Raw genomic sequence first — 1153433 nt, 5'->3', positions numbered from 1 at the left:
TGGCAGTATTCTCATTGCAATAGATAATACAGTGTGTAAGTTTTGCAGCTTCCACCACTATTAGACAGAAATAAAGACAAGGGCCTCGGTGACACATTACATCTTCACCATACTGGCAATTTAAAGACAGTTAGTGAAAACATTAGAAAAGTTGTTTAGGATAACATTAACTTGAGGATGGATCATGTTATCTTAATTAATTAGAGCATAGATAAGTATGAAGTTCCTAGCGCCTAAAAAACCCTAGCAATATAGAAATAGGAAGATACATTCTTTATGGAAGATAGACAGTAGAACTGTGGTTCTTGTTATTGCTTCTTTTTAAAAATGGGAAACATTTAGTTTTTTGTTTCAAGATAAATCTGATCTTTTGACCACATAGTTAGTGTAATAGAAATGGATCACAAAATGGTATGGATGTTTCCATTTTTAGTACTAGCCTCGGAAACTTCTTCCACCTGATTTTCTTTGCCTTGGACAAGAGAAGACTTGATAACATGACCTGGATACTCAAACTCATCCCAAACTGGGACAGATATGGTAATTAGTTAGGTTCATTGGCATTTAGAAAAGCTTGAATTGAAGTCTTATCATTTTAAACATTTTCATGATTAGTTCAGCTGTAATTTCAGCTCATTTGTTTTATTGATTCTCTGTAGAGCTCCAAATGGCACTGTAGAAGTTTACATCAAAATGGTTCTTATCCCAAATCATTTTTGAAGAATTGGACCATGGTGTTGAGCCCTTGGAGCGGGAGGAAAGGGAAAGAGATGGGAATAGCCTGGTTCTGACAAACAATCCACACCATACTTAAGATAAAATATACTGCATTTAAAAAGTTGCCCTATCTGAAAGCCATTTTGTCACTTTGTCTTTCTTATAAAACATATTTTAAATGTATTCTAATTTCAACTAAGTTGATTTTGTGTCTGGCAGCTAATTTTAAATTGTCCCCCTTTTTAGATGACATTAAGAGCCAATTGAGATAAATCCATTTTTCTGTAAAAGTAATATATGTCAGGACTAGATTTCCTAAGGCAAGCCCTTCTAGCAATCATAATCATTTTTTAAACCATCGATAATGCCATCTTTGAGAAAAAAAGTTTCTCCAGTGTATAAAATGTTAAGAAATTAAAGATGATACAAACAGATGGAGAGATATACCATGTTCTTGGATTGGAAGAATCAGCATTGTGAAAATGACTATACTAGTCAAAGCAATCTACAGATTCAATGCAATCCCTATCAAACTGTGAATGACATTTCTCACAGAAGTAGAACAAAAAATTTCACAATTTGCATGGAAACATAAAAGACCCGGAATAACCAAAGCAATCTTGAAAAAGAAAAACGGAACTGGAGGAATCAGGCTCCTGGACTTCAGACTATACTACAAAGCTACAGTAATCAAGACAGTATGGTACTGGCACACAAACAGAAATATAGATCAATGGAACAGGATAGAAAGCCCAGAGATAAACCCGTGCACATATGGTCACCTTATCTTTGATAAAGGAGGCAAGAATATACAATGGAGAAAAGACAGCCTCTTCAGTAAGTGGTGCTGGGAAAACTGGACAGCTACATGTAAAAGAATGAAATTAGAACACTCCCTAACACCATACACAAAAATAAACTCAAAATGGATTAAAGACCTAAATGTAAGGCCAGACACCATCAAACTCTTAGAGGAAAACATAGGCAGAACACTCTATGACATAAATCACAGCAAGATCCTTTTTGACCCACCTCCTAGAGAAATGGAAATAAAAACAAAAATAAACAAATGGGACCTAATGAAACTTAAAAGCTTTTGCACAGCAAAAGAAACCATAAACAAGACAAAAAGACAACCCTCAGAATGGGAGAAAATATTTGCCAATGAAGCAACTGACAAAGGATTAATCTCTAAAACATACAAGCAGCTTATGCAGCTCAATATCAAAAAAATGAACAATCCAATCCAAAAATGGGCAGAAGGCCTAAATAGACATTTCTCCAAAGAAGATATACAGATTGCCAACAAACACATGAAAGGATGCTCAACATCATTAATCATTAGAGAAATGCAAATCAAAACTACAATGAGATATCATCTCATACTGGTCAGAATGGCCATCATTAAAAAATCTACAGCCAACAAACACATGAAAGAATGCTCAACATCATTAATCATTAGAGAAATGCAAATCAAAACTACAATGAGATATCATCTCACACCAGTCAGAATGGCCATCATCAAAAAAATCTACAAACAATAAATGCTGGAGAGGGTGTGGAGAAAAGGGAACACTCTTGCACTGTTGGTGGTAATGTAAATTGATACAGCCACTATGGAGAACAGTATGGAGGTTCCTTAAAAAACTAAAAATAGAACTACCATACAACCCAGCAATCCCAGTACTGGGCATATACCCTGAGAAAACCATAATTCAAAAAGAGTCATGTACCAAAATGTTCATTGCAGCTCTATTTACATAGCCAGGACATGGAAGCAACCTAAGTGTCCAACAACAGATGAATGGATAAAGAAGATGTGGCACATATATACAATGGAATATTACTCAGCCATAAAAAGAAATGAAATTGAGTTATTTGTAGTGAGGTGGATGGACCTAGAGTCTGTCATACAGAGTGAAGTAAGTCAGAAAGAGAAAAACAAATACCATATGCTAATGCATATATATGGAATCTTAAAAAAAAGATGGTTCTGAAGAGCCTAGGGGCAGGACAGGAATAAAGACGCAGACATAGAGAATGGACTTGAGGACACAGGGAGGGGGAAGGGTAAGCTGGGACGAAGTAAGAGAGTGGCATGGACATATATACACTACCAAACGTAAAATAGATAGCTAGTGGGAAGCAGCCACATAGCACAGGGAGATCAGCTCAGTGCTTTGTGACCGCCTAGAGGGGTGGGATAGGGAGGGTAAGAGGGAGGGAGACGCAAGAGGGAAGAGATATGGGAACATATGTATATGTATAACTGATTCACTTTGTTATAAAGCAGAAACTTACACACCATTGTAAAGCAATTATACTCCAATAAAGATGTTAAAAAAAAAAATCTACAAACAGTAAATGCTGGAGAGGGTGTGGAGAAAAGGGAAACCTCTTGCACTGTTGGTGGGAATGTTAATTGATACAGCCACTATGGAGAACAGTAGGGAGGTTCCTTAAAAAACTAATAATAGAACTACCATATGACCCAGAAATCCCACTACTGGGCATATACCCTGAGAAAACCAGAATTCAAAAAAGTCATGTACCACAATGTTCATTGCAGCTCTATTTACAATAGCCAGGACATGGAAGCAACCTAAGTGTCCATCGACAGATGAATGGATAAAGAAGATGTGACACATATATACAATGGAATATTACTCAGCCAAAAAAGAAACGAAATTGAGTTATTTGTAGTGAGGTGGATGGACCTAGAGTCTGTCATACAGAGTGAAGTAAGTCAGAAAGAGAAAAACAAATACCATATGCTAATGCATATATATGGAATCTTAAAAAAAAGATGGTTCTGAAGAACCTAGGGGCAGGACAGGAATAAAGACGCAGACATAGAGAATGGACTTGAGGACACAGGGAGGGGGAAGGGTAAGCTGGGACGAAGTAAGAGAGTGGCAGGGACATATATACACTACCAAATGTAAAACATAGCTAGTGGGAAGCAGCCACATAGCACAGGGAGATCAGCTTGGTGCTTTGTAACCACCTAGAGGGGTGGGATATGGAGGGTGGGAGGGAGGCCCAAGAGGGAGGGTATATGGGGATATATGTATACGTACAGCTGATTCACTTTGTTTTACAGCAGAAAATAACACAACATTGTAAAGCAATTATACTCCAATAAAGATGCTAAAAAAACATTGCCCATGAAAGAAAACAGATAAATATTAAAATATGGCAGTCTTCATTTAAATACAATATTTTAAGGAATCTTATAGAACTTAGAAATCAGTATTCTTAAAAGAGTAAATAACATCCTTTACAATCAATTATTCTATTCTTCCAACATTTCTTTCATTTCTCAACTTGATTCTTATGGCAGGTTTCTGCAACATAAAAACAAGTTTTGATAAAGAAGTCTATTTTGACTCCAAAGTTACATTACAAACATTACTTCTAAGATCCCAAAGTATCATCTTTATGCCCAGATTGAAAGTAAGTTTAGATTTAACCCCCAATTATTTAATAAAGCAGACTACTGAATGATTCATTATCACATTTAATAAGCACAATACATTAAAAAACAGTTTTTCAGTAAGACCTAAAAACTGTTACCTTAACTTAAGCAAGACCCTCCATTTATTATCTCATAGTATATATCAAACTGTATTGTTTAGCAATTATTGTTTAACAATTAATAGTAACTCTCAGATGAAAGCAAATTATGAAGAAACATATTCCTAATAGTGGCTTTTCTTACCAAAAAAAGAAAAAAAAGGCAAAAGCTAAATCACTGCAGCTACCTCCTGCATTGAAAAACAATGACAATAAAACTAAGCTCTTCTAATCAATATTCATAATTGTTTAGAATGGATAAAAAAATTCATGCAAAAGTTCATGCAACATATTGCCTACCTGAGAGAAATATTTTCCATTTATGAATCCAGTCCAGCAGTGATATTCTTGTGCCCAATTTCTCCTTCTTTGTCACCACCTGGTTCCTATAAAGAAAATGTCTCCAAGAAATCATACCACAGTAACTTAAACTTTTTTGTTTCCAGATGGGCCTTCAGATCATATTAGAAACTTTTTATAATTTTAACAATTTTCTTTCATCTTATATTAGAATCATATAACTTTAGAATTTGAGTTGCCTAATAAGATATGACCATGCAATCATTTCAGCAATTTTCATATCATATTAGTGAAAACAAATAGTAATATAATAGGATGCTAACGTGAAAAACCCTAATAGAACATGACAAAATTTTTCATATTTTATTTATGCATTCTTGTTGTTCTTCTCCATTTCAACATTTTCTACTTCAGTTTATGGGAAAGTAGCATAGCCTTGCATGTTTCTGAATATCAATTAAGTAATATTATAATGCAACAGTAATGCAAAAGTTAACTGCTATCATCTTGCTATAGGACCAGTATACTTCTCTGAGTCATCAAGTCTTTGAATGAAAATGCTTTCATTTGGTTTTGTTATTTATTTCAATGAAGTTTAGAAACTGAACTATTTGCAAAAAGAAAATGAGAAACTTTGTATTTGAGTATGAAGATGCAACGAGTTAAAGAAATAATGCTATTATTTAGATAATTTACAGCCTTTCCCCCACTTCAAGTATCCAGGTAATAGAGATAAAGGTGAGTTTTGCCTTGAATTATATAGGCAATTGCCTTCATTTTATACTCTGACTCTCTTTTATTGCATGGGGTACGTTCATCCGAAAAGTCTTTCCTTAAACCCAGTTCATTTGAGCAGGTTTGCTAGCAATGCCCAATGAAGAAACAAACTGGAAGGAAATAGTCAGATTCTCATCCTGAGAATCTACCAATAGAAATGAAGGGTGTTTTGTTTTGGTTTGTTTTTTTTTTGATCCATCTTATTGGTATCAAGAAGAATTGCACTGAGATTAAACACAGCATACTCTCAGGTGAGAAAAGATCTTGTCCTAATGGTAAAATACTTTGATCTTTTTCAAAATTGCTTTGCACGGTAAAGATATCAGCAGTACACAACAGGCAGAGTTAAAAGAAAAGAGAATAAATTCCACAGTGTTTGGCAGAAAACACGACCCTCCCATCGCCCACTCCACTTCACTTGTATATGTGGTGATCTGTGAAATCAAACAGGACAAATTTTGGCCACATAAGTGCCTAGAACTTTTCTTTCCTACCATATACCACATTATCATGGAGTAGAGACATAGCTTTCACATTTTGGTAAACAGAATTAACTCAAGGTCAAAATTACCTTTGAAAACTTCTATGGGAAGGCACCACATTGGAGGATATATTCATTTATCCTGTCTTTAATAAATCCAGCATAACCCATTTGTCTTCTAGGCTGCTATTAATTCAGTAGCAGATAAGATGAAGGCAGTGTCTTGTGTTAGTGGTCAAAGCTTCAAAACACTCAGATTATCCCATGGTGAGATGTTCACATTATGTATGGCAGGTGATAACTGAGATTTCATCTTTCCTAGATCATGTTTACCTCAGGACATATCAGTGAGAATAGTAGTGGGTAGAGTTTAAATTTTTTACGTTTCTCTCTCTCTTTTCCCCTCTGCCCACTCTTGCTTTTCCTTTTCTTTTTTCTCTTTTTTTTCTGGTCTGAATGAATATAGATAACAGAGACAAAGTTAAGTATGTCTATGACTGTCTCCACTGTAATTATTTGTATAATTTTCCGTCTCCCCTGATAATATGGATTCCATGAGGGGCGGGACCAGATTTGTCTTACTCACTGTTGTGTTCTTGGCATCTAGTTCAGTGCCTGCCATGACACAGGCACTTGGGAAATATTTGTTTAGTAAATGAATGAACCAGTCAACCAATTTCATCCTGGTAGACTCATATACACTTGACTTAAAAGCAGAAACTAAAGTTATTTCACACCACGGGTGGAAGCAATATGGGATACTCTTGGAGCCATTGCTGGCGGAGGTCCAGTGGGTACAAGGCAGCCTCGCTTCAATTCTGGCATTGGGAGAAGTTGGGCTGGGAAACAAGTTGGCTGACTCCTTTACGGGGCAAGTTTGGAATTGTTGGAATTATGGTGGGAAATTCCCTGGGACATGGCTTATGGCAAAGAGTACTCCACGTATTTCCACACAGTCCTCACTGCTCGTACACTCCAAGGTGCTACTTTATTAAACTCTATTTTTTCCTGCCAAATATTGCTGGAATATGGTAGAAAGGGAATTGTAAGACCAGCTCTCCAACAGATTAATTGAGTATATGACACATTTCTCCTTTGCAAACAGTTTTCACGGGAATATAGTTTGATAAGATGCTCTATAAGGTGATAAGACATCACTGGTAACATGCTGCTTTTTTTACCCATTTAGGTTAGATAATTCATCCCCAAACGTATGGTCTCCATTATAGGACATGACCTTGCACAGGATCCATGACTTATGCATGTTTAGAATTAGCAGTGAAATATTGCTAAATGGCCTTTTTTTTTTTTGTGATGGGCTTTAAGCCATGACCATAGACACATTGTAGAAATGGAAGGAATATGAGAAGTCTTGGGCTCATCAATATGCAAATCTTTTAAACAGCACATGAATGATTTACACGTAATATACTTGGTTTCCTAGAGAAAATAATTTTCTTTTCCTTCAGTGATGGCAGTACATCTCAGGAAATAGGCAACACAGTAGCAGGCTTAATGTTCCCCTTTTCACATTCAGGGAAGAGCTATAGTAACCTGCCCCTGTTTCCACCTTGTCCCCGGTGTGGAGTCCTAGAGCCACATTTCTACACACATCTTGACTGTGACAGCTCTGGGAAACCCCACATTATGCACCAGTGCTCTGTGCCTCCTGAAATGATCTTGGCGAATTGGGTGGCGAAAAGGGGGTGGTGATACAAGAAGCCAGAAAGGCTTGTGGCGGAATTTCTTCATTTTGCTGGAGCATCGTGAAAAACAAAGTACCTGATCAGAGCAATCATGGACAGAGAGTTGTAGCTATGTGTGGGGAGGAGGTAATGCTCTCTCAAAACATCAAGTGAATGGGAGGCAGGAAAATGAGGTAATTAGAAGGGTAAATACAAATTAGGTTGGGTTTAATTTTAGCTCTCTCTCATTTCAAACATGTATGATTTCGGGCAAGGTACTTGCCCTAATTCTTAAATTCCTCATCTGTAAAATGGGGATAATAATGATAATTGCCTTTTAAGATTATTGAGAAGATGAAATGAGATAATGCATCTGCAGGGCTTAAGAAGTTCCTGGATCCGTAAAGTGTTGCTTTTATTAAGATGCTGGAAGCCTGCTTTAGACCACCCCTTATTTTTCTCTCAGTTAGAGAAAAGGTAGTTTTGCCTATGGTACTGCACAACTGAACACAACATTTCTTAATTAGTCCCAGGGGATATATTTTGGTACTTATTTATTCTAAGAATGGAAAGTTTTGAATTGTTTCTGAACTATCTTTTAAGATACTATTTCGAATATCATACACATTACATGTTTTCTTAATTTTCAGTTTTAAATATTGTTCAGTTGTCTTTCAAACCATTAAGATTTAAAAAAAATGTACACCAGTTACTTAGCTAAGTCAGAGCTTTTCAGGAATAAAGTAGGGTGTAAATGAATAAATAAGATTATTCAAGATGAAATGCAGATGGCTGCATCTTTATGGATAATATTCTGTTTGATAATTTGAAGAAAATTAAAGAAATGTGTGTCACTTACATTTTGTATCCTTAGCAATGCATTTTTGGATGTTTATTCCTTAAACACTGTGCCCATAATATTATTCAATCTTTCTTTTTTACATATATCTTTAAAGGTCTTTTTTATTTTAGAAAAAATATTTTCCCTTCTGATTTTTTCTTGTGTATCTTTTCTCAAAAGTGTTAATCCAATTAACACAGTCTTCCTAGTCAGATCAGAGCTAAAGATATCAAATAAATTACTTGATACTCTTTCAGTAGCTTCACATATGTTTCCTTATTATTACCAAGGTCTTGCCAAATTAAGTGATCTGTTAAAAGAAACACAGTTTGTTTCTGGCAAAGTAAGAGCCAGGACTAGGACCCAGATCCCTACCTCTTTCTCTACAGTTTGTATTATCCACCTCCATTCTCTTAGGTAACAGAATTCTTGGAGGCACATGCATGGCAGGAATGCAATATTCACGGCAGACCCACAGGGGGCCATGTCAAGATCGTTTTTTGAAGCTGCCCGTCTCTTACAGGGTGCTTTAGGTAGAGGACGACTTGGGTTGTAGCATCTCTTTAGGTTATAGCAGAGTTCTTAAGTTTCTATCGTGATATTTTTATATTGATATTATAAAAAATTGGATTCTATAATGCTCATAATGTACTTAAAATTTTATTTTCTTTTTTAAAGATGTGTTTTTATAATGTGAATGATATATCTAGTATCACATGCTGTGGTTTCTTTTTTTTTTTTTTTTTTTTAAAGAGAGCGGTTGCTTGAGGATAAACTGCTAGTTTTGTTTTTTTTTTAAATTAATTAATTAATTAATTTATGGCTGTGTTGGGTCTTCGTTTCTGTGCGAGGGCTTTCTCTAGTTGCGGCGAGCGGGGGCCACTCCTCATCGCGGTGCGCGGGCCTCTCACCATCGCGGCCTCTCTTGTTGCGGAGCACAGGCTCCAGACGCGCAGGCTCAGTAGTTGTGGCTCACGGGCCTAGTTGCTCCGCGGCATGTGGGGTCTTCCCAGACCAGGGCTCGAACCAGTGTCCCCTGCATTGGCAGGCAGATTCTCAACCACTGCCCCACCAGGGAAGCCCCTGTACTTAAAAATTTTAATTCTCGTTATAATATTACCTGGTAAAATGATCTGACACACCACTGCTCTACTGCCCCTCCTCCACAAACTGGTCACCACTAGTTTGTTCTTTATATCTGTGAGTCTGCTTCTTTTCTGTTATATTCACTAGCTTGTTGTATTTTTTTAGATTCCACATATAAGTGATATCATACAGTATTTGTCTTTCTCTGTCTGACATTTCATTTAACATAATGCCCTCCATGTCCACCCATGCTGCTGCAAATGGCGAAAATTTCATTCTTTTTTATGGCTGAGTAGAATTCCATTGTGGTGTATATATATATATATATATATATATATATATATATATATATATCACATTTTCTTTATCCATTCATCTGTTGATGGACACTTAGGTTACTTCCATGTCTTGGCAATTGTAAATAATGCTGTTATGAACGTTGGGGTGCATGTATCTTTCTGAATGTGTTTTCATGTTTTTCAGATATATACCCAGGAGTGGAATTGGGTCATATGGTAGTTTTATTTTTAGATTTTTGAGAAACCTTCATATTGTCTTCCACAATGGCTGCACCAATTTACATTCCCACCAACAGTGAACAAGGGTTGCCTTTTCTATGTGATTTTCATGAACTCAAGCTCTCTAAACAACTGCTTTAGAGGACTCCAATGACCTGCCATAATCTATCCACTGTCCTTGTGGCTGACTCACAAATTGGATAGAATTGAAGAGAAATTTGGATAAATTTGCCTCTCTTCTGATAGAAAACAACAGGCTTCTCCCCTCTGGAGGAATTATGTTTCCTGTTTTGGAGGACAGCGTTGAGGAAGATATGAGCAATGCTTAGTGGAGTGGGGTGGGATCTTCATATTTTAAGTTTGGTTCAGCTTCTGACTGGGCCATTTGCTTGCTGATGGAACTTGGATTTTGGGACCACCTCACAGTTCCTTGCAAAGTCTTTTTTTTTTTTTTGCAGCTTCTGGGTATGACCCATGTAGGTCTATGAAGATCTGTTTTTGCTCCATTCTCTGAATATTCAATAGCTCTATGGTTCTGGGGAATCAGAAGATATTTTAAACCTACAAACTACTGTTGGCATCTTCTACAAATTGCTGTCATTCCTTCTACAAATTGCTGTCATTGCTGTTATATTCATAAATGTACATATTATAGCCTAGTTTTTGGTGGCTTTCTTTAAAATGCTGCAAAATTTGGCCACCACAAATATTCTTTTCCTATATATTTCACATCATCTTTAAAGCCTTCAAATCCCTTAGTTCTTAGTTGTCTCCTGTAACACAGTAAATGGGATTCTTTTATTACCTTGTGTAACAGGCCTTGGTGGGTACCACAGGCATAGCAATTCTACTTCTCTCCAGAGAAATTATTTTCCTTTTCACTATGGTAGTAATCTTTAAAATTTCTTACTTATTTTCTTGGAAATAACACAACTTATTAATACAGTGAGTGAATTTTTAATTTATAAATTTTAACGCCATTTTACAAATTTAATACAAAAAGTAACAATCCTGTGATTTGTGAAAGAAATGTCAGTAGATGTATGTATTTTTCCTGTTTAATTGGGGAAACTAAAGAAATCTCCTGAATGGTTCCTACTTCTATGTTGTTGTTTCCAACTTAGAGTGGCTATTGCTTCTCATTTGTGTTCTCAGGAGTGTTATTCTCCATTTAAACCTTTCACAGTGCTTTTGCTATAGTCCTTGGAGATAGAGCTCTCTTAGTAACTTGTGTGTGGAGATAGAGCTCTCTTAGTAACTTGTGTGTGTGTGCACGCACGTGCGTGTTTATCTACCTGAGTTTTTTTCTGTTGAACATTTTAATGGTTTTTGTCATTGATTAAAAGCCTGTATTGTCTTCAGGTCAACTGTTGCATTTTCCTCTTAATTCAATGTAAGGCATTTTTATGATTTAGGCTCTGGATATGTTTGTCCTCTTGGCACAAATTCCCAATATAGAATGTACCATAAGAGTTTTATTTCTGATGCTGGGAAAAATTCCTCTGCAGATGATCAGATTAGGATGCATTCTATCTAGGCTTGATTTTTTGTTTGCTGCTTTGTTATTTTGATTATTTCTCATGTATGGATTAAAACAACACTGTCTAGAATTTGTGTATATGTAAACATATACATATTTAAATATACTTTTAAAATATAATTTTAACTGCCAATAGTTCTTCATGTTTGAATAAGTGTAACAGGAACTAGCCAGTGTCACATATTAAGATAATGTGAGTGATATGTCCTCTAGACTTCATCTGCTTGCAGAGGTCTGGAAGAGCTAACAGAACAACTGAAAATTGCCACTTCCAGAACCTCAACAGACAGAAGATGCTTCACTCCAAAATCTAAGCATGACTATTTTCAGTGACTAACCTAGATCCCTACATTTCATCCACATGTACATGGCATTAAGCAGTTACTTTTCCTTGAAGGATTACTATAAGGATATTTAAAACTTTGCAGGGATACAAACAACATATGAGAACTTTTTAAAAGCACCCAGGATACTCTTTTCATATTGCAGCATTTTGTTAAGGAACATTTAGATGAGAATTTTGAAAAGTCAAAAAAACCCCACAAAGCCTTCAAAGAATCCATCAAGGTTTTCCTTATAACCTTGGCAAGCAGGGAAGGGGGCTGAAAGTTGCAGTTTGATTGATACAGAGGTGTGCCCCATCTGTTGAATGAAAGGAAGGTACTACTCATTAATTTTGAGCCTTATATTCCTGTAATGTTCTCTGAAATCAGAGCTCTGATGATTTATTTACAGTCTTTTTGGTCACTGTGGTCTCTCCCAAGTAAACAGCTGAGTAAGTACTGCCTCATTCACCTCCCTGATAAAGTGTTAATTCCCCGGTTTAGGAGATCACTGTAATGACGAAGCAGGATGTAATGACCTTATGTTGCAGGTGGATTCTTTCTGCCAAACTACCAGTTTGAATTCTTCTTGATCCCTATTAGAGCTTTTGTTGCTGGGGATCATGAACCTCCACGGACTGCCTTGTAGACTTTAGAAATACAGTCTGGCCTCACATTTTTCATTTCTGCTTATTTCTGAGGAAATAGTTTGGAACCGTTTCCATGCAGTTCCCAACTCTCTGGGGAAAAAATGTAGTTGCTTTGGGCTTTCTGTATTAGCTTCTGTGTCTTTTTATTTTTGTAACTTTGTTCTTCTGGCCTCTTTTCCATGAACTGCAAACATTTCTGTATCACATTGTTATGATTTTTGCTCATAGGGCATTTGCTCATTGTTAATTAGGAAGGCATTTTATGGAGATAAACTGATTTCCTTGACAGTTGGGAGAACCACATAGCTTTGGTAGGGGTAATTTTCAACACTTGAGTATTTGTAAATTCTATTCAAAACTGAGGAGGCATCCAAAACTTCTAGGAAGAAAATCTAGGAAAATATCTGCTTTTCTAACTATTGGTTAATATAGCAGAAATGAAACTTCAAAAAAACTATGGAATTCCTCCTCTAAAGGGAGAAAAATCTCTGAACGAATGGATTATTTTGTTCTAGTCTGTTTTCCTGTTCAAATTTGAAAAAGAAAATTGTGAATTAAAAAAAAAAATAGATGTACAGAAAACCGGTCTGTTTGACAAGACCAGTCCAAGGCAAAGCTATGAATTAGGGATTTTAAAAAAAACTTAGGGATTTAAAAAAAAGAGAGACATCTCTGTTTCTCTTTAAGAGCTTTTTTCCTTTGTGGCAATGTGCTTCTCCTCCGATTGTCTTCTAGACAAACTCATCTCATGGTTTTGCTTTCTAATTTTGTCCCTCTTCCTTTCGAAACTTACCGGTGTATATCCCTTTGCCTCTCAGCCAAAAAAAGGTAAAGTTTTATCAGCAATAATGGTTTAGTGTACTAACTCTATCAAAATTTTAAACTTTTATGGGAATTTTTGGAGGTAATTATTCTTAAAATTAAATCAGAGAAATTAAAATGTGATGGAGGAATTAGAAGTACCAAGCAATATATTTTGGTACAGACAGAATTTTTGCAAGCATCCTTCAAATTATATCTACTTACTTTTGTATAATAACTATTCTGCTAATATTGAACACATTGAATTCATATAACAGAAATGGTTCACTTGTTATTTGAAAGTGGAATTCATTAATTATTAGAGTGGTTTACATTTCTAAAGTGATTTTATATGCATTTTGTCATGTGATTATCTCAATAACCATCTGAGGAATAGCACACAGTTTCACCTTTTTACAAATGAGAGGATTGAGCCTCAGAGAGGTTAACAGATTTGCTAAGGTGGCTAACCAGTGTGTGGTAAAAATAGAAGAGCAGCGAAGTCTCTGGACTCCTGGCCTGGTAATTGTTCCATCATTGTTAGTTAAGAGATCTAAGCGATTGAAATTCATCTAATATCCTTTCCTTTATTCAGTACATATATATTAAGCACCTGCAATATGCTTTGACCCATAGGAGATGCCAAGAGGTAGAGACACGACCTTGATCAGAAGGAGATCCCTGTCTAGTTGGGAAGGTTAAAACATCTAAACACTTTACTGTAATGCAACGCATAGGAAGTAAAAAGTGCTATAATTAAGGAAGACAAAATGCTGAGTGGATCTAGAGAATCCTCTAGCTGGGAAGGGAACATTTTCTTCTTCATGCTGGAGTGTGCCCTTGAGCATGGCTTTTTAAGATGTCTCAGATATGGACACACAGAGGTGAAAGAGGAAGAGAGGACAAAAAACAGAGGACTGAGAGCCAAGGGACATAGAGGGAAAAGGGTAAATGATAAAGAATTTGTCTGCATTTTGTCTGCTTTACATCAATGCGCCCTCCTTCTCTGGTAACACTGCCCCAATATTTCTTTGAGCAGCCACTTCTCACCAACTCTAAACTTATGGGGGAGGTGCGGGAGATTGATCAGGTCACTCTGCTCCAAAGAGGACCACGGTAGTCAGGCCCGGCCAGTCAGAGTTACAGTGGTCCGGGGATAGGCATGTTATCTAGGACTTTTGAGAAAAAGCATACTTCCTCTTTCTGCTGAGGTTGCTCAGGTAGTAGAATATAACTGGTGGGCTTCTTTGCCACCTGATGGAGAAAGCCTCATGCTGGGAGAATTCTCCACGTGTCTCTCACATTTCTGCATGTCTTGTGGACAAAGTACTGATTACTCTTTTTTCCATATTATTTTATTCCACTATAATTTTACTTTGTTCCACTATATTTTTAAATATGTTTGCTTAGTAAACAGCCTTGAAAAGAGAGAGCTAGAGATCCAGAGCAAAGGAAAGGAATGCTTAGTGCCCACTATATTCAGGTTCCCTAAGCTCAAGATTCCTGTCCTGCTGCACAACGAACTGTCTGTGCAGGCACCTACCTGGGCTTGTCTGTGTCACCCCTGTGGGATCTAGGGATAAGGGGATTCATGAAAATATGCTGATGTTTGTGCTGCTGGCTGTGTCATGAGTAATTAAGCCCTTTGGCTCTGGTTCAGGAGTCTCAAGTCTTCTTTTAGTATCATGTAACAGACGTAGGTTAACTCATTAGCTTACAAGCAGGGTAAAATCCCAGACTCTTCTCATTATCTGATGCTTCAGTTATCCAACTTAGAGGCTTCTAGAAAGATATGTAGAGAGAGAAATTTATAATAATATTTTTTAAACATCTAGATCAAATCGTGCTGGAATCCAGATATCTCTACACTTAGTTACATGAACAAACCATTTCCTTTCTTGCTTTAGCTTTCTTAAGTTTCTGTCACTTGCAACCAAAGAATCCTGGTTAATCTTGGTATATGAGACCTATCTAATAATTTATTTTAACTGAAGTGTAACGTACAGGAATGGGATTACTGAAAGATTAAATTAGAAATGGATTTCTAGAATAGGATTTGACTTGGAAAGAATTAAAAGAATGAGATTTTCCTATTAGACTGCAACGTTTCGCACACATTTAATTCTTGAATATCAATATAGTAATTTTGTTCTAGTGTATTTTATGCACATACTAAAATAATGAAAAATACATGTAGATCTTTGATTATCATTAACTTTGAGAAGACTAGAAACATATATTATTTGTCCATAAGTAAATTCAAATCAAGTGATCTACCTGGAGCTCCACTGTGATCTGAGAGTAAACCATAGTTTATATGATTGCCTTTAGAGATTCCATGTCTTCTTTTCTGGCACATTTCTCTTCATAATATATCATCAGGCAAATTTAAAAAAAGATGCACGTTAATTACATAAAGTTACATAAAATTTGATATATGCATTTTAAATAAAATGATAGTCTACAAACTTGAGGGTTTCATTTTTTTTTTTAAGTAATTTTTTTTTAAAGTAATTTTTTTTTCTTTTAAAATTTTTATTTATTTATTTATTTATGGCTGTGTTGGGTCTTCGTTTCTGTGCGAGGGCTTTCTCTAGTTGTGGCAAGCAGGGGCCACTCTTCATCGCGGTGCATGGGCCTCTCGCTATCGAGGCCTCTCTTGTTGCAGAGCACAGGCTCCAGACGCGCAGGCTCAGCAGTTGTGGCTCACGGGCTCAGCCGCTCTGCGGCATGTGGGATCTTCCCAGCCCAGGGCTCGAACCCGTGTCCCCTGCATTGGCAGGCGGACTCTCAACCACTGCGCCACCAGGGAAGCCCCGAGGGTTTCATTTTTTAAGTAAGGGACAAATATATGTGATATTATGAAAGGAGCATTAAGTGTGGAGTAATTCTACCTGCATTTTTACTGAAATACTGGGTAAGACATAAATTCTCAAAGTCTTAGATTTCTTATGTGTAAATTAGAATAATTAATCCTATCTTCACAGAATGAGGATGAAGTGAACTATAATGTATGTGAAGGTGTTTAGCAAGTACTTGGAAGACAGATAGGAGGTACTTTATAATATTTCCTTTCCCTTGTGTGAGGGGCAAATATAAGAGGTGTTTTTGAAGCACTCAAATAATGAAGTGACTTTTAAAAGAATAAATTTTTATCTTTGGAATAAATTCTGAAATTCTTCAGATAAGTTCATCTGAAAGATTAATACATGAAATATGAAAAACAGAAGTGGGTGGGGGCTTGCCTGCTTTCCCAAATAGTAAAACATAGTACAGAATAAAAATAATTAAAAGTGTGTAATATGTACATAAGAATCAACACAGATCAGTGGAAGAGACTAGATAATCTTAAAACAAATGCTAATATGTAAACTAACATAAAAATAAACAAATAGGACAGAAATATAATTCAACAAATGTTAGAAAAATGGGCTCTTTGGGGAGAAAATCAAATCATATTATTTATCATTACTGATAAATTTAATTTATCATTAATTTTCATTTGGACCTAGGAAAAAATTCTTAAAATGTCAAGGGATTTTTAAGCATAAAAGCAATGGGAAAACTGTAAAAGTAAATATTTAGTAATTTGACCATATGTAAATAAAATATGTATGTCAAAATATAAATTAAAAGAACTGGGAAAATATTTGCAACAAATATGACAAAAGTAAAGCGTTCTTGCAAATTATTTAAAAATAACAATCAAGTGGAAAAATGAATAAAGGTTATGTACAGCCATGTAATCAAGAAAGAAAAACAAAGGGCTTAGAAACATATGGAAAAAAATTAAAGACATACTAATAAAATGAATTATTTTCATTATTACTAGGAGCTTTATAGTGTTCTGGATTGCTTATAGGTGAGCAAACTGATCCAAATGTTCTGTAAACAAATTTGTTAACATACATTTAGAAACTTAAAAGTTCATGTCTACCATATCCCTAATCCCAAATCTAAATCTAATTCTACCCATAGCCATAACCACAATTTCCTAATCTACTTTCAGCAATCTAGTAAAATAAAAAATCAGTAATTCTCATCCAATTTAATATATGCTTATCATAGCTTGATTTGTAATAGAAAAGCAGGCAATGAAAAGAATATAAAAGTAATGAAATAGTTAAATATTGCATACATGTGTAAAAAATTTCATCCCTCCAATTAAGAATTCAGGTTTCGAGTCATCTGGGGAAACGTACATGATATAATATTAAATGAAATACAAAAGCAAATGTGACACAGTCAAGAACGCAACTGATACTCATTATGACCAAAAAGAAAATGCACTTAAAAAAGAAGGAAAGGAAATGCACCCAAAATGAGATCGTGCTTATTTCAAAATGATAACATTACAGGTGGTTTTTATTTTACATTTTATACTTTTGTTTGTTTACCAAATCTTTTTTTTTATAATGTGATATGTTTCTATAGCAAGAAAAAAAATCAATGTCTTAAAAATAAAGTACTCAAATAAGAAACAAACATTCTTCTCATGGATGAAATCAGCTGATCTATAAAACTTTGTACTACTCAAATTTCAGAGTACCTAAGGTAAGAAAAATTAATTCAATTTTATGGTACAAAGGTTCAAAAATGAAATGCACACTATATGCTTGTGATATGAATATTTCTAATACTGGAACCACCAACAGAGAGTACACTATTTTGCATATTTTAGCTCTTTTCTCTTAGCATTACATGACCTTATGCTTGATTTGCATAATTTAAATGACTCCTTTGAGTGGCATGTAGTTGCATAATTATTCTTTTAATTACTGTTATTAACCTGTTTGTGTGATAGCAGATAATTTGAATAGATCATTTTCATCTTTCAAATTTTGCAGTTTCATATGCAATATAGATAGATTACATCAAAATGGCAAAATTATATGAACAGACATAAAGAGAACTGTAGAATAATCTTTAGGATCATAGATTTGTCTTTTTCCTAAATAAGCACAAAGAAGAATCTACATTATCTGTATAAAAGCATCAAAAGTTAATATTTAACTGTTATATCTTCTATAATTATGGCAAGCTATCCTCAACAAAAAAATGGAATGCACATTCAATTCCTGATTCTGTTGAATGATACCATTTTCTTCTTATCTTTTGAAAGAATTTTTCTTATATAATAAACCTGAGAAGAAAATCATATATTGGTAAAGTATGTATGTTCAATTCTAGGTAACTATATAAAACTAATATTCAAAGTCAGGTAAATTTTGATACTATTTTTATTTTCTTGAGTTGTCTAAAAGCAAAATAATTTGTTACTTGCAAGTATCCTTAAAATTTAAATTATTTAGCAACCATTCCCACTCTTAGATTTATTAATACAAATAATAAAGCTCAGAATTATAAGGCATGTCAGATCCTTTAAATTTCCTTATTTATCTTCCAAATAAGTGGGGCATAAGGATTGTGGAGGTAAGGCAGATGTCTGATACCCCATGAGGCATGGATCAGGGTTTTGTAACTTGGGAGCAGAAGGGACTAGGCAGCTTAGGCTGAGATGTTACAGCTGTCACCTCTTCCTATGATTAGCCAACATTTCTTTAAAATTCCCTACACTTTACCATAAGGAAGCATCTGATGGGCCATAATTGAAGTCGATTTTGTTTTCTTTGTGCATATATATGTCAGGTGTTACAACAAAGACAGTCAAAAAATAGAAGTCAGGGTCCTGTCCCTGTTTGCAAAGAGCTTGCACTTCCATCAGGGGAGGCTCATCATTGTGCATGCCTCGTGACCCCAGATAACAACCGAGCAGAGTCCTGTGCTTCTGAGCATCAAAATGTGTGGTATAAACAATAGGTCCCAAAAAACAAGTCACTGCAAGAAGATACTAGCACAGTAGGAGGACTGAAAGCAGATGGAGGGGTTTTCATTAAGGCGAAAGGGTCAGGACCAATAGGCATCCCGAGTCAAGGTACAGAAGTGTGAACAGAGTTAGAATCAATTACACTAAACAGTTTAATTATCTACTTGAGCCAGAAAATCTTCCTAGAGGGGTATCCCTTTCTCTCTTACATCTTAATTCCATTAAATTACCAAACCTGTTAATTCTATCTCTTTACTATCTCTTTTACCTGTACTCTCACACCATGTCATCCTTAGAGCTCTTGCCTTAATTTAGTACCCCATTAGCACTCAACTCCGCTATGATAATAGTCTTTTAACTGACCTCCTTGCTTACTGTTTCAGATCCCCATAAATCCATCCTATTTTCTGCTGTTAATATGAGCATTCTAAACTGTAAATCATGACCATGTTAATCCCTTGCTTAAAACCCCAATCTCCTCACATTAGCTCTAATGTTGAAATATATGAGATTGCTGATTTTGGACTGGTTTTGACCTATAAAAAGAGTAATTTTATAATAGAACTACTTAAAACCTGCATCAGGAGATTTTGGGCTGCAAGTAACAGAATATCCAACTAAAAATGGCTTAAAAATGAAAAACACTAATTGTCTCATAAAGAGAATACTTACATATCCTTCAAGGTGTGCTTCATACCCTGCTTTTTCCAACACTTTCTTCTCATTTTTCCTTCCCCTAGGTAGAGTGAACATGTACCCTTTCTATCAAGAGCAATTATTATTAAAAGTTATTATTCAACCTATCCTAACGTTTAGTGCCTTCCTCTCATAATAACCTCAAGTTCTTTGAGGAGCCATGTCTGATTCATCTCCATATTGCCAGAGCCTTGCACAGTGTCTTGTGGATTAAGAGAATGAATAAATAGCTAGATGGATGAACAAATCAATTGACTAAATAGGATGGAGTCAGATCTTATACCATAGTTGTATGGATGCAATATAATTGTCCTCATTACTTGCCCCACACCTTAGGTTATGATTGGAGATTCTCGGAACAACACATCCTTTCTCTAGATTGCTCTAAATGAGTATGTAATAACTGAGGTTGTTGCTGAAACAACTACCTTCTTGTTTTCTGTTCTGACAATATAGGTACAAATTAATACCAACATTATGATATTGATTGTGTAACTTGCCATCCAGAAGTAATCAGTGCAAATCAGTGCCCTCAAAAAACATTACTTTACTCCCATCCCCTATAAATATTGCAAACATGTATATTTATAATTGTACTCAAATGATGCTGTTTAAAATGAACTTGGATTATTTTAGTGCTAAAGTTTAGCAAAATATTTACTAATGTTTCCAGAAAAATACTTTTGAAATTGCTAGCTAATATTCCCAGCAGTATTTGTTAATAAAGAAGTGAGACTTGCTTCATTCAAAAGATGCTTATCTAAAGACATATAAATATTGTATGTTACAGAAAATTGTTATTATTACTACATCTTAAATTTTATGTTGAAAGCCTTATGTGATAGAGTAAAACAATGATGAACTGAATTTTCAGAGCAGACATTAAATATCAAATGAAATAGTCACGCAGATTATCAACCTTACTGAGGTCATAAGGTTATATAATGTATTTGCTTTCCATAAAATATTTTATAGTACATGCCAAATGATCTGTTGTTTTTCCAGATTAGTAGAATAACATGTTTGTTATCTTTGAACAGTTCTAAGCATCATATAAAACATCGTATTATAGATTCCCAAGAGGTTTTGCTGAAGTTCTCATAGCTTGTACTCAAAAGAAAGTTCCCTAGTCAGAATTGCATATAATAGAGTAAATTTATGATTCCTAAAATAGATTGCTATTTCTAACACTCAGGGAAACATAGTGGAGTCAGAGGTGTCTGGCCTTACTTATTAATTCCACCTCTCCAACTCCCTCTTTGAGCTTCATACTTTTTTTTCCCAGTTGAGAATTTTGCAGAGGTGAGTGCTGAAAAGAATATAACTAAGTCTTGCATTATATAATAGAACAGACAGTTAGAAATTTTATGTGGGCTACAAAAACCCAGTAAATCTCAAAGTACAGAAAGTTAACACTAGGATGAACAGGATGTTCCAAGGTGACTTCTTATAAAGTGGAAGGATGTGTGTGTGTGTGTGTGTGTGTGTGTGTGTGTGTGTGTGTGTGTGTGTGTGCACCCTTACATATGTTCACTATTATAAGCAAAAGTACCAACCTGCAATTCCACTATAAAAGATGGCCCAACATGTCACCGGGAAATGACCCTAAACCATCTTCTTACAGCTTTACACCACGAGATTGTTGAGGTCATTAATATGTCTACTTTGCTATTTGATTCCCATGCCACCTTGCTTTCCAGATAATCTGTTATTTCTCGTCTTCCTCTACAACAAGTGTTCTTAATGTGAGGTCTATGAACACATGTGATTCAGATGATCTATAAACCTCTTGAAAATTATAGTTAAAATTTGGGGTATATTTCTGACTGTGAATTTGGTTGAAGTGAGTCCATGATTTTCATTGGATTTTCAGTGAGGCTGGTGGCATAATTTATGACATCTATTATATTCATGGGCTTCCTGTCATTTCCTTTCTAACACAACAATAGTACTACTACCACAATCACTAATGGAATTTGCATAGCACTTGACAACTTACAATATTCTTAAATTACTCTTTCATGTCCATACTTTTATTTGAAACTCATGACTTTCCTCAGGGGAAGGAAGGTCTTTTTTTTTTTTTTTAAATAAATTTTATTTATTTATTTTTGGCTGCATTGGGTCTTCATTTCTGCATGCGGGCTTTCTCTAGTTGTGGCGAGTGGGGGCTTCTCTTGGTTGCGGTGCACGGGCTTCTCATTGTGGTGGCTTCTCTTGTTGCAGAACATGGGCTCTAGGCACGTGAGCTTCAGTAGTTGTGGCATGCTGGCTCAATAGTTGTGGCTCATGAGCTCTAGAGCTCAAGCTCAGTAGTTGTGGTGCACGGGCTTAGTTGCTCCGCGGCATGTGGGATCTTCCTGGACAAGGGTTCGAACCCGTGTCCCCTGCATTGACAGGCAGATTCTTAACCACTGTGCCACCAGGGAAGTCCCAGCAAGTCTTTTTGTATCCATTTTACAGATGAGGAAAAGAGACTCAGAGAGATTAAGGACCATCCAGCTAAGTATATGGCAGAGCAGAGCTGGGACTAGAGCCCAAGTGTCTTGATTCTTGGTCTGAAAGGAAAGAGTTGGCTCTTTGCATGGCCAAGCCATTTAGCACCTACTTAGGACGTTTCCTTCTTTGGGCTACATTTTTTCCTCTTTAATATTGCCTTCGATACTATAGAAAAAGGTTGGTGTGCGTTTTAACCAAATTTCTTCTATTTCCAAACGGAGGACTGCTGCATAATGTGATTTTTCCGTGGAGCCTTGAATCTCTTTCGGTACATTTAGAAGCAAAATAATTCACTGATTTAAAACATAAGAAAGAAAGTCAGTAGTTCAAGGAGCTAAATGTGTCTCTGGTTTAGATTTGTTGAGTGACCTTAGGCAAAACATTTAACCTTTCTTTCTCAATTAATCTGTGGAATTGAGTTAAAATATTATCTTGTACCTGTAAAGTAACAGTTAATAAATCATTGAACACTTAGAGATTTACACATACTATGTAGATAAAAATGTTGAACAGGTCAGTGTTTCCTGGGCTAAATTAATAAAAAAAAAATCTTGTGAGTATAAGATTGAACGTGTAATTCATTTCCTGATTAGACTGTTTATAAAAGAAACCCACATTTTTTTTTCTGCATTTCTGGTTGATTATTTCTCCCACTAAATTTACTGTCTCATCAAAGTAGTGTTTGTTCATTTGCAGAATCATTTAGCATGTATTGGACTATGGGGACCTGAGATGGAACTTTTCCCATTTAAGAAAATAGCCACTCTGTATTTAGATTCCTGTAGGGGACACTTTAGGAGAGTGATGTTGTTATATCATGCCTACAAATACCTCATATGGGTTTGGAGTCTCTGATATATCTGCTCATTCAAGATAGAGGCACTTGGCAATTCAACAAGATGTAAGTTGGCTAATAAACAAAGCCAGTATTCTCCGGGGGTTTGAACAACACTTCCTGTGTTTGACTGGCTGCCCTGAAGTTGTTTTAAGCCCAGCACTGCTGGTGATGTTTCCCCTGGTGCACTGAACAGCTCATGCCATGTCAAAGGGCGTTGACCTTTTCACTCATAGAACAAAAAAGACTGGAAACAAATTATGCTCTGAGCACTGGTCAAAGGATAACAAAAAAAGAAAAAAAGGAAGAAGAAGAAGAAAAAATAAAAAGTGCTTGACCCCAAAACAAGTGATAAACACAAATTCTAACCTTTTGAGCATTATCTTTAGAGTATTAGGCTCTTTAACCAGCCAACTCCTCTTTAAAGTGTGATATGAGAATTTGCTTCAATTTGCTCTGAAACCACCCACCTCCACCCTCCTGGCTTTCTTTGCAGAACACGATGAACCAGCGCCTGTTGTCTCTACTCCCCCTGCCCAACTGCATCTATTCCAATTTATGAGCTGTCCACCACGGAGCTGAGGCTTCCAGAGAGAATGACTCATCTGCCAGTTGCGCTCGTGGTTTCTAAGAGTATATTTAGTGTGAAGAGCTGGAGGATACAGCATATCCAAACACATGCTAGGGTACAGAATTTGAGTGGGAGGAAGAGGATGGGGCTGAAATAGCACTGTAATAAGCCAAAGAATTGGAGGCCTGGCTTAGCCTTTTCAGCTACGTAGCTTCAGCAACACCTGCAGTTCCCTGCCAAGAATGGCACACCATACCAATGCAGTGGAGATGAGACCTCCCCGGTGGCTTCCCATGGAAAAATCATGTTAAAACATAGGTAGTGTAAAAAGTAATCAGAAATAAAAAAGAGCAAATGATGCTGGGCTTCACTATTGTTTCAATCTGACGGAAAAGTAATTTCTCCTTATATTAGTGAAATTAGACAACACGTGTCCAGGAGCTACTTGTGCAGATAACTGTGTTGGGTGGGTTGACCACAGTCCTTAGGAAATTGTTTAGGCTGGATCTTCCATAGTAAACCGAAGTTGAATTTGATGCTATTTCAGGGACTGCGCTCTTGTTTCTCCCAACTGTTCAAGGTCAGTGATGGAGACCCAGTTCCGATCTGACGTTTAGGGTGTTCATCAGTTCATTGGTTTCTGCCCCTGAGTCAGCGTTTGAAAGCAGTGATCACAAAAGCTCAGAATCAGTGGTCCAGGTCCCCACACACTCCAAAGTGTGAGCAAAGTGGCTTTCTTTTCCTTAAACTAGCACCTCCCTCAGGGTCTTTAACCGCACATCTGTCTTTCTTCTTTCCTTACCTTATGGCTCTTTGTTTACTTGTGTATCTCTTGTTCTGTGGCTATCCCTCTTTTTCTTGCCTATCAGTCTCTCTTTTTTCCTTCTATTTTCTTTTTATTCAGTGTTTCCACTCCCATTTTCCCCATTTTCATCTATTTTCTTAAAATGATCATGACATTGAACTAAAGATTATGTTTAAATAACTTACAAATCTCTGCAGAAGTTTTCATATTTTCTCTTCTTTAATAATCTGTAATCAATAAAACCAAAGTTTTTTATTGATTGCTTTCTTAAAAAAAAACACATAAGTCATTGTTTCTTTGTATGAACCCTTGACTTTTTTCTCTCTTAATAACACTTGATAGAAAAAGGAAAAAATTTCCTCAGTCCTAATATGATAACAAAATGGATTTTAGGAGTAAAGCAGCTCAAGTTGCCCAAGTAACCAGGAAAAACTTGTTTTTAGCCAGTTGCTTTGAAAATGATTTTCCTTTTATTATCCCCCAGACTGATTCATGGATAGCGATAGTTTTTATTTTCTTTATGGACAAGGCTAACAGACTTCAGTAATTTTAATTGCAATTTCAATCATACTTTATAAAAAACTCTTGTATTTCATTTTTCATATCTTTTCTTGTTGGTCTACTGTATAATCAATTATATTTAAGTTAAATATCAACTGTAGTCTATAAATATATGGGGAAAATCATCAATCTATCTGATAACCACATAAATATAAATTAAGAGTTAGATACCTTCCTTTATTTTTTGCCCAGTCATGTAAGCAAGGGGAAAAAATTTATGCCCCCAATGCTTGCAGTGGTTCTACGAAATTCAGAATTCAGTTTATACATTGCTAGCAGGGGTACAAATTGGTTCTCTCTCTCTGTCTCCATATGTGTGTATATATATATAAATACATTAAATATTACATATATACACACACACCTACATAAATGCATATGTCGTAAGAATACATATATATTTTCTCTGTAAGAACATACATTTGGAGGAACATTGTACCAAAGTCTTGCAAGCTTTAAAAATTTTGGAAGGTAACATCATTAAATTACTTTGCACTCCAAGGTCAAAATTGTATTTGAACATTTGACCTCTCTTGATGACCATTATTTATATTGTTGTAGTGAAAAGTTGCTCCCCAATTCCACCAAGTAAAAAATATTGTTTTCTAAATATATTTTAAAAGTTTTTAAATTGTATTCTTGTAGCCTTATTTACATAAAAAAAAAGAAGAAAGAAAAGATATTTTGCAGAGTTTGATACTACAATAAAGAAAGGGAAAAAAAGTGAAATGCAAACACAGAATTCTTATTCCTATTACAAAACTTAATTTTATTTCTAAAAATTCTACCTTTTCTCTTTGGGCAACATTTAATATTTGAGGCTTATACATAATACAGACAAAAAAACATACCTGAACAATTGTGATTATGAGTGTTGCGTTAACAACTACTGCTGTTCTATCAAAACTGTGAACAGAGAATGGGTATTAATTAATGGGAGACATTACCAGGCAGGAAAAGTTGGGAGAGTATTCAATAAGCTGTCAAAACAGGAGCTGAATTCTATAGAAAGGGTGTTCACATATCTGACAAAAATCGATCCTCAAACTTTGCTTTTCCATTTTTGCTTAGAAACAACATTACCCAGACTCTCACCTACTAATCTTTCAATAGCTTAGAATAATGGTGTTTACAGCATGAAAATGAAATTTATTTTAGTACCTTTGAGATCAACAAAGCCACTGTGAATTGTGGCACCAAAGGGATATACAGGTGTGCATTTAGATCCCTGCTGGAAACTATCTTATATTGTCTTGTAGGATTAAAGCCTTCAGAAAGATAGAGCATGGTTTGGGAAATACATTGTGTCAAGTATTCCAGTTAAAGGCCATAGAAAACTTCAGAAAATAAACTGGTTTTTAAATTGTAGTTTTGAATATGTAAAGTTTATTTTAATATGTGTATTTTAAATTCCTGTGGGAAAAACAGCACAGTGACATGTAAACCATAAATAAAATGTCTGAGGTCAGTAAATTAGTCATAAGTATTTTCAATGAACATTGTGAGGGATTACTTTGAAGAAAAGGTACAACATTTAAATAGACAAATACCCTGATTTTCTAAACTACTTGTCTCACAATGAAATACAACCTAAGGAGAACTACCGTTTCTACAATTTGGACATCTGACACAGTGCTATTATTCCTGGCAAAGGCCTATGAAGGTCTATGATCTGATGGACACTTTAAGGTAGATTCATCAAAAAAGTCTTTCTCCTTCTCTTGACTCCATACCTGAAATTCCAACATTTGTTATTTTTTGATGTTAAAATAATGTACAATTACTTGTGAAATGCTTGTCAAAATACTAGAACAGGCTATAAGAGTAAATTACAAAAGAGAAAATCCAAATGACCAATAAATCTATGAAAAGAGGCTCTAATAACTGTAACATATACGTTGCTAGCAAAAATCACTGTGCCAATATTTGCAACAATGAAAAACTGAGTACAGTCTAAATGTCCATCAATAAGTTAAAGTAAATTATATCCATATTATGAACTACTCTGCTGCTGCTAGAATGAGATTTAGATTTTATTTATCGACACAGAAAAGTGTCTGTGGAATATAATTGAGTTAAAAAACAGACTGCATAAGAGCTTGAGTAAATTCATACCATTTCTGTAAAATTGTATACTTATGCCTATAAATATCTATAGATGTGTATATGTCTAGTCATCTCAGGATAACTGGTCAGCTGAGTTCTTTTTGGCCTTTTCGATACTGTTCAAAGTTTTAAAATTACATAATTTTATAAAAAATAATGTATGCTATTCATAAATATCTTAACATGCTTTAAAAAAATGAGTTAGCTGGTAAGTGTCCTAGATGGACCTAATTAAAGTTCAACAGATCATTTTTGCATTTACTGCTGTCCTAGCATGCATCAGTACACTATTAGACCTTTGGAGAAAAGACTAAGATATAGTCTGTCCCAACTTTCCAGGGGCCCACAGTTTAATGGATGAGATATCCTTATAAACGAATCATTATAAATCCATAAAATATGGATGCATATAATAATATAAAAATGAAAGGAAGAGAAAGGATATTGGAGAGAGAATAACAGCCTATGATTGTGGGGTAGAAGTTAAAGGTTAGGGAGCTTGGACAGAGGGTAATGCCTGGGCAAGTTTTAAAAAAAACGGGTGGAAAATTGTCAGAATGTTGGGGAAGCAGGTAGTGTGAGAGGGAGAAGGAGAAGAGAGAACAGAACATGGGAGGGCATTATGCTTTGGTAAAGCGACGAAGGTGAGAACCCTATGGGGCTCAGTGTAGTTGAAAATGAGGCTGGACAGGCGGGCTGGAGAGACACACAAAGTGTTTCCCAGGATTAGATATTGGTTCTAATCCCCTTTTAGGACCTGATCTAATCACTGGAAATGGTTGTAATTTTAATCAATCATGTCAGAGTTTTACAGTTTAGACTTTATGGGCATGTCCACACATTATTTTGTTCTTTACGAACAGACAGCTGATATCTGGATTCACCAGTTCAACTGGCTTTTCCACTGGCTCTGCTCTTGGTAGGTTTTGATTGATAAACTAGTAACCTAAACAGTAACTGAGATCTACAACAATGTTCTTGTAGACACTCGGTTAGCTGTGCATGTCTAGTGGCTTTGCACGCTTGCAAACTGTCATTTAGTTGGAGCAGTTATCAGCCAAGTTGGGCGGAGGAGACTGCAGCCTGAAAGCTGTCAGTTTCTACATCAGTGGTCACTAAGACAAGCACTGCCCTCTGTACCATAATTCTTCATTATTAAGTAACAGATCCTTGTTCTTCTTCTCATGCAATGTCATTGAAACACATATCAAAGTAAGGAGCTGCTTAGAACTTCCTTTAAAGTGGAAATTAGAAGACTGGCCTATAGTGAAGATACTTGAAAATTACTAGTGGAAAGAAAATTAGGCTGAGGTGCAGCTAACTTCAGAAACTAATCAGTTTCTAAATGCTTTTAGACACAGTCTCTCTCTGCACATAGACATGATTCAACTGCTTTCTTCTCTAGGTCTATCAGCAACTTTGGACTGATCTTGGCTTCACTGGCCAGGATTCTTGGAGCAGGCCTTTGACAGGGATTGTGAATTGTACCACCTGAAAACGTGGTCCTGCAACTCAGACAAAATTCCACTAGACTTAACACCTGACACTTTGAAACCCTTTTCATCTATGGCCTATGCAGAAGATTTCACAAACTGCGGTCCCATATTAAGGAACAACTGATTGAAAAGCATGCAAAGCACTCGGCAATATACTTAACAATAATACTTAACAATAATAATATTCTGGAGTCCCTAGAAGTGGGAGGCCAGTACTGTACATTAGAAATTTGTTGCAATACCCAACCAATGTAGCAGTTAAAAGTGTTTATGGTAAACTGTGTGTTTTAATATTCATTGAGATGATTGTCATATATGTGGATATCAGGAAACACAAGGAATTTACTTTTCTTTTAAAATATAAAAATGAAAGATACATAAACAGAACACAGTAATTAGCAGGCTATTCAACTCTTTGATTCTTAAAATTTATTATAAATAGACAATAATTTAGATCCATTTATTTAGTGATTCCCAGCGGAGGAGGTCTGGATTGGGAGTGAAGCTCTAGGTTTTGGCCCTAACTTGGCCCTAACTTCGGCCTACTAGCTTCAGAGCCAGGCAGCCTGGGTTCAAGTCTCCCTCCTGACTTGTTGGATGTGTGCCCTTGGGCAAGACAAATGGCCTCCCCTAGCTGTATCTATTACATGGAGGTGATAGTCGCTTCCACTTTATGGACCTGCATGAAGAAAAATACATTCCAAGCACTGACACATAGTAAGTACTCTAGAGCTGTTAGATACTTTGATTCTTATTTACAACCATTATCCCCTTGGGCAGAACTGAAATCATTTACCATCTGTGAGGCCCAATTCTTTTTAAAATATGGAGACTAGACAAGAAGAAAAAAGGTAATAAATGAATATTGACAAAAAAGTTCAATGCCCAAACCTATTTGGTAAGTCCTTCAAGCTGAAGCCCTTTTCTGGAGGCTCACAATCTCTATCAGCAACATCTCTGGAAGGCTCAGAGAAACCCTTCAGTAAAGAATCTCATATATTTTTTTAACCTAACATTTTAAACTTTGTTTAACATGAAACTTATATTTTTTGGAACACCTGTTACTATCTCTTAGAACAGTTTGAGATGTACTTGATTAGACATTTTCCATGGTCTCATTCTGGTCTGTGAATGGATCTTTTAAAAAATTAAATTTTTTATTTGGAAATAATTTCAAACTTTCAGAAAAAAAATGCAAGAATGGAAATAGTTCAAAGAATACTCATAAAATTTTTGCCCAGAATTCACATAAGTGAACATTTGCCACATTTATTTTATTATTTGCTCTATCAATATCTATCTATCCATCTATCTATCTATCATCTCCCTATGAATAAAATTGTTTTTGAAACCATTTGAGGGTAAGTTATATACCACATGGCTCTTTATCCCTAAATACCTCAGTGTGTATTTCCTAATAGGGACAGCCTCTCATAGTTCTATGTTGCAATGATCAGCTTCAGTAAATTTAACATTGATACAGTACTTTAATATATCGTCCAATTTCCAATTTTTAAAATTGATCCCATAATGTCCTTGATAGTATGTTGCCCTCCAGTAGAGGATGTAGGTCAGATAATGCATTTAATTATCATGTCTCTTTAGTCTCCTTTAATCTGTAATATTTTCACCAACTTTCATTGCCTTTAATGACATTGATATTTCCCTTCTTTTTAAAATAGAATATTTCTCAGCTTGGGTTTATCTGACGATTTCTTCATGAAACTTCAGATTCAGTTTATTCATTCTTGTCCAGAAGACTCCCCATGTAATGTTGTGTCCATTTCAGAGTATCACACCTGGAGATTCATGGTGCCATTTATTTTTCATTGTGATAGTAATTTTATTCACTTGGTCAAAGTGTTACTGATTTCTCCACTGTATAATTGTTATTTTTTCTTCCTTACCATTAATAATCAGTCTGTGGGGACATAAAATAAGGCCATGTGAATATCTTGCTCCTTGTTAAAATTCCCCTTTAGATTTAGCATCTATTGATAAGTTTTGCCTGACCCAATCTTTTCTATAATGGTTACAATGCTGATTTTCCAGCTTCAGCACTCTTTTCACATGTATGAGTTGGTAATTTACATTCAACCTTATGCAAGAGCCTTCCTTTTTATCTCTTTATTTTTAAATTATTAATATGGACTCATGAATTCCTATTTATTCAATAGTTTTTTAATTCACTATTATTTTTAATGATTTTAGTAAACAAATCGTCACAGTTCTGGTCTGGAGAAGCCCCTTCAAATAGACTTCTTTCTTCTTGTGACATAACCCATCATTTTTTGACACTTTCTGGCATAACAAAATATTCTAGGTTCATTTTGTATGTTCTCTGCTCCACCCCTAGAATAAGCTACTTCTCTGAGGAGTTCTGGTTTTAGAGATACTAGGTGTACTCATTGCTTTCTATGTGTCCTTATTTCTTGGCCCTAAAAAAGGATATTCTTATATCCAAACATCATGACATTAGATAGAGAGATAGAGAGATAGATAGATTCATAGATAGGCATAATTTTTTGGCTAACTCAAATTAAAAACTGGCAATGGTATTACAAAATTTAGTGGTCATCTGGTCTGACTCTTAATTGATGCAAGAATCTGATGCACAAATATAATAAACCTCTATAATGGATTCCATATCACTAAATCTTGTAGACATTTTTCATTTGTATTTTAGTTCTTGTGATAAAAGTATAAAAATTTCCTGTTGGGGGCTTTCCTGGTGGCGCAGTGGTTAAGAATCTGCCTGCCAATGCAGGGGACATGGGTTCGAGCCCTGGTCTGGGAAGATCCCACGTGCCGCACAGCAACTAAGCCCATGCGCCACAACTACTGAGCCTGCGCTCTGGAGCCCGTGAGCCACAACTACTGAGCCCGAGTGCCACAACTACTGAGCCTGTGCTCTAGAGCTCGCATGTCACAACTACCGAGCCCGTGTGCCACAGCTACTGAAGCCCACGTGCCTAGAGCCCGTGCTCTGCGACAAGAGAAGCCACTGCAATAAGAAGCCTGCGCACTGCAACAAAGACCCAACGCAACCAAAAATAAAAATTAAAAATAAATAAATTAAAAAAAAAATTTCCTGTTGATATCTTCTCCCCTTATACATTCTATTTCCTTCACTTTCCTCAGGCTAGTAAGATGTCCTAAACCAATTAGTGAGTACAAAACCTCAATATATTTCTTAGGACTTTGCACAAAACATAAATCAATTTGATGTAGGCTAACAATAACGAAAAATTATGAAATTTACCATAAAGATAGAGGAATGTCTTGTAAAACATAAGGGCAGGAGTATACTCACATGTCATGAAAGGCTGCGATCCAGAGACTGTTAGGACACTCTCATTTTGGCTTCTTTTTTTTTTTTTTATTTTTATTTTTGGCTGTGTTGGGTCCTCGCCTTTGTGCGAGGTCCCCCTCCAGCTGCGGCGAGCGGGGGCCACTCCTCATCGCGATGCGCGGGCCTCCCACCGTCACGGCCTCCCGCTGCGGAGCACAGGCTCCAGACGCGCAGGCTCAGTAGTTGTGGCTCACGGGCCCAGTTGCTCCGCGGCATGTGGGATCTTCCCAGACCAGGGCTCGAACCCGTGTGCCCTGCATTGGCAGGCAGACTCTCAACCACTGCGCCACCAGGGAAGCCCCTTGGCTTCTTTTTAAAAGTGTGTTTCATTCTTCTATCTTTAAAGTCCAGCCTTCTCTCTTTCTACAAACAAGGCTCTCACAATCCCTGAATTTATAGATTATGGTTTTTACAACATGTAGAGATAATCTAATAATCTCTAACTCCTCATTTCATAATTAGGGTAAGAGGATCTGATTGGTTGAACCTAGGTCAGGTGTCCACCCCTACTGAATCAGCCACAGTCAAGGAATATAAGCATAGCTGCCATTGGGCTTGTTTCTGTGAATTGTAGAAAGTTGTTTTAAGATAAAGCAGTAGTCCTTGTGAATTGGGCAGAATACCACAAAAAAGGGGTGTCCTATGCTCACTCATATGTCATATTCAATATGGAATCTTCCTAAAAATATGAACTAAAGGAAGCATGCCAGGGTGAGGATTTTCACTGGAAAGGGAAGACATAACTATCCTCAATATATGAAAAACTTTTTCCTTAACAAGGGTAAAGGAGTATAAAAGAGCCATGGAGTATGTAAATAAGCTCTCAGAACCCCTTTCAGAATGTGTATGTAGATTAACAATGGGAGGTGAACAACAGGAGGGCCAGTGAATTTTACTTTGCTTTTTCCTCACTTACTATTGGTAAGACATTGCATTTTGTAAACTTTACAGTGTTAAATGCATTATTATCATAACCATTAGGGCGACATGGCACGTGGGCATCACTGACATTTTACTTTCTAGTGAATTCTTTTGGGTCCCTTAAAGAGGTCAGCATCAGAGATGCTGGCGGTCAGAGAGTTCTTATGGGATCAACCTTGTACACAGCGGAAGCAGACGATCTCAGAAAGCGTGGTCACCACTCAGTCTACTGGAGAACGAGGGGGCAGCAGGAGGTAATGGAAGTATTTGTTTTTATGTGTGTAGCCCTTTAAATTATATGGAACCCTTTCATACATCTTATTTTATTGGATTTTCATTAAAAAAAAAAAAACCAACTGGTGAAATGTGACAGCATTGGCTTTATCAACTCCATTTTACAGGTGTGAAAACTGAAGCTTGGAGAAGCTGTGCCCAGAGCACAGAACAGGTAGTTGAACCATGATTCAAATGTGGGTCCCGTGGCTCTCCTGCACTTTGGCCAATCCCACAGTACTTGAAAGCAGCAAGCAAGAGTTCGTATCCTGACTTTGTGTTTGCTTAGAACAGGCCTGGTGCTGAGATAGGGGGCTGGCTGACACAGCACATGAACAAACAGGAACATGCTGGATTTTGATTCTAGATGCCCAAGTAAAAGGAAAGCTCCCAGACTTTCTCAATGGGTAAAGACTTGGCCCAGCATCTGAAGATTAAAAACACAGTTTGGCTTTATAAGATCACATATTTGCTGTTTTTTATTTGTACAAAATGGATATTTCATTTTTCACTACATCTGCTTTGAAATTTAGAATATGTTAAATGAAAAAAAAATCAAAGTCGAATTTGGTGTAAAGTCAGAACAAGAATGCAGGAAGAGCTTGAAATTACTGAGTAGATTTTCACCAAGGAGCCTTTCCTAATGAGAGGATTTATGTCCTGAACCCTGCATGAGAAAGAACAAGGTCATAAAGATGCTCCAGGCATGGTGCCCCTTGCTGAATTTGTACCCTGGCTGTGTCACTGGCTTTTCCCTCTTGCTCAAACACGCGGTTTCCCAGGCGGGGAAAGGCATCTTCCCTTCTTTGACGCCCTTGGCACTCTCTTTTGTACAGGTTGTGTTTATAACAGGCACTTAGCAACCTGTTTTCCACCCCATGTTTTTCAACCACCGCTGTGTGCTTCTTAACGCTGATTTTGACTTTCATCTTTGAAGCCTACCCATACTGTTTGCTGGATTTTAAAGGCTGGTGTGGAAAGATGTGCACTACCTTTCCAGCTTATACGCCACAGCTTTGACATGCCATTGGTTGTCAGACCCAGACCGGTGTGACTTCCAGCTCGAAGTCCTTCAACGTTTCAAGTGGAAGGAAGCTGGAAAATGGTACCTGGGGAATTGTACTTTAGGATTAAAATCCCTGCACCAACTTCCCTCATATCAAACGAGAAGGGAAAGACGACAGGTGCAACCTTACACAAACACACACTTTAAAAAAAAATCCAAAGAAAAGTTCTACTAGCTGCCAAGACATGTAAAATCCCAAGTGTCTGCCAGCAGTCTATGGGACCGCAATGCTTAGAATTGTCCAGATCCCTCAAACACATTAAAATTAAGAGGCCACGTCTCAATCAAATGCAGCTTACTTCTTGCTAGTTTAAGTCTAAGTGCTGGATCTGCTTTGTTGCATCCACACTCTCTGATGTTGTTGAATGAATCAGGAGACCTCTAGCAGTTCAGCAGCAGGGTGGGGAAGAAAGTCTTTTTCAGTGTAATGGCCGTATTTTAGTTAACATGTTGTCCGTCTTTAATGACTAGCTGTGTAACAGCTGGTTTTGATGTAATTTCTTTTGAGACCACTAGATTACAAGCAGTTTATTGCATTCTTCCTCTCAGACTGCTCCCTGGATACACCCTAAAGTCAAAAGGTTAAAGGTCTAAAGCCATAATCTAAAGGATTTGTCATCATTTAACAGGTCACTTGTTGCTATGTACTTTGCAAACTGAAAAATTTTTAGTGAGTCTGCCATTCTGATATAGATATAGATATAGATATAGATATATATGTATACACATATATGTTAATATATATGTATACAATTTTTTATTTCAACAAAAAGAAATTAAGACTATCCAGTTGGAGACAAAGTCTTAGATATCAAAGAATATGCTTTCAGTGTGTATGTACGCATAAGTCTTCATAAGGGTGTTAAGAATATGTTAACTTAATTAATTTAAGTTTCACTGAAAGGATCTGAAATTGAGAAATTAACTTCTGCAGAAACATGGTAAGCTGACACCGGATCTTTGAAAGCGCTGTAGGTAACACATCCAAAACTAAAAGTGAGAGAGACAAAGGAATGGGGTCAGACAACTCAGGGAGGTGCTAAAGGTCACCGAGCCCTATTGTTGGTTCATTGCAGATTTGTAGCTTTTCAATCTGTCAGAGTCTGGCAGTCCAGCTATGCTGTACCAGCCAAGGGCAGTCTTTTTTTTTTTTTTTTTTTTTCGTCTTTTGTTTAGGGAAGGAGTCATTCTTTGAAGACTGAACTTGGTAAAACAGGAACAGAAAAACCAGAAGATAATATATGAAACAGAAGCCTTTTTCCTTCCAGACGTCAAGGGTGGGTTTGAGGGATTTTGCAGACTGTGTGTACCTATGCAGAACTCTGATAGAAATAGAGCTGATTTCCATTGTTTGATTTTATGCCAGTTTAGAATGTCTCTCTTTTTAGCATTAAAAAATTCATGTTTTTATATTCTCACAAAATGCCGTAAATAAAATTTTGGAGATGTTCTTAGACAGTTTGGAGTCTTTTGAACTCATGGCTCATCCACAACATCACCACTCTGGACACTGCCTCAAGATGGTGACACATTGTGTCAGTTCTGTCAAAGCCATTTCCTGTGTATCTGTTGCCCTCTAGGGACTCCAGCATGAAAAGAAACATCCATTGTGGCCATTTGGCAGGAATCATTATGCCATTGGTTTTTCCCCCATCATTCATTCAAATTTAATCTCAATTTTTATTCTTGTAAACTTGTATTTAGTATTTCTGTGGCCTGAGTAAAATTAATTTTAAAAAATCAATTTGAATTACCCTTCCAAACTCTAGATATATGGCAGGTATTACAACTTGATAACTCAGATTATTTTCTACTTGGTTCTGTGAGTTTGAGAGAAATAGAAAAATAGCAAAACTTTTAAATCACTCTATCTACTTCAAAATTTTGGAATCCTCATTTTCATGGTAGGCAACGATCTGCTTCTAGTACTCTATAAAGGTAATATGGTAACGTGGATGATTGCCTGAGAAACAATTATGGGACAGCAAAAGAATGGACTATAGTAGTAGCAACATCAAAAAGATTTCTGCATTTAAAAATTATATTTTGCTAGAGTTCAGGTAAACTTGTATGAGAAACATATTTAGTTGAAAGTCACATTCGTGTTTAACCTATTGTTTCTTCACAGAGAAAGGAGCAGCCCATATTAGCTGGGCATGTTTTAGACTATGCTAGCATGTCTTCCTTGGGCACAGCTGACTACATGTGTGCCTTTACTGAAGACAATAATCAATAGGCCAGACAGCTGCCTATGAGGTAGCCCAGGGTGGAAAAGGATTCTGAAATGGAAAATACCTAGACCAATCTGATGCTCACTTTTAGAGATATTTGGGAAATGTGGAGAGTATCAGACAGTTGGCAGCTGATCATAAGAATCATGATGCCAAATTGCCTGTGCTAGAGTGATAATGAAGGAGAAGCTATGAGGTAGAGAAAGATGCAGTGTAAATTCAGATGGTAAGAGGGAGAGAAGAGACCACAGAAAAATAACCAAAGACCAAGAGAGAACTGTGTTATGCTAGTGGTCAGCACTAGGGTAAAATTTTGTAGAATCTGGTGGCCATGTTCCCTACAGCTGATACAAATTCAGAATGACATCCTAGCCCAGCCTCCTTGAGAGCAGTTCCTTGCTAGTTCCATTCTTTTCATTACTTGGGGTAACTTAATTGTACCTAAAAGAGCCAGACTCCATTCCATTTAATAAAATCCCTATGGTGAAAGTATGAAAAAGTCTCTTCTAGTTAATCAAGCAAAGGAAGGTTTTCTCTAGTATATTGCTCATGTAAAAATTGTTTTGTATGCAGATGTTTAGACTAAAATTGTCCTTAGTCAGTGTTTGTGAGCCTAGGTAAAGGGGGGGTGTTATAAAAGCAGACATTACTCTTTGCTATCACCTATTACACCTTTGCTATCACTCTTTGCTGTCTATTCAATACAGGTTATTTAATTTCTTGGAGCCTGTTGACTCAAGGGTATTAAGGAAACAGTTGTAGAGAGGTTAAAAAAAACATGTTATGTGTGAAATTATCTCTTTTAAATGAAAGAAATTACCCAAATAGAAAGGATTGTTACTTTGTTTCTGAGTCACCACCTAGATTAACACTACCTAGCAGTGACACCCTAAACTCTTTATTTCACCTCTTGGAATTGTAGTTGTTTTACCTTTACTAATTCTTTGTTTTATTGATCTCAGTTTCTGAGAAAGTTTCCTTAATTCTCCCATTGCTATTATAAATTTGTGAATTTCTCCTCATTATTCTATTGAGTTTTGCATTATATGTTTTGATGCTATACTGTTAAAGCACATGGAAATTCAGGATTGTTAAATCTTATGAGTAAATGTGTTTTTCATTATATGATGACTCTCTACATTCTTAATCCTACTTTTTAGTTAAGGTCTATTTTGTCTAATGTGTATATTGTGACACCAGGTTTCTTAGATTAGTATTTACCTGGAGTACACTCTTTTCCAACCCTTTTTCTGTTCTTTACTTTCAAACTTTCTGTGCTACATGGAAGATAGTATAGCATTGTGGTTAAGAACATGACCTCCAGAGCAAGACTGACTCTTATTTATAGCTGTGTACCTTGGGCTAGTTACTCAGTCTCTCTGTGCTTCCATTTCTTCATCTGAAAAATGGGAATAATAATAGTACTTACTTCTACATTCACTTTTCTCTTCTAGTAGGTTGGATGTTTGCATTCTGATTTTTTTTTTTTTTTGGATAGCTTTAAAATAATTTAAATATATACTAGATTTAATAAAGTGTATAATTAATATTTTTTTCCATTTTTACCAACAGGACCTTTGAATGTTTCTGATTATCCATTGTCCTATCTTCCATGTTATTATTGCCCATTACTGCCTCTAAACCTGTAAATATACATTATATTAATTTCTTTTATAGGCAATGCTTTTTCAGCCATATATTCATGTTTCCCAATATTTTGCTCATATTGCTTCCTTCTGGTTTTTATTTCCCACTTAAAAATAGCTTATAGTAATTAGAATCTAGAAATGGTAACTTCTCTCAGTTTTTAAATAGGAAATGGCTTTATTTTTCCCTCTTGAATGATAGTTTTAGATTAGCAGCTATTTTCTCTTGCTCTTTAAAGATATTATTCCATTGTCTTCTAGCATTTATCATAATTGCTGAGAAATCTATTCTCAGTCATTTGTACCTAATCTTTTTTCTTCTAATTGCTTTTAAAATTTTCTCTTTGTCTTGGATGTTCTAAGTTTCATATATATATATTTCATATATATTTATTTTTATTTATTATACCTGGGATTAATTGCACTTCCTTATTCTGAGTATTCATGATTTACATATATTTTTGAAACTTTTAGCGATAATCTTTGAATATTACCTTTCTTTTGTTCTCTCTATTCTTTCCTTCTAGAATTTCTGTGTGGTATATACTGGACTTCCTCAGTCTCTGCTCCATGCCTCTTAATCTCTTTTTTCATATTTTCAATCTCTTTGACTCTCTGTGCTATATTTTGAGTAATTTCCTCAGATCTATCTTCTAGTACATGTATTCTCCCTTTAGTAGTATCGAACTAGCTATTGACCCATCTATTGAATTTTTAACTTGAGACTATTTTTCATTTCCAGAAGCTCAGTTTGGATCTTTTTCAATTTCAACTGTTCTTTTTTCATAGTGTGTTCTTTTATTATAATTTATGTATTTTTAAATGTAATGTTTTAACCCAATTTTCTAATGGTCTCTTTCTGATTATTTATTGTCTTAAGATCTTGGAATATTATTCTTCCTATTTTGGCTCTGCCCACTTTCTTTCATGGTAAATCATATACTGTATGACTTGTAGTTTTTGATTGTACACTTATCTTCACCTGTGGTTGTTTTTTAAGGGAGAGTTTCTGTGCCCTTGATTTTGGAAGTGTCCAAATTCATATTTTTGTGTTAGCTTCTCATAGGCACCCAAAAGGTTTTATTGATCTTTAGCTAGCCTTAATCCTACTTTTTTCATGGGATTTCACAATAACACGTGAAGCATAATTCAGATTGCAAACCCATGTATGGGGAAGAGTTGCAGATATTATTTCCTATGGCACTTTTGTTTTGCTTTCACTTTCCTAGGTCTATGGGTAGAAATTGTACTACTTTCCCATAGGATGGAGTTGTTCCAGGATGCCAGCTTTACATGCAGAAAGCTCAGTTTCAACACCACACTTCAAATGAGTCCAAGGCCACATGTCTTGAAACTGTCTGAGTATTAAGACTAGAGTCCTTAGCAACAAGAGTTTATAATGAATCTCTCTCTAGCCTAACATAGTGTCAACTAACATAAGTACCTATCTGTCTTTAAGTTTCTTCTTCATTCCTGATGTCTGAGAATTATTTTTCTTACTTATAGAGGTGAGTCATATATTTTAAAATTCCTTTGAAACATTTTATCCAGCAATTGTGTATTTATAACTGGATGAGAAGGTAGTTTTCATTAGCTCAGTATGCCAAGTAGCAAAACTGAAATGAAAGAGTTCACCAAAATTAAGGTTGGTAAATCAGTTTTATGTTGTATGCTATTCTTGATAATTGGTAGTGGTCATCTGGAGCACTGGGCAATCCCACAACGTGAAACCAAATTTGGGAACGTGGAAAAGAATGTTGTGGTCAATTAGTGGTATTTGCATGGGAGTTTGGAGTGGTGAGTGTTATCGTGCATGTCCTGCATTTACTCACAAGGTTTAAACAAATTTCTAAGTCTTTTACAGCATTAAGGTTCTTTGCTATCTTAGTGTGAAAGTGTATATCTTTTAAATCTTTGATTAATTTTTAAAAATCAATGAAATATTCTTGATTTTTTTTAGTTAAAAAAGAAGTTGAGAACACTCTGTGATTTTACTGTGTAGTGTCTTCATCTTTACTTTGCTCAGATCTTTTTCTAAATACAACCTACCAACACTAAAGTCATTTCAAGGAACAAAAAACATTAAGATATGAGCATCCATAAACAAAAGCCAAAGAATTCAAACATAGGATCTATCTTTTGTTCAAGGAATTATGCAGTTCCCTCAAGCACATTTGATAAGTGAAACACCGAAACTTGGACTTCATGGCTTCTTTTATTATTTTTAAATATGCCAGCCTTCTTTGCCCTACTAAAGAAGTCTTTTTTTTCCCTTAATTCATCAGACTCTCATGGTTTCCTCTAGTACACTTTACACAAATGTATTACTCAGAGCACTGTTGCAAGTGAATCAGAAGCAACTTCCTGTTTCTCTGCTCATTTTAGTCTAAGTAATCCTGTATAGAAGTACCAGGAAGAGGGGTGTGGCACAAAGTATCCCGTAAAGACTGATATCCTGCATTTCAAAGGGAGTAATAAAACAGTTTTTCCCCTTCCCTTGCGTTAAGATTTATTACCTGTATACCATCATCATGCATCATATAATAAGTACCCATTGGCCATCTGGAAAAATAGTTGCTATGGTAAACCTCTTCATCTGAAGAGTAATATTTGAATGTATTCTTCATGGCTTGATAGGAAAAGAGGAAATAGATGGCAAAGAAGTGGAAGTGGAAAGAGAGTTGGGAAATCTTTCTAGTGTTGTTTTCCGGGTTAGTAGAATAAAAGGCAAATGTGTATACCTCTTTTGTTTGGCAGTGTACTAGCTAACTTTTAGTTTCATCCGGTTCAGATAAGACTAGTGGTGTGCTGATAAATGTAAACAACCTCTGTTTGTAGCTTTTACCAATTTTTGAGAGACTCCCCTCATGGCCAATTTCAAGATATCAATTTGATGTTAACAAGCATGGAGTTTGGAAGAGACACATAAAATCAGCTCTTGTGAGCTGCTAAAAGCTGGCTCCAGCACACCAATGAAAAAAACACCAATTTTTAGAAGAAAGGGATCTTGTGTATCCTATTATATGTAACTAAAATAAATTTGCTACTTGGTTCTTTTCAAATTTGGATATTTAAAACCTTAAACTTTCTATACCAAACAAATATCAATTTGTAGTGACAGAAACAGAAATTATTATATGGATGAGATTAAATGCACGAATATACCCAAACACTATTATTAAGTTTAAGTTTCTGTATTATATCAAATCTTTAATTTAAACATCAAACAAGTAACAAAAGAAAGAATATCACTTTTCCTACTTTTCTTGTTTCTATCCTTACCCACAGCGCCATCTAAAAGTCACAGATAATCCACAATCTGAAAAATAAACATTTACAGAATCGATAGTAAAACAAACCTGCAAAAAGACTTAATCTTTTAAAATAATTGACTTCATTGGTAGAAATTAGTGTTTTTGATTCCATTTTTGTATAATGTAATTTGTTCCAAGATTTCAAACAATGATTGTAGGTTAATTTCATTCATTCATTCATTTAGGGATATTTTTTGAGGGGCTACTATGTGCTAGGTGCTATTCAAGATACTGAGACACAGAAGTGAACAAACAAACAAAAATTCTACCCTCATGTTGCTTACATTTGGGGGAGGAAACAATAAACAAGATAAATAAGCAAAATACATAATATAATAAATAGGGATCATCGCTAAGGAGATAGAATAAGGAAGGGAAATATTATGGATCTGAGGTTAAAATTTAGATGGGTAGATAGAGAAATAGCTGCAACCATAAAGAGAAATCACCAAGGTCTTGACCTTTGCCTTGTCTCAATCTATGAAGAACTCTGCTGACCAACCCACGTACACAAAGCTAGTTCTGAAAAACAGCAAATTTCTAAAGCCCTTGAATAGGCATTTCTTTAGTCTGAAACTACAGAAGAAAGAAAACACATCTAATGATGCATTTAAGAGATAGAGCCTGTAAGGGGGCATTCTATAATGAGATGGGAGAATAGTTTTCTTTGTCTTCACTGAAAAAGGCCCAGGGAGGAGAAGGTCAGCAGTAACAAAAGGGAGAAGAAAGCATATATTTTCCCTTGGTTCCTTCTCTTTTTTTGCTAATTTAAAAAATAAATAGGTTAAACATGTTGAAGATTTTATGTAAAGATTTTGAGATAATGAATTCAAAATTGACCTTAAAAATTAGGACATATTTCCAGTAACTGTGAAGAGCATTCTCCACTTTCTGATTTATGAAAAATTTCAGCAATTTCCAGTGTAACTACTATAGAGCGTCTGGAGAGCCAAGGAAGGGTGTGAGTACGCATAAAATAAGGAAATGGGTGGAAACTCTTGGGCAATATTTTGGCATAATGTAATTTTTATAGCCTCTTTAAACCTACTCCTTATACTTAAAAATCATTAAAGATTAAAAGTTATTAAATTTATGAAGTTTTACTTAACTCCAATTATACAGTATGCCATGAATGGGTAAAATAAAACATATATTTCAATGACTGTGAGTCCTATCTTTCAGCTTAGAATGCAAGCACTTTGGTATTACTTCTGCAGTGTGGTAAATGCTGAGATGGAGGTGGTGTGGAGATTTGGTGAGATTGAGGCCAGGGCCAAGGGGATGATTTGATCCTGGTAATTCACGGCCTGGGAATTCAAATCAACTTCAGAGTGTGCACTTGGGCAACTTTTATTTAAATAAATGGAAAATTGGCACATGAATGACTCAGAAAGGGTTCAAGCTTGCTTCATATGTAATCTATGGAGTGGGAGAATCCAATTTGATAACAACATCTGAAAAAGAAAATTTTACCAAAAAAATCACACAGGGCCTTTTGCTCTCTAAAAAGAGTTCTTTTGGCAAAGTGCCTGCTTTCACATTAGACTCCTGCTTATGATGTTTTCTTTATACAATTTACATTTTCTGCTTTTTATTTCATTTCACAAGTTTCACTTAAAAGTGCTTCTACAGTATTATTTATACTTTATCTTATTCTCATTATGGCAGTTCCTAAAATAAAATATACAAATGCTTATTAGTTTTGCTTTTTTTTAACACTGTGGAATCCTGGGTACTGTGGATGTGGTAATAGACAAATGAAAAGCTCCATGAGGGGAAAAAATTGAAGATGCATAGGAACTTGGGAAGTTACACTGGTGATACATGTATTTTATGGTAAAATACATCAACTGCCATTAAATTGTATGTTCCTCTCTCTATATTGCTCTAAAGAAGAGAAAAACCTATAACCCCTGAGATTCTGCGTATCATCAAACCAAAAATTTATGGCAATTTCTCCTTATTACACTAATCACAGACATTCTCAATAAAATACTAAAGAAATCAATGGCTCCCTAATTGGTGGAAACTCTTGGTGTGGTGGTATAAAGTTCATTAATGTTCATGCATTTAATAAGCAAATGTCCTCTCAGCAACTCCAAATGGCTTCAGTTCCTATTGAACACAATTCTCTTTTCAGACCATTGATGTGAAATGATTCTATTGACACTAGCTATTGAGGAAAACCTTTAGTTGGAGGGAACTATGTCCAACTTTTATCTCTATTGGTGGAATTTTTTTCATTTTATTTATTCTTCTTTTATTTTTTATGTGAGAAGGGAAAAACAAAGTCAGATCAAACACATCGATAGAACAAAGTGACAGAGTTCACACCAATGTACGGGGATGGGAAGATTCCTCCGAAAAGCCCTGATGCACTTTCCCATACCCAGGGGTAACAGCGGATGCTTCAGCCACTTCTGCACAATGTCTCAGAAATGCGTTTCTCACTTAACTTGCAGTTTCTGGCCATATCTCTTGAACTTCTTTTTCTTTCTTAGTCCCCTTCCTTTTTAATTTAAAAATAGAAGGTAAATTTAGAAATGAGCATGAGTTCAGTTACTTCTTAGATTTGGAGATGGAGTGGTCCTTCTCATCCTGGCAGGTGAGTGTTTGATTAAGTGTCTGCACCGAGATTGCTTGGACTGTCTGTTTTTATTCCAAGTTAAGTCATGATACCAGTTGAGTAAAGACACTCAGAAAAGCCCTTCTGAACATTGCAGGGTTTCTCTTCCCTCTGGCGTTTGAAGTCAGTGCTTACTACGTATCTACCATCCACCAATCCTTTAATCAGTGTCCAGCTTGTCCCATGAGAATAGCCCCCGGATGGTGCCCCAGACCAGACTATGGGCAGCACCCCTTTGTCCCTCTCACACGGATGGGACATGATTCCACAGGATTAGCCAACAATTATATGCTCTGAACTGATCAATTCAGTCAATTTACTGTGCAAAGTAAATTGATCCTTCAGAACAAAGGGTTCTGTCAGCAGGGAGCTACCTGAGAAAGCAGCATGCCTGTGTAAACAGTTCTGTCCTTGTCCCAGTATGGAGTGGCCCTGCGCCATATGGTGCCACTATGAACTTATTAGCTGACGGATTAACTGATCTCCGCATTTGGGATCCCCAGTTTCCAGCTGTGAGAATGATTGATGGGCTAACTACTGCTCCAGTCTTGGAAGTTATTTCCTCCATTTAACAGAGTCAAGAAGACAGAAAATTGCCCCCTTTGTAAATGCTAATCTCACCACTCCTTCGAACACCCAACATAGCAATTTATTCAAGGCAAAGTCTTAAAATTGGTATAGTGCACATCAAATGCATACTAATTAGCAATTTCTTTTGAAGGCTACATCACTTATTAAGGGTCTCCTTTTCCATATGTTCATCATGCCCCACTTCACCCTTTAATTACAAAACAGCACTTTCAACTAATTGTGAGAAGGTATATTGTGCCTGGAATCTGTATTAAACACTATACCTTCTGATGCCTAATTTAGGGTCACATGGAAGGCAGACAGATAAGCAGCAAAAAAGCTCACAACTGTCGTCTGCAATTTTAGGCATATTTGGGCATAGATCAGGAGGAGCATTTTATCTAAGATGGCAGCTATGACACTCATCAGTGGGCAGTACAACAAGCACTGGGGAGAAAGAATGGAATTAATCTTAGGTTAATAATTGGGATCTTTTCTAGTTTGAGAGAAACTCACATAAACCCAACAGATACGTGATAATATTGTTTGCAACTTAGCAATTTCTTCCCCTACAGAGGGACCATACAATTTTATAAGGCTAATAGTTTGTTACTAGATTAAATGCCTAGTCATTTTAATATATACACCATAATTGCTCTATAGAAAGGGGAATTTTGCAAAATACATCTGAACAATACTTAAACTCCTCTCCTCTTGTGAAATGTTGATGTTTCAGAGACTTCAAGCCACCCAGGGAACTCTAACCTTGATCCCAGTGGTACGCCTGCCACTTACAGTCTGTTATTGTCAGTCTTGCTGCAATACTGGATGATAAAGAACTGGCCAGCTCCTTTCTCTAGTTCTTTATTTCCACAGAATTTTCTACACAGTTTAGTGGAAGTTCCTCCTCATGGTGCTAACGCCCATAGAAAGAATTGGTGGGAGTTTAAGATTCAGGTACACCTAGGCTGCAAAATGAGGACTGAACCAACGAAACCTTTGAATTAGGGGTGGGGAAAGCATGGGTAAGGGAGTCACACTTTTTAAGAGAAGTTCATTTTTGGAATTGAAGGCTTTTAGAGATTGTCCCCACGGAAGCAAGTCCCACAAAACTCTAATAAATCTTATTCATCAAATAATAGTAGAACCCTGTTAGTACTCCAAGGAACAGTCAGATCCATCTATTTTCAAGTGAGGCAGTTTTTAAAACCAACCCTAAATTTGTGGCTGATGGATGGAAGAGATGGGAAGAATGTGAATGGCAAAATAGGTCCAGGCTCTGTTTCGTTCTCTAGAAAATATCTGCAAGGAATCTCGAGTAGCCTCTTTGTTGTTTGCTGTCTTCAGCCAAATATCCTTGTTAAAACAAAATTGCCTCTTTATAATGATCATTAGCACTTTAATTCCCAGGCTCTCAAATTCAGAATCATCTTACTTCGGGTTGTGCTATTGTGGGTTTGAACCAAGGTTTATCCAGGATTTGGATCCTGGTTTTTTAGCTATGTAACCTTGGACAGATTTTGACTTTTCTGAGTCTCAGCTTCCTCATCTGAGACTCTGGAGGGGAATCACACCTCGCCTTAAAGGTGTGGGTTAAATGTGATGTGTTGACGTGTGACCACGCTGGTGTGGCACGGAACAGAGATGGGGGCTAAAACGCTTCTTTTCTTTTCTTTTCCTTCCTTTTGTTTACGAATTACTTTGGCAACTGCATTTCACAATTCTCAGTACTACACTCACCATTTAGGTTCCTTCTGTGGGAAAAGAACTTGGTGAAGTTAAGAGCATAAAAACTCATTAAAATGGAAGGAAAATGAAAAATAGCATATTACCTTCTTTCAAGCAATACAAAATAGACTAAATATTAATGTAGTGTGGGGTCAATCATTTGTTTTAAAATGATTTTCTGAAATTTGGTTGCTCTTTCTTTTAATAAACAGTTGAATTTCCATATTGAAATTGTGATGTGTGCAAAGGGAACAATTCATGCTAATACTAGAGTTAGAGAGACGATCACCATATTTATGAAAAATTGGTATCAAAAAGAACTTGAAGAAGTAATCTGTATAAACCTGGCAAATAATTGTCAGGTAAGAATGATCCTAGCTTTTTTTTTTTTTTTTTTGGTTGGGGGGACTTTTGTGGGTCTAACGGTCTTCAATTTATGTTGAATTGTATTTATGTAGACAGCCAAATAGACTCCTCAAACATCTTCAAATTCACTAGATAGTCACTTAATTTTAGCTTTGAGGATCTGACCATAATAAATGCTTTTATTATAGAAGGCTTTATAATATTTAAAAAGTTAGGTTGGATAGACTTTCTTGGGGTATTAAAGTTGTAAGCTAAAGTTTGTACTTTGGAATAAAATATGGAAATCTTGTTTCTGATTATCTCTGCTAATTGAGAGTTTTACCTGCAAATAGTTTATGGCAGATAAATAATTTATATTTGAATGGAAAATAGAGTCTATTTTTTTCCATCAGATTTATCTTTTTCTCTCTGTCTTCTCCTTCCCCATTTAGGTAATTCTCTTAGACAAATGTCAGCGAACCTAATTTCCACCTCTGTGTCAGATTACTCAAGGATGATCACATGTTTAATCATGATAAATACGACACCACATTTCAAAAAGTTGCTCTTCATATTTGCTGTTGATTTTTTCTCCCCACAGGAGAACCCATGAATGATATAGAATCAGGTTAAAGAAACTTCACCCTCAAGCGTTAGGGGAATTTTATACCTTGGAAAACCTCTCCCTCACATTTCACCTTGGCCAATTTTTGGATCACTAGTGACTTAAGAGTAAAACCTTATTTTATACATCTGTATATATCTGGTCTTTTAAAACTAGTAAGTATTCAATAAATGTGGTTGGACACAGGAGATAGTCATGGTCTATGAAAAGCATGGCTATTTGTACTGTTAAATAGGAACTAGGGTGTCAAAGAGCATCTGTAATATATGCCAGCCTTATACATTACTCAGAGCTAGATATTCTGAGTTTTTAAACTGTGACTTTTAGGGAGTGGAGGCCACAACTCCCACCTCTTTTCACCTTTTCCAAACTTCTACCCCACAAAGATAGGGTTGCAGAGCATCACTGATTCTATATGGGCTTCTTCACAACATTTTTATCTGATTCTCTGTCACTACACTTACGTGTGTAGGTATGAGCATGTAGGTGGCAGGTGTGGGTGGATACGTAGATAATTGAATGAGGAATCTTTCCCTCCAAAGATTGACTGAGCTTGGGAATTTTCTTGATGAGTGTGCATCAATTCATTTACTATTTATAGAATGCAACACCAGCTTTGAGATCAGCTTACTTTTCTCCCTTAGGAGTTCACAGAAGGTACACTTTGGACTTTTAAGTTTTACGGTTCAAGGGTTGCTACTGGATACTGTTTGCCTTCATGACACTAGTAATATCCCCATGGTTAAAGTGGTATATTTTAAGTGATATGTACAGTCACAGTATAAAATGTAGAGTACCTAAGTCAACATCAGAGATTTTCCAGTTTTAAAAATGCTTGCAAGATTACATATTGAAGTTTTTCTTGAAAGAAAATAATCAGTTTCAGTATTACTTTGTATTTCCTAAAAACACATCAATCACACTGGGGAAAGGAAAGCAGACAATGGCCATAGAAGAATTAAGTGTTGACCTCATATCTGTCATAATGTGGGTAACACGCAGATACACGACCGGCAGTTGACCAAGTTCTCAGCCACAGATACGGAAATGCTTTACAAAGCAAGGTCAAAAGCACTGCGATTTGGCACTTGGCATTGTTTTCATAACAGAAAATAAATGGTCCTTAAGAATAATCAAATCAGAAATGTACCTCAATTTGTCAATAAGTTCATTATCAGTGAAAAAGAAGATTACATATAGAATGACACATATATGAGTTTCCCACATTTCAAATTTAGTGGAAAATTTTGAAATTTACTTCTAAAATTTCTAAATATGAATGCAAAATTGCCTAAGGAAATGATTAGTTATATTAGAAATATACTAGGAACTATTCTAATGCTGAGGAGTTGACCAAAACCAGCATTTCTAACTAGACATTTTACAGGTATTTTTGTCTTCTTTTTTGAAGGAACATGGCACTTCTTCTCCCCTTTCAAATATTTGTTATGACAGTAATCCCCATTCAAATGAATAGAGATATTTTTCATTCATTTGGATCAGAACCAGTATTGAAACATTTTTAGACTATTTTGCACATTTCTTTTAGACTAGAGATTGAGGAAACAAGCATGAAAATTGTATACTTTTATTTTTTATTTGGAACTGTCTTGAAAGACTTCAACTACTTTTTTTCTTTTTCACATAATGGCAGCTGGACTAACAGCCCATATGTCAAGTTAAAATCTGAAGCAGTTTGAAGTGACTGAGATTTTAAACCTCAAAAATTACTGTTTATAATGGAAACTCAGACATAACAGTCCATGATGGAAATTTAGTCACCATAGTCAGGTGGATGGTGCTGTTGCAATAAGGAAATGTAATTAAATTGTCCGTATCAGGAATAGTTGACTAATCATTCATAAGGAGGCTTATGTGCTTTCATTTTTTAAATTAATTCTTTCTTTAAACATTCTTAGGTATTTTATTCCCAGCTATAACTTTGTGCTGATCAAACTTGCTTCTGCTTTCTCTTAATTACTAATGCTATAAAGATGTTGCATCTTTTCCAAGCTCCCTTACAGCCGACTTTCAAATCAATTTAGGCATCTCAAAAGCATTTCTAAAATACCAGATGCTCTGTCAGCTGCACAGAACAATGCACTAATAATTATATTTCTCTTTCTTACAGCAGATCAAAGTCAGAGATGGGGTGACATACACCTAAGATATTCAGACTCTGGCTTGAAGGTCAATTGGATCTGCCTACATATGTTGCTGATTTTGTAACATGAAAACCAGCTAAAAAGAACAGATCAGTGAAATGCATGTACTCCGTATTCTTAATTTCAGCCCTATCCAAATGTTTACAGAATAGTTTGAAGAGATTTGCAGTTTCTTGTTATCAGTCTTATTAAAGCTTGGCAAACCTTTAATAACAAGTCTATCAACAACCCACCAGGGATTTGATTTTAGTCTTAGAGTGCTTGAAATTTATGTTTATTGAACAATTTTTAATTGGATGCACCAAGACCTTTCCTGATGGGTTGCCCACATTGCCCCATGGAAGTGTGGCATCCATGCTCAGCTTGAAAAGGCAATGGCAGCTGGGCAAAAATAACACTGTGTATGCCGAGAAGAGGGCAGGCAGACAGCCCTCCACAAGCAGCAAGCAGCAAGATCCCCCTCCACAGAGCTTTAATGTGGGTCCTTTAAGCCATACAGAGAAAGTAAACACAACTAATCACTACCTTGCACTTGTGTTATGTTTCCATGGTTTGACTTAAAACATTGGATCAAGGAGACAAGTGCCATTCAAAAGCCAGAGTACATCAGCTAAACCAGAATCGTGGGTCAGATTCACATCTGCCAGCTACATAACACGTTGAAAACTGCACTTTAGGAAAAAGAGAGAAAAATAATAGGCAGCAGTTTCCCCTCTAGTCAGTTCTACACACCAGTGCCAGGTTAATTTTATCATGTTAGACAAATGTCAAAACATTCAAGGATTTCCCTCTGCTCTTAGGGTGAAATACCAACTCCTACATTTGTGTTTCAATGCCCCTCTAACATTGTCCTACCCTACATGTTCAATTCTGCATGGGAGTCAGCGTTCTGAAGCCAAGCCACCTGGGCTCAAATCCCAGCTCCATCACTTACCAAGCTGTGCCACCTCATGTAGGTTCCTTAACCTCTGTTTTACCTCGATTTTCTCTTCTCTAAAATGGAGACTAAAATCATGTCTATATTATGTGGTTGTTATGAAGATTGAACGAGTTAATATGTAAGTATTCTTAAAACCATGCCTAGTACCTAGTGAGAATAGCTCTGTATAAATGCTTAAGTAAGTAAAGGGTGTCCCACTATATTACAGTGAGGTTATGTTCCTTCCCCTCTCTGACTCTCTCCTCATGGTCTTCTGCCCACTTAAAATTTTTTATAAGGTCAGAAATGGAAGTAGTCAAGAACCAGAAAGCTAACTAGCATGGAAATCACTGGGAGAGGGTTTAGATTGTCCTTTCAGAATGGTCTGCTCAGAAGTCCCCCAGCCCTGGCTTGACATTGTATCTCAGTGCCCAGAACTACACAAAATAACTACTTGTCAAATTAATGAACGAATAACTTCCCTGTCTCAATATCTGCACCTTCCCTCAGTACATTCCTGATTAATTGTTGCTTTTAAAATCATGTATTCATCATGTCACTGTCATATTGGAAAATCTTCAATGGCTTTCAGTCATTTACAACAGTGATTCCCAGTCCTAACTTCACATTAGAATCACCTGGGAGTTTTTAGAGCATCCAATGCCCAGCCTCACCCAGACCAAATGAAACAGACTCTGTGGGGAGGGCCCGAGGTTTTAGGGGTGATAATCAAAGAGTTTGATAAGTGACATGACAGAACGCCAACCAAATCAGAACTGCTTTGCTGACCTATCAGCATGGACACTGGCTACAAAAAGACAGAGTGGTTCTAAATACCAGCTAATTATCAGCTCTGCCAGTATCCATATTTTTTATGATCTCAATAAGTCACAGTAATAAACCACTGATTTATAAAATAAACTCTATATTCCTAACCCTGGAAATCAAAGCTCTTTATAATATAGCCAAATCTCCTTTTAGGACATTATTGCCTCTACCCTTTATATGAAAAATAGGCTTTAGTTGTGTGTTCATATCCATTGAACACGCCGTGCACATTGACGTTTCCTTGCTTTTAGTTATCGAGTGGGCTGACTATGATAGAGGACAACTTTGTCTTACTTCATTTTAATGGGTGATAGAACAAAATAATGTAGAACATTACAACTCTCAACCAATCACATAGCAATTTACAGTGTTTGTGAACTTTTTAGGACATCAGTGTTTGTTTACCAATGACAGCATTCCAATGAACAATGAAAATTATAATAGTGGAATAAAGGGGAGCAAAACTGTGGTTTTCAGGTCTTGTCTATACAGGAAGAAAGTTGCTGAAGGAAAGAGAACGGCCATATTTGTCTATTAAACATTATACACCTGATCTTTTTAAAATGACTTGTCTTATGACTTTCAAACTTTTCTTTCATAAAGTTATATCATCTCCTTCTATTACATAATGTGTGAACATGTTGATCAAAAAATGACTAAAGTGGGTTGAAAAGAATAATTTCCAAGAATAATGGAGAGTAATTCCATGATTCCTACTCCATGGGGCTCTTTCCCCTCATGACATTTCTGGTATCCTTGGTCGCTTCTCATATCTAGTATCTACAACAAAAAAAATGCTAAAAAATAAAGGATATGATTTGGGAACCAAAAGAGTTTTATCTGATATATGCCTCATTCACAGGAGGACTCTAAGGCCACATAAAATGCATGGACATAGGGATGACTAATCACTGTCAGCTGGACTATGGTCACAGGAGCCATATTCCCATGTTTAAATAAGAGGAAACTTTATATCACTGTATTACATCACACCTAGTCTCAGAAACTTGTTTCAGGCTATATTTGTATCCTAAGCATTTCTACAAATTCAGAGGCCCATTAAATGGATAAAATTATTTTATGTTTTTTTTTAACATCTTTATTGGAGTATAATTGCTTTAAAATGGTGTGTTAGTTTATGCTTTATAACAAAGTGAATCAGCTATACATACACATATATCCCCATATCTCCTCCCTCCTGCGTCTCCCTCCCACCCTCCCTATCCCAGGCATCTAGGTGGTCACAAAGCACCAAGCTGATCTCCCTGTGCTATGCAGCTGCTTCCCACTAGCTATCTGTTTTACCTTTGGTAGTGTATATATGTCCCTGCCACTCTCTTACTTCATCCCAGCTTACCCTTCCCCCTCCCCGTGTCCTCAAGTCCATTCTCTATGTCTGCATCTTTATTCTTGTCCTGCTCCTAGGTTCTTCAGAACCATTTTTTTTTTTTTTTAGATTCCATATACATGTGTTAGCATATGGTATTTGTTCTTCTCTTTCTGACTTGCTTCACTCTGTATGACAGTCTCTAGGTCCATCCACCTCACTACAAATAACTCAGTTTCGTTTCTTTTTATGGCTAAGTAATATTCCATTGTATATATGTGCCACATCTTTATCCATTCATCTGTTGATGGACACTTAGGTTGCTTCCATGTCCTGGCTATTGTAAATAGAGCTGCAGTGAACATTGTGGTACATGGCTCTTTTTGAATTCTGGTTTTCTCAGGGTATATGCCCCGTAGTGGGATTGCTGGGTCATATGGTAGTTCTGTTTTTAGTTTTTTAAGGAACCTCCATACTGTTCTCCTTAGTGGCTGTATCAATTTACATTCCCACCAACAGTGCAAGGGGGTTCCCTTTTCTCCACACCATCTCCAGCATTTCTTGTTTGTAGATTTTTTGATGATGGCCATTCTGACTGGTATGAGGGGATACCTCATTGTAGTTTTGATTTGCATTTCTCTAATAATTAGTGATGTTGAGCATCCTTTCATGTGTTTGTTGGCAATCTGTATATCTTCTTTGGAGAAATGTCTATTTAGGTCTTCTGCCTATTTTTGGATTGGATTGTTTGTTTTTTTGATGTTGAGCTGCATGAGCTGCTTGTATATTTTGGAGATTAATCCTTTGTCAGTTGCTTCATTTGCAAATATTTTCTCCCATTATGAGGGTTGTCTTCTTGTCTTGTTTATGGTTTCCTTTGCTGTGCAAAAGCTTTAAAGTTTCATTAGGTCCCATTTGTTTATTTTTGTTTTTATTTCCATTACTCTAGGAGGTGGGTCAAAAGATCTTGCTGTGATTTATGTTATAGAGTGTTCTGCCTAGGTTTTCCTCTAAGTGTTTTATAGTGTCTGGCCTTACATTTAGTTCTTTAATCCATTTTGAGTTTATTTTGGTATATGGTGTTAGTGTTCTAATTCCATTCTTTTACATGCAGCCATCCAGTTTTCCCAGCAACACTTATTGAAGAGGCTGTCTTTTCTCCATTGTATATTCTTGCCTCCTTTATCAAAGATATGTGTGTGGGTTTATCTCTGGGCTTTCTCTCTTGTTCCATTGATCTATATTTCTATTTTTGTGCCAGTACCATACTGTCTTGATTACTGTAGCTTTGTAGTGTAGTCTGAAGTCAGGGAGCCTGATTCCTCTGGCTCCATTTTTCTTTCTCAAGATTGCTTTGACGATTCAGGGTCTTTTGTGTTTCCAGACAAATTGTGAAATCTTTGTTCTAGTTCTGTGAAAAATGACATTGGTATTTTGATAGGGATTGCACTGAATCTGTAGATTGCTTTGGGTAGTAGAGTCATTTTCACAATGTTGACTATTACAATCCAAGAACATGGTATATCTCTCCATCTGTTTGTATCATCTTAATTTCTTTCATCAGTGTCTTATAGTTTTCTGCATACAGGTCTTTTGTCTCCTTAGGTAGGTTTATTCCTAGGTATTTTATTCTTTTTGTTGCAATGATAAATGGGAGTGTTTCCTTAATTTCACTTTCAGATTTTTCATCGTTAGTGTATAGGAATGCAAGAGATTTCTGTGCATTAATTTTGTATCCTGCTACTTTACCAGATTCATTGATTAGCTCTAGTAGTTTTCTGGTAGCATCTTTAGGATTCTCTATGTATAGTATCATGTCATCTGCAAACAGTGAAAGTTTTACTTCTTCTTTTCCAATTTGGATTCCTTTAATTTCTTTTTCTTCTCTGATTGCTGTGGCTAAAACTTCCAAAACTATGTTGAATAATAGTGGTGAGAGTGGGCAACCCTGTCTTGCTCCTGATCTTAGTGGAAATGGTTTCAGTTTTTCACCATTGAGAATGATGTTGGCTGTGGGTTTGTCATATATGGCCTTTATTATGTTGAGATAAGTTCCCTCTGTACCTACTTTCTGGAGGGTTTTTATCATAAATGGTGTTGAATTTTATCAAAAGCTTTTTCTGCATCTAATGAGATTATCATATGGTTTTTCTCCTTCAGTTTGTCAATATGGTGTATCACATTGATTGATTTGCATATATTGAAGAATCCTTGCATTCCTGGGATGAACCCCACCTGATCATGATGTATGATCCTTTTAATGTGCTGTTGGATTCTGTTTGCTAGTATTTTGTTGAGGATTTTTGTATCTATGTTCATCAGTGATATTGACCTGTAGTTTTCTTTTTTTGTGACATCTTTGTCTGGTTTTGTTATCAAGGTGACAGTGGCCTCGTAGAATGAATTTGGGAGTGTTCCTCCCTCTGCAATATTTTGGAAGAGTTTGAGAAGGATAGGTGTTAGGTCTTCTCTAAATGTTTGATAGAATTCGCCTGTGAAGCCATCTGGTCCTGGGCTTTTGTTTGTTGGAAGATTTTTAATCACAGTTTCAATTTCAGTGCTTGTGACTGGTCTGTTTATATTTTCTATTTCTTCCTGGTTCAGTTTCAGAAGATTGTGCTTTTCTAAGGATTTGTCCATTTCTTCCAGGTTGTCCATATTATTGGCATATAATTGCATGGAGTAATCTCTCATGATACTCTGTATTTCTGCAGTGTCAGTTGTTACTTCTCCTTTTTCATTTGTAATTCTGTTGATTTGAGTCTTCTCCCTTTTTTTCTTGATGAGTCTGGCTAATGGTTTATCAATTTTGTTTATCTTCTCAAATAACCAGCTTTAATTTTATTGACGTTTGCTATTGTTTCCTTCATTTCTTTTTCATTTATTTCTGATCTGACCTTTATGATTTTGTTCCTTCTGCTAACTTTGGGGTTTTTTTTTTGTCATTTTTCTTCTTTCTCTAATTGCCTTAGGTGTAAGGTTAGGTTGTTTGAGATTTTTCTTGTTTCTTGAGGGAGGATTATATTGCTATAAACTTCCCTCTTAGAACTGTTTTTGCTGCATCCTATAGGTTTTGGGTCATCATGTTTTCATTGTCATTTGTTTGTAGGTATTTTTTGATCTCCTCTTTGATTTCTTCAGTGACCTCTTGGTTATTAAGTAGTGTATTATTTACCCTCCATGTGTTTGTATTTTTTACAGATTTTTTCCTGTAATTGGTATCTAGTCTCATAGTGCTGTGGTTGGAAAAGATACGATATGATTTCAATTTTCTTAAATTTACCAAGGCTTGATTTGTGACCCAAGATATGATCTATCCTTGAGAATGTTCCATGAGCACTTGAGAAGAATGTGTATTCTGTTGTTTTTGGATGGAATGTCCTATAAATATCAATTAAGCCCATCTTGTTTAATGTGTCATTTAAAGCTTGTGTTTCCTTATTTGTTTTCATTTTGGATGATCTGTCCATTGGTGAAAGTGGGGTGTTAAAGTCCACTACTATGATTGTGTTACTGTCGATTTCCCCTTTTATGGCTGTTAGTATTTGCCTTATGTATTGAGGTGCTCCTATGTTGGGTGCATAAATATTTACAATTGTTATATCTTCTTCTTGGATTGATCCCTTGATCATTATGTAGTGTCCTTCTTTGTCTCTTGTAATAGTCTTCGTTTTAAAGTCTATTTTGTCTGATATGAGAATTGCTACTCCAGCTTTCTTTTGATTTCCATTTGCATGGAATATCTTTTTCCATCCCCTCACTTTCAGTCTGTATGTGTCCCTAGGTCTGAAGTGGGTCTCTTGTAGACAGCATATATACGGGTCTTGTTTTTGTATCCATTCAGCTAGTCTATGTCTTTTGGTTGGAGCACTTAATCCATTTACATTTAAGGTAGTTATCGATATGTATGTTCCTATTACCATTTTCTTAATTGTTTTGGGTTTGTTATTGTAGGTCTTTTCCTTCTCTTGTGTTTCCTGCCTAGAGAAGTTCCTTTAGCATTTGTTGTAAAGCTGGTTTGGTGGTGCTGAATTCTCTTAACTTTCGCTTGTCTGTAAAGGTTTTAATTTCTGTGTAGAATCTGACTGAAATCCTTGCTGGGTAGAGTAATCTTGGTTGTAGGTTTTTCCCTTTCATCACTTTAAAATATGTCCTGCCAGTCTCTTCTGGCTTGCAGAGTTTCCGCTAAAAGATCAGCTGTTAACCTTATAGGGATTCCCTTGTATGTTATTCGTTGCTTTTCCCTTGCTGCTTTTAATATTTTTTCTTTGTATTTAATTTTTGATAGTTTGATTAATATGTGTCTTGGCGTGTTTCCCCTTGTATCTATCCTGTATGGGACTCTATGCACTTCCTGGACCTTATTGTCTATTTCCTTTCCCATGTTAGGGAAGTTTTCAACTGTAATCCCTTCAAATATTTTCTCAGACCCTTTCTTTTTCTCTTCATCTTCTGAGACCCGTATAATTCGAATGTTGGTGTGTTTAATGCTGTCGCAAAGGTTTCTGAGACTGTCCTCAATTCTTTTCATTCTTTTCTCTTTATTCTGCTCTGCAGTAGTTATTTCCACTATTTTATCTTCCAGGTCACTTATCTGTTCTTCTGCCTCAGTTATTCTGCTATTGTTTCTTTCTAGAGAATTTTTAATTTCATTTATTGTGTTGTTCATCATTGTTTGTTTGCCCTTTAGTTCTTCTAGTTCCTTGTTAATCATTTCTTGTATTTTCTCCATTCTGTTTCCAAGATTTTGGATCATCTTTACTATCATTACTCTGAATTCTTTTTCAGGTAGACTGCCTATTTCCTTTTCATTTGTTTGGTCTGGTGGGTTTTTACCTTGCCCCTTCATCTGCTGTGTATTTCTCTGTCTTCTCATCTTGCTTAACTTACTGTGTTTGGGGTCTCCTTTTCACAGGCTGGAGGTTCATAGTTCCCGTTGCTTTTGGTGTCTGCCCCCAGTGGTTAAGGTTGGTTCAGTGGGTTGTGTAGGCTTCCTGGTGGAGGGGACTGATGCCTTTGTTCTGTTGGATGAGGCTGGATCTTGTCTTTTTGGTGGGCAGGACCATGTCCAGTGGTGTGTTTTGGGGTGTCTGTGACCTTATTATGATTTTAGGCAGCCTCTCTGCTAATGGGTGGGGTTGTGTTCCTGTCTTGCTAGTTTTTTGGCATAGAGTCTCCAGCACTATAGCTTGCTGGTCATTGAGTGGAGCTGGGTCTTAGCATTGAGATGGAGATCTCTGGGAGAGATTTCACTATTTGATATTACGTGGAGCTGGGAGGTCTCTGGTGGATCAATGTCCTGAACTCAGGTCTCCCACCTGAGAGGCTCAGGCCTGACACCCAGCTAGAGCACCAAGACCCTGTCAGCCACATGGCTCAGAAGAAAAGGGAGAAAGAAAGAAAGAAAGAAAAAAAGTAAAGTTATTAAAATAAAAAATAAAGTAAAAAATAATAAAGAAAAGAAAGAAAGAAGAGAGCAAGCAAACCAAAAAACAAATCCACCAATGATAACAAGTGCTAAAAACTATACTAAAAAAAACAAAGAAAAAGCAAAAAAAAAAAAAAAAACAAAATAGACAGACACCTAAGACAAATGGTAAAAGCAAAGCTATACAGACAAAATCACACGAGGGAGCATACACATACACACTCACAGAAAGAGAAAATGGAAAAAATATATGTATATATTAAAAAAAAAGGAAGAGCAACCAAATCAATAAACAAATCTACCAATGATAATAAGCTCTAAATACTAAACTAAGATAAACATAAAACCAGAAACAAATTAAATGCAGAAAGCAAACCCCAAATCTTCAGTTGCTCCCAAAGTCCACCGCCTCAATTTTGGGATGATTCGTTGTCTATTCAGGTATTCCACAGATTTAGGGTACATGAAGTTGATTGTGGAGATTTAATCAACTTCTCCTGAGGCTGCTGGGAGAGATTTCCCTTTCTCTTCTTTGTTCGCACAGCACCCGGGGTTCAGCTTTGGATTTGGTTCCGCCTCTGTGTGTAGGTAGCCTGAGGGCGTCTGTTCTTCACTCAGACGGGGCGGGGTTAAAGGAGCAGCTGCTTCCGGGGCTCTGGCTCACTCAGGCTGGGCGGAGGGAGGGGTATGGATGCAGGGCGAGCCTGTAGCAGCAGAGGCCAGCGTGACGTTGCAACAGCCTGAGGCGTGCTGTGTGTTCTCTCAGGGAAGTTGTCCCTGGATCACGGGACCCTGGCAGTGGCGGGCTGCACAGGCTCCCGGGAGGGGAGGTGTGGATAGTGACCTGTGCTTGCACACAGGCTTCTTGGTGGCTGCAGCAGCAGCCTTAGCATTTCATGCCCGTCTCTGGTGTCCACACTGATAGCTGTGGCTCACGCCCATCTCTGGAGCTCGTTTAGGTGGTGCTCTGAATCCCCTCTCCTCATGCACCCCGAAACAATTGTCTCTTGCATCTTAGGCAGTTCCAGACTTTTTCCCAGACTCCCTGCCAGCTAGCTGTGGTGCACTAGTCCCCTTCAGGCTGTACTCACGCAGCCAACCCCAGTCCTCTCCCTGGGATCTGACCTCCAAAGCCAGAGCCTCAGCTCCCAGCCCCCACCCCACCCCGGCAGGTGAGCAGACAAGCCTCTCAGTCTGGTGAGTGCTGGTCGGCACTGATCCTCTTTGCAGGAATCTCTCTGCTTTGCCCTCTGCACCCCTATTGTTGCGCTCTCCTCCATGGCTCCAAAGCTTTCCCCCTGCCCATCCCCCGTCTCCGCCAGTGAAGGGGCTTCCTAGTGTGTGGAAACATTTCCTCCTTCACAGCTTCCTCCCAGAGGTGCAGGTCCCGTCCCTATTCTTTTGTCTCTGTTTTTTCTTTTTTCTTTTGCCCTACCCAGGTACATGGGGACTTTCTTGCCTTTTGGGAAGTCTGTGGTCTTCTGCCAACGTTCAGTAGGTGTTCTGTAGGAGTTGTTCCACATGTAGACGTATTTGTGATGTATTTGTGGGGAGGAAGGTGATCTCCACGTCTTACTCCTCTGCCATCTTGAAGGTTCCCCCTTTTATGGTATTTTAGAGCAACCTGGAGTGGAGTTTTCAATTAACTTCTAAAAGAATGTTTAATGAATTCTGTTGAGTGAGATACTCAAAGACAAATATTTGACTCTGAAGAACTCTTTGAAGCTCTCCCTTTTCATACCACATCCAAAGTCTTTTGGTAGTCAATTACATTTATGATGTTATTCTAAAGTTTGGGGATCTAGTCCAAGAGTTTCCAAAACACAGATCTGCAGTTGAGTATGGTAGGCAGAATAATGGTCCCCCTTAAGGATGTGTTGTGAATATGTTATGTTATATGGCAAAAAGGACTTTGCAGATGTGATTAATGGCAAAAGAACATAGAGAGATAGTTAGATTAGCCTGGATTATATGGATGGGACCAATCTAATCACATAAATCCTTAAAAGCAGAGTATCTTTCTTGGCTATGGTTAGAGAAAAAGATATGAAGATGGAAGCAGGGTCAGAAAGATGCTACATTGCTGGCTTTGAAGATGGAGAAAGGGGACCATGAGCCAAGGAATTCAGGCAGCCTTAAGAAGCTATAAAAGACAAGGAAACAGACTTTACTCTAGAGACTACAAAGGAAACTGCAGCTCTGCCCACAAAATTGATTTGAGCCTAGTGAGAACTATGACAGACTTCTGACCTACAGAACTGGAAGAGGATAAATTTATGTTTGTTTAAGCCACAAAGTTTATGGTAATTTGTTATGGCAGCTATAGAAAAAGAATAAGAGAGCTTGCATGGCCATTTTTCTTCAAAGGGGAGTGGGGAGGACTCAAAAAATATAGACTCCTCTCAAATCATTTACTAAGAAATATTTGGCAAGGAGTCTAGACTCTATCATTTTTGTTTTTTTAAACTCCCTAATTCTGTAATGTAATTGTAATGTCCATCCATTTCTTAGGCTGGCTATTACATAATTTTCTTTTTAAAAACAGCTTTATCGAAATTTAATTCACAGATGATTCACCCATGTACAATTCATTGTTTTTTAGTGTAGTAGTCACATAGTTGTGCAATCATCATTATAATTTGATTTTATAACATTTTTGATCTCCTAAAAGAAACCCCATACCCATTAGCAGTCAATCCCCATCCCCTCACCTTCAGTTCTAAACAATAACTAACCTACTTTATGTCTTTATAAATTTGCCTATTCTGGACATTTCATATAAATGGAATCCTACAAATTTGTGGCCTTTTATATCTGGCTTCTTTGATGTAACATGTTTTCAAGGTTCAATCATGTTGCAGCAGGTATTAGTACTTCATTCTTTTTTATTGCTGAATAATATTCCATTTTATGGCTATACCATATTTTGTTTATTCAGCAGTTGATGAAAATTTGGGTTGTTTCCACTTTTTAGTTATTATGAATAATGCTGCTATGAACACTTGTGAACAAGTTTTTGTACAGACATGTTTTCATTTCTCTTGGGTATATAGCTAAGAGTGGAATTGCTGGGTCATATGATAACTCTATTTAATGTTTTGAGGAACTGTTCATTGTGTTCCAAAGTGTCTGCATCATTTTGCATCCCTACTAGTAATGTGCAAGTCTTCCAATTTCTCTACATCCTCACCAGAACTTGTTACTGTCTCTCTTTTTAATCATAGCCATACTAGTGGGTGTGAAGTGGTATTTCATTGTGACTTGAATTTGCATTTCCCCAGTAATTAATGATGTTGAGCATCTTTTTAGGTGCTTATTGACCATTTGCAAATCTTCTTTGGAAATGGTCAATGTCTATTCACGTCCTTTGTGCATTTTTCAATTGGGTTGTCTTTTTTTTTTTTTTTAATTTAGACTTTATTCTTTTAGAGCAGTATTAGGTTCATAGCAATGTTGAGGGGAATGTACAAAGAGTCCCCATACACTGCCACTCCCACATATGCATAGCTTCCCCCATTATCAACATTTCCCACAAGAGTGGTACCTTTGTTATAACTGATGAAACTACAGTGACACATCGTAATCACCCAAAGTCCATAGTTTATACTGCTATTCAAGCTTGGTGTTGTACATTCTGTGGGTTTGGACAAATGTATAATGACATGTATCCCTCATTATGGTATCATACAAAATAGTTTCACTTCCCTAAAGATTCTCTGTGCTTCGCCTATTCATCCCGATCCCTCTCCTCTCCCTTGATAACCGCTGATCTTTTTACTGTCTCAATAGTTTTGTCTTTTCCAGAAGGTCATATAGTTGGAATCATACAGTAGGTAGCATGTTCTGATTGGCTTCTTTTCACTTAGTACTACCATGTCTTATCAAGCCTTGATAGCTTACTTCTTTTTATTTTATTTTTTACTTTTTTGGACAGATATATATATATATATATATATACTATTGGGGTATAGTTGCTTTACAGTGTTGGCTTAGTTTCTGCTGTACAATGAAGTGAATCAGCTATATGTATACATATATCCTCTCCCTCTTGGACCTCCTTCCCACCCCTTCCCCCCATCCCACTCATCTATGTCACCACAGAGCACTGAGCTGAGCTCCCTGCTCTATACAGCAGGTTCCCACTAGCTATTTGTTTTACACATGGCAGTGCACATACATCAATCCCAATCTCCCAATTCATCCCCACCCCCACCGTGTCCACACATCTGTTCTCTATGTCTGCGTGGATGGACCTAGAGTCTGTCATACAGAGTAAAGTAAGTCAGAAAGAGAAAAACAAATATCGTATATTACTGCACATATGTGGAATCTAGAAAAATGGTACAGATGAACCGACTTGCAGGGCGGGAATAGGGAAGCTTACTTCTTTTTAGCACTGAAAAATATTTCATTGTCTGGAAGTACCACAATGTATTTATTCATTCACCTACTGAAGGACATCTTTGTTGCTTCCAAGTTTTGACAATTATGAATAAATCTGCTGTAAACAACTGTGTGCAGGGTTTTGTGTAGACATAAGTTTTCAACTCTTTTGGGTAAGTACCAAGGAGCACAATTGCTGGATCATATGGTAGGACTACGTTTAGTTTCCTAAGAACCTGACAAACTGTCTTCCAGAGGGACTGTACCATTTTGCATTCTCACCAGAAATGAATGCACATCTTGGCCACCTTCACTTCACATTATGGGTGCTCAAGTCAGAGGAGGCCAGTGAGATATTAGTGGAAGTCTCTTTTTTTTTTTTTTAAATCTTCATCCTTCCTTTAAAATTTATTTATTTATTTATTTATTTATGGCTGTGTTGGGTCTTCATTTCTGTGCGAGGGCTTTCTCTAGTTGTGGCAAGCGGGGGCCACTCTTCATCGCGGTGCACGGGCCCCTCACTATCGCGGCCTCTCTTGTTGCGCAGCACAGGCTCCAGACACGCAGGCTCAGTAATTGTGGCTCACTGGCCCAGTTGCTCCGCGGCATGTGGAATCTTCCCAGACCAGGGCTCGAACCCGTGTCCCCTGCATTGGCAGGCAGATTCTCAACCACTGCGCCACCAGGGAAGCCCTGGAAGTCTCTTTGGTGAGAGGTTTCTGTGATCTCTTCAGCTCTCCATTTGTTCCTTTCCCCTCTTTCTGCTCAGTACATGCTTGTGGCACCTTGAATACAACAGCTGCTTGCAATCGTGAATTGACCAGCACAAGAACAATACGCTGAGCATGGCAGAGCAGGACAGAGATGACTTGGAATCCTGTAGGGAGTGTTAACTCAAAGTGAAGTAGCTACCCCAGCCTAGCACTAACTAACTTTGAACTTCTTTTTACTTAAGAAAAATAAACCTTCATTTATTTAAGTCATAATAGTCAGATTTTCTGTTTGTGAGAGAATGCATTCCTGACTGATATAGTAGAGAATGCCAACAAGCAAAAATATTTTCACTCTCTTTGATTTGAATGTTGACAGTAAGTTTTATTAAACACATACCTCAGTTAAACTCAATTCTGTATTTACTAAATATTGTAGAACCAAGAATTTTGAGGGTCAGCTCAGGACCTAGTCCAGACCCACTTACTGAGTCAGGGTGTAAACTTGTCAGACTCAGTTTGGTATGCAAAATCTGGGAATTTAAAGAAAAGTGTGGTGTATCTCTTTAGGCCAGCATATATTACCTAAAAGAATACAGAAGAAGGAAGGTCAAAGATAAAGGAAATTAGTATTTATTGAACCTTTGAATTAGGCAGAGAATGTAATAAACTCCTTTTACTTTCACAACAATTTATAAATGCTCTTACCCTATTTTACATGGGAGGAAATTGAGGCTCAGAGAAGCTAAGGTGTTTACCCAAATTCACAGAGTTAGCCAACGCTAGAATGGGATTAACATCCAAGTTTGTTTTTGTGCACAGCCCATAATTCCACCATCCTAAACTGCCTTGGATATGCCGAAACCAGTAGTTAATACCAAAAAAGTTTGTCGGTAGGAAGTATGGCTCTAGCTACCAGAATGGTAATGTTGGATAAGGTCCAAGACTCAGAGAAAGAAACTGGCAAGGTTGAGGCATAGACTCACTCCCAGGGACCATCTTCCTAAGCTGGTTATAAGGAAAAGGACTCAGACACAGAGGCCAAGCAGACATACATCACATAATATACTAGGCCCAGATCTCCAGACAAGAAATTCAATTCAAATCAACCAATATTTTGAGCACTTGCTAGGTGCTCGGCACCGTTCAGCACACTAGGGATATAATAATACACAAGTCACTCTCCATGCCCTCAAGGAGTTCATAGTCTATTAGGGACATGGGAGAGTTGACAGGCAATTGCAATGTTGTGTAATATCTCTTTGGAGAAGATAAAGGTACAAATAGTGTATTATGGGAGAACATAGGGTATCTAACTCAGTCATAGGAAGTCAGAGACACCTTCCAAGAGGAGGTGAGGTTTAAAGAGAGAACAGAAAGAGAAGTTGGGACTAGACAGGTTGGGAGGACAAAGGGGTGTTTAGGCAGAGTGAACTGCAAGTACAGAGGCCCTGAAGCAAAGAGAACATGGTGTGTTCAGGAAGCTGCAAAAGGCTGAGTCCAACTGAAGCCAAAGTGAGGGTGGAATGGTGCGGGATGAGGCAAGTAAAATAAGCAGAGGTTATAGGAGGAAAAACTGGCTTGGCATGCTGAGACATTTGGTCTTTATTCTGTGGGCAATAGGGTGTCATTAATGGGTTTCTAAAAAAGGGAGTGACACGACCTTATTTTTAGTTGAAAGTATTATTTTCATTAGAAGGCAAAGAATGTATTAGAGAGAGGCCAATCCGGAGGACCAGTTTGGAGGCAAGATTATAGGCAGTAATTGAGGTAGAAATGATGATGAGATATAGTTACAATGAAGAAGGGCAGATTGGATTGAAACCTAAAGCAACTGATGAAGTAGGGCTAGTGGGACTCAGTGAATAAAGAGGGACAGGGTTTGTGGCCATCTTTACATTGCCAAAGAAGGGCTTTTTTTTTTTTTTTTCTGTTAATAACAGAGAACACTGAGCATGTTTCAGTTGTTTTGGAAAAGAGCCTGTAGTAAGGAGAAGACATCACTAGTAGAGAAAAGTTCTTGGGGAGGAAAAAGGAAGAAGAGGTTGAGAATTCAGATAGAGAGTCTACTCTCTTTATCCTGAGATGAAGGGCGGCATTTCCTGCCTGGCAGCCAAGGGTAGAGTTCACATCTGACAGCTGGCACAAGCCCAGACTCCAGACTCAAGGCCCTGGGGAAGGGATTGACAAGTGTAGAAGGAGAGGATGGCTATGTTACCTTCCCTAGAAGGTACAGGTACTTGAGTACTTGTCCTCTTACCTGTCCTCACACTGGTGGAGTTCTTGCTTGGAAACTTCTACTGTCTTTGTTAAGTAGATTATGAAGAGCAAAAAGAAAGGGTTAAGGAAAGTGGAGATGGTTTGAATAATCACCAAAAGGCATAAGAGAGAGCACTGACTAGAAGAATAAAAAGATCACGAAGCATTGTTAAGGTCCCAGTCAGTCAGAAATTATGGCTTTTTGGTGGCACTAGTCCATTGTGTGGCTCTCTCCATCAGCACTTGGCTGCCTCAATTTTGAGGGCATGAAGGCTGACAATTAGATCCAAGGTCAGGATTTTATAAAAAAAAAAAAGAGCAATGACAGGGCAAAGAAAACAGTGATGAGAAAGTGGAGATGTTAGAATCTAAATCTTTAGGGACCTCCATGAGCATGGTTACAGGTTTTTTTCAGGCCAACATCTGAAGTGCAAGGATTTTGCCATGAGGAGTTCACAACCTTTGGCAGTTACTCCTATTACTCCTATTATTGTACTATATACCTGAACCCCTGGGAAGGAGTGGGAAGGGGCTGACAGCTTCTCTGACAATCAGCCACCACTTTTCCATCAATCCGCACAGACTCTTCTGGGTCAACTTCAACAGGTATTTACCCAAATTCACAGAGTTTGCCAACGCTAGAATTTTTTTTTTTTTTTTTTCACGAGAAGGGTCGGAGAGGTTTATTAGCCCATGGCAAGATACAAAGTGATTAATGATAACAACCATATTCTACCAGCCAAGTGCCACTTGGCACTATGATAACATCCTATATAGGACATCCCTGGTTTCACATTCCCTAATGGGCTGCCTGAAGAAATGACCCCTCAAATCAAGACCCAAACACAAAGGGATTCCAGGGGCCACTGGGGAAGAGAATGCCTGAGAAAGCCCTCTCTGATCAATGTGGGGAGGGGTGGGGGGAAGGAAGCCACCAGCCTCGATTTTCCTCTCTCCTCAACAGTTACTACCCTCTCCTCCACAACTACTGACTATAGTCTGCCAAAGGGGCATAAGAAAACAGAAAGCAGTATTTCTCTTGACTCACTGGTTGTGTTATGTTTAAATTTAAGAAAGGAGCACAAGGAGATGATGACATCAAAGTGTTTCTATACGAGTCTGAGCTTGCTGCAGTGACAGTGACCACAACTTTTTATTTATAAATAACGTTAACAAAAAAATGGGAACCCAAACATTGAAGAACTGTCACAAGCACAATATTTTTCCTTCAAACTTAAGAAATCAGTATCATTTAAGGAAAATAAAAACCTGTGTGGCTGAGAGTGAATTTCACAGCCTTCTCTACCGCAAGTCATTTGACCTCCCTTGAGCCTCAGTTTCCTTGTCAATGTAGATAATAACCATCTTCAGAGATCATGATAATAACCAATCCTTATAATGAAAACAGATAATATATATGAATAGACTGTGACCTGTTAGGGAAAACGAGGTTGTTATAACCCACTACTTCTTCATTTGGAAAACATATATCTTTAGACCTGGGCACTGAGGTTACATTTGCTAGTACCTGGTGCTAAGATCAGTGTAAACAGCTAAAGTCAATGCAGAATGCTTAGCTTTTGACAAAGACATTGTTTCCCATTTGATTCCTTGTGAAGCAAATGAATATTACATTCACTGCAAGATGAAGTTGGAAAAATTTCTTACCAGCCCAGATGTTCAAACTGTACAATGTATGTAGATTATTATTATTTTCTTTATCCTTCGCAAGAGTCTGTTTTTTTTTTTTTTTTCAATCAAAATGACTAGTGCAAGGAAGCAACATATAATTGGAGTTACTGTAAAGGTCACAACTAAATGATAGAATAATTGTTCAAATATGTGGTTTTGTCAGCCAAACTCTTAGTGATTTTATGATCCATTAGTGTTTGCTTTATTTGGGGAGGGGGAGTGGAAAGTAGAAAGATTTATTTCCATTAAAATGTACCTGACTTGGACTTTAATTTTATTTATTTATTTTATTTATTTTTAATTTATTGTTGGCTGTGTTGGGTCTTCGTTTCTGTGCGAGGGCTTTCTCTAGTTGCGGCGAGCGGGGGCCACTCTTCATTGCGGTGCGCGGGCCTCTCACTATAGCGGCCTCTCTTGTTGCGGAGCACAGGCTCCAGACACGTAGGCTCAGTAGTTGTGGCTCACGGGCCTAGTTGCTCCGCAGCATGTGGGATCTTCCCAGACCAGGGCTCGAACCCATGTCCCCTGCATTGGCAGGCAGATTCTCAACCACTGCGCCACCAGGGAAGCCCCCTGACTTGGACTTTTAACCAAGACTCTGGTTGGTAGACTATGGCTTTCTTAAGCTCTTCTGATTAATTCTAATTTAATTACATCGAGTTTCATTAGGTCCCATTTGTTTATTTTTGTTTTTATTTCCATTGAAATACGAAATGGCCTGCTATATCTAGTCTGTGGGCTGAATTCAGCCTGGAGAATGCGTTGCTTAGGCAGCACAGATTTTACAGGTTGGAGAAGGTTGTACCCTTGGGACCAATGTACACTTTTCACTATGTTAAGCCTCCCTCCCTACACCGTGGCTTACACTCACCTTGCAGCCAGCCCTGCACTCATTTATTGCCTGGTCGTGGTGGGCATTAGAGTTTGGGGCTTCTGATTCACGGAAAGGAAAAAATAAGAAATCACCCAGGTATTTATTTTTGCATGACCCTGTCACTGCAAAGTGGAAAGAGAGTTCCATTTTTATTATGAATACGTGCTATGAATGCTGGTACTGCATTCTTCAGCTTTAAAAAAAGTCTGCCTCTGAAATAATCTAAAAGGGGACTCGTTTTTCCAACAATTATTTCAAGAGCTCTGTTAAGTAAGCGGCCAAAAAAGAGAGTAAACGGCCACTGGATATTCAATTAGAGGGAGAGAATTCCTGTCAACTTTACTGGAGGAAAAAAGGCAAATCTGGCAGATGGGGGGCTTTCTACTCAATGCCCATGTGATTGCCCACAAAGCTCCTGGGATCGGGCGCTGGCAACTGCACATCTCCCTATTTGCACATGTATGGAAACACTTTTTGTGGAAGCTACTTGACAACATTTAATGTTTATTGTTTACTTGTCATTCCCAGAAACCACACACAGACTGTTTAGGTTACACCTAATGACAGTTTTTATTCATTTTACAGTTTAACATTTCTTTTTATTTAGCTTTTGTTATGGTTTAACAACTCCTTTCATTTGTTGGAATTGTAGACAAGTTTGAAATGTGAGCACACCCGTAAGACAAACACACATCATTACCTTTCCCTCTCCTGGTGTGCAGCCTTTTGTGAAATCTGCCAAGGGAGTATAAATGCTGATGCATGGGGAACAGGGAGAGGGAAAGGATGGCTTCAGAATGCCCTGAGATTTCATGGATATTTCTTTGAGAACCCTTCTCCTGGTGAGATGGGAGCCGTGGGAGAGAGATACTAGGTGGTCTACAAAGTGCAGGGCAATAATAAATAGTAAGACTTCAGCAAGGGTATTTCTAAGAAGATAAAATCCCTGGGGAGAACGAGCACTTAGTTTCCTTTCCTCCTTAGTCCTTTGGCCAAGAAAATTATACTGACTTGTGATTAGAAAGGAATCACCATTGGAACATCTAAATACACATTTGCACTCTACCCAAAATTCTAATTAGTTAAAATTGAGAGGTAGAGGAATGAATATTTTACTTGGATCAGTTATTCATTCATGACAAATAATTAAGAATATTGACCATACTTTTCTTACTTCTGTTTCTGTACCACAATAGGACCAGAGAAATAAGGGAGCTGGTAGTTTTTTTTTTTTTTTTTTAATTATTTATTTATTTATTTATTTATTTTGGCTGTGTTGGGTCTTCGTTTTTGTGCGAGGGCTTTCTCCAGTTGCGGCAAGCGGGGGCCACTCTTCATCGCGGTGCGTGGGCCTCTCACTATTGCGGCCTCTCTTGTTGTGGAGCACAGGCTCCAGACGCGCAGGCTCAGTAGTTGTGGCTCATGGGCCTAGTTGTTCCGCGGCATGTGGGATCCTCCCAGACCAGGGCTCGAACCCGTGTCCCCTGCATTGGCAGACAGATTCTCAACCACTGCGCCACCAGGGAAGCCCCAGGAGCTGGTAGTTTTTATGTTCCTACCACCATGGATGTTTTAGGTTCTCGGTCTGCAGCTAACATCCACCAAGCTACATGATGAAAATAGATGTGAGCCAAGATGCCACATTTTGGTGTCCAGAAGAAGGTCATAGTACCTAAGGAAAAAATTTAAAATACACTTCAGAGATAACCTGATACCCAAGTAGAATCAAAGAAATATTAATTTTGGCAGTTGAAAATTTTAGCTGTTGGACTGGAGAAATTTGAGATAGAATGATAACAGTACTTTGCTGAAAGTTTGCATGTAAGCAGCACTGTACGTTTCGGGGAATAACCAGGGCTTCCATAGCTACTTGTATAAGTAGTGGTCCAGAGGAAGGAATGTCTCTAGGGAGGGTAAAGCTACATAAGAAATGGAAGCCCAGGTGCAGCAGGAGCTTTGTGAAGTTGGGAGGGCATAGGTGGAGGACCTAGGAACACATAGCCATCTCACAGGTGGTGCCAGGGGATTTCATCGAAAGCAAATTGAAACTTCAATCTGGTTAAAAATGAATATTCCCAGCTATCAGTTTTTTCATGTATTGCTAATTTGGGTGAACCATGGGAGCAGATTTGCCACATTCCGAGGGTCTTGAAGCAGTTTGGTCTGTTTTTAGTTTTAGTTACCTGTTTTCTTAATCTTTTTTTTTTTTTTTCTCCTTAATTTTCAGGCCATTTAGACTTGCGCTGATGTTTAACTGTCTTCATGATTTTTAAAAAAAATTACAAATTGGTGGCAAACGAATGTTTTCAAATATGAGTTAATATTTTTACAACTTTTGCATATTTGTGGGTGATTTTATAACATTAAAAAGTTATTTTGAATAGGATCAAGCAGGCTCCTGTCACAGGGTGATGGAATACTGACCGAGAAAGCTCTGTGGTGTAGATGGTCAGGGAAACAGAAGCTGATGAGGAATAGAGAAAGGTGAGCCCAAGGAAACATGCCTTTCGTGGTCATGAACGCTGTGGCCAGAGAGGGCCAGCGGGGCCTTATGAAGAACTCACAGATGTGTCAACTTTCTATTGATACATATGACTGGCCCAGCAGAGCAGAAAGACAGAACACTACTTTACCACCCAGCAGCCGAGTAAGAGCCATTCCACTCGTTCCCTTGATCGTTTTCCTCTCGTTACCTGTAGCCCATGCGGTGAGGAGGAGGCGAGTGGAAGAGGCAGGTGCCTGACAGTCGGAGACTGGAGAGGAGGCGGACGAGGCTTCCTTCCGATGGAGACTGAAGGGTTGCTTGACATCTTGAACTTTTGAGACTCTACATTTCTCAAGTGACACTCTGTTTTATGACTCAAAACGACTGTAGAATTTTCTATTGCCTGAGCGTGAGCAGATCAACCAGGGGGCTTCTGGAGTCTTCACACAGCGCTGTGGGGGCAGAACATTCACCCACTAAATACTATGTACAGGGACAACACAAAGTCACATTTAATCGTTTCCCACATGTGTTTACAATATAGGTTAATAATAATAATAGTAGTAGTAGTAGTAAACCTTCCTCAAACGCACCTACACAAGGGGGAGTTATTGGGTTATGTAACTGGACAGTCCAGAGGTTGGATTGGCATCAGGTAATGATGAGCTTGACCATTCATTCCTTCTGTTGGTTCCCACGTGGTCCTAAGATGCTTGTCCAAAGCACTCAAAGCTACGTATTTTCTGTTTCTTGTCTAGCTGGAAAAAGAGTTTATTTGTAGTGACATATTCAGCAAAAGTCCTGAGATTCACCCTGGTTCAAAACATCATGAAACTATCTCTGTGGCCAGAGGGTAGGTATGTTGATTGCTTAGTTTAGATCGCATGCCAGAGGGTAGGATCATCTTGCCTGGAATCACAAAGGCCCTACATGGAAATTAATGCATTGGCCGGGGGAAATGATAAATGAATTCCGGAGATACAACTAAAAATGCCTGTTAAAATCTTTAATCTTTACAGCAACATTGTGAGTTAGGTAATATTGTTACCCCATTTTTCAGATGAGAAAAATTTCCCAAGGACAAAGAGCTTGTAAGTAAATGATTTGAGAATTAAAACCAGGTCGGTCATTCTAACTTTGTACCTCAAAGTCATTCTATTTTACTACGCTGTTATATAGCACAAATTAAGCACATATAAGGTTATCTGATCTAGACCAGGAAAGGATTTTAGGCTTTGTCTTCTATAAATTTCAGGTTGTAAAGGAACCTGGTTGAGAAGCTTAAGGGTTTTGAAATGATAAATAAGTAACTTTCTTTCCAGGAACTGAAAATCTTATTAATCGTTGATAAGAGTTTTACTTAAATTTTTGGGAACTTTAAAAATGTTCTTTCATTCTTGTTTATGGAAAACTCAGAAGAAATATATGTACCTTGGGAACAAATCTCCGGTTGATTTTAGAATTATCTAATCATCCCAAATGCCACATGTAAAATTTGTGCTTTTTTTTAAAAATTTAGTTTGGACTGCATATGGCAAGGTGTAAAGCTTAGGAAGTCAAAGAAAAGAGAGGCTCCTAACAGCCAAATTGACTGGAGAATTCAAGAGCTGTTAGCATTATGAATGGAAGCTATTACCTGAAAAAATATTGCTGCAGGAGGTTTAGGCTGGGACATTAAAACAAATCATTGTCCTGGGCATTGGAGTTAAATAAGGGGGCATGATAATGAAGTTTCATTGTCTTGAATCTGTGGGAAATAGATATTCTAGGGCTATGAGCTCAGAAGCATTAGTGCTGTAGGACTGTACCTTGATGAGGCTCCTTTGGGGAAAAGGTAACGGAGCAAATTATGCTAGTGGTACATTGGCGTATCTTATAACCCACTTCTTATTTTAGAAATGCTTAATATTATTAATTTTCCTAAACGCCAGGGGAGACGGATGCTCAGAGATTTTCTAATTGCCCAAAGAGTTATATTCTAAAACTGGAAACCCCAGGTGGTCCCACCTCAATTCTGAATGGCAGGAGAGGAGTCCTGCTGCTATTCGCCTCGGTTCTCTAGCGGAGCTGAGAACGGCTGAACCGCTTGGTCACTTCTCTCCAGCCAACTCTCACCTGGCTTCTCAGGAATCATGTCGGACAAGATTCAGATTGAGTGGCTGAACCATGACAGCAGGGGCTTTCAAAAAATCAGGATGGATCCTTTAATGTTTAACAACCATTTCCTCTCAGCCAAGTTTCTGAATTGACAGTGAAGCAAGGTGGGGGGGGAGAAGCCTATAAAATAAACAGAATCCCAAGGCTTATTTTAATCAAATTTCTTTCAAGAGGCACCTCATTTCTTACTTCTTTAAATCCCCCGCTCTGCCCAATAAGAAAGAAAAGGAAATGAGAGACACGAGTCTCTTTAGTATTGTAACATCTATATGTTCACTTTATAAATGTTATTACAAGTGCTGTTAATGTAAGATGAAGTAACAGATTTAAAATTCTGTGGAAAATAGAGATTTTGTTCTGCCTGTGTGGGCAAGTTGCAGTCACCTCGAAATGTCAGAGTCTTCGGGAACTTAAAGTGTTCAGGGCCTTTAAAACTAATATCCTTTTAGGGACAGAGACATATTTACCGAAATACATAACCCAGGAAATAAAGTTCTTTGCCTTGCTTTATACCCTGGAGTGTGATAAATTTTGTGGGCTGTAGAGTAAGCCAGTCCCCTTGTTTCTCAGAGGATTTAGTTCCATACCAGAATGCCATTGGAATTTTAGTACTCAATCTTTTGGCCTTTGGAATGACCATTTGTTTTGCAGAGTACATGATGTAAACTCCTCTGAAATGTTATTAATACCTTTTAACCATTTCCTGTAATTATTTCAATAACTTAAAGGAAAATTCCTGTTTTAAAAGATCCCCTTTCTGGTGCGGGGCAATTTATAGCCGATGTGTAACTCAACAGGAAGTCAAGAGAGCAATCACCAAGAGGAGTGAGACAGTCAGAGTTTCTCCAAACCAACACATAAAAGGATTTCTTGGGAACTAAAGTCAGCAGTAAAAGAGTGCAGGATTAGTCATCCTGGATTGGATGCACCAGCCCCAGCATTCTTTCTCCTGAGGGGAAATGCCTAGTGTTCTATAGGAAAAGAGGAAGGCCTCAGGATGTATCTCAGGATACATTCCACCAGTTGTTTCCGTAAAGGGAAAAGATTATTTGAAAAATTTTTGGGTGGGAATATGGTAATAGAGGCAAATGGGAAAAAAATGTATTGAGTCATCAAGTTCCCATAATTGGTTAATTTGTAGTTTTTATGGCTATGAATATTACAGCAAGGAATGATCAAGTCCTCAGTTGTTTTAAGAAACAGAAACTTTTTTTGGTCCCATAATCTCAGAAAATATTTCAATAGGAAACGCCTCTCAGTTTTTACCACCTACTGTAAACTATCAAAATGTAATGGGTTTTCTCTAGGTATATGCCCAGGAGTGGGATTGCTGGATCATATGGTAGTTCTATTTTTAGTTTTTTAAGGAACCTCCATACTGTTCTCCATAGTGGCTGTATCAATTTAGATTCCTACCAACAGTGTAAGAGGGTTCCCGTTTCTCCACACCCTCTCCAGCATTTATTGTTTGTAGATTTTTTTGATGGTGGCCATTCTGACTGGTGTGAGGTGATACCTCATTGTAGTTTTGATTGGCATTTCTCTGATAATTAGTGATGTTGAGCATCTTTTCATGTGCCTCTTGGCCATCTGAGCAGAAACTAACACAACATTGTAAAGCAACTATACCCCAATAAAAAACATTAAAAAAAAAGAAAATGTAATGGGGAGTTGCCATGCAATGGTCATGAAGTTTGTTATGCAAGATAAATAAATTCTAGAGATTTGCTGTACCACCTTGTACCTATAGTTAACAACACTATATTACACACTTAAAATGTCAGAGGGTGGAAGTCATGTTAACTGTTCTTACCACGATTAAAAAAGAAAGAAAAAAAAAGAGAGAAATACAGAGAGGGAGGGAGGGAGGATAGGAGGACGGAAGGAAGGGAGGAAGAAAGGAAGGAGCAGCAATACTAAAAAGTAACGTTTTAGAAAGTGGGGCCCTCACTTGGTTTTTGAGGCAATGCTGGCTTGGGAAGAATTGGGTATGGGGTTGGGTTGGAGCCACTTTGATCCCATCTTGTCTCCAGTTCAGAGATTTCACTATGTCCATTGGGATTCCTTATTGGCCCTGGGAAGGGCCTCACAGAAGCCACCAGTGGAGACACTGGCCCTACCCCCATGTTCATATACAGTTCAAAATAAAAGCTTAGTTTTCAAAAGGATACTACTTAAAGTGATGTGGAAATGAAAATAGTTTCCTTCTAGATGTTTTCCAGTTTGCAAAATTCTGGATACATTCACCAAAGAGGAACCTGCCTCTTTCTGATTTTGTTCCCTACCTCCTTCCTCTGTTGAGACCTGTGACCAGTCTGCCCATTGGGAAAGCCAGCATGGGCCATATATAGCAGCAGCTTCGACTGCATTTTCCTTTGATCTTCTTCTAAATCCCAAAGCCATTTTTTAAAAAAAATCAGAGCTGACAGATGCTTTGCAAAAAATGTCTTTGTCTCTATTTTTGTGATTAGTGTCTAAAGCAAACACATTTCTCGACAGCATTTAAAATGCCCTGGTCATTTCTGTTTTTATTTTCTACTGTACAAATTCATGCAAAACTTGGTAATGTAGTATACTTTTAATAAAATGAGCTCCACAAAAAAATGTTTGCCACAACTCACTGCCTTCTCAATGCCACTAAGTGAGCAGGATTTTATAAACCTCTCTGGTCTTAGGTGGATCAAACAACACGTCTGGGATTCATTGTTGTCCAGACACATGGATCATCTAGACACTGTTTACTCTGAAGTCATTCTCTCTGTCCTACTATTAAATGTTCCTCCGTCTCCCCTTTCCTCTGACCACATGCAGTAAGCGGAGCTAAATGTGCCCTCCACTGCCTCACCGCAGTTCCTTGCTGTGATTTTGCTGTCTCAATTCTCACTGTTTGTCAAGTATTCTCAGTCTTCAGAATGGCTTGGGGTATTAGGACTTTGCCCTTGGTGATGTCTCCAGTTATTTTGATTTCTTTAGGTCATTAATCTGTATTTTTCCAACACCAGATGTGAGGATACTTTTAATTAGTTTTGTTTTGTTTTAACCATATAAATTTTTGCACTCTCTGCTGCCCCGGTCGTATCTTTGGAGAGCTATCGAAGTGGAAGGAAGGATTGGAAGAGCGACCAGCCCTCACCAAAGACAAGGATTTCAGATGTTAGTTTACAATACAGAGTTTTAAAGATGACAGAGGTGCCTTGAATACCTAGCCAGGAGTCACCAGGGAATGTGTGCACTTGATTAACTGAAGGCCCCAGGGAAAGAGTCTGACGTATGGTGTAGAGGAAGACAGAAATGCACTGAAGTCTAAATCTCAAGTTTGAGAATCTTGAAACCAAGAGAAGCTGCAGGAATGTTCCAGAATCCTATGAGACTCAGGGTTTCACTGATGAAAGAGACTTCCAAGAACTTCTCATAGAATTTTTTTTTCATGAGAATATAATTAATATTACACCAAGAATAATCCAAAGATTCTTTTGGAGCAGCTTGAGAGATTCAGATAGACTGGGGAAATAATTCGTAAACTCCGCTCCCACATGTAACCACCATCACCAATTCCTCCCTGGTGTCCTAGATTAGGGGCCACATGAAAATCAAGGGCTGGTTCTGACATGGTGTTGCAGGAACGTGAATGCTGGGCGGCCAGAAACACAGGAGGAACTGACTGTCCCAGTGTCTGCATTGCCACCACTAGAGATTCATTCCTCTGAGACATGAAGCCTTTTCTTCAAATCATAGAATCTTAGAGATGGAAGGAATCTTAGAAATGAGCCCAATTCTACCATTTTATAGATGCACAAACCGAGGTACAGACCATTCAATGTGTCCAAAGTCACAGTTAGTGCGTTAGCTATTTAACTGTGACTAGAAATCAAGTCTTTTTTAAACTCATTCCAATTAGTTATGACTGAAATCTAACCCGAAGGAAATTTGCTGAAAGAATCCTGGGTGTCTTAGCCTGGGTCCCTCAAAAGCAGGGCCTGACACAAAGGATTCCTTAGAATGTATCTGGGAATATGATGTCAGGGAAAAGGGGTATGGGGCCTGAGGGAGAGAAACAAGGAAGGAGGAAAAGCGAATTCAAGGAACAGTTATTAAAGTTGGCCACCCTAATTGCACCAGGGGATTGGGTGACTGGTGCTCAGCCTCTCTGAGACCCTTATGAAATACACCTGGGGACAAAAGGAGAAAGCATTTATCCATTGACTTCCACTGGTCAATGGTGGCTCCACGAGCACTAAGTCCCTTGGACTTCCATATTGTGCATATAGGAATAGGGAGCAGATTCCCACACTGTGGCGTCACACAAGTTCCCAAGTAGGAAACGAGAATTAGAGTTTTAGCCTTCTGTGAGATGCTGTTGAAATGCAGCTTCAAGAAGTTGATAGAAACCTGCATTGAACCAGTAGCCACAGCATGGCTGGCAAAAGAAGTTAGGTCAGGAGGATTCTGAAGGGCAGCGTGGAGGTGTCTTCTGGACTCCAAAGAGGAGCTAAAAACAGCTGTGGGAAGGGCAGGAAAACTGCTTGGCATCGCTTCCTTAGCAGCCCTCAAAATAAGTCTTGTGGAATCAGCATCTCGAATGTTTCCCAAACTCTTTATGTCTCTGGTCTTTATGTATCAGTGTCATTCTCCTTTCTCCTGGTAGGCTAGCTCTCTCCATGTGACGTAAATGTGGCCACCGACGCTTCCCAAGTTTAATATCTTACGTCTTTAATCCAGGAGAGGAACTACTCTGCCTCTCTCTGTCCCAAGTTTGAAAAATCTCAAGGATGGAATATTGGCCTAGCCAAGGACAAATGCCAGCTCCTGGATCAGAAGGCAGGATCATAGAGGACATAGTGGGTGGCGTAGGGGAGAAGGCAGTTGTCGTAAGAAAGAAGCATGGTATGTGATGGGTGGATGAAACAGTAGATCCCCACTAAACCAGCCCAGCATTTTTCCTTCTAGGTGTCTTCTACTAAAATGAAACTACAGTTGAAGAAATAACAGCAGATTAACATCTTAGTGGGCATTCTTCAAGCTTGGATGGCCTCTGAGACAGTGGAAATAGGACCTAGGATAGACCCCTAATGAGGGGCAGAAAACACTTTGATGAGACACAGGGCCATTTTTCTGTTTTACTATTAACCCTAAGGTTATCCCTTGATTCAGTCCTCCTAAAGACTAAAGATGTAGGCAATGCAATGCAATATTAATCATGAATAATTTTTAAAATCTTTTGGAAAAAGAAGAATCACAGCAGATTTTTTTCCTATCTCTCACTGCGTTTTTACTTACTGAGGTTATTTTCTTCTTAAAGTGGAACTCACTTGGAGATGACAAGAGGGAATTAAATCTTCAAATAGGATAAAAATGTTGGTTGACATTCTCTCATCAGAAAGTGAAAAGTCAAATGGAGATTTCAGCACTTGATTTATCTAGAATACTTGTCATCCCCAAATAATAGCCAATATCCTTTGAATGTTTACCATGCGTCAGGCCACGTGCTCCGTGTTTTGTATGCGTTCATTTACCCAATCCTCAGAACTACCCTGTGAGATAGACGCTCTTCCCCTCCAGTTTTTCCAGTGGAAGAAATAGAAGCGCAGAGAAATGATGTGCTCTAGTTTTAACAGCTAGTGAGTGAGAGACCTGGGATTCAAATCCAGGCAGGTCCACAGCCTATTTCTTTAACCATTTTGCTAGATTGACTTTCTGATGAATTATGAAATTAACTTTAAAGAGACTGTTCCGAACAACTACAGTAAAAGGAAAAAGTGACTTTCAGATGGGTTTTTATTTATTTATTTATTTTTGGCTGTGTTGGGTCTTCGTTTCTGTGCGAGGGATTTCTCCAGTTGCGGCGAGCAGGGGCCACCCTTCACTGCGGTGCGCGGGCCTCTCACTACCAAGGCCTCTCCTGTTGTGGAGCACAGGCTCCAGACGCACAGGCTCAGCAGTTGTGGCTCACGGCCCCAGCCGCTCCGTGGCATGTGGGATCCTCCCACACCAGGGCTCGAACCCGTGTCCCCTGCATTGGCAGGCAGACTTCCAACCACTGCACCACCAGGGAAGCCCTCAGATGGGTTTTTAATTGCAGACTTATTTTTGTTTTGCCTGAATTATCCTGACTTCTGCCTCTACAATGGTATTTACATAAAACTGACATCTGTTCGGAATGTCACGTTGGTACATGCCCTTTCCAGACTTTGAGATATATTGTGTTAATATCATTCTCTATATTATTCACGGAGTTAAAACCATAAAGTAAACTTTTACAAAGTAAACAAAAATAAATAAACATTAGTAAACCTGATAATTACGAATCAGCAAAGTACATGGGAGAAGGAGCTTTCAAATATTTTCCACCTGAACATAGGTAGAAATGAGAACTTTATCTATGCTAATACTCTTGTAAAATACTGCCCATACTTATCAGTTATTAGATATCAGTCCTCTGATCTTCTGTTCTTGAGATAATCAGATTCAAGTACCGCCTATTAAGCTGAGAACTACAATTCGAGAGGTGTCCTGAGGGGAACAGCATAAGCTTAAACACTGGCTCATCAGGAAAACAAACAAACAAACAAACAATTGTGGGCCTCCTTAACCTTTAGTAATCACTAAATAATTTATATATGTACGTGTCTGTGTGTATGCGTGTGTGTATGTGTGTTTAGTGGAGAAAAGTGTCCCTTCCCAGCCCTGCTTCCTGGAAACACTGGGCTCCACGAGAACAGTGTTTACGCGTAGCATCACCAGTCCACTCTTACTGAGCACACTCTGTCCCTGCAGCGGCTGTGCTAGAGGCTGGGGCTACATCAGATTATATGCCGCGGTGCCTGTCTTACAAGCAAAATGTTGAGACAGAACCTGCATTCAAAAAGATAAACAACTATAATGATAATCACATGCTGAGTTCCAAATGAACGATGCTAACAATAAGAGCTATGGAAAGACACGGAAGGACCGAGTGCTGACCGTAGGGGTGTGGTGATAGCAGTAGAGATGGGAAAGGTGGGATCTAGATCCCTGATTGTTAGGGTCTTTCTAAGATATGAATGCTTTCCCCAGGAGAATGTTGCCTGAATTTTAGGCACTCTTGAATCCAATGTTTTGGGGAGACTTTGAGGTTGAATTGGTAAATTATTTGTGCCAAATTTGGCATTATCGCAGTTGAAATGGAAGTATTTGATTTTAAAAGAAGATTTTATTTTTGGTAGTGAAGTGGGAGCAACTTATTACAAGGTTGTTCTTTGCAACATAGCACAAGAGGAGCAAAGAAAGAAAGCTGTGTCTAATGAAGCAAAATATCCTTTATTGGTGAATGCTATAAGAGCAAACTGTAATCCACTTTCTATGGTCGGAATGAGAGACTGAGAATTAATGGAAAAACAGGGAAATGTAGCTTTGGTCTAGAAACTGAGTGGTGAAACAGTGCCCAATAGTGATAATAATTGGAATGTATTGAGTACGTACGTCATGTGTCATCTACTGTGCACATATCACCTTGAATATCACTTTTCTTCCAGCTTGGGTGGGATTCCAGGAAGGAGGTAAGAGCAACGATCTGATTGGCAAACAGCTGCCCAGATGCAATAAAGAAATTTGCTCTTTTATAATTGTAAAAAAGAATATAAAAATAAAATTCTACGCGTGCCTGGTTAATGCTACAATCATTTCAACTCAGAAAACTGTGCATATTAATTGAGTAAATGCTATATTCCTAGAGAAAAAGGAGATCCAACAATCTCAAAGAGAAGCTTATTTATCTCTAATGCAACAGGCCAGTTTAGAACAGCGGGTAGCTGTGCTCCACAAACTTTTAGGAATTTGAATTCCTTTCATCTTGTAGCCCCACCATTGATTACAAAGTTGAAGTCTGGGTTGCTGGCTCATAAAAGTCCTACTCATGGAAATAAGAGCCAAAGTCTAGGAAAAGCAGCTTGTCTTCAAGTTGGAGACAATTCAGAATTTATACACATATCATTTTCACTTACATCCCATTGACTCCAACCTAGTGACGGTCATAACCATAGCCAAAGGAAATGTAGTTTCTAGCTGGGAACTTGCTTAAGTGACTAGAATAGTGCATAATAAATGATCTATTGGCTATTTCTGTCATTACCAATATTATTATATCAACTCCCATTTTCTGGAGACTTGCTGAAAATGTATCTGGGCTGTTGAATCAAGGGACCAATTTGTTTCTTATCCTGACTTTGGAAGGTCCAAAGCATTGTCCAAGTCCAGACAACTGGCCTTCTTGTTTCACTCCTGCTCCTGCCACAGTCTTCCCCAGCTCTCCTCCTACCTTTTCAGCTTAGAAACCATGTAATCATCCTTGATTCTTCTTTCTCACACCTCAAATCCAATCCATCAGAAAATCTGGTCTATCTTCAAATAATATTCAAAATCCACTCACCCGAATTTAATTACATCTCCATCACTGTCATCTTGGTCCAAGGTACCATCATCTCTCACCTGGATTCTTGCCATTGCCTCCTAACTATGCTCACTGCTTCCAAGATTTTGTATCTGTATATGAAAATGCAAAAGAGGAAAAGTGTAGTAATATTTTAAAACAATATTAACTCTGTTAATATCTTGTAATACCTTGGAAGATATTTCTAATCTTGGAATATATTTCCAAATGTAAGTTCCTTAATGGCAAGGACCATGTCTATCTTGTTTATTGCTGAACCTTCAAGGTTTGGCAGTTAATAAATATGCAACAAATAAATGAATATAGAGATACAAGTTCATTTAAAACTTTCCCTCTCTAGTTCAGAATACCTCCAGAAATACCTTACAAATGCCAATAAACTCTGCTGGTACAAAACAATGAAAATTAGTGTTCCATATTGCTTTGGTCCCATCTGGAAAGCTTTCCTTCTTTCTATCCATCTTACCATGTGCCAAATATTGTTCTAGGTGCTGGAGATACAGTTGTGAATAAAAAAGATAAAAATATTTTTGCCCTAATGTAGATTCTTTTCTAGAGAAGGAAAACATCTAATAAGCAATTATGGAAAGGTATAATATTTTGATAATTGTAAGTGCTATGGAAAAATGATACATCAGGAAAGGGGAATAGGGAATGCCAGGGACGACAGTGTGTTATTTTAGAGTGGTCAGGCAAGGTCTCACTGGTAGACATTTAAGCAGAGACCTGAAGGAGGAGAGGGAGTGGCCATTTGGGTATCTGAGAGAAGGTCATTCCAGGCCAAGGGAACAGTAAGTGCAAAGTCCCTGAGGTGGCACCATGCTTGCTGGTTATTATCAAGGGGCCAGTAAGACTGGAGAAGAGTAAGCAGGAGGCAGAATAGTAAGAAAGTCAGAGAAGTAGCAAGAGGCCAGCTCATTTTGGGCCTTTTAAGCACCTTGATAGAGGCTTTTTTCTTCAAGTAAGGGATATGATCTATTGCTCTTTTGCAAATAGACTACTTGATTGAAAGCAAGAAGACTAGTTAGGAGGCAATGACAGTAATCCAGGTGAGAGACGACGGTACCTTAGACAAAGATGACAGCGGTGGAGATGTAATTAAATTCGGGTGAGTGGATTTTGAATATTATTTGAAGGTAAAGAGACAGGATTTTCTGATGGATTGGATTTGGGGTGTGAGAAAGAGGACTCAAGGATGATTATACAGCTTCTAAGCTGAAAAGGTAGGAGGAGAGCAGGGGAAGACTGTGGGAGGAGCAGGAGTGAAGGGGAAAGTCAGTTGTCCAGTTGTCCAGTCTTAGACAATCATGTTAAGAAGTCAAGTAGCCAATTGTATATACAGTCTGGAGTTCAAGAAAGAGATCTGGGCTGGAGATACAATTTGTGCCTCATTGGTGTATCAAGCATATTAAATTTATGGGTTTAAATGAGATGGTCCAGTGCATATAGAGAAATAAAAAATATTTTTTGAAATACTATAGAAATGATAATTATCTAAAACAGACTGTCAGGTTAGGGAGAACATTCACTTCAATTTTCAGAAGTACTTAATAAAATTGGATCAATTTCAACCGATGGCTAATGTTTATGTTAGATTTTGAGGATTCAAGAAGAACAAGATATTCCCAGCATTTTGAGGAGCTCCCAGTCTGGTGACAAGGCAAAGGCATCAAGTTATCCTCTGACTCACTAACAATCATCTAAGACTTGGGTCAGGAACTGTGACTGAGAGAGGTTTGGGGGAAAATTCTCATTCATCATAGCATTTTGTGAGAGTATCTCCTCTGAAAGCCACCTAAGAAGATGGCAGAGAAAGCATCAGTTAGACATGTTAAGCATATGTAACAGAAATACTACTATGATCCACCAATCCCACTTCTGGGCATATACCCAGAGAAAACCATAATTCAAAGAGACACATGCACCCCAGTGTTCATTGCAACACTATTTACAACAGCCAGGACATGGAAGCAACCTAAATGTCCATCAACAGAGGAATAGATAAAGAAGATTTGGTACCTGTATACAATGGAATATTACTCAGCCATTAAAAGGGATGAAACTGGGTCATTTGTAGAGACATGGATGGACCTAGAGACTGTCATACAGAGTGAAGTCAGAAAGAGAAAAACAAATATTGTATACTAACGCATATATGTGGAATCTAAAAAAATGGTATAGATGATCTTATTTGCAAAGCAGAAATAGAGACACAGACATAGAGAACAAACCTATGGATACCAAGGGGGAAGGGGGGGTGAGATGAATTGGGAGATGAGGATTGACATATATACACTATTGATACTATATATAAAATAGATAACTAGTGAGAACCTACTGTATAGTAAAGGGAACTCTATTCAATGCTCTGTGGTGACCTAAATGGGAAGGAAATCAAAAAAGAGGGGATATATGTATACGTATAGCTGATTCACTTTGCTACACAGTAGAAAGTAACATAACATTGTAAAGCAACTATACTCCAATAAAAAAAAAATATCATTACACTTTTCTTCTTGTGCTTTTTCATGTACAGGACTTTCTAGTCATCCAGAAACACTCATTTTTATCTGGAAACATTAGGCATGAAATAGGCAGACTGTAAAGAGAAATAAAGAGCCAACATTGAGCTATTCTTTACCAGAGTAGAACTTTTGAGCACCTAGTTTGAAAACAATCTTAGAAGCCAGAGAAGTCTTGGAAGGGAAAAAAAAGATTTTCTAAATTCACTGAGCTCCCATGAATGTAATGTAAAGGAAGATCCTACTACATGGTGAAAATCCAGCCCTTCCAACTCAAGGGGGATTGGAAAAACTATGAGAGAGAGAAGTTTAAGCATGCAGCCAGGCTCGGGTATCAGGAGTTCTCATTCCAGGTCAAACTTGGGGAGTAGCATTGAATGAAGCTGGGGAGGTAGAAACATCCAGAGAGAAATGAAGGAATCTTAGTATATCTGTGCTAGTGGCCTATTTTCTTAGAACTGGCCAAGGGGAGGATACAAGCCTTCAGGAGAAGCCAAACATTTATCCTAGAACCATTTTCAACCACAAGCATAGTAGAAGACATGTTTATTTAAATAGACATGAGATAACCCTCCAGGTTCCTCATGGCTACACATATTGTGCAAATGATCCAGAAGTATCCTGAAGCCCTGGTGAGGAGAGGGAGAGGCTGAGAGGATCACTGAACCAGCCAGAGGTGTGGGACATGAAAGAAGAGGTTACAAAGTATAGGGTATTTGAGATTAGAAGCAGATTGATAGGACCATGAATATCAGCCATGGGAACACGATGTCTCAGGAGATTTAGCCACTTTTACCCAAATTCTTCCAAGATCCAGAGTACAACACGTGGGACTGTGACTGCAAGTCCATAACTTTCCCCCGCTTCCCCAACCCCACAAAGGAACATAGCCCACCTCCCATATACCCTAGCGCTACCCTGGGGTAACTCAGCGGCAAGAGAACAACTCTGGAAGACTAAGCATGTACCCCCAAATAGACCACCTTGAAATGAAAGATAAGAAACTGTAAGATAGTAAGAGATACTGTTTCTCAAACATATAACTCATAAGTGGGTGTTCAAGAAATAAGATTAACTCAGTTATAGAAAATGACCACACATTTTAAAAATACAATAGCCATTTGGGTTAATGAGCATCTTTTAAACACATACAATGAAAGCTTAACTTTCTTTGCACATTTGACTAATATAGTGACCAAGCTATTAAATAAGAATAACTGGTCAGGGAAGGAGACTCAGAACACAGAGGAGGTAGATGGGATAGTCCGTGGCCAAGTGAAGAGAAAGAGAAACCTCCTTCCCACTGGAATGAGAGGTGACCACAGAGGCTGGTAGTCCAGGCTTGTGGCTAACAGTTCCCTGGTCAAAACAACACCACACTGAGTTAATAACGGGATGCACGAGCTTCAAAAAATTCAACATAAGCAAGAACAATTTCACATACTTTTCTCCACTTGCAAATTCCACGAGGATCCCCTCTATTGCCCACAGTGACTGACCAGTCCGGTTAGAGATGATCCAGTCCTTGCTTGGTCAACAGTAAGTCAGCCTCCAACCAGGGAGTGATTATTTGCCCTTCAGCCATTCCTTTCTGTTCTGGTAAGAACAGGAAGAGAAAGAGACAAACAATAAATGCAATTTAGAAAAGTTATATGCCTCTGCCTTTATTCTGTTTGTTTTTAACTCACCTTAGAGTAAAACTAAGAATGTTAAGATGCCTGAATTTGAACTTTGAAATTCAAATTGAAGTCAGGGAACTTTTCAGAAATAGGTTATCAAGTTGCTGATTTTTAGCATGCCAGAGCAGACTCAGGAGAGTCTTGTAGACAAGTCTTCCCTGAACAAAATATCTCTATCTATCCATTTAAAAACTAAGAGATTCATCTGGGTTAATAAACTCCTTTTTAAAATTGAAAATATTTATTAGGAGAGTTACAGCTTTTCACAGCCCAGTGCATAAAAGCTTTCTGGTAATAAGTTTTTTGGTAAATAAGTTTTCTGGTAATATCTAGCCTTGCCACACTAGTGTAATGGGGACATTTTGATTGGGTTGAGAGAGAGACAGGAGTAAGGGAGAAAATCTGCTTGTCGTGGGTTGGTGGGGGGGAGTCGTGGACACCATGTAGATTTGACCCCCTCTGAGGGGCCACTGACCAAATGAAGTCACTGGTCGATAGGGGAACTAGGGGATAGGAGGATTTTTTTTAAGGTGGAAATGGTCCAAAGGCAACTGTATTTTTCCTGTGGTTGTCCTATGTCATCCTGGGGAGATAACTCTTTGTGCCTCAGGAAGCCACAGGAAACTTACTCTTGTAAACAGTTGATCTAAAATGCTAGAAACTGTCCAGGCCAAGTTCTTTCTCAATTTCCCTATAATGTGGGAATCACAGGAATAGTTGAATAATTTCTATTATTATCTGATTATAATGAAAAGTTCATGATCTTCCTTAGTTTCTATAGCAAGAATGATGTGAGGCTGCCGGCTGTTCTCCCTAAAGGTGTTCTCATTATGCAGAGGAGCAGAACTGGAGAGAAGTTTGTTTCTGGAACATGAGAAGGAATTAAGAGATGACTTTGGGACAGGTTTCAAAATCCTGTGTGAGCAATTTTAACTGGATCTGGTTGACAATGGTTGAACCAGCAAGGTTTCTTTAGATTGCATCAATCTATGTAAAGCTAATTTCAAGGTCCCTGCTTTCTGTGTTAGGTCGTGTTTTATTTAAGGACATGGTGCCCAGCTTGAGGAAAAAAACAAAAAAAGCCCAATAAAACATAGGCATTCTGTGATAGACTAGGTTCCTTCGAAATAGGATCAGACAGAGAGATTTCATTCATTTATTCACCCATTCATTCATTTATTGAAACAACCGTCTTGAAATGATCTTGATTTCTCAACCAAATCAGCTGAAAATTGTCGAAGCTAATTTCGCTGGAATTGCATCCCAAGCATAATATTGAAATGCACAGTTACACTCAGAGAATTGATATGGATTTCGGCATTGTCACTTCTTTCTTCACTATTTTGTTATATCCTTACTGCGTGCCAGTTCTGGAGAAGGTCAGAAAAGGTGAATGCTAACTCTGTGACGGTAGAGATGGTTAAATTTTGCATGCGTGTGAGTGTATGTGTGTGTATTTTGTGTGTGCCCTTTAGATGAGAAATAGAATTACAAGATCTCCGCGCTCAGGTGGAGTCTCCTGACTCATCACTCTGTATCTAAATCAGCCCCCAAAGACATAAGGGCTCCTGCAAATCCTGGAAATCTCCCTTTAATACTTACTTAGCCCTGACCTGCTATTTAGGTTTCTGTATGCAGCACTCTTCTGTTTCAGAAACAAATCATTTCCTATTATAACTCAGAAATACTCAGGTCCCCAAACGAACCTGAGATTTCGGCTATTCAGCAAAATTTTTACTTGCAAAGCACATGACTGCTAGCCTGCACGATTGCACTTGCTATTCATATGAATGTTGGCAGCATTTCATTGTGGGGGTCAATTATGGTCATTTACCATGATGACATAATAACAACTGCAAAAATGTGAAAGCTAAAGTAGAGTTATTATTACTGTTTGCGAAGTCTGTGTCCCAGAGTTCCTGCCAGGAGAGAGAAAAGCTGGAGTGCAGAGATAGCTGACAATCGTGCTAACCATTCAAATCGCCAGTGGACTGAACAATTTGCAAGACAGGGATGGGACAAGAGGCTAAAGCTGGCGTTTGGGTTGCACTGCCTCCCTCACCTTGAACTACAAGCTTTTTCCTTCCCGCACATCATGCAGAAACACTCCCACCTCCACACCCCTGCACCCTATCCCGAGGCTGAAAGAAAAAGAAGAAATACAGGCAGAGCATTTGCTCAGAGAGATGGGCCAACAGCAATGTCATCCTCTGATATATAGCTGAGGAGGAATTTATTTCCAGCTAGTAGAGTATTGGGGGGCTCATAAAACTGTATAGCTTCAACCCAGTGAAATAAGGTTAGTAAAATACATAAACTCTGATACAGCACCGTGAAGTATGCCTCCAGTCACCTACAATTTACCAATGGCTCCATGATAGATATTCCCAGCACCTGGCTGTTCCTTGTCAGCTGTGACCCAGTGTGTGACTCTCAGCAGTGCTTGCCCTCCTTTTCCCCACCCTCCTCCTTTTCCACCCTGGGTAGATGTCTTGTGCTAGGGTAGCAGCCGGCTTGCTGATTGTGGAGATGCTTAGCAGATCCTACAGCAGATCTCTTGAGTGATAACACTCTGATAGCAAGCACCAGTGTGAGACAAAAGCACGGTACTTGTCGAATGAAAAATGCAACAGCAACTGAATAGACAAAATGGTAATAAAAAAAAAAGTCCAGCTCAAAAAAAAAACAAAAACAAAAACAAAAACTCAGCTCTGATGATGCCTGTGTTTTAAATAATGAAAAAAAAAATCATAGTAGGCAGAAACTCTTATTTTTTTAACACTTCATACTTTTGTCAGTGTGATGTTGAACAAGTGCCATTAATCAAGAGTGCTGTTATTCATTGGGCACAGTGATGTACTTGAATTGTTACTGTAGTATCATTGTTCAAAGCCTCTGGAGCAGCTTTAAAGAAGAAGGGAAGAATTTACAGCTATAGTTTACAGCTAGGACTGCAGAAGAACTTCTCCATTGTTAACCACATGTTAAACGTGGTGATAACAGTAATAGTACTTTGTACTTATACAGTGACTATTTCCAAGAAACTCAAAGTACTCAATAAACAGTAGTGTATTCATTGTCAATGATATCCTTTTGAAGAAAGCTAGAGGGAGATATTATTACCCTCTTTGCTATCAGGCCAGTGATACGTTCTTTGTGTTTACAGTTATCTCTGTTGTAGGCTGCAGGGGAGGTGACAGACAGGAAGGGAGGAAGGGGGATGGTGGATGTGTGGTGGTGGTGGTGGGAGTGGATTGAAGAATTCTGTGTATCTTTTGAAGAACTACGCCAAAATGAATCCTTTTGCTGTGTAGTGGTTACTGCTTACATGACGAGAAAACTAGTCTGAGCACTAGAAATTAATTATAGCATATTGTAAACGGAATACACTTCCTAAGGAAATTAACTTGATGTACTCTGCCTGCCGGGAGGAGGAAAGGCCCCTCAGGCTCTTTGGGAGAGAGCTCTGACGCTTGAGGGACGGAACATCATGCCCCTTCTCAGAGTGGCTGGTTCTGGCCCCGCCCACCTACCTGCAGATGATTGGACAAGGCCTGGGCCAATCAGATTCCTTCTTTCCAGTATTTAGAAATGGATTTTGCCAAATCTAGTGAGTCTAAGGGATTCTTGAACTTAAGTCAGGCCTGTGATGACTTTATTTTGCTCACGTGAAAAAGAAACAGAGAAAGGGGAGAGGGTGAGGAGCAGAGAGAGAGGACTTTGGTTCTTGATGGATGTCTGTTTCTGTCCTAGAGACACATCAGGCTCTCTGGTCTATCCCTGATTGTCTCCATCTCCAATAAATTATCCATCCAGCTTGGTTTTTTTGTTTTTTGTTTTTTCCCTGCACGTATGGATACATACCGTCTCTAACATAGGAATGTCCCAAGATGAGGGTACATTTATAAGGGTAATGTGAAACCATGGGTAATCGTTAGTCAAATCTATTTCACGTAGCTTCGCTAATCAAGGTTATTGTAATTGTTGCTACAAACTTGTGCATCCTCCAAACTGCACATGGCATGAGTTGTTTTCCAGGAATTGGAGTCAGCTGTGTCTAGTTCAAGCTGAGCTGGTTAAGACGATAGGACCACTGACCCTCCAACTGGGCATGCGCCAGTGTCCGCTAGGTGACCTTTTGACGTCACAGGGCCAAAAACTCCACCCTCAGATCATGCTAAGTGCCTCCATGTTTTGAATGTGCAGAGGCCTGGAGCTTAGTTACACCTGCACAGAACAATGATTACTGTTTACAGCACCTTTTTCCAATCACCTTTCCCCACACCCCGATGCCCCTCACTTGCCCCCAGGCCTCAGACCGCCCTGCTGCTTAGTTCGTTATCCTGTAAATACTCCAGGCCCTTGCCTTGGGGGAGGCAGATCTACGACTTCTTTTTCCGCCTCCTTGCATCTCTGCCATGCGAATAAACTCTCTTTGCTGCAAGTCTCCGCATCTCAGCGTTTTGCCTTGCTGCATGTTGGACAAAATGAACCTGGTTCCGTAACAGTATTTCTCAAGTATATTTGCTAACAGAACTTTAAAAAAATCTTTTTTCTTCTCTAAGTAAGTGTTACCATTCTACCAGGATGCTCGTGTTTTGTGAATAATCCTTTCTCCTCTCTTTGCTGCAAATCTGAGTGTTTCAGCTTTTTGGCTTGGTGAGTGTAGGGCAAAACGAACTTGATTCAGTAGCAAAAGGACCCTCAGTGTATTTTATTTTGTGGCCCTTTGGCCCCCACATATTTAAAGCTTTTGTAGGAAGTTCAGCTCAGTAGAGAACATTTAGTGAAGTTTATGACTCAACTCTGAAAAGGGTGACTTTTTTTGTATCAGCCCATTTTCCTTTCTTTAAATCTAATTCAATTTTGTTTATTTGTACCCTCTGCAAGTCAGTGGTTTTGTTTTCTTGGGTTTTTTTTTTAAAAAGCAACAACTTGAAAGAGATTGTAGATGATTGACCTGTATTTGTGAGTCACTTTGATCTGAGAAGACAAACAACAAAAATCTCAACATTTGATACTGGAACCAGACTTTCAGGTCTGAGGAGAGAGTACCAGAAGTCGGCTGAATCATTAAAAAAAAGTACTCAGATGCAATACTGCATCCCCAAATTCTTGCTTTCCTGCCACGAGAAAAAGAAGCCACGTTCCAATTCTATTCCTCTGTGCATCTCCTTATTTCTGAAGCAATTTCATCTTCACATCTGTATAACAGAACAGTGGGCATAGGTGCTCAGAGCAGAAAAGCAACAGTGATCATAACAGTAAGTATGAAAGGGCCATTTAAAGACTTCTCCAAAAGAGAGGACCTGCCAAAACAGTGACCCTGGGATTTTTCTTAGAGGCTGCTACAGGTGGGCCAAGGACTTTGGAGTGAGATAGGCTTTCGCAGATTTTTTTTTTTTTAATTTTATTTATTTTTGTCCGTGTTGGGTCTTAGTTGCTGCACGTGAGCTTTCTCTAGTTGTGGTGAGCGGGGGTTACTCTTCACTTCAGTGCATGGGCTTCTCATTGCGGTGGATTCTCTTGTTGCGGAGCATGGGCTCTAGGTGCGTGGGCTTCAGTAGTTGTGTCACACGGGCTTAGCTGCTCCACGGCATGTGGGATCTTCCCAGACCAGGGTTCAAACCTGTGTCCCTAGCATTGGCAGGCGGATTCTTAACCACTGAGCTACCAGGGAAGCCCTTTCCCAGATTTTTTTAAAAAAGGACTTTGGATAGGTTATTTAAGCTTTCTGAGGCTGTTTCCCTGTCTTCCTTACTTGTAAAATGGAGTTAATAATAGCTATTATGTAGGCTGTCAGGACAATGAAATGATGTATGTAAAATACCAGGCACCTGGTTGCAGAAAGGGTTCTGCATATTTTGAGGGAGGGTTTATAATATAAGCCTTCACTGTCATGACTCAGACACCCCAATGATTATATGATGACACAGACTCAACATACATTTTCATTAGATGTTTTTAATATTTGAAAATTAATGATTAAGCCTCAAAATAGGTTCACATGAAATTAGATGGCCCTGTGCATTGTGTTACTAAAATAACTGAAGTGTTTCATAGGGTTGTTTCAACCTGGAATCCCTGGGCATGAAAACAGATGAAACTAAGAGTAACGTGACTTAATGGGCAGTAGAGGGACTTCTCTGCATGCTCTCGTTCTGGAAAGCTCTGCTTGCTGCTGCTGCCATCTCTGAGCAAGGCAGCTGTGTTCTGAAGTGGTTTCAGCTGGTTACACGTTACACCTACTGATCGATAGCAAACAATCTGAAGGGTCTCCCAATAGATTTAAACTGTAAGTGGGATAAAGCCTCTTGCCCTTAGTGCTGCAACCATACAGCTCCTTATTCAAGGACCCTGAAATATTACAGGATGTGACTTTTTTACCCTGGAAATTATACAAGTTTTTAACATGAGTCTCAGTGTATTCACATTCCCTCAAAGTTCACCATTTCTCTGAATCTAGAGCCCAGTTTTCCACGGAATGCTTTAAGGAGCAATCTCTTTAGGACTTTCGGTGAAATTTTGTTACTTCCATCATTTATTCATTCCATTTATTCAATAAAATGTTTTTTTTTAAAATATTTACTATGCTTCAGGTAGTGATGATGCAATGCTGAGAAAAGCTGACTTGATCCTGTCCTGGAGCAGGGGATCTCCCTGTCCCTGTCACTTCAGCCTCACCACTAACAATCTATAGCTTCCACGCCTGAGCTTCAGTTTCCCCCTGTGCTTCTGTGAGCGGATGTACTTCCTTGTTGAAAATCATTGTATCCAGGATAAATTCTAAAATCCTTAGCCAGGCATACAGGACTATTTTTGATGTGGCCATGTCTTATTTGTAACTTCCTCCTTCCAACCCCACAATAATCAAACTAAAGTCCTTGCAGTTTTTCCTGGTGAGTCTCCCTCTCTTTTCTCTCCTCTTTCTTACCCCTTTATCCCTCTCTTGGCTGTCCAGGGCCTGTGTAAGACATCATGGCTACCCAGAATTTCCTTTGTGACACCATAGGACAAGCAAAAGGTATCTGATACTGAGTCAGTGTGCCTATGAAGGAGTTCCCTTGGGGTGAAAGGACCTCAAGAAAACTCAGGGGAAGCACTTAAAGTGGGGGAATGGAAGGAGGACTTTGAGTCTCAGAGTGTCAGCTGTGTCATCAAAGTGGGTGCCCAGTCCGTGGGGAAGATGACGCCTTGCCCACTGCAGAGCGGGGTTGCTCTTGGTCGATGCAGCAGGAGAGAGGCCAAGTCCTCCAAACCAGAAGCGATGAACCCAGCTGTGGATCCGAGAGAGCCAGCAGTGACATTCACAAGAAAACTTGAGCCCTTTCTTGCTGCTGTGGGATTGCAAAAACTACTTCTTTGACCAGCTATCACTGGGGAAAGAAATGAGAAGAAGAAAGTGCACATACGTCTGTGTAGTAACTCTCCCCACACAGCCTTCACCTAGAGTGAAATCAGAAAAGCCTGAGTGAAATTAAACGGGCAAGTTAATTTTTAAACACATTTGTGCTGCTGAGTGAAAACAGAAGCACCAGAACATGATGAAACCGGCTAAAGAAAAGTCATGTTTTTGTGTGTGTGTATGTGTACACACAGTGCGGTATATGAGTTGCTGTGAGTAAATTATGACTCTCCTATACATTCCTGTCTATTCCACTAATTTGGACTTAGCTTATGCTTTGCAGTGCTGTCATCCATCCCTGTCTTTTCTCCCACAAATAGACTTTAAACTACTTTTTGTCAAGGATTGTGTTTTACCTCTTGATATCCTGAGATTCAGATGATGTCTTAAGCAAAGTAGGCTCTCAATGTAATAATAAGCCTAGTCTTATCTCATGTCATTATTACACTAGCTGAAGGGAGAAGAGTGGAGAAATGACTGGCATGAGTGTGACTGCATTTGCTTTTCCGGGTTGAGGAAGTTTTCTTGAGGGAGGTGAGCCTTGAATAAAAGGAATGAAGAAGCTGGGAAAATAAGGCTGTCCATGATAAAATGCTAGCTTGTGAGAAGCCCAACACCAGCGAAAGGATGAGTGTCCATGGGGACCGGCTTGGAGATCAAAGCAGACAAGCCTGTAGTAGGAGATAATAAAACTACTTTGGGAAAGAGAGATGGAAATGTAATAGTCACTGTCATGGTGTTGAAAGTGATACAGTGGGAGCTGGGGACATAGATGCTTCTTGGCCATATAAAAGAATGACCAGTGAGGCAAGGGGTGGAGATACATTTGGTAAAAACATTTGGGATGATTAAAGAAAAGAGAAAAAAGAAGCAGGGACGCTCTGTATAAAAAAAAAAAAAAAGAAAGAAAAAGAGTAGATTTTAAAAAAATGTGTAAGTAAGTGACCAAATGAGATTATACATGAACTGAATATATAAACTTTCAGTTAAAATAAGATTAAAAACTCATTTTACAGATTAAATGAGTTAATTACATAAACTACAAATTACAAAAGAGATACAAAAAGATTTTTGAATATGTTTATGAGTAAAATACTGTGTAGTATCAAATTTGTGTCTACTTCCTTATCAAATAGGGAATAATTACCTACCACTGAAGTACTAGTTTTCAGCATAACTTAATTCATGATCAAAAATATTGTGAACTTTTTTTTATTGGACGGCTATTGAACTTCAATGTATGCAAGGTATTCTCTAGAGGATGTCAAATAAGACATTGTTCTTTCCTGGTGGGTTCATAACATAACTTAGAGGGGCCACCTTTTATTTTTTTTTTAACTTAATGTGTGTTCGTGGCTCATCAAGCTTTTTAATATCCCAAAGGCCAAAGATGCACGGCACATTTATATTCAGGTCTGATATTTATATATTGTAATGTGCTAGGATCCATATTGCTTTCAGTAACACCATCTACTTCTAAAGGGCAAAGTACATAGAATTCCAAATAAGTTCACCTTTTTTCTTCTTCTTCCCTAAAGGAAGGAATGGAAAATTGTCAATATTCTTAAGAATTTTAGAGCAGGGGACAATGGAATGCTTTTTTATTCATTGCCGCTTGCACTAACTACTTGATATTAAGGACTCTTATTTTCATTATTTCAATAATTCTTTCTTAATTTGAAAGAAATCCTCCTTTTACTCTAATCAGCAGCAACTATGATTATTAGAAACTGATTAGAAGTGATGAAGAATCTCAGTGTTTCTTCATTGCCTTAACAGAATCATAGGACTTCAGAACTGGAAAGAGTCCTGAAGATTTATTCCAATAGCCCCAATCCCTGTCAACAAACTTGTTGCCACAAAACATCATATAGGACATTAAAAATGCAAATTCCTGAGACTCACCTGCCTTAGAGTAATTAAACCAGAATCTTCAGGGCGTGGTCCAGTTATCTGCAACAAAAGGAATTCTGATGAGGAGCTGGAATGGGAACTGGTGAATTGAATTGACTCTTCTTCTGTTAGGGAAAATGGATCTCAGATACCTTGTTCATGCAGGTATATGCTGTCGGAGTTGGAAATAAAATCTGGATTTACCTTTTCTTAGTCTAGTGCTCTTTCTGATACACCATACTGTTTCACATTAGTAATTTATTTGTGAGATATTTTTTAGTTCTAGGCAACCTATGGCAATGTTCGTTCAAATCTTTTATATTTATAATAGAATTCTCCTCAAAGCCAGTTTATAAATTGTGTGAAAAAATCATAAAATTTTAACCCAGTGGCTTACTTAGAATGCTCTTTCATTCCTTTTTGCCAATTTTGACTCTGAATAACAGTTGGTTTTTTCCCAATTCCAATCCATCATCAAAGGTTCACTGTTGTCCTTAATGGAATCTACTTAAGAGTGTGTTCTACAATTCTGAGTTGCCAAAATATTTTAAAAATAGTATATCCTTGGAGTTAATATCTAGCCTCTGTAAAATACTTATTTTGAAGAAAAAAAGTATTTAAAGCATTGAATTCTGCCCAAGATGATTCAAACAACCCTTTCTATTCACACCTTTGGATTATTCCACTTTTTTCAGTTTTAAACCGTAGTACAGTGAACATCCCCTACATACATCTATATTAGTGCCTATAGTTATTAAAATTTTAAATATGTATAATCTCTAACCCAACTGTTGTACACCTAGTAACTTATACAAATTCTTAAAGATGAGAAACTTCAAACCATACCCAAAGCAGAAAGACAGTATTTCCATTCTCACTTATATTCATCTTCTAGAGGATTCCATTGTCCATTGATCTAGCACATATTCTGGCTAATAATTATAGCAATTTAGAGTGCTATCTACTGTATGACTTATTTTTCTTTCGTTCTTTTGTCTGTTAGTTCAGTTGGTTATGCTGCACATGAAACAAAGTCATGGCTCAATACATGTGTATATTCACATCTACCTATTTACAACCTGTGTCATACCATTTACAAGAACGTCAAAATATATGAAAAAGTTAAGGACAGATTTAACCAGAAGAATGCAAGATCTGTTCAGTGAAAACTACAAAGCATTAATGAGAAAAACTAAAGACCTAGATAAATGAGGAGGTACGCTGTGTTCATGAATTGGAAGAATCAACATTGTTAAGATGTCAATACTCCCAAATTTATCTATAGAGGCAATGCAATCCCAATCAAATTCCATCAGTTTCTTAAAAAGAAAATATCAAGATGATTCTAAATGTATATGGAAATCCAAAGACCTAGATTAGCAAAACAAGTTTGAAAAAACAATTCATACTACTTATTTGAAGACTTAAATATAAGCTACAATAATTAAAACAAAGTGGTATTGATATAAGTGTAGACATGTAAATTAATGAAACAGAATAGAAAGAAGTATATCTGCACAACAGTTGTTAATCGACAACCTATAATTCAGAGGTTTCCTTTCTAGGGATTTATCCTGAGAAAACAGAGATACTAAGATTTATCTACAGAGATGTTAAACTTAGCATTATTTTTAATAATAAAAAATTAGAAATAATATAATCAAGAATAGGAAACAAAAAAAATTTTGGAATATCTGTATGATGGAATAAGACTATAACAGTACAGTCGTTTAATGCTATAAATTTCTCTAAGTCATGATTCAGCAAACCTTTTCTGTATTTACTAGAGACAATATGCAAGAAGTTAGTGCGGCTATGTTCCAATAAAACTTTATTTACAAAAATACCTGACGGGCAGACTTTGGCCCACAGGCTTCAGTTTGCTAACTGCTTTAGCTGCTTCCCATAAAGTTTGATAATGGGGTGTTTCCATTTTTTTTTTTTTAAAGATTTATTGATTGATTGATTGATTGATTGCTATGTTGGGTCTTCGTTTCTGTGCTAGGGCTTTCTCTAGTTGCGGCAAGCGGGGGCCACTCTTCATCGTGTTGTGCGGGCCTCTCACTATCGTGGCCTCTCTTGTTGCGGAGCACAGACTCCAGACGCACAGGCTCAGTAGTTGTGGCTCACGGGCCTAGTTGCTCCGCGGCATGTGGGATCTTCCCAGACCAGGGCTCGAACCCGTGTCCCCTGCATTAGCAGGCAGATTCTCAACCACTGTGCCACCAGGGAAGCCCTCTATTTTTATTTAGTTAGAAATGCTGTCTAATTTTCCTTTTAATTTATTCTTTGGTCCATGGTTTTGTTAAAATTGTGTTATTTAGTTTTCAAATATTTGGAAATTTTACAGATATCTTTCAGTTGTTTAGCTAACTTAATTCCACTGTGTTCAGAGAATGTAACTTGATTAGAATTCTTTTAAGTTTATTGTACTTTTTTTATTGTCTGGAAAATGATCTATCTTGGTAAATGTTCATTTGAAAAGAATGCACATTCTGCTGTTGTTGAGTGGAATATTTTACAAACATCTATCAGGTCATGTCGATTAATATTTTTCAAATCTTCTACATCCTTATTGATTTTCTGTCTTCTTATCTTACAACTATTAACAGAGGGATTTTAAAATTTCTGACTATAAAAAATTGTGGATTAGTCTGTTTTTTCTTGTAGTTCTATTAATTTTCTGCTTTCTATATCATGAAATTTTTCCCCTTCTGTCTGAAAGACTCCCTTTAACATTTTTCATAGTGCATATCTGCTGATGATGAAAATTTTCAGCTTTTGTATGTCTAAAAACAATCTTTATTCTACCGTCTTTTTTGAAAGATAGTTTCAATGCGTGTAGCATTCTTGATCGACATTAAAAAAATTCTCTCAGCATTTTAAAGATAAAGCTCCACTCTCCTCTTGCTTGCATTGTTTCTGACAAGAAATCTATCATCTTTATGTTTGTTCCTCTTTATATAATGTATCTTTTCTCCCTTGTTCTTTCTCACTGATTATTGGGCAGTTTGGTTGGTGTAGTTTTCTTCATGTATCTTGTGCTTGGGGTTCGCTGAGCTTCTTAAATCCACTGGCTTATAGTTTTCATCAAATTTGGAACATTTTCATCTATTATTTCTTTTAATGTTACTTATCACTCCCCTTCCCTCTTTTGAGAACGCCAATTGTGTGTTTATTAGGCTGCTTTAATTTTTCTCCACAGGCCCCCAATGGTCTGTTTAAATTTCTTTGAGTCATTTTTCTCTCTCTGGTTCAGTTTGGATAGTTTCTATTGCTGTGTCTTCAAGAACACTATTTTTTCCTTCTGCAGTGCATAATCTGCTGTTATTCCATACAGTGTGTTTCTCATTGTACACATGGAAGTTTTCATCTCTAAGTTCAATTTGGGTCTTCTTTTGTATCTTCCATGTCTGTACTTGTTCAATTTTTTTCTCTAGCTGTTGAATACATGGAATACAGGTATTATAGTAACTGTTTAATATCTTTGTCTGATAATTCTAACATCTGTGTCTGTTCTTGGTCAGTTTGGATTAATTCATTTTTCTCCTTATTATGGATCATATTTGCCTACTTCTTTGTATACCTGAAAATTTTTAATCAGGTTCAGACATTGTGCATTTGACCTTGTTGAGTGCTGGATGTTTTTGTATTTCTATAAATTTTCTTGAGCTTTGCTAGTACATGCAGTTAAATTACTTGGGACCAGTTTTGTTCCTTTGGGTCTTGCTTAAGACCTGGTAGGCAGGACCAGAGCCCCAGTTAGTTTAGTGCTCTTTATTCCCTACTACTGAGGCGAGACCCTCCACACCGTGCCTCATGAATCATGAAATTTTCCAGTTTGACTTGTGGAAACAGGCACTGTTTCTGGCCCTGTGTAAGTGCCAAATATTGCTTCCTCTAATCCTTTCAGGTAGTTCTTTCCTTGGCCTTGGGAATTTTCTTTATGTGCATGTGGTGGTGGGGCTATCTCTGTAGACCTTTGAGTACTTTCTCTGTGAAACTTTTTCCTCTCTGGTATTCTACCTTCATAATCCAGCCTCCTTGGAATTCCCAGATTGTCAGCAACAAATCCTGGGATCTAATACAGTATCTAAAACATGGGAACTTCCACGGGAATTAGATCAAATAACAATTTTTGGTTAAAACATTTCTGCCCTTGCCACAAACAAATTAGAGGCTTTCCACTTGAGTGACACATTCATGGAAATATCATTGATTTTTCTCAAGGAAAATATCAATTCATCAATTTATCATGATGCATTAGCTTTAAAAGATCACAAGATAAGCACTATTTACTCTGCTTTCAATGGCAATAATACAGGGCATTATAAATATGTATTTGAATTAGTATGAAGATATATATAGATATATAATATGGACTTATATTTAAAATCCATTATATTGGTGGTTCTTAACCTGGTGTGTGTCAAAATCACCTGGGGAACAGGCTTGTACCTAAAAGATTCCAATTTTATCAGTGCCCTCCAGGTGATTCTACTGGGGTTAATCCACAGGTAAAATTTAGAGGATCAGTTTTCTGTTCTGCAAAATGGGGAAAATGGATATTCTCTACCTCACTGGCTTGTTATGAGACTCAGTGAAATAATGCATTCAAAGCATGTAATTCAGTTGTTGCATACAATGAATGCTTAAATATTATAAATATTATGTAAAATAGATTTTCTCAAGGAAAGATATACATGTATACAAGAGATAATTTGTTGTTTGCCTTTAGACAGTGATAATTTCTACCTAATCTCTGGGATTTCCTGTTACCTTAACCCAGAGTTGTCTCTAATGGCTGTTAAATTACTGAGAATTTAGGAAATGAGAAGTTTTCTATTAACAGATATAAATGTAAGTAATTGGGGATTAGAACCACAGTGGAAAATAGGCAAGTGAGAATAACTGGGAAGTGGGCTGAATTTAACTACAGGAGTTATACAGAGTATTTTCTTCAAGAAAGTGAGTTCCATGGGGTGTTCAGCTTAGAAGATTTCTTCATAATATTTTGAGAACCCAAGTAAATCTTTTCTCTAGGCACATAGGCACTTTTACTTCATTTTATTTCCTTGGATGGAATCAAGACTTGGATAATAGCAGATAGAGAGGTGTGGGAACATTAGTATTAGAAAAGAGCTAGTTTTCCTAATACTCATCTAGGAATCTAGGTTTTTGCCAGCTATATTAAGTTATAATTCTGCAAAACTGCCTCAGGTGAACTTAAGGTGCAAGTCTCTAAAAGCTCATCTGGGAGTATAAGGTTTCTATTAACAGACTCTACTCAAGTCACACTTTATTCTCATAATGTACCAGGTAATATAGGTCAATAATAGAAGTGGGAAAATCCTACAATCATCTAAAAATTAGATCAAGTAAGAAGGTAAAACCGTTTAACAGTGGAAGTATCCACTGTGAAATGTATTACAAACAAGGAGATCTCCCTTGTTTATGATTGTCCCATAATATGTATGTCTGGGGAATGATTTCTTTTATTAATAACCACTCCTCTAGAATGTATTGAGCCCTTAGAGGGTGTAGTTCACTACTTTGCATGAGACATGGTGGGAATTTCAATTAAAAAAGAATAATATATCTTCCAAATGTCCACAAATTTAAAAAAGAAGACTCAAAACTTAAAATTCCTCAGCAGTATCTTAACTATATCCAACATAAATGAATAAAAGATTCACTCTTTGCTCCAAATCTGAAACTTTTCAGTCTACATTTAAGCATATTCAGAATTCATTATTTAGAAGTTATTATGAAAAAACCCCATAGATCTGATGCCCAAAGATCCAAAACACTATAGTGTATGCTTATAGTTTTCAACGATAGATTTGCTATTAGTATCAACAAGAGTAATTTTACCTACCAGTAATTAACCCCCCAGGCACCTCCCAAATTCATGATATTGTACATTAATACATGAAATGTGCTTTGAGCTTGGTTAATGACATGTAGAATCAATTGTTCTATGTCCAAAAATAAAGATAGATAATTAAAAGAAAAAAAATCTTCTGTTGGAATTGAGACATCACAAGGGCACTTACACTGTAGATTGTGTATGTGTATAGATTGTAGGGGGAAAGTGTTTTAGTGAAATAAAGGTAAGAAAATGATTGCACTAGCTACAAAAGCTGAAATTGTGTTTCATTTTCAAAACAACTTTCATTTTGATAAGAGTGATGTTAGATATTTTTTCCACACCATTTACCTAGCTCTTCTCTTTATTCAATTATTTAGCAATGATAAGTCAAATAGCATTTAGTTTACCAAGGTTTGTGTAGTACCCATTTGTTGAAATCAAAAATGATTTATGGCATGCAAAAAAAAAAAAAACTTCTGTGTACTAGGCCTAATTAATTATATTTATAGCAGACAATAAATATTTCTGTACATACTAATTATACTTTAACCATTATACCTGAAAACAGACTGATTTAAATGGCATAGCCACGAAGGACATTGTTAATAAAGTTAGGACATGGAAATAACCATATCTGATTTTTGGAAAGATATGAAAATCAAGTATTTCTATTTTAAAGAAATGATTTAAATATATATTTATTTTCTCCTTCAATGTTACCTAATAAGTCAATGCCCACTTCAAAAAATTATATGCACATCTTTTGGAGATACAGTGTTTTAGTGGAATATCTAACCTATTTTGTAAAGCCCAAGCTTTTTTCCCACAGACGTTTGCAGTAAGTGGTGAAATACCAATGTCCAGTTTGAAACAGTCATGAATATCCATTGGCAGCTCCTGAGTAGATGTATTTTTCTTCCTGAAGAGGTTGTGCTGTGCACCTCAAACACATTCGACCTCAGGCCTATTGAGAAATCATCTTTGTAAGCAGGGTGGATTTAACAGTACCTTCCTCACAGGTTTATGTGTTTAATTAGCTGACAGAACAGTCGGAACAGTAGGGGCTGAAGACTTGCAAGGGAAAATAATGTGAAAGTGCAGCATAGTTCTGATTGTGTCAAGCACTGTTAATAACAAAAAGTGAAGAAGAGAATTAACTGAACTTTTTCATTTTTTAAAGAATCCAAATTTCATTACCCACCTGGTTATAATCAACTGTAGATCCCACAAACCACTCACTCAGGGAAAAAAATGCCCCAGTTTCAGACAGTATATCTGAGCTCAGGTCAGTGAAGCCAAACTGAAAACTAGGGATGAAGTTGTGGTCCCGAAGGTAGTGAATGAAAGTGAGATTGATGTAGTCTAACTCTAGCTCTCATTTTATATTTTCGGTATCTAAATGCGAGCTCAAGAAACCATTTCCACGTGTCACGTGCTTTGTTGTAGCCCAGATATTATGTATTTCTCTTATCTTTTAACGAAATTCTCTTTTATTTTAAAAATATACATATTCAAGGTAATGCTTTTATGAGCATATATGTTTATTATAGGAAATAGCCACACAAATAAATAATATTAACAGCTTATCTATTATATTAAAGCATGGAAATACTTTTTAAATCAATACCTTTATAACTTGCTACCAAAAAAATGTTGAGTTATATCAAAAACTAAGAAACTGTTTTAACTAGTCTAAACACTGATTTCACTGTTTCATTTTACATGGTGATCACTGATTAATGGTAAAAATGAATTTTGTCAAATTCAGAATTTATTTAAACCTCTTGGGTTATAGTACTTGATTCCATTTGAGCCATGTGGGAGTTTAATTTCTTTTCAGATTTTTTTTAAAAGGAAAAAAAAGAAGAGAACATTCTTATTTTAAGAGGGGAAAAATGACTTTGAAGAGATTATACCAAAGATTCTAGGGATTCTTTCACATCAAATAGTTTACAAACTAGGATTTTTTGAGGTGCAATTTGTGAATAATTCCAAAATACTTAAGTTTAGACACGATTGGATTTAACTTTAGGGTGAAATGCATGGAAAACTGTCAACTGTTGCAGGATTAAGAAGGAAGTGGCAGGGAATTCCCTGGCAGTCCAGTGGTGCTTTCACTGCAGGGGGCACCGGTTCGATCCTTGGTCAGGGAACTAAGATCCTGAAAGCTGTGCAGCGTGGCCAAAAAAAAAAAAAAAAAAAAGAAGGAGGTGGCAAATGGGGAAACCCTTGTCTGAATCCCAAGTAATAATTACAGATTAAATTATAAATAGTGGTGTCTTAAAATGGTCAAATCATGCAGTCTGCCTTATACTTCTTTGCACCTGGGATGGGACTGGCAAGTCCCACTGGCCATGAAATTTTCAGAGTTGGAGCATCTGGACTTTGCCTGAGGCCCATAGACTATCCCAAGTGAGTACCTATAGCACAGTGTCCAAAACTCCTTTATCAATGGAACCTGTAAAAAGCCTTTCTAGGCCTGGAGATGCTGATCCATCAATGGAAACCCAAGGGCAGATTTGAACACTCAGCGCCGGGGAGAACAATATCAATCCTTTGGATAAAAAGGGTTATTTGAGGGAAAATAAATTTTCTAAGATCAGTCTTTTTTAGACCAGAGCAGATCACCTGTATTTACCTGTCTAGCAGGAATCTAGGGTTTCCAGAAGCAGTGAAGGAACCTGGCCTATGGTCAGAGAAGCCCTACTGCATGGACCAATTGGTACTCGTGCTTGCCTATTGGATAGGGTAACATGGCTAATTTCTGTTTTTAATTAATTTAAAGAGAAGACGGCAGGCGAATTTATTAACATTTTGGATGTAATTGGAAATTGGTTAAAAGCTAAAGACCCTCTCTCCAAGAGAGTCATAAAGTTTCTGAAGGTTTGGATGTAGGGATATCCCTGAACTTCAGGATAAAAATCTTTGTCAGTAGGTGGCCACCACTGTGACCTTAGCTTGAAAGTCTTCCCTTGTCCCTGGTAATATGTCAGGCTTGGTTTATTGTGGCCTTTTGAGATGGAGTCACCATTGAAACATGACAAAAACTGGCTTTTTCATTTGGAATAAAAGGTCTCTCCTCTGGTAATTTAGGCTCTTGGGGGAAATAATCAATAATATTAGGTCTATAATTTTGTGATCAGTGCAATGGTTTATGAATGAAGGACCAATAACAGTAGCATTTACTGAGTGTGCTCTGACAAGTGCTTTATACACATTATCTCATTTAATCCTTATAGCTCTCTGAGGTAGGACTATTATTGTCCCTATTTTACAGATGAGGCTAAATAATTTGCCTGAGGCCACAGAGCTAGAGTGATAAATCCAGGATTAGAAAACTTGTAGTCTGACTCCAAGCCCTGATGATCTCCATAGCCACAATTTTCTTGTTTAGAATACCCTCCCTTGTATTCTTATAACTTCTGGGAAGGGTCAAGAAAGGGAGACTAGCTGGGGGTTGGGGGGTAGGACTGGGGAGGGGTTCCAGGGTGGTAAGAAGATGAGGTCTGATTTTTTAATTGTGGAGATTATTACAGTTTTTTAAATATCCCACTTTAATCCTTCACTAAATGGTAAAGATATCAGCACAGACCCACACCTGAATAACTGTTCATGTATACTATCTAAGAGAGGCAGATCAGGCTAGGTGAGTTTGAAAAGACAGGTTCAAGTACAGCACAGGAAAGATCGGGACAAATCTATAACTGCCACATGAATAAGACTTGCCCAAATTTTCCTATTAAAGTATTGCCCTCTATTTTTTTCTTGTGTTTTGTCCTTGCATAGAAACAGTTGTTAATATTTATTTTTAAATAAACTTTTAAAATATAAATGCAATGAAAAAAATTTCAAGTCACTTACCCAGAAGGTTAAAATAGTATCCAGACATTTCTATTACATTGAATAACTAAATAATAATCTGATCTTTGCATCTAGTAAATTTTTATGAACTCAATTTTTATCAAAAGCAGACTTAATAATTCAAAGGCAAGACAAAAGTATGGTTTGGAGTACAGAACAATGGCTATCTGAATATCCTTACTTCAGAGAGCAGCTTTACTTTAATTAAAATAATTTAACATCATTAACATTTTGTTCCTCAAAATAGTTTGTGTGATAAGTATTATCTTTATTTAGAGATGAGAAAAATAAAGCAGTTTATGTTTTATTCAGGATTTTGAAGTAAATCAATGAAAAAAGCCAGTTTTACACTAAGAAAATTAAAAGGAAAATTGAGACAATCATCCATATAATAAAATCTCAAACTGCCAGTTTTTGCATTGATTGCATTTTGTTCAGATGAAAGGCTTTTTTTTTCTTAAAAGCAAATTCCTAAAATAGATATTTTTCTCTTTTTAAGAATGGCATTATTTAATTATGGAACAAGCAAGAAGGCTTTAGACTGACTGACTCATATAACATTTCTTCTGGTACGTCTATTTAAAGAAAGTCATAAAGGGGAAAATCACAGCATGGCAGCTATGTTAATGACTGAAAAAATATAAAGAAGACTTTTTTTCTGTACACAATTAACCCTTTACAACAACTAGATTAAACGCTGTGTTTGCTAACTCTATTTTCCAAAAATTTTCTAAAATGAATTTAAATTCCCAAACTTGAAAACGACATTCCACAGTTATTTATTTAATAACTAACCGATTTTCAAAAAAGCTTTTTTTGGACAGAAATTAAATACAAAAACTAGAAGTGTGGGTGTCAGTGCTCCTGAGAAGGATATATAAATATATGTTTTCATTTGCAAAACCACACACTGTTATTTTCTCTATAAAGACTAGAGAATAGGAACTATAGCTGTATCCCTTTACTCTCCCATCTGCCTCTTTGAGAAAAAAAATCTAGCCTCTTTGTTTCCTAACATGCAATGCGAAAACACAGTAGTATGTGATTTTCCTGCGGAACGATTTCCTTTTCTTAAATCGCAGTAGGAACCTAGAATCCTCACTTGTTCTTAATTTCCTATTTTGGCATCTCAGCAATCCAAGAAAAAGGAATTCTGTTTCTTGGTTTTTTTTTTTATTCTCTTTTTTTTTCCTTCTGAGGAGAGGGTGAACTGGCTTGAAACTACAAGATGAACTTGAACACATCATGACAATTGTTGGGAATGAGTGAGTTGCTTTGTGATCCCCTCACCAGCTGCTGTCACTTGAAGTGTGGATGCCAGAGAAATTATTGTACAATGAGTACAGGCATCCTCTTGAAGAAAAAAGAGAACATTATAAACCACCACATTAATTGGACAAAACGTAAAATCAATAAAAATAAATGAGGTGGGAACCAAAGCAGATGGATACCAGCAGCTTTCCTCTTTCCTTCACCAGAGGTTTTCTCTTTAAAACTATTTAGAGAAATGTAATGATGAAGTGAGTAAGCATGACTCTGCTGGTCACAAAACTAACACTGTTGTTAGTTCACCATCTTGGAAAATATTCGCTAAGCTAATTGGGGCTGACTAACATAATATGGTCTGAATTTGTCCAGGATAAGCAATGATGGATGAAAAACTTAAGTTTGAGTAGCAGTCATGGGTGTAGAATCAGGTGTTACTAGGTTTAGTCATCAAAAATTATTTTTCTATAATAATTTCCTATATCATATAAAATTGCTTTGAAACCTGTGCTCAAACACTGTCCCTGGAAATCTGTACCTGAAAGCTGTATTTTCCTGTTAAAGTCTCGACTGGATCAAAAGCAAACTTCATTTGAAAAACATAAGGTATAAAGTGGTCCATTTTTATGTGTTGTAAATGGAAGCATTCATTGCATAGCATGAAGAAATCAGACTCACAGAACCTTAGAAATAGGTGGAGTTCTCAAACAGAAATAATACGTAATGTCTATCTTTTCAGTTGTTGGCAATTATAAGTAAGAAAAGTTGGATCTCTATTGATCATTTCAGTAGAACACAAATTAATGGTTAAACTTTTCATATACTATCAAGAAACGGGCCTTTTATAACAACATCTTTTTTCATTCTTACTACATACCCCAGATATGAACCAGGTATTAGCTGGAAATATCATCTTACATGATGCAGATGGCAAACGTTTCTCCAGAACAGCACCAGTTTGATGTAAATTGCTCTCCAATGTCCAGGTGCTTAAAGTTATTATTGGTATCATAATCAATGATTGGCATATAAAGATGTGTTTTGTGCCTCATTTCTTTAAAAAAACTCTACTTTTTTTTTTATAACCATTTTATATATTCAGGCATGGAGGCATAAAGAGACAAAAAGCCAGTGTTTGTATTGATCAGAACTGCTTCAACATGCTTAGACATAAAGTCAAGATATGGAGTAATTTTCAGATCTGCCTGTACAATGATGGTACTAGGATTATTATTTTCAGAAAGCCAGTTGGCTTTTACTCATTGGGGTTTTTGCTATCACTCTGCCTGTTTCTAGATCAGGGTGCAGGTGGATCAGAATTTTCTAAGTTCTAAGAGAAGCACAAGCAGCTAAATTATCATCTATGGAGATACAGGCAGACATAGCCAGGCTAACAATAACAACGACAGAAGAGAGCAGAATCGCAGGGTCTGGGCTGAGCATTAAATCTTTACCTGGACCAAGGTAGCCATGGGTGGGCACCGACTCAACACAAACCTGGAAGTTGTCTCCTCTGGAGGGAGTGGCACAGACCCGGGGATCTGCTATGAAGTAGCAATGGATCAAAGTAGTTAGAGGAGCCCAGGATGGGGAATCCAGCAAATGATGAGCATGGAGTCAAAAGGCAGACAGAAGTCTGCTAGGGATTCTGTATCTTGGCGTTTATCCTGGAAGGGTATACAGTCTATTTGCATGAGGTAAATTCTGACAATCATTCAAAGATTGACTCTAGCCTCAAGAGGCATTAATAAGAGCAAGGAAGGGTCTGGTTCTGGGAAAAACAAAAACATGCTATGGGCAATGATGGGGATAGTTGCCCAAGACAGAAGAAGCAAGGCAGAAGCCACTTGGCCAAACTGAGGTAGAAGATCAGAGCCGGTAAAGCAAGTGTGACCTCCCAGAGGAGTAGGCTAAAACTTTTTTTATTTTAATTAATTTTTATTGGAGTATAGTTGATTTACAATGTTGTATTTGTTTCTGCTCTACCGCAAAGTGAACCAGTTATACATATGTATGTATATATATCCACTCTTTTGTAGATTCTTTTCCCATATAGGCCATTACGGAGTATTGAGCAGAGTTCCCTGTGCTATACAGTAGGTTCTCATTTGTTATCTATTTTATATATAGTAGGGTGTATATGTCAATCCCAATCTCCCAATTTATCCTCCCCCCGACCCCCCATTTAAAATCCAGTCCTTTTTCTGCCTCCTGGTCTAGTTTGGTGCTCTCAACTAGACCAGGAAGTAACAGGCATATCAAATGAGAGAGGAAGGATTCAGAGTCTGGACGTCTGAGAAATATGCTTGGAAGCATCCTGATGGTGAAAATGGAAAGATTTTCACCAGCTGACTCTGCAAGCAACTGTCTTATGTCCAGCTGGTATCTTTTATTGGATTCCCTCATAGACTATACAAGTTTCACTTCAGAGGAGATATTAATAGCAGACAAGGCCTCCAATAAAGTCCCCCAGCGCCTACTTTATGCAAAACCAAATTTCACTAGTCACAAGAAAGGGATAATTAAGAGGAAAAGCAAATGAAAGGATCACAGCCCTCCAGAAATGTAAAATCTAATGCCTATGAAGAAAGCAATATTATATGTTCCTCAGTGTGGTAGGAGCTGAGAGCTGAAACTCAGCTCAGACATTAGAGCAGAAAATCTCTTACTGTACTAGAGATAATAGCTTTGAGGCCAAAATATCAGAAAGATATGCAGCCTATGGCTCTAACAACCAACTCAATAGCAGCATACAATACAACAAGCCATACTTCAATATGGTCATACTTTAGCAGTTGCTAAACTGTCATAAAAACAAGCAACAAACAAATAAGAAGAAAAAATTAAAAGAAACAAAAGTGGGGAGGCAGAAAAAACTAAGACCAGACCTGTCCAGAAGCATAGGAAATTCTCTCTACAGCCAGCAGAAGGAACCAGGGAGGATGAGATAAGGTGAAATGAGTAAGCTTCAGAGTAACTGCCCTCAGGTTAATTTCAGCATCCTAAGGAAGATATGTCTCCAAATTCCCACTCTTCTTAAATTTCGTCTAAATCACCAAGTTAGTATACCTGTTATTTCAGTATTTTAGGAAAGCAGTTTTCCAGATCTATCTTATTTTGATGAACATTTTCTCAAATGACCCAGCTTTCTTTTTTTAAACTGAATGTGTCACACAAAGCTATAGATTGCAGTCATCAGAAATGGAATTTTTTTCCTGAGCTACTAAAAAGATTCCACACTAAATTCTTATCCAAATTCAAAGAGAAATAAAGTGACCCAAGAGGCTGGCATGGCTTTTTGCAGTCAAAATTGGAGAAGCTCACTAAAACTCTTATTGTTAAGAAGCAAAGCTTAGAAGGACTAATTGCAAAGTTCTAAACCATGATTTGAATAAAATACTAGGCACAAACTTGGTGGTAAAATAGTAATCTCTAAGAATAATTTCAGAGCAGCACAAATTTAAAAAATAATAATTTCTCCTAATAGAGAAAATCAGTGATTGGCTACATGTTTTCATTCAATCTTAAAAATCCTTAATAACATAATATAATGTATTTTTTAAAAAATGAATTGGCTGTACAAAAAGCAACATATTCATTGGAAAGCGATGAAGTTCCCACCACGTGTTTAATACAGTGTCTCACGGTCATGATGCTTGTGATTCCCCTTTGGGCATCTTCTAGAGGTGGAGGTGGTAGATGTTTCTGGAACTTGAGAAGTTCAATCAAGGTTAATGTTCTGAGAAAACCGCATTGCTGAAATAAGATTGAGAAATCTGGATTCACTTTCAACGTATCTACTGGAATAATTAGTTCATAATGGCAAGACACACCAAGTTATGCACAGCCAAAAATTCTAGAATCCACCTACATTACAAGGCATGACTAGAAATTCACACATACCAAGTGAATCTTGGAGCTCCTTCACTGTGGTAACCAGCACTCACAAAACAGTAATAGAATTTTCAGATGGGAAAATATATATCATAAACATATGGTCTCTATTGACAATAGAGAAATTAACTATAAAAGAAAATCAGAAACTCAAAATTTGGCACACACATAAGTCTACATAATTGAAAATGTTATTCAATTTTTAAAGAAAATATATAAAATAACTGTTACTATAATTATCCGGTAATTTTTTTCAAACCATTTGAAAACATTTAAGCACTGGTGCATAAGCTTTACTTTAAAAACACAATTTTAAATTTGGGAGCATATGTATATTGATACGTTAACTTAATGTTCATGTAACAATAGTCTACATTTTTGTCTCTCGGGACCCAATAGTTTTCTTTAATTTAAACTTTGCTAAATTAACAATTGAATTCACGTGTGTGGTGATTCAATGTTTTCTGAAGAGTATATTAAATGTTAGTCTATATGTTAAGGTTTGTTAAATTTTACCTGTTTTGCATATAAACAAAGAAGCCTTGTTGCTCAGTAAGCCTGTGTCCAAAGGGACTATGGCTATGAAGTCCAAGTTTTCAAGTTAGGTTTCATGCAGAGCTGCAAGAAACTGTGATCTTGTAAAGGAATGACAGGCAGATATTTGAGATGTGACTACAGGGCGGTGGGATTATTTTAATTAGCATAACCAAACATTTATCAAAATCAAAAGTTTCAAAGTGATCATCTTGCTAGGTATTAAATACTCATTTCAGTGATGGTCCCATTGCTCAATCCAGTATTGAATGTCCTCTTTTGATAATTGCCTTCAGAGGCTACTTTCTACTCTTTGGAACATTTTTTTTTTTGTAATGGGAAATAATCTTTGTCCAATAAAGGAAAATTGACTTTGGGAAACTATATGGAGTTAAGTGTAGTGAACATAGATATCTCTGCTTTGGATTTAAAATTGAAGGATGACTATCAGGTAAGAATATTTTTCTAGCAGCTAACAGTCTCACTTTGAAGGCAATTCCAAAAGAAGAGTTTGGTAAAAGGTTAGGGAGAGGTTAGAGCACTGGCTGCAGTGAAACTTGTGTGCAGACCCTCAGTGCAGCTGCTGTAAAGAAGACTCTCCAAAGGTCTCCTTGCTTCATGGTGGTCAAACTCTGTAAGAAGAGACCAAAGGAGAGTGTTGCTGACTGACTTTTCTATGAAATCTCTCTCGATGGGACTGGGGACGTTAACATTTAGACTGAAACTAAGGAGATCTGACTTTATTTCTCAAATTTTCCCTTTAGGAAGGAGTTTGGCCTCTGAATTGTCTTAACAGATGCTTCCAATTTCCCTATGCCGAATGAGAAATTAACGCCTGTACTTAGTGAATATGTGCTGAGCATGAACTGAAAGGCCTTGTCAGGTCAAAAGAACACCTTTAGCTTCTGTATACATATCTTTAGCTTCTATATAGTATCTTGGATATTCTGATAAACAGAAGAGAGTGTTACTGATAGTTCATTTTCACCCCAGTGAATTTTAGGGAAACCATAGCCAAGTCCATCCAAATATCTTCAAGTGAAAGCCCCAAGAACAAAGTCAAGAAATCTTACAATTTTACAAAGTTCTATGTGAAAAATATTGTAAAAACTCCTGCCCTGGGAAATTAAATGTTCTTAAATCTTTCAAAAATAGAATTTAGAGAAAACACAAGATTCTCAAAGAGAAGACTCCTCATGTGTAGAAAGCACTGTTAGGTACTTACCAGCTTCAGAAATGACAATTGAAACATTGGATCAAAATTTGTTGGACTGAATCTATTACAAATAAACAATATCATGAGTTAGACTTGTCTGAAGAGATGGTTAAAATGTTACTACCAACTCAACCTAAAAAATTCAATATCCATTCCATTGAATTAATATTTCTCTTAGTAACAATATTACTTCAACCAAAATGAAAATTAGCTCTGCCCCTTCCCTCAATAATAAAGTATTACATCTATCACTAGGAAAAATAAACCATATTTAATCCAACAGGAACAATTTTGTGAAATAAATGCTAATAGTATTTAGGGTATTTTCAACATGGTAGTTCAATTTGAAAATTTTATTCAATTTTTATTTTTACGTCAGATGCATGGGACTATTTGAATGGGAATGTTTTTCTAAGGTATAAGGGAATAATCCTTTGTGTATACATCAATATAATTCTGAAGATTGGTTTTAGCAGAGTCTTTAGAAGATATATGAGAAAAATACATTTTTCTTTAACACTGATGAGTCATTTAAGAAACAAAGCATATGTGATCATGCATAAAAAGTAAAATTCAATGAAAAAGCTGTTTTCTGTGTTCTAAACAGTTTGAAAAAATTAGACAAAATATATGCCTCGTGTCTTTTTTACTATAGTTCTAATACAAATTGATTGAAATCATTTTGTAACATTGTTAAAACTGCTAAATAAGTAACAATTTGGGCACAGTGTCTAGGAAGATGTAAGCCAAGGAAATTCTAGGCAGAGATCACAGGACTTAGAAGAGCTCATATATGTAATTTGATTACAAAAGGCCCACATAATAAGATGGTAAAAACAGAATTAAATTTCATTTTTAAGGAAAGTGATAGGAATTGGAATTATTATATTTTAGTGTTGAAACCAAAATAATTTCTTACTTGTTTGCAATCTTCAAATGTGATGGAAGAGAAAGAATTCAGGAAAGGCACCTCTAATATATAACAATATGAATAGTTGGCAAGTCTCAAATATTTATTAGTTTTTCTCACATATGAGAGAGTACTGAGCAAAATTTTGATAATTTTATTATTACAGAGATTTATTATTAAGTAGAATTGTTTCAATATAATTTTCTCAGACAACTTAAAGAAGAGGTAAATTACAGAGTTTTTAAAAATGGAAATCAGAAGGTGTACCTTAAGGACAATTTAAAAAATACTATTATTGCAACTTAAATGGTCAGTTATTTTACATTCTAGCTACTTGCCTAAAATAAGAGGCAATCTAAAATTGCCAATTGGTGACTGTATTAAAAACTTATCAAACATTTAGAGAATAAATCTCAGGTTTCTTTTAGGAAACACAAATCAGCAAAGGAACGGAACTAATCAGTATAAAATTAACAGGCAACACTCACTTGAAAAAAATCAAATCTAATGAAAATAAAATTAGCAACAGATTTTGTCATTTAATTATCTATATTAGATAGCATATAAAAATTTGAAGCTTTTAAACTGGCTTGCAACATTTATAAAAATATATGCACATATTCATGCTTCAAAAAGAGGCTATTATCCAATGCGTAGCTTGGCAACTTTTTGTTGTTGTTGTTGTTGTTAATTGTTCTGTTCAAAATGCTTTAAGATAATAATTAGATATATTAAAAGTATTAGGCATACTTAGTACTTTAAAATTTTTATTTAGAGAATAGCATTAAGAAGGTGTGGAAATAAAAATAGACAAATAAAATTTATAAATTATAATACATGATGCCAAACATTTAAGAATATTAAAAGAATGTAATGCCTTACTTCAAAGTTTAAGTTCAAACCCAGGATAGTTCACAAATGGAAAATATTGATTAGCAATAAGAAAGTTTTGAGTAAGTTTTTATTATTCCATAATAAAATCTAATTTATAAATGCAATTAAAAATTTTGAAAACTGCAAAAAATAAGTTATATAATATAAAGAAAAAATTTTGCCTAAAAATAAAGTAATTTTGTAATGTTCTCATTTTCTATGTTTATTGTATCCAACTTAAAAATTTTATTCCTGTGTATATTTTGGAGAGCCATGATTCAGAGAGGGATTTTAACAACAAAATGAAAGCCTCTGCATTCATTCCTATGTTTTATATTTTTAAAGGAAATATTATGAATGCTTTATTTTCAAGTGGTTACTGCTGGTTTTATCCATTAAAGAGAAAAGAATTCGCCGAGATAAGTTTGTAAATATTTAAACTTCTGTTTCTATTTTGTTCAAGCCTTGATTTCTATAGTCTTCTTAAGACAATGATAGTTGCTGGAGATTTTTTTTCGAATGTTATTTTCATGGCATATAATGTTTCTACAGATAATTATTTCTCTTAAAGTGAAATGACTCATCTTTGATATCAAACTAATAATTTTCCTAACTGTGATTGTTTTCAATAGCAACACTAGCTGCCTGTAAAAAAAAAAACTATGTAGCTACAATTTCTAGCACAAAAAAGTTGCCTTTACACCTGTATATTTTCTCTCCTCCCTTCCTTCCTTCCTTTCTTCCTTTCATCCATTCTCATCCCCTCCTCTCCCCTCCCCTCCCTTCCCTTTTCCTCTTCTTTTTTCCTCCCTTTCTTCCTTCCTTCCTTTCTTTCTTTCTTTCTTTCCTTCCTTCTTTTTTTGTAAAGTTATTGAATCAAGTAACTGTCTATAGGGAGGAGCAAATGTTATTACCTATAGTCAACTGGCAAGAAAAATGAAAATCTTTATCACATGAGAAGTATTTAAAGCAAACCGATGTGTAAGTAAGGCCTGAGAACAGAGAGAAGTTGTTGCAGTCTAGCATATAAGCTTAATTCTTGTTTAGGAGTTTTTGGTGGAATGTCTTTCCTTTACTTTCTGAAATGCACTCTGCTGATTAAAAAAAAAAAAAAAAAGCTGACAGTTAATTAGCACAGAGTCTTATTACAGAAATCTCCTCTAAAGCAGACATATTCAAGTTATACTGAGGTGATTGTCATAAAGGGGTTGTTTGCTGTGGCGCTCACAGATGGCAGAAAAGACAGCCCAGGAACGCAAACAGCCTGATAATCAAGATAGCCTTAAAATATGGGTGAGTTTTCAACTCTGATTCTGGCAGCAGCCTCTTGTCAAATATCTTGAGTTGTTATGTCCAAGTGGTTTACTTTAAAGCAGCCTTGTCATCAAAGGGGTCCCAGAGTCAAGAATAATTATGATAATTACCTAGAATTGCACCCCCCAAATAATCATAATAATAATCCTGAATCTTAACCAAGTATAATATTGTTTGTGCAATACACTGCTACATTCAAAAAGATGAAGTGCTAGACAACTACAATCTATTCTTGACTGACAAAGCTGCTATAATTGTATGACTTTCTGGGATAATGGTTTAAACAAAGGTAAATAGTTAAAAAAGCCCCTTCCCCCCCACCCCCCCAAAAAAAGGATTGTAAAGATTAGCTGTGTTTAGTGCCCACTGATGAAAGCAGTGTTCTCTGATCCATGCTGCTATTGTTGGTTTTAGTTTAGCTCCCTCTCAATCAATATCTAACAGGGCATGATTTAATAAGGTTTTATAATCTCCAAAAATGGGGGTGGGGGAGGGTGGCTGTGGTATTGTCATTCATCAAAGGGGGCCTTTCAGGTTTCTTTGCTTTCACCTGCTGGGACCCATTTGGTCTCTTTCAAAGAGAATGCAATGACAAAATGAATGAGAAATGCTAGAATAAGAGTCCCTTATTCTACCCAATGGTATAATCAATGGGTACTTGTAATCCCTATTGTACCTCACAGAGGTAGTTGTAAGACAATTAAATCTCGCTTCTCAGGCAAATGATTTTGGTAGTTAACCTGAAACAACCAACAATATTGAAGAGAATGAATGCATTTGAAGCAATGATGTAATAGGATACTGCCTGGCCAGAAAAGCATGCCTGTGTCTTGACGTGTGTTTATGTGTGCGTGTGTGTTTATCTCAATTGTCTATGTCCACAGTTTTCATGGTTCGTAGTCCCTTAAATATTACCTGCATAAGTGACTAAGATTTTAAACAATTTTACAATAGGTCTTTGAATTTTTATTTTAAACAAACATGAAAATATTCGTGTTTTTGCAGCATTATACACTCTAAACTGTAGTTTCATAAACAGAAAACATTTACATAGTAAACATCAGTTTGATATGACAACCAATTTAGTTTTAATTTCATTTGCATCAGCTAAATTCAATTTCTCTTTAGCTCCTTAGTTGCTTGAATGTCAAAGGGAGGCTTGTAGTCTTTGAAAGACTCATGTGCTCATTTCAGTCCATATTATTTATCCACCTTCAGTTGTGTGGACTTCATATTCTATTTCAAGTATTGTCTATCAAGAAATCTTATGGTTTACCCTTGCCAAGAAAGAATAAAAATGTGACCAGTCATAAAATTGCACAGTGCACACAAGTTCTAAAGATTTGTGAAGAAAAACTATACTCTTGTTGAGAAGTCCTGTGCCTATTAATAAACATTAAATAACAAAGGGAGCAAAGAGATTGCTATATCAGATACACAATGATGCATTTTTAAGTAATTTTAATATTAAAGGACTCTTCCTTTAAAATAATTTAAATATTCTTTTAATTTCTCTTCCATCTCATTTATGTTGAAAATGCCCACATTCCTTTGCCAAAGTTCTCGGAGAAACCTCAATGTTATTATTTACAGTAACTCCCAACTTTATTCTTGAGGCAAAATCTTACATGTAATTAACACACAAACATGTAATAAACACACTTTTATCTCTGGAGGTACACATTTTCTTTTCCACCTGAAGCATTTTTAATAAGGACTTACTGATTTGGGAGATCTGTACCCGAAAAATATATTGACCCAGACACACAGATATCCACCGATGTATGCTCTATGCAAGTGCATATGTATTTTCATTAAGTTATGAAGATATGTAGCTACCTTATATGTAAATAAAATAGCTCTTCATTGATGCTTATACACATAATTCTTTCAATTGTCTTTAAATATTGAAAAGCAGCTCTCGGGGAACTAGAAATGTTATATGACTTCCAAGGCAGAAATATTTGGTATCAGAATTCTACATACTTTTAGATTATTTTTTAAACCTGTTATTTTGCTATGTTTAGATCATACGAGAATAAAGAAATCCACTAGAAAAATGACCTGAATAAAACGATGTATTCTCTCATAATGCTGAGTTTAGGGAAGAGAGTCAGGAAGACACCTGACTCTTCTGGCTACTTCCAAACGAGCCTCGCTAATTGGGGTAACCCAAGCCAATGGCCAATTGAAAAACTCGAGGTCAGGTGTTTTATTACTGGGATAGTATTCAAAAAAATGACTGTCAGGGGTGAACGAAGAATTATGTCAAGAGCATTCAGCATTACTGCCACTAAAGAGAGAGGAGGGTAAAAACATTGCGAAGAAAAACATGTCATTTTCTAAATGAGCTAGGGGAGGAGGCTAGGGCAATAATGTGGCCTTCAGCTGTTGGCTTATTATTAGGTTGCCATCCCCATGATCTACATCTGCGTTAGGCAGAAATAGTTTTAATACAGTGGCACTCTACTACTTTGCTTTCTTGTGGAGTAAAAAATAGCTGCGAAGAACATGCAGATGAGGTTTGTTCTTTGTGGTTGTTTGTTTCCCCATCTCCTTTGCTATTTTCCTGGTTCTATAGCCAATCTTAGCATTGTTGTCTGATTTGCCATGGAACAGTGAACATCGCTTTTCCTAGCCAAATCATCCAGTGTTAAATGGTATGTGATACAGATCAATAGGGCATCTACAGCTGTACAAAAAGGGCAATGTTGTTTCTATTAACAGTTTTGAAAGAGTGTGGCCTAGTGGTTAAAGGATTAAACTGGGTATTGAGGTTTTTGATGTCTTGAATTCTAATTCTACCTAAGCTATTGGATTCCTGATGAAGTTGTCAGCAAGCAATTTCATTTTTCACTCTCTCTTTCTGGAAAATGATGAAAGTGATCCACAGGGTTAGATACTTGGCCTGTCATGTGATCATTCAGTAAACAATGAGAATCTGCAGGACTGGTGAGGAAGATTGGGAAAACATCCTGGTGACTTCAATATGTATGTTCCTTCAAACCTTCGCTCAGATTAAGTGCTCCTATTGTTTTTCACATGAGGCTTCTATGCTCCGGGCTCTTCTTCCATCTTGCCTGAGCCCGTTTAGCAGCAACTTCACATTTATATATTTGGAGTTTCAGTCAAACTGGGGCGAGGACTTGTTTTGGTTCTGGTTACCTGCATTCTCCTTCAGAAACAGGATTCTACAGTCTTATTTCATGTGAGCCTCTCGTCAGTGGCATTTTAATCAACTTTAATGTAGGAAATAGCTTTGGAAAAGCTGTTGGCTTTTTGTTGTCATTGCCAATACCAGGTGCAAACGGTTGTTCGTAAAGATTAGCAACGTGCCTCCCTCTCTATTTCAGCTTGGGGAGAGGCCTGTGTGAATGTATGTGTGCCCACGTGTCCATGTGTGAGAGAGAAAGAGAGGCACAGAGGCAGAGAGAAAAGTTTTAGAAAATTGTATATTGTTGTTAACTCAAGCTAACTTTTGAAAGGATGATAGGCCCTCGTATTACATTTCCAGCTCAGATTTCTAGATTCCAGTTGATCTGAACCCTTTCTTCCTTCCTCCTTCTCTCTCTCTCTTTCTCCCCACCCCCCACTTCCCAGTTGATTTCAGAAAAATGTTACATGTTTTGTAAACAATTCACTCAAGCAGCAAATCAGAGAAGGAGCAAAGTGACATATTATTCTTGGTGTAATCAAATAACATGGGTCCAACCTTAATTTAATCAAATGTTGGTGGTTTAGTTTAGTTTAGTTTTATTTCACTTTGTTTTGTTCTATTTGTTGGGTATTATGCTCAGTAGAAGTGGAAATGTAGTCCTGGGTAGTTGAAGACTGGTGAAAAACCAAAAGTTCTGAGGCTGAAGGGACTGGGAGACTGTGGCTTCCACAGTGGGCTTGGGGCACAGCTCAGCCTCAGTCACAGATTCAGCGTTTACAGCAGTGCATTGTGAGAAGGCACATGGAGAAAACACTTGGGAAACTAGAATTAATATATTGATAAAGTAGTTGCTCTGATTCTTAGGTTAGCTGACTTAACCACTGAAGTTTCTGTGAAGGAAGTAAATGAAACAGCCAACAAACAAGTAGCATTCTTTCCCCAAATCAATGGTGAATTTTTAATCATTTCTTCTACGTTTTGCATACTAAAGAGATATGAGTTTTAGGCAGTGCTTTCTATAGCCTGTATGCTTTCTATGGTCTTCTTTAGTTTTCATTTTTCGAATTTATTCCAACTTAAGATTTTTATTTAAAAAATATAATTCAAATTTATGATACTCCAAACCACAAAATGTTAATTTTTTGAGTGTGCTTTTTCCCCAAAGAAGTATATTTATTTTATTAACAGTTTCCAAATTATTAATGGGTCTCTGTTTGGTTTTTCTTAAAGATATACAATGGCTTTGTAGAATTCTGACCACAAGCATGAAATTAAAAAATCACTAGATGAGAGAAGTTTAGGAGCTTATTTCTATGTAATCACTTCTCTGCTATTAATATGTTCTCTTTATTGTCACAGAATGAAAGTGACATTTAATTATTTGAACATTCAATTATTAAATTATTGCTATTTAGTTAATTGGTTGGCCAAATAAGCCAACCAATATTAAAGGGAAAAAAGCCTCTCTGAAAAACAAAACAAAAACCAAGAAAAGTCTTTTTTTAAGTAAGATTCTGATCAGTAGATTTTCTTTATATTTTATAACACTAACACTACAGAAAACCAACTGGCAAATGAGAATGTAATACATTACTGATCATTTAAAGTACTAGTTAAGTCTGCTTGGTGTGACTCCAAATATAATACGAATGTGGTCTTTTCTGCTTGACCTAGTGCACCTACAAAAGCATTTACAAAGTTCTGTTTTTCCCAGGTAGTTTTTCCGTAAAATGATGTTGCAAGCTTTATCAAACTCTTTGAACATATGAATACAAAAAGCACAAAATATTAGTCTGTATTGCTTCCACCCTCTACCCCTCTACCATGAAAACCTGGGAGTGTCTGCGTTTTCCATTTTATGGAAATAGTTTCGTCATTTATTCACATGGGAGTCCAAATTTTAAAAAAAAATTTAAAAAACATTTTCACTGAAATAATTAACTGCAGTCATTATGGACGCAAAGTCCCTCTCAGAACCAGGGGAAAGCTATTATTTTTCAGCAAGTGATCTAACAGGACTGAGCAGGCAGTTTCTATAGCATATATACTCCCAGGTGGCTTTTCAAGCATAAAGTGACTTTCTGCTCCACTGGTGTTAAATAGTCAGATACCACAAAAAACTTAGCTGCCACTCACAATCAGTTGAAATCATACTTCTAGAAATTGTCTTAGATCCGTATATAAAATCACTCACTTTAAAAGTATTAAACCATTAGTCTGTATTATATCCCTTATGACCAACTGTGAATTACATAGAATGTCTAAGGAAAGCAAATCAGTTATGTGCACATAAGGCTCCTATTTCAAGATATCTTTATCTATCCATCTATTTTATAGCAACTCATGTAACAGTAATGGAGTTTTGGAGATTCTACCAAAAGTGTAGATTTTAAATGGTACCAAAGATTAGAGCCAATTAAAACATGACTCACAGGACTCAATTCACGGATCTATTTAATATGACAAATTAACTTAAGTTCCCATAAACTAAAAATACACAGGGTAAAAAGACATAACATTGCCTATGAAGCAAGTTTTGCCAAGTTGTCCATTTGGTCTCCAATATTTTTATTTTAAAGAGGTGTGATTACATTTTATTGAATCCTTATTTTTCTAAATGTTTTAATTGAATGTCACCATAAAATCTCTGGTTTTCACAAATTCATTGAAATCAGGGCTAAGAAGATATCCAAAAAATGATAATCTCCCTCTGAGACACTACACAAAGGGGAAAAAAAGAAGCCTTTTCAACGGTGGCTCAAAACTATTAATAAAAAAAAATGTTTATAGATATCTTTCAGATTTTGAACTGGTATGGTATTATATCAAAACTGCAAAACCCATTATATGTATAAACATAGCTATATCAATAGCACATGAAATAAATTATGTAGTTCAGTTTGCCAATGTGTGATATAATTTTTGATCATATGTAAATTTGCTATAAGAGGTTTTAAAAGGAATCTTTTCAGATATACCCCAAACTACAACAGATTTGTCATTCATGCACTGCTGAGCATAGAGGCCTAATTTTACCTTTTTGCTATTATTTTAAATTAAGGCACTTATCCAAAAGATCAAAACAGCTTTTACAATGGACATTTTGTGAAGCGAGATTGTGATAATATCTGGAGGAATATGGTAATTGTTGCTGTCGTGGAGGCCCAGGGAGGTATATGCCTTATGTATATATCATATATCAGGAAGCTGGAAATGCACTCCTTATAAAAGTATATCTCAAAGTTTGGAGGGAAGATTAGAAGATGATGGTCAGGCAGAAGCATTACATGAAGCAAAACACTGCATTTGAAAAGCAGGAACAAAAATATTTCCTTTTGCTTTGCTGGTAACAAGTATTAAAAGAGGACAACCGCCATTCGGACAGCAGTTTTAAATCCAGCTTTTCATATCACCGTCCGTAATGAGGGACCCCACGATATCAGATGAAGAAAGACAAAGAGAATTTTTGATGAAAAAAAAAATCGGGGAAGAGAGCAAGATGACTGAGAATATGCAAACTTTGTCTGCAGTGGTTTGAGCACCGGGCTGATGCTGAAGAAACTTCTCTTTCCCTCTCACTACCTATTAAAGGAGGCTGCAGACAAATAGCAGCCTAGCCCCTAAAGAGCTGAAAGGTCAAGTTCTCAGGAAGCCCCTGTAAATACTGAAATGATTTTTTACTATTCCAAATTTAATTCGACATTTTCTGAGTGCGGTGGAGGGGGAGGGCGGAATACCCCTTCTGTGTCCTGAAAAGTGTCATAGGACACAGAAAGATGTCTCTGAAAGAAAGTGCATCTTACTTGACTAAACGCCGAGCTCTCAGCACGAACACAAACTTCGCGGCGCCCGGGGCAGAGCGGTGGAGAGGCGGTCCAGCGCAGTGCTTTCACGCCATCTAGTGGCTTTACGAGAAGTCTCCCCAAGACCCTCTGATCTTCGGGAGCCATTCTTGTTTGTATTTAGAGAGTGTCTACAGGGCAAGAGAGAAAGAGGAAAGAGAGAAATTGTCATAATTATTCAGAGAATTCAGGCAAAAAGGAGCTATTTTGCTTGAACCATATAAAGATTTTAATTTAAAATACCCTAGAAGTTTAAATAACCTGGCTTTAAATTGCTGGTGCCGTTTTAGTTTGGGTGGATATAGTCCAAGAATGAGGGTTCTTCTTCTTTTCCTTTCCATTTTATTATTTCTCCCCCAGAATTTTAATTCTCTTTAAAATTCCTGTTTGGATTTTCAGTTTCTCAAAGACTTGAAGCCTCTTTTTTTTCTTGGATCTAACAGGCTTTCTTTTGCAATAAATTGTCCCCTTCAGCATTCTACTATTGAGATAAGGAGAGGTGATAAAGTCAAAGAACCACCTTCTTGGAAACACCTAAAATAATAGTTCTGTTCTCTGCCGCTCTTCTCCCCCTTCCCCCTCCACGTCCCCCGTCCCCCGCCCCCGCCCCCGTCGAGCTGCCCTGAAAGCAGCACTTGGAACGTCAACTTGTAAAGGTTTACAAGCAAAGGTATTATTGTGACTTTCAGAAATACAGCTTTCCACTGTTATCCTTGTAAAATATCATTAAAATGGCCTTAGTCACACTATGTGTTTGTAGAGGAGGTGTGCTTGAACTTTCTTTAATAAGTTAATCTTCAACAGGCATGGGGTACACTTAACCAAAACCACACATTTCTATTTTTCCTATTAGAGATTTGTTCCACAGGCATAGGGATTCCCCTTTTGATCCCATTGATTCACACGTTTTAATATTACATTCGTTGAACCTGCAGATGTAAAGCATTCCACCCTGGGATTATAGGATTGCCTTCTTGGATAATGTGAAAAGATTAGATTTGTAATGTTTTCATTGTGAGGTATAGAAGCCTTTTAATGATGCAAAGAAGCTGATTTCTAAATTTGTTTTATCAAGTGTCTGCGTAGTTTTACTCATGGATCAAGGATTAAAGCTTTAAAAATCACCAAAAAAGGGGAGGGCTGTAGCACTGCATATAAATGTAAACCAGGAATGATGAAGACCTCATAGCATAAGAATCATATATTTTTTATTATGGTTGGAGATCAATAAGAAATACAAGTTGTAACTTTATATACATGGTGTTCAATGGAAAATAAATATTTTCATAAAACATCCCTACTTGAAAGGCTCTAGTAAATGAATTTAGTACTTGTTGAAGTCATGTGGAGCTTTAACTTTTCATACATTTAAAGTAATATCGCAGAGGGAAAATAATGTTATTGGTTATTTTCTTTATTTTTGGCATATATATTAAAACATTCATTTTCAAAGACTCAATTATGAGCAAAAATAGAAATTCAATCTTTGATTGATATGATGTATTTGCCTTAGTTGTATTCTTTTTGAACATTTGTGTTTTTATCACTTAATTTAGACAATAAGCAGATATCTTAGAATAAGGCTACTCTTTTTAAATACTGAACCAAGAGAATGTTCTTTAATTTCTCCACTTTCTACTAAATTTTAGTATAAATTGCTTAAAGAGAGGTCAAGTCTGGATTTTCACCTTTCTCCTCATTTATAAATTTTAAACAACTATGAGGGAAAATTCATGTTACAAAATTTATTGAATACTTTTCCCCCAAGTTTTTCTCCTTAAGTGGCAATATTAGATCCTAAACAAGAAATATAGTTCAACTGTTTAGTGATTTTTAATTTTCCTGTAGAATTTCTTACCTGAACTCATAATTTTTAAATTGTATTCTGTTTTTACATTTTCTACTAATTATTACATATGTACTTCAGTTTTATTTCCATATATAAAAAAGTTACTTAAATTCTGAGAAATGTTGTTCTAATTTTTAATGTAATATTTGTACTAATTTAATGTATATGTGTTTCAAATTCAGCAGCTTTCCTACACTTTTCACTGTCAATAATATTAAGGGCCATAGACAGTAGTGTTCTTTAAAAGAGCATTCAAAAAAATTTTGGAAAGCTAGAAACTTTTTTGTTGGGTAGCAAACTAATGTTTTTTCTGCATTTCTTCTAAGAAGAGTCACACAGAGAGAAAAAATAGACTTCCAAAGAATTTTGAAAATATGACAATAAAATCTTACTTTTCTGATAAAGATAAATTCACTACAACTACACATTTTCATTGTTTTAAAGAAGTGGGGCGGGGGAGTCTCAGGAAGGTTTCATTTCAGAGAAAAAGGCATATGGGCATCACACACATTGCTGTCTGAGGACTGTCGTGAATTTTGATGAGAACAAGAAGCTATAATTGGAGTGATAATCTTTTACACTGTTTTTAATTGTAATCAGTGCAGATGTTTGTGGCTTTATGATAGGAAAATGGTGCTTTAAAATATGTATAGTTGATAATTTTTTAGGCCACAGGCTGCTGTGAATTTGATATTCAAAATTACTGAAAAGCAAGAAATCCACAAGTATTTAAACAAACAAAAATCAACTATTTATGATTAGTTAATGTATATGTTTTAATCTTACTAAACTCACATAGGTAATTTTCTTTTTCTTTTTTGTATCCTTTCTGCATGGAGTGAAATAAACAAAGAAGCTCTCTAGTCTATAAAACTAGAGAAAAGGAGAATTCAAATTATGATTAAAAATATTTTGATACAGAAAATGTTAAGATCTTCATAATTTAACCTTGGTCTCTTTAAGGATAAAATTTGGCTCATTCTTTAGGTGTTAGGATTGAATCCTGATGAAAACAATTCTATGTTAGCATTACACTTTGCGTCTCTTTCTTTTTGCCTATTTTTATCTTAGGATGAATTTAACTGGATATATATATATGTATACACACACACACACACACATATATATAATGTGTAAAGAGAAATATTTAGATCAATACAGATATCTGAATTTTCCAGGTTTTATTCACATGTTTTTAATGGAATTGATGGAATTAATTGACTTTGGCAGTTATGTTATATACCTGAGGGAGGGTCTTTCTGTATTTTCTGTAGGAATGATTTGCAACCTCATAAACATAAATCAAGGGGGCCCTTTCCTCCCTTTCATGTGTAGGAGTGTATTTGGTGTATAGAAATCTCCTAATGAATGTCCTTGCTCAGGTGTTCTCCACCTAATGCTGCACTTAGCAGACATTCTGGAGAGTGGGTCCTTCTTTCACTTTTTCTGGGCTATACACCCCTTTTGGGCTGCACAGATAGGCTGTCGCGCTACCCCATTCTAACTGCCTCATAAGCGAAGCAGAGGGTGGAAAGCCATGCCCCACACAGAAACATCTGCTGTATTTAAAACAATACATATGTTCAAGACTCAACAAGGCATTCTGAATCACAGTGAGGTTTAGAAATTAGAAAATTAATTTTCCACAAGAACCCTAGGGGGAATCATCCTTTTTTTTTTGTATCAAAAACACAGTAACTTAACCTATTGCAAAGATCTGATTATACTTTGTAGAAAAGTGTAGCTAAGATTCTGAACTGGTTAACATCTAAATTAAGAACTAAAGATAAAGAAATTTAAGTAATATATTTGTTTACAAAACGTTAAGTTCCTAACTTAAGAAGGATGCCCTGCCTTTATTACAATAGCAATTTAGAAATTGATTCATTACCTGAGTGCTTATGAATTTTATAAGAAGTTACAATTGTTATATGAGTAACAATGAAAATTTTAATAATAGCTATTTAATGTCTTCTGCGATGATTTACACTTTATTTTTGCTGATCTTTAGAGAACAGTCTCACAAAATAGGAACTACTCATATTTTACACATGAAGAAACTTGGACTAAGAGAATTTGGTAGGTTTGCCCATGATCACCAGGCTATCAAATGATAAAATAGATTCAAACCCACGTCTGCTTTATTTCCCCACACATCTTCTTTCCTCCCTGCCATGCTGATTACTAATATGTATCAGAAACTGTTCCATATTCTTCAAATATATCATTTGTTTGATTGTAGAGCCTGTGACTTTTCCTAAATGCTTCTTAAATGGAACTGAATATGGATTTGTAAATAGCCATATATTTACAATATTCACTTTTTAGAAAAAGCAGGCACAAAACTCTAATCAACTATGTCAAAAATCAAAGCATTATTCTTTGGTCAAAATCAAGTGTCATAATGCTAACAAACTGGATTTAATACAATATTAGAACTAACTTTAATGAATTAATTTAGTAATTACACTCTTTCACATATTCTGTATCATTGTTCTATTTTAAGGATTGTGAAATGGCACCGTTTATCCCTTGTTCATGTCTACAGGCATTTATCTCATTTGCCTAGAGATTCTTGAACTTGACTCATTCGTCTGACCACTAAATATTAAATACAGTAGACCTAGCATGGCTTGTTCATCTCTGCCTTGCCTGGCCTTGGACATTCTTCAAAGTCCAATATAAGACTCTTCTTCAGAGAGTTTGTGGTGGTTGATCTCAGTTGATTGAATTCCTCTCTGTCTTGGCACTGCTCATATTTAATTTCTACCATATCAGTTTGTACAATAAACTTGTTATTTCATTTCACATATGTGCTTGAAATCTTAAGTCATATTCAAAGCCTTTAAAGTGGAAGCAATTTTTATTTCTTACATTTCTGTAATATCCATCCAATGTACTCTGTGGAATGCTCCAAAGAAGAGTTACCCTGTCCAAGGGTTACGACTGAGCCAGACTGGATGACAGGTCATCAATTACCCAGTCTTAGAATGAGGAATAACATTTGATCTATCATATACACTAGAAAAACATTATTAAATAAGATGAGGTCAAGACTAACCCTTACAGAATGTTATTTGTTAAACATTTTCTGGGATGGTTTAGAATCCAATAACTTTCTCTGGGTACAGTTGTATATCCACCTGGAAATTTAATCTTAACCATAGTTTATGGATGAACTTATCAGGAGGACCAAAATGAAAAGTTTTGTGGAAGTTACAATACATTATAGCTATTACCATTCCTCCATCTACCAAAAATTAGTAATAGAGTATCTAAGAGGAATTGTTCTTAATTAGGCTACACTGATTATGACATTATAATTATGATTATGAATATTTTTAATTTTTAAAGTGTTTTTGAAACAGCATATGTTGGAAATAGCTGCATATGTTTGTACATGTTGCATTGGTCAAAAAGCGGCAGGGATGGATCATTTTGTCCACAGTAAGAATTGGAGCTTCGGGCTTACATGGTGGCGCAGTGGTTGAGAGTCTGCCTGCCAATGCAGGGGACACGGGTTCGAGCCCTGGTCTGGGAAGATCCCACATGCCGCGGAGCAACTAGGCCCGTGAGCCACAACTACTGAGCCTGCGCGTCTGGAGCCTGTGCTCCGCAACAAGAGAGGCCGCAATAGTGAGAGGCCCGCGCACCGCGATGAAGAGTGGCCCCCGCTTGCCGCAACTAGAGAAGGTCCTCACACAGAAACGAAGACCCAACACAGCCAAAAATAAATAAATAAATAAATAAATAATCCTTCCCTCTACTTAAAAAAAAGAATTGGAGCTTCAAGGCCAGATCCCATCCACATATATGCTTTGTTTGGTCTGCCTAGTTTTCAAAAAAAATTTTTTAACCCCAAAACCATGGAATTTCACATTGTATAAAAACCCTGCTTCGTATGAAGAACTAGAAGGTTTTGTAACACTGGATCCTCTTTCTCGTAGGGTAAAATCAGCTGGAACTGAACATCAGGTATTCTCTTTAGACAGGGCATACTTTCTCCAATTTGCCTCAGTCCTCAGAACTTCTTAGAGAGATTTCCACCAAGCCCACTTCCAGCATTCATTATCTGCCTTCCATCTGTAAGCATCTAAGTGATTCCTGATTTAGTCTAAGCCCTACATTTTAAACTATTAAAAGGAAAGCTGAGTCATTTATAGCGATGCATCTAAGCCCTGGGTGTTATCCGCTGAGTGATTAGATGCTTCAGGAGTGAGTTACTTTTAGAAATTTCAAAAGGACTTTTAAAATAGTAAAGGCATTCTATTAAAATTGCACATACATGTATACGTAATGTAGTTTCTCAGATTGACTGTAATATGATTATACAAAATATCTTCCATATCACATTTTTTTAAAAGTTGAACAATAAAATGGGTTATATGTGTTTTCGTTAGATATGAAAGACACAACGTGTCTTGTGTGCATGTAAGAGAAGAAAACAGAGTTTCAGCGCAGGTAGTTCTGCCTAGCTGAGACAGTTGATTTCTCAAGCACATGGGTAGAGCTCTTTCTTCCTTGTTTTTCTGTCAGTTGGTGCTAGAGTGTCTGATGGTGAGAAAGAATCCAGACCCCAAAGATGTGTTGCTGGGGAAATCTGACATTGGCCCAAGCACTAGAGACTTGTACTGCTCCGTATATCCCCACAAAGGATTAAAAGAACCAAAGAATCTAACTGCTCCAAGAACTTCCTAGTAAACTGAATCCTTCGAATTTTCTTGGCCTCCTTGAGCAGAAATTCTGACTCTGGATCAGAGAGACATTCTACTCTAAATAGATCCTTTTCTTGAGAGAGAAAGCTAACGCAGCAGCACTGAATTCATTTAAATGAAAAAAACTGGCAGCGTAGTTTCTTTTTTAAAATTATTGATAATAGATCCTCTCTTAAATGAAAACGAATACCTCGCCCAATGCACACACACACGCACAGGCACTCACCTTGGGGAGTTTCTTTTTATTGCCTATCAGATTTACCTAGGCAAACTGAAAAAATATAGAAAACCAGTTTCAGCATGGTAGCAATGGCTGATAAGCCCACCTGCCACCATATACAGGAGATTTTATCAAGATATAATAGAATGTTAAGAGAACGAATTATAGTTTCATTTTTCAAAGATGGCATTCTGTGGAAGTTCAGGTAATTTATTCCCTCAATAAGTTTTTTGAATGCACACTTGATGAAAGGCACTGGTCGATGTGCTGAAGATGGTAAAACGAAAACCTAAGATCAAAATCCCACCCACCAGTGGGTTACTGTCTAATCAGAAAAAAAGTTGCAATGCAAAATTGTGTATGACCAACGCAAGGGAAGTGGGCAATGAATGCTATGGTTCTAAGAGAGAGAGCTTAATGACTATTATAGAAGAGGTGAGACTTGAGCTCAACCTTGGAGAATGGGGAGGATGGAGTATGAAAAAGGCTTGAGGTCAGAAATGTGCTTTGTTCAGTTGACTGTGAGGATCCCCTACTGTCTAGAGACGGAAGTTCAGTTGGCAAGAAGTAAATTAGGTAGGCAGGAGGGAACTTCATGGCAAAAAGCTCAGGCAAGGCCAAGCTGCCTGGGTTTGAATTCTGGATCGGTCACTTACTAGCTATGTAAATTTGGGCAGATGACTTCACCTCTTAAGCCTCAATAAAGCATCTGCAAGTGTTATGATTAGAATAGGACTGATATAATAGAGCCATCTGAGAGATTGCATGAGTCCATTTATGCAAAGCAGTTAGCACAGTTGCTGGCACATTAATCCCACTCTGTAAACGTCAGCTACTCTTGGTAGAGGTGGTAGAGAATCCAATATTAGGTGGATTTGAATGCCAAATGAGAAGTCTAAACTTGACCCTGTAGGTAAAGTGAAAGCCACCAGTGGTTGGTTTGTTTGAATTTGAGACACGATACAGATGATGTTTTAAGAAGTTGATACGGTGGTTTTTGCTATAGAAGATGAGTTAGGGAAGGGAGACAGGAGGGAGGGAAGGCGTCTGGGAGGCATAGTCAGGGTGTGAAGCGCTGAAGGTCTGGATGAAGAAATTTTAAAGGAAAAAAAAATCATTGGGAAGTTGTTATTAATTAGCTATAGGATCCTGAATCTTAACCATTTGGGGGCATGTGCCTCTTAGTGTATCTGGCAAAAGCTATGGCTCATCATCTCGCAAGTATACAAATACACTTGCATAAGAAATCTGCATGCAATTTCAGGGGGTCATGGGTGCCAAAAAGCCCCCCTTTGGACCCCAGATGTAGAGGATGAAAGAAAGCGCAGAGGATGAAGGCACTATCATGAAGAAATGCAATAATAAAAACAGCATAATGATAAAGTAAATGTAATAGATCATATTGCATATTTTATATTGCCACACTGCCCTTATTAGTTTGTTCACTATTTTGCCATTTTAGTTTGTCCCATAGAGCATCGACATATTTCTGTGTCTTGATGTGTGATAATATTTCCTTTTATCCTTAATTTTTTTCTCCTGAAAAAAATCTTACTTCATTTAAGTGATCTGTCAAATGCTACTTTCATACTCAAATGGTAAGTTCAGGATAATCATATTGTGCTCCACATTGCCAGATATACTCTTCTCTACTGTTTTGAAAATTGGCGTCTTGTATCTGTTGTCTATAAATTTCAAAATCAGGGAGTAAACATTGTCCAAAATTATTTTTTAGTTTGAAAATTTAAAAGAAATCTGCATTGGAATCTTCCCTTCTCCATTTCTAAACACCAATTATTATAAATCTGAAGACTGAGGAGGGGGTATGAGGAGCCTATTATGTCAGTCTTACCTTCGCGTACCACCGATTACCCTTCTGCCCACTTACTCCTGTGCCACGTATCATAATGAAGCTGGCTAAATAGTAGCCGGTGTACTTCTAATTTCATTTTCCCACATTCTTTCCATAAAAGAAGAGAGCACAAGCAGAAGATACGTACTTTCTTTGGATCAGCTGTCTGATTCCCAGTAGTCACTCCAAATGCCTATCTTTAGGTCTTTTATTATTTCTTTTATGTTCACAGCAAGCTCATCCATACTTAATTTTGTGGCGGGTACCAAGAACAAACCGTGTCTTAATTAAAAGTGCTCACATATCACACAGGATGTGAACATAAGTTTTTTACTAATAATGCATCCATTTTATTTCTGTCAGATTGATTCTTTAGGAAATCTCAAATCACATTTTATGAATATTTACCAATCTTTCATCATCAATCCTGAGAATCAACAATCTAATACTGCCATTTAGGCTAGCTACATTTAACACAGGACTGAATCTGCTGTTTTAAAAACTAATTGATCAAATTCTATCAAATAGGGTAAACTGAGGTAGACAATAAATCAAATGACCAATTGACTCATTAGGTCAAAATTTTTATGTTGTCATGGATGCTAATCATATGAATATACCTTTAAAGTTGTAGCAATTGTTATTACAAATGTAATTCTCCCCAAAATACATAGACACTGGGCTTTGAAAAAGGGAGTAAAGTATCTATCTTCAGTAAATCCTATTCTAATCACTGGAAAAATGTGGATATGTCACGATTTAGAGGTTATCAATTTTATATGATGCGAAATGTGTTAGAATAGAATTAGTCTACTTTTTTTCAATAATGATTGATATTTCATATGTTCAGAGAGGTTTGAAGATAACAACAAACTGGAGGCAATTTCATTTGTCAGAAAATTTAAATTTGAAATAACGACTGAGTTTAAGTTAGACCAAGACTAATGAAAAAACAAAACAAAACCCTTACCAGTCTCACTGACCTAAAAGAAATGAAAGCTTTAAGCATGGCCAGCTTGCCATAACAGAAGCGTCCCTGAACTAGAGCATTTTCCATCACTTAGCACCTCCCATTTCCTATTCTGTAAAATGAGAATCAAATCTGTACCTCTTCTGCAGAGTCATTGTAAGGATCAAATGAAATAAAGGATGAAAACACTTGAATAGGAAATTATTAATCTTAGGTGACACAAAGTTATTTAAAGAGTGAATTAAGCTGTTCCAAATATTGACTTGTTTTCCTGCAATGGTCATTTTTCCCTTTGATTTTTATTGGTAGTGTCTATCCTCCCTTGCTCTGGATAAAACCTTGGAACTATTTTTCGTAATTGGATAAAATTAGTAAGAAGCCTGTTACCAAGTAGCAAGATGCCTTAACCATTACATGTAAAATTCCCAAGAAAACCAGTGAGGCCTGTGGGCCCCATTCAGGGATTTCTATTTTGTAAGGGATGTCGGTGTGGAAGCAGGGGACTCGAACTCCAGGTACTATACTTACATCTACCCGTAACTAAGCAGGTAAGTCCCTGTGAAAAGAAGCCCACATGTTCATTCTTGCTTCCAGTTCTCCTGCCAACAAAGAGAACTGTGTCTGTCCATTTCAGTAAAGGCAAAGGAGGAAGATCTTTTCCCTAAGCTACCTTTAACTGGTAACATCCTGCACTGCACTAAAATCCGGACAACATCCTGCACTACACTAAAATCCGGACAGCTTCGTTACAGCAGACACCGGCGAGCCCTGCGCATCCTCTTCTGTCCGGGCTTGCGCCCCGAGAAGGTGGGGAGGCTGGGAGGAGGAGTGACTCAGGGCTCCCCCCATCGCTAGAAACAAAGAGGAGGGGGCAGGCGGCACACCACTTGGTATCCTTTCTAAGTGATTCTTGGGTTACTCTGATTTTGTTTTAGTCATCACGTGAGTTAATTACAATGCTAATTAGCCCCGTTTATGGGACTGCTGTGCATTTGTACATGAGGGTTCTTTGTTTGATCTGCTACATCATAAGCTTAGTCATCTGCCTACCAGCACGGAGGGATAGCATCTATAATTGAACGTGGAAGAACACACCTTTATCTGTATTAATGAAGAAAACTATTGCAAACCAACAGACTAAGGGTAATGATGAACAATCTTGATCAGCAATTATTTTTTAATATCGAAGTTGGCTCCTGGAAATAGTAGAGTGGGGGAAGCTCGCCTTCCAGCTTCCTACCCAGAAAGGTAAAGAGAGAGAGAGAGATCCTGCTTCATTTCCATTTCTTCTCCTACAAACTATTTTAACATATAATTGAATTGATGCCTTTATTTCAGAAGAAAAAAATAATTATAGAGCTTGTTGGGATCATTTTCTGAAGGGGGACATTATGCGTGCATGAATTCCACCGGTGATCTGAGGAGCAGCAGCTGCTTGGACCATTACCCATCATTGTTGAACAGCAGAGTAATTAATTGGGCAAATACGTCTGGATCTGGCGAATTCACATGCACAGTAACTGGGCAGTAGCAACATACACACTCTTTTTTTTTTTTTTTTTTTAAAGGGATAAGTACATTTTTTTAAAAAATTTATTTATTATTTATTTTTGGCTGCGTTGGGTCTTCGTATCTGTGCGAGGGCTTTCTCTAGTTGTGGCAAGCGGGGGCCACTCTTCATCGCGGTGCGCGGGCCTCTCACTATCACGGCCTCTCTTGTTGCAGAGCACAGGCTCCAGACGCGCAGGCTCAGTAGTTGTGGCTCATGGGCCCAGTTGCTCCGCGGCATGTGGGATCTTCCCAGACCAGGGCTCGAACCCGTGTTCCCTGCATTGGCAGGCAGATTCTCAACCACTGCGCCACCAGGGAAGCCCCACACTCTTTTCATGTGGATAAAATAGCAGTAGTTCTATGTGCCTGTGTGCTATGTCAGATGCCATTTTTTCCCCTCTTGGCTTTATCCATTTCAGATTATTTTGTCCATCTTTATGTACTTGCTCAAGCAGGGGTTGTTTATTACAAAGGAAGAAAAAGATCTGCAGATGAGCAAGTTTGACTCCCACGTGTCTGTTTATTTTTAAAGGAATGAATTTGGTTCACCATTCCTCCACTAACTGATTTTAAAAATAGTTTGGTATTTGCACTAAAATGGTTAAATCAGCATGAGGAAAGAGTATTTTTGAATTCCAAGGGGCTTCTCAGATAACTGCCAAGGCCTTCTAATTACTGCACAATAAATGCAAAAGTTTAGTTTTCCACTTAAAATTTATTGATGGAAGTAGAAAACAAGGCACAGTATTTGCCCTGGATGAAGTGAGGAAGGATATTTGGTCACCACCTTCTTATAATAGTTCTCTATGAAAGTATAGACAATAAAAAAAAAATCTAACACTTTATTTGAACACTACAAAAAAACTGACAAGGGTTTAGAGGAAAATAGTATTATTATTATTGTTTTTAATGCAAATCATCTCTGATGGTGAAATCTAATGGTTTTGGTTTGAAAGGAACTCAGTTCCCCGGCATCTCCACTTCTCAAGAGGTTAAACGGCAAAATTTTTTTTTGTTCTGATCACATTTTAATCCAGATAACAGAGGACTTGCACTTCTAATTCAGACTTTCTGGTAAGGCTCAGCTTGTCACAATGTATAGCTTTCTTCCCTTTGATAAGGTCAGTTTGCCAAAAAGAACAAAGTGCATATGAGTAATACATTACTCAACCACTTGTATACATACATCTATTTTTCTTACCAGGTCTCACTATTCAGAAAGGTACAGACATGGCACCATGATAAAAAGGGTCATTTAAAAGACTTCGCAGAGGCTCTGTACTGTGAAGGATTGAATTTTCACTTGAATGCCTACATTTTCACATCTTTTTCTTTGCAGAAATATTCCTTTTGAATGGCAGACTGCAATTGGGTAGGTTTTTTTTTTTTTTTTTTTTTTTTTTAAGTCACTAACCAGGAATATATAAAATATTAGAAGGCATTTGTCCCAGTGGAAGAACACAGTTCACCGAAAAATACTGGGGGGTTATTAAGGAGGTTATACAACTTTGCCTCTTCAGATTGGTGGGTTCCCTTTGACAAGAGCCTCAAGTTCAGTCAAGGTGGAACACCAAGGTATGCCACTTCTAAATGACAGACAATTTAAATAACTTGTGAAATCATTAGCCCCGAAGCCATCTCCCTGGTAATTTTTCATAATCACACCCAATGTATATTTTGAGGACCATACAATGCTGATTCCAGCTTATTTTATCTTTCTACTTTACATTTGATTAGAATATTATGAGAAATATGCTCATGACTAATTTTTAAAACCTCTAATTTTTCCTTAAGTGGTTTTAAATATTCCAAATTCACTTAAAAGGAAAAGAGGCAGAGAGACAGAAATCTACTTAACAAATACACTAAAACATTTAATCTTGGCTATTGGATTCTCTGCGGAGTTAGTGTTAATTCAGTTCAGTTGAATGTAACAAATATTTCTTGATCTCCTGCTACCAGTCAGGTATTGCCCTAGGATCATGGGGCGATATAATAAAAAATGAATAAGGCATCTTCTCTATTCTTAAGAATTTTACAATCTAATGAAAAAGTAAAGCGCACAACCAAAATATAAGGTAGACTATGATGAATAAGGACAGAAAGTCACAAAATTCCACCAGAACAAATCAGGGAGATTTCTTCTGGCTGAATTATGGAAGATTTCCCAGAGGAGAAACCACTTAAACACAGCCTTGAAAGATGCATTCAGTTGGCGTAGCAGTAGAAGAGGGACAGGAATGATCTGATACAACTGATACATCCCAGAGAGGACAAGGGCAAGAGGAAAAGCATGAAGGTGGGCAAAAGCAGGACGTTTTTGTATGATATGGAGGAGCTGGACTGGGTACAAATAAGCTCCTTGAGGTGGAGTGACGGAAGTCAAGAGTGAACAATTCTGTTGACGCTTGATGACTTTGCTAAGGAGTTTGGAGTTTGGTTGTGATACTGTAGGAAATTGGGAGTTTTTGAGCAAAACCGTGTCTATCAGAATTGTGATTTGTAAAGCTCATAAAATATTGTTTCTTTCTTCTCACGTATAATTTATCTGTTTTTGCCTACACTGCTAAAGACTTTTCTTGAACTTGAATTCTCTTTTTTCCCCCTCTCCTGTTGGAACGAAATCAGAGGAATATAGAAGTCACAGATAATCTATGTCACACACAAGTATTCGTGTCTATTTGGGAACCAAACTAAATCATTAAGAAACTTCATAGTAACAATGGTGATTTTGTGACTCTAAGTCTAGTAGAAATTGCATATTGTTATTTTATGAAAATACTCAGAATTACTTCTGAGTTATATGGAATCAGAAACAATTTTAAATTTCTTTGAAAGCAGAACAAGGACATCTTGTTTGTATTCTGTAACAAAACTGGATGAAAAAATATTTCTCTGGCTTTTAAGAAATACACTTTCAAGTTTATTTCTAAGTTTTGGACAATTTTATTTCTAAATTTTGACTTTTGGAAAAGTTATAAGAAGTAAAATATATTGATTAGATCACATACAGTGTCATCACATTATTCAAATGCAATGCTCAGTAAGCCCCACCCACCTCCATCCAATTCTCTTCCTAGGACTTTTATAGCTAATGGAAAATGTACCTATACTTTACAAATTCAAGCTCTGATTAGTAAAGACAGATATATAAATGATCTCTTTCTAAATTTTATTTTACTCTTAGCTATGAAAAATAAAACAAATTCTATTTTGAAAAAAATGAGACCATTGAAATGGGAGAGATGAAATGGCAGCAAGAATTTCAGCTCAATATGGTTTTCAGGCAAAACAGGTTATTGTGCACGAGATTAATAGAACTGGAAGGTGGGCTAGCACTCTTCTGATGGCCTAACAGATCAATTATTTGTAGTGTACATAGGTGAATGACAGATCAAACACGTTCTATTCATTTTAGTGTCATGTGGCTTTTTTTTTTTTAATTAATTAATTAATTTATTTATGGCTGTGTTGTGTCTTCGTTTCTGTGCGAGGGCTTCCTCTAGTTGTGGCAAGCGGGGGCCACTCTTCATCGCGGTGCGCGGGCCTCTCATTATCGCGGTCTCTCTTGTCGCAGAGCACAGGCTCCAGACGCGCAGGCTCAGTAGTTGTGGCTCACAGGCCCAGTTGCTCTGCAGCATGTGGGATCATCCCAGACCAGGGCTTGAACCCGTGTCCCCTGCATTGGCAGGCAGATTCTCAACCACTGCTCCACCAGGGAAGCTCCTATCATGTGGCTTTTTGTCCAATCACTTGCTAAATATTTAGCCTTTATGACAGCTGAAGCAAACAAACTGATACTAAAATAATTAAATTAGTGGCTCCACATTCGTACTCAATATTTGGAGTGGGCAGACAGTGGAACAGTGGAAAGGCAATGCTCTTAAGGAAACTGGATTAAAAAAAATGCTGTTCTTTCATTTGTAATTAAGAATAGAAATATTTTCATATATAAGCTTTGAAATGTGGCATTAGTCTTTTGCAATTTCAAAACTAGGAAACCATTTTCTAAAAATCTGAGAATAGTGGCATTAATTTAGATATTCTGTTCTGGCTTGAGATGTTGAACTTAGTGTACAAAATCTTAGTTCTTCTTATACTTAAAATTGCTACAACTAAAGGTTACAATCTAGAAAGGGAAAGGAAATGTGATCACTGTGAAGGTAATATATTGACAGACACTGCAAAAAGGCTGGATGACTCATATTTTCCAGTGTCATGAAATGTATTATACTTGCCTCAATGTAACATCCTTACATTTGGACATCCACGTGTAGTTCTAAACTTATTTTGCCTTCAAAGAAATATAGTTCAACTAGAAATTCCTATTTCTACTCAGATCTCCAGATAAACATCTGATGAGGATGCCAATACCTAGTCCATAGTCATTCTTCTTAAGAATTCCATGACTTTTTCTATTCCTCGGAAACCCCAAGCCCCTGGAATCTCTCCCACTCTTATCCCAGAAGAGTTATTTCATCCACATCATATCCTCTTGCTAGATGTATTATCAACACATTTTATTCCTGCCATGAATAGTCTTCTGAGGACTGGTAGATGTTTTCTCCAAATTATTTTGTAAGATTCCCACTTCCCACCCCTTCCTGGATTATAGTATATTCCTCCCTCTGTCCCTTAGACAATCACAGCATCATGAATAGTGGGCTGCTTACATAAATGATTATCTCTGAATCAGAGATATATTCAGAGATAATCAGAAGTAGCAATACCGTTCATCCAGCTTCATTTCAATAGCTTCACTTTATAGCCTCACAGAAGATAATATGGGAGAACATACCTCTGTATCCGGAACTTGAAAACAAAAGCTGACTAAAAAAGCCAAAGCAGCACTGAAAGAAAGTAATTAGAAGTAGAACCTGTGAGAGAAGTAACTTAGGGAAGAGTTCCTGCAATTATTGCGGTGAGGCATCACAACCATAAATCTTGTTTTACTGTTGGTGTTCTGCCTCCTGTTCCTTGATTTGACCCTTTGGCCAGTGAAGCCTGGAAAGGGCCTGATACTTAAACATGTAAGAATTCTCAGTTGAGGTAAAATTTCCTTTATGGGATGTTTAACATGATTGGGATGAAAGAGATCCTAGTGTATCATCCGCACTTTCCAGAATCCTGACTGGATTCAGTTTTGGCAGGATAATTAATGGGATCATTTGTGTTCTATTCTTACTGATATACATATTTCACCTTCACACACCTTAAGAAAATCTCCAAGTCTTTTTGTCTTCCTGTGACTAAGAGTTGTTAAATATCCAAGAATCCAAAGACAATCTCACCCAGGACTTTGGTTTAAAAAAGCTCAGCCTCTTATTCATGATGGGTCCGTACTTGCCAATAGGGAGGAGACCCCCCAAGGTTTAGGAGTGTCCAACGTGAGCTAATTGAAGAATTGAGAGAGGCTTGAAGAGTTTTTCGAGAGATAAGGCAAGGAAGGGGCTAGGGTCTTGCTGGTTCTCCAAGTGACCGGAACAGATATTTGGTCTCATGAAGCATCACAAAGAGGTGTCTAGACCTCAGATGGAAGCAGTTATGGCGGTACCTGGAGAGGGTGGACACTAGGTCCTCAGTCTCCAATTTGGAGCAGTGGAGCTACCTGTCTTCAAGGGACCTTGCTGTCTCAGGCAATGAACCTATCAGGGGGCTAGTGTGGACTGAAGGCCAGAAGGCACTTCATCAAACAGTCTGGAGTGAGTAAGACCCTGGAATTCTTACATGACCCGAGTTGTAGGAGATTCCCAAATTGTCACTAATGTTGACTTTCCCTCTATCCAATGAAGAAAGGACTTGAAGCAGTTTTATCTGCTTTAGCAAAAGAATTTTAAAAGCGACAACTCTTAAACTGCACAAGTTATACAAGAGAATTCATGCCTACTAGATTATGAAGTTTCAATATTTTTAAGTACATATATATTAAAAGTGACCATGTGGTAGACGCTGATTTACATTTTTTAAATGTCTCAGTAAGATAGATATTACCATAACAATGTTACAGATGAGGAAAGTTAAACTCAGAGTTATTATCTATCTTGCTCCAGTTTTCATAATTTATAAATTATAAAATTGTGATTTAAGTTCAGGTCTCAATCCACAAAGTCAAGTTCTTGCCATTAACTATGCTGCCTCCCTAAAGTACAGTTTTTGGAGAATGATATGGCTGATGTTAAGAATGGGTCAAAGGAGAAACCCTTCATTCATTCTTTCAGCTAATACCTATTGAGGGTCTCCTATGGGCCAAGCAATATTCTGGGGGCTGAGGAAACTGCAGTGAACAAAAAGAACCCTTGTAGATCTCACATTTTGATTGTGGGGAATATGGAAGGAGACATTTTTTTAAAGTGTGTGTGTGTGTATATATGTGTGTATATATATATATATAAAATATATCAGATGGTGATAAGTGATGGGCAGAAAAATAAAGCAGTTGAAGGGGGACAGAGGGTGATGGTGAGGTGCTCTTTTGCAAATGATGATGGGGGAGACATCTTTGATGACTTTAAGCAAAAATGTGAAGTCACTGATGGAATAAACCATGAAGATACAGGGGGAGAAGCTTTCTAGGCAGAGGAAAGAGCAAGTACAGAGGCCCTGACATCACAAGTGTGTTTGGCGTGTGGAGGATCAGGAAGGATCCAGGGTGACTGCAGGAAGGCAGAGAGGCGGGGAGGAGTAGATAACTGGGCAGGGGTGGGGTGGCAGGCCACATCAAGTGGGGCCTCACAGGCCATCGTGAGAGCTCAGATAAGCTCAGAAACCATCTCCTCTGACTTGACTGATAGGTTTCAGATCTTAGCAAAGGCAGTTTCTAATGCTGTCAACCAATTTTGGCTTCTGATGAACTTGGTGCAAAGGTCTTAATGCATTTTTATGCATACTTTGTAGGCGTTGTCTGTGAGTCATGTTTTCTGTTGAAGAGTCAAGTAAGATCGCTGACAATGATTATTTTGGTCACCTTATGAGATCAAATTAATGATCCCTCCAATCCAGTGTTCGTGCACTGAGAGAACAGTTTTCATTCATGATAACTAAGCACAAATGTTCAGAGATGACTATCAGACATGGTGAAATATTACTTCATTTTATTTATTCATTTATTTTTGGCTGCGTTGGGTCTTTGTTGCTGCACACGGGCTTTCTCTAGTTGCAGTGAGCGGGAGGCTACTCTTCGTTGCGGTGCGTGGGCTTCTCACTGCAGTGGCTTTTCTTGTTGCGGAGCACGGGCTCTAGGTGTGCAGGCTTCAGTAGTTGTGGCTCGCAGGCTCTAGAACTCAGGCTCAGTAGTTGTGGCGCATGGGCTTAACTGCTCCGCGGCATGTGGGATCTTCCCGGACCAGGGCTCGAACCTGTGTCCCCTGCACTGGCAGGCGATGCTTAACCACTGTGCCACCAGGAGAGCCCCGTGAAATATGACTTTAAATAAAATAAAGCCAGGAACACATAGCTTGGCTTTTCCATTTGAAACTTTAAAATCTTGCGATTTCCAAAAAGAAATGTTATTTTGTTAATTATTTCGGGCCAAGTAAGTATCTTCAGGTTTTGCCTCTCAATTCACTCTGCTTTGTGAGGGCAGAGTAAATGTTCCAATGGGGTGAAAAGATTTAAATAATATTCCATTCTGGTAGTTTGGTCACATAACGTTAATTAGGCAGATGGCAAATAGAAATAGAAAAGTTAATTTCAGTTTTACATGACCCACTGTGTATGCCAGCTTCCAGTTCATCCAACTTGCGTCCTTCACTTCTCCAACAGATCAGGTACTCCATGTGGGGATGGCATCAGATGATGCCATCTGAAGAGAAATTAAATGATCTATTCTCCCACCGGTTCCTAAAGAATTTCAGGGGTAACTTTCATTAACCTTGATGGATCTTACACATGAAAAGCCCTTGAATGTCAATGGGAGACAAGACTCCAAAGAGTTTCTTCTACTTTCTTTAATATTGTTCATTTAATCAAGGAATGACAATACAGCATTTATCATCAGATTTATACAGAAGTATTTTAAAACTTTGAATGGGAACACCAAATGATTCACTAAAAAGTGTCAAAGGTGATTGCTACAGACACCTTCAAAAATATTTATTGGTAAGAAACAAAAACAAAACAAAACCCAGAAACTGCTTCTCCCACTCCTTCTCCCAACTCACATGTGTCAAGGTAAATTCCTTTAGAGAAATAAATCATCTGTGCCAACATTTGTCACCTGCCTCTGATCTGAATGTAGCCCTCAAACTCAGTTTTCCAGCACAACATCACTATGTGTCTGAAAGTAACCACGGTGCTTTGTATTTGGCGTCGGTACTGAGCTCCCTCTGCACGGGAAGTGCTGCACTGGGTCTCTTAGAAGTCTCAGAACTATGTCCATTGCAGTATCAATAAGGTAAATATTAAATACATGAAGAGGAAGGAGAGCACCTCAAGCTGTCTTACTATATCATCCCCCCTCCCTCCCTCACTCACCAAGCACAAGGGCTCATCGACCCTATTGACAGGAAAGGCCACTGAGGATTGCAGAATTTTGCAAATTAGTTTGTGTCCCCTGTGAGCTATACAGTAATTTATACTTAATAGGAATTAGAAAGAGGTTTTCCACCAAAATGTGTCAGAGAGGCAATGGGTTAATAAGGAATGTGAACTTCAGTTCCACAGAGAGGAGGCTGAGAGCCCCACTCCAAAAGCAATGGTTGCAAGAGGGAATACAGGGAAGGCAGTGAGGGTACCCTGGCAAGGAGGGGGCAAGGAAAGAGAAGCCTCCGAATGGGTCACGGGCAGCGTTCGGCCATTGCCAAAGCAGGTGGCTTTAGTAGGGAACAGTAGGCAATTTGATTTAAAAAAAAAAAAAAAAAAAAAGGAGTCAGTTTAATTGCTGATGGTTTTGGCCTCTCTGATGGCAGGGAGAATAATGAGACAAATTGTTACATGTCAGGGTAGACAAAAATACTCAGTTAACTGACGACCGTTCTTCATTCTCCGACAGACTGTGGTTTATAAAATGCAGCATCAGTACGTGAATGTGTGTCTGTGTGTGCACACGTATGCTTGTGTGAGTGAGGTGGGGGAAGAGGGGAAGGGGCAGGAACAGGTCCTTACCATGTGGCAAGCCTGTGAAAACGGCATATGGGACTCCAGTTCTCCTGAGCTTTGTAGTCCTAACCTTAATTTAGTGGTCTTTGCTGAGAACACAAAAGTTAGATATCTAAGAAAGTTAAATTATTTCAGATCATGAGGTCTTAGTTTTGAATATGGCGTTTCTGTGTATATGTCATTGGTAGTTGGCAAGATTATCTTTTACACACTCATACCACACACACACACAGAGCTACATATGCATGGAAGATTATTGGGTCTATGCCATGGTATTGTATATTAGCTGTGTATAATATTTTCAGAACAAGTGTTCTTAAAAAACATGGGGAAAATTCTCGTAAAACTATCCTCTTCTTTTCCCCTCTCTCATTTCTTTCCAGTCCTTAAAACTGACTCTGGGTAATCCAGTGAGGAGTAAAGATGGTAGCACAAAGAGTTGGCTGCTTAATAATTTATTCTTCCAGGATCTTTAAAAAAAACCATGGGAGATCTTGGCAATTGCTTCAAATTACAGCCATTTTAAAATAAACTGATATCAATCATGTTTTTTTATACCAACAAAGATATAGCCGTTAATAACTTATAAAGGTTTGTTAAGCCAATGCTGATTTATTCAAAATAATATGTAATTCAAAGTCACTGGTAGTCCTTAACTGATTAGATGTTATGCATTCTTTACAAAATACTGAATAATCTGGAAGAATGTAACCACAAGTCAATTAATTAAGGTTGTTGAATTCTGGTTTGTTGCTTGTTGAATTAGTAAGAGTTTGCTGCAATCAGTCCTAGCCTCAGTTTTGGGCCTGAATGGACACCAGATATGCATGCTGGTGGCCTTCAGTGGGTGACAGGCTGCTGTAGGTTCCCTTCTTCTGCTGCCCATCATTTCCCTCCGTTCAATTCCATTTTTCATTGAAAAATAAAAACAGATTAAAGTACCTTGCTGGAGAAGCAGGATGGCCTGTTGATTAAAAGCATGGAAATTGGAGCCAGTCTGTCTGGGATTGCAATCCCAGCTCAACTGCTTCCTAGCTGGGAGACCTTAGGCCAGTTTCTTACTTGTTCAATGCCTCAGTTCACTCACCTGTAAACTGGGGATGATAATAAAGGTACATGAGTCATAGGGTCGTTATGAAGATTAAATGGGTTATTGCTTACAAGGTGATCTGAGGGGTGCGTAGCACATAGAAAACTCCATGTTAGCATTTATAATAAATAAGTGTTCTCAGCAAACATGGTGAGACCAGGGAATTATGGTTACTTTAAATGACCATAACCATCTCTTCATAAAGGGACAGCAGCAGTCAGAGGAAAAAGTCAAAGTTCTGTTGCCCTGACACTCTTCCACTCCACTCCTATCTCACTTTAGCCCAAATCCTTCGAGACTCAGTTACACACAGGAGGGGTGCTTTTCTGAGGCTTTCCCCAACCCAGAAAAGAAGAACAGCTTCTGTGGTTGTTCTTACAAATGTCTCTTCAATTAACGCTGAAATTGCAATTTCAGAAGAGCCATGTAGACAGACTTCTTATATGCTCTCAATTAAAAAAAACACATGCCCAAATTTCCATATCCTTTAAAATGAAGTATGCCCTATGTATGTCTGCCCTGTCCCAATAAGAAATTGAGCAGTTATCTATTTCTTTAAAATGAAGCAACAAATATGAAGTGCAATAGATACTCTGTTTTTTCAGGTAAGAATAACTGTCTTCCTCTGAAAGTTTTTTCCCGTGGAATTAACTTGACTCCCCCATAGTAGCAGGAGGTGCAGAGTGTAGACACTCCCATGCTTATGACCTCTTTTCCACATAAAATCCAAGTTCAATTGTATTTTTTAGTCTGTAAAATTCAATACAGTAAAATTACCCTTTAATTTCTTGTTATTTGTAAGAGTAAACCGGACATATAAATTATTTAATATCTCACAAATCAAATATGATATAAATAGGTCTGTAGGGCAAAATGGATCCAAGGAAACATATCAACACATTTGTACTAATTGCCCCCAAAATGTTCTCAATGAAAAACAATTTATAGAATGTTACAACTAATTCTTCACACTTCAAGGAACTATAGCATGAACACTGCCCCCAGTATTCCAGCATTTCAAAGAGAAATTAAAAAAAAAAAATCATGCTGGAATCCATGATAGCATAAAGGCTCATAGAACAGAAATATTTACCTGGAAATCTCTAGTAAGAGAAAAATGTGTATTTACAGAGATAATTTTTCACTTGTTTTAGATTTTAATATTTCAGAACTTCCTATTTATTAAAATGATTGGTTTTGCTTTTTTTTTTTTTTCACAAAAGCAGTTTTAATTATCTGACTCTCATTGACTACTAATGCTACAGTGTAAATCTGTGGGGGGCGGAAATCAAGGAGAAGCAGCAGGAACATAGATGCTTACCATTCGGCTTGCTGTCTCAGCCTGAGAACGGGCGGACCAGGAGCCCCTGCTCTTTGCCAGAGGGAAAGGAGCCAGTCTCACCCTGAGCAGGCTCAAAGCACACTTCCTGTGTCTTTCCGCATGGCAGAAGGGAGGTTTCTGGTATATGAAGGGTATGTCTCTACCAGTTATTGAGTCCTTTCTGTGTGCCCGGATGCTGCCAAGTGATTGCCACACATGGTCTCACTGAATCCTTACAGCTGTTCCCATTTCACAAAAGCAAAAACTGCAGCCCGGTGTAGCTAAAGAATATGCTCAAGGTCACACAGTGGTAGAACTGGGATAGAAACCAGGTCTGCACAACTCCTAAGACATCGGAATCACTAAACTACTGCTCTCTAGCTCAGATCACACAAAGGGCACACATTTATGGAGTGGCTGAGAGGATCAAGCCCCATCTTCAATTTCCGCGTCTCCTCTACATGCCCAAACTAGGCGTTTTGTTGATATATATTGAAAATGATTAAAAGAGAAAAATTGCATTGTGCTTTTTATAACACTAGCGATTTCTGGACTATAAAAGACAATAAATGATAATAACAACACCTCTGCCACCACTTCCAAGAATAATTTCCTAGGCGTTTACTTTAGGTACTTTGCAAAGCACTTTACATATATTATTTCATTAAAAAAAAAAAGAACTAGCCACAGATTTTACAGTCTAAATCTCAAACTAAATTGAAACATGTATATATATTTTTTCAGAAGTGGGAAATATGGACACACTTTTCCATTTCCCTGAATCCACTTTCACTTCAAGAGGACAGGTTTTCTGTTGTCCAAAATTGGGTTCATAGAGGTCTGAGTGATTAATCCATGCCTTTGGTCCCAAAGAACATGCAAAAGGGACTGAAGTCAGTTAGCAAGGGCTTAACAAGGTAAGACTGAGACCAAAGACCCACCAGAGAACTAATTAAAATCAAATTTACTCATTTTTTTCACCTGCTCATGCCAGGTGGTAGATGCTAGATACAGGATAACTTGCGTGCAGCAGTCAGCATCCACGGAAGTTAGCAGGCCTGTCACCCTGGGGTAACGGGAGAGTCATCTTGCCATCCCCACCGGTACAACATTAAGGGAAATGAATCTCATTCTGTTCTTTTTGGGAGAGTAATTTATCAGATGATTTATTTACAGTGCAGTCTTCATGACAAGTAAACAAATATGTTATTTTTGCCCACTGTAGTTGGAATTTAAACATGAGAAAGACAGAGTTAAGTGTCTTTCTAGGATATGTGAGTAGCTCTGACAACAGCTTTGAAAAATAAAGGAACTCCATTACTAGGCGTTTAGCAAGAACTGATTTACATACTAGAGTAGATCTTTCGTGAATTCTGCCAACGTAGAGAGGAAAGGGGAGGGGAAAAAAAAAGGTTCCAATTGCTGGCTACCACTGTGCATGTTGATGAATCCCCCAGCACATGTTAATTAATGCCCTATTGTGTTTGGCAGACTACCAGGGACTGTAATTGTACGCGGGCTGATCCTTTAAATGGAGAGTGGCTTACTCTATATTGAAAAGAAAAAGATTTGTATTTGTATAAGGCACAACCATTCCTTAGGAATAAGTGTTTTGCTTTTAGTGCAATTAAGAGAGAAAAACTGCCATCTATCACAATATTTTATCATTACACGTAAAAAAAAATCCTCAACCCCAGTAAAGTAAGTAAAAAAAAAAAAAAAAAAAAATCACAGAAATGTCATTGTTTTTAAGGAAAAATAACATTGCTCCCATTGCCCTATCCAAATCAGTGTCCAAATTTCACCCACAAATGATGATAATGAATACTGTTATCTACTGTCTTGTGCTCTGGCTGAAGCAGAGGATTGTATTCAAGCAATTAAAAGGAAATCCTCATAATAAACACATGGCAATCCTGAAAAAATTAAATAAATAATGCTGTGCTGGGAACCAAGGTGAATCAAACAGGGCAAAAGAACTGGATGATGCAAATTCCCTAGGCTAAAGCATACAGAAATCTTAGGTCCTGCTAGAATTTTAATTTTAATCATGGAAAAAAAAGATTGACTAACCACTCAGCTCTTATTTCTTATTTGTTTTAATTTGCTTTTTACTACTTGCACTGTAAAGAGCTGATAAATATTGGATGTCTTAAAACATGAGTGACCTAGAAAAATAAATTGCCTTATATTATTGCTCCTTATGAATAAAATTGACATATCTAAATTTCAATGACTGTCTTTTGCAGGAGAGTCCAAAAAGATATTGCAGCCAAATCGATTAATTGTCTTTCACTATTCTAAATAATAATAAAATTCAACTTCGGCTTACTAAAAAACCCACCTATTCCCTAACCTACATTAGTTTAGCTGAAATAGGCTGAATTCTTTTTCATTTGTATTTTTTCCTTAATGACTCCAGCCATTTGGGCTTCTTTGTAAGTAGCAATTTCTCAGATTTCCCCAGTACATTTAAGCTTTATTCAAACCAGTGATCCTTTAAGTGGAGAATGAGGGCCACCTAAACCAGAATCACTTGGGGGGAGGCTTATCTAAAATATAGGGTCTGGGAATCCATGACCCCAGAGGCTCTGATTCAGTAGCCTGAAGTGGAAGTCTGGGAATCTGCTTTTTAAATAAGTACCCAGGCAATTCTGATCATTTAAACTATTCTATATGCTCTTCTAGGGCCTTTTTTTTTTTTTTCTTTAAATTCACTGCTCTTTTTACTGCAGTGCTTGATTTCCCTGGACACGAGTGAGTGTCACTTAGAGGGTGTGGTGTCATGAACTTTGTTGTAGATGGCCAGGTCTTCTCTTGTTCTGATCTGAGGAGGTTGGGACCCAATACCCCTGGTGACCTTAAAACTCAAAGTGCCAGGATTGTTGGCCCTTTATGCCAGTGGAAAAGTACTACCGGGCTATGGGGACATGAAAGATAAAGAAGAGGGTGGAGATCATCACAGAGGGAGCACAGAGAGCTTTGGTGGGCCCTCCAGCCTTTGGGAAACCACTTTCTGGGACACTTAACCTTACTAACTGTTAACTCCTTTGAACTAAAGGTATAAAACTCCAGCCTCATCAAACAGATATAGTATTGATTCTTTTTGCAAAGCAGGACTCTTGGGGCTATTGATGAATACTAGAAACAATCTATTGAGTATTTACTGTATGCGAAGTAAGAGCTAAGTGCTTCTTATACATCATATCCTTTATCTTTTCAGCAATAACCGTTTGAGATAGGTGTTAGCAATTCCCCATTTTACAGATAAGGAAGTGAGGTTTTGAGGGGATGGCTAGTTTACCTGAGGTCCCTGGTGGGACACTTAAAATTCTATTCCAAGTTGGTCTGACTCCAGGGCCTGTGCTCTAATAAACCAGGAGGCAATCCAGCCTCCAAGCTTAAGTGAGTTTTCTCTTGCTTTCTAATCAGCTAGTCATTGTGCCCTGCATCTTTGAAATAAAGTCTAGGTTCTATCTGAGCATCTGCTTCCTTTGGGAGTGCTTCTAGCTACTATTACTATATTATAAATTCTTTGAGATGAGAACAAACGGATTGAGCCCCACCTCTGGGTTTCCTTGCCAGCGCTGTCAGAACCACAATACAATGGTGACGTGCTCAGGCTAAGTAAGCGAGGTCCTGCCGCTCTATTTTAGGACTCAGGGCTCTGACAGAGAGCTTACTGTTCCATTATCACACAACATGATTACAATAGATGAAGTCACTTTCAAGGGAAGCCAGAGCCCATACCCTGCCAGTACTTTGTTTAATGAGCCCAAGACAAAAATAACAGCATCTAATGGGCAGGGAGGGCTGAGAGAATGGCACAGAACAGTCTTTACAGAGTGCAACTCTGAATTAAAAAGTAAGGCAAAGACAAACTGCGAATTCGTTTTTAAAATCTCACTCTGCCCCAAATAGTCATTGCTTTACATAGAGGATTTTCTTTCTTGAGTGTATTCCAAAATTCTACAAAGTACAATAGAATGACCATTCTCCCATCAGGGCTTCCCACCTCTGCACCACTGCTTGTGCCCCTGCTCTCACTTGGAAGCCTTCCTCCCTATAGACATCGCTTTTCTCAAACTCTGCCTGGCCGATGGCAGAGCATGTTCTTAGAGACGAGGGACAATGTGGCTGTGAAGGTGTGTTCTTGCTCTTGTAAAAAGAAAACTATGCAAGGAGATTTAGTGCTAAAAATAAGTTCTGGCATCCAAGCCTTTAAGTCCACAACAAATCTTGATGCTTTATTTGCTTCTGTGTGCTCTTGATCTGGCTTTGCTCATAACTGTGATTCCAAAATTCATTCCATTCAGTTCTTAAAACTACCTATCTTCATAAGTTAGCATTGGATTCTGGCTCTGCCCCTGGAAACTACAATTCTTCCTTAGACTGTTTTGATGGCTGCTTGATGTTAGTTTACCATCATCCTTCGAATTCCTAGATTCACTTTAATTTTCCCTCAACCTATGGCCAATGTTTGATTCAAGAACTGTGAACTAATGATCAACCTCAACCAAAATCTTGCCTGATTATCCAGGCAAGAAGTGATTTATTCCTCTCCTGTACTTGACTTAGACCTTTTTTATGTCATTTACATTGCCTGCTATAGTGATTATTTGTACATGTCTAGTTTTCAGCTCTTTGGTGTTAGGGATCAGGTCTCGTTCACTTTTATACTGCTCACAGTGTTTTGAATTAATAATAATAATAATAATATTAGACAGCATTTAGTGAACCTCTAATATATTCCAGATGCTGTGTTAGAGGTTTTCACTCATTACCTCTTTTAATCCTTACAGGAATATTGTGAAGTATGCATTATTGTTATTAACATTTAATAAATGAAGACACTAAAACTTAGAGAGTTTCATAAAGTTTGCACAAATTTACACAGCTAGTATATGTGAAGCCAAGATCCTAAATCTGCCTAACAAGAGTTCTTAATCATTGCACTGGAGTTTTGGTAGCATTGGTAGCATGAATAAACCCATTTACAGAATTAAATTGTTAAAATATAAACCTCTATTCAATGTTTCAAATAAATACATTACAGACCCAATAGTTTAAAATATTCAAAGGGGTCTCTTTTCTCTAACTCTATAATATTTAAGGAATTTATGGCATTTAGAATTGACATGTAAAAAAATTTACATTAAAGATGAAAATAAAATAAGATTCAGTGAACCAAGTTGGACAGCTAATGGAAAGTGTGATGGAAGGACTTTATGGTGCTTTATACAAGCAAACACCCATATTTGTTGAATGAAAAAAGAGACTGAATTAATGAAGCATTCAATCAATAAGCAAACATACCAAAAATCAGCCCATATACTAGCTACTTTTGAATAATTAATAAAAACGTATAGCAGCTCCATAAAATATTTGGAATTAGACATACTGTCTATACATAGTGTATATCACTGAAAAAAAATGGAAATATATATGGAAGTTGATCCCAAAAAATCTTCACAATAGAATCACACCAGATCACAAATCCCAGAGTTAGTGGCACAAGCATGTCATTTGTTTATAAATGAGGTGGCTAATCTTATTTAACCATATCCATAAGATTACATGAAATGTAACATGAATGTATGGTAACTTGGCACATAATAGTCACTCAATGAATGTCCATTATCTTCTCCCAGCCTACACCTTCTTATCCTATTTATTTAGTGATATGGCTTCAACTAATTACATCTTTCTGAAGCCAGACTTCCTCTAAGGTCTTAGATCACTACCATAGTGATAGAAATCATACTTGGCTTCCCCAGAAGTCCTCAGTTCCATCAAGAAGGGACAAAAGAGAGTCCGAATATTTGTGGTAATTCCTCTCCCCTCTTAAGAGAGGTCTAAAAGGAACCCTCAAATGAGGACAATGCCTGTGCCTCCTCTCAGCCTTCTGACTCTCCTCAGGGGTAAAGGAAGGGATTGTGAGTTACAGCAAAATCCAGCTTCCTTAGAAGTCTCACCTCCATCCATAAGTGTCAAGGCTGAGTTCATGGCTCTGGATTTAGACAGTCCACGGCTTCCCAAGACCTCTTGGCCTCTGCCAATAGGGGTCTAGAGGGAGGTCAAGACATCCACGCCTCCTGATCTCCTCATACTTACTGTTTTGCCACCATGCTCTGCTTGAATCTACTAGGGCTAATCACATTATAACCATTATCCCTGTCTAGGTCACTCATCAAAAGAAGCCCAGTAACCCAGTCACCCCTCCTATCTGTCACTTTAAGTCTCACAAGGCTCTGCACAGCCTCGGACCCTCTCCCACCAATTCCAATTCATGAAATCCTTCCACTGTGCCCTCTGGAATTCACGGCCTGTAGTCAACAAAATCCCCTGAATCCTCAACTTCTCCGAACACTCCCTTCACCTTTGATACTCTAATGGAAACCTGGATTTTCCCGGAAAAAGCTGCTTTCCTTACAATATCTCCCAGGTAGTGGTGGGTTTTTGTTGTTGTTGTTAGTTTTTCTTCCACAATCCTCGTACATCATCTGGAACTGAAGATTAGAGACATGTCCTTCAAACCGTTCTCTCTTGCTTAGAACCATATTGCTAAATCCAATGGTCAGTTGTAGTTCTCATCTTACTTGACTTACAGTCAGCATTTGACAGAGTTGGTTCTTCTTCTTTGAAACTTTTCTTCACTTGGCTTCCAGTACACCACATTCTCCTGATTTTCCTTCTGTGTCACTAGCTATTCCTTCTCAGTCTCCTCTGCTGGTTCCACCTAGCATCTCCAACAAACTGCACATCAGAGTTTCCCATGGCTCAGTCCTTAGGTCTCTTCATTACCCTATTTCATGTTCTTGGTGATTTTGTCTAGTCTCATGGATTTAATTACCATCTACATGTTGATAGCATCCCAATTTTTACCTCTGGACTTCTCTTCTGATCTCTAGATTCACATAGTTAACTGTCTACTCAACACCTCCAACTGGAGGTGTAGTAGGGATCTTGTACTCTTGCCCCCTCCACAGTTGACTTTTAATACTGCAGACAAAAACAGTGATCCTCCAAAATAACAGTCAGAGCACACCACTCCTCTATTCGAACGCTGCAATGGCTTCCTCTTCCAGAGTAAAAGCTAAAGTCCTTACAAAGGCCTACAGGGCCTTATAGGATCTGGACCATGGTATCTCTCCACCTATGACCACTCTTCCCCCCACTTACCCACACAGTTATGTGCTCCTACCTTGGGGCTATTTGTCTGACCTGCAGAGCTCTCCCACAAATGTCTGCAATTCCAACTCCCTCACCACCTTCCAGTCTTTGCTCAAGTGTCACCTTCACAAAGAGACTAACCCTACCGAGCCTGACATTCCTAGTTTATTTTGCAAACCCACCTCCCCAGCCCCACACTCCTAAGCCTCTTTACCTCCATTTTTTCTTTTTCTCTTTCCATTATACTTATTCCTTTTGACCGATGGTGACACATATTATTTTTTAAACATCTGTCTATTGCTTGTTTTCTGTCTCCCTGGCTAGATTATGCGTTCCATAAGAACATACATTTAGTTCTTTTTTGTTCTCTGATTTGTCCCAGGAACATGGAAATGTGCCTGCCACATAGTATGTGCATAATCAATATTTGTTAACTAAATGTTGTATTTGTAGAGTGTATAGTGACTTACAGTGTGTGGCATGCTATCATGTGTTACAAAATTATACCCTTAAAACTACCCTTTTATTATTGGCTGAGCAGTTATCATTATTTCCATTATTCAGATTAGAAAGCTGAGGACAGAGACAATTTTTTTTCTGACCCTGAAGTTCATTGTTTTTGCTCTTCATCCTGGTTATGAGGGCATTGTTCTTAAAGATTTTGCTTGACCACAGTATAGAGCAATAGCCTAAAACATTTATTGGGCCCTGACTGCTGTGTGCTGGCAATTATGTACAAACATAAAATATAGCACAGGGTCTGGCAGACAATGTATTTGGACAAGAAGGGTATGCCTGGGTCTTGACTCCTAAGAGGCAAAATGCTTTTTCTTTACCAACAGAGCTACACAGACCCTCATGTCAACAGCTTCTCTTCAACTCACAAGCCACCTGGCATCCTGCAATTGGTTTGACATGTTCAAATCAGGGTTTTGATCTCAGCATCACTCTGAGATGACACCTTGGAAGGTGACTAATACGATTTTATTAAATTTAGATTTTGGTAATTTGCCAGCACTTACTCACTTGACTGGGGGAGCAAGGGTCCTTTGGTATTTCTGACCATGAAATTGAAATAATAAGTCTCTTGCTGATTGCTTTTGAATGCAGTAAGCATATTTTAGGCACAGCTTTATCGCTGGTGACCAGAAACAGTCATATAGCTAGTTGGCAATCCCAGCTGAAAAGCAGTTCTTTCACTGGAAGTTTCTTATTTCTCTGAGCTGTGGTCAGAACCTTACCTTTGTCTTCCTTGCAGAAAGCATTACTCCTCTTTAAGAAGCTTCTGTAACCTAACTACCAAGACACATAGGCCCTTATGGTCTTCATGTTTTTAAGAGCTGTTGCCCTTGATCCTGGCTGGCTATTGAATTCTCAAATTCCACTCAGGCATAGATCTAAACTTTCTTTGTTTAAGGGCTTAATTTCTAAGTAGAGAGAGCAGTTGAATTGATCCTAGTAATCAGTGAGGTTGTTTTGAAAGTCTTGAAGTTGATTTGCTATAATTATTGGTTCTTGTTGAGTATGGAAAGGAACATGTTTACTGAGTGCTCACTTCCAGGGGTTCACAGCTGTTTTACACACATTAGTTAGTGCAGCTAGCCTTGCCATCACCCTGAGGGAAATCTATGCTCAAGGCCATTTTACAGATGAAGATATTGAGACCTCAGGGAGGTTAGGTAAGTTCCCTAAGGCCACGCAGCTAGGAAGAGGCAGAGCCAGGATCTGAAAACCACATCTCTTGACTGCTTCAACTTGTGTTGACTAACGTTCTTTAGTACTGCACACACCTAAAATGTAGCCACACAAAACCCAGGAAATATGGAAATAACAGATAAGATACTTCACATTTGAGACCCGTGCTTGTAAAATGCCAATATATAGAAGCCCAAGCCAGTCAAGCCATCCCCACAGGGGTCAGACTGAGAGGCCGTGGAGACAACTCTTTGTCAGTCATTTTAGGAACAATTAGCGATCAAACAGATGTGCAGGAAAATAATTCGATTGGTTTGAAGTTAAAATAGACTGATAAATTGGATGTGGCCATTCAGACAGGAGAAAATTTTGACCACATGCTTCCACTGTCTCAATGCACAGAATGCTGACTAAATTTGATCTGGTGTATTTGTCTCAGTCAATTCTCATAAACTCATGTGCCAGAGAAAAGATTCTGGTCTTTCTTCTCCTCTTCCTTCCTCTCTTTCTTTCTTTTCCACATCCTTCATGGGTTCTTCTTTTCTTTTTTACATTGATGTCTGTACTACAGAGAAGTTGAAAGACCTTGAAATTGATAACCCTGTCCCAGATGTCATTGGTTGCCTGGTTTTCAGCTCTGATTATGGGATTTTTATTATTAGAGCTAAGGATCAGAAGAACATTTCTATCAGTGTTCCAATTCCTTTTTCCTTTCTGGAAAACTGAGGAAGTGTCTTGATGCTGTTCTTTGGATTATAAAATACACTTTTCTGTGACTTCTGAATGCCTGAGTTTAATTAATTTCCCACTTAATCCTAGTCCATCCTCAATCTCTCAATATCCAGTGTTTAAAGCAGGAATGCATCTCCAAGGCTTTTGCATGAATTTGACTCTCTTAGTGGTTTCGAAGAATTCCACCCCCAGATGCATTTAATTTGGTTATCACAGTTTTCATTTTGTTTTTAATGTAATTTGAATGGTTTTAGATGAGGCATATGTTGTCCTGTAAATTGCAGTCCCAACCCTTCTCGATTGTTTAGTTTCTGACTCCTTCTTACATTTATGATACTTGCTTAGGCCCTGAAGGCATTTCAGTTTGCAACCCTTATTTAAATGAAAATCAACAGTAATATGATTTAATGATGGTTCAAGATGTCTTTAAGAATATGTATATAGGTTCATCACACAGTATATTTCATTTCACATTTTACATCTTTATGATCAGGTGATGCACAAACAACATTCTTATCCATATCCATTTGAAAAATTCATTGACATTTTAGCAGCATTTTTTTCCTCTAAAATGGTTATGAATTTTACAGGGTCATTTTGGGGAGAGAAATTTGTCCTAGCAAATAGACTTGGACCTTTATCTGTCATTGATAGTTTGGTGCTTTCAGATACAAAATTAACTGCAACCTTCCAAATACTTTTTTAAGCCAAGGCAAATTTGTGCCTGTAAAATCCAGCTATAGTAGTAAAGATATTTCTGGTTGACTGTCAGTATTTAGGGGTTATTACAATACAGTATAAGAGATAACTTGTTAAAGAGATTTGTTTTGTTCAAACCAGGGGACTTACTGATCAGTGGCTTATACATTGTCAATCAGGTTCTCATTTTATGGAAGCTATCCAAACACCAAATGAAGATCTGACCCCAATGTATACCTAAGGGTGTAAAATAGTATGAACTTGAAGACATAAATTGCAACTCATTTTCAACATAGAAAAAAGTAGCAGTTATGTTTTTATTATATTTTATTATAGATTCATTGGGAATAGGAAAGAAACATATAGTACCAACCCAAGGGAAATGTTTGTGTGTTTAAATAATTATTCCTCTGTTGAGGTCCTTTTATATTCTTTCCTTTCTGATTTTCATAAGTCAAATTACTAAGAAGTTGATTTGAATATTAAAAATAAAATTCTTATATTTTAATATTTTAAATGTCTTTAGTTACAAAATTCAAAGACCTAGTTTTCAAATGTGGATCCAGTTGTTTGTCCTTGAAAAATCTACATTAGTTCTAAGTACCACTAATGCAGACACCAGAGAAATAAAGTTGAATATTTACTAGCAAATTCAGAGATGAACAAGAACTGTTCTAATAAATTATTAAAAACAATCAGGATTATTTAAAACTTTGTAAAAAAGAATAAATGTATTTTGAATGACAAAAGCCTCAGTGCAGTCTTCACACATATTAAAATTGTGAAAAATTAAGGCTGGAAGGAAAGCCAAAGATCCTTTTGTTAAACACTTCCTTTAATAAATGAGAAAACCATGATTCGGCTAGCTGTGGAAGAAGTGGAACTAGAATCCACATTCTAATGCCTAAACCTATATTCTTTTCACCACCTCCCACATCCACATAGAGCATAATGTGTAGTCAGAACAGCTACCATTTGTTGGGCTGTTATGTGTCTGGCAGGGACAGTCTTGCTTTATTTTTTACCTATCCAGTAAGATAGATTTTAATATCCCAATTTTACTGATGAGTCAATTATACATTTCTATTTTGAGATTAAGTAACTTGCCCAAAGTCACCTTACAGAGCCAGCAATCTAATGAAAGTCTGTGTCTAGTTCAAAGTTTCCCCTTCTTGCTGCAGATCTATTTAATTAAAAAAAACATTACAAACAGGTCTATGGAGTTGTATAGGAAATGGAAAGTACAGTATACTCATTGGCTTTTCACTTTTCAGCTTCCCCATTATGTAGATAAAGTTAAATTTTGATGTAAAATTTATAACCTGTACTCATCATGGGATATTTGATCCAGAAGAAACCTGAGAATAGCTAATCCACCCCACTCATTTATAAATGAGGTAATTAAGACCAGGAAGGTCAAGCATTTTCCACCAGGGGAATAGTTGTAAAACAGGAATAGAGCAAAAGTTCTGGCTTGGAGTTCTCCGATTCATCCTCTATTCCACAAGTACTTTTTCTTGAAGATGAAGTGTGGGGAGGGAAGACCAAGAAGAGGGGATGGGAAGGCAAATAGTTACAACCACGGAGTAAGCTGGGTGCTACAAGGTCAAGGCCAGCACATTTTTTGGAAAGACAGTATTGTTTGAATGCAATTGACCTTCAAAGGGCCTGGTAACTTTTTTAGCTTTTCTATGAATATTATGAAGGACAAATGACCAGAATGTGCACTCCATGTTTGTCTAAGAAAGGAGAGCCACTAGTTTTTATATGTCATTGTGTCTCCAAGTAAAATGTACATTTTATTATGAAAAGTGAGAAAGAAGATAACTGTTAGTTGAAACACTAGTCAGCAATTTTAATTTTCTTTTTTTCTTTGTAAGAATTTTTATTGATTTATCTTAGTATTTATCTTAGTGAAAAGAAAAGCCTCTAAAGTACATTTAGTAATTTTTTTTCCCACATCTAGTTTAACTTATTTTCTTGGGGAAAGTGAGGTGGCTATAAATACCTTTACCACTTGATCTTGTAACCTTAAATGAGGGTAAAACTCCCCTTGGCACTAACAAGAATTTTGTCTACGAATAGTTACAGAATTGGGTCTGTGACGATTATGAAGTAATTTGGTCCTTTCCCAAGAGATAGAATCTGCGGCACAATTTTCAGATGGAATACACATACTAGCACCTTGTCCATATTCCTAATAATAACAAGAATGAAGGAGGAAAAAAGCCAGGAATTCTTGCAGGCTTTAGCCGGCTTGCTTCAAAAGCCTGTCAGCTAAACAAATAAAGTGAAGTAGTGGGAGGGAAAGGCAGGAAATTAACTGCTGTGGGCTATAGTTAATGAGTGGTCTGACGAAGGGGAAGTGATGGCCAGGGAAGTGTACACATAGAAGAAAAAAATTTAACACTACCAAAAAGAGTTAGCATGCACAAATTAGATTTTTATTCAATTCTGAAGTTTATTGCTTTCTTGTGGGATCTGTCTCCAAGCAGCTACAGAGCTTTCCGCCATCCCCTCACCCCCAAACAAGATCAGCAAGATCAATCAAAAGACTGAAACTTTGAAGCACGGTTAGGCTGCTGGGTAAAAGCATGCAAAATATGTCTGAGACTTCATTAAAAAGTGCCTACACAATACCTTGGGTAAAATCCACAGCAGCTTGGCATTGCCGCCTCATTAGGAGTAAAATGAAGTGGTCATTCCCTGAAGACTGCCCCTGCCATATTCTGACCAATCCCAGGAGTGTCCTGTGCACACTGGGTGATTTAAGGCCTAACCAGCCACAAATCCTCTCTCAGACATGTCTGTGCAAGGCTCTGTTGGCTTTAGGCAATACTGCCAGGCAAGGGCAGTGTATCTGTCCAGGCTCACTTTTAAAAGGGGACTGAGTGATGGGAGATTTTCTACAAAAAACGTATTGCTTTTTTTCAAAAAAGTGAAGACAAATGAGTTATCAATAACTTATTTGAAGAACTAAAGTACCCATTAAAACAAACACTTCTCTGGGTGTAACAATGACTTGAATTTTTAGAGATTAGGGGCAACACATAGAGAGAAGGACACTCTTTGAAACAAATGCTTTGGTACCCGGTATCCCTGTACCAGATGCCACGGGGAATTAAAACCCAATAAGCTCCCAAGACAGGGGAGGAGCAAGGCTTTCTCCTACGCTTTCTCAATGATTGTGCTACTGAAAGAGTGGTTCTGGGGCCAGCGTCCCCTGGGAGCTTATTAGAAATGCAGAATTTGGGACAGATCCCAAACCACCTGAATCAGAATATGCGTATTAACAAGGTCGTACTTTTGCACATGAAAGTTTGGGAAGCACTGCTCTGAGTCAAGCGTCTGCAGTGGAGGATATCATGGAATAGTAATAATAAAAATCTTTTGGGCTTCCCTGGTGGCGCAGTGGTTGAGAATCTGCCTGCCAATGCAGGGGACGCGGGTTCGAGCCCTGGTCTGGGAAGATCCCACATGCCGCGCAGCAATTAGGCCCGTGAGCCACAACTACTGAGCCTGCGCGTCTGGAGCCTGTGCTCCGCAACAAGAGAGGCTGCGATAGTGAGAGGCCCGCACACCGCGATGAAGAGTGGCCCCCGCTTGCCACAACTGGAGAAAGCCCTCGCACAGAAACGAAGACCCAACACAGCCAAAAATAAATAAATAAATTAATTAAAAAAAAAATCTTTTAAAATGCCATTCTACATGAACAACTTACCTTTAAACGCCCTTTCTGTCAATGTGGGTGCAAGTAGCCTAATGACATAAGAGGCTTTAGAATTACAGTATCTACAGCGTGCCAATACTTGGACCCAGCAAGTGGTTGGGTTTGATATAAAATGATGTAGGCCAATTATTTCAGTTAAAATATTGATGGCATCATTACAACTTTTATGAAATATTTTATACTGGAGGTGGAGAAAGTGAAATAAAAAAACAAGGTGTTTGTGTTTGTTGGTTTTCCAAAAATAAATCTTTAAACAATGTCACTTACCCTGAAAAGGTCATAGAGGGGCCTAGACCAATGCTCTTTGTCACATCAGTGCCTCATTTTACCCTAGTAATTTTCAATCAAAGCTTCTTACAATCAAAACTAAAGTCATTGTCAAGGACAAACCCATCAGCAGCTACACCTGTGTTAACTCATGCATGGACCAGTTAAGGATGTGCTGCTGAGGTTAGTGAAATCAATGGCTCTATTTTTATAATAATTTTTTCTTCCATGTATGCCTTTGATGTGATTTTGTAAAAAAAATACAACAAAAAATATTAGCCTGGATATTTAAGACTGAATTCCTAAGAGCATGATAAATACCACAGTCATGTTAGATGGACCATAGTCCATCAGCCAAATTTTATGTCAACCAAGATCCTGGTTGCCATGCTGAAATTTGTCTTTACAAAAACAGACATATTTCTGGCTTTCTTATTTGCAGGTACTACTACTTTACAGTTCTGTGATTTATGGATTTACCAAATCCAGCATTTTCTAAAGTGTGTTGGAGGAATACAAATGCTAAGAGACATTAAGGGTCCTATGGTTAATTAAATTTGGAAAACACTGGATTAAACAAAATTATAAGGATTACTTTTCTGCCTAGCTTCTTAGAGCCTTCAGTATGCTAAGATACATTGTTAATACCCGATAGCGGAGATATAATACACATCGTTTTTGACCTCCAAAGCTGCATGTTAAAGAGTATTCTCTATGATTAGTGTCTTGAGTTACATACTTTGGGACACGCTAATCTAATCTAATTTCTAATCCTGTTTGGATTTTCATTCTTTTGAAGACCGTATTACACCACTCCCAGTAAAAACAATAAAGCAGCACATTTGTGGTCTGTACTACACAATTTAGCACATACTTATCAACTCTTTTGTATTTTTCACTATTGTTTTGCCTCCCGACTAGATTGTAACCACTTGGGCAGTATGAATCATGAATTATACTTTCATATCCACCACAGAATTTAGCACTGTTTTGGATATGCTAGGTAATAAAATACTTCCTGGTACAGTGACCTATGAGACAATTAAATTTTTCCATGGGTATTCAGTTGTTCTTGTATTTCAAGATTTGATGAGATAATCTGTTTACTATAAGTAGAACTTTCTCGTGATTTTGTAAACTTTGATCCTACATCCAATTACCCTTTGTCTTTCTGAGCTGATAAATATAAATATTTCTTGTATACTGGGATCAAAGTGCTACTGGGATCTGGATATTTTTCTAGACTTAAATCTTTAACACAAACTTCCCCTGTGTTATATATGCCAGCTATTCTTTCTTCATTTGAAAAAAGCAGACATGCCAGGAAAATTCCAGTGCAGATGCACCCTTAATCTAAATCTGTTTTGTTATTTTTTTAATCACCAATGTGTTCCTTAATGAGGTCCAACAATTGTTTGAGTTTGACACTGCAGAATAATATTGGAGTTGTAAGTCGAGAAGTTACCCAAAACTTTATTCATGGTGGCTGTGGCACAGGGAATTGAGGTCAACATCTTTCAGGGATGTTTACAAACTCCCATGTTTGGTCTTGCTGGCACTTCATTCTTACAAGTACAGCTGCCATTATTTGTCACCAAAAGAATAACGGTAACCTCTCCTTGTTTACTGTGAAGTTCGTTTGTTACTTTTCTCCATTTTCACCCACACTGTGAGCTCCTACTTGAATTTAGTCTCTTACATAGACACTTCAAAATGAAGAAAGGAAAAGCACTTCTTAAAGCTTAGAAATTTCACTTAGGGCTCCATCCCTTGGGGGATGAGGTGGTGAGAAGGAATGGCAGAGATAAGATATTTCTAGTCCCACCATTTCAGGCCACAGAAAAATCCTCTTGATAGTCATTTTCTTTTGATTCCTTGGCAGTAGATCCTACAAATATCCACCCAAGTTCTTTGGGATGATATGGAGAGCTTGTATTTGAGTTTCATGAATTGATTAATAACAATCAATCATGCCCATACCTATTCAAAAGTATGATGTTTTATTATAGCCTAAATTCTATTTAGTACCCTGGAATTTACCACCACCCAGTTATAGAATTCGGATTACCCTAGCAGACACACATTTGGATAATATTTGGGACTGTCTTAGTCCCTTAAATTGGCATCTCAGTGACTAGGGAGGGCAAAATGCTTTTTTGTCCACTTAGAAGACAAATATCTTTGATTGTTTTAAATATCTATATTAGGGAGTTTGGCTAATTACCTGCCTAAAGGCAGAAAACTGGACCCAATTATCTATTAATATTCTTTATTATGTTAGTCTATCCTTCAACTGAGTACCTTTTTTAAAACATTGGCATGCCAAGCAGTGAAAAACAATCACCCTCCCCCAAAGGATCTGCGCTCACAGAGAGAAATTTTATTCTCAAGCATAAAGGTTAAAAAAAAGTAAGAAAGTGAGATTTCAAAGTCAAGGAGATGCCTCAAAACACCTCTCAACACATCCACTCCCACCCTGTCCTCATCTGGACACCATTAGGATAACCACTAAAATTGAATTCAACTGCTATGTATTATGTATGACTGCCTTGTTTACTGTATTGCTTTATGCCATTCAGTTCACCTGAGATGAAATCAGGCAAAGGAGGTAAATTAAGCCTACCTTCAGAACTCTAGACTGCTGACTCATAAAAATTTATTTACTAGTTTATCTAATGTTCTAAAAACTCATTTTATTAAGTTGTAAGTCATATCATTCAGTACTACTACATCAGAAGGTAAAATTAATGATAGAGAAAAGGACATTAGAAAAAGCCACAGCATGGTTACATGGCAACATGAAAAAACTGATGAATAGCAGCTTAGGAGCCGTGACACAGGGTTCAGATTTAATTTGAATGGTGAAGGGCATCATCCTATTGAGCTGACTGGATAAGGGTAAGTTCATATTGGCACATAGTTTGGTGTCATCACAGGTGACATGGAAGAGTGGTACAGTGAGAAAATGACATGTGGCATCTTGAAGACCAGAAAAATAAAAATTTGAGGTTAGCTTTGAGTGAAACTGCTTTATCTTTGCCAGATTAAAAAAAACACAATCCAGTAATTCCGAGATCTAAAGTTTCTTCTGTTGTTGCTCCTATTAAGTCTTGATGGCAAGATTGTAGGGTCATGTTAAGTGGAGGTGACAGATAGACAAGTTTGTGGGTGAAAATTTAATATCTGGATAATTTCAGCAGAACGAAAGGAATGCCATCATAACGAGATATACGCTACATCAGGAATTTTAGTACCTTTCACATAACAAATGTGCTTCCTACACTTTATCAGGCCAATGCTCATGACATCCCAGGAAAGGGGGTGGATTTCAATAGAAGACAAAAGGATCTTTACTTTTATTTAGAGGTGAAGAAGATGAGGTATAAATGACGCATCAGCATAGGCAATGCTTTCTACAAGAACTTCTAAGACATCAACAATTAGGTGTTCTCAGGAGATTGATCATAATGTGTCACCAGCTCTCAGCGCCTTACATTGACTAACATTCAATCTAAGTCAGCTTTTGACTCAGATCTCCTGGCCATCAACATGTCTTGTCATTACCTGCATCAGAAACTAGCTCCATCATGGCCAGCTGAGTACACGTCCCACCTGAAGCTGCAGTCAAACACATAAGGGAAGTCAATCACTGTTCCTCATCACAAAGAATTTGGAAGTCCTGACTTACTTGCTTTACTGTGTCAAATGTGCTTATCAGAGGGTGTCATTTTACAAATTAGGAAAGTCAGACAAGAAAAAGAAACCCACCCCTTTTTATCACCTCATGACAGATCTAGGAAATAAATTCTGGTTTTCTGTATCTGTTTTAATAAGACTGATCACAACAAATAATCAGTTTGCTGTCTTATTCTCCTTTCGAGGAAGAAATACTGCTTATATTTTGAATGATTCTGAGAAACAAGGAAAATGTCTATTTTCAGGGGGAAAAAATGAACCCATGATGTAAAATGTAAAATTTACATTTTTCTTTTATGGAAAGGACTAAAACAAGTAAAGTTGTATGTCTCAACAACATAAAAGTGAGAAAATAAGATACTTAACAAAATCCTTGAAATGATACACTATTGAACCAGTTACCAGAGTCTGAAAATGAATCAATCTATTTATACAATGATAAAGATTTAGTAATGCTAATCCTGAAAATTTAGTATGTGAGTCAGGCCTCCTGCCTGATTTGAAATGAACACATTTAAGGCCTAGTGCATGTGACTGTCTCCTGGTTTATGAGTGAGATTGAGGCAAGTGTACACTTGCCCAAGACAAGTAGACCTCTCCAGAACTCCCCTTCTGACCATTGAAGAATCACACTCACAGCATGAAATAATAAGGTCTTCGCTCATAAAATAACCACATTCATATTTCTTTATTCTGGTTGGACTAAGAATTGATTTTTTTAATGATGAGCAAGCAATTTTGTGTCTTTGAAATAGAAACAGGGTTTTTATAACTTTTATTTCCGTGCATGATACCAGCTCTCCATGTTCACCTCTACAATTATGTGTGAGGGGCTCAGTGCTGTAGCACCTAAATATTTTACATGAGATAAAGGAACATGCTAAAATCTTGCAAGTGTCTTCAAGAGATTTGGGTAGTGCTGAACATGCCCCAGCATTACTTAACTTTTCTTTAATACAGTATCTTTTATATCGATTACAAATTGGGGAGTAGTACACAAACAGGAAGTAAGGAGGGGAAAAGAAAAATAGAGAGCAATAGAGTGTTATAGAAAATAAAGAAAGCAAAATATATAAGATAATAAGTGAAGGCAAGAGGAGGGCCTGGACAGGAACATTTATAGGCCATGAAATGTTTATGTAGCCAAATTGATCTTGTGCATTATGTTAATTTACTGTATTAAAATTTGTACTCATTCACTTTTTAATCATTCTGAACCTCATTCTTATCTGGTAAACTTATCATCCAGATAGAATTTAGAGATCCTATTTAATTTTTAAAAACTTAGGAAACAATGAAATACAGAGATTAAAGCAATTACTTTCATTTGTTTTTACACCAAATATTTATTAATGTCCACATGCACAACTGGAAACAAATGAATTGAGGGAATAAATAAGAGCTCATCACTCTAATAAGCACAGATAAAAGTAAACTAAGAAATAAGGGTAATGAAAAAAATACAGTATGATTACAGCTGATTTTCACCTTGAGAATGGGGTTGCTGACTAGTATATCACAGAAAGGATTTTGGCAATTGTTGAGTGGTTTCCAGGGAAAGCTGAGAACAATGATGGGGGGTATGGAGTGAGCATGCTTACAGGAATTGACCTGCTCATACACTTCATGTAAAAAATGAAATAGCAAAAAATAACCAGTACCTTTCAGATGCCTTATCAACAAATAGTATATTTTCACCTAAAATAATTCCCTTAAATATAGGGAAAATTATGTAGTATTAATATAGGCTTTCTTCATTTTGCCTGTTTAAAAGACCTTTCTTATAAGGTGAGAGACGAACATTTTAATTGTTCTTCCAGTTACATATTATCTTAAATCTTAATCCAAATACAGATCAGTTGACTGGTAATTATCCATGAGATTTTGGCCATATGGACAGCAAAGTCAATTATTATGGGCAAACGACATGGTCATGTTTCAGAAGTGATTGTGATGTTTTGATTGCACAGCAAATCCTGTTTCCAACTCTTGCCTCAGTTTCTAGTGACTGGGTGGACAGATGATTTAGAAAATGCTATGCCACTCAACAGGCCTCCACAGTCTGGTAGGAGCAGAGAGGAGACCCACAAGGTCATAAGATAAGAATACGGTCTATCAGCGTTGTAATCTCCGGAGTGTGGCCGAGGGCAAAGCTGTGTTAGTGGACAAAGGTCCTTAGCTCTCACCCTCCAGGGTCGGGTGCCTGGGGGCTTTGCCCATTTAGACCCTACTCACACGATATGTTAGTGAATGAATTCTTAAAGACAAAAAACATCCTGCAATCCTTTTAATAAAACCTGGACTGTGTGGAAACAAGATAATGAATGGGTGAGTCTTTAGAAATAAAAAGTATGTGCCTTTGGCTGCTTTAAGAAACAGCATAAATAGCCTATTTGGGTTTAGACTGTGCTAAATGTTGTACCAAGATTGTAAAGAAAATAGAAACTGCCTTATTTCTCATGGACAAATACCAGTTGTGCAGTCATATTACAGCAGAGTGCTGACTTCAGGGGTCAAATAATCAGAGACTAGGCCGTCAGAATGAGCCACTCCTCCTTGCTCTCATTGTTTGCCTTATCCGCAGAAACAAACTGCAATTCTCTTTTCCGAAGTTAGATGATAATTCAGTATATTTATACTTTGTCTGCTTTATTTAATAAATCCTCATATCTAAAGATTTCCCAAATTAATGCTAAATAGAAAAAGAGTAGCAAAAAGGTAAATATTTTCCTCATGAATTTAATCTATTATTAATCGGCATGCATGTTATTCCAAATATATACATGTAGATCGCCACATATATATGTGCATAGAATGTATAAATACATATATATTATACATGAATGATTTATTACAGAAATATCAGTGTTTCTAGATTACACTGCATACTTGATGAGCTGTCATTAGTGCAGAAAGGATACATAGCTTTTCACAAAAGAAAAGAATGAGGCTGCCAGAGTGTTGCAGTGGTTTGGGCTTTTTTTTTTTTTTTTTTTCCAGCATCCATCCCTGCCAATCTCTGCACTGCCAGTAGGGAAAACCATATCCATGGCAACCAACCGTACCATTCCAACCCACATCAATGACGCCTCCAATCTAAACTGTCAAATATTCTATGCACATCATGTAAAATAGGTCTCTTTCCCCTTATACCTCTGTGCATCTCGTTTCCGTGGCTACATGTTTATGCAAATGAGAATTGTCCTTTCTCTCTCAGGTTGATTGAACACTGAATTTGTTTTGCACCTTGGCAATGCAAAGCCATGCTGTCTTGCCACCTGGTCTACCACATAATTGCAAAAATTTTATTATAATGATAACTGTCCCCAAATTAGCCTGATAACACCATCTACCTGCCTCGTGAGCGAAAGAAACAGTGTGCAATAAAGAAGGATGTTAAAACAGAGTCGAGATAGGGGAATAATGTTTAATTGGCTCTCCAGAGTCTACTAATTTTCAGAATTGGAAACCTGGTGTTTGATTTGTTCTTTTTAGTCGGTGAGAAGAAAAAATATCCTTCATAAATTCTGAATGACAAATTTGCCCATCCTTTTTTGCATGTGGTTCCAGCATCCCAGGGAATCTAAAATGTCATTTCCTCTCTGGAAGAAAGGAAACACAAAACATGCTAGGTATGTACTCTAAATTTTCACTCAGTATCAGCTCTAGCTATAAATTTCTCCCAATCCCTGTATCTTCCTCACTCTTTTCCCCCAACCCTCTCCAAATACTGGATCAATACCTTTCTTTTAAAGTTAAGATGCAGGATTTTTACTGGATGACACATATTAAAATAAAATAAAGCCGGGAATCTAAAACAAGTACTTTTTCCCATCCCTGGTCTCCTTTAATCTATTGCTTCCCACTAGATTATGTCCTGTAAATAATTTTGTGGTGAAGGTGGTAGTAGTTTCTTTTTCAGAAAAATCACACATTTTGCAAATAATAAAAACAACTGCTTTTTATATAGTTCATTTAAATTATAACTTGCATTGATATGGTGACTTTAACTAAGGACTTTTTTATGTTAATTTGTTTTTACAAAAAAGAAAAAAGGAAAAATGGGCAGATCAAATGTAGTACATAATGTGTTTCCCCAGGATGTAAGTGACAAAATAGAAGACACTAGATTCACTAGATCCTTTTTTTTTTTTTTTTTGGCAGAGCCGCGCAGCTGGCGGGATCTTGGTTCCCCAACCAGGGATTGAACCTGGGTCCCCGCAGTGAAAGCTCCCGAGTCCTAACCACTGGACTGCCAGGGAATTCCCACTAGATCCTATTATGATAAATGTTGAGGATATATTTTACTTCTTCCCCTCCCTAACACTTCTCTCCCTGCAAAACAAGTCCTTCAGTATTTAAAACAATTGGAACAATTGTTTTACAAATTCATGAGATTTTTGTCTCAGACTGATCTTCTGAATTTTGTTTATAAAGACTCCGAATCACTTTTGAGTAGATTAGGGAGTAGCAAAAGTTACAAATGTGGGGAGGATCCCTTTTCAATCCAATAGTTCAAGCGTAAATGTGTTCTGAACAAAACTTTAAAAAATGAAGTTTCCAAAGCCAGATTCTTCGCATATCTTTTCTCCCCTCTGGCTCCCCAAACTCTGCATACCTTGTAGGGTTCAGCTGGTACCCCACTTTCTCCCTGACTAAGAAGATAAAGGGAGGACTCCCTTCTCTGACCTCTCTCCCCTATCAGTGCTGCTGTTTCCGCATTTCATTAGATGCCATTTCCTGTTGGTAGGACTTGCTCTCTGACAAGATTTTAAACCCTGGGCCAGAGTTGAGGGAAAATAATTTCCCATAATTCTTTTGCATTTTCTATCCTTAAAGTGAATATTTTGCTCAGTTAATTCAGTATCAAGTCTTGATTGTTCCTGGGTTTTAGGTTGAGACGTTCAGGCAGGGAACAGCTAATAAATATGCCTCCGGTCAGGGCAGGAGAAGAGAAATCAACTTTTAGTTGTGTTCACTATGTTCAAGAAATCATGTCAGATGTTTTACATGTGGAACAATAATCTGTCCCTTGTTAAAATTTACTTTTAAATAACAGATTATATTTTTCAAAAGCAATAATATTTGAAAGAGAGAACATAGCATCCTTAATAATTCCGTGTGATTGTTACATCTCTGCCAATAGTCTTGTTTCCTGAGCAATGTCCTTGGATCTTTGGGGAATTACTAAGGATGTGAAAGAGCTAATTTTATAAAGCTTACAGTCAAATAGGATGATAAAGACATATAAACACAGATGGCACAAACAATTAAAACCCATCTCAATATCAATTATGACTGTTAATAGCATCATTCCAATGAATTTACCAAATGTACTATATAAAATTTCCAAGTATTTTGGAAGGCTAAAAAAATGATCACTGGAGTTATGTTCTAGGATAAAAAGTGTGGATGAATAGTTTGAATCAGTTTCACCTGAGGAAGACAAATATTGAAGGGCTTTTTCATAAAGTCAGTTTTTTAAAACCTGTGGTTTGTACATTTGGACTCTCCCAACTCAGTCTCAATGATGGAGCGCCTTCTTTCTCTAAATAGCCTTTCTCTGGGCATAAGAAACTCTCTTTTAGAATTTCATTCTACACAGCCATCCCTTGCCAATTCACCTGATTTCCCCTTTAACTTTGCCTATGCATGTAAAGTGAAATGGAGAAGTAAAGCATTCATTTGCAAAATGTGAGGGCCCAAAAAGTTTGTCTGAATTCCACAAGTGAAAAAATAGGGAGTTTATGCAAACAACTAGAAATTGCCTCAATTCTCTTATTCTGGATTACTCCTATGAGAGAGATTCTCCCTTAGAATCAATGCAGAGAAAAATAAACAATGAACAAACAGAAAACAAACAAAAAATTCATCAATAAGAGCACCTATGCCCTTGTTAAGTAATAATACTCTTATCAAATAAATAATAGTAAATTCTTACGAGACACTATGTTTGAAGCACTGCTTTAAGCCCTTCACATAATCTAAGTCATTTAATCCTCACAAGTTTTATAAATGGATACAATTATTTATCTTATTTTACAGATGAGAAAACCAAAGTCTAGAGGGGTACCTAAAATTATGCAGCTAGAAAGTAGTGGATCTCTGAAGACTAGAAAATCTTGCTAAAGTCTCCAGAATGTTAATCTTTTTATTTCTATGCTATATGACCTTTTGAGAAATATTTTTATTCTCAATTATCACAATAAAGTTGTATCAGTCAAAATCTCTTAAAATTATAATATTCCAAAATTCTGTCTTCATATCTCAAATTCCTTTCATTTAAAGTTCCAAAGCGTGAAATTGAATCTTCTCTTGGGGAGAAAAAGCCTTTTCTAAAAGACTTCAAAATTGGAAACATTGCTTTTAATGCCAGCAATGATTTAGAAGACCTGGGGTGATTTTTTTTAATATCCAGACAAATGTTTATTCATTCATTCAGTTAGTTAGTTAGACATATTGCACACCAACTAAGTGCCAGCGCTGTTCTTGGCTCTGAGGACTCAGCAGTGAACAAAGAAAAGCCTAAGCCCTCGTGAGACTTACATTCTAGTAGGGGAGAAACTATAGAATAGAATACAATTCAACAGAATACAATAGAATAGAAGTGAACTGGTAAGAAGTATAGTAAAGAAAAATTAAACAGGGATAAAGATATATAGAACAAAGGCTTTTATTAGGCTAGAAAAGATCTTTTTGGTAAAGTGATATTTGGGCAGAGACTCAGGTAAAGTGGAGAAGGAAGCTCAGCAGTGGGAACCATCTTGCAAACTTCAAGGACTGTTAGGATGGCTGGTGGGAGGATGGGGGAGTTGCTTCAGGAGATGCCATCAGTGAGGCAGTTGGTCTGATCATGGAGAGACTTGCAGGAAATCTTCATGTACTTTCCCCTTTATTCTAAGAGAAATAGAAAGCTATCCAAGAGTTTTCAGCAGAGGAATGATAGGAACTGACTTATTTTGTAAAAGGCTCACTCTGACTCAAAGTGAAATACAGAAGTTTGGGTGAAATCCGGGAGCCCAGTTCAAGAGTCTTGTATCATCCTAAGCAATAGCTGATGGTGGCTTATACCAGGATAGCAGGGCATGACTTGTGAGAAGAGATTTTTGAAGTTGTCAACTACAAGATTTATAATATATGTAGAATGTGAGAAAAATAAAGGGTAAAAAAGACTTGATTCTATTACAGAATGAAACAGTTTTATGCTTAGATAAGAAATGGCCTGTATGTAAAAGCTCAATATTTGAAATTAGTTAAAAGTTGTTCAACAGTTAAAATTCTCAGACTATCTGAATATGTTATATGCTCAATTTAAAACAATTGTTGGTCATTACTTCTCATGCCATTGAGTTTTTGAGTTATCCAGCTATACATGGAAGATGCAACTTGATAAGCTAGCAAAGTTCTCTAACTTAGAAACTATAGTCCTTCTCCTTGAAATCCTCTCTTTTTTCATCTCTCAAGTAGCAGATCTCCCTTTTGTCCTACTTCTTAGGCCATTCTCTTTCAGTCCTTTTCACAAGCTTCTCTTTGGTATTTTTTAACTCTCAGTTCTTTCTTTGTATTTTGCTGCAAGCTCTCTTTTTATATCCACCAATCACTCTACTTGGACCAACTCCAACAGTAGGAAAGCTTCAATTATGATCCAAATTCTGATGACATCAAATTATCTAGCACTGTTCAGTACGGTAGCCACCAGCTATGTGTGGCTTTTGAGCACTTGAAATGTGGCTTGTCCAAATTAAGATGTGCTGTAAGTATAAAATACATATTGAGTTTTGAAGACATAGATTTAAAAAAAGAACATAAATTATCTCAATAATTTTTATATTGGGTACACATTGAAATCGTTATTTTTGATATACTGGGTAAATAAAATATATTACTAAAATTGACTGCATGTTTCTTTTAATTTTTTAGTGTAGCTACTAGAATTTTAAAAGTTAGAGATGTGCCTCACATTGTTTTTTTTTTTTTAAATAATTTATTTTGGGGGTGCTAATATAAATGGTATTGTGTCTTAAATTTCAAATTCCACTTGTGCCTGGCTGGTATGTAGGAAAGGAATTCCCTTTCCGTTTTATTATTATTTATTTATTTATTTTTGGCTGTGTTGGGTCCTCGTTTCTGTGCGAGGACCCTCCCCAGTCGCGGCAAGCGGGGGTCACTCCCCACCGCGGTGCGCCGGCCTCTCACCGCTGCGGCCTCTCCCGTTGCGGAACACAGGCTCCAGACGCGCAGGCCCAGCAGTTCCGCGGCATGTGGGATCTTCCCAGATCAGGACCCGAACCCGTGTCCCCTGCATAGGCAGGCAGATTCCCAACCACTGCGCCACCAGGGAAGCCCTCACATTGTATTTTTTTTTTTTTTTGGGGTAGTGTTGCTCTAGCCGTTGGTCTCTCTTAAGCATCAGACTTAGCCCAGAGCCTGGAACATAATGTGTTTATAAATGTGTATTGCAAAAATAAATAAATATGCGAATAAAACAAAAACCTCTTATAAACCAGAATAAATCTCACGAGAATTGTTCAGGTGGTAAACAAAATTTTCTTGAGATAGTAGGAACAACATGCTTATGTAGAGACAACTACCATGTTTTGATTGGGAGAACTTTTCTAAAAAGTCAGCTGTCCCTAAGGTGACCTATATATTTAAGAAAACTACTGTCAAAAGCCTTACTATTTTTCTATAGAACTCAACAAAATGATCTTAAAATTTAACTGGAAAACTAAACATGGTATAATGAGTCAAGAAAGATTTGAAACAGAAGAATACTTATAGAGGGACATAACTCATGAACTTTTAAGCAAACATTATAAAGCTTCAAAATTTAAAGCCATGAAGTTTGTGCCAAAATAGAGAGATCAATGAAACAGAACACAAAGTTCAGATACAAACAAAACAACAAAGAAGAATTTAGTGTATAATAAAAATGGCATTTGAAATCAGTGAGGAAAAGATGTACAATTTGATAAAAAGTATTGTGGAAACCAGTTAACCACTTGACAAGAATAAATTTAGAGCCCTAATCCACACCTTAAGGTAAAATTAGTTCTCCAAATGGATTAAATATAAGTACAAACAATGAAATTTAAAACTACTAGTGGAAAATATGGTTCATATGTATAGGTGAAGAAAGCCCTTTCAATCAGGACTCCAGGCAAAAAATTAAAAGATCTAATTAAATAAATATTTTAAGACATTTGTATGGGGAAAAATACCACAATCCAAGTGAAAAAGCAAATTACAGTCAAGGAAAAATATAACTATGTGTGACAGAAATGTCTCTAATACATAGGAATCTTACAAATTGGTAACGAAAAGAATATATAACCAGGTAGGAAAGTGAACAAAGGATATGAATAGGCAAGGTACAAAAATCAGAAATATAAATGATAAAAATATTTCACCTTACTAGTAATCATAACCATGAACAAAAGCCTAGATAGCCTCTCCCCTCTCATCAACTATCAGACTGTCAAAGAGTCAAAGAAGGAAAATGCCCCGTGCTATTGAGACTGAAAAGAAATGAGCTCTCGTAGATGCTGGCAGGAGTAAAATTAGTAGAGACTTTCTAAAGTGTAATTGGAAGTAATGTACTTAATTCAGAAATTTCACTTTCAAGAATGTTTTTCAATAATCAGATGGATTCATAAAGATAAAAATGTGGAGCTATATATCACAATATTATCTATTATAGGGGAAAAGTGAAAATAATTTAAATGTACAGCTGTAGGTTATTACTTGAATGACTCGTATATCCATAAAATGGAATTCTACCCAATCATCACAAAAGATAGTGTTAATCTATATTGATCAATATGTTGATGATATACTGCTAAATGTTAAAGGTAGTTTTTAGAACATATATATATATACAATGGTCCCACTTTAAAGATACATATATTTCATCTATACACATTGAAAATAAACTAGAAAAAATATTCTCCAAAATGCTACTAGTGGTTATATGCTAATAGTGGTAATGCTAATAGTCGAAATATGGCTAATAGTGCTAATGGTGGTAGGATTACGAGTAATTTTTTCTTCTTGATTTTATTATTTGCTTCTATTATTTCTACATTAACATGAATAATTTAAATAATTTAAAAATGCAAAAAAACCCCATATCTTGAAATATGGTGATACATAGCAACACAAGGAGCCTTAGACTAGGTGCTGTGTTTATAAGAGCACACTTGTGTTTCTTTCTACTTTCTGACACAATGAAGCCTCATGTCCACAAACTCCACAGCAGCCCATCTATATAGGTGCTTACATAGGAACTCTTAGTCTTCCAATTCAACTCTGTCTGGAAGAAACAGAAGAATTGGAAGAAAACATGGAGGCGTTGGCATTGTCCCACACTGGGTACCTGAGCTCCAAGGAGAGACTTTTCCTGGATTCCTTACAAAAAATCCTATGTGCTCTTGTTATAGCCTGGTCCACCTTGCTCTGGGAGGGGAGCTTCAGGTTCTTTTATTATTAAAAACAATAAGAGTTTTGCTCATTTGAATAGGCATTTATTTAGTTAGTTTCCAAAGGACCTTATGAGCTATGTTGGGTGATTTCATCTTATTCCTTCCCACATGTTAGGAAAATAAGGTTCAGAGAATTTACATGTCTTTTCCAAGGTGGCAACATGAGGATTCAAACTCAGCTATTTTTCTTTCAAACCTGAGGCTCTATTTTATCACATAGCCTTCCAAACCTGTCACTGAAGGCCATAGCCTTTAAATAACTGGAAAGAAGAGAAAAGCAAAACACTTTTGATCGTAAAATATGATTGATATGAAATTATAAATAATTACTTCACAAAATATTTTCCAACCTTTATTTTTATTTTGCCATAAGAAACAGCACAAAAGAGAAAAGAAAAGGATTATTTAAATTCCCCAAACAGATTATTTTCTGAACGCTACTTCTTACCCAAGATTTTTTTTTTCAATTACTGGTCAAATAAAACTGGAATAAATACACTGTGAAATCAACTGATTTATATGTATTACAGATGGTGTACTAGAAAGAAAACACTAAATTAGAGGAAAATATATATGATACAGTGCTGCAAAGTGTGCCACTCATCTAATTCATCTAGTGTTCTTCAAACATAATGAAAATTATCATATTTTTAAAAGTGATATGGCCTGTATCTTAAAAGTTAAGAGAGGTGAAAATGGTCTAAAATCTGTAAAAAAAAAAGGTTTACAGCTAAATCTTTTATAAAAGCATAATTTGGTGTAATATTTTTCTAATTCTGAATGAGCCTCCTAGTGCATTAACATCTGACCATGCAGCAGTGTCATGCTCTCTGAACATCATTGTCAAAATGTCCAATCAATTTGCTTGTATTATGAATCATGCCCTGTTCCTATTGGTTTCCTGCACATCAACATTCAGCTAAAGGACTCAAAGTCCATGTTATGTATGTTAATCTAAAATTCCTCTATATACAACCTCTGCAGAAATAACTGAACAGGAGGGCATATCAGTCATGTTTGACACCCAACAGTTGCACTCTCTGGGTCAATGCCAGATGGAGATATTTCTAGTAGTTAATGTAACTTTTCATTACTAATTGGATCTGGCATAAGTTCTTGCAAATAGTCACATTCCTTTTTCTTAGTTGTCAATGCAAGGTTAATAGTTACTACTCTCCAGTCCTCCAGCAGTGGGGATTAGTCAAGAACCTGCTGAAATGCTAATCAATTTTATGATATTTCATTTGTCTTCCTCATGTTTACAAAAGTTCATTGACCTACAGACCCATGGTTTTCTGCATACATTTTTTTAATGAGTTAAAAACATTTGCTCTCATTAAAATAATATGTTTTTAAAAATTTGAAAAAGAAAAAAAAGTCACATGGTCATCACAGTAACACAGCCATTATTTGTGTTTATTGTCTTCTAGTCTTTTTATTAACAAATCTTTACAAATCATTTTGTATTTTAAAAAATGTATCTTAATCTTTTCCCCCCTTTTGGCCTTTGGTATACATAATTGCAATAATCATAATCCTTGGTTCATGACAACATTCTCATTAGTGATTCAAGTATGTGCTTATTTGTAATACTCTAAAGTCCCTCACAAATTCACCACCATACCCCCAAAAGCTATGAGCTTGACAATAACCTACATCAATCACTATGTCCCCCATTCCTCCCTCTGCCTTTTTCCCACTGAAGGTAGCAATCATTCAAAATTCCATTTTTATCATTCCCTTACTGCATATATTTGAAATATATATATTCTATTACATATATTGTAAATGTATGTATTTCTTATATATACATATATAACTTGTAAATTGCATTTACAGTATATATTTTATTTCTGACTTTATAAAAAGTTTAGTAACCTGCATGTAACCTTTTGGAATCTACTTTTTAAATTTAATAATCCTATAACTAAGACTTCATCATAATATTGTCTATCAATCACTCTCTGTCATTCATTATGTCTCTGTATAATAAAACACTGAATATACCACACTTTTCCATCTAGTCTCACTTGGATGGGCATTTGGGTTGCCTTCACAGTAGTCTTTATAACTATCAGTAGTAGTAGTTTCAGTAGTCTCATGATATTCCATCAATTTCCTTAATCAGTTCTCTATTTCTTATTTAGTTGCATCTAAATCTATGCTCTATTGATCAAGATTGCAGTGAGCACAGTTGTACTAATAGATTTTCTATACTACAAATATACCTTAGATAACTAGAAATGGAATTATTAGGTCAAAGGATATGAACATAATAGATGTTTCCAATTTGCATTCTAAAGGATAACTCCATCAGCAGTTGTACAATTACTACATCTCCATAGGCACTGCCTTATCCATTTTTTGTTGTTAATACAAGAAATAGTTATGTTTTGCTTTTAGCCCCACTGACTTCAATCAATTTTGACATATTATAGAACTTCAAATCTGGAACCTTCTGATCTAATAATTTTTAATTTAGAGGACACAAAGTAAAGGCATTAAGAGTGAAATAATGGTTTATAACCTGGTCCGGAAAGTGTAGTTTGAAATTCTGAATAGAATATATTATCAGTGAGTCTTGTTTATTCTTACTAGAGTGGTTCTCAACAGGCAAATAATGAAGCTGAAGTTCAAAGAAAATGAGCAACTTTTCTAAAATTATGTAGTTAATTTTCTGTCACACTGTATTGTTTCCCAACTGGTCAAATATGATTGTTTATGAACCATCATAAATTTTCATGTCATTTTTATTTTGAATTATTTCTTCTCTCAATTCCTATAGGATTTATAATCTTGGCCTTACAGTATAGTACTTGAACATGCATCTGTTGTTCTTGTTGTTTTTCATGAGAAATGGACTTTCCTTGCTGATTCTACTCCCTTGAATTAAGCCTCACAATATGGGGCACAGTGCTAAGCCTAGAGTGGTTTGTTAATACAGACATGCTGATCTGACCTGTCAGAACTTATGCTCTTTCCACATTGGAGACACTTCCTTTCCATGCCTCTAAGTCAAAGTATTATTAATTACATAGTTTTGATGTCTCACTTTCAACACACCCTTTTTCATATTCCCTACGTTCAACAATACCAATGCTTAGTAACTGCAATTTGAATCGCATTGTGGCATAAGGTGCATTGCTGTGCTTGTATGATTTATATACACTTTTTCATGTCCTAGAAATGATACCATTCTTGGCCAGTGGAAATAGGAATAAGGACATTTTTTTTCAGGCTCTCATAAGGCGAGAGTACTTGCCAGGCACTCACAACACACAGCCATTTTCTTCTCAGTTACCACAACCACAGACAATTGTTGTTCAGCCTAATTCATCCCTAACAAAGCAAACACATATTTAACACTTGGTCTTGATGACTAAAGCAAGCAATTTTACCCATCTTAACTGCAAGTTCCCACACTTTTTCTCCATGCCTGCAATCTGCATCTGAATTGCCTGATGATTATTCTGCTGGGTTCATTTTGCCCACTCTTATAAACAGTTGCCAATCTTTGTGGCCCTGTGCAAAATTAGACCCCTGGATGGGTCATTCATTGTATGTTCAAATACTGGGCAAGTTTGTAAAGCAAATTCACATTTTCGCATGTCATATTCCTCCTGACCTCAACCAGGAACAATTAGCTTTCCCTAGGTTTTATTAAATAAGAGTATGCCCGTATAGGACCTAGTTTCCTTTTTCATTCCTTCTGAGAGAGCAATTTCTTGGGCTATAGAAAAATGAATTTCACAGATTCATTAGACAAAAGAATCTCAGCCCCTCTTCATGAATATCTGACTACAGAACCAAGCATTTGGTTAGTGAAACCCTTTGCTATATTAAACACCTTCTTTTTCTGCAATCCTGACAGTCTATGCATTTCCAGGAACATGGGTTGATTTTATGTTTACAAAAAATGGACGATGAGCCCTTTAACACACTCTTCTTGATGGTAAGTGTACTCTGCATTATAACACACAGTGCATTTTCTCAAGGACTTTTCTGTATTTTACAAACAAGGGCTGAGAGTATTTGATAGATGTGGAATATGACTCACAGAAAGCTGAAATAACCAACCTGAGGTCAAACAGCCAGTCCCTGGTCAATTTTGTTCAGAACCTTGACCTTTTAACTCTGTCTTCTGCTTTACATTACGTAGCATCTTTTTTTTTTTTTTTTTTTCATGCAGCTAGGGAAAAAAAGAGCTTTAACACGCATTTAAGAACGAATTGTAACCTCTTACACATCTTGATATATAAACCCTTGATTGTCAATGCTGAGCAAGAGAATATCAAGGATAGAAATTCAGTTGTATTGAAACACCATCCACAAACATCACAAGAACTACAGACTGCTTTAAACTGTTAAGTCCTGGTACCTGTGAACTTTGTAATCGATTATGTGAGTTAAAATGTGAGTTAATTTTGAAATTAGTTGTTTGGCTCTTAAAACATATTTTTCCACTGAAATTTTGTGTATCTGCTAATTATGTTCTTTGGAAAAGAGTAAAAAAAAAAGGAGCCTATTTAAACCATAATAGATTTAAACAATGGTAATAATAGCACTATTTCAACTACATCTCACATCGTTTCCATTGGAGAAAACATTTCAAGCTCCAGACTTTCACACCAGGGCCACTTCAAAAAAACATTGTTTGTGGTAGTAGCAGCAGATACATAAGGAACAGGCCAATTGATGGAAAAGCTAGAGATGGAGCAGGGTTCAAAACCAGTATCTTGACTCTATTTCTCCAGGATAAGTGGTATTTTTCTGTCTGCTTAATGGATGCCAGACACCCCCCAGTTTCTCTGAACTGAGAAAGAATGAGAAGTTATTCTACAGCAAGGAGGTCTGAATGAAGACCATCACTCATTCCTTGTAGAGCCCTGTGTAGTGTGCAAGAGAGACGTCTCTGATGGTGGGACAAGACCCTATGTGACACCCAGGAAGAAGGGTACTTGAGAAGGGAGGAAACACATAGCAGGCTAAGTCTGGGTAAGGAATATCTTAATCTGTAGAAAGCACACCACTCTTGGTCACAGTGAGAAGGAAAAAAAAATATTGAATGATGAGCCATACTCATGGCAGTCCTTTAGTACTTCAGTTGGAAAATTTGTTTTGATTCTTGGTTTCCACAAAGGAGGATATTAAATTAAATGATTTCTCAATGCTTTTTCAGCTTTAAGATGCTATCTTGTGCTGCAAGCACACATAAACAATACAGTCCTAGGGAGGAAGCAAGCAAGAACCTGGCAGGGGCTTGGGTTGGGAAATGAAGGCCTGAGAGGAAAGTGCCCAGGGAACTGGGCCAGAGCCCAAGGTGGAGAGTGGGACTCGGAACCAAGGTAGAAGCCACACGTGTTCAAAGATCATGCTTTTTAAACTGCTTCCAGGGTAGCTTTGTGAGTGTCAGAGTATTGGGCCAGATTACTTTCAACACTTCCTTATCTCTGGTCAGAATTTAGCCTGGACAATATAGGGGAAAGAAGGCATCAGATCATGTTACACATCAGTAGAAATTTCCAAACTAGTCATAACCTTCTAATTTTTCCTTGGATCAACACCCTTTTGGTTTTGATTTTCCTCTTTCCTCCCACCCCACTGAAAATTACTACCATAGGAAGTCATTATTTCTGATGAAAACAAGTCATGGTCCTTGGATGTGATGGGGAGAGGATAAGGTTGAGACTTAATGGTCACACTGGGAGAAGAGGAGAAAGTATACAGTGACTGAGACCAGGCAGAACCTTAAAAAATATGTTGAATATCTAATTGTTTTAAGCCAAACATAGTATTAGATTACATGGAGTTAACATTAAATTTATTTAAATGAAGATGCATACTATATATGTCCAAAGGATTAGAAATAGCTATTATAGTAATTATTAATAATAATTTGCCTTTCTTATCCATGGCCTTGAAATATATAAATATATTGACATATTATGCCATGAATTATTCTGATGGTTCCCCTCAGTTCATGTTGACTTTGCAGACAGGGCTTTAGAAAATATTTTGAACACCTCTGAGATAAGCAAGGCAGTTATTTATGGGAATTTACTACTGTGTTCTACCTGTAATATTCTTCAGTAGGTAGAGGATTGTGTACCAAGTAAAATCATGATTTTAGAGCTTTAAATAAAGACATAACTTGTTGCTAAACAATTGATAAGTATAATCATATTACACAGAAACAGAAGAAATCCCTGAATATGGAAAATCATTTAAATCTAGATATACATTTTCTTTTAGAATTTAAATATGTGATGAGAAGTTTTGGGTCCCTTTATGTGGCTGAGACGCCTCTATGACACACTCATGGACAGTGATACTCATGTTCTAGGTGGCTGAGCTTCACATTTAAAGGAAAAAGACCAAGTTTTAATAACAGGTTAAAGTAGATCACAGTTTCACTAACATCTGAAATACAACTATAGACTTTCAGTGTAACAATGACCTCTGCCATATATGAGTAGGAAAGACATTCAATAAGAGTGAAAGTCCTTTTTCTTCTAAGTTAGTTGTTAGAAATTTCAACTCCTAGTCAATTTGACGAGAGCTGTAATATTAAAGAGAGATTTGGAATAGAAGATAGAAATATGAAACTAAATTATAAAATGGAGTTCAATTATAAAATGGGTATTTAGGGGCTTCCCTGGTGGCGCTGTGGTTAAGAATCCGCCTGCCAATGCAGGGGACTTGGGTTTGAGCCCTGGTCCGGGAAGATCCCAAATGCCATGGAGCAACTAAGCCCGTGCACCACAACTACTGAGCCTGCGCTCTAGAGCCCACGAGCCACAACTACTGAAGCCTACGCGCCTAGAGCCCGTGCTCCGCAACAAGAGAAGCCACCGCAATGAGAAGCCCGCGAACTGCAACAAACAGTAACCCCCACTCACCACAACTAGAGAAAGCCCGCGCGCAGCAACGAAGACACATGCAGCCAAAAATAAATAAATAAAATAAAATAAAATAAAATGAGGTATTTAAACAAGACAAATTTAAGAGCAAGGAGTCTTAAAAAGTTGTAATAAGTTAGATCTGAATTTTCAGTGCAGTGTGAGAAAGTACAAATCATATAATTTGGGTATTGGATCTACAAGAAGGAGAAAATTAAACTAATATTTATGAAAAACCTAAAATAAACCTGGTGCTATTTGGTTCTTACATGTTTATTAGTTTATTTTAATTCTCACAAATCAATATTAATATTGAGAATATGGCAGACAAGAAAACCGAGGTTCTAAGAAATCAAGAAAATGTGTCTAAGATGATACACTTAGTTCTGATTGCATGAAACAGTGCTCCAAATCTATGGTACACACAGGACAATCCGAAATTGCTCATGTGTTATTTTAGACATCTCACTACTTGACATATCTGAAGAAGTTCAGAGTTTGCAAAGATGAAATTTCCATCCATTAAACAGGCTTTTTAGTCAAAATAAGTGCCATGTTTTGCCATTTGACCTTGGGTGATTTGGTCCTCCTTATGCATAAGAAAGACACTATACCTCAGTTACCTCATCTATAAAACAGGTTCTACGTAACAGTAGAACCCTCCCACAGGGTTGTTATGAGAGTGAAATGACATAAAGTGTGTTAGGTGCCTTGAAAAGGGGTTGAAAAATAGGGAATGCTTAATAAAATATTGTCATTACTATTTTGGTTATCTTTCAGGTATTTCATTGGTTTAAATAATCTTTTTTAGATTATAGAAAAAAGGAGAGATGCTTAAATAAAACACTCATGCTACTTGCTCTTGTAAAAGTTAAACCTCTTAAGAGAAAAGTTAGGACTGTTGCCAAAGTGTTGTCATCAGTAGTGATCTATAAAGGGAGCTCAGTCATTCTATTTCAGATCCTTGCTTAACCCAGATAACAAAGATGTTGGAAAGATTTCAAGTAAAATTAAATAGCAGATTATGAAGTATTGTGTCAACACATTGCATATATTGAAGATTGAAAAATGATCCAGTAATTATGTCACATTTACCTGATACTGTTAAATAGATTTTGAACACTTAAAAATTATTTTGCACTATTTTTTACTTTAACTTCCGTAATGCCTAAGCTGGATACATATGGCAGTGTAACACTTACAGGGAAACAGTTACTTTTCACTTTTTTTTGTGAAAGCACTTTGAAAAGTTGAAAGTAATATATGGGCGTAAGAAAGTGCCAAACAAGGCAGCAATGGGCTTTCCCATACTGTAAATTCTGAACACTATAAACCTAGAGACATATGATAGTAAATATGTGACACTGATTTCTGGTGTCTGATTGAAAAGTAGAAAGCTTCAAATAAGATTATCTATGTAGGGCTTCCCTGGTGGCGCAGTGGTTGAGAATCTGCCTGCCAATGCAGGGGACACGGGCTCGAGCCCTGGTCTGGGAAGATCCCACATGCCGCGGAGCAACTAGGCCCGTAAGCCACAACTACTGAGCCTGCGCGTCTGGAGCCTGTGCTCCGCAACAAGAGAGGCCACGATAGTGAGAGGCCCGCGCACCGCAATGAAGAGTGGCTCCCGCTTGCCACAAATAGAGAAAGCCCTCGCACAGAAACGAAGACTGAACACAGCCATAAATAATTAAATAAATAAAAATTAAACTTAAAAAAAAAAAAAAGATTATCTGTGTATTCCTAGAATATCCTTACAAGCAAGGATATCTTAAAATAAAGGAGAAAAACAAGACATGAATAAATCCTGATCAGAGATACCAGGGGAGAGCCTATTGGCTCTCATTCTTTGGTTTTTCTCTTGATTTCAAGTACTTGTTTTCAATCATGTTCATAAAAAGGAAGGGCAGATAGGAGAGTTGAAGTAGATTGGTCAGAGTATCCAGAGGTATTTTTTTGTGTGTGTTTTCTTTAAATGAGGCAACATTTGTGGTATATATTAACGTTTAAAATTTTAAAGTCATGTTTTTTGACTTTCAATCAACCAAAAACTGTTAGTCTCACATTATGAGGATAATTTAATAGAAGCAATGGCTTGGAAGAGGAAGGAATTTTAAATAAAAGAAATGAATTCCTTTTCTGCTCTCATGGAGTGAGGTAGAAGAGAGGCATGAATGTGAGACAAATGGTTCAGATCTGATTAAGTACACCTTTAGACAATCTGTGTTATTAAAAAAATATTTGGAAGTACTGGAGTTGTAGTTCTTAGATATGGTTACAAAGCCAATGTTTATTGTAACTAATGATTTAAACATTTCCGAAAAACATTCTTAGCGATCATAAGAATCTCAGTGATGAAACTTAGACTGAGTAGCTAGATGTTTTTAGTAATTGTTTCCATGAAAAAGATAATCAACATTAAAGAAATAACAAAAGCAATGAAATGTAAGTCTCTGTCATCACAGTTCTGCATTAGAAGCAAACAGCTTTGCTTCTCTTAGAGACGTTATCACAAACTACCTACCTCCAGACAGCTACTCACGTGCTCTTCACGTGAGATGAAAAAGGCTCCATAATCCAAAAAGTTCATAAAGGAAACGTGTAAAATTTGTAGATCATTTTAACATCATCCTTTTCACAATGTTTTATTGTTTAATAAGGATAAGTCATCTCCCTTGTTTCATGGAAGAAATGTTCACGTGCTCATTACAGCCCAGCTGAGAGGTGCAGACACTGCCTCATATTTAGGCTTTTATTACATGAATAAGATGTGTTGCATCCTTCACAACAACCGAGTGAATTCCATTTCGCCTTTCCTCCACCCCCAGTGCTGTTTGCATCAATTATTGGGGTTGGAATATGATGTCTTGGTGGCATTCTCAAAGTGAGAAAAGGGCTTGACCTCGTCAATCTGGTCACAATTAAAGGGTGCAGTGTGACCTTGAAGCAGAATTTAGAAAAGTTGGGCAGACTTAAGACAAAATAAAAAAAAATATTGCTAGTGTATTTGTAAAACTGTAATAGTGGCAATTTTGTTGGATATACAACTAGAAATAGTCCATTGAAACAAGAGTCTAGGGCTACAAAATTTCATTTTGAAATTCATCCCGAATAATTCAGTGTAACCACCGAGAGGAACATAGCATCAGTACATGTTTTATTTACAGTTTAAAATGTCTTATTCTTCATTTTAACACTATTTTATTTTGGTGCAGAGGTTCTCAGTTATGTACTTTTTCCAATAGTTTCTCACATGGTGAATTAGTGAGCTGTCCCCATTGCATTTGGAGATTCCCTTCAGTGCCCCAGGCTCGGCTCCCCTATCTGGCATTGAATTCCCCATACTTTTTCATTCCTTCTAGTTGTATAGCATTATGTATGGATGTTCTTTTAAATAAATTGAACTCCTGGAGTTTTTCCTTGTTCTTAGACTGAAAGTAGACATCTAAATGTTTAATAGTTAGCGTCTCATCAAGGTGTATGTCTATTTTTTCCCATATTGGAAGTCACCAATTAAAACTTTTACTTTGGAATGTATTCCAATGTATTCATTCAATCAAGATTTAATGTTTCTACCACGTACCAGGAACTATTTATTCTAGGCACTGGAGATAGATCTGTGAACCAAATTGAAATCTCTGTTGTCATACAACTTATATTTTGTTGTAATGATGAATAACAAAAAAAAATAAAGAAAATAAAGTAAAATTAAAAGTATGTAAGGTGGTTGATAAGTGTCATAGGGAAAATGAATCAGGACAAGGAGACAGAGAGCATTGGAGAAGGGGAGTTGGTATGAGGAGAGTCAGGGTAGGTTTTGCTGCAAAGGTCTCATTTGAGTCAATTTCCAAAAGGGATGAGACCATCAGAATATCTTGGGAGGAGCATTCCAAGCACAGGAAAAAGCAGATGGGAGCCTGCCTGTCTAGGTGAAAGTGTCAGTGTGACTAGAACTGGGGGATGGCAGGAAGAATCAAGGTCTGAGCAGGAAAAGTGCGAGTGTTGGGGGCAGGGAGTTGGGGGCGGCAGATTGTTTAGTACTTTGTAGGCCATTCTAAGGATATTAGTCTTTGCCCAGGTGGGCTGAAAGCCACTGGAACATAATCTAAGGAAATTTTAGTCTTTCCTCTAACAATGATTATGTTCAGAGAAATTAAGGAACTATAATTTGTTTATTTTTATAAGTATATTAAAACTTTCTAGCTGCTCACTTTATGTAGTATATATGCATGTATGAATTTTAAAATAGATCCCTTTATGTCAAATCTGTCAGGCTGCAAAAAAAATTGTTTTTGTTTCTGGAAGCCGGAAGTTGAATTAGCCAATTTCACTGAGCCAACGGCATTTTGCTAGCAATCAAGAAACTTAACATGAAGAAGGGTTGGAGTGCTATCTACTTGAGATGCTATGCACATTAAAGAGATTGAACTAGTCATCGGGCTCAATGAAAACTTTCTAAATTATAGCAGGAACTACATAAATTCTAGTAAAATGTAAATAAAAATATTTGTGAAAACACAATTTAATATGAAAATTTTGTTTTCACCAGTAAAAATTTCTAGAGTCTTTATAATACTTGTCAACAGTTATTTATTGCTTACCAAGTTTAGACACTGAATAAACTCTTTTAACTGTATTATCTTAATCAGACAACTATCATTATTATTACCTAATAATAACATATTATTGCCATTATATACTAATATCATCACTCCTAGTAGTAGTAGTAGCAGCAGCAGCAGTAGTTGTAGTAGCAGTAGTGGCACCCCTGTTTTAAAGGAGTGGAAAATCAAGCTTAAAATCAGAGAGGACAAGTAATTTTTATTCAGGAGCCAGCACTGGTTTCCAGACCCAGTTTGCCTGACTGTAGGTTCACATACTATGGAAAACTGCCTCTGCTTTATAAAGTTAATGGTGGTAAACTTAGAAATCAAGTTGAAAATCTATTTCGTGTGGAAACATTTACTGCTATGATTATAATGTACTCCTCAAGTGTGAATGGCACATAGTAGGAGCCTATAAAATCCTACTTCCCTCACCATTTTCCCTCATAATTTGAAAAACATTTCCTACTTTAAAAAGAGGAATAGAGGACTGCACATGGAGTGTGTTTAAAGAATGCACTTCATTTTTGGTAAACATATTTACAGTACTGGGTATCATTTCATAGGGAAATGCTCTTGTCCTGTTGATGCTTGTGGTAATTCTCGCCCCAACAGCAGTGAAGACTGTACACACATAACTGTAATTTTAGCGCAGGAACATGTCAATCACAAATTGTACATGTAATTTTGGAAGACAAAGTGTGCTATACAGTGTCTCCAAGGAATGTGGTGTTTGCTCTGAAAGGAGATAAAGTGCAGCTCTACAATAAATGTTCCTGAATCACCAGTGTACCCCACCTTGCACTCACACTCCTTGCAAAAGTGGACTTTGACCTGTATAAATTTGACAGCTCTGAACCATTTGGAATCTTGACCCCTATTCCAAAAGGTCTCTCTTTTATACAACTAAACCTAGGCTCTCATTTTATTAGTACAGCTACTCTCATCTTCCATCCCAAAATTTTAACTTGGGATCATGTCAGGTCAGGGTATTAAACCCCCCTCCCCCAATTACCCTATTCAAACACTGAAAGGTACGTAAATTGTAACCTATGTCTAATACCATCCTCAGAGTCCATGTCATGGCACTAACTTATAATGAGATCCTTTTGGCTTCTCCACTAAAACTAAATCTTCTTGGTTAATATCCAAGACATAGTCATCTCTTATCAAATTCTACTCTAGAGAATGTGGTGATACAAAAGTCGACAACAGTAAATACATCTCCAACTCCAGTAAAACAGTAACTTTAATTAAATATTAATTTGTTGCCTATAATACTTTGTAGTGTTTAAAGAGAATTCAAATATATTAACTCACTCTTCACAGTTGCCCAGGGTAATAGATAGAATAGAATTTATACTCACATTTTACACATAAGGAAACTAAGACTCTAAGACTGCAAGCAGCCTGTCTCAGGTTAGACACCTGGAAAGAATTCAATACGGTGTCAAGTTGAGGATTTCTGACTCTTATTCCAGAGCTCTTCTCACCACACCGTTAAGTCTAAGTGGAAAAGTTGAAGTGAGATCACTCATAAATTTGTGGATAAAATATAAGTACAATATTTTCTTTGGGGCCACATATACAAAGAAACCTTGGAATTGTTCTTTACATGGCGGTACAATTTTTCCTTCAACTGTCAAAGTTTCGTTCTGCTGAGAGTACATTCTGCAATTTTTCTGGAAGAAGATTTTTTCAGGATATCAAAAAACTTTAAAATTATGAATAATAAAGGGGAACTTGCCCAACCAGCTATTAAACAATAGTGTAAAATTAACAATAATTTTTAAAATATGGTACTGGTACAAGATTAGCATGGAACAGTTCAAAAATAAACCCAATTCTATTAAAGGACTTCTGATGTTCCAAAGGAAATAGAGGTGGAAGAGTTAAATTATTCAAAAATTGGTGTTAGAAAAATCATTCTTCTTTTTAATCTATCTCATGACAGAGAATGAAATATATTCCAAATGACTTAAAGAATTAAATGCAAATAAAGTATGCAGTCCTTAACAAATTGAGGTTGCTGAGTATGGTTGTCCAAGCTGTATGCTGCACAGCCCAGGGGTTAAATTCATGTGACCAACAATGTGAATGGCACACTCTCTTGGGTGAGAAATGTTAGCACCTTGTAACTAACTTTTGGTTGGGGAAGGATTTTTTAAATGAGAAAGCAATACAAAAACCACCTAAAAATAGACTGATAGAAATGACCACATAAACACATTTCAGTACATCAAACATCATAAAATTAAAAAGTAAACAAGAACTGGTAAAAACATTTGCAACAAATATGGCAATCTTATAGGATTTATGTATTAAATACATATAAAAACATAATGACATCAAATTTAACTTTACAACACCCAAACCCCAACACCTCCATTCATTACTTTTTTTTTTAACATCTTTATTGCCCATTCATTACTTGTATAAGTTAGGGTAATGCTAAAAGGTATAACAAAAAGACCCCCAAATATAAAATGGCTCAAACATAATATAAACAAGCATTCTTAACCTTTCTATACCAGGGCATGTTAGCAGTCTGGTGAAGCTTAGGACCTTTTCTCAGAATATTGTTTTTAAATACATAAAATAAAATTTAAAAGATTTCAAAAGAAACCAATTATATTGAAATGCAGCTATAAAATATTAAAATAACTTGTGATATGATATTAAAAGTGCTTCTTTATTAAAACATTAAATAACAAAATATAGCAGCAGGTTTAATTACTACTGTAATTTCAGGATCTTGATGAGTATGAACTAAATTTCAGATACCTGTTACAATTGTAGCATGATACAAAAATACCTGTCACAGGTACTACTGATACTACTACTTTGTTGCCTACACTTATAATAGAAGAAAATGCAAAATTGCAGTTAAGACAATATTTTGTTCTCATGCCAAGTTCACAAACCCCCAAATTTTATTTATGGACCCTGTAGAGATCCACAGGCCTCATGTGAATGACTGCTGCCATGGACGTTTCTTTCTTGCTCGTGTCATGTCCCTACACGGAAAGCCAGAGGAGTGGGTGCAAGCATCAGCTGAAGGCAGTCTCAGGGAGTGATCCAGGGACCAGCTGAAGGAGACTTGCCATGTTCAGTGTATGGCTTCCAAAGTTTCCATCATTGTTCCCATCTCAGGCAGCCAGAAGAGGAGATAGACATGGAGAGACACACGTCAGAGACTTTTATGGGCCAAGCCTGGAAATGGTGTACATCATATTCTGCTGACTAGAACTTGGCCAGGTGAACACACCTATCTGGCATGGGAGATTGGCAAATATAGATAAGCTGTATGGCCAGAAAGATGAGAATATGAGCTTCGATGAGAAGGTAGTAGTCTTTGCCAAATCATCTATCAAATTAGCAATTAATGACTACCCTCAATGAGCTAAAGCTAGAGTGAAGATATGAGAACTGTTGTAGAAATTAACTGTGTAAAAAAACATTTTGGAGAACAAACCATCAAGATGAACGAAGGGTTTTTAAATTGTTCAAACTCTTCGATCCATTAATTTAATTTCTATGAATTTTCTAAGAATGTCATACAAACTGAAGGAAAAATTATGCACAAATTAGTCACAGCAACATTAATTTAAATACAAATGTAGTTGCTATTAATTATAAAAGATTTATACAATAACCAAAATAAATTAGCATTGTCAATGAAATTGAGGTATATCCATATGATAGACTATTATGTTTATGAGTTTTAATAAGTAATAGCTGAAATTTCTTGAATGCTGGTAAATGCTAGACATTGTGCGAATCATTTTACATGCCTTAGGTCCTGGCAACTACTTCATGAGATACTTTCTTGATCCCCTTTCAAGTGTGAAAAAACCGAATCTCAGCTAGGCTAAGTGCTTTGCTGAGGATTGTACAGCATTGGTTTAGTCTCTACTGGTTGCGCATCTAAAATCCATTCTCTTTTCTTCCTTAGTAACAGAACTCCAGTTTTGTTTGGGGTTGAAATATGCTCAGCTAAAAATACTCAACCAACAGACTAACACAATTGAGGTGGCTATGTGCCTAATTATGGCCAATGCAATTTAAGCAGGGGTGGCTATTCTAAAGGAAGACTCAACTGGAATGAGTGTTTCAGCCTTTTGGCCTGCATCTTCCCTCTTCTTCTCTCAAATGAGCATATGAAGCCGTGTGTGTAGCAGTCATTTTGTAACCATTGCTGAAAACTACAGGCTAAGAATGGCAGTACAAGAGACAAGGAGAAGCCTGGACCTTGATGAAGTTCTTGAGGACTGCACCAACCCACGTTTGCCTAAGACCCTTAACCAACCCTGTTTGATTACGTCACAGAAGTTAGATTTTTATTAAGTGCAGCCAAACACAATTCTATCTGATGCAGCTGGTCAGTGGCAAAATCAGACTTCAGCCCAGATCTATTTGACTCAAAGACCTCTTAAGTACAATTATATACTAATTTTGTGCTTGTTCTTTCACGTTAACTTTGAAAAGCAGGGTACTTAAATTATATATGTAGTGTGATCTTAACTATATTAATAGGCATAGGAAGAATACTGGTAGAGAAGAGATAAAAATCTTGATAATGGTTCTCTCTGTGGTTCTCTCTGGGTGGTAGGATTAGAAGGGTTAATTTTTAAAATAACTTTATAAGAGGATTTTATTATTATAAATGTAATACATGCTTATGGTGGATAATTTGCAATTTAAAGGACAGAACAAAGGAAAAAATAAAATGTACTACCTTACAATTTTCCCTACATTTATATTTTCAAATTGTATGTACTATTTTGTATCCTGCTGTTTTTACTTACTATTATAAGCATTTCTCATTGCTATTAAATATTTTAGAAATACCATGTTAATGGCTGCCTATTATTCTAGATGTGGATGAATATAAATTGTCAAAACATTTTTCAGTTGTTGAAAATTTTAATTAGTTTACAATTTTCAATATTAGAAATAATGCTATGTGAACACTTACATTTGTAAATCTTGGTCTGTTTACTGATAGTTTCCTTGACATAAATTCTCAGCTGTCTGACTTCTGAGAATCTATGTCATTGCTATTGTCATGAACTTTGAAGTAAGTTCTTCAGAAATACTGCAAAAATACTTGTACCAGGTGTGTATGATGGTGTTCCATCATGTAGAGGCCTGGAGGTGCCCTCACGCCTTTATTCACCTCCAGCTGATTGCTTTCAAGCAACTGGTTAAGTGGATTTCCAGAGTATATTATTTTATATTAGTTAAAATATCCCTTGCAAAATGGTGAGGAAATTACTGATTGAACAAAAAATACTTATAATTTGTACACAGGAAAATGGCTGAGCTGAAATTTCTACTACTTCAAGTAGGAGTTCTTTGTCAGCCATATTATAAGGTAATTCAAAGATGATAGAATCAGATGAAGCAAGAAGGGGTTAAAAATAGACACTGAAAAGATGAGTACTGAAGTAAAGATTTACCTCCATTATCATTAACAGCTGACCTTTCCCTAAATGTACATTTTTGCTTAAAATAGCCAATGATAGTGAAAGATATATATGAATATAAATAAATAAATATTTCTACATTGAGCTTATATTTTTGAAATTTTGTAATTAATGAGGTGCATGATAAAAAGCACAGGAAGCAGTCTTTTTAATTAAGTAATTTATATTACTGGTTCTGTTTCTCAGATAGTAATTCCTTTAATAAAAATAAAAATCTTCCAATGCCCTCAAAATAATTACTTTCCACAATACATGTTCAATCCATATGTGTTAAAGTAAGCTGACATTTAATGTGGCCAGCATAGACAATATATATTTCCATTTACCTACGTTATTGACAACCATTTTTTTTTCTTATTGTACTTCAGTTTCACAGAATTGGATTAATCATAACCTGTAGTTCATAATGTGCTCTCATTGTTAGTCTATGCGTGTTTTATATTTAAGTTATTATTTAACTAGTTATTTTAAATAGTATGATAAACACTTATGAGCCTACCATCCAAAACAAAAGCTTGAAACTTGACAATAATCTTGTATCTGGTTTTGTCCAACAACCCATTCCTTTGTTACCAGATGGCTTCATTTTCATGAGGATATCAATATTTTTTAATACTTTGTTTCATAAGCAACATCTCCATGTTTTCCAAAATTTTGAAAACCATTTTCTAATCTTCATATTAGTTTTCAAATGAATATTTTAATTGCTTCAAATTGAAATGGTAAAGTATTTTTCAGTTCTAGAACCTAATCTAATGTCATATTTGAAATTCAGTTCAAGTAAACAGTTATGAAAATATTGAACAGGTTTTTGTGGCTTTGTAATGCAAACATATCTAAATGATATGTCCTTTCAGATCTAGCAAATATAGACTTGCCATGAATCCTCTCATTGGATCTAAAGCAGTAAAAGTCAAAAAGGGCTTATAACAACAATAGGCTTGTTTTAATTAAGTTCAGTAAATATGCATTGAGCACCTACCAAGTGGGAGGTATAGAGTTTGGCATTGGTAATGGTAATGGTGATGACTCAAAATGACTAGGATAATGGTTTCTCCCCAAGGAGTTTAAATTCTCAGAGAGAGCCTAGAAACAGAACCATACACAGGGAAACTCACCATGTGAGAGGGGTAGCAGATTACTTCAGTGTGAAAAGATGGGTTATTCAATATGTGATGTTGGGATAACTGCTTGATAATTATTATTAAATAATAATTGGGCTTATTACTTAAAAATAAAAATTGGGATAATTTTATATGTAAAAAATAAAATTGCATCTGTATCTCACACCAATCAAAAAAATTCTAATACAGGAGAGACACGTCACCGAAAAAAAATATGATTCAAGACAAAATAACACAAATTCTAAATATCAAGTAAAAACCAAGTTAAGGAAAACAATTACAATTCTGAATTGGGGATGGTGCTAGAGCTCAAGGAAAATGTAACATTTGAGCTGGGCTTTCAAGGCTGAGTGGGATTAAAATAGAACTAAGAGACAGAGGTAGAAATATGGGAAGAATTGCTCCAAAAGGTTATTTTCAAGCAAGGTGACCAGTTCATCCTGGTTTGCTTGATACTTTCCTGTGAGCACTGAAAGTCCCAAGTCATGGGAAAAATACAAATCAGGACAGTTGGTCACCCTGAGAACAAAGCCATACCTTTCCTACCACTCCTCCCAATTTCCTAAGCAAAGAAACACACGTAGTCCAATAAACCCAGGTGTCAGCTTTAGGAAACAACTCAGCTTCCTTGCCCCTACCACTTTCTCTGAGAAGGGAGGTTTAGGATCTCAAAGTTGCTTGTGCTTCTGTTACCCATAGCAGCACTTCTCTTTAGGTCTACTCAGACCCCAAACTCCTCCACTGGTGAGAAGTCAAATGCTAGCCTTTGTCTGATGACCACCTTCCATTCTCCCAGCTCTCTCACTACCCTATTCCTGCTGAGCCTCCTGATAATTCTTATCAGCAATTTTGGTCCCTCCACCCACTCCTAATTCTCCTAATCCATCACCAGCCTGGTTCTTGTTTATCGAGCCTAGCCACATACTAATATAAAATCCTTGTTGAGATAAAGCACTTTGGAGTCAGACATCCATCTCTGCCTTTTATTTTGTATCTGTCTTGCCTCTTTCTATCCATAGGAACTTAAGCAATAGAGTTAACTTCTCTGAACCTGTTTTCTCAGCTAGAAAATAGGAGGTAATATTGCCTCCTATTCCATAGGGTATTTGTGGGAATAAATGATATCACTCATGAAATATAGTTTTTAAAAAAGGAGCAAGTTTCAGAATTGTATGTACAGTATGATTATACTTTTGTGTATAAAGTGTGTTTTGTGTATGAATGTTTATAAATGCAATGAAAAGAAGAAGAAAACCAAACTCAAAAATGATAAGCTTTCAGAAGGGATAAGAAAAAGGGGGGAAATGTTAAGTAAGTGATCCCCACACTCTATCTTTGAATTTTGTGAATATTATATAATAAGCTTAGGTTATTTAGGAATTAAAATATAAATGAAGTCAGTACAAAAATGAACAAACATAAAGGTTTCACAGGGGAGTTGACACTTAAGTGAGTCTCCATGTGTGGGAGATAAGATAGGGAAGGATTTTCCAGCAAAAAGAGTAGTGTGAGCCATGGAGTAGATAGAGCAATGCTGCCAGGACCCTGCAGAGGACCTGAATGATGAGGGGCAGGGTACAGTGAGAGCAACGTGAGGGGGAGGGTCATAAGAAATCAGACTGCAGAGATGGCCAGGGCTAGATCTGAGTGCCATTTGGATGTCATGCTGTGGAGTTTGAACTTTATCCTCAAAGTACTGAGAAAGCATTGAGAGGTAATAAGAATGGGAAAAAATGATAGAAGCTGAATTTTAAAAAGGTTCTGTGTTGCAAATTAAAGATTTGGGCAAGACTATAGATTTGAAAGGGAAATCAGAAACTTTTTCAATATTCACAGAAAGATAATGAAGGCCTTGATTTATCAGCTGAGCCCAAATAATGTCTTTTTAATGCTGTGACTAATATTAATAGCTAGCATTTATTGAGATATTTGTTTATAGTTGATCTTTATTTAGTCAAGCTTAACCTGAGGGATTATAAATGGATATCTCATTTATTTCTTACAACTCTATAAGGTATAACTTTATTAATATTTCTAATATATAAATCAGGAAACAGAGACTCAGAGGGGTTAAGATACTTGCCCAAGCACACCTAGCGGATAAATGGTGTGGCCAGAATCTGAATCCATATAACTTGTTTCCCTGGCTACACCTTCAAATGGTATCTCATAAAGCCTACCCTTGGGGTGTTCTCAATGTCAAAGAAATATTGTGCTAGACAGAGTTACACCAGCAAGGAAGACTTTATTTAAGACTTTTGCAATGGGGGGAGAGACTGAACTCAACTCCACTCAAACAGAGTGGAGGATTTTTAAGTGCTGGAGTAAGCTAGTAAAAAAAGTACTGAAGGATGTTAGGTGGAAGGTTGGTCAATGTGATTGGGCCTTCTGTATTTGTTAATTGTTGCTTATGCAAGTTAGGCTCCTACCTTCCTACCAAGACTGGGAGACAGAGGCACTATGTCCCTTGATACTTACTAAAAAGGATGGCTCCCAGATCCTTGAGGAAGACACACCTGGGCTGTAAAATTGGCAAGAGTCTAGGAGAATGTTTATATCACAAAGAGGCAGAGAAAGAATTTATAATTGCAAACACTTGTCTAAAGTGTAGTCAAGCTGAGGGGAACATTAAGATCTTCTTGATCATCAGTTATGCTGGAGTATGGGATGCAGTAAAATGCGGAGTGTTAGCCTTAATTCTCCTGAGGAATTCCACAGGAATGGCATGTAAGTCACTGATACACATACTCCATTTAAAATTATATTATATACATGTATATGTTAAAAGTTAACACACCGATATACATTGCACAATGTAATCCACATCGTCAAAGTAAAATTTTCTATTTTATAGACATTTTAAAACAGCAGATAGTAATGAACCAGATCATTTAATGTTATTCACTAAGAAAGCAGTCAATATTTTTTAGTATTTATTATACACCAGATATTAAGCTAAATTCTTTTTCCTATAGTAAATACTTTCTCATATATGTATTCCTAAGAACAATCTTGGGAGGTAGGTACAACAATTATCTCCATTTTATGGATGAGGAAACAGGTTCTTAGAAGGTCACACAATTTATAAATAGTCTGTCTGAGCCCTAAGTAGGACTGGCTACCTAATTTGTGAGGCCCAGTGCAAAATGAAAGTGTGGGACCCCTTGTTCAAAAATTAGTGAGCATCATAAGGTGACAACAGAACATTAAACCAAATGAAGGGCGCTTCTAGGAGCAGGGTGCTGTGTGATTGCACAGGTCTTATGCCTATGAAACTAGCCCCGCCCTTAAGTTACTGCTTTCAACCTTTAGGCCATATTCCACCTCTCCCGAGTGAGTTACTCAATGTCAAGGTTCCTTCGGGTAGCCAGAGTTCATATGTAGGTATCAGTTGATCTTTTTTAATGCCTGGAGGAAAGAAACTTTCTCACAGTCAGGATTTGGATATTTAATCTCACCTGTATCACACAGCTCCTCAGTGGGATATCAAAGTATTAGAAGACTTAAGACTCTCTACTGATTCTCTGTCTGAAAATAGTAAATGCCAGGAACAAAGGAGGTTCTTACAGTACAAAGGGGAACTACCACTAACTACTAGCCTATATACTATGGCTCCTTCCACAGTATATTCTAACAGCAAGTGTTACTCTTTCTGATTAGAACTAAACTTGGATGACATCGTGCAATATTTAGATGAAAAAGAATATTAGTAATACAAACAAAAGAGGGTTTTTTTCATCATTAAAGTAAAAAGAAAGATATATGATAGTACTGAGACTGCTACTGGAAGAAGGGTATACTAGTACTGAATAAAAAAATTTGTTCATGCTGAAGCACAGCATGGTCGAGGAGCATTAAATGAAGATATTTTCCAGAGTACAATTGCATTATTCCTGGAGTTGAGTACTATCCAAAGTGACTATTATTCTCACTACATGATGCATTATTGGGGCTTAGGTAACATTTTATTGTAAACGACAATGACAGATGGTAGTAGATTCAGATTTTGTTATAAAAGAGGTTAGTTTTCATTGTGAAAGTTCATTTTGTTTTTGATAGAGATGGAACAGAAATGAAGCTAAACATAGACCAAAGTTGATATCCAATGTGAATAGAGGTAAAGGTATACATATGAGGTTCTTTTTTTAAAATTTGTGTGTCTCTAAGATCAGCTCCTTGAAACACTCATATGAATTCTATAATTCTATAATTAAAAATTTGTTATTGGGATAGACAAGAGGTGTTATCAGGGTGACACATATTCACTGACTGCTTTTTGGCATTTTGTGTCATTTTTTAAAAAGTGGTTTGTCTTCCCATCTGAATGTATTAACAAAATGTTAAGCAAATTTCTTAAATATCATTACGATCTAGGCTTAAATATAAACAATTTTCTTCAAAAACATGCAACTCCTTTATATACTATAGTTTTAAAATAATTTTATTAAGATATAATTGACATATAATAAACTGCACATACCTGAAGTGTAGAATTTGTTTTGAAATTCGTATTTACCCATGAGAATATCATCAAAACCAAGGCAGTAAACATATCTATCACTCCTCAGAATTTCCCCTGCTCCTCAGTAATCTCTCATTTCCCCATGCCCAATCCACTCCTACCTTGTTCTCCAGACAATCATTGATCTGCTTTCTGTCACTAGAGATTTGTTTGCAATTTTTAAAGAATTTTATATAAATGGAATCATACAATATATACTCCTTTTGATAAGCATAATAGTTTTGAGATTCATCCACATTGTAGCATGAATCAATAATTTGTTCCTTTTAATCGCTGAATAGTATTCTACTGTATGGGTGTGTCACATTTGTTTATCTGTTCACCTGTGGATGGACATTTGTATTGTTTCCAGTTTTGGGCTATTACAAATGAAACTGCTGTGAACATTTGCATATAAATCTTTGATGAACAGCTATATTTGTTTTACTTGAGTAAATGCTTAGTATGGAATGAATGAATCATTGTATAGATGTGTATTTAAAATTTTAAGAAACTACCAAACTATTTACCAGAGTGGGTGAACCATCTTATATTCCAACCAGTAGTGTAAGAGAGTTCCAGCTGCTCCACACACTTGCCAACACTTGTAGTAAATGCAGTCTATATCTCATGTAAAAGCAAGAATCTTAGTATTCACATCAGATAATATTTATTGATAATAAAAATATAAAGCACAATTCAGTTTGAAGAGGTTAGAGGACAGAGGCAAATATCTATATTTCAAAGGCATCTTGAGATATCTGTCAGCCTTCTGTTAATTTTCCTTGTCATAATTAGTAGCCAGAATAAAAATGATCACCACAAATTTTAAATAGACATTATTATAGTGATACCTACTATTTAGTTATGAATATAGAAGTTACAAATAAGTCCATCAGAACTATAGGTGAAGGTCCAAAAGGAAACAAATTAGAGAAAGTACAGCTTCTCAGAAAACAGGAATATAACTGGTGTGGTTCTAATGCATCAGCTGAGTAAGAAGTATCTATGTGATAAGGACATTGTGGTTAGGTTAGGGTAGCATTTTTTTGTCTCTTAAATGTATTTATATTGGACTCAAAATAATCTAGTCACTAGCCAGACCAGTGAGACCAATAATTTTGGTTTAGTTTCTATCAAAGGACAGAGTGTGCTTTGTCAAGATATAAAGTAGACATAAGATCTAATTTCAAAACTTATAGTAATTAAGAATCATAAAATATCTGGTGTATTTTACTCTTACTGGTTGATCTGAAAAACACATAGATCAGCTCACGAGTAGAGCCCCGTGGATGGTATTCACAATCCAAGTGTTTCAGCCCTTACAAAGCAACTGAAGATGAACAGTGATTATTCAGGTGTCTCTACACAGTGGTGAAGGGGTTACAGCCATCTTTCCTCATCTTCTCTGAGTGCTGTTAGCAATGATATATACCTACCTAACTCCCTTTTTATAAGTTGAATTGAATGATGAAATTCAATTCCTAATTTATTTCATCATGATTATAGATTATAATCATAGACTCCTATGATCTTACTTCTTTTTACGGAGCTGAAATTTACCTCCTAACCATTTCTTTCAAACTAATGGAAGGTTCCCTACTGCTAAAGAAGAGACTTACTGAGAGGAGGTGTAAATATGAAAAGAATATGAGTTTGAATCATAGTCCCACCGCTTACTTTACTTTTCAAGTCCTAGATAATATTTACCTTCTTGAACCTCTGTTTCTTTATCTTATGAAATGGAGATAATAACAACCACACTGTAGAGTTGTCTGAATGCTAAATAAAATTATTATCATGCACCGTCCCTAATTGCTAACCACTAGTTCCAACTATAAATTACCTTTTTCACCTCAGTGAACCTGATAGCCTAGCTTAAGTTAGAAAGATCAGGCTTTGTCTTGGCAAAAACTATTATTGCTGATGCTATTTGATCATGCTTCATTTTTAGAAGTTTCCTACACTGAGATTTTTAGTGAGAATTGAGTGCTAAAATTTGAGTGCTTCCAAATAATCTCATTAGTTCCTCTTTAGTCTTTAATTTATAAAATTGCACAGAATCCCTGAGTAAAAGCTATCATGTAAAAAAAAAAAAAACCCAGGAATTTTACATATTGGTCTGTTAAGAATTTTTACCCTTCTTTTGTCTACAAAAGTCTAGCCACAATTGTTTCTGTGCCTATCATCTATCTATCTATCTATCTCTAACTGATTCACCTCTCACTGTGATCACAAATCAACCATATTCCAAATAGATCTTCCTAGTGGAATCAATAATAAATACCATTAAATACTAGTCTTGTTGACTATAGAAGAAGACTGGGATAAACCCATCAAACCCAATGAGAAAATTAGTGATGTGTGTTTATCTGTCTGGTGCAATAGTGCCTGTGTGTGAAATACCTAAACTCTCATTGCATGCCTACTGTCAGAATCTATTGACAACACACTTAATCACTGAATTCTCTACATTTGGGAAGCTTCACTCATTTTCTCTGGTATTTTCTTTTTTAATATATCTCACTCCTGCCTTTCAAGCCATCCACAAAGCTGTCAATTTTCTGATATGCTCTTCTTTCTCTGAATGTCTACATTCCTGATGGTACCCAATAACTGAAAAATAAGTATAACTAGCATCCTACTCTGAGTCCTTTCAACTTAACCAATCTGGTTTCATAAATTTTTAAGTTGTCAAATTTTTTGTTTTTCTTACTAAAATTAAAATTGCCAGTCGCCAAGGGGACAAAGTGAAAGTCTGAGGCAAAATAAAAACAGAAACATTCAATATTTGTGATTAAGAATCCAGATAATTTACACTGTTCACCAAATTATGATAAAAACTGTCATTCTTTGTTTTCTCCCTCCACCTCTTGATTAGTGACTTATAAGAATTATTAGCCATCAATAAGAATTCTTTATAAAGGGTTCTGTGACTCCCTTTATCCTCTGACAAGTCAACTCTTTTAAGGAAAGCTATCTTTTCTCAGGATGAAATAAGAACACTTTATTTAGTACCTCAATGTGTTAATGTAGTCACTGTGAATATCATCTGCTCTGTATGCCAAGTCTGAACAAAACACTACACACCATACCTCCTACATCAGCAAGTCCTGTCAGTTCTACCTGCTGATTATTTTCTGAATTTGGCCCCTTTTGACACCTCACTCTTACTCCCGTACTCCAGTCTACATGATTTCTCACCTAGATTACCTTTGTCATCTGTTACCTGGTCTCCCAATTTCCACTCAGGCTCTCAAATACTCTATTCTTTCACCTATAGCCAGAACAGCAATTTAACATGTAAATCTGATAGGCATTGCCCTGATTAAAGCTTTCCAGTTTTTTACCATTACCCATGGGATACAATACAAACTCTTTTTCACCTCCCAGGTCCTGAGTGATCTGTTCTCTGCCTCCTGCTAAGCACTCCTCCCCTGCCACTTTACCTCACTCACAGTCCTCCAGCTGTACTGGCCTCCTAGCTCTTTCTGGAACAAACCCAGCTCGTTTCCAACTCAGGCTCTGGAATCTATTTTTCCAGATCCTTTTGTTGCTGGCTTTGCTGCTTCCACATCAAAAAGCATCCTCATCCCCATCATTCTCTCTCCTTCCATCCTGTTTTAATTTCTTTCTAGAACTTTCCATTCTCATTATCTAGAATTATATTATGCATTTGCACACTTGTTTATAGTCTGCTTTCCCAATTAGAATAGCTCCTTGTGATGCAGTCTTTGCCTTACTAATTCCCATCCCACCCACCACACTTTTCCCCTCTAGCTTAGATTAGTGCCTGCTATGTAGAAGGTGCTCAAGAAAAACCCACTAATGAAAGAATAAAAGAACAGCATGTTAAGTAGTAGTATTAAATTTGTCACTGAGATCACCTCTAAAGACACTTTCTAAAAATGCTCTTGTAAATTGCAACAAAAGATGAAACTTATATGTGCCACTAGAAAACATATTTATCTTATAAGATGTACTCATAAAAACCTTTTTCTAAAACAAAGAAACTTTAAATATGCCAATAAAATCACAATATCATGTTTTATTCACTAAACAAGGATCCCTGGATCACACAAATACCTAGTTAATAGTTGAGTATCCTGTCCTAATCTGACAATGGTGGCTAAAATAACATGATGAGGCAGCTTTCTTGTCTTCTACTCTTGTAGAAGAGTAATTGTACTGAAGAGAGAAGATACTCATAAATGGAAATTATTAAAGGTATTTAATTAAACAATGAATTTTGTGATATAGAGGAAATGTTACAAGAATTTAGAAAATGGTGAAATCAAAATCAAAGCAAATGCAGAAGAAACCATAACACAGGACTAGCTTATTTTGAAGTTCATGGGGTAAGGGACTCTTCTTGCCTGGTTCATCCATCTTGAATACCAAAAACTGCTTAGAACAGTCAACCAGTTTCTCTGGTTAGGCATCTTTCCTTAAACCATCTCAAAATAGTCTTTCAACAGAGAGCTTTATAAACCTGGAGTATGTGGAAGATTTGGTTGAAAATAACCAAGTCCACATCCGAAATAACATTTCAATATGTGAATAAATTCACATTTGTATTGGAATTTGTCTTTTCTCTATATCTGTGGATATCTGTCAAAATTGGAAAAAAATGCATATTAAAAAAACCTCATATAACAATAACTTCAATAAGATGAATATATGACTTTATTTTTTATGTAGAAGAAATTCAGAGGTAGGCTTTCCTGAACTTCTATGATCACTCTGAGATTTCACCAGAGATCAAGGCTCCTTTGATTTTTCTGCTCTACATTTAAAAAAAATTTTTTTATTATTTATTTATTATTTTTTTTGACTGTGTTGGGTCTTAGTTGTGGCATGCAGGATCTTCATTGAGGCATGTGGGATCTTTCGTTGCAGCGTGCAGGCTTCTCTCTAGTGGTGGCATTTGGGTTTCTCTCTCTAGTTGTGGCACACAGACTCCAGGGCATGTGGACTCTGTAGTTTGCAGAACACGGGCTCTCTAGTTGAGGCACGTGAGCTCAGTAGTTGTGGCGCATGGGTTTAGCTGCCCCTGGGCACGTAGGAACCTAGTTCCCCAACCAGGGATCGAACCTGCGTCCCCTGAATTGGAAGGCGGATTCTTTACCACTGGACCACCAGGGAAGTCCCCTGCTCTACATTTTTAGAATATTGTTTCTATCTTCAAGTTGGCTCGTGGTCTCAAAATGGCTTCTTCACCTCCAGCCATTATATCCATGTCCTGGACACCAGGAAGGAGAAAGGAGCAAATGCAGAGGGATACATCTCTCAGTTAAAAAATTTTTCTGGAAGTCTCATTCATTGACTTTTGATTTCCCTTTTATTGCACATCTCTATTTGAAAGGGAAGGTGGGAAATATAGTTTTGTCGGTGCCAATTTGCAACCCCAATAATATGAGTCCTATAGTAATGAAAAACGGGGAATGGGTATGGGGTAGGCAGGAAAGAATCTCTACCATTATACAAATATTACCGAACTTCCACAAGTATGCGTAAATAACTAAACTGTGAGTTCTGTGGGGAAGAGATTATATGTTTTTTGTTCACTGCTATATCCCTGACACCTATCATAGTGCCTAGATATTAATATATTATGCAATCCCAATAAATTATTATAAAAATGAATGTCTGGTGTAATATTGGTCTATAATGAGGGTGTAGGTAGGGAGAATGTCTTTGCCATTGTTCTAGTGTGGGCCATTTTCTCCTTAATCATCTGGCTCTGTGTCATTCCATAATCATCATTTGTGTCCCTTAACAGGGACATTAACATGCTGATCCAATCCAATTCATGTCAACTGTTTGCTTACCCATGTGAAATTTGATAGGCTAATAGCATGTTGTTCAAATTTTAATTTTAAAAGTTCAGTGTATTCACTGATTATAATTCTATATAACAAGGTATTTCTATTTCTATTTTCTAATGCATAGATACAAAGAAATACTGGAATTTTGGACTAAGCTTTCCAATTTTATAAGTAAGTCTACTACTAAGGAAATTTTTAAAAGGCCTTCTCTTTGATGCAGTGGCCTTGGCAAGAAGAGAAGAACCCCGCCTCTTGTACCCAAAAGTCTTGGGATCAAAGGTTCCCGTGTGTGTCAGTTACCCATGCACAGCAAAGGTTAAAACAGTCTATTTTCTACCTAACAGTAATTTCCTTATTTTCATGCTCATCTGTGTTTAGGTTAAAGAAAAAGTACCTAAATAGCTTTCTTGAAAATTATCTTTTCCCTCTTTTTGTTTCTGAGCTGTCTGCTTTTGACTGGGATTGGTATAATATTTGCACTTTGTAGGGAATTGCTCCTTATTTTCTATTCCTGTCTATCATTTTAATTGTTTAAGTAATCAGAGAATGAAGACAACTGGTTTATACATGTAATGATAAATTTTAAGACCTAAATAAAATTTGTAATTGCTTAATATATACACAGAAACGTCAGTGTTATGTGATAGCATTTTAACCACAGGAACTAGCCTCCTTTTGCATACAGTGACTCTGGATCTTTTCATGACATGAATTCAGATGCAAGCAAATAATGGAGAAACAGACAAGAAGATCACTAAGAGTGGAAATAGAAATGAGAAAGAGTAAATATAAAGTGAGAGGTAATGAGAACCATGTAATGCAGGTGTCTTAGGCCTTCTCACAGAGGTAGCGATAAGAAAGCAAAGGAGGGCTTCCCTGGTGGCACAGTGGTTAAGAATCCGCCTGCCAATGCAGGGGACACGGGTTCGAGCCCTGGTCCGGGAAGATCCCACATGCCACGGAGCAACTAAGCCCGTGCGCCACAACTACTGAGCCTACGCTCTAGAGCCCACGAGCCACAACTTCTGAAGCCTGTGTGCCACAACTACTGAAGCCCGTGTGCCTAGAGCCTGCACTCTGCAACAAGAGAAGCCACTGCAATGAGAAGCCTGCGCACCGTAACGAAGAGTAGAGTAGCCCCCGCTCACAACCACAGAAAAGCCCACGCACAGCAACGAAGACCCAACGCAGCCAAAAATAAAATAAATAAAATGCAATAAATTATTAAAAAAAAAAAAGCAAAGGAACATAAGAGATAAGATGCCAGAAACAAATTAAAAGAGGCTCAGTGACATAACCACCTACTCCATCTCCGAATTTGCTATTGACGTTACTTGGTGACTGAAGGAAAGTCTGTTTCAACTGAACATCTCAGCACTTCCTTCTATTCAATTTTCTTGAGATAAAACACAAACACACACATACACGGAAGGAATTGTTTTACCAACTGGTAGATTAAGATTCACCTTAAGTTTGATGTTTTGATGATCCTGACATCTTGAATCCAACAAATGGCAGATGAAAGTTATAGAGGCATATTTTCTACAACTAATATATTTCAATGTAGTGTATGAGTTAGTTCCAGAGATCAAATTCAGTAGAATGTAATTTCCATAGGGGCAGATATTTTTATTTCACCATCCAACTCAAGCACCTAGAAGGGTGCCTGTCATATTGTATGCACTCACACACTATTTGCTAGATGCATGAATAAATCTAGCAAGAAAAAACTGGCTCAATCATTGATCTAAAAGCAAAACATGCATTATCTATATTGTTTACACGAGGTTAAAAAATCAATTATCCACCTTAGTTGAGAAAAATATGGACTATATTAATTAGAGCTGAAGTCTAGAATTCAAAATTCAACAATACCTATCATATTTGCTATAGAAATAACCTAATTTTTATTTTAAGGATTCAGTATAAAGCATTTGAAAGTATCTTGCCTTATGTTTATCACATAACAAGAAGTCATAAGTTTCTTTTCCTTTTTCTACTTTTATTTTAAAAAGTGAATTTTAAAAAAAATCTAATTAAAAATAACTGTATTCATATTATGAAGGGCTATCAGTATTAACCTGGGATCCACATGATAAAATAGAAAACATATAGGCTTTTGCATTAGACTAACCCAAACCTCAACTTATAAGTTGGCCTAGGACAAATTGCTTTGCCTTTCTGAACTTGAATTTCCTCAACTATAAAACGTAGGTGATATTAGCTTTTATATTACAGTGTGATGGTGAGGACATAATGAGATGACTCACTGAAATGTTTAACATTGTATCAGACACATAGTAGCTTTTCACTAAATGTTCTTTAATTGCACCCTGTTGCCAGAGCAATATGTACTCATCAAATCTCACATGACATTTTGGCTCATCTGTTTTTAAAACCATAGAAAACATATATGCAGTTCCTGAAATGCAAAGATATGATGTTACATGACATCATTTAACTAATAGTAACAGAGTCATTTTCTGAGTTATTCCCAAAAGGAGGAATTTGGAAGACTGAATCTCCAAATTTGACCCATACCACACAGAAATTCTCTGATAGGCAAATAATGAACGATCTGAGAAATTCAGCACTATTTTACATGGCCACAAGGCAAAAGATGATCAAATAGTGACAACAGAAAAATAGTATGTGGTGAATAATTTCACTGCAGATTTTCTCAAGGCGTTTGATTTTCTAGAGAATATATGATCAGATTCATTCAACCAGTCAATGACTGTCTTATTTTAAGTCAATCAAAAGTGATGTGTTTATAGTGCCAGAAATTATGCTTAGAAACTATTAAACATTTCATATTGAGTCACTCATGTTTTCCCTGGTATACATTTGCATTAGTAAATTGATTACATGAAATACACACATATATTTAACAAAAATGTTTCAGAGAATGAATGGTTCAATGAAACATTTCTGTTAATTTGACACTTCACACTTAACCCATGTTTTTCATTCTAGACCAAAAAAAGGAATGAGGGTAATAAAATATTCATTAACTGCACTGAAGCCCATTTATAGCAGATGGTCTCTGGAGGGTAAATTTCAAAACATTTGCTAGAGAGCACTGTGCAAAATATGCAGTTGTCCTGACACAGCAACTAGTGTGAAGAACAGCAAATACAATAGTCATTATTAGTAAGGGAGAGGATCATCCATTGTGAATCACAATGCAGCTACCTTTTGTCATTTAGACTAAGAAAAGTATGAGTCACATTAGCTGTTGCTTAAAATTTAGGGGGATTTTATAGATAGGTAAAAAGGCACAAAATATGTCCACAGCTTCATCAAGAATTCCTAAAAAGTCTTGATAAATCTCCTTTCAACATTCTTTAAATTCTTAAGCAAAATATTTAGGAACATATGGTCATGGTAAGAACCTACAGGTATTGTAGGGTTGAAGGAAAAATGGAAGGAGGAAAATTATGTATATATAGATGGATGCATGGAGAGGTGAATGGATGGGTGGATAGATGGATAGCTAGATAATTAAAAATATCAGAGGCAAAAAAATGTTAAAAATTCTAATCAGGCTATAAAACCAGAGATTAATGTGCTCTGAATCTCTCAGAACCAAATGTAAGTAGATAATATCTTAGGATAAAGTCAATATTTTCTGGTTTGCCCAATTGCCTATTTGTTCAGAAGACTAGAACAATTACACAGATTTTTCAAACTCTAACTTTGTGTATGTTGCTGACTTCCACTATAAAAAATACTTTGAAATATACTACTCTTCCTTCAAAAATTTGGAAAGATATGTATTTTTAATTCATTTCAAATCAATTCTTCTTAATAGTGAAAAGTTTGGCAAAATCTTCTATATTGTCTAATGCATGTTGAGTTAACACTTTTTTTAAATTTGTAATTGTGGTTAAAAAAGCACATAACATAAAATTATGGTTAAAAACACTAACATAAAACTGTCCATCTTAACCATTTTTAATTCTGCAGTGTCGAGTATATTCACACTGTTGTACAACAGACCTCTAGAACAGTATCATCTTGAAACTGAAATTCTATACCCATTGAACAAAAACTCTCTCATTTCTCCCTCCCCCAGCCACTAACTACCATTTTGCTTTCTGTTTGCCTCATATAAGTGGAATCATACAGTATTTGCCTTTTCTGTGACTAGTTTATTTCACTTAGCGTAATGTCCTCAAGTTTCATCTATGTTGCAGCATGTGACAGGATATCTTTCCTTTTTTAAGACTGAAATAACATTCCATTATATATATATATATTCATCCATTGATGGATATTTGGATTGCTTCCACCACTTGGTGATTGTGAAAAATGCTGTTATAAATATAGATGTCCAAAAAATTCTTTAAAAAACCAAATAATTCTTCAAGACCCTGCTTTCAATTCTTTTAGATATATAAGAATTGCTGGATCATGTGATACTTCTAATTTTAATTTCTTGAGGGACCACCATACTGTTTTCCATACTGGTTGCACCATTTGGTTGCACAATTCCACCAGCAACACACAGGGTACCAATTTCTCCACATCCCTACCCATACTTGTTATTTTCTGTTTTTTGGGGGTTTTTTGATATTAGCCATCCTAATGAGTGTGAGATGGTATCTTATTGTGGTTTTGATTTGCTTTTATCCAATGATTAGTGATGTTAAGAATATCTTCATATGTTGGTTGATCATTTGCATATCATCTTCGGAGAAATGTCTATTCAAGTCCTTTGTCCATTTTTAATCAGGTTTTTTTTTAATTGTTAGTTGTAGGGATTTATATATTCTCTAGATTAACTTCTCATCAGATATATAATTTGCAAATATTTTCTCCCATTCCATAGGTTGCTTTTTCAATCTGTATTGTGTCCTTTGATACACAGAAGTTTGACATATTGCTATTTGTCTGCTGTTGCTTTGTTGCCTGTGCTTTTGGTGTCATAGCCAAGAAATCATTCCCACTTTGAATGTCATGAAGCTTTTACTCTATGTTTTCTTCTAGGAGTTCCATAGTTGGGGTCTTACATTTTGTGTTTTTAATTCATTTTAGTTAATTTTTGTAAGATAATTTTATTCTTTTACATGTGGAATTGCAATACTCTTTTCTCACTCTCCCTCACCCCTCTCTCTTCCTCCCCTAGGCATTTACATAAAAATAAATTTTTGATTTAAAAAAGAATCATCACCTGCTATTACTCCATATTTTCCTTTTCATGCTTGCATCTATTGTTTGGAATATTACAATCAGCCTCAATGAAAATTATCATGATAAAATAATCAAAGATTAGCATATCAGGTGGAGAATAAACAGAAGTAGATGAATACTTGAGACAAGATTCTTCTCTTTTTCTGCAAATATAAAGAGAAAAAAGCTACAAATTTTGACATAAAAAGGGAAGTGTTTCCAAGCAACACTTCTTTTTTTTGTAGCTGCCCCTTAACAGACTGCCTCATGTGAGTCTCAGTACTTAGAGAAAGTTATTTATCATTTATTTCTCACAGAAAGACTAGGAAGATAGAAGACATTCAATGTTTGATTTATAAAATATAAGTACTGGTAATATAATATTGCATTGTACATGTAAAAGGATAAGTTTTTCCAGTGAGTCTTTATATAATTGCAACATTTGTTATGAGATTTGAGTCTATTCCCAGCTTGTTCCATTATGTCATACAAATCTGCCATCAGGTAAAAATCCTATAAGGTTGCACAAAAGCACTGTAAGTTAATTATAAGTAAAAACCCTCAAAATCTTGATATTACTACTTTTTAAATACCCCTTACTGTCTCAGATGTATCAAGAAACAACCACTATTGAGACTTAATTCTATGTGAAATCTAATTCTCTCCAGGGTACTTTATATGACTTATTAAGATAGTCTGTTGGTAGGCAAAATTCTTCTCACTGTGACCAGAAGACTTTAAAATTGGTGGCAAAGGAATCTGGATATTCTCAGAGAAAAAGAATCACTGAGTTGAGTATTTGAAGTTAGTTTTAATGTTCTAATTTCATGTGAAAATATAGGTGCAAGCTCAGACATATTTTGATACAAGTATCTGGGAACTAGATATGGAACTAAACAATTTGCAGACCTTGAAATAAGTAGAAAATTATTCTTGAAATCATGTTAAAAAGCAAATGTGAAATTGATCACATTGGAATAAAAATAATCATGACTAAAATGTTTTTCATTACTGTAGGACTTGTATTTAAAAGAAAATTATTTTCTACATCTTGGATCACTTATGTATAATATTAACATTTAAAGAATTATTTTCTTCTCAAATTTTTATTACATGTAAAGCAGATAAATGAATCAGAGCCTTTATTAAATAAAGTAGGTCAAATCAGTATTCTACGAATCAAAAAAGCTGTAAGGAGGCTATAATTGATGACAAAATTCTAATGATAGAGCTGTCAGTCAAAGTTACTATATTCCACAAGACACTTGATCATTTTGCTAAAATATTTTTTTCAAAAAGTTCTTATTTTCTTTTTGGATTTTATTTAAGTATATTTGTACAAAATCTCAAACATGTCCAATAGCTTCAATCACAACATTTGTATAGTCTGTATGATTTATCATGTTCCCAGGCTAAAAGAAGAAGAATGAATGCCGCTCTGTATTAGTAATTCATCCTAGGACAATGTACAGACAGGGGACTAAACAAACAAGCAAACAAACAAAAACCAACTCTTCATACAGATAAGAATTCAGTCTGTGATTTTTTTATGTGTGTCTGTTAATTAACTGAGAGTTTAACTTGATTTAATGTTAAAATACCAAAGGCGTGAATTTGATTTCACTAAGAAAATACTTTCAAAGCAAGCAGACTAGAATACTGATGCACTTTTTCATTAGCTTTGCCTGATTTTGAGATAATTTTATATGAGTGGTCAACACACGAAATGGAGAATACTCAAAGATTCCCAACTAGATTTAGTGACCTTCTATATGAGTCTAAAATGATCGTGTGTTGTACTGTGAACTTTTCACAAACATTTTCTAAGCAGTTAATGCAATCCTATTTAGTCCTAAGCACAACATATTTCAAACATTACTCTGCAGATTGAGTTCTCTCTATTAAAGTTAAGTGATAGACTTTAAAAATCCCTAAAAATATCACATGATCATCAGGAGTAGCAAGATAAGAGTATTTCCAAGTAGACTTCCTCAAAGGCTAAAGTCTACTCATAGCATGTGAAATGGTCTAGTTGTGATTACTCAAGGCAAAGGGTTTCTACATAAAAGAATAAGTTCACCAAATAATAACTATCATCCCACTTCATTTTATGCTTATGTAAGAGTTCCACTGGCTTCTAAACATAGAATAACTTTTTACAGAACCGTAGAATTTTGGAGCTGGAACAAAGCTTAGAAATAATCTGTAAGGAACTCAAGGTCACAAAGCTTTAAAGAACAGAAATTAATGAAACAAAGAACAAGGAAACAAGATAGATAACATGAAAAACCCAAAACTGCTGTTTTGAAAGTACTGATAATAGACAAAACTCTTACAAGAATGACCAAAGGAAAAATAGAAAATCACAAATAACTAAAATACAAAATGAAAAGGGGGACAGACTACACATACAGTAGATATTTTATAAATCATAAGAAAATACAATGAATAAGTTTATGTTAGTGAAGTTGAAAACTTAGATGAAAAGAACAATTTCCTAGAAAAATATAAATGATCAAAATGCATACAGTAAGAAAGAAATAACCCAACTGATTACTACCACTTAGTAGTAAATCTTGAATCAAGAAGAAAAAATTCCCCCCAAAAGATGCCTGGCCCAGGTAGATTTACAGGCAATTTATACAAAACTCAAAGAGATAGATAGTAATTCATATACAACCTGTGTCAGAGGAAAAAAAAAGAAGAAAGCTGCCCAGCACATTTTATAAGACTAATATAATTTTGATACTAAAACTTAACAAAAAAAGTGTAACACCCAACTTTTAACCAGCTTCCCTTTTAATTAGAAATGCAAAAACACTATATACAATACTAACTATTTGAATCCAGAGTGATTTAGTCAAGATTCACCATAAAAAAAATCTATGAATTTAATGCACTATGCTAACAAATAAATAGAGACCACATGGTAATCCGAAAAGAGCCTCCCTTATTGAAAATTTCTCCTAAAGGATCTTTCTATTTTAAGTACTCATACCAGGTAGATTTTCAATATGTCATGTATCTCTTCCATAAAGAATGTGATAGAAGACTGAAAATGTTTTATTTCCCTCCAAAATAATTAACATTTAAAATAGAATTTTAATTACAAATGTTATTTTTTGCTCTCCTCATCACTTAATCAGGATGCCGCTGGGTTTATGATACTTGGGAAATTTTAAACAAGGTCTGAACTAAAAATTTAATAAAAATATATATTACCTAAGCCTATAGCATCTTTATTGATACTGGCTGGCAACCTAAACGTGATAAGGATCATATTTTAAGAGTGTGCAAATTCAAGTTACCCAATAACTTCATGAAACCTCACCCCATTAAAATATTGAGTGTACAAATTCTAACTAATGGAGTTGAGCAATCGGGGTAGCAGAGAGGAACTCCAACAAGAGTGTTAAAGAGAACAAGAGAGCTCAGAAGTAAGCCACTGCACCATCTCCTCTCCTCCTCCTCTTCATCCTCCTCTATCCTAAGAAAATTAATGGCTAACTCCCACATGTTATTAAACAAGACAGTCTATCTAGATTTAAACAGTATCCATTCAGGAAAAAGCAAAGAAAGTTTCAAGTATATTTGCAAATTTGAATGACTGGGTTCCTGGGAAATGAGTGACACTGGATAGAGGGATTTGTATATGGGTAATCATGTCATACACTTGCACCATCAATTAGATTAGAATTCTTAAGGGATGTCCTAGGTTCATTGAGAAGATTCACTCTTTCATAAAGATGCATGAATTTGTTAGGGGAATCCATACAAGGTAGTTGATACCTCTTGCCTTAAGGTGATATTCAGTTCCAAAACTTTTGTACAGACAAACGTTCCTCAAGTTTAAGGCTTCACCTTCTGTAGATCAATTTAGGTTTTATTCTATGTAGACCAAAGCACTTGCTTGTTGCAATTTTCCTTAACTACCAGTGGATTTAGCAAGGATATATACACAGCTTTAATTGCTTAAATCCCTCACCAACAATTTTTTGACAATGTAATCAGAAGATTAAATGAAAATGAAAATATTACAGATAATAGTATCTGCATATTTATTTTTATCTACCAAATACAAGATGATCACATGTTGACGAAAAACATCTTTTAAATGACAGTATAAACATATATTATGCCTCACTGCTTTTCTTTTTAAATGTCTAAACATATAAAAGCACTACATGAAATAAGACTATACTTGCAAGATATAAAGTATTTTTCCTCCTTAGCAATATAATGCATTATAATTTTAATTCTATTTATGTCATGAGTTTGTTCTAAAATATAAACAAATGCTTTGGTTTTTTTTAAACAAGGTTTATGCAATACAAGATGACTCCTATCCTTCTAGGAAGAATCTCTCACTGAAATGGAAGGTAAATTCTGTAGTCATTCACTAGCTTTGCCGTTTCCCAATTCAATTAAAATGTTTTCTTTAAAAGAGCTTCAGTGATTGCTAAAAATAATATAAATGGCAAAAGCATAAAGGAACTCAGTTTATCACATTAAATTGGATATTTCACAATATCTCCATCAAAAAGTTAGATGAGAATTTTTCATTTTCAAAATTATACACATCTAAATAGAATTATAAACATGCTGTCATGGATCTAAAGAAGGATAGGAATCTCTTCTGAAATTATACCTATTCATTCTTGTTCAGAAAATTATTTGGATTATTTTGAAACAAATGAAAAGAATAAATGTTGAAGAAATGTAAGTTTAGCTAATTTCATATGAAAATTATTCAATAGATTGAGCATCACTTGAATGAGAGTCTTTGGTTAAATATTTCCAAACCTACAGTCTTTGTATTGTATGGTAAAGATTGCTTAGTGCTTATTACAGCTGTAAACATTTAATGGCTGATAATTAAACAGCATCCATACTGAATCCTGTAAGATTTAACTAAACAAAGAACACTACAGATGTGAGATTTAAATCACTATTTATAATTACATGTAAAACACAGTAGCTGATGTGAGTACATGAAAGTCCAATAGAAATTTACAATTTCATCTCATTTAAAAAAATTTTTGTTCTGAATTCCTTATTCCATTTTTTATTATGAAGTGTTTTTTCAACAGATAAAATAAATATGTCAAATGTGCTTATGAAAGTCGGTTCTGAGTGAAGGAATATTGTCTCAGAGATATTTCTTTATTCTATTGATTCCAAAGATATAGCAAAAAAGAAAATGAAGAGAAAGAAAAGAAAAAGAAAGAAAAGGAAATAGAAATAGACCCTCACCTAACTACACAAAATCAAATAACGAAAAGTGGGAACTAACCCAACACTGTCATTACATGTATAGATAGCTAGGAAGGAAAATGAAAAGAATTTTATTTTTCTTCAGTTTCAGTATCGTATGAAACTCATATTTGAATATTAATTACAAAAAGTCAGTGAAGAATGTTATAGTGAAATGATTTAGAGTGAACTTTAAAAAATTTAGACAGAAAACCTATTAAATATTGAGAAATTTTCAGCTTTCTTTATTCATTATTAAAGATGCCTTTGGTATTTTTACCCATTCAATGTACAGGAAATAACAGTGAACATGGAGTATTTTATAGTTGATTACACAGACTAACTGATTACACGTATCATTCAATATACCTTTCCTAACAGTAATTGTTCAGCATCTTATTTGTGATACATTCCTCTATGGAGAAGGAAAACAAAAACGGAATGTGCCAAAGACTAAATTCAATTTACACCATTCTCCAATCCCATATGCCCGTAATGTTTCAGGATCACAGATGTTTACAATGAGAATCTTGTCAGTGAGGACACAGACCAGAAATGCAAATGGTTAATGTTCAAGTAACTAACAAAGAATGGCGTGAACCTCCATATTCCTCATCTCCACAAGCATAAAGAAAGGGACAATTTATTTTTAGTAAATTATGGGAGTGAATTACACCCTAATATCTAAATTAATTACCTGGTCATTCTTGATTAACACTTCCCTTGTCACTACTGTATTGCAAAGAAGTACCAAATTTAAAAATCTGTAGGTGGGCTGAGAGGAACTATAAATTGCATATTCAGCAAGAAATAATTTGTCAGATCATATATGCTTATTATACCCATGTATAGTACCATAATTGTCCATGGCATTTTAAAATAGATGAAACAGTCTCAAAGTTATCTATTCAAAAAGAGGATTCTGTTAAAGGAAAATAAATGGATCCTAGCAATGGAGCTGTCCAGGGCTCCATATGCATGTGACAGTTTCTTATTTACATGTTGCTCATGTTTATGCATGTTCAGAAGAATACAGCTGCTATCCCATTCTCCAGAAATCACAGATACCGGTCAAGTCTACAAACGGTAGCCACATTTGAGCTTGTAATGTATGTATCATGAAAAGCTAGAAGCCCTAATGTTAGGGAGGGGGAAAACAGGACAATTTGCTTTGAAAAGATAACAGGCATTTTTCAAAAAACAAATACTGTATATTCAGTTCAGCTCCTTTAGGTATTTTCGTGTTATAGGAATTCTGTTGGTGATGAAAACAGCATTCAGCCAATCAAATGGCAGTACCCTAGTGCCATCCAAAGTAGAAACCTAGTGTTTAAAATAACCCTGATGAATTATTCATAGAGCTGATGTTTATGCAAATTAGAGAATCATGCACCCACCTGACCACCACGGGATGAAAAAAACACAGGGAAAGAAAAAAAAACTCACCATGCTTTTAGCATTCTTCAGAACCTATGTAATCAAATGATAATATTCTTTCATTAAATGCATCAAGGAATTACAACCTTACCTGGTTAGTTTGTAGGGCCTTCAGATTTTCTGGATGAAATAACAGACTGTGCGTGCAACCAATAAAACTGAACTGAAAAGCTGATTAAGGGCACTTACTTAATGCAAAGCCACTCACTGAATATTCATATGATGCCTGTCTTTATGCAAATTAAAGCAAAAGAAAGCCCAAGGGGATTGGTTGCCATAGCCTACAAATACTGTGTATAGCAGAAAATATAGAGAGTAGTGACAAATAAATCTTGCAATTCATAGCTTTGAAGCAACAAAGGAGAAATAGTAAAATATTAAAAAGCCTAGGTGAATTACAGTTTTAAAGTTCTTTATTTAATCATATTACTTTAGGACTATTGACTGTTCCTATCGCGTAATGATCTATAATTATCTTAATGCCAAAAGATACCGTCACTTGTGTTTGTTAGCTTTATTTATCCTGTAGTCATTTATAAGAGCAGATCCCTTAAGCATAGACTAGTAAAGAAGAAACAATTATAATAAAAATATAACCCACTACGCTAAAAACTAAACCCAGGGCCACGTGTGGCCCTTTGTTAAGTCTTTCACGTAGTGATCCTTTTGTGGAAAAATCTTACGAGGGAGTGAAGTGTCACTAGAAGACCTCCAGCATTAGGTTGAGCTCTTCGCTTTCTTAATACTGATGTATATCTGCTTCATTTGAAATGGAGATTATTTTACATTAGAATAGATACTGTGAATCTTTTGGCCAAGAAGATTCTGGCACATGCAGTTTTAAAATCCAAGGATTTTCACTTTTGGAACGCCAATGCAATAACATTCTCTGAAATGTGTGCTAATATGTTGTGTCCTAATCATGAAAAAATGTGAATCCTCACGTATGTATGTGAGAACCAATTACAGGCATTGACAGGATTCATAATATTTAAATAATATAATGCATGTCTGGCATAAAATGTTTACATTGTCAAGGATATTCTCCATCTTTTACTTTTTTAATGAGTAAGAAATGGAGATGGTTAAAAATGCTGGAATGCATCTGATAGGTTTTTTTGTTTGCTTTGGTTTTTCTCTTTGTTTTCTGGAACATACTTTCCAAACTTCAAAACTAAGAGAACATGTTCTTCATGGCAGTTACCACTGACTGAAGAGTATTTATCATTTCCGGTATTTTCCTAATAATTCTGACATCCTCACTCCAAAATCACTCTGGTCTCCCCCATACAAGATAATGACTTTTCAAATACTTTTAAAAAATAAAAATATTTAAAGCACCTTAAGCATCTATCCAAAGCTGGCTACACTTATCATAAATGCTATAACAACTAGATCCAATGTTTATTACCTTGATCACGGATGTATGCATATGTCTAAACTCATCAAATTGTATACATGAAATATGAGCAGTTTTTTGTATATTAATTAGACCTCAAGAAAGCCGGGGTGTGGGGGAAGAGACCAGATCTAATGCCTGGACACAGTTTTCCTGGAAAGCATTTAAAAAGAAAGATTTCTTTGTGGCACCTATGGTGGTCTAATTATATCTTTCATGGTTTCAAATAATTTCCTTTCTTTTAAAGTTGCTCATTGGCTTTCCATGAGAGTAACCCTCATAAATGTACACTTATAAATCCACATATATTTTCTATAACTGATACCATATGTATGTATTGATTCTCATTGATTTCTCCTTAAGATTCCCTTTCCTTAAATTTCAGAATTGACTTGAAAAACACAGTGTAATTGACATATATTTAGAGTAAGGTTGGAAAAATTTTGGAAGCTGTGAATTTTCATTATTGTTTATTGGTTAGTTCTTTCATTTGATTTATTAATTATCATATTCATACATATCTGTTCCAAAATACAGAATAAAAATTAATGGATAACTAGTAGTTCACCTGCCGAGTAATCATGCAATTCTTTCTCTTCTATTGATTTAAGAACATATTATTTAGAAGGTGGACTAGTAATTTCTTAAAGTTTCTAATTAAATCATCTTAAATTTAAAAGTTCTAGGAAATAATATTTAGGTTAATCAGCAACAGTTGCCTTTTTTGAAGCTTCCCCTTCTCCATAAAAACTATTTTTTTGAAAAAAATCAGTGGACGTAGTCAATGATCTGTTCCCCCGCTCTTTCTCTAAAGAGCATTTCTTCAAGTAGTTTAATTACCAATAGAAACACTTTTCTGATAATACATACTCCAATAGCTAATAATAACAATAATAATTATAATAATAATAGTTATTATTATTGTTTGATTTTGTTTTCAATATAAGTACCCTCAATGAAAGCCCTAGAAGAAATGCTAAAATTACAAAACCAATCAACAACGTAACAATGCATTTTCATGTTAGTAAATTCAAATTTTTTAAACGTCAAAATTTTTCAACTTTCAAATTAAAATTCAAACACATTTTTTACCAAGACCAGTTATTGCTTATTCAAGCTGCATTGGCCATGTTTTGATTACAAGAGAGCTAACACTTCCTTCAGAAAAATATTTCTATTTTCAAAAAAAACACATTACACACACACACACACAGACACAAATGAACTGCCAGAGCAAAACATAAGTGGGTATCATTAATGTCATTCTTTCTCTGATTCCTGATATCATTAGTGGGATTTTTCTTTCCTTTTCTTGGATTTTATCTCTTAATCTCTGGCCCTTATACAACTCTAGGGTATTTCTGACATCTTTAAAATATTTATAAACCAAATCCAAACTGCCCTAGGCCATGGTCATCTCAGACCCCTTATCCTGTCTCTATGCAGGGCAAGAGTAGCTTATTCAGTGAACTAGGTTCTGTAGAAAACCAAAATAGTCTATTCCACATGAAATAACCCCAAACTTTTGAGACTGAGTTAACTGATTTAAATGATGGATTCATAATTTCAAGTTTCATAATTCTTTCAATTGTCTACTATGTGATCACAATGAAATGCTAAAGGGCTATTTATAAATTCTTATAAAGGTTTCCTAAACAGAAAAAGTTCAGCTCATTTGCCATTTATGTTAGAAGCCGAGTCTCTCTTTTGAAGCCTACTCATTGGACTTTATATAATTAATCCAAAGACTGTGAAAGAATATACAGAAGCAACTAAAAGTCAGTAAATCAATTGGTAGTCCACTGGCCCAGATATAAAATTTGGCCAGGGGCTGGCTTCCCCCACCCCCTAAAAAATAAATTTGTAAAATTTTTGGTCTATAAATGTTTTTAAATTAAAATCAGTTGTCAAGGTTTAAAATTACAAGGATTTACATTTTGAAAAAACAGAATTTTCTGGTTTTCTTGGAAAATCAGAAGGAGCTTTACTCTGGGCTGGCATTGCCACAAAGTAACAACCCCCTGGGGCCAGCTAGGCTTGCTCCCTCTAAGCAGGTCCCAAGCTCTCCACCTGCCCTCGGTTCTCACCAGGATGCTTGCTCTTTTAGGCTATCCTTGGAGGCGTCTGAAATTGTGACATGAGGCATTTGAGTTGGACTTATGAAATCTGGGGTAGGCACTGAATTTTGAGACTGTTTTCAATCTACTGTACTGTCTGATTTTTATATTTTTACTTGATAGATGTATGTTTATAAGTCTATTGTTCAAGAAATGATTGAGAATAAAAAGTAATCTGCACAAAGGGTAATTGACACTAGGTAGGCTGCTTCCACAGGTACATTTTGACACTCCTGCTTCTATCAGACATAATCATGCTATCCTTTTTATAACAACATCAACAAAAACATCTTGAATAGAAAAGTGAAATAAACATCAATACTAATATTTTACAGATAATTTTCCTGTAGCAAAACAAACTTACACACACACACACACACATACCCTACAGTAGGTACATTACTGTTTACTATACCCTTTTTAGTAATAACTTCAAAGGCAGAATCCCTGGGTTCTTTTCTCTTTACTCCTTGCTTCAACTTTCAAATACCTCAGTTTTCTAGAGCTTATCTGTGGTTTCACCAGGGATCTCAGTCCTCATAGTTTTCCATTCATAATTTGTACTTGATACTCTGCTTCTCTAATTTGGTGGAAAAAGAAGAAAAAAAGTTCTCAGACACTCTTGAGAACTCCTACATCTTCTCCTCCAGGGCCCCAGCGCATAACCAAGATGATTACATGGGTCTAAATGAACCCTTTGGCAAGAAAACTTGTGATCTTCTAGTCCAATCATAAGAGGCAATTTTTCTTACTATTTGTAATGGAGAAATAATCTATCCACTCTACAATCTCACCAACAATAACTAATAACCCTTAGGTTTTGGTTGAAATTTACCTCATCCTTAGCAAGCATTGCTCACAAGTGTAAGCAATTACACCTATAGTTAGATACATACCATTCTTTAGTAATACCATTACATAGATTTTTTTTTTCTAAAAAATGCTCTATTCCCACAGGTAAAAACAATATTTTAAATCAAGTCAAAGAAGCTTAACTGCTTTTTGAACATTATGGTTTTGTTATACATTAAGATGAGAAGCTTGTGCATAGACAGCTAGGCCCTCTCTATCCCAAGCTGAAAAGTAGGCCAGTGTTTCTTCCTTTTTCTTCCCCTCCCCTCTGCTTGGGTTGCATGGACCCTGCATCATGATTATAGACAGGCCCACTACTTTAAGCTCTCCTGGGCGATATGCCTTTCTCTGTTTGTTCTCTACATCTCAAAATTCTTTTTACTGTTTCTTTTTATGGGCTCTGACTGATGTCTGGTTCACTGAAATTAATTTGATAAGTTCATTTGAAACAGTTTAATAGATAATAAAAAGGCCAGTGGCAGAGACAATTTGGTTCAAATGAATCTTTCAAATCATGCTATATAAGTAAGTATCTGCCAAAACAATATTGGTTCTAGTGGTACCTAATTTAAACTTTGAAAGCAACGCAAGGAGGTAATATTAGAGTAAATTCATTGGAAAAATCATTTACAAACATGGTACAGATTTCATTTGAGTGAGGGAATGGGGAACCTCTAATTGATGGCTTGATTAACCTATAGTTTAATACTAGTGTAGGTACTATTGTTGCAACCCAGAGTCTCATTCACTAAGGTAACTTTTGAACTTACATATTTCAAAGCACAGACTGGTATTTTGATAAGAATATTTTCAGAATAACAAACAACCACTGTCTTGAGGTCATTATCCCACCTCAAGGCTGTTGCAGTCCACTGTATCTGTTTGCATCATGATCTCCCCATCTTCACTGCAATAACTTACAGGTTTCCCGTCTATTCTTTTATCTTTCTCAAATATTTAATTACTTGACTTAAAGGTTTCATTTCCAATGCATCTTTTATAATCAGTTTTGGTATCTTCAACTTCCACTTTATGAAATTCTGGACTCAACATCCTTACATCTCATCCTAAACATCTCATTGCCACTTCTACAAACTTTGAAACTTGGCATCACCTGGAATATTTCTGCACGTTTCTTTCTCCTGTACCTCCAGCTCACCTATTTCATCTATTCTATCTAAATTTCTTTTCATTCTCTTTGTATCTAGTGTATCTCTGTTTTTATTTTGCTCTGTACTGATCTGAATTCCATGATTAGCCACAGCCAATGGGCTCAAATTCTCTCAACTATCTACCTCAAGAGCTTTCCAATCTAGAGATTAAACCCCACGTACATTTCCTTTACTCCCATTCCCATATAGTCATGCGTATGAAGTTTGAGGTTTCTATTTTTTTTGAGTGAAATATAAACTCATGTTATTATCCTAAGCAATGAGATAAAGCACATCTCACATAAGTTCCTTCATACACTTTATCTTCCACCCAGGAGGAGTAGGATATGATATTGAAATGGGTATAACAATTGCCAGTCATACATTTGACATTATGTATATGCATAAATCTACCACTACCCTAAAGATATAGGATATCACCATTACCCCAAAATGTTCCTTTGTCTTCCTTTCTGGTCAATCTCCATCCCCCATACCTGGTACCAGACAACTACTAATCTGCTATTACTATGAAATATTATACTTTTCTTTTATATATAAATTCTATATGATTTCATATAAATGGAATGTAGTCTTTTGTGTCTGGATTCATTTACTTAGAACAAATGTGTGAGATTCATTCATGTGTTGCACATATTAGTGGTTTATTCCTTTTTAGTGCTGAATAGCATCACATTGTATATGTCACAATTTGTTTATCCATTCACCAGTAACTAAGCATTTGGATTGTTTCCAGTTTGGGGCTATTATATGTAAAATTTCTATGAACATTTGCAAACAAGTCTTTGTGTGGACAGATGCATTGATTTTTCTCAGGAAAATACTTAGGATTTGAAGTAGTGAGTGATGTGATAAGTATATATTTAACTTTTTAAGAAGCTATCAAACTGTTTTCCACATGACTGTGGAAAACAGACTTTCAGGTGGCCCCCATGATCCCTGCCTCCTGGTGTTCATGCCCATTTATAACTCCCACCCCTAGAGTGTGGGCAAGACCTGTGACTTGCTTCTAACCAATAGAATATGGCCAACATGAGAGAATGCTATTCTGGTTAATATGTTCCCTTACATAAGACTCTGTGCTGCAAGTAAACTCACTCTAGAGTCTCTCTCCCTTGCTGTCTTTGAAGAAGCAAGCTGCCGTGAATTCTACAGCCACAAGTAAATGAATTCTGCCAGAAACCTGAGGGAGTTGGGAAAGGACCTCAAGCCTCAAACGAGAACTAGCCCTGACCACACCTTGATGGCAGTCTTGTGAGACTCTAAGCAGAAAACTCCCCTTCCTAAACTCTGCCCAGATTTCTGGCCTAAAGAGAGTATGAGATAATAAATGTGTGTTGTTTTAAGCCACTGTTTGTGGTAATTTGTTACACAGCAATAGAAGACTAATACAGTAGGTGTATTACTTTGTATTCCCACCAACAATGTGCATTCCAGTTTCTCCACATCCTTCATTTGATATTGTCTGTCTTTTCCATTTAACCATTCTAATCTAATTTAGAAAAATGTTTTCATTTTCTATAAAAAGGCTTGCTTGGATTTTGATTAGGATTACATTAAATCTACAAATGAATTTAGGAAGAATTGACAACTTCACAATATTGAGTATTCTGCTGAATGAACATGATATTTTTTTCCATTTATTTAAATCTTCTTTAATTTCTCACAACAATCTTTGTAGTTCCCGGTATCCAGGTCGGCACCTGAATACGTTACGTTAAATTTAGCTCTAAACCATTCATGCTTTTAATGCTAGTTTAAATGCTTTTTAAATTTATAATAGTTGATTTGTTACTGTATACAAATAAAAATGATTTTTGTACATTGACCTTGGGTTCTGTTACCTTACTAGGCTTTAGATTTTATTTATGACTTCCTTGGCATTTTCAAAATTTGTTTGGGTGGGCTTAGAGTAGCCTTGACTCTAGGGATAGTTTAATTCTACATGGATCTTCTGGAGTTTCTGTTGAATTCTCTGAGTGAACATCCAAAACTCTCCTCTCTGTGAGCTCTGGAAAGTGTTCAGCTTAAAACCCTGGTCCCTCTTTGCCCAATGCTTGTCTATCTTAGTGTTCAGCAAAGACTCAAGAAAACTCCTATGCAGAACTTGGAAGCTCTTTTTCTGCATATCTCCTCTTCTCCATAACTTTGGCCTGCAACTCTCAGGTGCCTCAGCTTCTTTGAACTCCAATCTCCATGCTGTCAATTCAGTAAGAGCATCATTTTGCCCTCCATGTTTCACAGTATCCAATGTGCCTCCCTGCAGAAAGCCAAGCAATCATAGAGTTCAGCCCTATGTTTCCCTTAATGATTCTTACCTGCCTGTTCTCCAATGTCTTAAACCGTTCTTTTAGGCATCGAATCCAGTTTTATAATTGTTCTTTTAGGCATCGAATCCAGTTTTATAATTGTTTTCAATGGAGATATAAATCCAATCTCTGTTGCTAATCATGGCAAGAAGTGCACATCTCTTCCTGTGTTTTAGACTTAAAATTTTTTCCAATTAGGTTATATTCTCTTTCATTTTTCACAGACTATTCACAATTTCTGGTCCACCAGATACCATTTTTTGGCATGCTAACAGAATTGAAAAAACCCAACCATATTGAGCATTGATGAGTATACAGCCATTAGGCATTTCTTTCAGATATCAATAACTAATATAGGCAAAAAATAGGTAAGGCTATAGAGAATTTTAAGAGCACATTTAATAGATTTAATCTAATTGATTTGTACCGAACTTCCTACCAATAATAGAAAATATACATTCTTTTAGAATGTACACAAAACATTAAAATGTTAACCATTTGACCTCAACATAATCCCAATCATTCGAAAAAGTATAAACCACACAGATTATAATACTGGCAACAATGTAATAAAGTTTATAATTAACAATAAAAAGTACCTAAAAATTTATGTTCATCTGGAATTAGAATATGCACTTTGAAATAACTCTTAAAGAAGCCTTCAAAAGAAAAATTGCAGATAATAATGGAGTTGCATCACATGCAAATTTAACTTCTTTAGATTCAAATATGGTTTCTTATATGAGAGAAAAAGAGTAGGAATGAGATGTAAATAACTATATAAATAATGTGGTTGATTCTGCCTGCCACTCCACTCAAAGAGCAGATGCATGTGGACAGGGAGGGGTGTTCTGCTGTGTTAGCTCTGCTGTTCTTCATGATGTGGCTCTTAACACCATGTTGAATAGGGTTCACGCCATTAAAGATACATTACGGTGCCTTCCACTTTTGGTAATGACAGAACAGGTAATTTGGACCAAACCACCAAGTGAAGCCCCCAGAGGAGGATTTATCATGAAGCTAATGAAGTTTAAGTTTCAGGGCTCCTCACTCAATATTTCCTCTTAAGGCCTTGTATCTAATTTTGTACGATTTTTCTTAAAGAGGGACCCACAAATTGTTTAAGTTCAGATTCCACAAAACATGAGAGGCAACCAGAAAAATATTCGAGTTCAAAATGATAGTGAGAAGTAACCATGTCAATGTCCACGAGAATATAGAAACCCAAGAGCACTGGGTCTTCTGAGCTCCTTTTGCGCAGGAGATATTTGCAGATTTAAGAAGCTGAGCAGTACCTTTGATAACCACTTTGATCTAGAGCAACAAAAGCTAAGTCCAAGGCTTAGGAAGGCAGGTGGTCCTGGTGAACAACCCCTGTGTGCCACACCTTAGGAACATGGACAAATAGGAAGTACTACAACCTTTGCAAGCAGGTGCAATGAGCTTTCAGTCATCTGGGTTGCACAGAAAACTTCACACTTTGAAACTGACTGAAGGTCATCTGTTTTGCTTGTGCACCCAAAACCAAAAGAAAATTCTCTCTAAAGGTAGATAACTTCATTTTAGGTTTCAAATTATTTCTACAAATTATTTTTCAAATAGAACATCTATCACACAACCAAAGGTGAGGGGAAAAGACAACATAAGCAATTAACACTATAGACAATGAAATAGATCCACAGGCACACTAGTCAATGAAATTACCAGACACAGATTATAAAAAAAAAAACTATGCTTATTATGCTCTTGGAATTAAAAGCATAATCTCCAAATGTAAACTAAGAACTGGAAATTGTGAATAGTGATATAGCCTATTAAAAAACCCTGGAAATTCTATGGCTAAACTGCACACAGAAACATAAGAACTCCCTCAAAGCACAATGGCAATTAAGACGTACACAGGGAGAGAATTAAAGAAATGAGAGATAGATCAGAACAAGCTGCCCCTAGAGTAATGGAAATAAAAACAAAAATAAACAAATAGGACCTAATTAGACTCAAAAGTTTTGCACAGCAAAAGGAAACCATAAACAAAACGAAAAGACAACCCACAGAATGGAAGAAAATATTTGCAAATGATGCGACCAACAGGGGATTAGTTTCCAAAATATACAAACAGCTCATACAGCTCAATACCAAAAAAAAAACAAACAACCCAATCAAAAAAAGTGGGCAGAAGATCCAAATAGACATTTCCCCATAGAAAACATACAGATGGCAAACAGGCACATGAAAAAATGTTCAACATCACTAATTATTAGAGAAATGCAAATCAAAACTACAATGAGGTATCACCTCACTCCAGTCAGAATGGCCATCATCAAAAAGTCTACAAATAATAAATGCTGGAGAGGGTGTGGGAAAAAAAAAACCTTCTACACTGTTGGTGGGAATGTAAATTGGTACAGCCACTATGGAGAACAGTATGGAGGTTCCATAAAAAACTAAAAATAGAGTTACCATATGATCCTGCAATTCCACTCCTGGGCATATATCTGGAGAAAACTATAATTCAAGAAGATACATGCACCCCAATGTTCATTGCAGCACTATTTACAATAGCCAAGACATGGAAGCAACCTAAATGTCCATTGACAGATGAATGGATAAAGAAGATGTGGTACATATATACAAGGGAATATTACTTAGCCATAAAAAAGAATTAAATGATGCCATTTGCAGCAACATGGATGGATCTAGAGATTATCATACTAAGTGAAGTAAGCCAGACAAAGACAAATATCATATGATACCACTTATATGTGGAATGTAAAAAAAAAAAAAAAAGACACAGTGAACTGATTTACAAAACAGAAATAGGCCCACAAACTTATGGTTACCAAAGGGGAAGGGGGGAGGAATAAATTAGGAGTTTGGGATTAACATATACACACTACCATCTATAAAATAGATAACCAACAAGGACCTACCGTATAGCACAGGGAACTATATGCAATATTTTGTAATAACCTATAAGGGAAAAGAATCTGAAAAAGAAAAAATACATTTCATATATATATATGAAACTAAATCACTGTGCTGTACACCTGAAAATAACACGACATTGTAAATCAACTATACTTCAATATTAAAAAGAAAACAAAAAACAAAAAAAACCAAGCTGCCCCTTGCAGCGCAGATGGCTTTCTGGCCTATACAAACCTCATTAGGGGCAAAAATGTGTTTGAGTCCATTTGTTATTATTATAATCTCGTGGAGAAGTTGACTCTCACTCTGTCATTCCCAGTCCTAATTTAGGTTTGGGAAAGGACTCTGACTGGGCCATGTAATATCAAAGATTCACCCTTGGTCTAATCAACTATGATTAGGAGACCTCTGCATTTTGCAATGTCCCCAAAACACAACGCTTAGGGCATGTATACTCTAATTGCAAGTGCAGAACCTGACATCATCTAAGAATAGACTCCTTTCCATGAATGCAGTTTTCCCTTAAATTTCATTGGACATTAAAATTAGACATTTCAAAAGATATTTATCTTTGTTAAAACTCCCCAGAATATTACCCTTTTGAAATATTGAATATGTTCACTGTTGGTGAGTTTTGTGTTTTCCTATTTAAAGAGGGAATTCCATGTCATATATCTTAAGGGACACTTATTTTTCTTGATTTTTCTGTAGGATTTGATAACCTTGACTATGCCTTTCATGAAATATTCTCACATTAGCTTCTGTAACACTGCACTTTCCCAGTTTCCCCTGTATTTCTGACCATCAGTTTCTCTATATTTACTTTGTAGCCTCATTCCTTTCTATCTAACCATTAAGTACTGGGTTTTCTTAAGGTTTTGCCCTAGGCTCTTTCTTTGTACAACTCACTTCCTAGGTAATCTCTTCCATGATGAGAGCTTCAAAATTTACCTATATACAATAACCCCACATTTAATTTCTAATCAGAATTGCTCTTCTCATTTTGGAAATATGTTAAGTCCTCCAACTCAATGTTAACATGAGATGTTAATTACAAAGGAATGCAGGGGATATGGGAAGTCTCTGTATGATCTTCACAACTTTTCTGGAAATCTAAAAATTTTTTAAAATAAATTTTAGTTTTAAAAAAACCTGACAACCAGATTAAAACAGTCATTGCATAAATGGGAAAACTGTAGTGGAGGAACTAGTATGTTTATTCAATGCTAGGAAATGGAGTGTCAACCTCTACAGAGTTGTAAGGGAAAGGAAGTCTGATCTAAGGATTTTCTACTGAGCTAAATTATCATCTGATATAAAGGCAGAGACAAACACTTAATTCTTCTGGAAAAGAAAAATGAGTAAACAAAATCCAGCATTAAAAAGTGAATCAAAATTTTACAATTCAGGGAAAAAAAAGACTGTATAAACGATCTAGTGATGTATAACAAATCACTCCAAAACTTTCAGCTTAGAAGATCAAACATTTATCATGTCACAGTTTCTGTGGATCAGGAATCTGGGGGTTGTTTAGCTGGGTGGTACTGACTCAGCATTTCTCATGAGTCAGAATGTTGGCTGGCGTTTGACTGGGCCTGGAGGGTCTGCTGGAGAATCACTCAAAGGCTGTGACAAAGGTCTCAGTTCCTTGCTACCATTCTTAGGAGGCCCCAGTTCCTCACTGTCTCCCTAGGGCTGCTTGAATATCCTCATGACATAACATCTGGCTTCTCCGAGAATGAGTGGTCCGAGAGAGAGAGCAAGACAGAAGCCACAATGCCCTTCATGTCCTAATCTCAGATGTTGCTTCTTTCTCTCTCAAAGGGACAATAGGGTGAGTTAATTCCACCTCTTATCAGAAAAAATTTCAAAGAATTTCTGGACATATTTTAAAATTTCTGGTGGAAACAAGTTCCAAATTATTAATTTATTTATATTTAATATTCGAGAGTTAATTAATATCTAGAATATTTTAATGTAGTTAATATTTTAATTTCTAATGAATGTATAGTCATTCTCCTTCTGAACATTATAGGTATATTTTAGGAATAATCATATCTTGTAGGGAAGAAATATTTATGTGAAGTTAGCAATTATTTCAGTTTCACCTCATTTTCTTTTGTTAAATTCAAACAAAGCTAATTTAATTCTTCACTTGAAAATAACATGCATGGTATGTTCCTATTTATGAAATTACTTCTAGATATCTCTACATACCTCTATCCTTCTACCCACAGATGTGAATAGAGAGATGTCTAGAATGATATTTGCCTAATATTTATTATGTTTCTAAGTGATACGATTTTTTTTTACTTTCTAATTTTTATTGTTCTGTATTACTTGTGCAAAATTCTGACCATGTGGGTCTCACTTTCTCAGAGTTTACGGAACCTCAAGGCCAAGGGCTTCTTGCTAGGTAGTGACATCATGAAACGCATTATCAGTTTTTGTTCACAGAGATGGGACCAACCAAATGACACTGCCTGCTGGTGGGAGGAGAGTGCAGACAAGCAGGGGAAAAAAATATATTTGCTCTCCTCAGGGTGACATCTGACCATCTCCAAAATAAGAATATTTCATGTGATTTTCCATACCTTCTCCTTGCTCCAGTTTACTTTCTTTTTAATTAAAATTTAGGTACACAGAATAAATGTGAAGTTTCCTATCATCATCAATTTATGATGCTGATTTTATTTCATTTATCTTGTTTTGTTTTACTTTTTGTTCCCTCGTCCCCAACCCCTAATCCCATTCTTCACCCACTCTATTCTAAGATGGATCTTAATCAATCATGGTTGTCTTCTTTTAAAAATAGTCTGTAGAATTGTTAGCATTTTGCTTAAGGGGTTTTACATTTTTTTTTAAGTGAAATTTCCATATAATTTCTTCTCCTATACTGCTACAATTCTACTTTGACATTAAGGTTGTATTCATTTCATAAAATGGGTTCTTTTTCTGTCCTTAGAAACAACTTACATAAAACATTAATTATTAATTATAAAAGTTTGCTCCAGTTGTGGTTGTATACACCTGGTGAGGTCTATGAAGAAGAGCTGGTGAGTGGGCATGAATCCTCCCAGTGTCTGTGTCCCCTACATGTTCCATGTCCTCCTATTAGCCCACATTTGGCCTCCACCAACTGGTTAAAATTTTTGGTTGAATTCTTCTTACCAGATTGTATGGTGTCAAGGTAAATAAGTGCGCTTGTCCTGTCTCTCCTTGGAGGTTCCTGTCTTTCCTTAGATTTTAGGTTAGTTAGTTACTCTGACCTTAAATTCCATGGGGTTCAAAACAAGTTGTGATTTTATAGATTATCTGAATTTGTTTGTTGTTGTGAGCGTGGGAGTGGTACACTTTCCAGCTTTCTACATCCTCAGCAGAACCCAGAAGTCCATTCCTCTCTTCTGATTGCCTCCCAAGTCAAAGCCAAGTCCTAGGCTCAAATGTAATTACCCCATTGAAACCTATGGTATGCAATATAGGTTTCACTTTTATATTTGGCCTCATTTCTTCTATCTAGATTTTTCATTATATTGCATATATGTTTCAAAATAACCTCAAATCCTTTATGGAATTGATGACTAATAAACAGAAATAGACAGGAAGGTCTATCTGCTTTTTTGCCCCCTCCTCTTTTAAAGAGAATTCCAGCTTTCCTACTCAGTTACTTTTCTTCCCTTGTTTTTTGACGGGTATTATCTTTTGCACACACTTTCATTTGAAAAGAAACCTCAAGATGAAAAGGAAAAGGTAGAGAGCAGAAGACACGCAAACTAGAACTAGGGTAGGAGTTTTTGATAATTATTAAGGCTGAACATGGAAGCATCTTGGATGTGTGGGGAAAAAAAATAGGTAGAGAAAAGGAAAGTTTCAATTAGTGCCACTTGGGGACATGTATCCCTAAATGGTGTATAAAGATAGACAAACAAATAGATTATAAAACATTTTCTTTTTGGTTGTGGAATTCTTTTCTTTTATCTGAGACTGGGTCATGAATGTCATGTCATGGCTTTATCATATTGTATAAACATATAGCTTGGGGAGTTTATGAAAAAAATCACTAAAACAATCCAAAGATCTCATTCATCTTTAAGATCTTGTTCTAGATTATTTTATAAAATACACAATATTCCATCCCAATAAGTTACATATCTGTTACAGTAGAATTGATTTTTTAAAACACATGTTTTGGAGACTTTACTTTTACAAACTGCTCTAATGGTGATATGTAATAAATAAAAAGATGTATGCACTATGATGCAGAAATCCGTTTTCTGGGAATCTATCCCACAAAAGTAATGGTATAATAGCAGTAGAAAGATATTTATTTCAGTATTATTTCTGAAACAAAAACCTAGAAATAATGTAATGTCCAGTAAAACTGAATGGCTGAATAAATTATCATGTGTCATATAAAGTGGTTATTATATAAGAATTTAAAAGATTATGACATGTTTTTATAAATATTAATTTGGAAATGTGTGCATATCATATTCTTAACTGAAAAAAGCAATGCACTGAGTAATAAGCATAGCATAGTATCTTTGCCTAAAACTATATCTACATAAATATATATTAGCATATTTATATGTATAAACTTGGAAAATAGGGAAGAATAAATACAAAGTTTAAAACAGTGATTATTTCTAGAAGTTAAATCTGAAGACAGCAAAAAGGACAGAGGGGTAAACTTGCACTTTACTCATACACTATTTTAAAGTGATAGAATCAAGAATAATTTTCCCCCCAGGGTTTTTTAAATAAAGAGTTATACAGAATGCTTTAATGAAAGGTCACAAAGAGGTACATACCAAATAATAGTGATTGCACCTGGGGGTGAAGGTGGGGAACTGGAAGAGAGGATTTTCAACAGAACATTATGTACCTGTTTTGTTTAATTTTTTTCAACAAATACAAACCATGTTTTACTTAAAATAATAAAAAACAAAAATATTATTTCCTAGATTTAGCTCTATTTTTATTTTGAAGACCATTGCATTAGGACCAGGATTACTTCTTTTTGCCTCCAGCAAACCAGCCTTCGAAGAGATCCAATGTGGATACATTGTATACTCATCTACAGGCATGAAAATACATTCAGATTTCACAATGAACCAGAACAAGCCTCCAAACCACATAAACCTCCAAACCACATGATTATGTGGTTTAGAGGCCTCATTCATTCAGGTACTTATTCATTTAGCTAACTTCAAAATAAACAAATGGGACTACATCAAGTTAAAAAGCTTTTGCACAGTGAAGGAAACAAAACAAAACAAAAATGCAGCCTATGGAATGGGAGATGATATTTGCAAATGATATATCTGATAAAGGGTTAATATCCAAAATATGTAAAGAATTCATACAACTTGACATCAAAAAAACAACCCAATTGGAAAATGGACAGAAGACCTGAATAGACATTTTTCTGAAGAAGACATACAGATAGACACATGAAAACATGCTCAATATCATTAATCATCAGAGAAATGCAAATCAAAACCACAAAGAAATATCAGCTCACACCTGTCAGAATGACTATCATCAAAAGACAATAAATAACAAGTGTTGGTGAGCACGTAGAGAAGCCACTCCCTCCTGTTCCTCTTTCTCCCTCCTAAATTCAGAAGTTCGTGTACCTTCGTGCAGTTAGTGGGATTGTAAATTGGTGTAGCCACTATGGAAAACAGTATGGAGGTTCTTCAAAAAACTAAAAATAGAACTGTCATGTGATCCGGCCATTTTATTTCTGGGTATTTAACTGAAGAAAACCAAAACACTAATTCAAAAAGCTATATGCACCCCTGTGTTCATTTCAGCATTATTTACAAAAGCCAAGATATGGAAGCAACCTAAGTACCTATCAATAGATGAATGGATAAAGAAGTGGTATAAGTATACAACGGAATATTACTCAACCATTAAAAAAAAGAAATCTAGCCATTTGCAACAACATGGATGAATTTAGAGAGTGTTATGCTAATTGAAATAAGTCTGACAGAGAAAGACAAATGCCTTATGATTTCACTTATATTTGGTATCTAAAAGACAAAACAAATGAACAAACAAAAAAAAACAAAACAGATTCATAGATAGAAAAAATGGGTGGTTGCCAGAGGGGAGGGGGTTGAGGGGTGGGTGAAATAGGTGAAGGAGATTAAGAGGTACAAACCTCCAGTTATAAAATAAATAGGTCATGGGGATGTAATATACAGCATAAAAAAATATGGTCAATAATATTGTAATAACTTTGTATGGAAACAGATGGTTACTAGACTTACTGTAGTGATCATTTCATAATGTATTCAAATGTCAAATCACTATGTAGTACCCCTGAAACTAACATAATATTGTATGTCAACGATATTTCAATTAAAAAAAAAACCACAACATGAAAGTTTTTCAAGAAGAATCTACCAATTCTCCCCCAATCATCTTACGTTCTGATGATTATATTCCTATGGCCCATGAAGAGCATTCCCCAGTTGTGCTTCATTGCCATGCCCCCCACCACACAAAGCGTCTTCTGAGTTTATTCCTCAAGAATTCTATAGACTGAGAAGTGTCCAGATAACAATGCGTATTGCTCCCTGTTCATTACTCTTCCAAAAGATAGAATGAATGTTAGAAATATATGTGCTTGCTTCTTATGTTCTATGCCCACACCATTATCACAAATATCTGATAATTTAGGATTCTCCCCTCTCTCAGAACATCAAATTTCCCTTGCTATTGTATCATTCCCATCAAAATATAAATATGTTATTATTTTTAACTCTCGTTACCTCATTTTCCTCTCCAAATATTGCCCTATTTCTCTACTTTCTTTTACAAAAGAAAAATAAAAGTTCTCCAAAGAGATGTCTATACTTGCCAACTCTGATTTCATCCCTCCCATTTTCTTTTGATTCTATCACAATCAGACTTTTGTCCCCAACGCTAAACAGAAAAGTGGTCTTCCCAAGGTCAGCAATGATATAAATCTTGCTAAATCCAATGAGTAATAGTCCTCATCCTGTTTGATGCATCAACAGCATTTGACATATTCCATGCCATGTCGCTGCCCTGGATTTCTTCTACCTCACGGGCTGCTCCTTCTTGGTCTCTTTCACTTTTTTCCTCATCTCCCTGACATTGAAACATTGTAAAACCCCAGGAATACATGTGGACATATTCTCCATCTACTCTCCATCCATGGACGAAGTCTTCCATTTCTTAGCTTTAAATACTGTCTATACGCTGAAATTTCCAAATGTGTTTCTTCAGCCCCAAAACCTTCTCTGCACTTCAAATCTACATATCTAATTTATATATCTAACTACTTATGTGACATCCTCGTTCGGATGTTTAATAGCAATGCAAGATTGAGCTTCTAGTCTTCACCCTTCCTTCAGTTACCAACTCTCCCTGAGCTCCCCCCACGGAAAGGAACTCTGCTCCAACCACAGCTTTTCCCACTTTAGGCCTGTAAATTGAATAGCCTGTGCTGTTAGATTGGAGACCATGCAAAGGCCCAATACAGAGGCTGAATGTCTGACTTGTCAGGTGTGGAATCTGATATTAATTGCTCAATGTGTTATCAACCCTTGAGGAGACCAATAGTCTTTTGGTGGCAACTTAATTTAATGAAGCTACATCTTCCCTGGAGGTGCATTTATGTGTTGGCATAAACTAAGCTATAATAACACTTCAAAATTCCCTCTGGATTAGGCTGAAGCCAACCTCCAAGGGCCTTTGCCTGAAATAGCACCTGGTTAGTTTCAACCTCTTCCTTGACTTGTTTTCGCCCCTCCTTTATTGGCTTCACATGGGAGCACTTAATAAATCACTAGCACGTGAATCCTTGGTTTAGGATTCGCTTCCAGGGAATCCAACTTGTGACCCTATTTTATTAGCGTGGGCGAACCATTGCACTTCCGCTGGCCCCTTCGCCTCACAGTATCACGGCCGCCCTCAGCGTTAAGCTCAAGCGCTAGCAGTACAAGATTTCTGGGTAAGTGTCTGGAATTACCTCTACCGAATACTACAAATCATTTTCATTTAGAGCTGCAACTATTACTATGAAGGTATTCTTGTGCCTTGGCATATTCCATCTAAATCCAGTAGTACTGATTTAGAGAAAGCTTTATTTTCAAAGGTCACCTTAATTTCTCCTGATGTGTTAGGTACAAAATGTCCGAGAAACTCATACGTTGAGACCTTTACTCTTATACAACCAACTTAAAACAAAAATTTTAATTTTGAAAAGTAGTGAATTAGAAAACGTACAAGGCTGTCTACAGTGAGTTTCTGATACCGTTGCTCTCTACCAGACAGTCAAATATAGGTACCAATAATTTATCCTCTAAAAATAAATGATAGTATTGAATAATTTCTCTGGTTTTTAAGACTGTTTTAAACAATCACCACATGTCACTCTAAGCTGTACTTTATTTCTTAAAAGAACATTCAGATTTCACTCTTTCTAATTCAAACTTTGGTTTAAAAAAAAGCGTAATTGGGAATGGAACTATCTTTAGATTCACTTTCTCAGCTAAGCTGATTTTTTTCATGTTTTAATTGCTCCCTAATTTCTCTATTATTGCTGCATGTCCTAAAATAAATTTTCCATCTGCTCTTTCCATGTTTGATTGTCATGTTGGTTCTCTTTGAAACTGCTAAACAAGCAGTTTTTCCAATCGCAGTTTGTGGCTGTGTTGCTCTTCAGGGCTCGCTCTGCATATAGAAAATGCACTCGCTGTTAAAAAATACAGAATAGATTGAATATAACTCGGTAATTCCATTTGTGGATATAGATTGTACTCTGCAGCAGTTTTATTCCCATATTTAGTAAATTCTGGTAAAATGAACACTTTCTGGGAAAAAAAAGTGATTTAAAGGAAATAGCAAACATCTGTGCATGTTTTCTCCAGATTTTTCTCCAACTTTTACCAGTCTCTCAGAAGTTTTCAGTTCAATTTTAAAAGGAAAAGTGCATGTTGGTTTTTTTAAAACAAAAGCATAATGAGATATTCTATAATTAGACACCTTTCTTAAGGTAAGGAAACATGTTGCTACATGAATATGTTTTATACTTCTGAGTAACAAATTTACGTTAAAATGGTCAGAATAACAATGAGATATTTCAGAGATTTACTAGTATACAAGATTAAAGAATAGTTAAAAGTATAAAATTAAAAATTTTTTCTAACATTGTACTGAAAAATTACAAATAATAAAGGAACACACATTCTTCAATAGTGAATTTATTTTCTATACAACTAGTAGAAAAATTCAGTAGCTTGACTCTACGACTTAAGGCCGTCCATGGTCAATTGATTGTTAAACTATTATTTTCATCATTCAAAAATTTATTATGAATATAAAATGAAACTGACTCTACTTTTAGGACAGTAAATTAATAAATTTGAGGAAGGTGATTTGGCCACATACTGTGTAAGCCTTAACAGCAGTAATTTTTACTGTAGTAAGTCCACTACAAGTAAGTTACTCTAAGAAAATAGAGACACCCATTCAATGGTATTCTTTTCATTGTTATTTATGATAGCACATAGTGTAAATATTTTGGCTATCCAATATGAAAGGAATGGTTTAATAAATTAGGGTATGTCCATTTATGGACAATAATTTAGCAATTAAAAATCATTTTAGGGGGAACATTTGATCTCTTAAAAATGCTCACAAATATAAAAATGAAGTTATAAAATAACATTCATATGATTATAGTTTATTAATATAAATACAGAAAATTATGGCAAGATTATTCAAAAATGTTAACAGTGGTTTTCTCTGTGTTATGAAGTTATCGGTAATTTTTATTTTCTTCTTTACGTGTATATATTTTCCAAATTTCCACAAGAGTAATATTACTTTTTAGCTAGAGGAAAACTACAAAAAATTATACTTTAAACTTTTTATGTTGTAATGCTAAATCACTGTACATATATCAAAGAGATGATTGAGGACTAGCTTAATTAATCAATAGGACTGGTGAGGAAAGGAAAACGTGAGCATGTGACTTTAAGTTGAGGTGAAATATACTTGGAGGAAGTCAGGAGTTCTTAGTATTTAAGTTTTTAGAGTAGTTTTCAATATGAAGAGCCTGAGAAATGGTTACCTTTTCACCTCTAGTTTTAAACAGAAATGCGTGTGTGCAACCTGAATCTATGGGTTGATATTTCTGTACTCCAGACCTGTCAATCCCTCACCCTTCCAGAACACTACACCAATAAAGTGAATTATTTTCAAGAATAACGAAACAGAGAAAATGTGATCCATAATTGACTTCTTTGTTCTGCCAATTGACTAAGTGACACTTAGTCATCTCTAAGTGCCTGGAGAAAATAAAAGGCATTTCTTTTGTGAAGCTGATGAACAATTAGGCAATTGTAAGACATTGAACGACAAAGTGGAGAATGCAGCGTAATATTGTTTTATGCATCTTCCCTCCCTTTCTCTTTTTATTTTTATTTTTGGAGAAAAAAAATGCTGGAGGCAGATATTTTACTCTCCCTCCTACTCTCCAGCTTTTAAAATAATGATGAACATTTGCTATGGCTAACATAGAGGGATACAAGCCATGGTTCAAATAGAGAAGTTGTTTTCTAAGTCAACTAGCACACTGTTTAGGAAAAAAATAAAAGTGCTGCCAGGCTTTTAAACTTTGTTCAAAGTTCAGAAGGTCTGATACGTACTTCCAAATTTCATTCCCTAAAACAACTGCAAGTTTTTCATGTTGGGGATTGTAGTACACTGCTGTTTGCAGTATTCATTATATTTCAAACTTGGCTGAGATGGTTATAGGGCATCCTTTCTAAAACTACAAAGGCTTTGAAAGTTGTCAGAAGGATTGTCTTTGGTTCATACAAAATAATGTAGCTCTCTTTATCAAGTTAATGCTAGCAAAAGCTATATTATGTGGAATCTTAGAAAATTACGTCCTTATTTTACTTCATCACTCAATTGATACATTCACATACATACATATGTACATATATATTTATATTTGATGACAGTTGTTAAGGGTAGACTACTCTGTAAAGCAACATGATAGACTGAACTCTGCAATGTAACCCTTCCTGTTACAAACACAGAAATGCTGGATAAATATAATAAATAAACAAATAGACCCACTACAAATGTTCTTTTGACACAAATAGACCCAACTCAAAAGATAGCAGCAAGCATTAGGCAGCCCACGGATTGCTGGATATGAAATGTAGGTCAAAGGGGATAGGGCTGGGATTCTAACAATCTCAGTGACATAATAGATAGGGCCTTAAGGCTAAATCACTATGGAAGGTAAAGAATATGTGCAAATTTCAACCCAATGAAAATAATAAAAGAAAATAAAGTTCTAATAATGCAAGAGTAGTCTAAAAAGAGCAGAGGCAAAAGAAGCAAATGCAGCAATACAACATAGTAAATGCCAAACAAAATAATATAATAGAAATAAGTTCAAATAACATTAATCACAATAAATGTAAACTTCACTGATAGAAGACAGATTCTCAAAAATAAATCCAGGTGATGTAAGAATAAAAGAAAATATGGAAACCAAAAATGGAAAGGAAGAAATAATCATAGAACCAAGTCAAGTATATTTCCCAGAACTGGAGGGAGGGGAGTTTCAGAATGAAAAAGATCCATAAAAATGGAGCAAAACACACAAGTGCCAAAGTATACTGTCAAGAAATTTTGGACCACTGGGGGAAAAGAGAAGATCATATAAGCTTTCCCCTGAAGCAGGCTGGGGTAGATGTTTTCCAAAGATCAGGAAGGCAGACCTCTCAATAGTAACACTGGAAGCTAAAAGAAAATGGAAAAAAAATATTTATAAATCATATATCTGATAAGGAGTAGATATCCAGAATATATAAAGAACTCTTACAACTCAACAACAACAAAAAATAAATAACTCAACTGAAGGGCTTGAATAAACATTTCTCCAAAGATGGTATACAAATGGCTAACAAACATATAAAAAGATCCTCAATATCACAAACAATTAAGGGAGAAAAGCAAATCAAAACCACAATGAGATACTACCATACACCCATTATGATGGTCATTATAAAAAACAATAACAGAAATAAACAAGTGTTGGTGAGGATGTGGAGAACTTGGAACCCTGGTGTACTGTTAGTGGAAATGTAAAATGGTATAGCTGCTATGGATAACTGTATTGAGGCACCTCAAAAAATTAAAAATAGAATTACCATATGATCCAGTAATCCCACCTGTGGCCATATCTATCCAAGACAACTGAAAGCAGAGGTGTCTCAATGTTATTTGTACACCACGTTTATAATAGCATTATTCACGAAAGCCAAGAGGTAAAAAAATACATTTTCTGTCTGTGGATGAATGTATAAAGAAAATGTGCATATATATATATACAATGGAATATTATTCAGCCCTAAAAAGAAGACAGTTCTGTCACATGTTACAACATGGATGAACTTGAAGACAATATGTTAAGTGAAATAAACAGGTCACAAAAAGACAAATAGTGTGATTCCACTTACATGAGGTGTCTAAAGTAGTCAAACATAGAAATACAAAGTAGAATGGTGGTTTCCAGAGACTGGAGGAAGGGAGACTTGGGGAGCTGTTATTCAGTGGGTATACACTTAAAGTTTTGCAAGACAAAAATGTTCTGGAGATCTGTAGCACAACAATGTGAATATACTTAACACTACTGAAAGAATTTTTAATTATATATTTTTTTTAAATGGCATTTCTGTTCTGGTCAAGGAAGAATATGCATACTCTACCCTGTCTCTCCAAATGAATGCAACTACAGTCCCTGGACAGAATGTGTGAGGTGACTGAGGACTGAAAAATAAATGGTGGAACCACTAAAAGTGTAACTCACTGCTAGTTCAGTGATAAGATTTTTTCCCTTTGTATTTCCTGGCCTGAATGCAAATGTAGCCTGAAACCCAATACATCACATGAGGTACAGAAAGAGCTCGAAGAGAAGTTCTCTATTTCTGTTATGAGGACTGGGAAAATGGACCCCTATGTGTCAAAGAGAGTGAGGAAAATTTCGTGTTTATTTATTTCTGTGCATATTTATTTCTGTTTTCTCCTGTCCTAGCCAAGAGATTGCCCCCAGGCAATCCCACAGCGGCAGTAGTAGAAACAGTGACGGCAGCTGGGCAGATACCTAAAACTTGCAGAGAAAGAAAATATTTCTGATCATAGGTCCTGTGGATGCAGGAGCATAGGGGGAATCCCCATTGCTTTTTTCCCTCTATTCTCTTTACCCCTTTGCCCTGGAGGCATACACAGTGATGGGAAGTGCATGGTGGAACCAGAGAACCAAAACCTCAGATTTTTAGCCAAAGAACCAGGAAGCGAGGGCTTCTGGGAACTGCAAAGTGTTGGAGAGATTGTAGAGAGGAGGAAGCTCAAAGAAGCAATCCCATAAAGTTTTGCATGAACCCCTGGGCTCACTCCTGACCTGCAAATGCATGAATAGTACCCTTAATAGCATAGCAAAAGCTTTGAGAACTGAACTGCAGTTTTGACATGGCCCGGGTCCTAGACTGGCCACTGTGGGAATGGCACTGCAAAGCCTTTGAAAACTGAACTGATATTGAAGTCACAACATATAAAAGTGGGAAGGAACTTGTGGACTGTATCTAACTAGGTCAGTTGCTTTCTACAGCAAACAAATATTCAAAACCAACATTCTTTATAGGATTTAAACAAAAGACTCAGAGTCTCTTAACAGGAGGGCAGGGGTATAGTACAGAATTACTTGGTATACAAAGAACCAAAAACATTCAGTATCTCATAAGGAAAAAGACACTAGAGTAACTATGCCAAGATGACACAGATATTGGACTTATCAAAAACTTTAAAGCAGTTATTAAAACCATGTTCTTGAAAGTAAGGGTAAACACTTTTGAAACATAAGGAAGGATAAAAAGTCTCAACAAAGAAAAAGTAATATTAAAAATGAAAATTTTAGAAGCAAAAATAAAATAACCAAAGTAAAAATTTCCCTGGATTGGCTCAATAGCATAATGAAGACAAAAGGGGAAAGATCAATGAACTTGAATATAGATCAATAGAAATTATCCAATCTGAATGACAGAGTGAAGAACATCAAAAAATGTAGATTCAGGGATCAGTGATACAATTTTTAAAAGAGGTCTAATATTCATTTATTTATATTTCCAGACGTAAAGCAAAAGTGTGTGCAGAACAAAATCTTAGAAAATATAATGGCTGAAAACTTCACAAATTTGGTAAAAAATGTAAACTTAGAGTTTCAAAATGCTCAGCAGATACCAAAGCTGATTCAGCCAAAGAAATCTATTCTAATGTACATTATAAGCAAACTGCTGAGAACTAACGAAAAATAATCTTGAAAGCAGACATGAAAAATGACATTATTAAATTTAATGGATGTCATATCATAATCCATGGAGGCTGGAAAGAAACAGAGCAACATTTTAAATTTCTGAAAGAGAACTGAAAATCCAGAATTCTATATCCATTGAAAATATCATTCAGGAACGAAGGTGAAATTAAGACAGTCTCAGATAAAGAAAAACTAAGAATTTGTTGCAAGTAGACATAATCCAAAAGAATTACTAAAGAAACTACTTAAAAATTGAATAGCACATTTCTATATAATCCAAAGTTCAAAGAAATCTCAAAAAAACCTTTCTGAACTATAAAAATAGTAGATTTTTCCCCAGAGAGTGTTATTCATCTTGGGAACTGAAAATTGGGGTAGGTTTTTGTAAGAGAAGGAAAGCAAAAGGAGGTGGTAGTACTCTGAGGGAAAAAAGGTGTAGAGGATGAGAGGAAGGAGGGACAGATTTCAAAGAATGTACGCCTGAAATGAAAAACCTCTTTAGGGTTAGTTGCTAAGTAAATACCAGTTGACCTGGGACTTTTTAGTAGGAGTCAAAGAGGAGGCTCTGGAAGAGTGGATCTCCCCCCTCCCCACCCTTCCTCACTCCCTGCTAATCATACAATGGGAGAGAATTGGCAGAATCACACTGTCGGGTTGGTTTTTTTTTTAATTGAAGTATAGTTGATTTACAATGTTGTGTTTTCTTTGTGTACACAAAAAAAGAATCACAAAGAGAATCACTATGGTTTTTTTTTTTTTTTTTTTTTTTTTTACTTTTGGCTGTGTTGGGTCTTCGTTTCTGTGCGAGGACTTTCTCTAGTTGTGGCAAGCAGGGGCCACTGTTCATCGCGGTGCGCGGGCCTCTCACTATCGCAGCCTCTCTTGTTGCGGAGCACAGGCTCCAGACGCGCAGGCTCAGTAGTTGTGGCTCACGGGCCCAGTTGCTCCGCGGCATGTGGGATCCTCCCAGACCAGGGCTCGAACCCGTGTCCCCTGCATTAGCAGGCAGATTCTCAACCACTGCGCCACCAGGGAAGCCCAGAATCACGATGTTTTAACACTGACTCTTCATGGGAAGAGTCAGCAGTTGCCAGTGAAGAAATCTAAGTTCTCAGCTCGTTGTAACAGGAATAAGGCTGGGGATGATGGTAGTCTTGAGTCTTTGGAATTATCAAAAAGGAATTAGAGCAAGGGAACCATAACAGGAAAGAAAGATATGCTTAGAAAATGGGATTTGAAACATTTAGTTTGAATAATCCACAGATATGAATTTATTTTCTACCCCCCAAACTGGTGAACTGGAGGTCTTGTTTATATACAGCACAAGTATATTCAAGTCATAGTATAAATGTTTCCCATCAGTAGCATTAAATATCTATAGACAGGAACCTCTCTACAGACAGGAATATGAAGCTGTTGTCTGGTAACCTCTCCCATTACCTAAACAGTCACCCAGTACTTTAATGTCAGGTTTTGTAAGGCGGGATGAATTCCTGTGTTAAAAAATGACTGCTTGGGCTTCCCCGGTGGCGCAGTGGTTGAGAATCCACCTGCCAATGCAGGGGACACGGGTTCGTGCCCTGGTCCGGGAAGATCCCACATGCCGCGGAGCGGCTAGGCCCGTGAGCCACACCTACTGAGCCTGCGCGTCTGGAGCCTGTGCTCCGCAACAAGAGAGGCCGCGACGGTGAGAGGCCCGCGCACCGCGATGAAGAGTGGCCCCCGCTCGCCGCAACTAGAGAAAGCCCTCGCACAGAAACGAAGACCCAACACAACCAAAAATAAAATAAATAAATAACATTAAAAAAAATGACTGCTTGACTAAGGCCTGTCTGCTTAATAATTCCTTCTGCAAACTGCTTACTTGTTGTAGAGATAGGTCTGGATTCACAGCTGAGATGATTGCATAATTGATGAAAGGAGAAAGGATATTTATCTTGTCACTTAAACAAATTAGCATTTTAGGTATAGGGAGCCCTCATTTTCACTCATTTATAATTATTAGAAATGTTTTTTAAGATTTGGCATTTTCCATTAAATTTTGGATCCAATTGTCAAGTTAGTTTGAAATCAGACTCAAAATGGATAACAGACATGTTAGCTTTTGGCATGACGAAGTTTAATAAATATTGTTTTCAATAATATCAATAAATCTTTCTAGCACAAAATAGAGTTGAGTACTGAAAATAAAAAAACTCACCTCCTCTTACTTTGATGATTTTGGTTCCACGTGAGAGAAAAAAAAAACCCTACTTTTAATTTAAAAAGAAACTTTGTTTTCTATCATTCCATCTTAAAATAAAATCTTTTAAAAATGTGTGGTTCATCTGCCTGAGCAGTATATGCAAGACCAATTTAAAGTAGGGGCCACGGAGTGCTGATGAAAATCGGTACTTGCTCTTTCCGCTGGGCATCACATTGCATCTGTTTTTCTGACAGCATTGGATTCAAAAATTAAGCACAGCAGGAAAGATCTTGCATAGATTCAAAATATATTGCACGTCTTGACATTATAGCCTGCTTTTATGGGAGGAGGTGGGAGGCTGAAACATCTTTCTACTGTACTTAGGGAAAGTTAAACAAGGGGAAAATAATATGTTCCTCCTTCTAAAGAACATTCATTCCCAAAGTTTACCAGCAGCTAGTCCTAGTGTATCATTCTGACTGGAACACATATGATCGCAAGGTTACTTCCAGTGTCACAAAACCAAAATTTCCTGATTCCAGAAAACATAACCTCTACTTTGAAAATGTATCCTGTAGTAATATATGACACACATCCAAAATACAGAAAACAAAAATGTACATCTCAGCGAATTAACACAGAGCAAACATTCACGTTACTGTCAAGAAGATCAAGAAATAGAACATTGCCAACAACCCAGACATATCCTCATGCCTCTTCTAACTTACATGTGTCCCTAAACACTGTAGTTTAGTATTGCATATTTATTGAACTTTTTACAGATAAAATCTTAGAGTGTATGTTATTTCATTTTTGGTTTCTTTTGCCCCACTTTGTTTGTGAGATTTTTTTTCATGTGTGAGTGTAGGTGTAACTCCTTCATTTTTGTTGCTTTATAGTGGTCCATTGAACAAATACACACAATTTATTTATCCAGTCTTCTGTTGATGGGCATTCTGGTTGTTTCCAACTCTTGGGTATTATGAATAACACTGCCATGAACATTGATATACACCTCTTTTGGTGCATATGTACATACACTTGTATGTACCTAGGAATGAAATTGCTAGATCACATAGTAGGTTCAACTTCAAAAGATAATTCTAAAAGATTGTCCAATGTGTTAAAAGCAATTTGCACTTCACCAACAGGGTATGAGAGTTCCTATTGCTTCATATACTTAGTAACTCAGTCTTTTTCCTTTAAGCCTAGCCATACTCCTAGGTATGGAGGGTGCAAAAATTGTAGTTTACTTGCATTTTTCTGATTATTAATGATGTTGAGCATTTTTGCATATGTCTATCTGTCTCCTAGATATCCTGTATTGCTCTATTTTTCTCTTGAAATATCTTTTTTTAAATTGGAGTATAATTGCTTTACAATGTTGTGTTAGTTTCTGCTGTACAATGAAATGAATCAGCTATATGTTTACATATATCCCCTCCCTCTTGGACCTCGCTCCCACCCATCCCCATCCCACCCATCTAGGTCATCACAGAGCACAGAGCTGAACTTCCTGTGCTGTATAGCAGGTTCCCACTAGGTATTTATTTTACACATGGTAGGGTATATATGTCAATCCTAATCTCCCAATTTGTCCCACCATCCCCTTCACCCTCTGTGTCCACATGTTCGTTCTCTATGTCTGCGTCTTTATTCCTGCCCTGGAAATAGGTTCATCTATACCATTTTTCTAGATTCCATGTATATGTGTTAATATACGATATTTGTTTTTCTCTTTTTGACTTCACTCAGTCTCTAGGTCCATCCACGTCTCTACAACTGACCCAATTTCTTTCCGTTTTATGGCTGAGTAATATTCCATTGTATATATATACAACATCTTCTTTATCCATTCATCTGTCATTGGACATTTAGGTTGCTTCAATGTCCTGGCTATTGTAAATAGTGCTGCAATGAACATTGGGATACATGTGTCCTTTTGAATTATGGTTTTCTCTGGGTATATGCCCAGTAGTGGGATTGCTGGGTCATACGGTAGTTCTATTTTTAGTTTTTTAAGGAACCTCCATACTCTTCTCCACAGTGGCTCTATCAATTTACATTCCCACCAACAGTGCAAGAGGGTTCCCTCCTCTCCACACCCTCTCCAGCATTTATTGTTTGTAGATTTTTAATGATGGCCATTCTGACTGGTGTGAGGTGATACCTCATTGTATATAGTTTTGATTTGCATTTCTCTAATATTTAGTGATGTTGAGCATCTTTTCATGTGCCTCTTGGCCATCTGTATGTCTTCTTCGGAGAGATGTCTATTTAGGTCTGCTGCCCATTTTTGGATTTTTTTTTTTTTTTTTATATTGAGCTGTATGAGCTGTTTACATATTTTGGAGATTAATCCTTTGTCCATTGCTTCGTTTGCAAATATTTTCTCCCACTCTGAGGGTTGTCTTTTCGTCTTGATTATGGTTTCCTTTGCTGTGCAAAAGCTTTTGTTTCATTAGGTTGCATTTATTTATTTTTGTTTTTATTATCATTACTCTAGGAGGTGGGTCAAAAAAGATCTTGCTGCATTTTATGTCAAAGAGTGTTCTGCCTATGTTTTCCTCTAAGAATTTTATAGTGTCCAGTCTTACATTAAGGTATTTAATCCATTTTGAGTTTATTTTTGTGTATGGTGTTAAGTAGTGTTCTAATTTCATTCTTTTACATGTAGCTGTCCAGTTTTCCCAGCACCACTTATTGAAGAAGCTGTCTTTTCTTCATTGTATATTCTTGCCTCCTTTGTCATAGATTAGGTGACCATAGGTGCGTGGGTTTATCTCTGGGCTTTCTATCCTGTCCCATTGATCTATATTTCTGTTTTTGTGCCAGTATCACACTGTCTTGATTACTGTAGCTTTTGTAGTATAGGCTGAAGTCAGGAGACTGATTCCTCCAGCTCCATTTTTTTTTCTCAAGATTGCTTTGGCTATTTGGGGTCTTTTATGTTTCCATACAAATTGTAAAATTTTTTGTTCTAATTCTGTGAAGAATGCCATTGGTAATTTGATAGGGATTGCATTGAATCTGTAAATTGCTTTGGGTAGTATAGTCATTTCCACAATATTGATTCTTCCAATCCAAGTACATGGTATATCTCTCCATCTGTTTGTGTCGTCTTTGACTTCTTTCATCAGTGTTTTATAGTTTTCTGAGTACGGGTCTTTTACCTCCCTAGGGAGTTTTGTTCCTAGGTATTTTATTCTTTTTGTTGCAATGGTAAGTGGGATTGTTGCCTTAATTTCTCTTTTTGATCTTTCATTGTTAGTGTATAGGAATGCAGGAGATTTCTGTGTATTAATTTTGTATCCTGCAACTTTACCAAATTCATTGATTAGCTCTCGTAGTTTTCTGGTGGCATCTTCAGGATTTTCTATATATAGTATTATGTCATCTGCAAACAGTGACAGTTTTACTTCTTCTTTTCCAACTTGGATTCCCTTTATTTCTTTTTCTTCTCTGATTGCCATGGCTGGACTTCCAAAACTCTGTTGAATAAGAGTGATGAGAGTGGACATCCTTGTCTTGTTCCTGATCTTAGTGGAAATGCTTTCAGTTTTTCACCATTGAGAATGATATTTACTGTAGGTTTGTCATATATGGCCTTTATTATGTTGAGGTAAGTTCCCTCTATGCCCATTTTTTGGAGAGTTTTTACCATAAATGGGTGTTGAATATTGTCAAAAGCTTTTCCTGCATCTATTGAGATGATATGGTTTTTATTCTTTAATTTGTTAATATGGTGTATCACATTGATTGATTTGCGTATATTGAAGAACCCTTGCATCCCTGGGATAAATCCCACTTGACTGTGGTGTGTGATCCTTTTAATGTGTTGTTGGGTTCTGTTTGCTAGTATTTTGTTAAAGATTTTTGTGTCTATGTTCATCAATGATATTGGTCTGTAATTTTTTGTGTGTAATATCTTTGTCTGGTTTTGGTATCAGGGTGATGATGGCCTTGTAGAACGAGTTTGGGAATGTTCCTCCCTCTGCAATTTTTTGGAAGAGTTTGAGAAGGATAGGTGTTAACTCTTCTCTAAATGTTTGATAGAATTTGCCTGTGAAGCCTTCTGGTCCTGGACTTTTATTTCCTGGTAGATTTTTAATTACAGTTTCAATTTCATTACTTGTAATTGGTCTGTTTATTTTTCTAATTCTTCCTGGTTCAGTCTTGGAAAGCTGTACCTTTCTAAGAATTTGTCCATTTCTTCCAGGTTGTCCATTTTATTGGCATATAGTTGCTTGTAGTAGTCTCTTATGATCCTTTGTATTTCTGTGGTGTCAGTTCTAATTTCTCCTTTTTCATTTCTAATTTTATTGATTTGCATCCTCTCCCTTTTTTTCTTGATGAGTCTGGCTAAAGGTTTATCAATTTTGTTTATCTTCTTAAAGAACCAACTTTTAGTTTTAGTGATCTTTGCTGTTGTTTTCTTCATTTCTATTTCATTTATTTCTGCTCTGATCTTTATGATTTCTTTCCTTCTACCGACTTTGGGCTTTGTTTGCTCTTCTTTCTCTAGTTGCTTTAGGTGTAAGGTTAGATTGTTTGAGATTTTTCTTGTTTCTTGAGGTGAGATTGAATTGCTATAAACTTCCCTCTTAGAACTGCTTTTGCTGTGTCCCATAGGTTTTGGGTCGTTGTGTTTTCATTGTTATTTGTTTCTATGTATTTTTAAATTTCTCCTTTGATTTCTTCAGTGATCTCTTGGTTACTTAGCAGCCCACTGTTTAGCCTCCATGTGTTTGTGTTTCTTACAGTTTTTTCCCTGTAATTGATTTCTAATCTCATAACATTGTGGTCGAAAAGATGCTTGATATGATTTCAGTTTTCTTAAATTTTCTGAGGCTTGATTTGTGACCCAAGATGTGATCTATCCTGGAGAAAGTTCCATGTGCACTTGAGAAGAAAGTGTATTCTTCCACTTTCGGGTGGAATGTCCTATAAATATCAACTAAATCTATCTGGTCTTTGTGTCATTTAAAGCTTGTGTTTCCTTACTTATGTTCTGTCTGGATGATCTGTCCATTGGTGTAAGTGGCGTGTTAAAGTCCCCCACTATTATTGCATTACTGTTGATTTCCCCTTTTATGGTGGTTAGCATTTGCCTTACGTATTGAGGTGCTCCTAAGTTGGGTGCATAAGTATTTATAATTGTTAAGTCTTCTTCGTGGATTGATCCCTTGATCATTATGCAGTTTCCTTCTTATCTCTTATAACAGTCTTTATTTTAAAGTCTATTTTATCTGATATGAGTATTGCTACTCCACCTTTCTTTTTATATCCATTTGCATGGAATATCTTTTTCCGTCTCCTCACTTTCAGTCTGTATGTGTCCCTAGGTCTGAAGTGGATCTCTTGTAGACAGCATATATGCAGGCCTTGTTTTTTTTTATCTATTCAGCCAGTCTATGTCTTTTGGTTGGGGCATTTAATCCTTTTACATTTAAGGTAGTTATCAATATGTATGTTCCTATTACCATTTTCTTTATTGTTTTGCGTTTGTTTTTGTGGATCTTTTTCTTCTCTTGTGTTTCCTGCCTAGAGATGTTCTTTTAGCATTTGTTGTAAAGTTGGTCTGGCAGTGCTGAATTCTCTTAACTTTTGCTTGTCTGTAAAGCTTTTGATTTCTCCATCGAATCTGAATGAGATCCTTGCTGGGTAGGGTAATCTTGGTTGTAGGTTCTTCTCTTTCATCACTTTAAATATAACCTGCCACTCCCTTCTGGCTTGCAGAGTTTCTGCTGAAAAATCAGCTGATAACCTTATGGGGATTCCCTTGTGTTATTTTTTGCTTTTCCCTTGCTGCTTTTAATACTTTTTTCTTTGAATTTAATTTTTGTTAGTTTGATTAATATGTGTCTTGGTGTGTTTCTCCTAGGGTTTATCCTGTATGGGACTATCTGCATTTCCTGGACTTAGGTGGCTATGTCCTTTCCCATGTTAGGGAAGTTTTTGACTATAATCTCTTCAAATATTTTTTCAGACCCTTTCTTTTTCTCTTCTTCTTCTGGGACCCCTATAATTCGAATGTTGGTGTGTTTAGTGTTGTCCCAGAGGTCTCTGAGACTGCCTTCAATTGTTTTCTTTCTTTTTTTTTTATTCCGCTCCTTGGCAGTTATTTCCACCATTCTGTCTTCCAGCTCACTTCTTCATTCTTCTGCCTCAGTTATTCTGCTATCGATTTCCTTCTGGTGTATTTTTCATTTCAGTTATTGAGTTGTTCATCTCTGTTTATTCTTTAGTTCTTCTAGGTCTTTGTTAAACGTTTCGTGTATTTTCTCAATCCGTGCCTCCACTCTATTTCCGGGATTTTGGATCATCTTTACTATCATTACTCTGAATTCTTTTTCAGTTAGGTTGCCTATTTCCTCTTCATTTATTTGGTCTTGTAGATTTTTACCTTGGTCCTTCTTCTGTAACATAATTTTTGTCATCTCTTTTTTTTTTTTGAGGGGTGGGACTGTGTTCCTGTCTTACTGATTGTTTGGCCTGAGGCTTCCAGCACTGGAGTTTGCAGGCCATTGGGTAGAGCCAGGTCTTGGTGCAGAGACGAGGACCTCTGGGAGACCTCACTCCCATTAATATTCCCTGGGGTCTGAGGTTCTCTGTTAGTCCATATGTTTGGACTCAGTGCTCCCACCACAGGAGCTCAGGCCCAACCCCTGGCCCATGAACCAAGATCCTGGTCACTTGGGGGTTCCTCCCATCCCCTTGGGTGTTGAGATCCCCCACCAGCGTCTGGTAGGTGCCCTAGTTGTGAGGAGATGGGAACTCCACGTCCTCTTACTCCACCATCTTTGAGATATCTAACTTTTTAGAAAAGTTTTTACATCTTCAAGACACAAGCCCTTTGACTATTATATGTACAGTCAAATGCTCTACCTCTGCTTTGACTATTATATGTGGTGAATGTATTCTCCCACTCCAGGGATTACATTTTCACTTCCTTAAGAATGTCTTTTGATTAATAGATGTTCTTAATTTTAATATAGTAAAATCTACCAGGCATTTTACTTTATGGTTAGCATTTTTCATTTCTAATTTAAGAGATCTCTACCTATCTCAATCTTTACCTATCTCTTTATGAAGATATGTCTCTATGTTTTCCTCTATAATCTTTACGATGTTGTCTTTCACATTTAGGTCTATAATTGACCTGGGATTAAATCAAGTGAGGTCAAGCTTCATTTTTCTCTGCATGAATTTCCAATTACTCATACCATCATTTGTCAAAAAGACCACGCTTTACCTTTTGCTCTGCAGAACCACCTTCTCAAAAAAAAAAAAAAAAAGTCATAGGATATTATGAATCTGTTTCTTAAAACTTGATTCTTTTCTTTGGATTATTTGTATATCCTTTTGTTAGTAGCACAGGGTATTAATTACTGCAACTTTATAATAAATTTTTATATTTGCAGAGTAAATCATCAAACAATTTTTTTCTTCAGATTGTCTAGGTTATTACTGGCCTTTATGATTACCATATATATATATTTTATTGAAGTTTATTGAAGTATAGTTGACATATTAGTTTCAGGTGTACAGTATAGTTACTTGACATTTATATATTGATATATTACATGTTGATCACCATGAAAAGTCTAATAACCATCTGTAACCATACAAAGTTATTGCAATACTCTTGACTGTATTCCCTAGGCTATATATTATATATATCTTTGACTTACTTATTTTTTAACTGGAAATTTGTACCTCTTAATCCCCTTCACCTATTTTGCCCAACCCCCAGTCTCCTCCCTCTGGTGACCAACAGTTTGTCCTCTGTATCTATGAGTCTATTTCTGTTTTGTCATGTTTGTTCCATTGTTTTGTATTTTAGATTCCACATATAAGTGAAATCATATAGTATTTGTCTTTCTATGTCTGACTTATTTTGCTTAGCATAATACCCTCTCTAGGTCTATCCATGTTGTCCCAAATGGCAAGATTTCATTTTAAATGGCTGAGTAATATTCCATTACTCACATCTTCTTTATCCATTCATCTATTGATGGACACTTAGGTTGCTTCCATATCTTGACTATTGTAAATAATGCTGCAATAAACATAGGAGTGCATACATCTTTTCAAATAAGTTTTTCATTTTCTTCAGAGAAATACCCAGAAGCGAATTGCTAGATCATATCGTAATTCCATTTTTTATTTTTTGAGAAATTTCCATACTGTTATCTATAGTGACTTTACCAAGTTACACTCCTATCAACAGTGTACGGGGGTTCCCTTGTCTGCACAGCCTCACCAACACTTGTTATTTGTTGTCTTTTTGATAATAGCTATTGTGACAGGTATGAGGGGATATCTTATGGTTTTGTGTTGTATTTCCCTGATGATTAATGATGATCAACATCTTTTCATTGGCCTGTTGGCCATCTGTACATTTTCCTGGGGAAAATATCTGTTCAGGTCCTCTGCCCATTTTTAAATTGGATTCTAGTGGGTTTTTTTTTTTATATTCAGTTGTATGAGTTCCTTATATATTTTGTCTATTAACCCCTTATTGGATATACCCTTTGCAAATATTTTTTCCCATTTAGTAGGTTACCTTTTCACTTTGTTTATGGTTTCTTTTGCTGTGCAAAACCTTCTTAGTCTGATGTAGTCCAATTTGTTTATTTTTGCTTTTGTTGCCCTTGCCTGAGGATACAGATACAAATATATATATATATATATATATATATATATATATATATAGTCAAGATCAGTGTCAAAGAGCATACTGCCTATGTTTTCTTCTAGGAGTGTTATGGTTTCAGGTCTTACATTTAAGTCTTTGATCCATTTTGAATTTATTTTTTTTGTGGTGTAAGAAAATGGTCCAGTTTGATTCTTTTGCATTTAACTGTCCAGTTTTCCAAACACCTTTTATTGAAGAGACTGTCTTTTTCCCACTTATAGTCTTGGCTTTTTTGTCATAAATTAATTGACCATAGAAGTGTGGGTTTATGTTTGTCTTTATTATATTCTCTCTCTCTCTCTATCTATACATAGATAGAGAGAGAGAGAGAGGGAGAGACTGTTTTTGTGCCAGTACTATACAGTATTGATTACTACATCTTTGCAATCAGGGAGTGTGATGCCTCCAACTTTGTTATTCTTAAGATTGCTTTGGGTGTTTGGGGTCTTTTGTGATTCCATACAAATTTTAGGATTATTCGTTCCAGTTTTAGGAAACCTGCCATTGGTATTTTGATAGCGATTGTATTGAATCTGTAGATTGTTTTAGATAGTATGGACATTTTAAAATTTTTTAAAAATATTTAAAAATTATTAATATTTTTTATTTATTTGGTTGCACTGGGTCTTAGTTGTGGCAGGTGGGCTTCTTAGTTGTGGCTCCAGGACTCCTTAGTTGCGGCTCACCAGCTCCTTAGTTGCAGCAGGTGGGCTCCCTAGTTGCAGCCCATGGGCTCCTAGTTGTGGCATGTGAACTCTTAGTTGTGGCATGCATGTGGGATCTAGCTTCCTGACCAGGGATTGAACCTGGGCCCCCTGCATTGGGAGCATTGTGTCTTATCCACTGTGCCACCAAGGAAGTCCTGGGTAGTATGGACATTTTAACAGTATTAATTCACCCAATCCATGAGCATGGTATATCTTTCCATTTATTTCTGTTGTCTTCAATTTCTTTCATCAATGTCTTTTAGTTTTCAGAGTATAGTTGGCCCTCCCTATCTGTAAGTTTTCAAAGCCATGTTGTCCTGGACTTTTGTTTATTGGGAATTTTTTGATTACTGATTCAATTTCATTACTAGTGATCAGTCTGTTAAGCTTTTCAATTTCTTCCTGATTCAGTCTTGGAATATTGTTTGTTTTAGAAATTTATCAAGTTCTTCTAGCTTGTCCAATTTGTTGGCATATAACTGTTCATAGTAATCTCTTATGATCCTTCTTATTTCTGTGGTTTCAGCTGTAACTTCTTTCCTTTCTGATTTTATTTATTTGGGCCCTCTTTTTCTTGATGAGTCTGGCTAAAGGTTGATCAATTTTGTTTATCTTTTCAAAGAAATAGCTCCTAGTTTTACTGATCTTTATTTTTTAGTTGCTGTTTATTTCCACTCTAATTTCCTTTTGTGTACTTTGGGCTATGTTTGTTCTTCTTTTGCTAGATTCTTTAAATGTAAGATTAAATTTTTTATATGAAATTTTTCTTGTTTCCTGAGGTAGGTCTGTATCACTATAAACTTCCCTCTTAGAACTGCTTTTGCTGTGTCCCATAGATTTTGGAACTTTGTGTTTCCATTTTCATTTGTCTCAAGGTATTTTTTCATTTTCTCTTTGAGTTTTTTTATCAACCCATTGGTTGTTTAGTAGCATGTTGTTTAGTTTGTGTTTTTTCCAGTTTTCTCCTTGTAAATAATTTCTTGTTTCATACCATTGTCGTCAGAAAAGATGCTTGATATGATTTCAGACTTCTTAAATTTATTGAAACTTGTTTTGTGGCCTAATATGTGATCTATTCTGGAGAATATTCCATGTGCACTTGAAAAGAATTTTTATTCTGCTGGGTTTGGGTGGAATGTTCTTTATATATCTATTAAGTTCCTCTGATCTAATGTGTCATTCAAGACCTATGTCTTCTTATTGATTTTCTGACTGTATGATCTCTCCATTAATGGAAGTGGGGTGTTAAATTTCCCTACTATTATTGCATTACTGTCAGTTTCTCTTTTTATGCTTGTTAATATTTGCTTTATATATTTAGGTGCTCCTATGTTGGGTGCATACTTATTTAAAATTGTTATATCTTGTTTTTTAATTGATTCCTTTATCATTATGTAATGTCTTTTTTGTCTCTTGTTACAGTCTTTGTTTTAAAGTCTATTTTGTCTGATAAGCATTGCTACCCCAGCTTTCTTTTTGTTTTCATTTGCTTGGAATATATTTTTCCATCCCTTAACTTTCAGTCTGTGTATGTCTTTAGAGCTAAAGTGAGTTTCTTGTAGGCAGCGTATATATATATATATATATATATTTTTTTTTTTTTTTTTACCCATTCAGCCACCCTATGTCTTTTGATTGAAACATTTAGCCCATTTAAGTTTAAAGTAATTGATAGGTATATACTTATTGCCATTTCATTTATTGTTTGGGGGTTGATTTTGTAGTTCTTTTTTTGTTATTTTCTTTTTCTCTTGTTTGCTTCCCTTGTGATTTGATAACTCTCTTCAGTGTTATGTATGAATTCCTTTCTCTTTTTTGTGTGTGTATCTATTATAGATTTTTGATTTATGGTTACCATGAGGTTTATATATAACAGATTATTTATATAGCTGTGTATTTTGTGTTGATGGTAGCCCAAGTTTAAGCAAATTTTAAGAGTACTACATTTTTACTGCCCCCACCCACATTTTATGTTTTTGACATAGTTTACATCTTTTATTTTGTGTATAACTTAACTAATTATTTAATTAGATATTGATGATTTTACTACTTTTTCTTTTAACCTTCATACTAGTTTTATAGGTAGTTGATCCATTATTTTTACTATGTTTGCCTTTACTATTGAGATTTTTTTTTCTTTCATAATTTTCTTGTTTCTATCTATGGGCTTTTCTTTTCCACTTAAAGAAGTTCCTTTAATATTTCTTGTAAGGTCAGTTTAGTAGTATTTAACTCTTAGTTTTTGCTTGTCTGGGAAACTCTATCTGTCCTTCAATTCTGAATTACAAACTTGCTGGGTAGAGTATTCTTGGTTGTAAGTTTTTTTTTTTTTCCTTTCAGTACTTTGAATATATCATGACAGTCCCTTCTAGCCTGTAACCTCTGCTGAAAAATTAGCTAATAGTCTTATATGGGTTCCCCTGTATATAATTAGTTTTTTTCTCTCTCTGATTTTTATATTATCTATTTATCTTTAACTTTTGACATTTTAGTTGTATTGAGTCTTGGTGTGGGTCTCTTTGGGTTCATCTTGTTTGAACTTGGATGTCTGTTTCTGTCACCAGGTTAGGGAAGTTTTCAGCCATTATTTCTTCAAATAGTTTTTCTCTCCCTTTCTTTTTCTCTTCTCCATCTGGGACCCCTACAACATGAATGTTAGTTTCCTTTATGTTATCCTAGAGGTACCTTAAACTATCTTCATTTTTCTTTATTCTTTTTTCTTCTTGCTGTTCCAGTTGAGTGATTTCCACTATCCTGTCTCCCAGATTACTGCTCTGTTGTGTATCCTCTAATCTACTGTTGATTCCCTCTAGTGCATTTCTCATTTCAGTAATTGTATTCTTCAGTTTGATTTGTTCTTTTTCATATTTTCTATCCCTTTGTTGAAGTTCTCACTGAGTTCATCCATTCTTCTCTTGAGTTTGGTGAGCATCTTTATGATTATTTGATTTCTTTAACTGGTAAATTGCTTATCTCCAATTTGTTTAGTTCTTTTTCTGAGGTTTTATCTTTCATTTTGAAGGTATTCCTTTTTCTCCTCATTTTGCCTAACCCTCTGTGTTTCCATGTATTAAGTATATCAGCAAAGTCTCCCAATCTCAAAAGAGTGGCCTTATGTAGAAGGAGTACTGTAGGCCCTGTGGCACAATCCCTCTTGGTCACCATAGCCAGGTGCTCCAGGGATATCCCCTGTGTGGATTGCATGTGCCATCTTGTGGTTGGGCCATGATTGCTGCAGATGCACTGGTGGATAGGGCTGGCCCTCAGCTCTTGGCTGGCTGCATGGCTTGGTCAAGATTGCTGTGGATCCCCTGGTGAGCAGGGCTGCCTGGCCAACTATCTACAGGGCCTGGCTGCAACTGCTAGGGCATACTGGTGAGGCAGGGCTGGAGCAGGAGCTGCTTAGGAGGCTTGCCAGTGCTGCCCAGGGCCACCTGGACTGGGGGCGCAGTGTGGGCCTCAGACCCCTTGCTCCTCAGGGGGGAGCTCCACAGTTGTGATATCCTTTCCACTTGAGGGTTGCCACACTGGAAGTGTGAGTTCTGACTATACTGTGTCCCTGCCCCTCCTACACATCTTGATGTGACCTTTTCTTTATATCCTTAGCTGTAGAAAATCTATTCTGCTAGTCTTCAGGTTATTCTTGGAGACTGTTGTAGTATGTGTAGTTGTAGTTTAGTTTGATGTGTCTGTGGGAGGAGGTGAGCTCAGGATCTTCCTACTTCGCCGTCTTTATCCAGTTTCCTACCATATATATCTTAGAATAGCTTGTCAAATCCCAGAAAAAAACAAAACAAACAGCAAAAAAAAACCTAAGATTTGTATCACAATTGTATTGAAACCATAGATCAATTTGGGGAAATTTGACACCTTTATCATATTGAGTTTTCCAATCTACAAACTTGAACAATTCATTTACTCAGGTCTTCTTAGTTTCTCTCAATAATATATTGTAGTTTTTACTAAAGTGGTCTTACACATTTTCATTTATATTTTTTTCTTAGGTATTTTTTATGCCATTATAAGTGGTATTATTTATTTAAATTTATTTTCTATTTATTTATTGCTTATATGGAAATAAAATTATTTTTGTATATTGATCTTGCATTTAGAAACCTTACTAAATTCATTACTAAATATAATAGTTTATGCATCCTTTTGAATTTTTTACATACTCAGCCATACCAGCCCGTAAATTATGAGAGTTTTATTTTTTCCTTTCCAATTCTGAAAATTATAATTTCTTTAGAACTGCATTGGCATGGGCCTCCAACATTAGTTGAATGGATATAATGATGGGTAAATATACTTGTTTTGGTCACATTTTCAGGTGGAAGGCTTTCAGTATTTCTCAGTGAAGTATGGTATTTGTTATATGTTCCTTATAAATAAGTTTGTCTTATCATGGAAGTTCCCTTCTATACCTAGTCTATTAAGAAGTTTTTTTCATGAATGGATGTGAAATTTTACTTTATTGATTACATATCTTTATCTGTTGAATTATATACTTTTGGGTTTTTTCCTATTAATTTGGTTGATTTCTGAGATAGATTGATTTCAGAATTTGAAGTCAACTTTACATCACAGGAATAAATCAGTAAATTATGATTTATTATGCTTTTTAAAATCACTGCATTCTATTTGCTAGATTTGGTGTGTGAGGCAGGAAGGCTTTTGCATTTAGATTTATGAAAGATTGGCCTGTAATGTTACTTTCTGGTATTGTCCTTGTCTGCTCTCATAAAATAAGTTGAGAAGTGTACCATTCTTTTCTATTTTATTCTGTTTTATTCTATTTTATTTGGATAAGATTGGTGTTTTTTTTTTAAATCTTTTGAGAATTCACAAGTAAAGCCATCTAGGCCTAGAATTTTTGTTATGAAAAGTTCTAAATTACAAATTCAATTTCTTTAATGTGTATTTTTGTTAATGTGTATTGACCTTTTCAGATTTTCTTTCTTCTGTCAGTTTTAGTAAGTTGTGTTTTTTCTAGAAACTTATTCATTTTATCTAAATTTTAAAATGCACAAGGTTAGTCAAAATATCCTCTTACTATTTTTTTAAAGACTGTAGGATCAGTAGTAATGTCTCCTTTCATTTTCCATTTTCCCCATAAACCACTCCAAACAACCTTTCACCCCCACTGCTCCACCAAAGCCATCAACAACATTCCTATTGCTAAGTGCAATCATCAATTCCTAGCTCTTATTGTCCAAGAACATATATCACACACTTTTCTTCCTTTACAGTTTCTTTATGTAGATACTCTTTGTAATTTTTCTTCCCTTTATCTCACTGACCTACTTTGGTTACCCCATCCAGTTTTGTGGTTTTAGGTACTGTATGTACAAGGATGATTCCTAAATAAATATCTCCATTCATGCTCTCACCTCTGTTCATACACATAACATTTGGTGGCCTCCTTGACATCTCTGCTTTGGATTTAACAGTCGTTTCAAACTTAACATGTCCAAAACTTAGTTCCTGATACTACCACCACCACAAACCTGACTATTCCACAGTTTTTCCTATCTCAGTAAGTGGAAACTGCTCAGTTGAGCAATTTCAGTTGCTCAAATGGAAAACCTTGGGGTAATTTTGACACCTATCTTTTCCTCATGCCCACACAGTCATTGACTAGACTGTCCTGTTTGCTCTAACTTCAAAATACGTTTATTATTTGTCCACTACTCATCACCGCTTCTAACAGTCTTGTACAAACAACTATTACTTGTCACCTGGTTAATTGCAGTAATTTCCTAACTAGTCCATTGCTTTTGCTCTTGCCACTATTCAATCTATTCTCAACACAGCAGTCAGAGGGACCTGTTAAAAGCTAAGTTAGATCATGAAACTCTTTTACTCAAAAATTTCCAAAATTTTCCATCTCATTTAGTGTAAAAACAAAAGGCATTGCAACAACTGTCATTCTACCTTATCTGGCCCTAGTGCCTCTCTAACCCCAATTCCTTCCATTTTTCTCTTTCTCACTCCACTATAGTCATAGTTGCCTCTTTGCTTTCCTGAAACATTTCAGACATGCTTCCATCAAAGCCTTTGCATTTACTGTTCTCTTTATTTAAATTTTTCTTTCTTCAGTCATTCACATGGCATACTTTCTCATTTTCTTCAGGCGTTTATTCCAGTGTAACCTTCTTAATGCAGCTTCCCCATCTAAAACTGCAATTTTTTTCTTACAAAAATCTTTCAACCTCATTTTCTTGGTTTTTCTCTTTATGGCTCATTATCTAATATACAATAAATTTTGCTTATTTATCTCATTTATTGTCTATCTCCCCCACGAGAATATTTGTTCCAGAAGATTGGAAATTTTTATCTGATTTGCTCATTGGCACCTAGAACAGTGTCTAGAATAGAGTAAGTGCCCATAAGTTATCTAATAAGTGAATAAATGAAGCTGAATATATTGTTACACCATTTTCAGAAAAATACAAATTGACATACAGAATGCCATATGTACAGTATACAATATGTAGTTTAATCTCATCTGTTATACATACAGTATGCAAAGTCTTACTGAAGTGTAAGAGCACCCAAATTGCGCTATTACTGCAGAAATTTCATTTTCTCTGTATTGTTGAAATGTTTTTTTGTAGGTTTTCTTCTTCTCTTGGTAGCTATTAATAATAGAGTTATTTCTCAAGTAAAATGAAATAAGTAGAGTGTGTGGGGGAGGTATTGCATTATTGGTCCAACTCTTTACCATTCTCTAATTCATACCCTCTGTCACATAAATTTGAAGCTCCTTATACCACTCCTTGATACTGAGTTTAGCCATATGACTTTCTTTGGCCAACTGGATGTTAGCAAGTGTGACACAAGTAGTGGCTTTTCTCCCTTTGCCAAGAGACCTTAACTGGGCTAGTCTGTTGAAGAATGAGACCTGAGAAACAGAGACGAGTCATCTCAGTTGTCCCATCTGTGGCCATCATGGATGAGCCAAACCTTCAAACCCGTAGATATTTGAGCAGCAACAGTCATGATCAGGGTCTCCTAAACAACCAGCTCACAGATGTGGCAATAAAGCATTATTGTTGCAGGTGTTTGTTACACAGCATTACTGTGGCCATAAATAACTGGTAGAGAATGATTTACAATGCTGGAGACACATGTCTTTATGCTTTAGACTTTTGTTTAAAATAACTAAACATATTTTGAAAGACTTAGTCATTCAGACAACATTTTAAGGTGGAATTCTAGTATTATATTTCTAAAAAACCAGAATTCTTATAGACACTAAGTTTTAGAATGGGAAGCATCACTGATTTTAAGCATCTTTCTCAATCAGGCTCTTAATATGAGCTACATGTTACTTATGTATGTCAACTCACAAATAAATAGCCTTATTACTAATTTCCTAGGGAAAAAAAAGGTTGATTTTCCTGACCTGGCTCCAAGTATTATCTTCTCTTCTGAAGTATATTATAATTAGATTAAATATTTTATTTAGTTCCTGGTAAAACATAAAAATACCGATTTATGAATCCTATTCTAAGATGAATTTACATAAAGAAAAGCTTATGTCATGATAAAAGATTTCAGTAGAATTACATCTATAATGATAGAAATTTGATTATGTATCTTGTTAGTATGAATGACATGGCTCAACTGTGTGCATGCTGAAATTTTATAAGCCTCTATATTCTATTTTTAGAGAACATATTTTCATGTAGTTACTAATGTCAGCCCCATGATGATTAAAGCCAAAGCAACACCTAAATGACCAGAAGGTTACTATGTAAATTTGTACCAGTATGAAGAATCTGAGGAAACTTAGTTGTGTCTTTACAGACTTTGGGGAAAATTCAGAATCCATCATATTTACAACTTTCTAAGTGTGTGGTACTACAAGTATCTCTTAAAGTCCATGCCATGTTATATCAGCTAAATTTTAGATAAAATGGAAAGTTTTTTACTTAGTTTATAACATTTGGGTATTTGTTTAAATGGATCTTAAAGAACAACTGTGTTATGAAATTATGAACAATGTGTTATTTTATAGCTTAGACGTATGCAATCTCTCTCAGACAATTTCAAAGCACTTAACACATAAATCATTGTGTGATATTTATACTCAAATTACTTTGGCTAAAATAGGTAAGTAGTGAATATTCTTATTCAAATGGAATGAGATCTGTAGCGTTACAGAATAGAATTATAATTAGAAGGGAAACACGTTGAACTTTAAGATAACATTGCCTTAATACTTTATTTTTTAAATCATCTAGTTTTTCTCCAGTTATGCATGTACAAACTTCATCTATACTTCTCTGCAACATGCTCACACTTACCGAAAAAAATCATAAGTTTCATGAAAAATACATGACATTTCCATATATATACAACTGTGAAAGTTGTAACATGGTACATTATTTTCAGCTGGCACGACCATTAACGTAAATTGGCAGGTTAAATATTATTTAAATGTAGAAAACACTATGTGATATAGACTACTTCGCCAAATAGTGAATTAAAATCATGAATTTTTAGCAGACCCCTGAAGCAGTCTCTTAGAAACAAATAAATTCTTTGCTTAACTGTTTAAATTCTACTTAAAGAGACAGAGGAGTAAAATTAACTGTCCTGGTTTTTTAATTTAATAATACTAGTAAGGGGGCTTTGTAGAAAAAAGACTTTATTTCTTCCGAGACTAGTTGAGAGCTTAGTATCAAACGACCTAAGATTATGCATTTTGAGGGAGGAAAAATAAATACATACTGATACTGCATATGTTAGGCCAACTTGCATAAGACAAATTTGAGTAGAAAAAGATCATGGCAACACCATGGTTGTATGAGAACTATGATTAAGGTGTATGTAATGTGTGTGCACACACACATTATATACCAAGAAACTCTGTCACTATAATAAAGGATAGGGCTAGGTTCAGGCTATTTAGATGTTCAGGAATCATTATGAACTAAGGTGCACTGAAAGAGATAGTCTTTCTGTGATCTCTCAGTTTGTCTCCAGCAAATGCTATTTGACATATTTGATGAAGGGCTGCAGTATATTATGGCCAATAGCATAGAATAATTATAGTGGTGCTGGTATTTATTCCATCTTAATGAGACTGCCTTTTTACCACATGCAGGCTTGGTCTGACTGTCTTTATTTCCTCGGATGGTTTTGCTACCTTTAAGTGGAAAGTTCAGTTGGTCAGAGGGTAGAGCCATAATGAATACTAAAGTGGAAGTGTTGAAAGGGGTAAATAAAAAGACAACAACAATTCTCTTGAATCATTTTAACCCCTTTTAGAGGATAAGAAGTAGGGCGACTCACACACATTCCCCAAGGATTTTACACTAATGATGACACATAGAAAGTATAAAGTAGAGCTAACAATATTCTTTTTATAATTTTATATATTTCATTTCTTCCATGTAATTGTAGTTTATATAAAACATCTTTGATAAACTTCTATGTGTCATATGAGTATCTATATCTATACTCCATTTACATCAAGGAAAGTCTTTCTGTGCATCAAAAAAACTGGACCACATTTCTCCCCTTTGCCTAGACCGTGTATTGTGAGTGAATCACAGAAGTAGTTTATAATAGTTCAGGGGTCTCTTTTTATAAACTATTGGTTTGATCATGTCCCCTACTAACATAAAAGGTATTGCTGGCAAAATTGTAATTCCCCTTGACCTTCTCTTGTTCTGTTTGGCACGTGACAGTATTGTTGTCAGTCACCTCATTTACAAACAGTGTAATCAAGTGCATTACGGGACTTCCTCTAAAACACTGGTGATGTATCTGTACTGCCAGCTGCTCTAATGATGGATAAGCTGCATTATTCTAAGCTTCAAGCACACTTATCACAGGGGAATTCTGTGGCGTGTTGTGTGTGTGTGTGTGTACGTGCGTTGTGCACCTGGACATGTGCATAAGAATTTATGAGTTTTGATTGACAGTTGAATCCAACTTAAGCCTTCCATTCTACTGACTCTTTTAAATGCGGACCTGCCAGAATAGGGGAAAGTAACTGTGATGCTGAGGATGCCCAAGTTCACAAGAGAATGAAGAAAAGAAATAGGGATTGGAAACCCCCTATTTAACCACTCAGTTAAATTGAACTGTATTTAGTTTCTTCTCCATCCCCCTCAAAAAAGGATGAAATGTGGGACTGCAGAACACTCTATACAAGGGATACAGGAATTGCTTCTAATGTTTTGGGGTTTTTTTGCTATTGCTGATTTTTTCTTTTTTTCCCCTTTCTTTCTTTCTCCTTCCTTCCCTTCCTCCCTCTCTCCCATCTTTCCTTCCTTTATCCTTCTGTCCTGGTTTGTTTTTGTTTTGAGAGTCAGAACTCTGAAATTAGAGGTAAAAATATCCACTGGAGGGACCATCGCATCTGTACCACAGTGTAAAACATTAATACACTTTGAGCTGAGTCTGTGACAAATCAGCATTATTCACATTTCAAAGTCAACTTTAATATCCCATTCCAGACCAGATCTTAGTGGTCCTGAGCGTAATTAAATTAGTTTCAGAGATTGTGGTCCCAACATGTAATTTCAAGTATTTCTCTGTGTCATTTACCCAGAGGCTGTGATTTGAGCTACTTCTAGGACTCTTTGAGGACAGTATGTTACCTGTGTCTAGTGATTCTGTAGTTATGTTGATCTAATTTCTAATTCACCTCCTCTATGACTGAGTGGAGAGGATTTTACCATACATCAGCACTGAAGCATGACACCAACAGTCTCACAGATGTGCCAACCTATCCTTGCCTACTTTGCAGACAAGTCTTATTTAAAAATACTTTACTTCTGATGATTTTAACCCACTTACAATTGGAAAATATTTAACTTTATATAATTTAATTCTCACTTTAAACTCTCTTGCCAAGTTCTGATTTCAGTCTCAGATTAAAAGAACAAATAATTCAAAAGTAAAGGAAGGACAGGATATGTTACTATCCAAGACCTAGCTCTCTGTATGACATTTACCAGAAGGAAAAGATACAATGTTGATTAATCTATTATTAATATTTTAACACTTAACTCTCAGAAGTGTTCAAATGAGTAAGAAAATTTCTAGATTAGGAATAAAATATAATTTCCATACTTACTATCCTCATATCTGAGTAAATAATGATTTAACAAAAGGGCTCAGAGTGTGTTATACAAATACCAGATAAGTTTTGTAAATATTTAGAGTGCTTATTACTAATCATACACAATAGGAAAAGGACAAGGGAAATGGAAAATGTTTGCAAAATATTATTAGGGAGAAATTATACAATTCAAGAAAAATCTAATACAAATATAATGCAAACTACATACATAATTTTAAATTTTCTTATAACCACATTTTAAAAGTAAAAAGAAATATAATACTAATTTTAGCAATATATTTTATGTGATTCGATAGATCCAAAATAATCGTTTCAATGTGTAATAGACACAAAAATATTTATGAGATATTTTATATTCTATTTTTCATACTGTCTTCAAAATCCATTGTGTATTTCACGCAGCATATCTCAATTTCAAATTTTCATTGGAAACACTTGACTTACAGTTCATAAAATATAAAGTGGAAATACTGTCTTCACATAACAAAGTTGTTGCAAAGATGCTTAAAATTTTTGAATGACTGACTTGAGTACCAGAAGAAATAATTTACTCTAACATTTGCATCCACATGCCAAAACTCGTTCTTTTTTAGAAGAATTGATTTATTAGTCTTTGATACAAAAACACATTAGTTGTAAAACTGTATTGTTCAAGTTAATTCATCATCTCTTGTGTCAAATATTTACATAAAATTCTAAGGGGTCTTGCAAATGAAAAACAACTCTAAGTATATCAGTATCCACAAAAGAGTTCCATAGAACTTTTTCTTATAGAACTTTTTTTGTAATTTTTGCATCCAATTTTATAACACTATACATTACAATTAAAATATTCTTCATATTTATTGATGTTTTTTTCAAATGTGTAGATCATTATTATTGGTTTGTATTATAAAAACTTTCCATTTCAGCTATTTGTGCCTGCCTAATTAGGTCATAGATAAACTTGGAACCTCACATTTCCAGGAAAATCTTTACTTTGAGTTATCAGCAAATCTTTTCAAAACAGTTGATTTCTCTAAAACTCTTCCAAGACACACAATAGACACTGACAAAGAACACAGGATCACTAGATTTCCTTGTCTGTTTTTTTCAACAGTTCCATAAACAGGTGCTATCATACCACTTACACACATGTAACTGACCAATTGTAACAATCCTATCCATGACACTTTTCATAGACTCTGCTCAGAAATCTGAGCATAAATATTTTCAATATGTATTATACAGAGAAATAAAACAATAAGAGAAATAATCTCTTGTGTTTTTTTTGTCTTTTTTGGGGGGGGATCTCTTGTTTTAAAGTTCCATTAAATGTGGATTTTTGACATTCCATAGCTGAAACACTGTCCACTGTGATAGAAACTATTTTTTTATATCTAGCTGAAATTATTCCTAGACAGATATAAGATCTTAAAATATTTATGTAATGAGTTTAATTTTTTTGGCCACAATTAAGGACATTTCTTCATCTCTCTATTTAAAAATTGTTTTCTTTAGTGTTCAGGAGTCTCAGCTAATTTGTAGCTGGCCAAAGTTACAAGCTTAGGTCCTATTAAAAATTATTTTAAAAATATTCTGGGGACATTTCATTCTGATTTCAGATGACAAATTTTACCAATTTCTTTTTTGACTATTAGGAAATTTCTAACAAATTCATTGTATTTTGAAAAAAAATGCCACTTAACATTGCCAATTTTATTATATTTAACATTTTCTGTACACAAATAAACAATACTTTTTCATTTTGCTTTAATAACACAAGTAATAACTGTCAAAATTTATAATGTCTTCTCTCAATTTTTTTTTTTTTTTTACTGTTCTGATTGTAGTACTCTTTACTATTCTTTGCTTTTCCATTATTCCACTCAATTCTGCTTCAATGGTATGCTTTCGTGTAAATTTACAAATTTGTCTATACTTATTAAAATTAAATTATAACAAATAGTTTAATTACCAATTAATTGTGATTCAAAATTAGAATCTTCTAACAGTTAACGTGTTCTTTGGCCAAAAGATCAGTATGTTTGGAAGCTACACTCTTTCAGGCTTCAAAGATCAAGCAAAGCAAAAGAGTTGAAGACATTAATTCAGAATCCAAAGGCACCTAACTTATATTTACTGACTACTGTTGGTAGTGGGTGACTCTTGTTGAGTAAATGGTGTTTTTTAAAAAATAAAAGAAAGCATGATTTCAAATATCAACTGTCTGCCTGGGCAGATAACTGTGATGGTCTTACGTTGTTCTCTAAATAACTGTTTTAACAGTGTTACAGTGATGTGGTCCTCTGGTTCAAAGTCTGCAACACTTGTTTTAATAGTCTGACAAAATACATGTTGTAGTGAGACAATTCTTTGCTCAGAGGGAATAGATATTTTCAACCTCATTCTCTCTCCTCCCTTGGAACAGTGTGTCACCTAGGTTCCCAGTGCATGCCACCCCAGTCATGATCCCTGTGAGTATTGTCCTTTTTTATTGCTAAGGGTCCCCTTTTTTTTTATTGAAGTATAGTTGATTTACAATATTGTGTTAATTTCTGCTTTACAGCAAAGTGATTCAGTTATACATATATATATATATACATTCTTTTTTATATTCTTTTTCACTATGGTTTATCATAGGATACTGAATATAATTCCCTGTACTATATGGTAGGACCTTGTTGTTTATCCATTCCATATATAACAGCTTACATCTGCTAACCCCAACCTCCCACTCCATTTCCCTCCTACAGCCCCCTCCCCCTTGGCAACCACAAGTCTGTTCTCTATGTCCCTGAGTCTGTTTCTGTTTCATAGACAGCTTCATTTGTGTAATATTTTAGATTTCACATATATGTAATATCATATGGTATTTGTCTTTCTCTTTCTGATTTACTTCACTTAGTATGATAATTTCTAGTTGCATCTGTGCTGCTGCAAATGGCATTATTTCATTCTTTTGTTATGGCTGAGTAGTATTGCACTGTATACATGTACCACAGCTTGATCCATTCATCTGTCAATGGACATTTAGATTTTTTCCAAGTCTTGGCTATTGTGAATAGTGCTACTGTGAACATAGGGGTGCATGTATATTTTTGTATTAGAGTTTTGTCTGGATATATATCCAGGAGTGGGATTGCTGGGTCATAAGGTAATTCTATTTTTAGTTTTCTGAGGAACCTCCATAAAGTTTTCCATAGTGGCTGTACCAACTTACATTCTCACCAACAGTGTAGGAGGGTTTCCTTTTCTCCACATCCTCTCCAGCATTTCTTATTTGTAGAGTTTTTAATGATGGCCATTCTGGCTGGTGTGAAGTGGTACCTCACTGTAGTTTTGATTTACATTTCTCTAATAATTAGTGATATTGAGCATCTTTTCATATGCCTATTGGCCATTTGTATTTCTCCTTTGGAGAAATGTCTATTAAGGTCTTCTGCCTATTTTTCAACTGGGTTGTTTGTTTTTTTGATGTTGAGTTGTATGAGCTGTTTGTGTATTTTGGAAATTAAGCCCTTGTCAGTTGCATCATTTGCAAATATTTTTTTCCCACTTCATAGGTTGTCTTTTAATTTTTTTATGGTTTCCTTTAAAGTGAAAAGCTTGTAAGTTTGATTAGGTCCCATTTGTTTATATTTGCTTGTATTTCTATTGCCTTGGGAGACTGACCTAAGAAAACATTGGTACAATTTATGTCAGAGAATGTTTTGCTTATGATCTCTTCTAGGAGTTTTATGGTGTCATGTCTTATGTTTAAGTCTCTAAGCCATTTTGAGTTTATTTTTGTGTTTGGTGAGAGGGTGTGTTCTAACTTCATTGATTTTCATGCAGCTGTCCAACTTTCCCAACACTACTTGCTGAAGAGACTGTCTTTTTTACATTGTATATTCTTGCCTCCTTTGTTGAAGGAGGTGTGTGGGTTTATTCCTGGACTCTATTCTGTTCCATTGGTCCATATGTCTGTTTCTGTGCCAATACCACACTGTTTTGATTGCTGTAGCTTTGTAGTATTGTCTGAAGTCTGGGAGGTTTATGCCTCCTGCTTTGTTCTTTTTTTGCTTCAGGATTGCTTTGGGAATTCTGGATCTTTTATGGTTCCATAGGATTATTGGTTCTAGTTCTGTGAAAAATGTCATGGGTAATTTGATAGGGATCACATTAAATCTGTAGATTGCTTTGGGTAGTACAACCATTTTTACAATATTAATTCTTCCAATCCAAGAGCATGGGATATCTTTCCATTTCTTTGAATCATCTTCAGTTTTCTTTATTAATGTTTTATAGTTCTCCGCATGTAAGTCTTTCACCTCCTTGGCCTGTTTTATTCCTACGTATTTTATTTTGGGGGGTGAGATTTTGAAAGGTATTGTTTTTTTACATTCTCTTTCTGATGTTTCATTGTTAGTGTAAAAAAAATGCAACCAATTTCTGTATGTTAATCTTGTATCCTGCTACCTTGCTGAATTCATTTATCAGTGTTAGTAGTTTTTGTATGGAGTCTTTAGGGTTTTCTATATACAATCATGTCATCTGCATATAATAACAATTTTACCTCTTCCCTTCCAATTTGGATACGTTTTATTTCTTTTTCTTGTCTGATTGCTGTGTCTAAGACTTCCAATATTATGTTGAATAGATGTGGTGAGAGTGGGCATCCTTTTCTTGTTCCAGATTTTGTTGGGAAGGCTTTCAGCTTTTTATTATTGAGTATTATGTTGGCTGTAGGTTTGTCATAAATAGCTTTTATTATGTTGAGATATGTTCCCTCTATACCCACTTTGGTAAGAATTTTTATAATGAATGGATGTTGAATTTTGTCAAATGCTTTTTCTGTATCTATTGAGATGATCATGTGGTTTTTTGTCTTTTGTTTGTTTGTTTATGTGGTGTATCACATTGTTTTGTGTATGTCGAACCAACCTGTGAGTTTGGGGTGAATCCCATTTGGTTATGGTGTATGATCTTCTTAATGTGTTTTTGGATTCGGTTTGCTAATATTTTGTTGAGGATTTTTGCATCTATACTCATCAAAGATATTGGCCTGTAATTTTCTTTTTTGGTGGTGTCTTTGTCTGGTTTTGGTATCAGGGTGATGGTGGCTTCATAGAATGTCTTTGGGAGTGTTCCCTCCTGTTCAATTTTTTGGAAGAGTTTGAGAAGGATCAGTATAAGTTCTTCTTTGTATGTTTGGTAGAATTCTCCTGTGAAGCCATCTGGTCCTGGACTTTTGTTTGTAGGGAGTTTTAAAATTACAGATTCTATTTCACCTCTAGTGATCAGGCTGTTCAAATTATTCCTTATTATTCAATTTTGGTGGGCTGTATGTTTCTAGAAACTTGTCCATTTCTTCTAGGTTGTCAAATTTGTTGGCATATAATTGTCCACAGCATTACCTTATGTTTTTTTTTGGATTTCTGTGGTATTGGTTGTTATGTCTCCTTTTTCATTTCTTATTTTGTTTATTTGGGTACTCTCTTTTCTTCTTGGTGAGACTGGGTGAAGGTCCCCAAATTTGACATAATACTGTTCTCAGTCCAAACAGTGATGTAGGCCCCAAAGGGTTTCAGGGGTGATTTGAAGAAGGAAATGGAAAATAACACTAAACTATAGAAAATACAGTGAGAATTAAAATGAACTTGGTGAAAATGTCACCTCTTTATTCTATATACGTCTCTGGACTAAAATTTTAGCCCCTTCAATGGTGCCTGTTCTTAATCAGTGTCAGGAGCACAGAATTCATTATGCCATAAGTGGGAAAGTACAAGCTCTGCTGTCCTTGGGCTCATGACTGATCAAGAGATGAAATTGTATTTTTATATATATTATATATAATATATATGATAACTTCTGACCTAAACATTTTACTGTTAGTGCTAATGTGTGCAACAGAAAGCAGCATCAATTTGCAGAAGTGATACTGGCATATATACCATACTGTCTTTGTCTGCTAAACATGGGAAATGCAGTAAAGTAGTGCCTGAAAAGGAAAAAATAGAATGCTTAAACTTCATATGTTTGATTTTGACAGAAAGAATAAAAATGTGAGTTTCTTCAAAGGGAACTCGTGCTTCCAGATTAAGCCAGTTGAATTGTGTTTTCACTGGAACTACCAGTTGGATTTATCAGGGAGAAATCTTAGATGAAGTTCAAAAGATTTCTCTACATTAACATGTGCTAAAAATACAGAAATTGGATAGATGGCATCTCAACTACTAAAGGCAGGTCATTTAATTGTTTAAACTATTTTTTAATGCAAAGCAGAACTGAGGATTCAACATGGTAAAGAATGCAAATTTCAAAGAAGGCACAAAAGCAGTGATGATAAGAAGAGCTAATGTTATTGAATGATAGCACTTTCTTGGGGGCTTTACATATCACATGATCCTCACAACCAGCCCATGAGACAGATATTTCTATTCTCTCTATCTTACAAAAAAGAAAAGTCAATTTAAGTAATTTTCCCAAGGTCACTCTGGGTAAACTCAGAATCCTGGCCAGAACCCTGCCTCCTAGCCCCTGTACCTTATAGGAAGAAGATTTATACTTGTAAATCACTTAGTAATGGAGTAATATAAGTTTAAAATTTTATAGAAAGAAGAAAAATAACCTGCCTAGCAAGGCAAAGAAATAATTTTGTTGACCTTTTACTTATTATGTATAAGTCTTAGTATTTCAGTGTATTTTTAATGTCCCTTACTGTTAGAGAACAACTGAAATTCTTGTGCAAAAATTTTCTACATTAATTAGCATTATTGAGTATATTTCAGGCACTGTGCTCCATACTGAAGATAGAAATATGAATTACTCACATTTCTCCTTTGAGTAGCATAGAATCTAGAGGAGGAGAAAGCTTCATAAACAAAGGTCTCTAACACAGTGGGGGCAAATGCAAGGAGAGCTCAAAGGAGGGAGGAATTAACTCAGCTGAGGTCAGAGGGAGGCATGTTTCAAGAAACACCAAAGAGATTAGAATGTTTGGAGAGAAATTCTGTGAAATTGTGGTTTGGAGTGTGTGGGCAAGAAAATAATAAATATTGAGACAATAAAGGTATAAGCATACCTCATTTTGTTGCACTTTGCTCTATTGTGATTCACAGGTAAACTGGGTTTTTCACGAATTGCAGGTATATGGCAACCCTGCATTGAACAAGTCTATCAGTGCCATTTTCCCAACAGCATTTGCTCACTTTGTGTCTCTGTGTCACATTTTGGTACTTTTTGCAATATTTCAAACTTTTTCATTACTATATTTGTTATGGTGATCTGTGATCAGTGATGTTTGATGCTGCTATTGTAATTATTTTGGGGCTCCATGAACTGCTGCCATATAAAACGGCAAGCTTAATTGATAAATGTTTTGTGTGTTCTGACTACTCCATGGATGGACCGTTGCCCCCTCTCTCTCCCACTCCTCTGGGCCTCCCTATTCCCTGAGATACAACAATATTGAAATTAGGCCAATTAATAATCCTATTAGAGGCCTCATAATGGCCTCTAAATGTTCAAGTGAAAGGAAGAGTTGCACATCTCTCACTTTAAGCAAAAGCTAGAAATGATTAAGCTTAGTGAGGAAGACACGTCAAAAGTCGAGACTGGCCGAAAGCTAGGCCTCTCACATCAAACACTTAGCCAGGTTGTGAATGCAAAGGAAACAGAAAGTGATGCTCCAGTGAACACATAATGATAAGAAAGTGAAACAATCTTACTGCTGATGTGGAGAAAGTTTTAATGGTCTGGATAGAAAATCAAACGAGCCGCAGCATTCCCTTAAGCCAAAGCCTAATCCAGAGAAAGACCCTACCTCTCCCTCAATTCTGTGAAGGCTGAGAGAGGTGAGGAAGCTGCAGAAAAAAATGTTTGAAGCTAGCAGAAGTTGGTTCATGAGGTTTAAGGAAAGACACCATCTCCATAACACCAAAATGCAAGGTGAAGCAGCAAGTGCTGATGTAGAAGCTGCAGCAAGTTATCCAGAGGTTCTAGCTAAGATCATTAATGAAGGTGGCTACACTACAACAGATTTTCAACGTAATTGAAAAAGCCTTATATATTGGACTACCCAAAAAGTTCGTTTGAGTTTTTCCGTAACATCTTACCTGATGTTGCAGAAAATCCCAAACGAACTTTTTGGCCAACCCAATAGAAGATGCCATCTAGGACTTTTCATAGCTAAAGAGGAGAAGTCGATGTCTGGTTTCAAAGATTCAAAGGACAGGCTCACTGTCTTGTTAGGGACTAATGGAGCTGGTAATTGAAGTTGAAGCCAATTTTCATCCACATTCTCAAAATCCTAGTGCCCTTAAGGATTACATTAAATCTACTCTGCCTGTGTTCTATAATGGAAAAACAAAACCTAGATGATATCATGGCTTACTGAATATTTTAAGCCCACTGTTGAGACGTACTACTCAGAAAAAAAGATTCCTGTCACAATATTACCATTCATTGACAATGCTCCTGGTCATCCAAGAACTCTGATGGAGACGTACAACGAGATTAATGTTGTTTTCATGGCTGCTAACACAACATCCATCCATTCTGTAGCCCATGGATTGAGGAACGATTTCAACTTTCAAGTCTATTTAAGAAATACATTTCACAAGGCTATAGCTGCCATACACAGTGATTCCTCTAATGGATCTGGACAAAGTGAATTGAAAACCTTCTGGAAAGGATTTACCATTCTGGATGCCATTAAGAATTCATGGGGAAAAAATCAAAATAGCAACATTAACAAGAGTTTGGAAGAAGTTGACTTCAACCCTCATGGATGACTTTCAGGGGTTCAAGACTTCAGTGGAGGAAGAACTGCAGGTGTGTTGGAAATGGCAAGAGAACTAGAATTAGTAGTGGAGCCTGAAGATATGATAGAATTGCTGCAATCTCATGATCAAACTTCAATGGATAAGGAGTTGCTTCTTACGGATGAGCAAAGAAAGTGGTTTCTTGAGATGGAATCTACTCCTTATGAAGATGCTGTGAAGATTGTTGAAATGGCAACGAAGGATTTAGAACATTGCATAAACTTAGTTGATAAAGCAGGGTTTGAGAGGATTGACTCCAATTTTGGAAGAAGTTCTACTGTGGGTAAAATGCTATCAAACAGCATGCTGCAGAGAAGCCAGTCACGAAAGGAAGAGTGCATTTTTGAGGCCCCCTTCATTGTCGTCTTATTTTAAGAAATAGCCACAGCCACCCCAGCCTTCAGCAACCAGCACCCTGATCAGTCAGCAGCCATCAACACTGAGGCAAGACCCTCCACCAGCAAAAAGATTATGACTTTCTGAGGACTCAGATGATGGTTGCCATTTTTTTTTTAGCAGTAAAGTATTTTAAAATTAAGGTATGTACGTTGCTTTTTAAGCAACGTGCCACTGCACGTTTAATAGACTACAGGATAGTGTAAACATAACTTTTATATGCACTGGGAAACCAAAAATATTTTGCAATATCCACTGTATTGCTGTGGTCTGGAACTGACCCCACAACATCACCAAGGTATTCCTGTATATTAGAAGTAAAACCCACAGTGATTTTGAAATGTTATTACCATGTTTTCTACAGTATAATCTACATTAGAAAAATACTGAAGGAGGAAAACATTGATAAGAAGAAATTTTTATAAGGTGAAGATATCCTAAAATTTTAGGAAATATTCCATAAGGCTGCATATTAATTTTGAAAAAACAAATGATAGGAAAGTGACATTAAGTCAAAAATTCTCCTGTAAACTGCAATTTATATTTAGCTTTACAAATTGGATGAACTAGAATAGTTTGTAAAATTAACATTCAAAGCCACAGAGAAGAGATGCATTTACATTCTGCCATATGCCATCTGAGCTCCATTTTTTGAAAGATGGACAAGCTTCGTGCACCGCTCAACTTTTTTTTTCAATTAATTACCCAATTACTTCACAAATTATATACTTGCTGCAAGTTGTGCTATTTTGGGATATTATATTTAAACCAATTTTCTTTCTTGTATGTTGAAAACTCTCTATACTGATTTCATGTGGCTCAACGCCCCCTATTGCAAAATTTTAATTCAATCCATGTACTTCAGCTTGGAATTTATATTTTGCTCTTTTCAGATTCTGTTGATGTGGAATGCTCTAAGAACTCACAGTAACTCGCTAAAGCCCTCTCTTTTTCTCGCTCTCACACACAGACCTCAAATAATAGTCCACTTTTTCAACAAATAAATTTGCTGATCCAGTATGAAGTATGACATCGTTATATATTTTAAAATAATTCCTCCCTAAAGGAATCAGCCTTTTATTACCATGGGAATTGACTTGAGTCTTTCTTACTAAATATCTAAAAACAAGGTAAGAGAATCAATAATGAAATAATGACATTTTCATCTTGGTACGGAAGCATATAAACTAGGAATTTTTTTTTCTGCTGGTAACTACTAGTTTGTTCTCTATATCTGTGAGATTGTTTCTTTTTTGTTATATTCACTAGTTTTATTTTTTAGATTCCACATGTAAGTGATATTATACAGTATTTGTCTCTCTCTGTCTGACTTATTTCACTTAGCATGGTACCCTCCCAGTCCATCCATGTTGTTGCAAATGGCAACATTTCATTCATTTTTGTGGCTGAGTAGTATTCTATTGTATATATATAACACTCCTTTTTTATTCATTCATCTGTTGTTGGACACCTTAGTTGCTTCCGTATCTTGGCATTTGTAAATAATGTTGTTGTGAATGTTGCAGTGCATGTATTTTTTCCCATTAGTGTTTTCATTTTTTTTTCAGATATATATACCCAGGAGTGGAATTGCTGGGTATATGGTAGTTCTATTTTCAGAAACCTCCATAGTTTTCCATAGTGGCTGCACCAATTTACTTTCCCACCAACAGTGTATGAGGGTTCCCTTTTGTGCACATCATTGCCAACATTTGTTATTTGTGTTCTTTTTGACGATAGCTATTCTGATAGGTGTGAGGTGATATCTCATGGTGGTTTTAATTTGCATTTCTCTGATTATTGATGCTGAGCATATTTTCATGTGCCTGTTGGCCACTGTATGTCTTCTTTGAACTGGGAATTTAAAAATCACTTTAACATTTAAATACATTCCAATTGAAGGATAATTAGTGAGCCTACTGTGTGTCCTGCTCTCAGTTTTTGTATCGTCACCTAAATTCATCAAGATGCACTTCTGAGATACAGCAATGACATTTTACAAAATTTAATTGGTTTAGCTTGAAATATTTAAAATCCAAATGTAAACTGATGTTTATTTTACTTAGAAGGCCATCACTTTATGAAATAATTCAGAATAATATTGCTTTAAGTAGCCACCTTCTTCATCTCTTTACAACATCATTCACACATGTTTTAAAGAAGAAACTTTCATGTAAACTGGAGCAGAACATTGTTTTCCATTCTTTTAGAAACTTGGTAGAATGTTTACATATGTGTAAGAGTAACAGAATAGAAGAGAATAAGCAAAGTTGATACCTTGGAATCAATAAACTTTCAGGCAAGAAAATGAAAATTATTATATATACTCATAATCTTTTCTTGATTCTAAAATGCCATCAATTGCAAGATGATTTAGCTTTAATTATGACAGATTTTTGACAAAGCAAGATGCAGTACCACATTAAATGCATGCATTGGTTGCTTGACCTATCCACATATCAGAAATATTAAAATATGAATAATGGAGTTGAGAAAATTGTTTATGCATACATAGGAATGTTTTTCCTCTATAATATATATATTTGCATGTGTGTGTGTGCATGTGTGTGTATGTGCCTATAAACACACACTTAGAGAGAGAAAGGCAGGAGGAAGAAAGATTTGATTGCTAGCTGGCATGGGTGTGTACATACTTGTCTGCTTCTGAAATCTCCTGTACTGTTCAGCTGCAGATGCCTCAGACATTCAGCTGCAGAGTGCAAAAAGAGACAAATAGCCACCCACACATCAGTACTCTATTTAGTAGTTTAAAACACCTATCATCTAAAACATAGTTCTTTAAAAATTCTAAATACAGCTGAAAATCAGTTACATAATAACAAAAAGAAAGAAAGTGCTACCAACTGCAGCACTTTTTAATGGAAATAGTTACGTGCTCTGGGCAAGATCTGCTGGAGAGGGGAAGGGTCAAGCTTTGAAGATTTGATTCCCTCCTTATTCTGCTTTTGAACTTTTCACAGTAGTTACTAAGCTCATATCTGTTTTGTGTTCTCGATACTTTAGCATCCTTTAAAAAATATTTAATTATCTAGTACCAAGACAGGAAAAAATAGTAAGACTCAAAAAGAAAATCATACAGGCTACATTTAAGTTTTGTTTGACAGCCCTCAGTTAGATACTAGCTAAGAGAACTGTATAGATTTTCCTTCTCCAAATATACTGCCAGTACTTGGCAAACTTGGGATAGGGATTTTATGTTGTGGCTAATTTTGTCTTTTTCATTAAAAAAATTTTTATTTTATATTGGAGTATAGTTGATTTACAGTATTGTGTTAGTTTCAGTTATACTGCAAAGTCATTTAGTTATATGTATATGTATATATATATTTTTTCAGATTCTTTTCCCATATAGGTTATTGCAGAGTATTGAGTAGAGTTCCCTGTGCTATACAGGAGGTCCTTGTTGATTATTTTCTATATAGTACTGTGTATACGTTAATCCAAACCTCCTAATTTATCCCTCTCCCCAGCCTCTCCCCTTTGGTAACAGTAAACTTGTTTTCAAAGTCTGTGAGTCTGTTTCTGTTTTGTAAATAAGTTCATTTGTATCATTTTTTTAGATTCCCTGTATAAGTGATATCATATGATATTTGTCTTTGTTTGGCTTACTTCTCTTAGTATGATAATCTCTAGGTCCATCCATGTTGCTGCAAATGGCATTATTTCATTCTTTTTTTTATGGCCGAGTAATATTCCATTATATATATGTACCACATCTTCTTTATTCATTCATCTGTTGATGGGCATTTAGGTTGCTTCCATATCTTGGCTATTGTAAATAGTGCTGCAGTGAACATTGTGGTGCATGTATCTTTTCGAATTACAGTTTTCTCCAGATATATGCCCAGGAGTGGGATTGCTGGATCATATGGCAACTCTATTTTTAGTTTTTTAAGGAACCTCCATACTGTTCTCCATGGTGGCTGTACCAAATTACATTCCCACCAACAGTGTAGGAGGGTTCCCTTCTCTCCACACCCTCTCCAGCATTTATTGTTTCTAGATTTTTAGATGATGGCCATTCTAACTGGTGTGAGATGATATCTCTTTGTAGTTTTGATTTGCATTTCTCTAATGATTAATGATGTTGAGCATTCTTTCATGTGTATGTTGGCAATCTGTATATCTTCTTTGGAGAAATGTCTATTTAGGTCTTCTGCCCATTTTTGGATTGGGTTGTTTGTTTTTTTGTTATTGAGCTGCATGAGCTGCTTGTAAACTTTGGAGATTAATCCTTTGTCAGTTGTTTCATTTGCAAATATTTTCTCCCATTCTGAGTGTTGTCTTTTGGTCTTCTTTATGGTATCCTTTGCTGTGCAAAAGCTTTTAAGTTTCATTAGATCCCATTTGTTTATTTGTGTTTTTATTTCCATTTCTCTAGGAGCTGTGTCAAAAAGGATCTTGCTGTGATTTATGTCATAGAGTGTTCTGCCTATGTTTTCCTCTAAGAGTTTGATAGTGTCTGGCCTTACATTTAGGTCTTTAATCCATTTTGAGTTTATTTTTGTGTATGGTGTCAGGGAGTGTTCTAATTTCATACTTTCACATGCACCTGTCCAGTTTTCCCAGCACCACTTATTGAAGAGGCTGTCTTTTCTCCATTGTATATTCTTACCTCCTTTATCAAAGATAAGGTGACCATATGTGTGTGGGTTTATCTCTGGGCTTTCTCTCCTGTTCCATTGATCTGTATTTCTGTTTTGGTGCCAGTACCATACTGTCTTGATTACTGTAGCTTTGTAGTATAGTCTGAAGTCAGGGAGCCTGATTCCTCCAGCTCCATTTTTCGTTCTCAAGAGTGCTTTGGCAATTCGGGGTCTTTTGTGTTTCCATACAAATTGTGAAATTTTTTGTTCTAGTTCTGTGAAAAATGCCAGTGGTAGTTTGATAGGGATTGCATTGAATCTGTAGATTGCTTTGGGTAGTAGAGTCATTTTCACAATGTTGAGTCTTCCAATCCAATGACATGGTATATCTCTCCATCTATTTGTATCATCTTTAATTTCTTTCATCAGTGTCTTATAATTTTCTGCATACAGGTCTTTTGTCTCCTTAGGTAGGTTTATTCCTAGATATTTTATTCTTTTTGTTGCAATGGTAAACGGGAGTGTTTTCTTAATTTCACTTTCAGATTTTTCACCGTTAGTGTATAGGAATGCAGGAGATTTCTGTGCATTAATTTTGTATCCTGCTACTTTACCAAATTCATTGATTAGCTCTAGTAGTTTTCTGGTAGCATCTTTAGGATTCTCTATGTATAGTATCATGTCATCTGCAAACAGTGACAGCTTTACTTCTTCTTTTCCGATTTGGATTCCTTTTGTTTCTTTTTCTTCTCTGATTGCTGTGGCTAAAAATTCCAAAAATATGTTGAATAATAGTGGTGAGAGTGGGCAACCTTGTCTTGTTCCTGATCTTAGTGGAAATGGGTTCAGTTTTTCACCATTGAGGATGATGCTGGCTGTGGGTTTGCCATATATGGCCTTTATTATGTTGAGGTAAGTTCCCTCTATGCCTACTTCTGGAGGGTTTTTATCATAAATGGGTGTTGAATTTTGTCGAAAGCTTTCTCTGCATCTATTGAGATGATTGTATGGTATTTCTCCTTCAGTTTGTTAATATGCTGTATCACATTGATTGATTTGCATATATTGAAGAATCCTTGCATTCCTGGAATAAACCCCACTTGATCATGGTGTATGATCCTTTTAATGTGCTGTTGGATTCTGTTTGCTAGTATTTTGTTGAGGATTTTTGCATCTATGTTCATCAGTGATACTGGCCTGTAGTTTTCTTTCTTTGTGACATCTTTGTCTGGTTTTCGTATCAGGGTGATGGTGGCCTCGTAGAATGAGTTTGGGAGTGTTCCTCCCTCTGCTATATTTTGGAAGAGTTTGAGAAAGATAGGTGTTAGCTCTTCTCTAAATGTTTGATAGAATTCACCTGTGAAGCCATCTGGTCCTGGGCTTTTGTTGGTTGGAAGATTTTCAATCACAGTTTCAATTTCAGTGCATGTGATTGGTCTGTTCATATTTTCTATTTCTTCCTGGTTTAGTCTCGGCAGGTTGTGCATTTCTAAGAATTTGTGCATTTCTTCCAGGTTGTCCATTTTGTTGGCATAGAGTTGCTTGTAGTAATCTCTCATGATCCTTTGTATTTCTGCAGTGTCAGTTGTTACTTCTCCTTTTTCATTTCTAATTCTATTGATTTGAGTCTTCTCCCTTTTTTTCTTCATGAGTCTGGCTAATGGTTTATCAATTTTGTTTATCTTCTCAAAGAACCAGCTTTTAGTTTTATTGATTTTTGCTATCGTTTCCTTCATTTCTTTTTCATTTATTTCCGGTCTGATCTTTATGATTTCCTTCCTTCTGCTAACTTTGCGTTTTTTTGTTCTTCTTTCTCTAATTGCTTTAGGTGCAAGGTTAGGTTGTTTATTCGAGATGTTTCCTGTTTCTTGATGTTGGCTTGTATTGCTATAAACTTCTCTCTTAGAACTGCTTTTGCTGCATCCCATAGGTTTTGGGTCGTCGTGTCTCCATTGTCATTTGTTTCTAGGTATTTTTTGATTTCCTCTTTTTTTTTTTTTTTGATTTCCTCTTTGATTTCTTCAGTGATCACTTCTTTATTAAGTAGTGTATTTTGTAGCCTCCATGTGTTTGTAGTTTTTACAGATCTTTTCCTGTAATTGATATCTAGTCTCATAACATTGTGGTCGGAAAAGATACTTGATACAATTTCAGTTTTCTTAAATTTACCAAGGCTTGATTTGTGACCCAAGATATGATCTATCCTGGAGAATGTTCCATGAGCACTTGAGAAAAATGTGTATTCTGTTGTTTTTGGGTGGAATGTCCTATAAATATCAATTAAATCCATCTTGTTTAATGTGTCATTTCAAGCTTGTGTTTCCTTATTTATTTTCATTTTGGATGATCTGTCCATTGGTGAAAGTGGGGTGTTAAAGTCCCCTACTATGATTGTGTTACTGTTGATTTCCCGTTTTATGGCTGTTAGCATTTGCCTTATGTATTGAGGTGCTCCTATGTTGGGTGCATAAATATTTACAATTGTTATATCTTCTTCTTGGATTGATCCCTTGATCATTATGTAGTGTCCTTCTTTGTCTCTTGTAATAGTCTTCGTTTTAAAGTCTATTTTGTCTGATATGAGAATTGCTACTCCAGCTTTCTTTTGATTTCCATTTGCATGGAATATCTTTTTCCATCCCCTCACTTTCAGTCTGTATGTGTTCCTAGGTCTGAAGTGGGTCTCTTGTAGACAGCATATATACGGGTCTTGTTTTTGTATCCATTCAGCCAGCCTGTGTCTTTTGGTGGGAGCATTTAATCCATTTACATTCAAGGTAATTATCGATATGTATGTTCCTATTCCCATTTTCTTAAATGTTTTGGGTTTGTTATTGTAGGTGTTTTCCTTCTCTTGTGGTTCTTGCCTAGAGAAGTTCCTTTAGCATTTGTTGTAAAGCTGGTTTGGTGGTGCTGAACTCTCTCAGCTTTTGCTTGTCTGTAAAGGTTTTAATTTCTCCATCAAATCTGAATGAGATCCTTGCTGGGTAGAGTAATCTTGGTTGTAGGTTTTTCTCCTTCATCACTTTAAATATGTCCTGCCACACCCTTCTGGCTTGCAGAGTTTCTGCTGAAAGATCAGCTGTTAACCTTATGGGAATTCCCTTGTGTGTTATTTGTTGTTTTTCCCTTGCTGCTTTTAATATGTTTTCTTTATATTTAATTTTTGATAGTTTGATTAATATGTGTCTTGGCGTGTTTCTCCTTGGATTTGTCCTGTATGGGACTCTCTGTGCTTCCAGGACTTAACTCTTTCCTTTCCCATATTAGGGAAGTTTTCAACTATAATCTCTTCAAATATTTTCTCAGTCCCTTTCTTTTTCTCTTCTTCTTCTGGGACCCCTATAATTCGAATGTTGGTACATTTAATGTTGTCCCAGATGTCTCTGAGACTGTCCTCAGTTCTTTTCATTCTTTTTTCTTTATTCTGCTCTGCAGTAGTTATTTCCACTCTTTTATCTTCCAGGTCACTTATCTGTTCTTCTGCCTCAGTTATTCTGCTATTGAACCCTTCTAGAGTATTTTTAATTTCATTTATTTTGTTGTTCATCATTGCTTGGTTCCTCTTTAGTTCTTCTAGGTGCTTGTTAAATGTTTCTTGCATTTTGTCTATTCTATTTCCAAGATTTTGGATCATCTTTACTATTATTATTCTGAGTTCTTTTTCAGGTAGACTGCGTATTTCCTCTTCATTTGTTAGGTCTGGTGGGGTTTTGCCTTGCTCCTTCATCTGCTGTGTGTTTTTCTGTCTTCTCATTTTGCTTATCTTACTGTGTTTGGGGTCTCCTTTTCGCAGGCTGCAGGTTCGTAGTTCCCGTTGTTTTTGGTGTCTGTCCCCAGTGGCTAAGGTTGGTTCAGTGGGTTGTGTAGGCTTCCTGGTGGAGGGGACTAGTGCCAGTGTTCTGATGGATGAGGCTGGATCTTGTCTTTCTGGTGGGCACGTCCACGTCTGGTGGTGTATTTTGGGGTGTCTGTGGCCTTATTATGATTTTAGGCAGCCTCTCTGCTAATGGATGGGGCTGTGTTCCTGTCTTGCTAGTTGTTTGGCATAGGGTGTCCAGCACTGTAGCTTGCTGGTCGTTGAGTGAAGCTGGGTCTTGGTGTTGAGATGGAGATCTCTGGGAGATTTTCGCTGTTTGGTATTACGTGGCGCTGGGAGGTCTCTTGTGGACCACTGTGCTGAAGTTGGCTCTCTCACCTCAGAGGCACAGCCCTGATGCCTGGCTGGAGCACCAAGAGCCTTTCATCCACATGGCTCAGAATAAAAGGGAGAAAAAAATAGAAAGAAAAAAAGAAAGAGGATAAAATAAAATAAAATAAAATAAAGTAAGATAAATTAAAATAAGGTTATTAAAATAAAAAATAATTATTAAGAAAAAAATATTTTTTAAGTAAAAAAAATAAATAAATAAACAAATACGGATGGACAGAACCCTAGGACAAATGGTGAAAGCAAAGCTATACAGACAAAATCTCACACAGAAGCGTACACATACACACTCACAAAAAGAGGAAAAGGGGAAAAATAAAATATCCTGCTCCAAAAGTCCGCCTCCGCAGTTTGGGATGATTCGTTGTCTATTCAGGTATTCCACAGATGCAGGGTCCATCAAGTTGACTGTGGAGATTTAATCTGCTGCTCCTGAGGCTGCTGGGAGAGATTTCCCTTTCTCTTCTTTGTTCGCACAGGTCCCGGGGTTCAGCTTTGGATTTGGTCCCGCCTCTGCGTTTAGGTCGCCTGAGGGCGTCTGTTCTTCACTCAGACAGGACGGGGTTAAAGGAGCAGCTGCGTCAGGGGCTCTGGCTCACTCAGGCCGGGGGGAGGGAGGGGTACGGATGCGGGGCGAGCCTGCAGCGGCAGAGGCCGGCATGATGTTGCAGCAGCCTGAGGCACACCGTGCATTCTCCCGGGGAAGTTGTCCCTGGATCACGGGACCCTGGCAGTGGCGGGCTGCACAGGTTCCTGGGAGGGGAGTTGTGGATAGTGACCTGTGCTCGCACACAGGCTTCTTGGTGGGGGCAGCAGCAGCCTTAGCGTCTCATGCCCAACTCTGGGTCTGCGCTGATAGCCGCGGCTCGCGCCCGTCTCTGGAGCTCGTTTAGGCAGTGCTCTGAATCCCCTCTCCTCGCGCACCAGGAAACAGAGAGGGAAGAAAATGTCTCTTGCCTGTTCGGCAGCTCCAGACCTTTTCCCGGACTCCCTCCCCGCTGGCTGTGGTGCACTATCCCCTTCAGGCTGTGTTCAGGCCGCCAACCCCAGTCCTCTCCCTGCGATCCGACCTCTGAAGCTGGAGCCTCAGCTCCCAGCCCCTGCCCGCCCCAGCAGGCGAGCAAACAAGGCTCTCGGGCTGGTGAGTGCTGGTCGGCACCAATCCTCTCTGCGGGAGTCTCCCCGCTTTGCCCTCCGCACCCCTGTGGCTGTGCTCTCCTCCGTGGCTCCAAAGCTCCCCACCTCCGCCACCCGCAGTCTCAGCCCGCGAAGGAGCTTCCTAGTGTGTGGAAACCTTTCCTCCTTCACAGCTCCCTCCCACTGGTGCAGGTCCCATCCCTATTCTTTTGTCTCTGTTTTTCCTTTTTTATTTTGCCCTACCCAGGTACGTGGGGAGTTTCTTGCCTTTTGGGAGGTCTGAGGTCTTCTGCCAGCGTTCAGTGGGTGTTGTATAAGAGCAGTTCCACGTGTAGATGTATTTCTGATGTATCTGTGGGGAGGAAGGTGACCTCTGCGTCTTCCTCTTCCGCCATCTTCTCCTCTCCCCTATGTATTTTTTTATTTCCTGTTTGATTTCTTCAGTGATCCATTGGTTATTTAGTAGCATATTGTTTAGCCTCCATGTGTTTGTGTTTTTACAGTTGTTTTTTTTTCTTTTGTAGTTGGTTTCTAATCTCATAACATTGTGGTCAGAAAAGATTATTGATATGATTTCAATTTTCTTAAGTTTATCAAGGCATGCGTTATGGACCAGCATGTTATCTATCCTGGAGAGTGTTCCATATGCACTTAAAAAGAATGTGTATTCTGCTGCTTTGGGGTGCAATGCTCTATAAATATCAATTAAGTCCATTTGGTCTAATGTGTCATTTAAGGCCTGTGTTTCCTTATTGATTTTCTGTCTGGACCATCTGTCCATTGGTATATGTGGCTTGTTAAAGTACCCCACTATTACTGTGTTATTGTTGATTTCTCCTTTTCTGTCTGTTAGCATTTGCCTTATCTATTGAGCTGCTTCTATGCTGGGTGCATATATATTTACAATTGTTTTGTCTTCTTCTTGAATTGATCCCTTGATCATTATGTAGTGTCTTTTTTTGTCTCTTGTAGCAGTGTTTATTTTAAAGTCCATTTTGTCTGATATGAGTCTTGCTACTCCAGCTTTCTTTTGATTTTCCATTTGCATGGAATACCTCTTTCCATCCCCTCACTATCAATCTGTATGTGTCCCTATATCTGAACTGGGTCTCTCGTAGACAGCGTATATATGGGTCTTGTTTTTATATCCATTCAGCCAATCTATGTCTTTTGGTTGGAGTGTTTAATCCATTCACATTTAAGGTAATTATCAATACATACGTTCCTATTACCATTTTCTTAATTGTTTTGGGTTTGTTTTTGTAGGTCTTTTTTCTTCCCTTCCTCTTTTGTGCTCTTCTCTTGTGATTTGATGACTGTCTTTAGTGTTGTGTTTGGATTCCTTTTTCTTTTTTGTGTGTATATCTCTTGTAGATTTTTGGTTTGTGGTTACCATGAGGTTTTGATATAGCAGTCTATATATATACAAGATTGTTTGAAGTTGCATGGTTGTTTGGTGTGCATGAGATATGTGTGCCCTCCAAGAGTGGCATTTGTTTCCCCCAGTCCTATGGAGTTCCTATGATCAAGCCCCACTGGCCTTCAAGCTGAATGGTCTGGGGGCTCCTCCTCTTGATGCTACACCCACAGACTGGTGAGCCTGACGTGTGGCTCAGAACTCTCACTCCTGTGGGAGAAACTCTGCGATATAATTATTTTCCAGTTTGTGGTTCACCCACCTGGTGGTATGGGATTTTATTGTATCATCATGCACCCCTCCCACCGTCTTGTTATGGCTTCTTCTTTGTCTTTGGAAGTAGACTATCTTTTTTGGTAGCTTCCAGGCCTTTTTCATCAATTGGTTGTTCAGCAGTTAGTTGTGATTTTGGTGTTTTCATGAGAAGAGGTCGTCTACTCCATCTTGTTCTCCAGTCCTCAATTTTATCCTTTATTAGTATTCTTTTAGCAAACTTCACTTTAGATATAAGCTCTTCCTTCAGTGTATAAAAGAACACCATAGCTAAGGTGTGTACCAATACTCTTGCACAGCCCTGGCATTGAACTGGGTTCATTTTGCCCAACATGCAGCAAGCCAAAATGCTGAGACACTGAGGTTCATGACAAAGAGAGGGTTTATTCACCAGGCAACCAAGACAGGAGACAAGAGGAAGGGAGAAAAAAATCTCAAATTCACCTTTGGGATAGGGATGTTTGGAATGAAGTGGGAAGATAGTCCACTTACTCAATGAGCTTCAGAATCTCCTATGAGAACTTTACTCTGTAAATCCAAAGGCATAATAAACAACTTATATAATTTATCCTGATACTCTGTGTAATCCTACATCTGGTTTTGGTTACATGCACACGCAATTGTTTTATTTTTAAAGAGGAACAAATTAGAAGCACAGAGGTAGAATATCCAGACAGAAGGTTCAAGCTGAATGTCAGGAAGTCTTAGAACCCATTTGGTTTTGGTAAAGTTGTCATTTGAATTTAGTTCATGCCAAAATGCCAAAATAAAACTATTTCCATAAAAATATTTTTTAAATTATACTATGATAAGTAAAGGTTAAAAAAAAAACCTCTTAAATATAAAGTATGAGTAAAAAGTTGAGAAATTGTGAACTCATGAATACCTTTTATTACATTTTTATGTATATGAATACTTCCCCTAGATACCATAAACTCCTAGAATAAGAGCTATCTCTCATGTTTCTTTGTATCCTCAGGGTCTAATCCACTTTTGTACACAGAGTAGGCACTTAATAAATTGTTGATGGTCTTTTATCCGTTTAATTTACTGAATTGTTAGTATGTGCTGTGAACTGCAACTAAGGTACTAAGGTGAAAGAAATGTAGGTCCTGTTTTCAAGGAGCTATCAGTCTAGGACAATAAAGAAGACACATGAATATGTGTGAAGATATACAAGATATATAAAATAGTAAGACAAACTGAAAAGTGTGTAATCAAAGTACAAATAAAATTCAATTGAAAGTTCAAAGGAACGAATTTGGTAAATGGGAAAGGATTCATGAAGGAGGTAGAATCTAATGGTGATTAGAAAGAATTTGAGTCAATGGCGTAGCATTATTTTGGAAACAAATATGATAATAAAAGGAATTTGGCACAAAAGAAATTAAGTTCCCTGGAATATAGAAGGGTTTTAAATTGTTTCAAGAAGGTGTTTTCTTGTGTTCAACTATGCAATATTGTCTATCTCATAAGTCTATGCTTTTCCAGCAAAGCTACACACGTATATATAAAGGTAAGTTCTTGTCTGTTTATTCATTCAGTTAGTAAACATTTGTCTAGTGATAATTAATAGTGTGCTGAAGCATAAGAAGATTTTAAATATAGTAAGACACAATCCATGTTCTCAAGGAACTTACTGTTTATTAAGTATATATATATATATATATATGAGCAATCATTTTTAACATAGAATTCACTAATTATAAACATCCACAGTAGTTGCATTTGGCTCATCCAACCTATTTTTTAATAGGAAATAGCCCTATGCATAGGTTACCAATTTTATCAAAGTTAAGATACAGATAGATGATTCCTGCCTTAACAACATAATCGGTTTCTATCACAAGCAAAGCCCTTTTAAGTCAGTCCCTGATGTTATAAGGTTAGGATTTCATTCCTGAAAATACACTTAATGCCGTTAACATGCTAAAGTTATTCATGAAAGTAAATTAAAATAAAACACAAATACCTTTGATATATACATATTAAGAATATGTGGGGAGAACTGTATAATATAAAAGTCACATTGTAAATATTCCTTGCAAGTATATGTCTATAATTGTTACTATTGTAATTTAATTACAATAAGAAAGAAGATAAAAACAGGATGGCATGTTTTAAGATATTATTAAGTCTGGGCTTTCCCAGGGGATAAAATACACTTAGAAAATTTTATGGATTATGATTCTTTATTTTGTTTTAGAAAGTGCTTCAATTTCTTGCCTCATTTCATCATTTATATGACCTATTTGGTAAAATTTTGTGATCTAGTCTTTATAATTGATCTGTTTCTTTAAACGCTGAATAAACAGGCAACTAAAAAGCCTTTTGATGACAGTAAACATAAACATACAGGATTGACTAGAATAAAATATAAACTCCAGAGATAATTTCAGCTAAAATATATAAGTTTGGTGGTTAGAGGAAAATAAACAAGTGAAGAGAGAAGAACAAGTGGGCATAATTAGAGACCTCATTATCAACAGTGTTAGATATCATGTTATTGTGAGAATTAAGATAATCATAAACTGTATATTTCTAAACATTTCTGCTTTACATATCCCTATTTAAGACTTGAAACTTACTAAGACTTACTAATGTCATCCCCCCCCGCATTTGTACAGCAAATGACATTGTCCTGTTGTTATCACAAGTGTACAACTATATGTTGCAGGCATTTTTTCTATACTCAGTCACAACCATAATTTATTCATCCCAAGGCGTACCCTGGCCAAAATGGACAAGGTTGTTCTCTTTATGAAAGAAATAATTCCTGAGGAAGGCTCTTTTTCTCTTTGATGCTATTATAGTGCTGGCTTGGTTATTAATCTGCTAAGGTGATCATGTCCTACCTCAAATACCTTCTTATCCACATGCAAATGAATCACATAAGGAACTACATTCATGTACTTGATTATTGGGTTTATTTCATTGTTATTTTTAAAAGAATATGGGCATCTGAATATGTAAATTGAGGCTATAAATGAAAGTCTGTCATTGCAATCTCCATTCTCCTACATTCCCTGATATTTCCTTTAAGCTGTTTTGCACCTGACTAGTTGTGTGGTTTTAGCCCCCATTAAAATAGGTCTGACACTTCAACAAAAAACAAATTGTGCCTGAAATTGGGACTATTAAAATTCTGCAGGGGCATCCAGAAGCCAGCAATGGCACTGCAGAGGGCCTGTAAAGAACAAAAAATAAAAACATATGAAACATGGTACTCCATTCCTTGTGGCACAGTTAACATTTTTAATCTCCAGAAGTCTGCTTCATATAGTTTTATCATGTTATAACTTATAAAACCAAGGTTAGTACAAACTAGCTTCATTCAGGAGCTGAAATAGTCTCAATGACAAATACAGTCATCTTCATTATAATCAGCATTCTTTTCTATATGTAGGATACAAGGCAATTTAGCAAGTAGAAAAAAAATAAACATTTTTAACCTCTAGACATTTTGTCTTCTAAAAAGCAATCTGCGATAAAGAGATGTCTTTTCCTACATACATTATATATCAATAGAGGAAATAGTGGTTTTTGCTTCTAACAAAGACAGGGAAAAGGCAGAATTCGTGCAGAAATTCAGAGGAGGGGAAAAGAAGTTCAGCGTCCTTAAAAACTAACCTCCTTCCACAGTATCCATTACCACTGCCATGAGAAAAAAACGTGCTAGATTTTCAAATGGCTCCCTAGAGTCTGTAATCCAGTCACTACAGCACATGAGGGTTTCTATGGGAGTATACACACATTTTATTACAATCTACCCTCCTTCTTACATACAAAGAATATTTGAACTCTTAGAATAACTCAGTTCAATTAAACAAAACTCTTAACTCCAGCTTGAGTTTTTGACACAGATGAAGTGTGCAAATATGCCAGAGTTTCAAAGCCGAGATATGTGGATAAGGAAATTGATCTCCTTAGCCAAACAAACCAGTTGCTTTAGAGGAATAAGTCTAGATTCTAGAATAGCTCATCACCTACAGAGACAGCAGGCAGTACTAGACGGGCAGCCTGTGATTGCTCTGGTCTGTCCTTTCCAATGGGGAAAACTAGGTGGGAACTATGGTTGAGATATGAAAACTGGACATACTACACATTTGTAAAAAGTCTCCTCTGTACCATTGAGTTCAGTATTCCATGTAGAGTGGGTGAGAAAAGGTGGGAGGGAGTAGGAGAGGCACCTGAAAATAAACAATAAACAACCTAAAAATTGGCTTGCAAAAAAGAGAGGAATCTGGGTGTCCTGTGAGGATAGGCACTGTACAGAGATTCAAAATGTGCTCTGTTCAGCAGCTAGAGAAATGGCCTGCATTCAAACTGAGTTGAATTCAAGGTAGGAAAGTTGTGACTGAAAGTTATCTTATACCTACCTGTGTTTTGCAAGTCTATTAGGTTCTGAATATTTCCAATACTGTTAATTATCTTCTATACTTAACATACTACTGAAAACTTCTATACGATTTGAGAGACTGTTCAGCACAGGAAATGTTCATCCTCAACAGGCTAGTCTTACAATGCATTTCGGAATAAGTAGATATTGTAAAATGTCTATTCCCATATCCCATAGCTCATCATTGTCATGTCAAACAGCCTTCTCTCTATAAGGGTCTTCACTAGAGAAGTACAATACCAATTAATTGATTATAGTTGCCCAAACCTGTACAGAAATAAATGCATTATTTTAAGTTATACAAAAGAAGCCAAACAGTCCAATTAAAAGTGATACAGCAAATGGATATGTCTTTTTTGAACTGAATTGTAATCAACCAGTTTTTCTAAACGACCTAATCAAAAGGAAATAATACTTAATCCTCATGCCCTGCCACACATTATTTTCAGTGTGGGTGTAGAACAGGCATATTATGTTGGGTTGAACAGATGTGGAGATCCGTAATACCATCTTCTAAAAATAGACTACTATAGCTTAGCTTCAAAATGCATACCCAAAAATACACTGGCTCTTTGGGTAGCTGTTATAATACTAGCTCACGTAGTCAACTCAAGACAAAAACTATCCCAATCTAATTACCATATTTAAAGTTTATATGTCGATGTATTTTTGAATGCTGATATCAGTGTGAAGTTTTCTGATATTCCAAAAGTCCATGTTTTGGGGAAATACAATCTTAGGAATACAATATGACATCTATGAAACTTTGAGTTTAATTGTGCTTCAAAAGCTCAGCTCCACGTATATATTTTAAGTTAGATCCTTTCTAAGACATTCTTATGCTCGTCTGTCGCTTGCCTTTGTCTTTTCTAATGCTGATAAAGTTTTGCCCGACGATGCAAACACTGTTTAATAAACTACTTAATGAATCTGTAACTGATAACTTACTTGAAGAAGTAACATGTTATTTTGTACTTAAACACCTTACATACCAGTTCATATGTGTGTATCTGCTTTTTAAATGAACATGTAAATGAAAATGTTCACTCTCTCTTTTTTTGTTTTGGTGATATTTGGATATTTTAAATCTTGCCACCTCTCTTGACATTTTACAGAGACTATCATTTTCAGGTTAATCATAAGCATTACATAATAAGTAAAGAAAAAGGAGAGCTGAGGAAAAAAAAGAATTCAAACTGCAGAACAACAAACTTAAGGTCATAGCAGTTCTCTGGGAGCATTTAAAGCTATTCAAATGAGTTAATAGGATGAAAACGTTTCTATTCAACAAGTTCCTGTGAGGGCTTAGGTACTAAGGAATGGTCTAAGAGTTAGAGAGGATTGTAGATTCTAATGCTGATTCAAATCAACCTTAGGATCCTCAGCAAGTATAACATTTTGGCTTTACTGGACTTCACTTTCCTTATAAATTTCACCTGAAAAACAAGACTGTATTTATGAGAATTAAAAATATGTATTATCAGGAATGTAACAAATAAGAAACAGATTAGAAAGCATTCTCTAAAAAACAGGATAGGAATTGGTATCCCAAGTATGTTACATATTAATCTCAAATATAGATGTAATTTATATTTTCAACAGTGGCAGTATTATAAATTATCAATATACTACAGCTCCCAAGCCTTTCTATGTGAGTGTATACATATTTAGTATATTTCTTCCAATCTTTGATCACTTGAGTAAGAAATTTAATGAATTTTCAGTTATGTCAGATTGAATATTTTAAAGTAGCTATGGTGTTTGTGATATAAATAAAATACCTTATTCTTAAGAAAACAGCCTAAGTTTAAATGCAACAATTACATAGAAAAAATATTGTAAATTTGTCTCTTAAAGAAATCAGTATTTTCAAGTGTGGCCACAAATATAAATTAGAATTTTTATTTAGTACTAGGTTACTTATATTTTTAATATATTTAGTATATTTTTAATGTGTGTCTTTAAGTTTTATTCGTTTGAAATTCTGGGGTCAAGATTTCCTCATCTTTTATTTACCCTCAAATTATCCTAGATAATGAAAAAAGTAAAATCCTAAAATTCTTTTAATTCCATTTATTTCAGTTACATAAAATGGAATAAACAATAATTATGGGAACTAAATCCATTTGAATAGGGATCAAAATGGATATATAAAATTTAGCAGAGTAGAAATAATGTTATAGAAAAATACAGTACAATAAAATATAATAAAATGCAATGTAATATTGTAATTTTAAAAAAGCAAGAAGTAAGCTGCAAAATTCTCAGCTTGTAATTTTTTCTTACTTCAGTTTTTTATTTTAATGTACTTTAAATTGTATAAACAATACGCAATCAAAGATAACAAAACTTTTTAAAATGTTGCGTATTAGTGAGAGCTAAAATACTTAGCTATATTAAGAAAGGGCCCTAAAGAAAAAAGCTTTCAAAAGCTTTCATTCTTCTTTAGAGATCACCACTTATGTCTAAATAAAACTTATTTTTTACAGATAAAATTATGCCCCAGTAGTAGAGACAGGGTGGTGAAATGAGCCCTAATACTCTAAATTTGACTATTCTTAAATTACATTTTTCTTTTTCACCTGTGAAGTTAACTGCTGTTTTTTTCCCCTTATATCCCATGTTAAAAGCTCACTACTTCTTAATATCACCCAAGAAATGTATAGTTTATTTAAATAGATTCATTTTTTTAAATGGAAGAAAAAATCAATCAAAGCCCCTCGGAGTTAACATAAATGGAAGTGAATACAAATTTTTGAACTGCATCAATTATCTTTGCATTATCAACCAAAACAATATTGGCACCTAATAAGTGTTAACAAAATGATAATTTTAACTGCCAATAAGTATCTCTATACAATACTATTTACATTGTCATCAGTTGAATGACTTGTAAAATAAACTTCAGAAATGCCAAAGAGGGTCTATGGCATCTTGAGTCTAGAGGGTTCTTGGGAAAGGAGTTTCCAAGATTGGGAAAGATGTGACCCCAGAAAGTCGATCAAAAGCAAATGTCTTAAACAGTCAAATTAACAATTTTTGTGCTCCTCAGTTCCCTTACTGGCCCATAATAATGGAACTTTGTGGTTTGTGAGAACACTTGCTATTCCCAAAATGTTCCCTAAATGTAACACTGAATCCATTTCATTCAGTTTATGGTCTACAGTGGATATAGCAGAGATCACTAATACACACTTCTTAAAGGAAACACATCTCCAGACATCCTCTGCTTCAGCCAACCCCTAAACAACCTCAACAGGAAAAGGGCATTTTCAGCCTGTCCCAGAAGAGCACTGGTGAGGCAAACTCTACCTACATGTCTAGATATTAAACCCATTGTACACTTATTGGTGGTACAGTATTGATTTGTCCCTGGGAAATATTAAAACAAAGCTTTAAATTTCTCTATATCCTTCCATCTATTAGGCAGTTTAATATTCATATATTTTCTAGATTAAGAATATATATCCTTTTTGGATTTTTAAAAATACTGTATCTGGAAGGAATAGAATGATTTTTTTTTAAATCAAGCAAATAAATGTTAACCAGTGGTACCTACTGAGACATCTTCTGCAGAAGTGTTATCTCTAAAGAATTGAAATATTTACTGGCTTTATGATGAATAAAGTTTACTAAATGCATGTGCCTACATCCTTTTCTAAAGGAGGTGGCATAGATAATCTTTGGTAGCTTTTTTTTTTTTTTTTAAAAAGATCCTCAGGGCCAAGTTCTCATAAAAATGATACACCAGGTTTATTCAGCTTCAAAGTCAGAGAGAACCTCGGCCTCTTCTCAGGAGAGCAATACTTTTAGTGACTCCAGAGACAAGGTTGTTATTTGGAAATCAACAAGCACAGCCTGAACTGACAGTGGCCTCTTCGTGTTTTACCTTTTAATGTGAACTAATACTTTCTCCAGTTTTTCATTGTTTCCTACCTACAAATAAACCAGTATAAATAGTGAGCTATAATGTTCATCCCACTCACTTCTCTATTCAATATGGCAGCACTGATGTACCAGGTTCTTAGACTAATACTTTATTTGGGGATAGAACTTTTTTTCCAGAATAAATAAAACCAGAAATTTCATCTTAATAAGGCAAGTATACCCCTCTGCTGCAATTTCAGCTACTAGCAAACAATCATTCTGTGCATCAATTCAGTTTTCTTGGAAAGGAAAATAATGCGTAGCGTCTATCTTGTTGTATATAGTGAAGATCACTAATACACCACTTCTTAAGGAAATGCATCTATAAATGAATGAACAAAGATACATATGCTGCATAATGTAATACTCTGTAGAAATATTTAGAAAAGGAAAACTTAGGAACACTCAGGAAAGAATTTCAAGCCAGGAAGCCAATAATCTAATAGGTTTTTGAAATAATGTTTAAACAATACGACTTTAGCACTACAGAGGCATGTTAGCACAGCAATCTAAATTACTTTTATTCTTTCAAGCTCATATTTCTTCTCAGGAAGTCATAAGTCTAGACAGCTGAAAAGTAGCAATTTCAAGAGAAAAATGTAGAAAACCTAAGCTACTACCATGGCATGTAACTGAGGCAGAATAAAAAGGTAAAGAATCTTGATTTTTTTTCTTCCCTAGGGGAAAACGTTGCCTACTCCTTTAAAACAAATTATCATCTATTCAACTATAGTTTTATTTTTACGTAAGTTGCTAAGATGGAAAATGGTTGATGAATTTAGGGAGAAAAATGTGGAAAAAAACAATTTGAAAATAATGAAAACAATATCCACCCTAGAGTTAATTCTGAATTCCCTGTGAAGAAATCATAAAGTCCAAAAGCATAGTTTCTAATGACGGGGGCCACAGACCACTTGTATCAGAATCACTGGGAGTGATTGTCAGTAATTCAGCTCTCTGGACTCCATCCCAGATGTAATCATCTGAATTTCAGGGAATCTGCCTTTTAATACAGTTCCTAGATATTCTTTGTTCTTTCCTAGATGTTCTTTTACACTTAAGTATCAACATAATAAGCCTGTGTAAGAGCTGTAAATTAGCACAGGTATTTCGTATTGCAAAGCTGTAAGATACAATAATAATGGGAGTCCAGGGTGGTGGGAGAATTCAACCAAGAAGATGTCTACTTACAGAATAACATTAATAATGACTGAGTTATTAAAAGTATATTTGCCATGCTTTCTGAGTGTCAGAAACTAAGACAGGAACTTCAGATCCAATGATTAATAGTGCCTGGTTCCTATCCTTTGGTGAGAGGACAACTCACAGCCTGGGACAATAAATATTGAATGTTTGCTCTGTATTTTGCATATCATCAAGTTTTTTCAAACTTTCTATTATAGTATAATTATATTGAATCCGTTTTTAACCTTGAAGACCTTTCTCTAAGAAGAGACTAATCATTCTGCTCCAGATTAGATTGGCTGTCATCTGACCTGCCAAACAACTTTGTCCTTCCCTACTTTTTTGAGTTGGAGCTGCTATTTCCTGAAGCCTGTGATGTCCTCTTTTTTGGTTTGCTCTCTTGTTTTCCTGGTTTACATCCTCGAATAACTTACTAATAAGTTGTACATGGGAGGTAAATTTTCTGAGTCCTGGCATGTCAGAAATTATTCTTTCTTCACTATCGATGGGTAATATGATTGGGATACAATTCTAGGTTTGAAATTACTTTTTTTTTTTAATTTCAAAGGTTAATTGTAGTCTTCTAGCATTCAATATTACTGATGAAGTATCTAATGTCACTTGGATTCTTTTTTCTTTATGGTTGACTCTGTTCTATCACAGAACCAGAGCAGTACACGGTGAGAAAACTCTTGGAAAACTTGATTTGTTTTCCATGAAGTCTGGAGTTACAAAATCAGTGACTTAATCTCAACTGGAAAACAGCTGAGTGATGACAGAAAACTGTAGTGATTGCAACTTGATCACTCAGATTTGGGTGGGGCAAAAATAATGTTGTTGTTGATGTTGTCATTGCTTTTTCCCATGAGCTGAGTAAATACCACAGACAGCAACTTGGCTAGAGATGACTTGAAAGGTTACGTTCAGCGTTGTCAGAGACAACGTCTGGTGGAAGGTCACAGCATCAAAAAAGAGATGGAGTCTTCTGCCAGGGAAAGAGACGAGGAGAAGTCCTAACAGGTCAGAGAGTGAACATTTTACATCAGGGGATTGTGAGGGAGAGACTCCCAGCTCCAGAAGGGCGGAGGTGGAGAATAGGTACATCTAAAGACATGTAAGTACCTCATGAGAGAGAGAGAGACATTTAGATAGCTGCCAGAAAGTGAACCTAGCAGCTCAGAGTCATAAACAGCATTAGCTCAATAAACAAACACTTTATTTACCTTTATCACTCATCACTCTTTCTCATTTTAATTTTGGAAGAGCCGAAGTCAGAATAGTGAATGAAGGGAGAGAAGTGGAGAGCTGATTGGAATCAGTAAAATACAGAACATGTTTCCTTACCCTGTTGCAAGTTTCCAAGCCTGGATCAGGCCTCAACTAGTAGTGGGAATGGGAAAGGAGTGGGAATACAATCCTTGAAATGAATATGAAATAGAAATTTGGGTTGGGGTTAGACTAACGAGACTCTTCTGTTATCTGAAAATAACAGAAAGATCTATCAGATATATCTGGAACATCTCCAGGGCGGAAAGGGAGATTCAACATTGCCCACTTGAAAGCAGAGGCTAAAAATATTTAGAACTATTTTTCTTTCTTGTATCTACACCAATTCTAGCCCATTCAATAAACCAGTTATAATGTCTTTTTTATTTCTTTACTATTATTTTAATGAAGTTCTGGTAGGAAAAAGTCACTAAACATGTGAGCTCAGTTCATTTTAATCACGGGTTCTAGAAATTATATTTTTTAAATTTTTGAATGTGATTCTGTTTTTCTTACTCCTTACTATTCTTTCTGTTTTAATGTATTTTGTAAATCTGGAAAAGTTGGAACTAATAAACTTTGAATTTATGACAGAGCACATAACACCCAATAGCTAGTTTAGCTGTTTTTTCCTACAAATACATTTTAAAATCAAAACTAACACACTATTTTGGTTTCAGGGAGATACAATTTATATAAATGTGTAGTCGATGTCATAAATGGCTAGGTTTCAGATTAAGTAATAAAAGGCCAGGAAAACCAGTGAATAGTATGAATATGAAACAAGGTGTATAAAAATAAGATCAAGGTTGACTTGAAATGGAGCTAGGGTTGGGGCAGAGGGTCCTTATCAAATATTATAGGTCAAGAAGAAAAGCCTCCATATTTTAGCTGCTGCCTCTCTACACAGAACTGCTATATTTGCCACTATAACTCCTATTGGCCAGCTGAGCAGACAGAGGCTTTTGATGTAAAAGGCAAAAAGAAAGGAAGAAAAGGAGCAGTTGGGGAAAGCAAAGATAGAGGAGGAAAAGGGGCAAAAACAGACTAAAAGGAAGAAAGAGAGGAAATGAGGAAAGGAAAGGAAAGATGAAAGAGGATAAAACTAAAAGTCAAGAACAAGCTGTTTATAAAGGAAATTGACTCCATTAAAGGCAAGCTTTTAATCTAAATGTCAGGCAAGAAAGACTCCAAAGGAGCATTCTTTCTTGAGGAAGGAGTCAAATTTTTAGCTGTGTTGCCGAATGCAAGAGCCACAAATTACATATGCTACTTAAATTTAAGGTTAAATTAATGAAAATAAAATAAAATTTAAAATTCAGTTCCCCAGTTGCACTAGCCCACATTTCAAATGCTCGAAAGTCACATGTGCCTAAAGGCTACTATATTGGACAGTGCAGAACCATTTCCACCGTTACAGAACGTTCTGTTGGACTGTGCTGTTATGGAGCTTTAGCGTCAGCTGAAGTTCAGCTACTTTGGGGAAGAGTAGGTCAAAAATGGTTCTTGGGAGATGGAGAAATTATTCTTGGAGAGCAGTAGCTGTTGGCTTACCTTTGGGAAAAACACCTGAGTCTTTTTGTATACTGCATTAAACTTCTATGATATTTGGCCATATTAGCCTTAAAAAGAACAGAGTAAAAGATAAGAGGTACAATCCCTAGTGGGGCATCCAGCAACCAGCTCCTATGTGGATAGTCTATGAGTTCCTGTTGGAGAAGACTTAATGGCCCAAAGAACTAAGGGTCAAGCCTTTGGCCACAGCAACTGAAGTTTCTTGGATAGTTTCACAAGGTTGAATTTTAACATGTCATTTATTCTGAGTACTGGTGATGGTAGAGGCAGTAAAACTTCAGGGTGACAGGCAAAGACTGAATCCCTTAATTATTGTCATGGTGAAATGAGTAGACAAATCTATCTCTTTCACTAGACAAATGTGGAGATATTACCCAAGCCTAAAATTTCTTTACTACTATTCAAGCAGTTGCTTTATAACTAGGAAGGGCTTCTAGACAGCAGACAATAGTAGGAAAATATTCATAGCTGCATAGGTGGAATAACTGGATAAAATCTGTTGTCCTATTGAGTTAGAATCCCCAAAGTTCATATACAAATAGAAGAAATGTTTATGGTAATTGGGAAATTTTTTAAGTTTTAGAAGAAAGTTTCTAATGAGTTTGTCAAGGGCTCTGGCATGCCAGTTTTCAACAGATCATATATAGGAACAATGTAAATTGATAAGGTGCCTACCTTATCCCATGAGATTAAGAAATCCTCCACATTGGTAATTGACTGGGGAAAGTCACAAATAGCTTTTAATTTTTTTAGCGAAAGAGGCTTTCCATTATATATGATGTCATGACCTAGATAATGGACTTGAGACTAACAAAATTGATATTTATTCAGTTGATATTTAGAGACTTTATGTACCTTATATAATAACATTGTCGGCAAAGAGAGAGAATAAATTCTGCAAGACTTTCAATCTTTCAAACTTAACAGAAGGCTATCCACATTTTATGTAAATGTGAATACGTATAAAATATGCGTTTTCAGGAGTGTATAAGAGTCCTGAGGGAACTGGATGTCTCTAAGGTTTGGATTATGTAATTATAAGAAGTAAGAAGGTGCTTCTGTAAACCTTTGGAAAATAATTGTCTGTGTGTTATTGATTTTCCCAAGTGATGCAAATAGATACAGTGAATCTGAATGCAAGGCCATTCTAAAGAATGCTGAGCACAGATCTACCACTGGCTAAGAGAAAGGCAGAGTCTGAGGGGTATGTGAGATACTACCAATGAAACATTTTTAAAACAGCTTTATTGAGATATAACTGATATAACAAAAAACTGTGAAACATTTTTACTATTCAGAGAGAGAAATGATTTAAAAAAAAGTGGTCCAGTTTATAACAGAGTATAGTCCTAGTATCAACAAGAAATGAAACATTGTGGTTTTGGAAATCATTATGGTTTTGGAAATCTTTATGGTTTAGGAAATCTTTACGGTTTATGGAAATCTTTCTCTTTTTTGTTAATGGCAATTGTTGGCAGATGAGAGCAGCTACTTTGAGAGGTATTAGTCTGTCAGACAGCTTTTTTTTTTCTTTAAATACTACCTTTCACTCCAACACAGAACGATTGTTCTTCCAGTGTCCTTTGTCATTGTAATATTGACAGGTGTCTTTATCAAGACTAGACATAGTGGTGTCCTTGTCCTTGGGTTGTCTAATTGTTTACTCTAAAAGGCTATTAATTTAGTCCATAAATTTTCTTTTTTCTAAAGCAAAATATTTTCAAAATACTCCATAAACTCTTGTAATTCAGAAAGAGAGACAGTCTGCTAGCCTGTTTTCTGACTAAATCTGCTACCTCAGATTTAAGACCATCAAAAAAAGAAAGTATATAAGGCAGTTGTGAGATCTTATCCTGTATTTATATCAATCTGTAGTCAAATATTGACCTGTACATCTTATATCAGTTTGATCATCAATCCTTTCTGCTTTTTCAAACCAAGTTTTATTATTTCTGGGTCTCATAAGGAGATGAACTAGTTGATAGATATCAGAGATTCCCACAGTCCTAAATTCTTCAGTGGACTTTTGTCTTTCCTTAGAAGGGTTTGCAAGTCCTTAATTAGATTATGCAAATCTGATCTTGACCAAGAGTTAAAGCTATAAAAGCGAGGAGATTGGCCATCATCTTCTCCTATGTTGGTGGAGAATCCCCACCTAAATACTAGGAGCTGAAAAAATGACTCACTCACCTGTCCTGTCACAGACTCCAAGGAGGGAGATGATCGGGGATCCCCAGCGCTTTATCCTCATGGAAGTGGCACAGGCTGAGCATCAGAAGGCTCAAGCCTGATCCAAATCCAAATCACAGCACCAAAGACAGTGGAAGAAAATTAACCAGAGCAACTGTTAGCATAAGCCAGTAGTTCGCAACTCGGGAGGGTTGCGGAGGGGGAGCAATGGCTCAAGGGACACATGCCAATGTCTGAAGACATTTTTGGTGTCTCACCTTGGGAATTAGGTGTGCTACTGGCTTCTTGCAGGTAGAAGCCAGGGATGTCATTCAACATCTTGTAATGTACAGGACAGGCTCCCACATCTAAGAATTATCCAGCCCAAAATGTTAATAGTGCAGAAACTGAGAAATCCTGACGTAAACCTTTGTGCTAAAAATGCCAGACATCAGAAGGCTCTGAAGGAGAGGTCTGTTTTGGAGAAAGAGGCCGAAATTTTTAGAGCTTTAGCAGAAACTGTCAAAGTTCAAGTTAACTTGAGAACTCATTGGTCAAAAATGGTTCTCTGAATAGGGAAGAATTATTCTTACAGGTTCACAGGTGTTGGTTCTGTAATTCATATTTTTACAAAAGGGTGGGGAAGAGTTAGGAGCTAAGGTCATGAGCAAGAGAGGACTGAGAGGAAGAGCTGTGGGGGTCAAGGACAAGTGAGGGCCAGAGTAGAAGGCTTTGTTACAAGAACAATATGAAACATGCACAGGAGATCCATGGGAGTACAAACGTGCCATCAAAATGCAGGATTCTGCCTAATGGGGGAATTTTGTCCCTTTAGAAGAAATAAGAATGTGAAGCCTAGTAACTAAGTTAGTTTACTATTCAAAGAAATATGTAATACAGGATACAACCTGCAGTACTAGTCTGGTCAAGGCAATAATATTTAGATAGAAAATATTAAACCTGCTCTGTTTCTCCTTTAGAGCCATACCAAAGATTTTTAATTGAGTAATTTAAATCTCACAGCTTCTTACCAGGCTGATTCTTATCCAATCTAAAGTGGACAGGATTCTTACCTCTGGTGGAATAGCTCCTAAAACAAACATATGGTTAAAAGTAGTTCAGGGAAAATGACGTGGAATATAGACAGTCTGGAGTGTTTGACCGGGTTGAATGAAATCTGCAAAGATTGCAGGCTTTTATTCAGCTATACAGAAGCAAGTTTCTTTGAAAAATGTTTTTAAGTACAAACGTCAATTCCTCATTAAATCTACATGTTTTTAAATGGTCCTCCACTAACTGTTTTTCTAAGAGTTAAACAAAAATATTTGAAGGAAATTTAACAGGTTTCAATAGGTGAAAAAGACTTCCTATCACAACCAGACAGAGAAAATGACATTTTCATGAGTGGAGGTGTGCCATGGAAATACTTTTAACAAAGCATCTCCCACAAAGCAACCTGGTCAAAGACTGAGGAACAGAGATATGCATATGAGGGAGCACAATGCCTGGTAATAAACAGGCCTGTTTCTTTTTAATGTGTAATCTTTTAGCTTTCTGCCTGGATGATGTTATATAAGGCCATCATAATCAACAAATTTCACTGCCGCTGAGGAGGAGAGGAAGTCTAAACACATCAGCAATTTCTTAAGAAAGTGCAAATGCCAAACAAATCAGGCATTCATTAACTAGATGGTGCTGACATTTCCCAGTGGCTTTTGGAGAACTGAACCATTCATTCTTCAGTCTTTACCCAGGAACAGGAGGCTCTCTGATAGTACCTATGAAGTGTGATTTTGTTCAGACTTTAAAAGAAGAAAGAAAAGCAAACATGATCTGAAGTGCATTCCTACCTTCAGGTTTTAGTATTTTATTGCACATGACCTGAAGTGACTCATGAGGTGGCAGACCTTCCACATCTTATTCCCAGTTCATGCTTATGGCTCATCTCTGACCAGAGACTGAAGTTTCAGCATCATCTATAGCTTGTTATATCAGAGAGCAAATAAAGTAAAACTTCTTTCACATTTTTCTGTAGATTATATTGGTAGTCCTTTTTGAAATATTAATTTCATAACTTCATCTTTATAATATTTGATTCACTGGAGGCAACATCTATTCCCAGTCTATAAAGAGCAAGGCTAAATATAGGTGGTAGTTTCTTTCTCTTTACCACACAACTAGAAGCCCACTGGTCAGAGTAAGAGGTGTCCTAAAAGGAAGACAATAAGGACATAAAATATAGGCACATGGCTTCAGCCAGTATGGAACAGGCAGAAACAGTCTGTGTGGATAATTATGTTGAATAATTAAATAAAACATAATCTCACAATCACGTTAAGTAACAAATAATTCCCAGCTCAAGCGCCTTCCCCTAATCCTTCTTCATATTTATCTTTCATAAAGTAAGACACTGATTGATTCTTGAATCGTTTTTAAACTTTCTGTCCACAAAAAGTGAAAATATTAATCTTAGTTTCATTAAGTGAAGAAACAGATACATCCAACATTCTATGACAATATCAATATTATGTTAATATTTCAAAGAGCGTCTTGCTGTAAAACATATTGGTATGACTTTGGACATTTCGGCATTTTGGCATGACACTGGCCCAAAAGTGTTACTTAGAATTATATTTGTTTTCAAAATATTAAATAGATTTTAGTTTTTTTCTGAGTTAAAAACATTTTTAATTTTGGCATTAATTAAATAGCTATAGGCATTCTTGCTTTGAGTATTATTTTGCAATATCATTTTAGAAAGTTTTTCAAAGTTAATTAAAATTATATTTGAGTATTATTTTAGAATGTTTTTCAAAGTGTGGTTTATTTTATGTTGTCATGTAGTAAGAAATGGGAGTAAAGAAGAATATACTATTGTTTTATAAATGTAGCAATTTACACCAAAATGTTTTTCAACTTAAAGAGATCATACATTTGTCAAATCACCCGTGATCTACTTGCCTGATCAATTGAACTCTTTCAAGTTTCATATTTTTCAGTCTTTCCTAGTGCATTCTAAAGTATTTACATTATTTTCTGTTAGAAATAGAAAGTCATATTCTATCGAGTTGATGACTCATACAATGAAAATGAAGATCTATAATCCTTAGTGGATTCTAAAACTTTACTGTCTGTATAAGATCACAGATGAGATCTTGAGCCCCATGGCTCCTGTGGATTAGTGTTCCCCTGTGTATACAGCCTACTTAGGCAGAGAGCTAAGCAATTGATCTGAAATTTGATGTAATTCACATATCAAATTCTAAGTCCTCTGGTTATCTAATGTATTCTAAAGCCAAGAAGTGCTCGAATATATCGGCAAAACTTTTATAGATAGTTGTAATTTTTAAAGATAGTAGTAGAGCTCTTACATATACAACTAGAATTATCATCTATTAGTACCCATATTCTACTTCTACTCGGAAATTTTAACCATAAGTTTTAACTATGTTCATACACTAGAACAGTATGTCTTTGTAAATCTTCTGAAGGTTTCAAAACTGCTGGTCCTTTTGCCCAAGTTTTATCAGTTATCTTTGGATTACTCAAAGTTTGCCTTCTAGTACTTTCCTCAAAAGCAATTTATTTGGACAGTATTTCCTAAGCTCTTGCATATTCAAAACTATTTTGCCATAGCCTTTGTACTTGAAATAAACTTGATTGGAAATAAAATCATGGGCTTTGAACATTGTTTCCTTGGATAAGTGTAAGGTTTTTTTAGACAATCTTTAAAGTCCAGTAATTCTACTGATGTCCCTGTGTGGATTATTCTGGGACAGTTTTTATCTGCTAAAAGTTTGCCCCTTCAATTTGAAATTTTAAGTGGTTTTGTTTGTTTCAAGAAAGTATGGTTTTAAGTAATTGTATTATCCTATTGTTTTAGTTTCCTTTTTCTGGGACTCCAATTATGCATTTTTTGGATCTCCTTTGTGTGATTTATATATCTATCATTTTTTCCCTATAATCATTTTTTAGTTCTACTTAATTTCATTCACTTTCCTTTTTGCATTTCTATCTTCCCTTAATGTACTTCTGTACTCTTAGTGATCAGTGTATTTCTCAAAGTTTTATTGGATGCCGGTAAATTGTTCACAATTAAGAGTTAAAACATAATCAGTATGCAGATGATTCCAAAATATGTATCTCTGGCATTAACTCTCCCTCAATCTCTTAACTTGTATATCCATTTGCCTGCTTGATTTCTTTACTTGATATGTAGTTGACCTCTCACATTTAACCAAATCCTAGAATTTCTCCAGAAAACTCTTCCTTCCCAGTCTCTCCCAGATCAATGCATGAGGCCAGATCCATGCAATTGCTCAAGCCAACAATTTTTTCTTTCTTTTTCTTCATCTCTCACATCCAATCTATCATCATGTCCAGTTGGTTCAATTCAAAATACATCCCCAAAGAGTCCACCTCCTTCATCTCCACTGTTAGACAGAGCCATTATCATCTCTCATCTGGGTAACCTCAGTGACTTCCTGATTTGCTGTTTCATGCTCTTTTAGAATATATCCAAAATGGTCTTTTAAAAATATAAAGTAGACCATGTCACAACCCTACTTAAATCTGTGCTTTGGCATCCCATTGCTCTTGGAAAAAATCAAACCCCTTCTCATGGAGCCTACAAGGCCCTAAATAATCTGCCTAGCTATCCTAGAACGTTCCCTCTCGTCTGTTGGGCTCCAGTCCAATTCATCTTCCTCCAAGTTTATTCTTACCTTAAAGCCTTTGCACTTGCTATACCCTCTGTCTGCAATTCTCTACCCCAAGACTATCCTAATGCTGGTTATTTTATGTCATTTATGCTTCAACCAAAATTGTCACATCCTCAATGAGGCTTTTTCTGACCATTCAATTAAATTTTTGATTCTCTCCCCCCATAAGTCATCCCTTCATAGCACCCTGTTTTATTGTTTTCATGGCATTTACCACTATTTACCACAAAAATTGTCTTTTTATTTTCTCTCTCCCCCTACTGTCACATGATTTCCATGAGAGTAAGGACCTTGTATGTCTTCCTCATCAGTGTCCTCAGTACCAAGAAAAGGACTTGACATATTCATACTAATTGAATAGACATTCAATAAGTAGTTGTTGATATGGTTGACTGAATGAATGAATAAATGATTCCAAACAAGTGCATTGCATTCTTTCCATGCTTACTTGAATTTCACCTAGATTATTTAAGTGCCTTATTGTGTTCTAAAGAAATTCATCTTTATGATAAAAAGCAGAGTCTAATTCAATAGCTATTCCTATAAAAATCATAGGAATCAGGAAAGCAATCTAATTAGTTTGTTTAGGATCCTTGTGCCCCCTACTCATCCATTAGAATAACCCAGATAACTTTTCTTTCATAATAACAGTCTTATTCAATTTTTCATTGTACAAGAGACATAGGATCCCAAATAAAAGAAAGCTTTTTAAAAATCTCAAGTGAAAGGAAAGAAATGAAGTTTTTTTTTCTTTTATTCCACAAAGAAAGAGAACTAATGCATGAATCTCCAGTATTCTTAGCCTTGGGTGCCAAAAGGGCCAAGATGGCTGGGTGGAGTGACAATTACTCTGCAAATGGGTCTGCACTGAGATCTGTGCTCCCTAAACCTGACTGAAGGAAATAAAGCAAGAAAAAGGCAGATTGAGAGAGCATCAAGGTGGCCAAACAGCTTGAGTTACTCTCACATCTTAAAAACTTTCATTGAGATTTACATCATGATGCTGACCTAAGTGGCAAAGCAATTTTTTCATAGCTGACCAAAAAAGCTAATACTCTCCAGTTGGGTCAGGTAACCTTTTTCTTGCTCACAGAAAGTAATGGAGTCTCACTCATGTGAGTGAGACTGACCAATGGACATACATCACTGCATTCCTGCGAAGCAGGTTCCCCATGTGATAAATCTGCACTCCAATTATGAAGATTTTTTAAAAGCCCTTTCTCATTTTAGTCATTTTTCTTAGTGAGTCTAAGAAAGGCTATAGGCAGACTTTTTTAAAAAATGCATAGGCTGACATTAAAATGCCCAGCACCTGATTTTCAAAAGCACCTGAAATAAAAATGACCCAGTACCTCAGGAACCAAGTTCCTAAAATAAAAGTAAAAAACAAAACACACACACACACATATACAATATTAAAGAGATTTAAGTGGTGTCAGAAATTAGTTTGAATGTTGTTTTATGCAATTGATTTCAGAAAAACTGATTTTTATAAGTTAGAACTATCACGGAGAGGAAAGACAACAAAAAGAAACAAAGTGACTGTCTTAGAAACTTACATTAACAGTGCCAAAGCAAGAAAACATAGTAATCATAGGGTAAATTAGTGAATGACACTAATGCTATTAAATGAGGTCGGGGCTATAACCATCTCAGCCAGAGAGAGATCACAGGTTGAGTCCCCCCACTCTCACCCTGGCCTTGTCAGGGAGTTTCCTTTTCCTAACTACGACCAACTGGTTCTTTCCACCCACTGTTAACACTTACGGTGTCTCCACGTGAATGTAAAAAAAAAAAAAAAAAAGTGTTCTTTCCTCAGTAAAGAAGGTTGAGAGGAGTGTATTTTTTCTCTTGCAATGATGACAGCAAACTTATTTCATATAAATTACACAGATCAAATAATTGAATCTAAGGTAAAAGAAAATGGAAATTAAGAGCCACATCATTAAGATATAATAATTTGTTATAAAATAGTCATTTCTCTTGCTTTCATGGTAGTGATATTCTTTGTGGCAGTTTTGATGCTTACCTGTCCCAGTATCTTCATTTTTATAGAAAAGGTGACTACACAGAAACATTGTCATAGACATTAATGGCTTTATGTTCTTAATAATTTGTAGTTTTGAGATGTAACATTTCTCCAATGAGAAATGATATTAGAAAAGTCAGATACTGGGCTTCCCTGGTGGTGCAGTGGTTGAGAATCTGCCTGCTAATGCAGGGGACACGGGTTCGAGCCCTGGTCTGGGAAGATCCCACATGCCACGGAGCATCTAGGCCCGTGAGCCACAACTACTGAGCCTGCGCATCTGGAGCCTGTGCTCCGCAACAAGAGAGGCCACGATAGTGAGAGCCCCGCGCACCTAGATGAAGAGTGGCCCCCGCTTGCCGCAACTAGAGAAAGCCCTCGCACAGAAACTAAGACCCAACACAGCCAAAAATAAATAAATAAATTAATTAATTAAAAAAAAAAAAGAAGAAAAATACCCAGGCTTGGGTCCCATCCCAAGCTTTAAAAAAAAAAAAAAAAAAAAAAAGTCAGATACTGACAACTACAAAAAGTGTTTAGAAATCTTTTTAATAATTACGGCAAATATATTGCAGTATTTCAAGAGGAATCATACCACATTTTAGAAAACAACTGCAGGTTTTAAAATTCCTTATATGTTGATGTTCCATCAATACCACAGTCCTTTACTATGTTCATTGTTAAATGTCAAACGTAATTTTTTACATAGCTGTAGTGTTTCATTTTTGTGTAATTCTTCAAATTATATATGTTATCTAGAACTGTGCTTCTCAAACCTTAATATGCATATAAACCACATGGGATCCTGTTAAAATGCAGTTTATGTTTCAGGGCCTGAGATCCTGCATTTCTACCAATCTCATAGGATGCCAATCTTGTTGGTCTGTGGACCACACAGAAAGGCCATAATATTCTTTCAATATTGTAAAACATTCTTTAAAGAAAAATTAGTATTTTATCTTAGAACTTGTAGCTTTTAAAAATAAAATGTATATATTAAGCTGCTAAATTTTTTTTATTTTGTGTATTTTATTTCATGAACATATATCAGAAAAGCACCAAGCTATATACAGTTTTTTAAATTGAAGTATAGTTGATTTACAATGTTGTGTTAGTTTCAGATGTACAGCACAGTGATTCAGTTATATACATATTTACTATACATATATATACTATATATAGAATATATATGTTCTATACTATATATATAGAATATATATATGTTCTTTCTTCAGATTCTTTTCCATTATAGGTTATTATAAAATATTGGGTATAGTTTCCTGTGCTGTACAGTAGGTCCTTGTTGGTTACCTATTTTATATATAGTAGTGTGTATATGTTAATCCCAACCTCCTAATTTATTCCTTCCCTCCGCTTCCCCTCTGGTAACCATAAGTTTGTTTTCTATGTCTGTGATTCTCTTTCTGGGTCGTAAATAAGTTCATTTGTTATCTCTCTCTCTTTTTTTTAAGATTCCACATGTAAGTGATATCATATGATATTTGTCTTTCTGTCTGGCTTTCTTCACTTAGTATGATAATCTCTAGGTCCATCCACATTGCTGCAAATGGCATTATTTCAGTCTTTTTTTATGGCTGAGTAATATTCTATTATGTGGATATGGATATAAATGTAGATATAGATATATCACATCTTCTTTATCTATTCATCTGTCAATGGATATTTAGGTTGCTTCCATGTCTTGGCTATTGTAAATAGTGCTGCAGTGAACATTGGGGTGCACGTATTTTTTTGAATTATAATTTTCTCTGGATATATGCCTAGGGATTGCAGGATCAGATGGTAACTCTATTTGTAGTTTTTTTTTTCTTTTTTTATAAATTTATTTATTTATTTTTGGCTGCGTTGGGTCTTTGTTGCTGTGCATGGGCTTTCTCTAGTTGTGGTGAGTGGGGGCTACTCTTCGTTGCAGTGCATGGGCTTCTCATTGCAGTGGCTTCTCTTGTTGTGGAGCACAGGCTCTAGGCGCATGGGCTCAGTAGTTGTGGCACATGGGCTCTAGAGCTCAGGCTCAGTAGTTGTGGCGCATGGGCTTAGTTGCTCTGCAGCATGTGGGATCTTCCTGGACCAGGGATCGAACCCTTGTCCCCTGCATTGGCAGGTGGATTCTTAACCACTGCACCACCAGGGAAGCCCCTATTTTTAGTTTTTTAAGGAACCTCCATACTCTTCTCCATAGTGGCTGTACCAATTTACATTCCCACTAACAGTGTAGAAGTGTTCTTTTTTTCCACACCCTCTTCAGCATTTATTATTTGTAGACTTTTTGATGATGACCATTCTGACCAGAGGGAGGTGATATCTCACTGTAGTTTTAATTTGCATTTCTCTAATAATTAGCGATGTTGAGCATTTTTTCATGTGCCTGTTGGCCATCTGTATGTCTTTGGAGAAATGTCTATTTAGGTCTTCTGCCCATTTTTTGATTGGGTTGTTTGTTTTTTTGTTATTGAGTTGTATGAGCTGTTTGTGTATTTTGGAAATTAATCCCTTGTCAGTCACATCGTTTGCAAATATTTTCCTTCATTCTGTAGGTTGTCTTTTCATTTTGCTTATGGTTTCCTTTGCTGTGCAGAAGTTTTTGTTAAAGACCTAAATGTAAGACTGGATACTATAAAACCCCTAGAGGAAAACATAGGCAGAACATTCTTTGACATAAATTGCAGGAATATCTTTTTGGATCCATCTCTTAGAGTAATAGAAATAAAAATAAAAATAAACGAATGGAAAAATAAAAAAATAAAAAAAATAAACGAATGGGACCTAATTAAGCTGCTAAATTTTAACCAAGTCAATTTTTTATACTGATGAAATTCCCATATTAAAAATAAACAATTTCTATAATATAACTAGCTAAGCATTTTACAATCCTTGATTTATATCTATTTAATATCTACTTTGTGGATTATTAATGGTAAATGTATATAGATTACATAGTGATTCATGCCATAATGGAGGTACTTATGAATTTTAAATGGGAACTTAGTCAACAAATGTGAGATAATATAAACTGAAATACAAAATGTCAAATTAGCCAGTACACTTATATGAAAAATGTTTCTTTGATTTTTGTTTTAAGATACCAATCAGAATGTCATTGGGAAAAGGAGCAGAAACTCCTTATTGAAGTGCTGTTATATCAAAAAGTTCTTTCAATTACTGTGTTCCTCCAGAAAAAAATACAAATATCAATCCTATTAGAACAAGATACTTTATTTTCATTTGTCATAAAATTATCGTAATACGCTGAATTTGTTAGAATAATGCACTCTACTGCCATCTGCTGTAAGATTGTCATAACTAATATACAAATAGCTTATAGGTGGAGACAACAAAGTCATAAGACAAGTACAAACATTTTCTAGCTAGTAAAGACATGTACCAGGTATCCAGTGCGCCCTTAGGCATGGCTCCTTGTGTGGTATGCAACCTAAACAAACGTCCCTGGGAGTTGGCCTCCACTCCTCTGATCTGAGAAGGATCTGAAGGCTAGTCCTTAAATGGTCTTGGACCCTTAAAAGAGGAATTGATGAGTCCTCATGACACAGCATCAGGAAGGACCTTTGCAGACCTTCTTAGCACAGACAGGATACAGCATTCATGTGAAGGGAGCCTGGAGGGTCTGCAGGGTCTGACTCGGCTACCACGTGACTTATCTGGTGCTGGGTGGCCTTGCTCAGGCAGAGAATGGACTCATTTCTGACTCAATAACCACTTTCAGTAGCCTTTCGAAAATTCAGTCATACAGTGACTTATCTCCATTCTGTCAGGAGAGGTGTAAGCAGCTATCACAGAATATAACTGCATCTCTTTTTCCCTTAAAATTACACCACAGCTATTGAAAGGTAAATGACAAGAATGCAATACTTCTCTCTGCTCTCTGGTTCCTGTTGCCCATGGTGACTTTGCCTGGATAAGAGCCTGGACGTGGAGGTGAGAACCCTCCTGTTATTTTAATATTTCACAGTATTATTCCATACGGATTCATAAACTGTAATAAGAAGTGTACGGTTAATATAGTACACATGGTTGCTCCATTTAAGAGATAACGCTTCAAGCTAAATTACTTTTATGATAACTGTACTAAACATAGTAACTGCTGGAAACATTTTTGATAAATACTAAAGAGAGACATCCGTCATCTTCTATTTCTGTCCTTTGATGGATATTTTTAAGAAAGTAATCATATAAATCTGACAGAAAAAAAATGTTTAGAAGTTGTATCCAAAAAAGAAAAAAGTTGTATCAAAAAGATATGGGAACGTGTGTATATGTGTAGCTGATTCACTTTGTTATAAAGCAGAAACTAACACACCACTGTGAAGCAATTATACTTCAATAAAGATGTTTAAAAAAAAAAAAAGATGTCTGGCAACATGGTGGGCTAAACTGATACAAATAGAATTTTTCTCATTACAAACTCATAGGTAGGCTGGACACATAACCATAAACCAGAAATTTTAAGTGCATAGTAAAGTTCAAAATGAAAACCCAGGAAATCCCGGAGTATCAGAAAGAAGAGAGAAATAAAACTAGAGCCCAGACTTTGCAGGTTCATGGACGTTTCCAACCAGTTACAGGCCCTGCGCAGTGAGGACCAGGGTGCCAATGACCATATAGAGGTGGATATGCGACCAAAAGCTGTAAGGAATGAGTGATTTCATGCATAGTCGTTCTGTACACTACAGATCCCACATCTGTTTCTTCTGGCCGAAGCCCTCTCAGAGCCTCCCCTTCTCTCCTCCTTTCCCTCCCAGGACAGTTGAGTACTAGAGCCATTAGGTGGTCTACATTTGTTGGGTATGGGAGGCAGAGGCCCAATCTGGAGAAGAATCAAAGCCCAAAGGAGATGAAGTGGGGATCTGCATGGGGTGGGAAATTGGCCCAGAGTGAGTTTCAGGGCCCAGGTGAGGTGAGGAGGGCTTCTGTATAGTAGTGCAAAGCAGCTCAGGGGATTGAAACAAGAGTTGGGTTAAGGAGGGCATCCAAGGAGGATGTCAGAGCCAGTGGGATGAGGTGGGCATGTGCATGGGACACAAGGGGAATGATGAAATAAATACAAATAACCAAATATCCAAATAACCAAATAACCAAATAACCAAATATCTTACTGTCAGAAAAAGGAATCACAAATATGAAAAGGGTTAAAATTATATTGAACCCTGTGCTGTTGATGTGAAATCAGATATCAGTGAACTACTGGCTTTCAAATATAAAAATAGAGATAGACATAAATATAGATATACAGGTGTGTATGTGCATTATATATACACATATTCCTTAGCTCTCTCCACTCAGAAGCCTTGGAACTAGTGAAAACCACCCCCAAAGCAATGAGCATAGGTAACATCAGATCTTGGTTTTGGACATCATTATCCATTTAAGGGAACCCAGGCTCCTAAGAGAAGTGTCTGTTTCCAGGCCTGGGACAGGAAAGTACAGATGTGTCTGAAACATTCTGTTGTGCTGAGAAGCAATGAAGTATTCAAAGAGTAAAGGGGTCATGTCAAAAAGGACACAGGAGTCAGCTTTAAGGAGCTCCAAATGCCAAACCTTGGACAATATAGCACCAAATAAATATGACACTAATGGATTATAGCTTACTGAATATAATAGGAAACCATAGTCCATTCTGATGAATGAATAAATTGAAAGCTTTTGTGAAAAAAAAAATATATCCAGCTTCACAAGGCACCTCCCCCAAGTACTTATTAATTACAGAGTTTAAAAAAGTAACTTGAAAATGATGATCCCAGCAAATAGCATCTCAAGGGATGAAAGGGAACATCAGTAGTAACAAGATCAATCAAGATTTGTGCACCACCTTATAGGAAGCAATGAGGAGAGCACAGCATCACTTTTGTGATACTTTGCCAAAGATGTATAAACTGAATCAAATCATGAGGAAATGCCAGGCAAAACCAAACCGAGTGACATTCTTCTAGTGACATTCTACAGTGCTTCTGTAATCTTCGGAAGTGTTCAGGTCATGAAAGCCGAGGAAAGACTGAGGAAGTAGTCCAGACCGAAGGAGGCAAGACAGCTAAATGCAACATGTGAAACTTGATTGGAGTCTGAGGATTATAAATAAAGTATCAGTGTTAACGTCTTAATATTGATCGTAGTACTGTGGTTATATTGGAGAATGGATTTGTTTGCAGAAAATATACACTAAAGTATTTGGAGTACCAAGGTGGCAAATAATTCTCAAATGATTTAGGGGAGAAGTTATTTTTTATCGCATTTGAAACTTTTCCGTAAGTTTGAGGTTGTTTCAAAATAAAAAAAGACATTTTTTGAAAATGTCGATGTTGCATCTGTATAAACAGTGACAAATCCAAAGATATTTGTATTGCCTAAAATTGTGAGATATGAAGAATAATAGAAGATAATTTAGAGCACATTTCTGCTGGGCATGATTCTAATTACTTTTTACATATGTCAACTAATTAAATTTCACAACGCTGTGAACATTATAAAAAGCAAACCTGGGGCACATAAAGGTTACATAATTTGCCCAAAAGTATACCAAAAGTAAGTGGCAAAGCTGGTATTATATTTATATAAAATGTATCTTCTCTAACCATATAGAAATGTAATTGGTCCAGAGTAATTTTTCTCTGGATTTTGCTTTAATACTATCTTTATTCAAATAAAACTCTCTTCATCCTTATAAAATATTATATCAAGCTTCAGATATGGGGTGATTTTCCAGAATTAAGGTGGATTGTTCCAATGTGAGTGACAGAAAACTCCCTGCTCAAAGTCAACAAGTGCACACAGCAGGCGCAATCACAGCATAATTAATTAAAGAGCTCGTTTCAGCACAGCTGAGTCAGTAGAGCCCCCTTTCCCCTTTCCGCCTTCCATGTGTGCATGGTATGATCACAATTGGCAGCAAGGGTAGAGCTTAGGCAGAGGATAAAACCTAAGAGATGTTCTCTCAAGACGATGGGTGATCTTTATGGGGAGAGACACACAACTGGTATTGGGGACAGCAATAATAAAAAAAAAAATAGCTAAGACCTCCAATGACACTGAAGAAAAAAAGAAAATCAGATCCACTTGGATGTCGAATATTCTAAAGCTACTCACATCCAGAATGAAGTCCCATTTACTTCTGCAGTTAGGAAGACCACTAGCCTGCCCGCTCCACACACATTCTCAGGAAATCATGCCTGTCAATACAGAACAAGCCACTAACCCTCTTCCACCCACCTACCCACCCCCCAAAAATTTAATGACATTGGAGAAGAAAACTTACTTAAATGCGAAGAAAATGTATACTAATCCTTCATTCATAAACACTCTGACAAACAGTATCAACATTAAAAAAAAAACATTAGCAAGAAAAAGGAAGATCAAGATGCACATGTGGATCACTATTCAGAGATGGCCAATAGAAAAGTGGACGGTGAATATGCACAGCCAATTAAAGAAGAGAAAACCTGAATTGCTAATAAATATGTAAGAAGATGTTCAAATAGAGGAAGAAAAAGCTCATCCTTGGTATGCATATGGTTCTGCATAATATGCAGGCATCCCCTAGAAGTGCACAGCTGCAGCATTATAACACCACCCCAGGGTTACTCTGACAGACACTGATGAAGGGAAGTCCTTTCAGGAGGCCCACTTGAAGCTAGGGGTTCATTTTGCCTAGAAAAGAGGATAGCCAGATATATAGATCTGTGCCAGTACATGAGCTGTAACTAACAGTTGAGATAGTTAGAGACAGTAGGAAAACTTTTGGAAAAATCTCTCTGAATGGGCACATAGTGTGAAGATATTTGTATCCCATGTGAGTGCTTACCAAATTATGACCTCATCAGAGGAATATTTTCACAATCAAGTGGAAGATTACCCAATCTGAGGACATCAGTCAACATCAATTTCCAGCCACTTAATTGCTCAATGGGCTCATGAAGAAAGTGGCCATGGCAGCAGGTAGAGAGAGAAATTATATAGGGTGAAGCAGTGTGATATCCACTCACTAAGACCGATCTGGCTACAGCCAACTGCTGAATACCCAAATCTTCCAAAAGCACAGACCAACACTGAGCCCCTGATACGGCTCCATTCTGGGAAAAAAAACCCCCAAAACCCAAAAAGCCCAGCCAGCTATTTGGTAGCAGGTTGATTAAATAGGATTGCTTCCATTGTGAAAGGAGCAGTGCTTGGTTCTTACGGAAATAGACACTGTCACAGTACATTTGCCTTCTCTGTCTGCAATACTTTTGCCAGAACTACCATCTGTGGACTTAAAGAATGCCTCATCCACCATCATGGAATTTTTCATGGCCTCATCTCTGACCAAGGAGATGACCCTCCTATCATCTGTCATAAGATATGTTAATGGTAGTTAATTTTATACCTCTGTCGACTGAAAAAAACAAAACGAAACAAAACATGCAACCTAAAAGTTGAGAGTTATGTTTTATTCGGCGGGAATTTTTAGGACTTCAAGACTGGGAGGCAGCATCTCAAGTAACCCTGAGAGAACTGCTCCAAGGAGACAAGGGGGGAGTTTTGTAACAAAGGGCAGGTAGTTGGAACGTCAAAAATTACTGTTAATTAAAGAAAACCAGATATCCCAAGTTAAAGAATTTAGCCCTTTTCTATGTATGGGAAGATACAAGAGTCTGGGCTCACTGAAGTCATTCCTTTGATATGCACCTCATTTCTCTGGGGCCACCATCCTGTGCTTTCTTACCCTGAGTCTCCTCAGGGCTCACCATAGGGAGTGGCTGCAGTCTGATGGCTGCTAGATAGCAGGTATTCTTTTCCTTCCTGAGTCACCTCGGGGCTCACCAGCTCACCATTGGCAGTGGCTGCAATTGCAGATGACTGTGACATCCTTTGTTTACTGATATGGCAGGAAATAATAGAACTACTTTGTACTATTACAAGAGATTTCAGGGAGATTGATAGATACATAATTAATAAATTTTTGGCTTTTATGTGGTGAGAACATTTACGATCTACTCTTTTACAACTTTCAAGTATACAGTATCATTAATTGTAATCACCATACAGAGGGGTTTTTTGAGGTATAGTTGATATCAACATTATATTAGTTTCAAGGGTACAACATAATGATTCAATATTTGTATATATTGCAAAATGATCACCACAATAAGTCTAGTTAACATCTATCATCATATATAGTTACAGAATGTTTTTTTTTCTTGTGATGAGAACTGTTAAGATTTATCTCTTAGCAACTTTCAAATATGCAATACAGTATTATTAACTATAATCACCATGCTGTGCATAACATCCCATGACTTATTTATTTCATAACTGGAAGTTTATATCTTTGGACCCCTTCACCCATTTCGCCCACCCCACGTGCCCTGCCTCTGGTAACCACCAATCTGTTCTTTGCATCTGTAAGCTTGGTTTGTTGTTGTTCTCTGTTTTTTGGTTCTACATAGAAGTGAGATCATAATGTATTTGTCTTTCTTTGTCTGACTTATTTCACTTAGACTAAGTCCCTCAAGGTCCATCCATGTTGTCACAAGTGGCAAGATATCATTCTTTTTTTATGACTGAATAATATTCCATTATAAAAAAAAATATACACACACCATATATTTTATCTATTTATCTGTTGACAGGTTGTTTCCATAACTTAGCTATTGAGAATAATGCTGCAATAAATATGGAGGGGGGGTGCATATACATGTTTAAGTTAGTGTTTTCATTTTCTTCCAATAAATACCCAGAAGTGAAATTGCTAGATCATATGGTAGTTCTGTTTTTAATTTTTTGAGAAACTTCCATATTGTTTTCCATAGTGGCTGCACCAATTTATATTCCTACAAACAGTATACAAGTTTTCCCTTTTCTCCACATCCTTGCCAACACTTGTTAGTTCTTGTCTTTTGGATAACAGCCATTCAAACAGTTGTGAGGTGATATCTTATTGTAGTTTTGATTTGAATTTCCCTGATGGTGGGTGATTTTGAATATCTTTTCATCTTTTCATGTACCTGTTGGCCATCTGTATATTTTCTTTGGAAAAAAATGTCTGTTCAGGTCCTCTGCCCATTTTCTAATGTTTTTTAGTTTTGCTATTGAGTTATATGAGATTTTATACATTTTTGGATATTAACCTCCTATCAGGTATATGATTTGAAAATATTTTCTTCCATTCAGTAGGTTGCCTTTTCATTTTGTTGATGGTTTCCTTTGCGATGCAGAAGATTTTTAGTTTGATGTAGTCCCACTTGTTTGTTTTTGCTTTTGTTGCCTTTGCTTTTGTTGTCAAACCCCCCAAATTAATTACCAATACCAATGCCAAGCTGCTCACCACCTATGTTTTCTTCTAGGAATTTTATGGTTTACATTCAAATGTTTAATCCATTTTGAGTTAATTTTTGTGTATGGTGTAAGATGGTGATTCATTTTTAGTATTTTGCATGTGACTGTCCAGTTTTCCCTACACCACGTATTGAAGAGGCTATCCTTTTCCCATTGTATATTCTTGGCTCCTTTGTCATAAATTGATTGACTATACAAGTGTTGGTTTATTTCTGGGCTCTCTACTCTCTTTGATCTATGTATCTGTGTTTATGCCAATACCACACTGTTTTGATTACTATAGTTTTGTAATATAGTTTGAAATCAGGGAATGTGATGCTTCCAGCTTTGTTCTTTTTTCTCAAGATTGCTTTGTCTATTTGAGGTTTTTGTGGTTACATACAAATATTAGGATTGTTTGTTGTATTTCTGTGAAAAGTACCATTGGAATTTTGACAGGGATTGTTTTGAATCTGTATATTGCTTTGGGTAGTATGGACATTTTAACAATATTAATTCACCCAATCCATGAGCATGGAATATCATTCCACTTTTTTGTGTCTTCTTCAATTTCTTTCATCATTGTCTTATGGTTTTCAATTTACAAGCCTTTTACCTCCTTCTTTGGTTAAATTTATTCCTACGTATTTTTTTTTTGATGCAATTGTAAATGGACTGTTTTCTTAATTTCTATTTCTGATAGTTTGTTATCAGTGTATAGAAATGTAACAGATTTTTGTATATTGATTTTGTATTCTGAAACTTTACTGAATTCATTTGTTTGTTCTAACAGATTTTTGATGGAGTCTTTAGAGTTTTCTATATCTAATATGTCATCTGCAAATAGTGACAATTTTACTCCTTCCCTTCCAATTTGGATGCCTTTTATTTCCTTTTTTCTTGCCTAATTGCTCTGGCTAAGTCTTCCAATACTATGTTGAATAAAAGTGGCAAGAGTGGGCATCCTTGCCTTGTTCCTGATCTTAGACAAAAAGCTTTCAGCTTTTCACTATGATATTTGCTGTGGGCTTGTCATATGTGGACTTTATTATGTTGAGGTATGTTCCCTATGTAATCACTTTATTGAGAGTTTTTACCATAAACAGATATTGAATTTCGTCAATGCTTTTTCTGCATCTATTGAGATGATCATGATTTTTATCCCTCATTTTGTTAATGTGGTATATCACACTGATGGTTTTGCGGATGTCAAACCACCCTTGCGTCCCTGGAATAAATCCCACTTATCATATGTATGATCTTTATAATGTATTGTTGAATTTGGTTTGCTCATATTTTGTTGAGGATTTTTACATCTATGTTCATCAGGGATACTGGCATATAATTTTCTTTCCTTGTGACATCCTTGTCTGGTTTTGGTATCAGAGTAACGTTGGCCTTGTAAAATGAGTTTGGAAGTGTTCCTTCTTCTACTTTTTGGAAGAGTATGAAAAGGACTGGCATTAATTCTTTGAATGTTTGGTAGAATTCACCAGTGAAGCCATCTGGTCCTGGACTTTTGTTTGTTGGGAGGTTTTTGATTACTGAGTCAATCTCCTCACTAGTAATCAGTCTGTTCAGATTTTCAGGTTCTTCATGATTCAGTCTTGGTAGGTTTATGTTTCTAGGAATTTATCCATATCTTTTAGGTTGTCATATTTGCTGGCATATAATTGTTCATAGTAGTCTCTTATGATTCTTTGTATTTCTATGGTATCAGTTATAATGGGTCCTCTTTCATTTCTGATTTTATTTGTGTCCTCCCTTTTTTCTTGGTGAATCTAGCTAAAGGTTTTTCAATTTTGTTTATCTTTCCAAAGATCCAGCTGTTAGTTTCATTGATCTTTTCTATTATCTTTTTAGTCTCTATATCATTTAGTTCTTTTTTAAAAAATTGATTGATTGATTGATTGATTTTGGGCTGCATTGGGTCTTCGTTGCTGCGCACGGGCTTTTCTCTAGTTGTGGCAAGCAGGGGCTACTCTTCGTTGCGGTGCGCGGGCTTCTTATTGCAGTGGCTTCTCTTGTTGTGGAGCACAGGCTCTAAGTGAGCGGGCTTCAGTAGTTGTAGCATGCGGGCTCAGTAGTTGTGGCTCACAGGCTCTAGAGTGCAGGCTCAGTAGTTGTGGTGCACGGGCTTAGTTGCTCCACAGCATGTGGGATCTTCCCAGACCAGGGCTCGAACCTGTGTCACCTGCATTGGCAGGCGGATTCTTAACCACTGCACCACCAGGGAAATCCTATTTCATTTATTTCTGCACTGATCTTTGTTATTTCCTTTTTTTCTACTAACTTTGGGCTTCATTTGTTCCTTTTCTAGTTGCTTGAAGTATAAAGTTAGGTTGTTTATTTGACATTTTTCTTGTTTCTTGAGGTAGGAATTTATGACTATGAATTTTTCTCTTAGAACTGCTTTAGCTGCATATTGGCTTTTATTTATACAAAAAAAGAGCCATATTGTATAGGTTGGAGCTACAATATGAAATGAGCAATAGCTCTACAAAGAAAACTTTAAAAGACTGCTACAGTTAAGAAAATAATATGTGGACAAAGAGAACAGCATTACATAATCCTGAATAGGAAGATTCAATGTCACAACATTACCAACTCTTACTGAGGTAATTTATAAACATATTATAATCCTAATAAAAATTAAAAATGAGATGTTTTTAGCAAGACAAACTTATTCAAAAGTTTTTTCATGTGGAAAAGTAAACAAGCAAGAATAGCCAGAGAAACTGTGAGAAAAAGATAGTAATAAAGGTGGACCAACTCTACTAAGCATTAAATTATATTATAAAACTATATAAGTAAAAAATAATACAATACTGGGTCATGCATAGAAGACAACATTTTAAAATTCCAGAAATAGACTCAAATATATGTATATGAGAATTTAATATATGATAAAATTTGAATTACAAATCAGTTTTGAAAAGATTTATAATTCAATAAACAATGTTAGAGAAAATGTTAGGGAAACTCCATACCCCACATGAAAATAATTACCAGTTGGATCACATGTTTAAATGTAAAAAGAAAAATTAAAAAGAAAATGGAAACTGTTAAAGTAGTAGAACCTGTACTATTCTTGATCATCACAGAATGAAGTCCATCTATGATGGAAAGCTGACATAGAGGCCAGAAAGCCACCTTCTTGCCTTAAGATGGGATGAACTCAATGTAATTTATGCTCCAGGGATTCCATGGCACAGACTGAAGCTTGATTCCAGTCCAGACCATTCTGCCCTACTTCTGTCACTGTACTTTTCCTGAAAGCACTTCCTATTAAATCGTATGAACAAGAATGCCTATCTCAGGATATCCTTCCAGGGAACCAGATCTAAAACACTTGTGAATACATTGTCTGTTAGGAAATTTAATTTAAAACAAATGTTAAAATAAAACCTACATTCTGAGCCCTGGCTATAGGTTAATTTTACTGCTGAGCACATCATGCTTTATTTACTTTATTCTTTGAGATCCAACTTAAGCCTCATGAATTGCCTCATAAAAGCAAGCCAGTTAGTCTTAAAACATGCCTCAAGCACAGTCAAGTTCTGGTCCACAAGACTTTATTGATGTGATCAGCTACTAACATTTGAGGAGAAACTCCAAAATTGTGGGAATTCCTTCTCTTGGTATAAAGAGTAAGAGACTGGTGGGAGGGGAAGAATTGATTCCATTATTCTGTTTGTTCTAATGTCTGGTATTTGAGACCATGGAACAGTGAGATTGAAGACTAAAACCTGGAGACTTCCATGCTATGAGACTGCACTGTCAGACCACACGATCTTTTTTGTGTTCCCATTCTGCTCCCCAGCCCCTGCTTTCTCAGCAAAATTATCATGTGAAAATTTTGACCAGAGAGGATTACATTTGCATGTGGGGCTCCACTAGATTTAAAGCCAGCATGCCAGCCCATAGTTTTGTCAAATTTTTGACTGATTTCACCTCATCCCAGCAAAGACTGACCTTTCATAGCAATTTCACTTCTCTGCCTGTTCAACCCTAACCTCAGCAGCTGGTCCCAAGTATAAAAGCATCCTCCATCCCTTGATCCTAGGAAGGGTTCTTTTGGTGTTCTTTCTGTCTATACTCTTCAGTGGTTTTAAAGAAGAGGCTGTATATTAGGTTTATCTGACAGTTTCTAGCAGGACTAAAATTTGTTCATGTCTTTCTGCTTTCTAATAAGAGGTGGAACCCCACTGCACCTCAAATTATTTCCAATATTATTCTGGAAGTTCTTACAATACAGTAAAATATAAAACAAAAATAAGAAATATCATAGTGGAAAAGAGGAAGCAAAGTATTATTTGCATATCATTGGAATGTATATACGAAAATAAGAAAGTCACTTAAAAATTAGAATTAATTGAATTCAAAACTAGTTGGAAGATAAAATACATATATAAAAATAAATGATTTTCCCACAGAACACAAATAACATGAAAAAAAATAGAGTAAAATCTTATCAAAAACAACTACTGCCACAAGAAATAAACACCTAAGAATTAACTTAAAAAATGAGTAGGATATTTATGAAGAAAACCTTACAAATTATGTTAGAGATTTGAATAAATGAAAAGGCATACCTCTTTCCTAGATAGGAAAACTGAATATTGTTTTAAAAATTACAGTTTTTGAGAATTATTTTATAGGTTTAATGCAATTTCAATAAAAACTAAAGGTGCTTATAATTTTAAATTAGGATTTCAAGGAAGATCTCACTGAGAGGGTGACATTTGATCCAAGACTTAAAGGAGGTGAGAGGGCAATCATGAGATCTGGGGAGGAACATTCCAGGCAGAGGAAACTGAGGCTTTGCGTTGTGCAGGAGGCTTAAGAGGTTCAAAGGAATGGAAAGAAAACCAGCACAGTTAGAAGGGAATGCATGAGGAATAGAGTCATAACAATAAATTGTAGGAATGAGATTAGAGAGGAAACGGGGTCAGATCATATAGGCCATTGTAAGGGCTTTGCTCTGAATGAAAAGACAAACCAGTGGAGGGTTTTAAGCTAAGGAGTGCAGGCACTGAGCTACATTTTAATAGAATCTTTAATTGCTGAGCTGAGAATAGCCCAGTAGGTGGCAAGAGTAGAAGGAAGATAAATTAAAAAACTATTACAAAGTTAAAACTATTTTGAGTTTATTTTTGTATATGGTGTCAGAGAATGTTCTAATTTCATTCTTTACATGTAGCTGTCCAGCTTTCCCAGCACCACTTATTGAAGAGACTGTCTTTTCTCCATTTTATATTCTTGCCTCCTGCATCAAAGATTAATTGACCATAGGTGTGTGGGTTTACTTCTGAGCTTTCTATCCTGTTCCACTGATCTATGTGTCTGCATTTGTGCCAGTACCATACTGCTTTGACTACCATAGCTTTGTAGTATAGTCTGAAGTCTGGGAGCCTGATTCCTCCAGCTCTGTTTTTCTTAAGATTGCTTTGGCTATTTGGAGTCTTTTGTGTTTCCATACAAATTTAAAATTTTTTGTTCTAGTTCTGTGAAAAATGCTATTGGTAATTAATAGGGATTGCAACCTAAATGTCCATCGACAGATGAATGGATAAAGAAGATGTGGTGTACATATACAATGGAATTTTACTCAGCCATAAAAACGAATGAAATAATGCCATTTGCAGCAACATGGATGGACCTAGAGATTATCATACTAAGTGAAGTAAGCCAGACAGAGAAAGACAAATATCATATGATATCACTTATATGGGGAGTCTAAAAAATGATACAAATGAACTTATATACAAAATAGAAATACACCCAGAGATATAGAAAACAAACTTATGGTTACCAAAGGGGAAAGAGGGGGAGGGATAAATTAGGAGTTTGCAATTAACATATATACACTACCATATATAAAATAAATAATCAACAAGGACTTACTGTATAGCACAGAGAACTATACTCAATATTTTGTAATAACCTATATGGGAAAAGAATCTGAAAAAGAATATGTGTGAGTGTGTGTGTGTGTATGTATATATTCAGTTTCATATAAATATATATATATATAACTGAATCACTTTGCTGTACACCTGAAACTAACACAACATTGTAAATCAACTATACTTCAATAAAAAAATTGAAAAAAGTTAAAACCAATTAACATATACAGTTAGAGAGCATAAGATTACTATAGATAACTAAGTAAAGAACATAATTTCTAAAAGCTAAAATAAATATATAAGAAGCTTAATCTCACTTCTAATTTTTTAGAAGTTCAAAAGAAACTCTGAGATAACATTCTTTAGCCAATTACAACATTAGCAAATATCTTATAATTTATAGTAGTGTATGTTGGCTAGCATACATCCAATTTCAAGTACTACTGTAGAAGATGCATACCCATTGACTTAGTAATTACCATTCTAGTTATCTGTCTTAAGAACTGAGAAATTTAGAAACTAATATTTGCAACAAAGATGTCACTGTGTTATTTATTCCACACACTTGTAATGAGTAAACTGAAAATGAAATTGAGAAAACAATTCCATTTGCAATAGCATGAAAAAGAACAAAATACTTAGAAATAAATTTGACAAAAGTTCAAAACTTGTACACTGAAAGCTACAAAGTATTGTAAAAATAAATTAATGAAGATTTAAGCAAACAGAAAGATATCTCATGTTTATGGATTTGACAACTTAATATTGCTAAGATGGCAATAATCTCTAAATTGATCTAGAGATTTAGTACAATTTCCATCAAAATTCCACTTGGATCTTTTGTAGAAATTGACAAGCTGGTTCTAAAATTCATATGGAAATGCCAAGGGCCCAGAATAGCCAAAACAATCTTTAAAAGGAAGAACAAAGTTGGAGGACTCAAATTTCCCAATTTCAAAACTCACTTAAAGCTAAAGTAATACTGTCTCATACTAGCCTGAGAATAGACATATAGATCAATGGAATCAAAACAGGATTCCAGAAGTAAAATCATCTATTTATGGTCAATTGAGTTTAGGCAAGAATGCTAAGACAAGTCGATGGGGGGAAAGAATAATTTTAATAATTTGCTGAGAAACTGGATATACACATGCAAAAGGATGAATTTGGACCCCTACTTCACACCATATACAAAAGCTAACTCAAAATGAATCAAAGACTTAAATTTAAGACCTACAACACCTAGAAGAATGCTCAGAGAAAAATATGAATGTATATCTTAGTAATCTTGAATTAGGCAATGATTTCTTAGATATGACATGTAAAGTACAAGTAACCAAAAAAAACTGGACTTCATCAAAACTAAAAAAAAATTGTACTTCAAAGGACACTACCAAGAAAGTGAAAAGATAACCCACAGAATGGGAGAAAATATTGAAAACCATATATTTGATCAGAGTCTAGTTTCTAGAACATACAAGGAAATCTTACAACTCAACCATTAAACTACAAACAACCCAGTTTAAAAATGGTGTACATTGCTGGTGGGAATATAAAATGGTGCAGGCACTTTGGAGAACATTTTTTTCAGTTTCTAAACATGTTAAACTTAGAGTTATCATATGATCCAGCAGTTCTACTCCTATGTATATATTCTAGAGACTTGAAAATATATGTCCACCCAAAAACATGTACATGTGTGTTTACAGCAGCATTACCCATAACAGCCAAAAAGTGGAAACGATCCAAATGTCCAACAACTGGTGAATGGATAAACAAAATGTCATATATTCATACAATGGAATACTATTAAGTCATAAAAGTGAATAAAGTACTGACACATACTACAATGAAATGAACCTTGAAAACGTTATGCTAAATAAAGCAAGTCAGTCACAAGAGGTCACATACTGTATGAGTTCATCAACTAAAATATCCAGAATAAGCAGTTTCATACACACAGAAGGTAGATTAGTGGTTTTCAGGGCCTGGAGGCAGGATTTTTTGCTGATGAGTATGGAGTTCCTTTTTAGGTGATGAAATGTTATGAAATTTGATAGTGGTGTTGGTTGCACAACTCTGTGGACATACTAAAAGCTGCTGAATTGTATACTTTAAAATTGTTATTTTGCAAGTTTTTAATTAGAATTCAATAAAGTTGATCTAAAGAAGCAGGGGAGTTACACTAGACTACCTCTACAAAAGGAAGCATTGAATATATATTATATTACCCAGAGACTAATAAGAGATGCTACTGCATCCATCAAGCAGGATGAGATTTCTCTGAAGAAAGCATAATTAGAGAATTAAAAAGGGCTCTAAAAAATTCAAAGTTTTGCTAATTAAAATGTGAAAATATCAATAGAGGGATTAGGAAATAAAATTAGCAAAAATTCTTCATGCTTAGTTATGGAAAAAGTAGAACCAGAATACAAAAATAAGTAAAATAAATAAGAAATAAGAAAATAAGATTAATCCAGAAACATCTAAATAATAAGAGTTCCAGAGAGATTAGGGGAAAGAAAGGTAAAGAAGTAATCAAAGAAATAATAGAAGAAAATCTCCTGGAACTAAAAGTCATAAGTCTGTAAATCAAATGAGCTCACAAAGGATCCAACAAGAAGGGTAAAAAGCAATCCACTTTAAGTCATTTTCTCTTAAATTTCAGAATACTTGTTACCAACAGATGAACTTAAATTCCTCCAAAGAAAATAAACATGTGACATACAAGTGCCAAACATCAAAATGGCATCAGACTTATAGAGCAATATTGAATGTTAGAGTAGTGAAGGATTGCCTTTCACATTCTGAGGGTGAATACATTTTAATCTAAAATTCTATATGTAGGTAAACTATCAAGCAAGTAGAAGGATAATGTGAACATTTTCATAATACAATTCTTTTAAAAATAAACTTTATTCATCCTTTCTTAAGTTACTCCAGTATGTTCTTAAGAAAAATGAAGAATTAAACCAAGAAAGAGGAAACAGGGATCCCTACTCAAGAGGGTAGTGAAGGGAGCTGTTCAGATGGCAGTACTGCACCAGACCTACAGAGAAACCAAGTCAAAGCAACAGGGGGATAAAAGAGGGAGGTATATAGAAGAAAAAATTATAAATAGAACTGCTAGATTATTTGACATATGTGTGCTTTTGAAAAAATCCTGATAGCTGTTTGAAAGATCTGTTGGAAAAAGTGGTTAGAAAATGATAGCTAGAAATAAGAAACAAACCAAAAGTGAAATGAAGTAATTATTACTGCCTCCCCAACAAAAAAGAAGGAATATTCTACTAGAAATGAAACTTAATCATAGTAAACAAATTGGTGCAGCAATAAATAATATTTGCATACTCATGTTGGAAACATTGACTGTTGCTGATAAAAATTATGACAAAAATTACATTGGGATAGGAGGTAGTGTGGAAGTCATGTAAAAACTAAATCCTCAACTATCATAATAGAAAGTTAATAACATCTAAAATTGGTAAATTTAAAAATATTGTAATTATATCACTTAGAAATATAGACCAGTTAAAAGGACTCAGCGTGGTTCTTCCTGAGGAAGTGGGTTGAGAAGCAGAGTGGTACATGGCAAGAGAATACATTTTTGTTACAAGGCTGTCAACTTGATTTGTTAGCAATTTGTACATATTGATGAAACATACTAATTTTAAAAAGGAAAACTGGAATCATTTAGGATATTTGAATGACAAAAAGAACAAGCATGTCAAATATATACCTTTTTTTCAAGTGAAAGATTTTTTATTAAGGTTTATAACAGTGGTTTATAACATAAGTTTCATGTGTACAACATTATGTTTTGAATTCTGTGTGCCCCACCCCATGCTCACTACCAAAAAGTTTCGTTTCCATCCATCACCATAAAGTTGACCCCTTTTACCCATTTTGATCCCTTACCACCCTCCCTTCTGGCAACCACTACTCTGTTCTCTGTATCTATGCATTTGTTTTGGTTTCTTTGTTTATTTTGTTTCTTTGTTTGCTTGGTTGTTTTTTTAAATATTCCATATATGAGTGAAATCATATGGTATTTGTTTTTCTCTGCCTGATTTATTTCACTTAGCATAATACCCTTAAGGCCCATCCACGTTGTAAGTCTAACATGGATCACATTTGACATCTTGGAAATCTGATGCATCTGATGCATTTTACAATCAATGTCATGTCATTTTTATTGAAAATGAGTTTTCTTTCTTAGTAGAACATAAAATAATGATTTGTACAATCAGCGGCATCTTAGATTTGATGAAATAAATATTTTGAGTATTACTGTTAAAATATACTTTTTAATAACACAGATAATTTATAAAACTTTGTCAGATATTAAAGCACAGATTCTGTCAGAGTTGTGGCTAAGGTGGACAATTAGAAGTGTTTGATTTTATAGGAGAAGTAGGTACAACAGGCTTAGTGATACAAAGGTATCACGGAATGAAGAAAGAAAAGAGCAACAGTCAAGATGGAGTTGCAAGTGAGATGCTTATTTTCAGATGCATATAAATATATGATTGGAAATTGAGAGCCATCTGCAGATGCACTGAACAGAAAGAAAAATATTGAAGGATGAGAAAACAACCTGGAAATAATTTTGGAAAATGCCAAATACTTAAGACCAAATAAAATTAATCTAAAATCATTTATAACATTCTGGACATACAGGCAAATAATCTTTTTTTCAGCAAGCTGATACTGGAGGGGTAAGTCTCTCTGATATACAAAGGGAAGAATCTACAATAGGCATCCCACTAAATTTGCCACAGGAAGACAAGATGGTGACTTCATAGAACTCATCAGGGCTTGTAAGATAGTGCAATGGCAGAAGCGTTCTTCACTACAACCTATTCAGCTTAGGTCTCATAATTTTTCCATATTCTACTGTATAAAGTACTCAACTTCCCTAACGGAGGCTGCAGCCTGACAAAGAGCCTTTGGATGATGCAATTGCAGAATTGGAAATAATGAGTAAAGGAAGTATAATGTCTCTACAATCATCATGCAATTTTTACGTGAGTAACTCATATTATGGACTTCAGCCACCCAGAGTGACAATGAAGAACAGAATAAATAAGTATCACAGGATGTGAAAGATGGAAACCAGTGAGTCATCAAAGCCAAAGGAACATTCATTCACCTCTGACTAGCCCAATCCTTCTCATTCTCACCCCTCCAAAATCTCCATAGTCACTAAAAATAACCAACTCTTATTTTTATATTTGGGTGCGGCATATAGGTTCTGCCCTGAAGGCTTTTATCCTTTCATTTCTTTTTAAAAAATTTCCAGGTGTTTTGAAGGCAAGGAATAAACCTTGGTGAATTTTACTAGTCCTCATTTTAAGGTTATTCAAGACACTAAGGCACAGGCTTTCTCAAGGTTTCTATAGTATCACCTCACCAATGGAAAATATTAGAAATAGACATTCTATTAAAAAAAAATTAAACCTCCTAGTAATATGTCTAGGAGAAAAATTTATTTCTGTAAGAAATACAAGGTAGCATATTTCCTTTTTTATATAATTGCTTACTGAGTTATATATTGATATTTACAATTAACTGGTTGTTTAACTTGAAGGTGCAGGTAGATATGGCTTATTATATTTATTGTAATAGCTATGCTGTCAAAATTTTCTGAAATGTGCTGACATGTTGCAAAGAATATAGCACAGATTTTTGCCTCTTTTACCTTATTTCAAAGCAGTCTGGTATAGGAGCCTATACTGAAAACCTGCATCAATCTTCAGTCCCTTATTGTTATTTTATTGTTTATGTGTTTGTTTTTTCCCTTTCCCTCAGTAGCATAGCAGGCTGCTGGTGGGAGTAAGTAGATCTCCAAAGGTGTAGGAAATAAGGGGTATAGTGTCTGTAGAGAATTCAAAACAGTAATAAAACCTACTCAGAATGGGTTTGCTTTTTATTATCACCATGCTCCAGCAATTCTAAACAATGTTAGTGATAAACAATGTTACTTCCCCCCCAAATATCTTGTATATGTTCTAAATAACAATTGCAGTTATGGCTGAGTTTTTATATTTAAACTTCAAGTAAGCACAATTGTATTATCCTCCAAACAAATATGGTATTCTCCTTAGAAGTTAATTCAGAGAACCTCAGTTCTAGTTGCCTCCCATATAGATGTGGATTCAGCTACATGCATTTGTTTGGAGAGTAATTTCCTAAGGTTACAGATCTTTGACTTGCTTCCAGCACTGTTGGTGTCTTCATCCCCTGAGATAGCACATATTCCTGCCTTCAAAGAGTAGACTCAAAATAAACAATGATAGTGCAGTGATTGTAAAGACAAACAAACAGAACTTGAGTTAGCTCAATTCTGTCATTCTGTGACCACATGGAGTTTTTATTTGTTCTTAAAATGTTTAAAACCGAAACAGTGTGCAAATGAAGAGGTATAATATTTTTTCATAAAGGCAAATTTTATAGATGTGAAAAATATACATAAATATGCAGAAATATATTTATTTCATTTTATGGTTACTACTGAAAATAATTTTCTTAAATAAAGGGGGGAAAGATATTTTTAAATGATATGCTCTGAGGTCAGATAACTAGGTACACCAGTGCCCGCTGCTACCCTCCTTCTTTGCCAAGCCTCTTTCAATTGGTATGTGTAACGTAATGCTGATTTTGATTAGTAGATATGCTGAGGAGACACATATTCAGAATCTGATTATTGTTACTGAAACAAAGCATCAAATTAACATTTAACTTAAGTAATACAAAACCAATTGTAGAATGCCCCCCCAAAGAATTATAATGAAATCATAAATAAGCTATAAATAAAAAAATAAACATGTCTACACATATGTAAAACACACAGACCTATGTTTATGTGCATATTATTTTATATATCTTCTTGGAAAAAAATTTAAACAGCCTTCTAAATAGCTGTTAGTTGTAAGAGGAAATTAAAACTGAAAATACATAACATTCAGAAGTGAGTAGCAATGAGAAGGGGTTACATACCAAATCTGTGAAATGTAGCCAAGATGGAATGGAAAGGAAAATTCAGAAGTTTTAACGTCTTTATTAGGAAAAAAGCATAATAATAACAAATTAATTAAACTTTTAATTCCGGGAGCTAGTGGGAATAATAGTTGTAATAAATATAATAAACATACTAAGAATTAATAATAATGTTTACCTCCTATAAATTAATAAGGGAATGACAAAAGAAATAATTATTTAAATTGACTAAAAATATGAAAAGGCAAGGAACATAAGAAATATGGTTAAATTCATTTGCAAGCAAGGAATTGCAAACTAAATAAGAAAATAAAACAATTTTCCCATCAGATGGGCAAAATTTATTACTGATAATATCAAGTGATAGAAAAGCTGTAAAAAAAAAAATCAGATTTCTGATATGCTGTTGGTGGAGTTTGAACTAGTGCAGCCTTTTTTAGAAGAAAATTTGTCAGTACTTATCAATATCACAAGTGATCATACCCTTTTGATTTGACAATTCATTCTAGAGAAATTTATTTTACAGAAAGATTTGTTCACATGTTCACAAAGGTATTTGTACAAGAATATTCATTACATCATTATTTATAATATCAAAAAAATAGGAAACAACCTAAAAGTCAATTAACATGGTATTTTTATCTTATGGACTGTTATGCTGTCATTAAATGTAATGATGCAGATCTGTATGTACTGAAATGAAAAACTCAATCTACCTAATTCCCAAGCATGTCATTAAGTGAAGAAAGCTAACTCATGGGAAAATATATACTATGATCCCCTTTTTGGAAATAATTTTTGAAATTTAAGAAGTAAATGTGTATGCCCATCCTTATAAGTAAATGCATGGAAAGCAGTCTGGGAGAACACATGACAAACTGTTTCTTCTTGGGGTGGCACTGGAATTGGGGTAGGGAGATAATAGAGGACTTTTCTTTTTCATTCCATATTTTTCTGTATTATCTGCAATTCTTACAAGAATGCATTGATGAAAATTTTCTAATTGTGATATATATAGATAGATGATAGATAGATAAATAGATAGATAGATAGATATCCTTTAAAATATGTACAAAGGATAGCACAAAACTAGGAAATGGAAAACAGCCCAGAAACTAAAAACGAAGACAGGATAGTTGTAGAGTGAGTGGTCTCTAGAACAAGCTTGAGTTTAAATCCTGCCGTTGTGTGATCTTGGGAAGGTAATTAACCTCTTTGTCTGAGTGTCTTCATCTGTGAAATAAAGGTAGTTAACGGGACATTATCCAAGTGAATATGTATAAAATCCTTAGACCAGTGTCTAGCATATATAAAGCACTCCACGGATACATAAAAATAGTGTTACATATTCTTATTAAAGTCAACAGAGGAGCATTTCCCAAGAAGAAATGTTTGATATTCTCAGATTGGGAATGGATAAGAAATGAAGGGAAACAACTGAGATGTTACTTTCACATTTGAAAGGACTAAATGAAGAGAATAGTTAAGTGTTGAATCCCCAGGCTAATAAGCAGCAAAAAGCGGGGGCACCAAAAATGCTGATACCTTTATCTAATATACAAGAAAAGGAAGGAGTGAGGATAATGTAGATTAATTTGTGGGGACAGACTTAAAGGAAATGCTTTTAGAATAAAAGTGTTCAGTATGTTTGTAGCCTTGCAGGACATTTGGTCCTGTCCATAAGACGTTTGGTTGATGAGACATTTTGGTTCAGGCCAAAAGATCCTTGAAATTTTGTCCTATCCAAAATGTCCATGAGCATTTTGGGTCCATGCCACGTGGTTTTGGATAGGACCAAATATCAAGCACCTTTTGGCATGACCAAATGTCTTATGGACATTTTAGACAGGACCAAATGTCTGCTAACTGTTAATAGTTGATAGCAATGGAAAAATGGGATCAGTGGACAAAAGACTAAAGGGGTGTTGGGAGGGTGATTAGTGGAAAATGATCCCAAAGGGGACAGAAGGAGATAGAATCAATAGCACACAATGAGGTGGTAGGGAATTATTTCCAAATAGGATTTGAAGCATGGATCCAACATTCTGAAAAAATAACACTAACACTGAACTATAAATCCAGAGTTTGGAATCTGCTTTGTACTGAGAATACTTACATATTTGACATAGAGGAAAGGAGCAGTTGTCATGGTGGCTTAGGAGATGAGTATGGGTATCATACTGAATGACAAATTAGGGCATTAGAAGGACAGGAGGAAATCGCAGAGCCTGAGAACTACTGGTGAAAGTTTAAACGAATTGTGGAGATATGAGGGAAGCTTAAGAAAAAGTGTGCTAAATCAATCAGTTACAAGAAACTCTGAAGTTTTAGTGAGATTTTCAAACTTCTCCAGCACAGGAAATAATGGGATTGGTAAAATGAACTATCTACATAAATCTCTAAGGGATGTAGACATTATATTTTTGTTGCAATCATTTCTTTTAGTAGTTTGGTAGCATTTTGAATACCATGTATTTAATTTATGTTAAAATGCATTCAATCGTAACACACTGCATCTGCTACTATGCTTTTTAATAAAGTAGGACATTTAACATATTTGTTGACCCCCAGATTTTAGTCTATGTTTGTTTTTAGAGTTAGAAAACAGACATGGAGAAGAACCACGAGCATAATTTTAGCAACCTCAGTTACATCTAACTCTACTCGTTTCTGTTATGTTCTAAATCCCTCACCAAAAGATGAAGTATAAGGAAAGGTGAGACCAGGGTAAAGAGTGAACATGGAGGACAAATGGAATGGGAGGGACCCATGACATTTATGCTTCCACATATTTGACATGTCTTTCCCATGCCTAAACTATTCTAATAGAACTTCTCTCTTCTTTGGCAGGTGTTTTGGAAGAAAACAGTTGAAGAGTGGACAGACACATAGAGTAAGTAAAAAAGAGGCAATGTATGCCTTTGTGACAAGGAAACGTACTTCTGTGCATAAGTACATGGATCCATGAAACTTGTAAGACTGTGTATCTCACTTTAAGTAAACTCTTTTGAAAGTGATATTTAATATGTGCAAAAACCAAATCAGGAGGTTATTATTTATTTATTTTTATACAAACTTTTACCTTTACTTTTTTTTTTAATATAGTAATCTTTTTTTTATTTATTTATTTATTTATATATTTATTTTTGGCTGTATTGGGTCTTCGTTTCTGTGCGAGGGCTTTCTCTAGTTGCGGCGAGCAGGGGCTACTCTTCATCGCGGTGCGCGGGCCTCTCACTATCACGGCCTCTCTTGTTGCAGAGCACAGGCTCCAGACGCGCAGGCTCAGTAGTTGTGGCTCACGGGCTTAGTTGCTCCGCGGCATGTGGGATCTTCCCAGACCAGGGCTCGAACCCGTGTCCCCTGAATTAGCAGGCAGATTCTCAACCACTGCGCCACCAGGGAAGCCATATTATTTACTTTAGAAAAGACTATTTACGGTCATGAATGTTTTCTCTTGAATTTCCTTTAATTAGCAAGCGATCCCCAGGGCACTAAACCTAAGAACTGATTTACATACAGTGCTTCAAAAATGTATCAAAATCTGCCTAAATTCCAAAAGCTGCAGAAACATAGTTATGCCAAACGTGGGTCAGTAATAATTTTTTTCTTGATGTTGTCCTAAATATTATTGGCACTGAAATAAAACATGAGTTGAGCATAAACCCTCCAAAAACTTTTTTTTTTTAAATCCCATATACACCAAAAAATCTAGATACAAAATCTAACCTTTCTCCCCAACCTCCCTTGGTTGGGGATGGGGGCAGTGGTTACAGGCTTTAAGGCAGCAAGATTGCCCACAGCTCCAGGTTTGAATTTAGCCAATATACGGCATATCATCAAGAGAGTGTCAATATAATTCACAGGGATAAACAAAAGACTAGGTTTGGGGTCGGGGTGGGCGGTGAGGGGTAGACGTTGAAGGGATTGAAGCTGGAACCGTGGGCTCTGGCCTAGGGACACGGCATGGAGGGACAGTGTGGCCCCTTGGGGACTAATCTGTAGTTCTTAGGGTCTAACGTAGGCGAGCATGATGACATTTTACAAGCCTAATAACCTTTTTGGTGGGTAGAGAGGTTTTCCTAAGCTATTTTTAAAGTGAAATTGGAAGAATTAACGAAGAAGTTTCTGCTCAACAAGTGAATTGGGTGAATTAGAAGTATTTTCTTGCTTTGTCATCTATAAAAGTCAAGAAAATGTTTTATAATACGCGTTTGAATATCTATTTTCCTTTTCTGATCTTAGATCTCTGTAACAGAGTGGAAACTTTGCCTGGCTTTATCCCTTTTTGATATCTAATTAAACCTGATTTAGTGGAGAATTTATCAGCACGCCTTTTCCCTCATATTTCATTTATGGATATGGACAGACACCCATTTTTACCATGCACTGTATGTTGAAAGATCAAATACATCAGCATAATTTAGATAAATCTGAGTCCTATAAATTCCCACTGGATACAAGACCACAAATGGAAACAAGAACAAGGGCATGTTCAATGACATTAAAATGCAACTAATTTAAAACACAAAGGAAATACATTTCTATGGAGTGCCTAATAAATCTACAGCACTCATTTCCACAGGATTTTAGTGAGCCAAATACCTCAACAAATTTCAAGAAAGAATTACACATTCATAGCACAGGAAAAAAAAATATTTGTGGCTATGAGGTTACATGAACTATCAGTTTCCATGCTTTGTTTTTAAGTTGAAAGAGATTCTAGCCAACTTCCTAGATTAGTAAAAATTCCTTGATAATTAGGGAATGTGCTGAAGTAAAACTATCTTTAGATTTGGAGGTCTTCCTTTACTTAATTCTTTTATTTGACTGACGGGTTTATTGCAGATAGCACTAGGCTTCCAGATATAGCCAGAATGTTTTCTTGGCTATCTTTGAATTGATTATACCAGTGGATCATTAGCATAATTAAATCAATCTCCTGCAAAGATTGGATGATATGCAGAAATAGTAATTTTTTATGGTAGGACGAATATATTTGTGTAAGAGTATTACTGGAAGAGAAGAAAAGAGCAAAATGATAAAAGTGGGAGTGAGTAAGAGCTGGGAGGGAGAAAGAAAGAAAAAGAAAAGAGATAGAGGTGATAGCATGGCTGGCGTCACAGAGTGATTCTGGACCAAAACAGAGACAAGAAGTCAAGTTTAGCTAATGAAATAACAAAAGTCTTTAATTTCCCTCCTTATTACAAATATTTCTTAATGCATAGTCTTCCGTGTAATGTGAATCCCCATGTTTTCCTTTTTATTCCTCCTCCCATGCCAGCAGTTACCAAAGGGGAGAGGCACATGTAAGCGTCCCTTTATCCAGATACCTTCTTACAAGTATCTCTGAGGTTTAAGAAAGTCAAATGTCCCTTCCTATGAGCCCAACCTTCTGAATGTCATTAGTGAACTCTCTGCAATTCCAAGGCCATGATCCTTCCGTTCCTTCAAATATTTTGTAATATTTTGCACTATAATAGACTCTGGAGATATGTCAACAAAATAGACAAAAATTTCTGCTCTCATGGAGCTTATACTCCACTGGGAGAGGAGGGTAATGAGAGAGAAGGTAAATAATAAAATAAAAAATAAAATGTATAGAGACTTCCCTGGTGGTACAGTGGTTAAGAATCCACCTGCCAATGAATGGGTTCCATCCCTGGTCTGGGAAGATCCCACATGCCATGGAGCAGCTAAGCCCATGCGCCACAAATACTGAGCCTGTGCTCTAGAGCCCACGAGCCACAACTACTGAGCCCACGTGCCATAACTACTGAAGCTCACACACCTAGAGACTGTGCTCCGCAACAAGAGAAGCCACCACAATGAGAAGTCTGTGCACCGCAACAAAGAGTAGCTCCCACTCGCCACAACTAGAGACAGCCCGTGTGCAGCAGCGAAGACCCAACACAGCTATAAATAAATAAATAAATAAATAAATTTAAAAATAAATAAATAAAATGTAGAGATGGTAATACATGCTAGGGAGAATAAAAGTCAGGAAATATGAGTAGAGAGAGAGTGTGTGTGTGTGTGTGTGTGTGTGTGTGTGTGTGTGTGTGTGTGTGTGGAGGCTGGGGAAAAGGTATTGTTTTAAATAGAGTGGTCAGGAAAATTCTCACTGAAAAGTGTCAGTTGGACACTGTACAAAGTAAGGAGTGAGGGTGGCATAAGGATGTTTCAGAGCAGAAGGGAAAAGGGGAATGCAAATTCCCAGAGGCAGATAGTGATTCTGGATTTACTTTTGATAAAGATGGGGACTCTGGGGGATCTTGACAGAATTGTGTCATGATCTGACTTGCCTTTTAACAGGCTCATTCTTACTTTGTATTGAGAGTAAATGACTCTGAAGTTCTGCATAGGTAGGGGTAGAGTGAACGATACAGAAATTAAAGTTTTTAGTACAGATGCAGAAGTTAAAATCATAAAGGTTGATGGGAACTTCCACAGAAACCATGTGAGAAGAACAATCAAATAGGGGCAATGATGGAACCCTGATGGGTACTAATATGTAAGGGATGGAAAGAGATGAACTTACAGAATCCAAGAAGAAACCTGTCAGAGAAGTATGAAAGGAAACAATCATAAAAGGTAAAGACTATTGAGGTTCACTAAGGACAGATGAGCTTAGACACCATGAATTTGAACTGACCTAAATGTGGACTGAAATATGGCTGTTTGATACATTTAGCAGTACTTGTATGTCAGTAATAGCATAGAAGACTAATTGAAGAATTGATTAAAAGTCGTGGTTTTACTGTGCAGGTGTGATAAACAGTAAGAACATCAAATAACTGAGATTTTGATAAAAGAGAGCGGGGAAGATATTAAGCCATGTGGTTCCAGGTAGGGAAAAGTGAGTAAAGCCCAAGGATAAATAATGAGGAAACAGGAATCAAGAAATGATGTGTCTAAGAACATGAGGGCAGATTTAGTGGGGATGAGGGTGAGACTGAGGATAGGAAAGAGTTGTGATAGAGTAGAATATGGGTGCTTAAGATTTTTAATATGGAACATAATATAACAAAATACAATTATGTTGAACTTGATTAAAAGTTGATGTCTTTGCTTAATGTATCTTAGGCTATAGACAGTTTCATTTCATGATAGAGATTTAATCATTCTCATTTAGCTTCTTTTGTTGTTGTCATAAAATCCCAAGTTAAAGGATTCTCGTCCGGATGTTTTAGTTAGAGGTATCTGTTCTAGTGTATGCCAACTGACCACTGTAAGCAAGGTCAAGGGCCCCACTGTAGGAAAGCTGCCCTCAACTTACAGAATCCTCTTTTCACTAGGCTTATTGCCGAGTGACTGATAAGAGCATTTTACTCAAACTTACATAGTTTTAGGGAGTCCAAACCTCATGAAAAAGTTTTGGCTGTGATTAGACCACTAAATGCCATCTGAGTGTTTTTTCTGTTAAATAGTTTGGAATAAAAGCCTTCACACTCATTTAGTAAAACCAAAGAAAAACAGACATAAAAAGGCAAAGATGTTATTATTTAAATAGAAGTGTATTGTTTACTACCAAATATGATTACCAAAGATTAGATAGGTAGGTAGGCAGGTAGGTGGGTGGGTAGATAGATAGATAGATCTTAGTTTTAATTTTAAACTTAAGTTGAATAACTCTCTTAAAGCAAGGTAACATTGTTGGCTAGTTCTGCTTATGCTTCTCCAACTTTTCTGTGTCTTTTTTTCTTTTATTTCTTTTTTAATTGAAGTATAGTTGATTTACAATGTTGTATCAATTACTACTGTGCAGAAAAGTGGTTCATACATATACATACATTCCCTTTTTTTAAATACTCTTTTCCATTATGGTCCATCACAGGACACTGAAAATTGTTCTCTGTGTTACACAGCAGGACCCCATCATCTATCCATTCCACATGTAAAAGCTTACATCTGCTCACCCCAACCTCCCACTCCAACCCTCCCCCAACCCCCTCCCCCTTGGCAAGCACCAGTCTGTTCTCTATGTCCATGATTCTGTTTCTGTTTCATAGATAGGTTCATTTGTGTCATATTTTACATTCCACATATAAGTGGTATTTGTCTTTCTTCTTCTGACTTCACTTAGTATGATAATCTCTAGCTACACGCATGTTGCTGCAAGTGGCATTATTTCATTCCTTTTTAAGGCTGAGTAGTATTCCATTGTATATATGCACATCTTCTTTATCCATTCATCTGCTGATTTAGGTTGTATCCCTGTCTTGGCTATTGTGAACAGTGCTGCTGTGAACATTGGGGTGCATGTATCTTTTTGAATTACAGTTTTGTGTGGATATATGCCCAGGAGTGGGATTGCTGTATCATATGGTAATTCTATTTTTAGTTTTCTGAGGAACCTCCATACTGTTTTCCACAGTGGTTGCACCAACTTACATTTCCACCAACAGTGTAGGAGGGTTCCCTTTTCTCCACATCCTCTCCAGCATTTGTTATTTGTAGACATTTTCATGATGGTCATTCTGACTGGTGTGAGGTGGTGCCTCATTGTAGTTTTGGTTTGCATTTCTCTAATAATTAGCAATGTTGATTGAGCATCTTTTCATGTGCCTCTTGGCCATTTGTATTTCTTCTTTGGAGAAATGTCTATTTTGGTGTACTGCCTATTTTTGGATTGCGTTGTTTTTTTGTTGTTGAGGTGTATGAGCTGTTCGTATATTTTGGAAATTAAGCCCTTGTCAGTTGCATTGTTTGCAAATATTGTCTCCCATTCCATAGGTTGTCTTTTCATTTTGTTTATGGTTTCCTTCGCTGTGCAAAAGCTTGTAAGTTTGATTAGGTCCCATTTGTTTATTTTGGTTTTTATTTCTATTGCCTTGGGAGACTATTCTGTGTCTTTTTTTCTAAACCAGCAGAGAAAGTTCTGCCAGGTGTAGTTTTCTTTTTCAGAGTGAATGCTGAAGCAAATTGCTTCATCTTCTCTTAGGTAAAGTGTACTACTTTGAGTTTGCTGCTGACCCCTTTGAGTTTTAGTCACTAAATGTGAACCTAAGTTTTCAGCTTCACTCCTCTTTTCCTGGTATTTAAGTCTTTCTTGCTGTGGAATAGATGCTCCCTACGTTAAAGCTATGCATAAAATCATGATAAATGACCTCAAAGGTTCCTTTTGCTCATTAATCTCCAAGTGTCCCTCTCTAATGTAAACCCACAAAGGAAGAACTTGGTAATTCCCTGTAACAGAATGAAATCAAAATTGTATGGTCCTCAAAGGTAATACTCCTGCAAGTAAATCTAGCAGCACAGATTTCTCCTTTTTCACTTAAACCAAATATCCATTTTCCTGTAGCATTGAGAATTTATCAAGAGAAGGAAATTCTCATAAAAGCTTAATTAGATGTTAAGAGAAATAAGCTAAAAGAAAGAATTAATAAAAGAGAAGATAATAGCAGGCATATTTTGATGAATAATGTCTACCAAAGTGTTAAAATTGGAAGTAAAGGAAAAGTTATGCAAAGAGGAGAAAAAAAACAGAGAAGAGAAAAAGGAACAAAGTTCTGGAGGTGTATAAGGAGAAAGTGAAGAAAGGAATGAAAGACAGCAATGAGAAGTAAATTTTGAAAAAGAGAGAATGGAAAGTTCCCACCATTTTTTAAAACATAGCATTATTAGTTTACTAATAATATTAAAAATATTAAACTACAGGGTGATTAGCAAACAGAGATAAAATATTTTATTAAAATTCTGTTTACATGCCACTGTATTTTTTATTTAATGTACTACCATCGTAGTAAAACCATCTATAATCTCTTCCCTTATATCATTGGATAGATTATTTCATGTTGAGTTCATATGAAAACAGAGTAATCACACAGTGTCTCAAATGCAGAGGCCTCACTATGTGTGTCCATTAATCAGAATATTCAATTCTACTTGGATAAAAACACAATTATAATACTAAAATTTTTATATTTTCTGGATGCCTAACTATTCCATCAGTGATTTAGGATTACCCACTTATTTCAAGTATAATTTGGGCATCCAGAAAGTCTAATGGTTGCTTCTTTATTGTAGCCATGTGCTCAGATTTATTCAAATAGAGAACAATTTCTGCAGCGTCCTTTAAAAATAAAAAAGTAAAGTAACTGATTGTGATTGCTGTTTTGTAGGTTCAGACATTTAATGCATTCTTCCTTGGAAAAAAATAACAACAACTAGGAACAATAATCACAGGCAAAACTTTGCCACACCAATTGCCTTGAAAAGGAAACAAATATTTCCCCCACACACAAGAAAAAATACTGTCCATTCCTGTCAGCCTTTTCAACCTCTTTTGTGTTCCAAGAAATTGCGAGTAATGAAAACAGGGCAGAGCCAATCAAATGGGTGTGTATACTAGAGCACTGTGAGAGTTGAAAGCTCTGCATTTAAAATAAGGTTTATGCATAATTCATAGACTATGCATGTTTATGTAAATTACCAAAGGCGGAAGTGTATATGAAACCAGAATCTGAGGTAAAATGACGATGTTATAATATACTGCTGGACTTGCATCTCACCAGTTCAACATACCCCCATTATACTGTTCTTGAAAATTACATCATGTGCCAGTTCACACTAGGAAACCTAATAAACTTTGAGGCTTACACACATTGTATATTTTTCAACATTTCTTTCAGATTCAGTATATTATTAAACACTGAAACTTAGCCATGTATAATTCAGACAGCCTGGAAATAAAGATGTACATATATATTCCTGTTAATGGGTGTTATATAAGTTGAGGGAAATAGAAACAGTGCCTAGAAATTTTATTTAAATATTGAGAGGTTTTAAGTGTATGGGGATTTCCACTTTTAAAAAATGGAGGAAATGAACTCTTCCATCATTGGAAACAGAGCCAGTGAATTTTGGAAGGTAAAATATTATTTGGAAAGCAACCTCCCACCTAACATGGGACACTGGAGTGGTTTCTGGCTGGTGATATTCAGCTCAGACTCATCTTCTGGGTTAAAGTGCTCTTTTGAATCAGTCATTGTAGGCTGCCAGCAGAGAAGAGCTCATTTGCATGAGCTCTCCACCTCCTGGTCAGCTCTGAAAATCTTGGCAGCTTAACACTGCAATTGGCAAAGGAGAGTTTAAAAAAAAAAAAAAATTAATAAATAAGGGCTTCTAAAGCAAACACTGTCATGGAATTAAGTCCAATGCACCTGAAATTCATTGCTCTGTTATCTTTTAAATTGTTATAAATATAGCAGGCATTTTAAAGTCATTTCTGTTTATTCCTAATGTACTGTGTGAACCATTTTTCACATGTGTTAACGTACTATATGCAAATGGCATTTAATGTGTTTTATTCACAGAATGCATTTACAAATCATTTTGCGTATGGAGGAAGCAGTTGCCTTACTTTTGCATGTGAAACTGAAAAGGAGGAGTACATATCACTACAATTCTAAAATCAGAGAAAATTTAAATGAGGAAAGCCCACAGATGCTGTAATAGAAATTTCCTAGGTTTCTAATTCACCTATTAGTACTTTTTTCCTCACTTCATAGACTTTCAAAATCTGTTGCTGAATTTCCCTTCCTAAGAATTTTAAGCTCTTGTCATTAGAAGCAATTATCCCTTCCATTATTTGTGCTTAGTTCCACGTGTACTATTCCTCTTAGAAATCAAAAGGAAAAGCTTAGAAACAGCAAACACTTTTAGGTGAAGCAAAAATTAATTTAAACATTTGTGCTCCGTGTACTACCACAGCAACTGAGAGTAATTTCTCACACATCTAATCATCATGTATTTTATTTATGGCATTTAAAGACTTTCAAATAATTTGCAACCGAATTTATTTTATTTTCAATAGCTCTCATACACTAAACTATGTTAAATCACTAAGCGTTTAAAAAATGCAGAGTAGATTAAATATTGAAAGTGTATTAAAATTCCATTTTATATAATATTAAATATGTAACCAAAAGAACATCTCTAATTGTGATAAAAATAATGTGAAAAATGTGTACAACATAATGCTTTTATTCTGCTAATTTATAGAAATAGGTCCCTAAATTGTTATTATTTTCATTCCATGTGTAGAATGACCAGGAAAAATGCTAGCAATTACTCTGTGAATGGTATTCTACCCTGGCATGAAGCTATCACTAATTTGCATATAGCATTGTTGGAGATGAAGCCTGTGACATACAGATCATCATCAACATTGGGAATTCACACTGCCAACTGTACCTCCTCATACAAACACATACTGCCACTTATGGATCAAAGGGAGTGTTGCGACTGCAGTCCTGAGCTATTAAAACACATCACGCTTCTGGAATTTTAAACGTGTTTTAGTCCTGGGGTCTTTATCATTAGAAGGATGTTTTTTCCTTTGTTATGTAAACAAAAGGAATTCTCTTAGAAACTTATTCCATGGAAATACTGATCTTTTACTTACATTGTCATAGTTTCCTCAAATGAAAAAGGGCATATAGTACAAAATTAAAATTTTTAATTATTTGATATGTTAGTAAACAAAGCTTTGTATTTTTTTCTATAAAAGGAAGAAAGTGTAAAAGTCTTTAAATTTAAGAATAAGAAAGAAAAGATCAAAATGTAGATACAATCCACTAATTTTTGAGCAGTGGCTTTTAGTAGTTTCTATGGTCACATGGGTCCACAAATATAAACTCAAATGAGGCAAATTTTACCTCATTTATCAAATAAATAAATAGGCAAAAGAGAATTTATTTTAAATTACTGGGATAATTATCTCAGTTATTTCCTTAATATTGCATATATAGTCACTGATTGGCTTATTTCACACTATCCACCTTTATTAAAAAAAAAAAGAAACATAAAAATTTTGCTCTGTGCATTTTAGAAGACTAAGCATTTTGAATTTAACATAATGAGAGATTATTATTATTTCTTGATTTAAGTAAAAGCTTAATTGATAACAAAATAGTGAATTGGTTGTGGAACTTGAGAATTAAGCTCTCAGCAAGAAGATATTTTTCTACCAAATTTTTGAAAGAGGACATGTGAATGTATTAGAGAATTTACATCTGCCCCATGGGACTATCTGTAGGAGATTGTTTCTATACGTTATATGTCCAGACTTGCCTATTGAGGCAAATACAGCAGGTATGCGCTAGAGTATAACTTATAAAGTATGCTTACAGGGTATTTTTATCATGCTCTCACCCCTTCCCTATTACCTTTCTTGTACTCTAATTTTCATGAGGCTCCCTTGTGCATCTTACTTTCTATTTAGTGAAGAAGTTGATTGATTGGTTATGGATGATAAAAGGAAAAATCAGTCAAATGTGGACAAGGCAGGCCTGATAAGACTGAAATGAAGTATGCTTTTGGTTGTGTAATAATTTCCAACTGTGTTCTAGTTTAAGAAAATATCCAACATGACACTCCTAGCTTAACTCAGTCACACTTTTCATACAGGTAGTATTTTTCAGATGACACCAAGTTAGAAGGGGTTGCTAACACTTCAAAAGAAAAGATCAGAATTCAAAGTGACCTTGATAAATTGAAGAAACAGCATGAACCAGATGAAAATACTGGCTTGCCACAGGTCTCACGGGGGGAAAAAAATCTAAGCTAGAATTCATCACTGATTTATTTATTCATTCATCAAATATTTATTGAATGCCTACTATGTGCCAGCCACAAGCTGAATATTGGTTAATTTTAGTTTGGAAGTCTGACCCCTCCTTCAATGACTGGTCCTTTTAGGAAATCAATCTCTCTCAAAATTGTATATTCCTGCATTGTGCAAAACCAACAGACGTAAGGGAAAAGAAATACAAGCAGATCAAGGAATACCGTATATACTATATATATATATATATATATATATATATATATATATATATATATATATATATATATATACATATACATTATATGTATGCATTGTGTGTGTATATATATGTATATTTATATAGTATATGGACTATACAATCTTCATTCTTTTTAAACTTTGTGGGTCACTTTGAGGAGACAATGTCATATTTAACATTTAACTTTGGGTTACAATAGGTTATAATAAAAATAAAAAGATATTTTACTGGTTAAATCTTTGCCAAAATATACTCAATTCACTTTTAAAAATTTGATTCCAGTAGTATTCCACCTTTGTTTCCCCCCTGGCTACCTTGAAGAAGAGTAATCATGCATCCTAGTTTGATTGGGACAGTTTACACCTGCTTTTTCAGCATAATTATTAATCTCTTTCACTCTCAGAAGTGATCCACTTAAAAAATAAATTATGTGATCCCCCTACCTTGAGATGTCTCTTTGCCTGTACCCAAGCAGTGTGCCTTGTGATGGGGTCAAATAAGATGTCATTCCTGCCCTTGGGGAGTTGGCTGGACACCAGGAGAGACATATATATCAACAGATCTTTTCAGGGGAAATCAAGGATCTGAAGAATGAACAGACATCACATAAAGTATGGATAAAAAGGAGCTAGTAGTCAAGAAGCCATTAGAGCTGCCAAATTTGAGAACATAGGACAGCAAAGTCTAATTAACAACTCACCAGACACAGTTCATCTTTGAGTAAAAACCGCTTTAGATATGTATCTTTAACTTGAAAACCAGGTTCCAGAGGCAAAACAGGCAGAAACGATAATAGGACATGATAGTAATACCTGTAAGTAAATAATATATACCTATCTATAATGAAAAGTATTTGCATTATTTTTCCAGACTTTTCACCACTCCTTGAAAATGGACAATGTATATATTTTACTGGTAACCAAAATTTTATAACTGTTCTACCTAGGTTGTATTTCTCATAATATTTTTCTCTTCTCAATTTTGTAACCTTAGGTGTGAGGAAATAAAGAGTTAAATTTTTAAACAGCTACTGATATGCTCTCTAAAGCAATTATTCCTTCTGTCACCAAGAGATAAATGTACTACCACAAGACATTACAAATGTGCTCTTCTAGACTCTAATACAAATTACTGTCAGACCACACCACTTAAAGCCATCTTCCTCTTATTTAGTAAAGCCAATTCCTTTTGATTTTTTTTTAACATATAAAGAAGAAAATATCTTGCTCTGAGGATTGTGAACACATTTTAACATTTTTTAACCCTTTTAAAATAACATTAACTCAACACCATTCAGTACCAAGACTCAACAGACATTCTGGAACAAGTGGGTGAAGAAGAGAGCCTCTGGTATAGGGTGAGTTTCCTATCATCTTTTAGGGTTGCAGGAAGCACCTCAATCAATGAAAGGAACACTAAAGTTAGTCTGAACCCCAAACAAGCCACATGAAGACGAATTTAAACTGCAAAAATTGTCATATAGGGTTACCTCCCTTGTACTCTCACCCCAAGCACAAGTGATCTCACAGTTATTCAGAGCATATCAATGTGCCCAGAGATTGTGAACACAATGCATACATCTAAGTTTGTGATTTTGCACTATAATTTTTTCAATTCCTTGGGTCTGTGAAAAGACAAGTCTAATCAGCCACTCATTTTGGGGAAGCTGAAATTAAAAACAGAACTACTTGGCAGCCCATAGGCCATGTAAAGGTGCCATAAACTAGGCTATGAGCCAAGCAAGGTTGTGAGAGAGCACTGACTTTTTTTTTTTAAATCTTCTTAGCAGTTTATTATGGACATTTTCAAATATAGAGGAACAATGAAAGAATTTTACAGTGAACACATGCATACCTACTACCTAGATTTTACATTTATCACATGTATTTCATCACATATTTATTTCTTATCCTTCTATCTTTCTTGAACCTATTTTTCTTTTTTTTTAATTTAAAAAATTTTTATTTTATATTGGAGCATAGTTGATTAACAATGTTGTGTTAGTTTCAGGTATACAGCAAAGTGATTCAGTTATACATATACATGTATCTATTCTTTTTCAAATTTTTTTTCCATTTAGGTTATTACAGAATATTGAGCAGCATTCCCTGTGCTATACAGTAGGTCCTTGTTGGTTATGTATTTTAAATATAGCAGTGTGCAAATGTCAATCCCAAACTCCCAATCTATCCCCCCCACCCTTCCCCTGGTAAACATAAGTTCCTTCTCTAAGTTCGTGGGTCTGTTTCTGTTTTGTAAGTTCATTTGTATCATGTTTTTTAAGACTCCGCATGCAAGCGATATCATATGATATTTGTCTTTCTGTGTCTGACTTATTTCACTTAGTATGATAATCTCCAGGTCCATCCATGTTGCTGCAGATGGCATTATTTCATTCTTTTTAATGGCTGAGTAATATTCCATTGTATACATGTACCACATCTTCTTTATCCATTCATCTGTGGATGGACATTTAGGTTGCTTCCATGTCTTGCCTATTGTAAATAGCACTGCAATGAACACTGGGGTGTATGTATCCTTTCAAACCATGTTTTTCTCCAGATATATGCCCAGGAGTAGGATTGCTGGATCATATGGTAGCTCTATTTTTGGTTTCTTAAGGAACCTCCATACTGTTCTCCATAGTGGCTGTATCAATTTACATTCCCACCAACAGTGCAAGAGGGTCCCCTTTTCTCCACACCCTCTCCAGCATTAATTGTTTGTATATCTTTTGATGACGGCCATTCTGACTGGTGTGAGGTGATATCTAATTGTAGTTTTGATTTGCATTTCTCTAATAATTAGCGATGTTGAGCATCTTTTCACATGCATCTTGGCCATCTGTATGTCTTCTTTGGAAAAATGTCTATTTTGGTCTTCTGCCCATTTTTTGATTGGGTTGTTTTTTTTTTTTCTTGATATTGAGCCGCATGAGCTGTTTTAGATTTTGGAGACTAATCCCTTGTTGGTTGCATCATTTGTAAATATGTTATCCCATTCTGTGGGTTGCCTTTTGTTTTGTTTATGGTTTCCTTTGCTGTTTAAGGACTCCAATCTGTAGAGTGGAGAATGATGTAGAAATGCAGAGCAAAGAAAAGATATGATGTAAGCCTGAAAGACTGACCAGTCCTCAGGTGTGTTTCCAGACCAGCCTTGCAGGCCAAGCACTGGTTCAGACCCAGACATCGACTCTAACCACCAGTCCCCCTTTAATTAACCTTACAGCAGTCTAGTTTTGTTTTTTTCAACTAGTAGTCAGTGACAAGGTCCTGGCCCTATGGCTTTGCAGAAAAGAATTCCCACCAAGAACACCCAAAGATGTTTTATTTTTTTATGTTTTCAGAACCCTCCGTGATGTTTTCAATAGTGGCTGTACTGATTTACATCCTTAGCAACAGTGCCGGCCACACCGCACAGCATGGGGGACCCTAGTTCCCTGACCAGGGGTTGAACCCACACCCCCTGCAGTGGAATCGCGAATTCCCAACCACTGGACTGCCAGGGAATTCCGTGTCCTTTATTATAAAAAGGAAATCAGATTATCAATGCCTGAAGGAGACTGACCAGAGGCCCAAGGACACAGGAAATATCAAGGTCTTTACACAAACATCAGCCCCACAGAACCCCTAAAGCCCAGATCCTGAAGAAGCAAAAGAGGAGACAAACTGCCTCAAAAGGGATATTTAGTCATGTATACTCCCTGCAAGAGTACATCAAAGGGCTTGTTTCCACTGATGATGAGAAGAGATACTACAAAGGCACTTTAAGTTTTCAATATAATGGAAAAAAACTCCAAAAAACTAAAACTAAAAAAAATATATTTTCTGGAAAAAAGTGAAGAATTAAATAGTTGAATAAGTAAAGTGTGGGACAGAGAAACTGTCTTGACTACAGATTAGAGGTCGTGTGTTGAAATGAACAGGAAATAGATGAAATACTATGCCAAGAAACTTGGAATATCTGGCTTTGAGACTATTTATCATGAAAAAAAATCTCTACACTTGATTTGAAAAACTTGCACTAAGCTTAGAATAGGAGACTACAAGGCCTTGGCCTTTCCTCCCAAAGACAATTTACACAAACTATAACAGTGAGAGGAAACAGAGGCATGGACTATTCTGCAAGTCCTGGCTTCTGTTTGGGGAAATTATGTCTACTTCCTACTTTATAACATTTCTCTTAGAGTTTATAGAAAACCACTTCTTGGTGCCCTAAATAAGAACAGTTATATTTGGGTGATATCACTCTTAATCATATTCATAAAAGAGAGAATCCCACCAGCTCACCTTCTTTTAAAGTAGTCAACAAATCATTTCCTCTGAGTTTGGGCTGTGGACAAAAGATTCTTTTTGGTAGACCCACATAACACTGATGATGAATCTTAACTTACAGAAAATTTGAAACAACCAAACAAAAAGGAGGCAAAGAGCCAAGACCCAATGTATATACTATCAAATTATTACCTAAAATTAACTCTTTAGATATTAAGACCATCAAATTGTACACTTAAAGTGGTAAATTTTATGTTATGTACTATAATTTAAAAAATTAAGTCAAGTTAAAAATAAAAAAGGCTTTGTTAAAAAAAGAAAAACCTTTTGATTGTTTATGCCTCTTAAAATTCTGAGTTTTGTGAGCCAGTTGTTTGTGGAAATAACTAATTACTTAATTAGAATCTCAATGGAGCAAGAGACGTCTCTGATCCAGGTTTTCTAAAACAAATGGATTGGATAAGATCAGAGTAAGGCAGGCCTTGAAAATCGGTTAGTGTTATCTTAGGAATGTATTTTAAATAAAACAAGCTTGGTCCTCAACCCATCTTATTTTTGAGGTCTTTATTACCATTATGGAGAGATTAAACAAATGACCAAGTAAAAAGAAGAGGAGACAGGTGATAATTAGGAGCGGAAAAAATTAATTTTTAAACATTCAGAAGCCTTGAGTATAAGTGATTGCTTTGCTATAACTGCAGTGATATGAGGACTATTAATTTGTTTAAAAAAAAAAAGAAGAAAGAAAAGAAAAGTTGTTGACACATCAAAGAATTAAGCAAAAGAATCCCTGATATGTTAAAACTATGGTTAGGATGACTCTCAAATAAGCTAAGATCTCCATGCCCCTGTAGAGAATGGTGTTTTTCGAGAGACCAGATAGCATCAAAATCACATTTAATAAAATATTTTCTTTTTTTTTTTCCCCTTTCAATTGACCTTCCAATGCTGAGGGAATTCAGGAATCCTTATACAGTACAAGCCAACATGTTACATTTCTTTACCAACAAATGTATGCAGTAAGGGAATTAATTCAGCTAAGTTCACACTTATGGACTACTTAATGGGCCTATGATAGCTGTCTATGCTGCTCTTCAATGCCCGTCTCATGCTCTTTCTTTCCATTCATTGTTCTCTGCCAGAAACAACCCTTTCGTCTTGCTTGGTCTCTGAAATATCAAGCAAGACATCATCAATTAAAAACTAAAAGTGATAAGAAACTACCAACTGCCAGATAGTTGTAAAAGCAGCAGGTCTGTTTCCTCAGGAAAAAAAAAAAAAAAGGCAGACCGAGGCTCCACTTCGAATAAAATTATTTATAACAAAATATTTTCTTCCCCATTTTGTAGAAAATATCAATAAAAGACAACGGTATGAAAAAACCATGAGGTTGTGCTCTTTGCATTTTAGTGACATGCAGACCCAAGACTGAAGACAGAGATAAAAAGCTTTGATTCAGGTTCTAGGTAATAAAGACTTTTTCTGGATTTCCTCCCACTTACTTTCCCTTCACAGAAATAGCAGATGAGAGCATCCTGGCTATATGCATCAGCGCTGAGCAAAGTTACTCATTAGAAGAAATTTCCCACTGGGGCTTCCATCTCTCCTTTCATCACCCCTCCTTTGTTGGTAGGATGTGTGTTGGTACAGCCTTTTGGAAATAGCTTTAAAATTTAAAATATACATACACCTTGATCCTGACACTGTATGAATATTTCCAAAGGATTGATTTTGAGAAAGAGAAAAGCAGCCCCTAACACCCAGGAACTGGTCTTACACAGTGAGGTCTTGATGGCACCCAAAGCTAGAAGGAGCTCTTCTTCTCCTGGACATTAAAAAATCTCCTTGGGGCTTCCCTGGTGGCGCAGTGGTTGAGAATTTGCCTGCCAAAGTAGGGGACATGGGTTCGAGCCCTGGTCTGGGAAGATCCCACATGCCGCGGAGCAACTGGACCTGTGAGCCACAGCTACTGAGCCTGCGTGTCTGGAGCCTGTGATCCGCAACAAGCGAGGCCGCGACAGTGAGAGACCCGTGCACCGCGATGAAGAGTGGCCCCTACTCGCCGCAACTAGAGAAAGCCCTCGCACAGAAACAAAGACCCAACACAGCCAAAAATAATAAATAAATAAATAAATAATTAATTAAAAAAAAAAAGTCTCCTAGAACACTAACATTGGACAAGATCACTTGGTGACTGTGATAGAGTGAGACTGAAGCAAAACAAACAAAATAAAAAAGGCAGCTTCCTGGAACCTTACCAAAAATGGCCAAACCAAAACCCAAATGGTGTGTTTTCTAACACCCTCTTACTGAGATCCCTCATGGTTCTCCATTATGCATGGTCTCCCTTTTTGCAACAAGAAATAAGCCCAACTTACTTTCTGGGGGTCTTTGGCGGGAGGGCAGAAACAGTTCTTAGAGAAAGAATGTTGTTCACAGCAATATTTGTAATAGCAAAAATTGGAGACAACCTATTCGAATATGATTCGATAAGTTATAGTACATCCATTTTATGAAATAGCCCTTGAAGAGTAAGTTAGATGCATAGTTATTGGATTGGGGAAAAAAATCTCTAAGATATGCTCTTATTTGGGAGGAAAAAGACAAGCAAGTTAAATAAAATCACAAAAAATTTGATACTATTCTATGTTTAAAGAAAAAATCTGTGTGTGTGTGTGTGTGTGTGTATACAGAAAAAGTTCTGGAAGAATGCACATCAAACTCTTAACAGTGCCATGGGGAAGGCGTAAAAAGAAATTTTCATATTTCACCTTATGCATATCTATATTGTTTTAATTTTGACAAGGTTTTATAATTTTGTAATTTTTAGAAAAGACTAATTTTTATTTTTTAACTTTATTTTGTAATTTTCTTTTTATATTGCAGTGTATTTGATTTACAGTGTTGTGTTAGTTTCAGATGTACAGCAAAGTGATTTAGTTATACATATATCTATGCTTTTTCACATTTTTTTCGTATATGGGTTATTAGAGTATTGGATAGAGTTCTCTGTGCTATATGTAGGTCCTTTCTGATTATCTATTTTATATATATTAGTGTGTGTATGTTAATCCCAACCTCCTAATTTATCCCCCCCACCCCGCATTTCCTCTTTGGTAACCATAAGTTTGTTTTCGAAGTCTGTGCGTCTGTTTCTATTTTGTAAATAAGTTCATTTGTATCATTTTTTTAGATTCCACATATAAGTGATATCATATGATATTTGTCTTTCTCTGGCTTACTTCACTTAGCTGATAATCTGGAGGTCCATCCATGTTGCTACAAATGGCATTATTTCATTCTTTTTATAGCTGAGTAATATTCCATTGTATATATATACCACCTCTTCTTTATTCATTCGTCTGTTGATGGGCATTTAGGTTGCTTCCGTGTCTTTGCTATTGTAAATAGTGCTTCAGTGAACATTGGGGTGCATATATCTTTTCGAATTATAGTTATCTCTGGATCTATGCCCAGGAGTGGGCTTGCTGGATCACATGGTAGCTCTATTTTTAGTTTCTTAAGGAACCTCCATACTGTTCTCCATAGTGGCTGTACCAAATTCCATTCCCACCAACAGTGTAGGAGGGTTCCCTTTTCTCCACACCCTCTCCAGCATTTATTGTTTGTAGACTTTTTGATGATGACCATTTTCTGACCTGTGTGAAGTGATATCTCATTGTAGTTTGATTTGCATTTCTCTAATAATTAGCAATGTTGAGGATCTTTTCATGTGCTTTTTGGCCATCTGTATGTCTTCTTTGGGGAAATGTCTGTTTAGATCTCCTGCCCATTTTTTTACTGGGTTGTTCGTTTTTCTGATACTGAACTGCATGAGCAGATTGTATGTCTGGGAAATTAATCCCTTGTTGGTTGCATCATCTGCAAGTATGTTCTCCCATTCTGCAGGTTGTCTTTTCATTTTGTTTATGGTTTCCTTTACTGTGCAAAAGCTTTTAAGTTTAATTGTGTCCTATTTGTTTATTTTTGGTTTTATTTTCATTACTCTCAGAGGTGGATCTGAAAAGATATTGCTGCGGTTTATGTCAAAGAGTGTTTTGCCTGTGTTTCCCTCTAAGAGTTTTATAGTATCCGGTCTTATATTTAGGTCTTTAATCCATTTAGAGTTTGTTTTTGTGTATGGTTTAGAGAATGTTCTAATTTCATTCTTGTGCATGTAGCTGTCCAGTTTTCCCAGTACCACTTATTGAAGAGACTGTCTCTTCTCCATTGTATAATCTTGCCTCCTTTTTCATAGATTAATTGACCAGAGGTGCATGGATTTATTTCTGGGCTTCCTATCCTGTTCCATTGATCTATGTGTCTGTTTGTGTGCCAGTACCATACTGTTTTGATTACTGTAGCTTTATAGTATAGTCTGAAGAAGGGAGCCTGATTCCTCCAGCTCCATTTTTCTTTCTCAAGATTGCTGTGGCTATTCAGGGTCTTTTGTGCTTACATACAAATTTTAAGATTTTTTTGTTCTAGATTTGCAAAAAATGCCATTGGTAATTTGATAGGAATTGCATTGAATCTGTAGATTACCTTGGGTAGTACAGTCATTTTGACAATACTGATTCTTCTAATCCAAGAACATGGTATATCTTTCCATCTGTTTGTGTCCTCTTTGATTTCTTTCATCAGCATCTTATAGTTTTCTGAGTACAGGTCTTTTGCCTCCTTAGGTAGGTTTATTCCTAGGCATTTTATTCTTTTTGATGTGATGGTAAATGGAATTGTTTCCTTAATTTCTCTTTATGATCTTTTGTTGTTAGTGTATAGAAATGCAACAGATTTCTGTGTATTAATTTTGTATCCTGCCACTTTACTGAATTCATTGATAAGCTCTAATAGTTTTCTGGTAGCATCTTTAGGATTTTCTACATATAGTATCATTTCATCTGCAAACAGTGACATTTTTACTTCGTTTCTAGTTTGGATTCCTTTTATTTCTTTTTCTTCTTTGATTGCCATGATTAGGACTTCCAAAACTATGTTGAATAAAAGTGGCAAGAGAAAGGACTATAATTTTAAAAACTGCCTTCTCAATAAACAAATGCCATATAATCATATATATGATGTGTTTATGTGCATTATATATGTTAAGGAGGTAATAGACACATTTTTCTGCATCTGCTTTTTTTTCTTTTTTAAAAAATTAATTAATTAAGTTATTTTTGTCTGCATTGGGTCTTCGTTGCTGCATGTGGGCTTTCTCTAGTTGTGGCGAGTGGGGGCTACCCTTCATTGCAGTGCATGGGCTTCTCATTGCAGTGGCTTCTCGTTGCAGAGCATGGGCTCTAGTTGCACGGGTTTCAGTAGTTGTGGCACGCAGGCGCAGTAGTTGTAGCTTGCAAGCTCAGTAGTTGTGGCTCATAGACTCTAGAGCGCAGGCTCAGTAGTTGTGGCGCATGGGCTTAGTTGCTCTGCAGCATGTGGGATCTTCCCAGACCAGGGATCGAACCCATGTCCCCTGCATTGGCAGGTGGATTCTTAACCACTGCACCACCCTGCATCTGCTTTTTAAAACACATCACAGAAACCCTCCAAGTCAACTGGTATAGGCCTACCTCAGTATTTATAATAGCTACATAATATTCTATAATAAAGATGCTCAGAAATTATTCATCCATTCTCCTGTTGATAGACATTTCTTTTATGTACTTTTTTGGTCACTAAATATTATATATTTTGTATATATTTGAGCCTCTATATATATTTCCTTGCATGTGTAGTGCTTTTTTTCCCTATGGCATAGGGATGGGATTTGGGGGCCAAAGGGCAAGGGCTATTTTCAATTTTAATAGCTATTGATCAAGTTTTCCTCAAAATTTCCTCACATTTCTACCAGCTGGTAGAATACCCTTTCCCCTGAATCCCATTCACAGGTAGGTGTCACCTCTCTTTGTAAATTTGGCCAAACAGATATGAAATAATAACCTATCTTTACATTATTTTGCATTTCCTTTCATAAAAGTGGTTGAGTGTATGTTCATTTGTTTATTAGCAATTTTGAATTTACTTTTTGGTGAACTACCTTCAATAGCCTTTGTTTTTCCATTTTAAATTATTTTGTTAATAATTTATGAGCTCTTTGTATATTGTAGATAAATCTTTAATTTGAAAATATCTTTTAACATTTTCATTTTTATTTACTTTGGTTTTGATATCTTGCTACTTTAAAACATTTTGTATGGTTAAGTGTTTATTACATTTCTCTAATGGTTTGTCTTGATTAAAATGTTACCAGTACCTCAGCCTGTACTCTCCTAAGTTTTCTTTTAAAATTTGTATTGTTCTCAAATTCAAGTTTTAACTGCGTCTGGAATTATGTTCTGCTTTTTACAAAAGTTAAGGGATGATTCTATTTTCTTCCAAATAGATAGCCTCTGCTGCCACTTATTTAAAATGTACCCCTTCCCCAAAGAATTGATAAACTTATCTTTGAGATATTCAAGTGCCATATATACTGATCCCATATATACTAGGATCTCTATTCTGACTCACTTTTCTGATTTACTCCATTCTCTACAACCCCCAAAACAAGTTGTATTATAATGATGATGTATATTATCACTAATTTTAATTTTTAGCTTTTCACCCTTTAGAGTGATATTCGCTGTTAATTTTGCACAAATAATCTTTACCATATTTAAGTATGGTTCCTTCATTTTTATTATTCAAAAATCTCCTTTGAGCCTTTTGTACAGCTTTAATTTGTAGGAAACTGCAAATCACAGTGTGATATGGACCAGGAATCTTGCACAATAAAAAAAAAAATCTAATAAACCTTTTGTTTATTCAGAAGCTTTGCTATAAGCAGCCTTCCTCTATCCTGAAAAGAAAAATAGAAAATAGTTACAAGTCTATGAACTTGGAAATAAGGCATTATCTGAGTAAAACCATGGTCCCAAATAAGATGAAATTTGATTATGCTCTGTTCACAATCATAAATTATAGATCCTTTGTATTGTGTTTCCTGACACCAGGATCAGCTACATAATTTGTGGGGCCAAGAGTGAAATGAAAACGTGGGGTCCCTTATGCAAAATGCAGGAAAAATGTACCATGAAAGGAAGTAAAATATTAAAAGTTTTCCTTTTCCCCACAGTCTCTTCTTTGACCTGTCATGCCCTCTGGAGATGGCAGTACTTCTGGGCAAGTGCAGACCCTCACAGGCACCCAAGGACTGGGCTGTGATTTTTCCCACAGGGACACGCACCTGCTGCCAGGCTCCGCAGCCAGCCAGTCTCAGCAGTATATGTTGAAGAGACTTTCCCCACATACTTCCAAAAATATCTATTGCAAAGGATATTTTTCTCTAAAAGTATTTTTCTCCACTTTTCAAAATTACAAACAGTAAGTTAATGTTCCAATGCTCTCTCTTGCAACCTACAATATTTTACTGATCAACCGTAGCAAAATATAAAAGACATATTTCTCATAACTCATATACTTCTTGGGAGCAATAAGTTTTGAATTATCTCAAATCATGCTTGCAAATACATGTTAAACCCATAGCAGGTTCACTCTTTTGCTTACAGTAGATTCAGAAGCCACTCATTTGTCACCATTCACCTAGCACAGTTTTTCACCAGCTAAAGACAGATGAGTAAGTAGCAATTTAGGAAGTTGCTGCAGATAGTAGTACATGATTTCTCTGTGCTTTGTTGATCTGTCTTAGAGTTTTTAAATACCTGTTTTTATTTTCTTAGGATGTTCACCTTTTGACAAAGAAGAGAACTAAAACTATTCTGTAATTACACTAGGAACCCATGACAAGAAATAAGTAGGAAATTTTGCTTACATAGTTATATGATGCTCAAATTATCTGATTTTAAATTTTAAAATGAAAATACACTATCAGTTATAACCAACTCTGTCTGTCATCGCCTACGTATATACTTAATAGCTTTAAAAAATACTGGTTTAAAAAAAAAAATACTGGTTTTAAGTCCTGTTGAATTCCTTGCTGATACTTATATTCTTAATATTTCTGTATACATCTTTTGCTCTTATTCTTTGTTTATGACACTATGAAATAATATATTATGATTTGGAAGTGCAACTATGGCTGAAAATTCCCATGTACTGCTAGTGCCACGTTTCATAATGAACATAGGATAGCCTAGTGCACAGAGTTCAGACTCCACCCACAATTTCCCTGAATCATTTATCAGCTGATCAACCCACATGTACTCATAATACCTGAACAATTTTATCTTTAATGACTTTTAACATAATAATTGTTTATTGTGGAAATTTTGGAAAACAAAGTATAAAGAATTTATAATGTTCATCTGTAAGCCTACCACAAACTTCACATTTCAATGTATATCTCTTCATAAATATATACATACAGCCCACCCAAATCGAGATCATATTATACATCTGATTTTTTGTAGACTACTTTCCATACTACATATATCTTACAAAACTTTTAAATGTACTGGTGCTTTGCATATCTTTAAATTGGATTTCTACATAGGTATAATAGTAACTGTAATATATTAGCATCCCATGCCTAGAATAATGACTGTGTTTCTTACAGATAATTGAAATTGCTCCTTGAATTTTGCTTAGTTATTTTTAATGATCTATTTCTTCTTTTAAGTAATTGATAAGAATTTGTACACTAGTGGATTAAACTCATAATAAATGTGACCTTTTAAAAGGTGAAAGGACTCTTAGTTGTTTTTAATTATTAGACTCTAATATTAAGAAAGTTAAGAGTCCATGAAGAAGCTGGGTTGAGCTAATGTATACAGAAGCTTGTTTTCTTTTATTTTTCAAAGGCATACTTAGGAATGTAATCCTAAATGCTGATGCTAAAAATTATTTAAGACTACGGTATATGTAAAAGTTTTAAAAGTACCATTCATAAGTAGATAGTAATTTTTTTTGTTTTGCATCTAATTTACTCAAATACTTCCTTTTACAAAGGATATTTAGAAATTAACTACAAACCCATTAAGGGGCTAAAGTATATGCTTCTCTTCATCCTCAGTGCCAAACACACAAAAAACGTTTGTTTGTTGCTGCCACTGCTGCTTCTACTCTTGTCGATAAAATTGATAAGAAAATTATCTTGATTTCTGCTTCACTGTATTGCTCCTCAGTAACTTGGGAAAGTTAACATGTATTTGAGTTAACTCCAAAATAGAGTTCAACAAATATTGAGTAGTAAAACAAAACATCTAAGGCTTAGCGCTTGGTAGGATTTTTGAAAAGACTTTAAAAATTGGTCTATACAAATTGAATTGAGGTAAGCAATCTTGTGTGCCCAGGCCACGGACAAAGATCTTACAATGGGTAACTCACATCCCCTTATTACTCTGGCCTAAATTTCTCTCCATTCTTGTACTCTAAATAATGCCCTCAGTCCTTTGCCCTTTACAGATAATGTCAATTACTGCTGGCATTTAAACATGCTGCATTTTCATTAACAACCTATATTCTTTATGATTTAACATATCTGCTATAGAGTACCAATATATTCTTGGTCTTCACCTTATTTATTTGTGCTGGATAATAGGCAAAACACATATGACCTGAATGGTATCACTGGACCCCAGTTACTGGAGTCCTTTAGCCTTTGAGTGTGGATTGGCTGGAATTATCAGAGGTCACCATCTGCAAGTCTTCAGCAAATGGGGCTACTAAAGACAATCACCTCCCAATTGCAAGTGAAGTTCTTACTTGCAAGCTTCTTCCTCCATTCTTTATAATGTTGAGAAGAAGCCTAAACAGTGTGGCAAAGTGAAAACTGTTTCAATGGGGAAAGAGAATATATAAAGTTTTGTGAAATTTCTGAGAGCTCAGCATGATGTGTTACATCATATTTACCATGATTCCATTGTACACCATGAGATCAATAGGTTTCCTTGGATTCTGTAAATCAGACTAGTGAGTCTTTACTGGATTGTCCCTGTGACTTCATAAAGGCCAAGGTTACATGAGCAGAGGGCCCCAACACTAATAACATGGTATTTCTTCTTCTCTTATCTTAAATTTCTGCATTTTTGTATTAAGAATAAATGAGCTTATAACATTTTCTGCATGCTAGTATGTGGTCTATCACAGAAGATTCAGGCTGTGGGGTCTGGAGGAAAGTGGAGGTGATGACAGTAGGAAAATATCATAGAGGGAGGAAAGGGGAACTAAAAGAATGATCAGAACTCCATAAATATAAAATATCTCTGTATGGTCACTTCCTTGGACAATTTACATTCCAAATCAATGATTTACTGTAAAATGTTTTCATTGGCTAGTTGAAATTCAGTTATTTGAGGTTTTGGCAGTGAATTGTAAGACCTGAAAATAGTTTGTCTCAATTTTCCTCATTCTTAGAAACTCTCTCAACATAACCATTTTGCTCTCTTATCCCACTCCAGCCTCCATCAGCATCTCCTTTTATATGAAGCATCTATAATATTCTATATATGCATATAATCACATACTGTTATCTTTGCCATCTCTTTTCACTTTGCGTGAATCCAGTTTAAGCTCTTTAAAGATCTCAGATATGTGCTATTTAGAGTGGCCACCCTAAAGGTATCAGTAAATCAGGCTGCTGCTAATTCAGCCCTCTCAGTATATTTGCAATGCCCTAGGATGCACAAGGGTAATGAAAAATATCAACCCTAGAGAACAGGATTTATCACCCCTGTCAAATAACACTCACACTGATGAATTCTGACATTCACCTCAATATAAGTCAGAATCCACTTATTATTTAATTAGCCAAATCTATGTAACTTTTGCCATTAAGTTTGACAACATACGCAGCCTCTCTCTTTTCTTGTATTATGGTGTAATCTAACATGAATTAAAGAGGAATTTTAAATTAAGAGTTCAGTCTTCAAAGTCATATATTCTTTGACCTGGAGCTTGGCATCCTTTGGGTGATATGAGTTTCTCTGAAGAACTAAACCCTGTTGTAGCATTATAACGTCTTGTGGCATTTTTAAAACGCAAATTCAAATTGAGAATTGTTTCTAGAAATGGGTAGCTTATGAGTACATAACAGTTCATGTGGTGTATCTGAAATATGATTGTTGTTATTTAAATAATCTTTGGCTTGAGTATTTGTTCATTGAGAACTGAACCAGATCTTCTACCTCTATGGGAATGAGTTTGGCTGTAGAATTGAAAGTGCTTCTCATTCTATATCTTGCATAGTTGAGGAAGTCAGATCTCTTAAGTCTAAAGGGAAAGTGGATAACCCTTCAAATCAACACCATTTTGCCCCCAAAGCTTCCTTTTTAAAAAAAGAGGAACCCCCAAAATCCCAGTTTCTAAAAATGCTTGCATGACATAGTGTACAGCAGCTGTTTTGTTAAACTAATACCCTGCCCCGTATTACATTATCCTAATAGAAATATCCCCTTCCTTTGTGGAATTTCTCCTTCCCTAATCCATCCATATGTTTCTAGTGGGAACTGCCATTAGTGTACCACTTCCCTAGCCAAAAGCTGGGTGGGTCCCTGACTCATACTGAGCCCAACATACTGCCCCATCCCTGGGGCTACAGTGATTGTCCCAACACAAATTGGTGACTTAAGCTGGACCAGAGGACTTCTTAGTAGGATCTAATTGCAAATTGTCAGGATCTCCTTTTGATTTTTGAGTTATATAGATGAAAGTTTTTTGGTCTGGAGTTGTCTAGAACCATGTTACCAGTCAGGTTTTTTTTTTACTTTTTTGGTGTTGCTACCAGAAAAATTTAAATTATATATGTGCCTCATATTTTGTCTTGGATGGTACTATGATCTGAATGTTTGTGTTTCCCCCAATTCATAGGTTGAAACCTATCCGCTAATGTGATGGTATTAAGAAGTGGGGCCTTTCAAGGTGATTAGGTCATGAGGGCTCTGCCCTTATGAATGAGATTAGTGCCCTTATAAAAGTAGCCTGAGAAAGCTTCCTTGCCTGTTCTGACATGTGAAGTTACAGCTAGAATACTACTTTTTATAAACCAGATGCAGGCCCTCACCAAACACAGAACCTAAATATGCAGGCACCTTGATCTCAAACTTCCAACCTCCAGAACAGTGAGAAACAGATTTTTGCTGTTTATAAGACACCCAGTTTGTGCTATTTTTTTTATAGTAGCCTGAATGGACTAAGAAACATTGTATCCCATTGGTCAGCATTGATCAATAGATTGAATGCAGTTCCAATCAGAAACCCCCAGGCTTTTGTTGAAAATTGACAGACTCATATAAAATTCATATTGAAATGCAAACAACTAAAAATAACCAAAAGAATTTTTTAAAAAGAACAATGTTGAAGAACTTATACTATCTGGTTTCAAGACTTATTATAAAGCTACAGTAATCAAGACAATGTGATATTTGGCATAAGGATAGAGAAATAAATCAATGGAACAAAATGGAGTACAATAATTGACTCACATAATATAACCTCAATTAATTTTCTACACAGCATGAAGGTAATTCAATGAGGAAAGTATAGTCTTTTCAAGAAATAGTATTGGAACAACTGGACAGCTATATAGAGAAAAACTGAGTCTTGATCCTCATCTCATGTGGTACACAACAATAGTTTGAAATGAACCATAGTACTAAATATGAACTCTAAATGATGAAACTTCTGGAAGAAAACGTAGGAAAAAAGTTTGCAACCTTAAGGTTGTTGAAAATTTCTTAGGACAAAAAAGTACAAACCATAAAAGACAAAAAACAAATGGTATATTGGACATTATCAACGTTTAAACTTCTGCTCAATGACAGACGCCAATAAAAAAATAAAATACCACAAACAGAGAGAAAATATTTGTAATAAGTATCTCCAACTAAGGACTACATCCAGAATATAAAGAACTCTTCAAACTGAATAATAAGAACATATGCAATCTAGTTAAAATTAGGCAAATATCTTAACAGAAATTTCATAAAAGAAAATAGATAGCAAATAAGGAAATAAAAAATGCTCTTAATTATTAGTGAAATGCAAATTAAAACCACAATGAGACATAGCACAAGCCCATCAGAATAGGTAAAATAATTTTAAACTAATAATACTAAGTATAAGCAAATATATGGGATAGGAATTCTCATACATTGTTGGTGGGGATGTACAGTGGTACAATCACTGTAGGAAACACTTGGGCAGTTTCTTATAAAGTTAAACATCCATTTACTATATGACCCAGCAATTCCATCCTTAGGTATTCACCCAGCAGCAATAAAAACAGGTCCACGCAAAGATTTGTTTATGAAGTTTCATAGATTTATTCATAATAGTGCTGCCAAACCCGGCCTCTGTACACCGGCACCAAATTGAATCTTGGAGACAGAGTTTTGGGTGAAGCAGAAAAGGATAGCTTTTATTGCTTTGCCACGCAAAGGGGGCCACAGCAGGCTAATGTCCTCAAGACTGTGTGTCCCCATCCTGAAGCAGGTAGTGAGGGGAGTGTGATAGTAGTGGTTCAAGGAGCTGGGCATGATCAGCTTGAAGACATTCTTCTGATTAGTTGGTGGTGAAGTAATTGGGAATCAGCATCATCAACCTTCTGCTTCCAACCAGTCTAGGGTTTGTGTTCTTGCAGTCAGCAGTTTTCATCTGGTGGGGGTCTGCTTCCTGTTAAAACAATTTAGGAATGTGTGTCAGGCCTTTATATCTCTCAGGGAAGTGTGAGTTTGGTGATTCTGCTCTGTGGCGTACTTATGGTCTAAATTGTGACCAGTTCCCCAGCCCAACAGCTATTCTTTGCTTCTACATCTTCACGTTTCCCAATCATTAATTCTTGAGTCAGCCTTTTACTTTAAAAGACAAGGACACAGGGGCTTGCACACAGTTTTAATGGCTCCAAATCAGAACAACCCACTGTCCATCCCCAGGTAAATGCGTAAATAAATTATGATATCCATACAATGGGATACGCCTTAACAATAACAAGGACTGAACATCTGCTACATTCAACAACTGAATAAATATCAAAAACATTACGCTGAGTGAAAGACTTTAGATACAAAAGAGTATAAATCTTTTGATTCATATATATGAAACACTAAAAGAGACAAATTTAATCTATAGTGATAGAAAGATCACTGGTTGTCTGGGGCTAGTGAGGAGGGGAGGGACAAACTAAGGAAAAACACAAGGGAATCTTTTGGGGATGTTGGAAATGTTCTGTATCTTGATTGTGGTGGTTACATGGTTGTACTTATTTGTCAAAACTCACCAAACTGTTCACTTAAAATGAATGCATTTATTGTATGTAAATTACACTTCAATGAAGTTTAGGACTTTTTTTTTTTAATTTAGTGAGAACAAAAAAATTTTAAGTAGGATTACAAGACTTCTTTTTTTGTATTTTATTTTAGTTTTTATTGAATTATAGTTGATTTACAGTATTATAATAGTTTTAGGTGTGCAACATAGTGATTTAAAATTTTTATAAGTTATGCTTCATTTAAAGTTATTATAAAATATTGACTATATTCCCTGTGTGGTACAATATATCCTTGTAGCTTATTTATTTTACACATAGTAGTTTGTACCTCTTAACCCCTATCTTGCCCCTCCCCCTTCCCTTTCCCCACTGTAATCACTAATTTATATCTGTGAGTCTGTTTCTGTTTCATTATATTCATTTGTTTTATTTTTTATATTCCACGTATAAGTGATAACATATAGTATTTGTCTTTCTCTGAGTTATTTCATTTAGCATAATGTGCTCCAAATTCATCCATATTGTTAAAAATGGCAAAATTTTCATTCTTTTATATGGCTAAGTAATATTCCATTGTATATATGTACCACATCTTCTTTATCCATTCATCTGTTGATGGACAATCAGCTTGCTCCCATATCTTGGCAATTGTAAATAATACTGCTATGAACATTGGAGTGCATGTATCTTTTCAAATCAGTGTTTTCTTTTTTTTTTGTATATATATCTAGGAGTAGAATTGCTGGGTTATATGGTAGTTCTATTTTTAGTTTTTTGAGAACTTCCATAAAGTTTTCCATAGCAGAAGCACCAATTTACATTCCTATCAACAGTGTACAAGAGTTCCCTTTTCTTCACATCCTCGCCAACATTTGTTATTTGTGGTCTGTTTGGTGATGGCCATCCTGACAGATGTGACACGGTATCTCATTGTGGTTTTGATTTACATTTCTCTAATAATTAGCAATGTTGCGCATCTTTTCATGTGCCAGTTGGCCATATGTATGTCTTCTTTGGAAAAATGTTTATTCAGTTCTTCTACCCATTGTTTTAATCAAGTTGTTTGTTTTTTTGATGTTGAGTTGTATGGGCTGTTTATATATTTTGGCTATTAACTGCTTGTTGGTCATATCATTTGCAAATATTTTCTCCCATTCAGTAGGTTGTATTTTCATTTTGTGGATAGTTTCCTATGCTGTGCAAAAGCTTTTAAGTTTCATTAGGTCCCATTTGTGTATTTTTGCTTTTATATATTTTGCCTTAGGAGACAAACCCCAAAAAAATATTGCTACAATTCATGTCAAAGACTGTTCTGCCTATGTTGAATTCCAGGAGTTTTAAAGTTTCTGGTATTATATTTAGGTCTTTAATCCATTTTGAGTTTATTTTTGTATATGTGTAAGAAAATGTTCCAATTTCATTCTTTTACATGTAGCTGTCCAGTTTTCCCAGCACCATTTATTGAAGAGACTGTCATTTCCTTACTGTATATTCATGCCTCCTTTGTCATAGATTAATTGACCATAAGTGTATGAGTTTATTTACAGGCTCTCAATTCTGTTCCATTGAGCTATATGTCTGCTTTTGTGCCAATACCATACTGTTTTGATTACTGTAGCTTTGTGATATAGTCTGAAGTCAGAGACAGGATTTCTCCAGCTCTATTCTTTTTTCTCAAGATTGTTGTAGCTATTTGGGCTCTTTTGTGTTTCCATATAAAATTTTAAATTATTTGTTCTAGTTCTGTGAAAAAAGACATTGGTATTTTGATAAGGATTGCATTGAATTTGTAGATCACCTTGGGTAGTATGGTTATTTTAACAATAGTAATTCTTCTAATCCATGAATACAGTGTAATTTTCCATCTGTTTGTGTCATCTTCAATTTCTTTCATCAGTGTCTCATAATTTTCTGAGTACAGGTTTTTTACTTCCTTAGATTTATTTCTAGGTTCTTTAATTCTTTTTGATGTGATGGTAAACTGGATTATTTTCTTAATTTCTCTTTCTTCTAGTTCATTGTTAGTGTATAGAAATGCAACAGATTTCTGTATATTGATTGTGTATCCTGCAACTACACCAAATTCATTGACAAGCTCTCATAGTTTTTTGTTGGCATCTTTAGGATTTTCTATGTATAATATCATGTCTTCTGCAAACAGTGAGTGTTTTACTTCTTCCCTTCCAATTTGGATTCCTTTTATTTCTTTTTCTTGTCTGATTGCTGTGACTAGGACTTCCTATACTATGTTGAATTACATTGGTGAGAGTGGGCATCCTTGTCTTGCTCCTGATCTTAGAGAAAATGCTTTCAGCTTTTCATCTTGAGTATGATGTTAGCTATGGGCTTATCATAATGGCCTTTATTATGTTGGGTATGTTCCCTCTATACCCACTTTCTGGGGGGTTTTATCATAAATGAATGTTGAATTTTGTCAGATGTTTTTTTCTGCATCTGTTGAGATGATCATATGATTTTTATTCTTCATTTTGTTAATGTGGTGTATCACATTGATTTGTGGATATTGAATCATCCTTGCATCCCTGGGATAAATCCCACTTAATCATGATGTATGATCCTTTTAATATATTGTTGAATTCAGTTTGCTAATATTTTGTTGAGTATTTTTGAGTCTATATTCAAAATGATTTTAGCCTGTCATTTCCTTTTTTGTGATATCTTTGTCTGATTTTGGTATCAGGTGATGCTGCCCTCATAGAATGAGTTAAGAAACATTCCTTTCTCTGCTATTCTTTGAAATAGTTTGAGAAGGATAGGTGTTAACTCTTCTCAAATGTTTGGTATAATTCACCTGTGAAGCTCTTCCTGGATTTATGTTTGTTGAGAGGGTTTTTGTTTGTTTGTTTTTTTGTTTTTTTACTGACATTTTCATTACTGGTAATTAATCTGTTTGTATTTTCTATTTCTTCCTGGTTCAGTCTTGAGAGATTATACATTTCTAGGAATTTGTTCATGTCTTCTAGGTTGTCCATTTTATTGGCATATAATTGTTCATAGTAATCTCTTATAATCCTTTGTATTACTTGAGCATCAGTTGTAACTTCTTTTTCATTTCTAATTTTATTGATATGGGCTCTCCTTTTTATTGACTACACTGACTGAATGTTTATAAATTTTGCTTATCTTTTTGAAGAACCAGATCTTAGTTTCATTGATCTTTTCTAATTTTTTTAGTCTCTATTTCATTTATTTCTGCCTTGATCTTTAATTTTATTGTTGTTGTTCTACTAACTTTGGGTTTTTTGTTTTGTTTTGTTTTTAACATAAGGAATGTTTAATATTACCATAATGTATAACATTGCATTTAAAGCAGTTTTTCTTTCAAATGGTGACTAGGTATTTGAAGGATTTGCCAGAGAAATGTTGTGACTCTAACCTCAAAGCTCAATTTGTGGCCAATGGGGACAGGACATCATTTCAGATCTTTTAATCAAAGTTGTATTTCATTTTATTGGAGCACTGAACCTTCCACAAACAAGGACCCCCTTTTTTAATCCTATTTTTTAATTGAAGTATAGTTAATATACAATATTAGATAAGTTACATGTGAACAGTGTAGTGATTCAAAATTTTTAAAGATTTTACTCTATTTGTAGTTATAAAATATTGGCTATATTCCATGTATTGTACAATATATCCTTGTAGTTTATTTTATACATAATAGTTTGTACCTCTTAATCTCTTACCCCTGTATTGCCCCTTCCCTCTTGCCTCTCCCCACTGGTAACCACTAATTTGATCTCTATATCTGTGAGCCTGTTTCTTTTTTGTTATATTCACTAGTTGGTTGTGTTTTTTTAGATTCTACATATAAGTGATATCATACAGTGTTTGTCTTTCTTTCTCTGACTTATTTCACTTAGCATAATACCTTTCAAGTCCATCCATGCTTCTGCAGATGACAAAATTTCTTTCTTTTTAATGGCTGAGTAGTATTCCATTCCATATTCCACATCTTCTTTATCCATTCATCTGTTAATGGACACTTAGATTTCTTCTATATCTTCTAACGTTGGGTTTTGTTTGTTTTCTTTTTTCTGATTCCTTTAGTTGTGAGGTTAGTTTGTTTACTTGAGATTTCTTAGGCTTATATTTCTATACACTTCCCTCTTAGAACTGCTTTTGCTGCTTCCCATGGATTTGGATCTTTGTGCTTCCATTTTCATTTGTCTCCAGGTATTTTTAAATTTCTTTTTTAATTTCTTCAGTAATCCATTGGTTGTTTAGTAGCATATTGTTTAGCTCCACGTGTTTGTGTTTTTTGCAGTTTTTTCATTGTAGTTGATTTCTAGTCTCATAGACTTGTGGTCAGAAAAGATACTTGATATAATTTCAGTTTTCTTAAATTTAGTGAGAGTTTGTTTTGTTGCCTAACATGTAATCTATCCTGGAGAATGTTCCATGTGCACTTGAAATGAATGTGTACTCTATTGCTTTTTGATAGAATGGTCTATATATGTGTATAAAATCCATTTGGTCTAATGTGTTATTTGAGGCCAGTGTTTCCTTATTAATTTTCTATCTGGATGATTTATCCATTGATTTAAGTGGGGCTGTTAAAGGCCCTTACTATTATTGTGTTGCTGTCAGTTTCTCCCTTTGTGTCTGTTAATATATGCTTTATGTATTTAGGTGCTCTTATGTTGCGTGCATGTATATTTTAAATTGTTATGTTTTCTTCTTGGATTGATCACTTGATCATTAGGTAATATCCTTCTTTATCTCTTGTTACAAGCTTTGTTTTAAAGTCATTTTGTCTAATATAAATATTGCTACCCTGGCTATCTTTTCATTTTCATTTGCATGGAATACCTTTTCCATCCACTACTTTCAGCCTGTGTGTATTTTTAGATGTGAAGTGAGTCTCTTGTGGGCAGCATATATATGGATCATGTTTTTGTATCCATTCAGCCACTCTGTGAAATTATTTTTCAATTTGAAAACAGTCACTATTTATTAACTGACTAGATTACAAAAGTAATCATGGTAGATACCTTAGTTCATCCTTCTAATAAGCCTGTTGATCTGGTCTTTCCTGTTGCCAGCATCTCCACCTTCTACAAAATGGGTGGTCTTTTTCTTCATTCTGCCTCATGGAGAAGACAATTTGAAGGGCCACAGAAGTTGTTTACTTCTTTGAAAAGTTTTCCAACAGTATAGATCTCATGAATCAGATCCTCCATGCAGATGATGCCATGTTTGCCAAGAGATCAAACAATCAACACATTATCCATCAGGGCAATTTGCTTCTTGTTGATTTTACCAAAACCACGCTTGTAGATCAATTCATTTACTAACTTCAGTTTTGAGTACCCCCATGCAATGTATGGTTCCACAATTCTCAGCATGTTAATTGAAGCCTTATTGAGCTTTACTAAGATGCCATTGAAGATCTGACATAGGTGAAGGAGCTGCAACACCTTTCAAACCTTTGGGCTCACACCATTGATACCTCTGATACTGATGACAGATGCCAATTTGGGTTCTGTGGGTACCTGGAAGTTGCCGGCTTTTCTTGCCATCCTAGCTGTTCAGATTTCAGTCAGCTTGTATTCCTTGTGATAATGCTTAGCTTTTTCATAGATAAGCTTCCTCCTTGCCTTTCAAAACATCTTTTTGATTTCTTTCTTAGGCTCTTGATCTTAAGCTCTGTGAAATTCTTTCACTTTCTCTTTTTTTAAAAAAAAAATTTATTCATTTATTTATTTATTTATTTGGCTGCATTGGGTCTTAGTTGCAGCATGTGGGATCTTCACTGCAGCATGTGGGATCTTTCATTGTGGCACACAGGCTTCTCTCTAGTTGTGGCGCATAGGCTCCAGAGTGCCCAGGCTCAGTAGTTGCAGTGTGCAGGCTCTCTAGTTGTGGCGTGCGGGCTCCAGAGCACATGGGCTCAGTAGTTGCAACACATGGGCTCTCTAGTTGTGGTGCACAGGCTCTAGAGTGCACAGGCTTAGTTGCCCTGTGGCATGTAGGATCTTAGTTCCCCAACCAGGGATTGAACCTGTGTCCCCTGCATTGGAAGGCATTCTTAACCACTGGACCACCAGGGAAGTCCCATCTTTCACTTTTTCTTAAGGGTTTCTGGCACAGCAGGAACCTTCTTTTTCTTCTCTTCTGCACTCTCCATGGTTCCAGCCAGGAAAGAGCACCGTATGACTTTTGATTGGAGTGTCTAGTCCATTTACATTTAAAGTAATTATTGATAGGTATGTACTTATTGCCAATTTGTTAATTATTTGGGGGTTGTCTTGTAGTTCTTTTTGTTCCTTTCTTCTTTTGTTCTCTTCCCTTCTGATTTGATGACTATCTTTAGTTTATGTTTGGATTATTTTCTCTTTTTTGTGTGTGTATCTTTTATAGATTTTTGGTTTGTAGTTACCATAAGGTTTATATATAGCAATCTCTGTGTGTATATATATATATGATTATTTTAAGTTGATTATCTCTTAATTTCAAACTCATTTCAACAAACCTACATTTTTACTCACCTCACCCATGATTGCTGTTTTTGACATCATGTTTTATACATTTGTGTTCTGTGTATCCCTTAACTACTTATTGCAGCTATAGATTATTTTACTACCTTTGTCTTTTAACCTTCCTACTAACTTTATATGTGGTTGATTTACTACCTTTACTGTACATTTGCCTTTACTGATGAGCTTTTTCCTTTTGTAATTTTCACATTTGTAGTTGTGTCCTTTCCTTTTTCACTTACAAAAGTTCCTGTAACATTTCTTATAAAGCTGGTTTGGTGGTGCCGAACTCTTAGATTTTGCTTGTCTGTAAAACTTTTGATCTCTCCATCAAATCTGAATGAAAGCCTTTCCAGGTAGAGTATTCTTGGTTTTAGATTTTTCCCTTTCATTGTTTTAAATATATTGTGCCATCCACTTCTAGCCTGCAGAGTTTCTGCTGAAAAGTCAGATCATAGCCTTATGAGAGTTCCCTTGTATGTAATTTGTTGCTTTTCCTTGCTGTTTTTAATATCCTCTCTTTAACTTTTGCCATTTTAATTACAATGTGTCTTGGTTTGGTCCTCTTTGGGTTGATCCTGCATGGGACTCTATGTGCTTCCTGGACCTGGATATCTGTTTTCTTTCGCAGGTTAGGGAAGTTTTCAGCTATTATGTTCAAATATGTTCTCTGCCTCTTTCTTTCTCTCTTCTTCTGGGATCCCTATAATGTGAATGTTAGTATGCTTGATGTCCCAGAGATTTCTTAAACTGTCCTAATTTCTTTTTGTTGTTTTTTTCTTTTTTTCTGTTTAGCTTCAGTGATTTCTACTACTCTGCCTTCCAGCTTAATGATCCATTCTTATTCCTCTGTATCTTATAATCTATATTGATTCCTTCTAGTGTAGTTTTTCATTTCAATTTTGTATTCTTCAGCTCTTTTTGGTTCTTCTTTATATTTTCTAACTTTTTGTTAAACTTCTCACTGTGTTCATTCTTCTCTGAGTCTCTGATAATCTTTGTAATCATTACTATCTCCACTTTATGTAGTTCTTCTGGGGGTTTGTCTTATTCCTTCCTTTGAAACATGTTCCTCTGTCATCTCTTTTTACCTAATTTGCTGACTTTATTCCTATGTATCTCGTAGGTTGGTTACATTTCCCAACTTGGAGAAGTGGCCTTTTGTAGGAGGCATCCTATGCATCTTAACAGTGCATTCTCCTCTGGTCATCAGAGCTATATTCTCTAGTGGTACTCCCTATTTGGACTGTGTGGGTCCCTCTGTTGTGGCTGGCTGACTACTGTTTGCAGTCTGGTAGGCATGGCTGGCCCCTGGTCCAGTTGGTAGCCAGCCCTGCCTTGTGCAGAGGCTACTGGCCACTGGTTGGCAGGGCTGGGTCATGAGGTAGCTGGCTGTGGAACCCTGGGGGAACCCAGGACTAGTGCTGGCCCACTGGTAGGCAGAACCAGGTTCTGGGGTGGGTGGTTGTGAGGCCAGGATTCCCAGATCTAGTGTCGGCCTGCTGGTGCATGGGGTCAATTCCTAATATGACTAGCTACAGGTTCTAGGGTGTCCCAAAGCTGGTACTGGCCCACTGGTAAATAGGGCGGGATCCTAGGCAGCTGGCTGAGGGGTCAAAGGTATCTCGGAGCTAGTGTTGGCCTGCTGTTTCGTGGGGCCAGGACCCATGGCATCCTGGGTCTGGTGCCAGCTTGCTGGTGGGTTGGCTGGGTCCTGACGAGGGAGGGTGAAGGGCTGTGGTTGTCCTGGGGTCACTGTCTACCTGCTGATGGGTGGTGTCAGGGCCCAGGAGATCCTGGGCCTGGTACTTGTCCACCAATGGGTGAAGCCAAGTCCTGGTGTTAGTGCCAGCCCACTGGCAGGCAGAGCTGGATCCTAGGGTCTCTGACTACAGGCCCTGGCGGTCCTGGAGCTGGTGTTGGCCCTCTTGTGGGTGAGGCCTATTCCTGACATGGCTGGCTGCAGGGTGCAGAGTGTCCCAAAGCTTGTGTCAGCCTGTTAGGGTTTGAGGCTGAATCCTGGGATGGCTGGCTGAGGGGTCCAAGGTATCTCAGAGTTGGTGTTGGCCTGATGGTGAGCAGGACTGGAGCCTAGGTGGTCCCAGGGTTGATGCCACCCTGCTGGTGGATGGGCTGAGTCCTGTCATGACAGGCTGTGGGGTTGCAGTTGTCCTGGGGCTGGTGTCCACCTGCTTGTTGGTGGGGCTGGGGCCCAGGGGGTCCCAGGGCTAATTTCTGTCCACTGGTGGGTGAGGCTGGTCCTGAGGCTAGTGCCAGCTCACTGGTGGATATGGCCAGGGAGCAGGGGGTCCTAGGGGTGGTGCCTGCCCACTGGTGGGCAGAGCTGGGTCCTGAGGTCTCTGGCTGCAGGGCCCTGGGGGTCCCGGGGCTAGTGCTGGTGCACTGATATGTGCTGCTGGGTCTTGGTCCCTCTAGTGGACAGGGCTATGTCCTGGGGCAGTTGTGGGCTCAGGGGGTCTTAAGGCAGAAAGCCTGTTGGTAGATGGTGCTGTGTTTCTAGCTGCTTGGCCTGAAGTGTCTGAGTACTGTTGCCAACAGGCTGGTGGGCAGAGTTGGGTTCTAGTATTAATAACCTAGTGGGAGGATTCCAAAATGATGCTTACCAGCAAGAGAGTCCACATGGTAGAACAAGCTCCCAAAAATAGCTGCCACCAGTGTCATGTCCCCAGGGTGAGCTCCAGTTGCCTCCTGCCCGTCTGGGAGGCTCTCCATGATGAAAAGGTAGGTCTGACCCAGGATCCTTTCAAATTACTGCTTCTACCTTGGATCCTGGAGCACGTGAGATTTCTCTGTTTCCCACAGCCCTCTGTGTCTCCAAAAGTAAGTCCCTCTGGCCTTCAAAGCCAAACGTTCTGGGGGCTTGTCTTCCTGGTGAAGCACCCCTGGGCTGCAGAGACCCATTGCTCCTTGGGGAGAACATCTGCAGTTTTGATTGTCCTCCTGTTTGTGTATCGCCCACTCGAGGGTATGGGTCTTAACTCCTACCTGTCTCATTGTCTCCTTCTTTATATCTTTAGTTGTATAATAGAAGATCTTTTCTGCTAGATTCCAGTATCGTTCATCAACAGTTGCTCTGTAAATAGTTGTAATCTTGGTGTGACTATGAGAGGAGGTGAGCTCAAGGTCTTCCTACTCTGCCATCTTGCCAGGCACCTATAAGACTATTTTAAACTTGTATTTAAACCTCTTATTGTAATTTTTATTTAAAGATAAATTCTTACCAATAACATTCCCTTTGCTCTACTCTGTATTTCACTTTCCTATAAAATGATCTGGTCTCACTTTGTGGTTTTGGTCCATCTTTTGATATAGCGACAATGTTAAGATAGAGTCAAGTCTTAAGGATGCAAAAAATTAAGAAACAACTTGAACAGTACTTCATAAACCTAAGAAGTTGATGACTCACTAGCTATTTGCAGAACAATTTTGTTTTAAAGAAGAAAGGAAGAACCTCCCTCCAGAGTTCCAAGTTCCTGATGCATATCTATAAAGTAAAAGTTGCTTTTGTAGATAGTAGGCTGAGAAATAATTTCCGGGCAGTCAAGTGCTATAACCCAGAATGGTACATCTTTGTCAAAGAATGAAAATTCTATCTATAAGACAAATTATTATAGCTATTGTGTGTTTTGTCCACAAGAGAAAATAAAGTTATAGAACCTCAAGTCATAAATACATGGATCATAGCTTGTGAGCTTTGTAACATTTTATCAACTATAAAAGAAGTCTAGTGAAGCTAAACATGTGTGTTTTTTGGTTACTCTTTTATGCTATCCTCAAACTATTATCTGTCAGTAGCCAAACAAAACTATTCATGCTAACCAGCGGTGAGAATGTTCAGCTTGTTTATCAAGAGAGAAATATTTTATTGCTTATGTTTTCCACACTGAAGCCAACTGATAAGCTTTAAAAGATGAAATCCACTCATGCTAAGAATATGATAGAAATTATCTTTAGGCTTAAAGTCCCTTCTTGGTAGAGGCATAAAGAATAAAATTTTCAAAATGTATCTTTTACATTATGCTAGGGTTTACATTTCTATACATTTAGCAAATAAAGAAAAGTCAAAAAAGTTTTCAAACTGTGTTGATGGATAAAAACAAATAATGTGTATCCCTGTCATTTTTATTTGGCTATAGGTCTACTACCCTCACAAGTCTGACCTAAACTATAATCACAGCTTTGCCCCTAACCCACCGTGTATCTTTTGGGTAGTCACTTCATATCTCTCTTTCTTCCATGTATATCTGACAAGATGAAGGAACTAAAGTAGACAATAAATAAAGGTCTTCTTAAAAACATATATATTTTAAAGTTAAGGTCAGATGGTTTCTGATTCCACATTCAGGCTTATGAATATCCTGTACATTATAAATGATTCCTATTTAGGATACATCTCACTGTCTTCACCCTAACTGGACACCCATTTCCTTTTTGTTTTTTCCTTCCTTCTACCCTCTCCCTTTCAATATAGCATTGGAAGTTCTCTGCAGTGGAAATCATTCTTCCTTCTTTTTCATAACCTCCACTAGCTGTTCAGCTAACAAAAGACTGAATGACTTCTGACTGTTGATATATTTTTATGCTTATGACTGCATATATACCTCCTCCTCTTTCTAAAGTTTCAGATTTAACAGGAATACTTAGCAATAGGTACAAAAACTTAGTGGTGGCTTTATTCTAACATTGATAGAATAATTGATTATCCATGTAGAAGGAAAATGCAATTAGGTTTCTACCTTATGCCATATGCAAAAGTCCATTGCTGAAGAAATAAGCATAAGTGTGAAGGATAAATCATAAACATTTTAGAGAAAATATATTTATGACATCATAGGAAAGGATTTCTTAAACAAGACATAAAAAGAAATATCCATAAGATAAAAAGTTTAGGAGAAAACTATGACCTCAGGATAGGGAAGAATTTTTCAAGCAATGCACAAAAAATAATAATTATAAAAGAAGAGACTGCTAAGTTTAACTACATTAAAATTAAGAATCTCTGTTCATCAAAATACACATAAAGGAAATAAAAAGATACTACAAACTGAAATAAGATATTTTCAACAAGTAGGCAGAAAAGGATTAGAAAATAGGTACAGAAAACCTCTTGTAAATAAAAAGAAGGCAAAAGAAGACTCAGAAGAAAAATGGGCCAAAAAAAAAAAAAAACAGGTATTTCATAGAAGAGAAAACATGTATATCTCATAAACATAATAAAAGAGGTTCATAACAATTATTAGTTGTTAGGAAAATGTAAATTATAAATAATTTGCTATCATTTGACATCATAACATCATTGGCATAAATTTACAAGCCTGACAATGTCATGTATTGGCCACAGTACAAATCATCACAGGGATCTTAGACACTGTTGGTGTGAACATAAACTGGCACTACCACTCTGAAAACAATTTGGTAACTATCCTGTTCTGGTGAGTAATCACATTCCTTATAACCCAGCAATTCCACTCCTGGGTACAGAGCATCTGTCTTACACATATGAAAGAAATACGTACAACAAGAGCAGCATAATTAATAACAAAAGACCTGGAAACAAGTTAAATGCTATCAATAGGAGAATGAATAGATATGTATATGTATAGTCGCTTAGTGGAATATTATGCAGTAGTGAAATGAATGAACCATACCTACTTGCTTCAATATGGATAAATCTTAGACACATACTGTTTAGAGGGGAAAGTCGTATAAAACCATATACCAAATGATGCTATTTTTATAAAGTTCAAAAAAGCACAATGTATTGCTTAATTATACATTTATATGTGATAAGTGTTAAAAAGCAAGTAGTTGGTAAACAAAATTCAGGATAGTATTTACTTCTTGGAGGGAAAGAGGAAGATAGGAGAAGAAGGAGAACGCAGGTGGTTGCAAAGGTATCTATAATGCTCTAATTGTTAAGCTGAATTGTGAGTTCATTGGTGTTTATTTTATTTATTTACATGTATCAAATACTTTGTAACTAAAAATTTAAAGATAAATATGTGTTATGGGCTGAATTGTGTCCCTCCCCCCAAATACATGTGTTGAAATCCTAACCCCAAGTACCTCAGAATGTGAATATATTTGGAGATAGGGTTGTAAAAGAGATAATTAAATCAAATGAGGTCATTTGGAGCCCTAATCTAATATGCTTGGTGTCCTTATAGGAGAAGGAGATTTGGACACAGACATGTACAGAGGGAAGAACATGTGAATACACGGGGGAAAGGCGGATCTATGAGCCAAGGAGAGAGGCCTCAGAAGACACCAACAATGCTGACACCTTGGTCTTGGACTTCCCAAAACAGTGAGAAAATACATTTCTGTTGTTTAAGTCACACAGTCTTTGGTATTTTGTTATAGTAGCCTCAACTAACTAGTACAGTGTGATTCCAGAAAACAGGATAAATTAAATTACATCTACTTAATATTTTAAGTTATTCACAAGCTTAATTCATTTCTGTTAACTGGGAACCTAGCCATCATTGTGATGTGTTTCCATTAGAAAATATATTCCAGGTTTAAAACAACTGATTTATAAATTAGCCCTTTAGTTGCAATCCATTCACGCAGTGGGACTCAGACTTTCTCATCTCAGCTTTCTTCTGAGGGGCTAAGTTCTTTAGTCATTTTGTTACTCAACCTTGATTTTCTTTAAAAAGTACCTACTTTTTTATGGGAATGGTGATATTTGGTTCTTTCACAAAACTGAGCCTAAAACAAGGACTTGGGTGCAGATGGTTTATTTGGGAGGTGATACCCAGAAGCAGGAGTGAGGTGGGTGGAGAGTGAGACAGGGAAAAAGACAAAGCCAGTAAAGGGTGCGGTAGTGAGCTATTAATGTTGTGGACAGCTGTGGCTCTGTACAGTTAGGGACCCTCTGAGCCCCCATGACCTTAGAACCTCCCTCCACATATGATGGAGGGAAGATGATGGCTGAGGCTTGTCCATCACTTCCCATTCTCCACTAGTTGAGGGTTGCTCCCAGAGGTGTTAACTCCCCTGCAATTCCACACTGCCCTGCTCCTGGCTGAGTGGTCCTTTGCTTGCAAAAATCCTAAACTATAAAAGCAGAGAGACCTGGTAGGCACTTGAGGTGGGGCCGTGGTGCTATGCATAGAAACTATCCACCATAGCTTGTTGCTTAAGTCAGAGGCAGGCTGAGGGGATGTGACATGGGGGCACAAAAGGCATCCGTTACCAATGCATATCTCAACAATCTAAAAACAGTGTCTCTCCTGAGACCATAAAACTCATAGAAGGGAACATAGGAAGAACACTCTTAGATATAAATTGTAGCAATATTTTTTGAATCTGTCTCCTAAGGCAAAATAAATAAAAGCAAAAATAAACAAATGTGACCTAATTAAAATTAAAAGCTTTTGCACAGCAAAGGAAATCATCCACGAAATGAAAAGACAACCTACTAAATGGAAGAAAATATTTGCAAATGATATGACCAACAAGGGACTAATATCCAAAATATATAAACAGCTCATACAACTCAATAACAACAACAAAAAAGCCTAATCAAAAAATGGGCAGAAGACCTAAATAGACATTTTTCCAAAGAAGACATACAGCTGGCTAACAGGTACATGAAAATATGCTCACTGTTGCTAATTATCAGAGAAATTCAAATCGAAACAACAATGAGATGTCATCTCACACCTGTCAGAATGGCTATCATCAAAAAGTCTACAAATCACAAACATTGGAGAGGATATTGAGAAAAGGGAACCCTTGTACTGTTGGTGGGAATGTAAATTGAGGCAGCCACTGTGGAAAACAATATGGAGGTTTCTCAAAAAACTAAAAATAGAACAACCATATGACCCAGCAGTTCTACTCCTGGGTATATATCCAGAAAAAATGAAAACATACATGATTTGAAAAGATACATGCACCCCAATGTTCATAGCTACACTACTTACAAAAGCCAGGATATGGAAGTGTCCATCAAGTGTCCATCAATAGACAAATGGATAAAAAAAGATGTGATATATAAATATATATATGCACACACACATATATATATACATAAATACTGTGGGATATTACTCAGCCATAAAAAAGAATGAAATTCTGCCATTTGCAGCAACATCAATGGACCTAGAGAATATTATGCTTAATGAAATAGTCAGACAGAGAAAGACAACTATTATATCACTTATATGTGGAATCTAAAAAATAATACAAATGAATGTATATAGCAAAACAGAAACAGATTCACAGATACAGAAACAAACTAGTGGTTACCAAAGGTGAGAGGGAAGGGGAGAGGGGCAAGTTAGGGTTATGGGATTAAGAGATACGAACTACTATGTATAAGATAGATAAGCAGCAAGGATATATTGTGCAGTACAGGGAATCATAGCTATTATCTTGTATTAACTTTTATGGAGTATAATCTGTAAAAATACTGAATCACTGTGCTGTACACCTGAAACTAATATAATATTGCAAATCAACTATATTTCAATAGAAAGGGAGGGAGGGAGGAAGGAAAAGAAAAAAGAAAAAAAGTATGCTGTGGCAAGAAGTGTCTTAGCCTATTGCAGGGAAAATGACATTATTGGGGGAGCAAAAAAGAATCCCAAATATTAGGGCCATGATATCAGCAAGGAAGATGAATTATAAAAATAAATCAATACCTACCTGCCTGCTGTCTAGCCAAGATGCAGTAAAGATGCAAAAAGCTCACAAGTTATAAATTAGGTATAATCAAGCCATAGAATAATTAGAATAAGACCAATTGAATTCTCACCAAGTTTTGGGAGAGGGGTAGAGCGAGTTCAAGCTAAACTTATAAGTAATATAAGAAATCTCTAAGAAAATTATCTATAGATCTGATATAGATAACATAAAAACAAAATATCAGCAATAAAATATAAAGCCAAAATTTACTGGATAAAAAATTTCCTGTATTTGTTACTGATAATAACATCAAATTCTAATTCATATTATTTTAACTAAGCTCCCTTCCCATTTGATATAAATAAATTATTTTCCTTTTGCTGACTAAACCTTAATGTGGTAGAACTTTTTTCCATGCAGAACAGGATCTTTGAAAATGCATAGACATATATCACCACTTCTAGATCAAATTTTTCCTGTGTTCCTGTAAGAGTCTTGCCTTTGCTAGCATTTTCTCTACCTAAATGCCTCCTCCTTTTTTGTAAGACTAAATTCGTTCCATTCATCAAGGCCCAGCTCAAATCTACTTCCCCTGGGAAGTTGCTCTGTCTACTTACCTGACAATACCAGCTCGTACCCTTGAAGCTAATCTCCCTTCTTCAGATCTCTCAAAATTCTTGGGCCTCCATTACAGCTATTTGTGGTCTTTTTCCACCCACTACATTATAAATCCTTAAATGTAGAATTCACATCCGATTTGTCTTTGAGTTCCTACTTCATCTAAGACAAGCAATTATGCTTATAGTAAGAGTTTTAAAAAATATCTATTGGCTCAGTAAATTAAATAAATGATTGTATACCGGTAATGTACCACCAATTATTTGTTGCTGCTTGCTTCTATATCTCACAAGCCACTTTCATCCCTGTAGAAATCTAGTTCTTCTATTAGTCTGATCCATTTTATAACAGATAATTTTTCACTTGAATTCACAAATTGGTTACTGTTAATTGTTGACAATTTGGACTTGTTCAAGTTGTCTAATGAGAATAGGTTCTCAGAAATCTCATTGGGCTGTTGATAGAATTAATAAATGGTAAGAGGCATAATCACCAAATGAAACACTTGTCTAAAATTTTTTTGAAAATAGAAAGCTTATAAATGAGTTTGTGAGCTCACATAGTAGTTCCTTATTTATTCCAAATATCTTTGTAGTTATGATATCTATGGAAATTATTAAAAATTTACTTGTAATTCCTGCTAGCCAGTCTTTCTAAAAATGATTTCTAAATATTACAGCAAATTGGGAGAAAAGGACATTTTCTTCACTCAGCCCACTGGCAGAGATAAACCATTCATACCCTTTCTTTCTCTACTTCTTCTCTGTAATGTCATTCAGAAGAAGGCAAGTATATCTCTGTAATTTAGGAGACTGGAATGAAACCTCCTTTAGAAAAACTCATGGTTTCCTCAGTTTAGTCACTCAGTCCACAGTGTATATTTACATCCCCAAAATTTTGGTTATAATGAAATTCAGCAAAGAGCTGGTTTCTGTAAGATATTCTCAGTTCAGTTATTCTAATACAACACCCTGATATACTAAATCTGCAAAGAATTTTTTTCCAAGAATATCTTATGGGATTAACAGAATTAGCTAAATTTGTCAGTGCTTTCTAGTCTCTGAAATCATATTATCATCAACTTAATTAATGTCTCTGGGAAGAACCTTGGAAAAGTTCTTATGATTATTGATTATTTAAATATTTTTTCAGGAGCACCTAGTATTTGAATCCAGAAAACATTGTCAATCTATTAACTTTTCCAAACAGCTCAAGAGATAGATTTTTTTAATTTTACTTATAGGATCAGCATTTTAACTTTTAAGGAACTGAACCTCAAATGACTTGGGTGATACTTTATGTTCTAGACCTGTGCTGTCCCATATGGTAACCACTAGCCACATGTGGCTATTGAACACTAGAAATACGGCTGGGCCAAACTGAGATGTGCTTAAATGTAAAATATAAGTCAGATGCTGAAGACTGAGTATGAAAAATATAATGTAAAATCTCACTAGTAACTTTTATATTGGTTTTATATGGAAATGATAATATTTTAGATGTTTGCTTAAATAATATATTATTAACATCAATCTCACCTGTTCTTCCTTTTTATAAAAGCAACTATTAGAAAGTTTAAAATTTCACATGTAGCTTGTGTTTGTGACTTGGGTTATATTTCTATATAGTATAGAAATATAACCCAAGCATTGGTAGCATTGTTCTATACTTTTACCCAGTTTAGCTCAAATTAGAATTTTTTTCAGGAATGTGTAACTATTCAGTACTTCAGATTTTACCATTTATTAATAATTCAGAAAATTTAAGAAAGTAATGGATAACGACTGATTTTTCAAAGATGGGTCAGCGTTTGAGAGGTAGTATTTTAAAAAGTGACCATTTCTTTCAACAATAGTTAGTTGTTTTTAGATATAATGACAGTTTTTTGACTTTAGGCTGTTTGCAATACTCAGATACCAAAATTATACCTGGTTGTGTGGGATGATATATATATAAATGTAAAGTGCTGACTAGCAAATATGGAGAGCATTATTCAGCACACTCCTTCCCATTTAATTAATATTTAATCAGCAATGACTAATAATCACATCAAAATGTTAATAAACTGATGTCAAGATACCAATAAAATAAATGCAGAATTCAGAAAAGAATAATTTAAAGACTTTTTTTAAAAAAGCACTATAGAGAACTAGAATGAAGTTATTAACTTAGAGTGACTTTCTTGCCTTTCTTATCATATCATTTCATCTACAGATTGTTTCTGGCCACTGGTGTAGAAAGGATAATTTTGAAATGTTAAGAGATATAATTAGAGTTTTCTTATAATTTTTTAAAAATCTGGTATTTTTGCAAATTCTTTACCTGCTTTGTCTTTGAAAGAGAAAACTATTTCTCAGCTTCGTGTCATGAAAAGTGCAAAAGCAATGACACACTAATAGAAAGGAGATACTTTGGGAGGTGTCTATTAACATAGAAAAAGTATATGGCACACTGGTCAAATATCCAAATTCTTTTTAAACTCTGCTGGTTTGCTGTAGTTCCATCCACTAGAAATGATTCAGAATCAGATACATAGCATTCAGATCCTCTGTGTTATTTAAAGCAGAGGAAAAGAGACATGCGTAGTGGATAAGTAGTGTGGCTCCCCTCGCATGGTTATTGTTGCCAGGGAAACCACTTTCTTCTAATCCTTGTGTTTGGCCTGTCCATCCCAGTATCTGGCATCATTGCCTCTCAAGAAGGGCAACATCACAGCATGGCATAAGAACAGGAAACAAAAAGGGCAGAAACCGGTACATTATCCTGCTACACACAAATGTTTCTCAGAAAATCTGCATGGTAGTGACTTCTGGGAAACGAAAAACAGAATCAGTCCTCTGAAACTGCTATACGTACATGTGCTAGTGGCTACAAGTTACCACATTCACACATTCAAGCATGCAAAAACACCAATTTCCAAGTCAGACTTGTGATTGCAGAAGAGAATATCATGTGTCAGGCCCGGACAGGACAGGGCTTGGCAGATCAGAGTCCCAGGGCTTTCTGGGTCAGTCTGGAGCCCTGTGATCTTTCTGAGAGGCGGAGTCCCTGGCAGGCAGTGTGATCAGTGAGGGGACTTTATGGGAGTAGAGTCTAAAAACCAGTATAAGAAGGACTGAGATTCCTTGGGTCCTGGGGTCAGGCTGAGTTATGAAACAAGCCAGCTAGCCAAACGAGAGCATCGTGAGTAAATAAAAAGAAAGCTGATATGTGCTGGTAAAAGAACCATACGTCATGAAGGTAACTATTATTATAAATCCAATATTGGCTTCCTCTTGGACCCCTTAGCAACACACTCAAAGACCCAAACTGGTTCTACGAAACAAACCAAAACCAAAACTCTAAAAAATGATAATCCACAGTAACTACTTTGGATGAGTACAGTTAAAAGCACAGTTCTGTTATCACCTGTGCATCTATAAGACGCCAAATAATCAGTTCCTCTACTGCTTTTTGTTTTTGTTTTACTCTGGTTTTCTAGCATTTATTGCTGTGTTCTGCAAACATCCATTAAATTGAATTGAATGTACAAAACTTAGTATGGCAGAGGACAAGCAATGTTTACCAAATTCTGAAGTCAGTGGTGCTATAAAAAAGCTGTAGCCATAGTAAATAATTATGCAAGTAACTCACCTACAGGATTACCAAAAAAAAAAAAATTTAATCTGAAAGAACCATAAAAACCAAAAGTTGCTTATGTGAACCAGATGTAGTCATGGGTACAGCTTGGTAAAAGACACTATTCAGAGTCAGTCAGTTTCCTTTATTCTTTTATAAACCTGGAACTTCATCTCATACTGCACTTACTGCCTTATAACATATATATATACTTGTGTCTTCCTGAATGATAATAGACAGTGGTCCCTGAACATTGCTACTATGCAGAGTACCTCAGAAGACCTCCTCAGATAACCATACTAACTTAAAAGTTGTTTTGCTTAGGCTCTCAAGAGTGACCTTCTATGCAAACCTGCATCCCAAAATGTAATAGTAACGTATCAAATTTACAAAAACAGAAGCAAGTTGTCTCCAAATCTTTGTCAGCCTAGTCAGAACCAAAATTCATCCATCAGTTTCTTGACTGCTCTTATAGGCAGTCTAACAAAACAGAGAGGTGCCCTCAAATTTTCCTCCTGTAGACATCTCCAAATTATCTTCTGGAACTCCCTTTTTACATGTTTTTCTCATCATCTTTGAGAGTTTTAGATATACTTGAGGTCTCCGAGAGAGAAATCCAAATTTATTTTTAAATGATTATGAACAGGAAAATAATAAATTTCTGTTGACTGTACTAATTTTAATTCCCTTTTTTTTCTAGATAAAGATTATCTTCCCAGTAACCCAGTACTAAATACAGGATTCCCTTTCTGAAAATCTGAGAAATTAGTTGCAAATGTAATAAATACCCAATTCCCATGTAATGTAGGAGCTACTTAGTCATGCATGCCAATAGAGAGAGAGAAAAAAAGAGGCAGGTAACATTCAAAAGTGTCTGTCTAAATCTGACCTGTTTCTGCTCCCCAAAATGTAGCTTTAATATCACAGCACCAAAGAGAGAGCCGTATGCAAGACAAGCTACAAAGTTGTCTGCCTTTATTTTAATCCATAATCTGATGCAAGGGTACAGCCCTTTGTGATGATGTCTTCCTCCTACCCATAATATTCCTAATATGAGTATAATCTTATCATTTTAATGTTAGGCACAAGCCACAAATAAAATTTAGGAACTTTGTTCTGATAACCATCCATCATAAGGCATGAACTCTGTGCTTGACCAATCAGGGCATTGACAGGTTGCAAAGGGTTGAATTACCTTTGTGGTTTGTTTGATTGGTTCAAAAGTCAGTCACCAATGCATAAAACAGAGCTAATCAAAGAGTCAGCATATGTGGTTACATAATGTTTGATAGTTTACGTAACCTCCAGTGGGACAAGAATTTATGAGTGAAATGTGTACCCTTTCCTTCACCATCTCGTGCCCCACGCCAATCCCCAGTGAAAATGCATTTGGTCATATCCCATTTAGCTTCCCCTGCTCCCTGCTCTCCAAGAGAAAGAGATATAAATCCACTCAGTCAAGTCTTGAGGGAAACAGTAAAAGACAAACTACCTTTCACAGGAGGCTGACAGTGGTGGGAGGTAGTGAAGTGTCTGGTGGGCTCCTTGCAGGAAAGCACAGTAGGATGGGCAGTAAACTCAGGGAGCATAAGGGGCTGGAGGGGAGAAGGGATGTGTAAGAAGATTGGAATCCCTGTTTAGGATGTTCTTGAAATGCTACACCAATGCAAGACGAGACCCTTTGGGTCTCAGTTTTCCAAGTATTATGTAACAGTAAATATCCATGATATTCAGGTCATCAATTTCTTTAGATGAAGTTTCTCAAACCCAGTGTTTCCTTTGGGGGAAAAAAAGGCTAAAGAAAATGATAAAACAATTCCATAACTTGGAAGACTGTAGTAGCATCATGTTCATGTGTGACAATCAAGTGTGCCTTGTCTCCTGGTAAACTGGAAGCCTGTGTATTGTGTCTGAAATCATCCTCGCACACCCAACCACAGCCTGGGCAGCAGCCGCAGCTACCTGACATGAGAGTTTCCTCCAGCCTCTCCTTGCCTTTTACACTTTTCTTTCTCTCCAAGTAGCCCAGAGCCACATTTTAATAAGTGACCTTCAACTAGCTGAATAATTTCTTCAGTACATGGGTACATTCAAAAGCCTTGGAGGATTTAGCTGTAATAAGTAGTCCTAGCAAATATACAGTCTTATGAAGCCTTTGAAGTCTCTAAAAACTTCCCTTAAATAGCCTCAATTGAAGGTTTGGGCTAGATGATTTACAGAGCCCCTTGCAAAGCAAAAATCCTGTGATTTGGGGTCAGCAGAACCAGCTGGATATTACAGCTTACTGTAGTTAATATGGCTTTCCCATCTTTTAGAATATTTTTGGATCCAAAACAGGCTGCCTGAATTGTTCAGCTATTAACTATTAATTAATGTCCAGTGTGCACTGGGCTAGCAACAAAATCAAACAAGGCAGAGATTTGTATTCTCCTTCCCTTAGTTTAAAGAATGATCTGATAAAAGTTTTCCGTTAAAGGCTATTAGGAAACATTGTACAGTACTGCAAAGATGGAGATGTTCTTGTGACTCTGGATTACTTGTCATCTAGCAGAGTCAGGGTGTGTATTTTTTCTTCAGCCAACTCCTGTACTTTACTTATAACTCATACCTTCCATATCTATTTCTGTAACTTTATATTCAAGTGTGAAAATAATATAATAAAATGTTCTTAATATTTCATTTTTCAGTTAGGGATGTAAAATATTAGAGAAACCTTCTCTGGTTGGTCGATGAATCATATTTCTAATCATATATGCTCTGAATACCAGTTTTTGAAATCTTCAAGGACTTTTTATACTGATTACTGCCTTTTAAAATAGTGATTACATATTTAATCATGTACGGCATCTACGGCATGATTTTTGGAGAAATAAAATTTTACAGCACACAAACAATAAATACATAAATAATCGTCATCAACAGATAGCATAGAAATTAACAGAAAATTAAACGATAAAAATCAGTTACTGAATAACCATTTCCTGACTGGCAAAGTTGACTGTTCAATCGATCAAATTTACCAAAAACTTGCTTTAAGAAATATTCTTTTAGAATATATTTAATGAAAATGAATTTTTTATACATCTACTGAATCAATCTTTTTTCCCCCTAACATTTATGGAGGACTTACAATATGTCAGGCACTATTTTGAGTACTTAATATAAATTAATTTATATACTCTTCACAACAATCCTGTAAGTTATATTCTATTATTATCCCCATTTTTAGAGAAGAAAACAGAGGCACAGTCCTGTTGAGTAACGTTCCCAAGGTTACACAGCCAAAGCTGCAGAGTTGGACCTACTATGCCATTCTGCCTCATAAAATGACATTCACAGAATTATATTAATGATTTTATTTAAGAATGTATTCAGTATATCAAAATATAAGGAGATCAAATCAGTTGTTACTCCTGCTTTCAAAGGTTTAAAGATTTCTTAATATACTGCTAGGAAGGATATATCTATTGACTAAAATTTAAAGAGAACACATCATATTTACTAAATATATTTAAGAAGAATATTCCCTAAAACAAATCATCACTTGGGCTGTATTGTATTCATTAGAAGGGAGTCACTAAATAAGAAGAGGAATTAAGCTCCACATCCTGAAGGGAGAATCATAGAATTTGTTGACACAATTTAAAACCACTACAGAAAAAAATTTAATCAGGAGAAAATCTTAAATATAGATGATTTCATATGAGGATTTCATGAAGTGGAGCTAAAAATACCATAGGTTAGACGTCCTACGAACACTTTATTGAGAGTAGGGGGTTTTCTTTTTAAATATTTTCTTTTAAAAAAGAGATAAATACTTAGCTCACTGTTTTACTTTTTTTTAATGCTGATATTTCTGCAACGGTGGTCAAAGGCAGGGAATGTTTAAGGCAAGCTGTCCTTGTTTGGGTAACTCAAAGAAACAAAATCTACTTCTTGATTAGATTATTGGTTTGGTTCACTGATAGCCCCTCAAGGCAATTCTATGGGAAGTAGGGTGGCTTATTCTTCTGACCAGGGTCCTCAGATTTTTATGAGATTATTTCAATCCTAATCCATTTTGGATTGTCTCTAGGACATTCAGTCTATTTTTTCTCCTCTAAATTCTGTTAAATCTCTTTCTGAATTAGTCATTAGGCCCCCACATAGAATTGTGTTAGTCATCCTGGAGGGAAATTTAAGAATCAGAGTTATGTAACTCCTTACTGTGTTTGTTGTAAAAATTATTGTGAAAATGTTGCTCAGTTCCTTATGTGGTGTGCTCTTTATGAAGACCCATAGGTCCTTCCTCATCTTGGTATCAGAAAAAAAAAAAAAGGGTTTCTCTTAAGCAATTGATTTGTTTTTGTCTCATGTACACTGTGAGTCATAGCTGATTATATTTTCCTTGTTCGTTGGCAACTAGAAGTTTCAGAGCCATGTTTTCACTTCTACTCAGTGTATATAATTGTATGACGTGATGTTTGAAAGAACTTACTCATGCTGCCTTGTTTTCACCTACTCTCATTATTCCCTCTGTCCTGTTTTCTTCATTAAATTTTAAATTTTATTTTATTATACTGAACATATTATAGAAACAGACTTAATTACTCTTGAACAATTTGAAAAATGCATAAATGTATAAATGCATCAGTCAAACCTCTTATTTGTCATTATGATACTTCAGAACATGGTTTTCACCTAACTTTTCCACTTTTCACCTAAATACAATCATTCTTCAATAATCCCTTTTTTAAATATCTTCTCACATTCAGTTTTCTTGATAGGGCATCTTTACCACATACATGTCTCCAGCCAGCACCTATGCTAGATGTGAAATTCAGGAAGGTGCGACACTCAGATCTCTGTTCAAGAAAGAGCCTGTCATTCAGCAGTGAGGAGGACTGTTAGGTGAGAGCCTCCAGCTGCAGTCCTTTCAGAACTCACCACAGTATTTGAGTCAAGGGCCATGCTTTTCTTGGGGAGCACCCAGCCCATGATGAGGGCCTTCTGCCCTATGAGGGACACTTCTAGTGGTCAATCTTTAATCTGGGGCTCAGTATTGAGTTGGCCAGGACTTTGTCATCTAAGGCCCTCACTGCCCAATTCTTCCTTATCCTGCCTGGTGTCAGATCAACATCATGATGTGAAAGTGTTCCATGACCATTTTTTTTTTTTTCTTCACTCCTTTACCTTTCATGGGCATTATCAACCCTCCACGTCTCTGATCAATAAATCTTTTTTTGTAACTCCAAATCAGCATCTGATTCTCAGAGAAACCAAGATGACATACCAGTTAACTGACAAATTTACATCTCCTTGGATTTCCAAACCTATTAAATATATACGTCTATTAAGTAATCTCCCGGATGTCTCAAAGACACCTTAAGTGGAACCTGAACTCGTAATTTTCTCCTAAATTTTTTTCTGTTCCAGTGTTCCATATCAGTGCATAGTCCTAGCATCCATTTGGTTGTGCCAGCCAGAAACCTGGGATTTGTCCTTGACATTTCTTCTTGCCCATCCCACATATCCAATTCATCATCAAATCATGTTGGTCTTACTTCCTAAATACACTCCTCCTTCTGTTTCTCTCTAGCTCTACCACAGTAGTCTTGGTCTAGAATACCATCATCTCTTGATTTTATTCTATTAGTCTGCAAAGACCTGTAGCCACTATAGTTGCCAACCAATCTATCATTCTCCGTACTACAGCCAGAATTATTTGCTGAACACAAATCTGATTATGTCACCATCTGGCTTAAAATCCTTCTGTTGTTTCCCGTTGCTCTTACAATAAAGACAAAAGTCTTTAACACAGCAAGTCCCTGTGGTCAAGCTCCAGCCTTATTTCCTATTCCCCTCACCACGCCCTACTATAACCCCAAGATGGCAGATACTGTGCCCATTTTCTTTACCATTTTATCTCAGAGTCTGCTTGAACACCTGGCACACACCTAGTGCTCAATATGTAGTTATTTAATGCATAATTAAATGATTGAGTGAATAAATGAATCAATCAAATGAGTCTATTCACAATCCACTGGACACAGTTTTTTCTGTTGTGGAACTTTATCTCAGAGTTGCCTATCTAAATCTTATCCATCCTTTTAATTCTCAGATCAAATGTCAACTCCATCAAGGCTTCCTTGACTTACCTAGGTGGAAATACTTCTGTGTCTTATTATAAAATCCTATATTCTTCTATACTACACTTAATATGTAATCATCTGATTAAATATCTTTAATATACTAATATAGCCAATTAAATGCCACATTCCTTGAAGGCAAGTGTTGAGTTTATGCTTTTAAGTATTCTGTACATCACCTAACATACACATATGTGTATAAGTGTATGTGCAACGATTTGATTGACTGATTTGGCAAATCTGGATGATTTTTCCTACCACTAGAGCAACTGTTGTGATATTAGGAAGAGTGGATGAAGCTAATAAAAATGTGATGGCCCAGTAAAAAATGTTGGTTAGGCAATATATCTCTTGAATCTAACTTTAAGTATCAAGAATAGGAGACTCATTTGGCCTATAAATTTTTGTTGGTTTTCTAAACTCAAATGTCATAATATCTACTTCATAGCTACAAAATGTGCTGTGCTGTGTGTTTTTAAGAATTGCCTAATTTTATACTAAAGAAATTTTCCAAAAGAATAATATGTATACCATTGCGGGCAGAAAAGTTGATTTTAGGTGCTATAGAGACAGGCTGTTTAAAAATCTTTAATTGGGGGAATTCCCTGGCGGTTCAGTGGTGAGGACTTGGCACTTTCACTGCCATGGCCCATGTACAATCCCTGGTCAGGGAACTAGGATCCTGAAAGCCATGCGACACAGCCAAAAAAAAAAATCTTTAATTGTTGTGAATATATTTTAATTTACATTAGAAAAAATAAACTATCACATCAAAACCATGCCATAGTTAATGTTGCTTTGGATAGGGTTGAAAAACAAGCATTTCTGTTTTAAAAATAATAATTTTAAACTAAAATATTATAATATGGGATATCAGATATGGCCACAAACATGACTAAAGCTCAAGAAACATTATTTTAGAGAACTGAAATGTATTGAACACTACCTAGGTTCTCACCACTATGGAATTAATAATTGGGTTTGTGAGTGTTCATTCATTTGTTAGATATTTATGAAGCACTGCTATGTTTAAAGCTCTGGACTCAAAACTAGAGAAATAACATGATTAAGAAAGTTTCTTCCCTCAAAGAGCCCACAATCGCAAAGGGCAGGGACCATGGAAAAAAAAAAAAAAAACCCAGTGTAAGTGCTCTAATAGAAGGACATCTATTGAAGGGTCAATTGTAAAGGGGTAAAAAGGGAGGAATGATCAGCTCTGCTTGGTGAAGGGGATGTCAAAAGAGAGGGTTCATAGAGGAGCTGCATTTGGGAGACTGGGTAGAAGTTCACTGGCCAAAAAAGTGAGGTCACATCATTTTAGGTGAAGACAACAATCTGTCAAGCCAGAGAGGCATCTATGACAAGAAGTAATTCCAGATGGCTGGAGCCTGGGGTGCAGCATAGTAGGGGCTGGAAACTGAGGCAGAAGAGGCAAGTAGAAGCCTAGTATCCCATGCCAAGGAGTTGCTTCTATACTTCAAAAGTGACCAAGGATGAATACATAGAATAGGATCAGGTTTCTATTTAAAAAATAATAATAACACCAGAGGAATTTTGTATTCTTATGAATTTCAATGCAAGAAGTTTGAAAAATACTTTTCCTAGCTAAAATTCTCTTAGGAAAAGAAAATTTCTCCAAAACCCCCAAAAGTGAGATTTGAAGAAGAGACCACAAACTGAGGTGAGATAAAGAGAAACTTAAACTACCAGAGGAAAAAATAAATCATCTGTCTCTGCACCTTCCATCTCCAGTCCTGAGGATCTCACTTGTTTCTTAAGGAAAGCAGTTCTTTAGATTTCTTTAGAATACTAACTTATAAATGTAGAAGGCATAATAAGCATTTTGAAAATCATCATTTTTACCAACACCATTGTAATAATTGATTCAGGCGAGAATTAGCAATGGGTGCTAAAACCATCAGGTTTTTGGGAAACAGGATGTTGATCCAGTCTCAAAGTGTCACCCCATTTATCAAGTTATAAATCACAAAGTAAAAAGGGTACATTTTATTGTAGAAACTCTCAACGAAGGGATCAGAGCTAATAACACCAATAATACGACAAGCAACATCGCGTGCCCTCGTATAGGGAAATAGTCTTCTTGCCAAATATGTTTAACCAGATCTAATCATGAAGATAAACCATACAAATCCAAGTTGAAGGAGAAACCGAATTTCATGAAGGTCAGTGACAGGCTGGAGAACTGTTCTAGATTAAAGGAGAAAAAAAAGGCAAATTAATATAATGTGAGATCTTTGACTGGAGCCTGATTTAAAAAGAAAAAAATGCTATAAAGGACTAATTGGGATAAGTGGAGAATTTTGAATATGGACCATATATCAGAAAATGATACATCATTGTTCAATTTCCTGAGTGTAATCACTGTGTTGTGCTTATATAGAAAAATGTCCTATTCTTCAAGTTACATGAGAAAACGTTTGGAGGTAAAATTTCATAATTTGAGAGTAAGTTACTCTCAAATGTTTCAAGAGTAAAAATATATATATTAATACTTACCTAGAGAGCTAAAGCAAATGTTGCAAGGGAATGTGGACATTAATTTACTATCCTAGTGGATATTATGTAGGCTTGACATATTTTATTTTGAAATAAAGTGTTGGCAAAAAATTGATGTCTTAGTCCTACCAGCCAAATTTTTAATTTAATCGGTTGGGGTGAAGCCTAACCTGGAGAATTTTGAAGATCACCAGATAATGCTTAAGTCGAAAACCACTGCAATGGTTCAAAAATATTATTTTACAGTTATGTCGGGGGTGGGGGATTACAGCTGCTTGAGCCTAGCAGTTCTTGGGCTCTGACTACATGCCACTTTTATTAAGTGCTTAACATATATTAACTGGCTAGATTAATCAATAACACAGAGGATAGGCTTGAATAGATATTTGATTTTGGTCTGTTGTTCATTTTTACAAGATATATCTCTGCATTATTTACTTTGCACCAGAAACCCAAACCATTCCATCCCATAAATAGGACCAAACCATTTAAAAGAGGATCTGCCTGGAATATATAAACGTCCAGGACAGAGAGTTAAAATTTGAGAAACTTGTGTGAAAAACACTCAAAATTTTATGCAGTCATGATATATATCAGCGAAAGGGCAAGAGTTTTTCACACAAAAATATATTAGTGCAAGAAAAGAGATGATAAAATGTGTACACAGTTATCCCAAACACTGAGAGAGTGATGGAAATATAAATTTCTGAAATCAATAACTTAGTAAAAAAAATCAACCTTTATATCTGACCTTCACCCAGAATAAGAGAGTTAAGGTGAAAATCTTAAGTTCAGTTATTATTTTATGTTACATTTCTAAAAGGTTTAAAGGATGATATAATATCAAAGGAACTTTATATCTCCCTGGCCAAGTATAAAATTTAGATTTCATTTGGCCCTGATTTCAGGAATTTGTGTTACTTGCTATGGGAAAATTAGACATCACCTGGAGCTATAATTACATCTCTTGTTTTTTGCCCTGACATTTGTCAGCTAGCTAGTCAATTCCTTGCTCTTTCTATGATTTTGCATGTCAAAAATTAAATTAACAGCAATGTTTCTATATAAGGGAAATTCACATGAAAAATAGAAAATACTCTTCTTTTTAAATTTATTTATTTATTTATTTATTTATTTTTGGCTGCATCGGGTCTTAGTTGCTGCCTGCAGGATCTTTCATTGTGGCATTCGGGCTCTTGGTTGCCGTGCGTGGGCTCTCTAGTTCTGGCGCGCGAGCTCCCGAACACGTGGGCTCTGTAGTTGTGGCTGGAGGGCTCCAGAGTGCATGGGCTCTGTAGTTGCAGCAGGCAGGCTTAGTTGCCCAGCAGCATGTGGGATCTTAGTTTCCTGACCTGGGATCGAACCTGTGTCCCCTGCATTGGAAGGCGGATTCTTTTTTTTTTTTTTTAACATCTTTATTGGAGTATAATTGCTTTACAATGTTGTGTTAGTTTTTGCTGTATAGCAAAGTGAATCAGCTATATGTATACATATATCCCCATATCCCCTCCCTCTTGTACCTCCCTCCCATTCTCCCTATCCCGCCCCTCTAGGTAGTCACAAAGCACCAAGCTGACCTCCCTGTGCTATGCAGCTGCTTCCCACTAGCTATCTATTTTACATTTGGTAGTGTCTACATGTCAATGCTACTCTCTCACTTCATCCCAGCTTACCCTACCCCCTCCCCATCCATTCTCTGCATCTGCATCTTTATTCCTGTCCTGCCCCTAGGTTCATTAGAACCATTTTTTTTTCTTTTTAGATTCCATATATATGTGTTAGCATATGGTATTTGGTTTTCTCTTTCTGACTTCACTCTGTATGACAGACTCTAGGTCCATCTACCTCACTACAAATAACTCAATTTTGTTTCTTTTTATGGCTAAGTAATATTCCATTGTATATATGTGCCACATCTTCTTTATCCATTCATCTGTCGAAGGTTGCCCACTCTCACCACTATTATTCAACATAGTTTTGGAAGTTTTAGCCACAGCAATCAGAGAAGAAAAATAAATAAAAGGAATCCAAATTGGAAAAGAAGTAAAACTGTCACTGTTTGCAGATGACATGATACTATACATAGAGAATCCTTAAGATGCCACCAGAAAACTACTAGAGCTAATCAATGAATTTGGTAGAGTATCAGGATACAAAATTAATGCACAGAAATCTCTTGCATTCCTTATACACTAATGATGAAAAATCTGAAAGAGAAATTAAGGAAACACTCCCATTTACCATTGCAACAAAAAGAATAAAATACCTAGGAATAAACCTACCTAAGGAGACAAAAGACCTGTATGCAGAAAACTATAAGACACTGATGAAAAAAATTAAAGATGATACAAACAGATGGAGAGATATACCATGTTCTTGGATTGGAAGAATCAACATTGTGAAAATGACTCTACTACTCAATGCAATCCCTATCAGACTACCAATGGAAGGTGGATTCTTAACCACTGGACCACCAGGGAAGTCCCAGAAAATACTCTTCAATATAGCAGATTCACAGACACTCTCTGAGTTCTTCTAGTCTCAAATGACATTACTTCTCTATTGTTATTTCAATAATTAAATTTGTCATTTAAGAGAAGTTTATCCTTTAACAAAATGCAAATAATTGGTTCTGCCCCTTAACTACATTTGTGTTAAAAGAGTTACAGTTGCATAGCTAAAATTCAGTATCGAGTTTAGTGCTTATCTTATACTGTTAAGTACCCAAAGAGTTTTTAGTTTCCAGTATTCCTAAAAAACAAATTTTATTTGACTATTACTTCAAACATTATCCCTGTAAGTTCATTAGCCAAAACAATTCGGTTCTACAGTTATTAACTAGAAAAAAATGAAACCTCTTATCCCACTTCTTGCCTCTTCACTACATCTACCCGCCACCCTGCCCCCAGACCAGAGAGAAGAATGGTACATTATTTATGAGCAATAATGTCCGTGTTTTGATTTTGTCATACACAGCTAAGGAAGCAGCCATAGGAAACATGAATCAGTTACTTACTAATCTCTAGTAGCTTTCGGAGACACAATTTGGAAATGGGAGTTAAATGAAAATGAGAGGTAAATGAAAAGAATTAATGCTAAGAAAAATTTTGGATAATGGGAAAAATTATAGGGAAGGAAATCAATCCTCTTCCTCTTTATGGGTTTGGTCTTTCCTATCCATGTACATTAATATTTGCCTTTGGACAGGGGTATGTGCATATGTGACTGAGTGAGAGAGAGTGTGTGTGTGTGTGTGTGTGTGTGTGTGTATGATTCAACAGCTACTCACTGATCATTGAGTGAAGATGCTCATCTTCAACTCACACCATTTAGGAGACTCTTAGAGACAAAGCTTGGACCTTTCTATGAGATGTGGGCTGTGAATGCCAAATTGGAACTTCCTTCCTGAGCTCCCATGGGATTATTCTAACTCACACTGGGAAGAATATTCCAGAATCTGTTTCCTTCTGGAAGTGAAGGAAATAGATTCTGGAGTAAAACTAGCCCTTGTGGATAATATATAGAGTTTCTAACAGTGATTGGAGAGATTGCCAAGGAGAAACTCTTAAAAATCTGGGGATAGAATGAGGTTGGGAACTGGGATACCTTCCCAAGAGGACCCTCAAGAAAGGTGAAAATTCTTGGGTGCTTTCCCTTTGGACTAAGGGAAAGCCATATCCAACATACTCATTTACAATTCTTTCTCCATTACTTTTAGTTTTTGTTAACCCTTTAATAAATTCAGATTGACTTAATCACTTTGGTTGTGTTATAGAAGTAAGGAAAAAATAGGATCATAAAGACGATTGACATGCACCACTTTTCTCACACACATCTTCTGCAAAGGACATTAGCAAGCAGCATCATTTTCCTGAGAGGGACCTAAAGTACATCAACATAATAAAAAAAAAAGTCAAAGTAAAGTCTTGCATCTGTTTTTTGTAATGTACATCATTGCCGGCCATGCCTCTTCTTCCTATATACCACATTAGGTATCATGGAAAAAAAATGTTTTTTAAAATTTTTATTGGAGTATGGTTAATTTACAATGTTGTGTTAGTTTCAGGTGTACAGCAAAGTGAATCGGTTATACATATACATATATCTACTCTGTTTTTGATTCTTTTCCCATATAGGCCATTACAGAGTATTAAGTAGAGTTCTCTGTGCTATACAATAGGTCCTTATTAGTTATCTATTTTATATAGAGTAGTGTGTATATGTCAATTCCAATCTTCCAATTTATCCCTCCCCCACTTACCCCCGGTAACCATAGGTTTGTTTTCTACATCTGTAACACTATTTCTGCTTTGTAGATAAGTTCATTTGTACCCTTATTTTAGATTCCACAAAAGAGTGATGTCATATGATATTTGTCTTTCTCTGTCTGACTTCATTCAGTATGACAATCCCTAGGTCCATCCATGTTGCTGCAAATGACATTATTTCATTCTTTTTTTGGCTAAGTAATATTCCATTGTATATATTGTACCACATCTTCTTTACCCATTCCTCTGTTGATAGAATTTAGGTTGCTTCCATGTCTTGGCTATTGTAAATGGTGCTGCAAGGAACATTGGGGTGCATGTATCTTTTTGAATTACAGTTTTCTCTGGCTATATGCCCAGGAGTGGGATTGCTGGATCATATGGTAGCTCTATTTTTAGTTTTTTAAGGAACCTCCATACTGTTCTCCATATTGGCTCGATCAGTTTGCATTCCCACCAATAGTGTAGGAGGTTTCCCTTTTCTCCACACCCTCTCCAGCAAGTATTGTTTGTAGACTTTTTGATGATGGCCATTCTGACTGGTGTGAGGAAGATGCTCAACATCACTAATTATTAATGAAAAAAATGTTTTTAAAACTGAACTTTTATCCGCAAAAATGGGAGGGGAAAAAAGAACTAGAAAGAAATAGTGTAGAACGTTGAACTTTTGTTCCCAGAACTCACTGATCTTACTTCTGTCCCAACCTTCTGCTGATGAACATGGGCTATCCTAAAACCACTGTTAGAACCTTGGAGATTTTGATGCCCAAAGAAGCCAATGTTTCAAGTCATTTCAAGAAGAAAGCGAAATGGTTTTCATTTGGGAAATTCTTTTGGAAAAATACATGTTGATGTGAGTACAAATGGATGTTAAACACATGACTTGACCATAACCCACAATTAGTAAATAAAGTAAGAGTCTGCTCAGTTTCGTCAATTCCAGAACTCTTGCTGTACCCCACTATGCTGTACCACCCCCTAACTGTATAAAGTTGGCCTGCACACCTAGGAAATGATCATGAACCTATCAGTTCCCTAGGATCTTATACAGTGACAAGAAGCTGTGCTGGAACCCGGAGGGCAGGTGTGACAGCATCACTTCTTTTGAAAATGTGGAGCAGAGCTCTGCTTATCAGTTACCAAGCCCATAAGGATACTAATACTCTTTGTTCTTTATGCAGAATTAAGAAAGGGGCATGGGGGCATCACATCTGACATGCAGCAAGATCCTCCTACCTGCAGCCCTGAGAAGCTATGAGATTTAGGTAGTTAATAGGTGACTGGCAGGAGGATCCACTGTGTTCATTGCATTGACATACATCTCAGAATGTTGAGTAACAATAAAATTCTCAATGCAGGATATAGATTTCTTGTCATATATCATGTTTAATAGGTGTATTTAATATTCACTATTGAATATTAAAACTATATTCCCTTGAAGCAGTAGAGGCATCAAGAAAGAAAGAAAAATGACATGTTATCTTCTTTGACGTAGTGAACACTGAAAAAGACTCAGAATAAATACTAACTTACTCATGACAGGTGTGCCTGGGGAAAGCAAGTGGTAGTCACTAAAAGAGCAAGAGCATCAGATGAGGAGGGTCCAGCAAGCCCAGTTCTGCTCATGACTGTGACACCAAACATGGAACCTTGGACAACCTTAAGTAATTTTCCTTAGTTTCCTCATCTGTCAGAAGCAGCTCGTCATATGCCCTATGTTTATTGTGAGGAGCAAATAAAATAATGGGCACAATCACAGCAAGCTATTATAAAAATACAAGTTAATCTAATGGTTTAATGAAATAATACATCTATTATAGCCAAATTCCACTCATTAACCACAGAATTATTTTAATTAGCAACTACAAATCAGTTGAGCCACACATGTAAAATTAGAAAACACAAATATTAAATATGAGCATTTAAACAGGAGTGAGAGGAACATTGAAACACTAAGACAGTGCTCTCTGAGCTCAAATCATGAACCACAAGGGGCTTCGGTCCCCATTTCTCTTCTTTGGGGAACTCTCCAACCTTCTTCCCAAGGTGTAAAGTCAACCAAATGCCCTGAGGAGCTCTGGGCCTCACACTGATTCAGTTGCCCTGCACCCCAGAGTTGGTCACTGTTTCAGGAGGGTGGCCTGGTGAGTGGATAACTCGCAATGGTCAGTACAGCATTTCTTTTTGCAGGATCACGTGAGATTGGGTTGTCAGAATGGCAGTGACAAACAGCAGGCGTTGGTTGACTCTATCATCAGATATAAGACAAGTTCAAGACTGGGCTACCAAGGATCCATTGGCAAACTGTGGACTTGAGCTATGTGTGTGGGCTTGTGAATGAGCTCCCACTCATCTCTGTGCTGACCACAATGCCATGTCTGGTCTAGCATCCAAGGGTGCCCTTTACCCTGTGCAGCTCTGGCTACTGGCCCCTAGTGCAGTCACCTGTCCCCTCTGCAGACTCCATGCTACATGTCTGACACATCTATGGAGGTGGTTGTACTTATCTATCCAAGGGATTTAGATGGATATCGCTCTTGCCTTTGATCAATGTAATGCCATGCTTTTTTTTTTTTAATTTTTATTGGGGTATAGTTGATTTACAATGTTGTGTTAGTTTCAGGTGTGTAGCAAAGTGAATCAGTTATACATATACATATATCCGCTCTTTTTTAGATTCTTTTCCCAAATAGGCCATTATGGCGTATTGAGTAGAGTTCCCCATGCTATAGAGTAGGTCCTTATTAGTTATCTAATAGTAGTGTGTATATGTCAATCCCAGTCTTCCAATTTATCCCTCCCCCGCTTACCCCCTGGTAACCATAGGTTTGTTTTCTACATCTGTAACTCTATTTCTGTTCTGTAGATAAGTTCATTTGTACCCTTTTTTTAGATTCCACATATAAGCGATATCATATGATATTTGTCTTTCTCTGGCTTACTTCACTTAGTATGATAATCTCTAGTTGCATCCATGTTGCTGCAAATGGCATTATTTCATTCTTTTTTATGGCTAAGTAATATTCCATTGTATATATTGTACCACCTCTTCTTTACCCATTCCTCTGTTGATGGACATTTAGGTTGCATCCATGACCTGGCTATTGTAAATGGTGCTGCAAGGAACATTGGGGTGCATGTATCTTTTTGAATTACAGTTTTCTCTGGCTATATGCCCAGGAGTGGGATTGCTGGATCATATGGTAGCTCTGTTTTTAGTTTTTCAAGGAACTGCCATGCTGTTCTCCATAGTGGCTGTACCAGTTTACATTCCCACCAACAGTGTAGGAGGGTTCCCATTTTTCCACACCCTCTCCAGCATTTATTATTTGTAGATTTTTTGATGATGGATGCCATGCTTTTCTGAATTGAATTTCCTTTCACAAATTGGACTACTCTTCTGCTTTCCCCTCCCCCAAGCCCCTTACCTATTTGCCGATGGCAGTGTATGGAAGGAAGACAGGCAGTCAAAATGGAAAGAGATCACACTCTAGGAATGCAGTGATTGTGGCATAAAGAGTTCAAGAGAAGACATGTTTGGAAGACATGTTGTTCTGTGTTTATAACATTCTAAATGGTAAATTTAACATGAGTGGAAAATAAATTGTTGTTCACATTTTCCTGCATGGGCTGAGTAAAGCTTACATTGTGGTCATCGAAGTATAGTGACAACATTTGAGAGAGTCCTCAGAAGCCAGCAATAATGAAAGGCACTGTGGATGATGCAGTCACGAGTAATCATGTAACCAGAATTAAATAAATGGTATTACGGAACTGCAGAGGCAAGAGATATATTTTTCAATATAAGCAGGTTCTGAAGAGCTATGACCCGTGAGTAATAAGAATGTTAATGCCTTTTTTCTCAAGGAGAGATATGAAATTAGCCACAAATGAAGCATTTGACAGTACAGAACATGAAGAGATGGTCCTGAACCTGAACAGGAAGAAATAATGCCTGGATATTATTGGGAAAGGCCGTTGGCCATGGGCCCTGAGCCATCCTGCATGTTGTTGCTCTGTGTGCTAGATTGCAAGGTTATCCAGCCCCTGATCAGTTTCTGTAACTAGTCACATAGATACTAAGTAGGTCAAGGTGACCGCAGCAAGACTGGAGGTGGAGGGTAGGGCTGAGTGGTTTGCTGCTTGCTGCAATGATCTGCAACTTGCTTAACAAGTTCTGCACTCTTGGCCCTTGGGTCCTCGCCTGTAATGCAACCCACGGCATGTGCAGGTGTCATCTGGGCCCACAGCATCATTTGGTGGGACTTGGCAAAACAACCAGTACAAATATGCTGATGATCATGCTGTTTTCTATGCTGTGAACCAGTAAGTCCTTTGTCTCTAACCCAGGAGTCTCCTGTCTTCTGCTAGCACCCCTTGAAATAGAAACAAATTAACATGTTAGATTGCAGGGAGGGTAAATTCTCACAGCCTTCACAGGCTTTGGCAGATACTAAGAAGAACTTTCAGGTGCCTGGATTGGACAGTAAACAAATAAAAAAAAATCTCTTCTCTGCTCATTATCCTAAATTGTTATCAATATGTCACTATAACTCACATGGGTCTATGAATTTCATAATACATTTTAAAATCAAACTAGCCACATAGAAGCCCAACAAAAAAATATTTGTCCTGGACTCTGTACACCCTAGGGATAGCCCTAGGTAGGTTTCCATGATTTGAATGGCTACTTATGCTAATAAGTAGAAAATGTATCCAAGTCAGCTTTTTGTCTGGTGAAACTAAGAGTTCCAAAATAATATAATCATATTATTAATTATTATAGTTCTCAAAATGTGTTGTGTAAGTAACCAGGAAAGTAATAATTTAAAAATAATAACTCACATTTTATTGAATTATATTTCAGGTACTGATCAAATGTTTGATATATATATTATTTCATTTAATCCTAAAATCTTGTTATCCTCAATTTTTTTCAACCAGTTAACAACATGTCTGATGTTTCATCCTTAGTTAATATTTTAAAATATTCTACTGAAAGATATGGATAGATTAAAGCTTAGGGTAAGGAGGGTGTTAAAGAAGAGGGGTGTATCTTGTGGATGTATTTGGAGGACATTGCATTAGCTCATAGATTGGAACAATGGACCAGGAACTGCAAAAACCAAGGTTTTCAAGGACATCCGGTATTGGAAGTAGAGATGTGAATGTCCTCCTCAGGACTCAGTTTCTTGCTTCTTTCCTCTGGTTCATTCTTGTCTTTTATTTCCTCTGCTTAGAATTCACAGTCCATGCCGAATTACCACCACCGGCAATTCCTGGATTCATATCCTCACGTCTTCACCACTTGAGATAAAATGGCCTATCTCTCTAACTTATTTTAAATTACTAGGAAGGAGTCTTATTGGCACAATATATATCAGGTGATCACTCCTTGGCACAGTGTACTATAATTTGCAACCTTTGCTGAATGGCAAGTTTAAATCCCAGAAGAGAAAGATGCTGGGCAAACCTAGCAAACAAATATCCACAACAATAGATTAGATCTATCTTTACTTTAAAATTATGAACTAATCTTACCAATATCATTGGTTTAGTTTTTGCAAAGAAAGAAGTTCAACTGTTACTCAAGTATGTAACTTGAATGCCATCTGGGAAGTCAGAGCCTAAATAGCTAAGAGCCTCATATTTTTGAGCATGATACAGGAGGTTAAAAATAATAATAATGCTCTATATAGCCAAGAAATATATTCTAAACACATTGTAGTTATCAAGGATCATGAACCCTAAAATATTCCTATTAGCAAAAAGGGATTGCCTGATAAGGCCAATAAAGGCAGCAGAATTTTATTATGTATCTTTAATAAAGAACTATATTAAGCCTATCCAATGTCACAGACACACTAGTTAATTGATTCAACAGCATATTTGAATTTACATTAGAAAAGCAAAACCACTTGTTTGGTATTGCACACAAATAGCATCCATATTCTAATCACAGATTTTGATGTCAAAGGTGCTCAGCTAAACATGAGCTCTTTGCAATGATGAACACTTTCAAAAACATTTATTTTCATAAACTTGAAAACTTTGGCAACCTCTTTCACTAGAGGCCATTTTAGAAGACTGCTTTTGAAGGCTGAGTATACATGACAGGACTGTATTTTTTTACGACTGTTTGCACCTATTGCTGGTATTGGCACCTTTTTATCAGAGTAACATCAAGATGTGTCAGTTCAAAAAAAAGTGGTTTTCATATGCCAAATGCCTCACTTTTATCCAAAAGAAAGGTATATGCCATAGTAAAAATGCAGGTTAAGGGACTGACTAGAGGGACATTTTATAGTTGTGTGGCATAATGAGTGCCAGCAGTGACCTCCACCTCTTCCCCCCAAAACAAAATTGTATTGGGATAGATATTGATGGCTTGAAAAAGGCCAAGATTCCCTGGTAGCCACTATAAGCATTTATGTCAGCTGGCAGGCACGAATGGGGAGGCCGTTTAGGGCTGGAGACCCTTTCTCTAGTTTCCCTGAAATCAGGGCTACGTGACATTCCGGGGCCCCAGGCACTTTTGCCTTTTTGCGCCCTTTCCCCCATAAAAATAATTACAAATTGTATTTTATCACTCCGCTGGCCATAAAGATGAGTATATTACTATCTCACATTAAAACATTTTCTTTGACCTGAAATTCTGTTTTTAATTCTGATTTAAAAGACATTAAAACGTGTTCATGGACCACTAAAAGCATTGTGGCCACCAGGCACTGTGCCCTACCATGCCCAGTAGATAAGGTGGTCTTCCCCCAAACCACACCTCTTCTCTTCAAGAACATCCAGCCTTGAAAGACTAGTTCAGTTAGGTTCTTGGCACTTCTGGGGTGAGAACTATCATAAGACCAAAGGTTCTAAATGACTAGCCATGAGTCCAAGGATCCACTAATTTAAAAATAGTAACTGAAAAGCATCATCACCCACAGGCAAGCAGTTCATTTTGCTGTTGACTTAAACACAAATGTTAGAGTTGAAAAATTTAGATGGAAAAGAAGTACAATGTAGAAGCAGCTATTCCTAGGGAAGCTTTCAAATGTTCCCTTTGGATCAAATAAGTTGGCAGAACACAGTGTCTACTTTAGAATATATTTAACATTTGTTGGTTAATCCAATGCCACATTCTGCAGCCCAAGCAACGAAAAATAAGCAAACACTTGGGAGTTGTTTGACAGAAATAAACATCCCTGTCTTAAGTAAGATGAAGCCATTTTACAGTATTCATTTAGTCATTCAATGAATATTAATTAGTGCTTACTGTATTAGTTGCTAGGGATATGAGCCCAAGCCTCAAGGAGTGAAAAACCTGGTGATTTTAGAAGCCTGCAAGCAATTCTGCAAGCTACGTCTTTGTGTGTTGGAAGGTGGGAGTCGGTGATGACACTTAGAAAGGTAATGGTCAGTCTTTGATGGGGCTTGTTTGCCTTGTTAAGGAAGTTGATTTTATCCTAAAGTTGTGGAGGAGCCAATGAATGATTTTAATGAGGAATGATGTGATTAAATTTATAATTTAGAAAGATATTTATAGTGGTAGTATGGAGCGCTGGTTTACAATCTTGATTTCAAGATTGAATCACTTGTGGAACCTTGAAATTTGCCAGTGCTCAAACCTCACCCTGCAAAGATTCCTGTTCAATTAGTCTCAGGTAGGGCCCCAAAGATAAGGGCTTTTAAAAACAGCCCAGGTGATTCTAATGTGCAGCCAAAGTTGGAGAACCACTGCTACAGAAGAGTGGGATGGAACAAGACTGCCCTATGCTAAGTAAGAGATAAAAAGGAGCTAAATTAATAGTACCAGAGAAAACTGTATGCAGGAACAAAAAATTTGGTTGGTTGGATTTACCATGACTTATTTCAAAACGGTGAGTATAATAAAACTGGTGTCTCCAGGATCTAGCCACATAGCTCCACCATGTGGATAAACTGTGATGTATCAAATCAGCTGATTGCTTTTTTCCTTCAGATGCTGCTTGCCATTAACATGAGAAAACTAGTAGAAATAAGTTAAAAAGCCAAAAATAATGTGTTGATTAGAAGAAAAATATGTATAGGCACCTGAAAAAATTTAGGACTCAAATACTTCACTCAAATATGATATAATGCTTTACATATGAAATTGCTTTAGAATTTTTCCTTGGGCACAACATTTATGAAAAATGTATTTATTAAGTCTAAAAATCTATTGAATTGTGAAATTATCATCACATTTGTTTTTAGGAAAAAGATTTGTAAAGAGTGTTGCAGACTTGAAATGCTAAACATTTATGATGGCTTTTTATCTCGATAGGATTCCTTGAAAGTAGCTTCATAATCATACCACTCTTATTCTTGGGATATACTGAAATAATTCAGGTAGAAATTTTAAAGTGATTAGAAAAAGAGCAAAATAAATTGATTAATTTTTATGACTGCGGAAGTTTCTCATCTTATTTAACTACTCACATAATTCTCTTTAAAAGCTTGAAATGTGTGATTCTTAATGGCAAGATAAAACATCTTCATAGTCTGTAAACTTTCATACATGATTGGCTATTGTCATTTATCAATACCTCTTCAAGCAAATTCCGAAAATGAGATTATTAAACTAGTGAAATTAACATTGCATTTCTAATTCTCCAGCCTCCAGACAATTTGCTCAATAAGCAGTTTTTCAGTTCATAATTAAGTTGTACTTTTCATCTCAAGGTTTGAACCAAGTTTAAAATTTCAGTTTTATAACCTGGTTTAATGTATCAATTCAAAGATGTATACTTTACTTCAAAATTGTCTCTGTTTTGGAAGAAACAGGATCCTCACCACTGAAATGTATCAAAATCTATCAAAGAAAAAAATAAATTAGTTCTAAAAACATGAATGGATAAGAATATTGCCTCACTTACTGTGATGACGTCCTGTTAACAAAAAATGTCTTTTCTAGATGTGAGACAGTAATTAAGCCAATAAATATTTTTAGAATATCTGTCAGATGTAAGGTACTCTATGAGCATCACAGGTGATAGATGTCCAAAAACAGGATCCCTACTTCAAGAGAGTTTAAGTCTTTGAGGGGAGGTAAGAGAGTCACACCTCCAAGAGTCAAAGCAAACAGATTACATTAAAAAGCCAAAAGAGTGAAGCAAACTAAGTGCAATGAGGAAGGAGAGATCACAGTCAGCTGGAATGGTTAGGAGAAGTCATAGAAGTAACAGCGTTTAAGTTAGATGGACCTAAAAGAAATTTGTATAGGCAGAAGGAGTTTGGGGCATTGTAGTCAGGGACACTGACAAGAGCAAAAACCGAGAACTAGGATAGAGTTTGCAGGGAAGCAGCATCGGCCTCACCCAGGAGCATGTTAGAAATGGAGAATCTTGGTCTTGGCCTCCTGAATCCAATTTTGCATTTTAGCAAGAATGCTAGGTGATTTGTACTGACATTAAACATTTTAAAACACTCTCTCAGAATATCATCAGTAAACTTTTTTCTGTAAGAGTCAGATAATAAATATTTTTGGCTTTGCAGGCTACTCTGCTACTTAGCATGAAAGCAGCACAGATGACACCATGTAAATGAAAAAGCATGGATGGGTTCCAATAAAACTTTATTATTGTGATGGTTAATTTCATGTATCAACTTGATTAGGACAGGGGATTCCCAGGTATTTGGTTAAACACTGTTCTGGGTGTGTCTGTGAGAATGTTTCTGGATAAGATAACATTTGAATTTGTAGACTGAGTGAAGCAGATTGCCCTCCTTAATGCGAGTGGGCCTTTCCAATCTGTCGGAGGCCTGAATGGAACAAAAGGAGAGGTAAGGATGAATTTGTTCTCTCTGCCTGACTGCTTAGAGCTGGGGCGTTGATCTTCTCCTGTATTCACACTGCAACTTACAGCATTGTTTCTCCTGGGTCTCCAGTTTGCAGACACCTGATCATGGAACTTCTCAGCCTCCATAATTACCTGAGTCAATTCCATATAATAAATGTATATTATTATATCCTATTATAATATATAGGTGTGTATATATATATATATATATATATATATATATATATATATATATATATTCTATTGGTTCTGTTTCTCTGGAGAGCCCTGATTAATACAGTTATGGACACCAAAATTTGAATTTCATATAATTTTCATGTGTCGTGAAATACTGTTTTTCTTTTGATTTTTTTCAACCATTTAAAAATTTAAAAACCATTCTGAGCTTGCAGAGCACACAAAAACAGACATTGGCTGGATTTGGTCTGTGAGCCATAGTTTGCCAACTATGTCTTAGAACATTGAACATAGTAGAGATCCCGAAAACAAGTTAGCCCTTCAATTATTTTTATTGTCTAAATTTGAGATTCTACAACAATAGAATAATAATAACTATAGAGGTGCTTAGTACTCTATAGCCAAAGGATAATTTTTATTACTCTATAGCCAGGGATATTTAATCTAATAATAGGAGAATAATATTTTTCTTCACCTTTTTTTTTAAGCTAGTAGGAATGTGGTTATTAATTTTTTCGAATGGGTATTTAAGCATCTTCCATTTTTTTCTCTCACAGAGGCAACCTGGAATATAATATGGTTTCCTTCAATCAACCTAACAGAAAAGGTAAAGACTCACCATGATAAGATCACTGTCATTCTCCCTATTTCTTGGGCTTTAAAAATCAATCACATTGAAGCAATTGGAATGGTAGTTCTTGAAGCTTATCCAAGTTCCCAGCATCACCTGGGAACTAGTTAGAAATGCTAATTCTTGGGCCTGCCCAAGACAGGAAGGCGGGGTGGGGGCAGACAGGGGGGTGGGGTGGGAGGAAGGATGGGGCCCAGCAGTCTATGTTTTAAAAGTTCTCCAAGTGGTATGTTGAACATTAAAGTTTGAAAACTGCCAAACTCAAGACAACTCTTGATAAGAATCCATTTCCTGGGTTTCTACTCCAGACCTATTGAGTGGGAATCTCTGGTTTGCATTTTAACAGGCTCCCAGATGACTGTTATGCTCATTCATATTTGCAAGTCACTACTTTATAGAGTTGCTGCTTCTCTTTCATCCCACCACTCCATCCAACCTATAAGACCTTTGCCAAGTCCTATAAATTTTACATTTGCAAAAACTTCCAAACCTAATGATAATCATCAGAAAAAACCTCAGATTTTTATAAATACAGATTCCCAGGCCCTGCTCCAGAATTACACAGAAAAATGTAATATATAAATGTATTACATCTCACATAACATGTTATATGATACATATGATATACTATCTGTCCATCTGGGAACATGGTGAGGAATTTACCCTTAAAATCTTAAATCTGATGTAGCTACTCAAGAGTAGACATTTGAGCCTCACTATTAGAATTGACCCCCTTGTTGTGTTTTAATATATTTTAATTTGGACCTTAAAAAGTCCTCATTATGGAAACAATTACAAATAATTTAGATTAAAGTTATGCAACTCTGATAATTTTACTCTCCCACTCAAAAATTTTTGACTCTATTACATACAGATTACTCAGCTTGACATTCAAGACCCTCTGCTAATCTTCTTACAAATTCATATCTCAGTTAATTCACCTTCTTGTCCAGCCAACCAAGCTATGCTCTTTTTCTGATCTCTGGATACACCTTATACTTTGTGTTCCTCTACTTTGCCCAGTCACATCCCATCTACCTACAGCGTGCCCTCCCTCAGTATCAATAACAAATACAAGTTCACATAACTGTTATATCCCCCAACTAGCCTATTCCATGTGTCAGTTAAGTAATAACTAACATTTATTGAACAATTTGCAGAGGCCAGTCACACTGCTGTAATCTTCACATGCAGTAACTAATTTACTCCTCAAAATCACCTTATCAGGTAGCTACACCTACTTTCTTCACCGTTCAAAGGATGAAACTCAGGGTAAAATAGATTGAATTACTCTCCCAAGAATACTCAGTAGCAAGCAGTAAAGCTAGGATTCTGATTTCAGAACCTGAGCTCTGAAACACTAGATCTACTGAATCACAAATGAGATCTTTCCACCTGGTTAAATTGCTGTAAAACTGTGTTGGAAATGACCATATGGTACTTTATATAATATTATAGTTCTATTCACTCTTGATGAATTGGTATAAAAAAGGGATAAGGTGGTAACAAATCACTCCCAGTCATGGTTGTAACAGAACTAAGGCCAACTCTGTTTATTCATTTGTTTGTTGTTTTAACAGTGATTTTAAAAAGACCCCACAGGAATTACCTTCATGTTGACCACATACCCCTGGCTAGCAGAAGAGACACTAAGCCTTTGGACTAAACCATGGCTAGTTGGGGCTGAATGAACCCTGGGTCTTCCATTGGTTTCAAGCCACTTAAAGGGTCTTATCTACACTAGTACCAGGTATCAGCACTCAGAGATAAGAAATATTATTACCCAGCTCCCTACTGGGCCCTACTCAAGGTTACTATCATTGAGAAGGGGCTGTATTTGTCTATGTCATAATCATGCTACTACACTTTAAGGACCCTGAGGTAGGACTGCAAAATAGCCATTTTCATGTCCTCATTGCCATCATCACCACCACCTAACAATTAGTACCAGGTCTTCAGTATAGTGATGATTTTGTAAGACATTTTGAATTGAACATGGATTTATAGAATTTGCTCCTCAATATGTTGTCTTTACACCTTAATTTTCAATAGTCCTAAAAAATAAAAGAAAATATGTTTCAATTTTGGGGGGTTAAATTTAGATCAAGGATATTTTTTAAATGCTATTTCTTCTCTTTTTACTTCTTTTCCTTTAGTAGTACTCCGTTTTGGAGAAACTAGGTATTTACTGCAGGCAACTCCTTTTCTTCTCTTAGTTGTAACCTGACAACTGGTTAAAAAAAACTAGGAAAGGATATTAGAGCCAATGCTAATTGTATAAATCAAATAGAACTGCAAGGGGCTTAAATGTTTTTGAATATCATTGCAATGCTATATTTAGAATGTGAGAAACCTGTGTCAGTAGCTGAAGGAGTAGTTTCATGTCAGATCTTAAAGTAAGAAAGACATTGTATGTTTTTGTGAGCATAGATGTGGTTTATTCCCATCCCCCACTACCACCCCTTTTTGTCTTTGTGGCCCTGAAAACTAAAACTATGTGGATATGAGTGTGCTAATGTGTTTGAGAAATAAGAACTATAAATTAATCAGGGAACTTAATCATTTGTTTTATTAGAATGCAAAATTATTCCCAGTCCCACACATATTTATTGGTCACTCACTCACCCTCCTAATTGCCCTTCTCTTCCTTTACTCCTAAGATCAGGCAGTCTGATGTTCTTTATTTTTCCTAAAACATTAAGATCACTGGGGCAGAGCCTGAAGAAGAGAGGAGATTGCCCTAAAGCAAGAGAGGAATTCCTAATACTCTCGTGGGAAACTTTGGCATAGCATGTGGGTAAGTATAGAGCCTTTCCAATTTAATAACTGCAGCACAGTAAAAGAGATTCTGTTTATGTAAACAAGTCCACTGTAATCTTTCCTGTTAACATTCACTTCTGGGTAGTGCCTAATGAAATACTACACCTTTGTTTTCAGGTTTTGAATATTTCCATGACTCTTCTAGGAAGTTTAGATTCTGTCTGTTTGGGTTTTTGTTTCACTTTGTTTTGTTTCTTTGTTTGAAATATCTCCATCTAGTAGCAGGGAAATTGTGATTTAAAGGTAATGGGGATGCCCCATCAGGAAACTTGCTCAAGCCTATTAGATAGCCTCATCCACCAGAGGGCAGACAGCAGAAGCAAGAAGAACTACAATCCTGCAGCCTGTGGAACAAAAACCACATTCACAGAAAGATAGACAAGATGAAAAGGCAGAGGGCTATGTACCAGATGAAGGAACAAGATAAAACCCCAGAAAAACAACTAAATAAAGTGGAGATAGGAAACCTTCTAGAAAAAGAAATCAGAATAATGATAGTGAAGATGATCCAGGACCTCGGAAAAAGAATGGAGGCAAAAATCGAGAAGATGCAAGAAATGTTTAACAAACACTTAGAAGAATTAAAGAACAAACAAACAGAGATGAACAATACGATAACTGAAATGAAAAGTACACTAGAAGGAATCAATAGCAGAATAACTGAGGCAGAAGAACGGATAAGTGACCTGGAAGACAGAATGATGGAATTCACTGCTGTGGAACAGAATAAAGAAAAAAGAATGAAAAGAAATGAAGACAGCCTACAAGACCTCTGGGACAACATTAAACACAACAACATTCGCATTATAGGGGTCCCAGAAGGAGAAGAGAGAGAGAAAGGACCAGAGAAAATATTTGAAGAGATTATAATCAAAAACTTCTCTAACATGGGAAAGGAAATAGCCACCCAAGTCCAGGAAGCACAGAGAGTCCCATACAGGATAAACCCAAGGAGAAACACGCTGAGACAAATAATAATCAAATTGGCAAAAATTAAACACAAAGAAAAATTGTTGAAAGCAGCAAGGGAAAAACGACAAATAACATACAAGGGAACTCCCGTAAGGTTAACAGCTGATTTCTCAGCAGAAACTCTACAAGCCAGAAGGGAGTGGCATGATATGCTTAAAGTGATGAAAGGGAAGAACCTACAACCAAGATTACTCTACCCAGGAAGGACCTCATTCAGATTCGATGGACAAATCAAAAGCTTTACAGACAAGCAAAAGCTAAGAGAATTCATCACCAGCAAACCAGCTCTACAACAAATGCTAAAGGAACTTCTCTAAGTGGGAAACACAAGAGAAGAAAAGGACCTGCAAAAACAAACCCAAAACAATTCAGAAAATGGTAATAGGAACATACATATCAATAATTACATTAAACGTGAATGGATTAAATGCTCCAACCAAAAGACACAGGCTCACTGAATAGATACAAAAACATGACCCATATATATGCTGTCTACAAGAGACCCACTTCAGACCTAGGGACACATACAGACTGATAGTGAGGGGATGGAAAAAGATATTCCATGCAAATGGAAATCAAAAGAAAGCTGGAGTAGCAATACTCATATCAGATAAAATAGACTTTAAAATAAAGAATGTTACAAGAGACAAGGAAGGACGCTACATAATGATCAAGGGATCAATCCAAGAAGAAGATATAACAATTATAAACATATATGCTCCCAACATAGGAGCACCTCAATACATAAGGCAACTGCTAACAGCTATAAAAGGGGAAATCGACAGTAACAGAATAATAGTGGGGGACTTTAACGCCTCACTTACACCAATGGACAGATCATCCAAACATAAAATTACTAAGGAAACACAAGCTTTAAATGACACAATAGACCAGACAGATTTAATTGATATTTATAGGATATTCCATCCAAAAACAGCAGATTACACTTTCTTCTCAAGTGCGCATGGAACATTCTCCAGGATAGATCACACCATGGGTCACAAATCAAGCCTCAGTAAATTTAAGAAAATTGAAATCATATCAAGCATCTTTTCTGACCACAATGCTATGAGATTAGAAATCAATTAACAGGAAAAAAACCCATAAAAAACACAAACACATGGAGGCTAAACAATACCTTACTATATAACCAAGAGATCACTGAAGAAATCAAAGAGGAAATCAAAAAATACCTAGCGACAAATGACAATGAAAACACGATAATCCAAAACCTATGGGATGCAGCAAAAGCAGTTCTAAGAGGAAAGTTTATAACAATACAAGCCTACCTCAAGAAACAAGAAAAATGTCAAATAAACAATCTAACTTTACACCTAAAGGAACTAGAGAAAGAAGAACAAAGCAAACCCAAAGTTAGTAGAAGGAAATAAATCATAAAGATCAGAGCAGAATAAATGAAATAGAAACAAAGAAAACAGTTGCAAAGATCAATAAAACTAAAAGCTTGTTCTTTGAGAAGATAAACAAAATTGATAAACCATTAGCCAGACTCATCAAGAAAAAGGTGGGAGAGGACTCAAATCAATAAAATTAGAAATGAAAAAGGAGAAGTTACAACAGACACCACAGAAATACAAAGCATCCTAAGAGACTACTACAAGGAACTCTATACCAATAAAATGGACAACCTGGAAGAAATGGACAAATTCTTAGAAAGGTATAACCTTCCAAGACTGAACCAGGAAGAAGTAGAAAATATGAACAGACCAATCACAAGTAATGAAATTGAAACTGTGATTTAAAATCTTCCAACAAACAAAAGTCCAGGACCAGATGGCTTCACAGGTGAATTCTATCAAACATTTAGAGAAGAGCTAACACCCATCCTTCTCAAACTCTTTCAAAAAATTGCAGAGGAAGGAACACTCCCAAACTCATTCTATGAGGCCACCATCACCCTGATACCAAAACAAGACAAAGATACTACAAAAAAACAAAATTATTATAGGCCAATATCACTGATGAATATAGATGCAAAAATCCTCAACAAAATACTAGCAAACAGAATCCAACAACATATTAAAAGGATCACACACCATGATCAAGTGGGATTTATCCCAGGGATGCAAGGATTCTTCAATATATGCAAATCAATCCATGTGATACACCACATTAACAAATTGAAGAATAAAAATCATATGATCATCTCAATGGATGCAGAAAAAGCTTTTGACAAAATTCAACACCCATTTATGATAAAAACTCTCCAGAAAGTGGGCATAGAGGGAACCTACCTCAACAAAATAAAGGCCATATATGACAAACCCACAGTAAACATCATTGTCAGTGGTGAAAAACTGAAAGCATTTCCTCTAAGATCAGGAGAAAGACAAGGATGTCTACTCTCACCACTATTATTCAACATAGTTTTGGAAGTCCTAGCCATGGCAATCAGAGAAGAAAAAGAGATAAAAGTAATACAAATTGGAAAAGAAGTAAAACTGTCACTGTTTGCAGATGACATGATACTATACATGGAGATTCCTAAAGATGCCACCAGAAAACTACTAGAGCTAATCAATGAATTTGGTGAAGTTGCAGGATACAAAATTAATGCACAGAAATGTCTTGCATTCCTATACACTAATGATGAAAAATGTGAAAGAGAAATTAAGGAAACACTCCCATTTACCATTGCAACAAAAAGAATAAAATACCTAGGAATAAACCTACCTAGGGAGACAAAAGACCTGTATGCAGAAAACTATAAGACACTGATGAAAGAAATTAAAGATGATACCAACAGATGGAGAGATACCATGTTCTTGGATTGGAAGAATCAATATTATGAAAATGACTGTCCTACCCAAAGCAATCTACAGATGCAATGCAATCCCTATCAAATTACCAATGGCATTTTTTACAGAACTAGAACAAAAAATCTTAAAATTTGTATGGAGACACAAAGACTCCAAATAGCCAAAACAGTCTTGAGGAAAAAAAACAGAGCTGGAGGAATCAGACTCCCTGACTTCAGACTATACTACAAAGCTACAGTAATCAAGATAATATGGTACTGGCACAAAAACAGAAACACAGATCAATGGAACAAGATAGAAAGCCCAGAGATAAACCCACACACCTATGGTCAACTTATCTATGACAAAGGAGGCAAGGATATACAATGCAGAAAAGACAGTCTCTTCCATAAGTGGTTCTGGGAAAACTGGACAGCTACATGTGAAAGAATGAAATTAGAACACTCCCTAACCCCATACACAAAAATAAACTCAAAATGGATTAGAGACCTAAATGTAAGACTGGACACTATAAAACTCTTAGAGGAAAACATAGGAAGAACACTATTTGATGTAAATCACAGCAAGATCTTTTTTGACCCACCTCCTAGAGTAATGGAAATAAAAACAAAAATAAGCAAATGGGACCTACTGAAACTTAAAAGCGTTTGCAAAGCAAAGGAAACTACAAACCAGACGAAAAGACAACCCTCAGAATGGGAGAAAATATTTGCAAATGAATCAATGGATAAAGGATTAAACTCCAAAATATATAAAGAGCTCATGCAGCTCAATATTAAAAAAACAAACAACCCAATCCAAAAATGGGCAGAAGACCTAAATAGACATTTCTCCAAAGAAGACATACAGATGGCCAAGAAGCACATGAAAAGCTGCTCAACATCACTAATTATTAGAGAAATGCAAAGCAAAACTACGAGGTATCACCTCACACCAGTTAGAATGGGCATCATCAGAAAATCTACAAACAACAAATGCTGGAGAGGGTGTGGAGAAAAGGGGACCCTCTTGCACTGTTGGTGGGAATGTAAACTGATACAGCCACTATGGAGAACTGTATGGAGGTTTCTTAAAGAACTAAAAATAGAATTACCATATGACCCAGCAATCCCACTATTGGGCATATACCCAGAGAAAACCATAATTCAGAAAGACACATGCACCCCAATGTTCATTGCAGCACTATTTACAATAGCCAGGTCATGGAAGCAACCTAAATGCCCATCAACAGATACATGGATAAAGAAGATGCGGTACATACATACAATGGAATATTACTCAGCCATAAAAAGGAACGAAATTGGGTCATTTGTAGAGACGTGGGTGAATCTAGAGACTGTCATACAGAGTGAAGTTAAGTCAGAAAGAGAAAAACAAATATCATATATTAACGCATATATGTGGTACCTAGAAACATGGTACAGATGAACCGGTTTGCAGGGCAGAAATTGAGACACAGATGCAGAGAACAAATGTATTGACACCAAGGGGGGAAAGCAGCGGCTGGTGGGGGTGGTGGTGTGATGAACTGGGAGATTGGGATTGACATGTATACACTAATATGTATAAAATGGATAACTAATAAGAACCTGCTGTATAAAAAAAATTAAAAATTAAAAAAATAAAAAAGGTAATGGGGATGAAAGATGAAGGTAGTCAAAATGTACAAAATTCCAGACAACTAAGTGCTTGGGATGATAAATAGACGTTTATCAACATGATAAATATAATGAGAACACTGCTGTATGTTACGTATGATAGTTGTTAAGAGAGTAAATCCTGAGAGTTCACATCACAAAAAAAATTTTTTTTCTGTTTCTTTAATTTTGTATCTACATGATATGATGGATATTCACTACCTTATTGTGATAATCATTTCATGATGTATGTAAGTCAAATCATTATGCTGTACACCTTAAACTTTTACAGTGCTCGTGTCAATTATCTCTGAATGAAACTGGAAGAAAACAAAAGTAATGGGGATGGAGGCGGGAGTTAGGTAGGAATTGGCCATGAATTGATATTGTTGAAATACATTTCTCTCTATTCTTTATGTTTGAACTTTTCCATAAATCAAATAAGCAGAGTAGAGAGAAACGCTTGCTGCTTTTTAGTTGGAACTAGAAATGGAGATAAGTAAGGCACCACATTCTAAGTCCACAGTCTGCTTTCCACTGTAGAAATAGCACAAAAAGTAAACTTATGCTCAATAGGCTGAACAAGGGAAGGTCACTCAGGCAGACTGAAAATGCAGCATCCAGCTTGCTCACTTTAAGAAGAAGAAATCATGTATGAGCCTTAATGTCAGGACATCAGCAACAACTTTATTCTGTAGATGGTTAGTTCAGCTACAGTTTCTTCTACATTCCCCCAGATATGGTCAATGCTTATTTTCATAGACTAAGATTTGTTAAAGGCTTAAAAAAATAGCTATACCAGGAACACCAGGTTTTCATATTTGTCTTCCTAAATGAACTATGACACTCAGCAATTTTACTCTTATGCCTGTGGAAATCATATTCTGCCATCTCTCAAATGCCCATTTTTATTTCCCTTTACATGAAACTAAAGGAGTTGTCAAATGACTTTCAGAAAAACAGAATAATTGACAGGGTATACATAACTGTCATGGTTCTAAGATTTTATACATACATTTATTTATCTAAATCACTTCTGTTCCTGCCTTTCTGTTTTTCCTTTTAAATTATTCTTTCCCATTATACAATCTTTTAGGGTTCTCACAATCCACTGGACTCATAACTTGCCATGTCCTTCCTTAACATCATCACATTTTCTCCTTCGTTCTCTTTTTCTCAGCCAATGTACTAGACCAAATTACTGACACATGTTTAAGGAGTGTCTGGATCTCCAAAGTTATTAACTACAAATGGTATAAGTTTGAGAAGGAATTCAAATAACTCTGGCAAAGTCTACCCTCAACTGCACCCACCCAAATTAAACAAAAGAGAAGAAAAGTGCTCTCTTTCTTAAGCCTTTAAAAATATTTTCATTGAAAGCAAAGTTGGAAATAATCTGCCCCCTTTTTCCTGTGTGACCTTTTCAACTCTCTGTATCATCTTTATCTCTTTTTTTGTTTTTAGAAAAACAATTTGATGTGGGTAAATCCACGTTTCTGACCCCATGTATAATACATAGGTATGCCTAAATGGGACAAATATCAAAACCAGTAAAGGCTTTTGTAATCAATGTAAATTTTGTATCTCAAATGCAATTTTGAAAGCACTAATAGTAAAAAAAAACTCAAGTGTTAATAATAGCTTATTGTAAGGTGTAAGGCTCCCTTGGGGTCAATAATAAAGATGGGAATCTCAAGAAAACCCTAAAACTACTAAACATAGTGGCTTCAGAGATGGAAATAGGGGGAGAAGGATTGGCTAGTTGTCAAAAGAAGCAGAAGGAAAAAGGCACAGAAAAAGAATAGACAGGTACACATTAGTGTCAGAACAATAAAGAACGATACACATGCACTGTTTCTAGTTTTCCTACCATGTTTCAGTCTCGCTCAGGCCAAGAATTTAGGTAGCGCTCCAGACACACTCTTCCTTAAAAGAGCCAGGAATGCTTCTGCCTTAGGATCTTGGCTGTTTCATGTGCCCTAAGATCATCCCCACATGATTGGTAGCCCTACTCCCTCAACTCTTTCAAGTCTTTGCTCAAACATCACCTTCTCACTGAGGCCTCCTCTGAACATCCTATTTAAAAGTTGACCTCCTCCAGAGTGCTTTCCTTACTTCTGATTATCTCTTGTGGCTTGTTTAGGTTAGCCTCCACATGCCCTCAATTTACTTCCCTTTTGGATATCCCTGCCTGTCGCTTCTCCTTTAAATCTTGTCGGAAAGGGGCGGAGCTAGGGCCGAAGCTCACAAAAAAGGAGGACCATGTCGATAGGCTACGCCCATTTGATTCGCGGGCGGCGGCCTGAGACCCCGCGAGACTTTCTCCTAATCCGCTCCGGAAACGCGATTGCGGACGGAATTACCACGTGACCTTGACGTCGTCAAGCCCGCGCCGACCGGCGTCAGTCCGTGGGCTTCCGCGGAATCCTGGTGGTGGCTTAGCTGTTTTACGTCCCGGTTTTGTGCCGTTGGCGGTCTTCTCTCCAGACTACCTGGGCCTTGCCTCCGACTTCACCATGTACCACAACAGTAGCCAGAAGCGGCACTGGACTTTTGCTAGTGAGGAGCAGCTGGCGCGATTGCGGGCCGACGCCAACCGCAAATTCAAATGCAAAGCTGTGGCGAACGGGAAGGTGAGGGCTCCGGCTGCCGCCCTTCTTCCTCGAGCTCTATAAACTCTTGTCCGTCCCTCTCCCCCGGGACTTCCCGCACACCTCCCTCCCACCTCCTCGGCGCGGAGTGCGTTTATCTGTTTAATAAGTAGCGAGCACTTTGCTAGGTGCAGTGGGTACGGAGACGGACATGGCCATCCATCCCCGTAATCGAGTGGCAGACAAATAACCAGTAACATGGCGAAGAAGCCTTTGCAGCATGCTTATGTAGTGGGGGACGCTTTTCTGAGTGGCTGTTGTGGAGATGATGGGGAGATGACTTTCCCGGTGGACAGAGCCACAGGTGCAAAGTAGGAGGCCAGAAGTTTCAGGGTTGGTTCCCCGGAATGCTCATGATCGTGTGTGGCGGAAGCTGAGTATTTGTGCATGAAAGGTTGGAGAAGGTAAGCAGGGAACTTGTAAGCGGAGTTAAATAGTTTGAACTTTGTGATGGAGGAATAGGGAAACCTTTGAAAAATTTTAAATGGGAAATTTATCAGAGTCTGTTCTAGAGAGAGCTTTCAGGGAAGGAATGGATCGATTGGATGGGGGCAGGGGGCTGAGAGACCGTTAGCACAAACCAGTTGACCACAGATGGTTTGGACTATATGGTCTGTCAGCCACGTCCTTCCTGTTTTACTTTTACCTGGAAGTCTCGTCTGTTTCATATCACTTTATTTTTGTGCTGCACAAAGTAGTACATATTGTGCTAAATTCTAAGTATTTAGCAAGTGTTAGTTCATATAATCCTCACAACTACCCCATGAGGTAGATACTATTATTATCCTTGCATTACATCTTAGGAAACTACAGAGAGGTTGAGTAACTTCTCAGGCTATATTGCTAGTAAGTGGCAGAGCCAAGATGTGAAACCATGTAGTCTACTTTCAGCATTCCTTCTGTAAACCACAATGCCATGCTGTCTCTATAAAATTAGCACCTGTGTTAATTTCCTAGGAAACTAGGAAAAATTACTCCATAAAAATATTACCGCAAACTGGGTGGCTTAAAACAACAGAAATTTGTTGTTTTACAGTTCTGGAGGCTAGAAGTCTGGGATCAAGGTGTTGGCCGAGTGGTGCTCTGCAGCTTCTTTTCCTCTTCCAGCTTCTGGTAACTCCAGGTGTTCCTTTGCTTGTGGCAACTAACTCCGGTCTCTAGCTCCATCTTTACATAGTGTTCTCCCTGTGTTTCTGTCTCTTCACATGTTTTTCTTATAAAGCTACCAGTCATATTGGATTAGAAGCCCATTCTACTTCAGTAGGACCTCATCTTAACTAATTACATCTGCAGAGACCTTATTTCCTCACATTCTGAGGTACTGGGGGTTAGGACTCAACACACCTTTTTTGGTAGTCGTAATTAAACCAATAACAGTGCCAAATCGATGTTTGTTGTAAAATTGTAGTATTTATCAACCATGTAGTGTATTCTGTAGAGATTTTATAAAGATGGAGAAGAGGTAATGTGTTAAGGGTCAGAATTATCCTTGAGGCACTTGTTGATTTTTACCTCAACCTGTGTGACTTAATAACTGACTGAGAAAGGGATATTGAAAGTTTTCCAACCATTGACAATGTGTATCTTCTTTTTGATTTATAAATAGTGACATCAAACCTGTGAACATATGCACACACTCCTCATGATTGCTTATACATTAGTGAAGCAAATATTCAGCTAACATTCCGAGAAATTATGCAATTACAGTATAGTTTCAGTTTATTGAATATTTTCTTAAAAGCTATTTTGTATAATATTAGCAGTTCTATAAAGAGAAAATGAGGTGTGGTATATTTCCCTTTGGTTGGAGATATAAACTTAATTTAATCTAGACAGAGAAAAAAATATTAAGATTATCTAATTAAATTTTTGTTGTAACTTCTGACTCACAGGTTCTTCCAAATGACCCAGTCTTTCTTGAGCCTTCTGAAGAAATGACGCTGTGCAAGTATTATGAGAAAAGATTATTGGAATTCTGTTCGGTGTTTAAGCCAGCAATGCCAAGGTCTGTTGTGGTAAGTTATAGTGATGAAGTATAATGTCCTTTAGCTAACTTATGAAATCTGACTTCTTATAAATATTTAAATCAATTTTCTATCCACTTTACTCAGAAATGCACCTGAGTTATATATTTATATAAATATGTAATTTATGTATTTAAGTTTTGTCACATATTTTTCAATAAAGCCATTAAATTATGAATTCCTATGTTGTATCTTACACAGTGTTTCAAGAATCATTCCATATCTAAAGAATTTTGAGGTCTGCTGGATAGGTCATGACATCCTCACTTCATAGGGAAAGAAAAAATCAAATTACTTTCCCTCTAGGTTCTCATGCGGTTGTTTCAGATGTATGGTTCTGAGGACCCTATTCGTGTGTGTGTGTGTGTGTGTGTACATTGTGGTGCGGTAATGGTGAGGAGAAACAGGTAGTTAGAACTTTTTGGCTGTATGGATTTGTGTATGCTATCCCTGTAATTGTTCCTATTGTTTGTGTTTTTTTGTTTTTTTTTTTAATTGGAGTTTATTTGATTTACAGTGTTGTATTAGTTTCAGGTGTACAGCAAAGTGATTTAGTTACACATATACATATATCTATTCTTCTTATTCCCATATAGGTTGTTACAGAGTACTGAGTAGAGTTCCCTGTGTTATACAGTAGGTCCTTGTTGATTATTTTATATAGAGTAGCATGTATATGTTAGTCCTAACCTCCTAATTTATCCCCCACCCCCCACCTTTCCTCTTTGGTAACCATAAGTTTGTTTTCTAAGTCTGTGAGTCTTTCTGTTTTATAAATAAGTTCATTTGCATCATTTTTTTAGATTCCACATATAAGTGATATCATATGATATTTGTCTTTCTCTGACCTACTTCACTTAGTATGATAATCTCTGAGTCCATCTATGTTGCTGCAAATGGCATTATTTTGTTCTTTTTTGTGGCTGAGTAGAATTCCACTCTATATATGTACCACATCTTCTTTATCCATTCATCTTTCAGTGGACATTTAGGTTGTTTCCATGTCTTGGCTATTGTGAATAGTGCTGCTGTGAATATAGGGGTGCATGTATCTTTTTGAATTATAGTTTTGTCCAGGTGTATACCCAGGAGTGGGATTGCTGGATCATATGGTAGCTCCATTTTTAGTTTTTTAAGGAAACTGCATGCTGTTCTCCACAGTGGCTGTACCAATTTACATTCCCACCAACAGTGTAGGAGGGTTCCCTTCTCTCCACACCCTCTCCAGCATTTATTGTTTGTGGATTTTTTGATGATGGCCATTCTGAGCTGTGTGAGGTGATACTTCATTGTAGTTTTGATTTGCATTTCTCTAATAATTAGCAGTGTCAAGGATCTTTTCATGTGCTTTTTGGCCATCTGTATGTGTTCTTTGGAGAAATGTCTATTTAGATCTTCTGCCCATTTTTTGATTGGGTTGTTAGTTTTTTGGATATTGAGCTGCACGAGCTCTTTGTATATTTCGGAGATTAATCCCTTGTCGGTTGCTTCATTTGCAAATATTTTCTCCCATTCTGAGGGTTGTCTTCTCGTTTATGGTTTCCTTTGCTATGCAAAAAGCTTTTCAAGTTTAATTAAGTCCCATTTGTTTATTTTGTTTTGATTTTCATTACTCTGGGAGGTGGGTCAAAAAAGAAATTGCCGTGATTTATGTCAAAGACTGTTTTGCCTATGTTTTCCTCTAAGAGTTTTATAGTGTCTGGTCTCACATTTAGGTCTTTAATCCATTTTGAGTTTATTTTTGTGTATGGTGTTAGTGTTCTAATTTCATTCTTGTACATGTAGCTGTCCAGTTTTCCCAGGACCACTATTGAAGAGACAGTCTTTTCTCCATTGTATAGTCTTGCCTCCTTTGTTGTAGATTAGTTGACCAGAGGTGTGTGGGTTTACTTCTGGGCTTTCTATTCTGTTCCACTGACCTATGTGTCTGTTAGTGTGCCAGTACCATACTGTTTTGACTACTGTAGCTTTATAGTATAGTCTGAAGTCAGGGAGCATGATTCCTTCAGCTTCATTTTTCTTAGGATTACTTTGGCTGTTTGGGGTCTTCTGTGTTTCAATACAAATTTTCAGATTTTTGGTTCTAGATCTGCAAAAACTGCCATTGGTAATTTGATAGGGATTGCATTGAATCTGTAGATTACCTTGGGTAGTACAGTAAGTCTGCTACACACGAACCTTCAATTTGCGAACTTTCAAAGATGAGAACATGCGTTTCCATGTCCAATCACGTTAAGTTAGTTCACGTGTCTGGCATACATTGTCATATATGTGCATCCTCTACAAGTGGTTGTGCTTTTGTGTACTTTAAAGTACAGTACTGTATAGAGTACAGTAATACAGTATATTTATTTCAAACCCAGGATGTCCAGAAGCAAGCATAAAAGCAGTGGAGATGTAACTGGTACTACTGTACTTCTCAAGGCACTGTACTGTAAGATTAAAAATGTTTTATTTTTTGTTTGTTTTTTATGTATTATTTGTGTGAAAAGTATTATAAATCTATTACAGTATAGTACTTATATAGTTTCCCAATCGTGTTACTTGGGTACCTAGGCTGACTTAGTTGGACTTACGAACAAATTGGACTTACAAATGCACTCTGAATGGAACTCGTTCAGATGTAGGGGACTTACTGTGCAGTCATTTTGACAATACTGATTCTTCCAATCCAGGAACATGGTGTATCTTTCCATCTGTTTGTGTCATCTTCAATTTCTTTCATCAGCGTCTTATAGTTTTCAGAGTATAGGTCTTTTGCCTCTTTAGGTAGGTTTCTTCATAGGTGTTTTATTCTTTTTCATGTGATGGTAAATGGGATTGTTTTCTTAATATCTCTTTCTGATCTTTCATTGTTAGTGTATAGAAATGCAAGAGATTTCTGTGTATTAATTTTGTATCCTGCAGCTTTACCAGATTAATTGATGAGCTCTAGTAGTTTTCTGGTAGCATCTTTAGGATTTCCTAAGTATAATGTCATCTGCAAACAGGGACAGTTTTACTACTTTTCCAATTTGGATTCCTTTTGTTTCTTTTTCTTCTCTGATTGCCATGGCTAAGACTTCCAAAACTATGTTCAGTAACAGTGTCGAGAGTGGATATCCTTGTCTTGTTCCTGATCATAGAGGAAATGCTTTCAGCTTTTTACTGTTGAGTATGATGTTAGCTGTGCGTTTGTCATATATGGCCTTAACTATGTTGAGGTATGTTCCCTTTATGCCCATTTTCTGGAGAGTATTTATCATGAATGGGTGTTGGATTTTGTTAAGCTTTTTCTGCATCTATTGAGATGATCATATAGTTTTTATTCTTCAATTTGTTAATATGGTCTATCACACTAATTAATTTGCAGATATTGAAAAATCCTTGCATTCTAAGATAGATCCCACTTGATGATGGTGTATGATCTTTTTAATGTATTGTTGGATTCAGTTTGCTAGTATTTTGTTGAGGATTTTTGAGTCTATGTTCATCAGTGATATTGGCCTGTAATTTTCTTTTGTGGTATCTTTGTCTACTTGTGGTATCAGGGTGATGGTGGCCTCATAGAATGAGTTTGGGAGTGTTTCTTCCTCTGCAATTTTTTGAAATACTTTCTGAAGGATAGGTGTTAACTCTTCTCTAAGTGTTTGATAGAATTTGCCTGTGAAGCCATCTGGTCCTGGACTTTTGTTTGTTGGGAGTTTTTTAATCACAGTTTTAATTTCAGTGCTTGTGATTGGTCTGTTCATATTTTCCATTTCTTCCTGGTTCAGTTTTGCTTGATTTTACCATGCAAAGAATTTGTCCATTTCTTCTGGGTTGTCCATTTTATTGGCAGATAGTTGCTTGTAATAGTTTCTTATGATCCCTTGTATTTCTGTGGTGTCCAGTCTAACTTCTCCTTTTTCATTTCTAATTTTATTGATTTGAGCCCTTTCCCTTTTTTTCTTGATGAGTCTGGCTAAAGGTTTATCAGTTTTGTTTATCTTTTCAAAGAACCAGTTTTTAGTTTCATTGATCTTTTGTTTTCTTCGTCTCTATTTCATTTATTTCTGTTCTAATCTTTATGATATCTTTCCTTCTGATAACTTTGGGTTTTGTTTGTTCTTCTTTCTCTAGTTGCTTTAGTGTAAGGCTAGGTTGTTTATTTGAGATTTTTCTTATTTCCTGAGGTAAGACTGTATTGCTATGAACTTCCCTCCTAGAACTGCTTTTTCTGTGCCCCGTAGGTTTTGGATCATCATGCTTTCGTTTTCATTTGTCTCTAGGAATTTGATTTCCTCTTTGATTTCTTCAGTGATCCATTGGTTGTTTAGTAGCATATTGTTTAGCCTCCAGGTGTTTGTGTTTTTTACAGTTTTTTTCTTGTGGTTGATTTCTAATCTCACAGCATTGTGGTTGGAAAAGATGCTTGACATGATTTCAGTTTTCTTAAATTTATCTAGGCTTGCTTTATGTCCCATCATGTGATCTGTCCTGGAGAATGTTCTGTGTGCACTTGAGAAGAATGTGTATTCTGCTGCTTTCAGGTGGAATGCTCTAAAAATATCAGTTAAGTCCATCTGGTCTAATGTGTCATTTAAGGCCTGTGTTTCCTTATTGATTTTGTTTGGATGATCTGTCCGTTGGTATAAATGAGGTGTTAAAATCCCCCACGATTTCTCCTTTTCTGGCTGTTAGCATTTGCCTTATCTATTGAGGTGCTCCTGTGCTGGGTGCATATATATTTACAATTGTTGTATCTTTTTCTTGGATTGATCCCTTTATCATTATGTAGTGTCCTTTTTTGAATCTTGCAACAGTCTTTATTTTAAAGTCTGTTTTGTCTGAGTCTTGCTACTCCGGCTTTCTTTTGATTTCCATTTGCATGGAATATCTTTTTCCATCCCCTCACTTTCAGTCTGTATGTGTCCCTAGGTCTGAAGTGGGTCTCTTGTAGACAGCATATATATGGGTCTTGTTTTTGTATCCATTCAGCCAGTGTTTGTCTTTTGGTTGGAGCGTTTAATCCATTTACATTTAAGGTAATTACTGATATGTTCTTATTGCCATTTTGTTAACTGTTTTGGGATTTTGTTTTATAAAGCTATGGACTCTTAGATGGAGTTTGAATATATTTTTTTAATTAATTAACTTATTTATTTTTGGCTGCGTTGGGTCTTCGTTGCTGTGTGCCGGCTCTCTCTAGTTGCAGCGAGCGAGAGCTACTCTTGTTGCGGTGCACAGGCTTCTCATTGCTGTGGCTTCTCTTGTTGCGGAGCACGGGCTGTAGGCACACGGGCTTCAGTAGTTGTGGCTCACGGGCTCTAGAGCACAGGCTTAGTAGTTGTGGCGCATGGGCTTAGTTCCTCCGCGGCATGTGGGATCTTCCCGGACCAGGGGTCGAACCCGTGTCCCCTTCATTGGCAGGCGGATTCCTAACCACTGCACCACCAGGGAAGTCCCTGGGATTGTTTTCACTAGGTATTTTTTCTTCCCTTCCTCTTTTGTTCTCCTCTCTTGTGATTTTATGACTATCTTTAGTGTTGTGTTTGGATTGCTTTTTCTGTTGTAGATTTTTGGTTTGTGGTTACCATGAGGATTTGGTATAGTAGTCTATACACACACACACATACACACACACACACACACACACACAAGATTAAGTTCCTGGTCTCTTAATTTCAAATGCATTTCCAATATCCTTCATTTGTATTCTCCTCACAATTGCTACTTTTGATTTATGTGTGGATGATTTCCTACCTTTATGTTTGCTTTTACCGGTGAGCTGTCCCATTCGTAATTTTCTTGTTTCTAGTTGTGGCCTTTTCTTTTCCGATAGAAAAGGCATTCTTTTGGCATTTTTTGGAAAGCTGCTTTGGTGGTGCTGAATTCTTGTAGCTTTTTCTTGTCTGTAAAGCTTTTGACTTCCCTGTCGAATCTGAACGAGAGCCTTGCTGGGTAGAGTATTTTTGGTTGTATGTTTTTCCCTTTCATCACTTTACATGTATCATGGCACTCCTTTCTGTCCTGTAGAATTTCTGCTGAAAAATCAGATGATAACCTTATGGGGCTTCCCTTGTATGTTATTTGTTTTTTTTCCCTTGTTGTTTTTAATAATTTCTCTTTGTCTTTAATTTTTGTCAGTTTGATTAGTATGTGTCTCGTTGTGTTCCTCCTTGGGTTTATCCTCTGTGCTTCCTGGACTTGGGTGACTGTTTCCTTTCCCATTTTAGGGAAGTTTTCCGCTATAATCCCTTCAGATATTTTCTCAGGCCCTTTCTCTGTCTCTCCTTCTGGAACCCGTATAATGCAGATGTTGGTGGACTTAATGTTGTCCCAGAGGTCTCTTAAACTGTCCTCATTTCTTTTCATTCTTTTTTCTTTAATCTGTTCTGCGTCAGTGATTTCCACCATTCTGTCTTCCAGCTCACTTATCCATTTTTCTGCCTTATTTATTTTGCTATTGATTCCTTCTAATGTATTTTTCATTTGAGTTAAGGTATTGTTCATCTGTTTGTTTGTTCTTTACATTTTCTGGCTCTTTGTTAAACATTTCTTGTGTCCTCTTGATCTGTGCCTCCATTTTTTTTCCTATCTTGGATCATCTTTACCTCATTACTCTGACTTTTTTTTCATGTAGATTACCTGTCTCCACTTCACTTAGTTGTTCTACTGGGGTATTATTTTGTTCCTTTGTCTGGATTTGTGTATTTTTGTTGATAGAAAATTAACTGAAATTTAAAAGCTGAAAGATTAAAAAGGGGGAAAGGTGTATAAAATATTTTTCTCTTATCTCACAGATTTGTTGTGAATATCAAATATGAAAGTTTTGTCTTAAGTGAAAGTAGATCATACATTTTAAAGTTATACCAAGTGAATAATTTGTGGCCCAGAAAAGAATAAGCTCCTAGAAAATATTCTCCATTTTTATAGTTGAAAAAACTGAAGTATATTGAAAATACCAAGTCCAAAAGTATTCATAGTGTTTTCTGTTTTTTACTGGACCTTTAAGAGATCTGATTCATGAAAAATTTTAAATGTGCTTGCTTTCTATTTCCAGATTTGGTCTTAGTCTTTTCTGATAAGAAAACTGTAACACAAGGTGGTAGGTTTAAGTGATCTTTTCAGATGGAGAAACTGAATCCTTGAATGAACTTCTTTGTGGAATTTGTCTTTATATAACTTGCTTATTTATAACTGTTAGTTTTGGGTTTTGTTTCACATAAAATGACAAAACTAAACTTTTAAAATATTTAAAAAGAAATGTATTTTTTTCTATTCTAAAGTAGATAAATATTTCATTGGTTTTAGCCAAATGAAATAGTTTTTTAAAGTACAGGCAGACCTTGGTTGAAAACAGCCCTGTCCCTTATTAGATTTGTGACCTTGAACAAGTCAGTTAACCTCATTGATATTCAGTTTCTTTTTCTATAGAGATAGCAGTACTTCACCAAGCTGTTACAAGAATTAAAATAAGATGATAGTTTTATACTTGGCACAGAGTGTGGCACATGGAGTGCAGTCAGTAAATGGTAGGTGCTGCTTCTCCTGTTTGGTTTGGCAGCAGGTTAGATCACAGAACCAGAGTGGATTTAGAGAGAAGGATCATTGCCCTGACCATGTTATTCTGCCAGTATTTTACTAGATTGACTGCTTGAGCTGTGATCATTTGTATAAATTATACAAATATATATAATTGTGTAAACCCCCCCCCCCACATTTTTAAAATTAAGCCAGTGACCATAGGAAGGATAAGCCAGGGTGGGTGGGGAAGGACAACAAAGGGTTGGCTGTGGTTTTTCTGTTGTAATTTATCACAATTTATTTTGACTTAAGAAGTAATAAGTTTTGGGTTTTTTTGCAGGTGACTTTTTCAAAGAAACCTTTCCATAAATAAGTTTTTTTTAATACAAAATATAACTTGTATGTGTGAATAGGTTCTGATAATATATGTATTTTTAATCTTAGGGTACAGCTTGTATGTATTTCAAGCGCTTTTATCTTAATAACTCAGTAATGGAATATCACCCCCGGATAATAATGTGAGTATAAGTCTAATTTATTGATTTTCATTTAAGAAGACTTTTATACTATTTGAGCATGTGTGTGTGAAAAAATGACTTCCTAATAAAGGGTAATTTAGACTTGCATTCTATTCTGAACTTAAGATCCCTCCTGATACTCATTAATATACCTGTATAATTCTTCTTTCCCTGTAATACTGATGGCATCTGTATTGGCACTTGTCCAAATTCAGATTCTGTTTTTCTTAAACTGGCTTCCATAATATCCCTTTCTGTTAGCCGAACCTGTCTTCGCCCTTTTGCTCTGACTGAGAATCATTTACGGTTACTCCTCCTCCTGTACATCCCGTCAGTTTACAAGTCCTATAGTTCCACAGTCATTTCACTTGAACAAAGGTCTGTTGTGTTTCTGCTCTCTGCTAAGCACTGTGCTTATCATTAAAAATAAGGATGAAGTTAGTATGAGACTCATCAAAGAACTTGCTGTCAATCGTGCTGTCCCTGTATATTTTCTCTTTTTCATTTCCATTTCTACCAGTCTAGGTCAGGCCCTTGTTACTTCCAGTCTTGATTTTTGTGGTAATCTTATTACTAATTTCTCACTCTGAAATTTATGTAATAGCCATGAGAGTTTCATAGGTTTGTTCCTGAGGTAATAATCCCCTATTTAAATGTCCTTGGAGACTTCCACTGATGGCTTTCCATAATGTTTCTTTAACATACCTTTCTTCTCAGGCCCATATGTACATATGTGTGTACTATTTTTTTTTTCTCTTCCATCTATATTTCATGATGCTGAGTACCCTTATTCTTCAGATATTTTGTTTTTCCAGATATTTAGGCTGAACTATATAAAACTGGCATTAAGTTACTAATGACTGAATGCTGTGGCACTGTTAATACAGTTCAACCTAATTTTTATAGTCTCTGTATGGATAAAAAGATTAAACAGGAAACTCTCTCTTTTTTTAAATCAATTTCCTTAGATGTCTAGTATAGTCATTTGTGAATATTAGGCAATTTTAGAACATATTTTAGAAATATTTTGGTATTTCTCGAAGTATATACATATACCTCCCCTTATTTTTTCCTCTAGGCTCACTTGTGCATTTTTGGCCTGCAAAGTGGATGAATTCAATGTGTCTAGTCCACAGTTTGTTGGAAATCTGCGGGAGAGTCCTCTTGGACAAGAGAAGGCACTCGAACAGATTTTGGAATATGAACTACTTCTTATACAGCAACTTAATTTCCACCTTATTGTCCACAATCCTTATAGACCCTTTGAGGGCTTTCTCATTGATTTAAAGGTATTCTTGCTGACTAAAGTAAACTGGTGGAGTGAACTCCTTTGCTATTGTTCTTTAACCAAAATAATCAAAATTTTATTATAACTAATAATGATCCTAATTGTTACACAGTTAGGCTTGCTAAAATGTGTTTGGCCTGGACTTCTAGGGCAATAGTTCTCAAACTTCAGTGTGCATCAGAATCACATGGAGGGCTTATTAACTGAGATTGTCAGACTGTAGTTCTTGAGCTTCTGATTTAGTAGATTTGCAAATACTGGTCGAGGGACCATAATGAGGACAATTGTAATGCTTTTAAAGACTTAAGATAACTCTTCTAACTCAAGTATACTGTCTTGGATCTTCATACATACAAAATTCTTAATTTTAAACTACAAGATTGCTAACTGACTTCTATTTTTAGAAATTTTACAAAATTTTAATTTTAAACTAGAAGATTGCTAAGTGACTTCTATTTTTAGGGCGTTGTGAACTGAAGTCAATATGTGGGCATCAAAAATAACAGTAAATAAATGTTTTGTCAGAACATTGACAAAAGCAACTTGATTTGTTTTGGCCCTGAGGAAGGACTTGGATAGTGTGAGTTAAGTGAACAGAAGTCAAAAACTGGTTCATTTATCTTGAGTGGCCAAATTTGGGTGCCTTCTATATGTCAAACATGGTGCTTGAGGATGTAGTCAAGAACAAGACAGGAACAGCCTCCACTTTATAGGCCTTACAGTCTAATGGGAAAGACAATCATATATTCAGTGTGCTAAGTGTTAACAGAAGGGGAAATACAGGGTAATTTAGAAGGAGATAGCAGATTGAGAGGAAGGGGAGACAGTTCTGAGAAAGTGTAATTTGAAGTAAAATTCAGAGCAAGAGTAGGGATTGGGTGGTAGAAGAGCATCCCATTCAGAGACTTTTCTGGTCAAAGGCCCAGACTTAAACCATGGTGTACTAAAGAACCTAAACAGAACTTAGAGGTAAATGGGGAGGACTGCCACGGAGTGCTGCCTGAGTGGAAGGCAGAGTATAGACTGTGGAGGTAACGTTACAGATTCTGAATAGAGCAATGGGATGCCAGTGAAAGGGTCAAGTCTGAAGAGTGGCGTGATTAGGTTTGCAGCTATAAAAAGCATGTTGGCAAACTCATGCATCAGCCTGCGTCAGATGTTTATTGCACACCTGTATGTGTCAGGCATAACGTGGAGAATGGATTCGAATGGATGAAGGGATACCAGTTGGGATGCTGTTATAGTAGTTCAGGCAGAAAGATAGTGGTTGGTTTGACTCATGAAGTGGTAGTGGGTACAGAGAGAGCTTCTTGGGCTTTAGAATCAGTAGAGCTTGAGGAATGATTGCGTACAGAGAGCAAGGACAGTGGAAGAACCCCCAGGTTTCTGGCCTGAGCATATCGGTGGATGGTGGTACACTTATACAGGAAACTGGTGCAGGAGAGATTTATTGATGGTGGTGGGGTAGGGATTTGATGAATTTGGTTTGGGACATGATGAATTTCGATTGCTTGCAAGACATTCAGGTTGGTAGATATTTGTGTCTGGAGGCCAGAGAAGATGGCTAGGCTGGAGGTATAGATTTGGGCATCACTGCCACCCCAGGAAGATTTAAAGTGGATTGGCCATAAGGACCGTTTAAAGGGTAGCTAGAGAAAAGTAAGAAGCTAGTAAGAAGACTGAAGAATATCCAGAGAGGTAGGACTTCTGGAGAAGTGAAGGGAAGTAGAATACTTTTAGAATATAATCAGGGGAGGCTCTCCAGTCCTGCTCAGAATTCAGGCAATCCTGCTGAGAATTCAGGCAAAGTAACAGTTGACATTTGCTAGATTTAGTGCCAGAAAGGTGACTTGTGATCTTGGTGAAATTAGTCTTCTTGGAGTGTGAAGGAAAAAAGCAGATTGGAGCTGGTTGGGGAATAAGTAGGTGAGAAAACAAGTGTATATAACTTGGATTAAACAGCTTGTCTTTGAAGTGGAAAAAGAAGATGGGATGATTGAGAAGATGGGGGAACTGCTAGAAGTAGAAGAAAGGAACAATTTTTTGTCGTGTTTTGTTTTGCATGAGAAACTGATTTAGAAAGCTAGTAGAGAAAGCTTAATGGAACATGTGTAGCTCAAGTTTTCCTTTGGAGTGTGGTAGAAGGGCCTGGCATGGGATTCTGAAGCAAGGTAGAAGAACTGGCTGTTTCTCTTAACGGAGGGAAAGAGGAAAGAATGGGTGAGGATAACGTTATGTTTGGGGATTTGGCCATAGCAGGAAATGAAGTGTCTTTGTTATCAACAGAGATCATTTTCTGAGAGCAGTGGAGTTTCTGAGAATTATCAAAGACACTGAGTCAAGTAGAAAGTGTTTAACATAATCACTGAAAAATGGGAGAATACATTTTCTATGGAATATTTTAGCTAGGCAGTGTTGAGAGCCTTGTTGAGGTCAGTGAACTTGAATTTATAGTAATATTACCAGACCTGCTGGTTGTATTGTTTTCTCTAGCAGCACCCAGAAATCTGGGTAGAGTTGCAAAGCAGGTTGGTTGAATTCGACCACTATTGAAGTTTTGCTGGAAATATGTTGGCAGCATACTGGGGCAGGGAATTGAAGAGGGAAATGAGAACCAGTGGACCCTGGTGAGTAGGAGCAAGTATAGGGATAAGGAACCAGAGGTCCTGAGGAGGAAGTCAAAGAACAGCTGTGAAGTAATTGAGCAAATGTACGTACTGGGAGAGGGAACGCTGTGGTCAGAGTAGAATGTTGGGTTTGTCATATCAGAGGTCAGGCATTTTGGGATGACAAGACCTGTGTGTGATTGTACAGTTGACTGGCTATTTTGTTTCAGAGTATAGAAAAGATTTCTTAACTGCTTTGGGACTTGAATGTAGATATCTGAAATATATCTGGGGTTTAGGATTTAGGGTTCATCTTAAAAGGTAAGAATGGTTAGAAAATAGGGGATCATCCATATTTCTTGGGCATATACTAAAAATAATTCTGTAATCAAACAAAGATTCATTTCCCAGAAGTAACTTTTAGTAGAAGGAATTTCAAATCAAAATGAGGTGGTGTTTTGGTTTCTAAATGAGATCTTACAGGAGTTACTAAAAGTATCCTGTGTTAAGCACTTTCTGGTTTATAGGAATAGTTTTGTACTGTTATTACTCCATTAAACCCTCAGAAGTGATAACATTTGCAAACTTTCTTTCTAGACTCGCTATCCCATGTTGGAGAATCCAGAGATCTTGAGGAAAACAGCTGATGACTTTCTTAATAGAGTTGCACTGACGGATGCTCACCTTTTATACACACCTTCCCAGATTGCTCTGACTGCCATTTTATCTAGTGCATCCAGAGCAGGAATTACTATGGAAAGGTATTATTTTGTGTTTTAACTTAGATTAGACTCAGTCCCTCAGTTTATTCCTTCCTGGAGTCCCAAGTTTGTAAGTAAGGTTCACTTTGTAACGTTAGTCCTTCATATCTCCCGTGGTTGAGGGTTGTTGAGGGCAACTGAGGGAAGAAATGGAATCACCTTTTAAGGAAATATTTAAAAATTCAGTAAAATATTTTTGAGCTAAGAGGATCCATTTATGACTGAAGTAGAATTAAATCAGGTGATCCTCAGAAGACTGATAACAGCTATCAATATATGGCAAATTTAGAAGTTTTGTGAACTGGTAAGCAGCATGAGTGCAACAAATACGTCTGCCTTGTTTTATCATTAATCTCCTGCCGTGGAGCATGTATGGAACATGGAATTCAGTAAAGATTTGTTGAATGAATAATACTTGAGGGAATGTCCAAATGAATTTTAGTGAGCTATAGATACTAATAGCTGATACATAAGTGCGCACTGAGAACCAGGCTCTGTGATAAGCACTTTACATGAATTAAATTCACTTAATCAAGTGAATAATATCTTGTGCGAAGGTTAATTAGATATTTATTATATTCATTTGTAACTAAAGCACAGGCTAGCAGTAAGTTAGACTTTAAAAATCTTTACATTTAATTTCTTTATAGCAATTTAATTTCTTTATACCTTCGAAGTTCTGCTTGATTCACTCCTAGAAACAGCTGAGGAGGAAAGATGATAAAACTCTCTAAATTTAAACTTTTCTGCATGTTTGTAATCCCTTGTCTGTAATTTCATAATCCATTGATACAGTGGCAGGAAACATGAACAGATGTGATTTAGTCTTTATTCAACTGAATGGGAATAGTTTTAGGTTTCTTAGCAGAAATATTAATGTTACTGATTACAAGATACTGCCCCAGAGATATCACTGAAGTATTTCGCATTTCATGGTATATACACCATGTTAAGTTTCTAAGACATGAATAATTCTGAATTTCAAAACAAATCCAAGATAAGGGATTGTGGGCTTGTATTTTGTTTAATTTATGGTATGCCTCTTCTGTATAAACACAGTTCACCAACTGTGTCTAAGTATATACATTTAATCCCAAAGTGATCTATACCTTCATTTATTTACTAAGCAAACCTTTATGGAGGTTTTTTTTTTACATTGCCTTCTATGTACCATGCACTGTACTATACTGTAGAAATACAAGAATGAACAAGCTATCCTTGTAGGAAGGGTGGCCATGCAAATTGATACCTATGGAGTTTGTGGGTATGGAGCTTCCATAGTGTAAGGGAAAAAGCCTCTTTTTCACAATTCAGACAACCAGTTGTTTGCTTAATCTATTTAAGCATTGTATCTTATGCAGGTATATGCTAATTTTTCAGTGGTGAGATTTTTCTTATGTCAGTAGAGAGGGATGAAGGATCCTAAGGTCCAAATTAGAGTGTATTTCATCTTAGAAGTTTAGTTAGTTATAATTTCAGATAGGTAGGTGAAAGTGAAATTGTGGTACCTTGGGCTGATTGCAAATTGAATACACTTTTGTTGCATTCCCAGGGACTATAGACATTTGGGCATTTTTTTCTCTTGAGGAAATGCTTTCAAATCATTTTTAGCTTCTGACATCCTTTGCAACTTTTGAGATACATGGAAATTGCCTTTATATTTATTACTGAGTTCAAAAGGGGGGAGTCCTTGTGCTGTTGTTATATTCTGAATGAGGCTTTAAGATTATTAGTCATAGAATGTTACATTGTTGTTGATTAGAAGTTTCTTCTTTTTCATTGGATTTAGAGCTTTATTTTTCATTTCCTAGTTTGACTTCTTAGGTAATGAAAAAAAAAAATGTCAGAAGTGTGAGGAGTTTTAGGGAGAAAAGTGAAAGGAAAAAACTAATTGTTATTTTGAATTACTGATAACAAGAAATGTATTAGTTGTTAGGGGAGTTATTGATTTCCATACCTAAAATGAAACTCCCACAATAGACGATGAAGATGTAACAGCAAAGGTAGTTATCAAAACTTTGTAATGTAGTTTAAATGATTTTGATAGTTTAAAAGACATACAGCAACAAAATTTCTTAAAGAATCGTCTTTCTAATTTTTGTAATTTTATTTCACCCGAGAAAAATTAATAGTTTTTTTTACATTCATGTTTGAAAGATTACATTGCCTTGAGAATCTGTTCACTTGGGCTTTTATCAGTTATAGATCAAGTTCAAGTATATAAAACCTCAGTAACTAAAAATTTAAAAATAGAAATCACATTTTTACACTGTCATTAGTTCCAAGAAAACAGATAATTGGGCTTTATGTACATTTATGGAATAGTATTAACACCTTTGATCTGGACTTGATGCAAAAAAGATGTAATAGATTTGTAAAGCGTGGGGTGATGTTCTTATGGGTTTGAATACCTGTTTGTCCCAAGAGCAATTATAGTTAACATGGACTTGATATTAAGGGGAGAGAGAATCCTTATTAGTGCCAGGTTTTAGCTCTGCTGCTACCTGACTTTATTCATAACTTCTCTGTCCCTGTGACTCAGATTCCTCACCTGTAAAGTGAGTGAGATTAGACTCATAGGGTCTAAATATTAAACACTTAGCATTAAAAGTATTGAGTATTGCTCCTGTTAGTTTCATATCATTTTCTCTCTGAATATATTATGGAAGTTAAATTAACTTGAACATTAAGCATTTTGAATCTAGTATAAATTGTAGTAAATCCTTAAGACTGTAAGAGATATAGATTATAGTTTAGTAGAGTTCAAAGTATTGTTATTTAACAGTTTTAAAGTAAATTTATTTAAAAACTAACCTTGATGATGAAATGAACATGGAGGAAAATAATTTATGATGTCATATTTTCTCAAGGTGCTATATGTGTTCAATAGATTTAAATTTCTTTTCTTTCTTTTCCAGTTATTTATCAGAAAGTCTGATGCTAAAAGAGAACAGAACTTGCTTGTCACAGTTACTAGATATAATGAAAAGTAAGTAAAACAGAACACTTTATAAAATACTCTTCTATCACAAAGCTACTTTCTAAGTAAATAACATCCTGGTATTTAACTTGAGATAACAGATTATTGTTTAGATTTACTTACATTGAACTGTTGTATCATGGAGGCATGAAGGATACATTGGTGAAGAACAAATAGAAGGTACATGAAAGAAAGTAGTTTTTACACAGAACTTTTTACGAAAGTGAAAATATAATCAGATTCAGAAAGGATTGAGATTCAAAACAGGGTCCTTTTAAAGTATACCCAGATATGATGAGCACTGAAAAAGATCTCAGGGAATTAAAGCCTAATTAAATTTGAAACTTCCACTTTGTAGGTAAATTAGCTTTAACTAGTTAATATGTGTCATTTGCTAGTTCTGCCAGTATTTTGAATTTGGCCCAGTGAAACTGATTTCAGCCTCTTGGGCTTCAGAGCTGTGGGAGAATCCATTCTGTTGGTTTAATAAGCCTTACTAAGTTTGTGGTAATTTTTAATAGCAGCCTCAGGAAACTAACATAGCTCCTCACAACAAATAATTATCCAGCCCCAACTAGTGTCGATGCTGAGAAACACTGTCTTAAGGGTTTTTTTTTTCTTCTTTCACTTTTTAAAAATATAGTTGGTTTACAGTGTTGTGTTAGTTTCAGGTGTACAGCAAAGTGATTCAGATTCTTTTCCATTATAGGTTATTACAAGATATTGAATATAGTTTCCTTAGCTGTACAGAAGGTACTTGTTGAGTCAGAACCTCCACTAAACTGGGTGGCTACGTTAGCCAGTCCTTTCCATTTTCATACTTGCTCATGTCACACTGCATGCTCATGGCTACTAGACTACTCGTTAGGGTTAAAAACAGTGTGTTTGTTTGTTTCCAAACCTTTTGTGCCAATTGTCCTTGTTAATAAAATTTATGGTTTAAATACTGAATAAACCAATAAAATATGAGATTGAATATCTTGATCTTGGATGAGAGGGAGTACTTCTTACATGTTTTATGTTTCGAAAGTCAACATGCTTCAGGGCATGGAAGTATCATTTCTTATTTCTTTGCTTGAAATTATCTTTGACGCCTTCCCTCTTTGAGAAAAATGGACTTGTGATTTACGAACCATAAGGTAGGTTTTCAGTTATACCACTAGAGGGTTCACTTCCAAAGCTAATTGCAGTTTGGCCATAGACATTTGGATCAGGGAATTTAGTAGGTAGAAGAGGTCTTAAAGGTAACTCACTGTGCTCATTTTATAGCTGACAGTTTTATTACTGATTTTGTCTCAGTACCTTTATTTTACTCCATTTGTTTTAGTACAAAATAAGAATAGCTCTTGATAAAACACTCAGAGCTTTAGCGATATTAAGGTATCTTATTCATCATTTTTCACACAAAGATACTGTCCTAAGGGTGTTAAGTCACTAGTATTAATTCAATTGCAAACACTGCTTTATTTGCATTATGAAATAAGTCACTCATTTGGAGCACGTGCCTGGCTAGTAATAAGCCCTGGATCTCTCATCATTTCCCTAATAAATCTTGAGATTTATGTTCTTTGGTTTATTGTAGTTGAATAACAGAATGGACCAGGGTAGAGGATGTTTCTGCGATTTTAAAGTCAGTGCTGTTACCCTAAAGAGGACATATTTGTTTTCTTGGTCATACTTCATTGTATAGGTTTTGTATTTTGTTAAAGCAAAGGATCACTGACATGTTTTTACTAAGCATCTTCCCTTCATTACATGTTATGTAATAATGGTTTTCTCTGTAAATAAGTAGTACACTCTTGGCCTGCCATCTGTAGGATAGAATCTTTTGAATATGGTTGGTGGCAGGGAACTAAGCATGTTTACTAAATCATGTAGGGATTTTTTAAAAGCCTTATTAAAACTAAGCAAAAAGTGACCATGGTAGGATTTTAAAAAAATACTGACTAGTAGAGCATGCTTATCTTTAGGCCATACATGATGTGGGCTAAGCAGCAGACAGCTATAATAACTTAACTAGAAGTATGGGGTTCAGTGGATTTTAATGTGGAACAGTATTAATCCTGGTAAGAATAATCACATTTCAAGAGTGTTTTTTGTTCCCAAAACTAGATGGGAAAACATCATTCAACTCCCTTATGAGAACAAGGCTTTTTATTATCTACTATAAATCCTTTTTTTATCTCCACATAGGCATGAGGAACTTGGTAAAAAAATATGAACCTCCCAGACCTGAAGAAGTCGCTGTTCTGAAACAGAAGTTGGAGAGATGTCACTCTGCTGAGCTTGCACTTAACATAATTACGTAAGTAGATGCGAGACTGTTAATTCAAGAATAGATATAATTGTTACTGTCTCCACCTAGTCCTTAAATTACTTAATTGGTAAATGTTTGCTCATGTGGGGAAAACTGACTTACCCATTAAATCAGATTTTTTTTATTGACTGGAGATTTCTAACAGGATTAAACATGAAATAATAAATTACGAATTTGGCTTTTATAGTACATTCTGCTCCTGCTTTGACTAATGTGTTCTTTGGCTTGTGGGCCCTGTCCCGTTCTGTTACTTCTTGTGGGGTCCCGTGGGCAGAGTCTTCCTAGGGAATTCCTGCACCTCTTCTTGCCCTTTTAATCTTTCAGTTCTTTGTAGGTCTGGTATCTCCTCTGAAGAACAAGTATACTGTTCCACACTTATTTCTGTTAGCTAGGGTGGGGAAACTTGGCATATTTTCTCTCAGTGGTAACTTTATATTGAAGACAGAACCAGTAGGAAAATGTGCTGTTCGATCTCTTCCTGCAGCCATAAGAAACACTGTTAATGTGTCTTATTGATTTGTAGGCTGAATGTGGAAATCACCATTTTCAAGTTCTTAATGCTTTGCAGTTTGAAGGATCTACTTAACCCTTTTAGACATTTAAAACAATTGAGGATCTGGGCAGGTATAGGAATGGTAAAACTATTATTTTCTATTCTGTGGAATGCATTCTGTAAAATTTACTGGGGGTTAGCTCTGGCATCTGAACAGTAAGATGCATTTGAGATGTTTTTGATCTCTAATCGGGGATTGTATCCTATTGGATAATATATGAGAAGCCAGAACAGCATTCCAGGGTCTTCAAATCAGGTACACATGACTCAAATTCTTTAACTATAAAGTTGTAGTAGGAGGATATCCAAGGACTTATCAAGTGTGCAACATATGGGACTAGATTATATTTGTAGCTGTAACTGTAAAACATGGCTTAGCATAGAACTTAAAATTGGTAAATTTCATTCCTGGGTTTCAGTGGTAACTAAGAGGAAGGAAGGAGTGATGGCAGAGAGGTAAAGAAAAATGTTGACTTTAATGAATGAAAGTATTAAAGCACTGATTTATAATCTTTTCACATTGATTTTGAAATGGGCTTAGACCAGGCATTGGCAAACTATGGCCCATGGGCCAAATCTGGGCCACTGCTTGTTCATAGAAGTAGTTTTATTGGAACAGAGGTACACCCAGTAGTTTGCATTATTGTCTACTGCTGTTTTCACACTATAGCAGAAGAGTTGGGTAGTTGTCACAGAAACTGCATAGCCTACAAGGCCTAAAATATTTACTCTCTGACCTTTTCAAAGAAAATTTTGTCAACCTCTGAATTAGACCATTGAACTATTAATCCTACCCTTCCACCTAGGTAATGGACCATAATCCAAAATTCCTAATTGCCAGAATTTACATCTTAACTCCAGGTGACCATTTGCTTTGCACTGTGTCAAGCAGATCTTGCATATCTATGAGTACTTGAGGGGTGCTTCTCAAACTGTCTGTAAAGGACTGTTGGTTTTCTTTTTAACCCATTACAGACCTATACTTTTGTAAAATATAACCAATTACTTAGAAAAACAAAATAAAAAGACATAAAAAATAAGCTTAAATTTTATTAGAATCAACAGTCATAAATAAATCTATCAAATTGCTATAAAAGTTTCTAAACATACACTTAATTTCTGTACTTATCTCATTGCACACTGGAAATGGTTCAGGGACCAGCAGCATTGGTCCATGGACCCACTTGTAAGTACTACTTTAGGGTAAAATATCTTTCCTTGGTCTTTAAAATTCTTTTATCTTTTTCAATACACAATAATATATTGTCATTATTAAAGCCAGTTAATACAGGTAAACCAAAGTTCTCCTTGACCAAAACCTAAATTCCAGTTTCAACTGAGAGGTAACTTATAGTTGGTGTCTTACCTTTGCCAAGCTTTTCTCTGTGTATGTGTATATGAAATAAGTATATGAAATTAAACAACAATAAATAATTGTTTTCATATAAATCGTATAACATTTAATAGTATCAATCTTTAACTTTTGCCAGTCTGGGTGAAAAAATAGTGTCATGTTGGTATTTTAATTTGCATTTCCCCTAATACTTTGAAGCATTGATATTTCTGTGTTTAACAATCATTTGTGTTTCTTCTGTATTGCATAATTATAACCCGTGCCCAACTTTCTGGTGTTATTTTCTTGTAGTTCTTTTTATATACCCATCTTTCTATATATATCATACAGCTATTTTCTTCTATTGTTTCTTTCACTTTGTTATTTAGGCACCTTGTCTTTTGCTTCACACACTTACATCTGAACCTTTCTTACTCTAAATTAATCAATATTTTATTTTGCCTTTTGTTCAGCTGTAAAAGCAAGTTACAATTGTTTGTGCCTGGTTTGAGGTAGAAATCTAGTAATATTAATTTTTGTTCAAATAAGTAACCTGTTGTACCAGCCATTTAAAAATATTTCATGATTTTCTCTAGGTATTTTAAATACTCATTACAGATTAAATCCCTATATATACTTGGTTGTTTTTTGCCTGTCTGCTCTGATCATTGATACTTGTAATTCTTTGCTGATACAGTCAGCCCTCCGTATGTGCAGATGCAGAGCACCAACTGTCCTGTTGCCATTTTATATAAAGGACTTGAGCATCCAAGGATTTTGGTATGCATGAGGGGTCCTGGAACCAATCCCCTTCAGATACCAAGGGACGACTACCACACTTTTAATTACTATAGTTTACATATAGTGTGTGTTTTGATGTTAAGTGGGACGAGCTCCCCATGCTTTGTTCTCTTTCAGATTCTTTTGCTATTTTTGCAGCATCTTTCCCAGGTCAGAGTTTGACTTGATAAGCTCCATGAAAAATTATTTAGAATTTTAATTAGAATTGCATTGAATTCAAAGAGTAATTTGAAAGATATTGTCTTTCTGTCCATAATTTTTCACCTCTTTCCCTTTATCCAGGCTTTGTTCTTCAATAGATGTATCTCATAGCCTCGCTAGCTTATAGATTCTGTTGCCAGTATAAGATTGCTTGTTGATGGTTGCTTAATTACAGGAAAAAGAGGAAAGGTTATGAAGATGATGATTATGTCTCAAAGAAATCCAAACATGAGGAGGTATGTTCTCCAAAGGTAAATTTTAAGTTATCATTGCTGTATATTCTGGTACAACCATAATGTTAAGATTTTACTGTTCCAGAGTGCAAGCATTATAGACAGAGGTGTTGGGTATTGGAAAGCTTTCATTTCTTTTTTTGCATCCTTTATGTACATTGTCCATTATTAGAGGAATTTTTATCACTTCTGTCTTGGCCTGTTCTGAAGCAGTATAATAGTTACTTGATGAAGAATCCCTCCTAAGGTCATAGAAGGCAGTAGGGATATATTTTTTGATCTTCAAGGATTCTTCTCCTACCCTTGTTTAAAAAAAAATTGTACCTGGCAAGTCAGATAAAAATGAATAATCAGAGGCAGAAGTTCACAACTGTAACATTTATTCTTGTCACTGGACTAGTCTGGTGAGACCATGCCATATTATTATAAGGTTAAACTGCTACAAATTTTCCTGGTTTATTTACCTTTTATAATCAGCATAGCGAAAGGAGAACATTTTCCTAAAGGGAGGCAAGGAGGCAAGAAAGTAAACAGTACTGGTTATGCTTCAGTATAGTGTTATCCTTATAACAAACATTTTCTTTCCTTAGGAAGAATGGACTGACGATGACCTGGTAGATTCCCTCTAAACATCTGAAATTGATTTGTCAATGCTAACTAATCAACAGAAGGATGAAGCATATCTGGCATTTAACTTCAAAAATGAAGTAATGTGAAAGCATCAAAATATATTAGACTTTTCTATTTATGTTATTTAAAATTTTTTCCTTTCAGGGTAGCTTTATGTGAAGTAAAACATCTTCAAAGGAGCCAGAATAGCACCTAGTTTGGGTAATCTTGCCCCACCATGACTAATATCAAATCAGTCTTTCTATGGTAGCCAAATTAAAGCTGTAATTTATTTGCCTATATTGTTTATACAAGATGTCATTAAGCAAACTTATCCTTTTTTAAAAAGGCACCACAAAAGACAAAACTTAGTAGTCAGTTTTAAAAGTGCTAAGGAATGTTGGCTATTATAGCATTTATTCAGTTATTTAACTGTGATCTTACCCAGTTCCTAGAGTTGGAACCAGAGTATGAAGGTCTGTCAGATTGTTTCTGGAAAATGGGGTTGAAGGAATTCTGAGAAACTCAATTGCCCTAAATCTAAGTAAGTTTTACAGATGCAAACCTCTCCTCAGTGTCAGTGCATCCCAGGATGTACTTTTCCATAAAGTGTAGGTACCATTTAATTACATTTCAGTATTTGACGGTAGTATTTACTATATGCATATCCTTCAATAATAATTCTTTAATTTTAGGTTTGCGTTGTTTTAATTTCCTTCTCATTGAGGAATGAGGAATAAAATTCATGAAGTGTGGTTTTATAAAAGTGGAGGGGAAGAAGCCAAAATTGACAGTCCTTCACTGCAGTCCCGGTGAAGCAGTGGTCCTGCCAGGCTCTAGACAGAAAGGCAAACTGTTGGGAATTTATCTTGTTTCTTTTTTAGGTCACTAAAGTTTGGCGTCAGAGCATGGTCCACATTTATCTCTGAAAATTTTCCTACCCTTTAAAAAAATGTTTAGAGGTTTCATTTCATCATTGACCACCTAAGTTACTCCAAGGCCTACAAAGGTAAATGACAAGTAAGTTTCCTATTCCAGCTTAAGAAATAATAAGCATGTCATTAAGATAAAAAAAAGCAGAGTGTCTTTAGGTTTGTGGGTTTTTTTAGAAATAAAAGGCAGGAGAAGCAATTCAGATTGAGAAATGGCAGGTCAGTATGGTTTAAAAACTGAGATGTGAGTAGTGGGAGAGAACAAATTGCTGAGCACTAGAATCGACCTTTTTGCATATTGTTGAAATGTTTTTGGAGATGTCCATATCCCTTCTAGTCTATCCTGGAAGGAGACCAAATGGCATACTATTGTCTAACTAACTGAAAAGCAGAGGGGAAAAGATGGAATTAGGTTGACATCAAGAAAAAGGAGCACCTGGTGTGTTTGTTAGTGTTTTGCTATCACTGTTCAACTGTGATCGCAGCTACTTCAGGTCTAGCTACCTCTATACAAATAACAGCATTTAATACTTGCAGCTGAGGGCTCACAAAATTTCTGCATAGTATAGTTTTAACACGTGAATGCTTAAAATAAATACAGGAAGAAACAAAGTGTTGCTCTTAGAACCTAGGCCTTTAGAAAATTTTCTTTTTTTACTGGGGAAATGCTTTTCCCAGTACATCCCTGTCTGGCTCTCTGTATGCCTTCTCTCCCCTGCACAGTTTTATGGGAGGGAATGAATCGTTAACAAATACATAATGGAATCCTTCAAAAGAGACCATCAGCCAGAAAAAAAAATCTCATCTCCCTGGGCCTTGCTCTGGTACTAAATTTGAACTGCCCCTAAAAGGAGGAAGAAAATAATGAAATTATTAAATGTTTAGCTGTATTTAGACAGAAGTAATCAGATATTTATATCCCTTGGTTTTATTTTAACTTAACCCTTGTGAATACTTCACAAAAATACACATACAGAAGCAAATAAAACTATACAGTCAAACTAAATATCCAGCAGATACAACAAGTAGTCAGAAGGGCAAAGATGGATAGCTGTTCAGTGGCTGATGATGAAATTGTTTGCATAATTTAAAAAATCAACTTGGAATTAACGAATACTTTCAATGAAAGCATTCTAGGATTTTTAAACATATAAATCGGTAATCTATAAAACGGTTGAATGGGTAACATGCGTTGATCAGTACACAGTGACCAATAATATTTATTGAATTCAAACTATTTACTGTTGTAAACATTTAACAAAAAAGCATTATGAGATCTAAATACAGTCTTTGACAATTCGAACAAAATAAGTGGTATGTTTAAAAAATAAAGCTGATGAGCAATAGATCCATTCTATATATTTTCTTTCAACAGTTCCAGCAAAGAGAAATAGCAGTTATTTTAAAAAAGTATACAGCAAAGATTGTTCCTATTGTAATGGTAAACTCTGGAAACTGTAAATACAAATAAAGTCATTGAACAGTCAAACGGTCATATTCCTAATTCAGGAAGAAGTAACAGTAAGAGCAGTCCGCAATCCAGTTATACTCAATTGTCAACAGAGAATGCTTTTTTTCATAGTTCTTTTTCCAAGAGACAGCAAAACTTTGGCAATTGAATGTATTGAAAATATATTTTCCAAGTTCAAGATACGGTCATAGCATTGTGTGAAAGGTGATCTGTACACCAAGGCTCAGAGGTTGGTAAAGATTCCATATGTGGAAAAAGTGCAAATATCCTGCACAGATAGCTTACAAAGCTGCTGGCGCAGTTACTCACCAGCAGAATCTCGAGTTTTGTTTGCATAGTTCACACATTACTGGAATGTGGAAAGGTGTGCTATTTTTTGGCAAGAGCAAAGGAGACATTATACTGATGTGAATTACCATGTTGGGCATGCTGAATCCATGCAGAACACTGCGGCGAAGGGTGGAAGGTTGCTACCTGACATCATTAGTTTTTGTATACTGGTTTTGTTTTTGCTGAAGCAGTTCTGTTATAGCCAGAAGCTTTTTCAGTACGTGCTAGACAAGGAAAAACAGTATGAAAATAATTAGTAAATAAATGAAAGCTTGGTCAAATCTCAGGGATGGGAACCTGGATTTGAAAAAAGCCATATAAACGTAAAGGAATAAATAAAATAATATTACCATTCTACTCAAAAAAAAGCATAAAATTGTAAGTATGTATCATTCAGCCCTTGACTATTTCTGGTCATATTATTTTGGTCGAGATAGAAGAGAATTTTTGTACACTAAAGTAAATAGAAACTCATTTGCGTTTGGCATTCTCATACCTACTTAGGCCAGAACACTCTTTAGAATAGAACACCTTACGGAAGAAAGATTTATCATTATAAATGACACATCTCAAGCCCTATAGGAGCACATGAGGGCAGTCAGGTTACAGCCTAATAATGCTCCAATAAGATTTTTTTTTTAATATTTAAAGCAAGTCAGTGTAGCAAGAAGGCATTCTACATGCCAGGGGCATATAAGTAGGTCCATGGCACATATTCTGCGTAAGTTTCTCAAGTGACTGGAACCTAAATGAGCCATGCTGTTATCTAAACTCGAAAAACCTTGAGAACTTTAGAATCTCAGATTGAGGAGAACTCAGAATCACCACTCTCAACGTGTTAATCTCTTCTATAAGGTCCTTGCCAAATGGTTGGCCACTGTGGTGACGGTACTTAGAAACTGCCATTTTTGATAAGCTCTTCTGAGGCCACACTACACAATCTCTGGATCTGGAGCTTGAAATATTTTTACCAATCTTCCTGAGTAATTCTCATGTGTTTGACAGTTTGCAAATTACTTGGCCATGCACCGTGTGACAGAAGAGACAGAAAAAGCCACATCACTACTGACTTATCATTAGCTCACTTACCATTTTCATACATGCCACTGAAGTGCATGAACACCACCATTTTTCAGTACACATTAACTTAAAAGCAAGATTTGACATTTTGCAGTATCAAAAATATGTAATCTTAGTCTGAGCTCATTATTCCTGTTTGCTGCGATCTTTGTGGATTATGATTCAGATTCTCAAAAATTTAATATAATTAATAAGACTGTAATTCAGCTATTTATCACCTCCCAAAGAATCTTATGTTGACATTCTGCTTAAGTGTGAGGAACATCATTGTTAAAAAAGGTTGGCAAAAACCTACCTGCTGTGCACCACGCTCATTACTGAGCGTTCGCAGTTCATCTGAATGGGCCACACAAATCTCATGCAATGCTGCTAAATCACGGGAAAGGTCAGTTCTAGAATGCTCTGTAGTGTCCGGAAGTTCAGGTACATTCTTTAAGGGAATCATAAAACTGCATTTAGAAATACAACTCTTTATACTCTCTTCTGAAAAGATCCTAACTGGTACAGTAGATAGATAGAATTTAACACATAATACTCTCTTAAAATTCAACTTGATAGATTTTGTAACCTCAGTATTCACACCAAAACCAAGTTTCATTTTCTTCAACCACACAGCAGAATATTGTACAATATTATTTTTTTTTTTAAACTGGAACATAATGCAAGCATTAACTGCCAATCTGGATTAAATGCAACCTAAACTTAAAATTCCTCCACTCCTTCAGACTGAGTTTCATTATTAAACTGCTATAGTTTGTCCAAATTGATCAGCATATGTAAGTAAGAGCTACATTACGAAAGCATTGATGAGAACCTTTCAGGCCTATAATTATCTGTGGACTCTGCCCAAAACACTTGCTAATGTGTAGAAATGATGTGTTAATTATGGTATCTTCAGATAACGTTCATAAAGTAAATTAGTGCCAATACAGTACTACCAACTTGTTATAGTAACTAAGTATTGATTTTATTTTGAGCACTGGAATAAAATTTAACACGAGTTTAATCACCAGTAGTTTTAAACAAATCTAGTCCTCTCCCTAATGGTGACAATATTTGCTATACACTCCTAAAAACTGCAAACACGCAGTTTTCTATGGTATAAAAAAAGTTAGAATATAATTCATTTTTATTAATTAACTGACTCATTTATTCAGTGAATGAAGGCTTCTAGAGATGGGATGAAAGACAACCATATTTGCCTTTAAAGAGTTTACAACCTAGTAGAGAAGACATAGACTAAACTGATCACAGAGTTATATATATCAAAGGATATGCAGAGGATACTTAGGAAGCAGAACAAAACGTATTATTTAGTTCAGGTTTAGGGCTCAGCAAAGCCTGCCTGAAGGAGACGTTTGAGGTGAGTCTTGAAAGATAAATTTGACTTATATAGGTGTAAAGCAGTGGAAGAGTATGAGGAGACTGGAAGTGTATTACAATATTGGAATTCTAAGCAATCTGAAAAGCTAGATTGTGTGGCATAACTAGGAAAGTGATAGAGAAAGCTGGACTGTAGACATGTGATTATGGAAAGTAAATGGAATCCTAATCTTGAATCTACACCTAGAAACGTGGCTTGAGATAAAACTAGCTAGCCTTAAATACTGGACAGTTTCATACAGCTCCTTAAACATCACTATAGTTAAAAAAAAAAAAAAAATTTCAGTCGTGGACCAACTATATTTTTTTGGTAATCGGAAATATTTATAGTCTTCAAAACTTCCCAGGAGTTCACATACAGGAACATGATGGACATTTAGCATCTGCTCCTTTATTTCTCCATTTCATTATCAATATGGACCAATACTGTAAATTTCTTATACCTGAAGCTGCAAACTAGGGGCCCACAGGCTGTCCTGACTGGTTTGACTGTACAGTGGTGTGGTGGTTGTTTACTTGTGCTTTTAAGTGAATCTGACTGTATTAAAGCAGAACATTCTCCTACCCTAGCATTCCCTAGTGCCATACACACCTGGCTAAATTAATCTCTTTTCTGGTTTCTGTATATATGAACTGAATTGCTAATACATTTATTTAGTTTTTAATTGATGCAGTATCTGAAGATCTATAACAAGAAAATTTAACTTTACTAAGAAATCCAGGGTCTTAAAAATTATTTTAAAAATCCCATTCTTAATTTTATAATCACAGCTTATTTATAAATGCCTAAGTAAGGCATATGTAGTCCCACTGAATGAAGTTTAACACCAAATCCATGTATTTTATTCTTAGAAAAGCCACAGGAACATACATTCTCCAGTCCATTTACTTACTAAACTGGCCAGAACTGTGGGTCATCCATCTTGTTTCAAATTCCACACAGTAGCAGCAAAGTTAAAGTAGCTAAAGCAGCAACAGAATGTCATAGTGGTGAGGTGGGACAAACTAAAAATTGACAGAGGCAGTTCAAAAGCCACAGTCCTCTATTCTTGGTGTAAATCAGTGTAAGAATAAATTGTTATAATAATTATATCAAATGAAGTAATTTGTTTAGGAAGGTAGACAAAAATATGCAGCTTTTTGGGGTTGGTTTTTTTTTTTTTAAGCTCTGGATAGAAAAGCTTTCTAAAGATTGTTGCTTAAATGAGTTATACTCAGCTATATTAAGTATAGATGTCAAAGTACTTGAAAAATTATATGCATACCCCAAGTTCATCTAAAAACATGATCATACGATGTTTGTTACTTTTGATGAATGGATTGACACCTTCCATGTAAGGCTCCTAAAAATGTAAAAATAAAAAGCTTACTATATACGCATCAAAAACATTATCTGGTCCATAACAAAAACCATACATGTAGCAAAAATTCTTATAAATCAAATTATCAGTAGCAGCACATTATTCATAAGAATTAACTTATGAATCGTACAATGACCATATTTTTCCTTCTAATATAAGCAAGCAGCTATTCTGAGGAATAGGAGTATGGAGTATTTTTAATGAACAAAAATTCTGGATGAAAAAAAGCACACATAGCCTAGCAAACACAAATTTCTTATATGTAGGTCATTCAAAAATAATTATTGAGAAACTATCAATATTTGCCAAGTACCCAGAGGTTATTAGAACCTAGCAGAGAATATAGGGAATTAAAATATAGTGTGGTAGGGACTGCAATAAAAAATTAGTACTCATAACCTGCCTCAGGGTTCAGATAAATTCAAAAGCTGAGTCATACTATAAACTGCTTCATTCTAAAATCTTAAACCGATTCGAAAATATGCTATGTTGTAAAACGGGAAAGGGTTAGTATTAATACACACTCTCTTAAAATCAGTAAGATGAGATAAGGACCTCAATAGTCGATTCCAAAGAAATAGACATGAAAAATCATACAGTTCTAAGAGTAATGAAATAATGATACAAAAAGTAACATGCCTATCAGATTGTCAAAAATAAAAAAGTAATACTAGTTGAGTTTTGGCAAGGCTGTGGGGAGCAAAATGTCTTCTTACTTAGTACTTTTACTCCAAAGTTCATTTAAGGAAATAACTGGACAAGTTTGAAAGGAAGTACCTATAAGGATACTTGTTATCTGTTAATATTAACAAAAGCAGATGACATAGTATGATCCCTACCAGAACATTAACAGTCATTATCTTTAGATAGTGGGATCACATATGGGTGTTTTAAAAACTCATCCGAATTTTAATATTTACAGAGAATGTTTATTGTGCAATACATAATAAAATTGGGGTGCATTTAAAAATACGCTCACTCATTTTTATATTTAAAAGTGGAAGAATCTGATTATACTGGAAATTATACTGAAAAAAATACCTTTCTACTAGCTAAAATGGTGGTTTTTAAAATTCCACTATTAAAAAGTAAAATCTAAAAAAGCATCTAAAAATATGAACATACCAACAAAATCATAAATTATCTTTATGAAATATCCACTGTTGAAAATTTACTTATGCCATATATTATGGTTTTATCTTGTCAAAGTTTCACTCATAAATGACATTTTAAAGTATCAAAATGTTTTTACCTTAGCTCCAAATTCCACAAGATTTGCTAAGTTCTGCACAGACTTAGCCACTAATATCAGTGTTCTTGCAGCAATAGGAGATGGGGAATCTATAAGAGAATTGGGCACAGCTAATGACACCAACTCCAAAGGTACTTCCAAGTAAACCATTGTAAATTTAGCACTTTAATATTTCCTTACTGTTAAAAATACTAACATTCTTCCATTCGGAACTCAATGTTTTTTGGAAAAAGTATGACCTGTATAATTCAAAAGAGCTTGATTTAAAGGGGGAAAAACTGAATACACTTATCAGTGCTTTTAGTTTGTGAAAAGGGTACTACAGGATATTTCAAAATACTAAAAAGCTTTATCTTATTGCTAAAAAGACCTGTTACTCCACATACCCTTCAGGACAATTCACAAAGCTAATTTCAACCCATCCAAGGTTAGCAATTTGCAATATGAGCAATTCCTTGCTCCCAGCCTCCACTGACTCAAATAATTCACTTTAAAGCTCAATAACAAAGATAAAGTCTGAAATCTCTGCTTTATTTTGAGGAGAAAAACATGCAATTTATTTTTTAAATTAATTTTTAAAAAATATTTTAAAGGTTAATCAGGAAGCACTGCCCTATATAGATAATAGGATGTAAATGAAAAATATTTGTCTCTATTAATTTTAAGCTCTGAAACATAATTATTTAACAGTAAAAACCTATAGATAGTCTATTTGGCTGCCTGATTTTAGATTGTACTCTTTTTATCTGAAGTTGCTAAACTATAAATAATATTGCCTAGTGGTTCAGAGTCTAACATTCAGATAAATAAATCTCTCCAAAAGAATTCTAAACCCTTCATTCTTAATAGACCCATAGATTTAACCATTTTAGTAGCAATTGGAGATAATTACAGAGATATGATGGCTATAAAGGTAAGATACTCCAAAAAATTTTAATACAATTTTGAGCTTCAAATTATTAAGACAAAAATACTTCAGATTCCTTCTGCTAATGATGGCTCATGATTACATTTGTAGTCACAAATATCATTCTAATCCTTTATTTGAGAAGTCTACAACATCTGAAAGTCAATCCATAATGGGCATTTGGGTAATAAGCAAAACTGAATCTGGTTTGTTGGAGTTTAAGATGCCAATTAACATTATATAGCTGGTGACAAGAAATCTCTACTGGGAAATCTCAAAGGGCCACTTTCTTCATAAGTATTCACAGAGTACTACTGCAACTGCAGCTATAATTTTAAAATCCAACTTGCAATGGTAGTGACAGGGTCTAGCGTGGGTTAAAAGCACACCGGAAGCTCTTCTTCCCAACTTGAAAAAGCCAACGTTGCAGGCTGGAAAAAGTCATCATCATAAGAGTTTGAGCCATAAGGATGGGAAAAAAAATGATCTGTGTCTAATCATGCCATCTCAGGCTTCAAATATTAGATGGAAAGAAAGGTTAAGAAACAAAATGGAAAGAAAAGGTAAAGTAGCAAAAGGAAGAAGAAAGGGGTGCTTTGGAATGTTTTATACCAAGTCTTATAATTGCATTAAAAAAAAAGATTTAAAAGAAAAAATGAGTAACCTTACTAAAGAGTATGAAACTGTTCTATTTTTTTAATTTCAAAATTTATCAAAAGCTGATTACCTGAGATGATATTAAACATCCGTGGGTTCAGGATGGCAGGACAGATAAGTCGAAGAAAAACAAAACCACTGAATGGGAGGGAAATTTTGTTTTTTTAGAAAACTACAGTATGTGTTACATTAAAATAATATATATAAACAAAAATGTTAATACCTGTAGAACCATGAACTTTGAACTAATGTAGGGAAGACCAAATATGCAACTTTATGAAAATAAGCTGAAGTATCTTACTTTAAGAACATATATATTTGCTGCTTAAACATTATTCACTTTTCTCAAATTTAGATTTTTAGATTTACTTTGGGAAGATTTAAGTTGTATCTGTAACATTTACTGTTTTGGCTATTATTTACTTATTCCAAGCTAGTAGTGCATTTTATACTTACTTTGAGGAAGGAGTGTCCTTAGGAACACTAAGAATTTCTGAAATACTGTAGGAGTACAAATAAACCCTTCTAATAGACACATAATCCTGTAAGGCCCTAAAACTAACATTCTCTAACTTCTCTTTCTTTAAACAGAACAGCTCAGTAAAGTCTGTTATAAATGAAGTTGGTTATACTGATTTTGTTGTTACATAAAAATTAAGAATCCATTGTACTAGGGAAAAAGTGACTTCTTGTTAAATGAAAATGTATACAAACAATGTTGAAAAGCTTTTCAGGCAATGAAGAAAAAGACATCAAGCTTTCTAAAGTTAAAAAAAAAAGTTGTCAAATTACAGAATATTAATAGCAAAACCAAAAATTAGTATAAAAGCACATGGCTTAATAACAGTTGTCATATATGATTCTACCTGCTAATCTTACTCTGGGAACGAAGTACAAAGTAAAACTACAAGTGTATATAGCTACTCCTAGTCTGCTCCCTTCTTCAGTTACTGATAGGGTTTATGTCCTTGTGTAGATAATATTTCTCTAATTTCCTCTTAAGAGGAATCTACACTAAGTGACCTCACACCTGCCCTTGTAAAGACAAGCATTATTTCCAAGTTGATAAAATTCCTTTTAGAGATTAAAATAATTGACACAGTCTCTGTTCTCTATTAGTGAATAACCCAACTTTTCAGCATTTACCTCCCAATGATGTTGTTTGCTAATTTTGGGGAGTCTTAGAAAAATTAACGTGTTGCTTCTCAGACTGAGCATTTATTCTTAATATACAATTATTAAGTCTTTAGATTTCTTTATAGCAGGTAATTTATGAAGAATCTTGCATAAATTTTGCTTGAAAACATTTTTATATCTTTGTCTTTGAATCTGAAACATAACCTAGCAACACCAAACCATAAAAGAATTTCAGTGTGCAAATCTACTTTCCGGGAATTTTTAAAGGTGATTTTAAATGTAAGAGGGATACTAGGTATCTACACATATATTTAAAAGCTTAACTAGGGATAGAAATCACCACCTTGGCCGTAAATGCCCCTTAAGAGACCCTGTAGTATCAAATAATCCACATAGCAGAATTTCCAGCTATTTGCTTAACAAATATACTTGTTTGAAACTTAACAAAAGTTTTCATTTACATCACACAAAACTGTGCTGCAACATTATATGCTTGTAATACGTTTCTATTCCTCTCAATCACTACTAAAGCCAAGAAATACAGAATCTACAATTCTTAAACATTTATGTCATATCATTACTAACCAAGAGAGATTTTATCTGTAAAAAGAGTAGAAGCCTCTTTACAAGATTTAGGTTGGGGGCAGGATTAACACACATTTTCAAAACTAATTATATGATGTTGGTGTCTTCAGTAGTTGCCCAATTTTTTTTAATAGTGTATAACATGATGGGCAGCATATATTCTATATGATAAATTTTATTATTAGACTCCTGAATTCTCTGATGCTTTTGCACTAATTTCCTACTGTCTTGAATGGGTTGGGGTGTGCTTAAACAAAAGCGTACAAGAGTGTTAAGGATATTAGATTGGGTCTTAGATGTTTTGCCTTTAGTTCTGCCTTAGCCACTAACTTTCTGTATAACCTTAAGCAAACAATTTAATCTCTACAGATCTGCTTCCTCATTGGAAAAGTTACCTTAATGACAACAAAGTCCCCCTATATAAGCTACAAAATGCTATGACTTGACAAAGCAATTCCTCCTAATTACTGCACAATGAACACACTGTAACAGCTTCAGAACTAAGTAGACTCTGGTTGGAGATTAGCCCTGAGTCACAAACTGTTACAAACCAATTAATTAATACCTAAATTGTTCAATTATTGCTCTTCCTTCTCAGCACAAATCAACCCGTCTTTCTCTCCTCCCATCAGTGAATGTTCAGGTTTTTAGAAAATGCAAAAAGGTAGCTTGCTAGCTAAGTATCTCATGGTAACTTCAAAACAAAAACAAAAACACTAAGTTAAAGTTTAGGAGCTATCTGAATTCAGAAAATATTCAACAGGGCTCTGACATAAAAGTCAAAAGGTCTTGAATTGTATACTGTATACTGTTAGTCTCCACATTTTCACAATTATCCACTTGACTCTCAGTGCATGCTATATGATTTAACAAAACAGTAAGTCTTACCTAACAACTCTTGTTCTCATGGTGGTATTTGTAGGCCACTTGTGCTGAACAGATTTCTGTAAACACCCATAAATATACCTCAGTGTCCTGCCAAAATAACATAATCATCTCAATACAGAAAGCAATTGAAAATACTGATCTCATTGCAGCCTAAAGCTTAATTTACGAAATACATGACATTTTTAAATGCAACTGGCCATTTTCCCCAAAAAAGTTCTCTGTTACAAGTAGTGATATTTAGCAAAGGATAAGGAAAACTTTAAAAACTTTTCATCATCAATTCATTTAACCAATTCTTTACATTTACTTTGGAAGAAATCCTACCATTTTTAGATTACTTCTGTATTAAAGAAAAGTATGAAAAAGTACTGGAATGAGGATATAGAGGAACTAATGAGTACAGGTTCCAGGGAGACAGATTTTAATGTAAGTTAACTTCTACCTGAATAAGCAAGCTGACTAACACCAGAAGCCGCTAAGCAGACACCAAGTAATTATCTCGTGTACATTTTGAGCAAGATGTTCAACTACAGACTGGAGAGATACATGTCTTTTATGACCTCCTCAAATCTGAGATACGCTTCTATTCTTTCCCCAAGTTACTATATAAACCAGACATACTGGCCTGTATAAAAACATGATTTGTTTTATTTTAATGCAAATATTTCACTTTGGTTTCTTCAAGTCACTGTTTTTCCTTAAACACAATTCATCGTGTAAAGATTAAAAACCCTAACTTCTTCAGAGTATAATAACATCAGGACAGTGGAAAAGCTTACACATGTTTTAGAAATACAAATTTTTTAAAATGCAAATATACAATTTCTTGTCAAATTAAAATTTCACCACTTACGGTGGAAGTATTTCTGAAGCCATGAATATTTTCTCCACAAGCTCTGAAAGTATGTTCAATAGGTGTGCTAAATTAGTGTTCACATCTTCATTTTTTTCTAACTTTGATGGACTCAACTAAGAGAAGGAATAAATCAATATAAATGCATCTTGGCAATGATAAATGCAAATGAATCAAGGTAACCAAGCACTTGTTTTCAAGGTTCTCTCTTTTTCCATTTTTCAAACTGTATTAGTCTTTTGGTGGTGGTGTGGGGCTCACTGGGGTTTGCTCTGTGGAACTCCTAATGGACTTGTTACCATTAATTCCCATCTACTCAACTGAAGAGCAATGATTGTTCAACAGTTTTCAGTTGCTTTGGGTTAATACCATTAATAAAGTTTTCTTTTATTCATTTACCACATTTTACCACAGATTTTTACAGGCACACAAAACTGTATTAGACTTTATTTTAAATATAATATTCCCAAACAGAAGACAAAAAAAATCCCAGCTGCAATGGCCACATGCACAAATATACTTAGGAGTATTTAATTGGAAAGAAAGATCACCATTTATTATTATAAAGCCTATCTTAAATCTATTTATTTGAGGAAAAAAACTGATTAAAATAGAAAGGTTTTTCTGAATGAGATAAGACTTTTAAAATGACTAATAAAATACCAAATGCCTCAGAGGCAGCATCATGAACCCTTCTAAAAACTTTCCAGTAACTTCTAAAATCTAAGAATTCTTATGTAGAATTAATGGAGTAGATTTATCTATAGGAATCTAAATTCCCTAGCCTGGATTTAACATCCAGAGACTTTCTGCAGACTTGCTGCATTTCTGTATCCTTTACACTTATTAGACCAACTATTTCAACACTAAATTATCCATTTCTTCCCCTTAAGTTAATTAGTAAAAATTGACAACTTGGTGCAGAATTAACATTTTGAGTGCTCCCAGTGTACATTATCAAAAGCAGTTCCTTTATTTTGTATCAGACATAAAAAATACATTCAATATCCTGCTTCTATAGTTGCTCTGCCTTCAAAATAAAATGATGGAATAGCCATATAAATGAGATTCTATTCCTTTTCTTAATGGTTTGTTATGAGTTTACACTGAAGGCTCAGTAATCAAAAGGATGTTTTTATTTGCTTTTGAGGGGGTTATCTTGTACCTCTGACCCTCCCACCACCACCCCCACTTCAAAAAAACCTTTGAGGAGAAACCTAGATGTTATTAGCAAGTGTCACATAGAACTTACACAACAGAAATCTCCAACAATAACTTCAATTTATGTTTGCACACTTTCTGAAAGTAGCATACACTTTTATCATTAGTACAGCAGGAGAAATGATAAAGTACTTTCATGTATTTCTGGTGCAATTCAAGGTTTTTAATCTCCAAATAAAGTACATCTTTTTTAAAAAGTCTGTTTTGCATAACATTTTTCTAAACGTATTACAAAAGGTATAACTGTTCTGATGAACAGTTTCAGACAGCTAATATATTTTCCTTGAAGTGCAGTTAGCTATAAAGCATTACCTATTAAAATATGCTCTTTGCTGCAATACTCACCTCGCAAGACTGCTTGCTTTCCATTATCTTTAAGATACAGTCTTTCAAAGCGTGATGAACAAATTGTGTAGCAGTGGCTTTCATATACTGCTCCATCAAGGTACTTGCAAGTGTTGTAGCTCGAAATAGGGTAGTGGCTTCATCTACATAAATATATATATATTAAAAATTATCTGCAAAGGATTGTACTAATGTGAACCAGATTGGAAATTAAATGAATTCATTTTTTCCTCAAATAATTATAGGCATTTAAGTATGTTTATTTGCATGTAGCATTAAATATTGATTATAATGACATCCTATATTCCTATAAACTTAACTCTTCAAAAGACTTTCTATTCCTTCACTTCATTAGATCATAAATGGGAGAAGGAATTAACACTGCCACATTATATGAACAAACAAAGGCTCTGGATGGTTATATGACTTGTCTAAGACTAAAGAGCCAAATAGTGACAAAACTAGGACCAGAATCCACCTTTGCTGTCCACTGAGCCCATGCTTTGAAAAATCTGAGCTAATTTACAAACAAGAATGTAACGTAAAACCCCAGTATAAATTAACTTATTTGCCTAAAATATGGCTATTAATGACTTTTAATAAAATCCTAAAAAAACACAAATATTGCCAGAAAAGACAATCTCAGTGTAAAATATGTACCACCACTTTATCTTTCCTGACAAATCTATATATTTTTATATTTTCTATGATTAGGAGGAAATAGTTTTAGATTTTACAGTTTATTTGGGGAACCTAGAAGCAAGTACTGTTATTGAGTCAAAGGGCTGGTTTGATATGGGTTATTCTGACATATTTATAAGCTGTTACAAACTACTGTGGGTCCAGCTAAATTGCCTGGAAACTACCTACCTATAGAAGCCAGAAATAAAATGCAGCTAACACCCAACTTTTGTGCAATGAATTTATAAGCAAAAAACAAACGAGAACATGGTGAGCATACCAAACTATTCTTAATAATCAAGCAGTATAAGCCATTGATCTGGACATGGAAGTCACTTTCTTACGGCTTCTAATTTATGACAAAGTTGTATTAGAGATATTACCCCCCCCCCCATATTAGCCAGTCTAAGAATCAGAAATGACATTCCAACTGTAATTTTTAATGAATGAAAAACTGAGTAACTTTGTAAAATGATTTAACTATTTAATATGTTCTAAGAGTACATATATACTTGATATATAAAATCTAATCATTAACCAGTTTTTAAAAGTATCACACTAACACATCCATACTGTACCTTCCATGCTTATTTCTCTGTCATTTAGTGTACATAACAACAACGATTCAAGCCTTTCATGAAGAAAAATCCTCAGTAGGATGCTAGCCAGTAGTGTTCGGTCCTGTCCACATACATGTGATAAAGCATAGACTACATGAAGCTCCTTTTGCAGTATAAGCTAAAAATGACATCAAGAAAGATTGTTGAAAGTATACAGCATTAAGCATTCTCAGTAACATTAACAGGAAATACATTCTTCTATATGTATACATTTAGGAATATGTTCTATTGAATAAATTTATTAAAAACAGAATGAGTTTGTAACCTACATATTTATAGTCTCTTAAAAGCAATGTCATACTTTGCTTTGCAAGGCTTTTCAACCTTCTCTGCCTGTCACTGTGCCACTAAACTATGAAATTACTATATTTAACTCAATGGGTATGGTGGGAAGCAGCCGCATAGCACAGGGAGATCAGCTCGGTGCTTTGTGACCACCTAGAGGGGTGGGAGGGAGACGCAAGAGGGAGGGGATATGGGGATATATGTGTGCGTGTGGCTGATTCACTTTGTTGTACGGCACAGACTAACAGCATTGTGGAGCAATTATACTCCAGTAGGGATGTTGGGGGGGAAAAAAAAGTTAATTATTTTTCATAATGCCTTTAAAAATAATTGGACTGGTAAATAACTTTAATACCTCTTTAAATTCGCTGTACTCTTCTTCTGGCATGATTTTCTCCATAGAATATCGTGCTCGGACGCGCAGGGATCCTGGCTCAATACCTTTCAATGGTATATGGGAGCTGAGCAAAAACCATTCATCTGTGGCATGCCCTTTCTGCAACCGGCTTAACTGGCAGCGCATGAATACTGTGACAGAAAAATATCAAATGATTACTGTCTGAAAAGATGACACTGTAATTAGTCACACAAATTTTCCTAATGTTCTATCTTATCTATAGTGTTAAATGCTTTTTATTAAAGGGCTTTTCAGTAATATCATAAATTTAATACTAAATGCTTACTTCATTCATTTAGTGAAGGCCTGCTATGTGCCAGACTCTGTGATAGGTAGGGATGTGGGATACAGACATGATTAAGATATAGTCTCTGACTTGCATGGAGGTAACAGTCTAGCCAAGGAGGCAAGAAATCAATTATGATACCCCGTGCTAACTGCTGTAAAGTGGTATATGCTAATGAAGTACAGAGAAATAATATCTAATTCATTCTGTGGAGGTTAAACATCCATTCCAAACAGGTACCCCCTTAAGCTGACTTGTAACAGGATCTGGAAGTGTAGCTAAGTAGAAACATAGAGAAAAAAGAGTGTGTGCAGTCTGAACAGATGGTATGGTGGATGGTTTTAAAAATCCATGGACAATTTAAGAGCTATAAGAAAGCTGGTGTAGCTGGAGAGAAGGATATACAAAAGATTACACAGTGAAAGTAAGAGTGGGGAGGAGTGGATCAGGAAAGGGCCTTTCTTCTGTATCATTACTAGGGGGTTAGATTTTATCTTAAAAATAATGGGGAACCACTAAAAATGTTAAGCATTTTAATAGTACAGAAATTACAGAATAAACATTTATAGCAAAAAATTCAGGCCTTGATTCTGTTAACACATACCACTTTTTTTCCCCCTAAGCCTGATTTTTAAGAAGGTATTTAAGGATTAACCTAATTCACTCTGGTGTGAACTGCTAAATCCCATTGCCGCCTGTTTCAGAAACAGGCTGGGAAAAGTTGTGCTGCTGAGAACCAGTACTGACTACCAGAAGTGAGCAGTGTAATCTAGTTTAAAGAAGAAAATTTAACAGTGCTTTTTTTCATTTACATGCAAAGTATAGGAAAGTAGGAGAAACCTAAAAAGTAGGAAGAAGGGATAAGGAAGCACCACAGAAAGATGACCACTGTTACTGTTTTCTTTTTCTTCCTACACATTGTGGAGGGAGGGTGAGCAGATCCTACTTTAATCCTTAGGGCTTAAGTTTACAGTATATACAATTTAGCCATTTTGGTCTTTTTATTTTTTCTGTTTTAGATACAGCAATCAACACTTTTAGAAGTACAAAAAGAAGCTATCTCAAGTTACACTGCTTACACACCTTTTTAATTTCCATTTTAGACTATACTTCATTATGAATTTCCAAAGTATATAAAACATGCTTTTTTACTTTAGAAATTTCTGTGTCAACTTACAGATATCAGGATCTTTGCTTTTCTTCGTTTTATTACTAAGAGTTATTTCAAATCTGTTGATGTCAGGAGGAAGATCACTAAAGCAGCAAGGAGAAAAAGAATTAAGAAAATATCCTGGCATAAAACTATCTAATTCCTTTATTCTTAGTATCGAATAAACCCCCTATTTCTGCTGCTAACCCAGTTGAAAGTGCTAGATTTAAAACTAGATTCAAAACATGTTTTATTATTTGGTACACAGGAATACAGACAAGCAAATTACACTGTCCCTACCATCTTTAACTTCCTCGAGTAAATCCTGGAAACCCTTGTAGACATTTTGTCTGTGTATGTTAGTAAATGTTTTTGGATTCATCAGTAATGGTAATTCATATTAATAACTAGGTGAAAAACCAAGGACATAGCACTTTACTAGTAAAAGTGAACAAATACAATAGAAAAAAAAAAAGTGTGTATTACTAAAATGCCTGAGCTTGGCACCGTGTTCTGAGTGATTTAGATACAGAGTTTAAAAAAAATAATAAAAGGAAAGAAAATGCATTACAGCAAAAGAAAATCATCGAATGTAATGATAAAATAAGACTTACTCAAAGACAAACTCTTCTGACCATACAGGGTTTTGCCCTTCCCTTGCATGAGTTTTTGCTACCTGGACACTATTCAGGTAGATGTTACAATATGGATTAGTAAAATGTTTCACTGGGAGTTTATGGGCTTCTTCAATATGTAAAACAAGACTGCTGACCTAAAGAAAACACAGAAATTGTTACCCCAGATTTCAAGAATTATGCACTAGGTTTCAAAGGCAATTATTATAAAAACCCAAAATAGTGACTTATTTTCCCCTTTTTTCAGAAAACATGACCTTCAGTTTTATTTTCCCTTTTAATAAATTCTTCCCACTTAAAAAAGTAAATACAATAGTATTTTACAAGTTATTACTCCAATTACATTCCTGCAAAAATAATGAAATACACCTTTTCTGCTATAAAACAATGGTTCAGAGAAAATGAAGTTGAGAAGAGGATTCTTTATTAATTTAAGTAAATAACTGTTACCACCCAAATCAAAATCTAACATGCTATATAATGCTCATCTGGAAGCTTTTCTTTCTATACAGAGTTCCACAGCTAGAAAATATTTTTAAAATACTGATTCTACCTTCTCATTTTACAGAAAAGGATACAGATCCAAAGAAGCGAAGTTATTTTTCAGTTTTGATGCAGAACTTAAACCATCTATCTTCTAGTATCAGGTTCTCTTTCCCTCTTGCCACGTACTACTTGTGTGGCCTTGCACAAGTCAGTTTCTATGAGCCTCAGCTTCCTCAGATATAAAATTAGGATAAAGTCTACACTGCAAGTTGTTGTGAAGATTAGAAATGATATGTATAAAAGCACAAGCACAGTACCTGGCACATAAAAAGGGCTCAAGAAATTGTTAGCTATTATATCATTATGATTATATAATATTATACCTACAAATAATAATTTCATGCCTGAAATTTCTCACAAGATACAATCTACAAAAATTGAATCTGATTTTCCATAGCTTTTGAAATGTTAAAACATGTTTTGAGAACACATAGTGATTATGCATATAATTAAATGTCCCTGGGGAAAATATCAGACTTCTGGTTACAGGGAATAAAACTTTCAGTCATCTAAATAATAACCATTTATCCACTTCCAATAGAACAGTATGTTAAATTCACCAAGCTTATTGCAAATTCCCATAAGTAAAACAAGAGTCACTTTAGTCAATAAATACTGTACAAAAAAGAAACTTTCCTCAAAACTCCAAGAATATTAAATTTACCTAACTTTTTCCAATTATCTGGGGATAACTAAAAGAAAAAAGCAAAGAAATGGAGGGTATAAAGTTGAGTTTACATACCTAGAACGAAAGAGAAAGCCTAGCTTAACTCTCCGTAAATGAACATGCAGGCATGTGAAGGTTTCAAATAAGATAGGATAGTACCCATAAGTTATATAATAGGTTTCAAAAGCAATTACTATGAAATGAAAAACCCTGAAGTTTACCAGGATTAGTACTTTCAGTCAGATGATTTTTTCAGTAAGTACCTTTCTGACACAGGCCAAAATAATTTTTTGAAGAAAAAAAAAAAATAATAGTGCTGAACAGAATAGTTTCTGTTGCTGTTGGCTTGGTATTGTTACTTTAAGTGGAGGAAAAAAAGTCCTTGGTATGTATTCAAAAGATGGCATTATGGGCTAAGTATCCAGCAAGTATATAAAGAATATTCTCTTTCATAAAGAAATAACTATTTCTCCTGCTGCTGAAGCAAGTGGGAGCATGGCTTTAAAATGCCTGAAAAGATTCACCTCTCAAGAATTCTAAAGTGTTTGAAATGTTGCCCAAAATAGTTCATAGAGAAATAAAAATAAAGAGCAAAGTGATAAAGCAAAATACGATCACAAATTTGTGACAATCACAAATCAAAGAAGATCAAGTTTCACCTGACGCAGGCGTTTATTAGATGTCCCTGGACTACTTTTCCGTAAATTGCAAAATGCCTGCAGACCTTTCATCCAGTCCTACGAAAAATAACAGCATTTCAAAGAAATATAGTACACAATAGTTTATGCAGTTTCCAATCAACAGTTTGGGTTTTTTCCCCAAATTCAATAGTTCCTTCCTTCTTTACACTGCCATTTCTAAACTCAGAGTATCCTGTGCTTTAAATACATCTGTGCTCCAACAAAATAAAACAGTGACCAAAACAACATAATTCTGTAAAATATTGATTGTATTATTATAGAATCTCTATATTAATCTTAAGTACCAATGAGTGATAATTAGCCAGAAAATAAATTTACATATAGTTAAGCAGTTAAACATGAGGCACCCTAAAGCAGAACTGAACTTGATACATTTTGTGAAAGGAAGGCTGACTGCAAAACCAATTGATAATGTGATGACTGATTTGATGACAAACATTCTAATCTTTACCTTAGACCATGATATAGGTAGAAATGTATAAGGGGGTCTGGGTGATTTATAAGCCTTTCAAATATAACATTATATTTAAAACAATATTTCAGCCTAATATTAAGTTGCAGCTATATTCTAAAATGTTTAATGATCTAGTACTCTGGAGAAAGGAGAGAACAATTATAGGTTTATCAAAAATCTAAATATTTTATTTGGCATACATGTTTCTAGAAAGCTCTGTACTACTGCTTCACTCAACTAGGTCTTTAGTTTGTTGACTATTTCAATGAATCTGAACTCTGTCAGCGTTTAGAGAATGTCTTTTAATGGAGCAAACTTAAGACTAAATCAATTACCACAGCTTTTAGAAAGAGAAGACAATAACCAGAGATACCACAGGCCACCAAAGTAATAAAAAACTGGGACTATCAGTGGTATTTTTGAACTTTAAGGGATATATGGAAACAGAATATGGAAAGAGTATAGATAAATCCAATAAGAAAATGTTATATTTATGTGAGGCATGCAAAACACATTGAAATGTCATCCAGGTAACACATCTTTAGAAAGAGAGAACATGATAAAATAACTAGAAGATAGGATACTCAAGTTTAAGTTTCTTTTCTAACTCAGTATCTAACATTTAAAAAAAAAAGTCAAACAGCAAAATATTATGAGCCCTATTTTTGCAAATTAGGGCTACATACCCACAAAACAAGGTTTTATGTGTATTATAAGTTAATAATGAGTATTCAATTGAGATATTTTTCCATGATGGAAAACTGATATTCAATTATAAGCCATAAAACACAATGGCTCATTCATCAAATTTATTCTACACCCTAAGATATTTTCATAATTTATGAGTCAGGGGCCCAGGCCAGGATCCAGAGTTTTAGGAGCATCTGCCTCATATCCAGGGTTGGCAAATTATCTTCTTTTTTTTCAACAAAGTCACTTTCTTTCACCTCTAAAACTACCTGCGAGTTCCTTCCATAGAGTATAAGCAGAAGAAATATAGCCATATTTCTACAAAATACCTCTAAACACCCCAGAAATATTATGGTTCAAAGAAATCAAAGTACTTCTAAAAGGAGATTTTTAAAAATATTTCTTCACAGCATTACTTAAAATTTAATAAAAGTTTTAATAAGGGCATTGCACATGGATCAATGGCTAGTGCTGAAAGTAAACATTATATCTAGACTTAGAGAAAACCAGAAAATTCCTCAAAATTTTTTCCTTGTGATGACTGAATTTCTGTTTTTAGACACAGTTCAACCAGTGAGTGAATAACAACAATGCTTATTAGCAAAACTAACTGGCTTACCTTTTTGACTGTACTGAGAATATCTATAACCTTTCTGCAGAGATGATTTTCAATGAACATTCTCAGTTGGACTCAACATCATAGCCCATTTAAAGGTCAATTTAAAATGGAGTTTTCCTAATAACCCTACACTGTGTTTTCCTGCATTTCTTTCAAAAATATTTTTTTTGCACATGAAAGTTTCTCATTCCTTAAAATAAAACATGATTAGATTTCAGGCATCCTTTTTATCACATTATCTTAAATGCAACAGCTTTCTATTCCAGTTAAAAAAGAAAACATGGGCTGAATAAAGTTGACAGTGGTTGAAAAAACAGTTAACTTACCTCTGCTTGTTCTGGAGTTTCTCCTGCGAAGTAGAAGATGTAATGTTCTTCACTAAAGTGCTGAACCACTATCTGAAAACAGTTTGGCCTTTAAAATACAAACAAAAAAGTTATTAGGAAGTTTAACATGCCAACTTTACACTAACTTTAGAAAAAAAATCACAATATAATTATGTAAGTTATATAAACTTAACAAAATTCTTAATTTAGAGAAATAATCCATTGTACTAGATTACTAAAAAGAATGTCAGCTGCGTATATTTTAGAAAGCTTTTTGTCTGCACTATTGAAATTTTATCAAACTATCAAAGTTTAAAAATGTTTCACAGTTAGATTAATTTTAAAAGGCATTAGAAATAGAAAAGTTATAATAAAATTGAAGCAGGAGTGCTAGAATTGCATATAGCTAAAGACTTTAAAGCAAATAAAATGTTACTAAACTCAGTGCTTCAGGATGATATATAATATATATTTATATGTACTGGGAAAAGACTAGACATGTTCTTTAGGCCTAAAATGTTCTTAATGGTAATCTCTCAGTAGATTGTGGGTGATTTTAATTTTCTTCTTTATAATTTTACTTATTTTCAAATTTTTTTTTACAACTGGCCATTCTTCCTCATTCCATTTTAATAGAAACATCATAAGCTTATTTTGAGGATCAAATGACCTAACAGTGGTGTGCAATAAATATTAGTTCTTATCTTCCTATAGTATGCACTGTAGTATAATTCATTTGACATGTAAGTACAATATTAGATAGTAGCTTATATCTTTTTTGAAGATGTGCTGCCTTTCCAACTAGATTTGAAAATGTTTATAAAATGTTTAATAAGGGCCTTCAAGTTTTTGAAATTCAATAAATATTATTTCTATTTCTTGCTTTAACCAAAGAGTATATCTTACACTTTAGTGTTAGAAGGTCATAGCAAAATACCCAGAGTACAAGCTTAACATTTATTAAAAGATAAAAAACCATCTCTTCAATGCTTTGAGAATACCATAAAACAATGGAATATGTCAATTGAAAACTTCTGATACTGAAAGTGGTTTGTACCAGACTAACCCTCCTGGCAGGATAAAATATAAACCAAACAAAACACAACTGTTTGAAGTCACTGAAGAACAAGCAGCTCAGACTCAAGGGACCAAGATCATAGTGAGGTGAGACTGACATTGTCCACAGCTTTTCTTTTCAAGGTGTTTGCCAATTCCTAAACCGTGTAGGGCAGGAATCTGGGACAATAAGCAGAAAACAGCATCTAAGAGGCTAAAAAGCTAACGAAGCACATTCAGAGTTTCACAGTGCTGGGAGAGACAAATGAGTTCAGGGCCTTTAAAAGAGAAAGCTTTCAGTTGAGACCCCTGAAGGGCTATGCCTTCAGAATAAGAGCAAACCAGAAATAGAACAGCCTTCACCGAAACCTCCAGTTGATCCCTGAGGGGATCAATATGAACTACCCCTACTCTAACTTATCTGGCAAAAGAACAGTCCTTTCTGGAGACAATAACATTATCCACAGCTTCCACAGTTTTTCATACACTGTATCCACTATTCAGTCAAACATAAGTAGACATTACAGGAATCAGGATCAAATGACTGAAAAGCTGAAAGAAAAACAAGAAAGACCTACATATAATCCAGATATTGAGGACAGATACAACTTTCAAATATCTGTAATTAAAGTGCTTAAAAAAAAAGATGACAGAGAATTCTGCCAGATAACTAGATATATAAAACAAGAATCAAATGGAAATTCTAAAGTGGCAAAATTAATAAATAAAATTAAGACCTCAACAAATGCATTTAACTACAGAAGAACAGATTTGTGAGATGAAGGCAAATCAGAAGAAAATATCCAGCCTGAGGCACAGTGAGGAAAAAAATTGTGAGAAACATAGAAAACTGTTTAATAGACACATGGGACATAGTAAAAGGAATATAACATGTAACATGAGTCCCAGAAGATTAAAGAGAATGTGGCAGTAGAACTGTTTAAAGAGATACTAATGAAGAATTTTCCAAAACTGACAACAGACATCAGGTCTCAGATGGAAGAAGCTCTACAAACATTAAGATACATTTTAAAAATATGTTTTTTTACAGTAGGCATATTTGGTTTAACTTTTGAAAATCTAAGGAAAGGAAAAATCTCAAAGCTTCCAGAGAAAGATGAAATACAGTACACCTTGAAGGAAAAAAGATACATTATCTCTAAAAGGGAAACAATGACAAAATGTTGAAAAGTAGAAAATCTTTAAAATGCTGAAAGAAAGTAATTACCAACCTAAAATTTAATATCTAGCAAAAACATCCTTCCTAAACGTAGATAAAACAATAAACACTGCCACAGTAAAAGATGCAGCCTAAGAAAAGATAAAGGTATAAAACTCCCACATAATTATTCACTACAGTAATAACTCTCTGTATGACTGAATGTCTTCAAACTTGTGCTTCTGAAATGGTTTATATTTAAAGTAAAGCAGGGAGGAGCTTCAAGATGGTGGAAGAGTAAGACATGGAGATCACCTTCCTCCCCACAAATACATCAGAAATACATCTACATGTGGAACAACTCCTACAGAACACCTACTGAACGCTGGCAGAAGACCTCAGACCTCCCAAAAGGCAAGAAACTCCCCACGTACCTGGGTAGGGCAAAAGAAAAAAGAAAAAACAGAGACAAAAGAATAGGGATGGGACCTGCACCAGTGGGAGGGAGCTGTGAAGGAGGAAAGGTTTCCACACACAAGGAAGCCCCTGCTCAGGCGGAGACTGCAGGTGGCAGAGGCGGGGAGCTTCGGAGCCACAGACAAGAGCGCAGCAACAGAGGTGCAGAGGGCAAAGCAGAGAGATTTCCGCACAGGATCGGTGCCGACCAGCACTCACCAGCCCGAGAGGCTTGTCTGCTCACCCGCCGGGGCGGGCGGGGGCTGGGAGCTGAGGCTCGGGCTTTGGTTGGATCCCAGGGAGAGGACTGGGGTTGGCTGCGTGAACACAGCCTGAAGGGGGCTAGTGCGCCACGGCTAGCCGGGAGGGAGTCCAGGAAAAGGTCTGAAACTGCTGAAGAGGCAAGAGACTTTTTCTTGCCTCTTTGTTTCCTGGTGCGCGAGGAGAGGGGATTCAGAGCGCCACTTAAAGGAGCTCCAGAGACGGGCGTGAGCCGCGGCTCTCAGCGCGGACCCGAGACGGGCATGAGACGCTAAGGCTGCTGCTGCTGCCACCATGAAGCCTGTGTGTAAGCACAGGTCACTCTCCACACCGCCCCTCCCGGGAGCCGGTGCAGCCCGCCACTGCCAGGGTCCCGTGATCCAGGGACAACTTCCCCGGGAGAACACACGGTGTGCCTCAGGCTGGTACAACGTCATGCCGGCCTCTGCCGCCACAGGCTCGCCCCGCATCCGTACCCCTCCCTCCCCATGGCCTGAGTGAGCCAGAGCCCCCGAAGCAGCTGCTCCTTTAACCCTGCCCTGTCTGAGCAAAGAACAGACGCCCTCAGGTGACCTACAGGCAGAGGCGGGGCCAAATCCAAAGCTGAACTCCAGGAGCTGTGCCAACAAAGAAGAGAAAGGGAAATCTCTCCCAGCAGCCTCAGAAGCAGCGGATTAAATCTCCACAATCAACTTGATGTACCCTGCATCTGTGGAATACCTGAATAGACAACGAATCATTCCAAATTGAGGAGGTGGACTTTGGGAGCAACGATATATATATATTTTTCCCTTTTTCTTTTTTTGTGTGTATGTGTATGCTTCTGTGTGTGATTTTGTCTGTATAGAATTGCTTTTACCATTTGTCCTAGGGTTCTATCTGTCCGTTTTTTTTTGTTGTTGTTGTTGTTGTTTTGTTATAGTATAGTTTTTAGAGCTTGTTATCATTGGTGGATTTGTTTTTTGGTTTGGTTGCTCTCTTTTTTTTTTTACTACTTAAAAAAATGTTTTTAATAATTATTTTTTATTTTAATAACTATTTTATTTTATTTTATCTTCTTTCTTTCTCTCTTTTTTTTTTTTTTACCTCCCTTTTATTCTGAGCTGAGTGGATGACAGGCTCTTGGTGCTCCAGCCAGGCGTCAGGGCTGTGCCTCTGAGGTGGGAGAGCCAACTTCAGGACATTGGTCCGCAAGAGACCTCCCAGCTCCACATAGTAATCAAACGGCGAAAATCTCCCAGAGATCTCCATCTCAACGCCTAGACCCACCTCCAGTCAACGACCAGCAAGCGCCAGTGCTGGACACCCTATGCCAAACAACTAGCAAGACATGAACACAACCCCACCCATTAGCAGAGAGGCTGCCGAAAATCATAATAAGGCCACAGACACCCCAGAACACACCACCAGAGGTGGACCTGCCCACCAGAAAGACAAGATCCAGCCTCATCCACCAGAATACAGGCACTAGTCCCCTCCACCAGGAAGCCTACACAACCCACTGAACCAACCTTAGCCACTGGGGGCAGACACCAAAATCAACGGGAACTACGAACTTGCAGCCTGTGAAAAGGAGACCCCAAACACAGTAAGTTAAGCAAAATGAGACGACAGAGAAACACACAGCAGATGAAGGAGCAAGGTAAAAACCCACCAGACCTAACAAATGAAGAGGAAATACGCAGTCTACCTGAAAAAGAACTCAGAATAATGATAGTAAAGATGATCCAAAATCTTGGAAATAGAATGGAGAAAGTACAAGAAACGTTTAACAAGGACCTAGAAGAACTAAAGAGCAAACAAACAGTAATGAACAACACAATACATGAAATTAAAAAGTCTCTAGAAGGGATCAATAGCAGAATAACTGAGGCAGAAAAACGGATAAGTGACCTGGAAGATAAAATAGTGGAAATAACTACTGCAGAGCAGAATAAAGAAAAAAAAAATGAAAAGAATTGAGGACAGTCTCAGAGACCTCTGGGACAACATTAAACGCACCAACATTCGAATTATAGGGGTCCCAGAAGAAGAAGAGAAAAAGAAAGGGACTGAGAAGATACTTGAAGAGATTATAGTTGAAAACTTCCCTAATATGGGAAAGGAAATAGTTAATCAAGTCCAGGAAGCACACAGAGTCCCATACAGGATAAATCCAAGGAGAAACACAACAAGACACATATTAATCAAACTATCAAAAATTAAATACAAAGAAAAAATGTTAAAAGCAGCAAGGGGAAAACAACAAATAACACACAAGGGAATCCCCATAAGGTTAACAGCTGATCTTTCAGCAGAAACTCTCCAAGCCAGAAGGGAGTGGCAGGACATGTTTAAAATGATAAACGGGAAAAACCTACAACCAAGATTACTTCTACCCAGCAAGGATCTCATTCAGATTTGACGGAGAAATTAAAACCTTTACAGACAAGCAAAAGCTAAGAGAATTCAGCACCACCAAACCAGCTTTACAACAAATGCTAAAGGAACTTCTCTAGGCAGGAAACACAAGAGAAGGAAAAGACCTACAATAAAAAACCCAAAACAATTAAGAAAATGGTAATAGGAATATACATAATGATAATTACCTTAAATGTAAATAGATTAAATGCTCCAATCAAAAGACATAGACTGGCTGAATGGATACAAAAACAAGACCTGTATATATGCTGTCTACAAGAGACCAACTTCAGACCTAGGGACACATACAGACTGAAAGTGAGGGGATGGAAAAAGATATTCCATGCAAATGGAAATCAAAACAAAGCTGGAGTAGCAATTCTCATATCAGACAAAATAGATTAAAACACAGACTATTACAAGAGACAAAGAAAGACACTACATAATGATCAAGGGATCAATTCAAAAAGAAGATATAACAATTGTAAATATTTATGCACCCAACATAGGAGCACCTCAACATAAGGCAAATACTAATACCCATAAAAGGTGAAATCGCTAGTAACACAATCATAGTAGGGGACTTTAACACTCCACTTTCACCAATGGACACATCATCCAAAATGAAAATAAATAAGGACACACGAGCTTTAAATGATACATTAAACAAGATGGACTTAATTGATATTTATAGGACATTCCACCCAAAAACAACAGAATACACTTTCTTCTCAAGTGCTCATGGAACATTCTGAAGGATAGATCATATCTTGGGTCACAAATCAAGCCTTGGTAAATTTAAGAAAATTGAAATCGTATCAAGTATCTTTTCTGACCAAAACGCTATGAGACTAGATATCAATTACAGGAAAAAATCTGTAAAAAATAGAAACACAGGGAAGCTAAACAATACACTACTTAATAACCAAGAGATCACTGAAGAAATCAAAGAGGAAATCAAAAAATACCTAGAAACAAATGACAAACACGATGACCCAAAACCTATGGGATGCAGCAAAAGCAGTTCTAAGAGGGAAGTTTATAGCAATACAATCCTACCTTAAGAAACAAGAAACATCTCAAATAAACAACCTAACCTTACACTGAAGGCAATTAGAGAAAGAAGAACAAAAAACCCCCAAAGTTAGCAGAAGGAAAGAAATCATAAAGATCAGATCAGAAATAAATGAAAAAGAAAGGAAGGAAACTACAGCAAAGATCAATAAAACTAGAATCTGGTTCTTTGAGAAGATAAACAAAACTGATAAACCATTAGTGAGACTCATCAAGAAAAAAAGGGAGAAGACTCAAATCAATAGAATTAGAAATGAAAAAGGAGAAGTAACAACTGATACTGCAGAAATACAAACGATCATGAGAGATTACTACAAGCAGGTACATGCCAATGAAATGGACAACCTGGAAGAAATGGACAAATTCTTAGAAATGCACAACCTTCCAAGACTGAACCAGGAAGAAATAGAAAATATGAACAGACCAATCACAAGCACTGAAACTGAAACTGTGATTAAAAATCTTCCAACAAACAAAAGCCCAGGACCAGATGGCTTCACAGGTGAATTCTATCAAACATTTAGAGAAGAGCTAACACCTATCCTTTTCAAACTCTTCCAAAATATAGCAGAGGGAGGAACACTCCCAAACTCATTCTATGAGGCCACCATCACCCTGATACCAAAACCGGACAAAGAAGTCACAAAGAAAGAAACTACAGGCCAATATCACTGATGAACATAGATGCAGAAATCCTCAGTAAAATAGTGGCAAACAGAATCCAACAGCACATTAAAAGGATCATACACCATGATCAAGTGGGGCTTATCCCAGGAATGCAAGGATTCTTCAATATACGCAAATCAATCAATGTGATACACCATATTAACAAACTGAAGGAGAAAAACCATATGGTCATCTCAACAGATGCAGAGAAAGCTTTTGACAAAATTCAACACCCATTTATGATAAAAACCCTCCAAAAGTAGGCATAGAGGGAACTTACCTCAACATAATAAAGGCCATATATGACAAACCCACAGCCAACATCATCCTCAATGGTGAAAAACTGACCATTTCCACTAAGAGCAGGAACAAGACAAGGTTTCCCACTCTCACCACTATTATTCAACATAGTTTTGGAAGTTTTAGCCACAGAAATTGGAGAAGATAAAGAAATAAAAGGAATCCAAATCGGAGAAGAAGAAGTAAAGCTGTCACTGTTTGCAGATGACATGATACTATACATAGAGAATCCTAAAGATGCCACCAGAAAACTACTAGAGCTAATCAGTGAATTTGGTAAAGCAGCAGGATACAAAATTAATGCACAGAAATCTCTTGCATTCCTATACACTAATGATGAAAAATCTGAAAGTAAAATTAAGAAAACACTCCCATTTACCACTGCAACAAAAAGAATAAAATATCTAGGAATAAACCTACCTAAGAAGACAAAAGACCTGTATGCAGAAAATTATAAGACGCTGATGAAAGAAATTAAAGATGATACAAATAGATGGAGAGATATACCATGTTCTTGGATTGGAAGAATGAACATTGTGAAAATGACTCTACTACCCAAAGCAATCTACAGATTCAATGCAATCCCTATCAAACTACCACTGGTATTTTTTACAGAACTAGAACAAAAAGTTTCACAATTTGTATGGAAACACAAAAGACCCCGAATAGCCAAAGCAATCTTGAGAACGAAAAACGGAGCTGGAGGAATCAGGTTCCCTGACTTCAGACTATACTACAAAGCTACAGTAATCAATGGTACTGGCACAAAACAGAAATATGGATCAATGGAACAGGATGGAAAGCCCAGAGATAAACCCACGCACATATGGTCACCTTATCTTTGATAAAGGAGGCAAGAATATAAAATGGAGGAAAGACAGCCTCTTCAATAAGTGGTGCTGGGAAAACTGGACAGCTATATGTAAAATAATGACATACACAAAAATAAACTCAAAATGGATTAAAGACCTAAATGTAAGGCCAGACACTATTAAACTCTTTGAGGAAAACAGAGGCAGAACACTTCATGACATAAATCGCAGCAAGATCCTTTTTGACCCACCTCCTAGAGAAATGGAAATAAAAACAAAAATAAACAAATGGGACCTAATGAAACTTAAAAGCTTTTGCACAGCACAGGAAACCAGAAACAAGACGAAAAGACATCTCTCAGAATGGGAGAAAATATTTGCAAATGAGGCAACTGACAAAGGATTAATCTCCAAAATATACAAGCAGCTCATGCAGCTCAATATCAAAAAAACAAAGAACCAATCCAAAAATGGGCAGAAGACCTAAATAGACATTTCTCCAAAGAAGATATACAGATTGCCAACAAACACATGAAAGAATGCTCAACATCATTAATCATTAGAGAAATGCAAATCAAAACTACAATAAGATATCATCTCACACGGGTTAGAATGGCCATCATCAAAAAATCTACAAACAATAAATGCTAGAGAGGGCGTGGAGAAAAGGGAACCCTCTTGCACTGTTGGTGGGAATGTAAATTGATACAGCCACTATGGAGAACAGTATGCATGTTCCTTAAAAAACTAAAAATAGAACTACCATACGACCCAGCAATCCCACTACTGGGCATATACCCTGAGAAAACCATAATTCAAAAAGAATCATGTACCACAATGTTCATTGCAGCTCTATTTACTATAGCCGGGACATGGAAGCAACCTAAGTGTCCATTGACAGATGAATGGATAAAGAAGATGTGGCACATATATACAATGGAATATTACTCAGCCATAAAAAGAAACGAAACTGAGTTATTTGTAGTGAGGTGGATGGATCTAGAGTCTGTCATACAGAGTGAAGTTAAGTCAGAAAGAGAAAAACAAATACCGTATGCTAACACATATATATGGAATCTAAGAGAAAAAAAAATGGTCATGAAGAACCTAAGGGCAAGACGGGAATAAAGAGGCAGACCTACTAGAGAGTGGACTGGAAGATATGGGGAGGGGGAAGGGTAAGCTGTGATAAAGTGAGAGAGTGGCATGGACATATATACACTACCAAATGTAAAATAGATAGCTAGTGGGAAGTAGCCACATAGCACGGGGAGATCAGCTCAGTGCTTTGTGACCACCTAGAGGGGTGGGATAGGGAGGGTGGGAGATGCAAGAGGGCAGAGATATGGGGATATATGTATAACTGATTCACTTTGTTATAAAGCAGAAACTAATACATCATTGTAAAGCACTTATACTCCAACAAAGTTGTTAAAAAAAATTTAAAAAGTAAAGCAGTATTAAAAGTCAGAAGTTTAATACAAAGAGATAGAATGCTTAGAGACCTCTTAATAATACTGAAAATAAGCTGGAAAAATTGCAGAGCTGTGCAACTAAAGCTCTGGGGAAAACAGCCAAATGAGCAGTGCTGTCCAGTGTTCCTACACCACAGGCTAGGCGTGCATACCACTCATCTCTACTGCTGAGGGCTGCCATTAACTTTCACATTAGACTTCACCTAAATGTTCAAGGTCAGTCAGTGTATTGGGTTCTATGCTTACACAAAGCGAGAAGTATTCAATGACTGCTATCTATTTGATAACACAGCAAATAGTGTATTCTCAGGATTTTCAGTAGTTACTGGAATACACAATAGTGTATTCTCAGGATTTTCAATAGCTCACTTCTCCTTTCTCTGGTACTGTTTGCCGCCTCACTATCATGAAGGTAGCGGCTTTGTGAGAAAAATCCAGTACACACAAAGTAAGGCAGAGTAGAAAGACTGAGAAGCCAGAGGTCTGATCCAACTACATCTAAAGGCCAAGGTTCCCACAGTGTTAAGGGAGGGGAAAAGAATCCTATGAAATCCTACCTTGCCCAAACTTTTTTTGCTTTTTTTGGTGGGAGGGGACAGCTGTTTTTAGGAGATATTAAGAAGGCTTTGGGAGAAAAAAAGGGAGAGTATCAAGGTCTAATGAATTCATGAAATACTGCATATTATACTCCCCTCTTGGTGATTCACAATACAAACACAGGCTAAAACTCCAAAATGCCTCTCTGTAAGGAAAATTATTTGTTCAATTCAGCATTTCCCAAACCTATCTGACCATTTAAAAAATGAACTATCTGTTAAAATCACTAATGTGATCTCCTAAACACAGTTCGGAAAAAAGAAATGACAAGCTTTTATGCTCCACAGGTACTTCTCTTGAAGCTTTCCCAACTTAAATAGGATAAACTAGGGTTGCCTAGTAGAAATGCCATCCTGCAGCATAAGTTGTTAAAAAAATTTGTTTTAATTGCCTGCGTTTTATTCATCATAGCAATAGGTAATAAAAGTGCTAAATATATCTAAAAACACTCTAGAATGGATTATTGATAATACTGATGGTGAAATACAAAGAAAGGCCCTTATTACAGAAAACTAGATGTAATCAAGAGCTGAATTTGCCTTGTGATGTTCAGGATTTACCTTTAGTTTATACGATAATTTTATTTTTTTAAAAACTCTAACATTAAGAAAAAATGTTTTAATTTCAAATCTGAAATACTCTCCTCTTTCCTACTGAAGTAATTGTTTTTACACTACAGTTGTTTCTCAATGTCAACTTTCTTAGGAATCAAGTTAATAGTACAACTGAGTGTATCTACTACCATCAGATGCACTGAGTTAACCAAGAATGATAAAATAGGGGAAAGGAGACAAGACTCAAAGTAAGTCACCCAAAAGATTGGTGGTAGGTGCAGGCAGGAAACACACTACATACAGATCAAGTCTCACTACAGGAGAGGCATAGATTCCAAAGGTTTCTATGTGATATAGTGGAGTAGAATTTTATGCATAGGTTAGTCTAAAATACGTAAGGAAGACAGAAATTACCCTAGAGAGTAAATGTGACATTTTCAGATGTCACAAATTGGCTTGCTATGCTTTGAAATGATCTGAACATACTATTTTTTTATTAAAACAATTCCAAGAAGAAATAGGAAACCAATTTCTTACCTGCCAAAGAGACTATCATGAACAACATAGACAGAACACACGCTGAGATCTATTAATCCTTTTGGTTTTGTAGCTCGTTTTTCACTTTCAAAATAAATAAGTTGGGCATCACTGCCCTCTAAGATAAAATATAAGTTTTTCCACCTTTTTCCTTTGCCTGTTAAAAAAAATTGTTTCCCCTTAGCCAAATAATGAACTATGAAGTCACATATAGTAAAATCATAAAAATTATTGTTGCTAAAAACTAAAAATTAAATATATTTCAATTTTTATTCCAAAGCTTAAATAACACCAATCCTTACAAAATGAGAAAATGTCTGTAATATATCTGTAGAAAAATATCTTTTGTTATATTGCTTGCTTTAATGAGTCACCGAGTAAGTGACAAGGGTACCTTAACAGTATGTTTAGAGATGTCATTATGATAAAATCTTTAAAATTCTTGCTTAGGATTCATTCTTTTCCAGTCATGAGAAAAAAAACTCTTCTACTAATCATGTACCCCTCAATGCCCCAACATTTCTTAATGCCAAACTGAGGCAAATATGTAAAATAGAAACATCAATACTATGAATGTGCCAAGTGCCAAAAAGAATTTTCTCTTAAAAAAAAGTTATGGGGTAGAGAGGGGCTCAAGAATCAGATACCAACTTATTAAATACGTATCTCAATGATAAGTTTTATGCCCCAAATTTACAATGCTTCTAATAAATGTTTACAGTAAAATACTGAAATTGAATCTTTAGTCTTAAAAGTTTCACACTTACCTTTTTTTAGAAGATAACCTTTTTTAACAATGTTTTTATAAAAGGCATCCTTTGTTTTACGACGAATTGTATTATAAATTTCCTTGCCATCCACTGTATCATTGAGTACTTGTTCTTGATCCTGAATTTTCAAAAATACTAAAATTATTTCATGAATTCTTGATGGAAATGAAATAAAACCTACTAAACTACCAATTTAAAAACCAGATTGTCTGTCTAGACATTAAAAAAAGTTTTAATACTAAAATCTAAAATAACATAACATATATATTAAGAGATCCTTTGCTTTCCAAAGAAATTTTCAAAAAGGTGCACTTACCATTTCTCAAGAACATGGACAACTAATAAGCTTTTTTTTTTTTGAAAAATACAGGGTTTTTTTTAAATGTTTTACAAGCAACATTGTTTTGAAAACATGAATTTGTCCCAGCATAACTGATAGATTAGAACCAATTTGAGCATAAAGCAAATTCATGTTTGCTTACGGACAATTACATCCATGAGAAACTCTATGTGAATGCAGAAAATTGCACCCAGCTGAACTGAGATGCCTAGGAATATGCAAAATACGTCTCAAAAGCCTAAAAGCCTCCCCAGCTTCACCGAGTGTTACACGCCACATCCAACCATCCACATCTGGTGTTCTAACGTATCTGATTTCAGATAATCCTCCTTGTACCACTTCCCGCTATTTACAGCCCTTCTGATGGCCTCTTCCAAAAGTAAACTTCAGGTCTTTTGCAAGGTAAAGTGCCTTATTTATTGTAATATTTAAATATTTCTTACCCATTTAGCATGTATAAAAACGCTACATTTTTACTAGCTTCTTATCTTTATGTGTCACTGATGAAATTTTTGAGTGTTGTACCCTTAACCCCCCTTTTTCCATAATCCTGTGGTTTTTATTGCATGATTTCATATAACACCGTGACTTACAGGAATGCATGTGTGTTAAATGCTAAATCCTTGCCCCCCTCCCCAAGTAACAAAAAGAATTACGATGTCAGGAAGAATACAAAGAGAAGAGTGCCTTTATAAATGATCTTCCCAAAATAAGTCAATCTTCGATATTACCATCAAGGTCCAATGGACCCAATTTTAGTTTTTCAGTCTTTCTTGAGCAGCTCTTACTATTTGCAAGAATTAATATTTTATGACTTTGTTTTCTTAGAGACTTATGGATCCAGCTGATCGTTTTATAAATCTAAGATACGTTATGGGATTTTCGCAAATCATATTTTTCCTATATCTTGAAACACTCTGCTATTTCATCATCCTAGGAACCATTTCATCATGACTTAACAATTATTCTCAAGTATGCCAAAGAGCAGGCAAGAGCATTGGCAAACCACAGCACATGGACCAAATCTAGCCTACTGCCTGTTTTTGGACATAAGGTTTTACTGGAACACAGCCATGGCTCATTCCTTTACATACTGTCTGTGGTTGCTTTCACACTACAAAGGCAGAGTTTAGTAACTGAGACAGAGACTGAATGGCCCACAAAACCTAAAATGTTTATTATCTGGTCCTTTACAGAGAAGTTTGCCAGGCCTTGGTCTAGAGGGTGATGCAACAGTGAAATAAATCATCTCTATTGCATCACCCTTTGGCATTTTTTCCCGTGTGGCCAACTATTGCAGCATCTTTCAAAAAAGTATAAAAGGCCATCTTTGTTGTATTTTTATTAGTTTTCATTGAACACATAAGAAAATTCAGAATTCTTAATTTTCTGATCATAACAGCAAAGAGAAAAAAATTGACAAAGAAAGATGCTTGACAATTATAAAAAGACTCAGATGATAAATGCAAAGAAACAGCAAGACTCTGGGATCTACTGTGATGATAAAATTGATTTTGATAAGCAAAATCTCAGACTATCATTCTTCAGATGGTAATATCCTTGGTGAATTTTCTCAAACTAAGAATCGCTGAGTGAATGATATATTTCTAGGGGAAAAGAAATATAGTGCTCTTATCTAGTTAGTGATTCAATAGGAAGGACATCATCATGCAATAATTTGTAACAAGAATCTAGATTATCCTGTTTCCTAAAAGGAAATGAGGATTCTTTAAATTTTTATGATTGTGCACCAAGATTTTACTCAGTATGATTTGTAAATGGACAAAGGTTACTAGAAGGAAACATATAATGTAGAAATTTAAAAATTCACCATATTGATCATTCTGATGTTTATAAACCTAAACATAAAAATGTATTACACTTATGAAGCAATAAAGACTGTACTATCCAACAAAATTATGAACCATCAAAGTTTTCAAAAGTATTGCAGTTGATGATGCAAGAACAGCAAGAAAGAATCATAAACTAGAACCCAGTTGAAATATATTTAAAATCTGGAATCAGTACTGTATTTTGACAGTAAAAATGTAAGAAGAACCAGAGTAATCAAGAACTTATAAAAGATGTATCTGAAATTTAGATTTACAAGATGGATATGTTCCAAGTCCGTGCATGACAGTGGATGAACAGTTAGCTGCCTTCTATTTCAGGTATGTAACCCTTTATAACCAAGGAAATATGGAACAAAAATTGGGGTTTGCTACATTTAAATTCTTATTAAATTTTCTAATAAAGTTTTTTTGTAATAAACCTTTATTCTTACTTCTACAAATTATTCAGAAAGTGACTAAGAATATAAAAAATTTTAAAAGATACATTACACCCAGATGATAAATAGTGATGACTACCTCCCTAGTTGTATAGATTTGTGCTTACCAGTCTTTATTACAGTAGTGATAATATTTACTATTAGGTGCAGAATGGGGCACATTTGTAGTTCATTATTTAAGACATATTACTACACTAACATTTGGATTTAAATATCTGATTTCAAGATAATCTATATAAGTCTTTCCTACTTATTTTAAGATAGGGGCTGATCAACTGATCTGTAACTCCTACATTAGAAGACACTACAGGCAAGGACACAACCTCACGGTCCAAGTTCTAGTAAATTACTGGATGACAGTAGGGAAGGCTTCTCAGCCTACTCTTTGTACACGGTTCTGAAGAAGGAAGTCTTGTATATTACTCCCCAAGGGAAGTAGATAATCTGACGGGTGAGAGTCTAACAGCCACTGAAGCAAGCTTTTGCATAGCGGTTAGGTGTGCAGCCTCCTGTAACCAGACCTCAGTTGTAAATCCTACCTTTGTCACGTTATGGCTAAGAAAACTCACTTAATAAATTAATTCAATAAATGTTTGTTGAGTGCCAGGTACTGTTCTAGTTCTTGAGATACATCAGTAAATAAATCAAATATCTTTACCTCCAAGGAATTTATATTCCAATGAAGAAAAGAGATAATAAACATAATAAGCAAACTGTATTGTATGTTAATAGGTGGTAAGTGCTCTACAGGGTAGGGCAAGTAGCAGCAATAAATAATGTGTACAAGTAGGTCTCAATTGTGAAGCTAATTTTTGAGCCAAATTAGAAAGAAATAACAGTGAGGCGAGTGGATATTTGAGGGAAAGTCATTTTGAGCAGAGTGAACAGCTGGAACAAAGATTCTAATGCCAAGATCCTGGCATATTTTTTAAAATAGCAGAGAAGCCAGCGTGAGTGGAGATGAGTGAGAGAGAAGGATGGTAGAAAGCGTTCAGAGGACCACCATGGGATACCACTCTAGGGTTTTGCATGCCACTGCAGGGACTCTGGCTTTTACTCTGAATGAAATGTAGAACACCTGTAAGTATTAAACAGAGGCGTGAAATGGTCTGACACATTTTAAATGGACCCCTCTGACTGTAGTGCAGTGTTAAGGGGGGGCAAAAGTAGAAACAGAGAGATGAAGCCAGATTCTGGTGATGGTTGTATTCTAGATATATTTTGAAGGCAGAGACAGCATGATGTTCTTGACAGTTTGGATACAGAGTGTAGGAGAGAAAAAGAAGAGTCAAGGATGACTTGATGCCTTAAGTAATTTACTCTCTGGTTCCAGTTTCCCTATCTGTAAAATGGGCATAATTACAGGATCAACCTCATCAAATTGTTTAAAAAGTTAAATAAATTAATACATATAAGAAACAGTGCTTAAAACACAGTGCTCAAAAAATGTTAGATATCAATATTTTTAGTGTGGGGTGCATTGTCTCAAAAGGCTCCTTCTTTTCCTCTAATTTGTCTGAAGTGTTAGTTCCACTAAGTAAGCATACCTAGCTAGGACTCTGCTCTTTCTCTTCCAGCATCTTACCCGGAGTGGGAGTATGCAGGGTCACCTCAGGGGGAATGAGACGATTCTGCTAGCTAATCACTTTTACATTAATAAAAGGACATTATTAGCCTTTGGGTTCTCTAATAGTTAGAATCCTGCTGGGAAGGATAGGTAAGTGTTATGATTCTCAAACTTCTATTGTAACCTACTTTTACTCCAGGCCCAAAATAATTGACTTCAAATAGCATTTAATGGTTTTTGTGAAGTAATCAAATTGCTCTGTAATCAGCATCAGTTATTTCTGAAGTATTCAAAGCATTATAGGCACTTTTGCAAATGACAATAATCTGAGGTTTGTTCAGTTATGAAACAGTAACACAAGTAAGAATGAGGCTCACTGTATATTTGAAGTAATTCTTAAAACTATCTTATAACTTAAGTATAAAGTTTAAGTTTACTAGATGTCAAATGCTATTTTTCCAACTGTAAAAAATTATATTAGAAAATTCTAAGCATAAATTCAGGATGGGAAAAATGCATGACTCAACTTGTGGGCCAATAAAATAAAATTTGTTGACTTAGGAAACAATTTAAAATCATCATTAATTCAAACAGCCAATGTGAATCAGAATTCAGGATATAGCAATGGGACTGAGTGGCAGGATCTGTCATTTGTAGGTAAAGGCACCTCTGATCCCTAATAAAAAGATCCTAAGCTGTGGTTTCTAGAAAGCACATACCACACTATGTGGTTTTAAAAAAAATTGGTCAAAGTCCGCCAGAACTGCCAACAAAAGTGGTACATCATTGCTAACTACAGATACTAGGAGGGTGTCAACAAGGAAGTAAAACTTGAGATGGATCTTAAACTTGCAGGATTTAGATAGGCAGAGAGGAAGAAACTGACATGGAGACAGCAACAAACACAATAAGACACAGTAGTGATAATTCAGAGGATGAAGTGAGTGCTTCCTGCTGGAGAGGAGCTATTCATTCAATTAATATTGATTGAATATCTAATGCCTAGTACTATTCTAGGCACTAGGAATACAACACAAAACACTTGCCCTCCTGAACTTTATATTCTACCAGAAAAGCATGAGGAAGTGAAGCAAGATACATTAAAATGTGACAAGATGATGATTCTTAAATTTATATTAAGCATCAGAATAATGATGCCCCCCCCTTCAGCAGCTGCAATGAATAGCAGGCTATAACCATCAGAAACTAACTTGTTCGGAGGAGGAAATATTGAGAAGCTCGAGACACTACAAATCACTGTGAAAGTTTAGGTTTTGGGGTACCCAAAACCTCTCACAATCCTTCTTTATGTCCCTAGAATATCACTACCTCCATTTTCCACATAGGAAAATTCTTAATCAGTCTTTTGAAGTACCTTTTTCTAACCCCTGCTACAACCTTTTCCCACCACACTTTAGGAAGTACCATGGGCAAGAAACAGAAGCTAATCAATCACCCTATGCATTAAGCAACTAGTATTCAACAGGCCCTCTTGTTCAAGGCCAGTCTTTCTTCTTATGTTCTGGACTTCAGCCACTCTTGCCTTCTCTAGGACTTTGTACGTGGGGTATTGCCATTACCCCATCCCTCACCCACCACTGTCACTCTCCTCCTGAGTACAGAGACATGGTCAAAAATTTCTCACCATAAAACTACGGGCAAATAAAACAAATTAAAAGTTTAAAGGCCTTTTGGCCCTACATCATCTTCTAGCTATCGTTTTTTATTTATTTTCTTTTCTTACCAATCTCACCTAGATAAGCCTGGCTGTGATTTATCCTTGCTGTCTCCACTTTTGCCTCCAACAAACTCACTCCTTGACCCAGTGCAACTAGGCTTCTGTCCCCACCACTGCTTCTATTCTCAAAAAGCCACCAAGGACTTCCTAATTATCTAGAACCAACATAAATAAAAACTAAAAGATTCGCTTACAAGTATTCACTTTCTGAAAGAATCTGAATAATCTGCAGTTTTAAAGTTTATCCAATTTCAAATGCATGGATGTGTGCATAAACATATCACCAAAAATGCATTTTAAAATAAAATGCTAATTATTGCTAAAAGAAAAACAACACTGACCTGCATTGGTACAGGTTCCTTAAGATAATACCCTTCAACAATTTGTTCTTTTCGATAGTGATCTATGATGTCCCCAATGCTGTTAAAATAAAAATTACTAACATTGACATAATTTATCTCATAAAAATTGCAAATCTTAAAGATACACCAAACCTTGTTAGCAAGGATTCTCTATTTGCAAGTTTTTTCCGAAGTATATAACCAGAATACATTAACAGACTATATGATCATTACAGTCACATTACTTTAAAAAAACAAGAATGTTCCTAATATTGGTTTACAGATCAGAAATACTTGAGTCAGAGATTTCAATTTTCCATAAACGTACTCAAAGCACCACTATATGTGAGGAAATGATTAAAAGTCTTTTTTTTTTTTTTTTTAAACAAAAGTATCTGAGAGACTGAGAAAGAAAAACCGACAGACAAATGGCATTTATTTAGCAAGTAGTGAATTCAGGTAAACTTCAAGAATTTTTATCAAAACATTTACATATTCTGCTTTTATATTAATCAGATGGAGTTAGGTCATGAGACATAAATAGCAGGTGAAAGCAGAAACAAATTAAAAAAAAAAAAAAAGGAAGAAAGAAAGAAAGACAGAAAGACCAGGAGCTAACCTTATATGTAGGATTATCACTACAGTAGGAAAGGCTTATCGATGATTTTGATAAAAAGTGCTATAAAATATTCTTAATATTTGGGAAATACTACAAATAAAACAAAACTGAAAATAACATTATATAATGTATTTTAACACAAATTTCAACATGACATAATGAGTTTTTTAAATATAAAATGTTTCTCAAATCAGTTTGTCATTTCATTGTCCTGAATATGTAAATCCTAGAATTTTAAACTTTCCTTTAATACACTAGAGGAATTGGTGTTTAATGACAGCTAGGGAACATTTCTCAAAACAGATCTCATTAATTTACCACTTGATTTTTTTCACGTTCTTCCTACTGATCCAATAATTGGAATACACACACACACACATATATATTTATATTTATTTATATATATATATATATATATATATATATATATATATATATAAAATTGGATATATATTTATGACTTGATTTTTTTTCACACTCTTCCTACTGAAAAAATAATTGGAACATATGTTGTCTTTTATCTTTGGAGATACATATACATATGTACATACACATATATATCTCTGATAATAAAATATCTGCTATACTACAAAATTATTTTAAACGAAATATAAATAAAGTATAATGTTAAAAAGCAAACAGAAGATTTGAAAGATTAATAAAAAAATTACGGATGAATATGAACTAAATACCAGAGGTAGCATTTAACAGGAGGGGGTAGGGGGATGAGAAAAGTAAAAAGGTATTATCACAAGAAGGACAAAGAAGGTTATAAGTTTTTAAAGGAAAAATGTAACACTAAAGAAAAACGAAAATCAGAAAGAATACATTTGAAGATAGCTAGGTACCACAACAGAGATGACTATGTGTTTCAAAGCAAAAGGCACCAAATCTGAGAAAACATCCAAGGTCTCTGGCTCCACAACTGTAAATGCAATCTATCCTGTAGCACCTCAATGTTACGATATAATTCTTGACCAGGAGCTGAAAGAACAGAATACTACTGCATGGAGTACATACAGTTCAGACTGTCCAGGAGCAAATTTACAAGCATGTGGCAACCAATCAGATATATTTTTACCAATGACCTGGACTTCCAAGAAGTCTTTTTAAAAAATTACTCTAGTTCATAGTCTACCCAGATATGCCTAAGGAAACAGTCAAGAGAGACACAACAAACAAAAATTTCCTAGACATTCCATAGTTCTAGCCATGAAATCAGATTTACAACTCAGAAAATTAAAACATGTTCACTATAAATCTGTAAAATAACTGTGAGTTTCTAGAGATACTATATCCTGTACTTTCATTTTAATAATTTACCTTTTAATAAATATAACTCTCTCTCTCTTCTTGAACACTACATGTTAGTAATCTTAAAGGTCTGACCAAAATCTTCCCTCTCCCTTCTTAATCACCATCTGAACTACTCTCTTCCCACTGATTCTCCTATGCATATTTGTACATCCTTGAATTTATCAGTCAGCTTACCATCTTTTCTAGAAGACCTGAGCACTAATAACGTAGGAACAGTATCTTTTTTCTTTACTATATATGCACAGATCTGTATAATACACTTCAAAAAGTAGATCAGTCAATAAATGTTTACTGAATTATATTTGTTGTTAAATGCCTCTCCTACTTTTCTAAAATTTAAAATATAGGAATATTAAAGTTATGTCTCAACAATGTAGTTTCTAAATGAAACAGACATAACTGCTACTTCTCTTTGCCCAAAGACTAATGTAGAGTTAATGTGGAGACAGGTCAGCAGAATTTGGCTCAGTTACATAGATTTATTGGATAATCCAACTTTACACTTCCATATCTAAACAATAAGTGATAATCACAAAGGTGTATCTTCTTAGAAATTACTTCATTACTGACATTAATGCTGAAATGGAGTATGTATTTCCAAAACAATTATAAAAACTGCCATTTTCTAGGCATGAGGGTCACATAATTCCGGCTTTCCTTTAAAAATGATTTTTTTAATATTAAAGCTAACAACAACAATACTCCTGAACTTTATAAGATGAACATATACAAAGGGAATAAAGAGTCTAATTTGGGGGAATGACCATGGACACTACATTAACATATATTTTAAAAAATTTTAAGTCATAATTTTGCAAGCAGACTAATAATTTTGCAATAATTTGGAAAGAAATATACTTCAAATATTTATTTCTTCCTGTTTCATTCTGGTCTTTATCAACAAAAGAGACTACCTTTATATATTTTACAGGCTGCCTCTATTATGTAGGAAGAATTTTCATCTTTAGAGAATGTGTATCATAAAGAAGTTTAAATCAAACAAAACAAACTTCCCCCAGAATTAATGTAAAATACTTTATCTTAAAAAAAAACTCCATGCAAACATTTATCAGTTCAGTTAAGAATATGTTTTCAATTTATTGTTTTATATATTCCATGCCCCTAGAAACCTGGACAATGGGAAAATTTAATTTACCTTCATAGAGAGCTCAAATTGCACCTAGCTAGATTTTCAGTGAGGATGTCTAGATCAGACTGTAATGCTAGAAGGGGTTCAAGCAGCTCATATATGAGGTGTGTGAAAGGGTCCAATAGTCTACACTCATCTTCCATTTGATGTCGTATCACTATCCACTGAACAACTGGCAAGCAACAGAACTTGTTTTTGGTTTTTTGCTTTGTTTTATTTTAAGGCATTAAACTAGGAAAATGCCGGCATTTTAGCTTACACTAGCCTCCAAAACAGGAAAATCATGCTACTCCAGAGTTATCCGGAATGGGAAAATGTTTACACTCAGAAATAAAATGAAAGATTACTTTCTATTATGCAGAAAAAAAACAGCTGACATTCTATCATATGGTTTTTTCTATTAACTGGTTTTCCTAATCAAGTGAGTGAAGTCCATCCTGAGTTTTGGGACAAGCAAAGAGTTTACCGAGAATTTTAAAGGTGAGAAGTAGGAACCAATAATTACAAATAATACCAACTTGAGAACAACCCAATTATTTTTGGGTAACGTTATTAATAAGTCTCAGGAAAAAAGGTTCTTAAAGAGTGACCTATTAAAATGTCTCACTGATAAAAAACGGTAATATATTTTCTTTTTCTTAGATTAAATGTTCTGCTGTCCTACAGATAACGTATGGACTTAGCAAATTTGCTGCCAATAACTTGTGCATAAATAATCAAAAAATTACATAATTTTGGAAGGAAATAAGTTATTAATTTATATTCATGTTTGACACTAGCTAAAGAATTCTTGGATATGACTACTACTAAATTATATTAAATGTCTTATAATTTTAAATATTACGAAGTCAGAAACTTTTATATAATTTTGATTCTGATATATTATATTATCAAGATTTCAACTCTCCTTGCCAAAAGTAAAACTAAAAATTTCTCACAACTTACCTGTTATAATATCGGCCTCCCATCATAAACTGATTGTTTGGTGTTGGACATATTTTAAATCGCTGAATATTTTCATTGGTCCGAAAATAAAGTGAATAGTCACCAGGAGTATTATCTGATGGCCTCACAAGAAAACTGCAGACTTGACCAACTACAAAAATTAAGCTGTTAGTTTTATTCCCTAATTATCAAATTAAAAAAGAAAAAGCGTTAAGTAGTATAATTACAAAATACATTCAAAAGTCAAAAACATATGTAAAATTTTCACCAGGAACTTTTGTTTGTTTGTTTGTTTTTTGGCCGCACTGCATGGCTTGCAGGATTTAGTTCCCCGACCAGGGACTGAACCTAGGCCATGGCAATGAAAGCACCGAGTCCTAACCACTGGACACCAGAGAATTCCTGAAACTTTTTAAAAATAAAGATAATTTTAAGGCAATTTCTTTTTGTATTTTCTGGTTTATGAGTCACAACCACCCATGATGTTGCTTGTCTTTATTACATAAAAATACAGGGCAGAAGTGTGCAGCACTGACTGCTGGTTAATAAGTCTCCACCTATCATAACTTGGAAAGAATACTCTAACCACAGATGGGGTTACTGGCTAAAACTACCATATTCTGTTTGCAAAAGAAAAGTCTAAAAAAGTAAAAGTGAATTTTACTTAAGAATACTCTATACTTAAGTAATGATTCTGATTAAACATTAAAAAGTCATAACTATAATAAAATAGTACCAAAAGCTTACAAAAGTAGATTCAAAACAACTGAAATATTTGTGTACCTAATCAAAATCAATACACATGCACTATATTTCATTTAATAGGCACGATCTTGAAAAGTCATACAGAAGCAAATTATCATGTATTAAATATTTTCATATTAATTTTAGAGAAGTCTTTGACATCTGCAATTGGCAGTGACTTTTACCACTAAGATGCTTTTTTACCTTTTCTCTAAGTCCTAATGACAGAAAAGATCAGAACTTGATTGCTTTTAGGAAAGCAAAATGAACACTTAGAATATCAGATGTCATTTTTATGTAAATTACTAATAGTTCCAATCATCTATCCAAGGCACTTACTACCAAGTAATTTCATGTTCAATACAAAGAATAGGAATTACTGCAAAATTGTGCATGCAAGTGCTTATGTGTATTCTTCCTGGGAGAAAATCACCAGACTCTTAAAAGAGAACATGACCGAAAGAAAATAAAAACATAAGGAAATTAAGTTTAGCTCTTTTTCAATTTACATGTCTAAAACAAGAGTGAGTGCCTCAGGTATTTGGTGGTGCAAGTTCAAAATCATAAATGTATATTCAAAATTCAGTAAATTCACTAAAATAAATATTTTGGTCCCACTTTGAAAGCAGGTAGCATGTCATTTTGGTTGAGCATTTGGTTTCTGTTACTACCATATAGAATTACCATGTTCTTTAATGACTTTTTAACCTATAGCCCCACAATAAAATTGAATACTTCCTAAAACTGCCATAAATCTTTCAAAAGAGCCGACTATTAATTACATTAAAGGCAATGCCTTATGGCTTGAACAGTAACTCAGAATAAGATCTTTAAATGATCAGTGGTTTAGTCATCATATACATTGAACTCTGGTCGGTTTTAAAGAACTAAGACTTCTAAATTACAGATTACTGCTTCAACTTGTCTCAAGTCCTTCTAAAGTATGGTTTCCTGAAGAGATACTTGGTAATTAAATTAATTCAGTCTTAAATTTTAGTTAGGATAAGTGATAATGGAATAGTTTTTGTTTTAAATAATAAACCCACAGTACAATTCAATTTTTATTTTGCATATCTCTGTTACCACACAGTTTTAGGAAATGTTAAAATCAACATATTTTAAATAAGGCCCAATTTTATAATTCTACAAGTGTACAAAGATAAATGCAAGCACATTTGCTGTACCTGAACAGCAAGAAAATGAAAACAACATGATATTCCTCTATAAGAGACTGACAATAAATTATGGTATTTATACAATGGAAAGCTTATGGTCATTGAAAAGAATAATGAAAATTTATATATGCAGATACGGAATGATTTCCCAAAATACATCTTAACATGAAAAAAGTGTGTTGTATGTTCCTGTGAGAGTGCGTGGGGCGGGGGGTATGTGTAGGGGGGTAAGTAGGGGTGAGGAAGGAACACACACACAGACACGAAACTTCTAGAAACATAGGAAAAAAAACACTCATCTGGCACTGCTTCTAAGGAAGAGTACAGGGGCCCGGTGCAGAAGGAAAACACACTGCACTGAATTTTATACTGCAGGTTTTCAACTAAAAAACACCAAAAACCAAGAACACCAATTTCTCTGTGCTGGGCAAGAAATTACAATATACATAAATATCAAATGAATGCTAAAGGCAAAATACATGATAAATGGTTGGTTCACTTTTTTATTCTTTTTAAATAACAACATTAGAAAAGGAAAGTGAATATATAAATACCTGTCATTAGTAAATTATAAGCTTCTTGTTTGGAAATTTTCCCATGGAACCATCTTAAAAAGAGGATAAATTGAATATGTAAATCAAAAGTCTTTTTTGCTGTTATACCATCAAAACTAAACAACTAACATAATATAATAAGTTTAATTCAAGCTGACATAATGAAATAAATGCAATGCAATTGACCAAATGACCTCATTCCTTTTACAATTGTTACTACACTTTGTAAACATGCCTAAGTTCAACAAAATATAGAAAAATTAGGGACTATCTAGTATGAACTACAATTTCCATATTAATTACCAATACAAAAACAGCAATGATTTTCATTCTGATAATGACAAATTGTTAAGCTTACAGCATAGCTAGCATTCTTTTTTCTTTTGATTAGGAGCGGGGAGTGGTAGAGGCAGAGCCCACCAGAACTGCCCAGAAAAAAAATTAGTGGATTAATTTTTCTCATACTTCTCTCAAAGTGAATTTCCCTATAAGTTCTCTCTTCAAATCAACATGGTTGATTCATACTTTACTGAAAGCCAGAAAATAAGACTGAATGATGAGAAAGAATAGATACCAACATCAAGAACTGAAAGAAAAGAATGACTTAGTATTACTAATTCTATTTGAGCTAATGGCCTATCATATCAGATTGCTAGAATATTTTATATTCTGCATACTTAAAATAAGCCTTTAGAAATTATTATAAAAGGCATTAGAGTCAAAATCTACTGCATATAATAACTAAAGTATTTAAATAATTTACCTTAAAATAAAATGATACATTTGGTTTAAAAAATTAATTACTAGTAATTAAATTACTTAAAATCTCTCATCTGAAGGACTATATCTATCTTGCTGATTAAGACATGTTATATGTTAATACCAAGCTCTCTACCACTTTGCCATATATTCTTAGGGTCTATAATTATTTTTAATCGTGGCTTAAAGAACAAGTTGGAAAGTAAAAATACTACAAGACTAAAATATATAAATACCCTAAAATCCAATGTTACAGGTTTAGAGGCTGTTCATACTGTTTTAAATTACCCATATTATTACTGGTCAGAGTACAAAATATAACTGAATTTTTACCTTTTCACATGAATAAAATGTTAAACTTTTACTTTCTCTCTTTAACTTTATTCCAACCCTTAACTCACTAATTCAGATTTCCTGAGGCTCCCAATGCTAATTTTGAATAATTTAAAACAAGTATACAATAACTGGAGCAGTCCAGGCTGCCTTAAAAGGCAGTAAAGTTCCATACTGCATTCAAACACAGCTGAAATGACCATTTACTACAAATGCTAAAACAGCATTTCTATATTCTAATGGATAGTTGATTAGATGACCTCGAAGGCCCATCCTATATTTCTCTATAGCTAGAATAAAGGAGAAAAAGGGAATTTAAAAGGGGAAGGGGGCAAAAAATAGCGTTTAGAGAACAAATTGGCAATACTGTTTTCTGAAAGGATTGGATCTGAGTTTCCTCATTCAGGCATTTATTACCACATGTAAAATGAGTATATTTCAAGCACATGGTTTGTACCAATAATAGAAAAATGAGACTGTGATCTTAGGAAGTCCCCATTCTAGTAAGAAAAAGGAATAAATAAATACTGTATAACTATAAAGAGAATGTAGAAACTATAACAAAGCGCAGTGATAGGTACATGCTGAGGGCATTTTTAGAATAACAGAGAAGGGCACCAATTCTGTAGGGTGTATACAGGGGAAGATAACAGAAGACTTCTTGGGAAGAGTGATAAATTGGTTAAGTCTCTAAGTAAGAATAGGCATTAACCAAACACAATGGAGGGGAATTCTGGCCTAGGAAGTAGCTTGAGCGAAGGAGAAAAACAGTACTAAGCATTTGAAGATCTACAAGCTGTAGAGTAGAATATAAAACTAGAAATGACAAGAGATAGGGCTTATAAAGGACACAAGACCTGGATCAGATCTTTTCAGACTCTGCTAAGGTAAAGAGAATCAGGCAAGAATTTTAAGTGAGAAAGTAATACAGTCAGACACATGTTTTAGGTCGATTATTCTAGCTGTTAGAAGAAAGGATTTGAGGAGACTAAAGTGTCAAGCAAGACCAACTTAGAGGTTATTGCTACATCAAAGTCCTGGTACGAGATGAAAAGGGCCTGAACTAGAATATGGTTGCTTAAGACTGAGAAGAAGGCCCACATTCAAGAAATATTTTAGAAGATAAAAATAGCAGGACTTGGTACTTGTGTCATGGAAACATGGAGCTGAAAAGGAACACAGCTAAAGTTATACCATCTATTTAGTCTCAAAAGGCACTCGGGGCTGTTACTGAGGATGCTTCACTGCCAGTCAACACCTTAAGAAATTAGAGGGAGCTGACAAATACATAAAATAAACCAACAATGCAAATTTAGCTTATGCTAAATACCAAATGAGTAGAAAATTATAAAGTTCAGAATATGGAACGATCACAAATGTATTAAATTTTAAAAAAAGATTTCCCAGTGAAACTGGGATTTAAACTTTATGTTATAAGAAAACTGGATATAGCTTTAAATGTTTATTGGTATTTGACCTCTCTTTTTTTCTTTTCTTTTTAAAAAGAATTTATGGTATTATTTTAAATAGGGATAAAAATATAGATTTCTTGCTTCTCTTGAAAATCAGGAGGCTTTCATAACACTAGACTCACACATCAATTAGACCGGTCACCTCACTGCAGGCAAACACTGTCTAGTTTTTGACTTTCTGCAGTCTTCTGTGATACAAAGAGTGAATGTTAGTTTCCATTTATTACCACACTTGCAGTGTTATTTTCTTACAGTAGCGAAACAGTTCCATGTACCTTGATCGCTATCAAAGCGGGAAAATAAGAAAGATCAAGATTATTGTAATTTGAGAAAAATGGGAATATATACACCTGACCCAGTTCATTTACTTACACTATCTGTATGCCTCTTCCAAACATTAATTAGAATTTGCAACTCCTCACATAGGTAGTGAGAAGACTTCAAACTAGTACAATCAACAAAGTACAGTCTCACTGATGAAGCCTACTTTGCAGCTACACAGAACAATAAGGAAAATGAACTCAGAAAATCTCATATGTTCCACTTAAGAAAGGGTGGGAACTAAATTAGATGACTGAAAGTGAGTATTCAGTTTGTTTTCATGTTCTAATGGTTAGAATTCAGAATAAGCAAACACTTGAGAGGCAAGCCTTAAATTCCATCCGTAATTGCCGACAGGAAGGTAAGAAAAAATATTCCACTGAAAATATATCAGATGAACAGTTTATTAAAATAATATGAGTAAAACAGAATTTGGATTAAGAGTTAAGCCCTTTAGACACGGGGAGGGGGAAGGGTAAACTGGGACGAAGTGAGAGAGTAGCACTGACATATATACACTACCAAATGTAAAATAGATAGCTAGTGGGAAGCAGCCGCATAGCACAGGGAGATCAGCTCAGTGCTTTGCGACCACCTGGAGGGGTGGGGTAGGGAGGGCGGGAGAGAGACGCAAGAGGGAAGGGATATGGGGATATATGTATACATATAGCTGATTCACTTTGTTATACAGCAGAAACTAACACAATATTGTAAAGCAATTATACTCCAATAAAGATGTTAAGAAAAAAAAAAGAAAAAGAAAAAATTTTTTTAAAAAAGGAGTTAAGCCCTTTAAAAGAAAACATATATACAAATAAATATCAAGAGGGATGAGAAGGACACTAAAAAAGATCTTCAAGGACGTTAAAAAAATTAGAGCAAAGCTGAAACACCATGGGGAATGATCTACCATAAAAGCAACTAATAACTTCTGGAATATAAGGGAAGAACGTAGCAAAGAGTAGGAATATAAGATAAGAATGTGGCAAGTAGTAGGTGTACTAATACCTGGTCTTTGAATTTGCCCTTACAGGATACTTAAAATCAGCCTGAAAAAATTATGAAAAGGAAGTCCTTGCAGAATCTTATTAATATGGTAAAGAACCATAATTTGGGGGAAAAGCTCTCTGACTTTAAAAAAACAAAACAAAAACTGAACCATAAAGTACATAAAAGATAATGGCAACAAAAACAAGAAACACTATGAATAAATCAATAAGAAAACAAAAAAAAATGTGAGGAATTATGACATTCATAATGTTATTAATGTACTGTTTATCAAAAAGTCTTTAGTTTGGTGATATAAGAGTTATATGTAGGTATAAGCCACCTTCATTATCACTAGGTCCTTAAGAAAACAGTTAGAAATCAACTCTTGAGCCAAATAAAAAACAATTTTTAAGTCAGCTCAAAAAGTATCAATTTTCTTTTAAAATACTTTTAGATCAAAGTTTTCCAATTAGTAAGTTTACATTATATTTTTTTCCCTTTTAATAGTTAACACAAACTTACATTTTGCCTTCATGTGGATCTTCTTCCCGGCCCTAAAGGGAAAGACATTAAGACAGTTTTTATGGAATTATTAATATACTTTTATTAAAATTAATAAAATCTTATCTTCAAACATATCTACACCCTGCCCTTCATATTTATTTATGTATATACAAGAAAAGGTGTTTCTATTCATGAAAGGTCTTTCCAAAACTCTCCCCCTTAGTCCTCTTCTCTCTTTGTTGTGATTACTCTAATCCAGGCCCTTCTCTCTTTTCTTAAACTATTAACAACAGCCAACTAGTATAATTACCTCTGTGCCCCATCCCACCCCACCACTCCAATCTGGATTCATCAGTTTCAACAGCAACTTTGCCCTGCATTAAGAAACATCAAACAAAACAAAAATAAACAAATTTTAAAAACCAGGCCTTTAGTACCTCTCTACTGCCCACAAACTCCTCAGTTTACAACCAGAATCCTTTACCATATGACTCAAGTCTATGTTTCCTGTCTCATACTACCATTTCTCTTTAGGTATCTATACCATGGTCACACATAAACTACCTCTTTGCTAATCTACATTTTCCCACCACTGTAGCTTGTTCTTTTTTACTTAGAGTGTCCTTTCCACTCACTACTTCCTACCTGTTAGTTAAAACCTAAACCATCTAGGCAGGATCTATCTCAAATACTACCTCCTCAGTAAGACACTGAGTCCCTAAAACATAAACATGAACTTTTACTCTGAATAGAAAAGACATCCTTCTTTTTCCATCTTTTGAACTTTACCCTACTCTATTTGATATTGCCATTATTTAAGATATACTAGGTGATATTCATTCCATTATTGTGGCTATAAGCATCTTAAGACTTGAGCCATTTTTTGTTAACACTGACTACCACAACCACTAGCACAACGCTTGGCACATAATTTTCACTGAATATCTGTTGAATTGTAGTCCTAGTACCCAACACAGTACCTGGCATCGAGTTTCCATTGAATAACGAAGGAAAGAGTAGAAAAATGAACTAAGTACACGTGGATTTACTTCTCTAAATTTGGTCCTCACTCAAATATCAAATATCTAACCAAATTAAAATCAAACACTTGCTAAATGCCTTCTATATTACAAAATGCTAAAAACAAATCACATAAAAACAAAATGCATTATCATTGCCCAAAAGGAGTTAATCTCTATGTAAGAGGTTTACAGAATAAATTAATTTTAAATGTAATGGGATATAAAGTTAACAAGGTGCTATGGAAACACGCGAGGAAACAATTTAGCCTAAGAAAGGGTGTGAAAAAAGGGGCAATATCTGAGCCGAACTGATAGATGAATCAAATTTTACAAAGCAGTTTTAGCAGGGCAGGAGTGTCAAGGAAGAGGGAAAAGAATAAGCATAGGGACATCCATTCATTCAACAAACATTTACTGAATGCCTCCTAATGCCAGACATTATTCTAGGCAACAGGGACACGTTGAATCAGAGACGAAAATCCTCACAGAGCTTACATTCTGGAATTAAGACATAATATAGTACAAATGTGCTTGGGGAACAGTAATGAAAATCAGAATTTCAGGGTGGGAAATTCCTTAGATCCATCCAGCAACCAAATGTCTGAAATCTAGACAATCTCCAAATGGCTCTCCAATCTACAAGGATTCACTATGTTCCAATGAAGACCATTATGAAAAATTATTCTAAATATTGAAGTAAAAACTGTTTATAATTCTAACTTGGAGCCATTCCACCACTAATTCAAAGTATGACCATATTCATTTTTAACAGCCACATCACATTGTTCACTCACGCTGAGCTGTTAACTTGTTCTCCTTTTTTTTTCTTTCCTTGTATGTTAGGTCATGTCTCCTTACCTTAAACTGGGCTTTTTTTTTTTTTCCCCCTGTATTCAATGGATAACTTTCACTTATCCTTATTAAAATTTATCTTGTTAAATTTGACCCAGAGTTCCAAGAGCTTGAGAGAAAAGTTCAACTACACTTCAATTCCTTTAAATAATCAGAATAATGGGGGTAGGGGGGTTACAGCAGAAAGAAAATCCAAAATACTACTAAGAAACTTTGTAGTAAAACTAACATAGGTGTTAAGATTCTTCAGTTTGAACACTTCCTGTCCATACAGAATAAATATCAATCCTGCTGTAGAATACAGAATTCTAATCTAGGAATTAGTTCTAATCCCAGCTCTTCCACTAAGTAACTATGTGACTATGAGTATGGAACGTATCATACCATTTCCTCAACTCCTCCCACTTTTCCTCAGTATGTTTTACTGCTACATATCAAGATCTGGCTGCCAGAATAGGCAGACAAGAGAATTAATAGCAAAGAAAAATATTCTCCACTGCCGTCCTCCTGGAACAATAATCAGAGCACAGGTTTCAGCATATTACCAGGTTCAAGGCATAATTTAAAAACAGTCCCTCTGAGGGTTGTAAAAAATAACAGAAAACCATTCCATCCTGCTGGACAAATCCGAAAGAGAAGAGTGAATTCCAAAACTATAATGCAATGTTTAATATGTTTCAGTGATACTCAATACTGTATCTGAAATGCATATGCCGCTTGAACGCTGATCTGTATCTAAAAATGCACAAACACGATTATTTATAGTGTCTAAGACTACTGATAATGTATTTTGTGATGACATTGAAAACAAGGGAAATATTCAAAATACAGAACCATGTGATAATATATGTGTCATATAACTCCATTTTTCCAAGGTTACTAGAAAATTATACATATATTTGGGAGATAAAGAGTTTGAAAGCAAACGCGCAACCATTTGAGATTCCATGATCAGTTGGACATAACATCATTTATGAGGAAGACCAAGAAGACGAAAAGGGATACAAATAAGCACATGTTAATACATTTTTAATTCTTAGAAACTCATGAAAACATCCTGAAAATTGGCAGCTAACATGCTAGCTTGGTTGTGCTCTTTACAAATAAATAGCATTTACCAACAGTAAATATGTTTTAATGAAAAATTACTTGTACTTATGAATTGAGGTTTTTCATAAAAGAAATATATTCATAGCTAATTTCTCTGATTATGGACAAGTTCCAAAATTTAAAAAGTATTTAGAATTCTGAGAAGGAGAAGAAAAGAACAAAACTTACCACCTCTTCTACTAGGTCTTCAACAATAAGACCTTGTTCATCTGTTCTTAGATTTGTAACCCACATCCATCCATCTTCTAACTCGTTATGAACAATGAACATATCTCCTTTTAAGAAACTGAAAATAGCAATTATGAAGTTATTAAAATTAAATAAAATTTTTAAACATGGAAATTTAAGTGATTATGTACCACCTCACAGAGATAATATGATACTGGAAAACGCAAGGGGTTAAGGTCAAATACTCTAGATTTTTGTCCTGTTTCTGTCATCATCTACATGTAAAAGACACTTATAAATCTGAATCTTAATTTTGACATGTGTAAAATGGGTTTAATAACGGTACCTATACTATCTGTATCACTGGATTATTGTTAGATTCCAACTGGAATTTATGTAAACAGTAATTATACATATATTACAGGCTTTGGGGTGTAACTACAAGAAAACTGAACTTTAAAATTTAAGTTTCAATGTTATTACTCTTTCAGATACAGGTTACATAACATCATAAACATATAATAAATATTATTAACTCATTCCACATATACAAGATAAGGTTACTTTAGAAAAAGTTTATTTTAAATAAGCCTTATCACACAGATGCTTATGAGACTAACATTTTTATCATAAAGAACATTAGGGTTTATTTAATTCACTCAGCTATCCATGGTCCAACAAGTATAGCATTCTTTCTCCGAAAGTGGTACCAAGGGGTATATTAATGAGAATGCATGCATGTTTTTTCTGTTACCAATACCTGAGTGGAGGGATGTATACACAATCCAGTTTCTTTTCACTGGACTCTAGATGTTTTCAACCTCCACACAATCACAGGATTAAAAAGTTGTTGATGTATGTCATCAATATAAAACCATCAGTAATTCCTTGAACTTTCCCTTTTAGGCTTGAACAAATGCCTTTGAGTGCTTAAGGTTTTAAGATTGACTGGATGCTACCATTGACCCTGTATCTATATCCCTATCTGTAATATATATGTATTTTTTAAATAAATTTTCCTTTAAGTCTTAATATTCACAAACCAAAGTTATAGTAAGTGAATCTCTTCTCATACCTTTGAAAACTTTGTTTTTCTCTAAAATATCTGAAGCTTCACTGTTACTTGGACCAGTTCAAAAATAAAAATTTGTACCCGATGCTTCAGATGCACCCTTTTTGAATAAGCACAGAATACTGCATTCTACCTTGATTCTACAACCCTTAACAATGACCAATATTTCACTAGCTGAAAGGGGGCAGACATTACCACTTAGCCAAGTATAAATTGTTCCTTTCCGGAACCAACCACCTAAATAAATATGTTAAAATAGAAGTCAAAGAGAAATGAGAAATGACAAGTTTCATTTTTGGTCAAAAGCAGTCCTAAGAGATTTTTTTTTAAATTTTGACTTGTTTCTATACTACAAACTTTTTATGATGCAAAAAACAAAAACGTGAAAAATAAAAAGCTTACTGGCAGAAACATCATAATCCTAAGATTCATTATGCATTATTTTGCATTTTTCCTCAAAACAGGTTAAAGTGCTTTATTAAATCTCATTAATCTTCAGATGTTTTTACTTAAAAAAAAAAAAAAAAAACACTTTTCAGGTATATATAAATTAAAAAAGACTCATAACTTCATACATATTTCTGCCATTCTAATTCTTGTTTAAATTTTCATCTTCCTAGATCAGAAGTACTCAATTTTTGGAAGGTCTCTCAGGACCCCTTTATAGTTTTAAAAATTGATACCGTAACAGGCTTTCATTTATTCATTTACATGGATTATATCTATTGATAATTACCATATTAGAATTTAAAATGTAAATGTCTAAAAATATTTATTAATTCCTTTTAAAATAATAATATACCCTATTAACATGGTAACATAAAAAATGAAAAATAATTATAATCTTTACAAGTTTAATAAGAATATTATTGCCTTGCATTTTTGCAAATCTCATGTCTGGCTTAAGTTCAAACTGCTGGATTCTCATATCCATTTCTTTATTCAATCTGTTGCTATATGGGTTTTTTGCTTAAAGTATATGAGGAAAATCTGGCTTTATACAAATATGTCGTTGTGAAAGGGATGAGTATTTTAATAGCCTTTCAGATAATTATAGATATTCTATTACATTAACCCCAAAACTTGACTAGTGGTACTTTCTTGGAGGTTGGTTGTAATGTGGAATCTAAAACTATGTATCAATGAACTTTCTGTACCATTCCAATAACCTCTATTGGTCTATTTTGCACTGTGAATGGATCTTTTACCCACCCATAATTTTGTAACATCATGCACTGATCCTTTAGAAAATACTGGTTCACTGAGCTATGCAGACCATCCAGATATAAACACATTATGCAGTATCAAAACATCACATTCTTCAATATCAGCACCAATCTCATCAGAAAAGTCATTAAGTATCTAGGAAGCTGTCAAACTCCTGATGGCAAATACAGGGTTTCCAAAATACTAATTTTTCCTCGAAAGCTCAAATTGTCATTGGCAACAAATACTGCCAGTTATTTCCCTTGAAGTAACAGATTCACTTTGTTCTTAAAAAAAAAAAAAAGTCAGATATTCAAGTCTGAATAACCATAATCTGCCTGTCAGTCATTCTCCTAAGTGAAAATGATGTGCACAAAAAAAAAGCAGCTAGTTCAGCTCTCAAAGCACCTCTTTTCCTCAAGACATTGAACTGTGGTACACGGTAGAGGTGCTTTATGAGTATGTCCCATTTCATCACAAAGATATTAAAAAGATGTATAGCCATAGGTTGAGATTTATAAAACAAATATTTTTTATTGTCTCACCAAGAACATTCGTAAGCGAACCTGGCTTTTTTTGTTTAACTGCAAGCATGGGGCAGTGAAAAACGATATACATTTGTTACCACTGCCTTGATTTGTGCTAAGACACCAGCAGTTTTACCATCCGTGGCTTCTGAACCATCATGTAAATGTCACAGTGAAAAAGGCAAATTATGTCTTAGTATTATTATGAAAATAGTTTTGATCTTATGACTCTTCTGAATGGACCTCAAGGATCCCCAGGGTTACATGGATCACACTTTGAGAGCTGCTGTCCTAGATGATCCCACTGGGAATTTACAAATTATCCAAAATTCTCGAATTTGCAGTTCAGTGCTGTTTTTCTTTCCCTTCTCTTTCTTTCACTGGCTTTTCCAGCTTAGATCACAAATAAAGGTGTGCCAATAAGAACTAAATGAGAAGTTACTTTGAGGACAATCATATAAAAATGGAATGCCTACTTAGAGATTTCAGATAGTTGAATCTTTGTTTTTTAAAATACCATATTTCCAGAAATTTTTAGTACCTCCCAAAAGTTATCACTACATTTTAAATACTGCTGTTGATTTCAATGAGAAGCTGTAAACTCAGAATCAGTAATTATTCAAAGTAGCCTTAACATTTTACCAGTAATAAACAAATTTTCTATCAGAAAGCTAAACAACTTATAGAAAGATACAGATAATTTGATAATAATTATCAAATTATATAATAAATCAAATTCTATAGAAATAATAAAAACAAATTATATATAAGAACTCTCCTTACTTTGTCAGAGATAGCCTAATAAAAGCTAAGTTATTTCTCCTGTCATCTTCACTGTGGCCTCTCTGATGCAAATTCACAGTCTGAACAGATAAGCCAACACAGGGGGACAGGAACAACGGACTTAATATTAAGGGCATGCTTTGCTGGATGCTATTTCCTCAATTTCCAAAACCTTCCTAGTCCAAGAGCAACAAATTCTCAGTCTTTCAAATGCCTGTTTCAAATGCCTATAAACGAGATTATATTATAAAATACCTTATTTCATCAGTGTCTGGTACTTTTGTGTAAGGGAGAATGGCTCGAACACGCCTTCTATCTTCTACTGGCTAGAAACCATAAAAAAATTGATTTACAAAAGATAACCTTTCTATGTCAAAGTCAAATTGGGTATGTCCACACAAAGTTAAAGCCAGTAAAACTCCACATTATAAATTCTGTAGGATCATTCAAACTATTTTTTATTGAGCCTCTAAATACCCAAACCCTGGAAATGCTCATCTTGTTTTGTTGTTGTTTGTACAGAAATTCTTTTAACAGTATAACCAATATGTTTTTAATCAGGTAATATGAGTTATCATTTAATTTTAAATACACTACACAACATATAAAGTAACCTTTCTCCAATGATGCAGAAGACATTTCAGAATCTTGCAGCCACTTCAGCATTAGCACTATGATATCAGTAATTACTCCTCATTCATTCAGAAATATTTTTTAGGGTATCACCATACAGTACAAAAAAAAAAAATCTAGTAACTTAAATACAAAGTAACAGAAAAATTACTCTTTCTTTTTTTAAAGAAGTTGCCAGTTATGCTCTGACACTACAACCAGAATTAAATCTTGAATTATATTATAATAAACATCACGAGAAACTGAACAAGAGCTAACCCCATTAGTAAAGTGAAATAATAAAGTTTTGAAAGATATTTTACTTGCCTCTGGCGGTGCAACTGGATAAAGCAATTTTTCTCCTTTAAGCAAACAGGAAACATGACTGTAATAACCTATTAGGTCTGACAGAGAAGAAAAACGTCTTCCACCAATGTAGTAATCCCCACACATAGCAATAATCCTATTTGTACAGGAAAAAAAATACAGTAAAACAAAAACCTTTATAACCAATTTTTAAGACCAAGTTCCATAGAAATTATAAACCTATAATTTTCATAATTTTCCTTTATCTGCATCCTTATATTAAAATACCACTTATTAATACCTTCACCATATACAAATTACTTGAGGTTATTTCTTTTGAAAAGATATATGTATGCATGTGATATGAAACACATATCTGACTTATAAACCTCAATTACATAATTCATTAAAATATTTATAAATCCATCCTCAGATAACTCTTCTTACTTTCCATATTTAAGACAAAATAGCAATTTTAATTAGTTTTCTTTGGCTAAAAGTAGTTTACAGATCTCTTGAAATATTTACAGAGTATAATAATAATTTCACATTTTACACGTGGTATGACAGTACTCTTAAAGTCTATTTTAAAATCTAAAAATTAAGGGTATACAAACATTTTATCAGTTAACTTTGCAGGCACTAGATGATTTTTTTTCCAATGGCTCCCATAAAAATGAAATCAAAGACAATAATATATGTAAATATATTGCTACAGACTTTGATATCTGTACTTGAAAATCTAGATGCCTGTTTAATTGAAATGAATGTCTGCAAAGAGTTTCAGAACAGTGAAGCTAAAATGAATTAAACTGCACTCTTAAAATACTGTTTCTGTATTTTCTGTTACTCTGTGGTCTGAAAGTATACATTTCCTTTGTTTCTGCTTTACCACTCAAAGTTTCTTTGTAATTCTTTATACTTTAAAAGTGATAACTATACTTATGATTAGCACAAAAAAGTCCAATAATACTCTTTTTAAAGAAAAAATGTAAGCATTCAATAGTATCTACTCTAAATCACTTATTAAATCATTTAATAGAAAACACATTTCTTTCTCCATTATTTAAATGTCACTAAAGCAGGTATATTTATGAATACTACAGCAAAACAGCTACAGTATGTAGCCTCATAATAGAAATAAAGACTTACCTAAAATGGTTGACAACATTTGTCTGGCTAAGAAATGAAAGTACAAAGGACCCTGGCCTCCGATCACTCTCTCTTATAAGGTAACTGCCGGACTTCCCTGCCTGCCTGAGGCGTTCTTCTGCTATAGTTCTATCAAGTTTTCCATGATACCACCTAAGAAAAAAGGTTAGGAGATTAGAATAAAAATAGCAACCCCAAAATTACTATTGGCAGTTGAAAAATATACTACTACAGATTTTACATACCTACATGTAACTTAGACATTTACATTTTACTCTGAACCAGTCATTCCAATTTTAACTCAGTTGTTTTTAATTTCTCAGTCTCTCAAAAATAATTCATTTACTCAGTTTTTAATCTGTTCAATAAGCTCAGGCCTAATCACCTCACATATTCACCTCTTCTATTTCTGCCCATCTCTCTACCTCCAGGACTGTCTACCTGTTCAAGACACAAACACTTATTACAATCTAATGCCTACCTAGAAAAATAAGAGTAAGATGGACAAATGGAAACAAATGGTTCATTTACTACCTCTCTATATACTAAGGAACCAAGACTTGATATAACAAGGCACATGGTACCTGGGAGAAAATAAAACTTTATTCCATTTTAATGTGTGTGCCCTAAAATAGGAACACAGAATGACACTGTCTAAAGGCTGCTATTCTAATTTCCTATTTCAATATTAAGCTGATTATTCTCTTTTGTCTTAAGATGATCTACTCCATAACCACACATTTGAACTCTCCAAATTTATTTAACAAACATGTGGGAAATACTGGGTCGGCCAAAAAGTTCGTTTGGTTTCCCCATAACATCTTAACAGAAAAACCCAAACGAACTTTTTGGCCAAACCAATAAATAATACCTTTGTCCCTTTAACTTTCTTGCTCCCAGTTTAACTATCTTCTACCTACCATACTACTAGATGATTTGCTTAAATGACTGGCTATACCATGGCTACAAGTCTAGCATTATCCGTACTACCAATCTATGCCTATAAAAGCCACACGGATTGATATAAACAGAAGCACACTTAGAAACAGACTGGAATTTTCATATGGTCATGGTAACAAATCTACAAAGTAATTGCTATGAAATATTTTTACACTTTCCTTTGGTACTTGTCTAACTTGAAACATTCAGAGGAAAACAATAAATATTCATATTACATTGATATACTTAATATCTAGCCATAAGTTGACAGTCAAGACTATAGTAGAACTATGACTATTTTTGTAAGCTTGCTGTAATGAAAACTTACATTCTTGACCCCTTAGTTTATTTTTTTTAAAAAAACTTAGAACTTTCCCAAAGAATTATTGTTAATTTTCTTCTAAAAACCAACCCATTTATTTGACACTTTGTGTGTAAGACAGAAATAAAATAAATGATGAAAAACAGTCATGAAGCTTCATTATAACTCAAAAGGAAAAACATAATTGAAAACCATTAGTATTAGGGGAAGAAAGGAAAGAACAATAAACATTGCATTCCTCTAAAATTCTAGTCTTAGTTCAACCACTGTCTTTGAGGCTACTGACAAGCAAATTTAGCTTTTAAGAGCTGGGTTTTTGTTTGTTTGTTTGTTTTTAATTCTAATAGGAAAAGCTTGGACCAATGATCATTAAAAGTTCCTTGAAGAGCTAAAATTTAATGATAGATGATCAGGACAATATTTTGAAATTGTAGGCTAGAAGTTTATTTAACTGTGAAAATATATGGGACAACCTTGGAATGTGAACCTGGTACATTCCTTATTACCTAAAGTAGTGGAGCTAACCCACAGAGCAGATTTACACATTGAACAAAGACAAAATTAAGGACAATTTTAAACAAAGTACCTATTTTTTGTATACTTGATATTTGTTAAATTTCTGGTGTGTTTTAAGCAAAATGTCAAGATTAAAAGATTTTTTAATCTCATTCATCTTGTGAACTTACCATAAGACGATACAAAAAGGTACATGAGGCATTACACAATAACTAATTTATAACAAATACCTGACTAAAGACTTTTATATATTTGTGATTTTCAGTTTTTACATCTATGTACTTTCTATAAGATTCTGGCATTAAAACAGGTATTCAGTTCAAGACAGAGACATAAAGCTTAATAAACAACTTTGTTTCCTGATTATTAGTAATTCCTTTTATGCCAGAAACTCTTAAGTTTTGAACACATTAGGTAAAACATGTCAATTCTTGATTATGACTATAAACTGAAATTAAATTATCCAATAATAGGCTTATGAGCACATATGTAGTTGAGCATGATCCTCAAAACATTCCATTGTTACAAGTCTCCAACTGTTCTAGGAAAAAAATTGAATGGTCTTAATCAAAACTTAGAATTTCTAGCATTATCTTTATTGTTCACTTCAAATTATCAAGGTGAATCATACTAACAAGAATACTGTAAATATATCTGCACAGATAGGATGGCTGCACTGATACCTCCTAAACGTCTTCAGAAGAGATTAAGCTGACCGGTGAGACTAGGATTTATCAGCAACCTCCGTAATTGTGGTCAAGTCTCTCTACTTTGTACCTCATTACTATCACTTGTAAAAAAGGGGAAAATAATCTCCATCTCAGCCTCAGAACACATTAAATATTTGTCCTAAACTCCTTCAAAGAAAAACAAAAATGAAAAAGCACTATATAGGCTGTATAGTATAATGGTTAAGAGTAAAGACTCCAGAGTCACTGCTTGTGTTTGAATCCTAGCTCTGCCACTTGGCTGTACAAATATGGGCAAATTTCTTAATTTCTTAGCCTGAGTTTCCTCATCTAAAAAAGGCACATATTAACAGTACCTGCTTCATAGAAGGTTGCATGATATTATAAATGAACTAATACATACAAAATTATATACATATAAATTATATACAATATACATAGACTATGGGGCTAATTCAGCTTCATCAATGAAAATATCAAATTTTATACTGTTGCATAACGGATGATTAATTTGTAGATCACCTAAGCCTCTGTTATCTTCCTACCTTCCAGTCCTGTTTACACTGCATCTAATTTTGGGAAGAGAACAGGAGAAACCAATCTTCATTTCTGCTAAAACATTGATTTTAAGAGGAAATTTCTTTTTCCAAAGCGTCTTTTTTGAACAGTAACAGATCATACATATTAATTGACGTTGGAAGCTCCAAAGTATTCATAAACTAGAAATTCTTCCACTTCTCCTGGCAATTCTAGAAGGAAACCCTCAAATAGCCCCACTCTTTCCCCAATGTGGATATATTCTTTGGAGGAATGGCAAGGACAGTATGCATTTGAGATACTGTGACTTTAATTTGCCTAAATTAATACTTTAATAATAAAATATCTAATGTTCTCCTATTTAAAAGTAAACTATCCCTCTCTCTTGTTCTCTCTCTCTTTCAAGGAAGATTGGGAAAAGAAACAGCAGGAAATTTAAGATGTAAATACATTTTTCTCAGCTAGTTTTGCAATTTTTGGTTGAGAAATCTTACAGACAGATATGGAGTCTTTTGATTTCATTTTCTTAGACACTACACAATCAGTTTATCTAAAATAAAACATCCAAGATGAAACTACGTATTAAATAAGTCAACAAGAAAACAAACAAGTTGGACAAACTGCAGGAATCATTTTACTTTTCAATTTGGAATCACATGAACGTTTTTATAAACTTGTACATTGGTGCAGCATATTTAAGGGGTCTTGGGAGGGCCTTTGTGGTTTTTAGTCTCTCCTAATCAGGTAGAATAATATAGAAATCTATACAATGAGAAAACAACCTGGTGTGAATATAGACAGACACAACTCAAACTACACAATTATTTAAAACTAACATGACAATACTAAATGGAAACTGTCTACTACAGTAGAAAATAATTAAAATAGCACTACCATCAACAAGCTTCCTTTGTCTAAAAAGGAAACTAAATTGAAGTTCCCAGCAGATCACTTTTACTTTCCACTATGCTCTTCTTCCTAGTTATGTCACTGACAGGCACCAAAGTTCTCAGAGAGAAACATAAGTGCAGAAATCTAATTGCCAAAAAATCTCTTGTCACCTGAATTACCTGGAACTCTGTGTGCCTGATCATACCATGAACTTCTAAAGTTTTTCTGTAACTCTCAAAGATGTTAATCATATTTTCTCATACATGCTGTCCTTTCTGAAATTAAATTGGTTATTTCAGTCTGGTAAGACATATACTAAAAACATTTGCTAAAACTACTATAAATCTCCTAAAACCTCCACATTTCTTTTTAACTAACATAGTTCCCACAGTCATACAGTCTGAGCTGGTGGTCAAGAAAATAAATTGACTTTTTAAAGTGAAGGCAAAGTAAAGATACCTTATAGTAAATGATTTTATTGTCTTTTTCTTCCCCCCACATCGTTATGCAGACAGACTAAAATCTGGTCACTAGTAAATTCACCTGAACAACCACTAGACTAAGCATAAGAGGTGTAGTACCCCTTAGACCAACTGCATTACTTAAGAAATATTCATGTGTATGTTTGACATCTTGAGTATATTTGTGTGTTCAGGCAAATAAGAAGTATGCGTGTATGTCTGTGTGTGTTTGTCTGTGCATTTAGTTACATATCTCAGATCAAATTAGCTCAAGAAGAGAACAGAAATTCTATTCCCTTTTGCCACAGGTAACATATTTACAGGGTCCAAAGGAGGTTTAAGTTCTGTGGGAGTATTTTTTAAAGAAACAGCACTGTTACATGTCCATCCACCCAAAAATTCAGTTTACTGAAAGACTAATATACTAAAGGTGGGACCAACAACACAATGCTTATGCAATCAAAAGTTTATATTGGACTTCCCTGGCGGTCCAGTGGTTAAGACTTTGCCTTCCAATGCAGGGGTGCGGGTTCAATCCTTGGTAGGGGAGCTAAAATCCCACATGCCTCACAGCCGAAAATCCAAAACATAAAACAAAAGCAATATTGTAACAAATTCAATAAAGACTTAAAAAAAGTTTATATTGAAGTACACTTGACCAAGATAGTCTCATTCTCACTAACTTTAACTCCCATCACCCTGGAAAAAAGATAATAAAGAGTAGAAAGAGCCACACCCTCTCCAAAAAATGTTATACACTAATCAAACATATTTATTTAAAAAAACAAAGGAAAAAAAAAAGGAAAAGCACAATACTCACTAGCCGGAGGCTAACATCAGTTCCTACCTCACAGCCTCTAGCCCTGTATCAGTGAAATTTCATTTCTCAAAAAAACTACCAATTCTTACAGTTGACCTTTTCTTAGAACTTCAACAATTACAGGGTCATATCAGTAACTAAGTACATGAAAAGAGGGCAAGGAAATGACTTGTGACCATCTGGTCCAATGAATGCATTACTGCAACATAGTTGTAAACTACCTTTTTTTTTTTTTTTTAATTTTTATTTTTATTTATTTATGGCTGTGTTGGGTCTTCGTTTCTGTGCGAGGGCTTGCTCTAGTTGTGGCAAGTGGGGGCCACTCTTCATCGCGGTGCGCGGGCCTCTCACTATCGCGGCCTCTCTTGTTGCGGAGCACAGGCTCCAGACGCGCAGGCTCAGTAATTGCGGCTCACGGGCCCAGCTGCTCCGCGGCATGTGGGATCTTCCCAGACCAGGGCTCGAACCCGTGTCTCCTGCATTGGCAGGCAGACTCTCAACCACTGCGCCACCAGGGAAGCCCTTGTAAACTATCTTGAAGGGTAGTTTTTCTACTTAAAAAGAAACACTGTGATTTTTTTGTTTTGCTTTGTTTAATTTCACAATGTTCAATCTAAAACTTTGGAGGGTATGGTGATTCAGTGGCTACCTACTGCAACTATAACATTTCTTAACCTGTATTTTAAGATATACCTTTAAAACACTGAATCTGAAGTTTAAAAGCAAACTTTAGTCTGGCATGGCCTTTTATTTAGTCCATCTCCAACAAACTATGCGTCAAGCATTGGGCTACACGGTAGAAAAACAAGTTAATACCACAGAACTCCACAACATAGAAGTTTATGGTCTCATGGAGAATACAGACAAATTAGGCAACTGCAATCTGATACAGCAAGTACTAGAACGCGGGGGCATATGGAAAAACTTCAGTCTTAGCATTTTAGTATACACTTCCTGAAAAAACTGATGGCTAAACGGAAATCTACAAGACAAGTAGCAACTAATTCAGAGAAAGCAAGGGACTGAGAAGGTGAGAAAGATGTCACTGGCAGAGGGAAAAAGTAAAGACAAGCAAAGGCCAAAAAAACTTCATATACAGATAGGGGAGTATGAGAATACTTTAAACTTTCAAAATATACTTTGCAAGCCTAATACTTATCAGATAATATGGAAAGAATATAACCTGAATTAGACTAGATTTATAAGCTTACTTGCCGAACTTCTTTCAGTACCTCAAAGAGAAATGAGCCTCAAAGAACATTTTAAAAGTTCAAAATATTCTCAGATCTATCTACTCATCTGCTCCCAGCAATAATCCAAGGGGGGGGGGGCAGGTATTAGAACAGAGCACTCAAAGTTCTCCGCCGTAAGTCCATTATTCTCTCCTATGTCCCCTATATCCCAAACAAATTACATTTATTCATTCAACAAATACTTTTTAAGCACCTGCTATGTTTAGACACTGTTTTAGACATAGGTTTTCTCCCTATGCTTTCTCAAAATGTTTTTCCTATGTAACATTTTTTTAAATAAGGTGAAAAGATTATGCAATTTAGCCAAAAGTCATCCTAAAATTAAGGTATTTTCTAAGTTTTTTTTTTTCCCTCAGAAATTTCTATGTCTCTACTCTCACTCATAGAAATATCAGTATCTCTTCAGCTCAAATTATAACTTCTCTATGAGGATAATTCCCAATTTGTTCTCCCTAAAGCTGGCTTTCCTCCTAAGCTTCAGGCCTAAGTTACCAAGTACCTGCTAAGAAGCTTCACCTTAGGATGACTATAGCCAAATCTAAAATATCAGCAACTAACCTTACAAACACATACACATGCGTGTGCGCACACGCGCGCACACACACACACACCCCTCTTCCTCTTTACTCCTCTATCCTGTTAATGGCACCAGCATCTTTCCTAGTGTTTAGACTCAAAACGTCAAAAGCAACACTGATTCCTTCCTATCTCTCTATCCATAACACTACTGCCAACTCGCATACTGCATCTCCAATGTCACCAATTACTCTCGTTCAGGCCCTCTTTGTCTTTTTCTATTTCAACCCGTCCTACAACTGTGCAAAGATTATACTCCAATAAGATGTTAAAAAAAAAGACTTCCCCATCATTCTTTCCCACATCCCTTCTCTTCTTTCTCTCCTGCTTCTCATCTTGATTTATGTCACACATCAATCCACTCACCCAAGCTATTAGGTAAAACTATATATTGCTGTATTTTTTAAGGTCAAAAAAACAATTACATATGGTTCAACCTAGTGGAAACCTTTCATCAGTACCTCTGACTTATGCCTCTATCCTGTTTACCTCATATCCAATTAGTCAAAAAGCCTTAACAATTCCAAATTCTCAATACCCTTTTATCTATCTAGTCTTTTCCCTTCCCACTGTCAACATCCTTCCTCATCATGTCCTGTAGTAATTCCTGCATTAGGTCTTCTAGCTTCACTGCTCTTCTAGTTCCTTACACATTTGTAATAATACCTACCCAGACAGCTATACCACATCTCAAAAACTGAAATGGTCCCATTGCTTATACAATAAAATCCGAACTTTTGACATGACATTCAGTAATTCTTATGACTTCTCCAGTCTTCACAGAACTACTTGCCACTTCCTAAACACATCAAGTACATACTTTGAAGCCTCTATCCCTTTGATCATGCTATCCTTTTCATTTGAAATGCCCTTATTGCCTGCCTATGGAAATCCATGTCATTCTTCAATGCCTACCTCACGTGCTATCTCCTTGAACCTCTGGGCATAATTAATCTTCTTCTATCATACTCCCAGCTTATTTCTTATACTCTTTTTTGATATTTTATCTTACTGTAATATAGTTAGTCATTTTCACATCTATTTTTTCCATTAGATTGAAAAGTACTTGAGGACACTGGGCACGTTAAGTCATCTTCACATTCTCTACTCTAGCCCTTGGCACAATGCTTTCAGCATGGTAGGCATTGACAGGTGGGAGGCCAAGAAAAACAAATTTGTCAAAAATTCCTGCCTACGCTGAAATTCTCAAGTCATAATCCCTTACTGGAATCCACACTCTGGAGAATGCTTTGCATTCTCCCATTCAAACTATTTCCTCAAGCTGCACTGTCCTCCCACCTGCATTCTAGAGACCTTTTATCACTCTTCCCTCCAGGGGACACCGGGACTCCAGGCTGAGCCCAAATGCCACCCCCTCAAAGGAATCTTCCAAAGACCATTCTGCCCAAAGTGATGTTTTAAGTCTAAAAATCATCTAGTATATGCCTTGTAGTCACATCTATTTTCTCAGTAGAAAAACTGAGTAGAAATACTAGTTCCCTCACCTGAACACCCCCAACCTCTCCTACTCTGAACTTTCACAATATTGGCAATCTATACAAATTGCTGACAGTCAAAGACATTGATTTGGATGTTGCCTATTCAGCACCCATCCCATTCAGGGAAAACACACTCACACCACCCTCTGGCTACTCTTCCTCCCCCACTTCCGGGGAAGCTTTCATTTTCTTTGAAGAATGCAGCCTAGTCAAAATCGATCATTCCATGGTGAGCACCTGAACCAAGCCGAGTTCTTACGCTGAAACTGAGAGTCAGTCTTTTTCTGAAGGCAAAAGCTACAGGAAGCAAGGTCAAAGAAAGGGTTTTTGTTTATTTACTTGCTAGGTTTTCCACCACTTGGAAGACCCAGTCTATAATAAGAAAGAGTGAAGGTGAGAGGGCCAAACAGATAAAGAGATGGAACTAAAGATTCATGAGAACATTCAAATCCCTGTTGCATTTATCTCTGAGATCCCAGTTATAAGCCTACCCTTCCCTTAGTTTAGCTGTTCATCTCACCCATCTATTACCTCTAGACCAGTTTTTTGATCTCCAGGTCCTTTCACATATTTAAAAAATTACTGGACCCCCAAGAAATGTGTTTATGTAGGTAGTTTCTATCAATATTAATAGAAATTAAAACTGAGTACCTTCTAAATGTTTACTATTAATTTTAAATTAACACATAGTGGAGTTAATATTGTCAATATAGAAAACATATTCTTTACATAAGATAACTATAATTTCCAAAAAACATTTAGTGAAAAGAGTAGCATTATTTTAAATTTTATATACTCTTTCATAGCTAACTTAATAGAAGACAGCTGGATTCTCATATCTGTTTCTGAATTCAATCAGTTGCTGTATATTGTTTTGGTTCATAGGTTATGAAAACTGCTACTCAATGAAGCTACTTAAAAGTTAAATAAAATGTACAATCTAACCACACCTATAAATGTTCCACTCTGCTATTAAAGTCCATCAGTGTACCATTTATTCATGCATATTTTGTAGCATTATGCAATAGCCACTTGGCAATATTGGTTCACTGGGTTATGAAGATCTTCCAAGTGTTAACATGTTTTATTTTATAATATCAAAATATCACATTCTTTATATCACCACTACACAATAAGGTAGGCTTGGGTTGTTGTCTAAACTGCCTATCTCCCCCTTGCCCAGCTCCTAGGAGATAACCTCGAAGCCCTTGAAATATCCTGCCCAGTAAGAGTGTCTTTGTTTACTGTGAACCTTGGGCCATGCCAGATCTTTTATGCTAATATGATTTATGGTGGGGGATTTGGTCCACCTCTGAAGTCAAACTGATGCAGTAACTAAGGTCTGCCACAAGGGGGCGCCAGGCCCACATGACTACACCTCAATAAAAATTTTAAACCGCAAAGCTCAGGTGAGCTTTCCGGATTGGCAATACTTCACATGTGTTGTCCCACATTGTTACTGAGAGAATTAAGCACTGTCTGTGTGACTTCACTGGGAAGGGACAACTAGAAGCTTGCATCTATTCTCTCCTGGGCTCTGCCCTATACACTTTCTTTCTTAGCTGATTTTAATGTGTCCTTTGGCTATAATAAACTGTTACTGTGAGTGTAACAGCTTTGCTGAGTTCTGTTTGTCCCTCTAGAAAATCACCGAATCTGAGGGTGGTTTTAGGAACCTCCAACAACAGGCATCAATATAACATGGGTGTCACAACTCTTTTCAGGTAGTAAGTGTAACCTTGAAGAAAAAGTGGCACTGTCTTCAAAAAAGTGATCTGACCCTGGGTTTGGTGGGGTTTTCTTCAAGAAATAAAAAGCATCACATGTGTATATTATACATCCTTTCTAGCTAACCACAGATTTGTTCTAGAGTTCAGCATAAAAGTTCTAATTTTTGTTTTGTTTTGTTTTAGTGAAATGCCATGTCCGTTGCTAATTCTAACTATTATAGTTGCACATGTGAAAAATATCTATATTGTAGTTTATGGATTGGTAGCATTTTAAATAAATGGTATATTTAAATACTGACCTGAAATTTTTTGAGATGCTTATCAATTGACATTTTTTCTCAGCTCAAGAGTCTGAATTATTTTTTAATTATACCTTTTAATATTAGATTTATTCTTTTAAATATATTAGGAATTTAAATATAAGCATGCCATTTTATCTTGGAGCAAGAAAAGAATTCCTCACAAATGATTTTTCTCTTTGGAAAAAATAAGCTGCAAAAATATCTGTTAAACTATATACAGTCTGTAAATGAGCACAGCTCATTGAAGCTTCGTATACCTTCGTAAGGTATACAAAGCTTATAGGATGTAATGTTTCATCCAACTAGTTCTTATATTTTGAAAAAATGTTAAATAGTTTAATAATGCCATAAGAAATCTTTGCCCAGAAAGAAAAATATCATCAGAAAAGACATTAAGTATTTAGGAAGCTCTCAAACTTACAGTTGCAGACAACAAGGTTTCCAAAATTCTAATTTTTACTTGAATGCTCAAATTTTGCTTGAAAGCACCAAATACTGTCAGTTATTTCCCTTAGAGTAAGAGGCTCACTTTGTTCTTTTCCTAAAAAAAGTTTCTGTCAAATACTCAAGTTTGACTAACCAAGGTTTGTCTCTCAGTCATTCTTTATAGTAAAATAGTGTTCCATAAAAGAAGCGGCCAGTTCAGCTCTCAGCTCAAATAATCACACAACTGCTTTTCAAGACAAAGTACTTAGGGATGCAGCATTATGTGAATTTTCCATTTCATCACACTAAATATTAAAAAGACATATGCTCAAGAATTGCAACTTAATAAAATTAATAATTTTCACTGCTCCATCAAAGACATTCTTAATTGAAACTGGCTTTTTTCTTTTTCTTTACAAGTGTATGGCAGTGGTAAATAAAATAACTAGTAGTACAGTTTGGTGACACTGCATTAATTTATACAGAAGTACCAGAAGTTTTTACCTCCTATTGCTTTGCACCATCAGTGCAAATGTCAACAAAATGGAAATGGTAAATAATGACTTAGTATTATGAAAACCTTTACAGACCTCCGAAAGGGTCTCAAGGAACCCCAGGGTTCGAAGCCAATATCCTGGACTACAAGAGTCCTAGGGAAGCTATTCCAACCTCTTGAAGCATCTCAGCTAAGCCTGTCACCTTTAATACGAAAGACAAGACCATTGCCAATATTATGACCAAAATTTTAATTCTTCCCTCTCTATTTCTTTATGCCAAGCTCACCCAGCCTCCATTAGTTATGAATTTTTGGTTGTCATTGTTTTTATATAAGATCAACTCTGTTACGAAGCACCCTATTTCCAAATATTTTATTAATTCAAACATTATTTTATTTTATTGATGTTTCAGTTTTTTTTAACTTTCTGCTTTGACATCTTTCTCTACTTACTATTATTTTGATGAATAATTCCATTCTCTTTAGATTACTAATTTTTCTTTAGTTGAATTACAGGCTTATGGAATTCTTTAAATTCCTTAGTTTCCACTTGATGGTTTGATTCCTTACCTTTAACATAATTTCAGCAATTATTTTGGAATGTCTTACAGATCACTCTAAATTATGCTCAAAGAAATGAACTTCAAGCCAGCCAATTATCATCTAATTGACCTTCAAAGTCAGTAAGCTCCTTGACATGACTTGCCACAGTGAACAATCTGAGCCTTTCCTCTAGTCAAAACATTACATATACCTCCTTCCTCTTCTCCCCCTAAAGCCTTCTCTCCAGATCAACCAACAGCAGCACATCTTTCAACCACCTCATACACATCAATTCCAGAAAATGACCCTATGGCATATAAAAACTGAATATACAGTGGGAGGCATATTACAAAAAGTATTCATTAACAGTCCTGCAACAATCAATTAGCTGTTTGGAAAGTAATCAGGCAAAGATTTCCAAACAAAATATACAAAATAAGTGCAGGAGAAATTAAATAATTATTTTTTAAATCAAACTATAAAAACTATAGGTTTACATATAAATCTTAATATGATAATCCACGCTTAAAAGCCAAAAAAGAAAAAAATACAAAGATTGAGATTTGACAGCACAAAAACTTAGTATGTCAAAATAAAAGTAAGCAAAATTTTAAATGCACACGTGCTTATTTAACACACACAAGGAACATCACTGTAGTTGTTTTCAATTCCAAAAGATTAGATAAAAATTAATAACTAGAGATCTGAGTAAATAAACTATGTATATCCAATAGAAAACTATGTAGCTACTTAAAAGAATAATTCAAATGTACACAAGTACAAAATCTCCTCAATGAGTCCTATTCTGACTACCCTAATTAAAATTTGCACCCTCCCTTCTGGCACTATTAATATCCCTTTATCCTATCCAATTTTTTCTTTTTTTTTTTTTTACCATAGCACTTATTACCTCTAATATTTTGTATGAATTATTTACTATGTTTATGTCTTTCCCCCAGCAAAATGTAACCTCCAAAGAAGCAAGTATCTTCATCTGTTCATTCATTTATCCTAAGCATCTAGAACAGTACCTGGTAGAAGATAGGTTCTAAAAAGTTTATCTGTTAAATAAATAAATACACAAAAAAGTGACATAGTTGAGCTTAGAAAGTGTAACTAGAGAACTGAGAGCCAATGGTAGACAGGGATTTTTTATTTTAACTAAAGAATAATTTTGCATACATTTCTATACATATTGCATTTTTTACCCTGTGTGCAAGTATATATTGCCTACTGAAAATTTAATAATCTTAATGCTCATAACAATATGTATTCAATATTATACATATATATGTGTGAATAAAAATATATATTATGTATATACTATATAATAGCAATGGCTACTACTAAGAACAGTGAGATTAGGGAGGTATGAAGAAATGGAGTAGACATTTTCCTGTATTTTTTTTTTTAACAAGAGGTATTTATTAATTCTTGTCACATTACTTGCAGCAGAATAATCCTCCAACCAAGAAAACCAGAAATGGCAAATAGAATACAAGAAAAAAAAAAAAGAGGTTTGTCCATTTGAAGTCATCCAAGAACTGGTAAGACAATTAGAATTTGAGGAGCCAAAATTTCAGAGAAAGTAAGAGTGCCATTCAGTAGCCACTTTCCTACATTTCCCCTCAGAGTATTTGCTGATTGCAGTCACAAAGCAAGAGGCTGAGAATCCATGCAAAAGACCACTTCTTCTGCCTGGGTCCTAGTAGGAGGAAAGGGATCCAGTAGGGTTTTTTGACAGTCTCACAAAGCTAGTGAAACGTATTAGAGACTTGAAGGGCCAGGATTCCCGTTATAAAGGAAACAGAAAATTGAACCATAGGCTGAACTAATTCCCTCCTAGAGACATTTACTGAATTCTGAAGCTACAGGGATAAGAAGGCTCAGCAAAAACTGCAGAGCAATATGAAGTATTTGAAAATTTTGTGATTAAAGTAATTTGACTGCATTCTATCTGCTTAGCAGAGGAAAAGGTGAGCCATCTTCTGTATCAAATTATCATTCAGATCCTCTATAAATTGTCAAACATGTCTGGCACTTAATTAAAAATTAAGCATGCCAAGAGACAGGACCCAATAAAATGAAACAAATAAGCAAAATAAAACAAAGATACAATATAAAACTTCAGAAAAAAATCAAAGTTGGTTCTTCGAAAGACTAATAACTTGCAGAAATTCTAAAAAGACTGATCAAAAAAAGAAAAATGTCACAAATTATCAATCTTAGACCCACAAGTGAATTAATTTGAAATTAATAAACAGAGACTTTAATAATCCAAGAAAATATATGAAAAGGTAAAGCTGGAATTTAGCCACAAAATTGGAATGATTAAAAAGTAGTTGAATTTACAAAATTAAGGACTAAATATATTAGAGTAACAGCAGATTAGGTATATTTTAAAAAACCTAATAAATGGACAACTTTCATAGAAAGTATCCTTACTGAAGCATAAAAAGAAAAGGATAGAATATAGAGAAAAGAGCATATAAGATAAATGGGACAGGGACTTCCCTGGTGGTGCAGTGGTTAAGAATCTGCCTGCCAATGCAGGGGACACGGATTTGAGCCTTGGTCCGGGAAGATCCCACATGCCGCGGAGCAACTAAGCCCATGCGCCACAACTACTGAGCCTGCGCTCTAGAGCCTGTGAGCCACAACTACTGAGCCCGCGTGCCGCAACTGCCGAAGCCCGCGTGCCTACAGCCCATGCTCCACAACAAGAGAAGCCACCACCATGAGAAGCCCCCGTGCACCACAACAAAGAGTAGCCCCCACTCACCACAACTAGAGAAAGGCTGTGCGCAGCAATGAAGACGCAAAGCAGCCAAAAATAAAAAAAATTTATATGAAAAAAAAGATAAATGGGACATAACTTTTTAAGTGGTTATTTATGCCATTTATGTGGTATCTCAGAAGGAGGAGGAAGAGAATGGAGCAAAGGCAAAATTTGAAGAGAAAATGGCCAAGAATTTTCCAAATCCAATGAAAGGTATCAACCCAAAGATGAGAGAGTGAGACAGACAGAGAGAGAGAGACAGAGACACAGAGAAAGAAAGAAAGAAAGAAAGAAAGAAAGAAAGAAAGAAAGAAAGAAAGAAAGAAAGAAAGAAAGAAAGAAAGGAAGAAAGGAAGGAAGGAAGGAAGAAAGAAAGAGAGAGAGAAAGAAAGAGAGAAAGAGAGAAAGAAAGAAAGAAAGAAAGAGAAAGAAAGAAAGAAAAAAGAAAAGAAAAGAAAGAAAGGGGGGAGGAAGGAAGAAAGAAAGAAAAAGACAAGACTGCCTCATCTAGGTACATTACAGTAAAGATGCTAAAAACCAAAGACAAGACTAAATTTTAAAAGCAGTCAGAACAAAAAGACATTATATTCAAAGAAAGAATAAAACTCCTCGCTGACTCTGCTGGAAGCAAGAGACTAGAATATCTTTACATTTTTAAAGGAAAATAACTGCAAACCTAGAATTTTATGCCCAAGACAATATCCTTTGAAAACCAAAACTAGCATGTTTTTAGATAAACAAAGCAAATTTGTTGACAGTTGATGTTTAGCAAAAGAAATACTCAAAGAAGTTCTATAGGGAAAAAAAAAGGTTCCCACTGAAAAGCATGGAAATGTAGTAAAAAGTAAAAAAGGTAAACATATGGGTAAATCTAAATAAATACTGACTGTATAAACTATCTAATGAGTACTGAAGCATAAATGAAAATTCACAACAATAATGTAAAAAGCAGGAGAAGCATAAGTAGAGTTAAAGTGTTCTAAGTTCTTAGCGTTGTTAAGGAAGTGGTAAAAGTAAATATTTTACGTAGATTGCAATAAGTCAATGATATGTGTTGTAATCTCTAGGGCAACCACTAAAAGATCAAGATTGTCAGAAAGGATAAAAAATAAAACACACTTGTAAGAGATATATCTTAAATGAACGAACACAGGAAAGTTGAAAGTGAAAGGATGGAAAAAGTTATACCATGCTAGCACAATCAAACGAAAAATGATGTCAGACAAACTAGATTTTAAGGCAAGAAGTATTATTACAGATAATAAGGGGCATTTCATAATAATTAAGGGACCAATTCACCAGGAATTTAAGCTAAGCTGGTGGTGCATATACCCAATAATGGAACATCAAAATATAAAGCACAGTAGGTTGGGAAACTTTAACATGCTTCTCTTAATAGTTGTTAAAAGAAGCAAACAAACAAACAAAAAGAACAGTAAACATATGACCAAAATTCATAAATATAATGTAAAGACCTACACAGAAGTAACATCTGATAACAAAAGAACATATATTCCTTTCAAGTGAACACGCAACATTTATCAAAACTGCCATATGCTAAATCAAAAAGGAAGCCTCATTTCAAAGGACTGATACCATTCAGAGTATGTTCTCTGGACTTTATGATACTAACAAGTCACTAAACCAAAAAAAAAAAAAAAAAAAAACCCAAAAAACAAAATTTAAAAAAACAAAAACCACTACATACAGCTAATTGGGAATTAGGCAATATACCTCCTAACTATTGAATCAAAGAAGAAATCACAATGGAAAATAGATAGTATTTAAATAAATGATAATGAAGATAGGACATATAAAAAGTTGTGACACGTGGCCTAAGCTATACTTAAGAGTTAAATATGTAGCCCTAAATGCTTATATCAAAAAAGGAGAATGACAATAATTATTTAAGAATCTACCTCAAGAAATTAGAGAAAGAACAAAAAGTTAAATCTGAAAAAGGCAGAAAGTAGAAAAGAACAGAATTAATGAATTCAAAAGCAAAGGTATAACAAAACTTCAGACAGCAAATCAAAAGTTGGTTTCAGGAAAGATTAACAAAATTGTTAATTCTAGCAAAACTAATCAAAAGAACAAAAAAGTCATAAATTCTCATTTTCAGTAATGAAAAGAGAGAAAAATCAAAGGTCCTACAGAAGAACAATTGATACAAATGATAGTTACATTATCATTTATCAAGACTTATTGAAAAGACAAACAAGTAAACCAAAGGAATAAAATTGAGTTGTAACAGGCTCACACATAGCCTGCCATTAATTTATGACAATAATAAACCTGAAAAATATGGTCATTCAGATAATGTTGCTGGGTCAACTGAATATCAATATTTTAAAAAGGAGGAGGGGGGAATGAAGGGGGAAGGGGAAGAAAGGAGGAGGGGGGGAGGAGGAAGAGGAGGAGGAGGAAGGAGGAGGAAGCAAGATACAAAATTGATATCTATAAGATGTATATCCAATGAAGGACTCATAGCCAGGAAAAAGACCAACTAGAAATCAGGAAGGAGAAAGAAGAAAAGCCAACAGAAAAAATGGCAAAGGACTTGAACAGCCAATTTGTGGAGGAAGTGATCCAAATGAGTCAATAAATATGAAAAGATACACACCATCACTAATCATTACATCTGGAAAATACCAATTAAAACTATAAGGGCTATTTCATTACACACCTACCAAAATAGCTACAATAAAAAGAACAAACAATACCAACCATTAGCAAGAATGTGGAGTAACTGGAATTCTCATACATTGCTACTGAGAATGTAAATTGGTATAAGCACTTTGCAAAAATAACAGTATCTACAGACCTTATCATATGAACATCCTATGACCAGCAATTCTAATCCTAACTGCACATATATGTTGATCAAAAAACAACACAATAAAAATTCATAGTAGTACAATTTGTAATAGACAAAACTGGATACAACCTAAATGTCACGTCTATCTATAGTAGAAAAGATAATAAATGTGTTAGTCACAGTGTAACAATACAAGCAATGAAAGAATGAAATATTACTACACGCAACAACATGGATAAACCTCATAAACATAAAATTTATGAAGTAACACAAAAGAATTCATATTATATCACTCAATTTATATAAAACTCAATTTACAGAAAATTCAAAAACCCAAAAATAATCTCTGGTATAAGAAGTTAGTATTGTGTTTATCTTTGGGATAAGTGGTATGGGTATTAGACTGGGACACAAAAGGACTTCTAGGATGCTGGTAATACTGTTCCTTGATTTAAAGCTGGATTACATAGGTATTATTAGCAAATAATAATGCATTAATGTATTAATACATAATATTATGTATATACAACACCTATTAGTAACACTGCTAAAATTCATTGAGATGAAAACTTACGATGCTATACTTTATGTACATTATACGTCAAAAAAAAAGCATACTTAAAAAGAAGTAACTTGATTGGGATTGACATATATACACTAATATGTATAAAATAGATAACTAATAAGAACCTCCTGTATAAAAAATAAATAAAATAAAATTCAAAAATTTAAAAAAATAAATAAAAATTAAAAAAAAGGAAGTAACTTGAAATACAGAAAAACTCTTTACACTAAAACTTTAATTTTGATATTAAAGGGGAACATGCTTAAATACATTTTTATACACATGCAAACAACATTATGTAGTCAAAATTATATCTATATTACATACCTCATACCAGTATGCTGTACAACTGTCCAGCATACTGTTGCCCTCCCCCTCATCTATTATATCTTGGCCTCAAACTCCCTTAACCCCCAATACCACCAAATGTTTGCACAGGTCAAGACTGTGGTAACTTTTGCAAATTTACATTATTTTCTGCTCAACAGCCTGAGAGTCTATGGTCAGTACTAGCAGCAGAGTCAATGGATGACACAGAGCCAGGCTCTAGCCCCATCTCACCTGTTGTCTTCCCATGACTTATGACCACTGAGGTCAGAGATATGATGGGAATACATGCTTTTGCCCCTTTGGCATGTGTATTTTTATACCTCTAGGGATTTTGTCACCATTTGTCACTTTATTCATTAAGTAATTACGTAAACTTTACTCATATCCATCACTTTTAAGCTTTTTCAATAATAAAAAAAATTGTGAATACTTCAGTCTCTCTTCATATAGAAAGCTCTTCCACCCCAAATTATTGTAGGCATTACTCTAAAACTCAGTTTTAACTTCCTTAGAACAAAGCAATTAAAAGTGTATATGTCATCTCAAAAACAACTGCATGATTTTACCCCAAAATGTTCTATCCTGTTTCTATCATATTTGTGTCATTATTAGGATAAACTTCCTTGCTAAGGAAACTTCCTCTTATCCCTGTAAATCTTAATAAGTAACACTAAAATGTATATTTACTCTTGCTTTACTGTCATCTTATTGTGGTCACATGTTATAGTATGTACAAAAAAAAAAATTACATGAAAACATAAGTTCTTAGCACTCCTGCTTCAACTTAACATTAACAAGCCATTCATTTATGTACTTGATTCATTTACTATTTCAATATTTATACAGGCTTCTGGTTTCTATGACAATTCACATCAATGTCACCTGCCCCCAGAAGGTAGGTGTCAAATGTTCACCTTCTATAAGAACCATATACAAACCTTATATATGTTTTACTAAAGCTTTTTTGATCATTATAAAACATCAACATCACTGTGAATTAGAAAAGGAGGAAAGTTACCATATTTCACAAAGGAAAATTAAAGCATGAGGAAATTAAATAAACTTTCCAATACAGTGATTCACTAAAAGCATTAAAAACAGAAACTCAGCTTTTCCAAAGACTAAACTATGGGTTCTTCCTCTATACTACACTTCCCCTATAAGCACCAGGAGGACAGAAACCTAGCTACTTGCTATTACTATGTTTCTCAAAGCATGCTCTACAAAGAATGTTCATCAAGCATGTACTTAAGTTTAGGAAAAGCAGAGCTAACAAAAAGCTTTGCTTAGTATATTAAAGACTCAGGAATCTTGTACTGTGTGCATTCTGGAATTCCAAAAACACAGACCCAAATTATTTAACTGTCAAAAAAAGTCACAGAATATCAATTCCTATAATTGAACAATGCAGTGTGCAATTTATAAAACGCTACAAGACACAAACAGTGGAATCTTGTTGGCTGGCTAGAAATTACCTCTTTTTTCAAACTACTTTCTTCTAATGATAAAGTCTCTGCCTTAATTCTCTAGATTTTGATTAAATGTATTAACATAGATTGAAAAATAAAGCACAACTTGCTTTCGAATATATTTGAGTAAAAACAAGAAATTCAACCCAAGTGACTGCTTCAAAAAACACCTAAATATTTACTGTTTGGAATAAAAATATTCTCATTCTGCTTCTACTTTGAAAAAGTTGTTCCCCTTACTTTGCTATCTCCTCTAGCTACCATTCTCTTGAAGGATTTATCCTCCAATTTCCCATAAACCAAACTATTTAACCTCTTTAAAACTTTTAACTTAAGGACTTCCCTGGTGGCACAGACGTTAGGAATCCGCCTGCCAATGCAGGAGACACGGGTTCGAGACCTGGTCCGGGAAAATCACACATGCCGCGGAGCAACTAAGCCCGTACGCCACAACTACCGAGCCTGTGCTCTAGAGCCCACAAGCCACAACTACTGAGACCACGCGCCTCAACCACTGAAGCCCACGCGCTCTAGAGCCCGTGCTCTGCACCAAGAAGCCATTGCAATGAGAAGCCTGCACACCGCAACGAAAAGTAGCCCCTGCTTGCGGCAACGAAGACCCAATGCAGCCAAAAAATTAATTAATTAATTTTCTTAAAAAAGAAAAAAATTTTTTTTAAATTGCTAAAAAACTTTTAACTTAAAACCTCTTTAAGCCACTTCCAGTTTCCAATCAGGCATATTAGGAACTAAGAAGTTGCTACTCTGTCCTAACAACAAGTAAAAAGCTGAACAAACTGAGAAATCAACAATTCTTCTTAGATCCATCAGAGAAGTGAGGCCATAAGGCAAACCACTGCCCCCCAAACTGAGAGACAGACAGCCAGATGAAGCGAATCATACTTTACCTGAGCAGAAATCTCCCCAGGGAACCAGCACCAGAGTAGGGAAACCTGAACTGTATCTGACAAATTACTGAAGGCTCAGTGTGGACAACTTGTGGAGTTTTAACTCCAGGGTGACCCAGGCACAAGGGGGCACCCCAACACTTTCAGAAGCTCTACTAGGTCTTCACAGTGAATATCTGAGAAAAACCACCTCATGCTTTTGGGAGGCGGAAGGAAAGAAACCATTTTGAAATATACTGGAGCATTCTGTTTTTCTTAACAAGGCCTGTCCCCAGGAGAAATTAATTTACCAGAGGCTAACTAGCTAGTGTTTTATCAGGAGTCTCAACCCACCTGAAGGAAGGGAAATACCCAAGTCCAATCCTCTAGAGCCATCCTGTTTTAATAAAACAACTGAGAGGCACTTAAGTTCAAAATCCAGGCGCATGAGATCACCAAAAGACTAAGACTTAACCATAGCACTATAGAACACTTCCTCCCCCTGCCTCCCAGACCTTAGCACTACCTCATTAAAGGTTTATGTACCACTGTTACTTTTTCCCAGTACATCATGTCCACCTTTCAACAAAAAATTACAAGGCACACTAAAAGGCAAAAAAAACAATTTGAAGAGAGAGAGAGCAAGCCCCCGAACCAGAGTCAGATATGGTAGGAATGCTGGAATTATCAGACCAGAATCTTTTTTAAAAAACCATGATTAATATGCTAAGAGTTTTAATGGAAAAAAGTAAACAACATGCAAAAATAAAAGAATAATGTAAGCAGAAAAACGCAAATTTTACAAAAGAATCAAAAAGAAATGTTAGAGATCAAAAACACTAACAGAAATGAAGACTGCCTTTGATCTTTGATATGCTCATTAGTAGACTGGAAACAACTGAGGAAAAAAATCTCTGAACTTGAAGATATGACAATAGAAACTTCCGAAACTGAAAAGCAACGAGAAAAAAAACTGGGAAAAAAAAAATTTTTTTTTAAATATCCAAAGAATTTAGTTGTGAATTTAGTTTTTTTTTTAATTTTCTTTTTAATTTTTCTGAAGGATATATATATATATATATATATATATATATATATATCATGGGCAATAAAGTGCATTCTATGTGTTTATGAGCCATCACTTTGTTTAAGCAAATGCAAGTACAAAGTAAAATAAAACCACAAAATAATGAACTGCATATTCATAGCATACAAAAATTGCCACCTACAACATTCTAATTCCTGAATATATTTATAAATTTACATTTTCAGTTAAAAAAATACTTTTGAGAGTTCAGATTTTTAGATTTAGTTGTGAGACAACTACAAAAGGTATAATATACATGTAATGGGAACACCGTAAGGAGAAACAAAAGAGAAAGGAGGAGAAGCAATATCCAAGCAATAATGACTGAGAATTTCCCTTAATGTCAGATATCAAACCCTAGATCCAAGCAACTCAAAACACCAAGCAAGATAAATGCCAAAAGAACTACACCTGGTCATAGCATATTCAAACTTCAGAAAATCAAAGACAAAGAAAAAATCTTGAAAGAAGCAAGAGAGGGGGAAAAAAAAAACACCTTACACCTAGAGAGGAGCAAAGATTAAAATTAAATCTAACTTGTCCTCAGAAACCATGCAAGCAAGAGGAACACGGAGTGAAATATTTGAAGTGTTGAGAGAAACAGCCAACCTAGAATTCTGTACCCTGAGAAATGTGCAGGAGAAATACTTTCTCAGACAAAAATTGAGGGAATTTGTTCACAATGGATCTGCTTTGCAAGAAATGTTAAAAATTCTTCAAAGAAAAGAAAAATGATATAGGTCAAAAGCTCAGATCTACATAAAGAAAGGAAGAGTATGAGTGAAGGTACGACTGAAAGTTGTATTTTTCTTATTCTTAATTAATCTAACCAATAAAAGTCTATCCCAAATAGTAGCAACAATATATTTGACTATGTATGCGTATGTACATATCATATATATAAGCTTATATATAAATAAAATGAATGATACAAGGGACAGGAGGGAGGAATTAGTAATACTTTGTTACGGTAAAGTACATGCACTATCTGTGAAGCAGTATAATATTATTTGAAAGTGGACCTGGATTAGCTGTAAATGTATAGTGCAACCTCTAGGGCAAAAACTAAAAAAAGTAAAATGAGAATTATGACAGACATGCTATGAAAGGAGAGAAAATGGAATCATATAAATGCTCAATTAAAACCACAAAAGGCAGGAAAAAAATGTGTTAGACATAAATAGAACAAAAACAAGGGCAAGAAATAGAAAACAGTAACAAATATGGTAGATACTAATCTAATCATAGCAATAATTATCAATACTTTAAAAGTCAATTGTCTAATGTACTAATTAGAAGACAGAGATTGTCAGAGTGGATCAAAGAACAAGACTCAACTGTGTGTTTCCTACAAGAAACCAACTTTAAATATAAAGACACATAAAGACTAAAAGTTAAAAAGATAAAGAGATGGAGAGCTTAAACTTTCTCATTACCCACCCCCACAAAAAAGTAACTAGGTAAATATGTGTTAAAAAAAGAAAAAAAAAGTAGAGATCTAGAAAGATATACCTTGCTAACACTAATCAAAAAAAAAAAAAAAAAAAAAAAAAACCTGGAGTAGCTATATTACTTTCAGACAGAGCAGATTTCAGAGCAAGGAAATTTATCAAGGATAGAGAGGGGCATTAAATAATGATATAGAGATCAATATTCCAAGAAGACACAGCAATCCTTAGTGTGTACATGCCTAACAACAGAGCATCAAAATTTGTGGGAAAAAACTGATGGAACAGCAAGGTGAAACACATGAATTCACAGTTACAGTTGGAGACTTCAACAATCCTCTATCAGAAATGGACAGACCCAGCAAGCACAAAATCAGGACACAGTTACACTCAACAACACCATCAATCAACTGGATATAACTGACATCTATAGACTATTTCATCCAACAGCAGTTAACATGTTCTTCCCAAAGCCCACATGGAACATTCACCAAGACAGACCATATTATGGGCCATAAAAACATCTTAAATTTAAAATAGAGATCATACAACAATGGGATTAAAAAAGGAATTAGTAACAGAAAGATAGCTCAAGAATTCCAAAATGCTTGGAGATTGAACAACACACTTCTAAATAACACATGCATCAAAGAAGAAATCTCAAGAAATTTAAAAATATTTTTAACTAAATGAAAATGAAAATACAACTTATTAAATTTGCAGGATGTAGCATAAACAGTTCTTAGAAGGAAATTTATAGCACTAAATGCATAAATTATAAAAGATATAAAATCAATGATCTAAACTTCCATGTTAGGAAACTAGAAAAAGAAGAGCAAATTAAACCCAAAGTAAGAAGAAAATAAATAATATAAATTAGAGCAAAACTCAGTTTTTTTGAAATTGAAATTGAAAATAGGAAATCAATAGAGAAAGATCAATGAATCCAAAGCTGGTTCTTTGAAAAGATCAATAAAGCTGAAAAACTCTAACCAGGCTAAGAAAAAAGGAAAGAAAACACAGATGATTAATATCAGAAATTAAAGATAGGACATCATGACTGATGTCCTGGACATTATGATTGATGTCCTGGACATTAAAAGGATAATAAAGGAACACTATGAAAAACTCTACACCCACAATTTGATAACCTAGATCAAATGGATCAATTCTGTGAAAAACACAATTTGCCAAAATTCACACAAGAAGAAATAGATGATATGAATAGGCCTATATCAACTAAAGAAACTGAGTCAATAATTACTAACCTTCAAAACCAGAAAGCACCAGACCTAGATGGGTTCACTGATTAATTCTACCAAACATCAAACATTTAAGAAAGAAATTATACCAATTCTCTACAATCTCTTCCAGAAGACCGTAGAGGGAATACTTCCTGTTTCTATGAGGCCAGCATTATCCTAAAACCAAAACCAGACAAAGACATTTCAAGAAAAAACTGCAGACCAATATCTCATGAACACAGATGTAAAACTCCTTAACAAAATATTAGTAAATCAAATCCAACAATACATTAAAATAATTATACACCATGACAAAGTGAGATTTATCCCAAGTATGCAAGGCTGGTTCAACATTTGGAAATTAATCAATGTAATCCATTACATCAACACACTAAAGAAAAAATCATATGAGCATATAGATGCAGGAAAAACATTTGACAAAGTCCAACACTCACTAATGATAAGAGAAAATTGCTCAAATATCTAGAAACACAAAGGAACTTCCTTTACGTGATAAAGATCTCACAACTTTAAAGAGCTTTACAAAAAACCTACAGGTGACATCACACTTAATGGTGAGAAAATTGAAGTTTTCCACTAAGTTTGGAACAAGCCAAGGATGTCTTTTCACACCACTCCTTTTCAATATTGTACTGGAAGTCTTAATGCATTAGACAAGAAAAGGAAATAAGAGGCATACAATTGGGAAGAAAGAAATAAAACTGTCTCATTGTTCACATACAGCATGATTATCTATGAAGAAAATTCAAATCAATCAACAAAAAACCTGCTAGAACTAATATGAGATTTTAGCAAGATTTCAGGATACAAGGTTAATATAGCTTTCCTATATACAAGCTATTAACAAGTGGAATTTTAAATTTAAAACACATTACCATTTATATTAGCAAAAAATTAAATACTCAGGTATAAATCTAACAGAACGTGCGTAAGATCTATATGAGGAAAACTACAAAACTCTGATGAACAAAATCACGGAGGAACTAAATAAATGGAGAGATATTCCATGTCCATAGATAAGTAGACTCACTATTGTCAAGATGTCATTTCTTCCTAACTTGATGTATACATTCTAGGAAATCTCAATCAAAACCCCAGCAAGTTATTTTATGGCTATCAACAAACTAACTCTAAAGTTTATATGGAGAGACAAAAGACCCAGAATAGCCAACTCAATATTGAAAGAGAAGAACAAAGTCAGAGGACTGACATTATTTGACCTCAAGATTTACTACAAAGCCACAGTAATCAAAATAGTGGTATTGGTGAAAGAATAGACAAACAGATTAATGGAAAACAAACAGAAAACCCAGTACCAGACTCACATAAATATAGCCAAACTGATCTTGGACAAAGGAACAAAGGCAATATATGGAGGAAAGATAGTCTTTTCAACAAACGGTGCTGGAACAACTGAACATTCAAATGCCAAAAAAAATAAAATAAGATAAAGGAATCTAGGCTGATTTTACATCCTTCACAAAAATCAACTCAAAATGGATCACAGACCTAAATGTAAAGCACAATACTATAAAACTCCTGGAAGATAACATAGATGAAAATCTAAATGACCGTGGGTATTGTGATGACTTTCAAGATACAACACCAAAGGCATTAAAAGAAATAATAGGTAAGCTAAACTTCATTAAAATTCAAAATATCTGACCTGTGAAAGACAATGTCAACAGAATGAAACGGCAAGCCACAGACTAAGAGAAAATATTTGCAAAAGATATTTACCAAAGGACTGACAACTATTAGAATGGCCAAAATCTGGAACGTTGACAACACAAATGCTGGCCTGAATGAGGAGCAACAGGAACTTTCATTCACTGATAGTGGGAATGCAAAATGGTACAGCCACTTTGGAGGGCAGGTTCAGGGTTTCCAAAAACTAAACATACCCTTTACCACACAACCCAGCAATTACACTCTTTGGTATTTACTCAAATGAATTGAAAACTTATGTCCATATAAAAACCTGCACACGGATGTTTATACCAGCTTTATTGGTAACTGCCACAACATGCAAGCAACCCAGATGTCCTTCAGTAGGTGAAGGGATAAATAAAATGAAGTACATCCAGACAATGCAAAAATATTCAGCACTAAAAAGAGATGAGCTACCAAGCAATGAAAAGACATATAGGAACCTTAAATACATACTACTAAGTATAAGAAACCAAAATGAAAAGGCTGCATACTATAGGATTCCAACTATATGACCGTCCGGAAAAGGCAAAACTATGGAGATAGTACAAAAGATTGCCAAGGATTGAGGGGGGTTGGGGAGGGATGAACAGACAGAACAAGCAATGAAACTATTCCCTGTGTTACTACAGTGGTGGACACAGGTCATTTACATTTGTCAAAAACCATAAAATGTACAACACCAACAGTGAATCCTAATGGAAACCATGAACTTTGAGTGATAAGGATGTGTCAATGTAGGTTCATCGAGTGTAACAAACGTACCACTGTGGTATGGGATGCTGATAGTGGGGGAAGTTGTACGTGTGTGGGGACAGGGGATATATAATAACTCTCTGTATTTTCTGTTCAATTTTCCCTTGAACTTTAAATTACTGTAAAAAAAATAAAGTTTATTAACTTAAAAAAACTGAGTTGGAAAAAAAACAATACTCCTTTAAGCCTATCTACAAGCATTTACTATTTTCTAATATCCAAATAGCATTCCTGTTAATTACCCATCACCTTTAATATTAAATCCAACACCTTTTCTGATATGCATCCTCCCAGGCCTTATTATTTTGAAAAGATCACTGTAAAACACTGAAACAAAAGGGGAAGGTGCTGGCTGCCAAGAGACTCATAGAGTAGCAATAGCCAAGGTGACTTCTCCAGGATCTGCTACTCAAATTCAAATTAGTCAAGTTTCAATAGTAGACTGGATTCGAGGCTGTTGATCCATCCTAACAAAGCTCACAAGTGACTAATACAGAAAACAAAATAACATTTTTCTATTAACAACAAAAAATAAATGCCTTCACACATCTTTTCCCAGCTTACTTTCCCCCTGAAAGCCTGTTAAGTGGGAAGCCAAATTATAATCACAAGGTTGTGTAATGAAGAATGCTAACTAATAAATTTCAAAGGAATGATAAATAGGAAAAAATAATAATCACCATTTTACCATACCATTACAACAGAGTAATAACTGATTCAGGTAAAAATCATCAATGAATACTAAAACCCCTGGGTACTTATTATTTATTAATTACTTTTTAATAGCAAAATATGGTGGAATCTACCTAAACCAAGTTCAAACTTATATACATCATCAATAAGACAACTGACATCATATGCCCTGGACATGATGTATTAAGAACCAATGGAGTATTCCTGCCAAGAATGGTTAACCTGAATCTAATTATGAGGAAACAATCAGACAAATACAAATAGAGATATATTCTGCAAAACAACTGTCCTAGACTCTTAAAAAAGGTCAATGGAAGGAAAAGAAGTTGACGGGACTGTTCTAGATGAAAGGAGACTAAAGAGATATAACAATTAAGGGGAATTAAACAAACAAAAAAAACAGATATATAGGACATTACAGGAATAATTGAAGATATCTGAATATGAATACTATGTTAGTGTTGAATTCATTATTTTTGACTATGTGAGCTATTGCCCTTATTCTTAAGATACATAAGGTAAGGTATTTAAGAGGAAAGTGACATGACCTCTGCAAGTAACTCACAAACAGTTTAGTAAAAATAATATACAATATGTGGATGTATAAAGAAAAAAGGATAAACGAAATGTGGCAAACTGTCAAGGTAAAGGATATATAGTTACTTGGTGCACTATTCTTAAAACTTTTCTGCAGATTTTTCAACTTAAAAAATTGTGGGGGGAGGTTGCTTACTGAGCACGAAATCTGCACAAAGGATATAGATAATTCATATATAGAATGAAAACATTTTAAAAAAACATTAAAAAAAAAAAACTGCACCAGAAACAAAGAGGTTTCATCCTTGGGCTCCCACTCCCTTGAATTTAGATGATCACTGACACACTTACCCTGAATAAGGCTCCATTTTCTATGAGTCCAATATGACTATGTCACTTGCTATAATCCCCATTCTTTAAATATGTCAATACCACCAACTTGTTACTGTCAGATCTTTCTAAACAGAAAGCATCTTTAAGTCACCACATTAATTTGAGATATTGTGGTTTACTTCTCTAAGAAAACATTTCTTTCCAAGTTTGTTTGATGAGATCACGGAGTTTGTTTGATGTCATCATTTCTTGAGAAGAAACTTTTATCTTTGTCATTCTCCACCACCTTCAGTAACGTCTCAGCTAAATTCAGAAGAATGAACAAAGTTTGTCACACAATCAAGGAAGAGAGAGGGCACCCCAGACAGAATAGTAAATGGAGTGACAGAAAATACCATGGCAAGTTTAAGGAATAAATAGCATAGTATTGATGAAAAATTAAATATTGGAGAACAGTGTAAAATGGCATTATATGTCATAATAAAGCTTTAATTTTCTTATCTCAACCTGCAGGTCTCAAGCCATTGGGTCAAGAAATCAATTTACTAGGTCACAATCAGTTTTGTTTTCTTTTTTCTAATGAAGTGAAATAGATAAGAACAATAAATAGAGTACATCCCAGGTAGTAAGAGTAAGTACTGTTTCATTAAACTTTGTTTCTGTTATATATGTTTGTTTATATGTGTGCACTGGGTCACAAATGTAAAATCTATTTCTTTTGGTGGGTCATGGTCAAAATTAGGTTTGAAAGCCACTACTCTCTTAGACAATGGAGACTTACGGAAAGGTCTCAAGAGAGTGTACAATAAAGTCTGTATTTAAAAAATCATGTTGGGGCTTCCCTGATGGCGCAGTGGTTAAGAATCCATCTGCCAATGCAGGGGACACAGATTCAATCCCTGGTCCGGGAAGATCCCACATGCCGCAGAGCAACTAAGCCCGCGCACCACAGCTGCTGAGCCTGCGCTCTACAGCCCGCGCGCCACAACTACTGAGCCCGCATGCCTAGAGCCTGAGCTCCGCAACAAGAGAACCCACCACAATGAGAAGCCCGCGCACTGCAATGAAGAGTAGCCCCCACTGGCCACAACCAGAGAAAAGCCAGCGTGCAGCAACAAAGACCCAACGCAGCCAAAAATAAAAATAATTAATTAATTAATTTAAAAAAAAATCATGCTGGCAGTAATATAAAGCAGTTTTGAAAGCTGCTGGGAGTCTGGAATTCAATTTAGTTACTCTCCACCAGTATGTTTTTTTTTTTTTAAGTAGAATAGAACAGAGTTTAAAAAAAAAGACAGCAAAATGTATCAGAAGTGCTCATTAAAAAGGGTATTTTTCATGCAATTTTTGGGTTTTTTTTTGTATTTACACACACCCAAGTTTTGTCACAATGTACAATAAATTTCCTAATTTTTACTTGGATGAAATTAGAAAATTTTGAAAACCACTGCAAAAAGAATTATTAATTGGCAAAGAGAGAGACCAGAGACAGAGAAAAATTAATGAATACCCCAACAGAAGGAAACAGAAAATGAGGGTTTGAAGCCACAGGAAATTTAAAAAAAGTTAGATTCCAAAGCAATTTAGGAAGTAGAAAAGAACCATCACGGTAAATGATTACGTTGAAGTGGGAAAGGAGAAAAGGGCAAATTGACTGAAATCTTAAAAAAAAAGTTTTGAAAAGTTAAGTAGAAAAAGATTGCATTCTATGGATTCCACATGCCTACAGGACAATGCTCAGGCTCCTTCCTTACCATGGCATTTACAACATACCAAGATATGTCTGCTAGCTATTACATTTCAACCTCTCTTCCATTGTAATTCATAGGCCCTGTGCACTAGGCATATAATATTATTTCCATGAAAGTTAATACTAATTTATTAAAACGTATTGTACTATTTCTCCACAGCACTCTAAGACTTTGTATGATTTCTTTGTATGACTCTATAGTGATAAATGTTATTTTATCAAATTACACAGAATAGGTCCCTAAAAAACAGTGTCAAAATAAAATGATTAGGTATTTTAAATGCTATTCACTTTTATAATTATTTCAAAAATGGTTTCATGATGAAAATATTCTGAGGATAATATTAATGAATTCTACTATTAACTAGAGGATGCAGCCCCTGTCAGTGTGTTCCTTTTTCCTGAATTCCATGAAAAGTCAAATTTATGTAATGACTAAAAGCAAACATCAAACCACATCGTTAACTCATCTTTAGCTGCCAGCAATGACAAATGTAGAGAATTCTAAAAGGACTCCAAAGAATTGCTGAAGATTTAATTTCTCTTGATATTTAATTTCTCTTACCATCATCCTACCATTGCTGTGTCCCATAAATAAATACATACAATAGCAATTGCACTTTAGATAACTGGACTAGTTTTCTTAGGTAGAAACTAAAAGGTACTGAGTTATTCCTAAGCCCTCATACAGTCACTATTTAACCCAATAATTAGGAATTTCCCCTAAATCCATTCTTAGACAGCTATCCTAAAATTCGCTGACATGGATAAACAACCAAGCTCACTACATACATGTGATGGGTGACCTTATGGTCACCTAAATGAAATAATGCGTGGAAGAAATTCTACACAATTTGTTCCTCAATAAGTAAGGAAGCTAACAATGATTTACTTAAAAAAAAAAAAACCAAAAACAAAAACACAACTTTCTTTTCAAGGAAGATAAAAGCCTGTAAAAAGAAAAAAAAGCCTGTTATTGCTTCCCATTCAAATGGAAGGAGGTATTCATTTATTTAAATATTCCCAAGTGGTGCCTAACAAGAGGTATCAAAACTCCTTTCTCTACTACCTAAGATAATCTTCCAAAATGCATGTGTGTGTGTATATATATATACACACACACACACATATGTGTATATATATGTATATAAACACATTCAGGTATCTATAGACATATATATTGAACTACTTAAAATAAACACTGTTCAAAATGCCTTTTAGAGGGCTGTTAACCTATTGATTATTCCTCCCAAAATAAGTTCATTCTCCTATTGAAACAATTTTTCTGAAGTGGTACGGGGGAAGAAAAAAAAAACAAACAGAACAAGAGAGACTGTACCACAGTGGTTAAACGCATAAACCCAGGAATCAAAAGTTTGCGTTTGAATCATTTGGTAGTTTTGTGATCTGGGAAAGCTACCTAAAACTCTCCTTACCTCAATTTCCTCATCTGTGAAAGTGTTAGCTACAATTATATTTGAGGGGATGGGGATATACACAGGCATATCTCATTTTATTGTGCTTTACTTTATTGTCCTTTGCAGATAACTGTTTTTTTACATATTGACGGTTTGTGGTAACCCTGCATGGAGCAAGTCCATCTTTCCAACAGCATTTGCTCACTTTGTGTCTCTGTGTCACATTTTGGTAATTCTCACAATATTTCAAACTTTTTCATTATTACTGATTTGTTATGGTGATCTGTGATCAGTGATCTTTGATGTTACTACTATGACTTGCTGAAGGTTCAGATAATGGTTAATTTTTTTTTTAGCAATAAAGTATTTTTTAATTAAGGTATGTGCATTTTTTAGACATAATGCTATTGCACTCTTAACAGACACTATAGCTCAGTGTAAACATAATTTTTTTTTAATGATCGCATGTATTCTCTGAATTCATATATAATTTTCTGTACCCTTTTTTTGAATTTTTGAATTTTATTTTATTTATTTTTATACAGCAGGTTCTTATTAGTTATCTATTTTATACATATTAGTGTATATATGTCAATCCCAATCTCCCAATTCATCCCAGCACCATAAACATAATTTTAATTTGGATAAATTAAAATTAATTTAATAGGATATCAAAAAATTCCTGTGACTTGCTTTATTGTGATGTTCACTTTATTGTGGTAGTCTGGAATGGAACTTGCAATAAAATACCTCCAAAGCATACCTGTACATATTTCCTTTCAGATAAATGTTATGTATTATTCATAACAGGAACTATCTTTGGCAACAGAAAAGTGATTTTTTTCTTTGTATTTCTCAATAGTCCCCAAATTTTCTACAGTAAATATATATTAATCATATTTATGGGGGGAGTTCCCTGGTGGTCCAGTGGCTAAGACTCTGCGCTCCCAATGCACAGGGCCCAGGTTCAATCCCTGGTCAGGGAACTAGATCCCGCATGCCGCAACTAAGAGCCCACATGCCGCAACTAAACAGCCCGCATGCCACAACCGAAAAACGATCCCGCATGCTGCAACTAAGACCCAGTGCAGCCAAATTAAAAAAAAAAAAAATCATGCTTACGGGACAAACTGATTTTAAAAAAATTACATGGAAGACAAAATGACCAACATACAATCAAAAATTATCCATCATACTAAGAACCAAAAAAATCACTACTTGAATGAGAAAAAGACAATTAACAGATGCCAACACTGATATGAATCAGACTTTGGAATTATCTGACAAAGACTGTAAAGCAGCCATCATAAAAATTCTCCATCAATCAATTACAAATTCTCTTGAAACAGACAAAATTCAACCCAAGAAATAGAAATTATAAAAAAAAACAACCAAAAAGAAATTACAGAGCTGAAAACTACAATAAGAAAGAAAACCAAAAATTTATTAGATGGGCTCAATAGTAGGAATTATGGAGAACAGAATCAGTGAACTTGAGGACAGATCAACAGAATTTACCCAATATGAACAAAAAAGAGAAAAATCACTGAAAACAACAAGGTCTCGTAGATGGATGGGACAATAATGAAAGATCTAGATCCATATCATTTTGAGCCCCATGAAAAGAAGAGAAAAAGAGAAGAGTTGAAGAGTATTCAACAAATGGCTGAAAACTTCCAAATTTGGAGAAAGACGTAAAGCTACAGATTAAAGTGAGCAAACCACAAACAGGTAAACCCACAGAAGTTACACCTTGACATACATATCTGAAACCAAAGAGAAGAAAAATCTTGAAAGCAACCACATCGAAAGGATGCATTACCTATAGGGAACACCAACTCAAATGACAGCAGTTTTCTCATCTGAAACCACAAAGGTCAGAAGAAAGTAACAAAAAAATTTTCAAGTGCTGAAAGACAAGAACTGTTAACCATGAATTCTGTATCTGACAAAATTATCTTTCAGGAATGAAGGGGAAATAAAGAAATAGCAGATAAAGAAAAACTAAAAGAATTTGTCACTACCAGATGTATCCTTCAAGAATGGCTATGGAAGTTCTTCAGTTGATAAAACAAGGACTCTTGGAACATCAGGAAAGAAGAAAGCACAATGGGAAAAGCAAAAATATGGGTAAATACAATAGACTACCTTTCTACTCAAGAGGTTTTAAAACCATAACAGATGAATGAAATAAAAATTATACAGGCATAAAAAACTGGAGTTCATCAAAATTAAAAACCTCTGTGTATCAAAAGACACTATCAAAAAAAAAAAAAAAGACACTATCAACAGAGTGAAAAAGCAATCCCTTAGAACAGGAGAAAATATTTGCAAACCATTTATCTGAAAAGGGACTGATATCCAGAATATATAAAGAACTCCTACAACTTACCAAAAACAAACAACCTGATTAAAAAATGGGCAAAGGACTTGAAAAGAGACATTTCTCCAAAGAAGATATAAAAAAGGCCAATAACTACATGAAAAGATGCTCAACATCACTATTCATTAGGAAAATGCAAGTCAAAACCACAATGAGAAACCATTTCACACCCATCAGGATAGCTATTTCATCTCCAAAAAAATCCAAAAAACAAACAAAGAAAAAAAAGAAAATACAAGTGATGGTGAGGATATGGAGCAATTAGAACCCTCATATATTGCTAGTGAGACTATAAAATGGTATAGCTGCTATCGAAAATGATATGGCAATTCCTCAAAAACTTGAACACAGAATTACCCTATGATCCAAAAATTCCACTTCTAGGTATGTTCCCAAAATGAAAGCAGTGACTAAAACAGATATTTATACACCATGTTCAAGCAGCATTATTCACAATATCCAAAAAGTGGAAGCAATCCAAGCGCCCACCAACAGATAAATGGATAAACAAAATGTGTGATAAGGCTAGAATAGTATTCAGACTTTAGAAACAAGTTCTGACAAACGCTACACACAGATGAACCTTGAAGACAGGCTAAGTGAAATAAGTCAGTTACAAAAGGAAAATATTCTATGACTCCATTTATGTGAGGTACCTAGAGTAGTCAAATTCATAGAAACAAAGTAAAATGGTGGTTGCCAGGGGCTGAGGAAAAGGGGATTGGAAAGTTAGTGTATAATGGGTACAGTTTTAGCTGGGGAAGATGGAAAAGCTCTGGAGAAAGATGGTGATAATGGTTGAACAACAATGTGAATGTACTTTATACTACAGAACTATACACCTAAAAATGGTTAAAATAAGTTTTATGTCATGTATATTTTACCACAATAACAAAAATATTAACACCATCTGAATAGCTGCCCAATGTATGTAGAAGAAATAGTCAAGAGAACAATATTTACAAGGTGGGAAGGTAAAGGGATCTAAGTGGAAGAATAGTTTCCTCACTTCACTCGAATTGATAAAATGCTTATACCCATAGACTGTGGCAAATTACATATGTTATTTTAGTATCTACAAAGTGATATATTGAAAAAACACTATAAATACATCAGGATGAAATCCTAACAAATGTTTGAGTAACCCATAGGAAAGCAAGAAAAGAGAAAAAGAGAAATGAGAAAGAGAACAAACAGAAAACAAAAAGTAAAATGGCAGACTTAAGCCCTAAAATACCAATAACTATTTTAAACATAAATATTTAATACACCAAGTAAAGACAGATTAACAATGTGGACTAAAAAAAAAAGACCCAACTATAAGCTCTTTTTAATTAGATCACTTAAAATAAGACACATTGACAGTAAAATGATGGAAAAATGTACATGTAAACAAAATAAAAGCAGGAGTTGCTATATTAATATTAGATAGACTTTAGAGCAAAGACAATTGCTAGAGACAAAAGAAGGACATTAGATAATGATAAAAGGATCTATCCACCAGAAATACATAACAATCCTAAATGTGTACACTCAAACAACAGAGCTCCAAAATACATGAAGCAAAAACTGATAGAGCTGAAAGAAAAAATAGATAAATTCAAAATTATAGTGGGAACTTTAAGACTCCTATCTCAGAAACTCACAGAAATACTAAACAGAAAATGAGGAAAGATTTAAAAGTTCTGAACAAAACAATCAAACAGAAGAATCTAATTGACATATATAGAACATTCCACCAAAGAACAGCCAAATACACATTTTTTTCAAGCATCCATGGAACATTCACCAAGATAGACCATATCCAAATCCTGGACTATAAAACAAACTTCAACAAATTTAACAGTACTGAAATCATAAGGGTATGTTCTCTGACCATAATGGACTCTAACGAGAAATCAATAACAGAAAGACAACTGGTAAATCTTAAAACACTTGGAAATTAAACAACACACTTCTAAATAATTCATGAGTCAAAATGTAAGTCTCAATGTAAAGTTAAAAAAAGAAACACAGAACTGAATGAAAATGAAAAGGCAACATATCAAAAGATGCAGAATATGGCTAAAGAGGTGTTAAGAGGGAAAAGTATAGCATTAAATGCTTACTCCAGGAAACAGGGAAAGTCTCAAATCAATAATCTTAAATTCCTTCCTCAAGAAACTAGAAAAACAGGAACAAAATAAACCCAAAGCAATCAGAAAAAAAAACAATAAAAATAAGAGCAAAAATCAATGAAATTGAAAACAAGACCATAAGGAAAAAAAAAAAATCAATGAAACAAAAAGCTAACCCTTTGAAAAAATTAATAGAAATGATAACGCTTTAACAAGACTGACAAAACAAAAAAGAGTTAAGATACAAATTCAAGTATCAAGAATAAAAGAGAATATCACTGACTATTCTACAGCCATCAAAAGGGTAACTACGTAATAACGCAAACAAGTTTACGCTAAGTTAGACAAATCAGAAGAAATGAACCCACTTACTACCAAAATCCAACCAAGATAAAATAAATAAGATGTATAACCCTATAACCATTTTAAATGAATTCATAATTTAAAACCTCCAAGAAAAATAAATCCCAAGCTGAGATGTTTTCACTAGAGAATTCTACCAAATATTAATACCAATACTTCACAAACTCTTCCAAAGAACAGAAGAGTAGGGAACATGTCCTATCCCATACTAGGAGGCCAGTATTATTCAAATACTGAAACAAGACAAAGATATCACAAGAAAACTACAGACCAATATCTCTCATGAACTTAGACACAAACACTCTCAACACATCAACAACCTGAGTTTCAGCAATGCTTGAAAAACATTATACACCAAAACCTACTGAGATTTATTCCAGGTATGCAATGCTGGTTCAACATTAAAAAAATCAGTGTAAGCTACCATCTCAACATGCTAAGGAAAAAATCATAGGATCATATAAATTGACCCAGAAAAAAGAATTTGAAAATATCCAGCACCCATTCATGGTAAAAACTTACAGTAAACTAGGAAGAGAGGTGATCAACCTCAACTTGATAAAGAGTATCTATCCACTCTCCCCACAAAACAGCTACAATTAACATCATATTTAATGGTAAAATACATTTAAATGCTTTCCACCTAAGACAAGGAACAAAGCAAGGATGTCTGCTCTCACCACTCTCATTCAATATAGTACTAGAAGTTCTAGCCACTGCAACATGACAAGAAAAAGAAATAAGTCACACAGATCAGAAAGAAAGAAAAAAAACGGCCCCTATTTGCAGTTGACATGATTGTCTATGTAGAAAATCCCAAGGAATCTGTAAAAAGTCTCTTAGAACTAAAAGATAAGTTTAGCAAGGTCACAAGATATAAGACCAACATACAAAAATCAATCAGCATTTCTATATACTAACAAGAAACATGATGTGGAAACTTAAAAACATAACAACATTTACAAAACTGTTCCAAATAAAACAAAAAAAATTAAGTACAAATTAAACAATCGGCATACAGGATTGATATACTAAAAATTACAAAATGCTCATTAAAGCAATCAAAGAAGAACTAAATAAATGGAAACATACCATGTCAATATAGTAAAGATGTCAGTTCTCCCAAAACTGATCTATAGGTTTAATGCAATTCCTATGAAAATTTCAACAAAGTTTCTGTAGACATGGACAAGCTTGTTCTAAAATTTATACATAAAGACCCAAGTCTTAGAATAGCTAAAAACATATTGAAAAGTGAATCACTCTACCCAATATTAAGGCTTACTACATAGCTACGGTTATCAAGAGTGTGATATCAGCAAATGGAGACATACAGACCAAGAAAATACAATAAAGAACACAGAAGTAAACCCACACATATATGCCCAATTAATTTTTTATGAAAGTGCAAAAGCAATTCAATGGAAGAAGGTTATTTGCCTTTTCAACAAATGGTGTTAGAGTAATCGGATATACCTGGGCAAAAACATGAACCTTAATCTAAACCATACCTTTTATAAAAAAGAAATCAAAATGGATCATGGACTTAACTGTAAAACATAAAAATACAAAACTTTTGGAAACAATCATAGGAGAAAATCTTTGTGACCCAGGCTAGGCAAAGAGTTCTTAGACTTGCCTCTAAAAGCACAACCTATAGAAGAAAATATTGATAACTTAAGCCTCATAAAAATTAAAAACTTTTGCTCTATGAAAGACCCTGTTAAAAGGAGAAAAAGACAAGGTACAGGAGAAAATATTTGCAAACCACATTATCAGATAAAGGACTAATATTTAGAATACATAAAGAACTCTTAAAACTCAATAATAAACAAACAATCCTATTGGAAAATGGGCAAAAGAGATGAACAGACATTTCACCCAAGAGGATATACAGATAGCAAATTAGCACATAAAAAGTTTCAATATCTTCAATCATTAGGAAAAATGCATATCAAAACCACAATGAGGGCTTCCCTGGTGGCGCAGTGGTTGAGAATCTGCCTGCCAATGCAGAGGATACGGGTTCGAGCCCTGGTCTGGGAAGATCCCATATGCCGCGGAGCAACTGGGCCCGTGAGCCACAATTACTGAGCCTGCGCGTCTGGAGCCTGTGCTCCGCAACAAGAGAGGCCGCGATAATGAGAGGCCCGCGCACGATGAAGAATGTCCCCCACTTGCCGCAACTAGAGAAAGCCCTCACACAGAAACGAAGACCCAACACAGCCATAAAAATAAATAAATAAATAAACCCAAAGTTAAAAAAATAAATAAATAAATTTAAAAAAAAACCACAATGAGATATCACTAGGCATCTATGAGAATTGCTAAAGTAAAAAATGGTTAGTAGGGCTTCCCTGGTGGCGCAGTGGTTGAGAATCTGCCTGCCAATGCAGGGGACACAGGTTCGAGCCCTGGTCTGGGAAGATCCCACATGCCGTGGAGCAACTAGGCCCGTGAGCCACAACTACTGAGCCTGCGCGACTGGAGCCTGTGCTCCGCAACAAGAGAGGCCGCGATAGTGAGAGGCCCGCGCACCACGATGAAGAGTGGACCCCGCTTGCCACAACTAGAGAAAAGCCCTCGCACAGAAACGAAGACCCAACACAGCCAAAAAATAAATAAATAATAAAAGCTTTCATCATATTATAAAAAAAAAAAAATGGTTAGTAGTGAGGACATAGGGAATCAGGATCACTCATGAATTGTTAGTGAGAATGTAAAAGGATACAGCTACTCTAGAAAATAGATCGGCAGTTTCTCATAAAACTCAATATGCAATTACCACACAATCCAGCAGTTGCACTCTTGGACATTTATCTGACAGAAATGAAAACTTATGTTCACACAAAAACATAAACACAAATGTTCATAGCAGCTTTTTTTCATAATAGCTAAAACTGGAAATTACCCAAATGTTCTCTGATGAGTGAATGATTAAACAAACTGTAGTACATCCATACCATGGAATACTACTCAGCAACGAAAAGGTACAAAGTATTGATACAAGCAACAACTTGAATAAATCTTGAGTGAATTGTGTTCAGTGACAAATGCTATTCCAAAAGGTTACATGCTGTATGAACTATTTACAATAGCCAGGACATGGAAGCAACCTAAGTCTCCATCGACAGATGAATGGATAAAGAAGATGTGGCACATATATACAATGGAATATTACTCACCCATAAAAAGAAACGAAATTGAATTATTTGTAGTGAGGTGGATGGACCTAGAGACTGTCATACAGAGTGAAGTCAGAAAGAGAAAAACAAATACTGTATGCTAACACATATATATATATGGAATCTAAAAAAAAAAAAAATGGTTCTGAAAAACCTAGGGGCAGGACAGGAATAAAGACACAGATGTAGAGAATGGACTTGAGGACACGAGGAGGGGGAAGGGTAAACTGAGACGAAGTGAGAGAGTGGCACTGACATATATACACTACCAAATGTAAAATAGATAGCTAGTGGGAAGCAGCTGCATAGCACAGGGAAATCAGCTCAGTGCTTTGTGACCACCTAGAGGGGTGGGATAGGAAGGGTGGGAGGGAGACGCAAGAGGGAAGGGATATGGGGATATATGTATACGTATAGCTGATTCACTTTGTTACACAGCAACTAACACAACAATGTAAAGCAATTATACTCCAGTAAAGATGGTGACAAAAAAAAAAAAAAAAAAAAAAGGTTACAAGCTGTATGAGTCCATTTATATAATCTTTTGGAAATGACAAAATGAAGAACAGATTAGTGGTTGCCAGGGGTTAAAGATGGAGAAAGGTGGGTTTAGTTATAAAAGGACAACATGAGGGATCCTGGGGATAATGAAATTGTTCTGTATCTTTACTGTGGTGATGATTACACAAATCTACCCATGTGATAAAACTGCATAGATTTAAATAAACACCCACCCCCCCCCCACACACACACAGTGTATGTAGAACTGGTTAAATCTGAATAAATGAACTATATCAATGAAATTGATTCCTAGTTGTGATATCACCAGATATTGCCATATATCTGGGAAAATAGGTGAAGGAAACATCTCTGTATTATTTCTTAACAACTAAACATGAATCTACAATTACCTCAAAATAAGAAGTTTAATTGGAAAATCTGAGAGATAGATCAATATTTAGGTAGATAGACATGGATGGAAGAGAGGTATGGTTCTACTATTACACAAGTATCTTAACTGTGAACCCAGTGTAGTGGGCTATACCTACAAAGAAGACTTAAAAGAACTGAGACGGACCTCTAGTTCTTTCTCTTAGCTAGAGACAGATACATAAGAGAAAGGAATCTTAAAAGTAACACTGAATGTTAACAACAATGAACACAGAGTGAATACAGAAAATCTGCTGGAGTAATGTCTCTCCCATAGGTTGTCTACAGCTACCACCCACGGTCTTGTGTAGGATCTTTTCACACTATAATAATCAGACATGCATTTAAATGTTTTCCATCTTTCAACACAAGTATAGCCAAAAGAGGAGATGTTAAGTCACGAACTCATGAAGAATGAAGCTAAAGTATAAGGAAAGTTTTTCTTTCCAACAGTGAAAAACAGGAAATAAAAGAATGAAGACCCTGTTTCTCAAGTAGTAAATGAGCATTTAATCTGCTCCAAATCCTCCAAAGCCATTTTTAAAGATGCAGGTTTATGCAGTGTATCAGTCAGCTCAGGATATCATAACAAAATTCCATATACTAGATGGCTTAAACAACAGAAATTTATTTTCTCACAGTTCTGGAGGCTGAGTCCAAGATTAAGGTGCCAGCAGAGTTGGTTACTAAGTGAGGCATCTCTCCTTAGCTTACAGATAGCCACCTTCTCACCGTGAACTCATATGGCCTCTTCTCTGTGCACATGTGCTCCCATTTGTCTCCTCCTCTTCATATGAGAACACCAGTCCTATAGAATTATGGATCCACCTTTATGACCTCATTTAACCTTAATTACCACCTTAAAGGTCCTAACTCCACACACCGTCACACTGGGGGTTAGGGTTTCAACCTATGAATTTTGGAGAGATATAATTCAGTCCATAACATCCAATGACTAGCCAGTCCTGGAGTATATTAAGTTTTGTATGGGTGCACGTATATATGTGTGTATTATATGCACTGGAATGGAACAAGTAGAGTATTTGCATTAGAATTCCAGTTCTACCAGTTTTCTCAACAAAAAAAAATGTGGATAATATCTATTCTCACTGTATAGTTATGAGAATTAAATGAGATAACCTATGTAAAGTGCCTAGAATATAGTAAATGATTACTCAATAATGGGCCTCTGCCTTTCCACTTCCTCCCCTCGCAAAAATTAATTAAATATTACTCAAATCTAAACATATCTGAAAAATCATGGGAACTGGATTCTGTCCCAGATCCACCTAGCTATCTGACCTTAAGCAAGCCACTCTACCTGAGTCTGCTTCTGCAATGGTCAATGAAATAGTTTCCTCTTTCACTGAAATACTACGTATCTATGCATATCACTCTCCTGATTACACAGTAGTCTTATCCTCAGGGGATACATTCCAAGACTCCCAGGCATGCCTGAAACCTCAAATTAGTACCGAATCCCATACATACTCTATTTTTCCCATATATAGATACCTATTTATAAATTAGGTACAGTAAGAGATTAACAACAATAACAATAACATTTATTATATGTTCTATAATAAAATAGAACAATTATAACGATATACTGTAATAAACATTAAGTGAATGTAGTCTCTCTCAAGATATCTTTCTGTAAAACGTAACGCCTTTTCCATCTCAACTAAGCACTATCGCACACTGTGGTCATAACTTTTGCAGGTTTGAGGTGCAACAGCAAAACTATCATGAATTTCTTTTTCCTTCACAATTTCACAGATAGAAGATTCGTTCTTACTGTAGATCTTAGTAATCTCCGCATATGATTTTTTTCATCCCCTATTAAGTAGGAAACTTTCACCTTTTCACTTAAAGTAAGCACTTTACAGCTTCTCTGGAATATCCGAATTGCCAACATCACTACTCTTGCGCTTTGAGGCCATTATTAAGTAAAATAAGGCTTACTTGAACACAAGCACTGTGATAGTGCAACAGTCAATCTGACGACCAAGGTAGGACCACTAAGTGATGGCAGGATACGTTGGACAAAGGTATGATTCATGTCTGGGCAGGATGGAGCAGGATTTCATCACACTACTCTGAAAGGTGTACAGTTCTTAAAACTCATGAATTGCTTATTTCTGGAATGTCCCGCTTAATATTTTTGAGCCATGGTCAACCAAGAGCAACTGAAATCGTGGAAAGTGAAGCCATGGATAAGGGGGGACTACTATAACATCAAATACTGATGCTACAAAAGCTAATCAAACTTTCTATAAAACTTTAGTGAAAGAGAATTACAGTATTAAATTTCAAAATCACTTTCATACACTCTCATTCTTTCAACTCTTCCAAAACTATCCTCTAATTTGAAAAATTAGTACAATGTGTCCGTAGATTAATTTTATCATCTAATTTCTATATCATTAATGCCTTATTGTCCAGCTACATTGTACTTTCTTTTATATTTCTTTCTGTCCCCCCCAATGTTCATTGTTTTACTCACAAAATCATGTAATCACTGGAACACCTAAAAGCATACCCCAAATCCCACTGAGATGTGATTAGACATATGGGGAAGTTATCCATAAATTTCACCTGATAACAACTATTTTTTATTTAGCCCACAGCTGAAATGTACTGCAGGTGATTTCAAGATAACACACCTACCACACATACATATGCATATTCAAACAATGAGCCATAACCAACATCCATATTCAGTATCTTTGGTTTAAAATTAAGATAATGGTGGTCAGAAGCAAAATATATTGTGGGGATATTTGGACCATTCGATGAAAGACAATTTACCATGTAGACCCTAAGGGAAAAACTTCAAAGTACTTGCCCTTTCTCCCACGCTCTCCCTAACCACTAGTATTCTAATATTATTTAATATTTGCTTGTAAATGAATAATACATGCAGTAGGCAGTTACTCTGATGCCCCCAAGAAATCTTACCTTCCAGTATTGGTGCCCTTTTATAGCCCACTCCCACACTAAATCTAGACAGACTCACATGATTAGCATTGGCCATTGGAACGTTAGCAAACATGAAGAACAGAGAGGCTTAATAAGTGTTGGCATGGTGAGGCCTGACCTCTGGGAATGCTCCTTCATGGAACCCACTGTGGAGAAGTTCAAGCTAATGAAATGAAGAGGTTGGTGTGGGGGGAGACATGGACACAGATACACACATACACACACAGATGCCCAGCTATCCACCAGCTGTTCCAGCCATCCCAGCTGAGGTACCAGACTTATGAGTTAAAAAGCTACCTTGGACATTATAGCCAACAGGTGACACACGGAGCAGTCCTCAACAAGCTCTGCCCAAATTTTAGAATCAAGAGCAAATAAATGTTTCAGCAACTAAGTTTTGCAGTGAAGCAATAGGCAACTACAACAACACATGAAAACCAATTAGAACAGTTCCTGTTAGGTAGTAAGCAACCAAGAAATGTCATCAGTAATACCTGACAATAATCGCTCTAAGTTCCATCACCTGCCCCCACCGAGGTACTGTTTGGAGTGTATCTGAGCTGCCTTTAAAGGCATTCATTCTCTCATTTCCCTAATGGCTAGTAAAGAGATAGGGAGCAAAGCAACCAAAAGACCTCTTTATTTTCCCCTTCTTCTTCCTAAGTTACCCCTGTCAGGTTTTTTTGTTGCTGTTGTTTTGGCTTTTGGGTCTTTTTTTTGGCTCTGTCAATAATGTTTGCCTGGCTTCCCTAGAGTGGCTAATCAATGATCCAAACCAATTCAAGCCTTTGGTAGTGCTGTGTATTCTCAGTAACTATAGGCGCCCCCTTCAACCTACCCCAGACCACAGGTAAGTAACTAAGAGTTCAGTAGGACCGACTCCTCACTAAAGGTCAGAAGTTTATACACATTAATTCGGAATTCTTTTTTACCTGACAGAATCTTTAGGCAGAGGGCATAGGAACCAATTACCTCTTGTTCAGAATAAATTAAGCCACATTGAAAACATACCTGCTACTTTTCCTCTAAGACTTTACTGGTCCTAATTATATAAATATCTTATTCTTTTAACCCCCATGACCCTTTGCTCATACTTCACTCATGAGATTTATCTTAAGCTAGCCTGAATGACAGTAATTGGTTACTTAACTTTCTACTAGATCTAAAACTCTCCTGGAAGAGAGACTCATTAAGAAAAGGGGTATCTTACTCATTGTTGTATCCCTTAAATTAAGCTCCTACTACATTGCTCTACTACTCATATAGCAAAAATATCTGGTCCTGGTCAGAAACCACTTTGTCCATAACTAATCTCTTCAATTCTCACCCCCATTTTTATTAAGAAATAATGACTCACCCAGAGTTACAATGCAATCGGTGACAAAGTTAATGAATGCTACATGTCTTAGTACTAACATTTAACAATTATTTGACTTAAGAATGATTTTATTTTTGTAGAAACAGTAAGATGACTCTTAAGGAAAAGAAAGGTATTATTTACATTCCTTATTTCTTTTTTCTTCAACTTTCAGGCTTGAGAAAGCCTGCGTTTTAGTTAGGCCAGATGCCAGGCAAATAACATCAAAGGCAAAGCGGGCCTGGTAGAAACCACAGCTAACTGTAGAGCTCAGAAGTCACCTAAATGGGGCCGTCATTACTCGGCTCCAGAAATCTACTCTCAAGCAGGAACGGAAACCAGGTGGAGCCAACTCCTGTGATTTCTCAAGGGATGCTAGAAATCGAGACTTCTTAAACATGAACTTTTCCTATTTTTAAATGGTGGCAAGTAATCACTAAATGCTCCAAATACACTACGAGCAAGCAATATATATCTGTCAGGTGGATTCAGCCCAAGAGCCTCCTGCTACTGCAGGCTCATAGTTAAAACTCTCTATACATAACTGATGGTGGACTAATGGAACTATTCTCCTTTCTTATCACCCCTCACCCCTGGGGAAAAGAGAAAGAAATAACAAGGACCACGAAAAGCAGCTACATAATACTGGGAGTACCAGTGACAAACTCCTTTAATTTAACTTTTCTCTCTCTTGAAAAAAAAATTTGTTAGCAGCTTTAGATACAGAACGTTTTATAGCATAAAAATATATGGGGAGAATTTTTTTTCTTTTTAAAATTTTTTCCTCAAAATGTGCAAAAAAAAAAAAGAATATTCAAATATATGTAATAGTTCCAATTATACAAACTTTTCTGGCCTTAACCCAACTAATGAAAATGCTCAGTAATAAACATGAGACTAATGATTCATCATGCACACAGAAAAACAAGGTACAAAATATTAATAATGTTATTATATTTGCACTGGTCTATCTACATATTGTCACTTGGCTCTCTTGTGACCAACAGCACTGAACCAGCGGGACACATGGTTGAACTCCATGACCAGGGAACCCTGGTCTATCTAACAAACCACTGTGGACTCGATCCTATGACCTGAACCTCCTTAATATCATGCTATCAATAACTAAGGTGACCAGTCACTAGTAATCATATATTAGTCCAAAAGCATTTCTTCAATACTTTATGAAAGATTTGACATTATTTAACAAAGTCGTTAAGGCTTTTCCTTTTATTTAAAAATAGGAATTTATAGAAAACACTTGAATTCCATCTCTAAACCTGCTTAGCCTGCTAGAAGCCTTTGTGAATTTAAAATAAAATTTTTGATATAATCAATCATGGTAGACAGGCCTTCGGAGTTCAAAACATTCTCTCAAATAGCTATTAGTAAGGGAGTTCCTATAGCAATAGAATTGGTAGGCAATTTAATGACAATAAAATTATACATTATTATTTGAGGAGACTACTAATTTATTGAACACTTACTATGTGCCAGGTACTGTGCTGAATATGTTCAGGGGGTTCTCATTAACCTTAAAAACGACCATATGAGGGAGACACCATTATTGTCCCCATTTTACAGATGGGGAAACTGACCTTTCCAAGATCACACAGCTAGTAAGTAGCAGAGTCAGGATTCCAACCCAAATCTTGTCTAACTTCAGAATTTGCACGCTTAACCACTACACTGTATTGCCTCCAGTGACTCTGGGTTGATATCTAAGATAAAGAAAAGAGGGGAAATTTGTACTTCTCAGTGGCAAATTTAAAAAACATACTAGAAATGGAGGATACCTTTTAGAACAGGTACAATTCTCATATACACAGTCACACAAATAATATCTTTATTCCCAAATACAAACAATAATGATGAAAATCTCACAATGGACTTCTCAGAAACATAATTTTTCCTATATACTCACTCATGTTTATTATTAAAAATTTAATGGGAACACTATGTGTTTTCTGCTCAATTCTGCCATGAACCTAAAACTGCTCTACAAAATAAATTCTATCTTTAAAAATATTTAAAACTGCAATATACTAAATATGCCTAATTCAATTTAGTTAATAACTGGCATAAGACTATATTCTTTCATAATGAAAAGTTGCACTTTATCATAACCACAGGACCCTTAAGTGATTTTTTCAAAAAGGCTTGAAGGTGTGTAAACAGTGCAGTATATTTTAAATTTTTAACACTCTCAGAACACCTTCAGAAAAGTCTGCAGTACACAGATGTGAAATGATAAGTTGGTATAAAATCAGACCAAAAAATTGAACTCACAATGAATAATACAAAAGGAATACAACACCCCTATACCATGGCTGACCTAAGTAAGAGTAACTTTATTTTTCCATCAAAAGATGTAGCCTTAAGTCAAAAATGTCCTAATTCATTAAGTCCTTTCTAAATCTTCCAAAGAAGATTATCAAAAAAACAAAAAACAAACAAAAAAAAAAGCCCACGAAAAAACAAAAAAACCTGCAATTGTCTAGAGTGATTGTCAACACAGAAACCAAATCTTTCTTCTTCTGATACTCACCAAGGTTGTCAAAATTCTAAAGGAAAATTAAGACAGATATGAGGGATCTATAAAGCAAGTTTTACCTACTATTCCCATCAACATTTTCCTCTCATCGAGGTCCAGCTTTATAAATACATACCTAAGTTCACTTATGAAGAGAACAAGGGGGAGGTACTATATATAGAAAAGTCATTTGTCATATATACTCCGCAGTAGACTGTCAAAATTAATTTTCAAATAGAATACTGTATTTGCCACCAACAAAGTGTTGAAGGGAAGCACACTATTAATTTTGTTTTGCTCCAATATTGTGCTTAGAAAGCTTCAACTTATAGAAGAATTACACTAATATTAATAAATGGGAATTCTACGGCACAAGTTACAAATATTGTTGGAGTATGAGCCCTTAACCACACCTGTAATTAACAGAACTCCTTTCCTTTCTCGCTGACCCACGTTTTCAAAAGTGATCCAAAGACTTTCCTGCATCGCAATGCTTTCAACAGGCAGAAGCTGGGATTTGCAGTGCAACAAAAACAAAGCATTCTGACCAATGCATGTTTCGAATGATATTAACACAATATTCATTTAAATGCTTGTATTCTAAGCTTCTCACTAGTCATCTAGCTTCAACAGGGAACACAACCAGGTTAAAATAGACTACGACTGCCTTGGTAGCTGCAAGCTCAGCTGAATCCCAGGACGCCACCTCAATTTGGAAGGGGCAGAACCATATCCGGTTCTCACTGGATACACATTTTCCCATGCTTCCCATCTTTAAAACTTTACATCTTCCCAGAGGACCAATAAATATACCAAGCCGCCAGGGAGTGTGCCTGTAGGGAAGATGAGTGATCAAATTAAATCCCTATGCACAGAACCATAAGCTTCAAAACTTTTCACAACGAGTAACAGCTGAAAGAACGAGGCATGTTTTCCCACTTCTTTCCAGGAGTCACCTTCCCCCAAAACACCGGTCTTGACTTACTGGTTAGTTGGCGGAGCGGTAAGCGGGATGGCCACCTCTTCCTCCTCGTATTCTGGTCCATCCAGAGAGTCACCTTCGTCCACTGTTCCCAGGCCCGCGCCCAAAGGGGGCAGCTGAGGAGGAGGCGGCAATGGAGGGAATCCGCCGCCTGCCCCGAAGGTCTCAGCAGGCAACGAAGTGGTCCCCTTGGTGAGAGCCATCTCCCCACCAGGTCCGGCGGCGGCAGCACCAGCCACGCCAGCAGCAGCACCTCCCCCTGACAGTCCGGCTCCCCCCAGTGCCCCCGCCACAGACCCGGGTCCCAGGAACCCTGACCCCAAAGCGGCTCCGCCACCCAGAGTCCCGGCCACTCCAGCCTCCGCCAGCCCAGGAAAGGGGGCGGCTGCCACAGGCAGGGCGGCGGGTATCTTCACCCGACACACTGCCGGATAGGCACTGGAGCCCGCGGCCCCGCCGCCTCCTGCTGCCCCGGCGGTGACCGGGCCGCCCTCCTCACTGCCGGCCTCGGCCGCCATCATGTTGAAGCCCGCTCTACTCTGCCCTACCCTGCCCGCCCGGGAGCCCCGGGGGCCACCAGGCCCGGGCTCCGAGCCGCCCCACCCAGGCGCGTCCCCTCTTCAGCTCCCCAGGCGGAGGAAACAACAACAAAAGGAGAGAGCCCGCCGCCGCGCCCCCTCTTCGGGCCACAGCCCAGGCTCGGGAGCTACCCGGGTTACGGGAAGAGAAGTGGGCAAAAAACCCAACGCCTGCACAAACGCCGCCCAAATCTTCACCTTACACACCCACACTCACGCACACACACATGCACAGAAGCGAAAAACTTCCTGACTGCACTCAAGAGGAAGGGAAGCACAGGGGAAGCGGCTGGGGCGGCTGCTGCTCCTTCAGCCACCGCCACGGCCGCCGCCGCCACCGCTTCTTCACCACCCCAGTTCCGGCCACCCCCACCGCAGCCACCGCCGGTGCCGCTGCTGGGGCTGGGGCCACTGCAGCCGCTTCATCCTCCACCGGGCTGAGACGCGAGGGGTGGGGAGAAAAGAGGAAGGGGGGGCGGGGTAGTGGGGAAACGGACTGAACTGCTCCCAACCTGGAGCGCTCAGTGAAATCGACGAGAGAGAAAGGAAGGCGGGGCACGGGAGGAGGAGCAGAGGGAAGGAAGGGCGGGGGAGGAGGACGGAGAGGGCAGCTTCTGCGCAGGCGCCTTCCCGGAGCGGGGGTTGGGGGGGCTGGGCCTGGAGAAGGAAAAGGAAGAGTCGGGAGGGAAGGAAGCGGCGGGGACGCGCGGTGCGCGGCCGCGCTCCCTGTCCCGCTCCGGGTGGAGCGCGTGGCGGCGCGGCCGCATCTCTCGCGCTCCGGCCTCCCTGGGCTTTGTTTGAAGGGCCGGTGAGGCGGAGGAGGGGAGGAGTGGGTCCAGAGCACGCGGCCGCTCAGCGCGGTGAAAACAGGAGAGACGGGAGAGACAAGGAGGGGTTGAAGAGGGAGGACCGGGGAGAGGGAAAGGAAGATGCCGCGAAGCCAGTTCCTTGCTTCCTGACCGGTGGAACAAACACCCGTGGCCGGCGGCGCAGAAACCAGACATTCAAGGCCCTCGGAGGTGGGGGGTTGGAGAGGGCGGCCCGCTTGGAAGGTCGAGACCGTACTGTTACTGTTTCCTTTTTCTTTTCATAGTATAAATTACTATATGACTCTTACAAGCTAAAAAATAAAATGAAATTTTAAAAACTGGGTTCTGAAACTCAAAGAAAGCGAAATGGATAATGGGGGCCATATGGGGAGGGATAAGAATTTTAGTAGAAATAGTGGTTGAAGTCAGATTTCTACCACCGTACACGTTTTGTTTCATTCTCCCACTCTCCCCCTATATTCCCTTTCTCTTTTTCTTTCTCCCTTTCACACACACTACCTTGCCATTGCAAGTCTGTCGGGTAGCTAATAAGGTGTGGAGAGGAGAGGTGCCCCAGACATCACTAATCAACGCGCTTTTGTCCTCGTTTGTGTGCAAAACACGGCAGGGCACACTCCACTATGTACATGTGAATGCACAGAGCACTTTCAACTGGCAGATGTCAAGAAGGTCCCAAAGTGTCAGTTACAATTATGTATGGTTTCAAAAATTATCAATAAACTGAAATTTCACTCAATATAGCCGAAGAGAATGGTTTTTGTTTTGTCTTTTCTACTGGAATATGTATAAACATAGGTGGAGGAATCATTCCCATTTTTTGAAATTCCAGTATCTGTGATTTGCCCTTTTGGATTCATATATTATTCTTATATTTTGCATTCTCCCAGGAGGAATCCCACATTAAATACCATTAAATATTGATCTTTGAGATCAACATTTTCTCTGCTAAGGATAGTCAAACCAACAAGAAGCACATTAAGGATGGGAAGGGTCTGAAATAGAGGCCAAGGGAAAAAGGAAAAGACCAGTAAACGAGGTGGCAAGGTGCACTCAAGACATTTTCCTTTAGAAATAGCTGTTTCCATAACCCTATTTGCCAAATCAGTGACAATGCGATTACCAGTAATCCTAAGGACTCCTTCATTCTGCTCACCTCTTATGCAGTATACTACCTGGGAGAGTGAAGATGTACTGACTAATCCCAAGAGTGGTCTCAGACCAGCAATATCCTAGGAACTTGTTAGAAATGCAAATTCTTGGACCCCATCCCACCCTAGACCCTCCGAATCAGAAAATGCAGTAACCTGTGTTTTAACGAGCCCTCCAAGATTTGCACATTTAAGTTTAAGAACCGCTATATTACAGTATGCTAAACAAGAAAATGGTATGCAACACCATCATCAGCCTTTGAAAGTAGGACATTGGACTGGTAGGTAATCACCAGCTCTGGGTTATCACTGATATTTTCTAAGTGCTCACACACCGTAGGTATTCTGCCTGAGATTCCAGGTCAGATTCACTACTCTAATTTGCGGAATTATGTCCTTCCCCTTTTTTGAAAATTCTTTAGCATCTAAAGGCCAATATTTAATGTAGTCCAATACCAATTACATACTGATTTATATTGTTTTCTAGTTACTACAAAGGTATACTGCAGATACAACCTGTGGTCTATCCTACTGCCTAGCCCAATGCTATACATCCTTGCCAACTGCTTTGAACAGGTCTCCATTCTTTTAACAAATCCTGGATTAGATCAGCTCACATCTTTAGACATCAATTGCTCAACCAGTGGGATCTACTATGTCTATTTGTGTATCAACCTAATACCAATATCTTACATTATATTCAGTCTTAGAGTAGTGTTGTCCTTTTCATCTAAAGAGATTACCAAATATTTTTGATGAGATATTTTCAAATTTTTTTATATACTCCATTTATTGGATGGATCTAGGCCTTGATCTTTACTATTCTTTGTGTATTTCCTTAATCTCAAATCAGTCTTCTATCTTCACTGACTTTTAATTTTTTCCAAAAGGGCTCAATGTTTTACCTCCTTTCTTTTTGTCTATTGCCTTTTTTCTTTCTCTATTCACCTTGACCTGCCCCTCATTTATAGTCTCTATAGTCTCATGTTTTTGTTTTTGTTTTTCTGCTAATTTCTCTCTCAGTTTCTTCTGTTTCCCTTTCCTTTTCTTCCAAGCCCCTGAATTTCCTGACATAGATACACTCCTTGAAGTTTCATGAGTTAAAAACTGAAGAAAATTTTAAAAAAAACAAAAACTTATGAAATATTTATTTGGAGAGAGGCATTACAGGGTTTCTGCTGGGACTGGTGTTAAGTGTGGTGTTATGTAACATTAGTTAACAAAGGGATGTAAACAGTCTGTTAATTAAATTCACAGATAATATTAAACAGGGAGGCGCTGAAAAACAGTATACAAAAGAAAAGAGGAAAATTCAAAATAGCTTTTACTTTTAGTAAAACCATTTTTGATATCTGTGATTTGAGAAAAGTTATTCCAGATATGGAATTAAACATAGTATTTAATGAAGAGTAAACAATCAGAAATGCTGGGCAAAGACATGGGTGAAAAGAATCTGAACACAACTTTTTAAAAAATGAATTTGGCTCATTCTGATTTTACTGGCCACTCAAATATGAATGTAATACATTCCAAAACATTTTGCAGTTTTGATAACTCAATATGTGAAAAGGTAACTCTGACTCAGTAATACAATTTTAGAGAAACTCAAGGAATTTAGATCAAATATCTGAGTAGTTTCTGAAAAGAAAACTGAGCAAGAAGTGATAAAGAGTGTTATTGTGTTTCATGCCCTAGTGCATACTCAGCTAAACAAATAGGCCTCCAAGTTTCTCTAAAGAGTGTCAAAAGGTTTCATTGACCTCAGAATTTTGAAAAGAAGCCTTTACTCCTAACCCCTAATATCCTTACTGAATTTGTTGACCTCATCTTAAAATTTTCAAGAGCACAAATTTCCTTATTAGGGAGATGTTTTGAGCAAATAACATTGAGGAGATACAGGTTAATGGAAGTTATTTTGATGAAAAAGTAAATAGCTCTGCAGATGATTACAGTATGTGGTATAATAACTAAGCTTGATGAAAATTATAAACACCATGGAGAAATTAAAGAATAGTACGATCTCTGAGGCAGTAAAATAAACTTCAAAGAAAATTATTGGGACCCCTCTTAAAACATTTAAACTCACATATGGTTAAAGGAGCTTAGATCAATTAGATCTAAATATCACTTCTCTTGAAAGAAGAGTAGAAAAATGTCTTTATTTTTTATTATTCAGTTTATTTTTATCCTTTGGTCTTTATTTTGCTGATTTTTCATTATTCTATATCAGAAATTTTTCCCCTTCATCAATTCTAGTCTGTTTTTCTTTGCCTACTAGTTTCCTCTAGCCAGGAGTAGTTCTATTTTTCCTTTCTGCACCTGGTTCCTTTACATGATAGTGAGTGCTCCATGCTAGAAGTAAGAGAGAAAAGGAAGTGGAATGGTTTCAGGGCAAGGGAAATGGGGGACTCAAGGTGGTATAGGACTCCAGTTCACATTCTCCTCATCATTACACTCCCATTCTTTGCCTCTGTCTGTAACAATTTAAATACCACCTGAAACACAGTCATGGAATCCAACTAACCTTTGGCCTCTTCACCTTAGGAATCTTGCAAAGTCTCTTAATTCAGGTTGCATTCTTGGGTCTACCTGAGAATCTCCCAGTAACCCATTCATCTCTGAATTTAGTTAGTACATCAAATACACAAACCTTTTTAATAGGCTTTAAAGTAACTATACAATGAAAGGGTTAAATAGAGCCTTGAGATAATTATAGATAAAATAAGGTGAGTTTTAAGTACATCAAAAGAAATTGTGAGTAATGTAACTTTACCTAACTAAAACTACCTTTCTAAGATATTTCTAACTATAATAATTTCTTAATTCACATTTTTGAAGAACTCAGTTTCACTTGTTATCTTAACACAACTTTTTAATATTTTAACTTTCTCTTCATTCTTTAACTGTGAAAATAACAATGAAATATAACATGTAGTACAGCAGTAACTTCCAGATTTCTGGATTTTACAGCCTACTAAAGCTTCAACAAAATTGAGAGACTACTGAATTATGAATTTTGTGAAGTGAGGAGTATTTTGTTATTATTAACTACCATTTCCTACAACTCTATTTCATAAAAGGAAAAGACATTTCTAGCAGAAATAGTGAAAAGTGGGGTCGGGGAATAGGGGACAGGGAGAGAGAAAGGAAGCGAGAGAGGGAAAAAACAAAAAAGAAAAGGGAAAGAAATAATTTCAGAAAAAAAGCAGTCTTTTGAATTACATAAATTTAGCTTCATGAAATGTGCATGGTATATTATGTCCTTCTTTTTCATTTTTCCATAGATTTTTTAAAATTGGCATTGGTTTGCAGACCAGGTATCCTAGTTTGGGTTTCCCCAGAAGCAGACTCTGAAACTAAGACTTGAGTGTTAAGTTGTTTATTTGGGAGGTGATCCCGGGAAATTTCAGTAGGAGAGTAGGGAAGGGAAGGAAGTTAATACAAGATGCGTTAAGGAGCTGGTTACTGCTAAGAGCAGCTGGGGCTCGATCCTACCGGGGAGCTCTGGGGGGGAGATAGCACAGAACTCCCCTGAGACTTGGCACACCTGAAGGACACTGAAACTGGTTTTTATTCTTGAGCTCCTGTTTGTCATTGGTTGAGGGCTGCTTCTGAAAGCATCTCCTTTCCAACACCTCCAGACTGCCCTGTGTGCAGCCTGAACATCTCCCCTGGCTAGAGAAAGCCCACAGGTAGAAAGGAACTGTTGTCTGCAGTGAGAGACCACTGCCTGCGTAGAACAGGTGAATGCCAAAGGGTAGGGGCTTGGCACTGACAGTGCTACTTACACCAGGGTTTGAGAACCCCCATGATGAAGAATTTACTTCTGTTAAATATAGGCATGTTGTTTGTTATACTTGAGTCATTTTGTATTTAAGTTATCCTATTCTATGACCTAACGAAGGCTATTTAACACAAATGGCTAAGAAGCTTATTCAGTGTTAATCATGGTGTGGCTGGGATGAGAACTCATTTCCCAGTCATGAATATTATCATTGGAGCAATGCTGACCAGAGGGAGTGACTTTCTAGGACTATTTATTGCTTGATTCAAATATATTTTGTCTTTTTTTTTAACATGTATTTTCAGCTAAATAATAGGATAGAAGCAAAAGTGGTTATGCACTGGACATAAAATAGCTCATTGACAACCAAATGGGAAAAATTCAAGAAAAACTATCGTGAGTATTACAATGGCATTTGTGAAGAAATAATCTGATAATATGTTTTGTTTTATTAAAAGTTGTACAAAATTCATGCCTTATATTTGTACTGATAGAAAATTTTAAAGTTGTCAAAGTGTTCTCTTGTGCACTGTCTCTTTCACAACTCTGAAAAAGTATGACAATATTATTATCTTCAACGGACAGATCTGTAAGCTTTTGAGTTCCAAAGGTGTGGTTGATTCGCCTTAAGTGATGAAGGTTTATTATAAGGATTCCTGGGGAAGTAAGGTAGGACAAGCAATCTGTCCCCCAACAAAACGTCTAGTCTCATAGGGAACCGTAATATCACTAACAGCCATGCTTGTGGTCATGTCTGAAGAATGGGGACCATGTTATTATCTCCTTTAGTGGTGCCACCATTCCCATGGCTCAAGTGCCCTGTCACTCCTTCATTCTATTTCTCTGCTCAACACAGCCACTGATTCTGACTCTTTCCCCAGTACCAACCACCCCCAACCACCCCTCTCTCCACACCTCTCTATCTCATGATTCCTGCTTACTCATGGCTTCCATTACGTCTTTCCTTCCACTTACAAATATTTATTAAGTTCCAAGGAAACAATGCTGAGCCAAAATAGGCATGGTCCTTGCTCTCATGGATCATACAATTTAGAGTGAGGCAAACATTTAATCATCTAATAAATAAATGCAGCATTTAACACTAAGATAAATGATATTAGGGAAAGAAAAGCTAAACTGACTTGAAATCTTTATGGTTTTTATAGTCACTTGACAGATTCTTCGTTGAGTGTTCACAGAGCGTTACAGTATGATAACGTAGATAGTAAATCAGCTCCCAACCTGAGTTGCTCGGACAGAGAGACTGTATTTAAATCCCTCCTCTGCCACTGCTAGCTCTATAACTCTGGTCAAGTTGCTTAACCTCTCTGAGTCTTAGTTTTCTCATCTGTTACCTGTGTGGATAGCAATACCTGTTGTGAGGTTGGGTTCCCCCAGAATCAGACCCCAAGACTAGAATTGGATTATAAATTATTTGAGAGATCATCCCAAGAAACTCCACTGCAGAGGGAAGTGAGACAGGGAAGGGAAGGAAGCCAATAAAGGGTATGTCATCAAGTAGGTAATCACTGTGGGCAAGGGGTGGGAGCTCAATCCGATGGGGAACTAGGGGAAATCTTGTTAAACACTCCTCAGAGTTATACTACATGAGGAGTGAGGAAGCTGAGGTACTTATCCCCCAACTCCCTTCCACCTTTGGTGAAGGCTGCTCCTAGATTCTTTAACTTGCTGCACTTCTGAGATATCCCATGCTCACAGGTGAGAGAAAGCAAAGCTCCCAGAGAGTTACCAGGGAGATTCCATGACCATGCACTAGAATGGTGAGTGACAAGGGAATGTGGGTGAGGCGATGAGAGCTTCTACACCTCACTTCAGGAGGTTTTTATGAGGATTTGAGATAAGAAGATAATGGAACAAAGTAAGAACTCAATAAACTGTATCTATTACAATGAATAAAATTCTTGTTGAGAGGATGAGATATGCACTTATGAAGTGGTAACATAATAACACACTACAACGTAAAATTCAATATGTGATTGTTAACATGAGTTAACATGTTATATTACCACAATGGCAGTTCAGAAGAGTCAGATAGATTGTGTCCTAGAGAAAAAGGGCAAAGCTTTTCCTTGAGTTTCTAACTCCTTTAATAGTGAAAGAAAAGGGACTGGATCTCTCGGGCAAGGAGATAAGAAAAGGTAAGAAGACAAGATGAACATTTTTCTGTGGTAGAGAAGGAAGAAGCAGCCTTACTAGAGTGGAGAATTCATAATCACAAAGGTAGATGAAGTTGTAAGTTAGGGCAAAGTCAAGGAAGTTTTAAAAAGTTAATCAGAGGCATTTGGATTTTATCTTGAGGCAAATAGGCACCTTCTGAAGATTGTTGAATAAGGAAAACTATCATGAAAACAAAAATTGAAGGATGAACATTGAGTCTTAAATCTTGAAAAGATATTGGAATTTATATAGGATAAGTCCTACCCAATACAAAAGGCCTTTCTAGAAAGTCTGTGACCTGGTGAAAATATGAACATTTGCAGTGATTCCATGTTCATAAGATATGGCATTAGCTATAAGTGTTAAAAAGTGGTTCCTTTTATTGAACAGAAATGTGCTCCTGGTGACTTCCTCACATTAGTCCTGATTCATGTTTCTAAATTTATATTAAACATAGAGCCCTTATAATACTTGAAGATAACTAATTAGTCCTTCAAGACACCTTTTTAAGTTCTAAATGTTGGGAGTACCCTTGGCTTTTTCACTGTCTACTACTCTTCCTAAATAATTTGATCTAGATCCATGACTTTAAATACCATATATATGCAAATAACTCCCAAATTAATATCTCCAACCCCAGCATCTCCTCTTAGCTCAAACTGTCCCTTGGCAACTCCATTTGAATATCTCATGTTCAAACTAGAACTCTTGAATTTCCTACACATAAAAGCTCCTCCCCCAGTATCCTCATGTAGCAAATGGTATCTCCGCTCACTTACTGGCCAAAAACCTGAATAACATCATTGATTCCTCTCTTTTTCTCACATCCCACATTTAATTCATCCGCGTGTCCTGTCAGCTCTGCCTTCAAAAGATATCCTGTATTTAACTACATTTCAATCTTAATTGCTAACACCCCAGTCTAAGCTACCATCATCTCTTACCTAGACTTTTATAATAGAATCTTCTAGCAATCTTCCTGTTTCCACTTTTACTCCTCTTGCCTATTCTACACACATTAGCCAGAATGACCTTTTTAAAATGTAAATCAAGTCACCTCACATCCATTTTTAAGATCCTCCTATCACACATAATAGAATGCAAGCTTCTTCCCATGATCTGTAAGGTCCTCCATGACATGACCTCTTCCTCTCTCATAACCCTAAGGCCTACGACAAACCTCTACCCCTCTACTGTAGTCTTGTCACACTGAATGTCTTGCTGTTTACTGAATATACCAAAAAGCCTACTATCTCAGAGCCCTTAGACTTACTATATGCTCTGCATGAAATGTTCTTCAACAGAGCTTTGCCTGGCTTACTTCGTCACTTCCCTGAAGTCTGCTCAAATGTCATATCCACATAAAGTCCTGCACTGACTGCTTTAACCACAACAAGCCTCCACTTACACTGTTCGACTTTCCTTCTTAGTGCTTTTCAGTGCCTGAAGTTATGGCATATTTTCATTTGTTTGTTTCTTGTCTACCTCCACAAATAGATCATACGCTTCATGAGTGCAGGGTTTCTGCCTGTATTAACTGCTATGTTCTTCTTGCCTAGGGCAGTGCCTGCCACCTAGTAAGTTCTCAACAAATCTCTGTGGAAAGAAAGAAGAATAGAAAAAAAAAGGAAGAAGGAAGGAAGAATGGAAGGAATGAATAGAATTCTTGGCAATTCACACCCACTGTTGAAAAACATTGAGTTTAGAGGCATTACTATTGAAATATTTTCCCTCTGAGTGCTCACCAAGTGAAGTCTCCCTAGTGCTGTGTTTATGCAACTCATAGAATTTAATCTGGTGCATTCTTTTAATTTGGGTTTAATATTTCAAGCTTTTAAGATTTTAAAAAAAAAACCACATTATGTAATAAAATATGTTGACTGTTTCTTCCACATTTTTGGTATCTGTGCTGACTAATTTTATGTGTCAACTTGGCTATGCTATGATACTTAGTTATTTAATTAAATATTGTCTAGGTGTTGCTGTGAAGGAATTCTAAAGATGTGGTTAACAGTTGACTATAAATAAAGAAGATTACTCTTAATGTGAGTAGGCCTCATCCAATCAGCTTAAGGCTTTAAGAGAAAAAACAGATTTCTTGCTGAAGAAATTCTGCCTCAAGACTGCAGTGTCAGCCCCTATCAAGTTTCTAGCTTGCTGACCTGCCCTATAGATTTTTAGCTTGCCTTCTCCACAATTATGTAAGGAAATTCCTAAAAATAAAATCTCAATCCCTCTCTCTGAGATATATATATATATATAATATACATATATACACACACATATATACATCATATATATCATATCACATCATATATCTTATATAGATAGAGATAAATACAGATTTATAGAGAGATCTCTTTAGAGAGATATAGATATAGGTAGATATCTAGGTCTATTTATCTATCTATCTATTTATCTATCTATATAACTATCATTTTTCTATTTCCTATTAGTTCTGTTTCTCTGGAGAACTCTGGCAGAAACAGTGTACAAATATGTGAAAAGCAAATCATGTATATCATCACTCAAATCCAAATCAATAATACAATGAAAGACTACAAAGCAGAAACCTCTCTGTGTGGACGTGAATCCATTTTTAAATACTATTTAGGAATATTTTTTCAACAAGCAATAAATCCTCTTAACCTACCTTTATCTTATTTCTATGTATATTACAAGTGATTTTGAAAATACCTTCTAATTTCAAAAAGAATGTCTATAGCATTTTTCCATCTATCAATTTAATAACTTTATCAAAAAAACCCAAAATAAAATAAAGGAGAGCATCATATATTTTGTTATGAATTTCTTCTTGGTGAACATAACTAATCATTGTTTTCATTCTAAACTCAAGACAATTGGCTAATGATGTTTTCTAAAGTTTTGTTAGGCACTGATATATTTATTACGCATTTCTGGAAACTTTTTTTTTTTTTTAAATAGAGGAAAGAGCTAATATTTTAGAATTCTACTCTGTGTTACATCTCATCTCATTTAATCCTGTCAGTGAACTTATGGAAATAATACTATTCCCATTCAGTAAATAAGAAAACCAAAGCTCCCAAGTTTAAATTACTTGCCAAGTCACCCTATACTACAGTACTCTTCTAATCAGAACATATATCTAACATCTATCTTCTGGTTTCTCTTGTAATCATTACAACAACTCATTCAGCTTATCAGGGAATCCATTATCACATCTGTAAATTCTTTCAGTAGACTAAGATGTAATTTTTATGAAGCTATTTTTTGTAGCCCATTCAAAGCAACCATGTTCCCATTTAGTATTCTCTAACTTGTCTTGGATTATAGATCCTTATTAGGTTGATCTCCGAATCAAGCAATACTCCAGGGGAAGAATTAAAAGAGAGTTTGTAACTGACTGGGTGTGAGAAGAAAAGAAGACAAAGGCTTTTCTTTTCTTTTTTTTTTAATGACTCCAATATATTAAGCCTAAGAGGATAGGACTGGTAGATTATATTCCTCCTGAGTTGCTCCCTGCTTATCTGTAAAAGGATTATGTGTCCCTACTCATTGCCCTGGGACTTGCAGTGTCCCCTGCTCAGTGAAGTATACTTTCCTGACCCACTGTCAGGTTTGGTCATGTGATTTGCTTTGGCCAATGATGTGTAAACAGAAGCGACACATACCACTGGATATTTCTGCCAACAATCTTGCTCTTTCTCATTGCCAATAAGAACAGAGTGTTCTACACAGAGACTGTTCTTCCAGTCGAGGTCCCAGAATATGAATAAGAAAATATACATGGAGTAAAACTACAGACAAACTTGTTGGCCAACATGTAATGTGAGCAAGAAATAAGCCATTGTTATTTTAAGTAACAGATTTCTAGGATCATTTGTTCTTGAAGCAAAGTTGACTGATAAAGGTGATGGACCTATAATGAATAGAATCAAATATAGTGAAAAGTAATGGTGATTTAGGATTATGTTAATGGATTGAGAATGCTGCAACTTTATATAGCCTAAAATCTGAATTATAAATGAGCTTTTGTTACCATATGGAATAACAAAAAATATCTTCCATAAGATTATGAAGATTATTGAAGAATGAAAAGGCTTTAAAATCTGATTTATCTACATAACTGTCTACAGAGCCATTGGTAGGTCAAGATACATTAATTTTCTACAGATTTTGAGCAATCGTAATAGATACCATAGGTAATTAATTTCTGTTTGGAATCTAGATTTTTTTGTTCTTTTAGACCTTGGTATTCGAACTGATTTTATGTTTTCAATTTTGCCATCTCTCCATTCACTTTGTTTATTAATAAGTCCTAAAGCTGATGAGGGTTTCTGAATTTGTATTTTGATATTTGGTATAAATACTTTTTATGTCTTAGCTAATAAAAAGGATATCCATTAAATTTCTATACTTTTTGGAATGCTTGAACAAACCAGAAAATCTGGTCAAGAATTTTTTTGCTGAAAAATCAAAACAAACATAGTAGGTTGAAAAATACAGTGCAATGTTATTTTCCTAGTAGTTAAAAATTTATGACTTATTCACATAGTCTGATTTGTTTAAAATTGTGCTTTCTTCAAGTAAAATAATCAGAATTTTAAGACTTGGCATTAACCAAACCATGAGATGATTTTGGCCTGAAGTTTCTTAAATGCATTATATATTGATGAGCTTATTTCCTGAGCTTTCTGACTGAAGTCATGGACAATATGCTGCTTATATAATCTTTGTTCTTAGATGATGTTAGTATATTTAGCTTTATAAAATGTTCTACTAAACCAATCATTATAACATCACAGGAATAAATTTAACTAGTTAAATAATTATTGGAAGATTATGTGGTTATACTTATTATGTTCTTTTCTATATTTTGCAGCTATAAAGGTTTCATATTATATTATTCATCTGATGTGAAGAAGAGTTGTGAGATTTATTAAAGGAATTAATTTTCTGTAATTCATTTTCATCTGAAACAATTTGCTCTTCCTTATAGTAATTATTTTTATTTTTAACTTGATTTGAAATTTTTCTTTTTTGGTTAAGTTGATAAAATATTAACATTTTCTTTCATTTTATACAGACTAGGTAAATATATTTTTCTTTAATTAAGACTTCCATTGTTCCATGTTATAACATTAGTACTTATCTAAAACTTTTATGTTAGTCTCATATTCTATCATAGCACATATTTTATAATTTATATTTTTGATTAATTTTTTGATACAGTAGCATTTATTTTTACCTCTGTAATTAAAATATTAGGAGAAGATAAGATCAGGAAATATTATGACAAAATTTAAGGATTCTGCAGGGAATGGACACAGTGATTATGGCAGATCCTGTTAGTTGTTTATCCACAAACCTCTTCCCACCTCCTTTCCTGCTAATTGAATCATGAATTCTTCAGGAGAGCAATGAGCCTTCTTGAGCAATGTATCCTAACTGCTCCAAGCCAGTCTTTAACAACCCTGTTCCCATTTGACAGAAACTTAATTCCCACACATCCTTACAACTAAACACAGCCACGTGATCCATATGGGTTTCTTTACGGCTTCTAGATTTTTTTTTTTTTTTTTTTTTTAATTTATGGCTGTGTTGGGTCTTCGTTTCTGTGCGAGGGCTTTCTCTATTTGCGGCAAGTGGGGGCCACTCTTCATCGCGGTGCGCGGGCCTCTCATTATCGCGGCCTCTCTTGTTGCGGAGCACAGGCTCCAGACGCGCAGGCTCAGTAATTGTGGCTCACGGGCCCAGTTGCTCCGCGGCATGTGGGATCCTCCCGGACCAGGGCTCGAACCCGTGTCCCCTGCATTGGCAGGCAGACTCTCAACCACTGCGCCACCAGGGAAGCCCCGGCTTCTAGATTTTTGTCATTGTTAAAAAGACCTCCTTCATTATAAGACTATTTTTAGAAATTCTCCCAAGTTATCTTCCGGTGCTTTTATGGTTTCAGTTTCTGTGTTGTTCAAATCTTTAATTCATCTGGAATTTGTTTTGGAATAAGGAGTGAAGTAGTCATCCACCTTTTTTTTCCTCTCTCTCTAAATATAACTTCCTCCTTTTCTGCACTTATTACTGTCTTTGCTTTTTCTCCCATTACACACCTACGCTGCTTTAAAAAAATCTTTGACTCTCAGAGTGAGGTATTATTAAAAGGAGGAAGTACCAATAAGCCTCTCATATTATAATTATCTTTGGCATTCGGGAAAGCTTTTATTATATTTAAAAGTTTGGATAATGGGAGATCAAAATCGACCTTCTCACAATGCCTCTTCCTTCTTCCACCTCATACAAACATCCACTTTAGAGTGAAAATACCAAGGAGGAAAAGAGAAACTTCCATAAATATATGTGAAATATATTGACTTATCCAAAATTTTGTTGAAAATTTTTGTGTGTGTCAAAAAGATTTCTGGCACTGCACTTTTTGAAAATTAAACAGGGGCCTTTTGTAGTTAAAAACTGTATTTTTTAACAAAAGAAGGAATCACTCACTGCTTTCTGTAGTGGAGATATGCTTCATGCATCCCCTTTTCCTCTGAGTGGATCATGATTCTCTTTACAGATGGTATACAACCATTTACAGTTTTGATCTAAGTTAGGCACATAGATTATAGGAAGAGCTCCTTTAAAATATTATGCATCCTTATTAATAGATTTGAGAAAACATAATTTTTTATAAAATTGGCAAAACGTGAATACTTGTTGAAGCTGGGTGATGATGGTACTTGGAGGTTTATCATCCTATTCATTCTACTTTGATGTACACCTGAAAAGTTCCATAGAAATAGAATAGAAAACAGTAACATTTTAAACTTCGATTAGCCATTTATAACTCGCTTTGTATAAAGATCCTTAGAACAATGTGGGGGGGGGGAGCTTCCAGCAAGAGCTGAGAAGGGCTCACCTCAGAGAGATGCACTCATATCAACCAACAACTGAAATAAAAAATTATCATTTCCCAAGCATTTGGAAATAACACTTGCCTAGCCCAGAAGAAGGAAAAGCCTGAAAGGAGGACAGTACAAAATGGATCTGAAGACATCTACCAAACGTTCTTGAAAACACAATGTCTTTTCATTACACTGAGGATACATTACAACACTCCATTAGTGCGACTGAGTAGATGCTATGAGTCAATATCACACCCCAACTTTTAGGACATTATGTCATAGTTTTGTAGCTATTTATTATTTCTTTTGGGTCTATCTCTTCAATATACATTTGACTCGTTAAAGCAAATTTAGAATCTAAAATAAAAACAGCATGGCATTTAGATTAGTTAAGAACCAAAATAAATAAAGCAATTAACACACACACACATATATATATATATATATCTCCTCTAAGTTCCATTTCAATTCTAAGATTCAAATACTCTTTGACTTGAAATGAACTAAGACAAACAGCATAATGTACATTAAAGCCATGCTTGTACTGAATTCTCACTCAAATTTTTCTAATCATATAGCTTCATTTTTACCAGGATCCACTTCTGCAAAAATGTGAATTAAAAGAACAAGAGGCAAGGGTTATTGAATGTGGTATGGTTTGTTGCTAAGCCAAATCCCTCCTGTGCGTGATTCAAACCAAAAGCTAAATAATGTTTATTTTCATCTCTATCTCAGAAAACAACAAAAAAAAGGGAGACAGTGGGGTAGAAGGGACCAAGTAAAATCAAAAATTAAAAATCAAAATTGTTTTCAAGCATGTCACAAAGATGTAAATGAGAGGAACTGGGAAAAGATTTTATATAATAAAGAAATGGCATCATAAGGAAGGAATAGACAGGAGAAAAAACAATACGGAGGGGAGCAGAGTTGTGTTTTGTTATTGTTGCTTGTTTCATTTTATTAGGCACAGAAAGTAGTTTGGGGGAAAGCAAGATGTGTAAAGAAGGTTTTAATGAACTTTTGAAGGGTGATCAGAATATGCATAATTTGCTTTTAGAGTTACATCTACATTTATTTTGGATGTGTTTTCAAGTTGATATGGGTCTGAAGTTGAAATAAAGTAGTCCCAGTTTTATTAAAGTTTCAGTTCTATAAAATGAGCTTCACTCACATTAGCCTAAAGCACGTGTGTTAATGCTGCTTTTTAAGGTCACCATTATAAAGATGTTATGTTAATTTCATTATCAATGACTCAAATATTAGTTAATATAAAATCAAAAGACTGGAAGGAGACATTATATATGGAAAGCCCTCTTTGCTCACTCATTTTTCCACTAAACTCAGGATTCAGTATAATAAAAAGATCACAGGCATTGTTTTCACAGATTCACCATATACAAGTAGGGTGATTTTAAGCAAATCAAACTTAACAAACTTCTATTTCTATATATATAACTACAATTACTATATTTTTTAGTTCTAGAAGTTCCACTTGGTATTTTTTCAAAATTGCCTGATACTGTTGGAGAATGTCATTTTTTCTACTTAAAAAAATCTTGAATTATTTGAAACATACTTAAGTTGTAGTCAATATCTAATAATTCTACTTTCTAAAGTTGTTGGGATATAAGCATGCTATTTCTTGTGTGTGTTGACTAACACATGATGGATTATTTCCTCATGTGTTTTGTAATTTTGGATTGTGAGTGCCTCGTAATGAGAACTTTATTTGTGGTAATCCTACATGGTGTGTCCTTCTAGAATAGTTTGTATTTTTACATGTAGGCAAGATGAAGTAACAGGGACTATATTTATCCTCCTGCCTGAAACAACTAAAATTCTGGACAAAACATATGGAGCAACAGTTTTTAAAGACAACAGACATTAAGAACAAAGACAATGACCCCTGAGAGATAGGAAATGAATGAGGTGAGCTCCACAATTAAGAAGGCTTCCAGAGAACGGGCACACAAGAGGAGCCTGGCAGTTTTTTGAGGTAAAGAGGTGGAACTGGGAATGTGAAAAGGCCAAGGAGACTGGAATTTATACAGCACAGTATCAAGGAGGAGAGAGCTGCATAGAGAGAGAGTTCTAGAGACCTGTAGTGTCTCCTCAACTCTAAGCACCCTAATTACAATAAAAGGCAGAGATTGACAGATTGGATAAAAAGCAAGACCTAACTATGCACTATCTACAAAAAGCCCACTTTAAATAACAAGACAGTTGTAAGGTAAAAGGACAGAAAAATATATATATAATGCTAACACTAACCAAAGGAAAGAAGGTTGGAGTGGCTATGTTAATACCAGATAAAATAGATTCCAAAGCAAAGAATATTACCAAGGATAGAGAAATTTTATAGACTGATTCGGTGTTCGCTTCTGCAAGTCCCCCTATGAGTATTATTAGCTTTGATATTAATGGACACACAGAGAGAGGAGAGTGGGCCTTAGACAAATAAGAGGCAGGGAGTTGGCACCGAGGCTGGGAATTTCTTGGCTGAAAGTTTTCCAGGCCCTACAGAGAGTAAAAATTCTAATCTCAAATCTGAGTGCTGTTCTGAGGTAAATTCTGGGGAGACTATTTTCTCACGCAGAATGCAGGGAGATGACATGCTTTTCTGTCTCTTAGTGTTACTGGGTTAATTTTTTCTACATCACCCTTTTCCTGGATGGCAGTGACTCCATCTTTTTGCAGAGGATCAGTTCTAACCCCCAACCCTGCCTGGTCCAATTCTTGTCCCCCCCATATCTGTGCTTATAGTGAGTGAGAACCATTCCTGTGCCCTCCCTCAGACAACCCCACCATCAGTTCACACTTTGAGCTATAGTTTTTAGTTTTCTCTTCACGTTTGACCTCTAGGGATTTCCTCTACTTTGTTGCAAGCTCAGTTATGTGTTTAAAAGGAGGCTTCTTATATTTTATCATGCATTTTTTGGTGTGTTCTTTTGGAGGTTTTTCAGATATAGATTGCCATATTGCTGGTAACAGAAGTCTGTCTTTATGTGACTTGGCGGTAATAGTGGATATCTTAGGATGAGTGTAAGATTTGAAGACAATATTCATAAAATGCTTAGAACAGTGTCTGGAGCATAGTTAGTGCTCAATATAGATAGTTATTATGGGGTGAGTGACTAGGGTGTCAAAGTGATGGTGCTTTGGAGATGACAAAATTCTGGAAAGAATGCACTCTGGGGAATACAAAAATAGGTTGGACACAGAGGTCTTGTTATTTTTATAGACTTTCTATAGGAATTTTCAAGACTTTTTTCCCACAAATTTCTATTTTTGTATTAGTGATTGTAATTTTTTTCTTTACATGAAGTACCCCTCCATTTTTGTGAGGAAAAATTATATATAAATGATTTAATTATCTGACAATGACTACTGTCTAAAGGGACTATGTATTGGATAGGAGATTAATTCTGAAAGACAGAAATGTTCATTTGTATCTTCATTAAAATTAGTATTGAAGATTCTGAGACACAAAAGAAACAGTTCTTACCCTCAAGGAGACGGAGACCTGGTGGAAATATGAAACATATATACTTGCAAAAAAGCAACTAACAATATTACCAGAAAATATGAGCTTTAATACTATGGGTAGGTCAGGAGAGGGAAAGCACCTTGAGTTGAATCAGTCAGGAAAGATTTTGTAATGAATGAGAGAATGTTTAGGTAGAATTAAGCAGAGGGAAGAAGGAAGCCAGAAGAGAGGGAGGAAATGTAGGCATGGGCTTGTAAGCTGTAAAATGAAGTCAGAAGGCTAGCCTAACTAATGGGGATGATTTGTAAAAAGGAGCAGTGAGAAGGAGGAAAAAGCACATTGAGGAAGGCCCTAAAAGTTAAGGACTTATTTTTTAAGCATTAAAAGCAAATGAAGATTGAGATGGGGTGACACAGTGAAGGAGACTCTATAGAGTAATTGTGGCTCTCCGATATTATATGATACACTCTTGTACATATGTACCTTCCTACTTGCTAGAACATATGCTCCCTGAGGGCAGGGACTTTGGTTGTCTTCTTCACTGCTGTAGTCTTAGCATTTAGACAAGTGCCTAACAGAGGGGCCACTGAAGAATGAATGATTCATCTGGCAGCAGTACGCAGAGCAAACTAGATAAAAGGAGAATTTAGAGGCAAGGCAACTAGTCCGGAGGTTTTTGACATAAAGCAGGAGCAGTGGCAATGGGAATTAAAGGAAACATTGTAAAACCACTATACTGGGCCCTGAGGTCCTAGAAGCAGGAGTTATGACTTTCTCATTGGGCCAGTTTTGATGCCTGGCATGGTGCCTAAAGATAGCAGGTCCTTGGTAAATGTTTATTTAATGAATGAGGGGAATGATATAACTTAGTGACTCTATTTGTTATGGGGATAAGGTAGGCAAGGGCATGGAAGATAACTTTGAAGTTTCTATTATTAGTGACTGGGAGGATGGTGATGCCATGAATGCGAATAGATAAATTAGGAAGGAACAGGAGTTTCAGGGAAGAAAATGCTGCATTTTATTTTAGAAATGTTGACTGCAATTTAAGATACGTGTAAATGCTTGTAGTTATTAAACAAATTCAATGACAGTTTATGTTTCACAGATATGTTAGCTACAACAAAATTCATCCTATTTTTTTGTGAATGATCTCAAGAGTTATCCTTTTTGTAAGATATTAGAAAAATTCAAAAACATCCTTGCATGGGTTATTTCTCTTAAACTGAACTATTTTAGGGTAAAAAGTACACATATTGGTAACCCAAATGGGTTTCTTTCCATTTTAAAATTGTATACTGTACTTTAGGACAATAATGTTTAATTTATATCATTTTATGTTTGCGTTGTTTTACCTATGTAGTTTTTAACTTTGAGCCATCACTATTTCTCGTCCTCTTCCTCATTCTTTAAATATGTCTCTCACATTCTTTTCTAATCTTCACATCATGACAGAGTGGTTTATTAAATTTGCTCCTTATGTTGGAAATTCATGTGTGATTAATGTGCGCCTATGTAAGCAGGATTCTAAAACGACCCTTAGGATCCACATTCCCTGGTATACAGACCCTCCTCTCGAGTATGGGCAGGACCTGTGACTATGACAGGATAGTTACTCCCTTGATTAGGTTATATTGTATACGACTCCACCTAAGCTGACTGAAGGGACAAATTCTCCTTCTGACCTTGAAGAATTGCCATATTGTGGAGAGAACCATGTGGTAGGGGACGGTGGGCAGCCTCTAGAAGCTGAGAACAGGTCCCAGCTGACAGCCAGCAAAAAAGCAGGGAACTCGGTCCTGCAATGGCAAGAAAATGAATTCTGCCAATAACCAGTGAGCTTGGAAGAGGATTCCAGAGCTTCATACGTGATCAGAACTCCATCTGACACCCAGGTCAGAGCCTGAGTTGAGGACGCAGTTAACTCATACCTTGACTTCTGACCCATGGAAACCATGACAAAAAGTTTGTGCCTTTTTTAAGCTGCAAAATTTGTGACAATTCGTTATGCAATAATAGAAAACTAACACAGCACCTATAACTCTATTATAATCCACCAGCTTCTTTATCTTGCATATTAAATGTTAGTTTCATTATCCTACTTTTGAAATTTTGGGGCACTCATTACCCCAGTTTATATATTTCTTTGTCCTTAGTTATCCAAACCTTAGACTTTATGGCCTCTGGCATAGATTAGTAGTTGAATTGCCTCTGGATTACTATCATTTTAATTTTTTAGAACATCCTATTAGAAGATTAATTATCACTGACAAACCATAACCTTCTCTTCAATATTTGTTAATCACATAATTTGATTGATAATGCCTTTAGTCACATGTTTAAAGTACAAATTAATGTCCAGATATTAATTAGTTACAAACAATCATCTTGCTGACAGCCAGCAAAAAAGCAGGGAACTCGGTCCTGCAATGGCCGAGAAGTGAAAATGTGTGTGTGTGTGTGTGTGTGATATCTATAGATTAGTAGCATGCTTTTTGATTTCAAATGAATATTTAGTGCTTATATAGTTTTATCTGTAGTTTTAGCAATAGGCTTAACAATCTTTTTTAAAATTTTCTAATAGTTATTGAGTATATTTTAATTTTTTATTATTTTTATTTTTTTATTGACGTATATAGTTGTACAATATTATATAAGTTACAGGTGTACAATACAGTGACTCACCATTTTTAAAGATTATACTCCATTTATAGTTATTATAAAATATTGGCTATATTCCCTGTGTTGTACAATATATCCTTGTAGCTTATTTTATACCTAATAGTTTGTACCTCTTAATCCCCTACCACTATATTTCCCCTCCCTGCTTTCCTCTCCCCACTGGTAACCACTAGTTTGTTCTCTATATCTGTGGGTCTGTTTCCTTTTTGTTATATTCACTAGTTTGTTTTATTTTTTAGATTCCACATATAAGGGATATCATACAGTATTGTCTTCCTCTGTCTGGCTTATTTCACTTAGCATAATGCCCTCCAAGTCCATCCATATTACAAATGGCAAAGTTTCATTCTTTTTTAATGGCTGAGTAGTAGTCCATTGTATATATGTACCACATCTTCTTTATCCATTCATCTGTTGGACACTTAGATTGCTTCCATATCTTGGCAATTGTAAATAATGCTGCTATGAACACTGGGGTATATGTATCTTTTTAAATTAGTGGGTTGTTTTTTTTTTTGTTTCTTGGGGATATATACTCAGGAGTGGAATTGCCAGGTTACATGTAGTTCTATTTTTAGTTTTTTGAGAAACCTCCATAATGTTTTCCACAGTGGCTGTATCAATTTACATTCCCCCCACCAATAGTGTATGAAGGTTCTTTTTTCTCCTCACCCTCACCGACATTTGTTCTTTGGGTTCTTTTTGATGAAAGCCATTCTGACTGGTATCATCTGAGGATGATATCTTATTGTGGTTTTGATTTGCATTTCCCAGCTTAACAAGATTTTAAGTTTAATTTTCAGTTAATCTACATTTTCAGGTACACAGAGACAGGTAAGTGAAATGCTATTCTGTTGAGGTTTTTTGCTGGTGAGATGGATGGTATTGTAGTTTTGCTTTTTAATAAAATATTACTGACATATAACATATGCATAGAAGTATACAAATAACTGTACTGCTCAGTTGACTTTCACAGAATGAGCACTCTCAAGTAACCTGTGACAAGGTCGATAAATAGAACAATGATAGAATCTTAGAAATCCCTTTCCAGTTCCTACACCCTTTATCCCAGTGGTAACCACTAACTTGAATCCAACACCACAGATTCATTTTGCCTGTTTTACACTTGTGTCAATAGAATTATAGAGTATATTCTCTTTAATATCTGGATTCTTTTACTCAGCATTTTGTTTGTGCTATTCATTCATGTTGTTGTAGTTGTTGTTCATTCATTTTTATTGCCATATATTACTCCATGGTATGAACATACAATTATTGATTCCACTGTAGATGGACATTTGGCTTGTTTCCAGTTTCTGGCTATTATAGATAGTGATGTTACATTTTACCCACGTCTTTTGTTGAACATGTATATGCATTTCTGTTGAGTTTATGCCAAGAGGTGGAATTCCTAGAACATATGGTATGCATATATTCAGTTTTAGTAGATGCTGCCAAACATTTCTAAAGTGGTTGCTCCAATTTACACTCTTCACAGCATGTATGTGTTCCAGTTGTTCTGCATCCTCACCAGCACTTGATATTGTCTCTTTTTAATTTTAACAATGTTGGTGACATAGAGTGTTGTCACTTTATGGTTTTAATTTGCATTACCCTGACAAGTATTTAAGTTGTTCACCTTCTTCACATTTTATTGCTATTTGGAAATATCTTTGGTGAAGTGCTTTATCAAGTCTTTTATTCAGTTACCTATTGGATTATCAGTCATTTTCTTTTTTATTTGTATAAGTTCTTTATGTATTCTAGATATGAGGTATTTGTTAAACATATAAACAGCAAATACATTTTTCCATGCTATAGCTTGCCTTTTTACTTTCTTAATGATGTCTTTTGGTAAATAAAAATTTTAAGCTTTAAAGAAGGCCGAACATCTTTTTTTCTTTTAGTTTATCATCTTTTGTGTCCCATTTAAGAAACCTTTGCCTACTCCAAAGACATGAAGATATTCTTCTATGTTTTCTTCTAGAAGCTTTATAATTTACCTTTCACATTTAGCTCTACAATTCATCTGAGATTAATTTTGGTATGTTGTCTTTTGGATATTCTGTGTACACAATCATATCATCTGCAAACAGCAGCAGTTTTATTTATTTATGATCTTTGTGCCTTTTATTTATTTTATTTCATAGGCACTTGAAAAGAATTTGTATTCTGACATTGTTGGATGCAGTGCTCTATCTATGCTGATTAGTTCAAATTTGTTCATTGTGTTGTTTAGATTTTCTATACCCACAGTGATAGTCTATCTTCTCTTTTTATTGACTCTTGAGAGAGTTTTATTAGTGTCCTATTATGTTTGTGGCTTTGTATATTTCTCCTTTGAGATTTGTCAATTTTTGCTTTATATATTTTAAATATATATTCTTAGGTGCATACAGATTTAGAATATGATATTTTTCCAGTGGATGAATCCCTTTATTGTTATAAAATTTCCCCTTTATCTCTAACAATACTTCTTGCCTTTATGTCCACTTTGTTCTGATATCATGACAGGGATATTTTAGTTCCATTTCAGGATCTCTAAAGCAAAGCTGTTTTAATCCTAAACTTCCTCAAAGTGAAAGGTAAGTAAGTTTTCTGGAACTATGGGACAACATAATACATTTAAGTGCAATAATAGTAATATCTTGTTTTACATGATATTTTTAACTTTTTTCAAAGTACTTTCATATATGTCATATTATTTTCATAACCTACCTTTTTAGGCTAGGCTTATTTGAAGGTACTAATATCCAAGTAAGTGCAGTCAATGTATTTAACTACTAGTAATGCATGGATAGCAACCAATCAGAACAGATATTGTTAAATAGAGCATAAATAACTGAATAACAGCTCCAGTTACACCCCAAACACTCTTTCTTCAACTATTGAACTTATTCTAATAAAACCAGAGCAGTTTGTATTTCTGTATAATGAAAGATAGGATCAAGATAGGAAGTTAACTGAAAGTGAAACAATGGAAGACCAATGGTACAAAAAGAGGAATTTAGAGACCAGAACAAAAATTATTCTTTACCTGTCCTTAATGACAGCTTTCAGTATTTTATTGATGAGGACCCCATTGACTAGCCTTTATAGTCAATATGCTTTATTCATATATATATATATATATATATATATATATATATATATATATATATATAATACATACTGTTAAATAAAGTATATATATACTTACATTAACTGTTTAATGGAATATAATTATTATTCTGTATAGAATAGAAATCCTTAACAAATCTTTTTTTCCTTTAAAAAAATCACAGGTAGGACTTCCCTGATGGTGCAGTGGTTAGGAATCCGCCTGCCAATGCAGGGGACACGGGTTCCATTCCTGGTCCAGGAAAATCCCACATGCCAAGGAGCAACTAAGCCCAGGCACCACAACTACTGAGCCTGTGCTCTAGAGCCTGCGAGCCACAACTACGCCCGTGTGCCACAACTACTGAAGCCCGTGCAGCCTAGAGCCCATGCCCCACAACAAGAGAAGCCACTGCAATGAGAAGCCTGTACACCGCAACTAAGAGTAGCCCCCGCTCACCACAACTACAGAAAGCCTGTGCACAGCAACGAAGACCCAACACAGCCAAAAAAAAAAAAAAAAAAAATCACAGTTAAAGAACTCAACTAGGCATTGTTATATTTAAATAATTCAATTAAGAAAATCTTCTCGTAATCAGTGGTCAAGACAAGGGGAAACATATCCCTATCAGAATGTTGTTTAACAACTCTTCCTTCTGCCTTGATGTTTTATTAATGTTTTTCGTTGTACCATGTTGTCACTTTCATAACATGTTCCTTGACTTTTCTTCCCAATTACTACATATAAAATTGCTCAAAATATATCTGCCAAGGGTGGTAGATCTTCTTTCTTGATTAAAAAAAAAAAAAAAAAGGAGGTCATAAGAGTGGCCAGATCAAAGGGAACTTGTAAGTTCTATAGGTCAGAAGTCCAGGCACGACATGACAGGATTCTCTGCTTAGGGTCTCACTGGGCTGAAGTCAAGGTGTTGCCTGAGCCTGCACTTCTTATCTGGGGCTCAGGTTCTCATCCAAGCTCATTCAGGTGGTTGACAGAATTCAACCCCTTGTGGTTGCAGGACTGAGGACCCTGCTTTCTTGCTGGCCTTCAGCTGTGGGCTGCTCTTAGCTCCTAGAAGCTGCCCACCATTCCCTGCTACATGGCCTTATGCACAGCTGGCTTTTGCCATCTTGTAGACCAGTCAAAATGTGTCTCTCTGACTTCCTCTTCTGTGATCAGCAGAGAAACACTCTGTTATTAAAGACTCATATGATCAGGTCCAGCCCACCAGGGTGGTTTCCCTATCTTAAAGTCAATTGATTTGGGACATTAATTACATCTGTTAAAATCCCTTCACACCAACACATGGTTTTTGACTGAATAAGTGGAAGAAGATATGTGTACATCAGGGGCCGGGAATCTTGGAAGGCCATCTAAGAATTCTAACTAAGAGTCAGATATTTACTATGTGGCCAATTACATGGGACACATTAGAGGAAAACAATATAAAAATACCATACCACATGAAGAATGTGAAGCATACATTTCTAGAAAGTTTAGCATATATATATATATATATGTAAGATACTAGTATGTTATCATCTCAGAAGCTTTAGGAGATAACCAGATATAAATTGTCATCAGAATAGGCCAATATAGGTGTTTTACATGTTATTCTCTGCTAGTATTCAGTCAAATAATTTTAATAGATGGTATTTTTTAATGTGCTTATAAATATGTACATAATGAAAATGTATAAGTTGTCATTTTACTATTTGAGCACTCCTTTTTTATTTCAGATTCATGGAATTTGAGAGCGGGACCTTAGAGATCATGCCATCCTTTGTTAGCACTTAAGGGTAAGATAGTTGAAAGGAGATTTTCCTGTTTATAGTTAATAAAATATCAAGGCTCTATTATATGTTTTTTGAATATGTGTACTTCTTTTCAAATGATAACAGATGTGACCATCCTAATGAGTACATTTCTCGAAATAGAGCAGAAACTTAAATAGCTAGAATGGGCAGGATACCAAGGAAACAGACTAATCAGGCAGATGGTGACTGTTTCCTAGGGAAAGTCTGAGTAAACCAGTAACTTTGCAGCAGTGATCTGAAAATAAAGGAACATTTGTGGGCATGGAAAACTTACTGCTTTTTCATATATTTTTTTCCTTATAATAAATAATTAGATATATGTACATATTTTTATGTATTACCATTGATCATATGAAATTTAGTCGTTTCCTTCATCATAATGTTTTCTTTTCATATTAACCAAATTTTGTCAAAAATTTTTTGTAATTAAGATGCAGCAATGGATTTCCTTTTTTTTTTTTTTTTTTTTTTGCAAAACCTTTGGAGTATTTCTATTAGTCTTTTAAAATTATTTAACCATTTTGAAATGAGTTGATTTTTAAATTTAATAAAATAGATTTACAAATGACAGAGCTCTGGTAGTATAAAAATAAAAACTACAATCAACTGAAGGGTATTTGCTAAAGAATGAAATTCTGCTTAAAAAACAGAAGTAAAAAAACACATCCTAGCAGGAAACCAGGAACGGAATAAAAACACAAAAAGGTATCTCTGGCACAATGCCCTGAAGGTCAACAACCATGGCCAAGAGCATGAGGTAATGTCAGAAATAAGAAAACACCCTGGATCAGATCCTTGTCACTCTGACCCTAAGACCATTAGTGATCATGTAAAAATGTAATCTGTATAGTGATTTATAAGGTTGTCATACATTGTATTTCATTTCTACTTCATAACACCCTGGTGAGGCAAAGCAGTTCTTGTTATCCCCATTTTACAGATGAATAAATTATAGAGAGAAATTAGATTGCCAAAATTCAAGTTACTAAGTGGCAGAACAGGAACTAGAACTGAGTCTTTTAATTCTGAATCCAATACACTTTTGGATTAAAGAATAGAACAGTCAAGAGAGAGAGTGGCTATAGTTGCAAAAATGAATTTGTTTCCATTTAGTATCTTAATATATAGACAGCCCATAATTTGCCTGTATTCTTACTACAGCACGCTGTATTTCGTTTATAAAGATAATGCTTGGGGGTTAGCATTATTAAAAAATTGTATTCATCTTCTTTCCAAAAGTGGTGAAGGGTTTGCATTGTTTCATAGACATTTCTTTGCATGAATTTCTTTGCTTTGTCTCTCTTAGTGTCAACTGAAAGAAATCAAAAGGAGCAACTACAAAACAAAGGGAATCTGATGGATCTTGCAAGGGATGAATGCTTCACATTGATTTCATGATGCTTAAAATACTTCACACAACATCCAAGTTCATTACAGAAGGATAGGAAGGATGAATTTGAAAAAGGTAGTGAAGAGGAACCAACTTTGGGGGGTTTGCAATCCAACGCAACACCAATACCCTCTCGTGGTCTGTTCTTCTTCTAAGAGAGAACAACTCTCTTAAGGACTACACGTTTCATACTTTGTCTGACCTCCTCCCCATCTGTCATAAAAAAAAGCTATACCTTAGGAAGAGTAGGAGTAAACAGAATGCTTCCAGTATCCCAACATCTATAATCCCTGTAGTTTTCTAGAGAACAAAGACTCTGATATATACATATATATATATATATATTGCGCCTAGAAAGAAATGTTAAAAATTTAGTTGTTTACAAAGCATATGCGTGTATGGGAGTCTTTGGCACAGGCACAACCTCTGCTCACTACGACCTTTTTCTTTTATTCCAGGACAAACCACTAAGCACTACCCAGCATTCCTTTCATTTAGGTATGTCCATAAGACTGCATTCTAGCCAGTGGAATCTAAGAAAGTGTGGTGTGTCATTTTTAGACCAGGTCCATGTGATCCTACATTCTCCTTTCCTCTTTCACTTGCTAAAGGATGATCTTGGAAGGCATAAGTGGAAGTTGGCAAAGTCTGCTACAGTTTGAAGTGCTGAATGACTGTGGTGGGGCAAATAAACCCCAATGCCACCTAAAAATCTTCAGCTGCCTTGGTCTGTTTATGTATGAGAGAAACAAATTTCCATTATGTTTGAACCATTATAAATTTGGGGTCAACTTATTACAGGTCTTAGTCAGTTTAGTCTACCTTAACTAAATTCAGTACCCTAGACAAAGTGCCCCATCAGAGAATACACTTCTGATTTTCTGTTTTAATAAATGAGAACAGTTGCCAACTCTTTTCTTGTAGCCCATCCTTTCCACCTGAGAGTCTTCACTATTGCCTCCTCTCTGAGCTTGTATCACTTATACAGAAAACGATGTGTTCCCATTTCATCTTGGGCTCAACAGCACTGGTCCACTCTATCCCTAATCTCAACTGTTCCATGTCCTTTAACTCAAAGGACCCTGATTAGTTCAGGTAAAAATTCTGTTAACTGAATATAATCCTGGATTAGGACCAGTCAAGATTGCTGGAGACAATATGACCTTAGAATCTGAGGCATTAGAAAACCCAAGGCGTCACCCAGCTTCTATACTGCACTCTTCTATAGCTAATGCTTGGAGGCAGACTGGACTTCCCTGTCTCTCCAGACACTAATGAGCCTGAGAGGAATACCAGAGGCATAACTGTGAGAGTGTGGGAACTTCCAAACACGTTAGATTTGTGATCTGGATGCCTGCTATTGCAGGACTGTGGGGGATTAAACACATATTCTCAGGTAAATGTGTGTGTTAGCTACACTCCAGAAAGGGTAGGGGTCACCCTAGTTATTTAAAAAAATTACACGGGTGCAGCTAATCTAATGATACTCTAGATATAGGATGAAAAACAAAGAGTAGTAGCACCTGAGTGGGCTTCACAATACTTTTTATGTCAGACAACAGCTGTCCATCTGTGTGGAAGCATGATGGGACTTAATCTGCTTATTCATTAAAAATTTTTTTTCATTTTGAAAAAAATTTCAGGATTATAAGAACTTATTAAATATTACAAAGAATTTCTGTATTTACTTCACCTAGGTAGTTCAAATGTTAACATCACAGGACGATTATAGAGCAGGAAATTAATAACTATTAATTAATCTATAGATCTTATTAAAATGTCATTAATTGATCACACATTACATTTAGTTGTCACGTCTCCTTGGTCTCCTCCAGTCTGAGAGATCCTCAGTCTTTCCTTGTCTCTGATGACCTTGACACTTTTGAAGAGTACAAGTCACATATTTTGAAGAATGTGACTCAGTTTGGGTTTATCTGATGTCTCCTTAGGATTACATTCAGGTTAGGCATTTTTGGCAAGTTCACCATGGAAGTGATGTGCCCTTCACATTGCATCATAGCAGGAGGCTCATGATGCTGACACATCTCATACTGATGATGTTACTTTGAGACACATCAGCATCATTGCCTCCTGCTATGATGCATTGAGAAAAGCACAACATGCTCCTTTCCTCCTCACTGGATAGATGTTGATGCTCAAGGTGACCTTGGAAGTTATTTGTGAAAGATATGGAAAAGCCTTCTTCTACCTGGGTCCCTGAATGATTGTATGGAGCAGAATCCCTTTCATCTCCACCCAGGAACCTGCAGCTGTCTTGGTCTGTTTACTGAGAGAAAAATAAAGTTTTATTGTGTTTGAGCCATTGTACACTTTGAGTTCTTTCTTCAGAGCTGTTAGCCTACCTTGCTATATTACCTAGAATTACTTTGATTCATGTTCTGCTAGAGAAAGTGCTTCATTCAAAAATACTCCTGTGACTTTCTTCTCTCTTTATTAGTAGTTGCCAAACCTATTCCTGTAGCCCACAGTTTCCACAAATATTTCTCTTCTGTTCCCTCCAAAGTCAACTACTTTGAAATATTTTAAGCTTGATATCCCACTCCTATATTTAGTTATACTGTATTTTAAGTCCTCCTTGTTTTTAAGCACTCTAAGATTAGTCATTTTTTACGGTGCTTAATAAGATTTATCAACATGTTTACCACATTTTTTAAAACACAGAGATTGCTTCTTGCATCCCATATACTTTAGCATTTCTTTTAAGGAGGGTCTGCAAGTGGTAAACTAGGTTTTTTTCCTGATAACTGTCTTTATTTTGCAATAAATCTTAAAAGACAGTTTTATCCTTTGAAGATATTTGTTTCCTAGCACCAAACTTGTAAAAATGAAAATGGATTAACTTCACCTGAAAAATACAGAGATTCTCAGACTAGATTTTTAAAAATCTAAGTTTAAGCTATACTCTTTTTTTTAAGAAACACACCTAAAACATAATAATCTCAGCAAATTGAAAGTAATGAGGTGATAATAATGGGGTGAAAAAGGTTACACAAAGAAACCAAAATAAATCTGGCAGAGTAATATTGATATTAGAAAAAACACTTTATAGCTATATCACTATTAGGGTTAAAGAAGCTGACTACTTAATGATAAAAGGATCAATTCACTGTGAAGACAAGGACTGCTGGAGCTTATCAATATTCATTTTCTTCTCTTCTTTTTTGGCACGCAGCTAAAATCCTTCCATAGGCTTCTTATAATTTTATTAGAACAGTGTAGCTGAATTTTAGCCAATGGAATATATCCAAGTGACATTTGCCACTTCTAGGTCTGATATATTAACTCTTTTGATGTGTGACCTTTCAGACTCTTCCATTGTGCAGTGATATTTGAGATCTGTTATTGAAGACAGATATGCATTATGTATTGCTACATGTCTTCCACTTTCCCCCATACCGATCAGAGTTTTTAATCACAGTTATCCTGTTTGTGATCCATTATTTTATATTAGATGTGTGTTTGTGTGTTTGGGAGTGGTGGTGAAGATAAGCTTGTCTTTCATTCATAGGATTCCATTTTAGGAGAAGCCAAATAGTCACGTATTGGAGAAGACTGCACATTCCTCGGATATTTTGGACTTAGAATGCACTGACTGGAAGGCACTTTGGGTTGTCTTCCCTGGGGAGAAGATGAGTATATTCTTCATGTAGAACTAAGAGTGAAATGGTCACATAACGTTCCTTTTCTCCTTTTTTTCCGGACCAGCCGTTCAAATACATTTCTCAGATGTCTTACACTTGGGTTGGGGTGATGTGGACAGAAATGACCTATGCCACTCCTAGTCCGGCACACAGAAATAATTTATGTGCCCCATCCTCCATTTTCTGTTCCCGTTTTGGGGTGACCGTGGAGACCACATGATGAAGATTGTATGCCACAAGAAGAAAGATGATTGGGTCCTTGACTAAGTACATTGATCTATAAACCAAAAGCTGGATCTTCCCAAAGAGTAATAAAAATAAAAGACCGTCAGAAAGAATGATCAATAATGCAAAGAAAGGACATTAATAAATAATATTAAGAATAGAAATAAAATAATTACAGGTATAGTACAAATTAAAATACCAAGATCATAAGAAAATTATATGTTAAATTTTATAAAAATAAATTTTAAGACTAACTCAAATGGAAAATTTTCTATAAAAATTTAGATTACCTAAATTAACTCAAAAGGAATAAACTTGTATCTGATGAAACAACCACCAGAGAAAGTGAGTTAGCAGACAAAAATCTATCGCAAATAAAGGCACCAAGTCCAGAAAATCTTACAGGCAGGCTTTACCAATACTTCAGAGGACAGAAAAATTCTTTTTTTGTGCAGAAAAATTTTTAAAAAGTAGAAAAAGAGGGAAATTCTACAGCTGCTTTTATGGGGTTAATGTATTTTAGGTACCAGAACTGGAAAAGCAAGTAAGAGAAAGAAAACTGATAGCTTAACCTCCGTTATGAGTACACAAGCAAATATCTTAAAGTGTTGACCAATTGAATCAAACAAGTATTTTAAAAAATACATTATGGTTGAGGATGGTTTATCCCAGGATTAATGTTTGAGCATTATAACATTCCCATTAGTATTAGGAATGAGCAAATAATACCTATTATCTCCACCAGTAATCATCATTGCTCTGGAGTTTCTAACCAGTGAAATAAAATAAGAAAGAAATAACAGTTGTATGAATTAAGAAGAATCAAATATTTATTACTCGAAGATTATTTGTACAGAAATCCAATAATATCTACAACCAAACAACTAGAACTAATATGACAGTTAAGCAGAGTTCCTGAATATAAGAGCAAGGTACCGAAATCAATAGAATATCTGTATGTCAGCTGTTAATGAGGTTTATACGATGACTTAATGTTTTCCCATGCAATGCATAAATGTGTCACTGATATTGCCCTACTAAATATTGATATCCTAAAGTTAAGTTAGTAAAGCTGTGTTGTTTCATGAATAAATTTATAGACCAATAAAACAAAACCCAGAGATAGGAACAGACACACATATGTGAGAACTTGGTATATGACAGGCATGACATTACAATTCAGGGCTAAAAAACCCCCCAAAAAACAACAACAAAAAAACCCCTACTCAATAAATGATGCTGGGATAACTGTTTACCACATGGGAAAAAATAAAATCTCTGCCTTACACTATTTCTGAGAATATAATCCAGATGAATGAAATTTAAATGTAAAGAGTAAAACTTTAAAAGTTTTAGAACAATATAGGAGAATTTATGACTTTAGGATAGGGAAGGATTTCATAAACCAGGCACAAAAAGGAAAATATTGACAATTTGATAACATTAAATGAATAATCTATGTTCCAATAAAGACATCAAAATAAAATTGAAAGATTAGTCACAGACTTGTTATATTTACAATGTATACAATTTATAAAATACTTCATGTCTAGACTACATAAAGAGCTCCTCAAACAGATGAAGAATAACAAAAGAGACATAAACATAGTTCACAGAAGAGACCCAGATGGCTAATAAACATATGAAAAAATGCTCAACTATTTTAGTATCAGAAAAATGCCAGTGTGAACAATTGAGTTTACCTATAATACAGAACAGATATACAAAACTTGAATTAACTAGAAAAAAAAAAGCCTTAAAGTGTTAGCACGTAAAACACACACACACATACATACCCCTAAATCAAACAAAACCAAAAAGTTGCTAATAAAAGCATGAATTTGAAAAACTACTATAGCAGACACTGTTAACTGCCTATCCAATATCCATCCCTCTTTCTTCCTAAAGAATAAATGCACAATATTGTCCAGAACAAAAAGAGGTGTGGTCCCAATGATGACTCATGACTAGTCTGACCCAGACATGACTTTTCCCCTCTCTCTCAGCCATCCTTGCAGATAGCAGCTCAGTATGAAACTTTTCTGGCCAATGAGACATAAGGAGAAATATTTTGGGGTTGTTTCTGTGCAAACTTTTGCTGTCTCTGTCCTATCCACTCTACCTCCTTATTTGTACTTAAAAATGATGGTTGGAGCTGTGGCAACTATCCTGTCACCAAGAATAAAAGACAAAGAGATTTGCAAACATTTCAGTTGCTATAGTTACGTTCTTTTACACATGCAGCCAAATGCCATACTGTAACTGAGCAGGACCCTATGGGGCCTTCCCAGGACAGGACCCCACCCCTCCCCATTTCCTCTACCTGTCTGTTGTTTGCAGAAAAACTTTAGCCTCCTAGGCCTTCCCCAAGTTCCAAAAAATAATTTTAATCAGAGAATTGAGAAAATGCAGAAAGAAAGGGAAACAGTCAAGCAAGACCTTTAGTTCCCCCTCAAGGGCTATAGATAATATTCTGAGCCATGTCCTCTGAGCTGTTTTGCAGATACTGAAACCCCCACCAGGTGGAAGAATTTAACTGTGTGCTGCCCACAAGCACATAGGCCCCAGACGGGTTGGAACCAGAAGGCTGATGATACTGACTCCAGACTACCTCACCACTAACCAATCAGAATGTCCGCGAGCTGATCATGCACCCCACAACCCCTCTCCCTCACCCTGTCTTTAAAATCCTTTCCCTGAAAGCCATAGGAGAGTTCGGGTCTTTTAAGCACTAGCTCCTTGTACTCCTTGCTTGGTGCCCTGCAATAAACGCTGCACTTTCCTTCACCACAACCTGGTGTCAGTAGATTGGCTTTATTGCATGGGAGAGTTGACTTAAGTTTGGCTGGATAACAACCCTATTTGGCAAACTGCATTGGTGAGCAATTTGTCAATATATAGTAAAGCTGAACATGTTCTTATCCTAAAAACTGGAAATTGGGTATCTATTTTATATCCTATAGGAAATCTTGCACATGTGTACGAGGAGATATGCATAAGGTCCACAATGCAACATTGATCATAAAACACTGCAAATAATCTAATTGTCCCTTAATGAACAAATAATACATTTTTTAATATTTACACAGTAGAATGATATAGATCAGGTTAAATAAGTGAACTAGACCTATATGTATCATTACAGATATTTCTCAAAAATGTATTTTTGAATCAAAAGAACAAGTTACAAAAGTATAATATACATAATATATCAAACCTTTTATATAAATTTTAACACACAAACTAATTTTCCTATTGTTTAGGCTCCCATATTTATCTAGAAAGCATAAAATATGGGTAAGAAGGAATATCAACTTCAGACTAGTGATTAGTAATGTTGTGAAGGAAATGGAATTTGGGGACAACTACCAAAGGAGTAGCAAGTGTATTCCAATGTTTTATTTTTTTAAATAAAAATTTAAAACAAGCATGGGAATACATTTATATTGTTTACATCTGAATTCTGAGTAAATGGTTGTTATACTATTCTGCATATTTGACAGTATGCTTGAAATATTTATGATTTGAGAATAAAAGTAAAGAAGAGAATGTGTATAATTTCTATGAAGAAAGTTACAAAACTTTTGGAAGAACATACATAAAGCTCTGAAACACTGGGAAGATTTGCCTTATTTCTGGAGGGAAAAAATAATTTTTGTAACAATATCAATTATTTAAAAATTAATATACAAATTTAATGTAATCCAATTAAAAATTCTAATAGTATTTCTTATGGAAATTCACAAGATAACTTTTAATTTCATTTGGAATATGAGAATAACCATGAAATATTTATGAGAAGAAAATAATGAAAGAATTCCTACTACTTAGTAATCAGGATTCTCCAGAGAAACAGAATCAACAGGATATATACATAAAAAGAGAAAGAGAGAGAACTTTTAAATAAATTAGCTCACACAATTGTGCAGGTTTGGCAAATCCAAACCTGCAGGTAGGGCTGGCAGGCTGGAGACCCAGGGAAGAGTTGTGATTCAAATAAATCCAGCCAAACCAAAAAAAAAAAAAAAAAAAAAAATTACAATACAACTCAGGAATGGGGAAATTGTGATAAAAGGACTCTAGTGAATATTAAATCCATTTAAATATAGAACTAAGACTAAGCAATGTGGATATTATGTCAGAGGACAGAGGGTAGATATTATTCAAACTGATGGAATAAATACCAATAGGATTGGGAGATGATAAAAAGGAGACAGGAGGAAGCTTTTAAGCATGCTGGTTTCCTCTATTTATTATCAGGGAGTCAATCAACAAATGGCTAAAATTAAAACAAGGAATTAAAAGAATACACAGTGACTTCAAACTCAATGATTTTAATATTTCCTCAAGCTAGAGTGATTCAAAAAACCCTTAATCTTTGGAGATCAAGAAACATTTATCTGATGTTAATTGTTTCAGTCACTTTAGGACCTTTCACCTTTGGTAAATTCCAGTAAAATTAACTTTAATATTTTTATTTGAAACAGCCTGTGTCATCCCATTATAACATATTTCTTCTCTCTATCAAACTATTCTCTCCTTTATATATATTTGTGTAAAGAGATGTCTGGGATGATTTTTATTCCAATGTTAAATATGATTTTTGACCCTCTAGAATATAAGCACCATGAGGGCAGGAAAATTTATTAGATTTATTCACTGCTAGGTCTTCAGTGTCTAGTTCAGTGTACAAAGTAGGCACTCAATGAAAATTTCTTGACAGTGGGAACTGGGGTGATGTTTTTATTTCAACTTTCCTTACTGTTTAAACTTTTTATATTGAGAATGTATCATTTTAATAAGAAGTCACCCAAGTGCCCATCAACAGACAATTGGCTTAAGAGGTTGTGGTATATATATATAAATGTATATATATACATATATATATAAAACAAAATATTACTCAGCCATAATAAAGAATGAAATATTGCCGTTGCAGCAACACAGATGGACCTAGAGAATATTATGCCTAGTGAAATCAGTCAGACAAAGACAAATACTATATGATATCCCTTATATGTGGAATCTAAAAAATAATATAAATAAATCTATATACAAAACAGAAAGACTCACAGACAAACTTACGGTTACCAAAGGGGAGAGGGAAATGTGGACAGACAAATTAAGAGTATGGGATAAACAGATACAAACTACTAAACATAAAATATCAATAGATAAGCAACAAGGATTTACTGTATAGCACAGAGAATTATATTCAATATCTTGTAATAACTAGTAATGGAATATAATCTGCAAAAAAATGAATCACTATGCTGTATACTTGAAACTAATGCAATATTGTAAATCAAATATACTTCAGTAAAAACAAAAAAGTATTTTAAAAATTTAAAAAACAGTGAAGGAAAAGCAGAAGTGAGGAATTGTTTATGTGAATATATGAATAGATCAGTGAAACAATTAAAAATCTTGAAGCTTAGTCCATACACACAAAAAATTTCAAGACAAATTAGCATTAAATAAAACCAATGAATATAAATATATTAGAAGAAAATATAAGAAACTATTTTCATAATTTTTACATAGGGAAATCTTCACTAAGCCAGACCCAGAAATCAGAAACCATAATGGAAATGTTGGTAGATTTGAGCACATAAAATTAAAATGTCTGCAAGATAAAGGAAACCATAAAAAAACCCTTAAAAGACAAACCACTGACTGCAGAGAAATATTTGCACTATACACATCAATTTTTAATATCTATATTATATAAAAAAGACCCACAAATAAATAAGATCAAGACAACCCAATGTAAACATGGCCAAAGGATATGAACAAGCAATTCACAGAAGAAGTATAAATGACTAACAGCTATGAAAACATGATCAAGTTTACCAGTAATCAGGAATATGCAAGAATAAAGTATTTTTTTATTCATTACACTGACAAAAATTAAAAGTGGTAATATCCAATACTGACAAGATGTATGGACTTGGGCACTCTCATACATTGTTAATGGCAGTTTAAATTGGTACTGCTTTTTTGTAGGGTAACTTGGCAGTAATCTATACAAAGGTATAATGCATATACCCTTTAACTATCCATCCTACTTAAGAAACGTATCTACAGAAATACTTGCATATAATAATAGCTAACACAAATTGGATGCTTCCAATGTGCTAGAGATTTTCTGAATGCTCCAAACTTATTCTCACAACAACTATCTATCAAGTAAATACTACTATTGTTTATTCTACAAATGAGAAAACTGAGGACCAGAGGGGTTTTCCACGTGTCCATGGTCACACAGAGTTAGGAAGTAGGAGAGCTGGGATTTGAACCCAGGTGATTTATCAGAACCCATACTCTTAAAAATAATGTGTATAAAGACACACATACAAAAATGTTCACTGAGAATTTTTTGCAATGGTGAAAAAATGAAAACTTCACAAATATTCATTAAAATGTTACTGCTACATTCATTACATGTATTCATACTATGTAATACTTTAAAACTATTAAAAAATTGGCATATTTTGAGGTATTCTAACATGGAAATATATCAAAGATGTAATTGAATAATGCAGATCACAGACTATTTATGTACATAAAATCTTACTTATTAAAAAATAAAGTGTATAATTTATACACTATGTGTATATATATGTGTGTATATATGTATATATATGTGTGTATACATATGTGTATATATGTGTGTGTGTGTGTGTGTGTGTGTGTGTGTATATATATATATATATATATATATATATATATATATATAGAAAATGGCTTGATAGAATCCTACACCAAACTATTATTTTGGACAAGGGTGAGGGTTTGGGGCAAGAAGGCTAGAGAAATGAAGGTTGCTTTCTCACTTGTAACTATAATTTTCTGTATTTTTGAAATTTTACCATGAGACTGTATGTTTAGATACTTAAGTAAATAGTTTTAGAAAAAGTTAGATATCCATTATGTAAGCAATAAAAAGAAACAACAATTTTGGAAGAGAATTCAACTAAACATAAATAGTAATTTTTGGTTGCGTTTTTCCTTCTAAAATATTCCTTTTCTATGTTGGGTCTGTGTTACTTTTTGAATTTTTTTTTTTAAGTGAGGAAAATAGACACACAGTTGGCAACTCCATAAGACAACTCTTTGGCACTTCCTCAAACATTCTTGTCTTACCCCAGCCACTGCTGTTGTCATGAACTCTCTACAGGCTGTGCTCTGCTGCATCCACAAAACCAATTCCTCAGGGCTACAATGCAACAGCACTTCTCAAGCCTGTGTCATTTGCCTCTCACCTTCTACACCAGGACTTCCCTGTTGCCTCTGAATCATAAGAGGCTGTAGGACCCCCTCATAACCCAGGCAGGCCCAGCTTGGGAGAGCAACAGAGTAATTTCCTGTGCAGAGAACTTCTTCCAATGGGAAGTAAGAGCTGGCATGTAAATTCTTCTCCCTTCTTGTATGGAGTGTCTGGAGAAGAAGTGATTTATATAGTATCTTGGAAGACAGTCCTATGACAAGCAATCAGTTGTGCTCAATACCAAACAATGGCAACTGGGTAATGCACTCTTCCTAATGCGCTCTGCCTCACACCCTATTTTTCTCACTCTTGCTTCCTTGGAACTGGAATCTATGATAAAGTAATAGCCCATAAGATGTTACCAGGCCATGGTTTCCGGCGAACCCACGCTAAGAGAGTGGCCTAAATATGAACCATCTTTCTGGAAGAGTTAATCTGAAAAATGTTTGTTTGCTTTATAAATGTTATAGTGAATGGTATATTACTTGTAAAAACAATACTATGACTGGCTGCATAGGGCAGTCATCTTAGACTAGAAAGATGAGAGTGAACAAATGAACATTTTTTAAAAGATCTACATAATATTCCTGCTAATTGGAGGTTATGATTGAAATGTCATCTGTTGAAATACAATTATTTCAGTTAGACATCAAACCTTTTAATATACTTAATTATGATTGGTATTTAAATTACAACTTTAAACAACAGTATTTACTTAATCTGTGATTTTTGATCTTTAGCCAGTATGTAGCTGTTAGAATTTTGCCTGTTTTCTGAGGTAAACTTTCCCTAATGTCTGCAAAACTTATTATGAACTAAACACATATTCTTAAATATTTGTGAAATAATAATATTACTTTTTATAGAACAGAAAATATCAGTTTAAATGCTAAAGTATAAATGAGTTGGGCAGGAGATGACTAATATCAGAGGAGATATAATTTGAATAAGTCCAGGTATAATGCCAAATATTTTTAATTGAGGCTCAGAATTAATAGCTATACTTAAAATATGAAATTAGTGGTAGATGATACACAAAATCTTTGATAGAACAATTTATCTCAAAATGAACAATTAATTTATATTTAGATGTTGAGCAAGAAATTAGCAAATACTGTTTAAGAAAATAATCCTCTGCTCTAAAAAGCATTGCCTTGTATCATTTCAGGAAGCAATTAAAATTAATTTTGGCAATTTCTGAATATTATTTTTCCCACCTATTTGGCTATAACTCTTTCTTTGTGAGGAATAGATGACTAATGACTTCACTACTATCATGGAGGTAACTGTTGCAATAGAGACATTGACTGTAACTTCTAGAACACTTATCTCCCTAGTGAGATGTATGTCCCCAAGAAGGGGTGCGTAGTCAACTCAATACAGATAGAGATATTAAACTTTACTTATGTTTAATATATGGATTAACTGGAGATCCATATATATGGATCTGACTAAAATCAGACCTTCTGACAGATGTTCACACTTTACTTACAGAATGTGAGGTATGATTGAGGAAAGAGTCCCACAGTGTGGAAGATTTTACACTGGCACCCACGTTTGTGTAAAATCATATTACCACATAATGCAGTTTATATGTTTTTGGTTGAATAGATCAGGTGGTTATACCTCCTATATTATCTGAAATAGTATATAATTAGAAGAGGTATTACCATGAATGTATTTTATACAATAAAAGGTTCGTAACTTATCTCAGGGAAAAGTATTTATATTAGCTTAGGTTCAGAGCCTGAAGGGAGGGTTTATGTGTTATAGTCTCATGTGACAGAAAAGGGGAGTGTGGCAGGGAATGAGAAAGAGCCAATACAAAGTTGCATTATCAAGTTTGTCACCATTAGTATCGAATGCCACAGCTCAGTCTATGAGATCATCTTCCATGAAACAGTATAAGTGACTTCATCCTCCCTTCATCATCCCTTGGGAGGACAAATTAGGAAGTAATAGTCTTCTGGCCTCCTTCTTTTAATCAAAGATTGTGATGGTTAATGTTATCTGTCCACTTATATGGCCACTGGGTGTCCAGACACCTGGTTAAACATTATTTCTGGGTGTGTCTGTGAAGGTGTTTCTGGAAGAGATTAGATTTGAATTGGTGCACTAATTAAAGCAGATTGTCCTCCCCAGTGTTGGGGTTGGGGGGGACCATCTGATTTGTGGAGGGTTTAAAAAGAACAAAAGGCAGCCAAAAGTTGAATTTACTGTCTGCCTGAATGCATACTTGAGATGGGACATGGATCTTCTACTGCCCTTGGTGATCCTGGCTCTCAAAACTTCAGACTCAGGTGTCCAGCTCTCAGGCTTTCAAACTGCACCAATGGCTTTCCTAAGTCTTCAGCTTGCAAATAGCAGATTGTGGGACTTCCTAGCCCCATCATCACATAAGCCAATATCTTATAATAAATCTCATTTTATATATGCATATATACTATTGATTCTGTTTCCCTGGAGAACCCTAACTAATACAAAGGTTCAGCCTGTAGGGCTTTAATTCCCCCACACTTCTGACTTTTGCATGACTGCCAAGCAGTCCTGTGGCATCTTATGCTTCAGCATCAAAAGAGAGTCCCAGGGTTGGAGGAGAGGCACTGTTAGCTTGTATGTGCATGAAGTTGGTTGAAGTCCACAGAGAATGTTGCTGCAATAGCTGCTGGAGTAAGTGCACAAAGGTCCCAAGGACTGATGAGGCCAAGATGAGTAAGTCATTTTTCATCACAAAAAGACAATTGTTCCAAGTATGTATTTTACCCAGCAGTTTTTTTAGAAAAAAAATGCTTATATTTAATTTGTTCCTTAAAGATAAAAATAGTACTTTAGCAGTTAGTGAAAAATCAACTTATTTTTGAGAGAAATGTGTGTTATGGGGAGATAATTTTGAATACAAATCTTTGCAAAATTTTCCATGTTTATGGGATATCATGGCTGAAAATGATTAAGTACAGCACCTATAAAGCTCCTTTATCTGCACACTTGAAAAAGAATTTTCCAACTTATTCTAAATGATCCAAATAAAGAATTTATTGAGTTTTAAATTCATTCGCTACAAACGTTAAAAAATATCTTTTGATTGGTTTATAGGAAAGCTGATTGATATCAAGGTAAATTGAAATTTACTGTCAATGATGAAGTCAAAGAGGAAATTTAAAAATGCCTTGAGACAAATGACAATTAAAAACACAATCATACAAAATCTATGGGATGCAGTGAAAGCAGTTCTTAGAGGGAAGTTCATAGCGATACAGGCCTTCCTCAAAAAACAAGAAAAATCTCAAACAACCTAACCTACCACTTAAAAGAATTAGAAAAAGAGGAACAAAACCTAAAGTCAGCAGAAGAAAGGAAATAATAAAGAACAGAGAGGAAATAAATAATATAGAGATTAAAAAACAATAGAAAAAAATCAATAAACCAAGAGCTGGTTCTTTGAAAGGGTAAACAAGACTGACAAACCTCTGGCCAGGCTTACTGAGAAGAAAAGAGAGAGAACCTAAATGAACAAAATAAGAAATGAAAAAGTGGACATAACGACCGATACCGCAGAAATACAAAAAACCATAGGAAGTACTATGAACAATTATATGCCAACAAATTTGACAACTTAGAGGAAATGGACAAGTTTCTAGAAACATATAGCCCACCAAAATTGAATCAAGAAGAAATAGATAATTTGAACAGACTGATTACTAGAGGTGAAATAGAATCTGTAATTTAAAAACTCTTTACAAAAAAAACTCCAGGACCAGATGGCTTCACAGGTGAATTCTACCAAACATACAAAGAAGAACTTACTATACCAATCCTTCTCAAACTCTTCCAAAAAATTGAACAGGAGATAACACTTCTAACAACATTCTATGAAGCCAACATCACCCTGATAACAAAACCAGACAAAGACACCATCAAAAAAGAAAATTACAGGCCAATATCTTTGATGAATATAGATGCAAAAATTCTCAACAAAATATTAGTAAACTGAATCCAACAACACATAAAAAAGATCATACACCACAACCAAATGGGATTCATCGCAAGTTCACAAGTTCAATATATGCAAATTAATCAATGTGATACATCACATAAATAAAAGAAAAGACAAAAACCACATGATCATCTCAATAGATGCAAAAAAAGCATTTGACAAATTCAACATCCATTCATGATAAAAACTCTTACCAAAGTGGGTACAAAGGGGACGTATCTCAACATAATAAAACTTATTTATGACAAACCCACAGCCAGTATAATACTCAATGATGAAAAGCTGAAAGCCTTCCCACTAAAATCTGGAACAAGACAAGGATGCCCACTCTTACCTCTTCTATTCAACATAGTATTGGAAGTCCTAGCCACAACAATCAGACAAGAAAAAGAAATAAAATGTATCCAAATTGGAAAGGAAGAGGTAAAATTGTCATTGTATGCAGATGACATGATTCTATATGTAGAAAGCCCTAAAGACTCCACACAAAAACTACTAAAACTGATCAATGAATTCAGCAAGGTAGGCGAATACAAGATTAACATACAGAAATCAGCTGCATTTCTTTACACTAACAATGAAATATCAGAAAGGGAATGTAAAAAAACAATACCTTTCAAAATCACACCCCCCAAAGTAAAATACTTAGGAATAAACCTGACCAAGGAGGTGAAAGACTTATATGCTGAGAACAATAAAACATTAATAAAGGAAACTGAAGATGATTCAAAGAAATGGAAAGATATCTCATGCTCTTGGATTGGAAGAATTAATAGTGTTTAAATGGCCATGCTACCCAAAGCAAGCTACAGACTTAATGCAATCCTTATCAAATTACTCATGACATTTTTCACAAAACAAGAACAAATAATCTTAAAATTTATATGGAACCATAAAAGACACAAAATTGCCAAAGCAATTCTGAAGAAAAAGAACATAGCAGGAGGCAACCCCCCCCCCAGACTTCAGACAATACTACAAAGCTACAGTAATGAAAAAAGTGTGGTATTGGCACAAAAATAAACATATGGATCATTGGAACAGAAGAGAGAGTTGAGAAATAAACCCACGCACCTATGGTCAACTGATCTTCAACAAAAGAGGCAAGAATATACAGTGGGAAAAAGACAGTCTCTTTGGCAAGTGGTGTTGGAAAATTTGGACAGCCACATGTAAATCAGTGAAGTTAGAACACACTCTCTCACCATGCACAAAAATAAACTCAAAATGGCTTAAAGGCTTAAACATAAGACATGACACCATAAAACTACTAGAAGAGATCATAGGCAAAATATTCTCTGACATAAATCATACCAATGTTTTCTTAGATAAGTCTCCCAAGGCAATAGAAATAAAAGCAAAAATAAACAAACCTAATCAAAACTACAGGCTTTTGTAACAGCAAATGAAACCATAAACAAAATGAAAAGACAACCTATGGACTGGCAGAAAATATATACAAATGATGTGACCAACAAGGCTTAATTTCAAAAATATACAAAAAGTTCATATAACTCAATAACAACAACAACAAAAACAACACAATTGAAAAATGGGCAGAAGACCTAAATAGACATTTTCCCAAAGAAGACATACATATGGCCAGCAGGCACATGAAAAGATGTTCAACATCACTAATTATTAAAGAAATGCAAATCAAAACTACAATGAGGGCTTCCCTGGTGGCGCAGTGGTTGAGAATCTGCCTGCCAATGCAGGGGACACAGGTTCGAGCCCTGGTCTGGGAAGATCCCACATGCCGCGGAGCAACTAGGCCCGTGAGCCACAACTACTGAGCCTGTGCGTCTGGAGCCTGTGCTCCGCAACAAGAGAGGCCACGATAGTGAGAGGCCCTCGCACCACGATGAAGAGTGGCCCCCACTTGCTGCAACTAGAGAAAGCCATCGCACAGAAATGAAGACCCAACATAACAATCAATCAATCAATCAATCAATCAATCAATCTTTAAAAAAAAAAAAAAAAAAAAAAACTACAATGAGGTACCACCTCACACTGGTCAGAATGGCCATCATTAAAAACTCTACAGATAACAAATGCTGGAGAGGATGTGGAGAAAAGGGAACCCTCCTACACTGTTGGTGAAAATGTAAGTTAGTACAGCCACTATGGAAAACAGTATGGAGGTTCCTCAGAAAACTAAAAATAGAATTACCATATGATACAGCTATCCCACTCTTGGGCATATATCCAGACAAAACTCTAATCCAAAAAGATACATGCACCCCTATGCTCATAGCAGCACTATTCACAATAGCCAAAACATGGAAACAACCTAAATGTCCATGGACAGATGAATGGATAAAGAAGTTGTGGTACATATACACAATGGAATACTACTCAGCCATAAAAAAGAATGAAATAATGCCATTTGCAGAAACATGGATGCAACTAGAATTATCATACTAAGTGAAGTAAGACAGAAGGAGAAAGACATAGACCATATGATATCACTTATATGTGGAGTCTAAAATATCACACAAATGAACCTATCTACAAAACAGAAACAGACTCATGGACATAGAGAACAGACTTGTGGTTGCTAAGGGGGAGGGGGTTGGGGGAGGGGTGGAGTGGGAGGGTGGGATTAGCAGATGTAAGCTATTATATATGGAATAGATAAACAACAAGGTCCTAGTGTATGGTGCAGAGAACTATATTCAGTATCCTATGATAATCCATAATGGAAAAGAATATTAAAAAAAGAATGTATATGTATGTATAACTGACTCACTTTGCTGTACAGCAGAAATTAACACAACATTGCAACTCAATTATACTTCAATAAAAAAAAGAAGAATTTTACTATATAAAATTATTGAAAATATTTGTATACTTGGTAGATGGGATTAAAAAATGAGTATCAGAATTTGGTAAACACAGCCAACAATAAACTTCTTTCATTTGGATATAAATATTTTTGTGAAGTTTCTCTTTCAGTTAGGAAAGTCATTAAAAACATATACTGATATAAACTAAACTTAGTACCAAACTGTCAGATCACTCAGTTACAAAGTTTAAATCAGGATGTAAAAAAATATTTTCAATTATAAAATGATTAATAGTAATTTTCTAGTGAGAGCAAAAAGATTTTATAATAGTAATAATGAAATAGGTTTAAGTATAGTTTATTTCATATAAATTTCATCCTTTAAAATGTCTTTCATAATAAATATCTTTAGAGTAGCACATATGTAATTTATAAATAAATAAATATTATAGTATATGTTCAAAATTCTTGATTGATAGAAGTGTGTGATTTACAAAAATAAAGACACTCACTTTAGACAACATTATTGGTTATGTAATAGTATATATATACATTTTTCTTTATAGAGCCATGCTACATTGTCTTCAGGACAATAGACTTATAAACTTAGCTGAACAGGTAATCTGTGGGTTCCTATCTAGTTTTACTACCTATGACTTCTTGGTGATAATTCCTAGCTACCTTCCTAATCATTTCTCCTCATTCATTTAAGATTTCAACTACTGACTCACTGCCTTCCTGTATATCTTAATTCCTGTCATTGTTCTTAGTGATTGTAAGAACCATGTGGATGAAATACCCTAAACTTAAGCCTCTCTGTTCCTTGACCTCTCCTTCACTCTCTTCCTCAACTCCACCTTTGCCACCTACTCACATGAGCACTGGAATTTGTCATATTCAGTAAATAAACCACCTCCTAAGTCTTTATTTAAAGTATCTTACTTTATGACCATCACCTCCTGCTCTATTTCACGCATCCTGTTCTCCTATTGCTGAAATTCTTTAACCCACTGTAATCCAATCTACAGACCCCTCTCCTTGCTTTCAATTCAGTAGGTGAACATTGATGGAAAAAAGCAAGACTGACTGATAGTACTTGAAATTCATGACCAGAACTTCAAATGCCCATTCAATCTTGCCTAGTACTCTTGTATGTTTTCCTAGTAAATTTGTTTTTCACTTTTTCAGATGACTGTTTTAAACCTTCTCTTTACCCTTAACACCTGTTCCCTGAGCTTAACTGAGAAAATAGGATGCGTCAATGGCAAGCTTCCTCATCTTCCCACCCTAAATCTAGCCAAACAGAACCTATGCCCTGTGGTTCCAATGAAGGAAATACCCCTGCCCCTATCAAGTGCAAGCCCTTCTACTTTTCTCTGGATTTAATCTCCTCTTGCTTTCTTGTGAACTGGGATCTACATCTGTCTCCTCTACCTCTCATCCTCTCTTCTGGATCATGCCAATTAACATACTAACATGTCCCATATTAAAAAAATAAACACACTTCTGTTGATCTCACATTCTTTGGCAGATATTGCCTAATTTCTCTGTATCTTCCTTTTAAACATGTGGAACATGTTATCATTGCTCACTATCACCTATTTATTACTTCTAATTAATTCTTCACCCCATTCTAATCTAGCTTCCATCTCCACCTCTGCACTGAAACTCCTTTTGTCAAGATCTCCCACAATCTCCATATCGCCAAACTTAACTCCTCTGTCATCTCACTAGATGCCTTGACAGCATATGACACAGCTAGACACACCCTCCTTGGAATCTTTTCTTCTCTTGGCTCTCTGACACCACACTCTCCTGATTTTTCTCTTACCTCACTGTTGTTCCTTCTCTTTGCCAAAGCTCAGAGCTAGTCCTCTTTTAAATTCTGTCAGAACTTTTTTCTTAAGTGATCTCATTCACTTTCATAGATTTAAGTATTTTTACAGTTGCCCCTTGGTATCCACGGGGGATTGGTTCCAGGAGCTCCCACGAATACTAAAAATCTTCAAATGCTCAAGTCCCTTATATAAAACGGCATAGTATTTGCATATAACCAACACACATCCTCCTGCATACTCTACATCATCTCTAGATTACTTTAATACCTGATACAATGTAAACACTATGTAAATAGTTGTAAATAAAATGTAAATACTATGTCAGAGTTGTCAGAGCAGCAAATTCAAGTTTTGCTTTTTGGGGCTTTCTGGAATTTTTTTCTGAATATTTTTGATCCATGGTTGGTTGAATCCGTGGATCCAGAACCCATGGACAGAGAGGGCTGACTAAAGTATGCTAATGGTTTTCAAAATTAAATTTCTTGCCCAATGTTCCAAACTGAGATTTTGATTTTCTTCACAAATCTATCTTCACCTACTCTTCTTCATCTCAGCATTTGGCACCACTATTCAGCCACTTTCTTGCATAAAACTTAGTTATCAGCTTTAATTCCTCTCTTTCTGCAATTCCCCACATCCAAACATCATCCAGTTCTTTTGTTTCTACGACCAAAAAATATCTGACTTTGCCACTTCCCTCAACCTATATACCATCATCCTAAATTAAGCCACCATAATCTCTTTTCTGTGCAATTTGAAATAGGTCTCAACTGGTCTCTTTGATTCCCATCTTGTTCTTATTCAAAAATATTTTTTCTTTCATGTGTTTGTTGGCAATCTGTATATCTTCTTTGGAGAAATCTCTATTTAGGTCTTCTGCCCATTCTTGGATTGGGTTCTTTGTTTTTTTTTTAATTGAGTTGCATAAGCTGCTTGTAAATTCTGGAGATTAACCCTTTGTCAGTTGCTTCATTTGCAAATATTTTCTCCCATTCTGAGGGTTGTCTTTTGGTCTTGTTTATGGTTTCCTTTGCTGTGCAAAACCTTTTAAGTTTCATTATGTCCCATTTGTTGATTTTTGTTTTTATTTCTATTTCTCTAGGAGGTGGGTCAAAAAGGATCTTGCTGTGATTTATGTCATAGAGTGTTCTGCCTATGTTTTCCTCTAAGAGTTTGATAGTGTCTGGCCTTACATGTAGGTCTTTAATCCATTTTGAGTTTATTTTTGTGTATGATGTTAGGGAGTGTTCTAATTTCATACTTTTACATGTAGCTGTCCAGTTTTCCCATCACCACTTATTGAAGAGGCTGTCTTTTCTCCACTGTATATTCTTGCCTCCTTTATCAAAGATAAGGTGTCCATATGTGCGTGGATTTATCTCTGGGCTTTCTATCCTGTTCCATTGATCCATATTTCTGTTTTTGTGCCAGTACCATACTCTCTTGATTACTGTAGCTTTGTAGTATAGTCTGAAGTCAGGGAGCCTGATTCCTCCAGTTCCATTTTTCATTCTCAAGATTGCTTTGGCTATTCGGGGTCTTTTGTGTTTCCATACAAATTGTGACATTTTTTGTTCTAGTTCTGTGAAAAATGCCAGTGGTAGTTTGATAGGGATTGCATTGAATCTGTTGATTGCTTTGGGTAGTAGAGTCATTTTCACAATACTGATTCTTCCAATCTAAGAACATGGTATATCTCTCCATCTATTTGTATCATCTTTAATTTCTTTCATCAGTGTCTTATAATTTTCTGCATACAGGTCTTTTGTCTCCTTAGGTAGGTTTATACCTAGATATTTTATTCTTTTTGTTGCAGTGGTAAATGGGAGTGTTTTCTTAATTTCACTTTCAGATTTTTCATCATTAGTGTATAGAATTGTCAGAGATTTCTGTGCATTAATTTTGTATCCTGCTACTTTACCAAATTCATTGATTAGCTCTAGTAGTTTTCTGGTAGCATCTTTAGGATTCTCTATGTATAGTATCATGTCATCTGCAAACAGTGACAGCTTTATTTCTTCTTTTCTGATTTGGATTCCTTTTATTTCTTTTTCTTCTCTGATTGCTGTGGCTAAAACTTCCAAAACTATGTTGAATAATAGTGGTGAGAGTGGGCAACATTTTCTTGTTCCTGATCTTAGTGGAAATGGTTTCAGTTTTTCACCACTGAGGACGATGTTGCCTGTGGGTTTGTCATATATGGCCTTTATTATGTTGAGGAAAGTTCCCTCTATGCCTACTTTCTGCAGGGTTTCAACATCATTAATCATTAGAGAAATGCAAATCAAAACTACAATGAGATATCATCTCACACCGGTCAGAATGGCCATCATCAAAAAATCTAGAATCAATAAATGCTGGAGAGGGTGTGGAGAAAAGGGAACACTCTTGCACTGTTGGTGGGAATGCAAATTGATACAGCCACTATGGAGAATAGTATGGAGGTTCCTTAAAACTAAAAATAGAATTACCATACGACCCAGCAATCCCACTACTGGGCATATACCCTGAGAAAACCATAATTCAAAAAGAGTCATGTACCAAAATGTTCATTGCAGCTCTTTTTACAATAGCCAGGACATGGAAGCAACCTAAGTGTCCATCAACAGATCAATGGATAAAGATATGGCACATATATACAATGGAATATTACTCAGCCATAAAAAGAAACGAAATTGAGTTATTTGTAGTGAGGTGGATGGACCTAGAGTCTGTCATACAGAGTGAAGTAAGTCAGAAAGAGAAAAACAAATACCGTATGCTAACACATATATATGGAATCCAAAAAAAAAAAAAAAAAAAAAAGGTCATGAATAACCTAGGGGTAAGACGGGAATAAGGACACAGACCTACTAGAGAATGGACTTGAGAATACGGGGAGGGGGAAGGGTAAGCTGTGACAAAGTGAGAGAGTGGCATGGACATATATACACTACAAACATAAAATAGATAGCTAGTGGGAAGCAGCCACATAGCACAGGGAGATCAGCTCAGTGCTTTGTGACCACCTAGAGGGGTGGGATAGGGAGGTTGGGAGGGAGGGAGACGCAAGAGGGAAGAGATATGGGAACATATGTATATGTATAACTGATTCACTTCGTTATAAAGCAGAAACTAACACACCATTGTAAAGCAATTATACTCCAATAAAGATGTTAAAAAAATATTTTTTCACATTCTAATCAGAGGTGTCACGTAAAAACATGAATCAGGCCATGTCTCTTGTTCTTTAGATCCATTCAATGGCTTCTCAGCATCTTAGAAATAGATCCATACTTCTTAGGCTGGCCTACAAGATTGTATGATGTGGCTTTCATCTACCTCTACAAAGATATCTCCATCACATTCTCCCTTGATTACAATATGCCGATCCCATTGGCCTCTTTTTTGTTTCTCAAATTCCCCAAGTGCGTTTTGACACCCCAGCCTTTGCACTTCCTGTTTTCTTTGCCTACAAAGCTCATACCTCAGCATTTTGCACATCTAGCTCAGTTTCATTCTTTAGGTTTCAGCTTAAATGTCATCTCCCCAGAGAGTTCTTCCTTGACTATTCAAGACATACCTGCAACATATGTAGTTATTCTTTATTGCACCTCCCTTCAGAGCACTTATTATGATCTCTATCTGGTTATTTATTTGTCTATTATTCCTTGTTTGTGATTCGTCACAGAATATAACTTGTATGTAGGTAGGAGTTGTGCCTTATTTATTACGTATTATGTCTTATACAGTGTCTGGCACAAGATAAATTCTCAATAAATATTTATGAGTAAATAAAGTCTTTTTCCTTGGTTTCCTTGCTGCTACATTACCTTGGTTTTCTTCTTACCACTCTCTTATTCACATTTCCTCATTTGCCCTCTTATGATCATCTGTATTAGTCTGTTCAGGCTGCCATAACAAAGTATCACAGGCTTAAACAACAGAATTTTATTTTCTTACAGTTCTGGAGCCTAAAAGTCCAAGATTAAGGTTTCAGTTGATTTAGTTTCTGATGAGGGCCCTATTCCTTCTTTGCAGATGGCTGTCTTCTCACTATGTCTTCACATGGTTTTTCCTTGGTGTGTACCCAGGGAGGGGGAAGGCGGGTGGAGAAAGGGCTCTCTGGTGTCTCTTCTTATAAAGATCCTAATTGTATTGGATCAGGGCCCCTCCTTTATGACCACATTTAATTTTAACTACTTTCTTAATGGCGCCACCTCCAAATACAACATTGGGGGTTAGGACTTAAGCACGTGAATTTTGAGGGAACACAAACATTCAGTTTATAACACCATCTGTTTCCTCAGAGATCTCATTTATACTAACAAAGTGTGCATGCTGGGGAATCTATATTAAACTCTTAAATGCTGCTTATTTTTTCCTACCTTATTTGACACAGGCACTTTTTTCTGTTGTATCCTCTATGTAGACATAAGCCTTGACTCTCCAATAATTTGCATGTTAGTATACACTCTCTTCCCCTTCTTCATACAAGGCCTTATAAGCATTTGTTCTATGTATATCTGCTGGTTGACTGATTAAATCTAAATTTACATTTCCATTCATGAACTTTTACCCAACATCGAATTCTTTATCTCCAGCTACTGATTATATTTACACTTGAGTTATCCATTATTGTCTCAAATTTATTGTGCCCTAAATTTATCGTTTGCTTAACCACCAGCAAGCTTCCTCTCTCATTTTTCCTCTTTGTCACTGGCATTACGCTCTCCTGGCCATTCAAGCCTTATCTATGATTCACTCATTATTTTTTCATCTCCTTTATTCAATTAATCACCAACCCAGATTTTACTTCCTCTAAAATCTTGCATAAAACATTTCTTCCTATAAAGTCTCTCTGCCATTAAAAAAGAATCCTTTTATCTTAGAATAGCTTTAGAACAGAAACATTGAAAGCTAGTACAAAGAGTTCCATTATACTCTATACCAAATTTCCCCAATTATTAGCATTTAACATTAGTATGGTACATTTGGTACAACTAATGAAACAATATTGATGCATTATTAACTAAAGTCCATACTTTATCCAGACTTCCTTAGTTTTTACCTGTCTTCTCTGTTTCAGAGTCCCATCCAGGATACGACATTACATTTATGTCTCCTTAGGCTCCTTTAGGCTGTGATAGTTTCTCAGACTTTCCTTGTTGCTGATGACCCTGCAGTTTTGAGGAATACTAGTCAGGTATTTTGTAGATTTCCCCTCAGCAGGGGTTTGTCTGAAGGTTTTCTCATGATTAGACTGAGGTAAGTTTTGGAAAGAAAGACTACCAAAGTAAGGTGCTATTCTCATCACATCACATCACATCACAAGTAGATGCTGTCACACAGGGAGGGGGAAGGGTAAGCTGGGACGAAGTGAGAGAGTGGCATGGACTTATATATACTACCAAATGTAAAATAGATAGCTAGTGGGAAGCAGCCGCATAGCACAGGGAGATCAGCTCAGTGCTCTGTGGCCACCTAGAGGGGTGGGATAGGGTGGGTAGGAGGGAGATGCAAGAGGGAGGAGATATGGGGATATATGTATATGTAGAGCTGATTCACTTTGGTATAAAGCAGAAACTAACACACCATTGTAAAGCAATTATACTCCAATAAAGATGTTAAAAAAAAAAAAAGTAGATGCTGTCAACATGACTAAACTACTGTTAGTGTTAACCTTGATCATCTAGGTGAGGTTGTGTTAGTCAGATTTCTCCACTATCAAGTTACTCTCTTTTCCCCCTTTCTATACTATATTTTTTGGAAGAAAGTCACTATGTGTAGCCCACACTGAAAGAGTAGGTAGTCATGCTCCCCTTGAAGACAGAGTATCTAAAGAATTATTTGGAATTCTGCATGGAGTTTGGATAGTCTTCCCATTTATTTGTTTAATTTAAATCAACATGGACTCATGGATATTTATTTTATACTTAGAGTTATAATACTATACTATGATATTAATTTTCTTGTTCAAATTGTTCCAGCTTCAGCCATTGGGAGATCTTCTACTTAGCTCTTATTCTCCTTTGACATATTTCCTTGATGTGTGTGTGTGTGTTTTAAATGCCTACTTACTTTCTTAAAAAAATTTTTTTTTATTGAAGTATAATTGATTTACAATATTGTGTTAGTTTCAGGTATACAGCAAAGTGATTCGGTAATACACACAAATATATATGTATATATATATATCAATATATATTTTTTTGTTTTTGATTATTTTCCATTATAGTTTGTAACACTTCCTTACTTTCTGACACTATAAGATGTGCTTGGGTCATCTTGTATATTTTTGGTGGTACTAGTTTCATACTACTATTGCAAAAACTTACCACAAACTTACTGGCTTAAAGTAACATAAAATTTATTATCTTATAATTCTGGAGGTTAGAATTCCAAGATGGGTCTCATTGGACTAACATCGATGTATAGGTAGGGCTGCATTCCTTCTGGAGGCTCTAGAAGAGAATTTTTCTTTCTTTCTTTCTTTCTTTTCTTTCTTTTCTTTTCTTTTCTTTTCTTTTCTTCCTTTCTTTCTTTCTTTCTTTCTTTCTTTCTTTCTTTCTTTCTTTCTTTCTTTCTTTCTTTCTTTTTCTTTCTTTCTTTCTTTCTTTCTTTCTTTCTTTCTTTCTTTCTTTCTTTCTTTCTTTCCTTTCCTTTCTTTTCTTTCTTTCTTTTTTGCCTTTTCCATCTTCTAAAGTTTGGTGGCATTCTTTTTATTTTTTTTAAAATTAATTAATTAATTAATTAATTTTTGGCTGTGTTGGGTCTTCGTTTCTGTGTGAGGGCTTTCTCTAGCTGCAGCAAGCGGGGGCCACTCTTCATCACGGTGCGTGCGCCTCTCACTATCGTGGCCTCTCTTATTGCGGAGCACAGGCTCCAGACGCGCAGGCTCAGTAGTTGTGGCTCACAGGCCTAGCTGCTCCGTGGCATGTGGGATCTTCCCAGACCAGGGCTCGAACCCGTGTCCCCTGCATTAGCAGGCAGATTCTCAACCACTGTGCCACCAGGGAAGCCCTTGGTGGCATTCTTGACTCACAGCCTCATTCCTTCATTTTGAAAGCCAGCAATGTCAGCTTGGATCCTTCTCATGCTGTCATCTCTTCGGCTCTTCTCTTCCGCCCCCCTCTTCCACATTTTAAGACCCTTGTAATTACATTGGGCTTACCTGGAAAATCCACGATAATCTCTGCATATTGAAGTCAGCTGATCAGCAACCTTAACCCTGTCTGCTACCTTAATGCCTCTTTGCCATTTAAAATAACATTCAAAGGTTCTGGGAATTAGGATGTGAACATCTTGGGGGGGGGCATTATTCTTTCTATCATAATGCCATAGCTATTGAATCTACCATTTCTCCAAGGAGTCCAAGTTCCTTTTATTGGAGAATGGTATTAGAAACCAAGATTTGGGCACTTGGTGTGCCCATTGCTGCTGGGATATTGTTGCTTTTAGAACCTCTCAACTGACAAAGAAAGGAAATATATGTATGTATACTAGTCTATGTATATACACATATCTATAAATATTTCTATATGTATCCATCTGTATCTATATTAAGCTAAACCTGAGTACACACTAATGTCTCCAACTCTAGTCTAGTATCTGCCATTTTTTGGGATCCAGCCTTAGGCACTGCAAGCATAAGTTACTCTAAAACCCCCTGCAGAGTGGTTGCCTTGGCTCTTTCCCTTATTTACTGTACATAGTGCTGGCAGATCAATTAACCTTAAAGACCACTTTCATCAGGTTACCATGCTGAGAAACACCCAATAGCATTCCATTCAACAACAATTTGTCCACAGTTTGGGCAAAAGTCTTTGGCAGGCAAAACTTTCTATAATCATTAATCATCTGAATTTACTTCCCAGAATTCCCTACTATCACCACTGTCTTCTCACAGCTTCACCAGCACCCCTGCCACATGTTAATCAAGTTAGTTTCACAGTCCCTCAAAATGCAACACTTCAGTTCTTAATAGTGTATATTTGCTTTTCTAAATACTCTCATCCTTAGCACTTTATGTTCAATCCCACTTGTCCTTGAAAATCCCTTTAATCCTTCCCATTTATTCCAACTAACATTAATTGTTCTCTCCTTTAAATTCTATTGCACTTGAATAGAGAATACATAATATTGAATCCTTTTAAAAAAGTTTAATAATCCTAGTAAAAATTGTTCAGTAGAGACTTTCAAGATGGCGGAGGAGTAAGACGTGGAGATCACCTTCCTCCCCACAAATACATCACAAATACATCTACATGTGGAACAACTCCCACAGAACACCTACTGAATGCTGGCAGAAGACCTCAGTCTTCCCAAAAGGCAAGAAGCTCCCCACCTACCTGGGTAGGGCAAAAGAAAAAACAGAGACAAAAGAATAGGGACGGGACCTGCACCTCTGGAGGGAGCTGTGAAGGAGGAAAAGTTTCCACACACTAGGAAGCCCCTTCACTGGCGGAGATGGGGGTTGGATGAGGGGGAAGCTTTGGAGCCACGGAGGAGAGAGCAGCAACAGGGGTGCAGAGGGCAAAACGGAGAGATTCCCGCACAGAGGATCGGTTCCGACCAGCACTCACCAGCCTGAGAGGCTTGTCTGCTCACCCGCCAGGGCAGGTGGGGGCTGGGAGCTGAGGCTCAGGCTTTGGAGGTCAGATCCCAGGGAGAGGACTGGGGTTGGCTGCATGAACACAGCCTGAATGGGGCTAGTGCGCCACAGCTAGCCGGGAGGGAGTCCAGGAAAAAGTCTGGACCTGCCTAAGAGGCAAGAGACCACTGTTTCAGAGTGTGTATGGAGAGGTGATTCAGAGCACTAACTGCTAACTTTGGGGGTTTTTTTTCTTCTTCTTTCTCTAATTGCTTTAGGTGTAAGGTTAGGTTGTTTATTTGAGGTGTTTCTTGTTTCTTGAGGTAGGATTGTATTGCTATAAACTTCCCTCTTAGAACTGCTTTTGCTGCATTCCATAGGTTTTGGGTCGTCATGTTTTCATTGTCATTTGTTTCTAGGTATTTTTTGATTTCCTTTGATTTCTTCAGTGATCTGTTGGTTATTTAGCAGTGTATTGTTTAGCTGCCATGTGTTTGTATTTTTTACAGATTTTTTTCCTGTAATTGATATCTAATCTCATAGCATTGTGGTCAGAAAAGATACTTGATAAGATTTCAATTTTCTTAAATTTACCAAGGCTTGATTTGTGACCCAAGATTTGATCTATCCTGAAGAATGTTCCATGAGCACTTGAGAAGAACGTGTATTCAGTTGTCTTTGGATGGAATGTCCTATAAATATCAATTTAGCCCATCTTGTTTAATGTATCATTTAAAGCTTGTGTATCCTTATTTATTTTCATTTTGGATGATCTGTCCATTAGTGAAAGTGGGGTGTTAAAGTCCCCTACTATGATTGTGTTACTGTCGATTTCGCCTTTTATGGCTATTAGTATTTGCCTTATGTTGAGGTGCTCCTGTGTTTGGTGCATAAATATTTACAATTGTTATATCTTCTTCTTGGATTGATCCCTTGATCATTATGTAGTGTCCTTCTTTGTCTCTTGTAATAGACTTTATTTTAAAGTCTATTTTGTCTGATATGAGAATTGCTCCTCCATCTTTCCTTTGATTTGCATTTGCATGGAATATCTTTTTCCATCCCCTCACTTTCCGTCTGTATGTGTCCCTAGGTCTGAAGTGGGTCTCTTGTAGACAGCATATATATGGGTCTTGTTTTCGTATCCATTCAGCCAGTCTATGTCTTTAGGTTGGAGCATTTAATCCAATTACATTTAAGGTAATTATCGATACGTATGTTCCTATTACCATTTTCTTAATTGTTTTGGGTTTGTTACTGTAGGTCTTTTCCTTCTCTTGTGTTTCCTGCCTAGAGAAGTTCCTTTAGCATTTGTTGTAAAGCTGGTTTGGTGGTGCTGAATTCTCTTAGCTTTTGCTTGTCTGTAAAGGTTTTAATTTCTCTGTCAAATCTGAATGAGATCCTTGCTGGGTAGAGTAATCTTGGTTGTAGGTTTTTCCCTTTCATCACTTTAAATATGTCCTGCCACTCCCTTCTGGCTTGCAGAGTTTCTGCTGAAAGATCAGCTGTTAACCTTATGGGGATTCCCTTGTATGTTATGTGTTGCTTTTCCCTTGCTGCCTTTAATATTTTTTCTTTGTATTTAATTTTTGATAGTTTGATTAATATGTGTCTTGGCATGTTTCTCCTTGGATTTATCCTGTATGGGATTCTCTGTGCTGCCTGGACTTGATTGACTATTTCCTTTCCCATATTAGGGAAGTTTTCAACTATAATCTCTTCAAATATCTTCTCAGTCCCTTTCTTTTTCTCTTCTTCTTCTGGGACCCCTATAATTCAAATATTGGTGCATTTAATGTTGTCCCAGAGGTCTCTGAGACTCTCCTAAATTCTTTTCATTCTTTTTTCTTTATTCTGCTCTGTGGTAGTTATTTCCACTATTTTATCTTCCAGGTCACTTTTCCGTTCTTCTGCCTCAGTTATTGTGCTATTGATTCCTTCTAGAGAATGTTTAATTTCATTTATTGTGTTTTTCATCATTGTTTGTGTGCTCTTTAGTTCTTCTAGATTCTTGTTAAACGTTTCTTGTATTTTCTCTATTCTATTTCCAAGATTTTGGATCATCTTTACTATCATTATTCTGAATTCTTTTTCAGGTAGACTGCCTATTTCCTCTTCATTTGTTAGGTCTGGTGGGTTTTTACCTTGCTCCTTCATCTGCTGTGTGTTTCTCTGTCTTCTCATTTTGCTTAACTTCCTGTGTTTGGGGTCTCCTTTTCGCAGGCTGCAGGTTCATAGTTCCCATTGTTTTTGGTGTCTGCCCCCAGTGGCTATGGTTGGTTCAGTGGGTTGTGTAAGCTTCCTGGTGGAGGGACTTGGTGCCTGTGTTCTGGTGGATGAGGCTGGATCTTGTCTTTCTGGTGGGCAGGATCATGTCTGGTGGTGTGTTTTGGGGTGTCTGTCACCTTATTATGATTTTAGTCAGCCTCTCTTCTAATGGGTGGGGTTGTGATCTCGTCTTGCTAGTTGTTTGGCATAGGGTGTCCAGCACTGTAGCTTGCTGGTTGTTGAGTGGAGCTAGTTCTTAGCGTTGAGATGGCGATCTCTGGGAGAGCTTTTGCCATTTGATATTACCTGGAGCCGGGAGGTCTCTGGTGGACCAATTGTCCTGAACTCGGCTCTCCTACCTCAGAGGCACAGGCCTGACACCCTGCCGGAGCACCAAGACCCTGTCAGCCACACGGCTGCTAGTGTTGGAGGGTCTCCTGCAGCAGCGGGGGGTGGTTGTGGCTCACCGTGGGGACAAGGACCTAAAAATATCTTTAATATTTAAAAAAGGAACTCAAGTCTAGTGTTAGAACTCAAAACTAGTGTTAGGTTTTCAAATGTTAGAGTACAAAGGAATCACCTGGGGGAATGATAAAAAAGCAAATTCCTGGACTTCATATCCAGAGATTTTGATTTGGTAAGTATGTTATTTTCCTACTGCTATTATAATAATTTCCCACAAATTAAGTGGCTTAAACAATACAAATTTATCTCTCAGTGTTGTAGTTTAGAAGTCCAACAGTGGTCTTACTGGGTTAACATCAAGGTGTCAGCAACACTATATTCCCTTCTGGAGGCTCTAGAGGAATGTCTGTTTCCTTGCCCTTTCCAGCTTCTAGAGGCTGCCCACATTCTTTGGCTCATGGCCATGTCTTCCATCTTCAAAGCCAGCAATAGTGCATTGCTCTGTGCCGTTCTTCCATAGTTTTTCTCAGACCGATTTTCCTTTTCTGCCTCCTATTCTACTTTTTAAGCATGCTTGTGATTACAATGGACCCACCTGGATAATCTAGGATCCTCTTCCTACTTTAGGATCAGTTGACAAGCAACCTTAATTCTACCCACATCTTTAATTCTCCCTTTCCGTGTAGCATAACATAGTCACTGGTTCTGGGGATTAGAATGTGGGCATCTTTAGGGGGCCATTATTCTGCCTACCACAGTAGGATTGGGGTGGTGGAGCCCAGGAGACTGGCCTTTTAACAGTCATCCCAGCTGATTTTAATAAAAACAGTCACAACAACACACTTTGAGAAACACACCTTCCTCTAGATATTTAAACATAACAGGAATATTTGTTCAACTTTGGAATTCAAACAAACACAGTAGAGGTGGTTTAAACAGCAGAGTTGATGCAAAGAGAAAATTAAAATTAGACTCCAATCTTAAACATGGTTATCTAAAAAGAGCTGTTTACATGGGAAAAAGGTATTGGTAGATTTCTTGATTTTTATAAGGGTTTTATTCTGAGGTGCTGTAGGATGAAAATATAATTTTACAATTCATTTTAAGAAATATTTTATAGCCTAAATACCAAATATCAGAAGGACAACTATAATATAAGTTAAGATATGAAAATAAAATCATTACTCAGTTGTAACACTATACTTGGCTAGATGTTCTTTATTCTATGATTGGTCCAACTTATTTCCACATATACATATTATTTACCTCCCCTCCCCATATATGTTCAGCATTCTCAGGACATCCTGAAGTACTCTTTTCTGTCTTCCCAAATCTGTAACTGTGCTAGGAATAGTCTCTAATCCCTTAATATGTGTTATTGAAAAGATTGAGTTTGCTGAGAGTTATATTATTTACAAAGATGAATTCAACAATTTGTTTGTAGAGTTTATCCCAGTTTAACCATCTACTTTTGTAGAGTCTGTTTATTAGTCTATTGTTCACAAGTCATACTCTTTCAAAACTCAAGAAAAATTACTTTAAAAAATTCTGTTTCGAAAAGGGGTCATGAGATTTAGTAAGAGATGAATGATAACAATAAGCATAATATGTTTGAAGAGTGGGTTTCAACATTTTAGTTCCCTTATTCTTTAAAATATAAAATATTTAAATCTACTTATATGCTTAATTTTTATAAAGTAAAGTACTTTTTTAGAGCTAAAGCACAGAAAAGCTATTTACATTATTGCTGTGGGAGAATAAAGTAAGAACTTTAGAGAATGGTGAAGTTTTAATGAATGAACACATCAAGTAATTTAACCAATATTTAGTCAAATCCACCTAACCTGAAATGTTAACTCAATTTCATTCTCATAATAATCCATGAGTAAAGTATAATTATCCATAATTTCTTAATGCAGAAATATGCTATGTTGAGTGATTTCTCCTAGCTCTCATAACTATTAAGTGGTAGAGCTAAGTAACTGTTCAAACTTGGGTCTCTGATTCCAAGGTAAATCTCTTAATAGTATAGTCAAGCTTCTATATGTTTTTTCACTATGCTAATTATTATTATTATTATTTGGAGGAGAGACAAAGTTTCATTTTATTTATAACTGACTGAGTACTCACTAATCCACAAGGATAGAAGGCAGATTCTGGGTGGGGAAAGGTTGGCCAGTATTTGGCCCAGGAGTTGAGAGGTGATGCCTTTTAGGGCTGGCTCTGTTACATGCTGAACCAAAGAGCTGATTTCCAGAAATTAGTAATCAGTATAGAGTTAGTATTAGGGCTTTTAGTCCATAATTTCAAGTAGTTCAGTATCCTGCAAGTCATTGGAAGAAAAATGTCCTTTATATTTAGTGATTATACTTCCATAGGAAACTTTTTTGGGTAGTCAGGTATTTCAGTTATTGAGACATATGTTTACTTTTACTGTTTTGTCATCTAGCAGCTGTGCTGTTCCCAGCTGTAGAAAATGGAGCCCAGCAGAGTCCAGTTCCTGAGAGCATGGGATGTGAACATATTTCTGTACCAGACCATGGCCTGGTCAGTAGCCATGACCCCATCAGGATGAGGCATCTGGAACAGGCGCTCCCCCAGCCCCTCACGCTAGGTGCTTCGAGGGCCACAAATCAATTCCTCAGATGCTGATTATCCAAACAATCAGATTAGTATAATTCCTGAAGCCCTCTAAGGTGGGAATTAAGAAACTTTTAAGTCAGCACCAAATAATTCAAATCAGGTAATTAATATGTCTTTTGGACCTGGAATTCAATCAGCATTATCCTATGAAATTTAAGTATTATACAACTCAGTTTATCAATCTAGAGTACCGCTAAGCAGTGTCTTTTTGGAAGTATGGGACATTTACCACTGATAGCATACAAGATGATATTAAGAGGCATCAGACAATGACATAAAATTCATGAATATGGCATTAACTAGCACTGGATCACATGAGGACAACGTTATTTTTCTCTGCAAACATCTTTCAATCTTTGTGATTATATCAAGGAGGAAGTTGTAGTTTGGTGTTAATCTGTATCTAAGTTTCTCAAATCCTCCATTTTAACAAGGCAGAGCAGGCTCTGACAGAGATTTCATCAGGTAAGATAGTAGCTGAAATACATTACCATGTTTTGTTATTTTTATTACATTGTATTAATATTTACTCTTACTTTCTATTTATAGCAAATGGTTCTGGTTTTCTATTTGTGGTAATGATACAAAGTTTCTTATTTATATAAATGTATTAAGTAAAGAACAGTGAATAAATTTCAGAAAAATATGATAGTACTAGTGATAGTAAGATAAGGCAAAAAGTAACGAGGAAATAGAAATGACTGAAGATGAGCAAACACTGGCATAGAATAACAGGAAGAAAGCTGACCTAGTTGTCTGGAGGGGATTCTGCCACAAACCTCTTAGTAAACTTGGGCACATCACTTAACATTTCTGGGTCTCAGTTTTCATGTCCTCTATTTGAACAGTTTGCAATAACATCTGAAATATAATTTTAGTGGTAAAGCTAAAAGTGAGGTTAAGATCAATTCTGTTGGCTGGAAATATATTTTCAGGCCTATTAGATGTTGTGCATATGTGTTTTCATCCCTGATTTTGGAGCAAGTCTCTCCAGTGATCAAGTCTCCAAAGTCCATTTTCTGTCTTCCTTACTTTTCTTTCCAATCAATGTTTATCAGGAGATTACCACCAATTGGATTTCCTCTCAGATAGTTGCTACTATGGAATGTGATCTGGTGTACACATCATACGGGAAAGGTTATACCACATAACAGCCTAATGAGTTATGCTCCTCTGAAATATTAGTGTGTTTTAACTGTGTACCCTTAGGAATGACAATCCAATGAACCAAGGGATGACTATAATGATGGAGTATTGGGGCCGTGGAAGAAATTTTGAGAGGATTTTCTAATGCTCCTTAAAAAACATCATTTAGGCAACTATCCACGTCGTTTACATATAGCAAATCCAAAATCATCTTTTTGCAAGGCAAGGAGAAAATGAATACTAGAGTTAAAAAGATCTTGGGTTCTAAATAAGAGAAAGAATTGGGATTCTGAAGAGTGGAATATATACCCTCTCTTCTGTTAGACAATGTCTTTTTTTTTCCCCTAAATGAAGGCAGAGAATCTTTGTTTTTCTTTCTTTTTTTTTTTTTTCATGACCAGGTAAAATTTATTTCAGAATATAAGGAACCATATTAATGTAATTCACCATGTTATAAATTCAAGTAAAAACATCAAACAATTATCTCCATAAATGGTAAAAGATCTTCAACACAATTTAATACTTATTTAAAAAACCTATTATATATACATTTACATAATGAGAACTCACTAGGTATCTTCCAAGTCAGAAGTAAGGCTAACATGCCCTCTACCACCACTACTATTTACAGCTGCGCTGGAGTCATGAGCCATGGTCATTTGAAAAATGAAAACAATTAGAAGCATAAAACCTGGGTGGCAAACAAGTAAAATTATCATTATTTTGTAGAAGACATGATAGTGAACTTTCCAAACCTAGAGAACCAAAGATAAAACGAACACAAACATTAAGGAAATTAAATAATCTCTCAGGATATAAGATTAGCACACAAAAGTAAATAGTCTTCACAAACACAAATTGATACCAGTTAGAAGATATACTGAAAGAGAAAAACCCACTTACAGTAACAAAAATAAAAGACACTTAGGTATAAAGTTTAAAGAGAAAACTTCAAAACTGTCCTGAATCTGAGAGAGAGGGAGAAAGAGAGAGAGAGACCCCAGAACAAAAAGAAAGACATTACCTCTTCTTGGATAGGGCAATTTAGCATCATAAATATACACCAGTGAGAATCTTTGTTTTTCACCCGCTATATTCCCATGATTTCAGAGTTTATATGAAAATATCTTCATGTTTTCCATAGGCTCAGTTTCTCTGCAAATTTTTTGAAAGATTCCATCTAATGATATTGTCAAGGTCCATATGTTAGTATTTATTGGAAAGTGGAAATGAAAGTATCATTTCTCTTCTTGTCTTAATTTTAGGCTAGAATTTCCAGTTCTGGCACTACTTCTGCCTCAAACATACTTTTTTTTTTTTTTTAAAAAGAGCACTCCCTGCCCCTAGGCTAATCCCAACACGGTCCCATCACACAAGTACTAGCCTTCAGGTATGGGTTGGCAAAATACTTGCCAGAGATTCTTCTTGTTGCTTTTGGCATTCAGCCAGGCCTTACCTCTGAAGGACTCACCCAACAATTTAAAGAAAGGCATTTTTTTTCTCTTTCCACATACATGTTTCATTGTCCTCTTCTCTTCCACACCATTAATCAAAAGTTGATTTGGGACTCCTACAATTTCAGCCTACTTTTGACTGAGATCAGTGTGATCTTCCTTAACTACATTTTCCCTTGGTTCTGCTCTATGTGATTTTGTTTCTCCTACACTAGAAAGTTGTTATTTCTTCTGGGTTGGCTGGCTTCCTAGTAGATCCTGATATTCGAAAACAGGTTAGATTCGTTTAGTCCATGTCTGTCAAGGTCTGGTTCTTTGGGTGGAGGAAATGATTTAAATGAATCTCACCCATTTGGAAACAGCTCCATCAAAGGCTGCTTACAAAATAAGGCAGATGGATTTCAAAATTGCTGTCTTGAATGTATACTATGGCCAAGTATACTGCCAAATTTTTCATTACCTTAAATGTCTTTGTCAATTCTAAGTTCCAGCTGTTTCTCACCAGCTAGAACATGAGACTTCAATGAGAACTATTTCTACATATTCCACTGTTTGTCCATTGAGCATTTTTATTCATAATTAAGAAAAACATTGCAAGTATAAGCCACCCCAAAAACACAATTTGTATTAGGATCACCTGCAAAAGACACTGGCAGTGGGAAAAGTAGCCTCTTTCCCTTTTAAGTATTTGTCATGCTAAACTGTAACTTCATCTTGAGTGAACTATTTTTCTGAAGTAGGGGAGCAAGATACTGTAGGGAAGGGGAGGAGTGGAATTTCAAAACTGTTGTTACATCCAATTACTCAGCTGTACTTGGTTGTAGTTTAAGATATTACAAATCTGGCTTATAGTGTGTATGTATGTATGTATGTATTTAATTTAGACCATTGGTCACGGTATAGGATTTTCTGGGACTGTTTAGCTAACTCAGAGAATTCAAGAGAAGGTTATCTCCAAGTACATTCATAATAAAATAACAATGACTAAGGGCTCAGTTGTGATTATCTGTGTTTTCAGGCTCATTCCTTTTATGGATTAATGTGAAGAAAAGTTAAAGTAGAAAGCTGAGGAAATAGGTAGCCTCTATCTAAAATATCTCAGACACTAATACAATTAAAAATTTTGTCAAATCATTTGTGTTGCTCCAGTTGACTGAATTATATGCGGTACTACAGACTTTCTACTTTGACCTCCAGGCCTGATTTAGTGTGCTTGGTAGGCTAAATAGTTACCAATGAGTTTGGTACTTCGGGGGCAAATGATCCAATGGTTCAAAATGCACATCCTGAATGTTGTCTTTGCTCTATGGTTTTGAACAGGTCACTTCACCTCCCTTAGTTTCAGTTCCCTCATCAGCAAAATGGGAGAATAATGCCCATCTTGTGAAGAGGCTTACTGTAAAGAAAAAAGACGATGTATATGAAATGTACAGTGCATGGTAATGTTGGTATTTTAAAAATGTTATTAATTATAGTGATTCATTTTATGTAAGAGTAAGATAAAGTCTGGTATACATTATTTCTAGATGTCAGTAGAATAATTATCATTGCTCAAACCAAAGCCAATTCCCAGTTTCTAGCCCTATGGCTGGACATTTCTTGCTGCTACTGTAATAGTGTTGGAGTCATAAGCCTTGCTTTTAATTCTATGTTTTGCAAGTGGAACAATTAGTAATGGCTTTATAAAGATGACAAGTTTGTAAAGATTTTACAAGTCTACTTGGAAAATAAATCAAGCACATAGGAATGCTTTCAATACTCATTTTCTTACCTTGATAACTGATTCTTTTACTTTTAAGGTTCATAATGTAATTTCAGTTCTATAAAAACCAACTAACAACTTAAATAATACATCTGACTCACAGACATCAATCTGGATTACCATGTATATAGTTCATCAAAAACAGAATGGAAGGCTTTCTCTTTCTAGGACTTATTAGACGCCTTGATGAATATTTATTAACAGTCCATGGAGTATGACATATGGTCTGATTGCAAGATGCATAATCGAAGTTCTAAGAGCATATGATAAAGATAATCCAGAAAACTGCAAGACTGATTCCACAGCCTTGCATAATAGCGCTAAGTTCCATGAAGGCAGGATCTCTGTTTAGTTAACTGCTGCATTTCCAGGGCTTAAAACAATTCCCGGAACAGAATAAGGATTAAATAAATATTTGTTGAATAACTGAGCTTAGACTTACGATATTAATAAGCAGATCTTTTACATTTTGTGTTTGTGTCTTAAAGCCACACCAGTGTAATATGTGAATTTGATATTATCACTTAAAAAATCATTGAATAAAAAATGCACTTTTGTAATAGAAAAGTAAGCCCGGGCTTCCCTGGTGGCGCAGTGGTTGAGAGTCTGCCTGCCAATGCAGGGGACACGGGTTCGAGTCCTGGTCTGGGAAGATCCCACATGCCGCGGAGCAGCTGGGCCCGTGAGCCACAACTACTGAGCATGCGCATCTGGAGCCTGTGCCCCGCAACGGGAGGGGCCGCGATAGTGAGAGGCCCGCGCACCGCGATGAAGAGCGGTCCCCGCACCGCGATGAACAGTGGTCCCCACTTGCCGCAGCTAGAGAAAGCCCTCGCACGAACCGAAGACCCAACACAGCCAAAAATAAATAAATAAATAAATAAAGTAGCTATAAATGGTGGTTTAAAAAAAAAAAAATATAGCCAATCTTATTAAAAAAAAAAAAAAAAGTAAGCCCTTCTTAAGTAAGCCTTTATCTATCTGAAATAAATTATAACAGCATAGGTTTTCTCCAGAAAAATAATAAAATATAAGTAATTAAGTAATTTTAAAGTATTTTATTTTGGCATTCTCTGTGTGTGTGTGTGTGTATGTGTGTGTGTGTGTGTAGGGAATATTCCCTATACACATACATACTAAATACTTAAGTATAATAGCTAATTACTTGATGAGATGAAGATACTCTCTAAATAAACATTTATTTGAAGAGATCTATCACTGTGCCTGGAACATGGTAAATGCTCAGTGACTATTTCTTGGCTGGATGAAATGTCTTTTATGTGTGTACATGTTCTGTTTCCAATATACCTGTTTATAATACATATAAATTTTTTGTGTATTCTGAGAGTGTAGAGTAAATCAAGTAATATTACAAGTAAAACTGAAGCAGAATATTCTGGAACACAGAACACATTAGATTAGCCAAATTATTTAAATCACTAGACTTTTAGCCTCTAGGATGTAGAATGTAGATTCATAAGTTTATTTATTTATTTATTTATTTATTTATTTATTTTTAAAGCACTTTTCTTTTTTTTTTTTTTTTTTATAGCTACTTTATTTTATTTATTTTATTTTTATTTTTGGCTGTGTTGGGTCTTCGGTTCATGCGAGGGCTTTCTCTAGTTGAGGCAAGTGGGGGCCACTCTTCATCGCGGTGCAGGGACCGCTCTTCATCGCGGTGCGCGGGCCTTTCACTATCGCGGCCCCTCCCGTCGCGGGGCACAGGCTCCAGACGCGCAGGCTCAGTAGTTGTGGCTCACGGGCCCAGCTGCTCCGTGGCATGTGGGATCTTCCCAGACCAGGGCTCGAACCCGTGTCCCCTGCATTAGCAGGCAGATTCTCAACCACTGCGCCACCAGGGAAGCCCCATAAGTTTATTTTTAAGGATGAAATGGGTAATTAAAAAAATATTACTCTAACATTTCCAGTGTTAATTTAATTTATTTATTTTTATAAACTTGTTTATTTATTTATTATTTTTGGCTGCATTGGGTCTTCTTTCCTGCGTGCAGGCTTTCTCTAGTTGCCGCGAGCGGGGCCTACACTTTGTTGCGGTGTGCGGGCTTGTCATTGCAGTGGCTTCTCTTGTTGCGGAGCACGGGCTCTAGGCACGTGAGCTTCAGTAGTTGTGGCTCATAGGCTCTAGAGCGCAGGCTCAGAAGTTGTGGCACACAGACTTAGTTGCTCCACGTCATGTGGGATCTTCCCGGACCAGGGCTTGAACCAGTGTCTCCTGCATTGGCAGGCGGATTCTTAACCACCGCGCCACCAGGGAAGTCCTCCAGTGTTAATTTTAAAAGCCAGTAAGAATGTATATATTCTAAACTACTAAATGTAACTTAGAGCAGGATTTAATAGTTGATACATCTTATTTTTAGTCACATTTTTTCCCTCATGAATGAAAATACGCCTGACTATTCTTTCATCACAATGTTAGGGAACAAATTTAAATTCTTTTCATCTGAATTTTTCTGTTTTAGCAATAGTATTCTAGCACCCTTGAAAGCTTAGATAGAACAAGTGAAAACATTCAAGATGTTTTTAATTTATCTCATTGGATTGAAGCAAATGACAGCATTAATCTTTGTTTTTGCCTCTGCAACTCTAAACTTTATACATTTTAAGTCTGAATCAAATTACTACTTTTGATGTTCTTGATAACAGGTCCAGGAGATTGTCCCCTAAATGTGGCTTTGCTTGGATTATCAGCTATTGAAGTAAGAGAATTGCATATCTTCCTTAAACTCAGAGTAATAGTAAAATATTATGGAAAAGGGGGAAAGATTATATTATAACCAGTTCTATTTGCCTCTCTCTCTCCCTCTCATGATATTAAAAAAAATTAGCTGCTGCTCTTGAGGAGAAAAGAAAATTCCCTTTTCTGCATTTTGGCACTGTGTGTGTGTGTGTGTGTGTACAAATGTACTTAAGAAATTGGGGGATATGTTTCCACACACCACCAAAACCCACAGATACTAACTTCTATAGGCCTTGGGCAATGTATTTCAGAGTTTACATTAGAAAATGGTGGTACTGTTCTAATCTATAAACCACTTTCTTGGAATTTGGATTTCTTGGTAAACTGTAGTAATTAACTCTTTCAGGATAGGAAATCAGTTTCTTAAACTGTGAAGTAATGTCATCTAATGTCTCATTGTTATCCTGAGTGAAAAATTTCTCTGCTGACAAGACTCAGTTTCCAAACCTACTCTTGGCTAGTAGCCTATATCAGGAACAATCTAATTTCTTCGTGAGAGTAAAAATTCTTTGTAACTCAGTAATTCGTGGAAAATCAAATCTGATACATACTTCGGTTTGGTAAAGAAATTATACTGAGAAAAACACCACCTTCAGTTTCCTTAGAAAAGAGTAAAGTCAATACTTTCCCAGCATTTACGTATCGTTAAGGGTAGTAAGTAGATTTACTTGAACTAAACAGGTTAAGTAAACTCAACAGTAACCATTTACGGCCCGCAACTGATGCTGTGCTGCTCTGCGTCCCTCTGGCCCACCCTGAGGTCATCTGCAGCGGTGGTTGACAAGCGGTACCTGTCACAGCTTCCTGGCCCCGAGCACTTGTGTCTCTGCCCCAGGGCCTTCTCTGGCTCCAGGCAGGTTCTACATGGTTTCTCAGAGGGTCCTCAGCAGGACTGGGCCCTGACTGCCCACAGTGGAAACCTGTTCATTATTTTTTCCCCAGCTTTACTGAGGTATAATTGACATATACAGTTGTACGTATTTAAAGTGCAATAAGATAATCTGATATGCATAGACCTTGTGAAATGATTGCCACAATCAAGTTAATTAACACATCTATCCCCTCACATAGTTACTATGGTTTTTTTTTTTGGCCATGAGAATGTCTAGAATGCTTAAGATTACTCTCTTAGCAAATTTCAAGGGTACAATACAGTATTATTAACTCAGAATTTGTACATTAGACCCACAGAACTTATTCATCTTATAACTAAGTTTGTATCCTTTGACTAACATCCCCCCCCTTCCCCGCTTGCCCCACCTCCCAGCCCCTGGCAATCCCAACTCTTTGTTTCCACGGAAACCTGATCACTAGTAATGTGTCCCTTTTGGCTTTCTTTCCTTTACTATCTCACTTCCTCACTCCTCACTTCTCAAATAAACTACTAGCATCCAAATCCTTTTGTCAAGGTCTGCTTTCTGACAGGGGAATATAACCTAAGTCCCCACGCTAGACATTAGATAGTTTCTTGAAGCCAAGGGCCTGTTCATTTGACTCTGGAATCCCTGATACAGCATGTCCCTAGCACGTATAAAATGAGATATTTTCCCAGGCCTCACGTAGATTGGAATCTAGCAGGGAAGACACCCTTGTACTCTACAGAACAAGGTAGACTGGATTAATATCTCAAAGAGGTACAACCAAAGAGTTACGGGGAGTAGTTACTAATTACAAATTTGCAGATCAGCAAGGCTTTAAGGAGGAGGTGATATTAAATCAGGTGTTGAAAGATGCTTAAGATTCTGGCAAGTGGAGAAGAAGGAGGGAAATAATTCAGGCAAAAAAAAGAGCAATAGCAAAGTTGCAGAAGTTTAAGGTACATGGACTATTGGAAGAAAATAATAGTGTTCTTGGGCTGAATCTTGGGGTGCATGAAGCAGGAGGTGGAAAAGCAAAATAAATTTAAATTAGTCCATGGAAGCCTGGACATTTGAGGAAGCCTTTAAGAGTGGAGGAAGAATATTTCAGAACTGTACACACAGAGCTATTTTTTTTTATGTGACTTCTAAAAAAAAAAATCTCTCCCACACATTGACAGTCACTTCCTTTGCTAACATTATTTTGAAAGTCTGACTCACTAATAGAGCATTTTTCCTGAAACTCAAGAAATTTAGAATTTTTTCTTTTCTTTCCTTTCTTTGTTTTGTTTTTGATTTTGTTTCCCAAAGAGGACAAGAAAAAGAGACAGGAGCGCCTCTTCTTGCCTGAAATTTCAACAAATATTTATATCTTATGTTATCTGTTTTATTAGAATTCAGGTCTTAAGCCTTCCACTTTGAAGCTATCATTCATCTCCACTTTTTCCTGAAGGAGACTATGATGTGAGTAGCTCATTCTCCTTATCCTGTAAATACATTTGTGGACGGGAAGATGGAAGGACGCCATTGTAAAAACCATGGAGTTTGGTTGGTTGGGACAAGCACTGGTTTGGAAACCAGGAAACCCGGGCCCTAGCTCTGGATCTGCCTCAGCCCAGCTTTCTGGCCTTGGGAAAGTCATTAAAATGTTCACTGTCTATAAAATGAGGTGTTGGACTAGAAGATCTCTATGATTTCTTCCAGCCTCTGTGATTAAGTCAAGGTCAGAAGGTCAAACCAAGTCTCTTATGCATGTCACACATACACACACATACACACACACACAAGCTATTTGACAGCTGATGACATTATAATTTTTTGAAAAAAAAATTGCAAACATCACTGCCACTAGTTCCTTTAAAATATCTATTTTCTGATGAGTTAATGTAAGCCCCATCAATTAAAATAAGCATAATAGTTCTCATAAAATAATAATTTTCTAAAATGCATCTGATGGCACCAGGTCTTGGGGTATTTTCCATTAGTTGCTGGAAAGATAATAGCATTTCATTAAAAAATGAACCATTAACAAATAACTAGATTCTGAGCATTGTATTCCCCACTGAAATGTAGATATTATTAATAGATGGTGGTCTGTTTTGAGATCTAGTGTTCTTTAAGATATTGTTGTAGCATAAAACAAGAGGTTAAAAAAGTACGGTTGCTCCTATATCCTTAGACTCTGCCTAAAGTAGTAGCCAGAGAAGTTGCCATCATTATTTTACTACTGCCCTCTTTTATCATGTACTTTCTCAATCAAGTTGTTGTTGTTGTTGTGTTTTAATGTTGGAAGACAATTGAGATTGTTCTATGAGTGGTTTTTTCCCCTCATGATGATGATGGAAAGGTTTTAACTTACAGAGAAGTAACTGACGGACGGAAGCAAGAACTGTGGAAGCGGTGAGCCCATGGACAGAGGAGAGCATGAGGGAGGAAGTCGTTTTGCCCAAGGGGAGCTCTTGATTGAGAGCACTGAACACAGCATTCCAACCTCAACATTTTGCATTTAGAAGTCTGAAGTAGAGAACCAGATTATCAAGGGAACCTGGAGAGGAAAACTGCTGTGCTCAATAAATATTTTCTTAAAAATCATATTGGAGTTTAGAAACCTTTAGCCTGATTGTTTACTTTTCAGACATCAAACAGTTCAGGGGAATACAAAACAAACTATACTTTGAACCTAATAGTCCAATGACAAAAATAACTATTTTCTTTCTAAAACATTGAAAATATGTCCAATATACTTCTTAAGACAAAATTCTAGATCCACAAATGTTAAAGTCACAGAAATGATTTTGGTGAGAAGTGGTGAGGAATCCAGGCAGGCTATGTGAAGAGGGAAAGAGAATCAGCACTTGCAACATCCCCATTCTGTGCAGGACCCTGATTTACACTTTACATATATTAGTTTATGTAATCCTCACAGACAATTCTATGAGGTAGGTATTGTCTTTATTTTATAGTTGATAGAACTGAGGTTCATTGAAGTTAATTAACTTGTTCAAGATACTATAATTGTTAATGTCAGAGACCTCATTTGATTTTAAAAGCTGTGCTCTTCCTAACACCATGATTTCTTCTGCATCAGGTTATCCATCTCTGCTGTGGAATTAAAAGTATATACTGTATATCTATTTTCCAAGAATCAAATCACCATCATTTGATTTTAACACAGTATGGAAAAGGTCCCAGAACATAAGCCTAACTTTGTTAACCCACTGCATGCTTGAGTATCACAGAGTCCACCCAGCAGGCTGGTGGGACCTCAGGTTAGTCTGACTGAGGGTTTGATTCAAGTGATGGGAGAGATTGGGGACTGGACTATTGGGGGTCAGTTACTGGCCTCTAGGAACCATTTAGAACCTGAGTTCTAAGCCTGTTGCTTATTGGCAGAGCCAGAGTAAAGGGAAGCAAATGAACCTTTGCCTCAGGAGTAAAATTTAAGGGGCATCCCAAACTCAGTAATCAAAATAAATAATATTTAATGCAATTTCTTAAAAAATCAAATCAGCAAATTACAGCCATAGGACAGCCACCTGTTTTTGCAAATAACACAAGGGCTCTGAGTTCCACACTCTTGCAAATAATAGCCTTTCTTTATCTCTCAGGGGTCTAAAGAAGAAGAAAGATCTGCCTCTGAGTGAAATCAGAACTAAGAATTACCTGCTGGGTTCAGGCACCCTGTTTGGGGGACGTGATGTCGATATTTTCTCCAGTCCCATCCAGCAGGAACCTCCTACCTTCTTAGAGTAGGGGTTAGACTTAGGGTGACAAGGTGTCCCAGTTTGTCCAGAATGTTCAGGTTTTAGCACTGAAAGGACTGCATCCCCCTCAAACTCCTCAGTCCTGGACAAACCATGACAGTTGGTCATCCTCACAGAGGGGATGTGCTTAGAGTAATGCTATTAAAAATGAGAATACATGAATACTCTGCATGAGACTGACTATTAGAGTTTAACATTGGTGGAAGAAGAATATTTTAGTCTAAACTTGACTATTAGAATTAGAGTCATGCTAACTTGGGTGAGGTCACAAGGGGATGTAATTCGTGTGCCCCCAGGATTCACCAGTTCGGGAATGGGGTATGGAGAATCACAGTTTCACTGCCTTCTCTGGCAGATACCCCCACCTGCTATATTTGGCCTTCCAACTCACTTCAAAACCTGTTCTAATTATTTCTGGAGTCCGTAGGAGGTACTGCATCTGTGATACTGAGCAAGTCCTCTTAGCCTCCATTTTTGAAATGGACGTTAGTGATCATCACTGCAATTGAGAGCTTGGGGTTTCTGAAGCATCCAGAAGCAGCTGTTGTCAACATTTCCTGCAGGGGTGGCCTCCTGCTTTATTCAGTCATGCTCACTGAACTAAGATAAGTCTTCCCAAGTTTTCCTTTCAATGAGTTCCTGGCACTCTTTCCCCAACCCCTCCAAGTTAGATCTGAATGGAAGTCTAATGGGCCTCCTAAACAGAGGCAGAATTACTGTGAAGCTGTTGAAAGTACAGTTTCAGGGGGCTTTGAGAGGTCTGTACTAATTCTGTATTATTTTTCTTAAATAAGAATATCCCTTTTTTGTGACATCTTTGTCTGGTTTTGGTATCAGGGTGATGGTGGCCTTGTAGGATGAGTTTGGGAGTGTTCCTCCCTCTGCTATATTTTGGAAGAGTTTGAGAAGGATAGGTGTTAGCTCTTCTGTAAATGTTTGATAGAATTTGCCTGTGAAGCCATCTGGTCCTGAGCTTTGGTTTGATGGAAGATTTTTAATCACAGTTTCAATTTCAGTGCTTGTGATTGGTCTGTTCATATTTTCTATTTCTTCCTGGTTCAGTCTTGGAAGGTTGTGCTTTTCTAAGCATTTGTCCATTTCTTCCAGGTTGTCCATTTTATTGGCATATTCTTGCTTGTAGTAATCTCTCATGATCCTTTGTATTTCTGCAGTGTCAGTTGTTACTTCTCCTTTTTCATTTCGAATTCTGTTGACTTGAGTCTTCTCCCTTTTTTTCTTGATGAGTCTGGTTAATGGCTTATCAATTTTGTTTATCTTCTCAAAGAACCAGGTTTTAGTTTTATTGATATTTACTACTGTTTCTTTCATTTCTTTTTCATTTATTTCTGATCTGATCTTTATGATTTCTTTCCTTCTGCTAACTCTGGGGTGTTTTGTTTTTTGGTTCTTCTTTCTCTAATTGCTTTAGGTATAAGCTTACTTTGTTTATTTGAGATATTTCTTGTTTATTGAGGTAGGATTGTATTGCTATAAACTTCCCTCTTAGAACTGCTTTTGCTGCATCCTATAGGTTTTCGGTCATCATGTTTTCATTGTCATTTGTTTCTAGGTATTTTTTGATTTCCTCTTTGATTTCTTCAGTGATATCTTGGTTATTTAGTAGCGTATGGTTTAGCCTCCACGTGTTTGTATTTTTTACAGTTTTTCAGGTCAATATCACTGATGAACATAGATGCAAAAATTCTCAACAAAATACTAGCAAACAGAATCCAACAGCACATTAAAAGGATCATACACCATGATCAAGTGGGGTTTATCCCAGGAATGCAAGGATTCTTCAATATACGCAAATCAATCAATGTGATACACCATATTAACAAACTGAAGGAGAAAAACCATAGGATAATCTCATGCAGAAAAAGCTTTTGACAAAATTCAACACCCACTTATGATAAAAACTCTCTAGAAAGTACGCATAGAGGGAACCTACCTCAACATAATAAAGGCCATATATGACAAACCCACAGCCAACATCGTTCTCAATGGTGAAAAACTGAAACCATTTCCTCTAAGATCAGGAACAAGACAAGGTTGCCCACTCTCACCACTATTATTCAACATAGTTTTGGAAGTTTTAGCCATGGCAATCAGAGAAGAAAAAGAAATAAAAGGAATCCAAATTGGAAAAGAAGAAGTAAAACTGTCACTGTTTGCAGATGACATGCTACTATACATAGAGAATCCTAAAGATGCTACCAGAAAACTACTAGAGCTAATCAATGAATTTGGTAAAGTTGCAGGATACAAAATTAGTGCACAGAAATCTCTTGCATTCCTATACATTAACAACGAAAGATCAGAAAGAGAAATTAAGGAAACAATCTCATTCATCACTGCAACAAAAAGAAGAAAATACCTAGGAATAAACCTACCTAAGGAGATAAAAGACCTGTAATCAGAAAACTATAAGACACTGATGAAAAAATCAAAGATGACACGAACAGATGGAGAGATATACCATGTTCTTGGATTGGAAGAATCAGTATTGTGAAAATGACTATACTACCCAAGACAATCTACAGATTCAATGCAATCCCTATCAAACTACCAATGGCATTTTTTCCAGAACTAGAACAAAAAATTTCAGTTTGTATGGAAACACAAAAGACACTGAATAGCCAAAGCAATCTTGAGAAAGAAAAACGGAGCTGGGGGGGCTTCCCTGGTGGTGCAGTGGTTGAGAATCTGCCTGCCAATGCAGGGGACACGGGTTCGAGCCCTGGTCTGGGAAGATCCCACGTGCCGCGGAGCGGCTGGGCCTGTGAGCCACAATTACTGAGCCTGCGCGTCTGGAGCCTGTGCTCTGCAACAAGAGAGGCCACGGCAGTGAGAGGCCTGCGCACCGCGATGAAGAGTGGCCCCCGCTTGCCACAACTAGAGAAAGCCCTCGCACAGAAACGAAGACCCAACACAGCCAAAAATAAATAAATAAAAATAAATAAATTTATTTAAAAAAAAAAAAAAAGAAAAACGGAGCTGGAGGAATCAGGCTCCTGGACTTCAGACTATACTACAAAGCTACAGTAATCAAGACAGTATGGTAGTGGCACAAAAACAGAAATATAGGTCAATGGAACAGGATAGAACGTCCAGAGATAAACCCACAGACATATGGTCACCTTATCTTTGATAAAGGAGGCAAGAATATAAAATGGAGAAAAGACAGCCTCTTCAATAAGTGGTGCTGAGAAAACTGGACAGCTACATGTAAAAGAATGAAATTAGAAAACTCCCTAACACCATACAGAAAAATAAACTCAAATTGGATTAAAGACCTAAATGTAAGGTCAAACTCTTAGGGGAAAACATAGGCAGAACACTCTATGGCATAAATCACAGCGAGATCCTTTTTGACCCACCTCCTAGAGAAATGGAAATAAAAACACAAATAAACAAATGGGACCTAATGAAACTTAAAAGGTTTTGCACAGCAAAGGAAACCAGAAACAAGACAAAAAGACAACCCTCAGAATGGGAGAAAATATTTGCAAATGAAGCAACTGACAAAGGATTAATCTCCAAAGTATACAAGCAGCTTATTCAGCTCAATATCAAAAAAACAAACAACCCAATCCACAAATGGGCAGAAGACCTAAATAGAGATTTCTCCAAAGAAGATATACAGATTGCCAACAAACAGATGAAAGAATGCTCAACATCACTGATCATTAGAGAAATGTAAATCAAAACCACAATGAGGAATCACCTCACACCAGTCAGAATGGCCAACATCAAAAAATATACAAACAATAAATGCTGGAGAGGGTGTGGAGAAAAGGGAACCCTCTTGCACTGTTGGTGGGAATGTAAATTGATACAGCCACTATGGAGAACAGTATGGAGATTCCTTAAAAATCTAAAAATAGAAGTACCATATGACCCAGCAATCCCACTACTGGGCATATACCCTGAGAAAACCATAATTCAAAAAGAGACATGTACCACAATGTTTACTGTAGCTCTATTTACAATATGCAGGACATGGAAGCAACCTGTGTCCACCAACAGATGAATGGATAAAGAAGATGTGGCACATATATACAATGGAATATTACTTGGCCATAAAAAGAAACAAAATTGAGTTATTTGTAGTGAGGTGGGTGGACCTAGAGTCTGTCATAAAGAGTGAAGTAAGTCAGAAAGAGAAAAACAAATACCATATGCTAACACATATATATGGAATCAAAAAAAAAAAAAAGGTTATGAAGAACCTAGGGGCCGGACAGGAATAAAGACGCAGACATTGAGAATGGCTTGAAGACATGGGGAGGGGGAAGGGTAAGCTGGGATGAAGTGAGAGAGTGGCATGGACTTATATATACTACCAAATGTAAAACAGATAGCTAGTGGGAAGAAGCAGCATAGCACAGGGAGAGGGTGGGAGGGAGACACAAGAGGGAGGGCATATGGGGATATATGTATACGTATAGCTGATTCACTTTGTTATAAAGCAGAAACTAACACACCATTGTAAAGCAATTATAATCCGATAAAGATGTTAAAAAAAAAAAAAAAAGAATATCCCTGGGTCCATGCTATGGACTAAATTGTTTCCTGTCTGCCGAAATCGTATGCCCAAGCTCTTACCTTAATATGACTGTATTTAGAGATAGGGCTTTTAGGAGGTAACCAATGTCAAAAAAATTCATAAGGCTGGGATCCTACTTTAAAAGGATCAGTGGCCTTATAGAAAAGGAAAAAAATCTTTGTCTCTCTCTCTCCTCCAGTGCACACACTGAGGAAAGGCCACATGAGGTTATAGCAAGAAGGTGGCTATCTGCAAGTCAGGAAGGGAGACCTTACCAGAACCTGACCATACTGGCACCCTGATCTTGAACTTCTAGCCTCAAGAACTGTGAATAAATAAATTTCTGTTGGTTAAGTCAGTCTATGGTACTCTGTTATGGCAGTCTGAGCAGACTAAGGCCATCTGTTTTGTCCATAAACCTATATTTGATTATTAGGAATGCAAATTGGAATATTTTTCTCTGCCTCCCTCAACCCCAATTTAAGGCCCAGAAAGGTGATATCAACACAGAGATAGAAATATTTTTTGGCTTGGAGAATTGATAGCAACTTAGCTATTAGGAAGCTATTGTTGTAAACACCAGAAAATGAAAGCCATGAGGTGGAAAGGACAACAAGTTCCTTTTGTTTGAGCAGCCCAAGGGCAACAAATCTGGGGGCAGGGCATTTGGAGACATTTATGAACACGGGGGCAGCATAGTAAAGTGATTAAAAGCCTGGCTCCAGACTTAAAACCTAGATCCATTACTTGTTTCTATGTGTAAATGGACATGCCACTTAATCTTTCTTTGCTTCAGTTCCTCGTCTTTAAGATGGAGAAGACAGTAATAATACTTATATCATAGAGTTGTTGTAAAGAATACATTTTATGAAATGTATAAAGGATTTAGAAAAATGACTTGCATAGAAAATGCTCAATAAATATTACCCATTGGGTTTATTGTAAGTTTCCAGTATTCTCCAAATGAATGGCATTCTCCTCTGTCCAGTTGTCAAAACCCTCGACTACCCCTTGTGCCTTGTACCCATATCCGATTCATTACTATGTCTTGTCAATTTTATCTTCTAAATATTCAATTAATCCACTTCCCTCCATCTTCACTATAGAAGGTGAGTTTTCTCTGGGAAATAAAGTATTTTTCCTAGCCTCCCAGAGAGGGAAGAGCGACTAAAAATGTATACAATGGACTTAGATTTCCACCAGTTACTTACAGCAATAACTTCCCGATTCATCTAGCTTTGCCCTCCCCTCCCAGTCATGGGTGCTCCACACCTTAGGAAGAGCAGAGTTTTCACAAGGCAAATCTGATCATATTACTCTTCTCTCCACATCACTCCTCAGGCTTAAAACCCGCCAAAGATTTCTCATTGCATTTCAAATGAAAATCAAGTCTGACTTGCATCAACCTCTCCTTTCCCCTTCAATTATTTTCCCCTTCACTCCTACCCCAGCCATTTAGGTTTTCTTTTATGCTCAGATGTGCTAGGTTCCCTCTGACAACAGGATCATTGCAAACCATCTCCGCTCTGTCCTTAATGCTCCCCTGAGACTCCCCCCACCACACTTACCTGGTTAACTCCAGTGGACTCATCATAACTCAGCTCAAACATCCATTCCTAAAGAACACCTGTCTTGACTACAACTCTTCCGTTTTCCCAAATCTAGGAACTTTTTGCTCAATTTCTGTTCGCAGATTGTAAGCTACATGAAAGGCCACGTCTACTTTTGCTCACCATCATACCTCTAGTGCCTAGCAGAGTGTTTATTTCATATACAATACTCAATAAAATGTTTGTTGAATGAATGAACTGATGAAGGATTGACCAGTGGAAAAAGGTTCCATTCATTTTGCTGTTCGATGTTGTCTTTACTCTGACTCTGACACAATGCTTTAATTGTTCCCTCAGGCCAATATGGGCTGGAAACATGGGGTTATGAGTGCTATCATTTTTCCCAAGTCATATTAAATTATCCACCTCTTTAATATATTCAAACCTACATTATCTAAAAATTATCTTACAAACTTTATCTGAATGCCTGAATGCAAGGAAATACCACTGACCCTTCAATAACAGGGGGTTGAACTGCACAGGTCCACTCATATGCAACTTTTCTTCAATAAATACTTACTACAGCACTACACGATCTGCGATTGGTTCAATCTGCAGACGCAGAACAGCAGATACGGGAGGAACCTCAGATATGGGGGAACTGAGTATATGGAGGGCCAAATATAAATTATACTTGGATTTTTGTGCAGGGAGTTAGCACCCCCTAATCCCTGTGATGTTCAAGGCTCAACTGTATATTCAAACAGCCTCCTTAGGATATAAAACTCAGTTGCACTCTCTCTACATGGAGTCTTAGACTCACATGAGTCCTTAATTAAGACTCAGCTTCATATGCAGGATTCCTGGAGCCACAAGCATTTCATTCATCTAAAAAGTGCCAACAGCAATCTTTGAAGAGTTCAGAAAATAAAGTTTGCAACTGGAAATAGTTTTGATTGGTAGGCACCTTTTCTTCCCTTGTAGCTCTGAGAAGAAGGAAACGTGTTATTTACTGAGTGGCACTTAGAAAAACATTTGTTAAGCAGAAAATATATTATTTTACCCTATAAGGTATTACGGTATGAACAAAGCTCATTTTCATATGTAGAAGCGGAGACTTAAAAGAAATTATTTTGAACAGATTGTCTCAGCTGGTAATAGTAAAACTGAGTTTCAAAATTCTGGGGCTTTTTACTTTAAGGTTCATACTCCTGGTGTGCAATACTCTCTGCCTTCAGGGTGGCCATGAGCTTGTCTGCTGCCCACCTGGCCAGGAGGTAGTCAATGCTCTGAAAGATGGTGGCTTAGGTGCTATAAAAGTTCTTTCCTTCTCTCTGCCCTCCCTCTCTCCCTCCTTCCCTTCCTCCCTCCCTCCCTCCTTTCCTATTTTCTCCTTCCTAGAGGAATTGCTTGAGTTGTTTAAGGGAAATTTTCTCTTTCTTTCCCATCATTTATTTTTTCTTGTATTTTTTTATATGTTATCCAGTTATATGACTTTGAGAGATTCTCAGGAATTAAGTGGATTTAATTCTTCACACTTAAAAAAAACTCCGCTAGTATTCCAATTCTTTAATATTGAAATCATTTTCTACCTCCTCCCACTCCAAAACCCTGAATAAAAGTTGCATGTGTGGGTACTTTAATCCTCCACACATGAACCCTTCCAATTATTGATTTATTGAATTTTATTCCTGGAGTAAGACAGGAATGCGTTACAATTTGGGTAAATGATTGCATTGTTCCCTCCTCATATAATTTACTGAAGATTGGCACATCTTAGAGTAAATTGCAAAGAGCAGAATTGGATTGAAGTGAATTGCAGCTGTTACTCTTCTGTGTGCAGACAACTTCCAAATGACAGTCTAAAATAGTTTTCCAACAGCGTTGTGTGAACTGGCCTGCAATTTTTCTTATTGCCCTGGGATGTGATTGAGCTCAGCTAGGAGGCTTAAATTCAATAGAATGCCTTTTAGAACAGCTTAGCAGTTATTTTAATTGTATTAAAAACAATTATTTTTAAGGTATAGAAAATTACCTGAAGTTTGGTATGTACATATGCATATATGACATTGATTTTCTAAACTCTGTAATTTTTTTTTTTATAAATTTACTTCTAAACTCTGTAAATTTATTTCACATTGTGTCAGTTTCACATGTCTTCTGGGATCCCTCTGACATAGAATCTGTTGGCTTTTCAAGCATTGATATTCATATCAAATTTTAAATCTGACTTGAAACATTTTATCTTGTCTTACTGATTATCTTTACATCAATACTAACCATGGTTATACACTGAGATACAATTCAGTTTGTTTATGGCTGTGCCAATAGCTCTATCTATATGTACAAATGGACATCCCTAAATTCAGTTTGTTTTTGAAAGTCTAATTTAGCTGAACTGACAATGGATTGAACTATTCTCATTATGTTTATGGGTGTGTAGGCAGTGGCAGGTGGGGAGAAATAATGATCTTAGTGATCATTATGAATTGCATGGTTGACATGAAGTTTCACTAATTTTACAAGTGTTAACTGAGAGCTTAGTGGACCCCAATTATTATATTATAGCAGGCTATGGGATCTAAGAGATGAAAATTCTTTGTCCCACTGTGAGCACTCAGTTTCTTAAGGAGATACCCATGCAAATAAAAAGAAGCCAGTATGATGGCTGCTATAATAAATATCTGTGCAAAATAATCAGGAAATAGGAAAAGGATTACCTAATTTGGGGCCTTTAAGTTTTCCTACCTTTTCACTTTTATAAAAAATATTTCAGTAACATGCTTTGCATAAAAACACTCCTCTATATTTTATCCTATTTTGTTAGAATAAATTCTTAAAAAATGGAATTACTGGGACAAAAGGCATAAGAAATTTTAAAGTCCTTGATTGATATTGCAAATTGCTTTTTTGAAAGTGTGCTCAGTTTAGATTTTCACTAACAGTTTATGAGAGTGCCCATTTCACTGTGCTCCCATGAAGGAAGTAGACTATTGTCTTTAAAATTAATCTCTTAGTGTTTCCTTCAGTGGAGACATCCACTGAAACACATTTCTTGTATCTCTTTCCAGAGACACACTTTATATATTTATGATATTTTTGATATATGGAAATAATTTAGTTTCATAAAGACAAATTCATTATATAGTCAAATCTGCTAATATTTTTCCATTATTTTTTCCCCTTTCGCTTTCAAGATATACACTTTTTATTTTCCTCTATCCTTTATCATTGATTGACTGGTTAATATGATCATTTTGGTCAAAGAAGAATCAAGCTGATCTTGAAAACTGGCAGAAGAGAACTTTGTAGCACGTGTGCTTTGGCCAGATCCATTTTACTCTTCTCAAGGGAATCTGAAAGGTGACCCATACACAATGTAAACCTTGGGTTTTGCCAACAAGTAGAAACCATCAGATTGATCTCTGGGAGGGTAGGGCATCAGAAACAATGTCTGGCTACTGCTGAGAGGGTTGGAAAGTAATGACGATTCTACCCATTGTCATTAGGAAATATAGCATTTCCAGGAGAGGAAATGTGTCTACACAGAGGGAGGAGAGTGCATAAATCAGAATTAAACAAACTGATGGTAGCAAGTTAGGTAAGAATAGATGACTATATAGTTTCAGGGTTCTTTCTTTGAATTGTACCAATTAACGACCCTGACTTAGCAAAGAAGGCAAGCTCTCTCAAATGCCCTCCTTATACTAAATTCCACAGTGACATGATCTTCTACCATATACAGGATTGCATCCATAGAAACCTGCCGCACTGGAGAAGGCTTGTTTTCTCTTTGTTTATTTTTCTTAAAACATTCTTTCAAGTTATTTTTGTTATTTTGACACTCAGCTACTTAAAAGTAGAATCCTAAACAAAATAATTTAATGTCAATGTATATGATGACAGGATTTGGATAAAATGAATAAAATAGTTTTTACCCAAATGTGCTATAAGACAGCATAACGATGTATTACAGAGATGTTAAAAAATAATTACAACTCTTCAAAAAATCCTGCCCTAAAGATCAGATAGTCTAAAGTTTTAAAGATAATCTTAGTGGAAACAGTTTATGTTTTATTAAAATTTCTCAGAAAAAATCTAAACCTTTCCTAGTGCAAACCTGGCAAAATACAGAACAGGTTTATCTAATAAATATAAATTTGATTTTTTAAATTTATGTGATCCGTGACTTGGGTTCGTCATGTTCTTCCCTCTCTTGTAATGAAACAGGAATGAGGACCCATTAAGTTTTCTCTCTGGTTAACAGGTGCTTTCTCTGGGCAGCTGGATGAAGGGCATAAAGGGAAAGAGAAGGTTTTCCCTCTGGAATAATCATTTCGAGAGACTTTGATGAAGAGTAGGGCTAAAACCTGTATATAACCTACTGGACGCAGCTGTTAAAGAAAATGTAGGGTGTGTGTGAGATGGGTTCATGCTTTTCCAAGCTGATTATAGTCATAAAGGGGGAAAGGGCTGAAGGAGAATAGTAAATGGCAGGACACCAAGTGTGTTCTTCTACCAGTAAGGGGTAACACATAAGAAATAGTCACATATTCATTGAAATAATTCTGGGCATTGGAACAAAAACTGAAGGTTTCTTGCTTTAAAAATGTACAGAATAAAGAAGTTTATCTTTGAAGGTTTTGGTAAGAGTCATGAGTTGTAGGTAAGGTGGTTTGAGGGAAGATGTAATTTTCCAATTTCCTTTCCTGCTACTCTCCCTGAACTCCTCTCCAGACACAAGGGCTTAGTTGTGGTTTCAAACATGCCAAGAAAGCTCCATCTTGGGGCTTTGGCTTTCGGGACAGTTGTCCCTCGGTGTCCATGGGGTATTGGTTCCAGGAATGGGTGCCAAATCCCTGGATGCTCAAGTTCCTTATATAAAATGGCAGTAGAACAATGAATACAGTCAGCCCTCCATATCCACTTTTGGCATCTGTGGATTCAACCAACTATGGATTGAATTGAATGCAGGTGCTAAACCCAGGGATATGGAAAGCAGACCGTATTCCCTTTCATGGAACTTTCTTCTCCAGATATTCTCTTGAGTAATTCCCTCATCCTTCAAGTCTTTGCTCAAAAGTCACTTTCTCATGGAGACGTACAGATGATGTATCCAGCCCCCTCCTTCTATCAGCTGACAACCCCTTCCCAACAGCTTTCTGAAGCCCCTCTATCTGCTCTACTCCGTTTTCCCATAGCACTATCATCCTCTAACATACAGTCAATATTAATTATTTTCAATATTTATTATTTATTATCTGTTACATCCTCCACCCCAGATTGAATGCTGAGCTCCAAGAGAGCAAGAATCTTTGTTTATTTTCACAGATGTGTCCAAAATACCTACCACAGTGCCTGACATGTACAAGGTACAAAAGGTACTCAATTAGTATTTGTTAAATGAATAAGTGAAGGTTTATGTAATCCACATGAACTGGGAAGTACATATCAGTTTACGGAAGGCAATACAGTGATTTTCATACATATCTACTTTTGCTGTAGCTGGGAGGTGCAGAAACAGAAAGCTAAATAGACCAAGGTTTTATTTTGTTTTCTGGGAGAAAAACTACCTAGAAACTGATCCTTTTTACTACTTAGGTCACAGTATTTCTCAAAATAAATAATAATATCATGCATTTGGATGATGCTTCAAAAATTTTCCTTAAAGGTCTGTGATAGTTGTTAGCTCAACTTTAATTCCTATTTTACAATAAGAAAACTAAAGCTCAGAGAGGCAAAAAGTTATCCAACGTGTCACATTCAGCAAATGTGACCTCACAGAAGGATACCCAGGCTTTCTAATTTCATAAGCTCTCTCATCACATAGAGAAGAGAAAAGGACTACACCACTGAGAGGACGAGAGACAAAAGACTGATGTGTGTGAGCGTGTGTGCGAGGGGAACTCAGTGTGGTATTTGTGGGTACACCAAGATCACAGGACAAGAACAGAAAGAACAGAGACCGATTATTAGAGCTAAAGGAGAACATTGCCATTTACTTGTTCAATTTCCAAAACATGTTTTGAAAGCTTAACATGATAGCTAAAGAATATTTCACAGTGTTCATTTATGCCTTAAATGGCATAAAATTTAGACTCTGTAGGGGATTTATTATTATTTTCCCTGTTTCTATTCATGTTGACTATAACCCATTTAGAAAATTAAGGTCAATACTGAAATTTTGTCATTGTTTTTCAATAGTTCTCAGCTCTCTAGCTATGAATTTTCAGTATTGGATAGCAATTTTGGTCACTGTTATTATGTATTTATCAGATATTTTATTTCTGGTTAACTGTTAACGGCAAAACTATTCTTTTAAGTGTCAACTTTCAATCATTTAGCCATTTCATTTCTATTTTTTCCCCTGGCAGCTGTTCTATTGATTGTCTAGAAATTGTCCCTCTTATGTTTAAAACAGGAAGTGCAAAATAAAAAGGTAACATGTAAAAAAGGATAGTAAAATTCTAAGAACCCAAGTGCTGTGCTCCAAAAAAACTGAGAAGTATATGCCCTGTAAACACACAAACATACTTACACACATTTGGAATGTATCAATACATATACACACTTATTAATCAATATGGTCCTTAGTGAAATAATTCAGGAAAATATCAAATACATTAAGTGCATACCACGTGCTTGTTACTTTGCTAGCTGCTGATATACAGCTTCAGGAAGTAGGCGTATTATTATTATCCTCATTTTACTGTTGAGGAAGCTGAAGTTCAGAGAAATCAAACAACCTAGTCAAGGTCCCACAACCAGTAAGTTGCAGAGATGAGGTTGGAATTGAGTTTTGTTTTGATTTCAAAAAGCTTATGTTCTCTTTTCCTTTTATCTCCTTTCTCCGGAAATATTTCAGATATATAAAAACTGTAAAGAAATAGAAAATCATAAATACAGTTGGATCCCTAATTATATTTACCAGTCCATTTCCCCTCTTTTCTCTTTTTCTCCTGAGTCCTGAATTTGTGTTTTTCATTCCTATTTATATCTTTACATGTTTACTACATAAATGTGTGTCTCAAAGCAATATTTGGTGTTATTTGACATGTTTTAAAATTTCATATACTGTTGTGAAACCTTATATTTTCACTCAATATTATTTTCATTGTTCTAGAGTATTTCTTTGTTTGAATATAACACTATTTTTTCATCTGTCTTTTTTTTTTTTTTTTAATTTATTTTTGGCTTCATTGGGTCTTCGCTGCTGTGCGCGGGCTTCTCATTGCAGTGGCTTCTCTTGCTTTGGGGCACTGGTTCTAGTCGCGCAGGCTTCAGTAGTTGTGGCTTGCGGGCTCTAGAGCACAGGCTCAGTAGTTGTGGCGCATGGGCTTAATTACTCTGAGGCACGTGGGATCTTCCCGGACCAGGGCTCGAACCCGTGTCCCCTGCATTGACAGGCGGATTCTTAACCACTCTGCCACCAGGGAAGCCCCAAGATCTGTCTTTTGTTGATAGATGTTTAGGTTATTTCTAACTTGTAGCAACTGCTTTTAACTTTTGACAAGTTGATGGGTGTAAAATGCTGTCATAGTGTTAATTTGCATTTTCCTGATTAGTACTGAAGTGGGATTTTTTCATATTCTCACTGGTGATTAATATTTACTATGAATTGCCAGTTCAAGTATTTTTGCCTCTTTGTTCTATTGAGTTGTTCATCCTTTTCTCATTAATTTGAGGATGAACACAAATTCTCGCTGTAGATATTTTATTGAGTTTTTAAATAAATTTTATCATGTCTTTTGATGTACAGACATTTTTCATATGCTTAAAGGCAAACTTTACTTCTTTTTCTGTGAATTGTCTGTTCTGATCCTTTGCCCATTAGCCCATTTTTTCCACTGTGGCATTTTGTCTGTCCCTCAACCGTTTTTAAAAAAAATTAAGGGCAATTAGTTCTTTTTCTGGGGTCTGAATTACATGTATTTTTTCCTACTTTTGTTGTTTGTCTTTGACTTATGCTCCTTGTTTGCCTTATAAAAGATGATTTTTATCGAGCATAATTTTATCAGTTTTCAATGGCTTCTGGAATTTGAATCATAGCTAGACAGGCCTTCTTCATTCCAAGGTTATAAAAAAACTTACCTATGCTTTTGGGACTTCCCTGGTGGTCCAGTAGTAAAGAATCCGCCTTCCAATACAGGGGACGCAGGTTTGATCCCTGGTCAGGGAACTAAGATCCCACATGCCGCGGGGCAACTAAGCCCGCGTGCCACAACTACTGAGCTCATGCACCTCAGAGAGAGCCCGTGTGCTGCAAACTACAGAGCCTATGTGCCCTGGAGCCTGCGTGCCACAACTAGAGAGAGAAAACCTGCACACCACAACTAGAGAGAAGCCCGGGCGTCACAACTAGAGAGAAACCTGTGCGCCACAACGAAGAGCCTGCGCTGCAACAAAAGATACCTCAACAAAGACCCTGCAAGCTGCAACTAAGACCCAATGCAGCCAAAAAAATAAATAAAATAAATAAATATTAAAAAAATTACCTATGCTTTCTTCTTCTATGTTTGTGATCTTGCTTTTTCATTTAAATATTATATCCTTTGAGAATTTATCTTAGTGTAAGGTATTGATTTAAACTTATCTTGGCTACTCAATTATCTCAACACCATTTATTAAAAAGTCCACCTTTTACTGGAACACAAACAGAAATATAGATCATAGAACAGGAGAGAAAGCTCAGAGATAAACCCACGCACCTATGGTCAATTAATCTATGACAAAGGAGGCAAGGATATGCAATGGAGAAAAGACAGTCTCTTCAATAAGTGGTGCTGGGAAAACTGGACAGCTACATGTAAAAGAATGAAATTAGAAAACTCCCTAACACCATACACAAAAGTAAACTCAAAATGGATTAGAGACCTAAATGTAAGACCGGACACTATAGAACTCTTAGAGGAAAACATAGGAAGAACACTCTTTGACATAAATCACAGCAAGATCTTTTTTGATCCACCTCCTAGAGTAATGGAAATAAAAATAAACAAATGGGACCTAATGAAACTTAAAATCTTTTGCAAAGCAAAGGAAACTACAAACAAGACAAAAAGACAAACCTCAGAGTGGGAGAAAATATTTGCAAACGAATCAAAGGACAAAGGATTAATCTCCAAAATATATAAACAGCACATGCAGCTCAGTATTATAAAAACAAACAACCCAATCAAAAAATGGGCAGAGACCTCAATAGACATTTCTCCAAAGAAGACATACAGATGGCCAAGAAGCACATGAAAAGCTGCTCAACATCACTAATTATTAGAGAAATCCAAATCAGAACTACAATGAGGTATCACCTCACACCAGTTAGAATGGGCATCATCAGAAAATCTACAAACAACAAATGTTGGAGAGGGTGTGGAGAAAAGGGAACCCTCTTGCACTGTTGGTGGGAATGTAAATTGATACAGCCACTATGGAGAACAGTATGGAGGTTCCTTAAAAAACTAAAAATAGAACTACCATACGACCCAGCCATCCCACTACTGGGCATATACCCAGAGAAAACCGTAATTCAAAAAGACACAAGCACCCCAATGTTCACTGCAGCACTATCTACAATAGCCAGGTCATAGAAGCAACCTAAATGCCCATCGACAGATGAATGGATAAAGAAGTGGTGGTACATATATACAATGGAATATTACTCAGCCATAAAAAGGAACAAAATTGGGTCATTTGTAGAGATGTGGATGGATCTAGAGACTATCATACAGAATGAAGTAAGTCAGAAAAAGAAAAACGAATATCATATATTAACACATATATGTGGAACCTAGAAAAATGGTACAGATGAACTGGTTTGTAGGGCAGAAATAGAGACACAGATGTAGAGAACAAACGTAAGGACACCAAGGGGGGAAAGTGGTGGTGGTGGGGGTTGGTGGTGGTGTGATGAATTGGGAGACTGGGATTGACATGTATATACTAATATATATAAAATGGATAACTAATAGGAACCTGCTGTATAAAAAAATAAATAAAATGAAATTCAAATAAAATAAAATAAAATAAAAAGTCCACCTTTATTTCACTGATTTAAGATGCCACTGAATTCTTATGTACATTGAGTATATTTCTGACCTTTATATACTGTTACATTGGTGTGTCTATTCATGTACCATTATGACACTATTTTAATGATCAAGGCCTCATAATATAATTTAATATATTGCTTGGCTAGCTGCTCCTTACCACCCTTGTTTATAAAAGTTTTCCTGGCCATTCTTACTTTTTAATTTTTCTGTGTGAACTTTAGTATCAGTCTGGCTGTTTCTTTAAAAAAATCCTCTTGGGATTTTATTGAGATTTGGTTGAGTTTGTGAATTAATTTAGGTAGAATTAATATCTTTATTTTTTTTTCCATTTAAAAACAGCAGTTTTAACTGCTAAACTTTACTTAAGATTTACGTATTGATATTTATGAGTGATATTGGTCAGAGCCAATAATCTAGGACGTTATATATTTATTTACTTAATTATTTACTTTTTTTTTGGCGGGGGGGATGGTTTCCCTGGACTTTGCAGTTAACTTGAATTCAAACTCCAAACGAGGATAAGGGCACATCTGGTGAGCAAATTCTATGAATCCCCTCGTTTTTTTTTTAATATAAATTTATTTATTTATTTATTTTTAGCTGTGTTGGGTCTTCGTTTCTGTGCGAGGGCCTTCTCTAGTTGTGGCAAGCGGGGGCCACTCTTCATTGCGGTGCGTGGGCCTCTCACTATCAGGGCATCTCTTGATGTGGAGCACAGGCTCCAGACGCACAGGCTCAGCAGTTGTGGCTCACGGGCCCAGGTGCTCCGTGGCATGTGGGATCTTCCCAGACCAGGGCTCAAACCCGTGTCCCCTCCATTGGCAGGCAGACTCTCAACCACTGCACCACCAGCGAAGCCCCCCTTCTTTTTTGAGAACCTTCAAGTGTCAGCTTTATGTACAGGTATAATTTTAATTTCCTACTTTGTGCAGGCAGGGCCTCGTCTCCTATCTTCACATGTCTTTTAACATCTAAACCTCATGGTTACTGAGCTCAGTTGAATGCATAAAGGCATGTTTGTCAAAAACATGGTATCTGGCATCCCCCAGACCAAGTGATCTGAGAGAGAAACAGCAACCAAGATGAAAGTTGTCCTTTATAGCCTAATCTCAGAAGTGATATATCATTACTCTGCCATATTCTATTGGTCGCAGAGACCAACTCTAGTATAATATGGGAGGGGATTAACAAGAGTATTAATTGCAGGGGGTAGAGATCATTGGGAGCCTTTTTAAAAAAAATTTTTTAAATTTAATTTAATTTATTTTTTTATACAGCAGGTTCTTATTAGTCATCAATTTTATACACATGAGTATATACATGTCAATCCCAATCTCCCAATTCATCACACCACCACCAACCCCCACCACCACCACTTTCCCCCCTTGGTGTCCATACGTTTGTTCTCTATATCTGTGTCTCTATTTCTGCCCTACAAACCAGTTCATCTGTACCATTTTTCTAGGTTCCACATATATGTGTTAATATACGATATTTGTTTTTCTCTTTCTGACTTACTTCACTCTGTATGATAGTCTCTAGATCCATCCACATCTCTACAAATGACCCAATTTTGTTCCTTTTTATGGCTGAGTAATATTCCATTGTATATATGTACCACCACTTCTTTATCCATTCATCTGTCGATGGGCATTTAGGTTGCTTCTATGACCTGGCTATTGTAGATAGTGCTGCAGTGAACATTGGGGTGCTTGTGTCTTTTTGAATTACGGTTTTCTCTGGGTATATGCCCAGTAGTGGGATTGCTGGATCATATGGTAATTTTATTATTAGTTTTTTAAGGAACCTCCATACTGTTCTCCATGGTGGCTGTTTCAATTTACATTCCCACCAACAATGCAAGAGGGTTCCCTTTTCTCCACACCCTCTCCAACATTTGTTGTTTGTAGATTTTCTGATGATGCCCATTCTAACTGGTGTGAGGTGATACCTCATTGTAGTTCTGATTTGCATTTCTCTAATAATTAGTGATGTTGAGCAGCTTTTCATGTGCTTCTTGGCCATCTGTTTGTCTTCTTTGGAGAAACGTCTATTTAGGTCTTCTGCCCATTTTTGGATTGGTTTGTTTGTTTTTTTAAGAGTGAGCTGCATGTGCTGTTTATATATTTTGGAGATTAATCCTTCGTCCTTTGATTCATTTGCGAATATTTTCTCCCATTCTGAGGGTTGTCTTTTCGTCTTGTTTATGGTTTCCTTTGCTGTGAAAAAGCTTTGATATTTCATTAGGTCCCATTTGTTTATTTTTCTTTTTATTTCCATTATTCTAGGAGGTGGATCAAAAAAGATCTTGCTGTGATTTATGTCAAAGAGTGTTCTTCCTATGTTTTCCTCTAAGAGTTTTATAGTGTCCAGTCTTACATTTAGGTCTCTAATCCATTTTGAGTTTATTTTTGTGTATGGTGTTAGGGAGTGTTCTAATTTCATTCTTTTACATGTAGCTGTCCAGTTTTCCCAGCACCACTTATTGAAGAGACAGTCTTTTCTCCATTGTATATCCTTGTCTCCTTTGTCATAGATTAATTGACCATAGGTGCGTGGGTTTATCTCTGGGCTTTCTATCTTGTTCCATTGATCTATGTTTCTGTTTTTGTGCCAGTACCATACTGTCTTGATTACTGTAGCTTTGTAGTATCGTCTGAAGTCAGGCAGTTTGATTCCTCCAGCTCCGTTTTTTTCCTTCAAGACTGCTTTGGCTATTCGGGGTCTTTTGTGTCTCCATACAAATTTTAAGATGTTTTGTTCTAGTTCCATAAAAAATGCCATTGGCAATTTGTTAGGGATTGCATTGAATCTGTAGATTGCTTTGGGTAGTATAGTCATTTTCACAATACTGATTCATCCAATCCAAGAACATGGTATATTTCTCCATCTGTTGGTATGTATCATCTTTAATTTCTTTCAACAGAGTTTTACAGTTTTCTAAACACAGGTCTATTTTCTCCCTAGGTAGGTTTATTCCTAGGTATTTTATTCTTTTTGTTGCAATGGTAAATGGGAGTGTTAATTTCTTTTTCAGACTTTTCATCAGTAGTGTATAGGAATGCAAGAGATTTCTGTGCATTAATTTTGTATCCTGCCACTTCACCAAATTCATTGATTAGCTCTAGTAGTTTTCTGGTGGCATCTTTAGGATTCTCTATGTATAGTATCATGTCATCTGCAAACAGTGACAGGTTTACTTCTTCTTTTCCAATTTGTATTCCTTTTATTTCTTTTTCTTCTCTTATTGCTGTGGCTAGGACTTCCAAAACTATGTTGAATAAGAGTGGTGAGAGTAGACATCCTTGTCTTGTTCCTGATCTTAGAGGAAATGCTTTCAGTTTTTCACCATTGAGAATGATGTTTGCTGTGGGTTTGTTGTATATGGCCTTTATTATGTTGAGGTAGGTTCCCTCTATACCCACTTTCTGGAGAGTTTTTATCAAAAATCGGTGTTGAATTTTGTCAAAAGCTTTTTCTGCATCTATTGAGATGATCATATGGTTTTTATTCTTCAATTTGTTAATATGGTGTATCACATTGATTGATTTGCCTATATTGAAGAATCCTTGCATCCCTGGGATAAACCCCACTTGATCATGGTGTATGATCCTTTTAATGTGATGTTGGATTCTGTTTGCTAGTATTTTGTTGAGGATTTTTGCATCTATATTCATCAGTGATATTGGTCTGTAATTTTCTTTTTTTGTAGTATCTTAGTCTGGTTTTGGTATCAGGGTGATGGTGGCCTCATAGAATGAGTTTGGGAGTGTTCCTTCCTCTGCAATTTTTTGGAAGAGTTTGAGAAGGATGAGTGTTAGTGCTTCTCTAAATGTTTGATAGAATTCACCTGTGAAGCCATCTGGTCCTGTACTTTTGTTTGCTGGAAGATTTTTAATCACAGTTTCAATTTCATTACTTGTGATTGGTGTGTTCATCTTTCCTATTTCTTCCTGGTTCAGTCTTGGAAGGTTATACCTTTCTAAGAATTTGTCCATTTCTTCCAGGTTGTCCATTTTATTGGTATAGAGTTGTTTGTTGTAGTCTCTTAGGATGCTTTGTATTTCTGTGGTGTCTGTTGTAACTTCTCCTTTTTCATATCTAATTTTATTGATTTGAGTCCTCTCCCTCTTTTTCTTGATGAGTCTGGCTAATGGTTTATTAAGTTTGTTTATCTTCTCAAAGAACCAGCCTTTAGTTTTATTGATCTTTGCTATTGTTTTCTTTGTTTCTATTTCATTTATTTCTGTTTTGATCTTTATGATTTCTTTCCTTCTGCTAACTTTGGGTTTTGTTTGTTCTTCTTTCTCCAGTTCCTCAGGTGTAAGGTTAGATTGTTTATTTGAGATTTTTCTTGTTTCTTGATGTAGGCTTGTTTAGCTATAAACTTCCTTCTTAGAATTGCTTTTGCTGTATCCCATAGGTTTTGGATCGTCGTGTTTTCATTGTCATTTGTCTCTAGGTATTTTTTGATTTCCTCTTTGATTTCTTTAGTGATCGCTTGGTTATTTAGTAACGTAGTGTTTAGCCTCCATGTGTTTGTGTTTTTAACGTTTTTTTCCTTGTAATTGATTTCTAATCTCATAGCGCTGTGGTCAGAAAAGATGCTTGATATGATTTCAATTTTCTTAAATTTCCTGAGGCTTTATTTGTGACCCAAGATGTGATCTATCCTGGAGAATGTTCTGTGTGCACTTGAGAAGAAAGTGTAATCTGCTGTTTTTGAAAGGAATGTCCTATTAATATCAATTAAATCTATCTGGTCTATTGTGTCATTTAAAGCTTTTGTTTCCTTATTTATTTTCATTTTTGATGATCTTTCCATTGGTGTAAGTGAGGTGTTAAAGTCCCCCACTATTATTGTGGTACTGTCTATTTCCTCTTTTATAGCTGTTAGCAGTTGCCTTATGTCTTGAGGTGCTCCTATGTTGGGTGCATATATATTTATAATTGTTATATCTTCTTCTTGGATTGATCCCTTGATCATTATGTAGTGTCCTTCCTTGTCTCTTGTAACATTCTTTATTTTAAAGTCTATTTTATCTAATATGAGTATTGCTACTCCAGCTTTCTTTTGATTTCCATTTGCATGGAATATCTTTTTCCATCCCTTCACTTTCAGTGTGTATGTGTCCCTAGGTCTGAAGTGGGTCTCTTGTAGACAGCATATATATGGGTCTTGTTTTTGTATTCATTCAGCAAGACTGTGTCTTTTGGTTGGAGCATTTAATCCCTTCACGTTTAAGGTAATTATTGATATGTATGTTACTATGACCATTATCTTAATTGTTTTGGGTTTGTTCTTGTAGGTCCTTTTCTTCTCTTGTGTTTCCCACTTAGAGCAGTCCCTTTAGCATTTGTTGTAGAGCTGGTTTGGTGGTGCTGAATTCTCTTAGCTTTTGCTTGTCTGTAAAGCTTTTGATTTCTCCGTCGAATCTGAATGAGGTCCTTGCCGGGTTGAGTAATCTTGCTTGTAGGTTTTTCCCTTTCGTCACTTTAAGTATATCATGCCACTCCCTTCTGGCTTGTAGAGTTTCTGCTGAGAAATCAGCTGTTAACCTTATGGGAGTTCCCTTGTATGTTATTTGTCATTTTTCCCTTGCTGCTTTCAATAATTTTTCTTTGTCTTTAATTTTTGCCAATTTGATTACTATGTGTCTCGGTGTGTGTCTCCTTGGGTTTATCCTGTATGGGACTCGCTGTGCTTCCTGGACTTGGGTGGCTATTTCCTTTCCCATGTTAGGGAAGTTTTCGCCTATAATCTCTTCAAATATTTTCTCTGGTCCTTTCTCTCTCTCTTTTCCTTCTGGGATGCCTATAATGCAAATGTTGTTGTATTTAATGTTGTCCCAGAGGTCTCTTATGCTGTCTTCATTTCTTTTCATTCTTTTTCTTTATTCTAGTCAGCAGCAGTGAATTCCACCATTCTGTCTTCCAGGTCACTTATCCATTCTTCTGCCTCAGTTATTCTGCCTCAGTTATTCTGCTATTGATTCCTTCTACTGTAGTTTTCTTTTCAGTTATTGTATTGTTCATCTCTCTTTGTTTGTTCTTTAATTCTTCTAGGTCTTTGTTAAACATTTCTTGCATCTTCTTGATCTTTGCCTCCATTCTTTTTCCGAGGTCCTGGATCAGCTTCACTATCATTATTCTGAATTCTTTTTCTGGACGATTGCCTATCTCCACTTCATTTAGTTGTTTTTCTGGGGTTTTATCTTCTTCCTTCATCTGGTACATAGCCGTCTGCCTTTTCATCTTGTCTCTCTTTCTGTGAATGTGCTGGGAGCCATTTTTTGATGCTGGCTACCAAAACCCCTTTGTCATTTTTAACTTCTATTAATCCTATTATATACTGACAGTCCATGACAGCAATGTATTCCCAGCACCTAAGACAGTGCCTGACACGTAGTAAGCTCTCAATAATTTTTAATAATTGATTAACTAATTTTATGTTATCACAAATAGAGATATCATGGTGTAGATGAGTGGTTTTTAATGTTTTCCAAGGAGGATTCATAGAAGAAGCGTATCTTGGCTGCCATAATTTGGTAAAGAGAAGTCAAAAGCCCCTAACTGCTATGTTTATGCGAATCCTTGACAATACTTCAAAAATTTATATCACTCAAAGAGGGAGGTTCAGGAGAATGGGCATTTAAAGCTGAATTCCAGATAATAAATGAGCAAGAAGTACCAGAATAAAATAACTAATGTAGGCAACCATCATCACTGGATGCTACACCATCAAGTAAAATTTTGTCAGGAAACATCATAATGAAGGAATCGGGATAATACTACCTTAACCTTCCGATTTATCTGAGCATCACTAAGGTGTGCCAACCAGTCATTTTGTGCCCCGTTATGTAGTACAGCAGGAAATAACACAGAATTCTTGCCTATAAAAATGAACTTGAATCTAATTAAACCTCTGTATATAACAACTAGATTTTAGAAAATATTAAGGGGGAGATACTTCAAGTAAGCAATCTACCAAATCCAGAATATGGGACATGCTAGGGGACAAAGTTTTCCCAACACATGTATAGCACAGGGGAAAAGAAAGACTTAGGAGGAAAAAATCAAGTGTAATGTGTGGATCTTGTTAGGATCCCAGTGGAAATAAATCAAATGTGAATATACACAATTAATCAGAACAATTTGAATACAAACAGAATAAATAATACAAAAGAGTTAATATTAATTTAAAGTGATAATGCTCTGATAACTTTAAAAATGTCAAAAACACGGTCATATCAGTTAAGATACACACTGAAGAATTTATAGGTGAAATAACATGAACTCTTATATCTAAGATTTGCTTCTAAATACTTACAAGAAATAAAATATGGCAGGGACATTGAAGAAACAAGATTGGCTAAATATTAAAAATTGTTAGAGCTGAGTGATAGTAGAGGTTCATTATAACATTCTTTCAACTATTGTGTACCTTTCTATAATTAAAAAACCCTCTGCTTTCATGGAGCTTACATTTTAATGGGATATAGAGATAACAAAAGTAAATAATAAAATGTACAGTATTTTAAATTGCAGTAAGTGCTATGGAGAAAAAGTAAATCAAACATGGAGGATTGGAAAATGTAAGATGGAGATGTATAATTTTTAATAGAGTGGCCAAGAAAGTCCTCACTGAGAAGGGACAAGTGAGTTAAGACCTGAAGGAAGTGAGATAGCCATCCATCCAGATATCTGCATGAAGAATATTTCAGGCAGAGTAAACAGCAAGTGCAAAGGCCCTGAGGCAGGAGCAAGAGTTGCTTAAGGAACAAGGTGTGACAGGAACAGTGTGAGTGATGGATTGAGTAGGAGGATATGAGGTCAGAGAAAAAAAAAGAGTGGAGGGGAAAAAGAGATTATGTAGTTCTGTCTAGGTCACAATGAGGTAAGACTTTAAATTCCTCCTCACCAAGTAAAACTGATACTACTAGTAGATGTGATATATTTCCCTTGTGGCTTTAGGTACCCACCATACTACTGCGTAAATCACAGAATGTGTGCCTCAATTTAAGAAGCACAGATTTAGTCCATCCTTGTAATGTTATCAGCAAATAATGGCTTAAGGAATTATCTCAACAAGGTATATTAATGTTAAAAGAGGGGAAATCCTTAAAAATTTGTCTTACAGATTTATATGATGCAATTAGAACAAAGCAAGCCCTAGGCCCAGTAGGGAAGAAAAACTCATAGAAAGGGAATTAAATGATTATATTTTCTCACTATTCCAGATAGGTTACTAGGCAAGCTGATAGTATAGAAGGAAGATGGGCACAGTCAAGGCAGCCTAGATGCCCCCAGAGAAACTGTCCCTGCCTCATCCTGCAGAGAATGAAGAGCAATTCTGCCCATGAGTCTCAGGTTTCAGTAACGGCAGCAGGAACACATGTCCTATTACCTCAGTTGCCTTGAAGAGAGGATCATGGGCCCTTATTTTTTGTGGGATAGTCAGGACTCTTTTAGCAAATAGGTATTTGGAGTTGGGCTGCTGTGCACAAATAACTCACTATTCCATTTAAATTATATTGCTGAAAGTCATCACCCTCTTATATTTCAAGCACAGCCCTTACACCAAAATTCTAAGTGCTCTATTTTCAAGTCATATGAGTCTGTTTAAAAGTTTTAGTTTGTGCCTTACAAGTCTTAACTAATTTAAAGGATGGTCTGCTGACCATCCTATATAATTGTTGACCCCAGTCACAGACCTCATACTTTTTTGTAATTTATTAAGACCTTATTTTTTTAGAGCAGTTTCAGGTTCACAACAAAACTGAGAGGAAGGCACAGAAATTTACCGTATATGCCCTGTCCCCACACACATATAGCCTCGCCCATTAACAACATTCTGCCCACCCCCCCAGCCAAGGAGTGGTACATGTTACAACTGATGAATCTATATTGACATCATTGTCACCCAAAGTCCATAGTTTACATTCAGTTTACTCTTGATGTTGTATATTCTGTGGGCTTGGACAAATGTATAATGTCATATATTTAAAAAAAAAAAAATTACATTACAAAGGGGCCAGGCAGGTCCAAAATAGGAAATTTTCAGGGGAATACTAACAATATAAGACACTGTAAAATGTTTTTTAGGCTTTGTGTTTTTCCCCATTTTAACAATATCACAAAAATATCTCTGAGATCATAAATTCAGTTATAGCATTACTATTGTTGTTATTATTTACTTATTCACCATGCCAATACTCTATGATTTGAGCTATATGATGATGTGATGGACCATTCCATAATTTCCTGAGCTGCTCTTTGGGGTGAGAAGCAGCTTAGTGCTTTTGGCCTGGGCTGGAATTCTGGGATTCAGGTCAGGTATGAGAGTGGCAAAGAACTACAGGGCATGTTGGAAAGAAGAACTAAAGACAGCATTCTTGAAGAAATTTTCAGGAACTAAAGCTCAATTCCAAATTAGGAATTGGAGGAGAACAAAACTTGGTCAAAAGTAAGAGGTCTGCCTCTTTCACTGCTCCGTTTCAACATTGTACTAAAAATTCTAGCTAATGTAATAAGACAAAAAAAGGGGAAAAAAAGACATACAGATTGTGGAGGAAGAAATAAAACTGTCTTTCTTTGCAGATACATGATTGTCTATGTAGAAAATTCAAAAGAATAGACCAAAAAACTCCTAGAACTAATAAGAGATTATAACAAAGTTGCAGGATACAAAGTTCATATACAAAAGTTAATTGCTTTCCTATATACTAGCAATGAACAAGTGGAGTTTGAAATTAAAAACGCAATGCCATTTACATAAGTACCCCCCCAATGAAATACTAAGGTATAAACCTAACAAAATATGTATAAGACCTATATGAGAAAACTCAAAAACTCTGATGAACAAAATCAAAGAAGAAGAAAATAAATGGAGAGATATTCCATTTATCTGGAAAGGTGGACTAGATATTGTCAAGATGTCAGTTCTTCCCATCATCTATAGATTCAATGCAATCCAAATCAAAATCCCAACAAGGTACTTGGGGATATAAACGAACTAATTCTAAAGTTTGTGTGGACAGGCAAAAGACCCAGAATATCCAACACAATATTGAAGGAGAGGAACAAAGTTGGAGGACTGACACTGCCTGACTTCAAGACTTACTATAAAGACACAGTAATCGAGACAGTGTAGTATTAGTGAATGAATAGACAAATAGATCAATAGAATAGAATAGAGAGCTCAGAAATAGACTCACATAAATTTAATCAACTGATCTGGAACAAATGAGCAAAGACAACATAATGGAGGAAAGACAGATAGTTTTTGAACAAACGGTGCTGGAACAATTGGACTTCCACACGCAAAAAAATGAATCTAGAGACAGATCCTACAACCTTCACAAAAATTAACTCAAAATGGATCACAGACCTAAATGTGAAATGCAAAACTATAAAACTCCTAGAAGATGACATAGGAGAAAACATAGATGATATTGGGTATGGTGATGACTTTTTAGATACAACAGCAATGGCACAAGCTATGAAGGAAATAATTGATAAGCTGGACTTCACTAAAATTAAAAACTTCTGCTTTGTGAAAGACAATGTCAAGAGAGTAAGGCAAGTCACAGACTGTGAGAAAATATTTGCAAAAGATATATTTGATAAAGGACTGTTATCTAAAATATACATAGAACTCTTAAAACTCAACAACAAGAAAACAAACAACCTGATTGAGAAAGGTCTTTTTTTTTTTTTTCACACACACACACACACACACACACACACACACTGTATTTTATTTTTACAAGAGATGAGAAAGGTCTTAACAGACACCTCGCCAAAGAAGATATACAGATGGAAAATAAGCATATGAAAAGAGCATCAGGGAAGTGCAAATTAAAACAACAAGACACCACTACACACCCATCAAAAGGGCCAAAATCTGGAATACTGACAACACCAAGTGTGGGCTGGGATGGGGAGTGACAGGACTGCTCCTTTATTGCTGGTAGGAGGGGAAAATGGTACAGCCATTTTCACACCACAGTTTGGTGGTTTTTTACAAAACTAAACATACTCTTGCCATATGATCAACAATCCTGCTCTTTGATATTTATCCAAAAGAGTGAAAACTTAGGTTCACATAGAATATTTACACAGATGTTATAGCAGCTTTATTCATAATTGCCAAAATTTGGAAGCACTCAAGATGTCCTTCAGTGGGTGAGTGAATAAATAAACTGTTGTACATCCAGACAATGGAATCTTATTCAGTGCTAGAAGAAGTAAGCTATCAAGCCATGAAAAGACATGGAGGAATCTTAAATGCATAGTATTAAGTGAAAGAAGCTAACCTGAAAATGCTATATATTGTATGATTCCAGTTATATGACCTTCTGGAAAAGGCGAGACTACAGAGACAGTAAAAATCAGTGGTTGCAGGGGAGTGGGTGTTGGGAAGGGATGTGTAGGCAGAGCAAAGAGGAATTTTAGGGCAGTGACACTATAGTATATGACACTATAATAGTGGATATATCCATTATACATTTGTCCAAACCCACAGAATATACAACATCAAGAGTAAACTGTAATGTAAACTATGGACTTTGGGTGACAATGATGTCAATGTAGATTCATCAGTTGTAACATGTACCACTCCTTGGCTGGGGGGGTGGGCGGAATGTTGTTAATGGGCGAGGCTATATGTGTGTGGGGACAGGGCATATACGGTAAATTTCTGTGCCTTCCTCTCAGTTTTGTTGTGAACCTGAAACTGCTCTAAAAAAATAAGGTCTTAATAAATTACAAAAAAGTACGAGATCTGTGACTGGGGTCAACAATTATGAGTAAACGTGAAATGGCACCTGGAGACACTGAGTTATCATTATACAGAAAAAAGGTAAATTAATAGTATTCCTGCCTTCTTGGCTAGGAGCTAGCTTGGAAAATATGAAGAGGCCTATATATTCAGACTTGGTGGAGACAGAGGCGTCAACAGCCAACTATATTGCCCTTGGAATGACCCAGGAACCCAGAGAACCACACTGGTCATGTCGTATTGCATACGTTTTCCCTCCACTTATTTGATTCAAGCTCAAGATGGATTATCTGCCTGATTTGATTTACATGTTTGTCTTCCCCATGAAATTATTAAGTTTTCAAGATCAGGGACCATGTCCAGTCACGATTTTTTGAAGGGAAGAAAGAATTAGTTTGGCCAAAGGTAAGAGAATTCACTTGGACTCACACATCTCAAGCCTAAAGAAGCCAGGTTACCAGCTTATTTACAAAAAGTGGCAGTTAATGCCCACTTCACAAGCTTACAGATATGAAGTTGGCCGCGAAGTCGCAACGTACAGCCTTTGTGGACTTCACAGTGATGGGAAAATCAATCTCATGAACATTCTCTCGGCAATAGCAATGATAGCCCTATTCTCTTCCTTTTGCTCATCTGGATGTGTGTTACCGACTATTTGAAGGTGGAAGGCTAGAATCAGCTGCTCATGTAGTATTATATGAGAATTTCTTAAAGATTCTCTGTCCCAAATCATTTCCTCTCTTTTCTATGCCTTATGCTTGCAAATCCTATATTTTTAATACTAAGAAAGGCCCTAAATGAATACAGAACAAAACTATAAAGTGATATGACTACAAACTGATAATTAACTTGGCCTCTATGCCCTCCCCACCTCATTGCTCCCTACGCTTTCCTTTTCAAGCTGCACACCCAGGCAGGAAAGGCAAACTTCTTAGATAGAAGAGGGTTCCTGAGAAATGGGAGGACCTGCGTTTCCTTGCTAAATACTCCTAACAAACTGTTAAGATCTATTCAGGGCACAACCTGATTAAATGCCTAGTGATGAAGAACTGATCAGTAGGGCAGATCCAGGCATAGTGACCGCTCTGGGGAGCAGTGTGCTGCCATTAAGATGTTGGATGCTTCAGGGTGAAGAAAAACAGACAGGTATGTTTCCTTCCAGTTTCCTACTCATTTGGAAACTGCAGATACTTTATTTTCTTCTTTTAAATAATTAATTCTGGGATTTGGAGCAGATGATCTTATCCAAATTGCATCCATAAAATTTCTCACATGTCCTTTCAATTTCTGCATTTGACTAAAAGGCACAAGCATTTAAAATCAAGAGTATTTTCTTTAGAATCTCAGAAACATACAGAAATCTCAGCTGAGATGCTTTTGTACCACATATGTTTTAATAAGCAACACAATTCAAAGCTTTTGTATTTTATTCATCCAAGATTTTAACAAGAAATAATCTGAAGAAGCTAGTGATATACGGATCTTCCAGGCAGGAAGGGAATATGTATTCCCTGTTTTCAATTACAGAGTGAACATCTGTGCAAGCATCAACCATGAAAGAATATGAACAAAGCCTTGGGCAATTAAAATGCTACCAGTTACAGCACAAAAGGGATAAGAGGTACACTTTTCTCTTTTTGATCAATCGTTTTTTAACTATGAGAAAAACAGAGCATTCCATTGAACATCTGTCAGTACTATTTTGAGAACATCTCTAGAATATTTTTATGTTTAATTAAAGGTTTGTTTTCATATTACCCTGAACACTGTTCATTGGTGTAGAAACACAGAACGGGGATTAAACATATTAATCGATATGCAGGAAAAGTGAACTTACAAGTTGAGCCCACTTGTGGCATAAACTAATTAAAAAAACCAATAAGCTTTGGAATGTATCTATAAATAAAACGAATGCAAAATGTAGTCTTTCAGCAAAAACTCAGGTTTACCATACTCTTAGCAAATGCAATAAATGAGCATGGAAATATAAAATATATATAAGCCAGGCATTCATTATTTGCTTTACAAAAGGAGTTTTTATTTTAAGGAAGTATTTTTAAAGGAAGTATTTCACTTGTATATTAAATATATAACTTGATTTACAAAAATTTTATTTATTACCACCTTTAAAGGATGCTGGTAGTTGCTCTACGTGAGGTATTCTTATGTTGAAACAGGAAACACACTTATAAAAAAATTCTTGATTGTGACTCAGAAATATTTTAATCTTACATGTGTCTATTTCTTGACTTTCAGTGGGGGTGATGATAACAACAAAAAAAGCCTGTTAAAAGTATCATTTTTCCAAATATGCCACATAAATCATTAATATGAGCTGATTTTATGATGAAAGACTGCAGGTCAAATTTAAGTATAAGAGGACAAATCACATTGCCAAGTATTAAATGATAGCAAACATTATACTTATCACTGCCATTCTGTTGTTTTATTTTAAATGCCTTTTCTGTACTTTTTGCTATTCTTACTCCTTTTTTTTGTCTCTATTATACCTGTGTCTTTGCCCTTTATCTTATTTCTTCTTCTTCTTTCACTCCTTGCTGTCTACCCCTTATGTCTACAGTGGTACCCAGTGACATTTCCAGCACTGCTTGGTTCTCTGTTAGTATACATTATTATATTTGGGTATTAGTAAATTAGTCTGTATGAGTATATTAGAGTATAGCAATATGGTTCATGGAACTGCCAGCCTATTGATCACAATGGGCAGATCAAAAGGCTTACTGGGAAGGCTTTATCTATGAAACAAGCAGTCACACCCATATTGCAATTTCCTTGTATTTATTTGCCCTAAGAAATTTCACAGAACTTGATTTTATTTTCAGAGGATTATTCTGAATACTGATTTTCAACTCTGAAAAATAAGCCCTTTCGATATGTCTCAGCAAGACAGATGAAAATTACTCATAAATCAGATAAGGTAGTTAAAGCAGTTCACATGACTTATAGTTATGATTATCTACAACAAGAATCTAGAATTTGATTTGGTAAATACACAAACAGAAACACTGCGAAGAAGTATTTAAAGTAGAATAGGATTGCAAAATAAAGGAAAAACACAATGTCCTAAGTAAATGGGTCTTAAAATAGTGCTAACATTTTTCTTCCGCAAAATAAGTCGTGTCACTACTTAGCAGACATAGTTGTTGTTAATTTTTTCCTTGTCTGCTGCGTTATTATCCATGCCATTTCAGTCCAAGAATGAGGCATGTATGAACAAGTATAAGGGCCATCTCCAAGTTGTTGAGTGGGAGTAGTAAAATATAACTGTCATAGATTTGGAGGTTCAGGTTTCCAGTTCCTAGTGGTGCCTGCCACTTGTGATGCCTTCACAAAAATAGCATCACAGTTTTCTATTGAGGCCATTTCTCTCAAAGACTTTGAATGGGTAGCTAATGTCATAATCCCCCAGGTATACATGAGTCAGGTATTGGAGTAGCTATTTACTTAGCCGTTTTCAGATTTACCTGAATTAGATACAAAGAGAAAAGTAGATGTATAGCATTAATAATTCAAATTACATCACTTATTTATACATCAATAGAACCAAATATGGAGGTAAAATAGTACATGATATAAAAATTTTAAAACCTGATTGGATACATATAGAAAATATTGTATAGCTTTATTTTCTTTTATTTTAAGCAATTTCTTAAACAAATCGATGTATTTGACTCTTCCTGTGGCTCTCCCAAGTGTCAATTGCCTCAGATACCAGAATGTCAGTTTCTTGCTCATTCTGACTTCTTTTCTACTTGGTTAAGTTTACACTATCATAACTGAGATACAAAAAAACAACAACTGTGGATTACTTTATACTGTTCACACTCTGCTTGGTATTGCTGCAATTTTCCTTTATGTTTTCTATTCACTTACTGATCTAGAACACTGAGGAGATAGAGTATGTACCCATGGATTTACTTATATTTTGAGAAAACATTATTTGTCTGGGTGACTTCCAAGTCTAATCACAACACACCCTTGTGTGTAAGCAAAGGAGCTGTATCCTCAATACTAGAACTCTAAAGTTGTTTCCCTTTATTGGGCCCAAGAGAAGGGAACTCAGTCCAACTACTTCTATTTACTCATGAGTAATCTGACAGCATAAGTGATCAAAGTCACACAACTTGTTAGAAACCCAAGTAGAACCAAAGCCCCGGGCTTCCAGTTCCAGTTCGGTGTCTTGCCCCTTCTTCCACTGTAACCTATTTAGTCGAATATATGTGATATTCACTGCATTTAGAGTATAGATATGTATGCTACTGGAGGAGTTTTCAAGCAAATTCAAATTCATGCCCAATTGTTTTTTTGCATCATACGTAGCAATAGCAATTGAGATTATACATGAAAGAGCGCTTCACAATATTCTCTCATAACTAATTGTTTTAGAAGGAAAAAATCCTATTAGATGATCTCTATTGTTGTTTCTAGTTTTAATATTCTCTGAATCCATGAATCATCCCAGTACACATTGGTATGCAGCAAATGGCAAGAGGGATGTCTTTATAAATTTAAAACGTTGTTATAAATTCCTTTGGTGCACATTTACTGCTGAAAACATAGAATAAGAATAACCATCACAGCTGAAATGAGTATTTATTCTCCCTTTAATGTTGCCACATCTCATGCTTTCCTGCCTCCACTATTTTCCAATCTCATTCCCCATCAATCTACATAATGCACTCTGTCCATAAATGCAGTGTGGTGGAATTGAAAGAGCACTGGCCTTGGCAAAAGATAGAAATAGTTTGTGAATCCAGGTTGTGCAACTTTCAACCACATACCTAATCTTTCTCTGAGTCTCAGTTTCTTTCACTGTAATAGAGGGATACTGATATAAACCTGCAGAGGTGGTTATGAGGGTTAATGGTCATAAATGGAATATGCTTAGTACAGTGTTGTAATGATAATAATGATAATGACCCGATCCTTATTATCATTACAAAACAAGTATTCTGCAAACTTGCGGGGGGGCGGGAGGAGGCAGGGGGTTTGACTTTATCCCCTCAAACATTTTAAAATTCACTTTTCTCTGGTCTTATAATATTGTGCTCCAAGTGCAAGGACAAATATAGTTCACTGCTATTTTAAAAATTCATTTAAAGCACAGTTCTACTTTGATGGACTCTTAACATTACTGCTTACAAGTCCTGTTACAATGGTGTCTGCCTGAATAATTGAAATATCTTAAGGCATATTTTTAAAATCTTGCTCTATGTTGCTTATAGCTTAAATTATAAGTGATTTCTCACTGGTTTCAAATGAAAGTATGATTGGGCAAAATGTTGGATTTAGTTAATAATGTACAATTGTGGTTAGTTAAAATAAAGGCCTAATATTGAGATGTACCAAGTAGGAAAAGGAAAAGAGATTGAATAGAAAATAAATTATGAAAGAAAAATGAATCTAAGCCAATAAACAGTATGCCTTATGTTCCTAAATTGAAAGCAAGTGGAGTGAAGGAAAAAAATATAAAAATGGCGAAATATTTAAGGATAAAAATGTCTCCTAAAAAATATAGATATTAATTTGTCTTCCGTGGCTCCTGTTTTCTAAGATTAAGATGACTGCACTGAATGCATTTTTTAAAAAATCTTAATTTACTGGTGATAAAAGTAATTTATGTTCATTTAAAAATTTTTAGAATGTATGAGGAAGCAATGGGGATAAAAACAAAGTCTGCCCCCCAAGATAATCACTGTTAACTTTTGGTACTTGTCATCTGTTCTTTTGTCTATGCATAATGCATATGTGATCTTATTTCTTACAAAATTTGGATGCTAGTATATGAACAGTTTAAAAACCTTTTACTATGGAATATTTTTACATATAAAAATTGGAAAAATTATATAATGAATTCCCATGTGCTATCAACAATGATCAAGGTACGGCCATCTTGTTTTATCTATACCTTCTCTTATTCCTCCAGCCCTGAATTATTTTAAAACAAATCCAGATGGTCTATCATTTCATCCATAAATACTTCAACATTTACCTCTAAAAGATAAACACTCTTCCACAAAACAAACCACAATCTCAATATCAATCATTAACAAATTAACAATAATTTCTTCATATCATCAAATAGCCACATAATGTTCTTTTCTCTTTTCTTTTTTTAATCTGGCTTCTTTTTGACAATATCATGGTCATCTTTTATTTGTAGTATAAATGTCTACTGTGTAGAAAACCTGAAGTAATTCGTAGTTACAAAAAATTATATGAGCGCCAATTTCCCTGCATTTCATCCCAAATTGGATATTATCATTCTTTTAATAATTCTCAATTTGTTAGATTAAAAACATAAGCTTTTTTTTGTATGTTTATTGTCCACTTGTGCTTTTGTGAATTGCTTATCCATGCCTTTTACTTAGTTACTACTGAGACGTTTGCTTTTTCTTATTGATTTTTAAGAGTTCTTCACAAAGATGTGTATGTCCTCAAACTGTTCACTCACTAGCATTGTTATAATTTTACCTTATGCTTTCTATTCATTTACTAAGCTAGAACATATGAGAGAAATAGTATGCACCTGTGGATTTATTATATTATGGGAAACGCTATTTTCCCAGACACAGTCCAAGCCTAATCACAATGCCCTCTTCTCTGTTTCACAATGGATGCTAACACTTTGTCATATATTGAAAATATTTTCTCATTGTTATTTATTTTTCACCCTTGTTTATTGTAATTTTTTTCTAAATAAAATCTAAAAATTTTTTTCTAACTAAAATCTTCCTATCTCAAGTTGAACTTAAATAGTAATAATTTTCTTCTTATATTTTTATTGTTTCATTTTTTCCATTTTAAAACCTTAACTCAATCTGAAATTATTATAATAGGAAGCATGAAGTAGAAAAGTTTACCTTCATTCTAAATTGCTAGTTAATTGTTCCACTGTATTTGAGCAGACCATTTCCCCCCCAATGATTCAATATGCCTTCTTTATCACCTAAAATATTTTACATATTGAATAATTTAAAAACATACATTATATGATATATATATGTAGCAAAAGCAGGGACCTAAGAAAGGGGACAAGGCTTAACTGAGAATAGAAAGGAGGCAGTCTATACAGGGTAGATGGACTGTCTCACTGGCATATAGGAAATAAAAGGAAACCTTAAACATTTTTAGGGAATAAACAATGAAAAATTGTATAAATGGAAAAGTAAAATGACACCTGTTAACTGCAAATATTTCTATCTCACAAGTTTTGCTGAAGACTTAACAGAGAGCAGAGCTAGCCCTTCCAAGTTTACCTCTGGGTACAAGCCCTGTACCTTTCACTCACTCAACATTTATTCAGCCTCACAATGAGTAAGGCATTTTACTAGGTGCTGGTTATACAAAAAAGCATATGATTTAGTCCATTCCCTTAAGGAATTCATACGTTCCTTCATCGACTGCACTTTTTATGTTAATGTGGTAATGATCTGTTTGTGGGCCTACTTCTTTTTCCAGACTATGACTTCCTGCAGGACAGAGTCCATGTTTTATTCATGTTCTAATCCCTAGAGTTTAGAATAATTCTTGACACATAGTTGCTGCTGATCAACGAATATTTGTTAGAATTCCCTGGGAGCAGAATCCCATTATTTCCAGGGTTATTCATACCCAAATCCATCTGCCAAGGGAAGATGAGAGCCATCTACTAAGCATTCATTTTTGCAAATGAGTGACTTTTTCTCTCCTACTCAGGTTTCTTTCAATGTTGCCGTGCCAGATAACTCCCTTTTTCTTCTACAGATTCACTTTCTACCCTCCGGTTGGCTAGGTTCCTCCACCGAAAGTCTTTAGTCCTCTCAAGGCAGCCTGAGATGACACACTCTCCTCCTTTTGGCTTCCAATAACTTCTCCTTCCCTTCATCCTTCAGAGTCTATGGCGGTGGCAGACTGGCAGCTAATAGCCCTGGGTTCTCAATAATCTTCTGTGGCTCCAATGTATGCCCCATCTGTTCCTTTTTGAATAATCTCTCTGCAGATAAAATCTCTTCACATTATACTTTTAAGTGTACAATCTACTTGTTTTCTGTCAATATTTTTATAATAATAGTAATTATTGCTTCCCTCAAGTGTGTGTGTGTTGGGATGGGTGGGGAAGGTAGGTAGGGGTGGAAGTGTGGTGTGCATGTGCAGGAAAGAAGTTTTATTTTTAAGGGATCCAGTAGCCTGAAAAGAAGTTCCAAGGACTGAAGTGATACTTTGGCAAAAGGATCAGTGAAAATAAGAGAGAAGAAACTTGGATATCCCTGAAAATAAATATCCCTTTATATGGTGATCAATTGATGAGTCACAGTGAGTTATGGTATTTATTTATTTTTCAAAATTTTACCCAACATTTACTACACATGTCCTGGGACTCTCAATGGCTTTTTGTTTCTTGACAAGTTGCGAAGAAAACCTATTTGCCATTATTATCTAAAGGTGATATTGTCTGTCCCGAATAAAGAATTCTATTCTATACATATTAGTTGAACTACAAAAACCCTGTCAAACTTCTTAGGAACATAGTCTAAAACTTTCAGGAGTAATTATTAAAGGACTCCAAAATGACATAATTTGCTGATCTAACTTTTATTTTCCTTGATTCTTATGGTGCATTGAATAGTGTTCACTTTATTTGTAAATGTAGACTCCAAGGGAATAAAATAAATTGCACTTTGTTGCCTTTGGTCACAATTCTGGTGGATTATTCATTGACTGTTTGCTACTGTGTGTATCCTTACATTATAGATAAAGAAATATGTAGATAAAAATATCTTAGACACTGTACTTATTTCATTTATTCTTCTCTTCAATAAGCTTCTGTGAGAATTAATTAAATACTAGATGTCATGATAGGCACTGAGGAATCATAAATAAGGCATATTTTCCCCAAGGTACTTAAGTGAAGATTGATGGGCTGTGAAAATGAACTTCATTAAAGTTTAAGTCCCTTTCACTTTCCATTACAGAGGTATAGGAAGAACTACTTTACCTTCATTGTGAGATTTTCAAAGTGACTGTTATGGGAGTAGTTCCAAGAGTATCATAGAGGCTGGATCCAAAGCTGTGCATTGGTCCTGCTTCTACATTCTGACAGTTCTCTTTCAGTATTAATATTTTTATAATGTTGTCATAGTTGCAAAATTCATCTCTAGTGTAGCAAGTTCAGACAAGATAAACTACATAAGGTTTATAGGTTTGACTTTTATTTTGGTGTAAGGCAGATACACATCACAGAAAGTCCTTATGTGTGAGCCAAGGAAGGCATATGACCAGTACGAGTTGTTAAAATAACTGCAATAGATACTCGATGTCACTCACCCTAATTATCTTGATATTGAAATCATTTTTCTATATTTTGAATGTATTTCTTTGAAGCAATAGTACCATTTCATCATTTCCCACTGAATAAACTTTCGTAGGGAGGTGTCATGTGCCAGGGAACTAGGAACTCTTGCTTTTAAGTCACTATTTGATTCATGACTTTGCCATTACTCTTGTCTCCTTGCATTTTCTCATGGCACTCCATTTCCTTAATAATAGAGAAGTCTCTAGTCTTAACACACTTCATCTGTATGCACTCAAGTTCTCTTGGCTGGCATTTGCTGATATCCCTTCCCCAGCTGTTTCTATTTCTGACACCGTTGTGCTTTGAAAAGGTATATTTTTAAGAAGCGATAGAGGAGCATTTTTATAAACTCTACATGAGGGGGAATATTTAGTTTCTATGCAGTTTTTGAAGACCAAATAATAGATGTTCAATGATGATCGTTTAAAGTAGTCCCTGTAGGTTGCTTACTTTCCCTCTAGATAGAAGAGACGGAAGAGTGTTGACACTCTTGGGGAGTCACGTCCCCGTGGCCCGTTGCTTATAGTTCTGACAGGGCCCTGCAGACTAGTGCTAATCAGTGCTAACTTCATATGTTCCACAAATAAATAAGCAAATAAATATTAATAAGGAGCAGCCCTGGACTGTAATTGTGAATGAAAGCAAGAAGGTGATATTCATTCTCAAGAGAAAAATGTATTAAGATCTTAAAGACGTATACTTCAAATTAACAGTTCTTTCTCCACTTTATTAGAAGCAAAACTGGGGGCTTCCCTGGTGGCGCAGTGGTTGAGAATCTGCCTGCCAATGCAGGGTACACGCGTTCAAGCCCTGGTCTGGGAAGACCCCACATGCCGCGGAGCAACTGGGCCCGTGAGCCACAGCTACTGAGCCTGCGCGTCTGGAGCCTGTGCTCCGCAACAAGAGAGGCCGCGATGGTGAGAGGCCCGCGCACCGCGATGAGGAGTGGCCCCCGCTTGCCGCAACTAGAGAAAGCCCTCGCACAGAAACCCAACTCACACAGAAGACCCAACACAGCCAAAAATAAAATAAATAAATAAATATTTAAAAAAAAAAAAAGAGAAGCAAAAGTGTCGCTCTTCGTGACAGTACCATTTTTGAAATGTTGAGAGCTTGGATTATGTAGAGAACGATTTAAAAGCTCATTTGAAAGATTCAATGGCTTTTTATGAAGTCTGTGTTATCTTTTCTTTGAGGAACAGGGATGTATATCAGAAAATTAGATTAATCACTCTACTTAAATTGTTTTCTTATTTCATTTTATATACTAGAATATTTTATATACTACCATTCTCATTAAAAATATTTAAGATGATCCTGAGTATACAATATGCACATGGGGGAACTACAGAAAAGTGCCGTGGTCTGAGTACCAAATGAATGCTTTTACTCTCAAAGACTTTACAGAAGGGGGTACCCTTTCTCTTGACATACATTGTGCTGAAACCAATCTTTGTTCATTTAAGACTTCAAGCAAAATAAAAGGACCACACAGATGCAAAAATGAGTCTAATTATGTTTTCTATTATATAAATGTTAGAAGTGAATAAGTAAAATGTCAAGCATTTTGTTAAAAAGCAGTTTTTAAATTTAAGTATTTTAAATAACATTAAATATTATCAATTAAAACCTAAGCTTCATTCAAAAGCACCAGACATATCTTCTTTTTTAGAACGGGGAGACAAAGCCTGTTTTTTTCTCAATCTGGTTCTTGAATTAACTTGACTACGGAAATCAAACACTTTTAAGCTGTTATAAATAATTAACCAAAAAATGATGTTCTGCATTTTTTGAAAGTACACATTTTTTTTCAAACGTTAATGTTTTCATTTCAGGAGAGTAGTCTTTAAAGAGAAAAGCCAAGAATATGATTTCTTCTCTCTCATTAATATGTTTTTGGCATTGAAAAAAGATCGTATTTTAGGTAACTTCTTATTACTGGCCTCTACAAAACTTCCAGCCATCTACATTCTTTCCATATGTCCATGTCAGTGCAAATTAGTTATTATTTACAAAGACAGACATTTTTTTAAAGTGAAAAATATATTTATCTTTGAGAATTTACATTTTGGATTGTGCTCTTAATTTTTCTTATAGGAATGCGTTAATTTTCCATTTTAAGGAAAAAGTTCTTTATAAATTGGAAAAATATTTAGTGATAAATTGAGTAACTGCTACAATTCAAAGTTGTAGATTTTAACAGCTAGTGACTAGAAAATAAGATCGTGCTTTCTTTTAATCCTCCAATTAATACAGCTTGAGCCTCTGCCATTCTAATCACTGGAAGCAAGACTTCTGAGAGTTGCCCTGGGTCCCGCCTCTCATCTGCTCCGAAGTATTGGGCTCCGCATTACACTGCTGCCTCAGCCACTGGCCCTGCTCCTGAAACCTCTAAATACGCGGGTTCAGCAACGTTGTCCTCAAGAACAACTACCACTGCTGCCTTTCTCTGATCCAAGTACTAACCAGGCCCGACCCTGCTTAGCTTCCAAGATCAGAGGAGATTGGGCGTGTTCAGGATGGTATGGCCGTAGACACTTCTGCCTTTCTGATCTCTCACAAGCCTGACCCTCTCTCTCCTCCATCTGAAAAATGAGATAGATCTCTGCTAACTCCCCAGAGGACAAACGAGATCAGGTTAAAATGTTAAATAGGCCTTATTAAAGGTTTGGGCATCATGGAAGGAAAGTACAATAAAGACAGTCATTTTACTATTGCTATAAAAGTGGCTATTTTAGAGTACACCTCAGATCTCTTTTTGGTCCAGCTTTAGGCTGGCTGATATCTTGCCAGCAATGTCCCAGCATATCCATCCTTCAGAGCCCCCATCCTAATCCCTAGGCCCAAAGTGAAGATGCCATTCACCCTAATCTAAGGCCCTAAGTCCTCATTTCTTGCCTCATATTGGTGCTCATCCAAGATGTTTGACAATGAGAAGATATACTACCATCAAGGAAAAATCTACACCTATCCACAAAGCTGTAATCTTGCCTTAGAAGCCATCAAAAGACCCTACAACACCGTAACCTAACAGGTTTTTCTGCTTTAAGTAATGTTTCATTTGCGTGTAGTCATCCAGGTGAGTGTGTACTGGCCTTACCCAGTCCAGCTTCCTCTCCATCGTATGAAGTAGAGGAAGAATTGGGCCTGTAAGACCTTCTTACCATCCTCTCTCTCCTTGCTTTACATTTCAAATACTCAGGGAATGAGACAGACAATGCTACAAATATGCAGTCACTGATACGTATAGTATGGCTCAAATCTAGTTTGTGAAAAGAAGCAGTTTCTAAAAACACAGTCTCCGAAAGCTCTTCTTAAAAATTTCCCCTTTTACATGATTAAATCTTAACTTTCCATTCTGAAGCATTTGCACTGGAGTTATTTCACTGAGTTCAGGTTTTTCTTCCAAACAATGAGTTGGTACTTTTCTGTTTTTTTTTTTTTTCCCTAGGAACAAAGCAACAGACTTCCTCAAGAACTCCACCCAAGAATGTAGGATTATGGATCAATGGAACAGGATAGAAAGTCCAGAGATAAACCCACGCACCTATGGTGATAAAGGAGGCAAGAACATACAATGGAGAAAAGACAGCCTCTTCACTAAGTGGTGCTGGGAAAACTGGACAGCTACATGTAAAAGAATGAAATTAAAGCACTCCCTAACACCATACACAAAAATAAACTCAAAATGAATTAAAGACCTAAATGTAAGGCCAGACACTATAAAAGTCTTAGAGGAAAACATAGGCAGAACACTCTCTGACATAAATCGCAGCTAAATCTTTTTTGACCCACCTCCTAGAGTAATGGGAATAAAAACAAAAGTAAACAAATGGGACCTAATGAAACTTAAAAGGTTTTGCACAGCAAAGGAAACCATAAACAAGACCAAAAGACAACCCTCAGAATGGGAGAAAATATTTGCAAACTAAGCAACAGGCAAAGGATTAATCTCCAAAATATACAAACAGCTCATGCAGCTCAATAACAAAAAACCAAACAACCAAGTCAAAAAATGGGCAGAAGATCTAAATAGACATTTCTCCAAAGAAGACATAGAGATGGCCAAAAAGCACATGAAAAGATGCTCAACATTACTAATTATTAGAGAAATGCAAATCAAAACTACAATGAGGTATTACCTCACACCAGTCGGAATGGTCATCATCAAAAAATCTGCAAACAACAAATGCTGGAGAGGGTGTGGAGAAAAGGGAACCCTTCTACACTGTTGGTGGGAATATAAATTAGTACAGCCACTATGGAGAATAGTATGGAGGTCTCTTAAAAAACTAAAAATAGAGCTACCATATGATCCAGCAATCCCACTCCTGGGCATATATCTGGAGAAAACCATAATTCGAAAAGATACATGCACCCTGCTATTCATTGCAGCACTATTTACAATAGCCAGGACATGGAAGCAACCAAAATGTCCATCAACAGAGGAATGAATAAAGAAGATGTGGTACATATATACAATGGAATATTACTCAGCCATAAAAAAAGAACAAAATAATGCCATTTGCAGCAACATGGATGGACCTAGAGATTTTCATACTGAGTGAAGTAAGTCAGACAGAGAAGGACAAGTATATGATATCGCTTATATATGGAATCTAAAAAAATGGTACAAATGAACTTATTTACAAAACAGAAATAGAGTTACAGATGTGGAAAACAATCTAATGGTTACCAGAGGGTAAGGGGGGAGGGATAAATTGGGAGATTGGGATTGACATATACACACTACTATATATAAAGTAGATAACTAATAAGAACCTACTGTATAGCCCAGGGAACTCTACTCAGTACTATGTAATGACCTATATGGGAAAAGAGTCTAAAAAAGAGTGGATTATGTATATGTATAACTGATTCACTGTGCTGTACAAAAGAAAGTAACACAACATTGTAAATCAACTATACTCCAGAAAAAAAAAAAAAAAGGGAATTCCCTGTTGGTCCACTGGTTAGGACTCTGCACTCTTACTTTTGAGGGTCTGGGTTCTGTCCCTGTTTGGGGAACTAAGATTCCACAAGCTGCTCATAACCTTGAAAATAGCACTTTTGGGGGCTTGCAGGGATTGTCAACAGCAGAGACAGCAGTGTGAAGAGGAGGCCACCAAGTTTAAAAAATCTCAAATTTTAGAATCCAGGGCATCCTATAAGAAACTGATCTAAAATTGAATGGCTACCTTAGAACAATTTTTTATTCTCACAAGTTGGGTGAGGCTGGACTCCAGAGTCTGGGCTCTGAGCTGCAGGCTGCATGGTGGGTTCAGGCCAGTTCCATGCGTCTCATTCTGGAGCCCAGGTCGGAGTTCAGCTCTGGCAGATCCCAGAGCTCAAAGGGCTACCTCACGTGCACAAGTGCATTTCAAGCTTCTGCTTGAGTCATGCCCATAAACATCAGTCCAAAAATCAGTCAAAGGAAGATACATGGCCAAGTCCAATGTCAAGTAGAAGTTCACTTAGCCTTTCCCTCCACAAAGCTGTTGCAAGGGTGTGGGTGCATAATTCTATTACAGAGGAGCTGATAGTTATGTCCAGTAATTCAATGTCCTTTTCTGGACCACTGCAGACTTTGCCTAGTTCTCCAACAGCTCTCTCTGTGTCTAACCTTGCTCCATTGTTTATAACTATGTGATTGCTTCTCTGCTTAAATCAATGTTTCAAGTTTAGAAAAAATGTAAACTTTTTTAGTGAGACTAGTAAGTTCATCCTGGTTACTTTTATAGCATGTTTTATTTCTATGTTTGTTCTTTCTGTACCCTTACCCTCTAGAGCTATGTTTCTATCTACCTGGCACTTCTCTGGACATCTAAACTCTTTTAAGGCTCATGGTTTTTTGCAGGCTATTTCTTCTTATAGAAATTTATTTTATTTACCCAGCAAGTATTTATTAAATGCCCATGACATGCCAGGCACCCAGCTATATTAGAGATACATTGGAGAACAAAATAGAAATTGTCCCTTACCTCAGAGAGCTTACAGGAGATTGAGGGAAACCTTTGCCACAGTGAATATGCAGTCATATTTTAGGGTGCAGTTTTGATCACCTAAGACTTTCTCTGCTTTTCCCAGGGGTACTTAATTTTTGCCGTTTTAACGTTCTCACACCACTTTGCATCAGAGTGGCTAAATTATATTTTGAGATACAGATTAATGCTTTTTTTTCTATACTTTCCCCTTTTTGCTCCTCCCTATTCTTTGGCCAGGGAAGTTTTCGGAAAAGAACCCCTCCTCTCTCCTCCAAAACAACTACATAACCTATTGAGGACATTTTGATAGGTGACCGTAAAAAAAATAGCAAGATAGAGTGGTGTGTGAGTAGAGGGGGAGAATCTAGGGGAGAGTGGTGGAGAGCACAGGACCTTTCTCCCTGGCCTGGGGAAAGGAGGAAGAGAAGAGATCTGTGGGTCCCAGGAGCAGAGAGGACCCATGTACTCCTTCTGGTAGTGCCATGAGCGTGATGGTATCGGTAATCATAACAACAACAATAATAACATCAACAACAGCAATGATAATGAGAGCAGTTAACTGTTACTGAATTCTTACAACTGTTACTGAATTCTTACAAAAATGCTAGGTGTTGTTTCTAACGCTTTATATTAAATTACCTCATTTTGCCTTCACAACAACTCTGTGAGGTAGATAACATATATATCTCTACTTTGCAGATGAATATCTGAAGTTTAGGAAATTGAAAAAATTCTGCCAAGGTCACATAGATATGGTATGCCCAGGATTGGGGTCACGTGATGCCAAAGTCAGCCTTCTTAAGCAATTCATGATTCTGCCTCTCTACAGCAGGGCCCTCTAGGCTAGCTGCCTGGGAAACTGAGGCAGAGAAAGCCATGTAAAAGCTTCTTGTTTCTTCTGCAGGACACAGAGGTGGTCAAAGGCCCCTAGGTCCAGGAGTCCTCTAGCCAAGGGGCAAACCCTCCACCCTCTTTTCCTTCCCATTCCAATGACCCAGGTAAGACGATGGGGGGGAAAGAACTAAGAATTAACAAGGTCAAATTTTCAGCTGGTCTGGAAGATGGGGGCTTGGTGTAAAAAAACAATCAAGCATAATTAGAGAAAATAATAAATGTAATTCTTGTGCATGTGAGTTTATAAAATGCGACTTATACCCATTCCATAGATTATCTCTATTCTTCCTCTTCTCACTTTGCATTATAATTAGAACCTTTGCTGTTGATTATGAACAAGTAGAAGTTAGGAAATTTCTGTTATTTGACTTTGTTACCTACACAAAGCAGTGTGACAGGCATATGCTGGTTGAATGGATTATTGAGATGCCCTTAATAAGCTTTTTCTATTACTCAATATTCCCCCAGTAAATTCTGTTTACTTACAATGTTGGAATCTTTGCTGTGAATATAAATTCAATTAACAGGAATAGCTAATATTTCAAATGTCCTTGCTCTTAAAAGTATTTTTTACCCCTTTCTTTACTCTTATTTTTAAGATAATGTTTTGAGAATAAATCAGAGACTGTAACATGAAAACATTTTAGACAAAATGCTTATTAATCGCACTATGAAATTTCTAAAGGCAAAGGGAACTTCCACAGTGTAACGACAATAGCTACAGAATTTATCAAGAAAACAGCATTGATGAATAGGAAGAGGAAATACATTCTCAGCTGAGGAATGATGCCAGAGAGACCTGCAACAAATGACTCAGCAGGAGGAGGTCTTGTTACTGTTAAGGGCCAAGAAGCCAAGCACTGTCACCGAGAAGAAAATCAGCCAAAGAATGGAGAGCATGAAGCAACTTCATATAAATCGAGCTATTGTTGGTATCTGTGATGATAACAGCTGCCCCGTTAGTGTGCTGCCCTTCTTACTCACTTCCTTCCTATTCCTCCACCTTTTTGTGGTTCCTGAGCTGCGTCCCTTGAGCTTGCCAATTCTCTAGTCCCACTAACCTCAAACAGAATTTTTTTCTCTTGGGTAAATATCAACCTTTACAGCTTCCACTTGAATTCATGAGAATAACTATGTCAGTGACACCAAAGGACATGCATAAACTTACAAGTCTCAACTTAAAACTGTAAGACTTTTGAGGAAAAGCATAAGTTCTTAGGTTCATTCCTTCATTCACTCACAGACCATCCAGTCACCATCTATTATTCACTACATGTTGGACAGTGCTCTAGCTGCTGGAATTGACAGATAAGGTGGGGAGACAGCCATGTGAATAACACAATGAATGCTAGAGTAGAGGCATTTTACGGTTCCACGAGAGCACAAAGGAAGAAGGCAATATGGAAAATAGATGAGGATTTCTAGAGCAGGGGACTTTTGAGCTGGATCTCAAAATATGTTAAGAGGGCTGCCTATTGGCTCAGAGAGAAAAAGGCATCCAGGGATAAAAGAACAGCATTTTCAAAGGCCCAGAATCATGAAAGAACATGATGTATTTATGGATTGGAGAATGATTCCATGTGGATGATGTTAGGGTGAGCTGTGAGAAGAGGAGTTTGGGAGGTGAGTTGGGGGCAGAAAGGGAGGCTGTGAGTAGCTTTGAATGTGGTACTTAACAATTTAGAGATTGTTGCAGACTTCACTGGTACAGTTAGTTTTCAATGGCAACAGTTATTCTATTGGCTGGTTGGGGACAGATGTGAATAGGCAATATCTCTCCACTGATGGCAAAATGATGCTAGTACTAGGGTAGGGACAGCTGAACCCTGTAGGGACACAACCAAAGAGGGTGTAGAGATGGCTCCAGTTTCTACTGAGTAGATTTGCACATGATGGGTAGCCATGAATATTCTTGACTTACTGGGGTTTGGTGTGTATGTGTATAAGATGATATTTGATTCTATTGGAATTGAAATAAAGAAAGGTGGGCTGGGGTGGAGTATAAATCTTGCTGTTCACTCAGGTACTAGAAATTCTTAATTACGCCTCTGCTCACGATTACCTGGACAGAGTTACCCTTCAGGTTCTTGTGAGACATGAGTAATAGGTATACTATGTCAATGTTTCTCTGACCCACCCCTCCCTTAGTATATGGGGGAGTATTTTAGTTCAAGAGAAAAAGGGAAGCATAGAGGAACTGGTGTGAGAGAAAATCCTTGAGAAAAAGTCCTGTTAGTTTTTCTCATAGTTTTAATCTTTTGCCTCAAAATTAGTCAGCATGACAGAATGGGTCAGAGCAAACTTTGGAGGCAGATCATTCTAGGTTCTTATTCTGACTCTACCCATGGGACCTGTGGCAATCAGGTGACATCTTTTAACCCAATTTCCCATCTCCAAACTGGGCAGAGCAACTCCTATGTCGAGAGTAGTAAGAATCAAAAGAGGTTAATATGTGGAAAGTACTCAGCACAATGCTTATCATAGGAATCATAAACTAAATTAGTCTTTGTCGGAGACTTCCTATAAAGGATCTCTTTACATCTGAAACGCATTGGTCATAGCCTTTTCTTTTTAAACACACCTTTTCTTGCCTAGTTCCATATGCAGTATGCCCTGTTCATTTCATATGTCTCATCCTAAGACTCTGACCCTCCTCTCTCTTCTCACACTTGCTGCAAGGACCCACCAGCCCCTTTTCCCTTTTCGGGCAGCACCTCCTGTCTGCTTGCTTGTTTCCATTTTGACGCCTTTGTGCCTGTTTGTAGACAGCTTTGGTTTTTCAATCATCATGTCTAAACAGTACTTTTTTGACCTATGAAATAGCACATTAACAATTAATTTGACTCTCTATTTTATGTTTGCTCTGAAGAACTTGCTCAGGGTTTAAGAAAATCTGGGATATCCTCTCACTTTTTTAAAGTTGACTCAGTCATGAAGATTGGAAAACTAAACACTAAAAGTCACTAGACACAGGAGAACAACTAGACTTAGATTCTTAATCATTTTACAGCCAAATGTTATTTCTTACGCTAGGAAATTTGACTTTAGAATGACAAGGTTGGAAATATTTGACTTGTTATATCTCAACAAAGATCATTTGCATTCAAATTTGCAATCAGGAATTACCTGTAATTCTTTAGGCTTTTTCCAAATACAGGTATCCCTGCTTTTCGAAAGTTTGTGTTACACCACTTCGCTTTTATGAAAAACCTACATTAATACTTGTTTTTGCTTTTTGCTTTTACAAAAAAAGGCAAAAAGTGAGAACAGCCTTCAGTGTTTGTCTTGCGGCCAACCATTATAGAGGGAGTGCGCCCCCAGAACAGAGAGAGTGGCCCCGCCAAACTCCTTCCCCGGGAACTACGCTCAGCATCTCAACAGCCAGCCGCCGTAGCTTTGAACTGTGTCTATAGCATCTGCGCTTTATCTCCATGTATTTTGTGCATCCGTTAGCACGATTTATCTGAAGATAATTGCTTCTTCGCTTACACCATTTTGACTTACTTAAGCTGTCATAGAAACAATCTACTTTCCAATATTGGGATGTTGGCGTGGGGATAGGGGACCTGTAACCAAGAAAAAGCCACCACCTGCTGGAGATAAGTTTTGCATAATTATAAATTAGCATATAAAAGATGAGATTTTGAATTAGAAATCTAGAATAAAGTATCATGCATACTCTGGCATCATTTTTTGGTGATCTGTTAACTTACTGTCTCTCAGTTCTTCCACCTAAAATGCAATCAACAAATTCTTACTTTCCTTTGTTTAAAGGGGAGTAGTGAGGCTAAATAAAGTAATATATATGAGGATATTCTGTGCTCTTTGGAGGACAGCTACTATGTAAATTCAAGTTATTATTATTGGCAACAATATGAGTACTGAAGCAGAAATATGCATCCTGCTTAGTTCCTACCCTGACCTGCTATGAGCTTCAGTAGGCAGCTCGGAGGATTCCTGTACATTTCACTGTCACAGTCATAAAGCTGACAGGAGGGCCCTCAGTTATGTGATCGGGGTGCAAAGGGTTATGGTATTATTGGAGGACCGCATGGACAATGTCATGGGTAACCATGCTGTAGATAAAGACCTAGAAAACCATTTTAGGATCTCATTGCCATCCTTGAGGGTCTCAGGGTTATTCCTAACAGGACTGGCAGAGAGTACAATCTGAGGCATTTTCTACCTCAATTAAAAACAGACAACTTGAGATTTCCCTGGTGGTCCAATGGGTAAGACTCATTGCTCCCAATCCAGGGGCCCTGGGTTCAATTCCTGGTCGGGGAACTACATCCCCTATGCATGCTGCAACTAAGAAGCCCACATGCCACAACTAAAAGAAAAAAAAAAGATCCCACATGCCACAGTTAAGACCTGGTGCAGCCAAATTAAATAAAATAAATAAATTAATAAATATTTTTTTAAAAAATAGAAAACTTAGTGTAAGATGTATATGTGGGCAGAATGAATGGCAAGAACTGGCAGGGCCTGTTCCTCCCTTCCTTCTTTTGTAATCTAATCTATAGTATCTTTTCTATTGCTTAATAGCACAAATCTAAATTCTTTGTATCTAACAGTGTCTTGATATTCTGGACTTTGGGTGCCTTTATAAGAAGTCATTTGGGTTTTAGTTTTGTCATGGCTCAGTTCAGTAAACATCACGACTAGTATAAATATCTTTAGCTTTGTGTTGAAATCCTTGTTTTGCTTTGCAAGCCCAATATTATCTTGTAGCAGGTGCAGATCCTGTGTTTTCTGAGTTCTTAATGAACATAAATCCCTAGTGGAGATATTTTTTATTCCCTACATGCCATTGTTCTGATAATGATGCTTATAAAAAACAGATACTTTTCTAGACTGCATGACTAAGGATGTACTTCAAAAAAGGCCAGTGTTCATCAGGAAATGGAAAACTGCCTATGGCTTTTGTAGATATTCTATGCGGATGTCTTTGAGTAAGTTTGCTAAGTAAAAGCCACATTATTCATTGCAATCCTCTGGCATCAGTGCAGCTCATAGAAAGTGTGTCACACTGTGAAATTGTTATACGCCCCTTTCTGTGCTCCTGGAGTCACTTAGCTGTTAAAATATAATTTAAAATGATAATTGCTGGAAATGGGCATGATCAGGGAAGTGTTCCAGGGAAGTTTTGCAAATAAATACAGACCATTTATAAGCACACTTTTAAAAACCTGTTTCCCAGACTCTATTTAAAAAGATATCTGGGTGAGAGAAAAAAAAATTAAACCAGTATTTTCCACCATTCCTCTAGTCTCCCATCATAATTTTTCAGAAGCAAGCATCTGCTTGCAAATAACAGAATGGTGCCCCGATACATCTCTCTCTCTCTCTCTCTCTCTCTCTCTCTCATTGATGGAAGTAATGACATGAGTGAGGAATCTCTGAGGCCAATGATTGCCATTAATACGGTTACCTTTAGCCCACCTTGCAAACTGCCAGACACAGTGAAAGATCCTGTCTTTACCACTTTCTCTTGAAGGTTTAGGGAGTTACATACCTAAAATAAATATAAGCATAATAAGCTCCTACCAATTGCTTGTAGGGACTGTCAGACTCTCAGAAAGAGTAGGTGGATTGCTTCTGATCTGTATCTCCGTCCTGACCTTGCTCCAGAGCTGGCATCTCACATTTCCCACTGCTGCTAGACATTTTCTTGTGAATGCCTCTTTGTTGCCTAAAACTCTATATGGTTAAAACTAAACTCTAAACTTGGTTCATGTGTTTATTCTTTACTTCACTCAGTCAACTGACAAAATCTATCAATGTTTTTTCATCCCCTCCCTCCCTCTCTCTCTCCATCCTTCCTTTCTTTAATCCATCTGTGCATCTATCCAAGCAGTATATATTAAGTGTGTCCTCTACGCGGATCTCTGCGTATACAGATATCAATGAGGCAGACACATGGTTTTCCTCGTTACTGATGGAACTGTTTAAAGGTGTCCTATCTAAATCCTTGTTTTCAGCATCCCTTATCTTTTTCTCCTCCTCTTCCCACCAATTTCCTATCCATCCCACACATTGTTATCAAATTAGTTGTTCAAAAAACTTTCCATTGAATATGTTACTCTTCGGTTTTAAAAAAACTTCATTGGTTTTTATTTTCCACAGGAAAATGGAAGTGGTTTGGAGGGAAGGAGGGGGGAGAAGCACTTCTTTCTCCCCCTCACCCTCCTCAAGTCCATCTGACATGTCTTTTCAGTGGATTTCCTCTTAACCTTCTTCATAAGCCTTCTATCCCAGCAGTCCATGTGTTCACCACCTTCTGAATAAGCCATGTGTCTTCCTCGTGCTATGCTTTGCTCGTTCTTTTCTTGAAAATCACCCCCATCACCATTCTACCGGTATCAATTCTACCTTATTCTTCAAGATTTGATTCAAAACATATGTCAGTCATAAAGCTTTCCTTGCTCCTCTAGGCCAGAGATTGACAATTATTTTTTTTCTGTGAAGGGCCAGATAATAAATATTTCAGGCTTTCTGGGCCGTACAATCTCAGTAGCAACCATTCACCTCTGCTGTTGTATCTTGAAAGCAGACATAGACAAAATGTAAAAGAGTGAGTGTGGCTGTGTTCCAATAGAACTTTGTGGACACTGAAATTATACTTTCAACTTTCAAGTGTCATGATATATTTCTCCAGAATAAATGCATAGTTTCATTTGCATGATATATTGTTCTTCTTTTGAATTTTGTTCAATCATTTAAAAATATAAAAAGTAATCTTAGCTTATGAACCATATAAAAACAGGTGTCAGGTGGATTTGGTCTATGGGCTGCAGTCTGTAGACTCCTGCTTTGGGCAGAAGATTCTTTTTCATGTAATTCCTAATTGTTTGAACCGTGCACCTAAAGTGCAGTGTACTTTTTCTATACTGACCTGCCCTGAGTTTTAAGTATGTGTTTATTAACTTTAATCAGACTAGAATCCATGGAAGTAGGGGTTTTATTTCATAGATCTTCCTACTTATTCAGCATCTATGACAATATCTTTCATATAATTAGCGCTCCATGAAAATATGATGATATAAGTGATTCAAGCATGCTTTGTTAGATGAGTCTTTCTGCCTCTATGTTTAGGTCAAAGTAAATGAGAAATAACATTTTTTACAGATAATTTGTTACAGAATTATTGCCTCTTTTCATGTGCTCACGTGCAACTTTAAAATACAGCTTGTTATTACAGGGATATATATGACATACGTTTATTTTTTGCTTTATAATCACTATAGCATTAATATGAAAATGCTTGCTTTCTTGGCAAGTAAAATAAATTAGGAAAACGACATGACAAAATTAGGATAGCAGCAATGGGAGTTTCTAAAAATGTGTTTTTAGTACAGAGACAGTGAAGGTATCCCCTTTTAAGACCTCTGAGGCCACCTGGAAATCAGCATATGCCATACTCCCATGGACCCAGACACTGCAGTTATGGGTGGTAATGACACACCCCAGTGTCTGTGGTCTGCCCAGGCTCATTGGTGGCAGAACTGAGGCCACCAAATAAGTCATGATTATCACGGTTTTGCAAATAACTCCAGCCTTAAATTTAAGAAACGGTTGAATAAAAAATTATACATATGATTAACTATAAAGGGAAGTATTTCCAGGTATAAAAACATGCCACAAAGGAAGAAAATCCAGGCATTTCTTCCTTCCATTAGCCTTATAATACTCAGTCTCAAAAAAGTGCTACAAATACTCTTCTGAGTAGTTGTGGGAATAGAATAAGCTCTGCAATCCTTTTGGTTTTTATGTTTGTCGCTAGTTTTTCAGGCCAGCTGGCTAAGCAGGGACTATTTCTAGCCTAAAGGAAGCTCTAAGGAAGACCTTGTGATTTAGTTGCTAAGTAAGTATTTCTGCAGATGCTGTTATCTTTAGGTAATGATGCCCTACTTTACAAATGAAACTATGCATTCATTTTGGAGGGATAGTTGGATTTCTGAAATCTTGTGCTTTCTTATCTGGGATTCTGATATTAACTACTGGTGTGTCTCAAGAATGGCCCTCATTTATAAAGTATTGGTCTGGATGGTGTGTAAATTTCTCTCTGGCTTTATGACTCCACTTGTGTTTGAGTGCCCACTAGGACCGAAAATATCCTGGTTTCCCAGCCAGAATGGAGAATAGACTTTCTGGTCTATCTCATGCAGGGTGGAATGCCCAACACCCATGAGGTGCAGATAGGTCACCCTCTTCAGACATAACAGAAAGTTGAATACCGTAACATGGGTAACCATGTCCCTTTTCACAAGCACTTCCTGCTTCTGAGAAATCCTTGCTTATGAAAGGATATAATAAACTCTCTGGTTTGTCACCAGTGGTTATAATACTTTAAATAACTCAGATTACTTTGGGTTAAGAAGGATTGAAAAATATTATTTTTCTTGCCTGTGGGAGCAGATCATGAAAGATTTATTTTTAATCACTCACTTGCCCTATTTGCAGGAACACAGTTTCGGGTCCTTGTTCTCCTTCTTCTTTTCTTTTGAAATCCTGTTTTCCACCTTATATTAAGGTTAAGTGGTTTGTAGATTGAGTTGTTTAATCCAGACAGATATGACTTCCATGGCTTTGTTGATTGTCCTGACCACATTTGTGCAGCAGAAATGACCACCTCTGGGGCACACAGTGGAGACATGAGCATGACTTGGGTGTCAGACTTATGTTAAAATATTAATTCTGTTGTTGGCTGGCCAGAGTAAACTGGGAAAATCATTTAACCTCCCTGAGCCTTAGTTTCCTAATCTTTTTTAAGGACTAAAATAAAATTATTTTTTAATTTACAAATTCTATTTGTAGGGCATACAAATAATCTAACACACTACTTAACTCAGAGTAGGAATACAATAAATGATACCTTCTGGCCCCGTATCCACACCTAGGCCTTTTTGTTGTTATTGTTTGCTGTTGCGGAGATAGTCTGGCAACCAGGTAATTGCTGATTTTCAGGACTATAATAATAATATTTTATAGTGAGATACACTTCTAAGAATCTGAGAATTCTTACTGTATGCTACACCCTAACCCAGTCCCCTCCACCTCCAACCCCTTGCTAGCAAAATGTGAAACAAATAGCAGTTCTTTTGCACAGTTTTCTTACAAAGGGAGAACTAAACTAAAAAGCAGTTAAATTTGAGATTGCAGAGAGGAAATGGAGGAGCTGGGAATAGGACCTGAAATTCTTGCTTAGCCTGGTGCTATGATAAGCACTATTAGATCATGTTCTCTGCTTGGAATGTCTTATCACCTATTTTGTGTAAGTATCCATAGAGATGGTTTTGTTTAAAAAAAAACTCACAGAAAGTTTTAGGGAGCTATAATTTTTTAGTGCACAGTATGTTTTGCTCCAACATAGAAATTTAAAAGAAAATGGTTAAATAAATAGGACCCCCAAAATCTATTAAAACATAGCACTTGACACCAGCCCTTCTCAATCTTAAAGTCCAAATTGAAGTTTCATTTAATGTCAGTATCAGCTGCTTTGCACAATATAGACACATTCTCTGACTAGTGATCATTTTCAGCCTTTATAAATCTTGATTTTTAAAGTCTCAGTTTCTTTAAAATTTTGGATGTGAATCCATCTGAACAACAATTACAAAAACTTTCCAGTTGGTTTCCCATTGCTGAACAGATAATAAGCCAATTTCTCTGACAAGTAAATGTAGAGTACACAATTAACTTGACCAGTTTTGATAAACCTTGTTGAAATGTAATGAAGTGTCTTCACAATTTCTTTCTTTTCTGTTATTACTAGGACTTATAAATAAATAAACCACATTAGTTAGCACTGAGAAGATATTCTCTCATTCATTAACTGGGAATGATAAATTGAACTTACGTGTTTTAATTGTAAAAAATTGTTTTGCTAAAATTTTCTTAATTTATATAATCTTCTTCATATGACATTCATTCTTAATTGTATAAAAATGGAAATACCTTTTAAGACCATTACCATAGTCCATACCTGTTATGGGCTCAGTTTTGTCCTCTGAAATTCTTATGTTGAAATCCTAACTCTCAGTACCTCAGAATGTGACAGGGTCTGTAAGACAAAATTAAGGTAAAATGAGGCAATTAGAGTGGGCCCTAATTTAATATAACTGGTGTCCCTAAAAGAACAAGAGATCAGGACAGAGACATGCAAAGAAAAGAGATGATGTGAAGATACAGGGAGAACAAAGGCATCTACAAGCCAAAGAGAGAGGCCCCTGAGGAGATCAACCCTGCTGACAGGTTGATCTCCAAAATTGTGAGAAAATAAATTTTTGTTGTTTAAACCACCCAATGTGTGGTACTTTGTTATGGTAGCCTTAACCAACTTATATAACATCTTAAATTTGGGAATAGTATTGTCTGATAGAGCAAAAATTTCCCACATGAGTCTTTATTTCTGCCAAAATTCCCTTTAATTCTTTTTTTTTTGATACCATCAAAGTGTGACTGGCAAACCTTCTGTGCATAAGTATATTAAAATTTCTTTTACAGACAAGTATTTTATAATCCTGACTTGAGACAAACCAAATTTTGACCTTTTCCCTTAATTTTAATGAATTAATGAGATCTTCCTGAATAATCCATCTCTGAGATAATTTTTACAAAATTGGTTCTAGGACAACCTCTTCCATATTCAATCAATTCTTAAGTCTTATTGCTTTTAATACGTTACTAATAAAATACAGCATTTTATTACCTTGTTTTCCCTTCCACTTTCACTACCTTAATGAAGACACTAATGTCTCTCTGGGCTCATATAATAACTTCTCAAATGGCTTCACCTCTAGACTCCGTCTACCTCCAAATATTCAATACATAGACAGAAGAGTTAAGATTATGACAGGAAATTTTTCTCATGGCAAATTTCTTCAATAGTTTCCCATTATCTACAGGATAAAATCTAAACTCCTTTCACAACACAATAGCATAGGCTTCATGATGTAGTCCCTGCGTACGCGTTCTGCTTTGTGTCTATTCCCAGTCTCCCAAGCTCAGCCCTTATTTTACTAATACTTACTTCTTGTAGATTCTAGAATGTGTCAAGCTTTTTTTAAAAAAAATGCCTCTATGTCTTTGCATATGTCTTACAGAATGTAATGTTTCCTCAATATTCTCTGACCAACCTCTCATTCTTCAAATCTTAGCTCAAATAATATTTCATCTCTTGGTAAGTTCAAATGTGTCTTCTATGCACCCATGACATACTGTTTATAGCTCCTTGTTCATCTCCACACTGGATCAATGTATCTCCACATTTGTCTACTCAGTCCCTAGTACTATGCCTTCATGGTGAAAGGACTCAGCAACTATTTATTAAGTGATTACAAGGATAATATGGGTTATGGCATTATATAATCCCTCAAAAGTTTTCAAGAAGGCTGTACACTCACACAAAGTCTTTATGGAGATGACCATAATGGAAGATCATTTCAATACGATTTCCTCCATAGAAATAACGTAATGGGGTTGTATTAAAGAATCAAGACAATACCAGGTAAACCATAGTTTTGATCACATGGGCAAAGATATGACAATTATAAACTGATATAATTAATAAACATTACACTCTAAGTTCTATAATAGGAATATATGTGTTCTAGATATACTTGTAATTTAATGTAGTAAAAAGTAAATATAACTATTGAATAATAAATTTGACTTTAGTTAAATTTTCTGAATCTTCTAAAATGAATTTAAGGCTTCTTTAAAAACATATATAATAGCAGTATCATTAAAATGAAATTCTAGAACTATATACTTAAAGTAAACTTGAAAGCAATATCAAACATTAACAAAACATTTAATGTTAAATGTCATTTTTATTTCCTTATAATAACTTATTTTAGAATTAGTGTGAAGTTGGCCTATATCTCTGTGAAAAGTATACGAATTTCCCATGCACATTTGTGGGGGTGTAAATTCAAAAACATATTTGAAAGCAATTTATCTTTGTGTTTCCAGATTATTCAAATTGTTCACAGTATTTGACCTAGTATATGAAATCCTGGAAGCTGATCTTAAGAGACAAATCAGACATTTAAAAAAGCTTCATGAACAAATATGTTTACCATAGCACTGTCTGAAAAAAATTAATAAAGTGTTGTTAAGAAAACATGGTACATCAGTTCAATGGAATATTTTACTGCCATTAGAAATTTACAATAGCATGGCGAAAAATTCGTGTTATAATAGTGAAAAGCAGGAAAGAAAACTATGCTTAAAATAAGATCACAATTATGATATTGAAATATGCTGGGGAACAAACAATCCCAAAGTTAGCTGAAAGAAGGAAATAACAAAGATCAGAGCAGAAATAGAAACAAAAAGACAGTAGAAAAGATCAGTGAAACTAAGAATTGGTTTTTTGGAATGATAAAGAAAATTGACAAACCTTAACTAAATCACCAAAAAAAAAAAGACAGTTGACTCAAATAAATAAAATCAGAATTGAAAGTGGAAACTGATACCACAGGAATACAAAGAATTATAAGAGACTGCTATGAATAATTATATGCCAACAAACTGAATAACCTAGAAGAAATGGATAAGTTCCCAGAAACATACAACTTACCAAGACTAAATCATGAATAGAAAATCTGAACAGGTCAATTACTAGGAAGAAGACCGAATCAGTAATCCAAAGCCCTCCCAACCAACAAAAGTCCAGGACCAGATGGATTCACTGGTGAATTCTACCAAACATTTAAAGAGTAATGATTATCAATCCTTCTCAAACTCTTCCAAAAAAGAGAATAGTAGGAGGGACCACTTTCAAACTCATTTTATGAGGCCAGCATTACCCTATTACCAAAACTAGACAAGGACACCACAAGAAAGGAAAATTACAGACCAATATCCCTGATGAACATAGATGTAAAAATCCTCAACAAAATATTAGCAAACTGAATTCAACAATACATTAAAAGGATCATACACCATGATCAAGTGAAATTTATTCCAGGATATTCAATCAGTGTGGTACCCCACATTGACAAGATGAAGAATAAAAATCATATGATCATCTCTATAGATGCAAAAACAGTATTTGACAAAATTCAACATCTGTTTTATGATAAAAACACTCAACAAAGTGGGTATAGAGGGAATGTATTTCAACATAATAAAGGCCATATACGACAAGCCCACAGCTTGAAATACTCAATAGTGAAAAGCTAAAAGCTTTTCATCTAAGATCAGGAACAAGACAAGGATGCCCATTCTTGCCACTCTTACTCAACATAGTATTGAAAGCCCTAGTCAGAGCAGTTATGCAAGAAAAAGAAGTAAAAGGCATCCAAATTGGAAAGAAAGAAGTAAAACTGTCATTATTTGTAGATTACACGATACTATATATAGAAAACATTATAAAGATTCCACCAAAAAACTGTTCAAACTAATTAAACAAATTCAGTAAAGTTGCACAATACAAAATCAATATACAAAAATCTGTTACATTTCTATACACTTCTAACAAACTATCAGAAAAGGAAATTAAGAATACAATCTCATTTACAGTTGCATCAAAAAGAATAAAACACCTAGGAATAAATTGAACAAGGAGGTGAAAGACATGTACACTGAAAACTATAAGACATAGATGAAATAAATTGAAGACGACACAAATAAATGGAAAGATAGTTCATGTTCATGGATTAGAGGAACTAATACTGTTAAAATATCCATACTACCCAGAGCAATCTATAGATTCAATGCAATCTCTATCAAAATCATAATGGCATTTTTCATAGAAATAGAACAATCAATTCTAAAATTTGTATGGAACCGCAAAAGACCCCAAATAGCCAAAACCATCTTGAGAAAGAAGAACAAAGCTGGAGGCATCATGCTTCCTGATTTCAAACTACAGTTGGCCTTCCATATCTGTAGGTTCTGCATCTGCGTATGAGGAGGGCTGACTGTATTATACTATTTTATATAAGGAACTTGAGCATCTGTGGATTTGGATCTCCTCAGGGGTCTTGGAACGAATCCTCTACAGATACCAAGGGATGACTGTGTATTACCAAGCTGTAAGTAATCAAAGCAGTGTGATATTGGCATTACAAACAGACACACAGATCAATGGAATAGAATAGAGAGCCCAGAAATAAACCCATACATATATGGTCAATTAATTTATGACAAGGAGCCAAGAATATACAATGGGGAAAGGGCAGTTTCTTCAATAAATGGTGATGGGAAAACTGGACAGTCACATGCAAAAGAATGAAACTGGGCCACTAGCTCCCAGAACAAAACATAGGCAATAAGCTTCTGGACACTAGTCTTGGCAATGATTTTTTGGATTTGACACAAAAAGCAAAGGCAAAAAAAAGCAAAAACAAACAAGTGAGTGTATATCAACCTAAAAATCTTCTGCACAGCAGAGGAAACCATCAACAAATGAAAATGAAAGTTATGGAATGGGAGAAAATATTTGCAAATCATATATCTGATACAGGGTTAATATTGAAAACATACAAAGAACTCATATAACTCAACAGCAAAATTTCAAATAATCCATTAAAAAATGGACAGAAGATCTGAATAGATGTTTTTCCAAAGAAGACATACATATAGCCAACAGGTACTTGAAAAGGTGCTCAACATCACTCATCATCAGGGAAAAGCAAATCAAAATCACAATGACACATCACCTCACATCTGTTAGAATGGCTATTATCATAGCCATGGGCAGGGGGTGGGGAGGGGGAATGGGGAGTTAGTGTTTAATGGGGACAGAATTCAGTTTAGGAAGGTGAAAAATTTGGGAGATGGATGATGGTGAGAGTTGCACAACAATGTGAGTGTACTTAGTGCCACTGAACTGTACAATTAAATATGGTTAAAATAGTATGTGTTATATTATGTGACTTTTACCACAATAAAAAAACATTAAAAAATGTTACTTAAATTAAAAAAAAGAATAAATTCTTGCCATTTGTGACAACAAGGACGGACTTTGAGGCCATTATGCTAAGTGAAGTACGTCAGACAGAGAAAGACAAATGTGACCTCATTTATACGTGAAGTTTAAAAACAAAAAACAAAACCAAACTCAGAGATACAGAGAACAGATTGTTGGTTCCCAGAGACAGGGACTAGGGGGGGAGGGGAAATGGCTGAAGAGGGTCAAAAGGTACAAAATTCTAGTTATAATGTAAGTCCTGGGATGTAATGTACAGCATGGTGACTATAATTAATAATACTGTATTGTATATTTGAAAGTTCTCATCACAGGGAAAAAATTTTTGTAACTATGTGTGGTGATACATGTTAACTAGACTTAATATGGTGAACAATTTGCAATATATTCAAATACTGTATCATTATGTTGTACACCTGAAATGAATATGATGTTAAATGTTAATTTATTTCAATTTTTTAAAATTCCAAAAAAATATGCTGAGAAACCTGGAAGAAAATTCTTCAAAATATTAATGGTGACTGTTGCTGAGTTGTGAATTTTTAAAAACTTTTATTTACCTTCTCCAGGTCGTATGTACTATTTTATAATTGCAAATTTATTAACTTTCAACATTATTCCATTGGCCTTAGCTTTTTCTCAGCGTTCTAGAGGCATAATGAGTAGTCATTGTTGACAGACATGTTTCTCCCACTGAAAAATGATTCTTAGAAGTAAGTTCTCACTGTCTTCCCATTTCCTCAGTCTATTTCAAGTTACAATAGCATTTACTTGTGTCGCTATCTCTTGGTTTTGTGTACTCCACTTCATGAAAACAACATGGCCATTATTCTAAACACTAAGCCATTAAGGGAAACCTTTAAAACACACCTTCAAAACATCTTAGCAACTTGTTAGAATGGTACTTGAAGGAAGGAAAATTGGAGATGGACTATATTGTACATTTCCTACATAAGGCTCTCTTCTCAGTCTTATAATAAATTTAAAGGTCATGTTTCTACCCTAGATAGCAGTAGTAGTCTTCCTTAAGTAGGTCAGTGATAGTCTATGCCAGCTGTATATCCTATTCCTTATATTTGCTCTACTGTTCGTTCCTGGTCTTCCTCTGGGTGGTTTTTTATTTGTAAGGCACAAACATGCTCTTATTTTAACTCCCTGCTCTTGTTTTCACATTTAGTTTCAAATGGCATAGTCCTTATTTCAATCCAGAAGATTTAACTATTTCCTCTGAGAATAAATTGATATTTGCTCTTCCAGCAGTCAGACTGAAGTGTTTTGAGTAAGTGACTTCCTAAAAATATCCTATTGTTTTCTGAATCATTTTGAATGACCATTTCTAAAGGAAGCATCTTCCTTTGGTCTGGAACCACTGACTTACAGACAGATGCTCCTATGTTTCCAGTTATTTTGCGCACCAAGCCTAGGGAGCAAATAAATCAAACTGTTATCTGAGCACCTTTTGGATTTACAGAAACAAAATGATAAAAGAGAAATACTTTAATGCTGGTTCCTTCCATTCTCCTCCTAAGGTTTAACTTTGGCCATTCGCTTTCTAAACCTGTTGTCTTAATACTGCTGAAACCAAACATGTATCAGTACTTCAATGTAAGCACCATAGCACTGCTGGTTTTGTTAGGTGATTTGAATTGGATTATTTTCCAATCATCATTTTGGCATCATGTCCGCCACTTACTGAGAGAAGATCAGGAACTGACCCAAGATGTCAATTAACATGCCCTCCCTGGAATGTGCTGGACGTTCCACACCTGACAGACTCAGCATATTCCCATAATGTCTTTTTCTTTTGGTACCACTGGCCTGCCAGTGGGTAACACTCATACAAGTAGAAGTTTAAAATACATTCTATTTTGGGGTTCTCCAAAAATAAACAACCTGCCAAAGTACAATCTAAAAGCATAGCATAGTGCTTTTCTCAAAGAAAAATTACTACAGAAGTATTTTCCCAGGTACCAGTATGACACGTGAACTGACTGATGGAGGAGGTGGCCTTGCCAGGATGCCAAGAGTGCCGACGTTTTAAAGACAATTCTAATGGCAGGAAACAGAGACGGTAACTGGCATATGAGCAAATGGGAGACTTCTTAGGTAAAAAGTATTTTGTTTAGAGAAAAGTTTTGTTTGTAAGCAGTATTTCCTGCATTTTTGGGAAGACACATCTCCAATGAGTCTGAGTCACAAAGAATATGGCCCAACACCAGTGATATCATTTGAAGATACTTATTCTTAATAAGTCAGTGAGAATTAAATATAAGCATATGATTCTTGAAATACCAGAACAATATTTGGATGTTGACCATTTTTCAGGTTCTCATAAATGAGGAAGAATAGCATGAGAAAAATGCATTTAAATTCTTTGTGTATGATCATGGGGTGAGTGCAGTAGAACAGGTGAAAACATCACTTTAGAGGCAGAAAGCCAGTTTTCTAATCTATGAAACAGAGATAATAATCCCTATCTTGGGACTATTTGTGGATTAAATGAAATATTATATATGTAAGTAGTTTGTCATAAGAATGATACTCTGGAACTGGGATGAGACGTTTCAAGATGGCTGAATATTGGGAAATTGCTTTCACCCTATTGGGGAAGGTACCAAAATGAATGCCAATTAAGGAGGTTTCGGAAATGAGAACAGGGACGCAGTCACTCTGGCTACTGTGATGCGATATACTGTTCTGACATGAAGAACAGCCAAGAGAATGTTGCAGAGGTAGGAGAGACAGTAAGAATTATAATGGTTAAATTGAATGAGTGGGTTGAAATGTTAAAGGGGCTCAGAGAGATGAAAAAACCAAACACGATGTGGTAAAGAAGAAAAATGCCTGAAATACCAGGTGATCACTGTTTGATCTTGACTGAAGAAAAGGATGAACGGTAATGAGCAGGGTTAATTATGGAAGTTGACGGAGGGTATGATCTCTTTTATGATGTGAATTTGAGGGAGTACAGAACTTAGCTCCCCGCTTGAAAATGTTCACTTATTTGTCCTCAGGATTCCTATTTTCTGTCACATTTCTTAGCCCCTAGAATATACTAAATAAATATCTTGGATAAAGAATGAATGAGTGTCTTAAGTTGGATCTTCCCCCAGAAGAAGACCCTAAAATACGGACTCAAGGGCAAGTAGTTTATTTGAAAGGTAATACCAGGAAGCCCCGGAAGTGAGACAGAAAAGGGGAAAGGAATCCAAAAATGGGTACGTTAATGAGCAGGTTACCACTGTGGGCCCCTGGGGCTTATTTCTGCTGGGGACCTCTGGGAGATGATGGAGAACTCCCATCCTTTATCAGTTGAGGTCTGCTGCCGAGGGCATCAACTCCCTATGACCTTCCTCCTGAGCAAGCTCCTATGGCAGAGAAAGCCCTGAGGCAGAGTCTCCAGGTGTTTGTAGTAAGAAATTGTAGGCTGTATAAGAATGGCGATTACCGATGTTGCTTAGGGCAAGCCCTTTTTATGAAGATTCTGATAATGGTTATCTTATGTGGTAGGATAAATATAATTGCATCCTGGAGAAATGTAAAGCATGTTAGCTAACTAACTAACCAACTTCCTCCCTCCCTCTCTCCTTCCCTCCCTTCCTTCCTTCTGAAATAGATATAAAGTATTAAATAGTTTCCCTCATCCTGTAGGATTTGTTTCAAGAATTCAGGTGATAGTGATACAAAATAGAATCTTCCAATTTAGAGAAAATTTATGTTTGCTCCCTCTCTAATTATGGTACTTAGAAAAGTTTCTAGGATTTTGAACATTCAACCCAATTCTATGCTTGTCTGACCTTAATAGAAGCCTAAGGCAAGCACAGAAGTCAGAGTTTGGCCCAATATACTCACCCAGAGGGATTAATTGTCAAGTGTATTTCATTTACTAGATTGTGAATTTTTAGTGTCCACACTCACTCTTTTCCATAAAAGAGTAGCTATATTTAAACAGGACTGCACCCTCACAAGAAGTGCCAATTTGTGTTATTAGCCAGTTCAAACTTTGAAGAATTAATGGATTGGAACTGAGCATTTTATTGTTGCCTGCTTTTTCTTTGCCTCTGTTTAGTAATGTAAAATATGGAATATATCCCATTATCAAGGTCAAATGCCTAACATTTTATTCACTGGCTATTCGAAAAAAGTGGGATTAAGAAAATACCAGAATCATGTAGACAATTTTTAAAATGTATTTTAATGTATAGTCTTAGGAAGAGTTGTTAAAATATTCTTACATATTCTTCTGTAAGTCAGTTGCCTAGGGTGGTTCAAATTTTGAATTTTTTCCCTTTAGCTTTTCTTTTATTTTGATGCTTGGAAATAAATATAATATTTACTATTTGCCCAAAATCATTAAAATAGAATATTTCTCAATGATTTTTCCTTTTAACAACTTCATGCACTGAACTCTGAATCTAACATGTAATCACTACATGTCTCTGTAAATACTTTTCTGTTTAAATATTTATTTAAAATTTAATTTCATTAAATATTCCATATTTAAATCTAAATTTCTCATATAAAAATTAAATGGTGATAATTTCTCAACTTGAATCAAATTGGTGAAAAATCATTGTTCTCAATTTTTTTATGTTTGTTATTATGACTATCAGCACATAAACATTTGTAGTATCAATGTTGAAAGAAGATAGTACACCTACTAACAATATAAATCATTTATGGAGTATGTTTATACAGAGCATCTGAAAAAAATCAGCTGAGTCTGTGTTCTTAAAGATCACAACTCAGCCATAATAACATGAATTCAGTGTATAATAATACTTACTAATACTTCTCCAGATTATTTTATACTTCCTTATAACTGTTAGATCATTAAAAATAATATTTGAGTATTTAAAATTCATTGCTACTTAAAAAGAAAAAGATTTAGAAACTACAGAAAAATATTTTGGTAGAGTATGTGGTTAGAAAGTGCAAGAAAAAGCATCAATTAATGCTAAGATATTGTCAACTATACCTTGTCTCAGTATTTGTTTCTTTCAAAGTGAAATAAATTCTGTGAGATAACATCTGTATACATAAAATTAATAAAATAAACTGAACATGCTCATATAGCAACATTGTTTAGGGAGATGTTTTATGATAATTACTTCTTTTAAAGCTCAGTAAATTTTAAGGAGCCATTAAATAAATTTCCATTCTTTAATGCAAATCTGTCACATTACCTGGTTTGGATCATTTTGAAACTGGAGTCCTAATCGAATGAGGGAAATGTAGATAATATTTAAAAATTTTCCAGTATTTTTGACAAACAAATGCATTTCCCTGATCAAAAATTTAAATTATTCAAAAAAGATATACAATGAAATCAACTTTTTCTTCCCTGGTCCTTGCCCCAAAGCTTCTTTCCCAGAGGCACATATTAATTTCATGTGTGTCTTCCAGACATCTCTATATATTCACAATAATATAAGCAAAATTTCATGATCTCTTATCTATAAAACAACCATTTCTTTATATATCCTTTGATTAGCATATTATATGCAGTTTGATGACTTACTTATTCACTTAATATTTCTTAGACATTACTTCATAACAATAAGTTACAATTCTAACTCACTTTAAAAAATAATTATATACTATTACATTATATGGATATAGTAGTTTATTTTGTGTATTCAGTACCCTATTGTCAGACATTTATGTTGTTTCCATGCTTTTCAGAAATAAACATTTATAGCAATCAAGACTTTTTTACATACATCTTTGTACACAGATGGACGTATTTCAATAGCAAAAATTCCTATATGCAGTGTTGCTGTTTTAAATTTTTATAAATATTAATTAATTTTGATAGTTATCGACCATCTTCCCTTCATATAGTTTTTATCAAATAATAATTTAAATTGGAAAAGTAGTTGATTTACTTTATTATGTTGGCTCTCTCAAAACTTAATGCTGATACCACTCATTTGTCACTGAGCCTAGGTGACTTTACACTTACTTATTTTGTTTTTCCAAAATAGATTTAAAAGTCCTTGAAGGTTGCTGTAATGTCTTCCATATTTTGATATTTTTAACACTAAGTAAGAAGGCATGTCTTGGGGCAAGTCCCATTTAAAACTCCTCTAATTGGTAACTTGAAATATTTTGCATCAATACTTATCACAGTAAATGGTTAATCTCTGTGTTAGTGTCCATTTTCTCCTCATATTAGGAATTTATTGCAAAACCCTGCATTTGAACAGAATTGGAAGATGAGTAAATAATACAAATAGTTATATTTTATATGATATCGCATGCAATGTTGCTTTTATATTATTACTCTATTAACGTTCGTTGTGAAGACTGTATCTGTGTATCAAATCAAAGAATAAATAGATCTTTTTGCTTTATCAGTTTTGGGCACAGCGGGTCCTGAGCACCTTGCTCTAGAATGTTGCATCAGGAATTCCAAACATCAAAATAAAAAACATTGAGGAAATCCCCATCCTATGGTCCAGGGGGGCTGGTTACCTCTTTTGCTAATGATAGGAAGATTAAATTACTACCCAGAAAATGTTTGCTTGTGTTAGACAACAGCTAGCGTAGCACTGAAGACCCTACCACCTCCCGTAGAGAGAAGTGTCTCCCTCATCTGAACTGTATACTGAACAGGCAAGTTGGTTCTAAGTACAGTAACACCCTGAATGACGCAAGAAAGAAAAGTATTAAGTTTCACAAGTTGTTTGTACTCAAATATATTTTCTCAGTTTCACATCCTCAGCAATTTTATTGAGTGCAAGGCTTGAAGTGAAAGGGCTCAAGAAGAAAAATATTACGTTTTCTTATGTCTCAGGAAATACTTTCTACGGTAACTTAGATTGTCTATAAACAAGCCTGATAAAGTTGTCTTTTCTTCACGTGATATCTTATGCAAGGCACTGCAGATGTGTTATTAGATGTGACTAATTTTGACAAATTCTATTAGATTTGTATCACTAGTTTATGTATACTCATAGTCTTTTGTGACTCATCACTTTTTTGTTAAAAAACATGGCCTATTTTGAGCCTTTGTATAGGTACATTCTTGTTATTGTGACAAAAAAGCACCCCAAGAAATCAGACTTAAATAATGACTACCAGAAATCTGTTCGGTTTTAGTGTTTTGTTTTAGTGTTACCATTACTGTCTTTGTTTAATGTAAAGGCGGAAATTTAGCATTCAGTGTAATTTTTGATAAAAAATAACAAAATTTTCTGTTAAAAAAACAAAAAAAAATCAAAGACTGATATTTGAACAGCTTTGTTTTTTTAGAAAACACTATTTATTTATTTATTTTGCAGGCTGTATTCTTAGACTTTGGAGATCAGGCTTCAGGGTTCATATTATTTAGTGGTGATTGGGACAGTGTCATTTGGTAGCACTCCAGGGCAAGTAGCCTCAGGGTGTCATGATATGACATGTTGGCTCAGTAAAGTGGGATCATTCTAAACGACACCTCTGAACTACTCTGGAAAGTTGGCTTTGTAATGAGAACTTAGCTACTTGAAGAAGCACTTGGCTAAGTAACGACAGATCTCTCTGCCATTGTAAAGAGTAATTTCTTTTTTTCTGTCAGCATTTAGAACACAACCACTTACATTTAGGAAGCTATCAATACAAGTAAAAATAAGGGGAGAAGGCAGAGAAGCAGTGGGAAATGTGTGGTTAAAATAATCATTTAGCTATAATGGACATGCTGGATGTGGGTAATACTTCGAAAAAAATTGAATGCTATACATACAGAACTGAGGAAATTCATTTCTGATATATATGTGTCAGAATTGGCTCTGTGATACACTGGCAGTTTAAAAGTGTTTCCTGAAGCGAGGGCTGTGAGAGTCTGCTCCAAAACCAATATAAAAAGACTCTGTCTCAATCATAGCTTTTATCCTGCTTGCAGAGACACTATCAAATAAGGATCAATGAACACTCCACAAAAGTATCACAAACAAGCACAAATATTGTTCAGAGACTTCCAGAAAACATTCATTCATTCATTCAATAGACATTTTTTGAGGTCCAGGAGATATGATGAAGAACAAGACAAATGACATCCCTTCTTTTATCAAAATTACATCCTAGCTGGAAGATGATACACAGTAATCAAGCATGTATATTTATAATGTAATTTCAGATAATATTAAGTTCTATGGAGATAATAGAACAAGGTGGAGTGATACCTGGTGTGGGAGGCAACATTATTCAGGGAAGGCATCCTAGATAAGGACACTTTGGGGCTAAAGCATAAATGATAAGTAGGAATCAGCCACATGAAGATTTGGAAGAAAGGCATTCCATACAGAGAAACAGCAGCTGCAAAGTCCTTGCTATGAGAACGTTCAAACAGAAGAAAGCAAGCCAGCATGGTGAAGACAGAAGGGCAATGTGGTGGAGGATGAGGTCAGAGAGATAGTGAGGAGTCCTGACTACACAAGGCCTGGAAATAACGGCAAATTCAACTTTTGTTCTAAGTACAACAGGAAGCCATTGGCAAATTATAAGCAGAGAAGTGAAATAATATTTATAATTAAAATCATCATAGTTTCTGAAACTAAGAAATTACCTGGTGCATAACTGGATGAAGATTAAATGGCATAAGGACAAACTTGGAAGTGAGGAGACCAATTAGAGGTTGTTGTAGTCCAGATGTTTGACAATGGTGGTAGGAGTGGGGTGGTAATAATGGAGATGGTAAAGTGATTAGATTCAAGATACATTTTGGGAGCAGAGTTTACTTGCTGAGGGTTTGGATAAAGGGAATGAGGGAAAGAGAGGAATCAAATATCCCTTCTAGGATTTTGCCCTGAACCACTGGTTAGATGGAAGCACATTTACTGAGAGAAGATTGGGGGAGACCAATTTACAGGGGAGGAGATGAGAAGTTCCGTTTTGGACATGTTAAATTCAAGGTGTTTATTAGATGTCTAAGTGGATCTTGGCTATAAGTCTATCTGCAGTCTCAGCAAACTCAAGAGCTCTGTGAGTAATCGACAGTGTTCCCTTGTTCTTGCCTTCCTGCATATTCCTATATTGAGATCGAGGGAACACTAGAAGAAATTCACTTATTCACTCATTCGACAAATATCTATTAAGCATCTATGCCATAAACATTCATGCCAGGCACTGTTCTAGCAGATGTGGACAGGACAATAAACAAGATAGAGTTGTATTTTGTATTAAACTTTTTCCCTTTCATGTTTGGTTCCAAGAGTGTGGGTGAAAAATGGATGACTCATTTCCGTTCTTTACTGGTGGGTACAAGACTGGCGGTCAGTTTGGTCTCTGTTGCATCACACTGCTCTGGTATTCAGAAGAAACATTCAGAAGCAGACTTAGTAGCCTGAATGCACAATGTCACCTGCCAATGTCCATTAGTAATGAATACAAAATGAATGGTACTATTTAATATATATTTCCTCCCACTTATTCATCCTATCTTTTCATTCTTCTATCATTTACTATTCTGTAGAGTACTAGAATAAAATAAATGTCTTTGAGCTTGTGATGATTAATAGAAACTGTTAGATATAGAAATAATTCAGTTTAAGTCTGCCAAAAAGCACCAAAATATTTGAGTAATTGGTTCTTGCAGCCTTCATGGAATTTCATTAGCAGCAGATTGAGATTTCTGAAACTAACAAATTACTTGGTGCTTTTCAATACTGATATGATAGATTTTGAGGCTGCTTGTTTAATGAAGGACTAGTTTCTGTTTTTCTTCTATCGAATTTTAAAACAAAGAGAGAAGCAGAGATGAAAAATAACTTCTCATTTGTGCTTTGAACTAATTCTGGTCCTAATTAAATGGCAGGTGAACCAAATTTGAGCCCATAAAATATAGTCGGCCTGATTGCTCAGCTTCACTTAATATTCCACCCCCCCCACCCTTCCTTAAAACCGGTTCCTCCAGTTTCCATCTGAATGATGCTATCATCAGCGTGAGCTGTGCCAAACTGAGATTATTGTGCACTGTAGTCACAGTCTGGTTTCCTGTCTAATGAAGAAGTGTTTCATGGTGGGTCATAGCACGGGCTTTAGTCAATTAGACTAGGATTTGAAATCTGGCCCTGCCATTCCCTGGCTGGATGACCTCGGGCAAGATTCTTATTCTTTCTGCACCTCAATTTCCTCGTCCGTGTTTATGTGTGAGACTTAAATGAGCTTCTCCAAGCCATAGGGCCTGTCACAGAGTAGGCATTTGTTCATACACCTCACAAATATTTGAGCGCCAGTCTCTGTTATAGGCTCTGGGATAAAGCAGAAACAAATTAGACAAAGTCCGTGCCTTTGTGGATCTTATATTTGGGTACTCTATAACTTCAATTCCCTTTCTTGTCATTTTCTTTCTTTCCAGGATGGCTCAGGACAAAATAGTAATAGAGGAAAAAAAAAATAATGGGTATGTTATCATACTCTTCCCTTTGTGTGTGTCATGGCAGAGTGTGTGTGGCCCAACTCCAGCTCCATCCATTCACCACAAGGCTGTCCTCCCAGGCTCAACCTCCACTACGGGCTTCCGTGTAATGCTCCCCACCCCACCCCAGCAAGACTCACCTGCATAGTCTGTGCCTTATTCTCTCCCTTCTCAGTCATACAAGGCAACCAACAGAGTTTCTCATCACTGATACAGACCTAATATATTACTCTATTGAGGACTTTACTTAGTCCCCCCAAAATGAATCTCTAGAAGTAGAGAGTTGTAACCTTGTGGAATATATGAGACAGTAGAGGGCTATAGAGAAGCCTCTGCTGTGTCTAACTGTTTACAGAGCACGATGTTTTGTTTCCTGAACCTAGCCTGTCAAATGACTTTCTTCTTTTCTTCCCGTACTTTTCCCCTTTCATCCCTTTCTCTTAGGTTCGTATCATTCACTTTACACAAAATATACCCCGAAGCCAACTTAAGTACTGTGTCCTCCTCTGACCTTTACAGTTGAAAATAATCTCCCTCCTCTTTACCTCTCTGGCCAGTCTTCCCAGTACTGTCCACTGACTTGTTACTTCTTCCTCACCTCTCTGCATCCACTAACTTCATTAAGACATGTATGAATGTGTGGGGATAAAATCCAAGTGAGCCTTTCAGAGGTTGAGCAAGGCCCTTCCCTCCCTCCCTTTCTTACTTTCCTCAAAATATATTTTTAAAAAGCTCAAACAAATTTTTAATATTATAAGAAATAATATTTTTAATACATAAGTTATGATATAATAATTATGCTATTTATAAAAATCATTTGGGATTTTATTTAAAAAGTAATTTGTGGGGCTTCCCTGGTGGTGCAGTGATTAGGAATCCACCTGTCAATGCAGGGGACATGGGTTTGATCCCTGGTCCAGGAGGATCCCACATGCCGCAGAGCAACTAAGCCCATGTGCCACAGCTACTGAGCCTGCGCTCTAGAGCCTGCGAGCCACAACTACGGAGCCCACGTGCCACAACTACTGAAGCCTGCGGGCCTAGAGCCCATGCTCTGCAACAAAGAGAAGCCACCGCAATGAGAAGCCCGTGCACCGCAACGAAGAGTAGCCCCTGCTTGCCGCAACTAGAGAAAGACCGTGCGCAGCAATGGAGACCCAATGCAGCCAAAATAAAATAAAATAAAATAAAAACATAAATTAAAAAAGAAAATTAAAAAAAGGGTCAATTTAAAAAAAATAAAAAGTAATTTGTGATACACTATAGGTATCTAGTAATTGGCTATTAAAGTTTTTTGATGAACGAAATCTTAAGTGTATACTGAAAACTACACGTATAAAAGAATTCAGAGAGACTATTAGAAGTTTATTTGAGGCGTTATTGAGTGAGACCCAGAGTGAGTGACTCTTTACTCCACACCCCGTGATACATCCTGTGTATGAGCAGTGGTGTCAGGTGTAGATAAAATCAGTAACTAAAATGTTAATTGGATGAAAAATGAGGGAGATCACAGAAAGATGAAAAGATACAGAGGTAGAATTCTGGGGAAGGGCTGAGACAGTTTTGGGTGATGGTGTTTGTATTAGCTCAGGGCATGGGCACAGATCTTGACTGATTTGAGGTTTCACAGAATCAGGGAGGTAAAGAACCAAGAGACCTAGAAAGAAGGTCTCCCCATCAGAGATGGGATTTTCGTAGTGGTGAAGGAAGGGCATCAAGGCAGAGGCCTCGTAAGAACAAAAAGAAGAGATTTAAGAACTTAATATCTTTGTTGGATCTGCTTTGGAGCATCTCTGCCCATCATCCCTTTCTTTGAGACCCTGTTCCCTATGTAGCACTGGTAATGGACAGTCCCAAGGAACTGGTGATCTCCTTGCCAGAAAGCTGGTCTGCAAACAGAAGGAAGAGGACAGAGAAACTGTGCAGAGAGAAGCAGAAACTAGAAGCCATGTGAATCTTGAGAGATGAAATAATTTGTCTCAGTTCCTTGATGACGTCAGTTCCACTGAATCCTCTTTGTACTTTGCCATGGATTCTGTGTATCTGTAGCATTATTTGAAGCTCCCTTGCTTTATAACCTGCAAGTGAGTGTATTTTGCAATGAAAAGGATCCTGATTAAAACAATATCTGGTATGTTGTTGAAAATTGACGGTCTCTTCTTGTCCCAGGAACTTAAGCTCTTAGTCATAGATAAGGGAGAACTATATCTGTTTCTTCACCCAGTTAATATAATTGGAGCTAGTTTCCCATTTTCAGTAGGGAGGTGTGTTTGGACAGTCTTCATACAATTGGGTTGGACTGAGGTAAGGCAGAAGGGGGAAGTTTTTAATGAGGCTTGGGTACAGATTGATGGATGTAATGTTTAGGGTGAAGTCTAATCTTTTGCTGAAACAAAGGGACCCTTCAAGTACAAGAGTTTCAATAAGATTAAAGTTTATCTCTTTTGTTCAAGTCATAGTAATATGTGAGTTCTTTTACAGAAGGTCAGTTGTGTCAGTTGTCCTTGTCTACAGGGTCACTAGTATCATGATCATGTTCCAACCTGCAGGAATGGAGAAAGGGCACCAAAGGTTTAAGGCCTAAAGCTGGATTTGTCACGCACTACCTACAATCATATCCCATGGGCCAAAACTCAGTTATTTGATCATATGTAGCTGCAAGGGAGGCTGGCTGATCTACTCTCTAGCTTTGTGGCCACATAACCAGCTAAAGAACTTTTGATACTCTATCATAAAAAGAAAGGAGGAGCAGCAATTACCTTCTGGTTTCAGGGGTCCGTTAGGAGAATTCAAAGCAAGCAGGAGCGTAGCTGGAGAACTGTCTCCTGAAAAATGAACGTGGTTTGGGTTCTCCTCTCCCTTTGGTATTGACTGTATTTTGGGTTTCATTCATTTGTTTACAATTTTAATTAGCTCATTAATTTTATTTGTTATGTGTGGTATGTGTTTTGTTGTTGAATATTTTGTATTTCTAATTCACTAAAAGGCAATCAAAAATTCAAATTAAATTTCTTTTACATATTACTTTTATATGACCATTAATACTTTTATTGGGTATGGGTGGGTGTCAACAACTTTCTAAAAAAAGGGGGGCCAGTTATTGCTGATTTAGTCCTCTGGATACACTAGCAAGGAAAGTGTGTTTCACTCTGATAAGCCTCTGGGGATCAGAAATTGCTATTTCAAAGCAGAAAGAAATGCCAGCTAGTGGCTGAAGGTGGGGGGTAAGTGTGGAATATGTGAAACATACTTTTATAATGTATTTAACTCTTTAAAAATAGTTGTGTGATAACTTTGCAGGAGGTCATGGTAGGGCAAGGCATCTAAGTGAAATAAAGGCAATCAGACACAGCAAAGCATAGGGAGGGCACAAGAATCCAGAGCTGAAAAAACTGGAGATATTCATTCTTTTATAAACACTGTGTCAAATAATACCTTAGTAGCACATTAAAAATAACCTGACTTTAAATATGTACAAAAATCCTATATTTTTCCACATTCATTTTTTTTTCTAGATTGGGCTTGGCAATTAGAAGCAGAAAAATCGAAGTATTCTGCTGTGATCCCTGCTTTCAGGGGCTTACTGGCAGGGACCTTCTATGTCCTCAAAGTAGATATGGCTTTAAATAGAACTCAGAAAAGAAAGATTTCATGTGAGGTCATATGGGCAAGATTCTTGAGACAGAATGGAAAGAGTGCGGGCTGCTAGGGGAGAATGCAGAACTATTTTAGTTACACAGTGTCACTTATCCTTCACAACACAATCTATCCTTCTTAGAATCTCTCTGGATTCCAAGGTCTGTTGCCTGCTCTAATATTCAGCACTTTCATGTCTGACCTATGGTTCTGAACTACCACTTTGACCTTTTGGCACAGGTATTTAGTGAATGTTTCTTCTGTAGAATGCTTCACTAGTTCTAGGCTCCAACTTGTGACCACCTGCATCTGAATTTCCACCAGGGCTGGACCACTCAGGTGCCTAAGCTTTATCTTCCGTCCAGCCTTGTCTCAGGTTTTCTGAGCCTGATTTTCATCCTCTTTTTATAAACTGCTATTTAACAGTACAAGTGGTCAGACATTCATTTCAATTGTGCAGAATAGACCTGAAAATAGTCCAGGAAGTCAGAAAAGAAAGATGATTGGGAACTTAAGGTGAGGAATCAGGGTGAAGGTGAGTTCTTAGCAAGGCCTTAAAGGATGAGGTGTGTCCAATGTGGAATGACACCCTTGTGGTGCTGTGGAGTGAAGCAGCTGGACGTCCTGGTGACCACACACAGAAAACAGTGCGGGGTGAGGTGGAAGTGTTTGGCAGAATGTATTGGGCTGCCCTACATCTGAACCCTTGTTCTCATCTCCGGATACCTGTGTGTATTTCCTGCTTCCAATTTTGGATACCTCCCAGGATGGGAGCTTTTTAACTTCCTTGTCGACAGACTTTCAGGGTCTTGAGAATGATTAGCAGCTTTTGATATATAAGTCTGTTCTTCAGAGCATAGCCTGCATTCATCTTTTGCTCATAAAATACTTAGTATTGACCTTGTATTCCTGTGAGTTTCATTTTTGTTCAGTCCTAAGTAGAGTGAGATGTGTGAAAAGGGTGGGGAAGAAGACCTTCTTTCAGTAGAAGTCAAGGCAATCTAATACTAAACTTTAAGGGATTTGGAATCGTGGTGGATAAAGTCAAACACTGAGAAAATAAAACCTGTAAATGTACAAGACCAAAACTGCAAGGCATGAAACTTGAGTTACATTAGACCATTTGGTTTTACCATGTAATACCTCTCCCTTTTTAATAGTGTGATTTAATTATTCACTAAACTCTGTCGTTTAGAAAGGCACCACACTGAATATTTTGGAGTACAATGTCCACAATTTAGCTATGGAAAAACAGTAATGTGGCACTCTCTAGAAGACTAATTTTTCCAAATGCTCAACACATGGACCCTGAAAGCCAGCTGCGTATTTATTTTTCATGTTACATTTGCTGATGAAAGTTATATCTGGAGTTAAAAAATATTTAACAGATTCATAAGGATCCTTTTTAGACTAAAATTCGACAGTGGCCTTTTAGCATTTAATGTCATGCTTGCTATGTGTAGAGATGTGGGAATGGAAAATGTTTTTCTGGGGAAAACACTGACACCTGGAAGGCTTCTGGCAACTTCCAACAAAAGCACTGTGGAAAACTGCACATCAGATGCTATGCAAATGTGCTTCTGTTTAGCATACACCAGCAAGTACATTGTATCCTGTTATTCTGATACATATTGGAAAATAATTTTAATATCCATTTTAGGAATTTTTTTCTCCATGGGTCCTTCTCATAAAAAGACATTTCTCTGATAACCTTTTATAATTATTGTTTATTAAAATAACAGAGGCTCTGCTCTGATCATTTCTGATCATATTGCTGCTCTCCTTTCAACCCCTGGTGCACTTCATGCCTCACCAATGCTACTTGTCATTTCCAGCTTTCTTTACTTTTTACTTCCTCTCTCCTATTTGACTGCGAACTCCTAAAAGACAGATTCCACATTCATTTCACCCATCTCCTGTATAACATTTTGCTTAAAATTGGTGCTCAAGGGAACAAATTATGTTGTGACACTATACTTTCTCATTTGGTACTGTAAGCTCCTTGAGGTCCAAAGAGAATATCTCATTCATAACTCCCAGCACCTGTTAAATTCTTTAGTCTGCAGAAGAACTCAATAAACAATTGTCCCATAGATCAATGGGACTTGCATGCAAATGCTACATTTTGTCTTAGGCACCTGTTTGTCTTAACTGCTTTCAAGGAAAGGGGAGATGTGTTCAGACAAACCACAGGAATCACATGGAATGTTCCCATTGGTTCTCTAATTCCTACAAAGGTAGCTGCACAATGTTGCCAACAGATCATAAAGCTCCAAAGAAAGATCTGGGACAGGTGCAAAATTTATATGGAGACACGGGGGAGATTCTAAAGAGTAAGTATACTCTATATTGTTTTCACATTCATGTTTGGGAGACAAATATGATATAAACAAGCTCATTAACATTCTTAGTTATACCTATCAAAATTAATTTGAAACCTCTTCACCATTGGTATCTAGGCAGATGGAAGAGTTATTTAAAGGCAATCTTTTTGTGATATTATGGGAAGTATATCAAGTGGGTTGGGATTGCCAACTGCCACACAGTTGAATCCACAGATGAATGTGAAAATTATACCAATGAGTTATTGCTGATGACCTTTTATAAAATATAGTTCAAGTAGTCAACATGGTGGAAAATAGCAGAAAAGGCTGCAAAAAGAAGGACAAAAGTGAAAACGAATGAAAACAACTTGAGAATATAGAAGAGGCTGTTTGAAATAAAGAAGGCAATGTAATTTTGCTTGCATGATCTAATCAAACCTGTGCAAGGACCTTATTGACTTATTATGCACATCATATAAACATGTCCTGATTGTGGGCAACAATTTTTCAGGTCTGTGTTATAGGTAGAACTAGTAATGACCATGTAACAGAGTTTCTGGTCATCATTGTTGATGTTAGGAAGATAAAGCACATGATCCCATTTTGCATACATCTAGAGGCTAATTTTTTAAAAACAAGGAGGCAGGTTTTAGAAAATGAGTAACAGAAGAAAGGTCTTTATATAAAAGTAAACTAAGTTTAGTATAAAAGGAAAGGGAATTTTTAGAAACACAGATGCATGACAAGAAGACAGCATAATATCATTCCAAGATTTCGAAAGGAGATTATTTTACTTAATTTGTTTTGAAATCAGCCAAATTTGTTTCAGATTTTGGGGGGTTAAAGGGCTGAGTTAATTTTTAGAATCTCTTTTATAACTATCACAGGGGATCGTTTAGATCCTTACCCTATGAAGAAATAGATTTTTTAAAGTTCATTCTAAATTTTGACAAAGCTGTATCTATATTCTTGAGCAATTATATTAATATGAAATGGCAAAGGAGAGTAAGTGATTAAAAAATGAGTGTGGTGTCACGCTACCAGTGCTCAAGTGTTGGTATACACCACATTATCTGATTGTGGTGAATGGGTCAAGGTGCCGGACAGCTTCGGGTAGAAAGCCACAGTAGGGTAAGGGAAAAGAGAGAGAGAGGAAGTAATTTTGATTCCATTTCCTATATCAGTGTTATCGTGTCATAATATCTACATTCTAATCTGGAGTTATTTTGTGATAAGCTTCTCTCACTTTATTCTCTTCTTTTCTTTTTCCAGGTCTTATAAAATATGTGACAAAAAATATGAGTCCTATTTTTGTATCTCTGTTGCTTAATAATGATGAACTACTAATTCAGTTAATTCTGTATGCTATTCCAACTTTCTACTCACTTGGAAGACCAGGCAGCATTGAGGCTCGGGCCCTGTCCTTCTTTTTCAGTCAGACAGGGGTAGGCCTGTGAAATCTATTTTTTGACAATCTTTTCAGGTGATTCTGAGTGTCAGCTAGGATTTTAAATCCTAAAATGTGTCCTTCTCTTTAACCCTTTCCCACCTCATTCAGGAAGCAGAGTAATCTTTTCCTTGAGATTAATTGATTTCAATAATGATATAGCTAATGTATTACCCCTTCTTTACATCTGCATTTCAAGATAGGCTTCAATGTGTTAAAACAGAGCATCAGTTCTCTTTTGAGTTTCCATCACTTCCAGAATTATCTAAGAACCAAGATAATTCTGTGGGGTGGTTTACTCAGTCCAAAAGGTTCCGTCCACTTCCCAAGGCCAGCTGGAGAGAATACTGGAGGGTCGAATCTGTTCACTACGGCACGTGCTTCTGGCACTCACAGTATTTGACGGACGCTTACAGTCATGCCCTTGGTGGCTAGATCCTTGCCTAAGCCCGAGCTCCACAGTCAGGCTTTCTGATCGGAGCTCCCTTTATTTTATACTCACGTGCTTACCAAAACAACACTGGTTCCGAAGTCTTCTAGATTAACATTTTTGCGTGCGTGTGTGTTCACGCACCAGCATCAGTCCTTTCTCGAAAATCTGTAGATCCTCATGATAAGCTTAGCATCTCAGCCCAGGCTACCCTTTCCTTATGGTGAGATGGTGTCCTCACTGGCTAGCACAGTAGCTCTCACATGTTAACTTGCGTTAAAATCACTTTGAGGATTTATTAAAACACAGATGGCTGGGCCCCCACCTCCCAGTTGCTTCCTCAACAGGTGTTATGGATTGAATTGTGTCTCCTCAAAATTTATATGTTGAAGCCCTAACCCTGATGCCTTAGAATGTGACTGTATTTGGAGATAGGGCCTTTAAAGAGGTAATTAAGGTTAAATGAGGTCATAATGGTGGGGCCCTAATCCAACAGGACTGATTTTCCGTATAAGAAGAGGAAGAAACTCCAGGGGTGCTCACACACAGAGGAAAGGCCACACAAGGACACAGCAGGAAGGCAGCCATCTGCAAGCCAGAGAGAGAGAGAGCTCAGGAGAAACCATATCTGTGGGCACCTTGACCTTAGACCTCTAAGCCTCCAGAACTGTAACAACCAATTTCTGTTGTTCAAGCCACTCAGTCTGTGGTGTTTTGTCATGGCAGCCCTAGCTGACTAATACAGTAGGTTTGGGCTGGGCTCAAGAATTTGCCTTTCTAACAAGTTCCTGGATGATGCTGATACTGCTGGTCTGAGAACCACATTTTGTGAAAGGCTGAGCTGGCAAATCTTTATTTTAGGTTTAGTCTTGAAAACTAAAATAAACGAACTGATATGAATATGGTACTTCCTATTTGAGTCAAATTGAGCGATCTAAGCTTTTTATTCTCCCCTCCTTATTTCTGAGGTTCTTGGTTTCTCTCCAAATCCTAACTCTGAGTTGAGAATAAAAGAGAAACTTATTAGTTAAAAAAGAGGGCAAAAGAAAAACTGAGAATGAATTGCTGATTTAGGGTAGTGCAAGGGTACAGGAGGGATCAAGAAGAAGATCAGACTGGGAGTCTGGAGAATTAGGAGTCTGAAAATTTGGATTGTGTCTTGATTCTGTCCCTGACTAACCAGAGGATTGTGATAAATTTAAGAACTAAGGTTCCTATTTGTATAAAGATGACATTGGATTAGATGGTCTTTAAGGTTCTACACTGTTCCAATATTTTATAATTTATCCAATAGATGCTAATAAAATCCTGAGGAATGGTGATGGAGAGTACTCAATAATTTTAACCCTTTTCCTTTTCCCAAATCAGTGAATGACCAATGACAGTAGAAATAATCATAGTAAATATTGGGATCTCCAAAGGTGCACCTAGTAAATAGCACTCCTCTTCCCCATCAGGCTTCTAAACTTGTTGAGAAATAAGATAAATGAGAGAAACAGAGGGGAAAGTATCAGCCTAATTATTAATAGAGACCATGTTAGAAGAAGTGACTTTAAGTCTTAGCCACCAATCATGACAATGCTGAACTGGGACAAGCCTCCCAGGTAAGACTGAAGGCTTGGGAAAGCAGAACATACCTTTGTTCTCTATGACTTTGGTGGCCATGCTTGCTCCTTGGAACTAAGTGTGAAGAGTTATTCTTTTCAAATTTACTAATCAGAAAAGTCTTTTCCCCGAGGCAGAACAAATAGAACATGTAGAGAGCCAGTGCAGGTCTTCGGACCTGGAAAAAACCCTCAGTAGTGGGGAGATAAGCTTTATCTCGTACTGTCCTCACCATCCCATGAAGTTGATGAGGTTGGCAAAGGTGAACTGCTTACCTTGGGTCACACAGCTGCGAAGATGCATAGCTGGGCCTGCAGCCCAGTTCTGATTGCCTCTGATATCAGCATTCCTAACTTCTCTGCCAAAGCTTTAGCTGTAGAAATGAAACCTGGTGATGTGTATGTAAATCTCATACTGATACATAGGGAAGCTAAGCCCAGGCTAAGGGCCTGGACTTCAACTGTGATAATCAACCGTCACAGTAGCCATTTTCTTTGGGTTTATGTTCATTTAATTTTAAGGGAAGAAACACATCCCCTGCTTTTCCCCTCCATTTCATCCTGCAAGGCCTGCTGCAGATGCTTCAGATTTACTTGGTATATTCCTGCTATCAAAGGGCTCTAGTGCTCTTTGGTTTTCACAAATACAAGACTATGATAATTATTAAAACTGGACTAACCAAGCACAGAAGCACATTGTTTCACAACATTTACACTTATTCTTCTTTCGAGTTAAAATATAGCCTTTAGAATTTGGGGAGGAACTACTTCCCTTTAAATCTCTCCAGAACCTTTGAGTTTGGAAATTATATGGAAAAAGAAGCTTAAGAAAGTAAAATTCATATTCAATCCATATTCACACACGCACAAAAATGGTAGTAACAACAGATGCCACTGCTTACAGGAACAGATTTATCCTAAATCTGGATATAATGAACTCCTTTTATTTCCTTAGAAAAGCAGATCTTTGACCAGATTCAGTAGAATATTTCTCTCTTGTGAGTTAACAAAATTATCTCAGCCTATATTTTAATTATGTGAAATGATAGAAAATGAATTCTTCACCACTCTTAAGGTATTGTTTCTATATAATATTCTCTAGTTCTAGCACAAGGCTGACATATAGTTCCATTCATTTGGCTATTCTTTAATTGATCTTGGCTTGGTTCTTTAAAAAATGTAATGTTTTAATATTTATATCATCCAACCTTTAGAGAATTTTAAGTTTCAAGACATTCAGAGATTATTACAGTGTTCATTAGTTAGGTTAATTAGCTTACTGATAATACAGTAGGTAATAATAGAAGATTTTTACTTTGTCTCTGACCATATACCTGTCAATTTTGTTGCTAGACAATTGTTACAGGTATGAAAGGCTGTAAGAATTGGGTAAATGAGGAAAAATTGTGTTATTATATAGCAAACACTTGATCTTTAACATATTCACACATCTTATATGTTCCTATTAAGTGAATTTTAGGTATAATTTTCTAGAGAAATTTTGCTGATAACTGACATTATCCTTTCTGTTCTATATGCTATGCTGATTTGCTTCTGCATTAAATCACTACAACTTAAAAGGGCAAAAGTTTATATAAGGGTTTTAGCAAGTACTGGATTATTGGATTATTAGTTGTACTATTTTCTATTTCCCCCTAGTCATTGCTAATCCTTCCCTCTTACTGGGAAAGTTTAGGTGCTGCTTTTCTTTTCTTTTTTTCTCTTCTCTTCTCTCCTCCCATCTCCCCTCCACTTCCCCTCCCCTCTCCCTCCCTACCGTCCTTCCTTCCCTCTTTTTCTCTTCCTCTCTTTCTTTCTCTTTCCTTCCTTCCTTCCATCCCTCTTCTTTTTTCTTTCCTAAAACTTTACTCAAAGGTTTAACTTTTAAATGTTTCCCTATTACTTTCTCACTGATATGCCATTTTTTCACATACCATTTCAACTCTTAGCCTTAACAATTATACTTTAACTGAATAAAGTCAGTTTTCTGTTTAAACCTGCTTGCTTGGTATTCTAATGTACTTTTCTGACTTTTGGAAGTTAACTGTCACAGAAATTGATTCATTTTACTGAAATTAATACACTTACACTTGCTCTTTCTCTGCCTGGAATGCTCTCCTCAGAGCTCCCCATGGCTTCCTCCTTCTCATCCTCAGGATCCTGCTCAAATACCACCTCCTAGTATGGCCATCACTGACTACTATTTAAAATAGCTCCCCTGCTCCCTGGTCACTCTCCATTCTTGTGCAAACCCAGGCTTTGCCCTCAGATCCTTTCCTTGCCTATCTCCCACTGAACTGCTGGACATGGGCTGACTATGGCAGGCTGTATTTTCTAGTCTGGCCTGTTAGCTGGCTTCCTGTTGCATTTGGCCAATGAGTGGCACTGATGCAGAGATGGAATTTTCCTCCCCCTCTCTGTCTGGAGTGGTGTCTCCAGCAATGCCTATTATTTTCTCTGTGGCTCTAGCTCATTCCAGGTGCACTGTGGTTTCTGCTTCTTCCAGATGACCCCAGTCCTTAGAATCTGGTTAACACGACCTCCTTCCTTTGTCCTTCCCACCTAGGAGTGGTAATGACATTCCTCTTCTGCTAATCTCTGGAAAGTATTCCCTATTTGACTCTTCAGCTCTGCCACTAATTCATTACCTTTTTTTAAAACTTTTTATTTCATATTGGAGTATAGCCAATTAACAATGTTGTGATAGTTTCAGGTGCACAGCAAAGAGACTCAGCCATACATATACATGTATCCATTCTCCCCCAAACTCCCCTCCCACCCAGGCTGCCATGTAACATTGAACAGAGTTCCCTGTACAGTAGGTCCTTGTTGGTTATCCATTTTAAATACAGCAGTGTGTACATGTCGATTACCTTTGTTTTAAATAGAGTATTTCCTTGATTGTATGCTAATTTAGTCTTATTGCTCTGTTTTATTTTCTTTAAAATCTTTATCAGTATCTGAAATTATTTTTGTCACTATCTGTGCTGTCTGGACTTCACTCCACTATTACTGGTTTACGTTAATAGAATGTAAGAGCCAAGAGGACAGATGCTTTGTCTACTTATCACTGTATTATCAGTATCTATCACAGTGCTTGGTACATGGTAGTTGCTGGATAAACATTTTCTGAGTAAAATAAAGGTCTGGATGAATTTCTGCAGGTTTCAAATATTGATATAACTCTAGTAGCAGCACATATATTGTTCTCATACTAATGAGTTCTTTAAACACCAGTCCTAATGAAAAGGCCATTTTTTCCCCTAATCTAATGGAAATAGGGGTGTTTTAATTTGTTTTAGAGAAGAGTGAGAAAAAGCATCTAAGAAGTGTGATTCTATGAGATTCAGAGTTCTAAGCTGGATCAAGACTTTTATAAATCCAAATGGATTATTCCTATAAGGCTGTGGTATCCCCATTCTTTTTTTTGGGGAGGGTATAGTTGTTTTACAATGTTGTGTTAGTTTCTACTGTACAGCGAAGTGGAGTTCCCTGTGCTATACAGCAAGTTCTCATTAGTTATCTATCTTATGCATATTAGTGTATATATGTTAATCCCAATCTCCCAATTCATCCCACTCTCCCCCCTTTCCCCCTTTGGTGTCCATATGTTTGTTCTCTACATCTGTGTCTCTATTTCTGTCTTACAAACTGGTTCGTCTGTACCATTTTTCTAGGTTCCACAATATGTGTTAATATACGATATTTGTTTTTCTCTTTCTGACTTACTTCACTCTGTATGACAATCTCTAGGTCCATCCACATCTCTACAGATGACCCAGTTTCATTCCTCTTTATGGCTGAGTAATGTTCCATTGTATATATGTACCACATCTTCTTTATCCATTCATCTGTCAATGGATGTCCCCATTCTTAACAAAATGGTCTTTTATACATGGGTGTGTATGTCTATTTGAATCACAATCCTAATAAGGGCCAATTGTTTGATTCATTTGACAATGCTGTTATTCCCTTCAGCTTGGATGGCATCAATAAAAACATAGGGAACTTCTTACTTTGCAAGCAAAATTGACATATCACTTTTTGTCCCAACAATGTCCTAATGAGTATCAAACAGATTTTATTCTGTTGGTGGTCTCATTTTTAATGATTCTACTATTGAAGATACTTTCAGTTTGCTAAAGACAATGCTGCTTTTGGACACTTGTGTAAACTTTTGTGGGATAATCAAGACCCAAATCTATTAAAACTAAAATTTACTGTTTGGTCAGTAGCTGTAGAAAAGCAAGTCCTGGCATACTATGTTTATTTGTTTGTTTATTTATGAATCTACCTATTCACCTATCTGTTCATTCATTAGTATACATACATTCATTAGTAAACATTTCTGCCCCATTCTCCAATTCAAAAAATAGTTTTAAGGTACATATAGGAGTGCATACCCTATACAGGATAAAGAGAATGAATGAATGGTTGTGACAACAAGAATAGAGGTAAATAATGAATAGTAAGGGAAATTGAATATAAATTTAGTATACAAAAAGCATGTCATAAAATTCTTAATAGTCCCTAGAGGTAGGTTAATAGTTGGTTCAGAGTTTTCTAGCAACAAAAACAAAGAAAGAATGTCATGATTCACAAGTTCATAGTGTCTATAGGGCTAACAAATGAAAAACTACTCAGGAGAAGCTAAGCCTTCTGAGGTACTGAAATCTGAAAGGATTTTCCAGTGGGTTCTTATAAATGGGGCACAGTGCATCCTTATAAAGAAGAAGGACAAACACTGCTTTGTCAAGAAAGCACAAAGGAAATGAGAGATATGATTTCAAATATGGTGGGATGTCAGAAGTAGATAGATATAGAGCCTGTCATTGTGCCAGCACAGAGGGGCTGAGGGCACACCCCAGAGAGAGAAAGTGTTGCTGTATATCGTCTAGTGAAATTCTCTAGATGAGATAGGTGAGGCATCTGGGTTCAGAACAGATAAACAACTTTCCAAAAGACTTGCAGCGTGTATGAAATTCAAGAGTTTGGATTCTAATCAATGTCTCTGACTCCATACTCAATGTTTTTCCAACAAACTAAGTGAAAAATGTAATCTGATTTTATTTCCACTGTTCCATAAATCAGTGATAGTTGGAGAAAGACAGAACACAGGTGTAGCCCAGATTTTGAGTCATCAAATAGGAAATGAAGAGCTTGGATGTGCAGGAGTTAAAAAGCTGAGTATGAAATTTAGTGTGATAATGTCAGAAAGAAAATGGATGTTGAATCAGACAGACCTGGTATAAATTCTGTCTCTGCCTTCTACCAGATGTGTGAACTAGACAAGTTATTTATCATTTTAGAGATTCCATTTTCTTATTTATGAGATAGGAATAATGAAGCATTATTTCAAGAATGCAATAATATGTGTATAGCAGTTGGCAGACATCAAGTGCCCTGTAATGTTAGCCTTTACTGTAATTATGATTATTATCAGGCCAAAGAAGTAATTAAGGAAGCAAAAAGTTCAATGCATATACAGAGTTTGAAGGTCAGGACAGGCAAGAAGTAAAATACCAGTTTGGAAACCCAAAGTCAAAAATTATAAAGGACAAATCCAAGCTTAAGATCAAGAAGACATAGGTGCAGAAGGCAGCAGAGCCAGGTAGGCAGGGCAACACATTCTAATTACCCAGGATGGGAAAGGCTGGATTTGATGCCCCGTTATATTTAATTCAGGAATTTTCCATTTGCTTCCACCTGGCACAGAAGCCCATCCCAGCACTTAACCCACTGGGGGGAGTGATGTTCATTAAAGTGAAAATGAGAGTAGATCCTCACCCAATGGGACAAAGCTTGTTACTGAAAATCTCATCAAAGGAAACACCGACTTCCCAAATGCTAATTTGAGTGCAAGTGCATCTGAACTCAACCAGGGAAGCTGGTGGCACACAGTTCAACCTTCGGTGCACAACATGCTGTGCTAAAGTTCATAAAATCTCAGGTGAAGAAGACAATGACCAAGAAGAAAGAGCACCAATCAAGCACTGTGTTCTATCACTCATCATTTAAACATTAGATTGATTTTGTAGTCAACATGAACAATATAAAGAATTTTGATTACCTTTTAAATAGAAAAAAAACTTCAGATATATTACTCCCCAAATCAATTTGTTAAAGTTTATTTAGCATTGCTATTTCTATTTTTGAGATGAAGAAACACAGTTACATATAGGATCAAAAACCTTTATGACTAAGTGTTATAAAATCAAGTGCCAATATTCTTAGTACGTCAACCAGAACTTCTACAATTGTTCCGTCACCTCCCTTCAGACTTTTTACTTCCTTTCTCATAAATGAGATATTCTAATCTAACACACTACTCCAGAAATATGCCTTGCACTCTCCTCCTTTTCTGTGTTTGCTCACATTTTCCCCGCAACCAGTGGGGATATATTTGTTCCCTCCACTTTTGAATACGGAAATCCTAGTTATCTAAATTTCTCTTCCTCTGTGGAATTTTCCCAAGTCTCTCCAGATCATTTAATTGTACTTTCTTTATACTTCATTTCTGGTTATTGAGTAAAATTTTTGCATGCATCCATTCCCCCCTCCCCCCTTTCACTGTGCTAAGCATTTGTGCAAAGTTCTGAGTAACAGTGAGAAAAAGGAAAAACAAACAGGAGGAGCCATTCCTGCCTTCTTCTAACTTACAGTTAAGTGGGGGAGACAAATATGAAACAAATTAATATGAGGTATGTATATAATTGCATATTATGGCAAGTGCTATGAAGGAAAACAAAATCATACCAGGAGAAAGGCTAACAAGGGAAACCTATTTAGATTTAGGGAGGGAGGGCTAGGAGAGCCTTTCTGAAGGAACATTTAAGCTGAGAACTGAAGGATGAGTATCTTTTTATTGCAGTCATTTACATACTTGGGTTTTCCCCTGCTAGATCTAAGTTCCTATACGCATATTCATGTTGATCTCCTCTACAGGATCCGACACAGGACCTTGCCTGTTGTCTGCCTCGATAAATGTTGCATGAAAGCCCACAAAGGAAAAATCTAACTTGATAAATTTGTCTTCGTTGTGAAGAAATGTTTTAAGCTCTCTTTTGTCTTAAACTGGACACTTTGGACTGAGTCCTTGGTGGTTCAGGAGGCACTGGACTAGGGGAAAGGGAGAAGGAAAGTTTGCTGCTAGCCAGGTCTTCACCACAAGATGAAGCTCAGGAGATATGCACACAAATTCTGCTCATATTAGTTTTCCATCCCTTAGGAAAGAATTGGGAGGACATTCCATGGGTAATCTTTGTCTTTGCAAAGGAGTAGGGGATTCTGTTATCAAATTAGGGAAAATCAATGTAAAATTCAAAACATGGAGATTGTTTTAACTAGAACACATTTAATACCTATATTTTTTTTAAGTGGGAATGTCTTTAATTTACATGAGTTTTTAGTAGTATTGCCACTGTGATAAGTATATAAATCACATGCTATTTAGCCATCTTCACCAAAATTGATTTTCCAGTTGGATACCTCTACATGTCCAGTTTTCTTTGGCAAGAGAATAAGATTGATTTCAAATTAGAGTTGGTAAGTCCTAAGGCATTGCTTTCGGATGATTGAACAGGGAGATATGAAGTAGTTTGGCTACAACACTGAACTTTTCATTGATTTCTTGGGCGGATTCAACTGGTCTGGCTCATTTGTCTTTGCTTCAACTTAAATTTGACTTTCAGGAAAAAAACACCCAGTGTTCCTCTTCTGGGACTGATGAAAAACCCAAACGAGTAATCTGGGGAAAGAGTCTGAATCTAGACATTTACAGCAGGAGGCCATTTGTCATATAGGACATGCAGGATGGTGAATCCACCTGGAGAGAAGCCCAGGCCTCTCCTGCCCAAAGGAAATCACACCAAGCAGGGCAGGCAACAAGGTGTGTTTGGAAGATTGGTAATTATTATCTTTAAGTAATTTAATATAAGAACATGATAGTGTTAGAACTGAAGTAAGAGAACTGTATAAAAGAAAAATCTGAGTAAAACAGAGACAGTTTCAAAGTGGCTGCATTTCTATGACACCTAGGACTGGAAAATAAACATTTACCCACATGAAAAACATACTTAACGGTTTGTATGGACTGAATAGAAAATTAGCATTATTTTCTTTCATTCTTTTTGTCCAAAAAAACATAACTGGACAGTGTATTGTCGCAATACATTGTGATCTTTCTTAAGACATTTTCCAATTAATGGTATTGCTTCCTTAGGTGTAAGCTCACACCTAGGGAAGCAATACCACAATTTAAATAGCAACCTACATTCAAAGATATATTTCATGCTGTGTCACTTTATCAGAAGAGCAATCTACCATTTTTTGACAGCCAGTGACTTGTGGCTGAATCAGTGATCCTTTTAAAAAGAACTCATTATCAGTCTAGTGAACAAAATATGCATTATAAAATAGTGCAGGATTTTAATTTTCAATGTCAGTGAGTTTTGTCTGCATAGGTATGATGGATTGCAATCAGCTGAAGCAGTTTCAAATATTTCATATCAGGAGATTAGCAAATTTAGACAGTCAAGGATACCCTCCAGTCTTCTTGGGATAAACTATCTGCTCTTTTCTTACGAGTAGTCCTACTTTGAGGAGAGATTAAGAAAAGAAATTAAGACATGTTCTGTGACTGAGAAGTCATCTTTTGAGGAACAAGGGAGCATTAGTAGCCATGCAGACATCTTTTATAAACATCATCAATGGACTTCATTTGAGAATTAAAGATGAATGAAACATGGGCTAGGCTGTATGGTCTTGATTAATTCTGAAAAGTTCTTCATGATTCTGTGACATTGCAGTCAATTTCACATCCTGTGAGAAGTCAGCTAGTGGAAAAAACAAAACAAAACAAAACTAGAATGTGAAGAGGTTAGAAGAACAGCATCCTGCTAGCTGACCTAAGGACATTTTTAGACAAACAATCCTAATCACTGATGGCCTGGGGCAGATTATTTACACATCTCTAGTGTTGGTTATTATATGAATGCCTCAAATTATTTCAGCTATGGAAAAGTGACATTGTGATGGTGTCAGGTTGAAACCTCATTTGAGAGAATCCCACATTCCACAGCGACTAATGACTGGAAATTCAGATTTGATGAGGAAAGGGAGAGAAGAGAGCACAATGAAATAGCCCTGGCACCAGAATACTTGTCATTTTTCAGAAGAATCTTTTGAAACTGATCTCTTACTTTTAACCCCATACAGGCATATCTAAATCTCTGTTATGGGATTTCCATCTGGCCATATACTATTTATAAGCGTCTAATATCTCCATCAGAAAGTATTCTCACTTACAGTGAGTTGAAAAGATTTTTAAAATACTGTGAAAATTTTTATGTTAAGACCTCATTTTCTTACAGAATATGCATAAAAGAAAAAAAATGAGATGAATCTATTCTTTCTGTCATCCCCCACCAAAATGCCTTTTCCTAATATTGGTATATGTCAATGTCAGCTGCTTGGTCGTAGAAGGCAGAGATGGTTTATCTATCAGGCTTTGGAGTCATAGTGGCTTGTGTTTAAAACTGAACTTTTCCACTTGTTTGGAATCTATTAAAAGTGTAGTATGGAGAGTTATAAATGTTATTATTGCTCAAGTGATGAATCTAGGCAGCATTTGCTACCGCTCTGCTTTTATACTTTTCAAATCTGCTTGGTTACCAGACTCTGTCCATCTGATCTCATAAGTATTTTCCAATAATCATATCCTAACCAGCCATACTGCCACAGCCTCTGCTACTGCCATGGGCCTTTATCACTGTTTGCTTAGGTTTCTGAGATAACTTCTTCTTTGGACTCCTTTTCTCCCTTGTAATTCTTTCTATACATTACTGAAAAATATAATCTTATAAAATTCAAATCTAATCACACCATAACATGTATTAGAATCCTTCAGTAGCTTTCTTTAACTTCCAACATAAAATTTAAACTCATAAAATTGTATACAAGACTCTTCCTTTCCTCTCCTACAACATACTTATGGATACCCTATGGGCCAGTTAGATTGAAATATACATTATTTTCCACACTGAGAGGGCTAAAATTTACCCTCTGTTGACCTCTTCACTCTTACCTTGCATCCCTCCCTCCGCACACACACACACACACACACACACACACACACACACGCACACGCATGCACACACACTCTAACTCTTACTGGTCCTGACCATGCTACTGAAATGGAGGTTCCTCTGGGAAATCTTCCCTTACTCACCATAATGAATTTGGTTTACCTTCCTCGAGTCTCAATGACACAAGCCCACACATCTTTCTGAGCACCTAGACTCTATTTGTAATGTGAGTCTTCAGGACTGATTTTATCATTGGAGTGTAACACCCTTGAGGCAGTGATTGTGTCTTCTTTGCTTCTAGATTCCTTGTAAAGTGTTAGGCAACACAATAAATAAGCTATAAACGATTGTTGAAAGGATGAATGTTTAAGGCTTAAGTGTTACTAATTCTAGAGGTATTTGTATTTTGAATGAGATCAACAACGTATACTAAGGAAGTGAGTCTCAAATTGTGGAATTTCAGGCTTAGGCCAACTGATGAATGAGGAATGTGTATATACGTGTGTATGTGTGCTGTGATGTGTCAGTGTGTGTGTCAACAGATGCAATAGGAATGTGGGCAGTAGGGATGTAGGCAATAGGGGTGTCTCAAAATGCTTTGAGTAATATCAGGTAGTTGGCTATTCTATCAGTTAGGTATATGACTATTAGTCACCGTGACTTAAACACAATAGGACTTATTTTTCTCTTGTAATGAGAAGCCTGGAGGTAGGTAGTTGCTGGTTCAGTGGCTCAAAAATGTCAGGACAGAGGTCTCTACGATTCTCTTAGTCTTTATCTTAAGGCCCCAAAATAGGATTGGGGTTTGGGTGAGATTTTCCCCAGAGTTGTATAAGGTCATCAGGGACGGTGACAGTCAAGATCGCCAGCACCTCTCTTTCTTTTTCCTCTCACCCTTCCCTTTTCTCCATCTGTTCCGGTGAGACTTTAGGGATCTTCTTTTAAGGATGCACGTGGATTGAAACTGGAAGATTATCAGATACTAGGGCAGCTCTAGGGATCATCAGAAGTAATCTTTTTTTTTTCTTTTTTCCATTTGAACAAGTGTTTCCATGGCTAAAAACAAGTTTGAAGGCCATATATCAAAAGCAATGGATCAACTAAATACCCTTCAGGGAACTCTACATAAATTCTAATTCTTTCAGATGATATTCAAGCTGTTGTATATTTTGTTAAAATTTTTTTCTTAAATTTAAATTCTTTTTTCCCACCTCATAAACCACGAGGGCATAAGTCTTATTTTAACATCTGACTTTTCAGAGCATCTTTGTTGCAGATGACACTGTTGACTTTTAATGTCTACAGCTTTTCTATATGATTTTTCCTGCTCAGAATAACTTGCATCATAATAAAACATCCTGAAATGATACTCTCCTTCATAGATATCTCCTAAGACAATTTCAAGTCTATATTGTGCTCAATAAATGCTTTTAATATAGGCGAGGCAGTCTGTGACTCTGTGATTGGTCATAGTTACAGTTTCTACTTGTGGGGCCTCTACTTTTCACTTCAGAGACATAAATTTAAGAGATGTTCATACATAAAAGCTTTTTGTTTCTTTGCTCTGTGTTTACTTCTAGGGAAGCCTCAGTTGGACATACAGTACTATCCTTACACCATTAAGCCAGGAGAGAATTCTTTACTTTTGTGTTTTACTACTCTGTTATTTTATTTCTTATCTTCTTTCCTTACTTTTTTCTTTTTTATTTCCTTTCCTCTCTTTTGCTGAAACTTTATCTAATTTCATTAAAGACTCTTTAGGAGAAATTATGGTCTTTATTTAAATACCAAAGGGCTAGGTGTTAGACTATGGCTAGTGTTATTCAAAACTTAAAAGCTGTTACCTAAAAATATTATTTCAGAAAAATGCAGCATTTTATGAAAGGCTACATTTTGTACTTCCATCAGGAAAGATGTGATAATGTGTTACTAAATTGCTAGTAAAAGAGAATTTTCAGATTATATAATTTTTTAGTGTATATGCAAATATGTATAGTCTTATTGCTTGCTGTTCCAACAAATTGCAGCCATTCAAAATGAAATGTAATAGGCTTCTTTAAAGGATTTGTGGGAGTAGTTTTCAAATCTGTATTTGTAAAGGATGAACTGTTCAAATCTAAATATGGGAGAGATAACTTAGAAATCTGTTTATAGACATTTGGACTGAACTTCCACAACAGGAGGGAAATAAAATTAACTTATTCGGATTGTGCTCATGTTTAAGATAAGGGGAAAGAAAGTGGTTTCTGCTATTAGATCCAGTGTTAAAGTGCAACCACAGGGGAGAAACAGTTTCAGAATGCTCTGTGAAAGTAGCAAAAATGAAATGAAAATCTAAATGTGTGATGAAAAGTGAAGTATCACTCAAGGGCAGAATTTTCAAAGGGGACTTACCCTAAAATCTCTTCAGATGTTCAATCTGTAGTGTGAACATTTAATCTTTTTTGCTCAGCTTTGAAATTATACCCATTTAAATCTGCCTTGTGCCATCTTAGAAAGGTCTATACATTTGAGAAGGTGTCTGAGTCATTTCTCAAATTAATGCCAAAGGCAAGAGACAAGGTCTTTGAATTTATCTCACTGGGACAAAATCAGAAGGTTTGGGGTTATAATTTCAGAGAGACAGGGAAATGCATAAGTACCAACAAATTCCTGTATTTTGCTTATGGATTGTTTGAGAGAGATAATTTAGGTTGTGCTATTATTGTAGAGAAATTGAAGTGACGCTATGTATGTATTTTTAAATGACTTAATTCAGACTTTATATATTGAGACTATGAAAGATTGTCTCCCCGTCTTGTTCAGAGGTGTGAGTTTTCAGAACTCTTTCTAATAATCTTGTGATATGCTTGGATTTTCCCCAAAGTATGAAGGAGGATGGAGCAAGAATGTCCAAGGAGGAGGAAAGGTGAGAATTAAGGTAGCACATTTCCTATCAAGTAAATTAAATTGACACCCATCTGGAAACTATTCCTCATTATCCTTTAAAAATAGCCTAGAATTGTCTCTGTTTTACAACTTAGTGCCCTATAGTTCTACTTTGTCTTGGAAATACTATATTTAGTGTAGAAAACTAAATATGTATGAATGCCTTCAAATTAACATTGGAAAGATATTTTAAAATTATTGTTTTTAAAATGAACTTTTTCCTTACTAAAGTGAATAAAGTTCATAAGTCTATAAGCTCTTCAGCTAGATATCTGTGTGATTCTTTTCTGAAGTAATGGCACCCGACTAAGCATATTGTTTGAGACCTGTTTTTACATGCTACTTCTTACCTCATTTTTTCTAGGTTTTACTCACTATATCCAGGACCTCTCAATAGTTCTCTTCACTCTTGAAGTAAAATCACTTTACTCATTAATTTAATTCATTCATACAGGTATTTGTTGAATGTATGAATATTCAGGAAGTTATTCACTCATCTATTCATTAAACTAAATCAAAAGAATATTTAACAACTACTCAAAATAATGTGTAGTTCTGGGTGCTTGCGGTATTCATTAATGACTAGCACCTGACTCTTTCTTTTGAATAGCTTGCAGTGTACCAGAAGGTGTAATATGTATTCAGAAATAACTCTAATACAAGAAAGACAATGGTGCCTCAGGAGAAGACAGGACTGCTACTTAAGGTAATTCAAAAGATGAAATTAGGTACATATTGGTTTAGTATTTCATTTGCATTAACCTCTCCATCTTGCAACCAAGAATCATTTCAAATGGATTATTTCAGGAGGAAAGGATGTACAACTGGAATCTGCTTAAAAGAGATTTTTTTTTCATCTAGCATCTTCTGAATAATTCTGGACTTCAGGCACCTTTATCTGTTTCTAGTTATTGAAACCCAGATTTCTTCCTGCCTTCTTCTTTCAGAAGTCAGCTTCCTCTAACATATGGGGGAGGAGGGTGGAGAAGACAGTCTAGGTGTCTCTCTTCAGTCCTCTTTAGGGTCATATATCTTTTTCCCAGCTGCTCCTTGCAGTCTCCTCAAGGTTACCACACCAGGCAGGGAAAAATCTACAAAATTTGTATTATTGTACGGATGGAATCATTTCAAAAGGGAATGATACGGTAGGATGGGAAATATATATATTTTTTGAATTTTATTTTATTTATTCTTTATACAGCAGGTTCTTATTATCTATTTTATACATATTAGTGTATATATGTCATAGGAAATATTTTAACACTTGATAACTAGGACTTTCCCCAAAGTACCAGAAAGAAAGTATCTAAGTAAGTTAGGCCCTTCCCAACATGGTCCTATTTGATTTGACTTTCCTGAGATTCTTGCCCTCTCTCTAGCATCTTCTTCAGTTCTCTCTGATAATCTCCAAACACACCTCTCATCAACTGCTATCCCATTTGCAGGAATGCTCCCACTCTCTGCCTCCAACTCCTACTCCCTCCATTTATTCAGTCTGAGATCTTCATCTGGAGAAGAGCCTCTAGGGTCATTAGGATGGTCAGAGACACAGCTGAAATTTAAGCCCTTATGTCTCTGGTTTTCTTACTCCTTGGACAATTGAGCCAATGTGAACTGCAGATACATTTATTATTAAACTATAACATGCGAAAGGCAAACATATGCACCTCTCTGAAAGACCAACATTAACTTTCAGGAACAGCAAAAGTCCAAACTCATACTGTGAAATAAAATGTTTCCTTAATTAACAAGTTCCATTTCCCTTCCCATGGGGTCAGTATATCTGTAAGATTTTACTGAGTCACAAACCACACCAAAATTTAATGGCTTAATACAGCAACTGTTTATTTAGCTTTTGTTTCCATCATCATGTTGGTGATTCGGGCTGGGGTCATATGATCATTTTGCTCCTGATTGTAGCTGATTGTGTCTCGCTCTTGTGTCTGCTGTATACTGATAACCCAACTAGGGCACAGTTGATGATGGCCTCATTTGCATGTCCAGGAGGTTAGCTCACTGGGTTATGTGTCTCTCGTCATCTGGGACATCTACCCACATCATCCAGCACACCTGTTCATTTCACATTATCCAAAAGACTTATGTAGTGGGCCTTATTCATGTGGCAGCTGAAGGGTTCCCAGAGCATCAAGATATCAAGTCCCAAAGTGCAAAGCACTTTCAACCGTGTACTGTGTCACATTTGCTGAAGTACCATCAAGCTGTGCAAGTCATGTGACTAATCCAGATTTAGGGGGTAGAGAAATGCATTCCATCTACTGATAGGAGGATCTACAAAGTTATGCGGCAAAGCTGTGGATGTGGGGAGGGAAAGAACTTGAGGCTATTTTAAAAATGCATGAGACCTATTTTTGTGTAGAGTAGAAATTGTTTTTTCTTGCTTAGAGCCTACCAGAATAAGAAAGAAACTACATTATGCTGTAATCACTGGCCCCTTCTCTAGCCTAAGAAGGAGTCCAAGTTGACAGTTCTTTACTTCTCCACAAGCTCCCCCCACCCCACCGCCAAAATGGGGAAGGGATGAAGTTGGGGGAAAGAGAAGAGTTACCTAATTTTTCCTTTTGCCATTTGCATTGATAGAGTCCACTCTAGAGATAGTAAAAATGTAAGACCAAATAAAATAGTCTGATTTTGTCATGCTTTAAACTGTAGGGGCAGTGTACAGGAAAACTTAAGCTACTATTTAACTATGTAAAACAACCACTTGATTTTTGTTGTTGCTGTTTTTCTAATTTTTAACTTGCTTGAAAATATCTACATGAGCCAAATAGGTATGTCAGTAATGTAGAAAGTTGACACAATTTGAAAGATTTAAAAACCCGTTGGTTTAAGAAGTTATCTCCTAAAACACCTACTAAAAGGCAAACGTAGTTCTGGAAAGTGAAGGCTGGAGAAATGAAGTATATAGGTAGGAAACAAACTTTGACACAATGGAATTCAGGACAGAAAAAAATTTATGAGGGAGGTAGAAGGAAAATATAATGGAATATATCATTGGAATATATTCCACTGGGGTGTCCTAAGAAGTCAGGAAGTAGCCTGGGGGTGCTGGATACATATGGGTTTCAGAAAGGAGAGGATGCAGATGGGGAAACTTCATATTCTGTCGAGCACGTGATCAAACCCTGCATGCACATTTTCTCCTCATATGGTATTCAAGTCCCACCTTCAAAAACTAATTTGTAACAACAGAGTAAAAAATGTTGCCAAGTTGCATTCAGATATGTAAGCTTTACTAATGAAACATTTTTTTAAACCGTGTTTTTTCTTTTATTTAAAGAATAAGATTTACTGTTTGTCTCTCTTACATACTTTTTTTTCTCTTACATATTTTTTTAAAGGAAAAATTCACAGAAAACTTAATGTGATATACCCTTATTGATGAATAGTCCAGACTTCTTTGTAAGAGTGTTGGAAGGATGGCCAGAGTCTGCATTTTTTATATATTTGTATTTCCCTCCACTTTTGTCATTACATTAAAAACTATAGAACATTTACTATACGATGTTAGAAAATGTATATGTTAATGAGGTTTGTGGCCAATAATCTTACAGTTTAGAATCTACCAGACTCCACACAATACATCCCACAGATGTATAGTCAAGTAGATGACCTGAAAATTGAGCAAATGAAGTTGGGAAGTTATAAATGAGTAATGAACTAAGTGCATTTAATGGGGTTCTCAGTGACAAAGTCACAGGCTATGTGCACGTTTAGACCACCTGGGATGGGATCTAATGACCATCTTTCTGAAAGAGGGAAGGGTTTATAGAAGAGATGGTATTTCATGAGTTCTTTCTATGAAAGAAAGGGGAGAGTTTGGTCACCTGATAATACTCTAGGCTCTTAACTCTTCAGATATTATTGGTAGTTTGAAAGGAGTCTTTCATCTTATTTTTTAGCATAATTGACATATAGTTATATATAGGTGCAAAACATAATGATCAGATGTATACATATATTCTGAAATGATTACCATAAAAAGTTCAGGCCTTTGGACTTAGTTCTGAATTCTTTTTGTTTTGTTTTGTTTTGTTTTGAATTGTTTTTCTTTATTTTATTTATTTTTTATACAGCAGGTTCTTTTAGTTATCCATTTTATACATATTAGTGTATATATGTCAATCCTGAATTCTTGATCTCTTTATAATGGCATTAAATTGAAAATGGGTGTATAATTATTTAACTGGAAAATACACAAATAAATATAACTGAAACTAATTGGTGTGCCTTTTCTTCCTTCTTCTGCCTACCATTTGTATTAATATATACAGATTTCAGACTCCTTGCTTTTCATCTGTGCCATTCTAAGTCAGAGAAGACCCTTTTTATAGGACACGTGCAGACCCCTGTGCCACTGAGGTGTTTGATGTTCTAGGATCTAGTCTCCTTGTGCATCTGTAGGCAGCTTTTGCCTTTATCTTCTCAGCTAAATTAGTTCCTGCATGTTAAGAAAGGGGAAGTGGTGAGCCACCCCCACGGAAGGCTTTATTTGGTTTTTAAAAGCGGGTTTGTTAGGATCCTGCTGTGGTTATTACAGGAGACAGTTTTAGCACTTTGAGCTGTGTGTTTTCCAGAGGAAGTGTTTAAAGAAGGATTTTGCAAAATGTTGAAGGTTAACATTTCAGCCCTGCTAGTTGTTAAAGGTCAGGATATGTTTTGTGATTAAGTGTGAGAGAATTCATGGGTGATGTGAGTGACAGAAATTAATAAGGAAATAGTACACAGTGCATCCACACTTTCTTGTTCCTACAACTTACTATTTAATATACACTGAAAATTCCTTGCACTTCTTTCCTTTTTCAATGGAATATGTTGTTGGAAACAACTTAAAGTGCTTTCCCAGAGTTAGTGGGTGGTAATTTTACATACAAACAATAACACAGTGTTAACAGTGGTGAAAGAGGGCACTGACAAATGTCAAGATCTTTCTTATAGTACGGATCTATATAGCTTATATTTCCACATATGCAAAATTCCTTGACACAATACAATACTAGTGCTTGTTTAGGACACACGAATGGAATAATCTATTTGTTGGTACTATGATGTAATAACTTGAAATTCCATACATGTTATAAAAAAATCTAGATACATAAATTGGTGTCTTGACAATGAAAGGAATACTAGTTAATCTAAGACAAAGTTAGTTTCCTAGATTTTAATGGTGTTCTTCAAACCATTGCTTTGAATTTTGAACTGCTTTTGGTGTCTTACCCAGGGATCCATTGTTTTGATACATGTAGAGAAATCATATGTGAAACTATATCACTGCTTCAGTTCCTGGAACATGGCAGGTAGTCAGCTAATGTTGTGGAATATATTATAGTTAAACGACTCACAGTGTGCAGGAAATATTAATTATCTATAAGGTAATTTTAAATATTTATTAGACCTAAAAACGTCCTTCCAAGAGAATAAAAGAGGAAATTGGAAAGAACCTAAAAATGTCAGCGACTGACAATCCTTTCTCAAAGGTCATCCAAAGGGAACCAAAGGGCTCATTATCACATATATCATCTTCATTTCAGATTGGGAAACTGGGAAGAAGGGTGTTTGCCAATAGTCCTTTATTTAAGTAGATAAGAAGAAATTCTCCAAATAGTATCAATAACTATATTATACTTAACAAGCTCCTGCTATGGGCCACTCAGAGTGCTAAGTAACTTAGAGATGGGGTCTTAATCAATCCTAACAATGACTGGATGAGGTAGATAATGATAGTACTACACTCAAAGCAATAAGTGGAGAAGCCAGGATTTGAACCCAGGTACTTTCTAACCGGAACACTGTGATACACTCTACAATTAATTAGAAGTTAGTTTATATGTTCTGGTTAGTAGCCATTGCCAACTTTGAGATACTAACACTGAAGCTTCATTCTGTGCTTGGCTGACTCATCATCATCATTAAGCCTGTGTTCATTCCCTTTATTTCTTAACAGAATCCCATTTCTGTGCTGATTGGTACAATAGCTTAATTTTTGTTTTTATTGCTTTGTTTTCTGTTACTTTCCCACTCTTGCTTCTCCTCCCCTGACAGAGAACTCTATAGATTAAAAAGCAAAATTGTACCTGCTTATAGTTCATTAAAATTTTTTCTCAAGTGTAAAACTTTCTATAGTAACTCAAACAAGTGGCATTTTTCAAGAAGTGCTTGTTACAATTACTAGCATTTCTTTTTTTTTTATTGTATTTTTCAATTTTTAAAATTTTTGGCTGCGTTGGGTCTTCATTGCTGCACACGGGGTTTCTCTAGCTGCAGCGAGCAGGGGCTACTCTTAGTTGTTGTACGCGGGCTTCTCATTGCGGTGGCTTCTCTTATTGCGGAGCAAGGCTCTAGGCCCGCGGGCTTCAGTAGTTGTGGTTCCAGAAGATCCCACATGCCTCAAAGCAACTAAGCCCGTGCGCCACAACTACTGAGCCTGCGCTCTAGAGCCCTCGAGCCCCAACTAACATTTCTTTTTAATGGAAAGGAGAGTGTCAACAAGGTCTCCATCCCTACGGAGCAAACACGTGCATAGAAGATAATGTTTATATTAGAAAGCAGGAGAAATAGTACTGCCACTTGCCTCTATTTTAGTTGCTAGTTAGTAACTGTAACTTGAAACTTGCAATTTGCTTGTAAGTTGCAAACCTCCCTTTCAGGCGGGCTTTTTGCAACTGCTTGTTCTTGTCACTTAGTATCGCTTTTACTTCTGCAGCTCCGCAGCCGCAGGGCTGCGTTCTGACAGCTCAGCAGATTCCCTCCCTGGCTGGCTCCACCCTCAGTTCCTCCTCCTCTCTCATCTCTCAAGCATAACTCAGGATTTGGTACTCCGCTTTCCCGTTGTGGCATTCTAATCCACTGCCCCCACTTCCTGTGTTATTCCTTTATTTTCAGTTCTATCAATGATAAAAACATCATTTATTCATGATCACAATTTTTACACTTAGTTTTATTTGTGTTTGTTTCGTACAATGGTCTATGTTGCGTTTTTGCCCAACTACATTAAAAGCTCCTCAGAACTAGAATGTTCCTGTCTTTAATGCCAACTGAGGACAATGCTGAATGCCAATAGTTACTGCTTTGAATTATAGCAGATACGAAAAATAAATCAGGGTGCACCCCTCCAGCCTCCACTCAAGGCCCCGTTTCTCAGACTCCCCATTTCTCCCGGTAGTTTGCTAGTAGTATTCTATAGGCCTGTCTACTTACAAAGGATTGTTAGAGTTATATTTGTTATGCTAGCCATATTCTTCTACAACCAGTCTATTAGGGACTTGGGTTTTCTCCTTTTCCAACATCTCTCAAATTCACCCTTTTGTTTCCTTTTCAAGTACCCTGCTATTAGTCAGATTCTTACGATAATATGCCTGAATTATGGATTTAGCCTCATGGCTAATATGCATAAATTAACTCATCTTTCTGCAGACCCAACCAACACACGTTCCTAAAACATTCTGTCCAGATGTCACCCCCAGTTACAGAAACTATAATGTCCTCCTGACCTATCAGTTTCAAGTTCTTCAGCCATATATACATGTCTGGGACTACCTGACTCTATGAATTTTTTTCATTGTTCCCTAATATATTCAGTCTACTTTGCCCAGACTAATTTCATTCATTCTCTCTCCACATACATTATACTCATTCCTATCTCTTTTCTTTAATTAAGTTGCTTCTGGGGATTGAGGATGTCTTGGCTACTATCCTTTGCTTACACTCCAATTCGATCTTCCTGTGTCCTTCATGAAACATTATCTAGACATTCAGTTTATTTTTAAACACACACACACACACACATAATTATCTTTCCCAAATGTCCATGGCAAAGATATTTATTCTGTAATTTAACTTTTAATTGTTTGTAAATTATTCTGTTTCTTTGCTTTACTCAACATTTAGATTGTAATGTCCTTAAAGTCCAGATTAGATGTAATTTCTTAATTGTTTAGATATTATTAAATGTTCAAGAAGCATTCTGGTTCAAAATTCCCTCGTGGTCCTCATTATCAACAAAGGCCTTCTGCATTTTGAGAATAGGGAAAAAAGTAGTCAACTTCCAAAGGCTTGGGTTTATCTTTGCTGAGGGACAAAGAGATTCTGGGCAGAAGCTAAATCTTTAAGTTGTCTTTCATTTTTTTCTGCTTCTAAAGTAAATAGTGTTGTTAGCAGCAGCTTAAAGATTTCTCTGTTCACATCAGAAAATACTTTGTAGGATCAGATTCATGTTATTTTATAAAAGAGCTTTAGCAAGTCATATACTATGTTCACTGTTAGTTCAAAAGTAAGAAGGCCCTTCCCTCATTTTCTTAGAGCAGAGCTCTAGGAAATTAGAATACGTCAAAGTGGTGAAAAGGACAGAACCTAACTCTAGCTCCCTCCTGATCACCTGTGCAGAATAGTCTCACCACTGGGGGCCATTGGTCTTGCGGCTTTCGTTTCCTGCTCACTAGACTGTTGGTTGATGGGCTGAGGGTGTGACTTTGCTCATTTCCTTTTTGTCACCTCACAAAGCCCTGGTTTGTTTGCTTTATCTAAGACCTCTCTGCTACCTAGCTAAGCCTGGCTTCCTGTCCAATGCTGTGCACTGCATCTCCATGGTCCCAGCTCAGTTGGAAGAAAATCAATTGAGGGTCTGAAAGCCTACTGAGTTTTTAACGACTTCCTCAAACTTCTTACTTACCCCTCAGTGCTGGCCACAGCCAAGTCAGAGGAGAAGGTAGTAGGGGAGACTCAAATATTTAAATTTTAGTACAGTAAAAATGCTGAACATTCTGCTGGCTGAAACTGCATGGGGTAAGGGAGGGAATGGAAATTCTAGGGCAGAGCACTAGTTTCTATTGTGTGTATGTGTTTGGGTTTAATAATACTCCCTAGTACCTTCTCTTGGTGAGGAACAATAAGAATTTGACATCCCTTCATGACGGCACTTAAGGAAATCACTCCTACTTATTCTAAGGAGAAGTAGATTTTGGAGCTGGGGCAAGCCAGAAGTCTGGATTTTAAAAAGATAGTGGTGAGCCTATAGTCAATATTAGGGATAGATAGAACTTTAATAGTGAAAAAGGAATAGCCTTCCTAGAGAAGATATGGAGAACCAACTTCCTGTACACTGAATATGGATGTTTCTTCCCCAACCAAGCATTGACTCTGCAAGAGGGGTTTCTTTGGAAAGAGTTGAACCTGGTGGAGGATCATTCTATCAGGAGGGACTTTTCAGGTGTCTTCCTTACAATTACATCTCTGAAAAGTGTGGATATAAATTTCAGAGACATGGCCATAAATATGATGGGACAGGCTTATACCATACCATTGCAGGGTGAGTAGTCAACCCTCTAAAAACAGTGCACACCACCCAAGGGCAAGCAAAACCCACGTCTGTAAATTCTCTGAGATTTGCCATAGACCTTGGAATGAAAGCCTAAGAGAGTCTCTATCAATCTATATGTAAATTGGTACAGCCACTGTGGAAAACAGTATGGAGGTTCCACAAAAAATTAAAAATAGAGCTACCAGGGAAAAGGGGGGGATAAATTAGGAGGTTGGGATTAACATATACACACTACTATATATAAAATAGATAATCAACAAGGACCTACTATATTGCACAGAGAACTCTACTCAATACTCTGTAATAACCTATATAGGAAGAAGAATGAATATATGAATATGTATAACTAAATCACTTTGCTGTACACCTGAAACTAACACAACATTGTAAATCAACTATACTCCAATACAAAAAACAAAAATAAAAAATAGATCTACCATATGATCCAGGAATCCCACTTCTAAATATATATCTGAAGAAGATAAAATCACTGTCTCAAAGAAATACCTTCCCTTCCTTGTTAATTGCAACATTATTCACAATAGTCAAGACATGGAAACAACTTAAAGGTTCACTGACAGATAAAAGGAGATATATATAACTGGTATATTATTCAGCCATAAATATGAAGGAAATCCTGCCATTTGTGGCAGTATGGCTGGACCTTCAGGACATTATGCGAAGGTCCAGCCATATGAATGGACCTTCATATGAAGCAAACAGAGAAAGATAAATACTGTATGAATTCACTTACATGTGGAATCTAAAAGCAGCAAACTCATAGAAACAGAGAGTAGAATGGTGGTTGCTACAGGCTGAGAGGTGGGAAAAATGGGGAGACAGTGGCCAAAGGGTACAAGCTTTCAGTTATAAGATAAATAAGTTCCAGATATCTAATATACAACGTGGTGGCTATAGTTAACAGTTCTGTATTGTACACTTGAAAGTTGCTGTGAGGGCTTCCCTGGTGGCCCAGTGGTTAAGAATCCTCCTGCCAATGCAGGGGACACGGGTTTGAGTCCTGGTCCGGGAAGATCCCACATGCCACGGAGCAGCTAAGCCCCTGCACCACAACTACTGAATCCCAGGTGCCTAGAGCCCATGCGCCACAACAAGAGAAGCCACCGCAATGAGAAGCCCGCGCACTGCAACAAAGAGTAGTCCCTGCTTGCCGCAGCTAGAGAAAGCCCGTGCGCAGCAACAATGACTGAACGAAGCCAAAAATAAAAAAAATAAATAAATAAATTTAAAAAAAATTTAAAGAAAAGAAAGTTGCTGTAAGAGTGGAGCTTTAATGTTCTCACCATAACAATAACAGCAAAATGGTAATTATGTGAGGTAAAGGATGGATTAACTAACCTTATTCTGGTAAACATTTTGCAATATATACTTGTATCAAATCATCACATTGTACACCTTAAACTTACACAATGTAATATATCAAGTACATCTCAAAGCTAGAAAAAAAAAAGCTGAAGTGCTTCTGGGTGTCTTGATTGAGGTCACTATCAGATAGTGCTACTTGTTTATTTTTGCTTTGTCACTACGTAAACACACACCACTATTATGAGGTATTTAATATATATATACGTCATGTATAATCATGTATAAATGTATATAAACATACATATATATATCTTTATTATGTAGTGTTTTACTACATTATCAAAAATCCACAGTAAACACTTCTCAGATGATACTTTATATTTTAACAAATTGGGAATGAGAGGAATGTCCAGAAATGGAGATGTTGATATATATTAGAATTTTTGAAGACTGACTTGGTGGTTTGGCATTGCTAAATTGAATATAGATTTTAAGACCACTTAACATTAAACCCTCTCCAAAGAGTGATCTGAAATTCCATTTCTTAAAGTAGTAGATGAAACTGAAATAAGCTGAAATTCTGAGGTACGTGTGGTGTATACCAAAAATGTCTGCATTTTCTACACAAGGAATAAGCATTCTCTAACCCCTTTGCTTTCTCATAATTGTTACAGTTATAAATCCTGATATGAATATAGAATGAGATAATAAAGTATAAAAATTCAAAGAGTTCAAGCATAATATAAGGTGAGCTACTAGTTTTTGAAACAAAGGCATTTTTTAAAGAGTATGAATTTATTCTTCTAATAAAACTTAGAAGTCATTATTTAGGTTGCCTTCTAGTTTCAGTTCAGTATTTCACAATGAAAAAGTTAATAAAAAGCAAAATGGGAAGTGATAGCTGAAAGATAAAAAATATATTTTCCAAAATGATGTTTTTTACTCTTAGAAAATATTCAAATAAGTAATAACCTTAAGTTTTCCAAAATACCCCCTCTTCCAAACTGGGCCCTTTAGAAACAATGGTGGCTCATGAAATTCTCCAAATTTTAAAAAAATGACTTTAGAAAAATGATTATATGGAAATATAACAGTATAGTGCCAGAAATAGTTAATTCAGTTCCATAATTAATGAAATACTTGTAAGCAGCTCTGTGAGGGAGAAATTTTCTCATTGGGCTGCTTTAGCGTTTGAGAGCGTGAACTGTGGAACAAACTTTCTCCTTTCAAGTCCTACCTCTGCCATTGACAACTGTGTGGCCTTGGGCAAGTTACAGACTTGTCTATGCCTCAGTTTACTCATCTTAAAAATGGGGATAAAATAGAACAAACCTCAAGTGGTTGTTAGGAGGATGAAACGAGGTTATGTAAAGTACTTGGAACCTATCCCTGACACGTAGGGAGTTTGCATAAGGGTTTGATATCATTATTATTAAAGTACACAGATGGAAAACTAGTTTCCTGCAGGCTTTTCTACATTTAAGTATCAGAAGAATGATACAGATTTTTTTAGTTTCTCTTGACAAATAAAAAAAAATCTGGCCGTATGGTAGCAAGGCTAGTGTCCATGACCGTTCCCTCTCCTGGGCCTGCTTCTCTCATTCAAGGTGATGTCCACCCGTGCAGCCCTGGGTGGGGCACAGTACCTTCGATGCCAAGAACCTTTATGGAGCAGGACTTGTGCTGATGGGGACCCCCAGGACTGGGCATTCCTGCTCCCCCCTCACCTCTTGAAATTATGGATATGTTTTTTAATATGTAAAAATGCCAACATTAAATACAGAAGTCAGCGAAGTCTAAACCAAATTATTTCCACAAGACCTGTAATAAAATGTCCTGAGAATGTCCTTTTCTTTTCTCTTTCCTTTATTTTATGCTCTTGTATCTCATTGCGTTTCAGCTGTCCTCGCCTTTGGCCCCATCCTGTGGTCATTCATTCATGTTCACTGTCTATGCTCTTCAGTGAGAACAACCCAAATTTAGCCTTTACAATTGCAGGTGACTAAACTAACACAAGATAGCTCCCAGGTAACATCTATCCTCACCCACCTAGCCATTTTTTTTTTTTTAACATCTTTATTGGAGTATAATTGCTTTACAATGGTGTGTTAGTTTCTGCTGTATAACAAAGTGAATCAGCTATACATATACATATATCCCCATATCTCCTCCCTCTTGCGTCTCCCTCCCACCCTCCCTATCCCACCCCTCTAGGTGGTCACAAAGCACCTAGCTGATCTCCCTGTGCTATGCAGCTGCTTCCCACTAGCTATCTATTTTACATTTGGTAGTGTATATATGTCAGTGCCACTCCCTCACTTTGTCCCAGCTTATCCTTCCCCCTCCCTGTGTCCTCAGGTCCATTCTCTATGTCTACATTTTTATTCCTGTCCTGCCCCTAGGTTCTTCAGAACCATTTTTGATGCTCCCTTTGTTTCTTTACCTTTGCTGTGCTTAATTACACTGACACTTGTATTTGAGGTTCTTTTTCTGCAGAAAACATGCTAAGCCAGCTAGTCCAACAGAAAAAAATTAACCATGAAAATAAATTCTTTCAGGGAAAACATTAATGTTGAAATATTTCATTTTCATACCGTTACAAATGTTCTTTTGGTCCATGATACTCTGAACATCTAGATCCTATAATGACAAATCCATCACTCATAGATCTGACATTATTTAATTTACATGAACAAATAAGACCATTTTCAGGTACCTTTCTTGTCATCTGATATAATGAATGGAATAGTTCAAATATTTGTGGCTATAAATGCATTAACACTGATGTTAAGGTGATAAAATTCTCAAATTTGTCTAAACTTATACTGCATTTTTCTCTATTATATATTTTATAAGATCTTGACAGAGACAGTATTTTCCTTTAAACAAGTGATAAAATGTCACTCAGCCTCATAAGGCTGACTCATTTTAAAACTTGCTTTAGAAATGTGTTACAGTGTTAGGCATTAAATTACAGATTTAGATGATTTTTTTTATGGTTTTTCTGAATTGCAAGAAATAGATATGATAATAAAATGTTATGCATTTCAGTATATTCTGCTTCAAGTTGTCAGTTGATCATTTAATGGCAAATCGTTTTTTCTTTATAGGTGATATTCAGATTAATTTTGAAGTTGACATTTTTGCACTGCATGGAATATTTTCACTACTTCAGCTTACTATAAATTGTTTCATTCTTTCATAGTCTCTGTTAGAAAAAACATGTTAAAATTTATAATTCCTGTCCTGAAATATCTCAGAAAACTTCATTCATTTTGACACATAAAAACAGCTGCATACTAGAACCACTTCCCCACCATATCTCTGAAAGTGTGACTTTTCAAACTCTGAGATAGGTAGAAAGATAGCCTAAGGTATCGTTTTTACTGCTTGGCTTTTATTTTTTTAAACTAAATTAATACTAATTTTACTTTAAAATAAACTGATTTTTAAATATAATCCATTGAATAGCTAATAAAATCATCTTTCAAAAAAAAACCCGTGTAATTAATTATGTGTAGTCTGCAAAGGCTGCCTTCTATCGTAGTCTCCTTTTCCCATTTCCGTCCCCTCCCCCCTTATACATACACTGGTAACTACTATAATTAATTGTGTATTCTTCCTGAGGTTCAGTAGGCAAATATAAGCCAATAAAAACAAAAGCAATCTAAAAAAAGAGTGGATATAAAAAAACACAAAAGGAAAAATCACAAAGAATGACAATTTGACTCCATCAAAATAAAAAAACAGGTGCACATGAGAAGAAACCACATATAAAGTTAAAAGCTAAGCCATGATATAGAAGAAAATAATTGCCTCATATAAAGCAAACAATAGATTGTTTTCTAGGAAGTAAAAAGAAACCCTAAAATAATCAATATGAAAAAGACAAACAATCAAATAGAAACAAGCGTGTAAAAGATTCAAACAGGCAATTTCACAGAAGAGGAAATCCAAATGGTCATTAAACACATAAGAAGCTGCAGTAATCAGAGAAATGCAAACTTAAAACAATAAGATGTCATATTTCTACCCATTAGATTTGCAAAGATCAGAAAGTTTGAAAATATCACATACTAGGGAATCAAATATCCTTACAGATGGCTAATAATGGGAGTATGAATTAAGGTTTATTTAGCAGTCTTTGGTAACATTTAAACATTTGCTGTATTTGAAATTCATGTTGGTGTGCGGTGTGAAGTATGGATTTAACTTAAAAAAATATTTTTCAGAAGTTTACCCAGCTGCTTTCACACCATTTGCTTAAATAGTCCCTCTTTTTCCCCCTGACTTGAGATGCTGTCTTTGCCATATACTAGATTCATGTGTGTATTTGGGTCAGTTTCTGAATTTACCAATCTGTTCATTGATCTATCAATTCATGTGTCACTGCCACATTGTTTTAATTATTAAAGCTTTATAATATGATTTACAGTATTGTGGGAATTACTCTTTTTCTGTCTGATTTTTGTTCTTGGCGACATTTTTCTGGTGAGATTTTGTTTTTTCTTATACTGCCTTTGTATTGATTTTGTACTTATTCCTTTTATTCTAGTTATTGTTAAATGGGTTGAATTTTCCTAGACCAGCTATTTTCTGTAGGTTCCATTCCAGTTAAATAGAGGGAGGGGTCACCACTTAGGATATTTCTCCTTGTTTGCTGCCACAGAAGCAGAGTACTCCTGCAGATAGGGTTAATCAGCATGATGCTTCTTCAGAACCGCTCATGTTCTGCTACTCTGAATCAAATTGCTACCTGCATTGATCAACACAGTTCCTGCAGGCTTGCTGCAAACAAGAATTACGGTTTTTGGATTTCAGGATGGGTCTTTCATTTTCAGAAAGTTGTATTTTTGTTGGTGCTTTTTGGGACGTCCTGCAACATCAGGCACACTCCACTTTCTGTAATTCCACTCATCATGAACTTCTGTACTGCTTCTGACCAATCCTAATTGTTTTTGTCAATTCATAGTTATATTCAGGTTATATTTCCTAGTTTATTTGAAAAGGTTTTTATTAAGTTTTTATTTTTTATTCTTGTTGGCTTTGTGTACTTCTTGGAAGAGCAGGATGAGAAAGGATTCCTGACTTTTGTAGCCTTGTTTTCACTTAGAAGGACTGGTGTTGTCTTTTTCTTATGCCTGTCCCAGCTAACATAGATGTGTTTGCAGTTCTGACTACAGAATGTCACTGTGCATAGTAAGACACTCAGGGCTTTGCCCATGCCTGAAAATTCTTTCTGAAAACCCCACCACTGACTTCTCCCTTTTCACGTAATTTACTCAGACTCGTCCTCGGAGATCCATTTGATGTATCACTTCTTCGTAGAAGCTTTCCCTCATGTAATAGGGAAGAGCAAATCTGACTCCATATGGGATCTGTTTCTTTTACTTTAACCTTTGTATTCTGTTACCTCTGCTGTAAGTTAATAACTAAAAGAATGTTGCCTATAACCTGAAATATACAGGATAGCCCATTCTCAAGGCTGTGACCTTTAAAGGTATAACACTTTTCCATCCATATACAGATAAAAAGTTGCAGAACAGAGAATAACATTTGTCTTGTTGGAGGTTTATAGGAACACTGTGACCAGACCTACATGGACAGATGCAAGAACAAAGGATTCTGGCACCCAAGAAGTTTACAGTAACCAAACATACACTCCCATTCCCTTTTAATACAAAAGAGGCCTGAATTCTAACTTGGGTAAGATGGTTCTTTGGGACACTAGTCCACCTCTTCTTGGTCTGCTGGCTCTCCAAATAAAGTCACTACTCCTTGCCCCAACAACTCACCTCTCAAATTATTGGCCTGTCCTGTGGCGAGAAATACATGCTTGGATTTGGTAACACACGCACTCAGTCCTTAGAACCTTCCTTTGTACTTGTATTCCACCCGGTGACGCTACCATAGCTCTTATTTCCTTAAACCACAATTATCTGTTTACTTGTCTATATACTCTAGAGGGTATTTCCCAAAGTATTCTCATACACTGCTTCTTCAAGATGCATTGTGAAAACTGTGGTGTGATCAGGTAAGTTTGGGAAATAATGCATATTATATTTTGAGTCTTGGAGAGCCACAGATTACATTTGAATATTAGAAGTCTCAAGAAGTCCTAAGGAAAAGATATACCTCAGAGTGACCGTAAAGTATTTGTTTATAAAACCCTCATTTACTTACGACACATGTTAATACATTCCAGGAGGCTATGTAAAAAGAGCCTCCTCGAGGGTGCCTATGGCAGGATCTCCAGTTCTTAGCACAGTGCCTGGGACATAGGGGTTACTTCATTTGTGCCTGTTAAATAAGTTATCTATCTTATGTACTATCTAAGATGCTTAGTCGTTTAGAGAAACATTTTATAAGATGGTTTTACATCCAAAGGATCATAATTGCATAAACTCTGGAGACTTCTGTAGGCGAGCCTCAAATAAATAGATCTGACTTCAATGTTTGATGCTATTTTTGAGGCACGGGGGGCATTTTCCAAACAAAAAGCATCCAGAGGAGGGTGAGCAGGTTGCTTTAGGGACTTGGAAAACGTCTCTGTGTGAAATGGCAAGACATATTATATACGTTTAGTTTGGAGAAGAGAGGAGGAAAATTCTGTCTTCAAATATTTGAACAATGACTAAGATACCCTTTCTTCAGCCAAAAATTTCACAGTAGAATGAAGGAAACATATACTTGTTACAACATAATGAAGCTAGCCCTGGTGGAGTCCTCTGGGATAGAGAAAAGGGAGTGGCTGCTCTGCTTGGAAGGTGGGTGAGGGGTAGTGAGGGAGGTTCCCTAATGAGGCAGCATCTGAGCAAACTTTCAAGGGTGAGCATTACAGAGCGCTTCCTACCATGACACAGCCCACCTCTGAAGAAAGCCCTGGGTGAAAATCAAGAGTATTTCTCATTAAAGGCAAACTGTCATGTTTGGACAGAGTTGTTCCAGTCCCTTGGTCTACATCGACCATTTCTCACTTGCGGCATAATGTAGCAGGCAATGGCTGAGACGTTTGAAGTGTTTTTCAAATTGTTGACTTAAAAGTGAATTATTAGACAATATTTTTCTTTTTTCAGGTTTAGCAACAATGCAGCTTATTCTATTTGGATGATCTATTCTTGCTGATCTTTTTTTTTTTTTAAAGAAAATGAGAAATTCTGTGGGATTCAAAAAAGTGTCAATATTAGGTGTCTCAGCATATGACTGAAACATTTATAGTTTGCAACATCTTGACTTTATTAGTGGATCATTCTGTGAGATAAATGAATACAAGATTTTTCTTTCTACTCATTGTAGATTACCAGAGTTCTATATCATCACAAGGGCTGAATATATTCAGAAAATAGTTTGTTTCACAATCTCAGGGGTGGAGATAATTGCATTTAATAAAAATGAAAATACAAATGATTTTCAGTAGGTTTTTATGAGAAAAAGAGTTAAATTTAAATTCGTGTTTCTAAGAAATATTTTCACTATACAACTTTCTTTGTTTTATTTTATTTTTAAGATTTCAAATAAATGGTGTTAACTAGTTGTTTTCTTCCATACTGAACTGATAGGCTTCACTTGTTGTTTTGAAATTTTACTGTGTAAAGTACTTAGCTGTTCATTTTTATAAGATTCCGAAAATAATTGTTAAAAATTAGCATAAGTTGGTTACCAAGTGAGACTGTGGATTATGCTTCTCTGAGGATGTTTAAAAATACACTATCTGGGCAAGTTGAGAGATGGTCTGCTTGATTCTGGAGATGAATTATTCGACCATTCATTCATTCATTCATCCAGGAAATATTTTTTAAGTGACTATTACTACTACAAAACACTGGAGGTTCTCATTATTTATAAGATATTACAAACATACACACAGAAAAGAAGCTAGTCCTTTTAGCGTTGTCAAACAAGTCATCTCAGATGGCAGTGCAGTTTAGGAGAAACGCTATGGGGCTTTAGAGTCAGACTGATCTGGGTTTGAATCTGGGCTCTGTTACACACTAGCTGTGTAATTTTTGACAAGTTATTCAATGTCCCAGTTTTGAATATCAAAAAAGAAAAAACTTATAAGTACCTATAACAATGTCGAATACCAACAGATATTCAAAGGTCACCATTACAGCCAGGCATACAGGCATGATTAATGGAAACCCTGGCTTATTTGCTCCTGTTTTAGGAATGACTATTCTCAGTCCATCTGGCTATTTCCAAGCATTATGGAATATTGACGAATAAACAATACCATAGAATGATGACTGTTCATAATTATTCACATTTAAGCAGTTTGAGCAAATATTCACAATTGTTTCACACTTTAAAAAGCAGTTCTTACTCCCTAACGCCATATACAAAAATAAACTCAAAATGGATTAAAGACCTAAATGTAAGGCGAGACACTATAAAAACTCTTAGAGAAAAACATAGGCAGAACACTCTCTGACATAAATCACAGCAAGATCCTTTTTGACCCACCTCCTAGAGGAATGGAAATAAAAACAAAAATCAACAAATGGGACCTAATGAAACTTAAAAGCTTTTGCACAGCAAAGGAAACCATAAACAAGACCAAAAGACACCCCTCAGAATGGCAGAAAATATTTGCAAATGAAGCAACTGACAAAGGATTAATCTCCAAAATTTACAAGCAGCTCATGCAGCTCAATATCAGAAAAACAAACAACCCAATCAAAAAATGGGCAGAAGACCTAAATAGACATTTCTCCAAAGAAGATATACAGATTGCCAACAAACATATGGAAGGATGTTCAACATCACTAATCATTAGAGAAATGCAAATCAAAACTACAATGAGGTATCACCTCACACCAGTCAGAATGGCCATCATAAAAAAATCTATGAACAATAAATGCTGGAGAGGGTGTGGAGAAAAAGGAACCCTCTTGCACTGTTAGTGGGAATGTAAATTGATACAGCCACTATGGAGAACAGTATGGAAGTTCTTTAAAAAACTAAAAATAGAACAACCATACGACCCAGCAATCCCACTACTGGGCATATACCCTGAGAAAACCAAAATTCAAAAAGAGTCATGTACCACAATGTTCATTGCAGCTCTATTTACAATAGCCAGGACATGGAAGCAACCTAAGTGTCCATCGACAGATGAGTGGATAAAGAAGATGTGGCACATACATACAATGGAATATTACTCATAATATAAAATACTCATAATATTACTCATTCCATAAAAAGAAATGAAATTGAGTTATTTGTAGTGAGGTGGATAGAACTAGAGTCTGTCATACAGAGTGAAGTAAGTCAGAAAGAGAAAAACAAATACCATATGCTAACACATATATATGGAATCTAAAACAAAACAAAAAATGGTCATGAGGAGCCTAGGGGCAAGACAGGAATAAAGATGCAGACCTTCTAGAGAATGGACCTGAGGACACGGGGAGGGGGAACGGTAAGCTGGGACAAAGTAAGAGAGTGGCAGTGTATATATGGACATATATACACTACCAAATGTAAAATAGATAGCTAGTGGGAAGCAGCTGCATAGCGCAGGGAGATCAGCTCGGTGCTTTGTGACCACCTAGAGGGGTGGGATAGGGAGGGTGGGAGGGAGACGCTAGAGGGAGGAGATATGGGGATATATGTATATGTATAGCTGATTCACTTTGTTATAAAGCAGAAACTAACACACCATTGTAAAACAATTATACTCCAATAAAGATGTTAAAAAAAAAAAGCAGTTCTGGATGTGAGCAAAAAAGACTGCTTTGACATTAGGACAAAAGCTGTTAATAGTGTTACATCCCATTTAAACTTGTATGTTTTAAAAATGTTAAGAAAACAGTTCTAATAATTCTTTAATTTCTACTTATTTAGGTGAGGAAAAAAGAAATGAGAAGTATAACAGATTTTATTTTTTTACTTTCTTTAGTGTTTTCTAACAACTTCTAAAACCTCATTCATTACATTTGACAACAACTCTTTTTCATATGTGTTAGGAGTTAATTTCTCCATGCTTCTCAGATTCTCAGTTTCTGACATTTCAGATATTATTTTCTGCCTTCACCTTTTGCCTTTGGAAACAACTGTATGGAAATAACGTCTATAGAGTATTATTGTGCTGTAGTCACGTACGTCCTTTTCTCTCCATGTTGATAATTTACCAATGACAAGGAAATAATTACTAGACCAATATTCTTTTGTCTGACAAGAGGTTAGTACAGAATCAGACGAGGATCACCTGGCTCCTGGTCATTTCAAGACTATAGAATCTAATGCAAATTAGAGAGATTCAATTAATGAAAATAAATCTGAGTTTAACATTGACTTGGGCTTATTCCAGAGTCCTAACATCATCCCTGGCCTCTCGTTCAGAGAAACAAATTCTTTTATACTGTAATCTCTGTACTGAAGGACTATCCACATATATTTGAACTTCCAGAGACCTCTCCTGACAGAAGAATATCCTGGCCCCTATGAACCATTTTCTTTGGTTTTGGTGGGCAACTGTGGGGCATTTCAGCTTTGCACTTTCCATTGGTAACATCTGCTTTTCTCATATGCTTTAGTTATATAGAAAAGATCACTAGAGGATGTCAAATGCCCTTATTCCTTTCCTGGATATTCTTTAAAGTATATTTTCAAACTTCCCCACTAATTAAATTCTTCCTTTTCCTTTTCCTGTTTAAAAACTTCATTGTGTTATGCAAAATGGAGGCCTTGATTTCAGGGAAATGGAATACATTATCATTTACTCCTTGAATTGTCAAAATAGGAAGTGATTCCACCAAATAAGAAAAGAAACATGTATAAAATCTGTACTTTTTTTGAAAATGCAGTCAGCAAAGTTCAGCGTGAAGTAGAGGTTGGAGGTTGTGGAGAGGTGGGAAAGACATGAGAACATACTTGCCTATTACTTATATGGAGATGCTTGGTCTTTGTCTGCCAGTTTTTAAAATTATGATCTATGCTGTTTCAGCTGAAGAAAACAACCTAAATGTTTTATCTGTTTTGTGGTCTATTCAATCCATTTACAGTTGAAATGTATCCCGAACCTCCTAAAGTTGGGCCTGATCACTTTTGCCTTCCACATCTGCTGCCTAGGTTACTAACTACTGTTCTGAATGGGTTTCCATAATCATCCAACTTTAGGATGTCATCTGTATATTTCTCCAAATAGTCTAAGGACTCACCGTCACTGGTCATAACAGTATCTCCTTATCAGCCATTTTAAAAGAAAGATTAGCCATTAAAATGCCATCCTAACTTTAAGTGTTAAGTTTCAGGATCTGAATAATAATCCTTCAGACATTTGAACAAGTGTTCTTTAGAAGGAAATCAACCACACGTCAATCAGAATATGCCTAAAGGGCAACATCCTTAAATTTACTTTTAAGAAACAGAATTGACATGATATCAGTTTAATACCAGATTGCATTTCAGCCCAAATGATAGTATTAGCAATTAGTAAAAGCTAAGTGGAGTTTATATTGCTATATGATACACAGGCCATATCTTATATTTAAAATTACAATTTCTGGTTAGAAAACTAGCTGAGTCTCCAAACATGCCATCACTCAAAGTTATTCGTAATAGTTTTTCTAGATTTTCTTGCCCTAATGATTTGCTTCTAAATTATTCTACTTTAATTTTTATTATTCTAAACCCCATTTTTTTTTTTTTACTAAAGGTTTAAATGATATTATTTCTAGCAATAATAACAGCCAGTGTCTTTGAGAACTTACTATTTGCCAAACTGTGGTCATTTAGAATTTTACATGGATCATCTCATTTAAGAATCACTAAAATCGGGCTTCCCTGGTGGCGCAGTGGTTGAGAATCTGCCTGCCAATGCAGAGGACACGGGTTCGAGCCCTGGTCTGGGAAGATCCCACATGCCACGGAGCAACTAGGCCCGTGAGCCACAACTACTGAGCCTGCGAGTCTGAAGCCTGTGCTCCGCAACAAGAGAGGCTGCAATAGTGAGAGACCCGCGCACCGCGATGAAGAGTGGCCCCCGCTTGCCGCAGCTGGAGAAAGCCCTCGCACAGAAAAGAAGACCCAACACAGCCAAAAATAAATAAATAATAATTAAAAAAAAAAAAAAGAATCACTAAAATCCTATAAAACAAGCAATATCAATATTTCCATTTTACATTTCAGAAAAAGTGAAATACAGAGAAGTAATTTACGTAAAGTTATATGGACGGGGTGAGTCTACGATCAAACCCACATCAGCATTCTTATCCATGATCATATTAGTTGCCAAATAAGTAGTAGTTTGTTCATATTTAACAAACTTAATTTTAAAGTGGAAGGCATTCTTGTTCATGTTTTTGATAAATATCTTAGGAAAATCATTATTTAAGATTGAGAATAAAATTTTAGAAGGTTTGAAGTCATTGGGAGCTGCTTCTCATTTTTTTGTCAACAAAGTTGTCAAAAAATTTTAATGGATGAAAAAGTAAACAAGTGACCATTATTCTTAGGAGCCAGTTAAAAATAATTATACATACATGGGTGGGGCAGGGAGTGTCTATGGAAACTCCCTATACTTTCCATTCAACTTTGCTATGAATCTAAAACTGTCTAAAAATCAACTGCATTAAATAGCTGCATATTTGAATTGTGACTAAAAATATTTGAGAGGAAACTCTTCTTTAAGTGCTTCTCAGTCCTTTTCCCTGAATTGCCCCTAAGGGTAGAGGAGAGTGAATGTTTATCTCAGGAGTTTAGTGTTATATTAATCTGGGTCCAGTTAGGAAAGAGAAATCACATAATAATTTGAATAGGGAAAGTTTAATATAAAGAGTGATTAACAGTGGATTGGAGTAATGAGAGATTGGTTAAGCAGACCATACCTCTAAGAAATATAGCAATGGCAGGTATAAGGAGCAAACACTACCCACAGGGCTAAGATAGAGCACCCAGAGTGTTGAAGGAGAGGCCCTCAGGGCTGAGATCCAGATGTTGGAGAAGGCCCATCTGTGGCTCACTGAATGGCAGAGAATGACTGTGGTGCCATGCCAGTGAGACTTGCTGGAAACTAGCCCTTGGAAATTTACTGAAATCTGCTCTCTGAGGTGCTAAGGAGAGCTGTTCATGAGAGGTGTCTCACCAGAAGCACTCTGCTACAAAATCACCCCTAGAGGGTACCAAGGAAAGCTGCTGGCCGCTGTGCACCGCAGCAGCCAAACACTGGAGAAGTTGGATGTGCCTCAGAAGCCAGGCACAGAGTAAGCAACCAGCACCGCAAAAGCTGGGCCCTGAGGAAGCTGCACGCGTTGCAGGAACTTGGCAAATAAGCCACCAGAAGCAGGAAGAAAAAGCTTTTCCTTCTTCAATATCTCCCTAACGCTCTATGCTGAAAAGACTTAACATGATATCTGCTGGCAAAGGAAAAGTACTTAAAAGACCCAGATCTGTTTTCACAGAACAGGCAGTGAAGGGTGAATTTGTTGTGGCGAAGCAATACGTTAATACGTGGGCACAGATGGCATAACCAAAATGGCTGCTTTAGGAGGGTAATATTTTTGAAAGTCTGATCAGAAGTGAATTGTGAGGAGAAGCTCTTTGGATGAGCTTGCTTTTCTCTTCTGCAGATTCTAAAGTGACAGATGACTATGTTCCCTTGGCATGTTGCTGGGCTAGCTTTCCTTCCTGCTGCTTCATAGAAGCTGCATGGTTTGCTCTGTTTTTCAGTAACTAGCTTCTGTCGTGCATCTAGCTTTCAGTATTTTCACCTCTTACCTGCTTTAATCTAACTCCCAACTTGCTTTCTACCCAGTCATCCATGTCTTGTTCCAACATCCGTTCTCGTGGCCTTTGTAGAAGATGAAGTGCTTCTTTCACTCACCCACAGGTACTGCACCCTAAGCTCAGCAACGTGACCAAACACTAAGGAGTGTGTGGATATACTTGTTTATGTACCACTTTTTAGCCAATCCCATAAAAAATTTCATATATGGCATAATGCCCACTTGTGAATTGGTCCGACTAATACACTGATTTGGGGATGTGGGGGTGATGGCATAGAAGTAGCTATGTCCTGAGATTATGATCTAAATTGCTGGAAAAAACTTAGAATTTCTCAGTTTGTTCCATCAGACTTATACTTAGCCTATTTTAAATGTTGACTCAGTCCTGCCCATGGTTATCTGCAGGGCCTCCCTCCCCCTGATGTGATTTGATTTATTAGTTTTTATAAATTATAAATATAGTGCATGGTTGTTAGCACAGTTCAAAAATTTTTAAAAACAAGGCAATAAAGAAAAAAGTAGTATTTTTCTACCCTTCACCAATCATATCAGTTTGATGTGTATCATGCCAAATACTTTTCTATGGTCTTACAAACATGTATTTATTATTATATTATGTGTGTCTGTATGTATATATATAATATACACTATATATTTTCTTTTTTGTGTTTTTATAAAAATGGGTATCGTAGACATTCCATAAGGACCACACAAGCAGCAGTGACTTATTTTTTAAACAGCTTCATGATATTGTGAATACCAGCTTCCTCCTGATGATAATTAGGCTGACTCTAAATTATTGTAACTACAACCAAATTATATTAGGGCATTTTGAAACTAATGCTTTTAAATTTTAATATACATATAGTATATATATAATACTAAAAATGGCTGAGTGCCATAAAAGGATAAGCCCCTGTCTCAGGAAAAAATTATGACAAAAGGGTTTTAAAAAGATGATTTTTCCTACAAGATTGCTGCCTTCCTACATTTATTCTTATTTCTACTTTGTTAAGGAATATGTTTAAATTTTATTAAAAGTCCTTCTGAAATCAGAAACTCAGGATGCTTATTCCCTATCAATCATTATTTATCAAAAATAATGTTAGAAAACATTTTCAGGATTTGGTTCTTTAAAAAGTCATGTTGAAAATGGCTTAATGTTTTGTGAATGAGTATACTGGAAATTCATTAATTTTTTTGATTCATAAATTTTTTAATTTTTAAAGATCAACCCACTAATTTACTAGTTTTTTTAATGCTGCTAGTAGAGGAGAAAGAAAAACCTGAAGAGAAATTGGGTTTACAGGAATGAAAATGTAGAATGTTAAGTAGTTCAGTAACATTTAGCCCATAATTTTCTAAGTGATTCTTCATATTTTATTTCACCATATGACATGTATTCAATTTGGACAAACGTGGCAGATGATACATTTACACCTACTGCAAAATTACCCAGTAGTGATTTATAAGTCAGCAGACTTCATAATATTAGTAACTTTGTATTATTTGTATGAATTAGCTTGTGCTTCTCTTCCTAAGTATCCTGGTTTTTCTATGACTGAGGCTCAGTTTATAGACACCCTTTGGTTTTTGGGGTTTTTTAAAAAATTAATTAATTAATTTTTACTGAAGTATAGTTGATTTACAAAGTTGTGTTAGTTTCAGGTGTACGGCAAAGTGATTCAGTTATACATACATATTTATCTATTTTTCTTTCAGATTCTTTTCCCTTAGTCACCATTTATTTTTAATTGATCATTTAATCAGAATTTAAGCTATTGGTCCTGATCATACATGTGTTATTTCAGTGCCTGTAAATAATGCTGTGTTATCTGTTTCCTTGTCTGATTATATTGATTCAGGGCACTTAGGCTTAAATTAAATTAGGAGAGACATATTTGGACTGATATAAATGGACTAGACATTTATATGTGCATACTGGCTAACTATATTTGTAACATCTATTTATTTCTGTATTTGGCCTAGAATGTGGAAACAGATATAGCAGTAATGATCCCAAATGTTTTTAAATGTTGGATTATTTTAAAGCAGCATCTGGCTAACCTGAAGGAGAAAATGACTGACACAGTCCACACTTTAACTAATCTATTTAACAAAAATTAAAAGGAAATACTACTTAAATCCCACATTTTTTGTCAAGGACATTTAATTTTGTTTTTGTGAACATCCTTTAAAAATAAATGTTTTCAAAAAATGAAGAGAAAGCATTATAAAAGATGGCAATTTCACCAGTGGTTAAAACTATAGCAAGCAAAATTTGGATATGGACTAAAGTTTTACTCAGATTTTTTTTTTTTTTTTAACAAAATGCTCTCTCTTAAATTTGACAGGGGGGAGGGCAAGGGTATATAGTTTTATAGAACAAACACATTAGCAAATCATTTTCAATATTAAAAACACTCAATATACCAATAATAAATTTTTAAAAATCTCAACTATATTTTAAATTTCTGCTACTTTTTTCCAATATTTATTTGAAAAAAGTGATTTTTCAATGTAATTCTGCTGTTTATGATCATCCAAAAAACATTTATGAACATTTTTTATATGCTAAATACTATGGGCTATATGTTTACAGCACTCAAGCTAGATTTACTTTCTGCTTGGAGGCAGTGAATGAAAATTTCAATTCAAGATTATTCGAAGCTCAACAAAATATTTCTTGATTTATAAAGCATCACTATCCTACTCTCCTAGTAATCAGTTTCTATCCTGTTCAAATACTGTAATCTCTTGACTTGCAGTTTCAGCATGTAAAAATTTTGGAGCACTTATGGTCAAAATGGCAGTGTTAGCTGATGTTGGAAAGCACACTTCTTCAGTATAAATACATAGAATTACAGTAAAACTATTAAAATGCCAAAGCTATGTAAAATTACATAGCTGAGTTTCAAAAGAAGAAAGTTAAATCTACAAGTACTGGAAACCATGCAGAAACGAGCAGTGATAGGAGGGAGCTTGAGCTGTGTGGCCCACAGAGGTGAATGCTTTAGAGGCTGGGGCTTTAATGGCAACAGAACAGCAGGATTCAAGGTTGTAGATCATGTACAGGAGAGACTAGTCCTCAGCACTTTGCATAAAACCAGAGGCTGCAAATATACAGTCCAATTGGAAACACTCTTCCTTCTTATTCAAGGAAAGGATGTAGATTATAGTCATTCATCCTGGACCATGCATGGAAATTCAGTCACAAAGCCCCGAACCTTTATGATCCTTGTGGAAACTCTGAGCCAAGAAACTAATGCGAAATCTCTCTGAAACCAGTGAATACTGTAACTTTCAACAGAGGCAACAACAAAATTGTCCCCTCAAAAATGTCTCTTTAATAAAAGTCACATGCAGTATCCCTACACAAGACAATTAGATTACCACAGGGACTTGTTTTCCACTTGTGAATGGAATACCCCTATGGGACTTGCCCTCTTGACAAAAACAACTAGAAAATAGGAAAAATATACGAAAAAAACTGTTTTCAAATATTGGTTATCAGACAGCACAGGACCATGATTCCTGACAGGAGGAAAGCAAATGAGATGAGCTCTATGGCTGCCCTCAGCTTTCTACCTAGTGGCAGAAAGGGGAGGGTCCTAACAGGTTAATGGGTTGAAGGGATCAAGACCAGAGATCAGAAAGCCAAGGTGGCTAGAATATGCTGGGAAGATTTACAGAGAAGAGGTTGCTATGCATAGAAAGTGCTGTGGAAATCTGTAAATAAGTCCCCTTGAGTCTTTGGCCAAACACAAATCTGTGCATATAAAGTTGGAACTTTATCGGTGAGGTAAAGAAAAACTATCAGGGAAGGAAAAATTTATAGTGAACAACTTTCAGAACTTACACAGGGCAAGGAATTATTTGAGCTCCTACCAGCCAGAGTAGAGAGGTCTCACTGAGTATGTGGAGCATTCAGAAGAAATCCCAAAAGGGTTATGTTGGTAGTGGGGGCTAAGCTAGCCCCAGAGTAAAGGGAATTCTAGACTCACTCTAAAAATTTAAAAACAACCCTGACATATATCATGCTGATCTGAAGTAATCTAAATGCCTACAAGAACAAAGCCCAACATTCTTTAAAGGCATACCATGAAATTTAGCACTCAACAACATAAAATTCATAATGTCTGACATCCAAAGGAGAAGTACTAGATAGTCAAAGAAAGCAGGAAAATGTAATCCTTACCCAGGAGAAACTTGGGTCAATAAAAGCAGACACAGGAATAGCAATGATTATGGAATTAGCATACACGGCTTTAAAATAATTTTATACATACACATACACACGTGTGTAGGTATTAAATGTATTGAATGATCTAAAGGAAAACATGAATACAATGAGAGAAAGGAACTTATTAAAAATGAACAAAATGGAACTTTTAAAAGTAAAACTTTTATAGATGGAGTTGCCTACACATTAGACATTGCAGAAGAAAAGATTAAAGATTTTGAAGAGATAGCAATATAAATATTCTAAATGAAACACAGAGAAAAAAAGACTGATAATAAAAATAACAGAGTCTCAGTGACCCAAAGCAGCCTAACACACAGACATACAGTCACAGACACACACACAATTAGAGTCCCATAAAAAAAGGGAACAGAAAAATATGTAAATAGTAGCAAACTACTTCCAAAATTGGTGAAAGCTAGACATCCACAAATCTAAGAAGCTCAAACAAACCCAAGCATGATAAACACCAAGAAAATCACATCAAAGCACATTATAAATTGTTGTAACTTAGTCATAAAGAGAAAACATTAAAGATGACCATAAGAAAAAAATAGTCACATTATGCACAGAGGAATTAAGGAAAGGATGACTGCATGATTCTCATCAGAAGCTAATCAAGCCAAGATACACTGAAATGACATATAAGTGCTAAAAAAGAAGGTACAGAATTTTATATCCAATGCTGTTTGTGATATACATTGTGATTGAATGTTAGTGTCCCCAAATTTATGTGTTGAAAATCTAATGTCCAAGGAGGTGAAACCTCTGGTAAGTGATTAGATCATGAGGGCAGAGCCCTCATGAATAGTATTAGTGCCCTTGTAAAAGAGGCCCCAGAGAGAGCCTCACTTCTTCTACCTTTTGCAGACACAGAGAGAAGTCAGCAGTCTGCAACCTGGAAGAAGGCTTTCATCAGAATTCTATCATGCTGGCACTCTAATGTTGAATTTCCAGCTTCCCAAACTGTGATAAATAAATTTCTGTTGTTTAAAAGACATCTGGTCTGTTATTTTTTTAAATAGCAGCTCAAATGGACTAAGACATCCATATTTTTCATAATGAAGATAAAATAAAGACTTTTTAGACAAAATCAAAGTTTAGAAAATTCACTGACAGCAGAACTTCATTATAAAAATTGTTCTAGTAAGTTCTTCAAGCAGAAGGAAAATTATATGAGCTGGAATCTCAGATCTACACAGAGATCTGTGTGTGCTCTGGGAATGGAAAACAGATAGGTGAATAGAAAAGATATAATTTTCTTACTTTTAAATTCTTTTAAAGATATTTAGTTGTCCAAAGCATAACAGTGACAATGTTATGTGGATTTTGTAACATTTGTAGAAGTAAAATATATGTAGAAGAAGATAGTAAAATGACAATAGGGTAAAGAACAAAGGGAAATGGAAGTATATTACTGTAACTTTCTTATATTTGAAGTGATATATATCTGAAGATACACTATCACAAATTAAAGGTGTATTTTTATAACATTAGAGAAAATACTAAAAAATTATAGAAGTAGACCTAATAATAAGCCATTGTGAAAATAAAAATGGAGTACTAATAAAATACTCAATCCAAAATAAAGATAAGACAAAAAGAATAAGAACAGATGGGACAAATGGAAAATAAGGAAAAAGATGGTAGATTTAAACCATATTGATATTACATTAAATATAAATGGCCTAAATACTCCATGAGACAAAGAACACAGCCCAAGGGAAATTAGAAAAAGTTTTGAATTGAATGAAAGTGAAATTACATTTCATATATATATATAAGTCAATGAGACAAAACTAAAAGAGTGATTTGAGGAAAATGTATAGTTTTAAAAGACTATTAAAAAGAAGCAATGTCTAAAAATTATTGATTTAAATTTGCATGTAGAAATCACAAAGAGAAGAACAACTTAAATCCTAGAAAAAAGAAAGAAAATAATAAAAATAAATTTAGGGGAGAGGAACCAAGATAGCGGAGTAGAAGGACATGCTCTCATTCCCTCTTGTGAGAACACCAGAATCTCAACAAGCTGCTGGACAATCATCGACAGGAAGACACTGGAACTCACCAAAAAAGATACCCCACATCCAAAGACAAAGGAGAAGCCACAATGAGTCGGTAGGAGGGGCGCAATCAGAGTAAAATCAAATCCCATAACTGGAGGGTGGGTGACTCACAGACTGGCGAACACTTTTACCACAGAAATCTACCCACTGGAGTGAAGGATCTGAGCCCCACGTCAGGCTTCCCAACCTGGGTGTCCGGCAATGAGAGGAGGAATTCATAGAGAATCAGACTTTGAAGCCTAGTGGGAACTGATTGCAGGACTTTGACAGGACTGGGGGAAACAGAGACCCCACTCTTGGAGGGTGCACACAAAACAGTGTGCGCATTGGGACCCAGGGGAAGGAGCAGTGACCCTGGGGGAGACTGAACCAGACCTACCTGCTAGTGTTGGAAGGTCTCCTGCAGAGGTGGGGGGTGGCTCTGTTTCACCGTGGGGACAAGGACACTGGCAGCAGAAGTTCTGGGAAGTACTCCTTGGTGTGAGCCCTGCCAGAGTCTGTCATTAGCCCCACCAAAGAGCCCAGGTAGTCTCCAGTGTTGGGTTGCCTCAGGCAAAATAACCAACAGGGAAGGAACCCAGCCCCACCCATCAACAGTCAAGTGGATTAAAGTTTTACTGAGCTCTGACCACCACAGCAACAGTCAGCTCTACCCACCACCAGAGCCTCCCATCAAGCCTCTTAGATAGCCTCAACCACCAGAGGGCAGACAGCAGAAGCAAGAAAAACTATATTCCTGCAGCCTGTGGAACAAAAACCACATTCACAGAAAGACAGACAAGATGAAAAGGCAGAGGGCTATATACCAGATGAAGGAACAAGATAAAACCCCAGAAAAACAATGAAATGAAGTGGAGATAGGCAACCTTCCAGAAAAAGAATTCAGAATAATGATAGTGAAGATGATCCAGGACCTCGGAATAAGAATGGAGACAAAGATCGAGAAGATGCAAGAAATGATTAACAAAGACTTAGAAGAAATAAAGAACAAACAAAGAGAGATGAACAATACAATAACTGAAATGAAAACTACACTAGAAGGAATCAACAGCAGAATAACTGAGGCAGAAGAACGGATAAGTGACCTGGAAGACAGAATGGTGGAATTCACTGCTGTGGAACAGACTAAAGAAAAAAGAAAGAAAAGAAATGAAGACAGCCTAAGAGACCTCTGGGACAACATTAACTGCAATAACATTCGCATTATAGGGGTCCCAGAAGGAGAAGAGAGAGAGAAAGGACCAGAGAAAATATTTGAAGAGATTATAGTCAAAAACTTCCCTAATATGGGAAAGGAAATAGCCACCCAAGTCCAGGAAGCGCAGTGAGTCCCGTACAAGATAAACCCAAGGAGAAACACGCCGAGACACATAGTAATCAAATTGGCAAAAATTAAAGACAAAGAAAAATTATTGAAAGCAGCAAGGGAAAAACGACAAATAACATACAAGGGAACTCCCATAAGGTTAACAGCTGATTTCTCAGCAGAAACTCTACAAGCCAGAAGGGAGTGGCATGATACACTTAAAGTGATGAAAGGGAAGAACCTACAACCAAGATTACTCTACCCGGCAAGGATCTCATTTAGATTTGATGGAGAAATCAAAAGCTTTACAGACAAGCAAAAGCTAAGAGAATTCAGCACCACCAAACCAGCTCTACAACAAATGCTAAAGGAACTTCTCTAAGTGGGAAACACAAGAGAAGAAAAGGACCTACAAAAACAAACCCAAAACAATTAAGAAAATGGTCATAGGAACATACATATCGATAATTACCTTAAACATGAATGGATTAAATGCGCCAAGCAAAAGACACAGGCTTGCTGAATGGATACAAAAACAAGACCCATATATATGCTGTCTACAAGAGACCCACTTCAGACCTAGGAACACATACAGACGGAAAGTGAGGTGGTGTAAAAAGATATTCCATGCAAATGGAAATCAAAAGAAAGCTGGAGTAGCTATACTCATATCAGATAAAATAGACTTTAAAATAAAGAATGTTACAAGAGACAAGGAAGGACACTATATAATGATCAAGGGATCAATCCAAGAAGATATAACAATTATAATATATATGCACCCAACATAGCAGAACCTCAATACATAAGGCAACTGCTAACAGCTATAAAAGAGGAAATTGACAGTAACACAATAATAGTGGGGGACTTTAACACCTCACTTACACCAATGGACAGATCATCCGAAATGAAAATAAATAAGGAAACAGAAGCTTTAAATGACACAATAGACCAGATAGATTTAATTGATATTTATAGGACATTCCATCCAAAAACAGCAGATTACACTTTCTTCTCAAGTGCGCATGGAACATTCTCCAGGATAGATCACATCTTGGTTCACAAATCAAGCCTCAGTAAATTTAAGTAAATTGAAACCATATCAAGCATCTTTTCTGACCACAACGCTATGAGATTGGAAATGAATTATAGGGAAAAAACCGGAAAAAACACAAACACATGGAGGCTAAACAATACGTTACTAAACAACCAAGAGATCACTGAAGAAATCAAAGAGGAAATCAAAAAATATCTAGAGACAAATGACAATGAAAACACAATGACCCAAAACCTATGGGATGCAGCAAAAGCAGTTCTAAGAGGGAAGTTTATAGCTATACAAGCCTACATCAAGAAACAAGAAAAATCTCAAGTAAACAATCTAACCTTACACCTAAAGGAACTAGAGAAAGAAGAACAAACAAAACCCAAAGTTAGCATAAGGAAAGAAATCATAAAGATCAGAGAGGAAATAAATGAAATAGAAACAAAGAAAACAAAAGCAAAGATCAATAAAACTAAAAGCTGGTTCTTTGAGAAGATAAACAAAATTGATAAGCCATTAGCCAGACTCATCAAGAAAAAGAGGGAGAGGACTCAAATCAATAAAATTAGAAATGGAAAAGGAGAAGTTACAACAGACACCGCGGAAATACAAAGCATCCTAAGAGACTACTACAAGCAACACTATGCCAATAAAATAGACAACCTGGAAGAAATGGACAAATGCTTAGAAAGGTATAACCTTCCAAGACTGAACCAGGAAGAAATAGAAAATATAAAGAGACCAATCACAAGTAATGAAATTGAAACTGTGATTAAAAATATTCCAGCAAACAAATGTCCAGGACCAGATGGCTTCACAGGTGAATTCTATCAAACATATAGAGAAGAGCTAACACCCATCCTTCTCAAACTCGTCTAAAAAATTGCAGAGGAAGGAACAGTCCCAAACTCATTCTATGAGGCCACCATCACCCTGATGGTGACAAAGATACTACAAAAAAAGAAAATTACAGACCAATATCACTGATGAATATAGATGCAAAAGTCCTCAACAAAATACTAGCAAACAGAATCCAACAACACATTAAAAGGATCATACACCATGATCAAGTGGGATTTATCCCAGGGATGCAAGGATTCTTCAATATACGCAAATCAATCAATGTGATACACCATATTAACAAATTGAAGAATAAAAACCATATGATCATCTCAATAGATGCAGAAAAAGCTTTTGACAAAATTCAACACCCATTTATGATAAAAACTCTCCAGAAAGTGGGCATAGAGGGAACCTACCTCAACATAATAAAGGCCATATACGACAAACCCACAGCAAACATCATTCTCAATGGTGAAAAACTGGAAGCATTTCCTCTAAGATCAGGAACGAGACAAGGATGTCCACTCTCACCACTATTACTCAACATAGTTTTGGAAGTCCTAGCCACAGCAATCAGAGAAGAAAAAGAAATAAAAGGAATCCAAACTGGAAAAGAAGAAGTAAAGCTGTCACTATTTGCAGATGACATGATATTATACATAGGGAATCCTAAAGATGCCACCAGAAAACTACTAGAGCTAATCAATGAATTTGGTAAAGTTGCAGGATACAAAATTAATACACAAAAATCTCTTGCATTCCTATACACTAATGATGAAATATCTGAAAGAGAAATTATGGAAACACTCCCATTTACCATTGCAACAAAAAGAATAAAATACCTAGGAATAAACCTACCTAGGCAGACAAAAGACTTGTATGCAGAAAACTGTAAGACACTGATGAAAGAAATTAAAGATGATACCAACAGGTGGAGAGATATACCATGTTCTTGGATTGGAAGAATCAATATTGTGAAAATGACTATACTACCCAAAGCAATCTACAGATTCAATGCAATCCCTATCAAATTACCAATGGCATTTTTTTACAGAACTAGAACAAATCATCTTAAAATTTGTATGGAAAAAAGAGAGTATCTGGTGGGTAAGGAGGAATATTCTCCAAGCATTCAGATATCCTGCATTTCACAGAGTAATAGTTATATACTCATATAGTTGAGTTTTGTTTTTTTTTTTTAGCATTTCCTTTTCCCTGCATTACTTGGTGTTTCTTTTTGTTTGTTTGCTTAATGGTTTTTCTTTTTAAGTTGAGAATTATGTTTTATTCGGCAGAAATTTTTAGGACTTCAAGCCTGGGAGGCAGCATCTCAAGTAACTCTGAGAGAACTGCTCCAAGGAGGCACAGGGGCAGCTAGGATATACAGGAATTTTGCCACAAAGGAAAAGTAGTCTGAGCATCAAAAGATTATTGTTAATTAAAGAAAACTAGATATCTCAAGTTAAGGAATTTAGCGCTTTTCTGGGCTCACTGAAATCACTCCTTTCATATGGTGTTCCTTTTTAGATTATGTATTTCTTCAGCTGAAAGTCAAGTTCATTTATTAAATACCAACTTAAAACTCAGTATCTAGAATTAGGATAGTCAAAAACAAAATAACTTTTCTTTACTTCCCTTTCCCCAAGCCATACATTACATCTATAAGAAGAAAATTCTAAATTCTGCAAGGATAGGGATCTTTGACTATTTTGTTTAGTGATATAGTCTGGGCACCTCCGAGAGTGTTTGGCACACTGCTGGCACTCAACACTCAAGTATTCTGTCAGCAAATGAATGCATTCAAGAGCTGTCAGTCATTTACTTTGCCTTACTCCAGTTGTTGTTAATTTAACCTGGGGTTGTATGCCCACGGTATTTTCTTTTCACCATCTAAATCCTTTTCAAGAATTGCTCTGTGTGTGTGTGTGTGTTCACTTTCTTTAATATCACTACATTACCATGTTATCACCATGGAATGTAAATTCAGGTTAGACAAGCAAATTTCACAAGTACAATAAAGCATTCTGTAGCATACCAAAGTTTGTATAAAGTCTGACCAATCCAGCTTGCTCATAAACCACTTCCATTATAGGTAATTTACTTAGTTTAACATTTATGACTCTTATAGAGATAATAAACATACTGCAGACATTTAAAAAGTGTTTTTTTGGGCTTCCCTGGTGGCGCAGTGGCCGAGAATCCACCTGCCAGTGCAGGGGACATGGGCTCGATCCCGAGCTCTTTTTTCCCCTCTAGTTTTATTGATATATAACTGACATACAGCACTGTGTAAGCTTAAGGTGTACAGCATCATGACTGGACCTACACACATCATGAAATGATGACCACAGTAAGTTTAGTGAGCATCCGTCATCTCATATAGATACAACATTAGAGACATAGATAAAAAATTTTTTCCTTGTGATGAGAATTCTTAGGATTTACTCTTTTAACAATTTTGATATATAACATAGAGCAGTGTTAATTATATTTATCATGTTGTACATTACAGCCCTAGTACTTATTTATCCTATAACTGGAAGTTTGTACCTTTTGACAGCCTTCATTGAATTCCCCATCCCCCTACCCCTGCCTCTGGTAACCACAGGTGGTTTGTGTGTTTGTTTTTGAAGTATAATTTACCTACAACACTATGTTAGTTCCTGTTACACAACAGTGATTCAATACATAAACAAAAAATGTTGCCTGCCATTCCAGTTCTACAAAGGTCAAGTCATTAACTGCTGCCATTACAGACCTACAGTACAACCTGAAAGGAATTCAGGGTGAAGCTTTCTGTGTTGTGGCTATATGAGCCCCTAGATAGTTAAGATGCATATCTAAGGAAGAATTTCAATGACCCAAGATTGTTGCATCTTCCCATCCATAGAGAAGCACTAAAATTATTAACTTGTGATATGTTTTTTGTGATTGGCTGTAATCTTTTAGCAAGATGTATGCTCGATTACATGTATTTCTCAGCAAAACATTCATCTATATCCTGGCCCCTCCCCTACCTTTTTGGAGCAGTTCTTTGGAGCTATCTGAGAGGCTGTCTCCTGGGCTCTAGTCCTCAGTAAGACATGGAATAAAACTCAACTCAAAAAAAAAAAAAATTTGTATGGAGACATAAAAGACCCCGAATAGCCAAAGCAGTCTTTAGGGAAAAAAACGGAGCTGGAGGAATCAGACTCCCTGACTTCAGACTATACTACAAAGCTACAGTAATCAAGACAATATGGTACTGGCACTAAAGCAGAAACATAGATCAATGGAACAAGATAGAAAGCCCAGAGATAAACCCACACACCTATGGTCAACTAATCTATGACAAAGGAGGCAAAGATATACAATGGAGAAAAGACAGTCTCTTCAATAAGTGGTGCTGGGATAACTGGACAGCTACATGTAAAAGAATGAAATTAGAACACTCCCTAACACCATACACAAAAATAAACTCAAAATGGATTAAAGACCTAAATGTAAGACCAGACACTATAAAACTCTTAGAGGAAAACATAGGAAGAACAATCTTTGACATAAATCACAGCAAGATCTTTTTTGATCCACCTCCTAGAGTAATGGAAATAAAAACAAAAATAAACAAATGGGACATAATGAAACTTCAAAGCTTTTGCACAGCAAAGGAAACCATAAACAAGACAAAAAGACAGCCCTCAGAATGGGAGAAAATATTTGCAAACGAATCAACGGACAAAGGATTAATCCCCAAAATATATAAACAGCTCATTCAGGTCAATATTAAAGAAACAAACAACCCAATCCAAAAATGGGCAGAAGACCTAAATAGACATTTCTCCAAAGAAGACATACAGATGGCCAAGGAGCACATGAAAAGATGCTCAACATCACTAATTATTAGAGAAATGCAAATCAAAACTACAATGAGGTATCACCTCACACCAGTTTGAATTGTCATCATCAGAAAATCTACAAACAACAAATGCTGGAGAGGGTGTGGAGAAAAGGGAACCCTCTTGCACTGTTGGTGGGAATGTAAATTGATACAGCCAGTATGGAGAACTGTATGGAGGTTCCTTAAAAAACTAAAAATAGAACTACCATACGACCCAGCCATCCCACTACTGGGCGTATACCCAGAGAAAACCATAATTCAAAAAGACACATGCACCCCAATGTTCATTGCAGCACTATTTACAATAGCCAGGTCATGGAAGCAACCTAAATGCCCATCGACAGATGAATGGATAAAGAAGATGTGGTACATATATACAATGGAATATTACTCAGCCATAAAAAGGAACGAAATTGAGTCATTTGTTGAGACGTGGATGGATCTAGAGACTGTCATACAGAGTGAAGTAAGTCAAAAAGAGAAAAACAAATGTCGTATATTAACGCGTATATGTGGAACCTAGAAAAATGGTACAGATGAGCCGGTTTGCAGGGCAGAAGTTGAGACACAGATGTAGAGAACAGACATATGGACACCAAGGGGGGAAAACTGCAGTGGGATGGGGATGGTGGTGTGCTGAATTGGGCGACTGGGATTGAAATGTATGCATTGATGTGTATAAAACTGATGACTAATAAGAACCTGCAGTATAAACAAACAAACAAACAAACAAAACAACTAATACTAAACTTTCATTGGGTTATCTGTATGGAAATATGTTAATATAAATGTTTCAGACATTACGTGAAATTTCTAAAAATCTTATATGTCCTGGTATAATGTTATAAGTCATAATTCTAGTTATTACTTTAAAATGTATATCTCAGAAAAAACTAAATTTCCTTGTCAATTGCACTATTATGAACTTTCATCAAATCTTTAACCGTGGTCACTTTTAAGTCTTTTGTCATTTACAGACAGTTCTGGGTGTACTCTGATGCTTTTGCAAATATGTTCCTATAAAAGGGTTTCATCTTCAAGGAATTCATGGAAAAGACTCTGACAAGTACAGGTTTCTGGTAACTGTACTGCTGAACTGAATGAATAAGCATTTTCAGAACTCTAATGAAAAACTGATGAACTCATAAAAGTGCTAACAAAAGATCAAGATGAAAAAAAAAATTATTTACATGGGACTGAGTGAACTGATGAGGATGATTATAATTTTTGAGACTTTCTGTTTGAATTAAAAAAAAAAAATCCCACAAGGACTCAGAGGCAAAGAATATACAAATCAATTTTCACTGCAAAGTAAAGGAGCTGTTACAGTGGAGGATTACTGGACTGAATGTCAATATTATGACATAGTATGAGTGTGTTTCATGTTTGGTAATTGCAATCATTGTTGCCTTTGTTGTGGTCATCCATTTACAATGCTTGGTGTCAGTCTATTTATCTCTTGTAAAAATAAAATACAGTGTGCGTGTGTGAAAAAAAAAAAACTACAATGAGGTATCACCTCACACCAGTCAGAATGGCCATCATCAAAAAAATCTACAAACAATAAATGCTGGAGAGGGTGTGGAGAAAAGGGAATTCTCTTGCACTGTTGGTGGGAATGTAAATTGATACAACCACTATGGAGAACAGTATGGAAGTTCCTTAAAAAACTAAAAATAGAACTACCATACGACCCAGCAATCCCACTACTGGGCATATACCCTGAGGAAACCATAATTCAAAAAGAGTCATGTACCACAATGTTCACTGCAGCACTATTTACAATAGCCAGGACATGGAAGCAACCTAGGTGTCCATCGACAGATGAATGGATAAAGAAGATGTGACACATATATACAATGGAATATTACTCAGCCATAAAAAGAAATGAAATTGAGTTATTTGTAGTGAAGTGGATGGACCTAGAGTCTGTCACACAGAGTGAAGTAAGTCAGAAAGAGAAAAACAAATACTGTATGCTAACTCATATATATGGATTCTAAAAAAAAAAAAAAAAAAAGGTTCTGATGAACCTAGGGGCAGTACAGGAATAAAGACGCAGATGTAGAGAATGGACTTGAGGACATGGGGAGTGGGATGGGTAAGCTGGGACGAAGTGAGAGAGTAGCACTGACATATATACACTACCAAATGTAAAATAGATAGCTAGTGGGAAGCAGCTACACAGCACAGGGAGATTAGCTCAGTGCTTTGTGCCCACCTAAAGGGGTGGGATAGGGAGGGTGGGAGGGAGACACAAGAGGGAGGGGATATGGGGATATATGTATACCTATAGCTGATTCACTTTGTTATACAGCAGAACCTAACACAACATTGTAAAGCAATTATACTCCAATAAAGATGTTAAAAAAAAAAGAAATTTAAAAATCAAAGAAATTAACATCAGAAAAACAACAGAGAAAAATCAATGAACCTCAAACCTGTTTTTTTTGCTTCCAAAATAATCAATGAAATTGATGTCTCTACCTATATTGATCAAGAAAAAAAGAAAAACTGAAAGGAACTAAATTGACAATATCAGAATAAAAATAGGAACATCACCAGAGACTCTACAGACATTAAAAGGATAAAAAGGTAATATTACAAACAACTCTATGTCAATAAATTAACAGTGTAGATTATATGGGCAATTTCCTTGAAGAACATAACTGACCAAAACGAATTCAAGAAGAAATAGAACCCCTAAATATCTTTATTCAACTAAAGAAACTAAATATTTTAACCAGGCCAAAATAGCATCATGGATGAATTCTATCAAACATTTAAGGAAGAAATAATACCAATCCTACACAAACTCCTTCTGAAAATAAAGGAAGAGGGGCTACTTCAAAACTCATTTTACAACTTTAATATTACCTTGAAAGCAAAACAGACAAAGATATCACAGGGAAACAAAACTAAAGATGACTATCCTTCATGAACATATATTCAAAATCTGTAACAAATATTGTCAAATTGAATGCAGCAATTTACACAACTTAAAAAATGGAAAATACATCATGGCAAAGTGAAATGTATTCTAGTAATGCAGAGTTGACTTATCATTCAAAAACGAATGTAACCAAACAAAAGAGAAAAACCGTATGCTATCTCAGTGAATGCAGAGAAAGAATTTGTCAAAATTCAACACCTATTCATGATTAAAAAAAAAAACTAGAAATAGAAGGAAATTTCTAGAATATGATGAAGGACGTATATCTATTTATCAATCTATCTATCTATCCATCCATCCCTCCTACAACCAACATAATAGAAGACAGGATGCTTTCTCCATTATATCAGAAACAAAACAAAGATACCCACTCTCATCACTTCTACTTAATATTGTACTGAAGGTCCAAACAAGCCAGTGTGATAAAGCCACAAAAACAGAAAAAATACAATAAAAAAGAAAGAAAGAAAAGAAAAAGAAAAGAAATATGTGACACAGACTGGAAAGGAAGAGTAAAACTATCTTTATTCTTAGACAACATGGTACCGTATATTGAAAATCCTAAGGAATCTACAAGAATCTTTTAGATCTAATAGGTGAGTTTAGCAAGTTTGCAGGATACAAAATCAATATAAAAAACCAGCTATATTTATATATAAGTGATGAACAATTGAAAAATAAAATAAGATTTACTGTAGCATTTAAAACAGCATGTAAAATCATGAAATGCATAGGGATAAATGGTATAAAATGTGTTTGAGACATGTACATTGAAAACTGTAAAATACTGATGAGAGAAATTAAGACCCTACTTAAAACTGGAGAGAGACATATCTTATTCATGAATTGGAAAACTCAATATTGTTAAGATTATAATTCTCCCCAAAGTGATCAATAGATTTAAAATAATCCCAATCAAAATTTCATTGGGCTTTTTGGTAGAAATTGACATGTTTATTAAAAAATTTGTATGGAAATTCAAGGACTTTTGAAAAAGGTGGACAATTTGGGTGACTTAGGATACTTGATTTTGAACTACAGTAATTAAAATAATGTGGTATTGGCATAACTATAGTTATATAGGAAAAGGATTAGAATCAATAGTCCAAATATAAACCACACACACATATTTATTTGATTTTTGGCAAAGATGGCAAACTAATTCCACGAGGAAAAGGTAGTCTTTTCACCAAACGGTGCTGGCATTTGAGCTTAACCCTTATCTCTTACCACACATACAAGTTAAATTAAAATGAATACAGACCTATATGTAAAAGTTAAGCTACAAGTCGTTTAGAAGAAAACACAGGAGAGAATCATTATGACCTTGTGTTAGGCAAAGATTCTTGGATAGGATATAAAAAGCATGACCTGTAAGAGAAAAGAATCAATTAATTGGATTTCATCAAAATTTAAAACTTTTGCTCTTACAAAGACAGCTTTAAGAAAATGGAAGAAAATATTTATAAAACATATACATGTCAAAAGACTTGTGTCCAGACATATACAAGGCTTATAACTCAACAGTAAGAAGAGAAACAATGCAATTAAAATATGGGCAAAAGTTTTGAGGAGACTTTCCAAAAGAGGATATATAAATGATGAGTAAACACCTAAACAGATGCTCCATATTATTGGTCATCAGAGAAATGGAGATTAAAACCACAATGAGATACACTACACCCCCATCAGAATGCTAAAATTAAAAAGACTGACAATGTTATTCTGGCCTGAGAAGTGGCAAAGGTGCACAACTGAAACCTTCATACATTGCTGGTAGGAATGGAAAATGGCACAACCACTGTGAACAGCTCAGCAATCTTTTACAAAGCTAAACAGATGTTTGTTACGTTACTCAGGAATTTCACTCCTATGTATTTATTCAAGAGAAATAAAAATATACGTCCACGGACATATATGTATAAAGATGAACACAGATGTTCATAGAAGATAAAAGGTAAAAAACAAACCAGCAGCAAACCAAATATTCAACAAGTGATGAATGAACAAAATGTTGTATCCATACAACGGAATATCAGTAACAAAAGGAATGAATTCAGTACACATAAAACATAGATAAATCTCAAAAGCATTATTGCTTTGTAAAAGAAGTCAGAAGCAAAAAAGTACACACTGTGTGGCTCTCCTCACCTGAAATTCTAGAAAAAGACATAACTAGTTTATAAGGACAGAAAGCATATCAGTAGTTTCACAGGGTTAGAGATGGGATAAATGACTACAAGGGGTTAAGAAGGAACTTTTTTGAGTACTGGAAAAGTTCTATATATTAAATGCATGGTACTTTTTACTGTATATAAATTATATCTCAGTAGTGATAATTATGAAAAACTAAAAAACATGATTACCACAGAAGATGTGCTGACAGAAAAATGTTAAAATAACACATAGAAATCAAATGCTGGAGACCGTCAAGATGGCAGAGGAGTAAGACGTGGAGATCACCTTCCTCCCCACAAATACATCACAAATATATCTACATGTGGAACAACTCCTACAGAACACCTACTGAATGCTGGCAGAAGACCTCAGACTTCCCAAAAGGCAAGAAACTCCCCATGTACTTGGGAAGGGCAAAAGAAAAAAGAAAAAACAGAGACAAAAGAATAGGGATGGGACCTGCACCTCTGGGAGTGAGTTGTGAAGGAAGAAGTTTCCACACACTAGGAAGCCCCTCCACTGGCGGAGATGGGGTGGCGGGGTGGGGGGAGCTTTGGAGCCACAGAGGAGAGTGCAGCAACAGAAGTGCGGAGGGCAAAGCGGAGAGATTCCCGCACAAAGGATCGGTGCCGACCAGCACTCACCAGTCCGAGAGGCTTGTCTGCTCACCCGCCGTGGCAGGTGGGGGCTGGGAGCTGAGGCTCAGCTTCGGCGGTCAGATCCCAGGGAGAGGACTGGGGTTTGCTGCATGAACACAGCCTGAAGGGGGCTAGTGCGCCACAACTAGCCAGGAGGGAGTCCGGGAAAAAGTGTGGACCTGCCTAAGAGGCAAGAGAACATTGTTTTGGGGTGCGCGAGGAGAGGGGATTCAGAGCACTGCCTAAACAAGGTCCAGAGACGGGCGCGAGCCACGGCTATCAGCACGGACACCAGAGATGGGCATGAAACACTAAGGCTGCTGCTGCAGCCACCAAGAAACCTGTGTACAAACACAGGTCACTATCCACACCTCCCCTCCCGGGAGTCTGTGCAGCCCACCACAGCCAGGGTCCCATGATCCAGGGACAACTTCCCCGGGAGAACACACGGCGCGCCTCAGGCTGCTGCAACGTCACGCTGGCCTCTGCTGCTGCAGGCTCATGCCACATTCCACACCCTGCCCTCCCCCCGGCCTGAGTGAGCCAGAGCCCCCTAATCAGCTGCTCCTTTAACCCCATCCTGCCTGGGCAGGAAAAGACGCCCTCAGGCGACCTACATGCAGAGGCGGGGCCAAATCCAAAGCTGAACCCCAGGAGCTATGCCAACCAAGAAGAGAAAGTGAAGTTTCTCCCAGCAGCCTCAGGAGCAGTGGATTAAATCTCCACAATCAACTTGATGTATCCTGCATCTCTAGAATACCTGAATACACAACGAATCATCCCAAAATTGAGGTGATGGATTTTGGGAGCAACTGTAGACATGGGGTTTGCTGTATGCGACTGACTGGTTTCTGATTTATGTTTATCTTAGTTCATCATTGGTAGATTTGTTTATTACTTTGGTTGCTCTCTTCCTTTAAAAAAAAAAAATATATATATATTTCCTTTTTCTCTTTTTGTGACTGTGTATGTGTATGCTTCTTTGTGTGATTTTGTCTGTATAGCTTTGCTTTTACAATTTGTCCTAGGGTTCTGTCGGTTTTTTTTTTTTTTAATAGTTTTTAGTGCTTGTTATCATAGGTGAATTCGTTTTTTGGTTTGGTTGCTCTGTTCCTTCTATCATTTTTCTCTTTTTTTATTACTTTTTAATTTTTTTATCTTTAATAATTTTTTATTTTTTATTTTAATAACGTTATTTCTTATTATTTTCCTTTTTTTCTTCCTTTCTTTTTTTCTCCCTTTTCTTCTGAGCCGTGTGGTTGGCAGGGTCTTGGTGCTCTGGCCAGGGGTCAGGTCTGTGCCTCTGAGGTGGGAGAGCCAAGTTCAGGACTTTGCTCCACCAGAGACCTCCCACCTCCATGTAATATCAAACGGCGAAAACTCTCCCAGAGATCTCCATCTCAATGGCCAAGACCCAGCTCCACTCAACAACCAGCAAGCTACAGTGCTGGGCACCCCATGCCAAACAACTAGTATGACAGGAACACAACCCCACCCATTAGCTGAGAGACTGCCTAAAATCATAAGAAGGTCACAGACACTCCAAAACACACCACTGGATGTGGTCCTGCCCACCAGAAAGACAAGATCCAGCCTCATCCACCAGAACACAGGAACCAGTCCCCTCCACCAGGAAGCCTACACAGCCCACTGAACCGACCTTAGCCACTGGGGGCAGACACCAAAAACAACGTGAACTACGAACATGCAGCCTGTGAAAAGGAGACCCCAAACACAGTAAGTTAAGCAAAATGAGAAGACAGAGAAACACACAACAGATGAAGGAGCAAGGTAAAAACCCACCAGACCAAACAAATGAAGAGGAAATAGGCAGTCTATCTGAAAAAGAATTCAGAGTAATGATAGTAAAGATGATCCAAAATCTTGGAAATAGAATGGAGAAAATACAAGAAACGTTTAACAGGAATCTAGAAGAACTAAAGAGCAAACAAACAATGATGAACAACACAATAAATGAAATTAAAAATTCTCTAGAAAGAATAGCAGAATAACTGAGGCAGAAGAACGGAGAAGTGACCTGGAAGATAAAATAGTGGAAATAACTACTGCAGAGCAGGATAAAGAAAAAAGAATGAAAAGAACTGAGGACAGTCTCAGAGACCTCTGGGACAACATTAAACGCACCAACATTCGAATTATAGGGGTCCCAGAAGAAGAAGAGAAAAAGAAAGGGACTGAGAAAATATTTGAAGAGATTATAGTTGAAAACGTCCCTAATATAGGAAAGGAAATAGTTAATCAAGTCCAGGAAGCTCAGAGAGCCCCATACAGGATAAATCCAAGGAGAAACACGCCAAGACATATTAATCAAATGATCAAAAACTAAATATAAAGAAAAAATATTAGAAGCAACAAGGGAAAAACAACAAATAACATACAAGGGAATCCCTATAAGGTTAAGAGCTGATCTTTCAGCAGAGACTCTGAAGGTAGAAGGGAGTGGCAGGACATATTTAAAGTGATGAAAGGGAAAAAATTACAACCAAGATTACTCTATTCAGCAAGGATCTCATTCAGATTCGATGGAGAAATTAAAAACTTTAGAGACAAGCAAAGGCTAAGAGAATTCAGCACCACCAAACCAGCTTTACAACAAATACTAAAGGAACTTCTCTAGGCAGGAAACACAACAGAAGGAAGGACCTACAAAAACAAACCCAAAACCATTAAGAAAATGGTAATAGTAACATACATATTGATAATTACCTTAAATGTAAATGGATTAAATGTTCCAACCAAAAGACATAGACTGGCTGAATGGATACAAAAACAAGACTTGTATATTTGCTGTCTACAAGAGACCCACTTCAGACCTAGGGACAAAAACAGACTGAAAGTGAGGGGATGGAAAAAGATATTCCATGTAAATGGAAATCAAAAGAAAGCTGGAGTAACAATTCTCATATCAGACAAAATAGACTTTAAAATAAAGACTATCACAAGACACAAAGAAGGACACTACATAATGATCAAGGGATTAATCCAAGAAGAAGACATAACAATGGTAAATATTTATGCACCCAACATAGGGGCACCTCACTACATAAGGCAAATGTTAACAGCCATAAAAGGTGAAATCAACACTAACACAAACATAATAGGGGATTTTAACACTCCACTTTCACCAATGGACAGATCATCAAAAATGTAAATAAATAAGGAAACACAAGCTTTAAATGATACATTAAACAAGATGGACTTAATTGATACTTATAGGACATTCCATCCAATAACAACAGAATACACTTTCTTCTCAAGTGCTCATGGAACATTCTCAAGGATAGATCATATCTTGGGTCACAAATCAAGCCTTGGTAAATTTAAGAAAATTGAAAACGTATCAAGTATTTTTCTGACCACAATGCTGTGAGACTAGATATCAATGACCAGAAAAAATCTGTAAAAATACAAACACATGGAGGCTAAACAATACACTACTGAATAACCAAGAGATCACCGAAGAAATCAAAAAGGAAATCAAAAAATACCTAGAAACAAATGACAATGAAAACATGATGACCCAAAACCTATGGGATGCAGCAAAAGCAGTTCTAAGAGGGAAGTTTATAGCAATACAATGCTACCTTACGAAACAAGAAACATCTCAAATAAACAACCTAACCTTACACCTAAAGCAATTAGAGAAAGAAGAACAAAATAACCCAAAGTTAGCAGAAGGAAAGAAATCATAAAGATCATATCACAAATAAAGGAAAAAGAAATGAAGGAAACAATAGCAAAGATCAATAAAACTAAAAGCTGGTTCTTTGAGAAGATAAACAAAATTGATAAACCATCAGCCAGACACATCAAGAAAAAAAGGGAAAAGACTCAAATCAATAGAAGTAGAAATGAAAAAGAAGTAACAACTGACACTGCAGAAATACAAAGGATCATAGAGATTACTAAGAGCAACTCTATGCCAATAAAATGGACAACCTGGAAGAAATGGAAAAATTCTTAGAAAAGCACAACCTTCAGAGACTGAACCAGGAAGAAATAGAAAATATGAACAGACAAATCACAAGTAATGAAATTGAAACTGTGATTAAAAATCTTCCAACAAACTAAAGCCTAGGACCAGATGGCTTCACAGGCGAATTCTATCAAACATTTAGAGAAGAGCTAACACCTATCCTTTTCAAACTCTTCCAAAATATAGCAGAGGGAAGAACACTCCCAAACTCATTCTACAAGGCCACCATCACCCTGATACCAAAACCAGACAATGATGTCACAAAGAAAGAAAACTAGAGGCCAATATCACTGATGAACATAGATGCAAAAATCCTCAACAAAGTACTAGCAAACAGAATCCAACAGCACATTAAAACGATCATACACCATGATCAAGTGGGGTTTATCTCAGGAATGCAAGGATTCTTCAATATACACGAATCTATCAGTGTGATAAACCATATTAACAAGCTGAAGGAGAAAAACCATATGAGCATCTCAATAGATGCAGAAAAAGCTTTCAACAAAATTCAACACCTATTTATGATAAAAACTGTCAAGAAAGTAGGCATAGAGGAAACTTACCTCAACATAATAAAGGCCATATATGACAAACCTACAGCCAATATCATTCTCAATGGTGAAAAACTGAAACCCTTTCCTCTAACATCAGGAACAAGACAAGGTTGCCCACTCTCACCACTCTTATTCAACACAGTTTTGGAAGTTTTAGCCACAGCAATCAGAGAAGAAAAAGAAATAAAAGGAATCCAAACTGGAAAAGAAGAAGTAAAGCTGTCACTGTTTGCAGATGACATGATACTATATATGGAGAATCCTAAAGATGCTACCAGAAAACTACTAGAGCTAATCAATGAATTTGGTAGAGTAGCAGGATACAAAATTAATGCACAGAAATCTCTTGCATTCCTATTCATGAATGATGAAAAATCTGAAAGAGAAATTAAGGAAACACTCCCATTTACCACTGCAACAAAAGAATAAAATACCTAGGAATAAACCTACCTAAGGAGACAAAAGACCTGTATGCAGAAAACTATAAGACACTGATGAAAGAAATTAAAGATGATACCAACAGGTGGAGAGATATACCATGTTCTTGGATTGGAAGAATCAACATTGTGAAAATGACTATACAACCTAAATCAATCTACAGATTCAGTGCAATCCCTATCAAACTACCAATGGCATTTTTCACAGAACTAGAACAAAAAATTTCACAATTTGTATGGAAACACAAAAGACCCCGAATAGCCAAAGCAATCTTGAGAATGAAAAACAGAGCTGGAGGAATCATGCTCCTGGACTTCAGACTATACTACAAAGCTACAGCAATCAAGACAGTATGGTACTGGCACAAAAACAGAAATATAGATCAATGGAACAGGATAGAAAGCCCAGAGATAAACCCACACACATATGGTCACCTCATTTTTGATAAAGGAGGCAAGAACATACAATGGAGAAAAGACAGCCTCTTCAACAAGTGGTGCTGGGAAAACTGGACAGCTACATGTAAAAGAATGAAATTAGAACACTCCCTAACACCATACAGAAAAATGTATTAAAGACCTAAATGTAAGGCCAGACACTGTAAAACTCTTAGAGGAAACACAGGCAGAACACTCTATGACATCAATCACAGCAAGATCCTTTTTGACCCACCACCTAGAGAAATGGAAATAAAAACAAAAATCAACAAATGGGACCTAATGAAACTTAAAAGCTTTTGCACAGCAAAGGGAACCATAAACAAGACCAAAAGATAACCCTCAAAGTGGGAGAAAATATTTGCAAATGAAACAACTGACAAAGGATTAAGCTCCAAAAGTTGAAAGCAGCTCATGCAGCTCATTATGAAAAAAACAAAGAACCCAATCCAAAAATGGGCAGAAGACCTAAACAGGCATTTCTCCAAAGAAGATATACAGATTGCAACAAACACATGAAAGGATGCTCAACATCACTAATCATTAGAGAAATGCAAATCAAAACTACAATGTGAGGTATCACCTCACACCAGTCAGAATGGCCATCATCAAAAAATCTACAAACAATAAATGCTGGAGAGCGTGTGCAGAAAAGGGAACCGTCTTGCACTGTTGGTGGGAATGTAAATTGATACAGTCACTATGGAGAACAATATGGAGGTTCCTTAAAAAACTAAAAATAGAACTACCATACAACCCAGCAATCCCACTACTGGGCATATACCCTGAGAAAACCAAAATTCAAAAAGAGTCATGTACCACAATATTCATTGCAGCTCTATTTACAATAGTCAGGACATGGAAGCAACCTCAGTGTCCATCGATAGATAAATGGATAAAGAAGATGTGGCACATATATACAATGGAATATTACTTAGCCATAAAAAGAAACGAAATTGAATTATTTGTAGTGATGTGGATGGACCCTGAGTCTGTCATACAGAGTGAAGTATGTCAGAAAGAGAAAAACAAATACCGTATGCTAACACATATATATGGAATTAAAAAAAAATGGTTCTGATGATCTTAGGGACAGGGCAGGAATAAAGATGCAGACGTACAGAATGGACTTGAGGACACGGGGAGGGGGAAGTGTAAGCTGGGATGAAGTGAGAGAGTGGCATGGATTCATATATACTGCCAAATGTAAAATAGATAAGTAGTGTGAAGCAGCCACATAGCACAGGGAGATCAGCTTGGTGCTTTGTGACCACCTAGAGGGGTGGGATAGGGAGGGTGGGAGGGATATCCAAGAGGGAGGAGATATGGGGATATGTATATGTATAGCTGATTCACTTTGTTATAAAGCAGAAACTAACACACCACTGTAAAGCAATTATACTCCAATAAAGATGTTTAAAAAAAAAAAGAAATCAAATGCCATGAAACATAGTCAATAGATGCAGGACGCATGGTAAATCACATCCAACTCCAAATAAAAAGTAGGGATTTGGACTGTTTTACATGTATGTGTGTATGTGTGTGTGTATACTTATATATATATATATACCAAATCTTCTGTCAGCTTTATTTGAGCAAATACATGTATTTTAGGGTCTTTTGGAAATCTCTTGAAAAATAAAGCTGCTTATGATATAGACTCTGCTATGGGGCTGTTTCAAGCATAACTAATAATATGTTTTCATGCCATCTGTGCATTCTGGCAAGGCAGATGTACAGCCACTTGATGAACAAATACTAATTAGGAAAACTTTATGTGCAGCATACTCTGGTAATTTGGAATTCTAAAAAAATTTATATGGCCTTTGCTCTCAAGCAGTCTTCAAGTTCAGTTAAAAAGACCAGATTAAAAAAGAATAACACCAAAGATACACTTTGCATACAAAATACATGGGATGTACATGTGACAATACAGTTGTAGAAATTCAGAAGAAGAGAGACCCCCAGATCACTGGTTGCCAGTGTGTGGGCAATGTTTCCTGGTTGTTCACTGGATGATTTTAGCTGTTCCACAAATGAACTTTAAACCAAGGAGGTCATTCCTTTGTGCAATTCTCTTCTAATCCTCTGACAATTATGTCAAGGAGAAAGTCTAAATTTGGTGCTATCACATCCTTAATGCCTCCCTAATATTTACTAACCTCTCTCTCTCTTACAACCAGAAAGCAGAATCAGGATCAGTGCCTTTAGCAAAAAATAGCATCTAGCAAAAAAAAAAAAAAAAATTAGTTTTCCATTTATTCTCTTTATAGTTATCTTTTATTTATGATCAGTAATTATTTTCCATTTACTGAATTTGTATCTTGTGTGTAAAACTTCTAATATTGTCTACTTCCCCTTCCTTTACATTATTCTGAAAATCTGTGAGGACACAAACCACAGCAGAACTATATAAGAACAACAAAACCAAAAGCAAAAAACCTGCTTCAGCAACTTTTTTTAAAAGATAGACATTATTTGCAAGATTTAAAATCTAAAACTTTAGTATCGTCCAAGCTTTTGGAGACTATTTTTGTGAAAATGAAGCAAAATGGAATATACTCGCTCATACATAACAGACAATCCTTCAACAAAAAAAACTTTTCAACTTCTGCTTTAAAAATACTGACTGTACTGATCTGTGTCTGACTCATTGCTGATATTTTGAATTTAGGAAGTTGCACTCCTTTTGAAATACTAGGAAAAGGTCAGTCTTAATCCTTGGGGGATTCTGATGTCAGTAGGGTTAAAGGTCTTAAAATTCAGGTTTTCATATTAAAGGTATCCAAAATGTAAGAAAAAGAACTGAATGCAACAGAGTTAATAAGTAATATTAAAAAACCACATTACTAACACATTTGCTACCTATTGAGAATAGATTACTTTTTAAAAATGTTTTAATTTTTAATATAATGGAAGCTCACTATAACTGTGGTATTTATCTCACTTTTCTTTTTTTCTGAGAAACTAGATTTAAAAACCTAGTTTATTATCATATATAATACTTAACGATGTCTAATCAATATCTTTGGTAAAGAAGTGAGATTTATTTCAAAAATTGATGAAAACTTTAAGGAAACTCAGTATTACCCGAAAGATAGCTTTATGCTTGTTCCGAGATTTATCTTAGTAACAGTTCTTAAGCTAATCACCCATTTAATATTGATTAATATTGTGTTCTTTGATATCTACGCTCAAGTAGAAATTTGGGGAATTTTTCTCTATTAAATAGTTTAACCTTCAGTTACTATATGAACTTGAGAAAATGACTTCTGATTTAGTAACTTCATTACAAATCTATTTGTAATTCCTGGGAATAATCTTTCCCTTTCTGATCTATTCTTATGATGAAGAGTTGGGAGGGAGGATATCCTCCTCTGCTCCACTTAATGTAGTCTTACTAACTTTTCTAATTTTTTCTGATGTTTCATTCAATCACTGTCCAAGAGAGAGACTCCTCTTTGTCCTATCTATACTTTATAGTGACATTTTCCTGTAGAATTTTGTTCATTGTTCTGTATCCATTGACATAGAGATTTTGAGGTTATACATTTCAAGAAGAGAAAATAAAGCTTTCCCCCCACATCTCTAAATGACTTTAACTCTGAAATAAAAGCATTTTAGTGCACAATCAAAAGAAAATCAGCTCATTTTAAATAGAATAGTCATTGATATGTTGCCTTGTATAATATTGTGCTTAAAATTAATCAAGGGATAAGATTAAAGATTACTGACTACATAGGAGAAAATAATGCTACGTTTAGTGACAAAACTGTTTCTAATGATTGAGACTTACAGCAGTCATTAGGACAGCTTTTCCTCTCCCCGCAGGATTTAGGTAACAACTGAATTAATTTATCACCTAAGAGCTAAACTGTTTGTGATAGAAGAACTGGCTGATATTATAGGAGGTGCCTGAAGATAAGATTAATAACAACAACAAAACTTGCAAAGTCAAAATACTATACAGTAATTAATAGGATTTCAGTATGTTTGCTCTCTTTCTTTGGGCAATTCTCTTACAGAAAAAAATTCCCTTTAGACTAGGTTAAAAAACTATTTGAAATCAGTTTTACTTTATTTTTTAATGAGCTTGATTTTCCTTTTTTAAAAAAAGCCTTCTTTCTTAGTTTAAGCTTTCTGTTCCTTTTTTCTCCTACATAGATGGGTCTCAGCTAAAAGACTATGTATTTGATTAAGCATGCTACCATTCAAGAAACCTTTCTTTGAAGAGGTAAGGGGCTTGAACACCACATTTTAGGGAAACAAAATTGCTATTTTAAATTGAAACAAAATTATTTATTTTACATTTTTACATAATATATAAAATAAATATATTTATTTAAATTAAAATAAAGTGTTTTGTTATTCAAACTTCTTACCACATTTTTCTCACATTCTTTAGAAAGTTTTGTCATGTCCGTGGATAGGTATTATTTGTAAGTGTGTTATTTAGGTGTGATACAGTAGTCTTCACTGAGTGGAGAAGAATAAGATGAGGAAGAACTCACAAAGGTTAGAGGACTACTTTTCAATTTCCAACTGAGGACAAATTAAGAGGAAAGCTCTTTAAATAGTCAAATGACAGAGTTAGGTAGTGTATAAGAATGTCTACTAATAAGGATTTTCAAAATAAAATAAAAATGGTAAATTGTGCTTTATCTTTCCTAGAGGTTTTTTTTTTTTTTCTTTTCTTCTACCTATGCGAGAACAAACATTATATACTCTTGTAGGTTTCCTTCTAGTCTGTCTATTAGTTTCATTATAGTTTAAAATACTTAGTAAACTTGCAAATATAAAGAAGTAAATAAATCTAATTACATTAAACATATTTTTCTAAAATACATTACAATAGTTGAGCAAAAATATAACCGTATCTTAAGACACATTTGAAAGCATTTTCATAATGAAGCAATCACACCTTACTTTTAGACTTTTGTATTTTGAACTATATTAAAGCAGGACGTGTTTGCATTAAAAATTTTTTTAAAAATAAAAGCATTTTCATGGTCTTTACACACCAAGTTGAACCCAGTACTTAAGAAAACTAGCTTATGATTTGACCATTGTTTTCAATTTATTTTTCAGTGACATGTGTTTAGGTTTAAAGGGGGATTCTTTTACATGAAAATAAGTAAAACTATTGTAAGATATTTAGTACATAAAAATATTTAGTGAACAAAAGTATTTACTTATATAAACCCCTTTTGGTGAATATTTATGCATCCTAGTAAATATTAGCCATAAAGTTTTTTGTAATGCTATACTGTAAGAAAAATATTTTTGTTATTCTATGTTATTAAAAGTAACATTCAATTGTATAATGAATCTGGAAATTCATTTTAAAATGAAACACCACATGATGGCACTGTTTACTAAGAAATTGTTACAGCATGGAAACCTCACAAGGGTCAGTGTCCTTTATAAGCAGCTGTATCCTTTTGTGTCTGTCAAACTTGCCATGTATTACAACTGTTAAAAATGTATACTATATTCTTAAGAGTGGAAATGGTAAATGCTTTTTAGTTTATAAATTGTTTTATGTATACAGAGCCTATGACAGCTCCTTTCATAAATATTAAAAACAGAAAATATTATTGAATTTGGTTTGCAGATTTATACCTTGTATATTTGTTTACAGATGAAAAGCAACAGAAGGAAGTGAATAATAAACATGACCTATATGTTAGAATTTTCTGCCAGTGTGTGTTTTCAATATACGTAACAGTGGTTGGTTGAATAATGGTAGAATGTTTTAAAATGAGAACCCGAAGGATTTAAGCATGAATACAGTGGACTTATAGCTGCAGGTCACTGAAAACTGAAGGACAAGATTGTAGAAATGCTAATATAGAAACTCCCTTCTATTTTCCTACTGGCACTCTCCCTTTCCTTGCCAAAAATGCATCATTGAAGATGTCCTATATTGTTTAAATAATGAGTTCAACTATTGAGACCTTAAAATGCACATGTATTTGGAGAAATTTTCCACTTTGCTTTGTGTAGGACAGCCTATACCTCTATCCTATACAAAGCTGTGACTAAGTTGCTACTGGATTTGATGGTCTTGGGACACATAATGATACAAATAATGCTCTTCTGCATTTATATCATTTATGCATTAAATTAATCCATAAAACCAATTATGGTGAGCTAGATACATATTAACTCTAAAAAAGGGGAATTTCTGTAAATAATATGAAATGATTCCCACGTGAAGGAATTAGAGCCCAGTTTCCTGGTGGCTAAAACATAAACTCCAACAGGTCAGGAATTTTCATCTGTTGGGTTCAACAATGTAGCCAAATACCTACTGAGTGTTTGATGTAAAGCAGGTCCTCAATAAATACTTTTAATGTTTTGAACAAATAAATGTTTGAACTTCTAGCAAAGTAACCCAATTAAAAAGCTCTTTTGTTAAGGAATATGGTGAAAGATGGTATGACATTGAAATAAGATTTGGAAGAATGAATAAATAATTCATTTCAAAAGTTATAATTTCAATTTCTGGGTCTTCAATGAACAGAAGATGAAAGTTTATTATAAAATTCTAAAAATCATGTAGAATAGTAGTTAGCTGAAATATTAATTCAATGATTATTGTATATAAAATAGAGATATATTGGCCACATCCTTTATAAAGGCACATTATAAGGAGTATATAATTATTTGGAAGTTATTTTTTCCCACAAAGAAATAAAGAACAATACAAGGTCACAGGTAGGGATGAAGAGCCAGGGAATTGTGAACATTAATATGACCTGAATTGTGCCCTCTGGCTGGATCTTGAGGATTCTGATGCCTTTATCTGGGTATCATTGCAATGATGCCAATGGTAAGTGCTAGGATGATATTTGGGGGTTAACTAATGGAAATGTATTGATTAGGTAACTTTGATCATTTGCCTTCAATCATTTATTCCATTTTGTTTAGGTAGCTTCCTGTTTGCTGTTACTATTTTTTTTTCTTCTTTGACTGATGACAAAATTCCTCTCAGTAATGAATCCCATCGCATTGGGTGGGACATATGGAAGGCTTTTGCAAGTGAGTGGAGACAACAAATTGTAGCTCTCCAGTCTCTGGCCTGATAGAGTTAGACAGGAAGAAGGCACACACTCCCCCCGCTTTCCTTTCCAGTCACGTTTTCTTCTTCCTCACTTTGGCCTCTGTTGTAGCCCTGCACTCTTCCACCACCTCAAACTTGCTCTCACATTCTCCCTTCTTAGGTATAAATGGCAGCTTCATTCAAAAGTATTTACACCTTAATGGGTAGGAGTTTCAAAAGCAAAGGAATAAAACTCTTGTGTGATGCAGTGACATCTACTGCCGAAGAACAGACTCTGGGGCAGATTTTCTGGACCTGAACTTGTGTGACTTTAGGCAAATTACTTAATCTCTTTGGGCCTCAGTTTCCTCGTGTGTAAAATAGTATCCACCTGTTGAAAGGATTAAATGACTTGCAGAGGTAAAGCTTTTAGCACAGTGCCTGGCACCGTCACAAGTGGTAATTGACAGCTAGCTGTCTGAGGTGCAGGATTTTAGGCATCAGTGTGTGAGAGAGGAAGGTATCGTGAGGACTTTGGGGGTCCTAACATTCACGGCATCATAACACTAATAAGTCACCTCCCTTATCTGGGAAAAAGGCCTCCTGCAACTATGGCCTGGGTTGGGTTAATTACCATCTGCTCTCTCTGGATTTGAAGGAGTTTAAAAGGCAACAAATTTTTAACCAGAAAACTTCCCTCAAAACACAGAAACAGATGTTCTAAAAGTGCTTGAAGTTTTATTATACTGAGGCATTTTCTAATATGAAGAAATTAATCATATAATAGTCTTCAAAATATTTTTAAATAAGAAATCACAAAGTTTACTATAGATAAGTGTATACTCATATGTGTTTCTGACATTGAAGCATAATGCTATAATTCCTCTAGTACAAATATTGCTGATAAAATGTGGACTTTTTCTTTACGGGAAAAATTGATGCTTTATCTTATTTGCATCCTTTCTCGGTTTTAAAAAATGAAAGTATTCTCAACTGGCATTAACTTGTTCTTCCTACAACATGTATAGTTAAGGCAATTTTATATCAGTTTGCTTATCATTTAGGGTTGGTAAATCTGTGACTTTTCGATGCTCTTTTCACTAGCAAAGAGGACCAGGAAGCAGGATGTGTGTGACACTAGAGCAAGAATATTAATGGAGAATGTGAAATAATAGAGCTACGGAAAAGGGCTTATGTTCATTTATATCCTGGTAACAAACTAAAGCCCAGAGTCTGTTCCTCGATCCATAGCCAATCTCCTTATTAAGACCAGTAACAAAATTTGTGGAACCAATGACAAAATAAAAATATGGGGTCCCTTGTTAAAAAAATTATTAAGAATTTCAAGAGGGCAACATCAGAGCATTAAGCCAAGCACAGGTCAAACATCCAGAAGCTGGCCCTTGTGCCCAGGGAGTGATGTAGGCTTTGAACTGCTCTTGCTTGCTCCTTCCTTTCAAAGGAGAAAAAAAAATAATCTTCAAAAATAAATGGGAATCATTGTGAACTGAATATCTGTTATATGATATCCAGTTGCCAAGTTCTTGGTAGATACTGAGAGCCTATTCTGTGATTACTTCCTTTGTGGTTTTAGACAATGTGTTTAAAATCAGATGAATGGTATTTATTTATATTTTGGCAAAGTATAACAATACCCCCAAATATGAATTGTCTACTATTCAACAGAACTTTGGAAAACCAGGAGTTTATTATTTCCTTAAGTAAATCACCCATATCTTTTAATCAGTAAAATGGTGTAGACTACTAGGTCTTTCATGCAAAACATAAACACTATGGCTAATACTCTAGATCACCAAGATGACTTTTCCTGATTGGTAACAGCTTTGACAATTCATGTTAGTTTCGTCTGTGTTCTTCATGCCATAGACCAGGCTTAGCCACACATAGAGAAGAATATATAAAACTTGGAGTGCAAACTGTTTTGGATTCTCTTTCACTTATTGGCATAAATGAAAGCCTTGGTTCTATAGCTTCTCATTTTAATATTTTCTCATCTTGCTTAGGTAATTTCATATGTAAAGTGTCAACATGTAGTCTATTGTATTGTATAAAAGTTATACTTGCCACTTAATAATAAGCTCTCCATGAATTGGAGGTTGTAAATTTAAATCTACCTGTTACAATTCTGGTTTATAAATAATGATCTCAGGCAGAGGTTAGATACCTCACTTAGGTAGCATGTGTTCTGGATATACTGGCTGGGTCAGTTCTGTGCCAACACGTGAGTAATGCCCAGTTGAGCACCTATGTATATGCATTAAGGCACTTAGATAGCTAGCATTCACTTAGTCCACAGTTGATGTGAGTCACTAAATCATATAGGAATGGGATAAGAATTTGGAACTTAGAGTCCAGTAAATATAAATCACTAGGAAGCTGAATATACTTTTTTCTTTTCAGACAGTTTAGAGAATGATTAGGAAATAAAGCATGTTTGGATATGTGTAAGCATATCCAAATTTACAACTGTATTCTGAATGGGTTAGAATACTTTTGCTTTATGATCTAATATAGAACCAACAGAAACTTTATAACTAATAACCTACACAACAGGTTCTATTAGTTAATTATCTATTACCATCGGTGTAACCATTAGAAATTGGAAAATTAAATTAAAATCTGCAATTTTTAACTGGGATATGTAAAGTGTATTTGGATTTGTGTTTAGTAGGTAGGAGCAGGGAGAATGAAGTATGTGTAAGACACATTAAACTGATAGTGTAGTTATTAGGCTAATATGTAGCAAAGCAGTTTATAATAAGTACTAGTTCGATAAGCTGAATAATATTTAGTTCAAAGTGAAGCAAGAAAAACAGACTTGGACTCTGAAAGTAATACCACATTATATCTGGTTCACCATGACCACATACATATTTGTTGAATCTGATAGGAGACATGGGAATTTCTAATGTTTTGGTCCACATTTTAGGAGTTAATTAGCAAATCACTTCTCTTCCCTGCTGAATATTCCCACATCTACAATTATCCCTTTTCTGCTTTAAATTAAATGAATTCTAAATTCAATTATTCTGCATATGAAGTTTGATTATATCCATTACAAGGGTTAAAATATAATTGAGTTTATATTCTTAGCATTAGTTGACAGAGTGACCTGAGAAGTCAAGCCCTTTAGGAGCTCAGGCAGGTAGAATGGTTTCTGTGACCCTAATCAAAACATATTACTCACTGTTCACCTCATTTTCTTAAATGATCATAATATAGTGAATTCCTCAACTTGTTAAAAAATGGAAACATGAAACATGAAAAGCAAGCATTTGAAAATCAGTAAAATCTTTGAATCTAACATTTGTTTTTAGATATTTATCATTTTTTACCTGAAATAAATACCTCAGCTGATTTATTTCACCATTTTTAATTTTTTCTTAGAAGGTAACAATTCATATCTTTGGGTACTTAGCTCTTTTCAGAGAGCAACTGACAATTATTTATAGGAAAGGAAGAAAGAGTAATTTCTAAAATGTGTAAAAATCTCCTAGAACTCAATAGCAACAAAACAACCCAATTTTAAAAATGGGTAAAAGACCTGAATAGACATTTCTGTGAAGAAGACATACAAATGGCCAATAGGTATAGGAAAAGGAACTCAACATCACTAATCATCAGGGAAATGCAAATCAAAACCATAAGGAGATATCACCTCATATCTGTTAAGATGGTTATTATAAAAAATATATATAAGTGTCTGCTAGGACACGGAGAAAAGGGAATCCTTGTACACTGTTAGTGTGAATGTAAATTGGTACAGTCACTATGGGAAACTGTATGGATTCTCCTCAAAAACTTACAAATAGAGCTACCATATGATCCAGCAGTCCCACTTCTGGGTATATACTCAGAAGAATTGAAATCAAGACCTCAGAAGATATACCTGAACTCCCATGTTCATTGCAGCATTATTCAGAATAATAAAGACATGGAAACAACCTAAATGTCCATCAACAGATGAATGGATCAAGCAAATGTGGTATATACATACAATAGAATAGTATCCAGCTTTAAAAAAAGTAGAAAATCCTGTCATTTGGACTAACATGGATGAACCTAGAGGACATTATGCCAAGTACAATAAGCCAGACATAGAAGAACACATACTGTACGGTCCCACTTATATCCAGAATCTAAATTAATCAATCTCATTGAAGCAGAGGGTGAATCAGAAAGGTGTTGGTCAAAAGGTACAAATTTAGTTTTGCAAGATGAATAAGCCCTAGAGATCTACTGTGCAAACAGTGCATATAGTTACTACTATATTATATGCTTAAAAATTTGTTAAGAGGGTAGATCTTATGTTAAATGTTCTTATTACAAAAAAAAAGAGGGAGGGAGGGAGGAAATCTTTAGAAGTGACAATTAAGTTTATGGCATTGTTTATGGTGACAGTTTTACAGATGTATACTTATTTTTAAACTCATCCAAATATATACATTAAAAATATGCTTCTTTGTATGTCAATCATATCTCAATTTAAATAAACCAAAAAACCCACAAAGACTTAAAAACTAGCACAGGAGTAAGTAATGCAGCTACATAAAAGTTCTCTTCTCCAACTGCCAATTAACAAATTTTGGATCAATTAACACTCTCCATCTCCCTTATAAAACATCCTAATACTCAAGGCAAGCAAAATGAGAGTAGTAAGTTACTCCTTTGTATGTCCCTATTTTTTGCTTAGTCCGAGTTGATTTGTGTGTCATAACATATGTTAGTTGCATTTGCTATTATAATTATGTAATTTGATTAAATAATTTATGAATCAAGAAACACGCACACACAGAAAACTATTTCTACAAAAGTAATTTGAATACTTTGGAAAGCAAGCAATAAACATTTACTGAAAATTTGTTATTTATTTAAATTTTAAAAAACTGTAAAAGATGGAAAAATCTGGAAATCTAGAATTTAGCACTTCAATTGTAACATGAGGTTTCTTTTTTTTCATTTTAAAGAAATGGGAAAAGAGAGACACTGTATTATAAGTGTGAAAAATACAAGAAAGCTGTTGCAGAATTATAATCAGTGGGTACATACTCTAAGGAAAGATGTGGCCTTAGACCAAAAGATTGGCAAAAGAATGTACATTTCCATGTTTTAAAGTTAAATTTTTACCATTTTTTAAATAAAACTAAAAGAAAATCTATATAATTTACTTAATTTAAAACCACTTTTGGTTCACTGAATTTTGAGTTCTATCCCACTGAAGCCACTTATAGTAGAGACTGCTGGTTGCCCATCTAATACACAATATTTCTCTTCCTACCAACAGAAATCCTAATTTTATCCTAGGTAGCAATGTTCCCTATTAAATAATTCCCAGTGTATCTTGCCATTAGAGGTGGTCATGGGAAAGAGTTTTTGCCAATGTGATATGAGCTCATTAAAATAGCTTGACTCCAATACACATGGTTCTTTTCACCCTTTGTTCTTCCCTTTAACCTGCCTGAAATGCCAGCCTGATGCTTGCAGTTGTGGCAGAAACCTTGAGAGCATGAGAATGAGGGTCATTCCTTAGGAATGCTGGAGCAGAAAGTTAAAAAGAGCACAGTTTGTGATAAGTGAAGTCACTCTAGTTTACTACATCCCTGGTTTGCCTGCCTCCAGACTTCCTGACAGGAAAAATCCTCAAACTCCTCATTTGTTTGTCTCTGCTTTTTGTTTCATTTTTAGCAGCACAAGATGATTCCTACCTGATGGCTGACTCTTGCAGTTGATGTGCTGGTGAAGTGTGTGGGTTCTTGAGTCAGAGTCCTGGGCTGGACACCTGGCTCAGTCACTCTCTGTGTCACCAGAGAGCTTCCTTAATTACCTGTACCTCAGTTTCTTCAACTGTAAAATGGGGTTAATTATAACCATTCTCATAGAATTTGTGGGTCAAGCAAATAAAATAATCCATGTAAATTGTTCAACACTCACTTACCTGCAGTAAATGCTCAATAAATGTTATTTTTAACAAGGCCAAAAATGACTTCCTAATTTATAAATCTAGTGGATTTTTAGTACTTACTTGTATTTTGAGGTTTTTTTCTCGTTAAATAACATTTCTTCCTTTTTGTAACTTTCTACCTGTATGTAATTGGATTTAAATATCTCTTTCTTTAGAATACAGGAAAAATGAAAGGATATAATAAGTTCCATGAACAAGGGATACAGGGTGGAAAATCTTGTAAAAATATGGTAGAGCAGACAGAATTTCACAAGTCATAAGTACAGGTACGTAAAATTTAATGTAATCTTTTTTTCTATTTTAATTCTGGTTCTGAAACTCCATTCTGTCTGATTTGGAAAAAATAATATAGGTTGATGTTATCTCTGTTGGCAGTGTTTGTGCTGAGAGGCAGTCTTACACAAAAATTAGTAAGGCATCAGCTAGGAGGGGATACCCACTTATCAGCTGCAATTAGTTTTGGTTTTGTGCTGGCATCCTTTGAGAAGTAACTCATTTCACTGTTCCCTCAACCGTGTTCTCCCTCATGCCATGGAATAATTCCCATCTAGGTGGTCCACTCCTCATTGTTTGCTTCAGAAGTATACAAATCTTTTTCTCCCATCACAGAGATTCCTGCACACACGCCTGATTTTTTTTCTTTCTTGGACAATTTTCAAACTCTTTCCCATAATTACACGTCCTCTCCTGCAAATTTCTGGAATTACAAGGTCCCCAGGCTGTTCAGGGGCTATTCATTCTCATACTGACACCCTTGCACCTGTCTCATTTCTCTGACTTTCATGACATGTAGAAAGTTGTCAACTCTGAATTTCCAGATGAAATGATGAGACACGTGTCTGTTCCTCTCTGGGATATGCCACGTCCATTACTGATTAGCACCGCTGCCTGGTCTCACCTACAATTTAGCTGGTGGCGGTTTGCAGAGTACAGAAGCAAATAAAATGCTTAAGGCTCTGTTTCTTCTCTAAGGTTTGTCCTTCTCTCTAGCTCCTGAGATCTTAATCTCTTACAGTGGGAATTGTTGTGGAAAGCAAAATAAATCAGTTCTGTCTAATGAATATCCCTTTCAGTGTTTTTGTATTACACTTCATTTATAGCCTTTCATCCTTATGGATGGACATGATTTTTTAATAAACTGTGGGTATATGAAAAGTGTACATTCTCTGTTCAAAGGATGAAAATTTCTCTGCATTAAATTTACTGATTGAATGATTACATTCCTCATGATACTACTTGTTTTTACTTTCTACTAGATTTGTTCAGTTCTGAAAAGGGTGTATTGAAGTCAATCTTTAAAAAGAACTTTGTATTAAGTGACTTTGTTGGGTATAAAACTTATAGGTAGCATTAGGTTTTTGACATTCTCTGATACTTTGATTTTAACAACCAATTCAATTTATTAATATTTAGTATAATTACTGATATACTTTATTCCTCCCATGCTAATTTAGATTTCTCTTCTTTTTTCTTTTTAGGGAAAAATTGTTCAAGACCTGAAAATGTGGCAAAGGGACTGCTGAGAGCCCTGCCCTTTTAGTGAAGCCCTGGGTCACCTGGGGCAGACCCAACTTGTGATTGATGGCTTCTCTAGGGATGTTGTACTTGAACTCCTTATAAAGGCTCTTATCATTTTTCTGTTAAAGTTGCCAGTCTCCTTCAGCAGTTCTAAGGACTGGCCATGTGTTCTGTTTATTCTGACTCTCTACTACACTCTGACTGCTAGTTCATTTGTTGGATTGTTATTTTTATTTCGTTGGCTCTTTGGTTGTCAAACATTAAGTGGTGGGGGTCCTACAAGTGGTGAGAGGTGAAACTTTCTTCCATGAGCCAGTGGCATGGGGTCTTCTGTTCCCTGATCTCATATCCTTTCTGCAGAAGATATGAGAAACGGACTCAGCCCACCTATTGCTGAATAAACCCACCCACAGATTTCCATGAAGTAAGCTATTTAAAGGGTCTGTTTCTTTGTGATCCTCACCCTGAGGCTTAAAAACTCTTTGTTCATTGAGTCATCAGGAGGTGAGGACAGCAGGGAACATACACCATTTTTCTCCTCAGGGAGTTTCTCAGAGCCTACAGCTTCATTTATCCTAGTTTCCCAGGGACCCAAGCAGATTTTATAATTGAACATAAATTGTAAAGATCTTTGTATCGAATGTTGGCAACCATTGTCCACCATGAAAGGAGAACTAAACAATCAAGTAGATGAATCACCAGCTTCTGTCATCGGCCAGCCAAGTGCTAGTACAGTGTAATGCAATAAAAGTCTAACAATGGGAGCGGGGGTGGAAGTTATGCATGGAGTCAATATCATGGCCTCTCATTTACCAAAACTGATCTAGCACCTGCTATTGCTGAATGTTCAACCTGCTAGCAACAGAGACCAATGGCGAGTCCCTTATATGGCACCATCTTTCTAGAAGAACTACCACCTGCTTTGTGGCAACTTAATACATTGAACCCCCTCTCTTCTAGAAAAGGAAGAAATCATCTTGACAGAAATAGATACATATTCTGGTTTGTCTTTCCCACCTGCAAAACTTCAGCCAGGATCACTATCTGAGAGTGGAGAGAGTGTTTGATCCATAATACAGGCTCCAGCATAATGTCCGAGGGATGCACTTTACAGCCAAGGAAGTGTGGTAGTGGGAATTGAACACGGGAGTCACTGGCTCTATCACACACTGTGCCAAAGACAAGCTGATGGCCTGACAGAGCGATAGAACTGCCTTAAAAAATGGTTGTATTGAGATATAATTGACATGCCATTGAAGTCACTCATTTTAAGTGTACAATTCAATGAATTTTAGCATGTTTACAGATTATACAACCCTGACCACAATCTAATTTAGAACATTTTAATCACCCCCCGAAAAATCCTCAGGTTCACTTATAGTCATTACCCATTCCTGCCCCTAGAAAGGCCCTTTGAAGGCACAGCTGATGCATTAGCTTAGAAATGATACCTTACAAGGTGTCATCCTCTGAGATGCAGAATACATCCTAAATGAATGGCCACGTGCCCCCAATGAGTAGAAAACATGGATCTTGGAAGCAATTTGTAAAAGTAGGAGTTGACCCTCTTATCATCTCAGTGATCCACTTGCAAAGTAGGTCTGTCACTGCAATTCTAAATTACAGGGTTCTAGGGCTTGGTGGTGCAGTGGTTGAGAATCCGCCCGCCAAGGCAGGGAACACGGGTTCGAGCCCTGGTCCGGGAAGATCCCACATGCCGCGGAGCAACTAAGCCCGTGCGCCGCAACTACTGAGCCTGCACTCTAGAGCCTGCGTGCCTAGAGCCTGTGCTCTGCAACAAGAGAAGCCACCACAATGAGAAGCCCGCACACTGCAATGAAGAGTAGCTCCTGCTCGCCGCAACTAGAGAAAGCCTGCACACAGCAACGAAGACCCAACACAACCAAAAATAAATAAATAAAAAATAAATAAATTTATAAATTACAGGGTTCTAGAGATTTTAGTTCCCAGAAGGGCAAGGCTTTCACCAAGCAACACAGCAAAGGTTTCATTAAACCTTTAGCTATGGCTGTTACCCAGTCACTCTCGGTGCCTTTTTTCACTAGATTAGCAGGGGAAATTGACTTGATTATCAGGAAGAAATATGACTGCTGTTACACAATGGAGTCAGGGAAGAATCTGATTGAGACCGAGGTGATTCAATGGGGTTCCTATTGGTGGTCCCCCGTCAAATTTTGACAGTGAGTGGACATGTTCAGCAGCCATGATGTGCGAAGGGCATGGTTTCCAGTAATGTAGACCCCTCAGGGCTGAAAATCTCAATCATCCCAGTAGGTAAGCCACCAAGACCAGCAGAGGTACTTGCTGAAGGTATGACTGATCTGGAATTGATAGTGTAGGATGGAAATGATTATTAATCAGTCCTGAAAGTAGCTGCAGCCATGGGGACGGTAATTTGTCTCACTACCCTTTTTCTTATAAGTTTTCCTAGGAAATGAGACCGATCAGAATCCTGGAGGAACTGTATCTGAAGTAAACTTATCATATGAAGCAAGTGGATCCAAAAGGTGGAGTGCTGAATTGTAATGATACTGTAGTTCACTCGCCAGAGTCCACCTGGGATGAGGCACTTCTCTTCCTACCTGCTGGGAGTGTTGCCTGCTGATGGCTGAGTTGAATCTCTCTCCTGCAAGTACCCTCAACCAGGGGAAATGCCTTAGCCATGGTTACATCCTCTCTCAAGGGGCATTCCACATCCAATCACTGGTCTATGCATAGGTACAAAGGCCCAGGTCTTTCTATAAATTTGACATTCCTGAAGTACCATCTCAACTTCAGAGCTCCTTATGGGAGTGACTGAGATCTTGAATTACAGGATAAATATAATTGCCTAAACCTGTTTCCTTCACTGCCTTTGAGGTGTCGTTTCCAAGAACACCCCCAAAAAAGCACTTGCACACAGTTCTCTGATTCCGTCTGTTTTCCACAGAACCTGACCATGTCGAACATTCTAATATTATAACAGAGTCTACCCAAAAAACTGAAGTGAGCAATTGATAATTTACTTACTAAATGTAATTATAGTAAGAAGTCAAAAGAGATAATTTGCCCCCTCTACACCCCCCATGTTTTTGCCTAAGACTCCTTTCTTGATTTATTGCAAAACTGATTCAATTCTCTAAATCTCAATCTACGAAAGAGGGCTCTTTCAGATTGGATGTCTTTTAAGCTAATAAACTCATGAATTTTATCTAATTTTATTATAAGAATTGATAGACCATTAGGTAGAACACGGAATCATTAACAGATTGCAATATTTTATACACTGTTGCAAGTAATAATCTCTTCCCTCAAGGTTAACAGTATAATCAATTATATGACCACTTGTTTTTATTTGGTAGAGTTATGGCTAGATTCGTTGTAAGGGACAAATCATCGAACCTTCATCAATTAACTGGATAAGAAGTTGCCTTGTAAGGAATATTAGCATTGTGTTGGGAAAACCTTACCAAACCTGGCCTTCTTATTATTAATCCATTACATCATATGTTTGCATGTGGAAGTCCAGTACTCAAAAGTTACTTTCTCCTTTTTAAATATACGTTAAAAAAAATAGCTATACAAAAACTATGTGATCTGGCACCTTGATTAGTACAGAATTAGATTAGTTGTCTGTAATCAAAAAAATAAAGTCCACATAGTTCTGTGAAAGATGTGCACACACACGTGCCTGTGCACATACAAACACACACTCCCGATATGCACACATCTACCACAGAAATTCTTATTTAAACACACGAGCATCATGACCAAAAAAATTCTCATTAGCATACTTATAAGATAATACATAACTAATACAGTGTGATTTTGGCGCAGAGACAGACAAACTACAAATAGAACAGAATAAAGAGTTCAGAAATACCATTAGGTGTATGTTCACCTGATTTATCAAAGAAAGAAAAGACACTGCATGTATAGGAAAGAATGCTTTATCTTTTTCTTTTTAACATCTTTATTGGGGTATAATTGCTTTACAATGGTGAGTTAGTTTCTGCTATATAACAAAGTGAATCAGCTATACATATACATACATCCCCATATCTCGGCCCTCTAGCGTCTCCCTCCCACCCACCCTATCACACCACTCTAGGTGGACACAGCAACGAACTGATCTCCCTGTGCTATGCGGCCGCTTCCCACTAGCTATTTTACATTTGGTAGTTTATATATGACATGCCACTCTCTCACTTCGTCCAGCTTACCCTTCCCCTTCTCCATGTCCTCAAGTCCATTCTCTACGTCTACATCTTTATTCCTGTCCTGCCCCTAGGTTCTTTCTTCAGAACCATTTTTTTTCTACATTCCGTATATATGTGTTAGCATACGGTATTTGTTTTTCTCTTTCTGACTTACTTCACTCTGTATGACAGACTCTAGGTCCATCCACCTCACTACAAATAACTCAATTTCATTTCTTTTTATGGCTGAGTAATATTCCATTGTATATATGTGCCACATCTTCTTTATCCATTCATCTGTCAGTGGCCACTTAGGTTGCTTCCATGTCCTGGCTATTGTAAATAGAGCTGCAATGAACATTGTGGTATGTGACTCATTTTGAATTATGTTTTTCTCACGGTATATGCCCAGTAGTGGGATTGCTGGGTTGTATGGTAGTTCTATTTTTAGTTTTTTAAGGAACCTCCATACTGTTCTCCATAGTGGCTGTATCAATTTACATTCCCACCAACAGTGCAAGAGGGTTCTCTTTTCTCCACACCCTCTCCAGCATTTCTTGTTTGTAGATTTTTTGATGATGGCCATTCTGACTGGTGTGAGGTGATACCTCATTGTAGTTTTGACTTGTATTTCTCTAATGATTAGTGATGCTGAGCATCCTTTCATGTGTTTGCTGGCAATCTGTACATCTTCTTTGGAGAAATGTCTATTTAGGTCTTCTGCCCATTTTTGCATTTGATTGTTTGTTGTTTGATATCGAGATGCATGAGCTGCTTGTATATTTTGGATATTAATCCTTTGGCAGTTGCTTCATTGGCAAATATTTTCTCCCATTCTGAGGGTTGTCTTTTGGTCTTGTTTATGGTTTCCTTTGCTGTTCAAAAGCTTTTAAGTTTCATTAGGTCCCATTTGTTGATTTTTGTTTTTATTTCTATTTCTCTAGGAGGTGGGTCAAAAAGGATCTTGCTGTGATTTATGTCATAGACTGTTCTGCCTATGTTTTCCTCTTAGAGTTTTATAGTGTCTGGCCTTACATTTAGGTCTTTAATCCATTTTGAGTTTATTTTTGTGTATGGTGTTCTTTTTTCATTCTTTTACATGTAGCTGTCCAGTTTTCCCAGCACCACTTACAGAAGAGGCTTTTATCCATTGTATATTCTTGCCTCCTTTATCAAAGATAAGGTGACCATATGTGCATGGGTTTACCTCTGGGCTTTCTATATTGTTCCATTGATCTATATTTCTGTTTTTGTGCCAGTATCATACTGTCTTGATTACTGTAGCTTTGTAGTATAGTCTAAAGTCAGGGAGCCTGATTTTTCTAGCTTCATTTTTCTTTCTCAAGATTGCTTTGGCTATTCGGGGTCTTTTGTGTTTTCCATAGAAATTGTGAAATTTTTTGTTCTAGTTCTGTGAAAAATGCCATTGGTAGTTTGATAGGGATTGCATTGAATCTGTAGATTGCTTTGGGTAGTATAGTCATTTTCACAATACTGATTCTTCCAGTCCAAGAACATGGATAACTCTCCATCTGTTTGTATCATCTTTAATTTCTTTCATCAGTGTCTTATAGTTTTCTGCATACAGGTCTTTTGTCTCCTTAGGTAGGTTTATACCTAGGTATTTTATTCTTTTTGTTGCAATGGTAAATGGGAAGTGTTTCCTTAATTTCTCTTTCAATTTTTCATCATTAGTATATAGGAATGCAAGAGATTTCTGTGCATTAATTTTGTGTCCTGCTATCCTACCAAATTCGCTGATTAGCTCTAGTAGTTTTCTGGTAGCATCTTTAGGATTCTCTAAGTATAGTATAATGTCATCTGCAAACAGTGACAGTTTTACTCTTCTTTTCCATTTTGGAGTCCTTTTATTTCTTTTTCTTCTCTTATTTCTGTGGCTAAAACTTCCAAAACTATGTTGAATAATAGTGGTGAGAGTGGGCAACCTTGTCTTGTTCCTGATCTTAGTGGAAATGGTTTCATGTTTTCACCACTGAGAATGATGTTGCTGTGGGTTTGTCATATATAGCCTTTATTAGGTTGAGGTAAGTTCCCTCTATGGCTACTTTCTGGAGTGTTTTTATCATAAATGGGTGTTGAATTTTGTTGAAAGCTTTTTCTGCATCTATTGAGATGATCATATAGTTTTTTGCCTTCAATTTGTTAATATGGTTTATCACATTCATTGATTTGTGTATATTGAAGAATCCTCGTGTTCCTGGGATAAACCACACTTTATCATGGTGTATAATCCTTTTCATGTGTTGTTGGATTCTGTTTGCTAGTATTTTGTTGAGGATTTTTGCATTTATATTCATCAGTGATATTGGCCTGTAGTTTTCTTTTTTTGTGACATCTTTATCTGGTTTTGGTATCAGGGTGATGGTGGCCTCGTAGAATGAGTTTGGGTGTGTTCCTCCCTCTGTTATATTTTGGAAGAGTTTGAGAAGGATAGGTGTTAGCTGTTCTCTAAATGTTTGATAGAATTCGCCTATGAAGCCTTCTGGTTCTGGGCTTTTGTTTGTTGGAATGTTTGTAATCACAGTCTCAATTTCAGCACTTGTGACTGGTTTGTTTATACTTTCTCTTTCTTCCTGGTTCAGTTTCACAGCATTGTGCTTTTCAAAGAATTTGTCCATTTCTTCCAGGTTGTCCATTTTATTGGCATATAGTTGCTTGTAGTAATCTCTCATTATCCTTTGTATTTCTGCAGTGTCAGTTGTTACTTCTCCTTTTTCATTTCTGATTTTATTGATTTGAGTCCTCTCCCTTTTTTTCTTGATGAGTCTGGCTAATGGTTTATCAATTTTGTTTATCTTTTCAAAGAACCAGCTTTTAGTTTTATTGATGTTTGTTATTGTTTCCTTCATTTATTTTTCATTTATTCCTGATCTGAGGTTTATGATTTCTTTCCTTCTGCTAACTTCGGGGTTTTTTGTTCTTCTTTCTCTAATTGCTTTAGGTGTAAGTTTAGGTTGTCTATTTGAGATGTTTCTTGTTTCTTGATGTAGGTTTGTACTGCTATAAACTTCCCTCTTAGAACTGCTTTTGCTGCATCCCATAGGTTTTGGGTCGTCATGTTTTCACTGTCATTTGTTTCTAGGCATTTTTTGATTTCCTCTTTGATTTCTTCAGTGATCTCTTGGTTATTTAGTAGTGTATTGTTTAGCCTCCATGTTTTTTTATTTTTTACAGATTTTTTTCCTGTAATTGATATCTAGTCTCATAGCGTTGTGGTCGGAAAAGATACTTGATGCGATTTCAATTTTCTTAAATTTACCAAGGCTTGATTTGTAACCCAAGATATGATCCATCCTGGAGAATGTTCCATAAGCACTTGAGAAGAAAGTGTATTCTGTTGTTTTTGGATGGAATGTCTTATAAATACCAATTAAGTCCATCTTGCTTAATGTATCATTTAAAGCTTGTGTTTCTTTATTTATTTTCCTTATGGATAATCTGTCCATTGGTGAAAGTGGGGTGTTAAAGTCCCCTACTATGATTGTGTTACTGTCGATTTCACCTTTTATGGTTGTTAGCATTTGCCTTATGTATTAAGGTGCTCCTATGTTGGGTGCATAAATATTTACAATTGTTATATCTTCTTCTTGAATTAATCCCTTGATCATTACATAGTGCCCTTTTTGTCTCTTGTAATAGTCTTTATTTTAAAATCTATGTTGTCTGATATGAGAATTGCTACTAAAGCTTTCTTTTGGTTTCCGTTTGCATGGAATATATTTTTCTATCCCCTCATTTTCAATCTGTCTATGTCCCTAGGTCTGAAGTGTGTCTCTTGTAGACAGCAAATATATGGGTCTTGTTTTTGTATCCACTCAGCCAGTTTATGTCTTTTGGTCGGAGCATTCAATCCATTTACTTTTAAGGGAGGTATCAATATGTGTTTTCCTATTACCGTTTTCTTAATTGTTTTGGGTTTGTTATTGTAGGTCTCTTCCTTCTCTTGTGTTTCCTGCCTAGAGAAGTTCCTTTAGCATTTGCTGTAAAGCTGGTTTGCTGGTGCTGTATTCTCTTAATTTCTGCTTGTCTGTAAAGGTTTTAATTTCTCTGTCAAATCTGAACGAGATCCTTGCTGGGCAGAGTAATGTTGGTTGTAGGTTTTTCCTTTTCATCACTTAAAATATGTCCTCACACTCCCTTCTGGCTTTCAGAGTTTCTGCTGAAAGATCAGCTGTTAACCTTATGGGGATTCCCTTGTATGTTATTTGTTGTTTTTCCCTTGTTGCTTTTATTATTTTTTCTTGGTGTTTAATTTTTGATTGTTTGATTAGTATGTGTCTTGGCATGTTTCTCCTTGGATTTATCCTGTATGGATAAATTTGCACTTCCTGGTCTTGATTATTTCCTTTCCCATATTAGGGAAATTTTCAACTATAACCTCTTCAAATATTTTCTCTGTCCCTTTTTTTTCTCTTCTCCTTCTGGGACTCCTATAATTTAAATGTTCGTGCATTTAATATTGTCCCAGAGTCTCTGAGACTGTCCTCAATTCTTTTTTCTTTATTCTGCTCTGTGGTAGTTGTTTCAACTATTTTATCTTCCAGGTCAGTTATCTGTTCTTCTGCCTCAGTTATTCTGCTATTCTTTCTAGAGAATTTTAAATTTCATTTATTGTGTTGTTCATCATTGTTTGTTTGCTCTTTAGTTCTTCTAGGTCCTTGTTAAACATTTCTTGTACCTTCTCCATTCTATTTCCAAGATTTTGGATCATCTTTACTATCATTACTCTGAATTCTTTTTCGGGTAGACTGCCTATTTCCTCTCATTTGTTTGGTCTGTTGGGTTTTTACCTTGTTCCTTCATCTGCTGTGTGTTTCTCTGTCTTCTCATTTTGCTTAACTTACTGTGTTTGGGGTCTCCTTTTCGCAGGCTGCAGGTTTCTAGTTTCTGTTGTTTTTGGTGTCTGCCCCCAGTGGCTAAGGTTGGTTCAGTGTGTTGTGTAGGCTTCCTGGTGGAGGGGACTGGTTCCTGTGTTCTAGTGGATGAGGCTGGATCTTGTCTTTCTGGTGGGCAGGACCACGTCTGGTGTTGTGTTTTGGGCTGTCTGTGAACTTATTATAATTTTAGGCAGCCTCTCTTCTAATGGGTGGGGTTGTGTTCCTGTCTTGCTAGTTGTTTGGCATGGGATGTCCAGCACTGGGGCTTGCTGGTCATTGAGTGTAGCTGGGTCTTAGCGTTGAGATGGAGATCTTTGGGAGAGCTTTTGCCATTTGATATTACATGAGGCCGAGATGTCTCTGGTGGACCAAAGTCCTGATCTTGGCTGTCCCACCTCAGAGAGTCAGGCCTGACACCCGGACAGAGCACCAAGACAATGTCAGCCACACGACTTAGAAGAAAAGGGGAAAAAAAAGAGAAATAAGCAAAATAAAATGAAATAAAATAAAATAAAGTTATTAAAATAAAAATTATTAAAACTAAGAAAATTAAAAAGTAATAAAAAAAGAAAGAAAGAAGGAAGAGTGCAACCAAACCAAAAAACAAATGCACCAATGATAACAAACACTAAAAACTACAAAAAAAAAAAAAAAAAAAGGGCAAACAGAACCCTTGGATAAATGGTAAAAGCAAAGCTATACAGACAAAGTCACACAGAGGAGTATACACTTACACACAAAAAGAAAAAGGAAAAAAAATGTATATATTAAAAAAAAAAAAAAGGAAGAGATCAACCAAATCAATAAACAAGTATACCAATGATAATAAGCTCTAAATACTAAACTAAGATAAACATAAAACCGGAAACAAATTAGATGCAGAAAGCAAACCCCAAGTCTACAGTTGCTCCCAAAGTCCACTGCCTCAATTTTAGGATGATTCATTGTGTATTTAGGTATTCCACAGATGCAGGGTACATCAAGTTGATTGTGGAGATTTAATCCACTGCTCCTGAGGTTGGTGGGAGAGATTTCTCTTTCTCTTCTTTGTTTGCACAGTCCCTGGGGTTCCGCTTCTGATTTGGCCCCACCTCTGTGTGTAGGTCTCTTAAGGGTGTCTGTTCCCCGCAGAGACAGGATGGTGTTAAAAAAGCAGCTGATGCGGGGGCTCTGGCTCACTCAGGCCGGGGGGAGGGAGGGGTATGGAATGCAGGGTGAGCCTGTGGTGGCAGAGGCCGACGTGACATTGCAACAGCCTTAGGCATGCCGTGTGTTCTCCCGGGGAAGTTGTCCCTGGATCACGGGACCCTGGCTGTGGTGGGCTGCACAGACTCCCGGGAGGGGAGGTGTGGATAGTGACCTGTGCTTGTACACAGGCTTCTTGGTGGCTGCAGCAACAGCCTTAGTGTTTCATGCCCATCTCTGGTGTCCGCGCTGATAGCCGTGGCTCATGCCCATCTCTGTAACTCGTTTAGGCAGTGCTCTGAATCCCCTCTCCTCGCGCACCCCGAAACAATGGTCTCTTACCTCTTAGGCAGGTCCAGACTTTTTCCTGGACTCCTTCCCAGCTAGCTGTGTTGCACTAGCCCCCTTCAGGCTGTGTTCACACAGCCAACCCCAGTTCTCTCCCTGGGATCTGACCTCGAAACCTGAGCCTCAGCTCCCAGCCCCCACCCACCCTGGCGCGTGAGCAGACAAGCCTCTCAGGCTGGTGAGTGCTGGTCGGCACTGATCCTCTCTGCAGGAAACTCTCTGCTTTTCCCTCTGCACCACTGTTGCTGTGCTCTCCTCCATGGCTCTGAAGCTTCCTCCCCACCCACCCTCATTTCCAACAGGGAAGGGGCTTCTCAGTGTGTGGAAACTTTTCTTCCTTCACAGCTCCCTTCCCGAGGGGTAGTTCCCTTCCCTATTCTTTTGTCTCTGTTTTTTCTTTTTTCTTTTGCCCTACCCAGGTATGTGGGGTGTTTATTGCCTTTTGGGAAGTCTGAGGTCTACTGCCAGTGTTCAGTAGGTGTTCTGTAGGAGTTGTTCCACATGCAGATGTATTTCTGATGTATTTGTGGGGAGGAAGGTGATCTCCATGTCTTACTCCTCTGCCATCTTGAAGGTTCCCCCTGATTTATCTTATAAATAAATTTTGCTGGGTTTAATAAATAGCTATACAGAGAAAAAAGTACTTTGTTTCCTACCACACCACATATACAGAAGTCAATTCTAGGTGGATTGCTGGAATACAATCCAAACAAGAATATTAGAGCAAAACGTATGAGTACATTTTCATGACTTGGAGTAGGCAAAGAAATCTTAAATAGGACATAAAAAGTAATAACCATGAAATAAAAGAATTGCAAAACTGTATTATGTTAAAGATAAGAATTTCTATCCATTAAAAGATACCAAAAATGAAGTGAAGAGGCAAGCTATTGACTGGGAGAAAATACTCACAATCCATATGTATGAGAAAAGACTTTTGTCAAGAATATATAAAGAACTCCTACAAATCAATAAGAAAAAGATTGATGACCCAATAAAAATGGGCAAGATTTGAAGAAACTTCATGAATAAGGATATCACAATGGCCAGTAAACTTATAAATAGATGCATAAATTCATTAGTTACAAGATAAAGGTAAATTAATTCAGGACATAACATGATAATACTTCACAGCCACCAACATGACTGCAATTAAAAAACAAATGTTGGTGAAGACAGAGAGAAATTGGAACTCCCATACACTGCTGGTGGAACTGTGAATTGGTACAACTTTGGAACATATCAATATTCTATCAACAAGTAATTCAACTCATAGGTTTATTTAGTAAAAAGTAAACATATGTTTTCCAAAATGCATTGTGTACCATTCATAATAATCAAAAATTGTAATTACCAAAATATTAATCAATAATAGAATTGGTGAATAGACACAGAGAATAAATAGGAATGTGAATGAGTGATATACAGCTTTAGCAACAATACTGACGAATTTCACAAACATATTGTTAAGGGAGAGGAACTTGCAAAAGAATATAGCTTCCATTTATATAAAGTGTAGGAACCAGCAAAATTAATTTATTCTTTTAAAATTCAGGATAGTGGTTTTCCTTAATGATATAGTGACTGGAAGGGAGAATAATGAGAACCATTGGTGATTGTCTATTTTTTGGTCTGGAGCCGGTTATACAGGACTGTACACTTTATGCCAATAAACTGATCAATATGCTTAAGTACCCTCTTCTCTACGTGTGTTTATGTCAATACAGATGAGAAATGACATCTTTCATCTTTTGAAGAAAAAACTCCCTAGGTATATTTCAGTATCACTTAGATTTTTTAGATGATAGCAATTATTTTTTGCCTATCTTTAGTCTTATCCCCATACTGTAAACATTTCTTATTCTTATGTTGCTGGTAGGTATTTCTGGGACTTCACATTCAGTATTTTGGGAGAATATGGCACCAAAATCTTGTTACTCCTCTCAATCCTCAGCAGTCTGTTCTAAGCCAGGGATACTTAGAGCTGTGTGTGCATCAGCTTCATCTCTGAATAGTCTGACTCAGTTGGTCTGTGTTGTGGTCATCAACTCTCCCTGGTGCATCTAGTAGGAGACCAGGGTCATGAAACCACTGGACCAGACTTCTAAAGATAGCATTAACATATCTCTGTAGCCATCTTGACAGCAGAAAGGTGAGGGGTTGGAATTTAAAAAGTCACATTAGACCATCTGCACTGGAATTACTTCCTGACCCCCAAGACTCTGATCTACTACATTTGAGTATATGTGGGGAGGTCAGGAATCCAAAAAAAATTTTTAACAAGCATCCCAGATGATTCTTATATTATTAAAAGTTTGAGAAACATTGTTCTAGTATCCATACATTTCTTAACTTCCTGAAGAAGAAAAATAAATTATTATAGCACATAGCGGTGACACGTTACTATTCCAAAATACTTTCTCCTAACTTTCCAGCATCTCATTTTTCTAAGCTAAATATCAAGCTGCTAAAATTTAGCAAGTGTAGGGCTTTGCTGGTGGTGCAGTGGTTAAGAATCCGCCTGCCAATGCAGGGGACACAGGTTCGAGCCCTGGTCCGGGAAGATCCCACATGCCACGGAGCAACTAAGCCCCTGTGCCACAACAACTGATCCTGCGCTCTACAGTCCGTGAGCCACACTACTGAGCCTGTGTGCCAGAACTACTGAGCCCACGTGCCTAGAGCCTGTGCTCTGCAACAAAAGAAGCCGCTGCAGTGAGAAGGCTGCTCACTGCAAAGAAGAGTAGCCCCTGCTCGCCGCAACTAGAGAAAGCCTGCGCGCAGCAACAAAGACACAACACAGCCAAAAATAAAAATAAATAAAATAAATAAACTAAAAATAAAATAAAATAAAATTTAGCAAGTGTAAAATTGAGAGTATTGGAGGTTAATATAATATAATATAATATAATATAATAGTTACCTAATAGCCCCTTAGCAGTTTACAGCTTACACAGTTTACTTCTGACCAGCTCTTCGCAGGAAAATGAAAAAAAGAAGTATTTGTATCTCTTACCACCAAAAAATGTAACAAAGTTTTAAAACAGAGAAAGAAAACAGCTGCAGCACATACCCACTGCTGGTCTATAGACAGGGAGGGCAAATTTCTATCTCTGTCCAAATGACAAGTCACTTTCCTAAACTTTTTATGTGGACCAAAAGCAAAGAAAAATGCTTTTTCACTGCCCTCTCATCAATGATATTTTCATTAAAAATACTTGTTTCTTATTCATAGTCAAAGTAAAACAAACAATTTAACTCCCATATAAAGAATCTATATATTTTTAAGGACTCCCTGTAGTATATACTAAATGTTTCCAAAATGGCCTATATAGAGCACTCATTAACAAAATATCCAGTAATCACTTCTAAAGAAATCAGGAAAGAATTTCATTTTCATTCTGTTGGACCCAAACATTAAAGCTAATGAGGGGCTGTATTATTTCAAGGGGGCTTATAACACAGATGACAAGCTTTGCTCTATTGCCTGATTTCTGGGGCATATGGCAAACCATTATCTTTACTACTGAAGTTTTCTATTTTCCTGTTTGCTTACTATATGGTAAAAAGAAAATTGATGACAGCTTAAAAAGAAAGCCACTGCAACCATCTCCTCTAATGAGATGAGTGAAAATAAAGACTCTTAGTTAAGGGGACAAATAAATTTTTTCAAGTGAAACTGTTCAGGTTCCTGGGCAAAAAAATATTTAGGCTGAAAATTGTTTTAATGTCTTTGATCAAATGCCAGGTATTAAGTTCATAAAACAAATCACCTTCAAAGCAATTCAAGTTTCAAACTTGTAAAGTTGTTCTGTTTTGTTTTGTTTTTGGCAAGATGTATAAGGTGTGCTGTCTGAAGATAACTGTATTTTATTTTTATCATAATAATCCCCACTTAGGTAAGTAACAATAACAATAAGGGTTGCATAAGGAATGTTTGGATCACAAGGATATATCTCTGAAAATATCTAAGAATCAATCAGATTGATCTAGAACTATCTTTCAGGGAGTATTTTGAATACCATGAACACCATTTTCTTTTAATATAGTATTAATATTTGATGACATTCTATTTTATTTCATTCCTCTAATGGAAGGAGTTTCTTTCTCTTTCTTCCTCTCTCTCTCTCTCTGCATGTGTGAAGGAATGGTTTGTTTATATGTATATGGTTTCTGGGGAAAAGTGGACGAAAAATTTCATGAATGAAACAATGTAGTATGAAGTTCTCAAAGAAGCAGGCTGTAGCTAAAAATCATTGAATTTATGAGGGGAAAAACTAATTCTAAGCTGCACTCAGCAGAGATCAAGAAATAACAGCATGAAGTCTTATTGCTACAAGAATCAATACTTGCGTCTTTTCCCTTTGTGAGATGATGTTTGTCACAGCAGATGAAAGATTAGAGATTTGTGTGCGGAATACTTGACGCTCTTTTCTGTTTTTTCTTCTTTTCTTTTTTTCTTTTTTTTAAACCTCAGGCTCTATGGAGACTGAGATGTCATTTGACAGATGGTTTAATACAGACAATTTTATAACATTTGAGCTATTCTGTATGCTTGCTGGAAACATTAACACATTTAAAGCAAGATTCTAACATACATGTTGCTGCTGTGTGGTCATTTTCTCTTTAGTTTTATTATCTAGGTTAACACAAAACAGAGTAGGATCCTCTACAACTACTATAATGTGATTAAGAAAAATCTCTTCTTTTAAGAAAATAATTATATAAGCCATTTGGGAACAGATTAGCTTTCTACTTTTTAATAAACCAACTTGAGGAACACTTGAGGTACTGGCTAGAACTGTCCAAGACAGGAAGTTACAACTTTGATGTTTCTAAAGAAGGAAGAATTAAAGAAGCTTTCAGAGAGTTTTTGTAAGAAAAAGAGACAGGGAGAGACAGAAAGATTCAAATAAGACTACTTAGGATGCTTCACGGACAGTGGGTTGGAACTAAGGAATGTGAGTTCTAATTCTGTTTCTACTGAAAACCAGCTAAGGGAAAATGGGAACATTATAACCACCTTGGGATTCAATGTCCTTAACAAGAAAAAGAGACAGTTAATCTTCAATGTTTCCTCAGCAATTAGAATCTGCTCTTCTTGGGCTGTATATAAATAGGATGTAAGACTTTTTACTTTGGTCTGTATATGGGGAAAGACATAAAAAATAGTAAAGTATGATTAATTGATTTTTTGGTGGTTTGCTAGGTTTTGGAATTCTTTTGCCAAGCCTACAAGAATTCATTTCTGTGTCCCTAATACAGAAGGTGTCTGAATCTCATGAAATCTAATAGAAAAATTGTCATTCAGTGATAACCAAAATCATATTTAGTTGATTATAGCCTGTTTTTCAGATCAGTGAAGACAAAGACATTTAAGTATGTTCATTAGAATTTTAGGTAACTTCCAGGGGATTTGAATGTCATATTGGCACCATCTATAGATATTTAAGGTGAAGTACACCCACAACAATTTCATTTTATGATAATCCATCACTCTCTTTTATTTAAGCTAAGTAGTATTAATTTCAATTCATCAGGAGTTACTAAACAGTTAAATCTAAGGCACAGCTAGCATTTGTCTAGTTGGGCTACAAATCATTCAGGTGGATGCTCTTCTTCCTTTTGCCAGTTTATATTCTGGATGCATGATATCTACACTTTTAACATTCTTTGAACTTCTACAACTTCTGTAAAATGTTAAAGTTTCATTTTTAATGATGAGTAGTAAATCATTTTAATGTTTAAATCATCAATTAACGTTCCATTTTAATGATGAGTTCCACTAAGTTTATCTTAGAGTTTTGAATGGAGAATTATTTTTTTCTTAGCATCTTTTCTTGAAATTTTCAATGCTCAAATGCAAAAGTAACCCAACAATCAAAGACATGTCTACAGAAATTCATGAAGTAGAAAACAAAAAAATAATTTGTTTAGATGAGTGACCTTATTAATTGTATGAAAACATGTATATTTGAGACTTTGTTTTGTGGATTTATGTCCTAGTTTTCTAGGCACAGTAACAATTACTTGGAATGTGACAAAGGCAGTATATTTGTCAGTAAGTTTTGATGAACACAGGAGGGAGTAAGCTTGTTAATTAAAGAAATTCAAATAAAGAAGGGTGTGTCTGAGATCATGTTTCTGTTGGAGTAAGCAGAAGAAAACCCCTGTATTTTAAATGCACATTCAGGAGTTGTTTCTTTATTTTTAAAAAAAATCATTGTAAATTTTAAAGTTTATTTATTTATTTATTTATTTATTTTGGCTGTGTTGGGTCTTCGCTGCTGTGTTTGGGCTTTCTCTAGCTGTGGTGAGCGGGGGCTACTCTTCGCTGCGGCGCACAGGCTTCTCACTGTGGTGACTTCTCTTGTTGTGGAGCATGGGCTCTAGGCATGCGGGCTTCAGTAGTTGTGACTCGCGGGCTCTAGAGCGCAGGCTCAGTAGTTGTGGCACACGGGCCTAGTTGCTCCGTGGCATGTGGGATCCTCCCGGACCAGGGCTCGAACCCATGTCCCCTGCATTGGCAGGCAGACTCTCAACCACTGTGCCACCAGGGAAGCTCTAGGAATTAGTTCTTAAACCTTATTCCTTAACCAATAACAACAGTGAATGTAATAAGAACTATCTGGTGTAGACTGAACCTGAGGAATCAAATGAGTAACTTTCAAACACAAAAGCAAAGTCTCTGAATTCACTCTACTTGCTGTTTCATTGACTAGCCCTTTCTTTCATTGCTTTCCCTCTGTTGAATAGTTATTTTGGAAGAAACACGATGAAAAACGACTAGCTCTATACATAATTATACGTTTCTCTGATATCGTTTTAGGTTCTGTTAGCTAAAAAACCTGCAAAGATTTTGGGCTTTTGCAAAAAAAGAGGCATTTCCTAATGCCATTTGCAGCAACAAGGATGCAACTAGAAATGATCATACTAAAAGAAGTCAGAAAGAGAAAGACAAATACCATATGATATCACTTACACATGGAATCTCAGATATGACACAAATGAACCCATCTATGAAACAGAAATGGAATCAGGGCATAGAGAATAGACTGGTGATTGCCAAGCAGGAGAGGGGTGGGAAAGGGATGGATTGGGAGTTTGGGATTAGCAGATGCAAACTGGAAATACAGAACAGATAGACAACAAGGTCCTACTTATAGCACAGGGGACTATATTCAATACCTTGTGATAAATCATAATGGAAAAGAATATGAAAAAGAATGTATATATATATGTATAACTGAGTCACTTTGTTGTACAGCAGTAATTAAAACACAACTGTAAATCAACCATGCTTCAATAAAATATGAATGAAATTTAAAAAAGCATTACAGTATTCATCAGCTTAGAGAAGCCTAAATCTCTGTAAATGCCTTAAATGTTTTCAGATATTTCCAAATTAAGATGGGAAAAAACGTGAAAATGAATTCTATGATAATCCTATAACAAGGGACAAATTGAGTCATCAGAAGAAGACTGGCAACTGAGGTATTCTGATTAATTACATTTTTCTATTTAACTGAAGTCTAGGTTCCAAATTTTTCTTGTTCTTAATCTCATTAAGAGGAAGACACAGAGGGCAGAAAGCAGAAGCAAGAAGAACTACAATCCTGCTGCCTGTGGAACAAAAACCACATTCACAGAAAGATACACAAGATGAAAAGGCAGAGAAATATGTACCAGATGAAGGAACAAGATAAAACCCCAGAAAAACAACTAAATGAATTGGAAATAGGCAACCTTCCAGAAAAAGAATTCAGAATAATGATAGTGAAGATGATCCAGGACCACAGAAAAAGAATGGAGGCAAAGATCGAGAAGATGCAAGAAATGTTTAACAAAGACCTAGAAGAAACAAAGAACAAACAAACAGAGATGACCAATACAATAACTGAAATGAAAACTACACTAGAAGGAATCAACGGCAGAATAACTGAGGCAGAAGAACAGATAAGTGACCTGGAAGACAGAATGGTGGAATTCACTGCTATGGAACAGAATAAAGAAAAAGGAATGAAAAGAAATGAAGACAGCCTAAGAGATCTCTGGGACAACATTAAACACAACAACATTCGCATTATAGGGGTCAAGAAGGAGAAGAGAGAGAGAAAGGACCAGAAAAAATATTTGAAGAGATTATAGTCAAAAACTTCCCCAGCATGGAAGAGGAAATAGCCACCCATGTCCAGGAAGCACAGAGAGTCCCATACAGGATAAACCCAAGGAGAAACGCGCCAAGACACACAGTAATCAAATTGTGAAAAACTAAAGACAAAGAACAATTATTGAAAGCAGCAGGGAAAATGACAAATAACATACAAGGGAACTCCCATAAGGTTAACAGCTGATTTCTCAGCAGAAATTCTACAAGCCAGAAGGGAGTGGCATGACATATTTAAAGTGATGAAAGGGAAGAACCTACAACCAAGATTACTCTACCCAGCAAGGATCTCATTCAGATTCGATGGAGAAATCAAAAGCTTTACAGACAAGCACAAGCTAAGAGAATTCAGCACCACCAAACCAGCTCTACAACAAATGATAAAGGAACTTCTCTAAGTGCAAAACACAAGAGAAGAAAAGGACCTACAAAAACAAACCTAAAACAATTAGGAAAATGGTAATAGGAACATACATATCAATAATTACCTTAAACATGAAAGGATTAAATGCACCAACCAAAACACACAGCCTTGCTGAATGGATATAAAAACAAGACCCATATATATGCTGTCTACAAGAGACCCACTTCAGACCTAGGGACACATACAGACTGAAAGTGAAGGGATGGAAAAGATATTCCATGCAAATGGAAATCAAAAGAAAGCTGGAGTAGCAATACTCATATCACTTAAAGTAGACTTTAAAATAAAGAATGTTACAAGAGACAAGGAAGGACACTACATAATGATCAAGGGATCAATCCAAGAAGAAGATGTAACAATTATAATATATATGTACCCAACATAGGAGCACCTCAATACATAAGGCAACTGCTAACAGCTCTAAAAGAGGAAATCGACAGTAACACAATAATAGTGGGGGACTTTAACACCTCACTTACACCAATGGACAGATCATCCAAAATGAAAATAAATAAGGAAACAGAAGCTTTAAATGACACAATAGACCAGATAGATTTAATTGATATTTATAGGACATTCCATCCAAAAACAGCAGATTACACTTTCTTCTCAAGTGCACATGGAACATTCTCCAGGATAGATCACAACTTGGATCACAAATCAAGCCTCAGTAAATTTAAGAAAATTGAAATCATATCAAGCATCTTTTCTGACCACAACGCTATGAGATTGGAAATGAATTACAGGGAAAAAAATGTAAAAAACACAAACACATGGAGGCTAAACAATACGTTACTAAACAACCAAGAGGTCACTGAAGAAATCAAAGAGGAAATAAAAAAATACCTAGAGACAAATGACAATGAAAACACAATGACACAAAACCTTTGGGATGCAGCAAAAGCAGTTCTAAGAAGGAAGTTTATAGCAATACAAGCCTACCTCAAGAACAACAAACATCTCAAACAATCTAACCTTACACATAAAGGAACTAGAGAAAGAAGAACAAAGAAAACCCAAAGTTAGTAGAAGGAAAGAAATCATAAAGATCAGAGCAGAAATAAATGAAATAGAAACAAAGAAAAGAATAACAAAGATCAATAAAACTAAAAGCTGGTTATTTGAGAAGATAAACAAAATTGATAAACTATTAGCCAGACTCATCAAAAAAAAGAGGGACAGGACTCAAATCAATAAAATTAGAAATGAAAACAGAGATGTTATGACATACACTGCAGAAATACAAAGCATCCTAAGAGACTATGACAAGCAACTCTATGCCAATAAAATGGACAACCTGGAAGAAATGGACAAATTCTTAGAAAGGTATAACCTTCCAAGACTGAACCAGGAAGAAATAGAAAATATGAACAGACCAACACAAGTAATGAATTTGAAACTGTGATTAAAAATCTTCCAACAAACAAAAGTCCAGGACCAGATGGCTTCACAGGTGAATTCTATCAAACATATAGAGAAGAGCTAACACCCATCCTTCTCAAACCCTTCCAAAAAATTACAGAGAAAGGAATACTACTGAAGTCATTCTATGAGTCCACCATCACCCTGATACCAAAACCAGAAAAAGATACTACAAAAAAAGATAATTACAGACTTATTTCACTGATGAATATAGATGCAAAAATCCTCAACAAAATACTAACAAACAGAATCCAACATCACATTAAAAGGATCATACACCATGATCAAGTGGAATTTATCCCAGGGATGCAAGGATTCTTCAGTATATGCAAATTAATCAATGTGAAAAACCATATTAACAAATTGAAGAATAAAAACCGTATGGCCATCTCAATAGATGCAGAAAAAGCTTTTGACAAAATTTGACACCCATTTTAGATAAAAACTCTCCAGAAAGTGGGCATAGAGGGAACCAAACTCAACATAATAAAGGCCATATACGACAAATCCACAGCAAACATCATGCTCAATGGTGAAAAACTGTAAGCATTTCCTCTAAGATCAGGAACAACACAAGGATGTCCACTCTCACCACTATTATTCAACATAGTTTTGGAAGTCCCAACCATGGCAATCAGAGAAGAAAAAGGAATAAAAGGAATACAAATTGGAAAAGAAGAAGTAAAACTGTCACTGTTTGCAGATGACTGATACTATACTATACATAGAGAATCCTAAAGATGCCACCAGAAAACTACTAGAGCTAATCAACGAATTTGGTAAAGTTTCAGGATACAAAATTAATGCACAGAAATCTCTTGCATTCCTATACACTAATGATGAAAAATCTGAAAGAGAAATTAAGGAAACACTCCCATTTACCACTATAACTAAAAGAATAAAATACCTAGGAATAAACCTACTTAAGGAGACAGAAGACCTGTATGCAGAAAACTATAAGACACTGATGAAAGAAATTAAAGATGATACAAATACATGGAGATATATACCATGTTCTTTGATTGGAAGAATCAATATTGTGAAAATGACTATACTACCCAAAGCAATCTACAGATTCAATGCAATCCCTATCAAATTACCAATTGCATTTTTCACAGAATTAGAACAAAAAATCTTAAAATTTGTATGGAGACATGAAAGACCCCGAATAGCCAAAGGGGTCTTGAGAGAAAAAAAGGGAGCTGGAGGAAGAAGACTCCCTCACTTTGTAGACTATACTACAAAACTACAGTAGTCAATACAATATGGTACTGGCACAAAAACAGAGATATAGATAAGTGGAACAAGATAGAAAGCCCAGAGATAAACCCACGCACCTATGGTCAACTAATCTATGACAAAGGAGGCAAGGATATAAAATGGAGAAAAGACAGTCTCTTCAATAAGTGGTGCTGGGAAAACTGGACAGCTATGTGTAAAAGAAAGAAATTAGAACACTCCCTAACACCATACACAAAAATAAACTCAAAATGTATTAGAGACCTAAATGTAAGACTGGACACTATAAAACTCTTAGAAGAAAACATAGGAAGAGCACTGTTTGATATAAATCACAGCAAGATGGTTTTTGATCCACCTCCTAGAGTAACGGAAATAAATGAAAAATAAACAAATGGGACCTAATGAAACTTCAAAGCTTTTGCACAGCAAAGGTAACTACAAACAAGACCAAAAGACAACCCTCAGAATGGGAGAAAATATTTGCAAATGAATCAATGGACAAAGGATTAATCTCCAAAATATATAAACAGCTCATGCAGCTCAATATTAAAGAAACAAACAACCCAATCCAAAAATGTGCAGAGGACCTAAATAGACATTTCTCCAAAGAAGACATATAGATGGCCAAGAAGCACATGAAAAGCTGCTCAACATCACTAATTATTAGAGAAATGCAAATCAAAACTACAATGAGGTATCACCTCACACCAGTCTGAATTGTCATCATCAGAAAATCTACAAACAACAAATGCTGGAGAGGGTGTGGAGAAAAGGGAACCCTCTTGCACTGTTGGTGGGAATGTAAGTGGATACAGCCACTACGGAGAACAGTATGGAGGTTCCTTAAAAAACTAAAAGTAGAATTACCATATGACCCAGCAATCCCACTACAGTGCATATAGCCAGAGAAAACCGTAATTCAAAAAGACACATGCACCCCAATGTTTACTGCAGCACTGTTTAAAATAGCCAGGACATAGAAGCTATCTAAATGCCCATTGATAGATGAATGGATAAAGAAGTGGTGGTACATATATACAATGGAATAATACTCAGCCATAAAAAGGAATGAAATTGAGTCATTTGTAGAGACGTGGATGGATCTAGAGACTGTCATACAGAGTGAAGTAAGTCAGAAAGAGAAAAACAAATATTGTATATTAATGCATATATGTGGAACCTAGAAAAATGGTACAGATGAACTGGTTTGCAGGGCAGAAATTGAAACACAGATGCAGAGATCAAACGTATGGACACCAAGGGGGGAAAATGGCCGGGGGGTGGTGGTATTGTGATGAGTTTGGAGATTGGGATTGACATATATACAGTAATTTGTATAAAGTGGATAACTAATAAGAACCTGCTGTATAAAAAAATAAATAAATAAAATTCAAAAATTCAAAAAAAAAAAAAAGGAAGACACATTAACCCATTTTTAGTAAGCACTTTGTATTAGATGTAGAAGTAGTTGGAGATATGTAGACTAAATGTCTACTAATACCTAGATGTAGTCCATTCATTTCTATTCATTCACAATCCTAAAATATGAGCTTATTTTGTTAGGCTTTGCTTGTCCATTATCAAAGTTACAGGTTCACTATAACTGGAGTTAAAGTTGTAAATTAGGTCTTACAGATACTTTCATTTTTAATAAAAGTGGTTTGCAAGGATGCTATCAACTGTTTTGCATGTATATATAATGGTGTTTTTTAAAATAAAGGACGTGCTTGAAATTATGTATTTCTTTAAATATTGTAAAAGTCCTGTAACCCTGTTGAACCATTAATTTATCAAGTGGACTCATTAAAAAATGTAAAACCAACTTTAAAACTTTAAAATAACATATTTTGGAACACCAACTCATAGGGCCAGTCATGGTAAATTTTAACTTAGTTCTGCTGAAGTTATTACAAATTCTGAAGTTCAGTATTCTTAATGTATGACTTTACTATTCTACTGTTCTTATTAATTTAGTTTTTATCAGATAATTATGCAATATTCCATTTTTTTTGGAATGCTTATGGAAGAAAAGTTAACATGTTTTCCTTCAAAATATAGTCTTACTACTCCTCACATGACAGGAGATAATTCCTCAGCATTCTCCTAGATGCAAGATTCTACGAGGGAGAACCCAAATAGGTTTCTGTAAGGTGAGGAGGAAGGCTGGAAGCGAGTTTGACAGCCCTTGCATCTGAAAAGCTCTTGATCAATGTTTTTCAGTATTGGATCAACACTATCCCCTGGGAGGAATGTTAAACACATCAGGATGAAGAGCTTTTTCTTTTCCTCTGCTCTGTTCTTTGTCACCACATCTCTTTATCTGCATTTTTTATACACTCATTTATTGCCTAATGTCATATTTTTCTGCAAATAATAATACAGTGTTTTCTGCAAATGGACACCAAGCACAGACAAATGGTAGTGTCTAACTAAACCCCTGTAATGGGATTTATTAGATTTCTCCCACTTAGCTCTTCTTTCACATATTTGTGCTGTACCAGGAAGAATGAGTCAGACAATTTAATAAGTAAACACGTTATTGAGTCATACAGTGGAGAATAGGATTCCAAACACTTGTTTTATATGATAAAACTAACTTTAAAACATCGTCATTAAAAAATAAATTTACTGACAGCCTCACCATAGTATCTATTATTTTTTCTTGATCCCTCCAAACATTCATATATGCCTCTGAATTGGCATTATAATTATCCTTTATATGCCATTTTATTTAATCATTTTTTTCTGAATAACATTTAGAGTTAATTAAGAGCTTCTGAATCATCTTTTTTATATATAATATAAAAAAGCTGGCATTCACTGAGCACTTATTGCATTCTAGGTGTTAAGCTAAACTCATTATACATATTTTCTTGTTTATATAAAATAGGTGAGAGGTGGTTGTTATTATGCCATTTATTGAGGACTGGAACAGTTAAGCAATTTACTCAACATCACACAGGTAGCCAGTGATGGATCAAGGATTAATAACCAGATGGTCTGACCTTAGAACTTATGCCCTCAACCAATATGTTATACTGCTTCTTACAACTAAAAATGTATGACAAAGAAATAAGGACTGGATAATGTAAAAGGCTGAGGAAACATAGTTACATTAAAGTTTATGTTAGGGATTTAAATTAATAAATTCTTAATTCCTTTATCTGGTTACTCCCTGTGGTTCTCTCTCCTCTTCACCTCAAAATAAGAAATAGCTTTGGGGATGTGACTTAGTATTCCAGAGCTTAAAAAAAAAAAAAAAAAAAAAAAAAAAATATATATATATATATATATATATATATATATATATATATATATTCTTATCCCTGGGTTTCAGAACACACCAGAAGGAGAGTAAGATAGATTTATTCTACATAAGACCAGGGATCAGGGGCCGAAGCAGGGAATATTTGTCAGTGAATTTCCATAACAAAGATCAAAACATGTTTAAGTTCATCAAGCTAAATAAATCTAACACATGGTTAGTCAAATTACAAAAGAAACTAGTGACAACAGTGGGGTTAGGTATGAATATAAAGAAGCATTTTTTTTTTAATAACAAAAATTACCTATAGAAAAAAACTTGAAAATTATTTCAAGTTTGTTCAAATGTGTTCTGAAACACATTTCAGAAGATCTCTTTGGCTTTAAGGAAAAAACAGCATTTATTTTTGAAAGGAATTATTTTCTAACTCAAAACGTTTTTATTTTCTCTCTAGAAAATGCCACCTTAGAATATTCATATTTCTGGTGTAATCCTGTGTCCATATTCTTGAGTGTATCTGTGGGTCTTGAGGAAGAAACAAGATTTTAAAAGCTTTAATATCCTGATATACTTTGGAGAATAGTGTCTACAAAATGTCATGGGTTAAATGCCACCTAGAAATTAGGAGAACCAAGGAAGAATTTAGGGACAACAACCTAATATTCTAAAGACAACAATTAGAGATTGTTGTCTACATGTGTCAAATTCAGGGAGTGTTAGGGAATTGAATGGGGACATTTAAAGATAAAATAAGAAAAATGTATGCTCAGAGAGAAAAAGAAAATAGTGAAGAGAATACATTATCTTTGTACTTAATTGTAGAAAATGAAAGATTTCCTCTCTCCACTTTTTAAACAGATAGGAAGTTCAAGTTATATTAAATGGCAATAAATACAGCAGATTACAGCTATTTGATAAAATAGGTAAATAAAATACTAGGACTTAAACAAGTAGAAATAAACCTTATTAAGAAAGCATTTTACAAGGGGGCCTGACCACCAATTTCTTGACCAAGTTGACTGAAATTGTAGTCTGCTTCACTCAAACATTAGTCTATAATTAGGGGTGCTTGTGATTGTATGAAGACCCTAAAACAGTTACTTTAGAGTGACCAAATCCACAGTCTGAAATAAAAATGTATGTATTATTTATTATGCAATTTCCGTAAGTGTAATTGTATACAGTAAAAGCCCTCTCCTATGTTTGGGTCCTGTAGAGAGTTGGCTAATCAAATTATTTGAAGCCAGGTGTACCTTCAATATTTGCTTAACTTAAAAGATATAAATGTACATTCTCTAGTCTTTAGATGCAGAATGAAGCCTTTTTCTGTATGTCCACTGTTTAGACTTATACCTAATCTTCCTTGAATAAACCATACATATAATGTGTCTTTTAAAAATTTCTACTTTTGGTGTTTTAGTATCTTTAATATGTAGAAAAAATGTACAGATACTTGTGAAGCTGAGTGCAGAAACATTCTATATTTTTATGATTCTCTCATCTCCCGTCTGTTTTTCACTCAAATAATTCAATGTTTTTTTTTTTTGTTTTTTGTTTTCTTTTTTGGTCCTAGACTCTATTAAGCCTTTCCAAAGCATTTAACTTAATTTGCATGTAACAGTGAGTTCCTTTTCACACTCATATTTTTCAATTAATGCAGAATTTAATTAAATTATATAATTATAAAGATGATTCCACAGTAGGATGGAATCATCCTACACATTGAAGCTAAATTAACATTGGTCCAAAGGAAAAAGTTCTCTCTCTCTCCAACAGACAAATCTGGTTAGGTATTTTAAGGCTGACAGGTTGGCTCAACAATCATTAGTGACAATGCCTTCTTCTAACTAGTTGCTCTAGCGCTCCAACTAGTGGAACAAAATGATTGCTCCCATTCCTGCCATTACATTCAAAATTCCAGGCAGTAGCAAAAGGGAAAGAAGAAAAGTATAACTCCTTCACTTTAATGACATGATCCATAATTTGCACACATCACCTGACCACATTTAGTCATGTCCTTTGTCATACCTAGCTGTAAAGGAGGCTAGAAAATGTAGCCTTTTAGCTGGGTGACCATATATTGACTAAAAATTCTATTGTTATGTAAGAATGAGAGAAGGGGAGAACAGACATTGAGAGACACAAAGCAGTCTCTAAAATATTTAGATCTACTACCCAGTGATGCTTTTGAAACCAGGCAAATGTTTTAGCAGGTTTTGTTCTGACTGTCCTATGGTTATGCCACTCCACACAGGGTGAGGAGCCCACGGGGCCAAGAGGACTTGCCTAACTGGAATCATACCCTCCTTCTAAACCTGGCTACCAGGACTTCAAAATTCCCTGTGTGAACAGCCCTGGGCCTGTTTCCATTGCCTCAGGTAGGCCCTCTGGAGGATGAACTACATGCACTTCAGGAGTATGAAAGCAGCTTGGATGAGCAGGCTGGGAATGTCACATGTGTGTGACGTCCCCTATAGAGTCAGAGCTGGAGGTGAGAAGAGAATGGGAGAGTATGAACCAGCTTACCCGGTACTGGATAATCCAAATGCAGAACTCAGAGACGGTAGAAAAATTGAAAACTGAATCTAGCCTTTCAGCTCATTATGGAGGTGTATTTGCCAAAGTAGGAAGATGGTTTCAATTGTCTATGGCTATGTAACAAACTATGCCAAAGCATGGTGGTTTAAGACAACAATCATTTATTGTTCCGGTGAGGACAGTTTTGCAAGCTGTAGGCTATTGCTAGAGGACCCAAGATGCTTCCCTCATGTGTTTGGAGCCTTGGTGCTGGCTGCCAGCTGGGGCATCTTGTTTTTCTTCATATGACCTCTCTTTCCATGTGTTTTCTTATGATCCAAAGTATCAGTCATAAATTTCTTTACATGGCAGCTGTCTTCTAAGAAGGTGAAAATGGGAAGATGCAAGGCCTCTTAAGGCCTAGACCCAGTAATCAAACTTCCACATATTCTACTGCCCAAAGCAAGTCATAAGACCAGTCCAGATAAAGGGAGGGCAAATAGGTCCAACTATTTAATTGGACATTGGCAAAGTCATATTGCAAAAAGGCATGCGGGATGGGAAGGTTTGTCATGGCCATCTGAGAAACAATCTACAACAAACACGTTTTATTTAACAGCTTTATTCTCTTTTAAATCTAAGTTGATGCCTCCATTTGTATTCTTGCCTCAGTCTCTGAACATATTAGGCATGTATCTGTCTTTATCCATCCAAATTCCACTTATTCCTGCACATCAAATACTTTTTCCCACACAGAAAACATCTGCATCTTCAATAGACACCTCCACATTGTTCCATCTAGTTCATGCATGCAAATGAAGGTCTCTGGGTAATGTTCAGTCCTTCCCACTGAGTCGGACTCAGTGTGGTCTAGTAACCTATACTCTAAAAGGCAAGTTCTATTTCTTCCCTCACATGCATTGTACAATGGTGAAGTAGGAACAGTATAAGCACAATAGAAATCTCTATTCAGAAAAAGGAAAAATGGAAAATGTGACAACTGCGAAGGCAAAGTGCCAGGACAACTGAGAAAGTTTCTTGGTCAGCCCAGTTGCAAGTCTGGGTTTTATTCCCTGGGAGAAAAACCCTATCCATGGTACTCAATGATCCTTAGACTTTTGCCTTATCAATTATTTTTCAGGAAGTGGGTGATGGATTATATGCCTTTCTTGGGGGCCACACAGCTCTTATGGTCTTTTTGTTGCTAGTGGGGGGCTCTGTTGGGGGTCCAGGGGTTGCTTTGAGGTTCAAAATATTATGGGAATTTTATTGCTAAAGAGACTACAGGGTCAGCCTGCCAGCACTTAATTTCCTAGAAAAACCTAGTCGTCCCTGGTATTTGTTTCTGATCATTTCCATGTAAGAGTAACCATAGCCAAATATATAAACATGGTTTATAAGCCTGGAAAAGCTGGACTTTGTTTACTGGCCTTTATGCTCTATCTTCCCTGCCTTAATTTAATGGGGTTAAATTTGAGAGTATCTACAGTAAGAGTCTTGGGTGGGGTGGTAATAGTCTTAATCTGATTTTCATGCTGTAGCATTCAGCATGCTTTGGGTATCAGTCAGCGAGCTTTACAGAAGAAATGAAATCTTGTGAGTTGGTTGAGAAGTTGGTTTAAGATAGTTGGTTAAGAAATTTTGTACTGTAGAGCCCAGAACCTAGATGGCGGAGTAGAAGGATGTGCTCTCACTCCCTCTTGCGAGAACAACAGAATCACAACTAGCTGCTAGACAATCATCAACAGGAAGACACTGGAACTCACCAAACAAGATACCCCACATCCAAAGACAAAGAAGCTACAGTGAGATGGTAGGAGGGGCACAATCACAGTAAAATCAAGTCCCATAACTGCTGGGTGTGTGACTCACAGACTGGAGAACACTTATACCACAGAAGTCCACCCACTGGAGTGAAGGTTCTGAGCCCCATGTCAGGCTTCCAAACCTGGGGGTCCAGCAATGGGAGGAGGAATTCCTAGAGAATCAGACTTAGAAGGCTAGTGGGATTTGATTGCAGGACTTCGACAGGACTGGGGGAAACAGAGACCCCACTCTTGGAGGGCACACACAAAGTAGTGTGTGCATCGGGACCAGGGGAAGGAGCAGTAACCTCAGGGGAGACTGAAGCAGACCTACCTGCTAGTGTTGGAGGGTCTCCTGCAGAGCCGGGGGTGGCTGTGGCTCACCGTGGGGACAAGGACACGGGCAGCAGAAGTTTGGGGAAGTACTCTTTGGCGTGAGGAATCTCAGAATCCACCATTAACCCCACCAAAGAGCCCAGGTAGGCTCCAGGGTTTGGTTGCCTCAGGCCAAACAACCAACAGGGAGGGAACCCAGCCCCATCCATGAGCAGTATAGCAGATTAAAATTTTACTGAGCTCTGCCCACCAGAGCAACAGTCAACTCTACCCACCAACAGTCCCTCCCATCAAGGAACTTGCACAAGCCTCTTAGATAGCCACATCCACCAGAGGGCAGACAGCAGAAGCAAGAAGAAGTGCAGTCCAGCAGCCTGTGGAACAAAAACCACATTCACAGAAAGATAGACAAGATGAAAAGGCAGAGGGCTATGTACCACATGAAGGAAGAAGATAAAACTCCAGAAAAACAACTAAATGAAGTGGAGATAATCTTCCAGAAAAAGAATTCAGAATAATGATAGTGAAGATGATCCAGGACCTCGGAAAAAATGGAGGCAAAGATCAAGAAGATGCAAGAAATGTTTAGCAAAGACCTAGAAGAATTAAAGAACAAACAAACAGAGATGAAAAATACAATAACTGAAATGAAAACTACACTAGAAGAATCAATAGCAGAATAACTGAGGCAGAAGAATGGATAAATGACCTGGAAGACAGAGTGGTGGAATTCACTGCTGTGGAACAGAATAAAAAAAGAATGAAAAGAAATGAAGACAGCCTAAGAGACCTCTGGGACAACATTAAAGGCAACAACATTTGCATTATAGGGGTCCCAGAAGGAGAAGAGAGAGAGAAAGGACCAGAGAAAATATTTGAAGAGATTATAGTCAAAAACTTCCCTAACATGGGAAAGGAAATAGCCACCCAAGTCCAGGAAGCACAGAGAGTCCCATACAGGATAAACCCAGGAGAAACACACCGAGACACATAGTAATCAAATGGGCAAAAATTAAAGACAAAGAGAAATTATTGAAAGCAGCAAGGGAAAAGTGACAAATAATATACAAGGGAACTCCCATAAGGTTAAGAGCTGATTTCTCAGCAGAAACTCTACAAGCCAGAAGGGAGTGGCATGATATACTTACGGTGATGAAAGGGAAGAACCTACAACCAAGATTACTCTACCCGGCAAGGATCTCATTCAGATTCAATGGAGAAATCAAAAGCTTTACAGACAAGCAAAAGCTAAGAGAATTCAGCATCACCAAACCAGCTCTACAACAAATGATAAAGGAACTTCTCTAATTGGGAAACACAAGGGAAGAAAAGGACCAACAAAAACAACCCAAAACAATTAAGAAAATGGTCATAGGAACATACATATCAATAATTACCTTAAACGTGAAAGGATTAAATGCTCCAACCAAAAGACACAGGTTTGCTGAATGGATACAAAAACAAGACCCATATAAATGCTGTCTACAAGAGACCCACTTCAAACCTAGGGACACATACAGACTAAAAGTGAAGGGATGAAAAAAGATGTTCTATGCAAATGGAAATCAAAATAAAGCTGGAGTAGCAATACTCATATCACTTAAAGTAGACTTTAAAATAAAGAATGTTACAAGAGACAAGGAAGGACACTACATAATGATCAAGGGATCAATCCAAGAGAAGATATAACAATTATAAATATATATGCACCCAACATAGGAGCACCTCAATACATAAGGCAACTGCTAACAGCTCTAAAAGAGGAAATCGACAGTAACACAATAATAGTGGGGGACTTTAACACCTCACTTACACCAATGGACAGAACATCCAAAATGAAAATAAATAAGGAAACAGAAGCTTTAAATGACACAAAAGACCAGATAGATTTAATTGGTATTTATAGGACATTCCATCCAAGAACAGCAGATTACACTTTCTTCTCAAGTGTGCAGAGAACATTCTCCAGGATAGATCACACCATGGGTCACAAATCAAGCCTCAGTAAATTTAAGAAAATTGATATCATATCAAGCATCTTTTCTGACCACAAAGCTATGAGATTACAAACCAATTACAGGGAAAAAACGTAAAAAACACAAACACATGGAGGCTAAACAATACATTACTAAATAACCAAGAGATCACTGAAGAAATCAAAGAGCAAATCAAAAAATACCTAGAGACAAATGACAATGAAAACATGAGGATCCAAAACCTATGGGATGCCGCAAAAGCAACTGTAAGAGGGAAGTTTCTACCAATACAAGCCTACCTCAAGAAACAAGAAAAGAGGATAAACCAAGATGGCGGAGTAGAAGGACGTGCTCTCACTCCCTCTTGCGAGAGCACCAGAATCACAACTGGCTGCTGGACAATCATCGACAGGAAGACACTGGACTTCACCAAGGAGGATACCCCACGTCCAAGGACAGAGGAGAAGCCACAGTGAGACGGTAGGAAGGGCGCAATCAGAGTAAAATCAAATCCCATAACTGCTGGGTGTGTGACTCACAGACTGGCGAGCACTTATACCACAGAAGTCCACCCAGTGGAGTGAACGTTCTGAGCCCCACGTCAGGCTTCCCAACCTGGGGGTCCGGCAACGGGAGGAGGAATTCATAGAGAATCAGACTTTGAAGCCTAGTGGGAATCGACTGCAGGACTTTGACAGGACTGGGGGAAACAGAGACCCCACTCTTGGAGGGCACACACAAAATAGTGTGTGCATTGGGACCCAGGGGAAGGAGCAGTGACCCTGGGGGAGACTGAACCAGACATACCTGCTGGTGTTGGGGGGGTCTCCTGCAGAGGCGGGGGCTGGCTCTCTTTCACCATGGGGACAAGGACACTGGCAGCGGAGGTTCTGGGAAGTACTCCTTGGCATGAGCCCTCCCAGAGTCTGCGATAAGCCCCACCAAAGAGCCCGGGTAGGCTCCAGTGTTGGGTTGCCTCAGGCAAAACAACCAACAGGGAGGGAACCCAGCCCCACCCATCAACAGTCAAGTGGATTAAAGTTTTACGGAGCTCTGACCACCACAGCAACAGTCAGCTCTACCCACCACCAGAGCCTCCCATCAAGCCTCTTAGATAGACTCAACCACCAGAGGGCAAACAGTAGAAGCAAGAAAAACTACAGTCCTGCAGCCTGTGGAACAGAAACCACATTTACAGAAAGACAGACAAGATGAAAAGGCAGAGGGCTATATACCAGATGAAGGAACAAGAAAAAACCCCAGAAAAACAGCTAAATGAAGTGGAGACAGGCAACCTTCCAGAAAAAGAATTCAGAATAATGATAGTGAGGATGATTCAGGACCTCGGAATAAGAATGGAGGCAAAGATGGAGAAGATGCAAGAAATGATTAACAAAGACCTAGAAGAAACAAAGAACAAACAAACAGAGATGACCAATACAATAACTGAAATGAAAACTACACTAGAAGGAATCAATAGCAGAATAACTGAAGCAGAAGAACGGATAAGTGACCTGGAAGACAGAATGGTGGAATTCACTGCTGCGGAACAGACTAAAGAAAAAAGAATGAAAAGAAATGAAGACAGCCTAAGAGACCTCTGGGACAACATTAAACGCAACAACATTCGCATTATAGGGGTCCCAGAAGGAGAAGAGCGAGAGAAAGGACCAGAGAAAATATTTGAAGAGATTATAGTCGAAAACTTCCCTAACATGGGAAAGGAAATAGCCACCCAAGTCAAGGAAGCACAGAGAGTCCCATACAGGATAAACCCAAGGAGAAGCACGCCGAGACACACAGTAATCAAAATGGCAAAAATTAAAGACAAAGAAAAATTATTGAAAGCAGCAAGGGAAAAACAACAAATAATATACAAGGGAACTCCCATAAGGTTAAGAGCTGATTTCTCAGCAGAAACTCTACAAGCCAGAAGGGAGTGGCATGATATACTTACGGTGATGAAAGGGAAGAACCTACAACCAAGATTACTCTACCCGGCAAGGATCTCATTCAGATTTGATGGAGAAATCAAAAGCTTTATAGACAAGCAAAAGCTAAGAGAATTCAGCACCACCAAACCAGCTCTACAACAAATGATAAAGGAACTTCTCTAAGTGGGAAACACAAGAGAAGAAAAGGACCTACAAAAACAAACCCAAAACAATTAAGAAAATGGTCATAGGAACATACATATCAATAATTACCTTAAACGTGAATGGATTAAATGCTCCAGCCAAAAGACACAGGCTTGCTGAATGGATACAAAAACAAGACCCATATATATGCTGTCTACAGGAGACCCACTTTAGACCTAGGGACACATACAGACTGAAAGTGAGGGGATTGAAAAAGATATTCCATGAAAATGGAAATCAAAATAAAGCTGGAGTAGCAATACTCATATCACTTAAAGTAGACTTTAAAATAAAGAATGTTACAAGAGACAAGGAAGGACACTACATAATGATCAAGGGATCAATCCAAGAAGAAGATATAACAATTATAAATATATATGCACCCAACATAGGAGTACCTCAATACATAAGGCAACTGCTAACTGCTATAAAAGAGGAAATCGACAGTAACACAATAATAGTGGGGGACTTTAACACCTCACTTACACCAATGGACAGATCATCCAAAATGAAAATAAATAAGGAAACAGCAGCTTTAAATGACACAATAGACCAGATAGATTTAATTGATATTTATAGGACATTCCATCCAAAAACAGCAGATTACACGTTCTTCTCAAGTGCGCACGGAACATTCTCCAGGATAGATCACATCTTGGGTCACAAATTAAGTCTCAGTAAATTTAAGAAAATTGAAATATATCAAGCATCTTTTCTGACCATAATGCTATGAGATTAGAAATGAATTGCAGGGAAAACAATGTAAAAAACACAAACACATGGAGGCTAAACAATACATTACTAAATAACCAAGAGATCACTGAAGAATTCAAAGAGGAAATCAAAAAATACCTGGAGACAAATGACAATGTAAACATGATGACCCAAAACCTATGGGATGCAGCAAAAGCAGTTCTAAGAGGGAAGTTTATAGCTATACAAGCCTACCTAAAGAAACAAGAAAAATCTCAAGTAAACAATCTAACCTTACACCTAAAGGAACTAGAGGAAGAAGAACAAACAAAACCCAAAGTTAGCAGAAGGAAAGAAATCATAAAGATCAGAGTGGAAATAAATGAAATAGAAACAAAGAAAACAATAGCAAAGATCAATAAAACTAAAAGCTGGTTCTTTGAGAAGATAAACAAAATTGATAAGCCATTAGCCAGACTCATCAAGAAAAAGAGGGAGAGGACTCAAATCAATAAAATCAGAAATGAAAAAGGAGAAGTTACAACAGACACCGCAGAAATACAAAGCATCCTAAGAGGCTACTACAAGCAACTTTATGCCAATAAAATGGACAACCTGGAAGAAATGGACAAATTCTTAGAAAGGTATAACCTTCCAAGACTGAACCAGGAAGAAGCAGAAAATATGAACAGACCAATCACAAGTAATGAATTTGAAACTGTGATTAAAAATCTTCCAACAAACAAAACTCCAGGACCAGATGGCTTCACAGGTGAATTCTATCAAACATTTAGAGAAGAGCTAACACCCATCCTTCTCAAACTCTTCCAAAAAATTGCAGAGGAAGGAACACTCCCAAACTCATTCTATGAGGCCACCATCACCCTGATACCAAAACCAGACAAAGACACTACAAAAAAAGAAAATTACAGACCAATATCACAGATGAATATAGATGCAAAAATCCTCAACAAAATACTAGCAAACAGAATCCTACAACACATTAAAAGGATCATACACCATGATCAAGTGGGATTTATCCCAGGGATGCAAGGATTCTTCAATATACGCAAATCATCAATGTGATACACCATATTAAAAAATTGAAGAATAAAAACCATATGATCATCTCAATAGATGCAGAAAAAGCTTTTGACAAAATTCAACACCCATTTCTGATAAAAACTCTCCAGAAAGTGGGCATAGAGGGAACCTACCTCAACATAATAAAGGCCATATATGACAAACCCACAGCAAACATCATTCTCAATGGTGAAAAACTGAAAGCATTTCCTCTAAGATCAGGAATGAGACAAGGATGTCCACTCTCACCACTATTATTCAACATAGTTCTGGAAGTCCTAGCCACGGCAATCAGAGAAGAAAAAGAAATAAAAGGTATACAAATTGGAAAAGAAGAAGTAAAACTGTCACTGTTTGCAGATGACATGATACTATACATAGAGAATCCTAAAACTGCCACCAGAAAACTGCTAGAGCTAATTAATGAATCTGGTAAAGTTTCAGGATACAAAATTAATGCACAGAAATCTCTTGCATTCCTATACACTAATGATGAAAAATCTGAAAGAGAAATTATGGAAACACTTCCATTTACCACTGCAATAAAAAGAATAAAATGCCTAGGAATAAACCTACCTAGGGAGACAAAAGACCTGTATGCAGAAAACTATAAGACACTGATGAAGGAAATTAAAGATGATACCAACAGATGGAGAGATATACCATGTTCTTGGATTGGAAGAATCAATATTGTGAAAATGACTATACTACCCAAAACAATCTACAGATTCAATGCAATCCCTATCAAATTACCAACGGCATTTTTTACAGAGCTAGAACAAATCATCTTAAAATTTGTATGGAGACACAAAAGACCCCGAATAGCCAAAGCAGTCTTGCGGGAAAAAAATGGAGCTGGAGGAATCAGACTCCCTGACTTCAGACTATACTACAAAGCTACAGTAATCAAGACAATATGGTACTGGCACAAAAGCAGAAACATAGATCAACGGAATAAGATAGAAATCCCAGAGATAAACGCATGCACCTATGGTCAACTAATCTATGACAAAGGAGACAAGGATATACAATGGAGAAAAGACAGTCTCTTCAATAAGTGGTGCTGGGAAAACTGGACAGCTACATGTAAAAGAATGAAATTAGAATACTCCCTAACACCATACACAAAAATAAACTTAAAATGGATTAGAGACCTAAATGTAAGACCGGACACTATAAAACTCTTAGAGGAAAACATAGGAAGAACACTCTTTGACATAAATCACAGCAAGATCTTTTTTGACCCACCTCCTAGAGTAATGGAAATAAAAACAAAAATAAACAAATGGGACCTAATGAAACTTAAAAGCTTTTGCACAGCAATGGAAACCATAAACAAGACGAAAAGACAACCCTCAGAATGGGAGAAAATAGTTGCAAACGAATCAACGGACAAAGGATTAATCTCCAAAATATATAAACATCTCATTCAGCTCAATATTAAAGAAACAAACACCCCAATCCAAAAATGGGCAGAAGACCTAAATAAACATTTCTCCAAAGAATACATACAGACGGCCACGAAGCACATGAAAAGATGCTCAACATCACTAAATATTAGAGAAATGCAAATCAAAACTACAATGAGGTATCACCTCACACCAGTTAGAATGGGCATCATCAGAAAATGTACAGACAACAAATGCTGGAGAGGGTGTGGAGAAAAGGGAACCCTCTTGCACAGTTGGTGGGAATGTAAATTGATACAGCCACTATGGAGAACAATATGGAGGTTCCTTAAAATCTAAAAATAGAATTACCATATGACCCAGCAATCCCACTATTGGGCATATACCCAGAGAAAACCGTAATTCAAAAAGACACATGCACCTGAATGTTCATTGCAGCACTATTTACAATAGCCAGGTCATGGAAGCAACCTAAATGCCCATCAACAGACGAATGGATAAAGAAGTGGTGGTACATATATAGAATGGAATATTACTTAGCCATAAAAACGAACGAAATTGAGTCATTTGTTGAGACGTGGATGGATCTAGAGACTGTCATACAGAGTGAAGTAAGTCAGAAAGAGAAAAACAAATGTCGTATATTAACGCATGTATGTGGAACCTAGAAAAATGGTACAGATGAGCCGGTTTGCAGGGCAGAAGTTGAGACACAGATGTAGAGAACAGACATATGGACACCAAGGGGGGAAAACCGCGATGGGGTGGGGATGGTGGTGTGCTGAATTGGGTGATTGGGATTGACATGTATACACTGATGTGTATAAAATTGATGACTAATAAGAACCTGCAGTATAAACAAACAAACAAACAAAACAACTAATACTAAACTTTCATTGGGTTATTTGTATGGAAATATGTTAATATAAATGTTTCAGACATTACATGAAATTTCTAAAAATCTTATATGTTCTGGTATAATGTTATAAGTCATAATCCTAGTTATTACTTTAAAATGTATATCTCAGAAATAACTAATTTTCTTGTCAACTGCATTATTATGAACTTTCATCAAATCTTTAACCGTGGTCATTTTTAAGTTTTTTGTCATTTACAGACAGTTCTGGGTGTACTCTGATGCTTTTGTAAATATGTTCCTATAAAAGGGCTTCATCTTCAGGAAATTCATGGAAAAGACTCTGACAAGTACAGGTTTCTGATAACTGACTATACTGCTGAACTGAATGAATAAGCATGTTCAGAACACTAATGGAAAACTGATGAATTTATAAAAGTGCTAACAAAAGATCAAGATGAAAAAAAAAATTAATTACATGGGACTGAGTGAACTGATGAGGATGAGTATAATTTTTGTGACTTTCTGTTTGAATTAAAAAAAAGAAAAAATCTCACAAGGACTCAGAGGCAAAGAATATACAAATCAATTTTCACTGCAAAGTAAAGGAGCTGTTACAGTGGAGGATTACTGGACTGAATGTCAATATTATGACATAGTATGAGTGTGTTTCATGTTTGGTAATTGAAATCATTGTTGCTTTTGTTGTGATCATCCATGTACAATGCTTGGTGTCAGTCTATCTCTTGTAAAAATAAAATACAGTGTGTGTGTGTGTGTGTGTGTGTGAAAACAAACAAACAAACAAACAAAGAAGAAACAAGAAAAATCTCATATAAACAATGTAACCTTACACCTGAAGGAACTAGAGAAAGAAGAACAAACAAAACCCAAAGTTAGCAGAAGGAGAGAAATTATAAAGATCAGAGGAGAAATAAATGAAACAGAAACAAAGAAAACAACAGCAAAGATCAATAAAACTAAAAACTGGTTCTTTGAGAAGATAAACAAAATTGATAAACCATTAGCCAGACTCATCAAAAAAATGAGGGACAGGACTCAAATCAATAAAATTAGAAATGAAAAAGGAGAATTACGGCAGACACCACAGAAATACAAAGCATCCTAAATGACTACGACAGGCAACTCTATGCCAATAAAATGGACAACCTGGAAGAAATGGACAAATTCTTAGAATGGTATAACCTTCCAAGACTGAACCAGGAAGAAATAGAAAATATGAACAGACCAACACAAGTAATGAATTTGAAACTGTGATTAAAAATCTTCCAACAAACAAAAGTCCAGGACCAGATGGCTTCACAGGTGAATTCTATTAAACATATAGAGAAGAGCTAACACCCATCCTTCTCAAACTCGTCTAAAAAATTGCAGAGGAAGGGACACTCCCAAACTCATTCTATGAGGCCACCATCACCCTGATACCAAAACCAGATAAAGATACTACAAAAAAAGAAAATTACAGACCAATATCACTGATGAATATAGATGCAAAAATCCTCAAAAATTACTAGGAAACAGAATCCAACAACACATTAAAAGGATCATACACCATGATCAAGGGAGATTTTTCCCAGGGCTGCAAGGGTTCTTCAATATACGCAAATCAATCAATGTGATACAGCATATTAACAAATTGAAGAATAAAAACCATATGATCATCTCAATAGATGCAGAAAAAGCTTTCAACAAAATTCAACACCCATGTATGATAAAAACTCTCCAGAAAGTGGGCATAGAGGGAATCTACCTCAACATAATAAAGGCCATATACGACAAACCCACAGCAAACATCATTCTCAATGGTGAAAAACTGAAAGCATTTCCTCTAAGATCAGGAGCAAGACAAGGATGTCCACTCTCACCACCATTATTCAACATAGTTTTGGAAGTCCTAGCCATGGCAATCAGGGAAGAGAAAGGAATAAAAGGAATACAAATTGGAAAAGAAGAAGTAAAACTGTCACTGTTTGCAGATGTCATGATACTATACATAGGGAATCCTAAAAATGCCACCAGAAAAGTACTAGAGCTAATCAATGAATTTGGTAAATTTGCAGGATACAAAATTAATGCACAGAAATCTCTTGCATTCCTATACACTAATGATGAAAAATCTGAAAGAGAAATTAAGGAAACACTCCCGTTTACCACTGCAACAAAAAGAATAAAATACCTAGGAATAAACCTACCTAAGGAGACAAAAGACCTGTATGCAGAAAACTATAAGACACTGATGAAAGAAATTAAAGATGATACCAACAGATGGAGAGATATACCATATTCTTGGATTGGAAGAATCAATATTGTGAAAATGACTATACTACTCAAAGCAGTCTACAGATTCAATGCAATCCCTATCAAATTACCAATGGCATTTTTTACAGAACTAGAATAAAAGCTCTTAAAATTTGTATGGAGACACAGAAGACCCCAAATAGCCAAAGCAATCTTGAGGGAAAAAAACGGAGCTGGAGGAATCAGACTCCCTGACTTCAGACTATACTACAAAGCTACAGTAATCAAGACAATACGGTACTGGCACAAAAGCAGAAACATAGATCAACGGAACAAGACAGAAATCCCAGAGAAAAACCCATGCACCTATGGTTAACTAATCTATGACAAAGGAGGCAAGGATATACAATGGAGAAAAGACAGTCTCTTCAATAAGTGGTGCTGGGAAAACAGGACAGCTATGTGTAAAAGAATGAAATTAGAACACTCCCTAACACCATACACAAAAATAAACTCAAAATGGATTAGAGACCTAAATGTAAGACTGGACACTATAAAACTCTTAGAGGAAAACATAGGAAGAACACTCTTTGACATAAATCACAGAAAAATCGTTATTGATCCACCTCCTAGAGTAATGGAAATAAAAACAAAAATAAACAAATGGGACCTAATAAAACGTAGACGTTTTTTCATAGCAAAGGAAACCATAAATTAGATGAAAAGACAACCCTCAGAATGGGAGAAATTATTTGCAAACGAATCAACAGACAAATGATTAATCTCCAAAATATATAAACAGTTCATGGAGCTCAATATTAAAAAACCAAACAACCCAATTCAAAAATGGACCCAAGACCTAAATAGACATTTCTCAAAGAAGACATACAGGTGGCCAAGAAGCACATGAAAAGCTGCTCAACATCACTAATTATTAGAGAAATGCAAATCAAAACTACAGTGAGGTATCACCTCACACCAGTTAGAATGGGCATCATCAGAAAATCTACAAACAACAAATGCTGACGAGGGTGTGGAGAAAAGGGAACCTTCTTGCACTGTTGGTAGGAATGTAAATTGATAGAGCCACTATGGAGAAGAGTATGGAGGGTCCTTGAAAAACTAAAAATAAAATTACCATATGATCCAGCAATCCCACTACTGGGCATATACCCAGAGAAAACCATAATTCAAAAAGACACATGCACCCCAATGTTCATTGCAGCCTTATTTGCAATAGCCAGGTCATGGAAGCCACCTATATGCCCATCGACAGATGAATGGATAAAGAAGTTGTGGTACATATATACAATGGAATATTACTCTGCCATAAAAAGGAAGGAAATTGGGTCATTTGTTGAGACGTGAATGGATATAGAGACTGTCATACAGAGTCGAGTAAGTCAGAAAGAGAAAAACAAATATCGTATATTAACACATATATGTGGAACCTAGAAAAATGGTACAGATGAACCGGTTTGCAGGGCAGAAATTGAGACACAGATGTAGAGAACAAACGTATGGACACCAAGGGGGGAAAGCTGTGGGGTGGGGAGGGGTGGTGTGATGAATTGGACGACTGGGATTGACATGTATACACTGATGTGTATAAAATTGATGACTAGTAAGAACCAAAAAAATTTTTTTGTTCTACTGTAGAATAAACTAAAAGTAATATAAGTGGAATTCAGACTTTAGCTTCCAATCCTTCCTCATCATTATTTGTTGAAACCATTATCCAGAGTGGCTGAGAGATCTATCTCTGTCATGACTGGCTTCAGGTATATATTTTTTGTTCTCAAGCATCTACTATTCCTCTTATTTTTGTCTCATTTCACTCTGCATGTAGTAAATCAAAGTTCAGAGTTTAAATGCAGTTTGTTAGATAATTGTATTAGAGAGAAATGTTTTTACTTCTAATGCCTTCCCATAAGTGCTTCAAAATGATTGATCTCTATTTGTGTTGCATTTCTGCTCTGGTCTGTGTTCTTATTGTTCAATATCTCTTTCTCTTTCAAGGTCCTTCCACTTCTATGGTTTTCCTAAATCAGTGCTGTCCAGTAGGTATATAATGCAAGGCCAGATATATAGTTAATAAATGTTCCAGTACCCTTATTAAAAAATGTAAAAATAGTTGAAATTAATTTTAATATTTAACTCAGCATAAAAACTATTATTTCAAATGTAACTAATACAAAAATTGAGATTTTAAAATATTTTTTTCATATGATATCTTCAAATTTTGGTGTGTATTTTATACTTAAAACAGACGTAATTTTTGATTAGCTATATTTCAAGTACTCAGCAGTTAGAGTGCAGCTCTACAGTTTTGCAATGACTTGGGATGCAAGTAGGATATATTGGTTATCATTTACCACGTAAATGCACTTTTCTAATCATTGTGAGGGATATCAATTGTCTCATCTTAAGAAATTTGTATTTAGTGAATACTATAAGGGATATATACACTATAATTATAATATGTTTCTCAAATAGTAAAGTTCTAGAAAACATAAATTTGAGTCATTCGTTTTGGAGATAATTTAATCTCCTTCTATTTTCTTTTTTCTTTAAACAGAGAGGCTCTGTAGGGCTTTTTTGCTGTTGTTGTTTTCCATTTGGAAAAATATATTCAAGGAAAAGTCCACCCAGGTCTTACAACTACCATCTTCCATCTTTTACAGAAAAAGAGTCCTGATAAGCCTGAGAGTGGTTGTTCATGTCCTTGATATGAAATATCTTGGGAAAGATGAAATATTAGTTAGATTACTCTTGAAAAAAATGCTCCTTATCTATAATGAATTGAAGTTGTTAAATAGCACCCTTCGTTTATTTCCCCCAAGTAAAGCACTTAAGTCTCTGGCGGATACATCCAGGAGGTCAATACTCAAAGATCTTACTTCACAAAGTATTTGATCATTTATATTAAGGGAAACAAAATGTCTTCCTCTTGGAATTCACGTAGACCTCCAGCTTCCTGGGGCCATCTTTCATTCTAGCATTTAAATAAAATGGCTCAAACCCCTTTTTATAAAATAATATTACCTAGCTTTCATCTACTTCCCCCTCCTTTAGGGGGCCAACTTCCTCTAAAATATTTGGAGAAATGGAGGCTATTTCAAGTTTGCTTTTCTACTGTCATCTCCAGGACTCATAATCATAGCTCCTTCACCCAACCACAGGCTTTCATTACTTTGTGGCTGGTTTCCACCTACAACTTTGGAACTTTGCTACCCTTCCTTCATTCCTCAAAGTACCACTAATATTAAATGACTAAGATTCTATGGTAAACAGATTTCTGCTAAAGACTTAGGGAGATAAGACAATAATTCCCAAATAGTCAGAAAGCAATTCTACTTGCCCTCCCACAAACCATGTCGCTGAGAATCCTACCTGTCTAGACCAGTGTTGTCCGACAAAACTTTTGCACTGTCCAACCCAGTAGCCTCTAGCATCATACTGCTGTTGAGCACTTGAAATGTGGCTATAGTGACTGAGGAACTGAATTTTTAACTTGATTAAATTAATGTGTATAGTGGCTACTATGTTGAATAGTGTGGGTCTAGAAGCTTGATTCCCTTTCTTTTTCAAGATTTTCACTCCCATTTACCAAGCATTGGTAGATAATTACAAAATCCTTGTTACTTTATTTCAAAGAGAGAGATTTCACTTAATTTTTTCTTGAAGTCTTGCCTATCTAGATTATCCTAGGGCCCCTACTACATACAATAAAAACAATACCCAGTGTGGCCTATCAGAATGTTTTCCTAGAACCAAATAACAGTTTACTTTGGTAAATGTCTACACTTAGGAAGTCTTAAGTAGTTGCAAATAATATTTTGTTTTAAAAATTAATATTTTCTTTTGATTATACTTTTTCTTCAGCAAAATCTTTGCAGTACCCAGAAAGGAAGGTTACCCATAAACTTTTTCCATAGATAATGTTCTGGAAAAGATAAAAACATATTATCCACTGTCCTATGAAAACTTCATAAGCTACTCAGTCTCTATGACTTGCAGTCCTAAAATGAGAAACTATCATAGGCAGACTTCTCCAAAACCAGAAGAAATTGCTTAAAATTTTTTGTATATTTTAATTGGGGAATGAGAACAAACAGCTGTCTCTTGAGCATGAGGGAATTGGTGCGACCAGAATGTCAAGTTGATTTTTTATCCAGAGGCTTGTGGCCTTGAAATTCAGTGCCCATTCCCAAGATTTTGTCTCTTTGAAGATGGTGGACTCCTGTTATTAAAATAATCTCCTTTTCCCATGTCTGCTCCCCACTGTGGAATCCAGAGAATAGTAAATCAAAACTTTTACCAAGTTCCTTTTAGGGTCATATTCTGCCTGTACTTGGTGTGAAGCTCTTCTTCCTAGGGATTTTCCTGTTTCCCAAGTCCCTACAAAAAGGAAGAGAGTCCCAAGAGTAAACTAACTCTATGTGCTTACAGAATCTAAAAGTTCCCTTCCTTTGGAAATTCTCCCTCTCCCTTTCCTGCCACTTAACTTGTTGCCAGAACTTTCCCAGATAAGGCTTAGCTTCCACATCATTAAAGTTGACTTCTTGGTGTGCTTAGTGCTTGCTAAGTACCCACTCTTCTCACAATCACAGTAAGAGGGTGATGTTTTCATTTCATGGAGACTTAAGTCTCAACCTCGAAAATAACCAGAATTCTCAGCTTTGCAGGGCTTTAGTGATGGCTGGTGGCCACCCCAGTGAATTATGAAACAATGATTAGAATTCCTTAGTGGCAAGTGATTTTCTCCTCTACAATCCTATGTTTTTTTCCTTCATTTGCTTTACATAGACTGTAGGTTTCTATCAGACCTGGTCAAACACATCCTATTTATGCTCACCTGCCCCCAATTGGTAGAATAGTGGTATTTACTGTCACTGTCCTAAAGTCCTCTAACTGGAAAGGAAAATACCACCTGTCCCTACTCTATGGAGCCTTAAATAATGAAATTCTGAGACCAGATTTTTGCTGACAACAACTTCTTCTGCCCGTGTCTGAGTTGGTGTCTCGTGTGCTGGGATGAAGTGTTTTCTACTGGCTTCCAATGCAACCTATCTTTCTTCCTTCTGATGAATTATCCTTATTATTTGAAAGAAATATCCTATTTACTTTGAGATATTACAATACAATTTTACAATAAATAGATCCAATACTTATTTTTCCTATTAAATTTTCTTTGAAATAGTTTTTCTAACTTCATCTGATAAATAAATGTATTTATACTGTAAATATTTATTGAGCACATAGTATGTGAAGATATCTTTCTAGATGCTGGGGATACAGCAGTGAGCAAAACTCACACAAATCTCCAGTCTCATGGGGTTTACATTCTAGTTGATGAAAACAGAAAATAAAGAGATGGTTATAAGTTCTGTAAAGAACTCTTCCTTTCTGAAAAGGAGAGTGTGAGAATGGAAGGGATGAGCTGAGAATTATTAGTGGGAGTAGTTACTGTTTTAGGCAAGATGAGCAGGGAAGAACTCACTAGTAAGTTAACATTTGACCAGAGACTTAAAGGAGGCTGATGGAGTAAACCAGGTAGAGATCTGGGGAAAAATGTTGCAGAAAGATGGGAATGGCAAGTACAAAGTCTTGACATGTACAAGAAATAGCAAGATGCTCAGTGCAGCTGGAGTTAAGCTGGGAATGGGAGCCATAGTTGAAGTCAGAGAGAGAGAGAGGTAGATAGATAGGTAGATAGAGAGAGAGAGAGGAGCAGGAAACTACAGTGTCTTACAGATATGTGTACTTTGGCTTTTACTCTGAGATAAGACACCACTGGTAGTTTTGGGGCAGAAGAATGATCCACACAAATGAAAGTGTTTTTCTTCCTTCTTTGTGATGCATGTTTAGAAATTAAATGCTAGAGTAGTGCCTACTCTACAAATTTGTCAAGACCTGCTCCAGTGCTGTACCCATATCTGGGCAGACACAAGAACAAACAGCCATATCAAGGATAAGCCATTAGAATTTCCTAACTTTCTTACATCCATCCACAAGTAATCCGAAAGAGTTAAGGTTGGGATACCATTTCCAAAATTTCAGATGAGTCACCAATTTCCAAGCAAGGAAATGGAAAGATGGTGGAATAGTCACTGACAAAAGATCTTACAAGTCCACATAAATGGACAGAAAAGAAGCAGAGATACTTGAATCCTGACATGTCAGGAAACAACCTTGAGGGAAAATAATTTAAACCATATTTATAGGATAATAAGTCTGGGGGGTAAAAATTCACCAAATCTGTAAGAATGACCACTGTTCTTTCAACCACTTCTCACAATGTCAGGATTAATGGTATATGGTAAAACGAATTCAGCTGAAATTTGCCCACACAGCCTGTTGCCGTTACCACACCCACTGCAACCTCCACACATCCGTGGTCATCATTATCATTATTCTTTTCCAGAAATATTAAGCAATTTGTCAGAGGACAAACATCTGGAAATAAACCTATGCTAGCCTGAGCATGTCTTTTTTTTTATAAACCATACTGCCTCTCTCTAGAAATTACGATTCCAGATCAATTCCTGTACCCTTTGGAGGAAAACAGTACTGACAATATGAACTCCAAGTTTCAGATGAAACACTAAATTCACTGCGAATTCGTAGTGAATAAGGACTACTTTAAAGATACTTTAGTCTCATGTGGCAATATGAAATTTTAACACATTTTGACAATAAAAAAGACACAACATTCTACTTTTTAGCTCTTTGAAAAGAGAGCCATGAAGTTTGGAATCTTTTAAAGATAAAATTTAAATACACAATATGTGTTTATTGAATTAGTTCTGTCATAATCCTAGCACCCAAAGTCAGCCATCATTTCCATTTAGGCATATTTCCTTTTGTTCAATCTTTTTGTCTTGACTTTTCTTTTTGACAATGTTAGAAACATCATATTTATAATTTATGTCTGCACAGAGTTTTACCTTTTCATTTTAGTTAACATGCCATCAACGCATTCCTCTTGTTGTTTTATAAATTCATCAAAATATAATTTTAGCTTAATACTTCTAAAATATTACATATTCATGAACTTTACTGTCTAAAATTCTTTACTAGCTCTGTACCACCTTCAGTATAAGGTCCCGAACTCCTTAGTGGAGCATATTAGGGTTGTCATGATTTCCTCTTCCAGACTCTCTGGTTTTTTTCTTTTTTTTTTCATTTCCCAAATGTACCTTAGCTTCTCACAGTTTGGAACGACTTACTATTTTTGAGCCAATCACACTTTCTCAATTTTTGCATAATTTCACTCTTGGCCTTCAATGCCTTTACCATTATCACCTGATACAAAAAATTCCTACTTGTCTTTAAGACTGAGGTTTAGGATTAGCTTTTCTAAACAGCTATTCTTTTTTTTTTTTTTTTTAACATTTTTATTGGAGTATAATTGCTTTACAATGGTGTGTTAGTTTCTGCTTTATAACATAGTGAATCAGCTATACATATACACATATCCCCATATCTCCTCTCTCTTGCATCTCCCTCCCACCCTCCCTATCCCACCCCTCTAGGTGGTCACAAAGCACCAAGCTGATCTCTCTGTGCTATGCAGCTGCTTCCCACTAGCTATCTCTTTTACATTTGGTAGTGTATATATGTCCATGCCACTCTCTCACTTCGTCCCAGCTTACCCTTCCCCCTCCCCATGTCCTCAAGTCCATTCTCTACGTCTACATCTTTATTCCTGTCCTGCCCCTAGGTTCTTCAAACCATTTTTTTTCTTTTAAGATTCCGTATATATGTGTTAGCATACTGTGTTTGTTTTCCTCTTTCTGACTTACTTCACTCTGTATGACAGACTCTAGGTCCATCCACCTCACTACAAATAACTCAATTTCGTTTCTTTTTATGGCTGAGTAATATTCCATTGTATATATGTGTCACATCTTCTTGATCCATTCATCTGTCAATGGACACTTAGGTTGCTTCCATGTCCTGGCTATTGTAAATAGAGCTGCAATGAACATTTTGGTACATGACTCTTTTTGAATTCTGGTTTTCTCAGGGTATATGCCCAGTAGTGGGATTGCTGGGTCATATGGTAGTCCTATTCTTAGTTTTTTAAGGAACCGCCATACTGTTCTCCATAGTGGCTGTATCAATTTACATTCCCACTAACAGTGCAAGAGGGTTCCCTTTTCTCCACACCCTCTCCAGCATTTATTGCTTGTAGATTTTTTTTTTTTTTTATTTAAGCACTTTTCTTTTTTTTTTTTATAGCTACTTTATTTATTTATTTTATTTTTATTTTTGGCTGTGTTGGGTCTTCGGTTCATGCGAGGGCTTTCTCTAGTTGAGGCAAGCGGGGGCCACTCTTCATCGCGGTGCAGGGACCGCTCTTCATCGCGGTGCGCGGGCCTTTCACTATCGCGGCCCCTCCCGTTGCGGGGCACAGGCTCCAGACGCGCAGGCTCAGTAGTTGTGGCTCACGGGCCCAGCTGCTCCGTGGCATGTGGGATCGTCCCAGACCAGGGCTCGAACCCATGTCCCCTGCATTAGCAGGCAGACTCTCAACCACTGCGCCACCAGGGAAGCCCGCTTGTAGATTTTTTGATGATGGCCATTCTGACCGGTGTGAGGTGATACCTCACTGTAGTTTTGATTTGCATTTCTCTAATGATTAGTGATGTTGAGCATTCTTTCATGTGTTTGTTGGCAATCTGTATATCTTCTTTGGAGAAATGTCTATTTAGGTCTCCTGCCCATTTTTGGATTGGGTTGCTTATTTTTTTGATATTGAGCTGCATGAGCTGTTTGTAAATTTTGGAGATTAATCCTTTCTCTAAACAGCTGTTCTTGAGTGCTGCACCCCCTACCCAAACTTCCCCAGTGCTGATTCAGGGCTCCCCCATCCTATAAGCCCCAGAGCAGCCTTTGGTTGCCATAGGCCTGCATTCCTCCTCTAGACCAGGAACTTCATGAGCACAGAGACCTGTCTTTTTCATATTTGTATTACATACAGTTCTTAGCATAGTCCCTGGCACATAGGAGGCATTCATTTACTGTATGTTGAAAGAATTAATAAATGACCACAGATAAAGTTTCTTGTCAGTGTTCCATTACTGAGATCTTGACCTCTTTAACATGAAGTCCCTACTGTCCTTGTCCACTGCTCACTTGCTATGTTTATTGACTCATTCCCTATGGTCACTTTAGGTTTTAGGACTTAGAGTTCTTTGTCTGCATTTTGCTAATAAAGTTAAAAATAATCTCCATTCAAACAAATTTGAAATGAAAAACAAAGGGAAATAACCTGTTAAGGACACCTATGAATCTGCTGCAAATGTTATGTATATGAAATTTCACATCTGACAAATATTTAAACATGAATGATGGTATTCATTTTGAATATTAAAGTGATTATAAAATTAGATTTTTTAACTGGGTAGTATCTGTGTAAGTTCCCCATTTTTGCTTCCACCAGCTAAGGATTGTGGTGATTACCTCTTAGAAATATAATAACTATCCTGCACAGAAATGTCCTCTTCATAGTAACTTTCTTCTAACTGGAAATGAATCAGGAAAGGATAGACTTTATACGGATATGTGTTTAGTTTCAGATTTATGAGCTTGGGCAAGTTATTGAATTTCTCTGAGTTCAACTCTACCACCTGTAAAATGGAGAGAATTATAATATCTGGCCCACAAGACTTTGAGGATTATACATGTAACTGCATAAAAGAATTCTGTATATTTTCAGTATCAGGCTTGTAGTTACTGACTTTATAAATACTGTGTGACTCTGGGTCTATATGCCTAAGCTTTACCTGCTAAACTTCTCTTTGTCATCTAAAAGAATCTGTATTCTCTTTTAAATTCCAATTTTCTTCTAACCCCTGTTCTACAAAATCTATGACTTGGGTTAATTCAACAGTTCGTTTTGTGATCCTACTCAAATTCCTCTTTTTTCCGCCTTACTAACCCAGATGTCTACGAATTCTTAGAATTATGGCCAACAGGTTGTCAACAGTTCACACTGAAGGTAGGAGTGAGGCTCTTGCTTAGTCTTAAACAGTTAAGTAGTTATTTTTCTACCCACACATAGAGGGATTGCTATTTACACCATCACTGGACATTTGAATACTGCCAATTACCTTATAAATATTTTTTCATGAACACCACATCTTCCCTTGTAACACTAAGATAATATTATGTATGAAAAATATTTGAAAAACTTTCAGAAGAATTCTTTGCACATAAATTCTTCTGTGTTATGATAGATTTTCATTACAGTAGCCTTAACTTTACACAGGAAAAATAAGTATTGCACAAGATATTTGAACATTTACAATGGATAAATTACTGTTTTTACTTGGTTAAAGTAGTATAAAAATAAATAATGATATATTTTTTTCTCCTCAAATTGCGGTATAATAGGGGAAAATAGACATGTGTATCTAACTTCATTTTAATCTCTTTAAGATTTCTAAATAAGAAGAACCTAATAAGAGTGTAACTTTATTTCACTTTTTACATTTTTTAAAGGTCAAAATGCCAAAACACTTCTATCTGCTTAACAATGTAATTTATTTTAAATTATCAAAATAAATCTTGCTATGAGGCATTAAAGAATGGGGTAAGGCTGCTATTTATAAGAATTATTGGGATCTTTGTTATAATTCTACCAAATTTATAGAGTAAAATGTAGGTGTGAGCTGAATTTTTTTGCGGTTTGTTTATCTGGGTGACAGCACATGCTAATATTGTGGCTGATTTATAGCCTCCCTTAGTTTTTAATTGTAAGCATGTATGATAGACTGGTGTTGTAGAATAGTTTATAGATTTTGTTTTATAAACAATCATTTGTACTCTCTCTTTCCATTTGAAAATGACCACATGGAAACTTCTTCAAGGTTAAGAAATAGATTAGTGTGCCTCTAAAACTTAACATTGGATTCAAACGGCAACATAAACCAATCCATTTATATGCAGTGTCATTATTGCCTTCATTGTGGTTATGCTTCTTGGTCAAAAAGATATGGAGACTGTTTTATAAATATACCCCCAAAGTATACAAAAAAATTCTACATTCAAAATCCGAATAAAATACGTTAACATTTTGGATCCCACAAAACATCTATCTCCAGGGCTCAGTGGGAATTCTCTCCAGCTCCATTCACCACCAGTTACTTGGTCAAGGGAGCAAGAACTCTGCAGTAGTAAGAAGGAAGGAGCTTCTGGACTGAGAAATGGATGCTAGCGGGAGAGGTGAGATGGTGGTTGGCTTCTTGGGGAGGGTTGATCAGGGGCACATGAAAAAGTTGGGCAATGGTCGATCAGGGGAACATGAGAAAATTCCTATCCTTCCTCCTACCCTCCTTCAGTGTTTCTCTTCCTCTACTCCATTGAAGACTCAACCCTCTACAACTCTGTCCCTAGAACAAATAAAAGCCCTTTTCCCACATCAGGACCAAGGAAGAAATGATGGTGGCAGAACGTGATGGGGAAGAGAGTGGAGAAGGAGAAGCATTACAAATTATGGACAGTGATTGGTAAAGGTGAATTCTGAGAAATCTCACATTAAAAAGTATTCCTGATATTCGCTGAAAACTAAATAAAGCCAGGCTCTGGTACTTGCCAGGATTTTCATGCTTGCTAGTCTCTTGCAAAATTTTAGTCACCTGAGCTTCTTTCTTCTTAAAGAAGACATCCAGATTCTGCATTTTGAGGTTCTAAGAATAAGGTAAGATTAATTTGCCATGGACCCAATCAGATCTCTGAACTTCTCTTTTCCATTCTCTTATCCTCACACAAGGAAATGCCTGGAATATGTTTCATAGTCTGTGGCAGACTGTCAGAAGAGCTTGGTTATGAGCATGGTTTTGGAGATAGCAGACCTGCTGTCAACCAGTAATGTGATCTACATTAGGCAACTTTTCATAAGCTTCAGTTTCCTCATTTGTCAGCAGAGATAATAATAGCACCCACCTCATAAGGTCATTGTGAAATTTAAATGTGACGACACATGAAAAGAGCTGAGGAGAGAAGCTAGAGTAAGATAAATGCTCAATACATGTATTAATATATTATCTTTTCCAAATCCCTTTCCTTTCATTTCTCAATATCTTTTCTTCCCTTTCCCCCTTTCTTTGACACCACTTCGGACCCTGCAGGCGCCACAGACTTTACTGGTGGCAGGGCAAGGCACTGGGGTGAGGAGAAGCTGGGTATGGGCTATACCAGACTTCCCAGCAGGGGCTGAGACAATGAACTCCATTCACCAAGACCAGAGCTGCCATGTGTGTCCAAAAAAATGGCCATTAGTGAAGGATTTATAAGATAACTTGAAGGCATAGGTTTCCATTGGAAGCTTCTGATCAACTTCCATTCCAAGTGGACAATTCACCAGAGTGGTATATAGTTATAAATACAGAAGAACTCTCAAATTCCTTTTATGAAACCCACTGACTGTGTTGAATTTGTCTAAAAGAACTTATCTGTTAGGAATTGAGCTTAACAAATAACACATTTTTGTTTTAAATATTTCATTTAGGGCCTTTCATAATGGAGTTCTTTATTTTCAGGAGCTATAGGACAGCTGTCCATTTTTTTTTTTTTAATGTGTGTCTTGTAATAATTTTTTTTTAGCTTTATTGAGGTATGGTTGAGGTATTTAAAGTGTGCAATGTGATGATTTGATGTATGTATACATTGTGAAAGGATTCCCCGCATTGAGTTAATCCACACATCCATTACTTTACATTTTGCCCTCCCTTTTCTTGTGAGGATGTTTAAGTTCTACACTCTTAGCAAATTTCATTTATATAATACGGTATTATAACTATAGTCACCATGTTATACATTAGATGCTCTGACTTTACACATTTTATAACTGAAAGTCTGTATCTCTTTACAAGCTTCTCCCTCTTTCCCCTAACTCCAGCCCCTGGCAACCACTTCTCTATTCTCTGTTTCCATGAGCTTACCTTTTTCTTTTTTTCTTTTTTTTTTAATTCCACACATAAGTGATACCATGCAGTATTTGTCTATCTCTGTCTGGTTTATCTTGCTAAGCATAATGCCATCAAGGCCATCCATGTTGTCACAAATGGCAAGATTTCTCTTTTTTAAAGCTGAATAATATTTTATTGTCTCTTTGTGTATATACGTATACACACATCAAATTCCCTGATTCATTCATCTGCGGGTGGACACAGGTTGTTTCCATACCCTGGCTATTGTGAACTATGTTGCAATGAACATGAGAGTACAGATATCTCTTCTAGAAATTGGCTTTGTGGGATTTCTGGATTATATGTAGTTCTATTTTTAGTTTCTTGAGGCATCTCCATTCTGTTTTCCATAGTAGCTGTACCAATTTCCCACCAACAGTGTACAATGGTTCCCTTTTCTGCACATCAACATCAGCATTTGTTTTCTTATCTTTTTGATAATAACCATCTTAACAGTTGTGACGTGATATCTCACTGTGATTTTGATTTGCATTTCCTGGATGATGAGTGATGTTGAGCACATTTTCATGTACCTGATAACCATTTGTATGTTTTCTTAGTAAAAGTATCTATTCAGGTCCTTTGCCCATTTTTAACTTGGGTTATTTGGGGTTTTTTTTGTTTTTGCAATTGAGTTGTGAGTTCCTTGTATATTTTGGATATTAACTTCTTATAGCTGGTCCCTCTGAGACAAGAAGTGTTTAAAATTAAATTTTAAAATATTAAATAAAAAGTTTAAAATTTAAATTATGTGACTTGATAGTTCAAACTCAGAATTAAATGTTAATTTGACTCAGAGCAAGAAGAATTGTTTATTATTTTATTATATAACTAATTTATACTTTAAAAAATCAGCATAATATAGGAAAGGGTTTGAAAATATAAAAAGATTCATTATTAACCACTTATACTGTGTACATTTTGTGCATTTCTTTCTGGTCTTTGTTTGCAAATATATTTTAAAAAATAGGATTGAATTGGCTATATATGTTTGTATTCTACTCTTTTCATTAACTATTAATTGCTGTTTTAAAACATTATTCTTAATGGTGCTTAATATTCCATTGTATGAATATACAATAATTTATCCTTCTCTGTAAATGGGAGCATTTATCTCCTTGTCTCCAAAGAAACATTTACTTTGTTTTCAGTCTTACAGTATTATAGATCAAGTAATGTTGAAAACTCTTACACCTAAATATTTATCCTTATATAGAGAGCTTTGATGGAAAGAATGACGATGCCAATTGTTTTAAGGGTAATTCTATGGTATTATTCAATTTTAATTGTGGAATTTAAGGAGAAAAGCATGTGTTTTGAAGTAAAGTGGAAAGAGATCTGCTAAAAAGAGATGGCTAACATCATAGCTATAACCTCAGTAGAACCTTAACAAAAACTGGACCTCAGATTTAGTGACAGCAGAAAGTGAAAGGAAGGATATGATATAGGAAGAAATGGCAGTACTATTATTTGAAAGTAGGAAAAGACAAAGAAGTAGAAATCAAGTTGTCCTTATGATTCTTCTTTTTTTTCTTTTTAATTTTTGAATTTTATTTTATTTATTTTTTTATACAGCAGGTTCTTATTAGTCATCAATGTTATACACATCAGTGTATACATGTCAATCCCAATCACACAATTCATCACACCACCACCACCACGTCCCCGCGGCTTTCCCCCCTTGGTGTCCGTACGTTTGTTCTCTACATCTGTGTCTCAACTTCTGCCTTGCAAACGGGTTCACCTGTACCATTTTTCTAGGTTCCACATACATGCGTTTATATACAATACATGTTTTTCTCTTTCTGACTTACTTCACTCTGTATGACAGTCTCTAGATCCATCCACGTCTCAACAAATGACCCAATTTCGTTCCTTTTTATGGCTGAGTAATATTCCATTGTATATATGTACCACCACTTCTTTATCCATTCATCTATCAATGGGCATTTAGATACCTTCCATGTCCTGGCTATTTTAAACAGTGCTGCAGTAAACATTGGGGTGCATGTGTCTTTTTGAATTATGGTTTTCTCACGGTATATACCCAGTAGTGGGATTGCTGGGTTGTATGGTAGTTCTATTTTTAGTTTTTTAAGGAACCTCCATACTGTTCTCCATAGTGGCTGTATCAATTTACATTCCCACCAACAGTGCAAGAGGGTTCCCTTTTCTCCACACCCTCTCCAGCATTTGTTGTTTGTAGATTTTCTGATGATGCCCATTCCAACTGGTGTGAGGTGATACCCCATTGTATTTTTGATTTGCATTTCTCTAATAATTAGTGATGTTGAGCAGCTTTTCATGTGCTTCTTGACCATCTGTATGTCTTCTTTGGAGAAATGTCTATTTAGGTCTTCTGCCCATATTTGGATTGGGTTGTTTGTTTCTTTAATATTGAGCTGCATGAGCTGTTTATATATTTTGGAGATTAATCCTTTGTCCGTTGATTCGTTTGCAACTATTTTCTCCCATTCTGAGGGTTGTCTTTTCGTCTTGTTTATGGTTTCCTTTGCTGTGCAAAAGCTTTGAAGTTTCATTAGTTCCCATTTGTTTATTTTTCTTTTTATTTCCATTACTCTAGGAGGTGGATTGAAAAAGATCTTGCTGTGATTTATGTCAAAGGGTGTTCTTCCTATATTTTCCTCTAAGAGTTTTATAGTGTCCAGTATTACATTTAGGTCTCTAATCCATTTTGTTTACTTTTGTGTATGGTGTTAGGGAGTGTTCTAATTTCATTCTTTTACATGTAGCTGTCCAGTTTTCCCAGCACCACTTATTGAAGAGACTGTCTTTTCTCCATTGTATATCCTTGTCTCCTTTGTCATAGATTAGTTGACCATAGGTGTGTGGGTTTATCTCTGGGCTTTCTATCTTGTTCCACTGATTTATGTTTCTGTTTTTGTGCCAGTACCATATTTTCTTGATTACTGTAGCTTTATAGTATAGTCTGAAGTCAGGGAGTCTGATTCCTCCAGCTCCGTTTTTTTCCCTCAAGACTGCTTTGGCTATTCGGGGTCTTTTGTGTCTCCATACAAATTTTAAGATTATTTTGTTCTAGTTCAATTCCTTTAGCATTTGCTGTAGACCTGGTTTGGTGGTGCTGAATTCTCTTAGCTTTTGCTTGTCTGTAAAGCTTTTGATTTCTCCATCGAATCTGAATGAGATCCTTGCTGGGTAGAGTAATGTTGCTTGTAGGTTCTTCCCTTTCATCACTTTAGATATGTCATGCCACTCCCTTCTGGCTTGTAGAATTTCACTGAGAAATCAGCTGTTAACCTTATGGGAGTTCCCTTGTATGTTATTTGTCATTTTCCCTGCTGCTTTCAATAATTTTTCTTTGTCTTTATTTTTTCCCATTTGATTGCTATGTGTCTTGGCGCGTTTCTCCTTGGGTTTATCCTGTATGGGATTCTCTGTGCTACCTGGACTTGGGTGGCTACATCTTTTTCCATGTTGGGGAAGTTTTTGACTATAATCTCTTCAAATATTTGTTCTGGTTCTTTCTCTCTCTCTTCTCCTTCTTGACCCCTATAATGCAAATGTTGTTGTGTTTAATGTTGTCCCAGAGATCTCTTAGGCTGTCTTCATTTCTTTTCATTCTTTTTCCTTTATTCTGTTCCCCAGCAGTGAATTCCACCATTCTGTCTTCCAGGTCACTTATCTGTTCTTCTGCCTCAGTTATTCTGCTGTTGATTCCTTCTAGTGTAGTTTTCATTTCAGTTATTGTATTGTTAATCTCTGTTTGTTTGTTCTTTATTTCTTCTAGGACTTTGTTAAACATTTCTTGCATCTTCTCGATCTTTGCCTCCATTCTTTTTCCGAGGTCCTGGATCATCTTCACTATCATTATTCTGAATTCTTTTTCTGGAAGGTTGCCTATCTCTGCTTCATTTAGTTGTTTTTCTGGGGTTTTATGTTGTTACTTCATCTGGTTTATAGCCCTCTGCCTTTTCATCTTGTCTACCTTTCTGTGAATTTGGTTTTTGTTCCACAGGCTACAGGATTGTAGTTCTTCTTGCTTCTGCTGTCTGCCCTCCTGTCCTTACGATTCTAAATCAGGGTTTCAGAAGTAATGATGCTAAAGATTTTTACAAGAAGTTGTGACACTATTATCATATTTTTAAGAAATGATTAGACTCTCAGATACATATACTTGCATGAATGATACTGAATTCTAGCAAGGTTGCAGAAGAAAATTAAATTAGAAACCATAATTAAGTAGATGGCCATTAAAATAGTGAGACAGACAAAGAAAGTTTCCTCTAACCACATCCACACAGCAGTTACTGCATAGAGAGTGATGCCCTATGTGCACAAGGAGGTACAAAAATGAGCCTCAGATGCAAATGACGAGATGATTGGTAAATATAAACAGCTTTACCAGTGAAATGATTATATTTACCCATACTTTGATATATATTGGTTTTAGTCATGGTTATAAAGTAAAATTTACTGGGATAGGAAATCAAACGCTGTCACTCATTCCTTGTGATAATTAAGGAAACAGAATAACCACGGGGTGGTGCTATTCAACAAGAAATAAGAAGCCATTGAGGAGGAAGACCTTCCTGCTTCTTTGGGCATGCTAATTCTCTGAAAAGATACCTTGAAACTGTTAAATCGGAAGGAAACAAACACTGGGAATTGAAAGGGACAAATTACTAACTGCTCCATCTACCTCATTTCCTTAGGCAATTTTTCTTTGGAAACATATTGCAAATAAATGAAATTGTGGTTTTCTAGAATTAGGAACAACAGCAACTTGAAGATCCTCAGAGGGAAAGCTTCTTCCCTTGGATAAGTGCCTGCTGTGGGACTACGTGTGGGCAGGATGAAGGGCCAGAGCTCTGGGAACGGGAAAACAGAAGTGTTTCTGGTTTTTCCACTCTTACATTTGTCAGTTTCTCCAGAGGGCAAGGCACCTCCATGTGTTTGGCAGAGAATGATTTTGGGCTGAGCAATATGGAATCTTTTGTGAGATAAACTTTGGCTGATTTACATTAATAAAAAAGCAAGTGTTTGAAAAATATAAAGGGAGGCAGTGACACTGGAAAAAAAAAGAAAAATTTTGCCTTGGCAAATCATAATACTTTCAGTTATTCTGAGCCATTTGAAAATAAACATCAAATAAGCTATATATTAAAACATAGATATTAAATTTTTTTTTATAAACTGTGGCTATAAATGAGATTAACTTTCTATCTTTCATGAGATTTCTAAGACTGAGTATGGGCTAAACTAGTGTTTACATTCTACTCTCTCCGTCCTGGATAATTGTCATGGTTTCTTCAAAATACATGTGGCCTCTAGAGTTAAACCACCTGGTCCTTTAAAAGGAGATACATTTGGTGATGGGGGCAGATGAGGGGAGACCCATAAAAAAGTTTTTCATCTCAATAAATAGCTTTATAATATCACTTAGAATTTTCAAAACATTTAGGAAATACCTAATAAAAGCAGAGAGGCTAAGGAAAGCAGTTGGATATAAAGAAAGTTCTCCAGAGGCAAAAATAAGTGAAAAAAGGGGAAATTAAAGTAGTTTAGGCTTATTGCATATTTAAGTGAAGTATTCTGTGAATTTTAGTAGCTTTTTTGAATTTGAGAGTGATGCTGCTATTTGGGTATAATGGTAAAAACATAGTTTCCTTAGCAACAGATAATGTCTATGTCCCCCTCTGTCCCCAAACCCACAAACCTGTCCTAATTACTGGGCATCTCCAGTGTTGGTGGGATCTCAGTCTTTCTAACCTATACCAGGTAGGAAGGTAACAGAACATGAGATGAGGAACACTCACAAGAAGGGGCTGAATCTGAAAACATATAAGGTGAAGAAGATAGAAGGAAAATGAAAAAGGTAGGGAATTAGCCTCAAGGACAGATTTAGAGCCTCTCTGGTCCCTGAATAGGAATCAGAAAGGCCAAATTACCCAGAGAGAGAACATTTTCTTGACCCTGGCATCTTCTCAAGCAGCAAACTCATCTTGCACTTTCTTCTCACCACTAAGTAAGTGCCAATGATGCACCAAGTTCCCTTTACCATTGGTTTTTCCATATTCTTTAATGTGGTTTCCCAATTTTAAACAGTGCATGATGTCACCAGATCCCTCCAAATTGTCCACTAGATGGGTATTTTTTTTTTCCTAGTCATCTCATTCGACACCTGACTTGATACCTCATTGAAGTTTGGCTTCCTTTATCTTCTGTAAGAAGCTCTCCCATGTCTCCCCCCGACCCCCTGAATGTCTTTCTCTGTCCCCTCTTCAACTCTTGCTCCTTGGATGTTGACATCCTTGGAGTTCACTCCAAGCTTCTTTCCTCTGGCTCTAACCACTTTCACGGGATGAGCTTCATCTCCCTTGGACAGTCTTCTAATTCTTTGCTGATAAATCTCAAGTCCACGCTCAGTCCTAGCCATTTCTAGAGCTAGAACTAAAACTCTAGACCATTTCTAGAGCTAGAGTAAAACTCCATATCCCATTGTCTGAGGAGCATCTCCATAAAATGTTTACAGGCACCTCAAACCCGGCAAGTTCATGTACTGATAAGTGGCTTTTCCCACTGAATCCTTCCCCTCCTTCTGTTCTTCTCCATAAAGGAGCTCTATAAGTTCCCCATCCAGAAACTTGGGGGTCTTTTCTACATCATCGATTTCATATTCATGAGTAAGTCTTTGGAATGTGTTTTATATGTTTTAACACATCATGTGATTTATGTATTTTCTGCTTTATATGTTTAAGCACATTATACATTTGTGCCTATTATCCATATCTTTGTTCAGATTTTATTTTATTGTCTCCCTGACTGTTCCAATAGCCCCATACCCAATTCTTTTATAGGTTTCATTTAGTCCTTCATGCAAACTAGTGTCAGTTCTAACTTTCCAAAAGACAAATCAGATCCCACATCACATTTCTATTCTTACAAATTTCCTCTGTCTTCCCATGATCCACTGATTAAAACTTACTAACATGGCATTCAAGATTACTCATGATCTGGTCCTAGCACACATTTCCAGTCTCACCTCATCCCTCTTACACTTGAGCCACTCTAAAAGATGCATTGTCACTGCTACCCCACGGCAAATCTGTCTCTGCCTTAAAAGTCTCTCTGCCTTAAAAGTCTCTCTGCCTTAAAAGTTCCCTTTCCCTATTTTCCACATCATATTGATCCAGACTCAGATCAAACATCAACTCGTCTAGGACAGTGATTCATATTTTTCTAACACCTATTCCATAATAAGAATTCTATAAATGTTTTATTTTCCTAAAATTGTAAGAGGATTTCAAACCACTAATTAAATAATTAATTCATCTCTCTTTTTTTTTTTATCAACTTTTATGAGTAATTTGTGTCAACTACCATGCTGGGTCATGGGAAGACAAAAATGAATCAAACTTAACCTTTGCTCTTGAAGGACTTACAGTGAATTAGGAAATAAAGACAGAGACAAGCATTGTTACAATGCAATTGTCCAGCCCTTTGCCTCCATGAATGACTGAAATACTATTTCCTTTCCAACACGAATTTTGTATACACCAAGTGGGTCTCTCCTCTGTTAGACATGGGCAAATGTTGCAGACTCATCCAGCTCTTAGTACTCTATTTTCTTTCTTTCTTTCTTTCTTTTTTTTTTTGGCAGCATGACCAGGGCTTTCAGGACTAAACTTGTTTTCCTCTCCACTCTAAAGCTGCCTTGCTACCACTTGATTTTCTTGGGTTTCCCTAGTTTCCCATAAAGAAAAGCAAACAGGCACTTTCATTAGTTGGGTTTTACTACTGTATGATCAATACCAGGGAACAGACAGGGCAGTATGGAAATAATACACAGAGAATTTACCAAGTTTAAGGGGATCTTCCCAAATTAATTTAGTGTGCCCTGGCATACCGTTTCTGAGGTAACTGGGTGTCCCATTGGTTTTCTGCTTTGAGCTTTTATTCCATAAGGTAAACTCACCGCTCTCCCTCCTTCTAACTCCCACTAAAGGGCTTGGTTGCCTCATTTTCTTTAGAGTTCCCTTTCCAAGCAAGGAGTCTAGGAAGATCTATTAGAAAAGTACAAAGTTGATCTAGGTACCATCACCTTCGGTGTCCCTTCCAATTAAGGGGGTGATTCATGTGTCTGTAGACCTTCAAACTTGAGAATATCTAAGTCCACCTGACCCTTGCCTCACACAAGAAGGTTCACATTTGGTCTTTACCCTATAGAAACTTATTTTAGCCCTTTGGTTTATACTTTTCCTACCCTAACTTTCTCTTCCAGCTTCCCTGGAAACTGTAGTGATGACAGCAGCCACTTTCTTTAATTGGTATACCATTTCTTCACATACCTGAAAGTTTGTTAATAAGTGGCCATGCATTTTAAGGCAAAGGAAGCACAAGACTCACTAAACAGTAAACTCTAGGAGGGCAGTAATTTTTTTGTGTACTTATTTTGTTCACTGACTTGTCATTAGTACCTAAAATAGTGCCTGACAAGGAGTAAGCAGATATTGTTTAAAAGAAGGAGACATGGGACTTCCCTGGTGGTACAGTGGTAAAGAATCCGCCTTACAGTGCAGGGGATGCGGGTTCGATTCCTGGTCAGGGAACTAAGATCCCACACACCGCGGGGCATCTAGGCCCATGCACCACAATTACTGAGGTGGTGCGCCTCAACTAGAGAGCCTGTGTGCTGCAAACTACAGAGCCCGTGCACTCTGGAAGCCATGCGCCACATCTGCAGAGCCCATGTGCCCTGGAGCCTATGCACCACAACTAAAGAAGAGGAAGCCCTACGCATCATAACTAGAGAGAAGCCTGTGCACTGCAACGAAGAGCCCACATGCCTCAATGAAGGTCCCACATGCTGCAACTAAGACCCGATGCAGCCAAAAATAAATAATAATAAAATAAATAAATAATAAATAAATATTTAAAAAAAAGAAGGAAGACATTATGTTTTAGTACCCTAAATTGTGATAATCTCAAATTAATTGAAGAGAATAATACATTCAATAAACACTTTAAAAAAAATCTCATAAATAATGCTGAGTACTAGTAAAACTAAGATATTTTGGCTTTTCTAGATGCAGTTAAAAAATCATCTATAACTTTAACTTTTTTAATGCAGATGATATAATCAGAACAATTTCTTCTATGTTGTCAATCGCAGTTATTTTATAACAATGACTTATCTAAGTACCTAATTTTTATATCAAATTATACATTGTTCATATTATATTTTAAAATATTTTTATAAGAAAACCTTACTTAGTGAGCTGGTGGGTAGAAATTAATTTTTTAAATTAACAGATTAAATCAGCACAGTTATTTTTGAGTACTTAGTCATTCTAGTCAGTGCTTTCCCTTAGTTATGATAAATTGTATGTTAACAGTTTACAAAGACAAAAACAAAACAAAACAATAACATAAATCCAATGTCACAAATTTACTCTTGCTTCTGTATTTTAGGAAACATTCTCAAACACTCCATGCATAAGAATCAAGTCAAATTCTTCATAAAGTCTGAGGTGGGGCTCAAATATCTGAGTTTTACTAAGTACCCAGGTGAATCTGGTGTGGGCAGTGGGTGCATTAAAATTTGAGTATCTTGTTCTCAGGAATCAGACATGCCACATTTGTAATATGGTGACAACATAGTCATTATCTTTAAAAAGGAGTCTGTACTTAAATTTTGAATACTTATTATCTAGTTCCTTACACTATGTGATTGAATATAGTAGTATACTTAATATTTATTTAGTTTAGTTAATTCTAGATTAGCATACATTACTTAGGGTATGAGCTATGTATGTAGACTGTATGGATTCAAATCCTTACTCTATAATACATAACTTTGTGACTTTGATGAAATTTATTAGCCTCTTTGGATAATAATTTACCAATTAGTAAAATGGCCTCTTTACCTCGTAAAGTTGATGCCAGGATGAGTATTTGGAATACAGTAACCACCAAATAAACATTCACTATGACTATTCAAATGACTTTGTGGTTTTGTCCATTATATGGATTTAAAATCATTTTTTGTATTTGTTTATTTTTTATAATATACACAGATCTTAGTGTATATACATACCCTAAGGTTTGCCCAGAACAGTCCCAGTTTATGCCTATTGTCCATGAATTTTTTCTGGTTTAGTATTTGTCCTGGACAAAATTTTTATGGTTTGAACAATAATTTATATGGTCACCATTAAATGTGTAAATACAACTGTATATGTGAGAGCACAGAACTCATAACTAAATAAATATCAGCCAATTACACATAAAAATGTTTTCTTTTTTCCCTTTAGACATGAGATTTGGAATTTTTGTAGGTATAGTTTATTGTGGACCTCTTGCTAATCTGGCCCCATGAACTCTTTTTATTTCTATTAGTATCTGAACTAAGCTAGGCTTCTTAGCAGTGACTCCACCAGTGAAGTGATGCATTTGCCAGTCACTGAGACATGACCCCCTTGCACTCCATATTAGTTTTATGAATCAATGTTCATGACATTATTTGCTACAGCAGTGGACTCTCTGGCATCTCTCACCCAGAGCCAATTCTGCTAAACAGGTTCCAAGAATTATATCTATGTTAGTTTGAGCAAGTGAACTTCTCTATCCTTTCACTCTCCCTTTCAATTTCCTACAGATAAATTAACTCCATATCGTGTATACCTCAGCTAAGTATATCTGCTTTTCTATAATAAGAATGTATTGGAATATGTTATCTAAACCTAACCAGAAGGGAGATTCTGTGACCAATAACTGGTAATTAGTTCTTAAATTTCTGGTGCAATTAGTGCAGAAAGTTGATTCCAATGTAGCAGACGAGTTTGAAGAAATAGAACTGCTCCCATGTTCCCTGTTTTGGGCTGAATTAAATTTCTTTTTCTTTTTTGGAAGCTATGTTTAAGTTCTAAATGATAGGTTTCTCCTGGAACTGTGGATATAGTAATATCTGTCAGGGAGCAAATACAGATTTTTCTGTTTGACCCAAAAATGTCACAGTATGTCATGCAACATCAGACAGCTTGACTTTATAAAGATAGTACAAAACATTCTTTTGCCTTCAGAACTCATGTATACAACCTAGAATGTTCCCTTCATAGAAAAAGAAAAATATAATTGTAGCTATTTAGCATATGCCAACTGAAACTGATCTATAACAAGTTGTTCAGGGAACTAAGTAATGATTTAAAGAGGGGGTGCATACATATGCACAACATAAGCACATCTAAAGAGGCGAAGTCAAGTTTTGGAAACTTCTACTTTTCTTGAAGCAAAATTGCATCTAACATCCCAAATCAGTGAATGTCCATCCTTAATTTTAAGCTCTCAAAAAATTCAGGGCTTTGTTTCTTTCCACAGGTTCCTTTGTGGTTCTCATCATGCCTTCCAGACAGTAGAAATCATTTTATGTCTAACTCAAATCTGAGAATGCACCTAAGTTAGAGCCGCCAGATAAAATATAGGACTCCTGGTTAAATTTAAGTTTTAGATGAATGATAAATAATTTTTACTATAAGTATATCCATAAAATGTTCAGGACATAAACTAAAAAATAGTCAATAGTATCAATACTTAAATTTGAATTGCAGATAAATAATTTTTAGTATGTATATATCTTAAATATCACATGGGTTACATTTATACTAAAAAAAAAAGTTGTTCAAATTTAAATTTATTTTTCCTTGCTAAATCTGACACCATTAACCCAAATCTGCCTGTCAATTGACTCCTTAACCTTTAGAAAGGAGGCTAGTTATGCTTTAGCACATGTAGCCCCAATGCATAGCAAACTATGATATTTGGCTGATTAAAATGAGAAAAAAGGACTTGTGAGTCCTTCATGCGAGCCACACTGAACCCAGTGTAATGAAATTCAAATACAGTGAGAAAGTGTGAACACCCCTTTACTGTTCATTATAATGGGCTCTGACTAGGAATAATATGTTGACTGTTTTTAGCAGCTGGCCCCCTGATAGGATGTGAGCAGAATATATTGAAAAGAAATCTGCACAATCTGGTCATGTGAGAGCCTTTGATAATGACATGAGTGCTTTGGGTAGTTAAATGAAAATTATGCTCATTAAATGTACTTTTGCCACCAGTTTAAATGAATGGTCAGGAGAATGATAACAACATGAACAACAGTATCAGAATTCAGAATACGATGGAAAGTTGAAAATGAAAGTACATATAAACAGGGCACAGTTGAAAGGAGAGGAGTTGGGCTAATTATGTTAGAAGAATAAAATAATTTCTAAATATATGGGTAAGAGTGTGCAGGCAGAGGTACCTAGAGAGGACCTGGGACTAGATCTACAGTGACCAGCAACGTATTAAGGAGCAAGTGAGAGGTGTGCAAAAACAAGAGTAAACCATGGCTGAACAGAAATCCTCCCATCTTAATCAGCTCTGGTAGAAGTCAGGGTGGGTCTAAGTGCTGAAAATTATAAGTTAAGGAAACTGAGAGAGAAAATTTAATAGTGAGTCAACAATGTAAATGAGTGGAAAACTCATATGAGGGAAGGATAAAGAAATAATGATGCTGTGGATAGCAGAAGGAAAGGTTGCAATGAGATTTATTTACCAAAAAAGATTATTATTAAGAAAATGGAGATGACTCCCAAATAGCTTTTCTTTCTTACTGTAAAATCTCAGGGGAAAGCTCTCTCATATCTGTTACTGGGGCCATTTTCTGTCAGTTTTGTAGGGACGGAGGAACTGAAATTGGCATCCCTTGATGGTCCATACTTCCTATGAACTACTCAACAGGAAGTAATAGTTACACGCTTTTTTTTTGGATGGCTATCTCTATTTATACCACTGTTCTGCCCTTACCAATTTCACAATAAGTTTAATTTATTTTATTGAACATGTACTGAATATTATACTGGGCACTGGGAACATACAAATGACTAAGTCATACAATCTTTGACCTTGAGGAGTTTACAGCCCTGTGTGTGTGTGCGTGTGTGTGTGCGTGCACGCGCGTGCGTGTGTGTGTTGGGAGTGATTATAAATAATTTGATATTTCTGGACTGTAAATTTCACAGTGAGGAGATTTAAATAAAACATAGGCAAGAGTACGTATTTATTAGTACTTGATATGAAGGCATTAATACACATGCAAAATATGCAAGCAGAGAGAAAATATTATGCTATTACGCTAAATGATAGCTCAGAACCTGAAAAGTTTGTTTTTCCCCATTACCTTAGGAACTTATTTCTAGCACAGAAAATAGTACTTGCAAATTTTCTATTCTGTGCATGTGTTTATGAGGGGCTAAAGTAGGGTGGATTGACTTGAAGATTCAGTACGAAAGAATGAGGAAAGGAACTAGGAATGTTCATCTAAAAATCTTTAAACTTTTGGAAACCAGCCCTATTTAGGCAGCAGGTATGGGCTTCCCATAATTGTAGTGAATCTTCGCGTGCTTAGAGCTTTAAGAATTATTTTGTACCTTTGTCTGTTCTACGGGTTACCAACCCACCATTATTAATTTATTATTTGTTTTCTTTACTTGCCTCTTTACTTTGATGCAGCTAACCAGTTTCTTCTGGCTTTTGACCACAACTTTCTTTTTGGTAATATTTGTCTCTTATCTCATTGGAAATGCCCTTCTTTCCTTAGTTCGGGCCATAGAATACCTTGTTATGGTTTATTCTCACCAAGTCTATCATGCGGGTCAGGAATTGGTGTTTGGTTTGAATCTAGGGTTTCAATTAACAGTTACTCTCATAAGATCCATGTAGAGAAACAAGGCCAGAGGAAAAAAGTTTGGTTCCAAATTACGTGTTCTAGAGAGCAAGGTTGTACCATGAGGCTACTTAGGGTTGCTAGTACCCTGCTCCCAGGCTCATCCCTTACAGAAATACTCTGAAGTTTAAGATACACAATGCAAAGACGAATAGAACAAGGACAGGAGGATAACAAGTTTTTTTCTTTAGGCTGAGGGTCTTCTCAGACCACCTGTCCAAGTAGAGCCTCTTCTGGAGTCTATTGCCACATCAGTCTCATGGAAGAAGAAAGAGAAATACAAGGAAGTAAGAGTCAAATAGAAGGATTGTCTACTTAGAGGGGCAGCTCTAGCTCATTGGCCCCAAAATTGTCCCGAAGCCCAAACTCATCAATTTCAGTCCTCTTCCTCTTTGGACATGAAATAAGGGGACAGGTAGGAAAAAATATAGATGTGCCCCAACAAAAAATAGAAAGGGTCTGAGCACTTAACAATTCTTATACCAAACCATCAGGGCATTTATGCATCATTTTTTACAGAGGAACTGTTATATGTCAGGAATTGTTCTGGTTGCTCTCACAGAGCTTGTATTCTAGATCCAGGACTGTCTAATGTTCAGCCAGCTGAGGAATACTGGGGCCCCCTACTGGCTCTGAAATTCTATCCTCAACTCCAGTACCTGCATGCCCTCACTGTTCCCAACACACAGAAAAGATATTGGCTAAACCTTTGCTGTGTCTTACTGATAACTTTGTGTCAGTTGTCTGGACTTTTAATAGTTAGATTCCCAATTATTTTTCTTGATGAACTCTTACTCATCATTAAAACTTCTTTTATGAAGTCTTCTCCCAAAATGGCTCCTCCAACAAAATAGAATACACAAGAGGAACAAAAAGCCACTTGTTCTACCATGGGTTCAAGCTAACAATGAAAAACAATAAATTGAAGAAAAGAAAGAAAAAGAAATCCCTAGATGTAAAAGGGAAGATAATTGTAAATGACAAGCAACATTAAAATATAATCTTGCAGGATGGGTATACCTCTACACAAAATGGTTGTTCGTATTAAAATAGTTGTTGAATAAATTCATTACTGAATGAACAACCCTCGAGTAGATGAATTTTGTGAATGAATGAGTGCAAAAGCATGTTAGGTTGTACTAGTGAAAAATTAATAAAATTAAGTCAGCATAGCTGTAGTTTCTAAATGCTGAGTAACTGCATAAAGTATTGACTTGAGGTGTTGTTATGCATCGTTAAGTGTAGTATATGACAATTTCCAGTCAAAGAAATGCTTAAGTCAGAATCCCAATGAAGTGCTCAACAGGATAAGGGCTAATGTGAAAGGTTTTAATATATGTATGAGGATGATAAAACTAGTTTGAGTGTTGACCAGAATGTCTTAAAGGAGAGAAATGTTCTGCAAATGCCTTTTAAAATACATATCAAGTATATTGAAAATGGAATATAAAGTTTACAATTGGCCTACAAAAACTTCAAGTGATTTATAATGTATACCGGTTGCACACTGTAAAAGAATTATTACCCTTGTAAGTGTCTTCATGCCAAATATAGATCTAAATGCTTTAATAAATATTAGACTTCCTAACTTTCCATTATAGAAATTTTGTTCTGCTTGTATATCAGAATAGTGACAAGTTGGTAAGTCAGTAATGCTTCATACATTTTAGAATCACCATTAGCCCCTTATTTCTCTAAAACCTCAAATAACTCTTAGGTCCAGGTAAGATGGGTATACAGAGTGGAAAGAATTGGGCAGCCCAACTTCCCCATTTTCTTACTCTGTGACCTTGCAAAAATTACTTAACCTCTATAAATCCAGATTTCTTCATCTGTAAAATCTGTAAAAAAAATCTGTAGGAATACTAACACTGTAGGGGAAAAAATTAAATGAAATCACATGTTTAAAGTGTCGAGTCCAGTACCAGTTCATAGGAGGCATAAGATACATGTGAATTATTTGCTTGTTGCACAAACTTGGATTAGAAGCAGAAGGAAAGAAGGAAAAATAGGTGAACGTTACATAATTGATGCCCTAATACGTCTAACACGTCCCATCTGTCATGCATAGAGATGGACCAAGGCAAACACCAAAGGATGAGAACGGGTAGGGCTCAGAAGTGGGAAACGCAGCCACACCAGTTACAACCGCAGATAGGAATGAGAACACTGAAGACCCTGCAGGGAACAGCTAGAGTGTGTCAGAAAGGACAGCCTACACCGACCGCACCTGTGGGAAACCCTGCTAAGTAGTGAATCAGAACTCCAATTTTGCCTTTCTGTCCAATGACACTAGTTCTAAGGCTTCCAACCATTTGTCTTTAAACTTCTGATTTCTAAAATTGAAACAGGTGAATTACAGTAATGAATTCAGATTTTAAGTTCCAAGTATAATTTTGTATAAGTTCATTGACCTCATTAAAATTTCTTTGAAATGGTACATAAATGGCTAAAAACATTATTTTTATTAAATATATCACTTCTCTCATTGGAGGTAGGCCGGAGACAATTAGAGAAAACTTTGTCACTTTGACAATTAGGATCTGGGGTAGACTTTGACATCAGAAAGGGCAAAACTAATGCACTCTTGTCCTTGCCCTATATAAATCAGTTCACTCATAGGGGGTCAGGTTCTGCTGCTGAAAAATTGAAGAGGATTTGTTTTTCCTTTAAAGAAACAGTTTTTTTTTTTTATAACTCTAGCAAGTGCTTGAGTAGTCACTTTATATAATTCTTTATATTTTAAAAATAAATACTAGTAGTGCTTCAAAAAATTAAAGCAAGCATCACTGATTTTATGGCAGTGGTGAGAGACAGGGAAGAAGCAAGTGAAAATGATACAATTTACTAAGTCTCAATTTTGATCAGAGAAATGAAGCCAGGCAGCAAGATGTGTCAATTTATGTAACCCATTTCAATCACTGTCAAACTTATCTTGAGGGCCCCGTCAATTTTATAACAAAACATGCTCTCTGAGTCAATATTTTCTTAATTCTTCAACTCATCAAACATCTTCTAACTTTCATCACTTTATAACATTTTGAAAATTCCCTTTTCTTTTGACTAAGACATACTGATGTTTGGGTGGCAGAACTTGCCACCTTCCGAAATGTGTGTCCCAGTCTGAAATTCCTTTACCTCTGTTCTGTTCTAACCGATTACCTGATGTTCTTTGCAAATGCTAATTATAAATATCATTAGCTTTAGTGACCTTCAGCTTCTAATGCTTAAGAAATGGATCATTAATTCAAAAAATTTCCTAAAAAGCTTAGTTCTACATACTTGTCCTTCATTTAATTCCCAGCCTGCAAAGTAGAAGAAACAGAAGCTGTTCTAAGTGATATCTTGGACCAGAAAAAGGAATCAGGTTGCCAGCAGAGCATATTTAAAAGAATGATTAATCTCTCTGAATTTGATAGTCAAAACATTTTGACACTAACTAGAAGTTTTAATGATCACTGTAATTTAGCTGTTGGATTCATAAATAAAACTCCAGAACTTCTTTATAACATTTAATACTGTGATTACTACAGTTAAGTTTACAGAGAACAAGGAAGCACTTCCTTAGGACCTGTATAGCATGCTCTCAGTAATCTGGGTGGGAGACTGTGCATAATGATTTCTAGCAAACAAGTAACCAGGAAAGTTGTCTTATTTGCTAGTAGCCCTTGGTCCTGTCTTATAGGTGAGGTGCCCCAAAGCTCTCCCAAATGATCCTTCTACCAAGAGCTCGCTCTATAAATTTTAGCTCCTTGCAGAAGAAGTTAAAAAAATACAAGCATTATCAAATTAACAATGTATAATCATCTTTTAAACTCCACTGGAAATATGAGGACTTAACAATGTTAGTTTTGGTACAGTAATGTATAATGATGTGGTCAATCATTTTGGGAGTAAAGTTCAAGAAGCTTCTCTAAGGTGGAAGTTTCCTCCATGAGGCCCTGTGGTTTAAGATGTTATGACTGAGTTCATCTCTCTCAGGTAAAAAGTGAGTTTATAATTTTGATTTGCATTTCTCTGATAATTAGTGATGCTGAGCATCTTTTCATGTGCCTACTGGCCATCTGTATGACTTCTTTGGAGAAAAGTCTATTAAGGTCGTCTGCCCATTTTTCAATTGGGTTGTTTGTTTTTTTGTTGTTGAGTTGTCTGAGCTGTTTTTATATTTTGGAGATTAAGCCCTTGTCGGTTGCATCATTTGCAAATATTTTCTCCCATTCCGTAGGTTGTCTTTTCATGTGTTTTTTTTTTTTTTTTAATGGTTTCCTTTGCTGTGCAAAAGCTTGTAAGTTTCAAATCAAAACTACAATGAGGTACCATCTCACACTGGTCAGAATGGCCATAATTAAAAAGTCTACAAATAACAAATGCTGGAGAGGGTGTGGAGAAAAGGGAACCCTCCTACACTGTTGGTGGGAATTTAAGTTGGTGCAGCCACTATGGAAAATAGTTTGAATGTTTCTCAGAAAAATAAAAATAGACTTACCATACGATCCAGCAACCCCACTCCTGGGCATATACCTGGACAAAACTATAATTCAAAAAATACATGCACCCCTATGTTCATAGCAGCACTATTCACAATAGCAAAACATGGAAACAAACTAAATGTCCATGGACAGATGAATGGATAAAGAAGATGTGGTACATATATACAATGGAATATTACTCAGCCATAGAAAGAACAAAGATCGCCATTTGCAGCAACATGGATGCAACTAGAGATTATCATACTAAGTGAAGTAAGTCAGAAAGAGAAAGACAAATATCATATGATATCACTTACATGTGGAATCTAAAATATGGCACAAATGAAACTATCTATGAAACAGAAACAGACTCACAGACATAGAGATCAGACTTGTGGTTGCCAGGGGGAAGCGGGGAAGGGAGAGGGAGGGACTGGGAATTTGGTGTTGGTAGATGCAAACTATTACATTTAGAATGGATAAACAACAAGATCTTACTGTATAGCACAGGGAACTATATCCAATCTTCTGGGATAAAGCATGATGGAACAGAATACAAAAAAATGAATGTATATATGTGTATAACTGAGTCGCTTTGCTGTACAGCAGAGATTGGCATAACACTGTAAATCAGCTATACTTCAATTTAAAAAAAAGTGAGGTTATAAGACCAAATAACATTTATTCAATTTAACTAGTACCTCAGCAACTCTCTGGTAATGTTAAACAACTCTAAAAGTATCAGTTAGCCATTAGGAATTTAGTCATTATTTTAACAGCTTCAGGTATGGTTCAGGTAGTATTCAAGGCCTGATAGAGGCTATAATATGCAGTACCCTATCATACAGCTGGAGAGTCACTTGGGTAGAAGTATCCAGTGTGCCTGGATGTGGAGAATTGGCAAATGATATCAAAGTGGATAGTAACAAAAATATTTACTGAGTGATTACAGTGTGCTAATTGTCTTATACAATACTTTGGACAAGGCCTGAGACACGAAGAGGTAAAACCAAATCGTATCAGTCCATATCTGTTCTTCCCTCCTTCTACAGCAACAGAATTTTTAGCTGGAAACATGACAGACAGAATAAAAACTACATTTCCTAGCCTCCCTTTAACCAAAGAATTAGGGTACAGGAGGCATGTGGAAGTGTTATATGACATCTGGGAACCTTCTTTAGGAGATAGTGCTCATACAGTCTGTGTGCTATGCTTTTCCGCTCCTTCTTCCATCCTGCTTCTTGGAATATACATGTGCCATTTCGGACCATGAAGTTAAAACTACTTGTGATAGAGCAACGAGACAGAAGGAGACATGCTCCCTGACACAAGGGCTGTGGAACTTGGACTTTAATAAGAGAAAGGAATAGACTTCAAATTGTTTACACCACAGCTATTACGATTTTCTGTCACTTGTGGACAAATCTAATCCTAAACCCATGGAAATATATAGGGGACAATTCCAAATCTGTGATGAATAACCCCTTATTTTTTTTGGATACATCATCAGTAAATAGGCAGGTTCTATTTAAGATTTTTACTCTTTACTCCTGTAAAAAGTATTCTATTCTATGGAGTCTACTAAATGCTTCCTCTCCTCTTCCCTCTTCCTCACTCTCCATCCAAAGGATAAGAAAAAAATTTCCATTCTTTCAAATAGCCTGTACTGTAAAACACCTACACCTAAGCACACATCCGTGCACATGTGCCCCCCCCCCCCACACACACACAGAGACCAGAGGCATTCTCTTATTCAACAACATTCAATAAATACTTACTCAACATCTACTATTTTTCCAGCTCTTTTGGTGTATACTGAGATTATCAAGATAAATGACCTTGTAAACTCATAACCCATTCTGATAGGTGCTTTAACATAAGCATATCATTGGAATAATTTTTTTTGTAACATAAAAATGGTATAACAAAGGGGTGATTAACTCTGCCTACAAGTCTCAGGGGTTTCACTGTGGTGGTATTATTTGAATTGAGCCTTAAATGTAGAGTATTAGAGAGTGGCAAAACATGTTGAGCAGAATGGCCTGCAGGAAGGAATAACATTACGAAAGCTGACGGTGTATTTTTGAAAATAAAAAAGTTTAGCATGTGGAGAAGTGGAAGATGATCCTAGCTGTGTGTCACGTTCCTAACAACCTCCAGGGTCATGCTGAGGTCCTTAGATTGCTTCTTTGGGACATCATTAGGAACTTTTAGATATTAAATGGCACGATCATTTTTGTACTCTAGAAATATTATTACAGAATAAGTAATGAGGGTGAGTGAAATGAGAAGAAGGGAGATAATTAGGGCATTATTGGAGTGTTCACTCAGTGAAAATGGGGTTAGGATGAGGAGATGGATTCCAAGATTTGGTTGGAAACTTAGTGGTTCTTATGGGGTGAGGCAGAGGAATAGAGAGATCGGGGAAGAAGATAGAATTCTTTGAATCCTCAGTGTATAAGTAAAAGCTAAAGCCACGAGGTGTGTTGTCTCCCTCAGAGAGAGGGTACAGAGAGGCAGGTTACAAGGGTTGAGGACAAGACTCTAGGATATAAGTGAGGAAAAGAGAACATGAGGGAGTTTGGGGGTTGGAAAGAAATCAAGGGAGAGTCATCAAGAAAGCCAAGAAGCAGAGAGAGGAGGTGGGTTGCAGTAAAGTGATGGGATAATAGTTCATGATGATTTCACTGAAGTCTATCTTCCTGACCAGACCACAGGCTTCAAATATGTTTTGTTCATCATTATATCTTCAGCTTATAGCTGAAGTTCAGTGCCCGACATATTGTAGTTGCTTATTAAATATATGTTGAATGAATAAATACCGAATTCTGTGTTTAATTGAGGCCTAGAAGGGACTCAGAGTTAAATTTTTTGAAAGAGGTTATACCAAGCACAACCAAATGCTAGAAAAAACAGAAATGCTAAAGTTTAACATCCACATGCTATGTCTGGCTTATGAAATGCATGGATCAACTGCATTTGAGGGTTCCATCTAGAAAGAATGCGGGTTTGATGCCCTTTATTTGTTAAACTATACATCCTAATTCAGAAACCATGATTGCCTCACCTCTAGGAGCAGGTTTCTAATGGATGCAAACATATCTGGCTAGTCCATACTAAGGGAGAAGACCTTGATAAGAAGACTGAAAGGAGCGCCATGTTTAATCTACAAAACTTTATTGAAGCAACAGAAAGTTGTAGAGGTGTAAAACAGACAAAACAAAAATACTGTATCTGAATGGAGAATTGCATTTTTGGAAAGTAGAATTACATCCTGCGGTGTAGAAATATAGCCCCCCAGCAAACACTAGTACCAAGAAGAGAGAGAGAACTCAGATGAAGAAAATGTTAATAAGAACTCATGTAGAAATAGCATAGAAACCAAAAAAAAAAAGAAAAAAAAAATTGAGACTATAAATACCAGATTTACTGTTACTGGAATCCTTATTGGAAAACTCATTCTAAGCTAAAACATAAAAATGATGGTTGAGCATGTTTAGGGTTATAAAAGGCTTAAAAATTAAATTGCTAGACATGGAATGTAGAACATTTTCATTTAGTTTTTAATTTCTCCTACATAGGTGGTCCTCAGATCCAGAGGGTTTTGCAATAAACAGAGCAATGGGCTGTTGTTAAAGTCAGAGAGGTTTTTATTTTCATGCAGTTTTACTTCCATTTGGATTACCTTAAACACACGGAGACAACAAAACTGTGTTCAATTTGACCATTTATGGTTAGGTTCATAAAAGGAATGAAATTTCAAAATAATTTTTTTATGGAAAATCTGTTATGTTTAATGTTTAACAGGGATAGGATATAACACTGTCTAGCCCTACCCAATTACCAGTGCTGAGGCTCTCCTTTCTCACAATTATTACCTCTCTGGGTGTTGAAGACCCACATCTGCTAATTCAGGAGGCCTGCAAATGTCATTCCAGATAGGGCTCAGCAAATCCTTGGGTCATTGGCAGGATTATGTAAGCTGGAAGTCCCATGGGTAATGGATATGCATCTGTAGATGGAAGGCCCGCCCCACCACTAGAGGCATCCTATTCTGTCCAGGTGATGAGCTACCTCTACATGCTGACTGGACTTCCACAGGACTCCCTGCTGCTGGCCACTCAGGGTGATGGACAGTCTCCCCAGGAGGACACCATTCCTCTCCACATGGTTCTTCATCCTCCAGGTTGGCCCCTCTCATTCCCACTCCCTGACTTGCTTTAAGGGTGTGTCCCTCTCAGCTCCCTGTTCCCATCTCCCTCTGTCCTCCTCCTTAGCCCAGATAAACCTTTATTCTCTGGGTATATGTATGTACAGGAAGTGGTCTATTTCTCCACTGTTCTTTATTCTATTTAACTGTTATAGCATAAACTCCATGCCCAGCTTTTTCAGGCCCCCCTTCTATATTGACTACTTACTCTTTTTATTTTTACTATAAAAAATCCTACTTCTCTTTGAGGCAATATGGGTACCTTTGACTCACTGGTAGAAAGATCTCATAGAAGGAAGTAGGAAAAACCAAACACAAACATTATTATTTTAGGATGCCTCACTGAAAATGGTAATATCCATGCTGTTGATATTTCATACACAGACAAGCCTTAATCTGGATTGTGGATCTAAAGTCAGCATATAAATTGAACATAAGAAGTGAGCATTGTGTATAGACTGTCTCTCTCTTTATAGATATATACATATATGTATATATATATATATATATATATACACATACATACGTGTGTATTCACCTCCTCACACACACACCTGCATCTATTTCCTAAAAGTCTCAGTCTCTTCTTTTCATAATTTCAAACTCTTGAAGGGAAATCTGATCTAACTTCTGTTTTTAAGCCAGACTACAAAAGTCATATTTGCTGCCAGCTGTGGGCAAGTCTCCTTGGATCAGATTCCCACCCTGGTTCAATTAAATTGTGGAGCCACATGGTATGAAATGTGGCCACATCAAGAGGGACTGTGGACTTGGCAAAAGTCAACATTTCTGGCATAATGTGTCTTACATGTACCTATAGCTTTATATTCCAACTATTTTCCAGACCAATCTAAGACCTTGGTTCTCCCCTTGATTGTTACCATAGCCTATTAATTTGTCTTTCTGTTTTCAGTCTTAGTCTGCTTTGGCATCCAGCACCTCACCTTAACATTTTATCTTTCTAAACTCTACGCTTCTTTTGTTTTTTTCAGCCTAAACATTCAACTGTGGTTCACCATTGCCTATATTCCCAAACTATGTTCTACAGGATGCATATAAGGTTTTACACACACAGTAAGTATTCTGTATTTAAATAAGATTGGTAAATAGTGAGTTAACTAATTCTCACCAGGTTTATTTTCTCAGGATTCTTCAGAAGTGTTAATATGCTGATATGTATTGTAACACTTTCAGAGGGCAATATAAGATGCAGTATTCCCCAAACTTATTTAAATAAACTTTTCTTTATGGATCATTAAATTTGTATGGAATATCTTTTGGCGAAACACTGGCCAACAGCATAAAATAACATTTATTACCTGGTATATTTAGGTCCTCTACAATCTATACTCTCAAACTTATATCCCATATATGAATTTTCTGTTTAGCTATATAAAATGACATTTTAACCCATTGCTTTGATCTTATTATTAATATGTTTTACTTCATCATACATTTCTTGGCTTAATGGGCCAAAAATAAAATTGCTGTAACATTGCTATTTCTGTCTCTCATCTCTCTTCCTGTGTTTCTTCTCATTCTAGATCTCTTCCTTTGTCCTATTCTCCCACTCTATTTCTCTTCCCCTTTCCATCATCTTGTTCCATTGCTTTTCTTCTTTTCTACCACTCTCACAAAATTGGTCACATTTTTTTCATTTAACTAATAAACAAAAATTTTAATGGATGGTAAATCCATAATCTATAAAATTTTGTATAGATAAAAAATAATTCATCAATTAAACCTTTCTTATAAACTTAAAAATATAGTCCCAGTTAAAATATTTCAAATAATAAAAATTTTAAAGGGAAATATTTTAACTACTATAAGAATATTGAACAAAAATTTAATTGACTTAGAAAAGATCACTTAGGAAAATTTTTTTATGAGAAGTTATCAATATTTTCATAATCATGATTAACATGCTTGTATTTAGGATATCCTTTAAGTCAAAATATGTTCAGGGCCAAAAGAGCAATCCTAAGTGAAGGGTGAAAATATCAAGAGGAAGAAAAGCTTTTCCCCATTTATTCACTCTCATTCTTATTAACTCACTAGTGTGTGGACATAACCTGTCCACGTGGTAGAGATATTTTCCTTCCATTTTGCACTCATCACGCTAAGTGTCCTTCCTCCTCCTTTCCATTGTTCTAATTTCTATCCATTTCTCAAGAGCGCCTTCTTGTGAAACTTTCTGTGATTACCTTAGTCTACCTTAAAATCCTTAAAAAGTAATTATGTCAATGGGAAATTTTGATCAATGACATATGTTCAACAGCTTGTCCTGAGAACACTATATATATACCATATATATAGTATATACATACACATACACTGTATATATATATATATTATATATATATATAATATATATATATATACAGTGTATGTGTCTCAATTGTGTCTAGCCACTGCTACAGGCTGTTAGAGAGATAATACACCAGGATTTGACTATACCAATGAAAAGGTAAAAGTAGTAAGAGAATAGAACACTTAACACATAATTTTCAGTGTGACGTTTTGAACTAAACAAATCATTGGCTAGTTGAAATAATGGTCAAAGTTAATTCTGTTAGAGCAAAGAGAATTCTTCAATCAACAGGCAAGTCTTATGCAATTTTTAATAGACTAATTAGAAGAAACAAATGTCATAAAATGTTCATTACCTTTTAAAGATGTGATATCAAATTCTTAATTTGAATTCCAAGAAGCATAGGAAGCATGACAAGTGTGAGTTTAATTAGGTTAAGTTGATAAATTGCATCTTGAAAATAAAGATTATATACCACCCAAATGACTCCTTTCACATAAGTTTAAAATTTATTAGTAAGTGAGGCATTCAGAGACTAATTATAAAAGTTGTTAGGTTATGAATATAAAAGGAAGGAAAAATAGAAAATTCATATACCTTGTCTAAGACATTTTAATTCCTCTTTTGTTCTCAGTCTCTGGAGCAAATGAAAAGGCCACAAAACTTCAGGAGAGAGAGTGTTTATTAGTGTATTAGTGTTATCTACTTTTGTATTTCATCTACTGGAAATTGCCATCTTGTCTTCCAAAATACTTTTCCCTTCCAAGTTAGAGAGCTGTTTAGTCCCTCCAGAAAAGACTTTTTGTTAAATGTGTATTTTTTAGCTCTCTTCTTTATTAAGTTCTATGTTGATTGAGTATTGATAATGAAATGAGAGTCAGAAAGAAAAATCTTTAGTGCATTTTTTCTATTTGTTAAAGAAATTATTATTTATATGTTGAACATTTATCTCTATTTCTTATATTGAAAACACAAAAAGCAAAGCATTTTTCATAACTTCAATTTGCTTGAGAAAAAGAAATTAGGTTTTAAAAAGTAGGAGGTTCCTTAAAAAACTAAAAATAGAATTACCATATGATCCAGCAACCCCACTACTGGTCATATACCCAGAGAAAACCATAATTCAAAAAGACACATGCACCCCAATGTTCATTGCAGCACTATTTACAATAGCCAGGTCATGGAAGCAACCTAAATGCCCATAGACAGACGAATGGATAAAGAAGATGTGGTACATACATACAATGGAATATTACTCAGCCATAAAAAGGAACGAAATTGGGTCATTTGTTGAGACGTGGATGGATCTAGAGACTGTCATACAGAGTGAAGTAAGTCAGAAAGAGAAAAACAAATGTCGTATATTAACGCATGTATGTGGAACCTAGAAAAATGGTACAGATGAACCAGTTTGCAGGGCAGAAGTTGAGACACAGATGTAGAGAACAAACATATGGACACCAAGGGGGGAAAACTGTGGTGGGGTGGAGATGGTGGTGTGCTGAATTGGGCGATTGGGATTGACATGTATACACTGATGTGTATAAAATTGATGACTTATAAGAACCTGCAGTATAAAAAAACAAACAAACAAAAAAACCCAACTAATACTAAACTTTCTTTGGGTTTTTTGTATGGAAACATGTTAATATAAATGTTTCAGACATTACATAAAAAAAAAAAGTATTATTTTTGCCTTTCAAATTAATTTACTTCAGAATGACATTCCAACAAAAAGCTATGGCCGTGGTACTCATACCATTGTAAGTTTATACTCCCTTTTTAAAGGAAATAGTCAAATTTAACTCCTCTTCTTCTTATCTGCTAAGTGTCCTGCTGTGTCAGATAGATGTCTTGACAGCTTTTCTTTAATAGTGCAAGGTCATCATTGACCCCTTTGACAGCATAAGCCTCTGTAGAAAATGGCCCAATTTTCTATGGGCAGGAAACAGGCTGGAAAAGCTACCCAGCTACAAACAGGGTCATTTCTTATAGAAAAGGAAGGATGACTCGGAGGGGGTAACCAAAAACCTCAGAGAATCATTTCTTGGGATACAGATTATACCCTAATCAAGTATGACATTCCCTGTCTAGCCGGAGTTCAGAAGTACAGTGAACCAGTGACCGCTCTGTGCTTACCATTCCTTCCTTTTCTTGTATGGGAGTGTCTATTTTGGTTATTCTGTCTCTGTTTCTGCATGTTATGTTGGGTGTGTGTGTGTGTAGGAACAGATTCATAGAATTATGCATACCCAAGGATTTAGAGGAGTCATAGCCAAGGAAACTAATCTGAGATTCATCACCTGCACTGGACCTCATTTAGATAATGAAGACCTGGGTCTCAACCCTGACCCTCCAACTGAACATGATGAGACAAACCATTAACTTTCTGAACCTCAGTTTCTTCATCTGTAAAATGAGAGGAATTAAACCCGATCATTTCTGAGGTTATTTCTCATTCTTTTTATGATTATATCACCTGCAATTTTTCATTACTTGTATCACTTTATCATCTCAGCTGAATCAAGGGTTACTACATTATCTTATTGAATGCTATATACTTGTGATGGGTCTTTTTGAGCAGCAGATTCCCTGAGAGCAACAATCATATCCTCTCTGTGTTCTCTAAAATCTCTACAGAGCTTATTTTAGAGCCAAGTATTCATGAGATGCTTAATAAATATTAAATGAAAAACATGACCATGTTAATCTGTGGTGTCCTAGGCTGACTGCACTATTGCTGCTGACATTTCTTTTGCTTATTAATACCATTAACAACATGAGTGTGTGTTCTTTGTTACTGTAACATGACAGGTGAGGGAGCTTACAGCAGTGACCTAGTTCTGGGCTTCTCAAGTGACTAGAGATTGACTTCTAACTTCATGATGGAATTCAAGAATAATTTACACAGTATGAACTGAGATATTTTTCATCAGGGCACTGCCACAAAATACTTTGTCTTTGTGGGTTATTTGGGATATATTTTGACAAGATGATTTTTGTTTCAAAGTGAAACTTTAATAAAGAGTAAAAAGACCTTTGATCAGCCAAATGAGATACCTAAATAAGAGACCTAAAAGCTAGGTTTCATAGCTGAGGAAGGCTTGGTGAACTATTTGGAGTGAACCTGTGCTATGATGCATATTTGAGAACTGTGGCTTTTCGTTATTCACAATTCCACTAAATGAAGCCAGGACCTTCCTAAAGTCATTTTAAATAGAACCTACTCTCTTAATAACTACTTTATTTCAACTTGAAGCTTCTATGTAGATTAAAATAAATGATAAAAAGCTACAAAAGTCTCAAATTCCTTGTTGAAATCCTTCTGACCTCTTCAAGTATCTTCTAAAAGATGCTACTGCCTGTGTCTTGGCCCTTTGACCTACACTTACTACTTAGCGGTTTGCATGTTGAGTTTGCTAATCAAAGAAAAACCAACTCCTGAGACTCCATAAAATTATGCCTAGAAAAAGAACCACAGGAACCATTCACAATGGAACCAGTTTTTCCCCAGTAGGTATCACAGAAACTGTGATTATATGGAATAAAAAGGATTTATTCATTGTCTGGTTAATATAATCAATATAATCAGCTAAAGGGAGCAAATCTGACATTCTATCAGATGCTTTTCCTGATTTTGCTATTAAGTGAATTATGTACACCTAGTGTCTAAAAACTAAAGGTCATTTTTTTTTGCAGTATGAAAAGAAGTGCCCAGTTTAATCCAAAATCCATTAGAACAAGCTTCTCTCTCTCTCTCTCTCTCTCTCCCTCTCTCTCTCTCACACACACACACTCACGTGCGCGCGCGCACACACACATTCTCATTTATATATAATTAGGGTATAAAGGGATTTTGAGACCCAAAGCAAAGTCATTTCTTTTTTTATTTTTTTTAAAATTAATTAATTTTTTTTTAATTTTATGGCTGTGTTGGGTCTTCGTTTCTGTGCGAGGGCTTCCTCTAGTTGTGGCAAGCGGGGGCCACTCTTCATCACGGTGCGCGGGCCCCTCACTATCGCGGCCTCTCTTGTTGCGGAGCACAGGCTCCAGATGCGCAGGCTCAGTAACTGTGGCTCACGGGCCCAGTTGCTCCACGGCATGTGGGATCTTCCCAGACCAGGGCTCGAACCCGTGTACCCTGCATTGGCAGGCAGATTCTCAACCACTGTGCCACCAGGGAAGCCCGCAAAGTCATTTCTTACTGACAAAAAGGACTACTTTGCCAGTGTTATTACTTTCATCACTATCATCGGTCATTTGGAAATTTATAGGGGAAAAAGGAAGGGCTTTTCTTGACACACCTTGATTCTTTGTTTTCAGAGCATTCCTTCAGCCATAGCAATTGAAATGAATTTCATGATAATGCTTAAATGAAGATTCAGTCTTTTGTGGTCCATTGAATTTGCGATACTTATAATGGGAAGGATAGTAATCTTATAAAGCTGAATCCTCTGCATCTTATCTGACTCAGCAGACTTCTACTAGATTGCTGAGCCGAAGAAAGTGAGGCTGGTCATACTGGCCAGAGAATTGCCTCTTGCCCTAAAAACCTGTATATGGAAATGCCCCTGGTGAAGTTTATCCTTAAACTCTGTGACTTTAGAGATGCCACAGGAAGGAATGATGTACTGGTGATGGCCCTGACCTCTGGTAGGAATCTATGTCAGCCTGATGAATAAAGTTTTTTTTGTGATAATTATCCTGAGGCTTTCTGAATGTATGTAAATTTCCTTTGTAATGTTAAAGAGCTTGTGGGAGCCACAGGGTCTGTTGTCTCTGTTACTTTGACTACATCCAGTCCAGCAGGCTGGGAAGCACAAGTGTGCCATGCTGGCAGCCTGGCAGGAGTCATGCCCAGGATGTTCCTGCCATGGCTTGGATTTCTTCCTTGTCAGATGGTTAAGTAAAAGAAGGAAGTCAAGTCATGCTCAGAACTCTTTCATCTGAAGATTGTTCTAAGCAGGTGATGATTTTCACTTAATACTCAGAAGTTAATATCAGTAAGAGCATCTTTTTCCAAAACAAGATTGAATGACATGTATATTTTTGGTTGAATTTGTAATAATAATACATTTCTGCTAATGCTTCTGGCCCTTGATCCAAGAAGGTCAAGAAATTAAGCATTTTCCTTAGGACATAGACCTGTTCTTTTCTGGTCGTTTACTCTAAACCATTTCATTTGCTGATAGTAAGATTAGTTTACAGAAAGCTTTCTGAGAATGTTCATGTTTAATTTCTTAGTTTTTAACTTCAGAATGTCCCCATATCTACTGATCGATGGGATGATACATAATATTACTAGATTAGCAGTAGGGGGATAATTCATATGAGGTTTGAATGCTGTTTAAATCTGGAGGAAAACATTATTCTTTCATTTGGATTTACATTTTCTAAAATATTCTTTAATTTTTTTTAAACTACCTCACTGTACTCTAGTTAACACACAACAAATCATGGGTTTTGGAGTCATAACAACCTGGGTTTAGGCACTGGTCCTGTCACTGAACCATCTTGTGATTTTAGGTAAATTATACTGCGTAGCAGTCAACCAAGAAATGCTGGCTTCCTTTCTTGATTTTTCCTGTTTTGCCTTTAACATTATTTATTTGCCAGTAGAAACACAGCTCTTTATATTCATTTTAAAGTCTACTTTCTCATGCATATAAAATAATACACCTGCTATCCAGGTGCTCTAAAATGCATATGAGAGTTATATTACACAAATGTAACTGGAATAGATAGATAGATAGATAGATAGTTGGGTGGACAGATAGACAGATGGACACTCCATTTCCAGAGCTGTATTTCTCAATCAGCAGCAGTAGTGTCTCTGGAGACATGTGCAAATGTGTGAAAATGTTTTGGGTTATCATGATGATAGAGGAGCATTTCTGGCATTTAGTAGGTGAGACCAGAGATACTAAAATCTTGCAATGTATGGAACAGTCCCATAAATTGAAGAACTATTCTAATATCAACAGCATGTTTGATAAACATCACTCCAGAGGAAACTCTAGAAGAAGAAGAGCATTAATTAAAATACCTCTTCCTAGCACTGGTTTCTACCAAAGTCTCTCACAGAGATGAGAGTTGATCCTGAAGTGCTCTCTTTCTCTATTGCTAACTACAAAATCTTTCTCTTGACAGTCATAGGCTTTTGTTTCCTTTTTCCCTTCCCATCTTACTCATTTATTACATTTCTACCTAGCCTGTTTAGTTTCTTGCATTTTCTCTGAATTTTCCCTTTTACCTCTAAGAGACTTCCAGAGATAGCTCGGCAAGCAAGAACTTTCTGTTCTAAGAAGCTAGAAGGAGGAAGAGGGGAGAATTTGAGAACTCATCCACTAATGATATTTATTCCTATTCCACATGTAGAGGTGGTATTGTTGCTGCTGCCAGCACCTGAAGTCCCAGGGAGGAGAGTGAAAGCAACAGTGTGGAAGGGCGGGGGTGGGGGCAGGTTGCCACTGCCATCAGTCAACACTTTTATGTGCATATTCACTAAGGCACAAGGACACCAATATTGATAGTAACCATTTCCTGAAGCTGACTTTGTAGGTAGACACTTTAGGTGGCAAGTGGCATCAGGAATCTGTGCATCTGTCTCTCTTCTGAATTGGGATTGTCTATACATGTATTATATATATGTATTTTATATATGTATATATATATTTTATAAATTAGAATTTTATATATATGCTGATTACCTGTGTGTGTGTGTGTGTGTGTGTGTGTATATATATATATATATATATGATTCTCTTTTCCATGTCAATATTGTCTTTAACTGGAAATGTACATGTCTGTTGGTATACATGTATGTAAAATATTATTTATATTCAAGTCTAAAATATTTGATACAATAAGAATATATATTTATAACAATAAAATTTCTCCCTGAATATGAATAAGCTCATGACAGTGTTACAAACTATTGAAGAATTTTTATATAAAAAGAGAGAAAGTTAATAGTAGAAGAAGAGACATGAGAACATATATCCTAATTGATAATAGGAATCTTTGCAATTGCATATTTCAGTATGGTACTTATATGGGTCTCTGAACCTACACATTGACCAAATAAGAATTTTGTATTTCAAGAGAATTACAAAAGGAAACAAATATCACATTTTGATCTATCCTTTCTATCTTCAACTATGAAGGCAAATTATAACTTGAATTATAAATTAACTTGAAGGAAGGCATACATCATCTATGTTAGGGCAAGTTCAAAAAGTAAGACACACCACCCAAACATCCATATCTTTTGCTTAAAAACTTCTTATGGCTCATAAATTCAACCTTAATAATCATAACTTATATTTAGAAAGAAAACAAAAATTTTGTTTCAAGTACAGAGAAGTTAGAATACCCTATCATATGAAATGTCATAAACATACCACAGTCTTATTTTATTTTTGTTCCTTATGCTTTCTTGTAAGAATAATTCAAATAGAAAGAGAATAGAAATGATATTAATAGAAAGAAAAATCCATGGGGAATGAAGCAACTCTATTAAATATTGGAAAAACTATATGGCATCTTAAGTTTTAAATTTATTGTTTTCACCAAACTGTATTTCCGAGGCGGGAAAAAAGTGCCTCTAGCTTGCTAAAAACTAACATTGAAATTTCACTTTAAAAGGAATGCTTGTGAGAGCCCACTGGGATATTGCTGTACTTAGAGGGCCAGTGTTCATATGCAGCTGTTGGTTAAAATAGAATAATAGGAATTCTGTATTAAGAAAAAGCTTACTATAGGCAGGTCAAGAATAATACTCAACTGAATAATTTGAAACCATAAGTATTTTAAATTGTTCTTTTGGTGAGTGGGGATCTCTAGACCATTTATTCTACCTAGCCATCATGCCTTCATCAAGACTGCATTGCTAAAGAATATAGCAGTTAAATATTCCGTAATCCTATTTCTTTGGCAGAACTTTCTGCATGAATTTGACATAATACAAACATTCATTTCATGATGGTGAACTTCTTTATAATATTTTGTTGGCATTATATATGATAATTCTATTATCTCCCTCATTAACAAGTCCAAGAGTATCACAGTATTGCAGCCTCATGACATTGTTGAATGGAAAATTATTTTAAAACTTTACTAACAATTGGAAAGAGTATGGTTCAGATAGACTGGACTGAGTACCTGATCATCCTGGGAAGAGCACTGGTTGAGGAATTGTTACACTCGACTTCGAGGCCAGGTTTAAGCTTTGTGCAAGTCATTGAACTCCTGTTGTTTCCTCATTTCTGAAATGAAGACAATACATTACCTTCCTACCAACTTTAAAAGATAGTTGTGAACAGTATTTAGCAAGTTTTTGTGCATCAAACCACCACCCCTACCCCAGAGAAAGTTAATTACCCTGATCATTCTGTAGTACCTTGCAAATCACTCTGTTATTACACTTGAATAATAAAAGGGAATTGTTTATTTACCTGTCAATTCTTTATTAATCTGTAAGGTTATTGAGATAAATGACCCAGGTTTCATTCATTTTTTTATCCCTAGCACCTGGTGTAAAGCCTGATACAAAGTGGGTGTTCACATGTTCTTGGATTGGAAGAATCAACATTGTGAAAATGACTCTACTACCCAAAGCAATCTACAGATTCAAAGCAATCCCTATCAAACTACCACTGGCATTTTTCACAGAACTAGAACAAAAAATTTCACAATTTGTATGGAGACACAAAAGACCCCGAATAGCCAAAGCAATCTTGAGAACAAAAAATGGAGCTGGAGGAATCAGGCTCCCTGACTTCAGACTATATTACAAAGCTACAGTAATCAAGACAGTTTGGTACTGGCACAAAAACAGAAATATAGATCAATGGAACAGGATAGAAAGCCCAGAGATAAACCCACGCACATACGGTCACCTTATCTTTGATAAAGGAGGCAAGCATATACAGTGGAGAAAAGACAGCCTCTTCAATAAGTGGTGCTGGGAAAATTGGACAGGTACATGTAAAAGTATGAAATTAGAACACTCCCTGACACCATACACAAAAATAAACTCAAAATGGATTCAAGACCTAAGTGTAAAGCCAGACACTATCAGACTCTTAGAGGAAAACATAGGCAGAACACTCTATGACATAAATCACAGCAAGATCCTTTTTGACCCAGCTCCTAGAGAAATGGAAATAAAAACACAAATAAACAAACGGGACCTAATGAAACTTAAAAGCTTTTGCACAGCAAAGGAAACCATAAACAAGACCAATAGACAACCCTCAGAATGGGAGAAAATATTTGCAAATGAAGCAACTGACAAAGGATTAATCTCCAAAATTTACAAGCAGCTCATGCAGCTCAATAACAAAAAAAACAAACAACCCAATCCAAAAATGGGCAGAAGACCTAAATAGACATTTCTCCAAAGAAGATATACAGATGGCCAACAGACACACGAAAGAATGCTCAACATCATTAATCATTAGAGAAATGCAAATCAAAACTACAATGAGGTATCATCTCACACCCGTCAGAATGGCCATCATCAAAAAATCTACAAACAATAAATGCTGGAGAGGGTGTGGAGAAAAGGGAACACTCTTGCACTGTTGGTGGGAATGTAAATTGATACAGCCACCATGGAGAACAGTATGGAGGTTCCTTAAAAAACTAAAAATAGAACTACCATACGACCCAGTAATCCCACTACTGGGCATATACCCTGAGAAAACCATCATTCAAAAAGAGTCATGTACCAAAATGTTCATTGCAGCTCTATTTACAATAGCCAGGACATGGAAGCAACCTAAGTGTCCATCATCGGATGAATGGATAAAGAAGACGTGGCACATATATACAATGGAATATTACTCAGCCATAAAAAGAAATGAAATGGAGGTATTTGTAATGAGGTGGATGGAGTTAGAGTCTGTCATACAGAGTGAAGTAAGTCAGAAAGAGAAAAACAAATACAGTATGCTAACACATATATATGGAATCTAAGGGAAAAAAAAAGGTCATGAAGAACCTAGTGGCAAGATGGGAATAAAGACACAGACCTACTAGAGAATGGACTTGAGGATAGGGGGAGGGGTAGGGGCGAGATGTGACAGGGTGAGAGAGTGTCATGGACATATATACATTACCAAATGTAAAATAGATAGCTAGTGGGAAGCAGCCACATAGCACAGGGAGATCAGCTCGGTTCTTTGTGACTGCCTGGGGGGATGGGATGGGGAGGGTGGGAGGGAGGGAGATGCGGGAGGGAGGAGATATGGGAACGTGTGTATATGTGTAGCTGATTCACTTTGTTATAAAGCAGAAACTAACACACCATTGTGAAGCAATTATACTTCAATAAAGATGTTTAAAACAAAAAACAAAAAACAAAAAACAAAGTGGGCGTTCAGAAAATTTATTCCTTGACTAAATAAAACACTTTACACACTGTAAATACTGTATATTAATGGTACTCAAAATTGTGTCATCTCTATGCCACCTTTTCTGATTGCATTTTCTCTTTGCCTATGTTATTACCTGATTTCAATTTCTTCTTTGAAATATGTTTTAATACTAATGTAAATCTTTATTTGTCCATGTTGCATAGAAACGAAGTGATCTAGTTAGACAAATATCCCTTTTTAACTGATGTTGACATAGCTGTAACTTTAAAGAATTAATTTCTAATAAGAAATATATAGTAAAAACACTTAATTTTATATATATATATATATATATATATATATATATATATATATATATATATATATATATATATACAAAATTAGTTAATTTTTTCTTTTCTGACTCATAAAGCATTTCAGTATCATGGAATGTTTTGGGCCAAGGAAAGGAGGAAGGCAGGGAAGAAGAAAAAAGAAAGAAAGGGGCAAGGAGAAAAGTTAACATTGTTTTCTAGCCCTATATGTAGTTACAGAGAGTGTGTTATCTTCAGTTTTATAGAAGAGATTCAGAAAGATTAGATAACTTGCTTAAGGTCACACATCTGACTGGTAGCAGAACTATCCAAGTATGTCTAACTCAAAAATCTTATAATCTTTCCATTAAACCATTTTATAATACTCCAAAAATCCATTTACTTGATACAAGAATTTAAATTCTGCTGAAATAATTATTATAATGAGTTAAGCCAAAAACATATATTCTCCTTCAACCACACGTTTTAATAATAAGTACTTGAGGAAAACCATGTTGCAGCCAAAACCTCTTTCACTCTGTTCCTGTGTTAGGTAGAGCACACATCTTATTCTAAAACTTATGAGCCTTTAGTAGCTTTATCTGCCTTAACAGATTTTATTGTGTGGTTTTCTCTTGCCCTTTTTGTCAAAAGAAGTAACTGATATTTGAGTGTCAAATTAACATAATAACTTCAAGCCCCTGATTTTTCAGCCCTAGTTTTATGAGTCCAGTACAGTCCTGGGATTCACAATCAATTTCTTGGGCAGTTAAAGTTTACAGAATATTCTGTTTATATGATTTTTTAACTGAATTAAAATAGTATTCTTTAAACCAATTTCATCTGAAAGAAAAATTTGCAGGCTGATGGATATTGACTCATGGATTTCCCTTCCTTCCCACAAAGTAATTATAAATATTCCTGTTAGTTTTTTGATTAGTGACATGTCTTATTTTTCCACTCAATTCCAGCTCCCTCATAAATAATTTAAGAGATTTCCTTGGAAAATGCTAGCATTTGAGGAAATAACCTCTGAAATGAATACTCCCAAACCTAGTGATTTTATTTTAATTAATACAATTTATAAATCCCAAACTTCTGTTTTACTGAGGGACTTTTCAGAAACTTGATGTGCAGTGTGGTCCTTTAGCAGGAGGACTTAGATGATCTATATTTACAAATTATTTATTATTATTAATCAGTTGTAATAGTAATAATAACACAGATACTATCAAATTCTGAATAACAGCTTTGGAAATGTTGGCATAACTATGTAACTTGAAGTGTGAGCATGTGTGTGTAAGCGCACGCACACACACACACACACACCTCCTAGCAAACAAACAAAAAATCTCCCCTGTGAAATAAGCTAATCTATCTTTATGATAAAATGCCAAAATAAGATTGCAATTATAATAGTGAAGAACAAATCTGATACCGTATCAGGTCTGTTTCTTTTACTTTAACCTTCGTATTCTATTGTTTTTGCTACACGTTAATCCCTAAAGGGATGTTGTCTACAGCTGAAAGTATGCATAATGGCCCATCTTCTGGAACCCTACCTTCCATGCCTGAGTGTTAAGCTAAAGTACCTTTGTTTTGCTCACGGGAGACGTCCTGACTAGGCCCACCAGTGAATGGCTGCAGGAAAGAAGAAAATCGACACATCCCCTTTGGAGTCTGGCCAGACCAGGAAATATTTGCAACAATTTATAGCCTTTTTTACTTTACCTCCTCACCTCCTCCTCTTTGTTCTATAAAAGAAACTAGCATCCAAAACCCCGGCAAGATGGTTCTTTGAGACACTAGTCCAACATCTTCCCGGTCTGCTGACTTTGTGAATAAAGTTGCTATACCTTGCCCCAACAACTCACCTCTCTATTGATTGGCCTTTTGTGTGGCAAGCAGTACAAGCTTGGACTCGATAACATAATTATGGTAGGCCTAGTTATAAAAACCTACCAATTATTGAAAACCATGTTATTGTATCAACTTTTACCAAGTTTATCACTATATGTAAAAGGTTGTGCTGTACAATTTGGAAGAGACAAAAAGTTATAATACCTGGTCTCTGACACCTAGAAGTTTAAACCAAATGTAAAACAGAGTATATACACATTCACAAATAACTATAATGAAAGGTAAGTATATACATGTCAAATAGTAATAAATAGTATAGGAGTCAGAGAGAAGATGGAGAAATCCTTGCAAGTTCAGGGAGTCACTAAAGTGTTATAGAGATGTAAACTTCAAACTGGACTTTGAAAGATATGTAGGAGTTACACAGATGGAGATGTGGGTAGAATGTTCTAAGCAGGGAGATGGCACATGCTATATGATGAAATGATGACAATGGGAAAAGTCTGCTTAGGAGATGGATGTGACTGGAGTGAAACTCTCTGTGCAAAAGTAGGAATGCAGTGGGGAAGGCAGTTGGTGAGCCCTCAAAATCAGAGTCAGGCATTTAGACCTCGTTCCATTCAGGAAATATTTGAATTATATTTTAGGAAAATTAACCTGAGAACAACATGCAGTATCATTTGTAACGTGGTTAGGGTTGGGGACGGGGAGGAAAAAAGGGAAGGAAGGCAAGTGGAATGAGGTCAGCAAGACTACCACATGCATTTGTCCTGGCTGTGCACAGAACCTCTCTGGGGTACCTTTATATAAACTGCAACCTGTGTTCAATGACTTTGCAGATAAAAGGGAGGTAACAAGTAAATAGTATCAATATGGAGGACAGAGGTAAAGAAATTTAGGCAGAGAAAGGTTTGAATCAATGCACAAATTTAGAGCTCTGATTAGCAAGGTCAAATTATTTTTCAAAAAAGGGAAGATCTATTCACATTTGAAGTTCAAAGAGAAGGAGGCAATGACAGAATGATTAAAGATAAGATGTACTTAAAAGGACTGGTTTCTAAATAGGTTGGGATTGAAAGCTCAGATAGTGGATCTGGTCTTTGATAACATCTGGATACTTTTCCCTTTGAACCTAGAAGGGAGGAAGCAAAAATGGAAATAGATCATTTCATCATTATTTACTCAAAGAACCACTAAAAGCCAACAGAGGTGACTAACAAACCTATGAAATAAATGATAGAAAAGTCATGTGATTCTGACACACCAACTGCTGCTATTCTTCCACCTGGGAAGGTTGAGAAAAGGATTTTCATTTAATCCTGGGGCTAAGTGGTTGTACTTGTCACAATGTTGAATTTAAATATCTGGCATTTCAGGGCTGAGGAATAAGCCCTAGTGTGTCCTCCAGCATATACAGGTCTCTATCAATATCTTCCGGGGGACAAGCTAGGTGAGACATCTATTTTACTCGGTAATGTATCCAATGAAGTTGTTGTTAATGTCATATTAACCTCATATTTTTAGGTCATTTAACATGATGATATATTTAATTATACAACCTCCATTTCATCAGTTAAGGTTATGTTATAAATCAGTGAATATTTACTTAACATTTTACAATGATCAGTATATTGGGCTGGCATTTAGAGGCTATACAGACCTATAAGATTTTTTATTATCCTCAAGGAGGATACCATATAGTTGGAACGACCACACACACACACACACACACACACACACACGTATAATAAGGGCTACTTTGCCCCAGTATTAAATGAAAATCCTTTTCTCAGCCTTCCCAGGTGGAAGAATAGCAGCAGTTGGTGTGTCAGAATCACCTGACTTTTCTATTATTTATCTCATAGGTTTGTAAAATACCAAATTGTTGGTAAAGCTAACAAGAATTGGGAACTCAGAGGAGAGAGTAAGTGATCGTTGAGGGGCAAAGCTTTATAGAAAAGTGTGGCTGTCCTGTACCCTGAAAGCTAAGTAGTGATACCTATTCCACAATTTAATTTAAATGTGTGCTCTTGTTGAAAACCAAAGGGACAAAATAGTGCCAGGTACATTTACTGTAATTTGTAGTGCATATTATATTCATGAGTCCTGTTTTATTCATAACTGAATCATCATTTTGGATTGTCATAGCCTTTAATAATAGACATTTTTTCCCTAAAGTAATGCATAATTATGGTAGGAATCCTGGAAAATATAAAGTATACATATGATATACCAAAGTGTAGATAAAACATGATCCTACCAGAGATGAATACTACCAGCAGGGGCTTCCCTGGTGGCGCAGTGGTTGAGAATCTACCTGCTAATGCAGGGGGACACGGGTTCGAGCCCTGGTCTGGGAAGATCCCACATGCCGCGGAGCAACTAGGCCCGTGAACCACAATTACTGAGCCTGCGCGTCGGGAGCCTGTGCTCCGCAATGAGAGAGGCCGCGATAGTGAGAGGCCCGCGCACCGTGATGAAGAGTGGCCCCCGCTTGCCGCAACTAGAGAAAGCCCTCGCACAGAAACGAAGACCCAACACAGCCAAAAATAAATAAATAAATAATTAATTAAAAAAAAAAATACTACCAGCATATTGTCATCTGTCTTTCCATGGCAGGATTGAATATTTTAATGTAGCCCTTATCTGAGTCTGTCTTGCACTTCTTGACTAGATTCTTCCATTAGAATGTCTGTTACCTAAGTTCAGTAACAGGAAATCCATCTTTTTATTTCTCTATTGAGCAAATCATTTTTTCCCACGTGTGACTAGAAATAGAGATCACTGCCTGCTTTTCACAGTAGATCAGTAAATTCCTGCCTTTTAAATTTAAATTTTCTGTCAATAAGAGTTTTTGCCACTCACAACTTATGTTCAAACTTAAATCTCAAGAACTCTTCTTATATGTATCTTATTGTAGTTAAAAGGCCTCTTAGGTATAATTTTCCCTCTTTATTATAAGTGATGCTTAAAGATGAAGTGATGTTCCTTTGTTATAGGTACATAATCTAAGTCACCCTCCCCACCCCTTCTCCCCAGGCCACACATGAGATATTCTTTTTCAGAATTTTTTTCAGTTTCTGAGACACTGATTCATTCTGCAGTCATTAAGTGCTCTGCAATGGGAGAAATTATCGGCAGCTGATTTCTGTGGAAGGAAGTTCTTAACCATGATAAGCACAGAATGCTCTGTTCTTGAACAAATGTCTGTGACTTTTGTTTCCACGTGATTGCTTCCCTGAAAGTTCACGGGAACTGCTAGAGAGTGTTCCTTAATTCATGGTGAAGAATCACAAACAGGATTTTGAACATAGATTTGGACTTTTCAATAACTGAATATTTGCTTTGTTGCCTGTGACTCAACTTTAGTTTTTAAGTTTTAGAGAAAGAAACAAAAAAACAAAAACAGAAACAAAAAAAGCGTAGTAGCATACCACAGGGAACTCTGTTCAATGGCTTGGATTATGGGAACTTGCTAGATCTATTAACAGAGGTAGCTCAGATGTACACAAAAGAGCATGATGGCTAGGGCCATAACTATTTATTCCTTTAAATTTACTTTTAAAATATACTTACAACTGCATTTTTATTGAAAAAAGTAATACATGCATGTGGTAAAAAAGTCAAACAGTTCTATAGAATTTTTTCCTACAGGCTATTGCCAGTTTTTTGTATATTCTTGTAGTAATATTTTTGGTACATCGATGCATATTTAATCTATTTTTTCCATAGGTGGAAATAGAGTGTTCACACTATTCTGCAACATACTTATCTTTTATGTCTTCCATCTTTAAAAATGATCCAAATAGTATATCTTGGAAATTATCCTACATCAATGTGTGTCTATGTATATGTGTTGTATTTCATTACTATATATTTTTTATATAGATATACAATTTATTTATTCCCCTACAGATGAATAGCCAAGTCATTTCTGGAATTTTGGTATTTCAACAATCTTCCAATGAATATTCTTGTACATCCTTATCTTTTCAGGTATGTGAAATAATAGCTATAGAATAATTCTTCTAGATGCTACGGAAAAAGAGGACTAAGACACAAATTCATGACTCTTTTGATTTGATACCAAGATGGAAAATTGGAGGTTTATCTCCAGATCACAGAAAATGAGTTTAGCAAAACTAGTAACATCATGAATGATCAGAAAATTTTGCTTGAAGAGAAAGAGCCAGTCAAGCTGCTTGGGTTGTAGGGTAAAAAGCCTTAGGGATAAAAAAGCCCTGGATGTAGTTCAAGTACTGAAGTATTTTGGGAGCTATCCAGAGTACTGAAGGGATGCCACAGGAAACAGTCTGTGCCCCTGGACCAGAAACCACAGTCTCCAGATTTCTTGTCTCTCCTGCCTTGAATCTTGCCCTTGAGATTTTAAGCACTTCTAAAGTCAGCTGTCACCCCTTAGACTCTTCTTTCTCTGTCCTTAACTTACCTCATTCTCCATCTGCCTCAATCCAAGCCTATTAGTTCTGTTTTCCCAACCAACCCTAGCTATGACCCACTCCCACCATTTGGTGTTAGGATTCCAAGAGAAATAAGCTAAAAATGCAGTAGTAATGTCACATGAATTTGACTGGTTCCTAATAATAGTCTCAATTTGTATAGCTATATACAAGTATCCAGTAATATATCAAATACAGCTGACCCTTGAACAACATGGGTTTGAACTGTATAGGTCTACTTATTCATGGATTTTTTCAATAAATATAGTAAATATAGTATTTTGATTTTACAGATATTTAAATTAACTAAGTATGGGGAAAAGTTTGTGTTCAATTAGAGATCACAATATGTGAAATCAAAAGAACTAAGGTTTGAGTCCTGATTTTATCCAAACTAGTTTCGGCTTCCTGTCCTCGGATGAGCATTTATCAATTCCTTCATTTTTGAGGCAGAGATATCAGTATGAGGATTTTCCACTGTGTGGGGATGGGGGTGGTGTCCATGCCACTAGGTACATCAGAAGTTAATGCCTGATGAATTGGGAGATTGGGATTGACATATATACACTAATATGTATAAAATGTATAACTAATAAGAACCTGCTGCATACAAAAATAAATAAAATAAAATTCAAAAAACAACAACAACAAAAAAGAAGTTAATGCCAAAGTATCCTGGAACTTACTATTGCTGATGATTTTTGCTCTCCTTTTCAACATAAAGAATGAACTTCCTAATATAGCTGAATGACTTATTTATTCATGTAAATCATATTTGTTTGCCAATTTCTTCTGAAGCAAAGATTTTTTTCCTTCCTGCTGAAGATAAGACAATGGATAACTTCAAAAAGCCAATGTATTCTGTTCCACTGTTCCATTTACTTAGTTTTGATGTATGGACCTCTTAATATATTGAATATTTATGTGGAAATATCAGAATTTCTAGAATTTTTCAGTTGGAAAAATGTCAGAAAAGATATTTTTATATTTTTTTGTTTTATGTATCTTGGAAATCCTCTCACCAAGGGACTCAGGTTATAAGGGATAAGACAAGGGGAGGGTCTGGTATAGTTTCCTCATCTGGACTATGGGACAAACAGAGACAGGAAGAGAGCAAGAGTGAGATCCTCAGAAGTATGAGAACACATATTCAAAATTGGCTTAAACAAAAGGAAGTTATTAGTTACTGAGCATGAACAGTCTAATGATGCAGCCTGATTCAGGGACGTCAGATACCCACATCACCTCAGTTCTCTATTTTTGGCTTTGCTTCATCTGTATTGACTTCCATCGCAAATATATGGTCCCTGGATGGTAGTATGGTGATTGCAGAAGCTTCAGCCCTACCTCCTCCCAGATTCAAATTCAACAAATCCCCTTTCTCAGTCACTCCAGTGAACGTCTAAGATAAATTCTCACTGTTCTGATTAGCTTTGCTTTTAATCCTCAAACAATCACAGTATCCAGAGTCATTGAATTTATTGACAGTCATTCTTCCACCCTGGACCTGGCACAAAAGGTGGATTAGCCCACTTTGAGAAAATTCTGGGAATTCTTACTAAAAGAAGATGGAATGACCAGTAACAAGAACAAAAATAAAATAAAAACAAAAATCTAATATATGCTACATAATGTATGAGGAGGTGGGAAATATACTTAAGAGGGAAACTAAGGAATAGCAATTATCTAATAATAATATTTTTAAAAGTTAACACTTGTTAATGGTTTTTATGTGTCAATTAATCCTAATAAGAAACCTATATAGTAGGTAATATTTTAATAATTTTAATAATTATGTATAATTATAAAAATTAGTTTTTTTTAAATAAATGAAATTATATATTGTTCCCAATTATCTCTCCTGTTTCTCAAATTGAAAGATTTATTAAAGTGGGTAAAAGCTGTTCCTAGAAACTTATAAAGCTTTAGCCTGGGGATTGACATTGCACTTGACAAAATAGATATGAATTCCTTGCCTCTCCCAAACTTATCATATCACTCTTTCAGGGTACACAGCATATAAATAGTGATTGTTTTCTTTTCTTTTCTTCTCTTCTGGGCCTAGAGAACCCCCTGACTATTCTCTTCCATAAATGAGGTGTTTGGACAGTGGATAAGCAAAATTGGTACATTATATCATCAACCTAGATCCATCTATGACTATGCTTGATCATTCATTTTCAGAATTCATTTTCAGGATGTATAACATTTTGTTTGCATTGTTTCCAAAGACATCCTTTCCCTTTAAATTACCACTGGAACACAATAACTGTCAATTCCTACATGTGGCTCTTGGATGGCTGGTGCAAACAGTAAGTTATTTTATACTACTTGTCTGTTCTCCATTCTCATATATTTGTTCCTACTGTCCTATTCTCATTCTTTTCTTGATACAACCCTGCTAACAATTCTCTTCTTCTTTAGTTTTATACCACATCCAACAGACTTAGTTATGATGTTTCAGAAAATTCTTACCCTGGTTTCATAACACAGTGATAGTATTGATATTTTTGAGGTTGTTGGTTGTCCAAAGTTTTCTTAATGTATCTTTTCCATTTCATTTATGGTATAATAATGCTTAACATCTATTTAGCATCTATACTCACCCATTTCTTATTTTATATAGCAGCTTTCAAGTTAAATAACCATTATATCAATGAAAAACTCAAGCATTAATTTGGTTTACTTGAGAAAAAATGAACAAACACACAAAACTAGTGATCAATAATTAAATTTCTTATCTCTTTCCTTTGAGTTATATTCTTAAAAAATATGTATGTATTACCCTTTTGAGGTATGTTTTCTAGACATGCTCACAGATGACTAAGGGTGATGCCTAAGAGGCAAGTAAAATTTTTTATTTATAGCTTAAAAATAAGTGAAAGGATAATGTGAATTTCCCAGTAATTTACACTGAGGTTATGTTAAATATATAAGAATGGATAAGATCACCAAATTGTAGGATATAATACAACTGCAAGAGAAGAAAACTTGTGAATTCTTCTGAGAAGTAATTTGAGAGTTAGGAAGAACTTATAGAATGTATCTATTGTCCTTTAATTATTTTAAAGTTGTTAATCTTTTATTTCCTCCTAATTTGCAATTACTTTGAGTATTAGGGACCACAGAATTTGCCCTTTGAAATTTTAGTTTCTTTCAATGTGGAGATCAAATTTAATGAATTTTGAATACTAAGACTAGGAACATAGTCAACCAAACTAAAAGAAATATAAAATATCTATAGCCGGCCACCACTGGAAACCAAATAAGTCTCACCCATAGTCATTTAAATTATTTATGTGACTGTGACAGGATAACATTTATTAACATCCTCCCTTACCTGAATCATCAAAGAGAATCCTGAATTTCAAGATGAACTTTCATAGAAAAGGACTGGGCTATAGAGGCAGTAGAACAGATTGGTTAATTACATGGGCTCTGGTGCTAGACGCCCTGGGTTAGAGTCTGGATCTGTCACTTACCAGTTGTGGGAACTTGGGCAATTTACTTAACCTCTTTATGCCTTTAAACTAGGGATTATAATGGAATTTATCATATAGGATTGTTTTGAGAATTAAGTGAGTTAATATAGTAAACTGTATAGACTAGAGACTGCAAAATATGAAACATTAAATAATAAGCAATGATTACATGTAGGGAGAAGGGGGAAGACTTAGCAAAGAAGTTAACATAATTTACAAAATAAAAAACTGAGAGAAAGAAAAAGAGGCAGAGGGAGTGAGAATTGAGGAAGACTGAAGATAAGCGGGAAACTTGGTGAAACATTTTGGTGAATGATGAAATCTGAAGAATGTGGGGGTCTCCAGAGCAGAAAAGTAGACAAGGGAGAGAAAAGAGGTACGAAATGTTGTCAGGACTGATCAGGAATTATACTCTCTTTAATATACTCTTTAATATACTCAGAGCCATGAATAAAAAATGGGGCTGCTTTTTATTTATTGCTGGGAGGGAGAGGATTTGCGTAAATTGGATACTATTTTAGGACTAAGTCACATAAATCCTCACTTTTATAGGTTTAATTCATATGTTCCTTGATTCTCTGTCTTTTCTGCCCAATCCTTCTGGTTATTGAGTTAAAATCATATTCCTAGACTGATACGAGTGAGCACAGAAATACAGAGCTTATACTCCTAAGGTTCATGGTAGAGAGAGCTCATGAAGACAAGGAGCATCTTAGCCCCTTCATGAGCTCATAAATGTCAAGGGATTTATAGGCAGGTTTTACCGTGACCATTTTCATTAGAAGAAAAGCATCAGGCTCACCTGAATCTGAGGATGCCTCCAGCTGCTTTTTCAATTGTTTATGTCTGATACTGATTACCATCATTAGTAAAGAAAACCAGTTTCAAAAAGGAGTGTAACTCTCATACAATGCTTATGAGAACATGAGTTTGTATGGCTTTTGGGAAAGTAAAATAACAACATATACATTAAAATTAAAAATCTACATCCACTTTGACCCATTGATCTGATATCTGGGGGTCAACTCTAGAAAAATAAAAGCATACCCACAAATAAATTAGAACTATGTTCATGGATTTGATAGGATGTCCATGATGTATTATTAAATGAAAAAATTAATAGGAACATGTATGATCCCTTTAGGAGCAGGGAGATAAAAAAACAAAACTTCTATCAAGATACAAGAATACAAGTATGATATTAAGAGAAAACATAGAAAAGAAAAAATGACTCATATTCTTAATGTTAATATATTAAAAAATGAATATGCATTTGAAGAAACAATCAACAAAATGAAAAGGCAACCTACATAATGGAAGAAAATAATTGCAAATCATATATCATATAAGAGGTTATACTCAAAATATATAAATAATTCATATAATTCAATAGCAAAAAACCAAATAACTTGATAAAAAATGGGCAAAGGACCTGAACAGACATTTTTCCAAAGGAGATATTCAAATGACCAAGAGAAGAGGTACATGAAAATGTGCTCAACATCACTAGTCATTAGGGAAATACAAATCAATTCGACAATGAGATATCACCTCATGCCTAATAGAATAGCTATCATCAAAAAGACAGATAGAAAATCCTGACAGGGATATAGAGAAAAAGAAACCCTTGTGCACTATTGGAGGGAAAGTAAATTGGTATAGCCTAATGGAGGTTCCTCAAAAAATTTAAAATAGAACTACCATATGATCCAGCAATTCTACTTCTGAGCATATATCCAAAGGAAATGAGATCACTATGTTGAAGAGTTATCTGCACCACTATGTTCATTGCATCATTATTTACAACAGCCCAGACATGGAAACAATCTAAGTGTATGCAAACACAAACACACACACATACATACACACAAAGGGATACTATTCAGCCATAAAAAAAGGAAACCCTGCCATTTGTGACAACATGGATGGAGCTTTAGGGCATTATGCTAAGTGAAAGAAGTCAAACAGAGAAAGGCAAATACCATTTGATTTCACTTATATGTGGAATTAAAAAAAAACAAACCCAAACTTATAGAAATAGAGATCATATTTTTGGTTACCAGAGGTGTGGTGTGAGAGTGGAGGAACTGGATGAAGGTGGTCAAAAAATACAAGCTTCTTGTTATAACATGAATAAGTACTGGGGATGTGAGTACAATTTAATGACTATAGTTAACAATGCTATATGATATATTTGAAAGTTGCTAAGAGAATAGATTCTAAAAGTTCTCATCACAAGGGAAAAATATTTTTGTAACTATATGAGGTGACAGATGTTAACTGAACTTATTGTGGTAATCATTTTGCAATATATGCATGTCAAGTCAGTATACTGTATACATTGTATAGTCCTGTATGTCAATTATATCTCAATAAAACAGGGGAAAAAAGAATGACAGTAAAAATTCACTTCCAAACCTTAAAGATATAAATTAGCACAAGGTGAAAGTTAATAAAAAAATATTTTAAAAAGCAGCTAAGAAAGGAGGTGCTGCTAAAAATTATGGAAGAATATTGCAAATTGGGACAGTCCCAGGCAAAGAAGAACACATAGTCATACTCTTTATAACTCACCCAAGTCTTCATGAATATTCAAACCCCATACAATGATCAGGACCACTGAATTTACTTTCTTTGAGCATTTCAGAGAATCAAAAAATTTGAGAATTGGTAAAGAGCTTAGATATTATCTAGTTGAGTTACCTCAATTTATAGAAGAGAAATCTGAAGCTCACATAAGAAAAATGACTTGTGCAGGGTCACATGATTCTTTGGCACTAAAGTTATTTATAGAACCCAGGCATTTGACTTCCAGTGCAGTATTCTTTCTCCTCTAATAATTCTATAAATAGTATAAATACTAGTATCTTCCTATCCAAGGTCAGGTTTTCTTGCTTTTAGGTAAATGGCATTTCCACATCAGGACTCAAGTAAAATGCTTTCATTAGAAAGTCATAAAGATCTACCCAGAATAGAGTTTGATTGTAAACCTGAGCATGAAAATAGAACACTTGAACTTTTATCATAGGTCATCCATCCTTCTACAAAACCTGTATTTTGTCATTTGCACATGAAGATTAAACTCTGATTCAACAGTACAATCTAAAAAGTACCAGTAGTCAGTTCACATGGTTCCTACAGACTCAGACAATGTATGTTTATATTCTAAAAGTATCACAAGAATATACAAACCAGGTGTCATGGAGACATGGAGTGGTTCTGAAGACACTGACTGTAATTCACTCAGGATCAGTCCAGAGGAAGCTTCTAAAGACACAGTTGTGGCTTGGGATGCCCAGAGTATAAATGATTCATTCTGGGTCCTAAAAGATCAGAGAAAGGAATAAAAAATTTAGGTGATCAGGAGTGCAGCCATTTTAAGTGGGTTAATCAGTATAGGCCTATTGAGAAGGTGACACTGTGGCAGGATAGGATAGGTGATGCAAGATAAAGGAGAGGATGGAGGATGCAGGCAATTCTCTGTGTCCTGTCATTTGACTTTTTGGGTGAGAGTGTGGTTTCTAGAACCAGATGGGCTGGATTTGAACTCTGAACCCACTGCTTTTAGACTGCATCACTTTGAAGAAGTTAAACTTCTGTTCCTAGTTGTCACCATCCAGTAAATGGGGAATAATAATTGGTCTTGCCTTTAAAAGTTTTGTCCAAATGAGATAATACTTGTAGCATGCTTAGAATAATGCCTAAAATGTAGTAAGCAGAGATTAGATATTAGCTATCATTATTGTTGCCTTCAATACTAATCTCAGGACAAGCAGAATGCCAGAGACTAGGACTGGAAAGGCTGGTATTGGGGCTGCTTTGTCAGTCTAACAGCCTTCAATGTCACATCATCTCCATCATGATTTTTACAATAGGAACACACTACATAAAAAAAAGTCAAAGCCTATTTTCCCTCCCTTCTTTCATACTTCTGATGGGTTCCTAAATTGAGAGAGACAAAAGCTTTTCCTCTGTATTTGCCATCTATCAGTTAAGAGATCCAAGAAGGGAAAAGTGTCTATTTATGTCAAGGATAGTCTTGTGATATAGCTTCTCTTAAAGATGACAAACTCCTTGATGTCAGAATCCAGATATCTTGGTATTTTCACAGTATCCAGAATAATGCTTTGCTCAAAAGTGGCAGATTAATATATATACATGTCAAAGGATCGAATCATTGAAAGATTACAAGGATGGGAAGAAACCTGGCATTGAACGAATAAAACACAACAGGGAGCAAGTCCTGCAAAGCATGATTTGGTTAATTCATAAAATGCATCGGGGACAAATGGAAATTATCAGCAAGAGAAAGTGAAACCATCTGGAAAGAAGGAACTGAGAGTCCTTAGCCTAAAACAAGAAGGGTGCCTGGAGTGAGGAGGGAAGCAGAAATGTAGAGAAACAGAATAGAAAGAGACAAGGAACATAAGAAGATGGAAATCAGGTATGAGAGGAAGTCACAGAGTTTTATATGAAAATAAAAACAGTAGTTTGAAACAACTGGGTTTTTGGCAAGCAGAAAACAGATAAGAATAGGCGTGACAAGCATGAAGCTGCAGTCAATGTCTGTTCACAAACTATTTGTGATTCACTGATGCAGCTATTTCACAAGAGATTTGAAAAACTACTTGAGAGAAGATTGAGGATATCGTACACATAAGACCTTTTTATGGTTCATCATGATTATTTACTTTTTTTCTTATAACATATAAAACTATTCTAAACTATGGCAATGATCTTTCTTCAAATTTTTGTGTAAATTGTTTCATTCTATATAAAAAAGCATATCAGATCAGAAATGTGTGGAAGGGATGCTTCCTAGCATTCAGTTTTATAGCCCTGAAGCTAATTCCATTTCTATGCCAAGTAGATGTTGGAAATTTTCCGTTGACTATTACACAAATTTCAAAAAGCCAAACCATTGAGTCAGAGGACAGTTTATGGCCCATTAACAATACATTGGCTTCTCAGAACTGTAAACACGGGCCTTGTGGATCTTAATGTAATTGTTTAGGATGAGTGTATTGGCAAGAAGTGTTAGAGTCTGTTAACACAGTCTGGAAAGCAACGTATTTTAAGCAAATCTGCAAAATGTTACCAACTCATTAAGCTAAGAGCTTTATGGCTCAGTGTTGTAGAACGATTCTGTGAGACACTTCCAAACGAGGCTGTATATTCATTTCTGGTTCTGCCATGATTGATGTGTATATAAAAGGGGCTGACTACATTTATTATTGCATTATGCTGATGATATTTCAACATGAGTGCTGCCTTTTTTTCTTAAACATTATTCTTTCATTCTGTTATATAACTAAAAGAGTGCAGAGAAGTACTTATATACATTTTATGGAATGATTTTGCTGTATTTAAAAATAGTATAGGGAACGCAAAGTCTTTTCCAAGGCTATGTTCCATAGATGCAGTGCTAATGCCAAGGCATCGCCCTCTCCTGAATGCTTCTTTAAAGTTCAGTTTACCATAGACATTGGGAATTGGAAGGGATTTAGACATCATACAGTCCAACCTTGTACTTGTGGAAGCAATGCTTTCTAGAGCATCTCTGTTGGACAGACTAAAATTAGTACATTTCAAGGGAAGAAGTCTTGATTCAGTTAAAGTGTTTTCAGTTGCAAGTGGAAGAAACACAACTCAAACAAGGGGAATTAGCTCTCAAGACTGAAAAATTCAGCAGTGTTTCTCATTCATAGCATGGGTTGTTTGAAGGTTTCAAATTATGTGACCATCTCTCTTCACCTCTTAATCCTGCTTTCTTTTTTTCAGATGAATTTCTTCCCTGTCATCTCTTTGTGGTACCACTCAGGGCTCCGGTGTTATATCTTAACATCTCCATGCCCAGAACAAAGAGAAATTCTGTTTCTAACACTTCGAGTCAAAGTTCTAGATTTGAGTATAGTAGACTGACTTGCATCACAGACCCACCTTTAAACAAAACCCTGGGCCCAGGGAAGAAGGAAGACATGGAATCCTCAAGTTAGGTCATGTACTCACACAGAAGTAGCTACCAAACCAGGTGATCTGATAATTTTACTGATCTGATCTAGATTATTTTCAATTGTCTTCTTTCTCCCATTCTCAACAACACAATGAGGCACAATTCTTTCTCCTACCTCTTCAGTCAATTCCCTTTCTTCTACTGACACTGATACCGCCTTGATTCAAATTGCCATTAAGGCTTTCCCTGGGACAATAGTTAGAGACACCTCATTGTCTCTAGTCTTCTCTCTAAACTATTTTTATTTTGTTGCCAGAGTGATCAACTTTAAACCCATATTTCATCCCCTACTGCCCCACACCAACTCATTCACCCACTCCTTTAAGATCTATCCATTCCTCTTCCATCTCAAATTCTACCTTTTTAAAGTTGAGATCAATAATTCTCTCTGCTATTATCCCATAATTTTCTCTACCTTCATTATATAGTCTGTCTTTATATTAGGTCTTAGATGCCTGTGTCCTCCACCTAGATTATGAGTAGTTACAGTGCATGAGCCATATCTTATTCATCTTTGTATCCACAAAAGTACTGAGAATGAGGTCTTGCCCAAAATAAGGTTTCAATAAACGTTGGCTAAGTTTAATTAATGAAGTGCTGAACTGTCCAATATAAACAATAAGTGTTTTAAGAATGCTATCTAGACCAAAGTACTTAAGGAAGACACATATATCACTATGTAAGATTTTGTAATTCTATTAAGAAGAGCCAAAATTAGTCTCAGCACCTGGTCAATAACAGGAGACAGTTTTCCATGGATCTCTTCTATTTCTGTAAAACTTGCAAATGAAACACTAACTGTGTTATTCTTGTCTATCTTTTCAAAGATGTTTCTAGTGAAAACATATGGCTTTGGGGAACACAGAGGCAATGCCTCCCTCTAGAGTAAAACGCATGTTTGCTTATGATCCATTATAAAAGGTTCAGGTCTCCTAAGCTTCGTGTTTCTGCCCTATATTGCAACCCAACAATCTCTAAGTTGTCCCTTATCCACAGGGTCTAAGATGGCTCCATACCAGGACTATGGTCTAAGAGATTTGATTAAAAAATGGGGAAATGGATGGGTGTGCCTTTTATCTATAAATAGATAACTAGAAATTTGTTTTGATTTTTTTCTGCTTATAGTCTATTGGTCAGAATTTACTCCTGTGTTCATACCTGGCTGCAAGGGAGGCTGAGAAATGTAGTTCGTATTCTGGGAGCCAAAATACCCAGCTGAAAATCGGGGGTTTGATTATTATAGAATGGATGGCGGGTGACCATCAGATTTTTAAATTTGACTCCCTCAATTGGACTATGAGCTCCTGATGTCCATATAATTATGTCTCAGTCATATTCAAACTCCAACATTTAATACAATGCTTGCATATAACAGTTGAATAAAAATAAGTGGATGAAAAAAGTGAATGTTATGTTCATGACAACACGACAAATGTGAACACTAATATCTGCATTGTACATATGAAGAAATTTGGACTCAAAAGGTTAGATAAGCTTAGCTGACCAGCACAGAGACAACCAGCCAAGGAATAAAACTTAGACTTTGAACCCAGGCTCTTTTTACTCCACTGCACTGTTATCCTTTTTAATCTTATAAAGTTGCAAAAACACTTTAAAGTAATTATGATTTATCTCAGTTGTATAATTCCAGATAAACTAGTTTTCTTAATCTCCCTAAACTAGTTTTCTTGGTCTCTCCTCTCCCCATGAAAATACAGAGTGGAAAGCTTTTCAGAGACTTTTAATGCTAACTTTCTCTGATTATAGGAAAGATAATCATGTGGAAATTTAGTTAAGAGAACAATAACATTCTTTTATTATTGAACTCTTCCCAAGTGGCTGGACACATCTGTTTCTCTGTGCCTTTTAACAAGGTTTATTTTTTAAACTAACATTTTTATACTATCTTTAATACTTAATCTTCTTCATAGTATTTGTGAAAGCAGGAGGAGAGGAGTATGAATAAATGAATAAAAATATTTTCTGGAATTTCTTCAGGAAGACATTTGCAGGGGCCATTCTTAAGTGGTCATTAGCAAGGGCTCTTTCTAATCTTTGCGGAGAGGTTATGCTCTCAGAAGTAATCCTTAATATATTTTTACAAAGAAACATTATGTTCTAACTATAAAAATGATTAAAAAATTTAAAAATTAATACTTGGTATGTAAGAACTGGTTAAAAATGGTGGTGGTGGTTGGGAGGGGGCTTTGAACACAAGGGAAATCCCAGATATTCATTAATTTTTATTCTTTTTAAAAGATATTTTAGTTGATATACCTGCTATTCATTCCCCCCCCCCCATCTCTATAGGAACATGGAATCAGAAAATTGAAATTCCATCTACATGTAGTTAAAATAGCTGTGATCTCTATCTATCTGTCTATCTACCTACCTATCAATCTTATCTATCTTCAAAATGTATATATGAAGCTTGGATAGAGGAGATAAGTGAAATTACATCTTGGAAAAGAACTTGGAACTTAATTAAACTTTGAAGAATGTATCTTGTACAAGAGAGGGTACATGTTTCCATCGAACCTGAGGTTATAGAGAACAGTGTTTTTTTTTTTATATATATATTCTTCCAATTGTGAAAACAGCCCCATGGCATATGATATATTGACTTTAGCAGCTTGCATATACCTAGTCTTGCCAATACAGTTATTTGAAATTAAATTGACTTTCTTTGACATTAGCAGCTTGCATACACCAGTCTTGCCAATACAGTTATTTGAAGTTAAATTGACTTTCTTGAAATGTTTAATTGGAATCCTTGAATTATTGAGCAGACTCACAGGCCGATTGATTGCCTGTCTCCCAAAGGACACCTCTTGGCCCCAGACCTCCAAAGTGTTAATTGCTTTACTGCCCAAAGCACTAATGACCAAAAGGTTGTGAATTGACTTGATGGCTAACTCAGTTACTCATTTACAATATATTTACATCACACATTATTACACAACAATCACAGATGCCCTGGTGTTCAATTCAGAATGTCTGCCTTAATTAATTAGTCCCAATATTTATTTTAAGGTGAAATGACTTTCCCTTTTCTAAAATCTTTGAAATCTGAAGAATAGGGGTGATGGTGGTCAATAGTGATATATGTTGAGCATTAGCCCTAGGAGCAATGCTGACAGTAAACTTTTGAGTCCAATTTGGGAGACATTTGCACTTCTCTCACTTCTAGACTTCCCTCTGTCCTTCTAGACATTGTGGACTGGGCAAGAGTGCAACATAGTACATAATCACTTTTGAAAATTGAGCAGGCATCAGAGCCCTAAAGCAAGAGGTTGAGTTTTGCATCACTGAAAGGTTATTTGAAAGGTTATTTGTATATTTATTTATTAAAAGTGTATAAAATGCAGGATATAGCCTCCACCACAAAATTCCTAATTAAAAGGAGAAGAATCTTTCAAACAAAAAAATGCATGGGAAGCAGGCTGGCAGCGGATTTTTAATTATGCCAGTTAGAAATATGATTTTCTTCTTCTTTAAAAAATGGGTGAAACAGATATCTACTCTCATTTTTGCCATCTATAATTTCAAAAGCAAAAGACAGTACAATGATTTATGAGATAAAGACACATACTTGAGGCATGACAAATTCATTTGACTGGCTTATCTCTTTAAATACATACTCTCCATGCATTTTACATTATTATATTTGTTTGCTTGTCAATCACAAACAGAAAATTGGCTTCATTTATTTTTCAATAATGAGCATAAAATGAAATTACCAATACCTAGCAAATCAGAGGATCTCCATCTGGCTCCAACCCTGACCTTATTACCTACTACTTATTCTAACGTGCTCTCTGATATAACCAAATAGAACTACTCACTCATCTGTAAGTACCTTCTTATGCTTATTCATTTCCATGTCTTTGTTAATGCTGCTCTGTTCTGGAAAAAAAAAAATTTTTTTTCTAACTTTCCAGAACCAAAATTTTAAGTATCTTTGAAATCCCCTTCTAACGATTCTTTCCTTTCCACCACCATTATGTGGTGGGGGAGAGGCACTATATAAGTAAGATCAGAAGAACATTATTCTCCCTGTTCTGCAGAAGGGCTTTACAGCAGAAGTAGAGCAGGTGTGAGGCTGGTTGCAATGGTCAAAGGAAGAGCCAATGATAACTTGGACCAGAGTAAAATCAATGGAAAAGGAGAGAAGTAGGCGTATTGTACATATAGTTTGGAAGTAGAATCAACTGGTTTTACTGGTGAATTGGAGATGGACATGAATAAATAGGAGGAATCAAACATAATTGTATTTTTTTTTTGGCTTGGGCCAAATGAGGAAGGCTAGGAAAGAAAACATTTTATGGTAAAAATCAAGAAATCATTTAAGGCCCTATTAAGCTTGAAATGTCTATTAGAGATCCAAATTGACGGAACAGGAAGACAACTGGGTAAGAGTTGGCATCTCAGAGGGGAGAGTCAAGGCTGGAATTATAAATATGGGAATTGATAGTATGTAAATAATTTAAAAAGCCACGAGAATAGAGGCAATCACACAGGGAGATATGTAGAGAGGAGAGGAAAGAAGAGGACTCTGAAAGGACCAGTAAGGTAAGAAGAAAGAAGAGTTTGGTTTTGCAGAAGGAGTGACTGTTAACTACTGTCTAATGCTGCTGAGAGGCTAAGAAAACATGGAAAAGTATTCACTAATTTTGGCCATATGGAAATTATCTGGAACTCTGACTAGGGCATTGGACAGGGAATGTTGGGAGTGGAAGCAAGATTCTAACAGGTAGAATTATGAATTGAAAGTCAGAAAATGAAGAAAAAATTCAGTTTAACTGTAGAGGAAAACTGAAAAATTGGCAGAAGTTAGTGGACAATGTGGTGTTGAGGGAGATTTCTCTTTTTTAATATGGAAGAACACATCCATTAATAGGAATGATCCAGTCAAGGGGAAGATCAATGATGCAAGGGGGAAGGAGGAATCAAGGTAGCACAGTATTCACAAAGACTCTAAGAATTAGACCCAGAGGATAAGGAGGTACTGGCATTAGCTAGGAGGAAAGAAGTCTTCAATTTTACTATGAAGAAAAGAAAAGTTGCACATGCCAGTAAAGCATAGATTTGGTAGAGGGAATGTGAGAGATCTAGAATCTAATAACTTCTACCTTGTCAATGAAGTGCTAGTTCCAGTGTGAGAAGTGCAGAAAGTAGACCTGAAGACTGGAGGAAAGATGATTTATAAAAGAATTGTCTCTGAAAGTGGGAAAGTAAGCTTATCACAGAAGCAGATAATTTCATGGGGTACTACTCTGTGCCCAACTGAGATTTGAAAGAGAAATCTCTCTATTTGATTCTGTGATTGTCTTCATTCACATTCAACTGCATCTGGAAAGATGCAGAAGAAATCAGATTACTTTATTTTACATTATAGTTAATTATTTACATATCATTTCTTTATATAATAAGTAATAAAGAAACAATATGGAAAACAACATAAGGAAACCATATAAAATTCACATCTGTACTCCCCACAGCACTCAGTGCATTGTAATCCCTTCTATCAACACATTTTGGAATGAATAAACATTTTCCTTGCTAGCCTTGTAAATTTGGTAAAGTTATTTTTTTTAGCTTTGAAAAGTAAAATACCATTATTAATCATGATAAAGAAATAAATGTAAAACAGAAGTGTCAGATTTTTTATCAGATTTAAAATAAAGTACAGTGTCTATATATATATGTATATATTTGCATTTGAGTCTCTCAAGAAGCTTAGAGAATACATCGTATTGAATCTTCCAAAATAATATCCCAAGCTAAAGAAGAGCAAGAGTGGTGAGAGGCAAAAGAAAGTAGATGTAGAACATTTCAGCAGAGAGCCTCATTGGACTGTGAGTGCTGAGGCGGTAGATAGCAAATGCTCACTTGTGGGTTGGGTTTCTTGCTGGTAATGCCGAACTGAATCATAAAAGAGCTGAAATTGTGTTGTCTGCTTTTCAAACAATGTGACCTAAAGTTAATCTTGATGTGGAAAACCTGTTTGCATATTAGCAGAAACCCTAACATTTAAAAGCAAGTTCCTATTCAATTTCTATGGTAACTTTTAGTTAAAATATTGGCATAATTCATAGTAAGCATAATGGTCTTTAGAAAACATGTTTTCCAGACATTAGTTTTAAAACTAAAATATGTATATTTATTCAACTGTATACACCATGAAACAACATAGAACTATGACCTGTTACTTTGGGAAATGAAATCTGACAGTTGTTATGTTTCCGTTTAATTGGCCTTAAAGCAATCCAAATGAGAGACAGTGTTCTCAAACACTCATATACTTGACAGCTTGTCTTTATCTGAAAAAAAAAAAAAAAGAGCTGAAATAAAAGATCTAAAATGAAAATGATGAATGGCAAAAAACTGCTGAGAAGTATTTGTGGAATTATTAGCCTTTTCTTTCTCCTATCTTCATGCCCATAGAGAAATAGAATACATTAAGTAATTAACTTTGATCCTGTTAAAGGAAACTTCAAAAAGAGAGAAATTTGCAGCAGCATAGATGGACCTAGAAATTATAATAGTGAAGTCAGACAGAGAAAGATGAATATTATATCACTTATATGTGAAATCTAAAAAGCAATACGAATGAACTTATTTAGAAAACAAACAGACTCAGAGACTTAGAAAAAAACTTGTGGTTACCGGAGGGGAAGGGTGTGGGGAGGTGTAAATTGGGAGTATGGGATTAACAGATGTACGCTGCTATATATAAAGTAGATAAACAACAAGGATTTACTGTATAGCACAGGGAACTATATTCAATATCTTGTAATAACCTATAATGGAAAAGAATAGAAAAAAAGAATATAAATATATGCATACGTATATGTATAACCAAATCACTTTGCTGTACACCTGAAACTAACACAATATTGTAAATCAACTATATTTCAATAAATAAATTTTTTAAACTTAAAAAAGTAAAAAAAATAATTTCTTTGCTTATGAAAATATCAGTTGAGCTCTTGTACTTGCACACAAACCAAACACCATCATTCATTCAATTTATGTTTACTGAGTACCCATCCCATCATGTTACTGGCAATATTGTGGAAGTGTAATAGTAAATAAGAAACAAAAGGTGATATAAAGATAGTGACTGATAATGTTTAGATTGGATGGTCTATTTGGATCTTCTGCCCATTTTTTAATTGAGTTATTTGGTTTTTTTGCTGTTGAGTTTTTGAGTTCTTTGTATATTTTGGATATTAATCCCTCATTAGGTGTATCATTTGAAAATATCTCCCCCATCCAGTAGGTGGTCATTTCATTTTTTTGATAGGTTCCCTTGCTGTGCAAAATCTTTTCAGCTGATGTAGTGCCATTTGTTTATCTTTGCTTTTGTTTCCCTTGCCTGATGCGACATATCCAAAAAAATATTACTAAGACCAATGTCAAAGAACGTAATGCCTATGTTTTATTCTAGAATTTTTATGATATCAGATCTTACATTTAAGTCTTTAATCCATTTTAAATTTATCTTTGTGTACAGTGTGAGAGAGTAGTCTAGTTTGGTTCTTTTACATATAGCTGTCCAGTTTCCTAACACTGTTTTTGAAGAGGCTGTCTTTTCCCCATTGTATATTCTTGCCTTCTTTGCTGCGGATTAACTTCCCATATAAGTATAGGTTCATTTCTGAGCTCTCTATACTGTTTCATTGATCTGTGTGTCTGTTTTTGCGCCAGTACCATATCGTTTTGGTTACTGAGCTTTCTAGTATGGTTTGAAATCAGGACGCATGATACCTCCAGCTTTATTCTCTTTTCTCAAGATTGTTTTGGATATTCAGGATCTTTTCTAGTTCCATACATATTTTAGAATGATTTGTTCTACTTCTGTGACAAATGCCATTGGCATTTTTATAGGGCTTGCATTGAATCTGTAGATTGCCTTGGGTAGATGGTCATTTTAGTAATAGTAATTCTTCCAGTCCACGATCACAGTATATCTTTCCATCTGTTTATGTTGTCTTCAATTTCTTTCATGAGTGCCTTACAGTTTTCTGAGAACAGGTCTTTTACCTCCTTAGTTAGATTTCTTCCTAGGTATTCTATTCTTTTTGATAAGACTGTAAATAAGATTGTTTCCTTAATTTTTCTTTCTGATAGTTCACTGTTAGTGCATAGAAATGCAACAGATTTATGCATATTAATTTTGTATCCTGCAACTTTATCGAATTTATTGATGAGCTCTAGTAGTTTTTTGGTAGTGACTTTAGGATATTCTATGTATAGTATCATGTCATCTGCAAACAGTGACAGTTTTACTTCTTCCTTTCCAATATGAATTCCTTTTATTTCTTTTTATTGTCTGATTGCTGTGGCCAGAACTTCAAATAATATGTTGATAAAAGTGGCAAGAGTGGGCACCATTATCTTGTTCCTGATCTTAGAGGAAATGCTTTCAGTGTTTCACCATTGAGTGTGGTGTTAACTGTGAGCTTGTCATAAATGGCCCTAATCATGTTGAGGTATGTTTTCTTTATGTTCACATTATTGAGTGTTTTTATCATAAATGAATGTTGAATTTTGTCAAAAGGTTTTCCTGCATCTATTGTGATGTTCATATGATTTTTATTTTTCAATTTGTTAAGGTGGTGTATCACACTGATTGATTTGCAGATACTGAAGCATCCTTGCACTCCTAGGATAAATCTCACTTGATCATGGTGTATGATCCTTTTAAGGTATTATTGAATTCTATTTGCTAGTATTTTGTTGAGGATTTTTGCACGTTCATCAGTGATGAAGTGTTCCTTCATCTGCAATTTTTTTTGGAATAGTGTAAGAAGAATAGGTGTTAACTCTTCTCTAAATGTTTGGCAGAATTTACCTATAAAGCCATCTGGTCCTGGACTTTTGTTTGTTGGGAGGCTTTTAAATTACTGATTTAATTTCATTACTGGTAATTGGTCTGTTCCTATTTTCAATTTCTTCTTAGTTCAGTCTTGAGAGATCGTACATTTCTAGGAATTTGTCCATTTTTTTTTTTTTTGGTTGTCAACTTTATTGGCATATAATTGTTTATTGTAATATTTTATGATACTTTGTATTTCTATGATGTCAGTTGTTACCTCTCCTTTTTCATTTCTGATTTCATTGATATGAGCCCTCTTTTCTTCTTGATGAGTCTGGCTAAAGATTTATCAATTCTTATCTTTTCAAAGAATCAGCTCTTAGTTTCATTGAAGTTTTCTCTTTTTTTGTCTCTATTTCATTTATTTCTGCTCTGATCTTTATGATTTCTTTCCTTCTACTAACTTTGGGTTTTGCTTGCTCTTCTTTTTATAGTTCCTTCTTTTTATAGTATACATTAGGTTGCTTTAGATTTTCTTTTTTTGTATCCTGAGGTAGACTTATAGTGCTATAAACTTCCCTCTTAGAACTGCTTTTGCAGCATCTCACAGATTTTGGATCATTGTGTTTCCATTTTTATTTGTCTCCAGGTATTTTTTGTGTATCTATTCTAGATTTTTGGTTTGCGGTTACCATGAGACATATATAGCAATCTATATCTATATCTACATCTATATGAATGGTTACTTTAAGTTGCTGATCTCTTAAGTTCGCGTATATTTTAACAATCCTGCATTTTTACTCCCCTACCATGTTAACTGTTTTTGACATCATATTTTATGTATTTTTGTCTTGTTTAACCCTTAACTACTTATTGTGGATATAGATGATTTTACTACTTTTGTTTTTTAACTTTCCTACTAGCTTTATACAATGGTTGATTTTCTACCTTTATGTTTGTCTTTACCAATGACATTTTTACTATTGTAATTTTAATGTTTCTATTTGTGGTGTTTTCTTTTTTGCTTAGAGATATTCCTTTAACATTTCTTGTAAAGCTGGCTTCATGGTGCTGAAGCTTTTGGCTTTTTAGCTTTTGCTTGTCTGTACATCTTTTGATCTCTTTATCAAACCTGAATGAATACCTTGCCAGGTAGAATATTCTTTGTTGAAGGGTTTTCCCTTTCATCACTTTAAATATATGGTGCCACTCCCTTCTGGCCTGCAGAGTGTCTGCAGAAAAGTCAGCTGATCACCTTATGGGAGTTCCCTTTTTTGTAACTTGTTGCTTTTCCCTTACTGTTTTTAATATTCTCTTTTTCCTTAATTTTTGTCATTTCAATTACAATGTGTCTTGATGTGGTCCTCTTTGGGTTGGTCCTGTTTAGGTCTCTATGCTTCCTGGACCTGGATGTTCATCTTTGCCATTTTTGGGTTTTTTTCAGATTAATCAGACAAAAGCTTTTAGTCTATCTTTGTTCTAAAAAATAATCAACCTTGGTACTTTGAGTACTTTAAAGTATTTGAATCAAAGAAGTAATTTATATTTACTAACAGTTATTTAGGTTTATTTATTATTTTTACAAACCATAGGTAATTATATCATCAGAATTTTAAAGCAAATGGTGTTAACAAGATTTTTGTTTGGTGATAATATCTCTTAGAGATGGAGATAGATCAATAACAAACATGCTTTTTTTTTTTTCTCTCTGGATGTTATTATGTTCTATATATTCTATTGCATAGACATAAAAAAAGTCTTAATTAAAACTCTTTATCCTTCGTTTTGAGGGAGTTAACCAAGGTTGGAATTGAATATTTTTCTTAATAGTTAGATAAAACTTTCCCAAACTGCGGCACGCTGTTGCCATTGACAGGCACATGTAAGCTAACTTCAGACCAGAAAAGCTTACAATTCACCCCAAGGGAGATGCTGTGGGGTTACCTTGTGTGTATACCCACATGGAGGTTCATTAACAACATCTGTGATTTCCATTCAAGAAATCAACAGAAACTATGAAACCTGTGTGACACTAATCCTTTCTATCAGTAACCCAGGGTGGAGCATATATAAAGTACTTTTTTCCCCTCTGGGGAGAAAAGCTGTTAAGTGGGAGACATTACATGGCTTTAACTGGCAGCTTTCTGTGGTGGCCACATCGATATCTGGGCTTGCTGTAATAGAATTTTCTACAGTGTTTCCAGGCACAAGTGATATTTAGACATAAAGTTAATCATCAACCAGTTCTACTTTCACTGAGGAAATTTCCCATGGGAGATGAAAGGTTTGGCCTAGACCTTGTATTTCCTTCTTTCAGAGCACTCATAATTGATGGAAAGCTGCCTGCTTGTGGAGAGAGAGTTCATTCAGACAGGGATGCTACTAAGGACCAGAGTTTGGGGGCTAAGTCTCACGTAGAACTTTATTTGAGAGACTTCATACAATTTACTTAAGTGCTGTGTCATCATAAGAAATCAGTCTTACTCATATGATTATGTAACTAGTACATTGATTTTCCTCAATTATCAGAAATAGATCATTGGCTCTCCAGAGAAATGCACTACAATGTCTTAAGTAGCCTAAGGCAGCCTAAAGCATTTCTTCTTTTAAAAGTTTTGGTCTTGTATTTGAATTTAAAATTGTAATTAAGATCTATTAACTTTCTCCCTAAAAGTCAATTATATCTACGTAGGGACAAATGAAGAACAAAGCTTTGTTTTCTGTAAAAGTGTTGTATTGTTTCTTTTTCTTTCTATCTCTATTTACCCAACGGAAATAAGCAACAAATCTCTCTCCTGGCTCTTAGCTTGTTTAGGTTGATAAGGAATGGAGCTTTCCATGTATGGCAGGGATAATCAGTGAAACTTACTGGGCTCATAAGCTGAGCAGTAGAGTAGGGACACAGGTAGTTCCCTGTTCAAACATTTTTTAAAAATTTATTTCTTATGTAATGATGGCTAGAGCCTGGATTGAAAGAGGCATCTACCCAGGGCCCCATCATCTCCATATATTTATGGGATATCTAGTACCTTTGTTTCTGTAGTCAGGGTCCCCTGTCTTGACCGATAGACCTTATTCAATATTATATCAATAATTACAATATTACACTTATTACATTAACTACTTTAGCCTTCAATCTGTACTTAACATTTTTAGTTAAATCCTTTCTCTGCGACCATTTTAAGAAATTCCAAAGGAGACTTTACACTTTACAGATGTTTTGACTCTTGAAATAACTTCCTATTTTTAAAGTTTCACACCAGCTTTCCATATGCATAAACAGTATTTTCACAGCACTCTTGAACTGGCGAATGAGTCATACAAAATATTACGGGAAGAAAAGGTGGGAGAGGAAGACCTGTTCTCTGAGATGCTGAAAATTAACCCCCCAAACCCTAGCAAAAAGCATGCACATATTTTTCAAGTTTGAGAAACTGGTACAGTGATTTGAACATTCCTGAGTAATCAAATTAAGACATATAAGAATGATTAATATCAAATGTGATATTTATTCCAGCCATTTTTCTTCTTTCTTTCATTTCCCTTTCCTCCTTTGTGCGCTTTATGATTTTTGCTCATCTTCACCTTCATCTGTAACCTCATGTCTTAAGCCTAATCTTGTGTTGCCTGTTCCAATGCAATTCACTCTTAAAAAACTGGGAGGCTGATTTCAAGTTCACTCAAATTTTCATCTAGCTTCTCAAAAATTTATACATATGACAGCCTTCCATAATTAAAACAAAAAGCAATAAGATTCTAGCAAGCAAGTGTCCTACTTTTGTTTGAAATTTAGCAACCATGTTTTCAAAAGTCAATGTTAATATGTATAGCACAGTCGGGTTTCTGTAGTTAAGATAAACACCACCAGCAGCAATTCCTTCCTAAAGGGTCTCCCATATGGCTCAACAGCAGGAGTGATCTTTGTCCGATTCAATTTCAATATATTCATGTTGCTAAATACTCAACATTATGTCATCACAGAGTTCCTTTTCCATGAGAGAATTTCCTAAGTTTATTTCATCTTTTCCAGACACTTATCTGATCATACTAGGAAATTTGTGATCAATAATATGTATGTTTTAACATTTAGAATTTATGTTGAATGAAATATTCATATTAAAAGTTATAGTTACTCCTCATGCAAATAAAAACTGATGTATATAAAGCTATACCCTATTCTGACAATAGATGTTTTTCAAGTCTCTATTATGTTTGTCTAAAAACTAGATTTTAATTTACATCATGAAGGATTTTATGTAGAATCCTTTTAGTGATCAAGTAGAATTCCTTTAAAGTTTTATTGATTTCTACATTAATTTAATTGTGATACAACTGTATAAAGTTAGAAACATCCATATCAAACTTCTAATAGGGGAATCCAGTGATCTCTCTCCTCTAAACTTTCATGAGATTTACTGTCTATCTATATCAAATGACATTTATAAATGCAGACCTATAGTGTCCTTTAGTAATTTTACTTGTTCTCGTTTTAATTCCAACTTGATCCCACAATGCTCAATATACTTCTGGGAAGTTAGTACTTACTTATATACTGCATGTATACTGATTGATTTCCTAAAAAGACCAATATTTAAAGTTTGTACTAGGTCTCCTAAAATAAATCAACTGGAGCCAAAATTGTCAAATGTGGTCGTCTACTTTGATCAAAGTAACCAGGTAAATAATAAACCTCACTCCCTTCTCCTACAAACACAGCTTTTTAGGCAATTTTTGCTAAGTGATGAGAAAGAGACAAAGCCTTTAAGATAACAACAACAACAAAAAAAACACTTTGCATTTGTGTAGTTCTTTATAAGTTCAATGCACTGTTAAATTGTAGTTACCAATTGAAAAACTAATGTGTGCCAGGCAATGTGGTAACGCTTTATAGATTTTTATCTTTTGTTAAATCACAGGCTTTTGAGACAAATTGCTTAAGTTTAGATCCCAACTCCCAACTCCACCACTTACTAGCTGTGTGATCTTAGGCAAGTTAACTAATCTCTCTGCACCTCAGTTTCTTAACCTGTAAAATGGACAGAGTAATAGAACAGACCTCAAAAGGCTGTTGTGAGAAATAAACAAGATACTTACCTACCAAGAGCTTACCTAGCACTCTGTGTGGCACATGTTAAGTGCTTAATAAATGTTAGCTTTGGTCTACATTGCTCCTGACAAATACCCTGAAAAGTAAGGGTTATTTCTCCAAATGTACAGATAAAGAAACAGGCTGAAGAAAAAAAAAAAAAAAAATATATATATATATATATATATATACATACAAACCACACACAAACACAACACGGGTTTGAACTGCACAGTTTCACTTATACATAGCTTGTTTTCCCTAAATAGTACTACAGTACTATACAATCCATAGTTGGTTGAATCTGGGGATGTGGAACCATAGATAAGGAGGGCAGAATATAAAGTTATAGGCAAATTTTCAACTGTGAGGAGGGTCAGCGCACCTACCCCCCTGTTGTATATAGCATGCTTACACTGAGCTTATTGATGAAGTTACAAAGATAGCTCTTTTATTTATCAGGACAACCTGAATTATTCAATGTAACATAAAGCTCAAGATCTCAATAACTTAGAGCAATACAAGATTATTTCTTGCGCACGGTATCTGTCTACTGTGAGATGGTTGGAAGTTCTGTTCCTATGTCATCATTGTCCTCACTCCCAGACAGGCTGATAGATTACCCAAATATTCACATAGGCTTTTGCACTGACATTAAATGTTCTGACCCAAAAGGGACACATACTACTACTGCTCACAACTGTTTGGCAAAAACTAGTTATATGGCCACATCCAGCTACAAAGATCCAAGAAGTTTAATTCTATCATGAGCGCCAGTGACTACCATAGATCTCATTATTCATTCATTCACCTCAATTATTGAATTCTTATAATACGCCGATCACTTTACTGGGCAATAGGGATATAGCAGGGAACAGGCCAGATATGAATAAACTCCCATGAAGATTACATTCTAGTACGGGGACAACACAAAAATGAAAGAATGAATGAATGAATGGATAGATGAATTATTAAATAAGAAAAATCAGATGTTAAGAACTATGCAAATAATCATAAAAGGGTAATTGCATAGGAAGTAATTTATTGGTTACTTTACACTGATGAGCAGAGAAAGGGTCTCTGAGGAGGTGACTTTTGAAACAAGACTTGAATAGCCATTGAGAACTGGTCACGCGAAGACTGGGAGGAAGCACTCAGATCAGAGGGTGCAGCAGTGCAATAATTTCGAAGTAGAAATACTTTTGTTGTGTTTGAGCAGAAGGAAGCCACGTGTGAAGGAAACATGATGGTTGAGGGGAAGAGTGTTATGGGATGAATGGTAGAGGTAAGCCAGGGAGAAGTTTTGCATTTTGTTCTGTTTGAGGGAAGATGAAGGGTAAAACACTGAATAGTGCAAGCTGGTTTACAGTTTGAAAAGATTCTACTGAGTGTTGTGTAGAAATGGAGTATGGAGGGCCAAGAGAGGACGCAGGGAGGGAACAGACTTGAAGCATGTTTTTAGGAAGGTCTATAAATCTTGCTTATGGATTAAATGGGGGTGTAGAAATAGATGAATCAAGAATGGTTTCTCAGGGTTTTTAGCTTGCGTGGCTATTTAGATGGTAAGTCAGTACTAAGATGGGGGAAACTGGGAAGAGAAGCATGTTTGTGAGGGTGAATGGGGTAGGAATAAGGAGTTCTATCACGATAATGTCAACTTTTAGAAGCGTATTAAAGACATCCAAATACAGATATAAAAAAGGCAGTTAGATAATTGAGTTTGAAGACTAGGCTAGATTTAGAGATATAGATATGGAACAAATTGTTAACTAGATGATATTTTAAAACCATGGTACTGGATAAAATAACCTATTTAGAGTGTGTAGATAGGGAAGGAAACATTACCCAGCAGTGAGTCCCAAATCACTCCAAAATTTGAGTGATTTAAGGAGGAGGAAGAAGCAAGAGACTGAGATAGAGTGACCTGTGAGTAGGAAAATAATCCCTCAGTAAGGCTAGGAGGAAAAAGTATTTCAGGAAGCAATCAGTTGTATTAAATGTTCTTGAGAAGTCAAGTAAAATAAGAACACAGACGTGTCCATTGGGTTTGGCAATATGGAGGTCATTGTTTACCTTATCAAGAGCAATCTCTGTGGAATGGTGTAAGGAGAAGCCTAACTGGAGTGAGTTGGAGATTGCAAGGTGAAAAAAGAAGGCAGAACTTTCGATATGAAGGGCATAAAAATGGGGTGTTAATTGCAGGAGGGTCAATAAAAGTATTTTTTTAAAGTAAGAAATGATAGATATAGAATGAGAAGGAGGGAGGGAGTTGAGAGAGAGGATAAAAGAGAAAATTGGTGATGCAGAGAAAGAATAAGTACAGGAACAAAGATCTTGCAAAGAAGAGAGTGTCTAGTGAATTACAACAGGGACAGTTTATTCATAATTATAGGAAGGAAGTATCTGTGCAACTGGAATTGCACAGATCTGTGGAGGGAAGAGGAGAAACTACTGTTTTTTTAAAAAATTTTAAGTACAAGGTAAGGTTATCATCTGAATGTGAGGGAGGGGAATGATTGTGGGCAGTTTTAGTAGAGAGTTCAAGGTGTGAGACAGTTTGGAGGATGGTAAACAAAATAAGAAGAAAATACAGAAATACTGCTATGTTGTGTTGAGTGAATGGATTATATTTATAGTGAGATCTGTTAGTCAAGCTGATATTAAATTATTCTTCAGCAAATTTCAGTTGTTTGGGTGTATGTATGGAAGCGGAAGGTAGGTAAGTTTAACCAGAGCTGGGGCTTTGCCAAGAAAAATGGAGGAAGAGATGTGAAAGAAATAATTGTTTGTAACAGAATAATTATAATGATAGATATTGAGGTCTAAATTTGGTATGACAGGTTAGAAGGTTGTGCTTAATAGTGAAAAAGTGGTATGGTGCTGGATTAAAAACTTACACTTTAGGTGTGGACAGGCATATAAATAATTGACTATAAAACAATGTGGTATATCCTATTTTTAGGCAAGTTTAGAGTCCTGTGGGAATAATTAATTCTGCCTGGGGGCAGGGGTTGGGAAATATATCTAATACACTCACTTCTCTCCAAGAATTATGCCAAATCTTTAGAGCAGAGGTGGCCCTTTTACTACCTAAGCTGTAAATAACCATTAGAATTTGGAGAGCCAGTCACAAGCTGTGTTGAGAACATAAGCATATTTTTTCTACAACCGTCTTTTATGCTAGGAACAGAGATATCAGTTAGGAAGCTATTACTGTAGTCTGGGCACGTGGAAGTGCACTAAAATCTTACCAGGTTCTCAAGTGAAAATTGAAATGAAGAAATAATGCCTTGTTGAATGTTAGATCTAGGGGATAAAAAGAGGGAAACATTAAAGAGGTAGTTCAGGAGACTGGAAGAAATAGCAATACCATTGTTAAGAGAGAGAGCCTGTCTGGGAGAAAAATGGTTGACACTGGGAATGAGAGATTTGAGGTGGTAATAAAACATGTTTTGGGATCAGGTAGAAATATGGGGTTGGTGTGCCAGGACTGGAAATGAAGACTGGGAGCCACTAAAATAAGAGTAACAGCTGCCCACCACATTCATCAAGATGCTTCTCAGCCCAACAACCTGTAATGGTTTACTTATGTTATTGATTTTAATGTTCCCAGAATCTGTTCCCATCTAGGCATCAAATTTCTTCCCTCACTACTTCTGCAGTCAGCCCAGATACCTAACCAGTCTTCACATATTCGTGCCTATATCCACACCCTGTATTTGCTTGTTTGATTTCCTTAGTCTGGAATTTTTTCTTCTTGCCTTGGGGTATACGCAAGGAAATATTCATCCTAAATTCCACTTTTACCATAAAACTCTGCTCTAGACCCAAGCTAAAGACATATAACAGATATATGCATTCTTTTTACATTTATGGTTAGTACTTCCTCTTGCATTAGCTCTTAATTTTTCCATGTGGTTAGTTCCATCTTCCCAAATGAATGTATTGGCAGTGCTGGTGTAACTGAAAGAGCACTGGATTTGGAATCTCAAGTTCTGCCTTCAAATCATCTTCAGCTACTTCTAACTTCGTAGTGCAGTGCAAAACATTATCCTAAGCTGGTTTCCTCATCTGTAAAATAAGGATTGCAATCATTAACCTACAAGTTTATTGTGAGGATTATATAAAATGATGTGACATTATAGTTCTCTTTTTTTTGTGGAAACAAAATCCACTCTAACTTGTGATGGTTAACTATATGTGTCAACTTGGCCAGGCCATGGTACCTAGATATTTGGTCAAATATCATTCTAGATGTTTCTGTGAAGGTACTTTTTAGGTGAGATTAACATTTAAGTCAGTAGACTTCAAAGTAAAGCAAATTACTTTCCATATTGTGGGTGAACCTCATTCAGAGAGTTGAAGGGCGTAATAGAAAAAGACTAACCTCCTTAGAAGAAAGGAGAATTCTGCCAGCAGAAGACCTTTGGACTAGAACCACAGCTCTTTCCTGGGTCTCCATTTTGTTGGCCAACTCTATAGATCTTGGCCTCATTGAGCCTCCCCAATTGCATGAGCCAATTCCTTAAAATAAATTTATTTTATTTTCTATCTCTTGATAGATATAAATACATATATATATATAAATGTGTGTGTGTGTGTGTGTGTGTGTGTGTGTGTGTGTGTGTCCTTTTGGGTCTGTTTCTCTGCAGAACCCTGACTAATACACTAGTTTAACCAGAAAGAGATTTATGCAAGTATTAGCTAGAATAAAGGAGCTCCAGGAAGTCAAGGGAATTAATTTTGTATGCTACATGGTCAGGATGAACAATGAAGTCCCCAAATCCCTCCCAACTATACACCTACAATTCCTAACTGTAAGGGAATTCAAAAATATAGATTTTAGTTTTCCAATCTTTGTTGTACAGGAAGGCATGCTCAAAGGGGATTGCAATGGAGTTGAGTGAACCAACCGGCAGTATCTATGACAGACGATGTATATGAAAGTAATCAGCATCATGCCTGATACTAGTAAAAGCCCACATGTGACTACAGAATTGCAAATTTCTTGAGAATAGAGGTCATGTGTTATTCTTTCATCCCTCTAAAGTCTCAAACTTCTGATGTTCAGGTCACAGGTTCTCTGAGAAGCCACCATAATTTTTGTTCCACATTCCTCCTATCTTCCTGAAACACACTTCTGCCACCATTTTAAAATTTAATTTCTCCCAGGACCAATTCCCATTTATATCTGAAATCATATTTTAGTCACAATTTAAGTAGTGGGCCCCACTGTTTTTATGACAATATCTGTAGCAAATATTTTTTAATTAATTAATTTAACTTTGGGTCAATTGGTTTAAAGTGTGGAATAGACTGATGCAGTAATTTTCACAGCATTCTATATCAAAGTGACTAATATTGGTAAGCTTGGTAATTAGAAAAGTATAAAAGGGACTAAACATGTAAATATCTTGATTACCAACAAAGTTAACCAAGTTTCAAAGCAGAGAGTATGAGCTGTGTTTTAAAATTCTGAGTCAATTAAAAAAACTCTTGATTTTTTTTCATGAAGAAATGGAATTTGTTGTGTTAACTTATCCTTTCTGTTGATCTGATGAAACTATTCAGGCTGGACCACAAAGAACTAAAGATGCATGTGATAATCGCTAACAGTTAACATAATTGAGTACTAGACACTGAGCTAAGTGTTTTAAGTGAAACTGACTTAATTCTTACAACAGCCCTATGATGTAGGTAACCCCACCCCACGACACCCCACCTCCTCGCCACACACACACACATTCTACAAATGAGTAAACTGAAGCATTTGTAGGTTAAGAAACCTTCCAAGGACATACAAGGGCAAAGCAGGATTAGAACCCAGACTTTGGGTTCAAGAGTCAGACCTCCTAACAACTACATTCTAGTCTTTATTCTGACTGAACAGCATTATTACTGGAGGGCGTCTATTTTTGGTTTATTGGCAAGAGAAATAAGAATTAGTGGAATGTGGCTTCTAAAGATTTCTATTACGAACCATATATGAAAGTTGCTCACTGGATCATTTTATTTTTATTTTTCTATGATTTTTTTGCCATCCACCTTAATTTATTTTAGCTTTTTTTCTTTTTCTATCCAAATATGAACATAATATATGTGGTCTTAGACAGGGAGTGTCATCTGACTCCACCTAGCCCTAAGATGAGAAGCTGGGGGTGTGAATGAAGTCACAGGGTCTGTGAGTAGTGATAACATTTGGAAGTAACTCTGGAAAACTTAGCACAGAGGACAAGCAGAGGAGTATATGGTGTATTGGGGGTTATTCACATGAATATGACGTGAAATAAAGTTTGGGGACAGACAAATGGATCACCCAAATGAATATGTCAGAGTCCAGCTATTGGATGACTGTGTAAATTTTCTCTCTGTGGGAAGAAGGGTCTCATTTAAAACTAATTTGATCTTATGGGGCCTTCAAAAAATTTTTGAGCCTTATTAGAATTACATAAAGCTGTAGTTTTTAAGAAAAAAAATTCAGGATGAACTTAGGTCTGAATCTAAATTTTCATAAGTATTAAATACATATCATACACTCTGCTTTATGTTAAGTACCATGAAATCTATAAAAGGCATTTAAAGTCTCCACAATGATTATGAACTGGAACAAAATTAGACCACAAAGTGTATTATTTTGTTTTTCTCTTAAAGGGTCTTATGTGTTCAGCTCCAATAGTGTGGGATTTCAAAATTAAAGTCTGTATGACTAAAAATGAGAAGAGACACTCTTTCAATTGTTCTCCATTCTCTGTGTCCTGGGAGATTAATTATCTGTCATTTTCTTTGAGAAATTTACCTTCTCTTGATGATCCTAACAGAAGTAGCTTAACAACAAGGAAAGCAAAAGTCTTCCACAAAAGCACTACAGAACCTCCGTCTGTAAAATGTATGGTTGTTTGAATTAGTTGGTCATTCTTTGTGTTTTCTGAAAAGAAGCATGAGAATGAGGAAGAACAGCAATTCAAACCTGTGAATCCACTGCTTTTAATATTGCCTATCAATTGGAAATTGAAGTTCTGGAAGTACCTTATAAAGAGAGACTTCAATGTGGAATATGAAAGGAAACAGAATTAATCTCCAAAGGGCAGGTCTCACCATTTAGTTGGCTTGCCAGAATGGACCAAGATAATATACAGGTATGCTGAATGATGTACTGGGTGTTTGCCAATCCTTCAAGCCGAATTTTCTTACCTTTGGGAGAAAAAGTCTTTTGTGTATAGGGCTTTGTTCCTTTTAGGGTCCATAACCCTGTTTTATCTGTTACCTGTGCTTCAGCAGGAAGTATGTCTGTTAATTTCAGCATATGTACAATGATAACATTGTGAGGAGATGGCACAAAGCAAGGGTAATTGAATTACCCTTTCAATGTGAAAATTTTGCATTTTTAAATCAAAATAATGGAATATTTTGAAATTTATCTAGGAAGATTCCATATGTTCAGTGTTATAATATTGAACTCCTACATGGTTCTTTATAATGTATCCAATGTATACTCCGGTGAAACACAGTAGGAGAGAACTGATTTGCCCTGTTTTAACTATGGGAAAGCTCAGGTAAAGAGGTCAGGTGACTTGCCCAAGAGCTAAATAGCATAAACCCAAATACCTTGGAACTTCTGACCTACTGTTATTGATCCGTGTGCTTACCTACTTGTACATTTTGATACTTTAATCATAGTACTAGGCATAGTGCTGAAATAGCACACATTTCATCCCTCAAGAGGGTAACTCCTCAGAGAAAGCCTAATGAGATTCAGAGGGTTTGGCACTCTGAATGATTATCCCTGAAAGATATAAGTAAATCTAAGGCATGTTATGTCAGTACGAAAATGAATGAGAGCCAGATGCTCTTTCCAGGATTAACTCATGATTCTGAGCATGAAAACTAAGCAAAGTGTATTCTTCATCTATTTTCCTGAGTCCTCATCTCTATTTTTGTTCCCTCATACTCTTCCCTCTCAGTCTTCCCCAGGAACTTCAGATCCTCACTCTGGAACTTCTTCAATATTAAAGCCTCCCTCCTGAGGTGTCTAACTCATAGATCTGAAATCCTATGAAAACAACTTCCATGTTTTGGTCTTTACTCCTTCTGCCATCAACACTATTCAATCTATTCCCTCAGGATACTGCTGTGTAGCAGGTGGACCAATCTGCTGAAAGTGTAAATGGGTTTTAACACCTATCAAATCACATCCCTCCTCCCATAGGCTTGTGTGTACATTAACAACCCCAGAGGTTACACCCCTCTGTTACAGATATCCAGACTGAATGGAACTTTTACTTCCCAGCTCCTTTCTCATCCTGGGTCCTTTCCATATGGTTTTCTCTATACAAAAGAGAACATTAAACCAAAGGCAGAGTGGGAATCTACACATAGTTTACATTTGTGGGAAACCACGGACTCAGTTGATTATAGAACCTTCCTTATGAGTGTCTTCTCTCCCTGATTAGGTGATAAATTCCTGTTAGTAGTGCCTGCTATTTTTATCACTGTCCTTATTATCATTCTTGTCATTTTTACAAACTGATGTGATTTTACCAATAATGAGATTATCAAAAATTTAATTTTTTCATTCACCTCTTTATATTTTCATTTCACATGTACGTTCATATAGATGTACATATTTGAACTACATTCAGGTTCAACTATAATTCATTCTTATTATTCTGAATGTTTCACTATAATATTTCAGATACATGTAGGCATGTTGTTAGGTAATGTATATGCCAATAGGAGTTGATCTGAAGTTTATTTCTTATACTCAGTATCTTTAATGGCATACACAGAGCAAGTGGTCAGTTAAATCTAAATGTTATTTTGGAATGCATAACTAACTTTCAAGGTTAGAAACTGGCCTTTCATTCTTTCCTAACATATTTATTGTCTGGATGTACCAGCCAGAGTACACCTGTTGGATGTAGACAGGGAGTTTCTGAGTTATTAGAAAATAGGAAAACAAGGTAGGAATGGTCAGAAGAGCAATGATTTACATTAGGAAATGTCAATCAGGCTGATACTGGGTTTAGTAAATAGATAAAATTTTCAAACTAATGTTTGAGAAGACTACTCTGATATATAAAGTTTGAAAATGCTCCTTGGATATATACAGTTTACAATTAGCTTCTTTCCCTTATCTTTTCAATAATTTATGAAGAAAACTACCCTCACAATAAAAACCATGAAGAATAATTATTTTCTTATTCCTTGGGAGCACTATTAATAAATATATTGGAACAACAGGTATAAACTAGGACAGTCTGGTGGAAACCAAGGCAAATGGTTACCTTTCCAGATGTAATATGGATATTTTAACAGCATGCACACAGAGAAGGCAACCACTACCAACATTACCTACCATAATTTCATCAGAAATGTGTTCTGCCCTTGCAGTGTTGGTATTTAAACTTGTTAGTTATTAAAATGTCTTTATGTAAGTGTCCAACTCGGATAAGTTTATATCTATTAAAAGCCTGTGAAAACATCACAATATCCTCAGTCTAACACATGAGAGACATTGTAACACAGTGGATAAAAGAATGAGCCTTGGTGTGAGAACTGGGTTTGAATGTTAGTTTCTCCCCTTACAGTTTTGGCCTATTAGACTCCATGAATGTCAATTTTCTCATCCGTTAAATGGGGGTGACATGAATGGTACCTGACACAAAGTTGCCATGTGGATTAACTGAGATAAGGTAGAAAAAGTGCTTAGCAGAGTATCCAGTGTGGACTCAGTATCACAACATGTTAATCCTGGGAGAAGCAATTGCCATTGGCTCTGAGTGTCCCTACTGGTTCTTACTGAGTGTATCCAGAATGCAAGGTTCTGACCATTCTTTACCCAGGCTTTTCATAGCAATGTGTTTGTAATGAATAACCTTGAGGGAGGAAAGGAGTCAAGTTTCCCTTCAGGACAAAAATCAGGCTTCTCACTGCTTGCTCTAAAATCAAGTTTCCTCCAAATGTTCCTCAGTTGCAATGCAAACCCAGCCTGTATTGGCAGCATTTATCTGGGCCCTCTGAATCCCCCACTAGAACTTGGGATCAAGGGGAACCAAAGCAAACATGCTGATGCTCTTGCCGCTTGCTGGGCTGTGATATTAAGTCTTTTGCCTCTGACCCAAGAGTCTTGAGTCTAGTACCATTATCCTTGAAACAGTAACAAGCTAACTTATTAGCTTGTAAGGAGGGTAAAATCAAATCCTAGATTCAATAGTTTTGACGACAAGGATAGGATACTGAAAGACATATGGCTTTCTGGTAGGGGTGGGACAAAACCCCAAAGGATGGGTTCAGGGAAACAAAGGACTCCCTGGGATGCCATCATAAGTGCTCTTGCCCAAGTCAAAGGCAAGGATTGGGCTGGGGTGCAGAGTTAGGGTCCCTCGTTGTATCTGTTAGTGAGGCAGGTGGTGAGAGGTAAGGTTGAAACAAGCTGCCCAACAGATGCCCTACTGATTGCTCACTCTCCTCCAGGCAAGAGGAGGAAAGGATGTGACCATGACAATGGGGCAATAAGCTCCACAGCTCTGGCTGAAAGGCAAAGTGGCTGTAATTGTGGAGCTGAGGAATCTTCAGAACTGGAATAAATGGTGTCAGCAGTGGTGACCTTGCTATTTGACAAAGACCTTTGGTTGAACCAAAACTTGAAGTTTGTTTCATTGATCTGCAAATGAGATGATGCTTAAAACTTAAGGTAAATGCAAATCCGATCCTAACAGTGTAGAGTCAGCTACATTTGTGTATCTGCTGCAGCCCAACTTAGCTGGCAATGAGGACAGAGTGCAGGTGTGGGGGGACCTAAGATTCTGGGAGCCGTGAGGTTTGGAGCCACAGCGGTGTGGTCAGGGACAAAAAGGGCTCCAAGGCTCAGATGCTGGGAGGCGTGCAGGGAAGGAAGCAGTGCTGCGCTTGGGCTCCGTCTCTGGGGTGAGGGACACCGAGGGAGAAAGAAAGTCCCTCTGCCACCTCACTGTCTCCTGTCGGACAGCCTCGTCTGCCACCCGGCACATCACGAACCCACCTTGCTGAGAGATAGTGTGGTCTCCTGGCGGCTCTTGCTGTGGTCCTTCACCTACACACTTGTGAACTTGTTGGTCTATGTTCCCTTAGGGGAAAATTGTGCTCAAATTCAACTGATGGGTTGCGATGGGGCTTACAGTTGCCAAGGGCAGTTAAAGTGACATTGTGGGTACAGCGCTGGGCTAACTCAAGGTACCAATTTCTGTGGCTCCCGCATCTGGATGTACAATGGCATGCCGTGTTGGATACCTGTACTTCCCTGTCTCATAAGTGCCAGAGGAAATTCTCTTGCTCAGGGACTGCTTCACTACTTTCTCCTCCAGGGTGTTCCAGCAGAAACAATAAAAAAAAATCCCAGGAGGAAAAAGAGAAATCACAATTTTAAAGACAAAGGAGGCAGGAGCACTCAGCAAGGTCATTTTCCAGTGAAACAGTGCCATCTGCCTGATAAGCCACCAAGTACAGCCCTTCTGAAATGGAGCTACTGGCCTGCCACTACTAAGCGCTTGTTGAAACTGAATGTCTTACTCATTGAGACCTGGTGACTTTCCAGCTTGACATCCCTATTTCTGGGTGAGTCAACTTGAACTTGATGACTAACAAGGTGGGCAGGACCTGATATGCCTCATTAGTCAAGTGGAAATGGCATATTCATTAGCACAGCTCGTCTGGCCTTAGTGTCATCTCGGTGTTGCATGAAAAAGTAATTTTCTCCTTTGGGGAAAAACATCCCTCACTCCACAGCCTGAAGTAAAGCAGCAGGAAAAATGGGGTCCTAGATTCACAGAGGCTCCCCTAAATAACTGGGCCTGGTGCACTGATAATTCAGCCAAGTTGACACCTCATGGTGTCCATTGGGTTGTTGTTACTGTTCAGCCTTATGGATAGCTAAGTAACACCAAAAGCAGACAGGGTCCATCATCTTGGTGGGCAAACTCAAAGCAGTCCTCATAGCCTTGGTCAGTCCTCCCCTCGCTACAATTTTATTGACTCCTGGTCTGTTGTCAGTAGCCTAGCCATCTGGTGTGCCTCTCAGAAGACCTCAGACTGGCACATTTTTCCATAGGGCCATGGTAGTGGCCCATTTTCTGATGAAATCAAACGGAATCAAGCAACTGATATGCCCAATGCCACCCAGGTCACTGCCATCACTACCTGGACCCATCATCACACCAGACATGACAACACAGACACCATCATAGGCTGGGCACACAGTAAAGGATTCTGTATTTCAGGTACAGAAATGACCACTGTTTGTTAGACTTGTGATTCCTGCCAACATTGACCAATTTGTCTTGCAAGAAGGAAGTCACACTGCTTCGGGCATTGACCCTGTTTACTCCTGAAAAATTAAATACATTGATCTTTGACCCCCTCTCAGAGCTACAATTGGTATCTTACCGTTAAAACTTTTTTCAGGTTTCCCATCTGATCCACCAACTCTGACCATGTCACTGTGGGCCTTGCAGTTAAACTGCACCATGTTTTCAGCTTTCCAATCTATCTAGAGTTCAAAAATAGCATGCCTTTTCTCACAAAAGCTAGTCCCAAATGGGCCAATTATTAAGGTATTTGATGGACATTCCACATTCCCTACCCTCTTCAAGCATCTGGTATTGGTGACTGTAAAAGTCTTTCTTAAAAATCAACTCAAGACTATTTCTGACTCCTCTCTCTCTCACCATCTCCTGGTCTACATACCTTATAAGGCAGTTAGGTCAGTGAATTGCCACTATCCTCAGAAAAGTGTTCATTTTGGGGCTGACTTCTAGGTGTTGACCAAGAGGAAAAGAGTTGGGGTATATAGACCTCTTTTGAAAATCCAGGATTCCTCTTGACCATTTCTGGTCATGATGCTTCTTTCTCTCATTTGACTGCAAATAAACCCACTGTGTGTGCAGCATACATCTGGCTCTCTGTGCCATCCACACAGGAATTGGAACAAAGGGAACCAACACATCATGCTGACGCTCATAGGGCTTGCTGTGCTGTGAGTAATAAACTCCTTTGCCTCCAAAGCAGGAGTCTTGGATCTTCTACCAGAGTCCACAAAATAGCAACAGGTTAATTTAGTCATTGTAAGGAGGGAAAAATCAAATCCCAGACATAACAATTAATGATGAATTTCAACTTTCTATTCTTGGGTCACTGGTCTAAAATCTAGGTGGTTGAAGCTTTCTCAGCACCATTAAATGAAGATTTGACTGCCTAAGCCTTACTCTCAGTGAGCAAACATTAAATTCAATGAAAATTGCTCTTATTTGCCATCCTATTTTCATACATATATATGCTAACGATTGGGTGTTGTGCATACTGAAAAGAATCATTTATGAAAGTCAGATCTCACCTTTTCTCAATTATAAATTTTATGATTGTGAAAATGAGATGTTGAAGTTGGGGAAAGCTATTCTATTATTATTTACCCAAAATTAGTGAAAAAGAACAGCCAAGTAGTAGGTGCACACACCTTAAGATGCTTACATTAAAGCATGGAGAAGATTATAATAAAATGAGGATTTAGTAATTCATGGGATTTTAACTAGGCATATATTTGGTAAGAATTCTGCTTTTCCAAAGGAATTGTTCTTCTTACAGTTAAGATTGAGCAGTTACATGTGAGCTTTTGAAAGAAAATTAAACACCAGACAACTCAAGGCCTTGAAAAATGTCTAGAGCTTCCTCATTGCTGTTAAGGCTGTGTGGTCGCACTCACCTGCTGTTCACCACCCACTGGTCAATCAATTACAGTCAATCAGCAAAGAGAAGCAGTAACCAACAGGAGAGCTGACAAGAGAGTTTAAACTGCCAGCCCATGAGCTGTCTATGAAAGGCACAGCCCTGAACAAACACATATTTTATTCCTATTTGGATTCTGCGGTTTATAATCTCCATCAAAAACATCACTTAAAGGCTTCAATTAGAGAGGCAGATTTTGTTTTTACTGTGTTTTGAGAATGTATAAGTTAAAAAAAAAAAAAAGTTTGATTCAGGTACATGGTTCAGCTCTATCTCCAAAATTTCCTGAGGACCTCTAAGCCAAGAGATGATAAAGGCTTGCCTCATTCCACTGAACAGTCAAAATCTTTTGCTCTGGTTCTGAGGTGAAATCTTTGTTTTCTTACTGATTTTCTCCAGCTCTGCCAGACATTAGTGAACTAGGAACTTGGTTTGGCACCCCATATTTGAGGTATAGAAAAGGGGACTTTTGAGCTCTGAATCAATAATCACAATGACCTGCTAATGAATGACAGCTTTAAATTTTCAAATATGTGCTCAATGGATTCTGTAATACTTACATATATAAATACATACATGCATTTACACACACACACACACACACACACACACACACACACACTCCTTTCTTTTACTTCCATACTGTTTGATGAGTTTTTATTTGTACCTAAATATTAGGTTTTTATTCATTTTGTTATATATCTGTTTTGAATTTCTAAGAAATATATTTCAAAGGTCACTATATTAATTCATTTCTTAATTTCTTAATTTATTTCTCCTTTTATGCAACATCTAAGTACAAGCTACTACGTCAAGCTTAATGTGAAAAAAAGAATACATTAATTACGAGGATGCAGGATTTTACAAGCAGGACAGAAAAATAATTCATGTTTATTATTGTTTATATTGTTAAATAATACAAAAATAATACATCTCAGGTCAACGTCAGATGTATATATACTGTAATAGAGATACCAACGAAAAATGTAAGGTTATTATTTGACTTACTATTAAACCCCCGAAGAGGTGACAGCTATCTGGAGCTTTATCAACATAGAATAGTTTTGCCTATTTTTGAATTTCATGTGAATGGAAAATCTGGCATCTTTCAATCAACATTTCGTCAATACTGCCTACTCTTATTATTTTTTTTAATTTCAGATAAACAACCAATGTATTTTTTAAATTGAGAAATTTAAAATTCACATACCCTGAAATTCACCATTTTAAAGTATACAATTCAGTGGTTTTTGCAGGCGGCCTATGTGTGTTGGGACATGCAACTTGCTGCTTCTGCAGAGACCCCAGGTCCGCAGAGGTGAGAGCTTAGGACCTTCCTCAGGTCTTTCCTGAGCATGTGCCTAGCCCTGGACAAACTCACAGTCCTCTGCTCACATGTGGCCTTCTAGATTCCTAGAAATGTATCACAACTTTCCAAAGCTTCCAAAGAACATCACCTCTTTACCCTTCCTTTTAAGCCTTTTTGTTAGCCTTTTGTTTGCCGCAATTGTAATCTACTGCATCAGGCATCTTTAATGTTCAACAATCGCCTCTGATAATCTTTAACAAGTGCCTATTTTCACTAGGCAAGCTCCAAACATGTAACAAAAAGCCAGCCTTGTGAGTGGATTCTTCCAGGGAATCATCAGAAAAGTCAAATAATGACAGTACTCTGGGGAGTGGTTTGGAAGAGCTCCATCCTCCTTGGGCCCCCCATAGTGGCCAGGGTGCTGGATTCACTATGATTGTGGCTGTTTGTTTGAGAGTCTACTGCACAAGTGGGGCAGAGGGCTAGGCATAGGGCAAGGTAAAATGACACAAACTTAACTGTTTTTACAGAGATTCAGCCAGTCCCTTGGTTTACTGAAAGCCTTTGTTTAATTTCCAGAGTCCTGAAAAAGTTGATCAACACAATTTTGCCGTTTTTTTAACTTGCTTTTATGGAGCAGATAATTTTCAGAAATTCTTCCTCTATTATATTCCCTGACAACACTTCTACATTCAATTATTTTATTATTTTATACACTGTAATAATTTTAGTCTCTTTTACTGAAGCTATGCTTACCACCCACTAAATGGTTTCATGTCTTACTCATGGGTTGCATTCCGCAGATTTAAAAATCAAGATTCTAATTACCTAAGGGCATTTACATAATTTTAGTATCAAAAAGCTTGCGGTCTTGTAGAGCACAAAAATGGAAAAAATAGAGTAGCAAAGGTCTCAGACAGGGCCGAGCCACAGACAGGGCTGGCAAGAACGTACTAGGTGAAAGAGAAACAAAGTGTGCAATTGTGTTGATACTACAGGAAAATGTAAGCTCTTAACCCAAATATTTGCCTCAGTTATTGTGAAGCAGTAAGCAAAACTAAATTTGACTCAAATTATCATATGAGCTACCTCAAACCTCTACTTCAATTTTTTATACATAGCTATTGTTATGGGCTGAACTGTGCTCCCCTGCCCCACCCCGCATTTATATGTTGAAGTCCTAACCCCCAATAACAGAGAATGTGACTATTTAGAGTTAGGGCCTTTAAAGAAGTAACTAAGGTAAAATGCAGTTACTGGATTGGGTGGGCCCTAATCCAATATGACTGGTGTGTTTATAAGGAGAGGAGATTTGGTCACAGATAACACACAGACAGAAGAAAGACCCTGTGAAGACAGAGACAAGTTGGCTATCTGCCGACCAAGGAGGGCGGCCTCAGAAGAAACCAGACCTGAGGACACCTTGATCTTGGACTTCTAGCCTCCAGAACTGTGAGAAAGTAACTTTCTGTTGTTTAAGCCACCCAGTCTGTGATACTTTGTTGTCACTGCCCTAACAAACTGATAGAGCTATGTGTGTATAGCTAATTTGCCCGTGCCCCTTTTTCATTTATTTTCCCCATTTAATCAAAATAACATTATCATTAATGAAGTAATATATATGAGAGGCATAAAGTCCTAACTACCCCCTTCTTCCCCAAAAACTATCTGGCACATATTCTGGTGACAATTATTACAGTTTTAAAATGACTCTTTCACCTACCCATTTAAGTTTCCTTGTATGTTTTTGAGTAATTTTAAAATCCTAAGTAAAATATTAACACAACAAGATCAGCTGAAATAAACATGTCCCTCCGGCTCCTCTTTACCCTATCCTATGAGACAGCATCTACCACCCTATTTTCCTCTTAGGTTAGGCTATACAAGTTTCACTCTAGAAGCACATTGTTGTAGAGGTGTGATAGTATTTTCTCTGCTTGATCAGGACTTTTAAGTTGCTGAACCTTAGTGCCTCCAATTCTAAGCTGAATTGGATGTTTGAAAAGGGGATCATTTCCCTGGTTTGATCTGCTCAGGTGGTTTGAACCCTATTTGAGTAGCGAGGCTGCTCATTTGGGTCCAAACCATTGTGGAGAGAAGACCAGATAAGCAGAGGTTTACGCACTTTTTACTGCAACCTGCCAGTTTATTCCAACTGAGTGCTCAATAACTTCAAGGTTTCAAGGTCTATAAATCTCAACCACAGTATAAAGAACAACATCTTTGCACAATCATCACACCAGCCAAATATTATTGATGTTGAAATTGTTTTAAGCAGCATTATTTCAAAGAGGGAAACTTTTGAACAATATTTTCATTCTCTAGAACTCTCTCTTCAACTGTTTGTTTAGGATCTTTTGGTGGGAAGGACAAATTGCTTTCGTGTTGCATAAAGCTGATTTTTTCCCCCTTCATGTCATCTTGATTTATGGGATTTTTTTCTTCCTTAATAGCTCAGACAAATTATGTGCAGTGGATGTAAAAAGCTGGCAGTGTTTAAAGGGCATCATTTCCACATGTGTTCAGATAACTCTGGATGAACTACACGAAGAAATTGGAAACAAGCATGTCAGCAAACTATTAAGCTTTTATTAAACACTCTAAAACTTTATGTACTTATTTATAACATTTATATTGAGCATGTGTGAGCTGTTGGTCTAGAAACTGACATTTACTGTTGTGGTTAACTATGACTCTATATACCAAGAGAGAAATGACTTGGTTTAAAGTATCTCTTATATAAATAAATTTTGATTAAAAAAACATTAAGAAGTGATATGAATGAATCAAAAATAAATTCCTCTCTAATACATCTGGGACTTGAAGATGATTATTTTTATTAGCACAGCAATAACTATAGGTAATATAGATGGAATGGTGTTTCAAAGGGTTTTGTCCTGAAATTGACAAAAAAGGAGAATTATGGTTTTAATGAGTCATTAAGACTTGAAAAATAAAATGGTATATGGATATTCTATTATATGTAGAAGAGCTTCTATAAAACATTTCACGTTCTTTTGCTTATTTATTTTTAAATTTCACTTTTGTCAATGATGCCCAGAGGATTGCATTCCCTTCTTAACCCTCTAGGCAATAAGGAATTCTTGACAGCTGCTTCTATTACATGTAAACTATCTCAGGAGGGGATGTATGGTGCTGCCATGCTGGGAAGCTTCACAGTGGCTGAACATCAAATTCTAAGGATTCACAGGCATCTGATTCATGTTCAGAAGCAATGAACTGAGTGGTAACCTGTGCCTTTTTCTCCTTTCTGAGCTGGGAATAGTTCAGCAGAGTTTTTAGCAGCCATGGGAAACCTGCCTTATATCATGGGTATATTCTCAATCTATTTTGACCAGTTGTGCCTGTTTGGTAAAAATAAGATACATGAAAATCCAAATTTGGAAAGAAAAACAATTAGAAATTGGATATTTAAATCCTCAAATAGTATAGCATTAGGTTTCTGGAAATAATGAGCCCAAGTGAATTTTAAAAATGCACCTAGATTCAGTTTGAATTCAGTTCAATAGCGTACTGGGCATCGAGGAGGGTACCAAAGAACTGGCAGGCAGGGTTGAGGTTTTTTCACTCTAATGCACGGGGCAGGGGAAGCCTAGCAATCATTGGAGTGTCAGATAAAGAGTACGATCGCACAGAGTAGATTGGTAAAGTCATTTTCATTCAGCAAGTCTCGGTTTATATATCTGTTTGATGAGACAGCTGGGCCAAATGATTTTGGGATTTCTTCAAGTTTTTGCATTTACAATTTACTGAATATATGTATTATAGATATCAAGAAAAGGAAAAAAAGTAGTAGTTAATTAAGAAAGTTTACTTATTTGATTTTAAGATGGGAGAAGGGCTTAATTTAGGTTTGAAGGAATTGCAATACTTGGACCTCTGTTCAGAGAGAATATTTAGTTGGAGAAAATGAAAAGGCAGAAATGATGCCACTTGCCTGTGGGGAGGGTTGAGTGTTGAGGAGATACTGGTGGTTGAACGGAGAAATAATGTGTTTCCAGATATCGGGGAGGCTTAAATGACAAGCTAAGGAACTTGGATTGATTCCTACAGGAAGCCAAGTCCTATGGCAGAAATTTTAGCAGAAAAGGAAGGCTGCAAAAAGAGGCATTTTGGAAAATTATCCAGAAATGGTAAACAAGGTAAGTGAAGGATAGCAGAAGCATAGAGAGCAGTTAGGAGGCTATGCAGACCTGAGACTCTGAGGTGCACGATCCAAGTCTGGGGTAGTGGCAATGGAGAAACAATGCAAAAGATGCACCGAGATGCTATTAGAATATGGAATTTGCTGAAGAATTTTATTAATAATAATACTCCAACTCTGTTCAGGCTCCTTAAAGCTTTGAATGACCAAACATCTACATAATAGTTTCCTTTGTTCTATTTCCCCAGATAAGAGTTGTAGGTTCAAATTGAGCAAGGTTTTAATTTACAAACAGAACAAACTGACCATGGCTGTAAGGCAGGAGAGAAATTTACTGACGGGAGACTGCATAATCCAGAGTATTTCTAGGTAATCTAGAACCAGGCGAGAGATCTGCTAAGAAGGAAGAAGACTTGGTAACTGAAACTATAGCTAAGGGAGCAAGGGTCTTCCTTTTTTCTAGGACTGCTTTTTTCTCAGTCTCATAGCCTCCACTGACAAGCTCATTTACTCTCCTGGCTTAGATGATTAAGTCTAGGAGTGGGGCTTGTTGCAAAGGTGGTCAGTGTCCCTTTACCCTCAAGAGAGACAAAGGAAGGAGAACAGCATGGGTTTCTACACAGGTCTGGGAATTGGATGTGATGAGCAAGTAGACAATCAAGTAAGGGGCCTCACACCTTCTCCAAGAGCCAGGGAGTCAAACGGTCTAGTGTCTCTTCCTCTGTCTGGAAGTTCGCAAAGATAAAGAAAGTATTTTTAGAATTTGTAGTTCCAGATTTGATGGGCCTTACACACAAGGCTTACATAAACTCTTGTGTTCCAGCTGGAAATGCCTAGGGACACCTGTGTGGCCAATAGCTTTCATGCGGAGGGTAGGAGGCACTTCCTTCATTCCCTTAGTAATAAAGACCTTTGCTACTCTATTTTTTCCGGCTTTATTGAGGTATAACGGACAAATAAAATAGTACATATTTAAGGTGTACAACATGATGTTTTGATATACACTATAAAATGCTTACCACAATCAAGTTTATTAGCATATCCTTCACCTCACAGGTTACCATTTGTGTGTGTGTGTGTGTGTCTGTGTGTGTCTGTGTGTGTCTGTGTGTGTGTGTGTATTGAGAACATTTAAAATCTACTCTTTTAGCAAATTTCAAATATACAATACAGTATTCTCAACTACGGTTACCATGTTGCACATTAGATCTCTAGAAGTGTTCATCCAGCATAACTGAAAGTTTGTACCTTTTGGCCAACACATCCTCCACCCTCCAGCCCGGGCAACCACCATTCAACTCTCTGCTTCTATAAGTTTGACTGTTTTGGATTCCACATATAAGTGAGATCATGCAGTATTTGTCTTTCTGTGTTTGCCTTATTTACCTAACAGATGTCCTTCTGGTTCATCCACGTTGTCACAAATGATAGGATTTCCTTCTTTTTAAAGGATGAGTAATAGTCCTCTCCCTCTGTCTCTCTCTCTCCCCCTACCTATCTGTCTACCTATCTCACATTTTATCAGTTCATCTATAAACGGACACATATTGATTCTATATGTTGGCAGTTGTGAATAATATTGCAGTGAATGTGAGAGTGTAGATATTTCTTTGAGAAACGAATTTTATTTCCTTTGGATACATACCCAAAAGTGGGATTGCTGGATCATGTGGTAGGTGTATCTTTAATTTTTTTTTAGGAATCTCCATTCTGTTTTCTATAATGGCTATATATCAATTTACACCCCCACCAACTGGGCACACAGGTTCCCTTTTCTCCATATCCTTGCCAACACTTGTTATCTCTTGTCTTTTTGACGATAACCATTCTAACAGGTGTAAGGTAATATCTCATGGTGGTTTTGATTTGCACGGCCCTGATGATGAGTGATGTTAAGCACCTTCTCATACATTTGTTGGTCATTTGTATGTTTTCTTTTGAGAAAAGTCTGTTTAGGTCTTTTGTCCATTTTAAAATCAGGTTGTTATTTTGCTATGGAGTTGAGTTCCTTATGTATTTTAAATATTAACCTCTATCAGATATATGGTTTGGGAATATGTTCTTCCATTCTGTAGCTTGTCTCTTTACTCTGTTGATTGCTCCCTTTGATGTTCAGAGGCTTTTTAGTCTGATACAATCTCATTTCTCTATTTTTATTTTTGCTGCTTATGCTTTTGGAGGTCATATCCAAAAAATCATTGCTCAGACCAATGTCAAGAAGCTTTTCCCCTATGTTTTCTAACAGTTGTACAGTGTCAGGTCTTACGTGTAAGTCTTTAATCCATTTTGAGTTTATTTTTGTATATAGTGTGAGATGAGCATCTAATTTCCGTCTCCTGCATGTGGATATCCAGTTTTCCCAACACAACTTATTAAAGAGGTTGTCCTTTCCACATTGTGTGTTCTTGACAGCTTTTTGAAGATCAACTGACCATAAATGTGTGAACTTATTTCTGGCTCTCTATTCTGTTCCATTAGTCTATATGTCTGTTTTTATGCCAGTAAGATACTGCTTTGATTACTAGAGCTTTGTAGTATATTTTGAGACCAGATGGTGTGAGGCCTTCAGCTATGTTTTTCTTGCTCAAGATTATTTTGGCTATTTGGAGTCTTTTGTGGTTTCATGTGAGTTTTAGGATTGTTTTTCTGTTTCTTTAAAAAATGCCATTGGAATTTTGTTAGGGATTGAATTAAATCTGTAAAATACTTTGGGTACTATGGACATTTTAACAATATTAATTCTTCCAATCTATGAACATGGAATATCTTTCCTTTTATTTGTACCTTCTTCAATTTCTTTCATCAATGTGTTATAATATTCAGTATACAGACCTGTCACAGCCTTTGTTAAATTTATTCCTAAATGTTTTAATTTTTTGATGTTATTATAAATGGGACTGTTTTCTTTCTTTCCCAAATGATCATTGCTACTCTAAATCAATCAACCAATCAATCAAGTCCATGTCAATAACTTCCAATCTACATCCCTAGCTAATGCTTCTCACCTTAGCCCCAGACCCACACATCCAAAAACCTACCAGAAATTTTCCTAAATAATCTACAGGCATCTCCATGTTAATGTGTCCAAAACCAGGACTCACTGCCTAATCACCCTTCACCAACCCCCCCCCACCGCTGCCACCACACACACACACACACACACACACACACACATGCTCCTCTTCCTTCTCCTGTGGTTCCTATTTTAGTGACTAGCTCCTGTCTCCACACAATTTTTCAAGACCACACTGGAGGCAGCATTCTTAACTGCTGCCTTCCCCCATCTACATTCAATCACCAAGCCCATGGACTCTTCTTCCTTAATAAAGATTTTTCCTTATTTGGAGCATTGCCAGTATTGCCTAGATAATGGAATTGCCCCTTATCTGGGCACTCTGTTTTCCGTTTCTCCTCTCTGCAATTTGCTCTCTGAATTTCAAATCTGATTTTCTCTCCTCTGTTTTAAATCATTCAAATTTTTTCATTTTCCTAAGAATAAATTTAAACTTTGCATGGATTAAGCAGACTTCTCTTCTGGCTCACTGTTGTACATCTCTGGCTTTGTCTCTCACTTACGCTCCCTTCATACTCTATGTTCTGGCTACTTTGAGCTGGTGTGATCTCTCTTGTTTCAAGCCTTTTGTACAAATGGTCCCTTTTTCCTAGATACCCTTCTCACTCTCATTGCCTGGTTAATTCTTACTTATTATTGTTTATTATTCTTACATATTCTGCATTCTTGATTATTTCATTATTCAATGTAACTTCTCCCAATAACTTACCCCTACCACTCCCTCATTTTCCCCCCAAATTTAAGCCAGATGACCCTAAAGGGTACTCTCCATAGCTTGCTGTACCCTGCCATTAAAGTTACTTATCTCTGGAATATTCTTGCCTGTTGATTTGTCTGTATCACTTTTAAGCTCTAATCTCTTATAGATGCTAACCTATGAAACAGGAATGATGATATCTACTTTGCATGGTGGTTATAATGATTAAATGCTTGGTGCAGAACCTGGAATGTAACAACTAGTTAATAAATGGTAGCTATTACTACTACCATCACTGCTACTGTGATTTGCTATTCGGTTCAGATGGATATGGAGATTGCCCTGTCCCAGGAAATAGTGCAAGAGGATTTGGAAACAGAAGGTAGAGAATGAGGAATAAAGAAATTAACTGAAATAAATGGAAGGGGTGGCTATTGCTTCTTAGACACACTTCATTACCAGTTGCTAGAATTCAGTGCAGCAAAAACCTTGCCTCCATTGGGATGGATCATTTGGCGATGTCGGGCTTTCCAGCCCAGCCTGATATGGATGTCTCACTCTTGTGTTACTGTCTGTCCCCACTCTGTTTAGAAACAAATCACTTCACATTATCTGGCTTTCTAACCTTGTCACAGGGAATGATGGATGTAAGATAGAAACAACCCACATACAATCACAAAGAGCAAGGCTGAGGATAACACTAGAGCAAGTAATTAAAAAAATACTGCTCCCTTGGAAACCATCCGTGCCTCCTGCCACTCTGGCCTCTTTATCTTGGTGCTGTCGGCTTGCTGGCTTTTCTTTCTGCCAGCTCACTTTGGCTGGCATTGGCATACCGTGCATCTGGCAGCCTTTGTCCCCATTACTGAGCTCCTCTTCAGAGCTGCCAGGCTTTGGTCAAAGGCTGCAGGGGACACTTTGAAGCCCTTCCAGACATTTGGGTTTTCGGTTGGGAAGTTGGCTTGTTATGATGTACACTTAATCTACCTTTTTCCCCCGACTTGATGTATCCTAGTTAATTTTTAATTTTATTTCAGAATACGGATACAAACACAAACATTTTTGACCTGAGAAGGGGTCCCAACTCTGCATTTGTTCCTATGTCACACATTGATGTATATCTCCAAAAGGAATAAGGTGGCCATATGTAAAATAAGTACGATTTTAGCTAGAGATACTTCCTGAAACATTTAGGCAGAGATGATTAAAACCAAATAGCAAAAATATCCTATTGTACACGGAGTTTCCTATTTGCAGGTTGGTTTACAAATGTTTTAATGTTGTTTTCCACAGTTGTTTGGAAAATAAGCCAGCAGCTATTCTCTCTATATAACACAGTATGCCTGATTCTCCACTGCTGGCTTGGTCCCAAATATCAACCCTTTAGGACTGACAAAGGGAGAATCTGACTCAGGCAGAAAATTGAACTGGTAATCGCTATAGCACACAGCTAACTCCTTCGGTTTTGTAGATTTTCCCTCGAGTCTGGGAACCCAGTGCACAGTGTGGTCCTCCAGAAGCAGCAGTGCTTAGAGGACAACTGGATATCAGTGTTGCCAAGCCCTCTCCCCGCCACACCCAACCAATGACACAACACCACACATCTTGCACTTAGCATTCTCTTCCTCTACTCCCAGACTGAAGCCCCTTTTCTTCCCACATGTGTGTGTCAACCTATTGGTCAATGTAATGCCTCCACTCTCCTTAGAAATGTTATCTGGTCAATTCTGAAGATACTTCAGGTGGGCTTTTCTATGAGCCTGTTTTAGACAGGTTCTTCTATGAGCCCAAACAGTTTTCAAGTACCCAACTTCCTCATGAATCACAGATAAAATCTGGGGAGAATTTCCAGTCTTATTCCTTTCACATTTACAGTAGGTTACGCCTGATTGTCACAGCATGGGGGATGATTTGTACACAACTGAGGCACTTTGGAAAGCTGTTATAGGTTGTTTTTTTTTTTTAACTGTACCAATATAAGAGGACACTTTTAGCAAATGACTATTATCAATGATATTCTCTCTGTTACCACAGTACCCTGCATACTTCTCTGTATTTCATTATTTTTTTGTTTGTTTTATAATTTTTTGATGTAAATAGAATTCTAAACTCCTTGAGAATAGTGACTTTCTTTTTTCATTTTTATTTCTATAATGTCTGGCACATAGTAGGTACATAATGAATTCTTGTTAAATGAACGATGAAAACCAGAACAGCACAAAGCCCCAAATAAGACCCAAATGACATGACACTAAAAGTCCTCCCAAATCAAAACAAAATCAAGTCACCCATAGTTCTCTTATGTACTTCACTGTGCAAATGTTACTGTGTAGTCTGTTTTAAGAATGACTATAATACCGTTTCCTGTTTTTCAAAATATTTTCTCATTATTTACAAGATTCAGCCCTAAACTTCTCAGCACACTGTGAGTTGTCTTTGTTTAATCTTCTGGCAACTTCTTTATGATCCCTCTTTTGAGGAACAATTACTATTAGATCTAAATTGGAGAGAAGATGAAAAAACTGTCTGAAGTACAAAATTATTGATAGATGACTACCTCTAAGATTGATTGTGGTGGGGGAAAAAAGCTTAAATTTATAGGAAACTGACTTAATCGTACTCTTTTACACAGTTCAGCAGTCTGACAAATGGCATCATTATAGCACAGTGTTGCATTAAGCTCCATTCACCCTTCAGAGCTGGCTGAGAGCCACCTCCATGAAAATGGAGCTCCAGAAAATGGGCTCCATGCAAGAAATGCCCAGATGAGTTTAATTGTAAGAACTGCATCTGACCCAGGCAGCAATCTCTTTAACAGTAATTGGCATAGTTGGGGCTGGAGTAGCAGATGTTGCTTTGCAGTTTCAGGAATCCACTCTAAAATTTGCTGAAAACATGAACCTTATTGCAATGGCTGGACTTTCAGTACCTGGCCAATTCAAATAGAATCTGAAAGCTCTGGTCCTCTTTTACGTCAGACCATATATCTCGAACAAGACAGGATTCTGTGGGAATGTGTTGCTCTTGGCCTTCAGGGCTCTCAAACAAAATGAAATTGACAAAGCTTATTTCTATGTAAATGTGGGTAGGGCATGAAAATGTAGGTGGATTCTCTCACCATCATCTCTAAATGAATAAAAGCTGAGTTCAACATGATGCAATATAGAGATAACCCTAAAGACTCTGTCAAAAAACTGTTAGAATAAGTGAATTCAGTAAAGTTGCAGGATACAGAATCAATATACAGAAATCTGTGACATTTCTATGCACTAAGAACAAACTATCATAAAGGGAAATTAGGAAAACAATGCCACTTACAAGTGCAACAAAATGAATAAAATACCTAGGAATAAATGTAACCGAGGTGAAAGACATTGAAAACTATAAGACACTGATGAAGAAATCGAAGAAGACAACATAAATAGAAAGATACCATATTCATAGATTGGAAGAATCAATATTGTTAAAATGTACTACCCAAAGCAATCTACAGATTCAGTGAAATCCCTATCAAAATACCAATGGCATATTTCACAGAACTAAAACAAATAATTCTAAACTTTGTATGGAACCACGAAAGATCCTGAATAACTGAGGCAATCTTGAGAAAGAAGAGCAAGGCTGGAGGTATCATGTACTGGCACAAAAAAAAGATATGCAGATCACTGGAACAGAACTAAAAGCCCAGAAATTAACACACACTTATATGGACAATTAATTTACAAAAAAGGAGCAAAGAACACACAGTAGAGTAAAGAGTCTCTTCAATAAATGATGTTTGGAGAACTGAACAGTCACATGCAAAAGAATGAAACTAGACCACTATCTTACACAATACCCAAAAATTAAAACAAAATTGATTTAATACTTGATTGTAAGACCTGAAACCATAAAATTCCTAGAAGAAAACATAGGTAGTAAACACATTGATATTGGTTTTAGCAATGTTTTTGTGGATCTGACTCCAAAGGTAAGGAAACCAAAAACAAAAATAAACATAGGATTGCATCAAATGGAAAAGTTGCTGCACAGCAAAGGAAACCATGATCAAAATGAAAAGGCAGTGGAGAAGCTTCAAGATGGCAGAAGAGTGAGATGTGGACACCACCTTTCTCTCCACAAATACATCAGAAATACATCTACATGTGGAACAACTCCACAGAACACCTACTGAACACTGGTAGAAAACCTCAGACCTCCCAAAAGGCAAGAAACTCCCCACGTACCTGGGTAGGGCAAAAGAAAAAAAGAAAAAAACAGAGACAAGAGAATAGGGATGGGACCTGCACCAGTGGGAGGGAGCTGTGAAGGAGGAAAGGTTTCCACACACTAGGAAGCCCCTTCACTGGTGGAGACTGTGGGTGGCGGAGGGGGAAAGATTTGGAGCCACGGAGGAGAGCGCAGCCACAGGGGTGTGGAGGGCAAAGCGGAGAGATTCCCACACAGAGGATCGGTGCCGACCAGCACTCACCAGCCCGAGAGGCTTGTCTGTTCACCCACTGGTGTTGGGAGCTGAGGCTCGGGGTTCGGAGGTCAGAGCCCAGGGAGAGGACTGGGGTTGGCTGGGTGAACACAGCCTAAAGGGGGCTAGTGCGCCACAGCTAGCCGGGAGGGAGTCCAGGAAAATGTCTAGAGCTGCCGAAGAGGCAAGAGACTTTTTCTTGCCTCTTTGTTTCCTGGTACTCGAGGAGAGGGGATTAAGAGCGCTGCTTAAAGGAGCTCCAGAGACGGGCACGAGCTGCGGCTATCAGCGCAGACCCCAGAGACGGGCATGAGACGCTAAGGCTGCTGCTGCTGCCACCAAGAAGCCTGTGTGCAAACACAGGTCATTCTCTACACCTCCCCTCCCGGGACCCTGTGCAGCCTGCCACTGCCAGGGTCCGGTGATCCAGGGACAACTTCCCCAGGAGAACACACAGCACGCCTTAGGCTGGTGCAAGACATGCTGGCCTCTGCCGCCGCAGGCTTGCCCCACATCCGTACCCCTCCCTCCCCCCGGCCTGAGTGAGCCAGAGCCCCCTAGTCAGCTGCTCCTTTAACCCCATCCTGTCTGAGTGAAGAACAGACGCCCTCAGGTGACCTACATGCAGAGGTGGGGCCAAATCCAAAGCTGAACCCTGGGAGCCACTGGGGGCAGACACCAAAAACAATGGGAACTACGAGCCTGCAGCCTGTGAAAATGACACCCCAAACACAGTAAGTTAAGCAAAATGAGAAGACAGAGAAACACACAGCAGATGAAGGAGCAAGGTGAAAACCCACCAGACCTAACAAATGAAGAGGAAATAGGTAGTCTACCTCAAAAAGAATTCAGAATAATGATAGTAAAAATTATCCAAAATCTTGGAAATAAAATGGAGAAAATACAAGAAACGTTTAACAAGGACCTAGAAGAACTAAAGAGCAAACAAAAAATCATGAACAGCACAATAAATGAAATTAAAAATTCTCTAGAAGGGATCAATAGCAGAATAACTGAGGCAGAAGAACGGATAAGTGACTTGGAAGATAAAATAGAGGAAATAACTACTGCAGTGCAGAAGAAAGAAAAAAGAATGAAAACAATTCAGGACAGTCTCAGAGACCTCTGGGAAAATATTAAATGCACCAACATTCGAATTATATAGGAGTCCCAGAAGAAGAAGAGAAAAAGAAAGGGACTGAGAAAATATTTGAAGAGATTATAGTTGAAAACTTCCCTAATATGGGAAAGGAAATAGTTAATCAAGTCCAGGAAGCACAGAGGGTCCCATACAGGATAAATCCAAGGAGAAACACACAAAGACACATATTAATCAAACTATCAAAAATTAAATAAAAAGAAAAAATATGAAAAGCGAAAGGGAAAAACAACAAATAACATACAAGAGAGTCCCCATAAGGTTAACAGCTGATCTTTCAGCAGAAACTCTGCAAGCCAAAGGGAGTGGCAGAACATATTTAAAGTGATGAAAGAGAAAAACCTACAACCAAGATTACTCTACCCAGCAAGGATCTCATTCAAATTTGACAGAGAAATTAAAACCTTTACAGACAAGCAAAAGCTAAGAGAATTCAGCACCACCAAACCAGCTTTACAACGAATGCTAAAGGAACTTCTCTAGGCAGGAAACACAACAGAAGGAAAAGACCTACAATAACAAACCCAAAACAATTAAGAAAATGTTAATAGGAACATACATATCGATAATTACCATAACTGTGAATGGATTAAATGCTCCAACCAAAAAACATAGACTGGTTGAATCGATACAAAAACAAGACCCATATATATGCTGTCTACAAGAAACCCACTTCAGACCTAGGGACACATAAAGATTGGAAGTGACGGGATGGAAAAAGATATTCCATGCAAATGGAAATCAAAAGAAAGCTGGAGTAGCAATTCACATATCAGACAAAACAGACTTTAAAACAAAGACTATTACAAGAGACAAAGAAGGATACTACATAATGATCAAGAGATCAATCCAAGAAGAAGATGTAACAATTGTAAAAAATTATGCACCCAACATAGAAGCACCTTAATACATAGGGCAAATACTAACAGCCATAAAAGGAGAAATCGACAGTAACACAATCATAGTAGGGGACTTTAACACCCCACTTTCACCAATGGACAGAGCATCCAAAATGTAAATAAATGAGGAAACATAAGCTTTAAATGCTACACTAAAAAAGATGGACTTAATTGTTATTTATAGGGCATTCCATCCAAAAACAACAGAATACACATTCTTCTCAAGTGCTCATAGAACATTCTCCAGGATAGATAATATTTTGGGTCACAAATCAAGCCTTGGTAAATTTAAGAGAATTGAAATCATATCAAGTATCTTTTCTGACCACAACACTATGAGACTAGACATCAATTACAGGAAAAAAATCTGTGAAAAATACAAACACATGGAGGCTAAACAATACACTAGTTAATAACCAAGAGATCACTGAAGAAATCAAAGAGGAAATCAAAAAATATCTAGAAACAAATGACAATGAAAACACGACGACCCAAAACCTATGGGATGCAGCAAAAGCAGTTCTAAGAGGGAAGTTTATAGCTATACAAGCCTACCTTAAGAAACAAGAAACATCTCAAATAAACAACCTAACCTTACACCTAAAGCAATTAGAGAAAGAAGAACAAAAACCCCCAAAGTTACCAGAAGGAAAGAAATAATAAAGATCAGAGCAGAAATAAATGAAAAAGAAATGAAGGAAATGATAGCAAAGATCAATAAAACTAAAAGCTGGTTCTTTGAGAAGATAAACAAAATTGATAAACCATCAGCCAGACTCATCAAGAAAAAAAGAGAGGAGACTGAAATCAATAGAATTAGAAATGAAAAAGGAGAAGTAACTGACACTGCAGAAATACAAAGAATCATGAGAGATTACTACAAGCACCTCTCTGCCAATAAAATGGACAACCTGGAAGAAATGGACAAATTCTTAGAAAAGCACAACCTTCTGAGAATGAACCAGGAAGAAATAGAAAATATGAACAGACCAATCACAAGTAATGAAATTGAAACTGTGATTAAAAATCTTCCAACAAACAAAAGTCCAGGACCAGATGCCTTCGCATGTGAATTCTATCAAACATTTAGAGAAGAGCTAACACCTATCCTTCTCAAACTCTTCCAAAATATAGCAGAGGGAGGAACACTCCCAAACTCATTCTACAAGGCCACCATCACCCTGATACCAAAACCAGACAAAGTAGTCACAAAAAAAGAAAACTACAGACCAATTTCACTGATGAACATAGGTGCAAAAATCCTCAACAAAATACTAGCAAACAGAATCCAATAGCACATTAAAAGGATCATACACCATGATCAAGTGGGGTTTATCCCAGGAATGCAAGGATTCTTCAATATACGCAAATCAATCAATGTGATACACCATATTAAAAAATTGAAAGAGAAAAACCATATGATCATCTCAATAGATGCAGAGAAAGTTTTTGACAAAATTTAATGCCCATTTATGATAAAAACCCTCCAGAAAGTAGGCATAGAGAGAACTTATCTCAACATAATAAAGGCCATATATGACAAACCCACAGCCAACATCATCCTCAATAGTGAAAAACTGAAACCATTTCCGCTAAGATCAGGAACAAGACAAGGTTGCCCACTCTCACCACTATTATTCAACATAGTTTTGGAAGTTTTAGCCACAGCAATCAGTGAAGAAAAAGAAATGAAAGGAATCCAAATCGGAAAAGAAGAAGTAAAGCTGTCACTGTTTGCAGATGACATGATAGTATACATAGAGAATCCTAAAGATGCTACCAGAAAACTACTAGAGCTAATCAATGAATTTGGTAAAGTAGCAGGATACAAAATTAATGCACAGAAATCTCTAGCATTCCTATACACTAATGATGAAAAATCTGAAAGTGAAATTAAGAAAACACTCCCATTTACCATTGTAACAAAAAGAAAAAAATACCTAGGAATAAATCTACCTAAGGAGACAAAAGACCTGTATGCAGAAGATTATAAGACACTGTTAAAAGAAATTAAAGATGATACAAATAGATGGAGAGATATACCATGTTCTTGGATTGGAAGAATCAACATTGTGAAAATGACTATACAACCTAAATCAATCTACATATTTAATGCAATCCCTGTCAAACTACCACTGGATTTTTTCACAGAACTAGAACAAAAATTTCACAATTTGTGTGGAAACACAAAAGACCCCGAATAGCCAAAGCAATCTTGAGAAAAAAAAACGGAGCTGGAGGAATTAGGTTCCTGGACTTCAAACTATAGTACAACGCTACACTAATCAAGACAATATGGTACTGGCACAATAACAGAAATATAGATCAATGGAACAGGATAGAAAGCCCAGAGATAAACCCACACACATATGGTCACTTCATTTTTGGTAAAGGAGGCAAGAATATACAGTGGAGAAAAGACAGGCTCTCCAATAAGTGGTGCTGGGAAAACTGGACAGCTACATGTAAAAGGATGAAATTAGAACACTCCCTAACACCATACATAAAAATAAATTCAAAATGGATTAAAGACCTAAATGTAAGGCCAGACACTATCAAACTCTTAGGGGAAAACATAGGCAGAACACCCTATGACATAAATTACAGCAAGATCCTCTTTGACCCAGGTCCTAGAGAAATGGAAATAAAAACAAAAATAGATAAATGGGACCTAATGAAACTTAAAAGCTTTTGCACAGCAAAGGAAACCATAAACAAGACAAAAAGACAACCCCCAGAATGGGAGAAAATATTTGCCAATGAAGAAACTGACAAAGGATTAATCTGCAAAATTTACAAACAGCTGATGCAGCTCAATATCAAAAAAACAAATAACCCAATCCAAAAATGGGCAGAAGACCTAAATAGACATTTCTCCAAAGAAGATATACAGATTGCCAACAAACACATGAAAGAATGCTCAACATCATTAATCATTAGAAAAATGCAAATCAAAACTACAATGAGATATCATCTCACAGTGGTCAGAATGGCCATCATCAAAAAATCTACAAACAATAAATGCTGGAGAGGGTGTGGAGAAAATGGAACCCTCATATACTGTTGGTGGGAATGTAAATTGATACAGCCACTATGGAGAACAGTATGGAGGTTCCTTAAAAAACTAAAAATAGAACTATCATACCACTCAGCAATCCCACTACTGCGCATATACCCTGAGAAAACCATAATTGAAAAAGAGTCATGTACCACAATGTTCATTGCAGCTCTATTTACAATAGCCAGGACATGGAAGCAACCCAAGTATCCATCAAAAGATGAATGGAGAAAGAAGATGTGGCACATATGTACAATGGAATATTACTCAGCCATAAAAAGAAATGGAGTTACTTGTAGTGAGGTGGATGGACCTAGAATCTGTCATACAGAGTGCAGTAAGTCAGAAAGAGAAAAACAAATACCGTATGCTAACACATATATATGGAATCTAAAAAAAAAACACAAATGGACATGAAGAACCTAGGTTTAAGACAGGAATAAAGATGCAGACCTGCTAGAGAATGGACTTGAGGACACAGGGAGGGGGAACGGTAAGCTGGGACAAAGTAAGAGAGTGGCAGTGTATATATGGACATATATACACTACCAAATGTAAAATAGATAGCTAGTGGGAAGCAGTCGCGTAGCACAGGGAGATCAGCTCCGTGCTTTGTGACCAGCTAGAAGGGTGAGATAGGGAGGGTGGGAGGGAGGGAGATGCAAGAGCGAAGAGATTTGGGGATATATGTATATGTATAACTGATTCACTTTGTTATAAAGCAGAAACTAACACACCATTGTAAAGTAATTATACTCCAATAAAAATGTTAAGAAAAAAAACCAAAAAAAACGAAAATGGAACTTACTGAATGGGAGAAGATATTTGCAAATCACATATCCTATAAAGGGTTAATATCCAAAATATATAAAGAACTCATACAACTTAAAAAAACAACAAAAACAAACAAACTGATAAAAAATAATGGGCAGAGGATCTGAATAGACATTTTCCCCAAAGAAGACATACATATCCCAATTGACACATGAAAAAATGTTCAACATCACTTTGTATTAGGGAAATGCAAATCAAAACCACAATGAGATATCACTTCACACCTGTTAGAATGGTTACTATTGAAAAGACAACAAATAACAAATGTTAGTGAGGATGTGGAGAAAAGGGAACACTGTTGGTGGATATTGATGCAGCCTCTATGGAAAGCAGTATGAAGGTTCTTCAGAAAACTAAGAATAGAACTACTGTATGACCCAGCTATTCTACTTCTGGTATTTATCCAAAGAACATGAAAACACTAATTTGAAAAGATATATGCACCCCATGCAATCATACATTCAAGCATGATTTATAATAGCCGATATATGGAAACAACCTAAGTGCCCATCGATGGATGAATGGATAAAAAAGATGTAGTATATATACACAACAGAATATTAGTCAGTCATAAAAATAATGAAGTTCTGCCAATTTTGACAACATGGATGGACCTTGAAGGTATTATGCTAAGTGAGATATGTCAGATGGACAAAGACAAATATCATATGATTTCACTCACATGGACTCTAAAAAACGAAAACAAATGAGAAAATAAAATAAAAACAAACTCATAGATACAGAGATCAGATTAGAAGTTACCAGAGGGAAAGGTGGTTGGGCAAAATGGGTGAAAGGGGTCAAATGTATGGTGATGGATGTTAACTAGAATTGTGGTGGCTATCACTTTGTGTTGTATACAAATGAACTATAACACTGTACACCTAAAATTTCTATTAACAACGATGACAAAAATGAATCCATTTCCTGAACTACTTTGGTTTTCTTCTCTCATTCAGGAAATAAACTTTTTAAACATTTTAAAGTGGCATCTTATTCCCCAGAAAGTTTTCCTTTGCTTGTAGAGCAGCACGTAGGGTTCCAAAATGTTAACCTCACTGTGGGAGAGCTGTGGGATCAGCGTTAAGGGCAACAATCACAGGAGGTTTTCACACGGCCCTGCCTGATAATGTGACTGGCAAACATTCACTTTCCAACACCTATGGGAGCTAGAGATGGTGTGTCTAATGGATTGGTTCCAGGCTGTAAAATATCTCCACCCCCATCCCTAAAGTGATACCGCCAGGATTCTCACCTCTGATTCATTATACTTTATTTTGGCAAAAAAGACTAAACTACCTGAAAAATGGATAAAACTTGAATAATAAACATAGTAAGCACATCAAATTCTCTTATCCAACTCTTCAATATACTCCTTTTTACTTAAGTCCTCCTAATTTTTATCACATTTTTGTGAAGTATTTTCACACATATTATTATTTATTTTCCCAGTAGTCCCCAGAATTGTTATCACCCTCATTTTATAAATGACATCATTATAGACCAAAGATGTTAACTGATTATCTCAAGACCACACAGGAAAGTAATAGAATCAGAATAACTATAGACCTCCAATAATGTGTTTTTATACCTTCTTCCTCATTTTCCTCACCCAAAGTAAGCAACTTTCTTATACTATAAAAAATATTATAGATATTGCATGATTTACTATATCATTGTAAAGGTTTCTAACTTTCTCAGAGATGACAGATTTGAATTTGGCAAAAAACAACTTGAAAATTTCTAGGATCTATGTTATCTAAGTTCCCTGTTTCACTCCATTTCTTGTTCTCCTGCCCTCACTCCCACCCCCAAATATCTACTCTTTGCCTGTAAACTATTATGCATTGGTCAGATCGTCTGATCAACTGACAGTATCTTTTTGCTGTTATGGAAAGATAAGACAGGAATTTTTACAATAAACACAGAGGATGAATTACAAGAGGAGCACAAAGATACAATTATACTCAAGAGATTCCTTCTTTGTTTTAGAGATGACAATCTCCAGTGTAGAATAAAATAAGACAGATGGGAGGAACACAGGAGAAATAATAATTGATAAATGGTAACAATGTCTTTTATTGTGACACTCTGATTCCCAGAAGGACAAGTTGGCAGAAGTTAAAGTAGAATAAGAAAGTAGAGGAGAGCATTCCTGGGATGGGGATGGGGATGAGACGGTGCCCAGGAGTAGTTTAGGGATCAGGGCTCCAGAAAGAATGTCAGTCACTATCCAATTCTTACTCAGATAGATATGTTAACTGTATTTACTTTTAGTGATGATAAAGGGCCAATCCGACCACCTTTTGTGTCTCTTCATAACTTTTTTCATGCTTCTATACCAGCACTGGACCATTTTCCAGTGGGAATGATTAGGTCATCTCTTTTGTTCCTAATCACAAGGCTGAATCTTCTTGATGCTTTTTCTACTAATCAACTCTTCTACCATAGGAATGCAAAGATAGAAGTTGCCCTCTGATCACCTGGAAATATCATACTGTCTTCCAGTTTGTTCTAGTTCTAAACGGAGCCCAGTGGGTAAATAAATTGGAGGACAGTGAACTGTGACAGTGAACTATAGCTCTCTGTATCTTTCTTTTACCTGATGCCTCATTACTTGTTGTAATCCACCACTATAATGCAAATTCTTCATAGGCAGAGGCAGTATCTCTCTTGCTTTCTGTTTTATTCCCAGTACATAGCTCAAAGCCCATCAGAGAATGAGGGAGTACGTGAGTGAATGAATGACCAAGGAAAATAACAAACAGAATATTCTATGGGAAAATCTGTAAGGATCTGGGTCATTCATTCATTCATTCATAATTATATGCCTTTCTACTTGGAGAAACATTTTTCCTTTCTATTCAGGATCACAGTTTTGTGACTAAGCATTGACTTTCATAATGTGTATGTGGAGTTTTCTTCCTCCAAAAGACCCAAAGCCCAATCTTGCATAAAAAGCAATCTGTCAGCTTGCTGATGGCTTTTGATCAGTTCCAGCTACACCACTGGGCTTCTTATTTTGGTAAAATATGCCTTTCCTAAATCATTGTGACAAGCCTACAGTGAGACTGTTTGCTGCTAACAAAAGAACAGTCTCTAAGACAGAGAGGGACTGTGCAAAGCAGAGGAGAATATTTGCATCCCAGGATCAAAGCCAATGGACTGTAATCGTACAATCATCTAATCCACTGAGCAGGACAGAGGTCACCTCCAGAGAGGAAAATTTCCTTCCCTTATATCTACAGGAAGAGGAATTGCTAAAGTCTATAGGAACATGACCATGGGAGAGAAATCATGCTGGAAATTGGACAATGGTTCTAGAATACTTGATCACAACATTTCAAATTTAGCTAGTCAGAATATTCATTTTATTATTTATTTGTATACTTTATCTTGCTTCTAACAGAAAAGATTTGCCAGAAAATATTCATATCATGAGTTGAAAATTATACCTGTTAGTACAGGAAGACAAAGGCAAGGGTCAGTTGAAATATCATATTTGATTTTTGAAATGTTTTGCATTTATGTCTCATTTGTACCTATTTCATGTTTTAGGAATTCACAACATTTCAGAGTGAAACCACACTGTGAAGGCCTACACCTATCTTCTGATTAGAACTCTTCCTGATTTCCATATATTTCATGAACTTTCATACTTATGCAAAATATTAGCCCAAGATTAGTTAGAAGTTTTAATATCTCAGTCAGTTAGAAAGTAATTGAGTTGTGGAAAAAGAATTATTATGTTGTAAAAAAAAATAAATGAGAAAGAAAAAAGATGATAAATTATGTATATTTTTTAAGCTAATATCGGAAAATATTTTAAAACAATAGTTGAATTTACTGAATGAGTGTTGTGAAATGTTTATTGTAATTTGAATCAATTACTTTTCATTCGTTTATTCAGTCTGTACACATAGATGAAACATCTTTGTGTCACATACCAGACTTTGTGTGAACCATTAGATTTTTATGGGTGACATATGACTTTCATTTCCTAAGTAAAAAAAAGATTATTAAAAATATTAAATATACAAATGTAGAGAGAAAAATAAACCAGATTCTCATAAAACCATCAAACAGATTCAGTGGTTTTTATGATTTTTCCTCACTTGCTTTATCTAGTCTCCCTCCAATTTTTTCTGAAGTTTTAAAAAACAAATCTCTACATCATATCATTTTATCACTACATACCTTAATATACATGTATAAAAAAAATACAGAACATTTCTTATGTAACTGAAGTTCTATTATCATACCTAATAAAATTAACAATAAACTATTGATATCACCTAAGAGTCTATATTAAAATTTGTCTATGTAATTATTCTTCAATATTATTTGAATTTAAAACTTTTGGGAAAAAGTAATTTAAATTAAAAGGAAGGATGCCTTTTACCAACACAAAAATTACTAACCTTCCTTTTTAAAAATTCCTATCTATTTGAAAACATGGTGAAATTTGTTTTCTAAGTATTATTAAATATGTATTTGGATCAGTATTTAAACCAGGTATCTTTTTTAATAGTGTAAATATTTGACTCATTAAATGCCAATTATATCAGTATCCAGATTAAGTTCCACTTTATTCTCATCTTCGCCTCAAATAAAGTCATGTTTGTTTTCATAAACACTTGAAAACAATCCACTGACATCACTTTGGTGTTTTAACTTGAGGGCAAAGGAACGTGAAACCCTTCCTTTCAGCCCTATCTGCCGGCTTGTCCCAGGTTTGGATCTATGCTACTGTGAGAATAACAAAGCAATTCAATAAAACACCATTTTATAACTATAACAAATGCTAAGGCTAAGACAGGAAACACTGAAACAATTTGCCTGGATTTTTCTGGTGTCCTTTCCAGGAGCCCCAAGCTTAAAAGTAGGCTTTTAGCCACGCCTCCTAGTGAAGGAATTCTGCCAAGATTAGCAGCTTTTCTTCAAATAAATCAAAAAGCTTTTGAAGACTCATCAGTAGCAGCATCAACAAGTGTTTACTGTGCAAAGTTTATTATAAAATACAGTTCCTGCTTTCAAGAAGCTTAGAATTCTATGGAAGTTTTCATGACTACTTCATTGTGATTCATGTAGCTATGAAGAATCCACCTTATTCCACCACGGATGAAAACCATTGGGAAAAGGTAATCTCCATTTTCATTGTGGCATCTCTGAACCATGATAGGCTGTGAAGTGAAAGAAGTAGAAACTCCTCATTGTTAAGATTTAGACGTTGTGGAATCTACCATTTAGAACACCTTTTATAATAAATAGAATGTGTACTTGTTTAGTATATTGGCTTATCTTTATAGTTTGACAGGCCATACCTGCACTTGGTGCCTACAACATTTAATCATTCATTCACTCAATATTACAGAGCTCCTATTTTGTCCAGCAACATAAAGCATATCCTAGGAGTACAAATTTAAGTAGTTAAAGTCCCTGATCTCAAGTGACATACAGTCACTTATGGGAGACACCTGAATTCAGCAATGGTCATAGAATAATAGAAGCGGGAAAACCCTGACTGATGGTCTAGTTTCTCACTGAGTGTCTTGCTTCATCTTTGATGTTATCCTGATTCCACACCTGCCTGTAAAACTCTGTCCTTCCATACATGCTCCTTACATGGTGTCTGATATTTATTTTTAGTCTTATCCTTCCTGGTTCTGGCTTCCTGTTCTATCTCAGCAAGCCACTTCCACCTACAGTCTAGACATGAACCACTTGAAGTTACTTCTAATTCTATGATTTACACATTTGGAAAAGAAAGGAGGAGAGCCAGAAGGAGAAGCATATGTCTTACGTAAAGGTTAAAGTCTGGATATAGTTTTCTGCTGGAGAAGTTTTCATGGAGAAAGTTTACAAAATTATATCCAGTAAAATGAGAAAATCTTTAAAAAGTTCTAAATAAAAATTTAGAAAATAATTAGTAATATTAAAGTCATCAATAAAACTGACTTAAAACAGATGAGAAAATTCCAGCATCAGAATAGCCTTGTCTCTCTGTCTGTATCATGGACAATCTTGGGATCAGTTGTATGCATTTTGGCTTCAGATTAGCTTTAGCCCAAGGGCTTAAAGTTTGACAGCCAATTTTCATCATCACAAATTTTTATGATTTCTGTTCATCACTTCTATGGAGTTATGACACTTTCCTGCTAAATATACTTTCTGCTTTCCTTCTACATTTCCTCTCTTGGCTTTTCTTACTACGTGTGTTGAAGAGAAGAGAATAAAAATGGAGCAATGTGAAATACTATTAGTTTGCTACATGGGTAATACTTTAGACTAGAGTTTAGTTGTCTAACATTAGTTTGGATTCAAAAGAGCCAAGAGATTTCCTCATCCATCCCACGTTTAAGAGTAACACTTGTAAGTTTTCAATAAAAATGCCATTCCGACTATTTTAACCTGGGCAATACGAGTATCCAAAATTGTGCTTTGTTTAATTTTTACGAGAAAAGGAGAAGGAATTGGAGGAGGAAGAGAGTGCAGCTGACAAAGGAATAAATAAATGCTAGTGAAAATTTGGTTCCTCCTGTTTTTTTTTTTTTTTTTTTTTTTCACTTAAGCATAATATATTTGAAGGAAAAGCACTGGCTATAACTTCCGGTCTTCCAATCTTAGTCTCTTCTGTAGTTAACATACAAAATTTCAAAGTGGAAACCTCCAAAAGTTTGTAAAACACAATGAAGTGTATTTGTGGGCTAGAAACTAGTATGAGCCTAGCCGAGGTTTAAGAAATCATTCCTGTAATCTGGGCAGTTCTGGCTGCTCACTGCAGCATAGATGCTGTGGACTAATCCAAACAACAGTGAAAACACATTTAATCAGGGAAGAAATAATATTCTAGATTTTAAAATTAAATCATGACTTAGATGAAATTAATACACATATACAGAACATTTCATCCAAAAACAGCAAAATACACAAGTGCACAAGGAACATTCTCCAGGGTAGATCACATGCTCAGCCACAAAACAAGTCTCAACAAAGTTAAGAAGATTGAAATCATATCAAGCATCTTTTCTGAATAAAACGCTATGAGACTAGAAATCAACTACAAGGAAAAAACTGCAAAACACACAAACATGTGGAGTCTAAACAACATGCTACTAAACAACCAGTGGCCACCAAAGAAACCAAAGAGGAAATCAAGAAATGCCTGAACACAAATGAAAATGGAAACACAATGATCCAAAAATCTATGGGATACAGGAAAAGCAGTTCTAAGAGGGAAGGTTACAGTGATATAAGGCTACTTAAAAAACAAGAAAAATCTCAAATATATAATCTAATCTTATACCTAAAGGAACTAGAAAAAGAATAAACAAAACCCAAAGTTAGTAGAAGGAAAGAAAGAATAAAGATCAGAGCAGAAAATAAATGAAATACAGACTAAAAAATAGAAAATATCAATAAAATTGAGAGCTAGTTCTTTGAAAAGGTACATAAAATTGATAAACCATTAGCCGGACTCATCAAGAAAAAAGAGAGGGTCCAAATCAATAAAATCAGAAACACAAAAGAAGTTACAATCAACACCACAGAAACACAAAGGATCATAAAAGAAGAACTATATGCCAATAAAATGGACAACCTAGAAGAAATGGATAAATTCCTTGAAATGTACAATCTCCTAAAACTGAACCAGGAAGAAATAGAAAATATGAACAGACTAATTACCAGCAATGAAATTGAATCAGTAATAAAAAAGCTCCCAAAAAACATAAGTCCAGGACCATGCAGCTTCACAATTGACTTTTACCAAACATTTAAAGAAGAGTTAACACCTATCTTTCTCAAACTATTCCAAAAAATTGAAGAAGAAGGAACACTTCTGAGCTCATTCTATGAGGCCAGCATCACCCTGATACCAGAATCAGACAAAGGATCACAAAAAAGAAAATTACAGGCCAATATCACTGATGAACATAGATGCAAAAATCCTCAACAGAATATAAGCAAACTGAGGTTCAACAAGACATTAAAAGGATCATACACCATGACCAAGTGGGATTTAACCCAGGAACACAAGGAGGGTTTAATATCTGCAAATCAGTCAATGTGATACACCATATAAACAAACTGAAGAATAAAAATCATATGACCAATCTCAGTAGACACAGAAAAAGCTGTTGACAAAATTCAACATCCATTTATGATAAAATCTCTCAACAAAGAAGGTATAGAGGGAGCTCACCTCAATATAATAAAGGCCATATATGACAAACCCACAGCCAACATCATACTCCATGGTAAAAAGCTGAAAGCTTTCCCTGTAAGATCAAGAACAAGGCAAGGATACCAACTCTCACCACTTTTATTCAATACAGTACTGGAAGTCCTAGGGACAGCAATCAGACAAGAAAAGGAAATAAAAGGAACCCAAATTGGAAAGGAAGAAGTAAAACTGTCACTGTTTGCAGATGACATGATACTATATATAGAAAATCCTAAAGATGCTATCAAAAAACTATTAGAATAAATGAATTCAGTAAAGTTGCAGGATACAAAATAAACATACACAAATCTGTTGTGTTTCTACACACTTATAATGAACTATCAGAGAGAGAAATTAAGAAACAATCCCATTTAAAATTGCATCAAAAGAATAAAATACCTAGGAATAAATCTAACCAAAGAGGTTAAAGACTTATACTCTGAAAACTATAAGATAAGGATGAAAGAAATTGAAGAGTACACAAACAAATGGAAATACAAAACATGTTCATGGATTGGAAGAATAAATATTGTTAAAATGACCATACTACCCAAGGCATTCTACAGATTCAGTAAAATCCCTATCAAAATTCCCATGGCATTTTTCACAGAACTAGAATAAATATTTCTAAAATTTGAATGGAACCACTAAAGACCCTGAATAGCCAAAACAATCTTGAGAAAGAAAAAGCTGAAAGTATCACACTCCCTGATAAAAAGCTATAGTAATGAAACCAGCATGGCGCTGGCACAAAAACAGACACATAGATCAGCTGGAACAAAATAAAAGGTCCAGAAATAAACCCATGCTTACATGATCAATTAACATGACAAAGAAGGCAAGAATATACAATGGGAAATAGATAGCCTCTTCAATAAACGGTGTTGGGAAAGCTGGGCAGCTACATGCAAAAGAATGAAACTGGACTACTTTCTTACATCATATACAAAAATAAACTCAAAATGGATTAAAGACTTAAATGTAAGACCTGAAACCATAAAAATCCTAGAAGAAAACATAGGCAATATGCTCTTTGACATCAGTCTTAGCAATATTTTTTTGATATCTTTCTGAAACAAAAGCAATTATAAACAAATGAGACTACATTAAGTTAAAAGCTTTTGCACAGCAAAAGAAACTATCAACAAAATAAAAAGGCAGTCTGCTAAATAGGAGAAGATATTTGCAAACAATGTATCTGATGAGGAGTCAATATCTAAAACATACAAAGAACTCATACAACTCAACATCAAAAAAACAAACAACCCAATTAAAAAATGGGCAGAGGAACTGCATAGACATTTTTCCAAAGAAAACAGCTCAGATGGCCAAGAGCCACATGAAAGCATGCTCAGAATCACTAATTATCAGCAAAATGCATATTAAAACCAAAATGAGATACCACCTCATACCTGTCAGAATGTCTACTATCAAAAAGACAACAAATAATAAGCATTGGAGAGGACGTGAGGAAAAGGGAACCCTTGTGTACTGTTGTGAGGCTGTAAATTGGTGCAGCCACTATGGAAAACTACTGGAGGTTCCTCAAAAAATTAAAAATAGAAATGCCATATGATCCAGCAATTGCACTTCTGGGTATTTACTGGAAGAAAACAAAAACACTAATTCAAAAAGATATATGCACCCCTGTGTCACTGCAGCATTTTTTACAATAGGCAAGATACAAAACAACCTAAATGCGCATCGATAGATGAATGTATAAAGATGTGATATCTATATATCTATATCTATATTCTATATCTATATATCTAATCTATGTATCTATCTATATACACACACACATATACATACAATGGAATATTACTCAGCCATAAAAAATGAAATCATGCCATTTGGGACAATATGGATGGATCTAAAGGTATTATGCTAAGTGAAGTAAGTCAGGCAGAGAAAGACAAATACTCATTGATCTCACTTATATGTGGAATCTAAAAAACAAAACAAACACACATTCATAGATACAGAGAACAAATGGGTGGTTGCCAGAAGGCAGGGGTGTGGGTGTGGTGAAACAGGTGGAGAGCATTAAGAGGTACAAACCTCCAGTTATAAAATAAACAAGCCAAGGGGATGTAATATACAACATAAGGAATATGGTCAGTAATATTGTAATAACTTTGTATGAAGACAGATTGTCACTAGACTTATGTTGGTGATTATTTTGCAATGTATGCAAATGTCAAATCACTATCTAGTACACCTGAAACTAACATACTACTGTATGTCAGCTATGCTTCAAAAAAAAAAAGGTGTACAAATAAAAGATTATAATAAAATTAAATTGTCATGATTTTTACCTTAAGAATATCACCTAACATACAGGAATTAACATTAACATCTATGTTTATCAAAATATAAGCTTGGAGGGATAATAAAATTGTCCTGACCTCAGTTTAGTAGAAGGAGGTGTTGGTGTGGTATACCAGTGCTCTGCATTCATCCAAGCCCTTTGCTTACCCTGAATATAAGAGTAGGACAGAAGTTCCACTGACCAGACAGAACTCTCACTTCAAAATCTGTTACCCATTCATCTGAACAAATGAACTTGCTACTTATTGTCTTGGTCTATAGAAAAGAATTTCAAGAGGATTTTAAGAACTCAAAACCATCCATTATTTTTGCCTGAACATGATGGCCCCTACAAAAGAGTACTTTTTGGGTGATGTCTAGCAGAGTGCCAGTATACTTAAATCATTCATAAACTCTTTACGACAACGATAGTAATTGAAAAAAAATAGTACTTAATCCTTAACTTTCTATCAGTTTGCTCTGTCCAGCAAGTCATAATATATCTGTGAGTTAGGCTGCTGTGAAGATAATTTACTAAGAGCACAAATATTTTGCCCAACATGCTTCTTAGGAGAAAACCAAAGATAAGTATTTGTGAAGAGACACAGTCTGCCAATTAGAATGCTTTGTGAGGGCTTTACTAAATATTCAGTGTTCCCATCCCTGGTTTTGGCAAAGAAAAACTGGCTGGGGTGACATTTAGCATTCCAAACATCTTTGGAAACTATAAGATTTATTTATTTAATGGGTAGTTAGTTTGTTTTCGTTTCTTTGCATAGAGAATTGTTTACTTGGATCTTTTCAATTATGATTTGTACACGTGAATATATCAAGTTAGATAATTTTATTCCAATCAGTATTATGAATATGTGCACCAGATGCTCTAACACTTTGTTCTGGCATGTTCCGAAGTGGTGTTGTATGTAATGGCCCATGAGCTTGACCAGAGGGCTAGAGCTGGGCAATACTCAATGCAGGAAGGCTGTGGAAGGATCAAAGAAGGATATACCTAAAATGTCTGTGCTGTTTCTCCTTTAAACACCTTGTCCTCTACCTCTTTTCTTTAATCACTTTCCGCTCATCACTAAGGCTGGCTGCTAGATAAGGGAATGGTTTCTTGGCAACCACCCAGTCTCCTCTATCCCACAGTCAGGATGTCCTGCATGTTCTCCCTCTACTGTAGTTCCTCTGCCCTACAGCTCACTGCCATCGCTTCCACAAACTTCAAGCCCTCTGGAAAGGGAAGGGGGGTGTCTATAAATAAATGCAACCATACGTATTTGTGCTGCTGTTCACCTCTGATTTTTGTTTACTCCCATCTCCAGAAACTTTTAAAATATTTTTTATCCCAACTGTAAATTATTTTTAACATGACACTGTAAATCTCCCTCTAAATTCCATTCTGATTTTTTTTTTTTTTTTGCCTAATTTAATCCCCTAAACCTTGTTCATTTCCCTGATCATCTCTTACTTTCTGCCTCCACTTCATGCATCATTTTTACCTCTGTATCATCTCGATGGGTTAGTGGAAACAATTGAGAATATGGTTGCCCAGCAACTATTGGCTCAACCTCTGTCACTGGCAGGTGATCTTGAGCAGTCACTTTACTTCTCTTTCACTCAAATTTCTCATTTGAGAAATGCATTAGGCAGGATGATCTATAAAGAATTTTTTTCTCCTAAAACTCCCATGAGTCTGGGATTGTTCTTATTCCTCTTGTTCCTCTTGAAACTCACAGTTTGTAATGTTCATTCTGTGGCAGCTCCATCTCCCCAACCTTTCCCCTGTAATACTGAATACTGTTCATCAGGCTGAAATTAATTTAATTCAGATTTCTCCTCTTCAAAAGGGATTTTTGAGAGAATAGGATGTGGTCTACAAGGTGAATTATTCTCAGGTGGATTCCATAAGAGTAAGTTCTATCTCCTTGTACAGACTCCTTAAAGTTCCACTAAGTCCCTCTATTGACAGACAGACTGCTCCAAAATGTCCTTAGCATGTATCATCCAAGTTTTTATGTAATCTAAGCTTTCCACCAAAGAATTTTAAAATGCCTTGATGGAGCCCTAGAAATGCAACATAGTATGGATAGTAGTCAATGAAGTGAGCTATTCCCAGAAGGGAATTAACAACTTTTGCAAGCAAAGTGACTACATGAAGAAACACAGGTTACAAATGCCTTTGTCAACCTAATCAAAGATAACCATCACATTTGTCTTTATAAACACGAAGAAACTCCAAAATTAGAACTCAACCTGTGAATACACATGTATACTTGTATAGGGGTAAAGAATGATGAGTGGGAGAAAACAGTATTTCTTTGCAAAGTTACAGTTTGGGCCACAGAGACACCATTTTTAATATCTGCTGAAAATGTAAGTTTAAAGTCCTACCATTTTTTTCTCTCTATTTTAAATATTTTAGGACTGTAGTCAACAATGCTTTCTGTGATATACTTGCTATATTTTGGAAAAAGAAAATGTTTGGCAAATAAATATTTAAAGCCAACCAAAAATCACTAATTGAGACTTTCTATACATTACCAATAATTTCTGTTCTCAGAAATAAATGAAGTATAGTAAGAGGTCTTTAATAACACATTTCTCCTTAAAATATAAACAAAAGTACCATTTTGAACTCAAAAAAACTTCACTACTGTGTTACTTACAGCATAAATATAAACACTTTGGGCACTCTTCTTTCAAACTCTAACCATGAAGAGACAGTAAATACACCTAATACTTCTGGAAACAGCAATAAGTTGAAGGTAAATTATAAGGAACAAAATGTCACATAGTTCAACTTTCAATGTCATTAATATAGAGTATGTATTTACACACATGACACTAACCAGCCCTGAGAGTTTGCTTTGACATTAAATTAGAGATTTTAAAGGCTGCTGTGGATAAAAGGTGATAGTAAATAAAGATAGAGTGGTAATAATGTGAATAAAAACATGCTTGAATTTAGCATTACATTGAAGGATGGATTCTGTTTTTGCTGGGAACATTCATAACACTATTTCTGTCTAAACAGTATAGGAAAAGAATTCTGTAGCTGTGTACCAGTGATTCTTAAATTTTAGCATGCATCAGTGTCTCTTGAGGGCTTGTTAAAACACATATTGCTGGGTCCCATTCTCAGAGTATTAATTCAATAGGTGATGCTGCTCATCCAGGAAACCAGTTTGAGAACTACTGCTGTAGATGATACCCAAAGACCGCCTAGTTCATCCCTCAGCCTTGCACAGGAGGTGGTGAACAAACCATGAATCATGAGCCATGGTTACTAGGTCCCAACTATGTTCAGTATATCATGAGTGATCTAATTTCAAAAGCAGCTCAAATAAAGTGGAGGGACTGGGTCATGGGTCAGGGACCCTCAGGAGTAATATGAAGAAGAGTCTTAACATTGTTCCCTGGTCATAGGAACAGGTACAAGGGATCTGCCACTGGGAGTTATAACCTTCCCCGACACACACAGGCCCTTCAGGGAGATGGTTATTGTTGGTGTTATTGTGGGTGTCACAGCTTTCCCAGCACAGTTCCAACTAAGCAGAGAAGAGACCAAACATCCAAGAGAGATGGAGGCTAAAGGAAGAGCAGTGGGTATTGGTGGGTGGAGTGCAGCCCAGCTTCATTTTATTCGTCTAACTCTCCAGTACCCAGTATTGGGCACACAAGAGACATTCAGTACAAGTTGTGTAGAATTAGATGAGCTAAACTTTGCCTTTGCTTTTTCTTGAAACACTGTATGATGTCGGGAAAATCACTTCATCAACTTGAGTCCATTTTTTAAAAAATTTGTAAACATGGCCTAGCCATTGTAGGATATTCCAAGAATGAAATGAGATCATAAATGTATCTGTCCTCAGAAATGCATAACAAGTCTAAAAGATGAAAAATTAGAAAGATGTTTCTCTGTTAACCTTTTCAAATATTCCCAGATAATAATATTTCAGTAACCAAAACAATGCCAAATTTCTCATTGATATTCTTCTATTCAGTAAAATCGTTTCTCTACATTGTTAGAATAACATATCCATTCCCGTCTCCTTTCAGGAATGGGACTCAACAAAGGTACTTTCATTAAAAAAAATTTAAATGTGATTTGTAAACAGTTTTCATTTCTCCTAAATGTTTTAAACTCAGTATCAAATGAACCATAGGACACCCTAGTATTTCTTATTTCTTTATTCTTTCTTGATCTTTCTGTCACACTGGTATTGTTGATTATTCACTACTTGAAATTCTCTCTTCTCACTTTTTTATACCAGTTGTATACCATTATCCTTTTGAGGTTTTTCCTTTCTCGCTGCCGGCTCTTTCACCATTCCTCTACTAGTTTCCCTTCTACCACCCACCCTTTAATGCAAAGTTTCTATACTTTTGTCCTTAGACAGTTTTAATTCTCATTCTGTATACCGCCCTTGGCAATCTTATCCTATTTGTTATGGACTAAATGTTTACGTCCCCGCATCTCGAAATTCATATATTGAAGCCCTAACCCCTAGTGTGGCTGTATTTGGAGATGGGGACTCTGATTTAGGTTAAATGAGGTCAAATGGGTGGGACCTGATCTGATATGATGTCCCTGTAGGAAGAGACACCAGAGACCTCATTCTTTCTCCATGTGCATACACCAAGGAAAGGCCATGTGAGGATATAATAAGAAGGTGGCTGTCTGTAACGTAGGAAGAGAGCCCTTCACAGAAACTGAATTTGCCAGCACCTTGATTTTGAACTTCCCAGCCTTCGAAACTATGAGGAAATAAATTTCTATTGTTTAATCCATTTAGTCTGTGATTTTGTTATCACAGCCTGAGTAGACTAATGCACCACCCATGGCTCTAACACTCCTACCTATGCTGGTGGACAACCAACTCAGGTCTCTTGTCTAAGCTCTGGTTGTGTATTTAGCCATCTGTTTACAAGTCCTGAATAATGAACAGGCAACTCATACTCCACATATCCAGACAGATTCCATTTCTCTCCCCTCAAACCTGCACCTTTGCATGTGTTGGTTATCTGTGTGACATACTTATCACGATTTATTCTGTTACCTAAGCAAGAAAATTGGGTATTGTTCTTTCTTATAGATAAGATGTCTGTCTGCCCTCTCCTATGATCCTTGAAGGCAAAAACCATGTCTTTGGACCTATTTATCTCTAGAATGAGATTAAATACTTGTCAGTCCATAGGCACTTAAAGGCACTTATTCATTAATATGAATAAATTAATGATTAGGTACCCTCTACCAGTATGTCCACTATAAACCCTGTACCTTTGATCCAGCCAGACTGACTCATGTACCAGTTTCTGATGGCCAATGGAAGCAAATTACGGCATCTTCTTATCTGTCACCAAGCACCCTTCTCTGCTAAACTCTCTCCAGATACACTGTAAACCCACTAGTTTTATAACATGAACGTTTAAACTCATAACTGTCTCTAGTTTTTAGTCTTGCATTTCTCCTTTGGACTTGCCACTTCTTTTGATTTTTATTTCTCTGGCTTATACTCTCTAAGGATCTTATCATGGAATCCAAACTCTAGCTATGTCTATTCTTGGCATCTTGCAGAAATTCTTTCATTCTAGCTCTGGTCTTGATACCCTGGCCAGCACCATGCACAGCCTTACTCCAATACTCTTTGAGGTGGGGGATGGATAGGCTTAGTAGTAGTTACTTATTAAGTGTTTACTATGGGCTGGGTTTAAGTGCTAAGCATTTTGCATAGAGCATCTCATTCATTTCTCTTATTAATCCTATAAGGAAAGAGTTATTATATCCATGAGGAAACTAAAGTTTAGGGAAATTACATAACTTATTCAAGGTCATACAGCTGATAAGTGACAGAACACTGATTAGAATCAAGTCAGTCTTAAGCATTATGCTTTAAAACACAACTAAATTTGAGATTTGTCAATTGACAATTTAGTAGATCAAACCTGAGCATCAGATGTGTAATGTGAACCCAGCTTAGAGTCCAACCTGTCAAAGCTGTGTAAGTTACCTGTATCATACAATTCATAGGTTGATTGCTCAACTGCTCTGCAGTGGTCATTAAAATAGATACATGGGCTAAGACCAGGAGCAAAAAGAATCTCAGTTCTGCAAGCTCATGTAGAACACAAAGTTTAATTTTTCACAGAAATAGAAGAGACTCTTTCTGTCACTTACCAGAAGTGATTTAAAAAGATTAATCACCCTTGGGCACTGGATAGTGCTTCCCTAAATGTTTTCAAAAGGAACGTCATGGGCTGAGTCTTCTGTCCCAAGTGCAGTTGTGGAACATATGAAATAATTTGCCTTCTGTAAAAAGTACTGGTTTGTAATTGCAAATGTAATGGATGAACCAAATGTCACACATGTGAATCTTAAGGAGAGTCCATTTAAAATAATAACCCATTTATGAATAATCACTTAAAGTGTCCCTCTCTAAGCTGTTCCTGGAGGCAGGACACTTAAACTAGTTTAACAAGAGTGTTATAAAAAGAAACTTTACTAACTGCTTGTTTTATCACTTTCTTTTACAGTTGGCTGTTCTTGCAAATGTGTCAATGTTATTAGGTTAATTTTGTTCTTCATCCTAATGCATTTAATAAGAGGAAATGGAATTGTGTCTTAAAGAGATACTCATTTCTCTTTGGTCAAACTTGGTAGTAGCTGTGCAGGGTGGTTTCTCTGAGGGTCAGGACCTCAAAGGAGGTCAAAGGGACACTACGGAATGCCACTGTGAAGTGAGCTGAGGGACCCCTAACAAAAATCTTTTTCTTCCGATGAGCAACCACGTATTTGATGCCTGATTGTCACATGACATTTACGCTGTTAATAACTCCTTTACCTCTGCCCCTCTCTGTAATCACCCTTCCACCATCTTATTAGCAAATTAAGGATTATTACTGTGGACAATGAGTGTTACATGTGTACATGTATTATTGAGTAAAGAGCTTGGAGATACTTGCAAACTAAAATACATCCTATAAAAGATTCTGAGGATTTAAAAATTATCTTATGTAGTTTTTTAACTTATGTTAAATCTTATAAGTAAAAGTTACATGTGTATACTCAGTTAAACATGAGCTTGTCTCCAGATAGTGCTCTCAATATAGGGCATAGGCAAAATGACTAGGCCAAATGGCTGATAGGGGCTATCTAAAGATATAGAAATTTTTAATTTTGTATTAAAAATTAAACATAAATTTAAGACCAATTAAATTAATTTGCAAGAATTTTTATCCAGTGAGAAAATTACTTAAGGATCCTATAAGTGGCACCAGGATTTAGTATAAGAGTTCTTGGATGGGGATCCATGAACCCTCTCTCAGACCCCCAAAGGGTCTGTGAACTTTGATGGGAAAAATATACAGCTTTTATTTCACTATTCTCTAACTATAATTTATCATTGCTTTCAATTATTAAAATAGGAAAGAAACTAGCAGCATTAGCAATATCTGTGGTCTCATCAACAACAGAAATCACAAGTATTTTCATATCACATTACAGTTATGGCAAATATATTGAAATACTGTTATGTTTATTATTTTGAAATTATTGTAGTTATTAAATGCATCACTTGATCTTAATTATTAATAAAGAAGCACATATATTACTATTAGGGTGAACTATACAAAATTGTCAATATTTGCACATTTTTTACCCCCCAAAACTGACAGTTTTATATGGTTCAGCCTAATATGTTATCATTTTGTTTTTAAAATATTTTAACTGTATTTCAAAAATTTTTTTGTATTTTATGCACTTTCTTTTATGCTTTAAAATCATTTTTCTGAAAAGTGTTCCATAGGCACTTCAGAATGCTGAAGGGGTTCATGGTATAAAAGAAGTTTAAGAATGCTGTGGTCAAAGAGTTTTGGCTATTGATTCAGACAGACATTAATTTGACTGCCAGTTTTATCATTTAATAGCTTTGTGACTTTGAGCAAGTTATTCAGCTTCTCTATGCCTCAGTTTCCTCGAGTGAAGTAAAGTGGAGGATATACAGTGATTTCCTTATAGAACTAAGGGAGATACCACATGCTCAGTGAGATAATAGGAAACATGTTACTACTACTCCTACTTTTATCAATCATATTCATTATTTTTCTTCTTGTTTTAACAAATTCAATAAAGGTGTTATGTGTGTGTGCATGTATATTTAAATAATTTCATAGCTGTTATGGGTTGAATTGTGTCCCCCCAAAAGGTATGTTGGAGTCCTAACCCCACATACCTCAGAATGTGACCTTATTTGGAAACAGGGTCTTCACAGAAATAACCAAATTAAAATTAGGTCATTAGTATAGGCACTAATCCAATATAATTGGTGTCCTTATAAAAAGGTGCAAAGGGAATTGTGGACACAGAGACAGATATGCACAGAGGGAAGACGATGTGAAGACACAGGGAGAATGCCATCTGAAGACACAGGGAGAATGCCATCTGAAGACCAGGGATCAGACTGATGCATCTACAACCCAAGGAATGTCAGAGATATAGGCAAACCTCCAGGAGCTAGGAAGAGGGAAGCAAGGATTCTCCTACAGGTTTCAGAGTGAGCATGACCCTGCTGACACCTTGATTTTAGACTTCTAGCCTTCAGAACCGAGACAATTCATTTATTTTAAGCCACCAAGTTTGTGGTATTTTGTTACAGAGACCCAGGAAACCAGTAAAATAGTATTTAAAATTATTTTAAATTTCTCTAGTTTTGTATATGACTTAGTAAACCTTTTTGAACACAAAGCATTTCTTTATTTGTATATGGATCCTTTAGGCTTGGTTTTTATTTCCTAACATAAATTAGAAATTAACATTAAAAAAAGCTCATAATGACCATGATTTTCAGAATCATTATAAAAAGGAAATATTTAATGTGCAATGGGAACTGAATTATCCTGACAAATAACCATATCAAAGGCAACATACCAATGATATTTTATTCCTCATTGGTTAGAGTAATACACTAATATTAATTTGTCATGAAACACAGCCCATTTAAAATGAGGTTTAAGATCACTACTTGCATAGAGCGATGCCATTCAAAGGCTTTGCCTGGAAAAATAAGCTGAAGAACCAATTTCTCTCAGCTCTAAAGGAGTAGCATTGTGGTAAAATTGGTGTTTCACCTCATATAGTATTGTATTCTCCAGCTATTCTAAAGGTCAGAAGGGGTTGCAAGGAATTACTTGTCACCTGCAGTGCTCCCTAAACAAAATCACTAAAATCTGAAAAAAAACCTGAAAAGAATTCTTCAGTGTAAGTTTTAAGGAAACAATCATATGTCCTGATATCTAAGATTTCTATCCATATGAAAAAAATATAGGTTTCTGAAATATGCACATAATTACCAAGTTAAGCCATATACAGTCAGCTACTAATGCCTGATTACTGTAACTACATGTAAAGGAAGATTGATCCTGCTTGGGGCAGGGTTTGAGTGTCCTTAAATTTATCAAGACAAAAGTCAGCTATTCAAAATATTATTTCTTTTATATGGTACTTTTGTACAGTTACATCTTATACAGTTACATACAGCAAAGTTACATCTTTTTCTTTCTTTTGCTTAGGACATAATGCTTTCCCTTTGAGCTTATTTTGATGTTGTTTGAATGTAAATGAAGAAATACACCACACATTAAAAAAATCACATAATCGCATTTGTATTCATTTTTCATCCAATTTTCAGTCCAAATAAAAATAAGATCTCTTCCCATTCTAGTTTTCCATGATGCTTTGTGTGCTGTTCTTAGTGAGAATTCATACAGAAATAAAGAAAAGTTCACAAAACGCTGAGAAAAAAATTGGTGGTTTCAATCTTCAGTAGCTTAAGAAATATTTTTAAAAATCTGTGAGTGATAACTTCAAAGTACTACCTTAAAAATTCTAAAGGACTTCTGCTTCCCCTTATGAAGAATTAACTTCTAAAGGAATTGCCCCTCTGCTGTAAACAATTAGAAATTCAGGAAAAAAATGAAGTAATTGTTTTTAAACATTGGACTCTAGACAGCACTGGAATGTGATTTCTGAAAGAAGAGAAAGCTGAGCCCTTATGACTGCTCAACTCACTCCCTGCCTGACGGCAGTTTTCAGAAAATAAGTAGGAAAGGAAAGAAACCCAAACAGACTGGAGATCTTATTGCACTGAACAGACAGAGATGAGAGCAGAGGGGAGTGTTTGTGACTGAGTTCTGGAGAGGAGAGAACTGCACAGAGAGGAAGGTCCAGAGACTGGGACAGAGGGTTTTCTCCAGTCTTGCACTGAGTATGAATATACACATAAGCAAGGTGGAACTCCTGCAGGCAGAGGAAAGAACCACCGGAGAGCATAGGTCAAACATTCCCAAAGTCACACAGGAGAGAGAATAGTTTGTGTTCTCAAATCCTAGAGGGAAAAGATATCAAAATACAAGGGATGTTGAGTAGAGTCTTCAACAGTGTCATCTTAGTAGTGGGGCTAATGTATCCCTAGAATAAAGGCTGCTCTGAACATTTACTCACAGCTTAAAAAAACCCTTAAAAGTATTGAAATGATTCCAAGTCACTTAAATGCATTCCAGAAAGTCACTTAAATATGTTCCAGATCAAATTCCAACACTGTTTAAAGGACTGCAACAAAATTCAGCATGCAAAAATGTAAAATTCACATCTGCCATCTAATTAAAAATTACAAGGTTTACAAAGAAACAGAAAACTATGACCTGAGGAGAAAAGAAATCAGTCAATATTAACAGACCCAGAAATAACAGATGATGAAATTATCAGACAAATGTCTTTAAACAGCGATTATAAATATCTCTGTTTATAGGAGGTAATAGGCCTCCTAATGAGGCCTATCAGGCCATCCTATCTTAAATTTTCAATATTCCTGCCCTCTACTCCATTCCCCTGCCCAGTTCTCCTATTCTACTTTCACTAGTCTTTTCTTTCTTTTAAACAGCCCTTATCTTCTAACAAAATATGTAAAGTATTTTTTATTCATTAGATTTATTTAAAATCTCTTTCTTTTCTCTTTAATTCTTGTAGTCATTCATTCAACCATCTGTTTCCCCCCACTAGAATTTAAGCTCTGTGATAGCTGGGATCTTCATCTCTCATTTACTTGTGTAACTCCAGAGCCTAGAACAGTGCCTGGCATATGGTAGGAGCACAGTAAATTTGTTAAAGGAAAAGCCATTTATCACCTTTTATATTCACGGAATCATGCTAGGTTTCTAGAAGCTATGAGGGAATTAGAAAGCATCATGCCTGGCCTTAGTGCAAATGTTCAGTTGCACAGTATATGGTTATACAACTGAAACCTTTTCTTTCTTTGGAAATGCAAATTGAAAATCAGTTCATGCTCCTCTCCTCTTTTCCCTACCAGTTTCAAATCACTTGAGTTACTTCCATAATGCAGGATTTGAAGAAATGATCTTGATTTACAAATAAAAATACTGTAGAAATACTAATGCAATATAAATGTATCTCAATGGGATTTTTAAATTTAAGATTTCCTGTTTATACTCTATTTCTTAAAAGAATTTAAGGATACTTGCAATAAAATATACATACTTATTTTCATCATATATTTATGAAAACATATCTTATTAATTGCAAATGACTGAAATTGAGTCCACAAGGAATCTAGGCCTTAAAGGCTTTTAGATGCCACTGGTGTTTGGAAATTAGCAGGTTGGTCTATGTTAACTGTAACATGGGTTAAAAAAACAAAAAATAGCAGAAGCAACAATTAGAATGCTCATTATGAGGGACAAGGGGCATTGAATTATTTGCTAAATTTGTCCATGAAAATGTTTTATAGAGCATAGCTAATAAACTGTATGCTGAAATAAGTCCCTGACTTATAAATTATATAATTATAATTTTAATATATTAAAATTGTTGAAATGAATGAGGGTCTCAACAAAAATTCTAAGTCAATCTAATTGGTAATTTGATCCTCAGTTTCCTAATTTTTAAAAAGTATAAGCACCTTGAAGTTACAAGTTTATATTAGAGCTAACCTAGTCCAGTTTCCTGTACTCTGCAGTAATTTTTTCTTCTATACTTTTCTCTGTCTCTCCATTCAAACATCTCCATGACCTAAGCCATATACCAGGATTCCCAGATACCCCACTTTTTCCATCCGCATAAGGACATCTCCCCAAAATGAACCAAATAAATATTTTAAACTTCATTTTTTCAGAGCCATTTTGTCTTTGCTAGAGAAATAAGTATAATGGGATGTTAAAATTTAAGTTTAAAATGAGACATAAAAATAATATCATGTACCAAAATGAGTTGAGAAAAAGGACAACTTGCAAAAATTTACAAAAAAAAGTACTAAAAACTCATCACATAATATTTAAGCTGTCTTCACATTAAGGATATAAGATTATGGGTGTGAAGATTCAAGAGAATTTAAGATTATTTAGAAAGAGCTGAGCCTTGTATCATCAAAAAGGCAAGAAATAATAAGTGTTGGCAAGGATATGGAGAAAAGGGAATTCTTGTGCATTGTCAGTGGTAATGTAAATTGGTACAGCCACTATGGAAAACTATGCAGTTTCCTCAAAAAATTAAAACTAGAACTACCATATGATCCAGCAATCCCACTTTTGGGGAATTTTTATATACAAAAGTGTATATTTTGCATATACACTTTTGGGTATATATGCGAAGGAAATAAAAACAGGATCTCAAAGAGGTATCTGCACCCCCATGTTTACTGCAGCATTACATCATAATAGCCAAGATATGAAAACAACCTAAGTGTCCATCAACAGATTTTTAATGGATAAAGAACATGTTGTATACATATACATATACAGTGGAATATTATTCAGCCTTGAGAAAGGAAATCCTGCCATTTGCAACAACATGGATGGAACTTCAGGGCACAAGTCAGAGAAAAAGAAAAAATACTATATGGCATCACTTATATATGGAATCTAAAAAAAATCTGAACTCAGAGAAACAGAGAATAGAGTGATGGTTACCAGGGACTCAGGGGTGAGGGGAGTGGGGAGATGTTTCAAACTTCTAGTTATAAGATTAACAAGTTCAGGGGCTCTAATGTACAGCATAGTGATTATAGCTTATAATACTGTTATATATCTGAAAGTTGCTAAGAGAGTAGCTCATAACTATTCTCACAAGAAAAAAGAAGTGACAATTATACGACAGGATAGAGGTGTTAGTTAACACTATAACAGTAATCATTTTGCAATGCATAAATGTATCAAATCAACATGATGTACACCTTAAACGTATACGATGTTGTATGTCAATTATATCACAATAAAGCTGGAAAAAAATTTTAATATACAATAGGACAATTACAATAAAGATTGGTAAAGGTGATATATGCTACCAATTGGAAAAAAGTAGATGATAATTATGACAGAATAATGGAAGGGGATATTTTGAGTATGAAAATTGGTTCTGAGCTTCTGTTTAGCCATGGCAAAATGGGAGTTCAATATATAATTACTCTTTAAAAAAAAACCCAAAAAACAGTAACAACAACAAAAAGAAATATAATATTGTCTGTGGGGAAAACAGTAAATTCCAAGCAAAATTTGCCACTCAAATCCTTACAGAGTGTTATAAGCAATATTATCTTCAAGCCCAATTTTGTAGGTGTAGAAAAGTCTTTATATGTCTATTTCTTGAGATGAATTTTAGTAGAAATTGATGCTTAACTTTAACAACTCAGTGAAGATATTCATATAGGGAGCTACAATAAATTACTGATGAGATAAATTGACGAAAGGATATGATTATCTAAAATATCAAAATATTTTTCTCAAATAGTATTTGTATCAGTGGTATTTTGACAGTAGCCAGGTAACAGTCAATTCAAAAATTGAGCTTCATAAAGAATGAATATTTTCTATAGCAATAATCTGAGAGACATTGATAAGTTTTATACATTAAAAAAAAATCAAAGTCAGCAATCTGTTCTAAAAGCTGAAAAGACTGATTTGCATTCTAACCTTGAAGACAGGCCAACCCTCCACTGCAAGTGAGAGACAGGTGGGCAAGAAAGTAAGGCCAATTTTTTTCTAAACAGCTCTTTCAAATTGTTCAAATGGTTAGGCACAATAAAGTCTTCAAGGGTTAGCTCCACAGAGTTTGAGTAGATGATTTTGCTTTGGCAAATTTTAAAGACAGGTGTTACCAATCAGTTGTCTGTACTATAAGATAATGTTGATATGACTTCTGCAGAATGTTAGGTTTTAAGTAACATTGCAACTTGATGAACCAGTCAGAATGAACAACTTGCTAAAGCTAACTCTGAAGTAGCTGAATTTAATGACTTTTTCAATAAAATGACATTTTTAATGTAAGCTGGACAACTGCATTCCAGGAGAATCCTTCTGAAGCCCAGAGTTTGAGTACTGATTCAATGAAGATATACCTTAGAGGAAAGTGAATCAGTTTGATCAGATTCAGTCTAGAGTCAAGCCAGTATAAGAGGAATGCTACCTTAAATTCCCTTGGGAATATGGGCAGATTAAAAGAAATATTTTAATAAAATTATCAATGATAATATTATATCTATAATATGTCTAGCTATGAGCAGTCAGAAATTTAAATTAGAATACTATTCATAATAGCATCAAAATTATTATACACTTAAGAGATAAATCTGATAAAATATATATGATAAAATATACTTCCTGTACTAAAAAGTACAAAACTCTGCTGAGAAACTTAAAGAAAACTTAAATAAATGGAGAGAAATACCACGTTTATAGGTCAGAAGAACCCAATATTGCAATTCTCCCCAATTTGATTTATGGATTTAATTTAATCCCTGTCAAAATCTCAGAAGACATTTTTTGGAGAAATTTACAAGCTGAATCTAAAATTCATATGAAAATGCAAAAGACCTAGGATAGCCAAAACAGTCTTGAAAAAGAACAACAAAGTTGGAGGACTTAACATATTTTATTCGAGACTTATTATAAAGCTACAGTTAAGATATTATGGTATTGGCATGAAGATAGACCAACATATCAATGGAATAGAATAAAGAGTTCAGAAAGAGATCCACACGTATATGGTCAAATGATTTTCAACAAAGGTGCAAAGCCAACTCAGTGAAGAAAACGTAGTCTTTGCAATGTTGTTGACATGCTGGAAAATCTGGATATTCAGATGCAAAGAAAATGAATTTGGATTTTGCGCCATAAAAAATTAATTTGTATGGAACAGAGATTTATATGTAAAATCTATAAATATAAGACTTCTAAAAGAAAACAAACATAGGTCAGGAAAATCTCCAAAAGCATGGTCTAGAAAAGGGAAAAAAATGACAATTGGAATAAATCAATATTAAGAATGTCCCTTCTTTTAAATACACTATTAAGAGAAAGGACAAGCCACAAACGAAGAGAGAATATTTACAAATTACATATATGTTAAAGGACTTGTATCCATATTCTATAAAGAAATCTAAAAATTCATTAATAAGAAAACAATTTAAAGAAAACATGGCAAAAGATTTGAACAGATACTTTCCCAAAGAAGATAAATGAATGACAAATAAACACTTGAGGGACTTCTCTGATGGTCCAGTGGTTAAGAATCCACCTTCCAATTCAGGGGAAATGGGTTCGATCACTGGTCGGAGAACTAAGATCCCACGTGCCATGGGGCAACTAAGCCCTTGCACTCTAGAGCCTGCATGCCACAACTAGAGAGTCCTTGTGCACCACAACTACTGAGCCCACGTGCCACAACTAGAGAGAAGCCAGTGTGCCGCAACAAAGATCCCGCATGCCGCGACTAAGACCTGAGGCAGCCAAATAAATAAATAAATATTAAAAACAAAAACAAAAACAAAAACACTTGAAATGATGCCCAGAATCACTGATCACCAGAGAAATGCAAATTAAAACTTCAGGGAGATATCACTACAACCTGTGAGAAATTGCTGAAATGAAGAAGACTGACCATACCAAGGGTTGGTGAGGATGGAGGAACTGGAACTCATATACTGCTTACAGAAATATAAAATAATACAACTACTTTGGAAAATAGTTTACTGGTTGCTTAAAAAGTTAAACACCTACCATATGACCCAGCCATTACTCTATTTCAGATATTTAAGGACTCAAAATTTTTGCCTCACATACACTCTTTCTCAGGAACATACCAGGGGATATTCTTTAGTATACTGAGAACATAACCCAAAAGGTAAGAAGAAAATGGTCCAGGAAATAGGGCTCATACTGGGGAGAAAGGTAAAGAGTTTGTAGTAAAAGGAAGTCTCAGGAAAGTAGCAGGTCTATAACAAGCAACCTGTCAAGACTGGAGTAGAAAGGTAGTGTCTAGAGGAAAAAATTGCAACTGACAGAGTATGTGATAGGTTTAACAGTGAGGATAATTTTATCAAAGGAGATCTAAAGGAGACTAAGACATAAGAAATAAAGGGAGAAAATAAAACAAATAAAAAAATGGGGCACTGATGCAAGAAAAATGAAACACTGATCAATGAATGAAACATAATCATAATACATTAATTGCCTCAGAAATTAATAATATTTTTGTAATTATATTAATGAAAACACTAAAATTAATTTAACCAAAATTGTGATATACTTTATAGGAAAGATTGGGTAAGGGAGAAAATGTGTAGGGGGGCTGAATAATTTACTATATAAGTAGTTGTTGCAAACTGACTCAGGCCAATTGAGTTCCACATTTTTAGTTGACAGAAGTTTCCAAAGAAGATTGAAGTGGGTGAAGTTTAGCTAGTATTGAACATCCTCATACTAACCTTTAATGAAAAAAGCCAGTCTCAGAACAAATTCTGTCATACACCTTTTCACCTATTATGTAAACATTCATCAGTGAGCAGGTAAATAAACAGTTATACCATTTAGGAAGTTTCTATTCTCATCCTTTTATGTGTTCTGATCATACCCAGCGTGAAGATTTTATCAGAGACAAACAAGAAAATGTTTTCAAGGCAAGATTCAGTTAACCATATGATCGACAACCAGAATCCTCTCAAATTAGTTCATTCAGAGGACCCACCCGGAATTATGTCTAGTATCAACCCTAAGGCTATGAACTCTAGGCTTCTTTTAGATTATATCCATGTATGGGTGAGAACGTCTATAAAATATTTCAGCCAGTCTACGTATCTTGAATACTGCTAATTTTGTGATGAGAGCTCATTCAAATTTCCATTTACCAGCCACTAATTTGCTTATGAAAACCATTTTTAAACATTCATTATGCTAATTATCAGATCCAGTGGGGTAGGGGGAAAAAACCAAGACAGAAGCATTTGTAGTGAGGCCACTGTAGGGTAGGTCTCCTGATTAGAATTCTAGCTGACTGTGTCTAAGGTATGATTAGAGTAAATGACCACACACAGTGTATAATTAAGCCAACACATACACATGTCTCATTCTATGGTGAAATATTTTAAAGTACTATAGATAGCATAATGAAAGCCAATAGATAGATGTCTAAAATGAATAAAAGAACTAGAGATATATGCATATTATTTAGAAAGTTGAATGTATATACCAGAAAAGAAACAAAAGTGTGGTTATCCCTAGAGATCAAGGAAGGGGTGGGGTGATGTGTGGAGTAGGGCAAGGAATAACCACTCATTTTCATTTTAAGTCTTTGGGTACCATTTGAATCATTTTTAAGCAATACACATGTATTTCTTTGCTAATCATAAAATTAATTTGAAAAAGATAAAAGGTAAAAAAAAAAGCCTAATAATAGGAATCCTCTCTTGGGGAAGTGAGAGGAGTTTCTGCTTCCCTAAGTGGGAGAAAGGGATCAAAGCTTCTAGTCTCCCTTGTTTCAGAAAAACATTTCAGTTGTTTCTGGGATCCACTGATGTATGTAGGCACTTTTGCTGTTCTCTTTTGAATAAAAGATAAAAGATGTTAAGAAGATAATAAAATTAAGATTGCATGCTAAATGGAATATAAATGAACTACTGAAAGGAATAGGCTTTACTTCCAATCAACAAAATTCCACAAAGGGTTCAAGACCTTGGTTTGAATTAAAATGAATAAAACTAGTTAGAAAGTTCCCCGTGTTATACATGATTAGATTAAACAAGGATCTTTAGGAGGAGAACTAAAGGGACAGGATTCAGTTGAGTCCAGGGCAACCCACAGTTACAGAGCACCTATTCTATGTCAAACATTGTGCCACCTGCTGCGAGAGAGCTCAGTGATGAAAAAGACACAATCCCTGTTGTCAAGGTGTTCATATCTGGTGGGAGAAAAACAAAAACAGGCCAGGCCAGTCTGTTGATGGATATTATCTAAGACATACCACTGTAGTTCTCTAGACATGGCTGCTATACATGTGCTTTCTTACAGGAGGTTTCCTCTGCTAGGAATGAGCAAACTTAGTTTTGGAAGAGCTAACTTCCACTTATCAAAATTCTTCAAGACCTAACTCAAATTTTGCTCATGCTGCAAAGCTCTCTTTGACTTCCCTCACTGATTTAGATTCCCCTGTGTTCCTCTCCCTCAACCCATGTCATATTTCCATCATTATACTTACCTAACTAAGCTGTCATTGTTGCCTTGCTAGACTATCTTTCCTGGACTGGACATTTTTTGAAAATAAGGATTGGTATTACTTATCATTGTTAAACAGTAACATAATGCTAGTCACACAGATGCTCAGTTAATGTTTGTGGAATCATTAGTGGGGAATTTATTCTGGGTGATGCTGGTGAAGACATCTTAGATAGGTGGATACCTAAATTGAAATTTGCAGCATAAATAAGAAGGCATTTACAGGCAAGTAATATAAGTATAAAACACATTTTAGAGAAAGGGAGAGTGAGTTCAAAGATAGAGTGATTGAAACACCATGGGGTATTCAGAAGATTGCCTGTAATTCAGAATGGCTAAGAAGGGAATCTATTGGAAATAAAATTGAAAAGACGGTCAGGAGTCAGATCACAAAAGGCCTTATGCTACATTTATATGGGCTTCATCCTGTAGGTCAGGGAGAACTATTTAGGGTTAAGCAGAGAATTAATAAGAAGTGTGACTTTTTTCACAAATAAAAGTTTATACTTTTTTGCATTAAATAAACAGTACACATTCATTGTAAAAATTAAAACAGAAAAAAATATAAGGAAAAAAGATATAGGAAAGTATAAGGGAAAAGTTTTAAATTTTTTATCACCTTGCATACCACCACTAACATTTTTTGGCCATCTTTCCATGAATCTCTTTACATGTTACCCACATTGACAGATGTGTAACAAACACACATACATTTTACCTAAACTGAATCATATAAGATATTCTATGTTTATTATGTAAACATTTTTTATTCTCTTTCTTGCTGTTTTAACTTATTTACTCCTTTCCCTTTCTCTATCATTCCCTCTCAACATCCCACTAATGTTAACATGTTAGTACATGTTGATAATCATATACATATAAGATTTTTGCAATTATTTGAGAAAAATGAGCTCATGTCATATACTACTTTCTTCATTTAGATTTTCCCACCTAATAATATGTTGTAAAAATCCCTCCACTGCTATAGACCTTACTCAGCCTTTTTAATGACTGAATACTATACTATAGTATGAATGTACTACAATTTATTCAACCATTTCCCTATTGTTGGGCATTCAGTGTGTCTTCAGTTTTTGATACTGCCAACTATGGGGCAGTAAACTTCCTTGTAAGTATGCCCTTATTGACGTGTTATTTCATAGACTAAGTTTTCAAAAGAGATTGATGATTTGAAGTATAAGTCTATTTTTAATAGATATTGCCAGATTTCTTTCTAGAAATGTCTGTAGTAATTCATTTTTATACCAGAAATGTGTGAAAGTACATTTTCCTCACATATTTGCAGCCCATAAGTAGTATCATTCTTTCCCAGTATTTGTCAACCTGTTAAGAGAGAATAGTATTTTATCATCACTTCGGTTTGCTTTTTCCTGACTCCTCCTAGGATTACGCATCATTTTACTCATGCACTGGGCATTTGAACTGCTTAACTGTCAGTTGCCTATTCATCAATTGCCTATTAATATTCTTTGCCTATTATCCTCTAGAGTTGTTTTTAGTCAATCAGTAAGAGCTCTTTCTAAAGCATAGACATTAAAAATCTTTTGCAGGGCTTCCCTGGTGGCGCAGTGGTTTGAGAATCTGCCTGCCAATGCAAGGGACACGGGTTCGAGCCCTGGTCTGGGAAGATCCCACATGCTGCGGAGCAACTGGGCCCGTGAGCCACAATTACTGAGCCTGCGCGTCTGGAGCCTGTGCTCCGCAACAAGGGAGGCCGCGATAGTGAGAGGCCCACGCACCACGATGAAGAGTGGCCCCCGCTTGCCACAACTAGAGAAAGCCCTCACACAGAAACGAAGACCCAACACAGCCATAAAAAAAAAAAAAATCTTTTGCAGACAGGCATTTTAGAACAATAATTATGACAACTGGAAGATAGACTGAGAGTGGGCATCAATGGAGGCAAGAAAATGTCTGAGAAGACTATTGAAACTAAGTCCAAAATAGGGTAATGAGTACCCAAACCAAGAAACTGGCAGTGCTCATGGAGAGCAGGTGGAAAAGATACGGAGATCCCTGATAGGTACCTCCTACTGAGAGATTACTCACCACAGAGCCCCGGCCTTCTCACACTTTAGCTTCTATCTCAGTTCCCAAGGAATGTGCATTACATATACTGTGAAAGCAAAGCCGTGACTCCAATTAAGAGAACCAAAGAACCACCCCCCTTCAATTTCAAGTCTTCTTGTAAGAACCAAACAAAGACCTTGCACTCCTTGCTAAGTTCCTTGACAATAGCTAAATACATTTGTGACTCTATGCCACTGAAAAATGCCAAATTATCCTTTGAATATCAGATTGAAGATTTATGCATTTTTCAGTTCTTTTGTGAAGTATGTTTTTGATTTTTTAAAAAAATGGGTCGCTCATATTTGTTGTATGGTAATCCTCTGATAATCAGAAAATGTAACTCCATAAATGTAATGTTCCATTTCAGGGTTATGTCACAAATAACCTTCCTGGAAGAACTAACCACCAGTCACGGGTTTCTAGTGAAATCCTAGGCAACCCTTTCAGCTAACAGATTCTCTAACTATTGTAATTTTCATTGCCAGCCTTATTTGATAGTGGAAAGCAGTAACTAGAAATTACTACCTCATACTTCTATGTACTGTTTGGTGTATGATTCCACTCAGAAATAGAAATCTCCAAATGGCATTGATATAGATAACAAAGATGTTTAGAAGAAATACTTAACCTTTTGGGGCAAGGTGTGTATGTTTATACATAATGAGTCCTTAAAAAACTAAAAATAGAACTACCGTATAATCCAGCAATCTCACTCCTGGGCATGTATCTGGAGAAAACCATGATTAGAAAAGGTACATGCTCCCCAATGTTCACTGCAGCACTATTTACAATAGCCAAGACATGGAAATAACCTAAATGTCCATCACAGAGGAATGGATAAAGAAGATGTGGCACATATATACAATGGAATATTACTCAGCTGTAAAAAAGAAAAAAATAATGTCATTTGCAGCAACGTGGATGGACCTGTAGATTATCATACTAAGTGAAGTAAGTAAGACAGAGAAAGAAAAATATCATGTTAACATTCATATGTGGAATCTAATTTAAAAAATGATACAAATGAACTTATTTACAAAACAGAAACAGACTTACAGATATTAAAAACAAACTTATGGTTACCAAAGGGGAAATGTGGGGGAAAGGGATAAATCAGGGGCTTGGGATTAACATATATACACTATTATATATAAGATAGATAACCAACAAGAACTTACTGTGTAGCACAGGGAACTCTACTCAATATTCTGTGATAACCAACATCAGAAAAGAATCTGAAAAAGAATGAATATATGTACATATATAACTGAATCACTTTGCTGTACACCTGAAACTAACACAACATTGTAAATTGACTATACTCCAATAAAATTTAAAAAGCAAACAAACAAACAAAAAACTCTTTGGGGCACTTTAAAAGAAAGGTGATGTGAAAATTCAAAGAATGATTTATTCATATACTTCGAAACAGAGGAAATCAGCATGATAAAAGGCTGGAAAATTCCAAGAAAATAGCCAATTACTGATGTACCAACTCTATATACAAAGAATTTTATGTAGATTTTTAAGGGTGAATTTTACTTTTATAATTCCAGGCATCATGTATCCCCATTATTTCTGTCTTATTTTATTTTAAAATTAGCCACAACATTACTCAAAAATTATTATATTTTTATGTAACTCTATTATCATAAAAATACTTAATTTTCTTTCTTTCCTAAAGTGCTTGCTATTGCCATTTAATCATTTAATCCTCATAACTGCTCTATGAGAAAGATACTATGTTTGTTTGTTTGTTTGTTTTTTTCAGTTGAGGAAGCATCACAAAATGGGTATGTTGCCTAAAATCAGGCAGGTAGGAAGGGGCAGAGCTAGGAGTTGATTTAGGCTGTCAGTACTTGTTTACTACACTAGAACACCTGACAGTAGCTATGCTCTTGGCGCTGTAGAGTCTTCTTCAGTTATCACTTTCCACTGGGCGTGCACAGTCCCACTGAGGCACTACCATATCCACCACAGATATGGTGGTAATGTCCCTTGAATTTTTCAATGCCCCCTGACTTTCAAATAAGATTGCCACTCCCTTCAGAAATTCAAGGACGTAGGAAAGTGTTATTCAATGGTTATTTCAGTGATATTCAAAGGTATTTTTAATGCCTGGTAGAAATTCAAATGAATATTAGTTCCTTTTTCTATGGCTCTTTCTCCAAGCATATTTATAAAGAATATGGTTATTAACATTCATAATCATGACTTGTGATTTATCAGTTTCCTTCACATGATGTGTTCTACACAGACCTCCTGTGAGACAAACGACATAAATATCATGTGTGGCATGCAGAGGCCAGTGTTGTTTTCAATATTCTATACTTGAAAGTGGTAGATAAATGTCAAAATCCCACACTTTTGACCTTAAGGTCATTGCTCAAAAGAGAAGAGAAGAATTTTGGTTTATGTAGACAGAAAAGTGCTCTCTCTACAACGATGCCAACTCAGGGCCAAAAAACCATTTGTGCCCTGAAGTTGATCTTCGTTTTATGCTGGGTGACATAGAAAACCATAACAGAAAGCCAGTCAAGCTTCATCGAGCACATTTATTGTTCAGTGACAAAGTTGAAATCACTTTGTTCTAACAGTTGACTTTCCACTGAACTCTGAAAAGAGTAAGCAATTACATAGTTCATGCTATTTAGCAGAGTGGATGCTTGCTTAGTTTATTTTAAACCTCCAGATTTGATCTGTCACCCTAGAAATGATAATAACCCTAAGCAATTATTGCATTTGTCATTTATTGCTCCACTGTATATTTTCCTAAGCTCCAGATGAAAAATAAATCTCTTTTGAGTGCTCCATGTATAAACTATTTGGTAAGAGCTACAGCAGAAAGAACTGCTCAGCAGTGATGAGACCTCCCTAACAAAAGTAATTTTGGACTTCCTTTTCCAATTTTTAGCTTAAAACTCTCCACAAAATAAAATCCAGGTGGCCCAGAGAGAGTTGAATGTGCTTCAGATAAATGGTTAACTTCTGGCAGATATCTTTCAATTAGTTGCTTGATTCTACTCTTTCCAGGAAATCAAAAGATCTGCCTGTTTTTTGATTTGGGGAATTTATTGTTTCTTCTTATTTTATCAGTCTTATGGGGAAATTAGTTGTTTAGAGGGGGAGAGAAGTTTAGTTCCCATCTAAAATTATGGTTTAAACATTTTTTTTCCTGATACCAGTTATTTAAATTAAAGGTCCCTTTACTCAGTAAATGTATAATGACTACTTCTCTTTTGAATACCATTATGGGGGAGACAAAGAAGAAATCATAAAGTTCACTCACCTTTTCCCTGACATAGAATTTGTAATCTAGTCCTACAATTGATTGATGTAGAAAACCAGGACAAAAGAAATCACTCTTTACCCCCAAATAAAAACAGACAGGGAAAGCTTTATTATTAGAAGGAAAAAGGGGAAATGTTAGAATTTCATTTCCTTCAAAGATAAACTACTTTCTAAATGTATACACAGGTAACTGAGAAAGGAGATGTGTTATACAGGATTATCAGCTTATAAAATAGTTAGAAGCTGAGAGTTTCTACCAAAAATGATGGCACTAATTCTAGAATAGTAAACCTATAGTTCCTGTCACTGTATATTATTTAAATACTCTGAGAATGTATTATGTGCTATCTTATGCCTTGATGAATTCTAGCTACATCCTGCCTGCCATTTTTTCCTGATTTAGAAGTCAAGTTACTCATTGAAAGTTCTGACCCTTGCTGTAAAAAGATTTGGTTAAAAAGCAGGGAAAAAAATAATTTACACACATTTATTTGGGTTAGCACTCTCATAAATTTGTTTTTATTTCTTTTCCATTAGAAACCCTGAGTCTTCATTAACTGTAACAAATAAACTGCTTTTATAATTCAAATCTGTTTTGTCTTGTACTTTGAAAAAAATCAAAGATCTAAAGTTTCCATTTTCAAGGTTGAGTCACAGTTGTGTTTATCACCTGTTACCTATTGATTTGGGGTTGAATGAGCTTCTGCTTATGAAAGACTGTGTATTTTTCTAATATACTGGTACTAATAAGAGATTGGTTCAAGATGGCAGAGTAGAAGGACAGGCTCTCACTCCCTCTTGCGAGAACACTGGAATCACAAGTAACTGCTGAACAATCATTGACAGGAAGACACCGGAACTCACCAAAAAACATACCCCACATCCAAAGACAAAGGAGAAGCCACAGTGAGACGGTAGGAGGGGCACAATCACAATAAAATCAAATCCCATAACTCCTGGCTGGGTGACTCACAAACTGGAGAACACTTATACCACAGACGTCCACTCACTGGAGTGAAGGTTCTGAGGCCCACGTCAGGCTTCTGAACCTGGGGGTCTGGCAATGGGAGGAAGAAATCCTAGAGAATCAGACTCTGAAGGCTAACAGGATTTGATTGCAGGACTTCAACAGGACTGGGGGAAACAGAGACTCCACTCTTGGAGGGCACACACAAAGTAGTGTGTGCATCAGGACCCAGGGGAAGGAGCAGTGACCCCATACAGACTGAACCAGACCTACCTGCTAGTGTTGCAGGGTCTCCTGTAGAGTTGGGGGGTGGATCTGTCTCACCGTGAGGACAAGGACACTGGCAGCAGAAATTCTGGGAAGTACTCCTTGGCGTGAGCCCTCCCAGAGTCTGCAATTAGCCCCACCAAAGAGCTGTGGTAGGCTCCAGTGTTGGGTCGCCTCAGGCCAAACAACCAACAGGGAGGGAACTAAGCTCCACCCATCAGCAGACAAGCAAATTAAAGTTTTACTGAGCTCTGCCCACCAGAGCAACAGCCAGCTATACCCACCACCAGTCCCTCCCACCAGGAAACTTGCACAAGCTTTTCAGATAGCCTCATCCACCAGAGAGCAGACAGCAGAAGCAAGAGGAACTACAATCCTTCAGCCTGTGGAACAAAAACCACATTCACAGAAAGATACACAAGATGAAAAGGCAGAGGGCTATGTGTCAGAGGAAGGAACAAGATAAAACACCAAAAAAACAACTAAATGAAGTGGAGATAGGCAACCTTCCAGAAAAAGAATTCAGAATAATGATAGTGAAGATGATCCAGGACCTCAGAAAAAGAATGGAGGCAAAGATGGAGAAGATGCAAGAAATGTTTAACAAAGATCTAGAAGAATTAAAGAACAAACAAACAGAGATGAAAAATACAATAACTGAAATGAAAAATATACTAGAAGGAATCAATAGCAGAATAACTGAGGCAGAAGAACGGATAAGTGACCTGGAAGACAGAAAGGTGGAATTCACTGCTGTGGAACAGAATAAAGAAAAAAGAATGAACAGAAATGAAGACAGCCTAAGAGATCTCTGGGACAACATTAAATGCAACAACATTCTCATTATAGGGGTCCCAGAAGGAGACGAGATAGAGAAAGGACCCAAGAAAATATTTGAAGAGATTATAGTTGAAAACTTCCCTAACAAGGGAAAGGAAATACACACCCAAGTCCAAGAAGTGCAGAGAGTCCCATACAGGATAAACCCAAGGAGACACACACCGAGACACATAGTATCAAACTGTCAAAAATTAAAGACAAAGAAAAATTACTGAAAGCAGCAAGGAAAAAGCAACAAATAACATAAGGGAACTCCCATAAGGTTAACAGTTGATTTCTCAGCAGAAACTCTACAAGCCAGAAGGGAGGGGCATGATATATTTAAAGTGATGAAAGGGAAAAACCTACAACCAAGATTACTCTACCCAGCAAGGATCTCATTTAGATTTGATGGAGAAATCAAAAGCTTTAAAGACAAGCAAAAGCTAAGAGAATTCAGCACCACCAAACCAGCTCTACAACAAATGCTAAAGGAACTTCTCTAAGTGGGAAACACACGAGAAGAAAAGGACCTACAAAAACAAACCCAAAACAATTAAGAAAATGGTCATAGGAACATACATATCGATAATTACCTTAAACGTGAATGGATTAAATGCTCCAACCAAAAGACACAGGCTTGATGAATGGATACAAAAACAAACTCATATATATGCTGTCTACAAGAGACCCACTTCAGACCTAGGGACACATACAGACTGAAAGTGAGGGGATGGAAAAAGATATTCCATGCATATGGAAATCAAAAGAAAGCTGGAGTAGCTATACTCATATCAGATAAAATAGACTTTAAAATAAAGAACGTTACAAGAGACAAGGAAGGACACAACATAATGATCAAGGGATCAATCCAAGAAGAAGATATATCAATTATAAATATATATGCACCCATCATAGGAGCACCTCAATACATAAGGCAACTGCTAACAGCACTAAAAGAGGAAATCGACAGTAACACAATAACAGTGGGGGACTGTAACACCTCACTTACACCAATGGACAGATCATCAAAACAGAAAATTAATAAGGAAACACAAGCGTTAAATGACACAATAGGCCAGATAGATTTAATTGATATTTATAAGACATTCCATCCAAAAACAGCAGATTACACTTTCTTCTCAAGTGCGTACAGAACATTCTCCAGGATAGATCACACCTTGGGTCACAAATCAAGCCTCAGTAAATTTAAGAAAATTGAAATCATATCAAACATCTTTTCTGACTACAACGCTATGAGATTAGAAATCAGTTACAGGGAATGGATAAAGAAGAAGTGGTATATATATACAATGGAATATTACTCAGTCATAAAAGGGAACAAAATTGGGTCATTTGTTGAGATGTGGATGGATCTAGAGGCTGTCATACAGAGTGAAGTAAGTCGGAAAGAAAAAACAAATATCGTATATTAACGCATATATGTGGAAACTAGAAAAATGATACAGATGAACTGGTCTGCAGGGCAGAAATTGAGACACAGATGTAGAGAACAACGTATGGACACCAAGCGGGGAAAACGGCAGGGTGGTGGTGGTGGTGGTGTGATGAATTGGGCGATTGGGATTGACATGTATACACTGATGTGTATAAAACGGATGAGTAATAAGAACCTGCTGTATAAAAAAATATATATGTATTATTCAAGTCATACAATGATGGAATGACCCAGTTGATTGTATGACTGATTTGACCAATAACATAGTGATATGAGTAAGAAAAAAACAAACAAAAAAAGAAATCAATTACAGGGAAAAACACATAAAAAACACAATCACATGGAGGCTAAGCAGTACATTACTAAATAACCAAGAGATCACTGAAGAAATCAAAGAGGAAATCAAAAAATATCTAGAGACAAATGACAATGAAAACATGATGATCCAAAACCTATGGGATGCAGCAAAAGCAGTTCTAAGAGAGAAGTATATAGCAATACAAGCCTAACTAAAGAAACAAGAAAAGTCTCCAATAAGCAATCTAACCTTACACCTAAAGGAGCTAGAGAAAGAAGAACAAACAAGACCCAAAGTTAGCAGAAGGAAAGAAATCTTAAAGATCAGAGCAGAAATAAATGAAATAGAAACAAAGAAAAGAATAACAAAGATCAATAAAACTAAAAGCTGGTTCTTTGAGAAGATAAACAAAATTGATAAGCCATTAGCCAGACTCATCAAGAAAGAGAGGTAGAGGACTCAAATCAATAAAATTAGAAATGAAAAAGGAGAAGTTACAATGGACACTGTAGAAATACAAAGCATCCTGAGACTACTTCAAGCAACTCTATGCCAATAAAATGGACAACCTGGAAGAAATGGACAAATTCTTACAAGGGTATAACCTTCCAAGACTGAACCAGGAAGAAATAGAAAATATGAATAGACCAATCACAAGTAATGAAATTGAAATTGAAATTTTGATCAAAAATCTTCCGACAAGCAAAAGTCCAAGACCAGATGGCTTCACAGGTGAATTCTATCAAATATTTAGAGAAGAGCTAACACCCATCCTTCTCAAACTCTTCCAAAAATTTGCAGAGGAAGGAACATTCCCAAACTCATTCTACAAGGCCACCATCACCCTGACACCAAAACCAGACAAAGATACTGCAAAAAAAGAAAATTACAGACCAATATCCCTGATGAATATAGATGAAAACATCCTCAACAAAGTACTAGCAAACAGAATCCAACTACACATTAAAAGGATCATACGCCACGATCAAGTGGGATTTATCCCAGGGATGCAAGGATTCTTTAATATACGCAAATCAATCAATGTGATACACCACATTAACTAATTGAAGAATAAAAACCATATGATCATCTCAATAGATGCAGAAAAAGCTTTTGACAAGATTCAACACCCATTTATGATAAAAACTCTCCAGGAAGTGGGCATAGAGGGAACCTACCTCAACATAATAAAGGCCATATACAACAAACCCACAGCAAACATTCTCAGTGGTGAAAAACTGAAATCATTTCCTCTAAGATAAGGAACAAGGCCAGGATGTCCACTCCCACCACTATTATTCAACATAGTTTTGGAAGTCCTAGCCACGACCATCACAGAAGAAAAAGAAAGAAAAGGAATACAAATTGGAAAAGAAGAAGTAAAACTGTCACTGTTTGCAGATGACAAGATACTATACATAGAGTATCCTAAAGATGCAACCAGAAAACTACTAGAGCTAATCAATCAATTTGATAAAGTTGCTGGATACAAAATTAATGCACAGAAATCTCTTACATTCCTATACACTAGTGATGAAAAATCTGAAAGAGAAATTAAGGAAACACTCCTATTTACCACTGCAACAAAAAGAATAAAATACCTAGGAATAAACTCACCGAGGGAGACAAAAGACCTGTAGGCAGAAAACTATAAGACACTGATGAAAGAAATTAAAGATGATACCAAGAGATGGAGAGGTATACCATGTTCTTGATTTGGAAGAATCAATATTGTGAAAATGACTATACTATTCAAAGCAATCTACAGATTCAATGCAAATCCTATCAAATTACCAATGGCATTTTTTACAGAACTAGAACAAAAAAATCTTAAAATTTGTATGGAGACACCAATGACCCTGAATAGCCAAAGCAGTCTCGAGGGGAAAAAATGGAGCTGGAGGAATCAGACTCCCTGACTTCAGACTATACTACAAAGCTACAGTACTCAAGATAATATGGTACTGGCACAAAATCAGAAATACAGATCAATGGAACAAGATAGCCTAGAGATAAACCCACACACCTATGGTCAACTAATCTATGACAAAGGAGGCAAGGACATAAAATAGAAAAAAGACAGTCTCTTCAATAAGTGCTGCTGGGAAAACTGGTCAGCTACATGTAAAAGAATGAAATTAGAACACTCCCTAACACCATACACAAAAATAAACTCAAAATGGATTAGAGACCTAAATGTAAGACTGGACACTATAAAAGTCTTAGAGGAAAACATAGGAAGAGCACTCTTTGACATAAATCACAACAAAATCTTTTTTGATCCACCTCCTAGAGAAATAGAAATAAAAACAAAAATAAACAAATGGGACCTAATGAAACTTAAAAGCTTTTGCACAGCAAAAATAACCATAAAGAAGATGGAAAGACAACCCTCAAAATGGGAGAAAATATTTACAAATGAATCAATGGATAAAGGATTAATCTACAAAATATATAAACAGCTCATGCAGCTCAATATTAAAAAAACAAACAACCCAATCTAAAGATGGGCAGAAGACCTAAATAGACATTTCTCCAAAGAAGACATACAGATGGCCAAGAGGCACATGAAAAGCTGCTCAACATCACTAATTATTAGAGAAATGCAAATCAAAACTACAATGAGGTATTACTTCACACCAGTTAGAATGGGCATCATCAGAAAATCTACAAACAACAAATGCTGGAGAGGGTGTGGAGAAAAGGGAACCCTCTTGCACTGTTGGTGGGAATGTAAACTGATACAGCCACTATGGAGAACTGTATGGAGGTTCCTTAAAAAACTAAAAATAGAATTACCATATGACCCAGCAATCCCACTACTGGGCATATACCCAGAGAAAGCTATAATTCAAAAAGACACATGCACCTCAATGTTCATTGCAGCACTATTTACAATAGCCAGGTCATGGAAGCAACCTAAATGCCCATCGACAGATGAATGGATAAAGAAGATGTGCTACATATACACAATGGAATATTACTCACCCATAAAAAGGAACGAAATTGGGTCATTTGTTGAGACGTGGATGGATCTAGAGACTGTCATACAGAGTGAAGTAAGTCAGAAAGAGGAAAACAAATATCGTATATTAATGCATATATGTGGAACCTAGAAACATGGTACAGATGAACTGGTTTGCAGGGCAGAAATTGAGACACAGATGTAGAGAAAAAAAAGTATGGACACCAAGGGGGGAAAGCGGCAGGCGGGTGGTGGTGGTGGTGTGATGAATTGGGAGATTGGGATTTACACGTATACACTGATGTGTATAAAATGGATGACTAATAAAAACCTGTTATATAAAAAAAATAAACAAAATTCAAAAAAGAAAAAGGTACTAATTATTTTGTAATACTAATATTTCCTCATTTCTTCTCCTAGATTAAACTTTTTTTTGTTGGTCATAATAAGAACTTATCTCTTTTTACCTGATTTTTTTCTCATTTCTTAGTCACCATTTATATGATCTAGAGTATTAGAAATGCTATTAATAAATGACCGGTTTCATGTATCAGTGATACTTCTAATATTCCCTCCTAAAACTTTAGCTCAAAGGAGAGCAGTTGTCCTGAGTACAATCCTGAAAGTACATCAGGGTTCCCCTCACCTCACTGTCACTTCTGAAATCATTTATTTTTTCCATTCAAAGCTGATATCCTTGTTTTGATATCTTATGCAGTGGTAACATTTGCAACGAGTTTCTAAGAATTTACATCCACATGACTAAAGATATAAATCCACATACCAAATATATAAAGGAGGTGTCCATATATACTATCTAATATTTAACAGTATTGACCTGCTCAGTATTATGTAACAACCTAAATAGGAAAAGAATTTGAAAAAGAATAGATACATGTGTATGTATAACTGAATCACTTTGCTGTACACCTGAAACTAACACAACATTGTTAATCAACTATAGTTAAATATAAAATAAAAAGTTAAGGAGGAGCTTCAAGATAGTGGAAGAGTAAGACACGGAGATCACCTTCCTCCCCACAAATACATCAGAAATACATCTACATGTGGAACTGCTCCTACAGAACACCTACTGAATGCTGGCAGAAGACCTCAGACCTCCCAAAAGGTAAGAAACTCCCCACGTACCTGGGTAGAGCAAAAGAAAAAAGAAAAAACAGAGACAAAAAAATAGTGATGGGACCTGCACCAGTGGGAGGGAGCTGTGAAGGAGGGAATGTTTCCACACACTAGGAAGCCCCTTCGCGGCGGACACTGCACGGGGCAGAGGGGGGAAGCTTCGGAGTCACGGAGGACAGCGCAGCCACAGGGGTGCAGAGGGCAAAGCAGAGAGATTCCCGCACAGAGGATCGGCGCCGAGAAGCACTCACCAGCCCGAGACGCTTGTCTGCTCACCCGCCGGGGTGGGCAGGGTTGGAAGCTGAGGCTCAGGATTCTGAGGTTGGATCCCAGGGAGAGGAATGGGGTTGGCGGCGTGAACACAGCCTGAAGGGGGCTAGTGCGCCACAGCTAGCCGGGAGGGAGTCCGGGAAAATGTCTGGAGCTGCCTAAGATGCAAGAGACCATTGTTTCGGGGTGCGCAAGGAGAGGGGATTAAGGGCACCGCTTAAAGGAGCTCCAGAGACGGGCACGAGCTGCGGCTATCAGCGCAGACCCCAGAGACGGGCATGATACGCTAAGGCTGCTGCTGCCGCCACCAAAAAGCCTGTGTGCGAGCACAAGTAACTCTCCACACGGCCCCTCCCAGGAGACTGTGCAGCCCGCCACTGCCACGGTCCCGTGACCCAGGGACAACTTCCCCGGGAGAACGCACGGCATGCCTCAGGCTGGTGCAACGTCACACCGGGCTCTGCCGCTGCAGGCTCACCCTGCATCCGTACCCCTCTCTGCCCGCGGCCTGAGTGAGCCAGAGCCCCCTAATCAGCTGCTCCTTTAACCCCATCCTGTCTGAGCGAAGAACAGATGCCCTCAGACGACCTACACGCAGAGGTGGGTCCAAATCCAAAGCTGAACCCCGGGAGCTGTGCGAACAAAGAAGAGAAAGGGAAATCTCTCCCAGCAGCCTCAGAAGCAGCGGATTAAAGCTCCACAAACAACCTGATGTACCTGCATCTGTGGAATACCTGAATAGACAACGAATCATCCCACATTGACGAGGTGGACTTTGGGAGCAAAGATATATATATATTTTCCCTTTTTCTCTTTTTTTGAGTGTGTATGTGTATGCTTCTGTGTGTGATTTTGTCTGAAAAGCTTTGCTTTTACCATTTGTCCTAGGATTCTGTCTGTCCGTTTTGTTTTTTCTTTTACTTAAAAAATTTTTTTTCTTAATAATTATTTTTTTATTTTAATAAATATTTTACTTTATTTTACTTTATTTTATTTTATGTTCTTCCTTTCTTCCTTCTATTTTTTCTCCCTTTTATTCTGAGCCATGTGGATGAAAGGCTGTTGGTGCTCCAGCCAGGCGTCAGGGCTCTGCCTCTGAGGTGGGAGAGCCAAGTTCAGGACACTGGTCCACAAGAGACCTCCAGCTCCACATAATATCAAACGGTGAAAATCTCCCAGAGATCTCCATCTCAACGCCAAGACCCAACTTCACGCAACCACCAGCAACCTACAGTGCTGGACACCCTATGCCAAACAACTAGCAAGATAGGAACACAACCCCACCCATTAGCAGAGAGGCTGACTAAAATCATAATAATGCCACAGACACCCCAAAACACACCACCAGACGTGGACCTGCCCACCAGAAAGACACGATCCAACGTCATCCACCAGAACACAGGCACTAGTCCCCTCCACCAGGAAGCCTACACAACCCACTGAACCAACCTTAGCCATTGGGGACAGACACCAAAAACAACAGGAACTACGAAGCTGCAGCCTGCAAAAAGGATCCCAAACACAGGAAATTAAGCAAAATGAGAAGACAGAGAAACACACAGCAGATGAAGGAGCAAGGTGAAAACCCACCAGAGGTAACAAATGAAGAGGAAATAGGTAGTCTACCTGATAAAGAATTCAGAGTAATGATAGTAAAGATGATCCAAAATCTTGGAAATAGAATAGAGAAAATACAAGAAACGTTTAACAGGGATCTAGAAGAAGTAAAGAGCAAACAAACAATGATGAACAGCACAATAAATGAAATTTAAAATTCTTGGGAAGGAATCAATAGCAGAATAACTGAGGCAGAAGAATAGATAAGTGACCTGGAAGATAAAATAATGGAAAAAACTAGTGCAGAGCAGAATAAAGAAAAAAGAATGAAAAGAACTGAGGACAGTCTCAGACAACTCTGGGACAACATTAAACGCACCAACATTTGAATTCTAGGGCTCCCAGAAGAAGAAGAGAAAAAGAAAGGGACTGAGAAAATATTTTAAGAGATTATAGTTGAAAACTTCCCTAATATGGGAAAGGAAATAGTTAATCAAGTCCAGGAAGCCCACAGAGTCCCATACAGGATAAATCCAAGGAGAAACACACAAAGACACATATTAATCAAACTATCAAACATTAAATACAAAGAAAAAATATTAAAAGCAGAAAGGGAAAAACAACAAATAACACACAAGGGAATCCCCATAAGGTTAATAGCTGATCTTTCATCAGAAACTCTGCAAGCCAAAGGGAGTTGCAGAACATATTTACAGTGATGAAGGAGAAGAACCTACAACCAAGATTACTCTACCCAGCAAGGATCTCATTCAGATTTGATGGAGAAATTAAAACCTTTACAGACAAGCAAAAGCTAAGAGAATTCAGCACCACCAAACCAGCTTTACAACAAATGCTAAAGGAACTTCTCTAGGCAGGAAACACAACAGAAGGAAATGACCTACAATAACAAACCCAAAACAATTAAGAAAATGGGAATAGGAACATACAAATCGATAATTACCTTAAATGTAAATGGATTAAATGCTCCAACCAAAAGACATAGACTGGCTGAATGGATACAAAAACAAGACCCGTATATATGCTGTCTACAAGAGACCCACTTCAGACCTAGGGACACATACAGACGGAAAGTGAGGGGATGGAAAAAGATATTCCATGCAAATGGAAATCAAAAGAAAGCTGGAGTAGCAATTCTCATATCAGACAAAACAGACTTTAAAATAAAGACTATTACAAGGGACAAAGAAGGACACTACATAATGATCAAGGGATCAATTCAAGAAGAAGATATAACAATTGTAAATATTTATGCACCCAACATAGGAGCACCTCAATACATAAGGCAAATACTAACAGCCATAAAAGGGGAAATCGACAGTAACACAATCATAGTAGGGGACTTTAACACCCCACTTTCACCAATGGACAGATCATCCAAAATGTAAATAAATATGGAAACACAAGCTTTAAATGCTACATTAAACAAGATGGACTTAATTGATATTTATAGGGCATTCCATCCAAAAACAACAAAATACACATTCTTCTCAAGTGCTCATAGAACATTCTCCAAGATAGATAATATCTTGGGTCACAAATCAAGCCTTGGTAAATTTAAGAGAATTGAAATCATATCAAGTATCTTTTCTGACCACAACTCTATGAGACTAGACATCAATTACAGGAAAAACATCTGTGAAAAATACAAACACATGGAGGCTAAACAATACACTAGTTAATAACCAAGAGATCACTGAAGAAATCAAAGAGGAACTCAAAAAATACCTAGAAACAAATGACAATGAAAACACAATGACCCCAAAACCTATGGGATGCAGCAAAAGCAGTTCTAAGAGGGAAGTTTATAGCAATACTATCCTACCTTAAGAAACAAGAAACATCTCAAATAAACAACCTAACCTTACACCTAAAGCAATTAGAGAAAGAAGAACAAAAAACCCACAAAGTTACCAGAAGGAAAGAAATCATAAAGATCAGATCAAAAAGAAATGAAAAAGAAATGAAGGAAACGATAGCAAAGATCAATAAAACTAAAAGCTGGTTCTTTGAGATGATAAACAAAATTGATGAACCATTAACCAGACTCATCAAGAAAAAAAGGGAGAAGACTCAAATCAATAGAATTAGAAATGAAAAAGGAGAAGTAACAACTGACACTGCAGAAATACAAAGGATCATGAGAGATTACTACAAGCAACCCTATGCCAATAAAATGGACCACCTGGAAGAAATTCTGGAAAAATTCTTAGAAATGCACAACCTGCCTAGACTGAACCAGGAAGAAATAGAAAATATGAACAGACCAATCACAAGCACTGAAATTGAAACTGTGATTAAAAATCTTCCAACAAAGAAGTTCCCAGGACCAGCTTTCTTCACAGGCAAATTCTATCAAACATTTAGAGAAGAGTTAACACCTATGCTTCTCAAACTCTTCCAAAACATAGCAGAGGGAGGAACACTCCCAAACTCATTCTACAAGGCCACCATCACCCTGATACCAAAACCAGACAAAAATGTCGCAAGGAAAGAAAACTACAGGCCAATATCACTGATGAACATAGATGCAAAAATCCTCAACAAAATACTAGCAAAGAGAATCCAACAGCACATTAAAAGGATCATACACCATGATCAAGTGGGGTTTATCCCAGGTATGCAAGGATTCTTCAATATACGCAAATCAATCAATGTGATACACTATATTAAAAAATTGAAGGAGAAAAATCATATGATCATCTCAATCGATGCAGAGAAAGCTTTCGACAAAATTCAACATCCGTTTATGATAAAAACCCTGCAGAAAGTAGGCATAAAGGGAACTTTCTTCAACATAATAAAGGCCATATATGACAAACCCACAGCCAACATCATCCTCAATGGTGAAAAACTGAAACCATTTCCACTAAGATCAGGAACAAGACAATGTTGCACACTCTCACCACTATTATTCAACATAGTTTTGGAAGTTTTAGCCACAGCAATCAGAGAAGAAAAAGAAATAAAATGAATGCAAATCGGAAACGAAGAAGTAAAGCTGTCACTGTTTGCAGATGACATGATACTATACATAGAGAATCCTAAAAGTGCTACCAGAAAACTTCTAGAGCTAATCAATGAATTTGGTAAAGTAGCAGGATACAAAATTAATGCACAGAAATCTCTAGCACTCCTATACATTAATGATGAAAAATCTGAAAGTGAAATTAAGAAAACACTCCCATTTACCATTGTAACAAAAAGAATAAAATATCTAGGAATAAACCTACCTAAGGAGACAAAACTCCTGTATGCAGAAAATTATAAGACACTGATGAAAGAAATTAAAGATGATACAAACAGTTGGAGAGATATACCATGTTCTTGGATTGGAAGAATGAACATTGTGAAAATGACTCTACTACCCAAAGCAATCTACAGATTCAATGCAATCCCTATCAAACTACCACTGGCATTTTTCACAGAACTAGAACAAAAAATTTCACAATTTGTATGGAAACACAAAAGACCCTGAATAGCCAAAGGAATATTGAGAAATAAAAATGGAGCTGGAGGAATCAGGCTCCCTGACTTCAGACCATACTACAAAGCTACAGTAATCAAGACAATATGGTACTGGCACAAAACAGAAATATAGATCAATGGAACAGGATAGAAAGCCCAGAGATAAACCCACACACATATGGTCACTTATCTTTGATAAAGGAGGCAAGAATATACTGTGGAGAAAAGACAGCCTCTTCAAAAAGTGGTGCTGGGAAAACTGGACAGGTACATGTAAAAGTATGAAATTAGAACACTCCCTAACACCATACACAAAAATAAACTCAAAATGGATTAAAGCCCTAAATGTAAGGCCAGACACTATCAAACTCTTAGAGGAAAACATAGGCAGAACACTCTATGACATAAATCACAGCAAGATCCTTTTTGACCCACCCCCTAGAGAAATGGAAATAAAAAAAATAAAATAAACAAATGGGACCTAATGAAACTTAAAAGCTTTTGCACAGCAAAGGAGACCATAAAGAAGACCAAAAGACAACCCTCAGAATGGGAGAAAATATTTGCAAATGAAGCAACCGACAAAAGATTAATCTCCAAAATTTAGAAGCAGCTCATGCAGCTCAATATTAAAAATGCAAACAACCCAATCCAAATATGGGCAGAAAACCTAAATAGACATTTCTCCAAAGAAGATATACAGACTGCCAACAAACATATGAAAGAATGCTCAACATCATTAATCATTAGAGAAATGCAAATCAAAACTACAATGAGATATCATCTCACACTGGTCAGAATGGCAATCATCAAAAAATCTACAAACAATAATTGCTGGAGAGGGTGTGGAGGAAAGGGAACCCTCTTGCATTGTGGGTGGGAATGTAAATTGATACAGCCACTATGGAGAACAGCATGCAGGTTCCTTAAAAAACTAAAAATAGTACTATCATATGACCCAGCAATCCCACTACTGGGCATATTCACTGAGAAAACCATAATTCAAAAAGAGTCATGTACCAAAATATTCATTGCAGCTCTATTTACAATAGCCAGGACATGGAAACAACCTAAGTGTCCATCAACAGATGAATGGATAAAGAAGATGTGACACATATATACAATGGAATATTACTCAGCCATAAAAAGAAATGAAATGGAGTTATTTGTAGTGAGGTGGATGGACCTAGAGTCTGTCATACAGAGTGAAGTAGGTCAGAAAGAGAAAAACAAATACCATATGCTAACACATATATATGGAATCTAAGAAAAAAACAAAAACAAAAGCAAAAAGGTCATGAAGAACCTAGGGGCAAGAAGGGAATAAAGATGCAGACCTACTAGAGAATGGACTTGAAGATATGGGGAGGGGGAAGGGTAAGCTGTGACAAAGTGAGAGAGTGGCATGGACATATATACACTACCAAACGTAAAATAGATAGCTAGTGGGAAGCAGCCTCATAGCACAGGGAGATCAGCTTGGTGCTTTGTGACCACCTATAGGGGTGGGATAGGGAGGGTGGGAGGGAGGGAGACGCTAGAGGGAAGAGATATGGGAACATACGTATATGTATAACTGATTCACTTTGTTATAAAGCAGAAACTAACAGACCATTGTAAAGCAATTATACTCCAATAAAGATGTTAAAAAAATAAAATAAAATAAAATAAAAAGTTAAAAGAAATAAATGAAAATAATGGTATTTACTCAATATTAATGAAAGTGATCTTAAGTGTCTGATTTCTTCATGTTACATTATTATAATTAAATACAAATTATGTTATTAAATTATATTATTAAATAATTATTATACAGTAAATGGATGAAGGACACATTTAATCATTAACAAGGTGCTAATTTTATAAAAAAATAGAAGACTATAGTGAAAATTCACAACACTCAATCTTACTGAATGATTTCTCCCGCCACCACTCTCAGAACAAACAGCTTTAAGTACCGGATGTTTGGAATATGGTGCATCTTTAATATCACCCTCATACAAAAGGCTAGCATGATTCAAATAACCAGGCAACCATTATTTCCAGCAAGAGCTATCTCACGGTCTCTAAACTAGGTCTGCCTTGTGATTAACTCTAGGTCAATCTTCCAGAGTAAGTAACCTAATGAGAAAAAAACTCATCTGATCCCTATATGCCATAATTGGCTGCAAAAGCAGGGACAAGAAAAGATAGAAAAATAGAATGGAAGAGAAATAGTCAAGAGCTAAAGGCAGTATGTTCTTAACTGGGGAGGTGTTGCCCCTCAGGGTACATTTTTGGTGTCACAACTTGTGAGGTGCAAGAGGGATCTAGTGGGTAAAGGCCAGGAGTCCTACTAAACATCCTCAAGGGCACAGGGCAGCATTGATTTAGAATCAGCTCTAGATTTTAAAGCTAATTTTTTGTTTTGTTTTGTTTAAATCCTAAGGGTAATATAAAGTTAAACTAGTTTCTATTGAAAATTAAGGAACCGCCCATGAGATTATACTACCAAGACTCTGACCTTCCATTTCTTCTTATATTGTAAATAGCCTGGTGAGCAGGAATTGGTCTTTAATTGTACAAGCATACTTCTGGTGAACCCTCAAAAAGGTCTTAAACAAATGACAAATACACTTATCCATAATCCCCTAATAATGCAATTAATGTCAGGAAAAACAATAAAACATATGGTTTGTAAAATGAAATGGATGGCTGGGTTTAAATATTAGATTGACTACATAATGCATTAAAATGTGTTTATATATGTTCTTTAGAGCTGGACTGTTTTTCTAATATTTAAGAAGATTTCTTGCAAAAAGATTTCAATTCCTGAAGTGACTACAAAATAATATCCTTAAATATGAGAAAGAGTTGGAGAACTTGAAAAATTGCCATGAAAATAACAGATTTTTTCATCTCCCTTTCAAATATTTTGTGAAAAAAAGTTTTTAAAGGCCACTGTTTCAATGAGTCAGTTCTCTCTTTGTATTTCATACTCAAGTGTGTGTCACCTGCTTTTGGAAAAGAATATTCAGTGATGACACAATGAATGTTACAAACCGGATAGAAAGCTAAGCATGTAACTAGGCAAGCTGAATGAAATTTCGTAGATGTTAGATCTTTCTTTCCACAGATACTTATAGAACTATCTCTAAAATAACTCATTTACAGCACATGGTTGAGCTCCTTGTACCTGGACAGTGTTACAGTACCCAAGGGAGATGAGGATGAATTGAGGAGAGTGAAGCCAAAAATAAGAAAAGATAATCTCTCATTCCTTTCATACGAAGGCTGAATAGTACACTTACATCTTTTGTGCAAAACAGAAAAGCCAAAGAGTAGCTTGAAGCATCACTGGGGTTTCAATAAGGTAGATTCAATCCAAGAAGAAATCAAAGGAGGAGAGTTTTAATTTCTTTCCTTGTGTCCCTCTGGAATTTGAGAGAATAATAAGCAAAAATAAGCAAAAATAAGCAAAATCTATATTAACTGTCTTAACGAAGGACAAGAACTTCTGACATTCAGAATTCGTATTGCTGTGGTGCTATAGTTTTTATGGTATAAACATTTATAACCTAGCTCGGTGATCAAAAGGGATGAAAAATTCATTGTTTAAAGAGAATTTAGGAGTCAGAGTTATGCTGGGAATATACTTTTACACATTCATTCATTCAACTAATATTAACATGTTAAGAACATTATGTGCTCTGCAAGTGATACAAAGAGCACCAAGTAAGATGTCAACTATGACTTAATGAATGTTTCCGGGGATTAAGGTTATAATATTAAGGAGGTCCTTTGCCTCTTCTCAGAGAAATGAATCAGAGCACATGCATTCACATCTTAATATGAGAGATCCAGGTTAGGGAGAAGTGAATCCTCTCTTATGTTAAAAGACCCTGAGTCGCTTATGAAGGTATTATCGCTCAGTCTCAATCCACTGTTCGTAGTTTTGGGATGCTAGGGCTGGAATTCAGGAAACTGCTCTTCTGTTTGTGTGAGGGGCACTAGAGGGAACCTGGGAGGCTGGAGGCGAGAGGAGGGACTGCTTCAGGCAGCTTTCCGCGGGTTTGCTCTTTCCTTCCTGGTTCCCCAAGTGTCACCTCTGCCATATTTCACCCCAGCAGCAATTCAGTTTCTGTTTTCTACCACTTTAAAAAGACAGCCTCATGCTGCCCCCCTAGAGTCATCAGCACCAGGCGGCAGCACTCAGAGGTTTGAGCTCTGCAGGGTTCTTCCCCCAAACTTTTAATAATTCCCACTTCTCTTTGTTCCCTGAGCCCTAAGGAGGGAAGAGGTGGGATAGCTGCTTCTTTTATAGTTATTTATTTTTCCTCTATAGTTTACTTTTACAATATGCTAGTGTTTTCTTGTCTTTCAGTCTTCAATACTTAGTTCAAAATTATTTATATGAAAATCTTTGTTAAAATAATGAGTGATTTTTGACTGGATCCCAACTGTTAGATTACTTGACAAAGAGCATGTTATGCTAACTTATACTAAGGCTTTAATAATATTAGTCATAATCAGGGTCATGATAACCCAACCTGGACTCTGTAATATTCAAGGCAGAGCACTAAAATTCTTCTGACTGACAAAATTTTGGTAGTAATTATTTGTGGCATTATTTAAGTACACATACTTGCCTTAAGTGCATTAATATTTGGAAAACATTTAGAATAGTACCCAGCACATAGAGAGGTGTGTGTGTGTACACATATGTACATATATACTTATTATATAAATAAAATAAAATAAAAAGATAATATTTTACTGCTCTTCTGCAAATAGGTAGGTACACTCTGTAAAAATCCATAGCAATCCTACATTTATCACATTTAGTCTCTTGGCACTCATTCAATAACAAATACTCATTGTTATAAGTCTCTGTTTTTATGGATCTTATGGGGAGAATGTCTCTGGAACCGATTAGCAAACTTCATGTTGGTTAATTCTTACATCTTCTTTGCTGCCCATGGTTCACGGTACTAAACAGGGGTATGACCATACCACCATCATCTAACTTGCAATGACCTTATGTAAGCATGCTCTGAATACTTCTATTCAGATCAAGTGGGGGGGGGGGTACGTAGAGAGCATCTTACCATTTGACTGATTTGATCCCTCTAAAGTAATTATGTTTCACGTGTCTAAAATTTTTTGAAGTGTACAATCTGCTCTACCATAACTCACTGGATATTAGATTAGAACTGAAAAAAGTCAACATTTCTTCTGGCTGATATGTGGGATTTTTAAAATTTTTAATAACTGTGAGAAGATATTAATATTTTCTTCCAAAACTTAATTACCTGAATGATTATTATACTTCTGTATGAAACTGGTATTTTTATACTTTTACATCTAAACCAGTAAGCATTTCTGTTACTTTTGTGGGTCTGTCTATGAATACTGTATATGTACATAATATTAAACATATACTGGGTAAAAGTGATTCCTTTAATTTTCCATCACAAAATATAGTTTTTCCATAAATACTACTACTTCTTTTTTCATGCTCAAATGACATGATTTGGTTAACCTACATTCAGAGTGAACAACTATTTTCACCAGAGAAAATTTCTGAATCCTATAACAAACATCTCCTCCCCTACACCTAGATCAAGTCAGAATTGGCTAGACTTCTAATATGCTTTGAGTGTTTGCAGCAGACACCATGGAACTCTGAAATCAAGGGCTCCTAACCAATCCCATGTTGTATTTATCACAGTTCCCACCACTGTGAATTGTTTCTAGGATTCTATTAAATATAAGAACATAAACATTACTGGAAAATAGAGTTTGTGGGCCCTGTTGTGTGTTCTCTGTCAGCTATTAACATTTTTCTCAGTTGTTTAGTTACATGAAGATAATCTCTTCTAATTATCAGACAGATGTATATAAATACACCAAATCGTTAGTCAATCACCCTGCAGATAAACTGATTCCCATGAATATTACAGCAGGTCATAGGTGTACACACTGCTGATGTAGTTTTTAGGTTGATTTAGAATTCACCATAATAAGGTGTGCTCTGATTCTCCCAGGAAGCCCAGATATTCTACAAGCTACTTTAAAATGCCAAACATTACATACCAAAGACCTTCACTAAATACAAAAAGAAAAGAAATAGTCTTTTAATTGATATTAAAGATGGAATGTAATATTTCTTCCTCCAGATGAAACTCAAAAGAAATAGGCTTTTCTTGTGAGTTTGGCAAGAACTATCAAGAGTGAGACAAGATTCTTGATTCATTAGCAGAAAAGTACTAATTTTAAGTTTTATACTCTGAGCCTAGGCTATGACATTTAGCCAAGGACCACTTTTATCTTAATTATGTATGAAGAATCCACTATGTGTCAGGCACTTAGGTGTCTTTGTTCCTTCTGATGAAAGGACTAAGGAAAAGTTGACTGAAAGCAGAGAAGGAGTGAGGAAGGAGAACTCCAAGTTTTGTTAGCTACAGCTTAACCAAATATTTTGTTAGAGCAAATAAGAAACTTTGGCACTATAATTCGAGCTGGTTTATACAACCACTATGTTAAAAATTTAGGGAAACCAGGTAAATTCACCAAATATTTCACTGTAATGTATTCTCCATTATTTACTCTTTTTCATACCCTGCATGTGTCTATGAGAAGAAACCACGTGCTCCAATAAAAATAATTTGAGTCATTTATAATGGTATCCAAAGATATAAAGCATCTTTCAGATATTATAAAGACAAAATAGTCTTGTATTTATTTTGTATACATCAGAGAATAAGTTACCCAAATAAGCCATTAGCTTCTTTGCTCAAATTTTGTGTATTAGAAACCACTAGGTGACAGTGTGACTTTAAAACAAAATGAGCACACATTTTCTGAGTTCACATTAACCTTCAGATTTGAAAATTTAGCATTTAGGCTTAAGCTATGTTTTAATTTTGGAGATGACAGAAAACTACTACTTATAGAGTTGCTTTCAGATAAGAAAAAAGAAAAGATTAAAATGTTAAAATATTTGCTATTATCCCTGTTGACTCACATTTCTCTCTCCATAGTATGAGAGGATTTTCAGTAAGAGATGCTTTCATCATGAAGCAGAAAATTTCCTGTTTTCAAGTCTTCATTATCTAAGATGCTGTTGCTGTTTCTGGATTTTTTTAGATGGTTCTTCATTAAGTTACCTAAATTCATGTCTGTTTTTCATCCATCTAAATTTTAAAGCAAAGTAGCATTTCCCATTTATATATTTATTTTGCAGAAAACTAAAAAGACTTTTTTTTTGGTTGTATTACAACAAAAATAATGTGTACAGAGTGATTTGGGGGGATAATCTAGCAGTTTTCCTACATTATTGAAAGATGTCAGATATGTTGCTTTATAGTTAATATAAGCTTCTATGCAGGGATCCCAGAGATCCATTCAACTATTGTGCTGGAGTCCTTTCCCCTTCCAGAGCATTTGAGCTAAGATTTAAAACATGGAAATATTATCTATGTTAAAATAATCATAGACATGTACAATAAAGAATATGGCTGGCCTTTGTCCCTGGTTCCTAGGAGGTAGCCTCTAAATGCTTGAAATTTCCTGAGTCACTGGGGTGTCTTTATTATTCATAGTGGGCCCCTAAAGTAACACCTATAGTGTTATTTTATAGTTTATGCTAATGAGGTGACTCATGGTGGGCCCCTCCATAGTTTACACTAACATGGTTAGTGTTAGTGATGGATGATTCAGTAGGATGGGGGCTGCCCATGTCAGAAAGACAAAGAGTGTGATTAGATGGTTGGGGTTTTGAACATGTGTTATCAACCCAACCTCTGGGGAGGGAAAAAGAGCAGCAGATTGACTTCAACCATATGGCCAGTGATTCAATCAATTTTGCCTGTGTAATGAAACCGAATGAAAAGTCAGGACGCGGAAGCTCAGGTGAGTTTTCATGGTTTGCAATACTCTATGTATTGTCATACATCAACGTGCTGGGAAATTGATGCTTCCTGAGGACATGGAACCCTCCTAGATCTTACTTTATGTGTCTCTTTCTTTGCCTGGTTCTAACTTACATCTGCAGACAAAAGAATGTTGCCTGCCATCAAGCCGTCAGCCACTGCAGCTTCCCAGCTGTGCATCCAGAGGAGAATTCAGGATGAGAAAAATGGGATACTGGCCCTAGATAGTTACCATGCATATCAAAAGAATACTTTCAGTGAGCCCAGACTCTTGCATCTACCTGTACACAGCAAAGCACTAAAATCATTATCTTGAAATGTCTGGGTTTTTTTTTTGTGATTAGCAGTAATCTTTTGATTTTAGACTATATGAGTTTTTGTTTTGTTTTGCTTTTTTAGTAAAAACTCTTATATATCCTGGCTCCTCCCTTACTTCTTTGAAATAATTCCTCAGAGCTATCTGAGAGGCTGATTCCCAGGCTATAATGCTCAGAAAGATCATCGAATAAAACATAACTCTCAACTTTTAGGTTGCGTAGTATTTTTAGTCGACATATCCTTTTGCCATAATAAAACTATCGTTACAAATATAGCATTTTCCTGAGTTCTGTGAGTTATTCTAGCCAATTATTGAACCTAAGAGGGTAGTGAGAACTCCTGAATTTGCAGTTAGCTGGTCAGAATTAAGGGTGGCCTCCTGACCCCCAAACTTGTGGCAGGTTTCTGAAGTAAGGGCAATCTTGTGGGGGGCTATCCCTTTAACCTCAGATTTGACAAGCTCATTGCAACATGTCATACAAAAAGCCCACATTTCAAGTTAGTTCAACATACTTTGATAGATGTTTAGATTTTTTCTGCAAATCACCATATAATTCTCTTCCATATTTCCCTCAGCTATTAGTGACACTTGCCTATGAACACCTATTTTCAGTTAAGCATTGAATCAGCTCATTTCTCCCAGCATAGTAATCTATTCTATAACTTACAAATGAAAATGATGGTTTGAAGTTTGTAACCTCCTTTGGTGAAGCAGAATTTTATGGGAGGTGAGTGCATTATAGCATCTTTTTAAATCTGAGCTGCTCATTTTTTCTGTTTTGCTTCCAGGGAAACTATAATCCAGAGAGGCAAAAAGTTGAGACAAATAAGGTATCTTAGGTTATTGCTGCACATGGGTCTTTTATCCAGTGTGGAGAGGGTACTCGAGATAATCTGAAACCAATGTCATGATAAGACTGCCATCTTTAAGCTCTACCTGATGTGGAGATAGTGGACATTTTACATTTTTTTCCCCCAGCATCAAGTGCTCTCTCTCCTTTTTCTATTAGCATCTTGATTTCCTTATATGAATGCATTTCTCTACTGGATTTAGAGTTGATAGGGGCGGTATCTATGTCTACAGCTCCTCTCATTGCCATGGTGCAGTTAGAGGGCAGATATTGGGAGCTTTGATTCTTCAGTAGGTGACAAGAAGTTATAGGGATAGTTAAAAGTCAGCTTTAGGTAAGCCAAATTGTTCCTTTCTCTTACAATCTGTGAATCACTCAAATTTTTCCAATAAACCTAATTTTTCCCTTAGGTAGGCAGTCAGACTTTGTTGCCTACAGCCAAAAATCCTGACTCACTTGGTCTTCAGAAAGTGACTTATAAATGTTTAAAGGTAAGCAAGTTTCCTAAAATAGAATATACTCTGTTAGTCATGGCCCCAAACAGAATTATGTCCATAAGGACCAGGCTGGAGGTAGAAAGAATTGCAGAATGTTAGTAAAGCAAGAACTGCTTCAGACATTTAGGAAATTTAAATGACCTGGACAACAATATGACCCATGGCATGGCATGGAATAAAGGCAGGAATGACCCAAGAGTCAAAGCCTGAGTACAGAGTAATGGGGGAAAGTATTGTAATAATTAGATTCTAAGATATTTCATCCTGAAGAGGAAAAAGTAAGGGTTAAGTCAAAATATGTGTAAGCATATGAAACTACTATGTTATAATGAAAAAATATTTACTAGAGATCCAACACATCTAATACTATAACACTGTCTTTCTTCTCTATTAAAATTAGTAGATGAGGTTAGAAATAAGAAATGACATAAATTCCAAATTCTATTTGGAAAAAATTATTTAAGGGTAGAGGGTGGTTGAAATTTCCTATGGAAGATATTCAGAAGAATTTTTTTTCCATTTTGGAATGGTTTAGATGTAAGCCTAAGCTAAGAAACCCTGGGTATTCTGAATTCATATAACGAGCAAATATTGTTATAATAAAAATTATTTCAAAGGAACCTCCACTGCATACAACACTACCACTTAGTATGTGGTCAGAGGAACAACGGCATCACTGACCCCTTGGATCTTATTAGAAATGCAGGATCTCAGGCTCTACTCCAGCTCTATTGACTCAGAATCTGCATTTTAACAATATCCCCAAGTGATGTGTATGAAAAGTATTGGTATAGAGCACAGAGCAAATATTTTGAGTCCAAATCTCGTGGTTTATAAGCTACTCCTTACAAGTCAATAAGGCATCTTTAAGACATAAATGAAATTGCTTAGTTCACTAGCATTTGTTTAATATAGTGAAGACTGAAAAAAAGAATTATACTGACAAATTATATTTCAGGTTTAAACTATGTGGTCATTTGAATTAATCCTCAGACTCAAATATAGACAATTAAAATATTCTGATGAAGTTGATCATCTAATTTCTGTGATCATAGTGTAGAAAGTTAAAGAAATAAAAACTATAATTCCCTTTTTAAATAAAAATTTTTAAACAAAAGCATCGTGTTTAGCCACAAGAAGTGAATCTCTTATAACAATATAAGGGAAAAAATATTTTTTGTACCATACTTTTAATTTCAGTTTGAAAACCTTAACAGATGTGCTAAATACATACGGGAGATATACCCACAGATCCTTACAGATAGATGTATTTATCTCCAGACTCCAAAATACATGCCCTTGCTGGTCCCCTATTATATTGTACATACAACACAATAGAATACAGTGGAAATGATGAACTTCCATGACTGGGTTATGAAAAGCATGAACACCTCCACCATGCTCCCTTGGATCACTTGCTGTTCAGGATGCCAGGACCATGTTGTGAGAACACTCAAGCAGTACTATGGAGAGGTCTATGTGGTGAGGAAAAGAGACCTCCTGTTAACAGCCAGAATCAACTTGCCAGCTATTTGAGTGAGCCATCTCAGAAGCAGACGTCTTCAGCCAACGGTTTGATCGCAGCCTCACAAGAGGCTCTGAGACAGAATCACCCAGCAAACCACATCTTCTTATACAGTTTTTTTTTAAAATTTATTTATTTTTGGCTGCATTGGGTCTTCGTTGCTGCGCGCGGGCTTTCTCTAGTTGTGGTGAGTGAGGACTACTCTTCGCTGTGGTGCACAGGCTTCTCATCTCAGTGGCTTCTCTTGTTGTGGAGCAAGAGCTCTAGGTGTGCAGGTTTCAGTAGTTGTGGCACAAGGGCTCAGTAATTTTGGCTCGTGGGTTCTAGAGTGCAGCCTCAGTAGTTGTGGTGCATGGGCTCAGTTGCTCTGTGGCACAGGGGATCTTCCCAGACCAGGGCTCGAACCCCTGTCCCCTGCATTAGCAGGCGGATTCTTAGCCACTGCGCCACCAGGGAAGCCCAAACCACCTCTTTTGAACATACAGGGACTATGAATAATAAAGGTTATTACTTTCTTTGAAGTAATTTGTTATGCGGTCACAATTAAAACTAGATATGGGTGTTTACTTCATCAGAGATTGGTATTGCATTATATCATATAAGCTTACTCTAAAATTCAAGTTTTAAAATGATCATCTGTAATAGCAAAGTTTTTAGAGATCATCGAATGTAGCACCTTATTTCCAGCAAGGCCTCACTTAAGCCATTCAAGATAGATTAAAACAATTTCTCTGAAGGTTTTGGAAGATATGTTCTAGAAGCTGCTATGAAGATCATCATGAAGAAAGTTATTTGGTCTGCCATGAATGTGTGATAATAAAATAAATTCTTTTTCATGTAAAACCTTATAGTCTTCAGGGTGAAAAATTGAGTGCAGGCTCAGACTCTCATTTCTCTCAGTTTGTTTTGTTTTATTTTGGGGAGGTGACTTCTTTTAACAAATTGCACACATGTTCACCTGATTATTTTCCTCAAAATAGTTTAATTAATGTAAATATTAGATATCATATGATAAGGAAAGATATCTTCCTAATAAAATAGAGAGGTATTTGAGGTTGACCAAAAACCAAGGAAGGCAAGAATGTATATATATAGCCTGTGTATTTGTGGGTTTATGCTCCTGCAGCCAGAGGTTCTGTCTGATGGTGTTACAAGGGAGGTGTGGGAAGCAGCCTTTTGTTGGTTGGGAGAATTCAGTAATTCAGTCTTCTTGACAAAAGCCAGAGCCAGAAGAAACTCATCTCACTCTCTCAAGTTAAATAAGACAAAGCCAAAGTCTGGAGCTAGTCTAACAGAATAATTCTGTAGACAAATACAAATTGTTGACAATCTCACATAACATGGAGGCATTACCACAATATCTGGAAGGAAGAAAATCATCATATAACGCCAAGAGCAGAAATAGCTGAAACTGTGTAAGTACAGTTTAAGTGGGAACTCTGAGTCCTCGTAAATTGATAGAGAATAATAGTGACAATTATAAAGACCTTCACACTAGGAAGAGTCATTCCTCACCAACTAGTGTGGGATTGAAAGAGAACAGAATTCACAGAAGATGAATAGTAGCTGTATAAGTAAAGGAGAGAAATCTGGGCCAGAACAGAGGCAATTATCTTAGCCACATTCAACAAAAGTTTCATTAGTTCTCAGTGAAGAATAATAATAAGTTAAAACCAAAACTCTACTATTTTTTATTTATAGTTTACAGATATAATTTGTTCAAGTTAAAGGCATAATTAACTGTATAGGTAGCATTCCAACTGGTCAGTCCATTGATTCTCAATTAATCCTTTGTTGTTATATTACCTAAGTCTCAAGCTTAAGATCCCCTTAACTTGGAAGGTAATATATTAGAGCAAGTTGTGACACAGGTAGAGTGCATAAGAGCACAGCCCACATGTTGATGTTTTTCTGCACATCTGGGCATTGAATATCACATAGGCATAATGAAAAGTATGAGCTCCATAAAGTTGTAATCATTGAGATTATGATTATACACATTTTGTTTTGCTAGAATTGAACAGATAATTAAGGGAAAGTACAACATTTTGGATGTTTAACGGTCCAGGTTAAATTACACTGTTTTCTCCTGTCAAAGGGGAGAATGTACAAATATTAACCTATCAAAGAGTTCAGTTAGCTTGAGGTGTGCACCATCTTAGAAAAACATATTGCAACAAGAGTATTGATGCCCCGCAAAACTGGCACACGGTAGTTTGTTACTCTCTGTAAACTGAGGAAAAATTTGATTCTGGGAATTTGGTCTTTGAGGAAAGGTAGCAGCTATTTTTAGAGAACTGCCAAAGGAGAGGTGCATTTTTCATATTTGCTTTATATTTATGATCACGATCCTTCTCTTGCAAGGACATCACTTTCCAGTCAGAGCAATGAGACTTCCTCATCCCCTGAGGCCACTCAGTAATAATCTTTCTCACCTATTTTTACTGAAGCTAGGAGCCATGATCCAAGAGTCAAGACGCTGCTTTCTTTTTTCTGGTTCTGTTAGCAGATTTGCCATGAATCCTTGGAACACGTTTTTCCTTCCTGCCTGTTTTCTCAAATGCAAAGGAAAGATGATATTTTCATTTTTTCTCTCTTCTTAGCAGGATGAAGCTGGGAAAGGTCTGTGAGCTTCTTAGGAAAACATGTAGCCTAAATGAAAGATACTACTTTATTTTTCTCTAGGTTAATTCTAGGTTAAGGGGGAAATCCAGGAACATGTGCAACTAAGAAGATGGCTTCAAGAGTAATTCGGTAAACGTTTTAGAAGAATAAACTGCTCACACCTGATCTTTAAGGCTTTAGTAGGAATAAATAGAAATACTCAGCAAGTGACCCACTAGCAGAACAGTTCGTTGGTTATGCAGTCACATATTTGAGCTCAGGAATCTAGAGAGGAAGGCAAGGTGTGATTATAACTAAGAGATGAAAAGGCTTGGAATAAAATAATGTGGAAAGAATAAAGGGAAGAAGTAGATGTCCAAGACCTAAGAGCAACTTAAAACTTTATACCTCTATTTTAGGGACGTCTGATTGTTAGTATTCACTGTGTCGAATAGCCAATATTTTTGGCTAAGAGCTTAGAAGGAAGCAGTCAGTGTTACTTTTTTGTCAAATCTGCTGAAATGAGAGATTTTCAAGGTGTGCTTTTCATAGGGTTTTGAGGAGGATTTTATTCTTACTTCCATTGCGTATGCTGAACTCATGTTTTCTTTTTGTTTCAACCTCTATAATTCAGGTATCTACCTTCTCATAATTTGTATTACCAATTCAACGTTCTGTCCACTCCAATCCATTTGACACATTGTGACCAGAATAATCCCAATATCATGGCTCTTCCACTCAAATCTTTTAGTGATCCCTCATTTGTTACCAAATAAAGTACAAGTCCCTTGTTTAAGAATCCAAAGCCCATTACAGTTTGTTTCTAGCTTACCTCTTTTTCATCTCCCACCTTTTTCTAATATAAGATCTAAGTTCTGGCCATTCTGGTTGTTTCCTAGACCCTGATTAGGCTTATACCTTACTTACTCTGGACTTCACATATACCTTTCTCTTTGACTAGCATGTTTCTTTGATCCTTTTAAAAAATAATTATGAAAACCCATCTAGGAAATTTCAGACCATGTCCCCACCTCTTATCTCCACAATAATTTCCCCGATCCCCCTATTTGAAAATCAGCTCTCCCATATGAAGTTAGCTTACAACATTTATATGTCCCGTTCACATAACTAAATTATAATTCATTTATTCATCATCTTTTACCATTGATTTAGTCATTCATCAAACATTTACTGAGCCTATATTATGTGTCAGACTATGGTTGGAAGTTGGCAGATAGAGACATAAGACCCAATAATTGTTCTTGAGTAACACAAACATGTAAGAAAACAATTAAAATGAAGTGTGAAAATTGCTACAAAGAAGTGATGTATCAAGTGCAATGTAAGCAGAATAGAGGGAATGCCTAATACTAAAGTAAGGAGCAATTGCATTGAATGAAAATAATATCAAAATATGGTAGTAAAATAAAGTATACTGCTAGTTATTTTAAAGTGTAGTAAAATTCCCTCAAGTAAAATTATAATCACCCCTTTCAGAAGAGGGGACCCAGGCTCAGAGAATATGCTGTTTGGCCAAGGTCACACAGCTGGTAATTAGCATAGCCAGGATAACACCTACCTCTGTTGGAGAGAAAAGTACCAGGGCATCAGGGCAGGATGGGATGGGGGAGTGGTAATTGGAGAGAGAGATTCTGCTAGGTACTAGAGAGCAAGTTATTTGATTTTGGAGACCAGGTCTAAACCCAAGTTTCCTTCTCAAGTATTGTTTACATAGTAATGTCTTTAACAATAACTTTTTAATGCAGATATTATTGAATGTAGGATGAAAGAAAGTTTAGACTATGCCAAGTTAAAGTCATTGGAATTTTAGTCAATTTAGTAAAGAAAATCCCCTTTTCCCATGCAGGTATGGAATAATCTAGAATTTGGTAATCTATGAGACAGCTCTCCTCAAACCTACTGCTATATGTGGAATGAAAAACTTTGACAATTTCAACCATGCAATGTTTAATTTTTACTTGAAGGTATTACTGGCATTTTGTGAGGCTTGTGGTTTAGATTCAAGGAGGAAGTGAAACTTAAAGAACATTGCTAGTCACCAAGTGTAGTAGAAACTGCAAAAAAGTCGCTCAACTCAGAAGCTACTCAGGATCTCCATAGTCTTAGGAGAACCAAGAGATTAGTTTGATGGTTCAGGGTGGAACCCCTAAATATGCACATTTTGTTTTGTTTTTGTTTTTCTGAAAACCTCGCCAAAATATGCAGTTAGTTTTTTTTTTGTTTTTTTTGTTTTTTTTAACATGGTTATTACTTATATCCACACTAGATCTTGTTTTATACATGCCTGGGCTCCAGAATTAAACTCAAAGGGTAGCTCCAAAATATCCTATACTTTCTGATGCATGAGGGGTAGAATGGAAAAACTATTCAAGTATGCAAATCATGGGATTTTATGACTGTATCTTATTAGTGAACAAATATTGAAACTATACTGGAAGCACAGACTCCTTATAGAGTATAAGTGTAAAGTAAACAATGTTTTACAAATGTGCTGAAATAGCAAAGTGATGAATTTGTTGATTATGACATTTACATGGAATGCTGTTTGTTGCCTTGGTGTAGTGAATATTTAGTCTAATTCTCCAAATCCCTGTCCTTCCTCAAATAATGTAAATCTCTGAAATAATGGTTAGAAATTGAGGTAACAGAGAACGATACCATTACTGTATTAGAATGAATACATCTGAGGACTAAGAAAATGGAAAATATAAAGGCAGTGAGATTACTATAAAACTTAAGGAGTTTTCTATGCATAATCAGATAAAAAGTGCTTAACATTCACAAATTTCCCTTTGCTCTTTTTGCATTATTTCAAAAACTCCAAATTTCAGTATCTCTAATGAAATTAGAGTTAAAATTTAAATGTGGGGAGGTGGAAGTGACCTCTAGCCCAAAGCTTTCCCTTTAGGGACTTTGGCACAGATTTACAGAGAGGTTCGTTAAGTCGTCAAGGCTATGGAAACCATGAACAGTGGAGCCAAGAGGAGTTCCAGGTTTTGAATTCATTGTTCTTTTCAAGAGTTGGTGCTACTTCTCTGTCTTTAATGAATTAATAGAGGTAAGGCCACTACCTCTCCTTGAATATGCTCTTTTGTAGTGAGTTTAATTCTGGTCTCCCATTTAATCATTTCAGAAAGGCCTCCCCCAATTTCTCCCCTTTTTTGAAGTTAAAAAGGTAATCGTCACCCAGGGAAAATGGACCTTTTACTTTTCTTCTCTGTGCTTTCTTCCCTTTTGACCTTTCCTCCAACTTTCCTGGTAATGCCTGGGCTGGTTGCTCAGTATTTTTATACCTGGGATAAGATCATTTTCCCTGTCCTGCGGATGCTCAAATAAAACTATGCTATGCTTTCCTTGTCTTCCTCCTTCCGTGCTTCTTCTCTTTCCTTCTTTTCCTTCCAACTTTGCTTTCTCCTTATTAGGTTCAAGGCAAGATGGATGTCTATGCTCCCAGCCCATTGTCCTAAAGATACAATCTACGGCAAGGCCAGAAGTGCTCTTTTTAAACCAGAAACCTAGTTGTAGACACTGAGCATAGTGAGAAATAGCCCCCTCAGAGTTTTCTCTTTCTCATTAACTTTTAAAAGCCTTGCTGACTATATGTGCTCATTACGTTGAGTTGTAAATGATGTTTGAAGAGAACGATTCCAGCCCACTCAGAGCACAAAGAGAATACAAACAAGCATTTTGCAATTGCTTTTCCAAGGTGATACATGCTATAATACTGAGCTGAGTTACTGCTATGAAAGTTTTAAGTCCCAGGAGCCTCAAACCACTGAAAAACAAACATGAAAAATGAAAATATATAATTTGTTCCGTGTTAACTCTCTCACCTCTCACTAACTTAATAAATACAGGTAAAAGCTTTCGTCTCTACAATAAAGTGCTGTATGAGGAACTCTGACTTCTTATCTCCTCTTCCAAATTACTTTTCTTTCTTCTCTGGCCTGTTATTAATAACTCTTTGTTTATGCTGGAAGCCATACCTATAAGTGACTAATGCTGGCTATTGGGTAAATAGGACAGATGCCACCAATGGCCACTTCCTTTCCTAGGCAAATTAAATTCACTTTATGTTCCATTTATAATGAATATTATTACAATTTTATTTTTTTATCTGAACATTGCAGTGGTGTTTGGGTGACTGGAAGGGTTACAGTCTGTATAGTCATAATTGTGGTTGTCTATTTCTCATGGTCTTCTGAGCAGGGAATCTGTCATATCAAAAGGCCCTTAATCCATCACCAGAAACTCCATTGAAGAGCTCTCTCAGTAGGAAATTGCCTTTTGAAAATCTACTTCCATCAAGAGAAATGCTTTTTTGAGGCCAAAAAATAGATGCAAACATCCTAAGCTGCCTTTATGCTTAACTTGGTACCTTGGGAAGAACAGCATAAATATTATCCTAAGTATATTAACCCTACAGCATTAGGGACTGAACCATGATGCATATTGAGGAAAAATAAATGACTCGAGAGAGCACATTTTGATATTGATTACCTGGAAATAATAGGCCTTCACACATTAATCATTCTTATGTTGAGAAAATTCAGTTTTAGAGAAATTTATCCCACCTAAAATCTCTTCAACAAATTTTTCTAGGTTAGCAACCTGAGGAAGTACAAAGAAGGTATAGAGCGACAAAACAGTGATGTCTAGTGGAGCCTCTGTCAGTGTAAATTCTGTACATTTGCTCGGTAGAGCACTCTCCTTGCTACCTCAGATGGCACTGTCATTCCCGGAGTCACTGCCGAGTTCCTCCGGGTTTTCACTAGAGGTGGAATGAGGTGGGTGTGCTATGCCTCCCTTGGACTTTTCCTCCATTGTGAAGATTACTGTCATTTCTTTGCTGCCATGGTTGCTGTGCTCATGTCCATCATTTTTGTAGCAGCTGCCCTGACTCCTGTACATTTGCTATACTTCTCAAGTTCAGGGCTGCTGCTCACCATCTTGGGACCTTGGGACATTACACCCCTCTATTGACCCCTCTTCTTCCAAGAGCTGCTCTGAGCCCCTCATTCCTTATTGTGGTATCAGGGGCTCCCACTTTTCTCCTAATTTTTATTCCTCTAAAGTTAGGAGCACCTGGGAAAATGTATTCAACCAAAATGTGTGCTGTGTTTTCCATGCCCTGATAGTTGTCTTTTCCAGGTTCATTTTTTTCAGTGTTGGAGATAGAAGCTGAGAGGAATTCAAGTCCCTAGAGGCTCCTGCAGAGGAAAGAACCTCATGCTACTCCTTCTTATATCATCCCCTGTCCTTCGGAATTAAGTTGCTAGACATGGTCAGGATTCCCATGTTAAAAATTGCAGATTTGACCCTTTGCTTTTTGGAGTCTCTTTGAACTTTGAAAATATGTTAGACTGTCATCCGTGATTTTAGAAAAATCAACTCTTAAGCAAAGTGTCAGTGGGAAGCAGGCAGTAGATTCCATTGAAATCAGATGGCCTGCCTTAGAACTCTTTCCTTGCCATCTATCACAAACTGCATATGTTTGTTGTGAGGATTAAATGAAATAATACACGAAAAGGAAGGATAAAAATGTTTGAATCAATATCCAGTTAGAGGACATCATGAGAGGGAAAAACCCATTTATAATAGTAACAAAAAAGGTTAAATACCTAGGAATAAACTCAACAAGAAATGTACAAAACATATATGAGTAAAACTTTGAAGTTCTTCTGAAAGACACTAAGGTAGAGCTGAACAAATGGAAAGACACTGCTGTTCTTGGATATAATGACTCAATATCCTGAAGCAGACAGTTATCCCTAAGTTAATGTATAAATTACACAAAATCTCAATAAAAATACTGACTGGCTTAATTACAGAGTTAGAAAAGTTCACACTAAAATCCATTAAGAAGAACAAACATGCAAGAACATCCAAGAAAAACTAAAAATAGATAAAAACTATGAGGGAGGGACTAGCCTTATCAGACTAACACATACTGTAAAGCAAGCCTCTATGATTAAAACAGTATGGTGTTGTCACATGAATAGACAGACCCATCAGTGGAATAGGACAGAAAGCCCAAAAATGTACCCAAGTAGATATGCAAATTTAGCAAATGGTAAAGAGGGCATCTGAAATCATAGGAACAAAAATGAACTTTTTAATAATCAGTATCGTGACCAATACTGATTATTAAAAAGTCCACAATACTGACCAATAATCAGAATTGTGACTACCTTTTGAGTAGTTTTGACTTTTAAAACCAGGTTAATGTTTCACATGCTCAAAAATCAATGAAAAGTAACCACAATGAGGGTGGAATCCATCATGAACTACAAACAGTAACAAATGAACCTAACTGTATTACAAATGAGTAAAATAATTACACTGAAGGGGGTGAGGAAGAAAAGAACTAATCTAACGTTGGGAAATCAGTATTTTGACTAGACACAGTAAGACTAAAGACATGAAGAATTTTATGCAAATACTTTTCTCTAGTTAGTAAATCTACTTTTCACAGAAGTTGAATTAGCAAATTTGAAACTATTTTGTGAATATTCTAGAACTGAGAAAATAAGCAAATATATTCTAGGTAATGAGGCCAGGTTTTTCAGCTCTCAAAGAAAGAAGTTATAAATAGGGAAGTGGGGAAGGCTAGACACTGTGGTGGTGGAATAGAATCAGAACTCATGGTTTTCAATGTTTATACAAATAGATATAGAAATAGATAAAGATATGTATACATGTGAATACATATTTTTTCTAGCTCTGTCTTCTAAAGGGGCATAGAAGCAATAACACTGTGATAGCAGTGATTATCTAGCTTCTACATCTTGGTCTCAAACACAATTCTCCGATAAAACAGATTAGGACCCCTTGGAGAAATGACTGGTTTTAGCACTAGGGCGGGGAACATAGAAGATCAATCTGGAACATTTTGTGGTGCCAGAAAGTAAGGGAGCATTAAAAAGTTAACATTAGTGGGTTGAAAAGACACAGAAGCCAAGTAAAACGACCCCCTAAGACCAAAGCTGGAACAAATTTGAGCAAAATGAAATTAATAATAGTAATGGATTATAATGTTATGTTGAAGAAATGTCTGTATGTCCACAGTAAAATGAATAAATAAATGAATGGAGAAAGGAAAGCTCTTACAGTAGAATTCCAATTAAAAAATGAGGATGGAATGATGGAAATAAAACATCACCATTTGGAAAATACCACAGAGGAGAGACCTGGTAGACACTATCTCAGGTAATTTTTAGGCACACTAAAATTTGAAAACTACAGGTATGGTGGTGGAATTTTGGTGTTTTTATTATATATGGATAGATTTGCATTTGTGTCATCAGCAAGTTTTTTTAAAGTATGGTGATATTTCAGTTAATTTTTGAGGTTAGATTTCTCTGCACTTGGGCTGAGCTAATAGCTTTATTCATCGGGGTACTGTCAATCTAAAGAAGGGGTATCCTGTATGGATTCTAAGATATGCCCCTGTAGATTCTATGGTTGAATTAATTACTTTGGAAAAGATCAAATTCAATAAGAAAATTATTAGGAAGGAAGGGAGAGTTGATTACATATATATTCTAAACCAGTTTGACTCTGTAGCCAAAAAGTATTACACAAGTTCTTATTTAAGATTAATAGATTTGTACATTTGTATAGCCTGACATTTTTTCTAACTAACTGAATGTAGGACATTCCCTAGGAATGAGCTAAGGCCAAAAGACAGGAAACCCCCATGAACATGCAGAGTGCCACCTGATAATAATGAATGATGGAGAATAAAACTCTTGGTATGTGGTGCCCCATCAATGATAAGTTTTTAACTTTTTAAAAATCTTTTCTCTGTCCTTTTTCCTTCTCTCCCTCCCTCTTCTTTCCTATTTTCTCTTCTCTTCCCTTTTTCTTTTCTTCTTTTTTTGAGGCTCTGCTAAATAATTTTGATATATTTTATCAAACAGTACAGAAAACATTAGTCAACTGAAAGATCACTGCTATGCATACAACCAGAAGGAGAACATATTTTTAGTTTCCATTTGCACATGATGAACTTTATCTGAGCCTTGTGCTTCCAGAAAGAAATTCTCTTTTGTGTCCTATAAAATAACCAATCACCATGAACCAATATTTATGCTGTTCATTCCAAGATAGTGTCCACTTCCACCTTTCCTCAATGACTTAGATAACACCCATCTCCATCCTTCTCATGATCCCTACAGGACTCTCAGGTGACTCCCTTGTCTACTTGCCTCTGCTAAGCCCCAGCTACCCTTCCTTTTCATTTAGATGGCCCTCATTAATGAATATTCACATTCTCCTTATTACAAAACTATTATAAAACTTTTAAACTTATTACAAACTATTTTTTAAAAGGAATAAAATTATTTCCTTAAGTTTCCAGTGCATTTTTCTTTTATACCACTTATAACACTTTTATTTATTTATTTATTTATTTTATTTTTTTTTTTAAAGACTGAGTTTTTTTTTTTTAACTTTTGGGTTTATTTTATTTATTTATTTATTTATTTATGGCTGTGTTGGGTCTTCGTTTCTGTGCGAGGGCTTTCTCTAATTGCGGCAAGCGGGGGCCATTCCTCATCGCGGTGTGCGGGCCTCTCACCATCGCGGCCTCTCTTGTTGCGGAGCACAGGCTCCAGACGCGCAGGCTCAGTAGTTGTGGCTCACGGGCCCAGTTGCTCCGCGGAATGTGAGATCTTCCCAGACCAGGGCTCGAACCCGTGTCCCCTGCATTGGCAGGCAGATTCTCAACCACTGCGCCACCAGGGAAGCCCAACACTTTTAAATTGTATGTTTTTAGTATATAATTTACATCCACATGGAGTTCTCTAGGTGGGATAGATTAGTTTCAGAGAATAGCGATATATGTAAATGCTTTAAACTTTTAATTCCCCTTTTAATTAGACTCTCCACCAGTTTGCTTTAGTTCATTAACAATGATAAGTATTTTAAAAGTTGAATTTCCAATATTCTTTTTTCTGGTTAGAAATGAATTTAATTTCATTTATGCCAACAAATGTTCTAATGTGTAAGTCATGTATCGCACAAAATTTAAACTTTTGGTGTGTGATTTCCTCTAAATCCAAATGAAAATATTTTCTTGCAGCCATCTGCTTTTTTTTTTAAACAAAAAGAAAAATGATCTTCAATATCTTCTGTGCTCTAACTAAAGTTGTATCTGCCTAATGTCAGGTCTGGAATTTTTTTTTTTTTTTTTTTTTTTCACTTCAGTAAAAGGAAGGAAGTGGTGCCACAAATTTTTGTCAAAAAACTCTAGCATTTTCCTAACATCAATGGAAATACAAGCCTCCCTTGTTTGAAGAAGTAAAGTTCAGTCAAGGCTGCCACATAAAACCGTCTAAATAGCCTAATCAGCTCAAGATTCTGTGTCTGACTAAAATGTGATTGTAATGTCAGGTTCTCTTTTTACTTTGAGTTTTGTTCACTGTCATCACCTCCTACACAGTCTCTGCCCTTCTAGTCCTATCTCTTATAAGAGGTTAAGAAAAATAGGAGGGAGTTGCTGATCAGCCAGCAGGAACTGTCAAAGCATCAGTCATTCTGGCCTTCCTCCCAAGAAACAAAACAAATTATTCTCCCAGCCAGCCTCCTCATTGCCCTCTGGGCTCAGGTCTAAAACTGTTTGAACTCTCCCATATGGCTCTCGATGTGTGATTGTGCCATTTCATCAGTAAGCCTCTCAAAGGGCATTTACTCAGTTTGATTATATTTTCCTTTTATCTCTAATATGCACTCAGGAACACAAAGTCTTTCTTTGTCCTGCTTTGTCTTCCCTGCTTGCCCTTTTCCTTTTTTGTTATGTTCCATGGTCCTTTCATTTACTAGACTGAAGAGCACCAAACACACCAAACATTTTTGTTTATTCTAGATTTGATATTGCCATACCAAGCATTCTATTTTTATTTGCATTTGTGTGATGTATGTGTGTAGTAAACAAATTTCAAAAGATTTAAAGACTATTAAACAATCGAGTCTTTGGACATTGAAAAAGAGGAAGTGTTTTCCTATGAATAGGTTTCACAGGCCATTTATGATATATAGTATTTCAGTAGTTCAGGTACAATGTTTTAAAATACAGTCAATAATTGATAATACAAGAAAGCAATGGCATGTGAAACCAGTGGTATGGTTTATCTTGCCCATCCTAATAGTGTGAATGGTACCACTTATCTTAAACAAAATACAGAATACTGTAAAAATGTTGCTGCTGTCAAAGAATTTACAACCTAGCCATGTTGACAAATGAACAGAACTTGAGTGCAGACCTTAGAATTTAATCCTTAAAACGCTTAGGGATCAATTTCAGCAGTCTTAGGGAATGAGGAAATTTCTGTAATTCACGCTAAAGATAAAGAAAAAAGTATGTGGGAGAAGAAAAAGGGAAAGACTTAATCAGAGAAGAAAATGGATTTGTGCTCATTCTGTGCTTCTGATTTCCAGTTCATGCTCCCATTTTTCTCACCAACATAACAATGTTTAACTGATTCAACGTAAAGAGTGAAAGTAACTCTTTCACTTGATATTTGGATTTCCTAAGAAAAATCCTTGATGATTTGTGAGAGGCAATTTGTTTTCAAGGAAGGGAAGGCTCTCATTTTCCTTGCCAGTTATCGACTAATCCCAACTCAGAATGTTTGTGACTTCTCTGAACCTAACAAAATATATTTTATGGTAATTAACTCTGTTTAGTTGCACACAGACTCAAAGCTCCCATGGGTTCTGCTTTACCTTTGTAAGTGATGCTGAAATCCACAAGACAGTAAAATGCAGTTGGCCCAGGGGAGAGATTCTCTGAAAATATGTGACGCGAGTCCTGACCCATAATGGTACTGAACATATATACACACAAACATATGTGCATGTCTACATATACACACACATAATAGTAATCAACTATCACCACACTTATCTGATTCACTGGGACGTTTTCTATTGAAACATAGGGTAAAAGTCCTTTTACTTTCACTCATAGGTCCTAAAAGGCTTAAAAGGCACAGAAGTGATGAACCTGAGTCAGTCCATTAACATCATCGTAAATTATATAAATCAAGTCCTTTAATCGTCTTCAAATTCTTAAATAAAGCCAATTGTTTTACTTGCCATGTTTCTTATCGCTAGTCAGATTTGCTTAACTGCTACTTAAATTTAAAACACAACTGAAAGACTAAGAGTGGCTACATGCAATTTAGATTGGTTTACTAGTTTGTTCATTGATACTAGAATATTTATCACACTCCCACCATGTGCAAGTCTCTGAGGGAATGAAAGTAGAAAAGGTAGATGATGAGGTTCCTCCTTTCATAAATTTTAATCTGAATAGCCGGTTAAATCTTGGTAAACTAGCAGCAGTATCTTTTGTCTTTCCTCTAATAATCAATTTCTAAAATGTATTTATTTTTTAAGTGAATATATACCTACTATGTGCTAGGCACAAGAGTTTCAAGTATCAACATGTCAGGGAGTGTCCTGTATCTTACAGTGCTTAGTGTCTTTAATTACTGTAGAGTTGACTCTAAGTTGAGTCTTTATTCAGAATACTGACACATGGCAAAAATCAAAGAAAGTCACATTATCTTGAATATTCCTTGGGAAGATGTCACATTAGAGATCAATATACCATTGCTCCATAAGTCCACAGAGATGATCCCACTGCCCCCGCCACAGCCCTTGTCTTGTGACAAATCACTATTTCAGGTTGAAACCAAATGGAGTAAATTGTTTGGCTTTTTTGTAAAACCCCTCCTCCAAAAGCCTACCTTTGAAAAGTAGTATCTCATTCAACTAGGGTAATGTTTCTGTGATGCGAGACCTGTAGGCACTAAGACTCTTGGTGGGAAGAATTTATTCACATTTGCCAACTCACATTCATTCCAGGGTATGAGGTCACCGAGTCGAACAGCAAATAGAAACGCCTGCACTACTGGAGTTCTTAATCTCTCTCTCCCCACCCTAGGCTCATCAAAATATACAGCTGATTTTGGAAAAATTTAAATGAGACTCAAATAATTCTATCTATCTCAGCTATTTACAGTTCTTGGGTAACAGATTGTTATGAATACTACCAAATTATTTTCCAAGTAAATATTTCTACAATGTTCCCTGGTTTTCCCCTACCCACTTAACTGAAGTATAGTGAACATAATTTAATCTTTTATTTGTGAGTCAATATAAATTATGAGTCAATAATTGGGTTAGTCATAATATAGTAATCCTCTAAGTAGACAAGATAAAATAGGTTCACCAAAATAGTATTATATGACTTTCTTCACCCTACTTGATTATCAGCAATCATTTCCTGTTGATCTCAATGTACCTATCTACTTGTCTATAGCCTCTTATCTCCCTCTTTTATAGTCTTCTGGGAAACCAGAGAGCCAAATTTGACAATATTTGTATATAATAAGATTAAATAGACTTTGAACCAGGGCCTGAGGAGGTTTTATTTGTAACTGAAATACAGTAAGGTATAAACATGGTGAGCTCCCATTTAGCTGCTCTGAATATGCCCACCATTACACTCTCAGGTAAAATTACTATATAACAACAGTGCAGATGTAATTGACTGATTCAATTCAAATGTTTAAACCAGTTGCAAGTAGAGATGGCCCACAGAGAATAAAAACTGTTTGCAGTGTAAAGGATCTATGTTTTGATTCTCAGGAGATGTACACAGGCTTATCTGCATCTGTGAACATTTATTTGAGAATAAGTATAATTGGAAAGTTATTCTAGGACTAACTTAACCCTCTCTTGGCTTTTACTCAATGTGGCTTCAATGTACCTTGTAGCTACATAGCTGCATTAACTGAAATTGATTAAATCCATAGGCTTGGAACATTTGTGCATATATTCAATAAAATGTTTATTAGGTCATAAGTGTTGGGCACTCTTTTAATTGTTGAAGATATGAAGATGGCAAGATAATGTGCATACCTTCAAGGGATGAGCACATGACAGAAAACCTTGGGTGGGTTTCTTTTAAGATAATATAATAAATCTGTACTTGGAAGCATCCCTTCAGTTTCATTTTTTTATTTTCTTTTTTTTCCTGGTGTAATGACCTATATACGACTCTGTCCAATCTTGATACATAAATACACACCCCCACCCCTGCCCTGGGGCATACCAAAGCCTTAAGTCACCTTATCTTAGAAACAAATATGATAATAGAAAAATAACATAAAAATGAGAATAACATCTCTGTGGTCTAGAAATGGGACAGAAATACATAGCCATGACCAGGACAGAAGTTATGATCTTGATGGATTTCAGGTCCAGAAGCAGGTAGAGGTCACTGGGAGTTTGGTCCCTGTAGAATAAGAAACTAAAAGTGTTCCACATGAGGAGAGACTGGACCTGTATCTTTGATGGGGTAAGTTACTCCTGTTCATAAAAGGAGTATGAAAAAAAATCTGTTGTAGACAATTTATAGCTTAATTAACATTCCATCTTAGAGAGTAAGGAGGATACAGACATAACTTGTAGAAGTAAACTAAACCACTTTCTAGTAAGGGAGCAAGAGTTGTGGTATCTAATATATCATGTGGAGAGAAATCCCGTCCATCAGTGTAAGACTGAGTAAAGATTTGAGTCCTCAGGGGTCTTGATGGAGTCAATCATAGGGTTAAGTGGGTGAGACAGAAAGAATTTCTCATTCAAATGAGATTGCAGTACAAAATTTCAAAAAAACCCCCACTTTCCCAATCAATAATCAAAATAAAGATTTGATTCGGGTGACATAAATTAGCATAGGAGTCACAAAATGATATTAAAATAATTATGTTGAGAAACCAAGGGGTAAATAAAGAAATAACTCCTATTAGGAAAAACACAAAATTATGATTATTTTTAAATGGAAAGATGAATGTGGATAGACAATGTTCAGTTGGCACAATCTAAGAGCAAACTAGTGGACTGGATGAGGATTCCACCAGAATCCTCATTTAATCCACTAGTTTGCTGGTCAGATAAAGATGTAAGAGAGGAAGAGGCATGGAAGATAAACTGAGACACTTGAATTATTTCCAGAAGAGAATACAGAAAATGATGGGGCATCTTTATTTGCAAATATAATAGATGAATGTTTTCCAGAATTGAAGAAAGATATGAGTCCTCAAGTTGAAAGCACTTCAAATACCAAGCAAAATAACATTAAATTCACACCAAGACCCATACTAGTTAAGCAGTAGAATATCAAGATAAAGAAAACACAGCTAGAAAGAGTGACAGAGAAGGAGTAGCCAAGATGGCAGACTAAGAAGAACCTAAGCTCACCCAAGTGCACGCAAAATTACAATTTACAGAGTATTGATGAGAAAGACCAGAAGACTAGCAGAAAAGATATTCTGCAACTAAAGATATAAAGAAGTAACCACAACAAAAGTGTAGAAGGGGCGGAGATGTGGTACAGTCAAGACCCGTACCCCTAGGGCAACCCATAAACAGGAGGATAATTACAATTGCTGAGGTTCTCCCCAAGGAGCAAAGGGTCTGAGCCACACATTGGGCTCCCCAGCCTGGAGGTCCTGCATCAGGAAGATGAGCACCCAGAAGGTTTGGCTTTGAAGGCCACTGGGGCTTACTTTCAGGAAAGCCAAGTGGTGTGGGAGATAGAGACTCCCCTCTTAGAAGGTGCACACAATATCTCATACACTCCAAGACTCAGGGTAGAAGCAGTAATTTGAAAGGAGCCTGAGTCAGACTAATCTGTTGACCTTGGAGAGCCTCTCAGAGAGACAGGAGGCAACTGGAGCTCACTCTGGGGACATAGACACTGGTGACAGCCATTTTGGGGAGCTTGTTCTGTCATGAGGAGACTGATTCTGGAAGCACCATTTTGGATTCCTCCCTCTACCTTATTAGTGCCAGAACCCGGCCCCACCAACCAACCTGTCACCACCTCAGGCCAAGCAACTAGCAGTGTGGGGACACAGCCCCACCTATTAGCAGGCTAGCTGCTTTAAGAATCCTTGAGCCCACTGCCACCTGGGACCCTAGCATCGTCCAACAGGAGGCCAACATCAGCTCCAAGACACACTGGATGCTTCAGCTACCTGTGTCAAGAACCAGTCCTGCCCACCAGGAGGCTGACACTAGATACAGGACCCCAGCCCCACAAACACCCACCCCTGAACCCAACCCTGCCCACCAGTGGCTGGCAGCCAAAGTACAAGGCAGGACCTGGCAACAAACTGGACTGGGGGCCAACCATGCCTACCACACCATCTATAGTAGTCAGCCTATCACAACAGAAGGACCCACATACCCCACAAAGGGGGCACTCCTAGAACACACAGCTTTGGTGACCAGAGGGGAATGCACTGCTAGAATATATAGGACGTCTTTTTAAAAAAGCCACTACTCCAAGGTCAGGAAGCATAATCAACTTACTTAATACATAGATATAAAAACAGCAAATTAGGCAAAATGAAGTGACAGAGGAATATGTTCCAAATGAAGGAATAAGATAAAACCCCAGAAGAAGAACTACTTGAAGTGGAGACAGGCAATCTGCCTAACAAAAAGTTCAAGGTAATGATTGCGAAGATCTTCAAATACTCAAGAGAAGATTGGATGAACAGAATGAGAAGTTAGATGTTTTAAGCAAAGAGTTCAAAAATATAAAGAACCAAACAGAGATGAAGAATAAAATAAATGAAATAAAATATACACTTGAAGGAATAAACAGTATATTAGATGATACAGAGGAATGAATCAGTGAGCTAGAAGACAGAGTAATGAAATCACTGAAGCTAAACAGAAAAAAGAAAAGAAATGAGGACAGATTGGGATTGACATACATTTACTAATATGTCATGTAAAATAGATAAAATATGTAAAATATACATTTACTAATATGTCTACGTATTTTACATTAGTAAAATATACATTTACTAATATGTCTATGTAAAATAGATAACTAATAAGAATCTGCTGTATAAAAAAAATAATAAAATAAAATTCAAAAAAATAAGAAAAAGAAATGAGGACAGTTTAAGAGACCTCTGAGGCAACACCAAACATACTTACATTCGCATTATAGGGGTCCCAGAAAGAAAAGAGAGAAAGGGTCAGAGAACATATTTGAAGACATAATATTTAAGAACTTCCCTAACCTAGAAAAGGAAACAGACATCCAGGTCCAGGAAGCATAGAGTCCCAAACAGGATCAACACAAAGAGAATAACACAAAGACACACTGCATTAAAATGGCAAATATTAAAGATAAAGAGAGAATACTAAAAGCAGCAAGGGGAAAGCAATAACTTATGTACAAGGCAACTCCCAGCTATCCAGCTGACTTTTCAGCAGAAACTTCTGCAGGCCAGAAGGGAGTAGCATGATATATTTAAAGTGATGAAAGGGAAAAACCTACAACCAAGAATACTCTACCTGGCAAGGCTTTCATTCAGATTTATAGAAAGATCAAAAGTTTTACAGACAAGCAAAAGCTAAAAGAGTTCAGCACTGTGAAGCCAACTTTACAAGAAATGTTAAAGGAATTTCTCTACACAAAAAAGGAAAGGCCACAACTAGAACCATGAAAATTACAATAGGAAAAACCCCATTGGTAAAGACAAACATACACTAAAGGTAGTAAATCATCCGTGTACAAAGCTAGTAGGAAGGTTGAAAAACAAAGCAGTAAAATCATCTACATCTATAATAAATAATTGAAGGATATACAAAAGATGTAAAAATGGTAAACATAGGGTGGGGAGTTGTTCAGGGTTAAAATGTGTTTGAACTTAAGAAATCAGGAACTTGAATTAATCACATATATACATACACATATATACATATACACACATATACACACATATATACACACACTCGTATATATACACACATGTATATACACACACATACATATAGATAACTAGCTAGCTAGCTACATATAAACCTCACAGTAACTACAACCAAAAATCTATAATAGATACACAAAAAAGAGAAAGGAATCCAAACATAGCATTAAAGATAGACATCAAATCACAAGGGAAGAGAGCAAAAGAAGAAGAAAGGATCAAAAAGAACTACATAAACAGCCTCAAAACAATTAACAAAATGGCATTACATTAAATGTAAATAGACGCAGTGCTCCAATAAGAAGACACAGAGTAACTGAATGGATATAAAAACAAGACCTGTATATGTGCTGCCTACAAGAGACTCACTTCAAATCTAAAGACACAAACAGACAAGGGATGGAAAAAAAGGGTAGTTCAAGTAATTGGAAATGAAAAGAAAGGTTGGGTAGCAATACTTATATCAGACAAATAGACTTTAAAACAAAGACTGTAAGAAGAAACAAAGAAAGACATTACATAATGATCAAGAAGGAGATATAGCAATTTTAAATATATATTCATCTGGCATAGGAGAACCTAAATATATAAGGCAAATATTAACAGACACAAGGGAGCAACTGACAATAGCACAATAATAGGAGGAGAATTTAACATTCCACTTACATCACTGGACAGATTATTCAGGCAAAAATTCAGTAAGAAAATACTGGGCTTAAACAACACATTAGAAAAGATGGACTTAATAGGTTTATATAGAACATTCCATCCAAAAGCAGCAGAATACACCTTCTTTTTCTGTGTTCAAGCACATTGAACATTCTCCAGGATAGATCACGTGCTAGGCCATAAAACAAGCCTCATTAAATTTAAGAAAATTGAAATCATATAAAGCATCTTTTCTGACCACACTGCTATGAAACTAGAAATCAAATATAAGGAAAAATCTGCACAAAACTAAACATGTAGAGGCTAAACAACATGCTACTAAACAACCAACAGGTCACTGAAGAAATCAAAGAAGAAATAATCAAAAATACCTGGAGACAAATGAAAACACAATGATTCAAAACCTATGCGATGTGGTAAAAGTGGTTCTAACAGGAAAGTTTTTAGCAATACTAACCTACTGCAGGAAACAAGAAAAATCTCAAAATAACAATCTAACATTATACTTAAAGTAACTAGAAAAAGAACAAATAATACCCAAAGTTAGTAGGAGAAAAAAAATTATAAAGATCAGAGCAGAAAGAAATGAACAGAGACTAAAAACACGGTAGAAAAAAATCAATGAAACTAAGAGCTGGTTCTCTGAAAAGAGAAACAAAATTGATAAACCTTTAGCCAGACTAGTCTAGAGAAAAAGAGTGAGGGCCCAAATCAATAAAATCAGGTGAAAAAGGAGAAGTTACAATCATCACCACAGAAATACAGGGATCATAAGAGATTAGGATATAATTATATGTGAACAATTATGTAACAATAAGATGGACAACCTAGAAGAAATGGACAAATTCCTAGAAATGTACAATCCCCCAAGACTGAATCAGGAAAAATTAGAAAATACAAACAGACTAATTACCAGTAATGAAGTTTAATCAGTAACTAAAAAAACAAAAAACAACACCAAAAAAAACTCCCAACTAACAACAGTCCAGGACCAGATGGCTTCACAAGTGAATTCTACCAAACATTTAGAGAAGAGTTAACACCTACCCTTCTCAAACTATTCCAAAAAAGATTTCAGAGGACCGAGTGTTTCCAAGGTCATTCTATGAGGACAGCATCACCATGATACCAAAACCAAACAAAGATATCACAAAAAATGAAAATTATAGGCCAAAATCACAGATGAAAAGAGTTGCAAAAATATTCAACAAAATCCTGGCAAACAGAATCCAACAATACATTAAAAGGATTATATGCCATGATCAAGTGAGATTTACCCCAGGGATGCAAGGATGGTTCAGTAATTGCAAATCAATCAATGTGATAGACCACATTAACGAATTGAAGAATAAAAATCATATGGTCATTTAAATAGATGCAGAAATAGCTTTTGACAACAATCAGTATCCATTTATGATAAAAAGCCTCCAGAAAGTAGGCATAGAGGGAACACACCTCAACATAATAAAGGCCATATATGACAAGCCCACAGCTAACATTATACTGAACAATGAAAAGCTTAAAGAATTTTCTCTAAGATCAGGAAGAAGACAAGGATGCATACTCTTGCCGTTTTTATTCAACACAGTATTGGAAGTCCTATCCACAGCAATCAGGTAAGAAAAGGAATCCAAATTGGAAAGGAAGAAGTAAAACTGTTACTGTTTGCAGATGACATAATATTATACATAGAAAATCCTAAAGATGCCACCACGTATCTATTAGAGCTCATCAATAAATTCAGTAAAGTTGGAGGATACAAAATCAATATACAGAAGTCTGTTGCATATATATACTCTAACAGCGAACTGTCGGAAAGATAAATTAAGAAAACAATTCCATTTAAAATTGCATCCAAAAGAACACCTAGGAATAAATCTAACTAAGGAGGTAAAAGATCTGTACTTGGAAAACTATAAGACATTGATGAAAGAAACTGAGGAAGACACAAACGGATGGAAATATATATATATTGTGTTCATGGGTTTAAAGAATTAATATTGCTAAAATGACTATACTACCCAAGGCAAATCTAACGGATTCAATGTAATCCCTATCAAAATACCAATGTCATTTTTCACAGAACTAGAACAAAATAATTCTAAAATTTGTATGAAAACACAAAATATCCCAAATAGTCAAAACAATCTCGAGAAAGAAGAACAAAGATGGAGATATCCTGCTCTCTGATTTCAAACTACACTACAAAGCTACAGTAGTCAAGGTAGTACAGTACTGGCACAAAAATAAACACATATTAATGGAAAAGAATAGAGAGCCCAGAAATTAACCCTCACCTACATGAGCAACTGATCTATGACAAAGGAGGCAAGAATATACAGTGGTGAAAAGACAGCCTGCTCACTAAATGGTGTTGGGAAAACTGGACTACTCTCTCACATCATGCACAAAAATAAATTCAAAATGGATTAAAGACTTAAATGTAAGATCTGAAATCATGAAACTTCTAGAAGAAAACCCAGAGAGTAAAATCTTTGACATTGGCCTTAGTAATATTTCTTGGATCTGTCTCCTTGGGCAAGGGAAACAAAAGCAAAAACAAACAAATGAGACTACATCAAACTAAAAAGATTTTGCACAGCAAAGGATATAGAAAAAGATCAGATTTGTGGTTACCAAAGGCAGCGGTTGGAAACAGAGATTGGATGAAGGCAGTCAAAAGGTACAAACTCTCAGTTATAAGATAAATAAGTCCTAGGGTTGTAATGTGCATGACAAATACAATTAACACTGCCGTATGTTATATATGAAAGTTGTTGAGAGTAAATCCTGAGTTCTCATCACAAGGAAATTTTTTTCTAATTTTTAAATTGTATATCTATATGAGATGATGGATTTCACTAAAATTATTGTGATAATCCTTTCAAGATGTATGTAAGTCAAATCCTTATGCTGTACACCTTAAACTTTTATCAAATATATATCAATAAAACTGGAAGAAAAAAAAAGAGTGAGAGATTTTTTTAAAAACGTCAGATAGACTGCAGCTGTTTATCAGCAACAATAGCTGCTGGAACATAATAAAACAACAGCTTCAGAATGCTGGAGAAAAATAATTGTCAGCGTAGAATTTTATATCAGCCAAATAACTGTTCAAGAGTGTGAGGAAATCAGAGTATTTTCTGACATAAGAAGACAAAGACAGCTTACCACCCACACACCTCACTGAAAGAAAGAGCAAAGCATTCATCCAGCAAGAAGTTAAAAAAACAGAAGAACAGAAGGAAAATGTCAGATACGAGGAACAACAAGAAGAGAAAATTGGCTAAAACCACACTGAGACAATTTTTGCTTGCTTTTTAAAGGAAGTTTCTTGAGCTGTTCAATATAGTAGCCACTAGCCATATGTGGCTATTTGAGTTTCAATTAATTAAAGTTAAATGAAATTAAAAATTTAGCCTCTGTGTCACGCCAACCACATTTTAAGTGCTCAGCAGCCACATGTGGCTAATGATTGCTGTATTGGACAGTGTGAATGTAGAATATTTGCATCATTTCAGAAAGTTCTATTAGACAGCACTAGTGATAGTTTAGGGAACCCTGGAAAGCTGTGTAATTTGCATTTTTAAACTGCATTAGAAAGAGTATAAATAGATGATAAATTCACTGATAAGAACAGTTAATCAGTATATAATTGTCTCAGCTCTTTGTGTGTGTGGCAATCAGTAGATGGAATAAAAATTTCCAGTTTCATATACAAATAACCTCATACTGGGTAAGGTCTTGTTAACCTTAGCAAATCAGCCTCAGTTATAAAAATCTTTAAAGGCTTGCCTTAAAAAAGGAAATTTGGAAAGTCATCTTTCTATTTGTTCATGTTAAAACAAGTCATATGCATTTAGACAACATACAACCAAACAAAAAAGAAACAAAACAAAACCGAAAAACAATAGCAACGAATTCTCCTATTGATTTCATATGCATTTGGGCTTCATTTTGCAATAGCAAAAGAAAGTTGCATAAGACATAAGTATTGTTTTGAAACCTCTTCATAGCTTCTATCATAAATTGTGCTACAGTCTTAGATAAGCAGAGGTTGAGCTAATTGGATATTTTTAAGTAGATTAATCAACTTTTACTTTTTTTTTTTAAAACAATGTCCATGAAACTGTTTGTTCATTCATTTATTTGCTCATTTATTTAATTTCATTCACTTAACATAAAAATTATGTTAAATGTCTGCTATATCCCAGGCACTGTGCTAAGGCCTTGGATATTATCAAGATATTAGCCTTGCCTTCAAGGAGTTTTTTTAGTATAAGAAACAAACTTTAGATAGAATAATTTCAAATAGCTGTATTTGTAGTTCAAAAACTGTTGAATATTGACAATTTCATATGCTTAATCTAATGGGTAAGTGATTTAATTCAGATGAATAAATCTGTAATAAGTATATGCTGCTGCTGTAAGATCATATATGGGACCCTAGGTTATCCAGGAGGGCTTCATGGAAGATACGAGGCCTGAGCTCAGATGTGTAGGGAGAGTAAGAGTCGCGGCAAGAGGAGATAGGGTTCTAGGTAGAGAAGTCAACCTGTCAGTGAAAGACTGTTACAAATTAATCTGCTCTGACCAGCATGAGAAGTCTGGAGAATCACCTATGAACAGGTAAACACTTTAAGACATATAGAACAATGGTGAAGGAGTCTGCTTTTAAAAAAGTTTTATTAGCTATATGAAATAAGGGTTAATAACTAGAGGAGGGGAGGGAGGAGAGCATAGTGTTTGGTGTCAGCTCAAAGTTTAAATTTCAGGTCCACCCCTTTTAGGCTTATAACTTTGAGCAATGTACTTAGCCTATCTGAATCTTAGCTCTTTGTCTTAAAAAAGGCAAAGATAACTGGAACTCTTGTACATCCTTGGTGGGAATGTAAAATTGTGAAGCTGCTATGAAAAACAGGACGAATGTTTCTCAAAAAATTAAAATTAGAACTACCCTATGATCCAGTAATTCCATGTCTGGGTATTTATCTAAAATAATTGAAAGCAAGATTATAGAGATATTTGTACTCCTTTGTTCTTTACGGCATTATTCATGACAGCTGAAGTGTGGAAATAACCTAAATGCCCACTGAAGGATGAATGGATAAATATGGTACATACAGCTGATCCTTGAACAACATGAATTTGAACGGTGCCGGTCCGCATACATGTGGATATTTTTCTATACACACACAGTCGGCCCTCTGTATTGGAGGTTTTTGGCACCTGCAGATTTAACTGGGGATCGAAATTTCCATCTGTGATTGGTTGAATCCACGGATGTGGAATCTATGGTTACAGACGGCTACCTACGGGTTTTGAGCGTCCACGGAGCATGGTAACGGTAGGGTCTCTTGAAACCAATCCTCCTCAGATACTGAGGGACAGTTGTACATAGAATAAAGTATTACTCTGCCTTTGAAAAGAAAGAAATCCACCATTTATGACAACGAGAATGATCACAGAGGCAATATGCTAGGTGAAATAAGCCAGTCACAGAAGAACAAATACTGTATTAGTCCACTTATCTGAGGTAGACAAAATAACCGAACTCTTAGAAGCAGAGTCCAATGGGGATTGCCCTGGGCTGAGTGGAGCAGGAAATGGGGAGTTGCTATTCAACTGGCATACAATTTCATTTATGGAAAATGAATAAGTTCTAGAGATCTGCTGTGCAACACTGTGCCTACACTTAACAATCCTGTTGTGTATTTCAAAATTTGTTAAAAGAATAGATCTCATGTTAAGTGTTCTTACTACAATAAAAAATAGGTGATGATAATAGCTACCAAATTATTGGGATGATTCAAAAGAAGATGATACATGCAAAGCAGTCAGAACCTGGACTAACATAGTTCAATTGATCCTCAATACAATAGCCATTTAGTAATATTATAAAGTTGATTACTGTTAAAAGGAAGAGACAAATCAATAAACAGCCATGATATTTGGGTCTTACCACTTTCACAAACAAAAAGCAACATAAATAAACCATACATAAATAAAACATTTCCAGGTGCAATTCTAAATGATATATAAAATGGGAGGCATGCTTCTTTTATTTTTTTAGTGAAAACTTTGTTTCAGAAATGAAGTTTTAAATGAGTGTACAGTGAATGAAATATCTTCTATCCTTAACCCCTAACTACTCAGCTGCACTCCTCTCCTCCCCTAAAGCAGGTAACCACTGTTAACACTTTCTTCTTTATCTTTTCAGGATGTCTTAAGCAATAAAGGAAAGACAAAAAATGAATAGTTTATTTCTTGTGTTTTCCATAAATGGTGGCATGTTGTACACAGAGTTCTACATCTTTTTCAGTAAATATATAATAGATATTATATATATCATATATAGTCTCATTCTTACCTGCCTGAGTAGTATCTCCAATGTACAGATGTAATATAATTTAACAGGTTAAACAATATGAAATTGTTGATAATTGACTGCTTTTGAACTATGAAAATAACAATTTCATATACTATATCATATATATAACTAATTTCCTAGTGAAGGATGCTTTACATTTCATAAAGTGTTTTTTAGAACTCAACCACATCCATTCATTACATGTTGTCTGCCCTACTTTGGTGCAGCAGAGTTGAGAAGTTGCAACACAGACCATATGGCCTGGAAAGTCGAAAAGTTAAAAACTTAAACCCTTGCTGTAAATAACTTAATTGCTTTCTATTTGAAAAACCTGATGACACCTTAGAGACCTGACCTCATGTAACTCTTTGTAATGTTCATCTTCAGTTAATGGAGACGATTGTTAACAGCTCTAAGTTCACTGTTCACATATTCACCTAAAAACTAAGAATTGAAATTAAAAATTAATTCGGAACAGGTCATTGATGGCAATGAAAAGTTTTGTCATTGTTTTATCTTTGGGCTCAGTCTTCTTAAATAACTAATAACTCTGAAGAGATATGTTTTCAGCAGATCAGTGTCTTCTGATTCTCATGGGGTCAGCAATATTACTCCCATTGTAGATAGCAAATACCAAAAATATTTTGTGCATATTACATTTTCCTCATCAACTTTCTGCAAAACGAAAATTCAGTACTTAATTTTTTATTTGATATGTACTTTCTTTTTTATAGTTCATTGATAGTAAAAGAGTTTATAGGAAAAAAATTTAAGTATTACTCTCAATAACATAATGGTTTTAGACTCAGATTATACAGTAAGGAACCAAACAATAAAGCAAAAGCATTCAGATTATTCTCTCTGCTCTCTATGGCATCATCATTCAGCTTCTATTTGACACACACATCTCCCTTACACCTGCCCTTTAATTCTCCTTGTTTCTTATCTAACCTGCTCTTGGGCATCCTTACAACTTGTACATCTCACAGGCCTCTACACAGGCCTCAGCACAAATGGTTAGATCCCAAAGTGTAGGCAGGGGCAGCGGTTTCTAATACTTCCCCCAAGACTGAGCCCTAAAGGAATTAGAAGCCCCTAGCTGATCTTGTCCTTTGTTCCTTGTTTTATTAGTGGGCGGTCAGCCTGCTGTCCATGAAAGGAAAGTGTTAGTTACTTTAGGTCTGAAAAGATCTTGAGAAATAAGAAATAGATTATCATATGTTAAAGCAAGAGTTATGTTCACTGAGTAGCTGATCACGTCCAGATTCTCCCCTAAGGATGGACTTTACAAAGCTGCCATGAGGACTCTAGGTCATGGTGACTTTTATTGACTGCTCTAGTGCTGAAGCAGTTAAGTTCTATTTGTTCCAGCCAGCAGTGCACACTCCAAGAGGCAGGAAGCCGGTGCCAGGTGTGTAACAGCTCCCAGGTCCACAGCCCTGCTTCACCACCTGCAGTCTGTGTATCTGTATGGCTCTTGGAGAATGCAACTCAAGTGGGAGAATTCTTTTATCCAGTCATCAAATTTATCCTGACAGTTGAGGAACAAGGAGTGAAGAAAACAGAGGGTGAAAAATGAAACGCAATGTGTAATTCAGAGAAGGGTAAAGAAGCCTTTCTCTTCCATTCTTGGAAAGATATGTGCAATATTACAAACTCAAAGGAGTATTAAAAATACCACTCATATTCACATTTCTTTAATGAGCTAGACAAAGAAAATATCTATGTTGGCCAAATTCTACTTCTGGGCCATAAGTAACCTCTGAATTCAACCTTTTATTCTACAAATGAGGACATTGATGCCAATAAAATTTAAGTTACGTGTCCAAGGGATATGCATTCCTCCTATTCTGGCATTAACTCTGTACAGTCTTAAAAACTGTGTTTCAGAGTCCTCATGTGAATAATTGTGTTTATTTTAAAATGAGGATGGGGGTGAGTGTTTATGGTAGCTAACATCTTACTAATATACCCAGAGAGGACTTGATCAAATAATGCTGGCTGTTTGGTTTCCTCAGAAGCAAAACAAGCACGAGCATTGTTATTATTTAATTTAGTATCTTTGGGAAGGTTGATCTTATGTTATAAAATGTTTTTAAAAATTCACTAAAATTCTAATATAACACAGTCCATTATTCAATAATTTCCCTTCCACAACGGGTCAAAATATGTACTGAATTTCTCACCATAGCAGGAGTTCTCATGGACAATAATTATCTTTGTTAACTGGAAAGGAATTTATACAGTTTTGATATGGTCGAATGAATCCTGAGCACGGACTAGGAACAAGTAGGAACCAGGGTTGGTTCTGCTACTTACAACTGTGGGACCCTGGACATGTGCTCAACCTCACTGAGCTTCAGTTATCTCCATAAAAATAAGTAAGCATAATTCCAGAAAAAGGACTTTGTAGACAAAAAGCTACTGTACCAAAAAAAAAAAAAGGGCAAGGTACTATTGTTATGATGGCAGTATAGTGGTTTAAGAGCACTGAGGTTAACATTAGCGTATTTTGTTGTTCTTTCTCTCTGGCCTTTTATCTCCATTTTTCTTCGGGAAAATTTTGGAAGGAAAAAAAAGATGGTTCCCCTTCTGGAGAAACTTCATTTAAAGCACAATCAAAATACACTATTTTCAGGAGGTAACCTCACCTTTCATTCTGTGTATTACTTTACAATTTACTCTGTACTTTCAGAGATAATCATTTGATATTGATTTAATGCTCAGAGACAGTGCTGTGTATGATATTACTACTCTTCTGAGCTTGTGGCTGGACAACTATGACTGCAAAATTTTCCTCTCCGTACTTTTCCTTGGAGGTTAGGTCTTCCATCTGTCTGCTGGCCGTACTTTGGTCCACCGAAATCTTTGAGTGAGCGTCTACAGAATTTCCTCTAAATGTTTACAGGTCTGCCGTTTGACCTTCAGGTTGTACAGTTTATGTTCAGGAAAATAAACACAGACTTTGGAGACAGGCTGACTTCAAAACTCAGTTTTACAAAACTGTGTGACCCCTAGGCAAGACACTTTGCTTCTTAGAGCCTCAGTTTCCTAACTGTAGGGGCTGATCATTTCGTCTACTGCTTAGGCCTGGTATGGGGATGAAATTAGATCATAGTATAAGAACAGCTCTGTACTCAATGTCTGGCATCAAGTAGGAATTCAACAACTGTTCATTCCCTTTTTCATTTCTTTTTCTTTATCCCTCTTTTAGCTGACTTGGTATTTTTATGATCTTCCTAATGTTATTTCTTCCATAAATGACTGTCTATTGTCCGGGAAACATTTTAGTCTTCTTTTTGTCTGTATAGGACTTCTATATTTACCCAATGGGAGAAATCAAGCTGCAACTAAGATGGGAAAGTACAGAGGAAAAGCAGTGGACTAAAAACTCTGCTCCACCCCTGGCTCTGTGGGGAGTTGCACGGTCTTGGGCAAGTCACCTCTGTGTTCCCTCTCTTGTAAAATGAGGATGCTAATATTTATTCTACTACTTCAGAGGTGGTTTGTTACTTCAAATAACAAAATTATGTGAAAACATTTAGAAGTTTGCAATAAAATTAAAATGGAAAAATATGATTATGATTGTAGTTTTATTAATCTGAAACATATCCTAGAAAATTAAAGGTCTTTCCCCTTAAAGTCCCATAATGAGGCCAGAGGGCAACTGTGTGGTCCTGCTTTCTGATCCAACAGTCTGGGGATTTTTCTCTTTCAGTGTCAGAAAAGACTTCAAAGCCCCCAGCATCATAAACTTTTGGTGGTGGTAATGATAAACTGATCCTGGATGCTTCAGGATGCCTATGGAGCAGGCATTAATGATTGGATTCAGGCAATCATTCTCAGTCAAGGTTTGTTAGAGTTATGGTATGTTGGAGAATATTATATGTCTTTTTTATCTTCAATAAAGTTTCCAAATAAATGAAACTCTGTCAAGGAAGTTGGAGTTCTAACTACAAAACTGGTGTATTTCCTTTGAAACAAAGTACCAGAACCAAAATTAAAACCAAAAAATTCACATCTCTGAGTCTGATGTGCAGATCTTAGGACCCTTCATGGAGTGTTAATGTCTAGACTCTCCCTAGTTTAATGACAGTAACAATTTTGACCTCGGCCTGAATATATGAAGTTTGACATCAGTGGCAGATGAAAGCTCTGAGGAAAACAACAGACCCTTGATTAGGTAGGATATAACAATTTTCCATTCAAGGTGAATCACAGACAAATCTCTGCAGGAGAGAAGCTCTGCAAAGTATTATCTGAGCCCATCACCATTCAACAAAGATTGCACTCTGGTTTATTTTTCATTTCAAAGTGTGTGTGTGTATGTGCTGTTTTCCCTTTCTACCCACTCATTTCCCCTCTGTGAACTCCTTTTTAACAGAAGGGGTTTTGGCAGAACAAAGGTGTGGAAAGAAGTTCAGGCAGGCAGAAACAATGTTAGCTGAACACACAATGAGAGTTAGCAGCATGACTCAGGAAAAGAGATTTTAGTTATTAAATCCCAGAAACTTTCTTCGATTGAGAAAAATTAGGATGGAATAATGTAAAAGAATAAAACAGGACTACAAAGCTAATAAATTACAGGATTCCCTCAATTAGAGACACTTTTAATTGTCACTTGGGACTTAAGTTCATTGAAAATGCTTATATTCACAAGTTTTCTCTAAGCCAAAGGGCATGGAATAAGAGTATAGCAAGTACCTTTGTGTCCTGAGGCTTAGTGATGCCATTTTGAAAAGTAAGTATTTTCATTCAGTCATTGGACAGATATTGGTTGAGGACACACCATGTGCCAGGTACCCCTGAAGAAGAGGACTGTATTAGCGCCTATGGTAGGATAGGTATGTTCACACTTCCACTGGATTCAGTTCTTTTGAGGCACCAACACCTTTCCAGATAGTTCTACTCCATCAGTTCCTAATAACCCTGCTTTTTTGCCATCTCCTACAGTCAGAAAAACAAACAAACAAAAACCCAGGAATTAGGCAGAAGTGATGGGCAGGAGCTGTTTTGTTGTTGGACTAATGAGCAAAGACTTCAGAATGTGACTCAAGGTATATGTGTGTGTGGCGGGGTGCGGGGTGGTGGTGAGGAGGATGCATTTTCAGCATAATCAAATCAAAGATATATTAAAAGGAGGAATATAAGTCTTCTATAGCCCTGGTTAAGTTTTTCCAGAGGGTTTTTAAGTTCATACAGTGTTACCTTTTTTGTTTGGTTTGTGTTTTTCTCCATTTATGGAAAGACTTAAGTAACAGCCAAGTTTCAGGAATATACATCATACTATTTTTTTCTTCAGCCACCAGGCCAAGAATCACCCTTCCCTTTAGCCAGTAGCAAAGATTAGGCTATAAAATTTACAAGATGTAAGAGGGGCATTGCTACAATACAATTTCTGAAGGAAGGGTGTTGTGATTTTCCAGAGGTATAGGATTTTGGAGAAATAAAATATGGGAAAGTTGGGGATACTTAAAAAAGCAAAGTTCTTATTCAAGAGATAGACTTTGGGAAGAAAAAATGGAGGTTGAACTAGTAAAGGAGGCAGTATTCACGTGAGACATTCTAGAGGCTACAGACTGTCTCATCAACACCAAAGATCCTGGCAGTGAGGTTCCATTTTTGTACGGTAGAAAGATACAGATTAGTTAGCGGTAAAGAATAATTTTTGAAAAGATAAAATGGGTTTTCTGCAAATATAAAATGAACATGAATTAAAGAATTTAATTTATAAATGAGGGAAGAAGTAGGAAGCTTCAAAAGAAAATCTGGAGAAGATTCTCTCTATATATACATACAGAGAGAGAGAGAGAGAGAGGGAAGGAGAGGGAGAGAGAAAAAGTCAGGAATGGTGAAATAAATTTGCTAATAGAAACAAAACTGTCGTGATGAATTAGGCGATTGGGATTGACATGTATACACTGATGTGTATAAAATTGATGACTAATAAGGACCTGATATATAAAAAATAAATAAAATTCAAAAACTAAAAAAAAAAAAAAAGAAACAAAACTGTCTAATAGCCTACTGAGCAATAAATTGTAATGTTTGTATTATTGTTTCAACCAGGAGGAATTCAATTCTATCTGTACTGGATAAAATTCATCTGCATAGTTATGAATAGGAATCATTTACATTGCCATGGAGAGGAATCAGTTGCAACTTAACTTCTACAATTTATTTAACCTCTAGACCTACAGAACATACAATAGCCTGGAAAATTAATCAAAATTACATTTTCCTAGAGAATCAGATTATCATTTGAGGGTCCACCCGACAATAGGCAGCATGCCACTGGAAGGTAATTTAGTGATACCTTTTGCCTATTTCCAAGCTTAGAGATTTTCTTAATCTTAAACTAGGGGACAACTGCTTTTTCATTCCCCTGTGTCTGTATAGTTTTGACATTAATAAAAAATCACTTAGATCTTCACAAAATTTTAGAATCTATGTTCACTTTCAGAAAAGTAGCCAATGAGTTATCCAGAATAGGGAAGGGAATAACCCCTATTCTCCAGTCACCAGCAAGCATCTGAAAGTTTATTTCCTTGACCTTCCCTATCCCTAGAGGACAATTATCAACATAGCCTATAGGACAAAGTAAATTGTCCCTTTTCTTCAGATATATTCCCAGGAGTGGAATTGCTGGATCATATAGTAGTTCTATTTTTAGTTTTAAGAAAACTCCATACTGTTTTTTACAGTGGCTGCACCAATTTACATTCCCACCAACAGTTCTGTTTTCTTCACATCCTTGACAACATTTGTTATTTGTAGACTTTTTGATGATAGCCATGCTGACAGGTGTGAGGTAATACCTCATTGTGGTTTTAATTTGTGTTTCTCTGATTAAAAACGTTGACCATATTTTCATATGCCTGTTGGCCACTTACATGTCTTCTCTGGAAAAATGTCTATTCAGGTCTTCTGCTCATTTTTAAATCAGGTTGGTCTTTTGACATTGACTTGTATAAGCTGTTTAAATATTTTGGATATTAACCCCTTATTGGTCATATCATTTGCAAATATTTTCTCCTATTCAATAGGTTGTCTTTTCTTTTCCACTCTTGGGTATTTATCCAAAACAAAAACAAAAACACTAATGTAGATAAATGGATAAAGAAGATGTGGTATAAATATACAATGGAATACTACTCAGCCATAAAAAAGAATGAAATTTTGCCATTTGCTGAAATGTGGATGAACTTGGAGGGTATTACAGTTGGTGAAATAAGTCAGACAGAGAAGACAAAAACTATATGTTTTTATATGTGGAATCTCAAAATTAAAACTAGTGAACATAACAAAAAAAGAAAAAGACTCACAGGTGTAGAAAACAAACTGGTGATTACCAGTGAGGAGAAGGTTGGGGGGAAGGACAAGATAGAAGTAGGGGATTAAGAGGTACAAACTACTATGTATAAAATAAATAAACTGTAAGGATGGATTGTACAGCACAGGGAATATAGCCAATATTTTATGATAACTATAAATGGGATATAATCTATAAAAAATAAAGACAGCCTGATGCATTTTAAAAATAAATAAAATATCCTTTTTTACAGTATTGTGATGCAAGAATAGATTTTCTAGAAGATCTAATAGAATATTACTTGAATGTACTCTTCATTATCTGAATACTCTAGTCTATTCAACATGTTCTTTATATTTAAGTATCCTGACTGCTTTTTAAATGAGACAGTTGGGTCCTATGTATTCTTAACTTTTTAGGAATTTTATATCTGCCCACCTGAAGACACACTGTTCCTATGGTTTTTGGTATGGTATAGTGTGTACATCCCAGGCTAAAAGCTAACCTGGGTGGGCACAAGGTCGTGAGCAATATTATAATGGGATGAGAGAGTACACAAAGAGATATAGTTTGGCCAGACCTAGAGGAAAGTGATTCAGCACAACAGCTGACCACAAAGAGTAGATTAGGCATACCAAAACTTTATGAAAAAAAAAAAAAAGGTAAAATAGAACTACCATACAACCCAGCAATCCCAGTACTGGGCATATACCCTGAGAAAACCATAATTCAAAAAGAGACATGTACTACAATGTTCATTGCAGCACTATTTACAATCGCCAGGACATGGAAGCAACCTAAGTGTCCATCGACAGATGAATGGATAAAGAAGATGTGGCACATATATACAATGGAATATTACTCAGCCATAAGAAGAAACGAAATTGAGTTATTTGTAGTGAGGTAGATGGAGCTAGAGTCTGTCATACAGAGTGAAGTAAGTCAGAAAGAGAAAAGCAAATACCGTATGCTAACACATATATGTGGAATCTAAAAAAAAAAAAAAAAAAAAGGTTATGAAGAACCTAGAGGCAGGACGGGAATAAAGACGCAGACCTACTAGAGAATGGACTTGAGGACACAGGGAGGGGGAAGGGTAAGCTGGGACGAAGTGAGAGAGTGGCATGGACTTATATATACTACCAAATGTAAAATAGATAGCTAGTGGGAAGCAGCCGCATAGCACAGGGAGATCAGCTCAGTGTTTTGTGACCACCTAGAGGAGTGGGATAGGGAGGGTGGGAGGGAGACACAAGAGGGAGTAGATATGGGGATATATGTATATGTATAGCTGATTCACTTTGTTATAAAGCAGAAACTAACACACCATAGTAAAGCAATTATACTCCAATAAAGATGTTAAAAAAAAAACAGGCATAACTATGATGAAATTTAAAAAATAATCAGTATTAGGAGGTCCAGTTCAACAACAAGCAGTTACTGGAAAAAGTTCCATTCATAAATCATGCCAATAGCAGTCAGAAATGTGTGGATCCAGGTAACAGAACCCAGCCTACTTACTCCGGAGACAGCACTGTAGGGGAACAAAACTTGGCACCCCAAAATATGTCTCTTTGTCATGAGGATTAATTTAGGCTGATTAATTTTTAAGAAACAAAAGACTCAGGAAGTCTTTCTTTCTACCTCCCCCTTAACTGCCTAAAGAATGTAGACAGAGGACCTGTTCCAGGAAGGGAGCTATCACCACAGATAACCATAGTATGAAGTAGGTGTGATAGACAGAGAGGAACCTAGCATAGTCTTGTGTTAAAATTCCTGTCTGTGTCGCATTGTCTCTCAGTGGCTCAAATATTTGTTTACCAAACATTTGCTTTTCCATCTCCATGTGAATTACCTTCCTCTCCTTTTAAGTCCCAAACCAATACACTCAACATCCTAACATCCTCTTTTGCCTTTAGCTAAAAATGGTATTTCAGTGAGGGCTTCAGCCATTTTGTCAAGTTACTGAGTTTTCCGGGTCTCTCCCATGTATACATGTTATTAAACCTTTGTTTGATTTTCTCCTGTTTGTGTGTCTCCTGTCAATTTAACTCTTAGACCAGCCAGAAGAACCTAAAAGGATAGAGGAAAATTTTTTTCTCCCTGACAGCACTAAGCAGAGTAACCAAGGCTACAACCATGAATAAGTAACTTCAACGTAAGCCAAACTTTGGACAGTGGAGCTTTTTGGGAAACATGTTTTTTCTTTGGCACAGTCTATCAATGTATAGTTGGCTTAAGACAAATTTGGTGAGGTGAACCTATGGGATTAAGAAGGACCATGTGAAAGTCCTATAGGCAAGACTAGATTCCTTGATATACCTAGGAAAGATTGCTAGAATTACCAGTAGTACTAAGAGTGGGGTTGAGACTTGTTTTAAGAAGATGTTAAAAACTGGAGTAGGATTGATTCTGGGATGGAAGTGGGAATAGACTCACAATTAGGAAATTCTGAAAGTAATGGCACAAACACAAATCTAAAAATAGATAACATCTTATTCAACTCTCTTTTCATTTTGAGCAAAACTTAATAGAGTTTGTCTTGTTGACCATCCTACCTAATACTCTGGGCTACCTTTAACTGGCTCTTGGTATGGAAAGACTTGTACATGTGAGCTTATCATTCTGCAATGTGCACATTCTTTTTATATGTCAACTTTTAACAAGTGATCGCAATCCCCTCTTTTATAAAATCCTGCCCCTTACAGACTTGCTACATAAATTGACATATATTTTAAGTATTTCCCTTACCTGTTCTCCAGGTTTCAATCTTTCAAGCTTTACCATTTTACATATGTCATTTCCATCTATTTTTATGATTATTTATTCCATGGCTTTCGAAGTTAATGTTCTTGTATCTGGACATTCTGTTGATTTAAACCTAATTTTCAACCTGTCTTTAAGATATTATTTCTACTCTACAGCCCCTTGCTTCCTAACTTTTTAGTTATCAATTCCCCTCAACCACTGTGTAGTAGATGTAGCTCATACTAATTCTACCAGCCCACTAGACCTGATTATTAAATATTCAGGACTTTTGTTAAGTGGGCTGTTAAATTGGTCATGGTAGGAATATTTAATCCTGGGAAATTTGTAGTTCCTGAAAATGTCCACTTCATAGATGAGAAAATTGAGAATGAGGTACAGAAAATTTCATTAATTTTCTCAAGATCAAAATAGTAATAAGTTGTTGTGGTAGAACTAGAATATGGGTCTTCTCTGTTCCAGCTCCTGCCACGGGCATTTTGTGATTCATGGTATAAGACAATGTTGAAATGCAATTAATTAAATAATTCAGTTCTTGTTTCATCTAGTCCAATATAATGTTTGTAGCTAAAAATAAGGAAGGAAATGGCACTATATTTTAATAAAAGATATAACTGTAAGAGGATTTAGATGCTTCAGTTCCTAAAATAGGGTTAAATATGTGAGACTCACTCTATAAAGACTGCTCCCTCCTAGGCATTTCAAATGAATTTTATATGGTTGGTACAAAGCTCAACTGTGGTTATGGAATTTGATGGGTTAATGTCTCCCAATAAATAAAAATAACAGAATAAATTAATATTACTTTTCTATAAATTTCTATATTAAAATGGTGCTAGATATAGTGGTCACATTAAATGCCAGGAAATGTATGTCATGAAATAAAGACTTAAAAATATACTGTGCAGGGCTTCCCTGGTGGCGCAGTGGTTGAGAATCTGCCTGCCAATGCAGGGGACACGGGTTCGATCCCTGGTCTGGGAGGATCCCACATGCCGTGGAGCGACTAGGCCCATGAGCCACAACTGCTGAGCCTGCGCGTCTGGAGCCTATGCTCCGCAACAAGAGAGGCCGCGACAGTGAGAGGCCCACGCACCGCGATGAAGAGTGGCCCCCGCTCGCCGCAGCTAGAGAAAGCCCTCGCGCAGAGACGAAGACCCAACACAGCCAAAATAAATAAATAAATAAATAATTAATTAAAAAAAAAATACTGTGCAAACTGGAAATGTCTATTATTAATTGATATCTATCACTGGTAAATTAAACCAGTTAATTTCCCCACCACTACCAAATGTCACAAACGTTCAGCCCTAAATTACAACCTATCCTGCCTCTACCCCTTGCTTTATAGAGTCATGTTTCCTTTAAGGACCAGCTACTTGTTCTTTTCAGAGAAAATTGTCACCATCCTTCCTGCAGAGCCAGCTCTTGGCAGAGACTTTCTTCCTTTAAAAGAATCTCAACAGGAAACCCTGTTATCTCTTCTGACTATGACTCAAGCTGACCAGAAGTCCCTAAAGATAAGAGCTCACATATCAAGTTTTTTTCCCTGTTGACTTCTTTATACCCCTTTAAAACTTCTTTCTGTTGAACTATCTTTGTAACCCATTCTGTCAACTAACTTCTGCATCATTTAATCACCACCCGCTAGCATTAAAAGCAAAATCTTTATCAATAAGGGTATGAACAGTGTCTGACAATTGGGAGATCCTTCCACTTCTTCAGGCCCCTCATTGAATTGTTGACTAATGCTCATTGATTAAGATTTAAGCTTTCCTCTCTTCCCACTGCTATGATCTTAGTTCAAACTTTTATCTTACTGTTTGCATCAACAATTACAAGTCTCTTTGTTGTTCTCTTTACATCAAGCTTTTGCTTCCACTATATTTTTAAAAGGCCTTCAGAGTTATTGTTCCAAAATATAAACCATAGCTTTCAACCTATAGAGGGTAATTTTTGTATTCTTAGGATTCAGCACTATCTAGATCAAAGTTTATACCTTTAAAATGTTTGATACATCAAAGATAAAAATATTTGAACAATGGATTATTAATAATGTTTTTCTGGCTATAAATGCTATAACTATTCTGTATAAAAGCAGAAATACATTAAAATATTAAAAAATTACTTCAAATACTATATTTCAGAGATAACCATTATTAACATACTGTTATATCTTTTCGTGTACACATAGGTTTCCTGGCTATGAAGTTTGGTAATATCATAAAATAGCTGAGCCCAGCCTGATGATGGTTGGAATGAGGTTGTTCTCCCAGAAAATGAAGCAAATACTACTCACCTTATTTAGAATGAAATAGCATTTGGTTTGCTTTCTTTTTTTCCCTGTCTTCTTAAGAATGACACCCTCTTTAAAATGTTAACTCTAAATTCATTCACATTTATTAACACTTTCCATATGTAGCACATAAGGGCTTACACAGGAAATGACTAGGCCGTGCTCTTGCCCCCCCCTCCAACAGGGAGACTTGTGACAAGCACATAAGTTGTTTGTTTGTTTTTTTAATGAATTAAAATGGCACCAGAGACATTAGGAACAAAGTGAGTGTTTCTGAAGAAAAGATTGCTTTCTTCTGGGGTCATGGAAACTTCATGGATGGTCAGCAGTTAAACTGAGTTTTGAAATGTAGGTGCACATATGGAAGAACTACTAACACAAATGACTAGAAAAAGGAAAGCTGGGAGTAGGCTTGGAAAAAGCTGTGTCACTGAGTGTATGATGAGATGCAAGATAGAGCTGGAGGATGGATCAGGTCGAGGCAGAGGAAAACCTGAATTCAAGGAGTAAGCTTGCATTGCTTGGTAGAGTGGGGGCATACTTGAGTGTTTCTGTTCAGGAAAAAGACAGAACTATAGTTGTGCATTAGGAAGACATATTCAGCAATGGCATATAAGACCCTTGAGGGAGGGAAGAGCTCGGAGTTAGAGAGAGCGGTTTCAGAGGGCAGGTTGGAGGAAGTAAGAGCCTGAATGAGAGTGGTGGCTGTGAAGGCAGGAGGGGAAGGGAGAATTTAGGAAACAGTGAGGACGGAGAGTGCCTGGACTCATTGGCTGAATGTGATGAATGTGATGAGAAAGGTAGTGAAGAGATTAAGGACATCGTCAGTATCTTAATCCAGGATAACCAGGAGAGTGAGATGTCCTGAAGAGTTTAAAATAGCGGGGAAGGGAGAGGAGAATTTAGATGAAAGATGACACGTTTCAGATGTGGGGATTTTAAGTGTTAATTAACCCTTAATATGGAGGCATTTTTCAGTATCAGGTTCAACTTACTTTCAGAACTTTTTATTGCTAATATCACTACTTTAGCTCAACTATTCTTCTTTGAAAAGGCAATTTAGGCCATTTGTCCCTGGCGTGCTAATTTCCTTTCCACTTTATGCTTTTACCTCTAGGATATTTCTACCCTGTAATCATGTCCTCGCTTTTTACAGTGTATATAATTGGTTCTCGGAGTCCCTTCCCCTCTGTTCTGCCCTGTAATCTGTGTGTCCTGCCTGTAATCTTGTTTTGACTGTCCTCACTGATCTGGCTAACCTTGAATGGAACCTTGCTGGAACTATGCTGTCTGTGTCTACTGAAAGGGCAGGGTATTCACCTTAGAGACGCATGCTTGAAATCAAAGTTCAGTGAAATATTTTGCATAATACTTAATGGGAGTGGGTGATAGGTACACTGTATGTTCTTTGAAATTATTTGGTTTGATTTAGAAATCAAAACTTAAAACTTGGACAAGCTGCCATTTTTTGTTGTTATTGAGTGATAATTCAAGGTTTGGTAAAACAAATCAGCATATTTACTAGGGTGTTCCAAATGACTCTTACCTCTAGTTGTTTAAAGGGAATTTTCAAGCTAAACTACTGTTTTGCAATCCAAAGATAGTTCCAAACTGAATTATAATTGCTTTTGCCCTACGTTATAGGTGTAAAACACAAAATTATTTTTTTCAATCGGGTCATAGTTTCTCAGTTGTGATTCTGGTCCTGATTTCAATATTGTCCCCACATTCTTTCTGATAACTGTATACCAGAGGAAACAGTGACTAGGAATAGTGCCAACTTGGAATTTACATAATTACATGGTAATACTCAACTTATGTGACATTTATATAATACCATATTTGCTTGCAAGGTTTTCTGCCTTTAATATTAACATCAACAGTAACTGAGGGAATTTTTGTTTCAAGGAACAATGGAAACCTCGATTGTTCACTCTTTAGAGATAAAGTATCGGAAAACTCATGATTGATCAGTATGGGACATTCTAATTTTACAAACTCACTGTATATAGTTCTGGACTCCATTCTATGAGTTTCATTCCCCAAACCAGTGATTTCTTCCTAATGTACTCTTGATTACATTCTCCCTCTTTACAATAATAATGTAATGTATAACTATGTCTCTTTTCTCTCTCATGGCCTCTAATCCATGTGCTGCTTTTAATGCTTGGCTGGTAACTGCAACTCCACTGAGACAAGGCTGTCGGCTCCACACGAGAAGGGCAGGACTCGTGCTGTACAGAAGTCTGCATCAGGTCAAAGGGCAGGGAGACTGCATCATGCTTGTGTGAGTTTGTCAGCAAGTAATCCTAAAACACTTGGACTGTGTCATCAAGAGAGCTTTTGCTGGTTTCTGGTACCAACAAAATCTCTTTTTATCATTTAAAAAAAACGCAAAGAGAAAAGTGGTACAGAAACCAGAATAATGTTTCCTTACTTTTTTGCAGTTGTTGCTTTGGGGGAAAAATGAATTTTAAAGAAACACAATATGGCTTTATGTCACTCATGTTAAAATAAAGAATAATCATCCTTTTAAAATTACTCTATGACCTGTTTTGACTCCAAATCTTGACTGTTCCCTTGTTGTTGTTGTTGTTAATCATGACTCACAGATGCTGACTGCCAAATGCAGGTTTTCTTGACCAGTCTACTATTCTTTCATTGACTTGGTATTCATAAAACCAAGGTCATTTCCCATAGATGAGATGTTAAAGTAAGGCTATGGACTGCAGCTAAATACAAACACATACTTCTAGATGACGAATACTTTTCTAGGCTATAATGTTGCAAATATATACATATATATATATTTTTTCCCTTGCTTAAAAAGTTTTTGAACCTGATCTGGAACAGAACCCGCAATATCTCTGAGGTTATAATGAGCATTACCCCACACACCAGAAAGTTCCCTTGTACTGTTTCCTAGTCAATACGCACCCCTGGCCCCGGCCCCAGGCAACCATTGTTCTACTTTCGGTCACTATAGTTTAGATTTGCCTGTTATTGGTCTTCAAATAAATGGAATCAAACAGTGTGTATTCTTTTGTTCAGCAAAAAAAAAAAAAAAAAAAAAGTTATTGAACCTGAAACAGAAGTTACGTCTAGTAGTATTCTTCTAAGTACCATATTATTTACTTGCTAAGGTTTTTAACTTATAAAATATCTCTTTTCAGTGGATAGGGAAAGAAATGATATAGAGAATTTACAAATGCAATATAGTAATTCTTCTAAATTCATATACCAGATTAATTGATTTAGAAATTACTGACTCAATATTTAAATCCATTTTCACCGTGGTTGATGATTCCTATAAGGAGTGCAAAAGTAGATATCTTCCTATAAAGGAGGACATGAAAACATGAGAGGCAGAAAAAACTGTAACTTCCACAGTCCACCATACAATGCTATGAAATTTGGTTGTTTACCTCTTTGCATTAGTTGCTAGAAATGCTGTAGCCAAATATTTGGCAACTGTACAAGTATTCAAGATGTGTATTAATCTTAATCATGATGCCTTCTTTTTTCCTTATCTTTTTTCTTTGAAACTTATTTTAAATTGAGTTTAATTTATGTTGCTTATTTTAAATTGAGTTTAATATTTTAAAATCTAGTTTGGAGCTACTTGTGGGATAAATTGATAAAATTAAAATATATTTATTTACAAATTTTCTATAATATACATTTCAATGATTTTAAACAACGCCCTATAAATAATAATTTACTTAATATCAGTATGATGTAAGTTTTTTAGTATTTCTTGATTTTCTGTAAAGTACCAATAGAAGATTCTAGATCTTGTGGTTCCAAGATGGCATCAGGATATAGTTATAGGCCTGCCAAAGACCCAGTAGAATTTTCCCACCTCTTTACACCAGGTTAGAAGTTTCATAGCCAAAAGGAAAAAATCAGCTAGACCAAAGGAACCTGGGTAAGGGGAATGCATCACTGAATATCTCAGAACCTGAGACAATTTATGTTTGGTATTGATGGGGTTCTCATAACATCTTTTTTCTTCAGCTTTTTACGATCTTTCCAGTCAGTTCAGTAACATTTACTCAGCACCCCAAAATTGTACTGCATATATATGTGGGTCTTAACACGTGCCTGAAAAAATTAATTTCTGTCATAGCTTGTTTAAAGTCATTTGGAGGGTAGGGTTCAGGTATTTCAACTCAAAGTGGTAGATGTCTCCAGAAATTTTAGACAGTTCTATAATGCTAAGTGTTCTAAAAAGCTGTATTTTTCTCTGGAAAGTTGGTGGAAGGCGTATCTTCTCACATTATCCCCCTTGAACATACTATTTGTGGTGAAGATTGTCACAGTTCTTTGCAGCTCCTCCTATCAAGAGATGGAGTCTATTTCTTCACCTTCTTAAGCCCAGACTGACCTTGCAATTTGGTTTGGCCAAGAGAATGCACTGTAAACCAAGCAGTGTAGGTATGAACATGGCCTTCAGGACTTTTAACATTTCTGCTGCCTCTTGGTCACTGGTAACTACCAGGTGAGCAAATCTCATCCTGCTGGAAGAGGAGACATGCACAGAAGAGAGGAGCCATCCCAGCAGAAACCAGTTGTCAGCCAGCCTCTAAGGTAATTGTCAACTGTCTGCAGTCCATGAATATACCCTTCCAAAAGAAGCCTAGCCAGGCTAAGATCAGCAGGAATGTCCAGCTGACCCATAAACTCACAAGCAATATAGATGATTGTCGCTTTAAGTCATTAATTTTGAGGGTGGCTTCTGCATAGCAATAGATAACTGATGACATTGCTTTCAGATCCTCTGAAAACTGCCTATTTTCAGCTTACCTCTTCATTCCATTCTATAATGATGATTGTGGGTTTCAGCTGTCATAAACTTGCAGGTAGTTTATATAAAAGGGAAGTCCCTAGGCCTAAGCAAGACGCCATCAAGTGCAAGCACTGGATCTTGCTATTCCATTGTGGATGAAAACTCAAGGGAATAGCTTTTCTGGTTTCTCAAAATGCATTGCCTAAACTAGTTTTAAGACTGGCAGTCAATATACAAATATGCAGAAAAAGTAATTCCATCCCTTGCTTCTTGTATTTGTTCTATTACTTACTAAAATTTGCCTTTAAGAAGTTTGGCTTTTGGGACTTCCCTGGTGGTGTAGTGGATAGGACTCTGCGCTCCCAATGCAGGGGATCCGGGTTCGATCCCTTGTCAGGGAACTAGATCCCACATGCATGCAACAACTAAGAGTTCGCATGCCACAACTAAAGAGCCCTGGAGCTGCAACTAAGGAGCCCACCTGCCGCAAGTAAGACCCAGCACAACCATAAATAAATAAATAAAATAATTTTTAAAAAAGATGTTTGGTTTTGTGTGTTGAATAAAATTCCCCTTTTGAATTTTAGACTCATTCTTAAAGTCTTCTTCTAGGAGTGAAACTCACTGGCTTCAAGTAGTTTCTGTATATACAATCAACGGTAGTACCAAGGGCATGGTCAGTAAATTTCCCTACTGCATGTTAAGCTTCTATTTTGTGCTTGCTTATCATAAGAAAATATATGACCAGTCTAAAGTTTTTAATACTTGTAGCATCTTATCTGTCTTCATTTGCTGAAATATGCTAGAGAATATCAGGCCAACACATCCCATGAGTATATTGAATGGACATTTAAATCTATCATTAAAGTAACATACTAAGGAGAATGTTCTGGTTTTTAACTGAGTATTTGCTTAGATTTCCCATTTCATTTGGAAGATCACTAGAAATTTGTCTTCCTGGTTCACAGAAGAGAGAAAATCAGCTGGTTTCTAGCAAAGTAATATAACCTACTTGGCGGTCATGTCAATATTCCTTGAACTTCTTTTCGATCTTCTTCATTCACCATTGGTCTCAATATCCGTGCGTTCTTGGTTCAGTGTTTAAATTGCGAACTCCCCCTATATATAGCTACTCTCCAGAAGACCTCTACAGATTACCCCTTTTATTGCCTCATGACCTTTCTTGGAATCTAATTTCTAATAATCTTATAAATTCATTCATACTAATTATACTAAGATGTGATCGTATTTATGTTACTCCCTTTTCAGAGAGGTACCGTATTTGTAGTTGTTTGAAGACTTCAATCTCTAAATCTGGAGGAAGGATGAACCAGTGATAACAATTCTGGCACTATGTACTTGTACAGGGAGCTCAGCAAAAACTCTCATATCCTATCAGTTATCTGCCACCTCCATTTTCAGACATTATCCCCCTTTGGATAAACACCTCTTTTTCTTTCTTGTTGCATTTAAACCAGATCAGTGTCTTAGTCCTAAAGGCAAGCAGTTCAGGTCTTTGACATACTTGTTACTTATACTCCTTTCATAGCTGCCTGCTTAGTGAGCAAGGAAGAGGAGAGGGAGGGGCACGTGTGTGTGTACACATGCTCATGTGCCTCCAGGGTGAATTATCCTTTCCATTCCACTTGGCTCCTCACCATAACAAAATGGATATTTTGCAGTTTGACTCCTTGAAATCTCTCAGGGAGGAGTTATTCTCTTTGCAGCTGCTTGAATCATTCCGATTCAACAAAGCTCCTTTTGTAAATGATGACATCTGTGCAGTACATGATTCTATAATATAGGCACCTGCAGTCTTTTTGGTTGCTACGGCAATTTGGGTAAGGGGACTAGTTGGCAAGTGAATATAGCTTTTGCTCAAATAGGAGTCTTGGATTTCCTGGGCACAAAGCCCTGCCAATGCCACTACAACCAACTAAACAGAGAGGGGGATCAAAGAGGAAAGAACAAATGGAATTTTAGGTCAGTAGCACTGAGCTGAAGGCAAGAGTAGAGAATACGGAGTGGCCTGGAATGCACATGAGGAATTGTTAATCTTGGTCCTGGTGATTTTAAAAAGTTAGTAAGAATTGCCAAAATGCTTAACTCTTGGTACTCTACCAAAAGGTAGGCTACATTGTGGGGAAAATGAATCCCAGCATGATGTTATATGTGCACAATTAATTTAAACATAAAATTTTGAAATGCTGGTGCCAAGGCCAATTCCAGCTGATATAATTTTCTCAGATTAAGTTCCAATGAATATTACATTTACAAGCAAATTATATTGTGATATTAAAGAAAACCCCTATGCAAAAGCAGATCACAGACCTATTTGTAATAAAAGGAATATAAAGAAATACCGATTAGTAGGAATGAGTCAAGTCCCCTCTGTTAAAGCATAAGATACAGAGGTTAATTGTCACCCACCAGCTTCTAACATTGCTCACATAAATTTTCTCATTTATTCATGTAAACTAGGCCTCATGTTGTGTGAGGAAAAACTAGGATTCAGCAAGGAAAAACGCACATCAATTTATGGTTGCAATTTTAGAGTCTGAATAAAAGTTGTCTGAATATTTCGCCTTGGAGCTGTTCTCTAGTGATTTCAAATATCACTAAAAAAACCTGAAAAACCAGGGAGGGACCCGAAGGTAAACTCCAGTACCAACATTCATTTGGTGTGTACCTGACACTGGGCCTGGACAGCTCAAAGAATTCCTAATGTTTCTCATCCTTGTCCTTGGACTTTCTCCAAAGATGTTGTGAAATCACTACAGCAGGATCACCTGAGCTACTTCAGAGTCAAAAATGCAGACACCAGATCATATCTCAAATATTCTGGGTCAAAATGCCCTGTGGCTAGAGCTTTAAAAAAATGCATTTTTTAATAGGCTGATGATTCTGATGCACACTCAAGTTTCAATACCACTCCCTTGTGGAACTTTAGTGGATAAATATTCTGCTGTATACAATTCTATAAAATATCGTTTCTTAGGCTTAGTAAACACAACAATGATAAGAATAGTGAGAAATAGGAATTATGTCCATTATTTGGGTGCAATTTGCTTTAACTGTCAGAGAGTGGTCAAAGTACACAAAGTCTCCATCTCAAGCCATTCTCTTTCTTCAGCCTTAACCTACCATTGGTCCAATTCGTCTTGCCATAACCAAACTTCTCTAACTGGTATCATCAGTAGGACCTAAGGATTTCTAATTTGTTAAATTTCTCACTCTCATGTTTCTCTGACTTGTTTGTATTCAACCATTATAAAGTTCAAATTTGTTTCGTATTTGACGTCAGTGTTTTGTGAGAATTCCAGCATGCCTGCCAGACACAATAAGGCTGGTGACTGGGGCTATCTCCTAGAATTAGATGATTGGGAGAGAATTAAAATAATTTCATAGATATAATAGATATTTTAATTAGATATTAGATATTTATATAGATAATTAGATTTTAAAATTATACATGCGCATATTGCTCATTCTATATACTAATTAGATTTTAAAATGTAATAAAAATTAACTCTATATTTATGCCCTCCATAATATTAAATTCCTTAGACCCTTGAATTTTCTATCTAAGTCCAGTTACCTGTATACAAAATCAAAGTTTCATATACATTGTTGAATGAGTTTTGAAACAGACAAGAGTAATTTTAAAATGCTGGCTTACACTTTAAAAAAAAAGCATTGTCTTATTTTTAGACTTAAATAATATGTTTCTTTCTAAGTGCTGCATTGCCTTTTTCAAAAGATATTATTAGACTGGACTTCTTTCAGGACCAATAAGATGATTCACCTCAGCCATACTTCCAAGGAGATAAAATCTCTGAAAGACAGATTGCTGAAGATATTTTAAAATCTAAATCTTAATTAATAAATACTCTGGCTGCAATACCTGGGGCAAGGGCTGAGTCACAAACTGTTCTGTACTAGCTCCGAAGCTGCAGAAAGTTCTTATTTTGCTTCTGCATAGCAAACAGTACCTCCAAGGAACAAATCTAAATAAATGAATTGTTTGCAAAACTTCTTCTTGTGTTAGTTCAATACTGTACAGTATCCTTATTTATCTGGCAGAACCATTAAACTGATAAAAAATTTACTTTAAAAAATCAAATGTTCCAGAAGTTGCCCAAGAGTTGATACTTTTTTTTTTTTGGCTTAGTCATTGTGAACAATAAATAAATGGGGCATTAAATGAAAAAAAGAAAAGACCCACCTTCTGATAAACATCAAGCCATCTATTATCAAACCAAAGATTCATAAACTTAAAATATTTAAAATACTGGATAGGGGCAGCACAGGTCATTAAGTCCTGAATTGAGTTTGTAATTATTTCAGTCCCTACTAATATTTCCCTCTCTGAAATTTTACAACAAATTTGCATTCAAATGATATAATTTAGCATCTCATCATTACCCATTCCTTAAATATTATTTTATAGAAATATAAACTTAAAGATATCAATATATATGTAAATATAAACATACGTGTGTATATTTCTAATATATATTTATATGCATGAACACACACATACACATACTTTGTTTTATGTATTTGTCTCACTTCTACTATTACACATTAAGGTCTCAGAGAGCAGAAACCGTACCTCATACTTCTTTGCTATTCTCCACAATTGTGAGCACACTGTATGGAGCACAATGCTGCTCTGAGGCACGTGGGATCTTCCCGGACCAGGGCTCGAACCCGTGTCGCCTGCCTTGGCAGGAGGATTGTTAACCCCTGTGCCACCAGGGAAGCCCGAGGCAAATCATCTTTAGATAAAAGAATATATTTTAAAAATAGAATTACCATATGACCCAGTAACTCCGCTCCTAGGTATATACCCAAAAGAATTGAAAACAGGGACTGAAACAGACACCTGTATACTAATGTTCATAGCAGCATTATTCACAATAGCGAAAGGGTAGAAAAACTCCAAGTGTCCACCAATAAATGAATAAATAAACAAAATGTGGCATATACATAAAATGGAATACTATTCAGCCATAAAAAGGAATAAAATTCTGATACATGCTACAACATGGATCAATCTTGAAAATATTATGCTAAGTGAAATAAGCCAAATACAAAAGGATAACTACTGTCTGATTTCACTTATACTTGACAACCAGAAAAGGGAAATTCATAGAGAAAATAAGTAGAGCAGAGGTTACCAGGGGCTGGGCAGAGGGGGGGAATGATTTAATGTGTACAGTGTTTCTGTTTGAAATGATGAAAAAATTCTGGAGTTGGACAGCAGAGAAGGCTATACATCACTGTAAATGTACTTAATGCCTTAAAATGGTTAAAATGATAAATGTTATGTTATATATATTTTAACACAATTATAATAAAAAAAACAAGCAACAGGTGAAAAAAAAAAAGAATATATTTTAAGAAGGTTTAAAATTAAGTATTTATGCCCCCCATCCTTTTCAAGCAATACAAATGACTGCACTTGTACTTTTACGTGTATTCAAATAATGAGATAGGGATAAGATTTAACTTAAAGAAATAGAAATTTGCTGATATTTTAATCACTTAAATCCAAATGTACTGTTCAGGCTGACCAATTCTAATTGTATTTCAGTGATAGTGTTCATTATTTTATGAACTAAAAAGAATTGCAGAGTCTCTCTTAAATAGGTTACTATCTTATGTTAATAATGGAGAAACTGAGGCATGAATATTTGAGGTATGTTATACAAAATCACTCAGCAACTTGAGGACTGTCCTCAAAATCATGGAGGTTGGCGGGGAAATCACTAAGAACACCACTATTTAGGCTTCATCCTCAAAGGGGTAGGGTGCAGGAGTCTGCATTTTGAACAACAGCTCCAAGTAATTCTGTTTTAGGCTCTAAGAGCACATCTGAGAAATGCTACTTTATGCAGGGTATCCTCTGTAGAATAGACTTAAACATGATTGAAATAAATCAGATCAATTCCAAATGTCTTCTGCTTCTGTCATTTAGCTAAGGCTTTGGTGATAAACTACAAATAAGGCAGACATTCCCCTAATCATGCAATGTCTTTTTTTTTCTTGATAAAATAAATTTTCTGCAGTAGATAATAAAATACAAATTTTAAACTAGAATATATTTGCACACCATATCATGTTAATGTAGTCTTATTTCATGACCACTCCTTTGTCTTCAGAGAGAAGCAAAATGCAGAGCTTGCTGGGCAAACAGAAATAAAGATGGCTAAAATTTATACAACACTCACTACCTTCTACGTACTTCATGTATTAACTCTCAACAACCCATTTAAGTTGGTTGCTACTACCACCCTCTTACAGATGGAAAGAAGTGAGCCCCCCACCAAAAAGAAAGTATTCTGCCATGTTAGGAAGTGATGGAACTAAGTAGGTTTGGAATACATATTGTTGGCATGCATAGTTCAGACCCTTAATCATTGTGTACTACATGACTAGCAAGCTCTTTGTATATTTATTTAGTTACATTTATTTATTTTAATTTAGGGGAATTATGACGATTGAGAATGGCACCCTATGTTACCTGGGAAGAAGAACCCTGACTATAGTCAGGTTTCCTGAAAGCAGAACCCAAAATGGGGATTTGTATTAGCTACCTTTAGCTTCTGTAATGAATTACCTCAAACTTACTGGCTTTTAAAATGGCTCCAATTTATTATCTCACAGTTCAGTAGATCAGAAGTCTGACATGGTCTCCCTAAGCTAAAATCAAGATGTTGGACTAGGTGGCATTCCTTTCGTAGGGCTCTAGGAGTGAGAGTTTCCATTCTACTTCTTCTTTCTTTTTTTTTTATTGAAGTATAGTTGATTTACAGTGTTGTGTTAATTTCTGCTGTACAGCAAAGTGATTCAGTTATACATATAAATACATTCTTTTTTATATTCTTTTCCAGTATGGTTTATCACAGGATATTGAATATAGTTCCCTGTGCTATACTGTAGGACCTTGTTTATCCATTCTATATATAATAGTTTGCATCTGCTAACCCCATACTCCCAATCCATCCCTCCCCTACCCGGCTCCCAGCTAGCAACCACAAGTCTGTTAGTCTGTGAGTCTGTTTCTGCTTCATAGATAGGTTCATTTGTGTCATATTTTAGATTCCACATATAGCCCACTTCATCTCTAAAGCCAACAATGTTGCATCTCTCTGAACATTTCCCTGTAGCCATACCTCCCTCTGATTCTGACCTCTTCTGCTTCTATCTTCCACTTTTAGGGGACCCTATTATTACACTGGGTCTACCCAGACAATCCAGGATAATCTCCCTATTTTAAGATCATCTGTTTAGCAATCTTAATTCCATCTGCAACTTCTCCCCTTTGCTGTGCAACCTATTCTGGGAGTTAGGATTTGGACAACTTTGGGGGCCATTATTCTGCCTACCACGGGATTTTTATTCATGTGATTTATTAGGAGAGTGTTCTCAGTAGAACAGAAGGAATGGAAGCAGGATGGGGCTGGAGAACAAAGCTAAATCAAGATGTGACCTCAGCTGGAGATTAGTCTCAGCCTGAGCCCAAGTAAAAGCTCTGGAGTACAAAGTGAACCACAAAATTAGTTCCAACTTGAGGCAAAAGGCCTGCTAGAGGTCTGGGCATGGCCATAGCCTACAAGTCAAGGTGGCTCCCATTGAATTACCAGGAGGAGGGCCGTTTGAGTCATCATGAGGCAACATTCACAGCCTGGGGATTAGGTGCCACTTCTGTTAAAGAGAATCTGGTCAGAGTAGCAAAAGTATCCACTACAGAACTCATTATAGGTTGAATTGTATTAAGGACCCTAATCATATGGATTAGGACACACTCTAACTACTTCATTTTATCTTAATTACTCATGTTGAATTGTGTCTGACCCCCTCCCCCAAAAAAAGATATGTTGGAGTCCTAACCCTCAGTACCTCAGAATGTGATCTTTCCTAATTCAATGTAACTAGTGCCCCTGTAAAAAGGGGAAATGTGAACACGGAGACAGGCTTGACAAAGGGAAGATGATGTGACCATGCACAGGGACAATGCCATGTGAAGAGGAAGAATTAAGAGTGATGCATCTATAAGCCAAGGGACATCTGAGGCTACCACAACCTACAAAAGAACAGTTCCTTCCATACCACCTTCAGAGGGAGCATGGCCCTACTAACACGTTGATTTCAGACTTCTAGTCTTCAGAACTGTGAGACAGTGTATTTCTGTTGTTTTAAACCACTCAGTTTATGGTAGTTTGTGATGACAGCCCTCAGAAACTAATACAGACCCTACACCACAAAGCCTAGGAAAGAGCAACTAAATAATCAAGGAGTAAAAAAAAAAAAAAAAAAAAAAAAAAAAAATCAAGGAGTAACCCTCTTCAGAATTTCTCCCAAGTGATGTTCTTCTACATTGTCAAGTGGGAGTATTTAGGATTCCCTTTAGCTAAAAAGTCATTAATCTAAACTCTTCCCTTGGACTTGAGAAGGTAGGGGCAGGGCCTTTCTTGACATTTATGCCCTTTGGGCAAATCTTGTGAAATCCAGTTCTGGATTCTCACCCTTTCCCACAAATGTTCTGACAATAGACCCACACCCTTTATTTGATTAACTAAATAATTTCCTTCCTACGAACCAGTAAGTTCTTTGAAGACAGGACTTGTTCATATTCATATCCATGGTATATAACATGTAGCCTGATATAATATAAACGTTGAAGAAATTATTGAGCAGTGTTTTTCTCCCTTGGGAATATCAAAAAGACTTTAACAGTACTTTCTTGTGCTCAAAGGAAAGAAAAAAATATGGAGAAAAGAGGAGCCTGAGCTAATGCAGTTAAGCCAGGAGATAATGGATTGGGTCAGCAATAGAATGACATGGATTCTATAGACCCTGCTCTTTGTTCCTGTGAGCAACCTCTTGGCATTATTGTTGAGAAATTATAACTGACAGGCTTAGGAAATGGAGGTATGATTAGAAGTAACTTTGGCCCAAATACTCAGGAATACAGTAATAGTTTAACACAGTTCGGAGAAAAAAACTCAGCCAAATAAACTAGTTGGCATTCATTAAGGATATTTATTCAAAGCTCTGAAATTATTTGATGGTGTGCTCCTATGAGATATTTAATTCTACCACTCTTGACCCAATCATTGTGGCATAAATACAGCCTACATTTTATGCTGACCTAATACTGCTTTAAAATTAAAATTGAATTACTTAAATGTCTTCCACCACTGTACCAAAAGCAGAACTGTGGAACTCTTGAAAAAATTTTAATGAAAAGACCGGGATGCTATAATTTCTATTCCAGTTCAGTCAGCAAATGAAATGTACAGTTGCTAAAGCCAGCTTTTTTCTATTGACATTTAAATATATTTTATTTATGTAAGAAAAGTGTGGGGAAATTGATATATATGTATATAAAATTCTGTAACTCAGTGATGTGCTTTCAGGCCCATGACATAAATTTTGTCTAAGGTTTCCACACCCATTTTACTATCTTTTATCATGGATCAAAATCAAAGAATACATCTTTGAATTATCTTAGAAAACACATGCATACAGGGAAAAAATTACAAGCTTAAAAGGGAAAAACATCATTATTGAAATGTTGCCATCACGAAACAGATATCACTGCATCTGTTAAAAGTGCAAAACATAGCATTCATCTATTTATTCATTCATCCTTTCTTTGCTGGAGAGTCAGTGCTTGGATACACAGCAAGGGGCCTATTCTTAACTCCTCATGGTAGGACCTCATTTTCAGCCTATACCTCTCTTCTTGCTTCAGCACTCCACAGCTGCACCATGACCCTCTGCACCATGTGTTTTGTTTGAAAAACATTTCTTCAAATGTGAAAGCACATCAGATCTTAGAGCCGAGGATCTGAGCATTCCTGTGTGGAGCTGCTAGGGTGTACAGATAATTATTTGATGTATGTATGTATGTATGTTTATGCGGGGTGTATGTGTGTGAAAACATGAATGATTTTGTATTAAGTTCTAAAAAAATCTTTCAACTAAAATTATAGCCTGTTAAAATATCTCCAAGCACCTGCACTGGATGATCCTCAGGGTTTCTTTCCACTGCATTTTTAAATGCAAGTGTGAATTAGGATTTTTAATTATTAACATTGATGTTAACTTCTTCCTTTAATGACATTTGGATTGAACAAAGGTGGAAAACTGAATAAGCATAGTACTTCTGAGTTTTATAGACTGGTAACTCTCAAGTGCATAGTGAAACTAAAATAACCTGTCAAATAACTCAAGCCCTATACCAGCCTCTAAGATTAACTTGACATTCAGCACCCCTTTGGGGTTACAAAATATCATATCACGGCTGACTGGTGGTTACCTTTCTGAGTAATTTGGGCTCAACCATTAATTTTTAATTATAAAAGTGAGTAGTGACTTTTTATTATTTTAACATTTAAAATTCTTTTTAAAATTCTTTCTTTTAATAAATGATTCCCTTATTGGTTTTCTAGTCTTGTCAATTTAGGGGCCTTGAGGATTTTCTCAAAGAAGTCTGCTCTAGATTATGAGGTTTAAAATGATTCCAAAGAAACAAACCCTGTGAAGGGCAATTTGACAATATCTTCAATATTATAAATGTATAATCCTTGACCCAGTAATCCCTGGTCAAAAAATTCTGAAAATGTATGCTACAGAAATATTAGCACATGTGAGAAATGACATGACTGCAAACTTATTCACTTCCACACTGTTTAGTAATTTCAATGATGGGGAGTAATATAAATGTCCAACATTAGTGGAGTGACTAAATACATTATGATACACTGATAAAATGGAACATGATACAACTTTTCAAAAGAGAAAATTCTCTATATACCGATAATGGGAACATCAACAAACTATATATGAAACAAAAGATAGAAAGCTATCTTTTGTGTAAAAAGAGTTTCAAGACAATATATTTATATTTATTATTTATGCATAAAGAATATGAAGAAACTAATAACTGTTACCTCTGTTTTGGGGGGAGGTTTGCTTGAAACTGGATGGGTGGAGGATGTGTGGTAGGAAGACATTTCACCATATTTATTTTTATAGTTTGTGATTTCTGAACCGGGAATTATTATCTATTCAACAATTTTAGAACTCGAAAGAAATAAATTAATTTTAAAGATAAATACAACAAGATAATTCCAGTGTAACAGGACATACTAGAGTGATTGGAAACCCTCTTTCACTGCCTGGCAACTAAGCACTCACGGTATGTAAGTTCAGAAAGGACCGAAAATGTGGTCTTCTTGCACATACCTATTGTCTGGTGTGGCTGGAAAAACTCCCATGAGATTTTTCTGCAAAAATATGTATATGTATAGCTGATTCACTTTGTTATAAAGCAGAAACTAACACACCATTGTAAAGCAATTATACTCCAATAAAGATGTTAAAAAATATATATATACTGCATGACATAGAAGATTATTGCTCCAAAAAAGACATTTTTTTAGGGTTTTTCTCTACCATGTCTAGTGATTTCTCCATTCCTCTCAATCTACCACAACTACAATCTGCCAAAGATGGACATGCTCTCTTTCCCCCACTCTTCACATCATCACTTATAAAGCCTAAACAGTTGACCTATTTAAATCTTCATGAATACTATCTCTTTTTGAATAAATATCCCTGTATTGTCTGATTCTCCTACTCCAATGTCATCAATAATGTACATAGCTTCCTCAGTTATTAATATTTTAATAACTGTATATGAAGCAAAAACAATGAGTCCAACACTTTGCTAGGTGTTACAAGGAACAAAAGAAGATTAAGGCTTGACCTTGCCCAATAAGGTTACAATCCAGCCACCTTGCTTCCACCTTTCACTTATGAAATTTCTTTAATATTGACTGAGACCCTACTCTGTACCAAGCATAAGCTTTTCAGTTTTATTTCTTAAAGTTCAAATTACCTCCACCTCTATGAGTTCTCCTTCTTGATAGTAACCCTCAGCTGTCTTTTATAGATCTAATTCTCTGTGCCAGTCATGGGGCTTAGTCCTTTACAAGTAGAGAAAGTACAAGCTTCACTGAGTATAAATTTAGTGAACCAAAGATGTAACTTTATTTTTTCCATGACCGAACTTCTATTTCAAACCCACACCACTGGTGGCAAAGATGGAGTCCTAATTTTGGAGTGAACTAAGTCCATTCAGAATTTTCTTCTACTCTCTCTTATCTTAAAAGTTATACTGCTATTGGGGTGGGGAGGGCAATCAGGGATATTCTTGTAGTATCTAGTTTTTGGTAAAAGAAAGTATTTTGTCTTCAGCCATTTCCCATCCAGGCTGACCTCTCCTGAGCTGTTAATTTTCTCATTTGACTGTGATGATCTTCATCCTTCCTAACCGACCTTTCTTGGTCTTCCTTGATTTTCTGGTGCCTGCTGTTTCATCCTCCCCGTGGACTGAAACAGCCCTCCAGATCCAGCACTGCCAATGTCCCCTCTGCTCCAGTGCTGATTACACTGAAAAACAGTCAGCTGCTCCCCATGACAGACAGGACTGGATAGCCTCAGAGTCCTCTGTTTACAAATAGCATCAACCACTTCTCCTCTGTTCCTCTCACACCATGTTGATGCCCCCTCTAACCTGAGATCACCAAATATATCTGGGGAACTCTACTCAGGAAGGAGGTGTGCCCTCCTTCGTAAGTAATTCTCAAAATTTCTTTGTCATCTACATTAGTACTCCCCTTTCCAACTTTGCCCATCTTTTCTCCTGTCCCAGGGTATGATTTAGCCCCTGTGACAGAAAAATCAGATTCAGCAGATAGTCCTTCAAATCTATGATGATCAAATAACAAGAATTAACTTTTTGGTTTTGATGTTGTGCTAAGGTTTCTCTGAAAAGGCTAATATATTAGCTAATATATAAAAATATTATCCCTGATACACAAATCTCAACTCATTTTCTTTTTACAGCAACTCCACAATAAAGGTATGGTAGGTATTATATTATAGAAAATGAGGTTTGGTTGTTTTCCCAAGGCCATGAAGTTAGTAGGTGAACAGAGTTGGAACTGGACCCAGACCATTCTGTTCCTGGGGCTTATGAATTTAAACATAGTCTTTTCTAGAAAAAAATTTTTTTTCTCCTAACTTCTCATGAACAGTCATGCATTTCCTGGTTGAATGATTCTGGACACATTTAGCGGGAAGAAAACATCTAGCCTTGTTTCCTTCTTTGGACACTAAGCACCTCTTTTATTTTATTTTTTAAATTTCTATAGTGTACAGATTTCCTAGCTTTTTGCTTCAGTCAGATGCAAATCAATGCTATTAGTTTTCAAACCTGTGTTAATGTTGCTTCTGTTGCATTCAGCATTTTATCTACAGGTTCTATTTTGTTCAATCTTGGGACTTTTTTTTACAATCATAGTTCTTTAAGAGCACCATACATTTTACTTTCTCCTCAAGCGGCCTACGCTGCCCTTAGATTTTCCTTTCTCTGGGACATTGACATGAACTTTGTTCTCCCTCTCTCCCTTTGTCAGTTGTGTCCCTGACTCAGTTTGTACCCAATGTTCCAGCACATTTTGGGTAAGTTTGCACTGCTCACTGTTATCCTTCCAACTCTAAAGATTTCCTTTTCTTTAAGGGACTTTCAAGGAAATTTTGCAGGAAAAGACATAGCAAGTGGCCATAGCCTCACCTGCATAGTCCAGCATATATCTGTAGTGCCTTTGATCCTTATGCCCACAGGTTAGGCAAATGGAGAACTCAAAACAGAATGGTTTCCTTTTATCTACTATATACCCCACATGGCTTTGGAAGGTGAAGAAGGTGAAAAAAATAGAAGAAAAAACAGGCGGTAAAAACTGGGAGGGGGATGAGGAGAAAGAGAGGAGGGAGGGAGGAGGGGAGAAGGAAAAAGAAAAAGAAAAAAAGAAGGGAATGAGGCGGAGGGAGAGAGAGAAGAAGGAAGGAAGGAAGGAAGGGTAGAAGGGAGAAAGAATAGGGGGAAAAGTTGCTTGGAAAGCAGATGATCAGAGTAGAGTTTCAAAACAAGGGGAATGGAATCAAATCTCTCTGTAGGAACAGGAAAGCTAGAACAATATGGAGTACTTTGACAGATGTATTTTCAAAACCTTTTAAAGAAGGACATTGCAACACACAACCTCCCAACAGGCACATGTGATAATGTCCAAATGATTGATAATTGCTTAGACATGTATTTGGTCAAAGAATTTCATGGCCCTAGAATCAGGGTTGTTCTTCAAGAGAAAAGTGCAGCTAATTTCTGGGGACATGGAAGTTAAACCCAGCTAGGCTGAGTTGAAGAAAACCTTAAATGGAGGCATTTCAGGTGATTGCCACAGTCTTATTTACAGTTAAACTAACCAAATTGTCAGCTAAGTTATGCACTGCAATTAAACTCAAGTCATCAAATATTTAGGTATCAAATATATAGGTATCAATTGCTATTTTGGGTCCTGAGAATATAATAGTGTATAACACACTGTCTTGGCCATTATGGAGCCAAAAGCCTGATGGTGGAGAAGCGTTCATTTATGACCTTTAATCTTGATAAAGTAAGATTTGAGATGGTGGCACAGAAAATGTAAGTCTTAGATTCTGAAGTTAACTAATGCATTCTGTTTACAGTTGCATAAATGGCAATTCACCACTTACATGACAGATTTTGGTCATTCGCTCTTCCTTCTTTTGTTAAGTCAGCAGTTGACGAACTCCTCTGTACTAAACACTGTGTGAACTGTAAAATAATTTACCTAAATTTTCCCAACAATTAGAATCATCTCTGGGGAAAATATGGCTTCTCTTGGAGATTTTTATTTAGTAAGGCTAGAGTATACTCCAGAACTAAATATTAATACTTTTAGCAAGAACTGCAGGGGATTCTTATAAACAAAGAAATTCAGAAAATCTTGCTGTAAAAATACAAAGATAAAGTAAATATGAAGCCTACTCTCAAGGATTTTACATCCTCTCGATCTCATCTTTGATTAGATTTTCTTCTAACGTTTGAAGGGGTAATTCAGATAGCTTTATGGCTCAATTAAGTGGGACTAGAAAATATTGTCATTGACTTTTTTAGGTAACCCCAAAACTAACACTGAAAGAAATTTCAAAAGTGCAGTTCCTAAAATATTTGGAGTAACTGATTTCCAAGGGAGCTAATTTCAAGCACAAAATTTATTTATTTTTTTTAAATTTGGTGTTATTAGAAAAAAATCATTACTTTAGAGTCACATGGCTGATAATTATAAGCATATAATTTTGAAGTTGAAACCAAGCAGGTCCCTGGGGCAGCCTTCCCAGATACAAAAGCCCTCCTGTATGCCCCCATTTCTTGTTCATAGAAAAAGGCTTTAGTCTCCTAAGCCTTCCCTGAGTTCCAAAGAGCAGGCACAAGCCATACTAATTAGGGAAGTGAAGGGATGCAGAAACAAAGGAAAAGCAATTAAATAAGAAAAGTAATGACAATAGTTCAGCTATAAAACAGAGTCCTAGTCCCTTCTCAAGGGATATACACAACAATCTTATGGATATCTTTGAGATATTCTTCAGGAACTAAGATACCCCCTTCTCCCCCTAGCTGCCCCCCCCCACCCCAGCCACAGCCACAGTCACCAGGTGAAGGGTGGCAGCTACATGCTGAGCAGACCCCAGACTGTTTGGAACCAGAAGGTTGATAATACAGATTCCTGAATCTGTTACCTTGTTACTTCACCACCAACCAATCAGAACCAAGTCATGAATCCTGCAGCCCTCACTCCCAAATGCTGCCTTTAAAAATGCTCCCCTGAAAACCACCAAGCAGTTCAGGCGTTTTGAGAATGAGCTACCCATACTCCTTGCTGGGCCCTGCAATAAACACTGTACTTTCCTTCATCACAACCCAATGTCAGTAAATTGCCTTTACTGTGCAGCCAGAGAGCAGACCCAAGTTTGATTAGGTAACAAAGCTAACAGGGAGCCTGAAGATAACCCTCTCACTTAAAAATTCATAAGAAAACTAGACCCAGAGAGGCTGAGTGAGTTTCCCAAATTTATAGAACTAGTATAGAAAGAAGAACTAGAACCTGTCATCTAATTCTTAAAAATGCCATGATTTCTATTTCGTTGTATTCATCCCATCCTTCAAATGCTGAGAGAAAAAATAGAATCTTTATAACAGACTTGAAGCTTCACCAGTGTGGGGTTGGACATCTTTAGTTCATCACTGTACCCTAGCAGGTATTGCAGTGCCTGGAATGCTGCAGGTGAGAGAGACCATCTCCTCTCACTCCATTAAGCCAAGATTTCAAGTTCACTGTAACAATGTTACAAGTGGATTATCAGATTATCCTCCCTTCTCTCAGCTTTTCTGAGCAGCCAACCTGGCACCCACCTCAACCCTCCCTCTGCCTGCCCATCCCACCCTCCATCCCTGCCTTTTCTTGATGCACAAGTACACAAGTATTTCCACCAGGTGCTATGGAAGACTTCTGGGCACCTACTGCCAACGTGTTCCCCATATCAGCAGCATTGGCATCAACTGGGAGCTTATTAGACTTGTAGAGTATCTGGACACCCCAGACCTACTGAATCAGAATCTGCATTTAACAAGATCCCAAGGTGATTCATATGCACATTAAAGTTTGAGAAGCACTGATCCTGGGTCCATATCAAATGCACATTAGGCATACATTTTACTTCCTGTAAAGATGTAATAGCAAGGGAGTCAATTATATTTTAGGAGAGAAATAGAAGATTGCTGACCTCTTTTGGAGAGACTGATAAAATAATTTTATTTCTAAGCTACAATTACATTATTCTTAGAAATAGTTGGGGTTTTTTCTTTTGGTCCTATATCTAATTTGTCCAATAATAATAACTTTTAAGTCCGAGGAAGACTTATTTGTTTATTATATTGTTACTTTAAAGTAACATGATTTGGGCAGAAACAATTGCAGTATAGGGCCTTTCTTGAGGATTAATGACAAGTTAGAAGGAATGGCTGGCTTGAGACAAGACTGAATGCAATTAATCCAACAAGTTATTCATTCTTAACACATGCCTTATGTTGAAGTTGCTATTGTTTCATCCACAGAGCATTGGGGAAAAAAGAGAGAAAGAGTTCTATAGACCTTTTCTCATGCTTTAGGCAGTTTCATTTTGCTGTTCGCTAATGTTTTCTGGAGGCCCTCATAGAGAACCACTGCTTTGTTCATTAACCTTCCAAATTGCTTAATGTTTGTAGCATACTGTGTAATATGATCTATTGCTTTTACCTTAACATTTCATTTAGTTCACTCTGCCACCCCTACCACACATAGGAAATACACTGTCGGTTCCAAACTCATTATGCAAATACTACACCTAGGCACTAGTATTCTAACTTCCGTTAGCTCTACTCCACCATTATCCTGGCCTTCTGTGAATCAGAGGTATCAAATTACATATATAGATTTGTGGGGTTTTTTGGGGAGTTTTGATGTGAAGCTGAGTGGTCTCCCAAAAACTCAGCAGAAAATCAATTGTATTTGAATCAAATACTGCATTCTGCATTTTCAAATATTACAGTTTGAATATGTCCTCTCAAGAAAAACATTATAACATATGAGCCTTAAGAATTAGCTTAGGAAATCTTAGGAAATCATTTCATGTTTACAGAACCAGGAACAGCTCCCCTCAAAACACCTGAAGACTTGCATGTCTGCTGAAACTTCTGTCTGAAGATGGTGGTTAGTTCTAGGCTAAACAATGAGTAAGATACTGTACTATCAAAAATCTTTAAAAACAAAACAAAGCAATACTCAAGATCTTACCTTCTATATATCAGGCTCTATGTGTATACATCAGGCTTTATATTTTAAGTAAAGTAGCATGTCCTAAATAAAGCTAGATGCTTCTGTGTGCAATAAAAATGTATTTGCATTTCCTCAAGACTAAGTTTCACTTAATTACACTGTGTATTTCAAGAAAGGAAATATCCTTTGTCTACAAGTTCACATTAAATTATTCCTTTATTCAAAACGCAAGCTCTTAAAATATAAAAGGTTATTTTTCATAATGGAAGTAGGAACAGAAAGTTGCTCAGTTTGTTCACTTTTCTCAAATGCGTTAGCTTAGCTGCACAAGTAATGCGGAACTGATCTAAGAGTGTTTGGATAAAGTATTTTTCCCCTTTCCCTATCCCTCATGCCAAAACCAATTGATTAAATCTCCAGCTAGTTCTAAACAACCTTATTAAACGTTGGTGAAAATCTAAATATTTTCCATCAATGGATACCCATAGTCTGCATGGAATTTAATCTTTTGAGAGCCCCCTCCCTACCAACATAATCATTGCCTATACACTGAATAAGTATGTCTCACATATGTATGTTTCCTTACCTCTAAATATACAGAGATGTAATTTTGGTTAATAGGGTGATAATGCACTTTAAAGTGCTATGAAATTGATTCTGTCATCATGTATTTTTAATCTAAGTTTATGGATACTTGGTTTAATTCTTATGGATAGAAACTGATTATTTTAAAAAACAATTTAAACACTTGATTTCACGATTGAAATGTGGGCAAAAGTACTCTACGGAACAAGAAAACATGTTCAAGTGTATGTGTGTCTTCTGCTGCATAATCTAAATTCCCCCAAGCACCAGGGAACACCTATCCTGTGAGAGCATTATCGTAGGGGCTGGCAGCATCAACATGTACATGACTCAGTCTTTGACCTGAAAGAGGCCATAGTAAGTAAACATAAATAGGCCAAAATTAGTCCACATTTGTAAACTGGACCATGAGTTTTAATGTTTAATTTTTATATTATTCATTCAATTTTAAGGCAATAAGGTGAAGTGCAATATGTGAAACAGAAATGCATTATGGATTATATTAAGACTTTACATAAAATGTATGTATTAAGCATCTAGGAGATTTGTGGGAATTAGCCTTATATCCACTGTACAGAAAGATGGTCAATGGTGACAGGAAAAAAAGTGTGGGTGAGAGCATCTTCAGGTACACAAAATCTACTATACATTTAAAACGCTCTCCTTAACAACCTTAAAAAGTCTTTGATTTGTATCTACTTTTAACCAGTTCAATAGATCTCTTCAACATTTATTATATGCTGACATCCAGGGATATTGATCCAAACATATTTTATCACTAAAAGCAGCTGATGCATTTAAGCATCCAAAGATTTTATTTTTAGTACGTCTTATCTATGAGTCATTTTCTCAGGACCCGTGACTCTTAGTGCTATGTAAGGCAGCGATTTTTTGACATTCATTTAAAGCATGGGGTTAGGAATATTAGATTCTGATTTAACTGACTCTTTTATTTCACAGTCATAAACTCTTATGGACTTCTACAAATCCTGGTCTTGGAACGGACTTCAGATGAAGAGTATATTGGGCAAATATTTTAGATGATATGTATTTCACCAAACTAACTCATTTGAATAAATTATCTGGTCAAAATAAATTTTTCATTAATGGACTCATAGATTTGTTTGGTTAAATGAGCAGTAAATTTACACATGGTCATCAGTTTAACTCTTGTGACCTTTTTCACATTTAACTATTTCTTCCAAATAGTCATTTAGAGTCTTATGGTTTAAAATATAAGCTGGAATTTGAGAGTGAACAGGATCTGAAGAAAAAATGCTAACAGAGACAAAATGGTTTAACAGTTAGATTTCTAAAATTTTGTGTTAACCAACACTATAGCAGAGCTTTCCCTATAATATGGATGATTGAACTGCATCATTTGAGGAAACACTAGTGATTATTGGTCATTTAGGCAGAACTTGTTAAATACTAGACAAGAGAGAGAATGAAAATGAAAACTGAAGCAGAAGCTCGACATAATAAAGTAAAAAAAAAAAAAAAAAAAGGTAGATTAACCAATTACCTTATTCATGCGGTTTTCCAAATAGTTAACGGGATATCCTGATGCACTGGGTGGTGCATTGTGTATCAGCAACATAACTTGACCTAGTTGCAATATGGAAGATGAGATGGTGGTAACCAAGAGGAAAAGAGGTGAGGTAGGTGAGAAGGTGACCAATGTGTGAATTTGTGCTTGTGTTTATCTTCAAAAATGCATCCGGGCAATACTCTTAACAGATTAGTAAGAGAAATCACATCAAAACATTTTAATTTACTATTCATTGATCAAGAGGAGATTCTTTGATGGAAAAAGACTAAAACCAAGATCTCTTGCCTCCCTTTAGTTTCTTTAGCTTTGTAATCAACTAATCAAAATATGTACACAAAACTGGGTAGGACATTTGACTACACCGAGTAAGAAGAAATGGATTAATATAACTAGTCACTAATCTTTATTATCCTCAACAACTGCTGACATAGTAAAGCAATCTTCTTCTGCCCACAATATAGCAGATAAATATTTAGAGAATATTCCAAAACTATTTGGAAAATATATATGAAAACATTTTGTTTTAACAGAGTATTTGGACATTGGGTATAACACATATTCAATCAGTTCCTAGGAAGTCAGGCACTCTTTTAAGTGTTGCCTCATATACAAGGTAAATCTAGGCTATGTCTTTTTTTCTCAGTTGCCAACTAATGGGCCTTCAATAGCAGAATCCTTGCAACAGTAAGGACAAAATAGCCAAATCAAAGTGAATTATTTGGAACATGAATTTTCTAGTTTGGAGGTCTTCATTGATCCATCCATTAAATGGTTATTAAGCTCCAACTCTTTGCTGGTTACTTTGTGAATGCTTGGTTACCAGTGGAGAATTAGAATCCCTGCTCTTATGTGACTTGTTTTCTAGAGAATTATAAAGAGAACACATAAGTAAACAAATAGATACAAATAATAATTATAAAAATCCTTAATTAATGCTATGAAAAAAAAGAAGCCAACTAAAGTAAATCAATATAAAGTCACCTAATTTGGTACCAGGTAGACACCACTGGAAGTCTGTGAACTAGTTTACAGAAAAAACACTGTACTGGTAATGAGTTTAAACTCTCTAACAAGGAATATGCAAGCTAAGGAGGTACAAAATTACTTTTGACACATGAGGCAAATCTACAAACACAAACGTATACGGTGAAACTTAATAGCTCTGTAGAGGATGTTGCAGAGGTCAGAGCTCTCCTTTAATGAACCATGAACACTAAAAGATTTGTATTAAAATGATGTTAAGATTGGAACATAGCAAGAGGAGTAAGAAAATTTAATGTTCAGGTTAATGTCTAGTTCTGCTACAGGCCCCACTATTTTAAGAACATCTGATCCATATGTGACAAATAGTATATAGGTCAAGTGATGGCAGACAGAGCCTTGGGACAAAAAATTAAAACATGTCAAACTCTGAGCAATGGTTTGTAAAAAGATACTGCATGTTTTTTTCTCTCTCAAAGAAATCCTGATCAGCTTTCTTAGTTAATAAAGTAGTAGTTTTTAGTTTCTCACAGCAATATCTTCCTTGCTTATTAATTTATAAGAGAAAGACAAGGGATGCTTTATTCAAAGCATTCCTTTGTTCATTTAATCACTTATTTGTTGAACAACTATTTACTGGGCATATATTATAGTTCTTCCTAAACCTAACTTGGTCAATACCAAGCTGTCTTATACTTAATTAGTCTAAAGCAGTACAACACGACAAAACCATCTGTGTGCATCACTCATAACAGGCCTACTCTGTTGCTGTGGATTCCTACAGGGGCATACATGGTGCAGGGCTTCAGGTTAATCACTGGGAACTTAGGATATCATATAGTTGTGCTGAGTAGTTGGTTGTTTTATTACATTTTATAGACACTGGCTAAGCCCACTTGCATATTTAGGGGAAAAGCCTATCAGAAATACTAACTGGGGGTTGTCTGATCTGTAAACATCTGGCATAAGATCATTTTATTCATTATAGATGCAATATTGAGCTGTTTAAAAAATGAACAAACATAGTATTTGGATAAATAAGACATAATACAAAGGAACCAGAAGGAAGTCTCCTATTATAGTTAGCATTAGTTAGAACCTTATTTAAAGACTCTGTCCAGGTTTTATTTCCATAAACTAAGGAGAATGTAGATTTGGGGGGAAAATGAGATAGCAGAAAAATTAATTTTAAATTAAAAAATCAGATATAGTAGAAAATATTACTAAATTAGAGTAACTTCTAGATATGAAAAAGCTGATGCGATTCAATAGTGTAAATTGTACATAGCTACTAGATAAAGGATATTGGATAAATATTTTCTGTAGACCCAGAGTGAGAGTGGGGTAGGTAGGGATAAGTAGGGAAGAAAGAAACAAACAAAGGAAAAAGACTGAAATTTGTTTTTTACTTGAGGATTTGGTTAGCTGTTTCTAAAATGTTCTTCTCCCAAAGGATCTTTAAACATGAACAAGTTTTAGCAACTTGTAGAATATCCTTCCCTAAGCCCTTAATCAGCACCATACAGGGCACTACTCCTATCCTAGAGGTCATTCCAAAGTATTTCTACGTGAAACCCACAGATCCGACTTAATGGCCTTAAAATAACAATTGCTATATTTTTATGGAATTTGAACTATGTGACAGGCATTTTCTTAAGATTTACATTCTAACATCACAGCAACACTATGAATTAGGTATTATTAAACCTGTTTACCAATGAATTAGCTCTGGCATGAGAGTTCAAGCACTTTGCCCAAGGCTACTCAGAGGCTAAAGTGTCCAAACTGAAAGCCACTGAACACCATCCCTTTGCAATGATCACCGCGGAACCTGGAGATTGTACGAGTGCCAGAGCTTCTGGGTTACATCAAGAAGGCAGGCAGTGTGTACACACTTTGCCACATAACATATGTAGGTCATTAGAATGTCACAATCCAATTGTTTTTGAAAGTAGAATCACTAGAAAATAAAGTTGCACTGACCAGCTAAAGTTTGTCACTATTCAAATTCTAGCAATAACCTTATCAAAAGTATAGCCTTTATTTAGGATGAGTAGGCAGCTGAAAATGTTACTTGCAAATGCTAAAAGCACTAAATAAACACAGAAAATTTCAATTACTCTGACCCAGTAGTGGTTAAACAACGGTTGAATCATTAAGAAAGGATTTATATACCTGTTACTAATAAAATACTCTTTTCTCTCTGAGACTGAGGTCTCTAAGGCAAATTCCAACTTAGTCATACAAAATAAATTAGGTAAATAAGAAAGAATTTAGTAAAGGTGTTGTCTATAGTTCCAAATATTCAAGAACTTGAAATGTCCAAGAAAGTATATTTGAAATTAATGGTGCATAAAGATGAAACTTTTAAATGTCAGTCTTGCAAAGAATGTGAGTGGGTTGAGAAAATGGAAGTTTATTTGACTTTAGGAATGTACTTCCTTAAAATGGTTTTGCTCTTGCTAAATACTCTTATACTTTCATGGAAAATATATTAAGTCATTAGTCTCTTTATGCAAAATTTTTTTGTGTGTGGTAAGTGAGGTGGAGGTCTGAGGAAAGAATTAAAAAAACTAGATTAACTGCACTAAAAATGCATTGTATTGCTTCATTCTTAGGTTATTCTGGCTATAGAAATGTGCTCACATCTGAGCCCTTCCAAAATGTTTGAATACATTTAAATGGAATCTCACCATGCCTTTTCTTTCCATATCTTCACTAATTCACTCTCACCATGTTCTTCCCCTCCCCCAGTATGTTTAGTTTGCTTTATTCTCTCTTATCCCTTCTCTGCCACCCCCTCATCCAAAGACCTTTTTTCCCAGTATTAAGTCAGAATCATTCAGTTCTCTGGAATGAAAATGTCTCGTCTCAGGGAAGGGAACACTAGCCTTCCATAGTGTGACACCTGATTTCACACAGCAACTGTGGGTGAATAACACTGTGGGCTTGAAGCCCAAGCTAAACGCTCAGTATTTGCTAGTTTAGGCTGCCATGCCTCTCTTGCAAAAGAGACTCCACCTATCACATCCAGATTTTATAGGCATGTGGAATTCCTCAAAGTTCTTGAATAATGTTTTCTCATTTTTTCCCTTTAGGTTCTGACTTATTTTATTAAGTCACCTATATGTTGTGGTGCCAGCCGCGTGTTTTCTAATTGGAGATACAGTTACTGGCCTTGATGTGGGGATATTCCCAGAAGTTTTCTGCCCTCTATTATATCTGTGTTCTTATTTAAATTTGTGAGTTTTTGCATATACCCTAGCATTCAAGCTTTGATGTATATTTTTAAAACTGGGAATTGTTAGAATTCAAAGTGTTTCACATGGCAACAACTAAATTGTCTAAAGCTATTCATCTATAATTGCACTATACCAGTGTTACCACACACACACACCCCTACTTTTGTATTGGACATATGACCCTTTTCTCTGAAATGATCTCTCTTCCCTTTAAGACAAAATACCACATCCTTACAGTATTTTTCAGGTCAGCAACACAATGAAATGAACTAATTCTTGCTAACATGCTAGAGGTTTAGTTATTTTTAAAGAATATCGGGGAAAAAATAAAAAAGAATATCGGTATTTTAAAAGCAGCTTTTATATAGCTGTACCATGTTTTAAGGATGTTCTCAGGCAAAGGGATGCATTATACAGCAGATATTTGGGAGTACAGGAATCCTCATATACTATAATATCCTCTAATGCCATGTGTTAAAAGTAATTCCTCTGTAGACTGACACTATATATATTTTTTCAGTTGCCTGGCCTAGGGAAGCTAATACAGTGAGAAGGGAAAATCGTCTGGACCCATGGTATTCAAGAAGACTGGGATCCATACTGTTTTGCCACTAACTAGTTTGACAATGTCAGTATATCACTTAAACTGCCTCTATCTCAACTTCTCAATGTGGAAATTGAGTTGTTTGGCATTAAATATATGATTCTATAATGCTATATGTTAGAACTGAGTTTATCTGGTATTTATAATGTGAAAGAAGAGAATGGAAGAGAAAATACATATTAGGAGGGGAGTAATTTCTATTAAGTGAGAATTAAGCTACTTTTACAAAAGGAAGACAAATCCAAGTGTATATACTTTCACAGAATCCATGAATTTCAAATACATATATTTGTAATTTGTCAGTTGGGTTCTAAAGAAAAGAAGCCAGAGGGCCCATTAAAGTATTAATAGGAACTTTGAGAATGAAACTTCAGTAATCCAATCTTTACTGTTTCTCAGTGTAATTTGATATTGCCCACAAGTCAATCCATTTCCTAAAAAGATGGGCCCTAAAGTAACCTGCCAATTAATCTTGAAGGGCAAACAGCTCCGCAGCTCACAAAAAAGTGTCTTATTTAAGGACATTTAGTTGTGATTATATTCAGACCACATGCATAATACTTGACAGCAATTTGTCAGCATTCCTCTGCTGCAACCCAGTCGAAATTTTGAAGCAAGGAAATACTTAAATGAACACCTGAGAAAATTCAAGTTGATCAACAGTAGGTCATTGTGAACATACAAAGCCTCCTTCTATCCTCCAGCACCTGAACACAGCCCTCCAATGTTTGAAACAGAGGAAGAGGTGCTGGAATCTAAACAAAATTAACTCTTCATTTCAAGAATATTATCTTTTCAAATAAGAAATGACTTGGTCTAGATACCACACTGACAAAAAAACAACAACAAAAACAACACAACAGTACAGAGATTTTAATTTATTCCTATGGGAAAAACTTCACTGTGGAAAATCAGGTGAGAGATTGAGAGATGGTTCTGTTTATTGACTACTTGCAGCATCTTCCCAGACATGAAGGAAGATTTTTGACAAAATTCTTTACAGGAGGCTGAGGAACAGATTCTAATCTTTTTCAGTGCAAGGGCAAGACAGAGTGAGAGACTGTATTCAAACTGGATGAGAAAATTAAAGTTTTCAGGGCTATCAATATGACAACTTCTAGCAGAGAATTCAATTGCAAAGATGGATTCTTGACTTGAATGAACTAAGACCTTGAGATAAGGAGAAGACATTGGCAATACCTCATTTCCCAATTCTAACTCTTTTCAAGGTCCATCCTAGGCCAACTTATAAATCAATTTCCTCTGACCCTCTTCCATCTTTCCTTTCCTTCAGTTCTTCTTATGGGATTATTTATGTTACCAAGTCTAGTTCTTTGTGATATGTCACTCTAAATACTACTACAGTCTTAGTCTACCCAAGAGCACCATTCTAACAGATTTTGAAAGATCTCCAGCAAGGTTAAGAAAGAGATGTTTGGAAAAGAGATCAATCCTAATAGTGACATTTATGGGTGCTTGATTCCAGGTACTAGGTGTCTTGCATAATTTTTAATATTCTCATTAAAATCTAAGAGATTTTATTTCCATTTTCAAAATAAGAGAACTGAGACATAGGAAAATTTAGTCTCCCTTTGGCCAGTATACATCTTGAAAATGTTAAAGTCAGAATAGGAATCAGTGTCTATCTTCCTGTAAAACCCCATCTCTTGTATTGTGCTTCCTCCCCTTCTTGTTGTACTTCACCTCAGAACTTTCTACTTCTTCTGTCTACTAGGTCAAGCCAACTTTCTCCAACTCACGACCGAATGTCCACCCCTCCCATCCATTACCTGGGGCTCAGGTAGAGGATGAAAACACATGAAGGCAAATAAGTAGATAGTGTTATTCTACAGCTCAATGATCTACAATACTTTCTACCTCTTATGGTATCCATTCTAAATTCTGGAGCTACCCCAAACCAAGTTATAGGACCTGGTATTTGCATGGGATAAACCTATAGGGAATTCTGGGATATATTCTCACTATGAGGGCAATCTGCTGAATTTTTATAGTATTACCCCCAGCTACTGTTAGAATTGCAAATTTCTTGATTAAATCTAAATCATGCATTACTATTTCTTAGGTTTAGAAACCTGAAGTCAAGAAAGAAGAGAACTTTTAAAAAAAATATGTAATATATACTGTGGAGAGAAGCCTTGCTGATTTTTTACTGAGCTCCTGTGTATACTTAGTGAATACATCACTGCAGAAGATACTCCAAAGGGCAGCTTGTTAATATCAGCCTGGAACTTTGCAGAGCGAGTAGAGAGTCTGCAGCTGAATATCATTCTTTAGGAGAGAGCCTAATTGAAGAGCTGCAATGAGTCACTACTTTAAGTCTAGCCCAGATTCATATAATGAGCACAAACACATAGAGAAAGATATTTCTGACCTATTGGCAAGACTCTCTTTACATTTTAAATTCACTTCAGTTAAACACAATCTGACTGCTGGAAGCTTCAAGCCCTGTACTTTTCCTTCCCCTCTTTTTCTTTCACCCCAGCCACTATATCTTGGGCCTGCTCTCCCTGCACTATGTGGACACTCCAGGGTGAAGGAGAGCTGGCTCAAACTCTATCTCCTCTTTCTTTCTCTTCTAACATTCTCTACTTTTCCCAGAAAGACCACAAGAATAATAGGCATAGATCCCTTTGGGTTTTAGAACCTGAATTCTCTCTTAACTTTTTACCAATACAAACTCTCTAGTCCCTGTAGAACTTGTGGTTTCTTAACCCTGCAAAGGCTGTTGGAGATGCCACCGTGCAGAATGCCTGGTACTGGCAGAGTGTGTACATCCTTAACAAGCAGTGGTTTCACTCATTTTCAATTCTTTCGGCTCTCTCCCAGTGATTCTAACAATGTCTAGCACACAACAGGCACTTGGCACATGCTGATTAAGCTGACATTATGCCTAGTATTCTGGAAGAAAATGTCTCTTCAAGATATCACTTGAGAGGACATCTTGTATTTACCCAACTTTGGCAGAAAAACTCAAATGGCTGCTAAAACCATCTCACATATGTCTGTAAACCCAGGTTTCTTTGGGCTGCAATAATTGTTCATACCTGTGTAGTAGATAAAATTTAATAAATTTGTCTAAAATATGTTAAAGCAACAATAACACTTTTACAATTAGGGATCAAGTTAATATTCTTGTAGTTACTCAATTTATGTCATGAGGGTTCAATGGAAATGTCTTTGGCAATAAGTTATCCTTGCCAAGAAGTATTGAGGCAGAACATCAAGACAATACTTGGAATACTATGTTAGTTTTCCTGGCTTGTATTCTGTTAGCTGTGGATATTTTTCTTTTTTTCCCACAAAAATCTAATACTGATATTTGCTATGCAAGAGAAAAAAATGTGGCTGTTCAGTTTTAAAGAGATATTAGATAAAATGACAATGTTTAGATGAACATGGATACCAGCCTCTTTAGGGCTGGCTTTACCTTTCTACTTCCTAAAATAACAGACAATATTGAAGCAATTCTGATATGTCATTTTGATATGATATGTTCAAATAAACAGACTCCAGTGTCCTGCAGCAAGTCGTAACCAGGAGACTACCTGACGCTTGTGAGTGAGGGTCATCAGAGCAAGTTGGAACTGTCCAGTTGCTATTTTTCATTTTCTCTTTGTATCAGAGGAGTTGTTTTACCCCCTGCCCTGTTCCACAAAAAGAAGGAAACTGCCAAAATTCTCTTAACATGTTGTTATTCCACCAAAGGCTTCAGAAAAGTCTGCATTAAAATGAAGATGGTAATTTTATAATTTCCTTCTGACTTTCAATATTCTCATGTGCTTACATCACTGACTTAGAACTTATAACAATGACACAGTGTCACCTCAACTCCAGTCTGATTCAGGCTCAGCACCTTATATCTGACTTGCTTGCAAAATTGCAGAGAATATCACAGTGAGGATGCAGCACGGGAAGAAGAGGATCAAAGTGTCTTTGACTTGAGTCTACAGGAGTCTGAAAAGATGATGTATCAATGAACTTTCAAATTTACAAGTTTTATTTAAAGATTCTTGATTAATTTTCTCCATTACCCTTATGTGTCTCATTCAAAAGAGACTCGAAGGAATGCATGAAGGGTGCAGCTACCACTTTTGGTAACCCACCTTGCTCTTCCAGCTCTTTTCCTAGTGAATTTCTAATAACCACCTTCTCTAAGTTAGTAGTGGAACACCATGTCACCTTGAGAAAATACTTCCTTGTGTTCTGAACATTATAGACATTGGTTTATGCTACCTGGCAATATTGGGCAGCCTAAAACTTGAGTAGAGTATCTTGTAGACACAAGATTTTTGTTATTGTTCTGAATAAAAGAGTTGTTTATATCAAGATACTGAATTGTTTTGAAAGATTTTTCCAAGACTATTTTAAAATGGAAATCACACATTCAGTTCTAGAATTTGCAAAATATAAATACAACTTTTATCAGTGAGAACTCATTATTGATAACATAGCCAATCTATTCATTGGGTGGGTTAAAATTTCCCTTTCCTATTACTAGGAAATGTGCCACTCATTCCTCAGCTTAAAAAGGAGGCTGATTTACATCTTTCACTCTTATTTTCAAGACATAGGTCACAGGAAGATTGGATTAAATTTGAAGCCATAAGTTCTGTCAAACTTTATTTTTAAGCAGAACCAAGCAGAACACCTAAAATTAAATTCTAAGTGGCATTTATAAAGAAGGAGTAAATTTTCTCTCTTCCTTGGCATAATTAAAGTACAAGAATAACTTTTTATAGTACTTTTCTAAAGGTCTAAATGAACATGTCTACTCTTTGGATCTTTCCTTTAGTTAAATATATGACTGTTATTAAAAACAGATTCTAATCCTTATACCTTTATTACCTATATGTCCACATAAAGCAATTGATAGATGAGTCCATATACTGTCTTCATAAAATCCTTCCTGAGAACATTTTTATTGAATTCCCAAATGTTATAACACTAGAACAGATCACTGAGGTAAAAATTTATTAATATAACAATTTTCTGTATTATAGAACCAAAAAAAGTTTTACCGTGATCCAATTTATTTCCAAATTAATATAAATGTGTAAAGATGCTAAGTAAAAGTGTTTGGGAGAAGTACCCAAGATTAAATGAATCTTTAACGATCTGTATTTGTATCATATGCAATGTGCTTCTTACAGTCTTTCATTGTTAATTTTTCAGATTTTTCCATTTATGCCCTTTCGAATTAGCCTTAATTTTTTCCATAATATTCTAAATTTTTAAATTTAATTTAATTTTATATTGGAGTATATTCGATTTACAATATTGTGTTAGTTTCAGGTGTACAGTAAAGTGATTCAGTAGTACATATACCCATTCTTTTTCAGATTCTTTTAATGTCTAAATAATTGGTCAATACTTTGTATAACAGAGGGTTGTTTTAAAATTAGACCACATTCATTCCAGTGGGATCTCACTGTATAACTTCTTTGATAATGTGTGACATTCAATAGAAGGCACTGCTAAATTACATTATACCCAAGAAGGGGCTCAGTTTCTAAAATATGCTGAAGACCTCATAAATAGCCTGTTTTCCCTTGAAATCAATCCCATATCACAGATTTTTCTAACATAGCTACATGGCAAGATGTTTATCTTTATAGAACATCATTCTGAGCTTTGTGACCAAGAATATCTGATTTAATACTTAAACACTGGATAGAAAGCAAATTTGACTTTCCTTTCAGTGGGAGATGAGAGAAAAACCATGGAGTATGAATAAACATCTGAATGCACAGTGTCCCTGTGTGGGGCAAGGATGCCTCAGAAGGCAATTTAATGAGGTTGAGGTATAAGGAAAATATGGGCTGGTGACCTCTAATAAAATGACTAATATTCTACTTTCATAGAAGTTTGGAATCTTTGTATATATGTATTGACCCTCCAAAGACAGAGCCAGTAAGTGCTAATTTCCCCCAGGGTTACTTTTCGATAACTAAGTGTCTCTCTTACTTTTGATGTCTAAATTGGTATGACTTTTTTTTTTAATATTAAAGTGTTTTATTATAAAGCTGGAGAAAAATGTCTCCAAAAGTCTGTTCTCCATGCTTATGATCACATGTCCCTTGCACATTACAGGCAGAAGAACCAAACGCACAACACCAGGATAAACTTTAACTGTAGATGTGTCCATGTCTACTCGTGTTATGTCTTAGTCCATCTGGGCTGCTTTAAGAAAATTACCCTAGACTGGTGGCTTATAAACAAACATGAGCTCTCTGGGCACTAATTTTATGAAGGCACTAACTGTACTAGTGAGGGCTTTGCCCTCATTATCAGCTCCCAGAGGCCCCACCTTCACACTCCGCTCCCAATCCATCACATTGGGAGTTAAGATTTAACAAATTTGGGGGCGACACCAACAGTCTATAGTGTGATATAACTTTAAGGAGCGTGATATAACGGTAAGGACCCAAGGATTTTTCCTTTCCCTTACCCATATCTTCTTGCTCTTTAATATTAAGATGGATCTAGCAGAATATACAATTCTTTAATTCTGTCATAAGATACGTAAAGCAGATAACTCTGGGAGAGGAAACGTGGTGACCTATACTCATACTATGGTGAAAATGGCTAAAGCACATCCCTTCCAGAAGGTAGGTTTTGCATTGGAGAGAGCTTGAGCGTCAGTGCTTGAAGTGATGCAGTGATCATATAAACAGAAGGGAGAAAACATAGAAAAGGGATATTGAATATAACATTTAAGTGGCACAAACAGGTTTAAACACAACATAAATGTTATAGTCAGTACCTTTGGCCTTTCCAGAACTGGCATAACTCTGCGTTCTAAGAGATGCATATAAGAAATATCTTGAATTAAATGCTTTTTGAAGAACTCTTTTGAATTAGGCACCACTGAGGTCACAGAAGCAAAAGCAAAATTTCTGTTCTGTCCTCTGATCCTGAGGATTTCAAAATCCTCTTAGGAGAGAACTGAGTGACTCACATGAGTCAAAATAAATAACAGAAGATAATATTAGGTCACTCTGTTCTATGCATAGAACAGAATTATTAGCTTTCTGTCTCCATTAACTTGCTTAACTGCCTTGAATCAGTAATCATACACAGTGGCACATAAATGCTAATTATATAAACTGTATTTGGGAGGAAATAACAGCTGTGGATATCCTTAAGCTGATTCTAAGATGCCTAATTTTCCTAATGAACTATTTGTGGGTGAAATGTGAATATACTGAAAATAATTTATGAGGCGAAAACACTCATAACTTCTGATGACTTTGGTTATCAGTGTTGGCTACATAAAAAATTTCCACTGCTTCAAAAATTTCCACTGCTTCAAAACATCTGAACATGTAAGCAGTACTAGTTTCATGACTTGCAAAAACATATCCACTAAGATTTTTAGAAAAATATATGCCACTAGAAGTGAAATATAGAAACCTGTATTATTTTACACAACACAGCAGTAATTTTATTCTTTTCAAAATGTATCCCAGGTTAAAGATACAATTTTTCTTCTCTTTTCTAAAAGTAACATACAACTGCATTTTTATTTAAATTGACTATTACTGGTTAACAATAGCCCAAACTTACTATATCTAAAAAATTTTTGGTAGGATTATTTCTCAAACCTTCACTTTAACATTTAACATCGCCATACTCATTGAAAACTGCTATCCTGGCTTCCCTATTAGTCAATAATAGTCATAACCACTATTTATAAAGCACTTTTTATGGGCCAATGTACTAACTGTACATTTTTAACCATGTGTGTTTCATAACAGTATTTGAGGTAGATACTATTTCTATGCTATTTAATAGACCAGGACATTGTAATTCAGTTTAAGAGCTGAGTAACATTATTCAACAGTTAAGTGGTACACAATTTAATGTTATTCTTTCTGATTCTAGAGGTCAAGTTCTTGATTACTTCTTTCTATAATTTCTCTTAATAGCATTGCAACTTTGAATTTTTTACTCTTCCCTGCAGCTGTTTTGTCTTATATTTTCACCACTTGATTAGTGTTAGTCATGGTTTGCTGATTTGCTTTATTTTCTCTACTTTGTGTGTCTTAGGTAGCACATTAACTCCAGGTCCATATTTCCAGGAGCCTCCTGATTATCTCTAAAGGCTTCTTTGTCACATGAAACACAATGGGGGATACATTAAGCTGCACTAAACAGTGCTAGATCCAGAGTCAGGGATTCTAGGCTGCTGTTCTGGATTCGTTAGTAACTACCTGATTTTGAAAATGCCAGTTAAAATCTCTGGATTTCAACCTCTTTGTCTACAAAGGGATGCTATTTAACTCCATAATTTTTAAAGTTATTTACAATTTTGAAACTCTGATTTTGTCTATCAAATTTAATACATTTTTTCTAAAATATACTCCTATTTCCAACTATTCCATTTTTCCTATGACAACTCCATTCACTTCTGTAGCATCATCTTGGACGTTGATCCATTCCCTTATCCTGTAATTTCTCTACAGTCATAAAATTTAATATTTCTCTCTTCATGTGTGTTTATTTTGCCTCACAGTGTCAAGTCCCATTTCTCAGTCTCACAACTGGGAGATTTGGTAAACAAAATTAACACATGAGTGACTACAAGCCAAATTCTGTGATACTATGACAAGAAAATACTAGTTTTCCAGGATTGTGAACATAACAAAAAGATCAAAATTTAACAAAATTACCATAATAGGGGTAATAGGCTGTGTGTCTGTATACTAGTATGGCTGAAGATTAATTTTTAAAGTTTAAAGACAGAAGTAGATGGAGTTACAATGTTGTTTCTCTAAGTACATGGTCCTTTATACATTGACAACAGGGAAAGTAAAAAACCAAATGCTGACTGAGTTTTCCCGAGACACAAAGGGAAGAAAAGAGAGGCTCCCTGGTCAACTAGGAGTTATAGATTCTCTGACTCCAAAGAAAGTTTGAAACTAGGAGACTGAAATGTTTTCAATACCTTGTGGGTATCCAGCCCTTCTGTTTATGGTGTCCTGCCAGGTATAATCTTAATTCTTCTTGTGAGTGGCCTGGCATTCAGCGGTCAGGCAGTCTAGATACATGTAACTCAATTCTTTTAACAGACAGCATCGAAGATGGTTAGACTCATATTTCACGTGTAGCATTGACACCACAATTAAAATTGCTATATTATAATCAAGTTGCATTAATAAGCTTCATATCTAAGGACTACAGACTACCAATTCTTTAAGGACAGTCTGGAGACCAAAGAGAGTCTCATTACAAAGTGACATTTATTTAGGGAATTTCAGGCACTACAAAGGGGATTATCAGAGGCTCTTACAAAGACAGCCTGTATGATTCTTCCACAGTAGATTCAGAAATGTTTGCCCTGATAACTTTACCTTATCACAGTCACTTGCATGACTGGAATCATTGTGCAGAAAGTGTTTCAAAAATCGCCCAAGAAAAGAATAAAACTGTGGCTAAATCCCCCAAATGATGGTTTCATTGATGATACACACAAAGACTGCAAGCCATTTGAACCTACAGTTGGGCTAAAGTCAGAGAGAGATTTGGTAAAAACAACAACAACAAAAAAAATTAGAAACCATATTTCCTAAAGCTATAACTGAAGCTAAAAATAAATGAAGCTCTTTTTTCTTAAGCAATTATCATGTAATCCTCCCCCACCAATATTAGAAAAAAAAGACAAAGTCCATTTATTTGTTCATGAAATAAATTATTTGGTTCAAAGAGTTACAAACTCCTGACCACATTCTACTGAAGAAAAATTAGGACCTGAAATGCTAGCAGTGTTACCTAATAATCAAGCAACAAACTTTCTTGGAATTAGTGAATTACTACTACACAGCATTAATTTCATGCTTGTCTACTCTGGTAAGCTGTGAATGGTTATAGAAAGTTAGAAAGCACAGAAGAGTTAGAATAGGGTCAAGAAAGCTCCCTGGAGGAAGGGGGAAAAAAAGAAATAATTGAAAGCATTTAACACAATTAAATAAGATTACAACAGTGTTTGGAAACATGTTTTAGGGACAGAAGACTGCTAAAGTCTATTGCATATGCATAATTCATCTTAAGTGATTGACACATGACTGGACAAGATGCCTTGATTTAAGCTGAAATTGGAAGGCTTAGGAATGTACTAAAGCCAATTTCTTTCTGGTCATGTTAATTCCCCAATCAAAGCTTTTACAATTGATTTTACACTAAACTGGTTAAGACTGAGGAACATGGAAAAATACAGCAAGATACAAACCGATAATGAACTGGGGGTTTTATTTTAAAAATTTGTTCTTCTTTTCTCCTGACTCCACTTGTCTATTCATAATGACCTTCCTTAATTTTTCATTTAGATTCATTGGTTTAGTCTGTAATGTAGCACTGATTGTCCAGGAAAGTTTTATGCTCTAATAAACTGCTCACAGAGGTGGTAGTACTTACCTGAAGTCCCTTTTACTTTGTGTGGGCATGCCCTCAGGGTATTGCCTTTTGTTTGATGTCCCATGTGTGAAAAGAAGAACTAGCAGAATGGCATCTATACGTGCACGGAAATTTTCAGCAGTTGTCATGCTGCTTTTGTCATTGAATCATTTGTAAATAATTTTCAAATATACTGTCTATTCTTCACTAAAATCACTTGTCCTCAACTCCCGACAGGACTCCAAGACACACAACTGTCTTGATACTTCACGATCTTTATGGAAGCTCTTGAACCATATATGTAATGAAGATGAAACACCTGGGGGTTGTGTGTGTTTGTGCGTACACTTAGCACTCTTGATCTCACAACTATTTTTAATTTCTCACCTCCCTAGATTACTTAAAGAAAAAAAGAGGTTGGAATTTGGGCATGTTATTATAGTTGAATCAAATATGGTAACCATTTCAGGTAGGTACTCATTATCTGAGACAACGAGTACAATTCTGGCCATTGCATACATACATTGCATGTATATGATTTGGAGAAAGTCAACATAAGCTATTTTGTCTGCTTCTCTAGAACAGGTAGAGAAGCTTGGGAGGGAGTAGGGACTGCAGAGCTGCCAGCCTAGTTTAAGGCCATAGACTTGCCAAATGCCTAGTACTAAACTGCTGTCTGGTATTTGAAGTTTATGTTTGAACTTTGTGAAAGAGTTCTAGAATAATATTTTTTTTTTAAAATGAAAGATATGGATATAAGCCCACAGAGTTAGTAAGACGTAACTTTGTCAATATATTTTCTATGTAATGCTGACAAAAGTTCACCAGTTTGTTAAAACAATCTGGTAACCATATCAGGGCCAAGAAAGTGACTCATACAAAAAGTTCCATATGCAACAGTGAACCAGCATTTGTACATAATAGAAGGGAACATAGATCAAGGTTAAGGTTGTAAGGTACAAAGGGAAGCCTAAGAAAAAGACTTCTGCTGGGAACAGAAAAGGATCTAGAATGAGGGGTCCAAGTATCAGGGTTCCAGAGAGAAGCAGGGGAGCTGGTCAGTGGAAAGGTGGTTCAAGGTTAATACCAAGACTGTTACTCACAGGTCTCCTGTGATACCCATGGCAAGGCGCATGATAGGTCTGGCTGAGCTGAGGTGTTAGAGATAGGATTGAGAAATGAGCCAGTTTCGTCAAACACAATGGCTCTTAGGTTCTGTTTGGTAGCTTTGCTCAAAGAAGTTTTGAATTAGGATTAACTATTCCCCTTACTAGCTCTCAAACAGAAAACTGTTATATGTCCATACATTCCTTAACTAATTTTATTAGCAAATGAGCTCAGATATAACCAGTTTTGACTCTCTAGGAACTCCTAGCTCTTGACTTTTAGAAGTTTCAAGCATCACCTTGCATTAAAAAGTTGACTTGAGGAAAATTCCAAGACTCTAGATACAGAATTCTCTCAGCCTTAAAGCCAGCCTTAGGCAAAGTCCTCCAATATTCATCTTGGAACACAGGACAATTTAGAGATTTGGCCTACACCTTCAAATAAGGTTAAAAAAAGTCCTCCCCCCAAAAAAAGTCCAATTTCCTTGGATTCTTATACCTTATCTATGCATGCATTGAAGATGGTCTTAGCCATATGTCTCAAATGCCTTTAATTTCAACAAAAAAATCCCACTTTAATATTTTGTGCTATTTAAAAGGCACTATGTTGTCGAATACAAAGCCATATCTGACAGTATGCTAATTGCCAACACCTTGTTAATTACGATTATGAAAACAAAAGCACTTGTAGTAGGTACCTCAAGAATGTAAGTTTCCAAATTAGAATTCCAACACCATTTCATATTTAGCTTTATCTAAACATCACACATATAATGTACTGAATGTTATATATAACACACATATATATACAACATTTTATAGAATGTTATAGACATTTAACAGATAAGTTGGACAAAAATCACCTAAAAATCACTGTTAACTTTTCCTATATGTATTAGTTTAAGTTATTTGATAAAAACAAACAAAATAACCTCACCTATAGAAAGCTGTCATATTAATTAGTATTGTTTACGTAAAGGAGTAGTTGCTTTTCATAGCACAAAACTCATAATCTCAGATTCCAGGATTTTTGGAAAGTTCATACCATGTACATTTTTTATAATTTTAAACCACTAATAAATTTTTTCATTGAACTACCCAAAATGAAATCCTTTAATAATTTCTTGTATGGAAACTTCTATACTTAGAAAAGTTGGAGGAGGTCGGGGCAAAATGGCAGAAGAGTAAGACGCGGAGATCACCTTCCTCCCCACAAATACATCAGAAATACATCTACACGTGGAACTGCTCCTACAGAACACCCACTGAACGCTGGCAGAAGACGTCAGACCTCCCAAAAGGCAAGAAACTCCCCACGTACTTGGGTAGGGCAAAAGAAAAAAGAAATAACAGAGACAAAAGAATAGGGACGGAACCTGCACCAGTGGGAGGGAGCCGTGAAGGAGGAAAGGTTTCCACACACTAGGAGCCCCTTCGCGGGCGGAGACTGCGGGTGGCAGAGGGGGGAAGCTTCGGAGCCACGGAGGAGAGCGCAGCCACAGGGGCGCAGAGGGAAAAACGGAGAGATTCCTGCACAGAGGCTCGGCGCCGAGCAGCACTCACCAGCCGGAGAGGCTTGTCTGCTCACCCGCGGGGGCGGGTGGGGGCTGGGAGCTGAGGCTCGGGCTTCGGAGGTCGGATCGCAGGGAGAGGACTGGGGTTGGCGGCGTGAACACAGCCTGAAGGGGGCTAGTGCGCCACAGCTAGCCGGGAGGAAGTCCGGGAAAAAGTCTGGAACTGCCAAACAGGCAAGAGACTTTTTCTTGCCTCTTTGTTTCGTGGTGCGCGAGGAGAGGGGATTAAGAGCGCCGCTTAAAGGAGCTCCAGAGATGGGAGCGAGCCGCGGCTATCAGCACGGACCCCAGAGACGGGCATGAGACGCTAAGGCTGCTACTGCCGCCACCAAGAAGCCTGTGTGCGAGCACAGGTCACTCTCCACACCGCCCCTCCCGGGAGCCTGTGCAGCCCGCCACTGCCAGCGTCCCGTGATCCAGGGACAACTTCCCCGGGAGAACACACGGCGCGCCTCAGGCTGCTGCAACGTCATGCCAGCCTCTGCCGCCGCAGGCTCGCCCCGCCTCCTCCGTACCCCTCCCTCCCCCCGGCCTGAGTGAGCCAGAGCCCCCGAATCAGCTGCTTCCTTAGCCCCATCCTGTCTGAGTGAAGAGCAGACACCCTCAGGCGACCTACACACAGAGGCGGGGCCAAATCCAAAGCTGAACCCCGGGAGCTGTACGAACAAAGAAGAGCAAGGGAAATTTCTCCCAGCAGCCTCAGAAGCAGCGGATTAAAACTCCACAAACAACTTGATGTACCTGCATCTGTTGAATACCTGAATAGACAACGAATCATCCCAAATTCAGGAGGTGGACTTTGGGAGCAGGATATATTAGTTTTTCCCCTTTTCCTCTTTTTGTGAGTGTATATGTGTCTGCTTCTGGGTGAGATTTTGTCTGTATAGCTTTGCTTTCACCATTTGTCCTAGGGTTCAGTCCATCCTTTTTTTTTTTTTTTTTTTTTTACTTAAAAAACATTTTTCCTTAATAAATTTTTTCTTAATAATTTTTTCCTTATTTTTTATTTTAAAAAATTAAAAACAAATTTTTCTTAATAATTTTTTTAATTTTGTATTTTAAAAAATTAAAAAAATATTTTTCTTAATAAAATTTTCTTAATTTTTTAAATTTTTTATTATAATAGCTTTATTTTTATCCTCTTTCTTTCTTTCTTTCTTTCTATTTTTTCTCCCTTTTATTCTGAGCCATGTGTATGAAAGGCTCTTGGTGCTCCAGCCAGGCAACAGGGCTGTGCCTCTGAGGTGGGAGAGCCAAGTTCAGGACATTGGTCCACAAGAGACCTCCCAGCTCCATGTAATATCAAATGGCAAAAACCTCCCAAAGATCTCCATCTCAATGCCAAGACCCAGCTCCACTCAACAACCAGCAAGCGCCAGTGCTGGACATCCTATGCCAAACAACTAGCAAGACAGGAACACAACCCCATCCATTAGCAGAGAGGCTGCCTAAAATCATAATAAGGCCACAGACACCCCAAAACACACCACCAGATGTGGACGTGCCCACCAGAAAAACAAGATCCAGCCTCATCCACCAGAACACAGGCACTAGTCCCCTCCACCAGGAAGCCTACACAACCCACTGAACGAACCTTAGCCACTGGGGACAAATACCAAAAACAATGGGAACTACGAACCAGCAGCCTGTGAAAAGGAGACCCCAAACACAGTAAGATAAGCAAAATGAGAAGACAGAAAAACACACAACAGATGACGGAGCAGGGTCAATACACACCAGACCTAACAAAGGAAGAGGAAATAGGCAGTCTACCTGAAAAAGAATTCAGAATAATGATAGTAAAGATGATCCAAAATCTTGGAAATAGAATAGAGAAATGCAAGAAACATTTAACAAGGACGTAGAAGAACTAAAGAGGAACCAAGCAATGATGAAAAACACAATAAACAAAATTAAAAATACTCTAGAAGGGATCAATAGCAGAATAACTGAGGCAGAAGAACGGGTAAGTGACCTGGAAGATAAAAGAGTGGAAATAACTACTGCAGAGCAGAATAAAGAAAAAAGAATGAAAAGAATTGAGGACAGTCTCAGAGACCTCTGGGACAACATTAAATGCACCAACATTCAAATTATAGGGGTCCCAGAAGAAGAAGAGAAAAAAAAAGGGACTGAGAAAATATTTGAAGAGATTATAGTTGAAAACTTCCCTAATATGGGAAAGGAAATAGTTAATCAAGTCCTGGAAGCACAGAGAGTCCCATACAGGATAAAGCCAAGGAGAAACACGCCAAGACACATATTAATCAAACTATCAAAAATTAAATACAAAGAAAATATACTAAAAGCAGCAAGGGAAAAACAACAAAAAACACACAAGGGAATCCCCATAAGGTTAACAGCTGATCTTTCAGCAGAAACTCTGCAATCCAGAAGGGAGTGGCAGGATATACTTAAAGTGATGAAACAGAAAAACCTACAACCAAGATTACTCTACTCAGCAAGGATCTCATTCAGATTTGATGGAGAAATTAAAACCTTTACAGACAGGCAAAAGCTGAGAGAGTTCAGCACCACCAAACCAGCTTTACAACAAATGCTAAAGGAACTTCTCTAGGCAAGAAACACAAGAGAAGGAAAACACCTATAATAACACACCCAAAACATTTAAGAAAATGGGAATAGGAACATACATATTGATAATTACCTTAAATGTAAGTGGATTAAATGCTCCCACCAAAAGACACAGATTGGCTGAATGGATACAAAAACAAGATCCGTATATATGCTGTCTACAAGAGACCCACTTCAGACCTAGGGACAAATACAGACTGAAAGTGAGGGGATGGAAAAAGATATTCCATGCAAATGGAAATCAAAAGAAAGCTGGAGTAGCAATAGTCATATCAGACAAAATAGACTTTAAAATAAAGACTATTACAAGGGACAAAGAAGGACACTATATAATGATCAAGGGATCAATCCAAGAAGAAGATATAACAATTGTAAATATTTATGCACCCAACATAGGAGCACCTCAATACATAAGGCAAATACTAAGAGCCATAAAAGGGGAAATCAACAGTAACACAATCATAGTAGGGGACTTTAACACCCCACTTTCACCAATGGACAGATCATCCAAAATGAAAATAAATAAGGAAACACAAGCTTTAAATGATACATTAAACAAGATGGACTTAATTGATATTTATAGGACATTCCACCCAAAAACAACAGATTACACATTTTTCTCAAGTGCTCATGGAACATTCTCCAGGATAGATCATATCTTGGGTCACAAATCAAGCCTTGGTAAAATTAAGAAAATTGAAATCGTATCAAGTATCTTTTCCGACCACAACACTATGAGATTACATATAAATTACAGGAAAAGATTTGTAAAAAATACAAACACATGGAGGCTACACAATACACTACTTAATAACGAAGTGATCACTGAAGAAATCAAAGGGGAAATCAAAAAATACCTAGAAACAAATGACAATGAGAACACGACGACCCAAAGCCTATGGGATGCAGCAAAAGCAGTTCTAAGAGGGACGGTTATAGCACTACAATATTACCTCAGAAAACAAGAAAAATCTCAAATAAACAACCTAAACTTACACCTAAAGTAATTAGAGAAAGAAGAACAAGAAAAACCCAAGCTTAGCAAAAGGAAAGAAATCATAAAGGTCAAATCGAAATAAATGAAAAAGAAGTGAAGGAAACAATAACAAAGATCAATAAAACTAAAAGCTGGTTCTTTGAGAAGATAACCACAATTGATAAACCATTAGCCAGACTTATCAGAAAAAAAGGGAGACGACTCAAATCAACAGAATTAGAAATGAAAAAGGAGAAGTCACAACTGACCCTGCATAAATACACAGGATCATGAGAGAGTACTACAAGCAACTATATGACAATAAAATGGACAACCTGGAAGAAATGGACAGATTCTTAGAAATGCACAACCTACCGAGACTGAACCAGGAAGAAATAGAAAATATGAACAGACCAATCACAAGCACTGAAATTGAAACTGTGATTAAAAATCTTCCAACAAACAAAAGCCCAGGACCAGATGGCTTCACAGGAGAATTCTATCAAACATTTAGAGAAGATCTAACACCTATCCTTCTCAAACTTTTCCAAGCTATAGCAGAAGGAGGAACACTCCCAAACTCATTCTACGAGGCCACCATCACCCTGATACCAAAACCAGACAAAGATGTCACAAAGAAAGAAACCCACAGGCCAACATCCCTGATGAACATAGATGCAAAAATCCTCAACAAAATACTAGCAAACAGAATCCAACAGCACATTAAAAGGATCATACACTATGATCACGTGGGGTTTATCCCAGGAATGCATGGATTCTTCAATATATGCAAATCAATCAATGTGACACACCTTATTAACAAACTGAAGAATAAAAACTATATGATGATCACAATAGAGGCAAAAAAGTCTTTAGACAAAATTCAACACCCATTTATGATAAAAGCCCTCCAGAAAGTAGGCATAGAGGGAACTTACCTCAACATAATCAAGGCCATATATGACAAACCCGCAGCCAACATCGTTCTCAATGGTGAAAACTTGAAACCATTTCCACTAAGATCAGGAAGAAGAGAAGGTGGCCCACTCTAACCACTAGTATTCAACATAGTTTTGGAAGTTTTAGTCACAGCAATCAGAGAAGAAAAATAAATAAAAGGAATCCAAATCAGAAAAGAAGAAGTAAACCTGTCAGTGTTTGCATATGACATGGTACTACACATAGAGAATCCTAAAGATGCTACCAGAAAACTACTACAGCTAATCAATGAATTTGGTGGAGTAGCAGGATACAAAATTAATGTACAGAAATCTCTTACATTCCTATACATTAATGATGAAAAATCTGAAAGAGAAATTAAGGAAACACTCCCGTTTACCACTGCAACAGAAAGAATAAAATACCTAGGAATAAACCTACCTAAGGAGACAGAAGACCTGTATGCAGAAAACTATAAGACACTGATGAAAGAAATTAAAGATGATACAAACAGATGGAGAGATATACCATTTTCTCGGATTGGAAGAATCAATATTGTGAAAATGACTATACTACCCAAAGCAATCTACAGATTCCATGCAATCCCTATCAAACTATCAATGGCATTTTCCACACAACTAGAACAAAAAATTTCACAATTTGTATGGAGACACAAAAGACCCCGAATAGCCAAAGCAATCTTGAGAACTAAAAATGGAGCTGGAGGAATCAGGCTCCCTGACTTCAGACTATATTACAAAGCTACAGTAATCAAGACAGTATGGTACTGGCACAAAAACAGAAATACAGATCAATGGAACAGGATGGAAAGCCCAGAGATAAAGCCACGCACATATGGTTACCTTATTTTTGATAAAGGAGGCAAGTATATACAATGGAGAAAAGACAGCCTCTTCAGTAAGTGGTGCTGGGAAAACTGGACAGCTATATGTAAAAGAATGGAATTAGGACACTCCCTAACAGGAAAAATAAACTCAAAATGTATTAAAGACCTAAATTTAAAGCCAGACACTATAAAATTCTTAGACGAATACATAGGCAGAACACTCTATGACATAAATCACAGCAAGATTCTTTTTGACCCACCTCCTAGAGAAATGGAAATAAAAGCAGAAATAAACAAATGGTACCTAATGAAACTTAAAAGCTTTTGCACAGCAAAGGAAACCATATAGAAGAGAAAAGAACAACCCTCAGAATGGGTGAAAATATTTGGAAATGAAGCAACTGACAAAGGATTTATCTCCAAAATATACACACAGCTCATGCAGCTCAATATTAAAATACAAACAACCCAATCCAAAAATGGGCAGAAGACCTAAATAGACATTTCTGCAATAAGACATACAGATTGCCAACAAACACATGATAGAATGTTCAACATCACTAATCATTAGAGAAATGCAAATCAAAACTACAATGAGGTATCACCTCACACCAGTCAGAATGGCCATCATCAAAAAAATCTACAAACAATAAATGCTGGAGAGGGTGTGGAGAAAAGGGAACCCTCTTGCATTGTTGGGTGGGAATGTAAATTGATACAGCCACTGTGGAGAACAGTATGGAGGAAAACTGAAATTAGAACTACCATATGACCCAGAAATCCCACTACTGGGCATATACCCTGAGAAAACCATAATTCAAAAAGAGTCATGTACCACAGTATTCAATGCAGCTCTATTTACAATAGCCAGGACATGGAAGCAATGTTAGTGTCCATCGACAGATGAATGGATAAAGAAGATATGGCACATATATACAATGCAATATCACTCAGCCATAAAAAGAAACGAAGTTGAGTTATTCGTAGTGAGGTGAATGGACCTAGAGTCTGTCATACAGAGTGAAGTAAGTCAGAAAGAGAAAAACAAACACTGTATGCTAACATATATATATATATATATATATATATATATATATATATATATATATATATATATATATATATATATATAAAATCTAAAAAAACAAAACAAAGCATGTTTCTGAAGAACCTAGGGTCAGGATGGTAATAAAGACACAGATGTAGAGAATGGACTTGAGGACATGGGGAGGGGGAAGGGTAAGCTGGGATGAAGTGAGAGAGTAGCACTGACATATATACACTACCAAATGTAAAATAGATAGCTAGTGGGAAGCAGCCGCATAGCACAAGGAGATCAGCTCGGTGCTGTGTGTCCACCTAGAAGGGTGGGATAGGGAGGGTGGGAGGGAGACGCAAGAGGGAGGAGATATGGGGATATATGTATACGTATAGGTGATTCAGTTTGTTATGCAGCAGAAACTAACACAACATTGTAAAGCAGTTATACTCGAATAAAGATGTTTAAAAAAAAAAACACGAAAGAAACCGTCCTTCTTGCAAACTCAGTCTAGGTCTTTTGAACATTATGACCCTACCTCATCCTTAATCTCAGGGGTGATGTGTAAAACCAGCATGGCCAAAGAGGCTCACTTCCAAATCTCAACACTGAAGAAGGAAAAGCAGGGACTTCTGTCAGTAAGAGGGCTGCTGGAATTAAAGACCAACCCACAGGATGGAAGAGGTAGTTGACAGAGAGAGACCTGGAAACATAGTTTTGAGACCCTGGATTAAGTTATATCTGAAACTTGCACTCCTGTTACATGAGCTCATAAATTCAGTTGTAGTAACTAAATTTGAGTTGGGTTTCTGTTACTTGCCATTGGAAGAAGTTTGTCTAAAACCAGAATCAATTTAGGGAAAGCTGACTGTAATGATTGAGACACAAAATACAAGTTGCCGAAGGATATAAGTCCAGCCAAAGTGTTAAGTGTTCAGGCTGAGCAGTTACAGAATCAGAAACTGGGACCAAGGGTGGGAATGACTTGGACCTGCTGTTACAGTTTGAATATATATGCATTTAAGGCTGGCTTATATGGCCAGAACTGGGAAGCAATAACTATTGCGCCTTCCCATAAAGCTTACCTGTGTTTGAATGTCAGAGATGTAAAACCCTGACCCGATGAAGAATGTGGTTTCTCATTTTTTATGATAAATTCTTTGTGTGGTCATCTCTGGGTCTCCCTTTCTTGCGGGAACCTTTAAACTGAATATAATCAATGAAAATAGCTGACATTTTTGGTACAATGAATGCAATTACAATCCAATTGCACACAATCATGGGAGCCTCCACATTCAGAAGCCTATGGCTTTAGTTGTTTGATCAAAACATGAGTCAGCCTGTGGCAGGTGGTTACTATGTGGCCGCTGAAAATGCAGGGGCAAATCTTTCTTTACAAGATTCCTTAAATGGCAGTAGTCAATGAAAGAAAAAGGTTCTGAAAAAATAGTGGCTTCAGTGATGCTCACCAAGAAGCAATATTTCAGTTTCTTCAGGATTATCCCAGATTTCAGTGGGCAGATTTCACCTCATCTCAGCAATACCGTATTCTGTAACCACTGAGCTAATTGTTACACAGGTTCATTACAAAGAATTCTCTCTCACAATATGCTTTCCATCTAGTGCCTGACAAGGGTTTTACGTAGTTTATTGTTAAGAATTCTTTTTAACCACGTGTTTTTATTCAGATAAATTATTTCAGCTATGCAGTAGTTTCAAGGAAAAATACAACAGCTTGAGGAATGTACAAGCTTCTCTTTCAGACTCTTCTGTGTTACAGCGTATTGTTTTTAATGTCTCTTATACTATACAACACTGAAAAGACTGTTGTGAATGCCATATATTTATAATAATAAAAGCTATTATTTACAGAGCATTTATATGTGCCAGATACTCTACCAGGCATTTTTTCAGACATGATGTATATTCATGGCAATCCTGTGAAGTATGTATTATCCTCATTTTATAGACAAGGAGACTGAGATACAGAGAGGCTAATAAATGGCCCATGCAAATTGCATGCTAGGGTTTCAACTCTGGCTGCCTGACTTGAGAGCTCATGCTTTTGACAATATTGCTTAATAAAATTCTATAAACTGCATATGCTTTTCTGAATACATAAACTTTTCATACCTAGAAATGAAACTTGACAATAAGCCACATGAAGTAAGAGACCATGACCTGTTTTGCTCATTTTTTCCTAGTGCCCAGCAGTGTAACATGGTGTTTGCCACACAGAAGGTAATCAATAATTATTTATGAACAAATGAATGATATTAATGGGGCTATATGCTGATGTCAAATACAGATTGGGGTTTTGGAGGATAGACCCAAGTATTATTGGATAATTCTACAGCATTTAGCTTTTAAATTCTGAAAGGTATGATTTGATGTACATGGAATATTCTGTAATACTCCCTTTCGAAATTCGCTTAATAAACTACTCTGACCATAGATACAGTGAAGGCTTATTTTTTTTCCTGATAATCTAACCTCTTGAGTATATTGAAGAGTTAAATGAACTGTAACTTGGCCTGAACTTCTATTCATTGAAGAAAGATCATCTACAACACTCTTCTTGACAGGTAATCATTCGGCCTCTGTAGAACATTTCAAGTGACAGGGAGCTCATTACAACATAAGGCAACTCACTCCATTTTGAGCAACTTTAATCATTTAGAAAGTTCTTTCATATAGTTGGTTGAAATCTCCTCCCTTGTAACTTCTTCCCATTGTTCTTACTTTTGTCCTCTAGAGCTACTCAGAGTGACTGCCTGGACAGATGTCTACATGACAGTCCTTCAAATATTTGAAGGCAGTAATCGTGTCCCTTTAGGTCTTTCATGTTCCAGGCTAAAAATCCCTAGTTCCCTCAAATGTTTCTCATGCTGCATGGTTTTAGCATCCTAGTAGCCAGTTTGTCTTTAAAAATCACCCTCTGGGTGTGGAGGAAAGGGAACACTCTTGCACTGTTGGTGGGAATGTAAATTGTTACAGCCACTATGGAGAACAGTATGGAGGTTCCTTAAAAAACTACAAATAGAACTACCATACGACCCAGTAATCCCACTACTGGGCATATACCCTGAGAAAACCATAGGTCAAAAAGAGTCATGTACCAAAATGTTCATGCAGCTCTATTTACAATAGCCAGGACATGGAAGCAACCTAAATGTCCATCGACAGATGAATGGATAAAGAAGATGTGGCACATATATACAATGGAATATTACTCAGCCATAAAAAGAAATGAAATGGAGGTATTTGTAATGAGGTGGATGGAGTTAGAGTCTGTCATACAGAGTGAAGTAAGTCAGAAAGAGAAAAACAAATACAGTATGCTAACACATATATACGGAATCTAAGGGAAAAAAAAAAAAAAAAGGTCATGAAGAACCTAGTGGCAAGACGGGAATAAAGACACAGACCTACTAGAGAATGGACTTGAGGATATGGGGAGGGGGTGGGGTGAGATGTGACAGGGTAAGAGAGTGTCATGGACATATATACACTACCAAATGTAAAATAGATAACTAGTGGGAAGCAGCCGCATAGCACAGGGAGATCAGCTCGGTGCTTTGTGACCACCTAGAGGGGTGGGATGGGGAGGGTGGGAGGGAGGGAGATGCAAGAGGGAAGAGAAATGGGAACATACTGTATATGTATAACTGATTCACTTTGTTATAAAGCAGAAGCTAACACACCATTGTAAGGCAATTATACTTCAATAAAGATGTTTAAAAAAAAAAAAAAATCACCCTCTGACAGAGGTGGATTTACCATGAAGTTAAGAGCTTCAGGGCTCCATTTGCATGCATCTCTTTCACAGCCTGGAGAGGGAACTGAGCCATGTGTTTACGTAGCAAAACTTGCAAAAGTAAGATATTTAAACCTCAGTGGAGGGCTTCCCTGGTGGCACAGTGGTTGAGAATCTGCCTGTCAACACAGGGGACATGGGGTCGAGCCCTGGTCTGGGAAGATCCCACATGCCGCGGAGCAACTGGGCCCGTGAGCCACAACTACTGAGCCTGCGTGTCTGGAGCCTGTGCTCCGCAACAGGAGAGGCCGCAATAGTGAGAGGCCCGCGCACCGCAATGAACAGTGGCCCCCGCTCGCCGCAACTAGAGAAAGCCCTCGCACAGAAACGAAGACCCAACACAGCTAAAAATAAATAAATTTATAAAAAAAAAAAAAAAAATCTCAATGGATTAAGAATGCTCTGACTTTTCAGACTTTAGGTGGAAATGCCAGGTGGCTTTGGATTGGCCGTAGGCATTTCTGGATTTGGGTAATTGGGTATATCTTTCAGTGGTTTAGTGGGATATACCTGTGTGTTTGCAGTCACTTCTGTGACTTTTAAGCTTTCACTAGGTGTTCTGGAGTAAGAATGGCTTGCAGGAGTCTTTATCTGCCGTGCAAGTTCCTGGCATCCTAACTTGAGGAAATTGAAGACAACCCGGTTAGTGAGATCATTATAGTTTAAAGGGTATTTAAAATTAGTGCATAAGAAAATGTGAAGTGATCTGAAATCTTAACAGCTTATACATGAAGGAAACTAGAGAACAGTTTTCCTGAAGTTGACAGTGAATTGTGAAGCTGAAAATAATATTTCTAAGTGATCTAATAAAAACACATTTCAACCAACCATACTAAGAAGATTGAATTCTCTCTTTCCTCTACAAAAAGAAATCACAAAACTGCCATTTTGTAAAGATGTGATCTAAGGCTCTGCAGCCACATTTTTAAGAAGTATATCAATTAATGAAAATATTATGAATTTTGTGAAATTTGTGGCATTTATCAACTTTATCATTTGTGATCTTTTTCATTCTAATTAACCATTAGCTTTTATTCTTAGTTTTGTATTTTTAATTTTTAAAGAGGCCCCCAAAATCGTATAAGCTTTGGGCTCTACAAAACCTGAATTCCTGATCCACCCTGCTCTTCCCACTCAGTGAAGTCTGAACAGAAATATTAGAGTGGGACTTTGACCTCCTTTGATCTAACACTCTGCTTTTACTGACACAAGTTGGATTCCATTAGTTTTTCTGGCAGTCTTGCAACACTGATCAAAGAATTGCTAAATCAGAATCTTGGGATTGAATGTAACCTGGAAAGTCATCTAAACTAAACAGTCATCCTATGCTCAAATCCCCAGTTGATACTATGCTAAGCAGTTAGCCTATGGTTGAATGCTTCCTGTGACAGGAAGCTCATTATGTCTTGTGAAACCCATTACGTCTTTAAACAACTCTAAATTTAGGGCTCAAACAATTCTTCTTGTTGGATATGCTGTAAAATTAAATATCTTTTCATTTCTAAGATGGACTTTCTTTATCTAAATCTCATTTCTTAAACAACTTTATTGAGATATAATTCACATACCAGACAATTTAACACTTAAATATACAATTCAATGTTTTGTTTTTAGCAAAGTCACAGGGTTATGCAACCATCACTACCATGACTACCATGTAATTTTAGAGCATTTTTGTACTCCCTGAAAGAACCTGTGTACCCATTAGCAGTCAATTCTCATTTTTTCTGCCTGTCCTCCCAATAAGCCCTAAACATTCACTAATCTACTTATTGACTGTACTAACTTGCCTATTCTAAAAATTTCATACAAATGCGATCCTACAATATGTAGTCTTTTGTGACTAGCTCCCTTAACTTAGCATAATGTTTACAAGGTTCACCCTCGCTCTTTTTATTTTTAAACATTTTTTTGTAAAACTAAATGAAGGACTTTACATTCATCCCCATTTAATTTCATCTTTTTAGTTATGGCTAGTGTTCCAGCCTGTCAAAAATAAGTTTAATTTTCCAACATATCCTTCAAATAGTTATTCTTTTACTAATATGGCTGCCTGGTCACTGGTGGGGAAAAAATTAAAGTTACAGTAATTACCATTTATAGAATGCTTACTTTATGCCAACCAGGGATTTATGAGTATAATTATTTATATAATAAAAATATCATAAAGTAATAGTATCTCTATCTTATAAATTTTAAAAAACTAATGTTCAAACCAGGTAGTTAAATTGCCTAAGTTCATGCAGCCAGAAAGTTGCCAAACTGGGGTTCAAATCCAGGTCTGTCTGGCTCTGCAGCCCATACTTTCAACCACCAGACTCCATGATCTCCCATGACATTCTTTCATTCCCAATATTAATATCCAGAAGCATTACTATGTGCCATTCTCTCTATATAAATTACTTCATGTTAGTATAGTGCTCTGGAAAATGCAATAAAGTAGATATTATGATCTTCAATATATAGTAAAGAAACTTAAGTTCAAAAGGGTCAGGTAACCAGTTCAAATTTACTTAGCTAATGCATGACAGAGGTGGTATTTGCATCCAAGTGTACCTAATGTCAAAGGCTTTGCCTTCCCCTAAGGTGCTCCAGCACTTGGGTTGTAGAATAGGTCAGTTCTTCAGTAATGTCCTGGGGAGGATCATTAGTTGAGTAGTCATCTGGAGTCTTCATTCTGGTGCTGCAGTTGATCTCTTGAGGTTTAAGGTTAAAACACAGCCACTAGCATTGACGTGTATATGTGTGTGTATACAAATATATACATATATGTAAACACGTATAATGTATATATATGTATATATGTATACATGACTTGTGTGTATTATGTATATATGTACATATGTGTATACATACAGATACATGTCCATATATGTATACATATGTAGCTATATTAAGATATATATCTGAATGTATATGAACATATTTGTACATGTGTATTTGTGTATATATATATAATCTAATGCTAGTTTTATGATGAAAAACTCAGAATTACCACCAATCTGTTTCCTTGCAAGGAAATTATTTAAATAATTATAAAATTATTTTTGCAAGTACATTTCTAGAAAGCCCTTTTGATGGGAAGGTAGAACTTGGAGAATACCATATTATAGATTCCATATTGAGGTCCTTTGTTCCTATGCCCATTTTAATACTAATAAAGTTTAATATGAACAAAAGTCTGATATGAAACAGAAAAAAAGGAAAGTGATGATATATAAGGGCAACATGACATCTGAGGCATATAGGTATGAGACAGGAGTTGATTCAGGCTGTCAGTCAGTCCATTGAGCCCAGTATCTGTGTGTTTATGTCATCTTTAAGGGTTGTTACATGACTTAATCTTTTTTTTAAGGATGGAAATCACAAATTATGTAGTCACAGTACAGAAACATGTTCATAGTCTACAAATTGCTAGCTATTATTATGATCATTAAAAATAGTTATAATCACACTCTGATATTGTTCATTTTAAAAGATTTTTAAATTTTGTTAAGATAATCATTAATTATCTTTGGAGTCTGAGTCTTAGGGGAAAATATTCCAAAGAATTTTTCCCCTAATCTCCACACAGTTTTATAACATAGTTTTTTGACACCATTATTTTGTCAAATAATTACTTGACACATTTGGCTTTTTTGAAATATGGTAATTGTTACCAATATGGCCATTGCATTTGCTGTCAGGTGTTCTAGTTCTGGTGGCCCATTCATCTCAGGATGCTTTATTTTGTTTTAAATGACAGTAGACAAACTTGATACCTTCCTTACTCATCTCAACTGGTTTGTTCCTATACCTGAGTCAGCTCCCCACATCAGAAGTTTTAGATTTAAAATTTGTTAGGACATTGCAGCAACCAATTGCAACCTAACTCTCCAAGATCTAGACGGCTTGTCTTTAGTGCCCAATTTCATGGTCTTATGAAAGGACAAAAGCTCTTCCTTTTGTTGAGTTTGCATGACTAACTTCCTGTTTCTATCTCTGTGCCTGATTCCTCAACCCATCCATTCCAATAAAGACTATTCCACATATGCTTACATTAAGCATTTCATGATTTTAGTAGCTTTGCTGAAAAATTTGACCATTGAGGAAATGGTCACATCATGGAGCCCACTGTCTTCCATTATTTCAGTCTCCAAACCCCTGTCCTTGCATTTTCTCTCAGTACTTTGCTTCTCCAGAATAGCTCACACATTCTTCCATTTTCTTAGGCACAACATTTTTTTTTTTTTTGCCCTAAATTCAGGCCCCAGCACTGGCCTTTCTCCCTCAGTTAAGCTTCTTAAGGATATTCTTCCAAATACAGAAAACTCCCTGAAAGGCGATCTGTAAGTAAGAATTCCTACATGCTATTATAATCAATTGCCCTTTTCATTTCTAACGCTACCTTCTCTGCTGCATCATTTACCAGGGATAAACTTTGGTGATAAAACATTCAACATTTATAACATACCCAGAATCTGACTACTTTTTACCTCTTCCACTGTGACCATTCTAGTCCCACTCACCACCATTTCCCACATGGATTATTCCTTAAGTGGTCTCCCAGATTCCACTCTTGATCCCCTACTGACTACTCCTAACAAGACAGCCAGAGGATCCTGTTAAAACATATTTCGCTTCTCAGCTTAAAATTTTAAAAACTACAAAGGCTTTATTTTCATGCAGAGTAAAATCTGAAGTCCTTTAAATGGCCTAAAAGACCTTGTACGTCTCTGGCTTCTCCTTCTACGCCCCCAGTTCTTCCTTGGCACGTGCCCAACCTTGTGGAATTTGCACTTCTTATGATTGCTTTGCTTTCTTTGACTTAATGCTTGGAATGATTTTCCTCCCATTTGAGGAGTTCCCCGGTCATTTTATTTAAAATTGCTCCCCCTTACCCCATGCTCCTCGTCTTTCTTTCCTCTTTCAGTTCTGTAGCCATTTTGACCTTTAAATTTACCCCATAATTTGCCTATTTACCCTCCCCCCTACACGCATACCCTTAATCGTGCCCAGAATATAAACTCAATGAGAAGAGGTTTGTTTGTTTTGAATTGATGTATTCTCTGAATCTAGGATGGTTCTTCACACACAATAGCCAATAAATATTTATTAGATAACAAAATCAATGAATAAATTACCGACATTCCATGTTTATAGTGGGATCTACGTTTGGCTCAGTACATCAATCAATGTTCTTTAAAACTTGACTAGGTACATAACTATTCATTCAACTACTCTAGGGACACACAGATGACAGACAACATGTACACATATAAATAAATGAACTATTTTATAAGATGATAAGTGCTTTGAAGGGAAGAAACAGTATAGTGAAAGAGAATAACTTGGATGATCCAATTTAAGTGAATGGGCTGAGAAGGCATTAAACCAGAAGGTGCAGAATGTGGGGTTTTCCATGTAAGGAGTTCAAATATCCTGAAGCAGGAAAAGGCATTTGAGGACTAAAATGGACAGTAAGGTGGGCCAAGATCATGCAGGGTCTTATAGACATCAGTAGAAACTTAGCATTTACTTAAAATGATCACTTCCGCTTCTGAGTAGAGAATAAATTTAGGGACAAGAGTGTCTTGGGTGACTATGAATAACTGTTCAAGAAAGATGAGATGATACGGTTTTTATAAAGTATCATGAAACAAAAAGCCATGCATAGAACAAAATTTGGAATAGCAAAAGACAATCAGATACTCTTTCTTCTCCTGCTACTATTTCCCTATATTCTCCAAACATTTAGAGTTAGGATATTTTAGTTTTGATAGAAAAAACATATGTACACACACACACATACACACATCAACATGAAGGAAAAAAAGAAAACTTCCAAAATAAAGTGTGAAGCCTGCTCTACTAGACTTTTCAAGTAATTAATTGCCATTGATATTAAATTTAAGTCATATTTGTTTCATGGTATATCCCAAATTAAAGTGTAGATACAAATATTTTTTGTAGTTTTTAATTATTTGTAAAAACCTCACAAACACTGCCATTTGTACATAACAGAAATTCAGCAATAGTGGATAAAATATTAATCTTTAGCTCCATGTTCAAAGATAATCAAGTTATCAAAATTGGCATTAGAGGCCAAAGTAACTTAACATGTTTCTACCTTTCTACTTTCATCTTTTGTGAAAAATTAAAACTATATTTTTTATCTTCTAGCATATAAAAATCCTGTCTATAGTGTTAGCTTAATTTCTTTGAAAATCTGTACTTGTTGGAAAAATTCTAGAATTAAATGTAGAGTTAGGTTTAAGTTTTATTAGTCTGTTGAAAAATGAATACTGTAGAAGAGACGAGCAGAATAAATGATGGAATTAATACTTAAGCAATTCAGTGTTGCCTAGTGACAAACTGTGTGTGTGAGACTTTTGCCTTCTGGAAACTATTTTCAAAGTTGGTATAAGTCTGGAATGTTTTATGAAATCACTAAATAGTTTCCTAGACCTATAATGAGTACTTCAAAGTGTCTACAATTATATTTTTGTGGTTGTTAAAAATGATTAATAGGTTTTTTAAAAATAAAATGTTGTTTTTTCAAAATTTTCTCAGAAGTTCTCCTAAGCCCTCCTACAAGCAAGGAGTCTTTTCTGAAATATTCTGGCTTTCTTGATATACAGAATACTTGGAAATAATTGAATGTTACTAAGATATTAAACCAATAATGAAGGGTTGGCTGAATTTAATGCTCTCAAGCCTTTATTTCTCTCTCTGCCCTTAAAGCAATAGGATTCTCACAATATCAGCCTCTACCTTACACGGCCTTAGGGAGGAAAATTTATACATTTTAATATATTTCTCATATATATTCACTTGTGTGTGTGTGTGTGTGTGTATGTATGTATATATATATATATATATATAAATAAATAATTAACTCAAATGGGCCCGTATGACTTCTTTAAAATAGTTTTAGGGAAAATGTACACACATTTCAAAATCATTCATTGTCACTAATGGTAATCTAACTATCAATGATTTCCTTGATGTAGATACTGGTTTTGGTTCCTGGTTTCCTGAAACACAGCAATGTCGTTTCTCACGTGGAAATAATGCCTGGGAAAGAACTAGATGGTCCAATGAGGTCATAGCAGCCTAGAGCATGTTTGGCTGCATCATCTGGGAGTCTTCCTAGTGCCAGGTTTAACACAGCCCACAGGAGACTAACGTCTCCATTTACCATGCACACCCTCAGAATGAACTGAAGAGGGCAATATTTACCAAGAAAATTCAGTAGGGCAGTACTTTGGAAACAAACATGGGAATATTGTAACATTACTTAAGAAACAAATTATATTTATTTGCTAGCTGTTAGTACCACTACATACACACACACACACATACACACACACCCTGCACAACTACTAAAGGGCAAAAGTTTCAAACAGCGTGGATTGCATTATAAATTATAATATCAAGTTAATCTTTGTCCAAACCAAAGTACCCTCTACCAGGTCTGGCTGAAATTCAGAAAGTCATTTGTTTTTCTGTCAAATGCAGTCCATGGAAAGTCCCTCACACGGTGGACTTTGGTTGTTTTCATACACCAAAAATGGTTTCTCCTTTCAATTAGGTTAATGTGGATAATCCGTAGTGTAGATAAATTAGGCTTTGTAGTGCCTCTCCTTCCAAGAGCTTTTCTTCTATTTCAGGTTACTTCTAGCCCTTAGTAGGGAAATTCTTGCAGTAAAATATTAAACTTTGCTACAAAAGTAGACACCAGTTTATGTCTAAATGTTATTTGATAACAAATATATCAAACATAGTTTATTATTTGAAAATAACTGTGAATAAATGAATGTAAGAGTGTATATGCATATAACTTCATTCGAGTAACGGTATCCAACAAGATGGAATGATTAACATCTGCACAGGTGGGGTTTTTGGTTACCCTGCCAAAAGCAAATACAAAAGCATAAAAACAAAAACATTATGGAAGTATATATTTTATGAGCTCATTTTATGGGTAGCCATACTACCCTAGTTGACCTGTCCCAGAAAGTTTTGATTCTTCAACTCGATCTGCAGCAAAAATCCCTAGTCTCCAACTTCTACTACTGAAATATTCATTTTATTCTCCAGCCTAAAAAGCCTCTGGAGGATTTGAGTTAGTAGCATAGCATAGATGAAATATTTGAAAGACCGAGTTTAGGAAGGTTAATTTTTTTGTGTTTAATTTTGGGTTTTTCTTTGGGGGGGGGGCAGTATACGCAATAGCTTGATGTTATACACATATAAAAGTCTACATAATCAGTTCTATATAGATGCAATAATATACACACAAACTGTCACTACTACAAAATAAAAGAGATGTCTGACTGTACACAACTATGTTCATAGTGTGATTTCCCTACTCCTAAAATGAGAAGGTTGGAATAAATTACCACAGGAAGAGCTTACTTCCTAATCCAATACAATCACTTCGGAGACCAGGAATGAAGACTCAATTCTCCACAGCCAAGAACTAAAGACAGAGAGTCAGAGTCTAGACTAGGACCCAGGCTTGTAGAAGCCTGCTCCATGCTTTCGCTACCATTGCTCCTAGAATGAATGCTGTCTATCAGTCAGCCCCATCTGCTCCACTGTCACGTTAACGACAAGGCATATACAAAGGCAGGTGTCTACTGAGCCAGACTAAAGATGCCAAACTTTCCCCATACACACGTAATGAAATGTCCTGTACCAATCAGAGAGGAATGAAGAAAAAGCAAAGAAGGGGATGAAGGAAAGAAGCGTGGAGGGAAGAAGCCTTCATGAAGGACAAGGAAAAGACAAAGACATGAGAGGGCGGGGTAGGGGGTTGGGACAAGTAACTGGATCCCCGTTGTGTTTGTTGAAATCAAAACAAGCAAACAAGTTTTCTGCAGGTAGCCAGAAATTCACTTTCCTTCCGCCTCCCTTCATTTAGTAGGGCCTTTTGATAATCCTTGATTTCCTTTCTCCCTTTTCTCTCCCTCTTCATATGCCTGATCTACCTTTCTGCCCAACATCTGTTCATTTTTATTACTTGTTTTTGTTTAATTACTAAATGTTAAAAATATATCTATACTAATTTCACTTTAATTTATTTCTTAAACAGTTTAAGAATTGGCATAGTCCAGAGTTGAGTCTGAAGTGAAAAAATAAATTGTATTTTATTGCAAAAGAATTTACATTAAAATTAAGGGCTTCCTACAACTATCAATCTAGATGTTTGCATAACATCTGAGATATTTTTATTCAAGTATTTATAAAATGACACAATCATCACAGTCATATAAACTATCTGTGTACCATCTAAGGGGCCCCAAATCTAAGACATGCCCTCTCTTTCCAGCACCTTTTTCTAAAAAACAGTTTGTCATGATGATCTTATTCTGCCCCTGGGGTTCTTTAAATCAACTCAATGTTCTTCTGTTACTCTACTTAACATAGTAAGAGAAATCAAATTGGTTGAATATTAGCAAAGATCAAGACAACAAGACTTCCTAGGATTACTTCTATGCACTCATTCATCAACCATGTTGATTTTAAAGACAATGGTAAAGGATCAATCCCAGACTCAATTCTAAACTAGGGGTATATGCTGCTTTGGGCTTGGGGACATTTTTTTTTTTTTTTTTTTTTTTCATGATGCAAAAAAAGAAGACTCCTCTAGGAGAATGCACATGTGTTTCAAAGAGCTGATGTCTGGCTCCAAAAATGATACTACTGTTCGCATTCATGTATGGTTAGAGGCCTTTCCATGCTATGCATTAATGGAATTAATTCTTCAGCTTACTGCCTCCTTTGGGTTTTACAACTCTAACTATGAGACTCTTTTACAAAAGTAGTTTTCCTTCTGTATACAGTATCTGTTGTCAAGACTGCTCTTTCCACTGCTCTGGTTGTTCAGCCATCTCTAATGCTGCTACAATAATTATAATAAGCAGCTTTTCAGTTTTCCCCCATTCAGTACCATAAGTAATAAATTCCCCATAACTACGCCTTTCCAGAGAACATACTGTTTCTGTCTGATACCCAAAAGAGATATTACTGTTATGAGGTTGTTATCGATTTCTAAAATGATCAGAAGGAATTCTCTTGATTTAGCGGTTTGTGTCTTTTTAAATGAGGTTAATGAATTTAAGAAGCTCTTCTACAGCAGAGCATGTCAGGTTATAATGACCATCTGTGAGCCTTTGGATTCATAGCATCTACAAATACATAGCAACCCAACAACGCAGGCAGAAAAGCACTTTGCTCTGACTACAAACGAGTGTTGAATTATTGCAGATTATTATGACTGTAGTACATGTATTCAGGTGGGTATTTTCATGCAATCACTCCCTCAACAAAATTATAAAGTTCATGAGTAATGAGAGCATACCTTTATCTTTTCACAGAATTCTTTGCATTCATTTGTCCTGTATCTCTCTCCTGTGTGCAACAACTTTAAAGTTTACAGCAATTATGAAAACCTAGGAGAGAGGATGATCAGGAAAAAGGGACCAATGAATTTTACATTAAGTTCATACTGGTAGGTCTTTGGAAGAAAGGAAAAAAGAGAATTTGTATTTACTGAAATCTGACCACAGTGGGCTGACTGTTTGAAACTAAGTTTTGAATTATTAATGCTGAAAAAGATTTTCTACAAATGTGCCTAGTAGGAAAGAGTGGAAACAAACATAGTAGTCCTTAGTCAAAATATATAATGTCTTGGTTATTTATGACTTTGACTGTGTACATAAAGAAAAAAAGCACAAAATTAAGCACTATAAGTTAAAATAGCTGTAGTTAGTTCCTGTGAATTGGTATAAGAACACATACTGTATTAATGCCATCTCTAAGTTATATATAGTAGTATACATACACATAAAAATTTGACTCTTTGAATGTCAGATCTGATGCAGAAATCTAAAACCAACATGAACCAAACCAGTCCAGACTTTCATATGGACTCAAAGTTCTGGGTGAGTTTGTAGACTACCCTTCTCAGCAATCCTCTGAAAGACAGCAGACCCCGACATCTGCTTTCCACAAGCAGTCCTCAGTCCCAAGCTGGGCCAGAAACAACTAATTCCCAAGGCATGTGTGGCTTCATGTCCTGGTTTCTACTCCTACAGTCTTTCCATCTAGTTATAGTGGTTCACGTATGAATAAAAAGCATGCTAACCAGCCATCCATTATGGGCCTAAAATCAACTCTTAGCTAAGGATGAAGACTGAGGTACTCATATGAAAACTAGCTTCGTGAGGACCATAAAGTTGTGCCACTAAACAATGATGTATCCTTGTCCATTTAACATAAAGTCAAGCTTTATATTAAGAGAAAAACATTTTCTGGCCTCAACCATACTGATAGCAAACCATGGTGCAAAGTGAGCCTCTGAACATGCTAACATACCATTTTACTTTTCTTGGAGAATATTAGGTCTGAATTTGTATTTTTATATGATGCTATCTCCTTCCCTGTCAATGAAGCAACTGAAGTTGACTTTGTAAAATTCCATGGTGACTTAAAACTATGCCCTTAGACATCAGCTCCCTTAGTGGGAAAGTCGTCACATTCACACATTTCTGTTGAAATAAAATGTAGTTGTCCTACCTGTTGGTGAGTAAACAGTCTGCCCTGTGACACAGTGAGCAAGAGTAAGATTCTATTTAAGTAGCAGGACTCACAGGAAATTAGGGAGTAGGAGAAGATGGCTTAGCAAAAGTTCTTATTTTGACAATAGCCATCATTTGTCCTTTGAATCTTTAAGTCCTTATAATGATGATAAATACATCTTTGCTTAAAGTTACCCATCAGATAGACAGGAAAAACAGAAAAAACAAAAAATTCTTTCCTATTAGGTGGCTTTGAGCTGGTATATTATGCTGCAGGCTGGAAATACAAAAAAGTGTCCTATTAAATCACGTCATAAATGACCCATGTAGAACAGTTTGTTCTTCATTAGCAAGGTGAGGAGGGGCGGGGCCCAACGAATCAAAATGAACAAAGCAGTAATTGTTCCTTCCACGATATCATCTTAAATGTGGAAGTAATGAAGGAAACACGATTTAAAGAATGTTTTATTGGTGACCTCATTTTTACGTTTACAAAGGAAAACTTCATGCCTCTGGGAAATAGTGAGCCTATTATTTTATGTGAAGAGTAAATTTTAAAATAATACAAAGTTAGATTTATGAAGCAGGTCCAGGAAATACTAGTAATTAACTCAAAATATTAGAAGTGCAAGAAAATTTAAACTTTTAAAAATAACTTCTGATATGAACCCCAATGCTTGCAGAGATTGACATCCAGATAGCAACATTGTCTCTACGATCTTTTAGATTCATAATAGTATAGATTTCACAGAAATATAATGACATAATAATAGTAATTATTGAGAATACACATTACTGAAAATTAATAATAACATCTTCATAAGCAGTGAGATTCCTAGAGTTCAGATATATCTTCCTTAACTTTGAATAGGTTATATCACCTAGTTAGTGGTTGTTGGCGATACACTGATTTTTATAATGTTATAAAGCAAGTAGATATGAGCCAATGACTTGGCCTTCCAATACCGTTTTTCCTACATCTTATATGAAATAATGAAGTTTTAGGAGACGCTTTTCTCTATATTTAGACAAAATGATCAAATGTTAAAACCGCATGACAAACCGCAACCAACTCTGCCGCTTACATTTGTATTATTTCTACCTAAAAATAGCATACTCTTAGGTAAGATTTGGCTTAATCTTTTTCTCCCCCAGATAAGAGTAGATGTGTTAAGTACTGAAAAATTGAGCAGCCATATGAAAACATGATGTGGCAGATGGGAAGGTGTGTGAAGGGATTTAGATCCAGGGTTGATGACAGCAAATGAGATGGGATGAATCTCAAGCAATTCTTCCTAGTTATAGCCAAATTGGATGCACTGAATGACACCTTCTAAAGAAACCTGGAAAGTGCTCACCATTTTGGTGAGCTACAGGCAAAGGGTAAAATATTCTTTAGAAGTGAAAAGACTGGGTAATTCATGAGGCTTGTTGACCATGTACAAAAATCTGATCCTATCACTTAGTTAAAATTCTTTACCAGCATTCCCATTCCTTTAGGACAAAGTTAAAAATTAATTACTTAGGTAAACATACAGAACTTTCTTTACCCTAGTCCCAAATTTACAGCCCCTTTCAATCTACTCCTCAGTCTTCTATACCCAGCCCACTGTAAAGCAAACAAAAACACACACGCGTGGGCTCCAGCCACCTAAACTAAACTTCTATGGTCTCCACAGTGTGATGTGGTTTTATTTTGTCTCTGGGCACTTGCCTATGCTAAGAATAGTCTTTTTCCTTGTTAATTCCTCATCCTTCTAGCCTCATCTCAGTTTACACCTAATTCAAAGAGCCTTTCTTAAATAATTTCCCCCAGTTTAACTGGGTTTGGTAGGCATCCTTTTATGGAGCTCTAATAGCATCTTGACTTTAACATAAATTTGGGGTTCAGCATATACTACTATAAATTTCCATCTGATAATTTGAATGTCCTTCTGATTAAAGAAGAGATTAGGTCCCCGTAGTTTTTGTCTTTATAACCTCTGTGTTTAGCATGGAATATGGCATGTGCTCAATGAATATATATGACTGTGGATTTGAACTGAAATCTCAGTGGAAATGTTGAAACGCATAGGTAAAATGAAAATGAAGACAGGATTTTATATCATATAACAAATATTATATAAATAGTTATATTATTATAATAATAGAGAAAGTACCTACAAGTAATGAAGAAGTTAATGAAAAATGGGTGAACTTAAATGTTTACATACCAACACACAGAATCTAGGAATTAAGGAAATTTAAACTATTAACATTGACTGGCCAGTATGATTTCATAGGTGACCATATTAGTATATATATTGCATGCTGGGCCAAGGTATCTTCATGTATCTAGAACATATTTTTTAAATTTAAAAATTTTATTCTTTAAAAGTATACAAGTATTTAATGCTCATGTAGAGGAAAAAAATTCTAGGATTTCTATATCCAGTAGAAGCCAGTTTAGCATTCGAATATTTGTTCTACTAAAATAATTTTCCGGGGCTTCCCTGGTGGCTCAGTGGTTAAGAATCCACCTTCCAATGCAGAGGACACAGATTCAAGCCCTGGTACGGGAAGATCCCACATGCCGCAGAGCAACTAAGCCCGTGCGCCACAACTACTGAGCCTGTGCTCTAGAACCCATGAGCCACAACTACTGAGTCTGCATGCCACAACTACTGAAGCCCACGCGCCTAGAACCTGTGCTCCACAACAAGAGAAGACACCACAATGAGAAGCCCGTGCACCGCAACAAAGAGTAGCCCTCGCTCGCCACAACTAGAGAAAGCTCATGTGCAGCAACGAAGACCCAACGCAGCCAAACATTAATTAATTAATTAATTAATTAAAAATAAATAAGTAAAGAATTTTCCCTGTTTGTTACATATTGTTTTGCTTTTGCTTTTTTCAAAAGTCTAGAAGTATATGCTATTTTGAGTATTTGAATACAGATTTTTATATCTATAACCATGTTTCTACATTAATACATCTGCATCATGCAAAAAAAAAAAAGTATATAGCTAAGAATATGAAGATTGAACCACCTGAAAAGAAGCATTTGTTTGATTAAAATGGTAGAGGACTAGATATGATATCCCTGTGGAATAGTATTATAAACAACTCAGTATGTGAATAATGATTTCCTAAAATATCTTGGAAAACAGGCAACAAGGCAAAATCTATTAGTAAAATGTTTACCTTCTGAAAGCATGCAACCTAGAATATTGTAGAACAGAGTTTTCAAACGGGAGTCTACAGATCAGCATTTATCTGTAAACCCAGTGAGCTTGCTAAAAATCCAGCTTTCTAGCCCCAAATCAAAATCTCTAAATCAGAATCTCTGAGGCTGGCTTCATGGACTAGAATAGAAGGGCCCCATGCTTGGTTTAATGCTCTGCTATCATCATCTTGAAATTCTCAATGACTTTTGAGCAAGGGGCTTCACACTTTCATTTTACAGTGTGCCCTGCTGATGATGTAGCTGTTCCTGGGAAGGAACACTCAGAAATCTGCATTTTAGATATGCACTGCATGTGATTTCAATTCAGGCGTCTGCAGACCACACTGGGATACACACTGAAGATTGAAAACAGCTGACTTTGAAGGTAAAAAAGCAAGGAAAAGAAATGTTACTCTGGACATACTTCTTATCATCTAGGAAGAAGGGGCTATGAGAACAGAGGCAACAGCAGCCATGGGAGATAGTAACCATGTCATCCTAGTGTTTATAAAAGCCAAGGAGTGAGACTCAGAAAAGCCAAACACTATACTCTTATTAAAGAACATACTGTATGCTAACACATATATGGAATCTAAGAAAAAAAAAAGGTCATGAAGAACCTAGGGGCAAGATGGGAATAAAGACACAGACCTACTAGAGAATGAATGGACTTGAGGATATGGGGAGGGGGAGGGTAAGCTGTGACAGTGAGAGAGTGGCATGGACATATATACACTACCAAATGTAAAATAGCTAGCTAGTGGGAAGCAGCTGCATATAGCACAGGGAGATCAGCTCAGTGCTTTGTGACCACCTAGAGGGGTGGGATAGGGAGGATGGGAGGGAGACACAAGAGGGAGTAGATATGGGGATATATGTATATGTATAGCTGATTCACTTTGTTATAAAGCAGAAACTAACACACCATTGTAAAGCAATTATACTCCAATAAAGATGTTAAAATAAATAAATAAATAAAAATAAAATTTAAAAAAAGAACATTTCCAAAGTTCTGAGACAGGTTGTGCATTTGGTCAGACAAAAGTCAGAGGTTCTAAGGTATTATGAACTTAATGTGAGCCCTGACCAAATGTATTAATCAAAAATCAAAGATAAAATCTTCATGGCTGAACAGGCAGTGCCCTGAGCTCAGACATTTAAGGTTGACAAGACACAAGAATATCAAAGACTGAGAGAATCTGAAGGAAGTCTACAAAGACCTGGAACATTTGAAAGTTCTCAGGGCAAAATAACAAGGGCTTTTGGATAGATTAAGTAGAATAGGAAAGGGATTCAAATGGAATAAAAATCCAACAATGAGAACATTGTCCAAGAATCTGATGAGGTAATTAATCAATCAGTCAACTCTAAGGAATGAAGCTTTTCCTGGCCCAAAGTGAGCCCACAATCTTCCCACAAGAGGGAGCACTGAATTCTAGCACAAATATTGGGAACATTTAATTTAGACCACTGTCACCATGCTAGGGTAATAGCAACAATACAGACACCATGACGAATACAGAGGAGGCGCTTCATAGATGTTAACTAAACTTGTAACTCTATGCTGGTTAATATATGGAAGGGCTACCTTACGCCGCTCCAGATAAAACTGCGTTCTACTGGAATGTTCCATAATACCAAAAATCCCAGGGCCTTCTCCACTGAGTTTTCCCAAATACTGATTAATCTCATCAAGCTCACCTTGGCAATTTGTTTGAACACCTGTGTATAAATTTTTAGCTTCAGCGTCACTGGTTATTAACTGTTCTGGATCCCTGATAAGTAACCTTTCTTAGCTATGTTGCAGAAAGACTCACTTACTCTGAACAATCCACACCCCTGGGGAAAAGTTTGCAATTTATGACAAAAAATATAATGTCAAGGAACAAAGCAGAGTAGATTTATTTGTATTCTGTTTTGTTTCTTTTTCTCTGTCAAGGAAAATAATTTTTAAGCTGGCAAATCTAGAACAAACATCATTAGGAGGGAACTGAAGTGCAAGATAGGTGCAGAGATAATAAGGGAGTGCCTTACAGCTTTAAATTAATTCAAGCCTTCAGGCCTAGATAAATTGTATCCCAGGATACTTAAATAACTTGCAGATGTGATCAAGGAACTATTGTTGCTAAACTCAAAGAAATCACAGAGAAAAAGGAGGGCCCAGAAGTCTAGAGATTGGCAAATGCTATCCTTGTTTCTTCAAGTGGGTGTGTGGGCGAGAGTCAGAAGAAACGGATTCTAAAAATTAAAAACTCAGGGTAAGCTTCTGGTTAAATTCTTGAACAGTGGTTAAGCAGTCTGTGAGTAGCTCCCTTGCACACAGAGAACTGTCTGTATTGTTCAACACCGAATCCTCAGGGTCCGTCACAGACTGTATCATTAGTAGGTACTTAATAAATATTTATTGAATTTTAGCTGACTATTTAGAAAGGAAAGTTGTGTTTGAAATCAGCACGGATTCACTGAGAAGTACACGTACGCAAGCTGCTTACCCTCTGAACCTCATTAGTGTCCAAGGCAGGTCAGGCCAGGTTATGCGGTAGAGACGACCCCAACCTCTCAGTCTTAAATCAAAATGACTTACTCTTTGCTCGCACGTCATGTCCCTGTGGAGGGCTGTGGCTGCTGTTCCGTGGCATCCTCACTCCAGGACTCAAGCCACCATCTGAAGCACTGCCTATTGTAGAGGCAGAGAGAAAGAGAGAAACCTGTGTGGGATTGGCAAACCCACTCTTAACAGCTACCACCTGGAGGGGATGCACGCCTCCAGTACATTCCATTGTTCTAACAAGCCTCATGGCTACGCCTACCTTCAAAGAGTGAGAAAAGAAATGTGAACTTACCTTGTATCCAGGAGGAGGACCAGAAATATCTAGTTCAAAGCACCAGTGGCTACCATAGTTATCTTATCTGTAAAATGGAAATTATAATAGCCATTTCTTATATGGGTTATAATATAATTACAATATAGCTATCTGTTATAATAATTATCTTGCTTTTTTTTTTTTTAACAAGAAAATGTAATAGCACTTTGCTTTTCTAAATCAATTCAAATCTAATGCTTAGCCACCAGTGCCCAAGCTGGTGAGTAATTTAGTACTAATTCTGTTTTTGGTGGGGTTGGCAAAAGAACAGCATTTATCTCCTTAAGATTGCACAAGTATCAGGAATTCCCTAGTGGTCCAGTAGTTAGGACTCTGCGTTTCCACTGCAGGGGGCACGGGTTCAATCCCTGGTCAGAGAATTAAAATCCCGCAAGCCACGAGGTGCGGCAAATAAATAAATAAATAAATAAATAAAATCAGCCCTTTAAAAAAGTTGCACGAGTATCCAAAGTGCTTTCATCCTGCCTTGAAAATAAGGAAAGATTCTCTACTCTTCATTATATCATGGTCACAGCTAGGAAGTAAATTATCCAATCCTATGCAGTCCACTAGAAAATGGGCTTTTCTTGCTATTTCCATGCTTAGGTTGGGCACAGTTCATTTGTAGGGTGGGATCATTGTGAGGCCAAAAGCTCTGGCCGATTGTCTAGCCTCCATGACTGCACCTTGCAGCCACCCCTTTGGAAGCCCTGTTCTCTCCTTTGGTTACTACACAGGAACATAATTTCCACCATCATGGACATACACCTTCTACCAGAGTCTTAAGGAATATTTTAGTGTTATAGCTCTGTCCAAGGCTGTCTACTTCCTCCATACCTCCCACCACATGGGGTCTCTGTTCTATCCCACTCTAGAATGAACTGGCTTAGTCCTTTAAATGGATTTCTGTTTTCAGAAACAAGAGGTGGAGAGAGGAGGTTGTGGTTTAACAACATCTGCTTTAAACCTTGCAACATCAATACCCCTGAAGCGAGATAACAAAAACCTGGCTGAATCCTTGTTAAGAGGAAGAAATAGAGTGGGAGCAAAATACAAGTTAGGGATACAACATTCATCTTTAATAATATTTCAAGGTAATATCTTTAATTTGGTGATTAAATGAAAATATAAGTAGAATCAAATACAGTACCTGACAGAGTAGGCTTTCAATAAATGACAGTTTCTATTATAACTGTCAAATCATGTCTAATTGGCCATATTTCCATGTTTAGAACAGTTACTCAACTGGTTATTTGAAGGATGATATAGTCAAATTGTCTCTGCTCTATGGATTGCGGGAAATAAGCACTGTGTTTTTAGGACGCAGAACATGGAATCTTACATCTAATTCTGCTCCTTCATTTTACAGATGAGGGTTCATAAAACATGCAAACTTTTAACAGTCAGAAATTTTACATTGTTCTCTTTGATGAGTATTACTGTCCAATTCTATTCCTGTTTTTTTGTTTGTTTGTTTTAATAGTTTTAATGTTATCAAAAATAAACCATTGTGTATGTATGTATTTATCACATAGTGAACTCTCATCAGAAATTATCTCTAATAACCTATAAGTTGAAAATTCTTCTAGGCCACCTTCAGTTTTATTCAAACAATTGGCAATCACTTGGCCAGCAAAAAATACCAAAATCTTGTATTTCCTTATTTCCTTTTGGAGGGTTTTTTCAGGGTTTTTTTCCATTTCAGGATTTTTTTTTTTTTTTTTTACAATTTGGGGCAGGGCACTGTAGTAGCATTTAGGGTGAATGAGAGGTAAACATCTTTCTTTAGTAAAGTACAAGCTGGTTGATTGAGAAAGGAGAGATAGGGAAGGATTTGGTGAGTAACTGCACCTGAGAAGTTCATTCTAGGTAGATCAGTTTTAGGAAAGACTATATTGGGGATCAGACGATTGATTCACATGCCTGTGAGCCCTTGCTAAGGACCCCAGTTGAAGGACACCAGCACAATACCAACGGAATCCTTAGGGCTTTAAGTCATCTTTTTTGGTTTGAGCAGGCACCCCTGGAGTTCTTAGGGATTAACTTGAGAGAAGTGTTTAGTAATATACCTTCCTGCCAATCACTTAGGAAGGCTCAACTAAATTATTATTGGAAGGATTACACTCTGTTTTTCAAATTTATCATACTTATTAACTCTATAGAGAAACTTGAAATCAAGATTGCCCTCAATTTATTTTCAAGCTAAAGGGTGACAAGCAATTTCAGTCTTAATAGTCTGAAGAATAAGGGTCAAGAATCTGTAAAACCCAAATCCTGACCACAGCTTTCAACCCTGCACCTCATATCCACTTTCTGACACTTGCTAAAAATGTCACTGACTCACTAAGTAAAATCAGAACCAATAAATAGTGAAGAAAATTTTATTGCACTCCTTTTTAAAATGTTATTTTCTTTATTTTACCTTTTTCTAGTTTGAGATCATTGTTGATATTAAATATACAGACTAAAAGAGAAAAAACACGGAGTTTTTTTTCTCTTTTAAGTTTACCATTCACTTTTCCTAGGTTAAAGCCTTCTTTTATTTTATTTCAAGCTATTAATACAGAATCTCGCTATAAACCAAATTTCAATATAGAATTTTAAATGTAGAATTGGAAGAGCAAGTTTTGTACATGGAAACTCGCTACTGCATTATTTGAAAAATAAAACCCTATAATCTATGAATGAGAATATCCTAAATACACTATAGTATACATACCACAAAAGATTAAGTAACTGTCTTAGAAGTGATGTAGGAGTATAGATATTAAATTTGAAATATGCCTGTAAATGCAAAAAACAATTTTCAGCTCAATAGGTATGGAATGATTCCATTTATGTTATAAAAATGTTTGTATGCATACATTTATTTTGAAATGCATAGATGAATTCTAGAAGGATAAATTAGAGATTTTATGGTTGAAATTTTTGGATCAGTATATATTTATTGTATAAAAAATTATTTTTGGATTTTCCCTACCCTCTCAAGATTCCAATCAGGTATTAATATATGGTTTTTAAGTAAATACTGTAATATACCCTTGTTTTTAAACAATCAGAAAATGTTCATCACAATACATTTCAATATAAATCTTTTAAAGAATTTGTTTCAACAAGATATCCACAACATAAAAAAATAAATGAGGAAATTGGAATAAGAAGAAAGCAGGGAATGGGGGACTTCAACTCTCCACTTACACCAATGGATAGATCATACAGACAGAAAATTAATAAGGAAACATAAACCTTAATGACACATTAGACCAGATAGACTTAATTGATATTTATAGGACATTCCATCCAAAAGCAGCAGAATATGATTTCTTGCTGAGTTCACACATAACATTCTCTAGTATAGACCAAATCTTGGGTCACAAATCAAACCTCGGTAAATTTAAGAAAGCTGAAGTCATATCAAGCATCTTTTCCAACCCCAATGCTATGAGATTAGAAATCAATTACAGGAAAAAAGAAAACTGTAAAAACCACAAACACATAGAGGTTAAACAATAAGCTACTAAATTACCAAGAGATCACTGAAGAAATCAAAGAGAAAATAAAAAAATACCAAGAAACAAATAACAACAAAAACATGATGACCCAGGACTTCTCTGGTGTTGCAGTGGTTAAGAATCCTCCTGACAATGCAGGGGATGCGGGTTCGATCCCTGGTCCAGGAAGATGCCACATGTTGTGAAGCTACTAAGCCCATGCACCACAACTACTGAGCCTGTGCTCTAGAGCCTGCGAGCCACAACTACTGAGCCCACACCCTGCAACAATGAAGCTCACACACCTAGAGCCAGTGCTCTGCAACAAGAGAAGCCACCGCAATGAGAAGACCATGCACCACAATGAAGAGTAGCCCCCACTCGCCACAACTAGAGAAAGCCCACACACAGCAGTGAAGACTCAATGCAGCCAAAAATGAAAACAAACAGACAAACAAGCAAAAAACCCACAAACAAACAAAAACATGACAATCCAAAACCTATGGGATACAGCAAAAGCAGTTCTAAGAGGGAAGTTTATAGCAATACAATCCTGCCTCAAGAAACAAGAAAAATCTCAAATAAACAACCTAAACTTATACCTAAAGCAACTAGAGAAGGAACAAACAAAACCCAAAGTTAGTAGAGGGAAAGAAATCATAAGGATCAGAGCAGAAATAAATGAAATAGAAACGAAGAAAACAATAACAAAGATCAATAAAACTAAAATCTGTTTCTTTGAGAAGATAAACAAAAATTGATAAACATTTATCCAGACTCATCAAGAAAAAAGGGAGAGGGCTCAAATCAATAAAATTAGAAAGAAAAAGGAGAAGTTACAATGGACACCACAGAAATACAAAGGATCATAAGAGACTACTACAAGCAGCTATATGCCAATAAAATGGACAACCTGGAAGAACTGGATGAATTCTTAGAAAGGTACAACCTTCCAAGAGTGAACCAGGAAAAAATAGAAAATATGAACAGACCAATCACAAGTAATGAAATTGAAACTGTGATTAAAATTCTTCCAACAAACAAAAGTCCAGGACCAGATGGCTTCACAGGCAAAGTCTATCAAACATTTAGAGAAGAGATAACACTTATTCTTCTCAAACTCTTCCAAAAATTTGCAGCAGGAGGAACACTCCCAAACTCATTCTACAAGCCCACCATCACCCTGATACCAAAACTGGAAAAAGATATCACAAAATAAGAAAATTACAGGCCAATATCACTGATGAACATAAATACGAAAATCCTCAACAAAATATTAGCAAACTGAATCTAACAACACATTAAAAGGATCATACACCATGATCAAGTGGGATTTATTCCAGGCATGCAAGGATTCTTCAATATATGCAAATCAATCAGTGTGATACACCATATTAACAAACTGAACAATAAAAACCATATGATCACCTCAATAGATGCAGAAAAAGCTTTTGACAAAATTCAACACCCATTTATGACAAAAACTCTCCAGTAAGTGGGCATGGAGGGAACCTGCCTCAACATAATTAAGGCCATATATGACAAACCCACAGCAAACGTTATTATCAATGGTGAAAAACTGAAAGCATTTCCTCTAAGATCAGGAACAACACAAGAGTGTCCACTCTCACCACTATTGTTCAACATAGTTTTGGAAGTCCTAGCCATGGCAATCAGGGAAGAAAAGGAAATAAAAGGAATCCAAATTGCAAAAGAAGTAGTAAAACTGTCACTCTTTGCAGATGACATGATACTATACATAGAAAATCCTTAAGATGCCACCAGAAAACTACTAGAGCTAATCAATGAATTTGGTAAGGTTGCAGGATACAAAATTAATGCACAGAAATCTCTTGCACTCCTATATACTAACAACAAAAGATCAGAAAAAGAAAATAAGGAAACAATCCCATTCACCATTGCAACAAAAAGAATAAAATACCTAGGAATAAACCTACCTAAGGAGCTAAAAGACCTGTATGCAGAAACAATAACATACTGATGAAAGAAATCAAAGATGACAGAAACAGATGGAGAGATATACCATGTTCTTGGATTGGAAGAATCAACATTGTGAAAATGACTAGATTATCCAAAGCAATCTACAGATTCAATGCAATCCCTATCAAATTACCAATGGCATTTTTCACAGAACTAGAACAAAAAATTTTACAATTTGTATGGAAACACAAAAGACCCTGAATAGCCAAACAATCTTGAGAAAGAAAAACGGAGCTGGAGAAATCAGGCTCCTGGACTTCAGACTATACTACAAAGCTACAGTAATCAAGACAGTATGGTACTGGCACAAAAACAGAAATATAGATCAATGGAATAGAATAGAAAACCCAGAGATAAACCCACATACATATGGTCACCTTATCTTTGATAAAAGAGGCAAGAATATACAATGGAGAAAAGGCAGCCTCTTCACTAAGTGATGCTGGGAAAACTGAACAGCTACATGTAAAAGAAAGAAGTTGGAACTCTCCCTAACACCATACACAAAAATAAACTCAAAATGGATTAAAGACCTAAATGTAAGGCCAGACACTATAAAACTCTTAGAGGAAAACATAGGCAAAACACTCTTTGACATAGATCTCAGCAAGATCTTTTTTGATCCACCTCCTAGAGAAATGGAAATAAAAACAAAAATCAACAAATGGGACCTAATGAAACTTAAAAGCTTTTGCACAGCAAAGGAAACCATAAACAAGACAAAAAAACCCTCACAATGGGAGAAAATACTTGCAAATGAAGCAACTGACAAAGGATTAATCTCCAAAATATACAAACAGCTCATAAAGTTGAATATCAAAAAAAAAAAAAAACCCAATCAAAAAATGGGCAGAAGACCTCAGTAGACATTTCTCCAAAGAAGACAGGCAGATGGCCAAGAAGCACATGAAAAGATGCTCAACATCACTAATTATTAGAGAAATACAGATCAAAACTACAATGAGGTATCACCTCACAGAGTCAGAATGGCCATCACCAAGAAATCTACAAACAATAAATGCTGGAGGGGGTGTGGAGAAAAGGGAACCTTCTTGCACTATTGGTGGGAATGTAAATTGATACAGCCACTATGGAGAACAGTATGGAGGTTCCTTAAAAAACTAAAATTAGAACTACCATATGACCCAGCAATCCCACTACTGGGCATATACCCAGAGAAAACCATAATTCAAAAAGAGACATGTACCACAATGTTCATTGCAGCACTATTTACAATAGCCACGACATGGAAGCAACCTGAATGTCCATCAACAGATGAATGGATAAAGAAGATGTGGCACATATATACAGTGGAATATTACTCAGCCATAAAAAGGAACGAAATTGAGTTATTTGTGGAGATGTGGATAGACCTAGAGTTTGTCATACAGAGTGAAGTAAATCAGAAAGAGAAAAACAAATACCATATGTTAATGCATGTATGTGGAATCCAGAAAAATGTTATAGATGATCTTATTTGTAAAGCAGAAATAGAGACACAGACGTAGAGCACAAATGTATGGATACCAAGGGGAAAGGTGAGGGTCGGATGAATTGGTAGATTGCGATTGACATATACACACTATTGATATTATGTATAAAATAGATAACTAATGAGAACCCACTGTATAGCACAGGGAACTCTACTCAGTGGTCTGTGGTGACCCAAAAGGGAAGGAAATCCAAAAAAGAAGGGATATATGTATACGTGTAGCTGATTCACTTTCTGGTATAGTAGAAACTAACACAACATTGTAAAGCAACTATACTCGAATAAAACTTAATAAATTTTTTAAAAAAAGAAAGCAGGGAAGAAAATAAATTAAAGCTAAGGGTTAGTACACTAAAATCTTGTTAAGCAGTTTGCTCCAGTTTTCAGAGATGGTCTGTTGATAAGCTCTTTGTTTCCCCATATGCAAAGAAAATGAGGTAAAAATTATCAGTTTTAAGAATCATGTAGTATCTTCATTTTGATAAGGCCTACAAGCAATTTCTTATTACTCTTATAAATCAGGAATTATCCAAGTAAGAGAGGGCAAATCAAACTGATTTGCTACCAAACCAATGAGCATTTTGAGTATATCAATTATAGAAAAAAAATTTAATAGCCATTTTTAAAATTTAAAAATAAACAACTTTGCTTCCTGACATATTTGATCACAGAAGGAGGTATGGACAGTTGGAGACTTGTTAATTCTAAACTAAAGCCTAAGAAACTATTTTAAAAAGAGCAGTTATAGAACCCTGAGCTATAAGAAATGAGGAAATCCATGTTGTCCTGCTAAAATGCTATAATACAATGTGAACTTTGATTTTATTCTGAAATTTAGGCCTTTTATCACTATGGCTGCTAGCATTATTCTGCTAGCAATTTCAGACCCAGCTTTTCTTTTCATCATCTGACCATGATAAAAAAAAAAGACAAATCGTATTAAATAAGCACAAATTATATTTTAAAAAGGTGAGATGTGTAGTGGCATATCAAAATGTCCTTGTTTATACTTCGACCTTCCTTTTTTGAATTTAAGAAAAACATACAAAATCAGCTATTTTCTCCCACTCAATTTCAACTCCACACCATCCATTACTGTGTGTGGTTCCTTGTTGTTAGTTGCTATTTATTTAATTTTCTCCACCTCTAGTCCCACTCTGTTATACAGTTTCTTCCCAGGGCTTTTGGAAAGGACCTTAAGAAAAATGGGAGATTTCTTCAGAGCTCTGATTTTATTTTTCTTTTGCCAAATACCTGATGTGGAAAAATCACTCAAGTGCTTAGTGTATTACACTACAAATACAGATGGAGTCTGTTAAAGTTCAAAACAGGCTCTGGGCACTTCCATGTTTTGAGGCTCTTGTTATTTAGAAAAAGGAGGAAAAGGAGAAGAAAAAGAAAGAGGAGGAAGAGGCAGAAAAATATCAAAATTGCATTAAAAATTGTGGTATATTTTAAATATTTTCATTTATCAAAATAAAATTTTAAATATGCAATGTCTGTATTAAAACTCCATTTGGAGATAACATAAAAAATATAAACTTGAAGCTCTTCGGGAATTTGAGATGTGGGTCCAATACCTTCCTGCCCTTTCAGGCCCACTCTTAACCTTTCCCACCTTCTCCATCTCCTTCCTTAGCCTCATGCCTGCTCTGGCCTGCCTTCTTTCTTTCTTTTTTTTTCTGGGATTTTTTTTCCCTTAATGCTTTTTAATTGATGGGAGTGTATTCAAAGAAATCAACAATAACAGGGATTTTTTTTGATGTAGGTAATATTTTATGCAGTGTAGTAATTATAAGGCTAATATATGTGCATTATAGAACTTTAAGAAAGTACAGAAAACTTTAAAATAACTCATAACCTCGGAAAAAATAATTTTAAAGCATCATTTAAAATCTTCCTAGGATTTTTTTTCCAAATAAATTGCATATTTATTTTTTTTGCATTTGTAAAAAAATTTACCCCAGCTTTATTGAAGTATAATTGACAAATAAAAATTTTATGTATTTACGGTATACAATGTAATGTTTTGAAACACATATACACTGTGAAATGATTACCGTAATTGAGTTAGTTAATAGATTAATCACCTCACATAGTTAATTTTTTGTGTTTAGTGAGAACATTAAATACTTACTCTCTCAGAAAATTTCAAGTATATAATACAAAATTAACTGTAGTCACTGTGCTGTGTATTAGAGCTCCAGAAATTATTCATCCTGTGTAACTGAAACCTTGTGCCCTCTGACCAACGTCTTCCCAACACTGCCCCCCACCCCACCACACCCCTATCAGTTCTTGGCAACTACCATTTTACTCTCTGCTTCTAGGTGTTTGACTTTTTTAGATTCTACATATAAGTGAGATCATGTAGTTTTCGTCTTGCTGTGTCTGGCTTATTTCACTTAGCATAATGTCCTGCAGGTTCATTTGTGTTGTTGCAAATAACAGGATCTCCTTCTTTCTTAAAGCTGAAATGTTCATCTATATCTATATCTATATCACATTTTCATTATCTCCAATGAACACTTAGGTTGATTCCTTACCTTGGCTAATGTGAATAATGATGCAATGAACATGGGAGTATGGTTATCTCTTTGAGACACTGATTACATTTCCTTTGTATATATACCCAGAAGTGGGATTGCTGGAAAATATGGTAGTTCTATTTTTTTTTTTTTTTTGAGGACTCTCCATACAGTTTTCCATAGCAACTTCACCATTTTACATTCCCATCAGTGGTGTACAAGGGTTCCATTTTCTTCATATTCTTGTCAATAATTGTTATCTTTTATCTTTTTAATAATAACTTTTCTAACAGGTGTGATGTGAGATCTCATTGTGGTTTTGATTCGTATTTCCCTGTTGATTAATAATGTTGAGCTTTTTTTTTTCATGTACCAGTTATATGTCTGAAACATGAAGAAATATAATAAGAAGATTGAATCAATGATAAAAAGACTCCCAACAAAGAAAAGCCCAAGATCTGATGTCTCCATGGGTGAATTCTACTAAATATTTAAATAAAAATTAACACCAATCCTTCTCAAACTTCCAAAAAATTGAAGAGGAAGAAATACTTCAAAAGGCCAGCATTACCTTGATACCAAAGTGAGACAAAGATAGTACAAGAAAACTACAGACCAATATTCCTGATGAAATTCCCAGCAAAATAATATCAAACTGAGTTCAACAATACATTAAGAGGATCATATACCATAATCAAGTGATATTTATCCCTGAGATGACATGGTGACTTAACATTCACAAATTAATCAATATGATACACCACATTAACAGAATTAGGGATAAAAAAATGATATGATCATTTCAATAAGTACAAAAAAAGCATTTGACAGAATTCAACATCCTTTCATGATAAACACTTTCAACAATGTGGGTATAGAGGGAATGTACCTGGACGTAAGAAAGGCCATATATGACAAGCTCACAGCTAACATGATATTCAATGATGGAGAGCTGAAAGCTTTTCAAGACAAGAAAAGGATGCCCGCTCTTGCCACTTCTACTGAAAATACTACTGGAATTCCTAACCAGAGCTATAGAAAGAAAAAGAAATAAAAGGCACACAAATCAAAAATGATGAAGTAAAATTATCTCTGTTTGCAGATGACATGATCTTACATGTAGAAAACCCTAAACACTCCACCAAAAAAAAAAAAAAAACAAAAAACCCCTGTTAGAACTAATAAATGAATTCAGTAAAGTTGCAGGATACAAATGCAATATTCAAAAATCAGTAGTATTTAGTATTTCTATACACTAACAATGAATTATCTGAAAAAGAAATTAAGCAAACAATTCCATTTAAAATAGCTTCAAGAAAAAGATAAAATACTTAGGAATAAATTTAATCAAGGAAGTAGAAGTGAAAGATCTGTACACTGAAAACTATAAAACATTGATGAAAGAAATTGAAGAAGACACAAATAAATGGAAAGAAATCCTGTGTTCATGGATTAGTAGAATTAATATTGTTAAAATGTTCATATTACCCAAAGCAATCATTGAATCCCTATTAGAATTCCAATGACATTTTTCACAGAAATAGAAAAAAAATCCTATCATATGGAACAACAGAAGACTCTGGATAGCCAAAGCAATGTTGAATAAAAAGAACAAAGCTGGAGGCATCACGCTACTTGATTCCAAAGTATACTACAAAGCTATAGTAATGAAAACAGTATGGTACTTGTGTAAAAACAGACACATAGATCCATGGAACAGAATAGAGAACCTAGAAATAAATCCAAATGTTTATGGTCAATTGATCTTTGAAAAAGATGCCAAGAACTTACAGTGGGGAAAGGATAGTCTCTTTAACAAATGGTGTTGAGAAAATTGGATATCCACATGCAGAAAAATGAAATTGGACCCATGTATCTCACACCATATACAAAAATCAACCCAAAATGGATGAAGATTTAAATGTAAGACCTGAAACTTTAAAACTACTAGAAGGAAACACAAGGTAAAAGTTTCTTGACCTTTATCTGGGCAATGAATTTTTGGAATAACCCCAAAAACACAGGAAATAAAAACAAAAATGAAGAAATGAGATTACATCAAAGTAAAAATCTTCTGCACAGCAAAGGAAGCAATCAACAGAGTTAAGAGATAACCTATGGGATAGGAGAAAATACTTGCAAACCATTTATCTAGTAAGGGGTTAATATCTAAAATATATAAGAAACTCAAACAACTCAGTAGCAAGAAAACAATTAACCCAATTGAAAATGGGCAAAGAACCTGAATGGACACATCTCAATACATACAAATGGTCTGGCTTCTATATGCAGGAATACCGCTGAGTCTTTTCTAAAGATGGCTCATTAGTTCTGTTTCTCCCAGTGGTTCTTATATTGGAAGTGCCATGGAGCCTCTCAAAGGACATGTATTTCTCTCTACACCTCATAGAGAAAATGCACTCCTCTCTACATTTCTCCAGAACATTACAAGGACACATGAACTCTGTGTCCATTCAGGAAATTAGGGAACAGAGAAATCTAGAGAGAATTCTACAAATGTCTGTGTGAATCTTTGTCATGTGTGCATTGTGGTAGGTACATATCTTAATACTCCAGACTATTCTTTGAGCTGTTGAAAATCCAGAGAAAATGAGTTATTATCTAGAATTTAATATTGTACCAGTAAAATGCCAATAGAATGTTTTGTATATGAGAATGTTTTATATATAAGAATTTAATATTGTACCAGTAAAATGTCAATAGAATGTTTTGTATATGCCAATAGAATGTTTTCTAAAGTTCATTTGGAAAACAAAACATGCAAGATTACAAAGGATATTTTGGCAAAGGTATGAGTACACATGAGAGAGAGAAGAGAAAGAGAAAGAGAGGGGAGAAAAAAGAGGGAATTTGATGTACCAAATACTAATGCTTATTATAAAGTTAAAATACTCGAAACAGAATGCTACTGGACAAAAAAACAGATGAATAATGGAGCAGATTATTTTAGTCTAACAATAAAGCCAAATATATAAGAATATGATCATGATGGAAGAGGCTTTTCATATCATGGAAAAATAGATTATTCAACAAATAGTGTTAATATTTGTTGTTGACCACAGGATATACCTCTACGGTAAAAGTTTTTGTAGATACCTCCCGAATTTCTTATAAAAAAATAATAAATTCCAGATGAAGCTTATAAGTAAAGAACATAAAACCATAAAAGCAGTAAGGATAACATGAGATAATTTAAAAAATAAATTTGGCATTGGGAAGTACTTTCAAATATAACACAAAAACTACAATTCATAAAAATTTAATATGGCAATAAAATAAAATTTAAGAAGAAATCTATTTGGCAAAAGACAGCAACAAACACAATTAAAAAACAAAAGAACAAAAGACAAAATCTTGGGGAAAAATACTTATAACACATTTAACAGTTAATATACAAGGAATTCCTACAAATCAACAAAACCAAAAACCCAGCAGAAAAACAGAAACAGGAACAGTTCACAGAATAGAAATAAAAGGGTTTTTAAGTATATAAAAAGGTGTTTAATCTCACTTATTTTGGGAGGAAGGCAAAATTTCAAGCTACATTTAAATTCTAATGTTTACTTATCTAATTGTCAAAGATCAAAAAGTTCAATAACATAAGGAAATAGGAAATCTTAGATGTTATTTGTTTGTGAGTTGATACAAATCTTTAGGTAGAGAAATTCTGTAACATATAACAAAGTTGAAAACACATGTTCTTTTTCCTAGAAATTTCACTTCTAGGCATTTATCTAGTGTATTCTTGCACTTGTGTGAAATGATACTGTCACAAATATTCAGTGTTATAATATGAGGTTCGTAATTTAAGTGGCTATGGGCAGGGATGAGTTAAATAAATTATGCTGTATCCACACAAAGAAACACGATGCCACTATTAAAAATTACAAGGGAAATTTATGTCTAACTCACAAGGAAGACAAACATGGTTATCATATAGAAATAGATAGATAAATAGACAGATAGATAGAGATACTCTTTTGCATCTTGCTTCCTTGCTATAATATACAACTATTTGGGTAAAGAAGAAAGGAAATACACACACACACACATACACATCTATATTAATATATGGAGACTACCTCTGAAATTGGTGACAGTGGTAGCTTCTAGAAAAGGAATAGGTGGTTGGGGGCAAAGATGAAAGAGAAGACTCTTTTCCCTTTCTGTACCCTTTTGCACATTTTGCATTTGCTGTCATGGGAATGCTCTGTTTTTCAGAAACCCTTCATTAATTAATAAATATTTAAAAGTAAAAAAATGAATTCTAAGGAGCTGAATTTGTGTCTTACTGCCAAATATGAATATGAAGACAAGTACAAAGGCTTTGTGCAAAATTAATTCTACATTTGGAACTCATTTTTCCTTTGAGAAAAAGTGATTGAATAAGTGTCCAGATAGGTACTTGTTCTTGAAACGTTCTTTTTTCTATGATTTTCTTGTATTCCTTTCACAGCTCTTGTTTGTTTAGCAGCCTTTTTAGATGGCAGGTGGAATGCCCAGGGGAAGTTCTAATGCACCCCAGTTAAAGTTGGCTCTGTTGGGGCAAGTTATTCTGCACGGGAGATTTGAGAGCCTGCAGCAGTTTTCAAGGCTAATTCCAAAGGTGAAACTGTGTCTTTGTAATTGAGAAGCACATGTAAACCCCAAGGGTCAACACACTTGTCTGCCTTTAACCCAAGCAACTACCAAGCCATCTAAGTGATTCAAATGCATCTTCATCAGAGGAGCCTTCTTCCTTAAACTGTGGCATTGCCCTCTCTGTTTATATGTGGGGTCTCCAGGACTCTGATTTTATTGAGACTAACGTCACATAAAAGCCTTTAACTTGAGTTGCACAAAAGGAGAGGATGAAACTGAATATGTGCAAATAAGCTACAGGGCCTGGTTTGATTTTTGTCATTTCCCTGTTTTCTGGAGGCTTATTGCCTTTGAGTATCTGTGAAAGCTGGTCCCTACAGGTTCTTTCTGGTGATGCCATAGCCCAGTTCACTTTATTGGGAGGGTCTAATATTGGGAGGGTCTAAAATGGAAACTGAATAACAGCAGATCCCAATTCTCCCCTCAATATATTGGACATCTAAATTTAAAACCCTGGACAAGGTAGAGCAGTAGGGCATTCATACATACAATGGTCCCTTCAACACAATAGGGATACTGCTTTGTGTTCCACACAGTATAGTACATCCACAGAGCATCCTTGGGCCAAACATATGGACATATGTTTATATATATATATATATATATACACACACACACACACACACACACACACACACACACAAAGAGGTTACAACATGTTGCTCAGCTATATCTTCTATTCCCTTCATTGTTTGCCTCTAGGAAAAGAAAAAGTTATGTCTTTTGACAGATTTTCTTTCTGAGCATCAGGACCTGGCCTCGGGAATAGCTTAAAGTAAGCCTGTTGGCTTTCAGACCCTCTCATGTCTATTTCTGGACCTCAAGCAATGTAACTTTCCTAAGCCTGATCTTCAGATCCACGCACTGAATTTTTCCCAACTCTCGTCCTCTTCCTTTCTTTATGCTTCTGAAGGGTACCAGTGTATGCCATCCCCAAATATGCCACTTTGGCATAAAAATTATTTTGAGCTAAATAAGAAGAGTCTTCTGACCTCCCCTTTTCGTCCTAAAAGCAGGAGATAAAACTTCCATGTGAAAGATGTCCTCCCTATACCTGAAGGAAAGAAACAGTCTTAACACCAGATAAGGAGACTCAAGGCTGAAGAGAATTCTGTACAAAAACAACAGCTTGTTAAAATAATTCTTAAATTCCTTTAGCCTCTCCCAATATTTTAGTTACTTTTCCTCAATTGCTTGTGTTTGTTCAACCTAGTACAAAATCCTTTAGGTTTTTGCCCCTTCTTTAGATCTTCATTTCCTCATGTGGACTTCCACACTATATAAAACGTATGTTAAATAAAATCTCTATGTTTTTCTCCTGTTAATCTGTCTTATGTCAACTTCGTTCTCTGGCCCAGCTGGAGACCCTAAGAGAGGAGAGGTAAAATTTGCCCTCCTCTACAGTTTCTTCCTCTCTCCCATCAAAATGTAATGGTCTTACTACCCATTTCTTCAGTGTCAGATGTTTGTGAAAATACCATGTACCTTAATGCATAGCTGAAATTCTAATATATGTGCTAATGTTATACCCTTATATACAACATATTTGCATCTAAATAGAATTGTCTGGAGATTTAATGATTTAACCCAAAGGTGTTAAAATGTCTCACATTTGTATAGCACTTGGTAGATTATTTCAAGGAGCTTTTCACAAACAAGATTTCTTATGAACCTCTAAGTCACCCTGAGGCACAGAGAGTAGGCATTTTAATTTACATGCACACTGTTGATAACTTGAGAAGTTTAGTAACTGCCTCAGAGCCACACAGTAAGTATTAAGATATCGACAGAGGTCTGGTGACTTTTGATTCAGCATTCTTTATTCAACAACTGACACCTCAAAAAGTAGATGTAGGGCTTCCCTGGTGGTGCAGTGATTAAGAATCCACCTGCCAATGCAGGGGACATGGGTTTGAGCCCTGGTCTGGGAAGATCCCACATGCCGCAGAGCAGCTAAGCCCGTGAGCCACAACTACTGAGCCCACCCGCCTAGAGCCTGTGCTCTGCAACAAGAGAAGCCACTGTAATGAGAAGCTCGAGCACTGCAACAAAGAGTAGCTCCTGCACTCCACAATTAAAGAAAGTCCGTGCACAGCAATGAAGATCCAACTTAACCAAAAATAAATAAAAAATAAAATAAAATAAAATTAGTTAATTAAAAAAAAAAGTAGGTGTAATCTGTGTATTTATAACTCACAACATGCAAGTGCCCAGTGGCACCATCTACACATAGGGCCAGTAACATTCAAGGGATGAAGCTGCAGATGACATTCTGGACCTCTCACCTGTAAGGACATGTAGAGTAGAGAGAGCTGTTAGGACTTTTGTCAAACAATGGATGAAACCAGTTGACTGGTTGACAGAATGTCCCAGTAATTTTCTTCCAAGTTTCATGAATAAACTGCATCAGAAATACCTGGGGTTGGTGTTGGACTTTCTGTTAAAAATGCGTATTTCTGAGCCATTACTCCTATTTACTGAATCAGAAATACAATTTCTCATGCACATTTTGAGAAACTATAAATTATTTCCTCTTCTTGAATACAAATATATGTCATTTCCATCCTAAAATTCTCCAATATTTACAGTGATCTCATAGACAGGCTAACTTTTCTGGCATATAACTCAAAGCTTTCAAGTTTTTCCCTAGCCAGTATTCCCCAGTTAGTTCCTTACAACTATTTTTCACATTGATTCCTGTGCATATTCTGCAGTTTTCTCCCTTAGGGCTTTTCCAACCATGAGTTGCCATTACTTTCATTGCCTAATTTTTCTTGATCAGCTGAGATGTTCTCCTTCCTCTGAACTCACAGCACCCTTTTTAGTGTTAGTTCTATGACTTTTGACAATTGCATAGAGTCATACAGCCACTGCAATCAAGAAATAGAAGTTTCATCCTTCAGAAATTCCCTTAGACCCCTTTGTAGGAAGTGCCTCCTCCCCAGCCCCTGACTCTGGCTCATTAGTTTCCCATCCCTATAGTTTTGCCTATTCCGATTGTCATATAAGTGGAATCATACAACATATAGTCTCCTGAGTCTGGCTTCATACACTTAATACAATATATTTGATATTCATTCATATTATATTGTAAATCACTTATTTATTACTTTTGCTTACTGAATATTATTTCATTTTGTGAGTGTACACTTCCTTAATACATTCACCAGTTGAAGGACATTTGGATTGTTTCCACTTTTTAGATATTATGCATATAGCCACTATAAACATTTGCATATGGGATACAGGTTTTTGTGTAAGTATAAGTTTTTTATTTCACTTGAGTAAATATCTAGGAGTGGAATTTATGAGTTGCATGGTAACTGTACATTTTAACTTTACAAAAAACGGCCAGAGTATTTTTTCAAACCGTTGTGCATTCTTACTAGCAGTGTTTGAGGGGTCCAATTGCTGTACCTCTTTCTGATAGTTATGTATTTGTATCTCATTGTGGTTTTAATTTGCATTTCCTTAATGACCAATGATGCTGAATATATTTTCATGTGCCTATTTGTCATCCATATATCTTCTTTGGTCTACTGTTTGTTTAAACCTTTGTGTATACATATATTTTTATTAAGTGGTTTATTTTCTTGTTATGGAGTTTTGAGAGTACCTTAAATATCTTGGATACATGTCCTCTATTAGATACAGGTCTTACAAATATTTTTCCAAGTCTGTGGTTTGTATTTTCCTTTTGTCAACAGTTTCTTTCAAAGAACAGAAGTTTTTCAATTTCTGTGAAGTTCGATTTATTCATTTTTTTTAATGGACTGTGCTTTTGGTATCATATCTAAGAAATCTTTGCTGAACCCAAGGCCATAAATATTTTCTCCTTTGTTTTCTTCTAGGAGTTTTATTTTACATTGTGGTCCATGATACATTTTGAGTTAATTTTGTGTACAAGTCAAGTTTCCTGTGGTTGGAAAGACTGAACTTTGACCATATATGTGTGGTTCTATTTCTGGACTAAATATTCTGTTTCATTGATCAATGTGATAACTTATTTTTTGATAACATTACGGCTTTGTAAAAAATCACATTCTATCTTGCATCGAAGTTACTTAATATGTTTATCTGGGCTCTTTAGCTAAATTATGAACTAAGGGAAGGATTTGGGTCTGATAGATCTTTGCATCTTTGATACTGCTTAGCCTAAAGGCTTGCACAGAGAAAATGATCAAGATTTGATGAATATGTGGTTTCAAATCTCATTTCTGTCTGTAGAGCTACCATCACAGTTTTGTTTGCTGGAGGACAAACTTAAGTTGGCAGGTTGGATAGAAGGAAGAATATAATGTTCTTCCCTTTTATTCTGAGAAGGATACATACACCTTTGCATGATATAAAGATAATCCAATTTATTAGAAATTAGACAAAAAGTGTTTTATCTGCTGTTGCAAGATCCAAATTTCAGAGCCATCAGATTCACATAGCATCGTGTTCCTGAAGGGAATAAAAAAAGGTTTACAAAAAGAAATTCATGGGGATTATTTAGAGTTACGAAATATTTTCAAGTGAAAGTTAATGCATTCTGGAAACAGAGAAAAATAACATTAAATTTTACGTTGTAAAATTCTTGATTTATGTGTATATGTATGGAGTACTGATAATATTATTTGTTGCACAGTAGTGGTAAACATTTGGGGTTTTCACATTCTGAAACAACTTATTTAGAGATGAGACAAACAGTGTCTTCCTTGCCAGTACAATCTGAACAGTAGGCGTTAATTTCTAGTATTATCTGCTGTTTGCTAATTATGCAGAGCAGGTTAAAGAGCAATTGACCTTTCCAGGAATGAGGGAACACTAACTGTATCAAATGAGTTGTGTCTTTTTTGTCTGACAGGACAGATGCCAGACTGTGTTGGCATTTCCACAAATGCACAAATAATGTCAACTGTGGATGTTAATTTATAGAAGAATTCTTATTACCCAGTGCCTTAATATGATAAATCATATTATCACTCTTGTTCTCATATAATTTTTTTAACATCTTTATTGAAGCATAATTGCTTTACAATGGTGAGTTAGTTTCCGCTGTATAACAAAGTGAATCAGCTATACATGTACATATATCCCCATATCTCCCCCCTCTTGCATCTCCCTCCCACCCTCACTATCCCATCCCTCTAAGTAGTCACAAAGCACTGAGCTGATCTCCCTGTGCTATGCGGCTGCTTCCCACTAGCTATCTATTTTACATTTGGTAGTGTATATATGTCCATGCCACTCTCTCACTTTGTCACAGCTTACCTTTCCCCCTCCCCATATCCTCAAGTCCATTCTCTAGTAAGTCTGTGTCTTTATTCCCGTCTTGCCACTAGGTTCTTCATGACCTTTTTTTTTTTAGATTCCATATATATGTGTTAGCATATGGTATTTGTTTTTCTCTTTCTGACTTACTTCACTGTGTATGACAGACTCTAGGTCCATCCACCTCACTACAAATAACTCAATTTCGTTTCTTTTTATGGCTGAGTAATATTCCATTGTATATATGTGCCGCATCTTCTTTATCCATTCATCTGTCGATGGACACTTAGGTTGCTTCCGTGTCCTGGCTATTGTGAATAGAGCTGCAGTGAACATTGTGGTACATGACACATTTTGAATTATGGTTTTCTCAGGGTATGTGCCCAGTAGTGGGATTGCTGGGTCATATGTTAGTTCTATTTTTAGTTTTTTAAGGAACCTCCATATTGTTCTCCATAGTGGCTGTATCAATTTACATTCCCAGTAACAGTGCAAGAGTGTTCCCTTTTCTCCACACCCTCTCCAGCATTTACTGTTTGTAGATTTTTTGATGATGGCCATTCTGAATGGTGTGAGGTGATACCTCATTGCAGTTTTGACTGGCATTTCTCTAATGACTAGTGATGTTGAGCATTCTTTGATGTGTTTGTTGGCAATCTGTATGTTTTCTTTGCAGAAATGTCTATTTAGGTCTTCTGCCCATTTGTGGATTGGGTTGTTTGTTTTTTTGATATTGAGCTGCATGAGCTACTTGTCAATTTTGGAGATTAAACCTTTGTCAGTTGTTTCATTTGCAAATATTTTCTCCCATTCTGAGGGTTGTCTTTTTGTCTTGTTTCTGGTTTCCTTTGCTATGCAAAAGCTGTTAAGTTTCATTAGGTTCCATTTGTTGATTTTTGTTTTTATTTCCATTTCTCTAGGAGGTGGGTCAAAAAGGACCTTGCTGTGATTTATGTCATAGAGTGTTCTGCCTATGTTTCCTCTAAGAGTTTTATAGTGTCTGGCCTTACATTTAGGTCTTTAATCCATTTTGAGTTTATTTTTGTGTATGGTGTTAGGGAGTGTTCTAATTTCATTCTTTTACATGTAGCTGTCCATTTTTCCCAGCAGCGCTTATTGAAGAGGCTGTCTTTTCTCCATTGTATGTTCCTGCCTCCTTTATCAAAAATAAGGTGACCATATGTGTGTGGGTTTATCTCTGGACTTTCTATCCTCTTCCATTGATCTCTATTTCTGTTTTTGTGCCAGTACCATATTGTCTTGATTACTGTAGCTTTGTAGTATAGTCTGAAGTCCCAGAGCCTGATTCCTCCAGCTCTTCTTTTCTTTCTCATGATTGCTTTGGCTATTCAGGGTCTTTTGTGTTTCCATACAAATTGTGAAATTTTTGTTCTATTTCTGTGGAAAATGCCATAGGTAGTTTGATAGGGATTGCATTGAATTTGTAGATTGCTTTGGGTAGTCTAGTCATTTGCACAATGTTGATTCTTCCAATCCAAGAACACGGTATATCTCTCCATCTATTTGTATCATCTTTAATTTCTTTCCTCAGTGTCTTATAGTTTTCTGCATACAGGTGTTTTGTCTACTTAGGTAGGTTTATTCCCAGGTATTTGATACTTTTTGTTGCAGTGGTAAATGGGAGTATTTCCTTAATTCCTCTTTCAGATTTTTCATCATTAGTGTATAGGAATGCAAGAGATTTCTCTGCATTAATTTTGTATCCTGCTACTTTACCAAATTCATTGATTAGCTCTAGTAGTTTTCTGGTAGTGTCTTTAGGATTCTCTATGTATACTATCATGTCATCTGCAAACAGTGGCAGCTTTACTTCTTCTTTCCAATTTGGATTCCTTTTATTTCTTTTTCTTCTCTGATAGTCCTGGCTAAAACTTCCAAAACTATGTTGAATAATAGTGGTGAGAGTGGGCAACCTTGTCTTGTTCCTGATCTTAGTGGAAGTGGTTTCAGTTTATCATCATTGAGAACAATGTTGGCTGTGGGTTTGTCATATATGGCCTGTATTATGTATTATATGTTTGTCATATATGGCATGTATTATGTTTACATAGTGGTAAATTCTCTCTATGCCTACTTTCTGGAGGGTTTTTATCATAAATCGATTTTGAACTTTGTCGAAAGCTTTGTCTGCCTATTGAGATGATCATATGGTTTTTATTCTTCAATATGTTAATATGGTGTATCACATTTATTGATTTGCATATACTGAAGAATCCTTGCAGTCCTGGGATAAACCCCACTTGATCATGGTGTATAATCCTTTTAATGTGCTGTTGGATTCTGTTTGCTAGTATTTTGCTGAGGATTTTTGCATCTATGTTCATCAGGGATATTGGCCTGTGGGTTTCTTTGTGACATCTTTGTCTGGTTTCGGTGTCAGGGTGATGGTGGCCTTGTAGAATGAGTTTGGGAGTGTTCCTCCCTCTGCTATATTTTGGAAGAGTTTGAGAAGAATAAGTGTTAGCTCTTCTCTAAATATTTGATAGAATTCGCCTGTGAAGCCATCTTGTCCTGGGCTTTTGTTTGTTGGAAGGTTTTTAATCACAGTCTCAATTTCAGTGCTTGTGATTTGTCTGTTTATATTTTCTATTTCTTCCTGGTTCAGTCTTGGAAGGTTGTGCTTTTCTAAGAATTTGCCCATTTCTTCCAGGTTGCCCATTTTATTGTCATATAGTTGCTTGTAGTACTCTCTCATGATCCTTTGCATTTCTACAGTGTCGGTTGTTATTTCTCAGTTTTCATTTCTAATTTTATTGATTTGGGTCTTCTCCATTTTTTTCGTGATGTGTCTGACTAACAGTTTCTCAATTTTGTTTAACTTTTCAAAGAACCAGCTTTTAGTTTTATTGATCTTTGCTATTGTTTCCTTCATTTCTTTTTCATTTATTTCTGATCTGATCTTTATGATTTCTTTCCTTTGTCTAACTCTGGGAGACTTTTGTTCTTCTTTCTCTAATTGCTTTAGGTGGAAGGTTAGGTTGTTTATTTGAGATGTTTCTTGTTTCTTGAGGTAGGATTGTATTGCTATAACCTTCCCTCTTAGAACTCCTTTTGCTGCATCCCATAGGTTTTGGTCGTTGTGTTTTCATTGTCATTTGTTTCTTGGTATTTTTTGATTTCCTCTTTGATTTCTTCAGTGATCTCTTAGTTATTTACTAGTGTATTGTTTAGCTTCCATGTGTTACTATTTTTTACAGATTTTTTTCCTGTAACTGATATCTAGTCTCATAGTGTTGTGGTCGGAAAAGATACTTGATACGATTTCAATTTTCTTAAATTTACCAAGGCTTGATTTGTGATCCAAGATATCATCTATCCTAGAGAATGTTCAAAGAGCACTTGAGAATAAAGTGTATTCTGTTGTTTTTGGATGGAATGTCCTATAAATATCAATTAAATCCATCATGTTTAATGTATCATTTAAAGCTTGTGTTTCCTTATTTATTTTCATTTTGGATGATCTGTCTTTTGGTGAAATGGGGGTGTTAAAGTCCACTACTATGATTGTGTTACTGTCAATTTCCCTTTTTATGGCTCTTAGCATTTGCCTTATGTTGCTCCTATGTTGGGTGTATAAATATTTACAATTCTTATATCTTCTTCTTGGATTGATCCCTTGATCATTATTTAGTGTCCTTCTTTGACTCTTGTCATAGTCTTTATTTTAAACTCTATTTTGTCTGACATGAGAATTGCTACTCCAGCTTTTTTTTGATATCCATTTGCAAGGAATATATTTTTCCATCCCCTCCCTTTCAATCTGTATGTGTCCCTCGGTCTGAAGTGGGTCTCTTGTAGACAACATATATACAGGTCTTGTTTTTGTATCCATTCAGCCAGTCTATGTCTTTTAATTGGAGCATTTAATGCATTAACATTTAAGGTAATATCAATATGAATGTTCCTATTACCATTTTCTTAATTGTTTAGGATTTGTTTTTGTAGGTCTTTTCCTTCCCTTTTGTTTCAAGGCTAGAGAAGTTCTTTTAGCATTTGTGGTAAAGCTGGTTTGGTGGTGCTGAATTCTCTTAGCTTTTGCTTGTGTGTAAAGGTTTTAATTTATCCATCAAATCTGAATGAGATACTTGCTGGGTAGAGTAATGTTGGTTGTAGGTTTTTCTCTTTCATCACTTTAAATATGTCCTTCCACTCCCTTCTGGGTTGCAGAGTTTCTGCTGAAAGATCACCTGTTAACCTTATGGGGATTCCCTTGTATGTTATTTGTTGTTTTTCCTTAGCTGCTTTTAATATTTTTCTTTGTATTTAATTTTTGATAGTTTGATTAATATGTGTCTTGGTGTGTTTCTCCTTGGATTTATCCTGTATGGGACTCTGTGTGCTTCCTGGATTTGATTAACTATTTCCTTTCCCATATTAGGGAAGTTTTCTACTATAATCTCTTCAAAAATTTTCTCAGTCCCTTTCTTTTTCTCTTCTTCTTCTGGGACCCCTATAATTCAAATGTTGGTGTGTTTCATGTTGTCCAAGAGGTCTCTGAGACTGTCCTCAGTTCTTTTCATTCTTTTTTCTTTATTCTGCTCTGCAGTAGTTATTTCCCCTATTTTATCATCTAGGTCACTTATCCTTTCTTCTGCCTAAGTTATTCTGCTATTGATTCCTTCTAGAGAATTTTTAATTTCGTTCATTGTGTTGTTCATCTTTGTTTGTTTGCTCTTTACTTCTTCTAGGTCCTTGTTGAATGTTTCTTGTATTTTCTCCATTCTCTTTTGAAGATTTTGGATCATCTTTACTATCATTACTGTGAATTCTTTTTCAGGTAGACTGCCTATTTCCTCTTCATTTTTTAGGTCTGGTGGGTTTTTACCTTGCTCCTTCATCTGCTGTTTGTTTCTCTGTTCTCATTTTGCTTAACTTACTGTGTTTGTGGTCTCCTTTTCACAGGCTGCAGGTTCGTAGTTCCTGTTGTTTTTAGTGTCTGCCCCTACTGAGTAAGGTTGGTTCAGTGGGTTGTGTAGGCTTCCTGGTGGAGGGTACTAGTGCCTGTGTTCTGGTGGATGAGGCTGGGTCTTGTCTTTCTGGTGGGCAGTTCTGTGTCCAGTGGTGTGTTTTGGGGGTGTCTATGACCTTATTATGAATTTAGGCAGCCTCTCTGCTAACAGGTGGGGTTGTGTTCCTGTCTTGCTAGTTGTTTGGCAAAGGGTGTCCAGAACTGTAGCTTGCTGGTCGTTGAGTGGAGCTGGGTCTTAGCGTTGAGATGGAGATCTCTGGGAGAGCTTTCATCATTTGATATTATGTGGAGCTGGGAGGTCTCTGGTGGACCAATGTCCTGAACTCGGCTCTCCCACCTCAGAGGTGTCGGTCTGACACCAGGCTGGAGCGCCAAGACCCTGTCAGCCACAAGTCTCAGAAGAAAAAGGAGAAAAAAAAGAAAGAAAGAAAATAATAAAATAAAATAAAGTTATTTAAATAAAAATAAAAAATAATTATTAAAAATAAAAAAAAATAAAATGTAATAAAAAAAGAAAAAAGAAAGAAAGAAAGAAAGAGAGAGCAACCAAACCAAAAAAACAAATCCACTGATGATAAGTGCTAAAAACTATACTAAGAAAAATAAATAAATAGACAGACAGAACCCTAGGACAAATGGTAAAAGCAAAGTTATACAGACAAAATCACACAAAGAAGCATACACATACACACTCACAAAAAGAAAAAGGAGAAAAATATATATATATCATTGCTCCCAAAGTCCACCACCTCAATTTTGGGATGATTCGTTGTCTATTCAGGTATTCCACAGATACAGGGTACACCAAGTTGATTGTGGAGATTTAATCTGCTGCTCCTGAGGCTCCTGGGAGAGATTTCCCTTTCTCTTCTTTGTTCACACAGCTCCTGGTGTTCAGCTTTGTATTTGCCTCTGCCTCTGTGTGCCTGAGGGTGTCTGTTCTTTGCTCAGACAGGACGGTGTTAAAGGAGCAGCTGATTAGGGGGCTATGGCTCACTCAGGCTGGGGGGAGGGAGGGGTACAGAATGCGGGGCGAGCCTGCAGTGGTAGAGGCCGGCATGATGTTGCAACAGCCTGAGGTGCACCATGTGTTCTCCTGGGGAAATTGTCCCTGGATCGTGGGACCCTGGCAGTGGCGGGCTGCACAGGCTCCCGGGAGGGGAGGTGTGGATAGTGACCCGTGCTTGCACACAGGTTTCTTGGTGGCTGCAGCAGCAGCCCTCATGTCTCATGCCCATCTCTGGTGTCCGCAGTGATAGCCGCGGCTCACGCCCGTCTCTGGAACTTGTTTAGGTGGTGCTCTGAATCCCCTCTCCTCGTGCACCCCAAAACAATGGTCTCTTGCCTCTTAGGCAATTCCAGACATTTTCCCGGACTCCCTCCCAGCTAGCTGTGGCGCACTAGCCTCCTTCAGGCTGTGTTTACCCAGCCAACCCCAGTCCTCTCCCTGGGATCTGACCTCCAATGCCTGAGCCTCAGCTCCCAGCCCCCACCTGCCCTGGTGGGTGAGCAAACAAGCCTCTCAGGCTGGTGAGTGCTGGTCGGCACCGATCCTCTGTGTGGGAATCTCTCTACTTTGCCCTCTGCAGCCCTGTTGCTGCGCTCTCCTGCATGGCACTGAAGCTTCCCCCTGCCACCCCCTGTCTCTGCCAGTGAAGGGGCTTCCTAGTGTGTGGAAACTTTTCCTCCTTCACAGCTCCATCCCAGAGGTGCAGGTCCCGTCCCTATTCTTTTGTCTCTGTTTTTTCTTTTTTCTTTTTCCTACTGATGTACGTGGAGTGTTTCTTGCCTTTTGGGAGGTCTGAGGTCTTCTGCCAGCGTTCAGTACATGTTCTGTAGGAGTTGTTCCACATGTAGTTGTATTTCTTATGTATCTGTGGGGAGGAAGTTGATCTCCACGTCTTACTCTTTGGCCATCTTGAAGGTCTCCCTCTCATATACTTTTGTCAATATTTGCTTAGACATACGCAGGAAGATTTTGTTCTGGAAAAGATCACCTCATTTGACTGATAGTGTTCTGGCACTGTGAAGATGATTTAGAGTGTCCAGACATTACCAAATTGACTGTCAGGTAATGTGCCTGCAAGGTTGTTAAGTGTAAAACTGATAATCAGGGAGGGAGGGAGGGAGTTTTTCAGAAATCTTTGAATATCATTTAATATGGACATGGCTTAGAATATTCCATCTCTCCAGTTTCTTTCAAATCCAGCTTATCATATCCTTTAGCATTCTGACGTCTGTCTCCTTTCTCTTTAGATGCCTGTCTTAAGAATGAAAAGTACATGCTTTCTGAAGTCCTATTTGACATGATGTTTCTGTACCCAAGTATCACACCACTGGGGGCTACATAACATCAATATGAGAAAACAATTATAAAAATTAAAATAACATTTTTATTATAAAATACATGTACAACTCTCTTTTTATAATGAAAAGTTTTTAAAATAAAGTGTAAAAATGAAGCCTGAGTCTCACAATTACTGAACTTTTGAAAATCTTTCATCTACTTCTTACCTGGTTATTTTTCTTTCACTTTATTGCTAGGGTATTTTAAATAAAATTCTAGGTATCATATCATTTCTTCGATAATATGTCTCTTTAACAGAGAAGATTTTTTAAAAATTTAATCACAGTACATAATCATACCTAACAAAATTAACAATAATTATTTTATATCAGCCAATATCCAGTTCATGTTCAAACCTTCCCAGTTGTCTCAAAAATATCTTTTCATAGTTTATTTACTTGAATCTGAATCCAAACATATCTCACACAGCACAATTGAATGATTTTTGTCTTAAATTTCTTTTACTCCATAACACTTTCCCCCTTTCCACTATCACTTTTTACCCTCCTCTCAAGGTCATTTCTTTTAAACTAGGTCATTTATCCTATAGGATTTCTCCCATTATACATTTGACTGAATGATATTTTTGTGGATCGGTTTTAGTATATTTGTCCAGACCTATTTTCTATGTATAGTTGTTGTATCTATAATCCTAATTAGATTCAGGGATTCAGGTTTCATTTCATTTTATTTAATTTGCAAAACACATAAGTGGTTCTACGTGCTTCTTATTGTTTCACATTAGGAAACACATGATATCTGATTTTCCTACTTTTAGTGATACTTAGATTGATCAAGAGGTTTAGCTTCATCCATTATAAAATTGCCTTCTACCATTTACCTAATGGTTTTAGCAGACACTGATGATTGCTATCTAGATCAGTTATTATATTAGGTCTTGCAAAATGAAGATTTTCTAATTCTATTATTCCTTACTTATTTGTTAGATTTCTTCTATACATCTCTGTTAATATGATCAATATATATAACACTTATTTTCCCAAATACTTTTGTGATATTTTTACCTTGTCAGAAAACAAAAAAAAAACAAAACTGTTATTCAAAGTAATGGCAAAGATTTTGAAGTAGGAAACAAGGAAGAGACAAGCAGATTTTCTGTTGTCCTTTGCTGGAAAACAGCAACAACAACCAATTGATTCAGTTCCCTGGAACATAAATATGCTGTCAAAAAGAGCAACCATCTGGGACACAAGTATATAAATGTGTAACATTAGCATATTGTATGAGAATATAATGATATAAAGCAATAGACATTTAAACAAAACTTTGTCTGTTAAAATTTTGATTAAATTTCATTAATGGAAACTCCTACTAGAATATCACAGGAAGATAGGGTTTTTTTGTCTGTTTTGTTCAGTGCTGGATTATCAAGACCTAGACAGATGCTTGCCACATCAGAGGCTCTTGGTAAATATTTACTGAATCAATATTGAATTAATGAGTGAGATAATTTCAAGAAATGAGTAATTAAGAGTGATTACATCAAAGAAAAAGAGAATGAGGAGGAAAATCCAGTCTGGTTATTTGTAGCAATAGTTCACCACTGCGAGTTAAGAACTCACATTAAGAATGCATGTGCACCATCATATGTAAATTTTAATGGCTTTAAATTATTTACTTCTCTTGTTAATAAACCACAAACATCTGTGTGCCAAAGAATTAGAGGCATAATTTTTATTTCTTTCATTAATAGCCTCTAGTCCTATTTCTCCACTCAGAAACAATTTCAAATTGTGTTCTCCATGCTTCAAAACTACTTGTTGAATGGATGACTGCACAATTCATTAGTTTACTGAGGTTGGTGATAAAATACGTACTCAATTTTTCTCTATAGAAAAGGACTGTTTTAAGATTTCTGACCTGTAGTTATTATCTTATTATTTTAATTAATTATACTATTACTAGTATGGGGATACATATATTCAAAAATTGTTTCTGAAATTAAAGAAAATCTAAAGCACAATCAAAAAAATCTTGTAATGTCACATATATTTTTTAAACAAAGAAAAATGCTCTTAATTTAGAGATGCTGGTGTGCTGATGCTCCTCCAACTACTCTGAAAATGCCCCCTCCCTTCTTAAGTGCCCCCTCTTCTTTTCATCTCTTCCATGCAAGGGTTAATGTTCATTGTTTCTCCTTTAGTGAGTTATTTGACTCTTACAATGTCAACAGTGTTACCTAAATTTATATCACACACACACACACACGTACACGCACACATACACACACACAAACTATGTCACCAGATCTGACCTTTTCCTGTGTCTGGGTCTGCATTTCCAGTTGCACAATACCCCAAACATGTCTGAAGCCAAGTTCCAAATAGAATATCAAAACAGTTTTATTATATCCTAAAGAATTTATTATTTCTGCCAATGTACAATTTTCTCAGTATCTCAAGCTTAAAACCCTTGTTATCGCCCTTATCTCCTTGATCTGTTTTGCCATCCACCTGTAATTCATCACTAAATTCTATTGGTTTGACTTCTCTAGTCTCTTGAATTGGTCTCTTCTGTTCCATTCCCATGGTCTCTTCTCTCATTACCTCTCACTTCAACTATCATAATAACCTCTTAATTGATCCTCAGTCTTTCTCTACTCTAATTTTGTCTCCTGCTACAGAGCAATCTTCCTAATGCACAACTCTAAGTACATCACATTTCTGCTCACAAAACTCAGTAGGTCCCCATTACAGAGGATTCAATATAAACTATTTTGTTTGGCATTTATGACCTCTGTCTGAATCTTCCATAACATATGCCCTAATCTCCAGGCAAAGTGATTATGTCTCACTTCCCAAATAAAATCAAGGGCTTCCTGCCTCCGTCTTTTTAATTATGTTTCTCTCTATCTGGAATGTCCCCTTTCCACAGCCCTTTTTCCATCCTTGTCCATAAAAATACTCCCATCCTTCAAGACATTGCACAAATGCCACAGCTTTTCAAGAGACTGTCTTACTCATGCCTTCATCATATTGCAGCCTCTCTTTTATGAATATCTAAAATATTTGTCAATACTTCTTATAGAACGATGATCACATGTGAATATATATTATGACTATTTGTATACTTATTGGATCTCCACTTTAGGAAAGAAGCCAAGTTTTTTAATATATTCAATATTTTTTATTCCTCATTCACAAAACATGGCACAGTATTTTACACACTGTAAAGCTTCATAAGTATATGTTCAATTAAATTTAACAGGTCTTTGTGGTAATTCTGAAAAATCAGCTACATTCCTTCCATGTTTAATGGAATAATCATGTTAATATGGCTACTGAGCTGACATCAGCCTGGTGTTACCCAGGTGTTACTGGCCTAGATAAGGGCATGAGAGTCAAAATGCATGGCAAAGTTGACCATGAAACTTAGACAGGAACCACGCTTTTTGCTTCCTTTATGCACATCACACACAAGCTAATACAATGCTGATCATGTCTTGACTAATACATTCTTGCCAAATGAATAATTTATATAAACTACAATATTTGTTCCCAAAATTCCTCCAGTAATAACAAAAGACTCACTATTTTGAAATCAGCTAATCAAAGTCCTCCAATATCCAGATTTGTTTTTCACCCCTCTAAGGAGAAACACCAATGTCATAACAAAACAAGCTAATTTCAGCAACTGAATTCCTGTAAATAATTTTCAGGAAGGAGATATACCCAAGGCCACAGGTCTGACACTTCTCAGCTTCCTATTTCTTTGTCTTATGTTGTCCTGCTGCACGTGAGGACTCATGTTCATAATGATAGACCAAGGGCACTGCCAGACCCTTCTTCAGCAAAGACTGATCAGTGTTTTGTCTCCTGTGTTTCATAAAGCAAATAAGTACTTTATACATTTTTGATTTTCAAAAGCAGAAGTTCACACTAAAAGTGTTTTTGAATAATAGAGTTAAGGAGACACCACATATCACAATCTCTTTGAATTCAAGTTACAATAACTTACCAAGTAATTAAAACTATAGCAAGCTCTAATTGAGAGCTTCCCAGCATTTCCTACCCCATGAGGTGGAATTGGAGTAGGAGGAAACACTGAAAATTAAAAAACAAAACAAAACAAAACTCTATAGTTGTCTGGTGCGACCAAATAAACAAAAGTTATTGGATAAAGCATCTCAGTTCTCGTAATGGCTCTAGAAATGGATAGTTATATAAATACTCTATCAAGTGCTTAAGAATGACATACCTTTGTTATAGAGCTGTGGTAGGTAAAACTGCAGGTCTGTGGTGAGAAGGTGGAGCTCTCTCTCCTCCACTGGATATCTTGATAAAGGAGGGATAATTGGATTAAACAAATGTTGAGGAATGTTACATAGGGGAATAGAGCAGGAAGAATTCTGCTCTATTGTTGTCTTAGGAGAATTCCTTTTTCTTTCTGGATTCCACCCTAACTAGTTGGATTTATATTGGCAAAACATCTAGCTTCTGTGGGTCTCAGTTTCTCCTTACACAATAAAGGATGTTGAACCGCATGATCATTATGGACACTTGCAGATTTCTTTCTCTTAGGGAGAAACAGACAATGAAATTGTAAATTAGTAATATAATTTCAGATAATGATAAATGTAGATAATAAAGCCAAAAGAGTGACTAGGAGTGAGGAGGTGACACTTAAGCTGAAACTAGGCATATGATAAAGTGGGAGTGTGCTAGGCAGAGAGAACATAAAATGCAAAAGCCCCAAAGCAGGAGAAAGGCCACTGTGTGGGCTATGGTAATGATAGGATATGACAGTGGGGAGGTGAGTCGATGGTAAGGAGTTTGGGTTTGAGTTTAAGACTGTTGATAAAAGGAAGCCATTGAAGAGTTTGATTCTGTAAAATGATATACTCTGATTTAAGCTTTAAGACAACCACCTGTGGTGCTACGTGGGGAATAGACTGCAGAGAAACAAGAGTGGAAGCAGGAAAGCAAAAGGGTGAGGATGATGATACAGACAAGTTCTTCAGCAGTGAGACCATGGTGAGAAATAATCAGACCTAAATATATGTTCAGGAGAGAGCAAAAACAAGACTTGCCAATGGATTGGAGGTGGGTGTGAGGAAAAAAGAGAACTAAAGTTGCCTAGTTATTGATCTGATCAAATGCATGGTTTTATCTGTAGAGATAGCTTAATATATAGGCTTGGCTCTAATTTGCAACAATTCAGTTGTATATGTGGCTGGATTTCAGTGGAGATGTCAAGGTTGAAATGGAGATTTGGGAGACCTCAGCTTATAGGTGGTGCTTAAAATCATGAGACTGGATAAAATCTTGAACGCTCTCATGTTCACCTTTTTATTATCTAGCTGCAGAAAAACTGGATCAGGTACACTGAGTTATTCTTATTAAATTACTTGCCATGGTATTTTAAAGTTCTTTGTGCTGATTTAATGAAGTGATATAGATGGGGAGAGAAGCTATGAAGTGTGCCTCTGAAAATACATGGTTTTAGTTGTAGCTTAATTTAAGGCTTCATTGTTGTGCTTTATAACCATGCAGTATTTTCCAGGCATATCTTCACCTAATGTTGTTCTTTATCAGATTGAAAGGGAAGGCACAAGTTTTATCACCTAAATTGACTTTGATTGTGTCCCATTACCATTTAGTTTCTGATCTATCCAAAGCTAATTGATTTCCAATTAAGAACAAAGTTTTCTTTAATTTTAAATCCATTTAATTAATTGTTTTAATTCCAAAGATAACAGAGTTGCAGGGGAAAGCTTGGTTGAAATTTTATTCCTAACTGAAGAAAACAGAACATGGTAGAAACTGGAAACATAAGCTTCTGTTGTTAACAGTAAGTTCTTTCTCTTTTATAATAGAATCTAGTGTTTCACCCTTATTTCCTCCTTCTCATTAGGATTCTAAGATAAATATTTTAGTCTGCTTTACATAAATGGTATGAGAGACAAACGACTTATTCCTTAATAGACAAAAGTCCTTATAAATCAATCAATCAATAATAATGCACATCCCAAGTTAAAATAGGCAAATAATAGAATCAGGCAGTTCACATAAAAAAAGATGCTTAGCTCTAATTTATACACACTGTACTCTGATTTTTCCAAATGTTTCTCATTTTGGAATAATAAGTTCTAATATTTAGAAATCTGCCACATAATTCTATATACCACTGTCCTTCATTTCCTTTCCTTAGCCACCTAAACTACTTCTCTGAGTCTGCTTTGTTCTCCAAATTTAACTCTGGTTTTAATCCCGATCAGAAAGCAGAATCCTTTCAGATCTAAGTGGAAAGAAAGTGATGAAATGTAAGGAAATATTGTTGGTCCTAATTAGAGACCACCAATTCTTAGCTCTCTTCCCCTCTTGACCTTTTTTGATACATTTTCTAAATCTTCTTTTTGATAACTCTTACTTTCCCAGCTTCTAATTGATCTACTTTTTGAATTTTTTTTCTGTATTTATTCTTACAGGCCCTTCTGCAATTCTCTACATATAAAAATGTCTAAGCTTTTCTTGTAATTCCCTAAAGGGAAACCCAATTAATATTACCATTGAACATTCATTAATATGGAAACATTTCCTTGAAAGGTGGAATAGAAAAGTTTTTGAGAATTCATACCAAGGAAAGTACTCTCAAAATAGCATGGTAGAAGTGAAAACTGTCAGTTGCCTCTAGCAGGTAACGGGAAAATTACTCTTAGGATAATAACATCTCTTTGAAGAATTCCTTAAATTACTCTTAAATATCCAGAAGCTAGGCTTTGGAAATTCAGAAGCTAAGAACTAAATTATTTTCTTTTCCTGAAAAAGAAAAGAAAAGATTGATCAGAGTGAGCCTGGCAGTCAGGCCAAAGTTTTTTGGTTTTTTTTTTAGTTAAATTCTCCTTTGATGCAGCTCTACTTTAACTGCCAAAATATCAGATCCAGCTTTAGCTATTTCCAACCTTTTACCCAAGTGATGACTAACATATTTCATTATTGGCTCACCAACAGGATTTAACTCTCTAGGACAGACAGATCAGCCAGCAGAGATGTGTGGTAATGACAAAAGATTTTACCAATAGTTGCTAAAATTAGGTCCAAGGATAGCCCTCATGTGAACACTAACAGGAAAATATGCTGGACCATGTATTGCTCTTCTTCTACACCAGAGTAACCAACATCTAAGACAGCTGATCAACCATTACCTGACACCTCACTTGCTGACAGTGTTGCAGCTCTGACTATAATCATAATCCTGAAATGGTCACCTCACACGTGCAGCAGAGGCAGCTGGACACCACAGTCCTTAGGTGGGTGTTACACCTTTGAAGCAGAAGCCACCTTCCCATCAACCCAGCATTTACCTAACTGACACATTCAGATATTGGCATCTAGTCTGCAGCTCTTGGAGACATTGTTTTCCTAAAATGAGGCAGAGATAGTTTGGCTTTAAAAGACTTAGCTATGACTCTTCCTCTGCAACTTGGAGCCCAGACTCAGTGCCGAGCTGAATCCCCTGCTTGGTGGCAAAGATTGTTCCATTAAACTCTCAATCTTTTGTCCCTTAGTCTTCATGTTTGTTTGCTTGTTTTTCCTTTCAGGGTCAAAAAGAAATTAGTGAAAGAATTAGCTGGAGATAATACAGAGTGAAGTAAGCCAGAAAGAGAAAAATAAATACCGTATGCTAACACATATATATGGAATCTAAAAAAGAAAAAAAAAATGGTTCTGAAAAACCTAGGGGCAAGACAGGAATAAAGATACAGACTTAGAGAATGGACTTGAGGACAGGAGAGAGGACAGGGGAGGGGAAGGGTAAGCTGGGACAAAGTGAGAGAGTGCATGGACATATTTACACTACCAAATGTATAATAGATAGCTAGTGGGAAGCAGCTGTATAGCACAGGGAGATCAGCTCAGTGCTTTGTGACCACCTAGAGGGGTGGGATAGGGAGGGTGGGAGGGAGACGCAAGAGGGAGGAGATATGGAGATATATGTATATGTATAGCTGATTCACTTTGATATAAATCAGAAACTAACACACTATTGTAAAGCAATTATACTCTAATAAAGATGTTAAAATATATATATATACTTTTGAAATATGGATTTAAGAGGCATATCTTGATATAACAAACTTAAAAGCAGCACAAGCAGTACGTTCTTTTAGTTTGAAAAGAAATTATTTTTGGAGTTAAGAAACTGTATTAAATTGAATGTCTACCAACCCACTCTCAAATAATAACACATGAGAAACAACTTTAAAAAAAAAAAGAGTGTTGATGGAGTATGTGGGCTGAGAGTGCTTGCATAGAACACAAAATGTATCCGTTTGATGCAAAATAGAAAGAACTATTAATCTGAACTATTTTTTTAAAATCGAAAGGTAATTTTTCCATCAAAGTCCATTCTACTGCAAAGAAGCAAAAATGGACTTCTTTGAAATACTTGAGAAAGTAAAGAGACAACCCTAATTTCAATCAAGGCATAAAACATTTCATTATAACTTTTGTGGATATCATGCACTTCTGTACCCTAAAATTTATACTCTTAGAAAGATACATATTTGAAATTTGTCCCAGGTTTACAAACACACACACACACTACACACACACACACACACACACACGGTACTGAAATTTTAAGATAATGCCTAAGAGACACCACTTGAAAAGTGAGTGCAAAACTCTGAATTTTCAGAGAATCAACAATGGTAATGCATTGCAACTTTCAGTCAGTAAAATCTACAGGATCTCATATGGTGCCCCAGCTCTTAGAGGTTTGGCAGTTGTTCCTTTTGCCCTTCCAAGCAGTTTCAATCACAATGACTGTGTGTACAAAATTACCCCCAAATTTAGTGGCTTAAAATAACAATAATCATTTATCTCATGATTTTCATGGGTCAGGATTTCAGAAGAAGCTCAACTGTGCAGTTCTGTCTCAGCTTTCTTTACTCACATGTCATATATTAGATCTGGGAAGACTCAGACAGCTGGGCACTAAAACAGTTGGGGCCTTGGGCATCTTTCTCCAGCTCTCTGTGGTTATCCACACGATCTCTACAGCATGGCAGCTTCAGGGTGGCAGGCTTCTTACATATTGTCCCAGAACTCCCAAGGTGTGTGCCCCAAGAAAGAGAGAGTCAGACAGAATCTTATCACCTTTTATGACCTTGCCTTCTACCAGCTTTATTGATGGAGTCAGTTTAAAAATTTCTGCTTAGGTTCAAGGGGAAAGGAACGCAGATGGCACTATCTGATGGAAGAGGGTCAATATTATATTGTAAGAATGTGGCATGGATTATGTATCGGTGTGTAGAACTTCAGATAATATGATTTGCCACACCAACAAAAGTCTGGCTGAGGCCCACACTTTTTCCTATACAACGATATTTAGGACAGCAATAAGAATAGTTTAAAAATGGCAAGAAATCACCACCACCTTGGAGGATTTTCTTCTCTTTGATGAAAAAAGGCCTCATGTGACACCTTTCCATATTTAATTGTTTCCATCTCATTTATTTAATTTATTATTATTATTTTATGTGCTCACTTTACAGGGTTTTGGGTCGTTGTTTATTTTATTTACTTTTTAAAAATTTTTTAATTTAATTTTATTTATTTTTTTATACAGCAGGTTCTTATTAGTTATCCATTTTATACATATTAGTGTATACATGTCAATCCCAATCTCCCAATTCATCCCACCACCACCCTCACCCCCCACCGCTTTCCCCCCTTGGTGTCCATATGTTTGTTCTCTACATCTGTGTCTCAATTTCTGCCCTGCAAACCGGATCATCTGTACCATTTTTCTAGGTTCCACATATATGTGTTAACATACGATATTTGTTTTTCTCTTTCTGACTTACTTCACTCTGTATGACAGTCTCTAGGTCCATCCATGTCTCTACAAATGACCCAATTTCGTTCCTTTTTATGGTTGAGTAATATTCCATTGTATATATGTACCACATCTTCTTTATCCATTCACCTGTCGATGGACACTTAGGTTGCTTCAATGTCCTGGCTATTGTGAATAGAGCTGCAATGAACATTGTGGTACATGACACTTTTTGAATTATGGTTTTCTCAGGGTATATGCCCAGTAGTGGGATTGCTGGGTCGTATGGTAATTCTATTTTTAGTTTTTTAAGGAACCTCCATACTGTTCTTCATAATGGCTGTATCAATTTACATTCCCACCAACAGTGCAAGAGAGTTCCCTTTTCTCCACACCCTCTCCAGCATTTGTTGTTTGTAGGTTGTCTGATGTTGCCCATTCTAACTGGTGTGAGGTGATACTTCATTGTAGTTTTGATTTGCATTCCTCTAATAATTAGTTATGTTGAGCACCTTTTAATGTGCTTATTGCCCATCTGTATGTCTTCTTTGAAGAAATGTCTATTTAGGTCTTCTGCTCATTTTTGGATTGGGTTGTTTGTTTTTTTAATATTGAGCTGCATGAGCTGTTTATATATTTTGGAGATTAATCCTTTGTCCATCGATTCATTTGCAAATATTTTCTCCCATTCTGAGGGTTGTCTTTTGGTCTTGTTTATGGTTTCCTTTGCTGTGCAAAAGCTTTTAAGTTTCATTAGGTGCCATTTGTTTATTTTTGTTTTTATTTCCATTACTCTAGGAGGTGGATCAAAAAAGATCTTGCTGTGATTTATGTCAAAGAGTGTTCTTCCTATGTTTTCCTCTAAGAGTTTTACAGAGTCCAGTCTTACATTTAGGTCTCTAATCCATTTTGAGTTTACTTTTATGTATGGTATTAGGGAGTGTTCTAATTTCATCCTTTTACATGTAGCTGTCCAGTTTTCCCAGCACCACATATTGAAGAGACTGTCTTTTCTCCATTGTATATCCTTGCCTCCTTTGTCATCGATTAGTTGACCATAGGTGCGTGGGTTTATCTCTGGGCTTTCTATCCTGTTCCATTGATCTATACCTCTGTTTTTGTGTCAGTATCATATTGTCTTGAGTATTGTAGCTTTGTAATATAGTCTGAAGTCAGGAAGTTTGATTCCTCCAGCTCCATTTTTTTCCCTCAAGACTGCTTTGGCTATTCGGGGTCTTTTGTGTCTCCATACAAATTTTAAGATTTTTTGTTCTAGCTCCGTAAAAACTGCCATTGGTAATTTGATAGGGATTGCATTGAATCTGTAGATTGCTTTGGGTAGTATAGTCATTTTCACAATATTGATTCCTCCAATCCAAGAACATGGTATATCTCTCCATCTGTTGGCATCATCTTTAATTTCTTTCATCAGTGTCTTATAGTTTTCTGCATACAGGTCTTTTGTCTCCCTAGGTAGGTTTATTCCTAGGTATTTTATTCTCTTTGTTGTAATGGTAAATGGGAGTGTTTCCTTAATTTCTCTTTCAGATTTTTCATCATTAGTGTATAGGAATGCAAGAGATTTCTGTGCATTAACTTTGCATCCTGCTACTTTACCAAATTCATTGATTAGCTTTAGTAGTTCTCTGGTGGCATCTTTAGGATTCTCTAAATAGTACCATGTCATCTGCAAACAGTGACAGATTTACTTCCTCTTTTCCAATTTGTATTCCTTTTATTTCTTTTTCTTCTCTATTGCCGTGGCTAGGACTTCCAAAACTGTGTTGAATAATAGTGGTGAGAGTGGACATCCTTGTCTTGTTCCTGATCTTAGAGGAAATGCTTTCAGTTTTTCACTAATGAGAATGATGTTTGCTGTGGGTTTGTCATATATGGCCTTTATTATGTTGAGGTAGGTTCCCTCTATGCCCACTTTCTGGAGAATTTTGACCATAAATGGGTGTTGAATCTTGTCAAAAGCTTTTTCTGCGTCTATTGAGAGGATCATATGGTTTTTATTCTTCAGTTTGTTAATATGGTGTATCACATTGATTGATTTGCGAATATTGAAGACTCCTTGCATTCCTGGGATAAATCCACTTGATTATGGTGCATGATCCTTTTAATGTGTTGTTGGATTCTGTTTACTAGTATTTTGTTGAGGACTTTTGCATCTATATTCATCAGTGACATTTGTCTGTAATTTTCTATTTTTGTGGTATCTCTGTCTCGTTTTGGTATCAGGGTGATGGTGGCCTCATAGAATGAGTTTGGGACTGTTCCTTCTTCTGCAATTTTTGGAGGAGTTTGAGAAGGATGGGTGTTAGCTCTTCTCTAAATGTTTGATAGAATTCACCTGTGAAGCCATCTGGTCCTGGACTTTTGTTTGTTGGAAGATTTTTAATCACTGTTTCAATTTCATTACTTGTGATATGTCTGTTCATATTTTCTATTTCTTCCTGGTTCAGTCTTGGAAGGTTATACCTTTCAAAGAATTTGTCCATTTCGTCCAGGTTGTCCATTTTATTGACATAGAGTTGCTTGTATTAGTCTCTTAGGATGCTTTGTATTTCTGCAGTGTCTGTTGTAACTTCTCCTTTTTCATTTCTAATTTTATTGATTTGAGTCTTCTCCTTTTTTATCTTGATGAGTCTGGTTAATGGTTTATCGATTTTGTTTATGTTCTCAAAGAACCAGCTTTTAGTTTTATTGATCTTTGCAATTGTTTTCTTTGTTTCTATTTCATTTTTTTCTGCTCTGATCTTTATGATTTCTTTCCTTCTGCTACCTTTGGGTTTTGTTTGTTCTTCTTTCTCTAGTTCCTTTAGGTGTAAGGATCGATTGTTTATTTGAGATTTTTCTTGTTTCTTGAGGTAGGCTTGTATAGCTATAAACTTCCCTCTTAGAACTGCTTTTGCTGCATCCCGTAGGCTTTGGATCATCGTGTTTTCATTGGCATTTGTCTCTAGTTATTTTTTGATTTCCCCTTTGATTTCTTCAGTGATCTCTTGGTTATTTAGTAACGTATTGTTTAGCCTCCATGTGTTTGTGTTTTTTACGTTTTTTTCCCTGTAATTGATTTCTAATCTCATAGCATTGTGGTCAGCAAAGATGCTTGATATGATTTCAATTTTCTTAAATTTACTGAGGCTTGATTTGTGACCCAAGATGTGATCTATCCTGGAGAATGTTCCATGCACACTTGAGAAGAAAGTGTAATCTGCTGTTTTTGGATAGTAAGTCCTATAAATATCAGTTAAATCTATCTGGTCTATTGTGTCATTTAAAGCTTGTGTTTCCTTATTAACTTTCTGTTTGGATGATCTGTCCATTGGTGTAAGTGAGGTGTTAAAGTCCCCCACTATTATTTTGTTACTGTCAATTTCCTCTTTTAGAGCTGTTAGCAGTTGCCTTATGTATTGAGGTGGTCCTATGTTGGGTGAATATATATTTATAATTGTTATATCTTCTTCTTGGATTGATCCCTTGATCATTATGTAGTCTCCTTCCTTGTCTCTTGTAACAATCTTTATTTTAAAGTTATTTTATCTAATATGAGTATTGCTACTCCAGCTTTCTTTCTTTCTTTCTTTTTTAATTAATTAATTTATTTATTTATTTTTGGCTGTGTTGGGTCTTCGTTTCTGTGTGAGGGCTTTCTCTAGTTGCGGCAAGCAGGGGCCACTCTTTACTGCGGTCCAGCTTTCTTTTGATTTCCATTTGCATGGAATATCTTTTTTCATCCCTTCACTTTTAGTCTGTATGTGTCACTAGGTCTGAAGTGGGTCTCTTGTAGGCAGCATATATGTTGGTTTTGTTTTTGTATCCATTCAGCAAGCCTGTGTCTTTTGGTTGGAGCATTTATTCCATTCACGTTTAAGGTAATTATTGATATGTATGTTCCTATTAGCATTTTCTTAATTGTTTTGGGTTTGTTTTTGTAGGTCCTTTTCTTCTCTTGTGTTTCCCACTTAGAGAAGTTCCTTTAGCATTTGTTGCAGAGCTGGTTTGGTGGTGCTGAATTCTCTTAGCTTTGGCTTGTCTGTAAAGCTTTTGATTTCTCCATCAAATGTGAACGAGATCCTTGCCAGGTAGAGTAATCTCGGTTGTAGGTTTTTCCCTTTCATCACTTTAAGTATATCATGCCACTCCCTTCTGGCTTGTAGAGTTTCTGCTGTGAAATCAGCTGTTAACCTTATGGGAGTTCCCTTGTGTGTTATTTGTCATTTTTCCCTTGCTGCTTTCAATAATTTTTCTTTGTCTTTAATTTTTGTCAGTTTGATTACTATGTGTCTTGATGTGTTTCTCCTTGGGTTTATCCTGCCTGGGACTCTCTGCGCTTCCTGGACTTGGGTGGCTATTTCCTTTCCCATGTTACGGAAGTTTTCAACTATAATCTCTTCAAATATTTTCTCTGGTCCTTTCTCTCTTCTCCTTCTGAGACCCCTATACTGTGAATGTTGTTGCATTTAATGTTGTCCCAGAGGTCTCTTAGGCTGTCTTTATTTCTTTCATGCTTTTTTCTTTATTCTGTTCTGCAGCAGTGAATTCTACCATTCTGTCTTCCAGGTCACTTATCCATTCTTCTGCCTCAGTTATTCTGCTATTGATTCCTTCTAGTGTATTTTTTATTTCAGTTATTGTATTGTTCATCTCTCTTTTTTTGTTCTTTAATTCTTCTAGGTCTTTGTTAAACATTTCTTGCATCTTCTCCATCTTTGCCTCCATTCTTTTTCCAAGGTCCTGGATCATCTTCACTATCATTATTCTGAATTCTTTTTCTGGAAGGTTGCCTATCTCCACTTCATTTAGTTGTTTTTCCGGGGTTTTATTTTGTTCCTTCATCTGGTACCTAGCCCTCTGCCTTTTCATCTTTTCTATCTTTCTGTGAATGTGGTTTTTGTTCCACAGGCTGCAGGATTTTAGTTCTTATTACTTCTGCTCTCTGCCCTCTCTCCATCTCATTTATACATTGAGTTCTTGTGTTTTCTCATTTTTTTTGTTCAACAGATACTTACTGATCTGTAGTATGTGGTATATAAGGTGGTGAGAATGAAGTGGTAGACACAAAGACATAATGCTTGCCCTCAGTGAACACACTGTATATGTACACACTCAGAATGGTTTTTTAATAGCTTGTGTGTGAGACAGATCTTCAACATGAGTAGCAGATTTAAGCTTTAGAGTACCAACTCATTAAGAGCTAAGTGTTATATGACTCTAATAAAAAAGAAAAGTGCATATCACAATTTGAGGTCAAAGGAAGGTAAAAAAAGTAGGAAGACTTACTTTCTTTGTGATTCAGAAACTCTTCTGAAATAATCCAAAAAAGGAGTTCTAAAGAGAAAACAAGTTTTTAGTCCATGTCAGCAATACTACAAAAGACACTTAGCTCAGTTCTCCCAGGGAAGTTATTGGAAAGAAAGTATTCATTTGATTATGTGAATTTGAACATAATCTAAGTGTTTTAGTGTATAACCTGTAGGGTTTTGTGTGTGTGTGTGTGTGTGTGTGTGTGTGTAAATCTTCCCATTATTGTAGAACACTCTTCTTGAAGATCAAAACAACTTCTAAGCTATTGCCAGAAGATGGTATTTATTGCATGAAGAAAAGTTATAATTATATGATAACTTAAAAACTCAGCTAATTATTAAAAATAGTTTCTTAAAAAAAATCTGAGGTCAAAGGCATCTTTTAGGTTTGACATTCTGGTATGTAGTCTGCACAAAACAAAGCCTTAATATCTCAGTGTTTGTAGAGACTTTAAACTAGTCCTCAAACTTCTCCCGCGTTTTGAATAATTTCACAAAATGTCTTACCAAGGTTGTCCAGTTTCTGCTTAAATAACTCCAGAGAAAGGGCAAAGCATGGTTGCCTATACTCAGCAATGTGGTGTTTATTTCATTTTCAGTGTCTTTGCAAACAGAGCCAATTCTCAATATTTCTGGATTCTGTACTTTAAATTTTGCTTACTCTGAAAAATGTATTTGTAACCTCAAAATCAATACTCCTGGCATTTTCACATCATTTATAGACATGCACAAAGTGTCAAAACTTTTAATTGCAGGATGGGCACATTCGCAGCTGAGGAACAAGGTAACACTCTTCCTTGTTTCAAATATCACACTGTAAAAACTGTCCTCTGGGGAGATCTATTTAGTGCCATGTATCTGGCATTTCTGTGCTTTTTGTTGATGATTTTGCTTAACACAGCTCTCAAGTACTATCTGTTCCTGAGCACAGGAAGGCTGTGCTGAACCTCACAGGAAAAAATACATGTGTTGTTAGGTGAGCTTTGTTTAGCATGAGTTATAGTGCTGTTGCTCTTGAGCTCAGTGTTAACCAATGATACATATTAAATAAGATTATCTTTAAACAGAAACACACATAAAACAAAGCTATGTATTGATCAGTTGACAAAAAAAAAAAAATGGGCAGCAATATGATAGAGAAATATGGTAGGAACAAAAATTAAGCCGTGCTTGAAATTCATGGTCCCTAACATTTTTCTAGCATTAGGATTCAATGGCAGTCCTTCAGCAAGAACTTTGGCAACTGTCAGTATTCCAAATGGGTGAGCAGGACTTGACAGGAAATGAAAAGTTTGTCATATGTTAAGGTGTTGATGGTAGAGAAGTTGGAGAGTTTCATCAAGGGAAGAATTAAAGGATTAGCCTTTGCTTAGATTAATACTCTATTTTCCTCTTTGCCAAGAGCCTGTGGAACAATCAGAACAGAAGCCAAGATACAGTGTACATATTTACAATGCATTAATTTTCACATCCTCCCCAACATTTCCCAGCTTCCTTGTAGTTAAACAGGGCCATGTAACTAGTTCTAGCCAATGAAGTTTGAGCAGAAGTGCTATAACTCTTTTGGTAGAAGCCTAGCAGCTTGTGTCTTCCACACCACTTCCCCTGCGTTCTCGTTCCCTGCCACAGCAAGCCCTAGAAATTTATTGTGGTGATGGTGCCACGAGAGGGCAGAAGCTTTGTCATCCTGGGTCACTGAACAAGAAGCAGACCTCTCCCACCCAGCCTAATGAATAATCATCCTGAGAAAGGAATTTTTTGTTTGGTTAAACTATTTGATTTGGGGATTACTTTATTTCATATTGTTACATTTTCAATGTCCCTTTTTATTCACTGTATCCGGAATGCATGCACAAGGTGTTCTGGGTCAGAGACAGATTTCTCAGTAAATTTCTCACAGTAAATAATAAATGTATTGGGCCCCATTCACCCTAGTCTTAGTGGAACAATGGAAGCCATGTCAGTTGTCCTATGTGAGTGGACAAATGCTTATAGGAGAGTTGAAGAAAAATGATTTTTCTCTGCTTATATAAAGGAAGAAGGCAGCTGTCCCCCTTCCCTTTTGTAAATAAAATCTCTCCAGGAGCCAGATAGCTGAGCCAGATCTCAGCTTTTAAACCCCGTCTACCTAGAGAGGTCTTCAACTTCTGGATCTTTATCCCTTTTTGACATGTAAATCCCTACTGAGATAGCCCTCCAGTCTTCCAAGTACCTTGGGACTTAACCTAGGGACATAGTCCAGGCTCTAACCTGTTGGTCTTTTTGAAAGATAAGAGCTCTATCCTTTCAAATCAAAGAAATTAATTGTAGGCAAGTGACAACAGAACTAATTTTCATGGTATGAGAATATGCTTTTTACATTATAAGAGGAGTGAAAACAAACGTTCTCTAAGTTTATAGCATATAAATTTCTGTGGCCTAAGAGGGTAGAGCAGGAGCATTGAGAAATCCAGGGAAATTTTACTTCCCCACATTTATGATGGTCTGGCTTCACCTGAATAATAAATGTGTTAAGGATCAGACTAATCCGGCTAAAGAAAAGTATCCTTAAAAGAAAATAGAAAACATGAGACTGAAAATGTAGCCTGCATATATATTTTTGAGGGCTAAGCATGTCAGGCCAAGGGTTTGGTACTGTATTCATCCAAAAGCATTACAATGATTTTGGAGGACTCGTTATCCAAAGGTGTCTACATATCAATTCAAATATTTCCAACAAATGTCTGATATGTTCAAATGTGAGGGAGGCTCAAAGCAGTAGTAAGTCTCTAGTGAAGAAAAGGAACTTCCTTGGATAAATTCTGAAAAAGCCACTGTCTCTAGAAGAGGCTGGGGACTCTGACTCCTTGAAGTCTGACACAATCTTAGTATGATGACTTAAAGTAACTTAACTACATGGACCTGGCCTAGAATGTGCCTCCAGGGGACAAACATCTCCCCAGGCTTGGCTTCTGCTGTCACCTTCACTATACTTTTCTCTAGTGATGACCTCCAGCAGTTGTCATTCAAACTGACTCTAAATTGGACTTGGTATCTAAAGGACCAAGAGAAAGTTCAATTTTTTTTTTCCTTTAAAGGCTAAAGTAAAGCTCTCAAACTGAGGTTGTGTTATTACATCACTAAGTGAAATTAAACAGAGATCTAAATATCAGCTGTAAAATCTTTCTAAATGTAAATTCTAATCCAGGTTTCAAGGGAGATATGAGGTCCTCTTGAGGAATCAGGGTTTGATGAATGTAAATCTTTGGTGCCAAAGATTCCTCTTTTTGTAAACAGAAAGGCTAGCAGAACACAACATAAAGCTACATGAGCATATCCTTAACTTGAGTCTTTCCTTCTTGAATTTGGCTCATCAACACAGAGCCACAGGGGTCTGTCTTTAAAGCCCTAATATTCTGCTTTGAGAGTAGACTTGCCAATGAAAATAATAAAAATAACGTTTTTCTCCCATAAAATCCATATCCTCAAAAAACTGAGGTAAATAAATAGTGACTGTATTTCTTATATCAATTGTGCATATCATTACAGCATTTCACATGATGTTTGTTTTTTCCTCAGCTGTAATTTAGTCTGACCTTTGGGAACTGAAGCATGCATAGTTATAATTTTCCAGCTCTTCATAGTGTATAATTAAAGTATTTGTATGTATTGTCAATTTAATTGACATATAAACAATATGCTTATGGATGATAAGCACATACTAATTTCCATATCAAAAATTGAAAGTAAATAAGAAGCTATTTTCCTTGTAAGTCTTTTGACAGAGCCTCTTTCAATGGCTTAACTTATTTTTTTTCTCATAATTATGTTATCAGGATAGGTTTACCTCAAAATAAGAGTATTTATCTTAGCCTTGATAAGATTCAAATGCTAAGTGATACATTGAATACTGAATAGAAGTCAAACTTTAATTTAGAAGACAAAAACAGAAATAAGTGACAGTCATTGGGTATAGAAGCATAAAAAGAGAAGTTATTTACAAAAGAAATTGGAGGTGAGGGAATGAGTGATTCTACAGCATCCCTCCACCTCCTTGCCTAACCTATGTAGTGACTAAGAGCTGCTGTGGCAGGAGTGAGACATGAATTTAAATGTCCATATGTCATTTAATAGGTACATGTCCTTGGACACACTTGGGTACTCTCTGAGCCACAGTTTCTTAATACGTAAAAAGCACCTTCTTTCTTTCTCTCACCCCTTAAGAGGTAATTTGCTAGGAAATCCTTGTCAAGAAATCCTGTTGGCTCTACCTTCAAAATATCTTTCCCCAAGTGCGCATCATTACCCTTCATCTGAACAATGCAATATGCTTCTCCTTTGCCTCCTGCTTCCAATCTTGCCCCCTTCTGTCTGTTCTCAATGCTGCAGCCACAGTGAACCTTTGAAAATTAAAGTCAGATGGTGTCACTCCTCTCCTCTAAACCTTCTCATTCAGAGTAAAGGCCACATGGTCCTTATAAAGGCTTAGGAGGCTCTACCTGCCCTAGTCCACAGTGACGTCTCTCTAACTAGGCTCTCTCGCTGCTATGCTCTGGTCCCTCTGACATCTTTGCTATTCCTTGAACCCAAAAGTCAAACTCCTGCCTTAGGAATATTCTTATTCCAGATATCTCAAGTTTTTGCTTAAATATTAACTTCTCAATGAGGTCTACATTGACCACTCCATTTAAAATTACAACTTACCTCTCCCTACCGTACCCACAATCCATTTGCCCCAGTTCCACTTTTTTCCATGGCCCTCCAGCTTCTAAGATACTATGTAATTTGCTTATTAGGCTTCATATTTATTATCTCTCTTTACCCCTTTAATATGTAAACTTAACAGAGGCAGGGATTTTACTCTGTTTTGTTCACTGATGTATATCAAGCTCCTGGAGCGGTACATTGAATCTAGTAGGTCCTCAATAAATATTTGTTAAATGAATGAATGAATGAATAAGTACCTATGCTATAATGTTATTTTGAAGATTAAGTTCAGCTGTTTAATACTGCTACTATATTCTTGCCTAGATATTTCTAAACTTTCCTTTTTATAAAATGTCATCAGTTCTCCCCACATTCTCAATGATAAAAGAAATAAACATAAAATCACTATGCACATAAAAGATTACAATGAATTATATTTTTAGCTTCATAAATATGCTTGCTTTCTTTGAGAAATAAAACCCTGGGCCACCGACATTCATAGCCTTATTAGATGCATTTTAGTAAATCCTTTGCTCAGTCTACTGCTAAGAGAACATCCTGAAGAGATTAAGGCTCTGTGGAAACACTAAGTACACGCACACACACACACATACACACACACATAATCAGAAACAATGGCCAGTTTTAAGATCAAGTGAGTGAACGAGGATCAGCAATAGCATAAAGAGGTGAAAAAATATACTGAGATCTAAATAATGTTTGCATCTCAATTAACATTAACAGCTTAGTTTACCACATGATATGTAGTAGAAAAAAAAAAAAAGAAAGAAATATTAATTCCTCCTTGCCCTGTGGTAAAGCATACAACAGATAATGTGTGAAGATCCCAAAATTCAGTACTTATTTCTCAATAAACATCAGTTGATTTTGAATATTAAAACCAGGTATACTGTACTTTATAATTTGATAGCAAAATTATTCTGTGTTTTTAAAGTTTATTTTCTCTAACAAGCAAAGCACACTTTTATAATAACTTAATCTCTCCAGTAAATTTTCCTCCTGAAAGGGTGTGTGCAGAATATTACGTCTGCACCAATAAATTGTCATTCTCATTTTATAACTCAGTCTTCTGTGATTTTGGTTACCCCACACAAGTAAAATGACAAAATTGAATGATTAAACGTAATGTCTAGTTTCTGGACCCATGCAGTCATCATATTGCTATAGATCCCTCATGAAACACAGCCTGAAATGACCCACTACTCTGTCTCTACCACATCCTAGGTGTAATTACAATCTTTCATTAAGTTTCAGACCATAGTCTCCCTTCTCTAGGAGATTCTCAATGTACTCATAAGACCAAAGACCCATCAATTTTCTTATTCACTCTTTTGAAATAATTGTGAGATATATATGTGTATTTGCACACATACACGCAGAGATTAAAAGGTTAAAAAGACTGAAGTATCTGCCTAAATTATCCTTGAAAGCAACTGAAAGATATATATTTCTATGACCATTATGACATTAAATAAAAACAAATGTGGCAGGGCTTCCCTAGTGGCTCAGTGGTTAAGAATCCTCCTGCCAATGCAGGGGACACGGGTTCGAGCCCTGCTCTGGGAAGATCCCACATGCCGCGGAGCAACTACTGAGCCCACAAGCGACGATTACTGAAGCCCGTGCGCCTACAGCCAGTGCTCCTCAACAAGAGAAGCCACTGCAATGAGTAGCCCGTGCACCGCAATGAAGAGTAGCTCCCGCTCAACACAACTAAAGAAAGCCCACGCAGCAACGAAGACCCAACGCAGCCATAAATAAATAAATTAATTAATTAAATGACTTCCTTTCTTAAAAAAAAAAAAAAAAAAACACACACACACACAACAGGCTTTCAATAAATATTTAAAAAAAATAAAATGTGGCCAAAAATTGTTTCTAAATCTGCCAACTCTTTCTTCCATTCTTTATTAACAACCATTTTCATTTCTCATAGGTTACATTTTAACAGCTGAATTTTAGCCTTTTAAAACTCTCTTAACATGTTTTTTAGTTTGTCGCTTGGGAAGTTTTTCACACTTGCAAATTGAGGATTATTTGACTCCAGGGCGCAGAGGTCCAGAGTTTTTTCTTAATAAAGACTCCTTCTAACAATGTGATATTTTTGGAGTCTATCATCACTGCTTACAAACTATACAAAAGACGTTGTCATAACAACCAGAACTTAGTGGCTTAGTATTCCAGATTTTCAGATTTAATCTTTATACCTAAGTAATATCTTTCTGCATTGCTTTAAACCTCTTGTAAAATAAATGAAATGTTTACCTTGAGCATTGAAGAGGAATGCTTAAGGAATTTCCTATAAACAAACATATCTGTGTAATTTGTATATGTATATCTCTCTATACATAAATATATGTGTATGTGTGTTTATCTATAATATATGTAAATATTACATGCTCTATATCTGTATGACCCATCCTCTTCTCCACATCTCTATGACCTCAAATTCTGCCCATCCTTCAAGGCCCAACCAAACTCCACAAAACTGTCTCAGATACACTGTGTTCCCATCTCCCCTATGCTTTCACAGCCCTTTTTGAGCCTGTTTCCAGTACTTATCGTATCCTAATTTGTATTCATATATGTAAGCATCTATCTTTCCTGAAAGATGGGAAATATCATCTTACTTCTCAGTGCTCTTCTTAAAGACCACTACTTATACCTTAAAACATAGGACTTAAGTAGATATTGAGTGAATGAATATATGTCTTTGTCAAGCAACTCCTTGGGCAGGGCACTAGAGTTCTGCTTTGATGGAATACTGACATCCTATGTTCATATGCAAATGAAGCTACATTCAACTTTATAGATCAATATTCATCTTAGAGCTCATATCAAAGCTCATATCAAAATGAGCTCTCTGTAGAGTACTGCCCCTTACTGTCACTTGATTAACTGTACTATAAAGTTATTTTATAATGCCAGAGAAAGTGCTAGTGATGTCTTTTGATTCAAGACATCAAAAGACTTTACCACAGGTCTTACAATGTTGAGACCTTAAGATTTTAAGACCAGGATTAATTAACTATAGAGATAGAGGAGCCAAAATACTTTTCACATTGGCTGGCCTTTTGAAGAATTTTCTATTCTCATTTATTTTCCAATTTACAATGTAAAGACTCAGTTTTTGCGTTTTGCACATGTACACAGTATAATAGAATTGCTAAAAAATTTAATAAAGTGCACAGATATAAGTTCATTATGGAAACAAGACAATTAGGAACAACAGGAAGCATTATGTTCCTGTATTTTATTATAAAGTATCTCATATTGAATACTCTACCCCTCCACTTTTCATGTTCTAACCCTAATTGAACCCTCATATTCCCATTCTAAGATTACTTCTTCCTGGTTATTCTTCTTTCCCAGTGTCTCTTCTTACTAGGCCATCAGGCAAGTAGTTGCAAATTAATATTACTCTTGTAACACACATGCTTAGAATTGTAAAGAGCTGAGACCCACCATCAGTCCTAGATCTTAAGTTGCCAAATCAGCCACACCCCTAACCCCCATCCCCACCCCACCAAGACCTTTCCTCTTTGCCACACATATTATCTAGTCTCATTTTACGGTACTCAATTAAGCCAAAGCCCTCTTCATACTTCCTGAAATCCTTAATTACGTTCACACTCTTCTGTATACTTGAAATGCTCTTCAGTTTGATTCACTTCCACAAACATTAATTGAGTACTTACGGTTTACCAAAGACTACGTTAGGTACTAGGAACACAAAAATGTAAAGATGCAGCCGATGCCTTTTAAGGATACATCATTCTTTTAATCTTTGCCAATTCTTTCTTGTCTTTACATGCTACTTAAGCTACTTCTGAGGAAAAATTTTTCTGATTCACCTCACCTGATGGTACTCATTCTTTTACCTCATATACATATTCTGTTGGGCTGCACCCCGCAGGCCTACAAGGCCTGCACTTGCTGAGCTTTAAGATGGAAGAAAGAGCCCAGAGTCAGCGATGGAGACATCAGTGGCTTAATTGGTGGGGGAGCTTACACGTCCGAAGCAAGGTCCTGGAGTGACACCCCACTGTGTGTGGCAGATAGCAGGCAGGACATGGTGGCCATCTTTGCTCCTGGGGGAAATGGGAGATTGCTAGATATAGGGGGAATGACATCAGGTTGGCTCATTAGTTACCAGGGAAACCAGCAGAGAAGCACGCCCCTCACCACCCCTTTGATAAGGACAATCGGCAGCTGGAGCAGGGGGCAAATATGTAGGAGGTTCAGTCTTGTGAGGAGGGTGAAGTTGAAGCAGGCACAGATTGAGTAGGGGATGTACTGAGAGTAGGAGAGCAGTATCTTGATGGCTCTGACTCCATATTCCATAGTTCTTCAATTGTATTATGTCATCTGTAAATTCTTATTTATTTATTCATTTATTTATTTTATTTTTGGCTGTGTTAGGTCTCCGTTGCTGCGCGCGGGCTTTCTCTAGTTGTGGTGAGCAGGGGTTCCTCTTCTGTTGTGGTGTGCAGGCTTCTCATTGCAGTGGCTTCTCTTGTTGTGGAGCATGGGCTCTAGGTGGGCGGGCTTCAGTAGTTGTGGCACGTGGGCTCAGTAGTTGTGGCTCACGGGCTCTAGAGCACAGGCTCTGTAGTTGTGGCACGTGGGCTTAGTTGCTCCGCAGCATGTGGGATCTTCCAGGACCAGGGATCGAACCCGTGTCCCCTGCATTGGCAGGCAGATTCTTAACCGCTGTGCCACCAGGGAAGTCCCTCATCTGTAACTTCTTAGGTCAGATTTTCTCTGGAAAATGCTTTGAAACTGCTAGAACTGATAGTAATATATTCGTGTTCCCTAAAATAACAGCATTTAATAGATACATCTATAGCATCTTTATGCTCTGGAACTTTCATATATAGAAATTATACACCCTGTGAAGTTCTAGAAGAGGCTAATCTGGTAAATAGTAAAAAGAGTTGTTGCTTCTGGGAGATAGGAACAGGGATTGACTGGGAAGGGGTATCAGAGAGCTTTCTACAGTTAAGATTTGCATTATGTAGGTGTATGTATTTATCTAAACTCCCCAAATAGCTATTAAGATTGTGCCCATTTCACTGTATGTAAATTTTACCTTTTTATGTCTTTGTTTTGTGTTTATTTCTTAGCTGTTTTATGCCTTTCCTTCAGTTCCTTTACTAAATTTCAGGGAAATCTATCCTTCCTTAGACATCTTATAATTTCAAAGATCATTGTGTCTTTTTTCTTATTTTTTTCCTGTTTGGTCAGTTATTGTTTCATACCTCCCAGCCAGAACTTCTAAGTTTTTGAATTTTTAAATTCAAGGTGTCTTTTTTTCCTTCACTATTTGCAAATGTTTAAGAATATTTAATTCAGATTAGATTGTGTTAAGATTGCTTCTGCTTCGAGGATGGTTTATTGGCAGCAGACTTTTCATTAGCTGAAATGAAATGCTATGAATCTAAATTTCTGATTTCTTCTTATAGTAACTTTGTATGAATTCTATCTGGCATAGGCTATTCACTTTGAAGTAGGATTTTCCTGTACTAGTAATACAATTATATGTAGCCAGAGTGAGAGTTTAAGGAGTCTAACTAGGTTTTTTGTTCAAAGGCATTCTCTTCTTTCATGTGGTGAAATATTGTTTTTTTTTTTTTTTTTTAAATTTGCACTTGTTTTGTTGGGAGAGGGCTTGGTGTTCTGAGTTTGTACTCCATTTTTACAGGAAACAATTTCGCCCTCCTGCTTCCTTTTCTTCATTTACCAGCCAGCCTCCAAGGGTGCATCTCCTTGACACTCATTTACTAGAAGTGATGCCATTCTGAAACTTCTGCCTTGGGTTCTGCTCATTTTCAAGTCCCTTCCTTTCATTGTCACAGTAGCCAGTGCTCCAATCTGCAAATTCTCAGTATTTTCCCACTCTGAGTGCAATTGGTTTTTGAGAGTGATTTTATCTGTATCCCAACATCCCCTGTCTCCCTACCTCCACCCTCATTCATACTCTGTTGACCCTACCCATATCTCTGCATAAGTCTCCCCTTGGGTATGGGCTCTATATGTGATTTTGCTAGTCTGAATGATTATTTTTCTACTTACAGGTAACTTAAAATCTGTCTCTCAGTATTTTGGGTCCCTGAACCCAATTCCAGTGTGTGTGTGTGTGTGTGTGTGTGTGTGTGTGTCTGTGTATGTGTAGGCTTCCCCACACAAACACTTCTCGAACACCAGCAGGGTGTCTGAGAATTCAACTCAATTCTGACATTATCTACCCAGAGATAGCATCAGATTCCAAAGGTAAAGGGCTCAGTCCCATTAGACCATCCTCCCCTTCAGGTGCCAATCGCAACCTCAGGCTGTTACCTGTGCTTCTGACCAACTGGCTGTAAATCAGAGGTTCCCACAAACCCCTGCTTGGGTTTGATTAATTTGCTAGAGCAGCTCACAGAATTCAGGGAACCCATTTATCACTAGATTACAGATTTATTACAAAGGATATTAAAGGATACCAATCAACAGCCAGATGAAGAGGTACCTAGGGTTCAGTCCAGAACAAAGGAGCTTCTGTCCTCCTGGATCTTGTAGCCCAGCATTGGGGCACGTGGAAGCGTTCTGGTTCCTCAGCCTGGAAGCTCTCTGAACCGTGCCCCTTTTGGGGTTTTTATGGAGGATTCATTACACAGGCATGATTCATTAACTCATCAACCGTTGGTGATTGACTCACCCTCTAGCCCCCTCTCCCCTCCCCAGAAATCAGGGAGTAGGACTGAAAGTTCCAACCTCCTATTCAAGGTTGGTTGCCCCTGGCAACTAGTCATCATCCTTAGGTGTTTTCCAAAAGTCACATTCATTAACATAAACCCAGCTGTGGTGGAAAGGGGCTGTTATGAATAACAAGACACCCATTTGACCTTCATGGCTCTGAGGTATTTTCAGGAACTGAGGACAAGAGAGCAAATTTTATAACAAAAATGCTCCCATTGCTCTTATGGCTCAGGAAATTGCCAAGGTTTTGGGAGATGTGAGCCAGGAACTGTGGATAAAGACCAAAGATACATGACAAATATATTTTGGTCCTTTGAATGACCATATATATATTTATAAATAGAAATTATAAATCACAGTATCACACTTAGTTACATTAAAGGCATAGGTTATGGGTGAATTTGCATTTCCTACTGATCAGTAAATTTCTCTGGAGGGCATGTGGGGAAATTTAGACTTAGGACGTGTCTTAGTTTGAGTTGCTTTAACAGAATATCACAGATTGTGTGGCTTATAAGCAACAAAAAATTTCTCACAGTTTTGGAGGCTGGGAAGTCCAAGATCAAGGTGCTAGCAGATTTGGTGTCTGGTGAGGGCCTGCTTCCTGGCTTATAGATATGTCTTCTTGCTGTGTTCTCAAATGACAGAAGGGGGTTAGGGAACTCTCAGGGGTGCTGACCTAAAACAAATAGATTGCCAGATATTTCTCCAGCAAATATGGGTTTATTCAGGATCAGCAAAGAATTGTAATTCAAGGTCTACAACCATGGTGAGCCACGTGCAAGTCTCCACAAGGCAAGGAAAGAAGAGTGCTTTTATAGAGAGGAAAGGGAAGTTGGGAGGGCTATAGTAAACAAAGAGCCCTTGCCAGGAGGAAGGAAGGAAGAAAAAGTTGGGAGGGCTATAGTAAACAAAGAGCCCTTGCCAGGAGGAAGGAGGAAGAAAAAGGTCTTTCTTCTTCCAGTTGGGCACAGCTATTATCATAGGGTGAGAGAGCTCCTCCTTCTGGTCTCTCGACTCTATTTAATTTTGGATTTTATTAATTTTTTACAGGGGTCTCTTTTTTAAGAGCACCAATTCCATTCATGAGGACTCCAATATCATGATCTAATCACATCCCAAATGCCCTACCTGCAAATACTGTCACTTTGGGGATCAGGTTTCAACATATGAATTTTGAGGGGGACACAAACATTGTCTACAGCAGGAAGCTCCCTTTTTTTCTGTGATAACTTGGAGATATCTAGAATTTCCTTTCTAAAATTCCAACAATTTTTTTCCCCAGGTAATTCATATTAATTTCCATACTGGTAAACACTGCAAGCCAGAATCTTGTTGTCAACTCATCCTATTATGTGCATCAAAAAGTATTGTTGGTACTGTAATTGACAGCAGTGTCCCCCAAAGCTTTGACTATTATGGAAAAGGCAGCATTTCAGGATTTTAAATTATCTTTTTCTTTAATTAGTAATAATGATACTCAGGTAAAACAGTTTCAACTCTGCTACACAGAGTGTATACAAGTTATTTAATCAATTTCTGATGGTGGGAAAATCCACAGCTTCCCAAATAGGTACGTATATGAAGAAAAGGACCTCTATGCATGGTTCAGTAGCTGAGAAGGGAAACTATGACCATTGAACCATCAAAAATTGCCATCTGTAGTACTGGTAGTTTCATATGGTTCAACTTATGTACCCCGTCTGAGGAAAGTGTGATTGATTTTGGTAGTGAGCATGAAGAGATTTCACACTACACAGTTTATAGATACAACTTCATTGAGCAAAGTTCTCAGAACATAAAGATGAAGATATTATTCAATATTTGTTGATATTATTAATTTGAACAAATTAAAGGTGTAAGTCTGATAAATTTATCAATATATAGATATTTAACTGATCATCTCCTGTTACTAGGCATCAAAAGAGATCCTAGACTGGCTTCTCATATACTAGGAAATGCTATTAAACCCAATTGATAGTCATCCTACCTCCATCTATCTAAATATAACTGTTGAAAGCCTAATATTTACCTGGCATTGTAGTAAGTTTTGGAATCCAGCAAAGAAAAAAGACAAAGCTTATTCTAAAGGATATAGGGCCCATTAAAATCTTGAATAATTATTCAATATCAATTATTGTGGTACCTGCCTTTTGTCAGATCTCTGAAAATTGGGAGGGGATGGTGAATTTTAGCTGACAAACTTAAATTTGAGATGACTTTCTACAGGAATGCTACATTGAGTTGTACTGTTTTCCAATGTACAATACACAATGAAGGTGACTGGACAAGGCAGTGAGTGTGCTCTGGCATGCTGTGTGCACCTGGAAGAAGGCCCACATTTTTCTAATTTTTACAAACCTGCCCATCAGGTTAAGTGGGATCCATCAAAATGAGACAAGGTGTAAATGCACAGTAGGTAGCTACTCAAAACTGCAGCTCTAAAAGACCACTTTGAAAGTAGAAAGCTATTTACCTCCATCAATCTGGCCCTTCGTCCACACATGGGAGTGCTGAAAAGAGATCTTTCCTTACTACCAAGTCATGCTTTTGTGTGGTACCAATCTGTAACTGTAGATACAATTCATTTTAAATTTTGAAGAGTCCTTAGAATATCGAGTTGACAAAGATGTCTGCAATTAAAAATTCAGAGATATAGAGAAGTAATCCTTTTCAAGGTCTTATGGGGTACCCAAGTATTTCAGTGAGAGTAGGCCAAGCTTTGCTGCAGTCACAACCCTCAAACCCCAGGGGCTGAAAACAATGAGAAAGTTTCTTGCTCATTCTATACATTTGACAAAGGGCTGTACTACTAGTCCCTCAGGAACCCAGGCTAATGAAGGCTATACCCCAGCAGCAGGAGTAAGGGAACTTGGTGAATTGTACACTGTCTTCTAAAGCTTCCATGAAGTGTCAACATATCATTCTTCTCATATTTTCATTTGTCAAAGCAAAGGAGACAGAGTTCAATCCTGCCATGCATACAGAAATAGAACTGGCATATTCTTGAAAAGCCCTAATGACTACAATACCAGGTTAGAGAAAGACCCAGATAGCTTGTACCCATATTCAAATATGAGTTCAAGAAGTCTCTCCAAAATTAACTGTAAATTATAATTATATACTAAAAAAATCTTCACTGTATTAACGTAATACAAAGAAAATGGCTATCTTCCTTCTGGTCTACAAAATTTTAACAGCTATGAGAACAAAGTTTCATTTCGTAATGGATGAAAATTTTTTAATTGTTTGATGTGACAGAGTATAAATCATGTAAAAGCTTTATTTACTATATTTTCTATTGAAAAGAGACAAAAATAGAATTAACACTATTTCTCCTCTTTTCTAAAATCAGCTTAATCTTAAATTATACTCTAAAGACCTATGCTATGGACTTTATTTATTGGCTATACTAAAATAAAGGCTTATTACATTTTGACATTGGGGTCCATCTTCTCAGTATACTTTACAGAATAGTTGCAGCAAGCATTGTCTTTTACACACCCCATAGCCACTTTCTTCTCCCTTTCTATTAGAATGCTGGTTTGTTCCAGTTTCCACTTTTTTCACATTAAGACTTGGAAGGAAATGTTAATTGCTCAAATGTAATCACTGCAGTGACTGTCATTTCCCTTGCTAGTGTTGTATTTAGAAATGGATATATTATAACCCTTGTGTCCAATGAACGGTGAAGGAGTTTGCTAGCGGGCTTCTAGGAAATCTTTCTTCATTCTTAAAAATAACTTGGAACAGATTTTTTTCTTGCTGGATATTGTCAAGTCTGCATGGGATGCCTGCAACTGTAGCAGCCATCTCATGACAAAGAAATAGTTTACAGACAATAGGCCGAGTTTCCATAGAATGCCCTTAAATTCTCTGAGCTCTATCTTTTGTTATGTAGGACATATTCCCTAACCCTTTAAGCCAGTGCTTCTCAAAATGTTGGTCTCAAACAGGACCAACAGCTACTGTCAGAATGTAAATCAATACACATTTTCTTTCAAGGAAGGTTACCTACAAAGAACATCAGATGGACTAAACAGTGTGGTCAGTGACATAGTTAAGTTACACTTTGGCAGAAAATCTTAATCTCATTGAGTCTGCAACAACTGTTATTATTTGGTTGGAGAACTCAATAAAGTTACCTGGGAAAAATTCATTTTTCTTCAGAAAACACTGACACATACACCATTTTGGTGTACAGACTAGAAAGTCTGGGGTTTGCTTTTAGGTAATTTTGTTATTCTTGGTTTCAATTCAGTAATTCATTCAATAAATGTTCACTGATCACTTAAATTATACATGTAGTATAAATGAATAAGTAAAAGCTGCCCTGGTCTGGGAGATAGGAAGGGAAATCAGTGATTACAGTACTTGCCAAGGTTAACTATAAAGCTGTTTACAGGGTGTTGGAGACTTAAGTATATTATGTTTGGGAGGAATTGGCAAGGGAAAACTACAGAAAAAGGTGGCACCTGAGCTAAGTTAACATGTGGAGGCAGTTCACAAAACTGGAGCTGTGGCCAGGGTGAGGCTGAAACCATACAGAAATGACTAAATGCCATGTTAAAGAGTTTTAATTTTACTGATGGTGACAGCTTATTACATGATCAGCTTGCATTAACTACCATGATTCCAGGCATTTTTGGACATGGTTAAGGTTGAAGTTATTTGCTGGACAACTGGTTAGAACTGTAGCTAGACTTAGTAATTGAAAATACCAATCTATAACTGCCAAATGGCCTTGGGATTAACTTGAACAATTTACACAATGTCCATTTTAGTTCCTCTACCTCACTTGTTTTTGAGTTAAGCACTCTATTTTAATTTTCACAATATCCTAAGATAGATACTCTGATACACAAGGAAACTGAGGCAGAGATAGTCTCTAGTTGAGCTGAAACATGGTCAAGCCTGGCTTTGAATCCAGTCAAATCTTAGTCCTGAGTCCATATTCTTAACCCCTTTTGTACTGCTTCTCTGGCAAAATGTAGGACACTGATTCTTCCCGTTAGGGTGGCCAAAGCTTAACTACGTAAGTAATAATTCTGGTTTCCTTAAAATGATTCCCGGGTTTCAGCCCCCAACCAAAATCCCTAATCAGGTATTCTGGAGTCAGGGAAGCCTCTGCATGAGGTACACTTGGCCTAGCAGAGTTTCATTAAGTGTGTATGGGTTCACCCAGTGTAACCTTTTATAAGAGAATCTCGATTTTTATGGGAATCTTGTGGTTTTAGGTGTTGGCTTGAACTTTTAAAAACCAGTGCAGGGGGAAAATATATACATAAAATTGAAAAAAAATCAGTATTCTGTGATGGTTTTAAAAACACAAGCCAACACTTAAAAAAAAAATTAAACTGGAGTCACAGGCTTATATGAAATTGTGATGGTTAATTTTACATTATCAAGTTGACTGGGCCATGGTGTCCAGATATTTGGCCAAATATTACTCTGGATATTTCTGTTAAGATATTTTTTGGGATAAGATTACCATTTTTTTTTTTTTTTTTTTGGCCACACTGCATGGCTTGCAGGATCTTAGTTCCCCAACCAGGAGTTGAACCTGGGCCATGGCAGTGAAATTGTCAAATCCTAACCACTGGACTGTTAGGGAATTCCCGAGATTACTACTTAAACAGTTTCAGTAAAACCTACTCTCCATAATGTGGGTGAGCCACATCCAATTAGTTGAAGGCATTAACAGAAAAAGACAGACTTCTCCGAAAGAGGGAATTGTTAGCAGATGGCTTCCAACTGGAATATCAACTCTTCCCTGGGTCTACAACCTTCAGTTTACCCCACAGATTGTTGACCTGACAGACCCCCACAACTGCAAGAACCAATTCCTTAAAATAAATCTCTCTGTAGACACATGCTGTTGGTTGCTTCTCTGGAGAACCCCAATACGAAAACTAAAAAGTTGTCTAGCCTCTATCACTCAATATACTTACACACTAAGAGCCTGCCTGTTGAAGGCCTTTTATGGGGATGGGGTAAACCGTATTCTTATCCCGGGAAAGGGAGGTTTTTATCTCATTCGTGTACACCACTCAAATACTTTAACTCAATTCAGAAAGAAATTTAATAAATGACATTTTCTACCTAGACCCTGCTGTAAAATACTAAGTTACTTTCGGCTCTTGATATATTTTATATCAGGGAAAAAAAAATTATTCATTTAGGACTTGCCAGGACTTAAAATGTTTTTATAAAGCTCAATGAATTTCAAAATAGGAAGAAGGCTCTATTCCCATTTCCTCCAAGAAAACCCTGAAGGCTAAATTTGTAATTTAGCAAAGATTTGAACCAAGAATTCAAAATCATTATATGAACCCTAAACTCTTACTCTCGCTTCTACTGTTCCAAACGGTAGAAATCATTAATGTTATACAGAAAAACTCTCCAAGCACTGAACACCTGACTCATCAATGGATAATCAAAAAACAACACACAAATACATAGAATAGCTGGACAAGGTCATTTAGACTAAACTGCATCCATATCTAAGTAATTGCCAGGCAATTACTGAAGAGCCTAAAGATAGGTATTCTAGTGACCAAACTGGGATTAAAATATTC

General features: G+C 36.1%; 2 protein-coding genes, 6 long non-coding RNA genes and 1 pseudogene across 19 annotated transcripts; 3 read left to right on the top strand and 6 right to left on the bottom strand.

The window, feature by feature from the left end:
- Nucleotides 1-201434: 201434 nt before the first annotated feature.
- LOC309622603 lies at nucleotides 201435-241814 on the bottom strand. The gene is made up of 3 exons (XR_014241019.1): nucleotides 239702-241814; nucleotides 229142-239397; nucleotides 201435-229097 (listed from the first exon to the last, which is right to left on the bottom strand). It is a non-coding gene; the product is annotated as an uncharacterized lncRNA (long non-coding RNA).
- Nucleotides 241815-278348: 36534 nt separating this feature from the next.
- LOC309622564 lies at nucleotides 278349-1145746 on the top strand. The gene is made up of 2 exons (XR_014240980.1): nucleotides 278349-280217; nucleotides 1116173-1145746. It is a non-coding gene; the product is annotated as an uncharacterized lncRNA (long non-coding RNA).
- LOC309622592 lies at nucleotides 347082-411585 on the bottom strand. The gene is made up of 2 exons (XR_014241009.1): nucleotides 411199-411585; nucleotides 347082-357594 (listed from the first exon to the last, which is right to left on the bottom strand). It is a non-coding gene; the product is annotated as an uncharacterized lncRNA (long non-coding RNA).
- Nucleotides 363135-364343, bottom strand: LOC309622523 (large ribosomal subunit protein uL30-like; annotated as a pseudogene). Its single transcript has 2 exons — nucleotides 364279-364343; nucleotides 363135-363875 (listed from the first exon to the last, which is right to left on the bottom strand). The product of its transcript is annotated as a large ribosomal subunit protein uL30-like (transcript).
- Nucleotides 411700-751339, top strand: CCNH (cyclin H). 7 transcript variants are annotated; one of them, XR_014240266.1, is made up of 10 exons: nucleotides 411729-411961; nucleotides 413872-413994; nucleotides 421936-422009; nucleotides 423088-423298; nucleotides 426501-426664; nucleotides 429583-429653; nucleotides 431838-431949; nucleotides 435025-435100; nucleotides 435673-435789; nucleotides 748902-751339. XR_014240266.1 is itself a non-coding variant. In XM_082378397.1 (9 exons), exons 1-9 carry the CDS (start codon nucleotides 411845-411847, stop codon nucleotides 435709-435711), a joined length of 972 nt encoding a protein of 323 aa, XP_082234523.1. In that variant the 5' UTR covers nucleotides 411700-411844; the 3' UTR covers nucleotides 435712-436385. The 7 variants fall into 7 exon arrangements, 3 of the variants coding, with proteins under 3 accessions (XP_082234523.1, XP_082234522.1, XP_082234524.1); XR_014240267.1 differs by having other exon boundaries at nucleotides 435673-436700; XR_014240268.1 differs by having other exon boundaries at nucleotides 435673-436711.
- RASA1 (RAS p21 protein activator 1) lies at nucleotides 437539-546044 on the bottom strand. 5 transcript variants are annotated; one of them, XM_082375502.1, is made up of 25 exons: nucleotides 544917-546043; nucleotides 496237-496389; nucleotides 495102-495241; nucleotides 494422-494488; nucleotides 490579-490696; nucleotides 487445-487476; nucleotides 483048-483100; nucleotides 480575-480755; nucleotides 476544-476622; nucleotides 470265-470385; nucleotides 469498-469654; nucleotides 458151-458238; nucleotides 456020-456097; nucleotides 454127-454284; nucleotides 453540-453616; nucleotides 452035-452207; nucleotides 451353-451512; nucleotides 450094-450236; nucleotides 448528-448643; nucleotides 447675-447761; nucleotides 445135-445202; nucleotides 443501-443589; nucleotides 442153-442230; nucleotides 439800-439934; nucleotides 437539-438648 (listed from the first exon to the last, which is right to left on the bottom strand). In XM_082375502.1, the coding sequence occupies exons 1-25, from the start codon at nucleotides 545432-545434 to the stop codon at nucleotides 438565-438567; spliced, it is 3153 nt and encodes a 1050-aa protein (XP_082231628.1). In that variant the 5' UTR covers nucleotides 545435-546043; the 3' UTR covers nucleotides 437539-438564. The 5 variants fall into 5 exon arrangements, 3 of the variants coding, with proteins under 3 accessions (XP_082231628.1, XP_082231629.1, XP_082231630.1); XM_082375503.1 differs by having other exon boundaries at nucleotides 480575-480725; nucleotides 544917-546042; XM_082375504.1 differs by lacking the exons at nucleotides 437539-438648; nucleotides 443501-443589 and having other exon boundaries at nucleotides 544917-546044.
- On the bottom strand, nucleotides 528426-540574 carry LOC309622619. The gene is made up of 2 exons (XR_014241035.1): nucleotides 535253-540574; nucleotides 528426-534921 (listed from the first exon to the last, which is right to left on the bottom strand). It is a non-coding gene; the product is annotated as an uncharacterized lncRNA (long non-coding RNA).
- On the top strand, nucleotides 569671-582039 carry LOC309623446. The gene is made up of 2 exons (XR_014241391.1): nucleotides 569671-572860; nucleotides 574932-582039. It is a non-coding gene; the product is annotated as an uncharacterized lncRNA (long non-coding RNA).
- Nucleotides 754616-971038, bottom strand: LOC309622581. The gene is made up of 2 exons (XR_014240998.1): nucleotides 969306-971038; nucleotides 754616-755317 (listed from the first exon to the last, which is right to left on the bottom strand). It is a non-coding gene; the product is annotated as an uncharacterized lncRNA (long non-coding RNA).
- Nucleotides 1145747-1153433: the final 7687 nt, after the last annotated feature.

Source organism: Balaenoptera borealis, assembly GCF_965194805.1.
Source record: "Balaenoptera borealis genome assembly, chromosome: 2".
Taxonomy (NCBI): Eukaryota; Metazoa; Chordata; class Mammalia; order Artiodactyla; family Balaenopteridae; genus Balaenoptera; species Balaenoptera borealis.
Note: the sequence above shows the minus strand (reverse complement) of the source record. Positions and strands in the feature narration are given on the sequence as shown.

What these genes read in the sequence shown, in the direction of transcription:
- CCNH (XM_082378396.1), top strand. Translation starts at nt 411,845, where the DNA reads ATGTACCACAACAGTAGCCAGAAGCGGCACTGGACTTTTGCTAGTGAG. An exon ending in AAGCTGTGGCGAACGGGAAG is followed by an intron (nt 411,962 to 413,871) that starts GTGAGGGCTCCG and finishes TCTGACTCACAG; the next exon opens with GTTCTTCCAAATGACCCAGT. An exon ending in GCAGGAATTACTATGGAAAG is followed by an intron (nt 426,665 to 429,582) that starts GTATTATTTTGT and finishes TTTCTTTTCCAG; the next exon opens with TTATTTATCAGAAAGTCTGA.
- RASA1 (XM_082375502.1), bottom strand. Translation starts at nt 545,434, where the DNA reads ATGATGGCGGCCGAGGCCGGCAGTGAGGAGGGCGGCCCGGTCACCGCC. An exon ending in ACCGCTCCGCCAACTAACCA is followed by an intron (nt 496,390 to 544,916) that starts GTAAGTCAAGAC and finishes CTTTTTTCTTAG; the next exon opens with GTGGTATCATGGAAAACTTG. An exon ending in AAGACCTAGTAGAAGAGGTG is followed by an intron (nt 487,477 to 490,578) that starts GTAAGTTTTGTT and finishes CTTTCCCTTTAG; the next exon opens with GGCCGGGAAGAAGATCCACA.